The sequence below is a fragment of the Lissotriton vulgaris genome, chromosome 4_1 (assembly GCF_964263255.1).
Source record: "Lissotriton vulgaris chromosome 4_1, aLisVul1.2, whole genome shotgun sequence".
In the NCBI taxonomy this organism is placed as follows: Eukaryota; Metazoa; Chordata; class Amphibia; order Caudata; family Salamandridae; genus Lissotriton; species Lissotriton vulgaris.
In genome coordinates this window covers 1,398,990,967-1,400,144,399 of record NC_141691.1, presented here as the reverse complement: position 1 = coordinate 1,400,144,399, position 1,153,433 = coordinate 1,398,990,967, and the positions used below count along the sequence as shown (strand labels likewise).

General features: G+C 46.9%; 3 protein-coding genes, 1 non-coding gene and 1 pseudogene across 4 annotated transcripts in view; 1 reads left to right on the top strand and 4 right to left on the bottom strand.

Annotated features, from left to right (window-relative positions):
- OSBPL1A (oxysterol binding protein like 1A) overlaps positions 1–173,577 on the top strand; it is a 2,145,795-nt gene extending 1,972,218 nt beyond the window's left edge. Inside the window, exons 27-29 of the mRNA XM_086965647.1 lie at positions 48,965–49,055; positions 93,379–93,402; positions 172,265–173,577. Coding sequence (XP_086821773.1) covers positions 48,965–49,055; positions 93,379–93,402; positions 172,265–172,367 — 218 coding nt within the window. The 3' untranslated portion in view covers positions 172,368–173,577. The remainder of the gene's footprint in view (positions 1–48,964; positions 49,056–93,378; positions 93,403–172,264) is intronic.
- Positions 173,578–174,164: 587 nt separating this feature from the next.
- On the bottom strand, positions 174,165–472,321 carry CABYR (calcium binding tyrosine phosphorylation regulated). Its single transcript, XM_086965648.1, has 5 exons — positions 472,174–472,321; positions 452,073–452,126; positions 377,982–379,520; positions 268,935–269,582; positions 174,165–174,272 (listed from the first exon to the last, which is right to left on the bottom strand). Exons 1-5 carry the CDS (start codon positions 472,319–472,321, stop codon positions 174,259–174,261), a joined length of 2,403 nt encoding a protein of 800 aa, XP_086821774.1. The 3' UTR covers positions 174,165–174,258.
- A 56,260-nt stretch (positions 472,322–528,581) lies between these two features.
- LOC147724046 (18S ribosomal RNA) lies at positions 528,582–530,461 on the bottom strand (annotated as a pseudogene).
- Positions 530,462–608,298: 77,837 nt separating this feature from the next.
- On the bottom strand, positions 608,299–1,120,743 carry TTC39C (tetratricopeptide repeat domain 39C). Its single transcript, XM_086965646.1, has 14 exons — positions 1,120,495–1,120,743; positions 984,956–985,004; positions 936,486–936,614; positions 888,935–889,049; positions 885,153–885,531; positions 800,094–800,262; positions 779,101–779,194; positions 775,800–775,907; positions 759,775–759,884; positions 705,286–705,409; positions 689,934–690,031; positions 645,805–645,909; positions 615,006–615,044; positions 608,299–611,170 (listed from the first exon to the last, which is right to left on the bottom strand). The coding sequence occupies exons 1-14, from the start codon at positions 1,120,647–1,120,649 to the stop codon at positions 611,081–611,083; spliced, it is 1,764 nt and encodes a 587-aa protein (XP_086821772.1). The 5' UTR covers positions 1,120,650–1,120,743; the 3' UTR covers positions 608,299–611,080.
- LOC147724045 (U6 spliceosomal RNA) lies at positions 915,882–915,988 on the bottom strand. The gene has a single exon (XR_015295422.1). It is a non-coding gene; the product is annotated as a U6 spliceosomal RNA (small nuclear RNA).
- Positions 1,120,744–1,153,433: the final 32,690 nt, after the last annotated feature.

Genomic DNA, 1,153,433 nt, shown 5'->3' with positions numbered 1-1,153,433 from the left:
CCCAGTTACTGGCCATTACCCTTGCGGCTTTTGCCTAGTGTGCAAATTAACAGCAACTAAATCCCTACAACTTACAGATTCACTGCTCTGGTCTCAAAGATAACACACTAATTGTAACTCTACTCATGTAATTTACATGATTCTATGCCCCTGCAAAAAGAAATATATTGGCATGACTTGCAGAAAAGTAAAGACAAGAATCGGGGAGCACAAAAGTAATATCAAGACAAAAAAGATCACAAAGCAGAAGAACTCAGGTGGACTGTGATTGAAATGCTACATGACAAAACTACCAATGCTGAGAGAACATTGTTCGAAAAAGAGCAAAGATGGGTAGATTGATTGAAAACTAATCTTGAAGGACTCCATGCTAATATACCGTGGCATCAATTTGCGTAATATAGATCTTAAATCTGAGTACATTAAGATTACAACTACATTTCCGCCCAGCCATGAGGTGAAAATTAGATCTGAAATCTGATCACTTTTACATTCACCGCCCAGCCCTAAAATAAGAACAGTGTTTTAAACATCATAAGCTCATTTTCCAAGTTCTATCTAGCATTGAGATGTGTATGAATACCCAGCAGTTTTTCGTTTATGTCTATGACCCTTAGGATGATGAAAAGTGTCCAGAGGAATGATTAAACCTCTACAATAAGAACTGCTTTTACATCTAGTTTAAGGACAGGGAGTAATGTATTACAATCTCACCCTTCAAATTTCATATAAAACTTCCATAAAATTGAGTAGTATGCGAACACCTAGTTGTCCGTTTTTCATGTCTATGAGATATGGCAATAGGAGACATGTCCATAATGCGTGTCTAAAGTACCAAAAACTACACCCTTTAAATATAGGAAGCTCTAGGGATACCCACTGTACTAGCCTGACGATTTTAAGCATTTTAAGTAAAAAAGTTTGAACACATAATATCGTGGTACAAAATCTAGATGACTATTGTATATATAGATTATATATGCTAAACACGTCTAGAGGCTTTATGTAATATCCTAAGACAGTTTCAGCTAACAAATACAAAAAATGATGAGAAGACGCGATTCCTTCTTTTATTATGATGCCTCGGGGGACACACAGTAAAGGAAGGCTCCGATCGAGAATTCCGCGTCCAGGGGCAGAGCCAGCACAAGACGCGGAGGAACCTCCATTAGCGGGTGAGAATTAGAGCCGGTCCTGAGAGGGAGAACACCGCGGGGTAAGATTAACTCTCAATACAAACCCCCTTATGCTTTCCTTACAGCCTGGGACCATTGTGTCCACTTTCACCTGAAGACACGTGGCGAAAATATTACAGAGGTAATGTTTGTTTTAACCCTGTTAAATGGGAGTGCCTAAGAGAGTGTGCTTAGTCATATCGGAGAACTTGAATATCGACCCTTAAGAGAGATTGACATTTCTCCACATAAGTAAGAACTTAACATTACCTTCCAAAAATGACATTTCTACACATAATTAAGAACCTAATATTAACCTCCAAGTATACAGAACAAGACACCATCCTCCACATAAACTTGAACACGATGGTCTCCATGTAGGACTATTCCTGTGAATTTAACCAGCATAATTATGCATTCGTCTCAAGTCGAGAATTTAATTATTATGTGCTGTATATACACCCCCCCCCTTTTTTTGTATGTTTCTCTTACTACAGGTACACAATACCTCCTTAGAAACTAAAGTGGTAACACAAAATCCACTGTGACTACTACACAAATCGTGTGAGTATAGTTCCATTTTGAGTTTGTTTGTCCTGACAAATGCCCCCTAGAACCGGCTGGGCGAGGTGGGGCAGAAACATGTTGACGATTTTTTTGAACTTTTAAGCGGTATAATCAGACCAAGTAACACGATCTGTGTGTATACCCAACTTTTTTAACAACAAACCTAATCTTTCGGCGAATAAAAAACTTTCTATGATGTAGGTTTGTTTTTAGATCGTTTCTGTGGGCCTATATATATATATCTCTGAACACTACTGCGCTACACCAGAGGTTGCCTCAGGCTTGAGGCGGGCATACAGCACAAATTTAGTTAACCCGATGATAATGCCATAACGCATATGTGGGGCGGAGAAACGATATAAACCGCAACCAAGATCAACATAGCTTTTATGTGGGTTGTCTAAGAGAACGACTGCAACGCAGTTACAAGTGTCAATTCTCTTATTGATTATTTGAATTATCTTAGGGGAACAGAATGGACAGCTATTCCTCCTCCCTCCTTGGTGATCAATAATGATAACCCTTATACTGCTGGTTGGACACTTTCTAGGGACTACAGTCTTACCCCCTTAGTGGGCTCTGCAATTAAGATATTACCCTTGGGCTATTTTAATAGGCGGTTCAACAGTAGGGACAGGACAGCAGTTGGCATGGGGGAAACCATTAGTCGGGGTGGCCAATTAAGGCCATATCCCAGCCATCACTCTATTCCCCCGGTTCAACCGCTGTTAACTGTGGATAGGCCGTTTGGTACTGACCGTAGATTGGCGTTAAACAACAGATTTCACACCCTGACTGGTATGGAAGAATGTGATTGACTGGGGGGACGCTAGGTGGCGCACTTGCAAATGGCTGCCACTGTGTGAGGCTCTCACCGCCAGGCGGCTTTTATCCTGGATTTATCCTAAAATTTGGCACCCGCCTGCTCCGCTTGATTGCCGTGCCCCTCCGGTACCTGCATGCCTAATTTCGGCCCGAGTGCCTGACAATTGCGCATGTGGACCGCCTGTAAACATTCGGTGGGAGACGTATGTGGAGCTGACCCTGCACGGACGCCGGCTGTACGATCTACACGGGCCCGCGGCTGTGCACGAGGATACGGGCAGCAGGGGGAGAGTGACTCTGCGCCCGGAGCTGCCGCCGCGACCTGGCCTGCACGCTCCCTACCAGTGGACACCAGCGGAGGCCCCCCCCCACCTGGCTTGAGGTGCAGAAGATCAGTGGCGTGCCCTGGGGGGCGGTGGTAAGCGAGGGGAGGGCTCAACTGTCCCGAGTGTCTCCCGGGCCGGAGCGTGGCACAAATAACTTTGATAGGCCCTGAGCCCTTGAATGACTGTCTCTCCCCACGCCCCCATCTCTCCTCTTTTAGGAGGATTTCGATGCCCCAATGCGTCCTGGGAGGCGAGTGGTGGCGTGAAGGACTGTTTCACCCGGGTGGCTGTTGCAGGCCACAGTCAACAGCACGGGCGGTCAGCCGCCTTCACAAGCAACTCACAGGCTAACTTATTTATGCCTGCCTGATTGCCCTGCCGGCTACATAGCAAGGCATCTCTCTGCGGGGGGCTCAGCTGCTGTTTTGGATCGGGAGGGGCGTCTACGAGTGAGTACAGTGCTATTTTTCATGGCTTGGGCCTCGACGCGCCGCCCTCGGTCCTGAGGCTTGCGGGGGCCTTTTGTGCTGAAGAGCCGCAGTGCGATTGGTGACTACTGTATATGCAGCCGCAATAAGGCACCACCATAGGCCCGAAATCGCATCATCCTGGAGACACACCATAGTGGCGGAAAGACGCAGATTCACCAGGTGTTTAGCAATAGACTGTCCTCTTCCCATATCACAGGCGCAACCGTCCTCCCACAACAGCGGTCATTAAGCGGACCTCTGTAGACAGCTAACGAAGTAGGTTGCGACTGCACCGGCTGGCCCGAAGCCACCATGGGCAAGACCGATGCGCGACAACCAAAACTCACCTTTGACGCTGCCAAAAAAAATACACGTGCGGGGCAAGAACCACAAGACCAAGCGGGCGGCAATGGGCCACTTGGTGCCCCATCCGAACAACCTACGGAGGTACAAGATATTCTAAGGGAGGTCCGCCAGGGATTTGCCATGATAGCGGACAAGGTGGATAGGATGTCGTCGCAAATGGATGCCATAGTTCATAAAATGGACGTGCACGAAGAGAGGATTAAAGAAACAGAACGGCGCATATCGGACTTGGAAGATGCGACTGCCAGACATACCTCACAGCTTTCTTGAATGGATAACCTGCTGAGAATCATTGCCACCAAGAACAAGGATTTGGAAGCGAGAAGTAGGCGTAACAACGTACGCATTTTGGGTATTCCGGAGTCGACCAATACTGGCCGCATGGAGGAGTATGTTGAAAAAATGCTGCTGGCGGCGATTGGGTCGGAGGCCTTCTCAAACCAATTTATTGTCGAACAGGCGCATAGATCGCTGGGCCCTAGACCCAAACCCGGGGACACTCCGAGACCCATAATTGCTAGACTCCTGAACTACAGGGATCGTGATGTAGCACTGAGGGCAGCACGCAGCAAGCAATCACTGTCCTATGATGGCAATTCCTTTACTGTATATCCTGACTTCACACCTATGGTTCAAGAGGAACGACGGAAGTTTCTTGATGTCAAAGCGAAGTTACGCAAAGCACAAATTGACTGCGCCCTCCTGTATCCGGCGCGGCAGCGGGTCACTCATCAAGGAAAGCAACGATTCTTCACAAACCCACAGCAGGTGGAGGACTTCCTTAAGCACCTCAAACACTCGGCCAAACCTGGCGATGAAGATGAAGAGACTCGGCGGTCGCCGTTGGCAGAAGCGGATGGAGAAGATCAGTAAATATGCCTTTGACTGTTGTAGACCTTGAAACAAACTTCTGTAACCGTGAGTAGTATTATACATGCTGGGAACAATGCCAGAAAAGTATATGTAACTATTGACAGGTGTACCGCGGGATGCTAAAGGCTAGCTCGCCAGGCCCCCTTTATGCTTGTCAGGGCTGCAGCATCTGCTGCATATGTTCTGGGGGCAAGGGGTTGTTGTGTTGCTACCTAGATAGAACCCCCACAGGGAATTACCCTCTGGCTACCTTGCCAGGTACTTATGGTAGGGGCTGTTATTTGTTCTTGGTTGGGTGGACAGTCAGGGAGGGTGGGGAGGGTGTCTTATTCTGGCATGTTGGGGTTGCTTCAGTGGGAGGGTAGGAGGGTTGGAGGGACGAATGTATGTTGGAAGTTTTGAGTATCGCAGGAATACGCAGCTTACTGATCAGAGATTGTACGTCGCATTTGAAGATTATTGGAGCACAGACCACATCGCCATTGGTATTGAATTATGCGTGGTATGGGATGCTACGGCACTGCAACACATGACTAGAATTTTTCTTATCACTTATACATGGCTAATGTCCTGGGAACGCAATTGAATATTATCATGTGGAACGTCAGGGGGCTGGGAGACCCTAGGAAGAAGCGACAGGTATTAGCATATCTAGACAGGCATCACACACATATAGCAATGTTGCAAGAGACGCAGTTTTCACCTCAAAAAGTTAACACATTTGCGTCTAGATGGGTCAACGCATAGCGTCTTCTCCTCATACTCCAGATATGCTAGTGGCACAGCCATATTGATCAAGAAACAAGTGCCCTTCCAACCGGTGGGGTCGTCCAGTGATGATCAGGGACGGTATTGCATGGTTTGGGGACGCCTGGGTCTGGAATCTGTCACGTTAGTGTGTTGTTATGGACCAAATGTAGACGCCCCAGATTTCTTTTTCTTCTTATGGGAGGCGGTGAGGAACATTGGGTCAAATCATATTATATGGGGAGGAGATTTTAATGTTACGTATGCTCAGGCCCTGGATAGGTCACATCCCGCCTGCCCCATCGTACTAAGGCAGGCACCTTGCTCAAAGATATCATTGCGGATAATCACCTGTTGGATGCGTGAACACATATTCATCCCCAGAACCGGGAAAGGACGCACTTTACGGCACATGCTGCTACTTGGGCACGGCTAGACTATTGGGTTATATCACGGAGGCTTGGCCCTGCAATCTGTGCGGTACAACATTTAGCTAGGACGTACTCTGATCACGCACCTGTCAGGCTTGCACTCTCCTCCGCAGACTTCAGTCCACCGAGCAGCACTTGGCGACTTAACACACGCATGCTCTTAGACACATAGTCTTCCACGAAGAACTATGTTGCGAGATACAAGATTTTTTCACACGCAACAAAGGTTCGGTGCAAAGAGTGGAGACCGTTTGGGAAGCATTCAAGGTTACAATTAGAGGGTTTTGCATATCTAAGGGGTCGGGCGTACTCGGGGACATTACCAATACGCTTTCTAGGTTAGAGCGCTAACTGCAGATGCTAGAGGCGGCACTGACTTATACACCGGAAGGTGATACGCAGGAGAAATTCAGGACTAAGCTTAATGAGTACATGGAGGAGGCGCAGAGAGAAACACACTTTAAGGGTAAGCATTGGCAGGCTCGCCGCTATGGGGAGGGTGAACGCCCTGGCAAAACGTTAGCGGACATAATCCGGAAACCGCGTTACTCTAACTACGTGGTGGAGATGGAAAGGCCACATGGAACGCGCCGCTGTGATACCGCAAGTATACTTGAGGGCTTCACTAGCCATTACGAAACCCTGTACACTACCTCGGGCCCCCGTGACTTGGACTTAGATGCCTACCTGGGGTAGGTTAAGGATCATACATTACAAGTATTTACACAGACTGTACCACACTCCGGCCAGTACGCATAGACTCAACCTTCGCGATACCGATAGGTGTGATAGGTGCCACGCGCCACAAGCTGATTTCTTACACTTGTCCTGGAACTGCCCAGCAATACACGAATATTGGGGAAACGTCTTCACAGCACTCAACCAGATGACCAATACACATATAGAATCCACACCACTGCTTGCTCTGTTGAGCTATGTCAAATATGTTCCATTGGTGTACCGCCGCTACACAGCCCTAGCATTACTGATGGCTAAAAGAAGAGTAGCTTGTAGATGGAGCAGGGGAAGGGTGCCCAAATTTAAGGATTGGCTTAATGATATGGTTTATTGCCAAGAACAATCTGCCCTTTATGCTGAGCTTTTGCCTAGTGCATCTAGACCCAGAGACGTATGGTCGCCACTAACATCCTATTTGTTGTCGAGGCCCACGGAGAAGGACCATTAGCGAGTCTATATGTAGAATGTTCTGTATTGCTATTATTCATGGGTACCCACAAAATGCCAGACTTTAGAGACGCTGATTGGATGACACTGTCATCAGAGAATGTGAACATGTTGGTGGGGTAGCGGGTCCTGAAGATACTCCTCGATGTTCCTTTCTTTCTCCTTTTTTTTTCCAGGCTAAATTGTGTTTATACGTGCCACGTTGCGCTGTTTAGTGTGGGGTGCAGTGCTGAATGCTGGGCGATACCTACGTGCTCCCAGTTTGCCTTACCACGAACTTTATTGCTTTTTATTGTTTCTGTGTCCTGCCACCAATATGGATAATTGTCACACTGATGTGCATTGAAACGCGGCCGGCCCGAAGTGGTTGTAGCTGTGTTAAATAGTACTGATTATATGGTTTATTGCTCAATTGCCGAAATCCATCCTGAGACGCTGCCGGCCATGAAATGGTTGTAGGCACCGAGCTGTGTTCACACTCTCAACTACTAATAAAGGTTTTTTGAAACTTAAAAAAAAACACACAAAAAAGGTTTCGATTGACTGTGGGGTCCCGAGTTAGCAGTGTCCCAGGATCTCAGGGATGCAGTAGAAGGTCTTCAAGGCTGTTCCTAATAACTTTTTATCCTGGAATATAGCTGGGTTGGCAGCAAAGCTACAGGATCCTAGCTGGGTAGTTTATGTTAAACAATTTCTGGTAATAAGCCTACAGGAAACGTGGTCGATAGATTGCAACCTTTTTCTGGAAGGCTATAAGGCTTTCTTTGTCCCTGCTTGACCATCTCTGAGTGGGAGACCCAAGGGTGGTTTAGTTCCGTACATTTCTGTGGCTATTAACTACGAACTGCAGGTAATGCCCATTATACACCCGGGTATCCTGGCGATAACGGCCCGTAAGGGGGGCACGAGCTGGGGAATTGTTAATTTCTATAATTCATTTTTGTACCCGTCAAGAGTCCAGTACTTTAATTTCCCTGGGAGATGCCATAAAACAATCTCTGAGTCAAAGCTTACATAGTCTCCTGGAAGCCGGTGATTTTAATATACACCCTTGTGGTGAGCCACTTGAGCCTGTATGTCTGAATTAGGCTGCCCTCGTTTGTATGGTTTCCAATTCAAACATTCTGTTCAAGGAGAGCTGTTAAACACTATGACTAATGAATTAGATCTGGTGGCTACGATGTCTTTAACCGACCCGCGCACCAACTTTCCAGTGCCCACATTTAAGGGACACGGTAAGTGGTCTTTTATCGATTTTATTTTCATTTCGTCCTCTTTACAGTCTTTTGTGAACAACTTCAAAATTGTATAGAGTGAATTTAGTGACCATTATCCCCTGACTCTCTATGTCCGGTCTACTGGCAGAAAAGGGTGGGGATGCACCAAATCAGGGCCTATTGCAGCCAACTGACGGTAGGCGTAGATTAAAAGGGTCACAAGTAACTCCAGAAATATTTTACGACCAGGTTAAAACGACAAGTGTCGATGAACTGTCTCTGTCTAGAGGAGTGGTCCTCGCCTACAGAGATCTTAGATGCTTATAAGTCTATTTCACACAAGGTGTCTGCGCTTTTATCTGCCCCAGCAAGAGGACATGCTATATCTAGTCCCAGATGGTTCGATTCCCACTGCTCTAAAGCTGCAAAGAGGTTGAGGGAAGTTTTGACAATTAAACCCAGAATCAAATCAGACGTTATAAATAGTTGCAGGGATTATAAAGCAGCCCTTGCTATTCGAAAGGGAGCACTAAAGGATGAAGCGTGAAGGGAGCTGTTAGAATCCAGCACCCTCAGAAAGATCTCAAAGTTCTGGAGCATTGTGAATAGACCCCTGTTTACTCAGGAGGGGGTGGGGGCCTTGAATACCACATAACTGAGGAGGAGTGGGTATTACACTTTGAAACCATGTTTGATTGTTTGCCTGGGCATAGTGACAGGAAGCCTTATGACACTCTTGAGGTAGTAATAAAATTTGAGAGGGGGGAAATCCTGGAAGGTATAATGGGTTTAACTGCTGGAAAAGCGCCCGGACGGGATCCCTCCAGATCTTTTTAAGTCTGATTCCTTCTTTTGGGCGCCAATACTGGAGTCCGTATTTAATGCAGCAGCACAGTATGGTTGTCCTCAGTTGTGGGCAACATCTACTATAGTTCCTGTTTTTAAAAAAGACGACAGAAATAGCACTCCGTGTTATAGACCCATATCATTAATAGACTCAGTGGTAAAGGTGGTAGGTAGGGTCCTTCTTCAGAGATTATCATCCTGGGCAGAGGACAACATGATTTTGTCTGAAGTTCAGTATGGCTTTCGACGGGGACGGTCTACTCAATATCTTAATCTTTTTCTGATTTTGAGCAAGTATACTGTGTCACGATCTGGGACCATTTACCTTGCCTTCATGGATCTGTCATCCGCATTTGATTGTGTCAACAGGAACAAGCTCTGGCAGTCCATGAGGGCAATGGGAGCGGAGAAAAGTATCATTAATTTTCTGGAGGACATGCACAGGTCCACTAAAGCCAATGTTAGATTCTGACAGGATCTGCGTGTTACGAGGGATTTTAATATTAAATAAGGAGTCCGGCAAGGCTGCATATTGGCCCCTTTCTTATTTAATTTTTACATTAATGAACTGTATAACGCACTAAGGGCAACAGGTGTTGATTACCCCAGTGTAGGACGGCGTGGGATTCCCGTCCTGCTATATGCGGACGATGCCGTTCTCATATCTAGGACTGAAAAAGGGCTAAAAACACTTTTATCTGCTTTCTCGAACTTTATGTCCGACAGGGATCTGCAATTAACAATTCCAAATTGTATGTCAGGCAAGTGGGGCGTTCGGGTAAGAAGAACTTCCTATTTAGAGTGGGAGATTCTAAGATTCCCCGTTCTAATGTGTTTTCCTACCTAGGGATCCTTTTTGATGATAAGCTTAATTGGGGCCCTTTACCACACAAAACAAAAGGGGACCTGGTTAGGGCGAATTCAGCTATCTTCAATTTTGCATCCAAATTATGGAAGAAGCCTACAGGAGCTATGCTACAAGTGTATCAGGCAAAAAGCCTGGCCATAGCTTCGTATGGCAGCAAAATATGGGGAAACAATGCAGGTCATACCCTCCAAGTATCGGAAAACGACTTTTTGAAACGGTTAATATGTGTTCCACGGGGTACATCCAATTTAGACATCCATGAGGAATTGGGGGTCCCTTATGTAAATGACGTACTCTCTTTGCGACCCCTGACCTGTTGGTTAAAAAGTTGGTTGAACATAGATCTCCCTCTCGCCCACCTGATTATAAGAGACTGCATGGCCCTTGATAACTCCACTCGAATCCTGTGGCTGAGTTATGTGAAGAAAAGTTTTGAAAGGCTAGGTCGGGGGGACCTATTTACCAATCCCGAATGCATTGTGAAAAGGGATGTGGAAGTAATTAAGGTACACTTTTTGTCAGTAAGGAACACGGAAAGGGAAGCCAATGAGGTACAAAACTCTAGTGTGCGGACGTATATCATGCTCAAAACAACCCCTAGGGTAGAGCCATACCTTATGGGGTCTCTGTCCACACATGAAAATTTTTTATTAACTTGGTTTCGGCTGAACCTTTTCCACCTTCTGCTTGCCAGACCCAAATGTTTTACTAGAGGAAAGGTGGCAACTCCCTGCGGCTGCGACGAGCAGTCTCTGCAGGATATGCTGCATTTTATGTTCATATGTAAATTTTATGATTTCCCTCGTAAACGCTATATGGTTCCTATTTTAAAAAGAATTAATTTTAGACAGGCTCGTCCTGCATTGGTGTGTCTGCAATTATTGAATGAGGACTGTTTATTTTTTATAGTGGTTTTTAGGTCTCGCTTCTCAATGCGCAAGCGCAAGCGCATTGAGCAGAGCGAGACTATAGCTTCTTAAACAGACTTTACCTAACTTGGCTATTTGGTGCTGTGCCCGTGGCTTTTAGGTCAATGCGCTTGCGCATTGACCTAAAATGCGCATGCACATCATCAAATCGCCATCTGTTCCCTCAGCCGCACTCCTCCCACACCTTTGAAGTGAATCTTAGCTTCACTTCAAAGGCCCCTGCTGCTTCACACCCTCATCGCCGCTCTCCCCGCTCCACCGCCTTCCCTGCCCGCCGTGTCGCATTTCTCCTCCCCCCTCCCCACAGCAATGCCCTCCGTCTTGTTTTATTTATTTATTGTTTGCCATCCTTACATTTTTCCTTCTTCAGTTGCTTCATGCCTTTGCTTGTTTATTTTTGGGCCCTCCTTTCACCCCCTCCCCCATCTATTATTTTTAAAACCCACCGGCTTGCTCTTCTTTTAAAACCGACTGCCCCCTCCTCCTGCTTTTCTCTGTTTCTAAAACAGATCGGCTCCCCCCCTCACACCCCCCCACCAAAATCCGCTTTCCTGTTGAAGAAATGCCATAGCTGCTTGAAGCTTTTTCTATATCTGGTGCTGTCAGAGTGTACTTTACGTACTTATTATTCTAGCAGAGAGAAGTACACCGAAGGGCACATGTACGTTTCACAGAATTCATAAGTGTATACTCCTGTCAAATGTCAATACTGTGGTCTTGCGTGCAGCTGCATTAAATCGATTTGCATATTCTGCGGCCAGCACGCCTGTGTTCATTCACCTTTGTTTTAGGATTCAAGTTATACGCGCCTTCAGTGAAATTTTGACCATTAGCTGCTTCCAGATGAATCTTGTAGAAAGGGAAGCCAATATAAATCACTTTGAACAAATAACCAAGCAGATCTTCCAGGCATGAGTTCTGCTCTCTTAGCTTTGTGTTTCGCTATTAACTTTTCTGTCCCGCAACAAGCCTGACTGCTTTGTGGTGTTTCGGTAGTTGCGCGAAGTGCAACAGACCCTTTCTAATTTAATGTAATTGTTGATTTTGCTGCCTGTTCCATAGTGGGGGTGCCTTTCTTTCTATTATGAAGTTTCTAGTAGTGTTTTTGTGGCAATGTGATGTACTGCAGGCTTCCTGTCACTGTAGTCCCCAGCAGTTCTCGCTGCTGTGCAGCCTGTGCTTTAAATGGGCTGGTGCTTACCGGTACGGACTACCGGCACTTCAGTGTTCTCCCATTGAGTACCAGAACTTCTGCAAGGAGAGTGCTGGTATTCCGAGTGGAAACTGGGCTCAGAGGTATGGATACTGTAGTAGAGGTTCGTGCAGCACAAGTGCAGCTGAAAATGAGGCTTAAGGAGTGAAGAGATTCTATGAGCCTGTCAATAGTCAGTGAATTTGGGTACGGGGTTGCTGGAGCATACCTAATCAGCTTCAAACATTCACAATTATTACTAATGCCGACCAAAAGCACCCCATCACCTCATCCTTCCTCCTGCACAGGATTGTCCTGGTAACTAGAAGTCGCCGCCAAGAGCACTGCAGAAACACTGCACCTGCGACAGTGCTCACTCCTGTTCTGTAGTGTTTCTTAGGATTTTATTTTTATGCAGCAATAATCATGAGTGATCATGCCTTTTCACACAAAAACCCAAATGTATATGTTGAGTTAAGATGATTTTCAGTTAAAATAGGTTTATCATGGTGTATGGAAATATGCATACTAATGTATTTTAGTTAGGTCACATTTTAGTGAAAACACCATCTTCTACAAGAGGGATGCTGTTTCTGTCGCTCGATATTGTTCCACTCGACCCACATAAATCCTATACCCCACAAGATCTGCAGATTGAAGTCGAGCTGATGTAATGGTTTATTAGGTCTTGTGACCTATCAATGCGCATGCGCATTGAGCGGAGCGAGACTATAGGGCTTTAAACAGACTTTAACTAACTCTCCTTTTCCCTCTCTCCCTTTCCCTCACTTCCCTCTCTCTCTCCGTCTCTCTCTCCTCTCTCCCCCTCTCTCTCTCCCCCCTCTCTCTCTCCCCCCTCTCTCCTCTCTCCCTCTCTTTACCCTCTCCCTCTCCCTGCTCTCTCCCTCTCCCTGCTCTCCTTTTTCTCCCTCTCCCCATCTCTCCCTCTGCCTGCTCTCCTCTCTCTCTCCCCCTCGCCTCTCTCTCCCCTCCGTCCTTCGCTCTCGTCCTCCCCCTCTCTTCTTCCCCACCCTCTCTCCCTCTACCCTCTCTCCTTTTCCCTCTCTCCCTTTCCCTCACTTCCCTCTCACTCTCTCCCTTTCCCTCTCTTCTCTCCCCGTCTCCGTCTCTCTCCACCTCTCTCTCTCTCTACCTCTCTCTCTCTCTCTCCTCTTTCCCCCTCTCTCTCCTCTCTCCATCTCTTTACCCTCTCCCTGCTCTCCTTTTTGTCCCTCTCCCCATCTCCCCCTCTGCCTGCTCTCCTCTCTCTCTCCCTCTCTCTCTCCCCTCCGTCCTTTGCTCTCTTCCTCCTCCTCTCTTCTTCTCCTCCCTCTCTCTCTCTACCCTCTCCTTTTCCCTCTCTCCCTTTCCCTCACTTCCCTCTCTCCCTTTCCCTCTCTTCCCTCTCCTCTCTCCCCGTCTCCGTCTCTCTCTCCCCCTCTCTCTCGCTCCTCTCGCCCCCTCTCTCTCTCCTCCTCTCTCTCCTCTCTCCATCTCTCCTCTCTCCATCTCTTTACCCTCTCCCCATCTCTTTACCCTCTCCCTCTCCCTGCTCTCCTTTTTTTCCCTCTCCCCATCTCCCACTCAGCACCACCACAGCAGCACCACAGCAGCACCACCACAGCACCACTCAGCACCACCACAGCACCACTCAGCACCACCACAGCACCACCACAGCACCACTCAGCAGCACCACTCTGCACCACCACAGCACCACTCTGCACCACCACAGCACCACTCTGCACCACCACAGCACCACTCTGCACCACCACAGCACCACTCTGCACCACCACAGCACCACTCTGCACCACCACAGCACCACTCTGCACCACCACTCTGCACCACCACAGCACCACTCTGCAGCATCACTCAGCGCAACCCCAGCATCACTCAGCGCAACCACAGCATCACTCAGCGCAACCACAGCATCACTCAGCGCAACCACAGCATCACTCAGCACAACCACAGCATCACTCAGCGCAACCACAGCATCACTCAGCGCAACCACAGCATCACTCAGCGCAACCACAGCATCACTCAGCGCAACCACAGCATCACTCAGCGCAACCACAGCATCACTCAGCATCACCACAGCATCACTGGTTCAAATATGTTCTCTCAATGTTTCAAGCTTTATTACAAATGTCAAAAAAGATGTTAATACTTCACTTCTGTTCTTGGATTTTCGTCACAATAAAATACACTGAACATAATCTTCAATAAAGTCATTTACAAAAGTTTAAGCTATTGCCATTATAAATTACAATCACTTTTATGTAAGTAATAATTATTTTGAAAAGTTAAAAGCCATTGTTATTTGTAATATCAATACATCTAAGTCACGTAAATGTAAACTTTCCTAATGCGAGACCTATTGAATTTCCAATGCTTGTTTTTAAAGGTACTATTAATTCTAGGAATTATATGGATCAGTAATGAGCGTTTTCCTCAGGTTTTTAATTATTTATACATTTTCTGCTGTTTTGGATGTCATCATAACACAAGTACTGTCACTTAAACTGTTTTTATGATGTGTAACTTTTATGGTTTGAACAACAAACCAAATAAACTTTTTCTTGACTTGACTTGAGACCAAGAGTCGCGGTGGGTCCCAGATATCATACTGGAAGATGAGAGAAGGGTGACGGACCCCCAGGAGGTGAACGATACGTTCGCAAACCATCTGGAAGACATAATCACCTCCAAAACCTCACACTCTTTTGATGAATCTCGCCAGCTTTTAGAAGAAATGGTTCTGCCACAACTATCAGATGAGACAAGGATGCCTTAGACGCTGACATTACGGCGAACAAGATTTGCTAGTCTATCTTTGCTATAAATTCGAGGAAAGCGATGGGACCCAATGAAATCCCCATTGAATTCCTCAAGGGAATGGAGAAGTGTGGCTCAATGGTTAGAGGAGGCATACCCGGAAGCTGAGGTCAGACCCGGGACCAGCGTTCAATTCCCGACGCGGCAGGGTATGAGCCCAAGTGTCCACGGACTCGATAATTCTCACTTCGGTGCCTACTCGAATCACGGGTTCACACTCTGCAACTCTGGGCATTAGCTTGCTTAATCTCCACTACGGCCCCCCGCGGCGGGATGCCTGGCTTTCACCTTGGGGATGCCCAGTACGGGTTATCTCACAGGGAAAAGCCAGGACGGGTTCCCAATGCAAGCGCCGGGACACCCCGTTGGGGTAGCCGTGCGCTATATAAGATACACTAAAAAAAATTTTAAAAAATTGCTTTTAAGCTGGCTCCACATCTCAAAAACATTTATGAATCGGGGGCGTGGCTACGGTGGCTGTCATGGCAGACGCAGCTTTGTAGAGCTCCATCCCGCCGTTTCATTTTCTTGTAATTTATCCTGCCTTCCCCCATGCCTGTGCCCATCCCGCAGCATTGAAGGGCGGCGGAAGGTGTCCGGCAGGTGTGGGGTGATTCCTGGCCGCGCCGGAGGTGCGGATCGGGCGCGGCGGGCCCCGGGGGCGGAGCGGCCTGTGCCAGCGGCTGTAGCCGCGTCCTAAATTTTGGCGACGCCCGAGGAGTGGGCGAGCGGACAGCTGACGACGAGGGGCGGCGGCGCTGCGGCCCGGCCCCACTTGGGACACTGACACTGCCGAGGGGCCGCCGGCGGAGTTCCATATCGGACCTAGCGTTGCCCCTGGGGGACCGAAGGGCAGCCGAGAGGCTGCGGCCGATGCGGAGCTGATCGCCTGACTGCTGGTGGCAGCGGAGGCCCCGAGTGAGGCCTGGACCCAGAGACGCGACCCCGGTGGTGAGTGTACACTGGGGGCGCGTGGCGGCGAGTGTGCAGAGCGGAGGAGGGACCGTGGTGCTTCCGGCGGTCGGGTCGGATCGCAGCTGACCTGGTCCCTGAGGCGTGTGTACGCCATCCTTAAACAGAGGTGCTTGGTGGGTGCCTGATCTGCTGACATAGAGGCCCACGACTCGGCGGCTGAGTCGAGCCGCGGCGTGCCCCCCCCCTTGGGAGCCCCCTTCCCGCGGAGCAGCGACTCGGGCTTTGGATACGCGGTGCGGTACGCCACCCGCGATACTGGCCTTCCTGACCACGCGGTGATACCCGGGGCGGCGCGGGGCCTGGTGATTGCGCTGCCGCGTCCCGATCACGGGCTTGTGGAGCTGTGTGGAGGCTCGGGCGAGCCGTGGAGACATTTGGCGACTTGCACAACGCGGTGAAGGAGGGCTGCCTGACCAGGCTGGCTGGACTGTGGATTTCCTGAAAGCTTGTGCCCGGAACCTCACGGGGGGACTGACAGGTGGGCCTGCCGGCGGGCGGTCCCCCCGGGCCGCGACGGTAAAACCTAGTGGATTGAGAGGGGCATTTTCCTACCGAGCAGACCCCACCGGCTGTGGACCATGACCAGAGGGGGAGGAGGCAGCGGATCCTCGAAACAAGGCACCCTCGACAAATTTACGGGTGCGGGTGGAGCAGCTGGGGCCTCCGGGGGCCCTCCGCCCAAGGGGCCGGACAATGCTGCGATATTAGTGGCAATCACTCAGTCTAGAGATGCCCTGGACGCCAAGATAGGGGCAGTCGGAGCTGATTTCACGCTGCTGCGCCAGGACCTACGAAACGCAGTGGCGCGTATCACCCAGGCCGAAACAAGGATCACCGGGGTGGAGGACGACGTGGCCATATTGAAGAAGAAAGTCGCCGCCATGGAAGGGATCCAGAAAGGCCTGGCGCTTCGGGCGGAGGATGCCGAAGGACGGGCCCGGCGCAACAACCTACGGTTCGTCGGTTTTCCGGAGGATTGTGAAAAAGGAAACATGGAGGCTTTTTTCACACAATGGCTGGAGGGATGGTTGCCGCCGGAGTCCCTTTCTCGCTGCTTTGTCATTGAGCGGGCGCACAGGGCGCTTGCTCCGAAGCCGCCGGTTGGAGAGCGCCCACGACCGGTCATAGCCAAACTGCTTAACTATCACGATAGGGACACTATCCTAAAGCAAGCTTGGCTGAAGGAACCTCATGTGCGACAATCATCGGATTATGATATTCTCGGACTACACTAAGCTGGTACAGCGTCAACGGCAATCCTTCACAGAGAGAAAGTGGGAGTTGCACTGCCTGGTTGTATGAAGTTCTTGTAGTTTTTTAAAGGATGGGTGCACTCACAAGTGGCGTTTCCGTCAAACGCCTATGAAAATGTGAAGCAAGTTGTGTACGCATGGACATGCGTGTACATCCCTGAATGAGGCACTCCGGGGTGGATCAAAAAAACTTGATTCCAATGTTCTTAGAAGGATACTTTTATTATTGGATGATTATCATGAAAAGTTTCTTGGTGATATTAACATCATATCAACAATGTCAGGTGACACAGGCTCGTCTCTTCTTTTCAGCTCTCCTTGACAAAGGGCTTCCCGGCCGAAATGCATTGGAGTTCTCATTTAACCATCATTGTGTTGATCCATCCACGAACTTTGTTGATATGATGTTAATATCACCAAGAAACATTTCATGATAATCATCCAAGAATAAAAGTATCCTTCTAAGAACATTGGAATCAAGTTTTTTTGATCCACTCCGGAGTGCCTCATTCAGGGATGTACACGCATGTCCATGCGTACACAACTTGCTTCACAATCCTTCACCGAGGCCAAGGCTCGCTTGAGGGGTCTCAAAATCCAGTATGCCCTCCTCTACCCAGCCCGCCTGCGAGTGATTTATCAATCTCGGACCATGTTCTTCAATTCTCCAGAAGAGGTGTTTACATGAACTGACGAGACGGTTCGGGTTCGACCGCACACTCCACCGGCCCGGGACTCTGCTTCATCCTCCTCGACAGAGCTGCGGCAGACCCACCGACGCTCACGTAGTAGGAGCAACTATCGGTCCCGCTCCACTAAGGGGTCCCCGGTTAAGAAGAGCGCAGCGGAGGAGATTGCTCCTCCGAACTCCCAGGAGACAGCTTCTTGAAAGGAGAAGAGTCATGTGGTACTTATTTGTGTTGGGTTGCGGAATGGACTCCGCAGGCGACTGAGAGTGGCCCAGCCTGAGATGTTGGACGATGGGCGAAGCACTGCTAACCTGAGTTACGGACTTGACAAACAGTTATGAGATGCGGGTTGGGGGGGGGGGGGAATGGGGAGGCGGACTACTGCCCCAGGGTAGCGGCAGTCCAGTCGCCCGCAGACGTTCCTTGCCCCCTAGTGGGGCTAGTTGGGGGTTGAGGGAGTGGTTAATGGGGATCCATTGGAGTGGGTGGCCGCTGACCGCCCGTTGGGGGTTAGGGCACTCCTTCACCGCAACAGATACTTCAATGTTGTTGAGGTATAGGGGAGGGGGAGGCCAGTTTTCCGGGGGTTGGGTTGGGGCAGGGTCCGGAGGTGGAGGGTGGGGGTATGCGTAATGTTTGGGTCCACAGGGGTAACTTGTTCACACATGATGGTCTACCGGGTTCGGTACATGTTCTATGGCTCATTGCACTCACCTACACCCAGGCGATTGCTGCTCTATCTAGTTGATGGCGGCTAGAGGTTCTGCTTCGGAGCTCCCCAGAGCTGCGCTGCGAATTGTGAGTTGGAACGTGAGGGGCATGCTAGATAAAATTAAAAGAGGCGCTGTGCTGCGACAGGGGAAAAAGGAGAAGGCTGATGTCCTACTGTTGCAGGAGACTCATCTCCTAGGTACCAAGACTCTTAGTTTGCAGCGCTATGGGTATCATCAGGTGTTCCACGCTGGTTTTGTCCGGGGATCCCGGGGTGTGGCCGTCTTGGTTCACCACAGGGTGTCGTATGTTAATTCTACACATTGGATAGATGCCCAGGGCAGATATGTTTTTATCAAAGGAATGATTGATGGGGAACAGGTGGTCTTTGGTAGTGTGTATGCCCCCCCCCCTTACAATGGTCTCTGGTGGAGAAGCTGTTCACTGTTTGGGCTGAGATTCCAGACGCGCTGGCGGTGATAGGAGGTGATTGGAATGACGTTATGGATGGAACCGTGGATCGCTACAGGCCGGACGGCGGACAGCTGGCGGCTGCCCCTACGAAACTGAATGATTTGGCGAGAGGCATGGGATGGATGGATGCCTGGCGCTATCAACATACACACAGTCGGGAATATACCTATGTTTCGGCGGTCCATTGGTCCTTCTCACGGTTAGATTACTTATTCGTCCCATGTGCTACGATGGGAAGGGTGACATCGACGGCCATACTGCCGCGTGGGCTCTGACCACTCCCCCGTTGCGATCGATATCCTCCTTGACAGGAGGCGGCAGCCATTTCGATGGCGCCTCTCTACTTGGCACCTGCAGCAAGACGACTACCAGTCCCATATGCGGGAGGCCATCGCTCACTACTGGGGTGACAACGAAAGGTCGGATTCGGACGTGGTGACCCTCTGGGAGGCCATGAAGCCTACCCTTAGGGGAGTGGACATAGCCTGGTGTGCGAGGGCCCGTAGGGTGCGAGGGGAGGACCTGGAGAGGGCGGCGGATCGCGTCCGCACTTTAGAGGCGCGGTCCACGGAGACCGGGGCGGAGGAGGACATACCACGGCTACTGCAGGCGCAGAGCGATGCTGCTTTCCTACATCTTGAGGAGTCACGCCATATATGGCTTGCAACGCAGAGTAGAATATACCAATGAGGGGACAAATCCAGCTCAATGTTGTATAGGCTGTGCCAGAGCGCGTTCCAGGCTCAGACGCTGCCGGCGCTGAGAGATGAGGCCGGGAATTCTATAACTGATCCAGGGGTCATTGCATACAGTTTTGAGCGCTATTATGAAGCACAGTACGCGCCCAGAGACTCTCTCCCAGCGGAGGCTGTGGACAAATTTCTGGCGGACCTCCCGCCACGGGCGATCTCCGATGAGGAGCGTGATAGTCTCTAGCTTCCTTTGTCCACGGAGGAATTGGGCGAGGCACTCGGTGAGTTGAACGCCGGGAAGGCCCCAGGGCCGAACGGTTTCCCGTGCGAGTTTTTTCGGAAATACCATCTTCAGTTAGGGCCCCGTTTCAAGAAAGCATTGGATGCGGCTAGAGAGTTGGGTCAGCTGCCGCCGGATTGGAGGCACGCCGAGATCGTGGTGTTCTGCAAACCGGGAAGACCGCCGGATCGCCATGAATCGTACCGCCCTATCTCACTTCTGTATATCGAGGCGAAGATACTGGCGAAAGCGCTCGCCAACCGCCTCCTCCCATGGATTACCGCCCTGGTCCACCCGGACCAGGCTAGCTTTATGCCACACAGGGCCACTAGACACAACATTAGGCGGGCCCAGGTGGCCTTGGAAATGATGCGGGCCACAGGTTCCCAGGCGGCGCTTCTATTGGCGGATATCGATAGAGCCTTCAAATCACTGAGCTGGCCCTATTTGCAGGCACTCCTTTCTCTCGTATATTCGGCTGCTATATACCAATTTGACTGCGTCTGTGCGGGTGGCCGGTGCGATTTCAGACGTCTTCCCCATCGGGCGGGGCACCCGACAGGGATGCCCGCTCTCACCGTACTAATTCGCGCTCGCAATGGAACCTCTTGTGGCATGAGTGCGAATAGACGCGCAGATGAAGGGATTCGAATGGGAGGCTGGGCCGTCAGACCGAATCGCGCTTTACGCGGACGACGTGCTGTTCTTTCTTACGGATCTCAATAGGTCAGGCCCAAGAGTTCTTGCCATCATGAAGGTGTTTGGCGAGGTTTCAGGGCTTAATCTCAACGTAAAGAAGTCAGTCTTGTGGACCCTAGGCAGCGGTGAGGCTCTGGGTACTTGGGCATCCGCCTTACAGAGGGCGACAGGTTTTAAATATCTTGGGGTATTCATGACAGATATCCCTGGAGTCTCGTGGGAGCGCAATATTGTTCCGATCTGGGACAGGATCCGGTCGGATATGAAAACATGGTCCCGTATGCCCTTGAACTTGTATGGCCGGTCGGCCATCTTTAAGATGGTTGCTCTCCCTCGTCTGCTATATCAACTACAGAACCATCCCTATCCTATCTCGCCACAATGGTTTCGCCAAGTTAACTCGGCGCTGGGCCGCTTTCTCTGGGCTGGGGGTGCTCTTCGTGTGGCCCTCCGCACCTGTTTCCTATCTACGTACTGCGGTGGCCTGGCGTCTTCAGACATCCTCTCCTACTATCAAGCGTCCCATCTATTGGTACTCAACGAATGGTGGTATGAGGATCGGGGTGATCCGGCGTATGCCCTGGAGAGGTATCTAATGGAACCAGATACTTTGCACACATTGCTGTACTCGGCGGGGAAGAGGAAGAGGCTCCCAGTGGTCACGCAGGTTGTCTTCCAGGTTTGGCGTCAAGCACTTGGTCGTATGGGATGGTGGAATAGGCTGACTAGGGAGACCCCGCTGTGGCAGAACGGCCGCCTGCCGGCCTTGTCGAATTTGCAGGGTTTTCGCGACTGGGACTCGATAGGGGTCTCGGCGCTGGGGCATGTCATGAGGGGCACAACCCTTAAATCCTTTCAGGAGCTGAGGGACGAATATGATATGCCACGTACCCAGTTCTTTAAATACCTGCAGTTCCGCCACGCTATCTCCCCCGCCTTGGAGGGGTTAGACTCCCTGCCGGAACTTTGTCCGCTTGAAGCTAAATTGTTTATGGGAGAATTGACAGAAAAGAAAATATCCTGTATCTACCAATCACTTGTTACCCATTGTTCGTCCTCCCTAGATGGCCTGCGGTCCAAGTGGGAGAGGGATGTCGGAGAAATTGACGAGGAGGGGTGGAGGGAGGCCCTTGCGGCTCTGAGGGAGGCGGCGGTAGCCGTACGGCTGCGCTTTATCCAATTTAAATACCTGCATAGGGCTTACTACACGAGAGAGTGGCTGTGGCGAGCCGGATTGATTGCCTCCCCTGATTGTCTGAGATGTGGCAGAGAGGTGGGCACGTTCCTTCATACAGTGTGGACCTGCGGGGCACTGGAGAGATTTTGGAGGCGTATATGGGACTGTTTGGATGAGGCTCTGGGTTGGCAACTCCCACGTACATCACAGCTGGGCCTCCTGCATGTCTGGGAGCAGGTGGGTGGCAACATATATAAAAGGCACTTGTTACTCCTGGGCCTTACATTGGACAAGAGGGATGTGGCCCGCGCCTGGAAAGACCCTAGGGCTCCCCCGATTGAGGTATGGAAATGGGGCATGGATTATTGTATGGGACTGGAACCCCCAGTGTTTGAGGCCCGTGGTTGCCCCAGAAAGCACTATAAAATTTGGAAGGGATGGGCGGATTACAGGGGGTTGTGGCTGGAGCCGCCGCCGGGGCAGGATGAAACTGAAGACCAATTGTCCTGCGAACCGGGGTGAGGGTGTGAGTGTATTACCATTATTGTATAGACTGATTTGCTAAGATCCAGATGATCATCGTGAACAGGGCTAGGGGGGGACCCGGGAGGGGGTGGTTTTATGGGGTTGGGGGGGTTCGGGTAGTTCGATGTTAATGTCTTATCCTGCTTACAGTACAGATTGCTTTGCTGTGCCTCTTGATTATATGCTCACAGCCCCTCCGGTGCTCGGAGTGCTGTGGATGTCTTGCAATCATATCTGAAATGTCAATAAAATCTAGTTCTGAAAAAAAAACATCAAGTAGAGAGACGGATCCTTCCCTGTGTGGAGTGGTGTGGCTCACTGGTTAGAGGCGGCAGACCCGAGAGCAGAGGACGTCCCGGGACCAGGGTTCAATTCCCGACACGGCAGGGTCGTGGACCTGGGTCAGCGGACTCGATAATTCTCACCTCGGTGCCTACTCTAACCAGGGATCACACTTGGCAACTCTGGGCATTAGCTTGCCTCATCTCCACAACGACCCCCACATACGCCGGGGATGCCTGGTTTCCCCTTGGAGATACCCAGTAGGGACCATCTCACAGGGAAAGCCAGGACCGGTTCCCCAGCGGTCTACTGCGCAGAGATACTCTTTCGGGAGTCGATTCTAGCGCATTACCAACCCACAATTAATTAATTAGACCAAAGATTAGCTAACATAGTGGTCATCCGCAAACCAGGAAAGCCGGCAACAACCTGTGGTTCGTATAGGCCTATTTCATTAATCAGTTCTGAAGCCAAAGTTCTGGCCAAACTTCTAGCATCTCGACTACTGGCTGTGCTCCCCTCCCTGGTCCATGAAGACCAATCGGGCTTCATACCAGGTCGAAACACCGCCCTCGATATTCGACGCGTCCACAATGTCCTGGGTAGGCAAACCTACCTGCGTGAAGATGCAGTCATACTGTCACTAGACGCCTCCATGGCTTTTGATTCAATAGAATGGCCTTATGTATTTGAGGTAATAGTCCGGTTGGGTTTTGGCCCCAACTTTAGACGATGGGTGGTGCTACTATACAAAGACCTATTGGGACAGGTTAGAGTAAATAATAATACCTCCCGCACATTTGCCTTGCACAGAGGTACTAGAGAAGGCAGTCCTCTATTCCCCTTGTTGTTTGTTCTTACCCTGGAACTACTAGCCTACTGGATAAGACGGGATGTTCCAATACAGGGACTAAAATGGAGTGAGGATATAGAAGACAAAATATCACTATATGCAGATGACATCCTTATATATCTTTGAACTTGAGGAGTGGTGAGATGCACACCGTATCAACCCATCTTGTCCATGTATTTAACAATTCAAACTTTTTAGGCGTGCATTCTTGTTCGCGCTTCGCCTCATTGCGCAGCCATTTCACAAAACCCAAGGAGAGCCAACACTGGTTCCTCCAAGTTGCACAGCCACAAAGATTATGAATCCAATGAATTAAATCCATTTGTTTCAACTTCACTTTTATCTGTGTTTTTCCTTTTCTTCTTTTCTCAATTATTTTCAAATAATCCTTCAATTCGTTTTATTCATATCTGCAGCTTAGCGTCGCTGTTCACAACAATTCAGAAGCACAGGTTGGTTCCACATGCCATGCTTTATTAAAACAACCCAATGCATTTCGGGAAGACATTCCCTTCGTCAGGGGTATCTAAAAAAATAATAAACACATTTTTTTAATCCATCTCCTATCAGCATTATACTGCATGTCGCATAAAAAATTGCGTTTCAGCTAATTTAAAAGAGCCAAATTAATCTAATCAGCATAAAACTAGTATTCATCATAAATAATGAATTCAATCACTGCAGTTTTGATCTAGCCACTACTCAAAGTGTGATCACTAATCAACTCATAAATTCATACACGTCCCTGTTATAGCATCCATACTGTTCTTAACCATCAAATAAAACTAGTTTCCTCTTAATAAATACCATCACTATTACGAGTGAAGGGGGCGTGGCTTGGAGGCCGATGGAGCCGGCTGTGTGAGCGCCGAGCTCCGTGTGAGCCCCCCGCAGAATCCTGGTATAAAGAAGCCCTAGCTTCCCGCCTGCGGCACCAGGACTCGTTGTATGGGGAGTTCCTAGCCCGGGGAGCTGCCGGTGGTCCGGAGGGCGTGCTTTGGAGGCTCCTGGGCTCCCGAGCGACCCGAATTGGTGACCGAGGAGGCGGCACAAAATGGCAGCGAACTAAGGAGGAGCGCCTGAGCCCCCGGAGATCTCGTTGTGCTGCTGCTGCCCGCCCGGCACCGCGGCTGCTGGAGCTGCGGAGGGCCGGCGCCCGGGTCTCGGGACAGCAGAAGAGAGTGGCGGTGCCCGCCTAGAGCGCGCTCAGGGTGCACCGTTTGCCATGATGGATTTGAGGTGAGCGGCTCGGCGGCCGCAGGGGCCAGCGGTCTACAGGCGGGGGCCCGGAGGCGCCCCGGAGGCCTTGATTAGGACCCCCCCCGCAGATAGATATGTCATCTGCAGCCAGTCCTACGAGCGGGGGGCCCCCTGCCTACCTGCAAGCCCTGGTGACGAGAGAGCGGCCTTTCTGGCGGCCGTCTGCTGAAGGGGTCATGGTGAGCGGGGTCCACAGTGGATGAGGTAGCGGGCCCAGACTGGAGATCGACTATCTCTGGGCTGGTGAAGGAGGGATTCCAGATACCACACGGGCACCAGTGGGAAGAGGGGCCCTGGTGAGCCAGGAAACGCAGGACGACGGAAAACGGCATCATAGTGGGGAGCCGGCGCTACTGTCCTGTGCAGAGGATCGAGCACATGCAGCTGCTGTGCTGGAGGGGAGAGGGTACCCTAGCCTGCGCTTATTGGAAGAAGATACATAGACTGCGGTCAGTAGATTACGTCAGTAATCGGGAGAAGTGTATGTGCTGCGTGGAGCTGCCAATTGCACGGCAAGGCAGCCCGGAGTCCCAGAGAGAGCAGAGCCATGGCTGTACCGCCCTGTGGCTGCAGTTGCCGGAAGAAGGGGCTTGCAGTCCTGGATTGTGGAGGTGGGGGCCTGGATGTGCGAATACTTGAATGCCCCAAGAAGTGGATAGGAGTGGGTGATCTTCACGTTGCACCGCTGGAAGACTGGGAGAGGCCCTTTTTGGCTGGTAATGCACCTGGGCTCTAGTGGAGCCACTGAAGGAGGCGGTGCGAAACTGGGAGCCTGAGCGACAGAAGCAAACGTAATCCCAATCCGCGAATGCCTCACGCCACGGACCATGGGGAAGCCAAGAGGTTAGCAGGGTGGCGCAACCCAACAGCCAGAGGGAGAGCAGCAGGCACAGGGTGACTTGGAGGGAGCAGAGGAGGCCCAGGAACCGCAATTGCAATTTGATCATATCCTAACGGCGATAGCGGAATCCCGAACAGCCCTGCAACAGGACTATTGAGGGCGGACCATTCCAAGCTGGTGGACAGGCTGAAGCAAACGGAAGTGACATTGCAGGAGGTAGCGCCAGCCCGAAAGGTACTGGAGAGCAAGATGATGGATGCACTGGACCGAATTCAAGCGCTGGAGAAGCGGGCAAAGGACACGGCAATAGACGAAACAACTTTCGCGTGGTGGGGCTGCCGGAGAAAGTGGAGGGGTCTGATATGGTGCAGTACTTGGAACAGTGGTTGCGGACAGTGGTGGCAACTGAGGGCTTGTCTTCCTTTTTCAAGCTGGAACGAGCACATAGAGTGCCTGCAAAGCCCCCGAAGCCGGGACTCTTACATTACAAGAAGAGGGACTTGCTGCTTCAGAGGGCGCGGACTGACGGACCGTATGATGTTGAAAATAGTAGAGTAACTATATTCCCGGATTATATTCTGGAGATCCAACGCCGCCGTACTTCATTCCTGTCAGTGAAATGGGAGCTGAGGTCGGAAGGCATTCAGTACTCACTATTGTTTCCCGCGAAAATGAAAATCATGCTTGATGGTAGCACTCATTTTCATGACACACCAGAGGACGCATGGGCGTGGCTGGAAGCCTACAGAGCAGGTGCGGATCGAACGGAGCGACTCTTGCAGGAACTCCCGGAAGGGCTTACCCAGAGTAAATCACAGTGCCTTCGCCGTAGACGACAGCAGGTACAGAAACCGTCTCAAGCTCAAACTGACCTAGGGAAGCAGGATGCACTGGAGGCAGTGTCGGCGTTATCTAACAGTCAGGCAATGCAGTCACCGGAGGGCACGGACACAGAGGAAGAGAATCTACGGTCGGACACAGAGACGTCGGAGGCTGGAAGTGTTCCGATGCCACAGGTCACCCCGGCAACAGCGGATGGACTCATGGATGAGTCATTGTTCATATTTATGGGTGCTGGGGCTAGGGAGTCGCAGAGGGGGTTGCAAACGGTCCTGGTATGAGGCTGTGATAGTGCGTTGGCGCTAAATAGGGAACAGGGAGGGAATGCTGGTTGGCGGCCCTGAGGCAGGGGAAAGTCTTCATATTGTGGTTTGTTAACTAAGTGTGTTGATCAGAGCTCGGCTGTTTTTATACAGGCAATAGACTGAGACATCTTGAATATCTCTGTTAAGAGACTTTCTGGTGTAATTGATATGTTACCAGTGATGTCTGCAGATCAGTAAATGAGAACTGCCTTGAAAACTAGGACATTTGTTGCTTGATGGTTTGTTAATTGAGGACTGGGGCGCAGGTGGGGTGGCAGGCGGAGATTTATGAGGGGGTCTTGACGGAGGTAATATGTGCGAGAGAGCGGTCGCCCGTCGGCACCAGACCCCCTCCCCCCTGCAGCCCTTACGGCGTGCCTGCGGTGGCTACAGGGGTGTGGGTACGGTTTGGATGGGGACCAACAGTTTTGTTTTAGGACCTGTTCTTGGTAGGGTGGGGGGATGGGGGAGTTGGGGACTGGATTGGATTCTGGGGGTCACCGGTGTAATCGACAATGTGGATGGAAGGAGGGAGAAATTGCAATGTGATAATGGGGGCACTACCTGATTTAAAATGTATTACTTGGAATGTGCAGGGACTACACACGATGACACAGTGACACAAGGTTGATGCATATTTGGTCAGGAGGGGGGTGCACATAGCGCTGATCCAAGAAACACACCTCACGAAGGCAGAGGGCTTGGCGCTGCAGCGTAGATGGAGGGGCCAGGTTTTTAATACGACTTATTCGGCGTTTGCGAGGGGGGTGCTGATTTGGATCAGGGCGGGGGTTCCCTTCCAGGTGCTTAGACATACGATAGATGGAGAGGGCAGGTTTGTTGCGGTCGAGGGGCGCCTATATGGCAGAGAGGTGACCTTATGTAGTATCTATGCTCCTAATGTGGACCAGGCGCGATTTCTGGACCGGATGTCAGGCACCCTTGCGCAGTTCCTGGCGGGCCCAATGATAATGGGGGGAGATTTCAACTCGATTGTAGATACACTCATGGATAGGTCTCATCCCCCCTGACAGACTCCCCAGTTCATAGTCTATCCAAATATAGGGTTGATTGGCAGGCCCAGTGGCAGTTGTTAGATGTATGGAGGTTGCACCATCCGCAGGAGAGGGATTATTCCTATTTCTCAGAGTTACATGAACTTCATGTTCGGCTGGATGAGATTCTGTGCTCCCCATCGGTGGTGTCTTTGGTGACCCAATCTGAATACCTCACAAGGACTCTGTCTGATCATAACCCGTTGTTGGTTAAGTTACACTGGACGAGGGACAAAGCTGCAATGCCCACATGGTGGCTGTGCCCTGAGACGATGGATGATCCATTGTTTCGTAGTGAGGTGGAAGTAAGGATAACACACTACTTCTCCGAGAATGCAGGAACTGCTACTACTAGGGCGGTGGAGTGGGATGCCTTTAATGTAGAAGTGCGGGGGTTGTGCATAAGTAAATAAGCTGGAGTGCGGAAAACCCTGCTACAGGATGTGGAAACAGCAGATGGACGGTTGAGATCAGAACGGGCGAGGCCAGAGCATCCGGATCTCCAGATCGAAGTCACAGAGGCCTAGGAGAAACTGGCCCATGAGGTAGAAAGGCTCCGCTGCTTCGATTATAGGAAGTATGTGGAGAAGGCTCATGCAGAACGCGATAAGGCGGGGAAGCTGCTGGCCTGGTTGGCAAACCCTATACCAAGGGGCTCCCCGATTTTAGCCTTGGGAACAGGAGAGGGCTCTATGGTCTATAGCCAAAGGGAGATTATGCTGGAGTTCCGGAAGTATTATGAGCGGTTGTACGAGAGTACCGTAACGGCTGATAAAACTGAACGTGACTCTTTCTTGGGAGAAGTGGCACTTACTCAAATAGATGAGGACCAGGCGAAACATTTGGGTCGGGATATTACTCTTGAGGAGATAAGAACTGCCATCAAGCAGATGGCACGGAATAAGACCCCGGGGGTGGATGGGCTACCAGTTGAATTCTATTTGCAATTTATAGATGTACTGGCACCAAGACTCTTAGAGGTCTATAGGGAGGAGTGGGAAATAGGACAGCTACCGGAGACGATGCGGGAGGCCATTATTGTCCCATTATTGAAGCCAGGGAGGGATTGCACAGACACAGCAGCGTATCGCCCTCTATCTATGATGTCCACTGACTATAAGATACTTAGTAAGATCCTGGCGTCGCGCCTGATGCAACATATGACGAGTCTGGTGCATGAGGACCAGGCTGGGTTCATCCCTACCAGGAATACTGCCACTATTGTGCAACCACTGCTGAGGGTCTTGGGGGAGGCTGGTGAGGGCTCGCCCGGGGCTGCAATCCTTTCTGTAGACATAGAGAAGGCCTTTGATAGCCTTGAATGGCCGTATTTTTATAAAACGTTGTGCTGCTTTGGGCTGGGTGAGGCATTTGTGAAGTGGATGGCAGTGTTCTATTCCACAGCAGTGGCACCTGTTAAGGTAGGGCAAATGATTTCCCGCAGATACGCAGTAGCTTGCGGTACACGGCAGGGTTGTCCACTTTCTCCTTTACTGTTTGCTTTGGCGATAGAGCCGCTGGCGGCGCGGTTGGGATGGTGGTATGAGGGCCTAACCTTTAGAGGGGACCAGCAACACATCTCCCTTTACACAGATGATTTGTTATTGTTTTTGGCGAACACGAACGGGGCACTGGCGGGAGCAGCGCAACTGTTATCTGACTTTGGGGCGGTTTCAGAATTGAAAGTTAGCTGGACAAACACATGCCTATTCCCAGTGCAGCCGGAAAGGGGAATTCCCGAGATGTTGCAAGCTGTGCGATGGGAACCATCTTGTTTAGCGGACCTTGGAGTCCATATTTATCATGGCGCTAGTGATCTACTGGAGGGGAATGTAGGGAGATGCATACGGGCCCTAAAGGGGAGTATGGTGTTTTCGGGTGCCTTCCGCTCTTGTGATGGGGAGGATAGCGTTGCTGAAGATGGTCGCTCTCCCCCGGCTGTTATACTTTTTTATAACACTGCCTATATGGGTTCCGTGTTCGGTGTTTGCCAACTTGAGGTCCATGATGTTGGGGTTCATTTGGGGGTCAGGGAGACGTAAGGTGGCCCTCAAAACATTGATGAGGCCCAAAGCGGAAGGTGGCCTAGCAGTGCCTGATTTCGAATTGTATTATATAGCAGTACAGCTGCAGGTCTTTACACAGGCGGTGGCCTTCGAGTTCAGGGGCCCTGGCTCTGCCAGAGGAGGAGGAATTCCGAGACATGTCCTGTCTTTTATAGCACTGCAGCAGAGGTTGGACCTCAGAGACCTTACATTGGAAGAAGAAAACATTGAGGTTGTGCTGGAACAGATACCAGAGGAGGGCCAGAGTACAGCACCCCTACGCGCCAGAGATGCCTTTGGGGATGTTGACGGCATTGCCACAAGGAGGGGAGTGGTCCTCATTGAGGGACTGGGAGCAGGCAGGGGGATGCGGAATTATACGAAGACTGGGGTCTGTTGTCGTACCAGGTACTGCAGGAGAGGTTTGGTCTCCCTGGGGGAGATTTCTTGATACATGCGGTCCTAACGCATGCGATACAGAAACATTGGAAAGAGGGGTTGTCCGAACCTAAAACTACGATGGCATGTCAGTACGCGATGATGGCGGCAGGCACTTTCAAAGCAATTACATGTTCGTATTCAAGGATGCTGAATGAGGGTCTGGTCCCATTGGACGGGCTGCACTTAAAATGGGAAGGGGATTTCGGAAAACCCATACCAGAGGCCACAAGGGGGCACATACAGCGTAGGGCTTGGAAGGGAACTAGGAACGCCCAATTCCAGCTGGTGCATTTCTTTATTCTACATAGTGCCTATTTGACACCGGGTAAGATTATGGAATATTATAATGCTAGTAATGTGGTGTGTCCTCGGTGCGACGCAGTGGGCGCCGACTTGGAGCACATGGTGTGGAGTTGCCCGGCCTTGGGGGCCTATTGGACTGAAGTGGGTGGTCTCCTAAACCTAATTACAGAACGCCAGCTAGTTTATGATATGGCTACTTGCATACTACATTGGTTTCCTCATACCCCCAAGACGAAGGTGACTAGTAAGTTTGTAGATATGGGCCTAGTATTAGCAAAAAGGGAAATCACGATGTGCTGGAAATCAAGAGGGTCCCAGTGGTAGGCGATATGAAGGGGAGCTGCTTATGTGGGCTAGTAGTGAGGGAGCGGTTCGTTACCAGATGGCGATTCAACAGAAAAATGACAAGGCAATAGAAGTGGCGAGAGCTTGGGAAGAGCTGGTTCAATCGCTGATTACCCTAACAACTAAGCAGGAGATGGAAAAGGGGGCAGGGGGAGAGCAGGGGTAGCTGTAGTCTCAAGATGGAATATCCTGACTCACTGTTATCAAAGACCTCATGTCTAGCTTGGTATTGATTAAATGGCACACCAGTGACGGGGAGGGGAGAGTAGGGAAGGGGGGGGGGTTAATTTGCTTAGTTGTTAATACAGAATGTGAACAGATATGGTCCCTCACCACCCCTTGTTGTAAATATTTTTGTCCACCCTAAGCGTGGAAGGGTATTCTCAGATGTGAGACCCTTGCTCATTGCACCATCAGGATTCAAGCAAACCGGGCCGAAGACGGCTGTAATGCCAGAAACCGGTCCCCGGGAGCTTGTTTCCTTCCCAGTGTAAGAATTGGCTTTTGTAGTTTGGTTTGCCCTGTTCCCATCATGCACTGGGACAGGAACAGACTAATTTGCATACAGCCAGGTTCTGAAACTGGGATGGTGCAGTGAGCTAAAAAACGGTGTTGGATCTAGCCCTGATCTCTTGACTGGGTGAGAGCTTTCTGCTTAATTCAGAGACTCTGTCCCTCACCACCCCTTGTTGTAAACAGATATGGTTGAGGCATTGGTACTGGGCGGGTTGGTTATGCACAGATGTCTATTATTGCAATCCTAGGGGAAGCTGATTTGGAATCGTCGGTTACGGAGCTGTATTGGTGTATAGGGCCTGCTTGTTATGAGTGGGGAGGGAAGGGATATGCATCTTTATGTACCTATGGTCTTTTGATTGCTGATCTAAAACTCAATAAAAATTTGTTCACAAAAAAAATGATTACTAGTGAATTATTATCACCAAATCTCAAACGTGAAAACTGCTCTGAACATCTTTACGCTTACCATGGCATCTGATTTCTTTTCAGATTTTCTCTCTTCTTTAAAACAACATTATTATTATTCCCGTGTCTTAGTCCTGTTACCTAGCGTGTCGAGGCACGCATATCTTGTTTGAATGCAAGCGGGTTTTGTCGACAGAAATGCCTATTATATATTCACCCGTCCTTCGTAACTACCCACAGGTGAATAACTACCAGTGTCTATGTCCAGGTTCTTAGTGAAGCTAAATAATGGACTGTTTGAATTACGCATTCATTCCTAATCCGTATTCTTGTAAAGCAACAACTACACATCCCAGAATGCAATGGGCTTCGTCCCTCACAGCATGGTGTATTTCATCAAACCAAAACTTCTCTTTACCTGTATTAAAACAGGGCTAGTATTGCTAGAACTCCATGTCACCTAATCACGTTTACAGTGGCCTCGTAGTACATTTACAACTGTCCATCTCAGTAACAATCATAATTATATTTTGTCCTTTCTTTCAACTGTTTGTAAATTGCATATGTCCATGCTAATTATTATGACAGGAAACCCAACTTCTGTGCCGATCATCGTTGATTGCAAGCATTTTTCTAGTTATTTCTCCCTGGTGTATTGTCCGCTTTTCTCAGTTTTTCCCAGTTTTCTTAATACCTTTTTGTCAAGGGTGCAACCTCAACAAATTGAGACGAAAATGTCATGAATGAACTTGAGGAGTGGTGAGATGCACACCGTATCAACCCATCTTGTCCATGTATTTAACAATCCAAACTTTTTCGGAGTGCATACTTTTTCGCACTTCGCCTCATTTCACAAAACGCAAGGGGAGCCAACACTGGTTCCACCAAGTTGCACAGCCACAAAGACTATGAATCCAATGAATTAATTCCATTTGTTTAAACTTCACTTTTATCCGTGTTTTTCCTTTTATGTGACATGCAGAATAATGCTGATGGTAGATGGATTAAAAAAGTATGTGTTTATTATTTTTTTACATACCCCTGACGAAGGGAATGTCTTCCCGAAATGCATTGGGTTGTTTTAATAAAGCATGGCATGTGGAACCTACCTGTGCTTCTGAATTGTTGTGAATAGCGATGCTAAGCTGCAGATATGAATAAAACGAATTGAAGGATTATTTGAAAAAAAGTTGAGCAAAGAAGAAAAGGAAAAACACGGATAAAAGTGAAGTTGGAACAAATGGATTTAATTCATTGGATTCATAGTCTTTGAGGCTGTGCAACTTGGTGCAGCCAGTGTTGGCTCCCCTAGTATCCTTATATATCTGGCATCCCCCGAACTTCCCTTAACAGTTTATTCAGTATTATAACAAGCTTTGGAAAATACGCAGGCTACTCTATCAACTGGTCAAAATCAGTGTTATTTGTGCTCCATGGCCCTCCACCTCGTTTACCTTGTGGCTATTCAATCCAGTGTGCATCAGCAGGTTTTAAATACCTAGGCATCTTCATAACGTCTGACCTCAAATGGTTCTATGAACACAAACTCCTAGGCCACTTAAAACGGCTTTAAGAGGACGTGCGACACTGGCGTTCGCTGCCTCTGTCCCTCCTTGGCAGGCCGGCTCTTTTTAAAATGCTCGCCCATCTCCGATTATTATATGTCCTTCAGAACTGCCCTTCCCCATAGAAAATAATTATTTCGCCACCATAGAAGGAGAGCGCCGTACCTTAATATGGGACGGAAAAGCCCCCACGGATCGCTCTTCAGAAACTCACCAAAAGGTGGTATGACAGAGGAATAGTCCTTATGAATCTCCACCTTTACTACTGGGCAGCGCAACTAGTGCCCATTAACCAATGGATCCGCGACAAAACTCAGCTTTTCATCTAGAGAAATACCAGACAGGTCGAGAAGGATATATGGGGGCTCTCTATAGCAAAGTTCGCAATAGTCGATACTTAGGACCCATATCACACACAGTGGCGGTTTGGCACAAGGCCAACAAACACCTGGGGTGGGCAGACAAATTCACTAGAGCTACACCGCTGTGGTCCTCGCATCGTTTGGGATCACTCTGCTTCCATGAAGGATTTGCTATAAATGGGGGGGTTATACCCAGACAAAGTTACGGGGACCTGGGTTATCAAATGAAGTATGGGAAGGGGTCCCAGTAAGCATGAAATAATAACAAAGAATGTATAGAGAATCAAAAAGACAAATCATGAAGGCACATTGTTTTATTCACAATGTGCTAGTATTTCGTATATACTTCACTGTTAAGCATTCATTGGTCAATGACAGTTTTACAGTGCCCCAAAAGTTGGGAAAAAGGGAAGGGGATGTGATATGTGCGGGTAATAGGTGAAGGAAAAGGGTTTGCAGTGACAGTAAAATCAGCGAATAGGACAAGTTCAATAAAGTTACATATTCATGTACTCCAAATGCACAACAAATGAGAACAATGCGGTGTGGAGTTGACAGGAAAGAGCAATGTGTTGTCGACGTTTCGACCCTCGTTTGCAGATATGCGTATTGATCTTGCCGTGGGGTCTTCCTCAGGACTAGGGAGTTGGGGACACGTGACCACTAACGTGGTGTGCACCGGACCCGTTTGGTGGAAGGTAGATATCTAGAATAGATCGAGGTATTACTCGGAAGCGCCGTGTAGATTAATGGTGTGGGGTCCGAAGGGGCATCAATAGGGCAATAGCTCCGGCAGCCGTTTTGCGTCAACATGCGGCGTGGGGTAACGAGCACTCGCGCTGAGGCATCGAGTTGGTTGCAGGACGGTGTATGGAGTGAATCCAGGATTCACTCCATACACCGTCCTGCAACCAACTCGATGCCTCAGCGCGAGTGCTCGTTACCCCACGCCGCATGTTGACGCAAAACGGCTGCCGGAGCTATTGCCCTATTGATGCCCCTTCGGACACCGCATTGTTCTCATTTGTTGTGCATTTGGAGTATGATTTTTGTAAAATATTTTGCATGAACCTATTGGTCTGGTTCTGGGTACATGAATATGTAACTTTATTGAACTTGTCCTATTCGCTGATTTTACTGTCACTGCAAACCCTTTTCCTTCACCTATTACCCGCACATATCACATCCCCTTCCCTTTTTCCCAACTTTTGGGGCACTGTAAAACTGTCATTGACCAATGAATGCTTAACAGTGAAGTATATACGAAATACTAGCACATTGTGAATAAAACAATGTGCCTTCATGATTTGTCTTTTTGATTCTCTATACATTCTTTGTTATTATTTCATGCTTACTGGGACCCCTTCCCATATTCCATGAAGGATTTGACAGATGGGATACTATCGGTATTACCAACGTAGGGGACCTAGTTGCCAAAGGGAAAATCCTCACATTTAAAGAACTGCAAACCAAATACGCACTTGCACAAGGAGAGTTCTTCCGATACTTACAATTCCGACACGCCCTTCTTGCCAATATTCCTGATCTCTCTCCCCTACCAAACGCATCCCCTCTGGAGGACCGATTTCTGGCAGGCTGACTTAGGTGAGTTGGACGAGGAGGACTGGCAGACCGCCTTAATGTCCCCCAGAGAAACAGCCGTGAACCACCGCTTCCGACTCATACAACTAAAAATACTCCATAGAACATACCTCTCTGGCGTCGTCCTGGCGAAAATTGGTAACTGAAGTGACTTGAAGTTGACTATGCTTGAGGGGATGCGGACAGGACGGCTCCTTTTATCATATCCTTTGGGACTGTCCTCATATACGCCAGCTTTGGGTTAGAACCACCACAAAGATGAAAGATACACTAGGTAAACACATTCAACTGTTGCCAAAATTGGGGATCCTAAATATATGGGAGCCTACCGACCTAACGGAAATTGAACAGCAATGGGTGGCGTTGGCACACCACCGTCTACGATATTTTGGGTAGCAGAAATAGACAAATGGAAGATTGCAGAGAAAGAGATTTACAAAAGAAGGGGCTGCCCCAAGAAATGGGATAAAAAATGGGGAGGCTGGAACACCTGTAGGGGGGGAAATACGTACTTCTCCCACAGAAGAAATGACAATGCGGTGGACTAGTATTGAGAACCCATAATGCCTTGATTTGTTATATGTTTGACGTCAACTTACTGTGCTGCTTCAGTAATGTACCCTACAAATTCTTCTTTGTAATGATGATATTGTGCTTTAACTTTAATAACATTTTTTCAATTTTTTTTTTAAAAAGAATGCGTAGTGTCAGCAGTTTTGCATGCTGGAGTTTCCAAGGTGGCTCTCGCTTGGGACACTTTTTGTCTGTAGTGGACCTCCAGCCTTTTGTACAGCCTTCTGCCAATACCACTCCTGCCCATTGTGCGCAAGAAGATCAGGAAAGACCAGGCACAAGTCATTCTTGTGGCTCCATATTAGGTGCGGAGAGTCTGGTGTCCCAAGCTGCTGAGCATGACCATCGGTCTTCCGAGCAGGCTACCTCTTTGGGAGGATCTCCTGACGCAGCAGCAGGGGAGGGTCCTCCACCGGAACCTTTCAACTCAATGCCTTCTTGCGTGGAGATTGAGCGGCAGCAGTTGATAGCTTTCGACCTTTCTCAGGAAGCTTGTGATGTTATTCTGGCAACTAGGCGCCTCTCCGCTAAGACGGTATTCGCCTGCTAGTGGAAGAAATTTGTAGTATATTTTACAGAGAAGTCTATTGACCCTCTTTCTGCTTCCCTTTCCAATGTTTTACTGTTTATTTTGACCCTTGCCCAGCAGGGCTCTGCTCTGGTCACCCTTAAAGGGTATTTGTCTGCTTTCCAGAGACTGCCAGACCAAACCTCTTTATTTAGGTCAACCATTGTACATATGTTTCCACCTTCCCCCTTCATTGTACTTCAGTGGTACCTTAATTGGATTCTCACCTTCCTCACCGCATAATTGCCCCTTCTGGCTGCTCACAATACAAACAGCCTTTTTAGTGGCAATTACATCTTCCAGGAGGGTGAGCAAGCTGCAGACTCTATCGTCCAAGCCTCCCTTTTTGAAGATATTTCCTGACAGGTTGGTGCTTCACACTAGAGCCTCTTTCCTACCGAAAGTGGTAACACCTTTCCAAGTGGGACAATCTGTCACCTTGCCCACTTTCTACGCTCTTCCACATCCCTCTGACGAAGAGGAGCGACTCCACCATCTGGACCCAAAAGAGCATTGTTGTTCTACCTTGACTGCACAAAAGAGTTCTGGGTGGATGACCACTCTTTGTGGGATATGTTGTTGTGAAGAAAGGTCAGCCGGTGCAGAAAAGGACCATCTCACGATGCAGCATTCTCTGCATCAAGATCTGCTACACTTTGGCAAAGAAGCAGCCTCCTGAAGGGATAAGTGCTCATTCCACCAGAGCAACAGCTGCTACCACTGTGTAAGCATGTGGAGTCCGAGTCCTGGAAATCTGTCAGGCAGCAACGGGCATCCCGGCACACGTTTACCATGCTATACTGCCTGGTCATTCAGGTCTTCAGAGATGGCCGTTTTGATTGTTCGGTCCTGCAGGACAGGTCTGCAGTCCCTTCTCCAGGGATGGTATTGCTTGGTTATCTATTCAAAGGTAAGGAATCTGCGGATAGTTGTCTCTATCAGATGTACAAGTTACTGCCTTATCTTGTAGAGACAGTATCTACCTGCATATTCCTTACCAACCCACCCATCCTCAAATTTCTATGGTCAAGGTTGTTCCCTTTCAGGGCACTAGTTTTTAAACACACCAAGGTCAACACTTTTCATGGCCCCTCCTTTCTGGCAAGTTGTGAAAAGTAACTGACGTCAGCATGCCACGGTGGCACCTATATAGGTGATGGGGATGTCACTTCCGGCGCAGACGACAACGTCACACGGAGCTGACCAATGCCACCTACCGGCGTTCAAGGGTATTGCTGGAAAAAAAATCTTCTGCATCCAGTCTGACACCTGGGAAATTCAAAGGTAAGGAATCTCCAGCTAGATACTTTCTCTGCCAAATAAGGCATTACCAAGGGTAAGTAACTGCTTGAATATCTTACGGATCTGGTCTGATACCTGCGGATATTCAAAGGTGAGAATCTGTGGCTAGCTAGTCTCTACCAGATAAGGCATTACCAAAGGAAAGTAATTTGCTCTCCACCACCCCTTCCCCATTTAGGTCTTGCCTGCAGACTGCATTAGCCGCATTTTCGTGACCTAATCCACTTAATAGATACTTAAATATGGGTTTGGGTCTGGTCCTTACTCATGACTAGATGAGTTTAAGTTTCCGTCTCCTGATTGAATGGCTTTCCTCTCAGCTCTTGTGTTGATTCCGCCAAAGAGCATTTCATTCTCTTTTTTTTAAGAATTTTCTTTTTTTTTTTCATTAAGAAGCATTTTAAGATGAAACAATAAAATAACAAATTTATACAGAGATACAGTTTTTGCTAAATCAGAGGAATTCCGTCAATTATACATTTATATTAAACTTTATAAAGTAAATACATTTGCAGCCTTCCCAGTCATTAAGCCTTAACATTCATTAAATACAGAGTGGATGCTAGAATATCGTTATAAAACGGTTCCCCATATTTTATCCACTTTCATCATAGATCGCACTCCCCTTATTTTAGCTAATGCTAACTCCATGGTGTGAATTTCATTAACCAAAGTCCACCATTCCATAATGTGTGGTGGTTTTAAAGAAATCCAAGCCCTAGAGCTTTGAAAACAGGAGGTGGTATTGCTATTATCTTTAAAAAACATCTGAAATGTAGTTTTGATCCTGCAAACATCCCTGATTGTGAAGCAGCTACTTTCAAATTAACACTGACTCCTAATTTCACCTTATCTGGCATGTTGATTTATCGGCCTCCAGGAAACTCTACTCAGTGGGCTAATACCTTAGTTAACTACATTACCCCACTCCACCTGGGCTCCAAAAATTTCTCTTATAGGGGATTTTAATCTTCATTTAGAAGACCTTTCAAACACTATGTGTACCAACCTGATAGATGACCTAGCAGCCCTGAATATTAAGCTATTTAATTCTGGCCCCACTCTAGTCTATCAGAACTGGTATGTCATTCTGCAATCCCCATATGCTGGTCTGATAATTTTCTAGCTAAATTTACTCTCGAACTACCAGGCCCATTAGCTACTCATCTCTTTTCACAGATTACATCGAGGAAAAACTCCCCTCCCCCTTCCCTAATGGCCTTAATATGGAAAGTGCAGCCAAGGCCACTGAAACCTGGCTCTCTGAAGCAGTCTATTCATGCCTGTCCACACCACACATACAATTCGATAACCATCGTCCCCCAGCCCCCTGGTATAAGGATTCATTAACCCCTTCCATGCTAATGACATGGTCAACTCGTCATGGGTTTTACCTGCCCTGTGCTTATGACGAGTTGACCTTGTCATGATATATGGACTTAACGATTCTTCAGCACCGGAGGGGAAAACCCCCTAACATCCAAGGTGTTAAAAGCTGAAAAAACCAAGTGCAAAGCACTGGAGAGATAATGGCGTAAAAACTACTTACCGGAGAAGAAGGCTATATATACTAAAGCAAGAAATAACTATCACACTTCTTGTATAAAAACAAAAGCCTTATATGTTTCCAAAACCTTCACGGAAGCTACCAACCAATCAAAAACCTTGTTCAATATGGTCAAGGAATTAGCAGGCTCCCAAACTGTTGCAACTCCTCGACCTCTTAATGAGCTACAGTGCGACAATCTCGCCCAATTTTTCATAGGGAAAATTGACAACTTAATTTTGGAAATGAATAGCTCAAATCCTGACATCATTAGCCAAGAAGCAACAGAAACCGTCCCTGCCCCTACCGGCACCTTAGATTGTTGGTCTCCCATTAAAATGGATGACTTTAAGACCATTCTAAATAGTATTAAATCAGGATCCCCCATGGATCCAATTCCCATTAATATCCTAAAGCAACTGGAATCTTCCCATCTGGAGGTAATTCTTGATACCCTCAATACTTCTTTCCTACAATCTACTGTACCTACCCTTTGGAAGCATGCAATGGTGAACCCCTTATTAAAAAAAACAATGGCTGACCCCGAAGTACTGTCCAACTACAGACCCATCTCTCTCTTACCAGTGTTTTCGAAAATTTTAGAAAGACATGTCCACTCTCTTCTAACACATTTTACAGAAAATAACATTTGTCTCCATTCTTCCCAATCTGGCTTTCGAGCCGGCTACTCCACTGAAACAGCACTTTTAGGAGTCACCGAAAAGATCCGTAAGCTCCTAGATGACGGCCAAACAGTTGCCCACATTTTATTAGACCTTAGTGCGGCATTTGATACCATCTCGCACAAAAGGCTTATAAATACTCTGAAAAACACTTGTGCATGTGGTGCAGCACTTGAATGGATTTGTTCTTTTCTGGAAAATCGCACATTTCAAATGATGTCAGCCTCAGCTTGCTCAAAAAGTTTTACTTCACCGCATGGAGAACCCCAGGGCTCAATTTTTAGCCCTCTGCTTTTTAACATGTATGTTAAACCTTTAGCAGATATAGCAGACAAAGTGGGTCTAACCCTCATGAGCTACGCAGATGATTCTCAAATCATCTACTCCCTTTCGGATTCTAGTCCATTGGCTCCCTCCAATCTTAAACAGGGTCTTACTGATATTTTTGACTGGATGACCATAAACCAGTTAAAACTTAACAGAGATAAGACAGAGTTTCCTATCTTAGGACAACATAAAGACTTTTGGAAATCCTCCCAATGGCCTACTCAAATGGGAAATCTCCCTGTTCCGACTAGCTATGTTCGTAACCTTGGTGTTATTGTGGACAGTACTTTATCTATGAACCAACAAACTGGTAAAGTAGCGGCCCTATGTTTCACCATTTTAAAATGGCAAAAGAAAATTCTTTGGATGCTACCTGTTTCCACCCAAAAGACTGTAGTCAATGCTCTTATAACATCACAACTGGACTACAGTAACCTCCTTTATCTTGGGTCAAATAAGGCTGTGGTACGTAGATTGCAGCTAATTCAAAACTCTGCTGCCAGGCTGCTCTGTAAGGTTCCAAAAACATCTAGCATTACTGGCCACCTACGTGACCTACACTGGCTCAGGGTGGAGATTCGCATTAAATTCAAAGCCCTGAGCTATATGTTTAAGATAAAAGCTGGTACCGCTCTCAAATATCTTCAAGCGCTAGTGCATCCTTATGTACCCGCTCGTCATCTACGATCTCAAGCCGCGGCTAACTTCTGTGTGTCGAGGTTTAAACTTTCTAGAGTGGGTGGGAGATCATTCTCCTATCTAGGTCCATCTATCTGGAATACACTTCCCACCTTCATACGAAAAGAAGTCAACTATTCGCGTTTCCGAAAAAATGTCAAGACCTGGCTGTTTGATCAGTAACATCTACGGAAGGTTTCTGCTCTGCTGTTTCCTCCGTCTTGGCGCCGGGAAACCGTTTTTGGGTAGCTGTGCGCCTTATAAGCTTAACAAATAAATAAATAAAATAAATAGCAATAGTCAGCCTAGCACACGAAAATAGAATAGTGATTAGATCTTTATGTTGACAATTTAGTGATTGTATATCTAGTAAAACCGTGTTCACTGACAATGGAGAGAGAATAATCTGTTTCTGGTTAAGAATGTTTTCGAAGCCAGACCAGAACTCAGACAATGCCGGGCATAAAATAACCATATGTTCCAAGTCCGCCGCCATTAGGTCGCATTTGGGACATTTAGAGCGATCATTCGATGGGTTATTTTGAGACCATTTTGATATTCTTTGCGGGGTATAGTATAAGAGACATATAGTTTTATATAGCTGGAGCCTTAGACTAGACGACTGAACCACGCCATTAATACTGCTAAATGAGGCTGAGATCTGACTAGAAGTTATATTAGTACCTAGTCTTACAGTCCATTTTGTAGCAAGTTTTATACAGTCATCCATCTTGTAATGGTCAAGACATTCATAGGCCTCACTAATTAGTGATTTTATTTTTCCAGAGTACAAACAGGTCCAAATATCCGAATCTAAGACTTCATTCAGCTTCATCTTACGGATGAAAAAATCTTGAATTTGCATATACTTAAACTGCATAGAGTTAGTCAAATTGTAAAGAAGTTTAAGTGTTGCAAAGTCTAAGAATCACCCTGAGCCATAAAAATCCCCTAAGGTAGTAATAAGGAAAATAGCCCAAATAGTCCCTGCACCTTCGATAAAGATTCCGGGAAGCCCCGGATTGCCCCACAGCGGTAATTTAGAATGATAAAAGAAGTCTTACAGAAAGTCAAAATCAAATTCCATATTTTAACTGTCTCCCTAGAAGTCTTGAATTTAACCCTTTTAAAGTAATTAAGGTCATTTACTCTTGCTAAAAACTGGTTAGAATCTGTGCCCAACATAAATTGCAGAAAGAAAAATTGGTTATTAGAGCTAAGCAGGCTACGAAGGCAACAAGAAAAAGTTGCGAAAAAGTATAATCTAAAATCGGGGAAGTTCAACCCTCCTTTGATAGTTGGAAGCTTAAGCCGAGAGATCGATCTACGAGCTTTTTTGTAACCCCAAATAAAGCTGCTACAGACCCCGTCTAATTTTTTTGAGAAAAGATTATTAACACGTAAAGGAATTGATCTGAATAAATAAAGGAATTTTGGCAGAACCTTCATTTTTATTAAAATTAATCCGACCGACAAGACTAAGTGGGATCTTATGCCATTTTTTTAATAGAACTGAGATTTCTTTTAGCAAAGAGTTGTAGTTGAGTGTAATTATTTCTTTTACTTTAGATGAAATTTTAATCCCCAGGTATATTGCGGTCCTACATATCCCTTGAACAGGAGTCTGAGGTTTGTGATTCATAATAACCTGTGTTTTATTTATATTTAATTTATATCCAGAGATTGCCCAAAGCTGTTAGCCTCCTCTGTTATCCCTGATAAAGCTTTTACCACATCAGTTGAGTATATGGCGATGATATCCGCGTAGGCCATTATTTTAAGAAAATTTGGGCCATATTCAAACGGAATAATATTAGTTTGGGCCTGCAATGTATTAACAAATGGTTCGATAGAAAGTGCGAACAGCTAGGGTGACAGCGGACACCCTTGTCGGGTGCCCCTTGCTATTATAAAGTTTGAGGAAGTCATGCCAGTATAGCTGATTTTTTCTGTGGGATGATGATAAAGTGCCTGCATCCATCTTAGATATTGACCCTTAAAACCGTATGCCATCATTACAGCCCCGAGATAGTCCCACCCCACTCGGTCGAAAGCTTTCTCCGTTACCAGCAATATCATACCGAGTGGGGTGGAGCTAATCGCCGCTACATCGAAAGCTGTTATCACCATATTTACATGAGCTGTGGTATCCCTACCAGTAATAAATCCATGTTGTTGTGGATTAACTAGTTTTGGCATTAGAGGGGCAAGTCGCATGGCTAAAATTTTCGCGAATGCTTTTGCATCCGCGTTAATGAGTGATATTGGTCTGTACACTCATTAGCAGGTTTGTTCTTTTTCAGAAAGAACACTATTTTAGTTGTGTTCCACGAATTAGGAGTTTTTCCAGTTTCGCCAATCCAGTTGATAACTAAACTGAAAAGAGGGAGTAATTCATTGATACATATTTTGTAAAGTTCTATTGGTAGCATATCCTCCCCCGCAGCCTTGCCTGAGGGAAGAGAGGCAATTGCTAACCTTATCTCTGTATTAGTGATGTTTTCAACCAATTGCCCCATTCCTTCTACTTCTCTATCATTCATCAAATTATTATTAATGTAAGTTTGTATACTGTTCATAATGGGATAGTTTTCAAGGGTATACAGATTGCTATATTAATTGACAAATTGTTCCATTATCTGTGATGGTTGGTTGTAGATAGTATTATTGGGTCCCTTAATAGATTTAATTAAAGTATTAGCCTTCTCATCAGCTAATTTATAAGCCAAGATTTTCCCAATTTTGTCGCCACTCTCATATTGAGACAGGTGATATTTATGAAGTTTAATACTACTTTTCTCTCTAAATATACTTTTCATAGCAGACTGGAGACTCACTATTTTAAGTCTTAATTCGACAATATTTTGCGATCCTTGACGCAGGGCATCCGCTAAATGATTTTCTAATGACAAAATGATAGATGTCATGATTTTAATCTCATTTCTGCGCTCTGAGTTTTTTTTTCAAAATAAACTGTTGGGCTAAGCCCCTTATACTGGCCTTACAGGCATCCCAAACAAAGATAGGTGAGGTAAAATTCAAATTAATTTTAATAAATTCTATAATATGTTCCTTAAGTTGTGAGATGAATACTGATTCTAGTTATAAATATCTTAGGCATGTAAATAGCCTTGGGCCCTGTTTCTTTGATACAATGTTAAAGACGAGAAGGAGAGGGTTATGGTCTGAAGTGTCCCTTGGACATATCTCTATAGTAATGGATTCTAGAATCTTATCCGAGACCCAGGCCATGTCTTTGCGTGAGCATAGTTTATGGGGCGCAGAGTAGTAAGTATACCCTCCCAAATTAGGGTATATAGTCCGCCAGGCGTCCTCTATATCATGTAGTCGACTTAGGGCCATATGCATCAACACATTTTCCCATAGACACAGAATGGGCAAAACCCTTTGATGCATCTGGCCCATAGTTCTAATATAGCAGCTCGTGACTTGCGCATCCGTTGGAAGGCGCCCCGCCTGGTGGTATCTAACTCATAGTTCATTACACAATTAAAATCCCCCATAATTACAAGTTCACCTTCCCAGTCCAACAACTCAACATTCAGACAGTCCCACATAGATGGATCATCTATATTAGGTCCATATACAACACAAAAACATATTTACAATTTTCCAAGTCCATTTGAACTGCTCCCCATCTACCCCCTTTATCAACAGCAGTTTTAATAATTACTAATCTTAATTGTTTTTGTTTCAGGATGGCAACCCTTCTAATAGAGGCACATAATGTAGAACAAACTATTACCTCATAGCCTAGTTGCCCTAATAATTTCCGATCTTTATAACAAATATGAGTTTCTGATAATAAGGCTAGATGGGGGTTATACATTTTAAGCTCTTCTTGGACTAAACACCTCTTATTCTTGCTGTTAAGTACTGCAACATTCCATGCTAAACATCTAAACTGATACATTTCCTAAACAGACTGCCTCCTTCTCTCTGTACAAAAATATAAATGTATAAATACAAATGTTTCACCATAATCTTCTTCCATAATTCTAATTCTCGTGTTATTTTCACCCCCCATAGATTCCATCCCCCCCTACTCCTAACCAAACTACCCCCCACCCATTTGTCCTGTAGGGGAAAACACCCCCCATATCCTACTGCCGCTGGTAGGGCAGCCTTGCGAAGAGGCAACATCAGAGTACTCCCTACTAGCCCCTGTTCAGAAAAAAATAAACTAATGGTTTTCTTTAGCAATTTCAATCAATTATAATTTATTCTGATCCGAGAACTTATCAAAGAAGTATCAACCGCAGAAAAAAGTGAAAAAGCGAAGAAATAGTTAATAAAAGAATATAAATATGAATAGAGAGACAAGCAGACAGAGAAACAAGCAAGGTCCTAGAATCCCCAGGAAGAGAAAAGAAAGAAGAAACACATAAGAAAACCAGGTTGCCGATATGACAATATGCCAGTATGCCAAATCATATCAAATTCCGAGTTATCACTATGGTTTAATACACAGTTAACAATCTTTTCCCCCTTAATTTTCTTTAACCAAATTTGGAAAGTGCTAACTCAGCTTCTCTATCATCAGTAAAAGAATATGTGTGGCCACCCTTAAGCACTTTAAGGAGAACTGGCTCCTGGAGAAAAGCCTGTCCCCCCAGTGATTTAAAAGGATCAATAAGCTGATGTAATTTCCACCTTTTTTTCCATTGTGGCCTTACTCAAATCAGATCTAACAAAAAAAGTAATATTTTCTATTGTAACAGTAGTATTAGGCCTAGCTTTAAGCGCTACCGCTTGTCGAAGTAAAAAATTACCAAAATAGATCAAAAAAGGACGGGGAAATTTGCTCTCTCGGTTTCTTTGGATTATTGGAAGTCTGTGTACTCTTTGAAGTTGTGAGTCCCAGTCCCAATCTGCCAAATCTGGAAAGGCCTCCTGAAACTATTTAACAATATAAGCTCGTGGATCTGCCCCTTCTGATCCCTCAGGTATGCCAAAAAGTCTAAGATTTTGTCTCCTTTGGCAATTCTCCATGTCTTCTATTTTACTCTGTAAGTTCACAATCTGCGTATCATGTTGAAGAGTCAATGCCTCTGTGCGAGCAGATAGTTCTTCAACACCCACCACCCTTTGTTGAAGGTCTTCTATTTCTTGTGTGATCCCACCAAGCTTGCTGGTCACTTCTAATAAGGAATTTTGCATCTTACTATTGTCTTCTCTCAGCTGTAGGAAGTGCTGTTGTGCTTCCTGTTGGTGTTCCATTAGAGTTTTCTATATCCTATCGAAGTGGGAGAAGTTAGCATCTGGATTCTCTGTATCTACTGAAGCCGACCGACTAGTGTTGTTGGTGGTACTATCATTATCGCATTTATCTGTTGTAGTTATGAGTAGGATGGCAGGATCTGCCTCATTTGCTTCCATTGTGGCATCTGCTTGTAATGTTGTAATAGTTGTAGCATCGCCATGTTCTGACATAACTTCAGTCTCATTTAAAAGAATTGATACAGAACTTGCCATTGTTAGTGAAGCTGTCGGTAATGCGGGAGAAATGGAAGAAAGAGGATTTAAATCATCACTTGTAGCACTGGCAGCACTATCTTTCGGGTGTTCACCCTCCGTGTGGCTGTTACCAGATAAACGTAGCACCATACTCTTAACCCATCCTTTTGCCTGAATTCATTTGCGAAAAGGGCTCTCCTCGCTAATAGGTTAACCTCGTATATTCGCGGAGGAACTTGTAGCGGAAGGAATAGAAGCACTAGAATTCTTCCCTTTCTTTGATTTAGTTTTCGCTTTAGACCTCCCCCTTTTATGCCCTGATTGTTTTGCCACAGTTGCAGGGGAGCTGGTTAGATCATCTTCCTCTAACATCTCTTCATAATCGTCATTTGAACACTCGTCAGCCCCATTAAGATTAACAGCAGCGCTATTCATTGTACAATCCGGTGTTCCTTTTACGACAGAGCCCCCTGTTTCATGAGTCTCGAATTCAGTCAAAGAGATCAGTTTGGAAGCTTCTAGGCTTAGATTGGGGTCTGCAGATATCACTACTTGATCATCTCTTTGTGGAAGTACATTCACGGGTTTAGCACACTCTGCAGGTCTCACTGCATTTTTACCGATATAAGTCTTCTATAGTTGCTCCACTAGCAACCATTAAATCTTTCTTTCTTCACTGCTGCTGGGCGGCCCCTTATTTGTTACCTCCAAGGTTAGTGCAACATCATTACTGAGAGAAGCAACAGTGTTTCCAACAGACATGTTGCTCCTTGCATCGCCCTTAACATTCAATGATTTATGTGCTACCATAAACAATGGAGCACAAATTAACTGCTTACCTAGCTGCTGGTCCGGCTTTTCAGGAATTGCCAGGGGAGTGGACGCAAGCGTATCCCCCACCGCCACCATCTGCAGTGATTTTCCAGCTACGATATCTCCCCCTTCTGTGGCGGTTGAAACCTCCACTGCAGCGCCCTTCCCCGCCCGAGTCGATCTCTGTGCGTTTTTAGGTGCCATATTCCTCGTTACTGAGAGAGTCTGCGTCTCACTGTTCGTTGGTGTGCTCCCAGCACACAGAGTAGCTAACAGAGTAAATTATGGCAGAAGACCCGAGCAACCGAGCCACGATCCAGCAGACTGGGATGCCCTTGGAAGTCTGGCGACTAGCAGCCTCCAACAGTGTCGACCCTGGAAGAACAGCAGCATTCAGAGGTCTACCAGGAAAAGCGTTCATGCTAAGTTACTCGTAACTCGTATCACATTTTAAATTCTTCACGCAATTCTTCTGAAGTTTCTCCTTCGTAGTTGATAGGGGAGCAGGCAGCCTCCGACTGTGTTACTGCTCCGTGGCGTCTTCAACCCGCCATCATGGATTCCCAAGAGCATTTCATTCTCACTGTTTTGTTTGCTTAAGTTGTATTCTACCCTGTTCGTGTCAATTTTCTTTCCCGCAAGACATATTGGCTTGTTAAATATTGTGTTGTGGAATGGTGAATGTCAGTTTGAAAGGTCAGTGTCTTATTCCAGGGAGCAATTTTTTTATTCTAATCAGGTGTGTGTAAGAGGGTCTTCCTGCTGCCAAGAAACTACATTTCAGTAGAAAGATGTATAAATAATGTAACCTGCACTGTCTCGTTATGCTCAGTTATGGAAAGGAGGGTACATTATTGTACTTCCAAATGGAATGAATGCACACCGTTTTATTCAGCATTGGAAAGGAATGTATACTGTTTTAGCCCTGCCATCAAGGAATATGTACTGAGCGAGAAAACTGCATCTGGGGTTTCCTCTCTCTGTTTTATCAAGAATTGACAAAGCCAATTGGTTTGACACTTCCACTCAAGCACTTACAAAAGCAATTGAAAAATATCTGCTGCAGTACAAAAAAATGAAAAATAGTAATGCTTTGTGTATACAGTGCATATATGGGATTGGAATGGGGATAGGAGGGTGCATCAAAACAGCCAATTAATAAAAGGATGTGATTGTCAGTCTCAATCCAATGGATCAAGGCTGCTGAGCCAAAGAAGCAATTGGCTAAAGGAGGCTAAAACAACCCCTCACCGACCTTTATAGAATGCAAAAATTCCACTAATAGTGAATGCCATAAGCCCAACTACACGTCACACCTAAAAAGGGGCTATATTCCTTCAATCATTAGAAAGAAATCTGCAAACAAGACCTTTTTCTGAAGTTTGGCCTCTAAACAATTCTTTGATACTTTTTTTATTATCCGATCACTCCCCCTTCAAAAGTCATGAGTTTAGGTTAATAATATGAGGTACAGAGTATTCTGGATTAACTACACGTTCGGAGAATGCTTTACAGTGGCAGAGTAGCAGAACATGTCTTGTGTGCACCACTCTCAGACAGAACTGTAATCTGAACTGGGCATTAACAAAGAGCCTTAGGAAGGTCTTTAAATGTGCAAGGATATAACATACATATCTGTTTTTTTTAAGATTTAGCTAGCGAGGAAAAGAAAAGGCTAGAGGAAAAGCAAAGAGCAGCTCGCAAACATCGCTCCAAAGCAGATGATGACTGGAAAACCAGGTCAGTGTATTGTATCTGCTCATCTTTTTAATTTTCTGATTTTGATGAATGACTAATTTGAGTCTCTTGTGATGTTCAGATAGGTTTCCTTCCACATTTACTTTTGTGGCAGTTTCTTTAGACTTTTCAAAAATAGTTTTCTGTAACATTGCATGTTTGAAGAGTGCTTTTTTATTGATACTGAGTTTACAGTTTTACTTAATGCCTCACGTGCATCACTTAGAAAAATTGTGATTTCAATATTGTCGGATAAGTTATTTCCACTACTTGATAGACCCCCTAGCTAAAAGAATGAGTGGAGCAATTGTAGATAAATCTGAATTCCATGCTATGTTTCTTTATTATGGTGGTTCCCAGTACAGTGCAGTATTATTAACAGTTACTTACTTTGCTGGAGCAGTTCTAGGTCAAACCTTATAAGTTCAAAAAACAGAATGATACATAAAGGTCTTAATACGACTAGAGCCTTCAATAATGTTCTGCCATGAAGTAAAGCATATGACTCTCTTCTGTGATATTCCCTTTTTCCCCGTTTAAAAAAAAATCTGATGGTACTGAATTGAAGTAATCTCGTTTTCGCTGGTTAAGTTAGAATCCTCATGGTAGTTCACTCAACCTCGGTCATCTCCAGAATGTAGTATCATAGTTGTTTGCATATGTGTGGCGCAAGGTGATTTCTTTTTCTAACACACTTCAACAATTGTCTTGTGTTCAGTTATAGAAGTCTGGTTAGCTGTCTAAATATTTTATAGGATACTCATGCCAGAGTATGCTGAGTGGGTTGATAGTATTTTATAAACACAGACATTCATTTTTTCCAGTCCAGCTCAGCTTCCAAAATATCTGTGGCCTTCTTTGTGTGTTGTGTTTGAGTTGTATCTTAGCATGGGTCTATTATTGACTGGTTATTTTATGCAGTAACTACTGCTGGAGAGCCAACATTAAAATTATGGATTCTGGTGGCGACGTCGAACTGCAGATATCCTACTTTTCGAATATCCCCAGGAACCAGACTATATCCTTAGGATTTTGTCGCAGCACTAGCAGGTGGCGTCATGCGGCTACGCAGTGACTCCATACTGCCATGAAAGTGATGGAGAGGAACTGCATACAAGGCCACCACAGCATGTTGATATCAGTTCCTTTCTTTCAGCACCCTTCTACAAGTATCCTGAGCTTCACATTGAACTTGATCGGTCTCCCAATGACTATCAAAATTCCTTCAAGACATTCTGCTACGGAAGATGTCTTGATCCTAGACGATAGTATTCAGATCATTCAAAGACTGCAAGAAGCAGATGTCGGTCACAGACCCACAGAAGGATGTATGTGGTCCTTGGCCTACAACTGTGACTCCAAGACATGTGACAAGTGTACTCTGATGCACCCAAAGGCTATCCAGGAGCGGAAGGCAAAGCTCTACACCGCTGAACACAGTGGAAGTACAGATTTTGCTCAAAGTAGTAATCACGATCACAAGCTTGCTCCCATGAAATGTCTGCTTCTTAGTGGAAGTCTTCCTGGAAATGGAAGAGGCAAGAAGGCCAAGTGGCACTTCATCCAACCCCGTCACTGAAAGTCTAGAGTGAAGGTGCGAGGGGATCAAGATAAAGATCGCACTCCTCGGGTGATGGCCCTGTCTGACCCACTTTCACAATTGGTCTAGGCATGAATGACCCAATTCCTCAGAGCCACTGACCCAATTTCACAATTGGTCTAGGCACGCCCCAATTTCTCTGAGCCACTGTTTTTATCTCTGCAGCAAATAGCAACCTTCAAAGAAGGGATACTGCAGATCTTTAGCAGATCCTGGCTTCCATGGTGTTCCTTTAGGCCCCATGGAGCCACAAGGGTCTCCAATTACACTTCTACTGACAGGTCCACCCCCTAGTGACATCTGCCCCCTCGGGACCTACTACCGGGCTCACACTGACTCCAGTCCGGACTTGTACACTGGCCATGCTAGTTCGTTCTGTACCGGAGCGGACACCAAACCAGGAGCACAAGCCCAAGTTACGTTCCTGACAATTATTTGTGACTGAGTCACTGTCAGCCTGTATCAGACTTATATTGCGCTACAAAAGCACAAGCATGCAACTGGTAGTTCTGCAATCAGACTCTAATCTAAGACCTCTGCCGCAACACCAGTCCTTTCTGATGCTTGAGGCTGTCTTTGGATCAGACACTGATCCAGTGCAGGAGGCACAATATGTCACTCAGGACACTGATGATGATCTTTAAGGCAAAAAAGTACTCCCTCCCCCATTATACTGATGATGCATTGTATTTGGATCTACAAAATACTAGTGGGCTAGACACAACTACTGAAACAGAGCTAGACTTGCCACATGGGCCTCTTTTGCAGTAGTGTTCCAAAGGGCAGCTGAAGCGCTAAATATGCATTTGCCCACTTTGGGGACAAAGACCAATGTATTGATTGAGATTGTCCAATCAGTGCCAGCTTCATTTGAACTAATATTGCTGTTTAATAGCGCCTTGACTGATGCCCTTATTGGTACATAGTCTAAGCCATGCTCATGCTCTTCAATCAGCTAACCTGTAGTTAGGCAAGATAGACTGGCTCGGGTGACCTGGACTTTTTAACCAAACATCCTTTAATGGAAGGCCTGATAGTTCAAGACCGAACTGGGAACCAAAACCGGCCCTGGCAAAGTGCTCGGCCGGCCCCCCTCCCATGGGGGCGGGGGGGGGGAGGGGGGTTGTCGGTGCCCCCGAGCTCTTTGCCAGGGCCGGGTTTCGGACGATTTTGTTACAGGGCTAATTTCGCAGCTATGCTGTGCCTCTTTAGCCCAAACGATACCTGATGGCCAGAAATTATTTTAGTATGTGCATCGAGCTGGCTGAACACTACTGATTGCATAGGCAGAGCTATTGACAGTGTTGTACTGGGATTATATAAGGACAATCAATCCACAACTTGGACCTTGGGTTACTATGGCCATCTAAGTAGTTTCAAACAATACAGGAGGTTCAAAGATTATTTCAGAGTGCAATTAACACCAACCCTCCTAGCCTGTACTACACCAACTGACCCATCCCTTTTGTGGCTAAAATTGTGGCAACAACTAAACATGTGCACCCCAACCAGAGCACCAATGCTCCATTTCTTCTTTTGCTGCTGCAGCGCAGCTAAGATGCTTTCATTTGCTCATACAGACCTATTCCTGGCTGGTAGTAGGCAAAATACTGTATTTTCTCTCCAATTGAAGATCCGTCATCTCAGACAGGTGGATCTTACAAATTGGTGAAAAGGGTAACGTCATGCATTTCATTGCTTTTCCACCTCGCCTTCCTCTTATACTAGAGTCGATTGTAAGAGTAGCACGCCACAATCCAAATGCAGAAAGTCCATCTCCTGCTGTGCAGAGGTGCCATTGAGTGGGTCTTGGTCTGGGAGATGGGAGAAGAGTGCTACTTGTTTTGCTTACTCATTCGCAAAAAAAGATGGATGCATCAGACCTATCTTGGCCCTCTTCCCACTGAATACCTTTTTAAGGAAGGACAAGTTCAAAATGTTCACTCTAGCTCAGATCCTGTCAGCCCTGTACAAGGGAGACTGGATGGTGTCCCTGGACTTGTCAGATGCTTATTGTCATATAATCATTCTGCAGTCCCACAGGCATTATCTGCGGTTTAAAGTGGACCAGGAACATTTACAGTTTACAATGTTCTAATGCTTCACCATTGCCTCAGCCCTTTGGGTGTTAACGGACTTGACTGCAGTAGTTGCTGCCCATGTTGAGATGTCAGATATGTGTGTTTTCCCATACCTCTCGACTGGCTGCTAAAGGTGGGCTCCCCGCTGTAAGAGGTGGACCTCCTTCAGACGATGGTCAAACTCTTGACATCATTTATCTTATTTTATTTTGAACGTTTTCTATAGCGCGAACATGACCACCGAGGGTATCGGAGCGCTTTACAGTTTATACATCAAGAGGGATGCAAACAATCAAAAACAGAACCAACAAAGCAAAAAATGCATAATCATGTAAAGCCAAAGTATTTTTGTGACCCTGGCATCTGGGCCACAGATCTGCGACTGTGACCACAATATCCAATGGAATAGCCAGTCAGAGGCAGACATGTCTTCATCAAGAGCACTTTGACTTCTTTTTTGAAGAGGACAATTGAAGGATTCACCCTGATTTCTGGGGGGAAGGACTTCCAAATCCTCGGTACCATACCTGAGAAGGCTCGATTGTATTTTTTTTTTCCTTGAATTTTTGTAGTTTGAGCAATAAAGTGCAATAAAGTGCCAGCGCATCTGGAGGCTCTCGAACCATATGAAAGCTCCAGTTTCTGAGTGAGGTACAGTGGGGTATTGAAGTGAATTGCTTTGTGTACCATGCATGCAATTTGTAACTGTATCCGAGCTTCATATGGAAGCCAGTTCAGGGACAACAGGTCCGCAGTGACATGGTTGTATTTTTTGGCGCCTGGCAGCAGAGTTAGTTCTAAGAGGAGCAGTCTCCACTTCAGGAAGGCCGCAAAGGGTTGCGCTACCATAGTCCAGCTTTAAGATCACTAAGGCTTGCACTGCCACCTTTAGGTCATGAGCCGGGAGATTAGGTTTGAGTTTCCTTAGAATACTGAGTTGGAAGTTTGCTCCTTTGGTGAGGGAGCTTCTGCATGTTCAGACTTTTGTCGAGAATAATTCCCAGAGAGGTTGCAGAATCAACAAGGTGCGGCCTACAGTTAAAGAGCAGTGAGATGAATCAACCATTGTTCGATAACCAGAGATTGCTTGTGTGGTGCAATTTGGAGGAATTCCATTTTGAGAAAATTTAACTTCAGGTGGTTGTGTGTCAGCCAGCTTTGAGTTTTCAGTAGGACAGAGTTGAGAGACCAGATGTCCTCAAGGGAGGCGACCTTCAGGTATAGTTGGGTATCATCCACTACATGTGATAGTGAATGCTGGATGAGTTCAGAATTTCGTCAAAGGCTCCATGAACAGATTGAAGAGTGTGGGTGAGAGCGCTGAACCCTGTGGGACCCCTAGCGTGACCGTTGAAGGACGAGACAGGGACTGGTTCACCTTGAAACTTTGGGATCTGTTATGAAGGAATGAGGAGAACCAGTTTAGTACAGGCCCAGACAACCCCATCCTGTGATCCAGGAGGTCAATTAGGTTATCTTGTTTTACGGTATCAAATGCTGACGAAAGGTCGAGAAGGATCAGTAGGGAAGATTCATTTTGATCCAACATTCTTAGCGCATCATCGACAATGTCAGTTAACGCATATTCTGTACTATGGCCCAGGCGAAAGCCAGATTGACATTGGTCCAGGAGTTGGAAGTGATCGATGTGGTTACAGAGTTGGACGAGGACACGTTTCTTCAAAAGCTTTGCCAATGTGGGGATGTTAGAGATTGGGCGAAAGTTATGAAGGTCCGTGGGATCTGCAGATGGTTTCTTTAGAATTGGGGTAACTTGACCTGATTTTAGGCAATCCCGAATAGCACCCTGCTGAAGTGATGTTTTGACGATCTTAGTCCTAAGTGGGAGTAAGGAGGTTCTAACTTAGGAGAAGAGGTTCGATGGCAGGGGGTCATTGTAGTTATTAGAAGGTTTCAGAGTACCCACTGTTTTGCGTATAGTGCTTTCATCCAAGGTTTGGAAAGGGCTCCAGGATGCGTTGTTTTGGGGAGGTAAGGCTGTGCAGGGGCAGTGGCATCCAACCCTGTGGGCAGGAGGGCATTCAGCGTACTGATCAACAGTTGTTCAAGGGAAGAGCTTAGATCAGCTCCGATCTTAGTGGTCTTATCTGTGAAAAAGGCCGCAAATTCATTGCAATTTGGCAGTGACCCTCGACCCAGTACCAATAGATTAGGATGACTGTTAGCTTGGGACTTGATGGGTTCAAACAGTTTTTCAGAACATTCTTTGGCTTGCTCTAGTGGATTTCGGAAGAAGGTGGCCTTTGAGCATCTGATGCGTTTGTTGTATATGCTTCTTAGGGATCTCAGATGGTAGAAATATTCAAGGGAGGGATAGGATCGCCACAATCTTTTCGCAAGTCTTAAATTCCTTCTTTCTGAATTAAGACTATCATTGAACGAAGGTTTGGAGGACAGTCTTTTAAGCTGTATTGGCACAACCGAGTCTAAAACATTGGCCATTGAGCGGTTATAATGGGCCGTGAGGACATGGACATGCGACATGTTCATACAAGGGGGCAGGATGTTATCGCAGAGCGCATTCAGATTGTGCAAGTTGATGTTCCATAGACCTCTCTTCAGTTGTTTAGGGTTCTTTGGCTGGACTCTACTAGCTCTTATCGACTCCCGGATGAGGAACTTGATGCAGTAGTGGTCTGTCCAATCACATGGGAGGATCGAATCCAGAAGGATGGAATTGGGCTTACCAATGACAAGATCTAAGGTAGCTCCTTTAATATGAGCAGGGCTGTCACAGATGTAGATTAGGTTGAAGTCCAGTTGGAAGGATTTAAGGCTATTGACCACCACATCATTCACATCGTTCCAATGAAGCTTGAAATCTCCTGGGAAGATCTGAGTGCCATGGAAATCTGTGTTCGCCGAGATAATGTCCATGATCTGTTCTGTGAAGGGAAGGTTGTCGCGAGGCGGGTGGTAGACCGGTGCAGTTTGCATGGGTGATAGTTTGCTTTCACTATCATTAAGCAAGTAGCACTTGAGTTCCGCGCACATATTTTCCCTCATTTGGACAGTTATGGACATGGTGTTCTTCCAGGTCTTTCTACTGCCTACAGCAAGTCTAGGATATTAAGGTCAGATCTTTGGGCCAGATGTAGGTCGCCAAATACCAGTCGGTAACGGCCGATTTCAGCTGTTACCTTCCGGTATTTGGGATTTGACATGTAGGGGGCCTCATATTTACAGAATCGGTATATTTACCGATTCAGTAAATTTACAGAATCGGTAAAATACTGAATCGGTAAATATACCGATTCTGTAAATCCACATGTAGGTGGCACTGTAATCAGTGCCACAGGCCCTTACCGAATCGTTATTTACCATGGAATACTATTCCATGGTAAATAACGAATTCCAGTGTACATGCACATCTGTGCATGTACACCTGTGCCATGTGGCACACAGACATGCCCTAAGGGCATGTATGTGTGTCACATGGCACACAAGCCTGAAACAGGGGTGAAACAGGGTGTCAAAGTGACACCCTGTCCCCCTTGTAAAATCGGTAAATTTACCGATTCGGTAATTACCGGATCAGTATTTGCTATGGAATCCTATGGGATTCAAGGCCCATAGGAATCAATGGCAAATACAGATTCGGTAATTACCGAATCGTTAATTACCAAATCTTACCGATTCGGTATTTTTACCGAATATTTTACCTACATAGCAATTACTGAATAGTAAATACCAAATCGGTAAAATTCGGTATTTACCATTCGGTAATTTGCTATTACCTACATCTGGACCCTAATGTTTAGGGATCATTCTTGGGTCTGGATGAGGAAGCCTTTGACTGTCATTGGTCTCCTGGTTTTGTGAAAACTACTTATTTCGTACGCAAGTTGGCATATGCAGCTTCCTCTGGAAACTCTGATCCCAGTAGTCCCTGCTTCTCCGGCTCACTTCAGATCTTGAAGGAGACGGTTCAGGATCTACAATGGTGGCTAATGAGCACCAAAGCTTCGTTTTTTTTCTTTGCATTCTTCGACATGTAGTTAATGTAGGAGAGTAGGGTCTGCAATCCTATGGTCACCCCCGATTTTTGCTTTTTGCTTCACTGGTTTACGACTTTCCCTGGCTGTGGGCCTACTAATCAGACCCACAGCCTAGCTGTTCTCTCTCTAAATTGACAAGCATGTACCTTAGGTGCATTTACCAATTGGTACTGGGCCACCTTATCAGTCCCTGTATAGCATACCTTAGGTATCCAGGGCATAGGTGTACCCAGGGCCTACCAGGGGCTGCAGCATGTATTATGCCACTCCTGGCTGGCCATCCAAATCTGACACAACCTGCTGCACGACAGCTGGGGCAAGGTGGTGTAATCACCCTTTGCTTTAGATATAGTATCTCTATATCTAACCCTAAAAATGGACACATATATTCCTATCAGTCACTCCTATGGCAGGCCTTAACAATCCTGACGGCAGAGTGCTTGGAATTATGTGAGATGGTGCTCTGGCATGAGCTGAGCCCGTTTGCAGCTTGCGGAACCAAGTCCTAATAGCTGGTTCATGATAACGCGTACCATATACTCTTAAGTGCATTATAATCCTCGCGGTTATTTGCTAACTTTGGTATTGCATTATCAAAACATGTCGAGTAAGGTGTCATACAAATTGGAATACTAACCCCTCGCCAATTCTGGCGACGGGGTTAGCATTCCACCCTTCTAGAGGGACACGACATGGATGTAACTGTGAACCCCGGTTAAAGTTAACTCGAGCATCAGCATCACAAAATGGATGCTGCCACCACAGACACAAGTCTGACCTCCTGCTGCTGGGAGTCCTTCCAGCGAGGGAGGCTTGGACAAAGGGTTTCCTGCCTTGGGAGGTGCTAGCACCACCCCAGACAGGATTTTGTGTATTAGGTAGGACAGGGCTGAAAGGAATGAGACATGCCTGGGGCACACAAGGTGTCCCTGTGCATATGCCGGTCCAAAACAGTTCCTGGGGCACTCCAGTCCCAGAGCTGGCGCAGGACCGGACAAAGGAAAGGTGGTGTAACCACCCCCCTTCCTGGTCCCACCCAGAGGAGGGACCTAGTCGTAGTGCAGCCCCCTTTAGCTGAATAAAGGTAGGAGCTGGTCCCATTCCAAATTAGATTATCCTGATCAACTTCACAAGAAGAAACTCTGGACCTCGACGTTCTGCTCCACTGAAGACAGAAGGAATCTCCCTTGTGGGCAAGGAGTGTCCACCCTGCATCTGCAGGCACCATCAGCGTACCGCGACTTCCCTTCGTCGTCTTCCTGCAAAGGATCCAGACTTCAGAGCCCGACGAGACCCGGATTACCAGACCTCTCCGACCTTAACCCACATCTACAGCCGAGCTGAGACCCGTGGATGCGACGAGACACGTGGGACCGGCCATCTTGAAAGAAGCAGCACTTCGCTCCAGCACGACTTCCGAGGCCTCCTCGTCCAAGTGCTTTGGGGACTGAGAAGCCCCGACCCCGGGCAGCTCCTGCATCCAAGATCAGCCCTCCAGCATCCACAAGATCTGCGTGGGGCCCTTCTGCCTGTTTGCTGCTCGACGTGTCGTCTGGTCACTTGCCGGCTGGCGAGTGACCTCCTAGACGACTAACACCGACAACTTTGCTGCTGGTCTGGTTGCTCCAGACTGGCCCTTGCTCCCTTCCAAAAGAGGAGCACCCCGGACCCTCCTGGTCCACTCCAGACGCCGTTTCCACTCACCGCGTGGGTTGCCTTTGCCACGGCCTGTTGAACCCGAATCCGGAGACGACACCGCCGACAGCGAGAGCCTGCGTGGGACAGCTCGTGCCTCCATCCTGGTCGTCGAAGACACCACCTGGCCCACGTGGCTGCAGAGACAAGCGTCCACCTTCACCTGATCGCGACGACGACATCTGGTTCCACTCCAGGTTCCACTCCAGTCACTGGCTAGTGACTTTGAACATTGTCCCCTCTGCTTTCAGGTTCCTCTCTTCACCAATCCACCCTTGGATTGCACCGGACATCTTCCTCCTGGTCGCCTGCAACATCTTTCTTCAAGGCTCCATAGACTTCGACGCGGAAACCCGACACAACTTCGCACCTATGCACCCGCAGCCTGTGGGTGAGGTAACACGAGCATTTTGGTGCTCAAGGGTAGCTTGACTATCCTAGTGTCCAGTTCCATTGTCGTTTCAGTCCTATCTAGTCAGGAACGTCCGTACTCACCTTTTCTTTAAACTGTACTGTCCATAGACGTTTGTACGCATCTCGCGTGTGAGTTCACACTCTGCACACGCGCTCCGTGGGCCTCCTATTACTTACCTCAAGTTAGTATAGCGTGGTCCCAGCGATCTTACAACATCTGGACAGCTCCATTCCTTTAATTGACTTTCGCATTCCATTTATTTAGTATATGGTTTGTCGTGCCCCTAGGGCACCATTGTAAATCGTGCAACTTAAACGTATTTTTCCTAAGAGTTTGTCATATGCTTAGCCCTCTGACCTCATAAAGAGTTCAGAGGTGTATGTTAGTTAATAAATAACTGTTTATTTTCATAACTACCTGTGTGGTGTCCTTTTCATTTGGTATTCAAAGGTTATCTGTGGTAAAACAGCTGGCTTCACATGCCATAAAGAGTTTAGCCTAAAGACTGCTTTTGTCCACGCTACTAGGATAGCTGGTCTATAAGGTTGACTTACAACCAATCACCATAAGGGTTGTTTGGACTGATATATGATGTTCACTAGTTCTAGTGATCACCTTGTATCAGGCCAACTTCTCACATTGGTGTGCAGCGGTTGGGATTTGAGTTTGCTGTTGTTTTTACCAAATATAATCTGAGATATCATTTGAAAAATCACATAAGGTACCCTAGGTACATATAACAAGCTTAGAAATACTCTGAGTTCTACTGAACCAGCTGTTGTAGTAGAAAGGGAGTAGCACACCCTGACTACAACTCTTAGCAAGGGATCAGTAGGTAAACCCATAGTGTAGGTAAGTGCACCACTTACACCTCACTAGAAGCATGTCTACCCATGGAGAGTCTTCTGAGACTCCCCTTGTGGTTGTTGACCCTCCACAGGTCACTTCCAGATATGCAGCCCTTAGCTTCCAGGAGATGAGACAATTGTGTACCTCCAGGAAACTAAAACAGGGTTCTAGCCCTACCACTCCTTTTCTGATAGGTCTCTTAGAGACATATGATGCCAGAAGGGCTTCTAACCCAGGCCCCTCTAATCCAGATGGGAGCTTGCCCCCCTAGAGGGAACCCTTGGTGACCCTGACCTTAACCTCCATGGAGCAGAAAGTGAAGAGGAGGAAGGGGATCAGGAGTTGTCAGGGGATGAGGCAGACAAAGGTCCAGTAGTAGTCAGTAGGCTCACCAGGACCAACTTAAGCATCCATGAGAATGGAAATGGGGGACCCCCAGGACCACTCTCAGGCAGGCTTAACATTGGGAATAGACGATTTAGGTCTGACTCCAGAGGCTCTAACATATCTATTCATACCCATGTTTCTCAGGCATCTTCTCAGAGAGGGATGACATCCCCTCAAAGAAGAGAGCATGAAGCTAAGATGAGGGAAGTCAATCTGAGGATTGAGAGGGAAGAACTTGCCCTTGCCAAGGAAAGACTTGCCTTTGCCAGAGAGCAGAAATTGAGTGGGACAGACCCCACTGGTGGCAGCATTATCCCTAGAGATAAAGACAGGAGTGTTGATACTAGACACCTGAGTAAAATAGTGCCCCTCTTTAAACAAGGGGATGACATCCACAAATGGGTGACTGCTTTGGAGAGGGCCTGCACTGTCCAGTGCATCCCCCAGAGTCAGTGGGCAGCTATACTGTGGCTCTCCTTTGAAGGTAAAGGTAGAGATAAGCTCCTCACTACTAGAGCTGAGGATGCTAACAATTACCAAGTCCTGAAGAATACACTGATTGATGGGTTTGGCTTAACAACTGAGCAGTACAGGTTGCTGTTCAGAGACACCCAGAAAATTCAGTCTCAGGATTGGGCTGACTTTGTTGATTGTGCCACTAAGGCTTTTGAAGGCTGGTTACTGGGAAGTAAAGTTACTGATTACACAGGATTATATAATCTAATTATGAGAGAACAAATCTTAAGTAATTGTCAAAATAAGTTGATGCATCAGCACCTTATTGACTCAGATCTGACCTCTCCCCAAGAATTGGGAAAGAAGGAAGACAGATGGGTCAGGACAAGGGTCAAGCAGCAGAACCAGGGTGGTGGCCAGAAGAAAGCAGACCAGAAGGGTAATGAGAATAAGCAAAATGACCAGAAGTCTTCAACAGGGCCCCAACAATCTAAGGAGGGTGGGTCCCAGAATTCCCAAAAGAAGAAGAATAATGGTCAGAAGAAACCATGGTGCCAATACTGTAAAAGTAATACTCACTGGTTTAGTGAGTGCACCAAGAAAGGCCCAGCTCCTACCACTACTGCCCCTAAGGCACCTGCAACCCCTAGTTCAGTTAGTAGTGGTAGTGTTCCCCCTAAGGCTATAGTGGGGTTGACATTGGTATCTGAGGCAGGCTCTGACCTAGTCAGAGTACCTACCCAGGCTGTTCTTGTTTGTTCTGAGGACATGGATTTGACCCCTACAATAAGTCCCAGTACTCTGGGCAAGTACAGGCAGACGCCTTTAATCAATGGAAAATTGGCTCAGGCCTACAGGGACACTTGTGTCAGTGTCACTATGGTGACACCCAACTTTGTGGACCCTGATCAGGTAATACTAGGTTCAGACTACCTAGTGACCAACGCTAGCAATGTCACTACCACCCATAGTATGGCACTTGTTAATTTCTCCTGGGGAGGGGTAAATGGCCTCATAAGGGTTGTTGTTAGTTCAGACCTCCCAGTGGACTGTCTTTTGGGCAATGATTTGGAATCCTCCCTATGGTCAGATGTGGAGTGTAGGACTCATGTGGAAATGTTAGGTTTGTCAGCACATGTCCTTGCTGTGACTAGGTCACAGGCCAAAAAATGCCCAGCTGAACTAGTGCTGGATCCTGGAACAATGGACCCGACACTAACCAAGAGTAAGAACAGTAGGGTTAAGGCAGTGCCTTCCCCCTTGCCTCAAGATGAGGATCAGCTCTCACAGGAGACTGACCCAAAGACCCCAGAAGGAACTGTCCTAGAAGAACTTGAGCCTGAACAGGTTGAGTTTCTTGGGACAGGGGGACCTTCCAGGGCAGACGTGAGACAAGCACAATTAGACTGTTCATCTCTTGAACCCCTCAGACAGCAGGCTGCTGCTGAGGCTGCAGGGAATGCCACAGGTGCCCATAAAGTGTATTGGGATGATGGACTCCTTTACTCTGAGGCAAGAGACCCCAAGCCTGGAGCTACCAGGAGGTTGGTCATCCCCTTGTCTCGGAGAGGTTTCCTTCTCACCTTGGCCCATGAAATTCCCCTTGCAGGTCACTTAGGCCAGAACAAGACTTGGGACAGGCTTGCCCCACACTTTCACTGGCCTCATATGTCTGAAGACACTAAAGAGTTATGTCGCTCATGTGTCACCTGTCAAGCCAGTGGCAAATCAGGTGGCACAACAAAGGCCCCCCTTACACCACTACCTGTGGTGGGGGTACCCTTTGAAAGAGTGGGGATTGACATTGTTGGACCAATGGACCCCCCAACAGCATCTAGGCACAGATTTATACTGGTGGTAGTGGATCATGCCACCAGGTATCCAGAAGCTATTCCCCTTAGGGCCACTACAGCTCCTGTTGTGGCCAAGGCCCTACTCTCAGTTTTTACTAAAGTGGGGTTTCCTAAGGAGGTTGTCTCTGACAGAGGTGCAAACTTCATGTCAGGATACTTGACTGCTATGTGGAAGGAGTGTGGTGTCAACTACAAGTTCACCACCCCCTATCATCCACAATGCAATGGGCTTGTTGAAAGGTTCAACAAGACCCTCAAAGGGATGATAAAAGGGTTACCTGAAAAGCTTAGGCGAAGATGGGACATCCTTTTACCCTGCCTTTTGTTTGCTTACAGAGAGGTCCCACAGAAGGGGGTTGGCTACAGCCCTTTTGAACTTCTGTTTGGGCATTCTGTAAGAGGACCCCTGTGTCTCGTGAAGGAAGGATGGGAGAGACCTCTCAAAAAGCCTAAGCAAGACATAGTGGACTATGTACTTGGTCTCCGCTCCAGGATGGCAGAGTACATGGAAAAGGCATCTAAAAACCTTGAGGCCAGCCAAGAACTCCAAAAAGCTTGGCATGACCAAAAGGCTGTCCTGACTGTGTATCACCCAGGACAGAATGTGTGGGTGTTGGAGCCAGTGGCCCCAGCAGCTCTCCAAGACAAATGGTCTGGACCCCATACCATCATTTATTTATTTATTGGTTTATATAGCGCTGGAATCAACTCTCAGTGGAGTATCTCTGCGCTTTGACACCTGTAGAACACCAAGAAATAAATGTGGGTGGAAGCTAAATTTCATTTTTAAACAATATTGTTTTCAATTGTTTCCGGAATTTTAAATGATCTGTGCATTGTTTGAGTGATAGAGGGAGTTTATTCCAGAGAGTAGGTCCTGCTATGGAAAGTGCCTTACTCCCGTGTCTGGCTTTCTTAGCCCGTGGTACCTGCAACAGAAAATCGTTGCTGGACCTAAGAGATCGAATGGGGGTGTAAGGGACAAATTTATTTTCCAAATAGGCAGGTCCTTGGCCATTTAGGCACTTGTGAATCAGACAACATGTTTTAAATTTCGTTCTCTGCCGGACAGAAAGCCAGTGTAATTGGTCAAGAAGGGGTTTGGAGGCAGTTCTAGGAGGGGCATTAAGAACCAGGCGGGCCGCCGTATTCTGGATGACTTGTAGTCTATCCAATACCCCTTCATTGGCAGCAAGCAGTAGACCATTACAATAGACAATCCTGCTTAGAACAAGTGCCTGGACTAAAGTTCTCCTCACCGAATCAGGCAGAAGGGGAAAAACCTTGCGCAGTAGGCTGATGGTATGAAAGCATATACCTGAGATATAATTAACATGTTGCTTGAGTGTCAGATCTTGATCCAGACGGACCCCTAAGTTCTTTACCATCGATTTCGGTTCGGGAACAACACCCAAGTCGTTGGGCCACCAGTCCGGAGACCAAAGCAGTTTAGCTTCCCCAAACAACATAACCTCAGTTTTACTGACGTTGCACTGAAGGCAGTTGGCCGACATCCATTGTGCCACTGCCTTCATACCAGCTGAAAAGGAGCTCTTCACTTCAGCGGAGATAGTTTTGAACGGGAAGAGGAGCTGCGTGTCATCAGCATAAGACACGGGGATGAAACCGTACTTACGCATCACTCTTGCCAGGGGTGCCACATAGATGTTAAAAAGAGTAGGGCTCAGACAAGAGCCCTGTGGCACCCCTTTGGAGATCTCTACCTCCGCTGACCGATATGCACCCATGGTGACACTCTGGGTGCGATCCGATAGGAAGCTCTTTAGCCAAGCAAGGGCTTTGTTTTTGATCCCGGCGTTCGACAACCGTTCTGTCAAGATGGAATGTGACACGGTGTCGAACGCCGCTGATAGATCTAACAAAACCAGGATCACTGAAAAGCCCCTGTCTTGGTACATGTGCAAGTCGTCAGTCACGGATACCAAGGTGGATTCCGTACTATGCCTTGGCCTAAACCCAGACTGGGAATAGTCAAGAACGTCTGCCAGTTCGATGTATCTGGATAGATGGAAATTAACATGTTTTTCAGATATTTTTCCAAGAAAAGGTAGTAGTGAGATTGGCCTTAGATTGGTCAATTCCGTCCAAGGAATGGCAGTGTTCTTCCTAATGGATCTGATAAGGGCTCGTTTCCAATCTTTAGGGACATAGCCGGAAGTGAGAGAAAGATTCACAAGTTGCTCAAAAGCAGGGCAAAGCTGCCCTGCTAGAGCAGGTATAATCCTGGCTGGAATAATGTCCTCCGGGCTCCCACTTTTTATACTGGTCATCAATGTCAAAATTTCCTCCCCAGAAATGGGGGGGAAAGATTCCAGAGAATGTATATCCTGTTTCCACTCTGTATCAGCCTGAGAGAGTGCTGTTATTGAGGAAACCTTATCATTACCAGCATTAATTATTTTTTCATAGATCTCCAATTTCTTTACCACAAAAATTAAGATCTCATCACACAACTGCTGGGATGCTATTTCTACAGATTCGCAAGCTGTGGGTTTAACAAAAGATTGCAGAATCTGGTAGAGAACTCTGGGGGAGTTTCCAGCCTCGGCAATTTGCGCTGTTATGTGTGATTTTCGAGCTGTCAGAATTGCCTTATGGTAGATAGAAAGTGAATCCCAATATCTTTTTTTATCTTCTACCAGATGGGTGGTTCTCCATCTCTTCTCTAACTTCCTCGCAGAAAGTTTCAAGGTCCTTAAGTGATCAGAAAACCACACTTCCTGTTTAGCAGCTGGTCGGGGTTTAAAATGTCTCAAAGGGGCTATTTTATCAATGGCTATTTTAGTCGCCTTGCTGAATTTAATTAATGCCATGTCAATATTATCACTGGGAGGGATAATGGGCATAATAAACTTCTCTTCAAAGGAGCTCTCTGTGACTTTATGCCATTGTCTACGGATAGGAGGTAGTGAAATCTGCTGCGACCTGACAGGCCCAGGAAATGGAGTGTAAAATTCCAGGACAAGATGGTCGGTCCAATTGACCTGCTCCGCCGGCAGACAGGAGACCAATGAAGAATTAGATAAAATCAGATCTAGCGTGCGGCCAGCTATGTGGGTGGGTCCGAAGTTTCGTTTACTTAGACCCAATAGTGACAGATCTGTCAACAAGGCTTGCGCTTCGCTGCAGTCGGACTTCTCACTGTGAACATTAAAGTCCCCTATTAATACAAAGTTACTATCACTGTTGACATAAGGAGCTAGCAACTCGATCAGAAGATTAGAAAAGCCTGTACAGGAGCCAGGAGGGCGATAAACTAAGGCCCCTGTCTGACAGTCTCTAGACGAGTATGTAATTTTAAAGACTAGCAGTTCGATTTCAGTGGTCGTCAATTCCTCTAAGATTTTAACTAAAATGTCTTGTTTATATATAATGGCGATTCCTCCGCCCATTTTAATTGGACGGTCTAGCCTAGTCATTTTATAATTATTATTGAACAGAAGGGAGAGGTCACCTATCTGGTAGACCTTGGAACTCCCAGGAGCCCTCACAGAGTACTTCATGTGAACAGGCTCAAGGCATTTGTCAACAGGGAAGACATGGGCTTGCTCATGGCTACAGATGAGGGACAGGAGGAAGAGAGTGACCCTCTCCCAGACCTGCTCACTCAGAACCCTGATGATGGGTCAGTAGATGGTGTAGTCTTTTCTGACAGCCTCTCTGAGCATCAACAAGAGGATTGTAAACAGATTCTTCAATCCTTTAGACAAATGTTCTCTGACATTCTGAGTAAAATCTACAGGCAACCTGACCACGTCAGGGACTGTATCAAACAAGAAGTACAGAAAATGTTGGAATTGGGAGTCATTGAACCCTCAGAGAGCCCCTGGGCTAGTCCTGTAGTTCTAGTGCCTAAACCTCACACCCAAGATGGTAAGAGAGAGATGAGGTTTTGTGTAGACTACAGGGGTCTCAATGCTGTCACTAAGACAGATGCCCATCCAATACCAGTCCTGTAGTTCTAGTGCCTAAACCTCACACCCAAGATGGTAAGAGAGAGATGAGGTTTTGTGTAGACTACAGGGGTCTCAATGCTGTCACTAAGACAGATGCCCATCCAATACCAAGAGCAGATGAACTCATAGATAAATTGGCTTCTGCCAAATTCTTGAGTACATTTGACCTGACAGCTGGTTATTGGCAAATCAGGTTAGCTGAGGATGCCAAGGCCAAGACAGCATTTTCTACCCCAGAAGGTCATTACTAGTTTGTGGTGATGCCCTTTGGTTTGAAGAATGCACCTGCCACTTTTCAAAGGTTGGTGAACCAAGTTCTCTCTGGGCTGGATGACTTCTGTGCAGCATATCTAGATGATATTGCTGTCTTTAGCTCCACCTGGGAGGATCACCTGATCCACCTCAGGAAAGTTTTGGAGGCCCTGCAAAAGGCAGGCCTCACTATCAAGGCTACCAAGTTCCAGATAGGGCAGAGTCAAGTTGTATACTTGGGCCACCTTCTAGGTGGAGGCCAAGTTCAACCTTTGGAGAGCAAGATACAGGCCATAAAGGACTGGGCTCCTCCAACCACCCAGACACAGGTCAGAGCTTTCTTGGGCCTGTCTGGTTACTATAGGAAATTTGTCAGAAATTATGGAACCATTGTGACTCCACTTAATGACCTGACAAGTAAGAAAATGCCAAAGAAAGTTCAGTGGACAGTTAGCTGTCAGAAGGCATTTGATGACCTAAAGCAGGCCATGTGCACTGCACCTATTCTCAAGAGTCCAGACTACTCCAAGCCATTCATTGTCCAAACAGATGCTTCTGAGTTGGGTGTGGGAGCTGTTCTATCTCAACTGAATATTGATGGTCATGACCAGCCATTGCTTTTATAAGTAGAAGGCTGACCCCTAGAGAGAAACGTTGGTCAGCTATTGAGAGGGAGACCTTTGCTGTGGTTTGGGCCCTGAAGAAGCTGAGGCCATACTTGTTTGGCACTCACTTCAAGATTCAGACCGACCATAAGCCCCTCTTATGGCTAAATCAAATGAAGGGTGAAAACCCCAAACTTCTTAGGTGGTCCATTTCCCTACAGGGGATGGACTTTACAGTGGAGCACCGCCCAGGGACTGACCATGGTAATGCAGATGGTCTCTCCAGGTACTTCCACTTAGAACAAGAAGACTCACCTGGTCAAGGTTAGTTTAATGTCCCTAAGTTTGGGGGGGGTTATGTAGGAGAGTGGGGTCTGCAATCCTATGGTCACCCCCGATTTTTGCTTTTTGCTTCACTGGTTTACGACTTTCTCTGGCTGTGGGCCTGCTAATCAGACCCACAACCTAGCTGTTCTCTCTCTAAATTGACAAGCATGTACCTTAGGTGCATTTACCAATTGGTACTGGGCCACCTTATCAATCCCTGTATAGCATACCTTAGGTATCCAGGGCATAGGTGTACCCAGGGCCTACCAGGGGCTGCAGCATGTATTATGCCACCCCTGGCTGGCCATCCAAATCTGACACAACTGTCTGCACGACAGCTGGGGCAAGGTGGTGTAATCACCTTTTGCTTTAGATATAGTATCTCTATATCTAACCCTAAAAATGGACACATATATTCCTATCAGTCACTCCTATGGCAGGCCTTAACAATCCTGAAGGCAGAGTGCTTGGAATTATGTGAGATGGTGCTCTGGCATGAGCTGAGCCCGTTTGCAGCTTGCGGAACCAAGTCCTAATAGCTGTTCCATGTTAACGCATACCATATACTCTTAAGTGCATTATAATCCTCGCGGTTATTTGCTAACTTTGGTATCGCATTATCAAAACATGTCGAGTAAGGTGTCATGCAAATTGGAATACTAACCCCTCGCCAATTCTGGCGACGGGGTTAGCATTCCACCCTTCTAGAGGGACACGACATGGATGTAACTGTGAACCCCGGTTAAAGTTAACTCGAGCCTCCGCATCACAAAATGGATGCTGGCACCACAGACACAAGTCTGACCTCCTGCTGCTGGGAGTCCTTCCAGCGAGGGAGGCTTGGACAAAGGGTTTCCTGCCTTGGGAGGTGCTAGCACCACCCCAGACAGGATTTTGTGTATTAGGTAGGACAGGGCTGAAAGGAATGAGACATGCCTGGGGCACACAAGGTGTCCCTGTGCATATGCCGGTCCAAACCAGTTCCTGGGGCACTCCAGCCCCAGAGCTGGCGCAGGACCGGACAAAGGAAAGGGGGTGTAACCACCCCCCTTCCTGGTCCCACCCAGAGGATGGACCTAGTAGTAGTGCAGCCCCCTTTAGCTGAATAAAGGTAGGAGCTGGTCCCATTCCAAATTAGATTATCCTGATCAACTTCACAAGAAGAAACTCTGGACCTCGACGTTCTGCCCCACTGAAGACAGAAGGAATCTCCCTTGTGGGCAAGGAGTGTCCACCCTGCATCTGCAGGCACTATCAGCGTACCGCGACTTCCCTTTGTCGTCGTTCTGCAAAGGATCCAGACTTCAGAGCCCGACGAGACCGGGATTCCCAGACCTCTCCGACCTCAACCCACATCTACAGCCGAGCTGAGACCCGTGGGTGCGGCGAGACACGTGGGACTGGCCATCTTGAAAGAAGCAGCACTTCGCTCCAGCATGACTTCCAAGGCCTCCTCGTCCAAGTGATTTGTGGACTGAGAAGCCCCGACCCCGGGCAGCTCCTGCATCGAAGATCAGCCCTCCAGCATCCACGAGATCTGCGTGGGGCCCTTCTGCCTGTTTGCTGCTCGACGCGTTGTCTGGTCACTTGCCGGCTGGCTAGTGACCTCCTAGACGACGAACACCGACAACTTTGCTGATGGTCTGGTTGCTCCAGACTGGCCCTTGCTCCCTTCCAAAAGAGGAGCACCCCGGACCCTCCTAGTCCACTCCAGTCGCCGTTTTCCAGACTCACCGCGTGGGTTGCCTTTGCCAAGGCCTGTTGAACCCGAATCCGGAGACGACACCGCCGACAGCGAGAGCCTGCGTGGGACAGCTCGTGCCTCCATCCTGGTCGTCGAAGACACCACCTGGTCCACGTGGCTGCAGAGACAAGCGTCCACCTTCACCTGATCGCGACAACGACATCTGGTTCCACTCCTGGTTCCACTCCAGTCACTGGCTAGTGACTTTGAACATTGTCCCCTCTGCTTTCAGGTTCCTCTCTTCACCAACCCACCCTTGGATTGCACCGGACATCTTCCTCCTGGTCGCCTGCAGCATCTTTCTTCAAGGCTCCATAGACTTCGACGCGGAAACCCGACAGGACTTCGCACCTATGCACCCCCGCAGCCTGTGGATGAGGTAACACGAGCATTTCGGGGCTCAAGAGTAGCTTGACTATCCTAGTGTCCAGTTCCATTGTCGTTTCAGTCCTTTCTAGTCAGGAACGTCCGTACTTACCTTTTCTTTAAACTGTACTGTCCATAGACGTTTGTATGCATCTCGCGTGTGAGTTCACACTCTGCACACGCGCTCCGTTGGCCTCCTATTACTTACCTCAAGTTAGTATAGCGTGGTCCCAGCGATCCTACAACATCTGGACAGCTCCATTCCTTTAATTGACTTTCGCATTCTATTTATTTAGTATATGGTTTGTCGTGCCCCTAGGGCACCATTGTAAATCGTGCAACTTAAACGTATTTTTCCTAAGAGTTTGTCTTTTGCTTAGCCCTCTGACCTCATAAAGAGTTCAGAGGTGTATGTTAGTTAATAAATAACTGTTTATTTTCATAACTACCTGTGTGGTGTCCTTTTCATTTGGTATTCAAAGGTTATATGTGGTAAAAACAGCTGGCTTCACATGCCATAAAGAGTTTAGCCTAAAGACTGCTTTTGTCCATGCTACTAGGATAGCTGGTCTATAAGGTTGACTTACAACCAATTACCATAAGGGTTGTTTGGACTGATACAAGGTGATCACTAGAACTAGTGAACATCATATATCAGGCCAACTTCTCACAGTTAATTTTTTTTATAGTGGTCATGTAGTTCATTTTTTTGTAAGCTGCGAGTTCAGTAGATGCTGAAGTATAAACATACGTACCGTATTAAGAATGTATTTAAGTCTGAGGATAGTTCATATCTAGTTTTGTAGTTGGTTTGGTACAGTTCCTTACATTCTTTGAGGCCCAGCTTAAAGAGTTTTCAGTGATCAATCCAACAACTTTCTCTCATAAGAAGTTTTCTATGTAGATCACCTTTATTTGGGTTTAGAACTATGTACTCAAAAGTTTGCTATTTGATGTCTTGAGCATTGTGATTGGCATCAGAGAAGTGATCCACAAGTGGTGCATGCATGGCCTTGCATTGTATTCTGCTCTTATGTTACAGGATTCTAGTTTTGAATTCCTGCATTGTATGTCCGATGTAGGGGCACAAAATGATATGACATTTATAGAATTACAGTTAATATGAGCTCTCAATGTTACACTGATGTCCTTATGCTGGATTAAGCCAATTTGGTGGTGTTCCAACAAAAGAAGTGTGTAATGATATGCGTGGTGCCTATATATGCACCACCATGGCGTGCTGACATAAATTCCTTTCTTTACACGCCAGCAGTATGGATTCAGAGAGCTAACTCCTTCCCTTTTTACCATCTTTTCTTTGACTTTTTGTGGACTTCTTTTGAGCACTAGTCTCCCAGATTGCTAGGGACATTTCCTTTTACAAACCTACAGGTTTTAAACCTAGTAGGGAATGTGTCAGACAGATGTATGTGTCTGATCCTCATTTGGCCTGTCTCTTGTGCATGGGGTCGGGCCATACCACCAAGGCCTGTGCCGAGTGCAAGTAGATGCCCCCCTAAGGCAACATGTGAGCAGGTTGCTGAAGCTCCTGGTTGCGTGGCAGAAGGGCGCTCCATGTTGTTCCTGAGGGAGAGGTCAAGACGCTTGGGAAATCATTCCCACAGACAGTCATTATCCCACTCAAAAAAGTCCTCCTTGAAGTCAGTGAAGTCAAAGAAAAAGAAGTTGAAGTGTTCTTTGACTTCTCCATCCAAATGATGTACATTGAGTCACTGCTCCCGCATTCCACCTACGGAGCTGGCAGCGGGTCCCGCTCTGCACCTCTTGTGTTCTCTGAAGCAACCCCACCCAAGTAAAAACAATTGCATACCATCTTTTGGCCTTTGGCTCCCTCTGGCACACCTTTGGGCCCCATGGAGCCTAGAGGTGCCTTTGCTGGGTTACCTCTGGCAGTTTCATCCCAGACGCGAGCTGGGCCCTCTAGATCCTGCCCCAGATCTGGTCCAACACCAACCCAGGCGCATCCCTCCACCCAACCCTCCCAGTGCTGCCTGACAAGCCTGTCGCTATTTCGGACTTCGAGGGGGTGCTATCCGGACGCCACTCAACATCAACTCTGGCATCGTCCAGACCTTATCAACCTCTGGACTTGCCCTCTTAAAAACTGAAGTGGGGTAGGGCCCCAACCAAGCAGCCAACTGGCATTAGGAGCTGGGAGATCCTCTGGTCTGTATACCTACCCTGACTGGCATGCTTTCCCCTCCGGGCCCTGTTACGGAGGAAGACATATTTTTTACAACTGTGATGTGTAGAGCAGCGGATGTCATTGACCTGCAACTGCCAGCAGCCAAAGTCAAGACCAATGTCTTTACGGAGGTGCTCACCTGGGGCAGAGCTCTGCAGAGGAATTGCTCCCCCTTAATGAGGCCCTCACAGACGTTCTTCTGGGCCTGGGCATCGCATGATTGCCTATCGCCTAAACCCCTTACCAGGAGCAGGGGCGGCTCTAGGCTCATGGTGGCCCTGGGCAGGGAGCGTAGGTAGGGGGCCCAGGAAGAGGGAGTTCAGGCGGGCAGAGTGCGGAGGCCAGTGAAGAGGGTGGGGGGGGTCAGGGTGTTTGGAAGTGGAACAGAGCCGGAGGCCGCCAAATCCCTGCCAGGGGCCGCCATGCAAATATGTATCCATCCTCAGAGGATTATTATATTAAGGATTTATATTGGCGTGGTGGCCCCTGGGGTTTGGTGGCCCTGTGCAGGTGCACAGCTTGCACATGCCTAAGGCCGCCCCTGCCAGGAGACACAGCCTTCCTCTCCCAGCATCCCTCCCCAAAGAGTCTGGATGTGCAGGACTTAACAGCCAATGTCAACCCAAATGCATACCCTTCCGCTTCACCGGATAAGGAGTCCACACTTTTTGGAAGACAATCTTCTCCACCTGCTTGGCCGTGCGGTCAGTGAACACTGCATGCCTCTTGGGCCGACATTCCCATGCTATATGGGACTTTGTTGCACAACTGCTGCCTATGCTCCCTCAGGAGGGCTGAGCCATCCTGATCCTAATACTGGTGGACAGTCGAGACGCAGCTAAATTCGCATCATGGAGTGGACTGGATACCAGCAACTCACTAAGTAGGGCCATGGTTGTATATTGACACATCGCCACTAATTCAGGTTCGAGTCCACTGGGTTTTGGGGGGATGTCCAAGCATCCTTGACCGACATGCCCTACTATGGCTCCTGCTTATTTGGTGACAGAGCTGGCACAACGCTTGTGCTCTTTCCTTAAAGCTGGGTCACAGCGACATCCCTGGGCCTCTCTCTTCCAGACCACAGCAACAATAGATCTGAAAGAACCAGGTTAGTGTTACCTTCCTTACCTTGGAATATCCCCAGGCGTCAGACTGGATCCGGAAAGTTTTGCGTAGCAGTACCCTTGCATGTCGGTAGGCGTCGTCTGCGGCTCAGCGTCCGTCGTCGGCATCGTGATTGCCGGGATGACGTCGTCAGAGTACTTAGAATCTGCCCATGCGCGCTGACGTCAGTTCTTCTTTTTTCCACGCCAGCAATCGCAGATCAGGGAAGAGCAGAACTCTGGTCACTCTTTGAACAACTTTTTGATCATCTTTTCGAGTCATTGACTCCTGGTGCCGATAGGGATGCCTGGCTTCAAGCCTTGTGAGGCCTGTCACCACATGATTTCGGTGACCGACCCCCACCGTTGGTGCCTTTATTGTCTCGGGGGTGACCATGACGACCAGTCGTGCCCCGACTGCCGGGCCTTTACCCCGAAGGCTAGGCGGGAGTGGTCCCGCAAGCTGCTCGAGCTCTGGCAGTCGGCGCCGCGCCGCTCGAGGTCCCGGTCGAGGAGGAAGTAGAGGGACCATTCGCGGAGCTGCAGTCGTCGCTCATAGTCATCACCCTCACTCGTCGGGCTCCAAGTCCTCCGGTAAGTCGAGGCACTCTAAGAAAAAGTCCAAGAGACGTCATCGCTCTTTGGACGCCGTTCGCATGATGCGGCTGAGGGCTCGGGCAACACCGCCTGAGCGGCTCCACCGGAGCCGCAGGCGCCGCCTCCGGTCCCATACCCTCCGGTCCCTGGCCTGCGAGCGATGCTGGAGGAGATTCGTGATTTCCTCATTGCCATGAGGACTCACTTCCCTCCGTCGAGGATTACCGGAACACCTTCGCGCCCTGCAATCCCGACTGGGGGCCCTAGCGGGCCGGAAGTCTCAGGCGCCATCGGGTGCTTCGGCCCCGGCGTCGTCGTCAACTTCGGTCCAGATGCCGCAAGGCCCCACAGTATCCAGGCCTGGATCCGGGCCATCACCACTCGACCTCAAGACTCCTCCGTTGGTGCTGACCCCCATGGTGTCGCTTCCGGCGCCGTCTTCGGACGACGCCGGCTTTGGGTTCAGCCCCATTCATGGTCCGATGCCGTTGCAGCGCCGCACGGCGCCGTCTCCGACGTCGATGGGTGAGCAATTCATCTATGACACAGCTCCGTCATTTATGCCTGATTTTCAGGACACGGATGAAGGGAAGTACTGGGAGGGGTCTGAGGACCCTCTGGCACAGCAGTGCCAGTTGAGCCAGGACTGGGCAGATGAGCTGAGGGATGCCAGTGGTCTAGACACTTCGCCTGACACTGGATTCATCTCTCCTCCTTCCGTGGCTTCAGAGGAGGGTGCTGCTTACAACTTGGCGTTGACCAGTGCAGCGAAGGCCTTGGCTCTTGAGCTCCCTGTCGCGGTCGTGAGGACTAATCTCCTCACTGAGGTGCTCAAACCACAGGCAAGCTCCTGGGAGCCTCTACTGCCTTTTAACGAGGCCCTTACTGACGTTCTGTTGGGCACTTGGTCCAAGCCTTCAACAGGCCTCCCTGTGGATCGGAACGTGGCCAGACTCCACTGCCTGGTTCCGGGCGACCCCCGCTTTCTGTCCACCCACTCGACCCCTGAGAGTCTGGTAATCCAGGCCTCTAAATCCCAGACTGCATTCCCGACCGCACCTCCGGATCGGGAATCCAAAAGGTACGATCAGTTCGGGAATAAACTGTTCTCCTCACTGAGTTTGGGGCTGCGGTCTGTCAACACCGCCTGCCTTTTGGACCGTTACGCCACTCTGTGGGATACGGTTGCGGATGTGCTGCTGCAGTGCCCGTCGGAGGTCCAGGCAAAGCTTGCCCTAGCAGAAGGGCGGGATGCAGCATGCTACTCCATACGATGTGGACTTGATACCACGGACTCGCTGGGTAGGGCGATTGCAACGACGGTGGCGGTTCGCCGCCACGCCTGGCTGAGGTCTGCCAACTTTTCGGGGGATGTCCAGTCCACGCTCATGAACATGCCCTTTGATGGCCGTCGCCTTTTCGGCGACAAAGCAGATAGTGCGCTAGAGCGTTTTAAGGACTCCAGGGCTATGGCCAAGTGCTTGGGCCTGTTCGGCCAGCGTCAGCAAACTTCTGCTTTTCGCCCCTTTCGTGGCCACGGGATGGGTGCCCCCACATGTCCAGCCAGCCACAGGACGCAGAACCCACCTCAATGCGTTCGCGGACTTGGTAACCGCCGTTGCGGTGCCGGGGTCAACGGCCAGGTCAGTCCACACCCGCAGCATCTGCCTCAAAGCCTTCCCAGGCCCATACGACGCCAGTGGGGGCAGGGTCCGCCATCACCTCCTCCACTGGCGTACCATCACGTCGGACAGGTGGGTGCTGCAAATCGTCCAAAGGGGCTACTCCCTCCCCTTCGAGGCAACCCCTCCAGCCATGCCACCGCATGTCGGGGGATCACTTGCAACTTCTGCAGGAGGAAGTTATGGCCCTCTTGGCCAAGGGGGCCATCGAGCGTGTTCCTGGGCCAGAGGTAGGACGTGGTTGCTACTCCCACTACTTTCTGGTACCCAAGAAGGGCAAAGAAGGCAAAGCTCTATCTTTCACCTCCGGAGTGTCAACGGCTTCCTCCGGAAGAAGTTCAAGATACTGACTTTAGCTCGGGTCTTAGCTGCCCTAGACCCTGGAGACTGGATGGTAGCGTTGGACTTGCAGGACGCATATTTCCATAACCCCGTCCTGCCGGCCCACCGGCGTTACTTGCGGTTCACGGTAGGCCACAAGCACTTTCACTCAGTTTACCGTGCTCCCCTTTGGCCTTACCTGCACCCCTCTGGTGTTAACGAAAGAGATGGCGGTGGTCGCCGTTCATCTGCGCAGATCAGGGGTTTCAGTCTTCCCCTATCTCGATGACTAGTTGTTGAAGGCGGGCTCACCCCAAACAGTCGTCAGCCACCTCCAGACTAAGGCCGACCTCCTGCACCTTCTGGGGTTCTCCATAAATGTGCTGAAGTCACACCTGTGTCCCTCTGAGAAGCTCCTCTTCATCGGAGCGGTTCTGTATTCGGCGCAGTTTCGGGTTTATCCTCCCAAACAGCGGGTTCGGGATATTCAGGCTCTGATTCCGATCTTCCAGCCTTTATCCCGAGTCTCGTCAGGTTGACGCTGCAGCTTCTGGGGCTGATGGCCTCCTGCATCCTTCTGGAGCATCACGCCAGGTAGCGGATGCGGTCTCTGCAGTGGGACCTGAAGTTTCAGTGGGTCCATTATCAGGGCAACCTGTCGGACCACGTTCGGATTTCGGAGGGCACTGCAAGACAGTTGCAGTGGTGGCTCACGGACCGCGATTGGGTCAGCGGCAGATCCCTCCCCCTACCCCAACCGGAGCACGTTGTTGTGACAGATGCGTCCCTTCTGGGATGGGGGGACACATGGGAGAGGCAGAGATCAGAGGCCTCTGGTCTCCGGCGGAGTCCCGGCTCCATATCAACCTTCTGGAGCTGCGGGCAATCCGTCTTGCACTGAAAGCATTCCTTCCCTCTGTCTGGGGAAGTGTAGTGCAGGTGTTCACGGACAACATCACCGCTATGTGGTACTGCAACAAAAAGGGCGGGGTGGGGTCGTGGACCCTTTGTCAGGAGGCTCTGCGCCTCTGGCAATGGCTGGAACACCAGGGCGTCACCCTGGTAGTTCAACACTTGGCAGGTTCCCTGAACGCCAGGGCGGACAAACTCAGCCGCCGGTGCATAATGGATCACGAATGGCATCTGAACTCTGACGTGGCGCAAGGCCTCTTTAAGCAGTGGGGAGAGCCTTGGTTAGATCTATTCGCCACAGAAGAGAACGTGCAATGTCATCAGTTCTGCACGTTGGAATTTCCAAGGCGGCACTCGCTCAGAGACGCTTTTCGTCGTGAGTGGAGCTGCGGTCTGTGGTACGCCTTTCCGCCTACACCACTTCTGCCCAGAGTGCTGAAGAAGATCATGCGTGACCGGGCCCAAGTCATCCTTGAGGCTCCGGACTGGGCACGAAGATACTGGTATCCCGAGCTACTCAGCATGTCAGTGGATCCCCCAATTAGTCTGCCTCTTCTGGAAGACCTTCTGTCGCAGCAGCAGGGGACAGTCCTCCACCCGAACCTGTCCAGTCTCCACCTCCATGCGTGAAGATTGAGCGGCAGCAGTTGAGGCCATTTAACTTGCCTCCTGAATTCTGTGATGTGATTCTGGAGCCAGGTGTCCCTCCACAAAATCGGTATACGCCTGCAGGTGGAACAAATTTGTGGCGTGGTGCACAGCAAAGGCTGTGGATCCACTCTCTGCCCCCCTTTCAGAGGTTCTCCTCTTTCTTCTTTCTCTTGCCTAGCAGGGCTCTGCTCTGGGCACTGTCAAAGGCTTCCTCTCTGCCATTTCAGCCTTCTTGAGACTTCCTGATCAGCCTTCTCTATTCAAGTCCCCTGTTGTATATAGATTTCTTAAAGGCATCACACACGTGTCCTCCTGTTCCTTTTGTGATGCCTCATTGGGACTTGAACCTTGTTCTAACCTATTTGATGTGCGCTCCTTTCGAGCCACTTCACAATTGCCCTCTTCGTCTTCTGACTCTTAAGAGTGCATTCCTGGTTGCCATAACCTCTCCCAGGAGAGTGAGTGAGCTCCAGGATCTATCTTTAAGCCTCCTTTCCTCTCTGTCCATCCGGACAAAGTTGTCTTGAGAACTCGTCCTTTTTTCCTGCCTAAGGTTACAGCCTTTCATATCGGGCAGTCCATCACCTTGCCCACCTTATATGCGCCTCTGCATCCCTCGAAAGAGGAAGAGAGGCTCCACCGTCTGGACCCAAAACGTGCGCTCTCGTTTTATCTAGACAGCACACACCAGTTCCGGGTGGACGACCAGCTCTTTGTTGGCTACGTGGGCGCTAAGAAGGGATGGGCGGTGCACAAGCGGACCATCTCTCTGTGGGTCGTGTTGTGCATCAAGGTCTGTTACTCGGCGAAAAAGGAGCCTCCTGTTGGGCTGAGGGCCCATTCCACTCGGACCACGGCGGCTACTACTGCCCTGGGTCAGGGAGCCCCCTTGCAGGACATCTGTCAGGCAGCTACGTTGGCCTCGCTGCACATGTTTGCTAGACACTACTACCTGGACAGCCAAGTCCGGAGAAACGGCTTCTTTGGCCGTTCTGTTCTCCAGGACTTTCTGGTGTTATCTTGGTTCGCAGGCTCACCACCGGGGTTGGTATTGTTGGGGTATCTATTCTAAAGTAAGGAATCTAACATTAACCTGTTTCTTTCAGATGCACAAGTGACTTACCTTCGGTAACGATATATCTGTAAGAAACAGTAGTTAGTGTTAGATTCCGTACCGCCCCACCTGTAGGAGAGTAGGGTCTGCAATCCTATGATCACCCCGATTTTTTGCTTTTTGTTTCACTGGTTTACGACTTTCTCTGGCTGTGGGCCTGCCAATCAGACCCACAGCCTAGCGGTTCTCTCACTAAATTGACATGTGTACCTTAGGTGCATTCTCCAATTGGTACTGGGCCACCTTATCAGACCCTGTAACTCGGGGCATAGGTGTACCCAGGGCCTACCAGGGGCTGAAGCATGTATTATGCCACCCCTGGATGGCCATCTAACTCTGACACAACTGGCTGCACGACAGCTGGGGCAAGGTGGTGTAATCACCCTTTGCTTTAGATATAGTATACCTATATCTAACCCTAAAAAATGGACACACAGATTCCTATCAGTCACTCCTATGGCAGGCCTTAACAATCCTGAAGGCAGAGTGCTTGGAATCGTGTGAGAAGGTGATCTGGCATGAGCTGAGCCCGTTTGCAGCTTGCGGAACCAAGTCCTAATAGCTGTTCCATGATAACGCATACCATATACTCTTAGGTGCATTATAATCCTCGCGGTTAAATGCTATCTCTGGTATCGCTTTATCAAAACATGTCGAGTAAGGTGTCATACGAATTGGAATACTAACCCCTCGCCAATTCTGGCGACGGGATTAGCATTCCACCCTTCTAGAGGGACACGACATGTATGTAACTGCGAACCCCGGTTAAAGTTAACTGAAGCCTCAGCTCCACAAAATGGATGCTGCCACCACAGACACGAGTCTAACCTCCTGCTGCTGGGAGTCCTTCCAGCGAGGAGAGCTTGGACAAAGGGTTTCCTGTCAGGGGCGGTGCTAGCACCATCCCAGACAGGGTTTTATGTATCCTGGGTAGGCAGGGCTTTACAGGAAGGTGACTGCAAGTGGCAAGGTGCTCACTACGTATCTGCCGGCTAGAACCAGTTCCAGGGGCACACCAGCCCCTGGCCTGGGGAAAGTCCGGCATGGGAGAGGGGTGTAACCACCCCCCTTCCTGGTCCCACCCCTAGGGCAGGACCTAGTCGCGTACCCGCCCCTTTCTTTAGGATAAAGGCAGGAGCGGGGACCCTTCTAAATTAGATCATCTTTGAATCAAGAAACTACTTTCTACGAAAGGAACTCTCGACTTCTTCTCAAGATTTCTCCCTTGTGGCTAAGGAGTAGTCACCCTGCATCCGCAGGCACCATCTAAGAACTCTGCGGTTTGCTGCACGTCCTTCCTCAGGAATCCGACAGACCAGCACGACGAGACCCGGCTTCCCAGGCACCTCTGACCTCTACCTACCTCTACAGCTAAGCTGAGAACCGTAGGTGCGACGAGACCTCGAGGGACCGGCCATCATCAGAACTGCACGACTTCTATCCAGCACGACCGCCGAGGGATCCTCTGGTGAGTGCTTTGGGGTCAGAGAAGCCCCGACCCTGAGCAGCTCCAGCACCGAAGTCCAGCCTCCCAGCATCTCCACGATCTGCGTGGGGCCCTTCGGCTTTTTGCTGCTCACCGCGTTGTTTGGCTACTAGCCCGCTGGCTTGTGGCCTTCTTAACGACGCCCGACGACATCACCGCTGCTGGTCTGGTTGCTCCAGACTGGCCCTTGCTCCCTTCCAAAAGAGGAGCCCCCCGGACCCTCCTGGTCCACACCAGACGCCATTTTAGGTCCACCGCGTGGGCTTGAATTTGCCAAGACTTGTTGCCCCAATCCTGGGTCCAGCGACGTCGACAGCATCATCCATCGTGGGACAGCTCGCACCTCCATCCTGGTCGCCGACAACGCCTCCTGGTCCGTGAGACTGCAGAGCCCAGCGTCGCCCACTCACCTAGTCGAGGTGACTACCATCCGGTGCTCTCCTGGTGCCACCTGACTACTGGCTAGTAGTCACGAACGTGGTCCCCTCTGCTTTCAGGTGTCATCCATCTTCGATCCAGGCTTGGATCACTCGAACAATCTTCACTGGTCGCCTGCCAGCAACTCCTTTCTTCAGGCTCCTGGTTCGTCTGCGAGGATTCCCGACGTCTTTTGAGACCTATGCAGCTGCAGCCCCTGGGCTAGGTAACTTCGGCATTTCGGTGCCCCAGCATAGCCTCACTATCCAAGGGTCAGGATCCACTGTCGTTTTCGATCTACCTTATCGGGTTCGCCCGAGAACACTAACTTTGTCTTTACTAGCTCCCATAGACTTTGTCCCGCATCCCGCGTGAGAGTGCACACTCTGCACCCGAGTCCCCTAGGCCTCCTACTAGTAATCTGAAGGTTCAGTAACGTAGTCCTAGCGATTCCAAAGCCTATTAGTACAGTACTTACCTGCTAGTAATTTCGCATTCCACTTTCATAGTATATGGTTTTTCGTGCCCCTCGGGCATTTGTGTAAATTGTGCAACTTAAAGTATTTTCGTAAGAGTTTTGTTGTGTGCTTAGTACCCTGTCCTCATAAAGAGTACAGGGCTGTTGTGATCTAAATAAATACACTGTTTATTTTCATAACACTTGTGTGGTGTCCTTTCACTTGGTGTTCAAGGGGTATATGTGATGGTATAACAGCTGGCTTAACAAGCCCTCTAGAGTTTAGCCCGAAGACTGCTCGTATCCACGCTACTAGGATAGCTGGTCTATAAGGTTGACTTACAACCAATCACCATAAGGGTTGTTTGGACTGATACAAAGTGCTCACTAGAATAGTGAACATTATATATCAGGCCAACTTCTCACATTGGTGAGCAGCGGTTGGGATTTGAGCTTGCTGTTGTTTTACCACACGTATCCTAAGAATATCTTGTGAAAGATCACATAAGTACTTCAGGTACATATAACTTAGCTTAGAATACTCTGAGTTCTACTGAACCAGCTGTTGTAGCTCCTCAAGGCTTAGCACACGTTGGCTACAACTCTTAGCAAGGGATCAGTAGGCAAACAAATAGTGTAGGTAGGTGCATCGATTACACCACACTAGAATCAGCATGTCAGACAAAGGAGGAAACTCTGAGTCTCCCCTTGTGTCAGTGGACCCTCCACAGGTCACTTCCAGATATGCTGCTCTTAGCTTCCAGGAGATGAGACAAGTGTGTACCTCCAGGAAACTAAAACAGGGGTCTAACCCCACAATCCCATTCCTGATTGGTCTCTTAGAGACTTATGATGCCAGGAGGGCTGGTAACCCAGACCCCTCTAATCCAGATGGGAACATGCCCCCCCCTAGAGGGAACCACAAGTGACCCTGACCTTATCCATCTCTCTGCAGAAGGTGAAGAGGAGGATGAGGATCTAGAGCCATCTGAGGACGAGGCAGACAAAGGTCCAGAAGTAGTTAGCCAGCTAACTAGGGACAACTTAAGCAGGCATGAGAATGGTACTAGGAGACCCCTGGGGCCCCTCTCAGGCCAGCTTAACATTGGGAATGGACGAGTTAGGTCTCTATCCAGAGGCTCTAACAGATCCATTCGTACCAATGGCTCTCAGGGCTCTTCTCAAAGAGGGATGACATCCCCTCAGAGGAGAGTGTATGAAGCCAAAGTGAGGGAAGTCAATCTGAGGATTGAAAGGGAAGAACTTGTCCTGGCCAAAGAGAGACTTGCCTTTGCCAGAGAGCAAAAGTTAAGTGGACAAGATTCCACTGGTGACAGCATTCCCCCAAGGGAAAACAGGAGTTTAGACACTAGACACCTGAGTAAGATAGTGCCCCCCTTTAAGCAAGGGGATGATATCCACAAATGGATAACTGCTTTGGAGAGGGCTTGCACTGTACAGTGTGTCCCCCAGAGTCAGTGGGCAGCTATCTTGTGGCTCTCCTTTTGAGGTAAAGGTAGAGACAAGCTCCTCACTACTAGAGCTTAGGATGCTAATAATTACCAAGTCCTGAAAAATACACTGATAGATGGGTTTGGCCTAACCACTGAGCAGTACAGGTTGCTGTTCAGGGATACCCAGAAAACTCAATCTCAGGATTGGTCTGACTTTGTAGATTGTGCCACTAAGGCTTTGGAGGGCTGGTTGCTGGGCAGTAAGGTTACTGATTACACAGGATTGTATCATCTGATCATGAGGGAACAGATTTTAAACAATTGTCAGAACCAGTTGTTGCATCAGCATCTTGTTGACTCAGATCTGACCTCTCCCCAAGAATTGGGAAAGAAGGCAGACAGATGGGTCAGAACAAGAGTTAAGCAGAACCAGGGCCAGAACCAGGGTGGTCAGAAGAAAGCAGACCAGAAGGGTAAAGATACTAAAGGTGAACAAAATGACCAGAAGTCTTCAACAGGTCCCCAACAATCCAAAGAGGGTGGGGGTCAGGCTTCCCAGAAGAAGAAGACTCAAGAAGGCCAGTCTAAAAGGTGGTGCCAGTACTGTAAAAGTAAAACTCACTGGTTTAGTGAGTGCACCAAGAAAGGAGGGCAGACTCCTACTACTGCAGCCCCTAAGGCACCTGTGCCCCCTAGTACAGCCAGCAGTAGTAGTGCACCTCCCAAGGGACTAGTTGGGTTAACCTTGGGTTCTGAGGGGTATGACAACTTAGTTGGCACACTCACTCAGGCTGTCCTTGTCTGTACAGGGGATGTGGATATATCCCCTGATGTCAGTCCCAATACTTTGAGCAAATACAGACAGACACCTTTTATCAATGGCAAAATGGCTCAGGCCTATAGGGACACTTGTGCCAGTATCACAATGGTGACACCTAACTTTGTGGACCCTGGACAGATCTTGCCAGGTACAGATTTCCTGGTGACCAATGCAAGCAATGTCACTACCAGTCACAGTATGGCAATTGTAGCTTTCTCCTGGGGAGGGGTAATTGGCCAAAAGAAGGTTGTAGTTAGTTCAGACCTCCCAGTGGATTGTTTGTTGGGCAATGATTTGGAGTCATCACAATGGTCAGAAGTGGAGCATAGGACTCACATGGAGATGTTAGGCTTGCCAGCACATGTGCTTGCTGTGACTAGGTCACAGGCCAGAAGATGCCCCACTGAACAGGTGCTGGATCCTGGAACAATGGACCAGACACCTTCCAAGAAGAAGAGCAGTAGGGTTAAGGCATTGCCTTCCCCCTTGCCCCAGGTTGAGGATCAAGTCTCGGAGGAGGCTGACCTACAGGAATTGAGGGAAACTGAGCCTAAAGAATTTGAACTTGATCAAGTTGAATTTCTGGGCTCAGGGGGACCCTCAAGAGAAGACCTGGGGAAGGACCAATTAGACTGCCCTTCCCTTGAACCCCTCAGACAGCAGGCTGCTGCTGAGGCTGCTGGGAACGCCACAGGTACCCACAAGGTATACTGGGATGATGGACTCCTGTACACTGAGGCAAGAGACCCCAAGCCTGGCATGGCCAGGAGGCTGGTTATCCCCTTGTCTCAGAGAGGTTTCCTTCTTATCTTGGCCCATGAGATTCCCTTAGCAGGACACTTAGGCCAGACAAAGACTTGGGACAGGCTTGTCTCACACTTTCACTGGCCTCACATGAATGAGGATACCAAGGAGTTTTGTCGCTCCTGTGTCACTTGCCAAGCCAGTGGTAAGTCAGGTGGCACAACAAAGGCCCCCCTTATACCAATGCCTGTGGTGGGGGTGCCCTTTGAAAGAGTGGGGATTGACATTGTTGGTCCAATGGAACCCCAGACAGCATCAGGGCACAAGTTTATACTGGTGGTAGTGGATCATGCCACCAGGTATCCTGAAGCTATTCCCCTTAGGACCACTACAGCACCTGTTGTGGCAAGATCCCTAGTTGGAGTGTTCTCCAGAGTGGGCTTCCCTAAGGAGGTTGTCTCTGACAGAGGGGCAAACTTCATGTCAAGCTACTTAACTGCTATGTGGAAGGAATGTGGTGTCAACTACAAGTTTGCTACACCCAATCATCCACAATGCAATGGGCTTGTTGAAAGGTTCAACAGGACCCTAAAAGGGATGATTCATGGACTACCTGAAAAGCTCAGGCGTAGATGGGATGTCCTAATTCCCTGCCTTTTGTTTGCTTACAGAGAGGTCCCACAGAAGGGGGTTGGCTTCAGCCCTTTTGAACTTCTGTATGGGCATCCTGTGAGAGGACCCCTGTGTTTGGTTAAGGAAGGATGGGAGAGACCTCTCAAAAAGCCTGCAACCAGCATAGTGGACTATGTACTTGGTCTCCGCTCCAGGATGGCTGAGTATATGGAAAAGGCATCTGAAAACCTTAAGGCCAGTCAAGAACTTCAAAAAGCTTGGCATGACCAAAAGGCTGTCCTGACTGTTTATCAGCCTGGACAGAAGGTGTGGGTGTTGGAGCCAGTGGCCCCAGCAGCACTCAAAGACAAATGGTCTGGGCCCCACACAATTCTTGAGCAAAAGGGAGAGGTCACCTACCTGGTGGACCTTGGAACTCCCAGGAGCCCCCACAGGGTGCTCCATGTCAACAGGCTCAAAGCATATGTCGACAGGAAGGACATGAGCTTGCTCATGGCCATGGATGAGGGACAGGAGGAAGAGAGTGACCCTCTCCCAGACCTGCTCACTCAGAATCCTGATGATGGGTCAGTAGATGGTGTATTCTTTTGTGGCAGCCTCTCTGAACATCAACAGAAGGATTGCAAACAAGTTCTTCAATCCTTCAGGCATATGTTCTCTCTAACACCCAGTCAGACCAATTGGTGTACCCATGAGGTTGACACTGGTGACAGCTTGCCAGTCAAGAGTAAAATCTACAGGCAGCCTGATCATGTTAGAGACTGCATCAAAACAGAAGTGCAGAAAATGTTGGAGTTGGGAGTCATTGAACCCTCAGATAGCCCTTGGGCTAGTCCAGTAGTTCTAGTGCCAAAGCCTCACACCCAGGGTGGTAAGAAAGAGATGAGGTTTTGCGTAGACTACAGAGGTCTCAATGCAGTCACTAAGACTGATGCCCACCCAATACCAAGGGCAGATGAGCTTATAGATAGATTGGCTTCTGCCAACTACTTAAGTACATTTGACCTGTCAGCTGGGTATTGGCAAATCAGGTTAGCTGAGGATGCCAAGCCCAAGACAGCATTTTCTACCCCTGGTGGGCATTATCAATTTGTGGTAATTCCCTTTGGTTTGAAAAATGCACCTGCCACCTTCCAAAGGCTGGTGAATCATGTTCTCACTGGGCTGGATGACTTCTGTGCAGCATATCTTGATGATATTGCTGTATTTAGCTCCACCTGGCAGGATCACCTGGTCCACCTGAGGAAAGTGTTGGAGGCACTGCAAGCAGCAGGTCTCACTATCAAGGCCACCAAGTGCCAGATAGGGCAGACACAGGTTGTATACTTGGGCCACCTTGTAGGTGGAGGCCAAGTTCAGCCACTGGAGAGCAAAATACAGTCAATCAGGGACTGGGCTCCTCCAACCACCCAGACTCAGGTTCGAGCTTTCTTGGGCCTGACTGGTTACTACAGAAAGTTTGTCAGAAATTATGGATCAATTGTGACTCCACTTAATGAACTGACAAGTAAGAAAATGCCAAAAAAGGTTCAGTGGATAGCAGGCTGTCAAAAAGCATTCGATGACCTAAAGCAGGCCATGTGCACAGCACCTATCCTCAAGAGTCCAGACTACTCCAAGCCATTCATTGTCCAAACAGATGCTTCTGAGTTGGGTGTGGGAGCTGTTCTATCTCAACTGAATTTTGATGGTCAAGACCAGCCCATTGCTTTTATAAGCAGAAGGCTGACCCCCAGAGAGAAAAATTGGTCAGCTATTGAGAGGGAGGCCTTTGCTGTGGTTTGGGCCCTGAAGAAACTGAGGCCATACTTGTTTGGCACTCATTTCAAGATTCAGACCGACCATAAGCTCCTCTTGTGGCTAAATCAGATGAAGGGTGAAAACCCCAAACTGCTTAGGTGGTCCATTTCCCTACAGGGGATGGATTTTACAGTGGAGCATAGACCTGGCACTGATCATGGCAATGCAGATGGGCTCTCCAGGTATTTCCACTTAGAGCAAGAAGACTCACCTGGTCAAGGTTAGTTTATTGTCCCAAAGTTTGGGGGGGGGGGGTGTCATGTAGGAGAGTAGGGTCTGCAATCCTATGATCACCCAGATTTTTTGCTTTTGTTTCACTGGTTTACGACTTTCTCTGGCTGTGGGCCTGCCAATCAGACCCACAGCCTAGCGGTTCTCTCACTAAATTGACATGTGTACCTTAGGTGCATTCTCCAATTGGTACTGGGCCACCTTATCAGACCCTGTAACTCAGGGCATAGGTGTACCCAGGGCCTACCAGGGGCTGAAGCATGTATTATGCCACCCCTGGATGGCCATCTAAATCTGACACAACTGGCTGCACGACAGCTGGGGCAAGGTGGTGTAATCACCCTTTGCTTTAGATATAGTATACCTATATCTAACCCTAAAAAATGGACACACAGATTCCTATCAGTCACTCCTATGGCAGGCCTTAACAATCCTGAAGGCAGAGTGCTTGGAATCGTGTGAAATGGTGCTCTGGCATGAGCTGAGCCCGTTTGCAGCTTGCGGAACCAAGTCCTAATAGCTGTTCCATGATAACACATACCATATACTCTTAAGTGCATTATAATCCTCGCGGTTAAATGCTATCTCTGGTATCACTTTATCAAAACATGTCGAGTAAGGTGTCATACGAATTGGAATACTAACCCCTCGCCAATTCTGGCGACGGGGTTAGCATTCCACCCTTCTAGAGGGACACGACATGTATGTAACTGCGAACCCCGGTTAAAGTTAACTGAAGCCTCAGCTCCACAAAATGGATGCTGCCACCACAGACATGAGTCTGACCTCCTGCTGCTGGGAGTCCTTCCAGCGAGGAGAGCTTGGACAAAGGGTTTCCTGTCAGGGGCGGTGCTAGCACCATCCCAGACAGGGTTTTATGTACCCTGGGTAGGCAGGGCTTTACAGGAAGGTGACTGCAAGTGGCACCCCGGTGCTCACTACGCATCTGCCGGCTAGAACCAGTTGGTCCCCTCTGCTTTCAGGTGTCATCCATCTTCGATCCAGGCTTGGATCACTCGAACAATCTTCACTGGTCGCCTGCCAGCAACTCCTTTCTTCAGGCTCCTGGTTCGTTTACGAGGATTCCCGACGTCTTTTGAGACCTATGCAGCTGCAGCCCCTGGGCTAGGTAACTTCGGCATTTCGGTGCCCCAGCATAGCCTCACTATCCAAGGGTCAGGATCCACTGTCGTTTTCGATCTACCTTATCGGGTTCGCCCGAGAACACTAACTTTGTCTTTACTAGCTCCTATAGACTTTGTCCCGCATCCCGCGTGAGAGTGCACACTCTGCACCAGAGTCCCCTAGGCCTCCTACTAGTAATCTGAAGGTTCAGTAACGTAGTCCTAGCGATTCCAAAGCCTATTAGTACAGTACTTACCTGCTAGTAATTTCGCATTCCACTTTCATAGTATATGGTTTTTCGTGCCCCTCGGGCATTTGTGTAAATTGTGCAACTTAAAGTATTTTCGTAAGAGTTTTGTTGTGTGCTTAGTACCCTGTCCTCATAAAGAGTTCAGGGCTGTTGTGATCTAAATAAATACACTGTTTATTTTCATAACACTTGTGTGGTGTCCTTTCACTTGGTGTTCAAGGGGTATATGTGATGGTATAACAGCTGGCTTAACACGCCCTCTAGAGTTTAGCCCGAAGACTGCTCGTATCCACGCTACTAGGATAGCTTGTCTATAAGGTTGACTTACAACCAATCACCATAAGGGTTGTTTGGACTGATACAAAGTGCTCACTAGAATAGTGAACATTATATATCAGGCCAACTTCTCACACCACCCACCCTCCCCGTTCTGCGAACCGATATCTAGGGTTAAGGTATTTCCTTTTGAGGGCCCTAGTTTCATGGCACCAGTGTCAGTCTCTAGCATGGCTCTGCGTTCCTGGCACGGAAGGTTATGTACAAGAAGTGACGTCAGCGCGCGAGGGCGGCGTCTAAGTACTCCGATGCCATCCTGGCGATCACGACGCCGACGACTGATGCGGAGCCGCAGACGACTCCTACCGACGCGCAAGGGTACTGCTACGCAAAACTTTCCGGATCCAGTCTGACGCCTGGGGATATTCTAAGGTAAGGAATCTAACACTAACTACTGTTTCTTACAGATATAGCGTTACCGAAGGTAAGTAACTTGTGCTTTTGTCTCTTCCGTGGTTGCTGTCGGCGCACCCTCTATCGACGTCCAAATTACCAGCCTTTCTTGCCTGCCCAGCAGGCTTCCCAGTCCTTTCATGGTTGGGATCACGGATCCTACAGCGGGTGCAGGAGCCAGTACCCAGCCTACTGTCCAGCCCCCACCCCTCCGGCTGTCACAGCCTTCAAGCTGCTTTAGTGAGCCTCCACCCCGTCTGTGCATCACATTGGCAGCAGAATCTGGGACCACTGCCCAAATGAACCAAAATCACTTTGAACAGGCGGGTGCTACAAATTGTGCAGCGGGGTTATGCCCTTCCCTGTGTGGTAACACCTCTGCCTTTACCAACAACCCTAGCATGCTGATGGAGTTCAGATTTTGTTGGCCAAAGGAGCTATTGAGAGGGTACCAGCACCAGAACTAGGATGTGGTTGCTATTGCAGCTACTTTCTGATGCCGTAAAAGTATAGAGGCCTCCGCTTCATACTAGAGCTATACACCTGATTACTTCTGAGATGCTATCTTTCATCAGAGCTAATCTGGAAACAGTGCAGTTCCACACGTACCCTCCAGATTGGAGAGTCCAGGGCATTTGGGCTATGATCCTTCAGTTTCAACTTCTGTCCTGGATTTCGGTGAGACTGAGTCTGAGACTGCCTGGTCTGATGGCCTGCTGGTGAAGCAGTGGTTAACGTCGCATGCTGGCTCTGCAGTGGGACATGAATTCCCAGTGGGTGCAACATCAGGAGAATCTCTCCAACATGGTCTAGATTCAAATGGAGACAGTAAAAGAATGAACCACGATTGAATCTGCAGCAGACCCATTTCCCTACCCCCACCCGAATTGACAGTGGTGACGATGCATCGCTTCTGGGTTGGTGCGGACACTTGGGAGACGTGGCGATCAGAGGACTCTGGTCTTCAGCAGAGTCCCAGCTCCAAATCATTCTTCTGGAGCAGAGGGTGGTCTGCTTGCCTTTAAAAGCCCCTCCTATCCATCAAAAGAAGGCTGGTTAGGTGTTCACAGACAACACTACCACCATATGGTGCTGTAACAAACGTGGCCCTGCGCCTCTTGACCTGGTTGGAGAGACAGGACATCTTCCTGGTTGTACAGCACCTGGCAGGATCTCAGAACACCATGACTTATGAACTCAGCTGTCAATGCCTTGTGGATCGTGAATGGTGTTCTGCATCCAGAGGTGGCGCAAGGTGCCTTCCGAGAATGGGGAGAATCGAGGCCTGTTTATTCGAACACGTAATGTCAGCCCTTTTGTGAGTTGGAGATTGCTATTCAGCTCTTGCTTAAAGACTCATTTCATTCAAATTGGAACCTGGTACTCCTCTACATCTTTTCACTTATACCGCTCATGCCCCGAGTTCTCAAGAATGCCATGACCGATTGTGCCAAGTCATCCTAGTGCCTCTGAACTGGGCAAGGAGACTTTAGTATCTCGAACTTCTGAGCATAAGCATCTTTCCTCAGTTTAAGCTGTCTCATCGGTAGGACCCCACCCAAATCTGTGCTCACTCCATCTTCATGCATGGAGATTGAGCAGTGACAGCTGAATGCCTTTGATTTGCTTCTTGAGATTTGTGATGTCATCTTTGCAACCAGGTTTCACGAAACAAAGACAGTATACGCCTGCTGATGTGACAAATTTGTGGCTTGGTGTCCTCCTGTCATGTTGACCTACTTTTGTCCCCTTGTGCAGTCTTTAGCCCGGCAAGGCCTTGTCTTCAGCACCATAAGGGTTACGTTTTGGCCACATTGGATTGTTTGTGGTGGTCCGATCACCCGTCGCTGTGTACCTGTTCTGACATTTTTTCTTAAGGGCGTGCAACATTTGTTCCATCCTACCACTTTCAAGACTACCTTATTGGTGGCCTTCACATCGGCTAGTGGGGTCAGAAAGCTTCAGGTTCTTTCAGGTAACTCCCTATACACCAGATTTTACCCAGACAAGCTGGTTCTTGGGAGATGTGCCTTTGTTCTGTCGAAGGTGGTCACTCCGATTCATGTCGGCCAGAACATCACGCTGCAAGCATTTCTCACTCACAATCAATTCAAGGATGAGAAGAGAGACCACTGTCTGCACCTAAAGAGTGCTTTCTCTTTCTACATCGACTAGACCAAAGAGCATTGGGGGGAAGGGAGGGGGAGGGACGATAAACTTTATTGGGTTCACTGAAGCGATAAAGCTTAAGGCGGTGCAGAAACGGACCATCTCTCAGTGGATAGTGATCTCCATCAAGATCTGCTAGGCATAAGCTAAAAAGCAGCCTCCTGAGCGCTTGCACTCGACTAGGGTTAAGGCCACTACTACTGTGTTAGTACGTGGGGTACCTGCCTTGCACATCTGCAAAGATGCTACATGGGCGTCCCTCCACATGTTCACAAAGCACTACTGCTTGGGCACTTAAGTGCATCTGGACGGCATTTTGCCTGTTCAGTCTGTCAGTACTTCTTGTTTTCAGCTATTCGTAGACCCACCTCTTGGAAAGTATTGCTTGAGTATCTATTCTAAAGTAAGGGATCTGCGATTGGAAGACTATCAGAAGAACAAGTTACTTCCCTTTGTTAACACTTTTTCTGGTAGAGATTGTAACCACAGACTCCTCAGCGACCCGCTGATCCTCCCTGTTCTGCAAAAGGGGCTCCCGACCCTAATATCCTGTTAGATTCTGCATAATGGTCAAACACCCAACGTGGCTCAGAGTTTTGGTCATGGAAATAGTCAAGAAAGAAACTGATGTCAGCGTGCCGGGGTGGTACTTGTATGGGCTTGGACCACGCATGTCACCTTTACAGTGACTGATGTAAAGCCAAACGACACATCCTACTGGGATGCTTATGTACTGCTTAAGAATTTCCGAATCCAGTCTGGCACCTGGGGAATATTCCAAGGAGAATAATTTGTGGTTAGTTAGTCTCTACCAGAAAAAGCGTTACCAACGGTAAGTCACTTGTTCTGTTGGCCTACCCATGGTTTGTGGAGTTACAAATATTTCCTATGTCTGTGTGCTCATTGCAGGTTTCTCTGAGTACTGACTGGTGCTGATAAAATGTTTGTGTTTTGTATGCAAGTAAATACCATGTTAAGATTTTACTCTTGACTGCTCTAAAAATGTTGCACCAGAAATGTGTGTGAATTCTGTATGGAGGTGCATACCTTACTTCGCTCTTTCTAACAAACACACTGAAATTATGTTATGGTAGCTTGTGAGCATTTTGTAGGCATGTGCATGCCTTGCTTCGCTTTCCTTGCAAGTGGCGCAACTTATAATGCAAATGGGTACCAAAGGCCTAATTTTTACGTGAAAACCCAAAAGGCATTGAACTTGGAGAAGTTTGCGTATTTATCATAGTTTTTGATAGAAATATGTAAAGATCAAGAGAAAAAAACAAGGCAACTTAAAACAACCCTATTATATAAGAAAGTACTGCACACCATTTGCTTGAGTATTGACTGCACTATAAAAGGCATGAAAAAGAAGGAAGAACCATAAATAATATCACATGGAATTTAGCATATGTACAGAAGCAACCCCTTTCCCTTTCTTTGATTATGAATCTCGTCAGTAAACAATAACCCTGCCCTCAACACCTGACGCAAACAGGGCCCAGTCCAGCAGCCAGGCCAGAAGCATGCAATAAAATAAGCAGCTGCTGAATTGCTGCACAATGCTGACCTTAGTTTATATCCGAATCACCACAGTAATCTTACTAGAAAGCTATCCCAAAAGAGGAAAAGGGTTCCACCCTCTTAATTTATCTGCCATTTCATCCTCTTTGTCATGTTATAGTAATTTATAAAGCACATAGCTGCCCCACAGAGCCTTTCTGGCGCTGGCCTACACCAACAGAGATAACTCCTGACAGAGCAGAGTCAAAGTCCTATGGTGCAAACAGCCAGGCCTTCCGCTGTTTACTAAAGCAGAAGTGATTAAGAGTATTCGTTAGATGTAAAAGCAAATTTAAATATCACTTTCTTCCTCATATGAGATTACATGAGTGTGTTAGTGTGGCATATACAGTTTCACGTTATGCTTTCTAAACTAGTATATTGAAGCCACTATTCCTGGACTTGATAGTCCTGGTACTGTGAGGTAGGGCAGCGTGGCATCAGGCCTGAATTTATTTTAGTTCACTTGTCATTTAGCCTTTAAGTTATCATTATCTCTGTGGTAGTGACATAGCAATGCAAGTGCAGAATTGCAAATCTGTGCACCGCACTTACGAGTGCAAGATCAAGCTATGAGTATTACACCTGCATCTCTATACTTACACAAGATATTGATCCATTATGTATTCAGTAGAGAGACACTGCCGTTTGCTTGCAATACTTGTCATTCAAAGTCCAACAAACTAGATTCTATAAACCGCACTAAATAAGCTACTTTAACGTGTATTGCGAGTATGGTATTTTTCTGTTTGTGATTGTAGTGGCCCTTACCTTATAGAAGTTCTGCATATCTTTCCAGATCATATTAGTAGCTAGTTTAGCTCACAATGTTCTCTATAATTATGTGTCTTGGCATCATCTTACTTCTTCCCTGTCTATTAAAGTGTCCAACTACTGAATGATGTCTCAGGAGGTTTCACATCCCAACCAGAGATCATCAAACAAAGGTTATTTTGTTAGTGATTTGGATTAGAGGACACGATTTTCACTGGATGGCCCTTGAAAGAAAGTTCTGAGAAGTGGTTTTTGCATATTCCTTTGCCAACATGATAATTCAGAACTATCTTATACTAAATTGATGGCCTTAGTGGGTGGGACGGGCGTGTGGTTCGTAGCTATTTCCAGGTTTTAGCCCAGATGGGGCTACTACTAAAGCAAACTGTGCTGTATAATATGTCAAATATGTAACAACAGTTGTAATTCAAATTCTGTTCTCTCCATTACTGTAACCCGAAGAAATCCAGTGGCATTGGGACCCAGGTTGGAAATTGTTTGCAGTTGCTACTCTGACTGCTTTGTGTTGACTTGTCTGTTTCATGATTTTTTGAGTGGTAGACTTTCCAGCACGAACGGTGAAGGCAATGTGGGTCTTTCACTTAGTTTTTTTTAAATGCATGTGTTGAAGTGTTTTTAAATGTTTACATGCAAATCTTAGTCGTTGTGATAATAGCTCCACGTTGCTAAAAATTAAACCATTATCTCTTGATGTGACACAGTGAAGGTAATCTTCAGTGAAGCATGTTTTTGTATTACCAGTATGTAAGAGTTTTCATTAGACAAGCATGCCATTTAGGCAACACAGAAGACGTGAAATAAGTTCAGGTGTATGAGTACCAACCCATTTACCTAAATTGGAGAGTAAGTAATAATCTTTTATGTTACTAGTACTTGAATATAGATAATTAGGATTTGACTGAGACATCTAGCCGCAGATTTCTTAACTTAGAATATCCCCTGGCGAGAGTCTGGATCCGAAAATGTTTTGCAGCAGCACCTCTGCACGCCGGGGGACGGCGCCACACGACCCTGCCCTGACGTCATCCAAGTACGTGGCGTCAGCAAGGTCCTATAAGTCCCTCTCAGCGCGCTGACGTCAGTTTCCTTCTTTTCCGCGTGCAACGCGGATCTGGAGGGAGCGGTCCCTCCTGGCCTGTTTTTAGGCCCCCTTTTTGAAGCTTTGCGTCGGGAACAGTGTGCGATGCCTTCGGGCTTTAAATCTTCTAATTCCTGTTCGCAGCAGATGTCCGTGACGGACCTGCATCTTATTTCTATGTTGTGTCTGGGCGAGCACTATGACTCCAGGGACTGTAAAGCCTGCCAACCTCTGAAACTGAAGTCTCGGCGGGAGCGCCGTATGAAGCTTCTCTCGGGACGGCTGTCCCGGTCAGAGTCGTCTCGCCCCCCCCCCGGCCTCTTCGTCGATAGCAGGTCCCTCTACTGTTCGGTTCCACCGTTGATCGCCCTCTGGGGTCCGGGGCGGTCGTTCTCCACTTGGTAATTCGAGGCGCTTGCCGCCTAGGTCTTCGACCTCATCTTCTTCTGTTGTCAAGGGCACTGGTTCTCGGAACTTTCTAGACGTGCGCTCTCGATGGTCGTTCCGCCCTTTCTAGGTGTGGGGGCGACTCTGGCCCAAATGGAGGCCTATGCTACGGCTTTCCAGGCCTCCCTTGGGTTCTCTCCCATTTCTGGGGCATCCCTGGGACCTCTGCTTCTTGTGGGGGTCTCCGACTGACTCGCCGGCAGGTTCGTCCCCGGCGCCAGTTGTGCCTTTGCCTCCCAGGAATGTTGGAGATGTGGTGGTAGGGCGCGGCCTGGTTGAGTCCCCCTCTACGGTCCACATGGAGTGATTAGGGCGCGGTCCAGCTGGATCCGCCTCAACGACCCACGGCGCCTCTGCCGCGCCGCAAAGCCCTGCGGGGCTCCCTGTGGCGCCACAAGTGGTTGCCGGTGCTCATGGCCCTGACTGGAGCACACCTCAGCCTTCCAGGCAGGCGGCCGCCTGTCCGTAGCCGGGTCGTCCCCGTTCCGGTGCTGGAGGCTTGCCTCCTCGACTCCGCCTCCGCTCCTTTCTGCGGACTCAGAGCATGTTTTGGATGAGGCTCTGCCGGAGCGGCACCGGAAGCTTGCCTCGCCGGCTCCGGCACACTCTCCTTCTTCAGAGGGAGAGCTTGTCATAGTTTCGTTTTGGCATTGTGTCAATGCCGAGTTCTGGACTCTTCTATAGAGGCTTCTGGAGAGAGTTTGGCGCTGCCCGGCGTCACCTGAGCTTGTGTTGCCAGTGCCCCCCTTGGAATTTGTGGAGCCTCCCCAGGAGCTCCCAGATCCGGCAGGAGCCCCGTCAGGATCCTCATTCTTCCATGGGTCTTGGGAGTTTCATCTTACATCCCGCCCCTACTGATGAGATGCTGTCCCCTCCGCAGAGGGCTACAGAGGCTGGTGCGGCTTTTTTGAGAGTGGTCTCATTGGCTACCCGCATTTTAAATATGTAACCCCTCTCTGCCCCTTTGTCTGTGGTTCCCTTTGCTTGAGGTCCTTCACCGTGGGTCCGGAAATGTGGAGCCGCTTTTGCCTTTTGAGGCTTCCCTTTATGATGCCCTTTTTTTTGGGTACCTGGGTCCGGCCTGCTTCAGGTGACCCGGTGGCTCGTTCACTTTTGCACCGCCACCGTCCAGCTCCACATGATCCGGTTTATCTTTTTGTGCACCCTGATGCACAGGGGTTTGTGTTGCAGACTGCTTTTCCTTCTCTGCCCCCTCTAAAGCTTCCTCCCTCTCGGGAGTCCAGATGGCTTGAATCATGGGGTAGGAACATCTTTGCATCCACTAGTGCAGCTCTATGGTCCTTAAATACAGTGTATGTTTTGGCTCAGGCTACCCCAGCCCTGTGGGACTCTGAAGAGTCTATGCTTCCTGCCACCTCTGAAGGTGCTCGCGTTGATCTCCTTCACCTCCTCAGGAATGGATGCGACCATGCCGAATTCACAATCCGTTCAGCCTTAGATAATGCGGATTCTTTGGGCCGAGTCATGGGGGGTTCTGTTGCCTTAAGGCGTGTCCCGCCTGGTTGGGGGATAACGTTTTCCCTGAAAATATCCGGGAGTGACTGGTCGACTTACCCTTTGATGGGGGGGTTGCTGTTTGATGCTCACGCCGAATCGGCGGTTCACCGGCTTCTGGCGGGCTTTTCTCCTCGCACTTAAGTCCTTTTAGGCCTGTCTTCTGTGGTACTTTTTCATTTTGCATCCTTTAGATGCGCTCTGTATTTAACATAGGCAGTGAGCCTCACGTCTTCTTTTTTCTGTGGTCAAGGGTACTTACCCTTTTATTGGCATCCCTTGGATGCGTTTTGCTTTCAGTTGCCTGTTGGCCTTCTGTGGCCGTGTTCCACAGGTTGCTGTGTCCTCTGACTGTGGTATTCAGCCGGTGGCTCAGCTTGGTAATGTCAATACGGCTCAGAACTCAGTTCACAGTGCTCGGTCCGTTAATGCGTTCTTTTGGCCTGGCTTATTGCCCTAAGAGGTGTTCTCCATTGTTTGGGGTATGCATACTCCATGTGGGGTACTTGTATGCTATTATATAGCCTTGCTTACCTCACCTGGGCCTGGAGATCCTGTGGGCTCCATAGGTCGCTTGGTGGTCCGCTGTACGGGGTTCTATGTTGTCACTGGTTCTATTTGCCTACGCCATGGTCATCCGCCTCTTTGGGAGGTTTCATGGTCTCTTCTTCAAAAACGGCTACTACCTGACCTTACTGTGCTAGGTATGATCCGGTATGGACATATCTGAAAGAGACACGTTAGTGATAGATTCCTTACCTTAGCATATCCCCAGGCGTCAGACTGGATCCGGACATTTTTGCGTAGCAGTACCCTTGCACGTCGGTAGACGTCGTCTGCGGCTCCGCGTCAGTCGTCGGCGTCGTGGGCGCCGTGATGACGTCGTCAGAGTACTTAGACGCCGCCTCCGCGTGCTGACGTCAGTTCTTCTTTTTTCCGCGCCAGCAGTGCAGATCCGGAAAAAGTGGTACCTTAGTCTCTTTTTGACTAAATCTTTTTTGATCTTTTGATCATCCTTTTTCGAGTCTTCGACTCCGATCGGTGCCGATAGGGATGCCTGGTTTCAAACCCTGTGAAGATTGCGACCGGCTGATGTTGGTCACGGATCCTCACCGTCGGTGTCTCCACTGTCTCGGCGTCGACCACGACGACAAGACCTGCCTCGACTGCCGGGCCCTTACTTCGAAAGCTAGACGGGAGCGGTCCCGTAAGCGGCTCGAACTCCGACAGTCGGCCCCGCGCCGAGAGAGGTCCCGGTCCGGACGGAGGTCGAGGGACCGGTTGCGGGAGCGGAGCCGTCATAGCTCCGGGAGTCGACATCACTCCTCTGGGTCGAAGTCGTCAGGTAAGCACAAGAAGTCAAAGAGACTTCATCGCTCTTCCGACTCCCCCGACACTCGCGCGGCGCGGCCGGGGATTCAGGAGGCACCGCCCACGCGGCTCCGTCGGAGTCGCAGGCGTCTCGTCCGGCTTCATACCCTCCGGTCCCTGGGCGTAAGGCGACGCCGAGGGAGATCGCGTGGTTCCTCATGGCCATGAGGTCCCTCTCTTCCCCGATGGGTTCTGCGGCGCCTTCAGGCCCAGCGGTCCCGTCTGGGGGTCGTAGCAGGTCGGGGGCTTCGGCCCGACGTCGTCGGGTGCTTCGGCTCCGACGGCGCCTTCGGCCCGGCGCCACTGGGCCCTGCTGGATCCGGATCCGATCCGAGCCGTCACCGGTGGACTCAACGACCTCCCCGGCGCCGACCCCACAGGTGCCACCCGGCCCCGTCCTCGGGCGGCGCCGTCCCCGACGCCTCCCTCAACCCGGTTTCGGCGCTGGAACGGCGCCGCTCGGCGCCGATATAGACGCCGTTTGGTGAGTTCACTTTCCATGAACCGGCCCCATCCTTTACTGACCCTGAGTACCAGGTGATGGGTGATGAGGAGGATTGGGAGGGGTCTGAGGACCCTCTGACACGTGAGTGCCAGTCTTATGAGGACCTTAAGCCGCAGTCATGCTCAGCCGAGCCTCTGCTGCCGTTTAACGAGGCCTTAACTGACGTTCTTTTGGGCACTTGGTCCAAGCCCGCTACGGGTTCGCCCGTAGATAGGAACGTGGCCAGATGCCACCGCCCGGCCCCGGGTGACCCATGTTTCCTGTCCACCCACCCCACCCCTGAGAGCCTGGTCATCCAGGCCTCTAATTCCCAGACCGCATTCCCGTCGGCTCCGCCGGACAGGGAATCCAAGAGGTATGAGCAGTATGGCAAACAGATCTTCTCCCTTAGTCTGGGACTGCAGTCTTCCAACACCTCATGCCTCTTGGGCCGCTACACCCACTCTCTGTGGGATACGATCGCGGAAGTGCTGCCAGAGTGTCCGTTGGAGGTACGGGCCAAACTCGGCCAAGCCCTTGTGGAAGGTCGGGATGCAGCCAGATATTCTATCCGGTGTGGACTGGATACCACCGACTCACTGGGTAGAGCAATGGCAACGACGGTGGCAGTCAGACGTCACGCCTGGTTGAGGTCAGCCAATTTCTCGGCCGATGTCCAGAACACACTGATGGACATGCTGTTCGATGGCCGTCGCCTTTTTGGCGACAAGGCAGACCATGTGCTTGAGCGTTTTAAGGACTCCAGGGCTACGACCAAGTCCATGGGCCTCTCGGGCTCACGCCAGCAATCGGCTGCCTTTCACTCCTTTCGTATCCGCGGAAGATGTGTACCCACACGTGCTGCCTGCCACGCTCCGCGGGGTAATACCCAACGTGGTGGCGGCCGTGGAAACTGCTGTGGCGGCGGTAGGGGACAACGGCGTGGTCAGTCCACACCTTCCCCCGCAGCATCCGCCTCAAAACCCTCCTAGTCCGTGCTTTCAGGCCCATGTGATGCCAGTGGGTGACAGGGTTCGCCATCACCTCCTCCACTGGCGCACTGTTACTTCGGACAGGTGGGTGCTGCAGCTCGTCCGAAGGGGCTACTCCCTCCCCTTCGAGGCGACTCCTCCAGCCATGCCACCGCAGAACCACCGTGTATCGGGGATCATTTGCAACTTCTGCAGGAGGAAGTTACGGCCCTCTTGGCCAAGGGGGCCATCGAGCGCGTTCCTGGGCCAGAAAGTAGGACGTGGTTGCTACTCCCACTACTTTCTGGTACCCAAGAAGGGCAAAAGGGGCTTACGCCCTATCTTGGACCTACGGAACGTCAACGGCTTCCTCCGGAAGGAGAAGTTCAAGATGCTGACACTGGCTCAGGTCTTAGCTGCCCTGGACCCAGGAGACTGGATGGTAGCGTTGGACTTGCAGGACGCTTATTTCCACATCCCCGTCCTGCCGGCCCACCGGTGCTACCTGCGGTTCACGGTTGGCCATGAGCACTTTCAGTACACCGTGCTCCCCTTCGGCATTACCAGCGCCCCACGGGTGTTCACAAAGGTGATGGCGGTGGTCGCAGCTCATCTGCGTAGGTTAGGGGTTTCAGTCTTCCCCTACCTCGACGACTGGTTGTTGAAGGCGGGCTCGCCCCAGACAGTCGCCAACCACCTCCAGACAACTGCAGACCTCCTGCACCAGCTGGGGTTCTCCATCAATGTGCAAAAGTCACACCTGTGCCCCTCTCAGAAGCTCCTCTTCATCGGAGCGGTTCTAGACTCAGCGCGGTTTCGGGTTTATCCGCCCGAACAGCGGGTCCGGGATATTCAGGCTCTGATTCCCATCTTTCAGCAGTTATCCCGGATCTCGGTCAGGTTGACGCTGCGGCTTCTGGGGCTGATGGCCTCCTGCATCCTACTGGTGCATCACGCCAGGTGGCGGATGCGGGCTCTGCAGTGGGAACTGAAGTTTCAGTTGGCCCAGCATCAGGGCAACCTGTCCGAACACGTCCTGATCTCGGAGGGCACTGCGAGACAGCTACAGTGGTGGCTCACGGACCGCGATTGGGTCAGCGGCAGATCCCTCTCCCTTCCCCAACCGGAGCATGTGGTTGTGACGGACGTCCCTCCAGGGCTGGGGAGGCCACATGGGAGAGGCGGAGATCAGAGGCCTCTGGTCTCCGGCGGACTCCTGGCTCCATATAAACCTTTTGGAGCTGCGGGCGATTCGTCTAGCACTGAAGGCATTCCTCCCCTCTGTACGAGGGAGTGTAGTGCAGGTGTTCACGGACAACACCACCGCCATGTGGTACTGCAACAAACCGGGCGGGGTGGGGTCGTGGACCCTCTGCCAGGAGGCTCTGCGCCTCTGGCAATGGCTGGAACATCAGGGCGTGACCCTGGTGGTTCAACACCTGGCAGGTTCTCTGAACGCCAGGGCGGACGAACTCAGCCGCCGGTGCATGATGGATCACGAATGGCGTCTGAACTCTGACGTGGCGCAAGGTCTCTTTCTGCAGTGGGGAGAGCCTTGGTTAGATCTATTCGCCACCGAAGAGAACGTGCAATGTCATCAGTTCTGCGCGTTGGAATTTCCAAGGCGTCACTCGCTCGGAGACGCTTTTCGTCGCGAGTGGAGTTGCGGTCTGTTGTTCGCCTTTCCGCCTATACCAATTCTGCCCAGAGTGCTGAAGAAGATCAAGAGCGACCGGGCCCAAGTCATCCTTGTGGCTCCGGACTGGGCACGAAGGTACTGGTATCCCGAGCTACTCAGTATGTCAGTCGATCCCCCGGTTCGTCTGCCTCTTCAGGAGGACCTTCTGTCGCAGCAGCAGGTGACGGTCCTCCACCCGAACCTGTCCAGTCTCCACCTCCATGCTTGGAGATTGAGCGGCGACAGTTGAGGCCATTTGACTTGCCTCCTGTTGTCTGTAACATCATTCTGGCAGCCAGGCGTCCCTCCACAAAGTCGGTATACGCCAGCAGGTGGAACAGATTTGTGGCATGGTGCACAGCAAAGGCTGTGGATCCTCTCTCTGCCCCTCTTTCTGAGGTTCTTCTCTTCTTTCTTTCTCTTGCCCAGCAGGGCTCTGCTCTGGGCACTATCAAGGGCTATCTTTCTGCCTTCCTAAGGCTGCCTGATCAACCAAGTTTGTTCAAGTCCCCTATTGTAAATCGATTCCTAAAATGCATCACACACACATTTCCACCTGTTCCGTTTGTGATGCCTCAGTGGGACTTGAACCTTGTACTTACATTTCTGATGTGCGCTCCCTTTGAGCCACTTCACAACTGTCCTCTCCGCCTTCTTACACTGAAGACTGCTTTCCTGGTTGCCATCACCTCTGCCAGGAGAGTGAGTGAGCTCCAGGCCCTCTCTTGTATTCCTCCTTTCCTTTCTGTCCATCCGGACAAGGTTGTGTTGCGTACTAAGCCATCTTTCCTGCCGAAGGTTGGCACAGCCTTCCACATCAGGCAGTCCATCACTTTGCCAACCTTCTTTCCGCCACTACACCCCTCTAAAGAGGAAGAACGGCTCCACCGTCTGGATCCAAAACGTGCGCTCTCATTCTACTTGGATCGCACACGCCAGTTCCGGGTGGATGACCAACTCTTTGTTGGCTACGTGGGCGCTAGGAAGGGGAAGGCGGTACATAAGAGGACCATCTCCCGATGGATCATCTTTTGTATTCAGGCATGCTTCTCCTTGGCTAGAAAGGAGCCCCCTGTTGGATTGCGGGCTCACTCCACCAGAGCCACGGCTACAACTGCCCTGGGGTTGGGAGTGCCCTTGCAGGACATTTGCCAGGCAGCTACGTGGGCCTCGCTGCACACGTTTGCAAGACACTATTGCCTAGACAGTCAAGTCCGGAGGGATGGCTCCTTTGGCCGTTCCGTCCTCCAGGACTTTCTGGTGTGATTATTGGTTTGCAGACCCACCACCGGGGTTGGTATTGCTGGGGTATGTATTCTAAGGTAAGGAATCTATCACTAACGTGTCTCTTTCAGATGCACAAGTTACTACTTGTGTAACGATATATCTGTAAGAGACATTAGTTAGTGATAGATTCCTTACCGACTCACCCATCCTCCCCGTTCTGCAAACCGATATCTAGGGTTTAGGTCATCCCCTTTCAGGGCCCTAGTTTCAATGGCACCAGTGTTGGTTTTTAACATGGCTCAGCGCTTCTGGCGCGGAAAAGCTGTGTCTAAGAACTGCCGTCGATTGATCTAAGAGGGGGGTTCAACCCGGGGAATCCACATGGGACCTGGGTACTATACGGTGTAGGAAAGAAGGGTCCCAGTAGAGCTGTTAAACATTTCGCTTGCATTTATTATAGAAAATTCAAAAGGAATGACATACAATGTCAGTTAATCACAATGCATGATCCATATCATTTGGTCAAATAAAAGTGCACTTTTATTTGACCAAATGATATGGATCATGCATTGTGATTAACTGACATTGTATGTCATTCCTTTTGAATTTTCTATAATAAATGCAAGCGAAATGTTTAACAGCTCTACTGGGACCCTTCTTAAGAACTGCCGTCAGCACGGGGAGGCGGCGACTAAGTACTCCGACGTCATCACGGCGCCGACGACGGACGCGGAGCCGCAGACGACGCCTACCGATGCGCAAGGGTACTGCTACGCAAAAATTTCCGGATCCAGTCTGACGCCTGGAGATATTCTAAGGTAAGGAATCTATCACTAACTAATGTCTCTTACAGATATATCGTTACACAAGTAGTAACTTGTGCGTCTATGCTCCTGGCTAGTTCTGTTTCTACATAATTCTATGTTTCAACATTTATGTATACATGCAGGTCTTCCTATGTCGCCACCTTTTGTTGAGGCTGCAAGGTCTGGACCAATATCTCAATGTGTGGGGGAGCTTTTCGGAGTTGCTGCAAGTTGCCATAAGGACATCCTTGCTTCTGTTCACTGGAGTGATTTCCCAAATTGCTATATGCTCCCTTTTTGGTGTTCGACACTGTAGGTGTCTTTTCTGGAATGTTGGTCTCTGATTCTGAGACTCTTGCTACCATTTGTTAACTTGGTGTTTTTGGCACCTCCCTTTGGATATATGCTCTTTTTCCAAATTATCATCTACTCTTGTTAGGATGCTACGAATGCGGGACAGTTTTTCTCATGGCAGTGGTCATTGACTACTGCCTGCAAGCCTACATTGTGGGTTATTTCTTGCTTTGGCTTCATGCTGCACTGTCAGGCACTCTAATACTTCCTGTGTAAGTCACTTTAAGGTCTCTATGGCCGTTTTCCTGCTGCATAATCTACCTGCTTCAGCGGGTTGGGGAGTGATGCTAATTGCCCCTCATTACCCTTTTTGGGGTTAGGTGTGCACTTGGCATGCTTCTTGTCCCGCTGGCTATTCCTAACTTATTGCTCAGGTTCTAGCTCTTGCCTTTGGGCTCGACACCGGCTCCTTCGGCTTCCTTCTATTGGCTAGCCTGTTAGGCGCTGGTTGCATCTCAAGTTAATTTCGAGCTTGGGTCAGTGCACTCATCGTGTGCCTTTAAGCTGACTGTGGTCCTTCTTCCTCTCTCTTTCTTGCTCTGGTATAGGGCTCATGGCGTTCTACCTGTCATTTTTTTACGGGTATGGTGTGCGGCCATTCTGGCATGTTTTTAGGATTTCTTCTTTCCTGTTATCTCTGCTCTTCGAGCTGCTTGGGTTGCTGTCTGGTTGTTCTGCTACAGCTTTCCACCTTTTATCCGTCACTCTGTTGCTGGATCAGATGCTTGGCCCTTTCTGTTGTTCTGTCGCAGACCCGCCTCCCTTTTGGGGTATGGCTGTGGTATCTATTCTAAATTAAGGAATCTGCGGATAGATGTCTCTATCAGATGTTCAAGTTCTCTTCCAGGAGATCCTCATCAATAGTCATAAGCATTAGAATATTCCCGCCCATGCACGGGACCCCGGAAACACTATATTATATGTGCCCCACATATATATATATATATATATATATATATATATTACCTACTGGCGGTCGCCAGTAGGTATATATAGTTAGGATTTTTTCTCTATGGGATTTTTGAAAATTCTATGTCTAATAACTTTGGCGTTTGTGGACAGAATTGGCTGAAATTTTCAGGAAAATGGAACATTCTTTTTCTGAGCAGCCCCTGACAATTTGGGCGGGTTTCATCAAGGGGGGGCCGAGAAAAAAGGGGGGTCCCAAAACGTGTTTTTCCCATGTTAATTTCCATAGGGCGGTTGGCCTCACTTTTAGCTCGAACGGCTGAATGGATTTGCACGAAACTTGGCAAAATTGTAGGGACTGTTAACCCGATGTGCCTTTGCTAGGTCTCAATATATGTGCTCCAGTGGATTTTGAGTAATTTAGGTTCAAAAAAAGATATATATCTGGGCGGAGCCTAACCACACATCTGATCTGATTGGCTGTCAGCACTTCATCCAAGAAGTGTTGGCAGCCATCTTGGGACCAATATACATGATAGCACCTCATTAAAAAGCATTGTAGTTAATAGAGGGTTTTAGGACTTTAGTTACATTATAAATCATTTGTTGATGGTACCATACTCGTTTTAGGAATTGTGGTGGGTTCTAAGGTGATTTTACCATGTGAAAAAACCTTCTGCTGTGATATCATGAATATTGTTTGAAAGAAAACTAATATCTCATGATTTTCCCACAGTGGTTTGGAAGGGGATCTATAAGCTAAACTGAAAGCATATTTTCTGTAAATTCACATTATCTTTCTCAGTCATGTGAAAATGAAGTCTGACATTCTCAGTAAAACATGTACATCCAACAAGGACAGAGACTGTCAGTTGATTCCTTTGTGTTCTACTGCAGCCTCCTAGAGTGTTCTAAAGAACAACTAGAGCGCTAACAGTCCTACTTATTACAAAGGTATGGCACACCTGAAGCCATCTTGATTGGAATAAAGTGGTAACTCTTAAAACATTTAATTTAAAAAGAAACAACATGAGGGGGTATATTTTGCCATAGAAAGTATGATTAGTGCTGCAGAATGAAAAATTAGGGCACATTTTGAGTGACTTCTCAAATCCTTTTCTATTTCATTAAAACATTCTGACATGCAGTCTCCCAAAATGGCCACCAGAGACAAAAGAGCCCAAATGTAGCCCAAATATCACCCAGATGTAGCCCAAGTATAGCCCAATGACAGAATGTCCCAGAGTGTTCTAAAGAACAACTAGAGCGCTAACAGTCCTACTTATTACAAAGGTATGGCACACCTGAAGCCATCTTGATTGGAATAAAGTGGTAACTCTTAAAACATTTAATTTAAAAAGAAACCACATGAGGGGGTATATTTTGCCATAGAAAGTATGATTAGTGCTGCAGAATGAAAAATTAGGGCACATTTTGAGTGACTTCTCAAATCCTTTTCTATTTCATTAAAACATTCTGACATGCAGTCTCGCAAAATGGCCACCAGAGACAAAAGAGCCCAAATGTAGCCCAAATATCACCCAGATGTAGCCCAAGTATAGCCCAATGACAGAATGTCCCAGAGTGTTCTAAAGAACAACTAGAGCGCTAACAGTCCTACTTATTACAAAGGTATAGCACACCTGGAGCCATCGTGATGGGAATAAAGTGGTAACTCTTAAAACATTTAATTTAAAAAGGAACAAAATGAGGGGGTATATTATGCAATAGAAGGTATTATTAGTGCTGCAGAAAGAAAAATTAGGGCACATTTTGAGTGACTTTTCAAATCCTCTTCTATTTCATTAAAAAATTCTGACATGCAGTCTCCCAAAATGGCCACCAGAGACAAAAGAGCCCAAATGTAGCCCAAATATCACCCAGATGTAGCCCAAGTATAGCCCAATGACAGAATGTCCCAGAGTGTTCTAAAGAACAACTAGAGCGCTAACAGTCCTACTTATTACAAAGGTATGGCACACCTGAAGCCATCTTGATTGGAATAAAGTGGTAACTCTTAAAACATTTAATTTAAAAAGGGACAAAATGAGGGGGTATATTTTGCCATATGAATTATGATTAGTGCTGCAGAAAGAAAAATTAGGGCACATTTTGAGTGACTTCTCAAACCCTCTTCAATTTCATTAAAAAATTCTGACATACAGTCTCCCAAGATGGCCACCAGAGACAAAAGAGCCTAAATGTAGCCCAAATATCACCCAGATGTACCCCAAGTATAGCCCAATGACAGAATGTCCCAGAGTGTTCTAAAGAACAACTAGAGCGCTAACAGTCTTACTTATGACAAAAGTATGGCACACCAGAAGCCATCTTGATTGGAATGAAGTGGTAAGTCTGAAAACACTCAATTTAAAAAGGAACAACATGAGGGGGTTAATTTTGCCATAGAAAGTATGATTAGTGCTTCAGAAAGAAAAATTAGGGATCATTTTGAGTGACTTCTCAAATCCTCTTCTATTTCATTAAAAAAATTCTGACATGCAGACTGAAACATGCACTTTGAATACCAGCAGCAGACGTCCCTGGTGAGCAGTAGCTTTACTACAGTGATCTAATGTGCAACTAGAGTGCTAACATTCAGAATTTATGGCAAATGTGTGACACATCTGAATGCCTTCTTGATGGACCCAAAGTAAACAAGCATTGAAAATGCAATAGATCTCGCCCTCGTTTAAGTTAAAGCCATTCTGTTTGTAATGAGGTGGCTTTTTAGCTTTGCTTTTATTAGTGTTTTTTCAACTTTCATGTAAATAACATGCATCTGTATGCATATAAGTATATGTATGCATGCATTTATGTTTGTATTTATATAGATATACAGATGATATATGTTTATATATGTATGTATATATATATATTCACTGAAAAAAACATAGGTTATAGACCATATATAGTTAGGAATTAGCATTTACAAAACCTTGAAAATTCACTGAAAAAACCATAGGTTATAGACCATATATAGTTAAAAATTAGCATTTACAAAACCTTGAAAATTCACTGAAAAAACCATAGGTTATAGACCATATATAGTTAGGAATTCGCATTTACAAAACCTTATTTTACTCACACAAAACCATTGAAATTCCATATATAGTTAGTTGCACTAACTATATATCGCGCACCCGCAATCCACTGCTGATGATGTCACATATTACATCATTCATGACATGGTCAGTGACATCACTGATGACATCACTGATGACATCTCAAATGACATCACTGATGACATCACTGATGACAACATCCAGTGACTGTATGTTTCTGTGAAGTTAAAATATGTCTTACATATTGAAGAATGAGTGGATGTATAAGTGTCTGGATGAAGGATTAAGTAGGTGCATGACTGACTGTATGAGTGAGTGATTAAATGTGTCTCACTGAGTGCATGGGTTAGTGACTAAACTGTCTTAATTTGTGCATCGTTATGTCTGTTGTTCTGTAAACTGTTGCATGTGTTGATAAGTAGCTATATGAGTAACTATGTGGGTTATTGATTGGTTGCCCAAGTATTTGTATGGGAGACTGAGTGTGTGTGGGGGGGGCTGGGAGGTGTATGACTCTGTGCATAGATGTGTGAGCAGTTGATTCACTAGATGTATGGTTTCAAAAGTGCATGTGGAAACAGCTGTATGGGCGGTTGACTGTGTGCATGAGTGTATTGGTGAGTGAATGGATATCTCAGTGCTACATGTCAAAGTAAGTACATATGTAAAACACAGTACATGTGAGAGTTGACATATATAAATAACTGTGCATAAGAGCCAGTGAATGTGTGAGTGGCGGTATGGATCATTGTGAACTTGTATCAGGGATTGTATAAGAGAGTAAATATGTGTTAGTATATGTTTGAATAAGTAAAGTTTGTATAACTGTATAGTTGAGGAAATGGAGGTGTGATTGATTCTTTGCATGACTGACTAGGTGTGTGAGTAACTCCATGGATGAGTGACAGTCTGTGAGTGTCTGTTTACACTGATTGTATCTAAGGTTATATTAGAGTCTGAAGAGGTTCATCGTATTATCACATGAATGATATCATCAGTGATGTGATCAGTAATGTCAAATGAGATGTCATCAGTGATGTCATCAGTGATGTCATTTGAGTTGTCATCAGTGATGTCATTTGAGATGTCATCAGTGATGTCATCAGTGATGTCACTGACCATGTCATGAATGATGTAATATGTGACATCATCAGCAGTGGATTGCGGGTGCGCGATATATAGTTAGTGCAACTAACTATATATGGAATTTCAATGGTTTTGTGTGAGTAAAATAAGGTTTTGTAAATGCGAATTCCTAACTATATATGGTCTATAACCTATGGTTTTTTCAGTGAATTTTCAAGGTTTTGTAAATGCTAATTCCTAACTATATATGGTCTATAACCTATGGTTTTTTCAGTGAATTATATATATATATATAAATACATATATATATATATATATATAAAAACATGCAATAGCAGCCAAATCACATCAGAGCTGAAATATGCTGTGAAGAATTTCCACCAAACATGAATAATATGCATTAGAAACATGAGAAACAACACCAAAAATTGTTTAGAAACTGTTTTAATGCTTAGGCAGCAGTAGAAATTCTTATAACTCACTGGAAGCATAGAAAGCTCCCAGGCTGCATTGCTATCACACAGTCTAAAAAGACTGAAAAGCTAACCTGTATACAAAAAACAGACACCGTGCCTTTAAGGCACCCCATACCCCCTGTATCCCATCATGCCTCAGGGGTGACAGTTAGGTCAGTTGTTCTTTCCGGCTCCTTCAGGAAGGATCCTGGTTACACAGCTCCACTAATTTCTGTTTTCTGACAGAAAATTACTTCACTTTAAACAACTTTTTTACTTACTTTGACATTTTACAACTAGTCAAGTAAGGAACTGCCTTTTTAAGTCAGTTAATGAGCATTTTCAACTGAAAATGCATTCACTTTTTGATAAGTGTCCTTCTTGTGGCAACAAGAAAGCAAAATCAGACAACCACGACGTTTGTATCCTGTGTCTGCCTGAAGATCATGATCCAGGCACCTGTCCTCACTGCGAGCACCTGTCAGGAAGAACTCTCAAAGACAGGGAGAGAATTCGCATCTATGGCCTGGCTCATAGGTCATCCAGAGGAAGGTCTCCGGGGAAGAAGTGTTCCAAGAAGACTAAAACATCTTCAAAAGACAGGTCTTCCATCCCTTCAGGTTCCGCGTCAGGCTTGGCGCTGAGGAAAGAACCACCGGTGGATCGTTTGTCTTCAGAAATACCGTCAACGGCGGGCTCGCCGTCGCAAAGAAGAATAGGTGCGTCGACGACGTCGAAGGATCCAATTCCGTCGTCGAGATCCCCTCCGCCGTCGTCAACCGGGCGACGATCGGCGTCGAGAGATGTGACTCCGCCGCCGTCAACCGGGCGACGGTCGGCGTCGAGGGAGGTCACTCCTCCGCTGTCGTCATCCAGGCGACGACCGGCGTCGAGAAGTGTGACCCCTCCGCCATCGTCTAAGAAACGACGTTCGGCGTCGAGGACCAAGACCCCTCCGCCGTCGACAGAAACACGTCGATCGGCGTCGAGGACGCAGTCTCCGTCAGTGTCTCGGCGTCGAGGGTGTCCAATACCCCTCCGCCATTGTCGCACAGACACTCGACGTCGACGGCCGGTCATCGCCGTTCGACGTCGAGACAGAGAGCTCCGTCGACGGCCGGTCATCGCTGTTCGACGTCGAGACAGAGAGCTCCGTCAACGGCTGGACATCGCCGTTCGGCGTCGAGAGAGAGGGCTCCGTCGACGGCCAGTCATCGCCGTTCGACGTCGAGACAGAGGGCTCCGTCGACGGCTGGTCATCGCCGTTCGGCGTCGAGAGTGAAGACTCCGTCGACGGCTGGTCATCGCCGCTCGACGTCAAGAGACCATAGATCCTCGCATCGATCACCGTTGAGGCATTCGAAGTAGAGATTGTTGGACCCGCCGACTCCCCAAAGGCGTTCGGCAGCGAGAGAAGAACGCTCAACGTCGAGACATTCAGAAAGAGCTCGATCCTCGTCAAGAAACTCTGTGATCATGGTAACGGAGTCAGCTTCTCGTCATTCCACTTCACAGTCGTCTGGCTCCTCAACAACATCTTCAAGGTCTAGAAGTCCTGTGCGCAGATCTCCTGTGGGTCAGCCAGATCCTTCGGCTGCGCAAGTCAGGCTGTCACCTAGATGGTACAAGTCTTTGGACCATTGGCGAGATTTGGGGGCTGCCAAACGTATGCAAGAATATGTCAGCCCACAACACATGTCTCCTCTTCAAAGTCTGGTAGAGGAGATGGACAAGCGTAGTCCTCCCTGTGAGAAGTTGGCCCGATATGCAACGTTCGCTATTCTAGCGACCGCTATGTATCGTTCCAACGACCCTTATGGTGTTTGGTTGTAAGTCAACCTATAGACCAGCTATCCTAGTAGCGTGGATACGAGCAGTCTAAGGCTAAAGACTCGAGAGGGCGCGTTAAGCCAGCTGTTTACCACACATGTACCCCTTGAACACCCAGTGAAAGGACACCACACAAGTGTTATGAAAATAAACAGTATATTTATTAAGAATCACAACAGCCCTGTACTCTTTATGAGGACAGGGTACTAAGCACAAACCAAATCTCTTTAGCAAATACTTCAAGTGCACAATTAAAACAAGTGTCCGAGGACACGGAAAGATTAAGGTCTCGGGCGGACCCGATAAGGCAAGTCGGAAGCGAGGGACTCGGGACCCTAGAGTAAAGAGGCTATGCAGGCACCGAAATGCCGAGTTACCTAGCCACGAGGGCTGCGGCTGCACAAGTCTTACAGGCGTCAGGGTCTTCGCTGACGAGCCAGGAGCCGGAAGAAAAGGAGTTGCTGGCCGGCGACCAGTGATGAATAGTTCGTAGAGTTCCAAGCCTGGATCAGAGATTGATGATACCTGAAAGCAGAGGGGACCAAGTTCGTACTACTAGCCAGTAGTCAGAGGGTACCAGGAAGGCACCGGTTGGCCGTCACCTCGACCAGGTGAGTGGGCGACGCTAGGCTCTGCAGTCTCACGGACCAGGAGGCGTTGTCGGCGACCACGGTGGAGGTGCGAGCTGTCCCACGAAGGATGATGCTGTCGGCGTCGCTGGGCCCAGGATGGGACAACAAGCCTTGGCAGATCTCAGGGCCACGTGGTGGGCCTAAGATGGCGTCTTGAGTGGACCAGGAGGGTCCGGGGTGCTTCTCGAAAAGATGGAAGCAAGGGCCAGTCTGGAGCAACCAGACCGGCAGGGTTGATTTCCGGATGTCGTCACAGAAGGGCACAAGCCAGCGGCTAGTGACCAGACAACGTGCTGAGCAGCGAGCAGAAGGGCCCCACGCAGATCGTGGAGATGCTGGGAGACTGCACTTCGGTGCTGGAGCGGCTCAGGGTCGGGGCTTCTCGGACCCCAGAGCACTCACCAGGGAATTGCTTCGAAGGTCGTGCTGGTTAAGAGCGTGCAGGTTCTGATGATGGCCGGTCCCTCGAGGTCTCGTCGCACCCACAGATCACAGCTGAGCTGATGACGTGGGTAGAGGTCAGAGGTGCCAGGGAAGCCGGTTCTCGTCGAGCTGGGCCGTCGGATTCCTTGAGGAAGGACTTACAGCAAACCGCAGAGTTCTTAGGTGGTGCCCGCTGATGCAGGGTGACTACTCCTTAGTCACAAGGGAGAAATCTTGAGAAGAGTCTTGAATGTCCTTTCGTAGAAAGTAGTTCTTGAATCAAAGATGATCTAATTTGGAAGGGTCCCCGCTCCGGCCTTTATTCTAAAGAAAGGGGTGGGTACATGACTAGGTCCTGCCCTAAGGGTGGGACCAGGAAGGGGGGTAGCTACACCCCTCTCCCCTGCCGGACTTTCCCCAGGCCAGGGCTGTCGCCCCTGGAACTGGTTCTAACCGGCAGATGCGTAGTGAGCACCGGGGTGCCACTCCGCAGTCACCTTCTCGCAAAAGCCCTACCTACCCAGAATACACAAACCCTGTCTGGGATGGTGCGAACACCGCCCTCGACAGGAAACCCTTTGTCCAAGCTCTCCTCGCTGGAAGGACTCCCAGCAGCAGGAGGTCAGACTCGTGTCTGTGGTGGCAGCATCCATTTTGTGGAGCTGAGGCTTTAGTTAACTTTAACCGGGGTTCACAGTTACGTACATGTCGTGTCCCTCTAGAAGGGCGGAATGCTAACCTCGTCGCCAGAGTTGGTGAGAGGGCAGCACCCCGATTCGTATGACACCTTACTCGACATGTCTTGATAACGCGACACCGAAGTTACCGATATGGTACGCGTTATCATGGAACAGCCATTGGGTCTTGATTCCGCAAGCTGCAACCGGACTCGGCTCGGGCCAGAGCCTAGTTCACACGAGCCCATGCACTCTGCCTTCAGGATTGTCAAGGCCTGCCATAGGAGTGACTGATAGGAACTCGAGTGTCCATTGTATGGTTAGATATAGTGCTACTATATCTAAAGCAAAGTGTGTTTACACGACTTTGCCCCAGCTGTCACGCAGCCAGTTGTGTCAAATTTAGGAGGCCAGCCAGGGGTGGCATAATACATGCTGCAGCCCCTGGCGGCCCTGGGTACAAAGGTGAGGAAAGGAAGGGGGACACTCAGTGTTGTGTAAAATACCCCTCACACACCAACAGGCCCCTTGGTGTCATGCTTCATCATCGGGGTCTTCGCACCCCGCTAAGGGGATGCGGCACGCTACGACCTACGACTACGCGGGAGCGTTGACAATTCAGTCTATGTGTGGTGTGTGTTGAGTGCAAGTGAAAGGAATAGGATGTGAGTGGGAAGTGTAGTGAGAAAAAAAATTAAAAAGGACCTGGCCAGTGGGTAAAAGGAAAAACTTTATTCTGTACCTCTGGCTGGTACTATTAAAAAAGTGCTAGATGGCGAGGTTTTGTGTCTTAGTAAGGGACAGAACCTCTGGTGTGCGTCGACATGTTTCGGTACATACGTACCTTCTTCAGGACGGGGCACAACTCCCAACCCTACTCACGTTTCTCTACAGAACAAGATTATTGTTCTAACTTTCCTAAAAAAGTGATTACATTTACTGAAGACAAATACAATGTGCCTACAGCGGTTTTACTTGAACATGTAGTTACATGTCCTGAAAAAAGAAAAAAGAGCGTTAGGTTTGGTTACCATATAGGTTGGCTCATACAGGTGCAGTCACCTGGAGCCCCAAACGGTTGTTTTAACCTGTAATGGGAAAAAAAGACATACAGAACACATGACACACAAACTCACACACACTTATGACAGACTTAGGGTTCAGTGTTTTCAAACATACTTATTGTATAAGCTGATTAAAGCCTCATGAGCAATTTCAGAACATCAGGGTAGGTAGGTAGGTGGATCCACAATCTATAGGAATAGAAGGGTGGAATCAATGTTGTTATCTCTACTCACTTGTTGGACTCTGTAATGTGCCCACAGAGTTTAAACTCCGTTTCAGTGAATACTCACGAAATCCGCCTCAGTCGGCCTCTTTCCTCCACCCTGTGTTGCTCCGTCGTAAATGATGTACGGCTGAGCTTGGTGGTATTTAAAGGTGGATGAAGTGCGTTCTCATTGGTTAATTAGTGGAAAGGCTCATGACCATGCAAGGGTGATAACCCTGTTGACGCCCCTTCCATGCATGTGATTTGTCACATGTACCATGCATATCACTGTCATTCGTTAATTACCGGGTTTTAACCTGTCCAAATATGGACTTTCCGCTTGTTAGCCACTCACACTCTGTTATTTCTGCTCGCGTTGGGGGCCCGTGTGATGCAGCCGCCGTTCTATTCCTCGCGCATGCGTGCTGCCGGGTCTCGAAAGTACCATTGCGCATGCGCGCAGGCGAGACTTTGGCGTTCCAATGCGCATGCGCATTGGTCGAGTGTGGTTCGCGCATGCGCGCTTGCTATTTCGCCCGGTTGAGTCATTTTCATTATTTTTGGTAGTGCATTTTGGAAAAGCAACCAGGTGGAACACTGGGGTTTGTTGGATCATGTGGATCTGCTCTTATTGACATCACCACGGAGGTGGTACCATACAGTTTTTCGTGATAGTATGGTGTAGTTGACCATGCCTTCTCATGTCATTAATTCAGATGGTGGTACCCAATGTTGGTAATAGCGTCGCTATTTTGCCCGGTTATTCCTTCATTGCTATTCTCGATATTGCGTTGTGAGAGGGACCAAGTGGATCACTGGAGTTTTTGGTTCAGCTCCTTTTGACATAGCCACGGAGGTACCGTTTGTAGTGATATTATGGGATGATTCGATCATACAATCATAAGTCATTTATTCAAACGTTGGCACCAATTGTTGGGCTAGCTCCTATGCCAACCAATTGTTATCCCTTATTTATATCCGGGGGTCTTTTAGGAGACTTGGCTCCATGGTATGTCATCATTAAGTCCGGTGACATGGGTTGCCAGGCGGAACACCCAACGTTGTTCCTTTTGGAACAGACCTGTCTCGGAGGGTAGTCGTTCTATGACGGTCCAACGGAGGTCGTTGACGCAGTGCTGATGTGACAAAAAATGTGTTGCCATCTTAGTTGTTGTCTTCTTACAGCGTATATTACTTTTGTGTTCCCCTATCCTTATCTTGACGGGGCGGGTGGTCATGCCTACATATTCTAGTCCGCATGGGCAGGTGACTAGGTAAATCACATTCCTTGTGTTGCAGTTAGTAAAGTGGCGTTGCTCCCATGTTGTGCCATTTCTGAAGTTTAGGTATTTACTTTTTTGAGTTTGGTGGCAACAACTGCAATCCCCGCAGGGGAAGTGACCTTGTACAGCAGTTACATTGGGTCTTTCCATCTGGTTTGTCCGTGGTCTGGTATGGACCACAATGTCCTTTATGTTTCTGCCCCTTCGGTGCGCATGCATCGGTTTCTCAAATGATAAACCTCCACAGTTCAATATGCCCCAGTGTTTATCAATGACTTTTGACACCTGATTTGATATGGTGGAATAGGTTGTTACACAGATCGGCCTCTTGTTCGCTTCTTTTACATGAGGATTATCTTCTATGAGTGCCTCCCTATGATTGTTTTTAGCGCGCTTCATCGCTTTATCGATTGTTCTTGTGGGGTATTTCCTTTGTGCAAGTTTGGTTTTGAGATCTTTCGCTTGTCGGTTGAATTCACTCAACTCTGTACAATTTCTCCGGAGTCTCAGGAATTGCCCATAGGGTAGATTCTCCCTTAGGTGTCTTGGGTGGAAACTGTCGTAACGTAACAGACAGTTTCTGGAGGTCGGTTTGAAATGTGTGGTGCTTTTTAACCTTCCATCCTCACTGTAGATATTTAAGTCGAGAAAAACCATTGATGTATTTGAGAAGGTGCTTGTGAATTTTAGGTAATCATTCTGGGTATTCAACCAGGTTACAAAATTCACTGCGCTGATGACATCGCCGTTCCAGATGATGAAAATGTCATCGATGTATCGTTTCCAGGTGACAATCTGGGGGCGGTAGGGGTTACTTTCATGAAGGATCTTGTGTTCCTCTAGGTGGTAGACGTAAAGTCCGGCTAGGCTCGGAGCAAAAGTACTACCCATGCTCGTTCCGTGGGTTTGTAGGTAGAGTACCTCCTTGTACTGGAAAAAATTGTCTTTGAGGGCCATGGTAATGCACTCTAGGACCAGACTTCTCGGTGTTTGGTATTTCCAAGTGTTACTGAAGAGTACTTCTTCGATGATCTGTAATGTCTCTTCATGGGGCAGGCTTGTGTATAAGCTTTCCACGTCTAAGCTTATCATTAGTTGCGTGGTTGGATCAAAGGTGGTATTTTCCAGCAGTTGTAATACCGATTTGGTGTCCTTCAGGTACGTATCTGTAGCCTGTACCATCGGTCTTAAAAAGGCATCTGAGAATTTCGATAGGGGTTCCAGGATGGATCCAATGCCGGAAACTATTGGTCTTCCAGGTGGATTGTCAATGTTCTTGTGTATTTTGGGGATACAATAAAAAAAAAAAAAAAAAAAAAAATACGGTATCCTAGGGGTCGGTTGTTGCAGGAATTCAGCTTCCTTTTTGCTGATCCAGTCGTGGGCAAGTCCTTCCTCCACCATCCCCCCAATCCGTGTTCTTAGTCGTTCTGTTGGATCACTCTCCAATCTTTTATAGTTCCGTTCGTCGGACAATAGACGTTGGCATTCTCCATCATATTTCTCAAGGGATTGCAGTACTATTGCTCCCCCCTTGTCAGCTGGTTTGATGACTAACTCGCTGTTAGCCGTTAATTCCCGGAGTGCTTGTTGTTCTTCTCCACTGGTATTGTGGAAGACATTCCTCCCTAGTGAGTTCAGTTTGTTGACCTCCGTTATCACTGCCTTCTCAAAGGTTAGAATCTCCATGGGGATACCTGAGTCAGGAGGGGTGAAAGTTGACTTTAGTCTCAGACCTGTGTCCGTCTTGTCTTCGGGTGAAGGTTTATCCTTAAAGAAAGCCTGTAGTTTCAGTTTCCTGAAAAAGTCTTGCAATTCTACATTGAGCTTGAAAATGTCAGGTTTCTGAGTGGGTACATACCCCAATCCTTTGTTTAGGACATTTTTCTGCATCGTTGTCAGAACAATGGGTGCGAGGTTCACCACTAGGTCCCCCTCTTGCTGGTTGATGGTTGGTTGGGTAGTGATCCCGTCATGCTCCGGGTCGTTCGGGCGTTGGGTTGTTCTTGATCTTCCCACATCACATTGTTCCCTTTCCGGTTCTTCCCTCGTGCGTTCTGGCGGGCCCCTAAAAAAGGCTGCTGGTTTCCTCCATACGGTTGTTGTTGTCCGTAGTAACCGTCATTATATTCCTGGTTCCACATTGGACCATAATGGAAGGGATTGAATTGCGGTGGGCCCATGAATTGTTGAAAATGGTTCGGTGGTTGATATCCCCGCCATCCCCTTTGTCTGGGGAACTGTTGGCGTCTTTGTCGCCATCCTCCCCTTCTTTGTCTGTTCCCTTTGTTTCCACTGGAATTGGAACCTGATGAGCCAGTGTCAGAGGTTTCACTGTCCGTGTCGCTGTAGTTGTTCTTTGAAACATAGTCCACTTTTGTGTAGGGATACGCACTCTCCGGGGTGAATTTGGCCACATCTTTGGTTAGTTTGTTAGTCTTGCTTTGTTTTAGGTTGAATTCGAACTCGGTCATCTGTTGATTTAATTCATCTAGTCTTATTTTGAGGTCTTCGGGTGATATATATGTTTTCAGTTGTATTTCAATTTTATTTATTTCGATTTTTAGTTCCTGGGTGATCCTGGCTGCTGTCTTTATTATTAGGACTAACCAATCTCTTGAGCAGTGCCAGGAGATCAGTGACCACTCTTTTTTAAAAATCATGTCATGTTGGAAGATTAATGGTTCGTTTTTCACAATCAGGCCCGGGGGTGCCATTTTGTTACGCAAGTACTGGGTCATAAACAGGCCATGTAATGCTGCTTTTATTTGGTTACGCCTGAGATTTAGTAGTTCGTTCCAATCGTTAGTTTGTGGGCCTGTATCCTGGTTGCACAAGCCCTCAAAAAGGTTGCTGTCTGCTAGAATTTTATCGATCTCATCCTCTGCAAAAGTTAGGCCATGTTCGTCTTCCATTGTGGGTGTACCGCTGACTTCTTTTTTATACCTAAGTGTGTGTACTTCGATGTGTGTGTTACTGTTATGTCTGAGGGGACAAAAAACTCCCGCAGCTGCGCGCTGCTTATAGACTATATTTAACAAAGAGGGGAGGTAGAGTATCAAGTAGGATTCCTACTCCACGGGCACTGTTACATAAACAAGAAGAATCCTACCACTTATTGGGAAGAAAGGTGAGGAAAGGAAGGGGGACACTCAGTGTTGTGTAAAATACCCCTCACACACCAACAGGCCCCTTGGTGTCATGCTTCATCATCGGGGTCTTCGCACCCCGCTAAGGGGATGCGGCACGCTACGACCTACGACTACGCGGGAGCGTTGACAATTCAGTCTATGTGTGGTGTGTGTTGAGTGCAAGTGAAAGGAATAGGATGTGAGTGGGAAGTGTAGTGAGAAAAAAAATTAAAAAGGACCTGGCCAGTGGGTAAAAGGAAAAACTTTATTCTGTACCTCTGGCTGGTACTATTAAAAAAGTGTGCGTATCCCTACACAAAATTGGACTATGTTTCAAAGAACAACTACAGCGACACGGACAGTGAAACCTCTGACACTGGCTCATCAGGTTCCAATTCCAGTGGAAACAAAGGGAACAGACAAAGAAGGGGAGGATGGCGACAAAGACGCCAACAGTTCCCCAGACAAAGGGGATGGCGGGGATATCAACCACCGAACCATTTTCAACAATTCATGGGCCCACCGCAATTCAATCCCTTCCATTATGGTCCAATGTGGAACCAGGAATATAATGACGGTTACTACGGACAACAACAACCGTATGGAGGAAACCAGCAGCCTTTTTTAGGGGCCCGCCAGAACGCACGAGGGAAGAACCGGAAAGGGAACAATGTGATGTGGGAAGATCAAGAACAACCCAACGCCCGAACGACCCGGAGCATGACGGGATCACTACCCAACCAACCATCAACCAGCAAGAGGGGGACCTAGTGGTGAACCTCGCACCCATTGTTCTGACAACGATGCAGAAAAATGTCCTAAACAAAGGATTGGGGTATGTACCCACTCAGAAACCTGACATTTTCAAGCTCAATGTAGAATTGCAAGACTTTTTCAGGAAACTGAAACTACAGGCTTTCTTTAAGGATAAACCTTCACCCGAAGACAAGACGGACACAGGTCTGAGACTAAAGTCAACTTTCACCCCTCCTGACTCAGGTATCCCCATGGAGATTCTAACCTTTGAGAAGGCAGTGATAACGGAGGTCAACAAACTGAACTCACTAGGGAGGAATGTCTTCCACAATACCAGTGGAGAAGAACAACAAGCACTCCGGGAATTAACGGCTAACAGCGAGTTAGTCATCAAACCAGCTGACAAGGGGGGAGCAATAGTACTGCAATCCCTTGAGAAATATGATGGAGAATGCCAACGTCTATTGTCCGACGAACGGAACTATAAAAGATTGGAGAGTGATCCAACAGAACGACTAAGAACACGGATTGGGGGGATGGTGGAGGAAGGACTTGCCCACGACTGGATCAGCAAAAAGGAAGCTGAATTCCTGCAACAACCGACCCCTAGGATACCGTATTTTTATTGTATCCCCAAAATACACAAGAACATTGACAATCCACCTGGAAGACCAATAGTTTCCGGCATTGGATCCATCCTGGAACCCCTATCGAAATTCTCAGATGCCTTTTTAAGACCGATGGTACAGGCTACAGATACGTACCTGAAGGACACCAAATCGGTATTACAACTGCTGGAAAATACCACCTTTGATCCAACCACGCAACTAATGATAAGCTTAGACGTGGAAAGCTTATACACAAGCCTGCCCCATGAAGAGACATTACAGATCATCGAAGAAGTACTCTTCAGTAACACTTGGAAATACCAAACACCGAGAAGTCTGGTCCTAGAGTGCATTACCATGGCCCTCAAAGACAATTTTTTCCAGTACAAGGAGGTACTCTACCTACAAACCCACGGAACGAGCATGGGTAGTACTTTTGCTCCGAGCCTAGCCGGACTTTACGTCTACCACCTAGAGGAACACAAGATCCTTCATGAAAGTAACCCCTACCGCCCCCAGATTGTCACCTGGAAACGATACATCGATGACATTTTCATCATCTGGAACGGCGATGTCATCAGCGCAGTGAATTTTGTAACCTGGTTGAATACCCAGAATGATTACCTAAAATTCACAAGCACCTTCTCAAATACATCAATGGTTTTTCTCGACTTAAATATCTACAGTGAGGATGGAAGGTTAAAAAGCACCACACATTTCAAACCGACCTCCAGAAACTGTCTGTTACGTTACGACAGTTTCCACCCAAGACACCTAAGGGAGAATCTACCCTATGGGCAATTCCTGAGACTCCGGAGAAATTGTACAGAGTTGAGTGAATTCAACCGACAAGCGAAAGATCTCAAAACCAAACTTGCACAAAGGAAATACCCCACAAGAACAATCGATAAAGCGATGAAGCGCGCTAAAAACAATCATAGGGAGGCACTCATAGAAGATAATCCTCATGTAAAAGAAGCGAACAAGAGGCCGATCTGTGTAACAACCTATTCCACCATATCAAATCAGGTGTCAAAAGTCATTGATAAACACTGGGGCATATTGAACTGTGGAGGTTTATCATTTGAGAAACCGATGCATGCGCACCGAAGGGGCAGAAACATAAAGGACATTGTGGTCCATACCAGACCACGGACAAACCAGATGGAAAGACCCAATGTAACTGCTGTACAAGGTCACTTCCCCTGCGGGGATTGCAGTTGTTGCCACCAAACTCAAAAAAGTAAATACCTAAACTTCAGAAATGGCACAACATGGGAGCAACGCCACTTTACTAACTGCAACACAAGGAATGTGATTTACCTAGTCACCTGCCCATGCGGACTAGAATATGTAGGCATGACCACCCGCCCCGTCAAGATAAGGATAGGGGAACACAAAAGTAATATACGCTGTAAGAAGACAACAACTAAGATGGCAACACATTTTTTGTCACATCAGCACTGCGTCAACGACCTCCGTTGGACCGTCATAGAACGACTACCCTCCGAGACAGGTCTGTTCCAAAAGGAACAACGTTGGGTGTTCCGCCTGGCAACCCATGTCACCGGACTTAATGATGACATACCATGGAGCCAAGTCTCCTAAAAGACCCCCGGATATAAATAAGGGATAACAATTGGTTGGCATAGGAGCTAGCCCAACAATTGGTGCCAACGTTTGAATAAATGACTTATGATTGTATGATCGAATCATCCCATAATATCACTACAAACGGTACCTCCGTGGCTATGTCAAAAGGAGCTGAACCAAAAACTCCAGTGATCCACTTGGTCCCTCTCACAACGCAATATCGAGAATAGCAATGAAGGAATAACCGGGCAAAATAGCGACGCTATTACCAACATTGGGTACCACCATCTGAATTAATGACATGAGAAGGCATGGTCAACTACACCATACTATCACGAAAAACTGTATGGTACCACCTCCGTGGTGATGTCAATAAGAGCAGATCCACATGATCCAACAAACCCCAGTGTTCCACCTGGTTGCTTTTCCAAAATGCACTACCAAAAATAATGAAAATGACTCAACCGGGCGAAATAGCAAGCGCGCATGCGCGAACCACACTCGACCAATGCGCATGCGCATTGGAACGCCAAAGTCTCGCCTGCGCGCATGCGCAATGGTACTTTCGAGACCCGGCAGCACGCATGCGCGAGGAATAGAACGGCGGCTGCATCACACGGGCCCCCAACGCGAGCAGAAATAACAGAGTGTGAGTGGCTAACAAGCGGAAAGTCCATATTTGGACAGGTTAAAACCCGGTAATTAACGAATGACAGTGATATGCATGGTACATGTGACAAATCACATGCATGGAAGGGGCGTCAACAGGGTTATCACCCTTGCATGGTCATGAGCCTTTCCACTAATTAACCAATGAGAACGCACTTCATCCACCTTTAAATACCACCAAGCTCAGCCGTACATCATTTACGACGGAGCAACACAGGGTGGAGGAAAGAGGCCGACTGAGGCGGATTTCGTGAGTATTCACTGAAACGGAGTTTAAACTCTGTGGGCACATTACAGAGTCCAACAAGTGAGTAGAGATAACAACATTGATTCCACCCTTCTATTCCTATAGATTGTGGATCCACCTACCTACCTACCCTGATGTTCTGAAATTGCTCATGAGGCTTTAATCAGCTTATACAATAAGTATGTTTGAAAACACTGAACCCTAAGTCTGTCATAAGTGTGTGTGAGTTTGTGTGTCATGTGTTCTGTATGTCTTTTTTTCCCATTACAGGTTAAAACAACCGTTTGGGGCTCCAGGTGACTGCACCTGTATGAGCCAACCTATATGGTAACCAAACCTAACGCTCTTTTTTCTTTTTTCAGGACATGTAACTACATGTTCAAGTAAAACCGCTGTAGGCACATTGTATTTGTCTTCAGTAAATGTAATCACTTTTTTAGGAAAGTTAGAACAATAATCTTGTTCTGTAGAGAAACGTGAGTAGGGTTGGGAGTTGTGCCCCGTCCTGAAGAAGGTACGTATGTACCGAAACATGTCGACGCACACCAGAGGTTCTGTCCCTTACTAAGACACAAAACCTCGCCATCTAGCACTTTTTTAATAGTACCAGCCAGAGGTACAGAATAAAGTTTTTCCTTTTACCCACTGGCCAGGTCCTTTTTAATTTTTTTTCTCACTACACTTCCCACTCACATCCTATTCCTTTCACTTGCACTCAACACACACCACACATAGACTGAATTGTCAACGCTCCCGCGTAGTCGTAGGTCGTAGCGTGCCGCATCCCCTTAGCGGGGTGCGAAGACCCCGATGATGAAGCATGACACCAAGGGGCCTGTTGGTGTGTGAGGGGTATTTTACACAACACTGAGTGTCCCCCTTCCTTTCCTCACCTTTCTTCCCAATAAGTGGTAGGATTCTTCTTGTTTATGTAACAGTGCCCGTGGAGTAGGAATCCTACTTGATACTCTACCTCCCCTCTTTGTTAAATATGGCCCTGGGTACACCCATGCCCTGAGTTACAGGGTCTGATAAGGTGGCCCAGTACCAATTGGTAAATGCACCTAGGGTACATGTCGTAATTTAGAAAGAGAACAGCCAGGCTGTGGGTCTGATTAGCAGGCCCACAGCCAGAGAAAGTCGTAAACCAGTGAAACAAAAGCGAAAAATCTGGGTGATCATGGGATTGCAGACCCTACTCTCCTACATGACCCCCCCCCAAACGTCGGAACAATAAGCTAACCTTGACCAGGTGAGTCTTCTTGTTCTAAGTGGAAATATCTGGAGAGCCCATCGGCATTGCCATGATCAGTACCAGGTCTATGTTCCACTGTAAAGTCCATCCCCTGTAGGGAAATGGACCACCTAAGCAGTTTGGGGTTTTCACCCTTCATCTGATTTAGCCATAAGAGGGGCTTATGGTCGGTCTGAATCTTGAAGTGAGTGCCAAACAAGTATGGCCTCAGCTTCTTCAGGGCCCAAACCACAGCAAAGGCCTCCCTCTCAATAGCTGACCAATTCTTCTCTCTAGGGGTCAGCCTTCTGCTTATAAAAGCAATGGGCTGGTCTTGACCATCAAAATTCAGTTGAGAAAGAACAGCTCCCACACCCAACTCAGAAGCATCTGTTTGGACAATGAATGGTTTGGAGTAGTCCGGACTCTTGAGGATAGGCGCCGTGCACATGGCCTGCTTTAGGTCATCGAATGCTTTTTGACAGCTCGCTGTCCACTGAACCTTTTTTGGCATTTTCTTACTTGTCAGTTCATTCAATGGTGTCACAATTGAACCATAGTTCCTGACAAACTTCCTATAGTAACCAGTCAGGCCCAAGAAAGCTCGAACCTGAGTCTGGGTGGTTGGAGGAGCCCAGTCCCTGATTGACTGTATCTTGCTCTCCAGTGGCTGAACCTGGCCTCCACCTACAAGGTGGCCCAGGTATACAACCTGTGTCTGCCCTATCTGGCACTTGGTGGCCTTGATAGCGAGGCCTGCCGCTTGCAGAGCCTCTAACGCTTTCCGCAGGTGGACCAGGTGATCCTCCCAGATGGAGCTAAAGACAGCAATATCGTCAAGATACGCCGCACAGAAGTCATCCAGCCCGGTAAGGACTTGATTCACCAACCGTTGGAAGGTGGCAGGTGCATTTTTCAGACCAAAGGGCATCACCACGAACTGATAATGCCCACCAGGGGTTGAAAATGCGGTTTTAGGCTTGGCGTCCTCAGCTAACCTGATTTGCCAATACCCAGCTGTCAGGTCAAACGTGCTTAAGTAGTTGGCCGAAGCCAATCTATCGATAAGCTCGTCTGCCCTTGGTATTGGGTGGGCGTCAGTCTTAGTGACTGCATTGAGACCCCTGTAGTCTACGCAAAACCTCATCTCTCTCTTACCACCCTGGGTGTGAGGTTTCGGCACTAGAACTACGGGACTAGCCCATGGGCTATCCGAGGGTTCAATGACTCCCAGCTCCAACATTTTCTGCACTTCACTCTTGATGCAGTCTCTAACGTGATCAGGCTGCCGGTAGATTTTACTCTTAACGGGCAAGCTGTCACCAGTTTCAACCTCATGGGTGCACCAATCGGTCTGACTGGGTGTTAGAGAAAACATATGTCTGAACGACTGAAGAACCTGTTTACAGTCGTTCTGTTGATGTTCGGAGAGGCTGCCACAAAAGACAACACCATCTACCGATCCATCGTCAGGATTCTGAGTGAGCAGGTCGGGGAGAGGGTCACTCTCCTCTTCCTGTCCCTCATCTAGGGCCATGAGCAAACTCATGTCCTTCCTGTCGACATATGCTTTTAGCCTGTTGACATGAAGCACCCTGTGGGGGCTCCGGGGAGTTCCCAGGTCGACCAGGTAGGTGACCTCTCCCTTTTTGTCCAGGATGGTGTGGGGCCCGGACCATTTGTCCTTGAGTGCTGCTGGGGCCACTGGCTCCAACACCCACACCTTCTGTCCGGGCTGGTAAACAGTCAAGACAGCCTTTTGGTCATGCCAAGCTTTTTGGAGTTCTTGGCTGGCCTTAAGGTTTTCAGATGCCTTCTCCATGTATTCAGCCATCCGCGAGCGGAGGCCAAGCACATAGTCCACTATGTTGGCTGCAGGCTTTTTGAGAGGTCTCTCCCATCCTTCCTTCACCAAACACAGGGGTCCCCTTACAGGATGTCCGTACAAAAGTTCAAAAGGGCTGTAGCCAACCCCCTTCTGCGGGACTTCTCTGTAGGCGAACAAGAGGCAGGGGATCAGGACGTCCCATCTACGCCGAAGCTTTTCTGGTAGTCCATGAATCATCCCTTTTAGGGTCCTGTTGAATCTCTCAACAAGCCCATTGCATTGTGGGTGATAGGGTGTAGTGAACTTGTAGTTGACACCACATTCCTTCCACATAGCAGTTAAATAGCTCGACATAAAGTTTGCACCTCTGTCGGAGACGACCTCCTTAGGGAAGCCCACTCTGGAGAATACTCCAACTAGGGCTCTTGCCACAACAGGTGCTGTAGTGGTCCTAAGGGGAATAGCTTCAGGATACCTGGTGGCATGATCCACTACCACCAGTATAAACTTGTGCCCTGATGCTGTAGGTGGTTCCATGGGACCGACGATGTCGATCCCCACCCGTTCAAAGGGCACCCCCACCATAGGCATTGGTATAAGGGGGGCCTTTGTCGTGCCACCTGACTTACCACTGGCTTGGCAAGTGACACAGGAGCGGCAAAACTCCTTGTTATCTTCGTTCATGTGAGGCCAGTGAAAGTGTGAGACAAGCCTGTCCCACGTTTTCGTCTGGCCTAAGAGACCTGCTAAGGGAATCTCGTGGGCCAAGGTAAGTAGGAAACCACGCTGAGACAAGGGTACAACCAGCCTCCTGGTCATGCCAGGCTTGGGGTCTCTTGACTCAGTGTACAGGAGTCCATCTTCCCAGTATACCTTGTGGGTACCTGTGGCGTTCCCAGCAGCCTCAGCAGCAGCCTGCTGTCTGAGGGGTTCAAGAGAAGGGCAGTCTAACTGGTCCTTCCCCAGGTCTTCCCTTGAGGGTCCCCCTGAACCCAAGAATTCAACTTGATCAAGTTCGAACTCCCTAGGCTCAGTTTCCCTCAATTCCTGTAGGTCAGCCTCCTCTGAGACTTGATCCTCGACCTGGGGCAAGGGGGAAGGCGCAGCCTTAACCCTACTGCTCTTTTTCTTGGGAGGTGTCTGGTCCGTTGTTCCAGGATCCAGCACCTGTTCAGTGGGGCATTTCCTGACCTGTGACCTAGTCACAGCGAACACATGTGCTGGCAAACCTAACATTTCCATGTGAGTCCGGTGCTCCACTTCTGACCATTGTGATGACTCCAAATCATTGCCCAACAAACAATCCACTGGGAGGTCTGGACTAACTACAACCTTCTTTTGGCCAGTTACCCCTCCCCAGGAGAAAGCTACAATTGCCATACTGTGATTGGTAGTGACATTGCTTGCATTGGTCACCAGGAATTCTGTACCTGGCATGATCTGTCCAGGGTCCACAAAGTTAGGCGTCACCATGGTGACGCTGGCACAAGTGTCCCTATAGGCCTGAGCCATCTTTCCATTTATGAAAGGCGTCTGTCGGTATTTGCCCAAAGTATTGGGGCTTACGTCAGGGGACACGTCCACGTCCCCTGTACTGACAAGGACAGCCTGAGTGAGTGTGCCAACTAAGTTGTCACGCCCCTCAGAACCCAGGGTTAACCCTACTAAACCCTTGGGGGGCGCACTACCACTGCTGACTGTACTAGGGGGCACAGGTGCCTTAGGGGCTGCAGTGGCAGGAGTCTGCCCTCCTCCTTTCTTGGTGCACTCACTAAACCAGTGAGATTTACTTTTACAGTACTGGCACCATCTTTTGGATTGGCCTTCTTTCTTCTTTTGGGGAGCCTGACCCCCACCCTCTTTGGGTTGTTGGGGACCTGTCGAAGACTTCTGGTCATTTTGTTCCCCTTTAGAATCTTTACCCTTCTGGTCTGCTTTCTTCTGACCACCTTGATTCTGGCCCTGGTTCTGTTTAACTCTCGTACGAACCCATCTGTCTGCCTTCTTTCCCAATTCTTGGGGAGAGGTCAGATCCGAGTCGACAAGATGCTGATGCAACAACTGGTTCTGACAATTGTTTAAAATTTGTTCTCTCATCATCAAGTTATACAATCCTTTGTAATCAGTAACCTTACTGCCCAGCAACCAGCCCTCAAAAGCCTTAGTGGCACAATCGACAAAATCAGACCAATCTTGAGACTGCGTTTTCTGGGTATCCCTGAACAGCACCCTGTACTGCTCAGTGGTTAGGCCGAACCCTTCAACGAGTGTATTTTTCAAGACTTGGTAATCGTTAGCGTCCTCCACCCTTGTGGTGAGGAGCTTGTCTCTTCCTTTTCCTTCAAAGGAGAGCCACAAGATAGCTGCCCACTGACTCTGGGGAACACCCTGCACAGTGCAGGCCCTCTCCAAAGCAGTTATCCATTTGTGGATGTCGTCCCCTTGTTTAAAGGGGGGCACTATCTTACCAAGGTGTTTCGTATCGAAACTCTTTTCCCTATTGCTAGGTACATTGCTGCCACCAGTGGGGACTACCCCACTTAACTGTTGCTCTCTCGCAAAGGCAAGCCTCTCTTTGGCCAGGGCAAGTTCTTCCCTTTCGATCCTCAGATTAGCTGCCCTTTCCTTCGCTTCGTACACTCTCCGCTGAGGGGACGTCATCCCTCTTTGCGAAGAGTTGCGAGAGCCATTGGTTTGAAGGGATCTGCCAGAGTCTCTTGACAGAGATCGGGCTCGTCCATTCCCAATGTTAAGCGGACCTGACAGTAGCGCTGGGGGCGCCCCAGTACCACTATCATGTTTGCTTAAGTTGGACCTGCTTAGTCTAACGACTTCTACCTGTCCCTTATCTGCCTCATCCCCAGAGGGATCCTCATCCTCATCATCCTCCACATCTTCGTTCTCAGTTGCGAGGTGGATGAGGTCAGGATCGTCTCTGGTTCCCTCGAGGGGAGGCATGTCTCCTTCTGGATTAGAATGGCTAAGAAGCTTCTCAGCCTTTCTGGCATCATAAGTCTCTAGGAGACCAATCAGAAAGGAGGTGGTGGGGTTAGCCCCTTGCTTAATCTTCCTAGAGGTACATACTTGTCGTAACTCATGGAAGTTAAGCGCAGTATATCTTGAGGAGATGACCTGTGGAGGGTCGACTGACACAAGGGGAGACTCAGAGTTTCCTCCTTTGTCCGACATACTGCTTCTAGTGTGGTGTAAGTGATGCACCTACCTACACTACGTGTTTACCTACTGTTCCCTTGCTAAGAGTTGCAGCCAAGGTGTGCTAAGCCTTGAGGAGCTACAACAGCTGGTTCAGTAGAACTCAGAGTATTCTAAGCTTTAGTTATATGTACTAACAGTACTTGTGTGATCTTTCAACAAGATATTCTTAGGATACGTGTGGTAAAACAACAGCAAGCTCAAATCCCAACCGCTGCTCACCAATGTGAGAAGTTGGCCCGATATGCAACGTTCGCTATTCTAGCGACCGCTATGTATCGTTCCAACGACCCTTATGGTGTTTGGTTGTAAGTCAACCTATAGACCAGCTATCCTAGTAGCGTGGATACGAGCAGTCTAAGGCTAAAGACTCGAGAGGGTGCGTTAAGCCAGCTGTTTACCACACATGTACCCCTTGAACACCCAGTGAAAGGACACCACACAAGTGTTATGAAAATAAACAGTATATTTATTAAGAATCACAACAGCCCTGTACTCTTTATGAGGACAGGGTACTAAGCACAAACCAAATCTCTTTAGCAAATACTTCAAGTGCACAATTAAAACAAGTGTCCGAGGACACGGAAAGATTAAGGTCTCGGGCGGACCCGATAAGGCAAGTCGGAAGCGAGGGACTCGGGACCCTAGAGTAAAGAGGCTATGCAGGCACCGAAATGCCGAGTTACCTAGCCACGAGGGCTGCGGCTGCACAAGTCTTACAGGCGTCGGGGTCTTCGCTGACGAGCCAGGAGCCGGAAGAAAAGGAGTTGCTGGCCGGCGACCAGTGATGAATAGTTCGTAGAGTTCCAAGCCTGGATCAGAGATTGATGATACCTGAAAGCAGAGGGGACCAAGTTCGTACTACTAGCCAGTAGTCAGAGGGTACCAGGAAGGCACCGGTTGGCCGTCACCTCGACCAGGTGAGTGGGCGACGCTAGGCTCTGCAGTCTCACGGACCAGGAGGCGTTGTCGGCGACCACGGTGGAGGTGCGAGCTGTCCCACGAAGGATGATGCTGTCGGCGTCGCTGGGCCCAGGATGGGACAACAAGCCTTGGCAGATCTCAGGGCCACGTGGTGGGCCTAAGATGGCGTCTTGAGTGGACCAGGAGGGTCCGGGGTGCTTCTCGAAAAGATGGAAGCAAGGGCCAGTCTGGAGCAACCAGACCGGCAGGGTTGATTTCCGGATGTCGTCACAGAAGGGCACAAGCCAGCGGCTAGTGACCAGACAACGTGCTGAGCAGCGAGCAGAAGGGCCCCACGCAGATCGTGGAGATGCTGGGAGACTGCACTTCGGTGCTGGAGCGGCTCAGGGTCGGGGCTTCTCGGACCCCAGAGCACTCACCAGGGAATTGCTTCGAAGGTCGTGCTGGTTAAGAGCGTGCAGGTTCTGATGATGGCCGGTCCCTCGAGGTCTCGTCGCACCCACAGATCACAGCTGAGCTGATGACGTGGGTAGAGGTCAGAGGTGCCAGGGAAGCCGGTTCTCGTCGAGCTGGGCCGTCGGATTCCTTGAGGAAGGACTTACAGCAAACCGCAGAGTTCTTAGGTGGTGCCCGCTGATGCAGGGTGACTACTCCTTAGTCACAAGGGAGAAATCTTGAGAAGAGTCTTGAATGTCCTTTCGTAGAATGTAGTTCTTGAATCAAAGATGATCTAATTTGGAAGGGTCCCCGCTCCGGCCTTTATTCTAAAGAAAGGGGTGGGTACATGACTAGGTCCTGCCCTAAGGGTGGGACCAGGAAGGGGGGTAGCTACACCCCTCTCCCCTGCCGGACTTTCCCCAGGCCAGGGCTGTCGCCCCTGGAACTGGTTCTAACCGGCAGATGCGTAGTGAGCACCGGGGTGCCACTCCGCAGTCACCTTCTCGCAAAAGCCCTACCTACCCAGAATACACAAACCCTGTCTGGGATGGTGCGAACACCGCCCTCGACAGGAAACCCTTTGTCCAAGCTCTCCTCGCTGGAAGGACTCCCAGCAGCAGGAGGTCAGACTCGTGTCTGTGGTGGCAGCATCCATTTTGTGGAGCTGAGGCTTTAGTTAACTTTAACCGGGGTTCACAGTTACGTACATGTCGTGTCCCTCTAGAAGGGCGGAATGCTAACCTCGTCGCCAGAGTTGGTGAGAGGGCAGCACCCCGATTCGTATGACACCTTACTCGACATGTCTTGATAACGCGACACCGAAGTTACCGATATGGTACGCGTTATCATGGAACAGCCATTGGGTCTTGATTCCGCAAGCTGCAACCGGACTCGGCTCGGGCCAGAGCCTAGTTCACACGAGCCCATGCACTCTGCCTTCAGGATTGTCAAGGCCTGCCATAGGAGTGACTGATAGGAACTCGAGTGTCCATTGTATGGTTAGATATAGTGCTACTATATCTAAAGCAAAGTGTGTTTACACGACTTCGCCCCAGCTGTCACGCAGCCAGTTGTGTCAAATTTAGGAGGCCAGCCAGGGGTGGCATAATACATGCTGCAGCCCCTGGCGGCCCTGGGTACACCCATGCCCTGAGTTACAGGGTCTGATAAGGTGGCCCAGTACCAATTGGTAAATGCACCTAGGGTACATGTCGTAATTTAGAAAGAGAACAGCCAGGCTGTGGGTCTGATTAGCAGGCCCACAGCCAGAGAAAGTCGTAAACCAGTGAAACAAAAGCGAAAAATCTGGGTGATCATGGGATTGCAGACCCTACTCTCCTACACTCCCAGGCACAAATCACCTGTGAGAACACCAACCACATCTCCCAGAAGATCCCGATCTCCCAGAAGAGAAAATCCGGTCAGGCCTCATTCAGAAGATCGGGTCAGATCTCGCTCTCCTAGAAGGGATGAGCATTCAAAAAGATCGCGTGAGAGGAGGCACAGTACTCACCGTAGGCGTCGACTAACTCAGTCTACTTCATCTACCTCTTCTACCAGGTCTTCCAAGAGGGATTACTCCCCTATGTTGACGGACAGTCCTACGTCTAGATCCTCCCCAGTGGATGACATTGGCACTTATCTGGATGTCCTGCAAAGAGGAGCTCAGAAGCTGAGCATTGAAAAGTCTGTCCCTCAGATTACTACGACGGTAATTTTTGAGACTTTGCACAAAAAAGCTATCTCTCGTCCACTGCTGCCTTTAGTCCCGGGGATTATGGATCCTGTCAAAGAGGTTTTCCTAACTCCAGCGGCTATCAGAGCGGTGCCAGCCCGCATTCAGAAGAAATACAAACCGGCCTCTTCTGACCCGGTCTTTGTAAAATCTGACCCTCCAGCAGACTCTGTAATAGTGGCAGCGGCGAGGAAGACGCATGCAGTTGCCGGTTCCTCTTCAGTCCCACCAGACAAGGACAGCAAATCTCAGGACTCCTGGGGTCGCAAGGTTTGCAATTCAGCAGCCTCCACTCTGAAGGTTTCCAGTGCGGCTACACTTCTGGGTCGATACGACCGAGCCTTATGGGACTCCATGGAAAGGTTCAAATCCTTATGGGACTCCATGGAAAGGTTCAAATTCAAACTGCCAAAGGAAGACCAGAAGGATTTTGAAGAGACTGTGACAGAAGGATGTCTGGTGGCGAACCAGTTGATAAGCACAGCTGCGGATGGTGCAGTGCTTGCGGCGCATTCCTACTCACATGGGGTTTGTGTCAGGAGGTCGGCTTGGTTGCGCCTTACAGGTCTGAAGCCGGATGCTCAGCATCGCATCCTTAATCTTCCTTTTTCGGGTTCCTCTCTCTTCGGGGAACATGCTGACGAAGAGATGACCCGTATGAAGACGGAACTAGATACAGTGAAAGCGGTGGGTTTGGAAAAGAAAAAAGAATTCAAACGCCGCTTTAAGACCAACAGGGGGAGAGGGACTCAACAGAGGGTTCAAACCCCTCAGTGGTCCCAAAGTAAGAACCAGGGTAAATCCCAGTTTCGAGGCAAAGCCAACAGAGGTAGAGGAGGTCACCAATAGTCCTCTAACACCACAAGAGGAGGAAAGGCCTGAGCAGTGGCTTCCTCTGGCACCGTTGCCCACTCCAGTGGGAGGAAGTGCTTCACAACACCTGGCAAAGTGGGTCAGCATCACAAAGGATCAGTGGGTGCTGAATATACTGCGCAATGGATACAGGCTACGTTTCCGTGCGCTTCCGAAGAGCATTCCTCCAAAGAACTCTTGCCCTCACCAGCTAAGCTTGCTCCGAAGAGAGGTGAAAGTTCTACTTCAAAAAAGAGCTATAGAGGAAGTTCCTCCCTCTCAAAGAAGAAAGTGAGTCTACTCCAGATACTTTCTTGTCCTCAAAAAAGATCAGGAGGACAAGTTCAGACCAATACTCAATCTGCATCTATTGAACAAAGTCATCGTCAAAGAAAAGTTCCGCATGTTAGCGCTTCACCAAATATGCCCACATCTTCAAGCCGGAGATTGGATGTGTTCGGTGGATCTACAAGATGCGTACTTTCATATTCCAATTGCTCTACAACATCGCAAGTACTTGAGGTTTGTCGTAGGGAGCAAACACTACCAGTACAAGGTGCTACCCTTCGGTCTCAAGTCCGCACCACGAGTCTTCACCAAATGCATGGTAGTGGTGGCGGCTTTTCTTCACAAAAAGGGACTCTTCATCTACCCATACCTGGACGACTGGCTCCTAAAAGGCCCATCTCCGGTACAGGTAACGCACGATCTACAACTTTGCCTGCACCAGTTGCAGTGACTCGGCCTCCATGTGAACCTGGAGAAGTCAGTCTAGCGGCCTACACAGTCCATCCAATTCCTAGGCTCCGTTCTGGACACAAAATTGGGAAAAGCGTTTCCTTCGGAGGAGAGACTTTTTTCCATGAGTCAGAAATGTGGGATTCTGCTAGAGTCTCGGCTTCCAACAGCCCAACAAGTTAGCATCCCTGCTGGGTTCCATGGCGTCCTGCATTTTTCTCATCCCAAACGCTAGGCTGAGAATGCGTCCTCTGCAGCAGGCTCTAGAGGACCAGTGGGACCAAGCGACAGGGCGTTGGAAAGATCGTATCACTCTTTCCCAAGCGACGAAGGATGCCATCAAATGGTGGACTCGGAGGAGGAATGTGCTGGTGGGAGTACCGTTTCACCAACCTCTTCCATCCCAGTCTATAGTGACGGATGCCTTTCTGCAAGGCTGGGGAGCGCACATGGGTCCACTTCAAATTCAAGGCCAGTGGTCTGCGCAGGAGCAGACATACCACATCAACATGCTGGAACTCAGAGCTGTATTCCTGGCTCTCAAAGCTTTCTTTCCAGCGATCGAGTCCAACTCAGTCCTAGTTCAGACGGACAATACGACCACCATGTTCTATCTGAACAAACAAGGAGGCACACGATCTCGCCCACTCTCTCGAGAGGCTCAGACAATCTGGCATTGGCTTCTCTCTCGAGGCCTCACAGTAGTGGCGGTGCACCTTCCAGGCGAGTTGAACGTAAAAGCAGACGCACTCCGCAGACACTTCGAAGATCAGCCAGACTGGGTGCTAAACGACGAAGTGGTAGAAGAGCTTTTTCGTTGCTGGGGTCGTCCAACCATAGACTTGTTTGCAGATGACGAAAACGCCAAATGCCACGCCTTCGCGTCCAGGTTCCACCGGCCAGGAACGCAGGGTAATGCTCTCCTGATGGATTGGTCTGGAGCATTCGCTTACGCGTTTCCTCCCCTGGCTCTGATTCCGAAGGTAGTTTCCAAGCTCCTCAGGTCGAACATGGAAATGATCCTGATAGCTCCGGATTGGCCACGGCAGTGGTGGTACCCGGACCTTCTACATCTGTCTGTGTGTCCACACAGACGACTTCCTTGCAGGTCGGACCTGTTGAGCAAGATGAACGAGAGGATAATGCATCCCAACCTCCCATCACTGAACCTAACAGCATGGCTCCTGAGGTCCTGCAATATGGACATTTGAACTTGCCTCCCGAATGCATGAACATTTTAAAGGAGGCTAAGAGGCCTTCCACGAGAGCGTCCTATGCGTTCAAGTGGAAAAGGTTCTACATATGGTGTAGGGATCATCACTTAGATCCGACTAAAGGGCAGGAGGAGGTCATCTTGCCATACCTCCTTTCCCTGGCAACTTCTGGTTTGAAATATACTTCTATTAGGGTGCATTTGTCAGCCATAGTAGCATACAGAAAATCACCTGATCAGATTTCTTTCTTTCAGGTTCCAGTGGTTAAGGACTTCCTCCAGGAGTTGAAAAAAAGTGTATCACCCCTGTGCGAAATCCTTCTCCTCAATGGGAATTGAACCTGGTTCTATCCAGGTTAATGTCACCTCCTTTCGAGCCCATCCACAAGGCCTCCTTGCAACATCTCTCTTGGAAGGCGGCCTTTTTGGTGGCGTTTACCTCAGCGCGCAGAGTAAGCGAGTTACAAGCGCTCTGTGCGAAGGAACCATATACGGTTTTCCACCACAATAGAGTAGTCCTAAGGGCTCATCCATCTTTCTTGCCTAAAGTCATTTCTGATTTTCATATAAATCAGTCCATTTCCCTCCCTTCGTTTTTTCCAAATCATACGACCCCAGCCGAGCGGTCACTTCACTCCTTAGATCTTGAGAGAGTGCTCAAGTTGTATTTGGAAAGGACTAAAGGGATTAGGGAAACGAATCAGCTGTTTGTGAACTATGGTTCAATGAGGACAGGTTTTCCAGCGGCCAAGAGGTCCATCTCCAGATGGATGGTCTCTTGCATTAAATTGGTCTATCAGCTTGCAGGCAAGCCTTTGTTGGTGTCACCCAAAGCGCATTCCACTAGAGGGAAAGCCGCTACAGTAGCTTTCTTGCATGACATTCCAATGTCAGAAATATGCAAGGCTGCAACCTGGAAATCGGTTCATACCTTTACGAGGCATTACTGTCTCGAATCTGATTCCAGGGCCGGTACTCAAGTAGGGCAAGCCTCCTTGAGGAATCTGTTTGGGTAGCCTATAGCCTACTCAGACTTGTTGATGAGATTACTGTCTTATCATTCCTTTGCCCGCAGGGAAGAGGAGAGGCTCGCTATTCTATTCTAATGCTTATGACTATTGATGAGGATCCCCTGGAAGAGAAGAATTAGTTACTTACCTGTAATCCTAGTTCTCCTCCAGGGGTATCCTCATCAAAGTCATAGGCAACCCTCCTGCCTCCCCGGGCAAAGGATACTCTTTAATAAGGAGATATTGTTAACCTATTTTGTTACTGGGTTTGTTTTCAGTCTCCGAAAAGAACAACTGACCTAACTGTCACCCCTGAGGCATGATGGGATACAGGGGGTCAGGGGTGCCTTAAAGGCACGGTGTCAGTTTTTTGTATACAGCTACAGATTAGCCTTTCCGTCTTTGTAGAATGTGTGATTGCAATGCAGCCTGGGAGCTTTCTATGCTTTCAGTGAGTTATAAGCATTAAAACAGTTTCTAAACAATCTTTGGTGTTGTTTCTCATGTTTCTAATGCATATTATTCATGTATGGTGGAAATTCTTCACAGCATATTTCAGCTCTGATGTGATTTGGCTGCTATTGCATGTTTTTATATATATATGTATTTATATATATATATATATGTGGGGCACATATAATAGTGTTTCCGGGGTCCCGCGCATGGACGGGAATATTCTAATGCTTATGACTTTGATGAGGATACCCCTGGAAGAGAACTATGATTACAGGTAAGTAACTAATCCTTACTTACCTTCGGTAACGAAGTATCTGGTAGAGACGTTGTCTAGACGCAGATTTCTTAACATCCACCCAGCCTCTCCGTTATGCGAGGACCTTGTCTAGTGGGGTTCTCCGCTGGCCTCTTCAGTTGCCATTGGGTTATATCTCAAGGAGGTTCAGATTGTTGCACTCCCCTGGGTGCTATTATATACAGTTAACTTCTGCTGAGGGGCTTCTTTTATGTTATATGGTGCCTTTGATTCACGAGTAGATTCGTTTTCCTCTCCAGTTCCCTTCCCTTCTTTCTGTCTTCTGTTCTATCTCGGGGTCCTGGTCTCCTCGTGATCATCCTCTTTGAGGGTCGGTTGTGCTCTGTTTTTAGATGGGAAAGGCCAGTCTTTTCATTCTTTTGTACAGTGGACTGTTCTTTCTGTGTCTGTTCTTAGTGGACGGCACAGTTCCACATGGCACTATCAGTCTTTCTGTCTGTTGAGATGTTCTTCCTTGTTGCACTCTGGGAGGGTGCAGCGGAAAAGTATCTTGGAAGAAAACTGATGTCCGCGCGCCAGGAGGGACTTATATGACCTCGCTGATGTCACGTACGTGGACGACGTCAGGGTGGGGTCATGTGGCGCAATCCCCTGGCGTGCAGAGGTGCTGCTGCAAAAAAATCCGGATCCAGTCTCACGCCAGGGGATATTCTAAGTTAAGGAATCTGCGGCTTGACAACATCTCTAACACATACATTGTTACTGAAGGTAAGTAACTCGTACATTACAAAAATTGAAAATTGTTACTGATCGTAAAACAGAAATAACCCCAAGAAATTCAGTACTTAAACTGACCTCAATTATAAATGCTATACCTCAACCTTGTACTTGCGATGCGATTATTTGATGCATACTATGTGGCAACGTTCCTATATTACTAGAGCAAGCTGTAGTACGCCCAAGTGAGATTTCAGCTTCATTGAGAAGTGAATATATTGATCTGCCTACAGAATAAGACAGTTAAGGAGAGCAAGTAGGAAATGATGGCGGAGGGGCAAGACTTTATGCCTTCAGTGGGGTCTATCTCTGTGCTTTTTTATCTTTGGATAGATGCCGCTATGGAAAAAGAGTGTTCTGTGTAGAACTTAGGTCGTAGCCAAGCAGGCAAATGGAGCCAACAGTTAGCAGGATGTTTGTGTTTATATCGCCCTTAATATCCTGTTTAGTAGTGCAGCCTCACTCAGAGACCAAAGGCCATACACCAGCAGATTAAAGGTTGATATGCCATCAGTGTCTAGCTACAGTTCCCCAGACAATACACTTACAAGAATATAGCTGGTCCAGTATTGATAGTCTCTAGAGGTGGAGAGGTAGCAGAAATTATTGGAATCAACAGAAGTCACAACAATGCCAACTGACAATATAAATGACTTTAGATGTGGCTAAGCAATGTTATTTTCAAAGACTAACATCTGTACATGGGTACATCACTAATTCCCTGCCGGCCAAAGACTATGCACACATCGGTCTGTGGTGGGACTATGTCCTCTAGACCTCTCTACTGCAAGGTGTGACACATCGGAGGCAACGTGTTTGAAGAGCGCTTTCTGGTCCCACAGATCGGATGCTGACCAGCAGTTCCCTGCACATCAAGAAACTCTGCACATCTCTGGGGTGGGACTACGTCCCCCAGACCTCATTCTTGAAAGGCGGGGCAGAGGGGAGGTGAGACACTTGAAGAGCCCTTTCTGTTGCCGCAGCGCGGGACACGCCGATCCATGTCCCCGGGCCAAGATTGGGCCAGTCTACGCCCGGAGAAAGGCAGGGCTGGGCCACCTCTCTTGGCCTTTCTCATGAAATTCGCTCTTTTGCCTCGGTGAGTACCCCATCTATTTGTTATTTGGATCCAACATGCAGAGTCCAGTATAGGGAAACGTAAGTGTACAGGGGGCTCAAGCTACTCCACGCCCTCCCAAAGACACTTTGATTGAAAGGGCTATTGCCACCAAGATTGAACTGACTGAGAAGAGACTTTCATTGGAAGGTGGGGAACAGGTAGTGAATTCTGTCTCTATACTCCCAACCTCATCTGTGGATGTCGCTGAAGTTCCATCTCTAGTCCAGCCTGATGTTGACTTTAACCTGACGGATATATCCTCATCGTCTATATCCGTAGCTGGGCAATCCTGTAAGAGTACTCCAGATGAAGCGCAACAAGTAGCGTAAAAACCGAAGCAGTCTGTCAGATAAGGTCACCACCCATGATTGCCCCACTATGCCCTTGCTCGTTCCAATGGGATGCACTACCAAACCTACTAGTTGTTAGACCTGGCACCTTGGCGTGAGTCTCCCGTCCATTTTTTGCTGATGTGCCTCATATGTTTTACTGGTGTTAGCTGATCAGGGCACTGTGCCACTGCCAATAAGTGCCACAGTGCAAGTGCTCCCTATGAAAAGTGTATACATTGATTGGATTCCATGTTTGGCTTGTTTGGTTTACTGTCAGACCCTAGTAAAGTGTGCCAGGGCTTGTAAATACAAATGCTACTAGTGAGCTTGCAGCACTGGTTGTGCCACCCACAGGAGCAGCTCCTTAAAATATGTCTAAGGTCTGCCATTGCAGAACCTGCGTGCAGTCTGGTACTGTCATGCTGACTGCGCAAGTACACCTACTTTCCAGTCCCTAAACCTTCCTTTAACTGCATATTAGTCACCCCTATGGTAGGCCCAAGGGCAGGGTGCATTGTAAGCATAAGATAGGACAAGCCCTCATGTGTGTGGCATGTCCTAAAAGTGAATTACAGCCATTTTCGTTTTTCACTATTGTAAGGCTACCTGCTCTCCATAGGCCACAATGGGCTGCTGGAATTATTACACTCTATAATCCTAACAGACTCAGCGAGCATGGTAGAAAGTCAAGTTTAGTATGCCTGAACTCAGAATAATAAAATACTTCTTTCAGTAAAGGTTATTTTAATATCCTCTGTTTGCAAATACTACTTTTAGAAAGTCAGTATTTGCTTGCCTAGCCATTTCAGCCCGCCTCTGCTCTGATGTGTATCTGCTGTCTGGTTTCTGTGTGTGACAAGGCTGGGGAATTCCAGGAGACAGGCTGGGGCTGACAGGTGGTGAATAGAGAGATTACACCAGAATGGGTGGGGGGAGTGCCCCTTGACTCTGAATAGGGCTGTGTTCTGCCACCTCAATGCTGGCTCCGCCCTCTGGCGACCGGCTGATGACTCTGCCCTGCACCTTGAGAAGAGAGAGGGGAAGACTGTCAACAGAGTACTCCTGGACTATACTTGTCACCACCCTGCCCTGCTCACTGAAAGGAGAAGCCATAGTCTGCAAAACAAAGTGCTCAGGGCCTGGACTGGATTAGGCAAAGGCCCCCCTGGCCTGCCAGAACAAAGGATTTGGTGTATAAAAGTAGGAGCCCTGCTCCTAAGAAACCAGATCCTACTTTGAACCAAGAAGAACCCTCTGCCTGAGGAGAAGGAACCAGGAAAGCTGAAGGAGGAAGACTGTCCCTATCCTGGGGGACTGGCCTGCAGTGGTTGCCTTGCTGCCAAAGGAGAAGAAACCCCTTTTCAAAGACTTGCTGCTTTCTACAAAAGACTTGTGCTTCAAAGAAACGATCTCTAAGGGCTTGAAAGCGAGCTTGCCCCCTGAACTGAACCCCGGGACCATTGGGCTCATCCTGCCTTCGCTGTCTGCTGCTGGTCTGCTGTGTCTAACCCCCACCCCCTTGCTGGAGCCATGATTCCCGGTGTCCCCCGCCCCCTCCTTGGGCCGTGACGTTTTGTGCCTGGCCGCCCCTGCCTTGTGTGAGCCCCACTCGAGTTCGAGCCGCTCATCCTACGCCTTGCTGGGCCGCCTGAACTCTGTCACCTCGCCCGCTTTGGGAGCGCGCTGTGTGCACCTCATCCCTCCCGCCAGAATCAGATCTGAGTGCTGACAGAAGCCCCGGATGGCCCGTATGTTCGAGACGTACCCAGCCGCCTGCTCCGCACTCCTGCATCTTAAGGGCCACGCCGCACACTGAGAGCCTCCTGTACGGTCTGTACTGGAAGCCCCGTGCCGCGCCTGCCTGCCTTGGAACGCCGCACCCCCGCTGACCCGAAAGTACGACTCGACGCGTACTGAAGAAGTATGCCTCGTACGCCACAGACGGCTCGCCCTGCGAACGCTTGCAAGCCTCGGAGCGTCCGCACCTCTCCCCGCAGTCCCGCTCACACGCCACGCACCTGGAGGCCTCCTACGAGCCAGACTGCCAGTGGAAAGCCGCCGACCCCGTCCCGGGCACGCATTCGCCAGTGGCCGCACCTGAGCATGACTAACTTCATCCCTAAAGGTACTGTACGACTCAAACTGAGTCTGTGTGTGCCTCGGACCGCAGGGTCCGCAACATTTGGTTAAGCTCATTTTAAAGTACGAACTGCCACGAACAAGTCGCCCAGCCAGTGCCAAGCGCACGGGACCCAAAACTAAGCAAAACTAAAAAAAAAAGCGTAATTGTGGTCTTGTATTTAAATCTGCATAGAAATATATATTTACATAAAGCTTACATATTTGCATACAACATAGACTGGTGTCCATTTGTCGTGGGTCATTTCATAAATGCTTAACCTATAAACGCTTGTGGATTATCCTTGTCTGCTTGCGCCACACAACTTAAAGGGTGAGCAGGGGTTATTCACTAGAGTAAGTCCCTTGCCCTGATTAGAGGAGAGGGTCCCTGCTTGTCACAAGTGCATACCTGTGCCAACCAGAGACCCCCAAATCTAACACCAGTAATGCAGGGGTAGCTGATACATTAAAACTAAGCTGGATGGATGATTTCGTGGAAGCCCTGACAAAATAATTGAAAGGAATTTTACAAGCAGAAGTTTCCCCTATTTTGGCGGGATTAACCAAGATTGAAACATACATTAATATTGCCTCTAAACCTTGCCAACCTCAGGAGCAGCCCCAAGTAAGAGTTGAACCTGTCCACACAGAGATAAACTCGAACCGAAACTCTGGCTTGTTAAAAGCTACTAGCCCAACTGCTCCATGGAAAAATAACAATGACATGGCCTGATCCCAGGGATATGATATAGAAAAAGTTGCAGGATCAAGGTGTAACAACAAAAAGGGTGCCCATGATACCCAGGGACCCCTTTCTGGGAATAACGAGGCAGAACCTTTCTCCGAAGGAACTAGGAATCTTGCAGTAATTAGTCTGCCCCCAGGAGCCAGTCCTTATGTGGCTGTGTTGACTGGAGTTCCAGAGCGTACTGATTGAGAAATATTCTGGGAAAGAACAAGAACTTTTTGACATCTTTGGGCAATAATATTCTGTTTACATGCTGAGTGAGGTGGATTGAGGGGGTGGACATACCGACCAGGGGACCTTAACATCGTTAATTTCAGAGAGCCAACAGTAGTTCACAAATTGTTTTTTAGATGTAGGATTTCACCAAGCAAGGGTCTTGGAGTTGACTGTCCTCCCATTTAGGTATTTTTATCAACTTTTTCGGGTTTTGGTTTGGGGGATCATCAATCCTTGATACATAATTCGTACCCCAGACCACCTTGTATTGAGCAGCCCCAGATGAAGGATACGTTTAATATGCCAGTGTATAATAGGTTCAGGCCCATCGACCTTGTTGATTGAGTTAATGATCTGAATAGTCTCTTTCACTCTAGTAGGCCCACAGATGGATATAGTAGGAAGGATAAGCGAAAGAGGGTTCCTGAATTTCCTAATGTTTTACCTACTCATAATGTTAGTCTGAAGCATCATGATCTTGAAGGCAATTTAGTAGTTGACTTAATAGCGCCTCCTTTGTGTGCTGTACCCATTGACCATCAGGTTGCCTCCTTCTGTAAAGTAATTAAGAGGGAGGAGAGTACTGAAGCAATTAAGAGTGGTGCACCATTTTCATGTGATACTGATGGAATTTCTCATTCGCTTGATCTTACTATAGTAGCTACTGGACTAGATATAGGTAGTGAGGATCGTATGGAGCCACCTAATACAACGGAATCTTTAAGGGCTGTATCTGACTCTTTTCAGTTTGAGCTCCTTGATTCTACATGTCATACCCCACTGTTGAAAGAGGACAGAATTTGGCTTATCCCTAATATCACTATCTGCCCTATTAAGAGGTAGTCTGCATTGACTATTCAGTTAAATGCCTTATTAAATCATAGTATCCATGCTTGTAATGGGAGGGCCAAGTCGGATAGACCTGGGAAGCATTCTGTTAATAGGTCAAACAGCTGTAGCCTAATTGACTATATTTTAGTAGATGTTAGACTGTGGCCCTTCATTATGGACATGATTGTGAGTGACTGCTAGACATGAGTTACCATAACGCGCTAGAGCTGGTTTTGGACTTCCCTTTGGTTTCTAGTCCATTAGTACACTTTCAACCTTTGGACAATCTGTGCCAGTTAGCTCATAACAAGCGTAGGATTCACTGGTGTGCAGTGGCTCGTTCTGAGGAGTCAATGAGGCACATTTATATAAAAATGGAGCATAGTCTGAGGGTTTTTTGTGATTTTGATCGAGATTTGGCCAGGATTTTGTCTTACTGGAGATAGGGAAGTTCATCACTCCCTATTTGGGAGCCTAAACAGGAATCTATTAAAGATGTAAGGAACCAAGGAAGAGTGTAACATCCCGGTTCGATCGCCATTGTAAAATGGCTAAACATGCATTGATTAGTTCCATTAAGAACAATAAGATGGGTGAGATCCAAGTTAGAAGAGCTGCTTATAAATGTGCTGTCAATGAGGCTAAAATGGATTGGGGGCGTGGTCAAGATGGCGGCGCGGTAGGACGTGTGATTCCATCCCTCTGGCTCCACCGTATTTTTGCATTGTTATTGCCCCATCCCCTGGCCTCTTTTTAGCAGAGCACGAGCAGTAAACAGCTTGGGTACCCTCTGTTGCAGTCGAGGAGGGGTTGCTCAACCGCATTGGTGATCCGGACCGGAGATAGCTGAGGGTGAACCAGCGCGGAGGAGGGGACTCGGCAGACACTGCGGCGCTCCTAACGGGGCAAATACGAGTTTTGCGCCGGCACAGCGCCAGCACGCCGTGGGGCTACCTTCGGCCCTGAAACCAGCACAGAGACCTGACCACAGATCACAGGTGGCTCAGTGGCGGGCAAGCCGCACAGATGCAGTAGCGGCCCGGAGAGAGGTATGTGAAGTGCCCGCCATCTTGCTTGCCGGCCTGCCGCGAGGACGTCTCCTTCTCGCCGCCAGCTTCGATCAGTGCCTTTGTGCTACGACGATAAAAGCTTAGTGCACACGCGACTGATCCTCCTGCTTGGCCCGGAGTAAGGGCTCTACCACCCCACACGCCATGAGCTCTGCACCTCTCAAGGGCGGGCCTGCTGTGTGTCCGCCATTTTGCAAGTGGGCCTACAGTCTCTGGGGCACGCGCCCACTGACGCGGCTGCCTGCAGGCGGTAATAACCACAAGATAGCTGCCCGATAGGAGAGGCCGCTTTCAACTCTGGGAGACCCTGCCTGTTGGACGACGCGGCGGTGGCTCCCGGGACCGGACGTGCTGCTCTCTCCCTCCAGGCCTCTGCGTCCATCCTGGATAACTGGCAGTGGAGCGCCGCCTGCTCAAACCGCAGGACTGGCACCCCACTTCTCTTCCATACGGCGCTAGACGCTGTGGTTGGATTACTGTATAGCCCAACCGAGCGCCAGCAATTGTGACCAATGGAGTGGGGATCGCCTGGCGCATTCATAGCAACTTAGCAGCCGAGGGCCGCCCTCTGCAGGTACACGTCTGCTCCCAGGGGTCTTACAAGTGGACGTATAATCTTGCCTAGGAGAGACAGACCTCACAGACACCTGTGCTCACTCCTCCTGACGGGCTGAAGACTAGAACCGCCACAGGCCTCTTCAAGCACTGCTTCGCAAGCTGGGAGCGAAGACATCTTTGGCACAGAGGCTAGCCTGAACAATACTGAGAAGGGTTGAGACCGGAAGCTAGCCTGGTGATACTCCCCTGCACCTTCCAGTACGAGCAAGACAGAGCATCAGCCTCTCTGCATTGGTAGGGAACTTCTGCCTCGGAGCAGGGGTAGCACCAAACACACTACGCCTACGGAGCTTCGGAGCCTCGGACCCACAGTCCTCCCTGGCCTCCACCTCGGCTCCATTAAGAGGATATGGCGGCGGACCAAGCACAAAGGGAGAAGACCCTCAAAACCTTCTGCAGAAACAATCTGGCAGCTCCGAAACTGCTTAGACAAGCCCCCAAGCTCCAGGTCATTCTGAATCACTGGAGGGTGTGAACGAAACGGCCACGAAAGCCTTTATGATCGAGCTGTTCGCCGCCAATAAAGAGGACATTCTTGACTTTAAAGGTCAACTCACAGCAGATCTCAAAGAAGTCCGGCGGGATGTCAACGAGGTGGGTAAAAGGGTGGCGGTTCTGGAACAATATGAACTAACACGAGAGGCAGATCTTCATCAACTACAGCAGGAAGTGCTGTGGCTGCAGGACCAGGACCACTAGCCTCCCTCCTACGCAGGCAGACCAGCAATAAGACCCCATTAGGCTGGACGAAGTGATTTCCGCCATTTCTCGGTTGAAACCTGACAAATCGCCCAGTCCCAGTGGCTTTCCTGCCCTGTTTTATAAAACATTTTGTCAGGAAGTTGCTCCCCTCTTAACACGCCTTTACAATTCCTTCTTAGATTATGGGGCTGTGACGGATTCTATGTCTGAAGCAGCGATTTCCGTAATCCTCCAGCCCAATAAAGATCCTCAGCATTCTGCTGCTCAATATTTACGTGGAGCTCTTTACAGGGATTCTCGCAGCCCGTCTGAACCCCCTGATGGCGGGTTTGATAGACCCGGACCAGGTGGGTTTCATCTCCACACGCCAAGGCAGTGACAACATCAAACGCCTCCTCCACCTAACTGGTTGTGTCCACTGCTCCCAAAAGGCAGCAATACTCTTTGCGGTTGATGCCGAAAAGGTGTTCGACAGAGTATGCTGGACATATCTCTTAGACGTCCAGCATAGCTTCAGATTTGGCCCCCATTTTATCCAATGGGTACAGTGCATTTACTGTGCTCCTCGGGCTTTTGTCTGTGTCAACGGAATGTGCTCATCTTCTTTTGCGATAGCCTGAGGCACAAGGCAAGGGTGCCCACTCTCGCCTCTTATTTCCACTTTATATGAAACACCTCGCACAGAAAATTCGCTATCATCCTGACATCCATGGCATCAGATTTGGAGGTGATACACATACAATAACCCTTTACACAGACAATGTCATCCTCTCCCTTGCTCAGTCCCCCACCTCGCTTCCTGCACTAGTAGACAAACTCAAATAATTTGGGCAGATTTCGGGCTTTAAGGTTAATCTGACCATGTCCCAGGTCCTTAATCTATCTCTAACACAAGCTGATGCGGAAACCCTTAAACAGTCCCTCCCTTTACATTGGTCCAATGACCCTGTGCCTTATTTAGGCATCCTTCTGACCCCTCGATCCCATGCATATTCGATCTCAACTACACATACTTGTTGTCATAGACGAAGAAGGAACTGGATGGGTGGGCTAAGCATAATGTCCTGGTTTGGGCGGATAGCGGCGGTCTAAATGACAATCCTACCAAACATACGCTACCTCTTTCAGACCCTCCCGCTGACGCCGCCACCTAAATCCCTGCACAACATTCAGCTCTGTACCTTGGGACCATCCATGCCGCTATATTGACGCGAACGAGGACACTCTATTAGGTTCACTACTTCTGAACCAAAACATGACGGTGGGAGGAGGAAAGGATATGACTTCCTTCGCCGGGATACTTAATATCGGAGCGTGACGCGCCACAGGGGGAAAAAAGAGGATAAATTAGGGGAATTGACACAACTACATTGAGAGGTACCACTGTGGTCCACGAATAACATAAGGAGAAAACAAGTACTTATGGATAGCTGTACCCACTTGACAGGATAAGTAGGAACACAAGGAGGTAAGGAACTCGCTTCATGCCTCTCGAGGACTCGAGTACAGACTACCAGCCTAAGCACTCGCCCTGAAGAAACTCCTTAGTAGGAGTGAAACGCGTTGGCTGATTTTCTTGCAATTTGTACTATGAATGCTTTTATAAAGAATGAACAATACTAAATAAAGAAACTTTAAATATACTCAAAATCAACAGCTTTTCTTGGACTTCTTTCCTGTGCGCCCCCATGCAATCTTAACAAACAACATTCAGCTCGCTTTAAACAGATTCATCTGGGGTAATAAGAAGCCCCGTCTATTTATAGCACAATTATCCCAACCCAAAAATGATGGGGGGGTAAAGCTACCGATGGTCCCCAGATACCTCCAGGCTGCACATTTACACTATGACCTGGAATGGAATCGACCCCTTTCGGAGAAACACTGGACCTTCATGGACCAGGCCGTGGCTGGAGTGAACATCTGGCGTGAATTGTGACTCCCCCGCCTTGCCCGTTCCTGGTACCTTTACTCTTCCCCAGTCACGGCAGCAACAATGAAAGTTTGGGATGCGGTGGCACAGTCAAGGGGCCCGACAACCTTTCCCTCTCTCTTGACGCCGCTGGGGGACAACCCAGATTTCCCCCCGGGTTGTAAGAGTGCCATTGCTCAGCGCTGGAGGGAGGCTGGATGCAAGCTCCTAGGCCACCTAATTGATCTTGAGGGCATTATCCCACTTGACTGGGTTCGTCGGGACCTTTCCCTTCCCCAGACATATGAGTTCTTCCACCTCCAGCTCTGCCATTGGGCTACTTCCCCGGCCCTCCTTCCCCACCCCTCACGTAAACTCACCCCATTCAAGAAATGGATAGCACACAAGACCGATGACAAACACCTAATCTCAGAACTCTATACCTTTCTCACTCCACGCGCGACAGGGAGGCGCTCCCGCGGACAGGCTGGATGGGAAGCAGAATTAGGACGGGCCTTCACTGATAAGGAGTGGGACAACATTTACCATAGGGCTCACCACACAGCTTACAATACTGTGGAAACTGAATCTACATTCAGGGAACATCCTACTGGTACCTCACACCAGCTAGGATACACCAATGGGACAAGAACCACACTGGGGAATGTTGGCGGGGCTTTGGCCCGACAGGCTCCCTTTCACACCTTTTTATGGCACTGTCCTCGGTTGGAAAGGTATTGGGACCAAGTACTTAACGACATTAACGCTGCATTCGACACTGAGATCCCCTGCTTCCCGGCCTACACTTTGCTAGGATTGTACAATCCAGTCGCCTTCCTGCTACGATCACTTAGGGGCAGACAGATGGCACTGGCTTTGCTTGTGGCGCGCCAGGTGATCCTAATCCACTGGGGTACCGTTACGGTACCGCACCATTCGGCCGGGTTACATAGGCTCTGGATGATTTTGGCCATGGAATGGCTAACGTTGAGTCACGATCACAAATACCAGAAATATGTCGAACTTTGGGCCCCCTTTATAACAATGCTCACGAAAGACTTGCGCATGGTCACCTGCCCCAAACTCCTACAGGTGCTGTGACTCATTCCTCCTTCTCCAGATCTAGTGGGCCCTACATTAGTGTAGTAAGGCTTGGGTGGATAATGGCAGGACGGCACGCTATAGCCTATATTGTTCGATGTTCAGTTCTTCCTGCCTGATGTACTTCACCTTTAGAACCGCCTGCCTACCATTTGTTGGACTGCAAGCAGTACTGAGGTACATATCTATATGGCAGTGTTTCTTAGCCGCCAGCCCCTGTGGTTGTAGGCGAATGGCTGTGTTCAGGTGTAACAGCACCTTTCGATTAAATCAATAAAAAGATTTGTTCCATAAAAGGGATAGGGACAGCAAGAACTGGGAGCTTTTGCTAAAGGCTACTAGGGATAACAACCAAACCTCTCTTTTGGAATTTAATAGCAACAGGGAACACGGAGGGAGCTACTAAGATTGCTAATCATGTAGCAGCTGAGGCTTGGACATCACATATTTCCAATCTTTACTCACTATCGTCAGGAGAGGAAACGCCAACAGTAAGTCCTGAAACCCCATCTATGTTAAATTTGGATGGGATCACTAGATGTTTCCAGCCCATACCATGCACTGAGGTGGAACAGGCCAGATCTGGGGATTTATTTCTATCTGAAATCGATATCTTGAGTCCTTATCTTACCATGGTGTTTAATACCATTTTCAATGAGCCAAGTATTTCACCATCTTGGGCAGGGGTTGAAATGTTCCCACTACACAAGAAGGGTTGTCCTCTGGACCCTGCTAACTAGAGGCCCATCAGCCTGATTGATACAGCCCAAATGTTTTTTAAGTAAAGTCATTCCAACAGGGCACCAGCAATGACTAGATGGGTATGATGCACTCCGCCCTCTGCAAGCAGGCTTTCGTTCCAATACCTCCATGGTAGACCAGGTGTTTAGGCTTGATGATATATTGGAAAACTGTCATTATTGAAAAGGGAAGGCTATACGCCGTTTTTTGTAGACCTCAGAGCAGCTTTTGATCTATCCCAAGAACCTCACTGTTGCAGGTGCTTGTAGAGATAGGTTCCCCAGTATACCTTTGCAGGATCATAGAGAGACTACAGGAAAACAATTGTTCGCAAATCTGGTGTGGGAAGCTGGGAGAAGTGACAAAGTCCTTTCCTGTAAGAAAGGGTGTCAGAAAGGATGTGTGTTAGACCCACCCCTTTTAACTTTTTATTTAAATGATTTGGTTGCATACCTCAGTGGCTGTGGAGATGATGCCTCAAAGCACGCAAACGTGAGGGTCCGGCCCTCATGTTTGTGCCGATGATACTCTTCCTTTAGCAAAATTGCCTATCGTGATCCAGAACATATTGGACCGATTTATCAGGTTTTGTGTGCTTAGATGGTTAGAAATCAATATCAGTAGAACCAAGTATTTGGCTTTTAATCCATGTCATATAACGCGCCCAAATCCCACTTTGGATGATAATCCACTAGTTAAGGTTCACTTATTTGTTTAGTTGATGAGAAGCTGGACTGGGTCCCCCATATTGCAAAACAGAGACTTAAACTGGAGCTGCCTGTTTGGGGCCTCGGAAGTTACAGAAGGGGTCACTGTAAATTTGTGTCTCCGATCCTCCAACTATATTCTTTTCAGGCATTGGGGGCCAGCTGTATATTGTGCTGAGATTTGAGAGCACGAAATCCCAAAACCTTGGCATTGTTTGAGAATCGTTTTATGAGACCGCTATTGTAACTCTAGGTCAGCACTCCTTTTAGGTTGGACACAGGGATTAGACCAATCTCGAAAAAATCCACCTCTAATCTACTGGAGGAGACTGTGGGCCACAACTGAACTGTCACTTTATCACAGTGTCCTGGAGGAGATACTCGGACACCCTTGTACAGCTAACTTCCCTTGGATTACATTTATAAGACAATCAATAGTGTGGATTGGCTTAGTCAATCTGTGGTATGATCCTGGGGGGATCTAGACCAGGTGTAAGAGTGAAGGACCTAAAAAGTCAGTGTAAGTCCTATAAGCTAAATATTATTTTAACATATCCACAAGGTACCTTAACTTCTTTTATAATGGTCAAGGACATTTACCTTGTGGAATCCTCCTTAGGTGAAATTGTACCTAATCTGGCAAAGAAACTGTATGTACAGTTAGATATGGAATATTGCCACTTTATGCATTTACTTAAGGTTGGGCGGGATCTGCCAACCCTATTGAGTTGGGCTGTGCGTCATGTGGGCATGATAAGGGGACAGTAGTCCACATGTATTTTTTCCAGGCGTATAGAAGGGCAAGGTTAGAACGGTTGATTCCCATATGCAGGAATCCTGGTACCACTAAAAACGAGGTGGCCTAATAGGATTTTACAAACTGCCCCAAACCCCACCTCTGGTGTTTTGTGTTTCAAGATTTCTAATGAGTGCTTGGCTTATTAGGAAAAAAGCTGGAATCTGTCTCAACTGATAATAATAGACAAGGCATTTTTTTGGCATAAAATGTATAACTCTATAATCTGATAGAGACATCCAACTGCAGATTCCTTAATTTAGAATATCCCCCCAGGCGTCATACTGGATCCGGAAAATCTTTTTTCCCAGCAATACCTCTGCATGCCAGGAGGTGGCGTCCCCCGGCTCCGTTCTGACATCAACGGAAGTGACGTCAACAGAGCTATAGAAGCCCCTCCCGGCGTGCTGACGTCAGTTTTCTATTTTTCCGCGTCCGAACGTGGATCCGGGAAAGTAATACCTCGGGCCTGTTGTTGTTATTACAGGCCTTTTCAACGCTTTTTTGCGTCCAGGAGCAGTGTGTTTGAAGCACCTTGTGTGCTTCAAACAATGCCAGTCCTGCTAGCGACAGATGTCAGCAACGGGCCCTCACAAACTCTGTATATGGTGCTTGGGAGAGCACCATCACTCAGTGGAGTACGACGTTTTGTTGCATGAAGCTGATCCATCGCCGTCATTCGCCTACCTCAGGTAAGCATTTCCCCCTCCTTCCCTGGTGTGCCTCCAGGCCGCACAGGGAGGATAGGGACACCGCCGGTGGCTTTACCCTCGGCTCCAACCGAGTCCCCTGACTCGGACACTAGAGTCGCCGCAGGTAAGCATTTGCCCCCTCCATAGAGGGGGTTGGGACTCAGGTTGGGACATCGCCAGCGGGTTTACCCTCGGCTCCAATCGAGTGCCCTGACTCTGACCCAGAGTCACTGCAACATTGGGACACGGCACGGGGAGGCATCCCACGACGTTTAGCCCTTACATAGCGCTGTCGCACAGCCTTCCGAGGCTCCCTACGGCGCGGTGCATGACACCGATTCGGCGTACTCTCCCGCAGGTTTCCACCTCGGGGAATGTTGAGTTACGCGGGTCCGACTGAGCGATTAGAAGGTTGGGACCTTTTTGTAGGTCACCGGCTCGACTCAAGGAGTCGAGGCCTTCGAAGGTCGCCAGTTGGACTCAAGGGCTTTTCGGAGGTCGCTGACGCCGAGTCGAGGCCTTTACGGAGGTCGCCGACGCCGGCTCGACTCGAGGGGTTGAGAACTTTTCGGAGGTCGCCGGCTCGACTCTGGCCGCTCTGCCAGTCGGGGCCTTTTCAAAGGTCTCTGGCCTGGCTCGACGCAGGTACCGTCTCCAGCTGCTGAGCCTCTATTAAGTGGCCGGTTTAGCTTGCATCCATCACCTACTGATGGCTTGCTTTCAACCGCCTCGCGGGGCCAAGGAGGCTAGTGGACGTTCGTCAGGGCTGTTTGCAGGGTTTGAGACATTTTAAGGATGGAGCCGCCGTCAGTCTATAGTCCTTTGGAGCCTTGCTGGATATTCTCCACCATTGTTACCTTTTGCGGAGTCATTGTTTGACATCCTTCTCAGAACGTGGGCAAGGGCCTCTTCGGGGGACCCCGTGGATCGTGCTGTGGAACATCGGCCGGCTTCCACTGACCCCGCCTGTTTGATCCTTCATCCTAGAGCTCGAGGACTTGTGCTTCAGGCAGCTGTCACTCCTGTTCCGTTGCATCCTCCCACTTTTGAGTCTCATCGGTTGGAGTCATAAGGTCGCAATGTGTTTGTATCGCTAACTCGGGACTTCGGTCCCTCTACACGTTGTGTGTATTTGCTCTTGGGACTCTGTTGACCGGCTCCTGCTCCTCCTCCTCTTCCTCCTTGCCGGGGATCTCTCGTGCCAATCTGGCCTGCCTAATCGGTGATGGCCAGGATATGGTGCGCTTTTCAGTTCTGTCTGCCATAGACACCACAGACCCTGTGGGTCGTACTATGGCCAGGTCTTTTGTTATACGCGGCCACGCGTGGTTGCGTGATGGCGTTTTCCTAGAGCATGTTCAGAGCGGGTTAGGGATATACCATTTAATGAGGTCACTCTTTTTGAGGCCCATGCTGATTCGGCGGTCAGGCGCCTCCTGTATATGTATCTCTTTTCTGTTACCCGTTGTGGGCCACAGATATTCTGGGTTGTGTGGCTGCTCAGCTTTGTTGTTTACTTATTCTGGTACAGCTGGTTAAGCTGTGTTTACCTTTCTTTTGAGCCTTTGCCTACGAACTTGTCTCAAGAGGGACCGTTCTTTTGTAGGGTTGTACCTTACCCTATGTGGGGTATTTGTTGGCAATCATATTGCTACTTTTCTTCACCCAGGAACTTTTGGCACATGCTAGCTATTTCTACTGTTGTAGGATGTCTCCTCTGGTGAGATCCATAGGATTGGTTTCTCTACAAGGGTTACCATTGTTTGTCTATGGTTGGTCCATAATACATCCCTGCCCCCATAGGGGGTTTTGTCCCCCTGGCGTGTTCCTACAACCTCGCTGTGCACGTTTTGCCTATCTATCGGTGGACATGCACTCCTGGGACTTCCTCTCCTGTGCATATTCCTAGTTTTCAAGGAGTGGCTCTGGTCTAAGCCTTTCTGCCTCTGGATCTGTGCTCCACCCCTGATGTTTTACTGGGTGTGAGTTCGTACTCCCATTATGGCACAGGTGCCTCTTTAAGTAGCATTACTGTGTGTGTATTCTTATCGACGTTCTCCATTTTGGTGGACGTGTCGGTCTTTGGCGGTGTAGGCTTTTGGCGCCAAGCTTGTCTGTGCCTTCTTTCTATCTTTTATGGGCAGCCTTGTGGCCTATGTTTCCGCTGTCCCACTGGAGACAAGGATTCTTCCCTCCCGGGGACCGTTTTTTTTTTCCTGCATTCTTAACTTTTACGCAGCACACCGGTGTCAACATTCTTGTCTCTTGTGTGTATATCTTGGATTCTACACACCACTGGGGTGCTCGCATACCAAGTCTTTTTTGCCTTAGTGTCAGGCATTCTTGCTTACCCTTTTCCTCGGGATAGTGTCCTGTGTGTTGATAGCCTTGCAGGTTATCCACTCATGGTGGTGTCTTTTAACTCGTTGAGCTGCATGCCTACCTCCTAAGCTTTTGCTCGAATGGTGGCTCCTCTATCTCTGTTGGCACTCTGCTCTGGGCTCGGCCCTGCTACTGTTGTCACGTCTTAGGCAGTACACATTAAGGTGTTTTTTCTTCCACCCACGGGCCTCATGCTGCGGCTCCGGTTCTTGGGCGGACAGTCTTCCGACTGTCCCCAGTTTCTTGTGGCTTCCACTGTGGTGTGTGTTCAGGCGGTATGCTCTACCGTTGTCTTGTTGTTTTGACCCTTGGTACTTCATTTCTCTTGGGTTACAGAGACTGATGCCTGGATCCTTCTTTGAAGGTCTCGCTGCATTGTTTGTTACGTTGGTACAGAGCTTTCTAGTTCTGTTTTCATTTCGTCTATGTCTGGGCGAGAGAAGTCTCACACCATCCCTCGTCGGATTTGCTGTTCTTACCATTCCTTGTTCATGCTTCTTAAGGTGGTTCACGGGTCTGATGCCTGTTGTATCAACACAAAAAGGATATGGGGTGTGTCTCAGTTCCTTGAGGGTTTGAGAGGTATTCTCAACCGGAGTATATCCTCCCTAGGTAGAATTATAATCACAAAAAGAATACTCCAATTGACCAACTCGTGGTCAGTAGTGCTTGTAAACTCACTATGCTAGAGAAAAAGAGAGGGGAGTGGCACCTCTCTAGTGAAAGGTTGTACCTAACTTAACCATGAATGTTGGGGAAAAAAACTGTTTTTGTTTAATTACCCTCACACACCCTAGTGGTGTCATGCTTCATCATCGGGTCACCCCGACTCCTATCGGTCGGAGTGGGCTCGACCACAGTGTTGGGAGCTCTTTAGATAAATGAAGACCAGGGGGTTAAAGATTAAAATACCCCCGGCAGACCCCCAGTTTCCCTTTACTCTTGGGTCTGTCTGGGTCATTAAAAATACTTTTAAAAAACGGGTCTAGTTGGAGTGTTATGGTCCTAAGACCCTAGTGCCAACATGTTTCAGTCCATGGCGGCCATAAAGGTCCTGGACTTTCTTCAGGGCAAATGGCATTACCCCCTCTGTGGGGAAACAGTTGAAAGGAAGCCCCTATCCTGACTGTGATATGAGGGCAGAGTAGCTGCTCCTCGTGGTATGTGATGTAGGTGTATATGTTATCTGTGAACCTCTATCTTTGAATGGAAAAAAGGGGGGGCAGACAACATATAACAATAATAGCGTACATGTAGAATTTCTGTTGTGCTTGGCACCCTTTTGGTGCATCGTGGATTCCAGACAAAATCACATGCCATCTTATATTAGTGCGATTGTGTCGAAGTACTCCTTCCCTCTTGTGCCACTCATCTATAATGCTGTAACATACTATTTCCATGTGACAGATATGTGTGCAGTGGCGGTTTTAATCGCATACTACCACTATCATGCGTGTTAGTTTTTCCATTCAACAGGGTGCATACACCGAGTCAAAAGTCTCAAATTGCAGTTTTAAAAGCGTATCAACTCTCATCACTGTGCTCTAAAAAGAGAAGAAGGCATGCTCGTATATCTCACACATGCAAACATTATATGCATCCAGCAGCAATCATTTTATATCTTGCCCTATTCGGGGAGATGGAACATATCACACAGGACCGGTTGGATGCTGGGGTGGTCCTGATGTGTCGCCGAAGACAGGTAAGGTAGGAAAAGGGAGAAAAATGTGTCTGCGCGCTCTGTTATACACTTCCAATTCAAGATGTCACCCTGATCCTCAAACCTGTTGTGATTCCGGTCCTCGGCTTGTGCAATTTGGAGTTGAGGACCGGAGATTATATATCCAAAATTAGCGCGGAAAACCGGAGAGCAGGAATGCCGTCCCGAAGACCAGATGTAACGTCACCACGGGATTGCGTGGGTATCACGTTAGGGAGAAAAAGTGGGGATTGTAGTTTTTAGGTGTTTAATCTGTAGTCAAGGCTCCCTGAGACATTAAAACCAGGCCGTGGACATTGAATAATAATGTCCTATGTCATGCGTGAAGAGTGCACGTAAAAGTGTGTAAATGCGATTGAGCTGCCAGAATGAAAATGTATTAAATCAATTACCGTTCAAAAAGCCACGGTAACACTGTTTTTGCAGGGGATAACTTTAAGGTATATAGGCTTTGGACAACATTGCTTCTATAGGGAGTCCAAGTAAGGGGATTCTATCTCCGTGTTGATACAAGTGAAATGAGTGTTCAGGTGGAAAAAACACTCACAGGTTGCCTATAGTTATTTCAGGGTAGGTTATGAAAGGTGGTAACCAATACTATATTTATCAATTATGAGGGCAAAAACGGAGGACAATTGATAAAAAAGAAAAACGTCTTCCATGGGGGTTTTGACGTACCTATGTTATCTAGAGCACAATCACTATCTGGATTTGTAGAGGACCAGACCGTAGGAAGTTTGGATCTATTCTGTTTACAGTGTAGGAATCAACTTGTGCTTATTTGTTCAGTTGACTCCACGGGATATAGTCATTTAGCCCATTCTCATGGGCTTTTAAGCGATACACCCAGCGTTGCTCCCTGTCAAAGAGTCTTTTCTGCTGGTTGCCTGTGCCCATGACTTTCTCAATTACTGACCATCTTAGGTCTGTGTCTTTTTGCTGCTTCTCAACGTAGTGTGCCGTTAGTTTGGTGGCTGCGATGGCACGTCTGATGGTGCTCCTACGTTCGCTGATACGAATTTTCACCTTGCAGCTCGTCATGCCCACATAGGACAAGTCGCACGGGCATTTGATTAGATTAAGCACTGAATCCAAATTACAGTTTGTGTGGGACCTTTGTTACCACGGAGTGCGTAAACCTAAATCAAGGCTTTTGGTGTGTTCAGTGAAATGGCACACTACATATGATCCACACGGAAAATGGCCTGTGACTGGTGGATTGTCGCCTTGAGGTTTGTATATGTCAGTGTGGATCAGGGTGTCTTTAAGGCTTCTATTCCTCTTGAATGAGAACATTGGTTTCTCATATGTGAGTTTGTTCGATGTGAGTATAGTCCATTTTTTGTTAATTATCTTCTTCACATCATTGGAGGATGAGTTAAATGTGGTGATGCAGACGAACATTAGTTACTTACCTGTAAACGGTGGTTCTCCAGTATTGGTGTCTTTCATAGATTCACATGCTTGAATAATTCCCCGTCGTCGAAGTGGGAGTCCCACGGTACATAAAGTAGTAGTAATATAAATATATATAAAACGTCATAAATATACATATACATATAAATATCATATATATATAGACATAAATAAGAAATTTAAAAGTACCATAGAACAACATAGGCCCATAGAGGCCTAAAGGGAGAATTCACTTTAGCTCACATATCCATGTCATTATAATGGTCCACATTCCAGCCAATCGGGCTGCAGCACCCTCTAGAACCTTCTCCTCAGAAGCTCAAGCCCTCAGATTTTCGTAGCACCAAAGTGACCCAGAGTGCATGAGGAGAAGAGAGCCTCTGAGGGGAGGAAGGGTGGGTCGCATGTGAATCTATGAAAGACACCAATACTGGAGAACCACAGTTTACAGGTAAGTAACTAATGTTCTTCTCCAGTATTAGGGGTGTCTTTCATAGATTCACATTCTTGAATAAGAATAGAAAGCAGTAAACCAATTACATGAGTCATAAAAGGCAGTGTAAAACCAAAGTAAGTAAAGTCAGTGCACATATGAACATAGCATACATTTAGACATATGGCAAAACCTTTTATGACCGGAGGCGGGAAGCAACAGAGGCTCACCTTAGTTGAAAAGATTTCGTAGCACTACTTGGCCCACAGCAGCGCCTGCGGCGTCCGCTGACTCCAAACAGTAGTACCTCGTAAACGTGTGTCTACTGGACCAAGTTGCAGCCCTGCAGGTCTGGCGCAGAGGCACTCCAGCAAAGAGGGCGGTAGATGATGCCACTGCCCTTGTCGAGTGTGCTCGCACCGGAGCAGAAAGAGGCTTTCCTGCCCGTTGATGGCAGAATGAGATGGTAGAAGAAATCCATCTAGTAATGGATTGTTTAGTGACTGGCTGTCCTTTGCGCATTCGGCCATAGGCCACAAAGAGCTGGTCTGATTTTCGAAAAGGAGCGGTGCGCTGAATGTAGAATTTCAGGCAACGGTTTAAATCCAAGGAATGTAGAGAACGCTCAGCAGGAGACTGAGGATTTGGGAAGAAAGTCCTGAGAATGACAGGCTCATTAGGATGGAAATCCGTAGGAACCTTGGGGATGCTGGAGGATGTAAGCGCAAGTAGGAGAGCCACCTTCCACGTGAGGAACTTTAAGTCCGCTGAATGGATGGGCTCGAAAGGAGGTAGGAGGAGCTGAGATAAAACCAGATTCAGGCGCCAAGCAGGCGACGGGCGACGTATGGGCGGATACATTCGAAAGAGGCCCCTGAAGAACTGCCGGATGATCCTAGAGGAATACAGTGATGTGGAACCATAATGACGAAAGCGAGAATTCGCTGCCAGAAAGACTTTAAGAGTGGAATGAGAAAGCCCTGACTTCGCTAGAGTTAGGAAAAAAGGCAGGAGTTGCTCTTGCTTGGCGTGCACCGGATCAAGAGCTTCCTTGTGACACCGGACACAAAAACGCTTCAATTTTAGTTGGTAGGTCTTAATGGTGGAAGGAGCACGTGCATGAGCCAGCACTTCCATGCACTCCAGAGCAATATTCAAACGTGCGAACTCATTGTGCTCAGGTTCCAGGCATGCAGCTGGAGATATGCCGGATCCGGATGGCAAATCCGTCCCTGGTTCATGGTGAGCAGGTGAGGCAGAGGGCGAAGAAGAATCGTATCGCACTGGGAAAATAGGAGAAGATCTGTGAACCATGGGCGACGTGGCCACCTGGGCGCAATCAGTATGACGTGACAGGGCTGAAGCCTCATCCTGTGCAACAGGCGCGGAACGAGAGGGAGCGGAGAAAAAGCGTATACAAATTCGTTCAGCCAATTGATTGAAAACGCATTCCCGGTCGTCTCTCTGTGGGGATGCCGACTTGCAAAGCGTAGGCATTTGCAGTTGGTCGGAGTCGCAAACAGATCCAACTGTGGTTGGCCCCACTGACGAAAGATGTACTCCAGAGTTGGTTGGTGGAGTTCCCACTCGTGATTGTCTGCCAGTGATCTGCTGAGAGTCGGCAAGAGCGTTGGAGACACCCGGCACGTGAACTGCGGTCAGGTGGACCTGATGGTGAATCGCCCATTCCTAGATTTCTTGTGCCTGCTTGGAAAGCAGAAGAGACCTCGTACCTCCCTGTTTGTTGAGGTAGTGCATGCTGGTTGTGTTGTCTGACCGCACCAGCAGCGATTGGCCTTGTATCAGCATCCGGAAAGATTTTAGGGCGAGGAAGATGGCCAAGAGTTCTAGGCGATTTATATGCCATGTGTGTTGAACTGCAGTCCATTTGCCCTTGACCGACATCCCGTCGAGGTGTGCTCCCCAACCCTCCAAGGAAGCGTCCGTTGTGAGGGTAAGCGTAGGAGCTGTATCCTGGAAGGGCCGCCCGGCGGCTATGTTTGGAAGGTGAGCCCACCATTCCAATGCTGTTTGAATGCGGGGGTCAGGTGTTTGTCCTACTCCTCTTGTATGATTCTCATATGAAGTCTGCAGTGCCGAATCAGATGTATGCAAGAGGAGGCCATGCCCAGAAAGGATTTCAACATCCGGACAGAAACTGACCTTTTTGATCTTAGAAAAGCGACCATCTTAGGTATGCGAACTTGTCACTCCTGTGAGACAAACACCTGTGCCAGACGAGAATCGATTAAGGCTCCTAGAAAGATTCTCTGTTGTGATGGGCAAAGATGAGACTTTTCCTGATTGACGGAAAGGCCCAAGTAGCGGAAAAGTTACAGGCCAGTCTGAGTATGTTGTTTTGCTACTTGACGAGTCTGAGTCTTTATCAGACAATCCTCTAAATAAGGGTAAAATTGAATGCCCTGCAGGCAAAGGAAAGCTGCGCCCGGAGCCATGATCTTTGTAAAAAGTCTCGGTGCTGAACAAAGGCCGAATGGCAACACCTTGCACTGGAAGTGCTTCGATCCAACAGTTAAGCGAAGATATTTTCTGTGTTTGTGATGTATTGGCACATGAAAATATGCATCTTTGATGTCGATAGTGGAGAGGAACTCCCCGGGATTGAGGTACTGTAAAATTTCCAGTAATGTTAACATCCGAAATGTTTATGATTTGATGAACTTGTTGAGGGCTCGTAAGTCCAGAATGGGGCGCCACTCTCCGGACTTTTTCTTGATTAGAAAGAAGCGGGAATAAAAGCCCTTGCCCTGTTGTACTCGAGGAACCACTTCGACAGCCCCTTTTTGTATCATGATCTTGACCTGAGCCAACAGTTCTTTCAGATGAGCTGGGGGCAGGCCAGAGGGTTGGCGGGTGGGTGGAAATTTAGTACATTCGAGAACGTGTCCCTTTGAGATGACATCTAGGACCCAACGATCCGAAGTGATATCCAACCAATTGTAGAAGTTTTGGGAGATTCAACCTCCAATTTTCAGAGTCGGAGAACACTTTATCCTGGGAAGTCACTGCTTTTTAGAGGTGGTACCACCTCTGTAGTAATTTTTTCTCCGATAAGGTCTTGAATCGGATTGGCGATTTTGAGAATGGTAATTGTATCTCTGCTTGTTGTCGCCATAAGGTCTGGAGGAGAAGGTAGCGGAGTGGCAGGATTACGCAACCGCTTCTGGGCCGCCTGCGTGATGACTGAGTCCGCCTTAGGATGGGAAACAAGGCATGCTGGTGAGTCTGCAGGCGCCTTGTATTTTTTGTCAAGACGTGGTAGTGCAGCTGGGATGGAATTTGGGCCAAATAAAATCAATAATTGAGATGGTATGGGCCTGCTTTAGAGGCTGGTCCTTGAAATCATAGAGGAAGCAATCTTTTGCTGCACTTCCAGGGTTAAATGGAAACGCTTGGCAGCACGTACCATTAGATTGTGGAAACTTCCGATGTCCACTGGCGGGGAAGCCAAGGGCGATGTCGGTGGTGTAGACAGCGTTTGGGCCCTATAGTTATCCCAGTTCGTGAGGACGTCATCATCCTGATCTGTGTCCTGGTGCACATCCTCATCATTATCTGTATCCCGTTGTGGACTAAGCGATGGCCTCCGGGTTGCAACAGAAACTGGCGCTGGCGCCGAAGGTTGAGGAGCAGGTGAATTGGGGGCAGATGGAGGGAATCTGCGATTCTAATCGTCCAGCATATGTTGCATGTTGGACACCAAAGATAACGGTATTTGAGTCATTGGTTCCTTATGAGGTGCATCAAACTGATCGTCATGAACTGGAAAGAGAGCACTTCCGTCCTCCTCCTCATCATATTCTTGGCACTTTATATTGAGTTCAGAAGGACTGGACGCAGGACGAAAAACGTCATCCACATAAGAACCATCATTGGAATTCTCTTCTGCGGACTCAAATAACTGTGCTGGAAGACTAGCACCACTAGTAATAGGACTCAAGGCTAGTGGAACCGGGCGTTTGACCACTGAAGCTGTTACCACTGTGAAAGTAGTTGCAGTAGCAGTGAATGGTGTGTCGTCGACGAGCCAGTCGACGAGGTGGCAGTGGAAACAATTGTAGATGGTATTATCAAAGCGGGGCCCACTGACGAAGGTTTTGGAGCCGTCGACGGTCCCTTAGCTTTCGTTGACGTAGATTTTCGTGCCGTCGACGGCGAAGAGGATGCCGTCGTCATTGGTTTCGCCATCGACGAGGCAGTCGTCGACGAAGGTGGTATCGTCGGCGTAGACTGCACCGTCGACGAGGATGTTGCTGTCGACGGACTGTTCACAGTCGGCGAGGATGTTGTCGTCGACGAAGATGGGACTGTCATCGAGGATGGACGCGTCAACGAGGAACGCGTCGGCGAAGGCTTAGTCGACAAATGCTTTAACCAGAGCCATCGACGAGGCTGGTTTGATGGCCGTCGATGAGATTTTAACAATGGATGAGATTGGTCTCACCTCTTGAAGCGTCGTCGACTAGGTAGACGTTGTCGTCGTCTTCGTTGACATTGAACATGTCGTCGTCATGGTTGGCACAGCGTCGACGGATCTCGTAGTCGTCGACGGACGCGTTGACGAGCCCGTCGACAAGCCGGCCCGTCTTTGATGAAAAGGGCACAGATTGGGACTGCAACGCCAGAGACCAAGGTCCCGTAGGCGTAGAGGCTGGCAGATCCCGTGGGGAGACAGTTTTAGAGGCGTCGACGAGCTTCTTCCTCTTCAGGAAAGGAGAAGGCATCTCTGTCTCTGACCCACACTTAAGAGAGGCCTTAGAATGGAAAGAAGACACGCTCTCTATATCCGAAGCTGAATTGTCTGAAGTCTTCAACTTCTGTAGCCACAGAAGGAGACGGGCCTGTCTATCTTTAAAAGTCTTCGAAGAGAAAGTCCTGCAAAACTTGCAGTTCCTTACCTCATGATCCGGGTAAAATCAGTAAATGCACTTACTGTGAGGATCTTCATGAAAAAGGCGAAGCTTTCCACAAGAAGAACCTGGCCTGAATAAAGATTTTTTAGTTGAAGACATCTTAAGAGTTGAAGAAGCAATAGAAGTAGAAAAACTGAGCAGAGCTCAAGGAGACTCCCTTCACACGACTTGCAGTAGAAAATCTGAGGGCTTGAGCTTCTGAGGAGAAGGTTCTAGAGGGTGCTGCAGCCTGATTGGCTGGAATGTGGACCAATATAATGACCTGGATATGTTACTAAAGTGAATTCTCCCTTTAGGCCTCTATGGGCCTATGTTGTTCTATGGTACTTTTAAATTTCTTATTTGTCTATCTATTTATATATATTATATGTATATTTATGTTGTTTTATATATATTTATATATGTATATTACTACTATTTTATGTACCGTGGGACTCCCACTTCGACGACGGGGAATTATTCAAGCATGTGAATCTTTGAAAGACACCCCTAATACTGGAGAACATTTGATCTGTTTGTGTCCTCTCATGTGTCTCGAGGAGGGCCTCTCTGGGTGTATTACGTGCTCTCTTTTTGGCCTTTTCGATGATCTTCACGGGATAGTCTTTTTGTTTTCGTTTCTCTTTAGTAATCCTGGATTTCTGAACAATTTCTCCGGATACGTAAGAATTGTGCCACTGGAAGGTTCTCTGAGGGCCCGTGGGTGTGTGCTGTCGAATCTCAACAGACTGTTCCTATCAGTGGGTTTGGTATACAGAGAACTGTTCAATGTGCCGTCTCTGGTGGCTACATTGATATCTAAGAAGGAGATGTGTGGGTTTAACCCATTGATCCAATTTGTGAACTGTTTCAAACTTTGATCATCGCCCTTCCAGATTAACAGGATGTCGTCGCTGTATCGGTACCATTTACAGTTGTTGCTGGTGTATGGATTTGGTGCCCATATAGATCGGTCTTCAAAATGGCTCATGTACAAACATGCGATGCTAGGAGCAAATGTGCTTCCCATTCAAGTACCATGGACTTGTAGGTACAGTTCACATTGAGCTTCGACTTGAGCTATCTATGACCGGCGCACGTTCCATGCCAATCCTTGCCACTTCAATGGCGGCATAGATGCCAGACAATATTGTTCCCATAGTTCTATCTGACACTGGTTACAAATCTGTCTCTACCTTTGCTGAAGCCGTGCTCAAGCTCAGCCCTTTTGCCACCTGCCCCATACAGATACCCCAATAAAACAGTTGCTTTCCTCTGAGCCATCCCTCCCTTCTTCACTACTTATTTTAATCAGACCGAAAGCCATATACTGGCAGAAGGCATGGTGCCCACAGGGCCGTTAAGTGCAGGGCCTTGCCATAGGCCAGTCCTTGTGTCAAACACCACACTGCCACGGCGATGCATATGTTACATTAAAGTTAAAAAAGCATTGAAATTCACAGAAAAAACACAAAGGTTAAAATGACGTTCTAGTATGGTAATAATATCTTACTTTGTATTAAAAAAAACCTTAGAAATTCACTGAAATGGTTAATGGGATGTAATAGTTTGGTCAAAATGTTACTTAAATAGTTTTGAATTAACAAAACTACTGAAACTCACCAGATATAGTTATCTCACGTAACTATAACTCACACTCCGCCATGTACTGCTAATTGCTTTCCTTATTACATCACTTGTGACAAGTTCGATGACATCATTGATATCACTGTAGCATATGAAATGAGATCATTGATGACAACACTGCATGGGGGCCGAGTTATAGTTACTTTGGTATCTTTTAACTGACATTTTCTCCTAACTATAGCACCCCTTTAACCTCCTGCGTTGAGATGTCCTACAACCTTTGTTCCACAACCAAAATATGTTGCAAATCACCTGTGATTGCCATACGCACAGATACAGTGAAAACTGGAGGCCGAGGCCCAGCCTAGCACAGATCGAGAAGAATGATAAGTTCTCCCAGAAGAACAGACCTAGAATTTAAGTCAGACTGGAGAATGTTCCAGGCCAGTAAGTAACATTTATAATGTTATGTGCCTAAAAATCAATAATGACAAAAGAAATAGGCGGCAGCTTGCCCCGTGACCCTTCAGAAAATGCAATTCAGGAGCTGACCCCCAAGAGAAAAGGACTAATGGAGAGTTAGACATAAGCAGCAGAACTCACTAGTGTCTGAATGCAAAGTTAATCTTCCTGTTGACAAGATAAAGAGGTGAGAATGTCGGTCCTCTCCTCCCTGCCTGAAGAAAGTTCATTATTTTCTGTTAAGTGAGCTACCAACGTGACCCCTATGTTTCAGCCCACATCATGGAGGTTAGTCAGCCACAGCGATATCAGTCTTAAATATCCTATAAGAAGGCACTTGGAGGGTCCAGTTGACAGGCAGGTGCCATTTGAGTCAGGAGTGGAGGGGCCAAGAGACCTTCCAACAACAGAGGAAAGAAAGCCACCAGCAAAGAGGAGACGAAAACCCTAGGTAATATCCCATAAATCGAGCACTGGAAGTGCTAATTTAAAACCTGTTATTGCGCAGTTTTTAGCACACTTGTATCTAAAATAGTTAAGGAGCTACAGCAACAGTATTTCATGACATTTTACAGTAGCATGTGGTTTCTTTCCATGGTATATTGAATTTTAGTGGAGCAGGGTCAAGACCGATTTGTATGTGGCTGGGTCCATAGTGAGGTCATATATAGTCGGAAATAATGATGTACTGGGATGCAGCCCGAGTAAATACCAGTGGCCTAGAGTAATTCAAGCATTCCACCCATCACATTTTTGTATATTTGTGACACAGCCCCCTAAAAAGTGGGGCAGGTATATCCAGATGTGGGTCCCGTGCACAGTGTGTCACAAAACCAAGCTACACCTGACTTATGAGCACCAGTCTTGGGTTACTTGTGTTCTGGTTTGGGGAGGACCTGGCCTAACCGTTCGGGCTGGAATGTTCCTATTGAAGCCCGGGTCAAGACTGATTTGCTTATAGCTGGGTCCAAATTGAGGTGGTATTGTGTGCAAAATAATGATTGACTGGGTTTCAGTAGCTGGGATTAATTTAAGCATTTCATCAATCACTTTTTTTTTAGGTATATTTCAATGGCAAATGTAAAGTCACGCCTCAGTTGGCTAGAAATGTAGCAGCATGTGTTGACCTCTACAAACTCAACAACAGACCATGGCAACATAAAAATACAAAGCAAGTATGCCCACACGGTAACTTCTCAAATTTAAATGTTATCCGTAACAAGGCCCTGAGAGATTCTGAATTCTGTTCAAGAGAACCAAGGCTTGGCATTTGGTGCATGCAAGCCACTCATCTCACCATTCCTAGCCTCTCCTCTCCGAGTACACTCTCCAGTCCTAGAATAAATTCTATAAACCACCTACTTTGGCCTACAAAGACTGATGAAAAGCGAAACAGTGTATAACTCAATTCAAATTCATGATATCTTTTGCTGGCAGGAGACATTGTGTTTAACTCCACAACTCATCCATGATTTCGAAGTGATCCATACTCCAGGTCAGAAACAAGTAAAAGCAGCCTTCCCAGTGAGTGGGATAGCGACCTACATAACTACCGCTCTCGACATCACCGTCTCTGTAATTGCAAGAAACCAGCCTTCTAGTCAGGCAACGCTCATTAAGAGCAGAAATGCATCCCTTGTTTTTATTTATTTTTTATTTATTTGACTGATTTGTAGAGCGCATGGCTGCCCGTGAGCGTCCCAGCGCTAAGTGACAAGAACCTTCTGCGGTAGGGTATCACGGGAATAGCCATGTTTTGAGTGCTCTACGGAATGAGAGCAGGTTGGGTTGGGCTCTGATGTCTGGGGGTAGGGTGTTCCAGAGTTTGGATGAATTGTATGAGAACAATCGACCGCCCGAGCGAGCTTTCTTAATTCTAGGTATGGAGGCTAGGTTGCAGTTGGAGGAGCGAAGCGTTCTTGTGGTGGTATGGGGTTTTGTAGTATTGGGGGGGCCTTACCGTGCAGAATTTTGTAGGTGGTGCAAAGAGCCTTGAACTTTATTCTTTCCTGGACGGGGAGCCAGTGTAAAGCAATTAGGGCTGGTTTGGCTGAGTAGCAGCGGTTGGTTCCTGTGAGAATGCGGGCTGCGGCGTTTTGTACTGTCTGAAGTTTGGACAGTACTTTTTTGGGGGCCCCCAGGTACAGGGCATTACCGTAGTCCAGGCGGGACAGCACAAGGCCATGAACTAGGAGTTTGCGGGAATGTGCAGGGAGTAGGGGTAAGATTTTTCTTGCTGACCGTAGGAGGCCGTGGCATGTTCCCGCCGTTTTCCTTGCTTGGGCCGAGAAATTAAGGCCTTCGTCTAGCCATATGCCCAGGCTCTTAATTCGGGGCGGGGGGGGGGGGGGCCATGGTGGGTGGCCATAAGGAAGTGGGGTTGTAGAGAGATTTATTGCCTAGAATCATTATCTCTGTTTTGTCGTTGTTCAATTTGAGGTGGGAAAGATTCATCCACTTAGTTATTTCGGTAAGACAGGTTTGTAGGTTGGGAAGGGAGTGATCTTGCTGGCTTAGGGATACCACAAGTTGAGTGTCGTCGGCGTAGGTTAGAAGCTTGATCCCAAATGGGGCGACGACTTTCTCAAGGGGGGACATGTAGACATTAAAAAGGGTCGGGCTCAGGGAGGAGCCCTGAGGGACCCCACAGCTGATGGCCGTAGGCTTGGACGTGAAGTTGCCATCTGCCACCTGGAAAGATCTATTCTCTAGGAAGGATTTGAGCCAGGTCAGAGCCGTTCCTGCAATACCAAGGTCCCTGAGCCTGTGGACCAGTGTAGAGTGGTTGACGGTGTCGAAGGCAGCGCTTAGGTCCAGGAGGATCACTGCCACTGATCCTCCTGTGTCCATGATTTTCCTTGCCTCCTCGACCACCGCCAAAATTGCAGTTTCTGTGCTCTGGCCTGGCCTAAATCCTGTTTGGGAAGGTTCCAGCAGACCTTTGGTTTCAAGGTGGTAGGATAGGCTGTGGTTGACGTACTTCTCCGCTATTTTGCTAATGCCTGGGAGCAGGGAAATCGGCCTGTAGTTGCCCAGTTCTAGTGGGTCCAGATGCGGTTTTTTAATCAGTGCCTTCACCATTGCTGTTTTCCAGCTCGGGGGGATGATGCCGCAGGCGAGTGAGCTGTTAATTAGTTTGATCAAATGGGGAAGAATGGTGGGTGCGACTAATTTTAGGATGTTGAGTGGTGCCGGGTCAGTGGGGCAACCACTCTTGATAGAGTTCAGTATCGGAAGGATGGTGTCTGTTGTCAGGGGAGTGAAATCTGACAGCTGGTCAGCTGTTGCTGCACGTGGGTGGGTGGATCGGCAGCGGGGGAGGTGAGGTATGTGTCCGGAGTAGGCGGAGGAAGGGAGTTGATGATGTTGATTTTTTGATTAAAAAATTCTGCAAGTTCATTGCAGCGAGTAGCTGAGGGTTCGATCAATCAGGGGGCGGGGGCTCCGGCACTTTAAGAAGTTTCTTGGCTATTTGAAATGTCTCCCGCGATGAGTTGGTAGAAGATCTTATTTTCTCCTCAAAGTAGTTAATTTGAGCAGTTTTAAGTGCTTTTTTATATTTGAGGAGGGTTTTTTTATATTCACTTTTTTTTGCGTCATCGAAGTTTTTCCTCCAGTCTCTTTCTGATCTCTTACATGCTTTTTTTAGAAGCCGCATTTCACTAGTGAACCAGGGGGAGGAGGCTTTACCCCGTGGGTTGCTGGAGATTTTTTTGGGAAGTGTTTTGTCCAGAGTGTCTCTTATCCATGTAGAAAATTCTGCGTCAGCGGGAATGGGGTTGGTATCGAGTTCAGGAGGGGAACATTCTAGCTGATGTTTCCAATTATCTACATCTAGTTTGGACCAAATCAACACATACACATACACATACATCAACCCAACAGTAAAAATCACAAAACCGTCCTCAACAACCATTGTAGAAGTACCTAGCAAGCTTTTAGTTTGAAGAGTTCAATCAGGCAAATCTGTGAAACTTCACCAGAGTCACCAACAGAAGTGCTAGCATATTAGATTACAGCTTAACAGGTAACCCCCTATTCAGATGCGTCTAAGATATAGATCTCTAGAATCCCAAGAAGGCGATAAATTCAGTTAGGTGTCCAGATCATACAGGAATCAGTACAAGAAACATCTGAGAAGAGAAGTGCTCACAAAGAGTTAAAGATTAGTTGGCTTTACATGACATATTTAAAAGAAATGATTCCCGGAATTTCTGAGTGTTGGACTTGGCCCTCTTGGCACGGTCATCCCTGAACTTTTTGCTTTCCCCCAATATTCTCTCTGACCTGTTTTTGTTGGTTTAATGACTCTGGGCACTTTACCACTGCTAAAATGCATATGCTCTCCCTGTATAAAATTGCTATGTAATTGATTTCCATGATTGGTTTATTTGGTTTACTGTCAGACCCCAGTAAGGTGCACCAGGAGTGCCAGGGCTTGTAAATACAAATGCTGCTGGTGGGCTTGCAGCACTGGTTGTGCCACCCAAAGAAGCAGCCTAGTAAAATATTTCTAGGGTCTGCCATTGCAGAACCTGCGTGCAGTCTGGTACTGTCATGCTAGCTGCGCAAGTACACCTACTTGACAGTCCCTAAACCTTCCCTTAACTTCATATTAGTCACCCCTATGGTAGGCCAAAGGGCAGGGTGCATTGTAAGCATAAGGTAGGACAAGCCCTGATGTGTGTGGCATGTCCTAATAGTGAATTACAGCCTTTTTTCACTATTGTAAGGCTACCTACTCTCGAACAAAGTTAACTCAAGCAGGTAAAAAGACACTGCGCCTTGAACCCTCAAGGCCCTTCTCACCCTCCAAACTTGTGATTTTAGACATGATCCAAGATTGAAAATATAGCGTTGCTTAATAAAAAAAAATCTTACACTTGCTTGGCTAGGTGAGATGAACAGTAAATGCCTATAGAACACAATTTTCGTTCTAGCTTGTTGCTTTTGGCACAGTTAATCCTAGTCCTACATGTGGTAAAACAAAAAACTGGCAAAATTCATGCTCATCCTTGGATCATCATGTAGAACACAGGGAAAACCATGATTTGTTCTTTACCATAATAACAAGACTTGCACTTTTCCTCCCAACGCGCCAGGACACTCCAGAGTATTAGTGCGCGCTATAAATCATCTATAACATAACATTTCAGCAAATTGTATCTGAGAATCTACCTACCATATTATGGTAGATCCTCAATATCTGTGAAATGCGAAAAGAAAGTCAGACATCATAGGGTGTCCACTTTACACTCAAGTTAGCGTTCAGAATATTCAGACCGAACGCGGTCCAGAAAGTATCCACTCATTGAGCTGAAACCTACTAGAATATACATTTGGTTCTATTTTATGCACTTTTATACAGCCTTGGCAGCCCCAATAAGAGGCAGAGCACTTTATACAGAATCAAGTTATCAGTTTCAAGTAACGAGCAAGATCTGTACGTGTAATATGCGAGCGCATACTATAGTAGCTTGACAGATAATCATAAAATATACCCATTCCGGGGGAGAGAGGGTACCAATACACAAACCATATATGATGACAAAATTAAACCCCCCAGAGAAGTAAGTACATAGGCTTACATAAACCGCAATTCAGAAGTCGTAGCAACTGCACGAGGGAGCTCTCTAGAATGGTTGGTTCATCATGAACCCTGACCCTTAGAAAAAGGAAAGGTTGCTGTAACAACAGGAACTCTAAACTCTCTTCAGAAGGCATTGCGGTAAGGGGCTGTCCTGATGGATGAAGGTTTGAGGCCCTAGACTGTTAATGTTCACTCGAACCGCAAGAGTGGTCAGGCACATTGCCCAGTTCATGTGTACTAGTCTCTGAGCTTGTCCAGGCATGCAAACAAGTACATGTAGTATCTGTGGCAGTCATCACCCACGTCTAGACCTCTTTGAAGATCTTGCATTCATTAGGGTTCAGTATCAGTATGCGAAAGTCACACCTGAATCTGTCCCAGATGCTCCTTTTCATTGGAGCTCCATGCCTTCCATCTGGAGCAGAGAGTCCAGGACATTCGGGCTATGGTCCCTATGTTTCAACCTCTGTCCTTGATTTTGGTGAGACTGTCTCCAAGGCTGCTGGGCCTGATGGCCTCCTCCAGCCTGCTGGTGAAGCACACCCTATGGCACATGCAGGCTCTGCAGTGGGAACTCAAGACCCATTGGGTGCAGCATCAGGGGAATCTCTCGGACCTGGTCCAGAGATCTACTGAGACTGCAAAAGATTTGCAGTGGTTGCTCACAGGCCCTGATTGGCCAAGCGCAAGGCCCCTCTCCCTTCCCCACCCGGAACTGACAGTGATGACTGATGCATCACTTCTGGGTTGGAGCTGCGCCTAGGATAGGTGGAGGCCAGAGGACTCTGGTCTCGGGCAGAGTGCCAACTCCACATCAATCTTCTGGAGTGGAGTGCAATTCACTTAGCACTGAAAGCCTTCCTCCCAAACATCAAAGAAAGGTTGGTTCCAATTGTTCACAGACAACACCACCACCACCATGTAGTATTTCAACAAACAGGGAGGGGTGGGGTCGTGGACCCTGTGGCAGGAGCTATTGGCCTCTAGATGTACATAGATGGTTATGCAGCTCCTGGCAGGGTCTCTTAATGCCACGGCAGATGAGCTCATGCCTTGCTGATCACGAATGGCATCTACATCTGGAGGTGGCACACGGTTTCTTCCAAGAATGGAGTGAATCTTGGCTTTATCTATTCACAAGAACACTCAATTTCAGCACTTCTTCACTTTGGAGTTTCCACAGCAGTTCTTGCTCGGAGACACGTTCTGTTTAGGCTGGAACTTGGGATTCCTGTATGCCTTTCCGCCAATACCACTCCTGCACTGAGTTTTCAAGAAGATCAGGACCGACCGGGCCCAAGCCATCCTAGTGGCTCCCAACTTGGTAAGGGGAATCTGGTATCCCGAACTCCTAAGCATGAGCATCTGTCCTCCAATCAGTCTGCCTCTCCAGGGGAACATTCTTTTGCAGCTGCCTGGCCGGGTCCTACACGGCAACCTACGCAAACTCCACCTTCATGTGTGGTAAATGAGCAGCAGCTGTTAAAGTTCTTCGAACTAGCTTCTTAGATCTGGGACGTCGTATTGGCTGCCAGGTGTACCTCGACAAGGATTGTATGCACCTGTTTGGACAGATTTGTGGCTTGGTGCTCTTCTCTCCAGGTTGACCGGGTTTCTGCCCCCTTTGTCGATGCTTTTAATGTTTGTGTTGTCTTTAGCCAGGCAGGGCCGTGCCCTGGACTACGTTAAAGGTTACCCATTTGGCCATATCTGTTTTTTTTTTTGCAGTGGCCTGATCAGCCTTTACTACTTAGATCATCTGTTATGATTCGTTTTCTGAAAGACTTGCAGCACTTTTTCCCACCTACCCCTTTCATCATGCCCCCCTGAGACTTGAATGTGGTCCGTACATTCCTCATGGGCTCACAATTCGAGCCCCTGCATAGTTGCCCACTCAGACTTCTCACTTTCAAGACTGCCTTTTGGGTGGCCATTAGATCAGTCTTTGGACACGTGCCTCTTTTCTGCCAAAGGTGGTCACTAACTTTCATAGAATATCACACTGACAACATTTTACTCCACCTCGCCCTTCTAAGGAGGAGGAGAAACTCCATCACTTAGGCCCAAAGGGAGCTCTCTTTCTATATCGTTCGCACCAAAGATCATCGGGTGGACAATAAGCTCTTCATTGGGTTCACTGGACCAATAAAAAGGACATAGCGGTGCAAAAACAGACATCTCTTGATGGCTTGTACTCTACATCACAATTTGTTAATGTTAATGTAAAGCAGCCTCTTGAAGGCTTGAGGCCACATTCTACCAGGGCTAAGGCCACTCCTACTGAGTTAGGATGTATGGTACCTGTCTTGGACATCTGCCAAGCAGCCATGTGGACATCCCTCCATATGTTCACAAGGCACTTATGCTTGGTTAGTCAGGTCTGTCGAGAAGAACATTTCACCAGGACTAGTTTCAGAACCACATCAGGGGAGGAATTGCTTAGATATCTATTCTAAGGGAGTAATCTGTGTTTGGAAGTCTCTATCAGAAGAACAAGTTACCTAACTTTCCGGTAGAGACTTTATCTAAACTGAAGATTCCTCACCGACTCTCCCCTCCTCCCATTTCTGCGTAATCTTTACTCTAAAGATTCCATTAGACACTGCACACTGGACAAACATTGATGATTTTTATGTGGCTTTGCGTTTTTGAAGTGGAAAGTCATGAAGAGACTGATGTCGCACGCTGGGGTGACTCTTATATGGGCACCACAACGTAACTTCCAACATGGGTGATGCCAATGCAGTTTAGTACTATGTAGCCATGTGATACAGGAATGTCGGCAATACAGTTGAATTTCTGGGACTGACTGCGACTAGTGGGACTGCTTGGTTCTTGCCTGTTTAGTCCTTATATATCCTGAACAGAGCTGTTATCGCTGTTGCTGCATGGACTCTGGATTCTTTTATTTATGCACTGTAGGAGATAAATGTATTGATGTACTTGGTCACCGTGTTGTTTGTTTGTGGTGGAAAACTAATAAACATATTTTTAAAAAAATGGGTGATGCCAATGCAGAGCTGATCTACACCACCTACTGGTGCGCAGGGGTACTATTCAAGATTTTCTGGATCCAGTCTCTGGCACTTGGGGAATATTCTAAAGTGAGGAATCTGCGGTTAGATGGAGTCTCTACCAGAAAAAGCATTACAGAAGGTCAGTAACTTGTTAAAGTGGTGCATGCTAGAAGGAAAAATAAAAAAAACCTACACAAATCTACAAGGGTTACCGAGTCATTGATACTGTTCATTCTACCCTGGAAGAAAGGCACATCAAAGCGAATGTGGCAAACCAATGGAAGTGCTGACCTATTTTAAGACGGCTTATCATTTTTAGTAAAAGTAACGTAGGAAAACCTAGTATATCCTGCAGGCACCAATCGCTTCATAACCAGTATCCTGGTTTTTATTCAGCTTGTTTATAAATGCACAGAGGGCTCGACAGCCTTAGGAGAATACATTACTGTCCTAGTTCAGGCACTGGAAGCTGGATGGAGGCTTTATCCATTGACAAGCATTTGTGACGCTGCCAGGTGCTCCAAAATATGCCTTGTGCTCTCTGGTAAACAGCTGTTCTCAAGTTGATTTGTTTTGTAGTGTGCATGACTGTTGGTTTTGCAATTTTGCTTATGTTTAGTTTTTAATAGTGGTCTGTTTTTTGTATTTAAACTCCCTTGTGAAGTAAACTATAAAATAACTTCTGTAAATAATTACCTTTCAAATGATGTGGCATATATCTACTACGTAAAAGGACAAATCAGCCCCGCCTGGATGCCTTGATATTTTCCTACATTCTCTAGGTTGTTTCCCACTAGAAATATGTATTTGAGGTAGCTGCAAATGTCAATCAGTATTAATATCTACTGTGTTTTTTGATAGGTGGTTCCGACAAGGGCCCAATCCGTACAATGGTGCACAAGACTGGCTTTTCTCAGGCAACTACTGGGACCGAAACTACTGCAACTTACCTGATATCTACTAACAAGCAGCCAGCACTCCTGCCCACCATGGATGGGACTAAACAACAATTAGTAACACAAATATATTTGTGTTTCTGTCATCTGTATTTGAACAAACTTTACAACTATGTAACGTGCATGCTAGCTTTACTTTACCATACCAACCTGAGCCAATGGCGAGAATGGAGTGGAAGGCACTTGAAGGACCAAAGAGTAAAGCACAAACAGCACAGCAGCAATATTTATTCACATTACTGTGTTTGGTGGGAGAGCAATTGACCAAGGACTACTTGATAAGGCTAACATTGCTTGATTTTGTACAAACACCTACAATTCATGGAGCACAAGGCAAAGTTCAAGTTAAAATGTTAATAATTCATCCTTTTTTAAATCATAACGGGGACTGGTTTTGTTTTTACTAGGTAACATGTCTTCGACGGTTTCCTTTTCTGGGTCCTTTAAATAATAGCAAACACATTGTGCTGCGCAATAACGGGTGAGCCCAGGAAAAGATCTGTCACTATGGAAATGTCTGCCTCCGTGATGTGAAAGGCCCCATGTTTTTCATCCTGCCCCCATGGTCAATCATCTCTTGAACCTTTTACTGAAGACGCGCTAACCGTAAAATTACATTATTCGCATACTGAGCCTAATCTATTACATGTTTTTTTTTTTCATTTTTGTGCTGTGATTTGATGTGAATTTGATGTTTCCTGGGAGTTTGTTTTACAGACATATTGTGATATAGGATAAAGAAACTTCTGGGTAGTAATAATTATATATATATATATATATATATATATATATATATATATATATATATATATATATATATATGTAAGAAAACGAATATTTACTTGTAACGTGCAATGTAAACATATAACCGCCCAAAAAATGGCAGACGTTTTCCTAAGAATTAACAAAAGGTATCCAATGCTGTGAAAAGCCATGTTCAAAGGAAGCACTCATATTATGTACGCACCTTGAATATTTTACAATGTTGCGGGAGCACAAACGGTGTTGGGTGGAGGCTTCTTGCACAAATCATAACGTTCCGCCCATTTATACCGGTCTGCATTCGCTATTCTAAATGTTTGTGTTTATATGATAAAATGGCACAAAGGTCCAAAGCACTAGAAGCTTTTTTGCACAATGTTTTAGTTGTCTAGAAATTAATTGAATAATGTTACAATAAAAATTTAAACTGATACGAAATAAAGGCTTTAAAATGTGGTGAAGGCTGGATTTTTTGTTTTTGAAGCAATGATGTGTGCTTTGTTCCAGGTAGCACACTTCTGTCATGAGTAGGAAGCCAGTGATACAGTAGCTGTTCGCCATGGACCTGAGAAGCGAGTACATTATTTTCCACCGAGGGAGGTGCTCATGTGCAGTACGTAGGAAGACCACGTGGGGACCTCCTGCATTTCACAAAAATGATGCCTCATGCAACACGCTGTTAATTCCTCCTGTTAGCTTGGCCTTTCTAGCCTCTCGTTGAGTCATTGTGTAAATATTCAACTCGGATGCCTCTGCGGCATGTTGGTGTCTTAATACATTTGGAGACCAGTGGGTGCTGTAGGTTGGAGCCACCATTACCCTGAGGTGATGTGGGGCAAGCCTGTGAATATCCCCTGTGTACTCATGTCCTCCTCGATGGAGGTGTCCAAGAGGATCCACCCACAGCCTTCATGAAAGTACTGTGCGTAGGTAGCCCTTCCACTCCAAGATATTTACTGTTTACCTTCCATCCCCAAACCAGACCTGGAAACGTGGGTTTGGATAACGGAATGCACATTTATTACACTCAAAATGACAGAACGCTAACACAGTACATTATTGAGCTGTAGTACGAAGAATTCAGCGGTAGGACAAGGGTCGCCGTGGAACTGACAGGAGAACAGAGCTGAGGTTGCTTCACTGGGGAGGACCTAGTAGAAAAACACAGACATTCCGTTATGGACAGTCCAAAGGTTAAAAAGCAATTTAAGTTTATGCAACACCGTCTGACGTTCACAATGCTAACATTGACACAAACAGTTGAAAAAATGCACTAATATTTATCAGAGTATGTACAACAGTCAAGTGAATGGCTTGAGCTAGCAGCTTTTCTGTTCACACTGCAGTCACATTTCTAAGCTGGTTAAAAACTCGTGATGCTTCATGAACTTGTCATTTTTCTAAGTTACATAAAACTTTGTAGATGTTTTTGTTTGAATTTGTACATTTATTATTGTTTTAGGATTTGTTAGCCAGAGCACTGTAAGCAGGGTACACTTTTGACCATCAATATAGGTTTAAAATGCTTGTAACTCTATTCTGTTACAGAATGCTGCGTGAATATCAAAGATTATGATCCTCCTAAAGGAACAGAACATACACGGCTGTGCAGCAAAATATTTATGGCCCAATTCCCTCAGGTTGTTGCACTCAGGTGAAAGCAGATCTAATGCTGGACATTTGCATTAATTCAATTTCTCCAATCGAGATAGGCAACGGGAGTTTCAGAAGACATGGGGAATTTAAAAAATGAACACAACTAAATTCTGTAACACTGATTTCCTACCTTTCCCCAAGAGAGAGAGGCTCATTCCAACTCCTGCTGAAGTGATCAAGAGCCTGTTGTATCAAAGGGGTTTTCCCATTCTTTCTAGAGAAAAATGTGTCCGTACATATAGGCCTTAGTTTTCTTAAACGCCTTCTGTTATTATAATTATTATAACGCTATGCCAGTATCACTAAACCTAGTCAGACGGGCTGCAAAAAACACGGGGACAACGTGACCATCCGTATGAATAGGGATTTTACAAGCTTTATTTCAGGACAATCAGAGATGCTATTGAAGAAAATGATACGAGAATTGTATGCAGAATGCTTTATTATTAGCTTTCCCAGCAGAGATTAAGCAATAAATAACTGTACATACAAAGCCACCTCTTTGTCATGATTTAAAACAATTTGTTGCATGAGGCATAATGGCTGACCAGGACTTATCCGCGAACATACAAAAGGGCAGATTTGTGTTTTTTTACTGTGCACTGTTATGGGTGTCCCTCCAAAACGAGGGCACTGTTTTGAATGTAGGCTTTAAAAACCAATACAACAGTTGAACGTCGCTGGATGGGGGGAGGGTGGGGGGGGTTTGCTTTCCAAAGGTTTTATTAAGCAATTTGCTTGCAGTATAGCAAGAAGCAGCTGTATATACTGTATCTAAAAGAAACAGGTTAGTGTTAGATTCCTTACCTTAGAATATCCCCAGGCGTCAGACTGGATCCGGAAAGTTTTGCGTACCAGTACCCCTGCGCATCGGTAGGCGTCTGCAGCTCCACGTCCGTTGTCTGCATCGTTGGTGTCGGGATGACATCGTCGGAGTACTTAGACGCCGCCCTCGCGCGCTGACGTCAGTTCTTTTTTCCACGCCAGCAAGCGCAGATCTGGAAAAAGCTGTACTCCTTAGTCACTTTTTGACTAACTTTTTCGATCTTTTTGATCCTGTTTCGAGTAGTAAGACTATTGGTGCCGGTAGGGATGTCAGGGTTCAAGCCCTGTGCCGATTGCAACCGACTGACGTCGGTTACCGACCCCCATCGCCGGTGCCTATTGCCTTGGGGCCACCATGATGACAAGTCGTTCCCCGACTGCCTGGCCTTGACATCGAAGGCTAGGCGGGAGCGGTCCCGTAAGCGCCTCGAGCTCCGGCAGTCGGCCCAGCGCCGCTCACGGTCCAGGTCGAGGAGGAGGTCGAAGGACCGGTCGCGGGGCCACAGTCATCGCAGCTCGGCGAGTCAATACCATTCGTCGGGCTCCAAGTCCTCAGGTAAGAGGCACAAGAAGTCGAAGAGACGACATAGCTCTTCTGACTCCCCCCGACGCTCGCGCGATGCGGCCGGGGGTTCGGGCAAATCTGCCCACGCGGAGCCACACGCGCTGCTGGCAACTCCATACCGCCTGTCCCTGGGCTGAACGCGACGCTGGAGGAGATCGATGCCTTCCTCATCGCCAGGAGGTCGCTCTCTCCTCCGTCTGGTCCCGCTGTTGTGCCTTCGGGCCCCGCGGCCCCGACTGGGAGCCCAAGCGGGCCGGGTGCTTCGGCCCCGGTGCCGTCTGGTGCTTCGGCCCCGGCCCCGCAGACGACTTCGGTCCCGACGCCGCAGGGCCCCACCGGATCTGGATCCGGGTCGCCGCTGGTCGACCTTACGACCCCTCCGCCGATGCCGACCCCCAGGGTGTCGCTCCCGACGCTGTCCCCGGACGAAGTCATCCCCCGGTCCCTCCCTCGGTCTGGATCCGGCGTCGCACGATGCCGCGAGAAGAGCAATTCTTCTATGATCCGGCCCCATCCTTTGAACCTGACTATCAGGAGATGGGAGGCGAGGGGGATTGGGAGGGGTCTGAGGAGCCTCTGGCACAGGAGTGCCAGTCGTATCAGGGCTGGGTAGTGGATCTAGGGGAGGCCAGTGGTTTGGACACTTCGCCCGACACTGGCTTTGTCTCCCCTCCTAGAAGGAGGGGGCTGCTTACAGCGTGGTGCTGACGAGGGCGGCCTAGGCCTTGGCTCTTGAATTACCCGTCGCAGCCGTGAGGACTAACCTCCTCACCGAAGTCCTTAAACCGCAGGCAAGCTCTTCGGAGCCTCTACTGCCGTTTAAAGAGGCCCTTACTGACGTTCTGTTGGGCACTTGGTTCAGGCCCACTACAGGTCCCTATGTAGATCGGAACGTGGCCAGGCGCCACCGCCCGGCCCCAGGCGACCCTAGCTTCGTGTCCACCCACCCCAACCCGAGAGTCTCATTATCCAGGCCTCTAACTCCCAGACCACATTCCCGACTGTTCCACTTGATCGGGAATCCAAAAGGTATGAGCAGTTCGGTAAGAAGCTGTTCTCCTCACTCAGTTTGGGGTTGCGGTCGGTCAACACCGCTTGCCTTTTGGGCCCTTTTACCCACTCTCTGGGGGACATGGTCGCGGACGTGCTGCCTGGTTGCCGGGAGGAGGCCCGGGTCAAACTCGCTCAAGCCCTTACGGAAGGGCGAGGTGCAGCACAGTACTCTATTCGATGTGGGCTGGATACCACAGACTTGCTGGGCAGGGCGATTTCCACAATGGTGGTGGTTCGCCGCCACGCCTAGCTGAGGTCCGCCAACTTTTCAGCTGATGTCCAGAATTCCCTCATGGACATGCCGTTTGATGGCTGTTGCCTCTTTGGCGACAAGGCAGACTGTGCGCTTGAACGTTTCAAGGACTACAGGGCTACGGCTAAGTTCTTGGGCCTGTCGGGCCAGCACCAGCAAACTTCTGCCTTTCACTCCTTTCGTGGCCAAGGAAGGGGCGCCCCCTCACGTCCTGCCAGCCACGGGCCGCAGACTAACATCCAGCGCGGCGGTGGACGTGGTAACCGGCGTGGCGGTGCCAGGGGACAGCGGCAAGGCCAGTCCACATCCACTCCCGCAGCATCCGCCACAAAGCCCTCCCATTATGAGCCTTTCATGCCCATTTAACGCCAGTTGGGGGCCGGGTTCGCCATCCCCTCCTCCACTGGCGCACCATCACATTGGACAGGTGGGTGCTGCAAATCGTCCGAAGGGGCTACTTCCTCCCCTTCGAGGCGACCCATCCAGCCATGTAACCGCATGTCGGGGGATCACTTGCAACTTCTGCAAGAGGAAGTTACTGCCCTCTTGGCCAAGGGAGCCATCAAGCTCGTTCCTGGGCCAGAAGTAGGGTGTGGTTGTTACTCCTACTACTTTCTGGTTCCCAAGAAGGACAAAGGGGGCCTACGTCCTATCTTGCACCTGCGGAACGTCAACGGCTTCCTCCGGAAGGAGAAGTTGAAGATGCTGACTTTGGCTCATGTCTTAGCTGCCCTAGACCCTGGAGACTGGATGATGGCGTTGGACTTGCAGGACGCTTATTTTCACATCCCCGTCCTGCCGGCCTACCGGCGCTACCTGCGGTACACGGTAGGCCACGAGCACTTTCAGTTTACTGTGCTCCCCTTCGGCCTTACCAGCGCCCCTCGGGTGTTCACGAAAGTGATGGCGGTGGTCGCAGCTCATCTGCGCAGATTAGGGGTGCCAGTCTTCCCCTATCCCGACGACTGGTTGTTGAAGGCGGGCTCACCCCAGACAGTCGTCCGCCACCTCCAGACTACGGCCAACCTCCTGCACCTGCTGGGGTTCTCCATCAACGTGCCAAAGTCACACCTGTGCCCCTCTCAGAAGCTCCTCTTCATCGGAGCGGTTCTGGACTCGGCGCGGTTCCGGGTTTATCCTCCCGAGCAGCGGGTTCGGGATATTCAGGCTCTGATTCCGATCTTTCAACCTTTATCCCGAGGCTCGGTCAGGTTGACGCTGCGGCTTCTGGGGCTGATGGCCTCCTGCATCCTTCTGGTGCATCACGCCTGTTGGCGAATGAGGGCTCTGCAGTGGGACCTAAAGTTGCAGTCGGCCAAGCATCAGAGCAACCTGTCCGACCACGTCCTCATCTCGGAGGGCACAGCGAGACTGTTGCAGTGGTGGCTCACGGACCGCGATTGGGTCAGCGGCAGATCCCTCACCCTACCCCAACCGGAGCACGTAGTCATGACTGATGCGTCCCTCCTGGGCTGGGGGGGGCCACATGAGAGAGGCAGAGATCAGAGGCCTCTGGTCTCCGGCAGAGTCTCGGCTCCACATCAACCTTCTGGTCTCCGGCAGAGTCTCGGCTCCACATCAACCTTCTGTAGCTGCGGGCGATCCGACTTGCACTGAAAGCATTCCTCTCCTCTGTCCATGGGAGTGTAGTGCAGGTGTTCACGGACCACACCACCGCCATGTGGTACTCCAACAAACAGGGCGGGGTGGGGTCGTGGACCCTGTCATTCAACACAAGTAAGGGGAGAGGGTCAACCGTACCTACAACTCTACCACCTGAACCCCCTGAACCACAATCATACACACATAGAGTGGTGGAGAGACTCAAAAACCACACAACACCACAAAACAGAACAAATGTAACTGTTTTGAAAATCCTGCCCGCACTCACACACCGAAGTGTGTGACATGCTTCAAGATCTCTTGGCCAAGGCTAGATCTTGGGATACTCTCCTATCTATTAAAATTATTCCCTCATCGATTAGTGCATGGGTACGGGTGATGAAATCATCCAGGGTCCCAGTGAGTTTTTTTGCTCCAGCTGCAGCCATGCTTCTGGTTTCCCGACAGTTCATAGCAAGCCTATGTTAAGTACAGGTAATGTAGGAGCTTTAACTGTGGGGTATGTCACGTATAGTTAGTGCTTAGCAATGAAAAGCATCTATTAACCATGTGTAAAATAATAGAGCATTTACACGACTTACAGTTCCAGAGTTAATGATGACAGGAGCTAGTGGTGTTCAACCAGGGTTTGTGGCCCAGGCCAGGCTCCTCAGGCCTCTGAGGGCCACAGAGGGCCCGCCCTTTGCCCGGGCTTAGCCCCGGGCGTCCCGCTCGCGTCCCGCGGAGCTGAGGGCTTGTTCAATTTATCGCCCCTCCTGGCACCTTGATCGCGCGTCAGGGAACGCGCCGCCGCCGCTAAGGCTGCCGGGATTTGGAGTCCCGGAGCGGCGGTGGCGTGCCTGGTGATGGCGGTCTCTGGAAGTGTTGGGTCCGCTGAACTCCTCCTGTGGCTCGGTACTGCTCCTGAGTTCTCCCTGGCAGGTACTGAATTGCTTCTACTCCCCCCGCTCCACCGAGGGCTTGTTCAATTTATCGCCCCTCCTGGCGCCTTGATCGCGCGTCGGGGAACGCGCCGCCTCTGCTAAGGCTGCCGGGATTTGGAGTCCCGGAGCGGCGGTGGCGTGCCTGGTGATGGCGGTCTCTGGAAGTGTTGGGTCCGCTGAACTCCTCCTGTGGCTCGGTACTGCTCCTGAGTTCTCCCTGGCAGGTACTGAATTGCTTCTACTCCCCCCCGCTCCACAGAGGGCTTGTTCAATTTATCGCCCCTCCTGGCGCCTTGATCGCGCGTCAGGGAACGCGCCGCCGCAGCTAAGGCTGCCGGGATTTGGAGTCCCGGAGCGGCGGTGGCGTGCCTGGTGATGGCGGTCTCTGGAAGTGTTGGGTCCGCTGAACACCTCCTGTGGCTCGGTACTGCTCCTGAGTTCTCCCTGGCAGGTACTGAATTGCTTCTACTCCCAAGTCATCCTTGTGTCGCCGGACTGGGCACGAAGATCCTGGAAGCTACTCAGCATGTCAGTCAATCACCCGATTCATCTGCCTCTTCGGGAGGACATTCTTTCGCAGCAGCAGGGGACGGTCCTCCACCTGAACCTGTCCAGTCTCCACCGCCATGCGTGAAGATTGAGTGGCAGCAGTTGAGGCCATTTAACTTGCCTCCTGAAGTCTGTGATGTGATTCTGGCAGCCAGGCGTCCCTCCACAAAATCGGTATACGCCTGCAGGTGGAACAAATTTGTGGCGTGGTGCCCAGCAAAGGCTGTGGATCCACTCTCTGCCCCCCTTTCAGAGGTTCTCCTCTTTCTTCTTTCTCTTGCCCAGCAGGGCTCTGCTCTGGGCACTGTCAAAGGCTACCTCTCTGTCATTTCAGCCTTCTTGCGGCTTCCTGATCAGCCTTCTCTTTTCAAGTCCCCTGTTGTATATAGATTTCTTAAAGGCATCACACACATGTTTCATCCTGTTCCTTTCGTGATGCCTCAGTGGGACTTGAACCTTGCTCTAACCTATTTGATGAGCGCTCCTTTCGAGCCACTTCACAATTGCCCTCTTCGTCTTCTCACACTTAAGACGGCCTTCCTGGCTGCCTTCACCTCTTCCAGGAGAGTGAGTGAGCTCCAGGCCCTTTCTTCCACACCTCCTTTCCTTTCTGTCCATCCGCACAAAATTATCTTGAAGACGCGTCTCTCTTTCCTGCCCAAGGTAGTCACAGCCTTCCACATCGGGCAGTCGATCACCTTGCCCACCTTCTTTCTGCCTCCGCATCCCTCGAAAGAGGAAGAGAGGCTCCACCGTCTGTACCCAAAACGTGCGCTCTCATTCTATCTGGTTCAGAAAAGGGGGTGGTGATGGACAGAGTATCTGAATGAAACAGAACACTCGTACCCAGTCAACAGATCAGGGCTTGATCCATCACCGTTTTTTAGCTCACTGCACCATCCCAGCTCAGAACCTGGCTACATGCAAATTAGTCTGTCCCTGGCCCAGTGCATCATGGGAACAGGGCAGACCAAACTACCAAGCCAATTCTTATACTGGAAAGGAAACAAGCTTCCGGGGACCGGTTTCTGGCATTACAGCCGTCTTCGGCCCGGCTTGCTTGAATCCTGATGGTGCAGTGAGCAAGGGACTCACATCTGAGTATACCCTTCCACGCTTATGGTGGACAAAACGATTCAGAAAAGGGGGTGGTGATGGACAGAGTATCTGAATTAAACAGAACACTCGTACCCAGTCAACAGATCAGGGCTTGATCCATCACCCTTTTTTAGCTCACTGCACCATCCCAGCTGAGAACCTGGCTACATGCAAATTAGTCTGTCCCTGGCCCAGTGCATCATGGGAACAGGGCAGACCAAACTACCAAGCCAATTCTTATACCGGAAAGGAAACAAGCTTCCGGGGACCGGTTTCTGGCATTACAGCCGTCTTCGGCCCGGCTTGCTTGAATCCTGATGGTGCAGCGAGCAAGGGACTATCTGGATCGCACCCGCCAGTTCCGGGTGTATGACTAGCTCTTTGTTGGTTACGTGGGCGCTAAGAAGGGACGGGCGGTGCACAAACGGACAATCTCTCGGTGGGTCGTGTTGTGCATCAAGGTATGCTACTCTTTGGCTAAAAAGGAGCCTCCTGTTGGGCTGAGGGCCCATTCCACTCGGGCCACGGCGGCTACTAGTGCCCTGGGTCGGCGAGTCCCCTTGCAGGACATCTGTCAGGCAGCTACGTGGGCCTCGCTGCACACGCTTGCTAGACACTACTGCCTGGACAGTCAAGTCCGGAGAGAGGGCTTTTTCGGCCGTTCTGTTCTCCATGACTTTCTGGTGTGATCATTGGTTCGCAGACCCACCACCGGGGTTGGTATTGCTGGGGTATCTATTCTAAGGTAAGGAATCTAACACTAACCTGTTTCTTTCAGATGCACAAGTTACTTACCTTTGGTAACGATATATCTGTAAGAAACAGTAGTTAGTGTTAGATTCCTTACCACCCCACCCATCCTCCCCGTTCTGCGAACCGATATCTAGGGTTAAGGTTCTTCCCTTTGAGGGCCCTAGTTTCATGGCACCAGTGTCGGTTTTTATCATGGTTCTGCGTTCCTGGCGAGGAAAAGCTGTGTATAAGAACTGACGTCAGCGCGCGAGGGCGGCGTCTAAGTACTCTGACGTCATCCCGGCGCCAACGACGGACGCGGAGCCGCAGATGACGCCTACCGACGCGCACCGACGCGCAGGGGTACTGCTACGCAAAACTTTCCGAATCCAGTCTGACGCCTGGGGATATTCTAAGGTAAGGAATCTAACACTAACTACTGTTTCTTACAGATATATCGTAACCGAAGGTAAGTAACTTGTGCTTTACAGAGGTAAATGAATGTGTACTGCAGATATTGATAAGCAGAGCAACCCATCTACTCTCTAAGTTTGCTGCAGCATTATCCTGTTTAGGGGCTTGTTTCCTGCCATAATTTCTGCCCCACCATAAAGAAATGGGATAGTAACCCTCTGGCACAGTATTGTGTGCTCCTGCATGAGAGGCGGTTTAAAAAAATATCCAGGAATACATACGTGTAAGTCTGACGTCGAACTCCACATATAAGATTTCCTTTTCTTTTCCACATGCCATCAGTTCTAGTGTGTGAGATATATATACTGAAGGTTAAACGGCTTTCTGTAAACATGTATTGTGGGTGTAGGAAGGAAAACTGAAGGAACGCAAAATAATGTCCCCCCCCCCCCCCCCCCCCCCCCCCATAAAATAGTTTTGGGGCGGAGGGGGGGGTCCCCTACACAACTATAAGGGACAATGTCACAACCCCTAGAGATAAACGTTGCCAGATTAATTATTGTATTAATTATTTGAAATCCTGTTTTGTGTGTGTGGTTTATTCATGTAGAATTAACTATGCCAGCAGTGCTATCATCACTCAAGAAAAAAAAGAAATTGATACGAGGAACACATTTTCTGCCTTTTATCTTAATGCACAAGGATAACAAAAGGGTACTGAATTCAAGCTAGTTGGTATTGATAGAGCCGCCCTACACCCAAGAGGTAATCAAAGAACAAAATGTCTATAGATTTGAATACTGATGGTTCGTGACCTTCCAGTGTATTTGAAGACTGGATCTGGGCAAGAGCACATGCCTTCTTTTTTTGACAATATATTGTTCGCCAATAACTGTCTTACACGATAAGCCAATAGATCGGGCATTAGCAGCCAGCTTTTTGGCTTTGTCAATGCTTGTTTTGTCATGCTTTTTACAAAACATTGTTGGTGAAATATTTTCCTGATGTCAAGAACATTTTGCCATAGAATGCTAGGGTACATAAGGGAACTAATAAACACTTTGCCCCAAGTTAACTAGGGAACGTAAGGGGGGAAAAAAACGTTGCCACAGTAAACTAGAGTATGAAAGGGGACTGACTACTTTGTGTGTGGATATGATTCTTTTGAAAGGGCATAATGCCATCACAGTGAACCTAGCCAATGGCTGAAGTGGGATGACCCACAGCCCCATGCTGCAAGCTTCAATGGGCGGGGAGAAGATCAGTGGATGAAGGGGGCTGGCAGAAAGGCCCTATAAATAAGTGTTTGTCATTTTATTGAAATCAAAAGGTCTTGGCTAACACCAGACCTAAGAACGTACACAAGCGCCTCTTCAGAGTTGACACACAAAACACTTTCCTGTATGACTATAAGCCAGAACAACAGCTGTTGACCTCATTCGTGATGTATGATAATATTGCTAGATAACCTTCAATTTGAAAGGACCCCTTCTCAGTTGGTGAGTGTAGGAAAGTAGGATTTGCTTTCATGGTCTTCCCCACTTTTTGCTGGTGTCGTCATGCTTTTCTGACCAGTTTGACTGCGATCCTGCGAATCAGGACCCCAGTCTCTGTACTTCTTTTCTAAATTGGACATGTTGAGTACCTAGGTGCTCCCCAGATTCGCTACTCGTGTACCCTAGTATATGGTACTGAGGTACCCAGGGCATAGGTACACCAGGGGTCCCCAGTGGGTGGAAGCATGTATTATGCCACCCATGGGAAACCACTCAAATTGTTACTACAGGCCTGCCATTGCAGCCTGTGTAAGCTGGTGCTAGCACCACTTACAACAGATATAAGTTTCCTTATATCTGAGGTCACTGCACTTAAAACCTATAAGTCACCCCTAAGGCAGGTCTTTAAATCCTAAAGGCAAGGTGCTTGATTATAAGTGTGAGGGTGCCCCTGCATAAGCAGGACACCCTACAGTCCAAGGAGTCCATTCTCTCAGGTTGTAAGTGCATCAGCCGTCAAGATAAATAGAGAGGCCATGCGTCGTTACGCAATGGCTAACTCTAAACTGGCTGTAACTAACCCTGCCGTGTTTGGTATCAAACATGATGGAATCATACCCTAACACCGTAAACGGTATTAGAGTATGATTCCATGCACTGTAAAGCTCCTTTGGGAGGCCCTCGGTGCTCCTGGTACCAATCTTCTAGACCCAGACAGCAAACTGTGGCTGCTGCCGACCAGAGAAAGGATTCTGCCCTTGAGAAGGACAATAGGTTTCCTGTCACAATGTGGTGTGACCACCTCCCAGACAGGACTTATTGCATTGGGACAGAGTGGGGGCGCTTGCCAGCACCACTAGAATGCTTTGAAGGGCACATTTGGGGCCCTCCTTACATACTTCAGTTGGAACCAGTTGAGGTAGCAGTTGCCTCCCACTCCGACCAAAACTGGACAAAGGACATGGTAGTTATCCTCCCCACTGTCCAGCCCCTCCTGTGGGAGGGGCCCCTGAATCGTTCAAACCCTTTCCTTAGGGTACCTAAGGGCATACCTGTGGGTGGTTCCTTAGATTCTTTGTGGGACAAGATTCAAATACCAAACTACTTCATCTTCAACCGTCTGGGCACTTTGGACTTTGCTTTGGGAACCAAGACTGCAACTGTGAAGACTCCTGCTGCTCCTGGTCTCGTTATCCTGACACTCTTCTGGGTGGTCTGTGCCTGTGCTCCATACAGGGACTTCTACAGGCCTGTGGACATCCAAGACACCGAAAGAATCTCCCTTGAAGTGAAGGAGTCACTTCCCTGCATCTGCAGGCACCACAACGAAGCTGACTAGCAACACAGGTGGTGGTTTTGCAAATCCCTTGAGGCCTTCACTGTCTTCACAGCAAGTTTTAAGCCAGTATCCCTCGTCTGAACCGCTGGAGCAGTACCCCTGTGCACCGAGTCAACTTGCCAAGGCTTGTTGACTCTCTTTGTGAGAAGGTGGCCTGATATGCAGTGGTCACTATTCTAGTGAACACTATGTATCAGTCCAGCAACCCTTATTGATGATTGGTTGTAAGTCAACCTTATAGACCAGCTATCCTAGTAGCGTGGATACGAGCAGTCTAAGGCTAAAGACTCGAGAGGGCGTGTTAAGCCAGCTGTTTACCACACATATACCCCTTGAATACCCAGTGAAAGGACACCACACAAGTGTTATGAAAATAAACAGTTATTTATTAAGAATCACAACAGCCCTGTACTCTTTATGAGGACAGGGTACTAAGCACAAACCAAAACTCTTACAAAAATACTTAAGTTAGCACAGTATATACAAATGCCCGAGGGGCACGGAAAACCATATACTCAGAAAGTGGAATGCGAAATTACTAGCAGGTAAGTACAGTACTAATAGCCTTTGGAATCGCTAGGACTTGACTATAGAATCGTTAGATTACTTCTAGGAGACCCAGGGGACTCGGGTGCAGTGTGTGCACTCTCACGCGAGATGCGGGACAAAGTCTATGGTAGCTAGAAATTGCAAAGTTAGTGTTCTCGGGCGAACCCGACCTGGTAGGAGGAAAACGAAAGTGGATTCTGACCCTTGGATAGTGAGGCTATGCGGGGGCACCGAAATGCCGAAGTTACCTAGCCCAGGGGCTGCAGCTGCATAGGACTCAAAAGACGTCGGGAATCCTCGTAGACGGACCAGGAGCCTGGAAGAAAGAAGTTGCTGGCAGGCGACCAGTGAAGAAAGTTTGGTGGATCCAAGCCTGGATCGATGGAAGATGACACCTGAAAGCAGAGGGGACCAAGTTCGAGACTACTAGCCAGTAGTCAGTGGGCACCAGGAGGGCACCGGATGGTAGCCACCGCGACAAGGTGAGTGGGTGACGCTGTGCTCGGAGATCTCACGGACCAGGAGGCGTTGTCGGCGACCAGGATGGAGGAGCGAGCTGTCCCACGAAGATAGAAGCTGTCAGCGTCGCTGGACCCAGGATTGGGCAACAAAGCCTTGGCAAATTCAAGCCCACGCGGTGGACCTAAAATGGCGTCTGGAGTGGACCAGGAGGGTCCGGGGTGCCTCTCTTGAAGAAGGAAGCAAGGGCCAGTCTGGAGCAACCAGACCAGCAGCAGTGATGTCGTCGGGCGTCGTGAAGAAGGCCACAAGCCAGCCGGCTAGTAGCCACACAGCGCGGTGAGCACGCAAAAGCAGAAGGGCCCCACGCAGATCGTGGAGATGCTGGAGGGCTGATCTTCGGTGCTGGAGCTGCTCAGGGTTGGGGCTTCTCGGACCCCAAAGCACTCACCAGTGGAAGACTCGGTGGGCTTGTTGCAAAGAAGTCGTGCAGTCTTGGCGATCGTCGGTCCCTCGAGGTCTCGTCGCACTCACAGTTCTCAGCTTTGCTGTAGAGGTGAGTAGAGTTCAGAGGTGCCAGGGAAGTCGGGTCTCGTCGAGCTGGGTCGTCGGATTCGTGAAGAAGGACTTGCAGCAGACCGCAGTGTTCTTAGGATGGTGCCTGCGGATGCAGGGTGACTACTCCTTAGCCACAAGGGAGAATCTTGAAGAAGAAATATTGATGTCCTTTCGTAGAAAGTCGTGTCTTGATTCCAAAGATGATCTAATTTGAACAGGGGGCCCGCTCCCATCTTTATACTAAAAAAGGGGGCTGACCCGGTGACTAGGTCCTGCCTATGGGTGGGACTAGGAGGGGGGTGGTTACACCCCTCTGCCATGCCGGACTTCCCCAGGCCAGGGGCTGGTGTGCCCCTGGAACTGGTTCAGACCGGCCTATGCGTAGTGAGCACCGGGGTGCCACTCAGCAGTCACCTTCCTGCAAAGCCCTGCCTACCCAGGATACACAAAACCATGTCTGGGACGGTGCTAGCACCGCCCCTGACAGGAAACCCTTTGTCCAGGCTCCCCTCGCTGGAAGGACTCCCAGCTACAGGGGGTCAGACTCGTGTCTGTGGTGGCAGCATCCATTTTGTGGAGCTGAGGCTTTAGTTAACTTTAACCGGGGTTCACAGTTACATACATGTCGTGTCCCTCTAGAAGGGTGGAATGCTAACCCCGTCGCCAGAATTGGCGAGGGGTTAGTATTCCAATTCGTATGACACCTTACTCGACATGTTTTGATAAAGCAATACCAAAGTTAGCATTTAACCGCGAGGATTATAATGCACTTAAGAGTATATGGTATGCGATATCATGGAACAGCTATTAGGACTTGATTCCGCAAGCTGCAGACAGGCTCAGCTCATGCCAGAGCACCATCTCACACGATTCCAAGCACTCTGCCTTCAGGATTGTCAAGGCCTGCCATAGGAGTGACTGATAGGAATCTGTGTGTCCATTTTAGGGTTAGGTATAGGTATACTACACCTACAGCAAAGGGTGATTACACGACTTTGCCCCAGCTGTCATGCAGCCAGTTGTGTCGAATTTAGGAGGCCAGCCAGGGGTGGCATAATACATGCTGCAGCCCTTGGCAGCCCTGGGTACACCTATGCCCTGAGTTACAGGGTCTGATAAGGTGGCCCAGTACCAATTGGTAAATGCACCTAGGGTACATGTTGTAATTTAGAAAGAGAAAAGCCAGGCTGTGGGTCTGATTGGCAGGCCCACAGCCAGAGAAAGTCGTAAACCAGTGAAACAAAAGCAAAAAATCTGGGTGATCATAGGATTGCAGACCCTACTCTCCTACATGACCCCCCCCCCCCCCAAACTTTGGGACAATAAGCTAACCTTGACCAGGTGAGTCTTCTTGTTCTAAGTGGAAATATCTGGAGAGCCCATCGGCATTGCCATGATCAGTACCAGGTCTATATTCCACTGTAAAGTCCATCCCCTGTAGGGAAATGGACCACCTAAGCAGTTTGGGGTTTTCACCCTTCATCTGATTTAGCCACAAGAGGGGCTTATGGTCGGTCTGAATCTTGAAGTGAGTGCCAAACAAGTATGGCCTCAGCTTCTTCAGGGCCCAAACCACAGCAAAGGCCTCCCTCTCAATAGCTGACCAATTCTTCTCTCTGGGGGTCAGCCTTCTGCTTATAAAAGCAATGGGCTGGTCTTGACCATCAAAATTCAGCTGAGATAGAACAGCTCCCACACCCAACTCAGAAGCATCTGTTTGGACAATGAATGGTTTGGAGTAGTCTGGACTCTTAAGGATAGGTGCTGTGCACATGGCCTGCTTTAGGTCATCGAATGCTTTTTGACAGCCTGCTGTCCACTGAACTTTTTTTGGCATTTTCTTACTTGTCAGTTCATTTAATGGTGTCACAATGGAACCATAGTTCCTGACAAATTTTCTGTAGTAACCAGTCAGGCCCAAGAAAGCTCGAACCTGAGTCTGGGTGGTTGGAGGAGCCCAGTCCCTGATTGACTGTATTTTGCTCTCCAGTGGCTGAACCTGGCCTCCACCTACAAGGTGGCCCAGGTATACAACCTGTGTCTGCCCTATCTGGCACTTGGTGGCCTTGATAGTGAGGCCTGCTGCTTGCAGAGCCTCTAACACTTTCCTCAGGTGGACCAGGTGATCCTCCCAGGTGGAGCTAAAGACAGCAATATCATCTAGATATGCTGCACAGAAGTCATCCAGCCCAGTAAGGACTTGATTCACCAACCTTTGGAAGGTGGCAGGTGCATTTTTCAGACCAAAGGGCATTACCACAAATTGATAATGCCCACCAGGGGTTGAAAATGCTGTCTTGGGCTTGGCATCCTCAGCTAACCTGATTTGCCAATACCCAGCTGTTAAGTCAAATGTACTTAAGTAGTTGGCAGAAGCCAATCTATCTAGAAGTTCATCTGCCCTTGGTATTGGGTGGGCATCAGTCTTAGTGACTGCATTGAGACCTCTGTAGTCTACGCAAAACCTCATCTCTCTCTTACCATCCTGGGTGTGAGGCTTTGGCACTAGAACTACTGGACTAGCCCAAGGGCTATCTGAGGGTTCAATGACTCCCAACTCCAACATTTTCTGCACTTCAGTTTTTATGCAGTCTCTAACATGATCGGGCTGCCTGTAGATTTTACTCTTAACTGGCAGACTGTCACCAGTGTCAACCTCATGGGTGCACCAATTGGTCTGACTGGGTGTCAGAGAGAACATATGTCTGAAAGACTGAAGAACCTGTTTACAGTCTTTCTGTTGATGCTCAGTGAGGCTGCCACAAAAGACAACACCATCTACTGACCCATCATCAGGATTCTGAGTGAGCAGGTCTGGGAGAGGGTCACTCTCTTCCTCCTGTCCATCTATGGCCATGAGCAAGCTCATGTCCTTCCTGTCGACATATGCTTTGAGCCTGTTGACATGGAGCACCCTGTGGGGGCTCTTGGGAGTTCCAAGGTCCACCAGGTAGGTGACCTCTCCCTTTTGCTCAAGAATTGTGTGGGGCCCAGACCATTTGTCTTTGAGTGCTGCTGGGGCCACTGGCTCCAACACCCACACCTTCTGTCCAGGCTGATAAACAGTCAGGACAGCCTCTTGGTCATGCCAAGCTTTTTGAAGTTCTTGACTGGCCTTAAGGTTTTCTGATGCCTTCTCCATATACTCAGCCATCCTGGAGCGGAGACCAAGTACATAGTCCACTATGTTGGTTGCAGGCTTTCTGAGAGGTCTCTCCCATCCTTCCTTCACCAAACACAGGGGGCCTCTCACAGGATGCCCATACAAAAGTTCAAAAGGGCTGTAGCCAACCCCCTTTTGTGGGACCTCTCTGTAAGCAAACAGAAGGCAGGGAATCAGGACATCCCATCTACGCCTGAGCTTTTCAGGTAGTCCATGAATCATCCCTTTTAGGGTCCTGTTGAACCTTTCAACAAGCCCATTGCACTGTGGATGATAGGGTGTAGTGAATTTGTAATTGACACCACATTCCTTCCACATAGCAGTTAAGTAGCTTGACATGAAGTTTGCACCTCTGTCAGAGACAACCTCCTTAGGGAAGCCCACTCTGGAGAACACTCCAACTAGGGCCCTTGCCACTACAGGTGCTGTAGTGGTCCTAAGTGGAATAGAGGATACCTGGTGGCATGATCCACTACCACCAGTATAAACTTGTGCCCTGATGCTGTCTGGGGTTCCATTGGACCAACAATGTCAATCCCCACTCTTTCAAAGGGCACCCCCACCACAGGCATTGGTATAAGAGGGGCCTTTGTTGTGCCACCTGACTTACCACTGGCTTGGCAAGTGACACAGGAGCGACAAAACTCCTTGGTATCCTCATTCATGTGAGGCCAGTGAAAGTGTGAGACAAGCCTGTCCCAAGTCTTTGTCTGGCCTAAGTGACCTGCTAAGGGAATCTCATGGGCCAAGGTAAGTAGGAAACCTCTCTGAGACAAGGGTACAACCAGCCTCCTGGTCATGCCAGGCTTGGGGTCTCTTGACTCAGTGTACAGGAGTCCATCTTCCCAGTATACCTTGTGGGTACCTGTGGCGTTCCCAGCAGCCTCAGCAGCAGCCTGCTGTCTGAGGGGTTCAAGAGAAGGGCAGTCTAAGTGGTCCTTCCCCAGGTCTTCCCTTGAGGGTCCCCCTGAACCCAAGAATTCAACTTGATCAAGTTCAAACCCTCTGGGCTCAGTTTCCCTCAATTCCTGTAGGTCAGCCTCCTCTGAGACTTGATCCTCAACCTGGGGCAAGGGGGAAGGCACAGCCTTAACCCTACTGCTCTTCTTCTTGGGAGGTGTCTGGGCCATGGTTCCAGGATCCAGCACCTGTTCAGTGGGGCATTTCCTGACCTGTGACCTGGTCACAGCAAACACATCTGCTGGCAAGCCTAACATTTCCATGTGAGTCCTCTGCTCCACTTCTGACCATTGTGATGACTCCAAATCATTGCCCAACAAACAATCCACTGGGAGGTCTGAACTAACTACAACCTTCTTTTGGCCAGTTACCCCTCCCCAGGAGAAAGCTAAAATTGCCATACTGTGATTGGTAGTGACATTGCTTGCATTGGTCACCAGGAATTCTGTACCTGGCATGATCTGTCCAGGGTCCACAAAGTTAGGTGTCACCATTGTGACACTGGCACAAGTGTCCCTATAGGCCTGAGCCATTTTTCCATTAATGAAAGGTGTCTGTCTGTATTTGCCCTAAGTATTGGGACTTATGTCAGGGGACATATCCACATCCCCTGTACAAACAAGGACAGCCTGAGTGAGTGTACCAACTAAGTTGTCACACCCCTCAGAACCCAGGGTTAACCCTACTAAACCCTTGGGAGGTGCACTGCCACTGCTGACTGTACTAGGGGGCACAGGTGCCTTAGGGGCTGCAGTGGCAGGAGTCTGCCCTCCTCCTTTCTTGGTGCACTCACTAAACCAGTGAGTTTTACTTTTGCAGTATTGGCACCACCTTTTAGATTGGCCTTCTTGGTTTTTCTTCTTCTGGGGAGCCTGACCCCCACCCTCTTTGGGTTGTTGGGGACCTGTCGAAGACTTCTGGTCATTTTGTTCCCCCTTAGAATCTTTACCCTTCTGGTCTGCTTTCTTCTGACCACCTTGATTCTGGCCCTGGTTCTGTTTAACTCTTGTTCTAACCCATCTGTCTGCCTTCTTTCCCAATTCTTGGGGAGAGGTCAGATCTGAGTCAACAAGATGCTGATGCAACAACTGGTTCTGACAATTGTTTAAAATTTGTTCTCTCATCATCAAATTGTACAATCCTTTATAATCAGTAACCTTACTGCCCAGCAACCAGCCCTCAAAAGCCTTAGTGGCACAATCTACAAAGTCAGACCAATCTTGAGACTGAGTTTTCTGGGTATCCCTGAACAGCACCCTGTACTGCTCAGTGGTTAGGCCAAACCCTTCAACCAGTGCATTTTTCAAGACTTGGTAATCATTAGCATCCTCCACTCTTGTAGTGAGGAGCTTGTCTCTACCTTTACCTTCAAAGGAGAGCCACAAGATAGCTGCCCACTGACTCTGGGGAACACCTTGCACAGTGCAGGCCCTCTCCAAAGCAGTAATCCATTTGTGGATGTCATCCCCTTGTTTAAAGGGGGGCACTATCTTACCTAGGTGTTTTGTATCAAAACTCCTTTCCCTATTGCTAGGTACATTGCTGCCACCAGTGGGGACTACCCCACTTAACTGTTGCTCTCTAGCAAAGGCAAGCCTTTCTTTGGCCAGGGCAAGTTCTTCCCTTTCAATCCTCAGATTGGCTGCCCTTTCTTTAGCTTCATACACTCTCCTCTGAGGGGAAGTCATGCCTCTTTGAGAAGAGTTGTGAGAGCCATTGGTTTGAAGGGATCTGCCAGAGCCTCTTGATAGAGATCTGGCTCGTCCATTCCCAATGTTAAGCTGACCTGATAGTGGCCCCAGGGGTCCCCCAGTACCACTGTCATGCTTGCTTAAGTTGGACCTGGTTAGTCTACCGACTTCTACCTGTCCCTTGTCTGCCTCATCCCCAGAGGGATCCTCATCCTCATCCTCCTCCCCATCTTCATTCTCAGTGGAGAGGTGGATTAGGTCAGGGTCTCCTCTGGTTCCCTCAAGGGGAGGCATGCCTCCTTCTGGATTAGAAGGGCTAAGAAGTCTCTCAGCCTTTCTGGCATCATAAGTCTCTAGGAGACCAATCAGAAAGGAGGTGGTGGGGTTAGCCCCTTGCTTAATCTTCCTAGAGGTACACACTTGTCGTAACTCATGGAAGCTAAGCACAGTATATCTGGAAGGAATGACCTGTGGAGGGTCAACTGACACAAGGGGAGACTCAGAGTTTCCTCCTTTGTCTGACATACTGTTTCTAGTGTGGTGTAAGTGATGCACCTACCTACACTATGTGTTTACCTACTGATCCCTTGCTAGGAGTTGCAGCCAAGGTGTGCTAAGCCTTGAGGAGCTGCAACAGCTGGTTCAGTAGAACTCAGAGTATTCTAAGCTTAGTTATATGTACTAACAGTACTTATGTGATCTTTCAACAAGATATTCTTAGGATACGTGTGGTAAAACAACAGCAAGCTCAAATCCCAACCGCTGCTCACCAATGTGAGAAGGTGGCCTGATATGCAGTGGTCACTATTCTAGTGAACACTATGTATCAGTCCAGCAACCCTTATTGATGATTGGTTGTAAGTCAACCTTATAGACCAGCTATCCTAGTAGCGTGGATACGAGCAGTCTAAGGCTAAAGACTCGAGAGGGCGTGTTAAGCCAGCTGTTTACCACACATATACCCCTTGAATACCCAGTGAAAGGACACCACACAAGTGTTATGAAAATAAACAGTTATTTATTAAGAATCACAACAGCCCTGTACTCTTTATGAGGACAGGGTACTAAGCACAAACCAAAACTCTTACAAAAATACTTAAGTTAGCACAGTATATACAAATGCCCGAGGGGCACGGAAAACCATATACTCAGAAAGTGGAATGCGAAATTACTAGCAGGTAAGTACAGTACTAATAGCCTTTGGAATCGCTAGGACTTGACTATAGAATCGTTAGATTACTTCTAGGAGACCCAGGGGACTCGGGTGCAGTGTGTGCACTCTCACGCGAGATGCGGGACAAAGTCTATGGTAGCTAGAAATTGCAAAGTTAGTGTTCCCGGGCGAACCCGACCTGGTAGGAGGAAAACGAAAGTGGATTCTGACCCTTGGATAGTGAGGCTATGCTGGGGCACCGAAATGCCGAAGTTACCTAGCCCAGGGGCTGCAGCTGCATAGGACTCAAAAGACGTCGGGAATCCTCGTAGACGGACCAGGAGCCTGGAAGAAAGAAGTTGCTGGCAGGCGACCAGTGAAGAAAGTTCGGTGGATCCAAGCCTGGATCGATGGAAGATGACACCTGAAAGCAGAGGGGACCAAGTTCGAGACTACTAGCCAGTAGTCAGTGGGCACCAGGAGGGCACCGGATGGTAGCCACCTCGACAAGGTGAGTGGGTGACGCTGTGCTCGGAGATCTCACGGACCAGGAGGCGTTGTCGGCGACCAGGATGGAGGAGCGAGCTGTCCCACGAAGATAGAAGCTGTCGGCGTCGCTGGACCCAGGATTGGGCAACAAAGCCTTGGCAAATTCAAGCCCACGCGGTGGACCTAAAATGGCGTCTGGAGTGGACCAGGAGGGTCCGGGGTGCCTCTCTTGAAGAAGGAAGCAAGGGCCAGTCTGGAGCAACCAGACCAGCAGCAGTGATGTCGTCGGGCGTCGTGAAGAAGGCCACAAGCCAGCCGGCTAGTAGCCACACAGCGCGGTGAGCACGCAAAAGCAGAAGGGCCCCACGCAGATCGTGGAGATGCTGGAGGGCTGATCTTCGGTGCTGGAGCTGCTCAGGGTTGGGGCTTCTCGGACCCCAAAGCACTCACCAGTGGAAGACTCGGTGGGCTTGTTGCAAAGAAGTCGTGCAGTCTTGGCGATCGTCGGTCCCTCGAGGTCTCGTCGCACTCACAGTTCTCAGCTTTGCTGTAGAGGTGAGTAGAGGTCAGAGGTGCCAGGGAAGTCGGGTCTCGTCGAGCTGGGTCGTCGGATTCGTGAAGAAGGACTTGCAGCAGACCGCAGTGTTCTTAGGATGGTGCCTGCGGATGCAGGGTGACTACTCCTTAGCCACAAGGGAGAATCTTGAAGAAGAAATCTTGATGTCCTTTCGTAGAAAGTCGTGTCTTGATTCCAAAGATGATCTAATTTGAACAGGGGGCCCGCTCCCATCTTTATACTAAAAAAGGGGGCTGACCCGGTGACTAGGTCCTGCCTATGGGTGGGACTAGGAGGGGGGTGGTTACACCCCTCTGCCATGCCGGACTTCCCCAGGCCAGGGGCTGGTGTGCCCCTGGAACTGGTTCAGACCGGCCTATGCGTAGTGAGCACCGGGGTGCCACTCAGCAGTCACCTTCCTGCAAAGCCCTGCCTACCCAGGATACACAAAACCATGTCTGGGACGGTGCTAGCACCGCCCCTGACAGGAAACCCTTTGTCCAGGCTCCCCTCGCTGGAAGGACTCCCAGCTACAGGGGGTCAGACTCGTGTCTGTGGTGGCAGCATCCATTTTGTGGAGCTGAGGCTTTAGTTAACTTTAACCGGGGTTCACAGTTACATACATGTCGTGTCCCTCTAGAAGGGTGGAATGCTAACCCCGTCGCCAGAATTGGCGAGGGGTTAGTATTCCAATTCGTATGACACCTTACTCGACATGTTTTGATAAAGCAATACCAAAGTTAGCATTTAACCGCGAGGATTATAATGCACTTAAGAGTATATGATATGCGATATCATGGAACAGCTATTAGGACTTGATTCCGCAAGCTGCAGACAGGCTCAGCTCATGCCAGAGCACCATCTCACACGATTCCAAGCACTCTGCCTTCAGGATTGTCAAGGCCTGCCATAGGAGTGACTGATAGGAATCTGTGTGTCCATTTTAGGGTTAGGTATAGGTATACTACACCTACAGCAAAGGGTGATTACACGACTTTGCCCCAGCTGTCATGCAGCCAGTTGTGTCGAATTTAGGAGGCCAGCCAGGGGTGGCATAATACATGCTGCAGCCCCTGGCAGCCCTGGGTACACCTATGCCCTGAGTTACAGGGTCTGATAAGGTGGCCCAGTACCAATTGGTAAATGCACCTAGGGTACATGTTGTAATTTAGAAAGAGAACAGCCAGGCTGTTGGTCTGATTGGCAGGCCCACAGCCAGAGAAAGTCGTAAACCAGTGAAACAAAAGCAAAAAATCTGGGTGATCATAGGATTGCAGACCCTACTCTCCTACACTCTTCACCAGAGATCTTTGGGCTCCAAGAAGGTCCACCCTCAAGCATCTCTTGCTACCAAGATCTTCGTCCTCACCGCTTCCTCTGCATTGCGGGCCTTCATCATTGGTGAGCTGCACAAGGTCCTCTTGAGGGTTTTCTTTGACTCCAGTGGGCTCCTCTGCTTGCTCGGGCCTGCTCGTGGTGAGTCACTTGGACCTTGCTGGTCCCGACAATGTACCTTTTTTGTCTACTAAGTTTGTTGCTGTTGCCAAGGCTTGTTGGTGCTCCTGCCGATATCCGTGGGCATTCGTCCCCCGTGCCACTCCTGAGTGGCATAGACTCTGTCCCCTCTGCTTGCAGGTACCTCTAATCTTGTAAATTGAAATGTAAATTGATACTTGTATAGCGCACTGCTCACCCGCAAGTGTCTCAAGGCGCTTGTACGAATACCGCTGTGGAACCCATCCTGGCTTTCCCTGTGAGGGGTCCACTCCTGGGCACCCCCAAGGTGGAGGCCAGGCATCCTTAGCGTTGTGGGGGCTGTTGTGGAGATTAAGCCAGCTATTGCCCAGAGTTGCATTGTGGGACTCAATGATTTATCAGGTGAGAATTATCAGGTCCGTGGAATTTTGAGCCCAAGACCCGCCGAGGCGGGGAATTGAACCCTGGTCCCGGGCTAGATCTCTGCATCAGGGTCTGCCGCTCTAACCACTGAGCCACACTTCTCCACAATCTTGAATCTAACCACTGAGCCACACTTCTCCACAATCTTAAATCCACCTTTGGGTTACCCCGGACTCTTTCACCTTCTTCGCCAGCGGCATCTTCACTGAAGTCCTCCATTGTGGTCTACAGCGGTTTCTGACGTAATTTCGTACCTATGCACTAGGCTTCCCTAGTCTAGGTATCATGGTTCCCGGGGTATCTGTAGGTGAGGTGACTCGCCAACCTTACATCTCCCACGGGGTTTCTCCAGGGTCCTCTGGGAAAGGTCCTCATTCTTAAAAACTGCGACTTACCCATTGACTTGTATTGAGCACGAGGTTGTGTTCCCACTCTGCACCTGGCCTCCCTGGGGTTCCTGGGTACTTAGCTTGGGTGGTTCCTTGGGTCCCCGGCTCTTCTATGTCTCTTGGTCCAGTCTCAACTTTGGTTGTGGTTCGCATTCCACTTTCTTAGTATATGGTTTGGTCTCCACCGGAGACCACAGTATATTTGTGCTACTTACGTGTTCTGTTACTAAAGTAATGTGTGTACTGTGGTTATATCTCCAGGTAGGAGATATTGCAATGTGTTAGTGAGTGTTCATAATGAATACATACTTTTATAACTACACTGTGTGGTTCTATTTCACTTAATCTACACTATATGATTAGTACTGGTAAAACAAGCTGATTTACACTCCTTCTGGGCTAAACCTGAAGGCTGCTCTTGAAAGCTATATGCACACTGTAGAAGCTACCCCAAAGATGTAGTCACTTATGTGACATAACCGTATCCCTACCAGCACTATATAGATGGAGTGCTGGGCATATCAAAAAATGTGAAGGACTGTCCTCACACACCACCAGGTGCCCTGCTTCATCATAGGAAGCCCTCGCTCTCGAAAAACCCAGTTTGATGGAGAGCGGCCCACACCTGAAGACATGGGGGCACTTATCATTTAAGTGAGGGCCCGTGCAACAAGTGATTAAAACCACAATGTATTACCCCAAATCATATTTAATCATAGGGTATTACTTGGTATTAAAAGCTGGAATGTGAGGATTAGGGGAACTATTACCCCATCACCACGATTGTCAATCTATTTCTGCCATTGGCGCTAATGAGTCCCCGGCATTCCTCAGGACGCGAATCGGGCTCCTGTGTTGCCAATATGACTTTAGATATTGCCACTATGTTAGGGCAACCTATGTAAACCTCTAATTTAATGCTAGTGTTCGCAAATACCCAGACGTAGGGTCCTTAATGCTCCATGGGAGGAGGGTTCAGGGACCCCTGTAGTCACACTTGAAGGTACGTCCCTCATCGTACTCCTATGAACGTCCTCCCCTTCTTCCCGAAGGTGTAATATAGGGACCAGTTCTCAAAGCTGATAAAGAAGATCATCTTTTAGCAGATGATAGTAAAAGTCTTGCAACAGATAACAGCAACACTGAAAAAATGAGCATCAAAAGCTAGGGGCTTAAGTTCAAGGAATTCTGAAAGTCTGAATTCGCATATTGTTGGTTTCCATCTCCAATTTGTGTATATTTCCAGCTTTTAAGGAATTCACAAAATTCCCTGGAGAAATCAAAGCAATGTAAACAAAGTCTAGATTTCCATGCATGCACCTGGTGCCCTACAGTAACTTCTGAAGATTGTTCTTGGTCAGATAATCTGTGGCAGAAATGTACATAGAGTCATTTCTTTAATTCCCATTGTTCATTTCCACATGGAAAAATCACACCCACATAAAATAGTTTTTTTTGTTAGGAAACCTTGAGAGTACCCATAAAGTTAGACTTCGCTGTTGGTCAGTATCTTTCTAATGGTCACCTCATACCCCTGTCATGATGCAACTCATCTTTACATTTCTAATCCTAAACAATCTACGTTTGCATCTCCATGTGCATCTAGAAGTCGCACGTTTTGCAAGTCCAAATTTACTTAGGTGTGCAAGGAGTTTTGTTAATTGGGCATCAGGAAGCTTTAAGCCGATACACCCATAGGCTTTTGAATTTAAGCAACTTTTGATCTACCGATTTGAGAAAATAAGACTCAATTATGAATTTACTGGTTCATTTATCGCATGCTCTTGTTAACCCCTTGCATGCTGGTGACGGCTCCCGTCCGTCATGGCACACAGTGCTCGTGTGCTGATGACGGCAGTCACGACCACGCCAGCGATCGGAATGTGCCGCACAGGAGCGGAATTCCGACCGCAGGCAAGGGGTTAACATATGGACCTTGACATTGTGTTTGTATTACTAGGAAAAGTAAAAAGTGATGAGTGAATGCTTAAATTAATCTCAGCGGCTGGTAATTACTCAGGCCGCATTTCAGTCCATTGTTTCTTTGTCCACTGTACCACTCAGACAGAGACCAGCCATTAGCAAATGAGACTCAGTCCTGCTCCAGTAGTACCAGTCCAGCCCAATTTGCCAGGCCAAGTTCCCTCTTGATGAGAACTCAAGTAACCCCAGACCGGTTTCAGCCTTGTTGGGCCTCCTTGCTGAAATGCAGCTTGAATCCTATGGCAGAGTGAGCAAGGGGCCCTTGTCCGGCCATTCCCATTGCAATTAAGGCGTCTCACTTGGAACAACAAACAAGCATTTACAATGCAATGGTCTCGGCAATATTATAGGTAGAGCTATTGGCATTGCTTTTTTTTTTTTTATCCCTAAGTAAATGTTATTGTCATTTCTATTGTCAATAGCTTAAGTGTTTGCATATGTGTTACATATTGCATTAGCAGAGAGAGAGTGAGGTAGCGAGATAGAGAGGTATTGCGCCGAAACCACGTGGGCTTGTCTATGATTGAAACGGCTGCCCTAGATGCCACTACCACTAGCCAGAAATGGCTGGTCCAAATGTCCCGAGGCCCTCGCCGTGCGTTCCCGACAAACATTTCATGAAATGTGACAACCACACATTGGCCAATAGAATCCGCTCCTACAAAGCCTTGGCTAGTAGTTAGAGTATGCAGGAAGAGCAACACTAGTGTAAATACTACAACCGGTAGGGTCTGCTACCCTCCCCCCTCGCCGACGGCCCGCCGTGCCAAGGCCACCATTGCCAGCTAATGTTAGTCCGAGGGGGCCAACAGAACGGGGGGAGAGCCTTCAGTCGATAGGCAAGGACAAGGGTTCCAAAGAGTAGGAAGAAACGGCAGAAAACAAAATAGTGCCTTTTAAAAGTTAGCAGTGGAAGAATACATGAAGAATTTCGCAAACAGAGGAGGAGGAAGGCTTTTGGTTTTAGGTTCACATACAAAATTAGTGTTGCACGTCACTTTACATCAAGTCCGATAATCCTAAGTAAAATGCTGGCGACGAAAAGCAAAGCAGGCATGGGAAATATACCAGCAGTGCCTATGTTGCCACAAGTCACATGCTTCCAGCCAATAATAAATACAATAATATGCAGTCCACGGATACACCTAGTATGCATCACTCGAAATCTGTTGCAGAGCATAGGTGCTGTTCAGTAAACACCGCAACCTCACTTTTGTCCCTCATCTTTTATAGCGGCCTAGTAAGAGAGACCGTCAAAGCAGTCAAAACACTTCAATTGCCAGAACAGGCCCGCTTCATCACAATTGCAGTAATTTGCATCTGTTACAAACCCCGGAAGTAGACAAGATTAGCTACTAACAGCACAGCAGCACCATGAGCCCACCAGCTCTCTAAAATACGTCCTTGTGTGGAAATTGTCTGGATGTTATATTCTCAAATGTATAATTGCCCTTTATTTCCTTGAAGTAGAGGTTTACTCCGATAAAATGAACCATGTTCATACAAATGCGAGTCCCGCTGCGAGCGGGATTTGAACCTGCGTGATTTGAACCTGCCCGTTGGATTTTGCCTCCAACTCCTTAACCACTCGGCCATCACAGCGCCTTGGGAACAACGACACTGTAGTTAAATACGTACTGGAAGACACAGTGAGATCCTGTATTGCTGCATATGTTCATTGCTTGAATTCATCCTGCTGGCTTGTAGACTAGAAATTCGATTTTGTGCATTGTTTGTGTACCCTACCTGTTTGCATTGCACCTGTACATAGTAAATTGGTATGAAAAGACTGCCGATTAAGTATTGACTGGTTTGCACCAAGGTGATTTAGACTGATTAGAAATAAACCCTTCGAAAACTAAATTTATGATCCTCAATCCCAGACCCAAAAGCTGCCCTAATCCCTAGAAAGAGTACACGAAATAGAATATCTCGGTATAACTCTTAACTGCAACCTGACTTGGCTGCCACACAAAATAAAAGCAACCACAAAACTTGCCCAGAGGGCAGGTGCCATCACAAGAATTGCCAAAAAATCACCACTTCGTCCATTGGCACCGGCCATTCACATCTACAAAGCCCAAGCCCGGGGGGGTATCATGTATGGAGGCGAGCTATGGGGACATATACCATTGCACACCATACAGGTTGCAGAAAATAATTTTATAAGACAATTGGCTGCACTTCCCCCGAGTACTCCATTGCTTCCCCTAAGAATGGATCTGGCATTGCGTCCAATCACGGAGGAATTGGGTCTTAAACCACTGACCTACTGGAGGCGCCTGTGGAGTAGTCAAGAACTTGTACACTACAGAAATGAACTCCAGGAATTATTGAGAACAACCTTTGCTACTAAAATCCCGTGGTTAAAGTACATTAAGGACATGTGTATGCTTCTCGGAGTCCCAGAGTTATGGTCCAACCCGGAAGCAGAGGCTGTAAGGCTTTCCAGAAAGGATCTCTCAAACCTGTTTTATAGCGACATGCTCCAGAAAACCATGAACTCCATACGGGACGGATCCCTAACGGACAATTTTATTAAAACAAAAGACTCCTACAGTCCCGAATATGTACTAGACACTATGATGCCTGTGTCTGTTCGGAAGATTTTCATGCAATGGAGATACGGCTCCCTTCCATTGAGGTCTATTACAAAATCCTGGGCTGGCAACTTGGAAACAGGAGAGTGTCCAGCATGCAAGTACAAACTCGAAAGCGATCTCCATGTGGTCCTGTTCTGCAGAGCTTATAGCAGAATCAGAAAATACTGGCTGGTCCCTTACTTGAGGAACTTGGGTTTCCGTACCTATGCCCCGGCTTATAGAGTCCTAAAGACAGACTTATCGCCACCAACTGTGTTCGCAATGGCGAAATTCTTGACGGCAATGTGGTGCTTACGTGCAATAATTCTTAGGAACTCTAAAGCCCCATGAATTCTTTCCTCTTTTCTAAATTACAATGCTCTTCCAGATAACCTGATTCTAAGCATGAGTTGGGGGTATTACTCTTAATATATTTTTATCTAATGTTTTTTATTGATGTAATTCGTTTTTATCTCTTTTATGATCTTGCACGATCGAAATAAAGATTGTTTGAATTGAATTGAATTGATTTAGACTGATAAAAGAATTCGTTTGTAACATACTGTGAGCGGATCGGAAAGTATTTTTTATTTTTATTTATTTAGTTACATCAATGAAGCTGGTTAGTTCACTTAGTGCCATGAGAGTGAATCAGGACTGCAGCTGACAGAACGCCTGGCTGTTGATCTGAAATCCCCGCAGAGAAACTAGAAGCCCCGCGGGCACAGAGACGCCGAGTAATACCCGATTGTGGGGGCACATGATGTGGACACGCTGCTCTGGTGGGCGAGAATGAAGTACAAACGTCGTGCTGCTCGGCAGTTTCTTGGCGCTATACACAACTTACAGAAAGAGCGGCGACTTAGCTGATGTCTTCTGAAGTGCGCCCCACCCACTCAAACCCCCACAATTCACATGCTCGCAGACAGCATTGACTTTGACCACCGGCGGCCTATGAATCAGAGTGTGTGACAAGCTCTCTGCCCTCGGGCCAAGTTTGTGAGCTGTCCGGTCCCACCTTCTTCTTCCCGTTTTTCCCTAAGCCCAATCAGACTGCGAAAAAAGATACTCTTCCACAGAAATTACACTGCCGATTAGTAATCTTCAATGAACTGTGCCTAATTTAGTAGTTGCATACACACTTTCAGTATGGTTAAGGCAGGTACGTTAAACGCTGTTACTATGGTGGACGGTGTAATCGTGGGCAGCGCGGCAGTTCACATATACACCTGTGCGTGCTCGTGTCTGCCCGACCAGAGCCATGTTAGGAGTTAATTCTAGTATAGGCATGAAAAAGGGGGGGAGGCAGGACTCATCTGGTCCTGTGGTTAGAGTACACTGAATAAAGCCGCTTCTCAGTAGGCCAAATGTGTGCGGATCTGGCGGCAATCTCGTACTTCTACACCTCACTGCTAATTGCTGTAATTGGACCCAGACCGGCGGTGGCTCCACAATAGTAAGACCTACGACCCCCCACCGGAGGCTTGGCCGCAGCACGCCAGCTGTTGCAGAACACACATCCCCGACACTGCCTCGTCGGCACCCGTCCCACGCAGTCATCGAGAAAGGGGGTGCGTGGGGTACGGCGCTCAATCCCCGGGCTGTGGCCTGTGGATGAACGATATGCTTAATTTCCTATCCCGGTCCCTGCGGCTGGCCCACGCACGCCCAACACTGCATGTCGTAGCCCACCATCTCGCCCGCGCTGCCCACCCGATGCCCCCCGATGGGGGAAACGGGAGGTGGCAGCCACATGCTGCAGGCTTTTCCAGACCGGGAATTCCGCTGTGGTGTGCGGCCGGGAGAATAACCACCCTCGCCATCCCAGATGCCAAAACATAGGCCCCCAACTGGCCACGGACATGGTGTGCCCCTGGGGCGGGGACCCACACTGCGCAACCCGCATGGAGAGACCCCTAGGGGGGGATTGGCGAATAGGTGATGGGCATAGGTTCTCACCTCCACACGCGGTGCGGGCGAGCAGGTAGGCCGAGGGTAGATCGCCAGTAAGCGGGTCTCTACCAATTCCCAAATTCTCAATGGGAGCTCAGAGGGAAAAAGGAAAGGGTCGCCCTCCACTCAAACTTAGTCCTACAACAAAAGACCCAGTCCACAGGCGTCAAAGCATATCAGTGACTAAATCAAGAACAGTCAATGTGTACTGATACCTATTACTGTCCTCTACAATTTATGAGGGGACACTGCACTGTACTCCGCCCAAATTAAAAAAGGAAAGCCTATTCTCCTTGACAGTGACACACAACAACAAGTACTATGACCTATCTAGGTCAATGTCAGTGATCCACACCACCAGTGTTGGACTGAATTCTGCTTAGAAAAAATGTGTGATAAACAAATGACACCTCACGGAAACACCACCAACGGGGTAACTGGTATGTAATTTTCCTCATGAAGCAAGGCCAAGTGGTCCTCCGTGAGCCAGTCGTAAGTATGGAGGGAGGGGTAGTATCAAAATGTAGGAAGTAGCCCTTACAGCCTATCTGAAGTACCCACTTGTCCGATGGGAGGGGTTTCCAGCTGTGGGGGTGATGACTGATCTTGCCACCAACCAGCCGCCAATGATCCTGAAGGGCTGGACTAGGAAGGTTTAGAGGCTGCAAGGGGGCAGTGGACTGATTGGATCCCTGGCTACCTGATCCACAGGGTCAAAAGGAGCCGTGCCCACGGCCTCGCAGAGGTTGCTTAACTTGCATTGTCTTGTGGCTGGTATATGGCTGACACGGCTGAAAGTCTCTTTCATGGCCACTAAAGAGATGAAAAGCAGGGGGGCGTGGCTAGCAGCCAACGATGGCGGCCGCAGCTTAGGGAGGCTCCAGGGTAAAGGCGGCTTTCCGCAGCAATCCGTACAATAATCCTGATCTACTCCGGCTACAAAGGGTGGACCGGACCCGGAGTCCGTGCAGCGAGCGACTCCAGAACTTTTTGGGTCGGCAATAGACCGCATAAGCACATTCCAGCTGGCCGGAGACGGAGGAGGAGCCGGGCCTGCACTCGACCGTGAAGCCGCGGAGCCGCAGTTTGGTCGGACCCGACCGGAAGCGACCTGGGGCCGGGGGACAGGAAGTGTCGGCTCTCCAACTGCATCACTCCAAAGGCCCGCGAACGTCCCCCACACCGACCCAAGCTCAAGAACACGCTTTGCAGTCTCCTATTAACCCTCTCCGGGCGTGCAAAATTCTACCGAAGGCGCGGAGGACGTCGCGCACGTTGGGCACATCGCCGCCATTACCCGGCGGAGACGAACGGGAAGGCCACTGAGCCGCCTCAACAGCAACTGCGATATGTCGCACAGGGGCCCCAAGAACACAACAACCCAGGCCAAGTTGGATAAATTCGCGTATGAGAGACGCTCACCCCCCCAGGACCAGCGAAAAACCGGTGGAAAAATGGCGGAAGCCGAGGTGGCGAGGAAGGCCACGCTGGACGATGTCCTGGCGGCGCTGGCGCAAGTACAAGAGACAGTGGGGGCCACGGCGACTGAAGTCACCTTAATCAGGGCGGATCTTCAAAAAATGAACGAACGGGTCAAACAGGTTGAAGTGGTCACCAAATCGCTGATCGAAGATGTGTCCGAACTGCAGATAGCTATGGAACGCCTACAAACTGACAATAAACTACTCAGGGACAAGCTAGACGACCAGGAAGGTCGCTCACGACGCAATAATGTCCGCATTCTCGGGGTACCGGAATCGGAAGACACTGGGGCCCTGGATTTATATGTGGAAGAATTGATAAAAACTCGACTCCAGCCAAAAGGCCTGTCCAATTTTTTCTCGGTCGAAAGGGCCCACCGTGTCCCGGGGGGGAAACTCAGGACGGGAGGCGCGCCACGACCAATACTGGCAAGATTGTTCAATTTCCGTGATCGGGACGCCATTTTGCAGGCCGCGAGAGTGGCGCCGGCCATCCAGATTCAGAACTCAAAAATTGCCTTCTTCCCGGACTATACAGCGGAGGTTTCTAGGAAGAGGCGAACGTTCCTGGAAGTGAAGAAAACCTTGAGAGAGAAAGAACTACCATACTCAATGGTATTCCCGGCCAAACTACGAGTGGTGGCGGACAAGAAAGTGTGGTTTTTCGACTCTCCTGACGCGGCCCGAGACTGGCTGGAGGGCTGGCACACAGTTGGACGACAACGCAGGACGAATAGACCGGATCAAGATCACAGAGGGGACAGCAGAAATGGCTCGCTGGCGTCTGGTCGTGTGGAGGGTGCAGAATGTTCGCCTTCCCATGGATTTGAAGGGGGAGGCGGAGATGAATGACTCCGGCTACGGACTCTGAACTGACCGAGATCGCCGATCATCAACCTAACTTGGTGCTCCATAGCTGCACGTTGACTCTGGCATGGCAACCCCGAGAGCCTACAGGGGAGCCGCCAACCCGGGGAGACGCTCTCCCCCCTACACGCAAGTACTCTGGTTTTGGGATGGGTAAAGCACTCTGCTCAGTTGGGGTGGCGGGCAGTTGGAGGTCCGTTAAGCAGGGGGGCAGGGAGGGGGGTTTGTTTTGAACTGTTTATGTTAGGAATGTGCACAAAGGGTCGAGGACAATGTTTCTGTACTTATGGGAATCAGGACACATTGCTGGGAACGGACAGTGACACTATGCCCCCATGATGCTTCTGTACGCCTTGCTGCGAGACGACGCAGCCGATAGCCCGGTTACATCTAATACCCCCCGATGGCTAACAATTCCGTACCGACAGGGGGGGTGAATCCCTCTGACACACAATGCCCACCTATGACCTTGATGTCCTGGAATGTGAGAGGCTTGGGGGACAAGGTTAAGCGGTGATTGGTATTGACTGCTATTAAGCGTCTACGGCCTACTGTGGCCCTGTTGCAAGAGACACACCTAGTGGGGGGGCTACGAAGGCCTTGGATAGGCGAGGTTACAAAATGTGGGCCCACTCTGCTTTCACGTCCGGCTCCAGGGGGTCCGGCGTTCTAGTACAGAAGAACTCACGTTTCCTGCCCATATCAATTAAGACTGACGACCAGGGCTGCTTCGCGGCCGTGCAGGGACAATGGGAGGGAAAACTCTTCAACTTGGTATCAGTGTATATTCCACCAGCATTGCATTCGGTCCACCTCCCGAGACTAGGGGACTTCCTTTTAACTCTCCCCGAGGGTGAGACCATTCTAGGGGGGGACTTCAACGCGGTCATGGACCCACAACTAGATAAACACCCCTCCCCCAACCAGACAGGGGGGGAAACGTATTTTCGACGATTTACCACGGCCATGGGCCTGATAGACATCTGGAGGCACTTACACCCAGGCATGCAACAATACACATTCCATTCCACGGTACATGGCAGCCTGTCTCGCATCGATTATTTCCTGTCACTGGGGGAAGCCCTTTGCCATGTAGATACCCTAGTGATACAGCCTCGAGGTATTTCAGACCACTCACCGCTCACACTGACACTTTCCCTACAGACGAGACCACGTAAGCGCATTTACCCCATGCACGCATCGTATTTTAAAGTTCCACAGGTTCGTAAAGCACTCAAACACGCCACGAAACAATACTTTCTTGAAAATACACATTCAGTGCGTTCCCCGATAACGCTTTGGGAGGCCTATAAAACGGTTCTGCGGGGCCAAGCCATTAACACTATAACCGGACATAAAAGACAACAGTCACAGGAACTAGCCGACCTAGAGGTTACTTTGAGGGAACGGACCGCGGCACATGAGTCTCACCCTTCTCCCTCTGCCCTGCACGCACTCACTCTCCAACAACAGTTGTACAATGATCACCTACGCTTGGTAGTCAAGGGTCTCATAACCGACACTCAGAACATGATTTATGAAGTGGGGGACAAAGCAGGGAAAATGCTGGCGTGGCTCGATAAGCGTGAGGGCAGCTCCAGGGGAGTCCAGCGTCTAAAAGATGAACAGGGAGTGACACACACCGATCCGAGGCATATAACTGAACTGCTTGCGACCCATTTTGAACAAGTGTACACCCCGGCTCGTAAGATTACACCTGAGAGAGCCAGGGCGCTCTTGGCACCGATTGAAGTTCAGACCCTCTCGCCGGAGGCGTCGAACGAGCTGGAGGCGGACATTACGGCCGATGAAATTCAGCTGGCCATTAAGGCTCTCAACCCGGGCAAGGCATTGGGACCGAATGGGATACCCATAGAATGGTATCAAATGATGCCGGACACCCTCAGCACGCATTTGTTGGGGATGTTCAAGGACAGTTTGGAGAGGGGTTCCCTTCCACCAGACCAGCGTGTGGCTACTATCGTAACAATCCCCAAGCCGGGCAAACCACCAGAAGACTGTTCCTCCTATCGACCCATTTCCTTATTGAACACGGAAGTGAAAATCTTGGCCAAGCTTCTGGCACAAAGGATCCTGCCCCATCTGTCCTCGATTATACACCCGGATCAGTCCGGATTTATGCCGCATAGGAACACAGCGCTGAATTTGCGGCGACTGCATGGTATCTTGGCCAGGGCGGACACCATCAACACGCCGGCAGTAATCCTAGCACTTGATGCCAAAATGGCATTTGACCTGGTGGAGTGGGAGTACCTTTTCGAAAAGCTGACGCGTATGGGGTTCGGGCCTCGCTTTCTAGCATGGGTCAAACTGCTGTACACAGCCCCAGTGGCTCACGTAGTAGCAAACGGCCACATTTCCCGCACTTTCCCGCTGGGACGGGGCACGCGACAGGGATGCCCTCTGTCACCTCTGTTGTTCGCCATCTCACTGGAGCCCCTTGCGACTCTCATACGAGCCTCTCCCCTCCTCAAGGGTATACCAGGGGCCGGGGGTTGGGAAGACCATCTGTCCCTATACGCAGACGACATGCTGCTGTATTTAACAGACCCCGAGGAGGGTGTACCGGCCTTATTGCGCATTTGCGACACGTACGGCAGGATCTCCGGCTACACGCTAAACTGGTCCAAGTCAGAGATATATGTCTTACGAGGTCCGGCCCCAGATCTCGGCAATGATTGCCCGCTACGACTGGCGGGATCTTCTTTTAAATATCTAGGCATACACGTCACTAGGGACCCGACTGAATTCATGGATAAGAATCTGAAGCCGCCCTTGGACAGACTCAAGCGGGATGTGGAGTTCTGGTCCGGCCTACCACTAACACTCCTCGGTAGGGCGGCACTTTACAAGATGATGGCGGTACCGCGCTTCTTGTACGTCCTTGATAATTCGCCCTACCCTGTGCCGCCCAAGTTTTTCCAGAAAGTGGCGGCTCTGGTCTCCAACTTATTGTGGGGCAACCTCCCGGCGAGAGTGGCACAATCCAAGTTACACAGAGACTGGTATAGCGGGGGCATTGCACTACCGAATTTAAAACTGTACTATTGGGCTGCACACCTAAAACCCATTAATCAATGGATCCACACACCGCATACAGAGCCAGCATTTCACTCAGACAGGGTGCAGTTGGGCGCTGATAGTCTATTGGGTCCACTGTATGATCACCGCAAGTTGCGAACTCTTGTCGGCCCCACCAAGTTAACCGTGCAGATATGGCACGCAGCTACGGCAGCTCTGGGCTGGAAAGGGAGAATCACTAGGATGACTCCGCTGTGGGACTCTCGCACACTGGGCAACCTGAGGAACACCAAGGGGTTCGCACAATGGGACACAATAGGCATCTCCGTGGTGGGTGACCTATGGGAGAGGAATGAGGTTATCCCATTTGCCCGACTGAAAGAACTCTATGAGCTCAACGACAGGGAACTCTACAGGTACATTCAGGTCCGTCACGCACTATTGGCAGCCATCCCAGCAGACACGCCACTGCCAGAATCCTCGCCTTTGGAGGATCGACTTCTCACTGATTACATGTTAGAACGGGCGACATCCCTCACTTATCGCAAGTTACTCAATAACTCCCCTGAGCCCACATCACACCTGAAAGAGAAATGGGAAGGAGAGATTAACGACATGGATGAGCATGAGTGGAACGAGGCACTCGGGTCCCCTAAAGAAGTAGGCATCTCGGCACGCATGCGGCTGGTGCAATTTAAGATCTTACACAGGGTCTATTACACAAGGACAATGCTACATCACATACACAGGGTGCCCCATCCTTACTGTCTGCGTGGGTGCGGGGAGGAAGGCACGTTCTTCCATACCATTTGGGACTGCCCCAAGATCCAGGAATATTGGAAACAGGTGCTCCGCACACTCTCACAAGCATTAGATCACTCCATATTGCCTGACCCGAGAAGGTGCTTGCTTAATATATGGGGGCCTACCGACTTGACCCGATACGAGCAACTTTGGGTCACGGCGGGCCTAATGGTAGCGAAACGGGACATAGCACAGCGCTGGGGGGCAGCAGAACTGCCAACCAAGTCCCAATGGTGCTTGAACATGGATCGAGTGATGTTAACCGAACGAGCAGTGTACACGAAACCGAGCCTGCCCCGGGAAATGGAATAAGATATGGCTGAAATGGAATGAGTACAGGGGGGACATCTGCGAACCACTACAAGAGGATGAACAGGATGAATCTGATGATGAGGGAGAGGAGGGCTTAACCTAGAAGGGATGTAGGAACGGGGAGGAGGCCTGGGCTGCTGTAGGAGGCTTCTTCTTAGAGCTTACCCTGATGAGTCAAGGGGGTGGGGGCGTGTGTAGTAAGTGGAGGCATGCGAACACTGTGTAGGGGTGACGGATTTCCGCACTCCCAAGAGACACTGGAGACTTGAGATGCACTGATTCATGTCAGACCATAATGTCATTCCTAACTGTTGTTGCTATGAGTTTGTTATTTTTCAAAAAACGAGAAAACTCCATCAAAACCTCATTTCCTGCATCAAATAATTGCTCGACTGGCACTTTTGTTTGTTTCAGTACGCTCCATCACGCATTTATAATAACTGTGGCTTCGTTATCCTTTGTGCTGAACGTCATTGTATACAACGCTCCTCTGATAGCGGCCGGCCCACAGGGTTGTAGGCATTCCGCTGTGTACTATGCAAAGTGCAATAAAGGTTTTGGAAAAAGAAAAAAAAAAAAAAAAAGAGATGAAAAGCAGATGGGGGGACGAGTTGTCACCGAGAGGCCAAAGGATTTGACCGTAGCCCATGAGTCCTTAAAGCGTTCCAGGGCCATGTCAGCCTGGCCTCTGACGAGATGAGTGTTATTAGAGGGCATGTCCATAAACGACACCAGGGCATCCCCAGAAAAGCCAGAAGTCCTCAACCAGGCGTTGTGTTGAGTAGCCACTGTTAACCTAATTTCTCTGCTTTGGGAGTCAGTGGTGTCAAGCCCACAACCAATGGTGAACTTGGCCGCATCTCGCCTGTACGATACCGCTTGTGAGAGAGAGGCCCAGGTCTCCTCCGAATCTGTGGCAGCACCTGCGCAACCGTTTTCCACAAAGAGTGGGCATAGCAGCCCAATAGGCATGCAGTGTTAACTGACTGCAATGCAAGGCTGGTGGAAGCAAAAATATTCTTACCACAACTATCCAGCTTCTTAGATTCCCTTTCCGGGGCTGCAGATGGGAATGTGCCTTGTGAGGTAGAGGCTTGGTGAGGAATTTTGGGTTGCCCGGTGCAGGGCGATGGTGGTGGGCGATGATCCTATTCACAGCAGTGCCAGTGCTAGGCTTGGACGAGGTGCCCAAAAGGACATCAGTTAAGGCCTCTACAAAAAGCAGGAAGGGTTTTGAGGAAGAGGCACCCAGCTGCAGAATCTCCGTCAAAATGTTTGTCTTGACATCCACCGAAGGAAGCTAAAGGTCCAGCACCTCGCCTGCACTTTTTACCACCATAGCTTATGAAGCTCCCTCCTCTGTAGCCAAGGTAGGGAGAGAAAGCAGGCCAGAATCTGGGAAGATATTGAGTTCACTGGCCGCACCAAGTTCTTCATACCCGTCCATTTCATGCTCAGGCTGGTCTTGTAAAGGGTGCAGCGGCCAGTATAAGTCCTCCTCTATTCCTAGTTCCTCAAAATAAGGCAGAGGAACTGACCCAGGACCCAAGGGTGCCATCGGTGCCGTAATCTGCTTCAAAATGCGCCAATCTGGCTCATCATCGGTAGTCACTTGATTCTCAAAGAAAGTAGAAAGAAAGACAGGAAGTGGAGGAGATAAAGCGTCTACACGGCGGTAGCACGAAAGCTTAATGTTAAGTGAAGGCGAGAACTCACATTTGGAGTACCCATGCATCCTTCTCAACCCGGGCGGCTGGTATGAACAACTAGGCTGACTCTGGTTTACACAGAACGAGTGTCCAAAAGTGGAGTGGCGGCATATAAGTGCAGCCCTGATGAAACTGCTTAACTTGATATGGCAGTGAAACATGTCGGCACTGACAATAGGTAATGGTATGCATGAATAGCTACGAGCCTTTTTAGTATTGCAGCATATAATCACTTCCCTCTATGCTGTGTTTTATACACTTGTTTATGTTATATGTTTGTCACTAGCAGATGCCTCTGCTTTCCACTGTTTGTCACATATTTTTGGTTGTTTGTTTTGGACACTTCCATTCTTTCTTTCTACTTTCTTTGAGAATCAAGTGACTACCGATGATGAGACAGGGGCTTGTCTGGAAATTACATACCAGTTACCCCATTGGTGGTGTTTCCGTGAGGTGTCATTTATTTCTCACACATTTTTTCTAAGCAGAATTCAGTCCAACACTGGTGGTGTGGACCACTGACATTGACCTAGATAGGTCATAGTACTTGTTGTTCTGTGTCACTGTCAAGAAGAATAGGCTTTCCTTTTTTAATTTGGGCGGAGTACAGTGCAGTGTCCCCTCATAAATTGTAGAGGACAATAATAGGTATCAGTACACATTGACTGTTCTTGATTTAGTCACTGATATGCTTTGACGCCCGTGGACTGGGTCTTTTGTTGTAGGATCTACCAATTCCCCCCAAGGTGCAAAGTAGATGCGTAGAGGGAGCACCAGTTATCGACGATTCCTAATGCAGCTAACCCCGGGCAGGACCACCCCAAAGACTGCGAAGCCCGAACCGCCCACAGCACAGACACGAACAGCGGGAGGGGGCGGGAACAGCGGGAGGGAGGACAGCGGGAGCCACGAACAGCGGGAGGGGGGACAGCGGGAGCCACAAACAGTGGGAGGGGGAGGGAGCCACGAACAGCGAGACTATCCTCATGGGAAGACAAAACAAATAATGGCGGACACAACGTTCAAGATTTTTCGGATTGGGGGCGTGTTCGGTGTTCTCAGAATGGGCGTGGCCTAAAAGTGGAAAGAAGAACACCGAACACACCTCCAAATCCGAAAAGGACGGAGCCTATTCAGAGGGACAGCTCTCTCTTCCAATGGCTGGCCTCCGTTTAGGAAGCCAGCCAATGGGAGAGAGGCAAAAACAGAGGCGGGACAAATAGTCCATACTAAGAATCATTAAATCTCGATACTTCCGGTTCTGCCTTCGGCAGACCGGATATTACCTCTGTAGGAGAGTAGGGTCTGCAATCCTATGATCACCCAGATTTTTTGCTTTTGTTTCACTGGTTTACGACTTTCTCTGGCTGTGGGCCTGCTAATCAGACCCACAGCCTGGCTGTTCTCTTTCTAAATTACGATATGTACCCTAGGTGCATTTACCAATTGGTACTGGGCCACCTTATCAGACGACTATGTCACTCCAGGAAGATTCAGCAGGGGTCTAACCCCACAACGTCCTTTCTGATTGGTCTCTTGGAGACTTATGATGCCAGAAGAGCTGAGAAACTTCGTAGCTCTTCTAATCCAGAAGGAGACATGCCTCCCCTCGAGGGAACCCGAGACGATCCTGACCTCATCCACCTCGCAACTGAGAACGAAGATGTGGAGGAGGATGAGGATGAGGATCTCTCTGGGGATGAGGCAGATAAGGGACAGGTAGAAGTCGTCAGACTAAGCAGGTCCAACTTAAGCAAACATGATAGCGGTACTGGGGGACCCCTGGGGCCACTATCAGGTCAGCTTAACATTGGGAATGGACGAGCCCGATCTCTGTCAAGAGGCTCTGGCAGATCCCTTCAAACCAATGGCTCTCACAACTCTTCTCAGAGAGGGATGACGTCCCCTCAGAGGAGAGTGTACGAAGCTAAGGAAAGGGCAGCCAATCTAAGGATTGAAAGGGAAGAACTTGCCCTGGCCAAAGAAAGGCTTGCCTTTGCTAGAGAGCAACAGTTAAGTGGGGCAGTCCCCACTGGTGGCAGCAATGTACCTAGTAATAGGGAAAAGAGTTTCGATACGAAACACCTTGGTAAGATAGTGCCCCCCTTTAAACAAGGGGACGACATCCACAAATGGATTACTGCTTTGGAGAGGGCCTGCACTGTGCAGGGTGTTCCCCAGAGTCAGTGGGCAGCTATCTTGTGGCTCTCCTTTGAAGGAAAAGGAAGAGACAAGCTCCTCACCACAAGGGTGGAGGATGCTAACAATTACCAAATCTTGAAAAATACACTCGTTGAAGGGTTCGGCCTAACCACTGAGCAGTACAGGGTGCTGTTCAGGGATACCCAGAAAACGCAGTCTCAAGATTGGTCTGATTTTGTCGATTGTGCCACTAAGGCTTTTGAGGGCTGGTTGCTGGGCAGTAAGGTTACTGATTATCAAGGATTGTATAATTTGATGATGAGAGAACAAATTTTAAACAATTGTCAGAACCAGTTGTTGCATCAGCATCTTGTCGACTCGGATCTGACCTCTCCCCAAGAATTGGGAAAGAAGGCAGACAGATGGGTTCGTACAAGAGTTAAACAGAACCAGGGCCAGAATCAAGGTGGTCAGAAGAAAGCAGACCAGAAGGGTAAAGATTCTAAAGGGGAACAAAATGACCAGAAGTCTTCGACAGGTCCCCAACAACCCAAAGAGGGTGGGGGTCAGGCTCCCCAAAAGAAGAAAGAAGGCCAATCCAAAAGATGGTGCCAGTACTGTAAAAGTAAATCTCACTGGTTTAGTGAGTGCACCAAGAAAGGAGGAGGGCAGACTCCTGCCACTGCAGCCCCTAAGGCACCTGTGCCCCCTAGTACAGTCAGCAGTGGTAGTGCGCCTCCCAAGGGTTTAGTAGGGTTAACCCTGGGTTCTGAGGGGCGTGACAACTTAGTTGGCACACTCACTCAGGCTGTCCTTGTCAGTACAGGGGACGCGGACGGATCCCCTGACGTAAGCCCCAATACTTTGGGCAAATACCGACAGACGCCTTTCATAAATGGAAAGATGGCTCAGGCCTATAGGGACACTTGTGCCAGCGTCACCATGGTGACGCCTAACTTTGTGGACCCTGGACAGATCATGCCAGGTACAGAATTCCTGGTGACCAATGCAAGCAATGTCACTACCAATCACAGTATGGCAATTGTAGCTTTCTCCTGGGGAGGGGTAACTGGCCAAAAGAAGGTTGTAGTTAGTTCAGACCTCCCAGTGGATTGTTTGTTGGGCAATGATTTGGAGTCATCACAATGGTCAGAAGTGGAGCAGAGGACTCACATGGAAATGTTAGGCTTGCCAGCACATGTGTTTGCTGTGACCAGGTCACAGGTCAGGAAATGCCCCACTGAACAGGTGCTGGATCCTGGAACAACGGACCAGACACCTCCCAAGAAAAAGAGCAGTAGGGTTAAGGCTGCGCCTTCCCCCTTGCCCCAGGTCGAGGATCAAGTCTCAGAGGAGGCTGACCTACAGGAATTGAGGGAAACTGAGCCTAGGGAATTCGAACTTGATCAAGTTGAATTCTTGGGTTCAGGGGGACCCTCAAGGGAAGACCTGGGGAAGGACCAGTTAGACTGCCCTTCTCTTGAACCCCTCAGACAGCAGGCTGCTGCTGAGGCTGCTGGGAACGCCACAGGTACCCACAAGGTATACTGGGAAGATGGACTCCTGTACACTGAGTCAAGAGACCCCAAGCCTGGCATGACCAGGAGGCTGGTTGTACCCTTGTCTCAGCGTGGTTTCCTACTTACCTTGGCCCACGAGATTCCCTTAGCAGGTCACTTAGGCCAGACGAAAACGTGGGACAGGCTTGTCTCACACTTTCACTGGCCTCACATGAACGAAGATACCAAGGAGTTTTGCCGCTCCTGGGTCACTTGCCAAGCCAGTGGTAAGTCAGGTGGCACGACAAAGGCCCCCCTTATACCAATGCCTGTGGTGGGGGTGCCCTTTGAACGGGTGGGGATCGACATCGTCGGTCCCATGGAACCACCTACAGCATCAGGGCACAAGTTTATACTGGTGGTAGTGGATCATGCCACCAGGTATCCTGAAGCTATTCCCCTTAGGACCACTACAGCACCTGTTGTGGCAAGAGCCCTAGTTGGAGTGTTCTCCAGAGTGGGCTTCCCTAAGGAGGTCGTCTCCGACAGAGGTGCAAACTTTATGTCGAGCTACTTAACTGCTATGTGGAAGGAATGTGGTGTTAACTACAAGTTCACTACACCCTATCATCCACAATGCAATGGGCTTGTTGAGAGATTCAACAGGACCCTAAAAGGGATGATTCATGGACTACCGGAAAAGCTTCGGCGTAGATGGGACGTCCTGATCCCCTGCCTCTTGTTCGCCTACAGAGAAGTCCCGCAGAAGGGGGTTGGCTACAGCCCTTTTGAACTTTTGTACGGGCATCCTGTAAGGGGACCCCTGTGTTTGGTGAAGGAAGGATGGGAGAGACCTCTCAAAAAGCCTGCAGCCAACATAGTGGACTATGTGCTTGGCCTCCGCTCGCGGATGGCTGAATACATGGAAAAGGCATCTGAAAACCTTAAGGCCAGCCAAGAACTCCAAAAAGCTTGGCATGACCAAAAGGCTGTCTTGACTGTTTACCAGCCCGGACAGAAGGTGTGGGTGTTGGAGCCAGTGGCCCCAGCAGCACTCAAGGACAAATGGTCCGGGCCCTACACCATCCTGGAGAAAAAGGGAGAGGTCACCTACCTGGTCGACCTGGGAACTCCCCGGAGCCCCCACAGGGTGCTTCATGTCAACAGGCTAAAAGCATATGTCGACAGGAAGGACATGAGTTTGCTCATGGCCCTAGATGAGGGACAGGAAGAGGAGAGTGACCCTCTCCCCGACCTGCTCACTCAGAATCCTGACGATGGCTCGGTAGATGGTGTTGTCTTTTGTGGCAGCCTCTCCGAACATCAACAGAGCGACTGTAAACAGGTTCTTCAGTCGTTCAGACATATGTTTTCTCTAACACCCAGTCAGACCGATTGGTGCACCCATGAGGTTGACACTGGTGACAGCTTGCCCGTCAAGAGTAAAATCTACAGGCAGCCTGATCACGTTAGAGACTGCATCAAGAGTGAAGTGCAGAAAATGTTGGAGCTGGGAGTCATTGAACCCTCGGATAGCCCTTGGGCTAGTCCCGTAGTTCTAGTGCCGAAACCTCACACCCAGGGTGGTAAGAGAGAGATGAGGTTTTGCGTAGACTACAGGGGTCTCAATGCAGTCACTAAGACTGACGCCCACCCAATACCAAGGGCAGACGAGCTTATCGATAGATTGGCTTCGGCCAACTACTTAAGTACGTTTGACCTGACAGCTGGGTATTGGCAAATCAGGTTAGCTGAGGACGCCAAGCCTAAAACCGCATTTTCAACCCCTGGTGGGCATTATCAGTTCGTGGTAATGCCCTTTGGTCTGAAAAATGCACCTGCCACCTTCCAACGGTTGGTGAATCAAGTCCTTACTGGGCTGGATGACTTCTGTGCAGCGTATCTTGACGATATCGCTGTCTTTAGCTCCACCTGGGAGGATCACCTGGTCCACCTGCGGAAGACGTTAGAGGCACTGCAAGCAGCAGGTCTCACTATCAAGGCCACCAAGTGCCAGATAGGGCAGACACAGGTTGTATACCTGGGCCACCTTGTAGGTGGAGGTCAGGTTCAGCCACTGGAGAGCAAGATACAGTCAATCAGGGACTGGGCTCCTCCAACCACCCAGACTCAGGTTCGAGCTTTCTTGGGCCTGACTGGTTACTATAGGAAGTTTGTCAGGAACTATGGTTCCATTGTGACACCATTAAACGAACTGACAAGTAAGAAAATGCCAAAAAAGGTTCAGTGGACAGCGAGCTGTCAAAAAGCATTCGATGACCTAAAGCAGGCCATGTGCACGGCGCCTATCCTCAAGAGTCCGGACTACTCCAAACCATTCATTGTCCAAACAGATGCTTCTGAGTTGGGTGTGGGAGCTGTTCTTTCTCAACTGAATTTTGATGGTCAAGACCAGCCCATTGCTTTTATAAGCAGAAGGCTGACCCCTAGAGAGAAGAATTGGTCAGCTATTGAGAGGGAGGCCTTTGCTGTGGTTTGGGCCCTGAAGAAGCTGAGGCCATACTTGTTTGGCACTCACTTCAAGATTCAGACCGACCATAAGCCCCTCTTGTGGCTAAATCAGATGAAGGGTGAAAACCCCAAACTGCTTAGGTGGTCCATTTCCCTACAGGGGATGGACTTTACAGTGGAACATAGACCTGGTACTGATCATGGCAATGCCGATGGGCTCTCCAGATATTTCCACTTAGAACAAGAAGACTCACCTGGTCAAGGTTAGCTTATTGTTCCGACGTTTGGGGGGGGGGTCATGTAGGAGAGTAGGGTCTGCAATCCTATGATCACCCAGATTTTTTGCTTTTGTTTCACTGGTTTACGACTTTCTCTGGCTGTGGGCCTGCTAATCAGACCCACAGCCTGGCTGTTCTCTTTCTAAATTACGATATGTACCCTAGGTGCATTTACCAATTGGTACTGGGCCACCTTATCAGACCCCGTAACGCAGGGCACAGGTACCCAGGGCCGCCAGGGGCTGAAGCATGTATTATGCCACCCCTGGCTGGCCTCCTAAATTTGACACAACTGGCTGCACGACAGCTGGGGCGAAGACGTGTAACCACCCTTCGCTTTAGGTATAGTAGCTCTATATCTAACCATACAATGGACACCCGAGTTCCTATCAGTCACTCCTATGGCAGGCCTTAACGATCCTGAAGGCAGAGTGCGTGGGCTCGTGTGAGCTAGGCTCAGGCCCGAGCCGAGCCCGGTTGCAGCTTGCGGAATCAAGACCCAATAGCTGTTCCATGATAACGCGTACCATATCGGTAACTCCGGTGTCGCGTTATCAAGGCATGTCGAGTAAGGTGTCATACGAATCGGGGTGCTGCCCTCTCACCAATTCTGGCGATGAGGTTAGCATCCCACCCTTCTAGAGGGACACGACATGTACGTAACTGTGAACCCCGGTTAAAGTTAACTGAAGCCTCAGCTCCACAAAATGGATGCTGCCACCACAGACACGAGTCTGACCTCCTGCTGCTGGGAGTCCTTCCAGCGAGGAGCACTTGGACAAAGGGTTTCCTGTCGAGGGCGGTGTTCGCACCGTCCCAGACAGGGTTTGTGTATTCTGGGTAGGTAGGGCTTTGGCAAGAAGGTGACGGCGGAGTGGCACCCCGGTGCTCACTACGCATCTGCCGGTTAGAACCAGTTCCAGGGGCGACAGCCCTGGCCTGGGGAAAGTCCGGCAGGGGAGAGGGGTGTAACTACCCCCCTTCCTGGTCCCACCCTTAGGGCAGGACCTAGTCATGTACCCACCCCTTTCTTTAGAATAAAGACCGGAGCGGGGACCCTTCCAAATTAGATAATCTTTGATTCAAGAACTACTTTCTACGAAAGGACATTCAAGACTCTTCTCAAGATTTCTCCCTTGTGACTAAGGAGTAGTCACCCTGCATCAGCAGGCACCAACTAAGAACTCTGCGGTTTGCTGTAAGTCCTTCCTCAAGGAATCCGACGGCCCAGCTCGACGAGAACCGGCTTCCCTGGCACCTCTGACCTCTACCCACGTCATCAGCTCAGCTGTGATCTGTGGGTGCGACGAGACCTCGAGGGACCGGCCATCATCAGAACCTGCACGCTCTTAAAACCAGCACGACCATCGAGGTAACTCTCTGGTGAGTGCTCTGGGGTCCGAGAAGCCCCGACCCTGAGCCGCTCCAGCACCGAAGTGCAGTCTCCCAGCATCTCCACGATCTGCGTGGGGCCCTTCTGCTCGCTGCTCAGCACGTTGTCTGGTCACTAGCCGCTGGCTTGTGCCCTTCTGTGACGACATCCGAGAATCATCACTGCTGGTCTGGTTGCTCCAGACTGGCCCTTGCTTCCATCTTTGCGAGAAGCACCCCGGACCCTCCTGGTCCACTCAAGACGCCATCTTAGGCCCACCACGTGGCCCTGAGATCTGCCAAGGCTTGTTGCCCCATCCTGGGCCCAGCGACGCCGACAGCATCATCCTTCGTGGGACAGCTCGCACCTCCCCCGTGGTCGCCGACAACGCCTCCTGGTCCGTGAGACTGCAGAGCCTAGCGTCGCCCACTCACCTGGTCGAGGTGACGGCCAACCGGTGCCTTCCTGGTACCCTCTGACTACTGGCTAGTAGTACGAACTTGGTCCCCTCTGCTTTCAGGTTTCATCAATCTCCGATCCAGGCTTGGATCTCTACGAACTATTCAGCACTGGTCGCCGGCCAGCAACTCCTTTTCTTCCGGCTCCTGGCTCGTCAGCGAAGACCCCGACGCCTGTAAGACTTGTGCAGCCGCAGCCCTCGTGGCTAGGTAACTCGGCATTTCGGTGCCTGCATAGCCTCCTTACTCTAGGGTCCTGAGTCCCTCGCTTCCGACTTGCCTTATCGGGTCCGCCCGAGACCTTAATCTTTCCGTGTCCTCGGACACTTGTTTTAATTGTGCACTTGAAGTATTCGCTAAAGAGATTTGGTTTGTGCTTAGTACCCTGTCCTCATAAAGAGTACAGGGCTGTTGTGATTCTTAATAAATATACTGTTTATTTTCATAACACTTGTGTGGTGTCCTTTCACTGGGTGTTCAAGGGGTACATGTGTGGTAAACAGCTGGCTTAACGCGCCCTCTCGAGTCTTTAGCCTTAGACTGCTCGTATCCACGCTACTAGGATAGCTGGTCTATAGGTTGACTTACAACCAAACACCATAAGGGTCGTTGGAACGATACATAGCGGTCGCTAGAATAGCGAACGTTGCATATCGGGCCAACTTCTCACAACCTCGACCTAAAAAGTGATGGGTGGAATGCTTGGCAACTCAACCACTTATTAATTACTTAGATTGCAATCCAGTCCATCTCTTTTTTTGCCCACTGTGCCACTCTAGATAAAGACCAGCCATATGCAAGCCAGATTAGTTCCTGTTCCAATAAGACGCAATCCAGTCTGAAATTCCAGGCCAGGTCCCCTCTAGATGGGATACCAAGCAACCCCTCAGACCGGTTTTGGCCTTTTTGGGCCTCCTCAGTGAAGTGCAGCTTGACTCCTATGGCACAGTGAGAACAGGACTCTCGTTTGGACACACACATCTGATAGCGACATCTAGCCACAGATTTCCTACCTTAGAATATCCCAGGCGTCATGCTGGACCCGGAAACTTTTGTTTGAGCAATACCCTTCTTGCCGGTATGTAGCGTCGGTCTGCTCTGCATGATGTCAGTGTCATCCGCTTAGGAAGGGACGTCCGCGTCACCTATATATTCTTGCCACAAAGGCACACTGACGTCAGTTCTTTCGTTTCCACGCCAGTTAGTACAGATCCATGAAGGAAGCTACCCTCTGTTACTTCGACAGTTTTTTTTAACGTTTTGTCGGTGATTTTTAGTTTTTACTTGTCGAAGATTTCTGGATTCAAACTGAGTGGCACCTGCCACTGTGCCATGTTGGTGGCAGATCCACACTTAATTTGTTTGTAGTGCCTGGAGCACGACTATGACTCAACATCCTACTCCAACTGCCGGGCCATGGCTCTGAAGTGTTTGAGGGAGCAGGTCCCTAAAGCTATTTGTGGCCTGTCATTCGACTCCACATCGCTCACTCCGGAGATCTTGTTTCAGGTTGAGAGGAAGGTAAGGTGCTGCTCTGGGAGTCCTAAGGCCTCGTCCACCCGCTCAAAATCGTTGAGTTGGTCAGGTAAGAAGCATAAGGAACACAAGATGCTTGCTTCCTCTTCTCCCCATCGTCAGCTGACGTGATGGAAGAGCCACAACGCGCTAGGCTTCGTTCTGCGGAACCTGCTCCTGGGTCGGCACCGCGCTTCTCTGCATTTCCAGGAGCTGGCGCGACACTCATCCAACTTAAAGATTCCTATGACGTCATTTGCCTCATATTTGAACGACCTGACTCTCCCCGTTCGCCTTTGGGCCCAGAGGCTCATGAGGGTCTCTTTTGGGTTCCACGCTGGCGGCTCTAGCCAGTCATACCGCCGGCGTGTAACCCAAAGGAACTCCGCCGGACATACCCCTGCAACCTTCCCGGGTCTCTCATTGAGACTCATGCCGCCAGTCCCATTCTTGCACCAATGACCCGGAGCCAGATTGGCGCATTTTGAAGCAGATTACGGCACCGATGGCACCCTTGGGTCCTGGGTCAGTTCCTCTGCCTTATTTTGAGGAACTAGGAATAGAGGAGGACTTATACTGGCCGCTGCACCCTTTACAAGACCAGCCTGAGCATGAAATGGACGGGTATGAAGAACTGGGTGCGGCCAGTGAACTCAATATCTTCCCGGATTCTGGCCTGCTTTCTCTCCCTACCTTGGCTACAGAGGAGGGAGCTTCATAAGCTATGGTGGTAAGAAGTGCAGCCGAGGTGCTGGGCCTTTAGCTTCCTTCAGTGGATGTCAAGACAAACATTTTGACGGAGATTCTGCAGCTGGGTGCCTCTTCCTCAAAACCCTTCCTGCTTTTTATAGAGGCCTTAACTGATGTCCTTTTGGGCACCTGGTCCAAGCCTAGCACTGGCACTGCTGTGAATAGGATCATCGCCCACCACCATCGCCCTGCACTGGGCAACCCAAAATTCCTCACCAAGCCTCTACCTCACAAGGCACATTCCCATCTGCAGCCCCGGAAATGGAATCTAAGAAGCTGGATAGTTGTGGTAAGAATATTTTTGCTTCCACCAGCCTTGCATTGCAGTCAGTTAACACTGCATGCCTATTGGGCTGCTATGCCCACTCTTTGTGGGAAACGGTTGCGCAGGTGCTGCCACAGATTCGGAGGAGAACTGGGCCTCTCTCTCACAAGCGGTATCGTACAGGCGAGATGCGGCCAAGTTCACCATTGGTTGTGGGCTTGACACCACTGACTCCCAAAGCAGAGAGGCTGACATGGCCCTGGAACGCTTTAAGGACTCATGGGCTACGGTCAAATCCTTTGGCCTCTCGGTGACAACTCGTCCCCCCATCTGCTTTTCATCTCATTAGTGGCCATGAAAGAGACTTTCAGCTGGGCGCCAGCCATATACCAGCCACAAGACAATGCAAGTTAAGCAACCTCTGCGAGGCCGTGGGCACGGCTCCTTTTGACCCTGTGGATCAGGTGGCCAGGGATCCAATCAGGCCACTGCCCCCTTGCAGCCTCTAAACCTTCCTAGTTCAGCCCTTCAGGATCATTGGCGGCTGGTTGGTGGCAAGATCAGTCATCACCCCCACAGCTGGAAACCCCTCCCATCGGACAAGTGGGTACTTCAGATAGGCTGTAAGGGCTACTCCCTACATTTTGATACTACCCCTCCCTCCATACTTACGACTGGCTGACGGAGGACCACTTGGCCTTGCTTCATGAGGAAGTCAAGGTTCTCTTGGCCAAGGGAGTCAAAGAGGGTTTTCAGGCGCCATAAGTAGGCTATGACTGCTATTCCCACTGGTTCCTGGTCCCGAAAAAGGACAAGGGCCTTTGCCCTATCCTAGATCTATGAGCCCTCAACTACTTCCTCAAAAAGGAAAAATTCAAGATGCTCACTCTGGCTCAGGTCTTGTCTGCCCTAGACCCTGGAGACTGGATCGTAGCATTAAACTTGCAGGACGCCTACTTTTATATTCCTATCCTGCCTGCTCATCGATGTTGCCTGCGGTTCATGGTAGGCCACGGGCACTTTCAGTACAAGGTGGTCCCTTTTGGCCTTAGCAGCACCCCTCGGGGTTCACCAAGGTGATGGTGGTGGTCGTGGCTCATCTGCGCAGATAAGGGGTGCCAGTCTTCCCCTATCTCGACGACTGGCTGTTGAAGGTGAGCTCGCCCCGAGCTGTCGTTTTCCACCTCCAGACTACGGAGAACCTCCTGCTTTCACTGGGGTTCACTATCAATGTGCCGAAGTCGCACCTGACTCCCTCTTAGACGCTCAGTTTAATAGGAGCTATTCTGGACACTGAGCAGTTTCGTCTCTAACCAGACTGACTCTGAGGCTCCTGGGCCTCTTGGCATCCTGCTAGTGACAGATGCCAGAGGTGGCATATGCATGCTCTACAGTGGGACCTGAAGTTCCAGTGGGCACAGCATCATGGAATCTCTCCAACATGGTCCAGATCAACTGCACAGGACCTGCAGTGGTGGCTGTCCAACCGTAATTGGGTCATAGGCAGACCCCTCTCCTTTCCCCAACCAGATCACACAATACGGAAATATGTGTCACTCCTGTGATCGGGTGGCCATCTGGGAGAGGTGTAGATCAGAGGTATCTGGTGGAAAGACTTCACATCAACTTGCTGGAGCTCCGAGCGATTCTCCTGGCATTGAAATCCTTCATTCTTTCCAATAAGGGAAAGCTGGTTCAGGTGGTCACACAAAACACCACTGCTATGTGGTACTGAAACAAAAAGGGTGTGGTGGGGTTGTGGACTCTTTGTCAGGAGGTTTTGCATCTCTGTACATGGCTGGAACAGCATATCCCTGGTGGTTTAACTTCTGGCAGGTTCTCTCAACACAAGGGCGGACAAACTCAGCCATCGATGCCTAGCGGATCAAGAATGGAGTCTCCATCTGGAGGTGGCGCAATCTCTTTTTCAGAAGTGGGGAGTGCCTTGGTAAGATATCTTTGCAGAGAATGTGCAATATTAGCAGTTTTGCACGCTGGGGTTTTTCCAAGGCAGCACTTTCTCTGCGACGCTTTTAGTCTCAAGTGGAGCTCGGGCCTCCTGTATGCCTTTCGGCCAATACCACTCCTGTCCAGAGTGCTCAAGAAGATCAGGAGCAACTGGGCCCAAGTCATTCATGGAGCTCCAGGCTGGGCACTTAGAGTCTGGTATCCTGAGCTTCTCCAACTGAGCATTGATCCTCTGATCAGGCTGCCCCTACGGGAAGATCTTCTGTCGCAGCACCAGAGGAGGGTCCTCAACCCAAACCTGTCCACTCTACGCCTTCTTGCATAGAGATTGAGCAGTGGCCATTGACAGCATTCGACCCTCCTCCAGAAGTTTGTGATGTGATTTTGGCAGGCAAGCGTTTCTCTAATAAGACAGTGTACACCTGCTGGTGGCAAAAATTTGTATATTATTGTACAGAAAGGTCTATTGACCCTCTTTCTACTTTCCTCTCTCAAATCTTTCTCTTTATTTTGATGCTTGCTCAGCAGGGCTCTGCACACTCTTAAAGAGTACCTTTCGGCCTTTTCTGCCTTCTTGAGGCTGCCTGACCAACCCTCCCTATTTAAATCCCCTATTGTAAATAGATTTCTTAAGGGGCTTGTACATATGTTCCCATCCTGCCCCATTCATCATGCATCAGTGGGACCTTAATTTGGTTCTCACCTTGCTAATGTGCGCTCCGTTCGAACCTCTGCACAACTGCCTCCACCGGGTGTGTACCATCAAAGCAGTCTCTTTTTAGTGGCAAGGATGGTGAGCGAATTGCAGGCTTTGTCCTCTTACGTGACCATCTTCCCTGATACGTTGGTGCTTCACAATAGGGCCTTTCTTACCAAAAGTGCTAACACCATTCCACGTGGGGCAATCGGTCACCTTGACCGCTTTCCCTGCTCCACTCTAAAGAAAAGAATCGACTCGACCGTGTGGACCTAAAAAGAGTGTTTTTGTTCTATCTTGATCGCACTACAGAGTTCTGGGTGGATGACCAACTCTTCGTGAGGTACGTTTGCTCAAAGAAAGGTTGTGCAGTACACAAGAGGACTATCATGCAATGGGTGGCCCACTGCATCAAAACGTTCTGCGCTCTGGCCAATAAACAACCCCCTGAACGCTTAAGAGATCATTCCTCCAGAGCTAAGGCTGTGACCACAGTGTTGCAAGTGGTGTTCCATGTTTTTGACATTTGTCAGGCAGCAACTTGGGCATCACTGCACATGTTCACTAAGCACTACTGCCTGGACAATCAAGTCCACAGGGATGGCGTTTTTGGCTGCTTTCCTGCAGGACTTCCTGTTCAAAACTTGTATGCAGTCTCTCCTTCAGGGATGGGATTGCTGGGGTATCTAGTCTAAGGTAAGGAATCTGTGTCTAGATGTCTCTATCAGATGGACAAGTTACTTACTTCAGTAACGCCTTTTCTGGTAGAGACAGTCTATCCACAGATTCCTTACAGACTGCAGCTGGAGTCTTATGGCACAGTGAGTGCAGGACCTGAATCCTGACGTACATATTGCTCTTAAGGGTATCTCACAAAGAAAAAACAAAGTAATGGGTTGTTTCTCATCTGGAGTGACACAAGAGAAATAGAGCTGCATGGCAGACAGCAAACATAACTCCCTTTTAAAGCATCCTGTGACAGATTTATGCAACATAGTGCAGAGGCAGGCCACCCCTAAAGGCAACAACTACAAAACATCTGTCAGTTGAATTGTCTTACGGAAGGTCTCAGTAATTCTGAGAGGGTATAAATCGGGGATACTTTTTTTTTTTTAAACAGATTTCATTGAAAGGTTGCACACATTCCGTAGAGCTCTGCACACCAGAGACGTCTGCAGGACAAAATATCACATCAATCGAGATGCAAGCAGCTTTACTTTTCTGTGATGAACAAACATAAACAAAGCAAGCCTAGATCCCCCTCCTACCCCCCACCTCAAACCCCCCCTCCCGGATCCCACCCAACCAGGTCGCATTTGGTCCGTCACGTGTCTCCTACCCAGTATATATCTAAATGACTACACCCATGTACACTCAAACGAGGCCCATTCATATCCCCTCCGGTAGATCTTCCCGGTCCACCGGGGGCTCAAACCATAGGCCCCTAAAGTCAGCCCAGCGCTTCCAAATTTTAAAGTGCTTTCGTGGGCATCCTCGGGCTACAAAAATCGGCTGTTCCATTCCCATGCAGAAGTCCAACCCTCTCGTCCATACCACCACAGAAGGGGCTCGCGGGTCTTTCCACGTCCTAGCCACATCTCTTTTGGCCAATGTGAGACCCAGCAGCAATAAATGCCTCTTATAAACATTACCACCCACCCCATCCGTCACATTCAGCAAACCGAGTCGCTGCGTACGGGGAAGCTCCCACCCCAGAACCTCAGGCATGCAATCCAGCACTCCCTTCCAGAACCGATCCAGAGAGCCACAACTCCACACCGTATGTATGAATGTCCCCACTTCCTGGCCGCATCTGAGACAGGCTGGAGATGCAATCAGCCCGCCATAACCGCTCCCTAGTGAAATAAACTCTATGTAGATACTTAAATTGAATGAGCTGTAGGCCCATCGCTATGGCCGCTTCCCTAGGGGCTGCCAATGCCTCCATCCAATCCTCCTCCTCCAATTCCCCCACATCCTCTTCCCAAGTCTCCCAGAGCTACTGCAATGTGGGGGAGGACTGTGTGACAAGTGACTGGTATATGCATGATATCTTCTTCGTCTCTAGGTCTCCCATAAACCCCTTTGCTTCCAGAGGGCTGAATTCGGGGAGGGACTTTAGGCCCCCTAGGCTCGGGGCAAGGGCTGGGCGGAACTGAAGATACTTAAAAAACTGAGAGCGAGGCATACTAAACTCCCTACAAAGATCCTGAAAGGACTTAAGTGTTGTGCCGACCAGCACATCTCCCAGCGTCAAAATTCCAATGTTGTCCCACCTACTGAAGCCCTGCAATGTCGCCAGCCCAGGTAGCCACCCATGGTGCCACAGGGGGGGTTTCACCTGTCAGGGTGTTCCACCATCCCATGCGACGCAGAGCCTGTCTCCATACCTGAAACACCACCTATGTGACCGGTGGTAGCGTCTTCCACAATTGCCCCGTATACAGAAACGATCCAGAGAGCCACAACTCCACACCGTATGTATGAATGTCCCCACTTCCTGGCCGCATCTGTGACAGGCTGGAGATGCAATCAGCCCCGCCCGCCATAACCGCTCCCTAGTGAAATAAACTCTATGCAGATACTTAAATTGAATGAGCTGTAGGCGCATCGCTATGGCCGCTTCCCTAGGGGCTGCCAATGCCTCCATCCAATCCTCCTCCAATTCCCCCACATCTTCTTCCCAAGTCTCCCAGAGCTATTGCAGTGTGGGGGAGGAGTGTGTGACAAGTGACTGGTATATGCATGATATCTTCTTCGTCTCTAGATCTCCCATAAACCCCTTTGCTTCCAGAGGGCTGAATTCGGGGAGGGACTTTAGGCCCCCTAGGCTCGGGGCAAGGGCTGGGCGGAACTGACAATACTTAAAAAACTGAGAGCGAGGCATACTAAACTCCCTAAACTCGTTGTGCCGGCCAGCACATCTCCCAGCGTCAAAATTCCAATGTTGTCCCACCTACTGAAGCCCTGCAATGTTGCCAGCCCAGGTAGCCACCCATGGTGCCACAGGGGGGTTTCACCTGTCAGGGTGTTCCACCATCCCATGCGACGCAGAGCCTGTCTCCATATCTGAAACACCACCTGTGTGACCGGTGGTAGCGTCTTCCGCAATTGCCCCGTATACAGAATCGTGTGTAGCGTATAAGGTCCCATAAGGCAGCGCTCCAGGGCATAAGCCGGGTCTCCCCTGTCACCATACCACCACTCGTTTAGAACTAGGAGGTGCGAGGCCTGATCATAAGACAGGATATCGGACGTCGCCAAGCCACAAGCAGGTGCGCAGCGCTACCCGTACTGTGCCCCCCGCCCAGAGGAACTGCCCTAGTGTGGAGTTTACCTGTCTGAACCATTGAGGCGAAATGGGGAAGGGGTGGTTCTGCAACTTGTATATCAGCCTGGGAAGGGCTACCATTTTAAAAATGGCCGACCTCCTATATAGTGGCATGCGGGACCATATTTTGATATCCGCTCGGACCCGTTCCCACACCGGCGCTACATTCCGCTCCCAGGAGACTGGGGACCTCAGATATAAAGACCCCCAGGTACTTAATGCCACCCACCACTATCTGGAGTGTAGAAGCCCAATCCCCCAACTCTGCGCACCTCCCCAACTCCCATAGGGTGGACTTGTGAGGGTTCAAATACAGCCCTGATGTTTCCCCAAAGATTTGCATAATTTCCAGTATTCGCGGCCCTGACCTATTTAGGTCTGTAAGGAAAAACAGGGCATCGTCCGCATACAGCGCAATCCTATCAGACAGTCCCGGCGCCCCCTCAAACCCTCGCAGCCGCGCATCAATGCGCACCCATGCCGCCAGCGGCTCCATAGCTATGGCAAATAGGTACGGTGAAAGGGGGCAACCCTGCCGGGTGCCCCACCCGATGGGGAACCTGGTGGATATGGCCCCGCTACTCGAACCGAGGCTGTCAAATCCGTGTATAGAAGTTGCAGATACGAGAGGAAGCGGGGCCCTAGATTAAGCCGAAGCAGGAGCGCAAACATGTAGACCCAACTCAGCGAATCAAATGCCCTGACTATGTCTGCTAGTAACAGTGCCGCCTGCTCCCCTGTATTCCGAACCGCTGCCACCGCTTCATGCGCTCGCCTAATGTTATGTCTGGTTGCTCTCCGAGGCATGAAACCGGCCTGGTCCGGGTGGACCAGCGCTGCGATATGAGGCAAAAGCCGATTAGCTAATGTTTGGCCAAAATTTGGGCCTCCACATTTAGCAAAGAAATGGGTCGATAGGATGCTTGATGCTCCGGGGGCCGACCCGGCTTATGGAACACCACCACTTCAGCGTGTCTCCAATCTGGAGGGAGGCTACCCCTCTCCCAGGCCTCCTCCAAGGCCACCCTATAGTGTTTACCCAGTTGTAGGTGATATTTCTTGAAAAATTCACTAGGGAACCCGTTGGGTCCAGGAGCTTTCCCTGTGTTAAGTTCGGCCAAGGCCATGCCCAGCTCCTCCTCCGTCAGGGGAAGCTCAAGGCGCTCTCGCAAATCATCCAATACCGCACGAGGTGGCAAGTCAGCAATAAACTTATCTACCATGTTAGACCTGGCACCTTGGCGTGAGTTTCCCTTCCACTTTTTGCTGGTGTGCCTCCGATGTTTTGCTGGTTTTCCGCTACTCAGGGCACTGCGCCAGGGCCAACCCGTGCCGCAGTGCCAGTGCTCCCTACTGTAAATTGTACGTGTGATTGATGTCCATGATTGGATTTACTGTTAGTCCCTAGTAAAGTGCACTAGGAGTGCCAGGGCTTGTGAATGCCAATACTGCTAGTGGGCCTGCAGCGCTGGTTGCGCCACCCACAGAAGCAGCCGTAAGATGTGTCTAGGATCTGCCATTGCAGAACCTGAGTGCAGTCTCGTACTGTCATGCTGGCTGGGCAAGTGCACCCACTTGCCAGCCCCGGAACCTTCCCTTAACTTCATATTAGTCACCCCTATGGTAGGCCTGAGGGCAGGGTGCCTTGTAAGTGTAAGGTAGGACAAGCCCTGATGTGTGTGGCATGTCCTAGTAGTGAATTACAACCCAATTCGTATTTCACTATTGTAAGGCTACCTGCTTCCTTTAGGCCAGAACGGGCTGCTGGAATTATTACACTCTCTACCATGCTCCCTGAGCCTGCTGGGATTATAGAGTCATGTTTAGTATGCCTGAACTCAGGATGATAAAATACTTCTTTTAGTAAAGTGTATTTTAATATCCTGTGTTTGCAAATGCTACTTTTAGAAAGTTAGCATTTGCTTGCCTAACCATTTCAGCCCGCCTCTGCTGGTATGTGTGTCTGACTGTCTGGGATGTGTGAGTGACAGGGCTGGGGGATGACAGGTGGTGAATGCGCAGATTACACCTTAGTGGGAGGTAGGAGTGGCTCTTGACTCTGAATCTAGCTGCGCTCTGCCACCACAATGCTGGCTCCACCCTCCTGGGGAGCGACTGATGACTCAGCCGGCACCTGGCCCAGGAAGGGCGAAGCCCCATCAACAAGGTACTTCTGGCCCCCCCTGTCCACACAATGCTGGCTCCACCTCCTGTGGAGCGTCTGATGAGCCTGCCCCTCACACTGAAAGCAGAAGCCGGATTGCACCCAACAACGTACTCAAGGACTGAAAGTGGCTATGCAAAGGCCCCCCTGGCCTGTAAGAACAAAAGAAATGCAGTATAAAAGAAGGAGCCTTGCTCCTTGTAAATCAGATCCTGTTTGTGCTACAGAAGGAGCTCTGCCCGATGAGAAGGACCTGGAAGGACAAGGAGGAGTGCTGTCTCTTGCCTGTGTCTGGTGCCTTGCTGCAGAAGGAGAGGAAAAGAAAAGACTACAAGAGGACTTTTGCTTTGTAAGACTTTGTGCCAAACTCTGCTGAGAGATCTCCAAAGGCTTGCTTGTGAACTTGCCCCCTGACCAGCGCCCCAGGACCAGTGGGCGCTACCCCCTGACAGAGGAATCACTGCGAGACGCTGTCTCCCCTCTGCAAGCCTCTCCAGGAAAAGCGGAGCGCGCTGTGACCATCGCGCTCTTCAGCAACGCTCTGGGAGCTGCCCTCCCTCTAAACAAAGTGACCGCCACCTGCTTGGCCCAGAAGCATCGTAAAGATCAGCCCAGCTGATCCGAGCACAGTGACTGACCCGAGCTGCAGCTAGCAACGTGAAGAGAGGTGGCGCCCGGTGCCTGCTGGTCCTCCTTCGTGTCGTGTACCCCTGAACGCGCCGCCGCTGTCCGAGAAACAGCTGTTGCGTGGGGTGCCTGAACGTCGCCTGGATTGATAGAGGCCTGCGCCGAGGAGCGCTGTCCCCAAAGTGCGCTCTCCTGATCAGGACACCCGGAGGCGCCGGCCCCGTGCAACCCGGCCCGCAAAGCAACGTCGACCCACGAGCCAGAGCCGAGCTGCTGCTCGCTCCAAGCACCGGACGGAAGACAACGCGACGCGGACTGCCGCATTGAACTGCGCCCCACCAACTCTCCCGCAAGGTACTGTTTCCTTCCCGCTGCCTCGCCCAGCCTCGGAGCTGCGTGCGGAGCACTCCCAGGGCCCCCGCTCTCTCTCCCTCATCAACCGCGCCCCGCGGCGCAGAGAGACCCGCGGACCGCTGGAGGGATCCTGGTGGACCGCCAGGACCGAGAAACGTACCCTAAGGAGCCCAGAATCCCCATGCGGGGGATTCACGCTGAACAAGAACTGTTCTGAATCACGAACTGATTATTGCTAAAGATAAGAACTGTGGCAACCTAATTGAAAGTACACTGGAACCGTTTTCGCATTGAATCAAGACTGTATTTACAAGCCTGCTTGAAATTTATATAAAGATATATATTTTTACAAATACAGTTTGGTGTCCTTGTGTGGTGGGTTGGTTGTGATGGTGTAATATTGCAAGTGTTTAACCCTATGTGCCCCAAAGATTAGCCTAAGACTGCTTAAGCCACACTACCTAGAGGGTAAGCAGAGGTTGTCTGGAAGGTAACCCTCAGCCCTGACGAGGAAGAGAGAGTCCCTGCTTGTCGCTAGTGCTACACTGCGCCAACTAGAGACTCCCCCTTCCTACATTGGACGCAGCGGTGAGGATTTTCGAATTTACATTTGCAGTGTTTATACCTGAGCTTCTGATCATTGCACAGTGATTACGGTACAGTAACTTGGCCACAGGCTTGTTTTTAATTTTGCCAAGAAAAGATCCCTGGTGTAGAAACCATGCCGGGCACGAAGAGCCTGGATGGAGCGGAGTCCACGACCTCTGAGATGTTGGAGGTAGAATGGGATGCAGCGAAGCTGGACAACTACACAAAGAATGAGCTGAAGTTTTTTTGCAAGAAACTCAAGGTTCCACACGCCGGGTGCAAGAACAAACCAGAACTCTACAAGGCCCTGAAAGCCTGGATAGAGTCCAGAAAGACCCCTGAGGATCAAGATGCAACTGAGGAGCAGAATGCACCTGTGGATCTGGTGGATCTCGAAAAACCAGACAGCATGCATAGCTTTGGTAGAGGCCTGTCGCCAGAGGAGCTGGCAGACAGGAAAGAAACCAGGAATCACGAAAGAAAGCTGGCAGAATTAAAAATCCAATTGGAACTGGAGACCAAAAGAATGGCTCTGGAAGAGCGAAAGCACCAAATGGATTATGAATTGAAAATGAGGGAGATAAGTCTAAAAGAAAGAAGCTTGGATAATCCTCCCTCTGGTGGCAGCACAACGCCGGTGCAGGTAGAGTCAAGAGTCCACATCCCCAAAGATGTAGTTAAAGAGTTCTTTAAGGGGGATGACATAGGACAGTGGTTTAGGGCATACGAGGTAGCCATGTCCTCCCACCGGGTCCCTGACAAGGATTGGGGAGCGGGGTTGTGGGGAAGGTTCCTTAGCGAAGGGTGGGACACCCTGCTAGATTTGCCCATTGAAAACCAAAGATCCTATTCCCACATGAAAGAAGCTTTAATGAACAGGTACGGGCTTACCCCTGAAATGTATAGACAGAAGTTTAGGGGGTGTACTAAGCGGCCTGGAAATACGTATGTGGAGTATGTGACTTATTTTTGCAGAGCACTGGATGGTTGGGTGAAGGGTAGCAAAGTGAATGATTTTCAAGGTCTCTTTGATTTAATTGCATGGGAGCACTTGTCTGATCACTGTTTTCCTGAGCTACGCCAGCACCTGATAGATAGCAAGCTGTCCAACCTGAGGAAGCTTGCTGAGGAGGCGGACCACTGGCTCAGCACCAGGGTCCACAAGGGTCCAGTGGGAGACTCCGCCAAAGGTGGGCAGGGTCCCCAGCAGAAGAGCGGGGGGGACAAGGGAAAACAAAAAGGGTTCCAAAAAGGCCCCCAAAGTAATCCCCAAGGGGACCAGCAGAAAGGTTCTCAGCCTCCCCCACCCCCAAAGCAGAATGGGGCCCCGACAGGTAGACCTGTTCCAAAGGGGCCCTTCAATTGTTTCAAATGTGGTGAGCCGGGGCACATATCCAGTGACCCCAAGTGTCGCCTGTTTGGAAAACCAGCACCCACTGGTGCTCCGCCCCGTCAAGTGACTAGTGTTCACTTAGGAGAAGAAGTGATGGTCCCGGGGGGTGGAGATCCCGTTCAGATGACCCTAGTCTCACTAGGAGACAGTGAGATGGTCCCGACAAACTACCTGCCCTCAAACACTAAGAAATATGGGCAGGTGGTGATCATCAATGGTAGGGAAGCTGAGGCTCTTAGAGATACAGGAGCCAGTGTGACTGCAGTGAGGCAGCACCTGGTGTCTCAAGAGCAGGTTGTACCCCATGCCTACTGTAGGGTTATCAATGCTGATAACTCAGAGAGTCAGTGTCCGATGGCTCAAGTTCCCTTCGAGTGGGGGGGGGGTCTCTGGTACTCTGCAGGTCTGTGTGAGGAAAACCATGTCTGTTGACTGTTTGCTAGGGAATGACTTGGAGCACTCCCCTTGGGAAAAGGTGGAGAAGACGACTCACCTGAGGATGGTGGGTCTACCTGACTGGGCGTGCGTGACCACCCGGTCGATGGCAGCCAGTAGGGGTGATCAAGAGGTCCTGGGGCCTGAAGGAGAGGCCCAGGAACCGGCCTTAGGGAGAAGGCGCAGGGGGCGCGGGAAACCGGCTCCTGACGTTCCCACGGTCCAGAAGGAAGCAGACCTTGAGGGGGATGCCCTGGAGCCTACAGGGGAACAGATTGCTGAACTGGGGGACCTGCCTGAGCTGACCCATTGGCAGCAAGAAGGAGGACCCTCCAGGGAGGAATTCTGCAGGGAGCAGAAAGAATGCCCTTCTCTCGTGGGTATGCGGCAGCAGGCTGCAGACCAGGCCAATGGTGTTCAGGCCAAAACACATTATGTGTACTGGGAGAACGACCTCCTGTATTCAGAGCCTAAGGCTGCTGAACCTGGGTCAGCCCGTGTGCTGGTGGTACCCCAGAAGTTCAGAGCCTTCCTACTGGGGCTGGCTACGATGTGCCTTTAGCAGGACATTTGGGGATGGACAAGACCTATGACAGGCTTGTCACCCACTTTTACTGGCCCCAAATGCACAAGAGCTCAGATGCTTATTGTAGAACCTGTCCGACTTGCCAGGCAAGTGGGAAGAGCGGAGGGAAGAACAAGGCTCCCCTCCAACCCTTCCCTGTGGTCGGTACGCCATTCCAACGAGTGGGTATTGACATTGTTGGGCCTCTGGACCCCAAGACAGCCATGGGCAACAGGTTCATCCTGGTCTTGGTGGACCATGCCACCCGGTACCCTGAAGCCGTCCCTCTGAGGACAGTGACGGCCCCCGTGGTGGGACGTGCGCTGATGGGAATTTTCTCACGAGTAGGATTCCCTCTAGAGGTGGTGAGCGACAGGGGGACCAACTTCATATCCAAGTATATGAAGTCCCTTTGGCAAGAGTGTGGTGTAACCTACAAGTTCACCACGCCTTACCATCCCCAAGGAAACGGGTTGGTTGAAAGATTCAACCGAACCCTGAAAGGCATGATCATGGGCCTGGAAGGTCCAATGAGGCGTAAGTGGGACGTCCTCTTACCATGCCTGCTCTTTGCATATTGCGAGGTACCACAGAAGTCCCTAGGGTTCAGCCCCTTTGAACTGCTGTACGGTCACCCTGTGAGAGGACCACTGAGTTTGGTAAAGGAAGGCTGGGAGCAATCTCCCAGGAAACCTCCCCAGAATGTATATAGCTACATGCTGGCCTTCAGAAACCAAACCAGGCGCTTCAGACAACTTGCCGAGGCAAATCTGGAAGCCAGCCAGGAGGAGATGAAGCGGTGGTACGACCAGAATGCCACTCTGGTCGAGCTTCAGCCTGGACAAGGTGTATGTCCTGGCCCCAGTGGACCCTGTGCCCTTCAGGATAAGTGGACAGGTCCATTTGAGGTTGTGGAGCGCAAGAGCCCAGTGACATACTTGGTGGACATGAAAACGCCCAGGAACCCTTTGAGGGTCCTACATGTCAATCGCCTCAAGCCCCACTTAAGAAGGTCCGAAGTGGGCATGTTGTTGGCAACTGATGATGGAATGGAGGAGGAGTCTGAGCCTCTTCCTGACCTCTTAGTGGCCTGTGAGAAAGACGGGTCAGTGGATGGAGTTAACCTCTCACCCACCCTGACCCCCGAACAACAGGAAGACTGCCGCCAGTTGCTGGGGCAGTTTCCAGATCTGTTCTCCCTGGTTCCTAGTGTCACAGATTGGTGCGTCCATGATGTGGACACAGGAGACAGCTTACCTGTGAAGCATAAGGCTTACAGAGTGACTGACAGGGTAAGGGCCTGCATCAAGGAGGAGGTCTCCAAGATGCTTGCCCTTGGGGTGGTTGAGTCTTCCAGCAGTCCTTGGTCCAGCCCCGTGGTCTTGGTCCCGAAGGCTGCTGCGCCGGGAGCCACACCTGAACTCCGGTTCTGTGTGGACTACAGAGGACTCAATTCAGTCACCAAGACTGACGCGCACCCCATCCCCCGAACTGATGGGCTCATTGATCGGCTAGGGGCTGCCAAGTTCCTCAGCACGTTTGATTTAACGTCTGGGTACTGGCAGATCGCCTTGACCGATGGGGCAAAGGAGAGGTCAGCATTCTCTACACCAGATGGGCAGTTCCGGGTTATGCCATTTGGAATGAAGAATGCCCCTGCCACCTTTCAGAGATTGGTCAACCAGGTGTTGGCTGGGCTGGATGAGTTCAGTGCCGCCTACCTGGATGACATCGCGGTGTTCAGTGGCACCTGGCCAGAACACCTGCGACACCTCTGGGAAGTGTTGATGGCCCTACGCAGAGCAGGCCTCACAATCAAGGCAAGCAAGTGCCAGATTGGGCAGGGTTCAGTGGTGTACTTGGGACACCAGGTGGGGAGTGGCAAGGTGGCACCCTTGCAACCCAAAATTGAGACCATCCTGGCTTGGGAACCCCCCAAGACCCAGACTGCAGTGAGAGCCTTCCTGGGGCTCACTGGGTATTACAGGAGGTTTGTCAAGGGCTATGGCACGATTGTGACCCCCTTGACAGAGCTGACTTCGAAGAAGCAGCCCAGGAATGTGATTTGGACTGACACCTGTCAGAAGGCTTTTGACACCCTGAAGACTGCCATGTGCACAGCGCCCGTGCTCCTGGCTCCTGATTTCTCCAAGGAATTCATAGTGCAAACAGACGCTTCAGAGCATGGTGTAGGGGCTGTTCTCTCACAGATGACTGAGGAGGGCTTTGACCAACCCGTAGCTTTCATCAGTAGGAGGTTACTTCCACGGGAAAGTAGGTGGAGTGCAATAGAGCGAGAAGCATTTAATGTGGTCTGGGCGCTGAAGAAGCTAAGACCCTACTTGTTTGGGTCTCACTTCCGAGTTCAGACGGACCACAGTCCCCTCAGATGGTTGATGCAAATGAGGGGTGAGAACCCGAAACTGTTGAGGGGGTCCATTTCTCTACAGAGTATGGACTTTACGGTGGAACACCGCCCTGGCACAGATCACGCCAACGCTGATGGTCTGTCCAGATTTTTCCGCCTTAGTGATGTGGAACTCCCTGGGGAAGGGTAGTTCCCCCCACATTTCAGCTGGAGGGGACACGTGTTAGACCTGGCACCTTGGCGTGAGTTTCCCTTCCACTTTTTGCTGGTGTGCCTCCGATGTTTTGCTGGTTTTCCGCTACTCAGGGCACTGCGCCACGGCCAACCCGTGCCGCAGTGCCAGTGCTCCCTACTGTAAATTGTACATGTGATTGATGTCCATGATTGGTTCATTGGATTTACTGTTAGTCCCTAGTAAAGTGCACTAGGAGTGCCAGGGCTTGTGAATGCCAATACTGCTAGTGGGCCTGCAGCGCTGGTTGCGCCACCCACAGAAGCAGCCGTAAGATGTGTCTAGGATCTGCCATTGCAGAACCTGCGTGCAGTCTCGTACTGTCATGCTGGCTGGGCAAGTGCACCCACTTGCCAGCCCCGGAACCTTCCCTTAACTTCATATTAGTCACCCCTATGGTAGGCCTGAGGGCAGGGTGCCTTGTAAGTGTAAGGTAGGACAAGCCCTGATGTGTGTGGCATGTCCTAGTAGTGAATTACAACCCAATTCGTATTTCACTATTGTAAGGCTACCTGCTTCCTTTAGGCCAGAACGGGCTGCTGGAATTATTACACTCTATAATCCCAGCAGGCTCAGGGAGCATGGTAGAGAGTCATGTTTAGTATGCCTGAACTCAGGATGATAAAATACTTCTTTTAGTAAAGTGTATTTTAATATCCTGTGTTTGCAAATGCTACTTTTAGAAAGTTAGCATTTGCTTGCCTAACCATTTCAGCCCGCCTCTGCTGGTATGTGTATCTGACTGTCTGGGAAGTGTGAGTGACAGGGCTGGGGGATGACAGGTGGTGAATGCGCAGATTACACCTTAGTGGGAGGTAAGAGTGGCTCTTGACTCTGAATCTAGCTGCGCTCTGCCACCACAATGCTGGCTCCACCCTCCTGGGGAGCGACTGATGACTCAGCCGGCACCTGGCCCAGGAAGGGCGAAGCCCCATCAACAAGGTACTTCTGGCTGCCCCTGTCCACACAATGCTGGCTCCACCTCCTGTGGAGCGTCTGATGTGCCTGCCCCTCACACTGAAAGCAGAAGCCGGATTGCACCCAACAACGTACTCAAGGACTGAAAGTGGCTATGCAAAGGCCCCCCTGGCCTGTAAGAACAAAAGAAATGCAGTATAAAAGAAGGATCCTTGCTCCTTGTAAATCAGATCCTGTTTGTGCTACAGAAGGAACTCTGCCCGACGAGAAGGACCTGGAAGGACAAGGAGGAGTGCGGTCTCTTGCCTGTCTCTGGTGCCTTGCTGCAGAAGGAGAGGAAAAGAAAAGACTACAAGAGGACTTTTGCTTTGTAAGACTTTGTGCCAAACTCTGCTGAGAGATCTCCAAGGGCTTGCTTGTGAACTTGCCCCCTGACCAGCGCCCCAGGACCAGTGGGCGCTACCCCCTGACAGAGGAACCACTGCGAGACGCTGTCTCCCCTCTGCAAGCCTCTCCAGGAAAAGCGGAGCGCGCTGTGACCATCGCGCTCTTCAGCAACGCTCTGGGAGCTGCCCTCCCTCTAAACAAAGTGACCGCCGCCTGCTTGGCCCAGAAGCATCGTAAAGATCAGCCCAGCTGATCCGAGCACAGTGACTGACCCGAGCTGCAGCTAGCAACGTGAAGAGAGGTGGCGCCCGGTGCCTGCTGGTCCCCCTTCGTGTCGTGTACCCCTGAACGCGCCGCCGCTGTCCGAGAAACAGCTGTTGCGTGGGGTGCCTGAACGTCGCCTGGATTGATAGAGGCCTGCGCCGAGGAGCGCTGTCCCCAAAGTGCGCTCTCCTGATCAGGACACCCGGAGGCGCCGGCCCCGTGCAACCCGGCCCGCAAAGCAACGTCGACCCACGAGCCAGAGCCGAGCTGCTGCTCGCTCCAAGCACCGGACGGAAGACAACGCGACGCGGACTGCCGCATTGACCTGCGCCCCACCAACTCTCCCGCAAGGTACTGTTTCCTTCCCGCTGCCTCGCCCAGCCTCGGAGCTGCGTGCGGAGCACTCCCAGGGCCCCCGCTCTCTCTCCCTCATCAACCGCGCCCCGCGGCGCAGAGAGACCCGCGGACCGCTGGAGGGATCCTGGTGGACCGCCAGGACCGAGAAACGTACCCTAAGGAGCCCAGAATCCCCATGCGGGGGATTCACGCTGAACAAGAACTGTTCTGAATCACGAACTGATTATTGCTAAAGATAAGAACTGTGGCAACCTAATTGAAAGTACACTGGAACCGTTTTCGCATTGAATCAAGACTGTATTTACAAGCCTGCTTGAAATTTATATAAAGATATATATTTTTACAAATACAGTTTGGTGTCCTTGTGTGGTGGGTTGGTTGTGATGGTGTAATATTGCAAGTGTTTAACCCTATGTGCCCCAAAGATTAGCCTAAGACTGCTTAAGCCACACTACCTAGAGGGTAAGCAGAGGTTGTCTGGAAGGTAACCCTCAGCCCTGACGAGGAAGAGAGAGTCCCTGCTTGTCGCTAGTGCTACACTGCGCCAACTAGAGACTCCCCCTTCCTACATACCACATCTTCACTAAGGCAGTCGTTCGGGGCATACATGCTGCATAATATGCAGCGAAGCCTTTTACTAACTCTTTTGGATCTGTAATCAAGGCACCCGCTCCGTCCACTATCCCTGGCAGGTCCTGCGCCTGAAAGGTGCCCTGACACAGCCGGTGCAACATCGTTCCCGACTTGTCCCCCCCACTGGTATATCCTACTGCGTGTTGCGAGCCGTATCTGCCATGCCTCATCTAGTAACATAGAGGCATAAGAATGTTGCGCTAGAAGTAATTGCCCCACCACAAGACCCTTGCCCTCTGCACTGCCCCGACGCTCCAGCACCTCGATCTCGGCCTCGGCCTGTACCAATTCCACCCTGCGCCTCTTCCGGGCAGCTGCACATCAAGCTATGTCCACTCCCCGTATTGTGGGTTTCAGAGTCTCCCTCACTGTCCCGGTACTGGCGACAGACCCTACGTTCTCGACTAGGTAATCTGCTATGGCCTCACGCACATGTTTCTGATAGTCGGCATGCTGCAGATGCCACACGGATAAGCGCCACCTAAATGGTTGTCTGTCTAAACAAATTTCAATTGTAATGGGGGAATGGTCCGAGAGTCCACGGGGTAGTATGTCCGCAGATTCTACCCTACCAACCACTGCTCTGGGGCCAAAAATGTTATCTAGTCTGGAAAAGGACTTCTGAACAGCTGAAAGATATGTGTACTCCCGCCTAGTACCATGCAGGTGCCGCCATGTGTCTACCCAATCCAAGCCCCCTACCATGTCTCTCAATTTGGTGAATTGGCCCCCTATCTGTCCCCCCCCCCGGGCTTATACCTATCTCGGTGTCCATCCAGAATGTCGTTACAATCCCCTCCTACTACAGATAGCGCATCAGGAATGTCGTCCCTCACCGCTAACAACTTCTCTACCATCGACCATTGCAGAGGGGGCGGGGTATACACGTATCCCAACACCAGAGGCTCCTCCCCTATCATTCCCTTAATAAACAAGTATCGTCCCTGTGTATCAACCCATTGAGCAGAGTGAACATATGGAATCCTGCGATGTGTTAAAATGGCCACCCCCTAGATCCTCTAGATAAACCTGTTGGTAGCCTTACAGCTGAAGGCACAAGGTCTTAATAACTAACAGGTGAGTTTCCTGCAGCATCAACACATCGGATCCAGCCCTCTTTGCCTGCAAATCGGGGATACTTTGACTGGGTATCGCATGTTTCTTAAATGAGGATGGTAACAAACACTACACAGAGTCTATGATAACACCACCCTCTACCGCAGCAATTCCTAGCCCTAAATCATTTAGCCATGTATTACATACACTGCCATTGTGTTGGCATAGCTTTAAGAGATGGTGCTGCAAAGGGGCAGGTTCTGGTTTGATATGAAGAGGAATCTGAAATGAAACTCTCCAGGAGAGAACATTTTACACTACTGATCATAGTTTCGGCCAGCCCATGGAAACTTAGAGTCTGGCAGACACATGAACAGTTCTGGAAATGTTTCAGCAAGAAACATTGATAAGTCTTGGGTGGGGGGGGGGGTATGTAGAATGTTTTATTCGTAATAGACCCTCACACCCATTTCGGTCGCATGATCCCAAAAACAAACAGAAAGATCTGAAGAGACTGACATACTGTCCATGGCTGGCACTCGCTTATGGAATAACCTCTCCCCCTTCAAATACACAGGCCCCCAACCTCCTTGCCTTCAGCAAAAGGCTGAAAACCCACCTATTGTAAGTTTCAACTACACTTGGTTCCTCTAACACTATTACCTTAAATGCGCTATAAATAAATGCATAACTTTGATAACAAAACGTGGCTCCAGGGATTCGGGAAGTGAAGGGATTTGTTTTATACTTGTATGTGATGGTACAAGTGGTTATTGATGTCTTTATAAGTTTGTGTGTGAATGTACGTACCATTCCTATATTCCTATAGCACGAACCTCGTCAAAAGATAGCAGAGCACAGTACAGAATTAAAGGTAAGTTCCAAGTGCTAGGAGTGGTAGTTGGGTTTTCTGAGCCGGTGTCCTGTTTTTGCACTGTGATGTAGTGTTCTTTACAGAGGTGAATGTTCCTTTGTCAATTTGGTTTTGCATTAATTCTCAAGATCACAGAACCAACCGGATCAAATAATGTGTTCCATATGGTTACTGCTCTTAAGACCACTGATTTGGGAAGAATGTTTGCTGAAGTAACCTGTTAAGTTACATTTTCCCTCTCACGCTAGTCCCTGTGTCTCTTCACAGTGCAAAGAATCTCATTCTGATGACATTTGGCGGTGAACATGTAATCTTTACCTTTTTAATGTATTCTCGGCGTTAATATTGCTTTACAGTTTTGCAGATCTTGATTCTATTCAGAATCAAATACTATTCGATTTATTGAAAACTATACACTTGTATCAGATTACAACAATCATCACACCCTTAGGCACAAATGAAAAATAAACATTTTGCCAATTGCCAGGACTAAAACTGAATAAGCAGAATTTATAAAACCATTAATCAAACACCAAAGACCTAATAAAGCACTTCATGTTGCCAACTGTTTACAAGCATAGCTATCAATGGCCGCAGTAGTAGAAAATGCACAAGGACTACATAAGAAAACTTTAGTTCTACCAAGACCACATTTCAGCTTTCAGCAAACCGTATGCCGCTGTAACTGATTAACTATTTTCTTTTTAATTAATCGCTGTAACTGCTCAACTGTTTTCTTTTTAATTTAGCTTTAAACCACAGAGCAAATATGTAGACTCTAAAAATAGATTTATGTAACAAACCAGCACACAATACAAATATCCAAAAAGAGCTACTCATTTAAGCAACGTTGTTTCTTCCTCTGAAAGCACAAAGTTAAAACTAACTTGAAGTGAACTGTTTTCATGAGTGAACATAAGACACAAGTGATACAAGTTCCTTGTATGAGTGATTTTATGCATGAAGAAATTGATTTTAAAACACCCCTGACTATAGAATATCAAGAGTGCGTTCAGCTCAAAGAGTTCTGGTGACAGTCGTTCGAGTAATCAGTTTAATCAGAGGCGGGGTGAAAGAGTCTTGGTTAATGGTGGCCGGCGAACCTTCAAACTACGTTGGCAGAAAGACATGTCGGTATGCAGCCAGAAATCACCAGTCAGCAAAGGATGCATGGAAGGACCTCTCCCTCATTATTGTGTTTGAGCCACAGTAACCAGAGAAAGTGCCCTGGGGGCGCAACGGGCATGTGGGCCTGCTTTGTGCTCCCTTGGGCAATCTGAAATTACAGAAAGGGCCACAGACGCTTGTGCGGCCCCTTCTGTAATCCTGATAGCAGTGGCACATATGTAGCACCAGTTCTATCTCAAGAGAGTAGTCCCTTATTTGCATGCCCCATGCAAAGGAGGGAATCACTTTGCCCCTGTGCCGTATTATGGATTTGTACAAAAAAAATAATTAATGGACAGAATGATGGACCATTCAAACATTCACCCACAAGGATCTGGGTTAAATCCATTGTTCTTTTGCTCACCACACCACCCCAGTTTGGACCCAGCCATATGCAAATCAGTCTTGACCCCCCTGTTCCTTGTGGGAACAGTCCAGCCCGAACTGCCAAGACAGGTCCTCCCTGGACTGGAAACAAGCATCCTGGGTCTGGTTCCAGGGCATCCCCCATCATCAGCCAGGCTAGCTTGAATCCAGTGTTGTAGCTGGGACCCACTGCTGGGCACACCCTTCTCATTTAGGGTGACATATGCAAAAGAAACAATTGATGGACGGAATGCTGGACAAGGCAAACACTATCCCCAGTCACAAAGATCTGGGTTAAATCCATCATTCTTTTGCTCAACACACCACACAGTTTGGACCCAGACATATGCAAACCAGTCTTGACACTGATCCTTGTGGGAACAGTCCTGCCCGAACTGCCAAGCCAGGTCCTTCCTGGACCGAAAACAAGCATCCTGGGACCGGTTTCAGGGCATAAACTGGGGTGGCATGGTGAGCAAAAGAATGATGGATTTAACCCAGATCTCTTGACTGGGGGTGAATGTTTTGATTTGGTCTGCATTCCGTCCATCAATTGTGTCTTTTGCTTTCTTTCCCTAAGTGCGCCAGGTTTGCCCAGACGTGGGTTCGGGCTCATTGTGCCACTGGAATCCAGCTATCCTGGCTGATGAGGAGTGAAACCCCAAAACCGGTCTTGGGATGCTTGTTTCCGGTCCAGGGAGGACCTGGCTTGGCAGTTCGGGCTGGACTTGTCCCATGAGGCTCAGGGCAAGACTGATTTGCATATGGCCAGGTCTAAACTGGGCTGGCATGGTGAGCGAAAGAATGAGGATTTAACCCATATCTCTTGACTGGGGGTGAATGTTTTGATTTGTTCTGCATTCCGCCAATCAATTGTGTGTCTTTTACTTTCTTGCCCTAAGTGCGCCAGGTATGCCCAGACGTGGGTTCGGGGTCATTGTGCCACTGGAATACAGCTATCCTGGCTGATGAGGGGTGAAACCCCCAAACCAGTCTTGGGATGCTTGTTTCTGGTCCAGGGAGTACCTGGCTTGGCAATTCGGGCTGGACTGTTCCCATGACGCACAGGGCAAGACTGATTTGAATATGGCCAGGTCTAAACTGGAGTGGTATGATGAGCAAATGAATGATGGGTTTAACCCAGGTCTCTTGACTGGGGGGTGAATGTTTTGATTTGTTCTGAATTCTGTCCATCAATTATGTGTCTTTTGCTTTCTTTCCCTAAGTGCGCTGGGAATGCCCAGACGTGGGTCCGGGCTCATTGTGCCACTGATATCAAGCTATCCTGGCTGATGAGGGGTGAAACCCAGAAACTGGTCGTAGGATGCTTGTTTCGGGTCCAGGGAGGACCTGGCTTGGCAGTTCGGGCTGGACTGTTCCCATGAGGCACAGGGTCAAGACTGATTTGCATATGCCCAGGTCAAAATTGGGATGGTACGGTGAGCAAAAGAATGATGGATTTAACCCAGATCTCTTGACTGTAGGTGAATGTTTTGATTTGTTCTGCATTCCGTCCATCAATTGTGTGTCTTTTCCTTTCTTGTATTATGGATGTGGGCACAGAAACAAACATACCTTTAGGAGGTGCACTGAATGTATGTTACAGAAAACTGGCACACTGTCAGTGCACATCTTGAAGGCAGCCCTCTGGAGGGGAGAAAGGGGGTTCCATGGACCCCCCCGACATCCACTTGCAGGCAGGTACAGTCACTTACTTCAACTTCTGCAAGGAGATCTCTCTCTTCTTGGAAACGCAGACAGGTTGCTGCCTGCACAGTGAAACACAGAGCAGCTTTAAAACAGCTGCTCTGTATTTCACTTGAACGTGCCCCCCCCCCGTGCAGCTTTAATTTGCAGCTGCTCGGGGTGGCAGCACATTCTTTTTAATACAGCGCACTGTCCCCGTTTGCGCCCGGCACACCTATTGAAAGGTGCAGCATGGTGCAAACAGGGAAAGTTGGACATTTTAATAATACAGTCCCAGGAGAGGGGCTTTGGTTCCACCCCCATGTGGAGAGTCAGGAAGCCATGTTTCGATTGGGCAGAAGTTGTGTGCTTCCACAAAAAAGTGGTTGCTCGCCAGAGCTGTGATCATTTTATGTATCTGGCTGTCTGAGTTTGAACTTTCAGGGGCACACACATGACGTTGCATTGCTATTACATTTTGTTTGGTAAGTAGGCAATTTATGGTGCTTTTCTCTGGCACAGATGGAGGGAGGGCAGTCATTAACCTACAGGGGTTTTTAGTTCAGGCTGGACAGGACAACTGTCACCTGTCCAGTTCTTTGCATACACAAAAATACATATCCATTCCCATATCTACTTGTAATGCTTCACATTATCGTGCATTATTAGTTTAGAGCTAGACCTATTGGCATTGCAGTGCTTGTTAATTATGTTCTCCGTCTACTATATTGATTTTAATTGGGTACTGTAAGCACAAGTTCTCAAAATAAAGCTTTTATTTTGGATCACTCATCTCATACAAATTTATAGTTGTAAGGACAATGACACAGTAGCTGTCCCAAAGCAGAAAGCAGTATTTTTTACAGTGGAATCCACGCAAGGTATTTATCTACATAGTCGGTATGCAGAGTGGCTGATCAAACTGCGTGGTAGTCCTTAGCCCTTTTTAAATAATTGGGTTTATTTATTACCATTACATACCTTTAGTTTTGACCATACTATATCAGGTGATGTTTTTAGAAAATTTCCTAAAGTATGCAAGGCAACCAACAAGAGCGAGAGAGAAAATAAAATATACAGTCGATATTCTTGCCAGCTATGGGCGAAGGAGAAGTTGTTCTGCGTATCATCACTCGTCAAGAATTTCTGGCTGCACTAGAACCCTAAAATCTATTGCATTACCCTCATAGGAAACATAACGTTATGTTGTCACTGTTCACCACTAACTTCCTTTTAGAGTAAGCAGTTCCAGAATACTGGGGTGGCAGCTCAATGTACAGACACGTCGAGTTGAACATAAATGCAAAAACTGACGATATAAAGACATTGTCCAGGTGAAGGTCTGCAACATTATTTAAGACTGACACACCGGCCCTCTAAGAGAACGCAACCCGTGCTAGCTCGAAAAAGAATTCACATTCGTCTTTGAGATTCACTGACAATTACAAGCTAATCTATGTGAAAGAAAAATATGTATTTGTGCGTCAACAAGTTTTCTGTAATGGCACGGCTTTATAAAACATACTGCTGGAAACTATTACCTGGCTCTGTTGTTTGCATGTTCATAGAATTTCACAAATTAACAAATTCATAAGTGCAGAAACCTACAACTTAATCACACAAGCAGTATAAAAAGCCTCCCATCCCTACCTACATTTCATTTTAATAAAAGGCAAAAGCAAGTACAAGGACTTGGAAGTAATATAATAATTTCCTCATAACCATTTTCCTATTAAATATGCTTTGTTACCATCTACACTGGTTCCCTTCTTGGTTCATTAGCCATGTGTGGGGCCGCTGTGATAAACTGATTCCGGTTATATCGTCTGAGACTGTTCCTCAAAGGGTTAAAAATCCAGAGAGCCTAAGTGCAGGTTGAGACCACAGTTCAGCACCCTCAAAGAAGCTGTCAGGTAGGAGACCTGCTGCAAAATGAACAGTGAAGTAGGACTTTGAAGGCTTCCACAAAAGGCCGGGATCAGCAAGTCACACATCTGCTGTGCAGTTAAATGTGTGTTTAGTATGCAGGTCAATTGTAAAATGAACTGGCCTACATGGAGACATAGAAAAAGGGTGAGCAAAGTCTCCTGACTCAGGAGTCTGCTCCCCATACGCTGCTGGGACCACCCATAGCAAGTAAATCATTAGATTCTCTCTGAATTGATCTGAGCAGCTCTTCACCTGCTGCATTTGGTTCGTCGGAAGATGAACAGTCGGGAGGTAGTATAAAGCTAATCTGATCTGTGGATGTTACAAAGAAGCTACACTGATTAACAAAAAGTCTTACTTAAGCAGGATTTAAAGAAACAATGAACATCCAGAGAGTGGAGGGATTGTTCTTCAGTTGTGAAGACTTGACAGAAAAAAAATGCTGTAAGCTTATAATGATGAAAGCTGGTAGGTACCTTGTATGTGATTGTGTTTGGTTCTGAACACCACTCTGTCATTGTAGAATGTGAAGAAAGGAATACATTTCTACAACTTATCTGAAAGGTGTAAAATCAAGGAAAGAAACTTAATCTCGACTAATTGGATCACCACAGAGGATCTACTTGCTTTGAGAAATTGGTGCTGGATTCCTCAAGAACCTATGGATCCCAAGCAGGAGAAACATCCAGAAAAAGTCCTTTCACTAATTACTTAAGAATATATAAAGAGTGACTGAACATTTTAGGTTCATTTAAACCTTGATATGGGGAGTGACAACATGAACAGCTGATGTGGTTGCAAGGATAATGGATATAAACCTTGACAACTGCGCAAGAGGCTAAACTTATTTTTTGGTAGTACATATAGGTCTGGTGCCCGCTTGAATATTCCTGCATATAGATGGAGTTTCTTAGTGTCAGCACTCGACGGTATGGAGATAGTCAAATTCAGGGGGCGTGGCTTGAGCGCCGAGGGAAATGGCGGCGTGAGCCCGGAGCTCCGCGCCTCTTCCCCACAGGAATCCTGATAAAGGGGCCGTGGAGCCCGTGTGTGCCCCGGCGCCGATTGATAGCCCGGCGGTGACTGCTCGGGTGAGATCTGGGCAGCCGGCGACGTCGCAGACCCAAGAACGACCGCCGATCGCGGCGGCCTCTGGAGCGGTGGGGAGAATGGCGCCGAGCAAGATGGCGGCCACGGCGGAGCCTTAAGAGGCGGCGGACTACCAGAGGAACGCACTGCCGGCGTGCAAGGTGGAGGCGCGATCGCCGGCAGCGACGGACCCCACACGGCGAAGATTGCTCCTTAGCGACCGGCTGCGGTGTGCGGCGCCATCGGAAGTGGGCGGTGCGGACGCGGCCTCCTGGCGGCCCCTTGCCGTGCAGACGAGAATCGGAGCCCCGACCCGGCCCCAGGCACCGGCCGACCCAGCAGGTGAGCGGGGGCCGCCCAGAGAGGGGATCCGTGGGAGACGGTGCGCGTGGCAGCGCATCCTGGGCCCCCCTCGCCCCCGCAGCAGTGGCACACACAACCTATGGGGACATAAGGAAGGATCCCAAGAGGCAGAGAAGGGCCTTTGGCGTCCGGCCCACCAAGCCGCCTCAGGGGGGGAGTGAACGATACCCCACAGTACCCAGGGGCCGGACAACGCGACGGACGCTCACACTGGGGCGCAGTGGACGAACAGCGAGGCCCCGAAGCGCACAGGGGTGGTCCACGTGGCCGAGACCCGGGGTCAGCAAGCAGACGAGGAGAGCGAGAGCGGCGGGCCGGCCACGATGGGGAAGCCGAGGACCAAGGCGGAGGAGGCGGCAACATCGAACGCAGTGGAGGGGGGCCCTGCGGAGCAGACAGACCTGCAGCGATTGCAGGACCGAATACTGGACGCCATAACGGCCACCAGGGATGCGCTCCACAACGACATAGCGCAGGTGGCGTCGGGGCTGGGCCTACTCCGGGCGGACCACGACAAACTGAAAGACAGGGTTAAGGAGGCTGAGGTGGTGATCGGGGTCATGGCGCCGGCTCACAAGGCGATGGAGAGTAAGCTGACGGAGGCCTTGGACCGCATAAGCACCCTAGAGAGGCGGGCGGAGGACACGGAAAATAGAAACCGACGCAGCAACGTACGGATCGTAGGTGTGCCGGAGACGGAGGGGACGGGTGACATGATTGCCTACGTGGAGGAATGGCTGAAGACGGTGGTGGCGCCGGTAGGACTTTCGCCATTCTTCACTCTGGAGCGGGCCCACAGGGTCCCCTCAGGACCACCCAAGCCCGGGCTCCCACCCAGACTGATCATAGCCAAGTTGCTACACCACAAGGACAGAGATCTGCTCCTGCGGAGGGCTCGTGAGGATGGCCCCTTCCAGATTGCGAACAGTAGAGTTACACTCTTTCCGGACTTCACCTTCGAAACGCAGAAACAACGAGCCTCCTTCCTCACGATCAAAAGGGAATTGCGGACTGAAGGGATTCCCTACTCCTTGCTTTTCCCAACCAGGCTACGAGTGGTAGTGGACGACAAGGCGATCTTCTTCGCGACTTCAGCGGAAGCTTGGGACTGGTGGGAGACGTACAAGGCCGGGACTGACGGAGCCAGGGTGAGAGAAGAGCGAGAGAAAGAGCGGGAACGCTCGCCCAAGCGGCTGCGGAAATCGAAGAGACTCTGGAAACGGGGACGGGGGCAGCTGGGCCCATCGGCCTCTCAAACTGAGGCGGAACGACAGGCGGCGCTGCTGGAGGTGGGGAAGCTCGGCCGAGCAGAAGGTCCCGGATCTAGAGGGGCCACAGACTCGGACACTCATGTATCGGCCTCTGGATCGGAGTCGGACTTGTCGGGGATACACCGCACGGAGGGGCCGCTGGTGACACCGCAGACGGCGGACGAGATCCTCAACATATGAACTACTGTCGATGCAGAATGGGTAATGTTTGGGGAACCGGGAGGGGGGATCGCTGCCTCCGCACATAGTAGGGGCCGGGGCACATGGCGGGGCTCAGGGCAGAAGGACCATGAGGAACTGGGGAGGGAGTGTGGAGATGGGCGGCGCAGCCTCCCTCTGGACAAGGCCGTGCTCCGTAGGCCCTTAAGGCACCCACAGCTACGGCTGTGTAGTTGAGACCTGGGTCATCAGGTACGGGAGTTTGGATGGGGACTGGTATTTCGATATTGGGGCCTGTTCTGGGGGAGGGGGGGGGGTTCCACAGTTGGGGATTGTTTGCTTTTTTCGATATTGTTGACCCTGGGTATACCATGGGCAGGGCTGTTGGGGAGTTTTGTTTCTTACAGAGGGGGCACCATCACCGCCAACGGGCTGGACCTGGGGGGAGGGTTTCGACCAGATCACTGGGATAATGGCTAATGTAAATGGTTTGACTTGTATTACCTGGAATGTCCGGGGCCTACACACTATGCAACGCAGACACAAAGTGCATGCCTATTTAGTAAGGAGGGGAGTACACATCGCGCTGCTGCAGGAGACGCATCTCACAAAGCAGGAGGGGGAGGCCCTACAAAGGAGATGGCGGGGACAGGTTTATCACACCAACTATTCGGCCTATGCGCGAGGGGTGCTCATATGGATTAGGGCAGGCACGCCTTTCCAACTCATACGTCAATGGGTTGACCAGGAAGGGAGATATGTGGTGGTGGAGGGGAAGCTTGAAGGTAGAGATGTAGTATTGGCTAGCATCTATGCCCCAAACACGGACCAATTAGCATTCCTAGCTACACTGTCAGGGACGCTGGCCCACTCCCTTGCGGGCCCGGTCCTGCTGGGGGGTGACTTTAACTCCATTGCCGACCCCTTGCTGGACAGGTCTCACCCCCCCTTCGTGACTCCCCGGTTCACAGGCTCTCTAGGGGTAGGAGGGATTGGCAGGAGAGCTGGGGACTCTTAGATGTTTGGAGAGGGCAACACCCGACTGATCGGGATTACTCATTTTTCTCAGGGCTCCATGACTTGCATGTCCGTTTGGACACCATACTTTGCTCCCGGGAGGTGCTACCATGCGTCACTGGCTCAGAGTACCTATCGAGAACAATCTCAGACCACAACCCGCTCCTGATCCGGCTGGCGTGGGTGGCGGAGAAGCCCAGGGTTCCGCTCTGGAAACTGCGGCCTGAGACACTGGAGGACCCCCTCTTCGGGGAGGCCCTAGCGGAAGGCGTGACCTCGTATTTCGCGGAGAATGTAGGGACAGCAACATCAAGGGCGACGGAGTGGGATGCCTTCAAGGTAGTGGTGAGGGGTATCTGTATTAGAGATTATGTAGGCGTGCGGAAGGTACTGCTGGGCGATTTGGCGAAGGCGGATGCTGGACTGAGGGAGGCGGAGAGGAGGCGGCCTGGACGGCCGGAACTTCAGGAATCTCTCTGTTTGGCCAGGGAGGCGGTAGCCGTCGAGGTGGAGAGGCTTCGAGCCTTTGACTACAAGCGCTATGTGGTACGCTCCCATGTTGATGGCGATAAGGTGGGCACCCTCCTAGCGTGGCTCTCGAACCCCTCCAGGCGATGCGCTCCCATACTCCAGCTGCGGGATATGATGGGCGTGGTACAACAAACTCAACTAGGCATAGTCAACGTTTTCCAGAAATATTACGAGGGCCTGTACAAGAGTGCCCCGGGAGACAGGGCGGGACTGGTGGCTCCCTTCCTGGCTGATCTGCCCCTACGCCGGATAGAGGCTGAGCAGGCGAAGGACTTGGGGTCGGACATTGACGTGGGTGAGATACGATCAGCGGTGAGGCGCATGGCGAGGAACAAATCGCCGGGGATAGACGGACTCCCCATAGAGTTCTATAACAGATATCTAGACATACTGGCACCGCGACTCCTGACTGTTTATAAGGAGGCCAAGGCGTCGGGTCGGCTACCGCAGTCGATGAGGGAGGCATTAGTGGTCCCACTGCTGAAGCCCGGCAGGGAGAGTGATGACCCTGCGTCCTATAGACCGCTCTCTATGCTCACCGCAGACTATAAAATCCTGAGCTCCATTCTAGCGGCGAGACTCCTGCCTCACATGGCGGGGCTTGTACATGACGACCAAAACGGTTTTATACCGAAACGCAACACCACGGCTAATATCAGACGGCTCCTCCGTATCATGGACGGGCTGACCGAGGGGACAGGGACGGAGCTGGTCCTATCGGTTGATATTGAAAAGGCCTTCGACAGCCTCGAGTGGGACTACCTCTGTGCTGTCATGGAGCGTTTCGGTCTGGGAGCTGGCTATATCCACTGGACTAAGGTCCTTTACGCGGAAGCGATTGCGAGAGTAAGGGTAGGGCCGGCGGTGTCCCTCCGATACCCGGTGGAGCGGGGCACTCGACAGGGCTGCTCCCTATCACCGCTCCTTTTTGCACTGGCTATTGAGCCGCTAGCGGCTGCGGCCCGAACGGGGCGGCACACCCGCGGAGTACGGACCCGTGACGGACATCATTTCATCTCGCTGTATGCCGATGACTTATTACTATTCCTCTGCGACGGTGGTGAGGACCTACGGAGGGCGGAAGCTCTACTTGAGAGCTTCGGAGAGATATCAGGCCTGCGGGTCAACTGGCCCAAGACAAGCTTGTTCCCGCTGCTGGAGGGCACTGCCCAGCCGCAACACCAGTCGGAGGCGACCTGGAACCCTACCTGCATGAAATACCTGGGGGTCCACATCTACCATAAGCCGGAAGACTTACTTGAGGGCAACCTGGGACAATGTGTGCGTGGACTGAAGGGCTGTATGTCCTTCTGGTCCACATTACCACTATCAGTAGCGGGCCGGATTTCCCTACTAAAGATGGTAGCCCTACCGAGATTACTGTACTATTTCCGGACGCTCCCAATCTGGATACCTGGCTCCTTCTTTAAGCTCCTTAAATCTCAAATCACATCGTTCATTTGGGGAGCGGGACGGTGCAGAGTAGCGCTGGCCACGCTCTCTCGCCCGAACGATGAGGGGGGTTTGGCGGTGCCAGACTTTGAGCTCTATTACCTAGCGGCCCAATTACAGGTCTTCACGCAGGAGGTAGCGAGGGTATTTCGGGGCCCAGAGGACGAAAGTTCGCGGGGAACGCCCAGGCACGTCCTGGCGTACATAACCCTCCAGCAGCGGCTGGACAGTCGGGATTTGTCGCTGGAACAGCGCACGTACCGTCAATGCTGGAACCGGACCCAGAAGAGAGCGGGTACCCAGCGCCCTTACGCGCCTGAGATACCACTGGCCATGCTGACGGCACTACCACATGGCGGCGACTGGTCGAGCCTGCAGGAATGGGAGGAAGCGGGAATACAGGTAGTTGGGGACCTCTTTGAAAGTGGAGCACTGCTCCCGTTCCAGGAGTTAATAGAACGCTTCGGTATCCCGAGGGGGATTTCTGCTGCACGCAGCGGTAACCAGGGCGATGCACGCCCACTGGGGCACGAGGCTTGGGGAACCCGAGACGGCAGCGGCGTGCCAGTACACCATGATGGCGGCGGGCACGATTAAGGCGGTTACATGCCTGTATAATCGAATGGTTAGGGAGAATATCCCTCCTCTCACATCCCTAAAAACCAAATGGGAGGCGGATCTGAATAGGGACATACCGGACACGACCTGGACACAACTTGTCCGTAGGGCTCGCAACAGCACAAGGAACGCCAGGTTCCAGCTGATCCACTACTATGTATTGCATAGGGCGTACATGACCCCAGGTAGAATCAGGCGGTATTTTGGCGATGACACAGCAGCCTGCCCCCGGTGCCCGGAGGAGGGGGCTGAGTTGGTACACATGCTATGGGCGTGCCCGGCCCTACGGGACTTTTGGCAGGAAGTAGGGGAGGTACTGAATGAGGTGACTGAACGATCGATAGAGTACGGACCGGCCGAATGTCTTTTGCACTGGTTTCCCCATACCCCCAAAAATAAGCTCACGAGTAAGTTCATCGACATGGGACTGATGGTAGCTAAGAGAGAGATCACCAAGAACTGGAAGGCGAGGCTGGGGCCTACTCCACGGAGGTGGCGGCAGGAGTTTCTGAAATGGGCCACGGCTGACAGCACACATAGATACCAACTTGCGCGCAGGACCCCTAACCAGACAGCGGCTGACACTGCGACCGCATGGGAAGTAATGGTGCAGGCACTCAGGGATAGCGAAGCTGACGCAGAGGAGGAGACTCCCGGGGTGGAGGGCACGGAGGAGACGAGTTGAGGCCCCAGGAACAGCAGGAATATGGGGAGCATGAAGCTAGCAACCCAGGGATGGTAATAGCGTGGCCTTAGGCGGGTGATGGTGTGCGGGATGGGTTGGGGGGGGGGAGTTTATGGGTTAGCGCAGGGAAGGGGAGTTGGGGACTAGCGCGTAGTTTAGTAGGACTATAAAAGTAGACATACACTTAATCCGGACACTAACCACTCCTCTGTATGGAACGTCAGGCATGGATGTGCAGAGGCTTCAACGCCGCCCAACCCCCGGGTTGTGGGCCGGACGGCTGTGTACTGATTGAAGAAATGTATTATATATCTGCTGACACTTATGATGCTACTGCTATGCGTGTATTGGCCTGTACAGGTATGTCTACAATAAAAATTATTTAAAAAAATTAAAAAAAAAACAAAAAAAATGGAGATAGTCAAATTCAGAAACAAGTGATGTTAAGGCAACACATGATCTCTTGCATTGGTAAGAAAAAACGAATGGTCCAATAGCAGGACTTGGATAGCTGCTACACAGAAAGAATGCCAGTCACACCATAACAAATCTGAAGCAATCACATGGTTCTTTCTTCATTTTGCCAAGCACAATGGGGATCGGCAGACACAGAAGAGAAGCAAACATCTAAAATCAGCTCATCAAAATTACCTGCTGGCATGCTTTCGTTTTCTCTGGTTGAAGGGGGGTACCCCAGAGGTTTTCATTGTTACCAAGTTCAGGTGGCTGGAGAAGTTTTCGGTTCAGGGAACTGAGTTCAACCATGTGCTCTATTTCCCCAGCAGGAAGCAACTTTGATGTCATTTGCCCATTGCTGGAGTTGCGCTTTATGCTATATACACAAGGGGATTTGGGTGTCCCCTTGCTTCCCTATTTAATAGTTTCAGCTTTCACCAGAATTGAAGCTCCTTTGATGGAAGGTGATAAGGCCTGCAGTTCAAGGCAGATAGCTAACTGCTCCAGGATACCGATATGCAACGGCTTGTCTTTCAAGGACCAGAGCTCTTGGTCCTTGAAAGCCATGGAACTAAGGTTGGGCTCTTTGAACGACAGACCCAACAGTAACATCCACCTATTACACTACCAGAACAGTGCTTCCTTCAGTGTTGATTTGGTTATGACTTTATAAAAGCCTTGAACTGAAGACCGTCCAACTTACCACTTTCTCTGTTCAGAGACAGGCCCAATACCTAACTGCTGAATTGTAGCTGCTGTTGTGAACTTTGGTTTCTTCACAAAGCCTAAACAACAGTTAGCTTTCCAGGTGAGGAAAGACATGTTGATTCTGGTTTCAGAATAACACATTTTATATAAACATCTTTAGCTCTGAGTCAGTTGACGGGTGTTGAGAATTGTTAGAGAGTAAGCATCTTGGCTTCCTCAAATGAGGTGCAGTAGAAATCTTAACTATGGTGACTTCCAGTGGGAGTGGAAGTCCGAGCTCAGTAACCTCACTGTTTGGAGTTTAGGCATTTTGGAATGAGGTGAATGTGCTGATGAACCAACACTAATGTAGTACCGTTAGTATTACTGTGACAGCTAATGCCAGAATGCTTTAGCCAACACCATTTTGTTTGCCCCTATTAACCTTAAATGTGTAGGCCGCTTAGCCCCAGACATATTAAGTATCACCCTCAAGCCTAGCTACTCTAAGCCAGGATTTTTTTAAAAGGCTAGCTCAGCATCTGTGGATTAGTTTTTATGCATGTTTTGTCAAGGTCTTTTACAACAATATCAGAGGTTCAGTCTTTGCTGTATGCTCAGTTTGATATGCATGTGAAAGTCTATGAAAAGTCCTGGTACCGTTTGCGTTCTGCCAGGTGATGAACAGACAGGGTCCTCGTCTGACTGTTACCTGGGATCATTTGAGACAAAAAGTTTGGGATATAGAGGAATTCCCATGGTGAGACACACCCCATCTTCCAGTTCTGTTGATGATGCATTCCTAGATGTTCATTTGTTGAGAGAATACCCGTAAGGGGGTTACTGTCCATGTCCTTTGGTGCACAGCAGATTTAGTTGATATCAAGAAACCATTCCACAATATTCCTGAACATCCCTTAACGTTCTGTGTACATCTACAGTTGAGGTTAGTGGTACTAAGTGAAGTTAAAGACTGATGAATGAAATGAGTAATTGGCCGCTTCATGCCTCTGCTGATAAGCCCACTTTGGCTGCAGCTAAGGATGGGTTGTTTAGTGCAGTAATAGAAGTGTCCAGACAAGATAGAATGGGAAACATTTCCAAGGAGAATTTATTTAAGGGTTTTATATAGCGCTAGCCAGACCCAAGGGTATTGGAGCGCTTTACAGCGTTATCAATCATAGGATACATTAATATAGTAATATGCACAATGAGTCCTTACGCATCATGTAGTATCTTTGCTACAAGCACAATCACTTGTGAGATATGTTAACACCGTTGTATGTGTAATGCCTCAAGACGTTTCACGTGGTGTCATCGTAGAAGGCACCATGACTCTTGACAGAATTTGGTCATGGACATGGGGTATGAATCCTTGTGAGCACTGAATCGCTTGTAAGAGATGTTAACACAGTTTTGTGTTCAGTGTCTCAGGTCGCTCCGAATGATCACCTTGTAGATAGCACCCTGTTTCCTGATGGGGTTTGATCTTAGATGTGGGGGGTCGTTGATGTAGTCTTTGGGGGGGTCTGAGGTAGAGGTCTAATGTCATAGTGACAGTGTGCTGATGTACAAAAATCTAAAGAGGGGGGGAGAATGGACCACTTGTCCTGTATAACAAGGGTCTTTGTTTGTGTGAGAACAGTCTTAAAAAACCTTCACATACGTACACAGGCAAAACGGCGGTATATCTTGGTTCTCCGCCTCGGTGTACCATAACAGCATGATCATAGGGTCTTTTCTATGTCAATATGCTGACCCCCGCATGGAGGAAGACTAACTGGTTTGTCAGTAGTGGCCAGGAATGAAAAGAGGGTGTGCTCGTGCTCTGATTAAGTGAAGTAAAATTCCCTACATCACTTCTCACAAGTGTTTTATTGAAAAAGTTGTGATGTGGGAAATTAAAATGCAGTTGTGTGTGTATAGACCCAGTTACTGGTCTATCGCACTAATGTTGGTCAACATATTTCAGCCTCATGGATCCTCTAGAGGCTTTTGTCAGGACCCGGGTTTATTAAAGAGTGCTTTTTGACTCTTAGCTCATTTCAAACTATTGATTATGTACTAATCCCAAATACCAATAACATAAAATAAAAATATTGTAGGAAGATGAGTTCTGAAGACCCTCAAGTGCCAATGCTATAGCACCTCATCTATCCTGCAGTGTACCACGTGCCAACTTTGGTCTGTCCAAGGCTTGATATTCTAGAATTACATAATCCACTATTTTGGTACAGTCTGCTTAGCGTCCAAAGAGAGCACTAGCTCGGGGACATCTTAGGAGGTATTCATCAAGACTTTATCAACTGATGTCTCCACCTATTTGAAAGGGATACGTGGGCTCAGGCTATTATTGTCTCTTTGTAAATAGCTGAGAATTTGGAAGAGGTTTTTTTTTTTAATAGACTTTCGAACATAAACACAAAATGGAAAATGATACATGACCTATACTTGTTTTAAAGTATTTTCTGTGCTCTAAGACCGCATTTATATAAAATTTGCTCTATTGAAAAACTACATTAACTCACTTCTGTGACAGAACAATTAGTTTTACAGAAATCTTACTCTGTTGCACAGACTGTTAATTATTCATACCTGAAATGTGAACCCTCGTTAGAGGAGGGACAAGAAACACTGCAGTGTGGCTATCCTACACATCAGAGGCTATGGATATGGAGGAACAGGAAGAGTGAATGTCGTTTCAGAAAGAGATGTAAAAAAACTGAAGTGTAGCCCTGCTGCATGCCACTGCCTTTCATTTTGAAGACCAGAATCACCACGTACAAGCCCCAGGACCCTAAATGGTGGTGAACTCACTTTTGTATTGGATGTGACATGACAACATCTTGAAATGATGTGGTTAAGAGCTTGTACTAGGCTTAATTCATTTGGAATACAGTCTTGACATTTTGTAATGCTCTTTTTAGGCTAATATATCCCCTGAAAGTAAAGTTAAATATTGGTCTATCTCTCTTCTTTGAGAGAGCGGTTATAAATAGAGTTGTGACTATGCTCTGAAAGAGTGGTTAAATACTGTAGATGTGACTCTTCTGGCTGAGAGACCCTACACACCCAACAAAAAGCTACATTTTTCAAATAGCCATTGATTGATGACTGGCCGCAGAGGTTTGGATCTGTATTCCTACCAGAAATCTACTCCCAACCTGCAAACAACCAAATATTTGCAAGGGCAGCCTGAGGTTGTTCACCTAGATTTACATCTCAATATCAACTTGGGTCTCTGCCCTTCCTCAATCTCTTTGGAGGAACAGGAAGAGAAAAGGGGAACCGAGGATACAAATGAAGGCTCAATTGGAGGGGTTGAAGATTTTGAGGTCTCTAATTTACAGTACTGGAGATCACAGTTGATAATGAAGAGGCAGTTAATTAGTATTCAATTGACTGAACAACACTGCATGTAGAGGAAAAAGGAACTATACAGGAACTATACTGATGAAGGTGCCATCATATGCAGAACCATTACTCTATCTAATCCCCCCTCCATTTCTAATGTCATATTCATAGTTTAAAAAGAGTCACCATCTTCTGTATGCTTTTTTAATTTTCTCAGAGAAGAGGTAGGGAGCTTTTTGAAGGTATTTGGCTAAGTCCTAATCTCAATAAAAAACAACTGGAACTGAAATTGGTGGTATGTGATCCTTATTTTTTATTTATTTATTGCGATGTTATATAGCGCAAACTTAACCCGAAGGTTTCAGAGCGCTTTACATAAGAACCAGTTGCAAAACATAAGGACTAAGGATTACATGTGTTACATAAAAGATACAAACAGAAAAAATTGTAAATGTACAAGATGTAAAGTCACACAAAGAAGAGATATAAACAGAAAGAAAAATTGCAAATGTACAAATAGTAAAGTCACTCAAGGAAGAGATACGAATAGATATACTCTAAGAGTCACATAGGAATGGTAGAGAGTACAAAGGTCTACTGCATATACTGTTGATTAGAGTTATCTCTATATACATAGGGAAGGGATACAAATGGATATACTCTAAGAGTCACATAAGAATGGTGGAGAGTACAAAGGTCTACTGCATATGCTAGTGATTAGAGTTATCCCTATATACATAGGGAAGGGATACGAATGGATATACTCTAAGAGTCACATAGGAATGGTAGAGAGTACAAAGGTCTACTGGATATACTAGTGATTAGAGTTATCTCTATATACAGAAAAGCAGTTCCATTAAGTGGGGTCGGAGGGTGGGAGTGATACCGGGGTATGGAAAAAAGGCAAATCAGAAACATTTGAGGATCGTCAAGGGGGAAACGAGGGAGAAGGGTAAAGGCAGAGGGAACGGACAAGATGGTGGGCCAGGATCAGGAGAAAGAAGCGGCTGAGAGCAGCAGCAAAATGGTGGCCATAAAGAAGCAGAGCAGAGGGGGGCAGCCACAGGAGCAGGGAGGGAAAGGGATTGGGGGATCACCGAAGCCAAAACGAGTCAATTAGAAGGGCAAACACTCAGGGGCCACTGGGCAGCAGAGTCGCCGAGGATGTTCAAAGACGCAGTCTCTGGGTCGCAAGGGCAGCTGTGCCCCTCAGGCTGTACGCAGCACGCCAAATGTCTGTGGAAGTCCGCGAGGGTGCCAGAGACGCAGTCCAGGAAGGCGTGCACCCTCAGGTTAAGACAGCAAAGAAAAGCCCGAGGGCGTCACACTGTAGTGTCGAGATTCTCCCCGAAACTGCACCCCTGTACCTGGCAATACGAAAAGGCAACAGCAGTGGAGTGGCTGTAAGATTAAGCGTCCTCATATCGCCTCTTGGTTATTTGGCATCCCTATGCTGAGGGCAAGACGGCTGGAAGTGAAAGTAGTAGAAGGGAGAACGCTGCAATGCAGGGCCCACCAGTTGATGCAAAGGTTCAGCAGTGCGCATATCGATCTGGCAGAGACAGTGGTACCGATGGTCTGTAGTCGCAGCCATCTTGGAACCAGGCAGGCCACGAGTTAGCGCCATATAGTGAGTTCCGCAGAGGAGTACAGGGGTACGCGTTGTTACTCCTGCTGGTGCCCCCGGATCCAACCATACAACGCCAGATTCCAGAAGTTCGCCAGACGAACAGCGGGAGTCAGCGGCCTAATGTCGCAAGGACGCCACCATCTTTGGGTCAGGCGACGGACCGCATGGTGTCCCTCCCAGGTAAGCCTCTCGCCGAAGAGCAGGGAGCTCTTCTCTACACCCGTGCTGGAAACCGGCTCACCTTGGGGGCGAGAGTCGGCGAGAAGAAACACAGGTCCCGGGAGCGCCGTCCTCACCAGATCCAATGCTCGGGGACGATCGGCAGCCGCCATTTTAGCCCGCGGCCCGAGAGCCTCACGGGAGTGTAGATTAGGTAGGCTGATCTTTCTTTAATTATTATTATTTTCAACACTTCAGGGCCCGCGGACAGCCTCGTGAGCTGGCAGGCCGATGCTGTACAATATTTGGTATTCCATGGGATTTCTGTTTTATTTTCTGGCTCTTGGCGTCGGCCACCTCCGGGACCCCTCATTCTTCTTGCGTGTGAGACTGGGACACCCTAGTCCGGGATCCTCCTGATCGGCGCAGCCGCGGGCGCTCCACGGACCCGGCGATGTGTTGGCACAGGTAGTGGGGCGCTTCACCTCGGGTCTGCCGCTGCTGAGGGCGGGCGGCCGGGGCTTCCTCACATGCCGTGCCAGGCGGGCAGTCTCTGCCAGGCTCCCCTTGCAAACTGTCTGCTGAGCCGGACCAGCACCTCTTTAATCTGCGAGGTTGCGTGGTGCTGCGGGTGTCCGTGGAGTTGCTGAAGGTGGTCCCCGGGCTGATAGCAGCCGTTTGCATGGCTCGTAATCTGAAATGTTGGTCACCCAAGGACGTTGATCACAGCTTGATTTACTAATGTATATTCTATTGTATAGAATTGGATCTGATTCAGACAAGTCCAAAGCAGTTGTAGTATGGGTCCCCTTCTGATACTTAAGAGATTATGTATTGAAATTGTGAGGTCAGTGAACTACTGGTCCCATCCTTGTATGCACACTATAATTCCTCTAATAGAACAGAGGATTCATACTTCTTTTACGATGATTTGATACTTTTTTATTCATCAAAATGGTTCATAAATTAATTCCATATCATATATGTGATATTCCTTTTTTTGGTTCTTTTTCAACATATAACACAGTCCTTTGTATACATCCAATGCATTTCGGGGTTATAGTTTACCCCTTCATCAGGGAAAAGACACTATGATCAAAAAACAAAATAAACAGCCTGTCAGATAGGTGATGTTTATGGTGGGGTTTGTACAGTGAATTTAGAAAAAAGAGGGAGGGGGGGTTTAAATGATGGGGCTGGGTGCTGATTTGTGTGATCACCTTAAAAAACCCGTAAACCCGTGGGAAGCCAAAGATTATCAACCATTTCTTACGTGCTGTAGTTTTCCGGTTTATGTGGCTCTGTGGGTAAAAGGGTAAAGTAAAAGTGTTACCGTGCTGCAGCGTATAGGACGGGAGCTTAACTCGAGAAGTTAATACCCTAATGGTAAGGTAGCCGGTGAACTAACCTGGATAGTAGTGGTGGGGTTCGTTCGTGTTCTGTTCGTAAACGCCGGTCAGGACGGTAGCGTCAATGGCCGCGTTTAATCAAGTTCAAAAAGTTGCGATCACGTGGTCTATAGACAGTGAGGATAGGCTCGCGTAGTAGTTCGCGGAGGTGTGGGGCGAGGTATTAGAAAATCTTCTTTGGGAGATGAAAGAATGTATATGTAATTTATTCCTATTGAAGTAAAACAGGAGAAAAATATCGTAAAGGGTATCCGGGGTAATGGAAGTAGGATAAAGTGTATGTGTGATATAAATTTTAACACTGCTAATCTAAACAAAAGATAGTATGTGTAATATCCGGTAGGAACCAATGGTGGGTGTTGATATATCCTATAAACACAAATAATGTATCCAATAAACACAAATAATATGTCACAGTGAATTCACACAGGAATTACTAGGTTGATCCAAGAACAACCTTACAGGTAACAAGAGAGTTCAATTCTATCATTTAAGCCGAATGGCTTCTGTGTAGAAAGTCTTTGAATCCAGGTATTTTCTCGTTGAAGTAGAAATTTGGTATTGTCTCTACCTTCAATTTTCGGAATCATTTCCAATATAATGAACTTTATTTGGGAAATGTTAAGTTTTTCTTCCTGAGAATGTGCGGCTATTGAAGATTTGGTATTTTTAACCCCTTCCAGGCTGATGACGAGCTGGGCTCGTCATGGCGTAGCCTCCTCGCACGCTGATGACGAGCCCAGCTCGTCACGTAAAGTGCGATTTAAAAAATCTCAGCGTGCGAGCGGAATTCCGCTAGCGCGCATAGCGCGCATAGCGCGCATGAGGTTAAGACGGATGTTAGATTTATGTTCAGTGAGTCTTATCTTGATTTTGCGTTCTGTCTTGCCAATGTACAGTTTGCCGCATGGGCATTTTAAGGCGTAGATCACGTTGCTGGAGTCGCATGTGGCATTGACCTTCAGTTTTATCTTATGACCTTTCATGGGATGATTAATTATGTTTCCTCTGATGATGTTATTGCAGTTTCCACAGTTCAAACATGGTTTGGTGCCGGTGTATTTGATGGTAGTTGTGGGTTTGTGTTGAACCAGTTCTCCTAGGTTATGTGCTCTGGTGAAAGCGAATAGTGGAGGTTCCATGAATATCTGGTTAAAGTCAGGTTCCAAGTTCAATAGTGACCAATGTTGGTATATGATCCGTTTAAATTTTGTACTTGCTGTAGAGTATTTCGAAACTACCACTATGCGTGTCTGTTGTTTTTTTATACAGGGTTGTAGCAGTTTCTGTCTATCTGTGTTCGAAATCTTATATTTGGATTCTTCAATGATATCGTCTGGGTATCCTCTGTTACGAAATTTGGTGGCAACTTCCTCAATGCGTTGTTTGGATTTAACAGAGTCTGATGTGATTCTTTTGACCCGTGCCATTTGGGAAAATGGGAGGTATTTTGTCAGATTGGGTTCATGGAAACTCGTATAGTGGAGCATGTTGTTTCTATCTGTTGGCTTTGTGAATAAATCAGTTTCAAATCCCTGTTGGTTAGTAGAAACTTTTACATCAAGGAAGTTCACACATTTTTCCGATATTTCCCAAGTTAATTGAATACGTTCATCAATTTGGTTAAATTCCACAAGAAGTGTTTGTAGTTTTTCCTTGGTGTCTTTCCAGACGATAAAAATATCGTCGATATAGCGTGTTAGGAGTAACAGATTATCTGTCCATTCCTTTTTGGTGAAAATGTGAGTCTCCTCATATTGTTACATAAAGATGTTGGCGTATACAGGCGCCGCCGAATTGCCCATGGCCATTCCCACAAGTTGTTGGTACCATGTATCTTGGTATTTGAAATAACTCTGATATAGTGTAAAGAGCATGAGCTCCATCAAGAACCTTTGAAATGGTGCATCCAGGTCAGAATTAAGTAAGGCTTGTTCAATTGCTTCTATACCTAAGGAGTGAAGAATAGAGGTGTAGAGTGAGCATACGCCCGCGGTACATAAAATCATTTTGTCTTCTGCATCAATCTTTAGATTATCTAATTTAGAAATGAAATGAGTGGTATCTTTCGTGTATGTTCTCATGGATTGCACTGATGGCTGGAGGTATTTGTCCAGGAGTTGGCCAATCGGTTCATGAAGACTCCCACATGTAGAGATACCACTCATTTCATTTCTAAATTAGATAATCTAAATCTAAATCTAGCCGCACATTTTCAGGAAGAAAAACATAACATTTCCGAAATAAAGTTCATTATATTGGAAATGATTCCGAAAATTGAAGGTAGAGACAATACCAAATTTCTACTTCAACGAGAAAATACCTGGATTCAAAGACTTTCTACACAGAAGCCATTCGGCTTAAATGATAGAATTGAACTCTCTTGTTACCTGTAAGGTTGTTCTTGGATCAACCTAGTAATTCCTGTGTGAATTCACTGTGACATATTATTTGTGTTTATTGGATACATTATTTGTGTTTATTGGATATATCAACACCCACCATTGGTTCCTACCGGATATTACACATACTATCTTTTGTTTAGATTAGCAGTGTTAAAATTCATATCACACATACACTTTATCCTACTTCCATTACCCCGGATACCCTTTACGATATTTTTCTCCTGTTTTACTTCAATAGGAATAAATTACATATACATTCTTTCACCTCCCAAAGAAGATTTTCTAATACCTCGCCCCACACCTCCGCGAACTACTATGCGAGTCTATCCTCACTGTCTATAGACCACGTGATCGCAACTTTTTGAACTTGATTAAACGCGGCCATTGACGCTACTGTCCTGACCGGCGTTTACGAACAGAACACGAACGAACCCCACCACTACTATCCAGGTTAGCTCACCGGCTACCTTACCATTAGGGTATTAACTTCTCGAGTTAAGCTCCCGTCCTATACCCTGCAGCACGGTAATACTTTTCCTTTACCCTTTTACCCACAGAGCCACATAAACCGGAAAACTACAGCACGTACGAAATGGGTGATAATCTTTGGCTTCCCACGGGTTTACAGGTTTTTTAAGGTGATCACACAAATCAGCACCCAGCCCCATCATTTAAACCCCCCTCCCCCTTTTTTCTAAATTCACTGTACAAACCCCACCATAAACGTCACCTATCTGACAGGCTGTTTATTTTGTTTTTTGATCATAGTGTCCTTTCCCTGATGAAGAGGTAAACTATAACCCCGAAATGCATTGGATGTATACAAAGGACTGTGTTATATGTTGAAAAAGAACCAAAAAAAGGAATATCACATATATGATATGGAATTAATTTATGAACCATTTTGATAAATAAAAAAGTATCAAATCATCTTAAAAGAAGTATGAATCCTCTGTTCTATTAGAGGAATTATAGTGTGCATACAAGTATGGGACCAGTGGTTCACTGACCTCACAATTTCAATACATAGTAATGAACGTCGTGGGACACTTGACGTTACTTGTGTAGCACCTGAAATTGACAAAACTTCTTCAAACCAGCTGTGCATCTGCCCTACCAAAATCACTTAACAGATTATATCAGGGGTGAGCAACTTGCCCAGTTCTACATTTCCAAAGGAATTATTTCTCCCAATTAAAAACTAGTCTTGGCACATGGGCTGCTGAAACTGGCCCCCTGGATGGCCTGGAAAATGCTCTGCCATTAGTCATGTTGCCTTGCACCTGGCTGAAAATGCTTTTGCTCAGCATGAAAAGCGAAGATGCCCACAGAGCCTCCTCTAAAGAAGGTGTGGACGAAGGTCATATTTAGAAACAGGCCACAGATGTGCATGGCTGGAAACCGAACTGCAGTACCACTACAGAGTGTTGTGCTGATGTTGAACAACGCCACAGTTCTCTCCCAAAATGGGCTGAACCACTAGGTTATAGATCAAGAAAAAGAGTGCAGTAGCCGTGAAGTACTTTCATATCACATGAATCTTTTGAAAATAAAGAAGCAAAGGGGAGGTGCAGATGGAAGGAAGGAAAGGGTGCAGCCAGATGCAGAGAAAGCCATATCATCATCATCATCATCTTCATTTGTATTTGTATTTCTACGATAGATTCTGAAGTAATCATCCATACCAAAAGGTGATGGCATTTCTCAAATTTTTTAATGCAGCAAAGTTAGGCATACTATTATGATTAGTTCATCGCCCATGGAAGACAGAATCCAGTCTTGAAAGTGTGTGAAAACAACACCTGAGGGCATACATTGGATGTTGCTCCTCTTTTGTTCGGGCTTCTCCTCAGCACCAACTGAAACAAATATGGTGTCATGATTTAGAAGATGTGTCTCGTGGATACATTGAGGCCCTTGTTTATGAGGGCTTGCGCTGCTGTTGCATCCCTTGTGACGCTGCAGCGGCATAAACAATGTGCCACACTGGGCCCTATTTACAAAGTGACGCATCTAGGCAGATGCGTCACATTGTAAAGCCCTGTGGTGCATTATACCTGCATCAGGTATAATGTAGACATGGTGGGCATTCCCACATAAAAAAGCCTCCTAGAAGTGGTGCAGAGAATTCTATGAGATTTCACTGTGGCATTCCTACAACTTGACTCCATCACAATCCTTATGCCTGCTTCAAGCAGGCGTAAGGAGTGACGCAGGGCCTTTTACATGGGACTCACCCATATGATATGATACATTGCCGGAGTTACGTCAGTTTTCCGACCCACTCCAGCAATGCTTCATTACTGCTCCACCAGATTAGTCAGGTTTCCTGACATATCTGTTCAATCTAGCGACATGGAGCGCTGTAGTATATGTACGGCGCATCTATGGTGTCAAAAGGATGTCATAATGAAAAGTGTTGCATTGCTGTTTTTCTCCAGAGATGCAACACTTTTCATAAATGAGGCCCTGAGTTTCTGCCTCACTCTTGGCCTACTCCATTCTTGAAATGCTGTAGTCTGAAGGAGCTCAGGTAGTGCAAGAAATCCACACTTTCCATCTCATTCTGAGTGTTGCGGTATATCGGGGGCAAAAATTACAGGTGGAAATACTGTTACCACATAGTTGCAGTATTGCTATAGGCAGGTTTTGCACGTATTTCCAGCGTACTATCGCAATATAGCGAGCACGGACCTGGACCCGTCTTATCCTCTGTGTTAGTAAACAGTGTTCCACTGTTCCCCTTAACACCGTGTTAAGCTGTGTAAACTCCTACAGGTAAATAACTGGAGGAATAGGTGCGAGTAAAACCCTGGCTTAAAGTGCAACAGGTGCGAAACTCTTACTGTTGAAATTTGGAGCAAACTATTTTATAAGCCACTTCAAAATAACCACAGCACTTAGGACCTGGTTCGCAAAACACATTTAAATCTAAAAGTGCAAATTTAAATCTGTGTCATCTTATGTTCAATATTTTTCCAAGCTTACATGTTTCTAGTGGCGAATTAGTCCTTGGCTGTAGGGGCTAGCAGAACAGCTCATTTGCCCTGCATTCTTTTAATTTTCATCCGCAAAGAAACAATTTCTATAGTGGATAAAACTTTCCCTGCAGTCATATCGAATTTAGGTAATCCCTTCCATGCTTCCACCCTCAAAACACGCATACACACTCCAAACAGTATAGATTCACGACTGTCTTCAGGGTAAGAAATTTACTAAGATTTTGTACGGTGTTTGAGTCAAAAAATTGGCGCAAATCGGCTCAAAATCTTTCTTTCCCCTATTTACTTTCCAGCACTAAACTTGTTTAGGGCTGGAAATCACAGAAAAGTAATGCGAAGGGCGTTGCCATGCAACCACCCGGGGTTTTTCACGCTAAACTCAATTTACTAAATTAAGTAGATTGTGTTTAGAGTGAGAAAATTGCGCCCTTTTCAATCATGCTTTCATTTCTTTTTCCTTTTCCAACGTTGCATTCGTGCTGCACTGTGCAGCATGCATACAAAGTGGGAAAAACTTTGCATCGTGTCTGGGAATCGTATTTTGTACAGGAAGGGTACCCTTCCTGTACAAAACCTATGCTAGACTAATGCACAAACCCTAGAGCTATGGCGCTAAGGTGTGTGCATGGCGCATGGCAGCTGAAATCAGCGCAGGTGCAAGGAAAAGGGGAGGACAGAGTGATATCTCTGAAGGTATGGTGCTCTCCTGCGCATTCTCTGTCGCGCAACGCAGCGTAGCCTCTCTGGGGCTGCGCTGCGTGACGTTTTTGGAAATCTCCCCCTATGATTTTGCATGGCCGTACTCTTTTCCTCCCTTATCTTGCACCTTACTCAGAAGGAAAGCAAGCAGATACTTCCACATTGGCATGTACAGCCATGCTCGGATATCCATTTTATTAGAGGAAGTCCACTTTCTTACACCTGTAACCTAAACTTATAGGTGCACAGTAGTGCATGTATCCGGTATCTACAGTAAAGTAATGTGTATGATTTTGCTTTAATTTAACCCGCATTGAAAACAGCCTCAAAGTCACAGCAACTAGGGTGACTGCCAATACGGAGTTAAATACAAACCATTGCATGATGGTCATTATGGCTCAACATAATCACATCTGACTGAATATTATTCTGCTTTTCTCCAGAGGCATTTTAATTCTACAGCTCTACAGCATATGCAGAAAACAGCAATAGGCATTTGAAATCCTTCGTTGTTCACAAATATCAACAAGTGATGTTTGCCTTGATGCAGCCGTCGCAACTGCAATCAGAAACTGAGATTGAATAAACATACCTTGGCGTGCAGTTCGCGGATCGCACACTGCAGAAGCCGATGGTCGCCTAGATGCTGCAGATGCTACGCCCAAAGTAGGAGTGTTAGGATATGAAGCCATAGGTGGTCTCTGCTCTTGGCCAACATGAGCGTAGGACTGAGCGGCAGCCATTCTTTGACTTTCATCCATCGGGACTGCAACAGAGTAATACATTGGATTTCCTTGAGCATTCATTTCATGAGCTGGACTTGGGTTGGGAGAGACCATTCGTTGATTGCAGCCGTCTGGAGTCATGGCAACTGGCACAGGTATGGCAGCATACCTTCTCTGTGGGTTAAGGTCGTTTTTCGAAAGAACAGCATGTCCAGGGATCGCTTTCCAATCATGTGCTTCTTGCACGTTAGAACCAACCAGGATGTAAGGTGGAGCCGCCATTCTTCTCTTCTGATCTTCTGAAATCATGTATGCTGGAGAGTTCACCATGCGCGAGTTCTGCTGGCAGTGCTGGTCCATGTAGTGGGGTCTCTGCATTTGTTGCATTGGTTGCATCGGTTGCATCATTGGCTGCATTCTCTGGTCCCAAGAACCTCCTCCTTTCTGTTCATTCAAATCAGTGAGGCGATATAGAGTCCAAAGATTTGCTGGATCGTCACTTTTAGGCATCATTCCTGAGAGAAGAGAGAAAAAAATGTTTTACACACCGTACAAGAGCTGCATTTTTTTATACATGTGTGAAGAACTTCTATTTACGCATACAAAGACAATTTTGCCATAACATCCAGGGAGTCAGTTGGGAAAAGCTGATTCCTGTGAGGCACTCCTCCCACTTACAATGCATTACCCTGTTGCCCAGTTCAGTGCTGCACGTGGTTCTATGAACAAATAATAAGATCATTAACTGGACTGTTGAGAGTGGGACATACAATGGGGTCGCTTTGAAGCAAGACCCAAGTACCAGCAGGGGATTCAGCAACAGCTCGTTCTTATCAACTAATAACTTCTTGGAGAGACAAGAAGGGATAGATGGACATATTATCAAGGGGGTTTATCTCCGCTTTTTTGGCTTTAAAAGCCAAGAAAGCGGAGATAAAATTATCTCCCTATTACCTAGCCGTCGCTAACACCAGTTAGCGACAGCTAGTAGGAGATAGCGACCATCTTGGGCCCCGCTTTGCATGTCAGTGAAATTTATCACTAATGACATGCAAAGTGGGCGTGCCAAGATGTTAGCGACTGGAAACAGTCGCTAACATCGCTATCTCCTATTAGCAACTTTTGGAGATATTCGCACTAAGCGCGAATATCTCCAAAAGCTAACACCTACCCCCGAGCAGTTCTTAGCCATGTTATCCAATGGTAGGTGGATAACATGGCTAAGAGCATTAGCTCGGTAATGCATGAATATCGCTGACTATTCAGCGATATTCATGCATTTCGGACGATTTTTATCGCTTAGGAGATAAACCTTGCTAATAGCAAGGTTCCTAAGCGATAAAAATCGCCGCAGCTCAGCGATAAAAATATTGCCGCAAAGCCAACATAGCGATAATTATCGCTAGTTGTTGGTAATATGCCCCAGAGTGTCAGTGCTAATAGATCCATGCACTAACAGCATTATTGGCTCGGAACAAGTTAATAATGGTCAGTGTTGCCCTTTACCTTGCTCGTGCTTTGTTGTGTCCTAACTACACTGGTGAAGGCAGGTACTTTGCGTTATTGACTTTCTGCTGGCAGTCATGCTACTTAAGGAGACTGTAAACAGAGTTCACTTGAACAAAGTATCACGCATATTTGGAAAACGCCCAAGATGCTGTGTGTCAACTCTAAACTGTGCTGTACGCTTGCATACATTTGATTCTTCGGTGTTCTGATCAAGATGGTGAAATTAACACTGAACCTGAAAACCCAGTGACAGAAGTTACTTCTTCATTTTCGAAAATCTCTGACAGTCTCTCACCATGTTCAGTAACAAGATCAGGTCGGATAATTAAAGCGCCAAGGAATTTGATTTAACAAAACTGATTGTGTGTGTGTGTGTATGTATGTGTATATATATATTCACTGAAAAAACCATAGGTTTCACACCAGTTATAGTTAGCTGGAAATTTTACTGATATAAAACCATTGAAATTCCCACGTTATAGTTAGATGGACTCACTATAACTTGCGCGTGCAATGCACTGCTGATGACATCACATATTACATCACTCATGACATGGTCAGTGACATCACTCATGACATCACTGATGACACCATCCAGTGAATGTGTGTCTTTCTGAAAAATAAATATATTTTATATATGTATATGTTAAAGTTGATGGAAGAATAAATGTTTAAATAAGTGTCTAAATGGATGGTTTTTAAAAATTGATTGGTTAACTGGCTTAATAAGACATCATCAGCAGTGCATTGCACGCGCAAGTTATAGTGAGTCCATCTAACTATAACGTGGGAATTTCAATGGTTTTATATCAGTAAAATTTCCAGCTAACTATAACTGGTGTGAAACCTATGGTTTTTTCAGTGAATTTAATAGGTTTTTTAAATGCTAATTCCTAACTATAACTGGTGTGAAACCTATGGTTTTTTCAGTGAATTTCATAGGTTTTTTAAATGCTAATTCCTTTGTATATCGAGTTTCTAACGTTTTTTTTTTTTTACAATTTGCTGTTTTTTTTAAAGTATTCATTTTTTTTATATAATTTTTTTCTTTTGCGCTCTGGGTGCGCGCTCCGGGAAGCTTTCAGCTAAGCTCTCCTGTAAGCTTTTCCGTGAGCTCATCTGAAAGCGCACCCAGAGCGCAACTGTCGTTCGTGAAAAAAAATATGAATTAAAAGTTAATAATAATGCAAAACATTTCGTACCATACAAATAAAATTAGTTTTTTTTAATAAGGAAAATGATTATGCATTTCTGTAAAAGTTTGATGACGTCACTTCGGCGCGCAACGTAAGTGCCCTCGGAAGCGCCTACGTTCGCGGCGCGTAAACGCACGCAAAAGCGCCTACGATCGCGCCACGTTTGCGCCCCGGAAGCGCCTACGATCGCGCTGCGTAAACGCACCGGAAGTGCTCCGGAGCGCGCAGCGTAAACGCGTCGGGTCATGTGACTCTAAAATAACACTTTTCATTGGTTGCTAACAGTTTTTTTTTTACAATGAATGAAATCCCCACCCATTTCCTTCACTTCTTCTTTCACTTTTGGGACTGAAAGACCTGCCTTTTTTGCTGTTGCATATTTCTTGATTAATCATGGCTGCCAGACCATCCAGCAGTGAAGATGACTCCAATGATTTCATTGATGAAGAGCCTCCTCAGCCGAAGGTCAAAGAACATTTCATCTGGAAATTTTTTAAGTTTCCAGCAGACCAGAAAAAGGTGAATGCACCAAAAGTAGAGTGCAGGATCTGCAAACAGGTCCTGTCACGGGGTAACCCCCAAAAAAAGTATTCTTTTGGCAACTTCACCATGATTCGCCATGTGGAGAGGAGGCACCCCCAGAATTTTGCCCGGGAAAGTGTCAGGGCTCTGGCACAAGAAGTTCCCAGAGATGGGGCCTCTACATCAACAGGAGGAGCAACTTCTTCTGGGAGAGAGCAATCGCAGGAGCAGGTGGCAAACATACAACCTGCATTTAACCATGGGGTCGTCAAATGCAGATACTGCAATCAACTCCTCACCTATGGGGAGCAAAGTGTCCTGCTCATGGTTCGAGCATTGGAGAAACATCGCTGCCCTTCCCACCCCTAATTTTTTTCTTTTCTTTTTGCTCCTGTTGAGCAGTTTCCATTCCCTGTTTTTGTTCCTGTTCAGTTAAAAGAAGAAAACCAAAAGTTATTTTCAGAACTACCTCCAATTCTCATCAAAGAGCTATATTCTTAAAAAAATGAAGAGTAAGTGAAATATAGTGCATTGATAATTGAAAGGAGAATGAGTAAGAAAGAACAGAAAGGTATGAGAGGTGAAAGGAAGTGAAGTAGGAGGAATGAAAGAAGGTGAGTGTTAGAAAAGAAAGTTATGACACAGTGAATAAACTGGAGGCCTCATTTCTGAAAAGTGACGCATCGCTACGTGAAAACAGCGATGCGTCACTTTTCTGGACGCACTCCTTATGACATTCCAGATATGTCATATTTAATATATGACTAATCAATTCGCAAGGAGTTACAGATATGTCAGTATTTCTGACGTATCTGTAAACACAAAAGTAACGCATTGCTGGAGTGCGTCACAAAAGTGACGCAACTCCAGTAATGTGTCCTTTCACATGGAAAAAGCACCATGTGAAAGGTTTGCTGTGAAGCAGGCGCAAGATTTTGGCGCAACAGCATCCTAAAAGTGACGCACTGCGTCATTATTACCAAGCTTTTTGCAGGGGAACACCCCCTCTGCATGCATTATACCTGACACTATTTTTAAAAAGTGACGCATCTAGGTACATGGGTCACTTTTTAAAACTCTGCGCCACATTATATCTGCATCAGGTATAATGTATGCAGAGGGGGCAATCCCTCGCAAAAAGCTTGGTAATAACGACGTACTGAAATCTATGAGATTTCTCTGCGTCACTTTTAGGATGCTGTTGCGTCAAAATCTTGCGCCTGCCTCGCGTCACTTTCATGTTTACAGATATGTGAGAAATACTGACGTATCTGTAACTCCTTGCAACATGATTCGTCATACATTAAATATGACACATCTGGAATGTCATAAGGAGTGCGCACAGAAAAGTGACGCATCACACCAGCAGTATAATAAAATGTGCCTCGTTGCACTATATTTAAAGGATGCAACAGCATCCTAAAAGTGACGCAGTGAAATCTCAAACATTTCACTGCGTCGCTATTACAAAGCTTTTTGCGGGGGAACACCCCCTCTGCATGCATTATACCTCACGCAGATATAATGTGGCGCTTGATTTTAAAAAGTGACCCATCTACCTAGATGCGTCACTTTTTAAATATAGCGCAACGAGGCGCATTTTTTTACACCACTGGTGCGATGCGTCACTTTTATGTGTGCACTCCTTATGACATTCCAAGTAACGCATTGCTGGAGTGCGTCACAAAAGTGACACAACTCCAGTAATGTGTCCTTTCACATGGAAAAAGCACCATGTGAAAGGGCTTGCGTCAGTCTAACACCTGCTGTAAAGCAGGCACAAGATTTTGACGCAACAGCATCCTAAAAGTGACGCAGTGAAATCTCAAAGATTTCACTGCGTCGCTATTACAAAGCTTTTTGCGGGAGAACACCCCCTCTGCATGCATTATACCTGACGCTATTTTTAAAAAGTGACGCATCTAGGTACATGGGTCACTTTTTAAAACTCTGCGCCACATTATATCTGCGTCAGGTATAATGTATGCAAAGGGGGCATTCCCCCGCAAAAAGCTTGGTAATAACGACGTACTGAAATCTATAAGATTTCTCTGCGTCACTTTTAGGATGCTGTTGCGTCAAAATCTTGCACCTGCCTCGCATCACTTTTATGTTTACAGATATGTCAGAAATACTGATGTATCTGTAACTCCTTGCAACATGATTCGTCATACATTAAATATGACACATCTGGAATGTCATAAGGAGTGCGCACAGAAAAGTGACGCATCACAACAGCAGTGTAAAAAAATGTGCCTCATTGCACTATATTTAAAAAGTGACGCATCTAGATAGATGCGTCACTTTTTAAATATTGCATAACAATGCGCATTTTTTTACACCGCTGGTGCGTCACAAAAATTGACGCACAGGAGGCGCAAAACTAGCAGCGCAAGGCCTTCATAAATGGTCCTGGATTTTCCCCGTGCTTCGCCGGTGCGCGTACCATGCGCTTCCCCCGCGCAAAACGAAAAAATAAAATAAAAAATGTAATGCCCTGCAGGACCCTATTTTAGCCCCTACATCAAACCTAGGGGGTCAGAGGGGGTCTACTCTTCCCCCTTATGGTCATTTGCCCCTTTTTTTTTCAAACCCCTTGTGTCTCGATTTTACCGAGACACAAGATGGCGGCCGCTCCAGACTGTTTAGAATGTTTACAGACACCCAAGAGCCAATCAGCTTTCTGCGCGCAAGTCGCGTGTCGCGCCTGGAGCGCACTCCGGTGCGCGCACCGGAGAGCGCATATAGATATATATATTTTTTTGAACCTAAATTACTCAAAATCCACTGCAGCACATATCTTGAGACATAGCAAAGGCACATCGGGCTACCAGTCCCTTCAATTTTGCCAAGTTTGCTGGAAATCCATTCAGCCGTTCGGGCTAAAAGTGAAATCGACGCCCTATGGAAATTTACATGGGGAAAACGCGTTTTGGGACCCACCTTTTATCTCGGCCCCCGCTTGACGTATCCCCCCCAAACTTTCAAGGAAGGACCCGAGCTCGACGAGGCCATTTTCAGGAAATTTTCAGGCAGATTCGTCAACCGGTGCCAAAGTTATTCCAAATAGAATTTTGAGATTTAACATTGAAAAAAATCCTAACTATAACTACCTACTGGCGACCGCCAGTAGGTTATATATATATATATATATATATATATATATATATATATATATATATATATATATATATTTCCAAAGTTGCCCCGTTCTTTGAGGATGCACACCACAGCAGGTAAGTTTCACAACCATTTATTTACAGGAAGGCAGCATTTTCAACACGATTTCTTTACTCCTTTGCCTAACGCGTTTCAAAGCTTCTTGCAAAGGCAGAGTGAGAAATCCTCAGAATGTTTGCTCAACCAAAGTCCTCTGCGCATTTATTAATTGATTGGCCTCCGGTGTGCCCTCTCAGTAGATTACAGGCACGCTGGGACTTGTGGTTCTAATTCTGCATAATTTACCCCTCCAGTGGGTTTGGGTATTCACGCCATTTTCAGGTCCTGTGGTGTGCATCCTCAAAGAATGGGGCAACTTTGGAAATATGTAATCACGGCAGTTCCGGCCGTGGAATGATTGCACTGCCCAGGAAATGAAAATGGGACCGCAGAGAAGGAACAATTCCTAATCATGTGCAGGCACATCAGTGAACATTAAGGGAAGTGAATTTTTCATTACGAGGCACACTAGAGAGCTATTTAAAGTGTCCTGAATAGGCTTGGCAGCGACCAAGATGGCTGCATAATTTCGCAGGCGCTCCTGAGGCCCGACTGAAGACCCCTAAAATCCAGCATTTATCCTGCTACTACACTGCATTGGACGTCAGTACCTGCGGGCCGAAGTGCTTCGGTGCAGAACGGTGTGTTTCCTGCCCCGATCCGATATCGGGAAGTCGAGTACCGGGGATCAGTGTATTAGGGCCTAGTGAGGCCTGGCGTCTGGAGGTCGTCAGTGAAGCACCGACCTCGAGTTGCAAGCAGGCCGGCGGAGGAGCACCTTAGGGCGGCTGAGAAGAGCGCTGGGCAGCGGTGAGACCCGATAGTGCGGCTGAGGATCCTGGCACTGGGCGGAGTGGTAGTTTCTCTGCTTCCCCCCCCCCCCCCCCCCTCGGTCCCTCCCGTCCCCCGAGCGACCACCAGCGAGGAGCACCGGTCTGCCTTGTGTGGCGGGACGCAGGCCGGACCCCCCAGAGTGCACGTGGCGTGGGCTGATCGGAGCTGCGGCGCCATCGCCGCACTGTACTTTAAAGTGGCAAGGAACCCAATCCCTGGATAGACGGCCACAATAGAGACTGAGAGCAGGTACGAAGCCCTGGTCAGCGAAGAGGGGTGCATGATACTTGGAAGGCAGCCCAGAAACCGAGCAGAAGGCTAACACGCGTGGTGACTTGCTGGTCTGGTAAGGGCAGTCACAAGACTTTCCCGAACGGAGTGGGACACGGACAGTGTGCTGTCAACCCAGTGACCAGCGACCTGTAACAAGCGCCGCCATGAGGAATAAGAAGTCTGCGGTGACGCCGTCTAACACTATGGACAACTACACGGCGAAGCAGGGGGGGAGCCGTGACCTACCCTGGGAACCCGGAGCCCAACGAGCCTTCTCTGTCTTCCATAATGCAGGCCATACAATCTCTGGGCACTACACTGGAATCCAAAATAGATAAAATGTCTATTGAACGGACGCTCCATCAGGCGGACCTAAACAAAACTTCGGAGAAGGCCACGCAAAACGCCGCGGCCATTGCGGAGATCAACGGTGCTACTAAAAAGTTGCAGCAACAGGTTCAGCAGCTCACGCATCAACAGAGGCAGATGGTGGCCCGGCTGGAGGACCAGGAAGGGAGGGCCCGAAGGAATAACCTACGTGGGGTGGGAGTACCGGAGAAAATGGAGGGGGCCAGTGTGGACCTCTTCTTGGAAGACATCATCCTAAACCGCCTACAACCCATGAGACTGTCCAAATTCTTCGTTATTGAACAAGCGCACGGCGCCAATCCCACCGCTGCATCCCAGGGCCCCACCACGCACAATTATCGTGCAGATTCTAAATTATAGAGACAGGGACGCCATTTTGCAAGCTGCCCGCCAACTTGGAGACCTACGCATCGACAACGCCACGATTAGGTTCTTCCCCGACTTCACGCTCAAAGTCCAGCAGGAGCGCCGTTCGTTCAATGGCGTCAAGAAGGTGCTCCGAGAGCGTGGAGTCAAATACATGATGTTTTTCCCGGCGCCGCTCAAGATCTTGGCAGGTGGGAAATCCTTCTTCTGCACATACCCGGAGGAGGTGCATGCTTGGCTGGAGGAGCACGGGCAATCGAGGGAGGGCCCGGAACGAGGGGGCAGCTGGAGGAGTGTGGTGCCCCAGTCTCCGGCCTCGTCAGCGGGATCCGACGACAGGATAGCCCACACTCGGCGGGCAGGAACAGAACCCGTAGCCTTTCGGCATAGATGGACATGGGGTGAAAGGACAGAGACTGTCATGCTGAACTGATCGCCATCTGTGGACACGTAAAGTACACTGGTGCTTTTGTGTCTGGTCGCATTGAAACATTGCCGGGAGGGAGGCCACCAGTTTGATGGGTGGTTCCCGGGAAGGAGATATGGTGACACTGGAAATATCTGATCGTAATCCTCAGATAAGCTGGCGGGGGGTTCTGTTTGAGTTTCATTGATGTACTTTCTATCTTTGGGACACTGCCCCAGGCCACGATGAATGGTGGAGGAGCTAATGATTTGCAATTGGGGTTCAGGTAAGGACGTCGGATGTAACACTCACCCCCTGAGTTTTTTGTTACTAGGGCTACAGGCACTCTGCTTGTTGGGGATGTCTGGCTCTGTTCAATCAATCAATCAATCAGTGACACTTATAAAGCGCGCTACATACCCGTGGGGTCTCAAGGCGCTGGGGGGGGGGGAGCCGCTACTGCTCGAACAGCCAGGTCTTCAGCTTCTTCCTGAAGGAGAGGTGGTCTTGGGTCAGGCGCAGGTCGGTCGGGAGGGAGTTCCAGGTCTTGGCGGCCAGGTGGGAGAAGGACCTTCCTCCTGTAGTCGCTCTTCGGATGCGGGGGACGGCGGCGAGGGCGTGGTTGGCTGATCGGAGGTGGCGTTTGGGAGCGTAGAAGTTGACTCGGCTGTTGAGGTAGCTCGGGCCTTGGTCGTGTAGGGCTTTGTGTGCGTGGGTGAGGAGGCGGAAGGTGATTCTTTTGTTGACGGGGAGCCAGTGAAGGTCTCGCAGATGTCCGGAGATGTGGCTGGTTCGTGGGATGTCGAGGATGAGTCTGGCTGAGGCGTTCTGGATCCGCTGGAGTCTCTTCTGGAGCTTGGCGGTGGTCCCGGCGTAGAGGGCGTTGCCGTAGTCCAGTCGGCTGGTGACGAGGGCCTGGGTGACGGTCTTCCTGGTCTCGGTGGGGATCCACCAGAAGATCTTCCGTAGCATGCGTAGGATGTTGAAGCATGCCGAGGAGACGTTGTTGACTTGCCTGGTCATGGAGAGGGAGGAGTCCAGGATGAAGCCCAGGTTGCGTGCATGGTCTGTCGGTTTGGGTGCGGTGCCCAGGGCGGGAGGCCACCAGGAGTCGTCCCAGGCGGAGGGAGAGGAGCCCAGGATGAGGACCTCCGTCTTGTCCGAGTTCAGTTTCAGGCGGCTGGTCGTCATCCACTCGGCTACCTCTTTCATCCCTTCGTGCAGGTTGGCTCTGGCGGCGGCGGGGTCGTTGGTCAGGGAGAGGATCAGCTGGGTGTCGTCGGCGTAGGAGATTATGCTGAGGTTGTGTTTGCGTACGATGGCCGCGAGGGGGCTCATGTAGACGTTGAAGAGGGTGGGGCTCAGAGATGATCCTTGGGGGACGCCGCAGATGACTTCGGTGGCCTCTGACTTGTACGGTGGTAGGCGGACTCTCTGTGTTCTCCCGTCGAGGAAGGAGGTGATCCACTCCAGCGCCTTGTCCTGGATTCCGACGTTGCTGAGGCGCCGTACTAGGGTGCGGTGGCAGACCGTGTCGAATGCCGCGGAGAGGTCTAGGAGGATGAGGGCCGCTGTTTCTCCATTGTCCATCAGGGCTCGGATGTCGTCGGTGGCGGCGATGAGGGCGGTCTCGGTGCTGTGGTTGGCTCGGAAGCCGGACTGTGAGGGGTCGAGGGATCCGTTCGTCTCGAGGAAAGCGGCCATCTGCTTGTTGACGGTCTTCTCGATGACTTTGGCTGGAAACGGGAGGAGCGAGATGGGGCGGTAATTCTTGAGGTCGGTGGGGTCCGCTGTTGGTTTCTTGAGTAGGGCGCTGAGTTCGGCGTGTTTCCAGCTCTCGGGGAAGATGGTGGTGTCGAGGGATGTGTTGATGATGTCTCGCAGGTGGGGTGCGATGACAGCGTCGGCTTTGTTGAAGACGTGGTGAGGGCAGGGGTCGGTCGGTGATCCGGAGTGGATGGAGTTCATCGTGCGGATGGTGTCTTCGGTGCTGATCGGGGTCCAGGCGCGGAGGGTGGTGGTGGGGGGTGGTTGTTCGGTCATGGTGTGCGTTGGTTGGTTGTTGAAGCTGTTGTGTATGTCCGCGATCTTGTTGTGGAAGTATGAAGCCAGGGAGTTGCAGAGGTCTTGCGATGGGGTGATGTCGTTGTTTCCTGCGCTGGGGTTGGAAAGCTCTTTGACGATGTTGAAGAGTTCCTTGCAGTTGTGTGCGTTGTTGTCCAACCGGTCCTTGAATGCTGTTTTCTTGGCGGCGCGGATCAGCTGGTGGTGTTTCCGGGTGGCAAGTTTGAAGGAGGTCCTGTTGTCCGGTGTCGGTTCCCTTCTCCAGACTTTCTCGAGGGCTCGGCAGTTCTTCTTGGAGCTCTTGAGTTCGTCGGTGAACCATGGGGCTTTCTTGCTGCCGGGTCTGCTGGGCGGGGTCCTCAGTGGGGCGAGTTCGTCCGCGCAGTTGCTGATCCACTTCGTGAGGTTGTCGGCGGCCTGGCTGGGGTTCGCTGAGCTGGCAGGAGGGTGCTGGCTCAGGGAGGTGGCGAGCTGGTCTGCTGTGATCTTGTTCCAGCTTCTGCGGGCGGTCTGTTGCTGGTGGTGGTGGGTCGTTGTTTTCTTGAAGGTGAAGTGGACGCAGCTGTGGTCCGTCCATTGAAGCTCTGTGGTGTGGCTGAAGTTGATGTCCTTGCTGGATGAGAAGACAGCGTCGAGTGTGTGTCCGGCGAGGTGGGTGGGGGTGGACACCAGTTGCTTGAGTCCCAGGTTGGTGAGGTTGTCGAGCAGGGTGCTGGTGTTGCGGTCGTTGTTGTTCTCCAGATGGAAGTTGAGGTCTCCCAGGAGGATGTAGTCAGCGGAGGGGAGGGCATGTGGGCTGACGAAGTCGGCGATGTCCTCGCTGAATTGTGTGCGTGGTCCAGGGGGTCGGTAGATCAGGGTGCCTCTGAGGGTGGTGTTCGGGTTGGTGTGGATCTGGAAATGCAGGTGTTCGGCGGTGGTCAGGGAGTTGTCGGTGCTGGTCGTGAGACGGATGGTGCTCCTGTGGATGATGGCGATGCCTCCTCCCATCTGGTTGGCGTTTCGGTCCCTCCGGACGATCTTGTAGCCCTCTGGGATGGCGATGGCGATGTCGGGAGCTGAAGAGGCGTTCATCCAGGTCTCCGTGAGGAAGGCAACGTCTGGAGCTGTGGTGTCGAGGAGGTTCCAGAGTTCGATGGCATGTCTGTGGATGGAGCGGGTGTTGAGCAGGATGCACTTGAGGTGGGTACTGCTGGTGTTCGGCTTGGTGGGTGCTGGTGCGAGGCAGGTCCGGATGCAGGTGAACTTGCAGGCGTGGCAGCTGAAGGGTCCGTGGGTACGTCGTGGAGAGGCTTGATGGCATTCTGGGAGTCGGCCGGTGTTGAGAGCGGTGAGGGTGGCGGCGGAGTACGTCAGGCGGGTCGGTCGGGGTCTTCGTGGGCCAGGGGTCCTGGCGCTGGTCGCGATCCGGTCGCGGACGGGCGTAGACGGGCTTACCTTTGGCGCGCCTTCGGCGCACAATCGGCGCGCCCGCTGCGCGTGACCGCTGCGCGTCCGCACGGTCGCCATTTAAGGCGAAGTGCGCGGGTGGGCGGAGCAGCTGGGAGGCGGGAGCGGGGAGGGAACAGAAGAGAAAAAGGGGCGGGGCCAATGTCGGTGGCGGGAAGCGAGAGCGGAGGGCGGCGAGGTAGGCGGCCAATCAGGAAGGAAACTGGACACGGCACAGGGGATACAAAGAAATTAACAGGCACAAATTTAGGGCAAAACAAATAAAAACGGCAAAATACGCGAGCAGACGGCAGAAACAGACAAGCACAAATTACGGGCAAAACGAGGAAAAACAGCAAAATACGCGAGCAGACGGCAGAAACAGACAAGCACAAATTTAGGGCAAAACAAGGAAAAACGGCAAAATACGCGAGCAGACGGCAGAAACAGACAAGCACAAATTACGGGCAAAACAACTGGGAAACCAGAGGGGAGCGACCACGGCGTCAGCGAGGCAGAAGGCAGGCAGAGGGGAACACACGCAGCAGCTGGTGGCCGTGCGGCGCGGGGGTGTCCCACAAGTGGCCTACGTAGCAGGGTAGCAGGGAGGGGGGATGGTGAGGGGGTGGTGGTAGACGGGGAGGGCTTCTGTCTAAGCTTTAAATCTTGGGTTTTTTATTGTGTACATGTTCTGACTCCATTGGCACTATCAGTTAGGGTGGGAGAAGGGAGACAGGGAGGTTTGGCGGCCCACCCTCACACTTGGCGGATTAGATGGCTGGAATGAGAATACCACCGGCACAACACATTAATGTAGTATCCTGGAATGTTAACGGCCTGCAGCATAAGATCAAACGCACTGTGGTGCTCCAATACCTTCGCAGGCACGCCCCTGACGTTGTCCTCCTACGGAGACACATTTGTTGGGGAACCATTGTAAGGCTCTTGACAGATTTGGTTACACTCTACGTGCACATGCTGGTTTTACCACGGGCTCCAGGGGGGCGGGGATTCTTATCAAGAACTCCCTTCCGTTGGTCCTGGGGCAGCGATGGTTAGATCCCTTGGGGCGATATGTGGCGCTGTCAGTGCAATGGGAGGGTCGAACATTGAACCTGTGCTCGCTCTATATCCCTCCGAAACTACACAACACCACTCTCCCAGACATTGGTAAATTGCTTTTAGAGTTGCCTACAGGGACGCTGGTCCTTGGGGGGGACATGAATGATGTCATGGCGAAGGACCTTGACAGGTCGCAGATTCCACTGGCCAGAGGGGGGGCGAGCCACCTCAGGGACTTTGTACAGGTGATGGCTTGGTGGATATATGGAGAGTGCATAACCCACAGCTTAGGCAATACACGCATGTCTCTGCGGCCCATGGTTCGTGATCCCGGATCGACTATTTATTTACCCAGACGGGCTGCATGGGCCTTTTCCGGGATTGACACCACAGAGCAAGGGGAATATCTGATCATTCACCAGTGGGAGTGCAGTTGACAGGCCCTAGGCGAGATTGGAGTGTCCCCTCACGGCTTGACACCTTTTTATTTAAAGATCAGGGGTTCCAGGAGAAGTTCAGAGAAAGGGTGGACCAGTATTTTGCCAAAACATAGGCTCAGTGGGTTCCCCTGGAATAGTTTGGGAGGCATATAAGACCGTGGCTAGGGATTTTGTACAGGCGGAGGTCTAACAAAGGCGCAAAGAAAAGTATGCCCAAATTGATAAATTAGAGCTGGAGCTTCATGCTCTGGAGGAAGAGAGGGGACATACCCAGGAGCAGGAACAAGACAGACAACACAGGGCACGCCTCTTGGGTGAGGGATGTGCTTACGGAACAGGCACGTTCACGATCACTTGCCAACCAGCGATGAGTGTACGACCTGGGGGATAAGGCCAACAAAATGATAGCATGGCTGGACAGGGAAAGAAACTGGGTGCCGGGGATAGAGCGGTCAGATGGGACGGTGAGCGACACTAGCGCGGCGATAGCGGAGGAATTTGCGCTTTATTATGAGACGTCTACCGGTCTCAGACGACTCGGGAGGAGCGGGAGTGTCGTGACTTCCTGGCCCCCAAATAGCAGCCCATACTAGACCCAGCTGACAGAGACATTCTGGACTCTGATATCATGGTTAAGGAAGTGGAGGAGGCCATGGGAGACTTACAAACCGGAAAAGCCCCGGGACCTAATGGTTTCCCAGCGGAGGCGTTTGGGTGTGTGGCAAGAAGGATGGCTCTGCACATGCGCAACATGTTCCTTGAGGCGAGGGAGGTTGGGGAATTTCAAAGAGATCTACGACTGGCGACGATCGTAGTGATCCATAAGGCGGGTAAACCGCAGGGGGAGTGCAGCTCTTACAGACCTATATCCCTCCTTAACTACGAGACGAAGGTCCTTGGAAAGATCCTGGCCACGCGCCTGGGAGTGGTTGTACAATCGCTGATCCACCCGGATCAATCGGGCTTCATGCCCCACAGAAGCACGCGGCTCAATCTGCGGCGCTTGTTCGGAGTCCTGCAGGCAGTGTCTGCGCGCCCAGAGATACCGGCGGCATTATTATCCCTCGATGCCCATATGGCTTTCGATAGCATGGAGTGGCAGTACATCTACGCGGTATTGGAAAAATTAGGGTTTGGAGAAAATTTTTGCTCCTGGTTGAAATTGCTGTATAAGGAGCCGCTTGCGCGGGTCCGAGTTAACGGCGCTATGTCGCGGGAGTTCCGACTGTGAAGCGGTACGAGACAGGGGTGTCCTAGCGCTGGAGCCGTTGGCCCATTGGATTAGGGTGGACCCTGAGGTGCGGGGTATAGATCTAGGAAGAGGATGGGAGGAATGCATATCCTTGTATGCTGATGACATCTTGTTGTATGTCCGGCTGCGTCCATTCAAAGGCTGATGATAATTTTGCACACATTTGGGGAGTACTAAGGCTACCGTATCTACTGGGGCAAATCCCTGGACTATGTCTTGACGGGGCCTCATCCGCAAGTGATGGACGACTGGCGGGATGTGTTCCGCTATCTGGGAATATGGGTCACACCTTCCGACACCGAATTTCTTCGCTTAAATGTGCAGGCACAACTAGAGAGGCTCCACCGTGACGTAGCACATTGGAGAACTCTCCTGCTCTCCCTTATGGGACGCGCTGTCTTATTCACAATGATAGCTCTTCCACGTTTGATCTACATCCTGCAGAGTTCACCCTTTCTGATCCCGGAGCACATTTTTAAAATGGTGGAATTGGAGCAACGCTCCTTACTGTGGAGTGGAGGATGCCCGAGAATAGCTCTTAAAAAATTACAGCGAGGGCCATATGAGGGAGGATTGGCTGTTCCAGACATCCGTCTGTACTACTGGCGACGCAGCTGATTAATGTTAATGGCTGGGTGTTTGCCCCACAGGAGGAACCTGCCTATAGGGTGGACCATATGGCCCTGAAGGGGGAGTCATACCTAGCTGCTCTCTACACCAAGGGTAGATACAACCGGACCTTGCCGCCCCAGACGGCAGCGGTGGTGGGGGTGTGGAGACGGGCAACGAAACTGTTGGGTTGGGAGGCGAAGCTCACAGAACACACACCCTTGTGGGCTGGCAATTTCCTACGGGAAGTTGTGAAATTGCAGGAATTACGCCAATGGTGTGTGATTGGTATTGATGTGCTGGGGGATGTGTGGAAGAGGGGGACAATGGTGGACTTTGCGACCTTACAGACTGAGTTTCACATGGGCAATGGAGAGTTCCTGCACTATCAACAGCTCAAACACGCCCTACATGCACACGTAAACCAGGGGGATCAGCTGCCCGAATATGCCCCACTCGAGGATAGGCTACTGTTAAACCCCTTGATTGATAAGGCTATCTCCCTTACCTATAAAAAGCTTGTTAATAATCTCCCGGACCCGCTAGGAACCCTGAGAGAAAAATGGGAGTCGGATCTAGGGCTGCTAGAAGATGATGATTGGAATGAGGCACTGCAGTGTCCCAGAGAGGTGGCGATTCATGCTAGATTCAGACGGATCCAGCTGCGCATCCTTCATAGGTCCTACACCCCTAGTTCGGTGCAGTATAGGATGGGATATGCGACCATATTTTATGGGAATGTGCCAAAATTCGAACATACTGGATCAGTCTGGTAGGTATCATGGAAGAGGTAATAGGGGCAGAGGTACCGCTGGAGGCCCGGTGGCACATCCTAGGGGTGATGAGTGATATTGCCTGGCCGAAATGGGATAAGACATGGTTGGCCCTAGCGAGTATGGTGGCCAAAAGAAATATAGCTAGACTGTGGGGGAGTGACGTTTTACCGACGGTGGAGGAATGGGAGAGGGACTTGGATTGGTGCCAGAGGGAGGAGAAGGTTATTTACAGCAGCAGAGGTTGCCCCAAGAAGTGGGAGAGAATATGGCAGGCATGGAGGCGATATAGAGGGGCATGGATGGACACCCAATCTGGCTCTGCCCTGCGGTGATGAGGTGTGCACACCCACATTTTTTCCCCTCTTGTCTGACTGGTTTGCGCTAAGAAATGTGGTTTGTTCTGTTACCTTAGGGCTCAACCAACTGTAACCTGAGGTGAAGATGGATATATTGATGAGAGGAGGGCGGGGGGCTGGAAGGGGTTGACTGTGTCAGGGGGGACTTTGTGCGGGGAAATGAAGGTGCCTATGTACCGCATAACAGTTCCCATAGGGGTTTGATCTAGAAGTGTAGGCCGATGTGGGTCATGTGGAGGTTTTTTTTTACTTGATTACACTGCTATATTCGCCAATGAACTTCCGATGCTGATTGATGTGCACTGTAATGGAGCTGTTTTGTTATAATAAAAAGATTTTTTTAAAGTGTCCTGAAAATGGCGTGAACACCCAAACCCACTGGAGGGGTAAATTATACAGAATTTGAACCACAAGTCCCTGCGTGCTTTGTGACTGTAATCTACTGAGAGGGCACACCGGAGGCCAATCAATTAATAAATGCGCAGAGGACTTTGGTTGAGCAAACATTCTGGGGATTTCTCGCGCTGCCTTTGATAAAGAAGCAAGAAGCTTTGAAACGCGTTAGGCACAGGAGTAAAGAAATCGTGTTGAAAATGCTGCCTTCCTGTAAATAAATGGTTGTGAAACTTACCTGCGGTGGTGTGCATCCTCAAAGAATGGGGCAACTTTGAATATATATATATATATATATATATATATATATATATATATATATATATGTATATATGCGCAAACTCCCAAAAACGCCGCTTCAGGTCCTAGTGCAATTCAGAACCCACGAGGCAAATAAGAGACGGACCGCATTCAGGATTCACAGGTGTTTAATGCAAAGGTTGAAAATTGCGAGGGCAAGACGCGTTTCGGGCTTACAAAGCCATTGTTCACATGCATCGATTCAATTCATTTTTTGGGGGTTTTATAATGCAGAGCAAGCCCGCCTCCCCGCCACTTTACATTCAGGTCACGCCCCCCCTTTGCACTAATTCTTGAGCCTCTGGCAGCCTGCGTCCGGGGAGAACTGCTGATTCGGGGACTGCATTGGACTGAGGACTGGGAGGACAATATTTTCTGTTACAACACCACATTCCTCCATCAACAGAATATTGAATATATCCACTCATTTTGGCAAGTACTCGGCTACACAATTTACTGGTCCAAATCCATGGTATACATTCTGCACCACCCTACACTTACCCTGCCACCAGTGTGTGCAGCAGTAAAGAAAGGCTTTTGATATCACGGGATGTATGTTACCACGAACCCAGATCTCTTCCACACCCACAAACTCCAGGCCCCACTGACACGACTGCAGAGAGATGTTCTCCTTGCTCAGACGGGTGGTCTTCAAAATGATGGCGCTTCCGCGGTTTCTTTATGCTCTACAAAATACAGCGTTCCCGGTCTCGGGGTCTGACTTTACGGCCATAGGAGGCAAGGTTACAGCCCTACTGTCGGATGGGAAGCCTCAACGAATATCCACATTGAAACTGATGCGGCGGGTGGTATGATGTGGGATAGCATTACCTGAGATCCGGAAATATTATTGGGCCGCACAACTGGCAGTTGTCAATCAGTGGGTGTAGCGGCAGCAAGAAAAAGCCAGCTTATCTAATGGGCATATATGTTCTACACCCGGGAGGGTATATGTGTGCACTGTATACCAACCCCAAGCACCTCTACCTTACGGGACTCATGGAACACAAGGTTCAAATCTGGTGTTTGGTACATAGAATTCTGGGTTGGCATGACAAAGTGACTCAAGCCACACCACTGTGGGACACAGAGAGTCTGGGTACACTGAGAAGATTCCCAGGCTGTGATAGATGGGATCTTATAGGAATCTCTAGTGTGGGAGACCTGTGATTTAATAGGGAGGTGGTCAAATTTGCCAACCTACAGTATGACCTGGCAACAGCAAAGACTTTCCAATGCCTGCAGATAAGACATGCTCTTTTGGCGATAATCCCACAGAAAGGTGATCTGCCAGAACCATCCTCATTAGAGGACAGGCTTTTAACGTAACATATGGGCTGCAGGGCAATCTCCCTAAGTTACCAAAAATAAATCAATAACTTCCCTGACCCACTCCTATGTCTCAGAGAACAATGGAACACAGATTTGGGGGAAAATGGTGGACGAGGATTGGCCATAGGCCCTAGCCTCTCTTATCTCCATGTAGTCTAGGTTTAGGTTAATTCAGCTCAGGATACTCCATGGATCCTACTTCTCCTGCAGTACCCTAGTCAAGATGGGCAGGGGGCTTGGATTCCAAATGTCGTAGGATGTGAGAGGAAAGGTACTTTTTATCATATACTATGGGATTGCTTAGCACTGAACATTTTCTGGGAGGCGATAATACAGTCAATGCAAGAGGTGTGTCGGGTGGACTTGTTACCCTCGCCCCAATGGTGTCTCCTAAACATATGGGAAGCTACTGACCTAAGCCGCAAAGAACAAACCTGGGTAACCTTGGGGATGACTATAACCAAACGTAATATTGCCTGCTTGTGGGGAGCGCCATCTGCACCAACTCTCAGAGATTGGGAAAAAGAGATGGACTGATTCATGGTGGCTTTGAAAGTTGTCTACGATAGCAGGGGATGCCCTAGGAAGTAGGGACATGTCTGGGGTAAATGGAATATCTATAGGGGAAGCCTGTGCATGGCACCCTCGGCACTGCCAAGTGGGGCCATGAGCTTGAAAATTGATGTCCTTGATTAATGCAACAATGGAACCGGACGGGGACTGTGGCCTAACTGGGAAACTTATAAACCTGTAGTCTGTAGAACCTGTTGGGGCCTACGGCTGTTCTGGTATATGTGCTGCCATGTACTTTGTTGTATTAGCAATAAAAACATGTTTTTCAAATGCCATGAAAGCTCAGAACTCTTCAGAACGAGACATGGGCAAGAACTCTTCTCGACAGCACAACAAAGGTCACAATAGTTCACCAGACTCTTCAAGAGTTTCTGTTTGTAAGACCAACTGATGAATATGTGCAGGTCAAAACTCTAGATCAGCAGCTGAGCCTTCCACATAGAATTTATGATTTGGACATTCAAATTGAGGGTGACAGACCGCATATTATTAAAGTAATATTCTGGCAAAATGTACCCGCTGAATACAACATTCTCTTAGTTGAGACTGATTGGCCACTGGAGTTTGTTAGAAATGTTTTACAAGGGGAGGATGTAATTATACCTTCCTTTTCTGTTCTTGTTCCCGAGGTAAAAGCAGCATATGCTGCAGAATGGTCTCTTGCGCAAGTCCCAGCTTTATATGGCAATCAAGCGGGTTGGGATAAACTTCACCTTATCATGTTATACCGGTGAGGTCCATTTTGCAGATTCAGGCACAATATCCTATCAAACATGAAGCTAAATGTGCAGTTAGGGACATTCTATCAAAATTAGAATATCAAGGTGTGATTGAGTTCTGTGTCTCCGCAATTAATAATCCATTGTTTCCTTAATTAAACCACATCATATAGCCTTAGGGTCTGATTTAGATCTTGGTAGGCTGATTACTCTGACACAACCATGAATGGATAGCCCGTCCACCAAAATATAAATGCCATAGGATATAATGGGATTTATAATTTGACGCATGGGTTATCTGTCACCGTTGTGATGGAATAACCTGTCCGCCAAAATCTAAATCAGGCCCTTCGACTTTTGACATTTGAAAAGTTACACACAGACTTTTTTTATACAAAATTCACACAGCACAGGCTTAAAAAATAATATAGTTCGTAAAAAATAAACTACATTGGACATTTACAATTTTTTCCTGCCAAAATATAGCCCCTGAAAACCAAGTTGACCACGTTATTAACACTAGGAGCCCAGTGACGATTTTGTAGCCACATGGATATAAGAACAGTTCTGAGCTGGCTGCAGCCTAAGGGATGTAAATATTAAAAGAAATTGATGCAGAAGCATAATGTTATGTTGATGACATTTACATCACAGATGATGATTTAAATGCACATCTGGCCAGAGTGGATCATATAATGCAGGAATTCACATGGCTATATACATTTAAAAAAAAATATATGTAACATGCCTTTATCAGGGTCTTAAATTTAGGATATGAATAATTAAATGAAGGCAAACATTTGCCACCACATTTCTTAGCGAAAAGTGTTCTATTACAACCACCAAATAGCTTAAAATAGCTACAATTGCCTTTAGGATTTTAAAATTTTAGTATGTTCTACTAACATTTTAAAATCCTAAAAGCGATTATGCACAATGAGTTAGACTGTTGTACGATTTAATTTGTCCAGATTTTTCTAATAAACATTGGAGTTCTGAACATACTAACATTATTCAGAATTTGCAGGCGACCGTGTTATTGTGGGTTATAGTTGTTACACGTTTGTTTTATTTAATGATGGAGAAATACTGCTGATTGCTTATAAATTGCATTTATATTCCAATACAGAAATATGTTTTGCATCCACTGAAAATGATTTGATTGAAGTTTAAACAGCTGTATTGAAGGAACGTCCATTGGCACAGGGAGACATAAGATTGTAGTGTCTCCTGTTCTGGTCTTAAAGGCCCTCACCAAGGCCAGTGTCCCAATAGCGAAAGCCTTGCATCCTAGATGGAGCCAGTGAGCAACTTTCTTGACAGCTATTGATGTAGATACATTTTTTCACTAATTTGAGAACACAGGAATATCTCCAGTATGAACAAAAATACCCATTTCTAGTGAAATATTGCTTCTAGAACAATATGCTTTCATAATTTATACTGATGGCTAAGCCCAGCGTGCTGTTGGTACAAATTACAAGTACTCCGCTGCATGTGCTACAGTTAAGGGTGTCATGAAATATGGAGGTTTTCAGGCACCAAAAATATATACAGAAACTTTAGGTGAGTGTACCGCTCAGCTGGCTGAATAAAAAGCTTTAGTTTTGACTTTGAAAAGCACAGATTCAGAATTCCGCACACTTATAGTGCAATTCCTATTACTGTGTCCAGGACTTTCACGATAATTTACCTGAAAGGATTCAAAGATTCTTAATAAAATTCTCTAAAGCATACGTTTCTTGGGGAAAAAGTGACAGAACTAAAAGATGCTTTGCATCGGGCTCAAGTGATTCATACACTCAGCCATCAACGTGTTAGTATACACGTTGCACGGAATTCAAAGCCAGGTGAAGCTGCCAAGGCAGCTGTTCAGACTGTATATTTGGCTGCAATTACTCATTCACATACCAGGATAGATGATGACATAATGGCTGCAGTCGCTACTTCGGCTAGTGTTGAGCCCTTACCTAAAGGCTACTCAGCAAAGAACTCATGTCTATTGTGTCCTCAAAATGTTCCCTTTGCCCACATTCCTGGGATGGGTGACCAAGTGATACCCAACCGGGACTGCAGGTTAAAGTTAATAATGGCAGCTCATGAGGTATTGACATTTGCCCATGCAGGTGTGGCAGCTACAGTTTATTACAGAAACACTACTGCTGGAAAGGTCTTTACCTGAACATTTGTACTTGTTGTGACATTTAATACCAAACTTTTAGTTTCAAATAGCTATTACAATGTGTTTATTTAGATCATTGCGGACCACTCCATACAGATGGTGTCTTTAAATACATCTTAGTGGCTGTTGATTCTTGTTCTTGATTTCAATGGGTCTGGCCACAGCGAGCCGTTAATGCTTAAAGATTTGCAAGTCTCTGTCGGTACATATGCAGTAAACACAACAGGAGAGATGAGGGTCCTAGGGGATGTTTAACGACCAAACATTGCTACCGCCCCTAACATAACAGTTACACCAACGAAAAGTAGCAGTGAGTCAATAAAAAGGAAACAACAAACTAAGTATCTGTATAGGAGAAGATGGAGTAATCTCAACTAATCAAATGACCCAGTGAAATCACGCCTAGGGTATTCCTTCTTTGTGAAAAAATTCCCATCAGTCATCAAATGAGTTATGCCACTGAGTAATCTTTATGTATAACAATGTTACACTACATACGATCGGCATGTGGTGCATATACGGGCCCAACAACGAAGGGGACTACATTACCCACAAGACCTTCTACGGCGCAGGCCAGTGCTGCGTCATACGCGACCTGGACTTGACGTCCATGTATGAAATGAGTTTAAAATGCCTGACAGTTCACCGTGTCGGTACCTCCCTAAAGACAGCCCAGAAGAACGTCTGGAGTACCGACGGGAAGGTGAGTACGGGCGAGAGCATAGTTTAGCCTTGTGTACACTTTTGAATACCGTTTGCATGCGTGTTGAGTAAATTTGATCAAGCAGAGCTGCGCTACTATTTGGCTGAGCCTGCGCCAGCAGAATAGCTGTAATGTGCCTTAATGATGATATGCTCGCAGGAATGCTGTTATACCCCTAGAGAACGGGCAGCGAGTATGTGCCAGAAGCACTTGTGTCAGAACGGGCAGCAAGTATTTTCCAGAAACACTTGAGCCTAAGAATTTGATACACTGTCGAAACCTCTGTCAGTGTGCTGGGGTCTCCGGCGAAAAATGTGCACATGAATGCGGGGTGGGGTTTGGTTGCTTGATGGCGATATCGGCACCCATGGAAATAGAATCACCCACATGTGTACCTACAGAGGCACACTCAGCGTGTTGTTTGTAATCTAGTGAATGGGCAAGAAGCATATATATGGATCACGTGATTAAAAGCGTACTGAATGAAAACGAGCACATGAGGGAATTGGTAACCAGTATGCTGGCACTGATCAAGACTACCCTCTGACCGTCTAGGGTCAGGAGGATTTATAAATATGAGTACTGATGAAAAACTGTTAACAACAATAAGATTTATTGAGACTAGTTCACCGCACTACTTGTTGACATGGGCGGTTGTGTGAAATTGACAATCTTTACGTCCCATATTAAAACCCCTTCTTTTCTACATTTTTCAATCAGAGCGGTGCTCCCATTACCTGCGCTGTGGCCAGGTGAGGTGGAGCTGTTCTCTCCTGCCACATAGGTGAGTGAGACTGTACACTCAGTGTATATGTTTGAGTGTATGTGTGTCTATCGATTGAAGGTATACATATAACCTGTTCTAAATAGGAGCATTGATCCTAAAGGGCTTGGATGCAGCAATCAAACCATGACTAATTGTTGTCTGTTTTCTTTCTATGTATGTGTTTGTGTGTTCCCTGGGCAATTTGGCGCACTTTGTGGACCATGAAGTCAGGAGAAGGATGATCAAAATCACATTCAGGTGATAAAAAACCTTTTTACACTTATTATATAGCAGTAGCGCTAATGGTCCTGATGAAGCAGCAGGATACCTCTTGGCTCCGTTTAGTCTGCAGAAACATGTTGACCTAACACACTCACTAGTAGTCATTTGTTTATACTACTATTTTCGCACTCTTTTAATGATTTGGGAGTGAAGAGGTGCACATTAAAGTTCCTTACCCCTTCACTATCCAATTATACCTGCTGATACACATTTTCTCACTTATTGATTTCTCTACGTTCTTTGCACTGCTATTCAGTTGTCACCTGACACCCTCATATACCATATAGGTCACTGGGACTCACAGGGTAGATTAGGCTTATACATCTGCCAATCTGCTGTGGGTATACAATCTTACCTTCACGGCGTGAAGGATCCCAGATGATGAAGGGCGTTCTCGGTCGATGACTGATGGGAATTTTTTCACAAAGAAGGAATACCCTAGGCGTGATTTCACTGGTTCATTTGATTAGTTGAGATTACTCCATCTTCTCCTATACTGATACTTAGTTTGTTGTTTCCTTTTTATTGGTACATATGCAGTGCCAGCATTCCACTCGGAACAGGGCCTAACTTTCACCTCTAAGGCATACTAGGACATTATAGGTACCCTTGCTGTGCATTAATCCACCCCCTATTATCCTGATAGATCTTCGATAACACAACAGAAGAACAGTGACTTAAAGTACTCTTTAACAGCTAGAATATTAAGTTCAGATCAACGTCCGAGATGAACACTCAAATTTAAGTTCTAGGCAATCTGCCACTGACAAAGTGACGGTGCAACCAGTGGTATCTGGCTGGATTCCAAAAGTTGGGATCTAGTTCAATAAAAGATTGTAGATAATAAAGAGTTAGGCCTGTCATATTGTGCACCCGTGCCTGTCCATTCTGTCCAAGGTATTAGAACTCTGGTTTTGTCGGTTGTAAACAAAAGTAACACAATCAATTGATTTAATCAAGCTACGCTATGTGGCCAGTCCCCCACAGTAGGCCACAAGGGTTTCTGGGTAGTTCCTTGTCACCTCTCCCTACCCTGAAAGAGATCCCTCTCAAATAAATAAATATTCCTAATTTTGCTACTCCCCTGCTGGGGTCTTTAGATGCTGAACTTTCGATTCTTTCCACTGATAATGAAAAAACACAGTGTCTTCTGATGTGAGTTTGCCGTTCTTAATGCTACTCCTTGCAATGATGTTGTGCATTATCAACCGCCTTTGGAGGTGTATGCCGAATCCACTTCACATGCTGAGGTCCCTGTTTTTTCTCAGACTGCCTGTTTGGTCAACATTCTTCAGCCTCCCCACATACCTCCTTGTGTAGTGTGGATAGACTACTACTTGGTCTTATTGTTGGGTTTCTCTTCCCCTGTTTTTTCACCTCCTCTGAATTGTATTTAAAATGGTTTTCTTTGTACTACGGATTGGATACTATCTCAGAACTCGTAGCTGAGGTACTTACTTCCCATTCTTCATCACTTAAGTTCCAATGAGACTTGTTCCTTGTGAACATTACTGTATTCCCTGTTCATGATGAAAATGTTTGGGATACACAGAGACATTGCAAATTTCTTATGTATTTAAAGTTGCTATGGATTACATTATTACCCCAGATTCAATTTCTGATAAATGTGATGTGATGACTATTACTAATATGCTATCTGAATTAGAATGATACTCTGTATTTGAAATTGAGGATTTTTATTTGAATTCTACAAGTTAAAGTAAAATGTTTTATTACTATGACCATCATTAATCAGACAGAGCTAGTACTCCACATGCTGTTTTCAATTAAACACAGTGTGAACACTGTTTAACACCACCTGTAGGGTAATTTAAATGCATCTTTTACTTCTCTGGTTATAATTGTGAAACCAAATAAAGTTTCATGATGATGACTTGCACCATATCTAATGGTTGCACCCATGTCTAGCTCTGTAAAGGCAAACAGTTACTTCACAGCTTGCGGAACTGACTGAAATAACTATCCTTCACAGCTGGGAGGTCTGTGTCCTGAGCACCTTTGCACACACCACAGAAAATAAAACTATCGCACGGTTTCCGTTCGGCCTACCAATCTCTGTATGGACCTGGACCAGGTCGCTTCAAGGACAAGTTCACATGGAATATCCCAGAGAGGACTCTCTGTTCAGGCTCTGCCAAGAACCTGACTATCTTCTTTTTTAAGAAGACCACCTGGGATGGACAGAGCTTTTTTAGGGCCACCGCGGGTCTCGGGGGCAGTCTACCAATGACAATGAAAACTGCCTCTTCCTTACTCATCTTTAGAAAATCTTTGAAGACCTGGCTTTTCTCACAAAACTAAGAGGCAGTCGATGTCCTGTTCTGTAAGAGCCTTTTCTTTCTCACAATTCTGCACCTACACCCTCATTCGATAGTGCCAAGACGTCCTTGGGCATGAGTTTCGCGTTTTATAAGTTGCATTCAAATTCAAATTTCGAGATCTGGCTCTGCTTTAGGCCAAGCGCAGTCAAGCACCAATGGAAGGCTTCCCTGCTGTATCGCCATGGCGGGGCTTCCTTCTGGTTTGGGCTCAGGTAAAAAGTACTGAGAATGGAAGAGGCCAGAGACTTTCAGAAATATCTCATCTCCATGTAATGGGATGCTCTAATCCCCAGCTTCCAGGCGATGACCAAAGATGATTCTCTTCAAAATGCATGCCCCCTCTTCTACGATCTGGGTGCAATAGTCCTTGTATGCCTGCATGTCTTGAACAGCCATCCCTGTGTGTGCTTCCCACCCTTGTCAACACTCCATTGCCGTTGCGCCTTAGTTTATGTAGACTGTTGCATGCAGCCTGAGGGCTTCACCTCCTGCAGATACTACGGGCGACACCTTAGTGTACACATGGATTAATAGTTGCCCATAGATTGTGACCGTGAGAGTACGCAGTAAAAATATATGGATGGACTTAAATGTCCAATGAGCTATGTATTTTGCTCTGGGAATACTAATTTGATTATTGTAGATCGCATATCATTTACTAACAACTTATGCTGTGATTCTTTCTGGGTTTGCTAGTTTTTCTTGTGGGAACAAATAAAAATAAAACGTCTTCGGACAGATTCTATAACCACCACATTTTTGTTAAAGCTGAATTCTTTAACTTAGGTGCTGTATTTTGGGTTGCTACTGCTGTGGTGGTCTATTTTGCCAGCACCTTCAGCAAAAATACATGCTGGTCTGGTCTGGTCACAAGCTGGTCACCATGTTGTGTTTTTTTTGTTTTTTAAAACCCCTCTTGAAATAGGATTATGTTTCCGAAATACACAATTAATATCTTTAACGCAAAGAAAGTTTTTTCCCAGTGCATCTGGGACACAGTTTTTATTTACCTGCCTGGTTCAGCCTTGAATATCAGACCCAGTCACAAAAACAATGTACGTCACATGACGGGTCATAAATAGGGTGGGTCTTCTGGTGTAAAGAAATAGATGACCCTGCAGTAGATTGACTACTGGTGAAAGCTTTCCAACACTGGAGCCCGCTGAGCCTCCACCATCAGAAACCTGGTGGAACCCCCACTTCTGAAGGAAGCAGGGAAAACTGGTTTGGCGGGCCAGAGACCCACCGATTTACGCAGTTCTTCTGCTCCACCAAACCCTAAATGATCTCATTTGCATGGTGTTTGATCATATTTATTAAGTTGTACCATGACGGCCATGAATATTCGATAATAGTAAATAGATCAACAAGTTCTAGTTTTCCTTTATTGTAACACCTCCAATTATATCCATTAGTTGGCTTTAGGCTTTGTTGATATTAAAAACCAAACTGTTTACATCATAGTATTTTGACAACTGAATCATGTTGCACTGCATGACAGCTAAAGTGTGTGGTCTCATCATTCCGAAATGGTTGGAGAAGAGGGTAGTACTTTAGCCAATACTAAGTGGCACAGTTATCCCACACAAAGGATTACCTGGTGTTGGAAACCCGGCCTGGTTTTACCATGTCAAGTAAAAGTGCTCCTGAATGCGGATGGGGCTGAGGCAGTGAGCATTGTACAGCCCAACCCCTATCCAATGCCTGTCACTTGACGAAGGCAACATCAAATATTCCCCCCTGCCTGAGTCTCCCACCGTTCCCACCCTCTGCCCTGTAGCCTACGGTCTTAAAACAGGTGGCAAATAAAAAACGAAAAGAGCAATTGTTCAGCCTGGAATAGAGACTCAGTATGCATTTTTTGGTTACCGGGCGCAAGCATCAATTTCAGCACAAGACCGGAAGCTATCATTATGCATATACTTTTATTGCTGACCCACTATGCAGCCCTTTAAAGAGGATAAAAAAATCAAAAACATTCCACCATTCTGGAATTTTCAAGGAACACCTACCACACAACCACTTTCCTCTTTTATTGGTTGCCCCTAACAGGCGAGTACATCCCTTTATTATTCCTTGAATTATTATTTTTAAAGTGCCTTTCTTTAGTATATCCACTAGACTCTCTCCAATTTTGGACTAGTCTTTCTTTCTTCCTTTCTTTTCTTTGTGTAGAATGCTTTTCTTACCTTGTTTGTTTGATATGTTTTTAACTATTTTTTGTTTCTTGAGCCCCTCTGGTCGGCCATTTTTACTTTTTAAGACATGCATTAGTTGTTCCTTTTTTTAAAACAAGAGGGTTGCTTTCATTTTTACAGTGGTTTGCAAAACGGTCTGCATGGTTCACATGGATTAATAGTTGCCCATAGCATTCACAACTACCGTGCAGCTGAAGGGGAGTAAAGACGCGCGCCGGATCCCGGGTAGATTTATGTAATTCATTCTTGAGGCCCAGCCTCTTAGGCCATGGCGGCTAAAAAGGGATTGATGGTTGGTCTAGGGGTGCCATTGTTAGTTGGGAACCTTTGTTTTTCCCTAACATGCTATCGCGTCCTTTACTCAACTTGTGCTGTCCTTCTTTGTTTTGCGGAGAAGTTCATTTCCTTTAATACAAAGTAACAATTTGGCTACATATAAAACAAGCATTTGCAATGCAATAGGTCTCGCATTAGGAAAGTTTGAGCTATTGGTCTTGTAAATGACATTTTTTATTTATGTGTTGGTTTTGAAAATAGCGAAATTAATAGCTTTGTCATTTACAATGCCAATACTTTTAACTTTTGCAAATGTGACACCTATAGCATTTTTTATGCAACATGTTTTGTATTTACGTGACTTAGATGTATTGGCTTTTAATTGTTTTAAATAATTAATACTTAAATAACTGTTATTGTAATTTATAATGGCAATAGCTTAAAATTTTGTAAATAACATGCCTTGGGAGGAATGCAACAAATGAGCTGCAGCAATGCAAGCACCATCCTATGGTTGTGCATGGCTGCAGTGGCAGCCTCTATTGCGGTCTCTCTTCTGCTGGTTGGGTTTTGAACTGCGGTCTCTTTTCTTCTCTGGGGACTATCAGCACAATTTGTCAAGGGTACCTTGGAGGTTTTTATAGGGTAAAGCTAGATGAAACATTACATTACTGAAATAATTGTAAAATTATAGCAAGCTGAATCAATGTCAGACGCCTTTTAATTGCTCATATCAGGGACAACTCTCAAGAAACACATTTTATGTCCGCTTTATATTCTGCTGCACCTACACATTTTAGATTGCCCTCTGTGACTTGCAGGGGAGGACCTTCGTCTTTTTCAAAATAAAGCACATTTGGTAACTAAGCAACGAATAACCGCTTTGAGCTTAAAAGCAGAAGAAATTATTTTTTTCACACTTGTGGATGTTTTAACTTACCTGCCCATAGCCAGTTCCATTTTTTACTCCAGTGGTAAATAAGTGTGATGTGTTATTGAAGACATTTCATGTTCCCTGAAAAAGTCTCTCTGTTCTTAAATCTCCCTGTATTTAGACACAGAGTTAAGAAGGTTCGACTTTGTTTGAGCAAAGAAGGAAGTAGGCTTTCCATTGTTCATTGATTGACAGACACCACCTTTAAATGCGTTAATAAGCGTGCAGTCTGCACTTCAAAGACTGCTGTTATTCTTATACATACCACCCAGACATTTCTACACATTTGTAACCTCAGTCTTTTTGCTCATCTTAAGAGCCCTTTAGGCAACATTTTGTTAAAGTGAGAGGCTTTGAATATTTTAATTTCCGATCCTAATTATTTAAAAGCGTCAGAGACCGTTACCATAATCTCAGTATTCCCCTTGTACCTTCTTAGTATAGTAAATATAGTTGTGACGAAAAGAAAGACATCTGGCTTTTAAAAGAACTTTCTAGTGGGTTGAAAGGACTCTTCGGACATTCAAAGCCCGGTCATGCACAGGTAAGTATTACAATTCCGGATCCGTCATTAGATCCAGTTAGTTTTTTTTAACCAAATATTCTTGTGGTTTAAATTTGAATTCTGATCTGTGTTTACTAGCTTTTCAGTAAACACATTTGGTCTGTGATTCCAACCGCTGCCCTGAACTATCTCCAGATCTCACCTGGAAAGCCGCGGAATTGTTTTAAACAGACTGTAAGCTGTAGTGACCCATTTTTAAAGTTATTAACTTTGCTTTGTTACTACTTGGATGTTATGATCAGTATTTGAATATTAGTTCCATTGCTAGCATCATTAAAGGCCTGCCATCCTCGATGAATTTAATTTGTAATGGCGCGGACCTCGCTTTTAATTCATGGAGCAGCAGTCCTAAAAAACAGACATTCAAGTGCTGCGAAGGGGTAGAGATGCTGAACAGCAACCATGCCACGGGGGTTATGACCTTACACTGTATCTGACTCAGTTCCGCCTATCAGTCAGCAGAATGTGGCCCACTCGTCTAGGCTGCTCCACGCGGGGCTGAGCCTGGTAAATTTAGAGCACAGCCTGCCCACACTTAAAATACTTACTGTGCGTCATGAAGTCTGTTTCTTACCCCCGCCCAAATAAAAACGGCGGATTGAGAGTAAAGGAGTGGGTGGCTGGAAAACAAAAGGATCGAGTGATCCCTTGAGGTTCATTGGAAAATAAGTATAAAACCTTTTTCACAGTGAGTCGAGATTTAGTTGATGCTAGGAGAAACATCCCCCCTGACCCCCCCCCCTCCCTTATAAAACTGCCTAAGATCAAATGTGTGTTCAGGAATTGAACGCGCAACTCGCCTATTTGAACAGCTCAGTCTATTGATTTTGCAGCACAAACCCCATGAATTCTGGGCGTGCGTGTAAACCAATGTACAGCCTTTTTATGTGGCAGAGAGCGAGCGGGCGCCGTGGGGGATACCATTCTGTATGATTTTTTAGGTATTTGATTTTGTAGTTTCAGCGTGTCCTGGAGAAATGTTCGCGCCTTCCTCTCTCTGCATGTTCAGAAAGATGCGTTATGGCCGCTTCCGTATTTCTGTAAACACTGCACAAACTACTGTATTCGGGTTTCTGTGCACCGTGTCTATCAAGTGCACTACTGCCTTGCATGCCATTTTAAAGTTGTTTCTTACACTGCGGTAAAAGTTGCGGTCACTCATGAAACAAGACATGCTTTGAGGCAACATTTCTCAGACAACCCTGCATCCAGTACGGTAAATAAATACCGCAAGTCACCGCCTTCCGTCACTCTGCCGGCCTGCGACCAGGAAGTCAGGCAGGCCGGCGCGACAACAGGAAACAGGAAGTAGGAGGGCGGGAGCCTACCCCGCCTCCCACGGAAGAGCCGCGATTGGACGGAGCCGCCGTGTTTGGAGCACCGGAGCAGGCAGGAGCCTACCCTGCGCCCCGGTGCCGAAGGAGGGAAGAAGAGTCCTGCTGCCGGGCCCTGCAGCTGAGGAGAGCCGCCGCACGAAGGAAGCCGGTGAGTGGGTTGCTGAGCGGGGGAGGGGGGAGGCGGGGGAAAGCATGTGCGCGCGCGAGTGCGGGCTTTGTGTGCGAGGCGGGGGAAAGCATGTGCGCGCGCGAGTGCGGGCTTTGTGTGCGTGCGTGTGACTGTGGGGGAGGGGGGTGTGTGTATGTGTGTGTGAGCGAGTGTCTGTGTGCCTGCGTGTGTATGCGCTCGCCTGTGTGTGCATGCATGCAGAGGGGTGGGGGCTGCCTGCCTGCGTGCAAGGGCGGAGGGGGGAGGCGGGGGAAAGCATGTGCGCGCGCGAGTGCGGGCGGGCGGGCTTTGTGTGCGTGCGTGTGACTGTGGGGGAGGGGGGTGTGTGTATGTGTGTGTGAGCGAGTGTCTGTGTGCCTGCGTGTGTATGCGCTCGCCTGTGTGTGCATGCATGCAGAGGGGTGGGGGCTGCCTGCCTGCGTGCAAGGGCTGTGAGTTACTCTGCGCATGCGCGGGGACTCAGCGCATGCGCGGATCTGACGCGCGCTCCCGCGGTGAAAACTGCGAGCTCGTAACAGATTGGTGTACCCTTTTTCAGCATTCTCACTAACGGGCCACAATAGGTCTGAAGCAGACACCTCAATGCTCACGCATTGAGGGTTAGGTCTGCTCGACCTAAAAAGGGGAATGATAGATGGAACAGAAGCCCAGGGTCTGCCTCTTGTTGAGTTTAATGAAGAATCATTTAGGAGATATTCATAACAGGAGTTAGGATCTGGATGGTGGCATACGGAGCACATTGCGAAATACATCAAATTTTAGTTGAGTAAACACTTGGATAAGGAGACTCACCAATCCCTCTCCCAAATTTATGCCACATCAGCCACTCCCCTGGATACTGTCTCTCTATCTAATAGCGCTGAACCTCTGACCTTTTCATTATTGGAGGTCGAGGATGCTATTATTGATAGCGCTAGCAATAAAGCCCCCGGCCCGGACGGCCTTTCAATTGACCAGATTAATTCAGAAATACATTTTTGGGCCCCTCTATTATGCAACTTATTTAACAACCTGAATGATAGCTCAATTCCCGAATCCTGGTCGAACAGTGTCATCGTACCAATATTTAAAAAAGGTGACAGGTCGGACCCCGCCTGTTACCGCCCGATCTCACTGATCGATAATACGTTAAAAGTCCTTGGAAGGGTAATTTTTGAATGGATAAGGAATTGGGCTGAGGACAACAATGTTCTTCATTGTAGTCAACTGGGCTTCAGAAGCCAGGTAGGCACTATTGAACAATGTTTAAATTTAAATTTGATCATGGCCAAATATATCATTGTTAAAAAATCTCCTCTTTATTTAGGTTTCATGGATTTGAGTTCTGCGTTTGATTTTGTTAAATCGTTCTAGGTTGTGGTCACTTTTGCTTGATTATGGTTTGGATGACTCACTGGTGTATTTTCTTTCTTATTTACATAGGGACTTAAAAGCGAGAGTACGAATTAATAATGATGGTGATTTATCCAATGACGTCCCTATTAGCAGAGGAGTCAGACAGGGTTGCGTACTCGCCCCACTGCTTTTTATTTTAAATATTAATGGGTTGAGTAGCACTTTGAGTAAGATCACTAAGGACGTTCCAATTATAAATGGTTCCCCCATTACTACCCTACTTTATGCGGATGACGCAGTATTAATGGGGCGTACACCGAATGCTTTACGCATTTTAATCTCTGGGTTTGTTGCTTTTATGTCCGATCTTGGTCTAAATACCAATTTTAAAAAATCTTTTATCATGAATTGCGGACCAAAAAAGTATAATATTACATCAATTAAATCTGGTAACAACAGCTTAAAATGCACCAGCACTTTCCCCTACCTAGGTTTGTTATTCTCTAACTCAGGCTCATGGCAGCCACACGCTGCCCATGCGAGAAATAAAATTGGCAAGTCAATTAACTCAATTTTATCTCTTCGTCAACCAAAACTGGCTGATGTTGTTACCCCCCTCCTCAACATCTATCGCACCCAATGCCAGCCAACTGGGACATACGGAGCTGAAGTGTGGGGTTATTGCAATAGCATGGCCCTCCAGTTGGAGGAAAATAGATTCTGCAGGAGGGTGCTGGGGGGAGTTCTTTGTGCCCCTACATTTATTTGTCACAATGAACTAAGGCTGCCATATATTGTCGATTTTATTAAGTCAAGGCCTGCGCTTTTCTGGATTAAAATATGGTTAAATCCAGCAGCATCCTTAACGCGCAGTATAATATCTGACTGTTAAGTGATAGATCCCATCACATACCCTGGTTAAATGCAGTCAAAAACAGTCTGCAGAGCGTGGGTCAAGGATCTTTATTTAGCTCCCCTAATTCTATTGTACCCGCTCATAAGAATAGTATTAAACGGGCATTGCTGGACTTATATAATGAGGATCGGATGAGATCAGAATCCATTAAACCAGTTGTTACTAAATATTTGCGCATTATTGACCCAGGTATTGATAATTTGAACAATCCTTTAAGATATTTGTCAATCTCTATAGGAAGATGGAATCGGAGCCTTTTATTCAGGTTTCGGGATGGAAGTATAGTTAATTTGCTCAGCTTCCCCCTCGGCTATAACAAAAAACTAGAAGAGCTGGACTGTCCTTGTTTTCAAGGCGGAAAACAAAGTTTACTGCACTATCTCTTCTTCTGTGGCCACTACAAATTGTACACCTGTCAATATTTAAGGCCGATTCTTCGTAAATATAATCTTCGAGATTCCATTCATGCATTAAAATTTCTGCAAATGTTGCACATAGATGAAGTTATATATACTGTAAGCTGCTTCATTAAAGTTTGGCTGAAGATCGAGGGCAAGTATGGAAAATGGCTAATGGATGATAGTACTATGCCATCTTATGTATTTTGTGTACTTTATCATTCCACTATAAACTGATTACAGATTTAATTGTATATGTGCTTTGATTTAAATAATCCCTGCGGGAGAATATAAATTGAATTCTGTGATTAAGTACACTAATAGATTAATGCTTCTTCCTTTACTATGTATTTTGCACTTTATATTATGAACATCGCATTTTAAGTTATATATGCTGCTTAAACCCAACTTGATAATCTGTTTTTAACTTTTTATACATGTTTTTAATCTGTTTTTAAATGTATTTTCCCTCTGTATGTACTTTTATGGATGTACTAAAATCCGAATAAAGATCATTTGAATTGAATTGAATTGAGACTCACCAATCATGAGGGCTGAATGTTCTACACCGTTTATAGAAAACAACCTCTGCAGTGCTCTTAATTCGGATCCAAAGTTAATAACGCTCCTTTTTAAAATAGGAAAGGATCCAAGGAAAAACACTGAACAGTGCTTAAAGCAATGTCAAGAAACATTACATGATATCCTGGGTCCCTTGGCCCATATTTTAGACATGGCCAAAGAGGCTAATTTAAAGGATATTTTTGTTGACATGGGCATGTTAAGGAGCTGAAGTCAACATTCTATCTGTAAGCTTGGCCATGCAAATGGATAATGGAGAGAAGAAAGGCGGTCCTTTTGAGGGTGAACCTCACTTTGGCAGATTTAGGCAATAGGGAGGCTTTTGGCAAAGTTTTAGTTAAATTCTCGGGCAAGTAAATTTCCACTTTGACTGCACTTAGCAAGGCCCAGATGAATATCAAACATGTTTTCGGCAAAAAATAGTTTTTGGGAAGGGCCGACAGGAAGGGGCTTGCTGTCAGCCGTGGAATTTAAGGGTCCAAATTCTATTTCTAAAACTTTAGAGTATACAGCAGTAGTTTTCATCCTAACATGGGTTGAACATCTGCCCGATCCTGAGGAAATAGATGTAGATCTTAAAGTTGAGGAAGTGAAGATGAGTTTAACCCATTTAGTTGTCTCTTTTCAAACAAAGGTAGGTAGAAGACTACGTTTTTCGTTCCAAATTGTTAAAAAGTTCCAAAAGCACAATGGGTTTGGAAATGGTAACAGGTTTGAGGATACATTGAAACATCCCGACCCAGGGAGTTCGTTTTGGACAAATAAAAAATGGTCTTGGTAGGTTTAGAACTTTCCCAAATATTAGGCAAAGGAGCAATTTCCAGAGTTCTGAAGATGGGTTTGTGAGCATGTTTTATAATGAAGAAAAAAGACAAAGGGTGGTCCCGGTAATACATTTGAAGTATTTAAACAAGTATCTGGTCTACAGGCATTTCAAGATGGAAGGCATCTATCTTTTGTGGGATAACTTATAGGAAAAGGATTGGCTAGGAAAATTAGATATAAAAGAAGCTTACTTCAGGATTCCAATGGATGTTGATTCTCAAAAGTATCTGATCTTCAGTTGGAGAAGTATTTTATACCAGATTATTTATCCTCCTTTTGGGCTATCTTCAGCAAGGTGTTGCATTCAGTAGTACTTTCTTAAGAGAAAGGGGTGTTTGTCTGATCATTTATTTAGACAACCTATTATTGATGTCTCAGGAAAAGAAATAGCTATTGAATAATTTGGAGTGGAAAAGGAACCTTTTGGAGAATTTAGGTTTTATCATAAATGTAAAGAAGTCAATTACAATTCCAGCACAGAGCTTAGAGTTTCAAAGTTTTCATACAGACACTTTATTGACTTAACTGCTTCTTCCACACAAGAAGATAAGGAAGGAGGCAAGAAAGAGGGAGTAACTGAAGGATAAGAAAACAAGTTACTTACCTGTAACTATAGTTATCCAGTATTGGTATCTTTTATAGATTCACATGCCTGAATCATTCCCCGTCGCCGAGGCGGGAGTCCCACGGTAAAATACAAAAGCAGTGCCCTAAGTAAATAACAGTAGTAGGCTAAAAGAAAGCCCAAGGGCCTAAATCTTAGTAGCCTATCTACATCATTATATGAAAAGAACCAAAAATGAGTTCCAACTAATCAGCTACCAGCACCCTCTAGAACCTTCCCAGCAGAGGCAGTTCTCCTTGAAGTATTAATCCCAAATCATAAAGAACTGTCTCGCCGGGGAGGAGGGTGGGAGCATGTGAATCTATGAAAGATACCAATACTGGATAACTGTAGTTACAGGTAAGTAACTTGTTTTCTTATCCAGTATTGGGGTATCTTTCATAGATTCACATGCCTAAATCTGAATAGCAAGCAGTAAGCTAAAAAACAGTGTTGTTTGCGGATGGTGGGAGACAAGGTTCATAAACTCCCAAAACTTATCCATAAAGGCTGGAACATCATTAACCTAAATAAGCCTTTAAGAAATATAATGCATATCACGTAACATTACCTAAGTAAAGCAAGATTATTAACACATGGAAATATGCATATATTTAGCTGAAAAAACATATAAAATATGTCACATGAAACATTGTAGCATATAAGAGGAAAAATATCTGAATCTGACCTTAATGAAAAAGATGCCGAAGAACCGTTTGTCCTACAGCTGCATCATCCTGTTGTGCGGATTGCAGACAGAAGTGCTTCGTGAACGTGTGGACATTTTTCCATGTCGCAGCACAAAAGATATTCTTCAAAGTCACTCCAGCAAGCAATGCTGTAGACGCAGCTACAGTCCTGGTAGAATGAGCTTTGACCTTTCTCTGCAAAGGTTTGTTGGCCTTGTCATGGCAGAAATACATTTTAGAAGCTAGCCATATGGCTATTGTTACCTTTGTTACTGCAGTCCCAAGTGTGGCTTGACCATAGGCCACGAACAATTGGTTGGATCGCCTGATGTCCTTAGTCTTCTGTAAGTAGAATTTTAAACAACGCTTAACGTCAAGAGAGTGTAATGCTCTCTCAGCTGGCATGGATGGATCCGGTAAGTAAACCTTTAACATTACCGGTTCATTCAAGTGAAATTGAGATGGTACTTTAGGGATGAATATTGGATTTGTTCGGAGAGTTACGTAATCCTTAGTGAAATGTAAAAAGGGTTCTGTGATAGTGAAAGCTTGGATTTCACTAACCCTTCGTGCAGAAGTAAGGGCCAGCAGAATGGCAACCTTCCATGTGAGAAACTGGAGATCAGCTTTGTGGATAGGTTCAAATGGTTGTCTCATTAAATGCGCCAACACAGTATTTAGTTCCCACTCTGGAGGAGGTGCGCTTACTGGAGGGAAAGCTGGGAAAAGCCCTTTCATGAATTGCTTGACAAGCGAAGATGAACAGAGATAAGGTAGTTTGGAACTTTTCCTGAATCTGGAGAGAGCAGCCAGATGAACCTTAATCGATGAAAAGGCAAGCCCAGATTTGGCCAGGGACAATAAGTAAGGAAGAATTTGTTCCGCAGGAGCATGAACAGGGTGGATGTTATTCACCTCGCACCAATAACAGAATCTCTTCCACTTTAAACAATAAGTCTTGACTGTACTCTGAGCACGAGACTTAGCCAAAATCTCACAACAGTCCTGAGAGATGTTAAGATCTTTGAATTCTAAGAAATCAGGAGCCGTGCATGCAAGCACAGCGACTGTTGATCCGGATGAAGTACTTGACCCCTCTCACTTGACAACATTGTGAGTGTTGGAATTAGGCGGATAGATGTGTCCTGAGATAGTAGAAGCAGATCCTGGAACCAATATTGCCTTGGCCAATGGGGTGCAATCAGAATGAGACAGCAGCCCTCTATCTTCATTTTGCGGAGCACTTTTGGATACAAAGGTATTGGGGGAAAAGTGTATGCACAAATCCCTGACAATCGCATGCACAGGGCATTCCCGCTTGATCCCTGTTGAGGGAACCTGCTGGAATAATATTGGCATTTCCTGTTTTCCCTCATCGCAAATAAATCCAGTGCAGATTGGCCCCAAATTTGGAAGATTCTGTTCACCTGCTCTGCTCCAGTTCGCATTGTGACAGCCCGATAGAGACCTGCTCAGAGTGCCGGCCAGGGTATTGTGGAGCCCCTTGACGTCAATAATAAGCAAAGGTTTTCAGATATCAGGATTTCTGTAAAAACAGTGGGGTCATTGAAACATCGATGCGTAGATCGTTCAATAATGGTTGACTGCACACAATTAAGCTACATTTGACGTGTTCTGCCCTCAAGGTTATCCTGTGGAATGTGACCCACTCCCACAATTCCTTAGCCTCCTGCGAAAGAGACGGCGATTTTGTTCCTCCTTGTTTGTTGATGTAATACATGCTGGTCGTATTGTAGTAGGTACGGACAGTACTGAGGAGCCCGCAATCCTTGGGAGAAATGCCTGCAGAGAAAGACAGATGCGTGATGCTCCAATCTGTTGATATGCTGTTGATGGTACTCTTGGGACTATTTTCCATGAATCTGTAAATCTTGCAGATGTCTTCCCCATCCCTCCATGGAAGCGTTGGTTGTTAAAACGAATTCTGGAGTAGTTGGTAGGAAAGTGAGGCGTGGAGAAAAGTTCGCTGTCTGAGACCACCAATGCAGAGAATCTATCATGCGCGACCTGGCCCTGATGGTGTTGTCGAACAATCCTAAGGCTTGCTGCCATTGAAGGTGCAATTCCTCTTGTAGAGGTCTAATTCTGAGTCGTGCAAAGGTTATGAGGTGTATTGCAGATGAACACATCCCCAGAAGAGAAGCGAACATCCATACAGAAACTGACTTTTTTAAGATTGAAATTGCCAATTTTTGAAGACGTATCTGGCGGTCCTTTGACAAGAATGCTTTGCACTGTATCGTGTCCAACATTGTCCTCAGAAAAGGAATCCCTTGGAGAGGACACAGCTGTGACTCGTTGTGAGTGAGGCTCAGAGTCGAAAAGAGATGTAGACATTTTGTGATAGCATCTTCGGCTGCCTGCTCTGAACGACCTTTGAGTAACCAATCATCAAGATAAGGGAACACCTGTATTCCTTGAGATCTCAATGTCACCGCCACAGGTGCCAGACATTTCGTCATGATTCTTGGTGCCGATTTCAACCCGAATGGGAGCACCTTGAACTGATAGTGACGCCAGCCACTGGGATGTATAGGGATGTGAAAGTACGCATCTTCCAGATCCAGAGAAGCCATAAAATCTCCTTAGTTTAGACAGCTTAAAACTTCGGAAAGTGTGACCATCTGGAAACTTTGCTTTTTGAGGAATTTGTTCAGCCTGCAGAGATCCAGGATCGGGCGCCACTCCCCTGACTTCTTCTAGCTGAGGAAGAAATTAGAGTAGAACCCGGTTCCTCTTTGAGACGATGGAACCATTTCTATTGCATTCTTGTGGAGCATTTTTAAGGCTTCTTTGAACAGGAAGACAAGGGGAGGGGGACCCCTGGGCCCGGTAATATGTGGCTGTTTGATGAATTCCAGGGTGTGACCGTTGTTTACTAGGTCAAGAACCCATCGGTCCGAAGTAATCTGTTGCCACTTGTGAGCAAAAGCTGAAATGTTTTCGCCAACGGGGAGAGAGGGATCGATGACTGACGTCCTGCGTAAATCATTGCTTCCTGTTGGTATCGCGACCTTGATGGTTCGATCGCCTTCGACCATCCTGACAGAAGAAACTAGCCAAAGAGGATTGGTGGTAAGATGATAGGCTGTAAGCCGTCTATACTGTGTCTGATACTGCCTATTTTGTTGATTTTGATATCTTCCTCTTGAAGCAAAACCACGTTCTCTTGCACCTCTGAATGATCCGCGCCTGTATTGTGGAGTGCCCAGCGATTTAGCACTATCAGTATCCGTTTTTTATAGCAAGGAGGGCCGCATCAAGGTGCTTTCTGAATAAGGATTCTCCATCACATGCCATGTCTAAGATCTTTGTCTGTACTTCTGGTCTAAAAGATGTGGCTTTAAGCCATCCCTGCGTCTTAAGTACTGCAGCACCAGCAAGTTGACGAAAGTTGATGTTTGCAATGTCCAGAGTACAATCTATGATCTCAGATGCGGCTCATTCTCCCTCCAAAAGCATCTTTCTTGCGTCCTGTTTACGGTCCTCAGGGATGAGGTCAATAAATTCTGTCAAATCTGACCACATCTGGCGGTCATAACGGCCGAGTATTGCAAGAGAATTTGCGGCTTTAATAGAGGATGCTGCCATAGTGGAAATTGTTATACCTATAAGGATCTAGCCTCCGTCCTTCCTTATAAGGTCGTGTTGTTATGTGCATAGCCGGATTTTGGGATCTTAGTTGTGCGGCTTGTGAAATCACTGAATCTGGCTGGGGGATGGCCAATCCAGCAAGATGGGAGTATCAGGAGGAGCATGGTACTTTTTCTCAATGCGAGGAAGTACAGCTGGAATGGAAGCAGGTGTTTTCATATTTTTTTTTTTTTAATTTCTTTTTATTTTCAAGTATAAAACAGAATAAAACAAAAACGTATCTGGGACATCACTTTCAGTTACAATAATAAGCAAAGGTTTTCAGATATCAGGATTTCTGTAAAAAACAGTGGGGTCATTGAAACATCGATGCGTAGATCGTTCAATAATGGTTGACTGCACACAATTAAGCTACATTTGATGCGCTACAGTACTCAGTCCCCACCACCCAACAGAACAGGATAAAGAAAAGCATAGCGCCCCCAGATACGAAAAAAAAAAAAGAACTCAGGATAAATGACAAAAATATTCGGGCCACAGCCTAAACTAACTACACTAACACCCATCCCTCCACCCTGCACCCCTGCATATGGCTTTCGCCGAACCTCAACTAGCAGTGTGCCTGTCGCCCCATCTAACTAAATACTAAAAATAGAAAATGGAGGAGGGCACCTTCGTACGTGCCCCCGGTCCCCCCTCCCTCCCACCAGAACCAAGAATCCCCCAGAGTAAATCCACAAATCTATTAAGAAGCTAAAGCAGTACGCAACAGGGGAAACTGTAAACACCGCCCAACCTCCCGCAAGCATCGTGGTAGCAAATCCCATATCCATCAAGACAACAATGTCAAACCCAGTCAATCAGTCTCATCCTTAACCCTTCCGATCAGACGTGCGAACCTCTTCCGGACGAACTGCCGCCTCCACAGGATAGTCAAAATACGAGAAAAGTGCAGCAAAGTTCAAACTGAGATCAAGCAAAGATGTTATGTCACTGAGAACTCCATCAGGTCCAAAGACTCTCCTCACCGTCATGAGCTCCCATCTTTGTTTCCTCCGCCATCGTATTGGAACTGGCGGATAGGGGAGAGACGCGGTTTCAATCCCAAAACAGTTCTCGTCAAAAGTCTCCAGAAAAGGAGCACCGATTAGTCCTTCCACAGTCAGCGTTGATAGTAGGCTTGAAGACCCATTCGAAGCACCGATCTCGCTCCTATCGGCCAGCACAGCGGCCGGAGGCTCCGACACCTCTCGTTGCACGGGGCCCACTTCCTCTATCAAAATGGCCACTGTGGGTATCTCGAGCTGCTTCATTCCTTGTAGTGGAGCAGGGTCCGGTCCAATCCGCCCAATTTCAAATGAACGCACTATCATTTTATGAATAAGGGCTTCCACGTTAGTATGAAGAGCTCCAATGGCCGCCAGCACAGTTCGCAACGACGGTTCATTCTCAGTCCGCTCCACTGCTCCTCGTTCGATATCAACCATTTTCACGTCCCCCATAGAGCACGGTCTCCCCGGGGGAACAGTCAAAAGTGGAACGGACAACAGCAGAGGGGGACTCAATGTTAACAGCAGCATTGATCTGCGCTTCGCCACTACTGGTCAAGGATTTGGCTTCCTGCAGGTCGCGCTGCGGCCGCGCTGCATTTTTAATTACCTGTTTTTCATTTTATTTGTCATCATTTGAATTATCCCCTGCTTTTAGGCGTTTGCATCTGGGAATAGCCCCTCGCCCTCTTACCTGCATATAAAAGGTTAAAGCACCGCCGTTTGGCGGGTCCGGGTCCCGGGGTTGGATCGGTGGGCGCCATCTTGCCTTGGGCTGGGTAGCTTGTTACACGGGCGCCATTTTGGAGCGTCTCTTCGCTCGTAGTGCCATTCGACGCGCCTATTTAAGGCGGACTTTGACTTTTCCATTTGGTCAAGGATTTGGCTTCCTGCAGGTCGCGCTGCGGCCGCGCTGCATTTTTAATTACCTGTTTTTCATTTTATTTGTCATCATTTGAATTATCCCCTGCTTTTAGGCGTTTGCATCTGGGTATAGCCCCTCGCCCTCTTACCTGCATATAAAAGGTTAAAGCACCGCCGTTTGGCGGGTCCGGGTCCTGGGGTTGGATCGGTAGGCGCCATCTTGCCTTGGGCTGGGTAGCTTGTTACACGGGCGCCATTTTGGAGCGTCTCTTCGCTCGTGGTGCCATTCGACGCGCCTATTTAAGGCGGACTTTGACTTTTCCATTTGGTCAAGGATTTGGCTTCCTGCAGGTCGCGCTGCGGCCGCGCTGCATTTTTAATTACCTGTTTTTCATTTTATTTGTCATCATTTGAATTATCCCCTGCTTTTAGGCGTTTGCATCTGGGTATAGCCCCTCGCCCTCTTACCTGCATATAAAAGGTTAAAGCACCGCCGTTTGGCGGGTCCGGGTCCCGGGGTTGGATCGGTGGCGCCATCTTGCCTTGGGCTGGGTAGCTTGTTACACGGGCGCCATTTTGGAGCGTCTCTTTGCTCGTGGTGCCATTCGACGCGCCTATTTAAGGCGGACTTTGACTTTTCCATTTGGTCAAGGATTTGGCTTCCTGCAGGTCGCGCTGCATTTTTAATTACCTGTTTTTCATTTTATTTGTCATCATTTGAATTATATCCTGCTTTTAGGCGTTTGCATCTGGGTATAGCCCCTCGCCCTCTTACCTGCATATAAAAGGTTAAAGCACCGCCGTTTGGCGGGTCCGGGTCCCGGGGTTGGATCGGTGGGCGCCATCTTGCCTTGGGCTGGGTAGCTTGCTACACGGGCACCATTTTGGAGCGTCTCTTCGCTCGTGGTGCCATTCGACGCGCCTATTTAAAGTCGTCCTTTCCCGCGCAGCGGGAACGCGCAGTGGGACGCCGTCGCTTAGCCGGAGTCGGGCCTGAGTCCAGCCCGTCTGCGCCCGTCCGCGCCGAGGACGCGCCGGGCGCGCAGGGCTCAGTGGGCACCCGTTGTTCTTCTGTGGTGGTCGCAGCTCTCCCTGCCATGTTTGTGTACACTAGCGAAACTCTGCGGGACATTGGACGCTCGACTGTAAGTTGCAGCCTTCCTCCTATACACCCTTTGGTCGGCCCGTATCATTGTGAGTGCGGCAGGTGGACTCTTGATCCTCCAACCTCGATCGTACAGGAAAATTCAATGGCTGCACTTTGCTGCAATCGCCCTGAGCATGCCCTTCGCATCTTCAGTCTTAATGCCCGGTCTCTGGTGCAGCATTATCAGGATGTGTTCGACCTGATACAGCAGGAGGCCCCGGACATCGTGGCCATCACAGAGACGTGGCTGAAGGACGACGATGCGGCTATCATCAATATGGCCTTTCCCTCTGACTTTTCTGTCTTTACCCTGAATCGATCTACCAGGGGAGGGGGCTTCGCTCTTGCCATGCGTTCCAGCTCCACTTGTAACTGGTCGGAGCTGACTATTGCGGGATGTGAAAGTGCGGTGTTCAAAATTCTGGTCACCCCACATTTTTCACTCTCGGGGATGGTGGTCTATCGCCCCCCTGGTAGCGATGGGGCATTTAGAGCTGCCTTCCCCGACGTGGTCAGCTCTCTCGCGGTAGGCTGCCCCAACTTTTCCATCTTGGGAGACCTCAACTTACACTTGGATAATCTCAACATCTCGACGGTTAGCGGTCTTCTTGCTGACTTGGAGGCCCTTCAGCTTGTGCAATTGGTTCGGCAGCCTACTCATACAGGCGGCCATACTTTAGACCCGTTTTTTACAAACTTGGCAGACGCTTCTGTCACGGCCGTTACACCCCTTGGCTGGTCGGATCACTCTTTGGTTGCCATCTGTACCCCCTTGCCGGGAATGATTACTACTCCCCCTGCTAAGTTGGTCGCGAGACGGCATTGGAGTAAATTACGGCTAGAGGACTTACATCGTGTCCTCGCCGCGGAGCCTTTAGAACCTTTGGTAGCTGTTGACTCAGGCTACGATAGGTTCTGCTCCTGGATCTCCAAGGCGCTTGACTCCCTTATTCCTATCACCGCTCGTAAGATCAGCTCCAGGGACTCAAGTCCGTGGTACGATGGCGCCTTACGTACACTCAAGGGTAGTTGTCGGCGAGCGGAGAGGGCTTGGCGGAAGGCGTACGATAACGGGAAAAAAGCTATTTATCTTGCCTCCGTCAAAACTTACCATCGGGCTGTTTGCCGAGCGCGGGCAGCCTACTACGCTGCTGAATTCGGCAACAGCTCTAACCCCTCCAAAACCATCTTTAAAGTGATGAAAGATCTTTTAGCAAAGCGAGCCTGTGCCCCGACGACTGGTTCGACCACTCACTGTGAGGCTCTTGCTTTGTTTTTTCTGGAGAAGGTCCAAAACATCTATAAGACGTTCCCTCACACAGGGCCTCCAGTTGAGTCTCCGATTAACATCTATGGAGGTACCTCTTTGCACGTGCTGCCCCATTGACATGTGAGGGGTTTGACCTCCTGGCTCAGCAGGTCAAATCAGGGTCCCCCGCTGATCCGCTCAGACCGACTCTTTTCAGAGATCAGGCGTTCCTGGGCCGGGCCGTGGTACACTCCTTGATTAATATCTCGTTGGAGTCAGGCACGGTACCCGCTAGCTGGAAGCGGGCGGTGGTTTCTCCCATCTTAAAGAAACCCTCCCTGGATCCAGATAAACCTGAAAATTTTCGGCCTAACTCTTTGCTCCCGTGGCCGACCAAAGTGTTGGAGGCCCATGTCAACAAGGTTCTTTCGGCCCACCTCATCCATGCTAACATCTTGGATCCCACCCAGAACGGGTTCCGTGCTGGGCACAGCACGGAGACCGCCCTTCTCTCCATGGCTGAACATCTTCGCATGGTGATGGATGCGGGGCAGACAGCGGCGCTTGTTTTATTAGATCTGAGCGCCGCGTTTGATACTGTCTCGCATCCCATCCTATTGCATCGCCTGGAGGAGATTGGCCTGAGTGGTCTGGCCGTCCAGTGGTTCCGGTCCTACCTAGACGATCGTTTCTTTAGCGTTGCCATCCCACCGTTCCAGTCCCAATTCCATCCTTTGAAACAGGGGGTGCCGCAAGGCTACTCGCTCAGTCCCACGTTGTTTAATCTCTACGTGAGACCGCTGGCTGAGGTCGTCAAGCAATGGGGCATGACCATGGTCTCATATGCCGACGACACTCAGCTAGCGGTTACGATCAGCGGGGATGCGGACCGGGATGCCCCCAAGTTTCAGAGCGGACTCAGGGCGGTGGCGAGCTGGATGAAGAACAACTGTCTCCAGCTCAACGCAAAGAAAACGGAGATCATGATCGTCGGTAGGAGGTCGGAACTCTGGGGGGACAGATGGTGGCCTGCGGAGCTGGGGCCGGCCCCCATTCCGGTCACAGAATTAAAGAACCTTGGAGTATGGATGGATCCCTCCCTCAGTTTTGTGGGCCATACGAAGAGAACCGCGGCCTGTTGCTTTGGCATACTACGGTTGCTGCGCCCCGTCTTGAAGTTCTTTGACCATCACACCAGGCAGCTGATAGTCCAGGCTACAGTGCTATCTCGCCTGGACTATGCCAGCTCGCTCCTGGTAGGGGCTAATGTGGCGGAGGTAACTCGCCTCCAACGCGTTCAGAATGCCGCGGCGAGAGCCATTGTTGGCTTACCTCGAACCTGTTCCGTCTCCGGCACATTGAGATCACTGCACTGGTTGCCCATCAGGGCAAGAATCCAGTTTAAAGTGCTGTGTCTGGCGTTCAAGATTCTGAGGGGTGGGAGTCCTCAAATTCTTGCGAACCTTTTGGCTTGGTATGTGCCTACCCGGTCCCTGAGATCTTTGGGTCAAGCTCTTACGGTGATTCCCCGATACAGGCTGTGTCGGGTCGGCGGCCGCTCTTTCCGGGTCAGAGCGGCCGAGCTTTGGAATTCTCTTCCTGTTGAGATGCGGTTGCTCGCTGATCTTTTAGCTTTCCGTAAAGCTTTAAAAACTTTTCTGTTTGAATAAATTGCCTTTGTTTCCTTTTCTGTTATGTTCCCTGTAGGTGTTGCTTTCTACTTGCCATGCGCCAGGACGCCCCTTAGCTGGGGCAGCTGTGCGCAATACAAAAGTTCGTAACATAACATAACATAACAAGTGAAGATCCCAACCCAGAGAACGCCGGTGGGCGGCTAACCGGGCCACCGGGTCAGGGACCTCCGCCCACAGCCTCAGTCGTGCATCGTCACCCCTCCTACGATGTTTACCAACTCAGGAGATCGTGTTTTCATAATCTTAATTCCTTCATTCCAGATATAATCATTGATAGGAACCGCTTGTGTGATTTTTCTATACTCTTCTTTGAAATCATGTAAAAAACAATCCATGTGCTCTACTGTAACCGGCAATTGAAATCTAGATGCCACTAGTTGCATCAAGTTATGAAACCCCCCGATGTCCTCAGGGGGAGAATCCGAAGGCTGAGGAATGGGTGGAGTAGGCATTGGTATGACATAATCGTACCAAGGATCCATAATAGTAGCCTTGTCAGGTAACTCACCCTCTTCAACCTCTTTCTCTGAGGAGATAATGTCATGGTGCACTTGTTCAGATGGACCAGAAGGGTGAGGCGGCGAAGCAGGAGCCTCGTACTGAGGTAACGATTCAGGCACCTCCACTGGCAGAGGTGGATTTTCTTGGGTCAGCCTTTTGTGGGGGAAACCTTTGACGGTAATCCGCCAGCATGGCTTGGAGATTCTGAATGAGCTTAGGAGGAAGATGGCTCATCTCTCTGTGACACGACTCCCTTCTGGGAAGTCTATGATATGGGGTAGTAACATCTTCTTGATAATAGTGTTCCTGGTATTCTTCATCATCTTCTTCTTGGCACTTGATGGTTAGCTCAGAGGGGTGGTGAGCTATGCTAAATGGTCCCTCGTCATCTTCGTCGTCATAATCCTCTTCGACATAAGTTTCCAAGATGAGATGGCAAGAAAGGAGATATTTTATTGCAATCCTGCCTCTGGTAAGTTTTCAACTGAAAATGAGTATATGATATGGGCGTTGAGTGTGATGGTTGAGAGACTGGTAAAATCGTCGTCGCCGACTTCTTCGTAAATTGGCTCTTCGTTGTCGACAGAATTATCGGCGACAGACTCCTTGTCGACGGGCTTCTCTTCGTCGGAATCATCGTTGATTGGCTCATCGTCGACTGGCTCTTCGCCAACAGGACTGTCGTAAACGGGCTCTTCGTCGATGGGACTGTCATCGACAGGACTGTGATCGAGGGGCTCTTTGTCGACGGACTCGTTGTCAAAGGGGACATCACTGAAGTAGTCGTCGACGGGACAGTTGTCGAAGACATCCTCGACGCAGTAGACGTCGATGAGATAGACTTTAAAGATCAAAGTACCTTCGTCGTCGATGAGCTGGACGTCCTCACGGTCGTCGACTGTGTTGCAGACGATGAACTCTTCATCGACGAGTCTTTAAGAACAGAATTCTTAGACGTGACAGAGATCTTAGTAGATGCAATAGGTGAAGAAATGGCCATTGTTGAGACAGTAGCCGTCGACAAGGGGGCAGCAGAAGTCACGGAAACCGTTGATGAGAGAGTTTGTGTGTTTGTGTGAGAGTTTTAACCTGAAGTTTACTCACAGTTTTAGAAGTTGAAGGTCCCTTGGATTCCTCAGAGGGCGAAGACAGCGTTGGCCCAGAGGAAAGGTTAGGAGACCTCTGTGAATGGTCAGAAACATCATGAGAAGCTTTATGATGTTTTCTTCCCTCACTGGAAGAGCTGTCATGGGATCTAGCCCTTTTACTGGAAGTTGAGGCTTTATCCTCCTCCTCAGCCGAGGAAGATTTGAGCCATAAGATTAGTCTTGCCTCCCTATCCCTCAGAGTTTTAGTAGCGAAAGTACAGCAAATTCTATAATCCTTAGCAACATGCTTTAGATGAAGGCAGTAAATTCAGTCCTTGGGCTGGTCATCCGCATGGACCGTCTTCTTCTGACAAGTCCTGCAGGGTCTAAAAATGGCCTTTCTATCAGACATCCTGAAGAAATGAAGTGAAGAACTGAGTAGGCACTCAGGGAGACTCCCTTCCACACAACGTGCGGTGAAAATCTGTGGAGAACTGCCTCTGCTGGGAAGGTTCTAGAGGGTGCTGGTAGCTGATTGGTTGGAACTCATTTTTGGTTCTTTTCATATAATGAAGTAGCTAGGCTACTAAGATTTAGGCCCTTGGGCTTTCTTTTAGCCTACTATTGTTATTTACGTAGGGCACTGCTTTTGTATTTTACCGTGGGACTCCCGCCTCGGCAACGGGGAATCATTCAGGCATGTGAATCTAATACAGATACCCCAATACTGGATAATTGGTATTTTATCCTCCTCCATTCAAGCCATTTATCCAAGTCCTCTTCATTACACAGCCCTCTAGAGACGGAGGACCTCGGGTCTAAGGAAACGTTTGTGGAATATGGATTTGTTATCCCTATCCTTAGAAGCACAGCAATACTTAGATTGGTGGTTGGACAATCTGGAGATTTTGAATGGCAAAGCCATTTCGGAAATGTGCCTGAGTTTTCCTTAGAGATGGATACCAGCAGTTCATGTTGAGGAACGCACTGGAACAACCTGGAGACAGGGAATTGTGGTCTGGAGAAACAATGCTTGCACATGTTAAGAACTGCTAGCTGGATTAAATACTTTGATGAGTTTTAGGAATGTTCTATCGAACAGTGTGGTATTGATTCATATGGACAATGTTTCAGTAGTGTCATATATAAACCGCATAGGTGGTTAGCGATCAAAGCAACTGACTGATTTAACCAAATAAATTGGGTATTTTTGCTGGGGACATAAAATTCTCTTGAGAGCAGAATATATTCCAGATTTGCAGAATCAGAGAGCAGATTGGAACTCAAGGGATCTCAGGCACCTCCGCAATTGGAATTTGATTGGGTGACCCACTTTTAAACATTATACAGTTCCTTCTGCTTACACCCCATCCTGAGACCTCTGACAACCAAGGCCCCATATTGACCAGTACACATTGCTTAACCACCTTTAATTCTGATTCCTCCAGAACAAGATTTATTCACTCTGGCGTAAAATTTTAGCGCCATTAAATCCCAGAGTCTGGGAAAGTCCACAAGCTTGATCGAATTCCACTGCACCTGTTAATTTCTGAACCCATTATTTGAGCAACTTACCGGCATCTCTAATGCCATTATCACAGACGCAGATATTCCAAAATCCTGGAATGGTGTGGAAATCATACCTATTCATAAGAAAGGTTTCAAGTCAGATCTGGCGAACTACCGGACAATTAGCCTCATTGACTCCAGTCAAAAAAGTTTTTGTAAACTAATACTAGATTGGTTGCTAGTCTGGATTGATAAAAACAAGATACTGACTTCATTTCAAGCTGGAATTCATACTAAAACTAGTAGGGTCAACCAGATCTTTAGGTTCCAAATAATAAGGTGGAAGAAAATTGATATAAATGGGGGCACCCTCTATGTCGACCTCAAGGCCGGATTTGATATAGTGCCCAGAGACAAACTATGGTGTGTTCTCAGAGATCTAGAACTTCCTAGCCCCTGCTTAATATCGTCATTCGGCTCCACTGTGCACAAATTAGTTGAGGAACCAATGGTGAAACAACTGATCCTTTTGGGATTGATACGGGGGTAAGGCAAGATTGAGCACTTGCCCACACGCTGTTTCTGTTGTTTATTAACAGTTGTATAGACTATGGGGCGTAGCCAGCTGCCTAAGATGGCGGACGCGTGAGCTCTATATCGGCCCAGCTATTATCCTGAACAAACGGGGGAAACAGCCTGGCCTGATTCGCCGGACGGAGTAGCCCCAACGCCGAAGACTAAGGTGAAGCACCTGATTCTAAAACAGGCACCCTGACAGCACCACTGGTGTGAGGTAGAGGGGTGCGGTGGTGTGGCCGGGAGCCCCGACCTCGAGTGGTACAACGGGAGCTGCGAGCCTGCAGAGCTCAGGCTGGGAGTGCCGGGCCCGCAGTGAGGAAGAGCGCCTGGGCCTTGCCTTGAGGCGACTAAAGATCGGCACGCTCGGATCGAAGGCCGGGCCAACGGAGTGGAGCGGATGCACCTGGAGCGCTGGCTGTTGGCCCTGAGGACTACGGTGCAGTGGAGCCTACTAGGGCTGCCTGGTGGAGGTTGTGAGGCAGCAGCTGTTGTTCGCGTCTACTGTGAGGCAGCGATAGCAAAGAATCCATGCCGTTTTGTTTGCTAACACCAAGTTTGCATTTATTGATCTGGTAACGTTGCCATTGATGTTGTGAATGGGGAAAGTCTATTTTCATTAATCTGGACGGGCTCTCTAAGATAGAGGGAGTTTCCTGTACTCTTCAGTTTCCTGTAACGAATACTAGTGGATTCCCAGCGTGTGGGAGAGATCATGTCTATTACCTGATCCTTCTATTAATGTATGTAACCCTGTCCTGAAGAGGCCAAAGAAGATAAGGATGAAACGTGGTCGCGTCGACACTCATGTGGAGGAATCTTAAAAATAATTAATGTTTCGAATTGTTGTGTGCTATATTAGAGCGAGGCCTATCTATTAAACAGCCATATAGTGTTGCACAGGTTAGATTTCCTCAGAGTGGTTCTCTTAGAAATTATGGGGGGACACTTGTATGTTTAATTTGTGTAGGTTTATTGTTATGTGTGTTATTGTGTATCAGCTTTCTGTAATGTACAAATTACTGTATTTTGTGTTTTCTATTCCACTGCTGACAGGCGCTAGTGCCTTTTGTGTATGTAAGATTGTGATATATTCATGATGAACAATGGTCATTACTGAGAGAGTAATTAAATGTACTCGACTCATTTAAAGTATCCTGTATCGTTTCCTTTGATACCAATTTTGTTTGTATAACTGTACATTCCTTACCCAGGTGTTAGAGGGTCATTTGGGTATATCCCTGTTGTTTATGCATGGTGGAGGTTGTGAGGCGGGCGGTCGTGCCACTGGTGAACGGGGGCTGGGGCGCTGCTACAAGGAAGCCCCCCGAAGATAAGGTCAAGGAGAATGCTGACTGGCACTGGTGAGATGGCGGCGCTGCAGCCTCTCCTGGGGTAGTGACGCAGCAACGCGTCAGAGAGAGCCGACGCGGCTCCTAAGTTGCGGCAGTCTGGGGGGCTTGGAGACAGCACCTGAAGGTCAGCATTGACTGTGGCTCCCACCTCAGGGGTTGAATAGGGACTAGGGTACTGTCTGGGTGCTGCAGTGGCCTGTTGGCCTGGACTGAGGCGTCTCTCAGAGCGGAGCAAGGTGAGCGATACTTGTGGGAGGGCCTGCACACCGGGGGGTTAATCGCAGAGCCGCAGCATGGGCTGTTGGCCACACTGAAGAGCATTGAGGAGAGACTGAGCCTTACTGAGGTGCGGCCGGATGGTGTGACCTACCTGCAATGGCTTGGCTGAAGGTTGTCAGTGCCCTGCTACAGTAGGGCTGTGAGGCCTAAGGGCTGGAGAGGGACCCAGGAGAGGCGCATGCTCTGAAGAGCGGAGTGACCTTTGCGGGATGGTAGGTTCCCTGTTAGACAATGCAGTTAGCGGTCAACACGACCGATCATGCTCGGGCAGCCCTGAGCCTCAGACGAGGCCAGATCCCATTCAACTGCAGCTCTCCCAGATACTGGCAGCCATTTCAGACACAAAAAACACTCTCCACCAAGACATAAACACGGTGTCGGTGGCTCTTGTCCTCTTTCGAGCTGAACACCAGAAGCTCAATGAGAGGGTGAAAGCGGTGGAATCGGGTTATGAGGAGATAGCACCTGGCCACAAAGCCCTCTCTCAACAGGTGGCAGAATTGACGGACAGGGTCTGGATTCTGTAGCGAAGAGCAGAAGATGTGGAGGGTCGTAACCGCTGCAACAACCTGCGTATTCTTGGCCTACCGGAAGGGAACGAAAAGGAAGACATGGTGGCGATCCCGGAGCCGTGTCTTCTAGAGGTGGTAGCCCTGGGAGGGCTGACACAATTCTTCACGCTTTGAAAGAGCGCACCGTGTGCCTGCCCGTCCGGTGGCACCTGGCCACCCCCGAGACCAGTGGTAGCCAGGCTGCTGCATTACAGGGACAAGAACAACATCCGACAACGAGCCCATACGAGCAGCCCCTTCATGGTCAATAACACCAAGGTCTCATACTATGAGGTCAAAAAGGCACTTTGTGAAGAAGGGATCCAATACGCGCTTATGTTTCCGGCCAAACTCCGCATTGTGGTGGACTGCAAGAGCCACTTCTGTGACATCCCCCAGATGGCCTGGGACTGGCTAGAAGTTTATCGCACTGGGCGGCCAGGCCCAGCGCCGAAATAACAACGGACAACGAGGGACAGCAGAACAGAGAAAATATCCCAGAGGCAGTCAGAACGTTTCGGGGCGAAGAAGCCCACTTCCTTGCAGACGGAGCTGGAACGAGCAGCAGAATGTGGAGGAGATAGCCTGTAAAGGGGACTCCCCGTCGGACCAAGGTTCAAGATCTACAAAGGGAATGGGGGGCTTCGAGTTGGATTCTTCGGGTAAAGATAGCCCGGGGCTCCCTTTGGTCACCACCATCATCTAGCACGGGAGGCCAGACTGAGTGGCTTTGAGACTGGGCCGGTGCGGGGGGACTTGCACCACTGTTCATGGCATATTGTTTGCTGCAGTTTGCGATGGACTTGACAAGGCAGCGAAGCCACGACCCCCCTTGAGGTCTTCACCATGTTTGGTTTGGACCTTTATTTCTTTATTTTCGTACAGGTGGAGTTTGGGCAGATGGCCCTTGCCAGAATGCCCTCTGGCCGGGGAGCTGTTCTATGTTTGGGGTTGTTATAGTCCAGCAGTCATGTCTCTCATGCGGGTGGGGGTGCAGTGGTCCTGTTGCTTTGGGGTAGGCCTGCGGGGGGATGTCGGAACACACTGAACAGTAATGGCGCACAGTGAGGTGAAGAAACTTACTTGGAAAATTAGAGGTATGTGTTCCATGGCTAAGCGTTACAAAATGTATAATTACTTAAAGCTCCGGGGAGTGCAGATTGCCCTGCTGCAGGAAACCCATTTGACGCAAGAAGAGGTGGGCCAGTTGAGGAGACGATGGAGGGGGCAGGTTTATGCTACTGGATACTCTACATTTGCCTGGGGGGTGTTGGTGTGGGTACGCCCGGGGGTTCCCTTTGAAATGATCCCGTACTTTGAAGGATGCCTAAGGAAAGTATGTGCTAGTGGCGGGACGACTATTGTGTCAAGAAATGACCATATGTTGCTGCTATGCCCCCAACCAAGATCAAGTGGCTTACCTGACATCTCTCTTAGCACACATAGCGGATATAGTGGTGGAACAGATTGTGGTGGGAGGTGATTTTAACTGTGTAGTGGATGTATATTTGGACTGCCCCCCTCCCCTCACCCCTCACCCCCCCCCGGCGGGAACGCAGGCGCACAGGACTGCAGTGGGGTTGCTGGAGTAGATGACAGACTGAAACTTGCACGATATATGGCGCTTACAGCACGGGGGGACAGAGAGTATTCTTACTATTCGCACTTACACCACCTCCATACTCGGATTGACGCATTTTGGTGCTCACAAACAAATGACGCCCTCACTCACTCCACCGAATACTTGGGCCGCACATACTCAGATCACAGCCCTTTGCTGTTGACTCTACGCCCCCAACGGCGCAGGCCCCCAATACATGCGTGGCGACTTAGCCCTGTGGCCCTGGACAATGTGCCGTTTGCAGAATCACTGCGTGGGAAAATAGACACATACTTTACCGAGAATGCAGATAAGGCATCTATGGCCCTGGTAGAATGGGAAGCTTTTAAAGTGGTGGTGCGGGATCACTGTATGGAGCAGACCGTTGGGATACAAAGGGAACTCCATAAAGAGCCTAAGGAGATTGAGGGGGACTTGCGTACCTCCGACAACATGATCCCAGGTAGCGCGAGCAATTGCTGGCCAAGCGCAAGCAGCATGATGAGGCTCTGGGCAGGCTCCGAACACACGATTATAGAGCATATATCGACACGGTGCAGAGCAAGGAGCGGAAAGCGGACGGCTACTGGCGTGGCTTATTAGACCCGAGTCATGGGGATCCCCTATTACCCGGATCAACATGGCAGAGGATAGGACTGAGTATGACCAGGACAAGATTAACGTTGCCTTTCAGGTGTATTATGAGACACTGTACCTGGCGCCGCCGGGCCCATCGCGAGAAGAGATTGCCACCTTCCTGGCCCCTTTGGCCCTGACGGAGGTTGAAGGTGACGCTGAGGATGAACTGGGGTCCCGATCATCCTTCAGGAGATCAGGGGAGACATGGACCTGTTGACAGGAGGTAAAACACCTGTCTCAGATGGCCTGCCTACTGAGTTTTATACAAAGTACGGTACTGAGCTAGTCCCTCATCTGGTAATCATGTATAACAAAGCCCTTCAGTTGGGCTGTTTGCCGCCATCAACGCGCTCCGCTAGTGTGACACCACTACCGAAGACAGAACGTTTGGAGGCCGGAGTGCGGGACTTTAGACCATTATCCACGCTTAACACAGACTTTAAGCTGCTCAGTAAAGTACTGGCACTCAGACTGCTTCCTCATATGACCCATTTGATCCACCTGGATCACAACTGGTTTGCCCCCTCCTGCAATACGTCATTTAATTTGCAACCGCTGTACTTGGTCTTGTACCATGTTGAGGCGAAAGACCTGCCTCAAGCTGCGCTTCTCTCAGTAGACCTGGAGAAAGCGTTTGATACAGTCAACTGGGATTTTCTTTTGGAGTTAATGCGGAAGAAGGGGCTAGGAATGGGCTGGCTGAAGTGCGTTCAGCTGTTGTACACGTCCCCAATGGCGTGGGTCAAGACGGGTGGCACCATCTCCAAAGAATACGCAATAACCTGCGAACTCGTCAGGGTTGCCCCTTGTACCAGCTGCTGTTCGCGCAGGCAGTGGAACTACGAGCTGCTCTTTTTCGTGTAGGAGGTGAGGGACTGGGGATATTATTGAACAGGAGAATATACACAATTTCCCTGTATGCCGATGATTTACTGATTTACCTTAATGACGCTGCCAGAGGGGTGGACTCTGCTTTTGCGTTGCTGGAGGTTTGGAAACCTGTCCGGCTTACGGGTGAATTATCGCAAGACGCATCTATTCCCGGTGGCCAGTGCCTCCCCTAGACCTGAGGATCTCTCGACAAGCACAACTGGACATCGGCTTCCTTTCGGTATCTGGGTATCCAGGTCTTCCACTCCCTGGAGGATATGAGGGAGGGTAACTTAGGGAAGGCACTGCGCTCCAGTGTGGCCTTTGGGAGCTCGCTGCGGTTACCCTTGATGGTCAGGATCTCCCTGACAAAAATGGTCATGCTGCCCCACTTATTGTATTTCTTTGCCAATCTACCAGTCATGATGACTGCGGGCTGTTTTAAGCCATTGGACGCGCTAGTGCGTGACCTTATCTGGGCAGATGCAAGACGCAGAGTCGCACTGCGGACGCCGCAGTGCCCTATGGGGGAGGGAGGACTGGGGGGTGCCGGATTTTGAACTATACCAACTGGATGCATAATTTCAGTGGCTGGGGCAGTGGCTAGAAGGGGTAAACCAGGAGGGCACATACCTAGCAGAACCAGGGCAGTACCCTTGTTTATTATTGGCCAAATTATTAAACCCAGCCACAAAGGTGACCTATACATCGACTACAAACCACTGCTTTACGGTGCTGGAGGAGGTGCATGGTCCGACTTCCAACAGGTCCGAGATACAGGCCAGTGTTGTCATTGATTGGGCTCCCTCATGGAGACCCGCAGGTGATCTTTGGGGCAGAGCAACTGTCAGCTTGGACTGAGGCAGGGATAGACACAACCGGGGATTGTTTTCAGGATGGATGTTTGTTCCCTTTGGCGGAGCTGGTGGAAGTCTATGGATTGCCTCCCATACAGTTTCTCTTGTACGAGATGCTGGTGAGGACATTTGAACAATTGTGGGGCGAAGGAGCCGGCAACGCATTGGGTTCTTCTTTCAGTGGTCAAACTGGGCACAGCCAGGCACCAAATTAAGTGGTTTTATGCATCACTGTTGGAGGCATCCCTGTCCCTGCTGTTAGATTTTTATTTATTTTTTATGAATTTATTTATACATTTTCAAAAAGAATTACAGAGTAAGTAGGTATGAGTACAGATAGTGCGTCATTACAAATGTACAGATGGAATAAGTATAATAATTGGCGAGGCAGATCTGAAGACCCACAATACACTATGGGCAAGTAAGCCATGCACGTACACATTAGAGGCAGTATAGTAGTGGACACCATATGATACTCATAAAAGCCGCACTCAGGTGTGAGGCGAGTTCAAAAGGGGGAGGGGGGGATTGGATCTTATAACGGTGTAGCACGGGCATGGGGGTCTTAAGTGGGTGGTGCTTTAGCAGTTTGCGTGTTATCGGGATTGTCGATAGGGTGTGTGAGCCGATATGTTTTGAGGGGGCCCCAATTGTCTCGTGGACGGGAAGCTAGTCGGAGCAGCTCAGCAAAGGCATGCATCTGGTCCTGACAGAACACTGTGTCCCGGATCCACTCCTTAAATTTAGGTGCACGACCCCGACCCCGACCCCATCTGCATGCCACGCAGCGTTTGGCGAGAAGGAGACTGAACAAAATGAATTTCCTGTGTGACACTTTTATAGTTTCGGTGTAACCTAGGAGGGCAAAGAGGAACGTTTGTGGGAGGCGTAGCAATGTCATCTGTTCCAGCACTTCAAGTACTAGGAGCCGTATTCCTGCACCACAGCGCAGCCCCAAGCCAAGTGTAGGAAATCAGCCCCCGTAGCCTTGCATCGGCCACATCTATCATATCCCGGAGCCCAAAACGATGGAGTTTCGCTGGTGTGTAGTATGCACGGTGTAAGTACTTGTAATGGATAATCCTGAGGCGGCTGCTAGATGTACTTTGCTCCGTTTGCCTGCAACAAAAGGTCCACTGCTCCTCTGTAATAGCTAGCTCCAAATCCGCAGACCACCTGTCCCTAGAAGTGTTCTGTAAGGGGCACTGAGTAGCATACAGCAAATAGTAAAGGGAAGAAACTAAGTGGGGTTCTGCGTCTTTGGCCAATATTAGGCGAAGTGCAGCAACCTCCGGAGGTTCTCGAGGGGAGGATGGGGTGTGCTACTTGAGTCCCTGACGCAACTGGATGTATAAAAAAATATCCATAGAGGACGGAGGCTGTGTGGAGAAGAGTTGCTGTGAGGTACGGAATTCCCCTCGGAGGTAAAGGTCTCCCTAAGTTTTAATTCCATATTTGGCAAGTGTTTTTTGAAAAATTCCCTCCTGAAGGACTGGCATGTTTGGGTGGTATGTCAGTGGGAGCAGAGGGGAGTACAACATGGAAGCCTGGGTTTTCACAGCAATGTAGTGTCAGGCTCTAACTGTACTGGTGATCGGGGTGGAGTATCCGCACGTGCAGTAATGGCAGTGAATATAGCTCCGCCTAGAGGTATGGGGTCCGATAGCCACTGATCGGCACCCACCTGAGGCATATATCGGGGGGGGGGGAGTGGGGGGAGGCTGAAACCATAAGTGTGCATAATAAGCCTGCCCGCAAGTGTAATAAAGTTCTAAATTCGGTATGTCGAGTCCTCCTTGTGAGTAGGGACGGGTGAGTACACCACGCTGTATCCTGGGCTGCCTGCCACTCCAAGTAAGCCGGATGAGTTCTGTCCGGAGCATCGCGAAAAAAGTCCTGCCTGGATTATGGGGTATATTTATGAATAAATAAAGAAGTTTAGTCAGGATAACCATTTTGATTAAGGATATGCGACCTGCAATGGTTAGTAGAGGGCGATTAAGCGTGTGATGTTGTCTCTTATCCCATCTAGGGCACGCCCATAATTAAGTCGCATCAGTTCGTCGGGGTTCGCGGAGATCCAAATGCCAAGGTATTTAACCTTGTCAGGACACCACTCAATTGGGAAGTCTGGAGTGAATACAGTGACTGAGGAGGTGAGGGGGAAGAGTTGAGATTTGGACCAGTTTATATGGACCCCGGATAGCCCCCCGAATCTCACAAATTCTTGAAGCAGCAGATTAAGGTTTGTTTGGGGCTCTCTGACATATAACGTGATGTCTGCATACAGAGAAATCAAAATATGCCGGAGAGGGCAGTGGAGCGCCTTATCTTTGTGATACTGTCTAACCTTGGCAGCAAGGGGTTCAACCGCGAGAGCGAATAGCAGCAGCGACAGCGGACACCCCGGCGGGGTCCCCGGGATATTGGGATGGGGGTGAGGAGTGACCATTAATAAGGACTTTGGCTACAGGGTTAGTGTAAAGTAGGCGGACCCAAGATATAAATCCTTGCGGAAAGCCCATGTTTTGCAGGATGACAAAAAGGTAGTCCCATTCCACCGAATCGAACGCTTTAGTAGCGTCGAAGAAAACAGCGGCTAGGGCTATCTTTGGGTCTATCGTGTGGAGAGTGGAAAAGAGCGTGCAGAGATTGTGTGTGGTCACCTGACCTGGGATGAATCCCGCATCGGTCGGGGAGCACCAACTTGTCCTTGAGGAGACTGAGGATATTCACTAGTATTTTCACAAGGATTTTAGTATTGGTATTAATTAAGGATAGGGGTCTGTAGGAGTCGCAGAGATTCGGTGCCTTACCAGGTTTAAGAAGGGACGATATTAATGCCAGTCTCATAGAGGGGGGCAGATGGCCGAGCTCCTGTGCTTCATTAAAGACTAGTTCAAGGACGGGGAGCAGCTGGACAATATATACTTTATAAAAATCCACAGGAAGGCCGTCTGAGCCCGGGGCTTTGCCGGGCTGCATTTGCATTATCGCGTCGTGTATTTCGTCATTCTCAAAAGGGGCCGCTAGGAACGCCCGCTGTGTGTCACACAGCCAGCCAAGGGTGATGTCCAGCAAGAAGGGGGAAAAGTCAGGGGATTCATCTCTGCAGGTGCCGTATAGGGCAGTATAAATTTTCCGTAAAGATATGTAGAATGTCTCAGCTATCTCTATGTCTTACTCCGTCCGAGTCAGTAACCTCCAGGACATAATTGCTGAATCTTGGGCGCCGTATTGATTGCGCTAGTTGCCTTCCTGGGAGCTCGCCTTCGCCGTACTTACTCGCAACATAATATCTTCTGCGAAAGCGTGCTTCGGAGTCGGCTGTTTCTTTATATTTCGTGAGCTTATCACGGAAGATGGAAAGGGTTTGGCCAGAGTTCGTACCCTATTGATCGGCCTCCAGCTGTTTGAGTTCATTCTCTAGTTTATGAAGGGTACGGCGCAGGTCTCGCAGAACTGCAAAGCTTTTGGCCATGCAAACCTCACGTATCGTGACCTTGAAGGCCTCCCATTCTACTCCCACCGAAGAGACCGAGTCCATGTTGGTCTGGAAAAAGTTGGTAATTTCTTCCCTGATTTCAGCTCTGAACACTGTATCAAGAAGGACCTCTAGAGCAAGCCTCCATAGGTGGGGGTGGAGCGTTGATCGGGAGGAGCAATTGTTATGAGCACAGGCGAGTGATCGGAGTAGGTCTTGGCGAGATGAGAGGCCTGCTTGACCCAGGAAACAGCGCCCCGGGAGACCACCCAGTAATCTAGCCTGGCCCATGAGGCATGTAGAGCAGTGTAGTGGGTGCCCTCTTTGTCGCCGGGATGTACATGGCGCCAGACATCGGTAAGCTCATGGGTTTTGAGTATGCCCTGTATGGCCGCTTGCGTCCTGGTGCCCTGTTGTTAGATCTACAGGGGAAATCGGAGAGATGTCTTAACAGAACACTCACTCACACAGAGTGGGGGCGTGTTTTAAGATCTCCCAAGAAGGTCTCCTCTAATTCACGCCTCAAATATTTACAGTTTAACTATCTCCATATGACATATATGACCCCACATTGTATACAGACTGCATTTGAGGATACAGTGATTGTCCAGGACGCTAGGCTGACTGGCAGGCAGTTTGGAGTTGATATCAAGACGGATACTCCAGCCCAGGCCACGTACAGAGTGAATAACGAAGGACCATTAAAATTATTTCAAAACTACATTCAGCAACAGCAGCACAGAGGTGATAACGACCAGAGTGCACCTGGGAGAGCACAACTAGCGATACGCTACTCCAACAGGTCTATCCTGATACCAGCATATTACTGACAGCTGGATCGCAAGGGCCACACCTGAGATAGGGAATATTCGAGTGAAGGTCTTTATGAAAATTTAAAGGAGAATCTTCGTTCATGCAAATCAACCCAATTTCTTTTTCCTCAAGGGCAACCAATAAGTAGAGGAAGGAGCAGTTTGAGGAAGTTCTGAGAGACAGCTATGTACCAGTTATTGTCTTGAAAAAGGCGGTATTAATTTAGGAGAATCCGCCGAAACGCGTCGACGCACAAGGAGCGCAATTGACTAAAAACCAGAAGGAGGGTGCAAAATTTAAGTTAATAGATTGACCTCTGTTGGTTTACTATCAATGTGCAAATAGATCAGACAAGGTTTATGTCGTGTTGAACTTATGTTGTCTCATTGTCCTTGGTTATGCAGGTCATAATCAATGTATGTGAAATAGGTCTCTTTTTTATGCAGGTTTAACAAACCTTTTTTATAAAAAAAACTTTTTTACTGTTTATTTAGTGTGATTACAAATGTATTGGATGTATTGACTCAACAGTTTTTTGTTTTTTGTATATTATTTCTGGTGCATACAAAGTTAAAACAACTCCTTTTTTTAATGATTTTAGCCAATTTGGCAATAAAATTAACTATATATGCAATTTCTCATGTCAGTGTTATTTAGCTTCAAAAACGTTTTGAAAAAAATGTAACATGTGTTTCTTATGTGTTTCTATTGTACTTTGAACATATTGAAGTGTGTTTCAAAAACTTGTAACCTACATAGACATATCTAAATCAAGGGAATGATCTCTTTGTGTTTTGCATTTGAGGGTGAGCCCAGGGAGTGTCCACGATGTCGACAAATGGGTTCGAAATGCATTGGGTTTTGAACAAGCGTTTGCTATGAAATGTGGATTACTGCACGTGCCAATGTAAAAGCCTGGATTGGCGACAAAAGGCACTTGAAAATGCGAAAATTAAATATTTTGATCCTAATTGACGTCTCCGGAGTGATTTAATAAATAAATGAAGAATACGAGTAAAAGTGTCATTAACAAATTGGAGCATTTCAGATAACCTGGTTAACTTTGGATAACTTGATCTATAATGGAACAATTCCTATTCGTAGCAGTGCAACAGCAGGGAACGCAAACCGCAGTACCATTTTGAGCATCTTATGATAGCTGTGTGTGGACGACACAGCGCTGTTCTGCACGCATTCTTTTGGCAAGTTCAGAAATAAGTTTAATAAGAGAAGGGAAGGTGTGCATCCGCTATACTCTCTTTTGTTCAGCAAATTATCGTCCCCCAGCGAGATTGCACCCCATATGATTAGTGAAGACTGACCACATGAACATTTAAAATTATCACTTTGGAGACGTCCTACCATCATACCGTTTCTAGCGGATTCTTTTGATGACATCAGAAACTAGCAGCTCCAAGGGAACTGAAAACTCGAGTGACTGTTTAAACATTCTGTGAACTCTAATTTTGATCATTAGCGTTTGCTTTGATATTATAATATTTTATTGCTTTCCGACAGTTTGATCACGCATATTTTGGTCTGTCAATTATTTCAGGAACACTTTTCAGTTTACATTCTGTTTTCGGGTAGATGCACTCGGGTTGGGTGACACTGCAAGGGAAGTGCATTGTGGGATTTTGAGGAGCTAGAATGCTCGAAGGGGTTGGGCTTTATTTCTTATCACGTCACTTTATTGAGAACACGTGCGAGTGAACATTTAAGCACGGCTTGTGCAGGAGATCAAATGGTGAAGACTTTCTAACATTTGTTTGAGGCATTAAGAGGTTTATAATGCCGGTTACAGCTTGCACAAGGTAAATGGGCAGAACCAGATTCTGTAAAAATGAAAGGGGAGGTTTTATGTCTCAATCTTTACTGTTTAGCAGAAGCTATGTTAAAAATGGGTGTGGTATTATTTTTAAGAGTTATTATTTTTAAGAGTTCTATTTCTCGAGTGGCTGGCTAAAGCCTTTGTTTTTTAATCTTTCGCAGTGACCCCTGACGAAGAACCCACGGGTTCGAAATGCATTGGGTTTTGAACAAGCGTTTGCTATGTAATGTGGATTACTGTACGTGCCAATGTAAAAGCCTGGATTGGCGACAAAAGGCACTTGAAAATGCGAAAATTAAATATTTTGATCCTAACTGACGTCTCCGGAGTGATTTAATAAATAAATGAAGAATTCGAGTAAAAGTGTCATTAACAAATTGGAGCATTTCAGATAACCTGGTTAACTTTGGATAACTTGATCTATAATGGAACAATTCCTATTCGTAGCAGTGCAACAGCAGGGAACGCAAACCGCGGTACCATTTTGAGCGACAAATGGATGCAGACTTTCTCAGCATGATGTGGAGCTGCACGATTATACAACAGTTTTGGGAAGCAGTGGTGATTAAACTTACAGACACAATGGACCATGCGTTGACTCAAACGATTGCCTCCTGGGGCTATATCCCAGACTGCCTAAGCGTAAGGTGGGAAGTCGATTTATCGACCTGACCCTGGCTAAGAGGCAAATCACGATCTCCTGAAAATCAGGGTTGGACCGAAGCTTGGGACCTAGAACTCGGAGGTCCTGTACTGGGCGGCAGCAGCAGATGAGAGCAGGGCATTGCACAGGGAAGAACAGAAGGGCTTGCATAGGTGCCCTATCGCTGAAGCTTGGAGGGAAGTACTATTCAACTGGGAACATCCAAGCTGCCCCAATAGCGAGGAGAAGGCGAGCGGAACAACCCCAACACAGAGGACCGAGTTGTGAGAATGTATAGAGGGGAGGCAGGAGACCGCTGGAGAAGTGATGCCATGAATCCTGACTTAGACCTGTATTGACCCCAGCCATTCGTTTTGCTCGGGTAGAGTTCATCTCTTGTGGAAGCTCTCCCTGGACGTCTCCCCCCATCCCCCCACCCACTGTGGTTGTAGTTGGTTGATACTATTCGAGAATGGGCCTGACCCAGACGACAAATGAGCGACTCCACTTGGCTGGACCGGTGGTGGTGAGGGACCCCCCCCTGCATGCAGAGTAGTAGTACAAGTGACAGTGTATAGGAGGACTGTTTTTTTTTTAGTTCTAGTTCAATGGTTTCCCTCTGTAATGGCATACAAATTTGGTTTTCATCGGGACAGATCACAGGTAGCCTAACTCTTGTTGACAAATATTGGGCCCCAGGGACAGCAGATAGGAGTGCCCTGGGAACAACCAAAATACAGGATTGGGTGAGTTTGCTATGTGCACACCACGCGATTCATGTATTCAGCAACATCTGTACCAATCGATTACATTGATTGCTTCGATGCTTACCTTTGTACTGTATGGAATATATTCAACTTAAGGCCAAATCCCCGAACAGATAGACATTATATATGGTGTGCTTGTTAGATATTACATCTTGCAATTCGTCATGTGAGTGTTTCCTATATGATTATAAATGCCAATTAAAATCTTTTCAACAATTAACAGTTGTATAGACTACTTATTGACCTGCAACAATGTTTCCCCAGTACTTGTAGAAATCAAAATGCCAGCTCTGTTGTTTGCAGACAATATGTTGTTAGTATCCAAGATTCCTAAAGGCCTTCAAAAAGATCAACTCATTCCTTTTGGGCCATGGCCTAATAATCTATGAAAGTAAAACCAAGTTTCCGGCCATTCACCCCCATTGAGTGTTTAGAGGAATTATATCCCTAGAAGGAGTGGAGCCAGAGAGAGTGATAGACTATCTTGGCATACGCTCATCTAGCACCAACACCTGGGTCACTCAGGTTGCCAAAAGTACTCTTATTTTGAAACAAAGGGAAGTCACTAACAATTGCAAGTAAAACTACCCTGCACCCAGTTTCCCTCCTTCTTGAAGTCAGGAGGGCTCAGGCTGTAGCTGATGCTACATATGGAGCAGAAGTCTGAGGGCATGGTAATTTAAATGACCTGGAAATTGCTGAGAATAAATTCCTGAGAGCAGCTCTCTAACTTCCCCAAAGCTCTCCAAGACTTAGAATTTCGCTCAAACAAAACTTAGGAATTCTGCCTATAGTTTTTTTTAGTTCTCCTGGAACCAATTTTATATTGGTGTGGAGTCTGTTCTACCCCTGAATTAGTACATTACAGGGAGGGTCTAAGAGATGTTTTGGACAGATCCCAGAGTGTGGTGAAAATCTTGTGTCTGGACTATGTAAAACATTTCCTCTGCTCTAGGTGTTTGCAAGAGTACTGGTTAGATCGAACACTATTACCCTTTCCATTATAAAAAAAAGTTTAAGCTTGCCTACTGGGAGCTCGAGGAGGCAAAACTGTGTAGCCAGGTAGGCCTGGGGTATCTGACGGTAAGTTTCCTTGAGTTTAAGCCACTTCCCTTGTTTGAGAACTATAAGGACAAGACAGACTCCCCATTCACAAAAGCACTTTATCTAAGGTTCAGGTTAGGGTCACATCCTCTTTCTACATTCACAGCCAAATGGAAAAGTGGTCAAGGAGGCAGCAAACTGTGCTCTGCATGTGGTTGGGGAGATGAAACGGTTGATCATCTATTGTTCTTCTGCCACAACTACTGCAAACACAGGAGTGCTGGATAGCTCCCCTATGTCGCTATTTAGGCGTCCACCAGTGGAGGGAAGCTTCGAGGCTATGCAGAGTAGATACATCCCCTGTTATAGTCATCTCTGTAGCTAAGTATCTTGAGTGGGTCTGGCCCATTAGGCGTTAAATTCTCTCTGTTTCAGCTCCGAATACCTTTGCTGATCTCCAGTTAGGTAGCGCTTTGGTCCCTGCTAATATAGATACTAATACATAATATTGTAATGTGTGATTTTTTTTTATCAATTCAGTGTCATTTTTGAGTATGTAATTGTATTTTTTTAATGAACTGTTTTTATTAAAGTTAAGATATTACGTTTTTTAGCATTATACTGTAGATCTGCTACTTTTATGGTCTCTGACCCAAATAATGAACAAATGAAATCTTTCTAGATGGAAGTTTAATCTGAATTTTTTCAGAAAGATTTAGAAGTATGGGGGAAATAAAAGCTGACCTATTTGCAAGCAAGTTAATCTCTCAGGTACACAAATATTTTATTTGGAGACCAGACACTGGGGTGGCATTTGTAGATTTTTTTCTTCAGGACTGGCAGGTAGATAGGAGATAGACCTTCTGTCCATTTGTAATGATTTTGGGAGTCCTATAGTAGTTTTGGAGAGGGAGGAGCAGGATTATTCTTGTGATTCCCTTCTGGACTTCTCAAATATGGTTTCCAGGAGTGATCAAACTAGTTTGATTCCAGTTTCAATAGATTTACTGATAGGGTCAGGAGGATTGGAACATCCCCTGATAGTTGAAGGAAAAATCCCTTGATAGTAGAAGGTAAATTGAACCTTCTTGCTTGGAGTATTCCAGGAGTTCATTTAGACACACATGTCTTTCAGGAAAAGCTAAGGTTTATTGGACAAATCCTGGGCACCTGGTACCAGAAAAATATGCTGGGGAGTTTGGAAGAAATTATGTAGTTTGTACACAGAAAGGGATTTGAATTCTGTGGAAGCTCCTGTAATGGAGGTAGCAAATGTTTTGGCTGAGCTGTTCAATTCAAGTCTTTCTTATAGAACTAATAATTTTTACAGATCAGGGGAGTCGCAGGGATGCATTAGTAAATAACTTTGCTATAAGTAGTGACGCTTTGGTCTCTAGATTCATGCAAGGAATTAGGCTTAGGAGACCTACTAGAGTTAGTTATGGTTTTCCTTTTGTGTTGTGAGTTTAGTTTTCAATCTACTCCAAACATTGCCAAGTAATGTGTATTTTTCATTAAGACATATCTCAGATTTGATTTGCTTGAGCTCATTTAGAAGAGTGTCAGACGTCAAGGATTTGGAGATGTGTAATAGGTCTTATTCACCCGATGGCGGCCATTTTGACGCTTGGGGAAGTTCACTTGTTGTATTCCTATATGAAACCTTATGAAGCAGAATCAACTGCTACAATATAAAAGTGGGTGAAATCAAATATGTGAGGCTGGAGTAGATTTATTGAAGTTTGGTGTACATTCATTTAGAGGTGCAATGGCTAGTAAGGTTTTCTGGGCAGAAGGAACCCTTGCAGAGATTTTGAAAGTAGCAGACTGGTAAAATGAAAACACTTTTGCAAAATTCTATCTGAAACCAATGCAGCATGGGGGCAGTCTGCCAATCAAAAGCTTTAAACATCTAGAACTTTAAGACACCTAGGGTCTTGAAATGAAATGCAGAATCTTGATTTAATTAAAAGACACGGAGGCTAGTATTATCCCACCTGCCTCTCTCAATGGGGTAGTTTTAAAAGATTTAGAATTTGATTTGGACAGAGAAAATTAAATGTGTTTTTATACTGCAAATTTTCTATACAAGTGTTAACTTTTGCTTGCTCTGTAATCACTTGTGCAACATTAGTGGTGAAGTTATTGATCTCAGTTTTTTCTTTACAATGTGCATGAGAAGATTGGTTGATTTAATTGAGAAAATTAATTCACAGTTTTATATTGTTTTGTTTCAGCCCCAAAAGGACTGTGGTTATGTGGCAGGGGTTTATATAATCTGATTGAAAATTACAGAATGGAACTTAATGTTTATGATGGTTTATGTTCTTTAAAGAGCTGCATGTTGGGACAGCAATGAAAGGTAAATGCATAACGCTAGCCTCTGTGTCTTAATGAGATCAAGATTCTATGTCAGGGCAGGGAGCTACGGATTATGCTATCCTTTCTTTGCTTTTATTTTAACAGCAGCCATTTTAGAACTTCAACAACAGACCACATTTCCCAAACACCCTCGGGAACATGATGGTCAAAAAAGAAAACAAACAAGGGTCAATACATTCTCAAGTCGATGAACCAATCACGGCATTGTGAGCCCGATAGAGTCTCTCCTCTAGTCACTGCCCATCCTTTTTCTTTCCTGCACGCAGCCCTCAGATGAGTGTTGTTTTACTTACTCATATTAGAACTGTTTGTATTGTGCGATTGTAAAGCAATCGTGGGCCGATTTTAAGCGCCAGCTATTGCGTTTTTATAATTGCCTGTTATGGCATTGTTTTTACTACAGCCTTTATTGTGTGCAGTTATTTTCTTGTGTGCCTCGTTGTTCCGGCACGTACAGGACCGCGCATCTTTGTTACCTGAGGGACCGTGATTGCTTCGTTGGTCTTCCCTCATGATGCTGCTCTTCATTTCGGTGTGCTTGGGGGGATACTAGGGGGTTTGTCGTGTCTGCCAGCCTCCCAGCATCGGCTTGAGTGTTGGAGCCTACGCGACGCTGTGTTTTGTTGTCAGCCTCCGGCCGCCAGAGGGCGCTGCAGGACGCGTTCCTCTAGCGCTATGTTTGGTAGCGGGCACGAAATTCAGCAGTTGGAGGTTTTCCTCTCATCATGCCCGTTGCCTGAGCCCCGCTGCCCTGGAGAGTTATGCCCTGCCTGGGTCTGTAACAGTTTACGCTAGCTTATTGACGCTCAGGCTACGTCCTAAGTAGGAGTGCGTGGGCTTGCTTTCATTGAAGCCCTTTGGGTGTATATTTCCTTGCCAGCAGCAGGTTAAAGAAAGACCTGCAGGGACAAGCTCCCAGGGTTGTTTGGTCTATGATCTCAACTCATCTAGCAGGTGGTGTCCTGGAAGGGTTTTGCCCTCTATATTTGTTAAATTTGGTCTCCGCCCTGTCTATCTGGCTGTGGAAGCATTACTGGCGCTAAGACTTAGTTAAGGCCAAGTCACATCTCTTTAGAGTGTCAGCATGTCTAACCAGGCCGACATGCAGTGGGAGGAGGATTCCCTGTCCCAACTGCCCTGTGATGATGAGTTCTATGATGCAGTAGATGCGTCCATCTACTGGGCAGTGGAGGAAGTAATGGCTCCTATGGAGGAGTGCTTGTCCCAAAAACTTGAGCAGTTATGTGCCCGGTGGGCCTCGGTAGCGCTCAGTATTCCGTCTGCACCTCACGGTGCAATACCCTTACTACTCCCCAGAGTGTGCAAGGTGCTGATCCTGTCCCAGCTAAATGTCCCTGGGTGGACGGAGTGGACCAAGATGCTTTCGAGCGTTTGCGTGATTCTTTTTTGGCTCGCAGCCTGCCTGTGGTCACTCCGGTTAATGCTACCCTTTTCCCGACCGACACTAAGCCTGTTAGACCGCCCAAGAGGATGACACCAGGCAGACACAGATGAGGAACCTGAAACCTCTAGACCATGGCTTTCAAGATCAGGTGTAGGGCCCACGGATCCTCAGGGAGCAGGGTGTTCCTCTGCGTGTTAGAGCCAGAACTCATCATGCATCCCAGGTCCTCGGAAAGGACCCCCTCCGCAAAGGTGGCCAGCTATGTGTTAGGCAGGATCCGAACTCCTATGGCAAAGGACGCCCGTGGCAGGCTAGCAAAGTTGCACAGACCCCTGAGTTAGACCCTAGGATGGCAACTTTTTGGGCAAAATGTATTAAAGATTCAAAGAAAGGGATAGATAGATCTTGGAGGGTGTGCCAAGACAAACTGATGGACGCCTTAGGGCCCCTGTTAGACTTGGCCCCTTTGCAGGGTCATCCCTGAACTTTTTGCCATCCTCCTGTATTTTGTCTGACCTGTTTCTCTGACTCTGGGTACTTTACCACTGCTGATCAGTGCTAAAGTGCATATGCTCTCCCTATTGTAAATAAATGTATGTATTAATTGGTGATTCCATGATTGACTATTTGGTTCACTTGTCAGACCCTAGTACAGTGCACCAGGAGTGCCCAGGGGTTGTAAATCCAAATGCTGCTAGTGGGCTTGCAGCACTGGTTGTGCCACCCACAGAAGCAGCCTTGTAAAGTGTGTCTGAGGCCTGCCATTGCAGAGCCTGCGTGCAGTCTGGTACTGTCATGCTGACTGGGCAAGTGCACCCACTTGACAGTCCCTAAACCTTCATTTTCTTCATATCAGACACCCCTATGGTAGGCTCACGGGCAGGGTGCATTGTAAGTATAAGGTAGGACAAGCCCTGATGTGTGTGGCATATCGTAATAGTGAATTGCAGCCATTTTCATTTTTTCACTATTGCAAGGCTACCTGTTCTCGATAGGCCAGAATGGGCTGTTAGAATTATTACATTTTATAATCCTAACTGACTCAGAGAACATGGTAGAAATTCGAGTTTAGTGTGCCTGGACTCAGAATGATAAAATACATCTTTTAGTGAAGTTGGTTTTAACATTCTGTGTTTGCAAATACCCCTTTTAGAAAGTAGGTATTTGCTTGCCTAACCTTTCAAGCCCGCCTCTGCTAGGTTGTGTATTCCTTGTCTGGAGTTTGTGAGTGACAGGGCTGGGGGATTCCAAGAGACAGGATTAGTCAGCCCAGTGGTGAATAGAGAGATCTGCATCTAGATAGGTGGGAGGAGTTGCACCTGGGACCTGAATAGGGCTGGGCCTGCCTTCCACAATGCTGGCTCCACCTCCTGTGGTACGGCTGATGTCTCCACCCTGCACACTGAAAGAAGAGAAGGAATCCTGTCAACAAAGTGCTCCAGGGCTGTACTTGCCTTCCACAATGCTGGCGCCACCTCTTGTGGGGCGTCTGATGTTTCTGCTCAGCACTGTGAAAGGAAAGGAGAAGTCTAGTAAACAGAGTGCTTCAGAACTAGTTTGGACTGGGCACAGCCCCCTCTCCCCTCAGAGAACAAAGGATTTTGGGGTATAAATATTGGAACCCTGATTCCAAGAAATGAGATCACTTTTGGACTACAAGGAGAAACCTTTGCTGAGGAGAGGAACCTGAAGAAACCGAGGAGAGACTATTCCCAAGCTGAAGTGCTGCTTGGGGGATTGGCCTGCAGTGGTTGCCTGACTGCCAAAGGAAGGAGAAAGAACTTTGTGTACTTTACTTTCAACTTGTGAAGGATCTCCAAGGGCTTGGAAGAGAGCTTGCCTCCTGACCGAAGACTCAGGACCAGTAGACTTCACCAGGCTGCGTGGATTGCTGCTGGAAACGCTGTTTCAGTGGCTACAGAGGCAGGGAGCTGTGACCGACTCTCACGATTGGCCCGGTGTCCTGTAGGCACCGCATCGAACAACGGCTGCCTCGAACAATGAATGCTCTGAGCTCACCAACTCTGTCCTGACGCTGTCACCAAGCCGTTGCCTGCAGCGCGACTGGTGGACACCGCAACGTGCAACGCCTCGCTACACCGACTCGTACTGGTCTGACCGACGCGGTCACTGCTGCTGACTTCGAGTCCTGTGAACGCACTGGTTGGGCACCGCCTCGCACGCTTCAAGACGCACCGCCCGACTCACACTGCTGTCCGGACTGATAAAAGCCAGCTGCCAAACTCCGGCTCTGTCGCCGCACCGCAAGCTACTAGCACTGCAGCAAACAACGTCTAACCTGCAACGCACGCCTCGGACCCACCGACTCAGTCAATGGGCCGTTGCCTACACCGCATCGAGGAACAACACGACATGCAACACTTCCTTTCTGCACCGCGACGAACACCGGAACCGGCTCCGCATCAAGTAAAAGGTACTGTGACTGAGTCTGTCGACATTTGAGTGGGCCCGGACCGAAGCGGTCATTTGAATTTGTTAGACTCTGTGTTATTTCAGCAACGCAGTAGCCGGGCAGGGCTACCGACTCGCACAGAACTTTGATTTAAGCCTTTTAACCAGAACTCTTGAATTCTAATAGTATTGTGGATTATTTTTGTCATTTATGGTCTTGTGGTAACTCTATATAATAGAATAGTTATTTTTGATATAAAACCTTGTGTGGTGTCCATTTGTAGTGTTGTCACTGGATTACTGTATGTGTTCACAAATGCTTTAAACACTGCCTCTGAGATAAGCCTGTCTGCTCGTGCCAAGCTACCAAGGGGGTGAGCAGGGGTTATGTTAGGAGTGTACCCCCTTACCCTGAATAGAGGAGAGGGTCTCTACTTGTCACAAGTACCTACCTGTGCCAATTAGAGACCCCCAATTCTAACATTGGTGGTCAATGGTGAGGATTCTGGACTTGCATTTGTGACTCATGTACAGTGATTGGTGAACACTACTTAGTGAGTGCAGACCATAACGCAACCACGTACTTCTGATACTTGTTTTTGCAAGGGATCTCCACATTTGCAAAGTAATGCCTGGTTCAATCAGAATGGAAAAGGCAGCATCCATTGCATCTATTGACTGTGATTGAGAGGAAGAAAAACTAGAATGCTACACCAACAACCAGCTCAGGAGCTTCTGCAAAAAGTTAAAGATTTCTGTGACCGGACTCTCCAGAAGGGAGCAGTTCCAAAAGGCGCTGAGCACCTGGGTCGAGGCAAGGAATGCCCCTGAAAATGAGAATGAGGATGAGGATGCAGAGCAGCAGCTTGAAGGACCACTGGGTCCAGATAGGAGGGGTGCAACCTCCCCGGTGGGTAGCAGTATTTCTGCCAGAGGACTGTCTCCAGAGGAGTTGGCAGACAGGAGAGAAAACAGGATGCATGAAATGGAGATGGCCAAGCTCCAGTTGAGTGTAAAACTGGAGTTAGAGAAAAGGAAATTGGCTCTAGAGGAAAAGAGAATGCAAATAGAGCATGATTTGATAATGAGGAAGCTTGATTTAGATCTCGAGGGGCTTGAGGCCATGAGTGTCTCAGAACAGCAACAAGAAATGTGTGTAGCTTAGAGATTGAGGTTTGCTGAGTTGGAGGTGGAGTCCAGCTCAGATGGTGGCAGCAAAATGGAATTTTCTAGTGCTGAGGGAGTAGTACACACACCCAGAGATGAGGCACCTGACTTGGAGGGGGTTAATATACACCAGGAGGTTCAAGGACATGAGGTAGCTTCAGTAGTGCGCAGTGTCCCTGAGGGGAATAGGGTAACCGGCGCAGGGGTTCATGGTCCTAGTGGTGGGAGGGACACTCTACTGACTCTAGATGAGAGGTGCAGGGAGAGGGGTTCCCCCAAAGTTGAAGTCCTGGTATGGGAGTGTGAAGACCACCCAGAAGAGTGTGGGTTGTGTGACAGAGACAGCCAGATACTGTCTTGCCAATCTCAGGAGTGTGGTGTGGAGTACATGTGCGAGGCACTGGATGGTGAGGTGAAGGATAGTTTGGTTAACCTCTGTAGTCCCTGTTTTCAAGAGCTATGCCAACACCTGTTGGAGAGTGAGTTCTCTGACCCCAGGGTGCTCACATTGGAGGTAGACCTTTTGGTGGATTCCAGAGGGTCTGAAGAGGCATTGGGGAGTGATTCCAACAATAGTGGCTTAGGTATCTTCCAGTCCTGTGTGATGGAAGAGGTTCAGTGTAGCCCAGCTAGGTCCCAGTGAAGTGAGAGGGGTGTAGGGGCTCACATCCTGTCTCAGAGGAGTGGGAGTGAGTGTGGGTTCTGTCGCAAGGTACCCAAAACCCAGTCTCAGGTCCTGGATGGTTTCTTAAGGGAACATCAGGTCGGAGGCCTAGGCTATACTTGTAGGCCATTTGAGGGGTATCTCCAAGCGTCTAGAGAACGTGGAGCCTTTGTAAGCAGAGCTCCAGTAGTTCTGGTGTCCGGCAGTGCCGCTCCAGTTGGGAGGGTTCAGAAGTCCAGATGGAGGGGCAAGAGGGGGAAAGAGTCCCCAGTGGAAGAACCAGTGGGTCAGGGGCCAGCCAGAAGGGCTGCGTCACCAGTGAATGACCATGGTGACACCACTTCTGTCCTGGGGGATCTTTGCGCCCTGTCAGATCGACAGGGGATGAGAGATCTGCGCCAGGCAGACTATCACACAACACAGGAGTTATGTGTTACCCTCAGTGGGGGCATGCGTGCTCCCAAGGAAGTCCTGGTGCACCAGGCAAGTGTTCAACTGCAGGGTTTGGTCCCTGAGTTGGGAAGCCAGGTACAGGGGTTACCTGATCTGGAGGTAGGGACATCTGTAATCAGTGTCCCTACCCCTCTGTCTTCTTAGTGTACCACTCCAGGTGGGAGGGTACAGCCATCTGGAAGGGGGTGCAGAGGGAGGGAGTCCTTGCCTCTGACCCCGGTGCAGCCTGAGGGTTTAGACCCTAGGTTGGAGAGCCAGGTTCAGGTGTTGTCTGGCCTGGAGGGAGGGACAACTGTAAACAGTGTCCTGACCGGTTGTTCTTATAGGTGTATCACTTCAGTTGGGAGGGTTCCGTGCTCTGGAAGGGGGTGCAGAGGGAGGGAGTCCTCGCCTCTGACCCCGGTGCAGCCCGAGGGTCTAGACCCTGTGTTGGAGGGCAAGGTTCAGGGTGTCCCCCCTGAACTGGAAGCCCAGTTGCAGGATCGAACCCCTGAACTGGTGGGTGAATTGTGCAGGACACCTGCTACAGGCACCCTAACAATTCTATAAGGGGGTACCGCTCCCGGTGGGAGGGTACGGAGCCCCAAGGAGGAGGACCGGGTGTGGGAGAGGCCACCCCAGTCTCTGGTCCAGCTGCCGGGTACAGGCCTAAGGCTGGTGGGTCAGTGCCAGGATGTCATACATGACCTGACAGGAGGGAGAGTGGACAAAGGGTGCCAAGCACCTGGGGTTACTGCCCCCTGCTCTCTGACGCCACAGAGGTTTGAGAGCCCTGAGAGGCATAAGGCCTGGGTCTCATCCCTGACTACTGTCAGTGGCCACAGTGACTTGCTGTCTGTCTGTTGGGACACACATGTGAGCAAGTTAATGTTAGATGCTGCACAGGTGGTGTCGACAGGTGAAGAGAAGGGTTCCCCATGGATTAGCTTGGTGGACCCTGAGAGTATGGACAGAGGATTTGAAATGGGTTCAGATTGGCGTAGAACTGGAATATGCCCCTGCTGTTGCGAGCCAGGTCCAGGTTCTATTGCCCAAAGCAGGGAAGCCCATCAAGGTAGTGATTGGTCTACCCTGCGTTTTGGCTGGAAGGGAGTTGTGTTGGACTTGTCCCTTTTTGCAGGGTCATCCCTGAACTTTTTGCCACCCTCCTGTATTTTGTCTTACCTGATTTTGTTGGTTTTATGACTCTGGGCACTTTACTACTGCTGATCGGTGCTAAAGTGCATATGCTCTCCCTACTGTAAATAATTGTATGTATTAATTGATGATTCCATGATTGACTATTTGGTTTACTTGTCAGACCCTAGTACAGTGCACCAGGAGTGCCCAGGGAGTGTAAATACAAATGCTGCTAGTGGGCTTGCAGCACTGGTTGTGCCACCCACAGAAGCAGCCTTGTAAAGTGTGTCTGAGGCCTGCCATTGCAGAGCCTGCGTGCAGTCTGGTACTGTCATGCTGACTGGGCAAGTGCACCCACTTGACAGTCCCTAAACCTTCATTTTCTTCATATCAGACACCCCTATGGTAGGCACAAGGGCAGGGTGCATTTTAAGTATAAGGTAGGACAAGGCCTAATGTGTGTGGCATGTCCTAAAAGTGAATTGCAGCCATTTTCGTTTTTCACTATTGCAAGGCTACCTGTTCCCCATAGGCCGGAATGGGCTGTTAGAATTATTACATTTTATAATCCTAACTGACTCAGAGAACATGGTAGAAATTCGAGTTTAGTATGCCTGGACTCAGAATGATAAAAAAACATTTTAGTGAAGTTGGTTTTAACATTCTGTGTTTACAAATACCACTTTTAGAAAGTAGGTATTTGCTTGCCTAACCTTTCAAGCCCGCCTCTGCTAGGTTGTGTATTCCTTGTCTGGAGTTTGTGAGTGACAGGGCTGGGGGATTCCAAGTAACAGGATGAGTCAGCCCAGTGGTGAATAGAGAGATCTGCATCTAGATAGGTGGGAGGAGTTGCACCTGGGACCTGAATAGGGCTGGGCCTGCCTTCCACAATGCTGGCTCCACCTCCTGTGGTGCGGCTGATGTCTCTGCCCTGCACACTGAAAGAAGAGAAGGAATCCTGTCAACAAAGTGCTCCAGGGCTGTACTTGCCTTCCACAATGCTGGCTCCACCTCCTGTGGGGTGTCTGATGTTTCTGCTCTGCACTGTGAAAGGAAAGAAGTCTGGTAAACAGAGTGCTTCAGAACTGGTTTAGACTGGGCACAGGCCCCTCTCCCCTCAGAGATCAAAGGATTTTGGGGTATATTGGAAACCTGATCCCAAGAAATTAGATCACTTTTGGACCGGCCCGTTGTCCTGTAGGCACCGCATCGAACAATGTCTGCCTCGAACAACGCAAGCTCTGAGCTCACCGACTCCGTCCTGACGCCATCACAGAATCGTTGCCTGCACCGCGACTGGTGGACACCGTGACGTGCAACGCCTCACTACACCGACTCGTACTGGTCTGACCAACGCAGTCACTACTGCTGTCTTCGAGTCCTGTGAATGCACCGGAGTTGGGCACTGACTCGAGCGCTTCAGGTCGCACCGCCCGACTCGCACCGCTGTCCGGACTGATCTACGCCAGCTCCCGAACTCAACGGGCCGTTGCATACACCGCATCTAGGGAAAACGCGACCTGCATCGCTTCCTTTCTGCACTGCGACGAACACCGGAATCGGCTTGCAAGTCCATGCTGGCCGCATCAAGTAAAAGGTACTGTGACTGAGTCTGTCGACATTTGAGTGTGCCCGGACCACCGCGGTCAGCTGGATTTGTTAGACTCTGTGTTATTTCAGCAACGCTGTAGCCGGACAGGGCTACCGACTCGCACAGAACTTTGATTTAAGCCTTTTAACCAGAACTCTTGAATTCTAATAGTATTGTGGATTATCTTTGTCGTTTATGGTCTTGTGGTAACTCTATATAAAAGAATAATTATTTTTTATATAAAACCTTGTGTGGTGTCCATTTGTAGTGTTGTCACTGGATTACTGTATGTGTTCACAAATGCTTTACACACTGCCTCTGAGATAAACCTGTCTGCTTGTGCCAAGCAACCAAGGGGGTGAAGCAGGGGTTATGTTAGGAGTGTACCCCCTTACCCTGACTAGAGAAGAGGCTCCCTGCTTGTCCCAAGTACCTACCTGTGCCAATTAGAGACCCCCAATTCTAACAACCCCTAACCATGATCTTGGATATGGCAGAAGATGCAAGTCATCGGGCGCCCTCATCTAACCGGAAGCCCTCTCGGATGGGCTCAATGGGCCATAGTTTTTCTCAGCAACACAAATTGTGCGCTCTCAACAGAGTGGCGGAGGTCCTTCCTAATAAAGGTTGATCCAAAGCTTGGAGATTTAGCTGATTCCGAAGCAGGGGTAGTGGCCCAAACGGGGTCTGTTCGGGGAGCCCTTTACCAAAGAGTTAGGCAAATTTGTGAACACGTTCAAGTCGCCCGACAAAGCCCAACCTTCTATAAGGAAGGTGTTTTCCTCCCGGGTTTTCCGTGAGGCCGGTCGAGGCAGGGGCCGTTCGACCGTCCAGGCCCCCCAGAACTCAAGGGGGCAAGGGCAGCGAACCTTCCCGCGGACGCCGCTCCAGAGGTCGTGGTTTCAGAGGAGGTAACAACTCCTCTATCACCGGGAGTGTTTCGCCAGAGTCTCTGGTACATGTGGGCGGCCGGTTTGCCGGTTTTGTGAGACAATGGGAGAAAATCACCTCAGATGCTTGGGTGTTACAAACAGTCCAGGGGTTTCAGTTAGAGTTTTGCGACGTCCCTAGACAACTGGTTCCACCCCATCCTATCCTCTACTCCTGCCAAGAGGCGGCCTTGATAGACGCAGAAGTGTCCGCGCTGTTAGACAAAGGGGCCATTTATCACACCGTTTAGCATCCGCAAGGCTTCAAAGGCAATGTTTTTGGTAGACACGCCAGATGGTGGCCAGAGTCCAGTTTTGAACATCCGAGAGTTCAGCGAGTGGCTCGTCTACCGCCACTTCAAAATGGAGGGCATTCATCTCTTCAGAGATGTGCTGCGGCCAGCGGACTGGATGGTCCGGCTCGATTTAAAAGATGCCTATTTGGCCATCCCTATTTTTCCGCCGCACAGAAAGTTACTTTAGTTTCGCTGGCGAAAGCAGGTGTACCAGTTTACGTCTCTTCCTTTCGGGCTCTCCTCCACTACGTGGTGCTTCACGAAGGTCCTCCGGCCGGTCGTGGAATACCTTTGAGCAAGAGGAACCTGTCTTATTGTGTACCTGGATGACATTCTGTTGTTGGCTCAGGACAGTCGGCTGCTTTGGGATCAGTTGCAGCGAGCAGTCACTCTCTAGGAAGACCTTGGGATTGTGATAAACACCATGAAGTCTTTGTTGGTTCCCTCTCAAAAGGTCACGTTTTTAGGGTTTGTGATAAGCTGAATCGATGCAACCCTCAGCCTTCCGGCTCGGAAGTTACCCAAGATTCGTCACAAACTGAAGCGTACTCTAACCAAGCAGAGGGTTCCCCTACGACAGATTGCCCAGAGAGTGGGGCTTCTATCTGCCTCCATACAAGCGATTTTCCAAGGCCTGCTCCACTACAGGGCTTTGCAGCACCTCAAGACGCAGCATCTGTGGAGAGGGCGCCCCTACTCCCATCCAGTCTCCCTGATCGAAGAGGCACAAGAAGAGATTCTTTTGGTGGCTCTCCCACATGGAAGCCTGGAATGGGAGGGCGATTTTGGGCTCAGCACCAGACCTGGTTATTGAGTCAGACACCAGCAGGTCCGGTTGAGGCGCCAGATGTGGAAATGTCTCCACAAGGGTGTCTTGGTCTCCACAGGAGCAAGCATTACACATCAACTGTCTGGAGCTCCTGGTGGGCTCCTTCATGGTAAAGTGCTGGACCGAGGATTGGGTCTAGTTGTGTGTCCTGTTGAAGATGGACAATATATCGGCGGTACGGTATATCAATCATTTAGGAGGTACCTGCTGGAAGGTGCTGTCGGATCTGACGACGACCCTTTGGCATTTTTGCCTGGACCATCACATTTCATTACAGGCAGAGTACCTACCGGGTCGGGAGAATCAGGTGGCGGACTGGCAATCGCGCCACTTCACAGATTCCAGTCTCTGGAAATTACATCCGGACATTTTTTCTCTGTTCAGGAACGCTGGGTTTCCTTTATCAGTGGATCTTTTTGCCTCGAGGCTGGACCACCAGGTTCCCCAGTTTTTCAGTTGGTGGCCAGATCCGTTGGCAGTAGCTACGGGTGCGTTCCTTCAGGACTGGACGCAGGAACAGGCCTATGCCTTTCCCCCGTTCGCAATGATCATTCGAGTATCAGCCCAGATCAGGAGACAAAAAGCGAACGTGGTTCTCATCACTACAATTTGGAGGTCGCAAGTAAGGTTTCCAGTTATTCTGGAACTTTCTTGGGATTTTCCAATCTGACTCCCCCATTTTCCAGAGCTCCTTCTCAGTCCGGATCGGATCCTGCATCAGATGGTGCTCAGCGGTGCCCTACGGCTCATGGCATGGAGGATTACTGGGGTAGATGGTCTCTCCCTGGTCTTTCGGGCTTCGCTGAGGGCCTCTTGTCCAAGGCCTGGGCGGATAGCACTATCAAGCGCTATTGATCAGCCTGGTGATGATGGTGTTGGTGTGTGCGACAGGGTTGTGATCCTGTGGGCCCGGATATAGTTCATGTTTCGAACTTTCTAGCGGACTTGGTGCAAAACGGTTTCGCTTATCGTTCGGTGAATACTTTTCGATACGCTATTTTGGCAGGGCATATGCTGAAACAGAGCACTCCGGTGGGGGAAGAAATGCGTTACTTACCTGTAACTGCAGTTATCCAGTATTGGTATCTTTCATAGATTCACATACCTGAATCATTCCCCGTCGTCGGGATGGGAGTCCCCGGTTTATAAAAAGAGTATGTCATAAAGACATATACATAGCAATAGGCCAGAGGCCTCTCATTAGTAACATATCCATGTCCTTTTGTAAAAAGGACCAAACTTTGGCCAAGAGCCAATCAGATATCACCACCCTCTAGAACCTTCCTGGAAGGAGCCCTAGTCCCTCAGATTTTCGTAAGCACAGTGCTAAGTAGAACCTACTAAGAGAGCCAAGGTAAGCCCTACCAGGGGAGGTGGGTGGGTTGCATGTGAATCTATGAAAGATACCAATACTGGATAAGAACAATAGTTACTTACCTGTAATCTGTGGTTCTCCAGTATTGGTGTCTTTCATAGATTCACATGCCTGAATCATTCCCCGTCGTCGGAGTGGGAGCCCACGGTACATAAAAAAGTAGTGAAATATACCCTTAGTACATAAGAGATAACAATATACCCAACCAGGAAGTAAAGTAGCCCTAGCTACAGTAAAAGAAACTTCCACATTAGAACCTGTCCATGTCATTATGTATGGACCAAACTGCAGCCAATCAGGCCACAGCTCCCACCAGCAAGCTCTCCCCAGAGACCCAGGCTCTCAGATTTTTGTAGCACCGGAGTGTACCGGAATAAGTATAGAAGAAAAAAGCCAAGTGAGCCTCTGAGGGGAGGTGGGTGGGTGCATGTGAATCTATGAAAGACACCAATACTGGAGAACCACAGATTACAGGTAAGTAACTATTGTTCTTCTCCAGTATTAGGGGTGTCTTTCATAGATTCACATGCCTGAATCAGAGTAGTGAGCAGTAATAGTCATAGCATTATATACAGCTCTTGGACGCCAAGGCACATAGCAGTAATGCAGAAACCACAAAGGAATAATAAAATAGGCGTAAAAGAGCAAGAGGAGGTGGGAGAGAAATAGCAGAGGCTCACCTTATTGGAAAAGATTACGCAGGACTGCTCTCCCCACCGAGGCATCGGTGTCGCTCGAAGCTTCCAGACAGTAATGCCTCGTGAATGTGTGCCTGCTGGACCAGGTAGCAGCTCTGCAGATATGCAGGAGAGGCACACCAGCAAACAAAGCAGTTGAGGAAGCAACTGCTCTCGTAGAATGTGCTCTGGGCAAGGTTGGCAAGGGTTTACCCGCCTGTAGATGGCAGAGTCCAATCGCTGAAGAGACCCATCTAGCGATAGTTTGTTTAGTGACTGCACTGCCTTGACGTGGTTTGCCATGCGCAACAAATAACTGATCAGTTTTCCTGATGGCAGCTGTCCTGGAGAGATAGAACTTGAGACACCGCTTGATGTCCAGCGTGTGTAGAGTTCGTTCCGCTGGAGATTGCGGACTTGGAAAAAACGTTTTAAGGATGACTGGCTCATTCAGGTGGAAATCCGATGGCACCTTGGGTATGTACCTCGGGTTGGTGCGCAGTATCACTGAATCATTTGTGAATTGCAAGAAAGGTGGTTTAGAGGAAAATGCCTGTATGTCACTGACCCTTCTGGCAGATGTCAAGGCCAGTAGCAAAGCCACCTTCCAGGTGACGAATTTTAGATCAGCTTTATGAATTGGCTCAAAAGGATGGCGCATGAGTTGAGCTAATACAATATTCAAGTGCCAGGATGGAGGCGGTCTACGGACTGGTGGAAACATGCGGAATAAACCCTTAAAGAATTGCTGGACAATCCTTGCAGAGTACAGCGAAGTTTGACCGTCCTGTCGGTATCTCGATATTGCCGCTAAGAACACCTTGAGTGTAGAGTGTGCCAAGCCCGATTTAGCAAGATGTAAAAAGAAGGGCAAAATCTTGTCTGGTTCAGCATGGATAGGATGTAAACCCACAGTCCTGCACCAAGCACAAAACCGCTTCCACTTGAGCCTGTAAGTTTTATTCGTGGAAGGCGCCCTAGCATTGTCCAGGACCTCCTGACAGTCTTGAGGAATGTTCAAATGCGCGAACTCATGGTGTTGAGGAGCCAAGCTGACAATTTTAGAGAATGAGGGTCTGGATGATATATTTTTCCGCCTTGTAGAGTCAGAAGATCCGGAATTTGAGGCAGCTGAACTGGATCGCACTCTGAGAGGAGAAGAAGCTGCGTGAACCAGTATTGTCTGGGCCACCGTGGGGCAATTAGAATCAGACGACACGGTTGTCTCCTCATTTTGTTGATGACCTTGGGGATCAGAGGGATCGGAGGGAAGGCGTAGGCAAAGATTTGTTTCCAGTTCAGAGAGAGAGCGTCCCCACACGACTCCTTGTGAGGAGTCCAGCTCGCGAAATGGGTGCATTTCTTGTTGTGGTAGGTCGCGAATAGGTCTATCTCGGGGCGACCCCATCTCAGGAAAATGTGGTCCAGAGCTGGCTGATGCAGTTCCCACTCGTGAGTGCTGCTTTTGGATCTGCTTAGGGAGTCTGCCAGGACATTGGCTACTCCCGGGACATGAACTGCCGTCAGGTTGATATTGTGTTCCAGGGCCCAATTCCAGATTTCCTGAGCTTGCTGAGACAAACGGGCCGATCTTGTGCCCCCCTGCTTGTTCAGGTAGTGCATGCTCGTCGTGTTGTCTGTTCGGATCAACACGGACGAGTTTGACAGAGTCACTTGAAATGATTTCAGGGCGAGGAAAATGGCCCTCAACTCCAACAAATTGATGTGCCATGTCCTTTGTTGTGCGTTCCATTTGCCACTGATTGTCATCCCTTGAAGGTGAGCGCCCCAACCTTCCAGCGAGGCATCCGTGGTGACGACGAAACTGGGGACTTCTTCTAGAAAGGCGCGGCCGACTTGCAGGTTGCGTGCCAGAGCCCACCACCGAATTGCGTGTTTCATTCGAGGTGTTAAGACGATGACATCTTCGAAGGAACCGGATACTTGCACCCACTGGTGGCCGAGTTCCTCTTGCAGTGGTCTCATTCTCAGACGACAGTTCGGAGACAGGAGAATGCATGATGACAACATCCCCAGGAAAGATTTTAATCGTCGAACTGAAACGCACTCTCTTCTGAGGAGTGCTCTCGCCAGGTCCTGGATCTTGGCTTGCCTTTCGTTTGAAATGAAAACCTGAGCTTTCCTGGAATCCAGAGTCGCTCCCAGGAAAGACGTCTTCTGAGACGGTGTCAGGTATGATTTCTCGAAATTTATTGAAAAACCCAAGTCTTGAAATAGAGACAGGCATGTTTGGACGTGACTGCTTGCGGTGGCATAGGAATTGGCCTTGATAAGGCAGTCGTCCAAATAAGGATAAATCTGGATACCTTGCAACCGTAAGTGGGCCGCCACCGGTGCCAACATCTTGGTGAATACTCTCGGGGCTGAACGTAGCCCGAAGGGAAGGACCTTGAACTGAAAGTCCCTGCCGGCCACTCTGAATCTTAGGAACTTCCTGTGCCTGGGGAAGATGGGTACGTGGAAGTAAGCATCCTGTAGGTCCAGGGTTGCCATATGTTCGCCTTCCGTCAGAAACTGGAGGATCTCCTGCAGTGACAACATTCTGAATGTCAATTGCTTGATAAATTTGTTGAGGGCACGCAAGTCGAGGATGGGGCGCCACTCCCCCGACTTTTTGCGTATCAAGAAGAAACGAGAGTAAAACCCTTGACCCCTCTGATGTTGAGGTACCTTCTCGATTGCCCCTTTCCGAATCATTGCATTGATTTGGAGGAACAGCTCCTTGAGATGTGCTGGGGGTGGTCCTTTTGGGGGCGAATTTGGAGGGGCTTTTACAAATTCCAATACGTGACCCTTTGAGATTACATCCAAGACCCATCTGTCTGTTGTAATTTTGGACCATTGAGAGTAATGCAGGGATATTCTTCCTCCAATTCGTGGCTGGCATAGGCAGAGTGGCGGCAGGATGTTTTCCTCACTTTTTGTTGGCGTTGTCTCTACCTCGATAAGTGGATTTTCCTCTGGATTGTGTAAAGGTGCTCCGCCTTTGGCCATAAGGCTGTTGTTTGTAAGGTTGGTACCTTTGGTTGTTTTGATTGGTCTGATATGGGCGTTGCTGGTAATAGCCCCCTCTGTTGGAGAAGTTACCCCTTCCTTTTGCCCCACGAAAGGAAGACTTACGGTACTGCAGAGTACCCAACGAACGTGCCGTTTCTGTATCCTTCTTAATGGACTGTAAGGCTTCGTCCACATGCGAGCCAAACAGGAATTCGCCGTCATAAGCCATATTTAAAACTTTGGCCTGTACCTCCTGGCGAAAAGACGTAGATTTTAACCATCCTTCTCGTCTGAGCACTGCAGCTCCTGCCAACTGTCTAAAACCTGTGGCCGCTACGTCCACTGCAGCGTCGATAATTTCCGACGACGCACATTCGCCGTCTTGTAGGATTTTGATGGCCTCAGAGCGGTCTGGCTCAGGTAATTTTTGGATGTATGGGGATATGTCAGACCACATTTGTCTGTCATACCTACCAAGAATTGCTAAAGAATTAGCAGCTCTAACCGTGGTGGCCGCGATAGTGGAGACCTTTTTACCAATGGAATCGAGGCGTCTGCCATCTCTGTCCGTTGGAATGGAGACCTGAGTTGAGGGGTTCCTAGCTCTTTTTTGCGCTGCCTGCGCAATGACTGAGTCCGTTTTAGCTTGGCCGATGAGACAGGCAGGTGAAGAGGCTGGCGCCCTATATTTTTTGTCGACTCTCGGCAATACTGCGGGAGCAGAATTTGGCGTGGCCATTATCTTAAGCCCTTCCTTCCAGATAAAGTCTATAATGGGAATAGACCAACTCTGCTTCTGAGACAAAGACTTGAAATCATAAAGAAAGCAGTCATCTTGTTTCGCTTCCATGGAAACCAGAAATCTTTTAGTGGCTTTGTCCATAAGTCTATGGAAGTTCGCTATATCCACCGGCGGTGAGTCAGCCTTCGGTTGTTCCTCTGGGGATGGCGATTCAGCCTGGTAGTCCTCATACTCCGACGAGTCCGATCTAATCAACTCCCCCTCCTCATGGGTGTCCTCATCAGAATCGCCAACCTCCTGTTGATGGGGAGATACTGGCGTGGCAGGTCGGGTAGCCTGTGCCTCTTCCGGCCTATTAGGCCTTGGACCTCTACTCACGCGAGGCTGAGGGGAGGTAATATGCGAATCGCCCGATTCCGAAGGCGGGAATCGGCGATAATAATCGCTCAGCATATACTGCAGATTCTCGTAAAGTTCCATCGGCATCTGCATTCCTGTCGCAGAAGTGGGTACCGATGTAGGTACCTGGATTTGCTGTTCGTCTTCCTCCTGATCCTTTACATGTATTAATAAGTCAGAGGGACTTTCCGCCGCTTGAAACAGTTCATCTCCAGATTCTACTTCAGAATCTAACAGCCTATCTGGCATCTGGAGCGGCGATAATGGCGTTGTTTGAGAGGACCTCTTTTGCAGCAAAGCCGTAGTAGTGGCTGGAGAAGGAAGAGGTATGGCAGTGGTCTTTGCCGACCATACCTGTAGGTCAGTACAATACGACAATTTTGGCGTAGATGGATTGCCTGGCAAAATCAAGCTCTGTGTCGTCGCTTTTGATGAAGAAGCTGATGGTTCTCTCGTTGTTAGAGATGGCGTCACCTTCGTCGACGTGTTGGATTTCGTCGTCGACGAGGGAACCGTCGACGGAGCAGTCTTCATCGTCGACGAGGTCGTCGACGGGGCCGTCGACGGGACAATCCTCACCTTCGTCGACGACGTCTTCGTCGACGTGTCCGTCGACGGGGTCTTCTTCGTCGCCGATGGGTCCGTCGACGACATCTTCATCGACGATGGTGTCGACGACAGTGAGGTCTTCTTTGTCGACGGAGCAATCGTCGACGACGACGAGGATTTCTTCGTCGACTGCTTCAGTGCCGTCGATGTCTGATCGTCGACGAGAGGTGTGAAAACCTTCGTCGACGAGATGGGTCGAACCTGCACATGAACAAAAGTTGGAGAGGAAGCTGAGGACATCACCATGGTCGATTTAGGTGAGGAGAAAGTCAATGTAGAAGTCATGGCAGAGGCAGCCTGACTGGAATTTGGCAACGTTGTTGGTGCCTTAGTCATAGGTCTCACGGGGGACACCAAAGACTCCGTTCTTTTAGAGCTCGGGACCTTCACAGATTTCTCAGAGGATTTCTGTGCCTTTGAAGTAGAAGGCTCCTGTGAGGCGAGCTGGTGTTTAGACACCTTAGCTTTCGGAGTAGGCACAGTACTCTCAGCTCTCCGTTTTTTCGACCCCTTGGTAGATTCTGAGGCAAAACTTCCTACCTCAGAAAGTGGCTCATCTTTATTTTTCATTTTCTGCAGCCACAGCAACAGGCGACCCTCTCTGTCCCTGAGGGTTTTAGGAGAGAATTTTCGACAGATGCTGCAGTCCTTAACCTGATGGTCAGGGTATAAACAGTAGATGCAGCGAGTGTGTGGATCTTCCTTAAACAGTCTCGCCTTTCCACACGAGTCGCAGGCCCTAAAAAGGGATTTTGAAGAAGACATTTCCTTGAAGAAGAAACTTTATCCAAGAGAAGAATTGAGCAGAGCTCAGAAGGACTCCCTATCACACGACGTGCGGTAAAAAATCTGAGAGCCTGGGTCTCTGGGGAGAGCTTGCTGGTGGGAGCTGTGGCCTGATTGGCTGCAGTTTGGTCCATACATAATGACATGGACAGGTTCTAATGTGGAAGTTTCTTTTACTGTAGCTAGGGCTACTTTACTTCCTGGTTGGGTATATTGTTATCTCTTATGTACTAAGGGTATATTTCACTACTTTTTTATGTACCGTGGGCTCCCACTCCGACGACGGGGAATGATTCAGGCATGTGAATCTATGAAAGACACCCCTAATACTGGAGAACTGCAGTTACAGGTAAGTAACGCATTTCTTATCCAGTATTATGGGTATCTTTCATAGATTCACATGCCTGAATCAGAGTAGCAAGCAATAACCAGCACATTTCGTATGGTACAACATGTAAAATCACACGATATAAGAATACCATTTGTGAAATAAAACAAGTATCAAAAACAATATAATTGAGAAATGTGCAAGCAGGCAGTAGGAAGGTGGAATGAAGAAAGAAGGCTCACCTCTAGTGAAATAGATGACTGAGAACAGCTTGACCCACTGCTGCATCTTTCATAAGTTCAGAATCCAAGCAGTAGTGCCTGGTGAACGTATGTGGTGTCTTCCACGTCGCCGCTCTGCATATGTCGTTAATGGGCACTCCTGCAAAGAGCGCCATTGAAGTGGAGACAGCTCTGGTTGAATGAGCTCGAACTTTAGAATGCAGAGGATGACCTGCCTGTTGATGGCAGAAAGTAATGGCTGCAGAGATCCAATGAGAAATGCTCTGCTTAGTTAAAGGAAGACCCTTTCTGGGCCGGCTGAAGGCAACAAAAAGTTGGTTGGATTTCCGAAACTGTTCTGTTCGGTGAATGTAGAACTTCAGACAACGCTTGAGGTCTAAAGAGTGGAGAGACCTCTCTGCTGCGGAAAGTGGATTTGGGAAGAAAGTCCGCAAGACATTCAAGTGAAAATTAGATGGAACCTTTGGGATGAATTTAGGGTTGGTCCGTAGGATAACTCTGTCCTGTTTGAATTGCAAGAAAAGATCCTGAATAGAGAAGGCTTGCAGCTCACTTACACGCCTTGCTGATGTGAGCCCTAGCAAGAGAGCGGTTTTCCAAGGCAGGTATTAGATGTCGGCTCTGTGTATTGGCTCAAAGGGATGCTTCATCAGTTGAGCAAGTACAATGTTTACTTGCCAGGTGGGTGGTAAAGCTCGCACCGGAGGGAATGTCCTGAATAGGCCTTTTAAAAATTGCTTAACCAGTCTGTCGGACCAGAGGGAAGTACCAGATGCCGAACGCCTGAAGCGAGATATTGCCGCCAGGTGGACCTTAATAGAAGCATGGGCCAATCCTGAGTGCGCCAAATGGAGCAGGTAAGGTAGAATTTGTGCAGGTGTTGATGAAAAGGGGTGTATCTTATTTGCTTTACACCATACACAGAACCTTTTCCACTTTAGAGAGTACAACTTGTTGGTACTGTCCGCCCAAGCCCGGGCTAAGACTGCCCTGCATTCTTGAGGAATGTCTAGGTTTTGAAACTCTCTGAACTCAGGAGCCAAGCCGACAATCTGAGAGATGCTGGATCCGGATGCTGGACTTGCCCTTGGTTCATTGTAAGGAGAGTCGGACAAGGCTTGAATAGAATTGGCGGTTCCAGCGACAGGAGATGAAGCTCTGTAAACCAGTGTTGGCGCGGCCACGCTGGTGCTATTAAGATCAGGGTGCAATGCTCTGCCTTCAGTTTCCGGAGGACCCTGGGAATCAGGGGAAATGGAGGAAATGCGTACGCAAAGATGTTGCATCATCCGATCGAAAATGCATTCCCCAGTGATCCCTTCTGGGGATGCCAGCTTGCGTAATGTTGGCATTTTGCGTTGTGCTGTATCACAAACAGATCCAGATGAGGCCTGCCCCATCGGGTGAATACAGAGCTGAGAAGTTGATGATCCAGCTCCCACTTGTGGCACACGGAACGTTGCCTGCTCAGAGAGTCCGCCAGGACTTTGTCCGTCCCTGGGACGTACTCCGCCCGAAGGGAAATGTTGTGCTGCAGAAGCCATTTCCAAATTTTTTGAGATTCTTGAGACAACGACAGAGAGCGTGTTCCCCCTTGTTTGTTCAGATAGTGCATTGTGGTGGTGTTGTCTGTTCTCACAAGCACTGGGGAATCTCTGATCCTGGGCAGGAAGTCTTTTAATGCCAGGTAAACTGCCCTTAACTCGAAGAGGTTTATGTGCAGTTGCTTCTCTGCAGGGACCACTGCCCGTTGATTTGAAGGTCCTGAAGGAACGCCACCCAATCTTCCAAACACGCATCTGTAGTTATCACATGTGGCGAGATTGGAAGTTTGAACAAAAGACCCCGCCGTAGATTTTGTGGATGAAGCCACCAGTTCAGAGCCTGGACCATGGTAGGAGTTATCCGAATGACGTCGTCGAAGGATCCCCTGCATTGAATCCACTGAGCTGATAGCGCCTCCTCAAGTGGACGCATACAAAGGCGGCAGTGTGGGACCAACAGGATGTTCGAGGACATCATCCCTAACAAGTAATTGTACAGGCGCACGGTGATGGACTTTTTTGGATTGAATCCGGGCGGCCAAGGTCCTTAGTTTCACTTGACGTTCCTGTGAAGGGAAAGCCTTTCTCTGAGCAGTATCTAGGACAGCTCAGAGGAAAGTGAGACACTGGGACGGCTGAAGGATGAATTTTTCCTCGTTGAGAGTAAGGCCCAGACCATTGAGGAGCTGAAGACAAGCGTTGGAGGACTTGGTCACGCCTACGAAAGTAGGTGCCTTGACGAGCCAGTCGTCTAAGTACAGGAAGACCTGGTGATGTTGTTGGCGGAGGTATGCTGCTACTGGAGATAGACATTTGGTAAAAATGCGTGGAGCCAACTTTAGGCCGAAAGGCAATACTCGAAACTGGTAGTGCTTGCCCGCCACCACGAACCTGAGAAATTGTTTGTGGTTCCTGTGGATTGGTATATGAAAATATGCGTCTTGAAGGTCTAAAGACACCATAAAGTCGTTCGCATTGAGGAGTTGCAGCACCTCCTGGATGAACACCATACGGAATGACTGTTTTTTGAGGTATTGGTTGAGGTTTCTCAAGTCCAATATACGTCTCCATTTTTTCTCCTTCTTTCGAATTAGGAAGAATCGGGAGTAGAATCCCTTGCCTTTCTGATTCCGGGGGACTCTTTCTATAGCTCCTTTTTTGAGCATGAGGGAGAGTTCCAATTGCAACAGTTGCAGATTTTTGTGCCGCATTGGGATTGGCGGTTTTTGAGGAGGAGTTTCCACAAACTCTAGAGAGTGTCCCAATTGAACAAGTTGGAGGACCCACCGATCCGTTGTATTATGTCGCCAATTGTGAAGGAAGGATGAAATTCTCCCGCCAACTTTGCAAGGTGGAGAGAAACTGGAGACCTGTGGCAGAGAGAAGTCATTGCCTTCTGCCTGCGTCCTTCTTTCCCCCTCGTCCGCGAAAGGAAGACTTGTTGTAGGACGACTGGTTTTGCTGCTGCCTTTGCTGGTACTGGGGTTTGTATTGTTGGCTTGAGCCGTATGTGGATTTGTACCCCTGATAGGTGCCTCTAGAGGACTGCCCTCTTCCTCTGGAGCCCCAAAAGGAAGGATTCTTGTATTGGAGAGTACCTAGAGCTCTTGCGGTATCAGTATCTTTCTTGATACCCTGTAGCATCTCGTCGATGTGTTGTCCAAAAAGAAGCTGTCCGTCATACGGCATGTCCAATACCTTGGTCTGAAGTGCAGGCCGGAAAGATGTTGCCTTAAGCCAACCTTGGCGCCACAGGACCGCAGCTCCTGCCAGCTGCCGGAACCCCGTGGATGCGATATCCATCGCCACATCAATCATCTCCGAAGCGGAACGTTCGCCTTCAAGGAGAATCTTCTTCGCCTCTTCTTTCTGCTCCTCTTGAAGCAAATCCAAGTATGGAGCGATATCTGCCCACATTTGACGGTTGTAACGTCCCAACAGTGCTAAAGAGTTTGCTGCACGCACCATTAAAGCTGACATGGACGAAAACCTCTTCCCTCTGTTGTCTAGCTTTCGACCCTCCTTATCTGGCGGCGCAGCCAATGCAGCCAAAGGATTTTTTGACCTGCGTTGCGCTGCCTGGGTGATCAAGAGTCCGGCTTTGGATGGCCAATAAGGCAAGCTGCGGCTGTGTCAGGAGCTATATATTTTTTTTCTAGTCTGGGCAGCACTGGAGCCAGAGATGAAGGGTTTTGCATTATTTTCTCCCCTTGTTCCCAGATGTAATCAATGATGGGAATGGACTGTACCGCCTTTTGGAATGGCTCTTTAAAATCATAAAGGAAGCAATCCTGTGGTGTTGCCGTTACTTTGAATTTGAAGCGCAACGCCGCTCTCTCTAGGATGTTGTGGAATCCCCCAATGTCTTCAGGGGGTGAATCCGCTTGTGTCTGTACAGGGGATGCTGGACCTGGAATCACATACTCATCCCATTCGTCTTGTGTGTCCTGGAGCTCCCCTTCCTCACGTTGTTGCTCCTCTTCTTCGTCTTCCTCATCAGAGGATGGCAGAGAACGCGAGGGAGCCGGATCTGGTCAAAGGACTAAAGGAGTAGGCGGAGGCCTAGGTGGCGGTGTCAAAACTGGCGGTGTCACAACTGGCGGTGTCACCACTGGCGGAGGCGGAGCAGTGGACGGGAACCTCTGTTTGTAGTCCGCAATGAGAAACTGCAGGTCTGTCACTATAGAAGCTGGGAGACACACCATAGGCTGTTGAGGAGGCGGCGGAGGTTGGAATTCCTCCTGGTACTCCAAATCATCCTGTCCTTGTTCCTCATAATCTGAGCTTTCGTGAAGTTTTACGCGTAGTTCAGATGGGCTTGTCGCTTGTTGGAACATAGAGCCCTCATCCGAGTCCTCATTATCCAGAAGATGAACAGGGGGGAATGGTTCGACCCTGCTTGGAGAGGTCAACTACGGCGTAAGAGTACGCGTATAGGTGCACTTCAATGGAGGCGATCCTACCGTCGTCGAACCAGTCAATGGAGCGGTCGTCGACGGGGGAACGTTGACAGTCAACTCAGACTCCGTCGTCGACGTTGTCTTCTTCGATGACGACGTCGACAGCAGCGTCGTCGACGATGGTTGCTTCGTGGACGGCTTCGTCGACGCTGGTGTCGTCGTCGACGGCTTCGTCGACGCTGGTGTCGTCGTTGACGGCTTCGTCCACGCTGGGGTCGCCGTCGACGGGCCCGTCGACGGTCTCGTCGACGATCAACTTGTCGTCGACGATGGGGCCTTCATCGCTGATGACGATTTCGTCGACGATGAGGCTTTTGTCGACGTCGATGATTTAACCAACGCCGACGGTTCAGACTTCGTCGACGATGAGGCACTCGTCCACGGTGGCGCCGTCAACGACTTTTTAATAATAATCAGAGATGGAACAGACCTACCCGTCGACGACGAGAATGTAGTAGTCGTCGACGTTGATGTTAAAGATGACGCCACCAATGTGGAGATAGTGGCTGTCGACATTGTCACAGGCAGAGCTGAAGATGTCACCAAAGGTTTCTTGAAGGCAGGATCTTGTGGAGAAACCTTCACAGCAATAGCCTTAGAACGAACCTCTGAAGACTTGGGCGTCTTCTTCTGAGGTGGCTGTACAGATGGTCCTGGGGATGGCGTTGTAGGCCTTTTGGGAGAAGAGTGTATACTCCTAATGGAAACTCACTCTCACCTCAAGAGACTGGTTGATCCTTGTCCTTGAGTCTCTGAAGCCATATCAGCAGTCGGCCCTCTCTATCCTTGAGAGTTTTGGCTGAAAAAGTACGGCAGACTTTACAATCCTTTGCTGAATGGTCAGGGTATAGACAATAAAGGCAGTCCTCATGCCTGTCGTCCTCATGAAGCCTCTTTTTGCCATAAGAGGCACATGGTCTGAAAAGTCCCCTTTTTGGAGCATCAGCCATGGCTAAACGGAAGATCCCTCACAGAATGATAATTCTGAGACAAATATGTGGAAATAAATCCAGAAATACAAAGATACTGAGCAGAGCTCAGAGGAGACTCCCTTAGCACGACGTGCGGTAGAAAATCTGAGGGACTAGGGCTCCTTCCAGGAAGGTTCTAGAGGATGGTGATATCTGATTGGCTAGTGGCCAAAGTTTGGTCCTTTTTACAAAAGGACATGGATATGTTACTAATGAGAGGCCTCTGGCCTATTGCTATGTATATGTCTTTATGACATTACTCTTTTTATATACCGGGGACTCCCACGCCGACGATGGGGAATGATTCAGGCATGTGAATCTATGAAAGATACCCATAATACTGTATAACACCCTTTTGTGTGTTGTCTCTTGCGCTCCGCTTGTCCCTCTACCCGGAGTCTCGTTATTCTGAGTTATGGAATAAGAACAGGGTGCTCAATTTGTTTTTGTCAAGGCAACACAACGCATATTTGTCAAGGAAAGAGTTGACGGCGAAGTTGGCGATACTCCTCTGTTTAATCTCCTGCAGGAGAGTTTTAGATTTACGAGCCCTGGATATCACGGGCAGGGTTTTTTCCCCCTCGGGAGTGTCTTTTACGATCAGTCGCAGAATTAAGTGCCATACTACAGTAATTGAATACAGTGCTTTCCCCAACTTGCCTAAACTGTGTGTGGTGCGCTGCTTAAAGGCCTGTGAGGCAATGTCTGTGGAGCTGAGGCCTCAGGGAGAACGGCAATTATTGATTGGTCTGAGGAAAACCCACAAAGCGGTTTCCGCTCCCACGATTGCAAGTTGGGTGCGATGACATGCAAGAGGCGGGCATCAGCCTGCGGTAATTTGGAGCCCATTCAGCTACGGGAGCAATGGCCTCTAAAGCTTTTACGCTGGGATCCAGGTTAGAGGATATCATGAATGCAGCAGATTGGTCCTCAAATTCTACCTTCAAAAGGTTTTCTTTCAAACCTATTATTGACGTGGCGCATTTGATGGTAAATTGGCTTTAAACTAGCATAATCTGAAGCCTCCGGTCCTGACATCAAATGAAAAATTTCCTAGCTATCATAACGGAAAGTTTCAATTCTATTAAGGACTCGGAGGCGAGGATTATCCCACATGCGGACGCTGTCTGCTGCGCCCGCCCGTTAAGGAGTAACTGGCACATGCATCAATATTGCATTTTGCGATTCCTTAATTGCGAAAAATAAGGAATCGCAATTAAGGAATTGCAAAATGCAATGCATCAAAAAATCGCTAAAAAATAGCGATTCCCTAAAATTCCTTAATTGCGATTCTCTAATTGAGAGTCGCAATTAAGGAATACCAACCCATTCATTCCTATGGGCCTAGAGGCCCATAGGAATGAATGGGAATGACATTCTTAATTTGCGATTCACCATTAGAAATTCGCAAATTAAGAATGCAATTTCAAGGGTGCAGGGGTGTCCAAAGGACACCCTGCTGCACCCCTGAACTCAGCTCAGAAGTACATTTTGCACACGCACATGCCCCAAGGGCATGTGTGTGTGTAAAATTGAACTTTGAAAAATGCACTTTTGTGCATTTTTAAAAGTTTTCGCAAATTACCATGAAGGACAACTTCATGGTAATTTGCACCTCTTATTTGCGAATTCGCAAATTTTAAAAGTTTGATGCATTGCATTTAAGGAATCTCAATTTGAGATTCCTTAAATACAATCGCAATTTAAGAAATCGCAATTTTGCGATTTCTTAAATTGCGAGAACAAAATGCATAATGCATCCCAGAAATGGAAATTGCATTCGCAAACGGACGATTTTTGAAATTCGCACCGTTTGCGAATGCAACTTCCTTTGATGCATGTGGGCCTTAGTACAATTCTATATTGTACAATTCTATACTCTATGTTGTCTTGATGCACCACAGTGTTAATGGTTTAAGTTTATGTTGTTTATGATCCATTGGTTCTTGCGTATATCAGATGACTCATGTCTTAAAATGCTTAGGTTCTTCAGTTACATTTGAGTTCTTTGGCTATGAGCATTGAGCTGTGATACCTGTTGGTCTCCTGGCCCTGACATTGTCCTTTTTATTCCAGGAGGTGATTCTGGGAAACAGGAAGGTTGACTTTCAGAAGAAGAAGGGCATGACACACGCATCGAAAGAGGATGGGCCGTGACTAGAGGAGAGACTATATCGGGCTCACGACGCCATGATTGGCTCATGGACTTGGGGATGTGTTGTCCCTTGTTTGTTACTTTTTTACCCATCATGTTCCAGAGGGTGTTTGGGAAATGTGGTCTGTTGTTGAAGTTCTAAAATGGCTGCTGTTAAAAGCAAAGAAAGGATCGCATAATCCTTGCCACCAAATCCTTCATAGAACTGAAACTTTCCGTTACAATAGCTAGGAAACTTTTCATTCTCTCTGCATGTCAATTGGAGAAACTCCAATCTAGTCTTTGATGTGTCCTTCACTCAAAATCTGCCTGACTTTGATTAAGGCCCAAAAATGTCACCATAGTCTAGTTCTGGTATAGGGTACCATCCTACACTCAAAGAGTGGTTACCTAAGGATCTTATCATGGACCCATATCAGATATAGAAAAATATGACAAAGCAACCGGGCAAATATGCACCATTGCTTCACCCCACAACAAAATCTTTTTTTATGCTATTAGCACTATTAACAAGCTAGAATTGCAACCCATATATTGGAGAAAAGCAACTGAAGGTTTTTCAGTAACGGATTTGGAACCTTTGATTGTATCAGCTTTGACAACAAAAATCCCCTTACCAATTGCATCAAAGCCTGTTTTAAAATCAACAAAAGTACTATACATGGTAGCACGTTTTTAGACAAAGCAGTTACACTGTGTTAAACCTGAGGATACTGCCTAATAGAAAAATCCAGGACTTCTTAACTTGCGAGAGCCTACCTCGCCAACGCTGCTCCCTACGGACCCTTGACCCTGCTGCCTGCTGGTCTCTGTCCCCCTCCGGCCGCCGCAACCGTCATCCAGAACGCGGCCGCCGAGAGGAGGGGGGCACAGGACTACGTTTCCCGCCTTGCTTTGCGGCGGGACACGGCGCTGACATCGCGCCAGGCGTCGCATAAAGAGCGCGTCACCCCCATGGAGCGGGTGACGCTGTGTTAAACCTGAGGATACTGCCTAATAGAAAAATCCAGGACTTCTTAACTTGCGAGAGCCTACCTCGCCAACGCTGCTCCCTGCCGACCCTTGACCCTGGTACCTGCTGGTCTCTGTCCCCCTCCCGCGGCCGCAACCGTCATCCAGAACGCGGCCGCCGAGTGGAGGGGGGCACAGGACTACGTTTCCCGCCTTGCTTTGCGGCGGGACACGGCGCTGACATCGCGCCAGGCGGCGCATAAAGAGCGCGTCACCCCGGTGGAGCGGGTGACGCTGTGTTAAACCTGAGGATACTGCCTAATAGAAAAATCCAGGACTTCTTAACTTGCGAGAGCCTACCTCGCCAACGCTGCTCCCTGCGGACTCTTGACCCTGGTGCCTGCTGGTCTCTGTCCCCCTCCCGCCCCTGCAACCGTCATCCAGAACGCGGCCGCCGAGCGGAGGTGGGCACAGGACTACGTTTCCCGCCTTGCTTTGCGGCGGGACACGGCGCTGACATTGCGCCAGGCGGCGCATAAAGAGCGCATCACCCCGGTGGAGCGGGTGACGCTGTGTTAAACCTGAGGATACTGCCTAATAGAAAAATCCAGGACTTCTTAACTTGCGAGAGCCTACCTCGCCAACGCTGCTCCCTGCGGACCCTTGACCCTGGTGCCTGCTGGTCTCTGTCCCCCTACCGCCGCCGCAACCGTCATCCAGAACGCGGCCGCCGAGCGGAGGGGGGCACAGGACTACGTTTCCCGCCTTGCTTTGCGGCGGGACACGGCGCTGACATCGCGCCAGGTGGCGCATAAAGAGCGCGTCACCCCCGTGTCGCGGGAGCGCGCGGGAGCGCCCGGGGCTAAGCCCGGGCAAAGGGCGGGCCCTCTGTGGCCCTCAGGGGCCTGAAGTGGCCGGGACGGGCCACCCCCCTAATACCTTCAGTGAGAACACCCTCCTATAAGGTAATCCACATAAACAACACTTCGTGCTTGGATATATAATCACTGTCTGAGGATGACCAAAGCACAGAAAACCCCAAAGGCAACAAGATCAACAACAAGACTAAAAACTGTGAGTATACCACTACCCACTATAACCGCCATTGATATGTTACAAAAAACGATTAGTGTAGTGGCGGATGCCATCCAGGACACAGAGAGGCGACTCTCTCTGACACCAGATATGTGCTTTCCAAACCTGTCCATGCACACTACTAACACCACACATATCATGGACGATACCTCTAACTCTCAGGAATCCTTACTAATGCAATCATTCACAGATCTGCCAAGGTCGCATATCAAGGATAATACATCAAAATCCCTGCTTACGCATCCTTCGGTGCATACAACGGAGAATAGCCCTTTGGCTCTGACTAACTGTGGTAACATTATAAACTGCTTGCATACATCGTGTCCAGACTCTGAGGTTCAATTAATTGAGACCCATATATCTGCCACTCAATTGGCATCGACATTAACCCCTGAACAAACAAGCAACTCCAAGCGCATCAAGAAAAAAAGATAGACAAAACACCTCTTGAAAAAAAACCATTGTCTATTAGGCAAACCGAAACGATCAATTAAAGATATGTGGCAGAAACTCATACAGGGGAAACCCGCCGAAACCACTATAACAGGGCCACTATTGATTCCCTCTCAAGACCTGGTCACATCCCGAAACAATAAGATCAATGTGGAGAGTACCCAGGTCAAAGAGCAGACAGGGCTCACAGACCAGATATCTACAACGAAAATACCATCCTTGAGCGAAATTGAAATTATGGTTGAATCTCTCTTACAACCCATCAGTAAACGGATTGTTAATATTGAGAAGGCTTTAGGAAAATTTGAGAGAGCACAAAATGAAGTATCCTCTAGCATTCTCAAATCGTTAAAAATGCCTAATTCAACTTCTACCTTTGTCCCAGCGAGCACAACCCTCAAAGTAAACAACTCAAAAACAGTGAAAAACATCAGTGACCCGGCAAACAGTACCGTTAAACAGAAATCGACACAGCAACAGGGACTTCCTGTTATAATCGACCCACTAACAACCTCACAAGTAGCATCCACCTCAGCGAAACTAGTAGCTACACCCATAAATAATACACAAATTATACAAACACGTGAGGAAGCCGATGACAGTGAATGGGCCGCGGAGGGCCACCCCTCAGATGCAGCCATAACTAATGCCGATACATCGAGGCACCCCACCTTACCAACCACGAATATTCCCATTAAGTCAGCAGGGGCATATCAGCTTAGACCTTCGACGGTAAGAACACCTAACCACATAAATCTCCCACCTGAGTCTAACGCTTATACAATAGTTATGATTGGGGTGCCTAAACTGACTGACAATAGGGGGAAACCTATGTGGAATTAAAGAATAAGGTCATTCAATGGCTAACCACTCACAGGCCACTTCCCTCCCACATAATAGGGACCATTTCTCACGTGAAGAAAGTAGATTGGGTGGGCTCAAGATTTAAATCAACAGTGGGAGACTGCATTGTAGTTAGCTTTAAAGACAGAGGCGCTGCGAAATTCATCGCAAATTGGAGGAGTTCTACGACAAATAGTCTGATCCGCACAATGGGTTTAAGTTATTTTTATCCACATAACCCAGACGGTCAAAGGAAAAATCCTAAACGCCATTATGGCCAAGAGGGGTCTCTGGTGCCGCAATCTCATTTTCATCCATGGGCTCCCCCTTCTGCTCCTAATCAGGGGATGTTTTTGGACCTAGAATCGCAAAGATATGTCCACTCTTGGGAAGGTAGAGGATATAATCATCCACCTCAAGCAATATATGAGAGACTAGAACCTGTCCAACACCCACACAAACGAGATCATATACACCCCTATCTGTTTCAAAATCATTATGCGATTCCAACATCAAACAGATATGACGCCCTGTACACTTACGATTATTTGGACGAGGTAGATTGACTGCCATCTGTTCTGCCTCCTAGTATTTCATTTGATCGGTTAAACTCCCAAGAACATCTCAATTTAATAAGTACTGATAAATTTGCAAGTACCCTTGATCTCCCAAATACGATACCAGACACTATTAAAACAGAGCTGATAACATCTTGTCCTGAAAAACTCTCCTTACAACGTGCATTTATCCCCTCCATTCCTGATGTAGGCAGTCCTTCCAATACTACAGTCTTTAATCTACCACTAAGTAATAGAAATTATCCGACAGATATATCAAGTCATTCTAACTTAAACCTGCACCCACCACCTAACACGACCCCAGAGTTACCGAAAGATCATAACGATCATAACTCCATAAAATCCTGTCGTAGAACATTGCAGGACTGGCCGCAAAAGTAAATGATCAGTTGTGGGTAGCCTTTGTCAGAAGTTACTCCATACTGTGCTTCCAGGAAACATGGCTCACAGACAACAACGTTTTCATCGAGGGGTTCCAAAGTTTCTTTGTCCCAGCATCTCCATCGCCCAGCGGAAGGTCAAAGGGTGGCCTGGCAACATTCATTAGCCTCTCTCTCATCTCCCAGATAAAAAACAAACAGTTGGACAACAGGAACATCCAGATTCTGGAGTTTAGGAAGGGTAAAAAAGCACTAACCCTGGTTAACTTCTACAACTCTGTAACACCATCTGGCGAATGCAATATCATCAAACTCCATAACCACCTATGCGATAATCTGGCAAAACTACCACGAAACAAAATAATTGTTGGTGACTTTAATGCACATATCTGTGGAAACCCGACTATGTCAACCTTGGGTTCTCTGGGTTGTGGAAACAGGTCAGGTCTCCATTTTGCGCATTGCCCGCGAGGGACAAACATGAACAACTTAATAGATGGCCTGAATTTGAGTATCGCACTGTCTCTGAAAGATGATTCCTTTATTCTCGAAACACCAACCTATAAAGGCTCAGAGCAAGGATCCTTCATAGACCATATACTTCTTTCTGTTGACCTAGCAAATTCAGCTCTAAATTTTCATATACATGAAAGCATCTATAGTGACCACAATCCAATCTCAGTGGAACTAGAAGATGGTCCTTTCGATTTACGGAAAAATCACAAGGATCCGGGTGTCCTAAAATTGATCAGCAGAAACCGCCGTCTAAAATGGACCACGATAAACAGTGATACCCTGCACGAGTCTGTTAAAATGAGCTGTGAACAGGAACTCAACCTTTGTTCCTCCAACATTACACCTCCTGAATCTATCTTATCTGCCTTTGCTGTGCTAACTCAAAGAATTGATCAGTTGCTCTCTGTACCATCAAAAGGCCCAACTGACCAACAGCCAAGATGGTTTGACCACGCCTGCTCAGCAGCCAGTCGAAACCTGAAAACGGCTCTTAAGAACAATCCAAGGGACCTTGCACTTGTCAAAATCCTGCGCTCTGAATATAAATCTGCCTTGGCATCCCGCAAAAAGAACATAAAGGCGAACATCTGGGAATCTTTGCTTGACCCATCAACTCTGGGAAATAGCTCCAAGTTTTGGAGCATAATCAACAAACCGATGTTTGATGATCCCAACGCTGCCAGCCTTGGAACAGTCATACCCGAAAATGAATGGATTTCCCATTTCAGCTTAATCTTCAAGAGTGATGACCATCAGTTGATACAAGCAACCAAACTCCCTGTAGTAGCACCCTTGCTTTTCACTGTCAAAGAAGTAGAAAAGGGGATCCGTTGTCTATCCAGTAACAAGGCCCCGGGTCCAGATGGCCTTCCCCCAGACCTATTCAAATCAAACCTCCCCTTCTTGGGCCCCAATCCGCACGGCGGTCGTCAATGCTGGTGCTGCAATTGGGGCTCCAAAGTCTTGGGGGGCCTCAACTATTGTACCCGTTTATAAGAAGGGTGACAGAAGCAATGCAGCGTGTTATAGACCAATTTCTTTGATAAATTCAGTTGCCAAAGTTGTGGGAGGGATTATTTTAAACAGGTTGACCACATGGGCCAAAAACAACAATGTAATGTCACCTGTCCAATACGGCTTCAGACCAGGGCATTCAACTATAACTCAATGCCTGAATCTATATCTAATCAGTGGCAAGTACACTCTGGCTAGAAACGGAACCCTAAATATGGCCTTTATGGACCTTTCATCGGCCTTTGATAGAAGCAAACTCTGGGATGTCCTGTCAAAAATGGGGGTCGAAAAAAACTGATTAATTTCCTGGCCGACCTCCACAGTGATACAAGAGCAAACGTTCGCTACACCAAAGAACTGAAAGTAACCAGAGACTTCAAAATAAATCGGGGGGTCAGGCAGGGCTGTATTTTAGCGCCATTTCTTTTTAACTTATATATAAACGGTCTTGAGGAGCATCTTTTAAAAACAAATACGGATTACCCATATATAGGGAGAAAGGGCGTTCCTGTGCTGCTCTACGCAGACGATGCCGTCCTTATTTCCAGAACTGCACTTGGCCTCCAGATACTACTTGACTCTTTTCTCCAATTTATGAACTCACGGGGCCTGTGTATCAACAACACCAAGTCATTTGTTATGAAGGTAAGATCCGGCTCAAAAAAATCCTACCCCTTCTCTGTTAATGGGGAAAAAATACCAACAACAAAAACTTTTTCATACCTTGGTGTATTGTTTGACCATAAACTAACATGGGGTCCCGCACTAAGAAAAAAGAAAGGAGAAATAACGAGGACCAACGCCGCAATAATTGACTTTGTGCGCAAAATGGGTAACACACCAGTGGCTGCTCTGATGAAATTATATCAAGCCAAAAGCACCGCTGTCGCCTGTTATGGGAGTGTTCTTTGGGGCTTTGTCCCTGCGGGCGACCTTGTAACCACTGAAAACAACTTTTTAAAACAAGTTTTGTGTCTACCAAAGAGCACAGCTAAATTTTCCACTTATGAGGAACAGGGCATGCCACACCTAGGGGACAAGATCGCCGTAAACCCCCTGTTATGCTGGCTAAACTGCTGGCTAAACGATGAAATGCCATTTACCCAAAACATCCTCCTCGAAGCACTCAACTGGTAAGGGAAACTCAAGATACCCTGGTTAAAATACATCAGAAACTGTCTTCAAAACCTGGGTAGGCTGGATCTTTTTCTGACACCACAGCAAGTATCCAAGCATGATGTAACATTTGTAAAAGACACCTTTCTGTTGACCCGACAGCTTGCTAGGGAAGAGACTGAACTGAAGAAGGGTAGTGTGATGAGACATGTTTTAACCAAATCATGTATACAAATTGAACCATACCTATCCTGGCCTATCTCCAGATATGAGCGCTTCCTGCTGACTAGATTTCGTTTTGACCTATTTCATCAGATGCTAGCCGTGCCCAGTGGAGCCCATAGGGGACAAGTGTTGCCAACTTGCGGCTGCGACAATAAGTCTCCGCAAGATTTGGCACACTTTTTATTATACGATACCACGGAAAATGTTTTTAAAACCTCTTTTTTAAAAACTGAACTTTGTGCAAATAAGGCCAGCACTACTTTATCTCCAAATGCTGCACTGTGAAAGCACTTTGTTTATATGTAATTTTTTTAAAACAGCCCTGAAATTTAGAAAAATTATGGAAGGCTAATCCCCATCTGAACTACGATACCCCTGTAAATATGTCTCTGATATTTAGTATACTTATATTTGCTCGAGAAATTACATGTTATCTTGTGACCCCTTGTTACTGACGACTTGTCTTTTTAATATATGATTTGTATATATATGTATTTTACTGCACTTTTATGACTGTATTGCACACAGTCGAATAAAGAAATTTTGAATTGAATTGAATTGACATAGCAGTTCAGGCCTAAATAGTAGGTGTTCAGCAATTATATAGGGAATAATGTTCAGCCTCGAAAAAAGTCAGAGTACAAAAAAGATTACATTGTCTAAGCCAGAACCTGGCCCTCAGGGCTCAGCATAGGATAGAATCTAAGTTATTAGGATCAATCAGGTGTATTTGCCGTTGGTGTTGTTCTTGCCTTCATGTGCTTCTCCCTCCCATGTTGTTTTCACTTTCATGTGCTTCTCACTCTTTCCCCCCCAGCCCGCTGGGCTTCATGTACTTCAATACCCCGCCCCAGTACTCTATATTCTTTCCATGTGTGCTTCTACCGCCCCCACCCTGTGTTGCTCTCACCACAATGCAATGTTTTTCCCCTTCTCAACCTACACACTTTCCCCATTTGCTCCTGTTACCAACCTCTGTATGTTTTCGTTTTTAAATTTGCATTGATTTACAAAGGTAAACTTACACTTTTGTGTAAGTTTACGACTGTGTGCTATTCATAAATATATGTTACTAGTAGTATCTTTACAAAAGCGGAGTGTCCGCACACAAAAAGAGGAGTGTCCTATATGTTTATGTGCGGAGACTCCGCAGTCATAAATATATTACTTATAAAATATCTTTGTGAATAGTACACAATCATAAACTTACACAAATGTGTATGTTTACCTTTGTGAATCAGGAACTTTGTTTTTGTATTTACTGATCACAGTGGTACCGAAGCGAATGTCCTCATTTTGTACACAAAAAAAGCATTTAACTCAAATACAAGTTTATGCAAAATATACACACATAATAAATGCAAATTTGTAGTGGGTAGCCATACTTATAGTCATTGTACACACATAAGTAAAATAATGTTTTGATTTCAATTAGCCTAACTATTGCTGCCATATTGACAACAATTTATATGCTAACATTACAAGGCCTGTTTTACCACGTTGAACTGATGTTTTGCACAAGAAGATTTTCTATCCCACTGCAGATGCTATACGTTTCCAGAAGTAATCTGTTAGTTAGTGAACAGACATTTGTTATGTATTAGACACCTGGTAGAGATTCTCATCTGGAGGAGAGGAGATGACAGCAAGTTTGATTCATGGGATGAACTGTCTTTAGTGCTAGATGAGGACGAAGTATCTTTTCAAGTACTTATTTCTAGGGTTCACTGTGAAAACGCTAGAAATTAACCCCTTCGAAGCTAATGACGAGCTGGGCTCGTCATGGCGCTTACCTGCCGTGCGCGGATGACAAGGCCAGCTCGTCATGATTTATGGTGTTTTACTTTTTTCAGCGCAGGACGGGAAAACGCCTAGCAGCCATGTGGTTAAGGAGTATGAGGGCTCCCAGGATTTTTTGAAATCCTATTGGACATCGAAAATGAGGATCTAACAGATGTTTCAATGTGCGTTTTTTAAAATGTATATTAGCGTGTGTTCCTAGAGTAGGTTGACGCTTTCTGAAGATCCTTTCCGGGTTTTTTTTAGACCACATATTTCTTCATGAGGGATTCTCCTTTGAGCCATAGTCCTTTGTAAAAGATGTCTGCTGATGTATAGCTAAGAATACTTTCCAGTTTAATAATTTATTGTTTGAAGTGTTGTGGCTTTATTGGGTTTCTGAACTGACACCAGACTCCATTCTTATTTTAACTTAGATTAGAGAAATTCCTTTATGGAACAGACTTGTTACATTATCTGTATTTTGACTATAATATGTATTAATAGTGCATTTTGCTTGATTTTGAAATATCGACTAAGGGATTATTTGAACTTGTACTAATGATGGCTAAAGACTGACATTTACAAGGTACAATAATTATAATCATTAGAATTGTTAATAAAATGCTTTAACTCACAACAATTCTCTTATTTGATTATTGTGGAGCCGCAAATGGACTTCACTGTACATGGTGTTTGATGTTTAAGATTGCTTCTTTTTTTTTCTCCTTGTTGACGAACAAAGGTCCATACGAACAGTGGCAGGGGGTTAAATAATGATTACACCCAAAGACTGAGATACAAAAATCCTTGCGCCATCAAAATATTAAAGCAAATGGCGCCCACATCATTTCCTGGCATGCATACATGAATACGCATGCATGCACCAGTGATATTACACCACCAACAGAAACTGTTGTTTTCACACGTTTATATATATATCTTACAATGCTTGACAGCCTCAGAAAAGAGCTCAAAACGAAAGTATCACCAACGCCTTGACAAAGAGTACAGATCCCATAGGCGCGAGCTATTGGCTTTGCTAATGCTTGTAACTCTCACTAAACCACTCACTTTATTTAAGTTTGTGGCCCTTTTAAGGCTTGGTATGATGGCTTGTCCTATAACGGGACACAGAGTGAGGGTGATGCATAGTTAAGTAGTTTGTTTGGCGTTTAGAGTATTGTTAAGCCTACCATCAAAATATGGACCATGCCCAAAACTGCTACTGTGAAGAAAAAAGCAAAGGTGAGTTGCATCATACTCTCTCGCCAAGGAGCCCAGTCTAAAGTTTATAGTTCGTGGTACACAGGCTGCCAACATCCATTATGAACACGTACTCAAGGGGCAGGGAAGGGAAAAAAATGACAAAGCGCATTCGCTTGCTCCTGTTGAATCTAGCGTGTGGTGCAGTTTGCTTCGTCCCTCCAGAATCTCGGTTCCAGCTCGCCCTTCCCTACCCTACCCTATACTCATCTTTGGTAGCAGCATGCAGGACAGCTTTTCTGCCCATCCTCGCAAACTTGTGTATTCATGGCTGCTCTGGTCAGCTCTATCACATGGCTGATGCAGGAGGAGCATTCTAGTGTGGTTTCCAAGTGAGGTGACGCTTTTTGCTGTTCATACCTGACCTTAGCATTGAAATGTTAAGTCTGCAAACCAACATTTTGCCCCGAAACATGTAATATACTTGCCAATACGCTTTGCACACAAATGTTAAAACTGTTATTGAACTTCCATTGTGTGTAATCCTGTTACCAATTGTGCTCAAATTAGCAAATGCTGTAAAATCTTGCCTATCTAGCTTGACTGCACTGCAGAGTTACGGATGATAAGTATGGTCCTGTGAGATGAAAGTGCCCTTTAGTATCTGAAGAATTCGGACTGGGATGTGCAACTAACCACTCAGAACCTGCGTCATCCCAAATCAGGGCTAACTAAACACAGTTAAGTTAGTGCTCAATTGTTCTTGAGAAGACCCAAAGGTGAAAAGAGTGGCAATTGAGAGGCTAGAACACAAATGGGATAAACAGGCGTGCATTCTCCTCCACTCCCATCTACAGAACAGGTTAAAATGGCAACAGGTCAAACATTGTTGCAGGTGCTGCACCCTTGAACAGTACACTAGTCCAGAACGTATGTGGCCTAACGGCTAGAGCGGTTGCCCTCGAAGCTGGCTAAACGGGTTCGAGTCTCAGCAGGGACACTCAACATCCCGAGATTGTGGGCAAATCCCTTAATCTCCCCATGCCCAACAAAAATGAATGTGTCCGTCTGTAACACAACTGGTACTCATGTAAACAAGGTAACAAGGTTACGTAGGTAAGGGTCCCTGAACACAGGCTGCAAAGCTATGGATGCCTCTACAAGCAAATGTGACATATTTTTGCCTCACATGTTGAGAGGGCTTCAAATCCAAACCTAAATTAGCACAAGTATTGAAGAACACACGCTTGCTCGGAGTTTGGATATGTGTAAAGATGTGCAAGTGAATACAGCATCTGAATCCCACTTAACAGATTCCAACGCGGAAGTCACAAAAAGCCTGAATAAGTGGACACTACTGTTTCTTTAATAAACCAGGAAACATTCCAAAATTCAATAACAGAAATGCCAATGGGGCTGACATCAGACACAAGGCATTACATAATCAGCAATGTTCCCGTGGATTCATGGCAAGTTCTGCAGAATGAGGTGATGGACTTGATGAGAAGTAAGGGCGCCATGGGCCTATTTTGGGGAAGAGACTTCAAAATGGTAAAAATAATTCACTTCCAAGGGTGTTTTTTCAGAACTCCAGCATACAGGATCAATAAGCAATATATGGAGCTTGGTGCCATTTTAATGAAATAGTCTGCCAATAAAACGACTTCCTAGTATGGCCCAATTTCCATCCGGTTTACACATGCCTATTACAATTGTTTTGCTATGTACGGTTATGTCATGTTTGCAGCCTGTGCCTTAATCTTCATGTTGTGTAAAACAGTTGTTAATTCTAAATGATCTCCTGGACATGCAGTCATTCCCTTCACAAGACTTAATTCCCCTTTATAAAAATATTATCAGCCACGTAACGTGTTACATAGGAAATCTTTGTTCCCACACGGAGAGTAGGAGGTAACACCTCAAGTATTTCACCTAATATAAAAATCGTTAATACAAAACTTCTTGAGGTTATTTTAGTGCCCATGTTGCCCATTAGTAATTTGGACTTCTTTTGGAGAGGGTCATCAAAAGATTTCTAAGAGGTTGTCTCATCCTTAACTTATCAAGCCATGCTTCATCATTTGACTACCCTTCACACTGGAGTAGGAACAGTGCCACCTCAGTGGACTCAACTATTCATAATCCCGGGAGTTTTTAGAAATCTGTTGCCAGGACAAAATCTAAGAACCTGTTGATTTGGTAGGAATGAAGTTGTTAAAAATACCTTGAGGTAAACCCAAAACCTGCTCTAATAAAGAGTACCTCTGGAATGGTTAAAAATCGAACATTGAGTTATAGCGTGAAAACCAATGAATCACTTAATCCCGGATTAATTATTTTGTTACCAGCATGTTTCGACCCCTATGCTAGCCTAAAAGGTCTCGGGTCTTCTTCAGGGTAAAAATAATTATAGTTAGTGATGTAGACACACTGTGCATGCACGGAAAATACTCAACCCCTACCAGTTCCCTCGTGCTATTTGCACCCGCTGAGTAAATATACAAATTAAAAGGAAAAAGGAATGTTAAACAATGATCCAGTCCTTCACATTCTCAACCAACAATGAACAAAATGTATTTCAAATTTTTTAATATTTTAGTTTCACTCATGAAGATTCACTCTACGCAAGATCTAGCACATTTAGAACAAGGACAAAATGGGTTTTGGCTTGGCTGCCAGTGTGAGAGGACTCACCCCAAACTTATTGATTTTTACAGGAATTCTATGGCCCGTTTTGTCAGCATCCTACTTTCCAAACTAATGACCTTCCACCCTATTGAGCTTATTAAAGCCAGAAGCAACTATTCAAAGAAAAAGCGCCAAATGCTGATGAACCAGGCTGATAGAAGAGAAAGACATGGTAACATTTGATTTTGAAACCTCCATACAATCCATGACCTTTCCCTCCACTCACATATCACCATATCGCTTCCTGTCGCACCCCAAATTCACAGATGTTGCCCTAATTCTTCTTCCTTTGTGTTGCACCCCAAGTTCACAAGTATTTTGCTTTAACATTTCTTTCCTGTCACAATACAAATTCACAAATATTTTGCCCTCACTCTTCTCCCTTCCTGTCACACCCCAAATTAATTTAGCACGTTTTTCAGCAGCCTTGAAGAAGCCTTTTTAAACAAAGGCATCTACTCTTGTGACCAGAGGCCAAGAACATGAACACTTAATACCGAAGGGGAACTGAGAGAGCATCAGGCCAACAATGGTCCGTCCATTGTCTGTTACAAATGGCCACATTTATTGGTTTCTAAATGTATTGAACTGCCATCTCATTAGGTACGAAATAGCAGAACCCTGCATAAAGCTTACTCTGGTTCTGTTCAACTCTGTGGACAGTTTTCCTTAAATTAGGGCTGTCTAGCAAATATTTCTCCACTCCTAACTGAGGGAAAGCTATGCTTCTTGAAAGTTCGCATGATCTGTGAAAAGATAGCATAACAGCAAAAACCACTGTTCACTATATATGGTACAGCATTTAAAAACAAGACAGGTGTATTCTGGACAGCCTTTCTCCAGCGTAAAGGTCAAATCTTTTCTCATCTCCAGATTATATGCATCACTGAAAGAGGACGGACATATTGACATGGCCTATGTTCGCAAAAGCGAACCACTAACTGATGGCGAGCGGAAACATGATTGTGCCCAAGTGAAAGACACCACCAGTAATGCGCATTGTAAGCTCACACAGTTCTATTATCTACACCATGCTTATTTCACGCTGCAGCGTTTGCATAGCATATTTTCTGACTGCGAAGACGGATGTGCCAGATGAGGTACGACCAAAGCTATATTTCTCTACGTAACGTGGGAATGCCACAAACTTGAGGTCTACTGGGCTGGGGTGGTGTGGAATCCCTGGAGGGTCACTGGAGTCAAGCTAGAGAGAATGGCTTGCAAGTGTCTCCTTAGCCTTCTGATAATCCCAAAAATGGGAAGATGAGTCATAGACTTGCTTTACTGGGGATGGTGCTAGATGATTCCCTGGATTAGCCCGGAACCTCTCCCCCCCCCAATTGCAGAGGTGGCTGACTGACCTACAGGAATGGACTGTAGCAGAGGAGTGTAGGCTGAAAAGAGTGAAGACTAAAGAGAAGGCAAAGTGAGACTCAGAGATATCGGAGGTGATGTTGGAGAATTTGGTGACAGCGGAGGAGGAGGAGGAGGAAGGAGACCCCTGAAGGTGCCCCCTGCTTTGGATACAGGGTCCCCATAGGAGGATGTGCACAGTTGGTAGTGGTGAGAAGTAGGCTAAGGGAGGTGCATGTCCCACCTCTCCCTCCCAGAGTAGAATTTGGAACAAAATATGTCTGCTAGATGGGGGATCTGGTCTGTGCTAATGAAAGATGTAATAGATGGGAAAAGACCCAGGTGTATGACACCTCTCAGTGATGCCCAGTCTGAGCTTCTCATGGCCTGTACATCGCATATGTGTATTGGGGATCATGCTGCACTGTTGAACTGTTGAAGTGGTTTCTTCTTTTTGTATTTTCATGTAAAATAACAATAAAGACAATAAACAAAAAAAACATTGTGAGCAAATCTTTATAATGGCAAATGTTCTTACCTTGGTTTGGCATGAGTCCTTGCTGAGGCATATCCGAAATACATGCTTGCTGCATAGCACCAGACTGGATACTCTGGTAAGGATATGTACTTCCATAACCTTGTGGCGAACGATCTTGCGGCCTAGAACCACCTTGGCTTGGGATTAGAATTTCCTGAGGAATTTGCTCAATATACATTGGACCTCCCTGGTCCATCATATAATTACCAGGAGGTTGGTAAGGAGGTGTTGTACAGGTGGCTTGACCTATTTCAGGGACACGTTGAACCAGCTTGGGTTCCACATTAGCATATGTTTCTGAAGTGGCCCTAACAATTCGGGCCATGGTGTTATCTTGTGCAGGCACGTATGCAGTAGTTGGTTCACAAGGAGGTTCGTAGTAAGTAGGCGTTGGCAAGATCTCTCTGGCTTTAGGCGAAGGCTGCCGTCGCGGGGTTGTTGGCACAGAACATACCTCTGGAGCTGCAGTTGGAGTTGCAGTTGGAGTAGGAGTAGGAGAAAGAGTAGGAGTAGGAGTAGGTGTAGCAGGTTGAATAGGACTTGGAGGTTGAGTTGAAGCTGGTGGTGTAATTGACCTAGTTCCGGGAACAGGCGGGGTTAGAACAACACAGCCATCAATGTCTGAGCTTTTGGGGCGTGTAACTTCAGGAGTCTTACTCACATCAGATGGTGTAGGGGGACGGGAAGGTGGTTGGGAAGGAGGAACGGAAGCAGGGCGGGAAGCGGGTCGTGAAGCGGGCCGGGATGCAGGCGGAGACGTTGGTTTTGAAATGCATACATCTGGTGTGATAGGGCGAGGTGGTACTTCTGCGGGTGGAGAGACTGGTGGTGTCTGTGGCCTAGAAACTGGTTTATCTTCTACAGGACAGGCATCAACAAGTTCTTTTTTAATGTCTTCCGATTTTATTATTGGCTCTTGTTTTAGTATTGGCTCTTGTTTTATTATTGGCTCTGGCACTACAGGACAAGAATCAGGTGTCTCTAGTTTTATCTCTACATGTTTCTCCGCTGATGCTGGTCGAGAAGGTGGACGAGAAGTTGGCTGGGAGGGTGGACGGGATGATGGACAGGAGGGTGGACGGGATGGTGGATTGGAGGGTGGACTGGAGGCTGGACGGGAGGGTGGACGGGAAGGTGTACGGGAGGGTGGACTGGAGGGTGGACGGGAGGGTGGACGGGAAGATGGACGAGATGCTGGAGGTGGTTGCTGAGCTGGTAGATCCTCATCACATTTCCAAGGATCATCAGGTGCAGGTACTATTGGGCCAGTTGTACACTTGACCTCCTCTTTTACTTCACAAACATCTGCTTTTTCTGCAGACATCTTACGTTGTATGGGTACTTCGGGTACACACACACCAATGTTCGAAATCTCACGGTTAACAAATGGCTTTTGATCCGTAGCACAGACGTCATCAGGAGGCTTTCCCTCTAGTAATGGAGCACACACTTCTGCAGCTTGTACCACCGTCTCTGTAACAAGCGTGGAACTCCTCTTCGTATCGCATATGTCTTGGTTTTCTTCGGGCCATGTTTCAACTATGATGAAAGATCAATATGTTACACAGAAATACATTTTTCACTTCCTTAAAAGCTCTTTTAAATTATATGTATTTGCTAAATCCTTATAAAACTATTTCAAAGATTACCGTTCTGCATTTTGCTAAACATTCCCAGCCAGAGAAAAAATGTAAACTTTTTTGCATAAATGTTCATTCTCTTACGATAAATTCTCAGCGAATTACAACTACCACCACCTGGTGAAGAGACCATAAAATACTGATCAAAAGGGCTGCTTTTGAAGGCTTGCAAATAGTAGTGTGCTTATATGTCCCAGTCCTCCACCACGCCCCTCCTTTCCCTTCGCATGCCAATCAAACACCTCAGGTCTGTCAATGACTGGCTGGTTTATACTGAGACCCGCTTTGGCGTCTCATACTGATGTTTGGCCGTAATTTGTCTTGTAAGCCTTTCCTTTTAGAGTAGGTTACTTAAAAAAGAGACTCCAGAACTTCTTTTCTCCATACTGCTGCACAAAAATCCCGTCTGGTCTGTTTCACGGCTAGATTCGAAATGCATTTCCTAGTGGAACTGTCTTTAACAGCTGAGAGATAAAGGCAAAGGAATATTTATAATATACCAAGAAACTCTTGCACCAGCGCTGCTGACTACTGAATGGTGAGCAGAAAGTGAGAATTCTGTAAGGCAAAATGGCACAGTCTGTGTGACAGGCTGTTTTTCCACCATTCATTGAGGGGTTAATACCGGCAATTCTACAAGGGTGGTAGTGGTACATCAGAGGGCAAAATGATTTAGTTACCAGGTAGTAAATCCTTCACTGTTGTATGATTTGTCCACTGCATGTCGAGAAGGACCAACGTTGCCTAAAAAAATCTCTCTGCAACTAGATGTCACGTACAATGCTCCCTGAAGGTTCATAACAAGCCAGTGTTTCACAAACTATGGATCACAAACAGATTTTTGGCGTGTCACGAAAGTCTAAGCAATAGGTATTTTTACCGATTCGGTAAAATACCGATTCAGTAAAATTACCGAATCTGTATCTTGACATGTAGGTAGCACTGTAATCAGTGCTACAGGGGTTTAAGAATTCGTTATTTACCACCAACTAGAAGTTGGTGGTAAATAATGAAAACCCTTTAAAAAGCATTTTTTTTGCTTTTAAAACAGTGCCATGTTGCAGACATACATGCCCTAAGGGCATGTATGTCTGCAACATGTGCACCCATGCACAATTGAGGGGTGCAACAGGGTGTCAAAGTGACACCCTGCCACCTTTCTATGGGCCCGATGTAGGTAGCCCTTTACCGATCCCAATCGCCCGAAAATACCGATTTTCGGCCGTTTCCGATCGGTAAAGGGCTACCGAGATGTAGGGGCACATTTTCGGTCATTTTACCGAATCGGTATCATTACCGAATCGGTATATTTACCGATTCGGTAATATGTACCGAATCTGTAAAATAATTACCGATTCGGTAATATTTACCGATTCGTTAAAATTACCGAAAAAGCAATGTAGGTAGAAAATTTACCTTTGGCACATGGGTTACAGAATCGGTATTTTACCATGGAATACAAATCCATGGTAAAATACTGATTCCTGTGTACATGCACATCTGTGCATGTACACATGTGCCATGTGACAGACAGACGTGCCCTTAGGGCATGTCTGTGTGCCACATTGCACAAATGCCCGTTTTGGGGGTGCTAGAGGGTGTCAAAGTGACACCCCCTGCACCCTTGTGAATTCTTTAATTACCGATTCGGTAAATACCGAATCGGTAATGCCTAATCATTCCTATGGGCTTCAAAGCCCATTGGAATGAATGGGCATTACCGATTCGGTATTTACCGAATCGGTAATTAAAGAATTGTTAAGGATTCGGTAACGAATCCAGATGTTGGGACCTACATCCCATTTACCGATTTTGAAATACCGAATCGGTGAGATTCGGTATTTCTAAATCGGTAAATGGGATTTACCTACATCGGGCCCCAAGTTTCCCCCAATTACCGAATCGGTATTTACCGATTCGGTAATTGCCATTCATTCCTATGGGCCTGGAGGCCCATAGGAATGAATGCAATTACCGAATCGGTAACTACCGATTCGGTAATTACCGAATCATACCGATTGGGTATTTAAATCGGTAAAATTACCTACATCCCGATTGCCAGTTCTTAAATACCGAATCGGTATGATTCGGTATTTAAGAATTGGTAATCAGGGATTACCTACATTGGGCCCTAAGTGGGCCCGATGTAGGTAAATCTTTTTTACCACTTCATAAATACCGATTCATACCGAATCGGTATTTAAGAAGTGGTAAAAAAGAGAAGGGCAGATGTAGGTAATTTTATTTTAAAAATTACCGAATCGGAAGTAATCGATATTTACCGATTCGGTAAATACCGAATCGGTAATGCCCATTGATTCCTATGGGCATTGAAGCCCATAGGAATCAATGGGCATAACCGAATCGGTATTTACCAATTCGGTAATTACCGATTTCTGCAAGGGTGCAGGGGGTGTCACTTTGACACCCTCTAGCACCCCCAATACTGGCTTGTGTGCCATGTGGCACACAGACATGCCCTAAGGGCATGTCTGTCTGTCAAATGGCATAGGTGTGCATGCACACATGTGCATGCACACCTGGATTCGGTATTTTAACACCCAATTGGATTGGGTGTTAAAATACCGAATCTGAAAGGCCTGTGGGACTCAGAAGAGTCCCACCTACATCTGGAAGATACCGAATCGGTAAAAATACCGATTCGGTATTTTACAGATTCTGTAAATTTACCGATTCGGTAAATATACCGAATAGGTAAATACTGGCCCCCTACATCTCAAAGTGCCAAATACCGGTCGGAAACGGCCGATTTTGGCCGTTTCTGACCGGTATTTGCCACCTACATCGGGCCCCAATTCAGTAAAATTACTGAATCTGTATCTTGACATGCCCCTACATCCCAAACTCCAAATACCGGTCGGTAACGACCAAAATCAGCCGTTACCGACCGGTATTTGCTTTCCTACATCTGGCCCTTAATGAGGAGGGCAGTTACATTTTGAATTTATCTTTGTCACATTTGCTGCGCTTCTAAGGCAGGGGTTTTGTCAGGATATATTTGACCCACTGTTGCTTATCATTTTAACCTGGGGATTGGCGTTTACAAACTCCTCTCACTTTGCAGTCACAGAAAGAAGAGTAAAGTGGACTGTGAAAGGAAAGGCAGTAGCATGTCATTTTTTGTAACACAAATAAATGTAACCTGTAAATGAGCTGTACACATCAGCAGTTAAGAACGCTAAAATGCAGGAAATTAATATGTAATTATGAAATGTGATGGAAACAAAGATTTTAATAGGATCAAAACAAATCAAGACACTTTGGGGCATATTTACAAGCCCCCTAACTCTACCGCAGTGTCACTTTTTTTGACGCTCGGTGGCATAGCAGCATTTCCCATATTTATAAGTTGGTGCTAAGCGACTTCACGTGGTTTAACACCACCTTCTGAATATTTCCATTCCACTACAGTCTGCTGTGCCAAAGGGGCAGGCAATCTGTGTTACAGTGGGCGTTCCACCGCAACACCCATTGCTTTATGATGCTGCACCAGATATTAAAGGCTGGAGCAGCGCCAAAAACTAAGGCCAGGTAATATGTGGTCTTAAGAGGGCGATACAAGAAATTATTAATTTCTCCTAATTTATTGCTCTTTCTATTTGTGATACATTCTGCAGTACACACAGAAAAATACATCGCCATTATTGTTTGTTTATGTGCAGGAAGGCACCTCTGCAGCGCAAGTACCCTAGCAATATGGTGCAAGGGTGCCTGCGCTGGCGCTAAGCAGCTTTTTCAGGGCCAGCGGAAACACAGGTGCGCAGTATTTCTGTAAATACAGGGCATCCCTGCATTTTGAAAATGTCGGAGCGGGTGTTGTCAAATTTATCATAACACCATAACACCGTGATCCGACGTTTTCTTGTAAATATCCCCCTTTATTTGGTGATGCACACTTGATAAAGATTCACTGAAACCCAATTTCCACACAATACCATTTGTGTGCAATGTAGTTTTGTCGGTAAAACTATTTGTGCGAATTCAGAGCAATATCTATTATTTCATGTAACGCAGCAAGACACCTTACTGCGATGCATGAGAGAGGGCAGGAATGCACCATATCTATCAAAAGATGGCGCATTCCTGCTCCATGGCTGCGATGGCACACAAAGTGCTACCTAGTGCCAATGCAGGCACCCTTGAACCATGGTACAAGGGGGCCTGTGTTGCAGAAAATCCCCTGAGGCTTTTTCCTTTTTCCTCGTGAGAGGGGGGAATAATGTAGTGCACTTCTAAGTGCGCATGTCGATTTGGCCGGTTGTCCTAGGGTGGCCAAGCAGACATGCGCACTTAGGTTTCTCTAACCCGGCAGAATTCTACAGTAGGGTTAGAGAAAGGTACAGACTTCCTTGTGCCTTGAGCGGAGTGTAAAACAAGCCCGCTCTGGTCAATCCCCACGCTGCTCTCATAGTATGAGAGCAGCGTCTGCATTGGATGGGGAGTCTGTTGCCCCAGGAACTGTCGGCGGCAGCAGAACGGGGCAAAGAAGCGTGAGGCAGCTGCAGCAACATGCATGTAAAAAAAAATATTCAGCCCCCCACCACCCTCGCCCCCCTTTAGATGCTCCTGCTGCCATGCCGCCCCCACCACTCCACCCAGATATATACTGCACATTCCTGCCTTTTTCTTATGCCGTAGGGCAGAGCAGCGGGAAGGCCTGCGGCTCTGCCCCACACCAAAAACTCATAAATGAGGCATTCTAGGCTTTGTGTCACCCTTGCACCGTCTTGCGTGGCGCAAAGGCGACACAAATCTTTGATAAATATTACCCTTATAATCCATTTCAGTGGGAAATGTGCTGCCTGTAAATAAAAGTGTGCTACCACAGACAATTTGGATACATAAAAAAATTGCCCGTCTCATTTCCATTAAAGGTAGGTGGGTCGCACAAATTTGGGAATCACTGCATTAAATAGTAAAGTCCAAACACACTGGATTTATCCCAGCATAGAGATACATTCTAAGAGCACCCAGCATTGATCATATTCTGAGGTACATTCTTCAGGTTGATCTAATCTAGGCCACAGCCGATTACTTAGGTGGATCAGGCTGCCTAGAAATTCTTTGGGATTGGGAGAATAAAATATATTCATCCAGGACCATTTCCATGACCTATTGCAGAAAAGAAGTCAGTACTGGTGGTTGCTGAGGTTTACTAATTTTTGAATAATCCATTAAAAGGGGCAGCGGTATTTCAGTTCCCCCCAACTCAGCTGTAAACAAGCATTTACAATGCAATGGTCTCTGCATTGTTAAAGTTAGAGCTAATGGCATTGCTCATGACATTATTTTTTATTTATGTTTTTGTTTTTAAAACATATAAATAAATGGAAATGTCATTTACAATGCCAATAGCTTAATCTCTCACAAATGCGAGACCTATTGCATTTACACCCACAGTGCCACACACACAAAGCCACCCACACACACATACAGAGCCACCCACACAGAGCCACCCACACAGAGCCATTCACGTAGAGCCACCCACACACACACAGAGCAACCCACACAGAACCACCTACATGCACACAGAGCCACCCTCACACAGACCCACCTACACACACATAGAGCCACCCTCACACAGACCCACCTACAAAAAAAGCTTTCCACACAGAGCCACACAGAACCCAACATACACACAGAGCCCAACACACACAAACACACAGACAGAGCCACACACACACACAGAGACAGAGCCACACACCACACACACAGACAGAGCTACACACACACACACACAGAGACAGAGCCACACGCACACACAGACAGAGCCACACACACACATGTATTCCATGGTTACGCGCTGCACCAAAATAGAGAACATTTCAATTAGGATCCTGGGAACAACATTCTGTGAGGTCACAAAATGAACCAACACATCATCAGCATAGAGGGACACGTTAGGTTCAAGGTGGGCCAGCCATTAGCCACAATGATCCATGTTCCTGCACAATAACCTTGCCAACGGCGCAACCACCACAGCAAATAGAAATGGTGAAAGGGGGCAGTTCTGGTTTGTGCCTGTACTCTCCATTCCCCTGCCACAATGCTCCCTGTTCTTTTTCTCAGTGCCGTCACGATAATCAATCAATTATCAGGGAATTTTAAAGCTCCCTACTCACCCGTGAGGGTCTGAAGGCGCATGGGGGGGGGGGGGGGGGGGGGAGTGCAACTCCGCTTTAGGCGAAGAGCCAGGTCTTTAGGCTTTTCCTGAAGGTGTGCAAGGTAGGGCGGGGCTCTCGCAGTCAGTGCTATGTTTTTCTTTACACTTATGTTTTAACTTTCAGGCATGCTGCACAGCAGCAGCGCTATGTTACAACATGGCAAAAAGAAATTGACAAAGCCAATATCTCTCCCATTGGCAAGAATTATTGGCTTTGCCAGTGTTTGTTGTGTCCTCGAGTTGCACCGATTACCTCAGGTAGTGTTGATCTACAGACTTTTAAAAGTTGATGCACGCCCTATGCATTTGATTCTGTTGTCCTAGGGGAGTCCACGGGACCCTTGAACGAGGAGGGGTTCGTGAAAGACTTGAACTGAGGGACCAGGGAAGAAGAAGTGCGTCAAAAGGATGTCAGGTGTACAAAACAACCCCAATGTTGTCACAACAAATGCAGGGTTGAAACGCAGACCCCATGCAGCCTCTGATGTTTTGGGAGGACCCCCAACCTTTCTGGGGGCCCCCTCCAGCACACGGTCAATGTTTTGTCAGTAGACTCAGGGCCGCTTCATCAATTCTGTAGAGGAGGGCGCCATATTGAGTGAAGCCACTGTATATCCGGCACCATACTACACCGCACCCGTAACCAAGAGGCTAAGGGTACACACCACATGGGAAGCAGGGGTCGGCAAAAGGTGGGGGACTGGTTACAAAAGTAGCAGAAAAGAACGTACCACAAATTCTACTGCTGTTTGGGGGGAAGAAGCAAGAATATTTTCTAGCGAGTCTTTTTCGTCCGCTTTCTGTTCATAATGTCTTCATTGCGTGCTCGTTTTCACTGCTACTTCCCTGCTTGCCTCTGCTACTCGCCCTTTCTGCACCCACTTTTTCTTATCCCTTCTTTTCTTTTCCGTTATCTTTCCACTTCTTTGCTTCTTTTCCCATTGTTTCACTTTCTTATTGTTGTAAATGCCCCAATGTTTTCTGTTTTCTCTGTCTTTTTTTTTTAGTTCTTCTCCTTTCTTACTTCCTTTAGGCATTATGTCTCTCCCCACCTATCCGTTACCTTTGCTTCTCCCTACAGCACCTCAGTCTGCTCTGCTCCCTTCTCTCTCCCCTGTGTCTGGCTGCAGGCGCTCTCCCCACCCGTTGGCCCTCTGAGCTGGATCCTCTGAGGCGAATATCAAGCAGCTCCCTCCTGTCCTTCCTTCACCCCTCACTTATCTCACTGTGCTACATCTCACCTCCCCCTGTCCCTCTTCTTTCCGCACTGCCTTTTTGTTCTCCCTCTCCCTTCCATTTGCTCTGCCCCCTCCTTCCCTCTTCTCTGCCCCCCCCCTCCTTGGTTTCTTCTATCCTTCCTCGCCAAGAGCTCGCGGAGCTGACAGGCGACTTTTCGTAGCAGAGGTCACGCGAACATGAGCTGCAGTCCCAATCATCTGCCGGTGCAGTGGGGGTGTTTCTTCTCCGCGCCTCTAGGCGGGAGTGGGGACGCCTTGTCCCTCGGCAGACACAAGATCTCTTCTCCGTACCCTGGGGGGTGGAGTGACCGGATCTGGCAAGGACCCTCTGAAATAGACTTGTGAAAGCACGTGCCCTCCTATCCTACACATTTTAATAACAGTACAAGTCCTACAATACACCCCAGAGACAACACGCGCATACTCGGCGTCCAACCTCCCATTTCAATAAGTTGTCACTTCGACTTCCTGAATCTACCTGCATTTTGTTTGGTGTGTTTGTGCCAGTGCTAATGTGTGCATAAGGCACAATATATACATTTACGCATATAAAGCTATTTCTGAGTATGCATATAATCCGTTATGTCTGTGCATATAGGTTCGAATATCTGTGCCTATGTGCGGAATTTAGAATGACCACCTCTCTTCCGATGCACTTGACTCTCCAGTCTTTGGAACCTTTGTTAATTAAATGTTTCCTGCAATCTGAGAACAAATGAAGTGTAGCGCTGACAACTCCCAGTGCTGCAACATTAACCGTTTTAAAAAGCTAATTAATCATTTTACAAAGTGCTGTTTTAATGTTTGGTTTTAAGACTGGTGTTTGATCTATTGCGGTTTTATGATTTATTGTCTGCAATTGTATCAATTCTAATTAATTGACACAAACGAACGCATGACTGTCTATGTATGCTACTTTACTTCTGTTTTCTTGTTATATTTCTGTGACTGTATGTTGTGCCGGTGGAGCCCTCTGTGTGTGAGTATACCACTGTAACAGTACATCTGCTCATCAATAAGAGTGTAGTCTTGCTTCAGTGTTATTGCAGAATATTCCTATACGGACATATGCAAGGATAGTCTATTTTGATTTGCAAAATGTTTGGAAATGTTATTGCCACAGAATATGAACGTATCAATAGATATATTCTTTAGGGTGATTTTGCATAAGTGAGAGAAAGTTACTTGCCTGTGACAATCACCTTCACAGCTCACAGGTACTTTTTAGATGCACTCTCTCCAATAATTGTACAGTTCTCTGTGGGGCACATGTCCCAAAAAGCAGTAGAACACCTTTTGGCGTCATGGACTCTTTAGAGCTTAGAAGACCTCTATGCCTTAGGACGGAGGAGGGCTGCGGGCAGAGGGAAGGGGGGAGGCAAGAGCGGGACGGAGGAGGGCTGTGGGCAGGGGGAAGGGGGAGGCGAAAGCGGGACGGAGGAGGGCTTCGGGCAGAGGGAAGGAGGGGAGGCGAGAGCGGGACGGAGGAGGGCTGCAGGCAGAGGGAAGGGGGAGCGGGACGGAGGAGGGCTGCGGGCAGAGGGAAGGGGGAGGCGAGAGCGGGATGGAGGGCTGCGGGCAGAGGGAAGGGGGAGGCGGGACGGAGGCGGGCTGCAGGCAGAGGGAAGGGGGGAGGCAAGAGCGGGACGGAGGAGGGCTGCGGGCAAAGGAAAGGGGGGAGACGAGCGGAGCCAAGCAGCTCCAGAAAGAGCCGAAGTACGGCGGGGGAAGACTGGGGGCAACCAGGCCCCGTCCTCCGATCACTCACCCGCTCCCACGCAATGAACATGGAAACACCACCATGTTTCTCCGAGGTCATGCAGAAATGCCTCGGAGAAACGCACGTCATTTTCAGGATTGAGGGGCATGTTTTTCGTTCTCTCCTCTTCCCATTGGCTGGAATGTAAATGGGAAGAGAAAGAACCTAAAAAATACGTCTCTCATTCCCAAAAATACGGGGCTTAAATGGACAGAAGCCACTCTCCTCCAATGGCTGGCCTCCGTTTAGGAAGCCAGCCAATGGAGAAGAGGGGCGGGTTCAAGCCCCACACTGAAAAACATAAGATCTCGCCAGCGAGACTGCGCAAGCGCAGCCTACGTAGGCTGAGACCTAAAAAACGAATCACAGGAAGTTAAATTGAAGTGTTTTTAGGTCTCGCCTGTGCAGCGCACACGCACTGCTTAGGAAAAAGACCTTTAGAAATCCATTCGGTTTTGCAGTCAAAAACGCACACGCATTGCATTGCTTTGAATGGCAACGCGTGCAGATTTGGCGATTCCCTTGCGGGACTAAGCTTTCAAACCATCTGTTTGTAATTAACAGATGGTTCCTGCTCGCTCCCGCAAGGGAAACAGGCGCAGGCCCCCTCCTCTCTCCCCTCCCCCTGCTGCCTCACATCAAACTTGTGTGCGTGCCGTGAAGCAGTCCTGCTGACTTCCGCCTACACTCAAACCCCCTTGGCTGCGTTTGCATTTCTACATTTCTTTGTGTTATCATTTACAGCATTCACACTTATTCTATGACCCTCTCCCGAAGCCCTTACCATCTCCCACACCCATCTGTCCTCTTGCCCACGCGACCACACCAGCTCCTTCTAGGACGACAATTACAGGATCCCCACAGCAGGCAAGTCGGGCGGCCAAAGTTGCTGACAGGCTTCAGGTCCATGTATGTGAAATTCCTATAGCCCGACGCCCTGGACATATTGTTTGGGGTCAAGGGCAACACGTTTTCATGTGTATTTTGTCCTTGGGACAAGTAGGCCCAACCCCCAGCAGCACAAACCCTTTGGCTTCCCGTTTGCAGTACCACATTATGGATCAGGGAAGGGCACTGTCTGCAGTTAAGGTAATATTTTTGTCCATATATTATTGCTGTTCATACTTGTATTCATGGTTCAATATTTTATTAGGGTGAGCGCTCCAAGTAAATGTAAGCTCTGACTGCATTACTGACACTGGTTCCAGTATAAAAATGTGTACAAACGTTTTCAAAGTTTAGCAGTACAAAGCTATGTATAATGCTCCAAAAATGCTCTCTAATTTGATGCAAATATTTGCAGAAGCTTGAAAGAAAGCAAAATTGATGATTATTTTCTTTACAAATAACTCTGTTCATTAAAAAAATGAAAGCAGGAAAAAAACTTTTCGCTAAACTACTATAAACTTTCAGGTGCCATTTCTTTTCAGCATCATTTAGTAACATGTGTAGATGCATGCTAGAATTTCCTAAAAATCAGAGTAACCAGTTCCAAAAAGATTATGGGAAACAAAAATAAACAAGCAAACAAATAAACAAGCATTGTCAAAGCCAGGTTGTCTGAAATTGGTGGTCAGCTTTTTAATTTTGTCAATGTGTGGCTTGTTTTTGCATGGTTTTTGTAAAACCTTATTGGTGTGGGAGCTGCCGGGCCCTCACCATTATAACAAACATTGGCAAAAGCAAAAAAGAATTTGGTCTCAAAAAGCATACCCATACCACTTACTATAGGTCTTTATTGACCCTACTAGCTCTGATGATAGCTCTTTGTGACCCAGGTTGTCCTAATTCACATACATTCTTCAATTTCCTCCCAACCTGAGGCTCATGTTTATAAAAATGGTGATTAGTGCTAGACAGATATGGGCACTTTCAGAAGAGACCCATTTGCCAGAATGCTGCCGGGTAGTTAATCGAGGTGCATTTATTTACTTGGAAATCATGGTAGCGGTCAACATTTCAGTGTTGAATTTTATGAATATCCCCAAAACAGATGTGTATAGCTTTGTACTGGTAATGATAGTATTGGAATATATTGAACTATTTTTAAACATAGAATTTTTTAGTTCTTAAAACCGAACTTTTCACTTTTTTGTGCCTAGTTCTGCTCATAATTATGTTTCTGGTACCAAAATGGGCCTGCAACAAGGGATTTATTTGTCAATTACTTTAACATATCCCAAATATTAAAATTTTCAGTTGAAATGTAATTAAGTGTTTCAGTGGATTCCTAGTTCTGTTTCCCCAGGAGCTCATCTGAAGTTAACAAACCAGAGATGTTGGTGCCCTGATGTGGGAAGATACCTCGGAGGTGACGCTGCAGTCCCACTTCAACCATGCGCCCTGTGATGGTAGTCTTTAATATTCGCTCATCTTTAAAGCAATGTTTTGGCAAGTTCCATGTAGTATTTAAAACTTAAGCATGATATGACGACCTGGATTATTAAAATATATCTTCTTTGTTATGTATACATATTTTTGAATTATGTATCAGAAAAGCATGCACATCAGTAGCACTGGTTTACTATAACTGTCTTACTTTTATTGTTTTTCCTTTGATTGAAGAGTGCCCTGCCGAAGCCATTTGAGGCACTTCACCATCTCCATCTTTTATGTCACGGCTCCGGCGCCTAAAACACAATTTTGTGATTTGGGCCTCTTTGCGCTATGAGCTTACGCTATTGGCTCCACTTGTGGGTTATATTTTTGTTTCTTTAACTGTCTCATAAAGCTCTTGATGGTCATTGTGAGAAGTTGCCCATTTTAGCCTTCCTCATAACAAGAACAATAATGTAGACATATATGTACCAGTTATTATTCAAATTGCGTTGCATAGAACATTCAAAATTGTTGCTCCGTTCATGGAGGACTGAAAGGTGACCAACTGTGTCATTCACTGTAGCCTCAAAAGGTTGACCTAACCAGTTAGAGCATACTCACCTGTATTGCCTTGGAAAATGCAGTCAAATTTAGTTTTATCATCATGCATATTTTGGTGGGTAATCCACTTCCCCGGGGATCACAGCTTACTGGACTTTGGACGCAGCTATTACTCGTCTACCGGTTTGTGCCCCCGCCACCCTACCCCTCTTCGTTCGTGCTGTGTCTCTCACCCTCCCCCTCCTCTTTCCCTCCTTTCATTCGCTATCTACTTTCCCTGCTCCTACCCCCCCTCCAATGAATCTCTCCCCTTGCCTGCTTTTTCCCTTACGCATATTGTCCTAATTGCTTGTCTCAACCTAATTTGTAACAATGTAGCTATGATCTAATAACTGTGAAACCTTTGTAATGATGTAACCTGTAACTATGGTCTGATACTCATGGAAAGCGCTCTGATACCTCCGGGTCTAGCCAGCGCTATATAAAACCTTTCAAATAAATACATAAAATAAGTAGTTCTTGGCACTGAACAAAACTACTCTGCGTGCCAATATGCTCCTTGTGAAAGAGCAGAATGCTATCACTCACACTGAAGCAAGCCGATACAGAGAGAGAGAGAGAGAGACAGAATTCTAATCAACACAAAAGGTCATGGTCAACCCCAGACCAAATTAGGGGTCCCAATTATTAAAGAAAGTCTAAAAAGTGCACCCATGGTATATGTCTTTGCATTAAGTGCAGCTATACGGGTTTTCGTTAATTCCCAATAATTTACAGAAGTAGGACAAGAAATAATGCTCCTCCAAAATATGTGAACTGCATTTTAGCATGAGCAAATATGCATGTGTAGATTTGCTCATGCGAAAATCTGATTATTTGCAAGTTCACTTTCCCTCCAGCCACTTTTTCCCCAACTCTGGAAGAAGGTTTACGTCTGCCATTGTCAGGAGTAAATTTCCAACATTTCTTAATATGGGAAAAGATTAGAGAAGAGTTGTTGAAAACCCTTAAACCATGCAAGTTAGTAAGTTTGCACAGACTCAAAAGGGCATTCAAGCCCTGGAAATATTGCTTACTACTACCTTCAGCCCCAGTAAGTAGATCTGCCAAAACGTGGCAACATAAGGGGACCGCAAGTATTCAAACACTACTATGGTATGAGCCCTGGCATATTCAGAGAGGCTATATCAGAGCTCTTATATAATGAGATTGTTACTGCACTACATGGCACTGTTACTGCACTACATGGCACCAAAGGGACAAGTGGATTTTGTTACAGGACAAGTAGATTTATGAAGCAACCTGCCCCATGGACAAGTAGATATTATATAAAATTCCACACAGGGCCCTGAGGTCCTCCCATGGAAGCCCCCAGGAGGTAAGCTCAGATCAGTCGGGGGCAGCGCTCACGCTTCGGCCACTCTCCCCAGGGCTCCTGGCACCTCTCACACTGTTTTTTCCCCCCAGTGGCCCGTCGAACGACTCCCTCTCACCTCAGGCTGCAGCAAATTCCCAGGCCAGGTCCCGCGACACACGGGCAGGCGAAAATAGCCGCCGACCTGGGGGAGCTGCTGGTGCCCTACATGCCCACCATCGAGTGCCCAAGACCGAAGAACGCGTCTACCACTCCGAGTGCGCTTACTCACGCTGTGGGGGGGGTCCTTGGCCATACAGTGCGCACCGCGGACTTCCCCCTCAGGACAGTCCTCTGTGCTCACCACACACTGCATACTTTCGGACAGCTTACCTTCCGTTGATACACATTTTAAATCAAATGTGTGAACAGTTCTACAGTAGAACAGCTAGCACATGTCTTTTGCCCATTCATAAATCATTGAACTACGATATATGCATGTGTCTGCATTTAACTCTGTGAACAGCGTATACCATTTTATCTCACCAAGCCCAACAGTCTTTGAAGCCTCGTTCACACTGATTTACAGCGTTTCTGGGTTTGTCAGATATTTAGGTGAGTATTAACGAACTCACAGAATCCGTGCCGCTCGCTGTTGTTGTCAATGCGTGCTGCAAATCCCTTTTCCACACATGGCCCGGGTTTAACACGTTGCGTCACTCCCAGGTTTTTCAGGAAATGACTTTGCTGACCCTTGCTGACATTTCCGTCGTCCCCTTCCCTCGCTCTCTTGTGCGATCTTTCACACTCGCACTAGATTTGATGCTCTCTCTCTTCCCCCACACACGCACACAAAACACCCCTCTCTTTCTTTCCCAGTCTTTTTACTCTGTTAATTAGCACCTGCAATTCTGTACTAATTAATGGGGTTACAAGGGCAGGCGGCGCCATTCCATGTTGATAGTCTTAATGAGCAGGCCAGTATAATCTCTGTTTAATTATGTATTCAATCAACAAAGCTTTATTTCGATATAAAATATCATAAAAGCATTTTTACAATTTAAAACACATTTCACAATAAATACGTTAAAGGAAAAGTTTCATCTTAAAATCATTTTTACAATAATATGTTAAAAGATGTATTAAACTATAACAGCTTTGATGAGATTTAAAATAGTTAATTATACAAATTCATCATATAGCCTTCAGTCTTATCAGCCAAGCCCAGCTTAGAAATGTTGCCACCCCGCAGGCTAAGGTTGTGCTGGCGTCAGCTTGGAGTATTCTAAGAGCAACAGAATTGTTCCTAGTCTCAAGCTGTAGGCATACAGCTTTAAGCCACTTCAGTCTAGGTTTGGTGTAAGCTGGGCATACAAAAAAAGGTGAGGAATATTTTCAATAACACCTACACAAGTTGGGCAATCCGAGGGCGTTTGGTGCGGGGCTTCCATTTACTTGTACGATCACGAAGAGGATATAGAGAGCCCTGTCTCTCGGCTTCTGGATGAAATCTAGATAAGGCTCTAGACGAGGCACTTGCTTGTGCTGACGAAATGCGTCAGTCAGCCTGCCCAGATTAGGGTCCCTGTGCTCTTGGTTTCTGCCTTAGTCGGCGCAACCCCAGACTCCCATGCAGTTTTAAGGCCAGTAACCAGAAGGAGCTTTTTTATATTTACTAGCCAGCCAATCTTGTGGGATCCTTGAAGGTTCATTACCTCACTTAGGCCATCGGCCTACCTAGCTAACTCTGGGGTGCGCCATAGCTGAGCCCAGTATAAAAGAGGTCGCAACATAATTAAGTCCTTGATTGAACGACGACCCAAATCACTCAAAAGTGGCTTAGTTGGGGTGCCCCTAGGCAGCGAAACAAGCTCCCTAAAGAACTTATTTTCTGCAGTGACTGACACGTCTACACAACAAAAGCCCCAAAGTTCGGCTCCATATAAGGCACAGCCTACAGCCTTAGCCGCATAAATTTCCAAGGCAGGGGCAATGGGCCTAGAGGTTGAGGCGAGTTGTTCCCTCCCTAACACCCCCACTACCCGCTTGTGACTTAAAGCCATTTTTTCAATGTGTGGCTGCCATTTGAACTTATCGGAGATTCTAATCCCCAAGTAGTCAAACTCTTTGACACGCTCTAGGGGCACCCCATCAAGAAGCAACGTTTAATTATGTGTGATATGGGTGCGTGACGCGTAATTCCACTGGCACCAGGTGTGGTTAAGCAGACTGCTAGTGCAGAACAGACGTTGGGGCATTGTGAGTCCCGGGTTAGGAGAGCAGAGTACTTACCTTCTCATTCAATCCGTGGTGCTGGTGTCTGTCATTCTTTTAAGGTCTGTGCTGTCATTGCTTGCTGTGTTGCCGGGTTGATATGAAGAGGTTGTCTCTCATTCTAATCCTTAACGGTACCACACACTCTCACCCCACGGCTTCCATTCTCCAATCCTATCCTCCTTTTGGTGTTTGACTGCACAACCTGTAGTTTATGTTTTTTATTTTACAGTTCTAGATGTTTTATTTGTGCCTTCCCTTGTTTGGCTGCTGTAATGCGAGCGGAGGCGCTGGTGGTTTCCTTTGCCCCCAAATATAGAAAGCTGTGGTCTTGGAATACTTCTGCCCTGTTGTTCCAGCGTCGCTGAGCCAGGAAGGCTGTGTCACACACTGCCCTATCGACAGCCTGCAGAACCTGACTACAGATAAGACTCAGTCCTCTCAGGGTACCTCACACACACTGAAGTCTCTCCTCCACCCCGGGTCATCCCTGGCTCTCTGGCTCCTCTTCAGATTCCTCATTTTTTCACCTTACAGCTTCGGTAAACTCCAGCTTCCAGGATTTTCTGCAAGTTGGGGGCAGCATGGTGAAGTAAGGGGTTCTCTGTGCACCTCTGCAGGGTATCAGTTGGGCGCCGCATGGTGAGGTAAGGGGCTCTCTGTGCACCTACTGCAGGGTCTCAGTTGAGGGCAGCATGCTGAGGTAAGGGCCTCTCTGCTCACCTCATGATCCAGAACTTACATGATGCATGTTTCTATAATTGGTAGTTATCGTGAAAATGGGCACGGATCCTGACCGAAGTTGTGTTTGCAAAGTGCTGTGCACCAGGACTAGTAGGCCCATCTTTATTGCTGGTGGCGCCCGGAGGTACAATCTTTTTGCTGTCCCATCCACCCCCCATGACCTCCTTCTCAACTCATTCCCTCACTACCACCCTCGAACAGTGCCCCTCATCTCTTCCTAGCCCCTCTCTACCATTCATGTATTTTTTAGCACTACTCATAATAGTATTGGGTGTCAGAGCACATTAAATCACACACACCTTATATAGAGACAATGAATCATACTTGTCTAAATCAGTCTATGGAAAATGTTACAAAAAGCAATTTATTACCTTCTACACGAATTTACAAAAGAACTAGAAGACATTTGTTCTGTTCATTCTTTTTTTAATAGGGTCGTTCAATTCTACGTAATATCTTCTTGGTATTATGTAAAAAAAAAAATACACTGCTTTTTTATTATAACTTTACAACATGCTGCGCAGTGACACACTGCTCTACACCATATCTTAAAAACATTGGCAAAGCCAATAGCTGTGTCTGAACACTTATAAGGTCCCAAAAGCGAGACCTATTGGCTATGCCAATGCTTGTTAGAATTGGTAATGGCTTTGCAGTGACCACTTGGAGGCATCTAGGCTCTCATCGGACACGTAGAGTGCATACGTTTCCACATATCTGAGGAGACTAACTCTGAGCCCACCCGAACCCCCATATACTCTAAAGTCAGATCTGATTAGTAGTCGCTCCAAGTGTCACTTTGTGCAGCTTAGTTGTGAATACTTAACAGATTGCTTCAAATGGATTCTCAGGCCAGAGAGTGCACCAATTTCTTGAAACAGGTTATGGGTGACCAGGAACACTTATATTTGGTTCTTCATATTAATAAGTACATTGTCAGAATATTGTGAAATTACCGGTGGTACGCCATATTTGGTACTATAGAGGTGTAATCCACTCCTGGTCAACCAAGCCAGAGGCTCAGCAACCAGGGAATGTATTAAAGGGGACAGAGGGTAGCCCTAGCAGGTACCTAGGGAAATCTGAATGAGAGTGGTGATCATTTTGGTGATTCTAACATGGGCCATTGGAGATGGACACAAAACCTTCAAACAAGTGAGGAATGTCTCTTCAGTTCATACACTTCTTATGGTGGCCAGACTGACATTGACAAACTGAGGTGAGGGCCCTCATTTCTGTAGGCAATCAACATATTAAATATTCTCCTAAGGCTGGGCTTGGTACTCTGAGCAGGTATCAAACTCAATTGAATAAGGTGTATCAGGACGGTCATCAGGCAGCCAAAGTGGTTGCAAGCACACTGACTATGACAACATTAACAGGTAAAATGTCTGTACAAATTTTCAAGATCCTTGTTCAGCTTGGACGACCATAATATCAGTGCCTCACACACAAAGAGAATTGGACCTCTCCTTGAAAATACTGATTCAAAAACCAACAGAAACCTAGGGGGTCAGCAATTCAATGTTGTCTACATTAAGGTCTACTGGTCAGCCATCCATACCATGAGTCTTTCCCGCCTGATTAAATTGCTCTTTCTACTTCTGAATGAGTCAAAGAAGATTTTGGTCCCTCCTGGTCCACACATGACAAGATCCTTATGTCAGCCTCCTACAGTAAGATATAGATCTGTTCACTATCTAGCCCATCCCACTGGTCATAGACTGACCAAAAATGCTCATGACAGTTATCACTTATACTTTCCAGATAGGACAACATTGACTCAATTAAGCACAAATGGCCATATCACACGGGGACCTTTACCCTAATCACCCACCAAAATAGCAATTTGTCTGCATTATCACCCTGCACATGGAAAAGCAGGTCATGATATGATCATAATCTAATTTACCCAACTTTTTCACTTATGAGAATGATGGGCAATAATGTGGGTTATTTCTCCATCCAGGAGTGGATCCTCAATAGGACCATATCTGTCACATGCTCTTTGCTTTAAACTGCCTCCCACACCGAGGTGTTCCTAATGCTTTTCGTGGGCAGATAAAAAAAACGAGTTACTATGAATGCGTATTATTGTACACTCCTGTTCAAAGCAGAATTAGTATTCTCTGCAAAGTACTATATCAGTGACCTCCGAAATAACATCACTTCGTTCAGCAATGTGAACCTAAATCTCCCTGTAGGGACAAGGGCCCGATGAGCACTGATCACCATGTGCATAGCTAGCAGGGTATGGTGTGAAACCGATCAGTCGAGAAATTGACCATGTACCAAGGGAGTCTCTCTGAGCCAAGCAAACCAAATAGGGAATACCTGCCCATATATTGGAGCCAATCATCCACCTCCCCACTAAAACCTAGATTCAAGTCAAGATCGGCACCGGATTCAGAAATATTTCGACTTCAAGGAGAGTGAAACAGGGATGTGTGCTAGCCCCCCTGCTTAATCTTTTTTTAGCCGATCTTTCAGTAGAGTTGGACACAACAGTCACCCCCCCAGGATCGGATTAGTAACCTTTTATATGCTGATGACCTTGTCCTCTTAAGCCGTACAAGAGGAGGACTGCAACAGCTGTTCAACACTGTACACAGTTGCCACCATGAATAAATTGGGAGGTAAACCTAAAGAAAACCCAACTGGTTATATTTACGAAGGAGGCGGCTTGTGGTACAATAAGCCCTAAATCCAGCTGGCAAAACCACCAGGTACCTGGGAATCCATATTGACTCAAGGGACACTCTAAATAAACATTGAAATGAAACTGTCATAAAAGCCATGGCTCTTCAAGTTAGCCTCTCCAAACTTTCCAAAAACCTGCCTGGCCCCAGTTTAGCTTCAATGCTGGAAGTGGTGCAAGCCAAGATAGGTCAAATGTTGTCGTACAGGTTTGAGATCTCTCTTGGCAAGCTCAGTATCGCTCTTAACCAACTTGTGATCAAAATCTATAAAAAGGTACTCTGGTTGCTAAATGCCTCATCTGACTAGAGCTAGGCCTTGCAAAGTACGCCTTGCAAAGTACGGGGACCTTTCTCAACCTGTGCCACAAGCTGAGAAAGGCCAGATTGGATCGTTTGAGTCCCTGTTACGGACTGACATCAGTACCAACCTTGGTGGGTCACACAGTCAGTACTTCAACAAATGCATGTTACAACTATCAGCAAGAGACCTGTGGTCTCTCAATCGTGGCAAAAAAAGCACTCAAATTAAGCTTTAAGACGCAAATTGAACTGTGTCCGGATGTTAGACTCTTTCCAATTGTAAGCATGCATGGGCAGTAATTAAGTCTTCCCAATTGGCCCCTCCCCTGCCACAAATGAATGCTCCTAAAAGTAGTAGCTGCGGCTGTCAGTTTAATACTCGAACTGGAGGCCTGGCTATTCTTACTTCGTCATCACTTCAGAGCTATCCTGACCGCCTTGATTAAACTGCTGTAATATTTTATTAAACATTTTAGCTTTCAATAGGAGGCAAGTGGAAACAGAAGAAACTAGTTACTTACCTGTACACTATAGTATCACATGCTTGTATCTTCCCCGTCGTCACGGTGGGAGTCTCACGGTAACAGAATGATCAAAGCAGTATCATAGAGATGAAAGAACTGCATAGAAAACCCCATAGAGAATGAAATATTTGGTAACCAGACTTCCTTATTGTTTGGTCCAAAACTCAGCCAATCAGTAGCGAGCCCTGACATCACACTCCCCAGCAGAACTCTTCTACAACAGATTTCCGACCCCAAGTGAGAGTCATGGATATACTCAGAGGTAAAAGGTTCTACCTGAGAAACGGGGAGGTGGGCGGGCGCATGTGAATCTATGAAAGATAATACTGGAGAACTATAGTGTACAGGTAAGTAACTAGTTTCTTCTCCAGTATTGAATCTTTCATAGATTCACATGCTTGTATCAGATTAGCAAGTAGTACCCAAAAATCATAGCATTTCCAGGATAGAACCTTAGTATTCTGGTTCTGCTCCTAAGCATTGTGATATCATAACCATTTGACACCATCCACCAGTACTGGATAATGACATACAACAGCACTTTAAGTTAGAGTATAAAACAAACTTTGTTCATCAGTCTGTTTATTCTTGAAATCTTTTCCTTTAGACATACAAATATATACACATTTGTATACTCAGAAAATAACTGAATATAAAAAGGGCACCTTATTGGAATAGACGCCGTAGAACAGCTTGCCCCCCTGTCGTATCCTCCTTCTACGCAGTATCTAGACAGTAATGTGTAGTAAAAGATTGTACACTCTTCCAGGTGGCTGCTCTGCAGATGTCTGGCAGCGACACTCCTGCAAATAAGGCTGTTGAAGTTGCCATTTTTCAAGTAGAATGCGCTTGTACCTTGGAGCGCAGTTGATTCCCAGCTTTTTCATGACATTTGACAATAGCCGATTGAATCCATCTTGAAATACTTGATCTTGATAAAGGCAGTCCTTTTGTCTGTCCCTCAAAATTTACAAACAGTTGTTTAGACTTCCTGAAAGGTCTTGTCCTGTTGATATAAAATTTTAAACATATTTTAATGTCTAGTGAGTGTAGGGCCCTCTCTGCATCTGTTGAAGGATTTCCAAAGAAAGTAGGTAATATTACGGGTTCATTGAGATGAAATATTGTGGGGACTTTAGGAATGAATTTAGGGTTTGTCCTTAATATCACTTTGTCCTGACGAAACTGAAGAAAGGGTTCTGCTATTGAGAAGGCCTGTATTTCGCTTACCCTCCTTGCAGATATGAGGGCCAAGAGCAATGCTGTCTTCCAAGATATGAACTGCAAGTCTGCCTTATGTATTGGCTCGAAAGGAGGCTTCATAAGTTGCGATAGTACTGTATTAAGGTGCCAGGGGATCAGAGGGCGTTGGATCGGAGGGAACGCCCTGAAGAGACCTTTGATGAATTCCTTGATTACTCTATGCGACCAGAGAGAAGGTTGATTTGGTACTCTCCTATATCTCGAAATTGCCGCTAAGTTCACCTTCAATGACGCATGTGAAAGACCGGCTTTCAACAAGTAAAGAAGACATGGCAAGATTTGCTCTTGAGATGCGCACCATTGACAGAACCTTTTCCATTTTGCCACATATGTCTTATTTGTAGAGACTGCTCTAGATTGAGACAAAATGTTCCTACAATCCTGAGGAACTCATACTCGTGAGGTTCCATGCTGATAAGTGCAGCAATATCAAATTTGCTTGGAGAATTTGTCCTTTGTTTATGGAGATCAGGTCCTGAGTTATCGGAAACTGTATTCTGTTGCACACAGAAAGTTGGAGAAGCTCTGAAAACATTATGCTTGCCTCGGCCAAGCTGGAGCTATTAAAATCACATGGCATGGCTCCAACCCCTTTTTGCGAAGCACTCTCGCAATCAGGGGAAATGGAGGAAACGCGTAGGCGAACATTCCCGTCCATTTCAGATGCAGCGCATTTCCCAAGGATCCCATCTGTGGATATCTGCTGGCAAACTGGTCGCACTTTGAGTTGTCCTGGGTTGCGAACAAATCTAATGTTGGCGTGCCCCACCGCTGAAAGACTCTTTGTAGTTGTGCATGATCTATTTTCCACTCGTGGGACACACCGGCTGTTCTGCTCAGAACATCTGCCTTTGTGTTGTGTATTCCCTGAATGTGTTGCACCTGAATTGATATGTTGTGACATATGAGCCATCTCCAGATCTTTTGAGCTTGGGAAGAGAGCCTTTTTGATCTTGTCCCTCCTTGTTTTAGAAGGTAGAACATTGTCGTTGTACTGTCGGTTTTTATGAGTACCGTAGAACCGCATATCCTGGGAAGGAAAGTCTTTAGGCCCAGTAACACCGCTTTCAGTTCCAGCATGTTGATGTGTAAACATGCCTCCTGCTTGGACCAGTGATCTTGAAGATGCGCCCCCCTCAACCATGCAGCAAAGCATCTGACGTCATTACATAACAGTGACGTTGGGGTTCGAAAGTTAAGCCTTGTACTAGGTTCTCTCGTAGCTTCCACCATGACAGAGCTTTCATCATTGGTGGATAAATGGTGATCCGATCCTCGAATGACCCTTGAGACTGAATCCACTGATCGTCTAGTAGCTCCTGTAAAGGCCCCATCTGTAGACGGCAGTTTGGAACCAGTAGGATACAGAAAGACATCATTCCCAACAAGGATTTGTATATTCTTACTAAAGTGTACTTTATTGACTGCAGGGTTGAGGCCAGATTTAATATTTTCCGAATCCGCTCCTCCGACGGATATGCTTTCGCTTCCTTTGTGCAAATTAAAGCCCCATGAAATTGGAGCGATTGAGAGGGCACTATTGAAGATTTCTCAGGGTTGATCCTCAGACCCAGGCATTGAAAGAGATCCATGCAGCTGTTTAATGAGATCTGAGTTTTCCTGTAAGATGGACCCTTTACAAGCCAGTCGTCCAGGTAGGGGAAAATGTGATGCCCCTGCAATCGTAGATGAGCTGCGACTGGGCCATGCATTTTGTAAAGACCGGTGGTGCCGTTTTTAGGCCGAAGGGCACCACCTTGAACTGAAAGTGGTGCCCCTCCACAACAAAACACAGATACTTTTTGTGTTTCCGATGAATTGGAACATGGAAATATGCATCCATAGGATCCAGAGATGCCATGTAATCTTTTTGTCATATGAGCAAGAGCATCTCCTGCAGTGAAAGCATACGGAAGGGAATGTACTGATTCAAATCCCTTAGGTCCAATACCTGTCTCCATTTTGAAGTCTGTTTATTCTTTATCAGAAAAAAGTGCGAATAAAATCCTTTTCCTCTCTGTTGAAAAGGGACTTCCTCTATAGCTCCCTTCTGAATAAGCGATAGAACGTCCACTCTTAGAGCTGAGAGGTGTTGTTGATGGCTGAACACTGAGGGGTAATGAGGTGGAATTTGAACAAACTCTAGGGTATGTCCCTTGTGTATTACATCCAATACCCATTTGTCTGATGTTATTGACATCCAATGCTTCGAGAAGAGAGACAGATAATGGTCGTTGTCAGGTATAAACCAGTTGGTGGGCGCCTTGGGTAAGTCATTGACGTCTATTAGATTGCTGTCCTTTGCCTCGAGCCGTGGTTTTACCTCTAGACTGTTGTTGAAAAGAGGAATTTGAGGAGCGATGTTGCTAGTTAGACTGATATTGTCGGTAATTTTGCTGGTTGTAAGGCTGGTATCTGTTCGACTGATACGATGACCTTTGACCAAATTGACCTCTAGCTCCTCTTCTCCGAAAGGATTGAAATCTTCCCTGCTGAAGGGACCCCTGCGCCCGCGCCGTGTCCGTGTCTGCCTTAATGCCTTGGAGTGCTTCGTGTATGTGTTTCCCGAAAAAAGTTTTCCCCATCAAAGGGCATGTCGACTATTTTGGCCTGAACCTAAGGCCGAAAAGAGGTAGCTTTCAGCCAACCTTGCCGTCTAAGCGACACTGCTCCCACCATCTGGCGAAAAGCCATCGAAGATATATCCATGGCGTTGTCAATGGATTTCGAGGTCGCTCTTCATCCATCCTGAAGAATAGCCGCTGCTTCTTCTTTTTTATCATCTGGTAGATGAGCCAATAGCGGCGCTACATCGGACCACATCCGCCTGTTGTAACGGCTAAGGAGAGCCATAGCGTTTGCCGCCTTGATGGTAGAGGCTGCCATTACTGCAAACCTTTTTCCCGCTCCATCCATTCTTCTTCTTTCCTTATCCGGCAGAGCCATAGATGTGGATACCGGATTTTTAGAGTTTATATGCACGGCCTGCATTACTACCGATTCCAGCCGTGGATGTCCTATCAAACACGCTGACGAAGTTTCTGACGCTCTGTATTTCTTCTCAATCCTTGGAACCGACGCTGTCACTGAAGCTGGGGTCTTCAAAATTTGAGACCCTTATCCCATACATGCTGTATGATTGGGATCGATCTGATTGACCTTCTTGAGTCCTCTTTAAAATCATATAAGAAACATTCTGTTTCTTGAACCGGCATTTGAAGTTCAATTCTTTGAGCAGCCTTTTCGATTATATCGCGAAACCCTCCAATGTCTTGAGGAGGCGAGTTCGCTGGTGAAGGAGATGGAGAAGGGGTTGTTGGTGAAATGTACTCATCCCATTCTACTCCAGCAGGAGCGTCCTGAATAAGCTCACCCTCTTCTGGTTGATCATCTTCATCACTGTCGGCCAAGTCATCTCTTATTGTGACTATCGGCGGAGAACACACTCTTTGCGCTGCAGGTAAAGACTGTTTTACTGGTGCTTGAGGCTGAACTACTGGAGCCGGCAGATTAGGGGTATTAACCTCAGGGAAGCGACGGTAGTAATCATTAATCATAGGACGTAAGTCCATCCCTAGCGATGCAGGCATTGATATAGATTCTTCCCTTCTTTCAGGTTGCTGTTCTTCCTCTTCCTCCTTGTAGTCACAAGGTTCCTGAAAGGATTCATATCTTGTGGACTTAGTCTGAGTAGCATCTTTAAAGGAGTAAACTTCCTCCTCATCGTGTCCTGACTCTTGATTTGTAGTTGGGAGGGACTATACGCCACTCCTGAAGATTCCTCATCGTCCGATTCCTGCATTTCCAGTAAGTTTGATGGAGGAAGTAGTGATCTCTTCGTCATGATGTAAACTCTGAAGATTTCCTTATCGTCGACGGGCCCGTCGATGAGTGAAAAGATCTGATAGAGATCATGGTCCTTGACTTCGGCAATTTAAAAGCCTTCGTCAACGGAGCTTCCGTCGACGAGGCTCTCGTCGACGAGCTCGTCGACGGAATTTGAATAATCGTCGACGATGTCGTCGACGGGATGGCCGACGACATTACCGTCGACGGTGTAGTCGTCGAGGTCGAAGTCGTTGCTCGTCTCATCGACAGAAATGTGGCTTTTCCTGTTGACGGAGTCGTCGTCGTCGACGCAACAGACTTGGTACCTGTCGACGCTGCCGTCGTTGTGGATGTTGTCGTTGACGGTGTCGTCGACGTTTTGACAGGAAAAACAGACTGGGGCACCACAGCACTGGATGAGGTGGCAGAGGACACCGCCCTATGACCAGAGGACTTTTTCAGAGGAGTTTGAGGGAGAGAAGAAGCCTCTTTTCCCTTGGTTTTTAGCTTTTTAGGATCCACAGAATCTTCTGAAGTGGAAGATTTCCTCTTCTTGGAAGCCAGGCTAGTGGATTCCTCCTCTGATTCAGAATCTGAGGTGGCCTTCTTCTTCTGAAGCCACAACAGAAGACGTGCCTCACGATCCCTTAATGTCTTAGCAGTAAGGTTCTGCAGTGCTTGCAGTCTTTTGCTATATGTTTGGGGTGAAGGCAGTATAAGCAGTCCTTGTGAGGATCTTCTGAAAAGAGCCTGGCTTTCCCACAGGATCTGCAAGGCCTGAAAAGCCTCTTCTTAGAGCTTTCAGCCATTATAAGGTATAATATGGAGCACAATAACTTAGTCCAGAAGAAATTCAGCAGTTGAAAAGGTCAAAAGTTCACACAGGAACAAACTGAGCAGAGCTCAGGGAAACTCCTTTCTCACACGAAGGCGGTCGGAAATCAGGTGTAGGAGAGTTCTGCTGGGGAGTGTGATGTCAGGGCTGGCTACTGATTGGCTGAGTTTTGGACCAAACAATAAGGAGGTCTGGTTACCAAATATTTCATTCTCTGTGAAGTTTTCTATGCAGTTCTTTCATCTCTATGATACTGCTTTGGTCATTCTGTTGCCGTGAGACTCCCACAATGACGACGGGGAAGATACAAGCATGTGAATCTATGAAAGATTGAATACTGGAGAATTACTGTTACTTCTCATATATAGATTCTCCTGAAGATGAAATTCAGCCATTAAATCAAGCAGGTCTTCAAAGCTAAACCTAGTGTCAAGCAAACTGTTGAGAATGCATTTAAAGTCCCTCATCCAGATAGGTAGCAACATCTCATGATTGCCAGTGACAGCCACAGTTTTCTTAATTAATATTGAGGTACAGGTACACAGGAAGGTAAGTTACCCGATTAAAGTCACCTTTAGGATACTGGGTTATTATTTGGGGTGGACAACTGTCCACCTAAAAAGATAAGCACACCCCCTGCTAAATGTCATACAAATTAACTGAAATACACCTGTGCTCAATCCTTGGCAATTTGACACAAAGCAGTAATGCTTAAATCATGGGCAATGTGTAAAGAATTTAACCAGTACACAGTAGAAAAAGTCACACAAAGCACATTAAAATTCTACATCACTTGCAACATAACGAGAAACATTTTATGAGTAAAATAAGACCCGAATGACAAAAATGTAATAAAGGGAACCAGAGATATGGATGTTAACAGATTTAAGTGAAATAGCTCCAAAATGCACAAAATGCCAATGATAGTCCATGGAAGCGGTAGGCGGGGTCTGGGTTCTACTTCGAGGCCAAGTGAATTGGTGCCAAGGTCAGATACACCAAGTGGATTGGTCCAGCGGAAACTCTAGATTTCAACAAGCTTGTCACTTTTTGAGTAGAAAATTCCTTTGTGACCAAACCGCCTCTGGGATTGTAGCCGGCGCTGTGGAACAAGATCCTTGAAGCAGGTTTGCCAAGCTGGAGCTCTGGAGGCTTGGAGATTTTGTGCTGAACATTGCCTAAGCCCCAACTCAAAATGGGAATTAGTACTTTTTTCTAGAGGAAGCTGAAATTCAATCCAACATCAGGAAACTGCCAGTTGGATAATTTTTCCCTGCAGGTCTCCCTGAAGCTCCTGAGAAACATGATTTTAAAGTTTCCACACTTTTTTTCTGTCTAGTGCCCAAATAACCACATGAGGACACTTCTAAGGCTCTTAGGGATTTGCAAGGTGACAGGCAGAAGCCAACAAAAAATTCCAGTCCAGGTCCAGTTGCCACTGGTCAGCTGGCTACTTTTCGAAAAAGGCCTCTTTGAGCTTATTGTGTCCTTGTAGCCACACATGTATTCTGCGAAGTGACCCCTGGAGTCCACATCTTTCTCCTGGGTACAAAAGGGATCAGGTCCAGCCCTTCAGGGCTACCCTAAGGTCAAGAAAGAAGGTCCAATTCTGTTCTGTTCTCACACATGTCCAGAAAGTGACATGAAGGGTTCCTGGAGATGCCACATTTATGCCTGTAACCAGCTAGAGGGTGGGGGTGACTCCTGTGTACTCCCTAATCAACAGGGTAAAAGTTACCTGAGCCAGCCCTACCCACTTTTTCAGTTTTTCCTGTTTACCTCACTGAGAACAGTCGCAAAATGCCTTGCACCAGGGCAGTTTTAAAATGGCAAGGGCCTTTTGCCACAGTAAACCTGGGCTCTGAGCGTTGTGGGAGAGTAGGTGAGTACACTATGGTAATCACTAGTGTCCACTCACATCAAATAGTAAAATCCATTTTTAAGCAGGCTCTGTAGTCAGGACAACCAGGAGACAGAATTCTGGTAGGAAAAAAGAAGTGTCCTGCTGCACCCAAACAGGGGACACACAATAGTTGTCCCTACCATCCTGTTTACTCCCTTTCAAGCATTGCAATGTGTTACCAGTGGCTCAGAGAGATGTGACAGCAGGATTAGACACCACTGTGCCAACAGGATGGCAGCCCCCACCACTTTGCTGAGCACAGATGGACCATATCTGCCCTTTCAGGTCAACGTGTCAATCACAGTGCCCTATTATTATGCAGATTACATTTAGTCTCTATTTTAGTTTTTCGTTTTAATTTAGCATCATTTTCTAGTGGTGTTTGCACATGTTTTCTTATTGCGAGAATGGTCCATGCCTGCATTTATTTCAATCTGCACATTTAGTTCCAGGGTCACACAATTGATAACAAGATGTCTCGTTTTAATATTTTGTTGGTTGAAGACAACTATTTATTACAAGACAAAGTAAGATGCTACTCTGCACCCTTGACACAGTGTGACAAGCTTGCTTTTTTATTATTTAAATAGTGTCCATGCTAAAGTCTGTGAGAGGTTCACCTCCTGCTGGAGTCATCATGGAACGCTGCTGTGAGCTATAACTGAGATGCTGTCCAGCTGTCCCTGACCTTCATCCTAAGAAGGAAGATCACCATGCAATAAAAGTGTGCAGGTCTATACACTCAAACAGCATTTGTTGATGCACAGAAGTCGCTTCCTGACAAACAGTACTAAAGTATGGGGTTAGGTAATTCCAATAGGCCTGGCAGATGGGTACTCCCAAAATGCTCTCTTTAGCATAGCCAAATTAGTGATAGATAGGAGTAACTTTGTAGCATTATGAACAATTATTATGGTTGAATTGTTTGCATTTTTCACCATTCTAATAATGCTTATAACAATGTGTCTCATCTTTCTGACAATCGCAGTTCAGGTTTTATTTAAAAAGATTTGAGCTTTTCAATAAACTTTTGAAAATGTATCATATCTTTTCTTTGTGACACCATGGGCATGCAAAAGTAACAAACTAAAAGTTAAGATCTGTTTCCATGATTTCCTTGGGAATCTAAATATGAGTCATATTCTAGGTTACTGACAACATATATAACTGAGTAGGTTTAGGAGTTTGGATGCGGTACTGTGCGCCAGAAAAACAGAGCAATAATTACTGATTATATAAGAAGACTCAGGGCCTGATTTAGATCTTGGCAGGAATCCTTCCGCGATGGAGTATACAAGTACTCTGCCAAGCTGACAGTAACCTGTCCACCGTATTTAGATGTGGGCTTGCCATAGGTTTCAACAGACTGCTTCCCATCGCGTTAGTGGTACACCTTCAGCAACACGGCGGACTCCTCTGCTGGCTAACAGTACCCCGTCACCATCAGGTTTGTGCCGAGTCTAGTTCGATTACCCCATTTTCCTGGAGTTGTTGTAGCAGCGGTTTGCTGATGGAGTGAGTCCCTGGTGCAGTGAAGACTGGCAAGTACTACTTATTAATATGTAAATACACATATGTTGTGTTTGCTTCAAAATTATATGTAGTTAATGTGTCATGCCCCTTTTTAGGTCGAACATTCGATATCTCTTGTATATACTTTAGTATATACTTATATGTGTATGTACTTTGCTCTGAAGATCAGCCCTAGGACATGTCTGCTTCCGCTTAGGGACTTTTTCTGTTAAACTGCCTCTATTTAACTGTCTTGATAGAAAACGACTAGTAGAGGTCAGTAAAATACCAGAATTGCTTTCTGCTGAAGTACTTTCTTTTGTTTATTTTTCTGGCAACTGCCTCTATTTAACTTTCTTGACAGAATACGATCAGCAGAGCTCAGTAAAATCCCAGAATCACTTAAGCATTCTCTAGATTCCAGTCCATACAAATTGTCTTCCACGAGCACCCGTAGACAATAATATTTTTTTCAAATCTTGTATTTTCAGTGATATGACCACCGAAGGCCCTGATTTTATATTAAAAACAGAGCTTTGGTTTATACCATTTCTATCTGAAAGACAATATTTCTCTCCATGGGCCCGATGTAGGTCACCAAATACCGGTCGGTAACGGTCGAATTCGGCCGTTTCCGACCGGTATTTGGTGATTGAGATGTAGGGGCCATTATTTTACATAATCAGTAAATTTACGGAATCGGTAAATTTACCGATTCTGTAAAATACCGAATCGGTAAATACCGAATCTTACAGATTCGGTAATTCTAAAATAAGAATTACCTACATCTGCCCCCTTCCTATTTACCTACTCTCAAATACCGAATCGGTATGATTCGGTATTTAAGAGTAGGTAAATAGGAATTACCTACATCGGGCCCTAAATGTTTCCATACCTGGTGTGTCACGCAGTTTGGTGCTTGCTTTCCCACCATGGTAAAGAATAGTAGATGTTTCAGCACCCAGGCTAATGTGCTGCATAGCTAAATACATATAAGGTCCCAAAGGTGAGACCGATTGCATTGCAAATGCTTGTAACATATATTGCATAGAACACAAACAACATGCACACACTGTTGAATGCACAACCATAGGCACCACAACAAAAAACTTTGGTTTACATGTCAATACAGGTGTATTAATTTCCCTTGATAAGTTGTAAAAAAAAACACTAATCAATTACATATAAGAAAAAAATTGCATGTCTAAAGCAATTGTCACTCATGGATTCATAGTAAGACAAATGTAAAACAAGCTTACCTTAGATCCCGGAGACAACGGAGTTGATTACCGTCGTGATCAAGATGGAAACAGAAGTGGAAAACAGAAAAATAGGTAAGTTGCTACCTCATTTCTTTTTATTTCGCCAACTCATGGTAGGAGGTATCCCCACCACAGTTTCCTCAACCGAAAAGGCACATCGTGATTGGCCCAGCAGTATTCGTGGCTGGACTCTCTCCAACAGCCGCTTTTGCCTATGACGCCTATGACGCAGGAAAAATATTCTGGCAGAGATGGTGGCACTCAAACTGTCTTTTGTCTATAGACCCACTAAAACCTCAATAGAGCAGGCAGACTGCCAAGTAGACAGGCCCAGACCTGCTAAGATCTAGATCAGGCCTTCAGTCTTGTATTATGAAGTATTGTTGTTCTCTATACACAGTCCTACTAGATTTGTAGGAACCGTATAACACTATTGTGTGGCCCTTGGACAGAATTTCACACCTCCTTAAGGGCTGTGGTCAGGCTGGGAGATGGCAGAGGCTAATGCTAATTAGCTTTCTGAAAGATCAGGTAGGAAAAGTAACTTCTTAAAAGTTACCTTTCTAATATAATTAATAAAAAATACCACTTTACCATTATATTGGAATTTTATTAAACATAAAAATAAGTCTTTAAATGCCGTCCGCATTCTTAGTTCAGTGGTACAGTTCAAAAGTTATAGATTAAACTATATATACTAGATATACTTTCCCTACGTAGCATTCAAAGGCGGCCAGTGACAATGTCATATTGGGGCCAAGTCACTGAAGCAACACACCATGTTAATGTCTTACATGTTCTACTCTTAAACATTAATATTGGACTTGACCCTCTCTACAGGGTCATTCCCAAACGTTTTGCCTTCACCCTCCTACTTTCTGAATCCATTTGTGTTGGCTTTTAGGAGTCTGTGCACTTTACCACTGCTAACCAGGGCTGAAGTGCTTGTGCTTTTACGAAAACCAAATACAATTTGTTGTGACAAAATAAAGTGCTTGTTCTCTCTCCTTTAAACAAGGTAAAATTGGCGTACACCTGATTGGCATATTTAATTAACTTATAAGCCCCTAGTAAAGTGGCATACCGTATTCTAAGGACCTACAAATTATATAATGATATGCTACTAGTGAGCCTGCAGCACTCCCTGTGCCACTCACTCAATTAGCCATTTACAACATTTCTGAGGCATGCCATTGCAGCCTGTCAGCAGCTCTAAACTGCAAATTCAACTTGGCATTATAACCCCTTGCAAAGTCTAAAACTCACTTTTTTATTACATTTAAGTCACCCCTAAGGTAGGCCCGTAAATAGCCCATAGGATAGGGTGCATTTCAATTAAAATGTTGGACATGTACTTTTAAGTTTTACATGCCCCTCCCTTTCACTACTCTCAGGACTACCTCTACTATAGGATAACATTGGGTTACCTTACTACCACATTATATTTAATAAGTGCTACACTTTGATTGGGAGCAGATAGGAAATCCAAGTTTGGTGTCTGAGGAATTGTAATTTAAAATACTCTTAAATGTATTGGGTTTTAAGGCACAATTTTAAAAAGCCACTTTTAGAAAGATGGTATTTTTGTGCCTTAACAATCTGGTTTCTGCAGCCTGTTCCTGGGTCACATGACTAGGTTGTAGTTCGAAACTGGCCTTTGTGCATTCCTCCCAGACAGCATCACAATAGGTCTGGGTAATGACAGGAACGCCCATCTCTGACTTCGTAAGAGGGCAGGGCTGTCACCTTCCATACCTGCACTTCAAATGCACTAGCTCAGCTCCCACCCAAACATTTTCACACTAGCCTATTGTGTGCCTAAAAGGACTGGGACCAGGTCAGGCAGGCAGGAAACTCCAGACACCTCTGTAAGGGGAAACATTAGAAGCTTCTCCAACTTTAAAGTGGGCACAGGTATAAATATTGTATCCTCAGATCCACTGTTCAAATCACATCTGAACCTGTGGAAGGCTAAGAAGGATGGATTGCTCTGCTCCTACCCTGCAAGGACTGCTCTACTGCCATGCTGCCCGAGTAAGAAGGACTGGACCTGCACCTTGAACCAAGCACCACCAGAGTGACTCCAAAGGCTAGTAGGCTGTACTTCTGAACAGATCATCAGGGACAGAAAATGCTCCAATCGCCATGAACCCTGTACCTGGAGTCTGCCTGCTGTCAGTCTTAACCCCCAAGTAGCAGTTCTCCGGTCCCGGACCCTTGGAAATGGGGAAAGGTGATCTGCCAGTCCAGCTGTGGTTCCCATCAGAACTGACTCGGGGCACAGCTCATCAGAACTGACGCAATGAAACTCACATCACAGCCCTGGTAGCTCTGTATTGGAATTGTGCAGTGCAACGCAACTCGACAAGGACCTCACATGGCAGCCTTCACAGCTCCTTATCGGAACCGACGCAAAGCGTTGCAACTCAATGCAGGACCCTCATTGCTTCTAGGAACTGCGTCTTGGGTTACGCAATGATTAATTGACTAACTTTAGTGGTTTACCCTGATGAGGACTGAGGCTGTTCCCTGACAGCGGCCTACACTCTCTTCACTCACCAACCTAATTTATCACAATTATGCACCCTATCTAGTGGGCAGCATGGTCCGCTTAGTGGTGACCTTATTAATATTTAAAATAAGGATAACATAAAAGTCAAAGGGTGATTTTGAAGAGGTTGTTCGATGACACCGGTTTACTTCTGCCCCAAATACTATGGCCTTATGAGAAAGTTTAATGTAGCCCTCAGGTTTAACCCCTTCGATGCTCATGACGGAACGGTTCCGTCATTAGCATCGTTTGAGCTGTGCTCATGACGGAACCGTTCCGTCATGAGCCCGTTGGCTCATTAGAACCTTCAGCACAGCGCGAGAATTCGCGCCGCGCTGAAGGTGTTAAGACAATTTAAACATGTTTTAAGGGTGCATACAGTAGGCACAAGATAGCAGGACCCAGTATTAGAGTGTAAGATTATCACAGGTAAGTCCTTAAAAGACATGAAAAACTGAAGATAACCGCTCAAAGAGGGGCCACTTTGCAACACCAACCAATATTCCACATGCCATGATGAGTCGACACTCAAAGACTCTTGGAGCATAAACATTGCCCTATCTCTGAACCCACCTCTGGAAAGAAGGTAAATGAGGAGTGACAAATCTGACTTTGCTGTTCTTGTGTGTCTCCTGTTGCATGGCACAGTCACAGACGTATGAGTTGATAGGATCTAATCTGTTATGTTTCACTCTGCCATTAGTTGCTTTACCATTACAGCTTACCAAGAGCAAAAGGGTAGATGCCAAATATAATCATCTGGCGCGGTGATCTCCAACCTTTTCTGTATTTGAAGTTACTTTTGTTCAATAAAAATCTTCCAGAGTAACAAGCACAATTAGCAGTGTTGCAATTGTGGTCACTTCAGACACAATTCTATTAGTGATCATTGCTTGTTGGATTACTAGCAGTGACCACCCAGTGGCGGCTGCTCCGCTGAGGCGAAGGAACGTCACCCCACTACTTAGCAGCAGTGAAAGGAAAGAAAAATAAAATGAGATTAACTTGAAGTTATTATCAGTTTATTTATTCCTGCCACATGTTCTTGACTAGGCGGCGGGACAGGGGAGGAGTGGTGATCACACTCCCAAGTGCGCATGATGCTTTGGCCAGTCATCTGGGCTGGCCAAAGCATCATGCGCACTTAACATATTCTCCACAAAGGCTGCATTGCAGCCTAGAAGGAGAACATGCCCAGGCCCCCATTCCCTGGCTGAGCGTCGAACCACGGCACGCATACCAATCACAAAGCTGCATTGCAACCTTGTGATTGATTCAAGGGAGCCTGGGTGTTTTCTGCTTCCTGTACGTCCCGGACGCGGAGGAGAGACGATGTGGAAGAAAAAGGGTGAGATAAGCTAAGTTGATTTTCTCCTTTCTTTTTTTCTTTTCTTACACCACCCTTCCCCTGTCCCGCTACTCTCGATCTGTGCTGGACACCACTGTGACCACCTCAACACAAGGTGAGGTCGCCAGCAAAAACTTAGAAAAAGGCGTTATGGATTCAAATTTTGAAAAAGTTTACATGTCATCGCAGTGATTTATGCAACACTCCCTGGCAGCTAAGAAAGAACATCAGCAACAAGACTCCCCAAGGCAGCATTATTTATCACTTAAATATCAGACAAATACATTTTCTCTTCCAAACATCATCTACATAATTTTACTTTTAAATACTGTGAGAAGTTGGCCTGGTATATGATGCTCACTAGTTCTAGTGATCACCTTGTACCATGCCAAGCAACCCTTATGATGATTGGTTGTAAGTCAACCTTATAGACCAGCTATCCTAGTAGCGTGGACAAAGCAGTCTTAGGCTAAACTCTGTATAGGCATGTGAAGCAAGCTGTTTTACCATACACAATACCCTTGAATACCAAATAAAAGGACACCACACAGATATATATTGAATATATATATATATTTATTTACTACAAATATCCCCTACACTCTTTATGAGCACAGAGGCAAATGCGTTAAAACAAAACACAGTTTAAATATACAAAAGTTGCACAATATGGATGAGCCCTAGGGGCCACCTAAACCATATACTAAAATAGTGGTATAAGTACCACTAATCGAAAAGGAAGTAGGCCTAGGGCCTGGGGAATCGCTGGAGCTGTTCGGGACTAACAGTGAAGAAGTCGAGAAAGGCCCGCGGGACTCGGGTGCAGCGCTTAAAGCACACGCATGCACCAATGCAAAGTCAATGGTGCGTAAAAGTTACAAAGTTACTGAAAAGGGAACCTTCCGGATGACCTAGAACCTAGCAACTTGGAACATAGACACTAGAGGTGTATTGCTACACAGGAGCACCGGAGTGCCAGGTTTACCTCACCCACAGGAAGCGGGTGCATATGTCTCAAAGTGTGTCGGGTTTCGTCGCGCTGGTCTATGGAGCCTGTAGATGAAGATGCTGCAGGTGGGTCGTCGAGGAGAGTTCCGGTGGATCCAAGGGTGGATCTGAAGAGGTGAAGACCTGAAAGCAGAGGGGACAATGTTCAAAGTCACTAGCCAGTGACTACCATGGAACCAGGCGAAGTCGGGTGCAAACAGGCGAAGATGTGAAGATTGTCTCTGCAGCCACGTGGACACGAAGAGGTCGAGGACGTCCAGGCGTCAATCACGAGCTGTCCCACGAAGGCTCTAGCTGATGGCGGTGTCGGCTTCTTGATCGGAGCAAACAGGCCTTGGCTAATGCAAACCACGCAGGAAACGATGCAAGCTTCTCACTCGGACCAGCAAGGTCAGAGGGGGTGCTCCTTTGTACAGGAGCGAGGGCCAGTCTGGAGCAACCAGACCAGCGGTGTTGATTTCGGATTTCGTCGCCAAGATGGCCACTAGCCAGCGGGCCAGTAACCGGGATGGCGCGTCGAGTGGCAAAATGCAAAAGGGCCCCACGCAGATCGTGGAGATGCTGGGGGGCTGATCTTCGGTGCAGATGCTGCTCGGTGGTGGGGCTTCTCAAACCCCAAAGCACAGCGTTGAGGGTGCCTCGGGTGCTGCGCAGTCAGCTTCTCGTGAGTCTTTCAAGATGGCCAGTCCCACGTCTCTCGGTGCCTCCACGGGTCTCTTCTTTTCAGGGACTGTGGATCGGGCTCTGAGATGTCTGAGAGTCTGGGTCTTGTCGGGCTCTGGGCTCCGGCGGGAGGCGGCGGCAAAGCAGACGTCGAGTTGCTGGATGGTGCCTGTATTCAGAGGCTGGTCACTCCTTGGCCACAAGGGAGATGCTCTTCAGTCTTCTGTGCAGCAGAATGTCGAAGTCCAGTTTTCTTCTTAGTTTCATGTCGAGTTCAGGATGATCTGAAGTCTTGGGACACAGCTCCTACTCTTATTCCAAATCTGGGGGCCGGATCACCTACTAGGTCCCTCCTCTGGGTGGGACCAGGAAGGGGGGCGGTTACACCCCCTTTCCTTTGTCCAGCTCTGCGCCTGGACTGGGGCTGGAGAGCCCCAGCACTGGTTTGGACTGGCTTATGCACGGGGACACCTTGTGTGCCCCAGGCATGTCTCATTCTATTCAGCCCTGTCCTACCCAATACACAAAATCCTGTCTGGGGTGGTGGTCGCACCTCCCAAGGCAGGAAACCCTTTGTCCAAGCCTCCCTCGCTGGAAGGACTCCCAGCAGCAGGAAGTCAGACTTGTGTCTGTGGTGGCAGCATCCATTTTGTGATGCTGAGGCTCGAGTTAACTTTAACCGGGGTTCAGGTTATGTACATGTTGTGTCCCTCTAGAAGGGTGGAATGCTACCCCCGTCGCCAGAATTGGCGAGGGGGTAGTATCCCAATTCGTATGAAACCTTACTCGACATGTTTTGATAAAGCCAAACCAAAGTTAGCAAGTAACCGCGAGGATTATAATGCACTTCAGAGTATATGGAATGGCAATATCCAGGAACAGCTAAGGGAGTTGTTCCCGACAGCTGCAGACAGGCTCAGCTTGTGCCAGAGCCCCATCTCACATGAAACCAAGCACTCTGCCTCCAGGATTGTCGAGGCCTTCCATAGGAGTGGCCTATAGGTTAACATGTGTCCAGATATGTTAGATATAGATATACTATACCTAAGTAAGAGGTGATTACACCAACTTACCCCAGCTGATTAATCAGCCAGTTGTGTCAAATATGGAGGCCAGGCCAGGGGTGGCAGAATACATGCTGCAGCCCCTGGTAGGCCTTGGTTACACCTATGCCCTGGGTCCCTGGGGTACACTGTTACAGGGGCCTATAAGGTGAACCAGTTCCAATTGTTTATGTACCTAAGGTACATGGAGTCCATTTTAAGGAGAGAGCAATTAGCCTGGGGCCCTGAATAGCAGGATCTCAGGCCAACTAAGTCAGAAACCAGCTAAACACTAGACAAAATGTTTGGGGGTAACCATAGTCAGATATCCACCTTCCTACAAATACAACCCATTTTAGCTTTACAAAAAATACCTAATCGAAATAAACAAAATCTCTTCATTCACTAGTTTGAGCTTCTCACAGGAAAGCTACTCACATGAAGCTACTAGCAGCTTCCAAGCTACTTGTTGGAGAACCCTATGGTGACTTCGGCCCCTCTCCCCAACTGATCCACCAAAACCAAAATGGCATGCTTCAGTTACTCACTTCTCCAGAGTAATCGGTTTAACAGTGAAACATAATAGCAATTATTGGCACCCAGTCTTACAGGCCTTCAGACCCTAGCAGTGCATGCTCAGCTACGGATTTACCAAATCAACACACTGGAATATTTACAAGCCCTTAGCTCCACTGCGGCATCACTCTTTTTCACGCTCTGGTGGAGCTGTATGAAAGCCCATATTTGCAAGGCCGCCCTAAGCCATTTTGCGTGGCTTAACATGGCCTTGCAAATATGGCCTTCTGCAGCGCAGTTTTCTATGGCAAAAGTGTGTGCATTGGGCATTGCTGTGGGCATTCCATGCAGCATCCATGGCTTTTTGACACTGCTCCAGATTTACAAGGATCTGTAAATCTGAGATAGTGTCAAAAACTACCGCCTTTCAAAAGGAAGTGTTAATGTGGCTCAACGAGAAGAAATACTTTTATTTCACCAGCAAAATGCCATTAATTATAGTTTTTCTGCTGGAAGGTGTCCCTTCATGAATAAACACAATTATCCCTTCAAAGCAGGCTCCCTTGCACCATGGGGCAAGGGTGCCTGTGTTGGCGCAAGACAGCTTTTTTAGCGTCGGTGCAGGGGGGAGCACAGGGATGCGCTGTATTCTTGTTAATACTGCGCATCCCTGCTTTTTCAAAATCACGCAGCTCACCACAGAAAAATTGCATGTGGTACTGTGTTGCGCCATTTTCATGTAAATATGCCCCTCTGTATCAAACTTTCAAGGAGCCCTCACAATTCCAAAAGTACTTCATACTATGTGAAAGAGGAGTCATGCTAAGCATGCTCTTATGACAAAGAGTATTAGTATAACAAGCAACCCATTCAAGTCATCTAGGGCAACACCTTTGTAATATACAATCGAGGCTAGAAAAGAGTAGTTGAAACATCTAATATACTATCACATCAATCACGTACAAGGAGTCCTCGATTAAAGCACCACAAACAGCAAATCTCCATACTTCCATGATTATTTTAATCACTGGGGCCCAGATGCACAAAACATTCTAGTGCAGCCTCCTCATGCTAAGACAGCTGCAAAAATTATCTCAACTAGGCATATAAGGCATATACCTCTACCACTAAAAGGTACTATTTTCATGGAGAAAGTATTTTGATATTTTGACCTTTCGTCATAATTGAGTTTCATTAATCTGGTGACAAAATTCTTGTCCTGCACACTCTGCTCCACACACTGGACAGGCATTGCCATCAGCATGACTTTTTCAGCAATTTTACCGCTGTCAAAGTGGAGAATATTTAATATTATTATCCACCATTGACTTAGGAGGCTGTGAAGAAGGCCTCCTGAGTCAATGGTCTGTGAGCCTGTAACATGTCCAGTGTCCTTTGATGGGGCTGACGAGTAGGTATTTGGGTTGGGCAGCTGCACAGGAGGCGTCTCGGCTGTAGCTTGCAAGTGTTGACTTTTGCCTGGAACGAACCCCTGTCCCTCACCATGATGATTCCAGCAACTTGCACATGCAGTGGGTTCTGGAGAATCCGCTTCTTAGCGAACATTACAGTCCCAGTAACAGCCGCTCCATATCAGAGAGCAGAGGGGAAGAAATGCGTTACTTACCTGTAACTGCAGTTATCCAGTATTGGTATCTTTCATAGATTCACATGCCTGAATCATTCCCAGTCGTCGGGGTGAGAGTCCCCGGTACATAACAAGAGTAATGCCATATAGACATATACAAAGTAATAGGCCAGAAGCCTCTCATTAGTAACATATCTATGTCCTTTTGTAAAAAAGGACCAAACTTTGGCCAAGAGCCAATCAGCTATCACCACCCTCTAGAACCTTCCTGGAAGGAGCCCTAGTCCCTCAGATTTTCGTTAGCACAGTGCTAAATAGTACCTACTGAGAGAATCAAGGTGAGCCCTTCCAGGGGAGGTGGGTGGGTTGCATGTGAACCTATGAAAGATACCAATACTGGATAACTGCAGTTACAGGTAAGTAACGCATTTCTTATCCAGTATTAGGGGTATCTTTCATAGATTCACATGCCTGAATCAGAGAAGCAAGCAATCATCAGCACATTTCGAATGGTACAACATGTAAAATCACTCAATAATAACAAGTACCAAAATACCATATAAAAGAGAAATGTGCAAGTAGACAGTAGGAAGGTGGGATGAAAGAGAGAAGGCTCACCTCTAGTGAAATAGATGACGGAGCACAGCTTGACCCACTGCTGCATCTTTCATAAGTTTAGTATCCAAGCAGTAGTGCCTGGTGAATGTATGCAGCATCTTCCATGTCGCCACTATGCATACGTCAACGATGGGTACTATTGCAAAGAGCGCCATTGAGGTTGAGACCGCTCTAGTGGAATGAGCCCGAACTTTGGAATGCAGAGGATGTCCTGCTTGTTGATGGCAGAAAGCAATGGCTGCAGAGATCCAACATGAAATGCTCTGCTTAATCAATGGAAGATCTTTTCTGGGTCTGCTAAAGGCAACAAATAGTTGGTTGTATTTCCGATATCGTTCTGTTCTGTGGATGTAGAACTTCAGACAACTTTTGAGGTCTAGAGAGTGGAGAGACCTCTCTGCTGCGGAAAGTGGATTTGGGAAGAAAGTCTGCAAGACTATAGGTTCATTAAGGTGGAAGTTAGATGGATCCATAGGAATGAATTTACGGTTGGTCCTTAGAATCACTCTGTCCTGTTTGAACTGCAGGAAATGGTCTTGAATGGAGAAGGCTTGAAGTTCCCTTACTCGCCTTGCCGACGTAAGCGCTAGTAAGAGAGCGGTTTTCCAGGAAAGGTATTTGATGTCGGCTCTGTGTATTGGCTCAAAGGGATGTTTCATCAATTGAGCAAGCACAATGTTTAGCTTCCAGGTAGGTGGTAAAGCTCTCACCGGAGGGAACGTCCTGAACAGGCCTTTTAGAAATTGTTTAACAAGTCTATTGGACCAGAGGGAAGCACCAGATGAAGAACGCCTGAAACGAGATATGGCCGCCAGGTGAACTTTTATTGAAGCATGGGCCAATCCTGAGTTTGCCAAATGGAGAAGGTAAGGCAGAATTTGTGCAGGTGATGACGAAAAAGGGTGTATGTTGTTTGCTTGACATCATATACAGAACCTTTTCCATTTCAGGGAATACGTTTTGTTGGTACTGTCGGCCCGAGCCCGGGCTAAGACCACCCTGCATTTCTGAGGAATGTCTAAGTTCTGTAATTCTCTGAACTCAGGAGCCAAGCTGATAATTTGAGAGATACTGGACTTGCCCGTGGTTCATCGTGAGGAGAGTTGGGCATGGTTTGAATGTGATCGGCAGTTCCAGTGATAGGAGATGAAGCTCCGTAAACCTGTGTTGGCGCGGCCACGCTGGGGCTATCAAGATCAGGGTGCAATGCTCTACCTTCAGTTTCTGGAGGACCCTGGGAATTAGGGGAAATGGAGGAAATGCGTATGCAAAGATGTTGCACCATGCAATCGAAAATGCATTCCCTAGAGATCCCTTCTGGGGATGCCAGCTTGCGTAATTTTGGCATTTTGCGTTGTGTTTGGTTGCAAACAGATCCAGGAGAGGCCTGCCCCATTGGGAGAATATGGAGTTGAGAAGTTGTTGATCCAGCTCCACTCGTGGCATACAGAGCGTTGTCTGCTCAGAGAGTCCGCCAGGACACTGTCCGTCCCTGGGACGTACTGTGCCCGAAGGGAAATGTTGTTTCTAAGTAGCCATTTCCAAATCTGTTGAGATTCTTGAGACAACGTCAGAGAGCGAGTTCCCCCCTGTTTGTTTAGATAGTGCATTGTGGTGGTGTTGTCTGTTCTCACAAGCACTGGGGAATCCTTGATCCTGGGCAAGAACGCTCTGAGCGCAAGGTAGACTGCTCCTAACTCGAGAAATGTTGATGTGCAGATGCTTCTCTGCAGGGACCACTGCCCGTTGATCTGGAGTTCCTGAAGGAACGCACCCCATCCTTCTAAGGACGCATCTGTGGTTATCACATGTGGCGAAACTGGAAGTAGGAACGAAAGACCCTGCATAAGATTCTGTGGGTGAAGCCACCAGTGTAGAGCTTGAACAATGGAAGGAGTTTTCCGGATTACATCGTCAAAAGATCCTGTACATTGTATCCACTGAGTGGAAAGCGCCTCCTGAAGTGGACGCATACAAAGGAGGCAGTATGGGCCTAACAGGATGTTCGAGGACATCATCCCTAACAAGGATTTGTACAGGCGCACCACTGTGTTGGTCTTTTTGGCCTGAATCCGGGCGGCCAAGGACATCAGCTTGAATTGACGTTCCTGTGAAAGGAAAGCCTTTTTCTAAGCTGTATCTAGGACAGCGCCAAGGTAAGTGAGACGCTGGGAAGGCTGAAGGACGGATTTCTCTTGGTTGAGAGTAAGTCCCAGGTCATTGAAGAGTTGAAGACAGGCGTTGGAAGACTTGGTCACACCTACGAAAGTAGGTGCCTTGACGAGCCAGTCGTCTAAGTATGGGAAGACCTGGTGATGTTGGCGGAGGTACGCCGCTACCGGAGACAGGCATTTTGTAAAACTGCGTGGTGCCGACTTCAGGCCGAAGGGCAATACCCGAAACTGGTAGTGTTAGCCAGCCACAGCGAACCTGAGGAATTGATTGTGGTTTCTGTGGATCGGTATATGAAAGTAAGCGTCTTGAAAGTCTAAAGACACCATGAAGTCGTTCGCATTGAGGAGTTGCAGAAAGTCCTGGATGAACACCATATGGAATGACTGTTTCTTGAGGTATTTGTTGAGATCCCTCAAGTCCAATATAGGTCTCCATTTTTTCTCCTTTTTTCGAATTAAGAAGAATCGGGAGTAGAATCCCTTGCCCTTCAGAACTCGAGGGACTCTTTCTATCGCTCCTTTCTGGAGCATTAGTGAGAGTTCCAATTGCAGCAGATGTCGATTCTTGTGCAGCATTGGGCGTGGAGGATTTTGAGGAGGAGTTTCCATGAACTCCAGAGAGTGTCCGACGCACCTACTGTCCCCTCCTTAAAGCAAACTATTGCCTGGTACTCAATGAATATAAAAGGGACATATTAAAAGCAAAAACTGAGTATTTCTCTGGTAGAATTCTGGCAGCGGAAAATCAATCCAAGGAAATATTCGCCACTGTACACGAGCTCGCTGCCTCCGACAGGGTGATTTCTAAAATCCCCCCGTCTCAATCACTCTGTAACTCCCTTAACTCCTTCTTTATTGAGAAGGTAGCTCTCATTAAGGCCAACATCCCTCCCGCACTCCCGACATCGATCACTGTTCACCCGCTCCCCGCTGCTCCTCTCCTCACTCAGCTTCCCCCTTTGACACGAGAAACCCTCCTCCCCTTACTGGCCCGGGTAAAATCGGGTTCACCCCAGGACATCGGACCGGCATTTGCCCTGAAAGAGATCTTTTCCAGCTGTTACTCCCCTCCACTCACATTAATCAATCACTCCCTTAAAACTGGCATCGTCCCAAATGCCTACAAATCAGCAGTCATTATTCTGATCCTAAAAAAGGCAGGTGCCGATCCAACTCTGCCGGCTAACTACCGTCCCATTTCCCTTCTCCCTTACCTGGCGAAGGTCTCAGAGGCTCATGTTACCGGGACTCTCAGCTCCTTTGTGGAGTCCACTGGCCGCCTTTCCTCTTGTCAGGCAGGTTTTCGCCCGCTGAACTCAACCGAGAAGGTGGTAGTTTCAGTGATGGACAAACTGAGGGAGGGCATTGACATCTGCCTCCCCCAGGCCCTGGTCCTCTTAGACCTGTCCGCCGCGTTCGACACGGTGGATCATGACATTCTATTGACCCGTGTCGAGGCGGCGGGCATTGGGGGCACGGCCCGTGCCTGGCTCCGGTCCTTTTTAACTGACAGGGAGCAGGCCGTCCATCTGGCAGACTTTGCTGCCCCTCCTCGCAGAGTGACTTGCGGCGTTCCCCAGGGCTCCTCCTTGTCTCCCCTGTTATTTAATTTATACATCTCACCCCTCATTTTTTCTTTACAGCAGATGGAGGTCTCGGTGTTCAATTACGCCGACGACCTCCAACTCATTTTTAACCTCTCCCACTCCCCCACCTCTGCCCAGAACTTCCAGAGGGTGATGCTCTTCATCCAAGATTGGATGAACTGCAACCACCTCAAACTGAATCCCGACAAAACCGAACTGGTTTTGACTAGGAGTGGTTGCAGTCCTTGGTCCCCTTCCTTCTGGCCCCACTCACTTGGTCCCCCTCCCCTCCCGGTTCCTAAGGTCAAAACCCTAGGCATCTTTATCAATTCCCAGCTCTCTCTTTACACGCAGGTTCACTCAGTGGTGTCTTCCTGTTTCTTTTCCCTTCGCACCATTCGTAAGGTTTCCCGTTTTTTTTCTGCTCCCCCTTAAGCTCATTCTCATGGCCATGGTGCTATCGCGCCTTGACTATGGGAATGTGGTCTATAATGGCGCCCCAGACTACCTAATCCGCCGGCTTCAACGAATACAAAATCAGGCCGCCCGCCTGATTTACGGTCTCCCTAAATTTCACCATGCCACCCCTCTGTTGCAATCTCTGCACTGGTTACCGGTGAAGGAGAGGGCTCTTTTCAGGTTGGGCTGCATTACTTATCAGGCTAGGTCAGGGACTGCCCCCGCTTTCCTTTGTGAAGCTATATCTTCCTACCTTCCGGCCAGAGAGCTCCGCTCCTCTCACCAGGCCCTCTTGTCAGTTCCCCGCTTCAGGAAGCAGAAGTCCGGGGGGACGAGATTTGCGGTTCAAGTCCCATCTTTTTGGAACTCGCTCCCTTTTGCCCTCAGAGCTTCCTATCCGGAATTCCGTAAACATCTCAAGACCTTCCTGTTTTCCAGATCCCTAGCAGTCTAGCCTTCCTCTCTGCCTCCACTGGTTCACCGCCGCCTAGCGCCATGAAACCGTCCCGGTATAAGCGCGCTTAATAAATATGTTAAAATTCAAATTCAAATTCAAAATTGAACAAGTTGGAGGACCCACGGATCCGTTGTAATTTGTTGCCAATTGTGTAGAAAGGATGAAATTCTTCCTCCAACTTTGCAAGGTGGAGAAGACCTGTGGCATAGAGAGTCATTGCTCCATACGGCCCCCGTCTCTCCATAGTTTTCTGAGTGCAGCAGGTATATTGCATCTGGCTCACCCCTGGGATACTGCTGATGACATCACATTTTACATCACTCATGACATTGTCAGTGACATCACTCATGACATCACTGATGACACCATCCAGTGAATGTGTGTCTTTCTGAAAAATAAATAAGTTTTATATATGTAAATGTAAAGGTCGATGGAAGAATAAATGGTTAAATAAGTGTCTTAATGGATGTTTTTTTTAAAAAAAATGATTGGTTAACTGGCTTATTAAGTGTATCATAGTGAATACATATATTAGCGAGTATTGTTTCAATATTTAAATGTTTGTATCAGTGTTTCACTTTGTATATAAGTGGGTGCATGGGTTGGTGAGTAGCTACATGTGTGTTTCTATGGCTTATTAGAGGTTTTTTTAGTATCAGTATAAATGTCTGTATGATTTGGTGGGGGTGTTACTTAGCACACAGATGCATCAATGACTGACTCACTGTTTGTATGTGTTTTGAAGACAGCATATGTGCCGGACTGTATGGGTGAGTGAGTGTGTATATGTATGTGTTAGTAAGTGAATGACTGTCTCACTACTATCTTTATCAGTAACTACATATGTTTTAATCTAGTATATATGAGTATTGGTGTATATAAGTGAGTATATGTGAGAGTGAGAGATTGAAAGAGTTCTTGTTTTAATAAGTATGTGTTTCTATAAGTGATTGTTTAAGAGAGTAAGTATGTGTAAGTTTCTTTAGAAGTAAGGTGGTAATGTATGTATAGCTGTATATGCAAATAAATGGATGTTCAATAGTTTATTTGCATGTGTGAGTATGTGTGTGAGCAACTTTTGGAAGACTGTCGGTGTGTTAACGGATGTATAGGTGTCTCACTACATACGATGAGTGAGTATATGTATGAATGACTATATAGAAGTGTTGGTGAATGAGTGGATGTGTATATAAATGGTGGAATTACTGAATTGGTTGTTGTAACTGGTATAGGTATGTCCACTTTTTTTAAAATGTTAGTTTTTATTTTTCAATATGTGTTTCAAGGGTTACTTTACAGTGAAAGGAGGTCAGTCTCTGTCACAAGGATGGTGTCATCAGTGATGTCATGAGTGATGTCACTGACCATGTCATGAGTGATGTAATATGTGATGTCATCAGCAGTGCATTACACGCGCAAGTTATAGTGAGTCCAACTAACTATAACGTGGGAATTTCAATGGTTTTATGTCAGTAAAATTTCCAGGTAACTATAACTGGTGTGAAACCTATGGTTTTTTCAGTGAATTTGATAGGTTTTTTAAATGCTAATTCCTAACTACAACTGGTGTGAAACCTATGTTTTTTTCAGTGAATTTCATAGGTTTTTTAACTGCTAATTCCTAACTATAACTGGTGTGAAACCTTTGGTTTTTTCTTTGAATTTCATAGGTTTTTTAACTGCTAATTCTTAACTTTTTATAGGGCTTCATACCTATGTACTTTTTAGTGAATTTCTAAGGTTATTTTTTGGCAAATGTCAATAGCTGAGAAAGGTATGTTTTTCTAAAAATGAACCCTATATTGTATATTAATATAATATATATTTTTTTAAAGTATATTGATTTTTTTTTAAAATTTCACTTTGGAGCGCTCCCGGTGCGCGTACCGGTGAGCGCCCCGGTGCGCGTACCGGGGCGCGTTCCGTCAGCGCACTTAAAAAAAATAATTTAAAAAAAAATAATGAAGGAGTGAGCATGAGGAATGGGGACAAAGAGAGTGGTGTAAAGAGAAAGAGAGCTAGAGGGAGAAACACAGAGGGACTGTGTAAGAGATAGTAAAACAGAGAAAATGTGTAAGAGGAAGTAACTGAGAAAAGGAAAATGAATAAGGGAGCAAAAGAAGAGAAGAAAGAAGAAGAAAACTAAAGCAGAGGTTTTGGGAGAATGTGAATGGGTGATGAAAGTAAAAGGAAGGAGAGTTAAGTATGGGGAATGACAGGTAGTGACGGAACCAGAGAAAAGAAACAGTAGTGACGGAGGGAAAGAAAATAGCAGTGAGTGTAAGTAAAGAGGAGTGAAAGAGAGTGGATATAAGTGAATAAGGGTAAGACATGGGGAGTGACAGAGAGAAAGAAGAGAGAGAGTAAAGGAAGGAGTGTCAGAAAGGGACTAAGTGAACTAGTAAAAAAGGTAAGTGAAGGAGTGTGGATGAGCAGGGGCGCTGAAAGAAGTTGAATGTGGTAGGAAAGTAAGGAAAAGAGAAGTAAACATGGAGGATAGGAATAAGTGAGGGAAGCAGAGTAAGGAAACAGGGGTGAGGTAGGGTGAGAGAAAAGTAGTGAGGTTAAAGCAAAGGGTGATGACAAACTACATTTTGTAGACACACTTACCATATAATTAATGAAAACTTACTTGTATCTGTGAAAGACAAAAGAAAAAACAAGTTATAATTAGTAAAATATATATATAAAAATAGAAGAAACAGTTCAAGAGGTAAAAAATCTAAAAACAAGTTTACTTACAAATAAAGCAATACTGAAGGATACAAAAACAGAAATAAAGTAATGTAGAAAGAGAAAAAAGAGGGGAAAAGAAATAGAAAGAGAACAAATTACTGAAGGTAAGTAAGATACTAAAAGAATGTGAGATACCAAAACGAAATCAGGAAAGATAAGAAAGTAAAAGGAAAATGAGTGAAAAGGAGAGGAGTCTAAATGAGGAACTATTAATAAGAAAGAGGAATAGAAGATGACTGAGAGTGAGTGAAGGGGAGTCACAGAGTGAAGGGATGAAGGGAATGAGGTTAATATAGAACGATGGATGAAAAAGGAGTGAGAGTAAGTACACAGAAAAACAAAGGGAAGGACTGAGTGAACTGCAGTACAATGAGTGCGAAAGGAAAAAGAGTAAAGGAGAAAAAGAAAGAAAGAGAGGGGAAGAAAACTAAAGCAGTGGTACTGAGAGAATGTGAGAAAGATAAAAAGTGGTGGAAGGGAGAGAGGAAATGCAGACAGTTCAAATTGGATTGAGGAGTTGTGAATGAAGTGGAGTAAAGGAACAGTGATGAAACAAAGTTAAAAAAAGGCAGTGTAAATGAGTAAAGAGAGCTAAATAAGGATGAAAAAGGAAAATGAGTGTGAGGCAATGTGAATACAATATAAATTACACAATGCAAACTATAGAATAACTTCTACAATATGTTACATTGTTTATTTTTGCTGTTCTCAGAATATATTGAATTTCACTTAAATTAGTGAGTTCAAACTCTTCATCATATAACAGCGGGAAGAAAAAAAACACAATCTAAAAGATTGTGTTTAAAAAAAACCATACAAACTTACAACTCATATATGTACACTAATATTTGATTCACTTACTTTTCCGTGAGGCCAAATAGAAGATAGTGAAGGTCCTTTTGGTGGAAAAAAAGTCTACTGTGCTCTATAACTTCCATTTCATCGACTTCCTATGAAAAAAGATCTAAGAACATCATACCTTACACTTTCCTTACGGCCAAATTGTGTCAGATATATGAGTATTTTTCACTATGAGATCCACTTACAGTACCTATATGAGATAAATAATTTTAAACATTAGATTAACTAACTAACTAACTTTTATTAACTATTCTCATCTTCAAAGGCCAATTCCCTTTACTAAAACTTTGGTTTTAAAAACACTAGGTAAGGATTTTTAAAGTCATAAGGCAAACGTTGTTTATAAGTCAAATGAGAATCATTGCAGTAAGTCCATCCTTTTTTACATTTTAAGTAGCATGTATAATGTCCTGATGTTGTCGAAGGACCGTCATGATAAATAATAGCTTCAGTTGTAAAGGTTCTTCCTGAAATTGATAACTGAGAAGCCACAACATTTTTGATACAAGTTGTCAATTTAGTTCCATCAGGTCTACATCAATGGAAAACTAAAATGATATACTGACCATAACTTTGTATAAATAATGTGGATAGCATTGGACATTTACATTGGGTACACACCATATTATGATCTGCTGCTTTAACTAGATTTTTAAATGACACTGATTTACAGTCTGGTAAAGTCAAATATATAAATCTTTCAGTGTCTATTCTAGTATTACTTAATGAACTACAATTGTGGCAGTCATACTGCCATTGATAAGAAAGGCTGAAAAGATTATCTACATCTACACCTTCATCTTCCAAAACACCAAACATATACATAAAAAATTCCTGACAATCCTGCTGAATGTTCTGTGAAAATTTATCTTGACCAGAACACATATATAAAATATTTCGAATTTCTGTTACACTTTCTATTTTTGCTCTATCACTGCTACATTTCTCAAACACAGAATTCAATAAACCACACAATCTTTGATCTTTGATCCCGATTTTCAACAATCTGTTCTTGTAAAGTTTGAAGAAAAAAAACAACATTAACCACTACATTAGCATAGCAGTTGACACCAGAACTATTTTCAAACTGAAATCCAACAACATTTTCATCACAATCCTTTTTCTTTCTGTTTTGAATTACAGTTTCATCTACTTTTTGTCTTTTGGCTACTACCTCACTGCAATTATCCTCATTTCTTCTTTTTCGGCCTACCACACGTTTTTCAAACAGAGGATATTGTGGCAAATGTGGAGCATACTCTCTTCTTAACCTATTGTATTCTTTAACACAATTTAGATCTGCACAAATCTTTGTCTCATCACACTCAATCAAGTACAATCCTGATAAAGTTCTGACTCGGGATAATGCCACATATGCCATACCCTCTTTAAACACAGATCTTCCAATGTTCACCAAAGCACTATCTACACTTAAACCTTGAGATTTATGAATTGTTACTGCATATGCCAAACACAGGAAACTGTTTTTGGCGAACATATAAGTCTTTTACAAGTAAAAATCTAGCAGAACAACGACTGATTTGTTGTACTTGCTCAATACCATCAAATTTTATTTTTAAAAATTCAATTCCATCTCTATTTCTATAATTCACAAAATCAACAACATAACCCATTGCTCCATTTACCAGACCTCTTTCAACATTTAAATTCCTTCTCAAAATGATACGACAATTTAAACACACATTCAGAGTCTTTTCAAAACCAGCTGTTTTAGAAATACTTTTCTCTAATGAATCCAATCTTGTTTTCAAATTTTCTGACAAAACAATTGTTGCACCCATATGCTCTATTTTATCTATTGTTTCCAGTTTCACAATCTCTTCATTTTCTAACTTTAACATTTTGTTGTTGAAGATGGAACATTCTTGCAGAGTTGGCATCAAACATATCCCAGATTTCTTCTCAGTCATTTTTTAAAAAAATATTCTCTGGCAGAATGTTTTCATTTGGATACAAATTTGAAATTAATCGAGCATGTAAAGCTTCTTTCCCAAGCTCACTTACTTTTCCAATTCTTACATCTTGTAGAATATTTTTATAATCTTCATCCTTTGCCTGTCGCATATTTTGAAGCAGTTTAGCATATTTAAAATGTAACCATATATTAACATTTCCAATGCTTCCAAGGGACTTCCTGGTATCTTCATGCGTGAGCATTTTAAACACTGGTTGTCCTTTTACTGGAGTCAACTGCAATACATCTCCAAAAACAATAATGTGTTTTCCTCCAAATAACACATCATACTCTATTCTAAGAATTTCTTGCATTCTTAAATGAACAAAAGCAAGCATTAGATTTGAGACCATGCTTACTTCATCAATGATAAGAAGTTTCATTTTCTTAAAGACTCTTGAAACTTCAGAACACGCATCTTCAGATAACTTGTTGTAATGCAATTTATTATCATGCTCAACTGGCAGCATCAGTAAACGATGTAGAGTAAACCCTTTAATGTTATGTGCTGCCAGACCAGTTGGAGCAGTTACAACACAAGACAGCGGTGAATCAGTCCTTTTCTGCAGATAAGTTGAAATGGCTTTAATCAGAAAACTTTTTCCTGTTCCCGCTTCTCCACTTACGTACAGTCGGACAGGCTCAAATGATGTACATGAGCACTCTTTTTTCTCATGTCTGAATCCATGTTCAATCTGTTCTGTGACTTCGCCATATATCTTTTTCTGCTCAACGTTTAGTTGCTTTATCAAATCTTCTAAGTTAACTCCATGTTCTTGAGCTTGTTCCATAACTCTTTCCACCTCATCCATGGCGGTTGCAGCTTCATTTTGGATAATTGGTCCTCCTAGTGGATCCTGGCTCAATGAAGTAGAACTCTGACTGTCTTGAGAACTGTCTCTAGCAATCTCTTCAGCTCTATTTCTTCGTTCAACATTTGCAGATAATTTGGAAAAACAGGACATTCTATGGTATCCTTAGTTGCATTAAAAGAGTCTTCATACAACTGAAAATCTCCAAGTAGTTCCTCTTCTGTACGCCATGGCTTAAAGAGTTGCAAAAGAGCTAAATAGTAAAATTCTCTTTTGTCTGGAGCTTCGCAACTCAATTTTCGATGCTTAATCAAATGGCCTTTTCTCTGCTTCACTAGACATCCTTCATACCCAATGACAGCATATTTTCCATTATTGATATCTTCTGTGATGTACCTCTTATAACTGGAGTTTTGCAGAACTTCATACAAACAAGTGTTCTCAAGGTGAGTACTTCTATTTGGATAGTATGTATCCAACATATTTGTCTTCAAAATATCTGTACTATTTGGTTCTTTCTCGCCAAATATTCAATTTCTTGTACAGATTTCAAAACTCGGTTTCGTGTTGCAGCAAGACCTAGACTCACCCAAATGATTGTTCTTGATTTGGCATAGAGACTTGCTGATGATAACCGATCAGAACATTCATATGCTCCAATTTCTCGATGCGACAACATCTTCAGACTGAAACTGTATAATTTCTTGCTTAGACTCTTTTCATGTGAAATGTCCTCCCACATTTCCTTCAGTTCTGTCTTTTCTTTTTTTGTGATGTAAGATGTCACATATCGAGCCACAGCAATAGAGTTGTCAGCAACGAACTGAATATCCACGTTAGCATTCCACATGAACAAAATCACTGGGTTGTAGTCGTTGATGTACTTGGACTCTTCGTTTCTTTTTAAATTATATGTATTTTTGGGAGATTTCCTCGTCACAGTATGTCGTAGAGATGACATCAAATTATTTACTCTTCCCTTAGAAATCACTGGTCGTGGAAACGCAAAACATTTCATGTAGTACTTTTCCTTGTTATTAAATTTTCGACAACAGTACTTTCCACAACGATGAGATTGAAAACGTAAAACTTGTTGCCTTAAACTGTTTTCTTCAGTAGTTTTTGGAACAGCACATGTTGCATACTGTTCAATGAAACTCATCACTGTTTCATCCGAATCTAATCTAAATTTGGGTGCATCTTTAATCCATAACAGCATATGTATATGAGGAGCACCTCTCGCTTGATATTCCTTCCTCCAAAAGAAATCCAAAACCTCTCCAAGGGGAGGATTTTTTTTGTTGGTAATAAAAGACATCATAGCTTCAAATCTATGATTAAAATATCTGCAAACATTCACTGGATCCAAAGAACACAGTTCTCCAGGTGTTTTCAATTCTATATTTTGTATGTTTCCATTTGCCTCTCGTAGAAATTGAAGTAAGTCGTCCCATGAATACTCAGCACAACTAAGAGTGAGGAACCATGTAGGAGTTCCTAAGTTTCTTAGCATACATTTCAATTCCCCATGACGATGGAACCAATACTCATTTGTTCCACGCTGACATGCCATGAGATGGATTAGCTGAGATTCCAAAATACTGTCTTGCAGATTGACTTTCTCCATAAAGTCCCTTGCTGAAACATTTTGCAGATGAGCTCCACTTTTCAATATATGATTAACTGCATAAGAAAGCCCAGACAAATCACTTTCATACAGTAGATGAAACAAATACGGAATGCATTGCCGAAACATTGGATCTTCAGCATATAATCTTAAAGTCCCTTATTCAGCTGTAGGAATTTGAACTGGTCGATCGTCATATCGTCCACCACGACCTGTTGGAAATAACTGTGGAAAACAACAAGCTTCCAAACTTTCTTCCCATACACTAATGGGACTTCCTTTTGCTGCTTTCATTTGAAACAAGTCAATTGCATTCCCCATTACTTCTTTGGAATGCAAAGGATGAACAGTATAATGTTCATATATTTCTTCACTTCTAGACACATCAACTTTTTCAATTTGGCCAACTGAACAATCACTGTCTTCTTCTGTAGCTGTTTCCTCTGCTCCAACACTTACATCTTTATAGTACGCATTGTTTTTGACCAAATACAACGTTGCCTTTTTGACTTTCCTAACATCCACTAAATCTTGCCAGATTTTCTTACTCTTTGTCGGAACCCCATTAACTAGAATAACCAGAGGATCCTCTTCTACTCTTTCTACACCAATTGTATCAATATTTGTCTTGATATCTAGAGGCAATTAAACAACTCTTCCCTTTAATCCTCTTTGTAAATCTGTAGGAGGTAATTTCCCTATCTTAGGCTCCATGCGAACAATAGCTTGAAAAGGATGGACACATTGAATCAAAATTGATTCATAAGTATTTAAATCCATCAATTCAGAAGGAATATCTATCCACTGAAGATTATTATGAGCAGCTCTAGCAGGCATTCTATTTTCATTTAATTTTTTTCAAACAATAATTACAAATACACTGATCAAAACTCAAATCAAAAGAATTCTCCACCAACAAATAACTTACAAAATCCTGCCATTCACTATTATTTTCCAATTCACATTTTGCATATAAATCAACTAACCTAGTCTGAATCTTATAATGAGTCCATCGACAACACACACAAGTTAAATTAGGCCTTTCACTTGATTTCACCTTAAACTTGGTAATTTCCTCGTCAAACCTTTCTGTACTTGAAATCTGTACATTGTCTTCCCCATTACCATCCATTACTATATCCATTTCTACACTGTCCTCTTTGTTCCCAAAATAACAAAACTCAATTTCTTCACAAATAGTATTCACATCCACTTCAGATCCATGCAAAAGAGCACTGTTTAACTGTTTAAGCTTAAGTGCTGGACTTTTTGCATAATACAACCTTCTCACTAATTTCCTCACCTTATTATGATGCACTGCTAACATCCTAAAATGATGAAAAACACTCTGACATACTTTTCTAGAAAGACAAGCCAGTGAATGCCCATGCAAACCTGTGCTTTCTCTCACTCTGCAAGGATCTAACTCTTGCAAGATCTTCATTTTTTGTTTTAGACTTTTCTTACTATACGTACGTAAGAAATTTCGAAGCAAATCGATTGAATCCTGTCGCACACTACAAATACTACTGCACTTCCATGTGTACACTGGACCCTTAGTACATCTCCCTAAAACGTCATCACTTAACACCTCTTCTGCAACTCTAGACACAAGTTTCTCTTTTTCCATCACACAACCATCTTTCACCTCATATGCTCGACCACTGGTGTCAACTGCATGCACCAAATCATTTTCCTGAAAGTAACTCTGCTCATTTAAAAATGGCTCAGAACTTGAACTATGCATCCATTCTCCAGAAAATACTTCACAAAAATTAGTCTGATTAATAATTCTTTTCCATCTACTGTTCGATTTGAAAACATCAATTGCCTTATTAAGTATTCTAATTCTATTGATTACTAAAATAAATGATTTTTTCTTAACTTCAAAAGCCTGATCAACAATCTTCTCTACACTTTTCTTTTTCTTGTAAAAAGCAGCTCTCTGTTTACCTTTCTTTTCATTTTTTAGCAAATTTAAAACTACCCTATAGCTAAACATTCGTCTACGAATGTCCCTAAATTGATTTAACCTTCTATTGCTATCCATAGTCTTATCTACTGCTCCAATAGAGAAATTTTTTGAGGGCCTCTCCTTCCTTTTTAAATTTGTTCTCTGCTTCTGGATCTTCTAATTACCATTAACATTACTTTGTGATCTACATAAATTGTGAAGAAAAGACTTAATTGTCTTACCAGGAGCTTTTCTGGTGTTTTTTGAAGTACTTGTTGTAGAGGATTCTTTTATTTCCTTTGATGATTTTGTTTTTTTACGTATGGTATTTTTTCTATTCCTTTGCCTTGATGGCATTTTTGCTTGCTTTTAAAATGTTGATTTCAATCTGTGGTTCTGAAAAAAATAACACATTAAAGACCACTATTAGCAAACAACAAAGTAATGACAAAAAGAAAACAATATAAACACTAATTTGCAACATATTAAAGTTTATACCACAGCAACTCAGGGCCTTATTTATGAAGGCCTTGCGCCACAAGTACGTCCCATGTTAAAAGAGACGCACCGGTGCCACAAGGCAGTCATAAATAAGAACCAAATGTAAATACCATTGATTTTCCCCCAAAATCGTTTTTTGAATAACATTTAAGAAACACTGCGCAGAACCTATGTACAACCACTCAATATCACTTTTGAAACCTCACTATTTCCCAAAATACAAATCCTCTATCTTGCAACTGTTGATAGCAAATATTATCCCCTTAAGTGCTGCCTCGGTGCATTGGCCGACGGCAGCACTACCTCCCCAGTGCTGCGCACGACCATTGGACGTCCATTCAGCACGAGTTCCAATGGACAGCGCAGCACTGGGGAGAGATGTTTAATAGCATCTATGAGGTTAACAAAAAGCAAAAACAAACCAACAGCAAACAAACTCAGGGCCTTATTTATGAAGGCCTTGCGCCACAAGAGCGTCACTTATTTCCCATGTTTAAAGTGATGCACCAGCTGCACAAGGAAATCATAAATAAGGGCCAAATGAAAATACCATTGATTTGCACCCAAAATCGTTTTTTGAATAACATTTTAGAAACACAGCAAAGATCCTATGTACAAGCACTCAATTTCACTACTGAACCCTCACTATTTCACAAAATACAAATCCTCTATCTTGCAAATGTTGATATCAAGCATTATCAAAAAGCAAGACACAAACCAACAACAAAAAAACTCAGGACCTTATTTGTGAAGGCCTTGCGCCACGAGTGTGTCCAATGTTAAAAGTGACGCACTGGTGCCACAAGGCAATCATAAATATGGGCTAAATGTAAATACCATTGATTTTCCCCCAAAATCGTTTTTTGAATAACATTTAAGAAACACTGCGCAGAACCTATGTACAACCACTCAATATCACTTTTGAAACCTCACTGTTTCCCAAAATACAAATCCTCTATTTTGCAAATGTTCATAGCAAGTATTATCAAAAAAGCAAAAAACAAACCAACAACAAAGAAACTCAGGGCCTTATTTATGAAGGCCTTGCGCCACAAGAGCGTCACTTATTTCCCATGTTTAAAGTGATGCACCGGCTGCACAAGGCAATCATAAATAAGGGCCAAATGAAAATACCATTGATTTGCACCCAAAATCGTTTTTGGATAACATTTTAGAAACACAGCAAAGATCCTATGTACAAGCACTCAATTTCACTACTGAATCCTCACTATTTCACAAAATACAAATCCTCTATCTTGCAAATGTTGATATCAAGCATTATCAAAAAGCTAGACACAAACCAATAACAAAAAAAATCAGGACCTTATTTATGAAGGCCTTGCGCCACGAGTGCGTCCAATGTTAAAAGAGACGCACTGGTGCCACAAGGCAATCATAAATATGGGCTAAATGTAAATACCATTGATTTTCCCCCAACATCGTTTTTTGAATAACATTTAAGAAACACTGCGCAGAACCTATGTACAACCATTCAATATCACTTTTGAAACCTCACTGTTTCCCAAAATACAAATCCTCTATCTTGCAAATGTTCATAATAAGTATTATCAAAAAGCAAAAAACAAATCAACAGCCAACAAACTCAGGGCCTTATTTATGACGGCCTTGTGCCACCAGAGAATCACTTTTTTCCCATGTTTAAAGTGATGTACCAGCTGCACAAGGCAATCATAAATAAGGGCCAAATGAAAATACCATTGATTTGCACCCAAAATCGTTTTTTGAATAACATTTTAGAAACACTGCGCAGAACCTATGTACAACCACTCAATATCAATTTTGAAACCTCACTGTTTCCCAAAATACAAATCCTCTATCTTGCAAATGTTCATAATAAGTATTATCAAAAGGCAAGACACAAACCAACAACAAAATCAGGGCCTTATTTATGAAGGCCTTGCGCCACAAGAGCGTCACTTATTTCCCATGTTTAAAGTGATGCACAGGCTGCACAAGGCAAACATAAATAAGGGTCAAATGAAAATACCATTTATTTGCACCCAAAATCTTTTTTTGAATAACATTTTAGAAACACTGCGCAGAACCGATGTCCAACCACTCAATATCACTTTTGAAACCTCACTGTTTCCCAAAATACAAATCCTCTATCTTGCAAATGTTCATAATAAGTATTATCAAAAAGCAAAAAACTAATCAACAGCCAACAAATTCAGGGCCTTATTTATGAAGGCCTTGCGCCACAAGAGCGTCACTTATTCCCATATTTAAAGTGATGCACCGGCTGCACAAGGCAATCATAAATAAAGGCCAAATGAAAATACTATTGATTTGCACCCAAAATCGTTTTTGGAATAACATTTTAGAAACACAGCAAAGATCCTATGTACAAGCACTCAATTTCACTACTGAACCCTCACTATTTCACAAAATACAAATCCTCTATCTTGCAAATTTTGATATCAAGCATTATCAAAAAGCAAGACACAAACCAACAACAAAAAAACTCAGGACCTTATTTATGAAGGCCTTGCGCCACGAGTGTGTCAAATGTTAAAAGAGACGCACTGGTGCCACAAGGCAATCATAAATATGGGCTAAATATAAATACCATTGATTTTCCCCCAAAATCGTTTTTTGAATAACATTTAAGAAACACTGCGCAGAACCTATGTACAACCACTCAATATCACTTTTGAAACCTCGCTGTTTCCCAAAATACAAATCCTCTATTTTGCAAATGTTCATAGCAAGTATTATCAAAAAGCAAGACACAAACCAACAACAAAAAAAATCAGGGCCTTATTTATGAAGGCCTTGCGCCACAAGAGCGTCACTTATTTCCCATGTTTAAAGTGATGCACCGGCTGCACAAGGCAATCATAAATAAGGGCCAAATGAAAATACCATTGATTTGCACCCAAAATCGTTTTTTGATTCATATTTTAGAAACAATGCGCAGAACCTATGTACAACCACTCAAAATCACTTTTGAAACATCACTGTTTCCCAAAATACAAATCCTCTATCTTGCAAATTTTTATATCAAGCATTATCAAAAAGCAAAAAACAAACCAACAGCAAACAAACTCAGGGCCTTATTTATGAAGGCCTTGCGCCACAAGAGCGTCACTTATTTCCCATGTTTAAAGTGATGCACCGGCTGCACAAGGCAATCATAAATAAGGGCCAAATGAAAATACCATTGATTTGCACCCAAAATCGTTTTTTGAATAACATTTTAGAAACACTGCGCAGAACCTATGTACAACCACTCAATATCACTTTTGAAACGTCACTGTTTCCCAAAATACAAATCCTCTATCTTGCAAATGTTGATATCAAGCATTATCAAAAAGCAAAAAACAAATCAACAGCAAACAAACTCAGGGCCTTATTTATGAAGGCCTTGCACCACAAGAGCGTCACTTATTTCCCATGTTTAAAGTGATGCACCGGCTGCACAAGGCAATCATAAATAAGGGCCAAATGAAAATACCATTGAATTGCACCCAAAATCGTTTTTTGAATAACATTTAAGAAACACTGCGCAGAACCTATGTACAACCACTCAATATCACTTTTGAAACCTCACTGTTTCCCAAAATACAAATCCACTATCTTGCAAATTTTCATAATAAGTATTATCAAAAAGCAAAAAACAAATCAACAGCCAACAAACTCAGGGCCTTATTTATGAAGGCCTTGCGCCACAAGAGCGTCACTTATTTCCCATGTTTAAAGTGATGCACCGGCTGCACAAGGCAATCATAAATAAGGGCCAAATTAAAATACCATTCATTTGCACCCAAAATCGTTTTTTGAATAACATTTTAGAAACACTGCGCAGAACCTATGTACAACCACTCAATATCACTTTTGAAACCTCACTGTTTCCCAAAATACAAATCCTCTATTTTGCAAATGTTCATAGCAAGTATTATCAAAAAGCAAGACACGAACCAACAACAAAAAAATCAGGGCCTTATTTATGAAGGCCTTGCGCCACAAGAGCGTCACTTATTTCCCATGTTTAAAGTGATGCACCGGCTGCACAAGGCAATCATAAATAAGGGCCAAATGAAAATACCATTGATTTGCACCCAAAATCGTTTTTTGAATAACATTTTAGAAACACTGCGCAGAACCTATGTACAACCACTCAATATCACTTTTGAAACCTCACTGTTTCCCAAAATACAAATCCTCTATCTTGCAAATGTTGATATCAAGCATTATCAAAAAGCAAAAAACAAACCAACAGCAAACAAACTCAGGGCCTTATTTATGAAGGTCTTGCGCCACAAGAGCGTCACTTATTTCCCATGTTTAAAGTGATGCACCGGCTGCACAAGGCAATCATAAATAAGGGCCAAATGAAAATACCATTGATTTGCACCCAAAATCGTTTTTTGAATAACATTTAAGAAACACTGCGCAGAACCTATGTACAACCACTCAATATCACTTTTGAAACCTCACTGTTTCCCAAAATACAAATCCACTATCTTGCAAATGTTCATAATAAGTATTATCAAAAAGCAAAAAACAAATCAACAGCCAACAAACTCAGGGCCTTATTTATGAAGGCCTTGCGCCACAAGAGCGTCACTTATTTCCCATGTTTAAAGTGATGCACCGGCTGCACAAGGCAATCATAAATAAGGGCCAAATGAAAATACCATTCATTTGCACACAAAATCGTTTTTTGAATAACATTTTAGAAACACAACACAGGACCTATGTACAAGCATTCAATTTCACTACTGAAACTTAACTATCTGCTTCCAAATATTCTCCATAGAGCAAACAAGTCTCTATCTAAATTAAATAAATCATTACTTACCTTTACAAATGCTTTGGGAGATTATAAACAGTGTCAGACACACACACCAATTTTTCTTTAGCAGAGCAAAAGGTGTGCACTCAATACACTGAAACCAAGACTGGCATAGAAAATCTCTAACTTTACACACATATGCCTTATTTCAACCAATCAAAAGTCTTCCCTCACTATTTTCAAACCAACACCCTTCCCCCTCTCAGACCTTTTTATCTGTTACCATAGCAACTCCCTCCTAACTGAACTCTCAGGTTCAAAGTTTATTCTACAATGTTGCAAATGAAGTCAGCAAGGATGTTTGAACTCTCAATACACCAGCTTATCCAGGGCATTATTGCTTTTAGTGACTTTTTCTTAACCATTCAAATTGCTTCTTACACACAACACAACCATGCACCCTAACTTTCTGTTTTCAACTAACTGAATCCACCAATCATTGCTTGTGATACAACAGCAGGGAAACTCCACAATTATTTTTTTGTAAACTCCTACTGTTCCAACTGCCATTTCATTCCCACACTTCATCTGACTGCACCAGAACCTTCTCACATCATGTATTCTGTATGGATTATTGGACATAGCTACATCCACTGGGCTCAAAGGTATGCTGCAAGCAGAAATTATCACAACCTTGATTTATCAAATGTGGAAATCAAGTGGATTGGCCAGAGAGGATTGAGATGTCATCAATTGATACCATTGGTGAAAACCTTTTTTCATCTGCCAAACCCTGACCTCTTAATAGTGCACTGTGGTGGAAATGATTTGGGCACTATGACTGGGGTTGGTCTGGAAATGCTTTTAAAGGACACCTTTGATCAATTGATGACACTTTTTCCACAAACTGCCTTGGTATATTCCAATATATGCCAAAGACAGAAATGGAACTGGTCCAACCAATTTTGTCCACAATTTGAGAAAGCACGGAAACATGTGAATAAATCTGTTTCTGCTTACATGAGAGACTATGGAATGGGTTCAATATACAATAATAACTTGTGTTACAACATGCAAGACATCTACAGAGGAGATGGTGTGCACTTCTCAGATGAGGGGAATAGAATTTTCCTCCTGAATTTAAGACTGTGCATTGAAACCTACTTGTAGGTACCTAAATCAGCCACAGAACCCAAAAGCTCTTTTCAGAGCTACCCTACCTCTGATCATTCAAAACGTTTATCTTTTTCTAACTTTTTTCACCAAAGTACGCTCCCGGGTACGCTCCTTTTTAGCCTTTATGAGCCTCCTAAGCCCCCCTCAGAAAACATAGGGGGTCAGGGGCTGTCTACCGTGCCCCCTTCTGCCCATTCTCAACGTTGTTTGTCCTCCATCTTGTGTCTCGATTGTACCGAAACACAAAATGGAGGACTCCCGTAACGCTGCCAGTGCGCGTACCGGGGCGCGCACCGGTAAGCGCTCCCTCAAAAAAGGTGGGAAAGTAATTAACAGAAAAACCACTGGAGACACTTACACCAAATATAGAATAGGCCCTACTACATAGCAGTCCCTACCATTTACCCAAATTTGATGGAATTCCATTGAGACAATTATGCTGTAGGCCTGACTAAATATCCTGAGGTAAATTACATGACAAAAACACATATGAAGTGTTAGAATTGACAACCAATTAAAATGTTACTTTCATTATCTACTATTATTTCATGACATTTGATTGGTTATGTACCTGAATATATATAAAGAAAGAGAGAGAAACACAGCCATTTTGACTACTACTTCCTGAAGTACATTTCAAGAGCATTTTCACTGACAACTTAAACTTCTTTTTGAAAGGTAAGATGTTATTTTAAAAACTGAAGTATGTTGTGCACTTTAAATTAATTTGGAAAACATTTTCTGATAGTTGTATACTATCCCTCTGTAATAGTTATAGAATAAGATAGACTTCTCTGTTATAGTTATGGATGGAGTTAGGCTTGTCTTGTATAATTATGAATTTACTTAAGCTTTATCACATACACTTTTTTATATTTCTACTTCCAGTCTGATACCATACACTGCCCAAAGATAAAATCACTATTAAGAAAACCAAAGTACCTGTCTGAACATAAACCCAACAGTGCCCTATCTCTACTGATATATTTTTTTAAATGCAAATTACAGCACAAAAATGGAAGGAGAGCAAATAAATTCCAACGAAATTGTTCTGGAGAGCAACAATGATAAAGTTATTGAACCCAATGACTCAGAATTCATGGATGAATCACGGGACTATGAACTACTTCAATGTGTACAATCAGTAGATTTCCTGATTCAAAATGAGGACATTTCTGACAATCAAATATTAGAAGTTCTGTTAAATTTGGAAAAGGAATCTGAAAAATAAATTTATATTTAATAATTCAAAAATTGTTTGAGACATTATTCATTTTTATATGTATTTCTTAAACTAGTACCAAATTGATTATAATGAAAGTCAGACTTAAAATATGCTGTGCAACTTTTTTGTGTTACATAATAAGTTTGCTCATAGTTACTTCCTTTCTCCCACTATATTATCTCCAATGTGTATTTAACATCTCTTTATCATCTCTTGCCTCCATATTGTTTCTGCTTTCCTGACAGACTACGCTATGAATTCCATATACCACAATAACTTCTGTAACAACATGCAAGATATCTACAAAGAAGACGGTGTATATAAATTATAGACTCTGCATTGGTACCTACATGTTGGTACTTAAATATTTGTTTTTTTTTAAAACAACAAAAAGAACAATTAATAAACATACAATATTTGAAAAAAAAAATTGCCCCGCGGGGCCCTTTTAAAGCCCCCACATCAAACCTAGGGGGTCAGGGAGGGTCTACTCTGCCCCCTTATGATAATTTCCCCCTTTGTTTTGGCCACCTCTCATGTCTCGATCCTACCGAGACACAAGATGGCGGCCGCTCCGGACTCTTTAGAATGTTTACAGACACCCGAGAGCCAATCAGCTTTCCGTGCGCAAGTCGCGTGGCGCGCCCGGTGCCCTCCCCGGTGCGCGTACCGGGGCGCGCCTATATATATTTTTTTTTTAACCTAAATTACTCAAAATCCACTGGAGCACATATCTTGAGACATAGCAAAGGCACATCGGGCTACCAGTCCCTACAATTTTGCCAAGTTTGGTGTAAATCCATTCAGCCTTTCGGGCTAAAAGTGAGGTTGACCGCCCTATGGAAATTAACATGGGGAAAACGAGTTTTGGGACCCCTTTTATCTCAGCCCCCGCTTGACGAATCCCCCCCAAACTTTCAGGGAAGGACCGGAGCTCAAAGAGGCCATTTTGAGGAAATTTTCAGGCAGATTCGTCAACCGGCGCCAAAGTTATTCCAAATAGAATTTTGAGATTTAACATTGAAAAAAATCCTAACTATAACTACCTACTGGCGATACATTGTGTGTGTGCACATTTTTTTTAAAGAAGTTTATTTGTTGTATTTGTTAAAATTAAAGTTAGCATTTAATTTATGTTTTTTTAAATATTTTAAAATACATATTTTAAATTTGATATTTAATACAATTATACTATTGTAAACTATATATTTTTCTCAATGTTTTTGTACTTACCTTTTTAAGTATAGGGAGTCGATATTTTTACCTCAATATTTTTTACATCTATATTGTTGTGGTCGATATTCTGTCAGTGAACAATCTGGGACAGATAAGAGGGGGTGGAATTGGCCCCACTGAAGATATTGATCAAGCCTCCCAGGGTAGGATGGCAGATGTGACTAAATTTAGAGGGGGACTGTACATTTCAAAGAAGGACTTTTGAAATGATCTCATCGTCAAAGGCCATTGTGAGTATAACTACTGGGACTCTGTCCTCAGAAGTTTAGAGACACTTTTGGGATTGGAACCATACTACTCTAGTTCGGCGCTGGGACATTGACAAGAGGAACCATTGGGGCAGGAGAGACTGCAACTGGATTATCCATAGACTTGTGGTAGCCTGGGGCTTGTTGTTCTCCAGTAAGGGGACCATCACTTGATGAGTTTTGCCTGGATGTTGCTGGCCTGCAGCAAATTGGTAATTGTTGTGGCCCAGGTCCCCTAAGCACTCTCCAAGGGCTTGTTGGCTGGAGTCCTGTCCGTGAGATCCCAGGGACAGAAGAAATCTCCCTGTTTTTACAAGATAATAAAGACCGCACAGAACGCAGTAGAAATAGGTGGAAGTTATTGTCGATTGGGACAAGGACCATCCTGATGTATGCAGTAATCACACAGTGCAGAGGAGTGTGCTCAAAGATCAGCGGCCCACCTGGGGTGCTGAAATGTGAGGAGTTCAATGAGTGCTGGGAAGTTTGCCAAGTCCAAGGGACCCAAGCATGCACCCGGAAACCTGTGCTAGCTCACACTTCGTAGCATGTGGTGTCTGAGGGTTGTTGGGGGATGTTTGCCTAGTCCGCGGGACCCGAGAAGTTAGCCTGGACTGTCTCTGACCTCCAAATTGGGAAGACGGCAGTGCCAGATATCTCAGCCTCAGTTTGAGGTTGCCTCCTCCCTCCCCATGACCCATGCCACAAGGTACTCTATTGTTGATAACATTGTGACTGGACCAGAGGGGTCTCGTTGTGATATGTGTGCACCCACAGCTGGCTGCCTGGAGCAACTCCGGCTCGCATCTCTGCCTAGAGGAAACATTTATCCAAATTGGAAGCGCACCAGCTTCTGGTGTAGGTCTTTTGTCTACGGGGGATAGTAATCCCGCACTTGTGTTGGTGCCGCTGGGTGCCTTGATGGCCTAATCCGGAAGGACAAAACCAAGTAACTGTTTCCTTCAGCTTTAGGTGGTCCCAACAATTTAATCAAAGTGTCACCAGCAGGTGCAACGTGTAGCGTTTACTGGGGTAGTTTGAGTGGCTAAGGGGCTGGGTCATGAGGTGTAGTCAAAACCTGTGATTTCTTTACCATTACAACTTTTGCGATATTTGGGAATATTGTGGTTTATACTAATGTGATAGCGGGAAAATGGAATACCTCTGAACAGCCTGCATATATGTTTCTGTTTTTGATGTGGAGGGATCACTTGGCTCATGAATACCTGGGGAAAGGATACTCATGGGTTTTTGTTGCTTTCAAGACTGAGGGTATAATGGAGCAAGTGAATTCCTATGAAGGGTAAGGGTACATATATGTCCATGCCGTTCTGCTGCTAATGATAGAGTTGATAGTTTGACATTGCATATAAAACTGTAAACATATAGCCAATGTGTATGTCATTTTGATTTCAATGTGTGAATAATACAAAGACCAGTGCTTTTTACATAGAGTGTGGAGACTTTGTAGTGTACTCAGTGTGTTTCGAGGGTGGTGCTGTGCCATTACTTTACATTTTTTTTTTAAACATTTTTTATTGAAGATTATACACAATATGCAGGCCTCTGTACCCCAGAGGTGGCTGTGGGACATTAGAGCTGCATAAAATAGAGCACAATCCAATTTTCTGATGAGAGAATCATTCAACAATTACAAAATACAAGGATAACCATTGCCTCCCCCAACCCTCCCACAACCCAAACTCCACCCTCCCCCAGCCCCTTCCCCCCCACCCCCCGTCGCACAGTCATCATTCTAGTCTCCGGCTCTGTACATAATCTCTGAACCCAATGTATGCACCCCTCTTTCACATCTCATCCCACATCTACCAGAGGGTCTTGGTCCACCGGAGGCTCAAGCCAAAGGCCCACCTTTTCCAAATTTTGTAGTGTTTCCGTGGGCAGCCTCTGGCAACAAAAATCGGCTCCTCTAGCCTCATGCAGAAATCGAGCTCCCTCTTCCATGCAACAACCGTAGGAGCACGCCTGTCTTTCCAAGCTCTAGCCACATCCCTATTGGCCAGAGTAAGGCCCAACATAAGCAAATGCCTCTTACAGACATTCCCTCCCACCCTTCTAATACATGCAGGAGCCCTAACTGTGGTGTACGGGGGAGTTCCCAGCCCGTTACTTCAGACAAGCAGTCCCACACCCCTTTCTAAAATCTAGCCAGTGCCGGACAGCTCCAAACTGTATGCAGGGACGTCCCCACCTCCTGCCCACATCGTAAACAGTCCGGGGACGCTATTAGGCCCGCCCTCCATAAAAGATGCCTGGTGAAGTACACCCTATGGAGGTACTTGAATTGTATAAGCCGAAGGCGTATCGAGATGGCGGCTCCCCGAGGCCGGGCTAGTGCCTCCCTCCAATCCTCCTCATCCAGGGCCCCGGCCCTCACATCCGACTCCCAGGACTCCCGCAGTTTCTGTAATGATGTGGAACAATGCGTGACTAAGGTTTGATAAATACTGGATATCTTTTTGGGACCCAGCTCTCCCATAAACACCTTGGCCTCTAGGCGGCTAAACTCAGGGAGTGATTCTAATCCCTCGAAGCACAGAGAGGGCGTGGCGAAATTGAAGGTATTGAAAGAACTGCGTGCGGGGCAGACCAAACTCCTGGCTTAGCTCTTGAAAGGACTTAAGGGTCACCCCTGACAAGACATTCCCCAATGTGGAGATTCCAATGTTGTCCCACCCCCCAAAACCTTGTAACGCGGCCAGACCAGGGAATCTACCATTGCGCCAGAGGGGGGTTTCGCCCGTCAATGTGTTCTACCAACCCATACGCCGCAGGGCTTGCCTCCAAATCTGAAAAACTGTGTGCCGGGCGGCAGCGTCTTTCGTATCTGTGCCGCATAGAGTATGGTGTGAAGTGAGTGGGTTCCCATTAGATGGCGCTCTAAAGCGTATGTTGGGTCTCCCCTATCTCCATACCACCAATCATTTAGAACGAGTAGGTGGGATGCTTGATAATAGGATAGGATATCGGACGTCGCCAATCCGCCGTAGGAGGAGAGGAAGCACGTGCGAACTACGACCCGTACTGCACCCCCGGTCCAGAGGAGCTGTCCCAGCACCGCGTTGACCTGCCGGAACCATGGGGAGGGAATCGGATAGGGATGGTTTTGCAGTAGGTACAACAACCTGGGGAGGGCCACCATTTTGAAGATCGCCGACCTGCCGTAAATGGTCAACGGCATGTGGGACCTGATTTTGATGTCTGCTTTGACCCGCTCCCACACCGGCACTACATTCCGCTCCCAGGATATCGCTGGGACCTCGGATATGAAGACGCCCAGGTATTTTATGCCTCCCGTCGCCACTTGTAACGCCGATGCCCACGCTCCTGCCCGGGTACGCCCCCTCAGCGCCCATAATGTGGATTTGCGATGGTTCATGTACAGTCCCGACGTCTCGCCAAAAATCTGCATGATTTCCATGATGCGTGGCCCTGACCTGTCAACGTCCGTTAGAAAAAATAAGACATCGTCCGCATATAGCGCGATTCTATCGGACAGGCCTCGCTCCCACTCAAAGCCATGTAGTTGCGGGTCCATGCGCACCCACATGGCCAGCGGCTCCATGGCCAGAGCAAATAAATAGGGCGAGAGGGGGCAACCCTGTCGGGTGCCCCCTTCGAATGCTAAAGCTGGAGGAGGTAGCGCCTGCCACCCTGACAGAGGCCGTCAGGTCAGTATACAGAAGCTGGATATACGACAGGAAGCGAGGACCGAGATTCTGCCTCGATAGGAGGGCGAATAGGTAGACCCAACTCAGGGAATCGAACGCCCTGTCCATATCGGCCAGGAGGAGCGCCGCAGGCACCCTGGTGTTTCGGACTGCTGCCACAGCCACATACGCTCTTCGAATGTTATGTCTGGTCGCCCTCTGGGGCATAAAGCCGGCCTGATCTGGGTGGACAAGATCGGTCACGTATGGCAGGAGTCGATTGGCCATTGCTTTAGCTAGAATTTTTGCTTCAATGTTTAATAAGGAGATCGGGCGGTACGATGCATGCTGCTCGGGGGGACGGCCAGGTTTGTGGAAGACAAACACTTCTGCGTGTCTCCAGTCGGGTGGAAGGCTGCTCCGCTCCCTAGCCTCCTCAACAGCCACTCTATAATGTGCCCCCAACTGTAGGTGATGATATTTCTTGTAGAATTCGCTGGGGAATCCGTTAGGCCTGGGCACCTTGCCTGTATTAAGTTCACCCAGCGCTGTGACCAGCTCCTCTTCTGTTAAGGGGAGCTCTAGGCAGTCCTGATTGGCTTCATTGACTCCCACACTGTGCTCACCTCTGCTACCGACCCTATATTGTCTGTCAGAAAGTTGGCGATGGCCTCGCCCATATGCCTCTGATAATCCGGTTGCTGCAGATGCCACGCGGAGAGGCCCCACTGGAATGGCCGCCGATCCCTATCTAAACCAATGTCCACTGTGGTGGGAGAGTGGTCCGAGAGTCCGCGTGACAGGATATCCGCTGCCTCTACTTTATGTTGCACAGCACCTGGGACAAAGAGGTAATCCAGTCTGGAGAAGGATTTATGAACCGCGGATATGTAGGTGTAACTCCTCGTATTTCCATGTAGGAGCCGCCAGGTGTCTACCCAGTTAAGACCTCGCACTATGTCATGTGGTTTAGTGGTGGGACCAACCACCCCACCGCCCCCGGGGTGGTACCTATCCTTGTGACTATCCATGACATTATTCTAATCCCCTCCTACAACTTGTAGGGCATCTGGTACGTCAGCCCATACACCAAACAGATTTTCCACCAGGGACCACTGCGGGGGCGGGGCATAGACACTCCCTAACACCAGCGGTTCCTCACCTATGGTACCCTTGATGATAAAATAACGACCCTGCACATCGACCCACTGAGTTGAGTGGACATAGGGGATCCTGCGATGTATGAGGATAGCCACCCCACTAGAGCCTCTCGTAAAGCCAGCATGAAACACTTGGTGATAGCCATATCACTGTAAGCAAGGTGTTTTTGTACCCAGAAGGTGGGTTTCTTGGAGTAGAAGCACATCTGCACCTGCACCTGCACCTGCCCTCTTCGCCTGCTGTAGTACAGCCCCCCTCTTGATCTTATGCAGAATTCCGCGTACGTTCCAACTGAGGACTCTAAGGGAATCCCCGGACCCACCCGTTCTATGCTCAGAACCTGCCATTAAGGGACATCAAAAGTGAACGCCCAGCCATTGGGCCCATCCTGTGCATACAATTCAACAGTCCAGACTCCCATGAGACCATGCGACCCCTCCCCCCCGAAACAATCCCCGACCACGAACTCTAACAGTCTATGTAGCGCTGCTCTTGCCAATGTCCCGTACGTGCAACCAGCTACTGTCTGGGCAGCACCTGCACCGCGGTGTGATGCTCCCCGATCACCTCTGTTAGGTCCTCGGCCCGGGGGCTGCAATAACGACCCTAGGGCAAGTGTCCCGCTCTACTCGTCTCCCCGCCGCGGCACGATCAGACCGCCGAAGGGGATATGAATGTCCTTGCGTCCCCCAGCTCGCCGAATGTGGCCCAATGCACTACCCACAGGGGCTGTGGTGGGGCTCTCGATGTTGCTTCCTGAGCGGTGCACTGCCTGGGGCCACGTGAACAATACTTGCACCTTCACGGCAAGCAGTCGCCAGTTGAGGAGGTCTATAGACTAATAGCGTTGTCTATCTTCCAGCCCCACCCTGGCCGTGGGCTGCTAATTACAATGTGTACCCCGATGAGGCTCAGGTGCGACCCCCACTACTGGTGCGGCCCGGTCCAATTGCCGCCGAAGCTGCTGCCAGCCCCCTCAGGTGCACGATAAGATCTGGCCCCCCAGCACGCCTCTCATTCAGCACCTCCTCCACCTCCTTACTGTAGATGTCGCTGATGTCTGTTGCGGCACGGGGGGCCGCACCTCAGGCCAACTTCTAGATCGGTCTCTGGGGGTACTCCAAAATGTAGGCCCCGGCGTCACCGGCCACACCAGGCCTCAACGCACCACCTCTGCGCATAAAAGCCACGTCTGCTGTGGTCCCAGGGGGTTTCTCCACCGTCGCTGGAGATCGCAGGGGACCGAGCTGTGCCGCCGGGTGTCCGCGCCTGTCTCACCAGCCTGGGGACCAGCGCCTGCACTGCCCGCCCGACCCCCTCCTTCACCACCAGGATCCACGAAACTCAAGGTCCCGGCTTCACCGTTCAGTGGAGGCCTCACAGCGAGGGGTCTCGATCTGCCGCCCCCGGTGCACTTATGTGGCCCAAATTGCGCTCGGGTCCCGGTGCCAGTGTCCGATGCCAAATTCCCCCCGCTGGGGCACGCAGGAGCGAGGGGAAGTGGGATATTTTGGAGGATTAGTGGATAGCGGGACGGAGCTTCTTTAGGCTGTGTCGCCATGATGGCTCGCTAAGCCACGCCCACATTACTTTACACTTTGACCCTGAGGATAAGCCTGACTGCTCAGTGCCAAACTACCAGCAGGTTATCTGATGAGTGTATCGTACTCATGCCATCTAGGATGGTGGATTCTGTCTGGTTTTGGTGCGTCCCAGCTAGGCAGAAACCGCTCGGTCTAACAATTACCTTAGTAGGAAGCCTCACCCGAAGGAATGTACATTGAATGGCAATAAAATGTGTTATTCTTGGACCCCATGGACCACCAAGCATGGATATTATACCTAAACATGTCCCCACCACAGTCCACCTCACTAGAGTCAAGTATATGGAGGTAGACAGGTTCAGCGCTCCTTACAATTCACCACATGAATAAGGAACAACATACTTCAACCTCTCAGTAACAATTGGTCATGTAATGTCTCCCAAGATTTACTGCATCCAGAGAAAATACAAAAGCCATTGTTCAAAGTTGCCCAATAATGCACTTCAATAGGCATAACAAATCATGTACAAATTGCATACTGACTCATTGCCCTGTCCCTGCACAAATTCCACCAGGTAATACAGTGCAAAACATATTAGTAGGAAAACTGCAAGCTTCCAAGATATACAGCTTTGAATGGAAGAAAATGAGCCGTACTACCATGTTAGTAATGATTCTAACTTGCAGAGTGTGTATTAACAGTATAAGTATTTCCCGGGTGGTAATACTGCACTCAAATACCACCCAACTTGGAATGAGAGCCCAACAATTTGGATCTGGGTTTGGCATGCACCAGGAGTCTCCGGCATGTGCCTTGCATAATAACATCATCACTCCAAGATTCCCCAACTTCTAAGAACGTATAGCCTTTGACTAATTAAACTATTGGCCCTGGGAAAAGCCAGAATCCTGCATCATAACTTGGAAAACCTTTTGATGTTTTGATGTGTTATTTGCATATTTATAAAACTGTTCGGTATCCAAGCATTGGGATACTCAGGGACGACGGTAAACACAATGAATTTCTTCACAAAGCAGATCTGGATTTTCTCCGAACATTATCAGGCAATTTATTCCATATATTAGACTTTTAAGCAAGAACAGCATTCCACCCTTTGATGTTCTTTTTTCTTGAGAGTTGGTATGATGTTGGAGTCTGATCAGAGATTATGGTAGGGTGCATGTGCTATTTCAAAGTGTCTGGTTTTGTTGATCTTTTTCTTGATTACCAAGAGTATTGATGGCTACTCAATCAATTGCCTATAATGGGCCTGGTTCACAAAGGTACAGTTTTGTGCAAGTTTACAATTGTTTGCTAGACACAAAGTATTTTACTGGTAGTATCTTTACAACTGTGGTGTCTCCGCTCATAAAAAGATAGGAAACTCCTATTACAAGTAAAATACCTTTGTGAATAGCAATTCAAAAGTGTAAGTTTAACTTTGTGAATCAGGCCCAGCATGTTTTTGAAGCTAGATGTAAATGTCTTGACTAGGCATAGACTGAGCCAGTTCTAAAAGTCTAATCTAGAGCCTATTGTTGATTACTCAATGAATTGTCATCGGAGCTGGCTAGATTGCACTGTCTATTTCGACATGGTAATGTCTCAATTCTTGTAACAGTCATAGTCAAGACACAGGTAGAGAGGTGAGGGAAAAGGACACAGATGAAGGATGAAGTATGTGAGAGAAGAAGCAGGAGAAGGCCAATGGCAGGCCACAGACAATTGCATGAGGATGAAGAGGAAATGAGAGTGCATGGGCCGGGAGGGGACCAGCATCAAAAATGGAAGCAAAATTAAGCTGCACACAAGGGTTCAAAGAGGTCACAACAAGCATAAGGAAATAGAAAAGGAAATTGGGAGGGGGTCATGGGATATTTCATGCGGCAAAGTAGTAAACACTGTGGTGGAATCACATGCTTCTGAAAATGTCAGTTGTGGGGTAGGAGGTAATGGTCAGCTGGATTGCAAAAATAACTCTGGGAAATTCAGATGCCTGTGCTTCCATCGCCAAAATGTGAAAATATTCCGAATGCTTTCACCTGTTCTGGAATGGTACGTAGGAGCTTGAGAAGCTGTGCAATGAAGGTGGTTCGGCCATTGTTATTTTTTGTATCAAGAAGTATTAATCCAGCTTTCTGCTGTTCAAATGTGGAGATTCTTTGTACATATAGTGTTCTCACTACCCATGTGGAAATTTCAGTAGACCACGTACTATTTTTCACTGAATAAATATGCCGTATGTGGGTTTTCAGTCATTCCCAAGTCAGTAAACCGAAGAAAACATTAACTGAAATAAAATATAATTCCCATCATGGTTTTCAGACAAACCAGTATAATTATGAACATAGAAAAACAAATATATGAATAGCGATGGTCATGATTTGCATTTACCTTTTTTATGCTGAAAGTCTTTAACGAGATCCTTTATGTCAAGAGACGGGTGGCCTGAAATTCAACATAAACATGTTTAATACCGTACAATAGCTGATGCGTTGATGCTCAACGGACAAACAATTTCTTTAAAAATCTATTATATAATGGGAAAGACACTGATGTTGCCTAATGAAAAGATGGATTGCTACATGGGGTCCAGGAGAAACTACTTAAACAGTATATCTGCATATGTTATATGTTGCACGAAGGGCTAACTCAAAATTCAATTACAATTACATACAATCACATTCATTGATAGTGAAAAACTTCCTACGAACCTAAAGAAACAATTACAATGTGATGCAATACTGCTTGAGTTGCACTTAATCGAGAAATAATTAAAAACTATTGATCTATGACACAATGACTGAATAGGCCTAAAATAAGTTCCTAGTGAAGGGAACAAAACGCTTTGCTGGGTGTTAGGAAAAAAGAAGTGAAAAAATAAAATGCAACTTTTTTCAAAAGATTCCATAATTGAAGTACTTTGTTGATAATGAAAAGATTTTAGAAAATACATGAACTATTGAACTGCTGATTAATACAACCTCAATATAAAGGTCAATGTATGCTATTAGTGACTAATAAAAACACTAATCGTTTGTGCCCTTGACTAACTGCATTTAGTTACCATAGGTGGTTTCTTAGATTCCATTGGGTCGCTGAGGGAGTAGGGGTTATGTGCCAAAGCCTTCCCAATCCTGGAAGACTTCAATTTTTACCTTGAGGACTCCACTGACCTATATACCAAAAGACTGACGCAAATTATGATTGGAAGGGACCTCGTGCAGCAGGTAGAAGGCCCGACTCATGTGGCCGGGCATACCAGGGGCGGAATCTTTAGAAATTGCACCCCAAATCTCCCCAGTAATGTAGAGGAGGCCACGGCGGCCTACGTGAACTGGATTAATGCTCCTGTAACAAATTGGCCCCAGTCAAATGGTGTACCTCCAGACGAGGCCTTCCCTCAGCCCCCTGGTTTACTCATAACCTACAGGAGCACAAAAACAGACTTTAAGAGGCTGGAGAGGGTCTGGAGGAAAGGGTCCAGCTTGGCCAACAAGGACGTATACAAAACAAGCCTCACAATCTACAAAAAATCACTTCAGGAAGCAAAAAAGGCCGATTTTTCCGAACAGATCACTGTAGCTAAATCCTCTGCGAAGGAGCTCGTCAGAACTGTGGCCAATCTTACAAGTCCCCCAAACCGATTACTCACAGCAGTCCAGCTTTCTGTGACGCGTTAGCCTCTTTTTTCTGAATAAAGTAGAGGTTATCTTCTCCTCATTTTTTTTTTTTTAATAGGGACTTATAAAGCGCAACTTAACCCGTAGGCATCAAGGCGCTGGAGGATGGTAAAAAAAAAGCTCAAGAACTCAAGAGTCACCAAGGGAAAAATTACAGATATGCTTTTTGAAATAACCAGGTCTTAAGAGCTTTGCGGAACAGGGTAGGGGAAGAGATCCCCTTAAGCTCACTGGGGAGCGTATTCCATAGTCTGGGTGCAAGGAAACGAAACGCCCTTCCCCCCATCTAGCTTTAGATATTCGGGGAACAGACAGCAGATTTTTACTGGAAAAGCGAAGTGCTCCACCGGGGGTGTAATAGGCCACAAGAGCACATATGGCTTCAGGCCCAGACTCATTAAGGGCACGATGTGTAAGGCAAAGAGCCTTAAAATCAATCCTCGCCTGCATGGGAAGCGAGTGCAGGTTCATTCTAATAGCCGTGCCAGAGGAGCGTTTAGGAGCCCCCACAATAAACCGAGCAGCCGCATTCTGTACAGTCTGAAGGCGCTGGACCAGACCATTGCTAATGCCCAAGTACAGCGCATTGCAATAGTCTAGCCTGGATGCAATAAGCGCAACTACAACCTGTTTGCGTGCATCAGTGGAGAGGTAATGAATAATTTTCCTGAGAATCCTCAGAGCATTGCAACAGGTGGACACAGTCCTGCTGACCTGCTTGTCAAGCGAGAGAGTGGAGTGCAGGATGACCCCAAGATTGCGGGCAAAGAGGGACGGCAGGGGGCAGGTACAAAGAACAGAAGGCCACCAGTCCATTGACCAAATCTCACTCTTGCCCGAAAAATGAGGAACTCCGTCTTCTCCCCATTCAGCTTAAGGAAGTTCTTGACCATCCAACCGGCGACCGCCTCCATACAGTTTTTAAAGTTATGGGCAGTTATGGTCACAGATTGAGAGATAGAGACCATTATCTGCGTGTCGTCGGCGTAGGAAAGGGCTTCCAACCCAAAAGATCTTATGAGCCTGGCGAGTGGGGCAACATAGACGTTTAAAAGCGTCGGGCTCGGGGGCGTGGCCAAGATGGCGACCTGAACGGACGCGGGTCTCTATGGCTCCCTGCCCTGATCCCCACCAGTGACCTTAAAAATAGCGACATCCCCTCCAGACCTGTGGCGGACGGCTGCCGGGGGGTCCCCGAAGTGGTCGGCGCTGCGGCCGGACCGGCGCAGCCTCCAGTGGGCCCCGGAGAGCGAGAGACAGACAGCCGCGGCCTAGGCGCGGGCACCCCCCCGGAGCAAAGGACAGCGCCGCGCCGGGTGGAGGCAGAAGACAGAGGACCGCAGGGGTCAGCCCGGAACCCTGGGAGCCGACAAATCCGTCATTAGGGGGCAGGCAATCTCCACCATCACCCGACATAAGCGGGAAAAAAAACAAGTCATGGACTCATTAGAGGTGGCAGCGCTGCAAGCGGAGAGGGAGCATGCGCTAGCACCTACTGCCACCACGGCGCACACATTAACACTGGCGGGGCAGGAATTTCGGACTCACACCGAGACCGAGGCCAAAGCGAGACACATGAGCACGATGCACAGGATTTACGATCTGGGGGACAAAGCGGGGAAAATGTTGACCTGGCTGGAAAAGAAATAAAGAGCGAGCAGGTGGATAGCGCAACTGACACGAAGTGATGGTACACAGACTGCCGACCCACGGCTCATTGTCGAGGAGCTGGCAACACACTACGAAGGGGTTTACACTCCGCAGACACAGGCAACAGAGGCGGAGTGTGAGGCTTTCCTGGCGGATATACCACTGCCGGGGTTGATGGAGGAGGAGGTGACTGCGTTGGAAGCCGATCTCTCGGTGGAAGAAGTAGGGAAAGCACTGGGGGCACTACACACGGGTAAGGTAATGGGTCCCAATGGGCTGCCGGTAGAACTATACAAAAAGGCGGCAAGCAGGGTCACTCCCCATTTGGTACAGATGTATAATGACGGCCAAAATGAAGTGAACTCTACCCCGAGATCAAAGACTGGCGACAATAGTAACAATTCATAAACCAGGAAAGCCCCCGGAACAGCCATTGTCCTATCGGCCGATTTTCCTGATTAATGTGAAGGTGAAACTACTGGCCAAAACGCTGGCGATGCACTTACAGCCCTATCTAACAACGCTGGTTCACCCAGACCAATCCGACTTTATGCCCAATCGCAACACCTCCCTTAATCTACGACGCCTTCATGGCGTGCTGGCCCGGACCCACCTCCTTAGCCAGGACACGGCCATCCTGTCCCTGGATGCGACGATGGCTTTTGACCAGGTGGAGTGGCCATTTATGTTTGCTGTTTTACGACGAATGGGTTTCGGCCCCAATTTCTGTGGTTGGATTAGACTCCTCTACACAGCGCCTCTGGCGCAGGTGATCGCCAGCGGTCACATTTCGAGAGAGATCACACTGGGCAGGGGGACACACCAGGGGTGCCCACTTTCATCGCTCCTCTTCGCCCTAATATTGGAACCACTGGCTACCTTGACACGCACAGCGCCACTATACCAAGGAGTGTTAATGTTAATGTTAATGTTATTAATGGTTTTATATAGCGCTCGGCTACTCCGAGGAGTGTCCCGGCGCTTTTAACAAACCAGATGTGACAGTTGGGAGCGGAGGAGGGACAGGAAACTATTGAACAAAGAGCCAGGACTTTGACTCTTTCCTAAAAGTCAACAAATTAGGGACTTTCCTCAAGTAAGCTGGCAAGGAGTTCCATAGCTTGGGTGCCAGAAAAGGGAAGGAACGACCCCCGATCCGAGCCCGACGTATGGATGGAACAGATGCCAAGGCCAGAGAGGCTGACCTCAGCAATCTGGCCGGCATGTAGAAAGACAATCGCTTTCTAATATATTTTGCTCCCGAAACGTGCAGTGCCTTGAAGGCGAGTGTAAGTGCCTTGAAAGCCACCCGTTTCTTAATAGGGAGCCAATGCAGTTTTTCCAATAACTCCTTTGCACTGGTTCTACGATGGAGGCCATAGATGGCTCTAGCAGCCGAATTCTGCACTACCTGTATGCACGATAACAGGTAATCAAGCATGCCCAGGTAGAGGATGTTGGAATAATCCAGGCAGGAGCCTATCAAGGCCTGTACAGTGACATTTCGATGCGCCAGAGAAAGCATAGGAAGAAATTTCCTAAGCATTGTCAAAATGCCAAAGCACTTTCCAACAAGACCTAGAATCTGAGGTTTCAGAGTAAGACCCACATCGATCTGCACTCCCAGATTCTTAGAAAGGTGGTGGAAACAGCCGATGGAGGGAACATGGCCGAGGGCCACCAAGACTGCCATCTGGAATCGGCGGGACCGCCAAAAAACAGCAACTCCGATTTATCGGAGTTGCATTTGAGGCTATGATGTTCAAACCACTCGAACACTGCCCCCAGGCAGCCTCTGATCTGCATGCTGTCAAAATCCGATCCCTTATTGCAGGTGAAGAGAAGCTGGGTGTCATCAGCATAAGAAACGATCTGGGCACCAAAGGACTCCGCCAAGGCCGCCAAAGGTGCCAGATAGATGTTAAAGAGGGTGGGGCTCAGGACAGAGCCCTGAGGCACCCCGACCTCCAATGGCGACATTTCAGTGGAGAAAGGGGGGACCCAGACCGTTTGGCGGAAGTTAGGGGGGACCCAGCTAGGAAGGACTTAAACCAATTGAACACCACTCCACGTAGCCCGATCTCCCAGAGTCTTAAAAGAAGACCGCTATGGGGAACGGGTCAAAGGCCGCCGACAAGTCCAACATCACCAGCATGGCCTTTCCACCTTCATCTAACACCTCACGAATGGCATCAGTGACTTCAAGGAGGGCGGTCTCCGTACTGATGTTGGCACGGAAACCCGACTGAGTGTCATGAAGGATGTTATTACATTCCAAGAAGTTGGAGAGAGAGGTGTGAACATGCTTCTCGACCACTTTTGCCAGTGACGGGAGGAGGGAGATAGGCCTATAATTGGCATAGGCCAAAGGATCCAGATTAGGCTTTTTTAACAGCGGCAGAATCAGGGCGTGCTTTCAGGCATGAGGGACCTCTCCCGTGCTCAAGGAAAGATTGAGCACCGGATTGATCAAGGGATTGATCACTGAGGCCAGTTTCCCAAGATATTTTGCCGGGCAAGCGTCATAAGGTGATCCAGATTTGAGTTTAAAAAGAAGCTCCAAAGAGGAAGAAAGAGATAGCGAAGGAAATTCCGATAGAGAGGCACCATCACCGGAAAGTTGTGAGCAGAAGAAAATTAGTGTCCGGGGGAGGGAGCGGGTTAGTGGAGGGAAAAGAGTCTTGAATAGTTTTAATTTTGGTGATCAAGAAATTAGCGAAATGCGACACCCACGGTTCAGAGTGAGAGTGTGTGGGCAGAGCAGAGCTCGGTGAAATGAACTCCTTTACTATAAGAACAATTTCTTTACTAGTATCTGCAGCGGCCTCGATTCTTCTGGCATAATAGGCTTTTTTCTCTAGCATGATGTTACTATGGTAGAGTTTGATGGCTTCCCTGTATGCGGTTTTAACCGCTACCTCATAATGCCTGCGCCAGGTATGTTCCGCTTTCTTGCACCTACGCCGCTGATCGAGGAGCGAGGCCGTGAACCACGGGGCAGATGCCCGACTATTTGCTTTGCGAGAACTAGTCTCAGGTGCTAACTCGTCAAATCTATCCTCAAGCCATCTGTGCAGAAGGTCGAGATCAACCTCAAGACTACCTGACAGCTGGCAGGGATGAATGGAAAGAGCATGCGACAGCATGTCAGGGGATACACGATGGAAGGCTCTCGCCGTTTGCCCCGGGCGTTCTGAAGGCCTGAATGAAAATGTATCTGTCACTGGAATCTGAAAGTTGACTAGATGGTGATCCGACCATAGCACCGGTTCGGGAGGGAAAACAACAAGTGGAGAGGTGGAAAACACTTGGTCGAGAGTATGGCCTTTCTCATGCGTAGGGCCGGTGATAAAAGGGGACAAACCAAGTGGAGCAGTATCATCCAGGAGCTTTATGGCATTAGTGTCGGTTTTAGAATCCAAATGAATGTTAAAGTCTCCCAACAATAGGCAGTGGGTCGATCTCATGCATAAGGCCGAAACGACCGCGTAAAGGTCGTCAAAAAAAGAACCCAAGGGACCAGGAGGTCTATATATAAGAAGCCCTGCATACACTTGATGAGGTGACAGAGATAGGGAGAACCCAAAGGATTCGCAGCCCCAGATGTCATCAGTGGGAGTAATGGTGCACGAAAAACGTTTATCAACGATCAGAGCAATGCCACCGCCCCTGCCCAAAGTCCTATCCTTCCTAATAATGACATAATTGGGAGGAATAGCAGTTGCTAGGTCCGGGCCAGCAGCTTCACCCAACCAGGTCTCAGTTAGAAAAAGACATATAGGGTTTGCCTCGGACAAGAGGTTGTAGATGTCAAGGGAGTGCCTGGTGAGGGATCTAGTGTTGAGAAGTAGGCAAGGGAAAAGTTTGGGGGGATCAAGGGGAGGTGGAGCAGGCACACAAATCAGTCGCCAGCCACAATTGGGACATTTCTTTTTCAAGGCATGCCTCCCAGGGAAGATTTTACTACACATGCCTGTATCGCCCCTCAGGGAGAGAAGTTCCAGCAGGGTGTAGGTGTGCATGCTTAATGAGGGCAAATAGATGGCCGTTTCAGAGAAGGCAGCCTACAGTTCCCGAGATACCCTGCGGCACCTCGACAGCCGTGTAGGTGCAAAGAAAGTGAAAGAGGATCCCCCGCGATGCCGATTGCCACCCAGCAAAGCGGAGGGATCGAGCGTCAGAAAGAGAAGAAGATAGTGAGAGTACAACCGGCTTTCCGCCTCAGGTGTGGAAAAAAGAGGAGAAGAAAAGGAATGCCCAGTAAGGTAGAATTTACACAGCCACGTAAAATGCACAAAATGTTTGGGAGCGCACGCACTCAGCGCGGGAGTCAATAAAGGCAGCTCCGACTACGAAAATATAGCAGTGCTAGAAATCAGAGCAGGAGCTAGAGAGATACCACACCAGTAGGGAGATGTCGGTAGGTGCTAGTGAGCAGCAGTAAGACGCTGGCCCACAGCGCTAAAACAGAAACAAAATGCAGCAGCAAAGAAAGAAGTTAAAAACGCTATTAATCAGCGCAGGATACAATACGTTTTTAAAATAAGTTAAGAGCAGTCCACAATTGCCACCGCACATCTGCACCCAACCTCTGCCTCAAATCAAATGCGGGAGGGTTCCAATCAGTCAGGGGCAGACATAAGCTCAATTTTATACCTGAGCAGGCAAAGTAAGGCAGCCCGCCCCCCCTGGTCCGCCGACCAGCGTGCCAGACTCCTCCAAGGATGGCCGTTTCAGAGCAGGCAGCCTACAGTACCCGAGATACCCTGCGGCACCTCGACAGCCGTGTAGGTGCAGAGAAAGTGAAAGAGGATCCCCGCGATGCCGATTGCCACCCAGCAAAGCGGAGGGATCGAGCGTCAGGAAGAGAAGAAGATAGTGGGAGTACACCCGGCTTTCCGCCTCAGGTGTGGAAAAAAGAGGAGAAGAGAAGGAATGCCCAGTAAGGTAGAATTTACACAGCCACGTAAAATGCACAAAATTGTTTGGGAGTGCACACACTCAGCGCGGGAGTCAATAAAGGCAGCTCCGACTACGAAAATATAGCAGTGCTAGAAATCAGCGCAGGAGCTAGAGAGATACCGCACCAGTAGGGAGATGTCGGTAGGCGCTAGTGAACAGCAGTAAGACGCTGGCCCACGGCGCTAAAACAAAATGCAGCAGCAAAGAAAGAAGTTAAAAACGCTATTAATCAGCGCAGGATACAATATGTTTTTAAAATAAGTTAAGAGCAGTTCACAATTGCCACCGCACATCCGCACCCAGCCTCTGCCTCTACCTCACCTGGGAGGCGGGCTGGGAGGACCGTATCTCCCTGTATGCCGATGACGTTTTGCTATACATGACATCCCCGACAGCATCCCTACAGACCATCCTGGATATATTAACCGGCTTTGGGGAAATATCCGGCTACATGATCAACTGGTCCAAATCATTGCTTTATATGTTGCGCGGCCAGGCCCCAGCCCTACCCCCAGACTTCCCAGTACAAATAGCGACCAGGGGATTTAAGAATCTGGGAATCTACATTACACCTCAGGCCACTATATTCATGGCGGAGAATCTTTTGAAGCCACTCCATAGTCTAAAATCAGATGTAGCCCACTGGCGTTCTCTCCCGCTCAGCCTGTTAGGTAGAGCAGCTCTCTTTAAAATGTTAGCGCTCCCCAGGTTTCTCTATGCACTACAGAACACTCCTTTCCCGGTCCCGCTCTCATATTTCCAATGTATCAATGCAGAAGTGTCGACTTTACTATGGGATGGGCATCAGCATAGCGCAACCCAAATTGACTCGGAGTTAGTACGATGGGGGTATAGCACTACCAAGTGTAAAATTGTATTACTGGGCGGCTCAACTAGTGGTAATTAATCAGTGGCTGCATGCACCCCACGGCGACCCAGCTTACAGACTGGATAGGGAGGTACTACTGGCTGACCGCCTGATGAGGGCCTTGTACACTACTAAGAGACGCATGACACTGACAGGCCCCACGGCACACACGATTCGGGTATGGCACATGGTTCAGAAGGCGCTGGGATGGAAGGGAGTCCTCACGCTGGCTACTCCACTCTGGGAAACACGAAGCCTAGGAACATTAGCAAACACCAAAGGGTTTAGACACTGGGACCTCATAGGCATTACAAACATTGGAGACTTATGGGTCCGGGGGGAAATCCTCTCTTTCGCTGCACTCAAAGAAAAATACGGCATGGCAGACACGGAGTTGTATCGCTACTCTCAAATCAAGCACGCACTGCAGTGTGCCATTGCCCCTGACACCACCTTGGTGGACGCTTCCCCGCTGGAGGATAGGCCCCTCACAGATCATTTAGATAAAAAAGCCATCTCACTAACATACCAGAAACTAACTAACAACCTGCCGGACCCCACAGTGGTACTGCGAAGCAAGTGGGAGATTGAACTGGGGGACATAGACGATTCAGACTGGATGGAAGCACTGGCATCAGCGAGAGAGACCGCAATCCCATCCCGTTTGAAACTGATACAGCTTAAAATCCTACACCGTGTCTATTACTCCCACACAATGCTACACAAAATAGGGCGGGGGTCTGATCCGTTAAGCCTCAGGGGTTGTGGTCAAGCAGGTACCTACTACCACACGTTATGGGCTTGCCCCAACATACAATCATACTGGGAGGGCGTCCTGGAGCAACTTTCGGAAGTGAGCAGAATGGAGGTGTTGGCGGATCCCCGCTGTTGTATCTTGAACATATGGCAACCAACAGACCTTAATGTGGCACAGAAAACATGGGCGATGTTGGGTATGGCCCTGGCAAAAAGAAACATAGCACAGAACTGGGGCTCTGGAGTGACATCAGCACAATCACAGTGGGAAGAAGACATGGACATCGCCATGATAGCCGAGAAGGTGGTTTACACGAACAGGGGCTGCCCAAAAAAGTGGACACGAGTGTGGGGTAAATGGAATGAAGCTAGGCGGAACATATGTGAGCAGCCACGCACAGAACTCACGCCGGAGAGCAGCCCATGAAAAACTAATTCTGCAGATGCTGATAGCATGCCTAGGTTAACGGGACGGAGGGGCGGCGGGTGGTATGCGGGGTGGAAGGGTTTGAGGGGATTGAACTGTAGTAGTGAGGTTCTAATAATCACATAATGTTATAGTAACGACGTTGATTAGCCTGATTGCTGGAACGGGAGACAACTGTACTTGTTGGATTTGTTCTCAATGATTGATAACTTGCAAATAAAAACTGTTTTTAAAAAATATATATATTTAAAACGGGGTTTTAGGGGGGCATGGCTAGCAGCCAACGAGTATGGCCGCAGCCTAACTGAGCTGCTACTTTCCCGGAGTTGATCTTGTCCCATCCTGAGCCATCCAAATAGAAAAATGGTACAGCTGTAAAAATATCGCATTCCTGCCCCCCTCCCCCTTACCCGGGGGTAACTAGACCAGCTGGTGGAGTTATAGAGGTTCTGGGTTGCTCATTCCACAGACTGGCTTTGCTGTCAATGGCAGCACCCTGGAAGAGAGCCACGTGAGCAGAGGACCCTCGACGTTACGGGGACCATGGCTGGAGGGCTCTGAGGCTGGCGGCAAAGTGTCCCTGTTGAAGTGGAGTGGCGGAGGTGAGCCTGAGGCTGCAAATCGGTGGGGGTCCGCCCGCCGAGGTGTGAGGCAAAAGAACGCTCCAGAGGGAGGCGGGGCTACTAAAGGCCCCAGGTTCGGGGTCTAGTTGCTAGGACGCGATGTTGCGGACCCCGGAATCGGGGGATAGCAGCGCGGAGGCCCCATAACTTAGCACTGGATCAGAGTCGGGTCGGAAGTAGGGCCTAAATCAGTGGCGGCCCCCCCTTCCGCTGCGGGCAGCTGGCTCTAGAGGATCGAGGAGAGAGTCGCCTGGAGAGCCCTACTGGACGCAACCTGGCCGCTGAGTGAACATTGAATCCCCGGTTTGCGGCCAGACCACGAGCGGGAAAAGTGCAGCATGTTGAGCCGTGGGCACTGGATGCAGCGACCTGCAGGCAGCAAAGTGCGAAGTGGTGCCCGGAGCCCCCCCAATGGACTGACAAGGCCCAAAGGTGTGGTAAGGGCTGAAATCTTTCGGGACCGTGCCGGTTGGCAGGCCAGCTGCACCTAAGGCCTTGTGGGCAAGGAGGAGTGAAGCAAGGTAGCAGTGTAGCAGAGGCTGGAGTGAGTTGCGAGGAGACTGTGGCGGTGACTGGTGGGGCCTCTTAACACTGCAGACACGCGCGGGGATCCGGCCCCAGAGACTCTGTGGGAGACCGGGCTGGCATCATTTAATTTTAATGGCGCTAGGGTCCGCATCAGTTCTATATACCTCTGAGGTGGCGACAACTGAGGGCTGTGTGAGCAGTCTTGTAAAGGTGAAGGGTGGCCCTGGTGGTTCTGTGTCCCTTGCAGGTGCTGGTGCAAGGGACTACGACTGGTTTCACTGGTGGCAAGGAAGTGGCAAAGTGTGTATCGATGGTCTGGTCTGCAGGGGTAGTGCTGTGACTTCTTGCCCACCTGCATGAATTGTGGCTGGATTAGTGCTGCTGTAGCTGCCTGCCCCACTGGTGCTGCTGTAGCTGTGCCCCCCGCAAGGGACTGGTGTATTCAAACGGCCTGAATTGCAGGTGGTGAAGCCTCATAAAGGGAGGTGGGGCATAGAATTACGCCAGATTGATGAGCATTGCGGCAAGTGGAGGTCTCCGGCCTGTGTAGCCAGCCCTGGGGGCTGAGGTACAAAAGTGACGTTGGGGTGAAGAGCGCGAACTGGGTCATTTTTGCGGACGCTCAGCGGCTATCAGTGCGGAGCTGTCCTAAGCTCTCACATAGTAACCGTTGGCTGTAGCGGTGACATGGCAACGGTAGGAAGGGGTCCTAAGGCCAACACTCAAAAGCAGCTCGCTAAATTTGCATGGTCCAAGACAGGAGATAGAGGGGACTCGCCCCAATCGGAAAAGGGCAGTGGGGCGGCCGACACAAAACAAGGCCTGGAGCATACTCTACATGATGTTATGGCGGCCATCAATGGGGTGCGAGCCTTGGTGGACTCAGTCACTGTTGAGGTCTCACTAATTAGAGCGGATTTTCGGAAGATGGACGAAAAGGTCAAAGAGCTCAAGATAGTTACCAGCGCCCTGCAAACGGATACTTCAGAGCTTCAGACGCAGATGCTTGAAATGCAGAGGAAGCAGAAGAGGATGTCGCAACAACTCAATGAGTGCCAAAGTCGAGTCCGCTGGAATAACATCCAGCAGCGCACCTCTATGTGGAAGGTCTTATTACGAAGCACCTAAAGCCTAAGACTCTGTCCAGCTATTTTTCTATCGAGAGAGCCCATAGGGTACCAGGGGGTAGACTAAAACCAGGAGCACCACCGAGGCCCCTTATTGCTAGGGTGTTCAATTACCGAGACAGGGATGCTATCCCGCAGACAGCACGCTCCAATCCCCCCCTCAAGATAGATAACTATGAAGTGGCTTTCTTCCCAGATTTCACGGCCAAGGTTCAGGCCCAACGTTGCAGCTTTCAGGCAGTGAAGAGGGTACTTCATGATTGGGAAGTTAAGTACGCAATGCTCTTTCCGGCGAGGCTGAGAGTGGAGTCGGACGGCAAGTCATGGTTCTTTGACTCTTCAGAGGCAGTGTGGGAATGGATGGAAGGATGGAGCATGGTGGGGAGCCAGAGACGAGACAGAGTGGATAGAACTGGTCAACTCGGAGGGCCCTGGAAGGAGACGGTGCACAGTGGACCGACGGAGAGAGATGGCCAGCTTAGTCGGCTAGAGTGGCAGGACTGATGGCCCTGGTGGTGGAACTGATGCGCCTGGAACTGCAGAATACGCAAGTAGAGGGGCACGAGCGGGGGGGGGTGGAAAGACTCATTGATAAAAGACTGTTTCTATACTTGGTAATCTATGACATGGTACTATTTGATGGGTATATTGATGTGATATGACATTACTTTGTTGCGGTTACTAGAGGATGGCTATGAAACACAATAACTGATCTGTTTTTGGGGGAGGGGCGGTCGGTTCCCTCTGCGTTTTCAGCATTTCAAGGGGGGTGAGAGGCACTCTGCCATGTTTGGGGGTGGGTAGTTCTAAATCCACAGGCAGGCATGGGGTGGAATTAAGGGTCAGGGGTATAGGGGGGTGTTTTGCAGTTTTTTCTGCTTTCAAAGTTGTGGTGAACTCTTATGCTACGGATTGGATAGACTATTGAATATGTGTTTTGGAGACAAGTTCCAAAATGACTGTATTGCGTTGCTTTGTTCTGTTTTCTTTGTTCTCGCTCAATGTGACAGACTCAGATGTGATGGTGCTGCTTTTATTTGCGAGTTGCGTAAAGTAAGTGATTGCTGTATTATTGACCTATTGGGCTATCAGTATCATCGTTCGAGGAATGGGGAATGAACGGGACTCAGTGTTCTCTGTCCTCCCATGGAACGTTAATGGCTTAGGTGATAAAATAAAGAGAGGTATCGTCCAGCAGTACCTGAAGAGACAACCCCCAGATCTTGTCCTATTGCAAGAAACCCACTTGATTGGCAATAAAAGTAAGGCCCTTAGTAGGTGGGGGTACCGGCTTCTAGTGCATGCTGATTATACAACTGGATCTAGATGCACGTGTATCCTGGTTAGAAAAAACACACCATTGATCTGCACAACACATGGACGGATCCGGGGGGCGGTTTGCGGTAGCTGAGGCCCAGTGGGAGGGGAGGGCCCTGAATGTAGTTTCTGTTTACCTGCCACTAGCGCTGGGTAGAGATGCCTTAATGGAACTGGGCCGGGCATTGACTAAAATTCCTGACGGTACTTTGCTGCTGGGCGGGGACTTTAACATGACAATGGACAATACGATTGATAGATACCCGCAGAGGCAAGACCAAATGAGCTCATGGCGGAATTTACCGCGGCACTGGGCCTTTCGGATGTGGGACGGGAGCTCCAGACAGCAGATGCCAACTTTACATATTTTTCAAGTGTGCATGGTAGTCTCTCCCCAATAGACTACTTTCTAACATACACAGCTACAGTGGGTAATTTCAGGCATCCCCGGACGTATCCCAGGGGTATTTCAGATCACTCCCCAGTGGGAGTGGAGTTCACTCATGGGGAAAGGGAGCAGCGCTGTACCATTGTCATCAACCCATGGCTGTTAAAAATTCCGGATATCAAGGAGGAGCTCGGGGTGCAAACTGGTGATTTCCTGACAGAAAATCTAGGGTCAGTGGAATCGGTGCAAACGCTATAGGAGGCATATAAAGTGGTTCTGAAGGGATACGCCCTGTAGTTGAAAGTGAAATATATTGCTATAAGGTGTGAGATCTTGGTACAGCTGGAGGAAGCCCTCCGGGAGCTTGAAGCGGCTCACGTCTTAAATCCTTTGGATGAAGCTCTGCACTGTTTGAAATTAAAGCAGGAGGAATACAAGCTCAAAGCACGTGAACACATGTTGGCCAAACAGGCAGCTACCCAACATAGGCTATATGAGCTTGGAGACAGGGCAGGAAAGACACTGCCGTGGCTGGAGAGGAAGGAACAGGGTGCACGGTGGGTGATTGGCATTGCCCAGCGGTGAGGTCCTGCACCGCCCTGGCGGTATAGCGGAGGCGTTTGCAGATCATTTTGAGAAGGTGCATTCTCCCTCTACAACTTATACAGCGGAAGACTCATGCCAACTGCTGGCGGACAGTGACGTGCCGACTCTTTCGGAGAAGGACAGGGATATGTTAGATGCAGATCTTTCGAATGAGGAAATCCAAAAAGCTATTGGCCAAATCAAGTCTGGGAAGGCGATGGGGCCAAATGGTACCCCGGTGGAGTTCCTTAAGGCTGTGGCCTCTCAGGTGGTCCCGCACCTGCGGGCGATGTATCAGGAAAGCTGGGAGACGGGAGTTCTGCCGTCTGCCCAGCGTCTAGCCAGTATAGTTGTTATCCATAAGGCTGGAAAGCCGGTGGACGACTGTTGCTCATACAGACCGATTTCACTGATTAACGTTGAGGCGAAGGTTTTGGCTAAAGTCCTCACCCCGAGGCTGAGAACGGTGATCTCCTCTTTGGTGCACCCGGACCAGTCTGGCTTCTTCACTGGGAGAAACAACGCCCTCAACATCCGCCGGCTCCACAATGTGATGGCGCGTCGGGAGTATCTGAAGGAGGATGCAGTTATAATGTCACTTGATGCATCCATGGCATTTGATTCTATCGAACGGCCGTATCTTTTTGAGGTTCTGTTGAGAGCTGGGTTGGGCCCTAAATTTATACAATGGGTGAGGCTGCTGTATACTGACATTCAGGAGCGGGTTAGAGTCAACAACTAAACGTCTCGAAAGTTCACTCTAAGGAGAGGTACCAGGCAGGGGTGCCCGCTGTCCCCATTGCTGTTTTCCCTCATGCTGGAGCCCTTGGCAGCCTGGATTCGTCGTCACGTGATGGTACGGGGTTTTAGGTGGTCGCCAGAGTGTGAAGATAGAATATCTCTCTATGCCGACAACATATTGCTGTATCTTGCCTCCCCATACAAATCAATCCATACTGTTCTTAACATCTTCACAAACTTCGGGAAGTATTCGGGGTATGCAATTAATTGGAGTAAGTCCGTGCTGTATGTGCTACATTGACGGACCCCCCGTCTCCCTAAAAACTGTGCGCTGGTGGTCTCAGTGGACGGATTTAAGTACCTCGGAGTCTTTATAACACCAGATCCAGCACTCTTTTACAGCCTCAATTTGGCACCCCGTTGGCCAGGATGCGCACAGATGTCAAGCATTAGAGGTCGCTGCCTCTGTCTCTGGTGGGCCGCGCTGCTTTTTTTAAAATGTTGGCTCTCCCGCGATTTTTGTATATTCTCCAGAACTTCCCACACAGGATTCCAGATACATATTTCGTAGCGGTGGAAGGGGAGATACGCACATTGCTATCGGATGGTAGGGCCCCGAGGATTGCACTTCAGAAACTGATGAAAGGATGGTATGATGGGGGCATTGCGCTGCCAGACGTTAGGTTGTATTATTGGGCATCTCAATTGGTGGCTGTGAACAGATGGACATATGCCCCGCCGGATGACCCGGCATGTGCCCTGGAAAGGTATCCGGTGGATTGTTCGGGTTATCTAGGGGCTCTGTATTCCCGCACTAAGAAGCAAAGGTATATCACCCCACTCTGCATACGGTACAGATCTGGCGGTTAGCTAACTCACGTCTGGGCTGGGCAGGGGTGCTCACCAAGGCAACGCCGCTGTGGTATTCACAGAAACTCGGCATGCTTTGCTGTCACCCGGGGTTTGATAGGTGGGATGTCATTGGTATCTCGACAGTCAAATACCTGGTAAAAGACGAGCGATTCTCAGATTTGAGGAGTTGCAAAAGGCCCCTACCAATTGGCCCCAGGAGAGGTTTTTGGGTATCTGCAAATCAGGCATGCTTTGCAGGCGGCCTTCCCTAGCTGCGAGGACATACTGGATTCGTCACCCCTTGAGGATCGCTTGTTAGATGGGCTGTTGCAATCCAAATCTATCTCCCTGACCTATAAAAAACTTAGTAATAATTTGCCTGATTCCTTTGGAAAGCTTAAGGAGAAATGGGAGGGAGACCTTGGGCCGATTGATGAGGAGGACTGGCGACAGGCGCTTATGTCGCCCAAAGAGGGTGCTATCACGCTCCGATTTAGATTAATCCAGCTTCGTATCCTACAACCCTCCTATTTGACGGGAATAACGCTAGCAAAAATTGGGTCTCGAGAAGATGACCTGTGTTTTAAGGGCTGCCGGCAGCCAGCTACCTTCTATCATATGGTATGGGAATGCCTGTTCGTAAAGATACTATGGACAGGGCCACAGCTCATGTGCAATCTGCTTTGGGAAAGGCGCTAAGCCTGATGCCCTGCTTGGGCCTGCTTAATGTATGGGAAGATACAGACCTCTCTGAGACGGAGCAGCAATTGGCTACACTAGGCTTCACACTAATCAAGAAGGAGATAGCGAGAGGGCGGGCGGAGTGGCGCCACCAGCATTGGCAGTATGGCTGAAAGAATTTGATTGATGTATGGTAGCTGAGAAGGAAGTCTTTATAGCTAGGCGGTGCCCGAAGAAGTGGGATAGGAAATGGTCGAAGTGGAATGCCTAAAGGGGAAGATATGTGTATCACCTGTGGTGGAATTGGAAATGCGGAGAAGAAGAGACAGAGAAGCAACTGTTTAATATATATGCTTTTCCGACCTTTGTCCCAGGTGCGGTGTTCAATGTAACTTGCAAGTACTATATGTAAGTACTGTCTATCTATCTGTCACACACTTTATTAATAAAATTAATTTATAAAAATAAAATGGGTTTTAGGCCTGTCACATGGGGTTATTTTCAAGGGTCAAACTGGTAATTAAATCAGCACAGCCATGCACACTACTGGAGGAAGGCCTGTAGTCATGTTTGCATTGTCACTGCAGTGGGTGGCACAATGAGTGCGGTAGCCCATTGGTGACATTTAACTTGTAAGTTAGTCAAGTACAGTAAGTGAAAACTACAATGCACTTTTCTTCCAGGCTGACTTAAGAAGAATTTTACCTCCCCATAATTCTTGCTTAATTTTTAGGTACCTGCATAGAAGTCACTTAGCCCTGGTGACTATTGTCATACATGTATGACAACACCATGTTCAGACTCTGACAGGTTCACTTCTGCCTACTACAATGACCAAATTACAGTGTACCAATCCAAATTATGGTAAAGCTTAATTCAATAACAACATTTCCATGCATGACAACTATGGATCCCAATGTATGTACACCAGTACACTAGCACAGCCCCCCCCCCCCCACTTTATCTGGAGAACTCTTATTGTCTGACCACCAGTGTGCCATGTCCCACCTTTTTGACATGTTTTCTGCCACCATTGAAAGCCTAATGTATATAGTCTTCAGGAACTTTGACATGATGACCAAATAACAGATTGTGTTTAATTCTTTTTTTTTGCTGTTTGAAATATTACTGACTGTTAAAACGAATTCATATAATGAAACTATGGAATCCATTTTTGTTCTATCCCTTCTCAATCACTCTCACGCATGTCATTATTTTGCTTTCATATGGGATTAAATTGTGGTACTGTGGAATCTATACACAGTCTTGAAATAAGCCCAGGCCTGATCATTGTTATCATATCTTTGTATAGAGTCAACATTGATTAAAGAGTAAGAAGCACAAAAAGACTAATAAAACACCTGTTTTTAATGTGACAACCAATGGAAGCGTTTACTCTCAATATACTAGTTTGAAAATTGGATCCACTTACTATATATGACTAACCTATACCCTTGGTCACTGCTCTGTATTAGGTTGTGGATTTTAAGGGGTATAACCCACCTATAGGTTAGCCTTGAAAATCCAATTTCAGGTCCCCTTTACTGGAATCATTTAACTGAGAGGCCCGGGGTAACATATGGGTACCATATACTAGGGACGTATAGGTATGTTAATTATGCCAGTCAGTGGTATGCCAATTTCATCATGTTGGAAGGAGGAGCAAAAGCATGTTAGCAAGAGTTAGCAGGGGTAAAATGTACAAAGTCCAACAGCAAGCAAATACAGGGTTCAGCAAAAAAAACTAAAAAATTGGGGTGCGCCTGTAAGAAAGGCACATTTGCAATAATGATCTTTTATCTGTTATGTTTGTGACCTTGGGATGGGAGCACATAGTAATGATGTAACAAATTATACACAGGGTAAAATCACTCTGTGGTAATTTCATGTTCTATACAAATCATATTTTATATCTGGCGTTATGTCGCTTTTTGGATTTCTAAACACACTTAATTATTCATAAGCATTCGGGCCATTCAGTTACATTACTAGTTCATGTCTATGGCTACTGCGTTAATCTTTTTATTGTTTCCTTTTTTTTAGACTGTACTCGCTTCGGAGAATCCCCTGACCTAGCTTAGAACTTTCTGTGTGGAAAAACTGGCAGTCCAGAACAGAAGATAATAACAAGCATTGGCAAAACCAGTAGGTCTCAGGGTTGGGACCTATTGACTTTGACATTGGGTTTTAGCCATGCTGCAAAGCATCACTGATGCTGTGCAGCATGGCTTAAGAATACATAAAAATATGCTTTTCGCACGGATAGCTGTGTCACTGTGTAGGCGTGTGTCTACAAAATGACACAGGTGTTTTTGTTTATTTTTAGCTACCGACTAAAACGGATCAGAAGGTAGCTTTGGTAAAACCTACAAAAGACCCCCATAAACTGGGAGCTAATGTCATTAGTTTAACCAAAATCCAGTTTAAAGACTTTGTTTCTGTAAAATAAAGTTTGCTGAGAGGCCACATGAAACACCGAAGCTGCTTAACTTTCATTACCTTCAGAGGAGCCACTGTAGCGGTAGAGTGGAAGGACATCATTGCTCTGGGGTGACAAGAATAACAGCTATGTCTGGCCACAGTTGAAAAACTCGGCTGGTCCACTTTTTATTCAGAAGTCATTATATTGAGTACCAGTCAGTTGGGTAACAATAAATCAGTCACGACTGGCATCTATGGGGAGTGGGCAAATGGGTGGTGGTAAAAAATAAAAACACTTACCTTAAGCACGGCCTCCTCCTCGTTGCACGTCCTCTTCCTGCTGCATGCCAACATAGGCCCCAGCCAACTGCCTTAACCAATCCTGGCACTGTTCTCACCAGCATGAGAGAGATTGGAGGGAGCAGCCTTTCTCGGCGATACCGAGGACACTGGAGCCCGGCACTTGCTCTAACCCAGCTGTCTTAAGACAACTGGGTTAGAAATTTCATAGTGCGCTTGGATTGCTGGCCGTCTCAAGATGGCTGGCCAAAGGGACATGCACACTTTAAAAAATGCCCAGGCAACCCACCCTCCTCCCTGATGCCGGCACTCTGCAAGCCCCGCCCAATCCTGTCCCTCAGTTCGGGACATAAAAAATAAAATGGTCATAAATTAACTTTATTGCCAAAGTATTTTTTCAGCTCTAGGGCTTTTGGGGGCTATTTGGGTGGCGGGGCATCACTCCTCCGCCCTTACGCAGAAGTTGCACCTGCAACAAACACCTATTAGTCAGAACCACGATGCCCCAAGGCGTGAACTTTTGCTTTACAAATACACATGCTATGTTATGTACAGGCTGAATTTTGAACATAAACTTTAAACCTACACTCTCTGTATTGAAGTAACTCTGTAAAATATGTAGATGCAAACTGGGCGATGCTATTTGGCTGTATTCTCAGGACGGCTCGACTGAGCCCCTCCAATAGAGTCTTCAGTCCATAAGGAACAACGAGTCTTGGTTTTGTGCTCATCATTTTGGCAGCCTAGAAAATACAAATTGTAGTCATTAGTACTAATGGTGAGACTCTCTCAACTTTAAAATTGTGTTTTAACACCAATTCTTCCAAAATGTTGCAGATTCTTTACCTCAGAGCCTACCAACTAATAATGGAATGTTCCGACTGTTAAATGTTTTAATTAGCCTTAAATCAAGCCCCCCCCCCCACACCCCCACCCCCCGGCTCCTTCACGCTCCTCTTGCACTCCCAGACCAATTATTTGTGCAGTCAGCTTGCATCTCACCTGTACCAGGATTACCATACAACTTCAGGTCACAAGGACATTTTCAAGGCATTGTCTTTAAGAGTGTGAGTTCAACTGGTTTTACCAATGGTTGCTTACTTTGCGGTTAAAGACATTTGCTTCTGAATATTTGAGTTTTGGCGAGATGGAACACATTACATCACTAAGCCCTCACAGTGCTTGCACTTAGGATACAACCCCACATTCCCTTCTATACTTCAAGTTGTACCATTCACCAAACCCTGCAAAATATTAAATTTTTTAAAGTGACACATTCTGAAACCACAATATCTGGTTACCACCATTTGATTTTCCATTTCTGAAACTGGTGAATTAGTGTAACTCAGTCAGAGGGAACTACAACACTCTATTTCCCAAGAGCGTGGCATCTTTTGTCCCTTTTAGGGTCTGCAACCTTTAAGGTCAAATGTTGCCAAAATCCCCATTCCATACGTAGTTTGGTCTTTGCTAAGAAAAGTTTGGAAAACCTTTGACATAAAAGGGGAGCTGCTGAATAGGTGGATGAAAACACGTACCTAGACTTCCCATTCAGTGGAAAGTAACCCAGTGTTCTTGTTTGCATTTCAGTAAAGTCAATAGGTCTTGCCTGTGATATCGGGCCAAAGGCCCTTTGTCAGTGCAGTTTTTTTTTCAAGATGGATGTCATTTGAGTGCATGCATGGTGTGGGTGCCTGGTGGCCATAATGGGAGGATTCTTTTAATGTTTTTTGAAAAAACATTCCGACATAGCCAATTTGCAAGAGTGGTTATCTTGGAATAGATTTTCATAAAGCTTATGAAAAAGCATTCCAAGATGGTGGACATACAAGGCCACATGAGCATGCATCTGCACACAGGAAAGGCATCTTGGAATGGTTTAAGTGGCCGGTGACAGACAGAAAATGTTAGGGGCAAGCAGATGTTAGGGCAGCTATTTTTAAATAGAGAGCCAGGCAGAAAAAGGAAAGAGTAAAAGTAGGGAGAACAAAGACAGAGAAGGGAGGTAAAGAAAATAATATTTCATGCATTGCAACACAAGGTCATGACATTAGCAGTGGAAGGATACAATTAATCCAATCAAAATCAAAATGACTGAAATACTCCTTTATCAGGACTAATACAATAGGATGAAAAGACATTAGAACAGAAGTAGGGAACTAAGATAGACAGGAAATCCACTGAATCAACAGTAACGAGTAGACCCATAGCCCACTCCAAGTCTATATTTGACAGAATAGGTCAATTGGCAATAGATAGCTAAAGCGGTCTGTAGGAGATAACCCCCGCACTGTGCCCTACTCCAGGGCATATGCATCCAATTCTTGGTGATATTCAGAATGAACAAGCCAACAACCGTTTGGTTTCTTAGTGGTCAGTGTTGGCCGCAGTTTTTAATAATGATACATGCATATACTTTCTGTCATTACTCATATGCAATTGCCATACAATACTATTAGCGAACTGTCATGCATGGGTCATAAATCATCAGTCCATGTTTGCTGATCATCTTCCATTGTCCATTCGCAATTGGACTGGCAGTTCGTTCGTTATTTCTTTCTGTAGGCTTCTCTAGTTTTTTGCCCCATCTGGGCCATTCCTTGGTTTGTTGTCTTTGCGCTTACTTTGCGCGGGGGTGCTTCCTTCCCAGAGACCATGCCTGCTACCTTGTTAGGCTCTGTTGTGCCCCATCCGGCGGGGGCTGGGCAGCGAGTGCCGTCTCTGTTTGCTGCCCCCCTTTTTTTTGTTTGGCCACTCACCCTGCCGTCCGGCATCCCAGTGTGAGGGGGCCAATTCTTACATAACGCCCATCGGTGTATCTCCGTAGCGACCATTGTATCCTTAGTTTTTGCCCATTCCCTGCCCGATTTACAGCACTGCGACATTGCTGCTTCTTTGGTGTGGGTGGGTGGGTCAAGATTCCTCTGATGCGCCCTGCTGCAGCCCCCTGGTCCACGATGCCATCTGGTCCAGGGAGCTTATCTGCCCCCCTTTTGCATACCTGGTTAGCTGGACGCCTTTTCATCATTGGGGGTTTGTACCCCTTGACGGTCCCCATTGGATGGGGGGTAGGCGTCCCCTTGGCGCTGCCAGCGGGGGGGGCATGGCATTTTCCCGCTTCTGTGGCACTCCCGGGCGCCCAGAACTGGTTCTCTTCCAGGGGGCTCAGCGCTGGTTATGGCGCCGGCCCTTGAAGCCCCCTGCGGGGATGGTCTCTGCAAAATTTAAAAAAGACAGCAGTGGAAAACAAAAAAAGGGGTTTACTGCACACGTCATCTATAAGAAAAAGAATGTACCAATTCAATGTACTTTTGGGATGTAGAACAGTCCCTCATGCTTTGCAATGCTTGCACTCCATAGAAGGTGGAATGTGCTGATAAGCGTGACATGAGAGAAATACTCTGGGAGAAAACGAAGCCTTAAGTATATTTTATAGAGTTCATAACAATACATGAGGCAGACAGCTGCACTGTCAAGCCAATACTAACTAGGCTTACTGATATTCAAGGGACAGCAAGGAACAAAATAAGCTAGAAGAATTTGCTCAAAACTCCCAAGTATGAAAACCAAATTATCTTATTTGTCGACAAGGGCAAACAACTGACCATGCCTTAGTGCAGTCAAAGGACAGTACAGCACAAAATACCCTGGCAAGTCTAGTGCAGAACCACTCACACTCATTACAGCTAAAAGGAATGCCTAAAAAGTGAAAGGTGTGGGTTGGGATAGAGATGCCATAATAAGGACATTCAAGTTAAAGCAGGAATTTGCTAATTTATGCCTGCTTAAATTATGATTGATTGTGCTGTGGGATCTGCCGGGATTGTGGCTAAAATCATGGCATCAATACAGGCGATATTTCTGGAGACCCTAGATTATCAGTTCCTGCAGAGAAAGAAAATACTCCTTGAACAGGAGAGGCCAAGGTGCTATAACACTGGTGACTCAGTCACCTGGAGTGCTAGAACGAACGAGCCATGATATGGTGATAAATTTGGACTCTAGCCATTTGGGCTGTGGAGCAGAATGTGGGGACGAGTTAACAGGAGTTCAGTGGTCCGATCATGAAATGACACCACGCATAAAATACCTAGATCCACTAACAGATTGTTCTGCGATAAGGACCATCACCAAACACAAGGACCAAAGTTGCATCCTTCTAAGGAAGGACGTTTCAGCGGTGTGCTATCTCAATCATCTAGGAGGTATAAGGATGAAGATACTGGCAGGTTTGGCAAAGGAGTTCGAACATGTTTGCCTAGGTCACAGATTTCAGTAGGGGTGGAGAACCTTCTGAGTAGGTACAATGAAATGGCAGACCACTGGATGGATTTAAGCGATTGGAAGCTGAAACTGTCAATAGCTTGGTGGCTGTAAGAGTGATGGAGTTTACAACAGCTGAACTTCTTTCCTTCCAGAATTAACTTCCAACTGGGAGGCATTTCAGTTGGAGGGCTAAATCTCGGGCTCTGGCAACAGGGGCTTTTCTGTAAACCTGGCAACTACTGGTGAATTATGCATTTCTGCTGTTCAGTATGAATGAGACGACCTGCATCGCTCATAATGGAGTTTTGGGCCCTAGGCACACACAAATGCTATAAGACTGCGTCTTATAAGACTGCGTGGAGTAGGTGGTCAATCTGTTTGGAACGGGACTTCCATCCCGCTTCTGCAGATGTAGTGCATGTTTTACATTTTCTCTTGGACCTAAAGAGACAAGGTGAGGGATACAGGAACATATCAGCGATTTCAGCGAGTCATAAATATGTAGATTGAAACTCTGTGGAGAAAAACCATTTGGTGTGCAGACTGTTGAAAGAGGTAAAAATGCAGAATCAATCTCAGCCCTGGTATGATACATTGTAGGATGCGAACGATGTACTACAGATGTTTGCAAGTTGGCCGGACAATGAAGAATTGTTTAAGGAGTTATCTGGTATGCTGATGATGTTACCCTGCATGAAGAATCGGATGTATTAGGCGTGTCAGGTTGTTCATTTTCCACAGATGAGATTACCTTTTTGATAGATTTAAGAATGAAGATTACTAACAGAGCATTGTCGTATCCAGCTTTTACAGATCAGCCCAAGATTTTTTAATTCTAGCTTCGGTTGATCTGGAAAATCCAATGTGCCGGATTAGTACCACAAGTTATGGCACATTTTGGAGCTTGAGAAAATCTGTCATGATGTCAGGGCCAATAACTGAAATTCATAGAGTCGTTGTCCCCCTCTTGAACTCCATCGGATATACACTGGTCCTATCACATACCCATGGGCCATTAAGGGCTCTTAAAATGACGTCACTGGACGACAGCTTGTGGGCCACCACGAACGGGGGTGGGTGGGGTACAGCACTGAAACCTCGCTAATTTGGGGTAGCAGCACTCTTGGGAAAGGGTCGTGTATGGTGTTATAGGGAGGTTCAAAGCGTCACATTGAATTATATATAAAAGACAGTCGATGAACCTTACTGGCAGAATCCCCCACCTCCCGCCTCTCCCCCTCCCCCCTCCATTATCTTCCATTCGATGGCTCTCTTCGCCACTTTCTACTTGTTATTTGTAGAAATTAGAGAAACGGAAATAATGTTTGGGGGAAGCGTCCGTCTGTAGGCGCAGCAGTGTATAGAGTACGCTGGCGTCCCTCTGCCCTACCTGTTGTTGCGGTCACTAGCATGCCGTAGTTGTTGTCTGCTGCCTCCACCTGCCCCTCGCCCCTCCTCCTTGTCTGGCCACCGCCGTGCCTACTGCTGCAGCTTGTTGTCTTCCGTCCCTCTAGGCCTCCGGGCTCAGAGAGCCTTTTATCCGGCCTCCTACGCGACAGCTCCATTGTTGCGCGGGAGGCGCGTAGCCGAGACCGCCCCCTGCAGGGGTAGGCAAGAGGAGGGCGATTACGCACCGCCACTTTGTCAAAGGGAAGCGGATGTTGGACTTAGTGGCCGACGTGGGGAAGTGGCGCACCGACAACTCGAACGAGCTTCCTTGACTGACGGTTCTGAGTCAGCTTCCCGCCTTCCCCACTATGCCGTGGGAGACGTCCCCAGAGCCACTGATTTATCTGGAAAATTCTAGACTCCTGTCGCCCTCTTTCTTAAAATAACAATACCAAGTTTCTGCCGTGGCACTATAATGCGAAGTGTTCATCTATTCGCATAATCTCAACAATAAACAGTGTAAGGTGAATAAGCAGAATGTCACGACCAGGGAGCCCCACAAAGTAGCACTTCACGAATACGATATCTTTTATTAAACATAGCTCTTATAGAAGTACAACACCCCTGTGTTTGACAATATGTTAAAGTCGATACGCATTTAAGTATGGCTTAATTTTACCCTGTTATAAAGCCAACAGTTATATATTTTGTTCCCAGTGTGTGACACAGTGGATATAGAAGGTTTGTTCTGTGAGAATCCTTGTTAGACCGTTTTAGGAGAAAGAGTACTTTGTTTAGCCAACCCTAATTTTTTTACACCTTTCTAATGCTGTGACTGTGTGTCTGATGGTTGCATTGTGGAAAAACTTTACACTCAAAACTGTAAGTATAACGTTATGTTTAATAAACAGAATACATTAAAAAAAACTGTAGGTATAAATTGGCAGTGGCGACAAGCTACATGCCTGATTGGCGGACTGGAGAAGTTATCTCCGATGCCATCTGTCTAGTCTGCTTATGAAACATTATGACAAAGGCAGTTGGTGTAGTGTCATCCTTTTGATAAGCCTACAAAGCCAGGAAGCCTTTAAAAGTTGTTTTTTTCTAACCTCTTTTGATTTGTGTACATTTTATACCTTAGTATGTATGCATTGCATCACGTCATATTTTCCTGCAGGTAGTCAGTGTACAAATGATATACGTGAGCAAGATCCTTTTAATAAGTGTCACTAGGTCAAGCATCAACTGTCTCATTTTTAGGGGTGTTGCACCATGAGGTTCCAGCATTTTCATACCGGACAAATTCAGAATGTCTGATCTCAGGAGGGTCTCCTGATCACAGCCGTCCTGCTGAGACAGAACATGCCAATCTCCTGAGCACTCTGCTACTCTTGTCAAAACCTTAGTCTGTGTCTCAGGAGTATGATATTTTGAAAAGCTTTGTGCTACCTCCTTCTACATATCCGAAAGAGGGCACCTATGCATCCCGCTGGCCTCCTCATGCAATATTGCTTATTCCTCTGCCCTGGTTTCACCTTCACTGCCACCTCTCATAATTAGGACCTGTTCTTGCCTTCCAGGTCCTGGCTATCAGTTTCCTGGCCACTGCCCGAGTAAGATATATCAGTTTATTACGCGCCTTGTTAGGTTTTGGTTTACAATCAGTAGAAAGGCATTTGGATCATTGTAATCTCATAGACTACCATAGCAGGCAAGGGTTCTGCTTGCTATGTTTTGAGCATTCTAGTAGGTGGGCGTGGGCGGAGTCATGGGGTGGAGGAAGACGAGGGGCACGAGCAGGAAAGGGGCAGTTAGAGTAGGGACAGGGACAAAGCAGGAGTGTAAGAATAAAGCTCCTTTAATATCAAGTAAGTGTCTGTCATCTTTATGTCCACGACACTACAGCTGGCGACGAGGGTGGAATGCAGTGATCCACTATCCCCACGTGAACAAGAAAAGCGTCCTGTCCCTGGGCAGCACGAAACCGTGGTCGCCGTCGCGACACGTGTGCCCCGAAGAGATCGCCGCCTGAGGACCCAGGCCAGCGACAATAGAGCCAACTCCGCGATTCGCTGATCGAGCGCTGGAAAAGAATTGCCCTGAGCGCTGGAAAAGAATTGCCCTGAGCGCTGCTTCGCGTCAAATCTGGGAACACTACCCTGATGCGTGCAAGTCGGAACGGTGGTGGAGGTGACCTGTGAGTGAAGAGGCCGAGTCTGGGAGCCCACCCCGACCCGCTCTGGAGGGTCCAGCAAGGAGGGTGTGAGGAGAGCCGTCATCGTGGTACCGCCTGCAAAACCGGCCATCCGGTGAGTCCTAGTGATTGCACCGGTGTGAGAGGAATGAATGAAGCTGAAATCTCTCGGGAGCCGAGATTTCCCTAGCGGCGGCCATCTTTGAACCAGGCACCTAGCAAGACAAACCCCTCTGCAGTGTGGAAGCGGCCATTTTGAAGTCCGGCAGCACAAGGCCTAAGCAGAACAAACACTGGCAAATGCAAAACAAGCATTGGTAAATGCAGAAACCAAACATTGGCAAATGCAAAACAAGCATTGGTAAATGCAAAAACAAGCACTGGCAAATGCAAAACAAGAATTGGTAAATAGAAACAAGCATTGGTAAATTAAAAAAACAAGCACTGGCAAATGCAAAACAAGCATTGGTAAATATCAAACGAGTATTGATAAACGCAACCAACACCAGTAAAAAGAAAGGTGATGCTGACAATCACTTGCAGAGATGTCAAATCCACCACAGCAGAATGGTGGCGATGCTACTGTGGCGACCCCAGCTGAGCCTCGAATATCGCACCTGCGTCCCCCTGAACCACTAATGCTGGTGACTGGTGGAAGCAGGGGCCCCCGATGGCAGGAGTGGCTAGAAGATTTTGAGGACTATCTTGAAGGGTCAAAGGTCCCCGTAGATAGAGAAAAACTCATTGCATTGCGTAATTTGGTTGGCAAGGAAGTCAGCAAAGTGATTAAAGAGCTGCCGGAAGACGACAAAGGAACATATGACAAAGTGAAAGAGGCACTGAATAAGAAATTCATACACAAAAGGAATGTGGACTATGAGAGATATGTATTTCATCAAGCTGGCCAAGACAAGGAAGAAAGGATGAGCACATTCATCTCCAGGCTACGTCGACTATCTCAGTATTGCAACTTTGATGTGTTCTCAACGGAAGACGCTATCCGACTACGAGTGATCGAGGGTTGTCACTCTGAGACACTGCAGAGGAGATTGCTGAGAAAAAGCCATAATCTGGACGAGATAGAAGAAATGACAAGGGTACATGATCAAGCGGAGGAGCACGCTAAATGCATGGAGACAGGAAGAAGTGAGAGAAAAGAACAAGCATTCTGGGCGCAAAACACCAGCACTCGCAGGAGATCAGGTGGACAACAGAGAAGGTCCAGACCGGCCTCTCGTCATCAACACAAACGACGTCGACGCTACGAGTCGAGCCAGAGAGACAAGAAGGCCGAACATGCAAGAAAGTCAGAACGGTCGAGAAAATGCTATCGATGTGGGTACGATTATCCGCATGCAGATGTGTGTCCCGCGATGGGTCAACAGTGCCACAAGTGTGGGCGAAAGAACCACTTTGAAGTGATGTGTGGTGTATACAACAAAGAAAGAAGAGGTGACACAAACAAGCCGCGGTCTGATCCTAGAAGACATCACGCCAAAGCAGTGCAAGACAGGGCAATGTCATCCTCTGGATCGTCCCGCTCCAGCCAAGATTCTAATGGATCCCAGTGGACCAGGAGGTCACCGAAACGATCACCGTCGAGAGACTCAAGATCGACGTCCGCAGAGTCTGATTACACCGATGAATATGTTTGCATGGTATCAGACCCAGATCAACTAAAAAGGTATCCCCCACTGGACATAAGAGTGGGGACCCACGAGACACAATTCATGCTCGACAGTGGGGCATCCCTAAATTACATGCCCGTGACAGAATATAACAAAATGAAATCACCACCCCAACTGAGTCCAGCACACGTAAGAGTATTCACCTGGATGGCGAAGAAACCACTTCCATGTTTGGGTAAATTTGAAACAACTCTCACCCATGAAGAAAAGTCTGTGACAGCATACATTCATGTCATTGAAGGCCCTGAGGCTGAGTGCCTCCTCAGCTTGCCGACTGCAGAACGTCTCACCCTCGTGGAGATCCTCTATAGAGTCAGCGATGATCCAGACATAATCCGTAAGTTCCCTAAGCTATTCACTGGGCTCGGAAAGATGAGTAAATGTCAGATCCGTCTGCACATCAACGATCAAGTGCGCCCTGAAGTTCAACAACCCCGACAAGTGCCTTTTCATCTTCAGCAAGCGGTGGAAGATGAGATTCAGGAGTTGCTACAAACTGGCATTATTGAAAAAACAGATGGTCCCACACCATGGGTGTCACCAGTTGTCATCGTCCCAAAGAAAGGCACTCCGGACAAGGTGCGTTTGTGTGTGGACATGAGACTTCCCAACACTGCCATAGAGAGGGAGCGTCACCCAGGACCCCACTTGAGTGACATGATATCCGCCCTGAATGGAGCCAGAGTATTCTCTAAGCTTGACTTGAATAAAGGCTATCACCAGCTGGAACTCCATGAAAAGTCAAGATATATAACCACGTTCGCTACCCACCTAGGTCTTTTTAGATACAAGAGACTGAGCTTTGGCATTTCATCAGCAGCTGAAATATTTCAGGAAATGATTCGTCAGACCATCAGACACATACCCAACTCGCTGAACTACAGTGATGACATTTTGGTATATGAGTCGAACACACAGGAGCATGACAAGGCGCTAGATCGAGCATGCCACGCCCTTCTAGAGGCCAATCTGACCTTAAATAAGGACAAGTGTGAGTTCCACCAATCCACTCTCAAGTTCTTTGGCCATGTGTTCTCGGGAGCGGGCATGAGTCCTGACCCCGAAAAAGTGACTGCCCTCAATGCGACCAAGAGTCCTCAAGATGTTAGTGACATTCGTTCATTTCTGGGCATGGCGAGCTATTGTGCCAGATATATAAAAGACTACGCCACCATCAGTCATCCATTGAGAACACTCACCAAGCAAGGACAACCGTTTGTGTGGAGAACCCAATGTGAGAGGGCCTTTCAGGAAATCAAACAGGCCGTTGAGGCTGCGGACAACCTAGCATACTTTAGCCCCAAGAGGAAGACTGAAATAACGGTGGATGCCAGTCCAGTGGGTCTGGGTGCCATCTTAGCCCAGTACAACAAAGATACTGATCAACGGCACATCGTGGCCTATGCCAGTCGCAGCCTATCTGAAACTGAAAGGGCCTATTCTCTGCCAGAAAAGGAGAGCCTCGCAGTCGTTTGGGCTTGTGAGCACTTTCATGTCTTCATATATGGTAAACATTTCACCATGATAACGGACCACCAGGCGTTGGTCACCATATTTGGCAACCTCAAGGCCAAGATGCCACCTAGAATCGAACAATGGGGCCTGCGCCTACAGGAGTACACATACACAATCATACATAAACCGGGGAAAGGGGAGAACCCTGCGGACTATATGTCCCGACACCCTCAGGCATACCAGGTTTTGCCTCCGTCAATAGCTGAGGAATACATACACTTTGTAGTAGGATCAGCTGGACCTCCAGCCATTCCATTAGAGGCAATCCAGGAAGCTACTGCCCAAGATACCATTCTTCAGAAAGTGATGCGCCGACTGCGCTCTCATAGATGGAGGCATGACAGTGAGGAAGAGAATACCGATCCTCAGGTCCGCCAACAAATGCAAGCGTTCAGGCACATCAGTGATGAGCTATCTGCCACCTCGGGGGGGCTCCTCCTGAGAGACCATCGGATTGTCATCCCGAGGCAGCTACGACAAGGAGTCATTAACCTGGCTCATGAGGGCCACAGGGGAGTGGTTGCAACCAAAAGAAATCTCCGTGAGCGAGTCTGGTTCCCGCTGCTTGATTCCATGGTGAAGTCCACCCTCAAGGATTGCCCCCAGTGTCAACTAGTTAGCCATGGAACTCCCCCAGCTCCGCTTCAAATGACTAAGTTACCCAGTCGGATAAAGCAAGGACTAGCCATGGACTTCTACGGACCCCTCCAATCTGGCAAACATGTGGTGGCTATCATGGATGAGTACTTGAGGTTTCCGATAGCCCAATTTGTGCCATCCACTAATGCTTCTTGCACAATTGCGGTGCTTCATGAGGTGTTTGCCGCATGGGGTGTCCCAAAGGAACTCAAAACAGACAATGGTCCTCCTTTCAATGGCCAGGAGTTTAGCGAGGTCGCAAGGCACCTTGATTTTAGACATCAAAAGGTCACGCTTCTGTGCCCACAGGCCAATGGCACCATTGAGCGGTTTATGGCGACTCTGAAGAAAACGTTCAAACAGGCCACGCCCGAGAAGAAAGACTTGCAAGTTGCTCTCAACGAAGTCCTGCGAGCATACAGAACTACACCACATGCCACCACAGGAAAATGCCCGGCCACTCTTATGCTGGGGCGACCCATCAGAACAAGGATTCCGACGTGGGAAGGTGCTCTGCGACCAGTGTCTCCGACACATGTCCATCAAGAAGTGGCCCTAGCTGATCAAACCAGTAAGGTAAAAATTAAATTGTATGCGGACACTCGAAGGAGAGCCAAGTCTTCTTCCCTACAGACAGGGGACTGTGTGGTGGTCAAACAAGAACAATCCCGAAAAACAGATTGCACGTTCAAAGACGAACCCTTGGTTGTCACCCAACAAAAGGGCACCATGGTCACGGCGGCGTCCGAAAATAGAAGGATCACCAGGAATGTGTCTCATTTTCAAAAGTACACGCCTGGCATGAAAGAGGCGCTTGAACAGGATGGAAATCCACCGGAAACGCAAGGACCCCACCAACCGGGCCCAGCCCAGAGACCTAATCAGAGGACTGAAGCTGAATTGGATGATGGTGGCATGAATCTGCGACCCAGAAGGAACATTCACAGGCCTCAGAGACTGATTGAAGAACTCTAATAAAGTCAGTTCATTCTTTTGTTAACAAAGGGGGAGATGTTATGTTTTGAGCATTCTAGTAGTTGGGCGTGGGCGGAGTCATGGGGTGGAGGAAGAGGAGGGGCACGAGCAGGAAAAGGGCAGTTAGAGTAGGGACAGGGATGAAGCAGGAGTGTAAGAATAAAGCTTGTTTAATATAAAGTAAGTGTCTGTCATCTTTATGCCCACGACACTACACTGCTGTTGGTCACCCACACTGACAAATCCCAGGATTAGAATTTCACTTTGAGGATTCTTGTTAAACCTCACTGAAGGGGGCTGTATATTGCTTTTCCAATGGTAAATGTGTACATATTTGTGATTTTATTACCTCATACCTGATTATCGCCTTGTGGGATGGCTTCTAATCCAACACACTAGGTCTGAGTTGGATATTGTGGCAGGCCAATGGTAAAGGTTATAGACCTGATTGTTTATAATGAAAAGTTAGGATAGAGGCATTAGTCATGAGTCATTGCTTTTTAAAAGCTTATGTTAAAATCAACAGGCATTTAAAGGTTGATTGTTATTTCTCAGCATTAAAGCGTACAGATAGGAATTTTGTTTCATGAAATATGACAGATAACCTATGTAGGGAATGTTTTTGGTGTTGGCTACTGCCTCAGACGAACCCTAAGGGGAGAATACTTGCACTGTAAATACTATTGCTAGACTCTCTTCTTAGCTGTCTGCTAGGATCTAGTTATAAAAATTCATTAAATAATAAGTACACCCACATATATTAATATATATTCATTCAGACCCTTGTATGGATTTTGGATCAGCTCTTCTCTGCCATTCGCCTGTCTGAGTGTCATTTGCACTCTATGTCCATCCATGACAGCGAACTGCATCGGGTAATGGTGCAGCGCATCATTCATGGCTCTCTTGCCCTGTGAACGACTGCTGTTTCTGATTACGTGCACATCCATCTGAAAATGAGTGTGCATCAATATCAGAGCTGGTTGGTCGGTCCTTTAATTTTGAATTTTCTTCTTTTATAGATGCCCAATCATTCCTTTGCTTCTCTTTTTATGTTAATGTGTCCTAAGAGGATACTACAGCTGTCCAGGCCATGTTAACTGGTCCCATGCGAGCCAATTATTTCATCTTCAGTGCGTTGCATCCCATGTAACCACTTCCTCTAAACCAGGCGATCATTAAGAAATGCTGTTGCCCATAGTGTATCACTGTTTTACCATTACAAGATGGCCAATACGTTGGTTCCAAATGTATCTGCAATGCTTGGACTTTAAAACGAGGATAGACTCTTTATAATAGCTTTGCAAGACTGACCCGACTGCTATGTTTAGTTTTGTTATTGCAAGCATATGCCCATCATGTTTAGATGGCAGCATGTTTTCTTTTTTATGCTTGTATTCTTTTCACTTATCTTGCATATGTTGTTGAGTGAGTGTGCATTTTAGTATGGTTGTTTTAAAAGTTGAATGCAAGAATGAGTCAGTGGATGGATGAGTGCATAGCTGAGTGACAGAGCATGATGATATAGTCCCCGATTACGAGTCTGGCGGTCCACGGAACACCAGACTTGCGGGGGTGCTTGAACGGCTTATTACGAAATGGGTGGTGGGACCACCACAGCCCGCAGCAGCCGCCAGGGACCTGCTGTTCCTTGGCATTGTTACAGTGATCAGGAGGCAGAGTACATCACATGCTTCTCGCTTCAGAATATCAAACTCAAAGCAAGAATAAATAAAGCATTCCAAACACATGCCCAATCTTGTGAACTGTCAACAAAAGGCTTGTGCAATTTGTGTTAAGTTGCTTCTTGAAATGCAGGGGGCGCTAGAGGGCGCATACGCAGTATGGCCGCACGTAAGTGAGGCTCCTGCCACCTGGACCATTAATCCTTTAATTATCCTTCACAACTGGTGTGCCAGGAGTCTGAAACACCGCTAAGTTGCAGAATGAGGTATGATGCACACTCAGTGCAACTTTCAGACTGAACGGAAGAGGTGTGTGCAATCGCCGACCGGATCAAGTTCAGCCCGGTGACTGCCCCGCTGCGTGGTGGAGGCGGAGTGCGGGGAAGTGTTCCAGGCAAGGCCGGGGATCGAGCTACGGAGGAAAGGCCGCTGGATACAGCACGCGAGAAGGGGCGGCTGCGGCGGCTCGGTCCACGGAAGCCACTAAAGCGGGTGAAACAGTGTCCAGCGTCCCTAAAGGGGACAGGTTGCACCGTAAAGGCAGGGAGTGGGGGCGGCAGTATGAACAGGAGCCCCATCACGTGAGAAGTGTGGCGGAGTGTGTCAGCGATCAGCAGCGGAGGAACGTGAAGGCAGCGCTGATATCCAGGAGTGTATCGGAGGGGCAGAGGACAAATAGCGGGACATTGTGGAGAAGAATGCTGCGCAACACGAAAGCTGGGGCATAATAACGTGCGGTGAGCCGGGGGCCCAACTAAGGCGGCGGGAGGCGGTGGCCTTAGTTCGTCACATTGGTGGCTACGGGGACAGTGGCACCATAAAGAAAAGGCGGACTCCGCTGGCCCAGCTGGTGGTGGGAGACCCTGCTCCCCACCCCCACCCTCCTCACCTGCCCAGAGAGATGGTCTGCAGCAGAGCTATATGATAGTGGGGGTGCACAACGAGGGTGATAACAGAAGCGCGCTGAGTAGGCCGCAAACTGGAGATTCAGCCCATAGACTGTAGGAACCTGGGATGTGAGTTGTGGGCCTTGCTTCGGGGGCAAAAAGACACGTACAGCTTCCCCGAGTCAGAGGGCGCATGTGATATAGAAACAAGTGGCAAAGGAGATGGTAGCAGACCTGATTTAGAGACAGGGGAGAAGTGAAGGCCCCCCACAGACGAGAGGTTTGCTTGCCCACTCGTAGACAATAGTGATACATGACCGGTGGTGTCCATTATAGCGGAAACCAGAATAGTAGGGACCATACGGCAGGGTGCAGAACACAAGAAGACGTGGGCCGCTTGCACTACAAAAATTGCAACGTAACGTGAATGGCCGGCGAAGTATTGATGACATGGTGGAGGATGACCTTGGTGACAGCGCTTGAAGTCGGCCTCCACAACGTTTAGGTGACAGGCAGAGTCAGAGTCAGACTCAGGATATACGCAGTAGTACCGAACCAGGCTTAAGACTACCCTGCAGCACCCTGCGGTGTGGGACTGGTGACAGAGTCAGACTTCGCTGAGCGGGGCTACGTCGGACCGTTGTACACCCCTGCGAGGCTAGGCAGTGTGCGACTACGAAGGAGTGACCACGTTGTACCCCATAGTAGCAGGAAACCTGGTGGCAGAATGGAGAAACCTGATACTCGGCAGCCAAAGCTCAACTTTGAGTCAGCCAAGAACGTAAACAAGCACAAGCAAAGTGAACAAGAGCTTGAGGGGGAAGATCGTGGCAATGGCGGCAACACATCACAAAACGTGGACATGCTTAATATATTGCAAGAAATGAGGCAGAGCTTTGCGACTGTGGTGGACAAAGTTGATCGCATGTCCTCCAGAATGGACGCCATAGCACACAAACTGGATGCGCATGAGGAGCGTATAGCAGAGACGGAAAGGCGAATATACGACAATGATGACACCACGGCTGGCCACATGGCACAACTTGCGCGAATGGATAAAATTCTGAGGACAATAGCAGCTAAGAATGAGGATTTGGAAGCCCGCAGCCACCGGAACAACATACGTGTTGTAGGAATTCCGGAGACAACCAACACTGGTAAAATGGAGGAATACGTGGAGAAACTGTTGATAGCTACTGTAGGGGCAGAGGCGTTTTCATCACAATTTATTGTTGAACGGGCCCACAGATCACTTGGACCAAGACCAGCACCTGGAGCTCCGCCTATGCCCATAATTGCGAGATTATTGAACTATCGGGATAGAGATGTGGCACTACTGGCAGCTAGGACCCAGCAGTCCATGAACTTTGTAGGTAATACCTTTTCCATTTATCCGGACTTTACGGCCATAGTGCAGGAGGAACGTAGGAAATGTACCAAAGTAAAGAAAAAGCTGCGCGTGGTGCAAATAGACTACGTCCTACTATACCCGGCGAAATTAAGGGTCACGCACCAAGGTAAACAAAGATTTTTCACTAACCCACACCAAGTGGAGGAATTTCTTTGCACTGTGAAAAGAATGCAACGAGGAGGAGAAGGTCGCAGGAATTCTCAACGATCCTCCTGTAGGAGAGTAGGGTCTGCTTTCCTATGGTCACCTCACTTTTTGCTTTTTGCTTCACTGGTTTTCGACTGAATGTGGTTGTGGGCCTGCTAATCAGACCCACAGCCCAGCTGCTCTCTCTCTAAATTCACTACAATGTACTTTAGGTACATTACCAATTGGATAGTGGGTCACCTTATGAGCCCCTGTAGAGTGTACCATAGGTACCCAGGGCATAGGTGCATTAAAGGCCTACCAGGGGCTGCAGCATATCTTTTGCCACCTCTGGCTGGCCATTCAAATCGACAAAACTGGCTGATCACTCAGCTGGGGCAAGGTGGTGTAATCACCCCTTGCTTAGATATAGTATACCTATATCTAACCTTATGTCTGGACACATATACACCTAAGTCACTCCTATGGCAGGCCTTAACAATCCTGGAGGCAGAGTGCTTGGTTTTATGTGAGATGGTGCTCTAGCATGAGCTGAGCCTGTCTGCAGCTTTTGGAACCATGTCCTTTAGCTGTTCTAGGATATTGCCATACCATATACTCACTTTTCACTTTCACTTTTGGAAGCTTATTCGATTTTGTTTTTTAAAATCATAAAAGCATACAAGCATACAAGCATACAAAAAAATGACAGTCATTAAAAATAGATATATACATCCCACAATAACATGACTTCTCGTTCAAAAAAGACATAACCCCAACCTCAGAGTTCAATGGTGAATCATGTTATTCAAGGGGTTTATCCCTACCTGGAGTAAAGATACACTGGTTTGTCCTTTAGGGTGAGTAGACTCAAAAGATACGACAGTTATACAATGGGTCAAATCTGTTGGAAACAGAGAAACTAATACCACTGGGTACCTGGACTTCCCCACCCAGCGGGTGGTGGTAGGCTATTGTTGTTCCTAACCGGGGGATATTTGGCATACAGGGATAAAAATCAAGTAGATCCCAAATCTGTATTGGGCCATCCCCTTCTTGGGGTGGACAAGATCTTAAATATGGTACGATGTTCCGGTTCCTGAATCTAACCAGTACCAAGTCCCCTGAAATGTTTTTGGGTAGTGGGCCCAACCAGCCCACCCTTCTCACACTCAGGATTCCGCCATCTTTGTCCGGTGGTAGGGGTCTATTTCTTCCCATCCAGAATATAACTTTGTTCATTAGGTCCTGCTGTCTTTCAGCTTTTCCCAACGCAAGTGGTGGTACTCCTGAGATGACGGACACATATGGCGCGGCTTCTGGCGGGAGGTGTATATATGGTGCTTTGCGTACTGTCTTGACCTCTGAGGGCCTTGTTATAACAGGTTTGGAAGGAGCTTTGGAAGTAGATGAAGCTAGAATTGTGGGGGATTGTGGGGTGACTTGCTTGCTTTTGAGGATGGCAGTTAGCTTAGCTGTTGGGAAAGTGGTAGTTGGCTGGGGTCGGTCTGATGTAACAGGGTTATCGATGGGTTTCAAGATAGCCGTGATTTTGTTCTCGAGACCCAAGAGCCTTTCCCCTATAGCGTTGATTTTTTCTGTTAGTGGGGAAATGATAGTTTTAACAAGTTGTTCAATCTGACTCAGAAGAGAGATCTGGGAATAAGATATTGATTCATCCAGTTTGACATCAGTCTCCATGGTGGTAGGGAGATTATGAACAGACAAAGCGGGGCTTACAGTTGGTTTATGGGATTTGGATGGAGTAATTTCGGCATTATCCTCATCATGCTTTCTGTTGACGGGTAATAACCATGGAAGTACAGAGGCTTGTGTGTTGACTTTGTTCAATAAAAAGGGGGTTTCCTGTATATTGCCTTTAGTATTTGTAGTGCGGGTGCCTTTGGCGAAAGAGGGTGCGTCCACACTGACATACTTTGTTTTGCATAGACTGTTTAGTTCGTCCCACAGGGAGAGGTTATGCATTCTTGGGGAGTTTAGCGGAGGAGATAGCGTACTGGATGGGGAGTAACAAGGACAGATTATGTCTGTCACATGCACAGTGGGCCGGGAGCTTGTGGTAAGCGTTTGGTGCATTTGCGCCACATGTCACCCCTGCGCAGCTGAGCTTGTTCCCCCCTTACAGGGCATGATCACAGTGGAAATAGTGGTGTTGCAGACAAAAGTTAAAATGAAGTATGTACACTATACCTCCTTTTGCAGAAGTTACAAGGGGGGGTGGCCCGTTCCGTCCTTATCGGTCCACTGAGGGCCACAGAGGGCCCGCCCTTTGCCCGGGCTTCGCCTGGCGTCCCGCGGAGCGGGGCGGAGCTCTCCCTTAAGGCGCCTCCTGGCGCTTCTATGTTGCGTGTGTAGCAGCGCCGGCGCTAGGGCCGCCGGGATATGTAGTCCCGGAGCGGCGGCGCTGTATGCTGGTCAAATGGACTCCTGGCGGTGGCGGCAAGAGTGAGGGCTTGCTCTCCTCCCCCCTCCTCGGTGCCGGTAAGTTTTCTGTGCCCCCGCGCTCCGCCGAGCGCAGCTCTCCCTTAAGGTGCCTCCTGGCGCTTCTATGTTGCGTGTGTAGCAGCGCCGCCGCTAGGGCCGCCGGGATATGTAGTCCCGGAGCGGCGGCGCTGTATGCTGGTCAAATGGACTCCTGGCGGAGGCGGCAAGAGTGAGGGCTTGCTCTCCTCCCCCCTCCTCGGTGCGGTAAGTTTTCTGTGCCCCCCCGCTCCGCCGAGCGCAGCTCTCCCTTAAGGCGCCTCCTGGCGCTTCTATGTTGCGTGTGTAGCAGCGCCGCCGCTAGGGCCGCCGGGATATGTAGTCCCGGAGCGGCGGCGCTGTATGCTGGTCAAATGGACTCCTGGCGGTGGCGGCAAGAGTGAGGGCTTGCTCTCCTCCCCCCTCCTCGGTGCCGGTAAGTTTTCTGTGCCCCCGCGCTCCGCCGAGCGCAACTCTCCCTTAAGGCGCCTCCTGGCGCTTCTATGTTGCGTGTGTAGCCATATACTCTTAAGTGCATTATAATCCTCGCAGTTAGATGCTAACTATGGTTTGGCTTTATCAAAACATGTTGAGTAAGGTGTCATACGATTTGGAATACTACCCCCTCGACAGTCCTGGTGACGGGGGTAGCATTCCACCCTTCTAGAGGGAGAAATCATGCTGTTCCTACTATTCCCGGTTAAAGTTAACCAGAGCCTCAGCATCACAAAATGGATGCTGCTGCCACAGACACAAGTCTGACCTCCTGCTGCTGGGAGTCCTTCTAGCGAGGAAGGCTGGACAATAGGTTTCCTGCCTTGGGAGGTGCTAGCACCACCCCAGACAGGACTTTGTGTATTGGGATAGGGAGGGCTGAAAGGATTGAGACACTGCCTGGGGCACACAAGGTGTCCCATGCATAGTCCAGTTCAAACCTGTGCTGGGGCCCCCTTCCCTGGTCCCACCCATAGGAGGGACCTAGCAGGTAATCCAGCCCCTAAGATTCATATATAGGTAGGAGCTGAGTCTAGAGACTTTAGATTATCCTGACTGAAACACTGAAACGAAACTCTGGACCTTCATCACTCTACTTTGGAAGAAGACGACTGAAGAATCTCCCTTGTGGTCAAGGAGTGACCACCCTGCACAAGCAGGCACCATCCAGCGATCGACGACTTGCTTTGCCGCCGCCTCCCGCCGGAGCCTGAGCCCAAGGCCTGACAAGAACCAGATTCCCAGACATCCAACAGCCCGATCCACAGTCCCTGCAAAGCTGAGACCCGTGGAGGCGACGAGAGACGTGGGACAGGCCATCTTGAAAAGTCTGCAACCTGCTAACTGTGCAGCCCCCGAGGCCTCCTCGAAGCTGTGCATTAAGGATTGAGAAGCCCCAACCCCGAGCAGCATCTGCACCAAAGATCAGCCCTGCACACTCCACAAGTTCTGCGTGGGGCCCTTTTGCATTTTCCTGCTAGAAGCGTCTGCCCGGTTACTTGCCCGTTGGCTAGTGGCCATCTTGGCGATGAATCCGAGATACAACACTGCTGGTCAGGTTGCTCCAGACTGGCCCTTGCTTCCCTCAAAAGAAGCAGCCCCTCAGACCTTGCTGGTCTGAGTAAGAAGCCTACATTGATTCCTGCGTGGGTTGCCTTTTCAAAGGCTTGTTGCCTCCAATCTTAAAGCCGACACCGCCGACAGCGAGAGCCTTTGTGGGACAGCTCGTACCTCCATCCTGGTTGTCGTCGATGCCTCCTGGTCCACGTGGCTGCAGAGACAAGCTTTCCATCAGTACCAGATTGCAACGCGACATCACCTGGTTCCATCCTGGTTCCATCCTGGTCACTGGCTAGTGACCCAGACTCTGTCCCCTCTGCTTTCAGGTCCTCTACATCTTCGATCCACCCTTGGATCCACCCGGACTCTTCTCTTTTGGCCGCCTGCAGCATCTTTACTCCAAGGCTCCTTAGATCTCCACGACGAAACCCGACACACTTTGGGACCTATGCACCCGCTTCCTGTGGGTTAGGTAACGTGAGTACTACGGTGCTCCTGTAGAGGTTTACATCCCTAGTGTCCTAGTTTCAAGTGGTTAAGTTCTATTCCAGTCGGAAGACTGCTAAGTCTTTAACTTTATAACTTTTAAGCACCCATTGACGTCTATGTGTGAACTCGTGTGCTTTTAGACACTGCACACGCATCCCGTGGGCCTCCTGCTCCCTAACCATTGTTAGTCCAGTGTAGCCCCAGTGATTCCCAAGGCCCTAGGCCTTACCATTGTTCGTGTTGTGGTACTTATGCCACTTTTTTGATATATGGTTTGACCGTCCACCCCGCCCTATCCATAATTTTGCAACTTTTGTCTATTCTATTAAGTTACTTGTTTTGCGCTTGTGCTTCTGTGCTCATAAAGAGTTCAGGGGTTTGTTTAGAAATAAATACATATATATTTTGCATATATATCCTGTGTCGTGTCCTTTCATTTGGTATTAAAGGGATTTCATATGGTAAAACAGCTGGCTTCACATGCCCTCTTGAGTTTAGCCTAAGACTGCTTTGTCCATGCTACCCCTAGGATAGCTGGTCTATAAGGTTGACTTTACAATCATCACCATAAAGGTTGTTTGGACTGGTGCAAGGTGCTCACTAGAATAGTGAACATCATAAACCAGGCCAACTTCTCACACCTCCCCTGCACGAGATGAGGAAAATCCACAGTAACGGCGACGTGGGCAAGGAACAGATGCTGCTTTGGACATGGCGATTACATATGAGTATTGTAGAGATGCGTAGGTGAGACTCTATAAGATACACCAGTTGTTTAAAGTAGTTGAGATCCAGCCCCGTCTCCCCCTGAAACGAGGTCCTGACGAGTTACATCAAGGAGGGCCTAATAGGGGAGGCGTGTATGTGTAAGTCTTCTAGAGAGGCCCCCCAGAGGGTGTACCCCTAAACTGGAGCGCAGCACACTAGATGCTGTGAATCTAGAGACATTTTTAGGTCTCGTGACCTATCAATGCGCATGTGCATTGATAGAGAAGCGAGACTATAGGGCTTTAAACAAACTTTAACTAACTGGCGATTTGGTGCTGTGCCCGTGGCTTTTAGGTCAATGCGCAAGCGCATTGACCTAAAATGCGCGTGCACATCACCAAATCACCGTCTGTTCCCTCAGCCGCACTCCTCCCACACCTTTGAAGTGAAGCTTAGCTTCACTTCAAAGGCCCCTGCTTCTTTCACACCCTCTCCGCGCTCCGCCCCCTCCCCTGCCCGCCGTGTCGCATTTCTCCTCCCCCCTCCCCACAGCAATGCCCTCAAGTGTCCGGGAGCCCCGCGTCTGTATTATATCTAACTCTATTTTCCCAAAATACACCCGTGGAATGCAAGTGAGAGAACCGTGGAACACATCATTTTAAGCTTGACACGTCTGTCTCATACAAATTTCCTTTTGTGCAACAGTCTGCAATAACTCTACAGTTAAGTACAAACATTGATTAATTAATCACTCGCACACATCACGTTTTACTCCTTTGCTAGTGTTCTCGTTGTTTACATCTGAAAGAAACAGACCTTAAAACGATTGAATAATTGGCAGAATCCTCAAATATTGTAAATTCCATTGACGTCTAGTGAAAACGCTGCTCGAAGAGGAGATATGTTGCTAAAATTACCGTAACAAAATCCATCCACTCACTGTAATATTCTTAATGTAATTGTATGTGCTAGCACCAGAAGGTATGGAGTGAAATTACTTAACTTGTGAGTAAACATATTTAAGTATTGGATTTCCTTACCAGACGTTCAAGTTAGGAAGTTACAGGGCTTGATTACAAATATTGTGGGCTCCACTAATAGCAGCAGATACTAAGGGATTCCCTGAACCTGTTCCAAATGCACGGGAAAACGGATAGACACGCACCAGGACACACCACACAGACGCAGTACAAGCATTGATTAATTAATCACTCGCACACATCACGTTTTACTCCTTTGCTAGTGTTCTCGTTGTTTACATCTGAAAGAAACAGACCTTAAAACGATTGAATAATTGACAGAATCCTCAAATATTGTTAATTCCATTGAAGTCTAGTGAAAACGCTGCTCGAAGATGAGATATGTTGCTAAAATTACCGTAACAAAATCAATCCACTCACTGTAATATTCTTAATGTAATTGTATGTGCTAGCACCAGAAGGTATGGAGTGAAATTACTTAACTTGTGAGAAAACATATTTAAGTATTGGATTTCCTTACCAGATGTTCAAGTTAGGAAGTTACAGGGCTGGATTACAAATATTGTGGGCTCCACTAATAGCAGCAGATACTAAGGGATTCCCTGAACCTGTTCCAAATGCACGGGAAAACGGACAGACACGCACCAGGACACACCACACAGACGCACACTGTAGGGGTGTAACAATGTCCTACCACTCACGCCTCCAGGGTCACCAGGTCACGTGCATGTTACTCACCTGTGTGCCACTGCTGTTATGTCAATAATGCCCAGCTCTGCTGATACAAGGCTTCTAGACAATATACATAACCACCCCATCCACCACCGCATCCACCATCACCACATCCACCACCACCACCACCACATCCACCATCACCACCACATCCACCATCACATCCACCACCACCACCACCACATCCACCATCACCTCCACATCCACCATGACATCCACCACCACCACCACCACCACACCCACCACCACCACACCCACCACCACCACACCCACCACCACTACATCCACCACCACATCCACTACCACCACCACCACCACCCCATCCACAACTACCACCACCCCATCCACCACTACAACCACCACCGCATCCACCACATCCACCGCATCCACCACCACATCCACCGCATACACCACCACATCCACCATCACCACCACATCCACCATCACATCCACCACCACCACCACATCCACCACCACATCCACCATCACCTCCACATCCACCATGACATCCACCACCATGACATCCACCACCATCACATCCACCACCGCCACATCCACCACCACATCATCCACCACCACCGCATCCACCACCACCACATCCACCACCATCACATCCACTACATCCACCACAACCACCGCATCCACCATCACCACATCCATCGCATCCACCACCACCGCATCCACCACCACATCCACCATCACCACCACCACCACACCCACCACCACTACATCCACCACCACATCCACCACAACCACCACCCCATCCACCACCGCATCCACCACCACTACATCCACCATCACCTCCACCACCACCACCACATCCACCATCACCTCCACATCCACCATGACATCCACCACCACCACATCCACCACCACCGCATCCACCACCACCGCATCCACCACCACCACCACCACCACTACATCCACCACCACATCCAATACAGCCACCACCCCATCCACCACTACCACCACTACCGCATCCACCACCACCTCCGCATCCACCACATCCATCGCATCCACCACCACATCCACCACCACATCCACCATCACCACCACGTCCACCATCACATCCACCATCACATCCACCACCACCACCACATCCACCATCACCTCCACATCCACCATGACATCCACCACCACATCCACCACCACCACATCCACCACCATCACATCCACCACCACCACATCCACCACCGCCACATCCACCACCGCCACATCCACCACCACCACCACCACATCCACCACCACCACCACCACATCCACCACCACTGCATCCACCACCACCACATCCACCACCACTTCCACCACCATTGCATCCACCACCACCACATCCACCACATCCACCGCATCCACCACCACATCCACCACCGCATCCACATCCACCACTTCCACCGCATCCACCACTTCCACCGTATCCACCACCACCACTTCCACCACTTCCACCACCACATCCACCACCTCATCCACCACCGCATCCACCACCACCACATCCACCATACCCACCACCATCACTTCCACCACCACATCCGCCACCACTTTCACCACATCCACCACCACTTTCACCACATCCACAACCACCACCACATCACCACATCCACCACCACATCCACCCCCACATCCACCATCACCACCACCACCACATCCACCACCACAATATCCCCCAGATCCACCACCACCACATCTATATGTGTGTGGCTCTGTGTGTGTTTAGGTGCAAATGCAATGTTCTTGGATTTTCGTCACAATAAAATACACTGAACATAATCTTCACAAAAGTTATTTACAAACGTTTAAGCTATTGCCATTATAAATTACAATAACTTTTATTTAAGTATTAATGATTTACAAATTAAAAGCCATTGTTATTTGTAATATCAATACATCTAAGTCACGTAAATACAACACACATTGCATTACAAATGCTATAGGTTCACAATTGCGAAAGTTAAAACTATTGACATTGTAACTGACAAAGCTATTAATTTTGCTACTTTCAAAACCAACACATAAATAAAAAAAGTGTCATTTACAATACCAATAGCTCAAACTTTCCTAATGCGAGACATATTGCATTTCCAATGCTTGTTGGACAGGTTGTTAGGGTGGTTCGATGGATACTGGCAAGATTGGGTTGCTTCAGTGGGAGGTGGGAGTGGGAGGGGTAAGGGGGTGTTGTTTGGTTGAGATGTGTTGAGTTCATTGTACACATTAGTAATGATGATGGGGTTCGGAAAAGACAATATGTACAGCCTATACATTGCATTGCAGCTCAGAAAGGTAAACACACAATAGGGAAGGGATATCATCCCAAGATGCTACTCCTTACAAGGCATACAATTGGAAAATATGGCTGAAACAGCGGTGCATACGCTTAACATCCTTACATGGAATGTGCGGGGACTGGGGGATCCCAGAAAGAGGAGGCAGTTCTTGTCTTATTTAGATAGGCATAATGTGCACATTGCTATGCTACAGGAGACACACAGTCCACAAAATGCGCCAATAACCTTTGCTAGTAAATGGGCAGAGACTAGAATCTTCTCTTCCTATTCTACATATGCTAGAGGCGCTGCGATACTTGTTAAGAAACAGGCCTACTTTCAGATGGCAGGAGCTTCATGGGACTCAGAAGGCAGGTATTGTATAGCGTGGGGGCGGTTGGGCTCCCAATCAGTCAAATTGGCCTGTTGTTATGGGCCAAACCTAGACGATCCAGGGTTTTTTTATGTACTTTGGGCTAAGATTTTCGAGACAGAATCTACACATGTCATTTGGGGAGGAGATTTCAATGTCACATATAGTCCTAGTACGGATAGATCCCATTCAGCACTGCACCACTACACTAAGGCACAGGCAGTGGTGAAGGAAATTAAGACGACCTATCAGTTGATAGATGCATGGAGACATGTACATCCACAATAACGAGAGGGTACACACTTCACTGCACATGCACAAACCTGGGTTAGGCTGGACTATTTCTTGGTGACTAGGGGACTTGACCCTGCAATAGCTGACACACGGCACCTAGCTAGAACATATTCAGATCATGCGCCAGTGCTACTGGCGCTCTTCTCGGCGGATTTTAATATACCGCGTAGCCCCTGGAGGCTATATGCTCCTATCCTACTTGACACAGTCTTCCAGGAGGAATTAAGAGAGGAGATAAGCGATTTTTTTAGGCGCAATAAGGACGTAGTTGCCAGTGTGGAAGTAGTTTGGGAGACATTTAAGGTGACGATGCGAGGGTACTGTATAGCGAAAGGGTCAGGAGTTCTTAAGGATATACAGACCACATTACGTGCGTTAGATGGGGATCTGAAACAGCTGGAAGCTGAACTCGCAGTGACACCAAGCAGAGTGGCACAGGCGGCCTTCTGAGAAAAACTTTCTCTGTACATGAAGGAAGCGCAGAGGGAAGTGAGATTTAAAATTAAATTCTGGGTGGCCAGGAATTTTGGGGAGGGAGATAGGCCTGGCTGGATGCTAGCACAAAAGGTGCGGCAACCACGCTACACCACGTACATAACAGAAGTGAGAAACTCGTGTGGGGAGGTCTGCCGTGATACGCACACTATACTAAATGCATTACTGGAGCATTACAGCACACTATATACCACAACAGGGCAAGATAATATGGAGTTGGATGACTTTCTTGGAGATGCGGCCCTGGGGTGGCTTAGTGATGAGCAGAGGGCTTTTTTATGTGCGCCATTCGAACTGGATGAGGTGCGAGAGGCAATCATGAGTATGCAGTCAGGAAAGGCTACGGGTACGGATGGGATACCAGTTACATTTTATAAGACCTACATTGACATCATGGCACCAGTTCTTAGGGAAGTATATGAAGATGCGCTGGAAGTGGGACATCTACCCCCTACTATGAGAGAGGCCCTCATACTATCGCTGTTGAAACCGGCTAAGGCGCAAGAACTCTGCGATTCTTATAGGCCGCTATCGCTTCTTAATTGCAATGCTAAAATATTGGCCAAACTCATCGCAACGAGACTGAGCTTCCTCATGGAAAACCTGGTCTTACCAGACCAATCAGGCTTTGTCCCTGGAAGAGCCACCTCTCACAATCTGAGAACGCTCTTTGCTAGCTTAAATATGGTGTCCCCGGACCTCCCTATTTTCTTAGACGCCACCAAGGCGTTCGACTCCGTGGAATGGAGTTATATCTTTGGAGTAATGAAGAGAATGGGGTTCCCGCCTTTGTTTTTATCATGGATCAGATTGCTTTATACTGAACTGGTAGCAAAAATCCTTATTAATGGACACACGTCACAAACATTCGATATAACGAGAGGCACTATACAGGGGTGTCCATTGTCACCTTTATTATTTGCACTGGCTGTGGAACCGCTTGCGGCGAAACTGTGGCAATGCCACAATGATAAGGCACTGCAGTGTTATCAGCGCCAAATCCTCTTATCCCTATATGCGGATGACATCACTTTGTATGTTCGAGACCCACAACAGAACCTGAACCCAATATTGAGGGAATTCATAGTCTTTGGGAGACTCTCTGGGGTACAGATTAACTGGGGGAAGTCTAGCCTCTTCCCACTCACGGACGCCACACAGCGCTTAGTGATGGATTACCCATTGGAATGGTGTGTAGACGACTTAAAATACTTAGGGATCAGGATCAGAAATGATAGAGGTGAACTTCTAAGATTGAATTATGGCACGACCATGTCTAAACTGACGGAGAAAGTGACGAAGTGGGTGGCTTTACCTTTATCCATGGCTGGACGTGCGTCTCTAATATAAATGGTGATTCTGCCACAGCTTTTATATCTGTTTCTGAATATCCCATACTACCCAGGACCGCATTTATTTTTAAACACTTAAGTCAGAGACGATAAGACTCGTATGGGGTGGCAATCAGCCCAGAATGCAATGGGAGGTAATGACGAGACCTTACTCACAGGGTGGGTTCGGAATCCCAGATTTTGAACTCTACTTTAATGCAGCGCAAGCCCACTTTGTATGGTATTGGTTTAGGAAACCACGCTATATGCCGCAAGTGGCAGCAGAAAATTGGTTGGCATACCCTATACCTATAAATGGAGCACTATACATGCAGGTGGGGACACGGGAGAGACACCCTAATGCACTTGGCAGCACGATCAAAGCCTGGCAGAGTATTACACACATGCTGGAGGTGCCATTGCTGTATTCACCGCTACTGCCATTAACATATCACCCTGACATCCCACTGCTGCAGAAAGAGATATTTCATAATTTTAAACGGAAGGCTAAAATAGCCACTTCGGGAGACCTGTATTATGAGAACAAATTTCGAGCCATTGACCATATGTTACCGTCAGCACAGAGGAATCCGCTGGATGTCTTTCTGTACATTAGACTAAGACAAAGTATAAGATCACTAATTCCAGGGTTCCCGCAGGAACCTCAGGTACTGTCTGCTTTACACCTTATATTGGAAAAGGCCAAACCCATGAGGCTAGTCTTCCCGATATACAAAATAGTGCACCCACAGAGAGAGGTGCCCGGTGCACGGGCACGTGTGAAATGGGGGGAGGAACTAGGGACTGCCCTGACCGATGATCAATGGGAGACATGCTGCTTACAGACAGAGAGAGGGTGTCAGCGAGTAGCAGACTCCGAATTATACACTATACGTTTTTGCACAGGATATGCTACACACCAGCTAAGATGTATAGATACAAGCTTAGGACGGAGGATAGATGTGATAGATGTAAAGCTGAGGGAGCTGATTTTCTGCACTTAGCGTGGGATTGCCCGAGTGTTAAGGAATACTGGACTCAAGTGTTCAATGCATTGCAGAAAATGATAGATGCCCCTTTGGAACCTGACCCTCTGCTGGCGTTACTAGGATATGTTAAACCAATAAGAGCTGAACATCGTAGATTCCTGGCTATGGCGCTTTTAATCGCCAAAAGGAGGGTGGCCTGCAAGTGGGGTAGAGGAAGGGCGCCCAAATTCAAGACGTGGCTGGACGACCTAATAATGTGTCAGGAGAGGCTGGCTGTATATGCTGAACTACTGCCAGTATCTTCTAGACCTAATGATATATGGGCACCACTGACGTGCTATCTGATTAACAACCCTAGAGATAAGGCTTAAAATGGAGAAGCTGACCACGAACTGGGTGACAATGAGAGAGATCACAGGAACGCAGAAGAGTACAATGTAATGTTGGGCACGCGTTGGAGTATAGCTTTATAATGGGAGAGCATGATTGATGTTTGTCGACTGTATACAAGCGCAAATTGTTTGAGGGATCGCTTGTTAATGACCTCACGACAGAGGATGTGTTAGGCAAGCTATGTATAGTGATTGCGGATATGCAACTTTAAGGCCGATGCAGAGAAGTGTTACCAAATGTACTACTGTAGGCTGTATGACATACATTGCGAAATGCTGTAATGTTGAATATTGTGTAGATGAACCCGAACATACTGGTGTTATGATGAAAGTTGGAAATGCAATTGTGTGCAACCTGGAAAAAAAATAAACAATGTTAAAAAAAAAAGTTGCTTCTTGAAATGCTCCAGAATTACAATGTTTCTAGTATATGTGGCCTGAAACCCCATATTCTACTTTACTTGTCCTAGTTCTGTGCTGTGAGGAAGCTCCATAGACATTGAGTTGCACCTATTCTTAGGTCTCACATACAGACAGCTTTTACCTGTCTGTAGTGGAACATCTATTGTGGACAATATCAATACTTACAGTGGGGTTTGGTTCAGCCCATTGCTTCCCATTGGTTAGCTTTCAAGTTTGTCTCTTTTTCTTGATTCTTATTTAATGGATTTAATCCCTCTCTTTTGGGTGTGTCCCTCCCGTTGAGTACATCTTTTTTACCATGCTATTGTGTGGAATTGTATCTGTCTCAGCTCCACATCAGCCAACTACATTTTTCCGTCTATTGTTTTTTTGCCCATATTTGCTGCTTCCTGACTGAAATTCCTGCCCCCAGCACTCTTGGTGTTTACTCCCCCCTCCCCCCAAGCTTGTCTGTTGCTTTCCCCAACGGTCTACTTCCCTCTATAGTAAAAAAATGATTTATTTCCAGTGATATCTTGATAAATGTCTTGGTAATGAAAAACTAGGTCGTTTTTACTCCATCTGATTGTAATCGATATCTTGTCATTCTTCTTAGCGATGTAATTATACTGAGGAATTCAAAATCTTTGAAAGCCTGTGTGATGATATCCTATTGACGAGGGAAATGTCCAGTTAAGGACAAACTATAGAGGAGTACTTTCATATCCTCTTTTCTTTTTGAGTTACAGGATTATGCTAAAGAGTAAGAAATCACTGATGTCCTATGTAATGCTATTTTTAAGAGGGAAGATACTCTTTTGGTTTGAAGGGATTGATGATATATGGAATGTTGTAACAATTGCTCTCCTGTTTTGAAATACCCCTCACTGCGGTTTACTGTATATATGCTCTCTGATGTAGCTTCCAAGACTTTTTCTTAATTACAGTTCATGGTATGATATGATTGATATAACCTGGCACTAAGGTACACTGGGAAGATAGAATTGTTAATTTTTATAAATCTTTTATTAGTTTGAAAGGTACAAAACCAAGTACACAGTACAGCTGAATAGCAATCTGCTGATTACTTAAAGTCAAGACAACCCCCACCCTCAATCTGAGCCCCCATGTATCTAAGCTATTCATTTTAGATAGATAATTGAGTTCCTCCCCTCCCTGTCTCCTTCTGGGGATGGGTCTGTGGCCTCAATCAAGTGATCCTTCACTTCCTGCCTCCCACTTCAGTGCATCAACTCCATGATAATTCTCCATTTCCCCCACACCTAGTAAAACTTCTTGGGGTACCCCCTGCTTCACCACCCATTCCACTTCCATACACATGTTCATTACGTCTCTCCACCATGTTAAGATATGTGTTTGTGTTTGTCCCCATATGCTAGCCACATCTCGCTGGGCCACCATAAACCCCAGCATGCAAAATCCTAGAGGGCAGTGCCGAATGTCCACATTATTTGGAATCCCCAATAGTATTAATTGAGGCGACCCTAGTATCTGCAAGCCTATAACAGTTTCCAACTCTTCTATCACTGCCTTGCAGTATACTTCAATTTTTGGGCATTCCCATATAAAAGAAAGTTCTCTCAGTGAAAACACATCGTCAGGCATCCTGGATCAGACGCCTGGCCCATTATAAAGAGTTTACTGCAGTTGTAATAAATTCAGTGTAGAATTTTCAACTGTACTAATCTTAATCTGGATTCAATACCTACCTCCCTTGTGTGCATAAGGGCCGCCTCTGATTCTATGTCATCAATTTTTCCTATATCTGCCTCCCACCTGGCCCGTAGGTCTTCCGTGAAGTGATTCATCAAGGTGTGGTACAGTTGTTATTACGGTTATTTACCCCTGCAGCTCCCAATTTTCCAGTTGAGAATGCTCCGGGATATCTCTCCAGGCCACTTGCTCTTTTTTGAGTGTGTGCGCTAGTTGTAAACGTTTATATCTTTGGCTGGGAGCTAACTGATAATCTTGTTGTAAAATTTCAGAGGATATTACTTCCCCCTTGTGAAGGATATTGCTCAGGACTTAAATACCCACCAACTCCAACTTCTGAAATCCTTCCAATTTACTGACCTTTTTCAGGTTAGTTCCCTTCCTTAACGGGGTGGCCCTCGTGATCTTTCCCTGCCAGTGGCTCTGTGTGCCTCATCCCACACTTTCAGGGCCTACTTCATCAGTATGGGCAGATGCTTTCTCTCCTTTTTTCCATAAATATAATGAACAAACATGGCAGGCGACATGCCTGTCCTTTTGAATCGCGTTGCTGGTGCATCGGGGGAAGCAAACCCCCATTTATTGATAATGTAGTTGTGTGACCCTTTGTAGGCCCAGAGATCCACCAAAGTGATCGACCCCATTGTAACAGGACCTATATAAGGTCTGTAAAGCTATCTGCGGGCACCGATATTCCATAGGAATCACCTCAGTATGGTGTCTAGTTTAGTTAAATTTGCTTCCGGTATGTCAAATGGGGTATTTAGCAACACATCTAATCATTTTTGCAGGGTAATCATCTTATACACAAATGTTCGTCCCATAATCATTAACAGCAGTGTACGCCGAATGTCTGACAGAATATCGATGGACAGAAAATCGACCTACAGAAATATCGACGCAATTATATCAAAGTCAAGATTTCGACATCCTATCTACATTATGGTAAGTACAGAAATATCGAAAAAATAATATCAATGTCAAAAACATCGTTAAAAATATCTTTTTTTATATAAAAAAATAATGTAAAATAAAGAAAATAATACATATAATTAAAAAAACGTATTTAAAAATGTTTTAAAATGTTTAAAAATTATAAGTTATATATATACAATGTAAAAATAAATTAAACATATACTAAATAATATATACTTACTCATAATTTTTAATAATTACTTTAATAACTTATAAATATTTTTAAATATATAAATTATAAATACATCTATACACATACAACAATAATATAAAAACAAATTAATAAATTATAACATTTTTAAAAATTACAGGGAGGAGCTTAGCGCGCATCCAAGATGGTCGCGTGAGCTCCCGAGACCCTCGCTGCCTCCACCGACTATCCTGGCACTAATCCTGGTTTAGACGACGGGTTCTTCTTGCCGCGACTCTCCTGATCTGGAAGACCCTTTTCAGAATTTGATTTGGACGCCGGATGCCCGACTTGCTCCTTCTGGAACCCAGAGGCCTACATCGTGGCTTATCCCGGACCTTGGGCATGGGAGCACCCCGAAAATAGTTGAACAACAACGGCCTGCGGCGAGAGACGGATGCCCGGGACCTACTTTCGGTTTTGTTCCTCCGTGGTCGCGAGGATTGGATATCGTTGGTCTCGAGCCTGCTGGCTTCCACAGCTCCCGGACTAATCCCCACTGTGCCCTGTGTTTCAACACCTTGTGGAGTTTGCCCTCGAGGGAGCCATTTATACCAGGTCTCGGAAGCCCCGGCGGGGCAGATTATCCACCATGGCGGCTAGGTCTGAAGGCGACAAGCGGCCGGTCAAGACTACAACTCGTGGTGGCGGGACCCAGGCTTCCATTATGGACAGATTTGCTCGGAACAAGGGTTCGCCGAGTGGGACTGGGAAAACCTCGGAGGGCATGAGTAATGGCGCCCAGGAATCGGAAGAACCGACTCTACGAGATATTATGGGAGCCATCGCCAGCATACAGTCGTCGATGGGCCAACAATATGAGACCTTGGCGGCCAAGATCGACACAGTGGCAGTGGACGTGGGCCTGATCAGGGCAGATCTGGGGAAAACCAACGAGAGGGTGAAGTCGTTGGACATTAAGACTGCCAGTCTCACTTCGGATGACTCCGAGCTCCAGACCGAGGTCCGCACCCTTCGATCCTCCAGCGAACGGTTTGCCAGCCGCCTCGAGGATTTTGAAGGTCGTGCTAGGCAAAATAACATTCGCATTATAGGAGTTCCGGAGACATCGACAGATCAATCGACGGACCTTCTTGTGGAAGACTTGATTGTTAATGATCTAGCCCCTAAAGGCCTGAGCAAGCTTTTTGCTGTGGAGCTGTGGAGCGCTTGTGAAAGACTTGATTGTTAATCATCTAGCCCCTAAAGGCCTGAGCAAGCTTTTTGCTGTGGAGCGCCCCCATAGGATTCGGGCGGCAGACGAACACAGGGGACGGCCCCGCGGCCCATCATTGCGCGGCTCTTCAATTATAGAGACAGAGACGCCATTTTGCAGGCATCGAGGACCAATGGCCCCACCAGGTTTGAGAATACCTCTGTTAACTTTTACCCTGACTTCACTCCCCTGGTGCAGAAGCAGAGACTGGCGTTCTCCGGGGTGAAAGGTAGACTCCAGGATTTGGGCATGAAGTATGGCATGCTTTTCTCTGCTCGTCTGCGCATTGAACACAATGAGCGGGTGCTCTTCTTCGATATGCCTGAGGTGGCTGGTGACTGGTTAGATACTTCATCCACGCCTAGAGACAATGATGACAACACTGGTGGGGCTGTGGGAGGCCAACGGGACCAGGAGGAGTAGAGGCACCGGCATATGTTCCATTGTACTGTGTTACGATATTTTGTTCTTTTCTTTTTTGGGTCGATGACTTTTAAAATTGGGACCCTGGGGCGGCGGGGGGGGGGGGCCGGGACTTCTCCTCCGGGGGTGTTTTTCCTTTCATCTGTAGTGCTAGTTCTTGGGGTAGGGCGATAGGCACACTGCTGAATGGGGTGGTTTTTTGGTTCCTCGCAGGGGTGCAGGGTGGGGGGTTGTTGTTCTGGGGTTTGGGGGAAGGGGGGTTGGGATTTTTCTATTTTGTTTATACTGCATTTGAGGCTACGTATTGTTGCTATTTCTGTGTTTCCTTCGTGGGGTTGGGTGGACCTGATTTCTTACTTCCAGGATGGGGGGTAGGGGGCTGCGGATTTTGAGCTGGAATGTCAATGACTTGGGGACAAGATAAAGCGGGGAATTGTACTTCAATATGTGAAACGTCACTCTCCCGACATCATACTCCAACACTTGGTTGGGAATACGTTTCATGCAATGAATCGGAGGGGCTACAAGCTGGTGGCGCACTCTGGGTGTACTTTGGGCTCCAGAGGTGCTGGTATTATGCTTCGTAATTCCCTTCCCATTGAGGTAGATGAAACGATTGTGGATGACAGGGGTCGATATGCTGCAATTGTTGGGAGGTGGGAGGGAAGAACTGTTATTGTCCTTTCGGTCTATGTTCCCCCTGGCCTGCAGACTACTACCTTTGTTGACTTGGGTAAATTGTTGCTTGGGCTCCCCGAAGGGCTTTTGGTGATGGGAGGTGATTTTAACTCTGTCATAGACGGTTCACTGGATCGACACCCTCCCAGGACGCTCACACCATCCCAATCTGGTCTTAGTGGGTTGCTAGACACATTTGGTATGGTAGACTGTTGGCGGATGCTGCACCCGGGTCAGGCCCACTATACCTTTCACTCTGGGGCGCATGGGAGTCTGGCTAGGCTTGATTATCTTCTTGTGCCCGCTGCCCAGGCCGCGACGGTGCGAGAGGCCCGACATTTGCCCAGAGGCATTTCGGACCACTCCCCGCTGTGGGTTCATATTGATCTCCATCTGAACGCTGGGGGCCGGATCGCCCCAATCAATCACTGGCATCTCCGGACTCCAGAGACTAGAGCGGGGTTAGTTAAAGCTATAGACCTTTATTTTGCAGAGAATGTGGGTTCTGTTTCGTCCTCAGTGTCCCTCTGGGAGGCTTTTAAACCTGTGGTGCGGGGCCAGGCGCTCTCGCTTATCGCTGGCGCGAAGAAGCGGCACAATGAGGAGGTTGAACGGCTGGAGGCTGAGGTGGACACTCTAGAGAGAGAACTTGATACTGGAGTCACGCAGGAGAAGTTGCATATCCTGCAATTAAAACAGTCTGACTATAAGGCCTTGATCACGAATGCCGCGAAAGCCATGAGTCGGGAGCAAATGGGCCGTCTGTATGATGTGGGTGATAAAGCTGGGAAGTTGATAGCGTGGTTGGACAAACAGGACGGATTGAGTCGTGTGGTGCCTGTGATCGAGCGTGAGGATGGAGTATGTGTGACGGACCCGCTGGAGATAGTAGAAGAGTTTGCCTCGCACTTTCGCAAGGTGTATGCTCCAGTCTCGGATCGGCCTGAGGAAGATTCCCGTCTTTTGCTTCGAGATATCGCCCTGCCTTGCCTGTCCGAATCCGATAGGGAGCGAATGGAGGCGGCCTTTTCCACGGATGAGGTAGCGCTTGCTATTCGCTCCATTCGCTCTGGTAAAGCCACGGGACCGAACGGCCTGCCCATCGAGCTGCACAAGTTGTGCCCAGACAAAATGGCGTTATATCTTCGTGCGATGTTCTTGGAGTCGAGAGAGAGAGGCCGACTTCCCCGAGATCAACGACTTGGCTCCATTGTGGTGCTTCCCAAAGAGGGCAAACCACATGAGTTTTGCTCCTCGTACAGGCCTATTTCTCTCCTAAACGTCCAACCCAAGGTTTTGGCGAAGGTGTTGGCCAACCGACTGATAACCGTTATAAGTGATCTGGTGCATCCGGACCAATCCGGTTTTATTCCTACCCGTAACACTGCGCTCAATCTACGTCACCTTCATGGCGTGCTGGCGAGAGCAGATACTCTGCGTGAGCCGGCCATTTTGGTCTTGTTGGATGCCACTATGGCGTTTGACACTGTGGAATGGCCGTACTTATGGGCGGCTTTGGCTAAGTTCGGCTTTGGGCCGGTGTTCATTGGTTGGGTCTGTTTGCTGTATGAGGAACCCCTGGCCCAGATAGTCGTTAACAGAAGAGTGTCGGCTCCCTTCGCTTTGGGTCGAGGTACACGGCAGGGATGTCCCCTTTCCCCGTTGCTTTTTGCTTTGGCGCTGGAGCCTTTGGCTGCCTGGTTGAGATGGGAGCCTTCTCTCAAAAGCATCAGGTGGGCCCCCGGTTTTGAGGATCGCAACTCGCTTTATGCGGATGATATTCTTCTTTACCTAACTTCCCCGCGGAAATCCTTGGGAGTGCTATTTGATGTCCTTAGCTCCTTTGGCAGGAACTCGGGATTAGTCATTAATTGGTCGAAGTCCTGTGTATACTCGCTTACGGAGGATGTCCCACTAATACCGCGTACTTGTCCGATACAGATCTCGGCCACCGGATTTAAGTATTTAGGCATTCACATCTCACGTGACCCGACGACAAGATACCGACTCAATCTGCTCCCCCCCGCGCGCTCGGCTGCGAGCAGATGTGAAGGCATGGAATAGGCTGCCTCTGTCCCTAGTGGGTAGGGCAGCCTTATTCAAAATGATGTCCCTTCCCAGGTTTCTGTATGCTCTCCAGAACACGTTAGACCTAGTGCCCTCCAGCTACTTCCGTGAGGTAGAAAGCTTACAAAGGAAATTGATCTGGGCTGGCCGTCCCCGGATTGCCTTGGCTAAGCTTACGCTTCCATGGTATGATGGCGGAATTGCGCTGCCGGATATCCGCCGGTATTACTGGGCCTCACAATTGAGCCCGGTTAATCATGCTATGTATGGCCCGGCATCTAATCCGGCCTTTGCCATGGATAAATGGTTGCTTCCTGGCGGGGACTACAATAGGGCGCTCTACTCGAAACGGTCTGCTGTGGCCCTTACTGGGCCTACAAAAGTCGCGGTGAAGGTTTGGCACAACGCCACCGCTGCCACGGGTTGGTCGGACACCCTCACTCGGGCTACTCCACTTTATGCGTCGGAAAAGTTGGGTAAATTATGGACGACTAAGGGGTTCGATAAGTGGGACCTTATTGGAATTAGTGTGGTTGGTGATTTATTGCGGAAGGACGAGATCAAATCTTTTGAGGAGCTGCGACGGGAGTTTCAACTCGGCCCTCGCGAACATTTTCATTACCTGCAGGTTCGGCACGCCCTTTCTTCTGTGATGTTGCCTGGGACGTCTGTCCCGGACTCCTCGCCCCGTGAGGATAGAGTGCTGGACGGGCATATCCCGGACAGTACGATTTCGTTAATATATAAGAAGCTAATAAACCATCGGGTGGACCTTCTTGTGCAGCTCCGCATGTCTTGGACCGGCGATGGAGTGGAGCTTGACGATGAGGACTGGCAGGCGGCGATATCCTCTCCAAAGGAGGTGGCTATCCCGGCTCGTCTGAGACTGGTACAATTAAAAATTCTACACCAAGTGTATGTGACGGGTCCTCGATTGTTGCGGATGGGGTTTGTTTAGGATGCTTTGTGTAAGTGTGGCTGTGGTATGGTGGGTACATTCCTCCATATCATATGGGAATGTCCTGCGGTTGCCTCATTCTGGACCCGTGTGCATGGTGTTATGTCTGAGGTGACGGGTGTTTCGCTTCTGCCTGAGGCTCGGAGATGTCTGCTTAATGTATGGGAGCCCAACGACTATAATGTTGCCCAAACGCAGTGGGCCACGTTGGGCAACATGATTGCGAAACGTGACATTGCGCAATTGTGGGGGTCGGCGCAGCCTCCGAGTCTGTCTGCTTGGTCTAGGAACATGGATTGGTGCATGTTCCATGAAAAAACAGTTTATGTTGCCAGGGGCAGGCCTAAGAAGTGGGGTAGAATATGGGGTCAGTGGAATCAATACCGTGGTGAGATCTGCACCCCTCCCTTTGAGCCGCCACCGGAACGTCTCCAGTCCCCTTAGCATGACATTCCCTCCTCTCCAGGTTCCATTTGTGTATTGTTGCATACTACCTGCTCCCTCTTCTATTCCATTCCGGACATCCAGTTTGTTGACAATGCACCAGTGCAGACGTGGTGCCCCTCTCCAGAAGGATTCACCAAGTTCGTTTTCTTTTTATATTGAGCCCTAGCAGTATTTTTCTTTTGTTTGTTGGTTGGGGGGGTTGTTTTCCAAAAAAGATAAAATCAAAACCTTCCCTTCTCCTTTAAATGTACATGTGGCTAGACATGGGTTTCTACTTGCCGCCGGGCCCTACGGGTTGTCGGCTGAAGGGCTGTGTACCTTTTATCCAGTACTGTATTGTGACAGATGCCAGCCGACTCACGGTTGCCGTATACTTGCTCCTGTATTTTCATGTCTTTTTCAATAAAGGTTTAAAAAAAAAAAAACTATTTTTTTAAACTCTTTTTAATATTAATTATATACTACATTAACTAAAGTAATACAAAAAAGAATACATAGCAGAGTTAATAAAATTACTATGAACTCCAAACAGTGCACAGTATGGAAAATGTTGGATAGCTTAGGGATAAAAATTACTATTCCCACTCCAGTGAATGCAACAGTAGGGAAAGTGTTGGATAGCGTAGGGGTTAAAATTACTATTCCCACTCCTGGAAGTGCAACAGTAGGGAAAGTGTTGGATAGCATAGGGGTAAAAATGACTATTTCCACTCCAGTGAATGCAACAGTAGGAAAAGTGTTGGATAGCGTAGGGTTTAAATTAACATACTTATTAATGAAATAATTTTTGAAAAATAAATAATATATAAATATTCTGGTCATCGATATCCTTGACATCGATATTCTGTCCCTACAATATAAAAAACTCGATATTACTGTAAGTCGATATAAAAAAATCGATATTTTGACTGCTCACTGTGTACGCCACCTATTTGCATTCACTTTGAAGTCTTCTATGACTCTTCCCAAGTTCCCCTCCAGGAATCTGTCCCTATCAGTGGTAATATCAATGCCTATGTACTTGAAAACCCCCCTCACCTCCTGGAGATCAAGAGTCTCCCTATCGCAGCCAGCCAACTCCCCAGCTGATAATGAGTCGACTTTTCCCAGTTGATGCGATACCCAGAATATCCCTCAAAGTTGCGAAATATCGAGAGGATCGCTGGGATCGCCATCTCAGGATCAGTAAGGTAAAGTAGTTGGCATATAGTGAGATTTTCTCGGGTTCCCCTGTAACCTCTTGGAACCCAGTTGCATCAGCACTATAGAGCACCCAGTCTGTCAATGGCTCCAACAGAGGGCAAACAACAGAAGGATGAGCGAGCACCCTGTCTCGAGCCTCTTTCTAATGTATATACTTCAGACATCATCCCATTAATCTTCTCGGCTGCTGTAGGGGTCTAATAGAGCAGGCCAACCCATTCACAAAACTTTGGCCCATATATAAATCGGCACAATGGCGCATGAAGATAAATCCAATCTATAGAGTTGACAGCCTTTTCAGCATCTGGGAGAGAATGGCTCTGGGTTCTCGATTTCCTTTCATTACGTCTAGCCACACATGAAGCTGCCTGAGATTGAGACGGTTGGTCTGGTCTTCATGTACTAGTTTAGTGATTACTCCGGCTACCTTGGTGGCCAGCATCTTGGCCAACATTCTACTCTCTGTGTTTATGAGAGAGATTAGACTGTTTGAGGCACATTAGTCTCTGGGTTTGTGCCGCTTCGGGATCACCACTTTAATTGCGTGGTTCAAGTCAGGTGAGAGCTGACCTTCCCTCCTGGCTGCCTGATACATGTGCAGAAGGTGTGTTTTGAGGAGAGGGGCTAGACGGTAAAATAGTGCCAACGGGAGACCATTGGCACCCGGTACCTTCCCAGAAGTCATTGCCCCTAGAGCATCCCTTATTTCCTCAACCAAGAGGTCATCTTCCAATGCCTCCCAATCTTCAGCTACTAATACTGGCAGTGGTACTTCCCCCACAAATGAGTTGCTTCTGCTACATTTTGCTGCATATAATTTTATAATATTGAGCGTATGTCTACTATATAGCTTTGTCAGTATGGACCAGCTGTCCTGTTTCAGTCCATACCTCTACAGCCCATCTCGCATCCCCTGCTCTCCTGCCCAACTATGCCAGGAGATGACTTGGGTTAGCTTCTGTGTCATATAATTCCAGCTGTGTCGCAAGATAGTGATTACGGGCTGCACTGTGTGTGAGATTGCCCTACTTTTCCCTTGTCACACCTAGTTGTACTTATATCTTAGGATCTCCTCCAATTCCTGCACTTGCCATTCCCTCTATTTCTTCTTGAGGGCTACCATAGTTTGGGCTTTGTCACGGATCACAATTTTATACGCTTTCCAGAGCCTAACTAGGGAGCTAACTGTTCCTTCTTTTTCTTCAAAGTAAATTTGTCCCACCTCACATCGCTCTGACCATCTCTGTATCCTTCAGGGCCCATGCGTCTATTCTCCACTCCCTGGACCATGTCTGTTTTTTCTCCTGTTGGCTTTGTCCTCTGGGCGGCCTGATAGTGCCCGGTCTCCAGTCCAGTGACCCCCCAGAGGCAGCTTCCCAGCCACTCCCCAAAAGGATTCCTCCTGCGTCACTGCCGGTACACTGGGGCTCGGTCCTCTATTGCCTCAAGATCACTGCCCAACTTCCGAGCGAGTAGGTCCCAGGGTCCTCCTTCAGTAAGGATTGTCTCCTCTCTCCAAGGAGCCCACCCTGAGGTGGCTACTAACTCCAAGAAGGAAGGCTCATGTCCGCAGCGCACACCTCCTGGAAATCAGGCCTCTTGGTCGGTCTCTCCCTGGCCCCGGCTCCAGCTCCTCTCCTCTGCTCTGAGCGGGACCTCAGTCCCTTCAATGCTCTCCTTTTCTTTACAGGTCACACAGGTCTTAGCAAGCAAGCAGGTGCTAGTGCTCCAGGGCAGGTAAAATGAAATGAAATGCAAAGGAAATAGTATTTGTAAAGGGTGGCTACTACCCACAGATGTCTAGGCGCTGACTACTGAAGTGTCAATGGAAGATTAACGACCCTAAACAATAACTGGTTGAACATATAGGTTTTTGGACTTTTTCTGAATTTCCTCAAGGTCCAGTTATTTTTAACCATAGGTGGTAGGGAGTTTCACAACCTGGAAATCCTAGAGATGAAACTCTTCTCACCCCATCTGACAGTTTTTACCTTGGGGGTGACAAGATTACCCCTCGATGAAGATCTAGATGGGACATAGGGTAGAAAAGATTAAGTGAGTTGGGCTGGGCCTAGGCTGTGTAGACATTTGAGGACAACACACAAGGCTTTGAATTTACTGTGTTTTTCGACTGGCAATAAGTGTAACTGAACTACAGCCTGAGCCGCAGACTTGTGTCTTGGAATACCTAGGAGAGGACAGGCAGCTGCATTCAAAAAAGAACCTCCTGCTTCCTTAAACCTCTTTGGTAGATACTAGTAAAAAGGGTATTGCAGTAATCGAGTCTTGATGATATGAGTCCTGTAACTACGGTTTTCTCCAAAGCCAATGGTATATATGTAAGAATCTTCCTGAGAACTTTTAAGATAAAAAACGGGGAGGTGGTATGATTATCAGTCCGTCAAAAGAAAGTTTTGAGTCAAAGATTACACCCAGGTTTTTAGCTTTGACAGTGGGGGGCCATGAAAGGTCCAATTTCAGAAGGCACCACTTAGAGGCCCAAAGAGATGGATTACTACCAAACAGTACGATTTCCGTCTTTGATTAATTTAACTTTAGACAGTTGTCTCACATTCATGACCCTATTTGTAACATACAGTTTTGGAACTGAGTTACTGTGACATCTAGGTTCCCTGTTACTGACACAATTATTTGGTGGTTTTGGATTGCCTAGGTGGTTTGCCCTCACCTAGCAGGGAGACTAGCTGGCCTTTACCTCCAGTCCTGGTAAGAGGCAGAAATCCTGCTGGGCTTTCCGTCCTCACGCAACCCATCTGGCTGCTTGGCAGATGCCAATTTTTGGGGTCTCAATCTTCCCTTCCTATGGTCCATTTCCAGTCTCCAAATGTGATTTAGAGTCTGAGGGCCTATTATGAGATTGGCGCCCCGCTCCAAGACAGCCAAACCCATAATAAGACTGCCTGCCGGATGCCAACTGTAATCAAGGTCAGGCGGACCTTCAGAGGCTGGCCCACAGCCCATGAGCATTCGCAAGACGCTGCAATGGGAATGACACTCCACATTCCAGCAGGGCAGGAACTGGGGGTGCATGTATACAGGGGGGCACACCATGCGCTCCGCCTGCATGCATCCCCAGGCACAGAGGCAAGAGGGGGCCCTGGTCGTGTTTCAGACCGCCCTGATCGTAATGGGGCAATTTGATGGCCTCCACTGCCGTGCCCCCGCGAGTCTAGCGGTTCGTGGACTGGCAGACTTGTAATAAAGCCCTCAATTACGAACCACAACTTTCACTCATTGTCGAGTCATTTGGACTCCCTGGGGACATTGAACTCATCCTCAAAGTATACTTGCCCTAGAAAAACAAAACGGCCTGGTATGAGCTGTGTTGACTGAAAAAAGTGAAACAATTCCACTAAAAAGAAAATTCAAAGCTGTCACTCAAGCCTTTGTGCTCTTGCACCTAAATGGTGGCAGTACCCCACTACAACCCTGTCCAGACTGCACACTGGCTGCCCTTAAGGACATTCAACATGTCATTGCATGTCTCATGGGTTTCTAGAAATATGATCACATCACCATACCCTCAGGGAACTCCACTGGCTCCTCTTGCCAGCTCACACATCTTCAAACTCAGCGGCATAATCTTCAAAGCAATCATGACTGTCATCTCGCTTCCCTGGCTTACAAGCTCATCCTCTCCCATCACAGCTGGTTTTCAGCACACTTACAGCACGGGATGTGGAACCCCCTTTGGATTCACGAGCATTTTTGAAATTGTTTCATTCAAAGTAATTAATGAGTAAAATGAATCGATTATACAAGAGATAAAATGAATTTAAACAGTTGAAACTATGTTGAAAAAGTAAGAGAAAAGCTGAGAAAATATTGATTCACTTGATTCAATTAAGAAAGTGGCTGTGCAACCTGATGGAATCAGACAGAGCGATTCCTTCCTTGTGAAAGACATTTTGAAATAGCGCACCGAGACGAAGCGCATAGCAGGTCTATGCACGCTGAAGAAAGCTAACAGACAAACGAATAAGATGAAATACAGGTGACCAGGTGTGCATCTCTTTCCCCAAACTGATTAATACAATTCTCGTTCATCTCAAATTGAGATTGCAACCAAAATGACAAGTGAGAACACAACATATGAGAAAATTGATCTGAAAGAAAAAATAATTGAAGGAACATCATAAAGAACGACGTGCACGGGACCGGGGCTCCCCCCCATGCTGATACATAGATCTAAACAAAGTGCTTTTATTGTTGTAAGCCGTCTTTGGGACACAGACTGTTATCCGGGCAATGCAACATATACTAAACTTTCCCAAAAGAAATTGTAAATAGAGTAACGTGTATAAAACATAACATTACGATTTTTGGTATTCTGGGAAATCTAGTGGCTTAATGCTACAATGAACGATCGTTTAATTAGTCCGTTGTTAATGTTTACACAGAAACTCGGGAGGTACACACATGTAAGAAATGTATAATCTGTTAACGCTGAGTATGGGCGGGACAACTTTACGTAAGGAGCTTTGAAGTCAGGAAATGCCCGGTTACTCACCGGTAATAACCATTACTCCGAGTCCTGGTCTCCCCGTCCCATTCCTGATACGTGAGCAGCTAGTCTGCTCTACAGAACCCCTACCTAGCTGAGCTGTTGGCACTTCCCCCTAGGACGACGTCACCATCACGTGACTACAAAAGGGGGAAGTGCCGGAAGAATCATCCTGAAAATACCAAAGACAACAGAACGAAACACATACAATCACCCACAGAAAACAAAAACCAGGGAGGGAGGGAAGGGCTCAGGAATGGGACGGGGAGAGCAGGACTCGGAGTAATGGTTATTACCGGTGATTAACGGGCATTACCTCCTCGTCCTGGTCTCCCCGTCCCATTCCTGATACGTGAGCCCATACCCAAGCACACAGTGATTGTAAAAAAAAACAGACCAGAAAATTTGCAGTAAACAGGTCCATTTAATCCACAAAAGAAAGTACAAATCATAAATCATGTACAGCAGACAGGACCGAAGCCCCAAAAGCAGAGGAGGCCGCCATCCCCAACTCCAGACGATAATGGGCAACAAAAGTGTGGGGAGAAGCCCACGTAGCAGCATTGCAAATGTCACGCAAAGAGGCACCCCTGAACATGGCCCAGGAGGACGAAACGCTCCGAGTCGACCGACCCTGAACAGAAGAAGGCAGGGGACATTGGACCGAAACATAAGTGGAAACCACTGCGCCCTTGACCCAACGAGACAAGGTTGACAAAGAAGGGCGAAGCCCCAGACCCGACAGGCCGTAGGTGACGAACAGGGAATCAACCTTACGGAAACCAGCCGTACGCTCCAAGTAGATGTGGAGAGCCCTCAACACATCCAAAGAATGGAGTAGCTCCTCCTCAGGAGAGGCAGGAGCCGGAAAAAACACAGGGAGAACAATATCCTCCTGACAGTGAAAAGTTGAAATCACCTTAGGGAGAAAAAACTGACTCGGACGGAGAACGACCTTGTCAGCGCAGAAGCGCAAGAAGGGGGGGGAAGCCATCAGCGCACCAATCTCACCAACCCTACGCCCAGAGGTAATGGCCACCAGGAAGATAACTTTGGCAGAAAGGAATTTCAGGGCCACGGAGTCCAAAGGCTCAAACGGGGGACCCGTCAAAGCCCGTAGAACCAAGGGCAGATCCCATGGAGGCACAGGGGAACAGGAGACAGGACGTTGAAGCAAGAAACTCCTCAGAAGGCGAGCCACCAACGGGGAGACAGATGAAACAGAGGAACCCCGAAAGGCAAGAACGGCAGCCCACTGCGCCCGCAGGGAAGAAACCGCCAGTCCCAAAACAAAACCATCCCGTAAGAAGTCCAACACCCGCACGGCCTCACAGGAGGCAGGAGAGAGATCCCTCCCAAGACACCAGGTGGAAAAATTCTTCCAGTGACGGGCATAAGACTTCAAGGTGGAAGGACGCCGGGAAAGCAGAAGACACTGGGCAACCTCTAACGAGCAACCCAGACCCAGCAAACTCAACCTCTCAAGTGCCAAACCCCCAGCCGGAGGCGACGCAGGGAGGCAAGACTGAGAAGAGGAGCCCGCAGGGGGGATGGAGACAGGGGAAACCTCCAATGAGGGCAAACGGCAAAAGTCAGCAGAAGGGGAAACTAAGACTGCCGAGACCACTCTGGAACCACCAGGAGAACCTTCGCCCGATCCAAACGAATCTTCCAGAGGACCCTCGGAATTAATGCAAATGGAGGGAAGGCAAACAGCAGACCCCCCGACCAAGGAATCGAGAAAGCATCGGTCACCCAAGCCAATGGAGACGGAATGATGCTGCAAAACAGAGGAAGAAGGGCGGAATCCTCAGAGGCAAAAAGATCCAGCCAAGGAAGGCGGAATCGGAGGACAATCTGTCCGAACAGATCCGGGGACAGACAGAGGGACACCGAGGAGGGGAAAACCCTGCTCAAAGTATCCGCAGGCCCATTCTCCTTCCCCGAAAGATAGACCGCCGTCAGAGACAACAGATTCGACTCGGCCCAAAGGCCGATCTCCCGGGACAGGAGAAATAGAGAATGACACATGCCCCCCAGGTGATTCACATAGGAGCGAACCACCTGATTGTCGGTCTGCACAGAGACCGCCCGACCCCGAAGGAGAGGAGCGAACCAAAGGAGAGCCAGCCAGACCGCCCTCAACTCCTTCCAGTTCGAGGACTGGAGGGACTCGAATCGGGACCACCGACCCTGACCCTTGGAAGAACTCAGAACAGCCCCCCATCCCAATGCACTCGCATCCGTGGACAACACGACCACAGACTGAGGGGGAAGGAGATCGAACCCCCCGGAAAGGGAGAGAAGAGACAACCACCACTGGAGATCCGCCCGAATCCCCGGAGTGACAGGGATCAGAGTCTCGCAGTCCAAGGAGGCGGGATCCCAGTGAGAAAGGACATGATGCAACAGGGGGTACAGATGCAGCCTGGCCCAAGGAAGGAGATGCAGAGTGGACGCCATCTCCCCCTGACTCCGTAACCAGAGACGGGCAGACACCTGCGACTGGGAAAGAAGCCATGAAAGGTGGCGAAATAAAGTCAACTGGCGCTCCTGGGAGAGGAACACCATGCCCAGGTCCATCCGGAAGAAAGCTCCAAGGAACTTCAGGGACTGAGAGGGTACCAGGGAGGACTTTCGGTGGTTGATAAGGAACCCAAAGGAACCCAGCAGATGACACACCTGGGCCACATCCGACAGAGCCTGCGAAAAAGAGGGAGAGACAATCAACCAGTCATCCAGACATGGAAACACCAGCAGCCCCCTGGAATGAAGAATACCCACCAGAGGGGCCAGGAGCTTGGTGAACACCATGGGCGCAGAGGACAGGCCGAAAGGCAGCACCCGGAACTGGTAGTAATGGGTCCCCACAGCAAAGCGCAGAAACTGCTGGTCGGCAGGATGGACAGGAACATGAAGGTACGCATCCAACAAATCCAGCGACGCCAGGAAGCCACCCGGAAGGACCAGAGGCAGGATGGACTGGAGGGTCACCATCTTGAAAGGGCGATGGACGACGAAACGGTTGACACGCTTCAGATCCAGAACAGTACGAAGATCCGAAGTGTCCTTCTTGGAAACCAGAAAGAGGATCGAGTAGCAACCCTCGCCCCTTTCCAGCGGTGGAACCTCCACAATAGCCCTTTTCTCCAACAAGAGTCGAACACCTGCCAACAAAGACACTCTTCGCAAAGGAAGACGGGGCAGGGGAGTCTGAACAAAACCCGGAGGAGGAGGAGAGGAAAACTCTATCCGGCACCCCTCCGAAACAGTCCGAACCGCCCAGGCACCCGGAACCGACAACCACTGGGCGCGGAAGCACTGGAGTCGACCACCCACGGTCAAAGGCAGACAGTCATTGCGAAGAGGAGGAAGCGGGGGTGGTAACACCAGCAGTGGCCCGGGGCTTGGCACTTCCAGGGGCCCCCCGGCCACGACCCCTGCCTCGAAAGGGCTGAGAAGCGCCACGAGCAGGAGGCCCAAAAGCGCGACGATAACCAAATCCACGCCCCCGAGCAGGAGGACGGACCGGAGCCACCAGCTTGCAGTTCTCCGCGGACTGCTTGACCATGCCCTCCAGCTGAGGACCGAACACCTTAGAACCTTCAAAAGGCAACTTAAGGAGGACCGACTTCTGCGAAGAGTCCGCATCCAAATATGATGCCGGGCAGCAATGGATGCACCAGAAGCGGCGGCCGCCGCCCCCAAATTGTCGAAGGAAATGTCCGACAGGTAACGCACCTGCATCTCCATCAAAGACAGAAGAGGAGTGGCATCTTCGCCGTCGTTCAGCAGAACAGACAGAGACTGGAAGTCTTTAAGGAGCGACTGAACCATATAGTTGGAATATGCAGTCGCCTGGACAGAGAAATTAGAAGCAGCATAGAAACACTTCAACGCCCCTTCAACACGCTTACCCACAGCGTCCGCAGAAAGGGCGTCCTCAGAAACAACCAAACCCTGAGAGGAAAGGCCAGCCATTAAATTGTCCACTTTCACAGCCTGAGGGAACTCATCTGCAAAGCCCTCAAGAGGGTAACGTCTGGACAGGAAACGAGGGAAAGAAGACTTGTCCACCTCCTTCCATTCGTGAGACAGCACATTACGCACAGCACCATGCAAAGGCAAAGAATCCGGAGCAGGCTGGACATACTGCGTAAAAAAGTCATCCTCAACAACAGCATCCGCCGGAGGAGAAAAACCCAAGTTGGACCTCACATGGGCAAACAGGTCAGAGAGCTCAGCACCCTGAACAAAACGACCACGGACACCCTCATCCTCCTCAGGACCAAAGTCTTCCACAGGATCAACCTGTGCATCCAAATAAACACAAGGCACCTTGGGAGGAGGCCCAGCCACGTCCCTAGCCAGGAAAGCAGCAGCCACAGCCTCATTAATAATGAGGCGCAGGGCATCCAGACGGGCCGCAGAAGAAGAAGCTTTTGAATCCATTGCAGAAGCACAAGTCCAAACAATACACCCAACAGGCAAAAACAAGGACAAAAAAATCCCAAAAAGGACCCCATATATAGGCGAGGACCCGAACACCAGTGGGAGGGGAAAAAAACTGGGCCAGTATAAGAAGCCCAGCCAGCCGCCAAAATCGCCCCCTTAAATGATGCAAGACACCAAACTCCATGAAAAAGCCCCTGCCCGCTAAAGCAGGGCGAAAAACGGACCGGAGAATGCCCAGGAACGGCCGCTGGAGCAGGCCAACCCAAGCCAGGTGAGCACCACGAAGCACAGAGCACAGAAAGGCTGCTAACGCGAGCCACGTGCAATAAAGTGCCCCCACAACAAAGCCGGCCGCTAACGCGAGCCGTGAGTAACAAGAAATGCCCCCATGAGGTTTAATCAATGTAAACATAAAGGAAGCCAAATGTAGCTCGGGGGAAGCGGCAGAGAAAACAAACCAGAGGCGGCCGCTAGAGCAGGCCGCCGCATTTAAATAAATAAACAGCAGGGAGACTTACCCGAGAAAAAGGAAGCCTCCAGGAAACAGCTCAGCCAGGAACGCGGTCGTAGACTGCAGAAAAAAGAAAACAGGATGATTCTTCCGGCACTTCCCCCTTTTGTAGTCACGTGATGGTGACGTCGTCCTAGGGGAAGTGCCAACAGCTCAGCTAGGTAGGGGTTCTGTAGAGCAGACTAGCTGCTCACGTATCAGGAATGGGACGGGGAGACCAGGACGAGGAGGTAATGTATTAGCAGCAGAAGCGTTTGTTCACGCTGTGAAAATGTGAAGCAGTGCGTGATTTTAAGTACCTTGGGGATCCATTCATCATGGTAAGCGTAAAGCAGTATAAAAAGAAGTGTAGCACATAGCGGGGTAAAATTACAGGGCCAATAAGCGCTGAATACTAGAGAGGAAAGTAAAGAGGGAAGGTTTTTAAACACGGGAGTAATAAGTGTTGAAATAGTTCGGTATTTAGTACATGGTTATAAAATGAATGATGTTTTTGAGAAAGCACGATATAGAATTGGTCAGCTAAAATTTGGTTTTTACTTGTAGATGCCCCTGAAGAAGGAATGTACTTTCCGAAATGCATTGGGCCATTTTAATCAACAGCACGGGATGTGGAACCCCCTTTGGATTCACGAGCATTTTTGAAATCGCTTCGTTCAAAGTAATTATTAAGTAAAATGAATCGATTATACAAGATATAAAATGAATTTAAACAGTTGAAACTACGTTGAAAAAGTAAGAGAAAAACGGAGAAAATATTGATTCACTTGATTCAATTAAGAAAGTGGCTGTGCAACCTGATGGAATCAGACAGAGAGATTCCTTCCTTTTGAAAGACACTTTGAAACAGCGCACCGAGGCGAAGCGCATAGCAGGTGTATGCACGCTGAAGAAAGCTAACAGACAAACGAATAAGATGAAATCAGATGGCCAGGTGTGCATCTCTTTCCCCAAACTGATTAATCACTGGTTGACCATATCTTTGCCTGTAATCCTGTACGGTGCTCTGCTGAATTCTGGCTAGTTTGGCACTATAGAACAAAAGTATATAGAGCAACTGACAGTTTTAACAGCATTGGGTAAAAGAGAATTGTTGATATCCTTAACCACAGTGACCTCCACAGCAGTCAGTCTTCTTAATTGAGTAAAAAGTCCATTACCAGTGCTAGGACCACCTCCTTCCTCAACCCCAAGTTGCCCCAGGTTCTGCAAATCGCATCTTGTCCAGCAAGCCACTGTTGAAGTTAAGGGTTTGAGGTTCCCCACATTTTTTCCCTTTGAAAGTAAAGGACTAAGATTAAGGGGAATACCTCAGACAGCCTAATAACTGTTGCTTCCTCTGTATCTTGTTCTGCTCTTTTATCGGTTATACAGTGGTCTTTTTGATCCTTTACCTAAGCTTAGCTTCAGAGAATCGAGGTGCAGAAGATCTAGAGGCAGCCTCCAGATAGAGGCGCTGTGATCAGGGAAATCAGTGTGGTAGAACTCGAATCTGCATGCATTTCTAGCCCTTCATATTTTTCGAAGGATACCCACCTGTTAGACTTTAAATACTCATGCTTGGTAGCAAGCGTCTGCCATCCATGTGGTGTAACTTGAGGACACCCATCTAGCATTGCAGATTGCCGAAGCAGCTAGTCCAATCCAAAAGAGTTAAATGCTGAGCGAAGATAGAATGCCGAGTGCTGAGCTTTACAGTGTTGATTGGGACAGAAACATCAAAGCCAGAAGAGCAGTGTCTAGTCAGCTGTGGGTTAAAGCACCATACAATTGACACTTTCTGCAATGGCACTGGCTATCCCTGAACCAAGCCCACTAGAACTCAGTGCTCCACCGCTTACGGGTACCAGACACCCCTGAGGGTATCTAATAATGCCATCAAAGCAGACAAAATGTACATGGCTAGAGCAGCACCCTGCAAGCTAATTACAGCCGATGGTAGGATCTCAGATACTGCATCTGAGCGTTTGCCTGGAAGAGAAGAAAACACATCAGACGTTATAGTTTGTATGTTTATGGTGACAGCAGAGAGGAAAGTAAAAAACATGCTGCAACAGAATGTAATTCTGGGTGGTGGTGCCTACTCACAATCAAGGATTAGGACAAGGAAGAGAGGTAAGGAGGTAATTCTTCTTTAATCCCGACTTTCTCCCTAAAATTTGTAAAAAACTGCGAACTGCACTTGATAACTAAAAGAGCTGTCGGACAGAGGCTTAAAAGGTCTTGATCTGCCCTAATCCGGGTCTTTAGTACTGGATGCGGTATCGAGCTGCCTGTTATCTCCTCTGTCGGGTTTTGTACCTGAAACCACAGGATTTAACCTTCACAGAAGTCCTCATCCCTGAGTAAAGTCGTTGCACCCCAAAATTGGCCAAGCACTGCAGACAAAGACAGCTATGGCAAATAGGGTGGAGGGGAAAAAACCTTTAAAACGATACAATGGGTATTCCAATTTATCATCTCCTTCCACCCCTAGGAACGTTGTGTGCTTTGCAAGGCGGCATACAACCATGCGATGCCCATATTTAGCCTAGCAATGGTTGTCTTGGTCATACCTATAACTTTTTTTTCCGGTTTCAGCCTCCACCTTGGAGGTGACACCTGTTGCCCCCAGTTTCCCCCTTCACCCCAATTGCGCCTTTCTAAAATCTAGCACCAATGCTTCAAGAAAAAATACCCCCAGAATCTTTCCAAATACGCAATGAAAAACCTGAAACCTAGGTTCTTGAGGGACGTCCCAGAAACCCTCTTGCCAGACCAATACTTTTGCCAACACAAAGGCACAGTCAAAACCAACCTCCTCCTCTTCACACTCAACAGTGACCTATGGATCGGGTCATTTCGCAACTTTCCCCAATCCTGATCTTTTTAAAACCCAAATGCTTTTCCACCGTTGGCCTCTTGAGCAGCCTATCTATCTCCATCTACAACAACGGGAAAATCATGTTCCAAGCCAACTATACAATTCTGGCCATGATCGACTTTATTTTGTCACCCTCAGGCCTTCTGACGAAATTACACACAGCCCTTTTCTGATCATCCCTAACACCCCTCACCCATTCTCCTCCCTTTATGGTCCACCAGATGTCATATCAGCCACAAACTTACTTTGATCCTATATAGTTTGCGTGTTGCGGGACAGCAGGAACTGATTCTTCCTCACACCCATGCCATCACCACCGGAAGATCAACTTGGTGAAAGCAGAGTAAGCACAAGGGGAAGGGGTCTGGAACACACAATGAAGTAAAATAATAAATCGAAATAATGAACCAAAATAATTAACTAAAATAACAATGTCTTGCGGAGTGGTAGTTGCCCAACCATACGATCCTCACGGGTTGCTGCCCCTCGACACCAAGAGCGAGCGGATAGCCCTTACCTCATGGGCTGTGGAATAGGGCAGGCCCAAACTCTGCCTACTCACAGTAGTTCACTTACAAAGAAAAGTTTAGTGTCTGCTGGCCCGAGCTCCGGCTATAATCTCTGTGGGAAGCGCACAATGTAACAATACACACACAACAATAAGTCTTTCCTCTCTTTGAGCAAGGGGCGGAAAGTCCTTCAGCCAAATGAAAGCCCTAGGCCAGGATGGGTCTTGGGCACAGTCACCTTGTGGAGCGTGTATTATGTCATACACGTGAAATGAAGTGTGGGAGTAAACAAGCAGTCTTTAAAGGTCAAGGCGTTAGCCAGGCCTAAGAACCAAGGGCCTCATTTATGAAGGCCTTGCGCCACTGGTGTGTCACTTTTTCCCATTTTAAAAGTGACGCACCGGCGGCGCAAGACCTTCATAAATAAGTCCCCAAGATCCTAAATAGAAGGGGGACCCCCGGCTAATTGTAGGCAGGTAGGCGGGGAAAATGCAAAGAACAGAGTAAAGAGAATATACCTGCCAATCAGATTCAATTATTGGCCTAACAAAGCGGTCCTTTGGTAAATTTAGATCACCCCGAACCTAAACAAATCATAAGAACCAAGATCCTCCAGCTATTCACCCAGGACCATGTCCAGTAACGAAGTGTGAGGTTTAGGTGTCGGCGAAAGGCTGCTAGCACTGATAACAATCAGAAGCCTAACACTCAATAGTCACAATATCCAAAAGGTACTGTACCACAAATTTTCAGCGCTGCCTAGAATTATTCCGACCTCCCCATGTACTTTTTGGAATTCCAGGAGGCTGCTGCAGGTGAAATTCTATTACAGGACCGGAGGCTTCGTACTTTGCTTTCTCTCTCATTTATTGCCGCTCACAGCAGCCAATGAAAACTTTGCAATATGTAAACAAACTACATTTCCCATGATGCACATGTAACACATCACATCCTGTTACACCCCATAAGAGCCACCATCACCGGAAATCATCCTCTTTCTTTGCTGCTCACATAGGCAGTTAAGTGTATTCTGTCTTTTGGCACTTTTGATTAGGATATGCTGATAGTAATTCAATTAGGCACGCTCCACTATACCATTGATCGAGCACGATTATCGTGCGTTCTGTTTACTATGCTTTGCCTAATTTGTTTCTGTCATTTGATTTATTCATTGTTGAGTCAACGTGAGCTTCGTGCTCCCGGCTTCATGCCGGTGTATTCTCGGCTGGGAAAGCAACTTTGAATTTCCTGCCAAAGCGAGACAACAATTATCGCTTACGGCCGCTCTCATGGCCCTCTTCCTTCTCCTGCTCTGGAGTGCCTGGTACCGCGCCGCCTACGGCGGTGATTTCTGTGTTATTTATAACGCGCAAAGGCTCCCCTTATTAGCCAAACGCGCGAGGAGCCTTCCACTTTTGTTTAGGTTTCGACGTGCATAGCCCAATTGGGCTATTTTCTAGTAGTATTTGGGCTGTGTACAACGCTACTGCCCATTTTTCATCATAAATTGCTAACTTCTCCCTTGATCCCCACTGAGCAACACCTCTTATGTCTGGTCTGGCCGAAAGAACGTTCTGGGCCTGGAGGGTGCACACCTCCTGTATAGAATTTGCTCTTTGGCTCCACTTATGCCCTGGGGGCTCCAAGAACTGTGCTACAGCTTATGCTGAGGAGGTAGGTACCTTTTTATGATTGTTTGTACTGTGGGTTTGCTCCCCCTTACTCCTCTCAATACCTCACCTCATGAGCAAGTATATATACACATTTTGTCTCACAATGGAAGATTGGGTCAATTATGAAGAGGATGATACCTTATATGAAGAGGAAGTGGCAAACCCTTCAATATAGGACAACATTGTTGAGGCCCTGGACGCCTCCGTCCAGGAGTCGGTCAACAAGGCCCTTGAGAAAGCAGTTCCGGGGACTGTTTAGCAAGCGCTTGCTACTGCGTTAAAACCTTTAACTAAACAATTAGAGAAATTTGCTAAACGTCATGGTTTCACTGCTTTTGCAGAAACTCACAAAGACGCCTCTGCTTCAGAGCCCCAGTCTAATTCCTGGCCTCATTCTTCTGCTCTGTCCTCATTGCCTGCCCCTGGCACTGGCAGATCCAAGGCCCCAGACACTGATACAGATACGGACACTACGTCTACTGACACTCCAGACGAGTTTCCTCCTAAGAAGAGGGCCAAGAAGTCAAAAAATGCGGAGACTCCAAAAACTATCTCCACCCCCTTCAATTTTAACCCAGCTGACATAGTTCATCCCAGGTCGTCTGACTGGTTACCGGCCCGAGGTCGCGGCATATCTGCACGACAACCTTCGCAGAAGCTTTGACAAGGAGGTGAGGAACAGACTCCACTCGGAGTGTCCCAGACCGGATATTTCTGATAAAGTGGCAGAAACTCCAGATATAGACTCCAACCTTTTAACCTTCTTAAAAAAGTTTGCTAAAGACCCAAAGAAGGGTATTGATCGCGCCTGGCGAGGCTGTCAGTACAAGCTCCTAGATGTAGTGGGCCCCTTAGCGAAGATCTTAGTAATGGCTTTGGAGGCACAGGAATCTGGTACTGCGGTGGATCCCCATGTCCTGGCGGGATGGACACAGAGGGCCATTTGCTCTTGAGAAACGCCAACTGCACCATCTCCAAGAAGAGGCGTAAATCACTCCTTATGCGCATGGACTCCAATCTCACAGAGTTGGTAGCAGCGGAGCCAGGACCGTTGGCGGACGGTAACCTGTTTGGGGAATGTTTCGTCAAAGACATGGCCAAGTATGTGTGTCCCTTCACGATTCTTGACAAAGCACAATCGGGTATCAAGAGAGTCTTTCAGGCTGGTGTTTTCAACAGGGACGGACGAGGCAGAGGACGCTCATTTGGCCATCAATTCTCTCAAGGTCCTCAGAGAGGAGACTTCGGTCGTGGCAGGGGCGAATGGGACTCCACCCATGGGGGAACATTCTACCCCACCAGACAGCGCTTCAACTAGAGGCATTTCAACAGAGGAGCATATCACGGAGGCTTTCAAGCCCCAGAATCTTCAGGTAAGAGCTCCAGACACATTCCTACTACCCTTGGGGGGGGTCGTACTCAGTTTTTCTATCACAATTGGTTTCAACTATCGCAGGATGCTTGGATATTGCAGACAATTCAGGGTTTTCATCTAGACTTCTTCCAGATCCCTTATCAAGACAAACAGCCAGACAGCTTTCTTTTTCCCAAATAGAGTACGCTTTTATAGATTTCGAACTTGAAGAATTGCTGCAGAAACACGTGACAGCGTATTGCGATGTGGCCCTCGCGGTTTCTGCAGCAATATTTTTCTGGTGCAAAAGAAAGGAGGAGGTTACAGGTTGGTACTGAATTTAAAAGATTTCAATCACTACATGACTTACAATCATTTCAAAATGGAGGGCATCCATCTGTTGTCGGATCTCCTGAAACAAGGAGACTGGATGGTCCATCTGGACCTGAGGAGGCCCATCTATCCATCCCTATCTTTCCTCCCCATCGCCAGTTCCTGCAATTTTTATGGTGGACATGGTGGTTCAAATACTTGGTCCTTCCTTTTGGACTCTCCTCAGCACCATGGTGTTTCACCAAGGTGCTGAAGCCAGTGATAGCATATCTCAGGGAAAAGGGGGTTCGCATGATAGTATACTTGGACGACATACTTATCATGGCGCTGTCTCCAACCTTGGCAGTTCAGCATTTACGCATAACCATTGCTATGTTACAAAACCTGGGGTTCGTGATCAACGAATCCAAGTCGGTTCTGTGCCCTTCCCAGACAATAGACTTTCTAGGTTTCGTCATAAATTCTCAAACAGCTTAGTTGAGCCTTCCCCGCTCCAAACTTTGGGATATCAAAAAGGAACTACGCTCCCTGTTGTCCAAACAGATGGTCTCATTCAGAGTGTTTGCCAGAATAGTGGGCCTGTTGACATCCTCCATACAAGCGATATTTCCAGGGCCTCTCCACTATCGAGCCCTTCAAAGGTTCACCTACGGAAACCTTGATACAACTTTTACTTCCTCTAGATAGTCAAATTTGATCTTCTTTTCGGCGCTTCGCCAGGGCCGTTGCCGACCCCGTGGGGCCAATCCGAGGACCTCACTAAACCATCCAATCGGTAGTAGCGATGGGCAGTGTGTACAAAGGGCAGGGGCTTAATCAACGCGAGCTTATGACCCGCACTTACTGGGAATTCCTCGTTCATGGGAAATAATTGCAATCCCTATCACGAACGGGGTTCAGCGGGTTACCCGCACCTGTCGGCAAAGCGTAGAAACGCGCTGATCTGTTCAGTGTAGCATGCGTTCAGCCCCAGACATCTAAGTTGCATCACAGACCTGTTATTGCTCGATCTCGTGTGGCTGAATGCCACTTGTCCCTCTAAGAAGTTGGACGCCGACCGCTGGGGGTCGCGTAACTAGTTAGCATAGAGGAGTCTTGTTAGTTATCGGAATTAACCAGACAAATTGCTCCACCAACTAAGTCGCGTAACTAGTTAGCATGGAGGAGTCTTGTTAGTTATCGGAATTAACCAGACAAATTGCTCCACCAACTAAGAACGGCCATGCACCACCACCCACAGAATCGAGAAAGAGCTATCAATCTGTCAATCCTTTCCGTGTCCGGGCCTGGTGAGGTTTCCCGTGTTGAGTCAAATTGGGCCGCAGGCTCCACCCCTGGTGATGCCCTTCCGTCAATTCCTTTAAGTTTCATCTTTGCAACCATACTCCCCCCGGAACCCAAAGACTTTGGTTTCCCAGAAGCTGCTCGGTGCGTCATGGGAATGACGCTGCCGGATCACTAGTCGGCATTCTTTATGGTCGGAACTAGGACGGTATCTGATAGTCTTCGAACCTCCGACTTTCGTTCTTGATTAATGAAAAAATTCTTGGCAAATGCTTCCGCTTTGGTTCGTCTTGTGCATCCAAGAAGTTCACCTCTAGCGGCACAATACGAATGCCCCTGGCCATACCTCTGAATCATGGCCCCAGTTCCGAAAACCAACAAAATAGAACTGGAGTCCTATTCCATTATTCCTAGCTGAAGCATTCAGCGGGCCGGCTTTGAACACTCTAATTCTTTCAAAGTAAACGCTTCGGACCCCTAGGACACTCAGTCAAGAGCATCAAGGGGGCAACGAGGGGCAGGGGCTGGAACAGGTGGTAGCTCACCTCGCTGCAGACCGCCAGGTCGATCCCAAGATCCACCTATGAGCTTTTTAACTGCAGAAACTTTATTATACGCTATTGGAACTGGAATTAACGTGGCTGCTGGAACCAGACTTGCCCGCCAATGGATTCTCGTTAAAGGATTTAAGGTGTACTCATTCCAATTACAGGGCCTCGAAAGAGTCCTGTATTGTTATTTTTCGTCACTACCTCCCCGAGACGGGAGTGGGTAATTTGCGCGCCTGCTGCCTTCCTTGGATGTGGTAGCCGTTTCTCAGGCTCCCGCTCCGAAATCGAACCCTGATTCCCCGCTTCCCGTAGTCACCATGGTAGGCACAGAAAGTACCATCGAAAGTTGATAGGGCAGACATCCTAATGTATCGTCGCCGTCACGGGGACGTGCGATCGGCCAGAGGTTATCTAGAGTCACCAAAGCGACCCAGCGAGCCTGAATTGGTGGTGGTCTGATAAATGCGCGCATCCTGGGAGGTCAGGGGTCATCGGCATGTATTAGCTCTAGAATTACCACAGTTATCAAAGTAACATATGGAGCGATCAAAGGAATCATAACTGATTTAATGAGCCATTCGCAGTTTCACTGTACCGGCCGTGTGTACTTGCACATGCATGGCTTAATCTTTGAGACAAGCATATGCTACTGGCAGGATCAATCAGGTAGCTGCACCTGCTGATGGGGTGGGGGCCGCGTGCCCATCTCCCCGACCGGCAACCTTCATACCCCCTCTATCTCTCGGAAGACTGCCAGGTGAAGGAGTCCACCCGCCTGGGCAGGAGGGCTCGCTGGAGGGGTGTGGAGAGGTGCGGTCGCATGGGCACCGGCAGGCCCAGCCGTCTTCCCCAGGAGGGAGAGGCGGGCCGAGGCACAGCCTGAGCGAGACACAGGAGTGCCGGAGCCTGGCGGCGGCGGCACCCCTCGGAAAGGTCCGAGCTGCTGTGGAAATGTGCTGGGCAGAGAGAGGTGACGGTGTGGCATGCAGGGCCTACAGACCTGCTGGGCAGCATCCAAGGGCCTGGCGCCACCTGACCCCTTCAGCTCGGGTCAGACCACTGGGATCACGAGCTGCGGGGGCCACTCGGCCTTCGCTCTGCTGAGTAAAGGGGTTCCCGCCAGGCGGCAGGCCCTCGAGTCAGATGGTCCATGCAGGGTGGAAGCTCTTTGTACGAAACAAAATCCGAGGCTGGCCAAGCAGTCCATCCCTAAACGGACCGAGAGTGCCCCATCGATCAGACTACAGCTGGGGCATCCCCTGGCAGGCCACCCTGCACAGAGGAAATGCTGGCTTAGCATCCCCTGCCTGCCTGCTCCCATGGCAAGCAGTCTGGGAGAAAAAGGACCATCGGGAAGGGGCTGAGAGACAGGTGCATATCCGGGCCCCTGGCCCGCCGGGCACCTGGGGGCCCCGGCGGGCGGGCCCAGGTGCTGTCTTTCTCAGTCTCAGCATCGCGTCGGACCTTACGGATATCTGCCTGAGAAAACTCGGAGAAAAGAAGCATCGGGAAGGGGTCAAAAAGCAGGTTTGTACCCGGGCCCCTGGGTTCCCCAGCGGGAGGGCCTGGGTGCTGCCTTCTCCCGTCTCAGCATCGCCGGACCTCACGGAGGTCTGCCTAAGCAAACTCAGAGAAAAAGGACCATCGGCAAGGGGCTGAGAGGCAGGTGTGTATCTGAGCTCCTGGGGGCCCCAGCGGGCGTGCCTGGGTGCTGCCTTCTCCCGTCTCAGCATCGCCAGACCTCACAGAGGTCTGCCTGAGCAAACTCAGAGAAAAAGGACCATCGGCAAGGAGCTGAGAGGCAGGTGCGTACGTGGTCCCCTAGGGGCCCCGGTGGGCGGGCCCGGGTTCTGGCTTCCCCTGTTTCAGAATTGCCGGACCTCACGGAGGTCTGACTGACCCTTTTCCTAGTAATCCGGAGGAAAATTACCCCCCTTTCTTGTAATCCGTAAACACGAGGTGACAGAGGGGACCCAAGGCGTAAAAGTACCCGACCTCCTGGAGCCCTTGCTGCGATCGGGGAAGCGAACCGGCTGAGAGGCAGGTGCGCACCCAGGCCCCTGGGGGCCCCGGCCGGCGGGCTAGGGTGCTGCCTTCCTCTGTCTCAGCATTGCAGGACCTCACAGAGGTCTGCCTGAGCAAACTCAGAGAAAAAGGACCATCGGCAAGGGGCTGACAGGCAGGTATGTACCTGGGCCCCTGGGGGCCCCGGTGGGCGGGCCCGGGTTCTGCCTTCCCCTGTTTCAGAATTGCCGGACCTCACAGAGGTCTGACTGACCCTCTCCCCCTAGTAATCCGGTGGAAAATGACCCCCCTTTCTTGTAATCCGTGCACACGAGGTGACAGAGGGGACCCAAGGCGCGAAAGTACCGGACCTCCTGGAGCCCTTGCTGCGATCAGGGAGGCGAATGGCCCCTCATCGGGACTTCCAGGGAAGCTCAGCCATCTGGTCACCTCATAGGAAAGCATTGGGTGCGACCAGATAGCGGAGGGGATTGGTGCGACCAGATGGCAGAGGGGATCGGTGCTAACACATGGCCAAGGGGAAAGGTGCGACCAGATGGCCGGGCATGAAAGGGAAGCCATTTGGTCACTCTGTGCCCTAACGAAAGAGTGAGCAGGCGTCGGGCATGGGGGACCAGAGGCCCAGGGCCCCAGCTTGGCCCAGCCATGGAGGCTGTGAGGGGGGACACGACGGAACCTCCAACCTGGGGCCCGCAGACACCTTGACAAGCAGGGAAGCCCTGCATGGGACTGACGGAACCTGTCCTGGGCCCTTGGTGGAGCAGCAGGTTGGGGGATGGGGCCGGAGCATGCTGACCCGGGGCCCGACGGGGCCCCTGGACCCAGCTGTGTGTCCCAAGCCCGGAGACGCAGGGGACGTCGTCCTCCGGACTCCGTCCCGGGCACACTGCCACGCGACAGGAACGAGGAGCACACTGCCACACGGCAGCACCGAGGAGGGAGCCCAGGGTGGGAAAGCCACCCTCCCCGGGGCCCCTAGGGGCCCCGGCAGGAGCTCCTGAACCCAGCAAGCAAGGGGAGGTTCCCCGGGCACAACAGAACCCCGTCGTGGGCCTTTGGCAGTGTGGCAGGCTGGGGGATGTGGCCCAGGGCCGGAACACCCATCCCGGGGCCCGAGAGCTGCTGGGGGCAGCTGGGGCTCCCAGGCCCAGAGGCGCAGGGGAAGCCTCCCCGGGCCTGCCGGACACCATCCCGGGCACCGAGTCACGTGGCAGGACCAAGGACAGAACACGAGGTGTGGAGGTCACCCTCCCCCGGGCCCTCAGGGGCCCCGGATGGAGCTCCTGAACCCAGCCAAGCAGGGCACAACGCAACCCCGTGGCAGTGCGGAAGGCTGTGGGACGGGGCCCAGGGGCAGAGCACCCTACCCGGGGCCCAGCGGGACCCCTGGACCCACCCAGGGCTCCTGGGCCCAAAGGCGCAGGGGAAACCTCCCCGGGCCCACGGGACCTTGTTCGTGGCACCCTGCCACACAGCAGGACCGAGGACAGAGCCTGGTGTGGGGAGGGCGCCCTCCCCGTGGCCCCTGGACCCACCACAGCAGGGGGAGGCTCCCCAGGCCCGCTGGACCCCATCCAGGGCAGCCTGCCACACAGCAGGCCCTGGGAGGGGTCCAGGGCTGGGGCGGCATCCTGGCCCGTCCAGCTGCCGGCTGAGAACCGCTAGGCCGAGAGGAGTCCCAGTGTACCTTGTCCCTAGTAATTCAGAGGAAGGCTACCCCCCCTTTCTGGTAACCTGTGCGCATTGCAAGATGGAGGGGACCCCAGGCACGGACGCGCCCGACCTCCTGGAGCCCTGGCTGGGATCCGGGAGGCAAATGGCCCCTCATCTGGACTTCCAGGGAAGCCCGGCCATCTGGTCACCCATTGGAAAGCATTGCGTGCGACCAGATGGCCAAGGGGAAAGGTGCAACAAGATAGCCGGGACCGAAAGCACTCCCAGCTGCCCACCTAGAGCCTTCGCGGTAGGGCTCCCACCTGCCCACGCAGGGCAGGGCTCAGGGGCTCCACTTCCCGGGGTCTCAGGGACCCCAGCTGGGCCTCCGGCATGGGGAGGACCACCGGAGCTCTCGGGTCCGGACGCCCAGGAGATGTTTGCCTGGGACCCATGGAGCCCATCTCGGGCACTTTGCCGTGCCGTGGGGCGGAGCCCCCAGACCAAGAGATGTTGTCCGAGCACAGCCCATCTGGTCGCCGGCAGAGAACCGCCAGTCCGGGAGGGGTGTCCCGGCATACCCTGCCCCTAGTAATCTGGAGGAAGGCTACCCATCTTTCTGGGAACTTGTGCGCACCGCAAGGCTCAGGGGACCCTAGGCATGAACGTGCACAACCTCCTGGAGCTCTGGCTCGGATCCGAGAGGCAAATGGCCCCTCATCGGGACATCCAGGGAAGCTCAGCCATCTGGTCACCCCATTGGAAAGCACTGCGTGCGACCAGATGGCAGAGGTGAAAGGTGCGACCAGATGGCCGGGACTGAAAGGACTCCAAGCTGCCCGCCCGAGCCCGAGCCCCCGGGAAGCGGAACCCAGAGCCCACGTAGGGCTCCGGGCTCCGCTTGCCGGGGGCTTGAGGATCCCGGCTGGGCCTCAGGCATGGTAATGGAGCCCAGCCGCCCGGGGGAGGACTGCCCGGGACCCATGGAGCTTTGCAGGTCTCCGGGGCTCTGCACCAAGGAACCTTGTCTCAGGAAGATGGACTCTTGGCAGGCCGCACGACGGGGGCTCCCAAACCCCAGGCCCTGACCGAAACCCAAGCCCGGGGCCGGTCTCTGCTTTCCAACCCAGCCAGGCCGGGGAGATCGGGGAGCCTGCCCAGGCACGAGGGACCCCTGTCCCGGGCACACGGACCCTCAAGATGTGCCCTCCTTTTCCACACATTTTTTCCAAAATTCTGTTTAGTGTGCATAGTGGTGCTACGCAAACTACGCCCAGCCCTAACTACAGGCCTGTTATTGCAGCCTGTGTAAGTTGGTGCTTGCACCACTTACTTAAGATATGTTGGTTTTTTTTAACGGAGTTTTATATAGCGCAAACTTGACCCGGTATCAGGCATCCTCGCACTTTACATAACACCAGTTGTGCTACATGAGGACACATTCATTTTTGTTAGGCACAGGGAGATTAAGTGATTTGCCCAGAATCACAGAATGTTCAGCGTCATTGCAGACACTCAAACCCGGTTCCCCAGATTCCCCAGATTCGAGGTCGACCGCCCTAGCCGTTAGGCCAACTCCTCTCCCCAATTTCTTTCTTTACTAAAAGTTTACTACATCTTGGGTCAATGTACTTAAAACCTATGTCACCCCTATAGCAGGCCTTTGCAATCCAGAAGGCAGGGTGCTCGGTCCTAAGTAAGAGAGTAAGCGGGACACCCCTGCAGCCTACCGAGTCCATTCTGCCGGGTTGTCAGTAAAGCAGACATATACTATATAGAGGGGCATCACGTAATTACGCGATGACCATCTCGAAAACGGCTGCAACAAATTGTATCATGTTTGGTATCAAACATGTTGGAATCACACACCCACACTGTAAACGGTATGGGAGGCATGGTTCCAAGCAATGGAAGAGCCCTCCGTTAGGCTCTCAGTGTTCCCGGTGCTAACCGTCTAGCGGACAGCACAAAATGGTTGCTGCCGACCAGAGACACATTTCTGCCCTCCTGCTGCTGAGTCAAGCTTGAGCAGAGGAAGGTGGAACAATAGGCATCCAGTCACAGGGAGGTGTGACCACCTCCCAGACAGGATTTAGTGTATTGGGGCTTGGTGGGTGCGCTTGCCAGCGCCAGAAAGTCTGCATGAGGGGCCCATTTGGTGTCCCTGTGCATGGTCCAGTTCAAACCAGTCCTCGGAGCAGTCTGCTCCTGCTGTACTGTATAACTGGAAAAGGACATGGGAGTAACCTCCCCCCTGTCCAGACCCTTCCCCGGGAAGGTCCCCTGAATCTTCCCAACCCTTTCCCTAGGGTACTTAAGAGCTTACCTGGGTGTAGGTCCCTAGATTCGCCGTGGGACAAGATTCAATTCCAATACCACTTCAACTTCGCCCATCTGGACATGCTGGACTTCGTAAGGGCCCGACTTCATCTCCCTGCTTATCTGCTGCATCGTCTGTGTCCGTGCTTTGTACAGAAACCCTCCAAGGCCTGTGGAGCATCAAAGACACTTGAAGGAATCTCCCTTGAAGTGAAGGAGTCACTTCCTTGCATTCGCAGGCACCTCAACACTGCTGACCGGTCTGTGGATCTTGAGCTACTGTGGACTCCGAAGGGTTTAACAACACAGGTGGTAATTTTCTATGTCCCTCGGGGCCTGAGCTGTCCTCTCACAGAGTTTAAGGCCAGTATCCCTCGTGAGGCTGGAATAACCAAACCCCTGTGCACCATGTTCTTTTGCAAAGTGAAAAGGCTTTTTGGCAATTTTGCAACAAGTGCATTGTTCACCAAGTAGCACCAACCTACAGCAACTCCTTCCACCAAGATCTTCAGCCACACCGCCTCGTGAGCACCGTGGCCTGCTTCTTTGATGAGCCGCTCGAGGTACACTTGTGACTACAGTGCCTCAGGCCCGTGGGTCCATTTGAGGGTCACCTTTGTTTCCTTTCGGTTCCCCTGATGGCTTGGGGCCTGCCCCGACTCCCTTGCTTGTGGTGAGTTCCTGGACCTTGCTGGTCCCAACTTTGCACCTTCTTGACTTCCTGCATTTGCCAAGGCTTGTTGGTGCTCCCGCCGGACATTGACCCCTCAGCACTCGACATCCTTTGTGGCACAGCTTGTATCTGGGTCTTGGTCTTCATCAGTGTCGGCTGGTCCTCACAGCTGCAGAGTCAAGGTCATAGTCATCTTCCCTGAAGCACCCAACATCAGAGGGCATTCGTCTTCCAAGTCTCCTGGTCACTCCAGAGTGACATAGACTCTGTCCCCTTTGCTTTCAGGTACTCTTCTTCAAGAATCTACGTTTGGATTCCCATGGACACTTTCTCCTCTTCCTGCAGCGGCACTTTCCTGAAGTTCTCCATTGGGTTCGACTGTGGTTTCCAACACCAGTTTCCCCCCTTGTCCCTGGTGTAGGTAATGTGGGTACTAGGGTATCCACGGGTGGGGTGGCGCTCCAACCTTCTGTCTTCCAAGGGGTTTCTTCAGGGTCCACTGGGAAGGGTCCTTAATCTTCAAAAATCTAACCGCGACTTGCACATAGACTTGTACGGAGCACACAGTCGTGTTCCCACCCTGCACAAGCTCTCCATGGGGTCCTTATCTACTTACCTCGGGTGGTTCTGTGGGTCCCCAGCAATTCTACATTTTCTCAACTCTGTCTTGATCCGAGTCATGGTTCTTATACCACTTTCCTAATATATGGTTTGGCCCCCCCTGGGGTCAATGGTGTATATTGTGCTATTTACTGTGGTTTTAACTGAAATATTGTGTGCATTGTGTTTATCACCGTCTTGGAGATATTTGAACATACTAGAGAGTATTCTATAATAAATACATATTGTTATAAATACTTGGTGTGGTTCTTTTCACTTAATCTATACTATAAGATTGCCTTCTGGTAAGACAAGCTGCTTTAAACTCCTTCCGGACTAAGCCTGAAGGTTGCTCTTCACAGCTACCACTTAGAGAGCTTTCTAAGGTTGCTTAAGACCTTTTAAATCAACATAAGGGTTGTCTGGACTGGTGCAGGTGTCCAACTTACATAAGGATACATCATATACCAGGTCAACCTCTCACACACCCACTCCAACTTTTACACTACCATGCTCGAAACCCTTGACACACTCATACCAGTATTTAAATACCCACTCACTGATTCATAGGTCTACAAACACACACACTCACCCATACAGCCAATAATACAGCAACTCACTCACAAATACAGCCACTGATATATTCACTCATACAGCCATACAGCTATTCACACACTGTCAGTCACTCATAGAGTAACTCAAATGCCTACTCTCACCTATAGTCAATCACACAGCCGTTTACTCACCCTTGCAGTTATACACAAACCCATTCACTTATTCATACAGATACTAACATATACTTACTCACCAATACAGCACTTAGCACCTGCACTCACTAACCCATATAGCCCCTATCACCAGTGGCGGCTGGTGACATTTTAGTGGTGAGGGCGTAAAATTATTGGCGTACTGCACTGCGGCGAGCGAGCGAGCCTGAACAATCTACAGGGGGTCCGGAGGTTCTCCCCTCGAGAACATTATGAAAAAGAGTGGTTAAATAGTGCATTTTCATGCAAATTTGAGGAAGCAAGAAGGTTAATAAAGCAATACGATTTAATTATTCATCATTTAAGAAATTGCCAATTTTTATGAGCTATAGAGGACAATCTTTGCCTATGCTAATGTTATCATTTGCCCATATTAACTTTTGAACACACTGATACACTTGGCTGCACACTGCAACACTGCAACTCAATTCAAATTACACACTAGACAAGAGCAATACGCTGTCTAAAAAAAAGTAGCAACATCCTGGAAAAAGCAAGCACTCATAGCAATGCAACATTAAGTAAATCATATGTAAGCAGAAATAACATGCTTAACTGAACAAATTTACACTCACTATTCAGAAATCAGCGAGTGTCCTCTTCTGACCACTCAGGCTTGCTTTATTTAGTTGTTTTTTATTTAAATATTTGGAACCATTTATTCCCAAGGCTACACTAAGTTGTCAGAAACCAACAACATTTCCAGCAAAGTTGTTTGTCTTTTTGGATACATTTCACTGGTGAACAAATAAACGAAAAGAGGAAAGAGAGGGTGAGATCCAACTGCTTCGAAGTCACAGTTTTCTGTAAGTGAGGAGGAGCGGACAGAAAGAGGGAATTTATTGAGGAAGAAGAGAGGGGTTCCAGCTGCTAGTGGCAGAGCAGAAGAATTGGTTACTGTCCTTGTCTTCTCTGGACAGAGTATTTTTCCTTCTCTCTGGCATCCATGTGACAAGGTTGGGCAAGGCCCTAAAAGAAGCATAATACCTTCTTCCTCCCTGCCATGTCTGTATTTCCTTTCAATATCTAACCTGTAATATTAACCACTGGGCTCTGTTCTTCTTTTTCTTATGAACTGCTTCTTTGCTATCGGTCATCTAGAGTCATTCCTTATATTCAGTACTTTCTGTTCAGCCAGTGGTTCACAAGATGCCACTCTCTACCCTTTCTCTTTTTGAGTTTCCTTCCCCATCTAATTTGCTTTCCTCACAACCCTTTTCCTCCTCTCCCTTTCTCCCCCCCTTCACCACCAAGCCACATTTCTCCTTCCTTCACTTCTTCTGTCACATCACCGCTCCCCCAACTTCACCCTCTCTTGCTCCTTCCATCCCCATAAATTAAGAAAATGGCCACCGCCGCGCCTATAAGGCATTGTAAGCCTTAGCATTAGGGAAATGCAAGTGGCTTGACAGTACAGAAACCCCCCTAATCCCTTCCTTTCAGCTAGAGGCCTCCAAGGTCATCATTAAATTATACTTTGGATATTACCATTTTTAAATAATGACCCGCATACCTACAGCATGTTTAGTCAAAGACTGGGACTTCATAGCACCATATATATGCCTGTCACTATTTATTCCTATTCTGGGCAACACAGGATTCCATTCTGAAACTATCTGATTATTCAGTCCTGTGCACTGGTCACATTACCTGATTAAGCAGCAATTCCAGATTTTATTTCTTTAAATTGCATGTACTTTTTATTTTAGGTATTTGTTTTAAATGTTTTACCTAGAAGTGAAAGGGTAACGAAATAGCTGTAGAATATTGTGTTGTGTCCTTTTCCGCCTGGATGCTGATGCTGACTTTGCACTGAAAATGTGTTCACTTAACAGGTGCTGAGTTTTGAGTCAGATAATGTTTATGAAGCGCTAACTTGACCTAAAGGAATTGGAGTGCCACCAGTTACATTGCACAAGGCCACACAAATGTTTGTTTTTTTGGCCTGGGGAAATTAACTAATTTGCCTGGAATCACAGGATGTTGATGGGGCGCTAAGATTCAAATCTGATTTCCTGCTTCAAAGAATGCAGCTCTGACTGTTACACCACACAACCTCTCTCATTCCTGCTGTAGAACGCTGGTTGTTTGCTTCTAGTGAGGCTCCTCGTCCTTGGAGGGAATATCCTATTTTCAAAGTGGAATCTCTGCAATTTAGAGAGCCTGTTCTGCTTTGCCTCCAGTCGATCGCTTGCTAAAGTGTCTCTGCCTACCGCCTCTACATAGGCCGCCTCCATGCATTCACTGTAATCCCACCCTTTTGCAATTCGTCACAGGGTGGGGTCAGTGATGTTTGCTTATAACACCTGACCCCACCCACCCAGTGATTACTTAGGAAAGGGTGGGAGACTGCAATGATTGACAAGCAGCCAGAGGCGTTTCGGGCTGCTGTTGAAAACGCTCGGGCTGCCTTAAAAAGTATTGCTTATGTGCGTCATATGGAGGTGGACCCCGAAGACCCCTGATCGTGGAAATCCAGGGCTGGTGTGAGGTAAGCCGTCGGTCTCTGCGATGGTTAGAACATGCACCCTAGCGCACATCTGTGTAAAGTGTCACGTTACTGCCTGACCCTCATAAAGTAATGATCGGAGAATGACAGCAAGGCACAGAAAAAACTGTTAACTTTGTCACATGATGTCTACTGCAATTTAATAATATCACAAATGTGGAACCGGATGGTACATAAGTACATAAAGGCTTTATGTGCCATCCAAATTGACATTTGGCATAATAAATAAGGCAGGAAACTTGAAAGGGCGCAGCCCACTACGCCCAAAGGAGTAGCCGCCCCTGACTATCACAACCCCTCACTCATACATAGTCACTTATATACTCCAACGCTCAGCTATACTGCCTTTCACATATCCAGATACTCCCCCATATATGACTGATGCATCATTCACTCAATGACAAAGCCATACACACACTCAGTAACTTATACAGCCCTTCACTTACACACTCACTAAAACATACAGACACTGACTCATCCATTCATCCATCCATATAAGCAGTCACACACTCCCTAACCCACCCACACAGACACTCATACACCATACAGGTAATCAGACAACTAATCAATCACACATACAGCCAAGTACGTGCCCACTCACCAACCCATTCAGTCACTTAGACACCAACTGACAGACTGATACAGACATTCACACAATCTAGTCTCTCACCCATAAATTCACTGAGATTTATACAGTCGGTCACATACCATGTGAATCATCCATACAGGTACTCATACACCCACTGATTCATCAATACACCTACATATATATAGCCACTTGCTTGGAACGCACTCAATGACAAGTCGGGCTCCTTTTGGTTCTGAAAAAGAGTCCTTTATTGCAGCAGGTCAGCATTCCTCAATATCTATGAAAAATGCCCGACGCGTTTCGAAGCTAACTTGCTTCTTGTTCACAGGCTGGTGTGCAACATGGATTGATTGCTTATTTTTTCTAGATTAAACAATGATAAGAATTGATGTTTTAAACATTTGATACTGTATTAATCCGGTTGGTTTACAGGAATTTCTTTTCGGTAAAACATTCAGACACGTAATCCAGGTATAAAGCATTTGCAAATTATTGAAGTATCATAAAACATGAATGCAGTGTAAAATGTACTTTAACTTTGCCTTAGTACTGTTAATATCACCTACATGATGTAAAAATTATGGTAATTACTGTCAAATGATGCGATACGATGTTGTTCTATCTTTATGTAAAGTTTACTCCTATTCCCTATGATCACAATGTCTTTCTTCTCTTTCTTCTTTTTAAATCGAAAATGAAACGATAAAATAGATTCCATGCATGCCAAGTGAATGGCCTGCAAATTGCTACTATCTTGTAAATATTTTAATAATATGGCAACAGAGAACTAAGCGACCATAAGAATCAGCCGCATCACCTGTAAATGTTAAAATAAATCCGAACAAACATTATGACCGTTCAAATATGGCGTCGGCCCTCAAAGAGGTAACTTAGTCCGCCTTTCCTTTTCATGCCCAAGTCGTCACTAGTTAAATAACCTAGTCTATCTTCCTTTACCATTCCTGATTCGTCACATGACCGGGAGTTTTCTAACTTTTCGGTTCCCGCGCTCGAGATCCAGAGACGGCGTTTTGGACAACCTGAAGTTGCCATAATTGAGAGGAAATGGAGTAAATTTGTCACAACTTCACCATCATACTAACTCCTAGTTTGTAATAGAAGAGTTAATTAATACGAAGATTTATATTTACCCGATTTTCAGAGTTCACGGCCTCTGACAGTGGTACTCTGAGATATCGCCCACCACGGAAACGGCTGTTTAATTCGGGTAAGCAAAATCACACATAATGTTTAGAATTATTCTCAATTTTGACCCGGTATTCAAGGAGAGAGCCATTTCTATACTCTGTGAATTTTTAAAAAATGTAATTACGATCTGCAGCTACAATAAGAGACCAACGCACTATAAACTAGACCATTCACGAGCGCGCATAGTAAATATGCGATGCTAGTATAAATAATGAGAATGCAACATTTAAATACCTTTCACTGTGAAAGTCAGCATCTATTTCTGAACATCCTCAATGTGTGACGCTTTTCTAAACCATGATAACTATCGTTTGCGCTCTATCTTATTTGGAATGCGTGATGCGGTCTTGAAAATATAACTACTCTCTAGAAGATAAAGCGATTATGAATGTTCCTATAAATACAATTGGAGAGGTTTTTGGTGTCAATAAAAAGGTGCACAAAACGTTTCAGAACAGCTAAATATATAGCCGTTAATCAATCACAAATAGAAAATCATAAGAGCAGTGCCGACTTTGTTTTTGCTACTGACTATAATATTGATAAATACACATTATGTGGTAAATAACTTTACTGAGCGTATGAATAAAAACAACAGTAAATAACTTTATTCAACAGACAATGGACAATAAGATCTTAAATGGGCTCGCCTTTTCCTTTAATTAAAAGCTCCATCATTCATTCCATACCTGTCCAAACGAAAAGACAGAGACACCTCTCTTTTGTAAGTGTTTTCACCTTATTATTTCAGCAACAAAAAAAATAGTTTCGTTCAGCAACATTACAAAATTTTACATTTTATTCTGCAGTAAATTCTAATTCAGGATTGATACATCTTTCTTAAAGTCACAGGTCACAATTCAATAAGAACCTGTTGTAAGTAATTATAAATTAATAATCTCCTCCAAACTCTTCAGGAGACATCTACTTGGGGTGAGGGTTTCATTCACAGTATCACTCAATTCTTTCTTCTTCACACAGGTGCATTTTTCTTAAAATATTGTGATTATACAATGCTATAACAACACTGTATACATTGTATTGTACAGGGAGTTTCATTCAACTGCTTGTCCTGAAGATGGTCTGACGGTTTTACATCCTTGACAGACCGAAAAGTCGACTTTATCATCTTTCTCTTCAGAACATTGATTGTTTTTAATTTCATCGAGAAGATGTTAACATAGTTTTTTGTACAGGTTAACTGAAGTCACCTTGCAAAATATGTGTTGTTGCTATTACTTTTGTTACCATCCCTGATAAAACTTTTTATGATACAGATATTCAATATATGAATACATATTTTTCTAAAAAATTTTGTTTGCCCCGTGTATGATTTATTATATGTTTGTCTCAATCAACATCTGTGACCAAATGAAATATCTATTGTTTTGATCAATTCTGTTGTCCATTACTGTTAAGAGTGTGACTTAAAATAATTTGACTGGTCAAAGAACCATAAATAATTATAGATAAACAAAATCCCTTGTAGGCCATTGTTCTTTTTGTTTTATAAACTTCATTGCCCAAGCCTGCAAGGGTATATTGGGTTCCCACTCTTTTTTGAAAAATGGTGTGCAAATGAGGCGGTGATTACGTGCAGGAGCAGTCAGTCATTATTATTGCTTTTTCCAGCTAACTATAACTCGCGCGTCCGCAATGCACTGCTGATGACGTCACATATTACATCACTCATGACATGGTCAGTGACATCACTGATGACATCACTGATGACATCATCCAGTGAATGTGTGTTTTTCTGAAAAATAAATATGTTTTATACATGTATATCTAAAGGTCGATCGAAGAATAAATGTGTAAATAAGTGTCTAAATGGATCTTTTTAAAAAAAATGATTGCATAACGGACTAAGTGTATCTTAGTGAATACATGTATTAGCGAGTAATGTTTAAATATGTAAATATCTGTATCAGTGTCTCCCTTTGTGTATAAGTGGCTGCATGGGTTGGTGAGTAGCTACATGAGTGCCTATATGGGTTATTAGTTGTTTTTTGAGTATCAGTATGAGTGTCTGTATGGTTTGGTGGGGGGTATTACTTAGCGCACAGATGCATGAACAATTGACTCACTGTTTGTATGTGTTTTGAAGACAGGATGTGTGCAGGACTGTATGGGTGGATGAGTGTGTGTATGGGTGTGTTAGTGAGTGAACAACTGTCTCAATACTATCTTTATAAGTAAATACATATGTTTTAAACTAGTATATGTGAGTATTGATGTATATAAGTGAGTATGTGTGAGAGTGTGAGATTGGAAGAGTTCCTATATAAATAAGTATGTGTTTCTATAAGTGATTGTTTAAGAGAATAAGTATGTGTATGTTTCTGTAGAAGTAAGTGTAGTGGTGTGTGTATAGCTATATATGCAAGTAAATGGATGTTTGATAGTTTATTTGCATGTGTGAGTATGTGTGTGAGTAACTCTATGAATGAGTATCGTTGTATAGGTGTATGAGTACATATGATGAGTGAGTACATGTATGTGTGACTATATAGAACTGTTGGTGAATGAGTGGATGTGTATGCAGATGTTGGAATTACTGAACAGGTTGTTGTAACTGGTATTGGTATCTCCATTGTTTTTAAATTTTTATTTTTTATTTTTCAATGTGTGTATCAAAGGTTATATTACGCTAAGAGGAGGTCTGCCACTCTTTCACAAGGATAATGACATCAGTGATGTCATTTGAGATGTCATCAGTGATGTCATGAGTGATGTCACTGACCATGTCATGGGTGATGTAATATGTGAGGTCATCAGCAGTGCATTGCAGGCGCGTGAGTTATAGTTAGCTGAACTAACTATAACGGTGGAATTTCAATGGTTTTGTATGAGAGAAATGTCCAGCTAACTATAACATGGGTGAAACCAATGGTTTTTTTCAGTGAATTTCTAAGGTTTTTTAAATGCTAATTCCTAACTATAACCATACTGAATGTATGTTTTTTTCAGTGAATTTCAAAGGTTTTATAAATGATCATTTTAAAATGTGTTAATTATTATATTTCTTTCTTTTTATAGTAATTGCCTACATTTTCATTATAAATAATTATATTTATTTTATTTTTAAAGTTACATTTCATATTTTTAATGTAAAATAATGACAAAAGTAAATTAAAAAATAATGCACTGCTACTGAAACTGCCTGGGTAAATTTGTAAGTGTTTGTTAGGGGCAGATTTACAACACTCTTGTGCGTCTTTTACACCGCCGTTGCATGAACACCTCCTAAAAGTGGCTGACTGAAATCTACAGGATTTCACTTTGTCACTTTTGGGCTCATGCTGTGTTAAAACACTGCACTAACTTGAAGCAGGTATAAGGATTGACACAGCATTCTCAGCATAGTGCCCCCAGAGCATTGCTGAAGATGCGTTCCACTGGCAACATAACTCAAACAATGCACCACCTTTACAGCACAGATACATCACATATATGTGCCATGTTTGTCCCATGGTACACCGCATTGTAAATACGGCACATCCATGTTGGTGGTATCATGGAGCACAATAACTAACATATTCCTGGGGATATGCCAGTTATTATATATGTGCTCATTAGTGTTTTATTGTAGTGAATGCATTACTACATACCGATAAATGACTCACTACAAAACTAAAACAACAGTGACAGAGTGTTTGGAGAAAGTCTAAGGATACAGACTGGGAAATTGAAAGCATAAAACACACGTTTGCAGGTGCTTACAAGTCTGCATGTATACTCCATACGAATTTTAAGCAATCCATACCCTTGGACCCACTTTGCATATTTTACATCAATACAAACATTTAAAGAATATATAACTAAATCTATAACTGCTTCACTTTTAGTACAATAAATACATTAGTAGATAGTGCTCAAACCTTTAATATTTTTAAACAATAAATTTATTTTTGTAACATCTCATAATTGAACAGACATTCCAACACAAGTTCATCAGATATGTCATTCAGATCAATTGCCTCGTTAGCAGTTTCTGAATTAATTTGTTCTAAAATTTCAACATAATTTAATACTTCCAGAAAATCTCCATCAAAGCTGTCATCTTCGAAATCACACTTCATTTCTCCAGCACTAATTTCGCCTTCTTCACTCTCATTGCCTGTGACAGATACAATTAATTCTTCAATTATACTCAAGATAATATCCAAAATCTCCTCAGTATGAGCCTCTTCTCTTTCCATAATTTTTCCTTTATGTTCTTGCTCCTTCTATAAAAATATAAACAGTTAATTTTATCACTTTTCATAAAATATAATACAAAACTACTGTTTTCACCTATTTTGGCCTTCAAAAAATACTATATAAATACTATTATCTAATAACATTCCATTACTAGAGTTTTACTCCTTTGCAATTACTTATAAGAATATCCTGTACTTAGCTTTTCTTAAATTTCGAAACCAGTCACTCCTTATGACTATAGGAAAAGACTCAGGCTATTATACTAAAATGCACTACTAAAAAATTTAGTAAATATCAATTCACCTTACCCATTCCAAAATAATAAATGTGTTCTAGTAAAATGCAAAAGATACTATTCATTGTCCAGAATAACACTGTGTATCTGTGTATATTTAGACATCATTATCACACTACTTTTTCAATACTTCATGTCTTTACTCTATCTATATTCCTCATCTATAACTTAGTCTAACCCTACTAATTACCTACCTCTTCAACTTTTGAACTAGCCTCTCCTCTAGTATTTATCTGCAACCTTGAAGCTTGCGGTTCTTTATTTTTCTCACTGCTTATAACCTATAATTACGTAACATTCATTAACCTAGGCCTCTCAGTTTATTATCTAATTTGTATAATATTATTTCCTTGTGTTCTTCTACTAACCTTTCTTTATGCTGTTGCTTGTTATCTATTCTGTCAATCCCTGAATATCTTGTGTTTTTCACTAACATTCCTTCTAAATTCAACAGTGTTTCTAGTATTCCTTACTCAATGTGTTCTTTTACCTTAAGACCTAGCTTATCACGAATTTTCTCGTTTCTCGTTTTACGTTACAGAAAATACATCGAGTGAATATATTCAATATTCTCTAGAATATCAGGTAAGTTTACTCACTCAGTAACTTGTCATACAATTATTTTCCAAGAATATACCTTTGTCAACTATAAGGTATCACTTAGGTTTCTTGTATGGTTTCTTATTCTCTCTATGCTCTTCAGATGCTGAACACGACTGAGTCCGTCTGCTCTGAAGGAGCCACGAAAATCAACCGCTGTGTAATGTGTGTGCTTCTGCCAATTCTGAAGCTGAATTCTAGTTGCGGGCACAATAACTAAGGTAAGTTTAACCGGGAACCTTCTTTAACTCTCTCAGAAATATTTGTGCTTTCTCTTCAGGAATATCTATTGAGCAATTGAACTCAGGAACGTCGTAGGTGAAGTGCGCACTCGTTAGGGAGCACGCGCCTCACCAAGGATTCCACACAGGTGTGTGCTAAATGACTAGACCACCACCGTGTCTTTCCTCGAGGCGGCCATCTTAGAATTCCTCTGTTCCACTAAAGCACTCCAAGTATGTTTCTTTGCGTATTCTTCATCTCTCCTGCAGCAGCTAGGGTTTAGATTAGTCATTATCATATCCACTGATTGATGACGGGTTCTGACAGGTACATCCACTATATCATTTTTTGAAATATCCTTAAAAGATACACACCATCTTTACACACTTACCTTCTCGTCCATGTTTTGTAACTTGAGCTCGTTTGAAGCACATTCCATCGACCATTTTTAGCAGTTATTAATACTTACCTTAAGCATATTAAATAATAAAAAAAAGATATATTATAAAATTACCATCTGTAGAAGACACAAAAAATACAGTTACAATATATCTTTTACAACACAAAAGAATTTGTAAAGTATTACATTTGCCTTTTTTGCTGTTCTCAGAAAATATTGAATTTCACTAGAAACAGTGAGTTCAATAGTACTCATCATATAACAGCGGGCAAAAAAAAGACAATCAATAAGATTATCTTTAAAAAAACATTCAACATTCTCAAAAACAATCTAAAAAAAGAGAAATAAAACATATCTTAAATTTTTTTCTCTAAGAGCAATTTCTTACGTAAATATGACACATCTCAAACAATCATAACATAACAAAACATTATGATTAATTTTCATACACTGTAAAAAATGTTACTCACAAATATATGCTGACAAAATATATAAAAACAAGTCCTATGTGGTTTCACATACTATTCCAACCGGCCAAATTGTATGCGTCAAATTCTTAGTTTGCTAATTGTTTAATAGTAATCCTGAGCATTTGCCTCCCAGCCTTCTGATCCAAAACCACAGACACCATTTGCTCCGTCTCCCAGTGCTCCTCCCTCAGCCCGACGCTATTCAACATCTACATGGCCACCCTCACACAAGTGACCCGCCATCACAACCTCAACATCATCTCCTACATTGACGACACCAAACTGATCCTCTTCTTCACAAAGAATCCACATATCACCAAAAGCAACCTCCACGACACAATGAAGGACATCACCAACTACATAAAGAGCAGCTCTCTAAACATGAAAACGCACAAAACGAAAGTACTCATCCTCAGAACCATTCCCTCAGCCTTGGAAGACTGCTGCTAGCTCACTACACTGTGGACACTACCAACACCTACCAACCATATCCACAACTGAGGATTCATCCTAAACTCCTCCCTCTCCATGTATAGGCAAGTCTACACCATCTCCTCCTACTGCCATAACACCCTCCCAATCCTCCGCAACATTTACAAGTGGATCCTTACCAAAAGAAGAAGAACAGTAACACAGTCCCTCATCAGCAGCAGCCTACACTGTGGCAAAACACTCTACACATGAATTCCAGCCAAACACCTACAACAAATCCAAAGTACCACCACCTGACTGATTATCAATGTTCCCTGCTGCAGCCATATCAGTCACCACCTAAAACACGTACACTGCCTCAATATCAACAAGAGGGTCACCTTCAACCTCCTCACCCTCACTTACAAAATACTCTACAACACCAGACTAATGTACCTTAACAGCAGTAATCCTAAAAAGGCCAAATTTTTAACTTAAAATTTTGGCTTTAAAAATATTAGGTAAGAATCTGGTAACTCTTTAGGCAAACGTTGCTTAAAAACTAATTGACTATCATTACAATGTATCCAACCTTTCAGACATTTTAAATAAACAGTGTAATGTCCAGGTGTTGTAGAAGGTCCATCATGAAAAATAATTGCAACAGCTACAAAAGTTCTTCCTGATATTGAAACTTGCCCAGCTACAACATTTTTAATTAAAGTTTCCAATTTTCTTCCATCAGCTCTACAACGTTGCAGCATTAAAATTACATACTGTCCATATCTTTGTACAAACAATGTTGATGACATTTCTGATTTACATTGGCTACACTCCATGTTTTGAGTTGCTCCTCTAATTAGATTGTTAAAAGACACTGATTCACAGTCAGGTAAAGTCAAATATATGAATCTTTCAGTGTCTATGTTAGTGCTACATGTAAACAAACAATGTTGACAATCATGTTGCCATTTATAAGAAAGGCCAAAAAGGTTTTCAATATCTATACCTTTATCTTCCAATACACCAAGCATAAACATTAAAAATTCCTGACAATCTTGCTGAATGTTCTGCGTAAATTGACTAGAACCAGAACATATGTCCAAAACATTTCAATTATCAGAAACACTTTGTATTTTACTTTTATCACTACTACATTTCTCATAAACAGAATACAACAATGAACAGAATCTTTTGTCCCAATTTTCAACAATTTGCTGTTGCAAACTTTCAAGAACAAAAACAACATTAACAACTACATTAGAATAGCAGTTGACACCAGAACTATTTTCAAACCAATAACCAACATTCTCTTCAACACTGTCCTTTTTCTTTTTGCTTGCAGGCGCAACTTCATCTTGTTTTTTTTCTTTCTCTACAGTTTCACTACAGATATTCTCAATTCTCCTTTTTCTACCTACCACACGCTTTTTAAATATTGGATATTGACCTACATTGGGTGCATATTCTCTTCTTAACCTATTATACTCTTTCACACAATTTGCATCTGCACTAACCTTTGTCTCATCAAAATCAATCAAGTACAATCCAGATAAAGTTCTGACTCGAGACAAAGCAACATATGCCATCCCCTCTTTAAGCACAGTACTTCCAATATTCACTAAAGCACTATCTACACTTAAACCTTGACATTTATGAATGGTCACCACATATGCTAAACAAACAGGAAACTGTTTTCTGCGTACATACAAATCTTTTACAAGCAAAAACCGAGAAAAACAACAACTAAATTGTTGTATTTCAGCAAATTTGATTTTCAAAAATTCAATCCCATCTCTATTTACATAATTAACAAAATCAACATTTTTACCCATTGCTCCATTTACTAAACCTTTTTCCACATTCAAATTACGTCGTAAAATTACCCTACAGTTTACACATGCATACAAATTCTTTTCTAAACCTGCAGTTTTACTTATTGATTTCTCTAAAGAATCTAATTTCCTCTTCAACTTTTCATTCAAAATAGTAGTGATTCCCTCATGTTCTATTTTATCAATAGCTTCCAATTCTCTAATTTCTTCATTTTCCAACTTTAACATTTCTTCATTGAATATGGAACATTCACGTAGTGTTGGCATTAAGTAGATTACAGATTGCTTGTCTGCAATTCTCATGTATATTTTCTCTGGGACAATATTTTCATTTGGAAACAAATTCGAAAGTAATCGTCTCTGAAAAGCTTGTTTGCCATGTTCAGTCATTTTTCCAATTCTTATATCTTTAAGAATAGTTCCATAATCAGCATCATTTGCCTGTCGCATATTTGTAATAAGTTCCTAATACTCAAAATATGACCAAAAGTTTACATTTCCAATGCTCCCCAAAGACTTTCTGGTATCTTCATGCGACAGTGTTTTAAACACTGGCTGTCCTTTTACAGGAGTAAGTTGTAGTAGATCTTCAAAAATTATGACGTGTTTTCCTCCAAATAATATGTCATACTCTGTTTTAAGAATTTGCTGCATTCTTAAATGCACAAAAGCAAGCATTAAGTTTGATACCATGCTTACCTCATCAATAATGAGAAGTTTCATTTTCCTCAAGACTCTAGAAACTTTATAAGAAGCTTCTTCAGATAGGTACTCTAATTTATTATCATGCTCTACTGGTAGCATTAATAAACGATGTAAAGTAATTCCTTTAATATTGTGGGCTGCTAATCTAGTTGGAGCAGTGACAACACAAGACAAATGTGACTCAGTTGTTTTCTGTAGAAAAGTTGTGATTACTTTAATTAAAAAACTTTTGCCTGTTCCAGCTTGTCCACTCACGTACATTCGGATAGGTTCAAATGATGATCAAGAGCACTCTTTCTTCACATGAAGTAATCCATGGTTAATCTGTTCTCTCACTTGCTCATATATTTCTTTCTGCTCCAGATTTAGTTGTTCTTCCAAGTTTCCTAAGTTTGTTACATCTTCTTGACCTTGATACATTGCTGTTTCCACCTCTTCCATAGCAGTTGCTGCTTCATTTTGAACAATTAGTTCTCCTAGTGGGTCCTGACTCAACGGAGCAGAAGTTTGACTGTCTTGAGAACTATCTCTAGCAATCTCAGCTGCAATTGTAGCTTCTTGCTCAATTTCGTCGTTCAATATTTTCACATAATTAGCAAAAACAGGACATTCTATAGTATCTTTAGTTGCATTGAAGGAATCTTCATAGCTCTCAAAATCAAATCTCCAAGTACTTCCAATTCTGAACGTCATTGTTTTAAAAAGTTGCAAAAGAGCTACATAGTAGAATTCCCTTTGGTCAGGTGTTTCGCCAATCAGTTTACGGTGATTAATCAAATGTCTTTTTCTTTCATTCACCGGACAACCTTCAGAACCAATCACGGCATATATACCAATATTGATGTTTTCTGTAATATTCCGTTTAAGGATATAGTTGTGCAGCACTTCATAGAGACAATTATTCTCAAGATGATGACTTCTGTTTGGATAATATGCATCCAACATATTTGTTTTCACAATATCTGTGCTTTCTGGCTCTTTTTCAGCTAAATATTCAATTTCTTGTACAGATTTAAGAACTCGGTTTCGTGTTGCAGCAAGACCTAGACTCACCCAAATGATTCTTCTAGATTTGGAATAAAGACTTGCAGATGATAACCGATCCGAGCATTCATACGCTCCAATTTCTCGATGAGATAACATCTTCAAACTGTAAGTATATAACTTCTTACTTAGACACTTCTCGTAGGAAGAGAACCCACATTTCCTTCAATTCCGTCTTTTCTGATTTTGTTATGTAGGATGTTACATATCGAGCAACAGCAATGGAATTATCTGCAACATATTGAATATCCATATTAGCGTTCCACATGGACAAAATGACTGGGTTATAGTCATTTATATATTTTTACTCTTCATTACTTCTTAAGTTGTAGGTATTTTTTGGAGACTTTCTTGTAATAGTATGTCGCAAACATGACATAAAACTGTTCACTCGTCCTTTTGATATTACAGGTCGTGGAAAGGCAAAACGGCATTTGGTGTAGAATTTGTCCTTAGATTTGTACTTTCGACGACAGTATTTCCCACAACGATGGCTTTGGAATCGTAAGACTTGTTGACTTAGGTCCTTATCTTGTGTACTTTTGGGTATATCACATGTAGCATATTCTTCAATAAAAGACAACACAGTATCATCTGAGTCTGTTCCAAATTTGGGAGCATCTTTGATCCATATTAGCATGTGTATGTGAGGAGCACCTCTTGCTTGATACTCCTTTCTCCAAAAGAAGTCCAGAACCTCTCCAAGAGGAGGATTTTTTTTTATTGGTGATAAAAGACATCATAGCTTCAAATCTATGATTGAAATACATGCATACATTAACTGGATCCAAAGAGCACAATTCTCCAGGTGTCTTGTATTCAATATTTAGTATATTTGGTTTTGCCTCTCGAAGAAATTCAAGTAAATCATCCCAAGCATATTCAGCACAGCTTAGAGTAAGGAACCATGTAGGAGTTCCTAAGTTCCTTAGCATACATTTCAGTTCTCCATGACGACGGTACCAGTACTCATTAGTACCACGCTGAAATGCCATGAGATTAATTAGCTGAGATTCCAAAACATTATCTTTCTGCAGTACTTTATCAATAAATTCCTTTGACGAAACATTTTGCAGATGTACACCTGTTTTCAATATATGGTTTACTGCATAAGAAAGTCCAGACAAATCATTCTCAAACAAAAGATGAAACAAATACGGAATACAATGTCGAAATCTTGGATCTTCTGCATATAATCTTGATGTCCGGTATTCAGATGCAGGAATCTGCACAGGTCAGTCATCACATCATCCTCCTTTTCCTGTGGGAAACAATTGAGGGAAACAACGAGCTTCCAAGCTTTTTCCCATACACTAATGGGATTTCCTTTTGCTTCTTTAATTTGGAATAACTCTATAGTATTACCCATCACTTCTTTAGAATGCAGTGGATGATCACTGTAATGTTCGTAGATTTCTTCAGTTCTGGACACATCCACTTTTTCAATTTGTCCACATGGCAAGTCACTATCTTCTTCTACAGTTATTTCTTCTTCTCTCACATACACATTTCTGTAATATTGATTATTTTTTACCAGATACAACGTTGCCTTTTTCACTTTCCTAACATCCACTAATTCTTGCCAGATTTTCTTACTCTTAGTAGGAAGGCCATTAACAAGAATAACTAAAAGTTCATCCTCTACATTTTCTACACCAATAGTTTCAATACGTTTCTTTAAATCTAGAGGCAAATATACAACTCTTCCCTTTAATCCTCTCTGTAAATCTGAAGGAGACAATTTTCCTGTCTTAGGCTCCATACGTACAATAGCCTGAAATGGATGCACACATTGAATAAGAATAGACTCATAGGTATTTAAATCCATCAGTTCAGAAGGAATATTTACCAACTCAAGATTATTAGCACAGCTCTAGCAGGCATTTTGTACTTGTCTAATTTTTTATAACAATATTTACAAATACGCTGATCAGAACCCAAATCAAAACAATTCTCAACCTACAAATAAGTTGCAAAATCCTTCCATTCATTATTATTTGCCTTTTCACTTTTTCAATACAAATCAACACTCCTGGTCTGATTTTTATAATGAGTGCAAATTTATTTATTTATTTATTTATTTATCGCAATTTTTAGAGCGCATCAATTACCCATACGGGTGTCTCGGCGCTAATGTTACAGATCTTCACTTCAGTAGGGGAAGAATTTAGGAGGTAAACAGCCAGGTTTTGAGACTTTTTCTAAATTTTAGCAGTGTGGGGGCAGTTTTAATGTGGAGTGGCAGAGTGTTCCATAGTCTGGCAGTTGCGATGGTGAAGCATCTGTCTCCCCAGTTGTTTTTTTTTGTCCGTGGGACTTTTAACAGGTGGGCTGATGCCGACCGTAATGTTCTCTGATGTTCCACTGGGCAGAGGGCTTTTTTTAGGAACAATGGTCCGGGATTGTTCAAGGTTTTATAGGCTATGCAGAGTGCCTTAAACTTTATTCGGCTCCTGATGGGGAGCCAGTGTAATTTTTTGATGTAAGGGGAGGTAGGGGTGAATTTGGGAATGGATAGGAGAATTCTGGCCGCGGCATTCTGTACCGTCTGGAGCTTATTAAGTACCTTTTCCTGAGCATTCAGCAATAGGGAGTTGCAATAATCGGTTCTGGAGAACACTAGGGTACTGATCAATGTTTTACCGGCGGATTGTGGCAGGTAGGGGAGGAGTTTCTTTATTCTTTTTAGGATGAAGAAAGCAGAGGATACCACAGAATTGGCGTGGTGGAGGAACGTCAATTTGTTATCAAAAGTGACTCCCAAATTTCGTACCTTGACTACTGGCTGGGGGGGCGTGCCCATCTGTGATGGCCACCACTGGGGGGACCAGGCCGGCTGCAAGCTCCCGAATGTCATCACCTCCGTTTTGTTGGAGTTCAGCTTGAGGCAATTAGATGACATCCAGGAGCCTATCGCCTTCATCCCTTCTTGAAAATTTGCTGCGACAAATGTTCCGTCATTGTGCACTGATAGCACTAATTGGGTGTCGTCAGCATACGTTGTGAGGGCAATTCCATGGGATTTTATTACTCTCGCCAAGTCCGACACATAGATATTAAAAAGTGTTGGACTTAGCGAGGAACCCTGTGGAACTCCGCAGGGGAGGGAAAAGGTCTGGGAGGTGAAGTTACCCATCTTGACTGTTTGTGGGCGGTTGGCTAAAAATGAGGCGATAAGGTCTTTGGCCTTGTCTCTTATGCCTAAAGCTGAGACACGGTCGATCAGAGTGACATGATCGACCGTGTCAAATGCAGCGGAAAGGTCCAGTAGTATTAGGACCGCCGCGCCTCCTTTGTCCATAGTTGTTCTGATCTCATCTGCTGCCTTGAGCAAATAACTCTAAAAAGTCATAAGTGGTTTAAAAAGGGGCCAATGCTACTCACTGCAAGAGTTTATTCCTGAGTGTTGGACCCCCATAAAAGAATGTGACACCTATGCCTAATTAGAAAGACTTTGGTGTCTGAAGACGTGTAGTGTTTTAAAAATAGTGAAGTGTGCTATGTGATTTTCTTTTTAAAGAATTAGGTCTACATGTTTCAACCTTCATATGATTGTGGGTTTTCGTCAGGACCAGAAAGGGTGACCTGGGTGGTACGTACACGCTAAGATACGGCCTACCCTCGGTCACGTGAAAAAAGAGTCCACAAAATTATGGACCTTTGCAAAATATCGATGGTCTTCTCCCCAGTCTGGAAGAAAAACTTTGAGAGCGGTATAAGGTCCCTCGGGACTTCCACGGGGCGTACCGAACAGGAACCAAGTAGGCTTTCGGTCCGATGAGCAGAAGCCACAAGTGAAGTGAGCAGGGCTCTTGGAACCCATACGCCCATGTAGCGGCTTATACCGCTCTCAAAGTTTTTCTTCCACACTGCAAATAGTACTACAATTCCAAGTGTACACTGGAGCTTTAGGACATCTCCCTAAAACTTCACCATCTAACACCTCTTCTGCATTCTAGGAACAATCTTCTCTTTCTCAATTGGACAACCATTTCTAACCTCATAAGCACAACCACTAGTGTCAACTGCATGCAACAAATCATTACTCTGAAGATAACTTTCTTCATTAAAAAAAGGCTCAGAACTTGAACTATGTTTCCATTCACCCAAAAAAAACTCACAAAAATTACTTCTGTTAATTAATCTTCTCCACTTACTTTTGGCCTTCATTAAATGGATTGGCTTATCTAGTGATCTAACTCTATTGATTACTAAAATAAACAATTTTCTTTTCAATTCCAAAGCTTTCTCAACTTAATTTTCTATAGCTTTCCTCTTCTTATAAAATACAGTTTTTTTCTTACATACCTTGATTTCTTTAACTAAATTTGCCACAAATCTATTATAAAACATTTGTTTCCTAATTTCCATAAATTGATTTTTCCTCGTATTACTATACACAGTTTTCTCTGCACTTGATTTTCCATGATTATTCTCTTTATTTTTATTTTTCGTTGCAAATGCACTAATAACATTTTTCTGTTTCTGCACACTACTCTTAGTCTTTAATATTTTCCTCAAAAAAATGTTCCTTGTCTTACCAGCACTTGTTTTTTCTTTGTTAACACATTCTTCTTCATGTAAATCTTGTTGATGTCTTCTCTTCAAATAAACACCTTTCTTTCGTTGTTTCTGCTTAGAAGGCATCATACAGTTTTTTCAGTATCAATAAACAGAAATCTATTATAAAAAATATATATATAACATTACAAAAATAAATATATCAAATATTCTATTATATTACGTACAAGAACAGAGGGAGGATTATGAGGACAAACGTGGCACTATAAAAATAAAAGCACTTAAAATAAAAGAGGAAGGAGTATGAAACAAGGGAAAATATAACCAAAAAGGGGAGTATAAACAGACACTTCAATATAACGAAATAAAGGAAGCATGAATAAACTAGAAAGTATGAATAGGTAAGGTACAGTATGAAGAGAAAAATGGAACTATGAGGAGAAGAAAGAGTATAACAAGAAAAAAAAAGAGTAAGAAGTCAGAGGGGGCACTATAAGAAGAGAGAGAAAGACTCTAAAGAAAAAAAGAAGGAATATTTGAAAAGATACGCAACTATAAGAACAAAAAAGGAATACTAGCAAAGGGCAGTATGTATAAGCACAGAGAGAACAGTACCAGAAGTAAGCACGAAGAATATGAGGAAAAGTAGAGCAAAAGGAAAAAAAATGATAAACAAGAACATAGGATACAGTCTGAGGTGAAAAGAAGAAGTAGAAACAGATGGAGGATTATAAAGAGTGAAAAGTGTATGACGAAAGAGGCAGAAGTATGACAAGACAAATAAATATAAAGAAAGAGGTCAGTATGAAAGGACAGAGAATATGAGGAAAGTGCTGCAGAGTGTATACATTGAATTAAGGAGCAGTAACAGATGTGAGCAAACAATATGAACAGATTTAAGATGTATAAACAGAGAGGACAGAAAATTAAAATAGAAAAGAAATATGAAGAAACAGTGGAAAATATAAACACAAAAAGAAGGCATATAGGACAAAAGGCAATATAAGAAAAACTCAGTAGTAAGAGGACAGATTGAGAAGTAAGAGAAGAGAGAGGAGAATATGAAAACAGGGGGCAGTATAACAAAAGGGGGGAAAATGAGGAGAGGAATGTCACAATAAGAAAACACAACAATATTAGTAGAGAGTGCAAAGTATAGGAAAAGACAGAAGAAATGTGAGAACAGACACAAGAGTATTAGAAGAAAAAGAAAAGTATGAGAAAACAATAGGGAGTACCTGCAAAGAACAGCAAGAATAAGAAGAAACATAGAATATAACAACAGAAGAGTATATATGAAGAAAGGCGAAGAAATGTAAAAAGACACAGAAACAAAAATATGGAGAAAAGACAAATATAAAGGAAGACTGACCGTATAAGCCCAGAGGGAGTACTACGAGAAGACAGTAACAACTATGACGACAGTATTGAATTTAAAGACAAGAGACTATATAAACAGTAGCACAAATATGCAAAAATAGGACCAAGTATAAAAAAAAGGATAAAAAGAGAGCAGAATATAAGAAAAAGAAGATAGAATAATGAGAGAGAAATGACTAAGACAAGAAAGAAGGAAGTATGACAAGACAGTGTAGAAAATATGCAAAAAGGGGCGAACATAGGGGCATATTATCAAGCCTGGGTGATACAATTATCGCAACTTTATCGTCAGGAAACTGTCACTAAAGTGGCGATAATGGGCTTGATAATATGCTCTATGAAATTCCAATCGGAGCTCATGTTGAATGTGAAGAACATCTAACATCAGCTTCGATTAGAACTCCATAGAGCATATTATAAAGCCCATTATCGCAACTTCATCGGCAGTTTCCTGTCGATAAACTGGCGATAATTTTAACGCCCAGCCTAGATGATATGCCCCATAGGGGCATATTATCAAGGACCGGTGTTAAAATTATCGCCGTTTATCGGCAAGAAACTGCAGATAAAGCGGCGATAATGGCCTTGATAATACGCACTGGTTAATTCACATAGAAGCCCAAGTTCTGGTTTTAACATGGACTTCTATGGAAATAAACAAGGGCGTATAATCAAACTCATTGCCGCTGCTTTATCAGCCGTTTCCTGCCGATAAAACGCCAATAATTTTAACACCTGTCCTTGATAATATGCTCCATAAATCCTTAATTCACACACATGCACAGTGTGATATTACACAAAAAAATGAGACCATGTATTTTACCATTTACTACTGAAAAACGTTTAACTGACTATACATATTCCATGTGTATGATTACTACATATCAATGAACAACACTGACTCATTTTTAAATACATATGCATTTTACCACATTATTTCTGCCACCATTACATCAAAAAAACTAACACAATAAAAGAACAAAGAAGCACAAGGGGCTTGTAAATATGCCCAGACTATATACAGAGGGAGGGAAATAAGACAGAACAGGCAGTTTTAACGAAAAAAAGGAAATAAGAAGAGAGAGAGAAGAAAATTAACAGACAGAAGGAATAAGAGGAGAGACAAGAAAATATAAATACAAAGAACGACAATATGAGCACAGAGGACAATAAAACGGCAATAATGAATCAGCCGCGGCCCGTGGAGGGAGTTGCGTTGGGACAGGCAGGCGGGGCGGGGGAGGGGCAGGTTGGGGGGTGATAAACAACGGAATCTGGATGATTGCAGGTAAATAAAGAATTAAACTAATAAAACAAATTTCGTAACGCGCCCTGCATCGCAAAATGCGATGCAGGGCACGGAATGAAATTCGTTTCTATTAATTTAATTCTTTACTTACCTGCAATCATTCAGATTCCGTTGTTTATCACCCCCCCACCCAGCCCCTCCCCGCCCCACCTGTCCCACTGCAACTCCCTCCACGGACCGCATCTAGACTTGATAATACGCCCTTGTTAATTCCCATAGAAGCCCATGTTAACCCCAGAAGATGGGATTCTATTGGAATTAACAAGGGCGTATTATCAAGCCCATTATCGCCGTTTTATCGGCAGTTTTCTACCAATAAAACTGAGATAATTTTAACACCGGTCCTTGATAATATGCCTGTCAGTGCCATATTATCAGTAAAGGGCGATATATTATCGCCACTTTTATCGGAAGGAAACTGCCGCTAAAGCGGCAATAATGGTCTTGATAATATATCCTTGTGAATTCCCATAGAAGCCTAGATTAAGACCATAACTAGGGCTTCTATGGAAATTCACAAGGACATATTATCAAGCCCATTATCACCGCTTTACCGGCAGTTTCCTGCCGATAAAAGCGCCGATAATGTATCGCCCTTTATTGAAAATATGGCCCATAATCCCTTAATGTACACAGACGCACAAACTGAAATCAAACAAAAAAACATAACAGCATGAATTATAGAAAAACACATTTACTACTATAAAAAGTTTAACAACGGACAAATATAGGGGCATATTATCAAGACAGGCGATAATATTATCGCCACTTTATCGGCAGTTTTCTGCCGATAAAGCGGTGATAATTTTATCTCCAGTCTTGATGTACCCCATAATTCCTTAATGTACAAAGATGCACCGCACACATTCCCATACAATTTATCAACTCACGTTTCAAATTGAATTGTAGATTAGGAAGAATACCACTCACACAGTGGATATTCTTATACAGAATCTCTCTAGTTCAGTCTTTCCAGCAGAACCGTGAAATGGAACATTTTACCTCTTATTTTACACATACATACATATAAATAACCAATTAAAATCCTTTACACATTAATTCAAAACGAAACACACATTTCTATTGGCTTAACATTCCAAACCTTTCCAACTGACATAACTTTCCACCCTACCCCCAACAAATCATGCAAAAGTCAACTGTCAGCAGAGTTCAAAAGTTCAGCACTGTATAAAACACTGCTCCTCAACAAATTTACACTATGCATAAGCACTTATAAGTACCAATAAAGCGAAAAGCTCTCATTACAACTAACCAAGATATAAACACATATACTTGATAGATATCTGTAAAATATTTATTTTTAATTGATTTTTCTTGCTCATGTACGCTTATGGAACAACTTTCAGAATTCCCACTGTACGCGCACACTAATTTTCTATAATTCCAGAGGACCCCATCCCACGGGGCTCAAATCTAACGTTGCGGACCATGGGAATAGCCCCAAGGCCTCCACGATCTCAGCCGGCTCCCCACTTCCTGCGGTAGCCGGCATTGCTATTCCTCACAGAGAGCATCTTACATGCTTCCATTCTAATTTCAAACATGATTTCAACAGTTTGTTATACATTTTATAAAATAATATACTACTGCACGCTAAAGCAGAAAAGTCAGCACAATTAGGATAGAATAGAAAATAGAAAAATATATATATACTTCTACACTCAACAAACTCGTAAGCAGAGTACACAGTTTAATTTAAAAGCACCCTACCACAACTAGTTTTTGAAATGCATTGTACAATAAAAAGCGTCACAAAATAGGCTACATACATGGTGACTCTATAACGTCACATAGAAAAAAGAAGGCTACTTTTACGCTACCAGGAAAACACAACAAAAGTACAAGGCCCAAACCTCCATTGTAGTCATTTGTTAGTTGCAGGTCTAGTTGTCAGATCGACACACACAGTCCCTCATGGCTGGTATACACCCACACAACACCCATTCAGCGCATCCGTCACTTCATACGTGACCCTATCTATAAAAAAGACGGAGCGCACGTGTTGTACGCCATTTTAGAGTTGTTCCCAAACCACCGAACAAGAGGCCCACTACTACATGCATGGCCTCTTTGGTCACTGAGTTAGTAGTGCCCGAAGCACTGAGCGGGTCAAGAACCTGCGATGATGATGGGAGCACGAGTATGTCGTTAGCCATAGAGATATCAAGAGTCGGCACCATATACAAGACGTCTTTCTTGGAGATCGGGACTACATCATGAAGAAACTGTTGTTTCCCCAAAAGGTGAGCAGTGACACTTGAGTATGCATCAGAAGGAGTCAAAGGGTTGTAGCTGACTACATACAAAAATGTGACTTAATATTTTAGACAAACTCACTCCTATATAAAGTATTAATTTACATGCATAATTTTTTTTCGCAATAGCACTAACGTTTTTATAATCGCTGAAATGTCCAGAATATATTCACAATACAAACGGACATATTATCAAGAACCGGTGTTAAAATTATCACAGTTTTATCGGCAGGAAACTGCTGACAAAACGGCGATAATCAGCTTGATAATTCGCCCTTGTTAATTCCCATAGAAGCCCATGTTAACACCGGAACATGAGCTTCTATGGGAATTAACGAGGGCGAATTATCAAGCCCATTATCGCCGTTTTATCAGCAGTTTCCTGCCGATAAAACAGAGATAATTTTCTCACTTGTTCTTGATAATATGCACCCTGGTACGTACAAATATGACAATGAATGTCTATAAAACTGCGATATTACCTAACTCCAAATTAATATAGCAACAATTATCAATCATAACATCTTTCTTTTAATTCCTTTTAGATGTACAACTTCACGATGGATCATGTAACAATGATGACAGCAATAGCACAAGGTGAGCAAAGAAGCTTGTTTCTGAAACAACAACTTATCTGGTAAAAGGAGATAATCTATAGTATGCAGCAGGCGCGCAAAACACACATTGGGCTAACGAGGCTTCAGCTAGGATGATATACCTTCCTGCGCCAAGACACAGTCGCACCCGAGTACGTCACAGGTCTTTTAAAGACATTTTGCTTGTTAATGAGGCTTTGATGATCCCCCCGCTTACTGCCCCTGCAGCTCCACTCTTCTTTTTGTTTGAACTTGAGCCCCCCCCCTGAAAATTTTGACTGTGGTTGCGCCTCTGGCTTCATGTACACCCCCCCCGTCGTGTGTGTGTGTCTCCCACATTTTAAAGTCCTTTTTTCAATTTCTCTTTCTTACTCTCTCATATTGTTTCTCTTCCTTTTTTAAAGTTTTCGACGATACTATCTCCACTCTGCTGTATACAACCCTATCTGAATTCATGTAGTTAACGATCTTGATTATAGTGAATACTTCTTCCACACGTACTGCACCATCTTTCCATCACCCCGATGGCACTAGGTGACAAAGAATTGAGGGCCATATTATCAAGCAATGGTGATACATTATCGCTGTTTTTATCGTCAGGAAACTGCCGATAAAGCGGCGATAATGGTCTTGATATTATGCCCTTGTGAATTCCCATAGCAGCCCAGGTTCTTGTGTTAACTTGGGCTTCTATGGGAATTCACAAGGGCATTACCGCCGCTTTATCGACAGTTTCCTCCCGATAAAAGAGGCGATAATGTATCGCCTTTGCTTGATAATATGGCCTTTCTTTCGGAAACAACAACAAATTATTTGTGAAAGGAAAGACTTGGTAGTCTGCAGCAGCTTCACAGTATAGAAATGTATAATTACCTCTGACAAGTGACAACAGGTAGGTTACAACAGTCTGACAAACAGATCTAGAAGCTTATTAAGCCACTTTTAACATGGGGAAAGTGACGCAAGGAGCTTGTAAATCTGCATCTCACTTTTCAAGAAAAACTCTCAACTCCAAACTCTGCGACTCAATGGGCTGCAACAGTCTAAGTACGGAATATTAAGAACCCACATTAAAATTCACTCTTGAAAGTAGTTTCGCAACTCAGTTTTTTTTTGTTTTTTTTTGTGTAAGACCTTTATTTACACAATGCATTTTACACCGCATGAGCCTACAACCCTGGGGCCAGCTCGCAACGATATACTGGTCATCTAAAGTAGTAAAAAGTCAGACATGAAGGAATCGTGTATAAACTTTAGCCAGAACCGCCCCTTGCTCCCTTCGTAGGTCTCTTAGCCAGCATTTTAACATGAGTCTTACATTTTGTCATTTTATAGATAAGAACAGAAACATAACTCAACTTAAGACCTTACATTGACATCACACATATCTGACTCAGTGAGTATATCAGTAACTCTGGTTCTCTCCTACGGCCCGGCCGCCACTCTTATCGCGGCTCGTACACCATATATACTCGCTTTTTGATTTTAATAAAATGTGATCTAATCTTCCATGTCGTCCTGCAATGAGTCAGTATAGTCTGTCAAGAAGCACCAGAAGTCCTTTGGCCTGGATTTCGCCGGTAGGTTCTCCTCGTATGTTTGCAGCTTGTCTCTACATATGGACATGTCATGAAGCCACGTTGATTTTTTCGGTACCTTGCGGCTATGCCAGCACTGTGCCACTTGTCTTTTCGCTAATAATAAAGCAACAGCACAGAATTTACGCTTTAACGCACGAAACTGTGGTACAATACCTAGGAGACAGATCTTTATCGTACATTGCACCTCTTCCTCCAGCATGACAGTGAGTGTGGATGCAACCTCTACCCAGTACTCCGCTATCTTGGTACAAGACCAAGCTAGATGTGTGAAGTTAGCACCTTCCTTATTGCATCTCTTGCACCTGTCTTCCTCTTGCAAACCAAATTTAAGAGGTTTTGTTGGGGTATAGTACGCCTGGTGAATAAATTTGTAGTGTATAATTCTCAAATTGCCGTTGGGCGTGAGAATTTGTGTTAGGGCGCATGTACTCTGCCATTCATCATCTGTTAACGGAGTCTCCAATACCTCATCCCACCTCTTCTTAGCCCTACTTGTGGGCCGTGGCATCTCCGATTGTGCCGCTGCATACAGTCTGGATACCAGGTGTGATAAGTCCTGTGTGGTTATCAATAGCTGGAGTGGCGCTAAGCCTTCTGGTTCTGCAGGGAATGTTGGGTAGTGTTCCCTCAAAGCTCTAGTTAGTCTATAGTACGTGAAGCGAAACATGGGTGTTTTGTTTTGTATATATGTTAATTGATCAATACCTAAGTACGTGCCTCCTCTGAACACATCACCCATCTTATCAATTCCAGCTCTACCCAGCAATGACATCCCTACCTGTTCACTGGTGACTGATAGTGCCTGATGATGTTGTAATGGCATTGCTGGAGCGTATAACGGGGTTTTATGGGCTAGCTGTCCAAGTTTACGCCAGGCTCTGATCGTGGTATCTATAGTGTTGATGTCTTTTGCATGCAGTGGCGGTCTGGTATGTGTGATTATTGCTGACAGGGGCACAGGGTTTGCATCTCCCTCCTCTATGGCTGTGTGGGTGAGGTACGGGATCTCATGATACCAATATGCTGCATATTGTGCCTGGGCACACAGATAATAGAGGAGAAAATCAGGTACTCCAAAACCGCCCTGTGCATATGGGAGTGTTAATGTCTGAAGGTCTATGCGGGCTTGCTTGCCTGCCCATATCAGGGTTAGTACTAAGGATTTAATGCGGCGAAAAACCTCACCTGAAGGTGTGATGGGAATGTTATTAAAAAGATATAGTAATTTAGGTAAAACGTTGATTTTGACTATCGCGATTCTATCAGCCAGAGATAGAGGCAAGTGGACCCAGGGTCGGACTTTATCCTCAAGTTTGGATATCACTACCCCATAGTTGGCGCGCATGACTTCCTCCTGGTCCCTATGAAACATGACCCCCAGATAACGAATCGGATCCTGCTGCCACTCCAGCGGGTAGTCGATGTCAAAGGGAGTGGTAGTGTCCGTTAGGGGTATTATGGAGGATTTTGACCAATTAATCGTCAGCCCCGAATGCCCCCCGAATCTAATGTATTCTCTAAGCAGAGGATTGAGGTGGGTGTCGGGGTCGCGTACATACAGCAGCATATCGTCTGCGTATAGGGATATGTGGAGCGGTCTGGCAACGAATTGCAATGCTGAAGATTTGTAATTTTGTCTCACTATGCAAGCGAGGGGTTCTAACGCCAACGCGAATAGAAGGGGCGAGAGGGGGCAGCCCTGTCTCGTTCCACGCTCAATGGTAAAAGGGGCAGAGATATAGCCATTAATTCGGACTCTAGCGCACGGTTGGGTATATAGTAAAGAGATCCATTGAACAAACCGCTTAGGAAAACCCATCCTGTGTAATATGGCTATCATATAACTCCATTCAATGGAGTCGAACGCCTTAGCGGCGTCTAGCATGACTGCCACAGCTTTAACTGAGGGCTTGAGATAGTGAGAAAGCGCAAACAGGGATCTGGTGTTATGGGAGGTGGATCTCATGGGGATAAATCCCGACTGATCTGGTAGGACCAGACGAGTCATCAGCGGGGATAAACATACCGCCAGTAGTTTTGCGAGAATTTTCGAGTCTACGTTAATGAGGGACAAAGGCCTGTAGGAGTCGCATTCCTCTGGATCCTTGGAAGGCTTTAGGAGGGCAATGACTAGTGCTTCTCTTAGGGTAGGGGGAAGTAATGATTTCTCAAAGGAAGTGCCAAACATGTCCACCAAATAGGGTGCAAGAATGTCCGCGAAATGTTTGTAAAACTCGTTAGTGTACCCGTCGGGGCCCGGCGCTTTACCATTAGGTAGCGACTTAATTACCGCAGTTACTTCTTCCACTGTTATGGGCATAGCTAAGTGTTCCCTTTGTGCATCTGATAGCCAACCAATCGCCACATCCGGCAAATAATCATAAATCTCTTCTGCTGTCGCTGAGGGCTGCGATCTATATAGGGAGCTAAAGGACTCTGCAAAGTTTTTCAGTATATCCGTTGATTGTGTCTGTAGTAGACCCTCCTTTGATTTGACTCTAGGTATGGCCGATTGTCCTCTACCTTCACATATCTTCCTCGCTAGAGTTCCCCCTGGCCTGCCTCCCTCGCCAAAGGTTCTGGCTATGTGTTTGCGATCTAAGTATTTAATTTCGGCTGCCTCAAATTCCGCATGTTCAGTGTGCAATGCGCGCAACTCAGACAACAGCGAAATATCTTGCGTTGTCTCAAACGTCAGTTCAATATCCCTTATACGCGCCTCACAACCTGCCGCCTTATGTCTTTCAGGACCCCTGCAGTGGTGCTGATGCAGACGCCTCTTATTGTGGCCTTGAAGGCCTCCCATAACATACCCGGGTCTTCCACTGTCTGCAAATTTATTTCGAAATATTCCTTAATTGCCTTTGTTAAGGTGTCGGTATAAACAGAATCGGAGAGAGCCTGGGAATTGAACCGCCACTGGAACGGAGGGGGCGTATATTGTGGTATGTTGATCTGTAGCATGACGGGGTTGTGGTCTGACAATGTGCGTGGTAATACTTGTATCCCCCTAACCCATAGTGCTATGTCATTCGTGCCTAGCCAATAATCTAGCCTGGACCAGCTATTTTGAGACGCTGTGATGTGGGTGGCCCCTGGTGCGTCAGCATGCCGTAGCCTCCAAAGATCCGATAGTGTCAGATCCTTCATCATGTGTCCCATCATTAATCTTGACTGCTTATGTTGTTCTAACGAATTAGATGAGCGATCTAGCCCATCCTGTAACGTTACGTTCCAGTCCCCTCCACAAATCATGTGCGTGTTGGTATGTTTTTGTAAATGGCCCCAGAGTTCTCGAAAGAATTCTGGAGCATCAGTGTTGGGACCATAAACGTTAAGGAGTGTCACGTGTTGGCCTCTCAATGTGCCTGTTACCAACACGTATCTACCATTTGGGGCATGTTTGACTTGCTGTGTCTTAAAATTTACCGCTTTCCTAATCAAAATAATCACTCCCCGAGAATAAGATGAATAGGAAGCCCTGTATGTCGACTCTGCCCATCTAGCACCCAGACGTGTGTGCGTGTTGGGAGCCAGGTGAGATTCCTGCAAAAATGCAATATCTATTTCCCATCTGGTGAGGCTCGCAAAAACCTGCCTTATTTTCTGCGGCCGGGAGAAACCTCTTATGTTCCAAGTGAGGACGTTTAAGTGCAGTCTGCCCGCGTGCCTAGAACCTGGTGTCATCTGTTAATGTGTAGTGTCCCATCCCCACACCAACTACATCCACAGGAGGTGTCTTTCTATTTGCATTAGGAGTAACATATTTAGCAATGGCAGCCGTCCGCCAGGGAGAACTTAGTGAATTTTCCAATTTCAATGTCTCTGGTCTTTTTAAACATTCAGAACTTTCCAATCCCCCCATCCCACCCACTCCAGCAACCCCAACCTGCCGAAGCCTTGGCCCTTTTAAAAACAAACCCCACAAATTTGTAACAATCAACTCAATACCCATTCTGAGGAACTTGTGTTGGGTATTACCCTTGTGGAGGACCGCAGGGAGCACAACTCTACACCCGATGGCTCGGGTATAGGCGATACTATATAAGCTTAAATATACACAATGTATGTGACTATGTACCCGCTTTCCCCCCACTCTTCAATAGTCTCTTTAGCATTACCTATAGGATAGTGCATGAACAGTTTGTATTTTAGCTGAAGCCAGTCATTATTGTTCGTGTGATAAAGCAATAAGTTCCGTAGTATGCAGTATACGATCTCCTCCCACACAATGAGTTCGGTGTCCCTCGTGCTTACTGTAATGTGGTTTCGCAGGGGGGCGTGTGCGTTGACAAAGTCTGTGCCCTGTTGCAGTGCGATATTGGATTGCTGTGCAGGGTCGCACCCACACTGTTCCTCGACCCCCTGGAGGTCGCCTTCAATGTACGACTGTGAGTGAGGCGACGGAGAGTCACCCAGATCACCGTGACGTCGCCTCGCACAGCAAGGAAACCAACAATGTTAACCACAACAGGGTGTGCGCGGTAGATAGGGATCAGCTTTAGGCAGTGATGTATGTCACAGTCTGGAGTACGCCTCCGACCGTCTGGCCTTCACATGCGCCAGCTCCACAGTTGTAAGGGAAGTCAAGTAAGACTGTCTCAGCCGATCCCAGTATGCAGTACCCCTCCGGGTATTCCCAGTCCACACATTCGCATCGGCAAGGAAAGTCAATGGGACCTGTCCTGGTCTGTTCTTTGTGTGTCTCATACCTGGCTGTGTTTTATAGTCAGTTCCCTCTCAGCTACACCACCACTACAGGTTACTGCTAGATGTGGGCAACAGAAGTGTGCAGTTATGGCCCATAAACCAAGGGAGACTTACCGCCAAGTGTTGTTGGGGCTCACCTGCGATGTCAGTCCGAGTCTCGTTGCTGTTCTTCCTGAACATTCGACCTGTTTTCCCTTTGCACCTTTTTGACGAAATCTTGGGCTGCTTTTGGGGTACGGAGCACCAACGCTTTTTCCTTCCATGTTACCCGGAGTCTGGCAGGATAGAGCATAGAATAGCTAATGTTCAGATCCCTTAATTTCGCCTTGACAGTGGTGTACTCTTTTCTCGCCTGTTGAACCGCAATCGTGTGTTCCGGATAAAACTCCAGGGAGTTGCCTTGGTGAGTGATTTTTCCTTTCTCCCTCGCCAATCTGAGGATGGTGTCTCGGTCTCGATAATTGAGTATCCTTGCCACTATTTGTCTCGGCGAAGCTCCAGGCGGTGGTCGAGGCGCCAGTGACATGTGGGCCCGCTCTACAATGAATACCGGCGACAACGCCTCCGCACCGAAGAGATCTTTGCATAAGTTTTCGACGTACAGTTCCATGCGTCCTGTGTTTGTCGTCTCCGGTAAACCTGTAATGCGCACGTTATTGCGCTTCGAGCGCGCTTCCAAATCCTCTTCCTTCGCTTTAATCACCTCCAGGATGCGTTCCATTCCTGTGCATTTATTGGTGGAGGTTCGCGCTTCATCCTCAACAGCTGAAATGCGTGTTTCGGCTTCATCCAGACGCTCGCCGTGTTTCTCCTGTCTTGCCGCCATGCCATCCATTCTGCATGTCAGATTATCTAGTTTGCCGTTAATGTCTTGTAAGTTTGATTGGATGGCTAATAAGATTTTCTCCATGTTACTATTTGGCTCAGCTGCGCCGCCGCCGTTGTCCGCAGCGTCCTCTGCAATTTTGCTGGACTTTCTGTTGTCGAAAGATAGCTTCGGCTGTTGCTTATCTGGCTTCCCCATCTCCCCAGCCTGATGTATAGATGTTTTGGACGCAGGGCCTGTCGCCCTCGTGACTCTTGTCGCAGTCGCCGTGGTGTTCTTAGGGGGACGTTGTCTGTGCACACGCGTGGGCTGTGGAACAGTTGGTCCTCCAGTTAGGGCTTGGCTGACGTCACTGTGGCACCCTGTGTCCTCCTGGGGGTCTGGAATACTCTCCCGCGCTCCACCAGCAGGCTGGAGACAGGCTCGAGACAGATTGTGTGGTCAGTGAGGCAGCCGGTGTTGAGAGGGGGTGCCTGTAGCAGATGGACAGGTCTGCTCACTATGTTCAGGTTTGCATGTTTGGTACCCCACGAAGAAGGGCCGACCTAGATCCGTGCGTTATGGCCGATTCCTGGCGCTCTGTAAGGCAGCCTGTGTGTTAGCGCAGCGTAGAGCAGGGTCACTCGGCGGCGGTCTGCCGTGCGTTCATCTTCCGTGGTTCGGCGTCTCTGAGCGCGACACGCTGGGCTGGCAGGACGCCTCGGGCAGTCTGGGTCTGCGCTCGGGAGCGCCAGGGCTTGGACGCCTACGCTGGTTACCTGGGCGCCGCCATTTTGACAGGCGTGTGGTCTGGGGCAGTGTCCGTGGCGGACGGCGGGGTCTGTTTTGCAGCGTGCTCAAGTGTGGCAATGAGGTCCAGAGGGACCCTCCTTACCCGCAATTAGGTTGCCCAGCCGCTGTATGCCTCAATCCGATCCGGCACTCGCTGTGTCTTCTGGCCTGTTGGCGAGTCGGCAGTCCGCCATTTTGTCCGGCGAGCCGCATCCCTCTGTAGTCGCCGCTGATTATCTGCACCGTCACGAAGAGATCGGAGCCAGCATTATAACGGCGAGTGCAGCGTTCCTTCCCACGCTTGTGGGGTCGATCTGTGGGCGAGTTGGTGAGGTTTATGGCAGTGACAGATCACATCGTTTGTGATCGCCCGGCGGAGCTGTGCTTCACACAGCCATTCCGCTGTGCGCCCCCTAGCGCCTCCCAGTTTCGCAACTCAGTTTACGATGATTAATCAAAATATCCTTTTGTTTCCTTCACCAAACATCCTTCAGAAGCAATAACGGCCTATCGAGCAGCAGCAATGGAATTCTCTGCAACGTATTGAATATACTTTGACGTATAGAAGAAGAGTTCAAGTCAAGTTGTGAAGTCCGATGGCCGCACTGTTTATACAAGGTAAGCACAGCAGCCTACATATACAATGCCTTCATAGCAATGCATTAGAAATAAGTCGCAATATTTACAATCCCGTTGTGCCACTTTGCGTCAGTAAAGCAGTAGGCACTTCCATATAGACACCATTCGAACGCGGCTCTATAATAACTGAAATGTACCAGGCACACTGCACTCGTAAAACCGTAGTGTTACCTTTATTTGTGAAAGGAGAGAATGCGTAGTGTGCAGCAGCTTCTCTCTGTAAAACCTATAATTACCTCCGAGCAGTGACAACAGATAGGTTACAACAGTCTGACAAACAGATCTACAAGCTTATTACGCCACTTTTGAGTCACTTTTAACATGGGTAAAGTGACGCAAGTAGCTTCTAAATCTACCTCTCACTTTTCAAGAATAAATCTCAACTCCAGACTCTGCGAAACAGTTATATTGTTCTTTTCTCTCTTTTTCTCTCTCTCACTCTCTGTGACATAATTTCTCTTTCTCTCTTAAACTTATAGACACTGCTGTCTACTTGCACATGTAGAAGAACAGCCCAACTCAAGTTGTGAATTCAACTGGCCGAAGCGTTTGGCCGCAGTGTTTATTCAACGGTAAGCACAGAGGCCTAGATCTACAAAGCCTTCTTTGCAAACCATTAGAAATAAGTCCGCATCTTTACAATCCTGTTGTGCCACTTTTTCATCAGTAACGCAGTTGGCACTTCCATATAGACACCACTTGAACACGCCACTATAACAAGTGACATTTACCAGGCACACTGCACATGTAAAACCGTAGTGTTACCTTTATTTCTGAAAGCAGAGAATGCGTAGTGTGCAGCAGCTTTGTCTAAAATGAATAATTTCCTCTGAGCAGTGACAACAGATAGGTTACAACAGTCTGACAAACAGATCTACAAACTTATTACGCCACTTTTCTGTCACTTTTAACATGGAGAAAGTGACGCAAGGAGCTTGTAAATCTACATCTGACTTTTCAAGAAAAAATGTCAACTCCAGACTCTGCGAGAGTTTTAATGTTGTTTTCTCTCTCTCACTCTCTGTGACATCATTTCTCTTTCTCTCTAAAACTTATAGACACTGCTGTCTGCTTGGACGTGTAGAAGAATCGTTCAAAAGAAGTTGGGAATTCAACTGGCCGAAGTGTTTGGCCGCAGTATTTATACAACGGTAAGCACAGAGGCCTAGATCTACAAAGCCTTCATTGCAATGCATTAGAAATAAGTCTGCATCTTTACATTCTCGTTGTGCCACTTTTCTGTCAGTAACGCAGTAGGCACTTCCATATAGACACCACTTAAAGGCGGCATTATAACAGAATTGTACCAGGCACACTCACACGTAAAACCGTAGAGGTACCTTGACTTGTAATGCTTCAGCTCATTTACTCACAACTACATAATTCTAAAATCTAATTTTGTTTTGCAGATTACCAATCGGACATCTTTTGGAGTCCATTTCACAATTTTTTTATAATATTGTTCTTTTTTTAAAGTTATTTTTCTAGTTGCCTCTAATATAGTTATAATTAAGTTTCGGTTAGAATTATTGTTTTAATAAAAGTTAATACAAAAAACTACATATTTCTTTTATTTTGTGGGTGGGGGGCGGTATGACGGTCCACAATAAAAATAACATTAAAATACTATAGTAAGATGTTCAAGACTAGGATTGAAAACTACGGTGTAATATTTCTTCTGGATAGACTACAATTTACAAAAGAAATCAAAATAATACGAAACAATGTGTACCACATTTACAAACCTCATGCCACATTTTCCCATGCAAAACTTACCCCACTACAAAATTAAATGTGTGGACCTCAATCACGCCTCTCAATCCACAGAAACAATCACCCCACAAAGATTTCTATATTGTATGAGGAGCTGCGTGGCCCTTCGTCTACTGCCCTGGAGTCCACAAAGCCCAGACCCGGTTTCTGCAGTGTCCTGGGGGAAACAGCCATTACAATGCGGTCATAATCACGCGTGATCGTCACCACGAAGCCATTAGCAGGCACATAGCTTTACCACAACAGCAGTGTCCCGGGAGTACGCACCCCGACACACTGCAAGAGCCGGCCCTGAGAAATGGTGCTCCCCAGGACCATCAATGGTTCCACTAAGTGGGCCCCGCGACGCCCTCCCAACATTAATAAAAAACGCCAGACAGTGCAGGTACCCGGAGCTGGAAGGTCATTTTACATATTACTGCCCCAGAAAGGTGGTGTTCCCCGCCACGTGTACGGGGAGAGAGGGAGGGAGAGCTAAACATGTTTTTTTTAAAAAGCCCGAGGGGTGCCGCTCCCCGAGACTCCCCGTAATTTGCACCCCCCCGGGACCTAATGAATAAAACGGACTTCCATTTTTTTTTCACCCTTTCCCCCGCGTACGAGTACTGCACGAGTACCCCGCGATTTTTTATTTAAATAAAAAAAGAAAATTGAGCCTAATGATCTATGTACCACCTCCTGAGCAAGCCTATAGGGTCAGAATGTTTCTACCCTGCCCCCTTTCCTAATTTCTCAACTTTGTTTTACTGTTTTCTTGTGACTCGGTTCTCGTGACAAACAAGATGGCTGTCAACACTTCCTGGTTAGGAGTGTTGACAGCCAATCAGCATGCAGCTCGTGCTCGTAATTGTTTGGATTTCCGTACGCGTACGCCACGATTTTTCTTTTTAAAAAAATAAATAAAAATAGAGCCTACACATTCATGTACGACCCCCTGAGCAACCCTAGAGGGTCAGAATGTTTCTAGCCTGCCGGGATTTGTGTATAGGAGCTCTACCATTTGCAGGAACCCTTCAGCCAGGTCGTATCGCGAGAGCACAGCGGCTAAGTACCCCCACTCTAGGCAATCAAGGGCCTTTTCCAGGTCTATAGTCAGGCATCCTGCCCTAGGCCACTCCGCTGCGGCTCCAGCCGCCACCCTGAAGAACCTCCTAAGGTTCAAAGACGTGGATCGTGCTGGCACAAACCCATTCTGATCAGGGTGTACTAGGGGGGGAACCACCGCCGCAAGACGCTCCACAAGGATTTTCGCAAAGATTTTATAGTCCGTGTTGAGCATTGCTAGTGGCCTGTATGAGCCTAGTGCCGTAGGGTCTCTGCCTGGTATGGGGAGGGAGACCAGGAATGCCTCCCCGTAAGGATGGGGGGAACGAGCTGTCATCGATGGCGGCGTTCTACAGCTGAAGGCGAAAGGGCGCCAGTATGTGTCGGTGTGCCTCGGCGGGCAGGCCTTCCGGCCCAGGTGTCTTCCCAGCCGCCATGTCCCTGATTGCACCCCCCACCTCTTCTATCGAGAGCGGGGCGTTCAATGCACCTCCATGCTCCTCAGAAACCGCAAGCAGGGTAACTGTATCTAGGAATGCATCCAGTGCTTGCCGTGTGCCTGTGCCGCGAGATCTGTAGAGTTGTCTGTAATGGTCAGTTAGAGCGCAATGAATTTTACGTTGCATGTATACCATGACCCCTCCCGTTGTCTGTAGCACTCCTATGGGGGTTCCGCACCCTTCCCTTTTTAACAGCCAGGCGAGCAGCCGGCCCGCTCTATCCGCTCGAGCATGCTTTCTGGCCACATGTGCTGCGTAGTTGTGGCATCGCAATTGTTCCATGAGTGTAGCATGTTTATCTCATAAGGCATTTAGGACCCGATGTAGGTAAATCCCATTTACTGATTTTGAAATACCGAATCCTACCGATTCGGTATTTCAAAATCGGTAAATGGTATGTAGGTCCCAACATCTGGATTCGATACCGAATCCTTAGCAATTCTTTAATTACCGATTCGGTAAATACCAAATCGGTAATGCCCATGCATTCCTATGGGCTGTGAAGCCCATAGGAATGATTAGGCATTACCGATTCGGTATTTACCGAATCGGTAATTAAAGAATTCACAAGGGTGCAGGGGGTGTCACTTTGACACCCTCTGGCACCCCCAAAACAGGCACAGGTGCAATGTGGCAGGCATACCTGCCCTAAGGGCAGGTCTGCCTGTCACATGACATAGGTGTGCATGCACACATGTGCATGCACACCGGAATCGGTATTTTACCATGGATTTGTATTCCATGGTAAAATACCGATTCTGTAAGTGTGCAGAAGGTACATTGCCTACCTACATTGCATTTTCGGTAATTTTACTGAATCGGTAAATATTACCGAATCGATAATTATTTTACCGATTCGGTACATATTACCGATTCGGTAAATATACCGATTCGGTAATGATACCGATTCGGTAAAATTACCGAAAATGTGCCCCTACATCTCGGTAGCCCTTTACCGATCGGAAACGGCCGAAAATCGGATTTTTCGGCCGATTCGGATCGGTAAAGGGCTACCTACATCGGTCCCAAAGTGTGTTAGCGTGCTTCCCCATCCCCTCTCCCTCCCGTTCATAACGGAGAAGTTCTAATTCTAGCCCTGTCAGGGAAGCCTCCAAAGTTTTGCATATGCTCCACGTGGCCCCCATGCAGTATCCCCATATGGCTGCCTTGTGTGCCTCCCACTCCACTAGTGTGTTGCTTGCCAGTCCTGCATTTGCCTCGAAGTAGGCTAGGATGGCTGTGCCCAGCGAGGACCTAAATTCGGCATCCTCGAGTGCAGCAGGCTGCAGCCTCCACGTATGTACATGCGGCCTGTCTGCCTCCCAACTGATCTCGAGCCTCAGGGGATTGTGATCAGAATGTGTCCGCCCAAGGTAGTCCGACTGCGCCATGAGTGGGAGCAACGACTGGGTGCCTATTATACGATCTAAGCGGACATACAAATCGTGAACTGGGGAATAGTAGGAATAGATTCTGTCAGCTGGATGTTGCACTTGCCACAGGTCACACACCCCCCAGTGCGTGAGCCCATCTCTGAACGCATGCGCCGTGGACGCTAATGTTGTGGCTCTAAGTGGGGGGAAAGACCGGTTCAGGTGGGGGTCTAGCACCATGTTGAAATCCCAACCAACTAGCCAGGAGAGCCCAGCGTATGGGTGTAGTATGTGATTTAGGCTCTCTAAGTAAGCAGGCGGGTCTGTATTTGGTGCATAGAGGGAGCCCAGCAAGAGTTCCTGCCCATTCAACCGCCCCCGTGCCAGAGTATACCTGTCTGCAGGGTCTACCAACGTTTCCGTACATTAGAAAGGGACACCCGCCCTTACCCAAATTAGTGTACCACGCGCGTGGGCAGAGACGGTGGTCCCGTATAACTGTCCCCTCCAGCGCCTGAGCAGTTTGTCCAGTTCGACCAAGGTCATGTGCGTCTCCTGGAGTAGGGCAATGCCTACCCCATGCCGTTGGAGGTAGGAGAACACTGCGTAACGGCGAGACGGGGTGCGCATGCCTCTGATATTCCATGTCACTATATTAGTGTGCGTCATGATTCTGGCGTGTTCGCGCGCTGGGGCAGGGGAGCGCCGCAAGAGGGGCCTCTCGGGTGCAAGCGAGATGGGGGAGGTCAGTGTGCCGCATTGAAAACCTGTGAACTAACACAAACAATGGAACATTAAGGGCGCGTCCCAACTGGGGCATGCGTCCAAACTGTAACTAGATCCACCTCGCAAGTGTTAGCTTAACTCAGCATGGTCTCTGTCTGGGTGTGTGTGTTGCCGAGTAGTCATTGATCGGCCCCCTTAGCATGATGGGCCTAACTGCGCGGTAGGTGATGCCAGTGGCTAGAGCCCACTGCCGCGTGGGCCGGTGCGAGACGCCTACAGGGAGCCTGCCAGGGAGGAAGTCACATAGCGCCTACCAGGCGCGGTCTGTAAGTTGTACCGCCATCAGGTAGCCCCCAGCGCCACGCAGACTGGACAGTGTGCGTGTAATAAATGCTACCTATCTCAGCACCCTATGCAGTAGTGAAATGGTCAGTGTCATCCTGTCTGGCGCTATCCCCCAGGCGTATTCCCTAGTGTGTTTGCTGCAACGTACATTACATAAGAAAATCAGCAGTTTGTGGAGTTACTACAGGCATAATCACATTGTCAGAATTCACAGTTAGTGGGGATGACGGGTTGCTTGTGTCAGGTTCGCTGCGTGTCTGTGAGGGCGGCCGGCCCACCCCCTGCGGTGTTCACAAGTTGACAACAGCTTCGAGTGCTTGTCTCTCACGCTGCATGGTCCCCGGGATGGGTGCCGCTGGGCCAGTGCTCGGGCCGCGCTTGGCTCCCCTCCTCCTGCAATTCCTCAACCTTTGCATGTGCCATTCACCCCCTCCCTCCGCAGCGTCGGGTCGGGTACCCTTCCACTGCCCCGTGTCCTCCAACCAGTCCCATACATCTGATGCTGCGTCAAAGAAGCGAGCCCCGTCCTTTGTGATCACTCGGAGTCGGGACGGGCACAGCAAGGATTACGGCAGGCCCAACTCCCGTAGCTGTTTCTTAACCTCTAGATACGTGCTCTTCCATCGCTGCACCGTTGCCGTGTAATCAGGGAAAAACATCACCCGGCTGTTCCCCACCGTCCGGTTGTCCAATTTCCTGGTTTCCCGCAACACCACTTCCCTGTCTCGATAGTTGAGCCATTTGAAGAGGAACGGGTGAGGTCGGGCTCCTGGTCGAGGTTCTGCCCTGGTACCCTGTGGGCCCGTTCCACGACGAAATGGGAGGACAACAGCTCTGGAGGCAGGAGAGTTCTCAGCCAGGATTCCGTGTAGTGCTCCGGGTCTTTCCCCTCTTCCCCTTCCGGCAGTCCAACCACGCGGACGTTGTTGCGCCGAGAGCGCCCTTCCGCATCCTCCACGCGGTCCTCCAGCACCTGGACCCTGTCAAGAACATCTTGGAGTACCGCAGTGTGTTGCTGCACCACCGGCTGCAGCTCCTGGAACGACTGGCACTGCTCAACGACCGACTCCGCCAACTTGCGATGATCAGCGTGGAGCAGTGTGAAGTCAGACGTCACCTTGTCTATGCGGGCCTCGACGGAGGTCTTCGTCTGCTCCAGCGTGTTACCTATGCGCTCCACCGCCGCCAGCACTGAGTCCATCTTGGCCTCCAGGGCCGTCGCCAGCCCCTGTCCTCCGCCATGAGATCCATGTGGCGAGCCCAGGCCCGCTGCGACCTGCTGCCGCTGCTGGGACCTATCTCGTAGTTTGCCCATCGCAAGCTGTTGCGCGGAAGGCATTCACTCCAGCCCACGGCCTTCCGTCACCGGGCGCTCTGCCCCCACAAGAACCTCCGTGGGATGTGCGCCTCACCGGTTCCTCGCTACTCGCCCCCGCTAAGGGATCCTCTGGTTCGAGCGGAGTGGCAGCACAGGGCGGGTTCAGCGCATAACAGTCCGCACACACCGCTCAGATGCCCGCAGCACCAGGTCAGTCGGCGCGCTGCAGTTCAGTGGGGGGCACCCGCCCGGCCCTCCAGCGGCCAAGCTCCCTCCTCCGGGTTCCTACAGTGGTCAAAGTCCCCCTGTCGATATGACCCCCGTGGGTATTCACCGCCGATGTTCCCTGTCGCTTCTCACACCAGCGAGCACCAGCACGGGGGCAACACTGTTCGTCTGGCCGCCACCCCAGGTCTCAGCACACTGTCTTCAGGGGTTGGCGGCGGGCCCCCTCCCGTGCCAACCACAATGGCTACCACAGCCCTGGCTTGCCTATGCCTGCCGCCTGCTGCCCCAGCCGGGCTCTCCTGGCTCACCTCCGGCAGCCCCGTCCTCAGGCGCTGTCCTTAGGCGCGCCGTCTAGCGTGCATCCGTCAATGGCTGCCTCGGTATCGGCGGTTGCAGGAATGGCGCCAACGTCCTCTCCAAAATGGCACCCGGGGCCCACCGCGCCGGTTGTCAGGCACGCAGTCCGGCCCAGTTTCGTGCACAGCACCAGCTAGCTCAGTGCTCCCAGGCACCTCAGGGCCCGCTCGTCAGTCCTCTCCTCCACCTCTCCCAGAGTCTGTCGCCGCCTGTGTCGGGCTGGACCCCAAGGGCCGGTCTACCCTGCTCCGTCAGCCCAGAAACAGCGCAGCACTTCGGGCCCCTGGGGCCGCCTCCTCTGCTCGTTCCATGCTCGGTGAAGGTCCCGCAGGGGGCCTGTAGGCAGCAGAGTTCTTGTAGGGCGCCGTTTGGTCCCCCTGATCAGGGCTTCTCTTAGGGTTCCTCTCAGTCCCCGGTACTCGCTCCTTACCGGGTAATATTCAGGGTCGGCACTCCCGCAGTGGATTTGCGCTGTGAAGGCCCGCCCACCTCCAGGCAGCAAATGGCAGCGCCAGCTCCGTCTCGCTGCAGCCACAAGCTCCACCGCGGCCGCCCAGAGCACCTCGCCGGCCGTCGCAGGCTCCCACTCCGTCTTTCTCCGTGGCCGCAGTGCTGATGCCTCCTCGCCTCGCCTGATCAGCTTAGGCGCCAGCACCGCGTCCAGCCTCTTGCGGCCACCGCACACCAGTCGCCGGCGCCCCGTGCGCCACTCCGCCACTGGCCCCGTCACCATCGGCCACCGGCCGCCTACTGTCTTGCGGTCCCGGCTCCGAGTCCGCTGGGCTCCCGAGGCTCCTCACCACTTCCCCGCACTGGTCCCCAACAGCACGGGCCCGGGGAACACCTCCGGCAGGTAGATTTGCAGGATAATCGGGGGCCGTAGTGTGGAGCTCTACACAAGCGCGTCCGCCATGATGGCTGGCTAGCCACGCCCCCCTAAATCGAATTGTCTCCATTATCACAACTTATGAAGTCAATAACTAAAGTCTACACATGGGCTGCCTCAGCGCCTTTAAAAAGTCAAGTTTCATTTGTAGCCACAAAGAAACATAAGAAAACAGTTGTACAAGCGCCCATTTGTGTACATCAAGGAAAGGCTTCAAGTGCCTGTTTGCTCAGTTTCAACACTACTGCTAATATGGGACTGATATCAGTCAGGCCTCGAAAAATCATAACAATTTTACTAGACCTGCAGGTCTAGTAACTTGAATAATCTACTTGACCTAATTGTAAATGCTCTTGACCCATAAACTGGTTATAAATTATGTGATCGTGGGCAAACATTTTAAATAATTGAGCCACCATTTTCTTTATTGTCACATATGAGAGCACCTTCAAATATGCGAGTTCAGCATGTCTGCTGTTCAAAAACCTCCTGTTTGATTTAATAGACTAAACATTTGTACCATATGTAATACAAATCTAGCCACCTATAGGATACACACGACCCCGGACTTGCCTCTTTCATTAATAGCATTTCATCAGGGTGGGGGCAGGAATGTTTCTCAAACCATATTTAAAAACTATCACTTTTAATAAATACATCACTCAAGCATGAAGTGGTAGCACACTGTCATTTGCAATTAGTAGATTTTACATTTAAATGACCAAACATTTCCAACTGACATGCGGTTTTACTGATAAAACTATGTAGAGTACAAACAATAATGTTTGGTAATAGAGTTTCTGCAAATATGTGTCATTTGCACATCACCAAGTAAAGTGTTCTGATTTCTTCTGCTTCCATTTAACTCTTTGTTTGCACCACACTTATAATAAAAAAGTGTTTTCGTAATTCCTGATATATTTTGAAATATTTGTAATATTCATTTACAGGCTATGTATTTACATGTTATGTGTTTGAGAAAAAAACCTGACATCTTCAGACAGCTCACATGACAAAAACCTTTCACTGTAGTAAGAGAAAGAAAAAAATAAACTCAATTTCCCAAGCAGCAATTTGTAATAGGAAAAACTGACATTTGACCTCTTTCCTTGAACAGACAGCAAATGTGTCAAGATAAAAACAAGATTTAATTGCATCGTTATTGCGCATTCACTTTCTGAATGAACAGAACACCTGTTCCTTTCCAGCTTAAGTTCACTCACCAGATAAGACTAGTAGGGGCTAAAAATACCTTGATCTGTCAATATCCTTCATTACTTCATGGGTTAGGAAAACTCAAAACAATGAAAGTAAAGTTGCATATAAAAGTGGATGTTCATCTTGTTGTTCAAAAACATAGACAAATTGCATTTCACTTGTAAGAAGCTGTTGAAAAGGAACTTAATTTGTTGCTTAAACACCACATCATTGAACGCTCCACTGGTCCAACTTCATGGGTTTCTCTCCTTGTAGTAGTGCCTATAAGAGACAGTGAAGAAGCTCTATGTATATGTGCTGACAAGAGTCAGGCTAACAAGGTGATTGAGCGAGAGAGACATCCAGGTCCGAACATTGCTGGTAAGATACCGAAAATTGAATGGTGGGAAGTTCTTCTCTCCAACTCAACTTGAATAAAGGATATTACCAATTGCAACTTGAAGAAACCCTTTTCTACTTATATTGGTCTGTTTCGCTTTAAGCAATTGAGTTTTGGTGTATCGTCTGCTGCAGAAGTTTTCCAAGACGTCATTCGACGTATCATACAGCCTGTATTAAATGCATGTAACTATAGTGATGACATAGTGGTTTTCGGAGCCAATCAGAAAGATCATGACAAATCTCTCATGCAAGTATGTTGTTTGCTAAATGAGGCAGGCTTAACTCTGACTCTTAACAAATATAAATTTCGCAAGAAAAGTTTGAAATTCTTTGGCCATGTCTTTTCTGATGGGGTTATGAAACTACATTCAGCTAAAGTGCAAATCCCCCACAGGACATTTCTATGTTACGATCATTCTTTGGAATGGCCAGTTACTGTTCAAGATATATACAAGACTTTGCTAAGGTCAGTGCACAATGAGAACTGTTGAAAAAGAATGTTATTTCATTGTTCGCATGAATGTGAGAAAAGGTTAATCAAAAAAACCAGCAAGTCATCGAGAATGCCACTGAAATGGACTACTTTGATCCCAAACTTATTACAGAGATTGTAATTGATGCTCGCCCTGTTGGGTTTGGCGCCATCCTAGCACAGCACAATGGACAGCCAAATGCCCAGAGAAGTATAATGGCATACACCAGTAAATGCCTTTCACAAATTGAACGTGCTTACTCGCAACCTGAGAAAGAACGTTTGGCAGTTGTCTAGGCTTGTGAATAATTCTGAAGTGTTCTTATATGGAAAGCCTTCAACTGTAGTGACTGATCATCAAGCACTGTTGACGATATTTGGTAATCTCAAAGTCAAAATGGCTCCTTGAATTGAACGTTTGGGTTTGAAGTTACAAGACTGCAAATATACAATTCTTTATCATCCAGGTAAAGATGAGAACCCTGCTGATTATATTTCAAGAGTGCCATTGTAGTGGCCTGGTACCTCATCTAAGAAAGCGGAGGGCCACATCAATTTTATTATAAAATAGACCACACCAGCTGTCATGTATTCAGAACAAGTTGTCACTGCCACAAGCCAAAATAGTGACACGTCGAAGTTAAAAGCCATTATTGCTCACCAATCATGGTACCAGCACTCTAGACCAATCACTAATGACAGTGAGTATTTAAAGTTAAAAAATGTAAGTGATGAACTATCAGTGACCCAAGTGATGAACTATCAGTGACCCAAGAAGGCCTCATCCTGTGAGATACACAAATTGTTATTCCAGAAAGTACGAAAAGAAGTGATCAACATCGCCCATGAGAGACATCGAGGAATATTTGCGACAAAGAGAGCTGTATGCGACCAAGTCTGATTTCTTTATCTTGACCAACTAATCGAAAAATAGTTAAAGCCCTGTCTTGTATGCAACTGTCTTTTGACCCAAGTTATTCAGCACCATGAACATGTCAGAATTGCCACATCATGCTTGGGAGAGAATTGAAGTTGATTTCTTTGGTCCTCTTTAGAATGGACACGATCCTTTAGTCATTGTTTATGTATATTCCCGTTTTCCATTGGTAGAAGACTTTCATCCACTACATATGAAAAAAGTATTCAAAGATTATATGGCATCTTTGCAACATGGGATATACCAGTAATCTTAAAATCTGACGAAAGCCTCCCCTTTAATAGTCGAGAATTTAAAAACTTTCTAAATCACCTGAATATAAAGCATTAAAAAAGCACTCCTCTTTGGCCACAGACCAATGGCCTGGTAGAACAGTTCATGAGTACTCTAAAGAAAGCTGCTCAGCATGCTGTAGTGGAGAAGCTCATCCTTAAAGTGTTTTGAACACTACTCTTCGAGTTTGCCATTCGACCCCTCACTCAACGACAGGGGAAAGCCCTGCAACTCTAATGTTTGGAAGAGCCATGATGACCAAGCTGTCCCAGTGGACCAACCTGAGATCCAAGACTGAGGAAGACAGTCATACTAAAGACTTTGGTCACAAACGAAAGATGAAAATATATGCTGACAAAAGACGCCATGTAAAAGATGCCACCTTTACAAGAGGAGATCGAGTGCTTGTCAGACAACCCAGAAAAAGAAAATCTGATGCTCCTTTTGAGCTGAACCATTTACTATCACTAACACCAAACATCATATGATGACTGCCCAGTGTCCTGGAAAGTCCCTTACAAGAGATTCCTCTCACTTTCAACATGTGGCTCATCAAACATCAATGTGAATGTAGAGACTGGGTCCAGACAAACTGTTGATAACTCTGTGTCTGCTGAGGATTCCACCTTACCTGTGAAGATCACTGATACTTCAGTTGCTAGCGCCTGGTTTCCAATAACACAATCAGGACGTGTGATTCATTTTTCACAATTATGGAAGAATTATAAATGCATATATATGTATATATTTGTATATGTATATATATATATATATATATATATATATATATATATATATATATATATATATATATATATATATATATATATAATTTGTGTGTTTATTTGTGTATTTAATATTTTATCTATTTAGAGAAGTTGCAACATTTTATTTAACAAAGCAACAGATGTAGTGTAAAAAAAGAAGGCGGAAACTCTTTTGGTTCACACTGAACACCGTGGGCCTGTGGTTGACCGGGTAGCTTGAAGAGTAGCGTTCAAAACAACTTGTCAAGCTTCTCAACTGCAGCAGGCTGAACAGCTTTCTTTAGAGTAGTCATGAACCGTCTACAATGCCAATAGACTGAGCCAAAGAGAAGTGCTTTTTTGATGCTTTATATAGAGGTGATTTAGAAAGTCTTTGAATTTTCAACTATTAAAGGGTGGGCCTTTATCAGATTTTAAGACTGCAGGTACATCTCTTGTTGCAAAGATGTCATCTACTCTTTGAATAACCTTTTCATGTGTGGTGGACAAAAGGTCTTCTACCAATGGAAGACAGGAGTATTCATCAGCAATGACTAGAAGATTGTCAAAATTGCGCTGCAACCAATACGGACTTGCAAAAAAAGCGACCGCTTTTCCAAAATTGCTAAATTGTGAGTTGCAAATTGCAACATGCAAAATTGCATGTACGGAGCAGTCGCAAATTGCGACTAAGTGAAAAAAGGCACATTTGTGCATGCAATTTACCACCAACCAGAACCAGGTAGTAATCTGGCCCAACCTGTAAAAACAGACCCGGAATGCATCACAAACCTTTCCACAATGGCTGCCCTGTACGTGTTAGCGAGAAGGAGGTGGATAATGGCGGCACTGCAGAGGGGCGGAGACAGGAGAGGATATTCAGAGTCAGGATTGGTAGATAAGACAAAGGAGAAGATTTATGAGCAGTAAAGGCTAAGTAGCAGTGTCATACTAGACCTCATAGACACCTTGAAACCACAACTTGAGAGCAGAACCTTGCGCAGCAATGCAATTCCCACACATGTGCAGGTCTTGTGCTCCCTCTACCTCTTGGCCAGTGGTAGTTACCAGGATGTAATTGCAGTGGCTGGTGGTGTGTCTCAGAGTGAGCTTTCACGTTTTTTTCCATATTTTCCTAGAAAGCATGCTATACCACATCCATCAAAACATATACATGCCCAGAGATGATGAGGAAGTAGACCAAACAAAACTCGAATTTTACAGAATAGCAAGGTTCCCACAGGTCATAGGGTGCATAGATGGGACCCATGTGCTCATATGTCCATCATCCCGCATTGAATACATCTTTAGTAACAGGAAAAGCACACATTCCCTCAATATCCAAGTAGTGTGTGCTGCTAAAAACATCATCACAGACATTGTAGCCAAATTCCCTGGAAGCACTCATGATGCATACATTTTCAGACACAGTGGTCTATACCAAAGGTTAGAAAGAGGTGACTTTGATGATGGATACCTCCTAGCTAATGTTATTACCAATCTCCAGATAAATGTTTATACACTTGTATGTCTGTAAGCATTTAAACTCAACATCACATATCGCACAATAGGTGACAGTGTTATGCCGTGTGTCCGTGGATCCTCACACCGTATCTGTCTCCCAACAATATACTTGAAAGGCGGTACAACACTGCACAAGGACAGGGATTGAGCGTACTTTTGGAATCATGAAATCGTGCTTCAGATGCCTACACAAGAGTGGTGGAGCTCTGCAGTATGCACCAAAGACAGTCTGTAAAATCATGCCAACATGTGCCATGCTGCACAACTTGGCCTGCAGGGGGGGAATGCCCATGGATGTGTCTGACACAGATTCGGAGGATGAGGACCTGGGACCACCTGCCCCACATCAAAGGGATGGTAGCGCTGCAGCAGAGAGGAGAAGGTGCAGGGACCATATTGCCAACAACTATTTTTGAAAGGTCGTACACATCAGTTAGACACTCACCTGTACATAGGACAGAACAATTTGTGACTATAAATGGGTGCTTTATTGTGCAAGCATCCATTACCAAACTTAGGACAACATGCCCATCTGTAAATGTTGGCATAAACTACAACAAAAAATAAGTTGGGGTTCGTCACCACAAATTATGTATATTAAGGCATATTAACATTGTGTTGGGAGACAACACTGTTCATTTCCTGCCCCTTCGAGCAGCCTGGCCAGAGCTGCCACTGCCCAAACCAAGGTACCGGCTGCTGCTACGGCGCATCACAGGTGTCTCCGTAGCTGAAATGCTGCTACGGCTTGACACCTCGCTATCAGTGCCACCCATGTCACCTTCACCAACGATCATATTGGTCTGCAGTGTTTCCACTGCTGCAGTCATCTTCTCTAGACCACGAGCAACATCCCCACTGTAGTGGCCCATCTCCACCTGCAGCCCAAGAGTGCGCTGGCTGTGCTTCTTGGTAGCATGCGCAAGCCTATTAATGGCCCTGCTCAGTGTGTCTAGTGTTTGCCCCCGCTGCGCTCAATGTGCCTAAGATTTGCCCTTTCCACAGCCCACTCTTTGGCCAGGTCTGCCACTGTGTTGTTGAGGGCATCCAGTTTTGCCTCAATCCGGGCCCGATTCTCAGCAAGTTTGTCCGTAATCATGCAGAAGCTGTGTGTCACCCTGACATTTCTTTGTCTTTGTGTCTTGTGTTGCAGGCGCTGGATTTGCAACATCTCACAATCTAGTGCTGCAGACATGTCCTGACTGGCTGATCCAGGGGAGGACAAAGTTTTCTTTCGACTCAGGGACTGCTGTGTTGGCTGTGAGAGCAGCACCCTGGTGGCCGGAGATCCTTGTGATGTTATGTTCTGCTGTGCAGCTGAAGTGACAATGGGTGAGGCCTGTGAAGTGGTTGCTGCCTCAGCTGCTGGGACTTCAGATGATCTGTGCCCACTTGTTTCCCCCACATCCTGCCCTTCCTCCATCTGCTCAGGCTCCTGGCTACCCGCTGTCATCAGCAGTGTTCTCGCCTTCAAATGCTGTGTTTGTGTGACAAAAGATGATAGAAAAAAATAATATTTGTGAGTCACTGTTTCAGTGGTGTTGCAATGTTTATCAGCTCAAGTCATTGCCTCACTACACTGAATTTGTCACAGACTACATCCCCTATGAAGCAACACTAGTGTTGTTCGTTTGTTGTACATGGTGTGTGTTTGTGGTTGATTAGTATGCATGCACAGTACAGGCAGTGGGTATTCACACATCACATTCACATTTCTCACTTACAAGGATTTATTGCTGCCTGGGATGTGTCAAGGCTCCCAAAGCCACTACAGCTGCCCTCTCCAGGGTAGCTTCCACCATTGTTTCAGCTGCTGATGGCTCAGCTGAAGTGGATGGTCCCCCTCGGTACATTTTGCCTCTTCCAGCCATGCTGCAACCCTCTCCTTTGGCCTGGAGCGAAGATCATACTAGCGATTTTTGATGTCGTCAATTGAGCGGTGTGCAACTCCAAGCGCATTAATGCGCTGCTGCATACGGCACCAGATCTTGCTCTTCTCAGACTCTGGCAGACTGTGTGAGGCACTACCGAATAGCTCCTCGTGGTTGTTGCAACATTCCTCCGTTATTATGTCCAACTCCGTGTCAGAAAACGTAGCTTCCTCCACCTCTCCTTGCTACCCTTCTTACTGGTCTTGCTGCTCATGTTGTCTGTAATGCTCGATCAGTAGTGTGAAACAGTGCTGCTGCACCTGAAAATGTGCTTGGCTTTTGATCAGGAGTATCCTTGGACACCACATCCTGTTTTGGGGTCCTTCTGCTCAACCAGGAAGTGTTTCCCTTTTTAAAAAAAAAAAAAGCTGTTTGCGAGTGCTATATTAGGCTGTTTCAAGCACACTCGCAAATTGCGGATGCAAAATGTGCCTGTTTATCGGGACTCGTCATTTGCGTTACTTTAGCGACTCGCAAATAGCGAGCTGGCGAAATAGCGTTGTGAGTCAATACTGACTCACAATCATTTTATCTATTGGGATTGTAGGTACCATATAGTGACTCACTATTTGCGACTCGTAATTTGTCGCAAATAGTGAGTCGCTATTTTCATAGGCCGTACATATGGCCCTTAGTGTATTGGGCTGGGCTAGTGCGCCTTCCAGGGCTTCTAGACTGCTCAATTGTCTTGTTGGCCTGCCACATGTCAAAGCATGTGCGTACAGCTACTTCACTGTCTCTGTCTTTTAGGCACTACTACAATGGGAGAAACCCATGGTGTTGGACCAGTGGAGAGTTTAATGATGACGTGTTTAAGCAACTAAGGCCAGATGTACGACGAGAATTAGCATGCACAAACAGGTTTGCGACCCGTTTGCGCATGCTAATTCAGATAGGGCAATGAACAAACACCATTTTATGGCTCGCATATAATTTGCGACTCGCAAAATAGTGTTTTGCGACTCGCTATTAGGAAGGGCCGTTCCCTTCCTAACAGCGAGTCACAAGCCATGTACCAATGTTTTGCGAACGCAATTGCGGTCGCAAAACACTTGCAAATTACCACTCTCTTCAAGAGGGTGGTAATGCAGTGGCAAATGGGAAGGGGTCCCCAGAGGACCCCTTCCCCTTTGTGACTGGCTCTGAAATATTCTAAAAGGGCATGCAGTTGTCCAAGGGACCACTACCTGCCCTTAACAAATGAAATTAAAACGTTTCATTTTTTTTTTTAATGCATCCCGTTTTCATATAAGGAAAAAGGGCTGCATTTGAAAAAAACAAACATACCAAAACAAATGGGAGAGGTGTGGCCAACCAACATGGCCGTGAGGATGTAACTGAACTCGGCCCCCGCACCGGAGTCCGGCTTACTTGATTCTACCAGCGTCAAGGCTTGCGCAGATGGCAGGAGGGGGAGAGTCTGGATGGCCAACGACCAGTGACCACTTTGGGGCTCGCTGAGAGTGGGGACGCACACAGCAATTAGAAGCCTGATTGAACGTGGAACGCGGCCACTCAGCCATCATGGTGGCTGGGCTCTGATACGGGTAGCTCTGCTCCACCATGGTCAGCGGTACCCTGTTGGCGGGAGCGGCGCGGTCAAGGCGACCTCTCCCCTGACAACGGACAACCCCCGGCAAACAGGGGCACAGGAAAGTGGCAACGAGGCAGCCTGAAGATAGCCGCGGCAGCAACACGACAAGTGCAAAATGGCAGACACCCCCAGGGGCGTGGCTCTGGCGCGGAGTGGCCCACAGGAGGCGCGGCAGGAGCCTGCTGCACACGGATGACTGCAGGGGAGGTCTCTGAGCCCCGACAGCCTCAATCACGGCGGGGATGACCAGTTAGGATTACGAACCACTTTCAGGCCGGTGAGAGCGTTAGTCCCCTCCCCCGGGGCACGAAAGTTCCCTGATGCACTTTCTTGGAGGCCTTCACTTCCCCGGCGGGAGCGCTAATTGTGAGCAGCCTGGGAGCCAGTGGATGGACTCCGGGGGGCACCGGGCAAGCTGGAGGCTGCAGAGGGGGCTGCCTGACCCCCATGCCTGACCTTAAGATGAATTCGTGGGGCCTGACTTCCACTACATTTTAAGAGAGGTTTCCCTTGGGGTGCCACAGCGAGTTGAGGACTCTACTACTACGTATTTGGATGTGTCAGGGGACACGCTTCGGAGGCCGAGAGGGGCTTGTGCCCGGGGGTCCACTCGGCTGGCCGCCAGATGACGGGGATTAGCTGTTCCTGCGCGTGGGACCGGGGCGTCGTTTCGGTCCTGGAACTGCCCTTATACCTCCTAAAAAAGCACAACCCAACAAAGTCTCAAGCTACTTAGGGTCCTCCAGTGCGGGGGATGGATCAGAGCCAGAGCGCATCCAGGTGGTGGGAGGGATGGCGTTCACTCCTGAAGACCTTCTGGCGACGCTCAGAGACTTCATGAAAGAACTCCGCGACGACATCAAAGCAGATATAAACGCCTCTTTTGATGCCTTTAAATCTAAGCTGGACTCCAAGATTTGCGAACTGGGGGCAGATGTGGATTGCGTGGGGACCCGCACCCTCGATCTTGAGGCGAAATGTTAGACCCTTGAAACCCGACTCCAACCGCTTGAAGAAGGATCGGAGGACCTTGCGTCACAGCTGAACTCCGCGCTTCTCAAGTGGGAAGATCTAGAAAACCGCTCCCGGCGAGAGAACATTAGGGTTAGCGGCCTGGAGGGGGGACGTGAAGGAGTTGATCTGGAGTAGGACATGGTGGGCCATTCTTCTGGAATGGGTACATAGCGTGGAGCCAGCCCAGCAAGGAAAGAATCAACACCCAAGGGACATCTTCGCCAAGTTCCCCTCCTTCAAAATCAAGGAACTGGTACTCCGCAAAGCCTGAGGGCGCGACACAATAGACTATCTGGGGGGTCCTGTGCGCTCTTTCAGGACGTTGCCCAGGCTACACTGATGTGGCGCCAACAGTTCCGCCTCATTACTGCCGCACTGCGAGAGAGACAAATTAAATATAGAGAAAATACCCCTTTGGACTTGCATTCTCGCTCAACAACAAACAGTGCCACTTTTCTGGAGTTGAGGGGGCGACGGCCTTGCTGGGGCTGAGTCAAGCGTTGCCGCTGTGAAGCCCTGCATCTCAGGAGGGGGCCGGGGGGAACCGGATGGGCCGAGGAACCCCTGGAGCCTGGCAGAAAGCCACTGGGTCTAACAAGAAGTCGCCCTGAATGGATTGTGCTTTGTTCTCCTATGTCTGACTGACTGACTTGAAGGGCTGTTCCACCCACGTTGAGAGAGCTTTCATCTAACCGGGGACTGTTCGGAGGGCCCGGAGATCCACGAATGGAGGATTGCTGTGCTGGGGGTGGGGCACTATGTGGCCCTAGGGTTCTTCTGCGAAGCGCTCACCTGGCCGCACGGTTGAGCAAGGGTGACCCTACTGATTTGATTTAACTCAAGAACTTCCAGGGTAACTGTCATTTTGGATTTGCTTGCGGGACTCTGGGTGCGGGAATTGTCCAGCCCCAACAACCACCCGAGGATGCAGTCCCTAGGGATTGCGCTGATCTTCGTGCAATTTTTGTCTTTTATTTTTCATAATTCGTTCAGGTTTGTTTTACCCAGGGGTGGCAGAACAGAGGAAATGGGTGGGTGGGTGATGTGGGGGCCTACTTTTGCTTGGCTGGCTGCGGGAGGTGGGATGGGGATTAAACTTTTCTCATGGAATGTCAGTGGTTTTAACTCCCCTAACAAATGCCAGAGTTTCTGGAAATATCTAGGAGACCAGGGTCCGCAGGTGGTAGCGGTTCAGGAGTCCCATCTTACAAAGTGTGAAGAACACAGGCTAAAGAATAGACATTTCCCCCTGATTTTCTAGGCCAAAATGCAAAGCGTGTCGCCTTTCTGTTTCACACCACCGCACATTTCATTCATGAGGCCACGCAGAAAGATAAAGAGGGCAGATTCATCATGGTCAAGGGGTTACTTATAGGCAGGGCCTGTACCATAGCCTCTGTATATGCCCCCAATGCAGGGCAGGCAGACTTAATTTCCTCCTTTCTAGATTTATTGGCGGGTTTTTTGGCTGGGGACCTGATTGTCATGGGGATTTCAATCTCGTATGGGAGTCACATGCGGATACGACACATTCCCACAGTGCTGGGGGGGGGGGGGTGTTCCCCACGCCACTTAAAAAGTCAATACAACAATTTGGCCTAATTGATGTTTGGAGGTACCTCAACTCTACTATGAAGGACTTTTCCTTTTTCTCTCATGCACACAGATCTTATTCACAAATAGACCACATTTTCCTCAGCCAGTCGCTTTTGCACTCAGCTACAACCTCCCTTTTTCTTCCTATGGCTAGTTTGTACCATGCCCCCCTGACCTGCCTCCTTGATTGGCCGGCCCCAAGATACAAACTGTCCAGATGGTACTTCAAAGCAATTAGGGATTTCTTCCTTCTAAATGACCCAGCGGACACATCCCTGACGAATAATTGGCATGCATTCAAATCACATATGAGAGGTTACTGCATTTCCCTAGTCACCTCCCTCAGAAGGCTCCAGACTAAGGAGTGGTTAGATTTGGGGCAGGAGCTTTTAGAGGCGGAAAAAAACCCACAAGACCACCCCTTCAGCCCCTTCTCTCAGAAAGGTCTCTGCCCTAAGGGGGAAACTCAATGCTATATTTACCAACAGGGCCAAGAAGACGATCCTGAGTCACCAGGCCCGGTGGTATGAGGGGAAGGACAAGGTGGGCACACTCCTGACAAAACAGTTACGGGCCAAACAGGAGAAGGAATTTGTAAACGCAAATTACGGATGAGCATATCACAACACAAGTTAGCGAAGAGGGGAAAGCACGGGCATTTCACGACTTTTAACGCACACTATATCAGGCTGATACCCTCAGGGAAACTGATCAAGCATGATATTTAGACACTGTAGATCTCCCCCAAGTACCTGCTTCCGCCAATGATAATCTGGGTGGTGCGATCACTGCAGAGGAAGTACAAGCTGCTATTGACTCCCTTAAACGACAAAGCACTAGGCCCAATGGGTTTACGGCACAATTTTACCGCACTTTCTCAGCTGACCTGACCCCTCACCTCACTGTGTTGTTTAACACTATCATGACTCACCAAGCGGTATTGTCAACTATGGTTGAAGCCCTGATCACCATCATCCCGAAGCCGGGAAAAGACCCGCAAAAATGCTAATCTTACCGTCCCATCGCCCTCCTAAATTTGGACGCACAACTATACTCCAAAATACTGGCCACTAGGCTCGAGAAATTCCTCCCTGACCTCATACAACCTGACCAGTCGGGTTTATTAAAGGGCGTCAGACACATGACAACCTCCGATGAATCATCTTATAGATAAGGCCCACAAGAAACGACTCCCGGCCGCTTTGCTATCAATCGACACAGAGAAAGCCTTTGGCCAGGTTGACTGGACTTTTCTGAAGCTCTCTCTGCGTCGCTTCGGGTTCTGTGAGGCCTTTATCGGGATGGTCCAAGCTAATTTTCATGCCCCTCGATCTAGGGTTCTGGTCAATGGGGTGGCCTCAGATTTTTTTATTTAGCCAGAGGGACTAGACAGGGCTGTCCTCGATCTCCGATGCTCTTTGCCCTAAGCATCGAGCCCTTTCCGGCGCGGGTCCGGGCAAACCCGAAGATTAGCGGGGTTAGATTTGGGACTGATGACCACAAAATAGCCCTGCTTGTGGATGACATCCTTCTGTCGCTTACTAACCCAGTCACTTCCCTCTCTGAAATCAGTCAGGAATTAGAACAATTCGAAATTATGTCTGGCTTCAAAGTCAATCCCTCTAAATCCTTCATCTTAAATCTTACCCTAACCTCAGAAACCCAGAAACTATTAGAAGGCACATCTCCTTTCCAGTGGGCCCGCAAAGCCATCACATATCTAGGGGTCCAAATAACCCCCAAATTTAGTGACTTACAGAGGGCCAACTTTCCACCACTACTCAGACAACTCGGCAATGATTAAAAAAAATGGGGTGCAGCTTATATCTCTTGGATTGGTAGGATAAACACGACCAAAATGAACATACTACCCCGTTTTCTCTACCTTTTCCAGGGGCTTCCCATTCTGCCTGACAAGAGTCTCTTTCACAAATTGAAAACCATGCTTCTTAAGTTCATCTGGCAAGGTCAGTGAGCTCGGCTCTCATATCACCTATTGACTAGGTCATGCACTAAGGGGGGCCTGGCCCTTCCAGATTTTTTAACTTACTACAGGGCTGCCCAATTAAGAGTACTGAGTGAATGGTCGCTTAGAGAATCAGACAAGTTATGGCTTCACATTGACCAACGTTTACCTGAGTGTCCCTACCTCCACCACCCTCCAAGTATTGGATACGGTGACCAGGACACTACCCCTGACCACGTTCCCGTCCCCTTACACCCCCATTCACTTTAGCAAGGCCTTCCCTCCGGCTAGCCACGACGGGCCCTTTGATCTCTGGAGAGAGGGTGGATACATTATGATATTGGATCTTTTCCAAGGGAATAAATTGTGCTCCTTGGCCAACTGCAAGTCCCGCTTCCACTTACCGCAAACCGAGCTCTACCAATACACGCAATTGGTGCACTGGGTTCAGCAACCACAAATTCGCCAAGCGGCAACAAGGGAACTACTTCCACTAGAAAAATGTGTGTGTTCCGGCACCACGGGGAGGTTGTCTATTTCTTTTCTGTCTCCACATCGCACACGTTATAGAACTTTTAGGGGGGACATGCTCCACTCACCGCCATCGGAGAAACAATGGGAAGCCCTATATAAAGATATAGTGAAGTTTAATCGGTCCATGTATTTGAGAAAAGCCCACTATAAAACACTATATGATTGGTATCTACACCCACACAAATTGCACTCCATCTTCCCTAGGCGTAGGTGTGGCCTATTGGGAGATTTCAAGCACATTTGGTGGGACTGCCCTGTCATACAGACTTACTGGAAAGAGATCCTCTCCCACATCAAGCTCATATTGGGGTACCCCATTGGGGATTCTATGGAACACGTTCTGCTGGGCATCTGCGATCCACTGCTCAAATACCAGAAGCATGGGGACAGATCCATCATGTGGTTGTGCTTGGGTGCAGTGAAGATGGCTTTAGCCGCAGCCTGGAAGAAGCCTAAGGCCCCTTTGCTCACCCAATGGCATGCTCGCCTGTGGCGCGCGCTGGCACCCCTATCAGACATAGCTGAAGATTCCCATAAGGGCTTCGATTACATTTGGAGTCCCCTGGTCAGCTACCTATCGGAGGAACTCACCCTGTTCGCTTGCAGTCCGAGATTAAGGGCCTTACATCTCTTCATGATTTAGCCGAGCTCCACTTCCTCTAGAGGTTGGGCCCATGACTAGGATGCCCTGATTACATCTACCCCTGTGCAGGTCGCGGGGGCCCCCGCTCATGTCCGGCTCCCTTCCCCTCCTCTCTAGCTCACTATCTTGACTCATGAACCTCTCTGGATACTTTTGTTGTTAGGTTTTACATTTGTTTTGGATTCTATTTCCTTTCTTTTCTTCGTTGCCGAATTTAGGCAACCTTCTTTATTCACTTTGGTCTTCGTTGTTCTCCTAATGCAAGCGTTCGCCTCCCCAGAAGATGGATAGGGGGTCTGCACTGGTACGATACAGGAGCTATTAGGATTCCTCATCGAATAGTGCAAAAACTCCTCTATGCCGTACGATACAGGAGCTGTTAACCAATGTAATATGAGACTGTGTGATTATTTTAGCTATATAAGGACTGGTACGTGCACCTGTTGAGAAAGCCTGAATGCCCTATGGTTCTTGAGTTTGTTTATACAATGTTTGTAATCTGTGAAATAACATTCAATAGACAGATTTTGACACAAAAAAACTGATTTATTGAAAAGTAGTCCCAGACATGGAAGTCTGCGGAGCCCAGCAGGCCACCATCCCTGGGAGGTTATTTATTTATTTACTTATTTACCTCTACCCACTACAATGGGGCTTGAGGTTCTTTTACATTAGATGGTAGCTCCAGGGGTGACCCAGTTTATGTAATATTATATTGGGGAACTGTTGCGTGTTAAAACCACAATAGAACTAGTCTAAGATGGCGCCCACGTAGAAAGCATATAAATAGCAATTTAAAGATGGCGCCTATGTGGAACGCCGGAGACGTTAGCGGGACACTGCTACGGAGCTGAGGTGAGTTCTAAGCACGGGGGTACCGGTATGGGGGCTTTGGTACTTTTTGAGTCCTCATACGTATGGTTTAATGATTTCAGAACACGTACTCGTGAAGTTGCAGGATGATTATTGAGTGCTGAACGACATGATGGGAACTTGAAGCATTAGCATAGCTGAGATTTTTGGAGGAGAGTGTGATGTTGATACAGAGGGGAGTATGGATTCTAATAATGTTACAACAGGAGTGACAATGCTACATTATTTTTGTGATATTTCAGGTGACTTATTGCCATCTTTTGCTGGGGATTACAGAGAAATTGCAAAGACTATTGGAATTTTGCCGACTATTGATATTTAGGTGAGCAATTATCGTGCATGGTTGAAGTATCACTTTACTTATTTCTTGATTCTGCCTCATGGTTGGTTGGTGGTTCTGTGCGGTTAGCGGTGCCTGATTTCTTGTACTTAGTTACTGCTTATTGCATATCTTTATTACGGTGTAACGTGACTTTAAGACTATGGTGGCCTTGTTTACAGCAGGTGCATAACCAATTAATAGATTAGTAATTACTGTTCGTCTTACAGAGTTTTTAGTATTTTAACAGACTTGTTGATAACAAGATGATAAGTACCTTCACTTATGTTTTCGCAGTGACCATTGTTTTGATTTGAGGAAAACTGTTATCGTTATGATTTGAACTGAATTACCAATCTTACATTGTATTACCAAGATTTAAACAAGGTTGGTAGTGGGCTCTGGAATTAGAGATGTAGGACGCACTTTATGATACACTATTTAGGTGATATCTTGTTGGGAAACTTGGCTCTATCCCTCTATTCTGACTACACTGGTTGGCTTGTGGGTGTATACTTACTTTTGATCTTTATTTATGATGTTGTGTAAACAGTGCTAAACGTTGCTATTTAGAGGCTATTTATGCTGTTATTTGGGTTGCAGCCCTGAAGAAGTCAATTGCTATATACTGGCAAGACGAAACATGTGTTGGCTGTGCTTATTTCTTTTTGGAACTGGCTGCGCTTATTTCTTTTGAATTGGAACTGAGTTCTTTGGATCTGAAATTTTTGGAAATAATAAATCCAATCTGGAATGTGTGCTGACTGAACCTACGATAGAATAAATACTTTTTTCATTGATAATGTATTACTGACTGTGGAGTGCTCGGAGGAACTTTTCTGTTTTGATTGCTAGGGAGTTGTTCTGAGCCTCTAAGCGACAGCTTTGGTGGGAGGGCCGCTTTGTTTTGGGCCAGCTCCAATTGCACAATACCGGGACCCTCCTTCTGGGGCCACTTCATGGCACGTAGTTTCGAGTAACTACAACTACCTAGTGGCGAGTGTCAGATATAAAAAAGGGGTATCATGTACCTGATATATACCTACATTTTCATTGAAAAGGTATGCGTGCTTAAGGCATATGCATGGTAATGGCAATGTGTGGCAAAGGCATTGCGTAGTAAAGGCATGGTGGCAATAGCATGCGTGGTTCCGTCATACATCCGGACTGTAGTGGCCTGGTGCGCCGTGAGAAACCTGGAGCTGGATCTCTTTCTCCAAGGTCAAGTAGACGCAGAGCTAGCCACCAATACAGTCTGAAATTTGACACAACAATGGACTGTGTACAAGACAGAGAAGAGCCTACAACCTGGCCTGAGGACAGGGGAAGTGAACAAACATCAGCTCTGGAGGTTGTGGTGGGGCCGCTGGTGGTGGGTTCAGAAAACCAGGACTGCCCGGATATCCCTTTTGTGACTCGCACTCAGCCAGGGAATGGCAGCCTGTGCATGTTCTCTATCCTGGCTGTAATGCAGCCTGGGTGGAGAACATGCAAAGTGCGTATGACTGTTTGGATGTTCCAAGAGAGCCGGCTAAACAGTTATTAGGCACTTAAAGAGGGCCCACCAATCCTCCCCATTGCTCTGAGAAAAGAGCAGCCCCACCCCTCAAAGGCGCAGCAGCAGGAACAAATAAAATGATAATAAAACGTTATTATCATTTTATTTTTTCTTTATTTACACTGCTGAAAGCAGTGAGGCGAGGCTCTCCGCCTAAGCGGAGCAGCTGCTACTGTGGGACAGCCAGTTCACTGATCAAAAGACTTAATTGAGTATTATTTTCAGAGGAATACAGGAAAAGTATGCTCTTAGACAACACTTTGTAAAACTATGAAAATGGTGATGAGGTGAAGTAATATACCAAAAATCTAGGGAAAAGAGAGAAAATAAAGAGGCAGACCAGCTGGCGGTTTCTATAGATGAGCTGGAGAGGGTATGTGAGGGATAGACAGATGGTGATACACAGAGAAGTCTGGAGATTGTCCACCTAATGCAACAACAGAAACTGCTGGATTTAGCTGCACTGGCGCATATGGCCTTGCATTATAAATTGAATGAACTTGGGGACAAGGTGGGCAAGCTCCATTAGTGTTTGGCCAACAGAGATCTAGTTACGGCTAGTGGACACAATACATACCTCAGACGAGAGGGCGATCATTGGCCTGGACCAAATTGTCAAGGATATTGCTTCCTGTTATGAGTCCCTCTACACTGCGGCCACACCCTTTATGGCAGATGTGGCCCATTCCATTGTTGAGGATCTACCTCTCCATAGACTGTTCGAGTTCGACCACAGAATGCTGGAGGCAACGCTGACTCAGAAGAAAGAGTTGATGGCAATCACTGGCCTGCCCTTAGGAAAGGACCTTTACTCCTGAATTTTTCAAGTGGTTTGCCACTCTTCCTGTACCACACCTGCTGACCACGTATGAGAAATCTGTTAGGGTGGGGAGGTTGTCACCTGACCTCAAGGGTGCCTCAATCTAAATAATATTAAAGCAGGGTAAGCCACTCACAGATTGCACTTCATATCACCCCGTATATTTAATACATTTATAAAATAAGATACTGGGTAAAGTACAGGTAAGATGGTTGGCTAACATAATTTGCACCTTGATCCATTATGATCAGAATGGCTGCAGGCCAGTGCGTGTACGTGTCGTTGTTTGCGGCGATTGAATATAGCCTTAGTCTGATCCAGTGATGTCATACATAGACAGATTGGCCCTTCATGTCCTTTGCCTTCAAGAAGGTTTTTGACTCCTCCCTTTGGGCCTATATGTTCTGATTGTGGGAGTGCATTCATTTTGGCCACTATATTGCTGCTATATGCTATTCTTAGATGCGGACCCCTGGCCGAAGATTAGACTGAATGGGTCTCTGTTCTCTGCATTCACTATACACAGGGGGGACAACACAGGGCTATCACCTCTCTGATGTGCCCTGACAATCAAGCTGTTGCCGGAGTGGGTCTGTAGAGACACCCAGCTGAGCTGGCTTAGGTGGGGAGCTTTCAAAGAACATTGTATCTCGTTATATGCAACAATATCCTTCGTATGCTCAAGATCATGTGACATCAGTACCGCGCCTTATACAGATGTTATAAATTAAGGGGAGGCATCTGGACTCTGTTAAATGGAGTAAATCATTGTTTTTACATGTGGTGGGGGACTATAGGCATGTGGCTGTATCTGCTGATCGATGCAAATCTCACAGACTGACCACCGGGCCTGGAAAGTAACAGCTCCACCTAACTGTGCCAGTGTCCATGCTCCCTGATCTCGCTACTGCCGTGAGTTTGAGGCCCTCGTCCACCCACAGGCTCCCGCCTGTGCCTAATCCCTGGTGGCCCAGCGGTGAGCCGTAAGTATCTGTCTGCTCTCTCTGTTCCTTTTCTGCCTGTTTTTACTTGTCTGCTGTTTTATTCTATTTTTTTGTATTCTGCTCTTTTCTGCCCATTTTTCACTCTGTAGCCCTTCTAGCGTTCCAGCCCCTGAGGCCCCGCCCCCTCGCTCCCCCATCCGTTCCCACCTCCCAGCTGCTCCTCCCTACCACCTCCCCTTCTTGTGGCGGCTGCTGCGCGTTGAAGAGAGCGACTCGTGACCCTGCCCCAGGCAGGTCGCTCCTCACGCCGCACAGCTCTTACTAACTGTGCCTGTGTCCCTGCTCCCTGATCTGGCTGCTTCCAAGAGTTCGAGGACCTCCTCCATCCGCAGGCTCCCGCTGCGTCCCCACCCCCCTCGCTCGCCCATCTGTTCCCGCCTTCCAGCTGCTCCTCACTCCCACCTCCCCTTCTTATGACGCCCGCTGCGCGGTGAAGAGAGCGACCATTGACCCTGCTCCAGGCACAGCTCCACCTAACTGTGCCCATGTCCCTGATCTCGCTGCTGCCAAGAGTTTGAGGCCCTCCCCTGTCCGCAGGCTCCCGCCTGCGCCTCATCCCTGGTGCCCAGAGGTGAGCCGTAAGTATCTGTCTGCTCTCTCTGTTCCTTTTCTGCCTGTCCAGCCTGACTCCAGTCAGAACTGGTCGCTCCTCTCGCAGCTCGCCCCAGCCATTTGTGCCAGCGACCTGCATCCTGCCCTGCCATCTGTGCCAGCGACCCACATTGTACCCTGCCATAGTGCCTGGTATCGTTGCCTGCATTGACATCTATTGTGCCAGCTGATTGTGCCTGCGACCACATTTTATTTTGTGCCAGCTAATTTTGCCTGCGACCGCATTCTGTGCCCTTGACTGTGCCAGCGATTGTTTGTCTTGTGCCCACGACCTCCCATCATTGTTGTTGTGCCTTTAGCCCGTCCACGCCGCCGCTGCTCCCCCGCGGCACCACCCCCGCTCCCTCCAGCTCCTACTGACCATCCTACCCCGCCCCCGACTCCCAGCTGCCCCTCCCTCACTCCGCCCCCCCTCCACTATCCATTTATGACAGATGGACCTTCGCGCAGCGTCCACGCGCAGCGGCTGCGCCCCATGTGCGCCGAAGGTGCGCCAAAGGTAAGCCCGTCAACGCCCTCCCACAACCAATTCCCCGCAGAAACTGGAACAAAATTACAACCGACCAACTCTTCACATCACTGCACCAAAACCCCCTGCAAAATCTTTGGACCCAAACCTTGCAGCCAACAACCTCACACAATGGATCACCCACAGCGCTGACGAATTAGCACCCTTGAAAAAACGTCAAATCAAACAAGATAACAAAAAAGCCCCCTGGTTCAATGAGGACCTCAAGAAATCCAAGAAGATCTGTCACACTCTCGAGAAAGCCTGGCGAAAAAACCGAACCGCTGACAACCTGGCCACCTTTAAGAACGCCATTCGCAAACACCACCAACTGATTCGATCCACCAGGAAATCAGCATTCAAGGATCGACTCGACAACAACGCCCACAACAGCAAGGAACTATTCAACATTGTCAAAGAATTCACCAACCCCACCGCTGGCACGAACTACATCACTCCCTCCCAAGACCTTTGCGACTCCCTAGCCTCATTCTTCCACAACAAAATCGTAGACATACATAACAGCTTCGTAAACCATGCCGGAGTCCAGTCCACCCCACCAACCTCCGAACCAAAACAGCCCTCTAACAACCTTTGCGCCTGGAACCCAATCTCCACTGAAGAGACCATCCGCCTGATGAACTCCATCCACTCAGGATCACCTACCGATCCATGCCCTCACCACATTTTCAACAAAGCAGACTCCATTATCGCACCCCATCTCCGAGATGTCATCAACTGCTCCCTCAACTCCGCTACCTTCCCGGAAAGCTGGAAACATGCCGAACTCAGCGCCCTCCTGAAGAAACCCACAGCAGACCCCACAGAACTTAAGAACTACCGCCCCATCTCGCTCCTCCCATTCCCGGCCAAAGTCATTGATAAAGCCGTCAACAGTCAACTCGCTGCCTTCCTCGAATCCAACAAATCCCTCGACCCTTCACAGTCCGGCTTCCGAGCCAAACACAGCACTGAGACCGCCCTCATCGCAGCAACAGACTACATTCGAGCGCTACTGGACAACGGAGAAATTGTCGCCCTCATCCTACTTGACCTCTCCGCAGCCTTCGACACAGTCTGTCACAGCACCCTTATACAACGCCTAAGCAACATCGGAATACAAGGAAAAGCATTAGAATGGATCATCTTGTTCTTCTCCGGAAGAACCCTGAGAGTCCGCCTCCCCCTTTTAGATCAGAGGCCTCCGAAGTCATCTGCGGCGTACCACAAGGATCCTCGCTCAGTCCCACCCTCTTCAACGTATACATGAGTCCCCTCGCATCCATCGCGCTCCAACACAACCTCAACATCATCTCCTATGCAGACGACACACAGCTGATCCTCTCCCTCACCAAAGACCCAAACACTGCCAAAACCAACCTACACGAGGGGATGAAAGAAGTAGCCGAATGGATGAAGAACAGCCGTCTAAAACTGAACTCGGACAAAATGGAAGTCCTCATCTTAGGCTCATCCCCCTCCGCCTGGGACGACTCATGGTGGCCACCGGCCCTGGGAAGCGCACCCATACCTACGGACCACGCACGTAACCTGGGCTTCATTCTCGACTCCTCCCTCTCGATGACCAGACAAGTCAACGCCGTCTCATCATCATGCTTCAACATCCTACGCATGCTCAAAAAAATCTTCCGTTGGATCCCCACCGAAACAAGAAAGACGGTCACCCACGCATTGGTCACAAGCCGACTGGACTACGGAAATACACTCTAGGCCGGAACCACAGCCAAACTACAGAAAAAACTCCAACGAATCCAAAACGCCTCAGTCAGACTCATACTAGACATCCCCCGTCAAGCGCACATCTCCGGTCACCTGAGAGACCTCCACTGGCTCCCCGTCAACAAGAGAATAACATTCCGTCTCCCGCACATAAAGCCCTCTACGACCTAGGACCCGAATGCCTCAACCCGCGCCTGTCCTTTTACACCCCCACCGCCAACTGCGTTCATCCACTCAAGCCCTAGCCGCAATTCCACGCATCCACAAATCCACCATGGGGGGAAGATCCTTCTCCTACTTAGCGGCCATAACCTGGAATTCTCTCCCCACCCACCTCCGCCTTACACAGAACCACCCCTCCTTCAGAAAACAACTGAAAACTTGGATATTCGATAAGTAAAGTACCCCCCTCCCTCAAGCGCCTTGAGACCCTCTGGGTATATTAGGCGCTATACAAATGTTAAAACTTAAACTTAAACTTGTTTTTAATTGTCTGCTGTTTTATTTTATTTTCTTGTATTCTGTTCTTTTCTGCCTGTTTTTCTCTGTGTAGCCCTTCCAGCGTTCCAACCTTTGCTTTCCCCTTCCCGCCGCTGCGTCCCCTGAGGCCCCGCCCCACTCACTTGCCCATCCGTTCATGCCTCCCAGCTGCTCCTCCCTCCCACCTCCCCTACTTATGGTGGCTGCTGTGCGGCCATACTGCTGGCACGCCGAAGGTGCTCCCGTCTGTGCCCGTCCGCGCCTGGACCGCATCCAACACCAGACCCCTTGGCCCCCGCGACCACCATGACGCCCAACACCGCTACGACGCCAACAACCTCCACAAACTCAACGGCGGCCATTCATCCACCTGCTTTCTGGCCACCCCGAAGCGCACCCACGGACCCTTCTCCTACCGGAGCTGCAGCTTCACCAGCCTCCAAGCAAACCTCCCCGCCCACCAGGGTAGGACACAACCACCTCAGATGCCTACTACTCAACACCCGCTCTGCCCACAAGCACTCCATCGAACTCTGGGACCTACTCGACTCATCCTCCCCGGACGTTGCATTCCTGACGGCGACCTGGATGAACCCCTCCTTGGTGCCCGACATCACCTTAGCCATCCCGAACGGCTACAAGATCACCCGCAGGGACTGCACCAACGGAGCAGGAGGAGGAATTGCCATTGTCCACAGGAATACCCTCAGAATCTCGACCCGCACCGAAGACATCCTCAGCGCCGCCAAACACCTGCACTTCCAGATCCACATCGATCCCAACACCACCCTCAGGGGAACCCTCATTTACAGAGCCACGGACCCCGGCCAAAGTTCAGTGACTCCATCGCCAACTTCGTCAGCACGCACGCCCTTGCATCCACGGACTACATCGTCCTTGGAGACCTGAACTTCCACCTTGAGAACTCCAACGACAGCAACTCCTCCACCCTGCTTGACAAGCTCGGACTCAAACAGCTCGTCAAGACTCCCACCCACTCCGCCAAACACAAGCTCGACCCCATCTTTTCCGCCAGCAACCACGTCACCTTCAGCCACACCATCGAACTCCACTGGACCGACCACCGCTGCATCCACTTCACCTTCGAGAATTCCACCACGCACCACCACCCACAAAGGACCCCCGCCGTAGCTGGAACAAAGTCACCGAAGACCAGCTACTCACCAACCTCGCCCAAAACCCACCAACAGACACCGCCGACACCAACACTGCCGCCCGCAACCTCAGGCAATGGATCGACGACTGTGCCAACACTCTCGCCCTGATCAAGAAAACCTCAAACAGACGCACCAACAGAAAATCCATCTGGTTCACCGCCGACCTCCAGGGTTCCAGGCAGACCGGCCAAAGACTCGATAAGAAGTGGCACAAGGAACAGACACCGGACAACAACGCAGCCCACAAGTACGTCCGCAGGCACCTCCGACTCATCCGAACCGCCAAAAGGACCTCCTTCAAGGAACGCATCGACAACAATGCACACAACAGCATAGAGCTCTTCAACATCGTGAAGGAACTCTCCAACGACATCCTGCCGTCACAAGACCTCTGCTACTCCCTAGCCATCTTCTTACACCGCAAGATCGCAAACATCCACTACAGCTTCAACAACCAGGCCCCCGACAACCGCCGACACCTCAAACCCACCGACCCCAGCCACACCGACCTCCTGCGCTCAATGACGGCGACACCATCAAAATCATGAACACCATCCACTCCGGCTCACCATCCGACCCCGGCCTGCACCACATCTTCAACAAAGCAAGCTCCATCATCGCACCCCATCTCCGGAAGATCGTCAACAACTTCATCGAGACCGCCACCTTCTCGGAGAGTTGGAAGCACGCGGAGATCAACGCCTTACTCAAGTAACCCAAAACGGACCCTAAGGACCGCAAGAACTTCCGGCCCATCTCCCTGCTCCGTTCCCAGTGAAAGTCATCGAGAAGATTGTCAACAGGCAGCTAACCCGCTTCCTCAAGGAGAACAATGCTCTGGACCTGTCCCAATCTGGAATCCGCAGCAACCACAGCACCGAAACTGCCCTCATCGCCGCCACCGATGACATCAGGACCCTGCTGGACAACAGCTAAACCGCAGTCCCCATCCTCCTGGACCTTTCTGCCTCCTTCGGCACCGTCTGCCACCACACCCAACGCACACGCCTCCACAACGCAGGGATCCGCGACAAAGCCCTGGACTGGACCATCTCCTTTCTCACCAGCAGAACCCAGAGGGTCCGCCTTTTTCCATTCTGATCTAAAGCCACCAAGATCATCTGCGGCGTACCGCAAGGATCATCTCTCAGCCCGATCCTTTTCAATGTCTACATTGCACCGCTCGCCAACATCATCTGATCGCACAACCTCAACATCATCTCATACACCGATGACACCCAGTTGATCCTCTCCCTCACCAAGGCTCCCACCACCGCCAAAAACAACCTCCACGAAGGAATGAAGGCCGTCGCCGAATGGATGAAGAACAGCCGGCTGAAGCTGAACTCATACAAGACGGAGGTCCTCATCCTCGGCTCCATCCACTCCGCCTGGGATGACTACTGGTGGCTGGCTACACTGGGAGCTGCACCAACACCCACCGACCACGCACGCAACCTGGGGTTTATCTTAGACTCATCGCCATCAATGATCCAGCAAGTCAAAGCTGTCTCCTCCTCCTGCTTCAACACCCTCTGCATGCTTCGCAAGATCTACAGCAGCAGACTGGACTACGGCAACGCCTTCTATGCGGGAACTACGGCCAAACTCCAGAAACTACTACAACGCATACAGAACGCCTCTGCACGCCTCATCTTCAACATCCCCGCCACAGCCACATCACAGCCCACCTGAAAGTCCTGAACAGGCTCCCAGTTAACAAGAGGACCACCTTCAAGCTCCTCACCCACGCTCACAAGGCACTTCACAACACGGGACCAGCATACCTCAACAAACGACTCACCTTCTACACCCCGAACCGCCAGCTTCGCTCCGCAGACCTCGCTCTCGCCATCATTCCACGCATCCACAGAACAACCAGCGGCGGCAGATCATTCTCCCAACTCACTGCCATGACATGGAACACCATCCCGTGCACCTGAGGCAGACCCAGGACCTGCTGACCTTCAGGAGACATCTCAAGACCTGGCAAATCGAGCAGCAGCAGCACCCCCCCCGCCCGAGCGCCTTGAGACCCTCACGGGTGAGTAGTGCACTTTACAAGTGTTGATTGAACATAATGACATTGTCAAGAGGGAGATGAAGGCATGGGGTCATTGCGGGTAGAGGGGCATTGCTTAAAGTGATATCCGTGCCATGTTTATTGTATGTGCTGGAGACATATCCTTACGTTTTCCTGGATGACTCAGAGCTGTCTCTTTAGTCTGGGATCTCAATGTTTCTCTGGGCTGGGAAGCAATCCAGGATGGATGGCCTTGGGTTCTGTTATGTGAGGCTATACTACTGGACCTCTCAGGTGCTGCTCATTAATGTTTGGCTGTAAACTGATCGGGATGATCCTTGTTGTGGGTCGGAGTTAGAATAGACCCATTATATGGGCCAACCAAAGGGAGGAATCTTCCCTCAGTTACTGTGACGGTGTTGAGGTGCTGGCGGGCTGCCCTTCTGAGGATTGGATGGAAGAGGTTGCTGAAGGTGGAGACCTCATTATGTTATGGGTCCTGGCCTGAACACACGGTACAATTGACTGGTATCTGGATATGGGACCTGATTGGTATCTCATGCCTTGGTAACATTTGGGACAAGGATCACATACGCTTATGCAAGTATTTCAGGTAGACCTGGAGAAGATACAATTTTACTGATATTTACAGTTGCAAACACGCTCTATAGGTCCACACTGGGGAACTCGCTGCCTTACTCAGTCATAACTCAATAGTCCATGGTCACACTCGAGCACTTGCTTGATAAATGCATATCTAGATATACATCTCATTAGTGAAAAAGATTTGGTACCCCAATTTACGAATACAGGAAAGATGGGCACAAGTTGAGGGTGAGCTGGATGATACATACTGGATGGGGGCCAAGATGGTTAAGGATACTGGCAGTGTCAACGCCCAAGCAGCTTATTCAACTAAAGTATTTCCACTGAGTTTACTACCGTCAAATGAAATCTGGAATGGACCGGAGCTGTTTAAGGTGCTGTTCAGCCATGGGCACATTTCATCATACAGTATGGGAATGTTTTGTCGACAGGGGTATTGGCCACGAATCCATAGTACCCTTTCTCAGATAGTGGGTAGGCAGGTTGATTTGGATCCCAAGAGAACATTATTGGGGTTGATGGATGAGTGGGGAGGGCCTAGGACCACCAGGTTATTTGCTGCCTTGGGTTTTCTGGTGGCTACGAGGGATACCGTCGGGTTTTAATGCTCGAAGCGCCTCCCCCAAAATACTGGTTTCAGGGGCTGGATTACTAAGTCAAGGCAGAGGAATATGTGTATAGATCACAGGGCTGTATGAATGAATACTGTATGATATGAGATATGTGGTGGAACGACCAACAGGAACATGCAGGAGGTGTTCTTATTGTCTTACTGCTAATGTTGAATAAAATTGGGTTTGGGAAGTGTGCGGTATGCTACCTTGAATTGCTTTTAAAACTTAATACATATGAATCTAGCCAAAAGCAGCAGAGCGTTGTATGATGTCAGAGGCAAAGACACCGTCTTTAAGAGATTGCAGAGGTAGCTGGTTTCTGTGAGCAGAAGTAGACTATTACTGCACTATAATTTAGCGTTCTTTCACGAAGTGTGCCTTCAGCTTTTTCTAAAATTGAAGCGCGGTTGACGTGGTCTTGATGGCTACAGGGATGTTGTTTCAGATCCTGAGTGCATGGATGAATAAGGCCTGATGCCTCGTAGTGCCAGATCCTGGATGCATGGATTGAGAAGGCATGATGCCTTGCAGTGAAACCTGCAAGATTTCTGAAGTGCGATGGTTAAAGGAAGGAGTCTGCTACAGCGTATATGCTACTCAACTTAGTTCAGCAGAGTTAAGAATAAGTGCAACTCCTCCTACACTCTCCATAGCAATCCATGTGTATTAGCGTGTGCCATATGTTGCACCATGTTTGAACCTCAGGCACCTCAAACAACATCTCCCACATAATACTACGTCAAACCACACACTCCGAAAGTGTCTAGGAGCCGTTGGAAATTGTAGTATTTGGCATCTTCATCAGGGGTATGAAGCACTATTCAAATCCTCTTTACAAAGCAATGTAATACAATCTCAGTTCTTTGCCATCTGATGTCCCATTTACCGCTGCAATACCATGGCAGATAATAACCTTATCTTTTCAAAATTATGGAAAGCTAGTATGTTGTAAAAAATGTACACTAACGCTGAACCTATAAACTTTAAACATGTATTAACTAACTCACGCAATCCTGTCCATTTTATTCTTTCAATAGCGCCATTTTTAAGATTGATTGTACTTCTGCTCATGCCAACATCCCCTTGGTTTCTGACAACTGCCTCATCTTTAAAGGTACAAAAATAATTGGGCATATGGTTTTATGAAGGAGAATCTAGAGGTTGAATAGGGCAGCATGTAGCATCTTATATACTGCGTGTTGTTCTGCTTCCACCAACACTGTACTATTTAGAAATGCTTTATCAGCATGCACAAGAGGTTGTTTGAAGATTGCTCTGGTTATGTGGGTAGCATTATGGAGAAGGATGGTTATATTATATTGAAAGATCAATCACACCACCTGAGTTGAGTGTTTCCGGATCCCGCTTGTTTTTATTTTAAAACACTAGGCTAGGCAACAATTTCAAAGATTTTCATCTGAATCTATTTGGGATATCTTCATAAAACATTTATACTCTCTAAAAAAAGCCAACAGCTTAAAATAGCGGGTAATAAATGGCACTTAAAGGTTATTCTTTTTGGTATTATTTATGTCCTGCCCAAAAAGTCAGATTAAAACAAGAGAATGCTTATCTTCTATACCAGTTGTAATGGATGCACTGCACAGGCATTAACAAGGCAAGTTGAGAGCAAATAAAACCAGTCTTAGTTTCCTTTTATTTTTCAGCAGAAATATAAAAGTGCAAGTTGTTTTTGACAAGTACTATACATCACAATAAATATTTAAAATTGAGCCTTTTTGGGCAACATCTAGAAATTCTACCTCTAAAATAATTTTACAATAAAACTTTGTCATAATTAACCAAAAATAAAATATACTTGACCCAGTAAAAAGAAAAGTCATTTTACGTAGTATGCTGCACTGTATTATTGCTACTAAACCACGCCTCCGAGTACGTTTGTTTTTTGTCAGATAACTTTACAAACTGCTGTTAAATTTTGTTCCCGTCACCGGCATGGTCTAATGTAAAACCACCCTCACCGACACAACCAACCAGAGTTGCCTCATTTGGACATCTAATCTCATTGTTGCATACAACAGAAAACTTCCAATCTAAACCTGCTTTGAGAGTATGATGTTTGGTATAGGCACCCTCCCCTCAAGAACAACCATAATGAAAAGATGCAGACGGAATTAGGATACATGAAGAAGGTCACATGAGACCTGGCTGTTTGTAACATATGGAAGAGCTAACTCAAATGCAGTCTGCTGTTCAGAGGAAGGTAGGATGTGATGGTTTTCAGATTGTTTGTTCCTCTGCTTTTTAATAGGATAGTGAAACATGTATCAGCCTAAAAAAATAGTTTTGGTCAGAGCTCATCAATCAATGGAAGTTCAAAGCCGGTGATGTGGACTGTAAAAGGCAAAAGGGGAAATGGCAAATGTTATATTAAAAACAACTATACCATCTAAGGCCTATCTCTACATTAATCACAAACAACCACCAATATGTCTAACAACAATAGGCCCAAATTGATCATTAATAGATCCAATCTGACTGGAATGAATTAATGTAATGAACAAACAATCAAATTGGTTGTCTGAATGTAACTGATTTCTATCTAGGTTTGTTCTCAGCAAGATGATCACATTGGTATATAATGTGCCTTCAGTATGGGATAAGAAATGCTTCATACATGCCAGTATACACTTTTTAAAATCATTAGGAAGACACGCACCCAACAAAGATTGAATCTAAAACCAGACAGGTGGGAAAAATATGCATTGTGATGTCAAATGTTTGAATATTATTGTTTTTTATCAAAAACAAAAGTTTAGCCAATGGAACCATTTCTGCTGCCTTGTCAACAATGTATTTCTTATGCAGTTTAGCAAATTACTGTGAGTAACAGGTGTGAATAATCTTTTTGCTTATTTTTTGTTCCATATTGTTCTCACTGCCTTTCCAATGTAAGGATAGTAAAGGTCCAAAAATGACCATGAATGTTTTTGTTTAAAGCTCGAAAATTCTAAAATTGCTGATGATAAAAAAAAGTGACTGTATACCATATGGACAGTGGGGGAGGCCTCTATGATCAAAATTCAGGTCTTCCATGCACAACTATAAAGAGAGACAGCCAGATCAAACTACTCACTATCTCAGAAGCTTTACCAAAGCAGATCAGCTCAATCAATCAATAGCAAGCAAGATGGAATAAGATTGCTGGGTTAGGATATTGGGAGCAAATTTGCTTTGTGCTTTCAAACAAATGAACAACCTTACTGGATTTGCTCCGATCTGGCCTAAACATCAGGTCAGTGTAATTAGAAGTCTATACTTAACACAATACTCTGAAACCAACGAATCAATGCATGTGAAGAGAAATACAGCTATTACCACTGATTAATGGCACATTAATCAATCAAAAATTTGGTTAGACTTTTTTTTTTTTTTAGAGTCTTACAGTCCTAACCAAAGTCTCATTTGAAGTGAGGTATTAGAATGTTTCAGGAAAACACAAGTTTAAATTATGCATGTTTTTGTGGGATAGTGTTATACAACTTCTTAAATGAGTGGTTTTAAAAATAAGCATTTTAAGTTTTGGTGCCTTTTCTCACAAGATTAATAACCTGAGTGGAAATAAGTTGTGAAACACCCCTGCTCTGAGCAGGAACTCTGCCACTTTCTAACACTGAAAGCAAAAACAAACACCATACTCTCATAAAAAAGTAACAAATACCCTATACGATGCAAAAATAAATATAGTCCTGCCACATGTAAACTATAAATAATTGGGACCCGATCTGATAGTCTCCACACAATATTATGTATAGGAAAAATCCCTGAATCTAACTATATAAACGACTTTCCTTTTAGGTAATCCAATGGGTCTGAACGCATCATTTAGTATTACAACTACATTTCTACTACCTGCAGCAAACTATTAATGAAGTTGGTCATTTTATTGTGTACCTCATTGTAGAATAGCATTCTGCTAATAAATAAAAACTATTACACCTTGAAGGACAACTCTCATATTGCCACACTCCTTTCCAATGTAGAGGAACACCACCACTGGCATACATTTTGAATGATGTAAACATATATCTAGATGCGTGCTTATTGTTGGCTAAAATTCTCAACTGCCCAGACAGCAAATTTTCGGCTTGGCCTTAAAAAAATAAATTCAACTTAAGTTAATACACAAGGTCACTTAAACCCTACTTTTTACTTGCGTACTGGTATTACAATTGTTGTTTTGTTTCAGTTTTCAAAACTAAAAATGTGGAGCAAGAGTACTTCTGTCCTGTTCCGAAAGTTTTGAATGTGTCTCTGGCACATATTGTTACAATAAGAGTTGAGTCTTTGTCCCACGCCACGATTCAAACACTCTTCTTTTGTTGATGTTTGTTCTCCATTCATTGTAAAGTGCAGAAGCATTTGTGGGAGGCCAATGTCTAGTCTTCTTGTTTGTCACTGAGGGACTACTTCCATCAGGGAGGCTAAAGCTGCATGGATGCGGACATGTAACCGGTTCTCAAAGTCATAGCCACTAAATTCTTCCTGAATTTTGTAACGAAAAAAAGAAAAGAAATTAAATGAATCCGCTGTAGTCACATTCATATGGCATAATACATTCAACTCGACCGATTTTAAGGGTGAAAATGGATGTCTAATTTTGGCATATCAATCTTTTCTACCAATTAAATTATATCTGAAGGGCACTGCAGTTTCATTTTGCACCCAAAACAGAAGGGCAATTGGTGTTACCCTGTTTCAATGAACAGAAGGAATTAAACATGCATCAACCATTATCAATCTTCATTATCCAGTCATTATCATGATTACAAACATCTTCATTGTGGTTGTAAAACTATCTTTAGGATGGGCAATATGTGCGCATCCTAACATACTAATAAATGTACAAAAAGTGCTTGTTTAATCCCAATTTATCTTGATCATCTGATTCCACGGGGTAAAGCTTGTTAAGTGTCTAGCAGTGCAACATAACCTTATTACTCATGACGAGGTTAGATGGATGGACATGTTAGGGGCAATGCATTAGATTAGTAAAAAATAACTTGCGCCAAGTTAATGCTTCCTCCATTATCTTCATTGCTTATCCATTAACATAATAGTTGTTTTTGAATGTACAAATATTTTAAGAAGATTACAAATTCTTCCAAAAAAGCTGTAAGTAAAAGCTAAAAGACCAATTAATGCAGTAAGAATAATATACTTCAGATCAGATAGAAAATAACTGCATGAAAGATGTGAGGAACAAACTTTCTTTTTTCAGAAGTCTTCATATCCAATTGGTTAGAAAAGTGGCTCAAAGGAAGGTATTACAATTAAGGAAAGTGGATATCTAAACAGAAAGCAGGGATAATGATAAAGCTCACTTGATAGCAACATTCTAGTTCAAATCTCTTTCTTACAATTGGCTATGAATGATAATGAAGTTCACAGTAGTTTACTTCAAATCCGGCAAGATGAAGGAACTTTCTGTTTATCTCTGTAGTTACTTTCATTTTCTGACCATCAAAGAAAGCACCTGAGGCCATAAATCTGTAACTTCCCTACTTTCAACCAGTAAGAAGAGGGAGCAGAGCAACAGTTGGAATTGGTTTCAAATTAGCTTTTCCCTCGTAGTGACAACTGGGCATGTGGTTCTGACCCACACAGTCTGTATGTCAATGAGGACACACATGCCTAAAATAGCTTTACGGTCAGCAGCTCATAAGTTGCAACATGACTGGACAAAATCAGGATGAAAATAAAAATCAGTAAAAGGAGGGTGCTTACTTGGAGTGGCATGACAGTACTGAATGCTACTGAGCTGCAGTTTAGCTATGGGGCAAGGAACTGGGGGATACAACATTCTGATCACTCGAACAAGATAGATATGTTTGAAGTAAAGGCACTTTTTGAAAACTTCCTTAGTTTGACCAGCATGCTAGAACAATCACCTACTGGCACAGTCAGTGAAAACTATACCAAAGAGCATCCCTGACACACTTTTAATGACTTGTCGTAAGAACAAAACATGTTTTCCACCATGCAATAACAATTTCAAATAGCTTCTTGCATGACATGTTCCTCAACACAATCAACGGATCAACATAATCAAGATTAATTACTAAGTCTAATGCTGCAAAACATTACCTTAACTTTGAACATCAACAAGTGGCTGAAAACAAAAATTAGCTTTTAGGGACATTTCCTGGATAGGAAAACATTCTCGAGAAGATTTAGTGTGGAACACTTTTTCCAGATTCTGCATAGCTCTTTCTTTGTAGACCAGGAGCTTGTCAACCATTTTGCTTTCTTACTAGAGTTGTTTTGTTCTGAGCACTTTACAGGAAATCGTTCCTAATAAAATCTGTTCAACTTTGCCTCTAACTTTTAGGAGGTTCTGTATATATTTTGAGTGAGAAAGTGCATCGTGTTCCACTTTCAAGCAGACTATTTGTTGTTCCAAGTCAGTTTTTTGTTTTTGTTTAATTTCTCTTAAAGAAATAAGTGGTGTGTAGGATCAATCCTCCTGTAATACTGCCTTTGGAGTGTCCCTTCTTATTGACAGTAAAGTTGTCTGCTCATCATTTTCCTTTAGATAGTATTTTAAAGCTTCATGTATTTCATTCTTCAGTATCGGGTCCTTATCGTTCATTCTCCATTTCCTGTGATTGAAGGATTTTTAAAGTCAAATCTTATGAGATCATTACTTGTAAAGATCTGATAATATCTGTGTCCCAATAGAACAAGATGGTATTAAATAAGGCCTTTGTGTAAGGATAAATCAATTTTGAGGATAATCTGTGAACATCGGAATAAAAAGTCTAATCTCTTTTGTCATGATGCTGAGGTTTCCAGACATCCGTTAGGTCTAAAACTTGGATACTGTGTACTAGTGAAGAGGGAGGAGGTAGTATTTTATCCGTAGGCCTGAGCGGTCCTGAGCCGAGCCGTGTTTATGACAAACATTAAAATCATCTTTCATTATTAACAGACATTTTATGTTGTTAGCCAAAATAAGGAAGATATTTTCAAAAAAGATCTTTGTTTTTATTTGGGTTATAAATACAAGCTAGTGTAATGGGGCCCTGCACTTAATTCGCCCTCAAGTATTAGGATTCTCCCCTCCTTATTTCAGCATACAGATGCAGTTTGGATTTTCAGAAGTTTTCTAATCAAAATAGAAATTCTAAGTTTTCTGACTTCTGAGGGTATGCTGAGGGTATGCAAGTGAGTGTAGTTTGGACTTATCATTTTTACGAGACTGTGCAAAAGACTGCTTTGTGACAATATTTATTTATGAGAACATACTTAGATCACTGTCCCAGTAAAGCCAAAGTATCTTTTTTTAAAGCTGTGATGGACACAAGGTTACTGAAGAAGATTAGGTGGACAGGGTGGTTGGCAGCAGAGTGAAACATGCAGTGGGACGTCAGTTGTGTGACCCTTCAATCTGACATGAGAACACGCCTGTTTATTCACTTTATTTTGCTGTGCCAGGGTATTCTCAGCAAAGGCCTTTGGGAAAGGGATATAAGACTTAAGGCATCAAGGTTTGAAGATGAATTGGACAACTGTAAGAAGCAACTAAAATGTGTAAAGAGTACATTTGTTTCAAGATGTCTTTTCTGCCCATGTATAGAAGATGAATAGGATTAAGGGTTCTGATCTTGGGGGAGGGGGGTCGGAGGCAGAGGAGAGGTTAAGGTGAGGAGTAAACAGAGAAAAAGGAGGTCAAACGTGGGCACAGGAGTTGTGGGTGAAGAGGACCTCTAAAGTGAAGGAAGAAAACTACCTTGACTGCTGTCTTGAAGTTGAATGGGTGACTGACAACAGAAAGAGGTTCTAGAGGGGACCCAACCATGGCAAATCAGGCTGTGAAGGCTGGTGAAGTGAGAAAGGCAAGGAGTAATGGTTGTTGCTGGGATGGCTCACTCGTGATTAGTAGTGGGCAGGGTGGTACCTACAGTACTGAAAAGAGTTACCCAGAGAAGGCAGTAGTAGTTCATTAATTTGGCTTGACTCTTAGGCTGTAGGATAAAGAATATACACTCAATGAAATTTACTAATTTGTTCAAGCTTATTATTTATGTAAGAATGCTGCTATTGATATACATTGTCCTAGCTTTTGAAGCAGTATCAACTGAATTGTGATGTATAAATAGCAGAACACAGTAAACAGTTGCTCTTGCACTTCTCCTTTCTGAATTTAATATGATGATTTGCTAAAGGCTTCTAAAGTCATGATGTACGGAAAGTGAAGTTTGGAAAATAAATATTCAATTTTGAATGAGGAAACCGACTCGTGGTGACTTAACCACTAGCAAAAATAACAGCTCGGCCATGTTTTAATCTGTTAAAAAGAGAGCATTCAAAACCTCACCTTTGCCTGGAAAAGCAAAATCTTTCCTCTCCCGACAGTCTGGGGGGAAAAAAGTAAAGGAGCGGATTAATTTTTAAAGCATCATGCTTACCAATTAACAATTACAATTAACATGGTGGCAAGTACAAGCATGCCTGCAACTCTTTGGATAGACCACATGAAAACACGCATGGTTAAAAAGTTAACAAACATTAGGTCTGCGGAGAACACATGAGCCTTTTTGTGTATGCAGGATCTTGTTGTGTGTAAGCAGGTTATTCCTATTTGAAACTCCCTCTATGAAAGTAAATGCTAGTGTATTTCCATATATTAATTGAAGCCACTAACTAGCAAGTGGTGACTGGAAAGTACAACAAGAAAAAGGAGGTCAAGGCACTAAAGACCTGCACCAGTCAGTCTAGTATGTAGAAGTTATAATTGGAATATGGTGCTAAGAGCCAGGAACGTGACCTTCCTACATCCACTCTAATTGGAAAGCCAAAAACACATTAAGTAAACTCGCTCAGCATTCATCTATTGTCATACACAGTTTCTAAGGTTGACAGTGACACATAGAGATCAAATAGTTGAGCATTAACACAGCGTCTTCCAAAAGAATCAAATAGATTATATTCTTCCTTTATTCCTTTATTCTTTTGTTCATGATTCTCTTTGTTAAAAACACAACACACAAATCATAGCTGACTCGCCACGTTCTGTCCCAACGGGACTTCTTCAAGACTGTTGTGTATTTAGATAGTCCACAAGAGTGTTGTGCGGCAGTTTTAAAAATGTGTTTTTTCAAGATGAATCTGCATACAAGAAAAACATGACTTCTGTATGTTGTGAATATTGAAGTATATTTAGGTATTGAGGATGAGTAAAGTATCACTAAGTGGCGCTAACTGAAGTCTGGTATCAGCAAATAGGTCAGAGACCTATTTTCTGATACCAGACTTCAGTTCGCGCTCATCCTCAATACCTAGATATACTTCAATATTCACGACTTACAGCAGTCGTGTTTTTCTTGTATGCAGACTGTGTATGACAATAGATGAGTGCTGAGCCAGTTTGCTCCAGGTGACTGGAAAGTAACGTTCTGACCAGTGTTCTTCATAGTTAATAATTCGAAATCCACACCTAAATTCCCAAGGGCCAACCAGTGACCTTTCCAATAGTACCAAGAACATGTTCTTCAGTGCTAAGGTAGTCTAATAATTTGCTGCAAAGTTCGTATTATTTGTAAGCTATTCTTTCCATTTAACGTATGGTTTACAGGGGCTTTTGCTTTATGTCTCCCCTGCTATGGTCCAGGTCCCTGCAAGTTGAAGTAATATCAGCTAAGACAAAGCCAGCTAACCAAGTGACCAGTGCAATAAAAGGAAATAGGATTCATGATGTACACATTGTGAAGGTTTAGTAACTCCACTTCCTAAAGAAAAATACACTAGACCCTGATGACTTCACCAATTACCTACCCATCACTCACTTCTTTGGCAAGATCATAGAAAAAGCAGTTAATGCTTAACTCAAAAATCATGTTTATGTTAACCATTTCCTGAACAACTACCAATCTGGCTTCAGATCCTGCACCGCCCAGAACTGGAACCTTACACAACGCAGATGAAGCCTTCCTGACCACAGATAAATATGATCCCTGCCTCCTGATATTGTGGTACCTCTCAGCTGCCATTGCCACAGGTGCCATCCCACCCTCATCCACATCCTAGAGTCTCAAATGGGATTCACTGGCAATGTCTTCCACTCGTTCTCTTCCTATCTTTCCAACCAACATCAGTTTGGCCATATGGGCACCTCCAGGTCCCAAAAGATCCCAAACACCTCCTGAGCCCCCCTGCTTCCATCCTGTGTCCTACATCTTCAACCCCTAGATGGAGCCCATGGGGCTCTACTCACAGATAAGAGCAGCAAGGTTCACCAAGATGCTGACAATACACAGCTCTACTTTAAAGTCTCCTCCGCCCCAGACATTGATACGCCTCAAATGCTGCCTGCACCTCATCTGACCCGGATGCCCAGCAACTACCTGAAGCTCAATCCATCCAATACAGAATTCTTGCTAATAGTTCAAATCTGCCTCAGTGACGTGAACCTCCAGAAACACATTACCAAAAAGACAAGATAGGCTTGGAACCAGCTCTCTCTTCTTAAAAAAAGTGAACCGTTTGTTCCAGAAAACAACCTAAGAACTACTGCTCAATCCTTCGTACTCAGATCTGGGTGGTGGTAACTCCTAGCTACATGGACTCCCAGACTTCACACTGGCCCATGAAGGGCTTCCTATATGCTACAGCATGTCTTATCAGTATTCACTAAATAGAAAGTTAGCTCTTGGTTAACACACACAACGTTTGGTCTTCAATCGAATCCAATCTAATAATTAATACCACAAAGAGAAAAAATGCACCGTAAACCAAGTTTCTCGGTGGATGTTAAGGGCAAATATTAGTTTTTTGGAAAAGGCACTGATCACAACATTAAATAATCTGTACATTTTAAACCTTTTAATAAACAATAGGACAAGATCCAGGCGTTCATTTCAAAGTTAATTAAAATTGGAATCAAGCTAAACATTACGGACTCAAAGATCGCTGCACTATACTGTGTCTCTTGAGGCCGGAAGGCTCTATCCGACTGAATCCTTGGGCATGCAGCATGCTGTCCTGGCGCAGGCCACTGCCTCTGGCAATTGGAGAGCAGAGAAGTTATAAACCTATTTGCAGCCACCAATGTGAATATGTAAAATTCCATGTCCCAATATTCACAGTGTTCAATTTTGAGTAAATTGAGCGGATTTTGTTAAGATGGCGTATTGAACTGTAATGGCCGAGTTTGTGAAAAATCAATGATGAATCTCCGTAAAGAGTTCAAGTACAATCAATATTGCTGGTTTCCTTACAGGGTCAGGGCTGCCTAGTCTGTGAAAAGGAAACCACAGTCTCACAGGCTAGGAGCTTCACAAAGAGCTTATAAGCCATTGTCAAGTACAGGTAAAGGAACAAGTGAACAATACTATGAACCTATGGTTATACCTGTGACCCAGCACTCCACCATCCACAGCTGCAGCAGTAGCTTCGGTACCCAAGGACTGATTTTTGCACCGAAATCTTTATGACATTGGTCACAAGAAATATTCATGCTCTTCCGTGGTTTCCTCAATTGGAGGAGGAGGAACAGGACATTTGACCTCTTCTGTGTTGGCAGGACAACAGGCTTTTGCACTAAGCATTCTTCCAGAGAGCAGTAGAACCACTTCTGATGAACCCAAGTGCTGCTATCTACATCCCTTTCAAAGAAGCCTCTGTCTTTAGTATATTACCTCCTCTCAAGGAGGCAGAAACACATTTGCCGCACTAATCCCAGTGTCTTTTGCCGAGAAGGTTCCTCCAAGGACAGGACTGCCCAGAATTAATCATTCTAGAGCATTGGATCTTTCATATATTCACCTGCTTTACTCATTCGCCGTTGTCAGGCTGGAAATCCCTAATAATTGTAAACAGCAGTAAACAATGACAGTGTTTTTTTAGTAGAACATCCACCTCATTTGAAGCAACCCCAACTTCAGCCAATGAGGTGAAAATGCTAGTTCTCCAACTTCCCCTACAGGCCACCACAAATTATATTTCTACTGCACGTTGCATGTAAGGGAGTCTCTGTAAAGAGCTCTGCTCTAATCTTTCCTTGATCTTACCCTGATATTTACTGGTCACCCTGGAGCTTCGCCGGACTATCTTCAACTTTCTGGGAACTGTGAGTTGTGTTTTCTGGCTAAATTCCTAGGACTTTTCCATTTTTCTATACCAGGGAGACCTATGCTTTTCACCAACTGTCATCATGACTGACAGAGAGAAAATATCTCTAGTCAAATCTTGCCCTATCTGTGGTCAGGAGAAAATCAACATTGATGACCCACATACCAATGCATTTACCGCCTTTATCCAGCGCACAAGCATTCATGTTATGATATGTGCAGTACCTTACCTTCAAATACTCTGAAGGATAGAGGGAGGAGGTTGGCATTATATGTCCTGGAAAAGAAAAAAATAGCCTTCCCCTAAGGGGGATGCCTTCCCATCTGGGGATGATTTTGTAAAAAGTGCTCCATCAGGCACTACCAAGATGATGGCACGAAAATGGAAACATATAGATTTCCCAGAGCTGGACGTAGATCCTAAAGGGCCTTCAGCTATCGTCTCACAGAAAAAGACTGAAGATTCTTCAGAAAAATACCCCGGGTAAGATGAACACCAGCTTGCGCGAGAAGTGTCAAGAAAATCTAGCAGAATCAATGTCCTCAATGAGCTCCAGCCTCTGCTAGTGATATCCTAGTCATCGTCATAAATTTGTTTTAAAAATCAACATGGTTGAGTTTGTTGACGAACGCCAACATCACAGTTGACGACAATACCTTTGAGACATTGAAACCATCATTGATGATGACACAGAGGATGTAATTACTCCAGACGTTGATGATGACCCAATCAACGACAACTTAATCAATCTTAACAACAGCGTTGAAAACTGTATTTTCCATGCCAATTTCTTTTTTGCTAATTCAAATGACAGCAAGCCTTTCCAACCAGATTCTGATTTAGAAGGTGATCTCAGCAACCAGGACCCTCTGAGACAGCTCATAGCCCTAAGCAGTTGGATGCCTGTCACTCCCCCAAGTTTGAAAGAGATGCCTTAGAAGATGATGAGACTTATCATGAGTATTACTACTAGCCACACTTTCATAGCTGATGGCCCTCAGCCCTATGCACCTTGTCATGGCTATACTGATCCTGAGGATTTGAAGGTACCTGTTGCATTTTTGACAATTTGCAACAGGACATCGAAAACTTTTAAAGACTGATTCTACCACAGCTGCCTGGACCAGCTATGTCCACCTACCTCCACTACCAGCAACTCCTAAACCATCTTCACCCCCTTGTGCTACGATGGATCAAGGTACAAGACTAATCACACCGTAACTAGTCCGCCCACTCCTACAAGTTCGGAAGACAAAGATCCTTCAGATTCTATCTTTTCTGAATTGAAGGAAATGGGTGAACTGCCAGATGAAGGGAGAAATAAAGAGAAGGATGATTATATCATACCAAAGGACGGTGACAAATCACCCGTCCAGCCAGATTCAACCCCTGATGACATAACCCGTTTCCACGAGCAGCTTAACAATTTAATCTCCTGATGACCTCAGTAGAACACAATGCTTCTTATACAAAATACATAAGGCGGTAGTGATGGCTAGAACAGTCGCACATCAGATTCTCTCAATAACCCAACATTGTTCAGTATATTGAATGTAGAGAAATTATGGTGCCATTCAAGGTAACATGGGCATTCCACTACCAAGGATGTCTGATCCACAGGTATAAAATACCTGTAGTTAAATGTCTTAAAAATTAGTTGTACCTCGGCACTCTAGTATGTAGACTTAAGCAATTTGCAATTTTGGTTATTGAATATCAAAATAAATGGCCGGTATTCAGAGTCCTACAAAAACATTTACCTCATAAGTAAAGGAACATTATAGTTGTATCCGACAAGAAGAGAACATCAAAGAGATCCTGTGTTCAACATATTTCATGTAATGTATACTCAAAAAAGTTTAAAGATCAAGTAGAATTGAAGATCAAGTGGCAGTATAAGTGGTATTCACACTAGGTACATAGTTCGTTATTACATTGAGCACTACAAACTAGATAAAGAGTAGCGGGCAAGTAGGGGGTCCTAGTCCTAGGGTCTTCCCAGTCTTGATGGTTGGAAAACAGCCTATGACAGCCGTCACGTGTTTTGTTACATATGTGTAACTTTCTCAAGGCTTTACTCTGTGTGTTAAAACAAGTAGTCCTGAAAAGCACTGTTTGCGTTTTTCTTGGCTTTAATACTTGATGAATAGGATGAGTTCTGGAATTCATAAGTCATATGACTCCTTTTTGTTTGAAGTAGGGAGTATCATAAAATGTAGAAAGTGACTAAACAAGACCCGTCATATTGAAGCCTGGTTCGTGAATTAGTAGCACATCGCCCCGTTATGATTCCCAACTGGTAAGTGGGAATATTTTAAAGATACGCCATATGTCCTCATTTAGTAAGGCATCCGTAAGTGTGCGTGAAAAATGTGTTTGGTGTAGCAAACAAGGGCTTAAGTGCCTCCTTGTTGAGAAAAGATTCAGTGTGGTCCGACGTTCGGGGCGATCCTACGCGGTATGTGGAGACAATGCTTCTTATATGATTCCAAGAAACAACCCCAGAAAACTATTTGGTCATTAGCTATGCTGGATTTTGCCTGGTCAATAGGCCTAAATTTGATGAATACATCAGCTAAAATGCCAGTTGTGAAACCTTGTGCAGAGAAAAAATACAGGGCACTAGACACAGCCCTGAACTACTTTACCAAAGGAAAACAAAGAAAGGCTTGGGTCCTGTCACTGTCCGGCCTGGACCACTACTGTGAGATAAACAAAAACAGTGACCAGGCAGATTGAGTTATTAAAACAATGCACTACCTAGTGAAATCAATTGCTAGGTTGGACAACCATTTGTATTGAGTTAATTCTTATTTTATAGAGTTTTTTGAAAAAGTTTTTTGGCATCAAAATACAACACGATATTTACACAGATACATAAAAACATTCAATCCACTGAAAAAACATATCAAACAGAGTAATTCAACAAAAAAGTTATCACAAAAGTGTTCACATGGACAACTGTGCTATGCCTCAAATAGATCGATTGTTGAGGCACCAGTCCTGAATGAAAATGAACAAGTGGACTAGTGAATTGTTACATTGGCCTACTTGTTAACACCAACACAAGATACACAATGAAGTTCATCACAGAGTGCTATGACTAGGAATAACACAAACAGCTGGGTGATTTACAAGTGTATTAATTAATTCCTATCATGCCCCATCTATTTTGTATCTTGGAGGTAAGAACGTCGACGCGTTTCGAACCCAATATGATTCTGCGGGTTCTCCTCAGGACACGGACTGGGGGGTCTCTGTCACTTATTGATGAGGGGTTCAGGTCGCTCCCTCGTTAGTGCGCATACAATGCAGAAGGCGGGTGCCAGTACACGTAAGTTTATCAATGTTCAGATCTTTGTGGCTTCGTGTTTAGGCAAGGTTCGTTCTGACTGCACGCGTGTGGAAGCGGCGGCCGCCGCACGGGCTTGTCGGTTCTCAGCGGAGTTGTGAACGCTTCGGTCCGGCACCCATCTACTTCTGAAAGACAGACACGTTCAAGACTGCCCATATTACCGTCCATAGTAAGGAGATGACCAGGTTTATATACCCAGTAGTAATCACAGACCAAGGTGTAGCTGATCTTCTCAAAGACAAAAGGACCTCCTCACAAACATACTCCAAAGACAACCAGAAACTAGCTTGACATTTCGAAGCTGCCCCCCTAATATCTTCATGTCGAGGATAAGGTAGATAATTTCCCTGTTTGCCTCCCGCAAGAGAGTCCATAACTTTGAGCATTTGGGTGCAACAGATTGTACACTTAACTCATACCTTGGAGTTCCTACAGAAACCACCAGACTGCATGCCCAGAAAAGCACATCACTTTCATTTGAGGGAACTGCAACAGGAAATTCTCCATCTCCTTCTCAAAGGAGCGATAAAGAAGTACTCAAAAGCACAGAGAGAGCTGGGTTTTATTCCAGATTCTTTCTGATCAGGAAGAAGATAGGCCAATATAAACCGATCATGGACCACAGGGGTCTGAACAAGTTCTTGAAGAAGCAAAACTTTTGCATGAAGTCCTCCTGATGATCCAGGAAAATGATTATCTGATATTCCACATGCCAGTACACCGGATTCACAGAACATACCTCTGCTTTGCAGTGGCAGGGTAGCACAACCAATTCAAGGCACCACCATTCAGCCTTAAAGATCCACCTCAGATTTTTACTAAGTGCCTAGCGCCAGATGCTGCCTTCCTCAGGCGACAGGGGCACCAAGTGTACCCGTACTTAGACTACTGTTTAGTCAAGGCTCCTTCAAGGGACGAGGCATAGGTTTCTATGACACTAGGACTAACATTAAATACCAACAAGTCTTCCACAAAATCTGGAACAAAGCTTACGTTCTTTGGAGCAATACTGAATACACATCTGGGAAAACCTTTCTCTTCGCCAGAAAGACTAATAAAGCTTTGGTTCATGGCTAGGATTTTCACCACCGAACAGTTGACAGTACAAACCTCTGCTGGGCTTGATGTCATCATGCTTTGGTCTTATACCCTAATGGATGGTCCAGGTGAGACCCATTCAGCAAGAACTTGACAACCAATGGAATCAAGTTCACAGTACGTGGACGATAAGACAAGACACCTGAAACAAGCACTAGTACGGTGAGAGTTCTCCACAAATCTCAGTGCAGGGCATCCTTTCCACCTTTCATTTCACAGATTGGTGCTCACATCAGATGCCTTCAAAGGGGGCTTTGGGGCTCACATTCTAGAATGAGCCATCTGAAGCCTATAGTAAGATGCAGATTAGCAGGTTCATGTCAATGTCCAGGAGCTCGGCCTATAAGACTTGATCTGCATCAATCACTCACCGGACTTGGTTCCTGTCAGCTCCTGCCGTGAGGGAAACGGCTGCGGGGCTCTTTTGCGCTACAACAAACGCCGTGGCGGCAACGGCTGCGGACTCCATCCCCCAGGTGCCCCTTGGTCCACCGGCGCATCGCTGACTTGCCTGGCTGCGCCTGGAGGCGCTACAAAGCGGAGGAGCGCCGAGCGCTCAACGGGGCTCATAATCACTCACCGGACTTGGTTCCTCTCAGCTCCTGCCGTGAGGGAAACCGCTGCGGGGCTCCTTTGCGCTACTACAAACGCTGTGATGGCAACGACTGGGGACTCCTTCCCCTAGGTGCCCCTGGGTCCACCTGTGCACCACTGACGTGCCTGGCTGCGCCTGGAGGCGCTACAAAGCGGAGGAGGGCTAAGCGCTCAATGGGGCTCATAATCACTCACCGGACTTGGTTCCTGTCAGCTCCTGCCGTGAGGGAAACGGCTGTGGGGGTCTTTTGCGCTACTACAAACGCCGTGAGGGCAACGGCTGCGGACTCCATCCCCCAGGTGCCCCTGGGTCCACCGGCGCACCGCTGACGTGCCTGGCTGCGCCTGGAGGTGCTACAAAGCGGAGGAGGGCCAAGTGCTCAATGGGGCTCATAATCACTCACCGGACTTGGTTCCTGTCAGCTCCTGCCGTGAGGGAAACGGCTGTGGGGCTCTTTTGCGCCACTACAAACGCCGTGAGGGCAACAGCTGGGGACTCCATCCCCCAGGTGCCCCTGGGTCCACAGGCGCACCGCTGACGTGTCTGGCTGCGCCTGGAGACACTACAAAGCGGAGGAGCGCTCAACGGGGCTCATAATCACTCACCGGACTTGGTTCCTGTCAGCTCCTGCCGTGAGGGAAACGGCTGCGGGGCTCTTTTGCGCTACTACAAACGCCGTGAGGGCAACGGCTGGGGACTCCATCCCCCAGGTGCCCTTGGGTCCACCGGCGCACCGCTGACGTGCCTGGCTGCGCCTGGAGGCGCTACAAAGCGGAGGAACACCTCCAGCCCCGTGGGACACGCGCGGGCGGAGCCGGGCTAAGCCCGGGCAAAGGGCGGGCCCTCAGTGGCCGTCATAGGCCGAAGGAGGCTGGGCCGGGCCCCACCCGTGGTTCTGACAACTGACATCGGAGTAAGGGGACTATCGTGATCAAGAAGGAACAAAATCTGAGGAGAGGCAAACTGTATTGTGGCATCAGACCCAACAAAATGCAAGTCATTTGAGAGGGATTGGTTGGGGGTTGGAGGGTGTGTCTTATTTTGCTCTTTTCCAAGCTGAGTTGTATCCCGCTAGGGGGGAGGAAACTCAATCTCAGTGGGTACAAGACTTTGTAAAATTAAGCACACCTCATGGGTATTCTGCTTGGTTTTTTCCACTATGGCCAGTAAAGTGAAAACCCGTTCCACCAAGGCGAAGGTGAACCCCCCTTCCACCCCCAGGCGGTCTCACACCACGAAAGTATTCCCCCCTTTTCTCCACACAGCCCACCACAATTGATCGTATGTTGAGGAAAGCTATTGTGGTAGTATCAAGTGAAATAGAGCGCACGGAAAGACGCTTGTCACTTACCCCAATACTTGATCCTCCCACTAGACACCATGAATTAGGGGATGAGGTTATAGCTATCTCCCTATTCACTATCGCAGTCATCTGATCTGGACATTACTTGTGCGCAGAGGGGTATTGGTGAAGATAGGGTGGACCCTACGCCCGAAAAAAAGCAGCAACTAGTAGGAAAAGAAAAACTTGCCCAAAGAAAGTTAGAATTAAGAAAACCAAAAGTAACCCTTTCCCATTTGCACCAGGAAATTAGGGATGAGCAGGTGCCCCAGTCGATAGTTCCCCCGAGCTGGTTCGGCCCAAATGGTCTCAGACTTGCAAACCCATCTAGAAACATGTATTGTCAGTCAGATAAAGCCATTAGCTAGCAGACTGGACAAAATTCTAAATGAACTAAAGAATAGGGGCAGGGAATACCCACGGATAATGGCATCACGAATAACCCAATCACTATTGACACTCGTCAAGACCAACAGACGGTCATGCAACCCAGCAGGATCTCGAATCTGCCACCCACGGTCAAACTGCCCCCTAGTCTACTAGGCATTTCCCTGCAATCAGACAGGGGCACGGGTCCTGGAGAGGGGGCGCCACGAGCAGGGGTGGGACCTCCAGGGTCATTAATCGAACTGCCAAGCAACCACCCATCCAAATCTGAAGTAGTAGGGGCAAATCAGACTGGGCGGGTGGCCAATACTCCAACTGGTGAAACACTACTAACCATAAATTTACCACCTGAAGCGTGCCCCTATGTAGCAGTACTGGTGGGGGTACCAGACCTGAAGAAAGAGCAGAGTGAGTCATACACCGAACTGAAAAACAAGACCTTATACTGGCTGAGCCAGAACAGGCCCCTTCTTGGTAGTAAAAATGGGGAAATTCTTCTCTTCATGTCAGAAGGGTGGGCTGGATTGACACCAGGAGTACAGACATAGTGGGGAATTGCATCATAGTGAACTTCAGGGATGCAAGTGTAGTGCAGCACATTTTAACTTGTGGGATGGCGAACCAGGCAAGCAGTATAAGATCCCTGCCATTAGGTTATTTTTATCCAAGACAAAATGCCCCCTATGACCTCGCCCACGGTTTTGGGAAATCTAGGGAAGTTCCAAACATACACAAGGCCCGATATCACACCTCGTGTGGCCCTGTGGTAAGAGACCGGGAACTACTCAAATGGTCCAATAGATTTAGCCCATTGATGTCCCTAGATGAAAATGACTGACTGTTAAGGATCCCCTCCAAAATGGAAAAGGCAGTAACAAGAGGAGCTGGGAATATGAACCTGCAGGGATCGCGAGGCGTGGGGTGGAGAGCGTCGCATAAGGTTGTACTCACAAACTTTTTCCCTATAGAAGAGGCCCATATGACAAGACGTGGTTGTGGTGAGAAACCCGCGAGTACGTTGGAATACAAGATCGGGCCTGTAGCTGGAGCCACCAGCTGTGAGGGGGAGTCAAGGGACGATTCGTCTCCGCTCGCACTACAGTGCCGAGGGGCTCAAGCAATGACTGGAAGGGTAAACGAGGGGTGGGATATTGGAAACGTAAGTGTCCAGGGGTTAGTTTGCGACCAACCATCAGAAAGTGGGCTAAAAATAATTTCCTGGAACGTTGCCGGCCTAGCAAGTAAATTTGACAACATTGAATGGCGGCAATATATAAATAAGTACCAAATAATTAGTTTACAAGAGACCTGGGTGGTGGATAACAGCCCTTTTCACATGACTGGGTATAAATGCTTCTTTGTGCCCGCCCAGAGATCGAGACCAGGAAGAGCAATGGGAGGACTGTCCGTATATGTGGATTTAAATCTGCAAGGAATATGGACTAGCCCATACTGGATCTCAAATATTCTCCAGGCACTGGGGTTCATGGGCAGTGGGATAAGTTTGATCCTGTTTAACGTATATAATGAAGGATCCCTTGGAGCCAATAATCCCACACCCCAAGAATTAGATCATAGATTTACCCAGGAACTAGCCAAAAGGAAAGGGGCTTCGGAACCCACTATTCTTGTTATGGGTGATTTTAATTGTCATCTATGCCCAATGTTATTCCCCCTGAATGTAGATTGGTCCCGTTGTTCAGTCGAGAAAGGCCCCCACTTTGAACATAAAGCAGAGGGAATGGTCCTTAGTAGATTACTTAAAACACATGTCCTGGAACACACTATTGACATGATTAGTCTGGAGAAGGAGGGAACCCTGGCACCAACCTTCAAAGGGAGAGGGTGCTCGTCTCACATCGACTATATATTAGTATCCAGGTTATCTAAAAACTGGATCAGATCGGTGGGGATTGAGTGGAGCCCATTTAGTGACCATAATCCTCTGGTTTTAGAGTTTATGTACTTGGGTCGACCAAAGATAGGACTAACGGTAGGGACCTCTGTCGGAGTAACGGACCAGGGAAGACGGCTGAGGTGGTCAAAAATTGATGGCGAGGCCTTTTATAAGTCACTAATGGCCAGCGGGAAAGTACCTATTGGTGAGTGCTTAGACCCTGTGGCCGAGGGCCCACAGGTAATTAAGGCATTTGGGCTAATAACCAGTCTGATTGAGGGGCTTTTGAAGACAAGGCCCTCGTCACCAGCCGACTGGACTACGGCAACGCCCTCTACGCCGGCACCACCGCCAAGCTCCAGAAGAGACTCCAGCGGATCCAAAACGCCTCAGCCAGACTCATCCTCGACATCCCACGAACCAGCCACATCTCCGGACATCTGAGAGACCTCCACTGGCTCCCCGTCAGCAAGAGAGTCACCTTCCGCCTCCTCACCCACGCACACAAAGCCCTACACGGCCAAGGCCCGAGCTACCTCAACAGCCGAGTCAACTTCTACGCTCCCAAACGCCACCTCCGATCAGCCAACCACGCCCTCGCCGCCGTCCCCCGCATCCGAAGAGCGACTACAGGAGGAAGGTCCTTCTCCTACCTGGCCGCCAAGACCTGGAACTCCCTCCCGACCGACCTGCGCCTGACCCAAGACCACCTCTCCTTCAGGAAGAAGCTGAAGACCTGGCTGTTCGAGCAGTAGCGGCACCCCCCCCCCCCCCAGCGCCTTGAGACCCTACGGGTATGTAGCGCGCTCTATAAATGTCACTGATTGATTGATTGATTGAAGTTCCCCTAGGAATAATAGTACCCACCCAAGATGGTTTGACAGGGAATGCTCGCACGCCCTGAGGGAGTTAAAAACTACCTTATAAAATAACCCCAGGGATAAACAAAGAGTAGTGCTGTGCAGACAGGCATATAAGAGTGCAGTGGAGAAGAGGAAACTATCACTCCAAGCAGATGCCTGGGCAGATTTAAGGGAGGCCGCAGATAGGAGGGACATGGCAGAATTCTGGAAAATTATTAATAAACCATGTTTGCAGGACACCAATGCCCCTGAGATCACTGCAAACATCCTCCCAGAACAATGGATCACACACTTCAAGGGCCTGTATAATCACAGCCAGGAAATTGCCCTGGAGGGGGGATGGGCAGGCCAACAGGGCCAAGTAGTAGAATTCTCGTTAGAAGAAATTACTGTAGGAATTGAGGGTTTGACAAGAAATAAAGCCCCAGGCCCTGACGGCACTCCCCAGACCTGTAACTGAGTAATATAGATCTATGGGTCCCCATTCTTACCAGAGCCATAAATGCGGCTATTAGGTGGGGTTTACCGCGCTCTTGGTCCACGGCAATAATGCACAAGTTACTACTTGTGTAACGATATATCTGTAAGAGACATTAGTTAGTGATAGATTCCTTACCTTAGAATATCCCCAGGCGTCAGACTGGATCCGGAAAGTTTTGCGTAGCAGTACCCTTGCGCGTTGGTAGGCGTCGTCTGCGGCTCCGCGTCCGTCGTCGGCGCCGTGATGACGTCGTCGGAGTACTTAGACACCGCCTCCGCGTGCTGACGTCAGTTCTTAGCCACAGCTTTTCCGCGCCAGAAGCGCAGAGCCATGACAAAAACCGACACTGGTGCCAAGAAACTAGGGCCCTGAAAGGGGAAGACCTTAACCCTAGATATCGGTTCGCAGAACGGGGAGGATGGGTGGGTCGGTAAGGAATCTATCACTAACTAATGTCTCTTACAGATATATCGTTACACAAGTAGTAACTTGTGCATCTGAAAGAGACACGTTAGTGATAGATTCCTTACCTTAGAATAGATACCCCAGCAATACCATCCCCGTGGTGGTGGGTCTGCGAACCAATATTCACACCAGAAAGTCCTGGAGAACGGAACGGCCGAAGTAGCCATCCCTCCGGACTTGAATGTCCAGGCAGTAGTGCCTCGCAAACGTGTGCAACGAGGCCCACGTAGCTGCCTGGCAAATGTCCTGCAAGGGCACACCTCGGCCCAAGGCAGTTGTAGTGGCCGTGGCTCGAGTGGAATGAGCCCGCAGCCCAACAGGTGGTTCCTTCTTAGCCAAGGAGTAACACGCCTGGATGCACATGATAATCCATCGAGAAATGGTCCTCTTGTGCACCGCTTTCCCTTTCTTAGCGCCCGCGTACCCAACAAAGAGTTGATCATCCACCCGGAACTGGCGTGTGCGATCCAGATAGAACGAGAGCGCACGTTTTGGGTCCTGACGGTGGAGCCTCTCCTCCTCTCTCTCGAGGGGTGCGGAGGCAGAAAGAAGGTGGGCAATGTGATGGACTGCCCCATGTGGAAGGCCGTGACCACCTTAGGCAAGAAGGAGGGCCTAGTCTTCAAAACAACCTTGTCCGGATGGACTGAAAGGAAAGGAGGCTTACAAGAGAGAGCCTGGAGCTCACTCACTCTCCTGGCAGAGGTGATGGCTACCAGGAAGGCAGTCTTTAAAGAAAGAAGTGAAGGTGAAGTGGACAGTTGTGAAGAGGCTCAAAGGGAGCGCACATCAGAAATGTCAGAACCAGGTTCAAGTCCCACTGAGGCATCACGAAGGGAACAGGAGGAAAAGTATGAGTGATGCCCTTCAGGAATCGATTTACGATAGGGGACTTGAACAAAGAGGGTTGGTCAGGCAGCCTCAGAAAGGCTGAAAGAGCCGAAAGATAGCCCTTGATAGTGCCCAGAGCAGAGCCCTGCTGGGCAAGAGAAAGAAGGAAGAGAAGAATCTCAGAGAGAGGGGCATTGAGAGGATCCACAGCCTTTGCTGTGCACCATGCCACAAATCTGTTCCACCTGCAGGCGTATACCGTCTTTGTGGAGGAACGCCTGGCTGCCAGAATGATGTTGCAAACTTCAGGAGGCAAGTCAAATGGCCTCAACTGTCGCCGCTCAATCTCCATGCATGGAGGTGGAGACTGGACAGGTTCGGGTGGAGGACCGTCCCCTGCTGCTGCGAAAGAAGGTCCTCCTGAAGAGGCAGACGAACCGGGGGATCGACTGACATACTGAGTAGCTCGGGATACCAGTACCTTCGTGCCCAGTCCGGAGCCACACGGATGACTTGTGCCCGGTCGCGCTTGATCTTCTTCAGCACTCTGGGCAGAAGAGGTATAGGCGGAAAGGCGTACAACAGACCGCAGCTCCACTCGCGACGAAAAGCGTCTCCGAGCGAGTGCCGCCTTGGAAATTCCAACGCGCAGAACCGATGACATTGCGCGTTCTCTTCGGTGGCGAATAGATCTAACCAAGGCTCTCCCCAACGCAGAAAGAGGCCTTGCGCCACGTCCGAGTTCAGACGCCATTCGTGATCCATCGAGCACCGACGGCTGAGTTCGTCCGCCCTGGCGTTCAGAGAACCTGCCAGGTGTTGAACCACCAGAGTCACGCCCTGATGTTCCAGCCATTGCCAGAGGCGCAGAGCCTCCTGGCATAGTGTCCACGACCCCACACCGCCCTGTTTGTTGCAGTACCACATGGCGGTGATGTTGTCCGTGAACACCTGCACTGCACTCCCTCGGACAGACGGGAGGAATGCTTTCAGTGCCAGACGAATCGCCCGCAGCTCCAACTGATTGATATGGAGCCGGGACTCCGCCGGAGACCAGAGTCCTCTGATCTCCGCCTCTCCCAAGTGGCCACCCCAGCCCTGGAGGGACGCGTCCGTCACAACTACGTGCTCCGGTTGGGGAAGGGAGAGGGATCTGCCGTTGACCCAATCGTGGTCCGTGAGCCACCACTGCAGCTGTCTCGCAGTGCCCTCCGAGATCAGGACATGGTCGGAAAGGTTGCCCCCGGTGCTGGGCCCACTGAAACTTCAGGTCCCACTGCAGAGCCCGCATCCGCCACCGTGCGTGATGCACCAGAAGGATGCAGGAGGCCATCAGCCCCAGAAGCCGCAGCGTCAACCTGACCGAAACCCGGGATAACGGCCTGAAGATCGGAATCAGGGCCTGTATATCCCGGACTCGCTGTTCGGGCGGGTAAACCCGAAACTGCGCCGAGTCGAGAACCGCTCCGATGAAAAGGAGCTTCTGAGAGGGGCACAGGTGTGACTTCGGCACATTGATGGAAAATCCCAGCCTGTGCAGGAGATCCGCCGTAGTCTGGAGGTGGTTGACGACTGCCTGGGGCGAGCCCGCCTTCAACAACCAGTCGTCTAGGTAGGGGAAGACTGAAACCTCTAACCTGCGCAGGTGAGCTGCGACCACCGCCATCACCTTCGTGAACACCCGTGGGGCGCTGGTAAGGCCGAAGGGGAGCACGGTAAACTGAAAGTGCTCGAGGCCTACCGTGAACCGCAGGTAACGCCGGTGGGCCGGCAGGACGGGGATGTGGAAATACGCATCCTGCAAGTCCAACGCTACCATCCAGTCTCCTGGGTCTAGGGCAGTCAAGACCTGAGCCAGTGTCAGCATTTTGAACTTCTCCTTCCGGAGGAAGCCGTTGACGTTCCTCAGGTCCAAGATAGGGCGTAGGCCCCATTTGCCCTTCTTGGGTACCAGAAAGTAGTGGGAGTAGCAACCACGTCCTACTTCTGGCCCAGGAACGCGCTCGATGGCCCCCTTGGCCAAGAGGGCCGAAACTTCCTCCTGCAGGAGCCGCAAGTGATCCCCCGATACGCGGTGGTGTTGCGGTGGCATGGCTTGAGGGGTCGTCTCGAAGGGGAGGGAGTAGCCCCGTCGGACGATCTGCAGCACCCACCTGTCCGAAGTGACTGCGCGCCAGTGAGAGTGGTGATGGCGAACCCTGCCTCCCACTGGCGTCACATGGGCCGAAAAGCACGGACTAGGAGGGTTTAGAGGCGGATGCTGCGGGAGCAGGTGTGGACTGGGTCCGCCTGTTTCCCCGGCCGCCTCCACGGCGGTTTCCACGGCCGCCGCCGCGCTGGATGACAGTTTGCGGCGATTGGCTGGCGGCACGTGTGGGGGCGCCCCTTCCTTGGCCACGAAAGGGACGAAAGGCACTCATTTGCTGGCGCGGGCCGATAGGCCCAAGGACTTGGCCGTAGCCCTGGAGTCCTTAAAGCGCTCAAGCGCGTGATCTGCCTTGTCGCCAAAGAGGCGACGGCCATCGAACGGCATGTCCATGAGTGTATTCTGGACGTCTGCCGAGAAGTTGGCGGATCTCAGCCAGGCGTGGCGTCGTATCGCCACCGTCGTAGCCATCGCTCTGCCTAGCGAGTCAGTAGTATCCAATCCGCACCTGATGTTATACTTCGCTGCGTCCCGGCCCTCCAGTAGGGCTTGGCCGAGTTTGGCCCGTACCTCCAACGGACACTCTGGCAGCACTTCCGCCACCGTTTCCCACAGGGAGTGGGTGTAACGGCCCAAGAGGCATGCGGTGTTGGAAGACCGCAGTCCCAAGCTAAGGGACGAGAACACCTTTTTGCCATAGGCCTCGTACCTCTTGGATTCCCGATCGGGAGGAGCCGTCGGGAAGGCGGTCTGGGAGTTAGAGGCCTGGATAACCAGACTCTCGGGGGTGGGGTGGGTGGACAGGAAACATGGGTCGCCCGGGGCCGGGCGGTGGCGTCTGGCCACGTTCCTATCTACAGGCGAACCTGTAGCGGGCCTGGACCAAGTGCCCATAAGAATGTCTGTCAAGGCCTCATTAAACGGCAGCAGAGGCTCCACGGAGCATGACTGCGGCTTAAGGACCTCAGTGAGGAGGTTAGTCTTCACGGCCGCGACGGGGAGCTCAAGGCCCAGGGCCTTAGCAGCCCTAATCAGCACCACACTATAAGTAGCGCCCTCCTCCGAAGCCACGGTAGGAGGAGAGACGAATCCAGTGTCTGGAGTGGTGTCCAGGCCACTGGCCTCCCCAAGGTCTCCTGTCCAGTCCATGGAAGACTGACATTCCCTTGTCAGAGGGTCCTCAGACCCCTCCCAATCCTCCTCTTTCCCCATTTCCTGGGATTCAGGGTCATAAGCAAATGAGGTGGGTTCATAGAATTGAAATTCTCCGCACGGCGTCGAGAGCGGCGTCGGTAGACGTCGTCCCGACGTCGGAACCCAGTGAGAGGAGGCATCGGGACCGGCGCCGCCCGAGGACGACGCCAGAGGGGACACCATACGGACCGACCCCGGGGGGGTCGTAAGGTCCACCGTGGACGGTCCATCGCCCGACGAGGGTCCAGCGGCACACTGCGGCGCCGGGCCCGAAGGCACCGACGACGCCGGGGCCGCTGCATCCTGCGGCGCCGTGCCCGAGGGCACCGGCGGCGTCGGGATCGTGGGGCCCTGCGGCGCCGGGCCCAAAGGCGCCGGCGGCGTCGAGGCCGAAGCACCAGACGGCGTCGAGGTCGTAGCCCTCGACCCACTAGGGCCCCCAGACGGGTTCACTGGGCCCGAAGGCGCCGTGGAACCCGTCGGAGAAGAAAGGGACCTCATGGCCATGAGGAAACGCTCGATCTCCTCCGGCGTCGCGTTCAGCCCAGGGACCGGGGGGTATGGGGCCGGACGCGGCGCCCGCGACTCCCGAGGAGCCGCGTGGGCGGTGTCACCCGAACCCCCGGCTGCATCGCGCGAGCGTCGGGGGGAGTCGGAAGAGCGATGATGTCTCTTCGACTTCTTATGCTTCTTACCTGATGACTTGGACCCGGAGGAGTGGCGCCGACTCCCGGAGCTGTGACGGCTCCGTCCCCGCGACCTGTCCCTCGACCTCCCGTGGGACCGGGACCGGACCTCACACGGCGCAGGGCCGACTGGCGGATTTCGAGTCGCCTGCGGGACCGCTCCCGCCTGGCCTTCCTCGAAAGGGCCCGACAGTCGGGGCAGGCCTCGTCGTCATGGTCGACGCCCAAACATATCAAGCACTGGCGGTGGGGATCCGTAACCGACATGGTACGGTCGCACTCCTCGCAATTCTTGAATCCGGGCATCCCTAACGGCACCGTCGGAGTCGTAAGGACTTCGAAAAGGATCAAAAAGATCTCAAAAAACTTAGTCAAAAATTGACTAGAGTACTGCTCTTTCCAGATCTGCGCTGGCTGGCGCGGAAAAAAGAAGAACTGACGTCAGCACGCGGAGGCGGCGTCTAAGTACTCCGACGACGTCATCACGGCGCCCACGAAAGTTCTGGGTAGGGTTATTCTCAGTCGCCTTATAGAGTGGACCGAAGAACATGGAATCATCTCGGACTCCCAGTATGGTTTTAGGACAGGGAGGTCCACAAGTGATCAGTGCCTGAACCTTTACCTGTTGGTGGCAAAATACACGAAAACCAGCAATGAAGCGATTTACCTGGGGTTTATGGACTTGGCAGCTGCTTTATACCACGTCAATAGGAAAAAACTTTGGGCCTTAATGGGTAATTTGGGAATTGACCCGGGCCTAATTAATATTCTTAGAGAACTTCATCGGGACACCACATCCAAGGTCCGTTATAACACGAAGGGGGAGAACACAGAACCCTTCCCATGCTCCAGTGGGGTGAGGCAGGGCTGCATTCTTGCCCCCTTTTTGTTCTCACTCTATATTAACAACTTAGAGCAGACTGCCCGAGAGTAGGAACACGTCATATACCGGTGCTTTTGTACACGGATGTTCTTCTGGCCCGTACCCCGAAGAGCCTACAGACCCTAATTGACGGATTCGCTAAATTCATGGAAACATTAGATCTTTCAGTGAATTTAAGCAAGTCCTATGTAATGCTGGCTGGCACAAAACCATGTAAAAAGTTCTCTTATAGAATAGGGAACCACACACTAGAAAAGGTACAGTCTTTTTCCTACCTCGCCCGTTATTTGACGGGTCACTTAAATTTGATTCCCTGGTGGAAGATCGATGTAGTAGACTGATATCCTCAAATGGGGCCATCGCAGGTTACGGGCGTAGGTTGGGTCGTTGGTCCCCTGAACAAATCATGAATTTGTATAGTGCAATAAGCTGCTCCAAAGCCACAAATGGCTCCGAAGTCTGGGGTGTTGTTAATGTTGACTAACTGCAGCGGGAGGAAAACAAATATCTGCGATTGATCCTGAAAATACCCAGGAGCACTCCTGCGGTAATCGCCCACAGGGAACTAGGGAGGCCATAAATTGAGGACCTGGTTAAGCTCAGACCAGTTTTGGCATGGATAAAAATCTGGGTAAACCCTGAGGCTGCGCTGAGTAGACAAATCTTAAGAGACTGCCTTAATAGGGACAAAGGTCTGGAAATAGCATGGCTGAAATATGTGAAGAGCACCTTGGTAGATCTAGACCAGAAGGACCTTTTTATAAACCCCACAGCTATTTTACCTCGAGACAAATCCAAAATCAAGAGAGCATTTCTGGATTGGAGAGCTACCCGGAGAGCAGCAGCTGAAGGGACCATACGCTCAGTAATTGCATATGACCTTGTGAAGTCCACGGAGGGTATGGAACCGTACCTCTATGTTATGTATAATGTTCAGGAGAGATTTTTAATGTCTCGCTTCAGGCTTAATCTTTTACCTAACTTATTAGCTGTCCCACCAGGTTTTACTTTATCAGTTGAGCAGAAGGGTGCTTGCGGCTGCGACAATAGGTCTCGGCAGGACACCCTTCACTTTGTACTTCTGTGTCCCTTTTATGCTGCACCTAGATGCAGCTTTCTGGTGGGTATTTTAAAACAAGCCAAGTTGAGACATGCTAAAACGGCGCTGCTCTTTTTGCAAAGAGCAAATGAACTCTGTACATTATTCAGTGTAATGAATTTTTTTAAGGTCTCATTAAGATGAATGAAAACAAGAGGGTTGGCCTGATAATGTACCATGTAAAACATTTTAACAAGTTTGTATAATCATGAGTCGGGATCTATATAATATGTAATTAGGTTTTAAATTGTGTATATATATGTGCTTTTATGGTGTTTTTTAATCGCCGAATAAAGACTCTTGACTTGACTTGATCTGCAGCCTCTCCTTTCACAGTTGCAGACCAAGCAGTCCTCATCAGAACAGACAACACTTTATCAATGTTTTACAATGCAAAACGGAGGAAACGAAGTCACAGCCTCTGTGATAAGAGGTGCAGGCATTAAGGGACAGGGTCATTTACCACTACATTAACATCACTTTGGAGTGCCTGCCTGGATATCAAAATGGTCAGGTGAATGCACACAGTACAGAACTATCAGATTGTTACAAATTGGAGTTCCACCAGGATCAAGTGTGCTTTCTCTTCCACAAATAGTGTTGACCCCACACTGGACTTGTTTGCCTCCCAGAGCAACAAAACATATCAAGTGTTAGCCAGCAGTGTTTCCCAACTAGGGTCCTGGGGCAATGGCTTTTTGATCAAATGGCCTAACGTCTTTGCGTACAATTTTCCACTGTTTCCCCATATCCCCCGAGTCCTAAAGGAAGCAAAGGTAGAACATTGTACCCAGACTTTCAAAGCCCCAGCATGGCCGCGCCAGTACTGGTTCACAGAGCTCCTGAATCTATCAATACGTTTGTCAATACCATTAAAGATGTACCCTGGGGGCATGGCCAAGGCAGCCAACATGGCGGATGTGGCTTAAGTGAGCTCCGTCCCTACGTCTCGAAATCCGACAAATTCTCCTGCTCCTCCCCTACCCTGACCCGTCCGGACGGAGTGCCCTGCGGCCCCGGTCAGTCGGCGACCCTCGTGGAAAGTTTTGAGGCGTTTGGAGCACCGGATGAGGCAGAACGGAGCCTGGACTGGCGTGGCCTAGCCCGCCTCAGAAAGCCGGGACCTCAGGTGCTGGACGACTGGGCGGCGGAGTGACGCGGCTGCGCGGTCCTCCGACACAGCCGCTGAGATCCGGACCGCCGCTGCTGTGAAGCGGCCACTGGGACTACAGCTGAGCAGCGCTGGATGCAGGGAGGCGGTGCGGCCTGGAGGACGGGACGCTGCTGAGGCCTAGAGTGGGCGGCTGGAGCGCCTTTCATCCGGTGCGGCCCGGGCCATCTGGATTCCCCCGCGAGGTGAGCGAGAGACCCTGTGAGGTGGCAGCCTGAGCGGGGGAGGCACCAGCTTATCGGCGGTGGCATCGGACCGCGCTGGTGCTGTGGGGCGAGCGTCCCGCTCTTGCTCTGTTCCCCCCTCCCCCCGTGTAAGGCTGGGTGCCCGAACGGCCCCCCCTCGTGGCCTCACAAGCAACACAGTGGCCTGAGGGGGGTCGTCGAGCTGGGGCGCCCTGAGAGCCCTATACCCGGGGGTTGGGCTGAACCGGGGAGTGGGCCCGGGCGACCTTCCACTTGGCGAGCCTGCCTGGACCGTGGACTCCAGACGTGGGGGTTCAACAGTGGCAGCCATTGCACAACCTACCAGCCTTGTACATAAGGGACTATAAGCTCCTCACCTGACACCAGTGGAGACGGGCCTTGCTGCCGCTGGATCATTGGGTCATGTTATTTTGTGACTCCGACGCCATTTTGTGACTGCTGAGGGGACACTGTGTGGCACTGAAGGTGTGGCTGGCTGGCATTAACAAGGGACTTTAGAGGCAGTGAGCCTTGGGTGCGATTTGGATGGCGGACTGCGGCTGCCCTTGGAGCCCACGAGCAGTGTGATCATCCTGGGACGTGACCCCCCTCAAACGACACAGTTGAGGCCGAGTGACACGCCTGGGGGGGGACGAGACCAGCCATGACCAGAGGAGGAAATAGCGGCGGGGCTTCGAAACAGGGGCCCATGGACAAATTTGCGGGCCCGAGCGGGGGATCAGGAGCCTCCGGAGGCCCCCAGACATCGGGGCCAGACAATGCGGCCCTTATGGCAGCAATCACACAATCCAGAGATATGCTGGACGCAAAGATCGGGCGGTGGGGGCTGACGTTACCCTCTTGCGCCAAGATCTACGGACTGCTGTGACCCGCATTACTGAAGCCAAATCCAGGCTTTCGGAGGTGGAGCATGGCATGGCGACCTTAAAGAAAAAAGCGGCCAATATGGAGGGAATTCAAAAGGGCCTAGTGCTCCGAGACGAAGATGCAGAAGGGCGGGCTCGGCGCAACAACTTGCGATTTGTTGGATTTCTGAAGGCTGCGAGAAGGACAACATGGAGGCCTTCCTGACCCAGTGGTTAGATGGGTGGATGCCGACAGACTCCCTCTCCCGCTGCTTCATAGTCGAGCGGGCACATAGAGCGCTCCTCAAGAAGCCACCGGTTGGCGCACGCCCAAGACCTGTGATAGCTCGGCTACTCAACTACCATGACCGGGACACTATTCTGCGGCAAGCACGAGCGAAAGAACCCCTCACGTATGACAATCAGAAGATCCTAATATTCCCGGACTATACTAAACAAGTACAACAGCAGCGGCAATCCTTTACGGCGGCCAAGGCGCGGCTGCGAGACCTGAAGATTCAATACACCTTGCTCTTCCCGGCCCGCTTACGGGTAGTGTATCGGTGAGAGGGATGGGCTGGATGGATGCATGGCGCTATCAACATACACATAGCCGGGAATACACGTATGTTTCTGCGGTACATAAATCCTTCTCAAGATTAGGCTACCTGTTTGTCCCCTGCGCTCGGATTGGGAGGGTGGACTCGACGGCTATACTGCCACGCAGTCTCTCTGACCACTCCCCTATTGCTATTAACCTCCTTCTGGACAGGAGGCGGCAGCCGTTCCGATGGCGCCTCTCCACTTGGCACCTACAACAAGACGACTACCAGTCTCACATGAGGGAGGCCATAGCCCACTATTGGGAGGATAACAATGGGTCAGAGATAAAATGTGACCCTCTGGGAGGCTCTGAAGCCCACACTCCGAGGAGTGGATATAGTTTGGTTTGCGGCGCACCGTAGGACGCGTAGGGAGGGCCTAGAGAAGGCGGCAGATCAGGTCCGCGACTTAGAAGAGCGGTGTACAGTGACCAGGGATGACGAAGATGTGCGACGGCTGCTGCAGGCGCAGCAGGATTCTGCATCTCTACACCTCGAGGAGTCACGCCATGTGTGGCTTGCTACGCAGAGCAGAATCTACCAATGGGGGATAAGTCCAGCACAATGCTGTATAGGCTCTGCCAGGGTACTTTCCAGGCACAGACACTGCCGGCTCTTCGTAACGAGGCCGGAGATCCTTAGTTAGCCCCCGAGGTGATTGCAGACAGCTTTGCGCGCTACCATGCGGCACAGTATGCCCCTAGGGAATCCCTCCCAGTAGACGCTATCGATAAATTTCTCGCAGACCTTCCGCCACGGGCGATATCGGTGGAGGAGCGAGATCGTCTCGAACTTCCGTTGTCAGCAGAAGAACTGGGAATGGCCCTAGGGGAATTGAATGCAGGGAAGGCCCCAGGACCCAACGGGTTCCCATGCAAGTTCTTTCGGAAATACCACCTCCAGCTGGGGGCGCATTATAAGAGAGCGCTGGATGCAGCCAGGGAGTGTGGCCGCCTACCGGCAGATAGGAGACATGCCGAAATAGTGGTCTTTTGTAAACCAGGGAGGCCCCCCGAACGTCACGAATCGTATAGACCCATTTCGCTTTTAAATGTTGGGGCGAAGATATTGGCTAAGGCCCTAGCCAATCGCCTCCTTCCGTATATCACTAACTTGGTCCATGCGGACCAAGCAGGATTTATGCCGCATAGAGCGACGAGACATAACATTAGGCGTGCTCAGGTGGCGATAGAGATGATGCGGGCCACAGGAACCCAGGCGGCACTCCTACTGGCTGACATAGATAGAGCCTTTGACTCATTGAGTTGGGTTTACTTACATGCACTCCTGCCTCGCCTGAATCTTGGACCCCAGTTTTTATCGTACTTAAAGCTGCTGTATACCGACTTGACGGCTTCGGTGAGAGTGGCTGGGGCTGTATCCGGCACCTTTCCTATCGGACGGGGCACCCGACAGGGGTGTCCCCTCTCACTGTACCTGTTCGCCCTTGCCATGGAACCCTTGGAGGCGTGGGTACGCATAGACGCGCAGATGAGGGGCTTCGAATGGGAGGCCCGGCCATCGGACAGGATCGCACTCTACGCTGATGACGTGCTTTTCTTCCTCACGGACCTCAATAGGTCAGTACCGAGGGTTCTGGAAATTATGCGGGTGTTTGGAGAGGTATTGGGGCTCAATCTAAATGTGAGAAAGTCCACATTGTGGACACTGGGGGACTGTGCCGAGCTGGGTGCCTAGGCATCGGCTTTGCAGGGGGCGACTGGGGGCCTTAAATATCTTGGGGTGTTCCTGACAGGCATACCTGGAGTCTCGTGGGAGCGCAATGTCGTTCCTGTCTGAGACCGGGTCCGGTCGGAAATGAAAACATGGTCCTGTATGCCCCCGAATCTATATGGCCGCTCGGCCATTTTCAAGATGGTGGCCCTCCCACGCTTACTCTATCAACTTCAGAACCACCCCTTTCCTATATCGCCGCAGTGGTTTCGCCAGGTCAATTCGGCGCTGGGCCAGTTCCTCTGGGACGGGGGTGCGGTGAGAGTGCCGTACCTGTTTCCTCTCCACATATTGCGGCGGATTGGCATCTTCGGATGTCTTGTCCTATTATCAGGCGTCCCACCTGTTGGTATTGAATGAGTGGCGGTATGGGGATCGGGGAGATCCAGCGTACGCCCTGGAAAGGTATCTGATGGAGCCGGACACCCTACATACAATATTGTACTCGGTTGGAAAGAGGAGGAAGCTCCCGGTGGTCACACAGGTGGTCTTCCAGATCTGGCGACGGGCGCTTCACCGCATGGGATGGTAGAACAGGCTGACCAGGGAGACTCCATAGTGGCAGACCGGTCGTTTACCGGCTCTGGCGTCCTTATAGGGGTTCCGCAGCTGGGACGCGATAGGAATCTTGGCGTTGGGCCATGTAATGAAAGGCACAACACTAAAATCATTCCAAGAGTTGAGAGATGAATATAGTATGCCCCAAACCCAGTTCTTTAAATACTTGCAGTTCCGACATGCCATCTCCCCTGCCCTGGAGGGACTAGACTCCTTACCTGAATTCAGCCCTCTGGAAGCGAAGGTATTCATGGGTGAATTGGAGGATAAGAAAATATCCCGCATCTACCAATCATTGGTTACACATTGTTCCTCCTCCCTTGATAAACTACGGACCACATGGGAGGGTGATGTGGGAGAGCTAGAAGAAGAGGATTGGAGGGAGGCCCTTGCTGCCCCTAGAGGTGCGGCTGTTGCCGTACGATTACGATTCATCCAATTTAAATATCTCCATAGAGCTTACTATACTAGAGAGAGGCTGTGGCGAGCGGGTTTGATTGCGTCCCCTGAATGTCTAAGATGTGGTCGGGAGGTGGGGCACTGGAGAGATTCTGGGCAGGTGTTTGGGACTGTTTGTCTGAGGTGTTGGGTTGGGAGCTTCCCCGTACGCCGCAGCTGGGACTTCTCCATGTACTGGAACAAGTGGGTGGCAACATTTATAAACAACACTTACTGATCCTTGGCCTTACTGTGGCCAAGAGGGATGTGGCTCGCGCCTGGAAGGACCCTAGGGCCCCCCCAGTAGGAGTGTGGAAAAAGGGATTAGATTACTGCATGGGACTGGAGCGTCCAGTGTTTGAGGCCCGAGGCTGCCCCAGGAAGCACTACAAAATATGGAAGAGATGGGCGGAGTACAGGGGATTATGGCTGGAGCCGCCAGCACAGCGGGATGTGGATGCAGAACAGATACATTTAGAACCTGGGTGAGGGAGAGTATGCATTATCTGTTTCATAATTACTTTCTCTCTTTGACCTGTGAGGACATCGTGCGAGGGGTTAGGGTGGGATCCGGGAGGGGGTAGTTAATACGGGGCAGGGGGTGGGAGAGTTGTAGTAATTATGCTTCTTTGAACTACTGTATTGATTGCTATTCTGTGCTTTTTGATTATATGCTCACAGCCCCTCCGGTGTTCGGAGTACTGTGATTGACTTGCAATCTCTCTAAAAAAAACAATAACATTTTGTTCTGAAAAATAAAAAGATGTACCCTAATCTCCTTTCCAAACACAGCAGAGAATGTCTGCACCATGGCCTCCAGTCATTTGGCCTGACAGCATGGCACCTGTTGACCTAGAGTTTGGTTATCTAAATGTCACACTACAATGTAGAAACATTCTGACGCAAGCGGAGCACCAGCTATCAGAAAAACATATATCGACAAATGGAAGCATATCTAAGTCTGGTGCAGAAACAAAGAATTCCACACAGTGACAATAACAGCTCACCAAATGCTTCCATATCTGCTGAGCTTAGCCAAGAGTGGAATTAAATGCTCATCAGTACAAGACCATCTGGCATCATTCTCACAATTGTAAATAATGTAGCCTAATTCAACCACTTTTTTCTCACAGAGAATAATAAAGCAATTAATGAAGAGACGTTTCAGAACATGTTTCCCTGTATGACACCCTCCAGTACCCAGGGAGCTTAATACTGTCCTGAGCCAGCTCATGCTGCCACCATGCGAGATTATCTGCAGACCGCATTTAAAGTTAATTTGAGGGTAGACAGTATTTCTCTTGGCGCTTACATCTGCACATATAATAGAGGAAAAGCATGCATTTACAGAGAAAGAACATTTTCTCTGCTTTGCTAAGGATAAAGTCATCTTGAACCAATCCAAATCCAAGTTTATACATAAGGTCCCTACTGATTGTTACCTGAATGAGCCTATCATTCTGTGGTCATTTCCCCAAATACCACAACATCAGTAGAAAAGTTGATGTGCACTCCTCAAGATATACGTCGACACGACAAAATACATTTGATCTTCTGTGAAATTGTTTCTATCCTTTGGCCACCCAAGAGTATGCCAACCTCTTTCTATACAGGAAAGAGCACATTGGCTATCAGTCTACATCACCTCCTGCTACAACAAGGCGATGTGTCTACTCTAGGGAAGAGGGAGGGTTGTCCTAATAGGAGCATGGCTAATACTGCAGCACTCTGTGATGATGTGCCTTTGCAAGATATTCACCATGCAGCTATCTGGAGGAGCAGGCCCTCGTTCGCAAAGCACTACTACCCTGATTTATTCAGAAGCTGATTCGGCAGTGGGACAGGCAGTTCTTGTTAACCTGTTCAGTGAAGAAGAGCCTGCTTCCTTCTTATATTTATTATGATTGTTATGTGCTGCTTACTATTCTGATTCAAGCATGTGAATATATGAAAAGATCCACTGCTGTAGAAGAAATGAGTCACTTATCTGTAACTCCAGTTACCAAACCTTGGTATCTTTCATACATTCACGTGAACACTCCCTGATCAGCGGATCATTTATTAATATTTTCCTCTAACACTTTGTGTTATGAAATCTGAGCTATGGTGGCCTGTATTTGGAATAAGAGATATAGCTCTTTCGCCTCATTGGCTGATGTTCATATTGTTTCTAATGAGATAGATATGCGACTAAACAAACTGTTGTAGAGGCTTTTGGCTCTGTTGACTGCGATTTTTAAAAGATTCATAAATTTAAATATATAAAAGATGCCCACACTAGAGCACAGGGAATACATATGTCCAGAGGAGTCAAATGGTGTCAACACACATTATGCAGCCCTCCCGCCAGGGAGCTAAGCCAAGCAGGCTTCTATTGTTAATCTAATACGACATCTAACTGGTTTCCCATAGTGTCCAATTTCTTCATGGGGGAAACAGGGTAATGCTGGTAGAGAACAGAACACAAACAGACTCGCACACATAATACTACACACTCACACAAGCACACAAAAAAAAACACTCCGCACACTCTACTGTAGACCATGTCATATAAAAAACAAAATTACAAAGGAACCAAGTCAGGGCTTCAAGGTTCCAATGTTCTTACTAGCATTGCTTATCAAAAGGTGACTGTGAAGGCCATCTTGTGAAGCTTATGATGTGTGAGCAAGTTTCTGTCTCATTGGTATATAGAAACATGCAGTCTTGATATCTGGAGACTGGCTAGAGGGGGTCCAAGTTATGTTTTTTTGCCACAACTTATCTGCCAGGGCGAATAAGTCCCTAAGCTTCCACTTCCGGTTTTGATTAGGCAAGAGTGGACAGCTATGCTAGAGAAGCTTGGCCCACTGAGTGATAACGGTGCTAGTAGTATATCAATACAACTAAACTGAAAAATGAAAACATTTTACAATGCACATACAGGACAGCTCATACATGTAAACTGGCTACCGCACTCCACAAATAATCTGAAGCTATTGATATAATAGTTAACTTATACTGTGATCAAATTTGAAGTGGTACCCACCTACACACCCACACATTTTTCAGGATAGGATCACATATATATGTGGTATTTGTATAGCTGAGCACTGTATAGGGTCAAAGGCAAGCATGCAGCCAGTGAGTGATATGAGAGGTAGCTCGGTCCAAGGAGAGGAAGGGTTAATGTGCCCTGTAGTAGGGGTTTTTAAGGAGGTTCATCTTCAACTCTTTCCTAAACTGGAACAGCATTGGGGCACCTCCTCGAGGCTAAAGAGGTGTTGTTACAGATCTTGGGTGCACAGATGGGACAGGCCTGCAGCCTTATGTTTCCTTTTTAGTCTCCCATCTGAAGGTGTCCTCGCTTCAGGTGTGCAGAGAGCGACTGGAGATGGTGAGCTTGTCTACAAATTAAGTGGGGTTCTGGTAGTGATACATTTGTAAATGATGCAGCTGGTTTTGAAGATCGTGCAGGCAGCAAGGTGAGCTAATAGATTTTTATCAGGATGGAGGTGATCATATTTCTTCAGGCCCTGAATCATGGATTCTGGACCAAAAGTGGTTTCTATAAATTACTAATTTGTAAACCCATTAAAAAAGTTCCGCTGTAGTCAAGTCTACAAAGCACGATTACACTGATCAAGGGCTGCCTTGCACTGATCAAGGCCTTACGTGGTAGGAATGGTAGATGGCATACCACACACTTGGCTGGAACGTGTTAATGCCTGCCTCTGCCTCAACCTGCCGGCAAGTTCTTTACAGTTACAACAGATTTGGAGCATTGAAGAGCATTTGAAGCCATGAAATGGAAGACACACAAGAGCACCGATATCGGAGGAAAAAACCCTTATTCCTTCATTTAACACCAGTGTACTTTTTTTTTACCCAATCTTGAATTCGCCATAAAGAGGGAGAATTGAAAACAAAGTTCCCAGCCAGTCTTTCAACACTCAGATAATTCATCTTCTCGATGGCGTTCATTGATCAAGCTAGGTCTCATTTAAGAGAAAATAGAAATGTACATTTCAAAGTGGTCTTTGATTTAAGGAGTCAAATAAAGTAAAGCAGCTTACATTTTGTCACAATAATGAACTAGTTTAGGCACTTGTACGCACATAATCCACATAATCACATGGTTTAACCAAGGTCTCCATTAGCACAGAGATGCAAAGCGCATGTGAGCTCTTACCTCTGGCTTTTTTAGTAGAAGGCAACCAAGTTCGTAACATGCGTACGGCTGAACGTACAGGTTTTTCTGACGGTCCAGCTCATCTTTCACAGCAAGCTGAAAGAACTGTAAGGCAAAGTAAATCTTTGTTTAATAATCTGGATATTGTACAGAGAATGATTCTTTACTATTCTGAGACATTGCTGGCATTTTTTGTACTCAACTGTACTGAGAGCTGTAGAATAAGTGCAGAGTCTATTCTTCAAGACTCATGGGATGCCCAAGACTGGTAGACGAGAAGTATGAAGATTATGTTTTCTCAACAGATATAGGATGCACCACAATCACAGACATCTTTCATAGCCACAGAATCTGAACTCAGTCTAGAGAAGTTACTTGGACCTTCACACAAAAGGGACGGGGATAGGTACCTAGGTAACTTTCTGAAGCACATGCTAGAGACTACTTACCCAACAGTCACCACAGTCCAGTCTCCCTTCCTCCACACGTATGAGAATACTGTAAAGCATTTCAGGAGACTGACAAGTGAAAAGGCACAGCATTCAAGACCAGAAGAAACTGTGGCCTTTGGAAGTTGAGAACGGGAATAAAACCTTTTTGAAAAAGAATCCAAAGCATGAGACAGAAAGTCTTGGAACATAGTCAAGGACAGCAACTGTCTGCCTTTGCAATTAATCTCTTGCCTTCAGTTTACAATATCAGACAGAAAATGTTGCATCTGAGTAAGGGGATGCCTGCAGCAGAGGTATCTTGTATAGCATTTCCAGGAAATAATCCAGTTTACCGTTTGTTGGAAGAAGCAGGCAAACAAGCTTCTTGCAACAGTGCAACGACCAAAAGCTTGTCTTATCAGTACTTCTGCCCTCACAAGCATTTGTAATGCAATAGGTCTCAAATTTACGCAAGTTTAAGCTATTGGCATTGTAAATGACAATGCCTTTTATTTATGTTTTAAAAACCAAATCATAAATAAAAGGCACTGTCAGTTCCAATGTCAATAGCTCAAACTTGCCAAAATGCGGCCCTACTGCATAACAAATGCTTGTTTCGAGTTGGGTGAGCCGCACGTCTCGTTGCGCGTGGCCACCAGTATTTAGCATGTACATAAAAAAGTTGAGTAGGGCGAGCTGCATACGGCGAGACACGTGGCAGCCATTATTTAGCATGTCAATAAAAATATATTAGAAAACGAGTTGGGTGAGCCGCCGCAACGAGACGCACGGCTACCCTTATTTAGCATGTAAATAAAAAAAAAGCCTTGGTATAGCCAATAGGTGGGCACCACGGACAACCGGAGAGAGTGCGGGGGTAACGTAGGCACCATTGACAACGGGAGGGAGGGAGGCGGAGGTTAAGAAGGTATGGACAACGGAGGGACAGCGGGGTTAAAGAAGGCATGGACAACGAGAGGGAGGTTGGGGGGTAAAGAAGGCACAGACAATGGAATGGAGGGCGGGGTTGTACAGAAGGCACCATGGACTGAATGTAAGCAAAGCACGTTGTGCCTGCAGTAAGAGAAACTCGATAAAGAAAATAGTGCTTGTAGACTAAATAATAGGTACCGTGTAACAACCAAAGTAAAAGGGCCAGTCGCCATGGGATGTTACAAACTAAGACAAGGCAGTACTAAGGAGGGACTAACAAACCTATTTACAAATCAGAAGCCAGTATTTAGGAAGGACAATGACACAAGCCAATGGCATATATAGGCGGAGAGAGTGGGCAGGGCTTCTATTCCCTACTCCACTACAACAAGTCTCGCCGGACAGCGCATACGTGCTAACTCTAGGCTCGACCTGAAAAGTACCATGCCATCAAAAGGGAATAAGGGAGATCCATGATTGCATTCAAGGATGGACAACAAAAGGCTTTCGAGCCCACCCAGGCACACATACCTGCAATCACATTCAATGCAATGTCCTTAGCCTCTTGGTTATGTGGCCCAAGTGGACCCAAGCTGAAAGAGGCCAATGACAGCAGAATAATGCACCTCATCAGAAAAGAGCATAAGAAGGGAAGCAGAGATTATAATCCATCGGACTGCTCACAAGAGCAGAGGAGAGTTAATCCAAATTCATGGACTATGTTCATCACATTAGTTAATAGTCTTATACCTGGAAAGCCTCTAGGAACCACCTGAACATATGTCAGGATCCTGGAAAGGGCTTCTTGGGGAGACAAGTAGGAGAGTATAACCTTATTTATAATAGTGGGAAGATGTAAATATCACTAATGTGCATACTCCTTAGAATTTTCGACCAGTGGGTCTGTTGATTGAATATTTGGACCTTTTTACCTTCAGTAGAGTTTCTTTCCAAAATAAATGTATTATGTCACAAGGCCAGGCATTATGTACCTGTGTTGCTCACCGATCACAACTCTTCCACTAAATTGAGGTTCCCACCCACATTTTCATTACGTTTAAGTATCAACAAAAACAACGTTTCTGATCATTCTTTACATTAACAACAAATGGGTGACTTTACTATCCCTCTTAAGTAACTGTGTTCAGACGTTTCTGTGACGTCCCGATCAAGCTTAGTAGCTCAACTCTGCGTTAAGTTGGGATAGTTCAAGAAGCAATAAAGGGTCTTATAGCATGGAAACACATTTTTACAAGGTGCATGTTGAAAAACCGATTTCATATCAGTGAATTATTGAGCCACGTTAGCCCTCATTTGTTTTTAAGAAACCCATTGTCTCAGCTGTACATATTGATACCTTTCCTCTTCATGCAAGCTAAACTTCTGTTTGCATGATATTAAAGCGAACTGCCTTTCTATAGCCATCTTGTCAAACATGCAGCTATGAAGCACTGAAGTGAAATCAGAATTAACCGTATCCCAGATTGTATGGATGTATCGGCTCAAGAGGCATGCTGTTTTCACGGACCGCGATGCCAAGCTGGAGAAAGAGAACATGCGCTTCTCAAGAGGATCCAGCTTCATGAATTCCCGGTCTGGGAGAGCAGAAGGGAATGTGCCCTTAGAGGAAGAGGCTTGGACTACAAAGCTCTCTGGGGAAGGTTGTTGGGTGAGGAAAACTGGGTCACCAGGAGCCAGGCGGTGGCGGCGGGCAATCGTCCATTGCCCTGTGCTGGGCTTGGGCCAGGTGCTCAGAAGAACATTGATGAGGGCTTCGTTGAACGGCAAAAGGGGTTCAGACGACGTTGCTACCAGTTGAAGCACCTCCGTCAGGAGATTAGTCCTGACTGCCACTGAAGGGAGCTCCAGGCCCGGGGCCTCGGCTGCCATTCTCACCAACGCAGCATAAGACGCTCTCACCTCTGTAGCCACGGAAGTAAGCATGGCAAGGTCTGGGGAAGTGTCCAGACTACTGGCGTCATCCAGGGCATCTCTCCAGTCCAGTTCTTCAAGCTGGTCTGATAAAGGGTCAGGTGACCCTCCTAATCATCATCACCACCTTCTGGATGACAGGGAACACCAGGGATGAAAAGGGGGACAAAAGTACCCTCTGGCGTCGGATTTGACGTCGGCCGAAGTCGATCTGGCTCCGGTTCCATCACAGGGGTGAGGTTGGGGTTTGCATCGGTCGGGGCACGACCAACGCTGGGGGCGTCGTTGCTGGGATAGTTGCTGGGGAAGGTCGAGTTAGGTCGACGGGCGTCGATCCAGATCCAGATCTGGATCCTCGGATTTCCGCTGGCACTGGTGCCGGGGCCGGCGGCATTGAAGGCTCAGGACCCCGAAGGCGCGCTGATGGAGTTGGACTGCCCAAAGATGGAGTGGAGGGCTTCGTAAAATGCACAAAGCTGGGCAGGAGACTCTACGACTACCGGAAACGGAGGGAGGCAAGGAGTTGTCTCAGAAGAAGGTACCGAAGACGCGGCCTTTGAGCGGCGACGCTCTGGGTCCCACGTCATGTAAGCCAATCAACGGGGATAAGGCAAAAAAATGACTAAATGGTTGCTCTCTCCGGATCTGCGCTAGACTGGCGCGGAAAAAGAACTGACATCAGCACGCAGCAACAGCGTCCTAATAGACACTGCAACTTTATCCCGATGAATAGAACGTCCGACAGCGACTGCAGAGTCGACCAATGCCACCTACCGACGCGCAAGGGTACTGATAAGAAAAAATTCTCCAGATCCAGTCTGACGCCTGGGGGTAGTTCTAAGGTTAGGAATCTATAACCAACAGTCTCTTTTAGATACATCAGGCAGAAGGCAAAGTATTTCATTTTTTTATTGTCCTGGCTGGAGTCATACTTTTTTTCCGAGCAGCTCAGCCTCCTCCTTAGGTTCTGTGATGTTCCTGGTTCTGGATTTCTGATAACTGGCTTTAAAACCTGCAAGTCTGCAAAACCTTCAATTATCTTTTACTAGTAAACAAGGTAGTGAATGTTAGGATTCGATAAGTAGATAAAGGACAGTGTCAGGCAACAGGACATCCTTGTAGTAACTCTCAACTATTCTTTTACTTAATGTTGACACTCTGGCTAATTCTACACACTAATGGGTCCATTGACAAAGTCAAAGAGAGTGATGGGCTATTGTGTTTGGAAACCTATGATAATATAATGGTCTTGGCCAGCTCCGAAAATCATCCTGGATGTGGACATGTCAAGTGTTACTTATGGAAAGCAAAGTGAGTGGGATATACAGTGTATATTGCAAAGCCCCCAAAAATAGGAGTTTCTGGTATTCTAGTCCAGATGTTGGCGGGAGGAGGCAAAACCAGAAGTCCAACAATCAATCTGCATATGGTAAGGATATGCCCAGAACTCCCGTCTCTCTGAGGTTCAGTAAAATCAGAGAGAAGATTAATAGTCACACACATCAAATTGTAATTCTGATTATTTTGTGAATGTATATAGCTCAAAATACATTTAGAAGCTTATTGTGAACGTATGGTATTGCATGGCTTTATATGTAAAACCTAAGAGGAGTAGACTAGTGATGCTACAAGACAGTTTATCAATAATCCTTTTAGAATACAAGCAATGATATCAACATGCATGAAGTAATTTTTCCTTTAATTATTGTTCGGTCATTTCCAAAGTCTGGTAGTTTTCTACCAAATTTGGAATTTAGGATAATGGTCTTATAACCCATGACCCAGTTTTGTGTATTAAAAAGGGCCTTATGGTCTCTTCAAATATCTGACCGGCCAAAAGCAGGTATATATAACTTGAAATCATGAGCTAACTACACCAAAAGCACGTACCTCTTTGGCTGTCTCTCCAACCCCCTCACCTCAATACCTAACACTACGGTTTTCCTACTATTCCCAAAAGGGGGGAATCAAGCCAAGCTTACACAAACCCTGCTGACTTCAACTCTAGAAGATGTTTTTTTAGCATGGTTACAAATTATGTTATAGAGGGTATAGACCAGACGTCCAGAGCAAGTGCATTCCAGCAATGAGGGCCAAGCCGATGGAACAAGCAGAAACAATATTCGGAACAAACAGGTTGAGGTACTTTAAGGGAGTAGTACCATAGACATATTCTTGCCCTGCCAAAAAACATTCTCCTCTCAATCTTTGTGCCTATCCTGGTAAGGAACATCATCAATACCTCCCTAATTAACTGCATATTTTCCAGAGCCCACAAGAATCTACATCAAACCAATAAAAAAAGCAAGGAATCAACTTGGCAGATCTAGCTACCACACTAAAACGTAAGGACTTTACTTTGGTAATTCAAAATTGAGACTACACCCAGATCACTGCATCTGACAGCCAAATAGAACACAATCTGGCAGAGACGGGACAGCTTGATAACCATCTGGAATGATTTCAAATAGTCTACTAATACAAATTCTCTTCTGTCTCAAACATGCTGCTTCACCATATATTACTACAAAGACTTCATGACATTGAAGTTTAAAGTACAGTCCTGAACTGGATCTCTTCCTAACTCAAAGGCTGATTTCACCTTATCTCCCTTTCATTCTTTTCCTTCTACACCTGTCACTAATGCCACCAATACTCCATAAGGATCTGTCATCAATTCCCCCTTTTTAATGCCCATCTCGGCCCTGTTTCGGATCTCCTCAATTCATTCAACATTATGTGCTGCAATTACAGTGACACACACACAAAGCTAAAAGCTCGAAATTCCAACATATCTGGACTTCTTTTCCCTTGGCCAGTGCCTCCAAGCAGTCAACTTTTGAATGCTTTACAACAATATCAAGCTCAAATCATTTAAGATTGAGATTCTAATGCATCAAAGTAACATTTCATCACACATGAACATATTTATTTATTTATTTGGAATTCAAACTGTGGCCAATGGCTCTAGTCCAGTCAAAGCTAGTTTATTCCAATGGTCTTATCATTGGTGCATCACCTTGTTTACTACACAGGTGACAGCCAATCCTGAATAGAACTGCCAAACAACGTTTATGCCTAAGTATGCATGACCACTTCACTCTTGCCCCCTACTGGCTGCTCTAAACCTATGTCTTTCAAGGCTCTACTCATCGCAAATTCGGCCATCCATTGCACTAGATAGTTTCTCAGCATTTTTAAACTTCCTGCCAAAGAAAGTTTCTTAGATCGAGGGAAGTCCCACTCCTGAACATCCTCTGTACTGATCACTAAATTCTGAAACTCTTTCTCAGCAAATAGAAGAACGTGGACCGATCTGCTCTAAATCCAGACAACAGTAAATATTTGGCTGTTCCCAAGCACGTGACCCTTCCCGATCATTGCTCTTCCAACAAGGAGATGCTGTGTATGTGCAACACACCATTCTGCATCACTCTCATACTTAAGTGCTGCGACAAGTTTGCCACAATAAGACAAAAGCTCAGCTGCTAGACTATCAGTAATACAAGGATGTAGACTGACAGGATAGGAGAGGAGAGAAAATGATGCAAGCGACAAAGCCGATTCCTTTGCATAGATAGGAAAGCATGCTTTGGACAAAATATTAGTAGGATGTTGCATTAGACCATCTGCTCACGACTAAAGACTAAATGAAGGACTTACCAGAATTAAACGGAAGGTCTAGAAGCATCCTTCTGAGGTTTTATTGGTGATAACTGGCTAGCATAGCCTTGCTGGCAATAAATTAATCTAGTCATATTTGGATGCAAATAAAATACTGAAGTATCTGGCAGTTGAGGAGTGGAAAAAGTATTCAAGGAGAAGAAGATGAGCAAAGTTGGAGAAACAGTTACAAACTAAAGTGACAAGAAATAAAAGCATCCAATGAGAAGGTGAAAAGCATAAATACCAGTGGACCTACCGTCTCATGAAAGACAACCTCCTCAGGGTGCACAAAAAATGTAAATGAACTTTCTTCACATAGCAGTTGAGGTCCACCACATCTAGAATCTAGACTACACACCAGGAAAAAGAACAGTAAGGGCCTTTTCAGAAAAATAACCACAGGCTTATTGGGACTCTTAAATTCATAACTAAACTTCTCACCTGACCTCTAAAATCTAAGAATGACACACTCCTCTACATCTTCATACAATGCTTGACATCTGTGTTGAAGGACTCACCCCTCGGTGCCTGTGTACATGACATGATAATTGACAGCAGATGTCCGACCTATGACATTGTAGGTCTCATTCCTCTGTATCTACATACCACACACACAATTTTGACAAACGGTCCACTCCACTACACCAGTGTGCACTACAGGGCAATTGTTTGGCAGTGACCGGACCTTTGAATTCAAACCCATCGCTTTTCTAAGAGTCTCCACCCGATAGTCTGACCTTCAGGTTTCTATGATTAAAGTGCTACGTCCTTCCAAATCAAGATTCCTACCCTAAAACTGCATAGATGACACACACTGATCACCTCTCTCTTGAAACACTGTTCCAAATCTGAAGTCGACATTTTCAAGATCACCTATCCTCTGAAAGTATTTGTTGAAAACTTTTAATGCAAAATCTTGACAGAATTCACAGAAACTCTATTCGCCGACCGCCACCATTGCACTTGGAAGAGGACTTGGAACTTGTAACCTAATCTCCTCCTCTTCACAAACAACAAAAGAGCCTAACATCTCCTCTTTGATAAACATTTCCTTCGGACGTAAACTTAATGTGCACCCTCATCCACTTCAACAGTAACATTTCAATCTCCATCTTTTGTAATGGCAACATCATGTTCCAAGCCAATGACCCTGGCATAAGTCGTTTTCCTACTGTGAGCCCTTTCTCCTCAGACTCACAACTCTCCCCCACTGGACATCACCCCCTAACTCTGTTCACACCTCAATTGACCTAACACTAATGATCCCTACCACAAAAACTTGACAACTATGCCTGCTCTTTGCTACACAGCTTATCTCTTAGGTTCCCCTCCCCTCACCAATCTTACAGTGCATGCTCCACCTACTGGGATCTCCTAATCCTCCTGTCCTGGCAACATCTCACCAAATCTCTATCTCCCTGTTCCCACCCTATGGTTCATCTATTCTTCTCTATCCCTCCTCATTTCGCCATTAGTCCCCAAATAGTCTGCATCAGTTAGCTAGCCTCCCTGTCCTAGCACTTCCTCAACCCCTCCTACTCCCCTTACTGTCATCCACCTACTTACCATCCACTTTCAAATGCCCATGAGTAACACCTTTCCTTCCCAATGCTTCTCCATTAGGTCAGACTCTTCCCTTTCCTTTCCTCCTTTCCTCCTTTCCCAAACACTGAACTGAATTGCTAGCATGAAACGGATCAGAATTGCTTTTGGACAGAGGAACTGAATGTTAGCAGCTCCCTCTGTCCAAAAGCAATTCCAGGAGGGTGTGGCCAAGATAGCGACGAGGTAGGACGCTTTCCTTTGCCTCTCCTGCCTGCAGCAGTCCCGTAACAGCATATCAGACTCAGCTGGCAATAAAAAAATCCTGTAATTCGGCTAGGTGAAACCTGTGAACACACAAAGCCAGCAAAAGACCCAAAAGCGGGGCTCCTGCAGTCCCGATGGGGGAGCACCTTACAGCTGCGCAGTGAGCCTCCGGGGCGAGTCGGAGGAGAGCCCAGCCCTTGAGGCGCTCTAGCGGAGGTCACCCGCCCCCCACAGCCCAGAACAAAGCCCAGTGAGAGTCGCCGCAGGGTCCAGGTCCTTGGAACCTGGTGGTAGCATTGAAAAGGCGCACAAAGGCCCACAAAGAGAAAAGAGCACAAAGCATGGCGGGCCTGCGCGCTGCAGCCGGCGAGGCTCCCCGGCGGCCCAGCGGATGGAGCCCACTGGGCAGGTCGCGCAGCCCCTTGGAAGCAGTGGGAGGAAACAGTGCCTTGAACTGGGTCAGGGAGCGCTTTCCAGACCATCTGAGACAAGTACAACGTCTGGGAAGTGAGGAGTGGGAGCTGGGTCCCAGGTCAGAGTCCCAACTGAGAAGGGATGAAGAGGCCTCTGGGCTGGGGTCCTGAGGCACGAACGCTGCAAATAGACTGGTCCCTCGTTAGAGGGAGCGACAACTGGCTTGGGGGAGTTTAAGAGGGAGTTGGACCTAGGTTGGTGACCTACCCCGCCCCGGTGGCTGCAGTAAAAGAGGGGCCCAACAGTGGTGCGCTGGAGAGGTTCCTGGCTGAGTTTACAAACATGACACCAACATAGAGGAGAGGTGCGTAGCCACCGTGATAGCTGCTGCACGTATAAGGGGCCATACTTGAAATGCCTGGGCACCCTACTGGGCATAACTAACACGCACAGTTCCCTGCAATCTATAACGGTCTACTGCCCCTCCTGTTTGGCTGAGACTTCGACCGTAGAGTCTGAAGAAGGGGGCCGCGTGTGGAGATATGGCTGGGTGTAGGAGATCTCAGGTCCCAGAGGCGACAGCAAAGAGAACATTGGGGAGCGGCATAGTTAAAATGACCACAAACTGCTCCCTCAAGGACATGCTCACCAATGTTCCCAGAAAACCACAGGGTGCAGAGATCAAGAGTGACAGAGCGCACCCAATCACCTTCAGGGATCAAACACCAATGCTTTACCAGGACCTGTCCACCCAAACTTTACAGAAGAGGAGGGAATTCCACCCTGTCACTACACAAATGCGTCATCTGGACATTGCCTACTCTTGGGGCCATCCCTTTCAACTTATATTCCGCTGGGGAGGCAGGCTCTACAAACTAAAATCGCTCAAGCAGGCCTGCCAGTTGCTCGGTCTGAACTTGCCCAAAGGGAGCAGAGGCCTTGGGCCCTCGTCTCCATGTCCAGGAGAGTGGCAACCAAGATGGTGGAGGCAGAGGCAGCGACGCAGTTCGAGAAGACTGGACCAGGTGGAGCAAGCGAAGGGCCAGCAGGCGGCACTGGAGTCGATTCCAGCAATGCTGGAAAAAAAGATATGATCATTAGCACACAGGGTAGCTTGCAGCTTTCTGCAGCGTCTTCGGGTGGGGGGCGGTTAGGGATGGGGTGACTCGCCACACTATGGTCCCCAAGTACTTAACCTGGCGTTCCTGTTGGACTGTAGGACTAACATTAGATGTTTTCTTAATTTTTCCTGGTTAATTCTTTCTTAGAGTTTGTAGGGGTTTTTTGTTGGGGACTCCACTCACTTCTATGTTGCACAAAACAACACGCTCACGGACTAGATAGAAAACGCTCTGCAATGGAGAGAGGGCTTGCTGGGCCTTTGGAACTGGGGGTATTCACAGAACCTTTACCTTTTCCCAACACAAATCTAGTCATGCCCACTTAAAAGCCTCGCCCTCAACATGAGGGGGCCTAACAATCCAGTGAAGCACAGGGCAGTACTTTCGTATCTGGAAAACTCGAGTGCAGACATTTGCCTTTTATAAGAGACACACTTGTTAGCCATATATTGCCATCGCCTCAGGTCACATGCCTTCCTACATCAATTTTTTTCTCCTCGAGCCCTACAAAGACGGCAGGTGTGGCCTTACTAGAGTCTTGAGCCTTCACAGGCAAGGTAGTCTATAATTAGGCTGAAATCAAAGGCAGGCTCCTCACCTTCCGCTTTTCACAAGGGGGCCAGGTAATAGAGGTGGGCTCCGTTTACGCCCCAAATGAGGGGCATGAGGAATTTCTGCGTACAGCGTTGTCAGAGGTCATGTCCACCGACAAACGCAGAGTGTTACTTGGGGGGACCTGAACCTGGCGTTCAATAACTCGTTAGATAGATCAGCACAGCGGCATGGGCAAGCGGGTTCACTGTCTGGGAAGGCCACACATGTTTGAGGGAGTTGGGACTAATAGATCTCTGGAGGGTCTCTCATCCTCAGAACAATGAAATCTCCTTTTTCTCGAACGCACACAAAACATATTCTAGATTGGATATCTCCTAGGCACAAAGGACATACACGCACTCATGAGTGAGTCGGAGATCCTCACAGCGTCACTCTCAGATCACATGGCGGTATCAAACTCACTGTCTCTGCCACCGTTGGAGCGTCCCCCCCACCCATGGCATTTAAAAGACACGCTATTACAGCGCCTTGAGGTAGTTGCACAGATCACGCAATCCATCGAGGACTATCTATCACAAAATGATATCCTCGAAGTGTGCATATTGGTACTATAGGAGGCGCTCAAAACAGTAATATGGGGCGAAGTCATTGCTAGCTCCACAGCAGATAACAAAGTAAGGAGGGAGAAAAGGGAAGGCCTCTCTCAGCAAATCAAGGAACTAGAGTGTATCTACCAGTGCACAGGGGTCCGAAGAATATGGTGGTAGTTATCCATGCTGCGCTAGCAGCTGGTAGCAATAGACACACACCGGATGGAATACGCAGCCCTCCTGCTGCGCCATTTCTTCTATGTGGGAGAGGATACGTGCGGACAGCTCTTAGCTTATAAATTACGAGTCCACCGGCAGAAACAAGGGAGGCAATCGATATACACACGGGGACCTGGCGACAGACGATAAGGACATAGCCAATGCTTTCAAAGACTTTTACTCAAACCTATACTCAAGCCAATCCGTGATTAGCACTGACAGCAGTCAATACCTGCAAGGGGCGCAGACGTCCTCTCTATCCCCAGAGCAAGCCAAACAGTTGGATGGTGCGATCCAAATCGAGGAAGTCATCTCGGCAATCTCCAGGCTGGAACAGGCGAAGCCCCCAGGTCCTGACAGTTTCACATCGGCCTTCTACAAGACCTTCTGCCCTGTGGCAGCGCCCCTCCTTGCTGCTCTTTAACGCTTTCACGGAGCCAGAGGCTATGCTAAAAAATTGTAATCCCGAAGCCAGGTAAAGACAAAGCACAGTGTAGCTCATACCGACCAATAGGATCAAAGGGTACACTTCTGCCTCCTTTCCCATAAGTAGGGGTACAAGACAGGGGTGCCCCTTGTCGCCCCGGTTGTTTGCCCTCTACATGGGGCTGCTGGCTCAGAGGGTTCGGGACCACCCTGACATCACCGGAGTGCCTTTTGGGAGCGACCAAAACAGCATAAGCCTTTATGCGGATGACTTCCTAGTGACCCATAACAAACCAGACACGGCCCTGGCAGACTTCCTAGGGGAACTAGAGGTTTTTGGCAGGGCTTCTGGATTTAAGGTCAATGTTGAGAAATCACTGGCACTTAGCCTCTCTTCTTCCTTCTATGATGGTGGAACAACTGAGGAGGCAACACCCCGTCCAGTGGTCGACCAGTAACATCCCATACCTGGGAATCAATTTAGCATCCACCACGCAGACAACAGTTGCCATTAATTATCGTAAGCTGCTTAGGCAATTCGGCAATGACTTACAACAGTGGAAACACCATCAGATTTCATGGCTAGGCAGAGTAGCAGCTATCCTCCCTAAGATTCTATATCTTTTCCAGACCCTCCCCTTGCTGCTGCCAGCAGGTATGATTCCTAAGCTACAGGCAGAACTATTGCACTTCATAAGCCATTAGCTTTCTTCCCCCTAGCAAAGGTTCTCTTGGGATCCTCGAACTTAAATTATAATACCGGGCAGCGCAACTGGGCTACTTAGTGGAATGGAACCGTGCCGAATCGGAGAAACGCTGGTTATTCCAGGACAGAGCAGTGGCTGGTACATCCCTTTCAAAGATCCCCTTCCCGAAGAGACAGCACAGACTGCAGAACCTTTACCTATCTCCTATTACACTGGCAAGAACGGTGGTATGGGACCAGACTTGTACCCGGTATGGCCTGACCCCATTCCCCTCACCATGACTCCTCGCTCAGTGGGCCATTTATTCAATGAAGAGGGGATCCTCTTGTTCCAGCAAATCTGCATAGACAATGGCATCCCCAAGTCGGAGCGCCTTTAATATCTGCAGCTCCGACACTGGACACTACATCCACAAAATAAGCCCAACGCGCAGCGACACCTCACCCAGTATGAAAAATAGTTTCTCACTAAAACCTCAGATAAGAAACTGATTTTAGAAATATATGCTCTCCTGAACACACAGAACACTACAAAATGCAGGCCTGAACAGGTGGGAGAAAGATCTAGTTAGGCGGCTGGGTAGCAAAGAGCGGGAGGGAATATATCACAGAGCCAGGCCCATTGACAGTAACGTAGCACTTACTGAAATACTCACAAAAATTCCCACATACTGGTATTATACCCCAGAGCGAAAATACAAGGCTTTCTCAACACAGAGCGCAGACTGCTGGTGGGGTTGTGGATCACTGGGAACATTAGTACATATTTCATGGGACTGTCTGCGGCTACAGCAATAATGGTCGCAAGTGCTTGATGAAACTGACACCCACCTAGACACCAAGCTGCCTCGATTCCCTGCATACTTAATCTTTGGTCTTCCAAGTCCGCTAACATACTCCTTGAAATCTAGAAGAGGACGACAAATTGGGTTAGGACTAGGAGCTGCCATGCAGAATATTCTTTTGCATTGGGGCTCACCACAGACGCCGTCCCATACCGGCTTACTCCATCAGCTATGGCACATATTAGGCATGGAAAAGATAACGCTCTCACTGGCGGGTTAGGGGTCTGCATTCAGAGACTTATGGCTTCTTTTTTTGTACCTACTCTCACAAGATTTCTGTGAACTCAATTGCCCAAGAATAAGAAGTGCAAGCGCACCAATGAAAGACTGAAGTGGAAAAGTCGTCGCAGGCCACAGCCTAAAAGCAACTCAGTGCAAGGAGTAAGCCACTCGGTGCACTGCTCCCGCTAAGGAAGAAAAGACAACCAGTAGACAAGACAGGTGCTAAGGGGTGAGAGCCAACGCCCTATGATGGTTGTATTTGGAGATGGTACAAGGCCAATTCACAACCATTACATTTCAGAGGCACACAACCGAAGTCCCTATAAGGGATACTAAGTACAAGAACAAATCTCAAAAAGGCCTACAAGGCATAGAGAAGATGGTAATCTACAATTAGAAGTACAGAGTTCACCAGCTGTTCCGCGCCCTGACCAGGCGCTGTACGTGTGGGTAGGTGCTGACAGGTGATGTTCCCACGCCGCTCAGGTACCATATCCATATGCGTGTCGAACCCACGGGAACAGTCTGCGGGGCCCTAGTAGGTTTCACTTAGGGTCAAATCCCACAGAGTAGGACCAAAGGCCTGCCCGTTTACCGACCTACCAAGGTTGTATACTGTCTATGTTTTTAATATTTTCACTTGTGTGCACTGTGTAGTACGCTACCAATAGGTCCTGAAGAATTGCCCTAGTGGCATGAAACATGTCGGCCAATAAAGAGGGTAGAGTTAGTCACCTGGACTAACTAGGCAGGTTTCAACTCCCCCTTCTCACCCTTTTACTAAGGGAGCCAGCCACGCCATTAAACTTCCCCTGTGGACTGACTCACCTTTTTTAAATACCCTTCACCACTTTTTCACAACTACACCACACGAGAACACTCACACATTCGCTCATTTTTTGGCCGGGACAAAAGATCTCCACCAAAAGTAGTACCCTCGGGTACTCCGTCAGTCATTGCAGCGCCGGTCTGACGTAGGAGCAAAGGGCCGGTGATGAAGCACGACACCTAGCCGCTGAGTGATGAAGTATGTCACTTAGCCTGCTGGATGTGTGAGGTTCTTTAGTCCCACCAAGGGAACCCCTTAGTTCCCTGCTGGTTCACTTTCCTCTTGGTCACACACTATCACAACAATCTCTGGGGAACTCTGTACTTCTAATTGTAGATTACTGTCGGGACATGTACAGTGGACCCCATTAAATATCGTCCTATCAAAGTTCCCCCTTTTGTATTGATAGAGAAGATGGTCCCGGCAAAACAGGGAGCAAGGGCACAGTGCATCCGCACAATGTAAGCAAAATACTCACTAGAGAACAAGATCTGGGGTAGAAGACTAGTCTGCAGAAAGAAGCCTGTAAGAACAGGCATGCATAAGTCCAGAAACCAATATATGTCCCAGATTGTGGGATCCATATCCTGTCATTGACAGTGTAATAAAATGAGAAGTACTTGCAGCGGGCTGGAACTCCCCACTAGGTGGGACCCGTCAATTTAAAGGGGACTTGACAAGAAAGCCAATGGGCACCCGCCCTGGAATGGCACAGATGTAATGAAAAAATGGGACAGCTCCCTGCACAACCCTAGTTTGTAGACCATAAAAACAAGCATTTGCAATGCAATGGTCTCGGCATCATTAAAGGTAGAGCTTTTGGCATTGCTCATGACATTTTTTTTCTTTAAATCAAAAATAAATGGGCATTGTCATTAACATTGCCAATACACAGCACTCTGCACTCAACAGCACACAATGCTCTGCACTCACTGCTCTGCACACTCACTACTCTGCACACTCACTACTCTGCACACTCACTACACTGCACACTCACTACACTGCACACTCACTACTCTGCACACTCACCACTCTGCACACTCACCATTCTGCACACTCACCATTCTGCACACTCACCACTCTGCACACTCACCACTCTGCACACTCACCACTCTGCACACTCACCACTCTGCACACTCACCACTCTGCACACTCACCACTCTGCACACTCACCACTCTGCACACTCACCACTCTGCACACTCACCACTCTGCACTCACCACTCTGCACACTCACCACTCTGCGCACCCACCACTCTGCACTCACCACTCTGCACCACTCACCACTCTGCACCACTCACCACTCTGCACCACTCACCACTCTGCACCACTCTGCACCACTCACCACTCTGCACTCACCACTCTGCACTCACCACCACTCTGCACTCACCACTCTGCACTCACCACTCTGCACTCACCACTCTGCACTCACCACTCTGCACTCACCACCACTCTGCACTCACCACCACTCTGCACTCACCACTCTGCACTCACCACCACTCTGCACTCACCACTCTGCACTCACCACCACTCTGCACTCACCACCACTCTGCACTCACCACTCTGCACTCACCACTCTGCACCACTCACCACTCTGCACTCACCACTCTGCACTCACCACTCTGCACTCACCACTCTGCACCACTCACCACTCTGCACTCACCACTCTGCACTCACCACTCTGCACTCACCACCACTCTGCACTCACCACTCTGCACTCACCACTCTGCACCACTCACCACTCTGCACTCACCACTCTGCCCTCACCTCTCTGCCCTCACCACTCTGCCCTCACCACTCTGCCCTCACCACTCTGCACTCACCACTCTGCACTCACCACTCTGCACTCACCACTCTGCACTCACCACTCACCACTCTGCCCTCACCACTCTGCCCTCACCACTCTGCACTCACCACTCTGCCCTCACCACTCTGCCCTCACCACTCTGCCCTCACCACTCTGCCCTCACCACTCTGCACTCACCACTCTGCACTCACCACTCTGCACTCACCACTCTGCACTCACCACTCTGCACTCACCACTCTGCACCACTCACCACTCTGCACCACTCACCACTCTGCACCACTCACCACTCTGCACCACTCACCACTCTGCCCTCACCACTCTGCCCTCACCACTCTGCCCTCACCACTCTGCCCTCTGCACTCACCACTCTGCACTCACCACTCTGCACTCACCACTCTGCACTCACCACTCTGCACTCACCACTCTGCACTCACCACTCTGCACTCACCACTCTGCACTCACCACTCTGCACTCACCACTCTGCACCACTCACCACTCTGCACTCACCACTCTGCACTCACCACTCTGCACTCACCACTCTGCACCACTCACCACTCTGCACCACTCTGCACCACTCTGCACCACTCACCACTCTGCACTCACCACTCTGCACCACTCACCACTCTGCACCACTCACCACTCTGCACCACTCACCACTCTGCACCACTCACCACTCTGCACCACTCACCACTCTGCACTCACCACTCTGCACTCACCACTCTGCCCTCACCACTCTGCACTCACGACTCTGCACTCTGCACTCACCACTCTGCACTCACCACTCTGCACTCACCACTCTGCACTCACCACTCTGCACTCACTACTCTGCACTCACCACTCTGCACTCACTACTCTGCACCACTCACCACTCTGCACTCACCACTCTGCACTCACCACTCTGCACTCACCACTCTGCACTCACCACTCTGCACCACTCACCACTCTGCACCACTCACCACTCACCACTCTGCACCACTCACCACTCTGCACCACTCACCACTCTGCACCACTCACCACTCTGCACCACTCACCACTCTGCACCACTCACCACTCTGCATCACTCTGCACTCACCACTCTGCACTCACCACTCTGCACTCACCACTCTGCACTCACCACTCTGCACTCACCACTCTGCACTCACCACTCTGCACTCACCACTCACCACTCTGCACTCACCACTCTGCACTCACCACTCTGCACTCACCACTCTGCACTCACCACTCTGCACTCACCACTCTGCACTCACCACTCTGCACTCACCACTCACCACCAGGTAGAGATAATACTAGCACCCTAGCCCGCTCACTGCCTTTTGTATCTGAAACCTGCAGGGACTTTTGTACAGGCTGCATGCAAAGCTTGACATACATACATCTTGGAGCACCTTGGAAGTGTTGCAGCAGAAAGAGCAGTCGTTTTAATTTAAGTAGACTTAGGTCATTTAATATTTTGAAAATGGTTGTACGTCCTGAAGTAGAAGCAAAGATGCTTTTCATTTGCATCAGTTAATGTAGTAGATTCTGCCTGTGCAATGTACCAGCGTGTTTGTGATTGGGTTATTTGCTGTTGTGGGTCTCCAATCACGCTCCTACATAGTTTCTGAAAAAGCTTTCTTAGTATCGCGGCCGCCCCGGAAGTCAGGCACGGTCGCCTGTGACGGGGGCGGGGCCACGTTCACACCGGAAGAGGAGGCAGGCGGAGTCGTAGCGTCTCGCGGCCCGGGGCTCCTGTGAGCGGTGTAGAGCCCCGGGGCCGCGCCAGCAGGAGGTTGGGCGCCGCGTGCTGAGGTAAGGTAAGTTCCAAAAGGCTGGAGCGCGATTGGTGCACTTGTGTGTGTGTATGCTCGTGTGTGTGTGTGTGTGTGTGTGTGTATGTATGTGTGCGACGGTGACGGCGGGGGAGGGGGGGCCTCGGTGCACTTGTGTGTGTGCGCGCGTGTGTGTATGAGTCAGGGGTGGTGTCTCTGTATGTATGTATGTGCGTGCGTGCATGGGCGCTTGTGTGTGTGTGTATGCGCATGCGTGTGTGGTGCTTGCGCTTCCCAGGAGACAGCGCCTGGCCACAGCGCGCGTTCCAGTTATAAATCGCCTGGAAGGATGCGCGTGGCCGGGACTGTCTCCTGGGAAGCATAGTCCCTGACAAAAGATCTCCGGCGGAGACGCGCTTCGGCGCGTTGACGCCGAGACCTAACAAAAAGTAGAGTAAAGATTCCGCTCAACCATGAATAACTCAATGTTGTCGCAAAGTAGAGTCAGCCTGGGCGCCAAAAAGACAGGCGCCATCAATTGGCATATCAATCAAAGTGGCTTGAATAGCCTCTGAAAAACCAGAGACACGGGGCCAGGGATGGTGACGTAACACCACAGAGGAGGCCATGGCTCAACCCACTGAATCAGCGGTATCCATAACACAACAAATAAGACATTGAGCTGTTTGTTGCCTATCTCGAATGAACTGGACAAGGTTGTCCTGGATGTCATCGGAAACGAAGGTAGCAGAGGTGCTAAGGAGTCCCACAATGCATGGGTAAAGTGTCTGAGAACGCAAGATGTATTGACAGAACGCAGGGCAGAACTGGTGGAGGAAACAATATGTCTGCCACAAGTCTCCAGTCTCCTGGAATCTCTGTTCCGAGGGACATGTGAAAGAGATTCGGGATCTTGGAAGGCTGAAATAGCCTATACCATGCAATTGAGAGGATTGGGGTGCCGGAGGAGACAATCCGGATCACCAGGGGCAGGACGGTATATATGCAGAATAGACCGATCCACAGGGGCCTCTGTATCAGGTTTAACCCAAGCCCCCAACAAGATATCATATAGAGCATCACTATAAGGGAGCACCTGCTCCGCCCTGTTTGACCCAGATGGAGGACCACCATGAGGGGATCAGTAGCCAACTCCACAGAAACACACTTAGGAGCTGGCCTGCATGGCAAGGCCGGGGTGGGGGGGGATGCACAAGGCCTAGGAAGGCTCTAGGCAACTGGCTTAACCCAACCCCGATAGCCAGTTGTCTCGCAGGAGAGACTGCATAGTGTCAGCCATGGGGTGCGGGAACCACAACTGTGTGCCACCATCTCCCATACCACTTTCCTCCAAAGAAAAAACCAGAGGAGGCACGGCAGAGAGAGGAGGTGTGGTGTCAAAGTTAGATGGCATTAGTGATGCTGTGTCCCACTCCAAGCGGCGCCGAAGCAGCGTTGGGAGAAGACAGTGGTGTGGCATCGATCAGTGCCACCGATGTTGGCTGATCGGGCACAGGTGCGGAAGGTGTGAACACTGAAGGACTGTGTACCGACGCTGGAACGGATTCGATAATCAAATCAGAGGGTCTAACTGAAGCCAAGGGTGAACCCGCCAGCGTGGATACAGTCAAGGCGCTCCTCACCTCCTTGGGGGCCCATAGGCTCTCCAGGGGAAAGGGAAGACCAGAAGACTGAAGTGCAGAGGTACTGCTGTGTTCCAGATCCAGTCTGGCGCCTGGAGAGAATTCTAAGGTAAGTAATCTGTAGCTAGATGTCTCAATCAGATCTTAGTTTTAGAATGGCTAATCACCAGCCCTCAACTGGTGCAAGTACCCACAAGCCTATCCACTAGATGTTGCAGGCCAGTAGGGGTCTTTGACATCAGTCAAGTGTCATCTGCAAAAAGTAAGAGGGGGATATTGCGGCCAACCAATATGGGGGCATCATTACAACCCTCCTCCGGATAGGAAACAACATTATTTAACTAGAATAGGGTTAATGCGAGTAGGCAGCCCTGTTAAACCACTTTTTTGGCACCTATCCTATCTTTCAATTCCCTTCCCACACCCTAAAAGATTTGGGCAATGTACTCTGGTGCAGACGCACCAGGATATCCAGAAGGACAGCAGGATTCTATTTTCCTTGAGGACCTTCCACAGCTTGGCATGGTGAGCTAGGTTGATAGTGGACTTTAAGTCCACAATGACAAGGTACAAGTGTCCCTTCTGGAGGACTACTGTGTTCCAGTAGATCAGGGGTCTTCAAACTGTGGGGCGCGACCCCCAGGGGGGCTGTGGAGCGATGCAAAGGGGGTCGCGCCTTCACAGTGTCACTTCTGCCCTGGCCTCCAGGGCTTCAGCCCCCCTCCTCCCCCATCCTGTGTCTCAGCCTGGGCTGCTGCAATGCAGCTCACGCTCCTGGGGCCTCGGCTGGACAGTGTCTGGAGTATTATCTCCGGCCCGAGTTTTTCACAGGTCTTTAAAGACCATTAGCATATTTACATGCCTTTGGTAACGGATTACCAAAGCTTCGTTTTTTTATGGTTCCAGTACCCCCTGCGCCCCCACTCTGCCTATTCCTTACATTTGTATTTTTACACTTACTGCTGTAGTGTGAGAATGCATTTAATGAAAAGAAATATAAAGTTGGGTTGCCGAAAGAAACATGCCTGCTGTGTGTTGTTTAAAGATCCTGCAGAGACCTGCTCTTGACACTAAATTGAGTTATAAATAAAAAAGTATGTATTAATTAGTTATGTGACTTTTCTGACGTTATTCTCTTTAATTATTAGTCATGGATCATTGAGGCATCCCTAGAACACAATTACAAGTGCTTTCTATTTACATTTGCTGTTCTAAGTATTCACAGATAAGTGCAAAAAATACAGCTGTAGGTGACTGCTTATTTCTGGGCCATCAAAATAATGAGCTGGTAACCCTAATCATTAGACTGGAAGTTTGTTGCAGGATCAGCACATTATTTATTTCCTCCACCCTCGAACCCTGATTAATGCCATTATAGCAATAGTTTAACTTATATCTGAAACCCTGCGCTTCAAGTTTGTGGGAATGCACCCTGCTTTCAGACTATTCACTTCTCATTCTCGCCTCCACTTTCACGTTCACCCTGCACTCCCAGCGATCACAATGCACTCACACTGATCACAATGCACTCACACTGATCACCATGCACTCACACCATTCACCTGCTCACCCTGCACTCACAGTGATCATAATGTACTCACAGTGATCACCATGCACTCACACTGATCACCATGCACTCACAACATTTACCCGCTCACCCTGCTGTCACAGTGATCACTCTGCACTAAAAATTCGCTTGCATTGTTCACTCTGTACCTCACCCTGCAGTCACACGAGCACACTTCTCACCCTGCACTCATGTGACACTTCACTCACCTGTCCCCCCCTTACTGCTCAATCTGTAGCTCACTCAAACAAGGCCATCACTAACCATGCACTAATTCGTCCCACTCTGCACTTACAGCCGAACCCAAATTCATATGGTCACCTCACTCACCCTGCAGTCACTCCTCTTACCCTACTTTTGCACTGTTGCATTGCTCCCCGTGCAGTCACATGGGCACTCTTGTCACCCACACAGTGCAGAAGGTTAAAGTGCCTGGTACAAAGAAGATGTACCATGCACATCACAGAACTGAGTGTGAGTAAACTATGAGTAGCGCTATAAAAAAAATGACATGTTTGTCAGACAGGTGCTATAGAGAGATGAGGTGTATTGTTGGTGAGTGGTAGTGAGGGTATTCATGGAGAAGGTGGAAAGACTGTTGCACTGTGTGCGACCAGTGCTTGGACAAGCCCTGGCTGGGAGTGTAAACCCCTCCCCCCCCCCCCCCCCCCCCCCCCCCCTCGAAGTTCGGGTCTAGTGGATCCCCTGCTTCTGCCTATTATTTACATTTGTAGTGAGCCACTGTTACCAAAAGGTGTCCTGGGGCTAATAACCATCTGAGTGCAATGTGAGAGAGGGATCCGGGGTTGGGAGAGGAGAGAAGAGAGGGATGGAAGGAAGGGGGTGAGAGGAAAGGGGCATGGGTAAACTGCTTAACTCTGCACAAGACCGCCACAGTTTGAATGCACCCTTGCTGCTCCCGGCCATGGCCTGTGAGCTTCTAATGTGGCAGCGCGTATTCCTGTGGATTGGGAGACCCTTCACAGAGGTTGACTAGACATCTTTCTGATGTTAATTGCTGTATTTTGGTTATAAACTGGTACTGATGGGGTGAAATCTTCCCTCAGTATTACTGTGTTTAAAAAAATTCTAAATAATAAAGCAATGCTTCCCCAAAATACGCAGCATCACAGAACATTATTTACATTTTCTACTCACACAGTTTAGTCAAGCCTGTCGCATAATTTGGTCCTCACCTTCCTCATAACCTAGAGATTTAGAAATTTTTGTCAGGAGGGGGTCCTTACGTTTGAAAATGTTGACAAGGGGGTCTCAGCATCCAAAAGTTTGAAGACCTCTGCAGTAGATGGATAGGAACATACAGTTAAATTGTATTTATTCTTCGAACACCCGCTGGCAAGTAAGAGAGGGAGAGAGATGGTCCTTAATCCAAGAATCCAATTTCCCTAGAAATTGCCTAGCAAAAAACGTTTGGGCTACATCAATAAGGCTTATCGGCTTGTAATTTAAAGGGGAGTCCAGTGGGCCCTTTTTATAGATAGGGACCATTTCAGTTGCCTTCTAACTGCAAGGAATACTCTCACCCCTACCCCGAAAAAAAGTAGTTTGACAATTTATTAAAATACAAAGCCCAGCCCTCAATATAAGCTAAAGAAAAACAAAAGGTCACCCAGTACAGTGGCCTCATCTGCTGCTATGGCTTTTATGGCACTCACAGTTTCACTCATCTCAATCTTGAGTGGCCCAGAACGGAAAAGATTCGGTATCACTCCCTGAGCCTCCACATTGACCGATTGCACCAACAGCTGTTCCTAAAGGCCCGAGAAATGGGAGTGCCATACCACTGGGAGTAATGGAGTCCGCAAGGAGCGGCCCTCCATTAGTCACTAGCCTCCAGAATTTCCTGGTGTCTTTCTAAGTGGTTGCCTCTAAGATGTTTTCCCAGACTTTCGTGCCCCCCTTCTGTGTATTAGGTTATGCCCATGTATACTCTTTCCTTCTTGCTTATAGAAGGAAGGCATGCTCACTAACAAGAGCTTGGTAAAGCTTGTTCTTCATGTCGCTACAGATCTTATTGAACCAAGTGCCGCCAGGTCTCACATGCGCCCGGGTGGACTTATGGCGCCGCATCAGACATTCCCTAAGAGTTTTAAACAGGTTTTCAATAGTCCAAGCAATCATGGCATTCCGTGCCTGGTCTCAATCCTTGGAAACCATACAACTATCCAACCCAGTTAAAGCCTCCCTGAAGGCCCGATTCATAGTGGCTCTAATAGGCAAGTTCGATGCTACACTCCACAACTTGACCGTACATCTATCCTTCATGGTGATCAAACTAGTACTTAGTGATACAGTGAAATTGGCCAAGTAGTTGAAAAGGTCTTTTACAGAGCAACGAACAGCGTTGTGATCACTGTCTACCCAATAAGTACCTTCATATCAGCTAAATTACACCAAAGGCATAGAGAGACAATAATACATTTAGCTTATGAGTCCAGGTCAGTTAAAAGTGTGAGCGGCGTGTGGGTCCCATATTAAGCGGCTGTTGCATGCTTATCAGCTCCTGTCCCTTACATTATACAGCAGTGTAAGGGACAGGAGCTGATAAGCATCACCTGCCCAACATTTCACCAGGGAAGTATTCAGTGTAGGTACACCTCATTTTCCACCTTCCTCGTCAACAGGGGCGGTACTATCAGTATCAAATGGCTCATATGTGGTGTTAAAGTCACCAGCAACAATGACAAAATCGTGGGAGCCATATAGGTCCCTGTGTGAAATAAAATCGCACAGAACCTAAGTCTCTCCCCTCCCTCTGTCCACCCGGTACAAATAGTGAACCTGTGAGTCTTCCTTAGAAATGGCTAAGCCTAAAATGTAATGAGAGATGAAGGGCAGGAAGGTGTATTTTTACATTGAGGGACACTTTAATCCAAATGAGGAGGCCAACCTGAGGGTGGACCCTTCCAGCTTGACGGCCGGCAACTTACAAGAGACATTGCATGATCTGTGCACCGGGTCAAGACAAGTTTCCTGAAGGAGACATAAATAAAATTGATCAATGAAAGTCCTGCAGCCGGTTCACCAAGCTTGGACTTCACCCCCACAGTGTTCTATGACAAAAAGTTAACAAAAGTACAGGATGCAGGGTGAACATCATCCATTGTGGCCTACTGCAGATGGTCAGTATTTGGGTAAGGCGGCTCGCAATCAGGTCGAGAGGCCCTCTCGTCGCTACTAAATGAGGGGACTGAATCACCCAGTCAATCTATCAGAGATGTACCCAAAGCCTTAGACTGATCAGGTATCTTTTTCTGATAACCCTGTGAGATACCTGTAGAGGGAGGGCTAAGTTCGAACTTAATCAATGTATGGGGCTGAGATTCCCGATCCAACTCAATGCCTATCAGGCACTCCACCTAGGGTTGGGACTTCAGGACTAGCCTGATGAAATCAGGAGGGGGGCCTTGAGGAGTCATAGGGGTCATGGAGACATTTAGCATGTAAAACGTCAGAATGAACGCCAGAATAGCAATTGCGGACCGTCTGTATATGGAATATGCATATGTTTATAAAAGTTTCCTTATCTTCAAAAGCTTTCTTGGACAACTTAGGGACCTTTAACATAAATAAATGACATTAGTGTCTCTTTGGTGCCATGTCCCCCAAGTTAGGCATGCCCCCATCAAACCCAGCTTTTGGAACAGAAACATTAGTAGGTAAAGCACCTATAGGGATGAACGAGGGGGCTGCCAGTCAAAGCGTGCTAGATGAGGGGATCGGTTGCATGGGTCTAGTAATAGGAGGGTCAAGGAAGGGACGAGAAGTGAAACCAGAGACAGGATGTTGGATTGACTCTGGTTTTTGAAGCTATTTTTGCTGTTGATTAACAACTGATATGTAGGGCGCAGCAATACAGAGTGGGGGGTCTGTGATTTGGCAACTTGACAAGGGACCTAAGTTCACCAATTTCAGTAGTTAGCGTGGCTAATTTAGATCTCAGATCAAGTACCTCAATCTGGAAAGAATGGACCTGCTGAACGACACTGGTGGTACTCTACACCACAGCCAGGTTAGTAGCAATGGTAGCTGATATCTTGGCTAACAGGGGCCATAACCTCATTGACCTTCGGAGAGCCCTTCTTTCTGCTCAAATTAGATATAGGGGAGGCAAGGTGGGAGTATCTGTTCACTTAAGTTCTCAAAGGGGACAGTGGGACAAATTTGTGGGCATCATTAACAGTATAACAGCATTAACCCCCTCAGATCACCCATAATCAGGTTAATATCAATATTGGGCTGGGATTTTGAGGGTGACAATGACTTGGTCTCCCGGCTCTTTTGATAAAATAGAAGTTACTATTTCAAAGCTGTAATTGGTTGCGTGCTGCTGGTGTTGCCACCTCCCAGGACGGTTTCCACTTCCTCTATTAGTGAGTCTAGGCCCTTGATGGTTGGATTCACTTGTGATTCATCAAGAGGATGGCACAAGGTGGACTTGGGATTCTTTTTTTTTAAAACATATTTTATTGTTGAAACACACATAATATGCAAAGCTCCGTCACCCAGAGGCTACTGCCATCATCAATTAATCTGCATAGTCTTCCACAATTTGTATTAGGAGGATTAAAAACCCCCCTTCCCCCCAACAACCCCCCCTTTTGCGTAGCTGCTCGCTCCCCTAACCATAATACAGTACTAGATCGCTCGCTATGTGTAACATACACCAACAGTGTCTTTTCACAGTCCAACATATCAGAGGGTTGAGAGGGTGGCCTCCTCATGTGGCGGGTCCAGGTCCAGCCCCCGGTAGTCTGCCCACCTCTTCCAAATTTTGAAGTGCTTTCTAGGGCTCCCCCTGGCCACAAATACAGGCTGCGCCAGCCCCATGCAATAGTCCATACCATTTCTCCAGGCGGCAAGTGACGGGGCCCGAGGCGCCTTCCACTCCCTAGCAATATCGTGCTTCGCCAGCGTGAGGCCCAGTAACAATAGGTGACGCTTGTAGCGGTTCCCCCCCCCCACCCCTGCCATGACATGCAGTATTGCTAGCTTAGGGTCCCTCTGCACCTCCCAGGCCAGAACCTCCGCCAGGCAACGATGCACCCCATCCCAGAACCTTCGCAGTGCTGTGCATTCCCAGACCGTGTGTAGTAGGGTGCCCACCTCCACCCCACAGCGGAGACATTCAGGAGACGCTATCATGCCCGCCCTCCACAAGCGCTGCCTGGTATAGTATGTGCGATGTATGTAGCGGAACTGAATCAGGCGCAGGCACGTGGATATGGCTGCTCCCCTGGGACTTTCCAGGACCTCCACCCAGTCCTTCTCATCCAGCTCTCCAACATCCCGTTCCCATGCAGTCCTAAGGCCAAGTAGATCCGACGAGCAGTGGCGCACCAGCGTTTGGTATATGCGCGACAATTTCTTGTCTGGCAATTCTCCCATAAAAATCTTGGCTTCCAGAGGGCTAAACTCGGGCAGCCGCTCCAAGCCTACTAGATGGGACGCCAAAGCGTGACGAAACTGGATAGCAGGAGAACTGGGTGCGGGGCATCCCAAATTCCTCCTGCAGGTTAGTAAATGATTTAAGGGCGCACCCTGACATAACATCTCCAAGGTTAGAGATACCTATGGCGTCCCATCCCCGAAAGCCCCTCAACGCATTCAACTGGGGTAGCCTGCCATTCCGCCAGAGAGGGGTTTCCTGGGTGAGGACGTTCCACCACCCCATCCTACGCAGAGCCTGCCTCCACATGTGGAAAATCACTTGCGTGGCTGCGGGAAGGGATGTCCGGAGCGGTGCCGAGTACAGCAGTGCATGTACAGATGAAGATCCCATCAGCGTCCTCTCCACCGCGTATGCCGGGTCACCCCTGTCCCCATACCACCAGTCGTTCAACACCAGAAGATGAGCCGCCTGGTAGTATGAGAGTACATCCGATGTGGCCAATCCCCCAGTGTATGTGGACAGGAAGCACGTCCTCAGGGATACGCGCACCACTACCCCCACCCACAGAAACCCACTCAGCGCTGAATTCAACTGTCGGAACCAGCGGGCCGGGATCACGTGCGGGTGGTTTTGCAGTTGGTATACCAGGCGTGGCAGGGCCACCATCTTAAAGATGGCAGACCTGCCCAGTATAGACAATGGCATCTTAGTCCATACCTTCAAGTCCTCGTGTGTGCGCTCCCAAACTGGGGTAAGGTTGCGATCGCGGGATGCCGCCGCATCCTCAGTTAGATATACTCCCAGATACTTCACCCCATCCGTCGCCAGCTGGAGACCTGACGCTCAGTCGCCCATCACTCGCTCACCCCCCAAAGTCCAGAGTGTGGACTTGCTCGGATTCATGTAAAGGCCAGAGGTTTCGCCGAAGATTTGAAGTATACGCATAAGTCGCGGGCCAGAACGGTCCAAGTCAGTAAGAAAGAACAACACATCATCTGCGTATAGCGCAATTCTATCAGTATGGTCTGACGACCACCGGAAACCTTCAAGTTGGGCGTCGATGCGCACCCTCGCCGCGAGAGGCTCCATTGCGAGCGCAAATAGATATGGGGAAAGGGGACAGCCCTGCCGCGTCCCCCGCTGAAATGGAAACGATCTGGAGACCGCCCCTCCAAGGCGCACCGACGCTGTAAGGCCGGTGTAAAGTAGTTGAACATACTTCAAGAATCTCGGACCAAGATTGAGGCGCCTCAGCAGTGCAAACAAATATGTCCAGCTCAGGGAGTCAAATGCCCTGTCCATGTCCGCTAGGAACAGTGCCGCCGGCTCACCGAGGTGCCTCCAGGCAGATATCGCGATCTGGGCCCTCCTAATGTTGTGTCGAGTGGCCCTCCACGGCATGAATCCCGCCTGATCCGGATGGACCAGGTCCATAATATAGGGTTTGAGCCTAGTGGCCAAGGCCTTCGCAAGGATCTTCGCCTCCGTGTTCAGCAGGGAGATGGGGCGATAGGACGCATGGTTTTCCAGGGGTCGCCCGGGCTTCAAGAAGACCACAACTTCAGCATGTCGCCAGTCCGGTGGGAGCGCCCCACTCTCGCACGCCTCCTCCAGTACCGGACGAAAATGCGGGCCTAGCTGGACCAAAAATCGGCGGGAAAATTCGCTCGGGAATCCGTTAGGACCTGGCGCCTTACCCGGATTCAATTCGCCCAAGGCCTCACCCAGCTCCTCATCCGTCAGGGGCCGATCCAGGAGTTCCCGTACCTCATCTGTGACGGCTCTCGGGGGAAGATCATCTATGAAGCGCTGGACCGTTTCGGCCTCCAGACACTCCGTAGGCATGTACAACCCCTCGTAATACCCGGCAAAGCTCTCCGCTATCGCCGCGGGTTCAAGTATGGGTTCCCCCTCCGGGGTCTCAATCCGGGGCAGCGGCTGAGCATGCATGATGCCCTGACATAGGCGGTGCAACATCTTGCATGATTTGTCACCCCGTTCATAGATCTGACTGCGGGTGGCCAGCCAGGCTTGCCTCGCCTCGTCCATCAGGACCATGGCATAATGCTGTTGCGCCAGTGCCAGTTGCCGTCTGGCGGGCCCGCCGTCCTCCTCCCGACCCCTGCGTTCCAACGCCTCCAGCTCTGCCTCGCGCCGCACTAAATTCTGACGCTTCTCTCTCCAGGCCGCAGCGCACCAGGATATGTCCACGCCACGCATCGTCGGCTTCATGGCCTCCCAGAGAACAGTCGGGGAGTCCACCGAGCCCAAGTTTATACCCAGGTACCGGTCTATCTCGACCGTCATGTGCGCCCTATAGTCGTCTTTCGTCAAGTGCCAGGCCGACATTCGCCACCGAAACGGCTGCCTGGCCGGACCCACACTAAGTGTGATGGCCACCGGTGAATGATCTGAAAGCGCCTGCGGCAGAATCTCCGCCGACAGCACCTTAGGGGCCAACGCCCTGGGGAGAAAAATATAGTCCAATCTGGAGAAGGAATCGCGTGCCGCAGAGAAGTACGTGTAGTCCCTGCACGCCCCATGTTTATACCTCCATGTATCTATCCAGTCAAGACCTAATGTCAATGCATGCAGCCTAGTAGTGGGCCCTTCCCCCTTCTGCGCCGCAGCCGCCGCCCCACTCCGCCATCTATCGCAGCTCCTATCTAGGACGTCGTTCCAATCTCCCCCTACAATGGACAGGGCCTCCGGCATGGTACCCCAAAGGGACAAGAGCCGCTCCACCAAGGACCACTGTAGTGGCGGTGGAGCGTACAGTAGTGGCGGCGGAGCGTACACGCTACCAAAGATCACACTATCCCCTCCAATTTCGCCCTGTAGAAAAAGGTACCTGCCCTGCGCATCCGACCATAGGCGTTTGTGTATGTACGGCACTCTCTGATGAATAAGGACTGCCACTCCCCTAGAGCCCCTCGAGAAGCCCGCTTGGTATGGCTGTGTGAACCCTGCGCGCTGGAGACATAGGGCCCTCGTGCCCAGCAGATGGGTCTCCTGCAAGAACAGTATGTCCACCCCCATTCTCTTGACGCACTGAAAGATTGCCCCTGCTTAATTGTGTCCAGCATTCCCCGCACATTCCAACTCAAGAGCCAGGGCCTACCTGCCCTCCCCCCCAACAGCAGACATTTGAGCAGTACATCCCATGTGGGACGTGTCCCCAAGGCACATCCGGTGCAGCACATGGCAAAGAACGAGCAGCAAAGCATATGCAAACACCCCCCCACCAACCCCCGGCCCCAAACTCTCAACCCCCCCGTCCTCCCCCTCCCTGTACCTCCCAAACATGGAAGCACCTGTCGCGGTCGGATCGCGGCCTGGTCCCCAACGGGAGACCCAGCCCCACGTCCTCCAATGGATCCCCTTGCGGCAGTCAATAGGAACTAGGCTGTCACTTCCTCCCACCCATTCAGACCGGGCAGGGCTCCCAGCCCAAAGCAACAGTGCACCTGAGCATCCACACCTATCATAAGCATTGAGTCATATTCACGGCCCCGGATCATCCAGTTCCATCAGTTTGTTGTTCCTGTGAGGGACTGTATTTGCAGGCGACGAGCCCAATCGCGAGCCCCTATTCGACCGCGGCCTTCCACGGCGCCGACTCTGGCTTCTGAGGCCCTCCCGGGCAGTTCCACTGGAGGAGGAGTCCGACTCCCCAACTCTAGCCGTGTTGACCATAACTTTCACAGTTTCATTTGTCCAGTGGAAAACCTCCTCCGGAGTGTCAAAGAATAATATTCGGGACTTGTAAATCACCTGCAGCCGCGCCGGGTAAAGCAACGCATACTGGAGTTTAAGGCCAGGAAGGCGGGCCTTGGCCGCAAGAAACGACTGACGCTGCTGCGGTACCATTCTCGTATAGTCCAGAAAAATGAGAATATTCGCGTTGTCGTGCAGTAGTTCGCCCTTGAGTCTTAGTTTGCCGCAGAATGGTATCTCTATCCGAGTAGTTCAGAAACTTGGCTATGATCGGCCGTGGGCGCGCTCCCACAGGGGGTTTCTTCACGAGCGCCCGATGGGCCCTTTCCACCACGAAGCAGTGGGATAGTGTGTCTGCCGGGATCCAGCCTCCAACCATTGCGCGAAGAAATCTTCGACCTGGTCTCCCTCACAGCCCTCCGGAAAACCAACGAAGCGGAGGTTATTCCGCCGAGCGCGCCCTTCGGCATCTTCGACCCTAATGGCCAGGCCCTTCTGCAACTTTTCCATGGACGCGACCTTCTTCTTTAGGATGGAGACATCATCTTCAACCTCAGTGATACGGGTCTCAGCACTAGTGATTCGCTCTACCGCATTCCGTAGGTCCGGGCGGAGAAGGGTGACATCGGCACCGACCGCACCAATTTTGGCATCCAGCATGTCCCTCGAATGTGTGATGGCCGCCAGCAGCGCCGCATTGTCAGGCGCCGGCGCCTGGGATCCCCCAGATCCCGCAGCCCCAGTGAATTTGTCCATCGGCCCCTGCTTGCCCTGGCCACCTCCGGCCTCTCCCCGCGTCTTCTCTCCGCGCCCACAGCAGTGGCAGCTCCTTGTGCAGGTATGTTCACAGTCCTGGGAAAGCCGTGTAGGCCAGATGCAGGCAGGCCTCCATCCAACGCTGGGTGGAGGCTCAGGGGTGGCCCCCAACACCACTAAGTCTCTCCTTAGTCCCACAGGGCCAACGTGCCACAGGGCCACAGGCGCCGTCCGATATCCCCACCGGGGCCCGACCTGACCCCCGAGACAATTCCCAACTCACCGCTACTCCTTGGTGTTCGTCGGACCGCACTGCTCCTTCCAGTCAGCCAGGCCCGGCAGCACCGCCTCGGGGTTCACCACCAGTCAGGACACGCCTGGCAGCGTCCACACCGCTCCAGGGGACCCACCGTCAAAGCGTCGGGCCCCAACTTCCCACGCGGCCTCCTAGATTTCCCCAGCAGTAGCAGTGATCTTTTCCCGGGTATCACCCGTCCTCCCTACCGGGGCCCGATATAGCCCCCGAGCACACTCCCCACACCACAGCTGCACCGGTGGCCCACCTCTCGGTCCTCCGGGGCCCGCCCGCTCCACAGGGGGGGTCCCCCTGCACGCTCAGGGCAGATCCACCTATCTCTGATGTCCACTGCGGCCTAGTGTCCTTTGCCTTCCGCAGCTGCCGACCGGCCCAGTCTCCACATCCACTTCCACTTGGGTGGCGCCCCCCTCTCGCCACGGCCACTCCTGGCACCCCCTCAGAGTGCCCTCAGCAACGCGCCGTTGCAGCAGCCAAGGACAATGGATCAATGCGGTGCAAGGGGGTCGACGGTCACCCGGGCCCCCCAGAGACAGCCGGCGACTTGGCCCTCCACATCAGGGTCGGCAAACTCGCTCCACCCGGGCAGCTCCAAAATCGAGGTCCCGGTGGTGCAGGCCTCGCCGGTCCCCACCGCATCAGTTGCGCCGCTCAGGCAGGAAGCCTGCACCAAGGCCCCTCCACGATCCCTTCCGCAAGAGATCTCCACTCATGCACCGGATCGGGCGCCGCACTCCACTCGTCTCCGGCGCACCGCCGGGATGTCCGGATCTGGCGGCCCCAAAATCGAGGCCCCGGCTGATTAGGCCTCGCCGGATCTACTCGGGACCCGTCTTGTCGCGGGCCGCAACGCTGTCACCCAGGCCCCCACAGGGTGGAAACTGCTACTGAGTGTAGCCTTGCGTGTCTGCAATCAGCCGCTATTGCAGGGACCCACTTCAGATGCCCAGGGCAGGATATATGTGCAAGGATTCTTCTAGACTGGCCGGAGCTGAAGCTCTACACGGCCGCCATGCTCGCTGGCTTAGCCATGCCCCAGACTTGGGATTCTTTATCAGGAGACTGTCAGTGGCTTTGCGATTCCCCATCATGCACAACAGCCAATGACGTAGCTAGGCACTGAAGTTTCACAGCAAGGCAGGAAGAGGATTCACAGTAATCAGTGAGCTTCAGAAGGCTTTCGAAAGCTCTGCAGATGGGATTTGAGGGCATAAGATGGAGATGAGAGGGCATGCTCTCGGGGTACGAAAACTCACATACCAGTCACCAATCACTCCACGAAAAAAAGTCCCAGGATGGCCAGTCTGCAAACAGCGCACACAGAACAGTTGGGAATACAAGTGATAGGGTCAGAGGATATTATCCGAGTAGGCAGGATTACCATGATAAGGAGCCAAGGGGGGTGGCCCTGCCTTGCCTCTGCCTGTCGCTGACAGGATCAAGATGGGCCTGCTCGTGGCCTGGGTGTGGCCCGAGCATGTCCCACACCGCGGGACACTTATGAAGTGCTTGGCAGGCCAGAAACAGGTGGGGCTCATTGCAGGGCTCCTCCTCCGCCCTGAAAAATACTGGGACAGTTTAACACGGCTCCTGCACCGCAGGACTCACTGTGTTCTTATTAAGCGCTTGGAGGCCAGAAGCAGGTGGGGCTTGGTGCAGGGCTCCTCCTCTGCTCTGGAGGACGCTAGGACAGGTAGTCCCCTTAGGTGCAGTTGAACGTGGCTCCCCTTGCATCATGCATTAAACCCTAAATGCCTCTAATCCCATCTTCATGACTGGAAAGTTGAAAACTTCAGGCCCACAATGGGTCGGGAAAAGCAGAATCCCTGTTCCTGGAGACTACCAGGTTGAAGTAAGAATATTACATGGGTAAATCATTCTCTGAAAAAACAACACTAATCTGGAACTCCCTTCCTCCAAACCTCCATTTAACCTCCTAGCCACCTTTAAAACACATCTATGGTTCTTCATCTCAAAAGAAAATTTGGGTGGAGACCTGGAGGCCGATATGGACTGGTGTATGGCTAGAGAAAAAAGGGTATACATTGCACGGGGGTGCCCCAAAAATGGTCTGCTACATGGAATAACTGGAATGTCTATCGTGGCCACCATCTAATGTCGATGTGTCGAAACTCTCTATGTCTATATATTGGAATTTGCAATTATCCCTTCTATCTGTGTTTAATAACTGTTGACTCGCTTTTGTTCAATAAAAAGAATTAATAAAAATAAATAATAATTATTTTAAAAAAAGACACTTTAGGTAAGTCAGTGCTCTTCCTCACATTCTTGAAAAATGCTTGGGGATGGGCATGTATGTTTTTATCTTTTTCTTGATTTTATTTAAAACGTAATAGATCTCAGTGATTGTTTGGACTAGTAGTATTGTAAAGTGCTCAGTTGTCTTCAGGCCAGGTTTATACTATAAAAAAAAACATATAAATATAATGAACGGTATGGGCAGCCAAATGTAGGAAGTGAGTCAGCATCAAAGAGCAAGTTACTTACTTTCGGTAATGCATTATCTGGTAGAGACATTATCTAGCTGCAGTTTCCTTACCTTGGAATTTCCTAGGCGTCAGACTGGATCCGAAAACATTTGCATGAGCAGTGACCCTGTGTGCAGTCGGGTGGCTCGGTCCGGCTCCATGAGAAGTTGTTGGCATCGATTGTGACATCGCTGTCACCAATAAAGGCACCACCCAGGCGCGCGGCGTTGGTTCCTTTTCACTTTTTCCATGCCAGAAGCACTGAGTCGTGATGTGAACTGACTTTTGTCCAAACTAGGGCCCTCGAAAAGGGAACAACCCTAGCCCTATAAATGAGTCCGCAGATGCGTTATCGAAGATAAGTAACTTGTTCATCTGACTTCTAGCTGCCGCTTTCTTACCTTTGAATAAATGCCCATGCCATACCTTCTGGCGGTGAGCTGCAGACAGATTTACTAGACTAAAAAGTCCTGCAGTACTGAACAGGCGAAATGCCTGTCCCTACCGACCTGACTGTCCAGGCAGTGGTGTTCCGCAAACGTGTGCAGTGAAGCCCATGTTACAGCCTAGCAGCTATCCAGGACTGGCACTCCACGAGCAAACCCTGTGGTCGCAACCTGTCCCCTGGAGGAATGGGCTCGTAAACCCTCAGGAGTCTGTTTCTTAGCCAGGACATAGCAGATTTTAATGCAGATAACGTCCCAGAGTGAAATGGTTTGTTTCTGCACTGTCTAACCATTTTTTAGCTTCCACATAACCCACAAAGAGTTGGTCGTCCACCTGGAACTCGTTTGAGCGGTCAAGGTAGAACAACAGCACTTTTTATAGGTCCAGACGGTGGAGATGCTTAGAGGGATGTGGGTAGAGTGAAAGATTGACTCAGATGGAATGTGGTCAACACTTTAGGTAGGAATCGGGCACGGGTAAGGAGCACCACCTTATCCAGGAACGCATAAAGTAGGGAGGCTCGAATGACAAAGCCTGCAGATCGTTCACTCTCTGGGCAGATGTTATTGCCACTAGAAAGGCTGTCTTGATGGTAAGCAGCCAGAGGTGACAATTGTGTAATGGCTCAAAGGGAGCACACATAAGATATGTGAAAACCAGATTGAGATCCCACTGCTGCAGGATAAAGGGAGTAGGGGTAAGCTGTTTCAAGAACCTATTTACATTAGGGGACCTGAATAAAGAGGGTTAGTCCCTTGGGCAGATCCGAAAAATAACCATTAAGAGAACCCCAAGCAGAGCCCTGCTGGGCAAGGGTCGGAATAAAAAGAGGAATAATAGATAGAGAAGCAAAAATAGGGTCAATAGACATTTCTGTACAATATTGCACACTTTTTTGGCAACAGCAGGCGTCTACCATCTTAGTGAGGGGCTGCCTGGCTGCCAAGTTAATATTACATACTTCAGGAGGAAGGTTGAAAGATGTCATCTGTTGCCGCTCAATCTCCACGCACGGAGACAGGGAGTTGACAGGTTCAGGTGGAAGATCCTCCCCCACTGCTGAGACAGAAGATCCTCCTGAAGGTGTAGCCTAATTGGAGGATCGCTCATTCGAAGAAGCTCTGGATACCAGACTCTCCTTGCCCCGTCCAGAGCCACAAGGGTGACTTTGGCCCGGTCGTGCTTTACATTTTTGAGAACTCTGAGCAGAAGTAGTATGGGTGGAAAGGAGTACAGGAACCCAGAGCTCCACTCGTGACTAAAAGCGTTGCAGAGCGATAGCCGCCTTGAAAACTCTAACGCACAATACTGCTGACATGGCGAGTTCTCTTCGGAGGCGAACAGATCTAACCAAGGCTCTCCCCACTGTTGAAAGAGACCTTGCGCCACTTCCAACTGGAGACACCATTCATGATCCGCTAGGCATCGAGGGAAGAGTTTGTCGGCTCTGTTGTTCAAAGAACTTGCCAGGTGCTGAACCACCAGGGTCATTCCCTGCTGTTCCAGCCATGTTCAGAGATGAAGTGCCTCTTGACCAAGGGGCCATGACCCAACTGATGATGACTGGATCAGGGAACAAGTCTGTTATGAACGTATAATACTATGGGAGACTAGAAGTGAATTTGGAGTGGTTAAATACAAGTGTCTACAGTAACTGGGCCCAGTATATAGACAAGTGTATATAACCACTCCAAATTCACTTCTAGTCTCCTCATAGTATTATACGTTCATTACAGGATTGTTCCCTGATGAAGGTTTAATACCTGAAATGCATTGGATGCATACAATGATCCAGTCATCATAATACAAGTTCTGCAATTACATTGAGAATGTGAAGAATAAAGAAGAGTTACAAGCACTTTAATTCAAGCAAGCGTTTAACTTTTTTTCATCATTGAATTTTCTTTCATCATTGAATTTTGATCATCTATAACCTGAGGAGACTGTTACCAGGACACAAGTAGTGCCCAGCGGGACACATCTCTAGACTAGATGTGCAGACACCAGAGCCTATAGATCTAGCCAAGGCAACCTCTATTGGTTGAAGATGCCTCTTCCCACCTTGGGGTGTTGAAGCCACTCAACATTTGCCCAGCTTGGCTGCTCGGACATTCATATGGCAGGCTATCAGAAGGTTGTTCTGCAGCCCAGCCACCTTCATAGGTGTAGAGCCTCCTGAAACTAGATCCAGGGTCACGTTCCACTCTGTTTGGTGCAGTACCTCATGTAGTTATGTTGTTTGTTAGGATCTGTAGCAGCCTTTTCTTGTTGGTTAGTAGGATGGTTTTCAGGTCAAGGTGGAACACCTAAAACTCCAAATGGTTGATGTGGAGCTGGCGCTCCCCCGGGGACCAGAGGTCTCTGATCTCTATCTCTTTTGGGTGCCCTCCTCCACCCCATCTGTGATGTGTCTGTCACAAGTTCACCATGAAGTCTGGGTAGGGAAGGGAGAGTGGACTGACACAGGCCAGTTTAACCACTACAACAGCTCTTGAGCCGTCTACTCAGCGCTCTGGATGGAGCCAGGGAAGCAGTGCTGATCCTGTACCCACTGAAACCTGAGGTTCTACTGCAGGCCCACATTTTTCCTCTGGCATTTGGGACAAGGAGGATCACAAGGCAAGGAGTACAAGAAGCCTCAGAGCTGTCTTTTCCAAGACCTGAACTTGACCCCAAAACCTCAAGATCATATCCTGAATGTCCCAGTCTCGCTGCACTGAAGGTCAGGCCTTGAACTCCATTTGTGTCCAGGACTGCCCCAATGAAGTGAATTCTCTGCATGGAGTACAGGAGAGACTTCAGCTTGTTGATGGAATACCCTAAAGATATCAGACTTAATAAGAGTAGCATCCTCCTCCCTACTCCAAATGTTGCACCCTTTCCATGGCACTCTAGGTTAACTACCTGCATCATAATTGCAAAGTACTGTTCCCAATGTCACTCCAGTGAGGGTGGAAGATGATGATGGGAGGAAATGAAAGGCAGGGCATAGTCTCTCTGAGCAATTTGTAAGCCCCACCAGCCCAATGTGATGGATCCCCAGCCAGGGAGGAAATGCCATATTCTGCCTCCTACCATCCAGGTATGAGCCTTATAGGGCCAACTAAAGCTGCTTGGCACCGGCTGCAGTTGGGGAGGAAGAATTGGAAGATTGCTGTCCCTGCTGGACTGAACACTGTTTACCAGTGCCACATCTGCAGCCTCAAAAGGACTTGTTTGGTTTTTGTGGTACTGGTAGGGAGGTTTGAAAGTTTCTGTAAACCAGCCCCTTGAACAGCTTTTGAAATTCACAGCTCTGAAATTCCTGTACTGATGGGAAAATTGCTTAGCCATCATCACTAGCCTCAAGTTGCTACAGCTCTTAAACAGCCTTTTCTCCAAAAACCTGGAGCCATCAAAGGGCATGTCCATTTAGAATGCTTGCTCATCCCCAGAAAACCCAATTTACTGGATCCAGGTGTGCGTCCTTAGCACAACACTGGTACTAATAGCTCTGCTAAAGCAGTCTGTTGTGTCCTTTATTTGCTAAGGCTTGAACAATAGGCTCTTTGGTGTTGGGATTTTAGAAAGTGCTAGATCTCTCATCCTTAGGGTGGTCTTTCCCCAACGTTTGCCTGCTTATCTCCACCTTTTGCTGTATCTTTTTCTTGGCCGTAGGACTCTGAGAACTTTACCACTGCTGACCAGTGCTAAAGTGCCTGTGCTTCTCCCCTAAAACATGACAACATTGGTATATACCTGCTTGGCATATTTAGTTCACCTGAAAATCCCTTGTAAAGTGGTATACCATGTACCCATGGCCTGTAATCTAAATGCTACTAGTGGGCCTTCAGCACTAATTGTGCCACCCCCACAAGTAGCTTTCAAACCTGTCTCAGGGCTGCCACTGCAAGGCCTGTGTGTGCAGTTTACTGCCACTTAGACTTGGCATATAAAATCACTTACCAAGCCTTAAACTCCCCTTTCATTGCACATAGGTCACCCTTAAGGTAGGTCCTAGGTAGACCTATGGACAGGGTGCTGTGTAACTAAAAGGCAGGACAAGTCCTGGAGGTGACAAACAGCTCACTGTTGTGAGGCCTACTCCTCTCATATGCTAGCATTGGGGATTTCTCAAAACACTTTTTAAGCTATAATTCCTGAACTGAAAGGAGTAATTAGATCATGTTTAAAATCTTTGGAATGGTGGTGATAAATCATCTTTAGTAGTGGGATAACTGGATTTGATATCATCCTTTTTTAAATGCCACTTTTAGAAAGTGGACATTTCTCTGCTCTTAACTTTGCTCTGTGTGCCTGCATCCGGGCTATAATACACATCTGGGCTGGGTGACAGCTACACTTTGTGCATTCCCTCTTGACAGCCACAAACACAGGAAGGGCTGGGTGTGACAGAGGACTCATCTGCATTCATCTGCAGTCTGACAGCCTTCGGGCAGGAAGGAGGAGAGGTGGGTCACATCTACATCTGAATAGGCTGTGACCTAAACTCACACAAAGAACTGATTACTGCCCACAGGTAGCCTGGCAGGCAGGACTGGATTGAAAGGGATCCTTGTGCACTTCAGAGAGTTACTTTGAAGTCACCCCTACAGCAAAGGCACTTTTGGGTATAAGTGCTAGGGCTCTGACTCTACCAAATGAGTACAGTACTTGCCTGGGAAAAATCTGCTAGAGTAAGGACTGTGGTGCTATAAGGATTGCCACTTTGATGTGACTGACTGTTCTGAGGAATTGGTTCTCTGCTTTGCTGAGGTGGCTTGTTTCCTGCTGATCTCTGCCCTGCGGAGGACAAGGGCTGGACCCATCTCACTTGAATCTAGAGTGACTCCAAGGGATTGCTGGCTTGCCTTCTGTTTTCTGAAGTCTCAGGTACACAAAAGACTTCCTAAAATCCTGCTGGACTCTGCAATCTGTGAGTCCTACCCTTGCCTGAGGTGACCCCTCTACTTGTGGGCCTCAGAAGTGGGTTCTGCAGCTGATTTCTTAAAAAACCAATGCAATGCCTAGATTGCTTATGAATTTCCGCCGCATCTCCCTTCAACGTCGACCCAGAGGCTGCTTGATGCTGACGGATCCAAAGCCTGTGCGGCTCGATGGTGACACAGTAGGCTCTCGAGTCTGATATCAACAAAAGCTCCATTCAAGGTATTTCTTCAGTGGACCTGTCTGGATCCTGTAGCCGGCCTGCCCTCCATCGGAGTTGGCCTGAACTTTTAATTTGCACAAGTCTCTGGCGACCTCAAGTAACCTTTTGACCGCTGGTGACTTCTAAGAACTGTTTTCACATTTGGGGGCCATATGTATCAAACTCTGATTTTGAAATTCTCAAATTGCGATTTGTTTTCGAATTGCTATTTGAGAATCGCAAAACGCTATGTATGTAGGATTTGCAAATAATTTTGCGAATCCTACATTTTCCTCAATTGCAAATTGCAATTAGAGAATACCTCCCTATTCATTCCTAGGGCCCTAGAGGTCCATGGGAATGAATGGGAAGACATTCTCAATTTGCGATTCTCAATTAGAGAATAGCAAATTGAGAATGCAATTTCAAGGGTTCCAGGGTGTCAAAAGGACACCCTGTTGCACCCCTGAAATGTGTGTGTGTGCACATCTGGCACACATACACGCCCTAAGGGCATGTATGTGCGCCACATGGCACTTTGAAAAATGCAAAAAAGTGCACTTTTCAGAGAAATTGCAAATTACCACAAAACCCAAACGTAAAAGTGAATGTGAAAAGAAAAAAGGGTGAACACTGGTGCTAGGATGTTGAATAAAATTAAAACCGGGCTAGATCACACTGGCTATTGGACCTTTATTCAGTGCTGTGTGTCTGCCCATTTAAAAGCCGACATGTTTCATTGCCCAAGGAAAGACTCACAGCAATTTATTCAGGGCGTGGGTTCTGGTGGTTGCTGATGATGAGAACCTGAGGTAGCAGGCGAGTACCTTCCTGCTTACCCCCATGGTGTTACTCCCGTGAGGCACCACCAGCCCCCTCAAACATTTTTCTTCCTTCTTTTTTTATCTCCTTTTCACTCACTGGAAGTATTCTCTTCATATGAGGAGAGGGAGAGTGTGGAGGTGACATCAGTGGGAATCAACGCAACAGTTCGAATTTTAGATTTTGCTTTAAAGTGGTGGCCCAGACCCATAAAGTACAGATGATAAAGCCCTAACCACTACCCCTACAAATACCATAGTATATATGTGGGGGTCTGAGGGGGAGATTCACCGTGTGAACAGGTCCGATGTTGTGTATGATATTATGAGTGGGGGATGACCTGTTCTCTACCCCTATAGCTCCTTTGTGTATAAAGGCATGACCATGTAGCCAGAAGGGCACCAGTAAGGGCATCACTAAAAACAATAACAACTCAGATGAAGCTGGTCTGGCTGGAGAATTTCAGTTGATATATTTATTTTTATCTCTGTATTGAACAACTGCAAATCTCGTGCTTCAGCTGTCCTCCAAACCACCACAGCAAATGGGGCACTTTCTTCCATTGGTGGCCACTTGCCGCACAACCTGATGTAGCAATCCGAGCCTATGCACCACAGACATACTTCATGAGGGTCAATGAGCGACATCTGATTGGAGCAGTTTCAGCACAGCTTGAATCTTGTAGTTTCAGCTGGGACATTGTATTCTGGCACATTATGTAAAGTTTTAGGAGGCTTTGGAAGATCAAAGTTAGAAAAGGAGCAATGGATCCTCTTCAAAGGGCACAGAAAAGAAAAGAACTCACTTCAGCGTTTACTCGCAATGCTTATGTGAGGCTTTCCCTGTCGTGTCAGGGGTAGTATGGAGAAACTATGGAACCACATGGCACCACTTGCTGAAGAATTCTTGCGATCCAGTCTGGCGCAAATATATAAAGTGAGAATACAAAATATTTTGATATTCGATCACCTCTTGAGAAACATGTTGGAGACAACAAAACACAACTGCAATATTACCATATTAATACTTGGAATGTGTCATATGAGTTATTGATATCATTTGCAACATATGAAAACATTGAATTCATTACTACTGGTGGGCTGACAAAATGTGTGACCTTTTGTTGGACTTGGCTTTTTTGCAGGGTCATCTCCATACATTTTGCCTTCATCCCTCTTGTTTTCTGAAAGTCGTTTTTGCTGGCATTAGGAGTCTGTGCATATTACCTCGGCTAACCAGTGCTAAAGTACTTGTGTACTCTCCCTACATTGGCCGATACTTGATTGGCACATTTATAAGTCCCTAGTATATGGTTTTATGTACCTAGGGCCTATAAATTATAATTCTACAAGTGGCCTGCAGCACTAATTGTGCCACCAATTGAAGTAGCCCATTAAAATATGTCTCAGGACTGCAATTGCAGCCTGTAGTGCAGTTTTAAACTGCCATTTCGACCTGGCAAATAAACTTTTTGACAGACCTAATTCTTCTGTTTTAATACATACAAGCCACCCTTAAGGTAGGCTATTGACTGCCCACAGGACAGGGTGCATTGTACTTTTAAAAGTAGGACATGATTTTAAAATGTACATGTCTAGGAAGTGAAAAACACCTACATTTGTTTTTTTACTACATTTAGACCTATCACTCTCATTGGAAAACATTGGGTTTGCTTCCTACATTTATTAAGTGATACTTTTGATTGGGAGCAGATATAAATATCATATTTGGACTCAGATACATTTTAATTTAAAATCTTCTTTAATGGTAAAGTCTGATTTTAGATTTATATTCTGAAAATACTTCTTTTAGACAGTTGGCATTTTATTGCCCAAAAGCCTTTAAGGCCTTCTAGGAGTCCCCAGCTGCCTGGGCCTGTTAATGGCTTCCCTATTAAGAATAAGTAATGGGCACAGATGATGAACAATAGGGTACTAGGTTTGTGAGCAGGGTGGGCCATCTTGTGGGATGGCTGGGGGTGGACCTGTTCCCTGCCCCACTTATATTTCAAACAGCTTGCCTGCAGAACCCACAAAAACCCTTAATATTAGTCTTTTGTGACCCTAGACTTCTTTGAGGCTTGGCAGGGGAAGGGTATAACTTTCTAGAACCAGATGTGGAGTAGCATAGATAGTTCACCCACTTCAAAGCATGGCAACAGCTATAAATATAGGACTTCATGAGGCTCTCTTCAATACACTCCTGGACCTGTGGACATTACAGAGCACGTACTGCCATGTTCTTCAGAGGACTGCCCTGCTGCTTGAGGCTTGCCTTGTTATCCTGAGAGCTGCCTTGCTGCTTGAGGATTGCCTTGCTACCCAGACAACCCTGCTGCTTGAGGCCTGTCTTGTTATTGAGAGGACTGCTTTGCTGCTTGAGGCTTGCATTGTTCCCCAGAGGACTGCCCTGCTGCTTGATGCCTGCCCTGCTCTCTGCGAAAGAAGACTGGACCTGCTGTCTTCATCCTGGGGCACTGGAGTGGCTCCACGGATCCAATGCTGACCCCTCCTGTTCAGAGCTACAGGGACACAATAAGCTCCAGAGGTCTCTCTGCAACTATCCATCTGATCTGCTGCACCTTGATCTGCTTTGACCTACCGGAGCGCTGCTGGCCTCTGGTAGAGTACCCAAGAGGTGCCCTCCAGGTCCTGGACCCTTGACTGGCAACAGAGTGCACAACCCTACAAGTAAAGAAATTCTGACGTTCTGGACTCTACGAGCCAGACTTTGATAAGGTACGTTTTTCAGCAGGACCAACCGAGTCAGTGTATCCAGCCCACACTCCATTGCAGTTGTCTAGAACTTTTGACTTTTCCCTGGTCCAGCACGACCATATGACTGCGAGTGGAGCTTTGTGCTTTTAGGCGCTATACCTATCTAAAACTGTAAAATTGCAAATCTTCAAACCTACACATTGAATTTTTGTTGTTTTGGTCTCATTTTATTTATTAACATGTGCTCTATTTTTTTAATTGGTTTGGGATTTTTCTTGTGTTAAGTTTTCACTTTATTACTTGTTATCTGCTGCATAAATACTTAACCCAATTCCTTTAAGTTAAGCCTGACTGCTTTTGTGCCAAGCTACTAGAGGGTTAAGCATAGGTTCATTTAGTGACTTGTGTGGTTCATCCTGAAAAGGATTGTGGTTGTTGCTTGAGTAGGGTTACACCCCCTTCAACCAATAACACATTTTCTTAATCCTTTGCTGCTTCTTAGGTGCTTTTCAGCAAGATGTCACATTTTTCTACTTCTACTTAAATTTACTTACTGATAAATACATAAAAAAAAGATTACCTGGATGATGTCACTTGATTTTAGTGGGTTACCTAGAATAACAAGAATACTGATTTGACATGTTTGGGTGCAGGATTTCTAACCTTTCATTGTTGGAATATTTGTGGGATAAGTGTAACCAGCTTAACAAATAGAATAAAGTAAATTGGAAGGTGTTCAATTTATGATGGTAGACCGTGTGTTCTAGTATTCTTTGTCCCTCATTAAATCATTTGGCATGACATACATTCAACAATAACATAATATGTTTGCAGTAAATGGGATTGAACATTCAACAATTTACCTGTATGGCATCTTCTGAGTTTCCTAAGCACTTGTGTATGGAACCAAGAAGCAGGTTTTTCAAACCCAAAACTGATGGGTCAGTCACTTCCTGGCAAGCTTAACAAAACCAAACAAACCAGAAATAAATATCCTGCTGTATTATTATCTTAGTATAAATTACATTTTCTTTTGCATTCTTTACACTGACAGCAATAAGAAGTGTTCAGTCCTAAGCATTAACAAACTAGCGTTAGCAAACGAATAGTTAACAGACAATAACAGGGCAAGGCACCTAAAAATGTTATAGTACAAGTTTTGGAATTTTGCAATTTAGAAACTTGTTCCATACAAATCTAGAGATTAGGAGGCAATCCTCTGCTGTTCTGATGGAATACAGCATTTTAACAGTCCACCCTTTCCTTCTAAAGAAAACACTGTGATTGCTAAATCCATTAATAATGATTTGAAGGAGGAGCTACGCGGGCATCCAAGATGGTCGCGTGAGCAGAGAGCTCCTGAGACCCGCGCCGCCCTTCTTGATTTATCCTGCAGTTATCCTGGTCACTTCGACGGGCTTTTGAAGTGCTACTCTCACTGATACCGTTGATCCTTTTCTGGCCGAGATCGGACCTCTGGGACCATTTTTACATCGTCTTCAACTTTCTGGCCTAACCCCCGACGTGACCGGGGTCTCTGCTGCCTAGTGTGGCCGAGCTGTAATGCAACAACAACGGCTGCCTGGCATCTGCTCCACCGGTGGTGTGCCACTTTCACTTTCGGTTTCCAGCCCTCTCGTCTCGAACTCCTTGGGACCTGCTACTTCATCCTGGTCTGCTGCTCTCACTGAGAATGCTTTCTCTCTCGGTGCCGGCTAAGTGGCCCGTGACTTTTTCTTGCGAATCTAGACTTTTGGGGTTCAAGACTCGTCACCATTCGGCGGCACCCGGGTGTCCCCAGTCGGTGCTGAATACATCATGGCGACAAAACCCGATGCGGAGAAGCGCAGGAAGACCAATACTCGCGGGGGGTCGATCCAGTCCAACTTGATCGAGCGCTATACCCAACCGAGGGGTTCCCCCGGCGCCGCCAGTCGTGGCTTGGAGGACCCGAGGACAGACATGTCGTCTTCATCAGAAGTATCCCTCCAGGACCTGTTTGCCGCCATTGCAGGCCTCAAGGCCGATATGAGTCAACAATACGAGGCCATCGTGTCCAAGATAGACACGGTGGCGGTGGATGTTACTCTTATTCGTGCCGATTTGGCCAAGACGAACGAGAGGGTCAGGGCATTGGACTTAAAGGCATCGAGTTTGGTGACGGATATGGCGGAGGCACAGTCTGAGATTGGGAATTTGCGTGCCTCGCACGACCTTTTGCTCAAACGCATGGAGGACTACGATAATAGGGCCCGGCGGAACAACATACGCTTGGTCGGAGTGCCGGAAGACAATAGTGCTGCCTCGATCGATCTACTGGTCGAGGAACTCATTGTCGCTAAACTCGCTCCCGCAGGTCTCAACAAGTTTTTCGCGGTCGAGCGTGCCTATCGCTTCCCAGCTGGTCAGGTGAAGCCGGGGGGCCCCCCGAGGCCTATCATTGCCAGACTGTTTCACTTTTGGGACAGAGACGCCATCCTTCAGGCCGCTCGTAAACACGGCCCATTGAAGTACGATAATAACTCTGTCTCGATCTATCCTTATTTCACTCCCCAAGTGCAACGGCAACGTTCTGGTTTTCTTGGAGTGAAGCGTCGCCTGAGGGATTTGGGACTGAAATACGCAATGCTGTTTCCTGCTCGCCTGCGGATTGAATACAGAGAACGTGCCTATTTTTTCGATCAGCTTGATCGTGCTAGTGACTGGTTGGACTCTTTGCCAAAAGATGACACCGAGAGCGGAGGCCCCGGCGGCGCTGAAGGTGGTGCGACGGCCCAGGTTTAACTTGGGGCCCCAGAGGTCCGGCTTGAGACTGTGAACTTTGTAGAGTAACTTATATTGTATGCTTTATGATTGTGCCCGTGGTGGTGCGGGTACGGGTGGTTTCTCCCTTCCTCCTCAGGGGTTCTTTGTGTAGATCAGATGGGGCGACAGGCACACTGCAGTTTGGGGTGGCTTTTTAGTCAGCAGGGGTGCAGGGTGGGGGGCGTTGTAACGGGTTCTTGGTTGGGGGGCGGTTGGTGGGGACACGGTTTTGTTGTGTGTTTCTTGTTGTTCCTTCCTTTTCATGGTATATTACTGATTGCAAGCATTCTGGATCTATGGTTACGGGAGGGGGTTGTGTTGGGTCGTTCTTCCTGGGATGGGGGGGGGGGGGGGGGGGTGAGATGAAGGTTCTTTCTTGGAACGTCAATGGTTTGGGTGACAGGATTAAACGTGGCATTGTGTTACAATTTATAAGGCGTCAAGCCCCTGATGTTGTGTTCCTTCAAGAAACCCACTTGATTGGTAATGCCTGTAAAGCTCTTGACCGTCGGGGCTACCGATTGGCCGCCCACGCTGGTTTCACCTCCGGCTCCCGGGGAGTGGGTATAATGGTTAAATCCTCCCTGGCCCTTGAGATTGATGATGTTGTCTTAGATGATCGGGGACGATATGCTGCTGTCTCGGGGAGATGGGAAGGGAAGCCAATTGTGTTAATGGTTGTTTATATCCCCCCGGGGTTGCAGGCAACCACATATGCCGATCTTGGCAAGACTCTTCTTGGTCTCCCCGATGGTTTGCTGATCGTGGGTGGGGATTTTAACTCTGTGATGTCTGGCGAATGTGATCGGCTGCCCCCTAGAGTTCTGCCGCAGTCCCAGATGTGGCTCCATGATATGGCTGAAACTTTTGGTCTGGTGGATGTTTGACGTTCGCTGCACCCCTCCCAGACGCAGTATACTTTCCACTCTGGGTGCACATGGCAGCCTCTCTCGGATTGACTACTTTTTATGCTGGCCTCTACCCTATCCTTAGTACGGGAAGTTTGTCATCTCCCCCGGGGTATCTCGGACCATTCCCCCTTGCTGATTAAGGTCTCTGTGGGCGGTCTTTTTGGTAACAGAATTCCCCCTGTTCCCCCCTGGCACTTTCGGAACCCCCGGCTCCGCTCAGATTTGGTGAAGGCTATTGATTGTTATTTCGATGAAAATGTGGGTTCGGTGACCTCCCCTACGGTTCTCTGGGAGGCCTTTAAAACGGTCATTCGGGGATCCGCGCTATCTCTTATTGCTGCTGAACGGAGAGCTAAGAGGGAGGCCGTGCTGGCCCTTGAGACTGAAATTACAGCACTTGAAAGTGAGCTGGGTGGAGATGACACGCCTGCGCTTTTACACACTCTAGAGTTGAAACAGGCGGATTACAAGGCTTGTGTGACTGATGCAGCTAAGTTGATGCGTGTGTATCAGTTGGGCCGACTGTATGATGCGGGTGACAAGGCCAGCAAACTCCTTGCGTGGCTGGATAAGGCTGAAAGAGCGAATCGTGTTGTACCCGTCATTGTTCGGGAGTCTGGTGAATGTATGTCTGACCCCGGTGAGATTGTTGACTGTTTTGTTGATCATTTCCGGAAGGTTTATGCCCCGGTGAGTGACCGTGATGAGGCTGATTCCTGTCTACTGTTGCGTGATATAGCTCTCCCTTGTGTCTCAGAGGAGGAGGGTCTGGCTCTGGAAGCTCCCTTTACGGTGGATGAGATTGCTCTCGCTGTCAGATCCTTGCGCTCGGGTAAGGCGATGGGGCCCAATGGTTTACCTATCGAGCTTTACAAACTTCGACCAGACAAGATGGCTGCCCATTTGCGGACCATGTTTCTAGACGCGTTCGAGACCGGAGTCCTCCCGCTTGAACAGCGCCTAGCCACTATAGTGGTCATTTATAAGGATGGCAAACCTCGTGATCGCTGTACCTCCTACCGCCCCATTTCCCTGCTAAACGCGGAACCTAAAATTCCTTGCCAAGGTTCTGGCTAATCGGTTGTTGACGGTGATCTGTGACCTGATTCATCCGGATCAATCCGGCTTCATACCACATAGGAACACGGCCCTTAACCTGCGTAGGCTTCATGGTGTTCTCACGAGAGCTGCAACTCTCACAGAGCCTGCTGTGGTGGCCTCCCTAGACGCCACGATGGCTTTCGACACCATTGAATGGCCTTATCTTTGGGCGGCCCTCTCCAAGTTTGGCTTTGGCCCTAACTTTATTGCGTGGGTGAGGCTTCTTTATGAACAACCGCTGGCCCAGGTCGTGGTGAATGGCAGAAGCTCTGACCCCCTTCCCGTTGGGACGCGGCACCCGTCAGGGATGTCCGCTTTCCCCGCTTCTGTTTGCGCTGGTGTTTGAACCTCTCGCGGCGTGGCTCCGGTGGGAACCCTCGATTAAAGGGATCCGGTGGGCGCCAGATCTGGAAGATCGCGTCTCATTGTATGCCGATGACATCCTCCTGTATTTTACTTCCCCTCAAAAGTCCTTGAACGTGCTCTTTGACGTTCTTACATCCTTTGGCAAGAACTCCGGATTGGTTATCAATTGGACCAAATCCTGTGTTTATGTCATAGCCGGGGTTCTGCCGCCGCTGCCCCGTAGGTTTCCAATTCTGGTGGCGGATGACGGTTTTAAGTATTTGGGGATCTATGTCTCCACGGTTTCTGCGGTGCGTTATGAAAGGAATCTTTATGCTCCGCTCCGCCGTCTTAAACAGGATGTCAGGCGATGGCGTGAATTGCCCTTGTCTCCGTTGGGCCGAGCGGCGCTCTTCAAGATGATGTCGCTTCCTCGATTTCTCTATGCATTGCAGAATTTCTTCGACCCGGTCCCTGCTCGCTATTTCCGCGAGATCGAAAGTCTACAGCGGCAATTGATCTGGGACGGACGTGCCCGTATCGCACTGTCTAAGCTCACCCTTCCCTGGTACGACGGCGGTATTGCTTTGCTAGATATCAAACGATACTACTGGGCCTCGCACCTGAGCTCCATTAACCACGTAACGTATTCATCGGAACCCGCTCCTGCCTTTGCCCTGGACAAATTTTTACTGCCCGGTGGCAATTTCAATAGGGCTTTGTACTCGAAGTCACCAATCCGTCTCCTTACGGGTCCTACGAAGTGTGCGGTGCGGGCCTGGAGGGATGCAACTGTGGCTACGGGCTGGAGTGGCAAGCTGACGCGTATGACTCCACTGTACGACTCTGATCGATTGGGCAACCTTTGGCAGACGAAAGGGTTTGACAGGTGGGACATGATTGGGATTAGTAAGGTGGAGGATCTTTGGGCCAGGGGCACTGTGAAGTCCTTTGAAGCCCTAAAACTGGAATATCAGCTTGATGATAGGGAGTATTTTCGGTATATGCAGGTTCGGCATGCCTTGTCCTCAGCCTTTCCCCCCGGGACTGATATTCCACAATCCTCCCCTCTGGAGGATCGTATCCTAGACGGCCACGTCCCCGATAGTACGATTTCCTTAATATATAAAAAGCTTATTAACAACAGGGCTGATCAGCTGGGGAAACTTCGTGCTTCCTGGACGGTGGACGGGCTTGAATTAGACGATGAGGATTGGCAGTCGGCTGTTTCTTCCCCTAAGGAAGTGGCTATTTCGGCCCGACTTCGTTTTGTTCAATTAAAGATCCTCCACCGTGTGTATGTAACGGTATGCGCCTGGTGCGAATGGGGCTTGCGACGGATGGACGGTGTAGGCGTGGGTGTGGTATGGATGGTACTTTTCTTCATGTCCTGTGGGAATGCCCGGTTGTCTCGTCCTTCTGGTCCAGAGTGCATGATGTAATGGGACGTGTCACTGGAGTCCCCCTCCTTCCTGAGGCACGGCGCTGCTTGCTCAATGTTTGGGAGCCTACGGACTGTACTGCGGCACAGACGTTCTGGGTCACTCTGGGCAACATGGTTGCCAAGAGGGACATTGCTCAGCTCTGGGGCTCCGCCAGGCCACCAAGGCTCAGTGCCTGGAAAGACAACATGGACTGGTGCATGTTTCGAGAAAAGACGGTGTACGAGGCACGGGGTCGCCCCAGAAAATGGTCCAGGGTTTGGGCACAGTGGAATTCGTACCGTGGTGATATTTGTTCCCCTCCGCTCGATTATGACGTTCCTATCCCCTCCTCCCCGTGATTGGCGTTCCGTTTTTGTTCCCTATATTACCTGTATCCTCCTTCCTCCATGGACACCCCCCCATGTCAGATTTGTTCCTTCATATTTGCACTCCTTCCCCTTTCCCTCCCCTCTTATGACCCTTGCCAGTATAATGCCATGTGTTTGTGTTTGTTGTTTTCTTTCGACAAAATCACAAAATTAAACCTTTGATATCCTTTAAGTACTGTTTTATGCTCCACACTATAATGTGTACTTAATGATCGTCTCCAAAGTGTACTGTCTTGCTTTAATTTTTTCAATATGTGTCATAGCGGCCGGCCCCGCGAGGTTGTAGGCAGACGCTGTGTAACGTGCATTCCATAAATAAAGGTTTAAAAAAAAAAAAAAAAAAATAATGATTTGAAAACCATAACATCAAAAATAGGTTTGTGCCATAAAACTGGAAAAAGCTTAGATATTCGTGAATCTTAGGTTAGCCTCTAAAAATTACACACATATAGAAATGTGACTATTGCAAGCAAAAGAGTGTTGAATGGATAAAAAATGGCTGGGCAATGCCAACATATCTGCCCCAACATTTCTCTTAGCTTTGCAAATGCTTGTATTTTTTCCTCACATGGTCACTGAGCAACAATATGCTGCAGCCATCTGCAAAGGATTTTTGTTTTGTTTTAAGAAAAATGATCCAAAGATGGTGGTTGGCTATGTGGCCGTAGGTTGGTAAACTTGAAATGGATTTTTCCTTTTTTTAAGCAAAATAATTCAAAGACGACGTTTATGCGGGTACGTCAGCAGCCACCTTTGCATGCATTTTTTCCAAACTAAAGTAATGCATATATATTGGCCATCTTATAATACTTATCCTTTGTTTAAGAAAACACATTCAAAGAAGGACACTGCAAATATGTGCATAAGCACAGCCCCCAACATTGAATTTGTCTTAAAATAAAAAATCCATGGTGGGGGGAAGTGGAACCTAGATTTCACCGTGGCAAAATGTCACAGTTGTAGGATTGGAGAGTTGGGGCACACGCCTGGATGCCCGAGCAGAACTGTACGAGTGTTGAATGGTCCACAGAATACAGTTTCATGTATAACAAGCCAATGACTTCTTTATAGTACTCCACCAACTGCACTGTTGTATTGGTTTGTATTTTTGTTAAGAATCTGAAAATAAAGGTTTTTTTAAAAAAGGGATCCAAGATGGGCACTGTGCAAGGGCACACCAGGGTGCCCATCTTGGAATGGTTCAAAATATATTCAAGTATGACTATTCACTGGTACACTGACAGACAGAGGTGAGAGTATGAGGGGTTGTAAAGGAAGCAGACTCTAGGGTATATACTAATCAGAAAGAGAAGGGCCCAAAAGAAGGGGGGGCAGGTAGATTCACACAGTGGAAGAGAAAAAAGTCTCTTTGGAAAGTATCTTATTCGCTGCAATGCAAGGTTATAACTCAGCAATAGAAGGTTACAATTTAAGCACTCAAACTACTGTGAAACTTGGTCAGGGCAAAGACTAGAATAGAGAGGGAAGCCATTGAAACAGGAGCGGGAAACTCATATAGACAAGAAAGCCCCTGAATCAAGAGCTGACACAAAGCCTACTCCAAACCTGTATGTCTATATTGGATAGAATTGAATTCCTTGCCAGCAGACAGCTGAACTTGTCTGTAAGTGAGATCTAACATTTGCCGAGATAAAGCTGAAGCCATCTTTAGGCAAGACTTCTGTGCAAGGCCATGGTGCCAGGAGTTTGCATTTCTTGTACAAATCAGTTTTACAATGCTCACAGTGAGACTTAGCAGGGACAATAAAGTTTTCTGTTGACAAATCACTCAAAATCGGCTGTTCCATAATCCATTTCATTAAGTTAACTTCTTTCACCAGATACTTTGAGGTTTTTTTCACAAAGTCATTGGTTCTGAGCACAAATGGCTGATATGAGAGTGCAAGGTGTTCACTAAAGGATACCTTGGACTTGCAAATACTGTTAGTATTATGAAAAATCACCCCATATTTGTGTAATATTGTGCAGAAGCAAATTCCACGCATGAAGAAAGGAGGGGATGTTATAAAGTGTAGTATGCCTTCAATTCATAGTGTACTCCCACAAGATTATCAGTTTTAGCCATTCACAAATTTCCCTTTGACTAGATCACACCCTTGAAATGGTCGGAGGTCTGATCCTGCCAAGGGCTGAAATAAATCCCTTTCGAGAGTGGGAGGTTCATGAAGGCTTAAAGGAAACAGTTTCTCCATTGCAATAACTATTAGTCACTGGAGAAAATAAAATGCGCTATTGCACAGATATGGCACCGAACGAACAAGTTACGTACTTTCCGTAATGCATTATCTGGTAGAGACAGGATCTAGCCGTAGATTCCTTACTTTAGAATCCTCCCCCAAGGCACGAGACTGGATCCGGAAGATTTTTCACAGCATGTCCGCGCGTCGGAAGAGGGCGTTGCGAGGCTCCATATCAAAGTCATCACACAATGTGATGTCGATGGAGTCGCTGTAACCCCTTTGCCGAAGCGCTGACGTCATTTTCTTCCGTGCCTATTTTCCACACTCAAAATGTCGAACCATGTATAGAAACTGCCTACTGGAACAGTGTGCTACAATAAAAAAACACGTTAGTTTCAAAGGATTACTGAAATAATAATTCAGTATGTGAATTGCAACAACAAAATCATTGAACCCAAAATGGAATTAGCCTAAAAAAATGACTGAGTGCTCAATTCCATATATGAAGGCTTATAACAAAATCATTGAGACCAAAGAGGACCCCGTTCACAGAGTGGGGAGGAAGGGAAGGTTGAAAGGAATCTGCGGCTAGTTCCTGTATCTACCAGATAATGTGTTACCAAAGGTAAGTAACTTGTTCATCTGATAGAGACATCTAGCCACAGATTCCTTACTTTATAATCAATTACCAAAGCATACTCTCCCCGGAGGAGTGTCTGCGAACTGAGACAACTAAAAAGCTTTGAATGAGAACGAAACTGGTCTAGAACCAGAGAAAAAGACCAGACCTTCATAATAATGAAGTGGAGCAATAATAAGTTTCTGTAAGTAAGAAAAACACCTGTGGAGAGAAGCACGGATAAGTAAAGTCAGAAGATATTAAAAAGAATGGAAATAAAATTATCCATGTTAGCATGACAACTGTGGTGGAAGTCAACTTACAAGAGAACAGAAAAGTAGTCAAATCTTAAAGGGGATCTGAACCCATGCATGCTCATCGCATAAGCACCGGGAAAGAACCGCAGTAAGAAAGGTCATAAAGACTTAGAAAGCATGGAAAGAATTGTTACCCATGTAAAAGTTGAGTGAAGGGTGGTGCAACAGTAAGGCAGGGTCGCCTGGAGCAGGATGATGGCGCCTGGCAATTTGTAGGTTGGCGGAGGACCAGAGTAGGGTTTGGCCCAGACCCCTAGTAAAGTGTCCGTTAGTGCCCCATTAAATGGGAGAAGAGGCTCAATATACGTCTGTCCTATTTGAAGGACCGAGGGTAAGAAAATTGTTTTCTACCTCCATGCTGGGGAGCTGGAGATCGAAAACCTTGGCTGACCCACGCATAACCATTACATCGGAAGCAGATTCCTCTGTAACAAGTATGGTAGGAGAAAAGAAGAGCAGTCTGAGGAGAGGGATTGAGGCCATTAGCCTCCGGCAAGTCTTTGTTTCAATTGTCATAATTTTAGGACTCTGCAAACAGATCACCATGGTCTAGACGTCAGAATCAGTACCAAAGGGGGAACGCAAAGTGGACTGCCTCCACTGAGGGGTTGGTATATCCAAAGGAGGAAGAGGCCCCTCAGGTGGATTGAGGAGGGAGTTTGGGGTTGATGGACTTGGTATACCCATCGAGGAACCCAGGGGCCGGCACAGGTCTTTGGATCAGAAACAGGGTTGACAGTGGAGCTAGAGACAAAATGGGCACAGGGGGTTAAACTGGAGCTGAGGGCGAACATGCCTGTGGTACTCCAGATGGAGGCCTGTGGTTCTTTGGTGGCGGAGCCGCACAAAGAGAGTTGGTAGGGGTCCGAAAAGCCAGAGCACAGCTGCGCTGAACTCTTCGATCTGAAGCAGGGTGGGACTCCGCTTTGACTTCTTGAGTTTCTTTTTAGACTTACCTGAACGCTTGGAGTGCAGTGAAGTCTGGGCTATTGAAAGGTTCCCATGAATCTGGAAATGGAAACAAGGCTGGGAACGAACTTTGGACGCAGACCGGGTCATGGAGCGTCCTCGACACGTAGTCCACTTATTCTTGGCAACATAGAACAACTCCTCGTATTCCCCAATTGCCTTCAGGTTCATCAATGCACAAACAGTGCGGGCCTTAGAGTTGTGGCTCAAACCCAGGGGAAAAAGAATACCTGGTGGGGATCTGTCATAGACATTTGTGTGCCACAGTCTATACAGGGCTTGAAACTTGTAGTTTTTGGGAGTGGCATTCCTTGCACACTGGAGAAATTTGAGGTCTAATGTCTCAGAGAGACACAAAGGGAGTTTCGGATCCACACCCGGTGGTGTGGAAAGAAAGGAACTGTTGTCAGCTTGTTGGGTGTGGCACCTATTTAGGCCATACAAGTCATTTCCAGAATGAAACAATGTCAGTGCATAGCCACAAGGCATCTACTTCTGGCAAACAGTGGCACGGCTGAAAAGTTTCCAGATCCAGTCTGATGCCTGGGAAATATTCAAAAAGGTAGGAATCTGTGTCTCGAATTTTCCATCGAAAAGTGTTGCTCACTGCGAAGGTGTACATTTTTGGTCTTAACTCCTCAGGCCTTGTAGGAACAATGCAGCAGCAACATATATTAAATACATTTATTTTTAGTCCTTTGTTACCCGGGTTTTGAATGTCAGGCATGATTTTGTTGACTCTCTCTCCTTAACCTTGTCTGTTCCCCTGCTCATTAAGTGGGCAGTATGGGGACTATCTTGGGCCCTTGCTGAAGCTCTTAGCATAGACATGGTAGGCCTCCCGGAGCGCAATGGTGAGACTTTTCCTCAGAGACGAGTGCTCGGTTCGGCTACATGGACCCATACGTTTTTTGAAGGGTGGGCGATAGGCACTCTGCTAGTTTGGGGGGGGCAGGAGGTTTTGTTACCGCCGAGCAGGTAGGCAGGGTGGGGGGATTGGGAAGATGCAAGGTGGGGTAGTAGGGCGGGTGGGAGGGATCGGAGTTGGGGGTTGATTTTTGTGTTACTTTTGTTTTGGCATGTCACTTTCGATAGGTCAAGGGAGCAGGACTCGGCTGCCGAGGCGCTTGTGGTGTTCTCATTGGCAACAGTATTCAAGATTGCAAGGACATCCTTCCCTTTCTTCCCCTTGCTGGGGTCCTCAGCGGGGTGGGTGTCTGGTATCTACGACATTGGGTGATGGGTACCATGAATAGACAGAAACTCAACCTGTTATCCTGGAATGTGAATGGGCTGGGTGACAATATCAAAAGAGGGGTGGTTCTCCAGTTCTTGAAGCGGCACTCACCGGATGTCATTCTTTTGCAGGAGACCCATCTGTTGGGTAATGGTTGTAAGGCCCTATCTCGGTGGAGATTCCAGATGGCTGCTCATTCTGCCTTTGGTTCTGGTTCCCGGGGGGTGGGCATTTTAGTTTGCAAGTCCTTCCCCCTGACTGTTAATAAGGTCCAAATGGACCCCCTGGGCAGGTTTGTGGCAGTGTCTGGGGTGTGGGAGGGGGCTGCCTTTAATCTGGTATTGGTGTATGTTCCGCCAGGCTTACACACACAGGTATTTATAGATCTTGGGGCTCTCCTCCTGAATCTACCGGATGGGAGACTGTTGGTTGGGGGTCATGGGCCTGGTGGATGTTTGGAGGTATTTACATCCCAGCGAGCTCCAGAACATGCATCTCTCGGGCCCCATCGTAGCATGTCACAAATCAACTATGCACTCACAATTGCGAACCAGATCCATAATGTCAAAGAGATTCAGCATTTGGCTAGGGGAATTTCGGATCATTCACCCGTGCTGTGCAGGATGGAAGTGGGGGAACCCACAGTTGGCCACGTGGCACCGCTTAACCCCTGCTATTTCACTATTCCCTCAGTTAGGGATAAAGCTTTGGGTGAAACCGACCTCTGTTATCAGATGAATCAGGATTCTGTTAGCTCGTCCATTTCCCGCTGGGAGTGTTATTTGGGGGGTAGTGTTGGGACAGATTGCTGAGCAACGCAAGGAAAGATCCTCGGACATTGTGCGCCTAGAGGGGGAGGTCCTGGTCTTGGAACGCGCAGTTCAAACGCAAGACTCTGAAGAATCGCATCACAGGCTCCGAACTAAGATGAATTAATTTTCTGAACTGGCCACTGACGCGGCTAGGGCACAATACAGGGCGACTCTCAGCAGGATTTATGATGTAGGCGATAAGGCAGGCAAACTGCTGGCATGGTTGGATCCTAGAGAGGGGGCGAGGCGAGTGGTGGTGGAAATTGGAACCGCCCAGCATTCTCGAGTTACCGCAAGACATTGCGGATGCATTTGGGCAACACTACCGTTCCCTATACACTTCCAGCACAACCTATTTGGAAGAGGATGCTCTATCTCTACTCCGCGATATAGACATGCCAACCCTTACTGCGGAGGACAGCTCCGATTTGGAGCAAGACTTAACTGTGACCGAAGTGGAGAAAGCCATCCATAACTTGTGGGGAGGGAAAGGATCGGATCCCAAAAGGATCCCCATAGAATTATTTAAGCTGACGGCGAATACCAATGCCACTTATCTTATCTTACTGATATGTACCAGGAGAGTAAAGAGATTGGAATCCTTCCTGAAGACCACAAATTGGCAACCGTCATCGTCAGCCACAAGCCGGGCAAACCTGCAGATCAGTGTTCTTCGTATAGGCATATCTCGTTGCTAAACTGCGAAGCAAAAATCCTTGCGAAAGTCCTCGCCAATCGTCTGTTGCAGGTTCTTCCCACCCTGATCCACCTGGATCAGTCCGGGTTTATGTCGGCAAGAAACACATCTCTTAATCTCCGCCGATTACATGGAGTTCCTTGCAGGGCTGATACCATAAGAGAGGATGCCGTGGTGGTATCCTTGATGCTGCATCGGCCTTCAACACCATATAATGGCCCTATATGTTCGCGGTGCTCCGCAAATTAGGCTTTGGCTTGGAATTCATTAATTGGGTGCGCCTTTTGTATTGCCAACCATTGCCAACCATTGGTGCAGATGGTTGTTAATAATCGCAAGTCCCCTGTTTTTCCCTTGGGAAGGGGCACCAGGCAGGGTTGTCCCCTATCACCTCACCTCTTCGCCTTGGCCTTGGAGCCCCTGGCGGTGTGGATCCGGTGGGACCCAGCTATCAGGGGCCTGAGATGGACTCATGGCTGGGAGGACCGCACATCTTTGTACGCGGATGACATCCTGCTTTATCTTGCCTCCCCGGCGAAATCGCTTGCCGTGGTGATGGACATATTTCACATCTTTGGCAGATTTGCAGGTTACAGGATCAACTGGTCCAAATCTGTGCTCTACGTCCTCCATGGCCAGAAGCCCCGACTTACCCGGGATTGTCAATTGATGGAGGTCGTGGCAGGGTTCAAATATCTGGGTATCCAAAGACTTGTCTAGCTTTTGTGACACCAACCTCCGGCCTCTGCTAACGAGCCTTAAATCAGATGTCCAGCTTTGGAAGCCGCTTCCCCAAACTCTTCTGGGGCGTCCAGCGCTATTTGAAATGATGTCCCTTCCCCGAATTTTATATGGCTACAGTATACACCAATTCAGATAGCAGCGTCGTATTTCAAGGTAATAGAGTCTTTGGTGCGGGAATTGATTTGGGAGGGTAAGCCCCCTGCATTGCCACGCAAAAGCTTACGCTGGGTGGGTGCGACGGTAGAAATGGGCTTCCTGATATGAAATGGTACTACTGGGCTTCACAGCTCGTTGCCGTCAACCAATGCCGGTATAGGCGACACGATGACCCGGCCTTCCGGATAGACCGTTGGCTCCTCCTAGGTGGCGGCTTTGAAGGGGCGGTGTATAGCTAATCTCCGTTATCCGTCCTGTCCGGTCCAACTAAACATGCTGTGCTCGTGTGGAAAGACGCTACCAGGAGTCTGAGTTGGGAGGGTAAACTCACCACGGCCACACTGCCTTGGCACTGTGACCAATTGGGTCGATTGTCGCAGTCCCAGGGATTCGAAAAATGGGAAACCATTGGTATCTCCAGAATTTGGGACCTTTGGAAATCGGGCAAGGTCCTCCCATTCTCCCAATTGCAGCAAGAATATGAAATGGCCAATTCCGAACAGTTTTGGTATCTCCAAATCAGACACGCTTTGCGCGCAGTTCTCCCAAAAGAGACTGACCTCCCTGAGTACTCTCTGCTGAAGGACAGGATTTTGGATGGCGACTTGCCAGAGAAGGCTATATCCCTTATATACAGAAAACTCATTAACAACATGCTGGATCTGTTCATCCGCCTCAGATGTAAATGGGATCACGATGTGGCTGGGCTGGATGACGAGGAGTGGCGGGCTGTAGTGGCGTCTCCGCAGGAGGTCGCCATTTCTTCTAGGTTCCGACTGGTCCAGCTCAAAATCCTTCACAGAACATATTTGTCTGGACCCTCTCTGGTCCATATGGGCTACGCCCCAGATGTTAATTGTGTACGGCACTCTGGGCAAGAGGGCACCTTTATTCACACACTGTGAGAATGTGCTACAATACAGAAATATTGGGGGAGGGTGTTACATATGATGTAGGAGGCGTTGGAACAGCAAATACCATGTAATATCAAATTGATTTTGTTGAACATCTGGGACCCACAGACCTCAGTGCTAAGGAGAGAATTTGGGTAGCGCTGGGCTTCATGGTAGCCAAGCGTAATATTGCACGTCTATGTAGGGCCCCGAACCCACCCAATATTGCAGAGTGGACCAGGGACATTGACTGGTGTATGGTGACGGAGGTGCCTATATATGTCTCTAGAAGATGTCCGACGAAATGGTCACAAATATGGGGGCCATGGAACACTTTTCGTGGGGATATATGTGAACCACCTGAGAGCGGGGAGGAGGGTGCTGCTGTAATGGTATGACATATGATTTTTGACGACATTTGTAATGTACTGTGCCATGAGTGATTGCTGCTGTGTTAATGTGCTTCACAGACCCTTTGAACATTGTGGTGCTTTGATTGTTTACATGCCTTTTTTTAAAAAAAGAGTTATAAAAAAAATATATATATATTTATTTTTAAACAAGAAATAAATAAAGTTATTGAATAATGTGGTACCTTGACTCATACGCTGAAGGTTCGAAAGGGAACAATTTGGAAGAGCTTTCCACAAATAGAGCACCTCAATGGCTGCCAGCACACACAATTCTTGATTTGGAATTTGCTTTCTGAATTTATCAGCCTGCAAACATTATAAAAAAATAATTACCATATGAATATAAATAAGCATCCATCAATCTAACATAGTACAGTAACAAGGAAAAATACCTGCCATCAGTAGAAGTTTTTTCTGAGGTCACAAATACCTTGGTTGAATTACAGTAATGAAAAGGCTTTAGTCCTACAGGGAAACGTTTTAAAACTAGACAAATGGTTATCTGGCATTTTCTTTTTTTTAAAATATATGTTTATTATTTTTGTTGATACAGGTATAAAAACAGCACTAAACAGAATAATTGGGTTGTCACCCAACGTACTGACAGGAAAACGTATAAACAGTAAACAGTCTGGAATTAAAACCACGTCCCTTCCTTTACCCCTCCTCCTACCAACCAGACATTGACCAGTCTGCCCCCACATGTAGCAACAAAGAAGCATAAGAAGAATAGAGTCCATGCTTGCATCATATACCATCATAAATCAATGATATGGATGATGTGGATTTGGCTTTCTGGCAGCCAAAATGTGGAATTCTCTTCTTCTCGTCTTGCTTAATCAGGAAAAAGCAGAGCCAGCTTTCCGAAAGAATCTTAATACCTTGCTTTTTAGATCCGTATAGTACCTTGCTATTCATCTGAGCTGATTCATCTGATCTGGTTTTTGGGAGTGAAATTGTAGCTCTGGACACTTCAGTCGAAGTAACTGCACGCTTTATAAGTAACTTTATTATTATTATTATTATTATAGTCATCACAGCGCTGCCTGGTGTTGGCTCCGCACTGCATTCAGCATGTCCAGGGAGTAGTATTGTATTCATCTGCCCACACTCATCTCCATTTCTGGGGGCACCCCCTATTGGCATACATTACTTTTTCTGCTACCATGTACATATCCATGGCAGTTTTCCATTCTTGAATAGTTGGCAATCACAACCCCCCCCACCCACCCTCTCCCCCACATCCCACCATCCAGTGCCTGGCTAGACCTTTCTTTGCCACAACCAGTCCCAGACTGAAGAACATCTTAGCCTTTGGCATATCAACATCATTAGGGATTCCCAAGAGAATACATTTAGGGTCTAGTGGAATCGGGTCCATAGAACTCTGTTAAGTTCCTTGGCAATCGTCCCAGAGTAAGCCTGGATCAATGGGCAGCTCCAAATGGTGTGAAGAAGGAACCTGCACGCCCATACATTTCAAATAACATGGATATTTTGCTCTCCCCATTGCATGGGGCTGCGGCCTATCATAGTACACACTATGAAGAATGTTGAACTGTGTCAGATGAAGTATCGATTTTATTGCTACTTCTCTCGGGTGCATCAACACCGCCTCCCAATCGATATCTTCCAAGGCCCCCACATCCTCCTCCAATTTCGTCTGTAGTTGGAGTAACGTATTGGGCATAGTATTATTGGGAGTTTTGTAGATTAGTGAAATCGCACCCTCGGCCAATTCATCCATGATCGCCCTTCCAGTGGGGCAAATTCTGGTATTCCCTCTCCAGGTAGCTGCTTTTATTCCCAATGCATGTCTTATCTGTGCGTATCTCAAGGATTGATTCGAATTTATTCGATATTAGGGCTGTAATTAGGAGAATGGCATCAAGTCTCCCTCTTCTAACAGTCTTGCAGAGAACCAGGAGACTCCAGGCCTCGAAACCCCGTATTTTTCTCTAGAGTTCCCTGGCATTGTTTATCATAACCATGCAATACCTAAACTCTCAAGAAGATTTTTTGTCAGTTGGTTCAGCTTGTCATTACCTATGGGAACACAAAACAACTTCCGTTTGGCTTCATTTCGCGATATGATAAAACTTGACACATGTGCTCTATCAAATTTCTCTCAAACATTGTATAACTCTTTAGACCAGTGCTTCCCAAACTATTTAGAACATGATCCAGAACAACAAACCTTTGTGACCACCTATCTTTAACGTACATGAAGCAGGACAAAAAATACTTTTAAGGAGAACGGACCAGTAGCACTTTGCTGCCTCCTCCTGCTCCTCAAAAATAATAAATGTATAATTATAATTAAAAAATAAACTAAACAAAGATCATGGAAGGGGCAGAAACGGGGAACAGGAGGGTACAGCAATGGGGTGTGGAAGTTTGAGAGAAAAACTAGAACTCGAGGGAGAAGCAACCACGAAGAAAGCAAACAAGGGGAGAAGCACTTGAGGACGAGTGTAACACAAGGGAGGCGGTGGAGAAGCACATGAGGAAGAGAAGTACACAAGGGAGACAGCTGGAAAACACATGCACTCCCATGGAAAGCTTCATCAAAAAGAAAAATGTGGTTCCCGAAAAAGTAAGCAGTGGAAGGGTTCAAGTATAGAGGCCATGCTTTGGAGAGGGGGGGCGGCGGCTCATTGGACCACACACAGAAGAGGAAGGCAAGCCCACACAAGACAACAAATAAAAAGCAGGCTAAGAAGAGTGCCAACAATGTCAACCAATGGTAAGCAAAGGAGGATTCGAAGCCCTCTGTAAGTTCACAGTAGGTTTTTCGCAACCAGGCTGTCTGGTAGGCTTGACCTAAAAAGCTAAGTAAAACAAAAAACAGTGCAGGATGGGCTACTCATGCCTTTCATCAGATAATGTGTAAGATTTGCAGTGATACTGAAGCAATGCACTTCAAGGTCCCTTTTCTTATGGTACATTTTAATCTACTTAGGCAGGAGTTACATTCAATTTTATACGCTACAATTTCACTTCAAAGATCAGTGATCAATCACACCTTTCAAGAATTGTTAGAGTTTTCTACATATTACTCATCATCAATAGCTCTTTGTTACCCTATGGAACAGTAACAATAGCTGGTAAGATAAGCGGTACACGACTTCACGCAGGAGCGTGCAACGATACAAACCCTAATTTTCAAAGGGGGACCTGAACCAGTACATTCGGTCCAAAGGGATACAGGATACCAATAATCATCCCTTGTTGTAGAGCAGAGATACGCGTTTGGCCATTTTCAGAAACAGCGACTGGGCCAGTAACCTTGTACGCCATAGGTGTGTTATGTTATGTTATGTTAGGGGGGTATTTCTAGAGCGCACTGACACCGTGAGTTTCCTGGCGCTGATTGGGAGATCAGTGAGATAGCAGATAGAAATTAGCCGGATTGGGGGAAAAGCCAAGTTTTAAGAGATTTACGAACGAGAATGTGTGATAGAGTGACTCCCTCACAAGAATCAGCTTGAACCAGAGGAGTCTACATTCACCTTCCGTCACCAGGTTTAAGATTATACAATATCAGCTCTGATTTTAATCGTCCAGTAGGATCTTTTTAGACTCCGTTAATCATGTTGCGGTTATTTGTATAATTACTTAGAGGTTTTTAACTGATTACATGTGTATCATTTTCATATATATTGTGTTGAGAGTCCACAAAAGTCTCTGTCTTGAAAAAGATGGCGATATGAGATTCCATTGAAACGCGTCGGCGCTCCATTGAAAAGTACACAATCTGTCAAGTGGCTAGACAAATGAGTATTTTATGAATTGGATAATACCTGGCACTAGCGGGAAAGTTTTTCCCCACGGATGTGTAGGCTACTTATGACATAGGGTTGTATGTCGTGTGATATGTACTCTCAGTTTTATTTTTATTTTTCCATATTGGTTATAAACAAAAAGTCCTATTAGGATGGTCTTTATGTGTTGTCAGAATTGTTTGTTGGACAATATTCCTATCATGTATTATTGTCTTTAGGATTATTTGCGTATTTTAACTGTTTTTTATTCAATACATTGATTTTGTATTTTATTGCATCTGATTTTGTCAGGATTATCTATTGGGAATATATGGTCTCACTTCCAATGAATGCAGGCGGTATGAGTGATTAAGAATGAGTGGAACAGATTGATTTAAGTGGTGATTTTTTCTCCAAAGGATAAAACTTCTGTAATACTACAGTAACAATAGGTACAACATAATTTATGGTGCAAGCCAATCTAACCACGGTGGGGCGCTCCAAAGATTGGAGGAGACAACTGCCTCATTTTGATTGCACAATTAAGATTTTGTTTTTGGCTATCATACTACAATACCAGCCGTGTCAGTAACTTCTTAACTTCTCGAACTCAGAGGAAGATACATGTTTTCTCTGCAGGGCTTTTGATGAAGTCTGTAGCCTTTCCTCCTTACCTTAGGATGTGACAGATGGTGTCTGACTGAGCACCAGTTACCCTGGGTTCTCTGACTCCCAATACAACACACCTTGGCATATGGACCTCGTCTTCCTCCCTTGTGCTGTGTGGAGCTAGGCAAGTAGCACACAGGTTGTCTTTAGAGAAAGGAGAATCTTCATGTTAGTCCACTTACAAGCATCCTGGTGCATAGGTTCTCTATAGGGGCAGATCGTTGCTTTTATCGCATTCACTTTTGTGTTGGTACCATCATCTCCGGAAACAAGATGGAAGAGGACCTTTATTATCAGCTTAGCTATACATCCTGAAGTATTTACCTTCTAATGCTGCCAGAGGCACTTTCTGAAATCAAGTGGCCATGAACTCCAACAAATGAGTTAAAGTTAGATTTTTGAGGGGGAAGCATTCCTGGTTCTTAACACTTTCATGGACGCTATCAGATAAGATAATCTCTCCTCTGGTGGAAGGAATTCCCAAAAAGGTATCAAGAGATGAACTTTTGAAAAAGAGCCTCCAAAGAGGGTTCGACAAGGGTTATGGTCCTAGTTCAGACAGATAACCAAGAAGTGAACAAGGTGCAGGGTGATTTGAAGCTATCAGTAGACCTCTCTTCTGAAGTGAGATTGTATGAGTTTGTCATCATTCTCCATTACCAGACTTCGAGTTGAGCAGTCATAGTCATAAACTTTATTCGATCAAATGCAAATTGATCATAAAAGTACAAGATACAATTTCCAGCATAAAATACAAGTAAAAAATGAAAAAAAAACATGTATATATTAAAATAAACCTATTTACAATATTCACTTTCTTTATGACGCCTAACATAGTTCATTTCATCTGATCTATTTTATCATTTTCAGACCCCAAAATGCTATTCAAAATTTTCAAAATACAGGGCCATTTACTATTAACATCGTCCTCATATTTCTTTTTTTTAACACTGGCCCACAGAAACAAAGCTAGTGAAAAACATGTCAATGGATCTGATAGACTTTAAAAAAAATGTAATGACACCCGGCATTGGTTAAAATTCATTTTCTTTAGCAACGGCTTTAAATACATATCCCTTTCCTTCTTATAGAGGTTACAGAACAAAATTAAGTGCAAATCCATTTGTCTGGACAGTTTGTCACATGGGCACTGGATTAAGTCTGCATGCTTATAGCTTTTATTAGGATAGCCTAGCATGAATGGAATCATATTTAGTCGAAACCGTAGCAGTATAAATCTATGCTGTGGATTTGGGACATCTGCCAAATAAAAAAGCCTCTCTCAGATATCAAGGGGTTTAACCCGTATATTACAACTGCCTGCTTCTTTCTATGTTGCTCCATTCTCTCATTCTCCACCATTTCCTGAAACAAGGCTTTAATCTTTTGTTTGGAGACTTTATTGCATGTAGATGGGTCATTGAAAAGTTGCGGAAGACCAATTTTATTCAAGAGTGTTTCAACAGAGCCCAACCATCTCGACATCCTCGGGTTGTCCATGTTTAAACAGCTCTTTATTATAATTTGAGTCAGTGGCTCTGTGTCTCTCCTCCATATTTAGTGCCACAAAAAGATAGGGGCCAACTGTAGTGTATCTGATTTAAAAAAAAATGTTTTTATTGCAGATTCACAAACAAAGCATCGAAGTAGGTCAACCTTCTCACTCTTGACATCTCAAAGCACATTCTTGTCATGAAATTGCACACAGCCATTCAGCCCACATCCCGGAGGCTGGGGCGGCGTACCTGAACGTTCCATTAAAGATATCATGGTGGCCACCTCATAGAGATGTCCGGTCAACAACACAATTTAGTACCTGCATTTTATACCACCCAAACTCCCCCCTCGAATTTACCGCCGAATATAGCCAACCAACCATGGTGAGTGATGCCAGTATTATCAGAGCCCGCAATTTCCAGCCATACTCCAGAACCTTCCCGTGGTGGTTCTCTCCGGGGTCTATCGTGAGCCAATCTATGTGTGTACAAAGTATCATGTTCCGAATGTTCCTTCCTTCATCTGTAACCACGAGTCCCCTCTGCGGGCATCCCTCCTATTGCTATATTGGGTCCCTAATTATCCCCCCCGCCCCACCCTCCCCCCAGCTGCTGCTGATGTGGGCTGCAATTGTAGGTTCTGACTCAAGAGTTCGTCACCTGAGGATTCTATGCATTCGCTCTTACATGCCCCATGAAACCCCCTTCTCCGGATACCCTCTACTCCTCATCCTCTGTCAGGTAGTCCTTCAAGGCCTGTACTATCGTCTCCCAAGCCCTCGCCATCTCCAAGCCCTTAACGTTTGCAGTCCTAGCAGCCTGCCACAACCTAACCACACCCTCACATCTGGACCATTTCAGCAGCTCATTCATCCATCTCCTAACTGATGGGCCCTCCTTGGACTTCCAGTGCCAGGTGATCTCTCTCTGGGCTAATATGAGTCCTAGGTCAATGAATTTACTTGTGATTTTCGTCCTGGCCGTGTGAGGGAACCAAAGCAGTAGACAAGTCGCTATGTCAAACTCCACTTCGCGATCAGTGACTGCGTACAGAAGTTCCCCAACCTCTGGCCAATACGTCCCCAGCTTCGGGCAATTCCATAACAAATGGTTAAGCTCCACCTCAGGCGCTAAGCATCTCGGGCACGCTGCATCTTGTACCCGGAAGCACCTTCTGATCTTCCCCGGGGTCAGATAAGCCCTATGTAGTACAGAAAAATGCACTTGCTGGAAGCGGGCATTTCTGCATCCCTTCCACGTCCTCTTCAGAATATGTCCCCAGACCGTGTCTGGTATGGGTTTGCCTATGCTCTCCTCCCATTTCTCTTTCAGTGCTGTAATCTAGAGTGAAGGCAGGTAACCGCTTTGATCGTTCCCGCAGCCATCACTACATATTGACAGGCCATGGTCGTGTCGGGTTCCGCCAGCCCCCCTTTCCAGTGTTTCTGCATCGCCGCGACCACCGCCGCATGCAAGAGGTAGCTCCCATCCGGGAGACCAAACTGGTCCTGTAGTACCCTGAAGGGGACCAGCATCCCATCAACATACAAGTCTCCCACCATCTGTAGGCCCATAACTTCCCATTCCAATAGAGGAGACCAATCACCGCCATGCGGCAGCGCCGTCAGCATCCCCAGAGGAATCTCCGGCGCGTATGGTCGTGCCGCCTTCGCTCTTTTCAAGCTCCTATGCCAGCACAACCGCAGGGTTTTCTCTTCCATGGTCAGGCCTCTCAACTCTAGTTTCTGTTGCATGATTCTATACGATAGGATGTGTCTCTGGATACCTGTCCCCCGTTCCTGGTCCGGGCCCCTAAATTCTTTAGCAATGCTTTGGGTTAATATCTGCAATTGTGCCGCTAGGTAATACAATTCAAAATCGGGAACCGCCATCCCTCCTTCGAGTTTGGGTCTCATCAGTGTATTCAGTGCTACCCTGCGTCTCCATGCCCCCAAAGAAAGTCAATAACCATCGTTCTCAATTCTTTGAAGATCCACGGAGGAACCCACACCGGCAAGGTGCGGAAGTAATAGAGCAACCTGAGCAAAGCCACCATCTTCAGTAGTGCCACCCGGCCCTGCACCGATAAGGGCAGGGAGGCCCAAAAGGTCATGCATCCCCTCAGAGCCCTTATACAGCGCCCTATGTTCCCTTCCAGCAGATTCATAGCATTGTGGTATATGCGGACCCCTAAATAGGTACAGCAAGTTCCCTCCCAGACCACATCTACTGTAAGAGGGGGATAAGGCGTATCCGCCCGCAATGGAAAAACACATGTTTTATTCCAGTTTACCTTGAGGCCCGACAGCCTTCCGAAACTTGACAGCATCTCTACTGCCCCCTCTAGTGCCCTTTCTGTGTCTTCGAGGTACAGCAACAAATCATCTGCGTACAGCGATATGTGATGAAACTCCCCACCATTCCCAATCCAATTATACAACGCCCCTGTCCGTGCCTGTGCTGCCAGTGGCTCCATCGCTAATGCAAATAACAGGGGGAGACAATGAGCATCCCTGCCTCGTAGCCCTACACACCGGGTAGTCGGAGGATATAACAGACCCCAGTCGCACCCTAGCTGCCGCAGAAGAGTAGAGAACTCTTGTCCAGCGCCCAAATACACCCCCTAGGCCGAACCTCTCTAGTACTTTATCAAGGTATCCCCATTCTAGGCTATCAAACGCTTTTTCGATATCCACCGACATTACTGCTGGTTTTTGATCCGCCTCCAAGGTACTGTCCAGTAGACGGATTAAACGGCGGATGTTTATTGAGGTGTTCCTAGTAGGAATAAACCCAGCTTGGTCCTTGTGGATTAGCATGGTCATATGTGGCAGCAATCTAGTGGCCAAAATGCGACTCAGAATCTTGTAATCCACAGTCAGCATGGACAGGGGCCTATACGATGTAACGTCGGTGGCCTCCCTACCAGGTTTCAGCAGCGGGACCACCAGTGCTTCCCTCATCGATTGGGGTAGATGCCCCAGATCCATGGCCTCAGAGTACACAGCTAGCAGCTTGGGCGCCAAAACATCAATATATTTCACATAAAATTCAATCGGTAGGCCATCCACCCCTGGTGCCTTGTTCCTAGCCATCTGTTTGATGGCCACTCTAATCTCCGACACCGTTATGGGACCGCCCAAGACCTTCGCAGTAGCTTTGTCCAGCACCGGGAGTTGAACATTCTCTAGGTAGCTTTCAATGTCAGGAGGGCCGACCTCCAGCCGACTTTCATACAAAGTCGTATAATACGTCAGAAAGCGTGCCAAAACTGTAGCTTGCGAGTAGACTACCTCTCCCGTCTCCGTCTTTATGCTCATGATCGGACAACCTCTAGGTTCTGGATTAGCAAGTTTAGCCAGTAAAGTACCCACCTTATCTCTTTCTGCATGCACCTTGGTGATATACAGCTTATAGTCATAACACCGCAGTCGCTCCGTTTCCATCGCAACCAGTTCCTTTGCTTCCTGCAGCCGGTCCTGTAATTCTGGTCGCTCAGGCCTACTCTGCTCTAGATCTCTCAGCACACATTCCGCTTTCCCCAAATCAGCCAAAACCGTTGTTCTCTCATTCGAAAACCTGCCCATGCAAATGCCCCTCACTACCACCTTCATAGCATCCCATTCTACCAACCTAGTGGCAGCTGAGCCCTCATTCTCGTCAAAATAGTGCTCAATACCCTGGTGGACCGTATCACTGAACACCAGGTCCTCCAAAGTATCAGGCCACAACATCCATGTGGGAACTGCCAACCTCGTTCGCTGCCACTGAACCGTTATCAGTAAGGGATTATGGTCTGAAATGGTTCTAGCCAGGTATTCTGTGTGTGTCATCATGGCAGCCAGGGGGCCACTACACAAGATGGAATCTATCCTAACATGTAAAGCATGCAGTGCCGAGAAGAAGGAGTAGTCCCTAAAAGCAGGATGTTGCTCCCTCCATACATCAATAAGGCCCCATCTCTCTTGCCAATCCTTCCTGTGTGTAGCTAGCCTGCGTACTGGGGAGTCGGCCAGTGGCGGGTGTGATCTATCCAGCAATACATCGGTGATGGAATTGAAGTTGCCTCCCAATATTATGGGACCCGCTAAAAAGTGTGCCAGCGAACCTGTTAATTTATCAAAAAAACGGGCCTGGTCTGTATTGGGGGCGTATACAGTGCATAGAACCACGTCACGGCCATACAACCTACCCTCTACTGCTACAAATCGACCTTCAGGGTCCACCAGATGGTTGTGGCCTGAAAAGGGACCCCCGCTCTTACCCATATCAACATTCCCCTGGCAAACGCCGAGTAAGACGTGCCAAACACCTGGCCATGCCAAATGGGCCTTGTATCGCCTTGACATAGTTCGAAGTCCGCGGACATTCCATGTAAGACATTTCAAGTTAGGTAACGTCCCTATTGCAGCCGACCCCCAACCACCTCAACAGTATCAATCGACTACCCACATCATTGCAGCAAAACCCCCCGCTCAAAACACCCCTGAAAACTCCCACAACCCCTCTCTCCAGAACAGGACCTAATAACACAACATCAGCCCCCATCCAAACCAGTAACACAACACACATTCTACTACTCTGTAGTAGTCACTACAGAAGGCCTTAAGGGCAACAGGAGGGTGATTCAGAGCCAACCGGGGGCAGGCAGGGCCCTCACCCCGAGCCCAAGATCCCATGTGGTGCTCCGACACAGTACCTGCTACTCTGCAGATCACCAGGTTAATCAGTGCCAGCAGAACTAGTGATCATGGTCCTTGCTGGAATTGTCACTCATTAAAGATCCCATCCGCCGTCTGAGGGGTGACCGACGGCCCCCCAGAGCTGTCAACGTCCGAGATGTCTCCTCCAGATTTTCCCCCTTCCTCTTCAGATTCCGAACCCACCGATTGTCCCTCCTGTTGTGAGCCCGTTATGACTGCCGTTGCCGACAAAGCTCCTTTTTTGTCCGCTGCCATTTGGTCATCCCGCATCGCTCTCTTGAGTTTGTTTCGCTTGCGGATGCGTTGTGACTTTCGCACCTGGACAGGTTTTTGTCTCTCTTTTTCTCCTCTACCCCTTCGGTCCGTTCCAGCCCGATACAACTCGAGCCATGACCACACTTCGTCAGGGTTCAGAAAGACATGGGTTGATCCGTCCAGGATCACTCGCAACTTGGCAGGGAAAACCAGGGAATACTGTATGCCCTCGTCTCTCAGTTCTTTTTTCACTGCCAGATAAGAGGCCCTACGTTTTCGGACCTCCTGCGTGTAGTCGGGAATGATCGTGACCGAGCTGTTGTCCACCTGGAAAGGACCCCTCGAGCGCGCCCTCTGTATCAGCAAATCTCTGTCTCTGAAATGCAGTACCTTGACCACCACTGGTGGGAGTGGACGGCCCGGCAAGGGCGGGCGGGCAGGGAACCTGTGCGCTCGTTCCAGGGAAAAGAAGGGGGAGAGTCCCTCCGGGGCCACAACCGTTTTAAACCAGTTCTCCATGTAAGTCACTGCATCATCCCCCTCCACTTTTTCCGGCAGGCCCACCACCCTCACGTTGTTCCTCCTATTGCGACTTTCGGAGTCCTCCGCCCTCTTCTCCAGCGTCGCCAAGCGATCAAGGATATCCGTCACTTTGTGCTCCACGGTCACCACCGCCGGTTTAAGCTCCTGAAGCAGTAGCTCATTTTCTTTTACTCAGTCAGCTAGTTTGGCATGATCCGCCCTCAGGAGACCCAGTCCCGTGGCGACCTGCGCTATGTCTTGATGCAGGGACTCCTTGGTCGCAGCTATTGCGTCCAGTATCCCATCCAGTCTTTTGTTCAGTCTTTCCTCCTGCGCTGAACCTTCCGAATCGGTGTGGGACCTGCCATCCATCTCCGGTCCTTCCGCCTGGTCCTGCCCCTGTTTCACTTTCAGTTCGCGACCACTGGCGGCCATCTTGATCACCGAAATCACCGTTTCGGTTCCACTTCCAAGGGATTTCTCGGTCCCTATGTCAGTTCGCCGAGTAATAGTGGTCCCTCGATCTTTTCTCCCCGCACCTTAATCTTAGTTGTTTCCCGATTTGCGGCTGCCACTACCAGGGGTTAAGTCGTCTTCAGTCAGTCTGAGGGCCTTACATCTGTGTCCAAAATGGCCGTTCACCATCCGTTGCGTCTCCCTCCGGTGGGGCAACGATCACCCCCAGACAGCACTCCCACAGGGACTTAGTGGCCCAAGAGCCTCTCTTTGTCCAGTTTAATGTCGCCCTCTCTGTGGGCTCACTGTGCCCTCTTAATACAAGAGTCGAGGAAGTCCCAATACAATAGCCTCCTGGCTGCTATGTAAATGTGGAAAAGCCAGTTGCGTGCTCCAGGTCTAGTCAGTAAATGCCGTTTTAATCTGGAGTGTTGCTCCGCGTGGTATATTACACCGTATGGTCCCGGTGTGCAACCCTCTGCACCAACCGATCTCTTCACAACCGCTTTCTGTACGGCCGTGCCGTGCAAAAGTGCCGCTTCGGATCTCTGATCTCGTCACCAGTCGTCGGCCCGTAACAACGATCGCTCCTCACTCAGCTCAGCGGTCGCTCTCATGATCTGTCGCTCTGCTCAGGGAGTGAGGCCTCATCGGGGCTCCAGCCTGGTTCTATCGACCAACCACGGGTTCGGATTGGGGTTCAAGTCGTTCTCACTTCCCCGTCTTCCCTCGTGCTGTGCACCTCTTCACAACTCCCCTGCATCCATCCATTGTCGGGTGCTCCGCGGCAGCAATCGTCTCGGGCCACGTTCAGGGAACGAGGTCTTCCTCATGCGGTCGCCATCTTAGGTTGCGGATGTCGTCGCATCGATCGTAATTCTCTGAGGTGGCGGGGAGTTCACTTTATTGCAGCCACATCGGTTGACCTGTTCATGGTGTGAAACCCGCTCCGCCCGCTCCGTCAGACACTTTCCTCCGCTATTCTCCAGCCGCAGTCCTTCGCATCTCGTCTTTCACTCTCTTCGGCTCGGGGCTGCCGCCATCTTGTAGTCAGAGCGCAACACCTCCAGCTCCGAAATCGGCTCTCCTTACACTATTCGGCCTCCTGTTTCTCCGAAAGTATGCTCCTCCGCTACCCTCGGTGTTCCCAGCAGAGAGCCTGCGCTGCAATCGGCGCTTAGGCGAGGTTTATCAGGAGAAATTGCGGGATCGGGCACGGAGCTACAGGCTCACGCCGCCATCCCTATCGGCGTCCAAGCCACGCCCCCCCCCCTTCAGTGTATCTGATATATAAGAGGGACCCAGTTCTATGTGTAAAAGGTCATTATAGGCTGAGGCTGGGAGGCCAAATAAGGGAAGGAGTCAGCCACCTCTATTCTCTCCTTCTCCACGTGTAAATAGAGAGTTCTATCTCTTTTTCTCGCTCCCACTATTACCGCAAAGGTCTTAGTATGGTTTACTCTTAGTTCTATTGAATCCATAAAGGCTACATATGAAGTTATCAAATGTTGTAGTTGAGCAGTCATGTTCTAAAATGCACTTTACATTTCAAGCTGTACATAAGCAAGTGTGAATTATCTCAAACTGTTTATGGGAGGTTGCCAACAAAAAGCACATCATAAAGCAGATGCTAAAGGAAACAGACAGGCTCCATCTATCGAGCTCGAAACCTATGGGACGCATTGATGATCACTTCAACCTCTGAGAACTCGATGGAGTACTTTGGGTCCAATATACATTACATATTACGTTTTTTGGAATCAGGAAGTACTGACAAAATTGCTACATCCAAGCCCTTCCACTTAGCGCTTTGAGCTTGTTAGATGTTTCACAGCTTTTAAAAGAAAAATACAACTATTCTCCTACACAAAATGTAATTGTATTTTGTGTAAATGGTTCACTTCGGTACTTCTACTTTCCTGCTTTTTACAAACACATCAGCATTAACTACACTAAAGACAAGAACATCAAAAAGGCATCCTAAGCTCCTTTGATATCATGTTGCTCTGGATTGGCTTTAATGTGTGCTTTTATTTTTCTTACCGTATATTAATATAAAGGAATTAACATTTAAACGCATTGCACACATTTTTAGCAAGGAAGGAATAAAATATCAAGCTACTGATTACGTTTTGTTATAGTCAAACACTTCATTTTTAGGTCAGGTGAAACCAACCTCTTCTGTACATTTCAGAGAGAATGGGCTTTGGGTTAGCCTTTGCTCTGAGACTGTGACAATCATAATGGATTTTAGTCTCACCGTCAGACTATGAAGTGCGCTAGTCTGGTTCCTAGGGAGCGATTGCACTGCAATTGATGGGGAGCACTGCTTTAAGCATGTGGCAGAAACGACTTGGTAAATGCAGAAGCCATCTTGAAAAATATGGCTTTTTCCACATAAAGTAACAAGTGCCAAATTAGATTCAACTGCTTACTTGACATATAAAAATACAGGAGTGTAAATGTTCTATGATAATAACTTGTCTGTGTTATCTTTAAAGAATTTTTGCTTGTGTGCAAAAAGTTCCAAAAAGATTAAAAGAATACAATTCCTCAAACTTACCACCTGACAAATATTATACAGCAGTTGCATACTTTTCATATTTCAAGTAAGGCTTTTGTTTCTTATTTTAGTTATGATTTTAGATTGCCTGAATCTTTTGCACGAACCTAGAAGATACAACACTTATTGCCTGAGGGCAATGATCACATTTCAAGGCCTTTCTTTGTATACGTTGATCACAGCTGCCCACTCTCCAGTTTTTGTTGGTGACTGTCCCGGCAAATTGGAGACTGTCCTGGGTAATTTACTAATCCGGGACAGTCCCGGCATGCCTTCCTTGGCGCATAATTGATGAATCCCTTAACTTTCACGATGTGCAGGCTGCTCGCTTTAATACGTTCAAATAAAACGTGATATCTGTCCTGTGTGTGTAAAACCTCTGGTGGAGTATTTTCGTCAGGAATCCAGCAGATGGCACTCCCTTTTTTATTTTGAAATGTTATCAACATCTTGCTGTACTTTTCTTAATCCTGTTATTTATTACAAGAGGCAAAAGTGAACCTTAAATGATGCTGATTATGTGGGTTGGAAGGAGTGGGCAGAGCTGTGGGACAGTGGGTGTGGTAAATTTTCAAGTAGGTAATTGATAGCAGTGCTGCAAAGTGTCCCTGGAATATTTTTCAAATGTTGGTAATTAAAACTAGCATTTCACATAGAGACAAGGACTTCAAAAGTGTAAGAACTATAGGCCGCCGACAACCTCACGAAGTGGATCACCATCTGCGCGGACGAGCTCGCCCCGCTGAGGACCCCGCCCAGCAGACCCGGCAGCAAGAAAGCCCCTTGGTTCACCGACGAACTCAAGAGCTCCAAGAAGAACTGCCGAGCCCTCGAGAAAGTCTGGAGAAGGGAACCTACACCGGACAACAGGACCTCCTTCAAGCTTGCCACCCGGAAGCACCACCAGCTGATCCGCGCCGCCAAGAAAACAGCATTCAAGGAACGGTTGGACAACGCACACAACTGCAAGGAACTCTTCAACATCGTGAAACAGCTCTCCAACCCCAGCGCAGGAAACAACGACATCACCCCATCGCAAGACCTCTGCAACTCCCTCGCTTCATACTTCCACAACAAGATCACGGACATACACAACAGCTTCAACAACCATCCAACGCACACCATGACCGAACAATCACCCCCCACCACCACCCTCCACGCCTGGACCCCGATCAGCACCGAAGACACCATCCGCACGATGAACTCCATCCACTCCGGATCACCGACCGACCCCTGCCCTCACCACGTCTTCAACAAGGCCGACACTGTCATCGCACCCCACCTGCGAGACATCATCAATACATCCTTCGACACCGCCACCTTCCCTGAGAGCTGGAAACACGCCGAACTCAGCGCTCTACTCAAGAAACCAACAGCGGACCCCACCGAACTCAAGAACTACCGCCCCATCTCGCTCCTCCCGTTTCCAGCCGAAGTCATCGAGAAGACCGTCAACAAGCAGATGGCCGCCTTCCTCGAGACGAACGGATCCCTCGACCCCTCACAGTCCGGCTTCCGAGCCAATCACAGCACCGAGACCGCCCTCATCGCCGCCACCGATGACATCCGAGCCCTGATGGACAATGGAGAAACAGCAGCCCTCATCCTCCTAGACCTCTCCGCGGCCTTCGACACGGTCTGCCACCGCACCCTAGTACAGCGCCTCAGCAACAGCGGAATCCAGGACAAGGCACTGGAATGGATCATCTCCTTCCTCGACGGAAGAACACAGAGAGTCCGCCTACCACCGTACAAGTCAGAGGCCTCCGAAGTCATCTGCGGCATCCCTCGAGGATCATCTCTGAGCCCCACCCTCTTCAACGTCTACATGAGCCCCCTCGCGGCCATCGTACGCAAACACAACCTCAGCATAATCTCCTACGCCGACGACACCCAGCTGATCCTCTCCCTGACCAACGACCCCGCCTCCGCCAGAGCCAACCTGCACGAGGGGATGAGAGAGGTAGCCGAGTGGATGACGACCAGCCGCCTGAAGCTGAACTCGGACAAGACGGAGGTCCTCATCCTGGGCTCTTCCCCCTCCGCCTGGGACGACTCCTGGTGGCCTCCCGCCCTGGGCACCGCACCCAAACCGACAGACCATGCACGCAACCTGGGCTTCATCCTGGACTCCTCCCTCTCCATGACCAGACAAGTCAACAACGTCTCCTCGGCGTGCTTCAACATCCTACGCATGCTACGGAAGATTTTCCGATGGATCCCCACCGAGACCAGGAAGACCGTCACCCAGGCCCTCGTCACCAGCCGACTGGACTACGGCAACGCCCTCTACGCCGGTACCACCGCCAAGCTCCAGAAGAGACTCCAGCGGATCCAGAACGCCTCAGCCAGACTCATCCTCGACATCCCACGAACCAGCCACATCACCGGACATCTGAGAGACCTTCACTGGCTCCCCGTCAACAAGAGAATCACCTTCCGCCTCCTCACCCACGCACACAAAGCCCTACACGACCAGGGCCCGAGCTACCTCAACAGCCGGACCAACTTCTACGCACCCAAACGCCACCTCCGATAAGCCAAGCACGCCCTCGCCGCCTACCCCGCATCCGAAGAGCGACTACGGGAGGAAGGTCCTTCTCCTACCTGGCCGCCAAGACCTGGAACTCCCTCCCGACCGACCTGCGCCTGACCCAAGACCACCTCTCCTTCAGGAAGAAGCTGAAGACCTGGCTGTTCGAGCAGTAGCGGCACCCCCCCCCCCCCCAGCGCCTTGAGACCCTACGGGTATGTAGCGCGCTCTACAAGTGTCACTGATTGATTGATTGATTGATATGTTTACATACACCCCACAGAGGCAGAAGCAATGCTTTGAAGCGGAGACAAAAGTTTGTGGGACAGTGCACTGAAAAATTCCTTCAAGATAGAAGGGGAGTAGTGTCCCCATATGCGACTATCTTGGCCGTTGTGTACAGCAGGTCAGGGTGAGATTCCAGTGCTTGGAATTGGAGTGTGTGGCCCACCACATTGACGGTCGCAGAACACTCGCAGTTTACCACCCTCTTCAAGAGGGTGGTAAACCATTCGCAAACGGGAAGGAGTCCCCAGGGGACCTGTTCCTCTTTGTGAATGGGTGCGCACATTTTTTTTAAGGGCACTACAATAAGCCGAAACATCCAGGCGGCATTTGCATCTGCATCAGCATGCGACTACCCAAGAAGGCTATCGGAGGACAGTAGTAGATCACTCTGACCATCGATGACTGGATCTCAGACCTCAATGGCTCAAAGTGGTTCTGCAAACTAGACCTCAATTCAGGCTACCAGCAGCTTGAATTCAAGGAACACTGCTGATATATAACCGCCTTTTTGACTCATGTTGGCCTTCGCCACTACTGGCGACTCAATTTTGGATTATCGTCGGCCTGGAAGGTGTTGCAAAAACCTTACGGGAGGTCCTTTCTGGGTTGGATGGAGTTATTAATGTCAGCGACAACATCCTCATACATGTCCCCACCATGGAAGGCCAACAGTGTCGACCAGAGGCTGCCCTAAGGCAGATCAGTGATGTAGGGCTGATGCTCAACAAACAGAAGTGCCATTTCCAGCTACAGGAGATAGCATTTTTACAGGTCTATCCTCACAGGCAAGAGAATCTAAATTGACCCGGATAATGGGGAGATATAAAACAAGAAACAACCCCAACGTTTCCCTCGGAAATATGCAGTTTCTCCCGATTAGCGACCTACTGCAGGTGGTTCACCCCAAACCTGGCGACCCTGGCAGGCCCCTTGAGACACTTAATGAAATAAGAGCAAGCATTTCAAGCAATTAAGGGGGCGCTTCTACAAAACACCATAGTGGCATACTTTGACCCGGCTAAGGAATCTGAGCTTGTCGTGGATGCAAGCCTGATTGGACTGGGTGCAGTGCTCCTGCAGAAAACCACTAACGGTACAAGATCCCACAGCTGGGGCAGATGACTACATCCACTGAGTGGCAGACAATGGATGCCCTTGCAAGATGGAGCTGACCAACATCCCTAAAGCAATGAAGTCTGGTCAGTGCCTCATGAAAACAATACAGGCGACTCTGTCAAATAAGTGTAAGGAATTGCTCAGAAATGTTAATGAACACGACTACCAGCGCACCCTAACTGTGTTTGGAATGTGAGGAACGAACTCCATGTCAGCAACCAAGTGATTCTCCTGAGAGGCCATCAAATCGTAGCCCCACAACAGAAGAAACACCGGACACTAAATATTGCAAATAATGCACATCAAAGGGCGATGAAGAACAAGGCGCGGCTTAGCCAGAAGGTCTGGTTCCCAGCAATGGGCATGAACCTGGCCATGAACTCATGACCAAGTACCACTGGTGCCAAATCAGCAGGGATCCAGACAGGCCAGCTCCGATTATCCCAGAGAGTCCCACTGACGACCCCTGTATCGACATCAGTGTGGCTTTGTGGTCGCCTGCAGATGGGTGCCACATGTCAGACATGTCAGACTCCTACTCCAAGTTCGCTGCAGTGAAGGTGCCAATAAGTAGGAATTTTGATCACACCAGATGCACACTGAACAAAACATTTGCAGTTGTTGGAATCCCCTCGAATTTAAAAAGTAACAACTGTCCTCCCTTTGAAGGCCAGGAGTTTAAAGAAAACATGAATGTGCTGGCCATCAAGCACGGAAAGGTGATGCCTCACTGGCCACAGGCCGACTGAGAGGTAGAGAGGCTGATGAGAAGATTTAATAAGACCCTACAGATTGAGGTGGAACACCAAGACAACAAGGAAGATATTCTCCACCAGACTCTGGGAGCGTATTGACGCAACCCACACAACACAACTCACAGAGGACCCATGTCCTGTTTGGGAGAGCCATCAAGGACATAATTTCTCATGCCAGCTCATGGTCCCAAGAGCCTCGTCTAGATGAATGGGCCAACTAGAGTTGCAGAGATTAAACCAATGCCAAGACCAGTAAGACATGAAGAGCCAAGGACTCAGGACTCCAAGTGGGCGACTGGGTGCTTATACGCATCTGGCAAACTGAGGAGAAACATTGCATCCCTTTTTGTTTTTTGTCAATGCATCCCTTTTTTAAGCCACCCTTTTGGGAACTCAGAAGAAGGGTACGATGATCACAACTACGAGAGGACACAATGGAATCACGAGGAATGTATTTGCTTTCACTAAATGGTACACAAATCAGCCTGATACAGGGGATGAGCAACACTCGTGCCAACTGGATAGTGACCCATGGAGTGAATCTGACCCCTTGGAGATCTCAAAAGCCCACACTGGCTCTCGCAAAGAAATTACATCTATCAACCTCAGGAAAGATCATCAGAGTAAGTCCGAATAATGGCACCCGATTAGCCTAAGAGAAGATGTTCTCATATCACCTGAGACCACAGTTTCGCAGGCCCAGAGGCGATAGTGAAGACTAGACAAAGTGTCAGCCACTTCTGTGGCAGAGACTGTAAAGACAAACTGAGGAGCATTTTGATTGTTTTTATTGTTCAATATTTTCGAAAGTTTGGGAGGAATGCGGCTGACCACGGTCCCCGCAGGGGGCCACCCTAAAAGGCCGGCCCTTTAGTGCCAGTTGGGTACTTCCCCACCCCTTTCCTAATGTCGGGACTCAGGGAAGAGTCCCCCTACCTGGGCGCACTAAGTGCGTCACTTTCGGAGCACCGTGGAGGTGAGAAGGGTATTTAGGCCTCCCCCCTCCATTTTGGGTCCTCTTTGGTGCCTGACACGCCGTCACCCACACCTACCACTTACCTGGCGTGGAGCTTGCAGGCGAAGTACAGAGGACGCTGTAATGTTTTCTTTGTTGTTGCAGGCTGTAAGCATATGGGTACAGAAGGGTACCTCGGCAAGAGCACAATATGGGTGCCAGAGCCAAATCTCAGGAGCCTCTTGGGAGGTTCCTGGAACAATACGTCGGCGCCCCGTTAGTCCTTCGGGCGGTTGTGGGCCTGAACAACCGAGGGCTTGCCTTGCTACGCTCCGCCCTAAAAGGGGCATGAGTAATATTGGACCAATGTGTCATGTGATCCAGTAAGGAGATCACCCCCATAAGAGTAGCGCTGATTGGGTTCTCCACAGTGCTTGGCTCATCAGGCGGGCAGGGCAGCATAGGTTGGTTACAGCTGCCTGTCCTTGGATCGCCCATAAGATAACCCACGATATTGCATACTTTTGTATGGATTAAACCTGCAGCAATACTTTTCTCAAACAAAAGTTGTGTTGTGTATTTATTTATGCATGCATACTGTGTTGTGGTGTGGGTGGGGAGTGTTGCCAATAATGGGATTATGTAATATGCCACAGGGCACGCCTGTGGTGTCACATGCACAGATGCATCCGGGACAGGCACCCTCTGCATATCGCGGAGGGGCACCATTAGTTGCTCCACGGGCAGGAGCCATGGTACGGAGTCCCTTGTCTGTGTCTCCACAAAGCAAAGGGGGGCTGTGACATCATCGGGACGTGCCCGGAACCGGTGCATTTAAGGCATCGCAAGGCGGGGGAGTGGCCTCTTTTTCTCTCCACCACTATCCAGCTCTCAGCATACCAGATCTCACAGGTCCCGGAGTTATGCATGCTTCACGGGACATTTATAAAGGTGAGTTCAGTAGATAGAGGAGAATGGCGGGGGGAATACCATAGTGTAGCCACGGATGTGAGTGATGCTGCAATGCAGTTATGGTTTCTTTGACTGGCAAAATATAGAGAAATTTTGCAGCTCTCTTATTTTACACTTAATAGTTGAATTAAATGCACATTTTTTTTCAATTTGACTTTAAAATGAAATGAGGTACAAAAGCAAAATGTCGTGACTCCGTTGGCACATATGGTGCAGAATAAGAAATGAAGTATGCATACTTAATGGTTGCATTTAATTTGTTCACAGATTAGATACTCTTATTAGTGTATGCTCTGTAATTCCTTTGCCATTGGGGGGCGCTTTAAACAGAGGGGACGGCATAACGGTCAGAGACAGGTTCGCCTTTCGGCATCGTTGCAACATACTCTGATAGGAAGGAGGTGAGCTGTTATTCTGGGAATATCTCTACATCTCCCTGTGCAAATGGCGCCCCTCCACGATGTGCAGGGGACAGCTGGCCAGGACTGGCCCTCCAGAATTCTCGCTGTCTGCCCGGACACTGTGCAGATGAATTTCGTTGCCTCCATTCTATATGGGTCTGAGAGATCTTTACGTATATATAAAAAAGAAATCCTCTTGCTTTCAAACAGTTCAACAAATCACAGGGAAGAGTCACGCAAGTTATCTGTAAACAGCTTCCTGTTTGAAACATCTGCCTGTCTTCAAAGAAAATAATTGAGAGAGAAGTGTGAGAAAGCTTAGGAGGCTTATGATGTAACTTTCTTACCTAACTAGTTCAGGGGATATTCTTACCCGCAAGATTAAGGGTTAGAGGCATGGAGTCGCAATAATCATATGCATATTCAAAATTCTGGGCAGCTACTAAAAGAGTAACTGTGGGGGAGATGCACTTTTAAACCGGTTCCAACAGTGTTCAAATCCTGCATTGGGAGTCCACTCATCCATAAGTAAGTAAATCTTTATTTGCATGATTACATAAAACCATTGCACAGTAAAATAGCTGTGTTAAAATCTCTCCAAATTCATAAAACCATACTTTAACTCTAAATGAGGCCATGATATATAAAAATAGCAATATATAGATTGTCCATATGAAAACCTTTAGTCATGTGCCAGAGATTGCAGTTTGCTGTATACTTTATGTGAACCAGCAGTATCCAAATTCATATTGAAACTTTTAGTTGTAAGCCAGCAGTTGTAATTCATTTGGACAGGAGCAGAGACCAGGGCTTTATGTCCAATAAGTGGTATTTGGTTTTATTTCTACTGCCCCCATGAAGCGAGTCAAAGAAACCGCCGTATTGCATTCTCAATAAGTTCATACAACCATAATTTAACTCTGAATGTGGCTATTAAATGTAAAAACAGCAGTGTGCAAATTATTTATATTAAAAGATTTAGGGCCAGATGTAGGTAATTCCTATTTACCGACTCTTAAATACCGAATTTTACCGATTCGGTATTTAAGAGTCGGTAAATAGGAAGGAGGGAGATGTAGGTAATTCTAATTTCAGAATTACCGAATCGGTAGGATTCGGTATTTACCGATTCGGTAAATACCGAATAGGTATTGACCATTGATTCCTATGGGCCATGAAGCCCATAGGAATCAATGGGCAATACCGATTCGATATTTACCGAATCGGTAAATACCGAATCCTGCAAGGGTGCAGGGGGTGTCACTTTGACACCCTCTTGCACCCCAAGTACGGGCTTGTGTGCCATGTGGCACACATACATGCCCTAAGGGCATGTCTGTGTGTCACATTGCACAGGTGTGCATGCACAGTTGTGCATGCACACCTGAATTCGGTATTTTATCACCCAATAGGATTGGGTGGTAAAATACCGACTCTTAAGGGCCTGTAGCACTCTTAGGAGTGCCACCTACATATGGATTTACCGATTCTGTAAATTTACCGATTCGGTAAATTTATAGAATCGGTAAAATATAGGCCCCCTACATATGGAAACCCTAATACCGGTCGGTAACGGCCGAATTCGGCCGTTACCGACCGGTATTCGGGCTCCTACATCTGGCCCTTAATCATGTGCCAGAGATTGGGGTTCGCTGTATACTTTGGTAATGTAACCAGACCATGTTAAGACCTTGAGTCATTGCCAGGGCTTGTAGTTCATTTTAATGAGAGCAGAGACCCAGGATTTGTGTCCGATGAGTCAGCTAAGTGCTGGTGTTTAGCTTTATTCCTGCTTCGGCCATAAATCGAACCAGGCGACAAGCTAGCTGGATATCCCCTCCTTCGAAGCATGCTTTCACTGCTTGTCTGCATGTTCTTATCTGTTTTCCATTCAGGGCCGGTTTTCATATAATTCTTTGTTCCTTATCTAATCTCTTACAGATGCACAATAAGTGTAGCATGTCTTCTTTTGCCTCACCGCATACTCTGCACAGTGTTGTTGACTGTGTCCGCTTCCATGGTGGCAAATGCAGAATTGATAGCAAAATGCCAAGCCTCAGTTGCAGGTATTTTTCTTTCTTTGCTCTAGTAACTTCACTGGTTGTCCATACGTCAACGAGTGAAGTTTAAGACCTGCTGTATTATACATAAAGGTCTACATGATCTAGGACCGGACTATCTGGCAAGAAAATTTGTACCATATGTCCCTACTCGCACCCTTAGGTCTAGCGAACAGCTGCTACTGACCGTACCCAAGATCAGTAGAACCAGACTAGGTGGTAAGGCCTTGTCTGTGGTGGATCCTAACTTGTGGAATGCACTTCCACTCTTACTGAGACAATGTCCTAACCATCTCTTTTTCAGGAAACAATTGAAAACTTTCTTGTTTAGTCAATACTAGCTAAAATAAATCTTTATTCTGGAACTAGGTAACTGCTTTAGCGAGCTTAATCATTTCAATGCTACTACCTCAAGACTTTCACGCCGGCTGTCTTAAGCGCGGAGATACTCCTTCGGGAGTCTATTCCTAGCGCTATACAAACCTGCAAATAAATAAATAAATAAATAAATAAATAAATAAATAGTAAAGCCTGCACCTAGATATGGTTGGGGCAACGTCTGGAATGGCTCTGTGTAACAAACCAGCCGTGTGCCCTCTCGTTTAATGCAGCTTTGTCCTCCACAAGGGACATCCTTTTGACCATTTTATTTACCAGCTCTTGCACGTCGCGGTGGCCTTCCAGTCGTGGTGCAGGCTACGGCTCGGTGACAGCATCAGGACGGAGTCAGTGAGTCCAGAGCTTGCGTTGTTCGAGGCAGACGTTGCTTGATGTGGTGCCTACAGGACACCGGGCCGGTCGTGAGAGTCGGTCACATCTCCCTGCCTCTGTAGCCACTTGTTTCTAGCAGAAATTCACAAAGGCTGGTGAAGTCCACTGGTCCAGGGACTTCGGTCAGGGGGCAAGCTCCCTTCTAAGCCCTTGGAGATTTTTGCAAAAGTTGAAAGTAAAATCCACAAAGTCCTTTCTCCTCTCTTTGCCAGTAAGTCAACCACTGCAGGCCAATCCCCCAAGCAGCACTTCAGCTTGGGGATAGTCTCTCCTCAGTTTCTTCAGGTTTCTCTCCTTAGCAGAGGTTTCGTCTTTTAAGTCCAGAAGTGATCTAATTTCATGGGATCAGCGTCCCAATACTTATACCCCAAACTCCTTTGTTCTCTGAGGGGAGAGGGGCCTGCGTCCAGTTCAAGCCAGCTCTGAAGCACTCTGTTTACCAGACTTCTCCTTTCCTTTCACAGCGCAGGGCAGGCACATCAGACGCCCCACAGGAGGTGGAGCCAGCATTGTGGAAGGCAAGTACAGTCCTGGAGCACTTTGTTGACAGTCTTCCTTCTCTTCTTTCAGTGTGCAGGGCAGAGACATCAGACGCACCACAGGGGGTGGGGCCCGCACTGTGGGGGGCGGGCACAGTCCTATTCAGGTCCCAGGTGCAACTCCTCCCTCCCATCTAGATGCAGATCTCTCTATTCACCACCGGGCTGCCCCAGCCTGTCTCTTGGAATCCCCCAGCCCTGTCACTCACAAACCCAGACAAAGGAATACACAACCTCGTAGAGGCAGGCTCAAATGGTTAGGCAAGCAAATACCTACTGTCTAAAAGTGGTATTTGCAAACACAGAATATTAAAATAAACTTCACTAAAAGATGTATTTTATTATTCAGGCATACTAAACTCGAATTTCTACCATGTTTTCTGAGCCCGTTAGGATTATAAAGTGTAACAATTCTAACTGCCCATTCTGGCCTATGGAGAACAGGTAGCCTTGCAATAGCGAAAAACGAAAATGGTTGTAATTCACTATTAGGACATGCCACACACATCAGGGTTTGTCCTACTTTATACTTACAATGCACCCTGCCCTTGGGCCTACCATAGGGGTGACTAATATGGAGTCTTGGGAAGGTTTAGGGACTGGCAAGTGGGTGCACTTGCCCAGTCAGCATGACCGTACCAGACTGCACGCATGCTCTGCAATGGCAGGCCTTAGACACATTTTACAAGGCCGCTTCTGTGGGTGGCACAACCAGTGCTGCAAGCCCACCAGCAGCATTTGTGTTTACATGCCCTGGGCACACTCAGTGCACTGTACTAGGGTCTGACAACTACACCAAATAGTTGATCATGGAATCACCAATTAATACATTAATTTACAATAGGGAGAGCATATGCACTTTAGCTCTATTAAGCTGTGGTAAAGGGCCAAGAGTCATAAAATAGCCAACAACAGGTCAGAAAAAATATAGGAGGAAGGCAAAAAGTTCAGGGATGACCCTGCAAAAAGGGCCAAGTCCAACAATAACATATCCATTCCCCATTCAATTTTTATAAATGTTATCAATACAGCTCTATGATTCCAATGCCAAACCTTATTTTATAACTTTAATTAACACTCAAACCCCTTTACACTCTAAACTCCCCACCTCCACCCTCTCATATCCGATTCTCATCCTTCTGGTATCTCAACTTGTCTATCCAGTGACTATATCTATTGTATCTTCCTACTGCCTAGTTTTTTTCTTTTTGGATGTGTGGTGGTATTAACGGGGAGCATTTGTGTTAGGTGTTGTCATCTGATCTTGTATATCCTTAATGTCTGTCAACATAGTCACCTATGCCTGCAAATCATCCTCTAATTTTTCGTCATGTCTGACCTGTTTCATACGCATTGTTTCTGCGATCGCCCATTTGCCTATACTATACACAACTTTATCTGTGGCACATTGGGGCTCATCCAAAATATGGCAATACGCCTTTTGGCCAACTATAACCCCAGCATTATAAATTTCCTACTTCTAGTATCTCTTTGGGTGCGACCCTTCCTGTGGCTTCCTTCAGTTTATCTAAGATTTCAGTCCAAAAGGGAGTTATGTCAGCACAAAACCATATCTTGTGTAGAAAGTCCGCTGCTGTAGCTCTGCACGGGGACATCTATCGGAGCGGTTGGGAATATCCTACTTAGCGTTTTAGGGGAGAGGTATGTTTGGTGTATACATTATATTGGATTGATTAGAAACGCACATTTGAAATTAATACTTTAACCCCCTAATGGACTCTGATCCATTCCCTTTCTCTCAGGGACTCCCCCATAGCTTCTTCCCACCGGTCTTGGACTGGTGGCGGCAAAACTATTCAGTTTTCACGATGCGCTCTATATAAGTGTGAGATGAAGCGCCCTCCTGTAGCACAAGTTACTACTTGTGTAACGATATATCTGTAAGAGACATTAGTTAGTGATAGATTCCTTACCGTAGAATATCCCCAGGCGTCAGACTGGATCCGGAAACTTTTGCGTAGCAGTACCCTTGCGCGTCGGTAGGCGTCGTCTGCGGCTCCGCGTCCGTTGTCGGCGTCGTGGGCGCCGTGATGACGTTGTCGGAGTACTTAGACGCCGCCTCCGCGTGCTGACGTCAGTTCTTAGCCACAGCTTTTCCGCACCAGAAGCGCAGAGCCATGACAAAAACCAACTGTGTTGCCATGAAACTAGGGCCCTGAAAGGGGATGACCTTAACCTTAGATATCGGTTTGCAGAACGGGGAGGATGGGTGGGTCGGTAAGGAATCTATCACTAACTAATGTCTCTTACAGATATATCGTTACACAAGTAGTAACTTGTGCATCTGAAAGAGACACGTTAGTGATAGATTCCTTACCTTAGAATAGATACCCCAGCAATACCAATCCCGTGGTGGTGGGTCTGCGAACCAATAATCACACCAGAAAGTCCTGGAGGACGGAACGGCCAAAGTAGCCATCCCTCCGGACTTGACTGTCCAGGCAATAGTGTCTTGCAAACGTGTGCAGCGAGGCCCACGTAGCCGCCTGGCAAATGTCCTGCAAGGGCACACCTCGGCCGAAGGCAGTTGTAGTGGCCGTGGCTCGAGTGGAATGAGCCCTAAGGCCAACAGGTGGTTCCTTCTTAGCCAAGGAGTAACACGCCTGGATGCACAAGATAATCCACCGGGAGATGGTCCGCTTGTGCACCGCTTTCCCTTTCTTAGCGCCCACGTATCCAACAAAGAGTTGATCATCCACCCGGAACTGTCGTGTGCGATTCAGATAAAATGAGAGCGCACATTTTGGGTCCAGACGGTGGAGCCTCTCCTCCTCTCTCGAGGGGTGCGGAGGCAGAAAGAAGGTGGGCAATGTGATGGATTGCCCAATGTGGAAGGCCGTGACTACCTTGGGTAAGAAGGAGGGCCTTGTCCGTAACACAAACTTATCCGGATGGACTGAAAGGAAAGGAGGCTTACAAGATAGAGCCTGGAGCTCACTCACTCTCCTGGCAGAGGTGATGGCTACCAGGAAGGCAGTCTTTAAAGCAAGAAGGCGAAGAGGACAGTTGTGAAGCGGCTCAAAGGGAGAGCACATCAGAAACGTAAGAACCAGGTTCAAGTCCCACTGAGGCATCACGAAGGGAACAGGAGGAAACGTATAAGTGATGCCCTTCAGGAATCGATTAACGATAGGGGACTTGGACAAAGAAGGTTTGTCAGGCAGCCTCAGAAAGGCTGAAAGAGCCGAAAGATAGCCCTTGACCGTGCCCAGAGCAGAGCCCTGCTGGGCAAGAGAGAGAAAAAATAGGAGAACCTCAGAAAGAGGGGCATTGAGGGGATCCACAGCCTTTGCTGTGCACCATGCCAAAAATCTGTTCCACCTGCAGGTGTATACCGACTTTGTGGAGGGACGCCTGGCTGCCAGAATGATGTTACAGACTTCAGGAGGCAAGTCAAATGGCCTCAACTGTCGCCGCTCAATCTCCAAGCATGGAGGTGGAGACTGGACAGGTTCGGGTAGAGGACCGTCCCCTGCTGCTGCGACAGAAGGTCCTCCTGAAGAGGCAGACGAACCGGGGGATCGACTGACATACTGAGTAGCTCGGGATACCAGTACCTTCGTGCCCAGTCCGGAGCCACAAGGATGACTTGTGCCCGGTCGCTCTTGATCTTCAGCACTCTGGGCAGAAGTGGTATAGGCGGAAAGGCGTACAACAGACCGCAGCTCCACTTGCGACGAAAAGCGTCTCCGAGCGAGTGCCGCCTTGGAAATTCCAAGGCGCAGAACTGATGACATTGCGCGTTCTCTTCGGTGGCGAATAGATCTAACCAAGGCTCTCCCCACTGCTGAAAGAGGCCTTGCGCCACGTCCGAGTTCAGACGCCATTCGTGATCCATCGAGCACCGTCGGCTGAGTTTGTCCGCCCTGGCGTTCAGAGAACCTGCCAGGTGTTGAACCATCAGAGTCACGCCCTGATGTTCCAGCCATTGCCAGAGACGCAGATCCTCCTGGCAAAGGGTTCACGACCCCACCCCGCCCTGTTTGTTGCAGTACCACATGGCGGTGGTGTTGTCCGTGAACACTTGCACTACACTCCCTCGGACAGACGGGAGGAATGCCTTCAGTGCCAGACGAATCTCCCGCAGCTCCAATAGGTTGATATGGAGCCGGGACTCCGCCGGAGACCAGAGGCCTCTGATCTCCACCTCTCCCAAGTGGCCTCCCCAGCCCTGGAGGGACGCGTCCGTCACAACTACGTGCTCCGGTTGGGGAAGGGAGAGGGATCTGCCGTTGACCCAATCGTGGTCCGTGAGCCACCACTGTAGCTGTCTTGCAGTGCCCTCCGAGATCAGGACATGGTCGGACAGGTTGCCCTGATGCTGGGCCCACTGAAACTTCAGGTCCCACTGCGGAGCCCGCATCGGCCACCGTGCGTGATGCACCAGAAGGATGCAGGAGGCCATCAGCCCCAGAAGCCGCAGCGTCAACCTGACCGAAACTCGGGATAAAGGCCTGAAGATCGGAATCAGAGCCTGTATATCCCGAACCCGCTGTTCGGGCGGGTAAACCCGAAACTGCGCCGAGTCGAGAACCGCTCCGATGAAAAGGAGCTTCTGAGAGAGGCACAGGTGTGACTTCGGCACATTGATGGAAATCCCAGCTGGTGCAGGAGATCCGCCGTAGTCTGGAGGTGGCTGACGACAGTCTGGGGCGAGCCCGCCTTCAACAACCAGTCGTCTAGGTAGGGGAAGACTGACACCCCCAACCTGCGCAGATGAGCTGCGACCACCGCCATCACCTTCGTGAACACCCGTGGGGCGCTGGTAAGGCCGAAGGGGAGCACGGTAAACTGAAAGTGCTCGTGGCCTACCGTGAACCGCAGGTAACGCCGGTGGGCCGGCAGGACGGGGATGTGGAAATACGCATCCTGCAAGTCCAACGCTACCATCCAGTCTCCTGGGTCTAGTGCAGCTAAGACCTGAGCCAGTGTCAGCATTTTGAACTTCTCCTTCCGGAGGAAGCCGTTGACGTTCCTCAGATCCAAGATAGGGCGTAGGCCCCCTTTGCCCTTCTTGGGTACCAGAAAGTAGTGTGAGTAGCAACCACGTCCTACTTCTGGCCCAGGAACGCGCTCGATGGCCCCCTTGGCCAAGAGGGCCGAAACTTCCTCCTGCAGGAGCCGCAAGTGATCCCCCGATACGCGGTGGTGTTGCGGTGGCATGGCTTGAGGAGTCGTCTCGAAGGGGAGGGAGTAGCCCCTTCAGACGACCTGCAGCACCCACCTGTCCGAAGTGACAGTGCGCCAGTGAGAGTGGTGATGGCGAACCCTGCCTCCCACTGGCGTCACATGGGCCGAAAAGCACGGACTAGGAGGGTTTAGAGGTGGATGCTGCGGGGGCAGGTTTGGACTGACTCCGCCTGGTTCCCTGACCGCCTCCGCGGCGGTTTCCACATCCGCCGCCGCGCTGGACGACAGTCTGCGGCGAGTGGCTGGCGGCACGTGTGGGGGCGCCCCTTCCCTGGCCACGAAAGGAGCGAAAGGCCCCCGTTTGCTGGCGCGGGGCAGAGAGGCCCAAGGACTTGGCCGTAGCCCTGGAGTCCTTAAAGCGCTCAAGCGCGTCGTCTGCCTTGTCGCCGAAGAGGCGACGGCCATCGAACAGCATGTCCATAAGAGTGTTTTGGACGTCTGCCGAAAAATTGGCGGATCTCAGCCAGGCGTGGCGTCTCACCGCCACCGTCATAGCCATCGCTCTGCCCAGCGAGTCGGTAGTATCCAGCCCACACCTGATGGAATACTTTGCTGCGTCCCGGCCCTCCACAAGGGCTTGGCCGAGTTTGGCCCGTACCTCCAACGGGCACTCTGGCAGCACTTCCGCCACCGTCTCCCACAGAGAGTGGGTGTAGCAGCCCAAGAGGCATGCGGTGTTGGAAGACCGCAGTCCCAAACTAAGGGACGAGAAGATCTTCTGCCATAGTTCTCGTACCTCTTGGATTCCCTGTCCGGCGGGGCCGTCGGGAATGCGGTCTGGGATTTAGAGGCCTGGATGACCAGACTCTCGGGGGTGGGGTGGGAGGACAGGAAACATGGGTCGCCCGGAGCCGGGCGGTGGTGTCTGGCCACGTTCCTATCTACGGGCGAACCCGTAGCGGGCCTGGACCAAGTGCCCAAAAGAACGTCCGTCAAGGCCTCATTAAACGGCAGCAGAGGCTCCATGGAGCATGACTGCGGCTTAAGGACCTCTGTGAGGAGGTTAGTCCTCACTGCCGCGACGGGGAGCGCAAGGCCCAAGGCCTTGGCAGCCCTCGTCAACACCACACCATAGGTAGCTCCCTCCTCCGAAGCCACGGTAGGAGGAGAGACAAATCCAGTGTCTGGAGAGGTGTCCAGGCCACTGGCCTCCCCAAGGTCTCCTGCCAGTCCATATTAGACTGACACTCCTTGGTCAGAGGGTCCTCAGACCCCTCCCAATCCTCCACATCCCTCATCTCCTGAGATTCAGGGTCGTAATTGTATGAGGTCGGCTCGTAGAAGTAAAAATCTCCGAACGGCCGAATGCAAGGAGGCATCGGGGACGGCGCCGCCCTAGGACGGCGCCGGAGGTGACACCACACGGACCGACGCCGGGGGGGTCGTAAGGTCCACCGGTGACGATCCAGAGCCCGAGGAAGGTCCAGCAGCGCCGGGCCCGAAGCCACCGGCGGTGTCGGGGCCGAAGCACCCAACGGCGTCGGGGTCGAAGCCCCCGACCCACTAGGGCCCCCAGACGGGTCCGCTTGGCCCGAAGGCGCCGCGGAGCCCGTCGGAGGAGAAAGGGACCTCATGGCCATGAGGAAACGCTTAATCTCCTCCGGCGTCGCGTTCAGCCCAGGGACTGGAGGGTATGGGGCTGGATGCAGCGCCCGCGACTCCCGAGGAGCCGCGTGGGCGGTGTCACCCGAACCCCCGGCCGCATCGCGCGAGCGTCGGGGGGAGTCAGAAGAGCGATGATGTCTCTTCGACTTCTTATGCTTCTTACCTGACGACTTGGACCCGGAGGAGTGGCGCCGACTCCCGGAGCTGTGATGGCTCCGACCCCGCGACCTGTCCCTCGACCTCCCGTGGGACCGGGACCTCACACGGCGCGGTGCCGACTGCCGGAGTTCGAGCCGCCTGCGGGACCGCTCCCGCCTGGCTTTCCTCGAAAGGGCCCGACACTCGGGGCAGGCCTCGTCGTCATGGTCGACGCCCAAACACGTCAGGCACAGGGGGTGGGGATCCGTGACCGACATGGTACGGTCGCACTCGTCGCAATGCTTGAAGCCGGGCATCCCTACGGCACCGTCTGAGTCGTACAGACTTCGAAATGGATCAAAAAGATCACCAAAAACTTAGTCAAAAATTGACTAGGGTAGCTGCTATTTCCAGATCTGCGCTGGCTGGCGCGGAAAAAAGAAGAACTGACGTCAGCACGCGGAGGCGGCATCTAAGTACTCCGACGACGTCATCACGGCGCCCACGACGCCGAAGACGGACGCGGAGCCGCAGACGACGCCTACCGACGCGCAAGGGTACTGCTACGCAAAAGTTTCCGGATCCAGTCTGACGCCTGGGGATATTCTAAGGTAAGGAATCTATCACTAACGTGTCTCTTTCAGATGCATAACTTGGAGTACATTTGTTACAGTCGGCTCTTCTGGTACAGACGCCCATAGCTCTCTGGTCACCTGGTAGATCTTTCTATACTGTAGAAACTGCCCATTTCCCAATTCCAACATGAACTCCGCATTTTCTCTAGTGATAAAATGTTGGTTGTTCAAAAGGTCCCCCATAGACAAACAAACGCCCTCCTTCCATTTACTGACGGACATAGAGTCCGCTATTTTAGCAAAGGGTTGTACCACCCATAATGGCTTATATGGGCCGTGACCTACCACCTTTTGTACTCCGCGTTCGCATATTTGTGCCACATGTTTGATTGTGTAGGGGCAAGCGTGAGGGACACCTGCACCCATCATCAACAGTCTGTAACGAGTCTTACTCATAAGTTCCCACGAGCAGCCTTTTCTCCCAGTTATCATTTTCATCTAACCAGTGAATTGCGCTGTTGGAGTTGGAAAGCCATGTAATACATTTCCAGATGAGGAACCTCTAACCCCCCTCTCTGCCATGTTCTCTGTAGTGTCGCTAGGCTCATCCTTTTACGGTTAGATCCCCACAGTAATTCTATTATTAGTTTATTCAGTGTTTTAAAGAAGTGAGTAGGGATTTCATATATCCATTGTTGTAACGCAGTCTAAATTTATACTTATTCCATTCTTGGCAGAGAAGTTGCTTGTGGTATTTATCAAATGGTGCAGACTAATCTGGTATTGCTGATTAGTAGGAGGTCGTCAACATGAAGAAAATTCGAGAGGGTTATATCTCCCAGATTTGGAACGTGATGGTTGCAATTATCTAGTTCTGGCGAGAGATCTGACATGAATAGATTAAACAGGGTCTGCGCCAAGACACAGCCCTGTTTCAGCCCCTTGGTTATTGGTATTCTCCAGGATAAACAATCACCGGCGGCCAACTTTTTTGTAACCATGTGTCAGTATGGAGCAAAATCAAAAGAGACAAGAGACGTGGCGAGGTTTTCATTTTAGAGAGCTTTGCCCAAAGTTTCTTCCTGTTGATATTATCAAAGAAAGATGTATAATCTATAAAGCAAACAAAAATCGGTTTATTGATGTTTTTGACGGCATCGATTACAAGCGATAAGGCAAGTATATAAGTCGATGTCCGCATACATTTTTGGAATCCCGTATTATTGATCTTAATTGATGCCGTTTCGAATGCCCAGTGTATGAGTTCTTCCAGTAGGAAGCCCGCAAAATATTTGGCATCATTATCTATTAAAGCAACAAGCCTGTAATTTTTCGCTAAATTTTTACTGCCTTTCTTATAAATGGAGGAAATGATCGAACCCTTCCAGGAATCTGGTATTCTTTCTACTTCGAAAATATGTGTGAAAAGTGGCAGTAGTGCTGCCGCACAGTAAACCAGGTCTTGCTTATATAGAATTGGTGGGATACCATTGGGGCCCAGTACACCCTCTGCTCTGCTTTCGCAATTGTGTTCACAATTTGTTTAGTCGAGAAAGAATAGTTCATCTCCCCAGCTTACTTTTCTTGATCCAATCAGTATATTCTTCTCCCCTGAGCCTCATGTACATTATCGTTTTGTTTGCTGTTAAAATTATGCGAGAGATAGTTTGCCCAGGCTTCCTCAGTCAGATGAGAGTTGATGCTAGTGGCCCTTGGGTTCTGTGAGCTGTTCACTGTGTGCCAGACCCTGGCGCTATTATTGGCCTTCGCATCATATAGCAGTTTGGCCCATGCCTTACCTGCATTTATAGTGTTAAAGCACTCAGCTCATGCTCGGTGGCAAGGCTTGTGCCTCTGGTGGAACAGGCTGCCCCAGTACAGGGTTTTGACTCTAGCCAATGATGTTGAAGAATCGTATCAGCCTTTCAGAAAAGAGAAAAGGCACACCTTTGAACAATCACTTCACTGTCTACGATGTGCTAGAGCTATAGGCGGCATTGTCTTATGCATTTAGGGAGTCGAATGCCCGCTTTGAAGGTCCATAAAACATTTATTTTGTTTTTCTCTTTATGTTTCTATGTCTGCCAAGTTGGGGAGGGGAGGCAAGCCCCGCTACAACAGCGGCAATATAGTCACAGGAAGATGAACCCGCATATTCGGAGTGGAGATCTCACGGAAGGTTTCCTAGGTTGGTATGTGAAGTGCAAATTGGCTTTCATTACAGGATAGGTGCAGTCGACTTAAAGACATGATGAGCTACGGCTAAGTCGACTCTCCCTTTTTATCTTTGATAGGGAGTAAGCGGGACGATGATTGGAGGGGGGGGGGGGGGTCGCATGCAGTGTAACAGTTGAGGTCTTAGCAACTCTTCTGAGCATTAACCCCACCATGCTCAAAGTTCTGAAAATGTATGAATGCGTGGATCTTTATCAGACATATGGTTCCTAATATCATGTTGGAAAAGACAAGAGAGTAAGTCATGTATCAAACCAATCCACATAGATATGCTGATTGAAATGCCTCTTCAGGGCTTGAGTCAGTCTACATGCCTTGTCAGGGCTTGAGTCAGTCTACGTTTGAAAAGACTTATCAAACAACGCGTGCCAATGCACAGTTTGAGGAATAGCTTGCACGATATACCATCCGTGTGTTGTGGCCAGAGGTTGTAAAATAACGATGCAAAATGGTTGGTCCCAAATGGGAGGGTAAATATTCAATCACAAGTATCAGTACATACACAGGGGTTTAGTTATTTAGGTTGGTGCAAAGTATGACGTTAATCTATAACACAATTACAGAAGTCCAAAAAGTAGCGCAAAATGCCCAGCGCCTCACGAACATTCGGCCAGTGCAATACTTGGTAAATGTAGCTGAGTATTAACATTGCTGGGTTCAAGAGCAAACTCTTGTCTTGAACACTGTGCATTTGTTGTCTTTCCAGTACCTAGACATTCAAGATCAGGGCACACCAACCGCCCGCAGAGCTTTATGCTGCATGGAACATTCATGGGAAAAAATGTGACAGATGTTGGTTCCTCACAATGTGAGCCCCCTCCCCGCACCCTGCCCGTTTTCGGCCTTCGCAAAAAGTTGTTCGCAGGAAACATCCTCAACAATCTCCTAGCAGGAGGGCATGCATGTTGCTTACAATGTATCATAGAAACTGCCTGTGTCAGTTAGTGGGGTACTAGCGTTGGTTAGTATTGCAGCACGTCTCTGGTGCCAACCAACCTGATGTCAACGTTACTTCTTATTATTATCTGGTCTATATATGTTCGGTAGTCACAGGGGTAAATAAGTGCACTCCGTGACATCTTATTTAGGCGTTTCGAATGTATGGGACGATTGCATGTGCTCTGCACGGGATGTACTTTGAGGCAAATTAGTTGGCAGTTTGCCGTTCCATAGGAAGCTGCGTTTCCTTCCGTGATTACTGCAATTCTATGTCAGGAGCGGAGGCTTCTGATTAGGCTGTAACTTTCTCGTTTATTCTACTCCAGCAGCCATTAAAAGATATCAACATTAGTAACAAAACCACATTTCACATGAGCATCAGGGAAAATTGGAAACATAAAATGTCCCGCTCACTGACCAATCCCAGGTCAGGGTTCCTCATAACCTCCCCTCCTGGCGCTTTATCTTCCTCTTTCTTCGCTGCTCCAGCAGCAGACAGATGAGTGTTTTTTGTTTTCTTGTATTTCTTTATCTTATGACTGAATTGCAATGCTAGGCTTTTATGCTTAGGTGACGCAGTCTGCCGCGTCTTAGCATTTGTGTGAGGCGACTGCGTGTGTGTGCCGCGGGGGCGATCTCAACTCCTTACGCGGTGGTGTTTTCTTTCGGCTCTGTGCGTGGGCGGCCTCCGGCCGCAAGGGGACCGCGCGCCTGTGCTGCCGCTCTGAGGAGCTTAACTCCCCGCGAAGCGCGAGTCATCGAGTAAGCTTCGTGCCTTACGTCAGCGAAGCAGCTTAACGGTCTCGCGCGCCGCGGGGGAAGATCGGCGGGTTGTATTTAAGTGCAGCACTAAGGCCTCAATTGTTAAACAGAGCCCCTTCCTGGAGCCAGAACACCCGCGTTGCGGGTAAGGTGTTTGCGAGATTTGGGGACCGGCCCAGGCAGGTTTTCGTGCCTCATAACGGAGGCTGGTTGGTCCCGATACAGGGGGTGGTGGGAGGACCTCTCTATTCGGGCTTTGTCCCATCAGTAACCCCTAACAAGCTCGGAGCCTTGCTGTTGCGCAGGCAATGGAGTATACTGAATATTATGCAGAGGAGGAGGAAGAGCAACAGGTCATCTATTTACCGGTGGACGACCACTTCTGTCAGGTCATGGATTCCTCCTTCTGGAAAGCTGTGACGCGGGTAGTGGAGCCCCTAGAGAAGAAAATCGACCAGCTTCAGGCACAGTGCCAGCCCCTCGGACACGGGGCAGACCCCTTGGGGCGAAAGGACCCCGCGCCTCCGAGCCAGGTTTCGCCAAATGTTTCAGAGCCCAAAAGAAAGCGCTCTACTGACGCGGTGGTGACTTCTGACGCATTTTCGCGCCTCAATAAGGCTTTTCTGGAAGCTAAGACCTCTGACGCCCCTTCAATCTCTAAGGAGGTTCCGCCTATAGATATGGGGGAAGGTCAAGGCGATGCGGATACAGTGGATCCGGACGAGTCTCCCCAAACCTCGGACGGAGATGGGGAACCGGACAATTCGTGGGCCTCTGCACATCCCACCCAATCATCCAGCTCGGATCCCAGTTCAGACATGCTCAACCCGGACGAGCTTCTCCATCCGCGCACTTCTCACTGGCTTCCCGCGCCCAAAGTGGCCGCCTACATGAAGGCCAGACTGTGTAACCCCTGGATCAGGAGGTACGTAGTTGTCTTCGGGCCGAATGTCTGCGCCCCTCTTTGGAGGGCAAGGTTACGGTTACCCCGGAAATTGACCCCAAAATGTCTACCTTCCTCACTAAATTCGTAAAGGACCCCAAAAAGGGCATCGATCGATCTTGGAGGTCCTGCCAAGATAAACTCTTGGACGCGGCGGGACCGCTGGCAAAAATCCTTGACATGGCTGAGGACGCCAAGGCCTCGGGATCCCTGATGTCTCCAGAGACCCTTTCCGGTTGGGCGCAAAGGGCAATTATTTTCCTGGGGAATACGAATGTGGCCATCTCCACAGAAAGGAGACGATCTATCCTTATTAAAATAGACCCGAAACTGGGGGAACAGGCTACATCTGAGGCAGGTCCGATGGCGGAGGGGAACCTTTTCGGAGACCCGTTCGTCAAGGAATTGGGGATATTCGTCAATACGTTTAACTCCCTCGACAAGGCACAGTCATTGGTAAAACGGATCTTCACCCCTCGTGTTTTTGGGGCAGCCAGCCGAGGAAGGGGCCGCTCGTCTGGCAGACCCTATACCAGAGGCTGCTTCAAGCAGGGTGATTCCCATAGGGGTCAATACCAAGATCCCGACAAGTTCGGCAACTTCTACCAGACAAGAGGTTACCCCCGCTGCCGTGGTGGAAGAGGAAGAGGTGACGGCGGCTACAGTCGTGCCAGAGGTGAGACTTCAGAATGTGACGGGTCTGAGAGTGGGGGGCAGACTAAAAATTTTTCTTCAGGCATGGTCTTCAATTACCTCAGACGCTTGGGTCTTACAGACCGTCGGAGGGTTTCACATATATACTCGGGGCTCCCCAGGCAGCCCGTCCTTCCCAAACCCATCAGCTTTACGCCAGACCAAGTTTCCCTCATAGACAAGGAGGTAGCGGACCTTCTTCAGAAAGGGGCTGTTGTACAGACACAATGGCATCCGGGGGGTTTCATCAGCAACCTTTTCCTTGTAGAGAAACAGGACGGCGGCTATCGGCCAGTGATAAATCTCAAGGAGTTCAATGGCTGGCTCGTCTACCGCCATTTCAAGATGGAGGGTATCCATCTTCTGAGAGACTTTCTTCAGGAGGGGGACTGGATGGTCAGGTTGGACCTGAAAGATGCCTACCTCACGATTCCCATCTTTGCCCCCCACAGGCGCTTTCTGCAGTTTCAGTGGGGTCACTGGGTTTACGAGTTTGTCTCCCTTCCTTTCGGACTATCGTCCACTCCGTGGTGCTTCACCAAGGTGCTGAAGCCGGTGGTGGAACGCTTACGCATGGAGGGCATCCGTCTCATACTATATCTGGACGATATGCTCCTCCTGAATCAATGTCCCCGAACGCTGCTGTCTCACCTTCAGAGAGCGGTAACTCTTTTGGAGTCCTTGGGGTTCATTATCAACCAGGTCAAATCAGACCTTACCCCGGCACGACGTATGCAGTTTCTGGGTTTTATGATAGACTCAGTGGAGGCCACCTTGTCCCTTCCTTCTCGGAAATTATCCAAGATCAGACACGAGCTGAGACGTACTCTGGCCCGTCCGACGATCCAGTTACGACATCTGGCCAGGGTGGTCGGCCTTCTATCGTCGTCCATTCAGGCGATTTTTCCGGGGCCCCTTCATTATCGGGCCCTTCAACGCCTCAAGGCCCTGCACCTTCGCAAGGGTCTGACCTATTCTCAGGTCGTTCCCCTCACGGAGGAGGCGAGAACGGAGCTTCGCTGGTGGATCGAACACATGGACACCTGGAACGGGCGGGCCATTTTCGGTTCAAAACCGGATTTGGTAATAGAATCCGATGCCAGCGGCCTGGGATGGGGAGCACGCTGCGGCGCTGTTTCTACAGGCGGTGCATGGTCATCCGCAGAAAAAGATCTTCACATCAACTGTCTGGAGTTGATGGCAGGTTCTTTTGCAGTGAGGTGCTGGACGAAAGACAGACTTCAGTGTTGTGTCCTATTGAAGATGGACAACGTGGCGGCAGTGCGCTACATCAATCACCTAGGGGGAACCAAGTCCAGGGCTTAGTCCGATCTGGCCCGTTCTCTATGGGAGTACTGCCTGTCCAACGAGATATCCTTGTCGGCGGAACACCTCCCAGGCTCCGCCAATCAAGTGGCGGATTGGTGGTCTCGTCACTGGAGGGACACCAGCCTTTGGCGACTTCACCCAGACGTGTTCGAGGCGATCAAGGACAGGTGGGGTCTGTTCTCAGTGGACCTTTTTGCTTCGCGGCTGGACGCTCAACTGAGCCGCTACTTCAGTTGGCGCCCGGAAGCGGCAGCGACCGATGCGTTCTTGCAGGATTGGAGCAAGGAGAGGGATTATGCGTTTCCCCCCTTTGCGATGATCATGAGACTGTCCACCCAGTTGAGGAGACAGCAGGCGGATCTGGTGGTGATCACCCCGATCTGGAGATCGCAAGCTTGGTTTCCAGCTCTGATGGAACTTTCTTGGGATTCTCCAATCCCTCTACCCCGCGTTCCAGATCTCCTCAAGAATCCTCAGGGGGATCCTCACCACCTCCTGTCCACAGGCAGCTTGTGCCTGATGGCCTGGCGGGTTACAGGAGACGCTGGCAAGTCCCGGGACTTTCGGAAGAAGCTGCTGCATTGTTGGCCAAATCCTGGGCAGATAGTACCAACAAGAGATACCGGTCAGCGTGGAGTAGTTGGTGTCTGCGATTACAGATTGATCCAGTGGGGGCAGACAATGTCCATGTCCTTAACTTCTTAGCTTCCCTAGCGAAGGAGGGCCTGGCATACAGGTCAATCAATACCTTCCGATCGGCCATCTCGGCGGGTCACGTCCCGCTGGAAACCACCCAATAGGAGAACATCCCCTGGTCTGCAAACTGCTGCGAGGGATAAGTGTGAAGAAGTACATCTCAGATACAAGATGGATAAAATGTTTCTTTATTCATTTCAAAGAATGAAAGGATCTCATCCACAGAAGGCACAGGCAGGCAGCAGCAACTGACAGAGTCCTGGCCACCTTAGAATCATTACAAGACTACATCATGACATTCTACAAATAACATTCTATAATCAGAAAGAGCCACACCTACATAGCACATAGAAGGATACCACACACCTTCCCCTGAAACACAAAAAAAACTATTTCAAAATATAATCTTTGAGAATTGCAGGAGCACGGGTCAAACGTGTGCTTCTCCTGACAGGAACATCAGACTTGACATGAACCTCCTGGTTAACCAGACTGCTGTTTGGTAAAGTCTTTCCAGCAGAACCTGAAAATGAAGCAATTCGATTCAAATTCCAAATCCTTCCATCATTTAGTTTAACAGCATTATGGAAGAGTTTTGTGACATAAAAGGGGGAAGAAAATTTTGGCCCAGAAGATCTAAGTGGAAGACGAACTCTTACCCGATCCCCAACACACACTTTGGTATGAGCAGCTGCATGTCTTCTATCAAAGTTTTCTTTCCTCATATCAGACTTCATCTCCTGCTTCAATGAACTTAAATCCTTGCTATGATTCCCTGTTTTCACCCCTAAATTTCTCATCCAACTTTGAAATATAGAAGTGTTTGGGATGCGACCTCGGAAAAGCACAAAAGGAATATCACCTGTGGTGGAATGTGGTGTAACTCTATAAATCATTACCCTGTCCATCAGGTTATTTTTCCAATCCGAGCCCTGGTCTTTAGAGATCTGAATAGACTCCGTAAGTACACGATTGAACCTCTCTACCATCCCGTTACATTCCGGATGGTAAAGTGAACGCTTGTGTTTAATACCTTTGCTTGCCAGGAAATCCTCCATTTCTTTTGATACCAGCTGCACACCATTATCTGTAAGGATAGTTTCGGGGAAACCTTCCCTACCAAGAACATCTCGTAAAAATTTGACTACATCTTTTTTTTTTTTTTTTTTTTTTTAGACCTTTATTTTGATTGTCCATGGTACACAGATTCCAGCCTACAACCCCTCGGGCTGGCCACGCAGTACGTAACACGTGCATTGCTTCAGATATTACACAGCCCAAAGCCGTCATCCCGGGGGCACGGCGGCGTGGTAAAGTGCAGGTGTCACACTGTTCAGAGAAGGATAGTGTAGGTCTGATTTTCCATTTTTTATAGCCATAAACATGAGCGTACGTTTCAAGAATATCGTAAAATGAACCCCAACAATCGAACAAACCCCCCACCCCTCCACACGGTCATCTCGTCGAGCACGGTAAGTTCACCTCTGCACAGGCGATGCAATTGTACTTCCCAGCTCTAAGCACCTGAAACCACAAGGTCGTTAGGATTCTTACAGATCTTCTGCGCGCGCCTGCGTGGTAGACGGAGGCTCGCAGATACCCCCCCTGTAATCGTTCCAGTTGGACCATACTTCCACCCATTTTCGGGGACACCCCCTCGCCACATACACAGTCTTTTCCTGTAGCATACACCAGTCCATATCGCTATGCCAATCTGTTAGTTTAGGTGGATCCGGACTGCCCCAGAGTCTGGCAATGTTCCTTTTTGCTACCATTGACTACATCTTTGGTCTCAATATTTTGGGTTCTTTTTATCTCTGGCCATCGTGAGAACATATCCATCATGACTAACACATACCTCTGACCGTTGCCAGAGGAAATGGGACCTAGAATGTCCAAGGCTACATCCTGCCAACAACGTACCGGTATTTCTCTAATAACCATCGGTTGTGTCCTTGTTTTACACACCTTGTCAGAAGAGTTACATTCAATGCAATCACGGATCATTCGTTCAACCAGAAGATCGATACCTGGCCACCAGAAATGTAACCGTATCCTCTCCTTAGTCTTGGATATGCCTTGGTGTCCTTGGTGAGCTAAGAGAAGAATTTTTCCCCTAATCAGAGAAGGTAGGATAAGTCTAGTGCCTCTCAACAACAAACCATCCTTTAAGGATAACTCATTCTTGACATTCCAGTACCTCTTAGCAGTAACACTCAAATTCTTACGACATGGCCAACCTTTATTTACCAAATCACAAACTTCTTGCAACTCAGAGTCTGTACACATAGCATCTCTCCAATCACTTTCTTGAACAACTCCTTCAACCACCTCGCAGACCTTGAACTCATCTACTTCCCAAGAATCTTCGGATGGTAAAAAATTCTGGTCAGTTTGTTCCACAACTAATCTAGAGAGACAATCCGCAACTTTATTATTTACCCCAGGTAAATATCTCACATCAAATTCAAACTCTTGGAGAGCAATGACCCATTTGCAAATACGTGAAGAAATGGCATCCAAACCCTTTTTATAAAATACCTCCTTCAATGGTTTATGATCAGTGTGAACCACAAACGAATTACCCCACAGAAATGTTTTAAATTTCCTAATCGCCCAATAAATACAAAGGGCCTCCTTTTCAATCACAGAATATGACAACTCTGGGCCAACTAAAGACCTAGACAGAAACAAAATGGTATCCCATCTCTCATTTGTTTGAGCACAGCCCCTAAACCTCGAGAACTAGCATCTGTGACCAAAATCGAATCATTATTCACGTCAAAACTCTGTAAAGAAGGAGCTAAACTTAAATCATGTTTCACTAGCTCATACTCCTTTTGACACACCTGAGACCAAGAAAACTTAATTCCTTTTTTTAACAAAGCTCTCATGTTAGAAGTTTTATTGGCAAAATGAGGCACAAATTTGTTATAATATTCTGCCATACCTAAAAAGGTAACCAACTCTTCTCTAGATTTTGGCGTAGGCAAGTTTTGTATGGTCTTCACCAGTTTATCCTTTGGTTTTACACCATCAGGGGTCAAGCAATGACCTAAGTAGTCAATCTCTGACAAATTAAATCTGCATTTATTTTCTCTCAAAGTCAGTCCTCGGTCCTCGAAACGCTCCAGAACAGATCTAACTCTAAGATCATGTTCAACTTGTGAAGAACCAAAAACAAGTACGTCATCGTGGTAAATTTTAACGCCATTAATACCTTTCAATACATCCTCCATTACGCTCTGAAAAACAGAGGCTGCAGAGACTAAACCAAAAGGTAAGCGAGTAAACTTATATGTGCCAAAGGGTGTGACGAAGGTTGTGAAACCCATGGATGTCTCATCAATTCTCACTTGGTGGTATGCAGCCCTCAAGTCCAGAGTGGAGAACATGCAAGCGTCCCCAAGTTGAGTTAGCATAGTATTAATATTGGGAAGAGGGTATCTATCAGCTACAACCTCTCTATTAAGACCCCTAAGGTCAACACAAAAACGAATCTCGCCTGAGGGTTTACGTGCTAAAACCACAGGCGAAACCCATTCACATGCTTCAGATTTCACAATGATTCCATCACTCATGAGTTTCTCTAATTCCAACCACATAGGTTCCTGCATAGCTAAAGGAACGCTACGCACTTTACATGCCACAGGAACAGCATCTGTCTTCAGGATAATATTGTGAACATAACCAGAAAGATAACCTAGTTTATCACTAAAGACCTTTTCAAACAGTCCTCGCCAATCAGGATAAGACACCTCATTTTTACTCAGATTAGAGACTTCTTGTACAGCTACTACATTACAGCCAGATGTGCATGGAGACACATCATTTGAGACAAGATCATTTTTTCCAGAGTGAGATCCTATGTCTCTAAGAACTATGCAGGGATTCTCACCAGGAAGTAAGGCAAGATGTAAGTCTGCCTGATGAAACCAACTTATGATGCTATCTCCCCTGCAAGAGATGTACATCTTTCCTGCAGTGAGTCGTCCCTTGTAATCAATTTGACCATTGAAGTAACCTACTAGTTTAATAGGTTTTCTTCCATAGGCCAAAGGTCTTATATCAGGTTTGAAAACTTTTACTTTTCCAAAAAGTTTCTCATTAAAGAAAATTTCAGGTATTAAAGTAATTTTTGCCCCAGAGTCAAATAGCATTTTGACCTCACAATTATCAATGCGCACAACATCAACAGCACCTTTACATTTTTTCCCATCAGATAAGGAAATTTCACCACAATGTAATTCATCAGAATCAGAACTAACGGTTTCATCAAATAAGGAAATCTCACCACAATGTAAATCATCTGAATCAGAATCAGAGTCTTCATCAATCATCACTTCTTTCACTTGTTTTTTTTTTTTATTAGTTTGGGACCTTTATGCCTTCGAGTAATGTCCTACCTTACCGCAGTTGTTACACTTAGAAGATAAAGCAGGACATGACCTATCATTAGCTAGATGATCAGAGGCATTACAACGAAAACCTTTTAGTTTTGAATTAGAGGAGGTTCTGGAATAATTATAAGAAGAAGCAGAGTTAGATGTCTTCTTAGCAGTTTTAGATGTAGCTCTCAGATCATTTTTTCCCAAGGACTTCTTATTAACCACTAAGACCTTTTCTTCAGATGCCTCTTTTTCTTTTTTGAAAAACTTTACACATGCATCAGAATGTTCTAATCTTTTGGCTATAGTGATAACCTCATCTAAATTAGGATCATCTTTTTGCCACAGTTCATTTTTAACTTTTTCTAGACAACATCCTAACATGAATTGATCACGTATTCTTTCTTCTAACGTAGCTTCAAATTTACAAGTGGCAGCCAATTTACGTAAAGCTGTGATGTAGGTTTCTATAGACTCCACATCTTTCTGCATGCGCCTGCCAAAATGGTACCTTTCTAAAATGGTACTCACTTTTGGCAGGTAATGTTTATCCAGTTTTTTAATGTTGACCTCAAATTCATTTAAGTTGTTCGCCTCTTCAGTAGACAATTCAGGTAAATGCTCAAAAACTTCTTGCCCCTCAGAGCCTAAGCAGTGCATTAAAAGTGCAGACTTCCTTTCTGCAGAAAGAGAAGTACCACACACCCTTGCATAATTTAGGAACACCTTTTTCCATTTGGACCAGCGAATGGGTGGATTGCCTGGTTTGGAAAGGAAACAGGGAGCAGCTGTAACGTTCTGCATTAGTGAATAGTACAACAAGCACAAAAGGTGAAAATACAACAAGCACAAAAGATAAAATAGTATGTGAATGAACCTGTAGGGAAGTAAAATTAAGTTAAAATGCACAAGATTATCAACAAAACCTGAAAAGAAGAATAAATTAATTAAAGAAAGTGTAGTAAGAGTATAATAAATATACTCTAACAAGGCTGAGTGTGTCAGCGCAGATAAGGTATACACACTGCTGAAGCTGAGTGTGTCAGCGTAGAGACAAAATAAATTTACCCACGAAGTTAAGTTCAGGTGTCAACGCAGATAAGGTATTTAAAAGTATACACACTACTGAAGCTGAGTGTGTCAGCGTAGAGACAAAGGAAACTTTCCCACGAAGCTCAATATTCAAAAGTAAATGTTGTTATCACAGAAAAATGATAAATTCCATGAAAAAGAATTAATACCAATTAAGAAGATGCAGTATTTAAGTCTTCTGCCGAGAGAGAATGAAGTATTCAAGTATTCAAGTTTTCTGCCGGTCTGACTCGAAGTTCCGGTGCAATTTAAAAAAAAAAAAATTGTTCTTCCTCTTCCAAAAAAAATATTTAAAGTTGAAATGAAGTCTTCATCCCGTCCTCGTCGCCAATGTGAAGAAGTACATCTCAGATACAGGATGGATAAAAGGTTTCTTTATTCATTTCAAAGAAGGAAAGGATCTCATCCACAGGAGGCACAGGCAGGCAGCAGCAACTGACAGAGTCCTGGCCACCTTAGAATCATTACAAGACTACATCATGACATTCTACAAATAACATTCTATAATCAGAAAGAGCCACACCTACATAGCACATAGAAGGATACCACAATAAGGTTATCAGTTCCTCCGCAACCTCGCTACTCAGTTTTGTGGGATGTCAATAAAGTTCTTAACTTATTTCGAGGTTGGCCGTCTAATAAGTACTTGTCCAGGAAACATATTTCAGCGAAATTAGCAATGTTGCTTTGTCTGATTTCGTGCCGCAGGGTCTCGGATGTGAGAGCCTTGGGTCTTACAGGTCGCATTTTGTCCCCGGACGGGTGACCTTCCACCTTTCTAGGCGTACTAAGTGCGATTCTCGATCTATCTCGTATCCTGCATTCCCAGATGTCCCAAAATTATGTGTGGTTAAAACATTAAAGGCCTACGCAGTGGCTACTGTTGATATACGCCCACAGGGTGTCAGACAACTGTTCATTGCTCTTACTAAACCACACGGGGCAGTTTCATCCCCTACTATTGCGCGTTGGTTATGCAGGAAGCTGGTATAGATACTTCCCAGTTTGTAGCCCATTCGGTTTCCCTGGGGGCTCGTCTGGAAGACATTCTGAAAGCAGCAGACTGGTCTTCCGACTCCACTTTCAAAAGATGTTACTTTAAGCCAGTCCCTTCTCTGGCTTCCCTGGTGGTTGACAAGCTTTGAACTAGCCTAATCAGAAGCCTCCGCTCCTGACATAGAATGAAAAATATCCTGGCTAACGTACAGGAAAGTTTCAATTCTATTAAGGAGGCGGAGGCGAGGATTAGCCCACCCTATCTTCTTCGAACCCTCCCAGAAGTTCTACGTTGAGTCGGTAGGTAAAATCTTTCTGGTGCAGCTTAGCATACCCATTGTGTTTGCATGGTCGTTCTTATGTCAAATTGACTTATTAGTTGTTGTTACGAATTCTTATGTTGATTGATGTTCACTATGATATTGTCCATGTGGTGCCTGGTTCAATTCCTGGTACCGTACGTAGTCTACTTGTACCGTAGGTGCAGAAGCGGGCAAGCAGGAATAACGGATGAACTCTTGTGGCAGTGTCGCAGGAAGAAAGAGGAAGATAGGTGCCAGGAGGGGAAGTTATGAGGAACCCTGACCTGGGATTGGTCAGCGAGCGGGACATTTTCTGTTTCCAATTTTCCCTGATGCTCATGGGAAATGTGGTTTTGTTACTAATGTTGATATCTTTTAATGGCTGCTGGAGTAGAATAAACGAGAAAGTTACAGCCTAATCCTCGCCTCCGCCTCCTTAATAGAATTGAAACTTTCCTGTACGTTAGCTAGGAAATTTTTCATTCACAAGCCTAACCATTTTCTTCAAACCCTAGTGCTCTGGTTGGGAATTTCAAACATTTCTTCATCTGTATGACCCTGTGTAGGTGGGAAGGCCATGATTATATAAGGTCGGTGATCTGAAGCAGAGTTCACTTGTTTAACAAGTAGTTACATTTAAGACGTGTGTGGAAGTTGTTGCTAAGAATGGTCCAGTGGATGCACGGAGTAATGCTTGGGTCAATAAAGGTGTAATTTATCTGGTTCGATTCCAGCTTCTTCCACTGTATCCACATGGGTGGACAAACACACTAATTCACATTTTATCCAAGGCCTACACCTGGCACTCTTAATATATTCTTCATTGTGTACAAGTTCTGCACTTCTGAAGAAAGAATGTACTCTGGCGTTCAAATGGATAATACATAACAGCCATACCTCTAATGTGCCTGGGCTTAATGTAAAGTTTTTGGTTACGTGTTTCTTTAATGCCACATTATTTCAACACTCTGATTCCAGCACTAATATTTTAGGGAATTTCAACCAATTGTATCCAACATCAACTTCTGCCTTCTGAAAAACATACACTTGTGTCCCAGGCACATATTTTTCAATGTTGGGATACATATATAAACCCAGACAAGCAGGGCACTCGCGGCAGCTTATGGCTGTCGATTTATATAGGACATTGGATTTGGTGGTACCCCTCTGGGATGGAGGGGATGTGGAGAAGTTGTTATAATGTGTGCCAATGTGGTCCTCTTGTGTCCCTTCCATTGCGCTGGGTGCAGAATTGGATTCTGGGACTTGATGGACCCCCGGGCAAGGTGTTCTGCAATTTGGGCAACGGGCCAGTGGGAGGGGGGCTGACCCCCTGGTGGCCGTAGAACTCTCCGGTCTTACCCTACAATGCCTGGTTTTTGGAACTTTGGGAAAGAGCCTGCGTGCATGTACCCAGGCTGGGCCGGTGCGCTATGCACTGTCCTGGATTTGAGTCGGAGACTGGACTGGCCACTAGGCGGGTGTTATCCGTGTAGGCAACGGACTGGCAGGAGGGGGAACTGATCTCCTGGTGGACCTGAAACTCTCCTGCCCTACCCCGCGATGCCGGTTTGGAACTTTAGGGCTGTGCCTGTGTTCAAGTACCCCAGCAGGGTTGGTGCGTTATGAGGTATCCTGGATTTGAGTGTTGGTGGTACCCCTCTGGAATGGGGGGATGTGGGAAAGTTGGTACCAATGTGTCCTGTATTTGTCCCGTTATGCCCTGGGTGGAATCCGGGGGGTTTGCAAATCAGGCAGTCTGGCACAATGTGCATAGCAGATCTTGCAACAAGAGTTCTCGACGTTCCTTGAAATGTGAGGTAGGTCATTTGGCGAGTGAATCATTCTTCCTCCTTTGCAGGGTTGTACTGGCTAAATGAATGTCTGTTAAAAGAATACCTGTCTTTTTGACAGAGTATAGGGGCAGGCCACTCAGTTAGATAATGGGTCCAGTTAAAATAGTTCTTCGCAACTCTTTAGGAAGCCACCATACTCCTCTTTCATGCATTACATCCACCTAAGGCAGCTACAGTAATATTAAGCCTGAGCCGAGTTCACCTAAAAATGATGAGGCAGAGGCTTCATCGCCCTTTAAAGTATACTAGCCCACAATTGTCTCTAGGAGGAAGTGGGCCTAGCTAAGGGGAAGAAAGCAAGTATGCAGCAATAACTTGAAAGTAGAAAATGCCCAACGGAGTGTCTCTGGGATAATGGTAGTATCAAGTTTCCCTTATAGGGTCAGTGGCTTGGTTTAGGCGTACAAATGGGCAACAGAGTGTGCCTAGGAGGAATCAGTAAGGATCCTCGTGTATAGAGAGCATGGGAGGTACCAAACTTTCAGTCTATTTATCTAGAACTTGGAGCGCCCGGTGTAGTCCTGGACTCCATTAGTAGAAGAGGTGCAAAAAGTTATGGCCGTCAGCTTACTTAAAGGGGGTGGCCAGGGACTTAATGAGGCACTACAAGTAGGTGGCGAGCCAACCCTTCGGGATGAAAACTCAGATAGGTTGGAGATCATACTGAGTTCAGTTTGGCCAAATGGTTAATTTCTCAAGGGCGGTATGAATTTTGCAATGCATAGCCCAGCTGTTTTTTTTACCATCAGGCAAAGGATGGCGTCTGGGTCCAAGAAGGCAGAGCAATTTGCCAGTGTTAAGGTATGTCCATTGGAGAGGGATTCCAAGGTAGGTGATGCAGATGCCAAAAGGGCACAGAAGAGAACATCCATCTATGGACGAAGGTGGTTAAGCGAGGGCACGTTAGCCTTGTAGTGGGAGGAAAAGATCAGATTTGGTGGACTACTGGCAGGGCCAGATTGAATCAATCCATGCATCCAGGGCAGTACATATTAAGGTTCTGGTATGGGCAACAGTTTTTACGGTGCTGGTGTAGTCAGCCAGCAGGCACGTACCCAGTGGGGATAGGCTTGGCAGATAAATACTTTGAAGCACCCAAGGAGTGTGGTTTTGGGGGATAGAGGGATGTTCCTTGGTGTTGGTGTGCATTCGTCATATGGGGGCACAAGCTCTCCATTCGGTAGTCGTACTAACTTAGGGTCCGTTACCGGAACCCTCCTGTGGTGGTACCTGCAGTGGGGTGCGGGTGAGTTCACCAGTATAACACACGAAAGATACCAAGGGTCTTTTCTAATTTTATCAGTGGTCGGTACCTTGTCGCTGCAGCTGTGCGGACCAGGCAATGCTGAGGAAGACCAGGAGCCGTGAACCAGCTGCACACGTTAGATGACGGTGTCTAGGTGGTTGATGTCCAGAGGGAACACCAGCAAGCCTTGCTAGCCGCAACTGGTGTGGGAAGAGAAAAGATGCTGACGTTGGGACCAGCAAAGTCCAATGAAATCACAAATTGCAAGAGTCAGATCAGGCCCTGAGCAAGCAGGGGAGCCCACTGAAGCAAAGGACGACACTCAAGAGGACCCACAGGCCGAAGGCACAGAAGTCGCAAGAGGACCTCAAGCAGCTCACCATACATGGAGGCCCATAGTGAAGAGGATGCAGTGAGGACGCTGATCTTCGAGGGATGAAGTGCTGGAGACTGGAGCTTCTTGTAGCCTGAAGATCTCTGGAGTGCACAGCCAACAAGCTTTGTGAACCGCAGGTCGACACGGTGCACAGGGGTTTGGGCCCAGCAGCGTGTGGAGGGATACTGTCCTCAAAATTGCTGAGAAGACAGGTCAGGCCTCTAGGGAACTGCAGAACCACTGCCTGTGTTGCTGGGCCTCGCGAAGTCCATAGGATGACAGGAGCAGCAGACGGGTCTGCTTTGTTGCGGCCTGCAAATGTAGGGGAGTGACTCCTTCACTCCAAGGGAGATTACTTCAGATGTCCTTGATGCCCACAGGTCTTCTGGAGAACCTGGATGAACCACAGATGACACAGAAGACTTGAACAACGAGACTAAGAGCAGCAAGAATCTTCCCTAATGCAGTCTCGGTTCCAGTTGAAGCCAATGAAGTCTAAGTTTCCATACGGTCGAGAGTGTCTTGGTTTCAGAGGGGAGTCTTGTTCAATGACAAATATAAGGACCCACCCTGAGGGAAGCCCTTGGGTACCCTAGGGAAAGGGTTGGAACGACTCTGGGTCCATCCCAGAGGAGGGGCTGGACAGAGGGGAGGATACTCCTCTGGCCTTTGTCCAGTTACGCACCAGAGTAGGAACCAAGGGTTCCTGAACTGGCTCAAACCGGAGTATGCAAGAAGGGCACTAAATGTGCCTGTCAAAGCAGTCTGGTGGCGCTGCAAAGTGCCCCCAATCCAGTCCAATACACTATGTCCAGTCTGGGAGGTGGTTACACCTCCATGAGACAGGAAACCGTTTGTTCTACTTTCCACTGCTCGAGCTCAGTTCAGCAGCAGGAGGGCAGAATCGTATCTGTGGTCAGCAGCAGCACTAGCTAAATGGCAGACCCTGAAAGGCTGTTACCGGGAGTACAAGGGGGTCCCCTGAGGAGCCACCCAGTACATGGGATCATACTTCCAACAACGGAATCGGTGTTGGGCTATGATTCCAACATGTTTGATACCAAATATGACCAGGCTTGTTGCAGCCATTCTAAAGTTAGACATTGTGTAATGACTGATGCCCACTATGTACCTTAAAATGGCTAACCACACATACAAAGCTTGGAGAATCGACTCTGGGGATTGTAAGGGGTGTCCTGCTCATGCATGGGGTACCCTCACACTTGTAACCAAGCACCCTTCCCTCAGGACTGAAGAACCTGCCATAGGGGTGACTTATAGGTTTGAAGTGTAGTAACCTCAGATATAAGGAAACTTATATCTGTCGTTCGAGGTGCAAGCACCATTTCACACAGGCTGCAATAGTATGACTGAAATCACACTTTAAGTGGACTCCGATGAGTGGCACAATACATGCTTCACCCCATGGGAGACCCCTGGGGTGCATATGCCTTCGGTACCTCAGTACCATATACTAGGAACTTATAAGGGTACACCAGTAGCCAATTGTAGAGGTACCAACGTACTTACCAGAACCAATTTAGGGGAGAAAGCACAGGTGCTAGGGTCCTGATAGGCAGGATCTTAGAAAATTAAGTCAAAAAAACACTGACACCAGGCAAAAAGTGGGGGTAGCCATGCTAGAAGGATCTTACCTTCCTACAGTCTCCTTGTGGTGGGTGGAATTTCCAGTCAATGGTTTCAGACAATAAACCGAGGTAAGGCGCATACTTCGAAAATGCTGAATTTCTCCAACCTCTAAATGGTGCATAGGAACCGCATGCTTGGTGGGCAAGGCATCCTTGGTTTATTGATGGGTGCCCCGCATCCAACAAACTCTAAATAAGGCCAAAGATCCAAAGCTGACCTTTGCCTGTCAAGTATCACGCTTCACGTGTGACACTAACGCATTTCAGTGTGGTGTTCCGCATCACCGCACTGAAATACGTTGTCACGCATTTAAATGCCACTGTGTCACTTTGCTGTACCAGTGCTGAAACTGGTTACCAGGCTGCTAGCACACGCACAGGCTCTGCTACTGAGCTCCCTATAGGGACTTGCCAGCAGGCTCAGTAAACAGTTAATAATTTTGAACAGTGTGCTGCTTGCTACAATGTTACTTTTTGCCCTGCTGCCTCTGGCCTTAGAAATTCCCGCCCGCGCAGCGCCTGTTCGGAAGTGAGGTCAGATTCAGGAAGCGGCAGCCGGGGGGGGGCTCGACTCGAGTTGGGTGGTGTGCTGACTGCTGTCCCAGTGACATGGCATAAAAAATGGCTGCTGCCTGCGCATATTTATTCCCGGGGCTTTGGACCGGACAGGACGGCAGTTTCAACACCCACATCATCATGGCAGTGCAGGGGTCGAGGCCTCGGGCGTTGCGGGAAGCTGCAGTCAGTGCTGTGCTCACCGCCGCCACTGCACCGAACTTGACACTCAGAGTAGACAGAGTGACATAGGACTCTGTGGGCTGCAACATTGCGACTCCCAGCCTGACAGTCAGACTACAGAACAGAGTAGTAAGTACTTTGGACAGGCAGCTGCTTTAACCTGAACATAATGCCAACTAAGAGGGTTATGTATTAATCTAAGGTACCCGCAATATAGAAAACGATTATTCATCATGGATTTATAAAATGTAAATTATGATCGAATCCCTTCTTGAGTATCCATAGAGCATTGTGTATTTACCTGTGTTACAGTGCTGTTTATTTAAAACCTTTTTATGTCTCAATTTTCATCGCAATTTGATGCCTCCTTTGCTTTTGTGCCCACGCTGAAAATCTATGCCCTGGACACCATACAAGTTTGGATGCCACATAATGGAGATTTGGTCTGTAGCCACCTTCTTTGCATAAATGAATTTACCTAGAGTTAATTTCAGTTCCACCTTATCCTTTACCCCTAAATGTTGCGATCTGGTTAGTGATTTTACTCACTGCAAGAGCTCAGCTTGCTACTTGCCTGTGGACGTTGCTACCTTTGTTTCATCTAGAAAAGTGCACCAAGGCACGTGGCATGATGTACAAACGTCCTCAATGTTCTGATATTGGTTGTGCGATGTATGCTCATCATCTTTATGTTACAGATTTGCATCAGTGACACACTTTTTGAGGGTTGACTATGAGTCTGGCTTGTATGTCCCGTGCTGCTTGATGTTTTTTAAAATATCTATTTTTTTCATTTTCCATTAACATGTGATAGGAACGATTTATACAAAAAATGTTTAAAAAAAACAGGATAGTTACCGAAAGCCACAGTGACTCCATCCTTGTGCTTCATAAACATAAAGTCTCAGAGGTACCTGTGCTGTACCAGGCAACTGCAGCCGATGCCTGTAGGTGTTAGTACTCTAAGGTGACACTGCAGGATGTTTTTAATATCAAATATCTAGATGGCCTTGGCCCCCAGTTACTAATTCCATATTTCTGCTGGAGTTCTTAGAGCACCAAGCAGAATGCTTGGCCCACTGCAAATCACTTCAGTTTCATCCTAGACTATTGCTGGATGGATGAACTACCTATGACAACACTTCAGCTGTTGTCAGGGGGGGGGGTGTGCTACAAATATCGTTTCTAGACTGGATTACCTACAAATGAGTCATTCTGTCTGTATATTGTGTGTGTGATGTAAAGAGCTCTGACACCCTGCACTGGCATGAGCAGCACTATAAAACACATGAACGGTTTGTGAGAAAAGGATTGAAAGATGTTAGAGTGCTTTACAAATTAAATAGATGATATAAGGCATATAAATAATACTACAAATGGTTTTGGGCCATTTACTATAGACTAAGAGCATTAAAGTAGAAATTACAGCAGTCACAAATATTGAGTAACAACAAAGACATAGGTCAATCGCAGCAGTTTTAATATCTTCTTAAAGTTTTTCATTGCTCAAGTGGGTGCGATTTCTGATATTTATATGCTTTTCTCATCTTTATTGCTTGATTTTGCTCGCGAGAAAGTGTCACTCATAGTGATTGAAATGTCACTCATAATTTCACTGAAATTATGAACATGTCACACGTAAGCAATCTGAAACCTTGGCAGCTATGCTGACCCAAAAAAGCAATTGACTAAATAGGTGACCAAAAACCTACTTTCTGTGTATTGAGAGCAATAGGTATTGCAGACATCTGTGCTTCCAAAGCAGACCCAATAACCAATATTGTGATTTAAAAAAGAGGATTAAAAATACTTCAGAAGAGGTTATTAAAAAAACAAGCATAAAAACGTTTTTTAATGAATACATTTTTGACAAGAACAAACATCTGCTCAAAAATATTCTATTTTGGATAGTGAGAGAAGGAACTGATGTTACGTGGCAGCTGACTTGTGCTATCACCTAGTTAACACATTCCAGAAGAGTTTTCCCCACCTCCTCGACAGCGGGCAAAAATAAGTTTGTGACATTTTATATACAAAATACAGATACCGAGATAACATGCATTGAAAGCAAAAACAATACAAACCTTTTTCACTGAGAACTGCTCTATCTGGTTGTTTTTCCTTTTAAATAGCGTGTGGACTTCCTTAAACACAAGCTGCGCCTCACTGACGTCACCAGTAGCTCCTCGGCACACTGTAAAATAAGGATAAGATGAAACTCGTGATCCATTTGTAATAGCTATGTGTTTCAAGAGATGCAAATTCATAATCTAGGTATGTTATCACCAACGCCTTTCTATGACCCACATGCAAGGTTACTCGCTGCTGACGTCACGTGAACGGGAAAATCGGCCTTTAGATGTGGTCAAATGATGCATGTCCACTCTAATGCTGTTTACAGAAACGTGCTTTCTATGTTTGGATATATACATACTTTTGGAACTAATGTTATTCTGGATTTAAAGGTTATGATCGGCCTTACAGGGAGATACTGCAGCTATAAACCTTGACATGTCGATGGTAAACTTAAAAGAGGTATCTGCAAAAACTCTCAGAAAACAAGCTGTGACGGAGAACCACCGGTAGGAGTCGCTACAGATAGCTTTAGATATCCAAAATGCCCTGTAGTCTCAATTCTGTTAAAACATTTATAAGCAATAGTACTGAGAAACATCGATTCTTGGCCTGCCCTCTTTCAGCCATTATCTTTATGTATTTTTTATGCTTTTCATTGCTAGGTTATCCACTAAATGCAATGCACCATGTTTTGAGGATGTTACAATTGTGTTACCATTCAGATTTGTGATGGGGAATCAAGTAGTCCTTTTTTTTACGGACTTTTATATAGAGCGCACTTGACCCGAAAGTATCGAGTATCAGAGCGCTTTACTCAAGCACCAGTTGTGTTACCTGAAGGAGGACACATTCCTTGTTTGATGTATTTACTTTTAAGAGATATAAGTTACGATTTAAGGCTGCTTTGTTTACTAAGTGCATGTGGCTTGGATGTCACATTAAAGTTGAAATAATAACGTGAAAAACATGCCATTGTTCACCTCTATGAGCCAGGCCCACCCAGCTGAAATCACGCCATTGATTCACTTACGGTAGATTCGCGCCGCGGAGGATTATCTAGTTAAGAACGGCCGCGCCGCGGAGGATTATCTAGTTAAGAACGGCCGAAACTAAAGCCAGCATGGAGAAGTGTGGCTCAATGATTAGAGCGGCAGACCCTGATGCAGAGGTCTAGCCCGGGACCAGCGTTCAATTCCCCGCTTCGGCGGGTCTTGGGCTAAAAAATTCCACGGACCTGATAATTCTCGCCTCGGTGCCTATTCCAATCATGGAGTTCCACTCTGCAACTCAGGGCAATAGCTTCCTTAATCTCCACAACGCTAAGGATTCCTGGACTCCAACTTGGGGGTGCCCAGGAGTGGACGCCTCACAGGGAAAGCCAGGATGGGTTCCACAGCGGTATTCGTACAAGCGCCTTGAGGAGTAGTGCGCTATACAATTATCAATGGCAAGCAGCTCCCTCCGCTACAGCTCCACAGCGAGTCTAAGTTAGTCGGTCACTGTGCTGATGGGGGTCGGGTGAGCCTGAGAGGGCCCGGCTCGCCCGTGGGATCCATACCGCCCACGTATTGTAAGCTCAGCCTGGTGACGTCAGGCCTGGGCTTCTGAGCCACGGGCCGGAATTTCAATGGAGCAGCCGAAGATTAGATACAGGTATGTGTGCACATGATTAACATTTACTAACTGAGCCTGCCTTTGCTGGTTGCAGCGCCCGTGCTGGGAAGTTTGCTGGGAGCAGTAGTGCCGGCGCAGGTTACAGTCGCGAATGCTAGTAACCTGGCATGGCCAATACTAAAGCCCTGGTACAGCCGAGAGATAGCAGTAAAATGCGTGACAATGCATTTCAGTGCGGTGATGCGTGTAAAGGGCTGTGGTGGGCCCTAGGCCCTCAAGCTGGCAAGCACTCATGCACCCTACGCAGGACACACTGGAGGTATGGTGCAACTGGCCCAGAGCACGTGCGCTCGGCCTCTTTTATTGATGCTGTGTCACATGACCAGTGACATCAGTGGTGGGTGGGTGGTCAGTGTGAATACAGGCTTCAGCACTAGACTGCTGACTTGTGCTGGGCATTACAATGCAGATCACCACACCGAAAAGCGGGAAAGTCAGATGCGTGATACTTGGCAGACCTGCAACTCGACCATAAAGAAACGGTGCTAGTCACTATTCATAATAGCAAGTTTATTTATTTTATTGTGATGTCACGATAACGTTCGGTTGAAGGCTTTTTTGGAATTTAAAGCCATTTGTGCACATATGCTTTTTTTAATGATACAACGAAAATACTACACCTTTATCAAAAGTATTCACTATGCAATATTTTTCTGTGCATATAGCTGACTGTAGATTATGCAATTCTTCTAGTCCCCCAGGCAACAAACTGGATCCGAATCTTTTCCTAGCAATTGCTTCTGCACACCAGCAGGTGTCACCACTGAATGCTGCAACGACCTCCCACTGCATCGGGGAGTGTTGGTGGGAGCCATACTTAAAGCCCCCTCGTCACAATGAAATCAGTTTTGTTTTCCTAACCTCGTCTGCTCTCCGCTGCTGGACGAAAGTGACTGATTTACAAAAAAATGACAGTGTGCAAAAAGCTAGCTTAGGACCGTTTTCAAAGTCTATAACCTACTCAGAGAATGGGAAGAAGGTAGTACAGAACAGAGATGCAGGGAAACAGTGAAGAATCTACGGTTTGATAGTGTAGCTACCAGAAAGAGAGTTAACGGTAAGTAACTTATGCCTTGGTGGATACTTCTGACCTTACTTTGTGAACCATTTCCAAAGCAATGTCCCCTCCAAGGAGATGGAAGTCTAGAAGATATTGGGCCTAGGTTTAGATTCTAAATAAGCAGGTTCTCAGAGGTGTAACTTTGATGACTAAAAATTGATGTCTTTTGTTTGTCTCTCCCCCAATGTGATTTCTTACTCTGTCTATAATCTAATGTAATCTAGTGTAAAAAGTTTACCATTGTTTTTTTAATTTCTTTTTATTGTATTAAATTGTGTCAATGAATTGTTTTTAAACTGTACTGTAACCATGTTATCTATGTGAATGTGCCCTGTGACCATGATTTACTAGCTTCATATGTTTTAATCAAATGTGTATCTTTGCATCAACACTTGCTCCCCTTTTTTTAAAAAAAATAAAAAAAAATGTAATTTTTCAAGAGAAGTGTGGATAGTTTTGGAACCCATACAGTTCACTGTTTATATAAGAACGTATATGTAGGTGTATGAGAATATTATTGCGCTAGCCAAGGGATAATCTTTGTTATACTGTTTAAAGTACTCCAATCCCCTGGTTCATAAGGGGTCTCTCTCAAAATCTTTAACAAAGATTGAATTTGCCTTGCAGTGCCAGCAGGATGGTAGCATGGAATTGGAAGTCTCCAGTCAGGGAAGATCAAAAACAAAGGTAAAAATGAGGAAGCAATTTCTTCACTTAACGGCTACTGTACCTGGTGTGGAAAGAATGAAGCAGGACTGAGGCAAGAATGTTCTCTACACTACAAAGGGACCCTGTAAAGGGGTCTTATGTAAGGTATGATGGCCTGTACTGTCAACAGAGGGGTGTACTCTTCTGTTCTGGCAGAGTACAGCATTCCATTTCTAGATATCTTTGCAGGGAAGGCGGGAGTCTCTTTGCCTTCAGAAGTGGATGTGGGGTTTATTAATCTTATTTCCTGATTGGGATGCCTTGGGATGCCAGGCTTTCTTTGGTGGTCCCAAACAGGACAAAATTATGCCTGAACATCCGCCTTCAAAAGGGCTGTCGGTCAAAGGTTTCTGCCAGCAGAGCCTGCATAGGCTCATGCCATCGGAACATGGTGGTTCCCTTACACTAAATAGAGTAGGGGAAATGTACGTTTTGTAGACAGAGCACTATACCATGTTTTTTGAGGAGTACCTGACTGCTAAACTGTAAGTGCGCTTTGTCTCTTATGGCTGTGGTTCCCAAACTGTGCGCCGCGGCGCCCCGGTGCGCCGTAATGAGGTGCCAGGGGCGCCGCGCACACTAGGGTGACTGTAATTTGGCCATCACAGGGAGCAGCGCTGCTCCCCTGTGAGAGGCCTCACCCCTGCTGCTGGATGCGCCTCGTACTCCTCCAGGAGCACGAGAGCAGCCCCTCCCGCCCATTGTCATTCAGTATGCTGCTGATTGCCACTTACTGAATGACAATGGGGCAGTCTGGGGGTGTGACACCATGTGGCGGTCTCCTCCTGCCTCAGTGTACAGAAGGGCATTCTGTACGATAAAAAGTAAAACGCCCACGCTGCAACGTTAGAAAACACTTCATTCAAAGAAGCCATAAGTTTAAAAGAACAGGTTATCATTCTCTCACTGTCCTGTCATTTTAGAACTGAAGTATTTTCAATATTGTATTCAACAAAGCCATGGTTGCTCCTTTTTTTCTTTAAGGAACTAGCAACCATTGACAAAGCCAATAATCCTGGCTTGTTGAAGTGTAATGATACTTGCTGTATTATATATCTGGATGCAATAACAGAGAAACATAATACCAATGAGGCGGAACACTATTCTAAGTGCAGATTTTTAGCCTAGGTGTTTTAAGCTGCGCTCTTAATGACATCAAACACCCCCTTTGAAGAGACCCCCCCCCAGTTTTTTTACACCGCTTAAAGCCCTGGAAACAACACCATGTTACAGTAACCTCACATCCTGGCACTGTGCATCATGCATGACTTCTACGTTTTCAGTCTGCCTATGTGCAGGGCATAGGGAACTCTCCACCAGCCCACCCCTTGCTGTAGTTCATTCTTGATGTTACTCTTCTGCCTGCAACTCTGCAAGCAAAGGCTTCGCTCATAATGTGAAAAGGTTGGTGAGTAAATAAGTGAAGGAATGTCTGAATGGCTGGATGGATTACTGAAAGGATGAATGCATGAACGAAAGGGGGAATGGTTAGATAATGAAAGAAAGGATGGATGGATGAGTGAATGAATGGAAGTATGGATGAGAGAAAAGGTAAATAGATGGATGTATGGGTGGAAGGGTAGCTGGATGGGTAAAAGTGTGGATGGGTGTGAAAGGATGGATGAGTGAAAGGGCAGCTGATGGGCGAGTGAGTTGGTGGATGGGTGTGTGAAAGGATGGATGGGTGGATGAATGAAAGGGTAGATGATGGGCAATTGAATGGATGGACGGATGAATTGATAAGTGAAATGGTGAATGGATGGACGAGTGAAAGGGTGGATGTAAGGATTGATGAGTTAGTGAAAGGGGGTAGATGGACAAAAGGATGGATAGATGAGTGAAGTGAAAGGGTGGATGGATGAGAGAACAGATGGCTGGATGAGTGAACGGATGGTTGGATGAGTGAAAGAATGGATGAGTAATAGGATCAATGGATGGATTCATGAATGGATGTGTAAATGGGTGGGTAGATGGATGGATGGATAAGTAAGAGGGGGATGGAGAGAGAAAGGGAGGATGAATGACTGAAAGGGTGAATGGGTGGATGGGTGGAAGGATAAATGACTGGGTGAATGGATGAGTAAGTGAATGGGTGGATGGATGAGTAAGTGAATGAATGGCTGGGTGGAAGAGTGGATGCATAGATGATTGTACAGATGGATGGGGTGAAAGGGTGGGTAGATGAATAATGGATGTATGAGTGAAAGGGTGGATGGAAATTTTTCAGGCAATGAAATTTGCTTTCATTGCCTGAAAGCGCCGTGACTCGCTCCTCGCTTCCGAGCAGAGTGGTCGCTCCCCTGCTGCTGCGTCCTCGCTGCAGAAGGCATACCACAAGACTTACAGTACTTTTTGGCATTTATATTCTGCTTTAACTTCTGATTGCCGCTGCGCGCTGCTTGTGGCGATTTGGCCCATTTGCATAGTTGATTAGCTGTCTGCTACTATTGTTGCATTGCCGGCGTGACTCCAGCTGCAGATTTAATCCCTGATTGGTTGCGTGTGCTCAGAATCGCCGCTTTACCTATTGTCTTTGTCTATTGACAGCATTTGTCTGCATTTGTGTTTTTTCACCCCAAGCGCTCTCTCCGTCCTGACCCCTCCGCCTCCATTTTGTGTTTGTTGACCTCCTCCTCAGCCCGACCCGCCTCCCAGCTGAACCGCCCTCCCACAGTAAACAAACAGCGCTCCATTGCCTGAAAGCGCCGTGACTCGCTCCTCGCTTCCGAGCAGAGTGGTCGCTCCCCTGCTGCTGCGTCCTCGCTGCAGAAGGCATACCACAAGACTTACAGTACTTTTTGGCATTTATATTCTGCTTTAACTTCTGATTGCCGCTGCGCGCTGCTTGTGGCGATTTGGCCCATTTGCATAGTTGATTAGCTGTCTGCTACTATTGTTGCATTGCCGGCGTGACTCCAGCTGCAGATTTAATCCCTGATTGGTTGCGTGTGCTCAGAATCGCCGCTTTACCTATTGTCTTTGTCTATTGACAGCATTTGTCTGCATTTGTGTTTTTTCACCCCAAGCGCTCTCTCCGTCCTGACCCCTCCGCCTCCATTTTGTGTTTGTTGACCTCCTCCTCAGCCCGACCCGCCTCCCAGCTGAACCGCCCTCGCCCCTCCCCCTCCTCTGTCCATTAATGTCAGATGGTCCCACGCGCAGCGTCCACGCGCTTCGGACACGCCGAAGGTGCGCCAAAGGTAAGCCCGTCTACGCCCGTCCGCGCCTGGACCGCGCCCAGCGCCAGATCCCCTGCCCCTCGCGCTGCCCAGCCCTCCCGCATTACCTACGATGCCACCACCCTCCTAGCCCTCAACCCCGGTCGCGCCCCCAAATGCGTCCAAGCCGCCCCTGGACACACCCATGGACCTTTCTCTTGCTACTCCTGCAAATTCAGCGGCACCGACAACATCTCTGCTACGACCACACCACAGATTCCCGACCCCAACCACCTACAATGCATCCTTCTCAACACCAGATCGATCCACAGGCACGCCATTGACCTATGGAATCTACTAGACACCATCTCTCCAGACATCGCCTTCCTTACGGAAACATGGATGAATGCTTCCTCCGCACCAGACATCACAATTGCCATTCCTGAAGACTATAAGATCACCCACAAAGACCGTACCAGCCACACAGGAGGAGGAATCGCTATCGTGCACAAGAAATCTATCCGCATCTCAACCAGCTCCGACGTCAATCTCGCAAACTCCGAACACCTTCACTTCCAGATCCACATCGATCCCAAAACAACACTCAGAGGCACGCTCCTCTACAGACCACCAGGACCCCGCGCAAAATTCAGTGAAGACATCACGGACTTCATCACCCCACACGCACTCCCCTCCAAAGATTACATCCTTCTGGGAGACCTCAACTTTCACCTTGAAAAGACCAACGACCGCAACACCACCACCCTCTTGGACAACCTCGCCAACCTCGGACTTAAACAACTAGTCACTTCCCCCACCCACATCGCAGGTCACACACTCGACCCCATCTTCACATCCAGCAACCATGTCTCCTTCAGCCACACTACGGATCTCCTCTGGACCGACCACAGCTGCGTCCACTTCATCTACAACAAGCCGAAACCCATCAACCCCTCCCAACCTACCCTGCAAAGAAACTGGAACAAAATCACCACGGACCAAATCTCCGCATCGCTCCTTCGAAACTCCCCAGCCCTCTCTTCCAACGCCAACGATGCCGCCTCCAACCTCACTCTATGGTTATCCAACACCGCCGACACCTTAGCTCCACTGAAAAAACGTCAAAGCAAACCTGGCAGCAAGAAAGCCTCATGGTTCAACGATGATCTCAAGAAGTCCAAGAAACTCTGCCGCTCCCTTGAAAAGGCCTGGAAAAAAGACCCAACCACCAGCACCAAGGACGCCTTCAAAAGCGCCACCCGCTCTCACCACCAACTGATCCGAAAAGCCAAGAAAACAGCATTCAAGGATCGACTTGACAACAACGCCCACAACAGCAAGGAACTTTTCAACATCGTCAAGGAATTTACCAATCCCTCGGCCAACTCCAACGACATCACACCCTCTCAAACCCTCTGCGACTCCCTAGCCTCTTTTTTCCACAACAAGATTGCAGACATCCACAACAGCTTTGACAACCAACCCGGAAACCAACCCACCCTACCATCTGCTGACCATCTTCCCCCCGTGAACACCCTTAACGCTTGGAACCCAATCTCCACCGAGGACACCATCCGCCTGATGAATTCCATCCACTCAGGATCCCCCACAGACCCATGCCCTCACCACATCTTCAACAAAGCAGACTCCGTCATCGCACCGCACCTCCGAGACGTCATCAACTGCTCCTTCAACTCCGCCACCTTCCCAGAAGACTGGAAACACGCTGAACTCACCGCCCTTCTGAAAAAACCAACAGCGGACCCCACCGAACTCAAAAATTACCGCCCTATCTCGCTTCTTCCATTCCCGGCCAAAGTCATCGAGAAAGCCGTCAACAACCAACTCGCCGCTTTCCTCGAAGCCAACAAATCCCTCGACCCCTCACAATCTGGCTTCCGAGCAAAACATAGCACTGAGACCGCCCTCATCGCAGCAACAGACGACATTCGAACTCTACTGGACAACGGAGACACAGTCGCCCTCATCCTCCTCGACCTCTCTGCAGCATTCGATACAGTCTGCCACAGCACCCTCCTACAACGCCTCAATAACATCGGAATCCAAGGAAAAGCACTTGAATGGATCACCTCGTTCCTCACCGGAAGAACCCAGAGAGTCCGCCTTCCTCCATTCAAGTCCGAGGCCTCTGAAGTCATCTGCGGCGTACCTCAAGGATCCTCACTCAGTCCCACCCTCTTCAACGTATACATGAGCCCCCTCGCGGCCATCGCACGCCAACACAACCTCAACATCATCTCCTACGCGGACGACACTCAACTAATCCTCTCTCTCACCAATGACCCCAGCACCGCCAAAACTAACCTACACGAAGGAATGAAAGAAGTTGCCGAATGGATGAAACAAAGCCGTCTGAAACTGAACTCAGACAAAACAGAAGTCCTCATCTTAGGTACTTCCCCCTCTTCATGGGACGACTCCTGGTGGCCGGAAGCCCTTGGAAAAGCACCCATCCCGACAGACCACGCACGGAACCTGGGCGTCATCCTGGATTCCTCACTTTCGATGAACAGACAAGTCAACGCCGTATCCTCTTCATGCTTCAACATTCTTCGCATGCTCAGAAAAACATTTCGCTGGATCCCCTCCGAAACAAGGAAAACAGTCACCCACGCTCTGGTCACGAGCCGACTGGACTACGGAAACACCCTCTACGCAGGTACTACCGCAAAACTCCAGAAAAAACTCCAACGAATCCAAAACGCATCAGCCAGGCTCATATTAGACATCCCACGCAACGAACACATCTCTGATCACCTTAAAGACCTCCACTGGCTACCCGTCAATAAGAGGATCACTTTCCGACTGCTTACCCACGCACACAAATCACTCTACGACATCGGACCAGATTGCCTCAACTCTCGACTGTCCTTCTACACCCCCCCCCCCCGCCATCTACGGTCTTCCAGCCAAGCCCTCGCCACTGTACCTCGCATCAACAAGACCACCATGGGAGGTAGATCCTTCTCATACCTGGCTGCTAAAACATGGAACTCACTTCCCGCTTACCTGCGCCTCACCCAAAACCACCTAGCGTTCAGAAAACAGCTTAAAACGTGGATATTTGACAAATAATCCTCCTCCCCTCCCTAAGCGCCTTGAAACCCTCTGGGTATATAGTGCGCTATACAAATTTTATGACTTGACTTGACTTGACTAGGGATGGATGAGTGAAATGAGGGACAGAAGGATATATGGTGGATAGGTGTGCAAATGGTTGAATATGTTTGGATATAGATGGGCACACAGATGGGAGGACAGACCTTTTTAGTGTAAAAATAAGGCTGGGGATACTGATTACGACAGACCAAACTCAATGTTCCATTTTCTCAGAGCGGGTCTCCGTACCAAAAGGTACTGAAAGCAGCAGCTGGCATAAATAAGGGGTTTGGGACCAGGCACTCTGTTGGGGAAAAAACGATTGATTGGGATGCAGCCAAAGTGATTGCCAGTGGATGAGATTAATAATTAAAGCATTCCAACCCATATAATACGTTCATTGCGTCCCAAATACTTTAAGGAAGATAACAGGAGGTACACAACACCCACCCACCCACCGGTAAAAAAATGGCGGGGAGCCACAGCCAACTGCCGATTAGGTCAGGGGAGCCACAGGTCAAAAAAGTTTGGGAACCACTGTCTTATGGTCTATTACAAAGGACTTCAGAAGTATTGGGTAGAATTGTTCTCCGGCGCTCTCTCCAACCTCCTTACTTCAACCTTAGGTTCCACTTCAGTACAAGAAATCAAACTTTATGCACAGCCTACTACACATACACACACTTACACATCATCCATGCTACGCAAGGACAAAGTGAAGGACCCGCTTGCAAAGGTCTGGCAGACAAATTTAAAAACACAGAAAAGGTCAGAAGACAACTCAAACTTGCAGGTGACAGGTAAAAAGGCATGTCCTGACACTGTAATCTCTTCCTGCCAGCACTAGCAATCCTCTACAGCCACTGAGGTAGCAGAAGTCAAGCTCAGTTAAGGAAGGCGGACATGGTTACTTTCTACAGGCCGCAAAGCTCTGTTCTGGGCCATATTCTGTGTCACAGAAAACTCTCAGCACATAGGCTTGATTGTTGTGTGTATGTACGTGAAAAATCAATGAAACTATTAAACTTGATATGCGGCGCTTGAGGCAAGGGCCATGGTCCCCAGTGCCAAGCAGGGGGCATTTGGTGTCCCAACAGTAAATTTCTCAGGTGTAACACTACTCCATTTGTGTTCATGTAACCGATTCAACCATGCCACAATATTTATATTAAGCCACGTTTTTTAAAGTGTCATTCTTAGTTCATTGTGTGTTACATTAGGATGAAAGGACAACAATATTGAGCTAAATACATGAAGATGCGATGACTACAGCTATATTGCAAGAGCATTATTGATAATTAGATCACATGACAACTGTACTAGATGATTGCATGGTCCCAGAGGTGACTTCAAGTGCTACCTCACTATTGGTTTGCTGTACCAGGGGCAACTGTCTACAACAATTGGTACCAAGAACAACCTAAATGTGAAGCAATCACTGCAAGTTAGGACACGGCTCTTCAAAGCTTCAATAGCTTTGTTTTCCTTCGCAAGCACAAGTCCTCAAGATCCTCTCTGAGCCTCTTCACTTCTAGAACCGGGATCAATTTGTTGAAAGCACATTAAGCCTCAATCATATGGGTACTCCGATGTTAATTATAAGCTAAAATGGCACGAACTGCAGTAAGAGTGTTTCACCGAAGTGTCCCGGAGAAAAACACAACAAAACCATCATACCAGCACTATGGGCCACCATGGTTCCCATCTTTCAATGGATGATGGAAACAGGCCCAACAGCATCAGTCAGTCTCACTGTACAGAGCAATCAACATTAACATGATTTTGAAACTTTTAATTCTCTGGACAGGAACGTGCTGCAGATCTTTCAGATGTGTATGCAGGAAAGGAACATTGAAAAAAGGAGGTATATCGCTTACAGCCAAGAAACTGCATGAGAAGTCATGTCATAGCTTCAAAATACAGAAGAAACTCAGCACAGTTAAAACAAGAATCACATTAGTAAATAAGAGGATAAAGTTAATGCCAAATTTCCAACAAGAGCCGTACCACCATGAACACCAAATTCAATATTGAACAAAAGGTACCTTCAAGTAGACTTCTTTGGGTGGCAATGAAGAATCTGAGATTTAGCAGTACTCTGAGATAGAAGTTAGCAGTAAAGAAGTAGTGTGAAAAGGTTTTAAAAACAAATTATCCTAGAGCTAAAGTTGTTAAGAATCAGAATTAAACCAGGCTCTTGAAGTATTACGCAGTAGCCACCTTTTCCCCAGTTAGGTGGCATTGAAGGTGAATCAGTATTTTTTCAGGAGATCTATTCTTTGATGGAAGATTGTTCGGATTAGCTGGTGAGTTTTCACAAAGAGATTATAGTAGATTGCATGTCATTTTGGAAGGACGCTGACAGAGCAACGTGGAGTCAGGAGCAACTGAAGGGAAAATATTGGTGATCGAGGTACTAGGTGTACCTCAGGGTCACATGAACAAGGCCTATCTCTGGGTGGATGGCAAATATATAGTGATCAAGTGGCTGAGTTATTGACTCCACTTTTAAGTTATTCAATGAGATTTAGAACGACTCAGCAAGGGTGCGGGTTCTTCTTCTTTGAAACAAAGAAGAAGTTTTTCGAGAATCAAATTGATTCCTCTAAAAACTCCAGCAAACAGCTATTTGAAGTAGTGAAGCAACTAGCTGGGAAGCTTACAGATACAGCCCCTTTTCCTTCACAGGCCCTTTGTGATTCCGTGACCAACTTCTTTTTCACCAAAGTTAACGACATCTATTCTGAGTTCTCAATTAAAGACACTCATGTTCCCCCAGCTACTCAAATTAACCCTCCCACTTGCTTACTGACCCAATTTGAAGGATTGGAGGAGGATCAAATTAGGGACATTATGATGTCCATAAAACAGGTTTGGCTCTAGACCCATGTCCTCCTAAAGTCTACCTACCTGTGATTGACGTTATCAGCACCACCATCACACAAGTTTGTAATATGATCCTCAGGTCAGGGATATACCCGAACATGCTAAAGAATACTCTGCTAAAACCGCTCCTAAAAAAACCATCTTTAGATAAGGAGCTGTTGAAAAACTATAGACCTATCGCCAGCCTCCCATTTCTTGCCAAAGTGCTTGAAAAGGTAATGAACACTCAGCTGGATGATTATCTCGAGCAAAACAAACTGCTGGATGATACGCAGTTCGGATTTCGAAAGCTCCATGGCACTGAGACGGCTCTCATTAAAGCCGCAGACGACATTAGAACAATCAGAGATCATGGAGGGACAGCAGTGCTTATTATGTTGGATTATCGGCCGCCTTCGACACGGTCAATCACTCCATCTTGATTGACCGTGTCGGAAATTTGGGCATCCGATCCAGCGCTAAAGAACTACTCACCTCGTTTCTTTCCAGCAGAACTCAAGCAGTCACGCTGGGTCCTTTCAAATCACCAGAGCTTGCCTTACCTTTTGGAGTTCCTCAGGGCTCATCGCTAAGTCCAACACTGTTTAATATCTATGTGTTGGACTTGGCGAGAGTGATTAAAACCTACCATATGAGCCTTACCTCCTATGCTGATGATACCCAGCTGGTGCTCGCTATCAAGAATGACGGGGAGCAGGTAGCGGCACTGTTTCAAGAGGGTATGCTGGCTACTAAAGATTGGATTCAGGCCAACTGCTTAAGGTTGAACTCCGAAAAGACGGAGGTAGTTATCTTTGGTAAGATCGTCCCTCAATGGTCTCCTGAGTGGTGGCCTCCGTCTCTGGGAACTCTACCAACACCGTCAGTTATGGTCAGAAACTTGGGTATAGTTTTTGATGAGAAACTTAATTTTGCAGCACACGCCAACCAGACAGTAGCAAATGCTCATCACAAACTTAAATTGATATGGAAAATTCTCCCATTTCTCTCTGACAGCGCGGGTAAAACAGTGGTGAGCACACTTGTGCTCTCCTCCTTGGACTACTGTAATGGCTTATTTGCCAATGCACAATCCCGGGTAATCTCCAAACTTCAAATGATCCAAAATGCGGCAGCCAGATTATTATCCAGAACTCCAAAATTCAAATCAGTCAGTCACATAATTAAGAGTTACCACTGGCTAACAATTAAAAACCGCATTAAATTCAAATCACTGTGTCTAACTTTCAAAGGTACTCACAACCAAGGCCCAAGGTTTCTGCAAGAGCAGCTTTCCATCTACTGGCCATCAAGACAACTGAGATCGATGCAGTTACATCAGTTAGCAGTACCCCGTACCAGAACGGTTACTTGGGGAGACAGGCGCTTCACAGTGTCTGCAGCCAGACTCTGGAATTCGCTTCCGCTGACTATCAGATCGGCACAGTCTCTCCTCCAGTTTAGGAAGCTGGTGAAGACTTGGTTATTCAACCAGTAATGAATCTTCCGCCTAAACGCTGCCATTACTCAGAGATCCTTTTAGTAATCTTAGCGCCAAGACGCCCAAGGGCAAACGTATGTGCTCTACAAATCGTATAAATAAATAAATAAAAATTCTGCTGGACTGGAGTGCTTAAGTGTTTTCTGAATGGATGTTGAACACTGAATTAATTATTCCTTTTGGAGAATAAAAGCTTGGACAGCAACCGGATCTATTTTATGAGAAGTTCATCTTTATTCCTTTACCTCCCCCACAACATTATTTCTCTCGTGCCTGTCATGACCAAACCCTTCTCCACTGCCCTCAACCCAGAACACCAATTTGCTCCCCGAAAACATGTATCTATATATCTGTCACCGAGTTATGTACATCTAAATGCATGTATACATTGTGAAACAAAGGGCATTTGTATTCCGTGATATGCTGCGCTGCCTTATGAGGTCAGCCCGATGATTTATTTATAACCACAAATAAATAATAAACATGATCAAACCCCTCTGACTCAATCTTTGAAGCACTGCAGCAGGAAATGACTTTTCTCGCAGCATTTATACTAAAATGAAAAGAGTCCCTTTTAATGTAATAATGGTTCATTCAATCAAATGCTTTGGTCTTTCTATAAATAAGGAAATAAATATCCCAATTAGAAATGGATGTCTTTGGTTTATGTGTATTATTGTAGTCGGTAACCCGCTAGCAAATGTGGAGTTCAAGTGCAGGCTAACTCAGAAGGGACTTAATTCAAGTGAGGTAGGTCAGCTCATATAACGTTATGCATTGCTGTGGTAAACTTTCGTGAGAACGCGTGCCACCATAATAAATTAGCATGTGACAATGTCAAAAATATAACTTCAAATAATGTACACTCAAGTGCAAAAAGGTAAATAAGCCTTAGTTATATGTAAAGTGATTTGCATATGGGTTGGTAGGGAGTCCGAGTGCACGTTTCTTCCCTTTATGTACAGATATTCTTGAAAGAGCTTGCCACCTACACATTGCTAATTTCCCAAAACCCAAAACACAAACACTGGTTTGAGTATTACACAAGATTAATTAAACATTAAAACCTAGCTTAGCCATTAATGGGCACATTTTCTTAAGTGTCTTAATGTTGGGAAAAGATTCCAGCCCCAGTCGTGTCCTTTTGCACAAAATAACATTAGCAGAGGAACCACCACGGAAAATGTTGTCCACCACATGATACACAGGGAGGCTGCCCTAACCAATTCTAAAAAAAAAAAATAACTAAGAGTTCTTTATCCAACAAGACAGAAATAAGGGAAGATGACTTTTGAATGCAGTACACACCCTGAGCCGCACAGTACAAGCTCGAACACGGATGGTAAATAAATGTAAGCCTTTTGAGAGAGAGACAGCGCGAAGTTAGCCTTTCAGGACAACACAAGGGCACTATACAGAAACTGCCTGACTTACAGCTCTGTGATAATTAAAAATCCTCCAATTTGTGGAGAAAATTCGGAATAATTAGTAGAACTTACCAGATGAATTTTCCACATCGTCGAAATAGTGTTGAGAAAAAAATGTATGTGGTGGATTGAACTATATACATACCATTTCTTCTAAAAAAAAAAAAAATCGAATATTTTCAGTTACCACCAAATTCTAAATCAGTCCCTAAATCTTAAGCAATAAAAAATGGATAAAGTAATGCAACAAAATATCTTCTACTTCATACGTTCTTTTATAATGTGACCTAAACCGTATGCATAGCACTTTACAGGTTTTATTTTTAAATATTTTACTAATCAGGGGTATAGCAGCTGCATGATTCACGTGTGGTTGCTGCTTCACTTCCGAAATACGTACACACAAAGTATATACACCAGTTATCACACTAATTCACAATCAGGTTATAAAAACATAGTAATGCAAAGGTGCAGTTTATTCACTCATATAATTAAGCTGCGACAGCAAAGGTGTACCGACCTGCTGTAAGATAGGCATAATAGCACTGGGACCATCGCGACTCATTTTTTAGCCTCTCAAAAGATGTGAATGCCTCCTTAAAATTCAGCTCGATCATACTACACCAGCCTAAAAATGAAATAAAAACAAGATTGCTATTTTGTAGATTAGTTTGAAACAGAATGAATACCTAAGACTTTGGGTTGATAACAGTAATTTACATGGTTTTTCCAACGAATAAAAATCTTGTTATAAGATTAATACCCCACTTCTAGATGGAGCACAGAGTTCATAACATCATCTTTAGCTGACTCTAGGATCAATAATATATAACCAATATTTTTTAAAGCTAAAGGGCTTCATTTTATAAAATGTACCACCCTCTGAGGTAGATGATAAGAAATAAATTACTTACCTATATCAATAGTTCTCCAGCGTTGGCGTCTTTCTTAGATTCCCATGTTTGAATCATACCCCATTAACAGGTTGCTTGATTATACGTTAGTAATAAATTAACATTTCCATCGCAGTAGTTGGAACACAGTTGCGCTTTAGGAGTCCAAATACCGAATTTCAAAAACCCGAAGTCCATCCAGTTCGGTGAAAGTGCACTACAGTCCACTCTCCCTATGGACCGCCATAACTTAGATTTTCTAGGGTACAATGGTGGAAGAAGAAAACCTGAGACATTTGACAGAGTGGCGTAGCTAGACCATTTGTGGCACTGCGGCGGCTGCATGTAAAAGCGGTTGCTGGCGGTTCCAGTGTTTGCCGCCCCGCAACAGCCACAGGTAAGAACGGACACCCCTCCCTACACTGATCTGACAGGAGAGCAGGGACTGTTGCATGTGAATCTATGAAACATGCCAATACTGGAGAACTGACGTTCAGGTAAGTAAAAATGTTCTTCTACAACATTGAACTTTTTGCAAGACAGCATAACTCAATTCCAGCTACGCACATTAATATCAAGCAAAACTGTGAAAAACTGCAATTGTAGCAAAGAAAAGCTCCACCCAATCCCCTCTTGAACTGTAATGTCTCGAGTTCTGAATGGGATAATCACTTCAGAGCTATATACCAGGTGGAGAAAGAGTGCTTGGGGGACTTGTTAGGGATCAAATTATCTCACTCTAACTTTGTAGGTTACTCTCCAGGAAGTTACCCAGGCTATCTGGCAAAGCCGAAGTAGAAAAGCACCAGGATCAGATGGCGTCCCAATGGACATCATCAAATGTAATACCGATGTAGGGGAGCCCATGTTAACAAATGTTGTCAACAACTCATTATCTAGTAGGATCCCAAGATCCTGGGCTTTTTCCATTATAGTCTCTATCTTTAAGAAAGGGGATCGCCTGACGACTTAATGTTATCACCTCATTTCGCATTCAGCATGCCGCAAACTGCAGGTTCTAATCTGCCTTTTCGGAACATTTATAACCCTCAATGCATTTCGGCAGCCCTTTATGGAGCTGGGGTCTCGGGACATAACGCTGAGTCTCTTCAGACCGAGGAAAACTGTATCTGTAGGCGCTTCATGCATCTGCTGCCCACCAGTTCTCATTTTGTTATCCATTCAGAACTCAAGCTCCAGTATATAACGGATAAGGCGAAGTTGGTCCTTCTTTTATTCTGGGTCAGCGTTTAGGCTAACATTGAGGCGAGTGTAAACAGACATTTCAGATTGCCTCAAATTGGCTAAAGAATCCTCAATCTCTTGGTTAGCCAATGTCCCAAAACATTTGATAGCATTGAGCATGCCAAGCCTCTTTAGTTCACCTTGCACTTTAAAAAAAATCTGATAAACTGCTTGTGAAGCGTCACTTAGAGCTTTTTCATTTGCCAAGATTGCAGTCTGAATATGTTAAAAAAATCTGTTCCAGATTATCTTGCATTCTTTGTACCTGTGGGGCTCACATTGTATTTCAATACTGGGTTTTCACGTTGGGAGAGAATCACACATTTTTTGTTTCAACTTTCAGGGTAGATGCTGTATGGCATTTAGTGTGCTTTTCCAAGATGGGAGGTCTTTGGGGGTCTCCAATTCGGTTTTTCCTTGTGACAGTCTGTCAGAGTAGACACCGATTCACTTTTTTTTGTGAAAATTTTATAAACCCTTTTAACCATTATTTAGTAAGCCAATTTAAAAATTCTTGAGATTCAGGAAATGCAGGAATGCTTTGTTTTAACTTCAGTTTTTAAACAGTTATGATGTTTTTTATAGTGTACATTCCCTTCGGAAAGCTGCAGTGAGATTCAGGAAATCAATGCAGGGTTAGTGCAATATCTATTTTTAGCGTTAGGAAGGGTCCCACTCAGTCGAGCCACTGTCACCGATAGAAGCAGTGATCTGAGAAGATGCAGTGCCAGTGGAAACGTATCGGTCACTCTGGAGTGTTTAGCTTAACTGCTCTTAGACTGCTGCATCACCCATTAAGGGTGACTGTTTTCCAGATGATATTTCACTGAATTGTAACACTGATGGATACATGAGATTGAATTATATTTTATGTATGTCTTATTTATGTAAGTTTTATGGATACTCGTCTGCCGAATAAAGTGATTTGAACTTGATAAAACTACTCTGTTATAGCAACAACAACAAAAAAAAGAAAAAACAGTGTAGGTTGTCTGGGATTACAGTAGTATATTTACCGATTTACCTTGTTGAGCTCAACTTTTAGTGACACCACTGCTTGGTAACGACATGAATATCCAAACTTTTCAAAACAAAAATGAAAAAGGAGTGCTAAAAAATAAAATTATTTTGTATGTATCATAGTTATGAAAATTCAAAATGAAGTCTTTTCTTCCAAAAAGTCTAAAATATCAATCATACGATCAGATTCAGTCCATCATTAAGTGAGTAGTCATTTATCAGTTCCAAATCAATTTTTTAAAATTCATTTATCAAATGTAATTCCGCCCAGCTAACGTGTTTCGTCCATGAGGACTTCATCAGGCTTGGTATCTGTGTGTGCCTAGTGTCACTGTATGATGTACAGTTCCTCTTATGGCCAGATATGTAGGGAAAATATCAAGATTCCCAGTAGTTTTATTCTCCCTGAATGGGATCTTGAGGTGGACAACTCACCAAATGTGGGAAATCTTCCATCAATGTTACAGTCTGCTATAGTCCCCATTCAATCTATAAACATATTAAATGCTTAAGGCCCATTGAACAGATAAGTAACATTTTCAAATAAAATCTAAATTATTGACAGACCACTAAATCCTGAATATTAACAGTCAATTGGTTAATCGACAGCATTTTAAAACACAATATACACTGTTTGAAAGTGTGAGTGCTTTTCTTGCTTACCAATTTCATACAGACACACATGTTGGATCTCTCTTTGATCTGTTGCTAGTTCCAAAGCAGTATTGAAAGAAGTCAAGGCACTGTTGATTTGACACTAGAATAGACAAAAGGCATGAGCACACATTAGAAATAGGGCAATTCAAGCTGATAAAGCTACTCCTGATAACAAATGCATTCGGCACAGAGGAATGTCATGGTTGGCTTGTTTGAACTTTAGGCAGCACATGTTACTTTTAAGTAATTCTGTGGGTCCTGATACAATGGAAAGATAATATATAAGTATAAAGGCTTATTCATGCTAGAATTCCATCACCACTCGCGGACTACACTTCTCCGCTTTTTAATTGTCACCTCAGGTTATGAACCTTTTACACAGAAACTGACAGACGTTTGTGGGTGCAAAGCATAGCATTATGCTATATACAGACTGGAAAAAGGTTCATATAAAGCTCACGCTCTGAATCATTCATTGGTTGCCTGTGGATGATTTTACACACTACGTGACCAAAAGACTTCAAACACCCAAGTAGCTTGATGACAAATTAGCAATTTACATTTCAAACAAGAGTCTGTAAAAGCAGCTTTTTTTAACTGATGAGCTTCTAAAACTCAAGAAGAGGGGCAGGATTTCGATTTCTGGTCATTGTGTATGTTCATTGTATCTGTAGAACACCATTGTCAATTGGTTCTAGGCGGCACTCTGCCGCATGAGGTACAATCAATGGATCTTTACAAACAGTCTGTCAAAAATCCTAAAATCAATGTACAAAAAAACAGAAAATATTAGAACCAGTTTAAAACAACATCTAAAACATCATTCATAAATATTAACATATAAAAGACAGAATACAAACTAACATTAAAAGGCACGTTTTAGGCATTTTCTCCAAAGATGTATGTAAGGCTCAGAATTCTAAGCAAGCCACAGTAGTAGTAATCAGAACGAACCTCATTGCTACACTTCCTTCTGAAGACTGTCAAAAGTGGCAACAACTAAGAGGTAATGGGCCTTTTCCTTTTTTACTTTCACTAGGAAAACAGCTTTTCATGTTGTGACTAGCTTTACAATGCACCCTTTGAATATATGAGGTGTCTGGGACACTTTAATCCCCAATCTGAACACATATTCTAGCATTGTTTACTTCAAAAGTTAGGCTAGCAAACTGCATGAATGTTTGTAAAAATGTACAAAGTTCACAACCACAAGTTGTGCATTTTTTGTGAATACCTATGTACCAACCCTAAACATAAAATGCACCATAGTGGTGGGTTTCTGTATGTGCAAGTAAGGTTAGCAGAAGAAAGTCTTCAAATCCTAATTCTGTAAATCAAGAATCGGGAATTGCAACCCGGCCAGATTATTAATAGATCGACTAAATACACCTCTTCTCAATGGTCGTATAAAGTTTATTTGGGAAATCCAAGAGTTAGGAAGTCTTTTAATTAATGCTGAGGGAAAAGAAAGAGACAGAGGTGTGTTGGAAAGAGGGAGAGAGAGAGAGTGCGAGATATGGTGCCATAGAGCCGACAACTTCTCCGTTTGTTTAGAATTGTAGGAGAATATGCAAACATGGCAAGTCAAAAGAACAAATGATGGACAGAATGTCGAACAAATCAAACATTCACCCCCAGTCGCAGATCTGGGTCTACTCCATTGTTTTTTTGCTCACAACGCCACCCCCATTCGGATCCAGACATATGTAAATCAGTCTTGACACTGCTCACTATGGGAACAGTCCAGCCCGAACAACCAAGTCAGGTCCTCCCTGGGCTATAAGCAAGCATTCTAGGACCAGTTTCGGGGTATCACTTCTCATCACCCAGACTAGTTTGAATCGAGTGGCACAGTGGCACAGGATCCACATCTGGGCATACCCTTCCCACATAGGGCGACATAAGCAAAAAGAACAAATGATGGACAGAATGCTGAACATATCAAACATTCACCCAGACACAGATCTGGGTTAAATCTGTCGTTTTTTTATCACAACGCCAGCCCAGTTTGGACCCAGCCATATGCCAATCAGTGTGACCCTGCTCCCCATGTGAACAGTCTAGGACATAGGAAGCCATTCATCTAGAATTATAAAACTTGGTTTACAAGAAAAAAACTGTAGGTTGGATATCAGAAAAACGCGATGTGAATTAGTAACAACCTGCTTAGATGTAAAGTAGTTGTTTAAAAATGTTTATTACTTGTCATAAACTGTTACCATCCCAAACAACCTGTCTTGAACTTTTTTAAAATTGTTAATGACTTAACCAATTCACAAGGATTGCACTTCAAAAATACCTTGAATATAATACATAAACTAGAAAGTAGGCTTACGTATCTTGTGTGATATTTGACACTTATCAATATTCAGTGTGATTTGAAGGGAAGACTGTTGTAATCTTCCTACTCTTTTCCTTGGTACACCACCCCCCCCTCCTTCCACTTTGGTTGAAAGTTTTTGCCAGAAGACCGATATTGAAAGTTTTATTTTATGATGCATTACCATAAGTCAAATAATGCTCTCAATAATGAGGGTGAGAAACAACATAAATGTATGACATCTGGCTATAGTGGACGGGAGATCGATAATATAGAAATGCCTATTTTCAGCTAACAAAAATGATTTTACTATGGTTCTGACATCCGAGAGGGAGTGATATATTGCTCTTGCAATGACATCACAACCAGCGGCGGCTCCTTTGCTATGGCGGAGGAGTGTCGTCGCCCCTGCCAGGAGCAGCAGCAGCTGCAAGACATGAATATAGGTATATATCTGTGTTTTCTATTCTTTTCTTCTAAATTTTCGTTCAGGCCACAAGCGTTATTTTGACTGATCACATAAATTTATGATTTGAGGCGGTTATGCTGTTATTTCTCCGATTTATAATCGTGTTACTATTTTTCTTTGTTGAATGAGTGCTTTTTCAATACAATGGTAACTTTATCTCGATGTTTGCATTTACAGCTCCCCTGAAGAAGGGTTAATAACCCGAAATGCATCGTGATTTGTCCAGAAGCTTTGCTTTCATCTAAAGTAGAACGATGGTTGCATACACAATGTGATGTAACATTGATAACTGAATATGTACATTACTCCCAAGATAAGTGAAGATCTGCAAATACTTAGAACCAGTCATCTATTAAATGTAAAGACATGTATTCAAGTTGTTGTCAAATTGTTTTGAATTTCTAAACATTTCTGTGTCATTTAGGAACCCATTGGGTCCAATAGTAGTGTGCACCGTGATGAGTACACCGAGTGGTGTACTCTTAAAGAACTTTACTTATGGTTCTGACATCAGAGAGGGAGTGATGTGCCACTGTTGCAATGAAATCAAAACCAGCTGCGGCTCCTTCCCTATGGCATCGCATGAAAAATAAAATGATAATAAACCATATTTATTATCGTTTTATCTTGATCTTACCGTAGAGTCTTGGGGGAGGGGACAGGGTGATGACAGGCTGGAGGGGGAGTGTTGGACACTGCTATTCAGGCCGCATGACGGTCTGGCCGGCCGTCTCTCAGGCTGGCCAAACCGACCTGGGCACTAAAGATCTCTCCAACCCCAGCTGTGTTGTCGGTTGGAAATAGCAGCCACAGGCTCCCAGACTAACTAGGAGCACAAATCCTCAGCGCTCGGGCCAAACTTGACGCGGCTTTCAGCAGCATGAAAGCAGCTTCAGGCCTCAAGGGGCTCCGGGGACCCCATCCCCTGGGGCCTTTTATGGGAGGAGGGCATGCAGGCTCCCTTCCCTGGCAATAGTGGCAACAGGGAACCCATAGCACATTATGCTGGGGGCCGTTTAGAGAGTCCCAGGGCCCCCAGATGTTTTTGCTTGTTCCCGCCAGGTGGGAGTTATTGGAGTGTCCCTGCCCGAAAGAGCGCAGGCAGTGAAACCAAAGCCTGCTCCCACACAACAGGAGCATTTTCAAAGCTCACACCAGGTGGGACTAGACAAGACTCCCTGCCCGCACTCTTGCGGATGGCAAACTGTTGGGTCTTCTCCTTCCTGCCCTAGCATTCTACACTGAATGTTCCCTGCGTGAAACACTTCCAGGATTCTTGTCTCGGCATATCTGTTCCCATCGATAACTATAGGTTGGGAATAGAGAGGGGCCTGTCCTAGCTCAATTGCGAGTGAGCAGCCAGCACTGCAGATCGCGGGAAGTCCCTTCTGAAATCTGAAGAGAATCTGTCAGATTTCTATGGTGCTGCGCACCTTAGGATCGAAAATTCCATTGCTAAGCAGCTGTGTGCCCCATGGCATGGTTGACCAGGAAAACGCAGGAGGCTGAGATGCCAGAAGCCTCAGAAATTCTCTCACTGAGATCTAGGACCTATACTGAAACATCAGGAATACAGCCTGAATATCCTGGTCGGGGTGCAACAGGGCCTTGAATAGACCTGTGTTCAGAATAGCCCCCAATAAATATCAACGTCTGCGAATCAGTCAGGTGTGACTTTGATTTGTTGACGGTGAACCACAATGATGTCAAGAGGCTCACCGTCGTCTAAAGGTGATCTACGACTAAGGAATTCTCAGCCAGTCATCGAGGTTGGGGAAGATTGGTATCGTCACCCTCCGAAGGTGTGCTATCACCACCGTCTTCACTTCTGTCAACACTCGAGAAGCACTTGTGATGCCAAACGGGAGGAAAATAGGAATCTTGTTGACAACAAGATGGGTGTGTGCTTCTAAAGGCCATCTACAGCAGCTTAGAGGTAGCATTCACAGTTGAGGAGGGCAGGGCGGACTGGTGCCCTTGTTGGCCTGCATGATGCCTACCAGACCCCCATCCCAGGCCTCAAAAGGACTTTGACAACTGCTGTAGTGGTTTGGGGAACTGAAGCTGTCTATATACAAATACCAGAAGTAGCCTATAAATTGCCCTGAGCGATAAGATCCTGGACTCCTGTGGCACGGGGATCGACCCTCCCGTGCTGTTTACCCTGTATGTTGCAATCCCATGCTGTGCATAGCGGATACCCCCGGGCTCCTTATTGACTGCTTGCTGCCTAACATTCCCTGCCAGCGGCCGTGGTCAGTGTGACGACTCGTGCCCCACGAATGTGTGCTGTGCCGGCTCCTGTATGCTGATTCCTCCAGGGGTTCTTGGTTGGGAGACACAGTGTCAACTTCCGACGTTGTCTTGCGGGGCGTCTCTTGGTGGGGGCATTTGCTCGGACCGGCGTCGCAAGATGGAACCTTCACTTCGACAAGTCCTGAATGCTTTGGACTCTCTCCGTGTCGCCTGGGTGAGGATAGCCGAAGACCTTGGCAAACGGCTGGACGCCATAATAGTTTCGCCGTTGGAAGGTAGCCCCGAGGATCGGGAGGAGAGTGGGGTCACGGACGGCGCTGCGCAAGAGGAGGGTGCACCGACTATGACTTCGAGTTTGACCCAGTGGGAGACCCGGACCAGTGATGATGGCGGCTTTGGGCAACCTGACTGTGTGAGTGTGGCCTTGGGACTTGCAGCTGCGCCGCAGTTGGATCTCGTTCACGACCCTGTTTCTGGGACCACCAACTTCGATTTGCCCTTATCGTGTTGTGTTTTGGCAAGATGGCCTGGTGCTTTGCTGCGATCCCTGCATCTCTGGATCGATCGTTTTCTTGGCCTCTGGGTGGCGAGATTGCTCGTGCGGTTGGTCCTGCCTTGCTTGCCCGATCACCCTGATCTTCTAATGTACTGCACTGCTACCTTTCAGCTGAAGCGCCTCGATGGCAGGGACAGAACGGGCCAGGGGTGACCCCTCCATCGGTGTAACCAGGACTGCTCTCCGGATGACTAGTGTGAAGACCCTGACTATTGTTTTGTGTGGTGACGTCGCTGCTTTCTGTTCAAGAGCTGGCTTATTTAAGATCGACGCTGAGCCAGTTAGTGCGGGCGGGGGGGGGGGGGGGGGTTTACTTGTTGTGTTTCTCCCCCTCCGTTTTCTTTCCCTTTCTTTGGGACCATCTGGGGTGACGGGTGCGCTAGTCGAGGGTGGGCCATAGCCTCGTTAGACGCGCAGGGTGGGGGGTTTAGGACCCGTGGGTTAGTTCTTCTTATGTTCTATGGCCCGTTTCTTGGCTAAGCCTTTCTTCTGTATTCCCTCTTGTGGGTTTCTGGGGTACCAAGCATGCCTATGGGGGGGGTGGGCCGTGGCCTTCCGCTGCATGCAGGGTGGGGGGTTGGGGTATAACGTGTTTTTTGTGCTTCTTTGTCTCTATGGCCCTACGTTTCTTCTTTCTAGTCTTTTTCTTCTCTGTCTTCTTCTCCAATGGGACTGGGTTTCGCGTAATCTGGGAGGGTGTCCACCGTGAGTCATTGCGGACTGGTGTGTATGATGCCACTTGTAGGTAGACCATTGTGTTTTAGAGTATTATTTGTGGTTCACTTGGCTTCCTGATTTGTGCCCTTCCCAGGACGATTCCTAACTGTGGTGGGTAGTGGTTCCGGCGACATACTGCATTGCATACTGTTTAATCCTGTTTACACGTAAACGGACCGATGGTTTGTTCTTGATATCCTGATACCATTTTCCTTCAGACTTTAAATTTGAAAATTAGACCTCAATGATCCTGTAATAGATCCTGACGAATCTGCCTTGTTGACCTGTATTGTAATTCAATGCCCTCGGGCTGTGCTCCGGGATGTATGTGTAACCCTTTCTTCTTTGTCAATAAAGGTCTTCCAAAAAAAAAAAAAAAAAAAAAGAATGTTTTGCGAGCGAAATGCGGTTGCAAAACGTTCATATTTTACCATCTACTTCAAGTAGTTACGCCCTACCTAATTAATATTCATGCGGTAGGTCGATCTCTGAACCACTAGGAATCGGTAAATAAATCTCATGGAGTTTCATACATAAGGAATAGAAATTACCAAATTGCAATTCACAGACACTCGTAATGAGGTAATAACCATTTCCAATATTGATACACGTTGCCCTTGGTGAGAAAATCAGTCGCCACATTGAGGCCTGTGACGCCTAGACACCTGCCTATTCACTGGCAAGCAGACGCATGATTTGGACAAAGTGCCCATCAAAGTATCCAAGAGGGCCTTTTTGAAGAAAACCAAGGATTACGATGTGCCAGGCCTTGGGTGTAAAATGCCTGTGAGAATATTAGTCTTGGTTTGTACAGAGAGCAGAAAAGTACCAAAGCACACAGAGAAGTCCTATAGTCATGAAGTAAAGCCAGTAAAGAAATACTGCAAGGTCAAAGTTGTGTTTGCCGTGATTTAATATTTCCACAGTTATTCACATTTCTTGCATCAGAGACGTAATATTAAATACAGACAGGATGCCGACACGTGTTTCGTCACCGAGAATTTTTGAAGGCTGCAACAGGATATATATATACCATCTTACACAATTGTTACGATGACATAGGGATAAGAAATGCAACCGTCAGATCACCATTACCAGGTGTAACAAAAAAAAACACCATTATAGTCTGAAAGGATACCCAGGCAAGAGCCATGTGCATAAAGTGAGATCTTAAAAAAGGGACTGTACATTATTGAATGCCTATGCTAAGAATGTGCAGAGTGCTATAAAGTAATAAAAAGTATATCGATTTGATCAATCAAGTTGATAAGGGAACATGCCATGGACTGTAGTAGTTAACATCGCAAAGAAAAAGGGGGCGGGGTAAAGTTGCGATCGAAACAAGACCCCTTACCGTGAGAGGCTAACAAGACTTAGCCAGAGATAAAGGAATTCTCATAAAGTGTTAACGCACGGTTCAGGAAACTGTACCTGAAGCATTACAAACATTGCCAGTATTCTGTGTGCAAACGCAACAAAGTAATGCCTCACTGAAATGTAAAAATATATATATTTTATCAAAATGTAAGGTTGTGCACCAGGTATCATCAAACGTAAAAAAGGCTAAACAAAGTAGCATTACAAGTTAAGGGGCAAGGAGGTAAGAAATAACCTTACCGTCGCAAATGAAGTATAGTACGGTTGAGGTAAAAAAGTGAAGAACAGCACAATGTGTAGACAATGAATAGCAGAAGTAGTAATTGGCTACATAAAGCAGCGCTTTACAGTAAGGGGCAAGTGAAAAAGAGGCATCTTCCCAGCCTTGCAGGAGTTTGGTGTGGGTGTGGAGAACGAGAAAAGGCTATACAAAATATAGAAATTGAATGATATTGGTTCTCATCCATCTAGCGTCCTTCGCTAACAAAAAGTTTCCTAAGGGGTGCTGACAATGAATGTACCCGTCTGCCCAAGGGGAACGTATCTATAAACAAGCATTTGCAATGCAATAGGTCTCGCATTAGGAAAGTTTGAGCTATTTGGTATTGTAAATGACAAATATTTTATTTATGTTTTGGTTTTGAAAGTAGCTAAATTAATAGCTTTGTCATTTACAATGCCAATAGTTTTAACTTTCGCAAATGTGACACCTATAGCATTTGTAATGCAATATGCGTTGTATTTACGTGACTTAGATGTATTGATATTACAAATAACAATGGCTTTTAATTTTTAAAAATAATTAATACTTAAATAAAAGTGATAGTAATTTATAATGGCAATAGCTTAAACTTTTGTAAATAACGTTTGTGAAGATTATGTTCAGCCTATTTTATTGTGACGAAAATCCAAGAACAGAAGTGAAATATTAACATCTTTTTGTGACATTTGTAATAAAGTTTGAAACATTTAGAGAACATATTTGAACCAGTGATGCTGTTGTGGTGCTGAGTGATGCTGTGGTTGCGCTGAGTGATGCTGTGGTTGGGCTGACTGATGCTGTGGTTCCGCTGAGTGATGCTGTGGTTGCGCTGAGTGATGCTGTGGTTACGCTGAGTGATGCTGTGGTTGCGCTTATTGATGCTCTGGTTGCGCTTATTGATGCTGTGGTTGCGCTGAGTGATGCTGTGGTTGCGCTGAGTGGTGATGTGGTTGCACTGAGTGGTGCTGTGGTGGTGCTGAGTGGTGCTGTGGTGGTGCTGGGGTGGAGCAGGAGTACACGTACAGGCTGGGGTGTAGCTGGAGTTCCCCGGACAGCACGCGGACAGGCTGGATTAGAAGCAAGGGCAAATGGACAGGCTGGTTGAGAAGGTGGTCACACGGGCAAGTTGGATGAGGATGTGGTACACGCGGACATGCTGTGTGAGACAGTGAGGCACACAGACAGGCTTGGTGAGGAGTGACACGTGTACATTTAAATGTGAGTCACACGGACAGGCTTGGCTTAGCTAACATCATAGCTAAGACGTCAGGAAAAAGAAAGGGCACTGAGGTTGGATGAGGAGCTATAGCACACAGACAGTCTGGATGTGGAGCTGGAGTAGACAGACAGGCTGAGGTGGAGCAGGAGTATACGGACAGGCTGGGGTGGAGCTGGAGTACACGGACAGGCTGTGGTGGAGCTGGAGTACACGAACAGGCTGAGGTGGAGCTGGAGTAGACGGACAGGCTGAGGTGGAGCAGGAGTACACGGACAGATTAAGGTGGAGCTGGAGTACACGGACAGTCTGAGAGCTGGAGTAGACGGACAGGCTGAGGTGGAGCAGGAGTACACTGACAGGCTGGGGTGGAGCTGGAGTACACGGACAGGCAGGGGTGGTGCTGGAGTACACGGACAGGCTGGGGTGGTGCTGGAGTACACGGACAGGCTGGGGTGTAGCTGGAGTACACGGACAGGCTGTGGTGGAGCTGGAGTACACGGACAGGCTAAGGTGGAGCTGGAGTACACGGACAGGCTGAGGTGGAGCTGGAGTAGACGGACAGGCTGAAGTGGAGCAGGAGTACACGGACAGGCTAAGGTGGACCTGGAGTACACGGACAGGCTGAGGTGGAGCTGGAGTAGACGGACAGGCTGAGGTGGAGTAGGAGTACACGGACAGGCTGGGGTGGAGCTGGAGTACACGGACAGGCTGGAGTGGTGCTGGAGTACACGGACAGGCTGGGGTGGAGCTGGAGTACACAGACAGGCTGAGTTGGAGCTGGAGTAGATGGACAGGCTGAGGTGGAGCAGGAGTACACGGACAGGCTAAGGTGGAGCTGGAGTACACGGACAGGCTGAGGTGGAGCTGGAGTACATGGACAGGCTGGGGTGGAGCTGGAGTACACGGACAGGCTGGGGTGGAGCTGGAGTACACGGACAGGCTGGGGTGGTGCTGGAGTACACGGACCGGCTAAGGTGTAGCTGGAATACACGGACAGGCTGTGGTGGAGCTGGAGTACACGTACAGGCTAAGGTGGAGCTGGAGTACAAGGACAGGCTGAGGTGGAGCTGGAGTACATGGACAGGCTAAGGTGGAGCTGGAGTACACGGACAGGCTGAGGTGGAGCAAGAGTAGACGGACAGGCTGGGGTGGAGCTGGAGTACACGGACAGCCTGAGGTGGAGCTGGAGTACACGGACAGGCTGGGGTGGTGCTGGAGTACACGGACAGGCTAAGGTGGAGCTGGAGTACACGGACAGGCTAAGGTGGAGGAGCTGGAGTAGACGGACAGGCTGAGGTGGATCAGGAGTACGCGGAAGGCTGGGGTGGAGCTGGAGTACACGGACAGGCTGGGGTGGTGCTGGAGTACACGGACAGGCTAAGGTGGAGCTGGGAAACATGGACAGGCTGAGGTGGAGCTGGAGTAGACGAACAGGCTGAGGTGTAGCAGGAGTATACGGACAGGCTGGGGTTGAGCTGGAGTACACGGAGAGGCTAGGGTGGAGCTGGAGTACACTGACAGGCTAAGGTGGAGCTGGAGTACACGGACAGGCTGAGGTGGAGCAAGAGTAGACGGACAGGCTGGGGTGGAGCAAGAGTAGACGGACAGGCTGGGGTGGAGCTGGAGTACACGGACAGCCTGAGGTGGAACTGGCACTGAGGTTCAATGAGGAGCTATAGCACACAGACAGGCTGTATTTGAAGTGAGGGCAAATGGACAGGCTGGTTGAGAAGGTGGACACACGGGCAAGCTGGGTGAGGAGGTGGGACACAAGGAAATGCTGGATGAGAAAGGCTTGGTGAGGAGTGACACGTGGACATTTAAATGTGGGGCACACGGACAGGCTTGCCTTAGCTAAAGTCTTATGTAAGACGTCAAGGAAACGAAGGGGCACTGAGGTTGGATGAGGAGCTATAGCACACGGACAAGCTGGGTTAGAAGTGAGGGCAAATGGACAGGCTGTTTGAGGAGGTGGGCACACGGGCAAGCTTGGTGAGGAGGAGGGACACACGGACATGCTGGGTGAGAAAGTGGGGCACACGGACAACTTGTATTATATTAAAATAATAGCACGCAAGTAATGGCAGCCTGGTTGGGGAGTGCAGGCAGGGGGCGGGGAGGGAAGCCTGTGGGAGGCTGATGCCTTTGATGTGTGCCTTTAAGGCAGGAGGTGTCTACATGGGCTGGAGGGAGTAGAAATGCGAGTCACGGCCTGCGGCCGTGAAAAGTGAAGTGAATAATTCCGGGAGGAGAACTGGCAGAGGCCGGCCGAGCGCACGCTGGGGAAGCCTGTAGGAGGGAGGCTAATGCCTTTCACACGGGCAAGCTTGGTGAGGAGGTGGGACACACGGACATGCTGGGTGAGAAAGTGGGGCACACGGACAACTTGTATTATATTAAAATAATAGCACGCAAGTAATGGCAGCCTGGTTGGGGAGTGCAGGCGGGGGGCGGGGAGGGAAGGCTGTGGGAGGGAAGCCTGTGGGAGGCACACAGACAACTTGTATTATATTAAAATAATAGCACACAAGTAATGGCAGCCTGGTTGGGGAGTGTAGGCGGGGGGTGGGGAGGGGAACCTGTGGGAGGGAAGCCTGAAAAAAATGACAAATGGTAGGATTCCATTGTTCGATACAGTTTCGATGCACAGTACCAGAACAAGCAGCAATATCGAGAGGTGGTGGTTGCAGGGTGAAGGGTTAAGGGGTGGGGAGAGACGGCACAGGCTGGGCAGGCTGCGATGGGCTGGTGGGAGGAGAAATGCGAGTGAGTCACGGCCTGGCGGCCGTGAAAAGTGAAGTGAATAATTAGGTGAGGAGAAATGCCAGAGGCCGGCCCAGCGCACGCTGGGGGAGCCTTTGAAGTCATGCGAGGCTTAGACAACAAGGCAGGAGGCAGGCAGAAGGCTTGGGGATTTGCTCGTGCATGAGCAATACAAAATAGTAATACACCAAACAGTAGCTGAACAAAACAAAATGCCCATGAGAGAACACACAATGAGTACACTAACAACATAAAACATAACAATGGAGTGGAGTGAGATCTCTGCGTGGAATTCGGGGAAGCCCCCACTTGTGATTGTAACACAGCCCTGTGCGGTTTCCATGTTTGCAGTACATTTCCAGCAATGAAGGACTCTGTATAAACGCTGCGTGTTTGGCTGCTGCCCTTTAGCCACGCCTATGTCCCGCCAGCCTCTAAGGTGCCAACAGGGAGAGGATATGGCGCACGGGCCTGAGCTTCCGGCTTTGGAATTGGGAAGCTGCGTTTGGAAACTCCATTGAATGTCCTGTGATTCTGCGCAAGTCACTTGCTCTCCCCCTGCCTACAAAAATGAACGTGTCCTTGTGTGATGAAGCATGTGGGAGGGAGGCTGATGCCTTTCATGTGGGGAAATGCGCGTGCTTGTGGTCACGTGATTTACGTGAACTGTTGGAAATCCGCTTTTGGGGAGCCTTGGGTTTAAGTCTTGGTTTGACGGCATTAGACTTGCATATTCATTCCTGCGGAATGGAATAGGCGAGACCTAAAAAGGAGGTGGGTGGTATATGAAAATTAACAAATTAATGCTCCAAAACTAAACAAGTTGAATGTGGCTGGAGATCAGCCATATGTACGACTAATTTTAAACCCAAAATAGGGTCATGTGTAAACATACCAATTAAGGAAGTGGCATGTACGGAGGTATGCAGCGCGGTAGTAAAACAAGAAGCGCCCTGTATCCTTGAAAGTGGCAATCTGAAAACAATTACAGCTGCCATTAGACAAAAAACGAACCCCAACCGCTGCACCAATGCAGTATATAATCACATCAGGTCTCGAGTATGGGCAGCATCAGTTGGACAAAGTGAAACATGTATTGGTAAGTATCAGCGTGACACACCCCATGTTCAGGTCTGTGATGCCTGGACACCTGCCTATCCATTGGCAGCCAGGTGCATGGTTTGGACCAAGTGCCCATCAAAGTATCCAATAGGGACTTGTTGAAGAAAAGAAAAGATTCGGATGTGGCAAGCCTTGGTGTAAAATGTCTGTGAGAACATTAGTCTTGTTTTGTACAGAAGGCAATTGTATATCCAGGACATCAGCTTCCCTTTGAACCACAACCAGAAACGACAAACGCTCTTCAGTAGATGGTCCAAGTGGCGAGTCCAACCCCGTTGCAGGGGAGGTATTAAGCCCACTGGCATCCTGCAAGTCTGTATAGAAATTGTCATTGTTTTAGTGAGGGAAACGGTCACCATCCTCAGCCCTACCTTCATTATTTCCCTCTGGTAGTGTACCTTGTTCAGAATCATAATCAAAAAGGTAATGAAGCATTTGGTGATGCAGCCGCACTGGGAGAGGCGTTGGTGCAGAATCAGGCTTGATGACTACCAACTGTGCTTTAGTAACTTTGTAGCGCAACACTGGTTGAGATCAGGCTGAAGTCGGTTCAGGGTCGGACATCAGGACCAGAATCGACTCTTCCTCTGGCATCGACAACATCGGCATGGATGTCGAGGAGTGGCAGTCCAGCACAGTTGGAGACATCTGTGCTGGAGTCAGTACTCGACCTGGAAAGGGGTCCACAGGATCACTTAGAGCCAGGGAAGGCAACAGCACCCAACAGTAACCATACTGGATGACCGTGCAGATCTTCGGGTCCCAAAGGCACATCAGAGTGAACTGGAAAAGTGTTGAAAATGTGCATCATGGCCCCTTCGAATGTTTCAATTTGCTGCAGGGTGGCCAATGGCCCGTGAAACTCTGGGTGCATCAAGATCAGCTGAGGAATCTGATTCATACTTAGGGACCCTTGGGGAGACCGATTAGCACTGTATGCCCTTGCACCTTCTTTTTCAACAAGGAGTAGCAGGACAGGGATATGTCTTACTTTGCTTTTTGCCCTAGTTACTGGAGGACTTTGACTGTGAGGAGGACCTCTCATGAGAAAGGCTTCCAGAGTCTGATGGGCCTCACCTGTGACCTGTAGCAGGACCTATGTGAAGCTCAACTTCTGCTTCTATGAGACATACAGCTTTGCCTCCTGGTCCTGAATCACCTTAGGGAGCATAAGAGCGATCTAGTCTCATCAAATCAAGTCATGCCCATACACCAGAGACAAGCCTCATGCAGGTACGTGACCGCTACCTGTTTTCTGCAATCACTGTATAGGTTGAAGCCAGTCGTTTTGGAGGGAACACAGTTCCCTGGTACAATTGCTGTTTTTTAAATTGTAGGAGGGAACAATAACGTAGAGTGGACAAGTGTACCTAAATGCAGCTCAGCTCCATCATTTCCAGAGTGATATGGAGCCAGTGCAGAGCCACACGGCACACCTAAAGAAGTGCAGGAGCATTGCTGAAAAGCTTCAGAATCTATTCTGAGACCTAAGGAATATTCTAAAGCTGAAAAATATGCAGTTAGAAATATCCATCAGAAAAATCTTTTCTTAGGGTTAGCCATCAGTATTCCCAAAAAATACTTTCTGTAAAAGAATGGTGCTGCAAAATGAAGGATGGTAGCTGACCACAGAGGACAATACATCCAACTTCAATCCATCCAACTTCTTTCTTTGCTGTTGCTTAACAGCCTCTCTGGAGCAATACAAATTGCCTCCTGCCAGACCCGCCCACTGGAAGTAATACTTGCGCCTCTAAACAGAGGCAGATAACCCTGAATCATTTGGACTTGTGTCTGCGTGGATCCTGTAGCTGATGCTGGTGATTTGCTGCCCACTTTTTTTTGGCCAGGAAGAAGACTAAGGGCCCTACAAAGGCTGACTGGTCAGCCTTCCCAGCGGCTGCTCTTTTCTTTGATTTTATGACGTCAATTTCCGAGTCTTAGGCATACAACACAAGAATTATAAGAACCAAAAGAACACAGCATTACAGTGCAGAAGGACCACTGCTTAGTAGTACATTTGTGGTTATTATAAATACCCATTAACATATTAACTATTGTTATCTGATAAATAGCTCCACAAATTTCCCCACGCTTTGCTACGCTTTTCTGGACAACCCCTGGATTTGTACACACATTCTTTTCTTTTATATATACCTTTTTATTAATATAAAAGAAATACAATAATGGCGTATCAGGTGTAATACATTCAGTTACAAACGTGGATTCAAACTATTGAGAGAACAGGATACTTGCGGAACAATAAGAAGGACCCTGAGACCCCAACGCCCAAATTCTGTCGACATTGCAAAACAAATAGAGTTCACCGTACACACTAATTGTGCAGCTCTCTGGTCCAGCCAACCACAAAATCAGGATATTAAAGCATGTATTGCCCCTCGATACTAAAACCACAAACAGGATAGATTCCGGACATCTACATACAAAAGAAACAGATCAGGATAATAAAGCTCATAATGCCCCCAATACTGGAACAAAATCAGGATGATTCACAAACATTATGTTATAAAGAAACTAAAAGAAGGAAAAGAAAAGAAAAATAAACAGCGCAACGCACACAACTCCCCACCCTGCACCCCTGCATGTAGCTTACGCTCGACCCCAACTAGCAGTGTGCTGTCGCCCCATCTAATCTACAATAACTAATAAAATTAGTAAATGGAGGAGGGCTTTCGTTCAGGCTCCCGGCCTCTCCCTTCCGCTAGATCTGAGCCTCCCCTTTGTTTACGAAGTTATAAACAAGCTGTTAATCGGTCTAAATTCAGGGGATTCGTTATTCGCCTATAGCGCCTCCCATTACCATCATTATAAATTGTGTCCCGCACAGCCACCAAGCAAACAAATGTCTTCAAACGATAAACCATCCTCAGCCTTGGCCCGCTCGATCAGGCATACGAACGCTTTCCAGCCTAACAGCCGCCATTTTAAAAGAATCAAAATGACCAGAAGTGTTTGTTTAGCTGCACACAGAAGCAAACCGGAAACAACTGAACATATTCAAATCCATTGTCACTGAGTTCCATCCGCGTCGATAAGAACTCTAGGCGTAACTTCCAGTCCAGTTGCACAGAATCGGGGAGGGAGAAAGGGTCGCATTGTCAAACCACATTTGAGTCATTGCATGAGTCGTCAGGAGCATAACATGGCGCAGTTTTTCCACCGTCAGTGCTGATATTGAACATACTGACTCGTCCGGGAATCCCAGTACTCGGACTTCGGCTATTTTATAGTCCGGAACCTCCAGTATCTCTTGTTTCTGGGGGTCAACGTCATTGCTTTGTTTAGATGTTGTGGGTGTCATGACTCTGATTGCATCATTCAAGTGAACGAAAACTGTTCTCATTTGCCTCAGTTCAAACGTAGCAGTGACCAGTTTATTCACCAGGGCTTGGGCTCTCATATCCAGGGAAGAATGTAGGCCACCGATAGCCGCCATGAGTTCTCTGATCGTTGGATCAACCCTGGCCAGTGCCAATTCTTCTACCTCTATAACAACAGTATTTCCCACTTTCAAAGACCCCTTAGACAGGATATTTCGTCCCGAGTTTTCCGTTCGGTCTTTTTCCGTCACTTCAGAAGAGTGGGACCGAATCATATGCAGGTCGATACTGGGCGCCATGTCGTTCATCTCGTTCATGAACTACCCCTCGAGTTTGTAGAGGTAGACCTAGTAGAATCGTGAAATTTCTACCTTCATGTTAACCCATCGGTGTATGAGGATATTTCTGAGTAGCCTTCCAGGAATCTGGCTGCGTTTCAGACAATGTCCGAGCCGTTCACACTCGGGCCTTCGACAATTAGACACATGACTCGGATCTGTTGCGTTGTTAACACGCTCCACTTACGCCGCTAATCAGTGCAGATGTTCACCGCAGGGATCGGGCAAAATTTTATTTCCGTACCGGGTGACTGGCTCCTCCCGGACTCAAATGGCCGATGTTGTTCAACTAGTAGCCGGCTGCTCTCCTACTCGGGGCCCCGGCCCCAAAGCCGACACAGGCAGCAAACTTAAAGACGATGTTTCTCCGGTCTCGTAGCTGGTGGATTGCTCGGGATCACACGATCAGACATTGTTTCAGCTCATCTATGCGGGAGCGTTGCATAGGCACAGGATAAATAGCAGGATCTTGTAGCAGGATGAGGAGGTCTACGGGGCCGGGAGCCTAAGCGGCCATCTTGGTCCCCAGCTTGGCTCCTCCTCCTGTACACACATTCTTGTGCCTTGGATCAGCAGTCCTTTCCATGACTCCATACTGCTAATGAGAGAACCAGTTCTGTCTGACCTCCAGTTCTGACCACCAGTGATGTGAGATGTTTTGCTTTAGATTGAGCAGGTCCATTGTGACCAGTAGCCTAGTGGTCAGATTAACCCCCCAGAAGTTCATCAAGCTCAATAGTTTCATTTTGGACTTTGGGATAATCCACCTTTATTAGACAAATGCATATTTTCCCAAAATAAAGTGGTTTACCTTGGCCACAACATCAGCCAAGAAGGCATAAAACCTAAGCAAGGATTAGTTGATGCCATCCTTAAGGCTCCCTTACCCTGCAACAAACATGACGTAAGGGCTTTTCTAGGGTTACCCGATTACTATGCGAAGTTCATTCGAAACTTTATTGTTAAAAAACTTACAACTTAAGACAATTACTCAAAAATAAAGTCAAATTTGAGTGGTCCCAGGAATGCCAGAATGCTTTTGACATCATCAAAAAGGAAATAGGCAATGCACCTTTTCTTAAGGGTTTTGACCCCAAAGCCCAAATCTACATTAACACTGACACCAGCAACAAAGGGCTTGGTGCTGTGCTAGCACAGAAAGACTCTGACAACACTGAATGGGTTGTAGCTTTTGCGTCGAGATCACTCACCTCGGCTGAGGAAAGGTACTCAGTGATGGAACGCAAGATGCTCGCCTGTTCATGGGCCCTTAACTACTTCAGAGCGTATGTCTGGGGATACAACATACATTTGTGCACAGACCACAAACCACTGATTAAGAGCCTCTCAGCATCCGGCCTGCAGAATGCTTTCCCTAGGCTCAGCAAGATGTCTGTCAAATTGCTGGACTACAATTACACAGTTGAATATTGACCGTGAGTCAGGAACAAAGTAGCAGATTTCTTAAGCAGACAACCCCATCCCCATGAGGAGGTCATAAACTACCAGGAAGAAGCAGAGAAAGTGGTTTTACTGTTCAACAGATCTGAATGGGATCACAGCGGATGAGTGGAAAGAACACATGTCGAAAGATCCCACCCTACTTGCGGTATACAAATACATCAACAGCTCCTGGCCTGAGAAAAAGCGTCTTGATGATAAAGTCAAAGTTTTCTGGGAAATAAGAAATTAACTGAGTTTGAAAAATGGGGTACTGTACAGAATTGGTAAGTCAATTTCCCCCATCACACTCCGAGGTAAAATCCTCAGTCTTTGCCACTTAGGTCACCTAGGCATTTCTAAAACCAAGCAAAGAGTCAGAAATAGTTATTGGTGGCCTGGTATCTACAAGCAGGTTGAAGTCATGATTAGAGACTGCATGAGTTGTAATGACTCAAACAAGAGCATAAAAACCTCCAGAGTTCCTCTTTCTCCCCTCAATCCTCCTGGAATGCTGTGGGAGAGGATAGGTTTGGACATAACTGGACCCATTGAAGGCCACGATGGTGTAATCAAGTACATTCTGGTGGTCATGGATCACTTCTCCAAACGGCCTGTGAGACAAATTGTTCCCAGTGCTGACAGTTCTTCTGTCATTTCATTTTTAGACAAACTATTCTTGAGTGATTGGTTACCCAAATACTTACTTACTGATAACGGTCCCCAATTCGTGTCAGATGCATTCAAGTCACTTTTGGAAAGAAACTGTATCATCCACCACACCACCTCACTCTACCATCCTGAAGGTAATGACCTCGTCGAGCGTTTCAATCGAATCATATAAAGGGAACATACAATTGTCCAGGAATGCCAACCTCAACTGAGAAGAGAAAATATTCAAACCCATTGGGCATTTAGGATCAGCACCAACAAATCGCCTTTTGTCCTCATGAGGAGCAGACAACCCCTGAGCAGCGACTTAAGTTGGATGCCTGCATCCAAACAGATTGAGTGGTCACCAGAAACCATCAGAAACAACATTGAGAAGGCACAAAAGTGCTATAAAGATTGGTACGACACCAGACATGGTGTCAAAGAACATTCATTCAGGATTGGTGATCTGGTCAAAGTTTGCCTTGAAAGAAAGTCAGGAAGGGAGAAAGCAGATTCACTGCTCCCCTTCGCATCAACAAACTTTACAACAATGTAGCCAGACTCAGTGATGGCAAAGTCTGGCATATGAACAGGTTGGCCAAATGTCTTTCAGAGAGAAAAGAGACGAGCCAATGTCAGCCCAATAGTGCTAATAAAGATTAGTCAAGTCAACGCCAGCCCAATAGTACTAATAAAGATGTGTGGGTTGATTACGATGAACCTGAAAGGGGATACAGTTCCATGCCTTTTAATAATAGAATGTGTTCTAGAAATTAGGATGTTCATGATAGTAGTCCTCCACCCACCGCTGAGTCCACTGATTGTCACACACCGGACCAGTATGATGAAGTCAGTCCCCACACTCCCATGCTCTATCAGAGCGATGATGGAGACTCACATTCTGATACTGAAGTCAGGTTTGACAATCACGGTCTCAGAGTAAGGTTTGGTAGAACCATAAGCGATCCTCATTCCGATACTGAGTTTGTGTCAGACAATCATAGTATCAGAGGAAGGTTTGGTAGAGCCATCAACAAACCCAGACGTTTTGATGATTTTGTTTGTGAGTAACTGTACTGTTGTTAAACATGCAAGAGAGGAAGATGTGTTGTATTCACTGTCAATGTCACACGCTAACCTTAGCGCGTGCCAGCCTCTGTCCACTGACTCTCCGGCGTGAGAGCATCCATTGTCATTACCCCCTTCCTATTGTTTCCCCAACATTCCACAGTCTAACCGTACATCGTCCCCTGTTGTCAACCGTCCCAACATCATTCTAATCCTTACCTGTGAACCTCACACTGGTGTGGGGCTGTTTTGGAATAAACTTATGAACCTACATATCCGCATCTGCTTCGTTTCTACACCCATCACCTGAGTTAGAATGTTACACATACAAATTCAATATTGTTGAATAGTGAGACACTCCGAAACTGTATGATAAAAAGTACCCATCTCAAGACCATGTTTAATTTTACATAGTCTCATGGGACTATGGTACACCCTGTGTACATATATAAGTTGAATGAGCCACAATCTCATTGAGTCTCTCAGGACCTTGGGGGCCATCTTTCCTGCTACCTAGTCCTCTTCCTCCAGAAGGCCCACATCCTTTTCCCATCTTTCCCGAAGGGCTTGCATGGGGTCTGGAATATCATTAACACATGTACAGTACATCTGCGAGATCCCTTATCCACCAAGCTATTTCATAGGGATCTCTGCCTCAAGGGAGCTACACCTGGGGATGACCTGTAAGTCTTCCCAATGTGACAACCAGAAATACCTAAATTATTTCCTGCCTACACATGAAGTTACCAACCATTCCAAAGAAATCATAGAATTCAGTGTATACCCAAAACCTAAATGAAGAGTCCCAGCCTACTTTTTATGTACTACAGCTATATCTTGCAAAGCACTTGCTTGCTTTGTACCTAGGTTTGCGCTACATAAATCTTAGATATACACACATACATATATACATACATGCGAGTAATTGGTTATTTCGGTCCTTCATATGACACAGCGGCTTGTTAACTGACATTTAACGAGCACATGGGAAAATACAAAAAATGAAAGTCATTGTTAACAATTCTTAAGTGGTGAATTTGGTAAAAGACAGCTAATGCTGTGAACAAATAATGGGACTAAAGGATACAGCACAATACCTCTAATCTCTGTATTCTTCCCTTGAAGAACATAAATAGAGACGAATTTGGGTATGAATCTCCTTTCTTCTGAAGAATATCTTTTGCTGCCAACAGGGTTGTACCACTGTCATTTCCATCCAAAGCAAAAAATGGGCGTACCACAGTGTAGTACCACAACAAAGCTAACCTAGGAGTGCAGAAGGAAAATACAGATTAAGTGCCATCAGCAAACAATATATGACTTTCAACAAATGAATGCACATTTGATAAACCAAAGTAAGTCTAACATTATTAACTGTTACTGGTAATACTTAACAACAGCAATAGGTTGTCAGGCCTTGCATGTGACCCATATAAAATACATGATTGCCCTTGTATTAAAAATGATATACAAGAAAATCTACCCAGATACACTCCACAGGTTTTATGGTATATGTTCTATATCCTAGCATGCACTCCTGTTCAGGCACGAATATAATATAAAATCAATATGAGGAATATAAACATGAGATGAGTAAGGAGCTGTGATATGGAAGTAGTTTGAAGTACCAACCTAAGTACAGAATTTACTCTGGCATTTAGCTTATCTTGCTCTTAAAAATAGGTCTATTCTTTTACACTTTAGAGATTTCAAAGCATAAAAATTAGAATTGCAATTATTAAGGTCTTGCAAGTTTCAGCTAAAGATGAGCTTTGGCATGGTTGATTTAAAATTAAATGTAACCTTGGCTGCGAGCTGAGGTCCAACTCGGTGCTTACAGTGTGTGAAGCATCACTTCCAGGCCCCTTTGGGGATCACTTCAATAGTAATATATTTTTGCAGGGATATTGAGGCTGTCTTGGTCTTAACAGTACAAAAATGCAAACCTTCTGGGGCAAAAGCCACCGGAGAAACAATATTCTCTAAAAGACACTACACAACCAATAATGAAATAATGCAATCATAGAAGAAAATCAATCAATGCTAAGGGCCCGATTCAGATCTTGATGGATGGATACTCCACCACAAACATGACGGAATATCCTGTCCATCGTATTACAAGCTCCATAGGATATAATGGAATTGTAATTTGGCGAACGAGATATTCGTCACGTTTATGACGGAATAACCATATCCGTTAAAATCGTAATCCGGCCCAAAGTGCGGACTGTACACCTGCATTCTGGAAACACTTTAAAGTCTTAAAATGATGGCATTCTTTATGCATTAGAGGAAAGATTAGTGAAAAAGAAATGGAGGAAACTTTCCTAATTCAAATGAATTTCCAATATAAAATGAAATTAGTACAAAAGATCACTGTCTTAATAAAATACAGTTTACATCTTCTGAGCATAAAGAACCTAAAAATCAGTGACAAGTGATGTCACCCTAACCAAAAATACAGTCCTACAAATCACTAGTTTACCATCATGAAATGCAGTTTGTAATGGGCATGTCAGTAATAACTCATACACCAACGTTTATGAAAAGCACTGGATCTCGAAGCCGGAAGATAACTGTGGTGGGGTTCATTAAAACATATTCAAGCCTAATTATGTATGGCGAAAAAAAAACAATACAATTTAAATAGTGTCAATGATGCCTGCATGAGAAGTGAACTACAGGCAATCGGGAAAGGAGGTCACTCTTCTGATGCCAGCAGTGACTGAGCTCTCACCTGCCCAAAGAGAAAAACCCACTCTGTTAAAAAACTAAATTTAATTAACAGGAATTGTTAAAACATATTCAAACTTATCCACAAGCTTTAATCTGCTGTTTAAAAGGAGATAATCTACGGTTGATGGAGGTTTATTAAGTAAATGGAGCACGTTGAAAAACATCTATTTGATACACACTGTGATTAACTGTATATGTTTTTGTAATCCTCTGGGTCAATGTAGTACCCGACCGAGGAGCTCATAACTGTAAATAAGGTCTACGCTCATTACGTTATTGGATCATGTTGAGGATTTCTATCTGACGCACACAGTGATTTACTCTGTTTTACCTCTGATCCTACAGGTGTAGTGTTAAACAGGATTGTAGATCTCCATGTGAAATGGATTTTATATTTGGGAATGTTCATAGACTGTTTTAACTGACTGCACATTTATTGCTTTTTTTGGGGTGTAATGGTTTTAATTAATTAAACAATACAGTGTTCACTCATTCATTCATTCATCAGTAATAGTTGCTCTGCTTTGAAAGCTCAGGCTGAGCAGCAAGGGCAGCTCTCATACAAAATGCATGAGTTTTCATGTGAGAAACCAACCAAAGAACGGTTAAGAAACAGAGTACGAATGTCCACACCAAAATCAGCAAAATGTAAGAATAGAAATAAAACACAAATACAGCAAAATGCTCAAGAGGTTGAAACTTTATTAAACAAGCATTTGCAATGCAATAGGTCTCGCATTTACGTAAGTTTAAGCTATTGGCATTGTAAGTGACCATGCCTTTTATTTAGGTTTTAAAAACCAAAGCATTATTAAAAGGCATTGCCATTTACATTGCCAATAGCTCAAACTCATGTGAATGCAAGACCTATTGCATTGCAAATGCTTGTTAAATAATGCAGCTGGATCAAAATCTAATGTGGTCAACAAAATTGTTGCAATCGTAATCTCTGATACGGTGATACCTACATGTGGTCAGATATTCTGTATAACAAACGTTAGTGCATAATCTCTCTTACCGTGACAAAAATGGACAACACCACAGAAAACCTTTACCCAATCAAACTTTCTGATAAAAGTTGGGCCACAATTTGGAAAGCAACAGGTATAAGTACGCTAGGATTGCAGGAATACAATTTATTAAACGAGTTGAGTTATGATAATGTTAATTTGAGAGTTCAAATTGACATAAATGTCAAACAGGGTATTTGTGGCTCATTGTAGTTGGCAGCCTTGACATTGACAAAGACGAGCGATGCATAGTTTGTCTCCTGTGCAGATGGTTCCTGCTCCTGCGAATATATGAGTCAAACTGAAATTGAATCCATTGAAGCATTTTAGAATGCTAGGTTAGGCGCTGCTTTGTGTGTACTAATGCAAATATGTATGTAACGATTTTGAAAGTGTGAACCTGGCTACGAGACATCCGAAGTCGGTGGACATAGAGGAGTACAATATAGGTATTTCAGGAGAGGTTGCAAGGGTAGGGTGAGCCTTAGCGGCAAGGAGGGGGTCAGGTAGCGGTACAAAAGGGGGTGGTAATGGACGGAGCATCTGAACCAATCAAACACTCACACCCAGTCAAAAGATCTGGGTTTAATCCATCACCGTTCTTTAGCCCACTCTGCCACCCCAGTTCAGATATGGCTATATGCAAATCAGTCTGACCCTGTGCCTCATGGGAACAGTCCAGCCCGAACTGCCAAGCCATGCCTTCCCTGGACCGGAAACAAGCTTCCGAGGACCGGTTTCTGGCATTCCAGCCATCTTCAGCCCGGCTTGCTTGAACCCAGTGGCAAAGTGAGCAAGGGACTCACGTCTGAGCATACCCTGCCAGACTTATGGCGGCCAAAAGCGGTACAAAAGGGGGTGGCAATGGACGGAGCATCTGAACCAATCAAACACTCACACCCAGTCAAAAGATCTGGGTTTAATCCATCACCGTTCTTTAGCCCACTCTGCCACCCCAGTTCAGATATGGCTATATGCAAATCAGTCTGACCCTGTGCCTCATGGGAACAGTCCAGCCCGAACTGCCAAGCCATGCCTTCCCTGGACCGGAAACAAGCTTCCGAGGACCGGTTTCTGGCATTCCAGCCATCTTCAGCCCGGCTTGCTTGAACCCAGTGGCAAAGTGAGCAAGGGACTCACGTCTGAGCATACCCTGCCAGACTTATGGCGGCCAAAAGCGGTACAAAAGGGGGTGGTAATGGACGGAGCATCTGAACCAATCAAACCCTCACACCCAGTCAAAAGATCTGGGTTTAATCCATCACCGTTCTTTAGCCCACTCTGCCACCCCAGTTCAGACATGGTTATATGCAAATCAGTCTGACCCTGTGCCTCATGGGAACAGTCCAACCCGAACTGCCAAGCCATGCCTTCCCTGGACCGGAAACAAGCTTCCGAGGACCTGTTTCTGGGTCAGGGAGTGACAGGATTTGCATATGAGTGGCCCCATTCTTTGAGAAAATAACCCATACAATGTAATTTTACCCACATGAATTTGCAGTGCTCAATATTTATTCAAGCATTTCTACAAATCCATTTCTTCACTGCATTAAACATACAATAATGACTCTGGGTTATCCACATGTCAATGGTTTGGTGCACATGATTAAAAAAAGTTGATGAAGGAACCACCCATGTTGTCTCCACCTGTTATCTGTCTCAAGTCTGCGCAGGGGTCTTTCCAGACCCCTGGCTTCCAGTCTCCCCGACAGGACACTCACATGGTGCTCTACAGCATGCCTGGCTCTTCACAGGGAAATAGCAGAGAAGCGGAAAAGCATGGGACAAACCGGGTAGTCTGTGGAAAAACAGATACCGGCCACGCAAGGACACTGCTGGGAAAAGTATAATAAATAAACAGAGCGCGTTGTCCCTGAAGTGGGCACTGCACTCCACATAAAACTTTTAAAAATACAATTTAAACTGAGCAGTGTCCCGAAAGTGGGCGCTGCGCTCAGAATGCAAATCCAACAAAAAAATAAAACAGCAGCCATTGTTCTTATTAGTACCAATAAACAAAATAGTGCTCACCCTGTAGATAAAGCACGCCATGTAAAGAGCCAAGTGAAAGATCCAGTACTCATGGGGGGTAACAAATGCCGACAAGGCGGGACTAACAAGCCTCATAATGAATCGGGGGACACAGCAGAGATGCCTCTGTCCCCCTAATCTTTGATTGATTCATGGAGGCCTTAGTAGCACAAATTTAGAGCAACACTGTGAATTATGGTAAGCTGATAGAAGGCAGGGAGCACAAATTAGCTCTCTTCGCAGACGGTATACTGTGCTTCATCACAGATCCCGGCTCAACCATTCCCTCACTGATGAGGGAACTAGGACTACTGTGCAGGCATCCAGAGTCAAAATTAACTTTTTCCAAATCTTGAGTTATGGGGGTAGCGGACGCACTGGAGCCTATCCAGAGGAAGGGTTTTCAATGGGCAACTCAGCGTTCATGTATCATGAGGTCCAGCTCCCACCACACATAAAAGCCTTGTACGACAGCAATATTTCTCTTTTGATCACCGCTCTCTTCATGGACCTCTACAGGTGGGGCATTGCCTCAAAATGAATTTTATGCAGCAACATGCTACATGTCCTCCAGACCCTCTCCTAACTATCCCTAAACTGACGCAAACACAGATACGAAACACAATGCTTAGTTTTGTCTGGCGAGACAAGTCACCATGGGTGGCAAGGTCGACTCTTTTCCATCCCACAGCAGAAGGAGGGCAGGGATTCCTGGATGTTGCTACTTACATCCTGGCTGCCCAGCTCGTACTTCCCTAGATTGGAACTATGATCCCGATAGTAAAGGGTGAACAGGCCTTTTCCTTGGCCCCCCTGGATGGTCTCTTGTGGCTTCCTATGTCAGCTTGGGCTCAAGACCCTCGACGTCTACCATTGACATCCACACTACTCACTTACTGGCGAGTAGTTTGCAGGAGGCGTACATTTCCAGCTTATCCTTTCTCTCTTATCCCTTTAGCTCATAATAGAGATTTTCCCCAGGCACGGTCCGTCCCGATTCCTTTTTCTGGGACCTCAGACGATTTCCCCAGCTGAGATATTTCTACTCAGAAGGGGAGTTGAGAACCAACAAGGGTCTAGTTGCAAAATACACCTTCTCTAAGCGGGATGCTTATCAGATTGGGTAAGAACTACACTGTGCTGGACGACCCCCTGCCCACTTAGCCGTGCTAAGGGAAGAGACAACCATTGAATCCTTGCACCTCACAAATGTTCAGCGTAAAGGCTATTGTGGCTATATCACTACATATTTAACCTCACTTCATCAAAGAAGCAAGCCTACATGAAGAAATAGGAAAGGGATTTCACCACAGATGTAACTTGGGGGTGATATGGCAGAGAGCTTCTAAGTCCTTCATTTGTCTCCGCTACAAAGAGAACTCTTACAAAATCCTCACTCGTTGGTATTTGACTCCAGGGCGCTTGCATAAATTGTTTGGGCACTCAGAGCTCTGTTCGAAGCGATGCGGGAGTGCAACACCTTCATATACATATGGTGGACATGGCAGAGTGTGCAAACATTTTGGGATGAGGTCCTACTCTAAGTACACTCCATTACTAGCATTTCACTGCCCTGTGACCCAAGTTGGTTCTCCTGGTGATGCAGGAGCAGATAGGCTCTTACCCACGTCAACTCCGGAAGGGTGGCTTTTTCTCACAAACTCCTAGCAGCATGGCAGATGTGGAAGCAACTTCAGGCACCTTTGCTAAATATGTGGTGAGGAAAGGTATGGAATCTCTATGCCATGGAAAAGCTTACAGCCATTGTCAGGGACAAGGAGGCCAAATTTGATTCAACCTGGTGTCCATTTATCACTTTCATATAACGTCAACATAGAATGGGAGGAATAACACCTAATTATGTCCAAAACATTAAGGGCTTCAGATTTAAGAGTGATGTCCCCCCTCCGACACAGAGGGTGACGCCCCCCTGACTCTCCCGATTGCCAAGCCTATCACCAACAAGACACATTTCCGCTTCTTTGGTGTTTTCCTTTATTGTACATTTTTGCATGATATGTAATGTTTAAATGTGGATGGGTGAGAGACATAGCAACTATCATGAGTTGAGGAATAATGTTGGTCTTTACTGATATATACGATAACTCTGCAATGTGTAAAAAGAACAATTGATGGACAGAATGCTGAACAATGTCATACATTCACCCCAGTACAACGATTTGGGCCTAAAACCATTGTTTGTTTTCTCCCTATTCCATTACAGTTTAGACCAAGCCATATGCAAATCAGTCATGACCCTGTTCCTCAAGGGAAGAGTCCAGCCCGAACTGCCAGACCAGGTCCTCTAGTGGCACTGGATTCAAGCTAGCCTGGCAGATGAGGAGAAATGCCCCAAAACCGGTCCCAGGATGCTTGTTTCTGGTCCAGGGAGAACCTAACTTGGCAGTTCGGGATGAGGCACAGGGTCAATACTGATTTGCAAATGGCTGGGTCTAAATTGGGGTGGCATGGTGAGTAAAAGAACAATGGATTTCAAAACCCAGATCTCTTGACTGGGGGTGAATGTTTGATTTGGTCTGCATTCCATCTGTCATCTTTGTGTCTTTTGCTTTTTCTGCAATGTGTGTCATGTTTCTTTAAACCGAAATGCTAAATTAAGTTGTCTCATGGAAATAAGATATAAAAGCTAAAGCATTAAAAAAAACATGAATGAATGAATAAATGATTACGCATTTATATAGCGCATGGCTACCCTTAGGCATCCCAGCGCATTAAGTACCCAGTCATTCCTCCAGCTCAAGGAAACAGAAAAGTTTTAAGCAGTTTCCTGAATGTAAGGTGATTTGGTTCCAGTCGGATAGCATCGGGGAGCTGGTTCCAAAATTTAGCAGCGTGAAGAGAGAAGCGACGGCCACCCATCCGCATCCTTTTAAACCTGGGGATTGTCAGAAGCTTCTTGTGGTTTGATCTGAGGGTTGTGGGATATGACGGCGCTGAAACATAGGTTGGAGCAAGGCAGGTCCAGAGTCAGATATGGACTTATGGACAATGCACATAGCCTTAAACAAATCCTTTGCTGCACTGGGAGCCAGTGTAACTGATGTAATGCAGATTTGGCCGAACTACGTTTAGGCACATCCATAAGCAAGCGAGCAGCACAATTTTGTACTGTTTGCAGGACTTTAATAGTTCCCTGAGGAGCACCCAGATATACTGCATTCGCGTAGTCAAGACGTAACAAAATAAGTGACTGGACCAACAGACGCCTAGCTACAGAAGGGAGGAGATTTAAGATCTTTCTTAGGAGTCTAATAAGACCATAGCAGGTTGCCGCAACCATGCGCGCATATACCAAGAAATTAAGGTTGGGATCTAACCAGACACCCAGACTCTTAATTTGATTCTTGGGGGAGGGGGGCAGCCCAAGGCAACTAGGCCACCAAGGATCTAAATCGTTGGGGGCCATATGCCCCAGCATTATTATTTCGGTCTTTGAGCCATTAAGTTTCAAAAACGATGTATCCATCCATTCCAGGACTTTACTAAGGCATGCGGAAAGATTAATGCCAGAGGTGTCATGTCTAGAGAGGGAGACTACCAACTGGGTATCGTCTGCGTAGGTGACCAGCTGAACCCCCCAGGGAAGAACCATCTGAGCCAATGGCCTCATGTAGATGTTGAACATGGTAGGGCTTAATGAGGATCCCTGGGGGACGCCGTACTGCAAGGGAATCTGCTTCGAAATTGCCTCATCCTCAAAGACTCGATACCCCCACCTCAGTCAACCTCTGCAACATTATCGAGTGATTGACCATGTCGAATGCCGCGCTAAGGTCTAATAAAATAATAGCAGCGCAGCTTCCAGAATCCACAATTTTCCTTGCTTCTTAGACTATAGCAATAAGGGCCGTCTCCATTCCTTGCTTGCATCTAAAACCCATCTGGGTGGGATGTAAGACATTCTTATTTTCCAGAAAGGTGGATAATAGGGAGTTGACATGCTTTTCGGCCAATTTACCTATGCCAGGTAACAAAGAGATGGGACGATAGTTTGCCCAGTCTTCCGGATCTAGATTGGGTTTCTTTAGGAGTACCTTCACTCTTGTCTGTTTCCAGGGTGAAGGTACCAGCCCAGCTACAAGGGAGCAGTTAATTAAGTCTCGTAAAACTGGGGAAACAGTTTCCGAGACTTTCTTAAGAATGTTGGGGGGTGCGGCATCGGCCGGTGATCCGGACTTAAGGTTCCCCAATAGTCGCTGGAGAGTGTGTAGGTCAAGGGGGACTAATTCCTCCAATCTCACCAATCCATCTGGAGGGGCGAAGGGTACTGGAGGTTCCACCTGATGAAACCGCGAGTAAATGTTGGAAACTTTAGCAGCAAAAAAGTTTGCTAACTCATCACAGCGCTTCTGTGCATTTGATGGTTCTATAAGAGGACCTGCAGGAGAAACCAGTGATTTAAAAATGTTTTAAATTTCCCTAGGGGATTTAGAGGCAGAGGTAATCTTGTCTAAGTAGTAACTAGATTGTGTCGCTTTTATTTTATTTTTATAGGTCCGAAGGGCTGATCTATAATTGCTTTTGCAGACTTCTGAGAAGTCTTTCCTCCACTTCCTTTCTAACTGTTTGCAGGATTGCTTGAGAGTTTTTAGTTCAGGAGTGTACCAAGCTTTTTTATTGGCACCAATGCGGTGACAAAGTTCTGATTTCGGTAGAGTAAGGTCCAAAGAGGATTCCAGCAAATTATCAAAGGATGCGTTTGCCATTATAGAGTTTGCGCTAAAAGCTGGAACGGACCGACTAAGATTCGTAACCCATTCCTCTAATGGCAACTTAGACCAGACGTGACTCACTTTGTTTCTTCTTATAGCCGGAGGTACCAGCTCTGGAGGGGACCAAGAAAAGGACAGGAGAGTATAATCTGACCAAGGAACCACAGTAGACTCCCTCAGGCTGATGTTATCAAGGTTAGTGAAAAAATGGTCTAGCAGGTGACCTGCTCTGTTGATAGGTCCAGTGACGATTTGTTTCAGTTGAAGCACGTCTAAACCCGCCATGAGATTTTGAGAGGCAGGAGCGTCGGGTTCATCAAGATGGATGTTAAAATCGCCCAAAACAGAGAAATTGGGGGTAATGGTTGCGTGGTTTATAGCAATATTAGGGAGATCACTACAAAAGTTAGCGTGTGCTCCTGGGGGGCGATATAAAAGAATCCCTGATAAGGTACATGTGAAAGAAAAGTTGATAGAAAGCATGATGCTCTCACAATCAGAGATAGTGCAGCAGGTTGATCTACAACAGTAGGTATTTTTATAAATAATTGCAATTCCCCCGCCCTGACCCTTAACTCGGTCTTGTCTCATGATGGCATAATTTGGGGGTAAAGCCCTGACAACATCGGGATCCGAGGAGGCGTTTTTCCAGGTTTCCGTTAAGAAAAGAACATCGGGGCATCTTTCTTCAAGTAACATGCATAGTTCCGTTGCATGTTTGGGGAGGGAGCGGCAATTAAGTAATGCTAAGGAATATGCCATAATAGTACCAATAGATGACATGAGGGGTTCAAAGGAAGAAAGGTCATAATTGCAATGGGAACAAGAACTTTGTCCCTTATCGAGTAATATGGTATTCGCACATATGGCGTTTCCCTTTCCCCTGAGAGCCAAAAGCTGCTCCTTGTTGTACCTCCATATCCCTGTAGGGGATTGTGCATGGGTGCTGTCCCCTGGGCCCGTCCTGGCAAATAGTGTTAAAAGTGTCCTTCAGTGGAATGCTCGGACCCCAGTTCCTTCAGTGGAAGGATCGGACCCAAGAACCCAAGTGGCTGACCTTGTTTGCAGGCTGTCAGACTGTAGCAAGTGATTGGGGCAGATCACTGTTTCTACAGTTGCAAAAGCAGGAACAAGAAAATATCAAGTTGGAAAGTGGGGGAGGCTGTTTTCAAGCACTGCTGGAGGTAGGAATAGAAATATAGGAGCCCCATGTGAATGTCCGGCCTCTGGCTGTAAAAACTACAGTGAAACAAGATCATGTGAGACCTGCTGTGAGTCACTAGCAGCTATATGTGATGATGCAATTGGACCTGGAGAAGTTTTCCATACTCAATCAAGTAAACTTTTAATGAGCTGAATACACTCCAGCTGGAAGATGAAAGGTGTATTTGGCCAGCTTTCAGCGAGGCCAGGTAGGGTTTGATCAAGACCTCCGTGAACAACTTTTGCATTCGCAGCTGCTACCTAGAAGCAGCAGTGGGGCGGGTGTGGGCGAAGCTTGGCAGAAATCGGGTAAAAGAAAAATAAATAATACCTCCGTACATCCTGGCCAGCCGGCTGGCCGGCCGCTGCCGCCTCTCCTGTGTCCCGTCCTCTTCCTGGCTTCTTGTGGGGAAGCAGAAAGCAATAGGGCACCCACGCTCCCTGCAGCCAATCACAAAGCTGCAATGCATCGTTGTGATTGGTCTGAGCCCCGAGACACAGTGCTCAGCCCGGAGCTGGAGGCGTAGGCATGTTCTACATGCAGGCTGTAATGCAGCCTGCATGGCGAGCAGGGAAAGTGCGCATGACTATTTTGAGCAGCCAGAGAGAGCCGACCAAACCGTCACTGCACACTGGAGTGTTCTACCACTCCTCCCCTGCTCTGCAGCCCTGCCCCACCGAGCCCCGCCCACTCACACATGCTGCCGCAGCAGAAGGACAAAATAAAATGATAATAACATTACGTTATTGTCATTTTATTTTTCCTTTCTTTTGCTGCTTCATGGCAGGGGTGACGCGCCTCCGCCTTAGTTTCGCGCCTATGTGGTCACAGGGATCCGTGGCGCTTCTTCAGGACCAAATGAATAGTGTATAGTGTGTTGTGCACATGGGTAAGTGATGTAAGGGTAAAGACTCTTTAACACGATCAGGGCAGGCTAAAAACTGTGATCACTGTAATTTCCATATCGGGCAGGCGTGAGGACGGGTTAGGTGCTAATGAGCCGGCACCAGAGTAAAATTCCCGGTAAGGTGCGGGCACCTTGCGCCTTTAGCCCTAGGAACACTTCTCCCCCCCCATAATAGGTCACGATCAGGAGTGGTTTCAACTAAATAGTTGTAGCCTAAACTACAGGGTTCGCAGTTTTTGTCCTGCCCTGATCGTTTCAAAGGGTCTCTACCCTTACATCAATTACCCACATGCACAACACATTATACACTATACCTTTGGTCCTGAAGAAGCGTCACGGATCCCTGTGACCACTTAGGTGCGAAACATGTCGACCTCACCTTCTAGTTATCTAGGCACATTGTGCCCTGAGAGGTAACACCTGAACCTACAGGTTCTTTTATTCTGACAAAGGTACCATCACATTAAAGTACATTTCCTCTGGTTACCTTTAGTCAGTTTTATTCTTTGCATGCACTTTTCTACCTTCCACATAGGAACTCACCCCACACACCCTCATGCACCAGATGGCAGTACTCAAAAGATCTCCGACAAAGTGACCCTTCGGGGACCCGTAAGGAATAGCAGCGCTGGCCCGACGAGGAGCAACTGCCCAATGATGAAGCAAGATATCCTTCGGGGTGTGTGAGGGCTACAAGAGAAAGGATCTGTTCTTCCCTCTGAGCAGTGGGTTCTAGAACTAAGATCACTGTCCTCCTTCTATTGCTTCCCTCTCTGTCCTCAATGAGTGAGTGACATTCTACACATTCTGTACATAGTTGCCCATATTGGCTAATGAGAAGATGTACTAGCGTGATGCACACATTCACTGTAAAGCTATGTGCAGCTTAGATATTGCAATATAATTGACCCCAATCCAAAAACTGTGGCAGAGGAAAAATGGAGAAAAAATTCTCTGAGGATCCTAGAAACTCATGCGATTTTCTCATATTCACATAAGACAAATAGGACATTCAGCTGTATGTGTTGTCTAGCACTGGAAGCATAAACTAAAAATAAATCTTGCTGACCTCAAAAATATACATATGACCAAGACAAATAGCATGCTGCTGATCCTCATCACCCCGTGGGACCCAGTTTATCTAAGGACTGGTGCAAGTGGGGCTTTGAACTTTCAATCTAACTTCTGACAGTGCTTAATTTGATCTGATAGCTGCAGGGGGCACCCACCGGAAATTATTTGTGGGTACTGGCACGTATTTTTCCTCAACAGACTTGGAAAGAGAGCAAGAAAGAGAAAGTCACAGAGGGAGGAAAGGAGCAAATACATAAATAAATTAAGACCGAAAAACTCTGACAAAGGGAGAAAGAAGGGATGAAAAAGATTGTGCAAGAGTGAAATAAAGGGGCAATGAGCGTAAGGTGGTGGAAGAAAGAACAGGTGGAATCCAGATTACTCAACCCTGGTATTCGGTAATCCCGCCATTCGTAAATGCCGGTTGCAGCATCTCAGAAAATCTTTGAGCATCGAGTACAGAACAAATTAGACATACATTTGTTAAAACTGCATCCGGAGGTTAGAAATAAAATAAACAAGCATTTGCAATGCAATAGGTCTCGCATTAGGAAAGTTTGAGCTATTGGTCTTGTAAATGACACTTGGAGGGTGGAGTTGGGGTTGGAGGGTGGAGTTGGAGAGTGGAGCTGGAGCTGGAGGGTGGAGTTGCTGGGTGGAGTTGGAGGGTGGAGTTGGAGGGTGGAGTTGGAGTTGGAGGGTGGAGTTGGAGTTGGAGGGTGGAGTTGGAGGGTGGAGTTTTAGGGTGGAGTTGAAGTTGGAGGGTGGAGTTGGAGGGTGGAGGGTGGAGTTGGAGGGTGGAGTTGGAGGGTGGAGTTGGAGGGTGGAGTTGGAGGGTGGAGTTGGAGGGTGGAGTTGGAGGGTGGAGTTGGAGGGTGGAGTTGGAGGGTGGGTTGGAGGGTGGAGTTGGAGGGTGGAGTTGGAGGGTGGAGTTGGAGGGTGGAGTTGGAGGGTGGAGGGTGGAGTTGGAGGGTGGAGTTGGAGTTGGAGGTTGGAGTTGGAGGGTGGAGTTGGAGGGTGGAGTTGGAGGGTGGAGTTGGAGTTGGAGGGTGGAGCTGATAGTTCTGAAAAGCAGCTGAAATCTCTGCGTGAAACTACAGGGGGGATTCGGAATTGCCAATTCCCATGGTAACTTTATTATTTTAGTGCAAGATCAGGTGTTAACCTGTGACCCCATTAACTCTGTGACAGTAATCCTATTTATTATCTGCACTTCACGACACTTGGGGAGGGGGTGAACAGAATTAGCAGGAGGATTACCAGGGCACTGAATGAAACTTGGCTCTATACATGTGGTATCTGTATAGCGCAAACCCGATGAAGGCTTCGGGGCGCTGTACAGAGGCACCAGGTAAACACACTGTTAGTGACTGGAGGGACAGCAGTGTTTTGAGAGTGGAAGTGGAGTGCTACTGTGCCATGATAAGAGTGTTTGACCGCGCTGTGAAATAGTGTTCTTTAAAAGGGTTCTAAGAGGTATGCATCCTGTTTTACAGGTTTAAAAAGGACGGTCTCCATGATGAAAAACAGAGTGACTGTGTGTGAAAGTAGCAGTAGCCCTTTAATAGACTAACCACAGAAAGATGAAAAGACGGCCCACTTCCTGTCACTGCCCTCGCTTTAGATAGAGTCCGTAAGCTGCTAACCCAGGCAGTGATGATCTCCCCTTCCCTCACACCTGTCAATTCCTGCTTTTGCCGCTGATTCTGCGAGATTCCAAACTTTACATTCACAGATGCAGATTGCTTGACGTATGTTTGCAGATGGGGACAGTGACCAACCTAAGCACATGGCCCTTCTCCTGAAAGCGTCTCACACTGCAAGATGGTCGGGCAATGGTTTCCATCTCACGTACTTACAGGAGTGATGTGCTCAAAACCGGATCACTGCACAAGTTTGCATCAATGTGCACTACAACATGGTGCACAATATTATGGTGATAAAAAAAATAAACATGAAAGCGGGTGCCGGCGTACTATAACATGAAGCATGACGTCCGTGTATAAAAAAAGTTATGCGCGCACACATTAGTAGGCAATAAAACAAGCAACGTTTTAGAACATGAAAATGGGATTAAAAAAAAAACGGGAAATGTATTTTCTCCGTTGATTTATGTAAAAGCGCAGGCAATTTTGGACTGGGGACAGCTGAAATAAAGCAGTTTGGGCTTGAAAAATCGTCAGCCACACTATCAAGAAACCTAAATAACAAGTGATTACAGTATAAGCAGGAGAAGGGCAGGGGATTTAAACTGCAATTGCAGTGTCACACATGCGGTAAAAAACAAGCAGCACAGGGAAATCTGGTGGCGACGGCCCCAATGTAAGAGAAGGAGGGGGAAGCCTGCTGCCGATGGCTGCTTTACCTGAAGGTGGGAAGTGCAGGGCTGGTCGAGGTCGCACAATCATGGGAGGCCCCTGGGTGACCAGTGATGAAAGAGAGGGGGGAGGAGAAATCTGAGTAAGGCTGTGTTGCGGGAGGTGCTGGAGCTAGGGAACAGATGGCCATGAAGCAGGAGGCGGGGCAGCGGAACCCTTTGATGTGGCCTGGCGGCCGTGAAAGGAGAAATGCTGCTGCCAGGGGGAAGGCTCGTGCATGAGAGCAGGTCACGTGATTGTGATTCACGTGAACTGTCCAAAATCCTCTGGAGGAGAGCCCTTGACCTGAAGAAGTGGTTTAGCTGCATTAGGGCTCTTTTTCCTATTCCAGCGGAATAGGAAAGGGGCGAGCCCTAAAAAGGAGGAGCCTGAGAAAAATATGATATGAAACTCTTAACATTTATTTTTCATTATTCAATAGTCACAGCGATGTGCCCAGACCATATTTCTTAGGGCAGTGGTCTGCTCCCAGGCGGACCAAAAACGATGTGTTAGATATTTCCCCTAGAACTAAAACACATATTTGGAACAGCGGCGTAATCTTGGACAAGCTGTTCCTTTTTTGACAGATATTCAATAATTGGTAAGCGGAGGCTAACACTGTGTACCCTCTCTCCGCTGAGCGCCATTCACAACCCCATTAGTCACAGTCCCAGAGGAATGACGCAGACGGCCTGAAGAGGTTACTCATGTAGCTAGACCTGCAACTCACGAAACTAGGCTTACGTCGGCACGCTGTGAATCACACCATATAATCATCATTATCCAATTACAGGGCTCTCTTTCTCCCCATGTCGTTACAGCGTTTTTTTTAATGATCTTCACATTTTGTATAAACCCTTGCATGAAAGAGGAACCCAGGACATCAACAGAAGTGCACACCATAATCCTCCATTGGGCTGTACAGGCTTATGAAATACTAAATAAACCGAAATAATAAAACCAAATAAGTAATTAAAATGTAATTATTCTGAGTTTAATAAAGACAATGTTCCAGTATATTGCACTATCAGGCTATAAGTATTTTTAGCAATAAAGGGGAAAATGTACACGAGCTGGTGCCATTTCCCCGAGAAAATAACAGCGCATTCCACTTCCACAAGGATTTGCAATGCAATCGGTCTTGCCTTTGGGACCTTATATGTATTTAGCTATGTAGCACATTAGCCTGGGTGCTGAAACATCTACTGTTCTTTAACATGGAGGGAAAGTAAGCACCAAACTGCGTGACACACCAGGTATGGGAACACATGGAGAGAAATATTGCCTTTCAGCGGGAAATGTTATAGTCCAAAGCTCTGTTTTTAATATAAAATCAGGGCCTTCGGCGGTCATATCACTGAATATACAAGATTTGAAAAAAATATTATTGTCTGCGGGGGCTCGTGGAAGACAAGTGATTTTGGTATTTTACTGACTTCTGCTGGTCGTTTTCTATCACGATAGTTAAATAAAGGCAGTTGAGCAGAAAAAAAGTCCCTAGGCGGAAGCAGACAAGTCCTAGGGCTGATCTCCAGAGCCCACAAAGTACATACACATTTAAGTATATAATAAGTATATACTAAAGTATATACAAGAGTACTCGAATGCTCGACCTAAAAAATTCATTTTGCAGCGAGAGTGTGCCCGCACAAACACATATGTGTGGACAATGGTGGGATAAATTCGATATATCTAATATAGAACACAAATGGTTGCACGTGATGGCAAAACTGAGAAATGCTTTCCTTTGAGATGATTTGTATATGTGGCTTTGTGTATTTTTTGTTCTTCTAAAATCAATAAAATATGCTTTATAAAAAAGTAATAAAAAGTAATCCTGCAGAGGCCGACCAAAGGGCACATGGGCTTAGAGAGACAGTCATTCAGATGTGAGGCACTAGCCTATTGTGAAACCAGCCGATTTCCCCATAGGCAAGACCAACTCTGTAATCCTATGTGCACAATCAAAAAGTATTTATATATAAAAGTATCTAATGCAACCTCTCATAGTTTCTGAATCTCACAAGTGGCCAATTGTACAAAATACCAAAGAAACATAAATAAAAAAAATATTACAACCAAAAAGAAAAGGAAGGACGTTTATGTCATTAAAAAAGTTGAGATTATTTTTCCACCTTGGCTGCTTTCAACTGAATACTGAGACAAAGAAAAACAAGCATTTGCAATGCAATAGGTCTTGCATTTGGAAGAGTTGGAGCTCTTTGCGCATTTTACCTATTACCTATGAGTTTTGGTTCGGAGTGTCGTGGGTGTTTGTGGTGTGGAGGGGAATTATGTGGGCTGTATTGGAATTGTGTAGAGTGGAATCGTGTGGTGTGGAGTGGAATTGTGTTGTGGAATTATGTGGCATGGCGAATAGATAGGTGAGAGCTGCAAAGAATGATAGAAAGGAGGAGACAGGGATAGGTAGTTTGTGCTGTAAGTGGTGGAAGAACTCCAGATAGAAGAGCAGAAAGTGTGTGAGAAAGAGAGAAAGACGGGAGAGCAGGCGACAGACGCAAAAAGAGGCAGGACCTGTGTATGCAGAAGATACCCCAAGAAGAGGAGGAGAGAGAAACTTCTAAAAGGCACAGAAAAGAAACTGCGCTCAGTATGTGTGAGCAGGCAGTATAGAGCGGAGTTAGCAATCGTGAGGGATGACAGGGGCAGTGAAATTGAGAGATGAGAGGGGATGAGGCAGTACGCAGTTTTGATTTCAAATGTATCTGTTTAAGTTAGCATCCCTGACTGTACAAAACTTTCATTTTTAACAAGTGGACTGACAAAGAAGGTTGGAAAGCCTTTCAAATTTTGCCAGGTTATGGGTCAATAGGACACACTGATGGAGGTTGAAAAGGGAGACTGTTTTTATAGGAAGGTTTGAGAGGCAAGGAGAAAAATACCACCTGGTAATAAATACGTGTGACCCATAGAGAATATATTTGTTAAAAATTACGATGAGGGGCGTGGGTAGCGACCAACGAAAATGGCCGCAGCCTGAGAGAGCTCCGATACCCGTTTCACCCTTCCCCAAGAATCCTGCTATAAATCCGGCTACCCTGAAAGACCTACCCATCAGCGGCGACTCCGGTATGCCCATGAAATAGCTCACGGCAACTCTGAGCTCCGTAAGTGCAACCGGCGCCAAGGAACACTGAGGGGCGGACTACAGGCCTATGGGCTGCGGAAGAGCCAGGACCTCACGTGAGCTGAGGACACGAGCGAGACTGGGGCGACGGCAGCCTCCTCCGAGGCAATCTCAGTTAGAACGAGGAGACGAACACCGAGCAACGCGGAAGGCGGTGTGAGGCGCCGCAAAGAGAACTTTGCCGCTGGAGGCACGACTAGTCTAGAGCGTGAATAAGTGGGCCCAGAAGGTATGGTGAACGGCTGAAAGCACCTGACTAGAGCGAGGCTGAGGACACAGACAGTTACTTGCAGCCTACGCTAGCGACGGCTCCCTGATCGCTAGAAATTCCGGCAAGCCATTATTAACATGGACACCCACTGCACTGGATAGAAGCGTCCCCCCCACCGCGCGGACTCATAAAAGGACACGCTGCGGCTGGCTTCAAACCCCCACTTTAATACTTCTCTGCGGGGGCAATATAGAACAGGCGGGAGTTGATGGGCTCGGGCTAACTACCGCTATTTAATAGTAGCATCAAAGATTGAGTGCTATAAATATACTGCACAAAGTCAACGCAACGCTCCGCCTATATTGGACACCAAAGAAGATCCCAGAACACCCACGTGGAGGCCCCTGATCTGATAGAGAAAGGGGATAATTGCAAACGCTACACAGAACGGGCCCCTGGGCAAGAATCCTCCTCTGATGCGGACTCATTGTAGGGGGCAACTGGGGGGCAGGAAAACCGACAGGCCGCAAGGGAGGGTACAACTCCATTGGCAGGCAGCGGCGACGACTGTCTCCCCAGCGCCCAGACGCCTTACTTGCTCCAGCTACCATGGGTGGCAGAGGACAGCGCGGCGTACAAAGCAACAAATTGGACAAATACACCTTCCGTTGGGAACCAGTCGATGGTAGCGATCCGAAGACAACCAAGACACAAGAAATAACCCTACAAGATGTGATGACTGCCCTGCAACAGATGCAAACTTCTATTGGTTCAATTTCACCCGACATATCGCTGCTGCGGGCTGATGTCTCCAACATGAAAACTAGACTGAAAGAAGTGGAAACTACTACGGCGACACTCTCGACAGACACAGCGACCCTGAAACGGCAGGTCTGCCAACTATAGCAGGCGGCCATGCAAATGGCTGAAAAACTCGATGATCAGAAAATCCGCTCGGAACACAATAACATTCGCCTGATAGGTGTTCCGGAAAGCATCATGGGTCCTGCCCTGGATCTCTTTGTGGAGGACCTGGTCCAGACTCAGCTGCAGCTGCATGGACTGTCCCTTTTTTTTCCAGTGGAGAGAGCGCACAGAGTGCTGGGGGGCAGACCCAGACCAGGAGCCCCCTCCCCCTACCTATCCTGGCGAGAATATTCAACATCCGGGACCGTGACAGGATTCTCCAGGCAGCCCGTATCACCACCCCACTTAAGGTTGAGAACTGCAACGTGACCCTCTACCCGGACTACACAGGTGCAGTATCGAAGAAACACGCAATTTTCTTGATGTGCAAAAAGAACTGCGTAGCAGAGAAGTTAAGTATGCAATGCTCTTTCCAGCAAAATTACGGGTAGAGGCAGAGGGGAAGAGCTGGTTCTTCAATACACTGGAGGAGGCTCACGACTGGCTGGAGGGATGGCGACCAGCGGCTAGACCCGGCAGACAAGGACCAAAACGGCAGCACCAACTCACCAAACCGGCCATGGCAGAACTGATTGAAGCAGGAGCATCAACGGGCATTCAACAAAACGCCAACGACAACTTGGATTGACATTGTGCCCAGCAAGATCCTCGTCAACTGTACTGTAACACTTGAAAACAGCGCTATACGACAATAAAGGAATGACAACCTAGTGGAGATAACTGCAAAACATTCACACGTCATATGAATGACCTAGTAGAGTCGTACTTTCTGATCCGACAAACTCCCAGGACTGGTTACACGTGATGCCCCCGATGGCGCTCAGAGACTGAGCCAAGCAACAGAGAGACACAGATGGGTAACCATGGACTACGAATAAGCAAGTGGAACAGACAAGAAACACAGAGTAACTCTTTCCACCTTTACGCAAGTACACAGTTATGAGGATAGAAGCGCTCTGCAGAGTTTGGGGGGCGGGCAGTTTTAAGTCTGCGATGCAGGGAGGCAGGGCGGGCGGTGGGAAGGGCACGATTAAAGGGGAAAGTTAATTGTTTAGTTTTAGAGTTACAATTGACGCAGGATACACGAGTGCGAGGCATACACGACAAACATATCTTGGGCTATATACGGACGACTCAGCGCTCAATTTCAATAAATGACAGATGCAACACATTTTAACAGAGTGGATGATAATCTAGGACCCCAGCCGAGAGCCACCAGTCCTGCACACCTTCCATTCAAGATAATATCATGGAATGTAAATGGCCTGAGTGACAAAATAAAAAGGTTTGGTTTTGCAATATTTAAGACGTAAGGGGCCTGCTGTTACACTTCTCCAGGAATCACATTTGACGGGAACTGCCTGTAAAGCCCTGGACAGGTGGTGATTTAAAATGGTGGCGCACTCTGATTTTACCACTGGCTCGCGGGGAGTGGGTATCTTTTTTTTTTTATAATTCTTTTTATTGAAGAAGGCATCAACAAAAGACACAATTTGGAAAAATCACATTACATACAGCATTACATTTACAGATAGGAAGGGGGGGCGGGGGGGGGGGGGGGGTGAGAGACAAAAGTACATAATTGCCAAGAAGCTTTACGGGGATGAGGGACAATCAATGACACAATCTCTAGGTGGTACACAAATCCCCCTCTGTACTCGTTCCATTGACCCCAGATTAATGTCCATTTTCGGGGACGCCCCCTCGCCACATACACTGTTTTTTCACGAAACATACTCCAATCCATCTCTGTTTTCCATTACCCAAGGGTGGGTGGAGAGACCGAGTCCCACTTCTGTGCAATATTTCTTTTAGCCACCATACATCCCAATGTGACCCATCGTATTTGCGCAGTAGTAAGATCAGTGGGTTCCCATATATTAAGGAGACATCTACGCGCTTCCGGCAGCAAGGCTACACCTGTAACTTCATGAATAATATTGTGAATTCCCCCCCAATACTGGGCTATTTCTCGACACTCCCAAATAATATGAGAGAATGTACCCGTGAGACCGCACTTGCGTCTACACAGTCCTTCATCCGACAACCCCATCTGAACCAATCGGGGGCCGGTGACATACACCCTGTGTAAAATTTTCAATTGTACGAGCCGTAACCTTACAGGGATAGCCACAACCTTCGGGGAAGAGATGGCCAATTGCCAGTCTTCATCGTCTAATTCTATTCCATCTCCTATCCACTTATCCCTCAGATCCCTAAGTTAATCAGCTCTGCTATTAAATAATTTTTTATAAATCAGTGAAATCGTACTGTCCGGGAGATGGCTATCTAGGATTCTATCTTCGAGGGGTGACGCCTCCGGCAACTCCACCACTATAGTCAGGGCCTTTAGCAATGAGTGTCGAACTTGTGCATAGCGGAAATATTCTAAGCAAGATAATTCAAATTCATCCTGCATTTCCGCGAATGTTTTAATCCATCCCCTGTTCCACACATCCTTAATAGTCAAAATACCTATCAGTTCCCACTTGCCGAAGCCCTTTGTGTTCCACAATTTGGGAGGACCAATAGTACCGCTTGACATCTGGGTGGGAAATATCTCCATCATACCATGGGAGGGTTAACTTAGCCAAAGCAATACGGGGCCTTCCCTCCCATAACAGGCTACGTTGTAATGTCTCAATCTTGCGGAAGTAACTGGCAGGCACTGCATCCATAGCATTCTAAAGGACATACAGAAAGCGGGGTAGGACCATCATCTTAAAGAGGGCTGCGCGGCCCAAAAGAGAGATCGGAAGTCCCCGCCAGTGAGCGGAATCGCTTCTGAGCCTCTGCAAAGGGGGGAGGGGGGGGGGGGGGGGAGCGGGGATTTTCATTATATCTAGTGACATAAAATGCCCAAATATCTAAATCAGGTCGCATTGATCTGAATAGGGCAGTTATTGGGGGGAACTGGCGTTTTCCCTCTAAGGACATATATCAAAGATTTCCCACAGTTTATGGAGAGGCTGGAGTTTTTCCCAAAGGAGGCCAGGCCATCGCACACCACCATGAGAGATTTTCGCGGAGAGGTCAGGAAGAGCAGGATGTCATCTGCATACAAGGAAATCCTATCTTCCCACTAAGGGGACCACCGTATTCCCCGGATCGATGGTTCCCAGCGAATCCAAGCCGCCAGGGGTTCCAACGCAAGTGAGAATAGAAGGGGGGAAAGGGGACAGCCCTGCCGAGTGCCCCGACTCAAACAAAATGGCGCAGAGTCCCGACCATTAACCACTACTTGAGCGAGTGGTTCAGCGTGCACGCTCAACTGTGAACAAGTTACTACGGCCTTTTGGCTGGAGATGGTTCAGGACCAGAGTGTCAATGAACAGATCCGGTGCATGGCCCTCTGTTTTCTCTGGTACTCCAAGAATGCGAATATTCTTCCGTCGAACTCTCCCTTCATACTCGTCCAGCTTGCGGTCCGTGAGAGCTTGTGAGGCCCTGCGGTCCTGCACCTCTTGCTGCAACTGACCTCCATCATCTATTAAACTTTTGGAATGAAGTTCAAGTGATTTCACCTTCTCGTTCGTTTTTGCTAGATATGCTCGGAGTAACCCCATCTCAACTGTGACTGTATCTAATTTAGTGTCCAGGGCTTCCATTTTCTGACCCAGCGTCGTCTGTATCCCATTGATAGCCGCCATAAGATCTTTTAGAGTGCGTTCTGAAGGGGCAGATTCCAATTCTTCACCGACTGTCGGTGTTTTCTTAGATTCTCCCGGGGACCCCTTAGGTAAGGTATATCTATCCAGTTTATTTGACTGAATGGGTTTAGGGCCCCTAGAAGACCGCAGCAGGGATCTATCCGATTCCGGTCTCGCCGCCATTGTATCGCTGGCTCGATGATGGAGCCACTGATATCTCCGTTTTCACAGACAGTTCTCGGCGGGTAACACACTTCACAGCCCCCTCTGGCGCAATGCAGTCTAGATCCGCTCACCCAGTCCCGTATCCTCAAGACCCTTCAGGTGGAAATACAGACACCGAGGGTGTCGTTCAATTTTGCATTGGTCAGGTCACCTCCGATGCGAAATTCCTTTACAGCACCTCGTTCTGCCGGATAATGCGACTCAAGTTTAGGCGGCAGATTGGCGAGTCTGAGTTAGAAATGCAGTAGGCCATCTCGGGTTTAATCACCGGCAATGTAGAGTGCGCAAAGAGGCTCCTTTCATTCAGTCCAAGGGGTGGGGGGGATGATTTTCAGACCTGCGACACAATCCACAGCTCTCTTTGGCCCCCTCACGAGTGTTACCTCACCGGGTCACCATCTTCATGAAGATCCTCTAGGCGACGCGGGCCACTTGATAACGTAAATATGCCCCGATGTCACAGCAACAATCAGGGCAGAGTCTGTGAAGATCCGGGAGCCAAATATAGCGTGCTCCGAACTGACTCAGTGAGCTGGGGGCTCCGACCGCCGCATCTTCCATATAACATAGTGACGGTATACATTCCACCGACATTGCACCAAGCAACTTTCCCAGCGCTGGTGAAATTTTAATTAGCCCTCCCACACGGGGAGCTTATACTAGGGGGTGATTTTAATACTACAATGGATGCAACTATAGACAGACTCCCCCCCCAAAACCCTAGTGGCACAAACACCAAACTAGCAGAGTTCACGGATGCTCTGGGCTTAATAGACATATGGAGAAATAGATTCCCAACTGAGAAGCAATATACATTCCATTCAGGAGTACATAACAGCCTTTCCAGATTGGGCTACATTTTTACATTAGCAACTGGGCTACTGGGGATAACTCAAGCCACACACCTCCCCAGGGGTACCTCGGGTCACTCCCCGGTACTTATCACATATACCCCCTCCACCGGCGCAGGTTGTTTCCGATCCACCCTTGTTTTCTTAAAAACCATAAGATCAGCAAGGGCCTCCTCAAAATAACACTGAACTACTTTGAGGAAAACCAGCACTCGGTCCAGTCCCACACAACATTATGGGAGGCTTATAAAACAGTGATTAGGGGGCAAGCTATCTCACTGATATTGGGCCATAGGCAGACTCAACAGCAACACATTGTAGGTTTAGAACAAGACGTGTCCCGGGCAGAAGCGGCCCATACTATAGATCCGGATGAGGATACAACATACAGGTTACACTTAGCACAACAAGAGTACAGGGCCTACACATGGGAGGAGGCAAAAACCAAACACACTAAGACTCAACACACTGTCTACGAACTAGGGGATATGGCGGGTAAACTCCTAGCATGGCTGGATAAAAAAGAGCAAGCCGGTAAATGGGTGGCACAGATCCGGCTTGAGGACGGCGACTTAACGACGGAGCCCCACCGCATAATCGAAGTGTTAGCGATGCACTACAGAAAAGTTTACACCCCGACAGTCACCAATATGGTGGAGGAAAATTTAGAATTCCTCAAATATACCTGACTACGGAAGACCTAAAGCTGGCCATAGGCCCATTGCACATAGGAAAAGCGTTAGGACCTTATGGAATTCCAGTGGAATTCTACAAGAAAGCGGCGCCACATATCATACAACATTTACTTAATATGTATATAGACAGTATGAAACAAGGAATCCTACCCAGGTACCAACGCCTGGCCACCATAGTGGCAATACACAAACCAGGTAAGCCACTTCAGAAATGTATGTCCTATAGACGAATTTCCTAGATTAATGCAGAGGCGAAAATATTGGCAGAGGCACTGGCCATGAGGCTGCAGCCACACCTCGCCACTGTGACCCATCCGGATCAATCCGGGTTTATACCGAACCGAAACACGGCACTTAATCTCGGACGCTTGCAAGGGGTCATGGCCTGTAAATATACTATAGAAGAGGATGCAGTTATTTTTATCGCTGGACGCACGGATGGCATTCAACTTGGTCGAATGGCCCTTTTTGTTTTTCCTTAGACACCTAGGATTCGGCCCAAAATTATGCAGCTGGATCCAGCTACTATATATGCAGCCGCTTGCACAGGTGGTAGTGAACAGACATATATCAACAGACTTCCCGTTACGCAGAGGGACGAGGCAGGGCTGCCCCCTGTCGCCACTGCTCTTTGCATTGGTTCCGGAGCCGCTGGGGGCCTGGGTACGTCAGGACCCGGTCATACGCGGTTTGAAATGGACGATGGGATGGGAAGACCGCATTTCACTTTTTTTTTTCCTTCAACGAACTTTATTGTCACCAACTCAATGCAACACAGCTTCAGGCCTACAACCCGGGGGTCGGCCGCATCAGTACTCAGGAGCAAAAATTAGACGTCATGTAAATGTAACACAGCCATAAAACCGACAACCCGGGGTTCCGGTGGCGTTTCAGCATGCACATATGAACTGATTCTCGACAGATCTGACAAGCCTGTGACAGTTCCTATTTATGCAAAGAAGAGGACTCCCATACCCGCAATCTCGCCCGTCATGATTGCTTGCAATAGTGAAGGAGAGTAGCGCTCTAAAAGAGGAAACGCCAACTCTGATTCAGGGACAATAAACAAAAAGAAAACTACCCACCTCCCCCCACCCCACCCCCCGCCATACTTGCCCTGACCCATCCTGTAAGTCTTGTAGCCTTCACCTGCCCCGGCGGGCTCTGCCTTCGCAGTCACAATCTATACCGCCCATGTATGTCAATCAACACTAAGCGAATCCCCAGAAAATAGATTAGAGCAACCCGTCCGCACCAGGCTCCCTCGACGCGTTCTCAGTCTCAGAAAAAGTACCTAGTTCTCTCCCTGTTGTGCTGAAGGCTCAGAATAAGCTGGTATACCATCTCCCATCTCACCCAGCTGTCCCGCGACACTTCTCGTGTTCAGGTGTGTTCTATATAGCCCCCAGAAATTCTTAGGCCTAGAAGTCGGAGGGAGCAGCTCGCTATAGTATTCCGTTTGTGTGCAGCAGTAAATCATATTGTGTGCCCATCTCTTAGCAGTGGGGGGGGGGGGGGGGGGACCCTCTGACCGCATTTCACTTTATGCGGACGATATACTCTTATATTTGACATCTCTGGTGCGCTCAATTAACTTCCTGTTGGATGTCTGTGCGTCATACGGACGGGTATCAGGATACACCATTAATTGGGCAAAGTCGCTTCTTTACATACTGCATGGCTCCAAGCCGCGCCTCCCACGGGGATGTGACATTCCAATAGCTGATGAGGGATTTAAATATCTAGGGATATATGTAACACACAACGCAACACAATTCATTGCAGAAAACCTCACAAAGCCCATGATAAGATTCTGCTGTGATGTTAAACACCGGCGCTCACTCCCATTAACGCTACTGGGGAGAGCTGCCCTCTTCAAAATGATGGCGCTCCCCAGATTCCTTTACGCATTACAGAATACACCATTCCCATTGCTCCAAAATAGAGATTAACGCAGAAGTAACTAATTTATTGTGGGACGGCAGGACGCCACGCATGGCCCGCAATAAACTTACGAGAAGCTGGCATGACGGTAGCATTGCCCTCCAAGGTATCAAGTTATACTATTGGGCCTCACAGCTCTTTGTTATAAATCAATGGCTTCACATCTCCCAAGACGATCCGGCATATCACATAGATAGACAACTCCTGGGGGCGGCAGGGATTATGGGGGCGCTCTACAACAAGGTCAGGACACACACCCTTACTGGTCCGACGGTATACAACCTTTAGCATGCATCTTTTTGCACGCACTACCATTACCACACATCTGTTACAACGCATACCATTACAACGCATAGCGCTTTGAGGCGATCTGACTTAGGGAATGGCTAGTGAATAGGTTAATTTACTATCCAATAACCTTCCCTAGTGTCCACGGGGACTGGTGTTGGAATAGTAAATTAAACTATTCACTATCCAGCACCCAAAGCACTATACGTTGTAAAGGTATCGCGTTGTAAAAAATGCGTGGTAGTGGTATGCGTGGTAAAAGTGTGCGTGCTAACATCATACATCCTGGTCCGACAGTGCATACTATCAAAATATGGTTTGAGGCGCAACGGGATGTGACGGAGTCACGACAAAGGCCACGCCACTATGGGACACAAAGAAACTAGGCACACTTCGTAACATAAAAGGATTTAGACAGTGGGACCTGATTGGAATCTCAAAGGTCGGTGATCTGTGGAAAAAAGGGGAGGTGGTCTCATTAGCTCAATTACAGACCACATATACACTGGCAAACACGGAATTATTCCGTTACACACAGATCAGGCACGCGCTAATGACACTAATCCCACAAGGTACGCAGCTTGAAGAATCTTCACTGCTGGAAGATCGACTCCTGACAGACCCCCTCACCAAAAAGGCCATCTCACAAACTTAACGCAAACTTATAAATAACCATCCAGATCCCACAGCGGCACTCAAAGCCAAATGGGAACAGGAGGTAGGTGAATTGAATGACGCAGATTGGCAGGACGCACTTGCGTCTCCGAAGGAGGTTGCAATATCGTCCAAACTAAAGTAGGTACAATTGAAAATCCTACACCGCACCTATTATACTAGGACACCCCTATATAAAATTAACCGGACAGATACACCACTATGCCTCTGACAATGCAGTGCACCAGGTACATTTTTCCATACCCTCTGGCTGTGCCAGGAAGTTGCCGGCTACTGGACCGCAGTAATGCGCACACTATCGCAAGTCACGAAGGTCACAATTCTCCTAGAACCGAAAAGATGTCTCCTTAATGTGTGGGAACCTACGGATTTTAACCACACAACACAAGACTGGGTGACAGTTGACATTAGCAAAACGTAATATTGCACAGTACTGGGGATCCCATCAAACCCCTACCCTGCGCCAGTGGTGCAAAGACATGGACAGTGCCATGATAATGGAGAAGTCAGTTTATGTGTATAGGTTGTCCCAAAAAATGGTCACAGGTATGGGGAAGTTGGAATACCTACCGTGAAAACATATGTGAACCCCCAGAAATGAGTGACGATTAGATTCTAGATTCAATATATGCCACTGGCCCACAAACTAAAATCGACTAGAACCCCACCTGTTCTATTGTATCCACTGCTGAGCCTATGTGTGTCATACTGTGTCTAAGTGTACGACCCATTGAAAAGTGCTGAAAAGTATGTAATTGTTTACTGCCTCAAAATACTAATAACAATTGTTTAAAAAAAATTCGATGCTATGAGCTGATTTTCTGAAAGTACTGAAAGGTTCTTTTCTATTTATATAATGGTGTCCTACAACTTAGCTTGGCAAATTACCAGTTTTCTTAGAATTCTGAATATCATGCAAAATTATGCACAACAGTCAAAATGTGTGCCGAATTCTTTTGATGAAATGAAAAGCAAATGCTCATATGTCTTTACAATAAGTCAACGACTCCGCATATTTTTAATAAAATCTACTTTTAAGAAGTACATATTCTGGGTTTGGCACATGGAAAAAATTATTCTGCTAACATTTTTCTTTTTCACTACTGTACGCATGCCAATAGTTTATGGAATTAACGCTGTTTAGCCAGATTTATTTATGCAGCTACGCACAGATACCGATCTTCACGCGTGCTGTTTCCAAGCGCGAAAACTAGAGAATATTTTGACAGTAACTATTCATCTGAACACACGCTCACTGTGACCACTTACTTGATATGGCAGTAGTAACATGTATGCTGAGATGTGTGCCCCACTAGTAGTGCAGGAGTTAAGAAACAAGTGAAAAAGTGTCCCCCCTGCCTGCAACGCATGCTGGGAGTTGAAGTTATGCAATGATGCTGGCTAATAATTATACATTAGCAGGCATATGTTAACTCTATTTATATAACTTGCCACAAAGAGGGTCGGCAGTAGAAGTTCTGATCTGTTTTCTAATACTGCAGTGCTGATGCAGTACCTAACACTACTGCAGCTCTTGATATTCCGCAAACAAATGTGAATCATGTGTCCTTATAAAAATCAAACAAGGCAAAGCAAGGCTGCAGGTGCAGCAGCAGATTGAAGGGTTGAGTAGCATCACTAGCAAACTAATGTAGCTCTGAAAAATACCTCTTTCCGGAATGAACTGAGAAGCCATCTTGGTGAGGTCCCTTCCCCATGGAGCATGCCCAGTGGCACAAAGAACTAACCATGACAGCTATGTTGATAGTGCCTCTCCTGTATACCTATGCAGACCTTGTTCAGGAGTGTGCCTGCACTTCCATAATATCAGACCTTCCAAACTCAACAACAAGTTTAACTTACGGCTGACTGAAAAAGTGCCAACCGATTCATGTGAGGGCTGCCTAGTGCAGACAAAGCTCCCGTCTGGATCAGGTAGTCAATAGGCATTGCATGGTTCCTGAGAGCATGTGAGGACAGGCAGTGATCTTAGTGTTAAACAAATGTAATAAAAAAAACAACAACAGCACTTGTCCGCGCTGCTCCTCCCGGCCTCCTGGCTCAATATAACAGACGATGAGAAAAGTACCTCCTTGTCACATACACTACGGGGCCGATCAGGATAGCGGTTTTTCCGCATCCTCGGGGCCGGCGGAAGCCACCGCCGGCCCCGAGGATGCGGAAAAACCGCAGCGGACTGACCAAGGACCCACCGCCACATTAGGATGGCTGGTGGGTCCTGGTTTCCGTCCGCAGCTTTTCCGCCGCGGTTGGCTTACAACCGCGGCGGAAAAGCTCTAATATGGTGACGGTGTCTCTCAGACACCGTCCACCATATTAGGATGGGCAGTGAATTATGCTTTTCCGCGGCGCGTTTCCCGCCGTGGAAAAGCATACGGAACTTCACTGCGGGGGCCCGTTGCGGGCCCCCTAGGTGAAGGGGGGGTGGGGGGTGCACATGGGGGGTACCTATGGTACCCCCCTGCATTTGCATGCAGAAAGCGGCAGGCACCGCACGGTGCCTGCCTCTTTCTGCATGCAAAAGCAATGCGTGCATTTTTAACATTGCTGCGGGTGCAGCTTGAAGCTGCACCCGCCGCAATGTTAAAAATAGAGGATGTGACCGCCAGGGTGGCGGTCACATCCTAATTGCACAGGAGGGAACTCCGCATGCCATGCGGAGGTTCCCTCCTGCTCTGGGGTCGCGGACGGACGCAAGTCCGTCCGCGATCCTGATCGGCCCCTACATGAGGTTTTGCGCTTGAGAAAAGCAGCGAAGCATACACCTCCATCAATGATTACAGCTAACTTTTCACTGTAGAAATGCGGGAAAAACACACTTGCTTAGCCTTGACCTCGCGCACGACGTTAGGTTTATTAATACTTTACAGAAATTTTGCGCGTGAGAAAAGCAGGGGTGCATACACCTCCATCAAGGATTACAGCTAACTTTTCACAGCCAAACGTCCAGAAGAAAACACCTACGTCGCGTTATGTGTAGTAACATCACGACTGGGATTCACACTTGCACAGTGAATCAGCGTAAAGCCCTGCCCACTGGAAATCATGCTTGCTGAGAGTAGCTAAAGCAAGTTAAAAAAATAAATAAATAAATAAATAAAAAAATCGAGGTGACAAATGAAGTGGGCGCTATGGTAAAAAAAAAAACATAAAAGCAGGCGCAGTAAATGTAAAATACATCAAGCGGGCGCTGTGCTGAAACAAAGTGCGGCACCCGTATACATAAAATGTATGTGTGTGGTGGCCCATGAAGTAGGCACCATGGTAATATAAAAAATATAAAGCAGGTGCCATGCTAAATATAAAGCGCGGTGCCCGTGTACCTTTGATGCAGTGCAAAGAAACATGAGGGCAAGAGCCGTGCTAAATCATGAAGAACAGCACCCGTGTACTTAAAAGTCATACGCACTCACACTAGCACGAAATAAAACAAGTTGTCTCCAAAGGAACACATAAACAACTACAGAGTAAGGAAACTGTAGTTGGGCAGTGCTCCTGAACTAAAAACTGAAGTGCTCCATCGGGAGCACGACCAATAAGGAGCCCGGATATACAAGGCAAGCAAGAGTGAACCAATTGAAGCAGAAGGCGGGATTACACTCCGTATATGGATTACAGCAGGTGTCTTGCAGACACTGTATGTGCCCTGCCTACGCTCGACCTAAAAATGTACCAAAGCTGATCCAAGTTCTACAATGTAATGGTTCTTCAACCCTCATAATTTCATTTTATTTGCGGAAAAATGCCAAATCCATTTTTTCTGATTTTACAATTAGTGAGAGGGAAGAAAGAGTAACTGAATAAAGACAGCACAAAAGTGAATGCCAAGTACATAAGTGGATTTTGGGGTTTGACTGTAAATACTAGGAGCTAGAGTGGACAATGGGCTGTGAAGAGCAGGTAAGGACTGAGAGTAAGGATTTGGTGAACAACGACACAAGGTACAACAGTGGCTTTGGTAAGAAAATAAATCTGTGGTAAGAGTGACTCTGGGATAAAAAAGTGGATAATTATGAGAGTGAGGATAGGAGGAGAGTGATTGGCTTGCAGTGGGATATGTGATTAAGAGGTAAGAGGATGACTGTGTGCCAACTGGGTTGAGTGAGTTTGAATGCGAAGAGTGTAAAATAGAAATCAGTGAGAGGACTGGGTGAGAGGAAGTGTGAGAAAGAGGACTGCTATTTGAGGCTGTTATCTCATTGGAGGAAAGAGTGGGGGTGTGAAAGGAGTCACTGAGAGAGAAAGAGTTGGTTAGTTGGTTAGGGATAATCCTCTAAAGTCAACTGAGTACAAGATGAATGAAACAAAAATGAGTGTTCCTTTTAAATTGGTTTTTGGTATAATTGAATGGGGCCATCCCTGGCAAGCCTCCATGTCCCACCTCCCACTAGCCTCCTTTTTTAGGTCTTGGCTAGATAGCACATGCGCTGTCTCAAAGAGACAGGTTGTATATACTTTGTGGGCTCCAGCCTGCCCACAGGCTTCCCATTTGCTGGCTCCATCGTCGCTCTACTATTCTTTCTCCCCATTTGTCAATGGCATGCATGCGTCACGCCTTTTTCTGTGTTTAGTCCTTCCCGCGAGCATTGACCAATTACTACTTCCCATCCACAGCTCCCATTTTAGCAAACTGTTTTAGTAACTACTTTTTTATTTGATTTTTAACACCTTACACAAGCACTTGTGCTTTCACTCGCTCCGAGCGCTGTTTCTGTAACAGTCCTGTATCTGGTCCTTATCTTGTCCCATTTGCTGAGCATTCAAAGACCGAGATCATATACCATACACTGTTTTCCAAGGGTGCCTTTTCCATCCCCAACCCCCTCCCGCATCGCAGTTTGACCCATCCCCCACCCCGTCCCTCTTCGCTGCTTGACCCCTCCTTGCTTGACCCCCCTCTGTTCATCATTGCATGTTATTGTTGTTGGCTACTCTTTCTGTCTCCTCTCCTCTGAGTCCTGTGTTTGTCCTTTTCTTCTTCACCTCTCTGACTCTGTCCTCTTTCTCTTTGCATGACCGGGCAGTACGAAACAGCCATTGCATGTAAGTGAGTCTATGTTTCTTGGTTGACTCCTTATGTCTTTCTTTGTGTTTTATATTGTCCTCGCTCCTTTTTTTTTGCCTGTGTGACCTGTTTTTCCTGCAATTATACTTTTCTATGTCCTTGAACATTGGTTGAATTCTTTATGTGCATGTTTTAGATATGTGCATGTTTTAGATATGTGCATGCTCTTTCTATCAGGGGTTGATTTCCTCGTTGTCAGATACATATTATCATACAGTAAAGCCACACAGATATCCACGTTTAAAAAATTGGTATTTATTTTTACGTGCCCAAAAAACAGTGGAGATAATAATTACTCTTTAACGTCTATAAAATTACAAATTCTTACACTCACAATTACACATGGATAGACATGCATCTAACTGTACTTCAAAAATAACTTATTTCACGGGTGACTGTTGTTCACGTCCTCCGACAGGGAGAAAAATATCTCTGTTATTGTTGGCAGTGCTTTGCCAAACACCCTGAGTCAGATGCATGAATGGACCGGTTAGGCTGGACGCTGTGGCTTGTACTATGCCCTCAAGTACTAACAGGTCACTGAGCAAAAAGTCAATTAAAAGGGATTTGGAAATATCCTGCTCCATTATTATTCACGAGGCATGATTTCCAGGGTGTATCATTGCGAATGGCTGCAAATGCAGAGATGGAGGACTGCAATGGACAGCGCACCCATGCCTCCATTTACATTTGCAAATTGCCATCCTTGCACTGACAAAAAGATTTGGCACATTACAACATGAATATTGGTGTATAATCTGCTCCATAAAGTCCCCCCCGGGTATCATTTGCACAATGGAAGCAGTCCCTTATGTACACTTCCATTTCAAAAGTTGGTAACAAGTACTCAATGCCAATCATTTGTGACCGCAGAAGTAGTGGAACAGTTGTTACAGTTCCATGTAAGCTGGGGATGGATTTGGTGTGCAGAAGGGGCTGGGCTGGCTACTGCTCACTTTTCCCTGTGATTCACAATCAATTGCAATTTGAATCACAAAGGCAGTGTGACTTGCTATGCCACTTTAGTGCCTCATGATATGGGCTTTTACATTCACCCAGTTTACTATTTTGTGCCAGTTTTGGATTGCAAAAACTCTTCAAACATCTTGCCCCGTACCTCCTGTAACTTCAATAAAAATTCAGAATTGTACTTTTGTATCAATAATGCCTCAGCATAGTTTAATAGACTTTGATTAAAATACCCACACTTTTAAACATAGTACAGGTACAATATTTTGAGATCTAGCTATCTGGATTATTTTCATTGCATTGTATACTCTGTTATCCTATTCGTTTTTTTATTTTGAATTGAGATTCTAGTTTAGATTATTTTTTAAACAACCTTAAGTTTGAAGGAAATTCATATTGTTTTTACATTTATATTGTTTTTACATTTAAATTACAGTAACACAAGCCCATTTATTATACTACGACTACTATAATACTATTTATGGTTCATCCTTTTAAAATGTGTTTCCTTAAATATTGCAGATTACAGAATTCAGTGAAAATACATCTTCTGGATAGCTGATGCAATTTACTTCAGTAATATCACAGTCGTGCTGCTACTCAGCAAGGCTGAAAGACATTGACAACTCTAATAGCTTGCGGATTGCCGAGACCTATTGGCTTTCCCTATGTTTGTTAAAGTTCCCTACACAGTTCACCTGACTTCTAGATTTGTTGTATACTATCCACCCCGTCTTCTAAACAAATGAGTTCCATTCATACAGAAGCAATATTTGTAGATCTTGTGTTACTTTCAGAAAGCTGAGTTAGCTTCTTTGGGAGTTTGCAAGAGAAGTCCTTGAATCTAGTGAAGTGTGAGAATATGAAAATTCGGTAAACAATCTCCATGAAAAAACTTTAGATGGTAGGTACTGGAAGGTGTTTTCTTTCTTACATACCAAAAGGTGTGTGCATTACCGGGGCGACCAATGGAGGATTCTACTATTTGGAATTTTCTAATTAATTGCCATTGATGGTTAAGTACTCTAAGTACGTTTCTGTATACATAATATAACGGACACACTGGGAGGGAACAACAGATGCAAGTGCTATAAATTAAATGCTTAAAAAACCTGCAAAAGAAAAAATAGTCCCTTGATGGAAGCAGTGGAATGATAAAACTCACTCAATAAAAATACAGTAAGAACAAAATACTCCTCAAAGTGAGAACAACACAAGAATAGGGAGGAAAGCCATTGAAACGGGAGCAGGAAGCTAAAACAGAGAAGCAAACCATCCAGTCATGAACAATGGCCAACTCCTAAGCCCACCGTAAGAAAATATTAAGGTTTGTTGACAATGAGGTCTACAACAGACAGCTATAGCCTTAGCGAATCTGAAAAAACTAACTGTGTCAATTAGAGTTTGCCAGGCGGTCTCCCAGGTCACTGGTGCAACTAGATTAGAGCTCCCCATTCATACTGGGTTTTATTTAGAAAGCACTTGAACCAATAAAATAGGAGAACTTTCACACAAAAAATGAAATGCCACTGTCTGCTATTTCAGGTAATTTTTTTGTATTTCAGAAACAAATATAAAAAAAAATCAAGCTGATGCTCAAGGAGTTTTATCCTACTCATGGGACCTACTCTGATCTGAAGAAGGGATGTATGATTGCGCACAAGCTGCGTTGGGTAATTTGTAATCTGTTGTGTGCCACAGATGTATCACCTTGTCGACCTTAAGGTGTTAAATCAATTGGCAAATAAAGACGTCCTCTAAACTTAGAGTACGACCCTCTGGGCACTGCTGTAATGAATCGCCACTGCGATTAAATATGTAGTCTCAATAAATGCAAACAAAGTTGAATAAAAAATGGTTGAAAACGATGAGCATTTGTTTTCATAAATGGTAGTGGATTTATTCCTATATATTCATATTCTTCAGTAAATGTTGTCAATCACATAAACAGTTTTTCTCTCAGTTCATTGAGGTTGCAAAAAGTTATTGCATAATAGTCCCAATGCATTTCGTGCCCATTGGGCACTTCATCAGGAGAATCTAATGATGAAAAATAATGTGCGTATGAGGACCCAGATCATAAAGGATACATATACACAAAGTCATAGTGTGTACACTCACTTAATTGGTGAAGGAGAAGAAAAGAAAAGTTAGCCCGTGAAACTGGTTGCATATCGCAAGGATACCGCTTGATAAAGTAAACCGCCAAAGGTAGAAGTGCTCCAAACAACGGGTGCAAAATAAAGTTCCAAACTATAAGTGAAAGAACACTCAAAGGTATTTGCACGGTGCTGATGAAGAAAATAAAATAAAACTGGTCGCGTGTGAGTATCGGGTGCGGGTACTAACGTGAATGAAGGTACATGCTGCGTTACTACAGTGCTCGGTAATTGGAAAATAGCGTGGTGGTGAGCAGTTACCAAATTCGTAAGTCAGCTAATATTGCAAAAATGCCGCTCGCATTTGAAGAATCCTACCGAGTATATCAGATTCCACAACTCCGACGGAAAGCTTCAGCAAGTTTTTCGTGAATGGCGCCATTGCTACATTGGCGTCTATAAGTAGTTGAAATCAAAGACGGCTAGGAATGTTAGTAGTGTGTTAGTAGTGTGCTAAAACGGTCGATTTGCAGGAAACTGCATGTAAAAAATACGTGATGTAGTGGTGAAAGAAAAGGTGATGGAAAAAGTAAAAAGTGCTGCAAAGGGGTATAAAGGCTGAAGGGATGGGAAAAAAATCACGATATCAAGAATCAAAAGTGATAATGTATAGCGTAGCATGGAGCAGCGCAATTGCCCATAGATGTCCCTGTGAGCTGTAGGTAATGTTCATCCTTCCACTTGAAGGAGCTTTGGTATAGTGTGAAAGTTAAAAGTTCCATGAGGAAAATCTTAAAATGTTGCTCAAGTTGTGATTATAATAATGCTGCTTCAACGGCTTCTATGCCCAAGTTGTGTGGAATCGAAGTATATAACGATTTGACATCGATGGTACATAGCCATACTTCTTGGTCTTCTGGTAATGTGATTTGTGCAATTTTTGTCAAGAAATCAGTGGTGTCTTTTACATAAGTTTGAGTTTCAATCACAAAATCTTTTAGATGTACATCTAAGAATTGTCCAATTGGTTCCCGGATGCTCCCTCCTACGATGGGGCGAAAAGGTGGTTGTTTGGGATCCTTGTGAATTTTAGGAAGCATATAAATGGTGGGAGTTCTTGGATATTGCTTGGTGAGGAACTTTTTGTTTTATCTGATATTATTCCTTCTTCGTGTGCTTTAGTCAAAATCTGAATGAGTTGTTCTTGAAATTTTTGTGTAGGATAGTATCCTAGTGGGATATATATTTCTAAAAAAATTTAAAAAAAGAATGTGCTCTAAAGAACTGACAGAACACCTACTTGTTGAAATGTAAATGGGACAGTAAGCAGGAAGGGTATGCTCCAAAAGATCAACAGACTACCTTACTTTTGAACTCTAAACGCAACACACTACAAAGATGGTAACAACATTGTACATAATGGTGACGCTAAGAAAAATTGTCTCAGAGCTACCCCAAAGAAATTAAATAAATCCAGTCAAAGATAATTCAGGTGGAAGAGGGGATGAGGAGAGCCAGCAAACTAGACATACAACAACACAGACTGGAGAATGAAGATAATGGAAATCTTCAGAGTTCCAGAAAAATAAGGATGCTAGACGTCCCCAAAAAAAGAAGAAGGGGGTGACCAAATAGGTTTCCTGCCAATCTGTATCTTGAGACACGGGGGAGACGGCTGTCAGAGAACAAAATTAAGGCATAGGGTGTTTCAAGCTGAGGACACCAAGGCTGTTCGCCTTGATAGGTGACACTGGCTGGATTAGCTGACCCTGAAGACAGAAGACAAACAGGATGTGATATTAGAACAAACCTGATGAACGAATAAAATGAGACTACCCATGAGTCAAATATGCTGCTCTCTCTTTTCCTGATACCTCCTGAGTCATAGAAAAAAGTTGGAAGTAACCGAAACACAGCGTAGACAATCTTTGGAGAAAGAGGCACTAACAAGGTTTATTTTTCCTAAAAAACTGTGCATAGAGACTGGGGTAAGGAGATATATATATTTCGGAATCAAGAAGATTCTTCAATAAAAAAAGAAAACACTTCTATCATCTGTTAAAAAACACCTTCCCCAACTGAAACCTGCTTGAAGAGACTGCGGACTTATAGGGTGTCTAGAACCTTATCTAAATGGGTCTGCTGTAGAGGTGCTTTGAAACATACACTAGAGAGCTCTTTGTCTCATTGGAACTGGAGGCACCTGGAATTTTCCCTTGAAACTAAACCAGAGCTGCCTGGACGCAGGTGATGTTCCACCTACAGACTCGCTGCTACTACAATTGTGGCGGAAACTATGTAAAATAACACTCCCCTGTCCTGACCCACCCTCTTTAGTTTCCCTTACTGTCCAACATTCGATGTAGTATTCCAACCCTCCTTTTTTAGTGTAATCTCCTACAAATGTTGGTTGACAGAAATGCCTCCTGTTTAACAGGAAAATGGTGATGGGCCCAAGAGATTAGAAATAAGCAAAATGGCTTACAAAAGTGACAATAGGCGAGAGTGGGAATTCTATCAATGAAAGGTTAACTAATGATTTTCATATTGTTGGTTATGTGGCATTGTGAAAAGAAATACAGTTACTGCAAAGAAAATTACGTGCATTTCATGATAATACAAAAGAATGTAAAATATGCTATCATTGGCAGCACAAACATTTTTGGGGCAGGCTTTTGATAATATGAAGCGTATTGTTGTTGGGAAAATGTTCTAGATTGAAATACTACTGTTATAAACCAACCTTGTTTGCTTGAATGTTATGAAAACTTTACTGTGGCAAGGCAACTGGGCCTACATTCCTGCATCTTGGAATTACCACGGGCATCTGTAATTCAAGGATGGCGAATTTCTCTGGATTACAAAATAATGGGGTATAACATGCCGAACTCAGTGTTTCAACATTGATTCCCTCGTGTTCTTTGGTTACTTCTATGCAGATTCTCACCCAGGCATTTTCCCTGCTTTGAATAGGCAAAGTGTTGTGGAGAATAATCCTGAAAGCAGGATTCCCATGATTTTTGTAATTCCGGAGGGGCAGATACTTTTGTTGAAGGCTCCCTCAGGATTAAAAAGCCACTCAGAATGAAGTCTCAATGTACTATCTTTTTTTGTTACTCCAAAATATTTGGATAGTGAAGCAAAAAGAGACAAGCTCCATATTGAACAGGTTTGGTGGCCACTGCAGTGGCTTTTGAAAAGCCAACTGGTTTGGAAATGAGGATCTAGCTTTGATCAAATGTGGATTTAAGGGCCAGATGTACGACCAATAAGTTTAGAAAGTTGCAAATTGGGCAAAATTGCCACTCGCAATTGGCAATTCGCTAAACTTAATGTACAACTGTGTATCACACACTGTTTGCGATTCCTAATGGGGTCACAAATTGCATGCCTCATGAATATTAATGAAGATGTCGCAATTTGCGACCCCATTGGGAATGGCTAGCACTCCCAGGGAGCAGACCACCATGTCTGTGACTGCTTTTTTAATAAAGCAGTTTTTTGTTAAATGAAAACTGGATGTATTTAAAAAATAAAAATGAAACTTTTCAGTTTCATTTTTTAAGGGCAGGCAGTGGTTCTTGGGACCCCTGACTGCTCTTAAAAATATTTGCACATCCATTCACAAAGGGAAAGGGGTCCCCTGGGGCCCCCTTCCCATTTGCGAGTGCCTTACCACATTTTGTAAAGGCAGGTAGACTGCGGGTGGTTTGCGACTGCAAATGCGGTTGCAAAACAATCATACATAGGTTTGGGACTCGCTATTAGGAAGGGATGCCTTTGGCACCCCCTTCCTAACAGCGAGCCGCTAACCATATTTTGCGAGTCAGTAATAGGTTAGTGACTTGTAAAATAGGGTTAGTACATTGGGAAGATGTTTTTTGCGGTCGCAATGAGGCCAAATTCCCCTTTGCAACCGCAAAAAAAGGTTGTACATCTGGCCCTAAGACCAGTGCATGTCTAAATACAGTAAGATGAAAAATTAAACAAATGTATGGGGCACTTGTACACAAAAAAAAGGATGTTATCGGAGAGGTAGTGTACCCGATATTAGCATGTAACTTACTTCAGAGGCGATAGTACATATTTGCCATCTTCTGCTTGCATGATATTTTTAGCTAGCTAATAATAATATTCATGGGTGGGCGCGGCTTGGAGTGCAAGGAAGATGGCCGTGTTAGCCTGCAGCTCCGTCTCGAAGTGATGCTTCAATCATCTTATCACTGTCTACTTAGCTAAATATCCCGTCTATAGACGAATAAAGTCATGAGGGAGGTAGCAATCGGGATGAGCGCAGAAAAGACCTTCAAAAAAGCGCCCTGATACCAATAACGGGCAGCAGTCAATTGGTATCGAGCCGCGTTGTCAGGCCGTCGCAAATACGCCAGTCAGGCAACCGAAGCAGAAAAAAACTAGCTTCATATGGCAGCTAGAAGTTCGTAACCGCACCCGATGGAGACAACACACCACTATAGATTAAAGTAAGCTACTCACCACCTTCTTTCTCTCTGTGTGACTGAGGACAGCTTTTGAGGCTAATCCCATGTGGGGTGCCTGACTCTAACATGGCTGCCTAACCCTAAATTATTACATGCTCTCATGCTCTCAAGACTATAGCAATTTATGTCTGCAAGCGCTGAGGCTGATTTGCATTGATACATAGGCCTGATACATGGAACTGTTTACAATCTGTTATTGGGGCATTAGTATCTGACCAAGGACCGGGATACACGCAAACAGGCTACTGAGACAACACGTCTGCCCGACTTAATGATGGTGGCTTAATTTCACACAGAAGTGGCATTAATTGAATAACAGGACCTAAAAAACCCACCTTTAAAGGCAAGTATAAGTATCAATAGCCCTGCAGTGCACCCCAATCTTATCAAGGACTTAATTGAACAACAACCCTGTTTCAGGATAGTATAGAAACAGAGTACACCCTACACCAATCGGTTCTGCCAACGACTTAAACCAAACAAGTGTTATCTCATCTCATTTGATAATCTACACCAAGCGGATCAGAAATAAGTGTTACATCCGAACCTAACTACAATTCATTTGATAACCTACACCCTGCAACAATCGGATCAGAGATAAGTGATACACTTGAACCGAAAAACAAATTCAGAGAATCACAGCCATTTTGGGCTACTCTGAAAGCAATACCCTAGTATATGCAAAACTGCTGGACGGGAAAAAACAATCATACAACGATGGCTCAGAAAGAAACTAAATACAGAGAGTTAAAGCTGACCCACGGAATCCAGATTGACCAGTCAAAAGTAAGCAGGATACCAACTCTAAGATGGAGACAATTTAGAAGAAGCTAGCAAATGTTCATGACCTGGCAAAATCGACCAAGGAAAACACTGATACCATGCAAGCTGAGATTTCAGCAATACGTAAAGCTATCAGGGAGACCAATAGTAAGATTGAGGAGGCAGAAAACAGAATAAGTCAACTAGAATATGGGGTGTCTAAATCAAGGAACACAGTAGCAAAACTCAAAACTAACTTGTACGCCCTCTCCAAACAATTATCTGAACTGGAGGATAGAAACAGAAGAGGGACTCTATGCATGTTTGGATTGCCGGAGGGTATTGAAGATGAGGCGGGGTCATGCATTACCTTTCTCGAGAAATGGTTACCACAACTAACCAAGCTGAACGTCGAGACACCACTGGAATTCGACAGAGCCCAAGGGTTCCAGGCAGGAGGATGGCAAATCCTGTGCTCCCTAGACCCATTGTATGCAAACCGCTAAGATATCAGCAAAACGAGCCTATCCTGTCCTTCATGAGGAAACACATTCATATTCTTTGGGGGCAATTACAAAATCTTTATTGCACAATACTACTGAAAGGCTACTGGGGATACAAAGAAAGGCTTTCCTGCACTTCTCCCCAGGCTGAAGTCATTGGGATCACAAGGAGATGTTGGACAGAGCGCTGAAACTTTTCCGACACTCACCCCCAATCACAGATCTGGGATGAATCCATTGTCGTTCTTTAGCTCACTTTGCCACTCCAGTTCAGACCCAGCCATATGCAAATCAGACTTGACCCTGTTCCTTGTGGGAACAGTCCGGCCCGAACTGCCAAGCCAGGTCTTCCCTGGACCCGAAACAAGCATCCTGGGACCAGCCAGACTAGCTTGAACCCAGTGGCAAAGTGAGCAAGGGACCCAGGTCTGGGCATACCCTGCCAACTTAGGGCAAACAAAGCGAACACAAAGATAATGGATGGGCGCTGAAACTTTTCAGGCACTTACCACAGTCACAGATCATTGGGATACCAATTCTTCTTTGCGGGTCGAGTGGTTATCCAAGGCACTCCTCATCTCTTCTCAAATGGTGTAGCATCAATTCTTAGATGATGCAGAAGATCTTAAAATGGATACCTGCTGTGAAGCCCAAACGTTGACCGTCAGAAAATTTGACTATGGACAGACGTCCTCTAGTCTTTACATTAACGTCTAACTTCGAATAGTAAGAGTTGTCTCTCATAGTGATGCTGTCCGCATGTGGAGCTGAAATATTTCGAACAATTCGCTAATAACTGGATATAGTTGGTTATGACAAAGAGAGGGGTTAACGTCCCCTAATCAGTGACGGAAGTATCCTACAGTGTCCTCTAACGTCTATTAGAGACTATGTCAATGAAAGCATTGAATACTAGGATATTAAAAACCAATCTTTAGTTTAAGCATAATAAGGAATGTTTTAAAAACTTCATTCCAGAGGTAGCAACTCCCATACTCCAGAATTGTTTTGAACAGCAAATTATTACATTCCCCTCTTAGGATTTCCAGTTATACATGTCCCAAATATGGGTATAAATTAGCCGTTTTAGTATTGTTTAAATACCACAGGATAGAAGTGAATGGTAGGCCTAGCTTGTGTTCTTATATTACTCTTGTTCTTATATGTCTCGCATGTTGATTAAGAACTATAGACACACATCTGTGATCGGATGGATTTCTATACAGTTTTACTTATAGTTTAGCCCAGAAACAATGCTAGCCCGTTCAACTTATAACAGCGTCCCTGAGAGGAACGCGTCTTCCTGCTATCACTGTGCCTACGGTTCTCATGGGGGGAGGGAGGATGGTATATTTTCTTTTCAATCAATGGAGCTCAATTGCTCAGTATCCAATCACGTACGAGTCACAATATGGGGACTCTCTCTTATCAGTATACTTATGCATACAAATCCCGCATGCGACACTCAATATCTATAGATACGAGTGTGTCAGTTGTCTATATCCCATACCGGAGGGTACACCAACTGCACACTAACTATTTTGAACAGTTGAGAATGATGGTCACTGATTTTGTTCAACAACAAGAATGATACCTCAATCCCAGCAAAATATTAAAATAGTATCACTGAATGTTAAGGGCCTTACGCACCTGGTTAAAAAGAAAATTTTACATACACAAACAAAAGGCAGAAATCACTCTCTTGCAGGAAACAAAATTAGACCCCAACCTAGCTAACACTTTCAAAGGTCACCAATTCACGGATGTAACCTGCTCGGCAGCTGTAGGCAAGAAAAATGGTGTGCAGACAATGATTACAAGGAAAGCTAGGATAGAATTAATCTCTTACTCTGCTGACAAGCAAGGTAGATGGGTCATATCAAAAGTAGCAAAACTAAACTCTGTCTTCTATGTGACATCATCTACGCACCTATGAATGATGATCCTGAATTTTGGGACGATCTGGCAGCACAAATCAAGTCAATTCCAGATACTGCCACATTCATACTTGCTGGTGACTTTAATCTCCCCTTGGACCCCAACCTGACAGGAACTTTTTTTAAAAATATTTCTTTAATAAAATTTTCTAAACAAGGTACACATGTAGGTCATCGCACATTCATATCACAGTACATGCTTATCAGTAAGTCGGATATAGCAACCGGAAGCAATAGTCGAAGCAGACTGGAGCATCTAAACATTGCAATTTCTAGGTTTCACATAAGAGGACATATCACATACAGGAATATTCCATCACAAGTACATAAGAAAGAAGCAGTGGGCAGGCATTATTTCTCCTCTAAGCACATGCAACAATTGTTAACAGTTGTTTACAGGCCACTCTGTAGATATATCCCATCTATATTCAGCCACGTCTTGACCAGTCTCTCGAGTCCCTGGCATTACTCTGATAGGATAGCACATAGGCTCTGCTGTCACAGCATTAACTCCACCCAAAGGCTAAGCACAGCCATACAGTACATTGTAAAGTACATAAGGAAACATATGAAACAGGGAAAACATATTGTGTTCGCTACTAATTATTCTTGAGGGTGTGCCAATAAGTAACACATCAGTGGTGCCCAAATATCCCGGGGTCTGGAGGCCACTGGTAGCAACTCTGCGTATATCACCAGCTGTTCCTGACAGTGTATAAGGTCACTGATCCATTCTTTGAATTTGGGTGCCCTTCCCCTGCCCCAGCGACACACCAGTCTTCTTTTGGCCATCAATAATGCTAGGGCCACAAATTTAAGGTGTAAGGCCTGTATCGCCTTAACGTAACCTAATAGGGCCATCTGTGGAGTGGGTTCAACCTGCGTATTTATCATTAAGGACAGGGTTTCAAAGATTAACATCCAATACTCATTTACTGCTGGGCAATCCCATGCTAGATGCAGAAAGTCAGCCCTGGGGGCTTGACACCTGTCACATCTGTCATCCTCCCTTAATTTGTACCTACGCATTCGGGCCGGGGTGTAATACAGCCTATGGAGAAATTTATAATGGATTATATGTAAGCGACTACTAGCTGATACCTGTTCAGTTTGCGAGGAGCAGTATTCCCACTGTTCATCCGTCATCACTGTGCCAAATTCCGTATTCCAGCGTGTTCTGGCCAGTGCAGACGTCTCCACCCTCTGCATGTGTACTGTGTGATATATTGTGGAGGCTAATCTCTTAGCTGTAACCCCCTGGAGAATCTGTTGTAACGGTGCCAGGATCGGGGGCTCCTTTGGGAATTCCGGTGTAATGGATCGGAACCCCTGACGAAGACGGATATACAGAAAGGTGTCAAGTGGAGTCTGCTGTATCCCCTGAAAAACGTGTTCAATTGTCCTAAAAGTACCTTCATGAAACATATCACCCCATGTTGCAATGTGTGTGTGCTCTTTGAACCGATGAAAAACCGCTTCCTGAAGAAGAGGCATAGCAGGATGGTACATCAGCGGCAGCAGAGGAGAATAAAGCATGGGGGCATCCAACAGTTTGCTGATAGTGGCCCATGCCGACGTTGTGCAAGTAACCGTGTTCAGAGTTCTGTCCCTGACCGTGAGTGGAACATGCAGCGCTCTTTCAATGGGAACCGGGAGCACAAGCCAGTGCTCTGCTGCCACCTGAGGCATATATCGTGGTTGATGTATCCAATAATATGCATAATGTGCCTGTGCACTAACATAATATAACTCAAAGTTGGGTACCCCAAACTCCCCTTGTGAGTAGGGCCTGGTGAGACCACTCCAGTGTAACCCTGATTGCTTTGCCCCCTATATTAATCGCGTCATTTCCGATTTAAGCTTCTGGAAGAAATAAGCCCCTGGATGAAACGGTATGTTCATAAACAGATACAACAACTGGGGGAGCACCACCATCTTAATCAGAGACACAAGCCCCGCCAAAGAGAGTGGGAGTGTAAGCCCGCGAGATACATTGTCCGCTATACATGTCCTGGTTGTGCCGTAATTAATGCGCATCAACTCGTCTTTGTCTCTCGTTATGTTGATACCTAGGTATCTCAAGTCATCTTCACACCATTCCAGTGGGTAGTCCAGCGGGAACCGAACAGTCGCGGCTGTAAGAGGAAAAATACTTGCCCCAATTTATCTGGACCTCGGAAAGTCTACCAAACACTATACATTCTCTAAGAATAGAATTCAAATTGTGCTGTGGGTCCCGGATATACAGCGTGATATGGTCCGCATATAATGAGATCAAAATCTGCCTCATATTGCATCTAAATGCCTTGTCTTGGTGATGCTGCCTTAATTTAGCAGCCAGACCCATGCCTACAAGGATTCCTACTGATTTCATTATGGATCTGTTACGAATTGCTCTTCAGAACAATTACTTTCTATACTGAGACACCTTTTACTTACAGGTTAAAGGAGTCTCCATGGGCGCTTGATTCGCCCCAAATTTTGTGATTCTTTTGGTACATCACATGGAGAAAACCCACATTTTACATACCAACAACCCCTTCTTGAATAACATCATCTATGGCGTAGCTATATAGATGATATCCTTGTTCTTCGGAACGGAACAAGAGAGACTTTGATTACCTTCGTTGATTGGCTTAACAATTCACAACATCTTCACTTCACCTGTGACTGCAGAAACAATGATTTACCGCTCCTAGACGTTACCATACACGCAGAAGAAGGTGAACTGGGTACTAGCCTCTTCTGCAAGCCTACTGAGAGGAACACGCTCTTGCAATACTCGAGCTACCATCCACATGGATTAAGAGACGGACTCCCCTATAGCCAATTTCTCCGGATCAGGAGAAATTGCAAGTGGCGGTAGGACTATTTCCGTGAGTCAGATATCCTGGCCAAAAAAATTGACTACGAGAGTATATCCCAAACGTCTCGTATCAAGAGCACGCAAAAGAGCATGGTATTGTCACAGAGAATACCTCCTTACTACCCAACCCAAGAAACCCATGAAAATAATTCCTTTTGTATCCAGATTCAGCCCAAGCAGCAACCAAGTGGCTAAAATCATAAGGATGAATTGGTCAATACTACCCCCCTTTGAACCATTGAAAGAGGAACCACTTTTTTCCTATCAGAGAGGGGATAACCTAGCATCGCACCTCGTACACGCCATCACATGGCCTGAGAAAACTACGGACAAACATACCATCACTGCTGCATGGGAGCTCCCACCAGTTATTGGATATTTTAAATGCCAGAATTGTTTCCGTATGTGATCTAACAACAAACACCAAATATTTTCCTCTACAAAAACAGAACACACAAACTGAAACACCTCACGAACTGCAGATCTCAAAATGTGGTGTAAGCTATCCAATGCCCCTGCGATCTCCTCTACGTTGGGCAGACTACCCAGACAATAAAAAACAGAATCATTCAACACAAGAGTCGTATCAACTGCAAAGTTATCACTACACATCTGGTCTCCCACTACTTGGAGAAGAAACATCAAGACAATGACATCACTTGGCAGGTGATAGAACAGGTCACGCTGCCCCCCAGAGGCGGAGATATCAAAATCCTCCTTAACAGATGTGAGTGCAAATGGATGACACTATGTGATTCTGTCAACAATGGACTGAATACTATAGATGAGTGGAATAGTACTATCGCCATCTGATCTCAGCCCCGTCTTTTTCCACTCCTCTTGACATGATTTCTCTTCCTAACCCCCTTACTGTACTATACACACTGTCCTCTCCTCTTGCACTACTATAAAGGTCCGAATGCATACTGGCCTTTTGTACATGCTAATCCACTTTGTAATTAATGTTATTATGATGGTAATTACACGCTTCATTTTTTCCTTGATTTATTGCTTTATTCTATCATTATGACTCTCTACCGCTAACTGATCATGTACAATGATGTTCCCACCAACTTCGAACTACCTAAATCGACTTGTGTACCATCGCATATCGTTGTTCCCTCTTTGTCAATATGATAGTTATTGCACGCTGTATTCCACCTTGATTATATGTATTTTACTAATTGTGTCACATTACTTTCTATAGATCGTGTCCTTACCCACGATAATAATGTCTCTATTTACAAGATCGTGGTAACACTAATTGCAACCTCTGCCACATACATGCCCCACATGTAGGCCCCGGAATGTTCGTAGAAATGTAATTGTACTGTTTTACAATTGATCGCCTCTCCTTTTCCCCCTTGTATTCACCCGCTAACACGCATCAACCCAGAGGCAACGCTATTCCCAGTGAGCCTCCCACCTGACTACGTGGTCTTTCACGTCATTTTACGCAGCCCCTTTTACACATTGCTACTCCTCCTTCTCCTAACACGTGACCCAGCCACTCCCCTCCGACCCCGCCTTAGACTTCCGGAGTCGCAGGCATCTCCTTGGCAACCTGGATTAAGTCGGATACAGACACGCCAGCCCCACCGAGAGAGGTACGTGCTTCGCAGCCCCCATTCCACCACAAACCTCCACAGACTTTTACCTATCCCACGAGCCTTCGCTAATGGTTTCTGCATTCCTTATAGACTGATTCTCCCGCCACTGATCACGCTTGGATCGGAACCCTGATCCCGCCCGTCGGGACTTCCATTACTCACTCTGATTCACGCTTGGATCGAAACCCTGATCCCACACTACGGGACTTGCATTATTTACCCTGATTCACCCAGCCGTCAGGTGAGCTTCTATTCTATCCATGCCGCGCCCTTGCCCCCTCCAGACGCTTCACTTATGTTTTCTCCTTTACCTTCCCAGGCTTGCCGCATTGACACGGATCAATCAGATTCCTTGAACGAACACCGCCAGATGTGTCTACCAGGTACTGCCCTAGGACCCTATTGCTACCCCGCGGGCCTTACACTTCGCGGCCCAGCATCAACAGACCGTCCATAGACTTTCCTGTGTCTCACATGGCACGGTTGGATTATCAGTCCAATTATTAATTAATTAACTAATGGGATCCCTAGTACCTCTCAGGTATCATTGTACCTCTACCCCTCCGTCATTCACCTTAATCGGTTCCATGAGCTTGGCATGCTCCTAGCACTGGGCTCCCTCTACCTTCCCCCCTTGATCCGCCAGCACTGGTCCACCTTCATTCTGATATTCGATAGCCCCTCGCAATCAGTTAAGCGTTGACATTATTGTCACCGCTAGGGCCCGCCGCACCCACGCCCGCCTCAATTCGCAAACCTTCTTTCCACCACTTTAGCCCTTTTATTATCACCATTACCTGCGCCCGCCTCACTCGCGCCTACCATTTCCTGTACACTACCCTCTAAACTCCTCCCCCCTCCCCTTTTCTCTACCCCGTGTACAGCACTGTTGACCACTCAAGCCAGTCCTGATGAAAATCCCAACTTATGAGGATCAAAACGCCATCGACCACTCAGCGCAATCCTAGGCGCAACATACAATGTGGTTCATCTAAACTACAGCCAGCCCAAAGTAGAACTAAACACCACAATTCAGCTGGAACCATATTGTTTATCTGACTCACTGTATATATTCATGCACCAGTCACCTTGCGCCGTTTATGCAGATCACATTGTCACTTGCGTCGCCACCGTGTATATCACTTGCACTGTTTGAGCACCAAGTACAATAAGGGTTGTATTATTTGTTTGATTACAGTGCTGATACAACTGTAACTTGTCCATTTCTTGTTTTGGATAAATATGACGCCTTGAGCACATTTATAACTATGAAAGAGTCTCCTTATTTCCTTTCTGATAATGTTTATAACATATCCTTTGTAACTGTCTTAAAATAATACCAGTTGGGATACCATATGTTATATTAATTTAGCCGCCAGCGGCTCAACCGCTATCGCAAAAAGCAGGGGCGATAAGGGGCAGCCCTGCCTGGTACCTCTCGTGATTGAGAGCGCTTTGGAGACCTTACCATTGATAAGCACCTTTGCGACCAGTAGACAGTACAGTAGCTGTATCCAGGAAAGGAAAAGGGGGGGGAGGGGGGTACCCCATCCGAGACATCACTCCGAATATATAATCCCACTCTATTGAATCAAAGGCCTTCGTGGCATCTAAAAAAACAGCCGCTAAGGGCAGTTCCAAAGAGACGTTATTCAAAATCGTAAATAATGTTCTTAGGTTATGGGATGTCGCTCTTCCAGGGACAAAACCTGACTGATCAGTTAATATCAAGTTTCCCATGAGCAGGCTGAGTCGTGTGGCGGTCAGTTTAGCCAATATTTTAGCGTCACAATTAAGAAGAGACAGCGGCCTGTAAGATTCACATTGCTTGGGTGGCTTCCCTGGTTTTAAAAGCGAGGTAAAGAGAGCTTCCCTCATGGAGGGGGGGAGATGCCCCGTATCCAGTGCATCTTCATAAACCTCGAGTAGTATAGGGGCCATTAAATCTATATAAATTTTATAGAACTCAATGGGAATGCCATCTGTCCCAGAGGCTTTCCCAGATTGCATATGCATTATCGCCTCTCTCACTTCATCAAGTTCGAACAGAGCACACAGAATTTTCCGCTGTACGTCGCTCAGCCATCCTAGCGTCACATCACCCAGATAGTTATCCAGGTTCAATATGTCTGCTCGCTGTGAGGTGTATAATTTAGTATAGTGCTCGGTAAAGGCATTTAGGATATTCGCAGTGTCTCTGTACACCACCCCATCTAGGCCTTCTAGTTCCAGTACATAGTTGGAATACCTAGGCTTCCTGATCACTTCAGCCAGCGCTCTACCTGGTCGCTGGCCCTCTCCATAACGACGAGCCTCCAAGTATTTCCCTCTAAAGCGCGTCTCCCTGTGTGCCGCATCCATATATTCTGTGAGTTTCTCCCAGAACGTCGCCTGAGCGGCCCCATCTGCCTTCCTGGTCAGTGTGTCTTCCAATGTTGTGAATTCTATCTCTAAAGTATGTAGCGTACGGACTATGTCCTTAAGTACCCCGGCCCCCTTCGCTATGCAGTATCCCCTTAAAGTTACTTTAAACGCTTCCCAAATGGTTTCAACGCTGTCAACTGTGTCCCTATTGCGCACAAAAAAATCCTGCACTAACTCCTGTAGCTCCTCCTGAAACACCGAGTTCAGTAAAGTGGTGTCCTGCAGCCTCCAACTGCCACGCGGCGGTCCGTAGTCCACCGAGGACAGAGTAAGCTTAACACGTGCGTGATCAGAATATGTGCGGGCCAAATGTTTTGCCTGTAGAACAGCCGGAAACGAGCCCCGCGGAAAGGAACATAGTCCAGCTGCGCCCAGGATGCTGCATGCGCCGTAAAGTGGGTACCTTCCCTACCATCAGAATGCACATGCCTCCAAGCGTCGATCAAGCGGTATCCGCAAGAGTGCTATTGAGAAGTGTCCGCGCTTTGGTGTAATGATGAGGGGCAGGGTGAGATCTATCAGCCACTGGGTTACAGGCTACGTTAAAGTCGCCTCCCCATATAATGTTGCTGGACCCAATATTAAAAATCCTGGCCCACAATGTAGCATAAAAGTGTGGGTTGTCTATATTCGGACCATAGCAGCAGGCCAAAGTTACTGAGTCGGACCCCAATCTGCCCCACACCAGACAATACCGGCCGTGAGCGTCCCAGGCGGTCCCGGCCACCGTGAATGGTGTGCGTTTTTTTATAAGTATTGCCGTGCCTCTCGCATAAGAGGAATATGAAGAGAAAATACTATGTTCTGCCCATTTACTGGCGAAGGTGTTAGTGTGTTACGGGTTAAAATGTGTCTCTTGTAACATAGCTATATGTATTTGATGTCTATCCAGGTAGGCAAGTATGTGTCTCTTTTTACGCGGATCCCCTAGCCCCCGTACATTCCATGTAAGTATATTCAATTGGTCAGCGGTGGCAGTCATGGCAGTTCCACAAGAAAGCAACCCATATGAAACCCAGTCCAGATGCACAACCTAGAAGAATGGGCCCTTCAGTGCCCCGCCCCCAACCCGGCTGCGCCTGACCTGCAAGCACTACACAAAGCATTTTAGCAAAATAACAATCAAGAAAGTCATGTATGGCGACGACCATGTGCAATCCCCAACTTACCCCCCATATACCCCCCCCCCCCCCCCACTGAAGCAACCACAACTTGCCAGAATAAGATGCCCGCCCCTCCCTCCCCTGCAATACTAACAACAAATAGAGAACTATTAACCATGTTTTCAAGTAACCATTAGCAATAGTGGGGGAACACCCTATGGGGGCTAACATCTAGGTGGCGACACAATTACCTCTTACCTCTCGAGTCCAACCGGGTTGATCAAGGACTTCAAGGGGTCGAGGGTGCCTGGTTACAAATAGAACATACCTCCATTTAACAGCTGGGTCGAACATGCATATAATGAACAATACTTGATTGCCCCTCGCCCAGTACATCGTATCACCAAACCGATTTGTATTCGTCCCAGGATAAACTGTCAATCCTCTACTCCTTCCGATGTGGAGCGCTGAGACGCTGGTTGATTCCCGCCTCCGAGTTGCGCCCGCTTGACATGCTTCAGGAATTCTTCCACCTGTTGTGGTTTGGTGAAGAAGTGTTGCTTCCCCTGATGTGTGACCCTGAGACGCGCGGGGTATAGGAGGGCGTAGTCGATCTGAGCCGCTCTTAGCTTATTCTTCACCTCCGTAAACTTTCGCCGCTCCTCTTGGACAATAGGTGTAAAATCCAGATATATAGAAAACGTATTTCCCTCAATTGTGAGCTGTTGTTTGCTCCGCGTTACTTGCGAAACCACATCAAGAGCCCTGTAATTCAAGAGCAGCGCTATTATAGGTCATGGCGTGGAACCTGGGGGAGGTTTCATTGCCAGGGAGCGATGAGCCCTTTCCACAATGAAATTTTTGGACAGCGCTTCTTCTCCAATAGAGGATAGTAGTAGGCGTTCAACATATTCCTCCATTCTACCTGTATTTGTAGATTCTGGAATGCCAATTATGCGTATATTATTGCGCCTACTGCGCGCTTCAAAGTCCTCATTCTTGGCGGCAACCAGTTTAAGGAGTCTGTCCAAATACGCGAGTTGCGCCGTGGCCCTGTTCGTCGTGTCTTCAGTATCCGAGATGCGCCTCTCAGCTTCCTTCAGACGGTCGTCATGTCCCTCTAATTTGTGTGCTAAGGCATCCACTCGCGTCGACATCTTGTCGACCTTGTCTACAATAGTGGCAAAGCCGTGGCGCACTTCTTGCAGTATACTCTGCACCTCGGATGATGGCTCCGCCCCACCTTGTCGCGCCTCATCACCGCCACTCTACTCGCGTTCTCCTTGCAACCCACGTGTACCACGTTTTGCAGCTTCGTAAGTCCGTTTTGGCTGTCTAGTATCTTTGCTTACCCATGATTAAAGGCGTCTTCCCACAGTACTGTAGATACTGCACAATTGTTCGAGCACCTGGGTAGAAAGTCACTTATTCTACAGTCAATAACTTCCCCAAAATGAGCAGGCAACCCAAAGTGGTGCACCCAGGCAGGTAACGGAGAGTGAGAATTGCACCCCACAGCCAATGAAGGGTCAAGGCGGTAGGACAGCGGCCTCCAACTCTGTCCCAGATATGCACTCACCAAGGGCCTCCGCCTGTAGCACTATAAGACAATGGCAGCGCCCTTTCCCTTGCCTCTACGTGGCGTGCACGTCTGCTGTGTGGCCCCTCAGACTTCCAAGCGTAAATCAATGCCACCCTTCCGTAGGAGTGGATTGCCCTTCTCACGCTGCTCTCATCTCCCCAAGTGCTGCACAGCTTCGCCAATAATCATTCCCATGGGGGCAGCCTTGAGCGGTGTCTGCGCGGTCCAGCGTCCACAGGCGTCGTCGGGCCAGGAAGCCCCAGCACACTGGTCTGAGTGGCAAGAGGGAAGCACCACACCGTCAGCCTCGCCGCCACCGACCCCCCGTTGCGCCAACACAGCCGGACCGCACCTAGGTGGACCTCTGCGGCTCTGTGCCTCAACGCGATGCAGCAAGGGAGATAGGGGGGTGGGGGGTCCCCGGGCTCGATGTGGTGCCTCAAATGACGGATCGCCTTATGCATCGGCCGCTGTGAGGGGGGTGCCACCCCGAAGGGCAGCCAAAGAGTCAGTGCGGCAGCCGCCCGGGAAGCAGCTTGCTCCAACCGTCCCAGACTCCACACAAAAAAAAAGAAAAACTGCAGCGATATGGCCAATAGCTCTTAGGCTGTTGCCGGTCCGGAGAGTAAGCCGCCCTCACCTCCGTCCACTGAGCCGCCGCCCAGTTTACCTTCACCGCAGCCTCTCAAACGGTCGCGCACCAAGGCCTGGACCCCTCATGGTCTGCCGTAGCCACCGTAGCCGCCTCCTCACTGCTCGGGAGTTCCACTCCTCCTTCTGCAGAATCTTTGGCAAAGCGCGACGGGCGCTGCAAAGGCTCTCCGCGGCTCAAATTAACACCGGAGCAGGATACAGACGTCTGCTTCAACGGGGCATTAATAAATCACCTCAGCTCAAAGGTATGAAGGATAAATAGCGGATCAGTGATCCAGGCTGCAGGAGCTTCACGTGAGTGCGGCCATATTGTCTGTGCGCCACCTAGCGCCCCCCCTTGACAGGAACTCTACATGTCAATTCAGACCGAATAAAGCACAATAAGCCCTTAAGAACCTCTGCAGTAAATATAATATGATTGACACATGGATAATGCAGAACCTGACAGTAAGAGACTACACATTTTACTCTTTTCCACATAACTCATATTCTTGTAACAACTATATTTTGTTTTCGGGTAACTCGACTAGCAGGATAGACCGAACAACGATGGAGCCTAAGGTGGTCTCTGACCATTCCTGCATCACTCTAACTATCACAGATTTAACCCCAGCTAAAAGAGCCCCTATGGAGATTTAACAGTGATGTCCTCTCTGCACCTCAGAATAAAAACCTAATTGAAGACGCAATAAAAAATTACCAGCTTGAAAATAAAGAAAATGAGACCTCACACCTCACTAGATGGGAAGCATTGAAATCCACAATTAGGGGAGAAGAAATAAAAATAAAATCAAATATGAATAAAGACGCAAATGGGAAAATACTGACCTTAGAGAAGGATAGCTCAGAGCTAGAGAAGTTGCATGTACTAAAAAATGACCCCCAGGATATTAAAACAAGCATTTACAATGCAATGGTTTTGCCTTTGTTAAAGTTTGAGCTATTGGCATTGCTCTTGACATTATTTTTATTTATGTTTTTTTTTAACATAAATAAATGGCATTGTCATTTACATGCCACTAGCTTTATCTCTCGCGAATGACACACAAACACCCACAGAGAGCCCCCCCACACACACACCCACACCGAGCCCCCCACACACACACCCACACCGAGCCCCCCACACACAGCCACACAAAGCACCCCCACACAGAGCCCCCTACACACACTGCGAGCCCCCCACACACTGCGAGCCCCCCCCACACACTGCGAGCCCTCCCCCCACACACTGCGAGCCCCCCCCACACACATTGCGAGCCCCCCCACACACGCTGCGAGCCCCCCCCACACACTGCGAGCCACCCCCCCCAAACACACTGCGAGCCCCAGACACTGCGGCAGGCGAAACCTAAAAAGAAGTGCCAGGGCTCCTGCAACATGACATCCAACCATGCATATATCTACCTATTTCAGGTTTCCATTGGACACGCCCTCTGCTGGCATCATCGCCTTTGACCTCACTGACACATTCAAAAGTCTGCCTAGGATGACCGGATGACTCCATGTCACGAGGACATAGCTTGCCTGATAACAATATGTACAGACAAGTACCTCAGTGACTGCTCTGATGCCTCCCTGAAGCCCCCCTCCCCGCTCTTCCAACCTTGCTCCCTCTGCCAGTCTGATCACACAACTAGATTCTGTTATGCCAAGAAGAAGCTTATGCCGAGAGCCCTGGCGTGTCTCAGATCCAAGTGTGAGGATCTCGCCTGTCTGAATTCTGCACTTTTGTGATGCATTTAGGGGCTTGTAGAAATTAAGGCCACAGCGTCGCTGTCCACCTCGATCAGCTCCTGCGGCACAGGGGAGGAAAAGAAAACAAAAAGAAACTTTAAAAGTTGTGGGGCGAGGGCCTGCCTCTCCCCTGTCCCTCGCAGCACAGTGACGCTACTGGCCCCCTGCGCGCCCTGCCCCCTCCCTGAGGGGTTCTCGTTACCTCACCCCAGATGGAATGCACACCTCACGCTCTCAGCAGAGGGAGACGTGACTGCCCCTGTCATGTTGAACCTGTCTCGGAGGCCCCCGCCCCAGGCCCCCAGCGGTGGCCGTGATGCCGCACTACAGGGGCGTTGTGCAAGTTTTAACACTAGTAAAATAAAGTTGTTTCACTGCCACAGTGCAACACATAATTCTGAATGTTGTAGGACGAGATACCTTGTATTTGTACTACTGTAGTACAGTCATGGCCACTGCATTTAAGCGGCAATAGGGGACAAAATGATGCGGCTGTGTTCACTAAATTGCGTGGCTAAACCAAATTATGTGGCTCATTCTCTGGAAATATTTCACTATTTGGTCATTTTGCACCACAACAATACTGTCTCGGAAAATGTAAAATAAAAGGTGACCAGCCAACCTTAGCATAACGCGCAGGCTCGTGTTTTTAGTAACTTTTGAGCTGGTTAACCTAGAAATAATTATTGTTGTTGAAACTGTCAAGTGTGGTAAATACATCATATGGGTAAAATGCCAGAGGCGCAGAATTGGACAAGTTGAGAAGGCGTCAGTAAAGGGCAGTACATAAACTGTGAGGCCCAGTTAAGTGTCTTTACACCGCCTACGCTGCACATTTCCTTAGGGAATTGCATAAACTGTGAGGTCCAGTTAAATGTCTTGACTCCATAGTTAAGCATTACTTTAAACCGCCTGCGCGCCGCAGTTCCTTTTTTGGCATATGCGAGGTGTTCTTTTCTTTAAAAAGGGCAGAATTCTTTCTTGCATTAACACGACACAATCTTTTTACTTCAGACTAGAATTATACAGAATTGGCGACAACATAACTGCTCTTGAAAATATCCAGAAATACAATGCAGTTCGTGCAGAAGTGTTAATGACAATTCACACCTGCCTGGCAACAAACGAACTGCACTGTGATGAACAATACCCACACAGAGCTCTGAGGAGTGTGAGCACAGAGCGATGCTGCAGATTAAGGTAACTAGCATCAAAGGCAGCATTGCCAGCCGACGGCTTGTGGCGACTGGAAACGGGGAAGAAAAAACACGTTTTCCCTAATCTGTGCGCAAAATAAACCCCAGTAACCAAGGCGCCTCCCCCCCTCCCTGCGTCTCCCCGATTTAAGAACACATATTGAATGAAATGTGTAAGTGCCCAGGTGCATGCTGAGTATCTTGAGGGCAATCGGGGGGTGGGGAGGGGGGGGGGGGGGGGGAGCGGGAACAGACACACGGACAGGCACGGAGCGCGGGAGGGGGGCGGGAAGACATAAGGCAAGGAAGGAGCTTTTGAGAGCAAACACCAACACTGACTCATGGAACGGACACATGGAGAGGGGGCGGGGGGGTGCGGGGCGGGAACGGACACACGGGTAGCGGGAGGGAGCCTCCCCTAGCCCCAGCAAACAAAGCACTCACCTGGACTTCGTTCCGGGGCCGAGGCGGGACTTGCTCTTTCCCCGGGGCTCCTCCTTCGCTCGGGAGCCTCGGGACAGACGACGCAGGCTGCTTCCTGCTCTCCACTCCTCCTCCTCCCGATGACACGGCGGAGGCTCGGCCGGCTGGGCCAATCCCAGCGCGGCCCTGGCTGTAGACGGACGGCTGCTTCCTTCGGCAGGAAGGCGGGTGTCGGCTCAATGCAGACCCAGATTCGGGGGCGTTCCCGAGAACAGGCTTTCGGCTGACGTAGCCAAAAGCCAAAAATTCTCGGGAACGCCCCCGAATCTGGTCCGGCATTGACGGACAGGCCCGTCTTCCAATGGCTAGCCTCCATTTATGGAGCTAGCCAATGAAAGACGGGGGCGTTCCTGTCTCCCGTACTATTCTCATCAGGTTTTCGCCTGCGCGAAAAAGATGCGCAGAGCGCATCTTTTCGCCAGGCAAAACCTAAAAAATGTCAAAAAAAAAATATGAATATAACAAAATAATCAGTACTAGGGCAGAGATTTGGATAAACAAACAGAAAAGTCTACACATATGTGAAGCCAACAATGAGGGGAAGTCACTAGCCTCCTTCCTAAAATTCTAAAATCAAAAGTACACTATTAATGCCATCAAGGATGATGCTGGTAGCGTTCACACTAACCCACACAAGATTGCCAAAGCATTCAAAGAGTTTTATCAAAAACTTTATGAAGCTAACCCCAATTTGAAACATCTGAACGATGGAAAGTATCTAGCCAGTATATCACTCAACACTTTATCTGATCAAGAAATTACCTCCATTAACAGTCCTATCACTATGCAAGAATTAGAGGTAGCTATTAAGAAACTTAGAGTTGGCAAGGCCCCTGGCCCCAATGGTTATAATGCCACCCTTTTTAAAACATTAGCTGCCTAACTAGGACAACCACTTCTAAATCTCTACAGGCATTTTGCATCCACTGGACAAATCTCAGGTATGTCTGTAGAAGCCATCATAACAGTCATACCTAAAGAAGGTAAGGACCCTCTACTCACAAAAAATTACAGACCGATCTCCCTAATAAACCTAGATTGTAAATTATACGCCATGATCTTTGCTAATCTGGTACAGAATCATATTGCTAAACCTATTCACCCATCCCAAGTAGGCTTCCTTAAGCACAGACTCTCTAGTGACAATACTTGGATTTTCTGTCATGCAATCAAAAAAGCAAAACTAACAAACTCGGACGGTCGCTATCACCTTCGACGCAGAAAAAGCGTTTGATAAGGTAGATTGGGTATACATACGAATGACACTTGTAAAGTTTAATTTTGGAGACACATTAATACAAATGATCATGGCACTATACCATGAACCTAAAGCTAAAGTCTGCGCCTTGAGGGGCTATTTCCTCTTCTATCCTGTTAAAACAAGGGACCAGACAAGGATGTCCCCTATCCCCGTAACTTTTCTTATTAGCTATAGAACCGTTTCTCCAACTTTTGAGAGAAAATCAGGACATAATAGGTATAGATTTTGGTAGTGCAATCTTCAAAGTGGCCGCCTATGCAGATAACCCTTGACCCTTGTTACCAGGTAGGTCGCGCCCCTAGCCACCGCGTGGTCCTCCCCGTGCTGTGAGCTGCCGCTACGCTCTAACTGCTGTTTCTTCGTTGTCCTTGATTTATTTCTCCGTGGTAACCTTGTGCCGATTTGTCTTTTTTCCCCTTAGGCCCCCTTTGCCTTCTGTTTACTGTGTTTTGTTTCCCCCAGTTTTGCCTTCTGTATCCTAAATTGGGTTTGGTTTTCCCTTCGCCCTCTGTATACTGTGTCTTGTTTCCCCCCTTTTTGCCTTCTGTATCCTAAATTGTGACCCCCTCGCTCCCCCTTTTGCCGCTGTGCCCCCGCGTCCCGCCTCGCCCTCTGATTCCCGCCGCTGCTCCCTGCGGCCCCGCCCTCCGCCGCTCCCATTCGCCACACCGCTCCCGCCTCCCAGCTGCTCCCACCTCCCAGCTGCTCCTCCCTCCCAGCTGCTCCTCCCTCCCTGAGACCCTCATATGGAGGCCACCCGGCGAACGCGCAGCGAGCGCGCCGAATGTGCGCCGAAGGTGCGCCAAAGGCAAGCTTGTCTACGCCCGTCCGCGCCTGGACCGTGCCCAGGGCCAGAACCCCTGGCTCCCGCCGAGGCCAACCCACCCGACGAACCTACGACTCCGCCACCCTCAACGCACTCAATGCCGGCCGGAACCCCGCCTGCTACCGAGTAAGCATGGGAGGAAAATCCGTTCCGCTCGGGGATTTTGCGGATTTTCTGTAAATTCGCAATCCGCGAACTCTCGCGAATTTACCGAAAATCCGCAAATTCGCACGCAACTGATTTTTTTTCTTGGTGATACAATATTGCGGCGTTCACTTACCGTCATTCAGCATTTGCCGAGTTGTTTTTCTCGATATTTTCCGAGTGCTGCGCCATTTTGGATCTTGCTGCCGGATCCCGTGGGAGTTTGGCGACGCATCGCGAGAGTTCGCAATTGCGAACATGTAGGTGCGGCGGGCAGCAACAATCTCGCACTCGCAAAATTACAACATTTGCAATTCTGCACAAGAAATCCACTAGCAAGCAGCATAGACCTTCTGAAAATGATGATTTCTATCAGAATAACTCCTCAGGTTGACATTTGCCTGCACTTTTTTGGATTTGAGGCCTTTTGACTTTCTTTGGATCACTTTTGGATTAGAAATCAACTTTCACAAGTAAGTTTGTTTGGATCATTACACTTGCTGTTCTGCAGAAAAACAAGTTTTGCAAAACTGAAAGCACTCAGGAGGTGCAAAAGTTCACTCATCATTAGTAACCATTCCCTGTAGTACTTCCTGAGGGGCCCCTCCAGAGTTCAGTTGCCTATGTTTGTTTGGGGCATTACAGTTGCTGTTCTGCAGAAAAACGAGTTTTGCAAAACTGAAAGCACTCAGCAGGTGCAAAAGTTCAAACTCATCATTAGTAACAGTAACCATTCCCTGTAGTGCTTCCTGACTGGGGCCCCTCCAGAGTTCAGTTGCTAGTTGCAACAATTCTATGACCCTGCTCTGACCCTCACAGCAGGCTCATAGAATAGCTGCAAGTAGGCCACAAAGGTCCTGGAAAAAAAAAATTTACACTGCAACAGAAAGCAAATTACAGATAAGGAAGCAGGTGCCAGACTGGAATTTTAAAACAGTGACACATTAATAAATCAACCCCAAATTAATTCATGTCAGTTGAAGCAGGGCAGGTGTGCTTGCTTTCCCCCCCATAATCTACGGTGATGATGAACCAGAGGGTGGCATTGATGTACCAGAGGGTGGCAGTGGTGAAACAGAGGGTGCACCCTCATCTACAGACCCCCGGGACCACGCACACAAATCAGCGAAGACATCGCAGACTTCATCAGCCCGCATGCCCTCCCCTCCGCTGACTACATCCTCCATGGGGACCTCAACTTCCACCTGGAGAACAACAAGGACAGCAACACCACCACCCCGCTGGACAACCTCGCCAACCTCGGACTCAAGCAACTGGTGAACACCCCCACCCACTACGCCGGCCACACGCTTGACCCAATCTTCTCCTCCAGCAAATACATCTCCTTCAGCCACTCCACCGGACTTCACTGGACTGACTACAGCTGTGACCTCTTCAGCTTCAGAAGAACCACGATCCACCACCACCCGCAACAGGTTCCTCACAGGAGTTGGAGCAAGATCACCGCCGACCAGCTCACCACCTTCCTCAGCCAGAACCCTCCCGCCAGCTCACCGGACCCCAACGAAGCAGCCAGCAACCTCACACAGTGGATCACCATCTGCGCAGACGACCTCCCACCACTGAAGACCCCTCCAAGCAAACCCTGCAGCAAGAAAGCCTCCTGGTTCACCGACAAACTTAAGAACTCCAAGAAGAACTGCCGCACCCTCGAGAAAGCCTGGCGCAATGACCAGTCCACAGACAACATGACTGCCCTCAAGCACGCCACCCGCAAACACCACCAGCTGATCCGCACCACCAAGAAGACGGCATTCAAAGAACGACTGGACAACAAAGCCCACAACAGCAAGGAACTCTTCAGCATCGTCAAAGAGCTCTCCAACCCCAGCGCCGGAAACAACGACATCACTCCCTCGCAAGACCTCTGCAACTCACACACCTCGTTCTTTCACAGCAAGATCGCCGACATACACAACAGCTTTGGCGCACAGACCACGCACCCAACCTCCAAACCAACGCCCCCCACCACCACCCTCCGCGCCTGGACCCCGGTCAACACCGAAGACACCACCCGCACGATGAACAGCATCCACTCCGGATCACCAACCGACCCCTGCCCCCACCACGTCTTCAACAAGGCCGACTCCATCATCGCACCCCAACTCCGGGACATCATCAACACCTCCTTCAACACCGCCACCTTCCCGAAGAGCTGGAAGCACGCCGAGCTCAGCGCCCTCCTGAAGAAACCAACAGCGGACCCCACCAACCTCAAGAACTACCGCCCCATGTCGCTCCTCCCTTTCCCTGCCAACGTCATTGAGAAGACCGTCAACAGACAGCTTGCCGCCTTCCTCGAGACAAACGGATCCCTCGACCACTCGCAGTCTGGTTTCCGGGCCAACCACAGCACCGAGACCACCCTCATCGCAGCCACTGATGACATCAGATCCCTGCTCGACAACGGGGAAACAGCGGCCCTCATCCTCCTGGACCTCTCCGCAGCGTTCGACACGGTCTGCCACCGCACCCTAGTGCAGCGCCTCAGCAACATCGGAATCCAAGAGAAGGCACTGGAGTGGATCATCTCGTTCCTCGCCGGAAGAACCCAGAGAGTTCGCCTCCCCCCGTTCAGATCCGAGGCCACCGAAGTCATCTGCTGCATACCACAAGGATCTTCACTCAGCCCCACCCTCTTCAACGTCTACATGAGCCCCCTCGCAGCCATCGCACGCCAACATAACCTCAACATCATCTCCTACGCCGACGATACCCAGCTGATCCTCTCCCTCACCAATGACCCCGCCACCGCCAGAACCAGCCTACACGAAGGGATGAAATACGTCGCCAAGTGGATGAAGAACAGGCGCCTGAAACTGAACTCAGACAAGACGGAAGTCCTCATCCTGGGATCATTGCCCTCCGCCTGGGACGACTCCTGGTGGCCCCCTGCCCTGGGCACCACTCCCAAACCAACGGACCACGCACGTAACCTGGGCTTCATCCTGGACTCCTCCCTCTCGATGACCAGACAAGTCAACGCCGTCTCATCATCGTGCTTCAACACCCTGCGCATGATCCGAAAGATCTTCCGGTGGATGCCCACCGAAACCAGGAAGACGGTCACCCAGGCACTCGTCACTAGCCGACTGGACTACAGAAATACCCTCTACGCCGGAACCACAGCCAAACTTCAGAAAAGACTCCAACGCATCCAGAACGCCTCCGCACGACTCATCCTGGACATCCCCCGACACAGCCACATCTCCGGACACCTGAGAGACCTACACTGGCTCCCCGTCAGCAAGAGGATCACGTTCAGACTCCTCACCCACGCACACAAGGCTCTTCACGACCTGGGCCCCAGGTACCTCAACAACCGCCTGACCTTCTACTCTCCCACCCGCCAGCTACGATCGACCAGCCTCGCCCTCGCTGCCGTTCCACACACCCGCAGAGCCACACCGGAGGAAGATCCTTCTCCTACCTGGCGGCCAAGACATGGAACTCCCTTCCCCATCCACCTCCGTCTAACTCAGGACCATCTCTCCTTTAGGAAGCAACTCAAGACCTGGCTTTTCGAGCAGTAGCGGACCCCTCTCCCCCAGCGCCTTAAGAGCCTCCGGGTGAGTAGCGCGCTATACAAATGTTGATTGATTGATTGATTGATTGATTGACGTCTTGATCGTATCAAAGGATGCTGAAGCAGCTATCCCTGCTCTTATAAAATCAATACAAGAATTTGCTGAAGTCTCTGGCTATACACTTAATAAAGACAAGACAGAAGTTAAGCTACTTAATAAGTTGGTTGGAAAGGAAATAAGAGGGAACACAGGACTGGCTTGGCAATCAAGAACTATTAAATACCTGGGCCTGGAATCCACTAATGGCCTTATTACTACCCTAGAACAGAATGAAAATATCATATACAAAACAAATCGTTGAGCTCCTGAATGGTTGGTGAACAAAACTTTTAATGTGGAGGGGTAGAGTAGAAACAATTAAAATGATGATTATGCTGCTAATCAACTACCTTAATAGTATTCTACCTATGATACTGTCAGAGGACTTCCTGAGGATAATTGAGAAGGCTCTCAACAATTTTTTATGGCAATGGAGGAAACCGAGAATCTCACAAGTGAAACTCAAACTGGCCAAAGCCAGAGGAGGAGTAGGCCTACCGAACTTTAGGAACTACCAAACACCCTGTCTATGTAAGCAAGGTGCAGCTTGGTTTGTCGAAAACCCAGACTATCGACCTCCGTGGCTGGTCGGAAAAAAAAATATTTAAAGATATTACCCTCCCTGCCATTATGACAATGCACACCTTGATTCTTCCCCACTCTAAATAGATTATTCAGAAAACAAAACAAGCACTATCCCACCTAGAAATATCTCTAATATTAAGTTAGGCAACTCTAACATGGCGGCGATCTGTACAACCCCAAAATAAAATTGATGGCCAACTAACATTCTGGCAGGACAGGTCCCAAAGAGGCATTATCAAAGATTTGTATGATGACCCCTCCCCTAAGACCTTCTCCAATCTACAAATAGAGAGGAAGCTGGCTGAAATAGACTTGTATAAATTCTTAAAGCTTAAAGTTCAGATTCCTAAACTGCCCATAAAGCCGATCTGCCCTTCACTACCCCTTAAGCTATCCTTTCTCTCTCAAGTTGGCCATATGGTTTCAAGAATATAAGCTACTCCTTTCTGATCCACGTAAGAGCCACAGGTAAATAAGAGGAAATGGGAAGCAGAACCCAATTCTAAAGGAATCGTTTTTGACTGGAAACACATACACATGATGCCCTTCAGGAATAAAATCTCTCCTGCACTCTCCCAAATGAAATAGATGATTATAAACAGGGCCTGTTGGACGCCAGCCAGACTACATAAAATTAACCTTTTTCAATCACCTCATTGTTGGAACTGTAATTCACATGTGGGTGACTTAGCACACATGCTATTTCAATGCCCCATTCTACAATTCTTCTGGGATAGGGTCTTTGAGTTTATCAGACACACCCTATATATCAACCCGACCAGAGAATTCTCGTATCTTGTACTCAGTTACCTAGATCCACAAATACAAAATGATAATGATCGAGACCTGTGTGTAACTGGAAGAATTTCAAAATAATATCATTCAAAATTCGGTAAGAATGGCTAACTTTTGGGGGGGCGGAGCTAGCCAGCGTTGATGGCGGACGCGTGAGCCTTCGGCTCCTCGCCTTAGCCCCGGAAAAATCCTGCTAATTTATCCTTCGAAGTGTCCAACCTTCCACATTCGGCTCTTCAACACCCACTGAGACCCCAAGGCATCAGTGAGAGGCTTTCTGACTCTGGCGGGCGAGTTCCCCTGAGTGGATTGCAGCGGGGATCTTTGGGGGCCCGGCGGCTGCGGACTGGGCCTGACGCCTCGGGCTATCCTGGAGGGCGGGCCGAGCGACGTCACCCGACGTGCGGCCATGGAGCCCGGTAAAGACGGAGTGGTGATCAGACGGGCCGAGTCTAGACATTTTCCTGACCGGCGCGCGGGTGCGCCCTCCCCTCCTTGGCTGCCACCTCCCTTCTTGAACATTTGCCCTCCAACGAAGTGGGTCCTTGGCGGCGCAGAAGCTGTGTTTTTGAGCAACGTGGTGGTGACCCCGGGGCAGCGGAGTGGCCGCAGGCGCACATCAGACCCGGTGTGTGCCGGTGTATCTACGGCCCTCCCCGATCCTGAGTTGTGGGTCTGGTGCTTAGACTTTTGTACTGATTTCGTCCAGGGCCGAGTGCAGACTTTGCTAGAGTGGTGATCGGCGGAGGGTCCCTCCTTACGGGCGCCATCTTGGGTATTTGGTGCTACCAACTCCGGCCTAGAAGCCTCGGCGACCGCTGGCCCCGGACCGCCGCCAGGAGAGACTCAAACGCTATCCCAGACGACTTGAGGGAGTGAGGAGTACAACATTCACGCGTCCGCCCACTGCCTGAGACGGCCATGGGGAAGAAGGACGCCACGCAGGCAAAACTCTCCTTCGATCGGCGTCGGCCGAAAGGATCGGATGCATCGGCCTCGGGAGCATCCCCGAAGGGGGCCACGGCGACTGGCCCGGCGACCACTGAGCTGAGGGACATGCTAGCTGCCATGGAAAAGGGCATACAGGACAGTATTGCGTCTGTGGGCTCTAAAACAGACGCGCTGTCGTACCGTATGGACCGCATGGCGGAACGGGTCGACAAGCACGCAGAGCGCCTGGACATGGCGGAACGGCGTCTCACGGAGGCGGAGGAGGCGCAAACCAAGTGTGACAAGGATAGGAAACAATTCGGCAGACTCCTCCAGGTAATTCGAGATAAGACAGAGGATTTGGAGACGCGTTCGCGCAGATCTAATATCCGCATCACGGGAGTGGCGGAAACCACCCAGACCGGCAAAATAGAACTCTATGTGGAGAAACTGTTGAAGATTTTGCTCGGGGAGGAGGCCTTTTCTCCCATGTTTATCGTGGAACGGGCGCACCGCACGTTGGGCCCACAACCACAGCCGGGTGCGCCCCCTCGCCCCATCATCGCGAAGCTTCTCAACTACCGTGATAGGGACACTGCCTTGCGCCTGGCGAGAGACAAAGGCAAGCTTCAACATGAGGGAATGGAAATCTCCCTTTACCCGGACTTCACGGCTAAAGTCCAGGAGGAACGGAGACAATTTGCGCCTTACAAAAAACAACTGCGTATGCTGGGCCTGGACTACGCGATGCTGTACCCCGCCAAACTCCGCATCAACAAAGGGGGGCATTCCCACTTTTTCACAGATCCAAGAGACCTTCAGAAGTCCCTGAAGGAATGGACCCGGGAGCGCAAGGAGGCACAGAAGAACCATGAGGACGACACTGGCTCAGCTTCGCACATGGATGAGCAGTACTAGACGGATACAAGTGGAGCATGTGGCTCCCCTCATCGCGGAGAGGACACTATTCCTCAAATGGAGGAGCTGGACCACCCCCCTTGGGGGGCGGTAAGTCTGGGTTGAACTATGACTGTCAGTCCTGTTGGGTGGTGCAGCGTACGCAACGAGTGGGCCCTCGCCTAGGGCAGGCAGTTGGTCTGGACTTATTCTATGGCGATTATCGAAGCGGGGGGGGGGGACATCGCTGCGTGGGGGTCCGCACGGGCCAGCGTTCAATGTTTGGGGGGTTGGTGGGAATGGGGAGCACTTTGGTGTAAATTACTATGGGCACTGGAATAACAGTGGGGGCAGGCCGGAGAGTCGAACTAGATATATACGGTAGAACAGTAGGAGGTGCTGTTCCTTACAGGCGTGCTCTGCCCCGGTGCCTTTGGCTGTGTGACTCCCTGGGGGGTCGACTTTCAAAACGTACTAAACTTTGCTATTTTTGGGTTGATGGGGGTTGACTTTGGGGCCTGTCTGACCTGGTTGGGGGTGGTCGGCTGTGGGTGGGTGGGGGAGCGGGTGGCTGGGTTGGGGGGTGCATCTGACGGGGGTTCTTGTTTCAATGGTTTTGGGGAGTTCGAAATTGCTTTGAGTGGAATGCTATGTGGAAATGTACCCGAACTGAAGTGCCAACTGGCTGAAGCGGTGAAATGTGTACTGCTGCGTTTTGTTCGTTATCCAGTGCTGCTAGTGGTTGCTCTCGACCTAGGGAGCGGCTCTATCGCCATCCCTGATGATACGATGGCTCAAATGTCCTTGTTATGTCGAATGCTGCTCTGAATGATCCCACACATACCCCACTCACTCTGAAAATGATGACCTGGAACGTGCGGGGCCTGCATGATTACCGCAAGTTTGATCAAGGTCCTTAGTTACCTACACCGACATCATGTTGATCTGGCCCTCTTGCAAGAAACCCATTTGCCCATCAACAGTAGGATGTTGCAGTCTCGTGGGTTGGCGGGACATACTGTGGCGGCTGGCTTCACAACACATTCCCGGGGGGTACTAACCTGGGTCAGCCCTTCCTCACAACTGAAATTGATCCCGGTAGTGGTGGATACGGAGGGTCGATATGTCCTAGCTAGATGTGTGGGTAAGGGACTTGACCTGTTGACCGTCAATGTTTACGGCCCCAATTATGATAACCCTGACTTCTATGCTGCCCTGTCCACACACTGTAGGTCTCACGCACAACCTGGGATGTTATGGGGAGGTGATTTTAATTTTGTCTTTGACCCTGAGAAGGACCGCTCCTCTGGTTCTGCTCGTCGACCGGTGGCCTCCGCCGCCTACATGAAAGCTGAACTGATCAAACTAGATCTGGTTGATGTCTGGAGGAGTAAACACCCCTCGAAAGGTGGCTTCACACACTATTCGGCATACCATAACATCCACACCAGAATAGATTATTGGTTGGCGACTCCTCCTGTCCTGAACAGTATTGGCACTTGTGAGGTTCTCCCGCGCACCCTCTCGGACCACTCCCCATTCTGCTACATCTTTCTACTGCTAGGAAGGGTATCCCGGCCTTTACCTGGAGGTTCCCCCCCTTCGCCCTGCTGGATGACGTCTTTCGGGGCGAACTGGCGGAAAACATTGATGAGTTTTTTGCTACAAATTTGGGCTCTGTTGATAACTTCTTCACGGTCTGGGAGACATTCAAGGTTTTTATTAGAGGCATGGCTATGTCAAAACATTCCAGTATGTTACGCACCATTAGACGGGAGTTGACAGCGTTAGAAGCTAAGCTGGCGGATCTGGAGAGCCGACAACTTCAGGACCCTGACCCTGACATTAGCTCGGTGCTCACCCCTTTACTGTCGGAGTATCAGTCACTGGCAGACAGGGAGATTCTCTACATGGGGAAATACGCTACAGCCCGGGTCTACGGGGAGGGGGATAGGCCGGGCGCCCTTCTAGCTCGTATGGTTAGGGGCTCTCGGAGATCTCTAGTGATAGACGAATTGAGCTCCCCAGAGGGTGACGTGGTCACTGAGGAGGAGCAAATTCTTGTGACCTTCAGACGCTATTACGCCGAACTCTACCAGTCCAAAACACAGGGTGCCGAGGATGAAATGGACGATTATCTGGGCCATATCGCCATGCCTTTCCTGCGGAATTCAGACAGGGAGTTTTTGATGGCCCCCTTTCGGGAAGACGAAATTCTGGAGGCCCTCGCCGGCATGAGAGCGGGTAGTGCACCGGGTTCCCGACGGGCTCACGGTGGGCTTCTATAAGGCCTACAAAGACATCCTGCTCCCACACCTGATCACCCTCTTCAACGCGATTTGTGAGGATGGTGAGATGCCCCTTACTATGCGCGAAGCGCTGCTGGTCACCATTTTGAAGCCGGGGAAACCTCCGGACCTATGCAGTTCATATTGGCCTCTCAGTTTGCTAAACGTGGACGCCAAGATATATGCCAAGGTACTGGCCAATCGGCTGGCTCTCTTGGTCCCAGAGCTGGTAGCGCCCGAACAGTCTGGATTTGTTCCATGCAGAAATTTAACATACAACATACGCACGGTGCTGGGAACGATGCAACATGTCCGACAGGAGAACACGGCATTAGCGATATTCCTGGACATGGAGAAGGCATTAGATTCTGTATGATTAGAGTGCTTCGGAAGCTGGGCCTGGGCAAACCGTTTCTGCAGAGGATTGGTGCACTATACCATCGCCCGTCAGCCAGACTGAAATTGGGAGACAGGGTGTCGGAACCGATACATATCGGCTGGGGAACTAGGCAGGGCTGCCCCCTCTCGCCTCTACTTTATGCGCTGGTGGCGGAACCCCTAGCGTGCGCCATAAGGGAGTATCACAGTCTGGAGGGGATAAGCTTTCCCACCTACAAAATAGGGATATCGACGTACGCTGATGACACCTTGCTATAAGTTCGAAACCCGGAGTCGAACTTGTCCGCGGTTCTCCGGGAGGAGGTCCGCTTCGGCTCACTCTCAGGTTTAAGGGTGAATTGGGATAAATCTATCGCTTTCCCTCTCACCCCAGTGACACATCCCTTCGACATGGAGTACCCCCTGAAGTGGTCCACAGACTCGGTCAGGTACTTGGGTATTCAACTGTATTGTATTGTATTGTATTGTATTGTATATTGGATTTATATAGCGCTTATCACCCAGGGGTCTCTAAGCGCTTGCCTTGGGAACCCGTCCTGGCTTTTCCCTGTGAGATAACCCCTACAGGGCATCCCCAAGGTGAAAGCCAGGCATCCCGCCCCGAGGGGCCGTTGTGGAGATTAAGCAAGCTTAATGGCCAGAGTTGCAGAGTGTGAACCCATGATTAGGTCAGGCACCGAAGCGAGAATTATCGAGTCCGTGGACATTTGAGCTCAAGACCCTGCCGCGTCGGGAATTGAACCCTGGTCCCGGGTCTGACCTCTGCTTCAGGATCTGCCTGCTCTAACCAGTGAGCCACACTTCTCCACTTCTGCACACTGACCCGGAGGTCCTAGTCTGGGATAACTACGGCGTGGCCTTCAATAAATTGGCCGATGATGTAGACACTTGGTGTAAACTCCCGCTATCACTCCTAGGTAGGATCGCCATCATGAAAATGATCGTGCTGCCCCGGTTTCTGTTTCTTTTCACAAATATCCCGGTGGTGCTCTCGAAGGCCTTTTTTAGACAGCTCACACAAGTCTTAATCCGACTGGCCTGGGGCGGCAAGCAACCCAGGATACAGTGGGCGACAATAATTCTTCCCTGCGAGATGGGGGGACTGGGTGCCCCGGACTTGGAACCCTACTACTGAGTAGCGCAAGCTGCTCATCTGCACTCATGGGTCCACGGCGACGCACGCACGCCGCATTTGATTCTAGAAAAACTGTTTGCAGACCCGCTCCCCTTGCCTGTCACGATCTGCCTCCCGGTAGATCGCTCTGTCGGACGAATGGATTCCCTTAAGGCGACTAACCACGCATGGCATGCCCTGGCGCGTGCCCGCGACTGTACTATGTTGTATTCCCCACTGATGCCGATAGAATGGGCGCTCTGGCTGGACCCCTTAGGAGAGAAAGGCATCATTGAGGCCCTTCGCTCTCTCGGAATCGCGAAGATGGAGGATCTCTTTACCGAGGGAACTTTAAAAACATGGGATCAGCTCACCTCCACGACATCGGGCCCCACATTACTCCAGAAATTCCAGTTTCACAGGCTACGCTCGGCGTTCCGAGAGGCACTGGGCTCGGCTATGGAGGAGCCGGAGGAGCTCCCTGAACTGACCTATATCATTAAAACTAAAACACCTGCTAAATTAATCTCGCATGTCAACAGGTTGGGAGTGGCGCATCAGCGCCTGCTACACTCTAAAGCTAGAACAGCATGGCAGGAAGATTTGCAGTCGCCCATCGACGACAACATGTGGCGATACTGCTGTTCCAGAACGCGGAAAATCTCCCTCAATGGCAGGCATAGGTTGGTGCATTTCAAGTTCCTTCAGCGGGTGTATTACACCCCCGAACGGTTACATCGATATGGCCTCCGGCCCTCGGCGGAGTGTGAGCGTTGCCGAACGCCGGTTGCCGACTTTTTCCACATGGCATGGCTCTGCCCTGGGGTACAAGCTTTTTGGGGGGAGGTATTCACTGAGCTCGATCGGATATTGGGAGAGACACTGCCTCGCGCTCCAGAACTGGCACTACTAGGGTACTCTAAGCCTCTTCCCCCATCTTTACGGCGGCTGGCCGATATGGCGCTGCTGATAGCCAGGAGAGTGGTGGCGGCTTGTTGGATGCGAGGGCCCCTTCCCACCAAGAACAGGTGGGCAAAGGATCTACAGTACTGCTGTACTCAAACCGAGCTGTACAGTGAATTGCTCCCGTCTAGGAGCAGACCGAAATTTTTTTGGGACCTCTACAAGGAATATTTACAGAAGGGTGCGGAAGGCGGTTCAGAAACTTCAGAGATGGTGGACCTTCAGGACCTAGTATCGGAGTAGGGGGTTGGGCAGCCACGGGTATCTTCCTTCGGGGTGAGGAGAGGTGGGGGCGGTGGGGTGAGATGGGGTTGACTTGCAGTTCAGGGTATCATAGGGGGCGTGATGGGATGGCTCTTAGAGGGGACTGACATACTGATGTTGAGGCTAGGATAGGACACACAACAGACACACCAAGCGTTATCCACAATTCGGAGCATGTAGTAATTCCACAGGCACACTCACGGGAGGGAGGGGGGAGTTGGGATGGGAGTTTGGGTAGTTTTCTTTGACCTTTTCCTCCACATAGGACCTTGCTAACAAGTTTTCGTCAGTGGATGGCCGGCTGTCGTACTGCACTCCACACTATCCCCAAGGGGGTATCACTATTGGTCATACTGGACTAGTGCCACTTCATCTCGCCGCCGGGCCCCCGGGATGCCGGCTACTATGGCTGTGTACATTATTTGGCTACAATGTTATTGTGATGTGTAGTTACCATGCAATTTAAGTTTGTAAGTGCTTCAGTAACGACAATGGCTTTGCTGTTAATAAAGGTCTTTAAATAAAAAAAAAAAGAATGGCTAACTTTTCTGAGAGGTGCAGATAACATAACTTTACGACTCTCTCCATGGCGTTTACCCCATAAAAAGTTGTGGGATTTTATAAATTCCTCCTCTTTTGTCTTAAAAACCACCTTGAATGTCTAAAAATACAGTTCTTGTAAAGTGTTCCACACATACTCAGATTTGGACAAATACTTGGGCGAACCATGTTATTCACTATGAAGCGCATCACAGATTCCCCCTAAGTGTTTCTTCTGGTCGTCAATATGAGTCATTGTTTTTTCCTTTTTCTTTTCCTGTTTTTATTGTAGATTTTTGTTGTTTTATGCTGTTTATGTCATGTAAATACTGTACCATATAAGATGTATTAACCCTTTATTTGCTGCCGACGGCCAACGGTCGTCACAAGCGCTACCTCCCCAGTGCTGCGCACGACCGTTGGCCGTCGGCTCAGCATTCGTTCTCCAAACGTTCAGCACTGGGCGCTGAACGTTCGACGCTGGGAACGGGTTAATCTAAGACCACTGCTAAACTATGATCTTTGTTAAAGTGTCCATCATCTGATGAGCATAAGTACACACTCTTTGACATTCACGGTCAACGTTTTCATTATCAATGTCAATTCTTATATGGCATGCTTTCTCTGGCAACATATCTATTTACTGATGGATGTGCTAATCTATGCCTTGTCATTTTAGTCTGTGCACTCCTTCCTTTTTTGTTATGTCTTTTCTAAAACTCAATAAAAACAATTTTAAAAAACCAATAATAATCGTGATGATGATGATGATAATATTATTCGTATTATCATTATGTATTACTTGTAACGAGCAGACATTCACTCCAGGGAGCATCTGGCCACCTAAGGCCCTTCTACTAAAACTCCCACAGACTGGAAGCAAACAAATTAGAAACATTAACAGAGTTATGTTAAAGAGCAAACATATTACTAAATAATTGCAAAGCAGCCACATGGAAATTAATCTTCACATTCACTACACATTATTGTTTGGAAAAAATACTAGGACTGACACTATAGTAGGAAAAGCAGTAATATGTTAAATACCTAGACTTTTATGGGTCTACTAAAATGTAATGTACTTTTATGAATGTATGTACCTTTAATCTCTCACTAAAGAATTACGACAAAAAAATAAAAGACTATTTTCTCGACTATGAATCTTTGTTCAATAAAGATGTCTTAGTTAGAACTGTTTGACATTACTGACATTCACTTTCAGGGATAAACCTGCTAATCTATTCTACGATAATGACCATCAGTGAGTATCATATGATGCAGAAGAAAACATTTCTTTCTATTATCCTGGTTATGCATCACAGGAACCTTAATGAAGTCACAAACAACTCCACCCCCCATCTAAATGTCAGTAATGGCCTCAATTAAATATCTACTTTCTACTTAATACTACCCCTTTCAAAAGAACTGAGAGTGTGAGGCAATCTGTTAGTACAATGCATGCTGGGAGCTGAAAGCTGCTGACCTCTTAAAGGGGCAGTATGCCCTTTTCACCTAATACACGCTTAACTTGGCAGGCGGCTTTTACTTTCATTTTTTTTCTACTGCAACAGGGAAGTTTAAGGCTTAAGATAAGTTTTAGGGACTATACTTTTTAATTAGATGCTAGAATAAATAGATTCTTTAAAAGAGTAATCCCAGAGAAAGAAAACAATCAGTGAATGCTGCCTGCAATTTTATATGGAGGTGACATGGTTATTGGTCCTTTTTTGGATGGGTCTACCCCTATTGAAATATATATATCTACGGAGTGATATGGTAGAAGTGTTCTGCTGTGCCCGCACACTGGTGGGAATTATTCTACATTTAGAACTTCAATGAAGATTTCTACGAAGTAAAGTACTGACAAAGTTCAATGGATATCTTTCTTTGTCGTAAGAGGAACTATTTAAGCAACACAAATCACAATTGTGTAATTACATTATGTTATTAACTATGGTGTCTAGCTGAACAGACTCAGAAAACCTCTGACAACAGCTGAAAAATATTTTACGTGACACCCCTCTAATTTGGCAAACATAAGAGAGACCACTAACTGCGCTCTAAGCAACTTTATTAATAATCTAATTGTCGGACCATCTCATTATAGTAGAATAACTGAGGGAAAGGAAGAAATGAACCCTAGCTCATCATCTTGTCACGTTTCAGAGTTGCTTCTCAACCCACTATTTCACATTGTTCTGCGTCACTCGGAATAGCAATTGCATGACCATTTACCTCTGTCCCTTTTGGTGACTCTTGTGTGGAGACAAACCTGTGGGTAGTGAGAGCTGATTGTGTGGAGTTTTGTTGAGCACGTGCCCACCTCTTGCTGTGCACGTCTACAGCCAGGTGAAGTGAGGGGAGACTGCCCACTGAAGGCTGGGTGCTGGGGAGTTAGCCACCTCAGACAGGGTAAGCCCATTCACAGCTGGGTTTAGTCACCTGAGACAGGCTAAGCTCATTCACAGCTGGGTTTAGTCACCTGAGACAGGCTAAGCCCATTCGCAGCTGGGGTTAGCCACCTGAGACAGGCTAAGCCTATTCGCAGCTGGGGTTAGCCACCTGACACAGGCTAAGGCCATTCACAGCTGGGGTTAGCCACTTGAGACAGGCTAAGCCCATTCGCAGCTGGGGTTAGCCACCCGAGACAGGCTAAGCCCATTCGCAGCTGAGTTTAGTCACCTGAGACAGGCTAAGCTCATTCACAGCTGGGTTTAGTCACCTGAGACAGGCTAAGCACATTCGCAGCTGGGGTTAGCCACCTGAGACAGGCTAAGCCCATTCGCAGCTGGGGTTAGCCACCTGAGACAGGCTAAGCACATTCACAGCTGGGTTTAGTCACCTGAGAAAGGCTAAGGCCATTCACAGCTGGGGTTAGCCACCTGAGACAGGCCAAGCCCATTCCCAGCTGGGGTTAGCCACTTGAGAGAGACTAAGCCCATTCGCAGTTGGGGTTAGCCACCTGAGACAGGCTAAGCCCATTCCCAGCTGGGGTTAGCCACCTGAGACAGGCTGAACAGGCCATGATCAGCAGATGATGGTCACTTGTGGCAGGTTGGGTGCAAGGCCTAGCAGAATGCCATGTCCTGCACCTAACACCGAGGTGCACACATTAATGGATAGTTGGCCATGGCACATGGAGTACAGGGTGAAAACAAATCCTGCAATCTTCAGCAGTGCAGTGGTTTACAATGAGAGAAATGCATTAACTACTAAAAACCATGAACAGACATGGTAAAAAAACATATTAAATATCATTTTGTAGTCTTCATGCTGGGTAACTAACCCACGTATAGGCAGACATTGGCCACTAGGTAATTAACTCTTGCAGGTTTTGTTTTCAGGTCATGACCAGTGAAACTCAAAACCACAGTTAACATTTTCGTAAAGACATGCTTTACTCCTAATACAAATTTGTTGATTATAGTGTACATTGAGGGACAATATAATTTTTGTTTGCAAGTTTGCATCCGAAGTCTCTCTACTCAAGCAACAGCCACAATCTTTTTCAAGATAAAGCACAAAAAGTTACTAATTAGCCGTGCTTAACCCTCTAGTAACTTGGCACAACATAATTCAGGCTTGACTTAGAGGCAATGTGTGAACTATTTATGCAGCTCACGAACAGTAATAAAGTGAAAGCACAACAGGAGAAAAGTCCACACCAATTTAGAAAAATAGAGTAAAACATACATAATTACTTGACACCAAAACAACAAAGTTCCAATTATTAGAACCTGAGATACACAATTTTAAAGGTTAAAGTAAAAATAGTGCTTAAAAGCACAAAGTATTTATCAGGTTGCACCGGACCAGGACAAAGATACAAGTTCAGGCCGACAGCAATGAAGAGTGGGCTGGATACAGGAACTAGGTTAGCACAGCTGAAAAGTGTACCTTATGTCTTTGATGTGGAGCAGAACACGGCTCAGTGCCGGTTCCGAGGAGCGATGCAGAGTCCTGTGTCAAGATACCTAGTGCTTTTTTTTTTTGATCAGACTACATAAAAAACACGTCAGAACTGAGTTACATGGACATTTTCTCCTGAAGCATCTAAAGGGAGGCACTATCCCTTGGGGTCTTCAGGTGAAGAATGTTCCTGTGATTTTCACTGAAGATAGTGACTACAGAAAAGGCTTTAGTTATATCAACACCAAATGCAGTTGTGACCTTATGGTCAATATGATTGAAACTGCTCAAAGACTGTGTCGGAAAGAAGAAGAAGAGATAGTAGAACTCACACAAGCTATACAGAATAGCCAGGTGGTCACTGACGCCAAGTCGCTCCTTGAGAAGATTGAAAAAGACATTCAGGTCTTCAGAGACAACACAATCAACGATAAGAGTGCAAAATACGAAAAAGACATCAAAGCTTTTAAAACTGAACAGGTCTACCCGTTCTTGAAAGACGATTACTATACTCAGCCTGATTCATGCAGGGCACTCACGAATTACCAAGGCCGGTCTAGAAATAGATTTACAACCTTCTCTGATATGCCCTCATCAGATTCATCTGGATCGGACAACAGAAATAATAAAAAGAAAGGGGTTACTTTTTTAGACCAAGGCCAACAACCCAAGCCGCGGTACAAGGCACCATGGGAAATGAGGACGAGGAACCGGTTCTACAAATCATAGGTGGTCCGAGTACTGTTGTTAATCTGTCAACAAGAGTTATATCTGCCGAAGAAGAGTCAGATTTGAATCTGGGTCTTAAATTTGTGCCCAGTAAAAAAAAGGTTTTCGCAAAGCTTAAACTCGAAGCTACCAAATTCTGTAGAAAAGTGAGATTGAAAGCATTTTTTGCTAATGTACCAGCAATTGAGAACACAGAAACAACAGGCCTCAGAAATAAATCTACCTTTGTTCCCTTCAACAATATTCCCAAACAAGTATTGGCTTTCGAGCAGGTATTGTTATCATCCATCAACAAACTAGAGAGAGGCAAAAGTTACACCCATCAGAATATGAGTCAAAAACAACAGGCTTGTATAAAATCTTTGAAAGAGGATCCATTGATTGTCATAAAGCAGGCAGACAAGGGCGGGCCGTAGTCATCTGGCCTCGTGAGATGTATCTTTCAGAAGGTTTAAAACAAGTGTCTATTACGACTTGGTACCGCAAACTATCTGAAGATCCGGTTAAACAAATTCAAGGACAGATTGTCCAAATATTAGAACTTGGCAAAGAGAAAAGCTTTTTGGGAAACAAGGAATATGATTTCCTTGTTAAAACATTCCCTAGGACTCCAGTCCTATATCTTCTGCCGAAGATACATAAAAATCTTAAGTTTCGGGATGTGACTCTTGTCTTGAACCTATTGCGAAATACGTTGACTTTTTCCTAAAACCATTTCTTAGTGAGGTAAAATCATACCTTAGAGACACTACCGACTTCCTGTTGAAAGTGGAAGGTACCCACTTTGACCGTGAGCTACAGATTATGGCAACGATGGACGTCACATCCCTCTATACGCAATCCCGCAGGAAGAAGCGTTGGAGGAGATGGAACTCTATTTGGACAAAAGAGAAAGACCCCATAGGTTGCCCACTTCTTTTATTTTGAAGCTTGCTGAAATCGCACTGAGAAAGAATTATTTCACCTTCAATGGTGAGTTTTTCATGCAAGTGAAGGGGACTGCCATGGGTTGTCCTTATGCCTCTGAGATGGCAGTCCTCTTCATGGCACAGTATGAAGACAAATTTGTAGAAACTAACAATCCGTACAAACAAAACATCACACAGTTGTACCGCTATATTGATGATATCTGGCTCCTGTGGCAGGGGAGCCAGGCAGATCTATTGGCATTCCATGAGTGGCTAAATGCTCGCCACAGAGACATACAATTTTCCATAGATTTCAGGACCACTAAAATGACATTTCTGGATGTGGAACTGACATGCTTCCAGGGACAATTACAGACATCTCTATACAAAAAGCCAACAGATATGAACACCATCTTGCACCACAGACGTGCACACCCTAGAAATCTTAAGGCAAACTTGCCTTATGGCCAACTGTTGCGAATAAGGAGGAATTGCTCTGATTTATGCCAGTATGATACCCATGCCCAAAATTTTTGTATGGACATGAAACAGCGCGGTTACCCAAAAAAAATTCGGAAACATTCTTTTAAAAGAGCACGCTTCACGCCCCGCGAATGCCTCCTACAAGTAAAAAAGCGAGCAGCACTTGACAAATTAGTGTGTGTAACAACTTTTTGTCCAGATACACATAAAATGAGATAGGCTGTATAGAAGAATTGGCACTTGTTGGAAGGTCTAGATTGTCCCTTTCCCAAACCAATATTTGCTTACAAGAAAAACCAGAGCATAGGGCAACAACTAATTAGGGCTGATATTACAATGCCAAAACCCAAAAATGACGTGCTAACTCAGTGGAACATGAAACCTATCGAGGGCCACCATAAATGTGGGAATTGTGTGGCATGTCCCAATATCATCGAAGGGAAAGAATTTTGCCATTCAGGAATAAAATGGAAAAAACAGGATTTCTCAAATTGCAGAACTAAGCATGTTATCTATGTGATACAGTGTCCGTGCATGTTGATTTACATTGGCAAAACAAGCCAACAGGTAAATATGCGAATCAGCCAACATCCCTCACGCATCAAGAAGAAAGTTATGACCGCACCCATGGTTGAGCACTTTGTCGAGAAAGGCCACAATGAACATGACTTCAAATGGTCTATCCTGTTAACGGCCAAGCAAACCAATCGCTGTCTTGATGTGGAAAGAGTCCTTTTACAAAAGGAAGCTTACCTCATTCAAAAATTCAATAGCACTCAGACAGGGTTGAATAACCTATCTGGAGTTGCAAGACTATGAAATTTCGTCTTCACTGGGACCGAATTGGCAGTTAGTGACCACTGACCCTCATCTCATTTTAATCTTTGGGTTTGAGCCCTCTTCCTTAATGAAAAACGGTGACCTTGGGGCTGCGCGGATTAAGGCACTAGCCACTACGCACAGGAAGCCCTTCAATTCACATACTGCGTTTTAGTGGTAGGCCCACACGGTAGGCGCAAACACTACATGTCCTTGGGCATAATGATTAACTACATGACTAGCTTGCGACATTTCTCTAGCCACACATACCTTTAATCCATATCCCACACTGCAAATGGGGATTTTAATTGAAAAGATAGATTTTACTACAGGTACCACATTACTCGGGTCTGAGCATGACATAAAGCACGCCCACAAAACGAGCGGCCATCTTTGTTGAGATCGACGGGGACGTGTGTTACATCCAGAGTGACTCGAGAAATAGGTAAGCTCTTTGCCAGATTTGTGGTAAAACCAGCTTGACTAAGCGCGCTATCCAAAGGGGTTACAATATTCCCCTTTTGTCTTTCACAGTACTCGAACGTGTGTGGCAGAAAACCGCTGTTTAAATCACTTTAGATGATCAGGTAAGGGCCTCATTGCTCCAATGGAGCCCCCCCAATAAGCTAGAATTGTTTGAAAGGCAGGACAGCAGCATTGAAACGTTTTTAAATGTTTTGCAGCTCTGTATTTTCACGACATGGAGTGTTTGAAAGTGTACATGTGTTGAGTAAACTCCACATACAACCTGAAGAATCAGAAAGGAATCTGCCAACAACGGATACAAAGGTAGGCCACATAATGGCTTCCAGACTAGGCTAGAGAGACTCTAGGTTTGATTAATTTACACTTCGCATTTTCTTAACAACCCTCTGCACCTTTCACTGCCAAAACGTTGGGGAATTAAAGAAAGAAAAATTTCCGAGCATAACAAGAGAGTCTTCCATAGTCCACCTCCTAAATCTGGTATGAAGTCTTAAGTCAGAGACATTGCATTGGTCATTTGTGCAACTTTAATGGAGATAAACAATGAGATTTTTAAACATAAAACTTTATTGTTTGTTCTTCACATCATACAGACAAAAGAAAAAAGGCCCTGATGAGATTCCAGGAACTGGTTTCCTGTAATCGAAACGTGTCGGCATACTTGGAGGCACAGGCACACTTGGAGTCACATTTGAAGGAATAATTTACTCACAAGAACTATTTGCTAGCTTTAACACCATGAAAGAGTATCATTAATTTGACTCTATTCCTTACACTCTCCTTCCTTCCTGCCTTTCTTTTCCTCCTTTTGATTTTGTCTCTCATTTATTGAGATTAAGTACACATTAATTTAATGTGTTTTTTGTTGTGATGATGTTTTTTTGAGTTTGTGTAGATACATTGTGACATGTTTTGTTCATAAATTGGTTTGTATAGTATTGTAAATATATGTACAGTTTGTCCTATCTTTGCTAATGAATATATATGTAAAAAAACTTTGAAAGTAAAAAAAGAAGTCAAAGGTATAAAATTTAAGTACATGGTCAGAATTCAATAAAGAGTATTCTTGACCTTCATTAATTGTTCTTGTTTTTTAAAAAAAAAGAGTGATCTAGGTATTTGTGTGTTTTTGCAAGATACCTAGTGCAGCATCATTTCCAAAAGTAGCAATGTGGGGTACTGCGTCGAGTCACGTTACACTATGTCGGTTCCGGCCGGGAGCTGCGAGAGCTGCAATGAGAGGTCCACATCGAGTTGCATTGTGCTGCGTCGGTTCCGAGAGGAGCTGTGAGGGCTGCGTCGTGAGGTTTGCATTAAGTTGCGTCATGCCTGTTCCGATGAGGAGCTGCGAGGGCTGCGTCAGTTTGTGTCAGGCTGCGTCAGTTCTGATGGGGACCACAGCTGGGCTGGCAGAGCACATTTGGTCCCACTTCCAAGGGTGCAAGACTTGGGAAGCGCAACTTGAAGTTCCTTGAGGCTCAGGACTCACAGCAGGCAGAGCCCAAGTGCAGGGTTCAAGATTAATGGCACATTTTCTGTACCTGAGGCTCTGCTCAGGGAGCCATTGAACTAGCCCCTGGAGACACTCTGCTGGTCCTGAGTTCAATATGTAGGGCCAGTCCTTTTTGCTCAGGCAGCAGGGCAACATAGCTGTCCTTCTTGCAGCAGAGCAGTTCTCCATCTGAGTATTTGACAGGTCCAGAAGGGATCTGAGGAGCAGGTCTTGGGGTCCCCTTTTTTATACCAGATGAGTCTGGAATTTTCTGCCTCCATGCCCCGATCCCAGTCTGTCTGGGTGCACAATATACCAGTATGAAGTCCTTTGTACCTGAGCTGGACCAGTGCCTTTGAAGTGTAAGTGTGTAGTTGACAGCTCTGCTCGCCCCATTAAAACAGGATGGCTCATCCTTCCAACACCCAGACCCTCCATTGTGAAGCTGACTGGGAGGAATGTGCAAAGGTCAACTCCCAACTACTCCTAATCACAAGTGACTGAGGAACAGGCTACAGGCCCCAAATTGTTAGGACAAGAAAATGTCAACTTTCTACAAGTGCAAACAACCATTATAACAGTGGTTGGTTTTGATTCAAAGCATTTTACTAAAGGAACAGTTAATTAATAAACTGGACCTGTGCTTTCATATCACAATACATTAAATGTGATTAATTCATTTTAAACAAGTCATAAAAGAAAAAAAAGCTCTTAACACAAAACCGATCAATGAACTAGCCCGATGACAGTGAAATCATAAACAAATTAGTAATAGTGGTTTAACTTACTACTGTGAACATGAATAACGAAAATGACAAGCATTCAGTACATGTAGGCACAAATCAATTATTCGAACCAGTCCAATGTTTTTTTTTACCGAAGGGTTATATCAGGGAGTCTCAAAAGTAGCCGGACCCTATCGGAACTGCCAAACGGGTTCCAAAACATCTAATATGGATGGGTTAATGGGTGTGCAGCTTGGTTCCACTATCCATATAGATGCAATGTACATGGAATTCCCGATGGTTGTGGCCAACGCGTTTCGAACCCCTAGTCTCTATTGGTCCTCTTCAGGACTTTGGGCTGTTGTATCTTCAATGAAAGGCTGATCCCAACTTAAATGCTGCTACGCGCAAGGATAATGACTGGTTTCTTTTTTTTTTAAATATCCAAATTTTTTGCAGTATAGTTTACTGCAAGACATTGTGCTTCCATCTTCTTCTTTAAAGAAAGAAATCAGTGTCATGAGCCAGGCCCCAATCCATCCAGGTTTGTCTGAGGTATCTCAGAGTGGAGGGCAACAGCCCTGGATGTTAGGCACCCTATGTGCACTCTCCTTCCCACCAGTCGTGGAGCGGTAGCTATAAACTGGTTCTCCAGCCCAGGGTCTGTACTCTGGGGCTGAACGGGGTCAAGGATGAACCTTTACTCCCCCTCCCTCTGGGACTCTTCACCCTCCGTTCGACAGCAAGCTTCAGGGCACCCTGGGCAACAACTCCCCCCTCCCAGTTCTTCTAACACTGGTAGCAACTAATTTCCTAAAATGCAGTCAATAGGAATCTGGGGACTAGCTATGACCCTCCTCTGGGCCATCTCCCCACCCACTCCAGAAAACGCCCTGCCCCTTGGCCTGAGCTACCCTACATACCTGTCCATTATCATTGTCTGACTGGCCCTGGTGTCCCTCAGAGCAGTGACAGGTATCTCATTCACTCTGACCTGGTGAAAGTGACTATTCCGAACCTCATCTCAAGTCTACCCTCCGAGTCTATCTCCAAACTTAGGGAGACCAGGGCATTTTCTACACATGTCCCTTCGGACTAGTTCCCCTAAGGCCTCATTGGCCACTCCTGTAGAATTTCCACTGCTGTGCGGTTTCTTAGGACAGACAGAGTCCTCTTGCTTGTGTCCTAACTGGGAACATTCAAAGCAGACAGGTTGGAAATGGAGTTCCCTGGGCCCCTGCCCACTAGAACCTCCTTCCTGTTTCCCGGAAGGGGCATGGAAACCCTTTTCCCCTAACCTACTCTGGAACCTGTCTGTGTTTCCTTGGACCTCCCCCTCACTTAGCTCGGGGAACATGACCCACCCTTCTTGGGGTCACTGTCAGGTACTTTCTTGTGGACCCTGGTGCTGAGCCAGCGGTGCGCCTCCTTAGCAAGGTTCCTAGGGCCAATGAGCTTAAAATACACTACGTGTTGGCGCAGCTCTGTAAAACAATTGCAGAACAAGTGCTCCCTGGCAAATAAATTGTACAACCCTTGATATTCCTTCCCGCCACTACCCCTCACCCAACCACCCAGTGCCTTGCAAAAGTTCTCTCCACAATCCCCCCAGGACTGTTGGGGCAACTTCTGACTGTCCCTAACAGCTACCTATACTTATCTGGGTTAGGCCCATGCTTTCTGATAAGTGTGTTCTTCATGGGGGGGTACCTCATCCTTTCCACTTTTCCTAGGGCCAGCAGGGGCCCTCCCATCACTAGGTATGCATCTACAAAGACTGGCTCTCCAATCCTCTTCAGGGACCCTGTGCATCTCCAGGGCAACCTCATGTACTTCAAACCACTTATCAATGTCATTCCCCACAACCAAGTCAGGCAACAGATCCTTGGGGATGTGGATCCTCTTATCTGCAGTGGACACTGTCGGTACACTACCACCATTGCTGCTGGACTTTGCTGGTCGGGCAATGAGGTCCAGCTCTTTCATGCTCACTTCATGAGCCAAGAAGATCTTTTTTCTGACAAGGCTAAATGCCTCAGCTTGAATTCTTTGTCAGCCTTTCTGTCCTCTAGCTCCTCTAGGGACAGGCCATTGGAAGACACAATACCCCCTGTCCTGGCAGGGAGCTCCATTCCCGGGGTTGTGTTGTCCTCCTCCTCTGACTGTTGCAGCTCAGGACACAAATCATGGTATGCGAGCTGCACAAACACAAGTACTGGATCCCACCACTGAGCACCAATGTGAGAAATTGGGTTGTTGGTTGAGGGATGAAACCTTATTCAAGCAACAGCCACAATTCTTGTCAGGGTGAACCGGTAAAAGTCACTAAATTAACCTGTACTTAACTCTCTGGTAGTGTGGCAGAAAAGCAGTCAGGTTTAACTTAGAACTAATGCGTAAAGTATTTAAGCAGCACACAAACAGTAATAAAGTGAAAACACTACACAATAAAAATACCACGCCAATTTAGAAAAAACGGAGTAAAATGTAATAAATTATTTGATACCAAAACAACAAAAATCCAATTAATAGACTGGAGAGAAGAAATTTTAAAGGTTTGGTAAAAATAGTGCATTCCTCCTCCAAAAGCTTTTTATAAATTTATAAACAAGACTGCCCTTTTTTATTATTTATGACGAGGCAGCTAAAACCGAATTGGCACTAGATGGTGCCAGATGTTGCATAAAAGAAACTATAAATACCTGTTCTCTTTCACTGGAGGACATTATTTCATATTTTGAACCAGGATTTATTGGCACCTGGCATCAACAAAAGTAGGGCCCTGCACATTTATTTTTAACACAAGGCCCTAAAACGTCTGATAAGCAATATTGTTGGCTTATGCAATTAAGTTGCTCATGAAATCAGACCCTAGCAAATTTCTTAACACAAAAATATCTATGGTTAATCTTAGCTTCAAGGTGCACTTAAACTCCAGCAGTAGGGGTGGCACTGAGAACCTTTTTGGGGTCATGTACAGTCTTTAACGGACACAGTGGATCAAAGACCCTATTAATGAATAAAGTCATTGGCACTCATACCATATAGGGAAGAACTACTAGCCAAACTCTTAGTTCCCATAGGAGCTAATATTAAATACAATCCAGAATTTTTTTTGATGGAATATAACAGTAATGTACATAACATGTTAGGTTTTTTGTTTTGTTAGCCATATTGATTGGACAACTACATATTGATAAGTAGCATTCAGACAGATATCTCTATGTGGACTCAGGAGGTTCTCGAAATTTTTAATTTTAAAAAGCAACTAAACGCCAGAACACCTACCAAAAGATTTAATCATGTATGTGCTAATCCCAATCAAATAAAAAATAAGAGGTTGGGTCAAAATTAACCAGATAAAGGGCAGTGGATGGCACACTTTTTCAAGCGGGTATGTGATCAGGGAGCTACTATTTTCTAGTGTTTCTATCATTTATATCACATCACAGTGGGGCAAAGGACTCTACAAGACTATCGCCCGCAAGACAGAAAACCTTTCCTGACTTCTTCACTTTATAAATTAAGCATGGACCTGACAAAAACAGGTCGAATTCTGTTCATTATCATAACAGTTCTATCAATTGTCAAGAGTAAAAACCAACAGAACACAATGCATGTAATCCCACCATAAGACATCAAGCACCAACTGGATGTTTCACCTCTCATTACTTGTACAATATGTGTCAAAAGGGAACAGTTTGGTTTCAACACGCAAGTTTAATCACTTTCAAAATCTATATTATCTACCAAGGCATTGCAATATAGCTACTCACGTAGCCAAAGGGGCCTTCATGTCCTTACTTTCACTTGCATACATCAGTGAAGCGAGCCCCTGCAGGCGGTCTCCAGGAAAACCCAGAAGGTTGATGATTTTGAGCAGGTTTGGGGGCACCATGGATATGCAAAGGTGAAATAGTCCATATCCAAAGCTCACAGCACCTTTCAACCTGTTTAGCGTGTCCTCCGTCACACCTTCTGATGAACCAGCAGTTGCAGCTGGAGCAATAACATGATTGTCATTTGCAGCATCGGATGTCACAGAATCCTGAGAAGGTGTTTTCTGACACATTTCTTGCAGTGTGTTAATGTCCACATAGCATTTATTGTAAATTTTCCATGCTTTGCGTAGGATCCAACCCCCTTTTATGTAAGCTAGGAAGATAGAAAAGAAGACATAGTTTACCTCACAGTTGTTTTTATTGGAGTTTATATCATAGAATCATACCAAATAAACAAAATCAACAAACTCATCTTTTGTATATTCAAAGACAAATCTCCAAATCTCTTCCTCCTCAACTTTATTTCCTCTCCAGAGATAACCATGGTATTCAGGCCAGACTGAATTCCAATTGCAGTACAAAAGGACCCCCGCCGCCAGAAGGCACTATAGTAACATGACCCAAAGAATGTAGGGGATGGTAAAGTCTTTCCTGAGATAATTGAGAACCGGGCCCACATTTTACCAAATTACATCAAATCCATCATTAAGCCATAAGGCATTGTTTCCTAACCCAATTCCAGAATTTGTGGTAGCTGGAATATGCCTCAGCAGCCTAGAATCATGTGTTTTGCTGGTAAAAGGAATTGAGCAATTGTTTTCTTCTTGTCTAGTGGCAGAGCCTACGTGTCAAGGCGTGTGAACCCTATAACATACACCAGAATTTTTCTTGTACCCCACTCAATTTGCTTAATGTATTTTAGTACTACCTCTTCACAGAACCTTGTGGACATTGCTTAAGTATGAGAGACTTTGTACACTCCTCATCACACTCCCTCTAGTAGAGGTTTAATCTGTGTTTTTTCCTGGTATGAGTTAGGCCAGGGAAAGTTGCCTACAATAATGAATTTGATGAACTGCCTCCATACTTTCCATTTTTAGCATAACTTGTATTCTGTCTGAGCAAGTCTGAACATTGGTCCCCTTCAAAGGTGAGTCTCCGTTCCATCTCCCAAGCAGTTTTAAAGCTCCAGTTGGATCTCATGTGTGCCTCTATCAAAATATTATATGTTAAAAGGCTGAGTTTTCAGAGTCACACTTCTCTTGGTTAAGATTTTCAAACAAATTTAGGGAACTCGTGAGTTCTCATTTTCTTTGTGGGGGCTGCATAACTCAGTGTGTGACTTGAACACATATAAACCTTTCAACTTCAGTAATGCCATAATCAACCTTCATTTGTTCATGGGATGTGATTAGACCTCCACAGAAGAGTTAACCTCTCTTCATATAACTTCCATTATTCTTATCCATTTTGTCCAAAAATTGACGAAGGGGAAGGATACTGTGGGGCCAATTCACAGAACTAACTTACGAAAAAATCCTAAACTTACTACTTTTGGTATTCATAGAATGCATTTAGTAGTCTTAAGTTAGGATTTTGTCTTAAAGTTAGGATATTGTCTTAAATTAAAAACTTACGGTAAGTTTAATTTAAGACAAAATCCTAATTTAGGAGAAAATCTAACTTACTGGTTTGTAGTGGGTCGCAATTTGACCAACCTTATGAATATTAATGATATAGATCCAAAATGTCGACCCACTAAAAATCACAGCCATCAAGGATGATGGCCTGCTGTGGTCAACAGACCACTGTGTTTGTGATTGGTTTTGAATGAAACATTTCCTTTTCTTTAAAAGTTATTTGGTTTTCTTTAAGGGAAATAGGGTGCATTTAAACGAAAAATATGAAAAGTGATGATATTTATACAGAGGAAAAAAGAAATAAAATATGAATATTTTTCTATAATGTTTTGACTCAGACCTTGGTTGTTCTGTTTCTGGTTCCAGTGAGCTAATTTCTGCTAATAGTAAATATAGGACTCAATTTGGGCCTCAATATAAATTTGAAGGGGCAGACTTTGTTGTTCTTGGAATTAGCTGTTGTTTCCCCTGCCTGTCTGCCCTTCATCCGTGTCCTGGGGGGGCCGCTTTTCTTCCTATTGGTTATGCCTCCAACCAGGGCCATACTGGCTACTGGGCGTTTTTGTGTGCTGCAAAGCTGGGGGCTAATTTCTCTGCTGTGGGGGCTGATTTTGTTGATGGGGACCTGCGTGCCCTTTGAAATAAAAAAAGCAAAACGAATTTTGTTCAGCACACGCAGGTCCCCATCAACGAAATTAGCCCCCCAGCTCGGCAGCACACCAAAATGCCCGGTAGCCAGTCCGGCCCTGCCTCCAACCTCTGAAATTAGCGGGTGGAGCCCTCCTACAACCGAATTTACAAGTGTGAATTTATTACTAGTAACTTTCATATGTTGAGGAGATCTCTGCCACCGGCGTAGAGATCTCCCCATCACTACGAATAAGTACATGTAATAACATGTATCACTTAAAACATATATATATTAATTTTTTTAAAACATTTTTGGGTTTCCTCAGAAAACGCCCCGTGTTATCGTCGATTGGGGCGTTTTCACAGGGAACCCCAAAAATCTAAGCGGCTGCTGCTGCTGCTGCCTGGCACCGACGCCGAAGGCAGGGAACCGCGGAATGCAGCGTCAGGTGGAACATATATATATATATATATACACACACAATATATACACTTTAAAATATTTATTACTAACCTGGAAATAATTAAATAAAATTTTACAGCACATTAACAATTTTAATTTTATCTTATATTCAGTAAACTTGTTTAAAAGGTATATATTTAAGTATTGTCAAAACTTTTTACTTTTTTTTCAAAAAGGTTTAAGTTTAATGTATTATTGAACATTAAGTTTATTAGATTTAGAAAAATAATGACATATAATATTTTACCACAGGTGCTCACACAGACACATAAAAATATAAATGTCGAAATTGTTAAATTAATTAAACATTAGTCCCTATCATGTGTTATTTCAATTCCCTGCTTGCATTCTTTTCTATGGGAGTGGGTTGCAATACTAGTGATTGGCCACGTGTGGTGCTTGACTTACACCAAATCTGGGCTGCAGTAATTTTATCCTGTTTTGACAGGGCAGTAGTAATAAGAGAAGTCTGTTTTATGAATTGCAAGTGCCTTACTCATTTGTGGGTATGTGTTTTGTATTAGCATATCCCTCCAACCCACCGCCTTAAAATTCTCTAAACCTCTATGGTTTAGAAGTAATTATTTCCCTATTATCCATGATTCCTATGGTCCCTACCACTGTTACCACCATATCGTATACCTTTGTGCGTGGGCATCCCCACACAGACAAGACAGGAGAGGCAGAGGACTTCGGACATATGTTTGTGAATTGCGTTTTGTAGCACGAGTAGTACTACTTTACGTACTACAAAATGCAGTTCATGAATCAGGCCCTAGATATGTGCATAGGTCCTTATTAGATGGTAAATTATAAGTCACTATCTCTTTATGTTTGATAGCATAGAGCTAATGAAAATTAGAGCTTCTTCTTTTAGTATTTTCTCTGGCAGCAAGATATTCCTTCTATGAATTGGCAAAGATGTGAAATAGTACTCTTTCCCTGATGTAAAATCATTGTCCACAAGAACATTTAATTAATGTAAGTGTAACTTGCACTACAAAAGATAATATCTGAATGTAAATATTAAAATGGCAACATACATGATAACTCCTGCTTTACGAAGGAAAGCACGGCCAGGTAAACTTGGCAATCTGCTACTATGATTTGTCTCTGAAGCCGATCAACCATGGACTGTGAAGACTTTCGAATATCAACCTGTTGGAGAAATAAACACAGATTTTATATGATTTTGCCCCTCGAACTGCAATGACAGCACAAATATGGTAAAATGTTCAACTTAAGTTTTTGCACAGTTTACAATCTGCAACCATTGCGCATACCCCATGGCATGCCTCACAATACTCTATGGAGGTTACGGTACACAACTACTGGGTCCAGCTCCAACCCAAACATTTTACCCTCAAAGTTAGTTTAACAAATTATCTATGAAGCCCTTCCTCTAACACACATTAAAGGACAGTGGTATCAGCAAATATGCCAAAAATATATAAAAATGTCGGAGCTGAGGTAAAAGCTCCCACGTACACCGCAGCTGGCCTTGCTTCATGTTATGGAGGGCATAGGAGGCAATATTTATAAGCGGCACCTCATGCAACTGGGTTTCACCCTGGCGAAAAGGGATATTGCCAAGGCATGGAAGGCGCCAAGAGCCCCATCGGTTGCCGCATGGACAAAATGGGCTAAATTTCTCTATGTGGCTGGAACAACCCATCTTTGTCGCAAGGGGGTTCCCACACAAACACTACAAGATTTGGAAACAGTGGGTGGATTATCGGGGACTGTTGTTGGACCGGCCATCAGCAACAGAGGTTCACCCTTTGGGATAACTCATATGTACATCTTTGGGCTGTGGGGGTTCGGTGCGGGGGGCGGTGGGGTTCACCCCTTTTGCTACAATTATATGTTGCGGTTAGGGCTATGCGGAACTTGTGTGATCAGGGGGGAGGGGTGGGCGTGGGAGGGAGTTGGGGTATTCGTCTTATTATTATTTATATATGTTTGGATTTGTTATGGAAAAGTCAAAGTCAACATATCGGTACGGTTTGATTGTGCAGTTTTCTCTGGGATGCAGAGCCCTGCTATACATGTGCAACTTGACAAATAAAATTTGTTGAAAAAAAAAAAAATATATATATATATATATATATATATATATATATATATATATATATATATATATTTTTTTTATTTTTTTTCTTTTCAAAATACCACTAGCTCCTGCTGACTGGATAATGTTGATTTTTAGTATAGCGAATTGCACATCTCCCACTGGTGGAAAATGTATCCAGCTACAACATCTGCTCTGATAAGGATTAAGTCTGCCTGTGTAGTAGCAGATCAACTGTCCCATCTAGAGTGACTAATACACCACAATGTCAGGAAGACTTCCCTCCGAGTCAGAATGGCATGCAAGATTGGCAGATTTCTATTTTAGGTAAGTATAGCATTCTCAACATGCTGTCAAAAAAATCTGGTACCAGAGATGGTCACTGGTGGAATTTCAACCTGAGATTTACATTCCAATGGGTTCCACCCAAAAGGATCGAGCAACCTAAGTGGATTGGTGGAGAATCCTAGATTTGGCAGATTTCCTTCTGTCTCCTTGGTGGATGAGGTAAATCTGCCACAATTGATGGAAACGAAGCAAGTCAAATTCCAAATCAGCCCTACAGTATTTAATCACTAACTTTTTTGCCACCAGAAGCTGCCATAATTTCGGCTCCCATCCACAACTGACCCCCTTACTGTCACATCTTTAAAGATTCACATTCTCACTGCACCCAGTGTCTTTTTAAATTGATGTATAGCTCTGTTATGAGTTCCTCCCCACCTGTATGAGCTAGAAGCTTGTGATGTTCCCCGGATGCTACATAATAGCATGCTATTTTAATATGCCAACTTCCTGTGCTGCACAAAATCATGAAACAGACAACTGAGGATATCAATCTTATTATTATAAGGAGCGCAATCAATTCATAAGGGTAAGGAGGAATTCCCCACACAGGCATTATTCCAGAATGAACATAGTTTGTTGAGTGCAAGTTGCCAAGTAGGGTTAGACTCAGTGAAATAAAAAAAAATGTCTCTTGGGCCACAGTCTGGTGAAACTGAACAAAGAATTGGATCATACAGAAGAATTCTGAGGACATTTGATTAGCATATTTTAGGGAAGGTCAGGGCATTATAATGTGCCTCTGCCTGCCCATGGTACCATTATTCTGAGAGTGGCCACATAGAAAGGAAAGAGCTGATGAGGAAAATGGGTAGTATATTGCCAAACATTTAGATTTATCAGATGAATTATGCATATAGGATTTATTAAAGGCTTGCTTTAGGAGGTTATTCATTGCAACAAATGTTAAAAGAACAATGGAATTTAAGCAGCAGACCTACACAGTGGAAACAAGATTCTTGAATTAGGTAGGTCTTTGTTGTCCGGTGAAGCAGCTGGCTCATTTTTTGACACATTCAAGTGTATATGGTAAACTGCAGAGCTGAGGAAAGCATATCAATCAATATTCATAAAAAATATTCTAATTTGGAGATAAAACGGGTTGCCAATTGGTTAACACAAGCAACTCAGGACTGGTTGCGCCCTAGTTAGGGATCATCAGTAAGACATAGCTTGGTTCCAGTGGCACAGTGTGCATGGGAGCCACATCTGGCCTGCAAGTCTTAATTGTGTTCCAATTACATACACTGGTGTGTCATCCTAAGTGGGAAGGTTATGCCCAGACGTGGGTCTCGTTCCGACTGTGTCACTGGAATCAAGCTAAACACTTGGCTGATGAGCCCTAAATAGTGCGAAACCAGTCCTGGGTTGCTTGAGTTTCGTTTCAGGGAGGATCTGACCTGGCAGTTCGGGCTGGACTATTCCCATTGGGGCAGGGTCAAGACTGATTTGCATAGCCAGGCTCCAAACTGAGGTGGCATGGTATGCAAAATAATGATGGACTGGGCCCGAGTGATTACCAGTGGCTGGGACTGATTCAATCCTAGAGTGATTACCAGTGGCTGAGATTGATTCAAACATTCCATCCTTTATTTTTTGTATACTTTGGTGTGTCACCCCACTAGGAGGTGGCCATCTTTGGAACAGGGAGTAGCCAATTTTGGGGGCAGCTAAGTGAGGATGATGAGACAGGCATAGAGCTAAAAACAATTCTGTTTCTTGTGACTCTCTTGGGAAATAGAAACAAAAAGGGGAATCTACTCACACGCTCACCAAGTCTAAAATAAGGCAGACCACCTATGGAAATCACCCCTTCGGCTCTGATCAGCATGGGAAGAGAAAAAGGACTTCAACAAATGGAATTTAAAACAAATAAAGAACTACATCTATAGAGTTATGGAGCAATAACCAAATGAATGAATGAACTGAGGAACTCATTCATTCTAAGCAAATAACATCCTGGGTTCACTGTGTAGATGCATATCCAGATGCAAGACCAGCACACTTGATAGAGGGACCTCTAAGTGGACAAAATTAACAAACATGAAACTGGCTAGAAAATATGGTATATTGTGGGAGACAACTCATAACATATGTTCTCTAACTCACAGGCTATAGGGCAGATCAGACTGTGTTCCACATGCAACCCACACCACAACCATGGCAGGGCAGGACAATTCTACTATCGAAAAAAAGGTTACCTAAACCTGGATCAAAATCTTTAAAAATGATTTACCCACCTCCAATAACTCAGCAAATAATGTCAAGCACTGGCTCCTAAAAGACATCACTGAAAGACTCATCTTGGACATCTACTTCTGTATGAAAAAAGGAGCCCTGAAATCTGACCTCATCTATCCATGCAACACACAGCCCATTGGAGAGAATCGATAAACACACTCTGTGATGTCATCATCTCTACTAAACTGCATCATGGCATTAAACTATCCATCTCGCAATCATCTATCTTTAATGCTGAGATAGTAATATCAATCTAAAGGAACAGTAACATTCTTATGCAAGCATTGGACCTGGAAACTTTGATTGTTATTTCCACAGGTTAAAACACCTAATGAGTACCAGAACATGAGCACTGTGACACATGAGCCCCTTCACCTCCAATGGAATCTAGACACTTAGCAGTCCTCCCAATCAAATCACACACAACCTCCCATCACGCAACCAAACCCAAGTTCACCAATTAACAATATCACTTCCCAGGAGATTTCAACCTGCAATGGCATAAGGAGGAAGTGGCCACCCTAAAAGGCATTCTTTCTGATCAAAAGCTTGAGCAAACCTGTACAGGCCCAATGCACATCAAAAGGGCAGAGCTTAATTGCATTATACCCAAAAAAGGAGCTCTGAGCATCGGCTCCATCAATCCTACCAACTGATCAGACCGCCATCCAGTCATATTCCATCTCACAGCATGCGGCAGAAGGCCAATGGATCAAATGCAAATACTGGATAAGAGATACTAGAAACCTAACCACGAACAATGATCAGAAACATCTCCAAGGAGAACTGGGAAGCTTTTTTAGACTTTTATGCTGAGAAAATAAGGAAAATGTAAATCTTGACCATGAGTGACAGGGAGTCTATGTATGCTAGGCGGAAAGACATACATACCTCCCAATCACTGCAAAGACACTAACTCCCAACCATCCCACTTAGAACAAAAGCAATGCAACATGGAGTGAATTCAAATCCTTAAGGAAAATGAGGTCCAAATGTTTATAGCTGCAATGAAACTAACCTTGCATTTACAACAATCCAATCCCTTCAGCAGTCACAAAGGCGCTCAGTCACATTTTCTCCTAAAGTTGTACGAAGATCCTAATCTCATCACTGACCCAAGGATCAATCCAAGACCGTATGAAGACACCTCTCCAGAAAAAAACAGGTTTTGACGCTACTAATTCAAAAAGCTTTTGCCCCATGTCTAAAGTCCCCTTCCTCGAGAAAATATAGCAAAACGTATGTACAACCAACTCTGACAGCACATTAAACAGTTCAACTTGCTTGATGATTTCCAAACAGGTTTAAGACCAGCACACAGCACAGAAACCGCCATACGATACATCATAGACAATGCACGCAAAATCCTGGACTTGAACAACGCCTGCTTACTAATTCTCCTTGACCTGTCCTCAGAGTTTGACATGGTCAACCATAACAATCTTGAAGATGCTAGTATTCAGAATAGGGCTGTTAGGAAACATACTTAAATGGTTCACCTCCTATCTACAGAATTACTCACAACTAATCTAATTGGGTGGCTTACTGCCAGGCTCCTCCTCAGTCAGACTTGGAGTCCCTGAAGACTCCCAGAGTCTTCAACCTGTATATGGAACTGTGGCCGGAGATGCTCAAGCAAGCAAACATTGCGTAATAGATGTACGTGGATGACATTCTGCTAAAAGTAATGATCTCTTAACCCAAGAATATTATCTGGCTCAACAATACTTGAACATAAAAAAAACTTGGCTGAGAAGAAACCACCTCAAACTGAATTCTCTAAACATTGAATTCCTACTCATCCCACTTTTAACGACCATCCATCCCCCCCCCCACCCCACACACAGTTCTCCCCCCTTACAAGAATGGCTCAGCCACAGAAACGTTCAAAATATAGATTTTTACTATTGTGTTCTAGTATGCAGTATGCATGCCACAACAAGTAAGAAGAGGCCTAACAAAAATACAGATAGCATAGCAAGTAATCCATAAACCATAAAAGGAGCTGTTGTGGAATTAGACAGGGTAAACTAACCCCCCCGCTTTCCCTTCTACAGAAGCAAAGGGATTATAAATATACATATATCTCAAAAGATCTCTGGGATTTTGCAGTGGACCCTGTACCTTAGTATACACAGATGAAACTTCTACATCTCAGGTATAGCAGAGATCTCCTCTCTGAAAAATCTCTCCCCAAGTGGCTGTATTGGCATGTCTGTGCATACTTATATGACAAAGAGTACGTTTTCCCAAACAGCTGCATTTGTGTGTTTTGTCTAGTTGCGAGCCTGACCAGAACAGAATAACAAGGGGCATTGTTATTTGACCTTTTCTACGGTGTTCAATCAATCAGTCAATCAATCAAGAAATTTGTAAAGCGCGCTACTCACCCGGAGGGTCTCAAGGTGCTTGGGGGAGAGGGGTCCGCTACTGCTCGAACAGCCAGGTCTTGAGTTGCTTCTTGAAGGAGAGGTGGTCTTGGGTATGACGGAGGTGGATGGGGAGGGAGTTCCAAGTCTTGGCTGCCAGGTAGGAGAAGGATCTTCCTTCCATGGTGGTTCTTCGAATGCGTGGAACGGTGGCGAGGGCGTGGCTGGTTGATCGTAGCTGGCGGGTGGGAGTGTAGAAGGTCAGGCGGTTGTTGAGGTACCTGGGGCTCAGGTCGTGGAGGGCCTTGTGTGCGTGGGTGAGGAGTCGAAACGTGATTCTCTTGCTGACGGGGAGCCAGTGCAGGTCTCTCAGGTGTCCGGCGATGTGGCTGTGTCGAGGGATGTCCAGGATGAGTCGTGCGGAGGCATTCTGGATGCGTTGGAGTCTTTTCTGTAGTTTGACTGTGGTTCCGGTTTAGAGGGTGTTCCCGTAGTCCAGTCGGCTGGTGACGAGTGCCTGGGTGACCGTCTTCCAGGTTTCGGTGGGGATCCAACGGAAGATCTTTCGGAGCATGCGTAGGATGTTGAAATATGATGATGAGACGGCGTTGACTTGTCTGGTCATCGAGAGGTAGGAGTCCAGGATGAAGCCCAGGTTGCGTGCGTGGTCTGTTGGTTTGGGTGCGCTGCCCAGGGCAGGGGGCCACCAGGAGTCGTCCCAGGCAGAGGGTGATGATCCAAGGATGAGGACTTCCATCTTGTCTGAGTTCAGTTTCAGGCGGCTGTTCATCATCCACTCGGCTACGTCTTTCATCCCTTCATGTAGGTTGGTTCTGGCGGTGGCTGGGTGGTTGGTGAGGGAGAGGATCAGCTGGGTGTCGTCGGCGTAGGAGATGATGTTGAGGTTGTGTTGGCGTGCGATGGCTGCGAGGGGGCTCATGTAGACGTTGAAGAGGGTGGGGCTGAGTGATGATCCTTGTGGAACGCCGCAGATGACTTTGGTGGCCTCGGATCTGAACGGGGGGAGGCGGACTCTCTAGGTTCTTCCGGCGAGGAACGAGATGACCCACTCTAGTGCCTTCTCTTGGAATCCGATGTTGCTGAGGCGTCGTATTAGGGTGCGGTGACAGACAGTGTCGAACGCTGCGGAGAGATCCAGGAGGATGAGGGCCGCTGTTTCCCCGTTGTCGAGCAGGGCTCGGATGTCGTCAGTGGCTGCGATGAGGACGGTCTCGGTGCTGTGGTTGGCTCGGAAGCCGGACTGCGAGTGGTCGAGGGATCCGTTCGTCTCGAGGAAGGCGGCAAGCTGTCTGTTGACGGTTTTCTCGATGACTTTGGCAGGAAACGGGAGGAGCGAGATGGGGCGGTAGTTCTTGAGGTCGGTGGGGTCTGCTGATGGTTTCTTCAGGAGGGCGCCGAGTTCGGCAGGCTTCCAGCTCTCCGGGAAGGTGGGGGTGTTGAAGGAGCAGTTGATGATGTCTCGGAGTTGGGGTGCAATGACGGAGTCGGCCTTGTTGAAGACGTGGTGGGGGCATGGGTCGGATGGAGATCCGGAGTGGATGGTGTTCATCGTGTGGATGGTGTCTTCGGTGCTGACCGGGGTCCAGGCGCGGAGGGTATTGGTGGGGGGGCGTTGGTTCTGTGGTTGGGTGCGTGGTCTGTGCGCCAAAGCAGTTGTGTATGTCTGCGATCTTGCTGTGGAAGAACGAGGCGAGTGAGTTGCAGAGGTCTTGTGAGGGAGTGATGTCGTTGTTTCCGGCGCTGGGGTTGGAGAGCTCTTTGACGATGCTGAAGAGTTCCTTGCTGTTGTGAGCGTTGTTGTCTAGTCGTTTCTTGAATGCTGTCTTCTTGGTGGTGTGGATCAGCTGGTGGTGTTTGCGGGTGGCGTGCTTGAGGGCGGTCATGTTGTCTGTAGTAGGGTTTTTCGCCAGGCTTTCTCGATGGTACGGCAGTTCTTCTTGGAGTTCTTGAGGTCGTCGTTGAACCAGGAGGCTTTCTTGCTTCCGGGCCTGCTGGGATGGTTTTTCAGGGGTGCGAGGTCGTCAGCGCAGTTGGTGATCCACTGTGTGAAGTTGTTGGCTGCTTGGTTGGGGTCCGTTGATCTGGCAGGGGGGTTCTGGTTCAGTGATGTGGTGAGCTGGTCGGTGGTGATCTTGTTCCAGCTCCTGCGGGGAACCTGTTGCGGGTGGTGGTGAGTCGTAGTCCTTCTGAAGCTGAAGTGGACGCAGCTGTGGTCTGTCCAGTGGAGTCCGGTGGAGTGGCTGAAGGAGATGTGCTTGCTGGAGGAGAAGACTGGGTCAAGCGTGTGTCCGGCGTAGTGGGTGGGGGTGTTCACCAGTTGCTTGAGTCCAAGGTTGGCGAGGTTGTCCAGCAGGGTGGTGGTGTTGTTGTCGTTGTTGTTCTCCAGGTGGAAGTTGAGGTCCCCTTGGAGGATGTAGTCAGCGGAGGGGAGGGCGTGTGGGCTGATGATGTCTGCGATGTCTTCGCTGAATTGTGTGCGAGGTCCTGGGGGTCTGTAGATGAGGGTGCCTTTGAGTGTGGTCTTGGGGTCGGTGTGTATATGGAAGTGAAGATGTTCGGCGGCTGTGAGGGTGTCGTCGGAGTTGGTCGTGATGCGGAGGGTGTTCTTGTGGACGATGGCGATGCCTCCTCCTGTATGGATGACGTGGTCCCTCCGGGTGATCTTGTATCCGTCTGGGATGGCGATGGCGATGGCGATGTCGGGCGCTGAGGAGGCGTTCATCCAAGTTTCCGTGAGGAAGGCGACTTCTGGAGATGTGGTGTCGAGCAGGTTCCATAGTTCCACAGCGTGTCTGTGGACGGAGCGGGTGTTGAGCAGGATGCACTTCAGGTGGTTGCTGCTGGTGCTCGGCTTGGCGGGTGCGGTGCAGGTCCGGATACAGGAGAACTTGCAGGATTGGCAGGTGAAGGGTCCGTGGGTGCGTCCTGGGGTGGCTCGGTGGCAGCCAGGGATCCGGCCGGTGTTGAGTGCGTTGAGGGTGGCGGAGTCGTACATCCGGCGGGTGGGATAGCCTCTGCGGGGGCCAGAGGGCCTGGCGATGGGCGCGGTCCAGGCGCGGACGGGCGTAGACGGGCTTGTCTTTGGCGCGACTTCGGCGCACCATTGGCGCACCCGCTGCGCGTGAACGCTGCACGTATGTGCGGACTCTGCTATAAATGGAGAGTGGGGGGGCGGAGCGAGGGAGGAGCAGCTGGGAGGCGGAAGCGGGGTGGCGAGTGGGGAGGGGAGCGATGCGGTGAGGCTGAAGGAAACGGGGGTGGGGCCGCGGGGGAGCAGCGGCAGGGAGCGGGGAGCGGGGTGGAGCAGCGGGAGAACGGCGATAGAGCAGAAAATACAATCAGGGGCACAACAGTGACAATCAGGGGCACAACAGCGGGAGAAAAACGGCGATAGAGCAGACAAAACAATCAGGGGCACAACAGTGACAATCAGGGGCACAACAGCGGAGAAAAGACAGATTACTGGCACAACGCACAATACAAATACAGGCAGAAACAATTACTGGCAGTGGCGGCCGCAAACGGGGACTGGGCACACGCAGGATGGGCCACGCGGCGGGTGGAGCGACCGGCACTCACCAGGTCACAGCTCCCCGCCTCGCGGACACCACCTTAAGTATCCAGTGGGAGGGAGGAGCAGCTGGGAGGCGGGAGCGGGTTGGCGAGTAGGGAGGGGAGCGATGCAATGCGATGAGGCTGAAGGAAACGGGGTTGGGGCTGCGGGGGAGCAGCGGCAGGGAGCGGGGAGTGGGGTGGAGCAGCGGGAGAATGGCGATAGAGCAGAAAATACAATCAGGGGCACAACAGTGACAATCAGGGGCACAACAGCGGGAGAAAAACGACGATAGAGCAGACAAAACAATCAGGGGCACAACAGTGACAATCAGGGGCACAACAGCGGAGAAAAGACAGATTACTGGCACAACGCACAATACAAATACAGGCAGAAACAATTACTGGCAGTGGCGGCGGCAAACGGGGACTGGGCACACGCAGGATGGGCCACGCGGCGGGTGGAGCGACCGGCAATGACCAGGTCAGATCAGGTCACAGTTCCGCGCCTCGCGGACACCACCTTAAGTATCCAGTGGGAGGGAAGAGCAGCTGGGAGGCGGGAGCGGGTTGGCGAGTGGGGAGGGGAGCGATGCGATGCGATGCGGTGAGGCTGAAGGAAACGGGGGTGGGGCGCGGGGGAGCAACGGCAGGGAGCGGGGAGCGAGGTGGAGCTGCGGGGGAACGGCGATAGAGCAGAAAATACAATCAGGGGCACAACAGTGACAATCAGGGGCACAACAGCGGGAGAAAAACGGCGATAGAGCAGACAAAACAATCAGGGGCACAACAGTGACAATCAGGGGAACAACAGCGGGAGAAAATACAGATTACTGGCACAACGCACAATACAAATACAGGCAGAAACAATTACTGGCTGTGGCGGCGGCAAACGGGGACTGGGCACACGCAGGATGGGCCACGCGGCGAGTGGAGCGACCGGCACTGACCAGGTCAGTGCCGGTTTTCAGACTAAATCCAAGGAAAGAACAGAATGCAAAAACAACAGCAGGTTTTGTGTGAAAGTACACCGTGGCACAAAGCAGATTGCAGCCTACAACGTGTGCAAACCAGAGTGCAGCCCACAACATGTGCAAACCAGAGTGCAGCCTACAACGGGCTCAGGCTAACACAGGGAAAACGACCATGACATTGTCTCTACCGAGCCTAAATGTAATCGCATAACACTAGGTCATTTTAATTCCTTATTTGGCATAGGCTGTGCCTGTATTTGAAAGCCTGGCAAAATAATTTGGCTGGCAATCTTCCTTCCATTTGTATATTGACAAAACCAAGATTCTCTTTGTAGGTGGAGTGCAATTTTCTGACCCACGTATTATCAAGCATGCAAAGTATCATGGGATGGCTCCAACCCGCTGTCTCACAAGAGTCTTTAAAGTTAACTACAATTATAAAAACGGGCAAAATGCATCACAAGGCTTAAAAAACACCTGCCCATCATTCCAGATCGACGGCTTATATAGGCAAAATGCCAACAGTGCCTATAATTGTATACTTATTTCTGGCACGGTCCTTCTTTCTCCGACCCTCTTTTTTTAAGCATCTCAACAATAACCAGCTTTGAGTGGCCCTTAAGAAACCATGGCAGGCCTATTGTTATTTACAGTCACTTTTACTTCGAGGGGCAGGAGTTCTTCCAAACTTTACAGTATACAACTGAGCATCAATAGGAAAGTGGTTGATGCTGTAAAATTATGACACGCTTCAGAGACTCCTAGTTTGGCATATTTTATTTTTACCAATGAGATATCTGAAGGAAATTTAGTGAGGTCAGATTCCTCAAAGAGATGCGCTTCAAGATTCAATTCTTCTTCTTTCAGATGCAGTTATGAGGTTCTGCTGTTGCACCGGTTATTAAAAATCTGGATCATCCCCTACTCCAAGCCCTATTCCATGATGAGAATTGTCAGTCAAAGAAGATATCTACCTTGATCTATATCAACCAAATTGTTAATGCTACTAAATTTAAAATGCTTGAACAGTAATCATCAGAGTTTAGTATCTCCGGTAGGAGAGTTATTTAAGTAGGTCAAGTTGCCCATCATCTTGTATCAGTATATACTCCCGAAGTCATCTGGTTACATTTTGGTTCTAACATAACCTTAAGCTTCAAGTTTTATTCTTTATTTTTGGAAGTAGTATGGCATCAGCATATCCACAGACAATAAATAATAAATAATACATTTAAAAATCATAATTTGATCTAGTCTTGATTTAGATAGGGTCCTCTTGATTTCAATATGTAACTTTGGCACTACAAGACTATCTTACATTTTTATCAAAACCCAGATGCCTTTCACAAAACGCCAACATACTTTAAAGCATGCTGCAGAACTGGGTTGCAAGGAGAGTTTTTCATTTCCCAAGGTACACCTCAGGGATGAGTCAAAAGCTCTGCCCAGTGGAAGAAAGCTTCAGCCATGTTGGATTTTGAGAGAACAGTGAGTGCATTGAGAGATTGTTTAGGGCCAGCCCCCTAAGAAGTGATGTCAAAGTGGGTAGGGTTGCCCCTGAGAACTTTTTCCCAAGGAATCTTCCCCACCCACAAGCTAGTGCCAGGCATAAATGTGGGAACCTGGATACATTCTACAGAACACACCTGGACCTGTGAAAGAAAGAAGGAGGAATGCTGTTAAACCTGTGGAAAGAACCCCCAAAGTTTAGACCTACTCCCACTTGTACCAGTACAAAGATGTTTATTCCATGGGTAATATGGATGACCTCCTGTTAAGCTACAGGGCTACCAAAGTTGAAAGAAGTGTACTTTCCAACAGCCCAGCTGAACAGTTCCAATTACATTAGCCCTGGACCCGAATGGTGGCTTCTGGGAGAGAGAGTCCTAACCCCCAAGTGGCGCCCACAAGGGCCTGGACCCTAGGATGGTGTTAGAGTGTACTCCTCTGGCCCTAAAAGGGCCTTCAGAATGTTTTCTCCAGAGAAGCAGCCGAGGCTGGGGGTGATGCCGAAGCTGCAGCCACCGAATCACCAGTCAGATTCACATTGCCGGTTTCCTCCGCTAAAAAGATTTCAACTTCCAGAAAAGTTTCAAAGCCCAAACAGAGCAGGACTTCACCCAGGTCAAAGCCTAACAGTAAGTGGCCGTTGATGGGACTTTCCTGGGTATTGATTTTGGCTGCTCAGAGCTTTCCTGCCATCAAGAACGACCTCCCCAAGTTTCCCACCAGAGCTGAGGCTCCCACCAAAGAGCCATGCTTCACCAGTCTGCCGCCATCAGCCATACTTTGGAGCCAGCCTGCAGCCTGACCAGCCAACAACTTGTCGATGAGGGCTTTTCTCCAGAAAATCTTCAAAGCCAGAAGGTAAACCTTCCACCGGGACAAACCTGGTCCCTGTAACAGATCAGCTGTAGCTTGCAGTCAGCCTTAACTTTTGACTTGGACCCGGTCAGCACAGCCAGATAACTGTGATTAGTGTTTTGCGCTCTTAGGCACTAATATTTCTAATGTTTTGGTGTCTATTTGTTGAATACATTTTGCTCTATTTTTATAAATTGGAGTGGGATTTTGTGTGTTGAGTTTTCTGCTTTTTAACTGTCTTGGTACAGATCATTAATCTACACATTTCTCCTGAGTTCAGACTGTCTGCTCTGTGCTACAGCTACCATGGGTTAAGCTCAGGTTTAAATTATTGAGACCTAACTGGTCCTGGTACAGTATTGTGACATTATTACTTGATGAGGACACACATGCCCTCCAACAAATAAGTCACACTCTAACTATATGTGTGTGTGTGTAAGTGCGTGTGCGCACGCACACCCTTTTTTTCTTGACTATTAGCAGAAGATCTTCACTTGCTTAAGACACTGTAGTAAAATACTTTATTTGATTTGTTAAAATCATAAAAGGGTGGGACTTACCACCATATAATACATTAACATCTTTGAATCAGAATAAAACAACGTAAAATAGCATCTTTAAATCAGCATAGAACAACATAAAACAACACTAGCCCCCATGTCCTGAGCAATTTTGCACAAATATGCATACAAGTAAAAACGGGGAGAGAGTTTTTAAATGTTCAAAAGTAAAAAGAAACAAGGGTAGGACTTTTGTAAGGCAGTCACCCTCTCGTTGAGGCACATACTCAGCTAGACACTGGGTCCCAGGTGCGATCTATTATTTTTGACCTATTTCACATATTTAGTGTGATTGAGTCATAATAACTCAAAATCACCTATGTAGATTTTATTGCCTCTTTGAACCAGGAAAGAATAAAGAATTGTATCTGGAACATAGAGACTTTTTAACACACCTCACCCTTCACGAGCACCATTTCTGGAGTCCCTCTCTGGTGAAGACTATTTTGTACCATCAATTTGGGGTATTCAATATTAGACGCCCTACCCAAGGAGAAATTTTTTTTTTTTGCCTTTTGTAAAAATAAAAACTCATTAGGCATATATGCAAATTAAAATTGCGACAATCATGCGAGGGGAAACCTTTGCTGATACTGTACATTATACATTTAGACGCTGAATATCCCCTCAAAGAATAAAGAGGAAGGATCGCTGTGTGACCCTAAGAGGAGTTTAATGAGGAAAATCTCCCGGGCAAGCAGAATACGGAATGAATAGAACCTAAAAGTCTGTTGAAACATAGTGCTCGCAACGGAGCGTGGCGTCCCCGGGCAATTAATGAGTAAGTGCACATTGGGGTTAATGTCTCTATACATTAGACATTAAAACTTAGTATTTGAATGTAAAATCTAAAATACATGTTGCCTTATATATAGATCCTCTGATGACACACAGAGCGGGAGTGGAGGTTCAACATTTACTGTAACCGCCGGGATACATCTGGTACCCGAAAGACAAATTGAATATTGACTTAAGACCTGTTTATGACCATTCACCTAAGTAGCTCGCTAGAGAAAATAAGTTTTCCCATATAACACAACTTCATTAATTGTATGCATTTAATTCTAGGAAGAAGATTTGGTGTTTTTAAACCAGTCCTGAGGAAGGTGTTCTATAAAAACGAAGCACCGAAACGCGTCGACACATGGATTATTTATTTGTATAATGATGGTTTTATAAAATGATGTATTGTGAAATATATATTGATTTATTGTGAAATTCAAGAAATCTGTATAGAATGTTGTTTTAAAAAATTGTAAGAATATTTTGTATGAATTGTTTATGCACTTACTACAAAAAAAAATTTTAATACTAAATATTCAGATACATACAATTTTATGTTGTGATTAAAATTAACTGCTTGTGGGTTACAAAAGGAGGATGAAATTGGTCTAAACAAAAGTAGGTTTTGAAAAATATTGAAATACACAGAAAGGAATTTTTTTGTTTGGATGTGTAGTTAACCCCAAATGGCACAGTAAGGGGTAGTGAGGATGTCCCTTCCTTAAATGACTGATAATCTGTGATCCAGGACTGTCAAATTTAGGAACATATCCTCAGATAATCCAGTGAAGGGTCAAAATACTACAGAGTTTGGGCCAATGTCAACACGTCATAGACATTATCCCATTGTACTAAGACAGTCCACCACATGTAGTTCTTTACTTTTGGATCATCTCTCCTTTCTTTCACTTTTTTTCTATTTTGCTTTTTCAAGTGTACTGTGTCTGTGGAGCTCTTTCAAGTGTGATTATGGTTACTTGCCGCCCGTCATAATTTGTATTGAAATGTATTATGAAAACCAAGTGCTATTTCTGTACCTAAATACAAAAAATGGTGATGATCACTAGGGTGAAGTTTGATATTCCGTGATCATAATTCATAAGAGAATAACTGTGGAAAGATCGTCCTTAATGTTTTTTGCATTATGGATGCTCTTTGTTAACTAGTCTATTACTCTGCTCATTTACAAGTGCCCAGAAGCAAATCATGACGAATTGGCTATAATTGCCCCCCTACTTCGGGGTGGACAAGGGTAACAATCAAAACTACAATCTGAAAGTAAGAAGAAGCTAAAGAGAACCTACATTTTTAGTTTCCATTAGCACTTAACCCTTCTTTTCTTACGAGCTGGTTGTCAGAACTCAATGGGTTAGGAACGAAGCAGCTCACAAGCACTAATCAGTTGCGCACCGTACAACACGGTTGTAGGGTCATCACAAACGATGGCTGTATGAGCCGAGAGTTAGGCATTTGTGAAGTACCAGGAAGTGACGGCCGCATATTCTATAGCATGAGGAGAACTTTGTAATGTACGACTTATATACTGTTTCTAGTGTGTGGAGTCAACTTCCAGTGCAAAGCAAACGGGAAGAAAAGAACAGCTCATGCTTAGAACCATGTTTGGCAGCATCGCAAATGTGGTTTGACTGTTTTACCTTTTACCAGGTTTCACTGTTCTTTACTCCCTATTTTGTATTGTATTGTATATAGCATTTATAAAGTGCAACAAACACCCCACGGATACCGTGGCGCAAAAGAACATACGTGAAATAGCGACCAGCAGGAGCAAGAAAGATAACTAAAGATGGGATGCAGCCTAAAATGAACATTGCTAAAGCCCAACAGAGTTATTTGCTGGGGAACTTGTTATTTTGGTTCTCTTGTTGGGGTTCGGTACTTTACTAATTTTGTTGGGATGCTTCTTGTGTTTTTCTGTTACTGCAGAAGCATCTTGTGGTGTCCCGTTTACTTAGGCTGCATGTTCGGTGTCCTGACTTTACTCAAATTCAGGAGAGCCTGTAAAGGAAGCAAACCAGACCCTGCAGTGAGAAACTGTGTGGGATCTAGAATGTATACTGGGGTTTACTAAGTGCTGGCCTATTGAAAAGATCCTCTGTCTTTCACTTCTTTCGCTTCGCCTTCCCTTTTTTCCACTCATTCCAGACAGCAGCAAGGGGTCCATCGATCAACCAGACACCTGTAGAAAATGCCAAGGCTTGTTTCTGAAGGTTGACAAGGGGCAGGGGCATTATTGGTACCCATCCAATGTTCCAAGAAGGGAGGATATTACAGATTCGTTTGAATTAAATTCTGCTAAAGTATTATGATCATTTTATTCTATCCGACATGGATACTCTGCAAAAGGGCAAGTATATTGTGTTGGGTACCTTGGAGTGTCTACCCCTGGTTAATACACAAGGATAAAGAAAAACACGCTGTCCTGCTTTTTTTCAAAAAGTTTTTTTTTTATTATAAAGAATTCCAATACATATATGATAAACAGACATCCTCAGTTTAGTGCATCAGTGAAAGGGCAAGCTCAGTCTAAACAGAAGTCTAGTGTGGGCACCAAAGGGTTCTGTCACTTTATGTGCAGAGGCTATGCGGCTATGCTCTGAAACAATACTAAGCTACATGATGTGATGACCATTTCACTGTTGTATAGTAATGTGTTGGGATTGACCTTCCTAGTCGCACACACAGCCTACGCAGTGCATTTGGAAGTACAAAGGCAGTCAAGAGACATGGCCAGAAACCAAACCGAATGGATACAAAGAAAAGACTATCATAAAGAGACGAGAGACCCTTTGTGATGACAGCCGATGTGAAAGTATCGTACGCAGAGTCAGCGGGAAGATCAGAAAGAGAAGAATAATGAGCCAGAAACAGCAGTGTGCGATGCCTGCGGGCACCTCTATGGCGAAATCCCATTTCTAGCATTATGTCCGGTTCTTAACAAGAAACTGTAAAGAAATACACGACAGGGGCTGCTGAGATGATTCTTCGACACGTTTTCAGAACTAGATGCTGATCAGAAGGTAGAAAAGAGGTTTCATGAAAAGGGTATCATTGGGGGCAGCAGGAGATGGAAGAAAGCATCTGCTAGTTATCGGATCTGTCAGTGCCGGGAAGTCCGTTTTTGGGTATCTGTTGCGCCGTATAAAAGCTCTATACATAAATAAATAATGCAAGGAAGAGCTTCTTAACAGATAAATCGTTGGCTGTAGAACCTAAGCAGGACAAACCTATTAGGAAACGTAGAGATATGCGCGAAATGATGCTGCCATGGATCTCATGGGAAGTCCCATAAACCCAATAAATAGACTTTGTGGTATCACAGCACAAATAACAACAATTGCATGTTTTCATACCGTCCTCACTAGCACATTATTAGAGTTTTATAGCACTATGGATTACCAATGTAAAGCTTACCCAATCCAAAAGCACTTATTTTTTAAACTTGAATTCCAACCTGTGGCGTACAGATGCCCGTTACACGTGTACAACTCCTGAGCTATTATATTGGTGTAATGCGACAGAACATCTCACATACATCAACACAGCGGATTGACGCCACAGAACCAACACCATCAGGGCTAGACTATTTGTAACAGCTGGGCAAAGGACGCGATACGAACAAACCCAAGAGATGAGCCATTGCTAACAGTCCTCTGGAAAACCTTTCCAACACCAAACTACAAACATATAGAACTCAATGAACACGAGTCTTCACTCAACCAGGCACTGACTAGACCACAGTATCCAGAACACATCACCACAGGACAACTCAGACTACGGCTACCCTGGCTCACGTGCTGAGCACCCCAAGACAACTCCCAGCACCAAGAAGTCACACTAAAAGCAAACTCAAACTAACATATCAAATGAGGCAATTTGTGGGCCTTGTAGTGACTGCCGGCGATCAATTTCTATATCTTCATGTAATTTGCAGAACAATCTCCGGCAAATCTATACGGTTTCAGAGTTGGAAGCTTGAAGCCCATGTTTCAAGATGTCTGACCTGCGCAGGTAATGACAGTGGCTGCTGCCTACAGGCTTTTAGTGCTCGGGGCCTACGCCCACAGCTTTCTTGGAAAGAAGCTTTTAACTGCTTACCGTTTGACGCCTTTGGGAGTTTTTTCTTAAAATGGTACTTTACCAGAACTACTTCCTTTTGCAATGTAATTTTTTTTTTAGCCTTTAGAAACCCACGAAGCAATGAAGACGCAGATCTCAAATGTCTATTCAGTGCTAAAGGCACTCTGCTTTGTTGTCATAAAACGCCCTTGTACCTCCTCCGGCCTTCTATCCCGAGCTCGCAGACACGACGCTGGCTTTGACTGCTCATGCACCGCCCTATGTAATCGGGTTTGATGTGTCAGCACGCTTCAAGGCGTTCATTATGCTTTATTTAAATAGCTTGTTCGGGACTGCCTTCCAAGGCTGCTGAACTACCCTTCGGCAGCTGCTGGGCTGCCCTATTAAAAGGCAGAATCTGGGAGAGGAGCCAAGCTGTCTTTGGAGAGGCAGGCAGATGTTCCCCTGCAGCACGGCTGATCTTTGCATAGCCAAACAAGAGCTGCACCCTCACAGATATTACACAAAGAAATGCGTGGCCACTGGGAACGGTTCATTACGTTTCAATATCTTTGAAATCCTCTCAATTCCTTGATTCGACAGGCCCGCCGCGTTGAAAAGCTAAAACCAAGTGCTCCCGCCTAAAAGTTACTAAATAAACATTCCCGTTAATTGCTCTCAATTTTACATGAACGCCGACAAGGGGAGTGTCTGCGTTTTGAAAATGCCCAGACAGCATGGCTGTCAGGCGTAATATCTTTCAGCAGACAAACAGCGAGCATCGCACACGTGCACGCGCTTTTCTTGGTTTCGACTGACGAAAATACGTTGGGGAGTTCGGAATGAAATATTTATTGAAAAAAGCAAACCTAGCGAGAGAGATTTTAGTGGCATAGGCAGTAATGCATACTTTGCTCTGTTGTAAAATCCATTACTATAGCCAGTTCTTCTTAATTTTTTAATATGGTGTGTGTCTGGATGTGTGTGGGTGTATATTGCAGAGGGACGGTCGTCACGCAAATCGAGTTTCCAAAGGAACAGCGTTTTTGTTTGGCTATTAACTTTGACACCCTCTGATGAATCTTCATAAAACTTTCCCCCAAAAAGTGTTCATCTACCTCAGCTGCTTCCAGGAAAGTTTTGAGGCGATAACTCAAGAAGTAGAGACAAAACGGCAGCACTCAGGGTTGGATTCGGATAAAAAAAAGTGGCACACTTTTGCATATTGCCTTTCCGCAAAACACTGCTTTGGCGAAGTTTTAGAAAATGAAGGGGGGCGTGGGGGTCTCGGACAAAGGCATTTTTTCTTAACTTTAATTAGATAAAAAACAATGCAGGGATTAGTTTACACTGGTGAAACAAGGCTAAAAGCAAGTCAGGTCACTTCTGCTCAGTCCCCCTGTCCCTGCTCAATCGACATATATTAACCCCTTGCATGCTGATGACGGCCCCCATCCGTCATGCACTACGGCGCTCGTGTGCTGATGACGGCTGGGGGCCGTCATAAACCCGCTCACTCGCGATTTTGCCGCACAGGCGCGGAATCGCGGCAGCATGCAAGGGGTTAATGGCCGGCCGAGCGAGAGAACCGGAGTGACACCTCTGCCTGTTGATAAAAGGGATGGAATAGAGGCTCCCCTGCCTCCAGAAAGGCCACTCAGACCGCTGGCGGCTTCCAAACAACATAGACACCGCCAGGGCTCGAGTCGGGGTACCACGCGGGTGGACAGAAACCCCCCCACTTATTTTATCGGGTGGACGCCGTCCCCCCTGCCAAACAACTGGACTTCACTCTTTGGCCTCTCTGGGACGAGGAGCTCGGCGCTCACAGCACGCTGCTCATGCGCTGCCTTCCTAGATGCAATCGCATCTAAGGGGTGAGCGGGGGGTGGCAATGAGCCCAATGGTGCAAGCCACCTTTCGTGACGTCACGTCCTGTTGTGACGTCACTTCCGGGGATGGCGTCCCCCCACTTCTTTTTTAGGACTAGTGCACTGGACACTGCCCAAATTGTCCCCCTCCAGCTGCCCAAAACGCAACCCACAGCTGGAAGTCGAATACCGGCCCCTCGGCCATTGACGTTCGTCCGCCTTACCAATCTGACCCTGGGAGCACTCCACTCCCACTGGAGCCAATCTGACTAGCAAGACAAAAAGGGAGGCAGGCCTAGCTGTGAGCTACAATAGCCAGTGATAGGGTTATTACTGTTTGAGTACTGCAGAAATACTTTACACATTTTCTCTTAGTTAAGTCGGATTGCTTTCTGCCAAGCTAACAGAGGGTTAAGCATAGGTTTATTTATAGACTTTTGTGGTTCACCAAAAACAAGGACTGTGGTTATTATATGAGATAGGTTCTCACCCCCTCGAAGTAATACTCCAATTTATTACATCACCACACGTAATGAGCAACTATGGTTGCAGAATAAAACCAGAAACGCCATGAAATTTCCCAGTTATGGTTAGGCCTAAAACCACAACTCTCAAAAAATACCACGCAAAATATAATTCACACACCAGATGCAACGCTTATGACCTCACCCTTGATGAACAGATGACTTCATAGATTACATAAATGCTCTAACTACTGATGTGACAAATTGCCTTACCTGTAACATTATGAGTGACAGAACTATAGGTAGAGTATGATCTCTTTGTATATGTGCTGTAATTTAAAGATGAGGTGTGAAGTCTTCTTATTTATTGTTATAAATATTGTGAGGTCATGTGCACTGTATTTAGTGGGCGAGTTACGGTTCGCATGGCAGCATTGCAAGCTACTATTTTCTAACCTAACCATAGCTGGGGAATTCCAGTTTTGTTTTTTATTCTTTAACCTTACTGAACTTGAACTGTGTTTAAGTGAATGTCCTAGGTTTTTTTAAAACAATTATTAAGGTATTATGCCCAAAGCTAACCACAGTTTACCTTTACCAGCATTTTATCAATGAATTGAAATGTTTTGTTGATCTACTTTATGCGGCTTCTATGAAAGCAAATGCCTCCACAGGCAGGTAACCCCGCTGCACATGGCCTTCCAGTGCAGTAGGCGTTGGTCTTTAGCTGTGGGCATCAACGGAATGTTGTAGCCAAACAACTGCCTGCTTAGCCAAACCACAGTAGAAGCACATGCAGCTTGCAAATGAAACTCAATTCTGGTAAAAGCCTTTTGTGGGAACTAACCCATAAGCAGGAAAGCACTTGCAGGCCTAATAGATATGGTGTGCCACTGGTGGTACAGATTCCATTCTGTTCTATGGTTTTTGTATGGCGCCTGTCTAGCCAGAGCCCCACAGCGCTGCAGACACCCTAGATACAAACAGACGGATACTTCAGGTGGGAGAGAATGGGGCTGATCTACTCATCTGATCTGCCACTGGGGTGTCTAGTGGGGCTTGAAACACAGAAACACACAGCAGCATTAAAAACATGAACAAGAACAGATGTGGACACTGTGGGAGACTTGTACGAAGCAGGGAAACTTACTATATATGACTAGTTGCAGAAGACATAGGGCATCCCTTCTTGACAATTTATAACTTGCAGACACAAACTCACATAGTCAACTATGGAGGTGCGACGGTGATGATCCTACAACAAAATCCAGTGCTGCATTTTATTTTAACATGAGGAATGGGAGATAAGGCAATTCCTTAAACATGCATGCAATGTTCCATTTCAACGTTCCTGTGCTCCATACAGTTGGAAATAGCTGGGAATCTGCCAATGGCAGTGCTATCACAGATGTTGACAGTGATAGGATAATGGTAGTCTCCACATAGGCTTCCAGGAAAGCAGCTTTTAATTACAATCAATTTAATTAATAAAGCCAGACATAACTAACACCTGAACAACTTCGTAGAATATTCTCTTCAATTTCTGACATATGCCCTACACGTGTTAATTGGGACAATTCATTTTACCATATGGTATGTGATTGTCCACACAATACAGAATACTGGAGGAAAGTCACAGCAGTGTTATCTGACCTGACTAGTAAGCATTACATATAGGACTCGAAGGGTTACCTATTAAGAATTATGATCAGATTAAAAAAAAAAAAACAAGATAACTGGAATTTTCTGGTTTAGTGGTATTGGTAGCCAAATGAGAGATTGCAACAAATTAACAAGCTGGGAAGTGGAAATGCAAAAAAGGGATGAAACATAAATAAGAGACATTAGAAGACAAAATGGGATAGAAGGAATAATTGCAAAGCCATGAGATTGGACATCCTTTACTACAGTTTCAAGATAATGGGCACTCCCAACTCACAGGCTTCTCTCTCCCCTCTCCTGGTAAAGGTGGAACAGCAAAGCTGCACATTGCACCAGTTAGGTATGGGGACTGTTTTATGATGATAATACTGGAGTATATTAATTTTGATCAGATTTGGGTAGCAAGAGACACATTTAATCAGTTGGAAATTGGATTAAGTAGTTTGAGGAGATCATTTAGGCTGATGCTCACAGCAACTGAGCATATCCACCTGACTACAGCAGTACACATATAGGAAATGTACACATCTAGGTTGTCATAAGTACAGGGTAAGAGTAATAAATATTTGCAGGCCGACATAAATTTGTAAGTACATATGTAAGAGAAAGTGGAGCGATGGCAATAATTAATATGTTAGGAATCACTCATCCTTTTTACCAATATATTTTCTTTTGTTGAATATATATGCTTGTGTAAAGAATACGTTTTTCCTAATTTTAAGTGGATAAGAACAACTCTGCAACCTTTCAGATAATACGCAACATACTGCAATATTTGGGAAAATGCCAATTCAGGTATCTCAACTGTCGTGCAAATCTGTCAAATGGTTATAAAATGTATGAGCAGATCATAGCTTTTTTAACACCCCTTCTTCAACTTTAAACTCTCCTTGCCAAATCTGCATTAAACATGGGATTCCTGCACTGGGCGTAACCCACAGAAAACTATACATGCATATTTAGATATATCGTTAGTTGAGTGGCAAGAGAATGGTTAGAGCTCGCCTTCAAAATCTATCGTTATTAATAATTGTTACAAAATTTGTTACAAGCACTTGGTGCATGGCAAACAGGGGGTGGTCTGCTGCTACTATACCTTCCAATGCTGGGAGCTAACCCAGACTCATCTGTAACTTAGAGACTTTCCACACTCTTTATGACACAAATCAGCTGTGTATATTCCAAACCACATTTTTTATTGAATCATAGTATCAAGTATCAAGACAAACGAACTCATGCAGTCATCACGTTGTTTCGTTTGACTGAGATAAGCAGTCAGGCTTATCTCAGAGACTATGTGTAATTCATTTGTACCCATACACACAGTAACACAGTGAAAACATTGCAAAAGGAGCCCACGACAGTTTTTAAAAATAGCCAATATTTATCTGAATAAAACAAGACCAAAATGACAAAATTCAACTTACAAAAGTCGAAATATTTCTGTTAAAAGATTAAGCAAGTTTGGTCCATAGAAATCAATGGATGCATTCACCTAAGCACAAAGGACCTTAGATGCATCAAAAATCAAAGACGGTGCAAGGCGCAGGGGAGCTGAAGTGCCGGAAAAGCAAAGTGATGCATTGATTTCTTACTTCACAGCAGAGGTGATGTGTCGATTTTTTACTGCTGGGCGGGGGAGGTGATGCGTCGGTTCCTTACTGGCAGGAGAGGTGATGCCCCGGTTACTTACCGGTAATCTTCATTACTCCGAGTATAGTCTTCCTCGCCACATGACTTACATAGTGAGCTTCAGCTCCACACTAGAACCCTCCAAAGCAAAAAGTTAGCCTCCCATGCCTCCCATCCCTTCCCAAGGTGGCCGACCCATTACCACCTGACCTCCATAAGAGGCGGGCCGGTCCAACCCATCAGCCTGAAACCACCAAGCACAAACATGAAGCCGATAGCCAGACAGGGAGGGAGGGATGGGAACTCGTGTGGCGAGGAAGACTATACTCGGAGTAATGAAGATTACCGGTAAGTAACCGGGGCATTACCTCCTCGTTAGTCTTCCTCGCCACATGACTTACATAGTGAGCACATACCAAAGCCAAGCGGCTTCATGGAAACTCACAAGAAACCAACAGACCAGAAGGGGATGCCTATGAAAGAGGCCAAACCCAACAGACCAGCACGAGCGGAAGGACCACCCCGGAGAGAGGCAACCACGAGCAGGAGAACCAACCCGGAACCGAAGACAGCGGGAAGGCCGAAAAACAAAACCGGACCCGAGAGACACCAAGAGTCGCCAGGAAAACTGCCCCAACCGAAGGAAGGCAGAGAAAGGCACGGGACCGGACCGCACGGAGCCAAAAAAGGCAACAGCAACCAGGGCCAGAACAGAATGAGCAGACCCGAACAACACACCCGGGCCGCCCAACAGGCAGCATAAAGTGAGAGGGGAGCAAAAGTCCTAGAGAGGAACCGAACAAACAGAGGACATCCCCACCACAGCGACCAAACAACAAAAAAAGACACCAGTGGAAAGAGACAACCAGGCCGCCCAACACAGCAACACCGCAAGGGAGACCACCACCCGCGAGGGAGCCGAATCAGGAAAACTGGGAAGCAGCACCAGCGCCATCCAACAGACAGGCAAGAGCCGGAAGAATGGAAAAGGGAGCCGAAAAGAGATAGAAGGGGGACAAACCCCCGTCAACAAAGGACCCCCGGAAGGGACCGAGACGCCAAGGAGAGAACCCAGGCAGGCACCCAGGAAAGGAGCCGGAAACTATACAGAGGGGACCCGGAGGAGAACCAACCAGGGAGAGGTGAAAAAACCAAAAACCCACAGGCCCGCCCACGGCCAGAAGGGAGAAGAAGAGGCAGAAAGAAGCCTATCGGCCAGGCACGGGAACACCCCGCACAGGGAACAAGCAACCGGCCCAGGAAGAAACACAAGAAGGGAGCGAGCCGCCGAAGAGAGCACCCAGGCGGGCAAACAGACAGCCAGCCCACAACCAGACCCAGCCCAGCGAGACAAAGAAGAACCGACAGGCACAGGAGCCTGGCAGCAACACACCAAAGGCGAGAAGGACAGAAGGGCAGGGCGAAGACGAGCCCGAGCCACGATAAAAGACCCAGGAAGCCACCAGAGCCAACAGGACCCGGGACCCCAAAACCAGGGCTAAGAAACGAGGACACACCCACACCGGAAGCGCAGGGCCCCGCCAGGGAATCCCACAGCACCGCTGGAAACAAAAACAGCCAGCAAGCAAAGGGACCCCAGGAAACGCAAAGCCGGGAGCCCAAACGAGAAGGCCGGAGATCCAAAGGAAGCAGACAGGGCCAGACGGACCCAGGAGACTCCCGAACCAGGCACAAAGAGAGGCCCGACCCACAAACCACCGGAGGAGAGGCGACGAGAACACGAGCACCCAGGGCCAGAAAAGCCGCAGCCAAAAATGACCCAGGCAAGGACAGGACCAATGTGCCAAAGAAACAAAAAAGGGGTGAACCCCGCACACACCCCAGAGCACGAGGCAGGGGACAAACCCACCACAGGGACCAACAAGCTCCAGCAAGGCAGGGGAAAACCCCAGAGAAGCCAAGGAACGGCAAAACAGAAGCCAGGCGGGAAAAACAACCACAGGGAAACCACCGACCCAGCACAGACCGGGAACCCAAGCACGGCCAGAGGAAGGCACCACCAACACACGGGCAGGAGGAACCCAGCATACCCAGGAGACAGAGCGGGAAGAGTTGGGGGAAAAAGAACCAAGGAAAAGGCCAGAGGCACCGAGACCAACAGGAAGGGGAGGATCTTCGCAAGGACAGGCAGGGGCGAGAAAACACCGCCAGACCACAAGACCCAAACCACGACCAGAGGAAGGCCCCACCAAGGCAGACAACCCCAACCGGAAAACCCACGAACAGGACCCGGAGAGAAAGCACCAGCGAAACCGCCAAAGCGACCCTGCAACAAAGAGGCAGGCGCCAAAACCCCGGAACGATCAGGCAGGCACCACACAAAGGAAGCAGAGCCACCAAAGGACCAAAGCACCAAGGGCACCGAAAGTCCGGAAGAGAAGGATCGCAACACCCGACCCCCAGGGGGCAAGGAGAAGCACGGAGACAGCAGGAAGCCGACAGGAAAAAGGGCGCAAGAGCCGCCCGCCGAGACAGGGGGGAGCGGCAAAGCAGCGGACCCCGATAAGACAAGGAGAGCCCGCCAGGAGCAGAAACAGTCAGCAAGAAAACACTGACGCAGCCCAGAGACTGACGGACAGACCCCAACAGCAGGAAGCCCATAACAGACAAGCCGCAGCCCACAGCCCCCGGAAAACCCCGGAGGACGGACAACAAAGAACCAACCGGGACCGACCCCACACAAAAACAGCGGGGACAGGAGACCACAGGACAAAAGGACCACAGGCCCAAAGCCCGGAAGGCAACACAGCAAAGCATGAAGCAGAGGCCCCACAACCTAACGCCACAGGCGCCGAATAACAATCAATCCATAAATGCACCACACAAGGACACACTCAGAACAACGGTAGGGACCGGACCCCGGCCTTAGAACGGCGGGTACCACACAAGGCACAAGACACACCACCGAGCCAAAGCACCAAGGACCCAAGCCAAACCAAGGAACCCTGCGAAAAAGGCAGAGAGAGCAACCCAATGGGAGACGCCAAACATGGAACGCCACACGAAAAAGCGTGTCAACCCAGCGCAGGGACCATGCAAAACCTCACGGCATAGATCCAAGACCAGGGAATGTGCCGCTGAAGCGAGCACTGAGGAAACATGGAACGCACAAAGAACATGCGCGCCAACCACTGGCAAACTGGCAACCCCAGAGCCCCCAGGAGGCAGCCGAAGCGAACACGCCACAAGAGCACCCGCCGAGTATGCGAACCACATACGAGGAAAAGGGCGTAAGGGGAGCCAGGCAAAGGAGCAGGTGAAAACACCGTCCGAAAATCAAATGCCAGGGGACAAGGGCACAGCACAAGCGGAACCTGAACCCAGGCCAGTGCAACAGCAAAGAGCAGAAAAAACAGACGAACAGAGCAACCAAATCCAAAGGGACACCCAACAGCGACCCCAGAAGGAAGAAAGGCAGAGAGAACCCGCCAGGAGCAGAGCCCGTGACCACGAGGCCGAATACAGGCCCCTACAGAGGAAGCAGTAGACCACCGAGCCACCAGCACACAGCCCCAACAGCATGCGAGAAGCACCACAAAGGAGCCCACGCAGGCAGAAAAGGAAGAGCGAACAAACACCCGCAGAAGAGGGGCCGGCAACAGGAGACAGCCCCAAGGAAAAAACCAAAAAACAGACCCCACTGAGACAACCCACGACACCGGGAAGGCAAACAGTGGGGGCGAGCACGCAGACCCAGCCCCCGCACAGAGACCAGGAGCCCAAGGACCGAAAGGCAAAAATAACAAGCCAGAACAAAAAGCAACCCTGCAACGGCCAGATCAGCATGCCGACATAAGAACACCATGCCACAGATCCGAAGACGGCAATATACGCCCCCCTAAAACATAGAAGTCACACAGAACACGCAGCACCCCTCCGGACCGCAGGAGCGAGAGGGAGACAGACGTCCACAGCACCAGTGCCGGGAATAACGTCAGACAAACGATAAAGGGGGCAGGCAAGCAAGGCAAAGCTCCCCTGACTAGCCCAAACTCCGAGCAACAGCAGGAATAAGCAAAGCACAACAAAGACTGAGGAAAGAAAACGCCCATGAAAGCGCACCCACCTACAAACACCCGGTAGTAACGCCAGAAAAAGGAGAAGAGGCGCCCCCAGAGCACACAACAGCACCCGTCCACAGCCAGCAACAACAGCACGCCAAAGAACACAGCGCCCATGTACTCCATGAAGAACTTGCGACACATGAAAACTCACGCCGTGCAATTCTAAAACAGCTGAACACGGAAAGGAAAACAAGGGAGACCGGACCGCAGTTGGAGAGCAAGGAGGAGCGCATGCGCGTGCGCAAGACACTCCCAAACACAACACGGGGCCGAAAGAAGCCAATGCAACCGTCCACAAAAACGGAGCCGGGAAAAAACACGAAGCCCCCCCCAGGAGTGGAAAGAACAAGCCTGCGACTGGGACTGCCCCTGCCCTGGACGACAAGCCGGTAAGCCCAGCAGCGCCGAAGAGCACGCTCCGACATAAAAACGGAAGCGGAGCCCAGCCTCAACCCGCGCCGAGAGTCAGCCCCATGTGCACTACACTGCACGGGACCCGAGGGAAACGCAAAAGACCCCACGGGGACCGCGGGCGTGAACCAAAGAACGGCCCACGGGGACCCCCCAAGCAGACAGCAGGAGAGGGAAACCCGAAAAAAGGCCCAGCAACTGGCAACGCACCGCGGCCGCACAAGGCAGCGATAGGGGGCGGGTTGGAACAGCCGAAGCCACCACGCCCCGTTCACCCAGCCCGAGACCGGGAGCGGGGAAACCAGGGAAAAACGAAATCCCAGGCCAAAAGAGCAAACGCTCATAACGCCCACACAGCCGGGAGGACAGAAGGGGCCGCAAAGCAGAGCCCCAGACCACCCCGGCCCTCCCCCCTGCAAAACCTTGGCACGCTAGGGCATAGCCTACCCGGTCCCCACAGGAACCCGGGGGAAGGGGGGAGGGGTCCAAGAGCCCAGAGTCCGCTAGAGCAGGACCACCAACCAAGGACCCAAGTACCTACTACAGCAGGCACCACTTACCTGAAAGCTCTGGAGAATCTGCAGCGCAGAACTAAAAAAAACAGGCTGATGGGTTGGGCCGGCCCGCCTCTTATGGAGGTCAGGTGGTAATGGGTCGGCCATCTTGGGAAGGGATGGGAGGCATGGGAGGCTAACTTTTTGCTTTGGAGGGTTCTGGTGTGGAGCTGAATCTCACTATGTAAGTCATGTGGAGAGGAAGACTAACGAGGAGGTAATGAGTCGGTTCCTTACTGGTGGGGGAGGTAATCCGTTGGTTTCCGGACAAACAGCCTAGAGTCCTTACTGTGGTGCGTGTTGATGAAGAGTCAGCGTCGAGGGACGAAGCATGAAAAATCCAGACCCAGTGTGTCAATGCAGGGGCTTCATTGATTTCATCACTGCAAGGCAGGCACTACATCGATTATTTTTATTATTATTATTATTATTATTATTATTTATTTTTGTAGAGCGCGTAGTCACCCAGAGGTATCCCAGCGCTAAAAGATCCTATCTCCTAAGTTCAGTGGGACAAGGGAAGAGAAGAGGGAAGGGGAGGGGGCACAGAAGATCAGGGTTACGGACGAGCATAGTTCATTGCGGAAAAAGGTGAGTTTTGAGCCACTTCCTGAAGCGAAGGTATTGTGGTTCGAGTCGCAGGTCGCGGGGGAGTGAGTTCCAGAGACGTGCAGTATGGACTGAGAAACGTCTTCCTCCTGAGCGGGCTTTCTTGAATCTGGGGATAGCAATGAAGTTTTCCGTGTCCGAGCGGAGGGGTCTTGAGGATTTGTAGGATGTGATGAGTTTCCTAAGAACAGGGGGGCCTTGATTTTGTAGTAGTTTGTGAGCTAGACACAGGGCCTTGAATTTGACCCGCTCCCTTATAGGAAGCCAGTGGAGGAGTTTTAAGGCAGGTTTGGCCGAAGCTCTGGTAGGGTCTTTGTGAGAATCCGGGCCTCAATGTTCTGAATTCTCTGAAGCTTATTCAGCGTCGCTTCGGGGGCGCCCAGGTAGATCACATTGCTATAATCAAGCCTCGAAAGTATTAGGCCTTGAATTAGCAGCTTTTGGAAGTTGGAGGGCAAAAGGGGCAGGACTTTCCTTAACGATTTCAGGAGCCCGAAGCATGTCCCGGCTACTTTCTTTGCCTGCGCGATAAATGACAGATTCGTCAGCCATGAGCTGGTGTGTGTCAGAGTCGGAGAGGGTGCCACAGACGTCGGTGACATGGTGCTTGGGACTCATGCTGCAAAAAATTTTCGGAATGCTCCAATGGCGCGCTGGGGCCTGCGATGAAAGCTGTGGTCGATGTTTCCAGCGGGAACTACGCTTCGGTGCAAGCAGCGGCGATGCGTTGAGCGTTTGCAGCGAATTGTCGAGAAAACAGGCGACAGGAGTTGATGCCTGGATTTTCAGATGGCATCTGCTCTTCCATTTATAAAGCGCATGGTTACATCTAACGGTGTGTCCCCGCTCTATAGAGCGAATCTCACAGCAATAGGGAGAAAGAAAGGGGGTTTGGTTTCCATAGCAGACATAGAAGAGACCAGGGCGGAGCAGACCTTACACATTTTAATGCTGGAGACCTGAACAGCCAGGTTTTTTTTTTTTTTTTTTTGGAAAACCTTTATTTGTAGAAAAAGTACACTGCTATTCAGCCATACATCCCGGAGGCCAGGCAGCATCATGGTAGCAAGTAAAATCGTGTACAATACTGTTCGCAGAAGCAATCAGGTTTCATTTTCAGTAGCATTGAACTTAATATTAAATAAACCAAGAATAAGAAAGCCTCAAAAAAGGCTAGGAGAAAGAGGTGTGCACTAGGCACGAAAGAGAGTCAAAGAGGAGAAATGAAGGCTGAGGACGGTACAGAAGCAGTGGACTTGTGTAGCGGGAGGGGGTCGAGGGCCGTACACCCAAGACAGCACACAATAACAGTGACAACAGTGAGGCACGTGGGGGGTAGCACACCAGGATAACCTATCTGGAACTGCGGGTAAGGGGTCCTATGGGGAAAGCTGGACATCAGGGTCAATCTCTACTGGGGGGTCGCAAATATCACCTCTATAGGAGTTCCAGGCTCCCCACACAGACCTCCACATTTTAGGCTTGCCCCTGGCCACATACACCGTCTTCTCACGCAGCATGCACCAGTCCATATTAGTTTCCCATAAACTGAGCGAGGGGGGAGCAGGCGCACCCCATTTCTGGGCGATGTCCCTCTTGGCCACCATGTTGCCCAGGGTGACCCAACGGGTCTGGGCTACACTGTAGTCATTCGGACACCAAACATTGAGAAGGCATCGCCGGGCCTCAGCCGGTAGGGCCACCCCAGTCACTTCTTCCATCACCTCGTGCACTCGCGTCCAATACCGGGCAACTCCAGGACATTCCCATATGATGTGCAGGAAGGTAGCAAGCATACCACAACCCCTCCGACACAGGCCATCTGTTGAAAGTCCCATATGTAGGAGTCTGGGGCCGGTTACATACACCCTGTGTAGTATCTTCAACTGAACAAGGCGGAGTCGCGCTGATATGGCCACCTCCCTGGGGGAGGAGACCGCTGATTGCCACTCCTCGTCGTCCATCTCAATACCATCATTCACCCAGTGCAGTCTCAATCGCTCAAGCAAATCCACTCTCACATTAATAAGCTTTTTGTACGTCAAGGAGATAGCGCTGTCCGGCATGTGACCGTCCAGCACCCGATCCTCCAGGGGTGATGACTCAGGGATCGCATCCTCTCCCGATATGTGAGGGGAGAGGGCATGGCTAAGCTGGGCGAGTCGGAAATATTCCGTCGCCGCCAGCTGGAACTCAGACTGTAGCACTTCAAACGACTTGATCCTCCCCCTTACCATCATGTCCCCAACCTTAGAAATTCCAATGGTGTCCCATCTGTCGAAGCCCTTGGTATTCCACAGCTTTCCCAGTATGTCTGAGTCATACAAAGGGGTGGCCATGGTAACCCTATCTTTCCAGCCCAGAGTGTCAGTGACCGAGCGCCATATATGCACCATCGTTTTGGTGGGGCCCGTCAGTTTCCGGTCCAAGGACCTGGAGTATAATGCTCTATAGTAGTTACCGTCTTGCACGAGCCACCGATCCATGGCGTAGCCCGGACTGGCCGTCGGGCCGTAGAGGCCGTGATTGATGGCCGCGAGCTGGGACGCCCAGTAGTAGCGTCGCATATCCGGCAGGGCGATACCCCCATCGTAGCACGGTATGGTCAACTTGAGCAACGAGATTCGTGGTCTTCCATCCCACAACAGCGCTCGCTGCAAGGATTCGATCTCTCCAAAGTATTTGGCCGGGACCGGATCCTGGGTGTTTTGCAAAGCGTAGAGGAAGCGAGGCAGAGCCATCATTTTGAACAACGCAGCTCTGCCCATTAGGGAGATCGGTAGCTTCTTCCATCCCTCGACGACCCTGCGTAACCGCGCCAGTGGTGGTAGTAGGTTGTGTGAGTAACGGGCTCGGGGATCTCGCGACACGTAAATGCCCAGGTACCGAAAGCCCTGCTGGGCTATCTGTATTGAGCACCCTCGGCGGAGGCGCGGAGTGTCTCCACACAACGTGTACAAAGAGGATTTTGACCAGTTGATCACCAAGCCAGAATGGGCCCCGAAGGTCCCCAGCAGGTCAAAAACCACAATGAGCGAGTGGCAGGGAGAGGTGAGATACAAGAGGATGTCGTCCGCGTAAAGCGACACTCGGTCCTCAAATCCAGGGGACCACGTTATCCCGGAGACGTCTGGGTGTGTCCTGATCCAAGCCGCCAGGGGTTCCAGTGCCAGGGCGAACAGGAGCGGCGAGAGCGGACAACCTTGCCTGGTGCCCCTGTGCAGCGCAAAGGAGGCCGACAGCCGACCATTGACGGCCACATTAGCCAGCGGTGCGGAATACAGCAGCCGGACCCAACCGATGTAAGCGGGCCCAAACCCCACTTTGGCTAGGACTGCCCACAAGTAGTTCCACTCCAGCGAGTCGAAAGCCATAGTGGCGTCAAGAGAGGCGAGAACTGCGGGCTCACGAAGCAAGTGAGCACGTGCCATGACCGCGTGAAGCCGCCTCAAGTTGAGTGCCGTGTTCCGGTGCGGTATGAAGCCGGATTGGTCCGGGTGAACCAGGTCCGAGATCACTCCCACTAGCCGGTTGGCCAACAGTTTGGCCAGGATCTTAGGTTCGGCATTCAGGAGTGAGATGGGTCTATAGGACCGGCACAAGTCACGCGGTTTTCCCTCCTTGTGGATCACCACAATGGTGGCGAGTCGTTGGTCGAGGGGGAGTTCTCCCGTTTCGCGGGCTTCAAGGAACATATTTAACAATGGTGCAGCAAGCGCGTCGGCCTTGAGTTTATAAAGCTCGACCGGGATACCGTTGGGTCCCGGTGCTTTGCCAGAGCGCAGCGAACGGATCGCCAAGGCTACCTCATCCACAGACAGGTCCCGGTCCATGTCGTCTCGTTCGAGATCCGAGAGGCAGGGAAGGTCGACGTCCTCCAGAAAGGAGGCCGAAGCAGACTCTGGGAGAGGATTCGCGGAGGTATAGACCCCTTCGAAGTATTCAGCGAAGGACCCAACTATAGCCGCCGGGTCCGTCAGGGACAAGCCATCCTCACCCACCAGTTCTGGGACCACCCGGGACGCCAGCTCCCGTCTATCCAGCCACGCCAAGAGTTTGCCCGCCTTGTCACCCGAGTCATATATTCTGCCCTGCTGTTCCCTGCTCAAGGCTTTCGCCGCGTCAGTGGCGGTCGCCCGCAGTTCGGACTGTTTGAGGGAGAGAGCGTGAAGTAGGTCGGGAGACGGGCCCAGCTCCAGTTGGGAACTCAGGTCAGCGAGATCAGACTCCAGCCGCACCACTTCCTCATCCCGGCGACGGCGGGCTTCCGCAATCAGGGAGAAGGCCTCACCACGGAGCACAGTTTTAAAGGCCTCCCAAAGGGAGACGGCGGAGTCAACGGAGCCAGTATTCTCGGCGAAGTACCGGTCCATAGCATTAGTCAGGAGTGCCCTGGTCTTCGGATCGCGGAAGTACCACGGGTTGATGGGAGCCACTCGCGAAGACACGGGAATCTGGAAGTCAAAAGAGACCCAAACCGGGGAATGATCCGAAATGCCCCTATCTAAGAGACGCGCGGTGGACACAGACTGTGCCTGGGCCGCCGGGGTGAGGACATAATCTATTCTAGAAAGGCTACCGTGGGCACCCGAGAGGAAAGTGTACTGCCGCTGGGTGGGGTGTAACAATCGCCAGCAATCAATCATCCCCATGGAACTCAGAAAATCAGGCAGCCAGGACTGGGAAGGGCGGAGATCCCTGGATGGAAAACGATCCAAGTCCCCCGAGACTACAGAGTTGAAATCGCCTCCCACCAGCAATAATCCCTCGGGGAGACCTAAAATGGCGCCACTCAGGTCCCTGTAAGTAGTCTCCTGCAGCCCCGGGGGAACATAAACCGAAACCAAAACTAGCGTGCGGCCCTCCCATTTGCCCACCACAGCCACGTATCTGCCTCTTTCATCAGCTAGTACAGACTCCACCTCCAACGGGAGGGACGTGCGCACCATGATGCCCACCCCTCTGGAACCCGAGGAGAACCCCGAATGTGCCACCATTTTGTATCCATGTCTATTCAATGCTTTACAGGCATGACCCACCAAGTGGGTCTCTTGTAGAAAAACCACATCAGGCGAGCAGCGCTTGAGCATTTGCAACACGACACCCCTCTTAATACGGTCCCCCAACCCGTTCACATTCCAGCTCAACAAATTAAGAGATTTACCCCCCATCATCAAGGACATTCCGCGCCCCCACCCCCACCCACAATAGCGCCCACAGCGTTAACATATCAGTCCAGTGGTTCCTCAGCCAGAACAAAGAGTAAAACAAGGAAAGAAGTTGAAAAAACACACCCCAACTACCCACCACCCTGCACCCCTGCATTAGACTATAATCCACCCCAACTAGCAGTGTGCCTGTCGCCCCTTAACTAATCTAGAAGAAGCCTACAGAGGAGAAAGGAGGCATCCCATCCCCCCCGTCATCCCCCATATTAAGTACAAAACGAGTCAAACCTACAGCAGCAATGTCAATAGCTGAAGCCCCTTACGGCGGCCCAGCTCTCGGAAAGTCAAGTCACCAAACACTTATTCCTGTGCTTCCGCGCCCTCGGTGGTCTCCTCCGTCTGGTCGGCCGGTTCACGACGATCCTGGGGCAGGGTATCAAGCCAGTGCCCCACCTCATCTGGGAAGTCAAAGAAGAAGGTCCGGTGGTCACGCTCGATGCGGAGCTTGGCAGGATAAAGCATGGAGTAACGCAGGCCCATTTCCCTCAGTCTCCGTTTCACCCCCGTAAAGCTCTGGCGCTTTTTCTGGACAGCCTGGGTGAAATCCGGGAAGAAGTTCACATCAGAGTTCTGGAAGCGGAGAGGGCCCGCGGTCCTCGATGCCTGCAGGATAGCGTCTCTGTCCCTGTAGTTGAACAGCCTCGCGATGATGGGGCGAGGGGAGGCGCCCGATTTCGGCGGCCCACCCGGGATCCTGTGGGCCCTTTCCACCGAAAAGAACTTACTCAGGCCCCCCGGTGCCAAGTTCTTAACCACCAGTTCTTCCACAAAGAGCTCAGTCGAGTCCTCCTCGGCCTTTTCCGGTACTCCGGTGATGCGTACGTTTTGGCGCCGCGCGCGACCCTCGAACTCGTCCAGTCGACGCGCTAGCAATCCATTAGCCATTTTCAGGTCGCGCACCTCCATCTGTACATCGGACACATCAGTGACCAGGCTGGAAGTCTTGAGATCCAGCGATTTCACCCGGTCATTAGTTTTCCCGAGGTCGGTCCTGATGAGGTTTAACTCAATCTTCAGGGAGTCAACCTTGCTGGACAGTTCCTCGCGGAGAGTGTGCATCTCCGTCTTCACCCCCGTTATCGCTCCCATGACGTCTCGAAGTGTTATCTCGGAGTCGTCCGGTGATTCCTCCCTTCTCGAGTCTTTAGTACGACCCGCCAGTACCGGTGATCCCTTAGACTAGGAGAATCGCTCCGGAATGGTGGACTGGGACTGGGATGGTTTCCTGCTGATCCGCTGGGACTTGCCTATGTCCGGACCACCCTTGCCCGCCATGTTGGCACTCTCGGGACGGGGGGACTCCAGGGGTGAAAAAGTCTAGTATAGTATGCACAATGCACACGACGGTATCTCCAAAGTCCTGTGTTGAGACCGCACAGCAAGGCGCTCAAGGATCAGAAGCACCCATCGGGAAGACGAAGCGTAGGCAGGGAGGTACCATGTGGAGACACCGCTGTACCCTTCTACGGTCGCCAGTGACGCGGGCGGAGCCTCCGGGGTCCGTCGAGCTAACTAAGTCCAGGAATGTCAGATTTCCATTCCGAAAGCGGGTGCCGCATCAGGACCGGCTTAGCAATCGATTCCCACAATCGTGGGACAGGATGGGTCGCAGGATTATTGCGGAGGATCGGGAGGTCTTCGGAGCTCCGAGCTCACGCGGCCATCTTGGTCGCCGGCGAAGCTCCTCCAACAGCCAGGTTTTAAGTCATTTACGAAAGGTCCTTTCCAATGGTTCTGATCTCAAGGTCGACAGTAAAGAGTTCTATATCTTGCCTGCCAGATAACCGAAGGATCGAGCCCCCAGCCTGGACTTCTGCACTTGAGGCACCTTTAGAAGGTTCGCACCAGTGGATCTTAAGTTCCGTGAGGTAGTATAGGGGATTAAAATAGAGCACATGTATCTTATGCCTTTTCCTGTCAGAATTTTGTGACAATGGCACATCGCTTTTTACTTAATTATTTTCTCAACTACAAGTCAGTGTAGAGTCGTCAAGGCATTTGAGATGGATGTCCTTCTTGGATGATTAAAACCAAGCGGGCTGCCGCATTTTGAATCCATTGTCAAATTTATACTCCCATCAGCTTGGTCCCGATCTATATTAGTTCCAGTGCTTAAGAAGGCTTGTAGAGATGATCATTCCTGCTATTTCCCTGGTCGATACAGAAGTGAAAATCCTGGGCCTGGTGATTGTAAACCGATTAAGGGACTGGTCTGCCTCCCAGTAAATAATATCTAATAGGCAATATCGCTTTAGGTCAGGGATGGGGTGAGCACTCACTTGACCTGTGCTTGATCGTTTAAAAATGCACCAAGGAAAGAAGTGGGCGGTGCATTTAGCCTTCATGGATCCCAACTCTAACAGAGTGAAGTGGGATAAGCTCTGGGCAGTGCTAGGTTCCTTGGCGGTTGAGGAGGGCATTGTTTGTCTCCTGAGACATCTGCACCGCAACCTCTCAGCACCAGTCAGGTACGGGGTAGGTGGGGAGCGCACCAAGCGATTTAGTCTTAAGAAGGGAGCCTGCTGGCGGTGTATTCTGGTCCACTTTTTATTTATTCTAAATATAAATTATTTAAAGTAATTCTTAGTTAAAAGTGGTCAGGATTTTCCCCTAGAAGGCAGGAGGCCCCCGACACCGTTCTAATCTCGAGAACGGCGGTCGGGCTGCAGAAATTGTAGGATGCTTTTTCAGCTTTCATGGAGGGGTTGGGCCTGAGCAAGAACGTGCAAAATTCACAGATCTTGGTGGTGGGCCCCAAGTCCACCAGAATAAGAAAATGTTGTATAAACTGTTAGGAACTCAGAAAGGTAAAATCTTTCACATACTTAAGTTTATTATTTGATGCTGCTTCTTTATGGTCGCTTTTGGAACAACCACCCACTATGTTTTTGATTTTGCCAGGGGGTAGAACACCAGTCCATTGAGGCAATGATTCAAATCTACAAAGCAAAGTGCCCCCCTGTGGTTACTTATAGGGGTGGGATCTGGGGTTTCATCCAGGCCTATCAAATTCAAGAAGAAGAAAATAAATTCTTTAGGCAGCTCTTGTCTCTCCCTTACTCAGCCCCCACCTTTACCATCAATGAAGAGTTTAGCCTTGGGTACGTCTCTGGCATTCTCCAGTTGCACCCTTTGCTGTTGTGGGTAGCTGTGTGGTGCAAATATGAATCGTGCAATATTGGTAAAAGGTCTATCTTTAGTTGATGCCCTAGACATACCAATGGACGTAACACATTAAAGACAGCTCCAGGCCCCGGGGAAGGCCACAGCTGTTTGTACAATCATGATAGCTGATCATCACGTTTGGACAATAATGCTTTCTTTATCTGCAATATATGGAGCGGGAGGGGCATGCTTTGCTTAAACCTGCGGTGAGACAATATATTCTAGTCACAACGACGATTTCAATAGAGCCATATTTGCACTATGATATACCCACTTATCACCGATACTTACTGAACTGCTTCAGAATTAATATGGGGCATCATTTAGTAGGCGCCCCCAGGGATTGGCTAAAGGATTCCGATAGGCCCCTTGTACCTCTGATAATAAATCCGTTCCAGACACTTTTCACTTTATGATGGTGTGCGTTCAATGTAGCTATTTTTGTGCCACAAGTACATCTGCCCTTTGTTGAAAGATCTGCATTTTAACCAGATTCGACCTGCCCTTTTATATCTGCAATTACTCCCTTCAGTTCAGGTATGTTACCACATGGCTTGGGTTATGTCATGAATTAGGTTTTTAGAACTTGGGTTGTTTAATTGTTGCTTGCCTTATATGTTATATTGCATAGTATTTTAAGGCAGTGTGGCCTGGTTGTTGATTTCGTTTGTGAATGTTGTTTTAGCTTATTTGCACGACCATTACTGAACTGTATATAGTTTATGGTCATCAATTTTGCACAACACACCTTATCCCTGTTCATGATCTTGGATTATGCTGAATGAACGGACTATGAGTTGCTAACTGAGTTTTTTATACTAAGAAATTTCGTCTGTACTTCGGTCTTTAACTGAATCGGAGTTGATGCAAGTTATTTTATCATGCTATATGGTTTTTATATGTTTTTATGATGCACGCTTCTATGGTTATCTATCACCAAAATAAAGTATATTGATTGATTGACACTAATATTGCTATTGTCCATACTTGTGTAGAGAAGGGGATATATGTTTGCCACTAACATTACACTCACTCCAGTAGAGGGTCTCGCGCGTCTTCCTAAATCACTACTATAGATTGATCACCTACTTCTAGCTCATTGTGACACTCTTTCCAGTCCTGGATTTTATGACAGAGTTTATGCATTCCAAGCCTCATTTTGCTTCCATTATAATAATTAGACTAACACACTCTGGTATTAATGATGTGACTGTGAACAGTTAAGAAATTGAGACAGTGGCTGTGATGACCTGAAGTCAGATGGTCAATTGACACTATTTTCTTGTCATGATGGTCAATATGAAATACTTTTTCAGTACCAAAGGATGTATTCAACATGTTTACTCTAAAGTGCTAGACATCTAGCTGACAAGTGAAACAAGCATAACAAACCTAGTAGGACTGGCCTTGGCAAAATGGTGTGACACTTCATTATGTTTTATTGGAGGGCTATGCAACAGAAATAAAAAGAAGAAAATAAACTAGGTGTGCCTAAATGTGGCAACCATATGCTTAAAAGAAACATTTGAAATTGAAAACATAAATGATCACACTAAATTTAAATATAACAGCACAAGAGTGTCTTAGCAGGCAGGTGTACTTGGAACAAGTGTAGAAACACTGAACAGTTTAAAAACACATCAGATTAAAATATGACACTTATAAGTGAAAAGAAAGGTTGCCACTGGCTTTAAATTCCTGCATCAAAACCAAATTGATTACGTTTAAGTGGAGGGCGCCCCATTCTCTTTTGATTTCCCTTTAACTCCTCTCTTTTTTGTAGATTTCAATTACTGTAACCTGACGACATAGCTCACTCAATGAAAAAACACATTGGCAAAGTAGAGCATGGGCCCACAGGGCTGGGATGGAAATACTCTTCTTTTTAGGCTGATCTACACATGTAATTAGGTCATATTGAGGTTCACAGGGCAAGACAGCCAATAGCGGAACCACTGCACAATGCTGTGTGATGTGGGGTGCAGCGCAACAGATGAATGACAGTTGAAGGGTCCAATAGATGAACACGGTTGATCTAAAGCCTCCCTACATATGTATGTATTTTTGATTTCAGAATTATTTTGATTGCAAGAGGCTGGAAAGATAACCTTTGCTATAGGCAAGATCTAAAAAAAAAAAGGAGTTCAGAAAATATCTAAGCAATTCCCTCTATTTCAAAGGGGGATGTTCCTTTTCTACATAAAAATAGTGAATCAGACTCTCCATGCATTTGAGAGGGATGCGTTGTTAATAACACTCCAATGGGACAGTCCTGTCTACTTCCGGAAGAGATAAATAGAGAACTGTAAAAAACTGACTACAAGGAACTCTGTGTCAGAAAGAAACAATCAATCATATCTATTGCACTCTGGGAAGCAATTTCACATTTACTGGGCTCGCATTGCATTGCTTAAGTAAGCAACTAAGGAAAACCAAAATCTTGCTGGGTTACGTGAAGCACTTAACCTCTAACCAGAAGTAAGGAAAATCCAGGAAACCAATGTGACCAACGGCCATTCACCCCATTTTATTCCAGAGGGACTTGTCATAAACTGGGATACCCACTAAACTAAGCATCATGCATGATCACTCAGCAGTAATTGATTGTTCATCCAAAAGGACCTTTATTAATTTTAAATTCCATTAAGATTCCTTTGTAGTGGCCAAAAGTGAAGGAGTAGAGCTTTCCCATTTAGGGAATTCATCCCTAGCACTGGGATAACAATACTTGAACAGCCAAATCTGAGGTGCAAGTTGGTAGGTCAGTTATAATAAAATAAGAGGACTTGTCTTTAATAGAGGCAGCGCATTATGACATGTTTCTAATGATAATCAAAAGTACTAGTGGTCATAAATAACTGTCACAAAAAAGCAGCAGAAAGATATCGAGACATGGCATAATGTGCATTCGTAAAGTGCACATGCATTCTCTGGGGCATCTCGGCACTGAATAAAAGATTTTTTCTGCCACGCAGCTCAATGGTTCTCTTTTTATTAACCCTCAAAGAGTGAGGGCAGGATTCCAACTTGTGACCATGAGGTCTAACACAGATACGTGGAGTGAAAGCATTAATCCACAGAGCTACCAGAACTGCCTGAATTGTATCCAAGTGGAAACAACAGGGATGACACTAAAGTCAGAAAGGAGACAACATTACTCTGCAACTAGTGCAGTACAACAAGAAAAGATATAGTATTCTAAATTTGAAAAAGCCTGGTCTATCTGGCTAGAATCCCACGTTACACATTGAAGCGGGATGCAGATAAAACCTTTCTAGACTGTTTTATGAAGCTAGGCGCTCTTTACAGAAGAACACATTGAAAGGAGAGGATTACAAATATTGGCTTCAAATGCCTATGAAATATTCCTGCTTTCAAGATGCAAGCATAGATACTGCTCAAGTAAACACCTGGCAGCGGAAGTGGTTGTACAACTGAGTTAGCTTTCCAAGCCCTACTGTTACATAACTATAGGGCAGATACTAATGCATAGTTGAATCTGGAATACTCTTAAATACGTAACAGTTGCCAAGAACAATGTTAGTCATACATTTGCTTGTTACAACATTCTTCTGAGATCATCTAGTTGTTAAGGAGTCTTCTGTGAATATGCCTTACCATGACACAATGGCCTTTCTTGAGATGTGTTCCCATGACCTGGGCCCATATTCTTATAAAAGTCCATACGACTTCGTGATACAATAGTATCCTATGGCTTTGTAGGTCCTTACATTTGCAAGTTCCTTTCCATGTGGGGCCTTCTTAGTCCTTGGACTACGTGGCCTTCCTGAGATGTATTTCATTCAAGGTATGTGGTCATCTGATTTTCTGGTCTCCTTCTGCATTCTCTGTCGGCTCAATCCTATGGAGGAGCAGGTCATTGAAGGCCTGGTCATCTGGAGGTACCATACTTGGCTACATGTCCCTCTGACAGCCTGGTCATCTGGTAGGGATGTCTTCTTGCAGTGCAGTAGTCTGGGTCGTGGCTTTTTGGTGGTGCCTCCCTTACGAGGCATAGCTCTCTGATGTACTGTTCTTGGACAGTATGGCTGTCTGATTCAAACAGCCTTAGAAGGCACTGCCAAGTGAAACAGTAGTCAGTAGGTGTAATGACTCTATGGCAACAGCAACCTATTGTATCATAGCCCGATGACAGCATTGGCATTATACTGCTTCGCCGCATTATGGAATGCCATTTTGGATATCTGCTTCGCTTGGCCTCAGTGGCCTTAAGTAGTGTCAGCATTCATTATCGACGGGATGAAAAATGTCCATTGCACTTTAAGGTCTACTGTTGTGCATCAACAATAAGTTCCCACTTTTGTTCGGTTGGTGAAAACCATAGTTCATGCAATTCCAGTGATTACCTCTCGACATAGGAACCCAGCGGTTATTAATGTCACTTTTGTTAGTTTGGCCAAAAGCCATAGTTTTACACCTCCTGTAATAACTACTCGACACAAGATTCTAGTTGCTACTGATTCCCCCAGGGTTTTCACTTGTTTGTTGGGTAAGGTCCACACTTCAGTTTGTGTCCTAAATAATCTTAACACAATTTTATGGCAGTACATATATAAGAACTGTTCTAAGATAGAGAATAGGCTAATGTAACAAACATCTGACCATTCACTAAAGTAAATGTTAACCAAGTGGCAATTTACAGGAACGGGTGTACAGACTACTGACATCTGAGTGAGCATACGAGGAGCAATTTCAGTACAACCATTAATACACACCTGTAAAGATCGGAAAGCAAAAATCTACCTTAGTTAAGGGGAAATGGACATGGAAAAGCAAGGGAGAACTTAAAATAACCCCTTAAAGAGAAATGACCTCACTGGCAAGGGAATACAAGCCAAACACTGATGATTTGCAGGTCATAATGCAATGGAGATACGCTCATATTATTAGCATGTCCGACTTCTTCCACTGTGATGTGTTATTAATCGAAAGAGTGGGTAAGTCATCACAACCATGGGGTTATATTCATAGCAGCTCTAGCTTTTGTACTGATTACAGAAAAAAAATGTTTTATGTGATGAAATTGTGGTGATTGTTATATGGATAATCTGTATAAGAATGCGCCTTTTAATAACAAGCCAGCTTGAGGTGATGCATTAGTTATGTAAGTGGTGTTTATTGAGAGCAATACATTGCCACTAGTAAATACACAAACAATAAATATTTGGGCTCACTGAGATTATCGTTGGTAAACCAAAGAGTTGTAACATAGCGTACATGTTTATTGCAATATCATGTCATTATTTGTGCTAATGTCCTGTTCCATTTCACAGTTCACTATACACAGTCCCCTGATGAAGTGTATTCCCCGACAGGCACTGGGGCAGCACTGCAATGTATGTTTAGCAAGGCTAAGGCTCTTAAAGAGCTATATGAAAATAATACATCAACAAGCATTGGCAAAGTGAATGGGTCTTGCTTATGTGAGCTTTATTGACTTTTCAATTTTTTTTTAGCTATTTTGCAAATGGCGGAAAGTAACGTAAAAAACTTTATGAAACATCCAGCGATATTTGTGTTAAAACACTTTGTTCTTTTCTTCAGTTATGCTGCACCGAAGCAAGCGCTGTTGTATAATATGCCTAAAAAAACATTCACAAACACAGTAGAGCTTGCGTAGGCAAGACCGATTGGCTTTGCCAAAACTTGGCATGGAATGCCACACTGTAAGTTATAAGCATTTATATAGTGTTTCAATAACTGATGTGGATATAGTATAGAATGGAGAATGCCCTTGCTAAGGTGTTAGTGTGTCCAGATTCAGAAGCATTTTAGGACCTTACAAAAACTGTGAAAACGTGCCATATAAATGTGCTGAATGTAACATAAGTTGTAGGTAGACAGAAGAGTCCAATAGGTTCCAGCTTTTATTACAGTGATAGATAAGCTATGTGTTACTTTCGGTGCAATGGTTACACCGTTGCTTGTTTCGTAGTAAAATATAGCAATAATCGGTGTTCAGTGGGTTTCCTACAGCTTTTGGCCCCTGTGCCACTGCGCATGCTGCACCATTCAAATCATGGCCATAGTGCCTACAAGGTAATTGCACTTCTGACTGCTTGTTTAGTAATAACTTATAGCAATAATCAGTGTTCAGTGGGTTTCCTAGAGCTTTTGGCCCCTGTGCCACTGTACATGCTGCACCATTCAAATCATGACCACAGTGCCTGCAAAGTAATTGAACTTGTGCCTGTTTATATAGTAGTAAAACCTCGCAATCATCAGTGCACAGTGGGTTTCCTAAAACTTTTGGCTCCTATGCCACCAGCTGAACCAATGAAATTTTGATCCTAGTGCCTGCAAGGACAAATGAGTAAATCGTTTATATCCAGTAATATATATGTTCCAAAAAAGGCACGGCTACCTATAGAATACATAAGTATACACAGAATACATAATTATTGTGTAGATAAAAATAAACACAAAGGCTTTCATAAAAAGTGCCTTTAAACGTATCCAACTCTCCAAAACAAGTTGCCATACATGTCATAAATAAAGCATATGTCTTACACATCAACGTGAAAACCAAGCATCGTAAAATTGTGTTACAATGTGGCTGTCTCTTTCCTGTGAAAAGATGATATCCTGTGCTTGACAGTGAATGGGCCATAAGCAGTGTAAATTGCCCACGATCACCAAATGTAAGGCTTATCCGGAGACTGAAATGAGGTTTTGTACATTGTTCCTAAAACAGCAGTTTCACAAATTGAATGGACTCACCAAAGAAGAGGAATTTTGCAAAAAGCGTGCAAACGTTTTGTGCAGCTGAAGAAAGAGATCTCTTTTGTGATGACTCTGTGTAAAATATATATATATTTTAAAACACAATCAGGGTCAATGGAGAAAGTATACCGCGTCCCTCTTTACTGTAAAAACACTCTCGCTTTGAAGTCAGATGAAAAGAAAAGAAACACGAGGCTCCCACTACACAGCTTGACAATTGACCTTGGTCTTTAAATGCCTGGCAAATGTGAGGAGATAAGATTTAAATGCCTATTTATTACAGAAAACGAGTTTGTGGAAGAATACTGTAAACTCAGCTTTAGCATGGGGAGCAGTAGCATAACGAAACGTGAGGGCCCCCTCCTGCAAAGAACATGGCGGGGCCATCTCTCTGGTGTCAGTCCGGAACTCTCAGGCCAGGATACAGTGCTGAGGAGGCCCCCAGAGCTCGGGCCACTCGCCCACATAGCGGGAGCTACGGGACCTATGTTACGCCACTGATGGGGAGGTTCAAACAAGCTGCACAGCCTAACGCAAATAAAGCCAGCAAATGAAAAGGCAGAAAACATGAGTAACAAACCACAAAGCTAAATAGCAAGCAAGGCGCGGAATGCTTCCAGAGGTCAACGTTCCGAAAGTCCCCAAGATATCTTTCGTATAGCCAGATAGCTCTGCTATCTAGTAGGTGGTGACCTAACTATGAGTACTAAAGAATATTTATTTGGGTTAAGTATGTTTTCCATATGAAAATATTTTGATGGACTAAGTGAACCCATAAGGACTGAAAGCTGTGTGGGGTGGAGTACTAAACAATACTGTGTTTAGTTCAGTGATAATGTCCCTTTTTGCCGCAAAATGAGTAATGAACAATGTCCCCATGTCAGAACAGCCTAAGTGCTCAGGGAATGCATATCACTCTTGCTGAGCATGCATGTTACGCCTTATCTCACTTGTTTTCCAGATCCCAGAGTTTGTATTATATACCCAGCAGTACAATGAAACATTATTTTGAGGTTGTTAAAGCCTGTCAAAGTAGGAAGGACATTTCAAGACCTTCCAACAAAACAATTGATGTGCTGGCTTCCTAGGTGTGAGGATTACTGTACTCTCTCATGCAAGTTTGGGAAAACTGTAGACAGGAGAGAGAGTCACATTCTGTCCGCTGACCTTCAAGGGGGTTCCCACGCTAAGGCAGGCACTCAGCCATTTCACAAAGGACAAAGACATTTGTTATTCCAACTGCACACAGCACATGGTCTGGGGACTGCCCAGATGACAGGACTGCTTTGATTTTAGTCTAAGGAGGACGTTAGGGCACAATCGAAAAAATGGTAAACCTAAATCCAGATTACATGATCACTCACCATGCAATCCACAGAGTCCTCCCTCTAAAACATGCCACGGAATCCTTCTGAGATCCCCTTCCTTCCAACTACAACATCAGGTTTAGCTGGATGATGCTCCCAAAGGTTATCGTGCTGTTGCATAGAGAACAGCATCAGCGAAATATTGTCAAGCAGTTGAACGTGCACGAAAAACATGGAAAATCCTAGTGTGAGACAGCTTTCATATATAGCTACAGCGTTTCCTCCCTACAGGGTTACTTGTTCCTGCTCCCTCAATGAGCTGGGTGTTAGCATGGGGCTATCAACTTGTTGAGTTAAAATAGTTGTTTTTATAGGTTTTTAAACTGTTGAGGGATGCTGCATTTTTATGAGAAGCCTGCCAGTGCACCCCAGTGGCGTAACAAACCTTGCGGGGGGGCCCCTGCAAAGTGCATGAAGAGGCCCCCTCCGATCACACTCAGGAGTTCTCAGGTCGGGGTAATGCGCTGAGGGGGCCCCCTGGAGATCGGGCCCCCGAACCATGGGGGCTGCGTGGACCTTTGTTACGTCACTGGTGCATCCTCAATAAATCTCTTGCCTCTTACACACATACAGGTTTGTCTTGTTCACTTCTACTCCTAAGGAATGTTGGAGTAGCCATTTTACAGTTACTTACTAGGAATTTAAATCTTGGTATCGGTATCCGCGAACAGTTCCTACTTTGAGGTTTTGCCTTTGCTTGCGTACCTGAAGTGGCATTCCTGACTTGATCTACTAGCACACTATAAGTCAAGCTTGTGGAGCCTCCGGTTAATAGTTCAAAATCCTTGTGCAAGAGACTAGGACTCCATCAAGCTACTCACGTCTCACTAGGGGTTAGGATTCATGATCCACATAGTTCAGTGAATCCAGAGTGATCCCTACAGGAAGAGAGGGTCCACATGTGACTACATCGCCATATCTGCTGCCTTAAGGGCTTAGTTGAAGACGTTTGCCAATCAGCACCTCTTAAGAACCAACTCTATGATCTGCACTCTGTTGGATTTGCCTTCGGACACTGGGGCATTTGATCACAGTGGAAAGAGAGGTGAGACATACAGGAAAGGTAAGAACAAACGCAGAAAGCCAAGATGCTTTCACCATGAGGTGCTGGGTTGCCGAGAGTTAGAGTTAAAAAAGAAAGATTAACAAATGGGTTGTCTCGTTTTTCATAGACGGTAGGTTGGAATATGTGCCTGGTATCAGCCAGAGATTCAAATATTTTCCAGTATTTCCATACGATGTTTAAACGGTGGTACTAATACTCTAGTTTCTAACATTAGCCTACTAATACAATGGTAATAAGTGTGTACGTCTGCAAACCTTATTCATAGAGGTAGCTCTTAAATATGAGTTTTGAGCCTTTTGCAAGCAACACAAATCCGGGGCATTGGTGAAAAAGATAATGCCCACTGGACAGGATTAACCCTGTTATGATGCAAACTTACATTCTTCTTCATCTTATTCTTAATGGTTTCAATCACCCCAGCCTCTTCACTATCACAGAGTCTCTCTGTGGCTTTCAGGTCCTCACATGCCAACTGCATCTTCTCTTCTTCAAAAGTCATCATGGCATTCTAAACGGGGAAAGGTAAAATTAATGAAATTGAAAAGCGAGATGCCTTTTTCGATATTACGAAACACTCTTACTGACACTCTTACTGAAAAGCAAATAATTTTACACGGCCTAAGAATAAAATGTGTCACCTCACCAAGGACAATGAACATAAAAAAATCCACTGGTGCAGTGGTGACTATTTCATCTCCTGAAAAAGTTGACATATTTACCATTCTGAACTGACACAAGAGGGATTATGCTTTAACCAGATATATGTTGATGTGGCAAGAATGTTATGCACTTGGAAGGCATTTCAGCATAGGCAACGTGATTTTGTGACGTCTCCAGTGATGCCGACAGCTGAAGTTTGGACTTTTCGGAGATAGTTCTGCTGTTCTGGGGTGAGGGTAGTGCAAAGGGTATTAGTTTGGAGAGTGTACAAAATAGAGTAAGTCTCTTACTTGCCAGGTTTTCCGGAAAATCACCACTGAAGATGCAAATGATCGCCATGTAAATTAGTTGTTCGTTTATCTCATGTGGTATCTGGCTCTAAGATGAACTAATGATGGCTACCCCTGGCTTAAAGAAACAAGTCACAATACTACAGTGGCATGGAGATAAGAAGAGCTGTAGGAGTGCTCTTTGAGGGATGTCTGAGAAGCAAAGTGTTGTTCATAAAAGCAGGGATTTGAAAAAATCATTCCTTGGTTGTTATCAATAAAGAAACCAGAGCGGCTTCGCAGTATGGTTAAGTGATTTTGGTTGGTCGACTACCTCTGTGGCAGTTGACCACACAACCCAAGGCTGGTATGGTCTGTTACAGAACCGTGGGTTCTGGGTCTCCTCCACCCCACACCACCCTGTGTTCTGGCACCTTGAAGGAGAAGTAGAGCATTTCCCCAGAATTCCCGGTTCGGCCTTTAGGCAAGATTTCTCTTTGCATAGCATCCCATAGCAAATTGAGCATTTAGCTACAGTGTTACAGCCAAGAAATATAATTGGCAGAAGGCATGATTGTCAAGGCTTGATTACAGTAATTATCTTTGATGTACATCGTGAGATAAGCATTCTCTTCGAGCTTGTAAACCTTTCGCTTCAGGATGCTGGCTGTCAAACTCCCAGCGTGGAGCAAGGCATTTGCTTCAAAAGGATTAAACACAACCTCAGATTATTGTTACAGATCACACAACAGAGCAGGAGCGCAAACAATCACATGTTCTATAGAAAGACCCAACATTAAACAAGAAGCAGGGTTTGAGATGAAAGAGCTTCAACAGTGCAAAAGAAGTCCTAAGTATAAGAGAGTGATGGGAGGGTTACTACCATTCTGGTTTTCCAGTTCATGTCAGTAGTCTGTGTAGTTAGCAAGGACATACCAGAGTTAAGCCTGCATTGTGAGGCATCCATGGGATTGAAGGATAATACCTCTCTGAGGGCTTGATGTACCCATCCGTTTTACAGTAGCAGAGGCCAAATTTGCGTCTTTGGGTACGCAAAACGGCGTTTTTAGAATACACACAGAATTGGTATTTGGCAGGGACTTGAAAAGGGTGTCCCTTCCAAATACCGATTCTTTAGCTTATATATTAATAGTTTGCGACCGAAAAGTGGTCGTAAACATTTGCAAACCCCCTTCCCCTTTGTGAAACTCAAAAAAACATGTTTTTGTCCGAGACTACTGACTGCTCCTAAAATGTTTTTATAAAACTATTCCTTATTTTTTAACTCATCCCATTTTCCTGTATTGAAAGAAAAAATAAATATATTTAGTATTTACTTATTTAAAGCAATCACAGACCTGGTAGTCTGTTGACCCCAGCAGGCCACCATGTCTTTGACTTTAACCAATTGTAATGAGTCACAATTTGTGAACTACCTTGTGCATATTAATGAGGTAGGTTAAATTGCAACCCACTACGAATAAGTAATTCGTGAACCAACCTATTAATACATAGGTTGTCCCGAAAATACCAATGCATTTGGTAGAAGTCGATGTGCAAATTGCACCCACTTCTGCCGAATCTATTGTAGTAGATTTATAGTTGTTTTAAAAAAGAAGCAAATCGTTATTTGATGCAATTTAAGATTGATTAATAGGAATCTTAGTACACCGAGCCCTTCTCTGTTCATTGGCATAGGTCACAATCAGGTGACAGGCATGAAGGGTGATGTCATCCAAGTACAAATTAGTCTCAACCACAGCCCTCCCATCTTCTGCATTAATGCGTGTGCTATCTCTGTTGTCAGACGTTTGGATTATTTGATGCCCATAATGTTTAGTGTAGCAATTGAATTATTCAGCATTTCAATGATGACACACACTGCATCTAGTGTCACATGCAGTGGCTTTCAATCAGGGTTATGTTTTTACTCATAGAAACAGGTTGAAGATTCCCAGATGCTGCCAGAGACGTTTTATGTCATGGGCAAAGTGGTCTGAGCCCCAGGGCCCCCACCTTTCTAAGGGCCCCCATCATAAAGCTTTCAGAACAGTCCCAGACAGTGGCTTGGCGCAAAAATGAGGGGTGCCCTTCACAATATGAAAAGGGGCTCCCTGGTCTCCAATATATAATAATGTAAATATTCAAAGACTTTACGCTGAACGAGGCACCCCTGAAGGACTTGGGTCCCCCTAAATGTTTGGAGGTCAACAAAGAGGATTGTCAATGATCAGACCATAGTTGCTTAGGGCTTGAATTAGCTGAAAATGGAAAATAAATTCCAAGTTGGTCCAAGCTGGGGGCCCCAAAATATGTTTGGCCCGGTGCCACCAAAAATCCTTAATATATCCTCGGATGGTGGATAGAGGATGAGGGCAAGATAATGGCAACAGCAGATCTTGAGGAAACATATCACACAAATTGCACATTTTGTAAGTATTTTAGCTGCTGCTGGGAATGTAGTAGTTATTAACCCATTAAGCGCTGCCGTCGGCCAACGGCCGACGGCAACGCTACCTCCCCAGTGCTGCGAACGACCGTTGGCCGACGGGCCAGCGCTCGCTATTCGAACGTTCAGCACTGGGTGCTGAACGTTCGACGCAGCAAAGGAGTTAATATGTGTTGATGGAGCTACCGATAAAAATCCAAAACAGTAAAGGTTTATTCTTCAAAAAGTGGAAACCATTAGGCCTGGGGCAGTACATCAGAAACAAATGTTGCTTTGTCTTTAGTCACATTGCAGCAACAAAAATCCTTGCTTTAGAAAGTGTACCTCAATGGGCCCATACTCTGAAAGGGATAAGGGGAATGTGCCTATTATATTTATTGACATTGCTGCCCCACGTCCAGATATAGAAGGTGGGATGGTCAATGGACTGAAAAACGGGGAGTGGCGGAAGACCTGCCCCACCTCCTTCATCCTAATCATTAATAGGCTGATGGCAACCTTATCGACATAGCTCAACAGGCAAGGTAGGAGGCTGGATCGAAGGGTATAATGGTACTGCCTTAACTATGATGGAGTACCTGCTCATCTCAATCCCCTAAGTCCAATGACAATATCTTCACGCTTATCTATCCATTCCCTCATGCACTTGTACAGTAATCACACTCATCCATTTACTACTGACAAACACAGACCCCTATCCAACGACCTATTCACCAATACCCACCACAGCCATTTACTTTGTTTCCAGATGTATGTAGTGCATGGTCACCCAAGAAATTGACGAGCCATGCATTCATTTATCCAAATAGCCACAAACATTTATTAGTCCATCCACAATCATGCATTTATCCATTTAACTACGCATGTACACCCATTTATCATAAGTGTACACACGCATCTACCCTCCCACATTCATGCACACACCTACCCACCTACTTGAACATGCATGTATGCTTTCATGCATGCTGTGAATATGTTTGTGTGTGTGTGTGTAGATGAATCTCTGGGTGCCCATTATGGTGTACAAGATTATACACCTGCGTTTGGGTGTCCCTTTGGGTGTTGTCTGTGTGATCAATTAACTCCAAGGGGTGGGGCGTCATCTAGCCCCAAACCAATAGCACTGCTATATAGCCTTAGCCGCAAATTAACTCCAATTTTGCCAATGTAATCCTAGTAATCCTTTTAATTTTCCTCGGTTATAGTGTTTCTCCTCTAGCTTGCTGGTCCACAAGTGGAATTATGTGCCATTTCCTAAATTTCTACTGTTTCAAATGTGTCCATCCGGACTTCTTTAGGAAACACGACTGACGCACAATTCATTACAGGCAGTGTTTATTCAAAAAATCCAATGCATTTCGGGCATTACAGATGCCCTTCGTCAGGGATCACTATAAATACCAAATAAAATTCAAATCAATTATATATTCATATCCAGTTTTCACAACTACAATCATTAAATCTCACTACCGTATGATTTACAACCCAGTCATCGACTCCCACGATAGACCCATACATCAGCTATACAAGTAGTCTCCTGCTTTTTCTATTGAAAAAAACAAATCTTTTTAAATAACATTCTTGCCTTTCATTTATATAAAATCACTGTGCTTAACAAAACCAGCTATTTATATCTGTTGTTTTTGCTTTCCATTTCCATTCCTTCAACTCGCATTATTATCTTGCTTTGGGAGTGATTTCAATAGAAAAGGCAGGAGACTACTTGTATAGCTGATGTATGGGTCTAGCGTGGGAGTCGATGACTGGGTTGTAAACCATACGGTAGTGAGATTTAATGATTGTAGTTGTGAAAACTGCATATGTATATATAATTGATTTGAATTTCATTTGTTATTTATAGTGATCCCTGACGAAGGGCATCTGTAATGCCCGAAATGCATTGGATTTTTTGAATAAACACTGCCTGTGATGAATCGTGTGTCAGTCGTGTTTCCTAAAGAGGTCCGGATGGACACATTTGAAACAGTAGAAATTTAGAAAATGGCACATAATTCCACGTGTGGACCAGCAAGCAAGAGAAACACTATAACTGAGGAGAATTAAAAGGATTACTAGGATTACATTGGCAAAATTGGAGTTAATTTGCGGCTAAGGCTATATAGCAGTGCTATTGGTTTGGGGCGAGATGACGCCCCACCCCTTGGAGTTGTTAACTAATTGGTGTCATGGGCATGGCGCCAAACCAACGTGCACGCAATCATTGTATAACATGGACGAACGTAATATACTTGAATAATGGTGTGCATCCCACCCCCTACTTGTTGTGTGTGCAATTACGCATGTAGATTACTTGCCATTTGTGTACATCGATGTCTTTGTGGGATGTGAATCAGTGTGTGTGCGTGAGTGTGTGTGTGTGTGTGTGTGCACCATACATACGTCATATATTTGCTTGTTTTGCACTATTTCCTTTATCCAATAAATCGGTCTCAGAAAGAATTGTTTACTGGTAGAAAATGTGTGATTTTCTTCAACCATACCTGGCAACCGTGCACTTACTGACCATTTCTTGGCTTTGGCAAAGGGGGTTACATTTTCATTTTTAAGATCGTTAAATTGCCAGCAATCAAATGTATCATAAAGAGTATGAATTCAAGAGAACAGGCACACTAAGGAATCATGCTGGGTATGGCTGCATGCTGTAAATGTGTCTTGGAACAGAACCCAAAAGAAAGTGGATACCTGAACTACCACGATAACAGATTCAATATATTTGGTTACCTTTAAAAGTTGCTGATTTGTGCCAACTTAAACTCAGGAGGTCATTTAGAGATGGTGGATGTCCCTATCTAGATCTTTATACTATATACACTAGTATGCACGCTAAAAGTGTGGACGGTCTGATCTATTTAGCGTGTGTGCACAAGTGTATACTTGTACACTCCAAAGCGGGCAGGTAGGATATCCATCAATGCTTGGTAGCTTGTTCTCCTCCACAAACCTCTACATAACCTTCCCAAGTCTACAGTCTTCTGAAGACCCTGGACCTTCATGTTCATCCTAGAAAAGGCCATTCATACAGAATGTTCAGAAGTGCCAATAGAGTGATAATGTGCTGGTCCTGCAACTGCTTGTGAAGTGCAACATGGTAGAAATGTCATTATTGTACATGGAGGTCTCCTACCCACTGGCTCCCGGTCAACAAGAGGATCACTTCCAAGCTCCTCACCCACACTCACAAAGTGATCCACAACACCGGACCAGCATACCTCAACGAATGACTGTCCTTCTACACCCTGAACCGCCAGCTCCGTTTTGCCGACCTTTCACTCGTCACCGTCCCACGCATCTGAAGAGCGACCACCGGCGGAAGATCATTCTCCCACCTCGCTGCCAAAACATGGAACACCCTCCCCATCCACCTGTGTCCGACCCAGGACTTGCTGACCTTCAGCAGACGTCTCAAGACCTGGCTGTTCGACCTGTAGCTGCTCCCCCCCTCCCTCCGCGCCTTGAGACCCTCACGGGTGAGTAGCACGCTCTACAAATGTCTGATTGATTGATTGATTGATTGACCTTAGTGCTGAAGGTGGCTAACTATTGGAGTCTACAATGTAAGATATACGATATTCATGAAAATGTTCATTATAAACCACTCAATTGCTTCTGGCAATATCTTCTTGATGCTGGCTGGACCAGCAGCGGACAACAATGAGCAATAAAAAATGAAGAGTGCAAGTGGGCTCAATGAGTGCATATGAGCAAGGTTTTGAGGGCCCTTTCAGGAGAGAATTTGTCAAGTGTAGGTAGCTCATGACCTGGAACTTCAATGTTGAAGTGATCACATACGAAGCTTTAGGCATCGATGTTCTCCACAGCAAATGGAAGCAGGTTGCCTGCCATTGGGCTCATGTAGGTACCACAGTAGTTCAAAACTAGCTCAGAGGTGAAGGCTCTTTTGCTAGGTAGAACGGTGAGACTTGCGTTTTTTTCTCTCTCCAAGAAGGAAGCCCAAAGCTCTCAGGGAAACTCGTTCTTTAACGCACATCACCTAAAATAATCAAAACCCTCAATTACATAATATCTAAAAGACAAACCACATAAGTTGAGTGCTTATATGTTTAAGACTGTTTACGACTATGGGATGCACACTTTTTCAAAAGGGCTTGCAAAGTGGTAAAAACAAACAAGGACATACATACACTCCTTGATAACAATAAGAGAACAATTATTCCTACAGAGGCAACAAAGAATGAAGCATGCAGGCACACCTAGAAGACTATGGACACACAAGGCTATTTCCAGCTCTTGTTGGCCCTATTCATGATAAGAATTGTTTTCATTTCCATCAACGCCAACATTGGTTGAACCAGCGGCACTTTCTAGTAACATAGTCGGAGGCCATTCCCGACCACCTTGTGAGGGCTTGGGACACGTGAAGCTGGCACTCCTGGTCAGCTCTGCCCACCTGTAGCCTGCTAGCTCGCACCCCCTTCCTTCCCATCATTGGTGCCGTCCTTCCTGCGCTGCTGCTTGATCTATTTGCCATGGCACACACACCTCCGTTGCTTGTTTTAAATGTGAGTAAGAACCCCACATTCTTTTTTTTCAATTTTTGGTTACTGATCTAACTTGGATCGGGGGAATCAGCCCCCACTCGGACTATTATTAAACAGATCGAGGAGGGCTCTTACGCAGCAGTCACAGCTATCTCAACCAGGAAATAGCGCACAAAGATACCAAATAAGAGCCTTGAGTTGCAAAGTGTGCAGTGCAGGATCCTCATGTAACGAGGCCGTTTTCGTGTCAGAAAGTCATTCTAGGTGTAGGCATGTGTCTGTGTGTTTCTGAAGAGGTCCAATTTTCAGCAGAGCGTAATAAGCTGAAAGATTACCACTTTGCCAAGGGTCACATAGTTTGTTCAACGGGTGCTGCAGGAATTCTTAACAAAGGTGTGTCATACTTCCACACTCAGAAATCTGTGTGCGCTCCAAGCAGCCTGGGACTGTTTTCCATACATAGGCACCCAGTGCTGATATAGCGCCACAGTGGGTGCCTTGTCTCAAACCATGTAGTCTACACTCACGTCAGCCCTCTCAAACCCAAGCAACCTGGATCTTCAGGGAGAGGCATTGCATGCGGCTCCATCATTTCCACCCGGATCGTGCAGACGACGTGGCGCTGTAATGTGTGATCCTCTGCATTGTGAACACATGGACAGCCGACCTCTGCGGACAGACTGAGGGTGCGCACACTGCTCGGGACGGGAGTGTTTGAGAGGGTCCCCCACAGGAGGCACAAAGAACTAACGAGAGTTGTTACTTGTTCCAAGAGAGGTGGGTGAAGTAGGTGGTGTGAGATATGCGACAGCGTGCCCGAATTCAAGTATTTGGAACAAGCTTTTACTATTTCCAAGACAGCATGCATGTCCACAGTGCTGTAAATGACTGCAACTCAATGATACCCTCTTTGCTGACCCCTGCAGCATGAAGGGCGGCATCGGTCCGGCCCGCATCTCAGTTGTGAATTCAACAGCGCATGCTTAACTCCTGGAGTCACAGGCAAAGCTGTTCAGCCGAATGATACACAGATATTATTATTGGGGCCTACAAGTATTCAATTTGTCCAAGAACAGTCATGTTTGCCGTCCTTCCTGCGCCGCTGCTTGTTTTCGTTGCCTCTTTTGCTTGTTGCCTCTTTTGCTTGTTTTAAATGCGATTAACAACCTCACATTCATTTTTTTCAATTTTTGGTTACTGAAAAAATAAAAGCGCTCACGTCATTTTGTATTTGAAACATGCTTTCTGTTGGAATCTTTTCTCATCCCTTTCCGTAAATTGAAAACATCAGACCTGCACGGCATTTCCAATATCATGAGAATGGCCGCCGTCGAGGCCTCACTTAGAAGGCCAACAAAGTAAGTCTCTCTTCATTTTTAATGCCTCGTGCGTGGCTTCAAATTAAGCAATACATGGCGCCTGTAACCCGTTTCCTTTCACCGGGACGCGGTGCACATCGTCCTGCATAGCAGGTACGTGTATTTCCCATGGCCGATTACAACCGGATTTGCGTTTTGGTTGCAATTTTCTCACTGACATAGCAATGCATTATAATAACTTTAACGCACTCGTTTGTTATCACACTTGTACCATAGAAGCGCTATTTATTTAACAGAAAGGTCTCGTACTTTCTCTTCCATTCTAACATCTTGGGTGATATTTAATGAACACGCCCCATATTTTTTTTTTCGCAGGTTCATTTACTATTTAGCTGCATTTTCATAACAGTATGGGTGAATATATACGTGACGTGTCCCCTCGGCGCTAGGACGGTTTTTACCTGCATTTTCTATACATTATGAGAGAATACATTTTTAGAAGTCGAGTCGTGTATATTAGCTTTGCGTTGCCGATCCTAATTGGTTAACACGTTAGAGCGGCCTTTATTATCAGGCAATTAATACATAAATCTGGCTAAACTTAGGACTTTAAGATAAACTAATTGTAATGGCTTATTCTTCAACTATGTCTATCACCCGTCTTCACACTGCAATATACTCTACGCAACTTTACACCACAGCGCTCTACATCACATAATTACTGTACACATACCACATATTTACACTACACAAATCTTCTTCACACCACACAATTCAATGCCACATAATTACACAACTAACAATTCCAATCCAACACACATAATTCCACTAAAACCACATATATCCAGTCCATAACACAAGGGTAAAAGACATTAACATTTCCAACGCCAATAGCTCCAACAAAAAAAAAACGTGAGATCTATTGTATTTCAAGTGCTTGTTTTAATGTAGAGTATAGAGTACAGGCTACAGGCCTAGACAGGCATACAGTGAAATCTTGAACTTTCACAAAAGGCTGGTGCTATTGAAAGGTAGGTCGGGATGGGCGGAGACATTCATATGCCCTATGATTCTGGGCGGCATGCCAATGCCACTTGCTCAACCCCAGCCTTCTCTGGCACTTAGTCTGTGTTGGACTTGGCCCTTTTTGGCAAGTTCACTCCTAAACTTTTTGCCTTTTGTTGTGACATGGTGTTGGTGGTTTTAGACCTCTTGGCACTTTAGCACTAAGGTCCAGTGTAAAGTGCATGAGCTCTCTTGTGTTACATTGGTGGGATTGGCCTGCCTTCCCATTGGATGGCATTGGGGATTCCCTGATCAGTGTGTGTCAGTGGTAATTCATGGTATGGGAGGAACAGAGGGGTCGAGTTTGGTATGTATGAAATTGTGATAATAAATGCTGCGCAATGGTGTGCTCAGATTTATTATGCCTATTTGAGAAATGCCACTTTTAGAAGTTCAAAAACAACAGTTGATGGACAGAATGCGGAACAATGTCATACATTCACCCCAGTACAGAAATCTGGGCCTAAATCTATTGTTGTTTTGCACTCCACACCGCCCCAGTTCAGACATGGCCATATGCAAATCAGCTTTGACAATGTGCCTCATGGGAACAGTCCAGCCCGAACTGCCATGCCATGTCTTCCCTGGACCAGAATCAAGCATCCTAGGACCGGTTTCTGGCTATCAGCTATCAGTCGTCTTCAGCCAGGATAGCTTGGCTCCAGTGGCGTGGAGAGCACAGGACTCACGTCTGAGCATACCCGTCCCACTCGGGGTGACAAATGCAAAAACAACAGTTGATGGACAGAATGCAGAACAATGTCATACATTCACCCCAGTACAGAGATCTGGGCCTAAATCCATCGTTTTTTTGCACTCCACACCACCCCAGTTCAGACATGGCCATATGCTAATCAGCCTTGACCCTGTGCCTCATGGGAACAGTCCAGCCCGAACTGCCAAGCCATGTCTTTCCTGGACCGGAATCAAGCATCCTAGGACCCGTTTCTGGCGATCAGCCGTCTTCAGCCAGGATAGCTTGACTCCAGTGGCGTGGAGAGCACGTGACTCACTGCTGAGCATACCCGTCCCACTCGGGGTGACTAATGCAAAAACAACAGTTGATGAACAGAATGTAGAACAATGTCATTCATTCACCCCAGTACAGAGATCTGGGCCTAAATCCGTCGTTTTTTTGCACTTCACACCACCCCAGTTCAGACATGGCCATATGCAAATCAGCCTTGATCCTGTGCCTCATGGGAACAGTCCAACCCGAACTGCCAAGCCATGTCTTCCCTGGACCGGAATAAAGCATCCTAGGACCGGTTTCTGGCTATCAGATGTGGTGGTGCTGACTGATGCTGTCGTAGCGCATTGTGATGCTGTGGTGTTCCTGAGTGATGCTGTGGTAGTGCTGAGTGATGAGGTGGTGCTCCTGAGTGATGCTGTGGTGGTGCTGAGTGATGCTGTGGTGAAGGTGAGTGATCCTGTGGTGGCCCAGAGTGATGCTGTGGTGGTGCAGAGTGATGATGTGGTGGTGCAGACTGATGATGTGGTGGTCCTGAGTGATGCTGTGGTGGTGTTGAGTAGCACTGTGGTGGTGCTGAGTGACGCTGTAGTGGTACGGACTGATGCTGTGGTGGTCACTTTATTTGAAGCCTTCTAATCAAACCGTATTGAGTGTCAGGAGTATTAGTGGTGGTGAGGTAAGAGAGTGCTCTAGAAGGCTCCTTGTTTTTGCATTAATTCAAATATTGGTGGATAATTTGAATTTGTTCCCTATGGGAATGGATCACAGTGCGCTAACATCTGTCAGTTGTGGAGTTACTGAATCTTCTCAAATCAACTGCTCAATTCACAAAAATTGATTTTTGTTGTTGCGTACTTTAAAAAAATTTATGATTCATAGAGATTTCCATCCTGGTATTTCGATGAAGCGGAAGTACAACACTTCTAGTAATACAACATGAAAAAAACATTAACTGCTCTACAAGGATATTGCTAGTACAACTTGCACATGAATGCGCAATTGCTTCATTTTCTTGAGGTGGTCAATGGGGTTTCTTACAGTGCAAGGAGAAGGAACTTGATACGAGATTAATCAGGTGAAGCATAGCCAGAGGGACACAATTTAATTGGTGGTTAAATTATGAGAATTCTAATGAATTGTTGAATATTTAAATATTTACAGAACTCGAGAAGTCGGCATTCTAAAAGGAGTGCCGTACATTCGTAATGGTGCATTCTGACAAAGATTAATTGGTATTTTGGGGTTTTTCTGAAGTTTTCTTGCCCCACGCACGATTTTCTTACCAATGAAAACAAGTTTCAACAGTATAATGTGTGTGCCATGAAGAGGGAAAGTTTGCTCTGCAGCATAGGCTTCAGAAGCAGGCACTCTTTAAAGATGGAGGACAGCTTTCATGATGGGATGAAGTGGTGGATTGTTTTTCATATTAGATCAACTGCGCATGCATAAGTGGGACAGTCTTTAGTGAGCTGACTACATTTTTCACAGTGTTGTAGCTCAGGAGGAAACATTTGGGATTATTCCATTGCCCCTGTTTAGAGGAACAAAAATAGGTATAGGCAAGAGATAGGTAATCGCTGCACCCTGCAGTATTGGTATTTACCATGTGTGGTATTACCTCACATAACACACAGTCCTAAAAGGAGGCAGGTGGGGCTTTCCTTGCAGCAGTATTTTTCAGTCTGTTTCTGTGAGTCTACATCGCAGAAGGTATCTTCTGTCTGAGTTGCAACTTCAGTTTCTCTTCTCTGACAATCCATTTGCCTGACGTGGTAGCCATCAGCATCAGAGTCAAGGGTTTGCCTCAGCAGCCTGACGCCAGTGCCTGATGAAGGATAGCTTGGGTCAGGAGCTCTGTGCCGACAAGCGTGTCTCACGCAGCGATATGGACCTCGTTCTGCTGTGTCTCTTGTTTTTCCTGCTGTGTTTATCTGACGAGATATTAACACTCAATATTTTATTGGAAAGGCAAAGCTAATCTGTGGGAGGTAGGGACTGCAGGGACTGCAGCCTTGCAGAACAAGATAAAGCTGGCAGAGAAAGCCACGCTAGCGAAAATGCGAAGGCGCGTACAGAAAATCGTAAACAAGACGCGCGGCCCGAGACGTGCTCTGTGGTGTGGGGAGGAGGGTTGAAGCGCGAGCAAGCAAGACGGAGAGAGGCGCAAGCGCTTGTGCGCGTAACCGCACGCTCTATGCCTCACAAAAACCTGAGGTCGGCTTTTTGAAGGCCACTAACTAAAAGTCTTGCCAGAATAGCGCATGCGCTAGCTCAGGTGAGACCTAAAAACTACTATGACAACCGAACATACACTCTTTTCAACTGAGCAGCAGACAGCCCTGTGGCAGAAACTCTTTCCTTCGACTACATTGCAAGACATTAAAAAAACTAAATATACATACTGTGCTAACTCTCTCTGCTAGTACACAACTGAGAGCACAGTGGCAGTGTGTCTGTGTCTACTATGGGTCCTCCAGCCAAGGAAGAGGTAGTACAGATGTCCGAAAAGGGGCAGTGTAGAGAAACGTAGAAGGAGGGCAGTAGGGTGGCTTAAGAAAGGGGAGAAAAATGTGTGGACATGAATAAGTAAGAGGGTAAATCTGTGGTGTAGCGAAGATGGAATTTAAGGGGGGTGGGTGATTAGGAGGACCAAAGATGTGAATCCCGCTTTGAGAAAGTGGGACAACAAGAAAATGGCATGCTTACACCCTGAGGTGAGGGTAGAAGGCTGGGAAGGTATGTTACAAGGAGAACTGTTGTATTAAAAAGGTTTTGTGCAATACACAGAGAGGGATCTACAGTGGAGGTTCTGCAGTTCATGAGCAAAAGACAGACTGAAAGGTAGGTCAGGGATCTCCCCATAAAAATGTAAACCGAAAAAAATACTTGTTTAAAACCAACCTGTCTTTTTGCACTTGTAAATAAAAAAATGAGCCAATTTGAATCAATTAAATTGCATACCACCCTTCGGCCTACATATATTTCCCTCAAGAAACAATTAACTACTGGTCTAATATCTGGTGACCCGCTCACAATCTCAGCTAACATTGATTGAAATAAAGAAGTTGGATCTCTTTACCCGACCCAGGAAGTAAGTTAATTTGAAAGTGAATGTGTTACTTCGAACTTCCAGAAATTCTGCCTGGCTGAAATGTCTCAGTCTTTCAGGGAACTGGTTCTGATCTTTTTTGTATGCTTGTTTTTCATGTTTTGAGAAATAACTTAAATTACTACACTAATTATGAATAGAAATGCAACGCTCAAAAATATTTATGTACAACTGCACTAACCCTTACATTTACGTAGGCTCGCTGCTGTCAATGATACTTAAGAGCACTGTGTTTTCATGGAGGTTTCCCATCTCTTTGCTGCAATGGGAGGTACCCAGAGTGCATGACCAAAAGTACGTAATGCTAGGCAACTTGCATACAGATCTTCAAAGATTTTCTTTAGATGAGTTGGATGACTGTGTGGTCAATGGCATGTTTTGTAGTAATTTTATTCGATCAAATGAAAAATTGATCATTTACATGAATAAAAGCCATCACAATGCAATATTTGTATTTGTATTTATTTATACTTATATATACAATATCAGATAACCGTTGAATAAAATTAGATAAAACATCATGTACCAAATAGGAACAATTACAATTAAGAAGTAATAACAGTTCATTTCAATAAATACTGTTTTACATATACTAAAATTAATTTGATAAAAACTTCAAACGTTTCCGCCACGCATACAGAAGATACCTAGTTAGTGCAAATGTAAGCCACCTGGTATTATCAGATGTAAATATCCTAATGGCATCAAAGGGGCGAGTACAAGATAAAATACGACAAACAGGGATGATCCATTTTACCCGATAATCATTATATGCAGTACAGAAAAAGAGAAAATTTTCTATGGTTTGTGCAAACACAGAGGGCATGTAGATGAAACAAGTGCATTAGCCCAATTACGTCTTCTATTGTCAAATGGTAAAATCCCATATCTGAACTGCAAATATATAGCTCTAGCCAGAAGGGGCTCAATATCATCTAAAAAATAGTTCAAAGGTAAGTTCGCATTTGAAATTAAGAAAATGTATTGTGAGCGAACCATTAGTACTAATTAACAAGAATTCATTGTCCATAAAAACCCAGAACCTTTTTTTAAAAAAACGGAATAGTCACCTTCTGGATACACCCTAGATCATCCCATAGATAGCTCATACTGAGCTTGGTGAACCAATCCCTCAATTGTTTAAGCCATTTGATGCACCCGTTTTTTTTATTGTAAATCAAGCAGTTCGCCCATAGCACATCTTAATGGTACCTTTGTTCTACTCACCCAAATTCTTATATGTTTTGTAATTATCTTTTTATTGACATGCATAATAATACCTAGTTAGATGTATCATTTGGTGTACTCTAAAGTAGCAGTAAAAAATGCATGTACATACTTTCGCCATTAACAACAGTTGCAAAGTACCACATGATCAGTTTCTTTTCACACACTTTCCACGCCAGGAGCGCAGAGCCACAAAGAACACTGACCACTGATGTGGAAAACTAGAGCCCTGAAACCCAAGCAACCCCTCCCTGGAGATGGGTCTGCGAAACATTTTAACATCATAAAGTTCAAAAGGACCAAACGGGCAAAGTGACCGTACCGACGGACCTAACTAACCAGGCAGTAGTGTTTTGTGAACGTTTGCAGAGAGGTCCATGTTGCTGCCTGGCAGATGTCCAGGATCCGGGCTCTGCATGATTTCTCAGTGGTCGCAGCCTTGGCTCTGGTGAAATGAGTATGCAGGCCCTCAGAGGGTTGCTTCTTGGCCAATGTTTAGCAGATTTTCATGCAGAGCACGATCTATCGCGAGATGGTCCGTTCCTGCACAGCCTTTCCCTCTTTCGCTCTGACACACCCTTCGAAGAGTTGGCCATCCACCCAGAACTCTTTCATGCGGTCAAAGTAGAACAACAACAATCTCTTTTGTTCCAGTCGGTGGAGTCACTCCTCCTCCTTAGAGGAATGTGGCAGAGCATAAAAAGTAGGCAGGGTGATGGACTGGCCTACATAAAAGGTAATGACAACTTTGATCAGGAAAGAGGCGCTTGTGCCAAGAACCAGCTTGTCTGTGAAGATGTTCAAATACGGAGGCTTAAATGACAAAGCCTGAAGCTCACTGAACCTCCTGGTGTTCGGAGAGCCTGCCAAGTGTTGAACAACGAGGGGTATGCCCTGCTGCTCCAGCCATGTTCAGAGCCTCTTGACAAAGGGTCCACTACTCCACCCGCCCTGTTTGTTGCAGTACCACATGGCGGTAGTGTTGTCCGTGAACCTCTGCACTAGCCTTCCATTGATAAAAGGTTGAAAGGCTTTCAATGCCAGCCAGAGTGCCCAGACTTCCAGTAGATTTGTGTGTGAGTCCCAATTACGCCGTAGAGGCCTCTGATCTCCTCCTCTCCCAGATGGCCGCAACACCATCCCAGGAGTGACGGATCTGTCACTACTGTCAAAACTGGTTGGGGAAGAGCGAGGGTGTCTGCCCCTGACCCAACTGCAGTTCATTAGGATCTTTTGCAGTTCCTGCCTAGATCTGGACCATGTTGGAGAGATTTTCCTGATGCTGCGCCCACTGGCACTTCAGGTCCTACTGCAAAGCCCACATATGCCAGTGGGCATGAGTCACAAGCAGGATGCAGGAAGCCATGAGGCCCAGCAGCTTCAGAGTCAGTCTCAATGAAACCCAGGATAGAGGCAGAAACATCAGTATCATAGCCTGTATATCCTGGACTCACCGTTCGGGAGGATAAACCTGAATCTGCACAGTGCCCAGAATGGTTTGGATGAAAGGGAGCACCTGGGAGGGAGTCAGGTGTTTTGCACGTTAATAATGAACCCCATTGAGTGCAGGAGTCCGCCATAGACTAGAGGTGCGAAACGATTGCCTGGGACAAGTCCGCCCCACTCGTCAAGATAGGGGAAGACTGACACCCCTGATCTCCAATGATGAGCTGCGAACGCCTGAGGGGAGCTAGTAAGGTCAAAAGGGAGGACGGCATACTGAAAGCGCTTGTGGTCTACCTAGAATCAAAGGTAACGTCTGGGGGCAGGTAGGACGAGGGTGTGAAATTATGCTTCCTGTAAGTCCAACGCTACCATTTAGTTCCTCAGGTCCAGGGCAGGCAGGACTTGAGCAAGCGTGAGCATTTTGAATTTCTCCTGTTTGAGGACAAAAATGAGAGGGCTCAAGATTAGGATAGGACGAAGGCCTCCATCCTTTTTTGTATCTAACTAAACAAATGTCAATACTGTTACTTTGTTTATATTCTCATTTGTGCTGACATATTGAAAAGTGAAACAACATGTGCCATGGACTTTTAATTTTGTCTTGAATAAATCTTTTCCTTTTTATTATTTTCCATATCAAAATTTCCAAATTTTTACTTTTTTTTTTACAACACCACTGAAAACAATGATCACATATAAAATGTTTACATGTTCATATTCCTAGTTCTCCTATTCCATCACTCACTCAATATTTTCAAACGCTCTAACATTCATTCACCACATTCACAGCCATAACCTTCTATTTACAATTTCATTTTGTTTGTTCCTTAATTCAAAAAGAAGCCATAGTAAATAGTATCATCACATTGTATTTTTTCTATAAATCCAAATCCAAATCCAAATCCAGACCGGCTCTAAAATGCAATTATGGATTTGGTTGTAACAACTGGGTTGTGTTCGCTTTGTTTTTGATACCGTTTCCAACGTCGGATTGTGTAATTTGAACAGCTTGATTAAGAGAAGGTAAGAGTCAGCTAAGAGGCTAAAAGTGACGAGCATTTAGATTTCAAGAGTGAGTGTAAGAAGAATTTTTGTTTGTTTTGCAGCTATTTGGTCCTTAGGAGAACTCTCTATTCATCAAGAGTTCGAAACGCGTAGACCAGTTACTATTTAGCCATAAGAATTTACAACAAAGTGTGGATTTTTTATAGAAACATTACAATGTGATGATACTATTTACTATGGCTTCTTTTTGAATTAAGGAACAAACAAAATAAAATTGTAAATAGGTTATGGCTGTGAATGTGATGTGGTGAATGAATGTTAGAGCATTTGATAAGATTGAGTGAGTGATGGAATGGGAGAACTAGGAATCTGAACATGTAACAATTTTATATGTGATAATTGTTTTCAGTGGTGTTGTAAAAAAAAACAAATGTAAAAATGTGGAAATTTTGATATGGAAAATAAGAAAAAGGAAAAGATTTATTCAAGACAAAATTAAAAGTCCATGGCACATGTTGTTTCACTTTTCAATATGTCAGCACAAATGAGAATATAAACAAAGTAACAGTATTGGCATTTGTTTAGTTAGATACAGGTCAGTGGTTTGGCCTTACTGTTGGGAGCCCAAACCTAGTGGTGGTATTAGTTTCCATCCTTTTTTGGACTACAGGAAGTAGCAGGAATAACAGCCACAACCTACATCTGGTGTCTGCACCCTCTCTATGGCTCCCATGGCCAAGAGAGCCCCCAATTTGTGGTGTAGTAAGGGTATATGGTCCTACATCAGCCTGTCACAAGTGGGTGGCATTGGTGAAAGGACAGTCATGAAGGGGGGGAGGGAGTAGCCCCTTTGGACAATCTGGAGAACCCAGCGGTCTTAAGTTATCGACTTCCAGTGGCGCAGGTGATGGCGTTTCCTGCTTCCCACTGGTTGCCTATTGTGAGAAGTTGGCCTGATATGTGATGTCCACTATTCTAGTGGGCATCCTGAATCAGTCCAAACAACCCTTATCGTGATGGTTGTAAAGTCAACCTTATAGACCAGCTATCCTAGTGGTAGCATGGACAAAGCAGTCTTAGACTAAACTCTAGAGGGCATGTGAAGCCAGCTGTTTTACCATATGTAACCCCTTTAATACCAAATGTAAGGACACCACAAAGGTTATATATAAAATATATATGTATTTATTACTAACACAACCCCTCTGAACTCCTTATGAGGTCAAAGGCACAAGCACATAACAAGACACTTAATTATCATACAATAAGTTGCACAATATACAGTACAGCCCTAGGGGCACGTAAAACCATATACTAAAATAGTGGTATAAGAACCACATCACGAACAAGGAATAGGCCTAGGGCCTAGGGAATCGCTGGGGCTACGCTGTACTACCAAAGGTTAGGAAGCAGGAGACCCACTGGAAGCTTATGCAGTGTCTTAACACACATGCGAGTTACCATAGGGATACAATGGGAACGAAAGAATTGGAAACTAGTTCTTTTAGGACACTTCCGGATGGACTAGGAGAAAGCCACTGAAAACTAGGACACTAGGATAGTCAATACCCACAGGAGCACCGGAGTACTCACGTTACCTCGGCCTCAGGAGCCGGGTGCATAGGTGTCAAAGTGTGTCGGGGTTCGGTGCTGAATCCTGTGGAGACCTGTGAAAAGATGCTGCAGGCGACCAGGAGAGAAGTGTCCGGTTGGATCCAAGGGCAGATCGAGGATGAAGAGTACCTGAAAGCAGAGGGGACAGAGTCTGGGTCACTAGCCAGTGACCAGGAAGGAACCAAGAAGGAACCAGGCGATGTTATGAAGCAATCAGGTGATGTCGTGAAGCTTGTCTCTGCAGCCACGTGGACCAGGAGGTGTCGACGACGACCAGGAGCTGTGCACGGACTGTCCCACGAAGGATCTCGCTATCGGTGGTGTCGGCTTCCGGATTGGAGTCAACAAGCCTTGGCAAAGGCAACCCACGCAGGAATCGAAGATGGCTTCTGTTGCAGACCAGCAAGGTCTGGGGGGCTTCTCCTTTTCAGAAAAGCAAGGGCCAGCCTGGAGCAACCAGGCCAGCGGTGTAGATTCAAAGGTTCGTCGTCACAGAGGCCACTAGCCAACAGGCAAGTGACCGGACAGACGAGTTGAGCACAAAAACACTAGCAGGCCCCACGCGGCACTCGTGGAGTGTGGAGGGCTGTGCGTCGGTGTAGAAGGTGCTTGGGGCTGGGGCTTCACAATCCCCAATGCACAACTTCGAGGGTGCCTCGGAAGCTGCACAAGTAGCAAAGTGCAGGTTTTTCAAGATGGCCGGTCCCACGTCTCTCGTCGCCTCCACGGGTCTCAGCTTTGCTGTGGCTGTGGATCGGGCTCAAAGAAGTCTGGAAGTCTGGCTCTTGTCGGACTCTGTGCTCGGGCTCCGGCGGGAGCGTCGACAAAGTAAACCGCAGATCATTGGATGGTGCCTGTTTGCACAGGGTGGTCACTCCTTGACCACAAGGGAGATTCTTCAGTCTTCTAGTTGCAGCAGAATGTCGAAGGTCCAGAGTTTCGTTTCAAGTTTCAGTTCAGGATCAATCTAAAATCTCTTGACTCCGCTCCTACCAATATAGTATTCTGAGGGGCTGGATTACCTGCTAGGTCCCTCCTATGGGTGGGACCAGGGAAGGGGGTGGTTACACCCCTTTCCCTTTGTCTAGTTTCGTGCCAGAGCTGGGGTTGGAGTGCCCCAGCAACTGGTTTCAACCGGACTATGCATGGAGCACCTTGTGTGCCCCAGGCAGTGTCTCATTTCTTTCAGCCCTCCCTGCCCCAATACACTATGGCCTGTCTGGGGTGGTGCTAGCACCTCCCAAGACAGGAAACCTATTGTCCAAGCCTCCCTCGCTAGAAGGACTCCCATCAGCAGGAGGTCAGACTTGTGTCTGTGGCAGCAGCATCCATTTTGTGATGCTGAGGCTCTGGTTAACTTTAACCGGGATTAGTAGGAACAACATGGCTTCTCCCTCTAGAAGGGTGGAATGCTACCCCCGTCGCCAGAACTGGCAAGGGGGTAGTATTCCAAAGCGCGTGACACCTTACACAACATGTTTTGATAAAGCCAAACCAAAGTTAGCATTCAATCGCGAGGATGATAATGCATTTAAGAGTATATGGTATGGCTATATCATAGAACAGCTATAAGGACATGGTTCCGAAAGCTGCAGACAGGCTCAGCTCATGCTAGAGCACCAGCTCACATAAAACCAAGCACTCTGCCTCCAGGATTGTTAAGGCCTGCCATAGGAGTGACTTATATGTGTTTATGTGTCAATATATAATGTTAGATATAGGAATCCTATATCTAAGCAAGGGGTGATTACACAACCTTGCCCCAGCTGAGTGATCAGCCAGTTGTGTCAATGTGGATGGCCAGCCAGGGGTGGCATAATACATGCTGCAGCCCCTGGTAGGCCTTGGATGCACCTATGCCCTGGCTACCTATGGTACACTATACAGGGGCTCATAAGGTGACCCAATGTTCAATTGGAGATGTACCTAAAGTACATGGAGTACATTTTACAGTGAGAGCAGATAGCCTGGGGCCCTAGTTAGCAGGATCCCAGGCCAACTAAGTCGAAAACCAGCTAAACACTAGGCAAAAGTTGGGGTAACTATAGTCATGTATCAACCTTCCTACACCTATGATGTGGTTGGAGGGCAAACTAAAGAGGTTTGGAGGCTGCGGCTGCCAGGGGGTGGTGGACTGGCTCTACCTCTGACTGCCAGACACACAGGGTCTGGGGAAAGCTTGCATGCTGTGGTGGCTAGGTGAGAAAGGACGAGTCTGGAAGTCCCTTTTCGTGGCCACGTAATGAACGAAAGGTGGACTGGGGTCAGCGGAGGACCATGGAAAGGCCCAAGGACCTGGCCGTAGTTCTTCTATCCTTTAAGCGATTCTGTCTCTGAAGAGACAGGAGTCATGTCCATAAACTAAGCTTGGACATCCCCTGACAAGTCAGTTGTTCTCAGCCAGGCGTGGCGTCGTAAGGCCAACCGACAAATAAACCACTCTGCCTAGCCAGTAGGTTGTATCCAGACCACATCGGATTGAGAACTTGGTTACATCTCTCCTGTCTGCCATACCTAGGGAGAGTATGGCCTGGGCCTCCTCCGGGAGCATGGGCATAACCTGTGCAACCAAATTCCACAGTGCATGGGAGTAACTGCCCAAAAGGCACACAGTGTTCACAGACCACAGTGCCAGGCTGGTGGAAGAAAACATTTTCTTGCCAAAGGTGTACAATCTCTTAAATTCCCTATCTGGTGGGGTGGTAGGGATTGCGCCAGGGTTACGCTGGAAGTGGAAGCTTGCACCACCAAATTTGGGAAATTGGGGTCCTCTGGCACAGGGTGATGATAAGAGGGCAGTTGTCCTGTTCACATGAGCTCCTGTGCTGGGCTTGAACCAGGTCCCAACAAGGACATCTGTAAAAGGGAGAAGCAGTTCCAGGGGGGGGGGTCACTCCTGACTGAAGCACCTCTGTTAAGAAGTTAGTCTTGACTGTGGCAGTCGACGCAGGTTTTCTCATTGTGGTTGTGCTCAAGGCAGCAAAGGCAAACAAGATGTGGGTCTGTCACAGACCAGCTTTCCTGGTGGACATCCCTACCATACCAGGAGAAAGAGCTAAACAACTTTGAAAAAAGAAAGTTAGTCAAAAGTGACTAGGGGTAGGTCTCTCAAGATCTGCACTGACTGGCGCAGAAAGAAGAGAACTGACATCAGTGCTCTGGGGTGGTGCCTATATAGGCACCGCACATGTCACTTTCAGCTCGGACAATGCCACGCAGAACTGAGCAACAACACCTACTGGTGCGCAGGGGTACTGCTCACGAAAAAGTTCTGGATCTAGTCTGACGCCAGGTGATAATTCTAAGGTAAGGAATCTGCGGCTAGATGACTCTGTCAGATTTTGTAAACAGTCATGCAACACCGCTGTTCATTAACCCATATGTCTGAACAGATGAGGTGCCGGTATTATACAAATAACATGTGTAAACAAACAAAACCAGTAAGTAAAACCAGTAACCTGTTCCCCAAGAGCTCCTAAAAAAGAAAGAGGGTGGAGAGTGTTTAGTGTGGCTCACTGTGTGAATTGGAAATGTGCCCAAAGACCCCAATATTCCTCATCATTTTATGCATTATATAAAGAAAACAGATGTGTGGTTATGATACAAAAGGGGAACAGTTATCAAAAATCTACAAGAGGTAGGATGGTGCGAAAGGAGGGGAGGGGCGAATAAACTGGAAGTATGTTGCTGTGAATGCGAATCTAAAAATGTGAATGTGGACGTACAGGTCTAATATTCATAGGGGTTTGGGTCTGGTATCACCTTCCCAAATCTCAGACAGGGCTATGCCCAACTCGTTACATTCCCTGGTTATAGGGTATTTCTATAGACCTCTAGCCTCTTCATTATGAAGTCCAGTGCTTTCACTAGATATGAATGGTTTAATGGCTGCAACCCGCTGTCTGATGTATGGGCCTGAGGCAGATTTCCAAAGCATGGTGATGGTTCTTTGTGCTGATATCATCAATGGGTGGTAACTGAAATATTAATTAAAGTCAAGAATGTGTTCTTTGAGAAGTGGGTAGAATTTGGCCATTTTAGAGTGGAACTGAACATGTCTGTCAAAAGAGTGAACACTATCAAATAATGCAGTGAGGGCTTCATGTGTTAAGGGTTTTGATTGTCGCGGTGTTGAGGCTAATAGTATTTAAGTGATAGCTTTTAGGGAGTTTTTAACACTAGCTTTACAATGGAGCTTTAAACTTGTTATTGATGAAGGGAGAAACAGGGCTGAGAAATATGCAGCTGTCAATAAGCGTTTGTAATGTCAATGTTCTTCCTAAATGTAATGATGTTTGTGATGACGTATTCATTTATGTCTGTGCATTTGTATTCCTAAAGTGGTTAGTGTTTTCACCAGTGCCTTACTTTCATAATTGCCCCCTACAGTGGTCTTTCAATAGTAATCAGCGTTGCAAAATTGTATTCTGTATGTTGCCTGCTGCTTTTTGAGTTGTGAGGTTAAGTGGTGTTCTGAATTTGCGCCAGATAGCACATTCCAATGTGAGGCGTTTTCACCTGTGTTAGAAGGCACTCAGCTGCAAGAAGGTGTGGGAAGGCTCTTACCTATTCAGTCTATTAACTGAGCTGGAACACATGGCGCTTGAGTATTTGGCAACTAGGCTACAAGGCAAACCTCTGTCAATCACGTAATTTTGATTGGGCATGACAGCGGAAAAGGCACTCTGAAAATGTGTCTTTACCACAGAAGTAAGGCTAACGAGTGTCCATGAATCATCAGTTTCACTTCACTGGCATGCACAGGCTACAATCTCAATGTATTGGGAAAGATTTGCACCGGGCAAAGTGCTAGCTATTTGGTTGTACAGCAGTCATATCAATGATATGTGAACAAATACCAACTTCATTTTTATACAAAAATATATCCTTTTTATATCATTTTTTTACTCATTTTTGTTTCTGATGATTGATATCAAATATTGTCAAGAAACATATACATATATGATTCACAAACTCATGTTTTTATATTTAAAAAGACATTACATATCCGATCTTTTTCTATACAATCGTAGCCACAAGGACAAAGGCAAATGAAGACCAATTAACCTCAAAACAAAAGTGATTCGAGCTGATTTCCCTATTTCATTTGTCATATATTAATGTATACATGTACAATTTGGTGATTGACAAGTCTCACATTTGTAGGCTAAACACATATTGTGGAAACAAAACACTGGTTACTGAACGTTATTATCACCAACGCGTTTCGGGTTTAAGCCTTCCTCGAGGTGTTTTGACCAGTGGTATACTAAGAAATCTCAGTTATGTCTGGTTGCGGTATCTTTATCCTTGAAATTCTAAATAACCTCTATCATCCCTGAATACTGCAGGTGAAGAGATTTACATCGAAGCCAATGCAGATTCACATAATGTTTAAACACATGGGACGTGAGGGTTCATTCTGTTAAGGATCTTGATTTTTCAGAAAATTAAAAAGTTTATGGGATGGCGATCTCACATCCAATGGCTCAATGCTTTATCACCAAACTCTCTCATATGTTGTGGTTGAATTCAAAACTTTCATATAGCAAGAGGCCAAATAGTGATGGTGGTTGGTGTAACCGGATACCGGACAAAGTATGATGATACCTGTCTGTCACCCAACAACATGCCGCCAATAACGCTGCCTCTGAACTGGGCTGATGAAAAAAACACAATCTCATTGCAGCACAACTATTCTACTTCTCTGAAAGGGTTCTTCTTGCATAGTAAGGTGAAAAGGTAAGGCATCCTCGGTGAATCAAAATAAAGACACCTGAAGTCTTATTAAGCAAGTCCTGTTTCTTAGACTTCATCCAGCTGTAGTTTCACAGGAGTTGATTTTCACATCACAAATGACCCACATCCCATTTGTGGGCAGTCGATGCTGGACAGATAACGAGTGCTTGGCACAATGACTCAACAAATATTGAAGAATGTTTGCAATAAATTGCCAGGCAGATTAGTTATGTCTCTCCAAGAAAAAAAAATATTTCAGTTTCCAGAAGGTACTTTTTCAGGCATTCATCTGATGTCTCCTAACGTCTTTTTCGTTTGTTGCTCACAAAATACAATGAAGCTTTCAGTAAATCTTTCAATGATTCGCAATCATGCCTGCAGACACTAACAGCCTGATTCATGAAGCTAAATTGCGCTCGCAATCGCTGCGAAAATGCTATTGCGGGCGCAATTTCCCTAATCGGTATTCACCACGAAAATAGCAAATTCGCTAACACAGAATTGCGAAATCGCTAAAAGATTCGCAGAATCCCGGCAGTAGACCATTAGCGAATCGGAAAGAGCGAGAAATCACGGATTCTGCGAAAAAAATAGCGAAATCGCATTTTCCTCGCAATCGGGATTCATGAAAAATCGCAATTAGCGAAAAAACCCAAAATCGCAGTTTGCGAGGCGCAATTTAAGGACAACCCAAAGCAGGTGGTAACCATCAAACCCATAGTAAAAAAAAATTGAAAACCCGTTGGCCAATCAGCAACTGGTGCTGGCCTGACCAAACACACTTAAGGAGAAGCAGCATCAGCATAAGGAGTGTCACAATGCCAGGAATGTACATGGTGGTCAGGCGGCGAAGGCTACAGCGAGCAGCACGGAGGAGACGCAGAATCCAGGCCAGGATATTCCGCCAGCGGGTCACCCTGCTGGGCCAAACCAAAGAGCAAATATACGCAAAGTACCGCCTGAATGGGGCAATGATCATCAAGCTAATTCAGGACCTTGACCCCCTGATGCAGCACCCAACAAGGCGGACTAATGCCGTGCCAACACATGTCCAGGTATTGTGTAGCCTGCACCTCCTGGCCTCCGGGAGCTTCCAGGGGATAGTTGCGGCTGCTGGGGGGATATCCCAGCCCACCATGTCCCGCTGCCTAGGGAGTTTCCTTGACGCAATGCTGACCCAGCTACACCACCACATCAAATTTCCAACATGCCAACAGGATTTGGATGAGACCAAGCTGCAATTCTACAATGTCGCCCATTTCCCACACGTGATAGGATGCATTGACTGTACCCACGTCCACATCTGCCCACCAGCTGCAACGGAGTACATGTACCGCAATCGCAAGTCCTACCACTCCCTCAACATCCAGATGGTCTGCAATGCTAAGATATACATCAAAGACATAGTGGCACAGTACCCGGGGAGTACACATGACTCATTCATATCCCGGTTCAGCGGCCTCCACACACGACTGGCCAGGGGAGACTTCGGGGAAGGACACCTACTTGGTAAGCACACTTTGCCCACAATGTCACACTGCGATGAAGTAGCTGCGCTGCACAGGCACTCACCCTCTGCTCCTCTCATTCAGGTGACAGTGGCTACGCCCTGCGTGAATACCTCCTCACCAAATACCTCAACCCTGCTACACCACAGCAACGGCGTTACAACGTATCACACATACGCACAAGGAATTGCATTGAGAGGACTTTTGGGCTACTGAAGAGCAGATTCCGCATACTTCACAAGACAGGTGGGGCCATGTACTACAGTCCTGATGTGTGCTGCCGCATTGTGGATGTGTGTGCAATACTACACAACATTGCTACCAAGCGCCGGATACCTGTAGACATCTCTGGCAGTGAGTCGGAAGGGGACGACAGGCCACCTCACATGTGCGCCATGCACGCGGGGAGAACCCAGCTGAAGGCCACAGACGCCGCAACCACATCACAATGAACAGTTTCAAGTGCACCCTCTCCCCTCACCCAACAAATCACAATTGCATGCAAATTGAAATAATGACAGAACGCCAATGTGTGATGCTATAGTAAATATTATTGTTTGATTCACAATAATAGTGCAAGTTGCCATCCTTCCTATGCAATCAGTATTGCCCCATACTGCTGCGTCCAAAACACAGGGCAGGCTTATAGTGTCAGCCTGTGCCTGTAAAAGTACATGTTAGTCAGGTGCGCCTCCGGCACGAAGCACCCAAGCGCCTCTCCGGCTCCTCCTCTGCCACCGCACGTGACCCTGCAGTGGGCCTGGTGCTACGTCGTAACACCGCTACCTGTGAGGCAGACTGGCTGCTCACACTTGAGGTGCCCTCGCTGGCATAGTCGCCCCCAACATTGCCAGGTACAGCGGGATGGAGTGCCATAACGGCAGTGGTGAGGTGCTCTAATACTCTGGCCACATCCTCCCAGCATTGGATTAGCTGCTGCTGCTGCGCCAGGGACCGTCGCGATAGCTGGGATGTCGCATTGTCGATCACGTAGTTTGACCTGGTGTATGCCGACAGCCGCGTCAGTAGATGCCGGTGGCGGCGGCGGGCGGTGTTGCGCTGTGATATTAGCGCAGCAGTGTTGGCCTCCATGGCTGCCGTCATGCGGTCCATCCTCTCCCCCACACCTGCCACATTGCGGCCAATATTATACAGCTGCATCTGTATGGCCCCTTGCCGGCGTGCCTGCAGCTGGTGAATGCGTAGCATTCTACGCTCTATGCTCATGCTCGGCAATCGCACTTCCATCCCCCTCCTGCCGCTGCGTGCATTGTTCTGCAGGCGAGCCCTGCCATGCCTGCTCTGCTGGCTGCCCACAGTGGGTGGGCGCTGTGTCACCGCTGCCGCTGGAGCAGATGTGGAGGCTCCAGCTGCTGTTGGCCTGGCTGCAGGGGTTGGTGGTGCGCCTGATGGTGCTGGCGCTGATGCTGTGGGCCTGGCTGTAGGGGTAGGTGCAGCGCCTGTTGGTGCTGGCGCTGATGCTGTGTGCCTGGCTGCAGGGGTTGGTGGTGCGCCTGTTGGTGCTGGCGCTGATGCTGTGGGCCTGGCTGCAGGGGTAGGTGCAGCGCCTGTTGGTGCTGGTGCTGGCGCTGATGCTGTGGGCCTGGCTGCAGGGGTAGGTGCAGCGCCTGTTGGTGCTGGATGTGTTTGTGACGGCACCTCCTCCGCATCCTGTGGTTGCTCATCGATGAGCAGCCTGTCACTGTCGCTGCTGTCTGCGCCACCTGTGAGGGGAAGTGGACGTCCATTAGTTGCATGTATCTGTCACACGTGCAGTTGCTACATGCATGCTGGATCACATTCCCTGACTGGCTGTGGCATTGCGTACTTTGGAACCTGTCTGGCTGCATTGGGGTACTTGTACATTGTGGCCACACCACATGTCCCACAATGCTTTAGGGCATTACCTAATGTGCACCGATGGCATGACTTTGGAACATTATGGGAGGCTATAGGGTCATGGCCATTCATAGGGGACAGGGTCGCAGTCGCATGCCACTTACCATGGCTCTCTTGGGTGGGGCGGGATGAGTCCAATCTGGTGACCCCAATGCACGCCTCGGGCTCCAACGTGTCCTCGACGCGGTCCTCCATGGGGGTGTTTGGAGGGACTGTAGGTCCTCCCCCTCCAGTGGACAGGGACTCTCCCAGCCTCTCGGCAACCTTCTCCTTGGCACGATCTCGGAGGTCGTACCACCTCTTCTTTAGTTCTTCAAGTGACCTGTCTGCCACGCCCACGGAGTTCACTGTGGCCGCTATCCCGACCCAGATTCTCCGCTTCTCCTGCTCAGGCACCCTCCTTGACTCTCTCCCAAACAGTTTAGAGTGGTTCTCTACCACCCCTTCGATGAGGTGCTCCAACTCCTGTTCGGAGAACTTCAGTTTTCTCTTGCGCCCGGTGTTGCTGGGCCCTGGGACAGCCTCCTCTGCCATTGCTGCAGTGAGATTGGGTGTGGTATTCCAATTTTGCAGGTGTCCTTGCAGGAGCTGACTTAGTTGCTGCCTCGAGGTCTGCCTCACTGTGGTGAATGGGGGTGGGAACTGGCTGCTTCCTGGTTGTGATTTCATCACTGTGCTCGAAATGCGACTTCCCGTTTTCCCGATCTCGCGATCTCGCATTTTGCGATCTCGCAATTAGCGATATCGCTATTTGGGATATCGCAAATCCTACACGGATGTTGCCGAAAATAGCGATTATTCTGCGATTTTCAAAAATCGCAAACGCTTTTTGCGGCCGCGTGCGAATCGCATTTTTTTCTCGCAAAAATTCATGAATACCGATCTGCGATTTCTAAATTGCGATTCGCAGTTAATCGCAATTAGAAAATCGCAGATTCCGGTTTTCATGAATCAGGCTGTATGTGACCAATATGACTTTGAGATTCTTGCATTAACTTTATCAGGACAAGTCGAACTGCTATTATATCAGACCTTGATAAAGATTAACAGCCAATATGCCAGATCGAAACATGTGTCGGTAATCATAACACATGTGATCATCAACGAGGATATCAACAGCATCCGCAGGTTCATCGGCTGGATTGCCCGCTTAAGGCTAAAGTGCACTGTTCATTTAAAGATGTATGATGTAAAAAAAAAAAAAGGCAATAAAGCTTATTAATGAATAAATAACACATGTGATTATCTTGTTGTCTGAATAAGTAAAGAACCGTGCATAATTGAAAAAAATACTTCATATGAATGATTCTACAGCTTTGGAAGAATAAGTATTTAGGGATTTCCGAAGCTTTATTATGGTGCTAGAGGGTATGTCTGATTCTGAGGCTATCATGCATCCTTTATTCTCAGAATTGATTCATGGAACAAAGCTTATGTGTTGACCCACTTCAGGAAATCATTTGATGAGGAGGTTTGTAACCATCTGCGGGCAAAATGAACCAACTCACAAATCTGACCCTCAGATGTCACATTTGTTAGGATAGTTGTCCTGTGATTCTAAGGAAGATGCCAACAGGCCATGCTGGGGCTGTCATGATAAAGTTTTGGATCTGAGAGGTCCAATTATAGCAAATATTTTGCCCATCAAGGTTAAAGGAGATATGTACATTCTCAATCCTAACATCTTAAGTGGAAGGGCGCTGAGAGTCTTGGTAACATGCCTCTAGGTAACATGAACTATGCCACCTTCATGGAGCGGTACAGAGGTACAGATCCCTCCTGCTCAGAGTGGACCCGAAGGCTAGTCCAATTGAGGATGGTTTCCTTTTTGGAAGTACCATTCCTCAAAGAACTGGGCATATTTTGAACACTTCAAGGCCCTGGATAAGACAATAATGTTGCAAAAAAGGTCTTTTACCAGAAACTTCTTGGCGGGCAGGCCATGGTAAGGGTGGCATCACAGGTCAATTCTTACATCAAGGGCCACTGAAACACCAGGACTCCCACAAGAAAAGAGTTTGAGCAGATCAAAAACACTTTTTTGCACACTCCTTCCACGACTCTCCGGTTGGAGACTGGACCCGGAGGGATTGGAGCATGTTCCAGAAGTAAGCTTTATCCCGGTTTACAGTGATACCTAAGCTGACAACACATCTTGGTGACTTCTCTCTGGAGATCTCAAGTTCATTTTCTAGTCCTAAAGAAACTTTTGAGAGATTCTTAAGCCTGTCTTCCTCAAATACCGATAGTTGTGATAAAACTACTGGGACATCAGCATCCTCTAGTCATGGCAGGCAGCTTACCTTGAATAGTTAGGAACATTTTGGGATTGATCGCATGTGCTAGATCTTTTGAAAGCGGTTACCTTCTTTATCTAACAGGCTTGGTCTTAGGACACCAACAAAAGCTATTCTTCGACATGGAGATATAGGGCTTCTTAGTGTATTGATATAATATCTAGAATTTTTTTCCCAGTTAGCGGAGATCCTACAGATCTGCAATTTCAAGAGGGCATCTACAAATATAAAATTCACCGATTGGAAAACAGCCTTCAGTATGCAACCTTATGTTATGTTAATGTTATGTTATGTTAATAGGGGTCTAATAAGCGCACAGCTACTCAAAAGAGTATCCCCGCGCTAGACATGGCAGTGAGGGCAAAAGTAATAACAAAACATAGGGCTACTGTAAAAAAGAAAGGTTTTGACCATTTTCCTGTACCATCCTTCATCCTCTATAAGCCTGAGCTTTAAAGGAAGATTGTTCAAGCCCTCTGGCGCCAACAGCAAGAAAGATTGCCTGCAGGCTTTAACAAGGCGGACTCATGGAATCATGGCCCGTGGTTATGTGAAGATTGTAGCTTTCTCCCAGGGCTGTAGTAGGAAATTCTTGAGGACAGATAGTCGGGCCCAGCGTGATGTAGCACTCTCTGCACAAGAAAAGAAGTCTTAAATAAAATCCACTTGTACACAGGAAGACACTGCAAATTATGCAAAAATCGAGATATATGCTCTCTTCTACATAGACTGAGAGCGAGTCAGTCGGCCGCATTCTGTACTGATTAAAGTTTCCTAACAAGATATTGTGGCAGACCTGCGTATAAGGCATTGGCATAGTCCAACCTGGACATAACAAATGCCAAAACCACTGCAATCCTTATTGAGACTGACAGGAAGTGCAGGAATTTCTTGCTGATGCGCAAAAGGCTGAAGCACTTGCCTACTACTGAGTTAATTTTATTATGATTTTTTTTATCACGCCCACATCATTTACAGTTTCTACTTGACTGCTGGGTGGAGATGCTCCATCTGGCCGGTGTACTTCCAGCATGAAGTCAAAGTTGTATCCCACACTGAGCACCTCTGTCTTCTCTGTATTACACTTCAGTTAGAAGTACTCAGCAGAGAGAAGACAGCCGAGAGGCATGGTAATAGCCTCTTGTACAATAGGCACTCCCTTGCCAAAGGAGAAAACAATTTGAGTGTCATCTGCATTGGAAATTATTTTTTGCCCAAAGACTCAACTAGCACAGCAGAGGGAATCAAGCAAATATTAAATATTATGGGGCTAAGGCCGACCCCTGAGGGACCCCGACAGAGACATTTTGGCTGCCAGAAAGACTTATGAGAGACATCGGTTTTTCAATATCTCCGGATCCTAGATACTCCAAACTATGGGATGTAATGAGGTTCACAAATACTTTAAGAACTGGTGCGCATATCATGAGCTCTACAGGAAACACTTCTCTGCTAAGGTATTCTGCTATGTCTTATTTCCAGCAGGACAGTCTGTGATATTAGAGTTTTGGATCCCAGGGAGGTCATGCTTGTGTATGGTTAGCTACATGAGGGAGAATGAAGACAAAATGAGTGAGTTTAAAATGCAGAACAGTTGTCAACTAAACTCCTGCAGGAAGATTTTGCTCTTTTGCCTTATCCCAGATTAGCCCACTGAGATAGAAGAATTATGGCTGAAACAGTGGCAGATACCAATAGTTTTGATGCACAATGACGAAGACACTGTTAAGGTAGTTGGCTGTTCCTATGAGTCTACTTTAGAAGAGTTGTAAATAACACCGACTTTGGATGAGGTGATGGCAGTTGTAGCTAAATATTAAACAAGCATAATCATGTCTTCCAGTCATGAAATAGGATGGCATATTAACTAGCTTTCACAACCAAAAGTCTAGATTCCATTAAGGACACTTAGACAAGGATTTTATCGCCATGATTAAACGTGTTACTACTGAAATGATGAAATTTGTGTTACTACTGATTAATATGCATGCATGTTTATAAACCTGCTGTTATTTTACTGGAATATTGGACCGTATGTTTATACTTCCCTTCTTTTTCTTCATTTAACCCCTTCGCTGCTGGCCCGTTTCTGCCGCTGTGCGGTAAACAAACGAACAGGGCGGGGCCGTGACGAACCCCAGCCGTCATCAGCACACGAGCACCGCGGAGCGTGACGGCTGGGGTTCGTCACCAGCATACAAGGGGTTAAGACAGATTATTGATGGTGATTATATCTGTTGTGCGTCTCTTTTGATAAAGGTTATTTAACATTTGTTCATTTTTAAGTTTATTTTGTTTCAGGGACTCAGCAGTAACAGGAGTAACAATGTGAAGAGGTTTGACACTACTTTCTGACGGATACTTTGGCAAGAATGAAGAGAAAGGCTGACGAACAAAGGTCTTGTGACTTATGTCATGCTGATTGGTCATTGTTTTCTATATGACTTTTAGACAATACTGTAAGTTCAATGTGTATTGCAGCTTATTTTGGTACACCCTGAAGACTTCTGGGTTTCAGAAAAGGAAGTTGATCGGCTCAAGAGTTTGGTCACAAAAGCTTGGAGGTTTAGCATTTTCTGACTCCCTTACCAGATATTGAAAGCTGCAATAAACGCGCATCACCTCATGTTTATTTATTGTGATGTGCATTTTCTTCTTAGTTTGCAAGCGAGGACAACTGTCCACAAGACAGATCATTCTCCTTCTAGTGCCATCTACGAAGTAGGAGTAGCAAGGAAGTCATTTATGGGTCACAGTTCGAAAGCCTATGGTCAGCTTCAGTAATTATTAGGTTTTGTAGTAGCCAGGGTAACGGAGACACTTGTGTTTTTGTAAATCCCCACACTGCCGTAGGACAAAGCAGTGATCTGATGTTAGGTATGTTTTGGGATGGCAGTTGCATAAAAGCCCCGAGTTCCAAATGTAATGAACCAACATTTTCCATGGTTGGACTTCTGGTTACTAATCATCTTATCATCTACTTCTTCAGTAGTACAAGACTGTGCAAACGAGTATGTAGGTAGAAAAGTTTTTGAAAGGTTGTGCGTTTTTCAAATCAAGGTATTCAGTTTTAGTCTATAGCCCGAAGAGAGCAAGATTTCATCTATATGGAAATAAACAAGTGTGTGTGTGTGTGTGTGTGTGTGTGTGTGTGTGCGTGTGTGTGTAAGTGTAAGTGTATAAAAGGCATTCCACACCCGGCCCATTTTGTCTTGTGTTGTGGAAAGAGGCGTAGGAACAATGGAGTGGGTCTCTACATTCTTACACGGATTGATACAGCAGATGACTATTCATAACCAGTGTGTGGTCTGCTTTGCCAATCACTTGTAGTGTTTGTGAATCCTCATTTTTTAAATTGATTTTACCTCTACCGTTCTTTTTAAAGATGCTTAAAGATAAAGTCTATGAGAATGGATTGTGTTTACACTATTTAGTACAAATCCACAAAGGTTTGCTATTTTACAGTATTTTGGGCTAATTAAGGAAGTGAGTAGACTAGACGTGCCTGGCTTAACTACTGTATGAAATTCTATATTTCAGACGTTAATCAATGTTACGAATAGACTAGACAGCAAAACGAGCACTGAGTTAGTGAAGGCACGTCTACCTACCTAAAACCAATCTACCAGGATTACATAGCTTCTGGTTACCAAAGTCTGTACTTTGAATTTGTTCTTCACTAAGTCATCGGTTTGGAGGTTGTAGCGATGGAGCTGAAGTATTTGCTATTTGTTACTAACCAGCGAGTGTCATTTGCTTATGTCTGCATGACTTCTATACCTATTTATTCCTGACTTGTCTCTCTCTACGCGGACTATGGCAACACTGGAAGGATGTAGATCCTCCCATTTATGCAGAAGAGAATATTGATCTTTTCTGGCACATAATTAGTGAGGTTGTACCTAATATCTCTGGTACAGAAAACTGCAATAGAGACTAGAAAGATTATGTGTTTGTGATACAAATCATGGCACTGAAAAGTCTCAAACAATGATATTTGGAAGACTAACTTAGTATACAGGTTACTGAATAGTACTACTAAACATTTACTTGAAGCGTCCACTTCAATTTGCTAAAGTGATGTCACTCACTATTGTGTAAGACTGCCATAAAATGTCTTCCCCAACATCTTGGAGAAGCAACAAACAGCTCAGTCAATTCAGATAGCAGAGTCATGCTGAGATGGAAATTATATGCCTCTTGATCAAATGCCTTAATGCCCTGCACGCATTTTATCATGGAAATATGACAACAGTCACATGAAGGAAGCTATTATGATTCTGACTCCAGCACCAACACCAAGGGTGATGTAAAGTAGAAGAGTGCACTGATGGTGAATAGCGACCATATGTTGCTGTTCCCATTCAGGTGGAGGGAGCAAGTAAGGTAATGATGGTCTATGTCTTGCTTTCATTGAAAGTATGACAAATGTACACACTCAGTCTTTGATAAAAAAAGTGTTAGCCTTCCTGTAGGGGTGACAAATATTACAATGAGGCCACAGACTTTTGAATTACTAGTCAACCATGAATGGTTCACGAGAAGTAGCACTAAGGATTGCCAGGTGCATAATTAAAATGCGAATGCACAATTTTGTAGGGGTATAGCTTCTATGCAGTTGCAATGTTGTGGGAAATTTCTTGTCCAGATAACTGGGTGAGAAAGAGAGAGATGAACTGTGGGACTATGAGAAGTGCAATATACTTGTATATAACACTGAGAGAATGTGGCATATCACAAAAAAGTGGGATGAAGCGTGGCGTTAGATGAAGTGTTTCGTAAAATGAAGAGAGTTATTAAGTAACATAAAAAAGTGTATTTTGCAAGTACAGACGAAAGGCTAGAAGGGTAGGCAGATGTACAGCTATGTCACAGAAGTATAACCTAAAATGGTAATTTGATCAGCAGCCATACTAAAAGTAGGATTAGGAGAGATTATTGGTGGCTGCAAACGGAGAAGACAGTTGAGGGTGTTGTTGTCTATTACTCAACATTTTGTATTAGTGCCATTGGTCACGGTAGCCAGGAAACTCCATGGAAGGGCCTCATGGTGTGCTGCTGGCTTTCGCCATTGATATCAGGGATCCCAAGAAGGTTTAGGAAATGACTACAGGCGCATCAGTTGTTTGTTGGTTATTCCAGTAAATATCGACTAAATGGTGGCAAAAGTAGCCATGACTGTAGTAATAAAGCTTCTTAGAAACCTTTTTTTTAAGGGAAGACGCTAATAGAGCTTCCCTAGAGCTCATAATAGAGTTAATTTTTGACTTATTATGAGAAGAGGAGGATGCAGCAGCTCAGTGACGGTCGCCAACACAAGGCACTGGGTAATCCTAGTGCCATGTCCCTCCTAGAGCAAGATAACCTAAAGAACGGTAGTAACATAAATCAAAGAGTCTTTCGGGGTGGAACCTTCAACATCAATCAGCAGAGAACAAAATATGAAAGATAGCTTGGCTAATTCTGTGTGAAGTGCATCTGTGCTAACAAACTGGAGTTTACATATGGAATGCAGGTGGGCTCTATGAGTTCCAGCAGTAAGAACAGCTTGCCACCACCACTAAGCCTCTGAAGGCTGTTTCCCACACACTATAAGCTCTTTTCAGTGGGACAAAGAACTTTATAGGTCAGACCACTAAATCAGACGCATGGGAAAAGAAAGTTAGCAAGGTCCAATTTGATGACAGGAGGGTGACAAAAAAGTACAGAACAAAGTTCCGTTATATCCCATACAAAAAGGAAAATATGGTGGAGAGCTGTGAGAAGTCGAGGCATACATGCACCACTTATGGTGCATTTTACAGGTGCGACATTCCAAAGCCCTGAAAATATGAAGGGACAGACAGTTCAATGGCATCGTGCCATCTTCCTTAACTGAATTAGATAGTAACTGACATGCAGGAGTTATGGGGGTGGGGGATTCTTTAATAAACCCATCACTTCGACTTATCTGAAAGGTTTCATAAACACCGTTAATTTTACCACAGCTCGTGCTTTCATCCTTGCCAGACATATTCAGCAACCTCTGATACCTGCGCTCCCAAGTGATTTTTAAAAATAATTTACTACCTCTGTTTACTATTCCTGACTTGATCTCTAACATTATTGGTCTAGTTTGCAGTGTGTAATTTAAAAGTGCTATATCTTTTGTTTATAGTTTGTCTAATGCAAAACTCTTTACAGATATGTATTTAAATAATAATAAAATTCTAGTAACCAACAGTGTGAACATTACCAGAGGTCACAGCTTGATAGCACCAATCTGGTGCAACGTACATCAACAATGGAATGCTGCCTCCCTCCATATGATGGGCCCTTCATTGGTGCACGGATTGACACTGTTGTAGTTGATATGGCACCGCCTATTTCAAAATCTTGCAAAAGAAACCTCAAGATAAAAAGCTTAATTTATGCTGTAATCTCCACGGTGGCATTTTAAGGCACTTCGTGGACAAATTTCATATGTTCTTCTTGAAGATAACAAATGAGAACCCATCCAACGTTTGACTGAAAAACATTGTTTATAACCGCCCCATATCCCACAAAATGAGGCACCATAGTGAGGAAGCATGACCCCCTACTACAGGGAGGCTGGGGAGGGAGATGTAGGAGGTTCCCAAGAAAACTTTGCAAAACTGAGGCTAAACAAAGTATTTCACAGGCCATTTGTTCACTTTGGTTAAAAATGGATAGATTTTACATACAGTTCTGGAGAGAGACTAATGTAATGCATCTAGCATTTCATAATCGGCCACAGTACCGAGTAGGGCTATTCTTCTAATGCAGTAAATCACGTACCTCTATGAGCAAACTGTCCTCCCAATATAAAACACAGAGGGGCTGATTCACAAAGGGCTTCCGCACTCGTGGCGGAGAGTGCGGAGGCCCTGCACTCGTGGCGTGACTTCCTCCATGGATAACTACAGTATGGAGGTTCGGCCATGACTGTGGGGCCTCTGCCACAAGTGCAGGCTTCTGCCAGGAGTGCTAGGCTTCTGCCAGGAGTGATAGGCTTTAGGGCCGGACTGGGAACCGAAACCGGCCCTGGCAAACTGCTCAGCCGGACACCCCCTGGGGTGAGGGTGGGTGCAGCTGAGCAGTTTGCAAGGGCCGGTTTCAGCTAATTTTGTTGCAGGGGCCGAAATTGCCGATCTCTGGTAACAAAACCGGCCCCAAGGGGCCCAAATCCGGCCCCCACCCTAGTGGCCCACTAGTCCGGCCCTGATAGGCTTCCGCCATGATTGCTGGGCCTCCGCCATGGATAACTGCAGTACGGAGGTCCCGCCATGACTGCAGAGTCTGCGCCATGAGTGCAGAGGCCCTTTGTGAATCAGGCCATGTTTTATCTGTCCCACATCAGAGGCAGTGCCGACAATGTCAATCAAACTTCCCATATACACAGAAAAACACAGTGTTGCTCAGTGCTTTGGTTATATAAGCCGGTAGGGTGCTTAGACAGATCCATCTTACTTATTACCACTGAATAACTAAATCTACACCACAATACCCCGGTATGTAATTTTTCCATGGTACCTTCTGCATGGACCCTCAATCTATGTCACTTTACTGTTAACTGTCACAGGAGTATACGCTTTGTATACTGGTGAGGTAGAAATGGTGATGGCACGAATATGTACTTCATATAAATGGCACAAGGTAAGCTGTTATGTGCTGCCGGGCACATAATACACACATTCATTTCATGCTGGTTTCCTCTTGCCGTGTGTCTAGGAACACATTTCCTAGCGTGGTGCTAAATTGCCCAGTAGCCAGCAGACCACACTACCCAGGCCCCAAATTCTCTATATCCGATACAGCAACGATGCAAGAGGGCTCTAGGTTCTCAGTTCTATGACCTAGCTTAGGAGCCAGCCTGGATCTGGAAAGAGCAGAGCAGGTGAATATCTCCCTGATGCTTTCTTGTTGAATGTCCAATATCACAAAAGCCCAAATCTGAACATGGGGAGGCGGTACTATTAACTACTAAATCTGCAGTGGCTCTGTACACGCAGCACAAATGCTCCATTTAATGAGCATTGGCAAAGCCAAGAATTTGCGTTGAAGCCCTGGCCTTCATATGCATTTACCCTGAAAAAACTCCAAACAGAACTTTAGAGATGGTGGCTCTAGTCTCTTCATTACTTGTGACTTGTGGTCTCTTAAAGCATGCCACACTACCTAAAGCTGTTAATTGAGGTCCTTTGTAGGTCCTCTGAATCAGACAAAAATCCTTGCTGCGGCAGGCTGCAGTGCCGTAGTAGGTTTACCAGATGTCCCTTACAGCACTCTGCACTAGGTTAAGCCATTACTATGGGTCCCAGATGCTTTCACAATCCGTATCAGGATACAAGAAAAATATGAGCGCATTAGATGCCCCTGTTTGCCTTCTTCTGTTGGAAGTAGAAAGGAACAAGGCAAACAACTAGACTGTGCTTTCGTTTGGGTTGGTCTAATTTGAGGTGGTATGGCGGGCAAAAAAAAAAACCTATGGACTGGGATGCATCCCCATATCGTTACCAGTGGTGAGATGAATTCAAACATTTCATCCATCACTTTTTTGTGTTCTTGATTGTGGCATCTTAATTTCAGAGGGTACGTGCATACCTGGATCCTGTGCTCATTAGGCCACTAAACCAAGCTGCACCAACTGAAGAGGCCCAAATAGGCAGAAACGTGTCTTGGGTTGCTTGTCTTCCATTTCAGAGAGGACCTTGGTTGGCGGTACAGGCTGGGCTGTTCCTAGAGGAGCAGGACCAAGGCTGATTTCCAAATGGGTGGGTATAATCGGAGGTGGCATACTGGCCAAAAAAAGAATTACCATTGCTGAGATTCATTCGAGCATTCCATCCATCATGTTTTTGTATTCTTCATTTGCAGCAAGGCAGACCACAGAGAGGGCATAGCTTCAACGTAGACATGTGCATACTCCCTTTCACCAGCCTAATGATGTTTGCTTATTTTCTATGACCTACATAAATATCCTAATGGTAGATTATGATGGTCATTCTTGAGGCTCTAAGGGCAAATCCTCTTTGTTTTGGAAGAAGGCACCCTCCTATTGATAGGTAGTGTCAGTCACTTCTATGTACAAATTATACGACTGCTAAGCAAGAAATGGCTCTTTAGCTGTTATTTACAATGAGAAAGGGAGTAGCCAACTGAAGAGAGGTTTTAAAGATCAGACAGGGCCAAGACAGGAGAGAGGTTTTAAAGATCAGACAGGGTCAAGACACGCATGGCAGCCAAGGACAACGGAATGATGGATGAGCGTGCAGAGGAAAGAGAAGGGGAATGTCGCTGTGATGAGGAAAAGAAGGAGGAGCTCAGGCAGACACAAACATCAGGACTATGCTTTTATTTTCTGTGAGCAAATCCCAAAAAGTGCACTGGTTTCAATAACAGCTTTTTTAACTGGCTAATGGAAGGGGCAAGGCTGCCTCAGACAGCACAATGGTGAAAACTCTGGTCGTTACCATCACTCTTCATGCAAATCAAAGGACTGAGGCTGACAATCAGCCTGGGATAAACAGAGTGCTGTGTGGTCCTGGAGGGAAGAGACAGACATGCAGCTGGAGTGAAGGGAGAGAGAAACACTGAAAGGGACATCTCACACTTTGTGTCTGAGGCAGGGTTGGGAGAGGAACACTAAGTAGCAGAACTGTTAGGTCCAATGCCAGCATAGGTGGGGAGGTGGGAGTAATACAGAGGTAGTGTGGCGGTGAAGGTAGAGATATAGAGGATGACTTGGGATGGCGGAGGGAAATACGGGTATAGAGAGAGAGAGAGAGAGAGAGAACAAAACAGAAAGCGACACACAAAGATAAAAAGGAAAAAGCAGGACATGAATACCCCCATCAAGTTCTAAAATTCGAATGGCACAGAAACATACAAAAAAGAAAAATAGTCCATTGATGCCACCAGTGGACGACTGCACTCATCCAATCAAATATGTTCCAGGGTTAGGATAAGCAATAGGAAGGATTGTATCGCATCAGAAGCAGGAATTTGAAACAGGTATGAAAACAAACAATCCAATCAAGAGCATGAAATCCAAGGCATACTCGAAGTATATCTTAAAGTAAAGGTTACCATGATATCTGGGACAGATAGATGAAACTCAAGTACATAGCCAGGCTCTCGCAACTACATTCATGTATGTTCCAACAAGGTACAATGACCAAAGTCTAAAGGAAGCGCAGAAGCAGGTTCTTTGATGTAAGTCCTCTTGTCACAGCAAGATGTTTATTTTCTCCAGACTTGAAATAATACAAACGCCGACACGTGTTTCGTCGTGTGCGGTTGAGTCACACGACTCATCAGGGCTGGTAATACAAAATAATGTATGCAATTGTTAACTAAACATGTTCTACTGTATACTGCATATGGTGACATTTGTGCACCCGACATGCAGTTTGTGGTGTTGAAATGTGGTAAGGAAAACTTGCATGGTGGAGCAAGTGATTGGACTATGGTGCTAATGTGCACGTAGCGAGTGAAATGAAGTTAAAAGACCCAAGTGTGGTCATGTGTCACTCGTACACAGTGGTCCTATAATTAAGAGGGTGTTCATAGTGATGGTGAGTGCAACGTGAAATGTCCGAAACATTTAATTTTTTTAAGAAAATATATATATTATACGTGAGGAGGTATGTGTCCGACAAGGCCTATATGTGCAGAAGATCCAGAAAGCACAAAACATGCAAATCCTATTATTCAAAGGATAATAAATATTACCTTTCACTCCGATACCAATATGTGGATGGAGTAAGTCTGGACCTCTGAAAGCTCTGTATCGAGCTGAAATGCAGTGAAGGAAAAAATGCGGAAGAAAGAAAAAGGGGACTCATAAGGAGGCTTGCAACGAAGGAAATGTTTACAGAACTGTTTTGAGTTTGGGCAATAAAGGAAAAAAGCCAAAAAATCTCTTACCAATGGGTTCACTAGGAGATTATACAACAGTAGATGCTGTGTGGCATAATGTTCGGTTGCAGTATAAGGATAATAGTTGTCTTATCCCACTGTTAATTTTCTATGTAGAAATAGCACTATGTCTACAACCAAAGGGGGATGAGTGAAATTGTGAGTCTACATTACATAGTGCCAATAAAAAGCTGGAGCAAGTTAGCTAGGTCATAGGGATAAAAAAACAGCGCGTTTACCCAAACGTTTGTTCTATAATAAATGTAGTTAGCAGAAATGTGAAAAATTACCTGCTATTTGTTTTGTAGTAAAACGGAAAGCCGGGAGGGGATTCTTTATGGCGCCAAAAAAGGAAGGAAACGGGTACGTGTCCTCCGCAGTGGTTTGCTATAAGTAAACACAGAATATCCAATGAGAAAGCGTCTCTAGAGACGAGCGTGTAGAGCATTGCATGCCCGACGCTTGGGTTACAAGACGCGGGTATGCGGAGAGTTAGAACAGCGGTGGGGAGACATGAAACTTACCCACTGCAGGCAATCCCTCCTCTGTAGTTTCCCGGCGGTCGTCTCTCGTGTACGGACACGTGACCCCGGGAGAGGAGGGATTAAGTAGAGAAAAAGTAAAGATAGAAGAAGTACTGTCGCAAAAGAGATAATATGGGCGCCATTGTTAAATGGGGAAACTTGTGGCGAAAAGAGGACGTTTTAGTCTAATCTCTATTAAAAATCCATCCTTATTTATATTTGGTCGCCACATTTACAAATGACGGGAAAGGAGTGAAAGTAAACTACTACCTGATGTGAAAAATAAAGGGGAAGCGAAACCTATTCGCTATTTACAGTACCTCAATGGTTATTACTATTATATGGGGAAAGAGTTGCAGCGCTGTTGGGCATCAGAGAGATCAAAAACCCTCTGTCCATCGAGGCGAAAAGTTCAAATTAATGGGTGAGGTAAAAATAAGCTGAGCAGGGCCTGGGTGTGGCCAGATTTTTCTGGATGTATAGTACAAAAGGGTGAAACATGCAGAAATTAAAAGTGAAACAAAGGTGAACGAAAAATAGTGAGGGACCTCATGTCCATATACATTTGGAGTAATTAAAATCTTTCAATGCAAAATTGCGAAACCAAAACTTAGGATATGTGTATAGACAGTAAGGATTACGAATTGGCAAGCAATGTTTGTATTGTCACTCTTAATAATCAAAAAGCATGAACAATCATCTAAAAACATGAAACCATGTTGAATGGGTCTATATACAAGGTTTATATTACAAACACATACATGGAAGCAGAATACATTTTTTCCTAAAAAGAGGCAATCTAACGTATTGTTATTTGTTTTCCTCATTTTAGGGCTCCTAGTGTTTGCGCAGTTAGTTAATCTGTGTGCACTAAGGATCCCCCCAGTACATTATTAGTTTCCAAGAAAATATTGGAGCTCAGAATCATAGTTAAGCCCGTGTTCTACGCTACGTAAGCGCATGATCCACGTGGCCTCCCTACGTCTGAGCATCAGTTCGCGATTGCCCCCCCTGATGTTGAGGGGAATTTGATCGATCCCAAAAACACGTACTTTGATGTCATCCTCATTAGGTTGACATTCTGCTACATGAAGTGCTACTGGGTATCTGGGGTCCCTCTTTTGTATAGCTCTCATATGTTCAGCTACCCTCTCTTTAAGAGCTCTAATGGTGCTCCCCACATATTTTTTGCCGCAATGGCATTCGATGATGTACACCACAAACTTGCTCAGGCAAGTGATGTTATGTTTAATATGATATACCATACCATCATATCCTGCAAAGTTTTTTGTACCGTGTTTCCCCCACATGCACATAGAACAGAATCCGCATCTGTAGAAACCAATTCCACGTGTTGAAAGCCAGTTCTGAGCTGTGGTATTGGTGGGGACGGTAGGACTTAGTTTATTTCTCAAGGTAAAACCTTTTTTGTAGGTGATGGACGGTCTCTCTGGAATAAATTCTTTCAGTATGGGGTCCTCTAGTAAGAGTTTCCAATGTTTATTCAGACTCTTTCTAGTGAGCTGATTTAGGGCATTAAATTCTGCAATGAACCTGACGTGTTTATCAGTGGTTTTCATCTCAGTACGTGTTTTTAGACAATCAGGTCTAGTGATGGCTCTCGTTCTGGACTCTGCTTTTTTGAGGGAGGTTCTAGTATAACCCCTATTCTGAAATCTTCTCTTCATGGTTGTAATGCAGTTGTCAAGTTCACAGGCTTCACTACAGTTACGCTTAGCTCTAAGAAATTCGCCATAGGGAATTGATCGTATCTGATGTTCAGGATGAAAACTTGAAGCATGCAAAATGGAATTGCATGCGGTGGGTTTTCTGTAAAGTCTCGAATGTAACTGCTCGTTTCTTACATAGAATTCCAGGTCTAAAAATTCAATGTGAGTCTGACTGTGTTGCATAGTGAAACTGATTTCCCAAATGTTGGTGTTGAGGTATTCGAAAAAGGAGTTTAGGTGTTCTTCAGTACCGGACCAAAGGAGAAAACAGTCATCTATGTATCGACCCCAAAACACTATGGAGTCAGTGTATTGTGTACCTTTATTGCACCATTTCACCATTTCACCATGAGATCCCGGTCGAGATCATCATAGGTGGGGAAGATGTACCAGCATTAACCTAGACCTAGGGATTGAAGCCATCACTAAGGTTCTCTCTAACAGACCGGCTTCACTATGGGCACACACAAACATGTTAATTCAAATGATGAAGATCATCTTGGAAAATAACTTCTTCATGTTTGATCGTAAATGGTACAGACAGAAGAAAGGAGTAGCGATGGGCTCCAAGTTTTCACCCTCCTTTGCAAATCTCTTTATGGGAGCATTGGAGGCTGATCTCATCTGGGGCAATAAAGGTACACAATACACTGACTCCATAGTGTTTTGGGGTCGATACATAGATGACTGTTTTCTCCTTTGGTCCGGTACTGAAGAACACCTAAACTCCTTTTTCGAATACCTCAACACCAACATTTGGGAAATCAGTTTCACTATGCAACACAGTCAGACTCACATTGAATTTTTAGACCTGGAATTCTATGTAAGAAACGAGCAGTTACATTCGAGACTTTACAGAAAACCCACCGCATGCAATTCCATTTTGCATGCTTCAAGTTTTCATCCTGAACATCAGATACGATCAATTCCCTATGGCGAATTTCTTAGAGCTAAGCGTAACTGTAGTGAAGCCTGTGAACTTGACAACTGCATTACAACCATGAAGAGAAGATTTCAGAATAGGGGTTATACTAGAACCTCCCTCAAAAAAGCAGAGTCCAGAACGAGAGCCATCACTAGACCTGATTGTCTAAAAACACGTACTGAGATGAAAACCACTGATAAACACGTCAGGTTCATTGCAGAATTTAATGCCCTAAATCAGCTCACTAGAAAGAGTCTGAATAAACATTGGAAACTCTTACTAGAGGACCCCATACTGAAAGAATTTATTCCAGAGAGACCGTCCATCACCTACAAAAAAGGTTTTACCTTGAGAAATAAACTAAGTCCTACCGTCCCCACCAATACCACAGCTCAGAACTGGCTTTCAACACGTGGAATTGGTTTCTACAGATGCGGATTCTGTTCTATGTGCATGTGGGGGAAACACGGTACAAAAAACTTTGCAGGATATGATGGTATGGTATATCATATTAAACATAACATCACTTGCCTGAGCAAGTTTGTGGTGTACATCATCGAATGCCATTGCGGCAAAAAATATGTGGGGAGCACCATTAGAGCTCTTAAAGAGAGGGTAGCTGAACATATGAGAGCTATACAAAAGAGGGACCCCAGATACCCAGTAGCACTTCATGTAGCAGAATGTCAACCTAATGAGGATGACATCAAAGTACGTGTTTTTGGGATCGATCAAATTCCCCTCAACATCAGGGGGGGCAATCGCGAACTGATGCTCAGACGTAGGGAGGCCACGTGGATCATGCGCTTACGTAGCGTAGAACACGGGCTTAACTATGATTCTGAGCTCCAATATTTTCTTGGAAACTAATAATGTACTGGGGGGATCCTTAGTGCACACAGATTAACTAACTGCGCAAACACTAGGAGCCCTAAAATGAGGAAAACAAATAACAATACGTTAGATTGCCTCTTTTTAGGAAAAAATGTATTCTGCTTCCATGTATGTGTTTGTAATATAAACCTTGTATATAGACCCATTCAACATGGTTTCATGTTTTTAGATGATTGTTCATGCTTTTTGATTATTAAGAGTGACAATACAAACATTGCTTGCCAATTCGTAATCCTTACTGTCTATACACATATCCTAAGTTTTGGTTTCGCAATTTTGCATTGAAAGATTTTAATTACTCCAAATGTATATGGACATGAGGTCCCTCACTATTTTTCGTTCACCTTTGTTTCACTTTTAATTTCTGCATGTTTCACCCTTTTGTACTATACATCCAGAAAAATCTGGCCACACCCAGGCCCTGCTCAGCTTATTTTTACCTCACCCATTAATTTGAACTTTTCGCCTCGATGGACAGAGGGTTTTTGATCTCTCTGATGCCCAACAGCGCTGCAACTCTTTCCCCATATAATAGTAATAACCATTGAGGTACTGTAAATAGCGAATAGGTTTCGCTTCCCCTTTATTTTTCACATCAGGTAGTAGTTTACTTTCACTCCTTTCCCGTCATTTGTAAATGTGGCGACCAAATATAAATAAGGATGGATTTTTAATAGAGATTAGACTAAAACGTCCTCTTTTCGCCACAAGTTTCCCCATTTAACAATGGCGCCCATATTATCTCTTTTGCGACAGTACTTCTTCTATCTTTACTTTTTCTCTACTTAATCCCTCCTCTCCCGGGGTCACGTGTCCGTACACGAGAGACGACCGCCGGGAAACTACAGAGGAGGGATTGCCTGCAGTGGGTAAGTTTCATGTCTCCCCACCGCTGTTCTAACTCTCCGCATACCCGCGTCTTGTAACCCAAGCGTCGGGCATGCAATGCTCTACACGCTCGTCTCTAGAGACGCTTTCTCATTGGATATTCTGTGTTTACTTATAGCAAACCACTGCGGAGGACACGTACCCGTTTCCTTCCTTTTTTGGCGCCATAAAGAATCCCCTCCCGGCTTTCCGTTTTACTACAAAACAAATAGCAGGTAATTTTTCACATTTCTGCTAACTACATTTATTATAGAACAAACGTTTGGGTAAACGCGCTGTTTTTTTATCCCTATGACCTAGCTAACTTGCTCCAGCTTTTTATTGGCACTATGTAATGTAGACTCACAATTTCACTCATCCCCCTTTTGTTGTAGACATAGTGCTATTTCTACATAGAAAATTAACAGTGGGAGAAGACAACTATTATCCTTATACTGCAACCGAACATTATGCCACACAGCATCTACTGTTGTATAATCTCCTAGTGAACCCATTGGTAAGAGATTTTTTGGCTTTTTTCCTTTATTGCCCAAACTCAAAACAGTTCTGTAAACATTTCCTTCGTTGCAAGCCTCCTTATGAGTCCCCTTTTTCTTTCTTCCGCATTTTTTCCTTCACTGCATTTCAGCTCGATACAGAGCTTTCAGAGGTCCAGACTTACTCCATCCACATATTGGTATCGGAGTGAAAGGTAATATTTATTATCCTTTGAATAATAGGATTTGCATGTTTTGTGCTTTCTGGATCTTCTGCACATATAGGCCTTGTCGGACACATACCTCCTCACGTATAATATATATATTTTCTTAAAAAAATTAAATGTTTCGGACATTTCACGTTGCACTCACCATCACTATGAACACCCTCTTAATTATAGGACCACTGTGTACGAGTGACACATGACCACACTTGGGTCTTTTAACTTCATTTCACTCGCTACGTGCACATTAGCACCATAGTCCAATCACTTGCTCCACCATGCAAGTTTTCCTTACCACATTTCAACACCACAAACTGCATGTCGGGTGCACAAATGTCACCATATGCAGTATACAGTAGAACATGTTTAGTTAACAATTGCATACATTATTTTGTATTACCAGCCCTGATGAGTCGTGTGACTCAACCGCACACGACGAAACACGTGTCGGCGTTTGTATTATTTCAAGTCTGGAGAAAATAAACATCTTGCTGTGACAAGAGGACTTACATCAAAGAACCTGCTTCTGCGCTTCCTTTAGACTTTGGTCATTGTACCTTGTTGGAACATACATGAATGTAGTTGCGAGAGCCTGGCTATGTACTTATGTTTTGTCTTTTGACTTGTTTGGACGGTTAAGGGTGTTTGCCGTCTGCTCTTTACGCACTACATGAACTACTGTTTTGCTTCTTACACACTTTGTAACGTATTAACCCAGGCAGCGCGCCCTTTAGTCCTATCTTCAAAAAACCCCGTGTCACTGGAATTCTGAGATAGATGAAACTCAACTGCGTGTAGCAAGACTGCAAAAACGATTACAGAAGCAGGTAGTCTGATAACATCAGAGGAATGTGAGGTGGCAGTGGCTAATGAGAGTTGAGAAGACATCGACTTTAAAACGTATAGCCCCTCCCCCAAGTCAGTGCATGGTTCCACGATCCAGCCTTCCTACAGTCAATATTACTTTACAAGAATAGCAGATTTAAAATGGCTGGAGTCCAGATCACATTTGCATCCTGTAGCACGATGAGAAGCAACCAACAGGGCATCTACCTTGAGTAAAAGTGCATCCCTCGTTTGGGCTAAAATCATATTCTTACAAACGGCAGATAAGATGTTACAGCCAGTCTGATGGATGGTACAGGTTTTTATTTGCACATGCTACTTACCAGAAAACTGACAAAACTTGCTCCAAAACTCATCAGTGGACTTTGATTTCTGTTGAGAAAAACACATTTGCAGATTTAATTTAAATAAAAAAGGACAACTGATCGAGTCATAGAAAACAGGCTATTGTATTTTAATTGGACAATAATATTACTGTCCCAAATTATCCTTTAAATACATTGATGAGTCATAATTCTATAACAACATAAGTGCAAACAGCTTTAGCATATAAAACATGCCTTACCATCAAAGGCGTATGTCCACAATCCAGTGTCGTATTTTTGAGGTGGGGTAATCATGGTTTGTTTTTTGAAGTCATTGCAAGTAGGTCTTACGTACGGCTACTTTTCCCCCAAAGCATAATAAATTAAAGCTATGCCTGGGGTGGCGATGTCCGAGGGCAAAGGTCTACATACTTATAAAGAAATACATTGGGCTGCCTATTGAAATAGAAAGACCTCTTGCCGCACACTTTTGAGTGTTGTAGAAATGGTAAAAATAAGCCATAACCAGATTACTGATGGCAGCTACTTCCCCACTGATTTTGAGTAATGAGGTAACACTGCATCTCATCAAACAACAATGAACCAGCACAAGTTTGGGTTAACCAAGTGTACACTACCGAGGCAAATTGTGCGATACAGCTAGTGTAATATCAAAATATTGGCGATGCACATTTGACTATGCTTTTTGACAAATAGCATAGCACGACTAGTTAATATAGAAGAATTTCTAACATAGCAGAATTACTTGCACACTTAGGGTCTGATTACAATGTCAGACACCGTTGCAGGGAAGGAACCGCCTGACCATAGGTCGGCGGTGCAGAAATCACAATTTGGATGTGACCGCACATAGTGAGGTCAGAAACAACCATTTTCCAATTGGAGCTTGTGCGGTGGGCTGATAATGCCCTGAAGTACAAGCTCCCATTGAAAAATGTATGTTTTCAAACATCCTGGACTGTGTGGTAAGCACCTCACGGTGCCCCCCAGGCCATGATGCAGAGGACCAGGGGGGATGGAGGCCCAGCTGGGGCCCCCAATGTCGCATTCAAACAGCCTTTCCATGCTGGAAAAGCTGATATGGAATGGCTGTTGGATACAGACATCATAATCCCAACAGCGGAGCCGACATCATGAAAGGATTATAAGCAGTTTCCGACGCACCGACGGGCTCAAGCGTCGGTCGGTCCCTCCAACTGCTGCCTCTGACTGGACGCATTGTAATGAGTCAGACGGACAGCAGCAGTATATGGTGGTTGGACCGCAGCCAACGAACCGTCGGTTGTGGTCAGACAGCCATCGTAATTAAGCCTTAGAGTTACCCCAGGATTTAGCATCTACAGTGATAAAAAAAAGACCTCAGCAAGATGCAACACTATCAACCTGAATTCTCCAGACCAAACTAGCAAAGTTTCTGATTTTGTATGCAGGTGGTAGCTCTTCCAGATTATCAAGTAATAATGTGCAATTGTTTAGCAACATCTGACATGATTTACGTTCTTAAATGATATTGTTGGGGTAACGCAGCACTTTTTCATAAAGGGCTACTGGAGGTTACCTTATACTTTGTTTTATAAAAGATGACAATGTGAAATCTGTGCATGTTACCTGTCACGTGGTTAGATTGATCTTTGACTGGGTGAGGCAAGACCAGACAAAAGGTGAAACATATTAATCTGTAAATCCGCAGAATCTTAAGAATGTGCACTTGCATTTTGTTACTGCTGTATCCACTGGACCTGTATTTCTTCTCCTATGCCTACCAAGTGCTAAAAGGATCTGTTCCCTAAATGAGATTGTGCTACATATACAATATTTTTTTTAATACAAAACCAGATGTATTCTATTTTTCAAAGTATCTCATATTTGTTCATCTCAAACAACATATATCTTTACAAAGTCTTTAGAGTTTACATGTACATTGTAACTATTCTTTTCATATACTGTGACATAGGACGCAGTTTTGAGCAAATCTTTACCTAAGCAGTAGCAAAGTGATGCTTAACCAACTAGATAAGTCTCAGATGGGTTGCCGTTATTAAGTAGCAGAGTGTTTGGAAATATCAATTGTCCCCATATTAACAACCTTTGAAGCTATTACATTGTTGTGTGGTCCTGAAGAAGGTGGCTGATCAAATGTCATGCCCACACCGAAACAAGCGTTGACCATTTATGGAACAATGATACCAGACCACAACACCTCAACGGACAAAAAATTAAATCCGTTTTTCCGTTGTTGCTTGTCTAATGTATGTTTAGTATGCTGGGATGTGGTAGGAATATTGAGTATGGTAGTGTTTGTTTCCGGATTTTTTGTGAGAATGATTTGACTAGGTATGTGGGGGATTTCACTGCTTTGCGGCATTTTTGTTTTTATAGCAATGACTAAAATATATCAGTATTTGTGAATCAATGACTATGTCAGAGTTCATGTAAAGAATTGTAAAAATTTACATGTATACTCTTTAAAGACTTTGTAAAGATATATATTGTTTGAGATTAACAAATATAGATACTTTGAAAAATAGACTAAATCTGGTTTTGTATTAAAAAAAATATGTATAAGTAGCACAATCTTATTTGGGGAACAGAACCTTTTAGCACTTGCTAGGCATATAAGAAGAAATACAGGACTAGTGGGTGTCTTTTCCTTTAAAAAACGTTCAAGGCAACCGTGTTTTCTAAATTAAGCCAATCACAGCAGGCAATGCTTTAGGCTTCACTTTTATACAAAGTTTAAAGGCTAAAAATGATGGATAAAAAACTGGATAAAAGTCTGCGTTCCCTGAAAGTAAGCTTCAGGCAGCATTCTCACCGGGACATAGTTTCAGGTAAAAAGACCTGCATATCAACAGTGATGGAGTTTTGTTTATTTAATAAACCAAAAAAAGGGAGGCTGAAGGCCTTTCATCCATGATGTGGTAATAAATATTACTTAAGATGGTATCTATTCATTAGAAATAAAAGGAAAAAATTATGCAGCTCATAAATTTGCACATGCTCATAAAGCTGTAGGAAAACTAAGCACGGAGTTGGATTCCCTTCCATAAAGGACAACAGAGAAAGAGAGTAGATCAAGAATACGTGAACTTGGGTTCAAAACTATAATTTGAAATCAAGAAATTCTAGATTGAATCAAATTTAGTGTAATGAAAGTCAAATAACTTTTGATACATTGCAACGTAATTTTTACATTTCTAACCCACACAGCTCATAATACCAAAACCTTTTGTGTTGGATGCAGAGGCATAATAGTGTGATGCAGACTCAAAAATAACATTGATGTTTGTTAGAAACAGGATCTTGGTGTAGTTACTTCTATAAACCAGAAACCCGTAAAAAAAAATACTCGCCTTCAGTAACAATATAGCTGGTGGAAATACATGCTTCCCACAGATTCTGCAACTTATAAATACTCTCTCGGGGCTTCACAATGGACTGGAAAAGGTATTCCCCAGGACCAGCACCACCGGGTGCTGCCATGTGCCTCCGGTCAAGATTACACAGGAGTATATTAGGTACCAAACCCACCTCAGCAAGGTGTGCGGAGAGGAACAGAAAGAGCAATGTTTGCCACAAATACAGGATATAACATGTCTGCATACCTTGGAATCATTTTAGTCACTGCACTAACTCCCCATGGGAGGAGGGCAGCAGTGAGGAATCTACAGGAAGATTATTAATCCACCAGAAATATGTATCTATTTTCCTGCAGGTTCCACACATTATGAATGAGTCCCAAGGCAATACCTACCTGGAAGTTGACATGAAGTAGTGGTGGATTACTCAACAAAGTCACGCAACACAACTCAGGCAAAGTCCCCGTCACTGCGTCCATGAGACATGGGGCAGTAGTGCTTACTGAAAGTTCTCAAAGAAGACCATGCACCCATCCAGTAGATGTCAGTAACCGGGAAGCCTTTGTGGATCTAATAGAGCCATGGATCTAGTAGAGTTGTCATAAACGCCCTCCTGGGGCTCTTTCTCGGCCAAGTCATTACAGATCATGATAAAGAGATTCCAGAGTGAAACGGGGCATTTGGTCTCTGCCTTGCCTTCTAGTTTGGATGTGGAGTAAGGACATCTAGAAGAGATGCAGAAACTACCTAGAAGAAAGATGGGAATTTGGCGAAGCACCAACTGCTTCTTTTACATAAAGAAGCTGAGAAAAATATGTACTTGGATTCTGCAAAATTACATAAAGTTAGAAGTGCAGGGAATTGTGTTGGGTAGAATAGCCTACTCTGGGCTTTCAAATAACTCATCTATAAACTGCAACTGATACAGAATTTAGTGGCACATGTAATATTTGGGCGGCCTAGATGCCGTCATATTTCAAAAGATCTGACAAAATTACACTGGCTAACAATGTAAAAGAGAATTTTTTTTTAAAGCCTCTTTCTTACAAATTGGCAATATATCGGGGCAGATCACACAAATTTCAGGAAATGTTTCATCGACCAGGACCCTGCTTTCAGCAGGGGGGATAAATCGAACGATTCCCCGATGAAGGAAGGAAAGTTAGGTGGTCTGCTGTTTTTAGTACAGCTCACCATGAGACGGAACGCACTGTCAGCCACACACACACACACACTGCACACACATTAACCTTTTGGAAAGATTGCAAGACTTCTTTTTACAACTAAATAAGAAGGTCAATACATGATCTAAACTCTGTTTATAGTTATCCGTTTGTGCTCGGGCACATTGTGGGTAGCAGATGCGCTTTTTACATAAACTACCAAAAACATAACATTTTGAAAAAGCTCTACTAATAGCAAACTACACAAGGAAGGTTGGTCAGGAAGACCCATGGAGGCATGAAGGGCAGTCATAAAGCCCCTAATTGTAACAACTGCCAATCTCTGCTACATAAGGGACAGTAGATATCAGAACGGTGGCCAGACAAGACTTCAAGGGAGTCTAAGCCTTCCATACCACTGACCATACTTGTTCCAGCTACCCAAGGAGATGGATTTTTATGCCTTTCCTGACTGCCAAAATGAGGTTGGCAAATTCAGGAGGAAAGCAAAAGGATTCTTGTTGGGACCACTTAAGCACCAAGCATGCTGCTGCAGAGTTTGGGGTGGAAGATCTGACCATCGTGCTGTGAGAGCAAGTTCAGCCTGTGCAGGAAAAGAAGATGTGGCTGAATGCGGAGTAGCAATAGATTGGCATATAATATACTTATTGCCCAATTAGGGTATATCAGGATCATCTGCGCTCATTCCACCTGCACCTTTCGCAGGACTTCCCACTGATTAAGTTTCTGTTGTAACACGTACAGCAGGCCACAAGACCAGATCAGCCTGAAGGTATTATGCAGTGATTCATTCTGGGGGAAGTGTACAGCACAAAACCGTGTGGTGGCAAAGTGACCCAGAAATAGATTACCAATAGAGAGAAGATCACCTCTGCCACATCAGGGGGTAGTTCCCAATTATGGTCCTTCAGAGCGATACAACTGAGAACATTCACACTCACCCTGAGAGCCTGTGAGGAGAGCTGTACTACCAAGAAGTTCCCCATTGCTTCACCCACTTGCCACCGGTAAGCTGCCTCCCGACATATGGTTCATGAACCCCACACCTCCTAAACTGTTGATCTAATGGATGGTAGTCTGACAGAAAATGAAAGTTGCACCCAGAGATGGAAGGGAGGAATGCCTTCACTGCAGGTCAAACTACCCACTGATCAAGTACATTTATGTGCAGGTGCTGCTTCAATATGGACGTCATGTCACCCAAATGCGCACCAAAGTCCAGTAAGGCGGTCTCTGTGGCCATGGCAGTCATACCCTGCAGAGGGCTGAAGGGACGACCAGCCAAAAACGTAGGGGGTCCATTACCAGTCCTGATCTGGATGTATGGAAGGGAAGATCTGTGCCTGATCTGTCGGCTCTACTAATGCTGAAGCCACTGAGACCTCAGACACTACACCACTATGGGCCCACCTCCACCATCTGGTATTCGGGACTATCAGAATGCAAAAGGCTATGAGGCCAAGCAGACACAAGCCTGCAGAACAAAGACCCAAGCAATAGTCAGAAATGTTGGAATCATCTCTCAAATATCTGCAATTTTGTGAGAAGGAAAATCCTTTGTTCTATGAGGGTTAGCTTTAGCATGGGGAGGTACTTTGGGTGTTGATGGTCAAGATGAAATCATGGAGGAGATTCATCATCCACTGAAGGTGATCTCTGACTAGCACAGGGGGCTTTATTTTCACCAGTCAGTTGTTCTAGTAAGGAAATACATGGACTCCTGACACAACTGTCACAATGCAGCGACCATGTCTGCCAGCAATTTCACAAAGACATGTGAGGTGGTTGTCAGCCGCCACCACAGAACAATGAATGATAGGGCTGGGATTCCACCATATTTGGGGAGGGAAGAATCGGAAGATGTTAATAGGCATTCTGAAGACCCAGGAACGCAAATCATTCTCCTACATTCAGAGCCAGACATATGTGGCTAGAGATAGCATATTTAGCTGCTGAATAAACATGTTCAGAAAGAATAGTTCCAGACTGGGTCTCAGAACTTCTCTATGTCTCCTTTGCTCAACAGGCCAAGGCCATCCACCTCCAAAATGGAGGCATGCAATAGGGGAAATGTTCTGTTGGAAGGAGGGTGGTCCAGAAGAAGAGACAAGAAGGGAAGGATGTACCCTTGCCGATTAGCTGGATGACCTAGAAATCCATTATGATCGCCACCCAATCGATGGAGAAATTGCAGACCACACCCCCTGCTGCGGTTAGTTTTGTTCCCTAGATCCATGCATGCTGAAAAAGCAGTGGTATAGTAGCTGGGGGTGGGAGGAGGCGTTGTGCACGGAATTAATCTAATTTACACAACATTCATGCAGATGTGATCCTCCCCTGCTCACAGCTGCAAATACAAAGTTGCTTTTTTACTTTTCACTGGCTCACTGATATTTGCAAACTGCCCCAGGTCTTTATTTCATTCTTATTTATTTAAGGGTAAATCTTATGTGCACTATTGGCAATAGGTAGCATGGTGCCTTTAGGCAAAGGTCAGGCAGAAAAAAACGCAAGCAAGCCAGTGGCCGAGCTAGACTGACCTAGATTCAACATGCTAACATCAATTGTTTTCAAGCCTTACTGAAAACCAAGAAAGTCAGATATACTTCTTAAATTTACTTTTAGAGCATTCCATTGTTCAGCAGCAGTTACGGAGAACAACCTACTTCTGATGGGTGTACAAGGATGGAATTATGGCCTGAAAAATGCGCTGGGACTGTATTAGCTGTCTAGGCTGATATAACTGAAATTTCTTGGTCAAAACAGAAATCCAAACTCCACAGGGCTTCGTGTACAAGGCAGCTGCTTTACATGAAGCTAGTGAAGACTGGCAAACGAGAAAGATTCAGGTGCCGCGAGCGTGAGGGGTAGGTGTCCCGCCATGCCAGCGCCTGCACTGAGGTTTACCCACTAGACAGTGCTGGCCTCACGGGAGCATGCTGCGAGGCCCGTGTTACTTTCCCTTAGGGTCGCCTAATTAGAGCAGGACCCTGTGGCCCTCTTTGCACCCAACCCTGAGAGGTTGTATTTGCTTTTTACTTCGTGCATGAGCACTTAATTGTTTCTTTTTGTTGTGTAGTACCTTGCTTTAGGTCCTGACGAATCGCCGGTTGGCGAGAAACATGTTGACCACACCAGGGGGTTGAGTTAAATGTCTGTACACCCCCACAGCCTCTAACTACCCTCCCACCCCTTTTAATTAGGGATTCAGCCACGTCAATAACATTTATTGTGGACTGACTACCCTTTTTAACATTCACTCACTTTGCACTGACTACACTCTATTCCATCCTCACTCACACTCACCATCGGCAAGGAACAAAAGAACCCTGCCAAAAGAGTGCCCTTGGGTACTTCGTCGGACATTGCAGCGCCGGTCTGACGAGGGGCAGTGAGCCGATGATGATACTGGACATCCTTCAGTCAGGGTGTGTTTCACACCTAACGCTCTGGGTGTGTGAGGCTCTCTAGTTCCGACAAGGGAACCTTCCTAGTTCCTTGACTCTTCGCATTTACTCTCTTCTCCACACTGTATCACGATCCCTGGGGAACATTGTACTCCTCTGTGTGCTCTAGATTAGGACATGTACACTGGACCCCATTAAATATCGTCCTCTCTTTGTTCCCCTCGTTGTTAAAAAAAAAAACTAAAAAAAACCACAAAAAAAAATGGAGCTATATATATACCTCATCAGGGGCTGCTTTCAAACACACTCGTTGGGGCATCACGTGTTTTATGACGTTCAGACAAACCTCCTGGTAGGCGTGTGTTGAGTACACCGTCATACCTTGATTTATGGGATTTGAAGTCCTGGTGATGCACACAATGTAAACTTTTCAGTAAAGTCGAGTGTTCTGAATCATTGATGCGTGATATTTTTACCTTTAGTAGGCTGTATTCACGGTTCAGCGCGCCGTGTTAAGACACAGCGTCCTGCGCTCATGGTCCCTCCAACCAGTTCAGAGGTCCGAGCCTCATCCTGCCGGCCAGTCACTTCCCAGCCAACAAGCGGTGGTGCTCTCTCCACGGCACGGCCACCGTGCGATAAATTATTCACCAAATGCCAAAGGCTTTGAGAGGCACACTGCAGGACTCTTCCCCCCTGATGAGGGGGGGAGGCCCCCTGAAACGCGTCGGGCACCTGACAAAATGGAAAGCGGAGAAGCGTGCTGACACTAATAGCCCGGAGGGAAGAGTCCCGCAGTGTGCCTCTCAAAGCCTTTGGCATTTGGTGAATAATTTATCGCACGCTGGCCGTGCCGTGGAGAGAGCACCACCGCTTGTTGGCTGGGAAGTGACTGGCCGGCAGGATGAGGCTCGGACCTCTGAACTGGTTGGAGGGACCATGAGCGCAGGACTCTGTGTCTAAACACGGCGCGCTGAACCGTGAATACAGCCTACTAAAGGTCAAAATATCACGCATCAATGATTCAGAACACTCGACTTTACTGAAAAGTTTACATCGTGTGCATCACCAGGACTTCAAATCCCATAAATCAAGGTATGACGGTGTACTCAACACACGCCTACCAGGAGGTTTGTCTGAACGTCATAAAACACGTGATGCCCCAACGAGTGTGTTTGAAGGCAGCCCCTGATGAGGGGGGGAGGCCCCCTGAAACGCGTCGGGCACCTGACAAAATGGAAAGCGGAGAAGCGTGCTGACACTAATAGCCCGGAGGGAAGAGTCCCGCAGTGTGCCTCTCAAAGCCTTCGGCAGTCCAAGCGATTTGATGCGGCTTACTGAGACATTTGCCTCTGCCGGGCGGGTTACATTGCTCTCCCGCCCTTGCAACTTTGCTACTTGGACTCCCGGTTTGTGAGGTGGGGACGCGAGGCAGCACCTTCTACTTCTTTTGCGTGTCAAGTCTTGCTTTGACCCCAACCCTGGCTATTCTCTGCATTGTCATCTACTTCCCTCAGCCACACTTACCTGGGAGCAACCAGTGCATCCTGGGTCACGAAGTCCGCTGACTTTCTCGGACCGGCTGAATTCTTCACCTGTGAGGGGCGGAGCCAACAATTTGCACCTATCTGAGTGCGGTTGGGTGTATTTCCTCTGCAGGACTTTTGGGACTTCCTACACACTCACTGCAGGCGCTGACGAAGGCCAACTTGGCCGAAATGCATTCGCCATCATTCCAGTATAAAGGGTGTTGTCTTGCAAATCCCCTTCGAGGCTCCTGCTTCTTTTCTTCGAGAGGAGGCGTTTTCTTAATTCATTCCACGCGTGTGCCAGAAGCGCGTTCAGGAGCTCACTCACTACCTGTGGCTTGGAGAATCTGGACCCAGCCTCGGCTTTTCCTGTTTCTTCATGTTAGTGAAAATCTCCAAGCTCGCCGGCAGTCCAAGCGATTTGATGCGGCTTACTGAGACATTTGCCTCTGCCGGGCGGGTTACATTGCTCTCCCGCACTTGCAACTTTGCTACTTGGACTCCCGGTTTGTGAGGTGGGGACGCGAGGCAGCACCTTCTACTTCTTTTGCGTGTCAAGTCTTGCTTTGACCCCAACCCTGGCTATTCTCTGCATTATCATCCACGTCCCTCAGCCACACTTACCTGGGAGCAACCAGTGCATCCTGGGTCACGAAGTCCGCTGACTTTCTCGGACCGGCTGAATTCTTCACCTGTGAGGGGCGGAGCCAACAATTTGCACCTATCAGAGTGCGGTTGGGTGTATTTCCTCTGCAGGACTTTTGGGACTTCCTACACACTGCAGGCGCTGACGAAGGCCAACTTGGCCGAAATGCATTCGCCATCATTCCAATATAAAGGGTGTTGTCTTGCAAATCCCCTTCGAGGCTCCTGCTTCTTTTCTTCGAGAGGAGGCGTTTTCTTATATATATATATATATATATATATATATATATATATATATATATATATATATATATATATATATATATATATATATATATATATATATATATATATATATATATATATACTTTAAGCAGGTGATAACTCATCCAGACATTCACTTGCTGCAGGCAAGTGAACCAAGAATCAGCACAGACATTAATATCTCCTATGAGCTTAACCCCTTCGAATCTCATGACGAGCTCAGCTCGTCATGAGCCACGGTGCTCGTGTGCTCATGACAAGCTGAGCTCGTCATGACCTTTAGAACGCTCGCACGCTGGACTAATTCCCCTGCTGTGAAAACGTTCTAAAAAAACGGGTGTGGTCATGACGAGCTCAGCTCGTCATGAGCACACGACCACCGTGGCTCATGACGAGCTGAATTCGTCATGAGCACAGGGGCGCTGTGCGCGCCCCCCAGCACAGCATGGGAATTTGCCCAGCTGCGAAGGGGTTAAACAAGATTTCAATGTCATCTGTGTAAATAAAAAAAGATAAAGCGAAAAGATTGGATGAGAAACACAAGGGTGCAGGGTCTTGGGCAAAAATGATTAAAATTGCATACATATCAAGAAGTTAGTTCCCTATTCAGCAGAGATCTGCTTGGCAAATATTATTACACGCTGAGAGCACCTATGCGTTCTAAAGTGTAACATGATACATCACAAAGACAAAGAAGGTGGTTAAAAGAAAAATCAGTCTGTCGGTTCCCTTACTCCAAACATCTTATTTACCATAATTTATCTTTTCGGACAATCTGAAGCTTAAAAAAAAATAATGGAAAATGATTTGGTACTTGGACATGTCACTTCCTGTAACCCATTTCTCTTTGTCCTACTGCAAGTGCATGGCCAAGTGCAAAACTTGGACGGCAACAGTTGCAATCATAATATCAAACGTCATCGGGGCTATAAAGATTTTATTAGCCCACTGCGCCATGCGTAGACTTTACTTATTTTGCTATAAAAGCGAGACGTTTGAGTAAAAGCTGCACAGTTAGTGGTGCTGTGGTAGCTGAACTTGGTCAAAGTGAACAGCTCAATCAGAAAAAGCTAAATTTGCACACACAAAAAAATGTTGCAAGAAGAATTAAAGATATATCAGACAGAAATGCATCAAAAATACAGTTAAAATGGCGCCCCACTTGATGTGAAATTAACCACAGAATTCTAGGGACAGTGCTTCTTACCACCTGATTAAAGGAGGGCAGATATATGCCGCCTCTTTAATTCTCATTCCCACGCCTCAGAGCCTTCTAAGTATCAATTGGGTCCTCAATGACCAGCAAAGGTGACGTTTGTTAATGTACCATTGCCTGCAAACTAATAAATAATGAGGTTCCTAATATTCACTCATCTAAATCTGTTTGGAAGTCATGCATTAATCATGACAACGCTAAATATGGAATATGCATCCTTTCCAAGTCCTAGCTCCTGATGCCAGGACTAACCTTTCAGAGTGTTTTATGCTGTTCACATTAAGCGTGTGGCTTCAGAGAGTTACCGCAAGGGACTGGAGTCCGTTCCAATAATCTTCTGATGCACTTCTGCAGTCCTAACGTGCCGATAGTGGGTGATGATCACAGAGGACGCGGTGTACTGCCAGACCAAACAAATGTTTCCAAGACACAAGCTAAAGAAAGAATAAAACCACACACGTCTGATGCAGGGACTAGATCTACAAGCCGCTCGTATAACATATTGTGTGGTAAAAAATTATAAATGGAAAATACTTCAGCAACAGGTACGCTGTATAAAACTGGTACGGACATTAGCTTGGTCCCACAGATACTTCCTCACACGTGTACTTTGATCTTTACATTGTGCACCCCGAAACTGGGTAAGAGTAGCACGGAAATGGTAACCCAACAGAGTTGAGGTGAGGGTGAAGAAAAGGTTATGAGGAAGTAATGGTGAATGGAGGAGGAAGTAATGGGTGTCACATTAGTGCCTGCCAATGTATAGGTAAAGGGAATAATATAATTTTAGGGCAGAGGCGTACGGCAGAGGCGATGATCCCAGTTAAAGCCAAAAGAAGGATGACAGGGATGTTCACTGCATGTTGATGCTTCTTTAAGCCTGGTTACTTGCCCTCAGATGATGTTCAATCGTAGTGCTTTTGTAGGTGAACAATACAGATGAAAATTGTTAACCAGATCGATTAATTAAATGGGTTCAGTCTCTCTGAAGCATATTCTCAACAAGTACAACAGCATCTTTGAGCCCTAGTGTAGTGTAGTTCTTATATTCCCAATAGACTCTGCGCATTGGAATAATATATCCTATAGGTGTGACGTAGGACGTATGTCTACTAGGTCTCTATCTAATATATTAGACTTAATTGTGAGGGCCAGCTAGCTCAGAGGTCACTAGAAACTTTCTCGAGTTCACAAGAAGGGATTTAGTTTCTGACAACCGCATAAACATGACAACTTTGTTTCCCCAAGATAAAACGTATCTTCAGAGTTGTGGAAACAATAGATAGATATTTTTCTCAGTCTTTCATACATGCTTCGTTTCACCAGAGTTTGCAGAGAAATGGATAGACGGGCGTTTTCAATAAAAATATTTATTGAACAGTCTTCTTTCTCAAGGAAAAGAAATTAACTGCTACAATCGTAATACTGGTTGCAAAATATAATGCATACAGTGAGAAGAGTAGAATAAAATAATACTGTAAGAGCATTGTATGGTTCCTAGACCACAGATAAATACATACATAAATTACAAAGGCTAAAAGTACTCAACTGGTGCTTCTAAAATACGCCTACCCCGATGTACCTAACCTAGATTGAGTACGAGGGAAGAAGTGAGGTGTAGCATAAATTTAGTATTCTTTGCCAAGAATCTATCCAAGATTTCTCTAAGGGTCTAATCAGCTCCGTACCTTGGTTTAGAATGAAGAAGGTCAGGCACAGGACTCTATTTCCCAACAACCCGCAAGGGTAGCTTGGAAACACTGGAGCTGGATTTCTCGGCAAGAGAAAAGACAGCGTCTCTCTCAGTGCGTCTGCTGGAGGTCGGCTTCCTTAGGCACTTGCTGTAGCAGGATGAGTCGGGCAAGTAGATAGTCGAACTGCTCCAAACCACCGTGTGTTTGCTATGGAGAGTGTGGGCATATTTATACCTTGAAGGTGCCGAGTTTGATGTAAAGTTGGACATATAACGTCATCAAAGAGTCTCAGTTCTTTGAAAACTCCATGAGTTCTTGGACAAGTCAGTATTCGAGCAAGGGGAAGTCCCTAGATGCTGAAGCCGAGTTTTCCAAGAAATCGTTGGGGATTTTCGGAACTAGTGGAAGTAGCCATGCCGTATTTGGGCTGCATCAGCTATGTCTAAATAAGGTTACGATTTCTGTGCCTATATAAGGATATGGTGATATATACCTATATAAGGGCATGAATCGGGAAATTTACACTAGGGTCCGAAAATGCTATGCAACACTAGGATGGCAAAATAAAGAGTAAGACTTATTTCCTGTTTCTCAACAGTTCTGTTAGTCAAAAACTGAAGTGCCCATATAGGAACTACTATTCTACTTGTAAGTCCCTTGGAGGATTGTTTAGGAAGAATGCAAGACTATATAATAATTCACATAGGAATTGATAAGGAGACCTACAGCTGATCGTTCCAAGAACAGCTTTGAACATCCCCGCACAGCAGAGAACCTTTCCACATGTGCATATAGATCAGATCTGCTAGAAGTATAGCCCTACTAAGAGTAAGTCGACCTAATCTTTACATGCTCGAACAATATTGTATTTTGAAATTAGAGGGTCTAAGCATCGTGGGTCTGAAAAGATGTGATTCACAGGAAGAGTAAGACCGTGAGAGTACAAATTGTAGACTGCTCTGAGCCAGAAATCACTTCTGCAGGTCTCTGGGGGGTGGATTCCTAAAAGGCTAATACGGGACTAGCTTTTGCGAGTTACAGGCAAGTTGAGGCTCTCAAACGATTATGCGCACCTGTGGAAAAGGCAGACATGAAGCGACAGCTGTAGGCAGAACACATTTTCTGTAGCTCCATGAAGGGTCTCAGCGGCAGATGGGACAGTGCCCAGTCCATGATCTGCAACAATCTGTCTTCCGGAAGCAGATTTCCCCAACCCCAAGTTTTCAATTAATGTAAAGTGGTAGACTGTTCCCACTTGACGAGGTCCTAGAAATGATGTTCACTGCACTTTAGGGTTCGGAATCTCAAGTAAGGGCACGCAGTGAGTAGGGGGGGGGGGGGGGGGGTACGGGATCTCAGGCTTAGCCATACCAGCATTAACTAGGAGAAGAGTAGTTTGATGATAGAAAAATTTCTTTTTTGTTATTTAAAAGGATTACTGTGTGATACTCCCAGTTGCTTGTTTCAATGCTTTTACAACACAAAAAAAATCAAAAACATGAATGAAGTTTTTCAGCTTCAGTTTTTAAACAACCACCCCCAATATAAAGAGGCATTAAGAACAGCCAAGTTTATCTGATAGCATAACTTTCAATTGATACAGCTTCAACCCTACACACGGGCACTCAACTGTAGCTTGTCCAAAATCACTTTAAGTACCATCTCTTAGATATCAATTATCAGCACCCCCAATTCGCCTGAACAGGCCACACTACTAAGTCATACATGCACGTTTTGGTCTGTAGCCCACAAGTACAAACAATTATCTTTTGTGTGTTTTAGATCACTTGCCATGATCAGAAGGACAGACATAAGTGGTACTTACTATGTTAGATTAATAATATTGCAGTTTAAGAATATAGGGCCCAATTAGGATGTCAAGTGGACCGCCACTGACAGGCTGTTGGTGGCAGTCCGCCCATCAGACAGGATAGTGGTCCGACCGTCACATTATGATGCGGTCGGTCAGAGCACAACAGTCAGAGGGATCGACCGATGCCTCTAACAGGCTCATGGAGCCCGTCGGGGCATCAGTCAAACCGTTATCCCTACAATTGGGGCGGTGCTGTAGAGGCAACATCATATGAATTACGATATCCCTTTTCCTCCACCTTTATATGGCGTTATGACCGATATGTAAAGGCAGAGGGAAAGGGACTCTGGGGGCCCCTAGCAGGACCCCTGTATCCTGCTGACTTCTGCTATCGGGCCAGGGGCACATGTGGTGCCCCCTCAAACATCCATGAACCCTATGCCAGGCACCATGTGGTGCTTGGCATACCGAGCATGGATGTTTTATAAAATGCCTTTTTCTATTGTGGCTTGTGCTGCTGTCCTTTTCAGGGCCGCAGCACGAGCCGCAATGGAAAAAGGCCTGTGAGGATGTGAAGATGGTGGTCGGACGTTTGTCCGATTGCCATCGTAATGAGGCCCATAGATGTTATTACAGCATGATTATGATTATGCATTGATTTGTGCCAGCTCTAAGCCGTGCAAAGTGCTGAACATCATGCAGAGATTATCAAGTGCTTTAGTTTAGGTAGTAAACATTTACCCATTATGAGCAAGGAAGATAATACTTGGCCAGCTTATACGCTATTGGAGACACAGAAGGAGCTTAAACGGTCTACACTCTGTTACCAAAGGCTAAGTGAGAGGATCTCTTGTTCAAGCCATAAATGAGGATTATGTAGCTTTTGATGTGATCCATGTGCAGAATCTGGTCCAATGTGCAGGTAATCACAGTAGAATTAGAAACCACTGCTTGATAGACATGGTGTCAAGAGTGAGCAACATAGAAAAAAAAGGGTTCATTTATATGCATGGTTTTAAGGGATCTGTTATAACACAACAAACGCATTGAAACCTTCACATATTCTGTACTCTGCAAGCCACTGGAGGATGCCATGACAGAACTAAGAAACGTTCACATGCAAAAAATTACATTTGAGCCCATAGTAGTGTTATAAAAAGGACACACTTTACAATATTTACACTTCACCCAGAGTGACATGTTGAATAGAAAACTGTCTCCAACTATTCAATCTAAGTAAATGTTCCAAGTCCTCCTGTAATCCATCCCAACAAATAACCAACATCTCCCAATTTAAGTCCACGAAAGCTGGAGATATGTTGAAGCTACCTAGTAATATCAAAGCATCGAATCTGCCTAGAAAGTCCTGCTCGGGTTTGTATGTCAAAGGGCTTCTCTTATTAGTAGCCTCAGAAATCAGATACATCTTTAACCTGGATGTATTATTATGAAATATCTTTAAAGCAACCCTTGACTAAACTTGAGATTCTTGGTCATTACAAACCAATTTCGAACCTCTACTCCCAAAGTAAAAACATGGAGGGGAGGTCTGAAGACATCTTAACAGTTTATATAACAACACAACTTACTCCAAATCAGTCAGTTTTTAGTCCTGAAGAAACAAAAGCTCAATACCAAATGCATACAAGGACCTCCTAATTGGCACGTAAGAAGGGCAACATGCACCCTGAGTCTATCTGACTTTTTCTCAGCTCATAGTAATGTAAATCATGTAGTATAGCAGTATGTATCGTGGAATGTAATATTCACTGTGATAATTTGGTGGTTCGGTATTAGGGCTCAGAAACGTAATACTTTAAGAGTCAAAAGGCTATAGATGGCCCTCGGGTTTGCATGGGGATTAGCAATGAATGGTAATAAGAGTTTTCCTTTGCAGTTAATATCCGTGACAGGGGCTAAGACATGCACCATGATGAAATACATTGTTTAGGAACAAGAGATGAACTATAATGGTGCATGTGGAGGTAGCGCGTGGAATCAGAGTGTGTTTTGGATCATTTGAAGCTAAGAGGGCATTCTATAGCAGGGAATTGACCAATCTCTAATTTAGGGGCCTCTAAATGGAGAAATCCTCTAGGTCGGCTGACTTTATATCTTGTAAACCGTTAATGGCATCTTACACCCCTTAAGGCAACACTTTTATTTTTTTCTATATTTGTAGAACATTAGTTTGCCTAAGAAAGAGTTTGTGGTCAAAGAGCATGAACATTTACATTTAAAACTCTGCACATCCACACGAAGGCCAGTATAATAATAACAAGTACTCACAGTGCTCACAACAAACCACTGGGACAAGGTGACACTACACCTAGCAATGGAATGCCTGAATGAATGGATTGGGATTTAGGCCTAGATGCCACAAGAACTTGCAGAAGGGAGGCAACAAGTGCAAACTAGGCAGCCAGCAACAGGCATTAGAAAAATGCAACGTCTGGCATGTATTCCTAATGAATTCCAGTAATAAGCACATTGTGCCATTAAGCTATGTATCTTAAACAATAGGCAATATTTTAAATCACAACAAAGATATAATGTGAATTCAATAGCACAGTATCTAAACGTCAAACCATCCGCAATGTGCCAGTGGATGATCAGTGACAGTAGTTTTCGGCCGGGGACACGTAAAGCGGTCTGTAGCCACACGCTAAAAAACACGACCACTTCAACGCAACATTAACATTACTTCATTTGATAAATCTTGTTAAAAGCCAGGATTGAATTCATAGTCTGCTACATCATGTATAAGGTGTTATTGAACAAGATACTTAAACAGGGTCACCTGCACATGTTCGTTCTTGATGAGGCTTCTGCCAGGGTTCTGCTTAACATCCATCAAAAGAAATGCAATACAAAAGTACATAGGCGTAGATCTCTCAGACAACAGGACGCTATGCTCTTGTTTGGGCGCAGTGTCTTTCAGAACAGCCAAGTCGCATTTTCAGAAAGTTGTCCAAGAGTTATCTTTTGGGAGAAACTTTGACAGAACTGGCAGCTTAGAGCAAACAGTTGGTACTCCCCACTGATAACTATTTCCTCACATCTCCTCGTAATTAATGTACCCCTCTCCAAGAGGAGAAATAGAAGTTCTAAATGTCATGTATGCCATGCCTACCAATATCCATCTAGTCGCGCTGTACCTCACCCATAACTTCTTACAAACGGACTGACAATACATTCTATAAAAGCACTGTGGGCAGGAAGCAAGCGCCAGAAATAAATTACTTATTTGAAGCATTCGGTGTGGGCTGCCATGCTGACAAGTACTTCTAATCAAATTCTATGTCAGGACCGGAGGCTTCAGATTATGCTTTTCTCTCTTCGCTATTTATTAACAAAAAACACATAGCAGCCAGAAAAGCAAAACTTGTAAAGGATACGATATACCACCCAACACTGGGATAAACATATCACAAAAACATCAAACACATGGGATAAACTACAACTCCCATCAGTCCATAATCATAGTCCTTCCATAGTGTCCACTGCGCTAAGGTAGGGCGTCCTTCCTGTGATCCCTTCCTCTTTCTTCGCTGCTTCGCAGCCAGTTAAGTGCCTTTCCTGTTCTCTCCCTCGTTTTTGGGGTGGTGAGAGCGTTTGGGATTTTGGGTACTGTGTGTATTAATCGATTGTGTGGGCTCTTGTTGTGGGGTTTGAAAAACGTTGTTTTCCCTTACAGAGCCCGTATTTTCTTGTTTGTCGCGGGGACGTTTCGCCCCTGACGCGACTGTCCCCGGAATTGCGGCTCGCTTCGATTGCCGCTAGAGGGCGCTGCCGCGTCTCGTTCTCCTCAGCGCGTCTTTCCCTTCATCGGGAGCCGCGCTGAGGAGAGCGATCGCGCCAGAGCCTTCGACTGCTGCCCCACCGTGACGCCCGGCCAGGGTTGTATTGCCCCAGTATCTTGACGCCCGTTTGTGGGTCTGTACTTGCGGATTTACCGCGCTGACGCCTGCGGGCGGTATTCTTTCAGCACTTGCCGATCTTGCTCGGCGTATTTTACATTTTATTCTGTGAGCGCGCTGGGGGGCGGCTTGAGACCCGGTCTTGCCTAAGAGGGTCAGCGCGTTACGAGGAGTGCTGCCTCTTGCTGTCTGTGTGCCAGATTTTTTTAAAAGCCTTGCTAATCTTTGGTTAGCCCACATTGCTGGTGCCTGGGCCAGTCTAACCCTCCTTTTCCCTGCCCTAAAGGACTTGGTCATGGCAGAGGGATATTATGTGGAGGAGGAGACCCACCAATACTTGGGGGATGATGAGTTTTATGAAGCTGTAGATCAGTCCATCTATAGGTGTGTGCAGGAGATCGTGGGGCCTATGGAGGATAGACTCTCGGCCCGCATTGTGGAGGAGTGCACTAAATTGGCCTCTACGGCTCTGGGTGCCCAGGGTTCTGTCCCTGCCTCTTCTGTGATTAACCCCCCTGCCCCAAGAAGGTCTGCAGGGATAGTGGCTCCGGAGGGTCGCAAGGGGTGGATAAGGATGCCTTTGAACGCCTCCGGGATGCGTTCCTGGCTAAGGCGACAGAGCCTGACACCCCTGCGTCGCTCCCAGTCCCAGGCCCTTCGGGGTCGACCGCGACAGCCCCTTCCTCCCATGGAGGGCTCTCCCCGGCGGACACGGATGACGACGAGGATTCAGTGCGCTCGTGGCGCCCGTCCGGATCAGCGGCGGAGTTGCCTCATGATGCCTCAGGTATGCTTGACCCGGACGATATTATCCATCCGAGGTCGGCAGCCTGGGCACCGGGCGACAAAGTCGCGAAGTTTGTGGCGGGACGTCTACGCAGGCCACTGGAGAAGGAGGCACGTAGTTGCCTCAGGGGAGAGTGTCCGCGGCCTACACTGGAGGGAAAAGTGGCCCTGACCCCTGAGTTGGACGGGAAAATGGCTACTTTTATGGCGAAGTTTGTTAAGGACCCGCGAAAAGGCATTGACCGTTCCTGGCGGTCATGCCAAGACAAGCTTTTAGACACCATAGGGCCCTTAACAAAGATCCTAGACATGGCGGAGGAGGCCAAAGTTTCTGGTTCCGCCATTTCACCAGAAGTTCTCTCTAATTGGGCTCAGAGGGCAGTGATCTTTTTGGGCAACGCTAATTGCGCCCTCTCAACAGAGCGTAGACGCTCGCTGCTCATTAAGTTAGACCCTAAACTGGGGGACCTGGCCTCGTCAGAGGCGGGAGCAGTAGCGCAGGGCGGCCTATTTGGAGATCCGTTCATTAAAGAATTGGGGAAATTTGTCTCCACCTTTTCATCCTTAGACAAAGCACAGTCCACAATAAAAAGGGTGTTTAACCAACGTTTTTCCCGGGGGGCCGGTCGTGGAAGGGGCCTCACGTCCGGCCGTGGTGGACAGAACCAACCAAATAAGGGTCGAGGCTCCGGCAGAGGGCAGTACAACTCCTCAGCCAACTACACGAACTTTTACCCCTCCAGGGGTCAACGCTTCAGAGGAGGCCGCGGCGGCTTCAGGAATGACGCAATCAGCAACAACTCTCACGGTGAGTGTAATCCCGGCGGACAAGGTCCAGATTGGGGGGAGGCTAGCCTGCTTCCGGGAAGCCTGGTCGGCACTTACGAAGGACGCGTGGGTTCTTCAGACAGTGCGTGGTTTTCACATAGACTTTTACGATCAGCCGATTCAATTAAGGGATCCACGGCCCATTCTTTTTTCCCAGGAGGATGCCCGGTTGATCGACGAGGAGGTCTTGGCGCTGTGCCAGAAAGGCGCCATCTGTCGTTCAACACGGCATCCTTCGGGTTTCCGCAGCAACATCTTCCTGGTGGGGAAGCCGGATGGTGGCAAGAGACCGGTGATAAATCTCCGAGAGTTCAACGGTTGGTTGGTTTACAACCATTTCAAGATGGAGGGGATCCATCTTCTCAGGGACGTCCTACGGGTGAACGACTGGATGGTCCGCTTGGACCTGAAGGACGCTTACTTGGTAGTGCCCATCTACCCGCCTCACCGTCGGTTCCTGCAGTTCCTCTGGCGGGACCAGATTTACGAGTTCACAGCCCTTCCTTTCGGACTCTCCTCGGCCCCGTGGTGTTTCACCAAATTGTTGCATCCAGCAGTGGAGGTCCTCCGGAGTCAGGGCATCCGGATGATAGTCTATTTAGACGACATCCTTTTGATGGCGCAATGTCCCAACAAGCTGTTTTTTCAGCTCAACCAAACGGTAACGTTGTTACAGGGTCTGGGCTTCATCATCAACAGGGACAAGTCTGTCTTGACACCTTCCCAGAGGATGGAGTTCCTGGGGTTCCTAGTGGACTCAGTGCAGGCCTCGCTCAGTCTGCCATCGCGGAAGATGGCCAAGATCAGGCACGAACTCCGGCAGACGATCGCCAGGGAGCGCACATCCCTACGTCAGATCGCCAGGGTGGTGGGACTCCTCTCGTCCTCCATCCAGGCGATCTTTCCGGGTCCGCTTCATTATCGGGCCCTTCAGCGCCTCAAGGCGTACCACCTTCGGAAGGGTCTCTCTTACGAACAGTTGGTCCCATTGTCCGACGAGGTAAAGGAGGAGATGTCCTGGTGGCTCTCCCACATGGAGGCCTGGAACGGCCGGGCGATTTTCGGATCGGTTCCGGATCTAGTGATAGAGTCCGACGCCAGCAGATCTGGTTGGGGCGCCCGTTGCGGCGATTTCTCCACAGGCGGAGGCTGGTCGTCAGAGGAGCAGCAACTCCATATCAATTGTCTGGAGCTCCTCGCAGGTTCTTTCGCGGTCCGTTGCTGGACCAAGGATTCAGCGTCCTCATGCGTCCTTCTCCGGATGGACAACATCTCAGCGGTGCGCTATGTCAATCACCTGGGCGGCCCTCGGTCCAAAGCCTTGGCGAACCTGGCAAAGGATTTTTGGGACTACTGCCTAGCCCACCAGGTCTCGGTGACAGCGGAGTACCTTCCGGGTCGAGCCAACCAGGTGGCGGATTGGCACTCGAGGTACCTGCGGGACTCGAGTCTCTGGAAGTTGGACGCGCAGGTGTTCCATTGGCTGCAGACCATTTGGGGCCCGTTCTCGGTGGACCTGTTTGCGTCACGTCTCGACTTCCAGTTACCGAGGTTTTTCAGCTGGAGGCCGGATCCTCTGGCGGAGGCCACGGATGCGTTCCTACAAGACTGGAGTCAGGAGCGCCCGTACGCTTTCCCTCCTTTTTCAATGTTACTGAGATCGGCGGCCCATCTTCACCGCCAGCAGGCGGAGGTGGTGATGGTGACGCCGTGGTGGAGGTCGCAAGTTTGGTTTCCGGTTCTTCTGGAACTTTCTTGGGATTTTCCAATCCTACTCCCCCTGCTCCCTCATCTTCTCCTCAATCCAGACGGGGACCCGCATCCCCTGATAATGCAGGGTTCTCTCCGCCTCATGGTATGGAGGCTTTCCGGAGACGCTGGTCGCTCCCTGGCCTTTCGGGAGCAGCTGACTCCTTTTTGTCTAAAGCATGGGCCAGCAGTACCACGAAGAGATATAGATCAGCGTGGTCCAGGTGGGTGCGTTGGTGTCTTCGACGGGATCTGGATCCCCTGGTCGCAGGAATCGTTCACGTCCTAAATTTCCTGGCGGAGTTAGCGACTAGTGGTCTGGCCTATCGAACAATTAATGCCGTTCGCTCGGCGATTTCGGCGGCACACGACCAGATAGACGGTGCCCCGGTTGGGGAACATCCCCTGGTGTGCAGGCTCCTTCGGGGGGTACGTCTGGATTTGCCCCCGGAGCCAAGGTATTCTGTCCTTTGGGACGTTAATTTGGTCTTGAACCTTTTCCTTTCCTGGCAACAGAATAGGTATCTTTCTCTGAAAGAACTATCGGCAAAATTGGCCATGCTATTGTGCCTGGTGTCGTGTCGAAGGGTATCTGATGTGCGTGCTTTGGATATCTCAGCGAGAGTGTTCTCTCCGGATGGAGTTACCTTCACGGTGGGTCGTCGAACGAAGTCCGCAACGAGATCGATATCTTATCCGGCCTTCGTGGACGTTCCCAAACTATGTGTGGTCCAATGCCTGAAAGCATATGAAGATATGACTTTAGAACTTCGTCCTCCGGGCGAACAGCAGCTCCTGATCGCACTGCGAAAACCGCATAAGGCGGTATCCTCTCCCACCATAGCGCGTTGGGTACGTTGGATATTGCAAGAGGCTGGCATTGATACCAAGCAGTTTGGAGCTCATTCGGCCAGAGGTGCTATGGCCTCAAAAGCTTTCTCCTTGGGAGCGCGTTTGGAGGACTTAATGCGTGCTGCAGATTGGTCCTCGGATTCCACTTTCAAACGGTTCTATTTCAAGCCAGTGGTGGATATTGCGAGTTTGGTGGTCGGTCAGCTTTAAACAAGCATAATCTGAAGCCTCCGGTCCTGACATAGAATCGAAATTTGCCTAGCATAGTAACGGTAAGTTTCAATTCTATTAAGGACACGGAGGCGAGGATTATCCCACCCACTCTCCGGCGGAGATCCCTCCCCGTATTGGTGTAAGTAAAATCTCTTGAAGGTTCTTGCTTTAATGTATTGGTGTGGTTAATAACACTTGAAAGTGCTTGCTTCTGACGTTCGGCATTGTTTTGTTTTTTGCCTTGTTCAAATTACATATGAACGTTTGCGGCGCTGACGCAGTTGTTGTTTTTCCTTCCAGGTAGCGAATCTAAACAGGATCGTGGTTGATTTGGCGTGACTCGCGCGAAGAAAGAGGAAGGGATCACAGGAAGGACGCCCTACCTTAGCGCAGTGGACACTATGGAAGGACTATGATTATGGACTGATGGGAGTTGTAGTTTATCCCATGTGTTTGATGTTTTTGTGATATGTTTATCCCAGTGTTGGGTGGTATATCGTATCCTTTACAAGTTTTGCTTTTCTGGCTGCTATGTGTTTTTTGTTAATAAATAGCGAAGAGAGAAAAGCATAATCCTCGCCTCCGTGTCCTTAATAGAATTGAAACTTACCGTTACTATGCTAGGCAAATTTCGATTCTCCAGTTCAGTAGGAATGGTAAATTTAAAATGTTAATCGGCAAACTACTGTCTTGTCCAGTTCATCGGGAGTTCTCCGCACAGAAAGAACAAACTGTCTCATCATTAATTTCTTTAGTCAATGCGGCGTCAGTTGGCCTGTGGCAGAGCAAATGCGCGCACTTCGGCTGAACAGTTTGTGCCAGAGGTTAAGGTCAAGGACAGCTGCAGGTATGCAGGGGAGACTGCATCTTTTTTGCAGCTTGCAATCTTCGCTCCGCAGACGCGGGTTCTCAGGTAGACCTTCAGATCAGGCTGGAGCGGTTCCATCAGTGTAACGGGCCACCACAAGGGGTGCCACTTGCAGGGTCACACACGGCTTTACATATGCGGTGGAAAACAGCTATTCACAACTGTGATGTGTCACCTTACAGGGGCCCTCTAGCAGGGGAAAACAACAGTTTCATGCCTGATAGGTGTTGGGCGGGTGACAGTGATAAACCACCTCACTAGATTCCTTTCACCAGGTCACATGTTGGCCTAAAGATGGCCAGTGCAGCCGCTCACAGTGGTGACAGGCCACGTCAAAGGGTTCCTCTCAAATGTTCACAATGAGGATAGTGCTTTGGGTGGCCCTACCGGTTCAACAAATCGTAATCTGTGAGACAGACCTATGCCATGGCGCACACACATGATCCGTGTTTGCCTATGACAACAAAAATCAGCATTAGGGATCCAGATATGAGTACAGTTGGGAACTCAAGGAAGGGGTGCATGTCTATTACCATGCAGATGACTTTTCCGTTTTAAGAATGCCCCTTCTGGGGGGGCGTGGCCAGCAGCATGGCTTGATAAGACGTGACTCTCCGGAGCTCCCGGCGAGCTGCACCCGAATCCACCTTTCTAAGTAACCCGGAGCCACCAAAGTTGCGAGAGGGTCGGCTCGAAGCAGTCTGACCCCCCACAGATCACCTACGTTGCTCTTGCAGGACTGTGGCCGGCTAATTACTGAATTGATTGCTCCGACTCGGGAGGCCCGACGGCGGCAAGATGGCGGCCGCCAAAGAAGAACCCTGAAAACGGCGCTGTCGCCTGGTTTCTGGGCCCTGAGGCGGACCGCAGCGAAGAGAGTCCTGGCGAGGGTGCCCCGGGTGTGTGCGGGGCGGTCTCTGGGGGCCCCGGTGGGGCTTTGGCGTGCTCCGGTGGGACCGGCATACTACACCAACATGGCGCCCGAAATGGTGAAGAGGCGGTAGGACCGATGCGGAGGCTGTCCTGCACACGGAAGGCTGGCCGAGAGGTGAGAGCGCGAGGCGCGACGGACGAGATCAGTGGTCTGGAGAGCGGACGGAGGCGGGCCCCGGGAGACCGCCTGGACTATCCCGACGGGACGGCTACTTTACCAAGATGGCGGCCGCCATTGAGAAATAGAGCTGGAATGTGCTCCTGCCATAACGCTGGTCCCCACTACTGTGCATAGGCCCTGCAGCACCACGACTCCTTCAAAACTCAGACTGAGGCGATAACTGTACCCACTGACCCGGCCCTCCGCCTACACAAGAGGAAATCGCCCCCGTGGGGCCCCCACGAACACCTATCTTACCAGGGAGCCCTTCCCCCCTTGGGAGAATCCTCTAGCACTGTCGGGGCCAGGGACGCAGTGGGGGAGCACCCCAGACACTAGCGGGAAGGCGGACACGGACACTGGGAGTGACGGCTAACACGCCCTGTAGCCCTAAATAGTGGCGGAAAAGGAAGCGCGACCGGGGCCCTACACTCGGCAGGCCATTCGACCCGGGGCCCTCGAGGAGCGGGGAAAACAACGAAAGGACACACGACGTCTGCACCGTGAGGAAGCGGGACTGCCACACGTTGCACCGGACCGCGGAAGACACTGGCATCTGACTCTGGCCGGATAGCAGGAGGCTGAGGTGAACACAAGTTACCCGCGGGCTTAACGTTGAGACATTGTAAAGCATGGGGAAGAAGGACACCCTCCCCAAGCCTGCTAAGCAAGGGTCAATGGACAATTTTGCCGCCCCAAAACAATCAACGGACACCCTCCACGCTACCTCTGGAGCGAGATCGGACACCGATCTCCTGATGGGAGCCATTCAGGCGTCACAAGCCGGCATCCAGGAATCCCGGGCGGCTCTAGAAGTTAAGATCGGCGAGGTGGGCTCCGAAGTAACACTGCTGAGGCAAGACTTCCGGAACTTATCGGACAAGGTGACCACAGCGGAGACACGCTTAGGAGAGGCCGAAGATTCGATCACAACCCTGAGTAAAGACATGGCAAAACTCAAAGCATCCCTTCGCCAACTGATGTGGAAGGTGGACGATGCCAAAAACAGGGCGAGACGCAATAACCTGCGCTTCGTAGGATTTAGAGAGGGAATTGAAGGAACAAATATGGCAGCATTCCTCCACGCCTGGCTAACCAAAACCTTCCCGACGGTGCGGTTCTCATCCTGCTTCATCATCGAAAGGGCGCACAGGGCCCTCCTGGTAAGGACACCGGAGGGGGCGAGGCCCAGACCGGTAATCGCAAGGTTCCTTAACTTTGCAGATCGGGACCTGATCCTGCGAGAAGCTAAAAAAATGGGGGAGATCCGACTGGAAAATACGACCATTATGATTTTCCCATACTATAGCCAAGAGGTCCAGAAGCAGCGTCGCTCCTTTGACGCAGTGAAGGCGAAATTGCGGGAACTTCATATCTCTTACATGCTCCTATTCCCAGCGAAGTTAAAGGTCATCTACAAAGAGAAGTCACTTATCTTCACCCACCCGGAGGACGCCTGGCAATGGTTGGAGGAACGCCCTATACTCCACCAGAGAGAACCTACTGGCCGCGAGAGGACGACAAGTCGCCGCCGCACAGACCTCAATGGTAAGTGCCGAAAGCACAGAGATTGAAGTCCCGGCGGGCGAGGAGACAAACCCCGGCTACACCCTACCAGGGACATGGTTCTGGAGGCGCACGCCATGGGCGATCGGCATCACCGAGGGGAAACGCCCTGGTGGGATCCAGATACGACTGTTTGCGGAGAAAAGCTCGATCGGAGGGAGATGATGAGGACGAAACTGGGAGTCGGACATCTGGTGGGGAAGAAGAAGAAGGGGGGTCGCGCTCGATTCACCCGTTGGTAGAGGCGATCCGAGACATGGAACAAGATGATTCAGGGCGAAGCAGTGTCCCTGAACCAGACACTCAAGACTCTCGCTCGTAAACAATGGTGGAACTGGTTCTGTTATCTGCAGCTCGTTGCCGGGGAGCACGCACGTTGACACGCCCCTTTATATTTCCACTTTTTGTCCGTCCTGGTTCTGTACTTAGACACTTCACGAGACTTTACAGGTTGTTGATAACTGTGTTTGCTTAGGGAAAAGTGTTGCAACTCTAAGGGAGAATTGGTTAGAACAGAATATAGGGGGGGGGGACAACGGGAGGGCGACAGGCCTTCTCCTTTTACCGGTTCTACCTTGTGAGGGGATGGGACTGGAAGGGGTGGGAGGTGGGGTGGGGGAGGGGTTTAACAGAAGTTGGGGATTGTTGTCCGGTTGGGGGTTGTACATGGGTGAGGGAGGGGGGAAGTTCCGTTTGAACGAGGGAAACAGTCATGGGACTAGCAATACACACGGTGAGACTCCACAAGCTGCCTCCTACCGGGAGACTGACTACTTGAACACACAAGGCCCACATTATGATAGGTGACCACGAGACGCATGGGGAGGGCAGAGGAGGGCTTAGCCTCTTGTCCTGGAATGTCAATGGCCTGGGTAACAGGATCAAGAGGGGGCTGGTCAATTCCTATCTTAAACGCTTAGGCCCAGACATCACATTGTTGCAGGAAACTCACCTCAAAGGCACCAACTGCGCTTCCCTAGCCAGGGGTCGCTTTAAGCTCCTAGGGCATGCGGGATACACAACAGATTCTAGAGGGGTGGCTATCATTCTAAAAAAGACCACTCCATTCTCTATAACCCAGATGTGGACGGACCCCCAGGGAACATAAGTGGGTATCAAGGGCAGGTGGAACAGGCGCATGTACACCATAATCTCGGTCTATGCTCCCCCGAAACTCCAAGCGCCCACACTGAAAAAGGTAGCAGATATAATACTAGAAACGGCTGACACTATACAGATTGTCGGGGGGGACTTCAATGACGTTTTGAATGTTACACAGGACAGAACAGGTACGTCACAGAGAAGGGACCCAGACTCCCCTGTCCCAATGGTCGGTAAACCTGGGTCTTACCGACGCCTGGAGGTGGCTACATCCAGAACGGGAGGCCTATTCATACTTCTCGGGCACCCATAAGGTATTCTCGAGGCTGGATTATATCTTTATGTCTAGACAACACCTGACGGTGCAAGATTTAGCGGAATATAAAGCAAGAGGCGTGTCGGATCACTCTCCATTGCTGGTCAGAGTGGGCGTGAGACGTCAAGGCGAAACACGACTGTTGCGCCTGACGGCTTGGGGCCTGCAGAATCCGAACGTCCTGAGGGGACTGAGAACTGACGTAAAAGTCTATATCGCCGAAAACGAGGGCACAGTCGCCTCGAAAGTGATATTTTGGGAAGCACTTAAGGCGGTTATGAGAGACAGGGCTAAAAGCAGACTGGCGGAGGAACGGAGAAAGCTCCACTCTGACGCTGAACTGATAGAACAGAACATACTAGCCTTGGAAAGGGGGTACCAGACCTCGAGGGAACCAGTGGCCCTTAGGAGACTGACGGATAGGCAGACGCAGTATCGGGAGCTAGTGACTGAGGAGGCGAAAACCCAAGCCTTAGCCACCCTACATCGCCTATATGACGTAGGAGACAAATCAGGTAAACTATTGGCATGGCTCAGTAAAAAGGAGCGCTCAGAGAGATGGGTGGAGCAGATCAGGGACCCCCAGGGAGTGCTTCTCAGATCGGATGCACGCATCGCAGAAACGTTCGCGGACCACTATGAAAGCTTTTATGGAGCTAGGGACTTAGGGACCTGTGACGAGGCCATACATTATATGGACCAAACCGAACTGCTGACCCTGTCCGCAGATGACATTAAAGACCTGGACTCTGATATTACCCTAGATGACATCTCCGAGGCCCTGGCCAGATTGCGACCGTGGAAAACGCCGGGACCCAACGGCTTCCCGGCGGAAGTTTTTAAACGTACCGCGGACCTCTTAGCGAGACACCTGAAGGGACTATATGAGGGGGCCCTGCAGGAGGGGAGGCTTCCCCCAGACCTGGTCATGGCGACCATAATCCCAATCTGTAAGGAGGGTAAACCGCAGGAGGACTGCGCATCCTACCGCCCCATCTCGTTACTAAACACGGAAACAAAACTCTTGGCAACTATCCTGGCGTTGCGGCTCCGCTCGGTGATATCGCATCTGAACCATTTGGACCAGACGGGATTCATTCCGGACAGGGCAACCAGAATGAACCTCCGGCGCACCCACAACTGGCTACAGGAGGTCCGGGACAGAGAGGACCCACACTGGTTCCTGTCCCTCGACGCAGAAAAAACCATTGATGCAGTTCATTGGCCGTTCCTGGAAGGGGTGTTACAGAAATTCGGTTTTGGGCCAAAGTTCCGGCAATGGGTTCGGCTGTTGTACACCGAGCCGAGCGCCAGAGTACGGGTGAATGGTGTCTTGTCGCGTGAATTCCGGGTGCAAAAAGGGACAAGACAAGGTTGCCCGCTGTCCCCACTTTTATTTGCCCTACCTATCGAGATCTTGGCGACTAGGATTCGCCAAAACACAGGCATTAGGGATTTAGAATGAGTGAGGGAGACATGACCGAAGAAAAAATTTTGCTATACGCGGACAACGTTTTTCTGTATGTCACTTCGCCGGAGACGTCGATCCCGGAGTTGTTCCTTGAACTGGAGCAGTACGGTAGTTATGCTGGCTACCAAATAAATTGGCACCAATCAGTTCTGTACGACCCCAAGGGGCGGGACGCCTGGCCGGAACTCCCAAGAAGGTTATTGACGACAACAGAGGGCTTTCAATACCTCGGGGTGTATCTCACCCTCGACAGACACATAGCGTATCAACTAAATATAGAACGCATCATGGTGAACTCCATAGTAGATATGGATCACTGGAGGCTGCTGCCGCTCACTCTTTTGGGCCGCGCGGCTATGTACAAGATGATCATCCTCCCCAAGTACTTGTACGCCTTACAAAATGAGTACTATCCGCTGCCCCCAAAAGTTTTTGCCAGAATACACGCGGATCTACGGGCATTCATCTGGTTGGGCAAACAACCTAGAGTTGCGTTGACCACGCTGCAAAGGCATCAATATAGCGGGGGGATCTCACTCCCGAATCTGGAGGCTTATTATTGGGCGGAACACCTGGCCCCGATCAATGACTGGTTGCATGCGCCAGCCGACCATCCCTCTTACGCGTTAGAGCGCCACAGGTTAGCACCCCGACACATACTATCTTATCTATATGGGGGGACCGGCCGGAGACGACTACTACCGGCAACAGAAATCACTCCACAAGTATGGAATACTGCATTGAAATGCACGGGTTGGGATAGGAAACCCACGAGACAGACGCCAATCTGGCATTGCACGTGGCTGGTGGAACTGCACAAGCTAAAGGGATACCAACGGTGGGATGACATAGGAATTTCTAACCTAGGGGATATTGTGGCCAAGGGGGAACTGAAATCGTTTGCGGCACTGACCTCAGAGTTCGGACTACATCCAACACAGCGCTACAAGTACACAAGACTCAGACACGCCTGGGGGGGCCAAAATATCAGAACTGCAGAACTGGTGGAATTCGCCCCACTCGAAGGCAGACTCCTACAGGAACACATTCAGCAAAAGCGGTCTCCCTAACGTATAAAACTCTCACAAATAACATGTTAGGCGATCTGGCCAAGTTTAGACAGCAGTGGGAGACGGACGTGGGTGGCATGGAGGACATTGACTGGGAATTGGTGTTAACACATCCTAGAGAGGTGGCCGTTAAATCCCGATTTCGCCTAATCCAATTCAATATTTTGCACAGAACTTACTTTGATAGGGTGCGGCTTCAGAGGATGGGGAAGGTGGACGATGCAAGGTGCTTAAGATGCCAGGACCCTGGGGAGGACTTTTTCCAGGTCTTGTGGACATGCAGTAAAATACAGGGATACTGGGCAGACATTTTTACGGAACTAACTGCAGTTTTGGAGAGCCAAATTCAAATAGACCCTAAGCTGGCCCTCTTGGGCATGACGAATGATGTAGATCTGGCACGTCCTCTATTGACCTTTCTGGTGCTGGCTCTGGTGGTGGCCAAAAGGGACATAGCAAAACATTGGGGTGCACCGGAGATACCGACCTTAGAAGAGTGGAGAAGAGGATTGGACTTATATATGGCGGCGGAGAGGGTCACATATAAAGCAAGGGGATGCCCTAGGAAGTTTCGCAAGGTGTGGGGGAAATGGCGACAATACCACGGCCTGGATGTGGGGTTGTAATGGGGCAAGGGCAGGAGACACATAGTGGGTTACAGAGGGACTGCAGGAGAAATAGAATGCCGACGACACGGGGGAAGTGTTGGTCTTGAGGTCCTTTTAATCTGGAAGCTATCTGAGTCAAACTGGGCAGTGAAACGGGGGGAGGCGGGGGAGGGGTGTAAAAAAGTGTGCTATGCTAGTGACATGATTGTATTGTTCAGCTATAACAAAATGCAAATAAAAATGGTTTAAAAAAAAAAAAGAATGCCCCTTCTGAGAGACAAAAGCAAATCACTCCCTTGTCTGAAGAGCCATCTTCCTCTTGAATCTAATAACCACAGCACAGCAAAAGATGAAACTCGTATAACCCTCTGTAGAGAAAATGGTTTGTGTGTGTTTATACATGCATGCGGGCACACGTGTACAGTATACATGCATATTACAGAAACAGAACTACTAGTTAATATCCGCTCCTGGGTTGAATTAACATACAACCTATAAGGGTTAACCTGAACAACAACATTTGAACCAGATGTCTACTTTGCTGTCAAGGTCAGGCATGCTCAATACCATCATGAACCAGTATTGGCTCACATATGACCGAGCAGGCATATAAAAGGGTGGTGTCCAGCCTAAGAAATGTGTTGCTCAAAATGAATAGACTGCAATTATAATTTACTGCATTGCAAATTACACTGGACCTCTGATTAGCAAGGTGACAAAAATGGCCCCAACTAATTTTTATTCATAGATCATAATATCCAGATGAGAGGACAAAGGCTTGATGCCACTGAAAAACACTAGTTGCCAAATATGTTAAAAGAACACTATATCGCCACGCAATATCCATACACATCCCTGCTACCTCTCCTATCGCGTGTTGACTATATGCTTTTCTCTGATCCTGTACAGTGTGCATAAGTTCACACTATCGCAATGCCATAAACACATACAAACCTGTCTAATGCCTAAAAATTTTAACATCTGGATCATTTTTAGGTCTGGCCTAAACTCAGGATTAGCTTTCTTGCCAGCTCATGCCTTTCAAAATATATCATAATAAAAATACATACATATACAGGACCTCTCAAGCAACACTTTTGTGCCGCTGATCTGTTTAAATGTCACTCAAATTATGCTCGACCCCACCACAGCACAAAATATAGTTCAATAGACCAGCCCACATCACCCATTGGGTACTTTCCCTTTGAGCAATAGCATTTTTCCCCTTGCATATACATAGCTACACTTAAAAATATTTCCCCAAGAATAAGATTTTTAAGACACTTGTATTCCCAGTGACTGCTAATCTCTATCTATAGTAGGGAGTCATCAATGATTTCCACAATAATCAAGGCATTTATTGAAAGTTACAATGTTGACTCTTCACTTGAAAGCAAGTTTTGGTATATTTATTTATCCTTATGTTCTATGAGCACACGTCATTTGAGTAGCAAGAGTGCAATGCAAATTCCTAGGTTGAAATCATGCCCTCTCTTCTTTACGCTTGACATTTCAAGCACTTGCTGCTGACTCAAGAGGGACCTCTAGTAACAATGTGTGGAAATGCGGCTTTGTGAAAGAATTTTGAGGATTCTATGTCAGGACAAGAGGTGAGGATAATGTTTTACTTTCTTCACTTTATTATTATGTTTATATTTGGGGGATTTATAGAGCACAACAGCTACTTAAAGAGTGTCCTGGGGCTTTAGTATATTGTATAGTCACAATGGGGTAAGTAACCCTGTGTCCCTCAGAACCTGGGCATACTTACAGAAAGCTACAGTGGTTCTGTCGGGAGGATAATTACTTCACATCGGAAGAATAAATCAGAAATTGGATGATTCATACAATTTATACAAAAATCAAAAATTGATATCAACTTGTTTTGGAGGTGAGTTTTCAAGTTCAATATGGTTGGAACACAAAATCAACAACACTTGACTAGTAGGTGTTTGTGAAATTGTTATTTTATGAGATTTGATGCTTTCAAAAGTATTTACAAAAATTGAAATTTACAAAAGCTGAAAAGTCTGTCAAAGTGAGCAATATTTACAAGTGACATGTAATATTGTGACATTTGGTGCTCGGTGAAGCTGGTGCTGCAGTGCGTATCATAAGTACAAGGTGAGGTTATATACAATTTAACAGGGGAAAATTAAAGATGGTCAAGTAAAAGGACAATGTCTCTTGCGATATCCGGATACTTGTACGCCGCGCCAGGATTGTTAACTGGCATATCCTTGGGATTGGATTTTTAGCTCCCTCTTTGGCCGACTGCTCCCACAACGGCCTGATTTCGACTAATGCTTCGATCCTCCCAGTTTACATGTCACACGGCACTATGTTGTCAGATTTTTTTCATGAGACCTGCTGGCTGTCATCCACCACTCATGTCCTGAAGAAGACCCGCTATGACATTTAAATAGTGCTTTGTCAGGGTCGAAACGTCAATGAAAAACATATGGTTCAGCTATTACAAGTATCTTGGCTCGAATTAACAAGCATAAGTACTGTTCGCAAGAGACATTGTCCTTTTACTTGACCATCTTTCATTTTCCCCGGTTAAATTGTATATAACCTCACCTTGTACATATGATACGAATTGCACCAGCGTCACCGAGCTCCAAATGTCACCATATTATATGTCACTAAATTTCAATTTTTGTAAATACTTTTGAAAAAATGAAATCTCATAAAATAGCAATTTCACAAACACCTATAAGTCAAGCGTTGTTGATTTTGTGTTCCAACCATATTGCACTTGAATGCTCATCTCCAAACCAAGTTGATATAAATTTTTGATTTTGTATAAATTGTATGAATCATCCAATCTCTGATTTATTCTTCCTATGTAAAGTAATTATCCTCCCCGACAAAACCACTGGCGCTATAGTAGGCACAAATCCTTGTTGTCTAGTAGTTAAAATGTAGAACTAAAAAGTCAAATCTTCAGCAATTGTTTGAAGACAGAAATGTCTCTCACAGCCCACTAATGCTGTGGGAGAGCATTAGAGTCTTTGTCACCAAGGTGAGAGTAAGAACTACCACCCCACCGTTTCTTTTTGAACTTGGAAATCACCACTTGAAGAGAGTTAGAAAATCAAAGGGATCTGGTAGGAAGATAGAGAGTGGTCTTCTTAGCTCGGGATTGGGGGCCAGAGAGAGATAACAGTCTCTAAGAATAATGGTAAGTCCTTTGAACCTCAATGGTTCTTCAATAGAGATCCAATGCAGTTCAGGTGCGGAAGGATGTGCGTCCTTCTGGGCAGCTTTAAAAAAAGACACACCGCTCCATTCTGCACCAACTGCAATCTTCTCAAGATTGAGCCGGTGGTTTCCAGTGCTTTATTGTCAACACTGGCTCTTACGTCAACCTGCCAAATAAAGATACTGTTTTTCTAATTTTGCAAGAAGCACAGCAACAGTTGTTTAATAATTAAATATACATTATAATCACTAATACCTGCCAACCAAAGCTACAAGAATGGGTGGCATGTATTTGTCATTTTTTGTACATACTTACTGGCTAAATTATCACACTTGTATGAGTGTGATAGTTTGATGTGATGGTACTGTCAGTGGCAGTGCTAGTGGGAGGCAATGGGTGGTGCAAGCTGCAGAGGCCTCCAACATGGGCAGCAGCACTTATTGTTTTACAAATGAAGCACAGATTTGCTGTACATGAGTCAACGGTGTACGATTTTGCAGCGTGAGATTAAGATGATGCAATGGCAGAGACAATGGATGGATATCCAATCCCTATGCAAAAGCATCCAACACACGGAATTCCGATATGTTCATCATATTATGTCAGATAACACCCAAACATGGTAACGGTGATCTATCCCCTCACTTTTGGACAGTGTTGAAAAGGGTGTGGCCAGGAGGGAGACATGATACATATGTGCTGGTCTGCAGATCTTTTGGAAATAAATTCTTAGCCACCTAAAGGGAGTGGCTGAGATACCTGCTTTGCCAGACCTAGCCACAATCCAACTCCATCTGCGGACTCCAGCCTCTAAATGCCCCACAAATTCTGACTGGAGAATTGCCACTCACATGATCCTAGCAGTGAAACAACCAAGAGCTCATAAATAGAAACAGAAGGTAGCATTGATGTAGCACAAATGGACGGGGAGGCTGTGGTCTCTCTCGATAATGTAGAAACTAATCTTGTGAACTTAATGACATGAGTGACAAATACGAGCAGACCAAAAGACAGTTGGGGGACTATTTATCAGATCAGACGTTGGCCCTGGACTACCCGAAATGTCTGAGAGCTATATGACTGGAAGCCCAACCAGCAGATGAGGAGCTGTCCCTTTCTAGCTACTTAGATGGTATCTACAGTTGTGTTGCTCTTATAGAGGTTACTGTCATCCACTTGCAGGTGAAGGAGGATAGTTGGGAAGGGGACAAAGTGGGAGAGGTTTTTTCCACTATCTGTTTAAGCAGTTTTTCTTCATGCAAAAATACGGGCTCATTACTCCCAACATGTATGGGAAATTATAATAAAATGCCTTTGAAAGTGAAAACACTAATTCTGTGGGAACGTTAATTTCATGCCTGACATCATTTCCAACCACTCTTCCTTAAGCATCAAAGTCAAATGCATACTGGCAGAGGACAAAGTATTTTTAAAGATTCACGTACCTATGTGGCTGTTTGCTGTTTTAACCCCCTCTCCTCCATGCAGTAAAGCCAAAAGCAAACTTACAAATAACAAAATAATCTCTAAAGAGTCAAATCCCCAGGTGGCTGTCCCTAACCCACTCTTCCTTATGCAGCAAGGCCAAAGCACACTGAACAACACAATAATCTCCAAAATTCATGTCCCTGGGTGTCTGTTTCCAAACACCTCTTCCTTATGCAGCTAGGTCATAAGAAAACCTGCAAACAACAACATCCCCATGTCAAAATATTCTGTAATTATGAATACATCTTTATTCGATTATAAAGCATAATCTGTAAACTGTTTAAAAATGTATGATTTTGTTCCACTGTAAGGCACCTTTCATAAAAGAAGAAACAGCCCACATCACAGTATGATCTGATAACAGCTGTTATGGTAAAAAAACCCGGTCGAAACTGGTGAAAGCCCCATGACTTTAAAAGCGGTGATAGACACCTTTGATATAAAACCCCATAATGACTACAGAATAATACCAGGGGCTCCAAAGTTTGAGGGAGCAGCCATCACAAGGGCATACCAGATTCGATTTGGGGTCGAAATGCCTGCGAGGAAAGCAAATAAATGAACGTACCCAGCCCACGCGAAATGTGGTTAAAAGTCATCTTTCCCAGGGGAGTCTAACAACAGAAAGGTAGGGTTCAGGGCCTAAACGGATTTCAGAAGCAGGAGAGATCTGGTGGTGGATTTATCGAGTGTTTTGGATTCTCTATTTTCCTTTAGGTGTTTTAAAAACAGTTCCATGACTAATCTGTCCTCCTTTCTAAGGAGGTGAGGTCTATTAAACAATTCAGAGCGGCCTAAGGATTGGGCAACAGACTTGATGTAGTTTAATCATGATATCTTATGGCCATGCACACACCCAAGGTAATCTTCAATCACATCCCTGTAAAAACCACACTGAATTTCACAATAACAATTGGGCCAGTTTCACACAGTCCTCCGCATAACTGATACCCAACTCTGTCAACAAATAGCAATGACTGTTTAGACCCAAACCCAGGAATTTCATGCAAAAAAGTTTTTCTTCTTCCTAGATTGCCTTATAGTTGCGGTGCCCCCAAATAACAGCACCATACAGCAGGACAGAAAGACATTTTATCTTTACTACTATAATAAAGGAAGAACTTTCAGCCTTTGAGGCGGGTAAACTCGGGAACCACAGCGCCAATCCACACACCCTATACACCGTTAGAATCGTCAGGGTGTGTAGATGGTTATAGGCTATATAAATTTGTAAAAAAAAAACGTTATTTAAAAAAAAAATAGTGCCTCCGAAGTATCGCCGGCCGCGACGTGCGTGCTCACGTCAGGAGAGCGAGAGGAGCGGCGTTCAGAAGCGCGATGAGCGGTGGACATGGCGCAGGGGAGGAGCGGTGACGTGAGGAGCAGGGGCCAGGCCAGCGGCGGTGCGAGCAGCGGACAGGCTGGAGGAGCGGCGGCTGAGGTAAGGAAGCGGCGGACATGGCGCTGGGGAGGAGCGGTGACGTGAGGAGCAGCGGACAGGCCAGCGGTGGTGCGAGCAGCGGACAGGCGGGAGGAGCGGCGGCTGAGGTAAGGGGTACCATGTCGGGGCAGGCGGGGGACGGGCTGGGCGGGGTCCCGGGCTGCAGGAGAAAAGAGAATGATCCTGTGTTTTTATGGTGAAACAGCAATCATTAACACACCTCTAGGCCAAAAAGATTAGCTATGATGTAAGCTTTCCCAGCCAATGTACACTCTGTAGAACGGATTGGTCAGCTGTACACGTCTGCAAACAAGAACAGACATATTTAAAGCAGTATATCAGCTGCGGACAGGCGGGAGGAGCGGCGGCTGAGGTAAGGGGACCCATGTCGGGCCAGGCGGGGGTCTGGGCAGGTGGGGGTCGGGGCAGGCGGGGGACGGGTTCGGGCGGGGGCCCGGGCTGCTGGACAATGTCGGGGCGGGGTCGGGGAAGCCTCTTGCTCCCGGACAAGGTCGGGACGGGCTGCTTGTTTTGTATATTTGCAGTAAGGGCAAAATAGGTTAGTTCCCTATCGAGGTTGAGAACATTAACAGATCACTACAAGCTTGGCTAAAGCATGTGATACGGTTAGAAAGGCAAGTAAGCCAGTTGTTCTGCTGGTCAAATTTAACCCCAGGTAAAGAAATGCAGGCACCCTAGAACCCATCCTCCAATAATAGCGATCGGTCGAGTTTTTGAGATTTACTCCAACAGAACACAAAAGGTGTTTTAGTAATGTTGGTATCCAGCTCCAGCTCATCCATCAAGCTAAAAAACAAGGTCAACAAGCACTTTAAGGCCATAGGCCGTTCGGGACAGTGGTACTGCATCGTCAGCATAGAGTAAGGAGGGCAGAAATAAAGACTTTACCTTGGGCAGATATTTCCCGTTGCCGTCCAACTAGGTGTTAAGACCATTAATAAACAACAACAAAAAGGATGGGGGCCAACAAACAGCCTTGTCTGACCCCACCGGGAAGCTAAAACATTTTGTACATTCCCCACCCACGCCATATCTGACACAATCATTCACGTCCATGTGCAAAGCTCCTAAAAAGTTGACTAGTGGAAGAGGTAGCCCTAGTACCAGCAGATTGTTCCATAACTTTGACCTGTTAACCCGGTCAAAGGCGCTACTCGGGTCCATGAATGCCAGGTGAATGGACCCTTGTTTTGCAATCACATATTTTCCAATCAGTAGGTTTAGTTTCAAACATAGTGCTTTGCCTTCCCTAAAACTATACTGTACTGGACAGAGTATATTATTTGATTGGGCCCAATCTTCATGCGATATACAATAATGTGCCCCACCACCTTCATAACTGAATCTTAGAGGGGAGATAGATCTGTAACAGGTAGGATCTTGTCTATTCCCTTTTTTAAAGACAGGTGCTATGATTACAGATTTCCATGAGGAGGAGGCTAACGTGCACAGCTGCATTTAGTAACTTTGTTACGATTGGAGCCCAAAAAGAGACCTCTGCCTAATAAAGGTCTACGGGTATCGCGTTGTTTGTTGGAAGGACTAGCCAAGATTGCCACACATACCTCAAGGTCAAATCTGATCTCCAATGAGAACACATAGTTCTTCTCATCCTTGGCTAGGGGCACATTCTTATCAAGTGCATAAACCCTTTGAAAATGGGACACCCAAGGAGCAGGGGTAATAGAGCAGCCTAAGTCATTGGGTGCAGCCACAGAAAGTTGCATCTTGTTGACAATAGCCCAAAAGCCCCTGGAGTCCCCAGTATCACAGGTGGACACCATACGCTCTCAGTCTCAGGAAGCCTCTTTGAGAGCTGCTTTACGCTCCTGGGTAGCTTGTTTATATGCCATTCTAGCCATCTTGATATTAAGGGCCTCACATAACAGTTTGTTGGCCACCCCACAAGCTTTATTAAACTGGCCAGATTGAACAACTGTACGGTGCCCTGATTTCTCCCTCATATTAGCATTGATTGGATTGTTTAGTCAGGAAAAGGCATCCAGGATCAAGGCAGAAGGTGACTCAAGAGATAGTAGAGGCTCCATAATAAGATCTAAGTTGGTCCTGACTAAGGAACTAAGAGGGAATTGGGAGACTACGCAATTTTACCCTAAGTCCCTTATCCTCAGAGGACAGGCCAATTATAGTAATTATGGGTTGTAGGTTGAATCTCCAGCCAGGATTCTCGGACAAGATTTTGCTGAAAAGTATTATGCACTACATGAACACTAGTAAAAACAGGAGACCTTTCTTGTATAGGCACCAAAACCTTCAGAGTTGCCAAAATGTAGCTTACACATGCAAAGTCAAAAGGACCTTTTTGATACCCTGGAGTTCACCAAGCCTCGAAATTGAGTCTAGGATTAGATCAAGGAACAATAAGATATAGGGTCCCTTGAAAAGCAGCAGCGTTCAAAATATAGGCCCTAGAATTGATATGTACTAGAGCAACAGTAAAGTCCTTCCTCTTCTCAGCCATTCTGTTGAATTTTTTGCCCATTCCAGGCAATTTAAAGGCGCTCTTCACTAAAAGACCCTGGGATCGAATGTCAAGTCACACAGTCTTGGTAATTAGCAAGTCCACTGGGTCCTGCAGTGTGAAGTCCACTGGGTCCTGCAGAGTCTCTTGAAGACAGAACATTGGTTGGCCGAGAATTTAGATATATGCACTCTTCCTGCAGTGTGAAGTCCACTGGGCCCTGCAGAGTCTCTTGAAGACCCAACATATATATGCACTCTAACTGCTGGAATTCTTCAAATATTGACTGTGAGTACTGATACGAGACCCTTTGCTTGTGAGGATTCCATGGTGCCCCTTCTGCATTTATCACCGTTACCCACTCCTTGGAGCCTCATGCCAAGGCACTCAATTCTCCAATCCATCCATGGATTTTGCCTGTAAAATGTGCTATCGCATGGCAAAAAGCTGAAACAGGATTTTCAATCCAGGTACATAGTTATCTTGGTCCTCCTCTGAAATCGACGAGTTAATCTCAAGCAACCTAATCGTCGGTGGTGCATACTTACAGCGATTTGCCGCGTGCTATGTATTATAATAGTTTCAAACAATTCCCCCAAAGTTTAAGGAACGCTACAGCTCTCCGGTGCAAATAAAAGGTGTTTATTCCACTCTCTTTCATAGAAGCATGAGCGCCAACGCATTTCAGTGCACGCACACACCTTGGTCACGATGCTGACCATGTATCATTTCATACCTTTTAACTTAACATCAGTAAACATAGTTTGAAGGAAAAAATAAAGTTTAACATAGTTCAATACTGCGAATTGGTCGCCATTTTGGAGTAGCCTTAAGTGCATGGAGGTCTATGGCTTGCGAGCATTCGTTCGAAAGTGTGAATGTAACAAATAGCATTTCATTGTTAATGGACCAAAGGACAATCCCATGGAAAAAGACCCAAAACAGAAGATGCAGGGACAAGGTATCAACACAATGCCACAGGCATTATGTGGAAAGTCACATATATGTACTGCTACAAAGAGCGACACTTCAAACTGAAAAATTCCAAAATGTTGAGATGGATGAAAAAAGCAGAGAGAGACACTGTTTCCTTAATTTAGAAGTGTGGTAAAACAGCGGAGATGTATTGGTGTACAACCTTAACACTTTGATTATAGTTGTGAAATTTCTACAGTGATGCCATGGTGACAGATGAGGAGTTGGAAATATTAGCAGTCAGAAAAGATTTGTAGAGCCTTCTACGAAGCTCTCCTGTACAGAAATGAAAATCTCCACAATGGTGAATTGTACACATACAATAATTTAAATGGCTTAAAAGAAGTGATAAAAACAAAATAACCCAAAATCCATTATAAGAAAAAGAAAAATTTTAAAGACTGCGATTTAATAACAAAAAAATATAATCTAAAGAGAAGTACTCAGGAGAAATTACTTCATAAAATGACTCCACAGAAATGTCCACATATACATACTTCTCCAGGATGATGGAAAAATCCACTCAAGTAATTAAAAGAAAGAGCACCATGAGGAAAAAAGGCAAAACCTTCTTCCGGTCAGATGAACTCGAGTGAGGATTCGATCAGTAGTTGGTTCTAAATGTGAGAAAGCTTATCAAATGGTGAAAAACAAATTCAGTGACAAAAGTAAACCAATGAGCAGGATCAAGTCCCGGTATCGGTATGTACAAAAAAAGAACAAGCATCATGAGTAAAAGCCTACTATTAAGAGTATATCTCATACAAATATAATAACTATACATCATCCCAGTAACATGTCTGCTTTGGTTTCAAATTTCCTGCCACACAGGACTCTATTCTAACGGTTGCTCCCCTTTTGCACACTGTCCACCTCTAGATACATCAAATGTGCTCTAAACATTACTGGGCCACATACATACCACCTCCACGCGGAATTTGTGACACTGGTACTTTCGTGTATGTCTTTTGTTTTAGGACAAATACTTTCTTATTAGCTTCTTTGGTTAGGGAAATATTTGCTCTGCTATTATTAGCTGCGACTGGCACAAAAACACCCACAATTAAAAAGGTATTAACTGACTTCAACGACACGCTTTGGTCTGTGCTTCAAAGCTTTGAAAAGAATACTTCAAGACCCTTAATTCATTTTTTTTCAGAACATTAATTTTACCTTACAGTGTCAAAATACATGTTATTTATCTATCTAGCATGGTATGAAAGTAGTTAAAAGATGAGCGCTGCTGCAAGGTCACATCAGTGCATACCCAAATTCAGTATCGACTAACAACATAAAAAACAGTCTCAAAAAGGTGGTAGCTGTGGTAACAAAAATGTGCACTTCTTATATGCCAAAGTAAACGTAAAATGTGCACTTCTTATATGCCAAAGAAAAGGTAAGTTCAATAAACTCTCCACAGTAGTACAAACTCAAAATAAATTTAAAATATTGCTGGATGGTCCAAACAGTGCCCATACACCTTGTTACCTTAAGGTGTCCAATTGATTGTGAAAAACAATCGCCAATACTAAAATACTAATAACAAACCGGAGCACACCAAGACTTTGTGTTCTTAATGTAGAAAAATATAGTCCATACGTTTTATGCTTCCTTTATTTTTACCACTTCGGGTATTGTGGAAAATCTTGATTGGACAATGTACTTCACAACAGCAAATCCAACAGCATACAGCCGACAAGTGTTTCGTCTCATAAGAAACTTTTTCAGGACTTCAGATGTTGGTGTTAGAGTATCAGCCGGTAGCATATTTAGAAATATAAGCCATTTGCATCCTTGTCCAACGTTGCAGCAAAATAGGAAAGTCAAACCATCGAATTTGTTCTCCCCATCGAGCCAGATATAGGCAATACTTGCCTCTGAACACTGACCCTCACCAATGCTGTGGCCTCAAAGTATGTATTACTGGCAGAAGCATGCAAGCCCTTAGGCTTACTGGGCGCCACTGGTATAGGACAATAAATACAGGATATTAACTCGTAGGATTAACCCTTCCAACCAATGAAATGTGTTAAAAATCATCTAACCCAATTTCCACAAGTGTTTGCCAAAGTGAACGGCCTTGGTAACAACCAGAGCAGCACATGGGATCTGTAAGCCGAGTGTTAGGTATGTGAAACCCATAACAGAGGAGGAAACCACAAGAACTCGGGTAAAGACCAGAGAAGGGAACAAGAGGCAAATAGGGCTCTAGAAGTGGGTCAACCTCCAGTTTAATCATGTATCACACAAATAGACCACTTCTAGAACAAGCATTGGAAATGCACTAGGTCTCGCATTAGAAAAGTTGGAGCTATTGGTCTTGTAAATGACAAATATTTTATTTATTTCTTGGTTTTTAAAATTGCTAAATTGATAGCTTTGTCATTTACAATGCCAATAGTTATAACTTTCGCGAATGTGACACCTATAGCATTTGGAATGCAACATGTTTTGTATTTACGTGACTTAGATGGCAGCTCTGGTCGTTAGGCCACATCTCTAGAGAGCAGGGTTGGATTTTTTAAAAAGTGTCCATTTGCTGCAAACAGTGGCGATGAAGTGATACCTTTGCTCGGAGTGTGCACCCCCTTTCAGCAGGTGTTGGCAGATGCAACTTCAGCAAGGACAAGTTTTAAAGAGCAAAGGAGCCTGGCCATGCAGGTCTGCAGAGTGAGACGTGACGTCACAGGGGGCGGTGCAAACATGTGTGTGAGGGAGAGAGTCAGATGGGGAAAACCTGAGAGGTGCTGCATGGCATGCACAGATGACGACAGTCAAAGTCTGCACCAACCGGGATATATGCTGCCACACAGGAGGAGCTCAACTACATTACTATCGTGTAATCCAAAGTTCTTCACATAAAACATATTTATTCAACATTTCTCTTATTCAGTGGAGAGCCCTGAACAATGTACCAACATTGGAAAGATGAATGTTTAGGACGACATGCTAGGATTCTGCCTAGATCCCGGCAGGTCATACACAGATGAAACTGAGCGCTTGTTTATCTCTTGAAATGGTGAAGCTGAAAGACGTCACTCTGCGCACAGAGATAAAACAAATAATTATCCCCACTCTTTTCTGCACGAGCATGTTTCAAAAGAAGCTGAACAGTTTCATCTGCAGGTTTATTGTGCTAATGAGCCAAGCTGCAATCTGAGAGCTTCTTTTGAAACCTGCTCATGGAATTTGGAGCTGCACCTCATTTACTTCCTCTGGTGTGATTAAATCTTGTGTCGAACTGCAGATAGTGCCAGTAAGTAGCCCCATGTGATATGTTTCACATATCATGCACAATACTTTTATGAGAGGGCAGGCTGTGTTCGAATACATCCACACACTAAACTACTCCTTGTTGAAAACTGATTGAGGTGGGCGGCCAGGGCGACTAGCAGATGCGTTCTGACTTTTTAGCGATCTTAAAACTCAACGCTGCGGCGCTGGGCTTTGTGCACCTTTGTTAACACGATGAAGGTCGGACGCACGGGGCGAGACGGGATTTGTCTCTAAACCAGGAAGGTGGTCGTTTCGCACCAGGCTGTTAACAGAGGTCAAGTGACAGGGGTGCGCGGGTGGGGAGTTTATCAGACGACCTCCGAGCAGAGGCTAAGAGAGGAGAGGAGCTCGTGACCGGGCTCGTGTTATAAGGTCCCGACACCGAGGCTGTGGTAGCGGCTACATGCGAGCCTCAGCTGGTGAAACTCTGCTTCTGTGCCACCACTGACCTCTGCCCCGTCCGAAACCCTCCGAGGACATAAATGGATTCATTAGCAGGGTAACAGAGTAGGGAAACTCTCCAAGCATGTACCCTTTCTCTGTTCTGGGCCCTCACACGCACGCACGTAGAGTAATGCAGGATTTGACAAACAGGCTTTGCGCACCATCCTTCCCATTACAAATAAGGCGGTGTAAAATGAAATCATCAATAGGTCTTGAAAGTCCGCAAGTCTAAAAAGCAGCACAAAAGAATAAACACACAGCCCGAAAGAATGACATCCATACTCTGGTCGAAGTTTGTCTGGCGGGGTCATTACTTGTTCTGTTTGCAAAATCCCAAACAACTCTGAACTGGTTGGTGCATGTGTTTTCGAAAGTGCACTAGGTTGTCCTTCAGTAGCGCGATGCTGCACCAGTAACAGATTTACGTGAAATCTATAGTTTACCCATTAGGATTTTTTTAAAACACAGTGATCACCCGGCAGGATAGCCACAGCACTGAGGTAGCACAGCAGAGACTTGGCGCCCGGCTATTTTATATAAAACCAGGCCCTGCTTCTAGTTAATACATTGAAGTAAAAATAAACTATTGCAACACGCTAATATATATTTTTTTAAACTGCACACTTTTTCTCTCAAATAACTCTTCTTTTGTGGTAGATGACACTGATATTGTCTACATAGGCATGAAAATGCATATTCTAAATTGTTTTCAATTACAATGTCACCTCACATGTCAATGAATGTTTGTGTAAACTGCGTTTGTGCTCGGAGGGTGGGAGGAGGGCTCCTATCGCAAGGAGGGAGGGAGAAAGCCAGAAATATAGAGGCAGCGATGGAAAGGAAAGATAAGGCGGCCGTAATATAAATGCCGTCCAAAACATGAAGTAAGGCGTCCGCTTCACAGACGCCGTGCTATTAGTCAAGCAAAGGGAAAGCAACAAAAATAATAAATAAATGGACATTGAGAAAAGGCACGCTGAAGGGCGAGGGAGGGAGGAGAAATGCGAGAAACGTGTGAAGCCTTTGAAGCTTCACTTCAAAGGCTTGTTGGCACAGCGCACGCTGGGGGATGACTGTGGGAGGGAGGTTGGTGTCTGTGCACGCGCTTTTTATGGCAATGCACATGTGCATTGAGCGAGCTTTCACAGGCACTTCATGGAATCGCCCGATCTAGGTAAGCTCTGTTTAAGCCACTTTATATCGAGCTCCCGCTCTCAATGCCCATGGGCATTGAGATAGGTCGCTCGACCTAACAAGCATTGGAAATGCAATAGGTCTCGCAGCATTAGAGTTAGTGCTTTTAGAATTGTTTATGGGTTTTTTTTGTAAATCTTTAGCATTTTTGTTTCCTGTAGCCAATGCTAAAGAATTACAAATAAAAAAAGCCATAAACAATTCTAAAAGCTCGAACTCAAATGCTCCGAGACCTATTGCACTGTGTGAGGGTGAGGGGTTGAGGGTGAGTGAGGCTGAGGGAGGGTGAGTGAGGGTGAGTGAGGGTGAGTGAGGGGTTGAGGGTGAGTGAGAGTGAGGGTGAGTGAGGGTGAGTGAGGGTGAGGGTGAGTGAGGGTGAGTGTGAGTTAGGGTGAGGGGTTGAGGGTGGGTGAGGGTGAGGGGTTGAGGGTGAGTGAGGATGAGTGAGGGTGAGTGAGGGGTTGAGGGTGAGTGAGGGTGAGTGAGGGTGAGTGAGGGTGAGTGAGGGTGAGGGGGTGAGGGTGAGGGGTTGAGGGTGAGTGAGGGTGAGTGAGGGTGAGGGGTTGAGGGTGAGTGAGAGTGAGGGTGAGTGAGGGTGAGGGTGAGTGAGGGTGAGTGAGGGTAAGGGTTTGAGGTTGAGGGTGAGGTGTTGAGGGTGAGTGAGGGTGAGGGCGAGTGAGGTGTTGAGGGTGAGTTAGGGTGAGGGGTTGAGGGTGAGTGAGGGTGAGGGGGAGTAGTTGAGGCTGAGTGAGGGAGAGTGAGGGTGAGTGAGGGGATGAGGGTGAAGGTTTGAGGGTGAGGGTGAGGGGTTGAGGGTGAGTGAGGGTGAGGGGTTGAGGGTGAGTGAGGGTGAGTGAGGGTGAGGATGAGGGTGAATGAGGGTGAGTGAGGGTGAGGAGTTGAGGGTGAGTGAGGGTGAGGTGTTGAGGGTGAGTGAGGGTGAGGGTGAGTGAGGGTGAGGTGTTGAGGGTGAGTGAGGGTGAGGGTGCGTGAGGGTGAGGTGTTGAGGGTGAGGGCAATAGATGGATAGATAGAGTGAGGGCGATAGATAAAGATTGTGGGTGATAGATAGAGTGTGGGCGATAGATAGAGTGTGGACGATAGATAGAGTGACATATATATGAAATGTAAATAAAACTAAACAGTACGCTATAAAGAAAAGTAGCCGTATTACAACAGCATACTGTTAAAATACGGTCAAATTTCTTATCTGCTTGTTACTGAAGCGCACATGGCGCTAGTGACATAGCCACCGATTCTATTATTAACAGTTCTTGTACTACAAAGCATAAGGCTTAAATGTTTAACAACAAACACGAAGCTCATAAACGTAGCGCCAGGCGCCATTTAGAAACATGCACATATCCCCCATGGAGGTCAACTAACAACTCACAGCAGATTCTAAAAAGCAATATATAACTTGCTTTTTAGCACCTAATCCGGCGTAATTAAACTAACCACGTGCCAGGCGCCAGCTGTACACGTAGAGATTCTTCCATGGAGATAAAGTAACCCTTCACAGTAGATGCTAAAAAGCAGAAAAATAACAGGCTTTTACCAGGTAATTAAATACAACTACGCAAATAGTAGGCAACATTTTGCTGGTTTGTTTTTGCCTAAAATAAAAGTGGTTTATAGCATTACTCTTAGATGTGGGGTTTTGCTAAAAGGTTAAAAGTATGCTTCACTTGTAAAGTGTAACTACGGCCTCCATACACCACAATGGCTGCGAACTCTGTGCAGGATGCTGGCTGAGCACGTAATATAAAAGTGAGCGGTGCGCACTCTGCACAGACTTAACATGTAACAATTTGCACAAAAGTGCTCACTGAGCCCTCCCTTAAAAGTGCTAAATGTGTTGTTTATGCAATGTGTAAGCCCTTTGTGTAAAAAAAATACATGTGGTTGTGCTATTTTTGTGGAACATGTTGCAGGCAGCTTTTGTGCTGTGTGCTAATTGAGCACTTTTGTTTGCAGTTTGAGGCTCAGTGTTCCTGCCTTTAGCTTTTTATTTGACTGTGGTAAAAAAGATCAGAAGCAGTAAGCTCTACAAACAGAAGATTGAGGTGGTTTGTAGGCATTGGTTATTAGCAGGTAAACTATTAATGACATTAAAAATATGCCGCTTTTGAAGCACGTGCAACAACCATTAACGTGGCATTGCTCTGCGGACGCCTCTCACAGATCCTGCATGACTGAACAACGGGGTTTAGGTGCAGTTGGGCGATGGAGGGGTAGTGTTACCTGAGAGTGCCTAGTACCAATATTCCGCCACAGTTTGCCCGAGGCATCGGCAGACGCTGTAGGTAATAATAATAAAATAGCCTGCTTTCGGGTGTTCAGAAAGGGGGGGGGGGATTTTGCAATCGGGTATAGCAAAGAGATGGCGGGGATGTAAAGGGCTTTACTGCAACTATGCCAATAGTATGCTACACGTTAAACGCGCTGCTGTCAGACGCTGAAGGTAACGAAAATAGGGTGCATTCAGGTGTTTAGGGGGGTTGTGTAAATAGAGCATAGCAAAGCGGTGGCAGAGAAGGAAAAGATGGATATGTAGAAGAATCCTAGGACTACTGCAAGACAATCACTGGCAAAGCTAAACCGTCTCGGCTGCCAAATGCTCGAGTACAACTCGGAAATCAGTTTTTTTTTTTAAACACATGCAGTGCCTGAGCGTTACAATCACTGGCAAAGCTAAACCGTCTCGGCTGCCAAATGCTCGAGTACAACTCGGAAATCATTTTTTTTTTTTTAAACACATGCAGTGCCTGAGCGTGTCACCACTGAGGGTGCATGGGGAGGGGGGAGGAGGGAGGAGAAATGCGTCTCGGCCGGAGCAGGGGGCGTAGCAGGGAGAGCGGGCTGTGAAATGCACTTCACACGGCCGGCCGGTCGTGAAACTGAAAGCATGGCCGGCCGGCCGTGAAAGCCTTTGATGCCGCAGGGGGTGGATCGGCACCAGCTGGGAGAGTAGGCAAGGCAGGCGGCTTGAAACTTATCTTGGGCATGAGTAAGGTTCTGTGTACTTTTTTTTCCATTTCTTTGGTAAAGCAGAAGATAAAATCAGTCCCTCTTTAACACATCCTATTGAACACATATATTATTTTGTGCGTACAGGTATCTGATTGGGTTTGTCCGTTTTATATGGTGCCCCCTGGCGGTGAAGCAGGATTGTTACTTCCACCTCTAATGGTATATTCATCGGCATAAGTTTATCTAGTTATTTATATATTTAGACGAGTTTCTGTAGCGCTGAGCATGCCTTCATCACGTTGGAGCGCTATACACTAAAGAATTACAAAGTTGAAATAAGTCCTTGCTGTAAACCATACAAGTGCATCGTAGTGGAATTCAATTTAAAAAGAGGTATGCTACACATAAAAGTGCCAAGTAGTAGCATTTGTTTTAAAAACATTTTGCATTTAAATGTTGAAACGAAACATGCATCAGATGCTAATCAGTAGTAAGTCCAAACAGTGGTGGCAGCTCTAGAGCCGTTGTGGTGAGACGGGGAAAGAATGGCTAAAAACAAAAAAGACTAAATCCATTACCTGTCAGCCGGTGTAAGTGGTACCAAAATACGAAACGATTGCATGCGACATGGCGGGGAGGGGGCGGAGCGGGGGAGAGGGTGTTAAGCAGCAGGGCTGCCTGATAGAGTGGAGAGCGGGCGGGCAGAGAGAGTGAGGGGGCGGAGCGGGGGTGTGGGAGGAGTGCGGGAACAGACGGGAGGGGAGGAGAGTAGGAGGAGGAGTAGGGGAGGCACGGCCTAGCGGCCGTGCAATCAAGAAGTGAGGGGGCGGGAGAGTAGGCAAGGCAGGCGGCTGGGGCTTGTGCACGCGCTTTTAAGCTCAATGCGCATGCGCATTGAGCTTAAAAGTCACGGGCACTGCAAGGAATCGCCACGATTCCTTGCAAGTTGGATAAAGAGTCGATGAGCCCCCATAGTCTCGCTTGCTCGATGCGCATGCGCATCGACAGGCGAGACCTAAAAAGGACCAAGTGAATGTGGATAGCCAAGCAGTACTAGGGCATCTCACAAAAAGTGATGGACTGGCATCACACACCGCCAGGTGTCATGCTTCATCATCTGCCAGTCCTCGCCCTCCAGAAACCCCGTTTGGTGGAGGACGGGCATACACCTGACGACAGGGATGCACTTATCTAAAGTGAGTGGGGGCCCTAAGGGAATAGTGAGTTAAAAAGCCTTCTAGAATTCCCCCATGAAACTTTATTTAGTAGGGGAACCATGTGGGATTTAAAAGAAGGAAGTGCGGTGAATACGAAACCAATCATTCAATCACCGCCATGTGAGTTTTCAAACAAAAGGTCAACATGTTTCAGCCATAGTGTCCCAAAGGTACATGGCTTTCGTCAGGACCAATTTAGGGGGCTCCAATCTTACCCTACTGTATAGGTAGTGCCACTCTGTGGATATGACCTATAGTCCTTGTCCACTCTAGAGGTCCAGTGACCCATTAGGTGGGAGCAATTAGCCCCATGGGAGGCGAGGGTTCTGGGGGTACCCCGTGGTCACATCCGTGTGTGTGGAGCCATTCCCCGTCGGATCACCTACGTAGTACCGCTCTCAGTTCCTCCCCGGCGACATGGCGGTGATTGAATGATGGTGTGAAACCCATAACAGATCCATTATTTAAGAAAGAGAAAATTATGGACTCTATTAAACCTTTAAAAAAAATAGAAATCTCCCCAAAATATAACTTTGGGGAAAGGGCTCAATAGCTGAAAAATTCCAAATGTGATAATCTTCCATTCATAAAATGTATTAACTGAGGTAAAGAAGACAACTGCACCACATAATGCAGACTGAAAACTCTAATAATCAAAGGCCACTGACTTAAAGATGCCAAATGATAGTCATTTCCAGATGAATACGAGAACACACGTTTAAAATAAAAAATGCATGTAGGAAAAAAGTCTTTTTTTTTTTACCCTCAACTAAAAGAATGGTCATTATCGGAGGCTTCTTTAGTTAAAAATAAGCACAGGCGAAATTTCAGTAACTCTTGCCTAATGTGTAATTGCAGTAATTTCGTGTTGAAATTCCTGAAATTACCCTATTATGCTACATTGCGTTATAACGCGGTGTGCGTGTCAAAACATCTAGCACACGGAAACTTGTATTTTTACACGTTTTAGCGTCAAATGCAGCCTTGCATCCAAAATGGACACGAGTACATGTTTTGTATTAAAAGATAGTACTAAATTAAAGTTTTGCAATTTGCATAATTTTTTGCAATTTCATGTCATTACGCAAAAGCAAACTACACACATTTTGCATAAACCTAGTTCAAACATTAAACAGGACGAAATATCAGATTTAATCTTTTGCTGCTTGAAAAGCATTTATGCCATGCATATGTTCCCTCAACATGATCTGCATGGATATAGTAATGCAGCACACAGTATTGCACTCTAATTCTCATCTCGCCCACAGCTCCTGAAAACAAAAGTGATCTCTATCCTCTAGTTAGAATGCCAGCCACTTAGGTACACGTTGTCTGGGCAATAGGTTGTTTTCCTTTCATAGTATTTTCTGTCACAGATAATTGCCAGGTCTGGCAGTCCAATTAGTTCAATAGAAACCGCCAAACACAAAACCTCTATTAAGGCCTGAAGTTGTCAAATGAAAGCCTGTGTCTGGTAAGGGGTGCCGTGACAACATGGAGTGAGGTGTTATCAACATTTCCTGTGCATACAAAATGAAAAGAAAAGGCTGTGTGGACATGGCGCAGAGTGTCAAAATGCGAAGACTAAGGCATGCTGCATAACCCAATAACAACTCTCACTGTTATCTTTGTATGCTTTATCGTCACCGAGCAGCAGAAACAGTAACTATAAACATGACCTGTCTGTGGTATCCTTACTGTGATGTCATGTTTTCCCATATTCTGTATCCTACACTGAATGTTCTTTCTTTGACATGTTAACCATCTTCCAAGCGTGTTCCCAAGTTATATGTTCCTGCCTTGGAGGATGGTTGTCCGATAGGCAGTTATACTGGAATAGCAGAACTGGGCGCCCCCTGGTTTATAGGCTCCCTATGTTGGATACTTTATTCTTAATAAATGGATTGTTACTATTAACCATTGGTGAGTTTATTGGATGGGGGACCCACCTCAACATTTTGCGATGACTGGGAAAGCTGAAGCATTCATTTGAAGAATGGGCACATTTTGGAAGTTCATTGGGAAACCAACGTGACGTTACTTACTTTAGACTTTAGAGGCACTGCAATTGGCTAAGCGTTCCGCTACGCTCATGAGCGCACATTTGTCACACGTGTGTTGCTTAGCAACCAGCCAGCATCCATGAGGCATGCGCACAGCTTGACGTCTCCGATGCTGTGCGAATCCTGCCTTGTGTGTGCAACCTAGTCTGTACAGTTTCCAGGCAACCACTTTGTTGCAGCGTGCAGTTTGGAGACGACGTGTATGCACGGCTCAACAATACCTTTTCTGGGCAACTTGGTGATTCGAGCATGTGCAGTGAATCCAGCGCTTCTCCATGCTCATCACAGAGGCTACAGGAATGCCTCGCAGCCTGAGTATCTGTAGTTCAGGGGCTGCATTGTGTTTGGCACTACTCTCAACTGGGATTTTGGAAGGCCAACAGTTCAAATGTGGTAGCATTTAGAATTTTATTTATAATTCTTCTGATTATGGCATTTATTGAAGCTTACGAGTAGCATTATGTCTGGAAGTGGGAATGTGCAACAGCCTCCTCACTATTTTGCCGAACCAGGAAAGCCTAAATTGTAGAGGAAACACTGGGTGCGTGTTTTTAGAAACGATGTGGTCTCTAATGATGGGAATAATTACAGTGCTGCCAGGAAGGCTGCTATGCTTTATAATAGTCTTGGAACTGAAGGACAGAAAATATTTGATAATCGGCCTGAAATTCTATCACCCAAAGAGGAATCAGGAGATGCTGCTGTTTGGAATGTTAAGATTGAGGCTGAAAGAAGATTGGCTCTAAATTTTCTGACAAACCTAGCATTGTTTGGAGAGATTTAATTTTTACTCGCGTAAACAAGTAGCTGTGGAAAGGATGGGTCAGTATGTGGCTGCTCTTCGGATTTTGGCTAGCAGCTGTAAATTTGAGAATGCTAAATATCAATATCTTAGAGAAGAAATTGTGCTGAACTGTTATTCTAAGAAGGTTCTGGAACACCTTTTGTGTGCTGTTAATCCTACACTTGATAAACTCTTAAGAATGGTAAGCGCACACAGATATCTTTGGAATCTGTAAAAGTGTTGTCAGGGGCTTCAGGGGATCTGAAAGTATGGGTATACATGCAGGTAAAAAGTTACAAGATTGTCACAAACCCAAACTTTTAAAACTAGAAGAGGGTTATAGATGTGGTTCTCTTAGTATTTTGGCAAATACTCCTAGTTACCCATCTCACGGGAAAAGGTGTAGAAAATGTAGAAAGTCAGTCTTTTCACAACCGTTTGCAAAAATAGTGCAACTGTTAAAGTAAGTTGTTTACCAGATGTAGAAAAACAGTATACCCAAGTCGAAGAAGAGATGAACACTATGACGATTTTAACTGTAGGTACTGATCGACTGCACACTGATGCTGAAATGGTATTCCGTGAGAATTACGGTAGGGCTATAGATAGGTTGGAAGATAACGTAGAAAAATGGATCGGGTTACCTCTTTCCCTCCTAGGAAGGATCTCGATAATGAAAATGATCATATTGCCCAGGTTACTGTTTTTGTTCACTGATATCCTGATGGTGCTCCTTAGGTGGTTTTTTCGTGGCTTACGTCACTGATGATTAAACTGGCATAGGCCGGTAAACCGGCAAGAGTTCAGTGGAAGGTACTTGTTCTACCGTACAAGTTAGACGGCCTGGGCACCTCCCGATTTAGAATTATACTACCGTGTCGCGCAGGGGGCACAACTGCATCAGTGGGTACACGATAGGGAGAAAGCACCATATATTAAGCTGGCAAGAATCTTTGCCGCCCCATTACCACTGCCGGCGGCTGCCTTTGACACAGTGGACAGACATGAAATAATCAATTATGGGAATGGACACTGGTATCTACAATAACCATTGGTTATTCTTTGACAACCCTCATAGACGCTGATTGATTTGGATGTAAACTGTGCGGTATATCTTTTCGCCGCCCCTTGTCAAGCGTCAGGGCATAGTCATTGGGTTGTCAAAACGTCGTGCTATATGCCTGCCTCACCCGAGGCAACCTCAAGATAGTGTAGAAGTGTCCAGAGATAGGGGACAGATCTCAGGAGGTAGTGGGTAGAAAAAAGGGGGTTTAAAAGACGGTGACTCCCCAAAACGAGGTTTATTAAAGCAAAAAAGGTGAGTACCGTTGGTTAAAAAGTGTTGGTTATATTGAGTAATTGAGTTACCGGATTACCATATAACTCTTAAAGACAAGTCGACATGTTTCAGCTCACCTCCTAGGGCCAGAAGGTCTACGGAGCTTTCGTCAGGACAAAAACAAAAGACAGCACACAGAAATTGGTTTGGAAAGTACTTACACAACTTGTGTAGTTTTCATGGATTTGTACGAAGATCTCATATTGAGATTCCTGTAATATGGGAACAAAAGATAATACAGATGTACGTTTACAAAGAATAAAGGCATATGACACGCTTGCGCAGCTAGGGGCTTCAAGCTGGGAAAGAAGAGCATTAGTTCTTCAGATAAAATGCACCTAATTGCGGGCACTGGAGGGGGACGTGGGTCTAGAAGAGTAGAACAGAAGGAGGTTCAGTTCACTGGAGTTAAGGACATATTTTAAAAGGAGGTAATGCGCAGCAACAGGTTATAAGGAAGGTCACAGGACTCATCATGTCTAGAGTAGCGTGCTACGGGGAAGGTAGTGCTTGAGTAGCAATATCTCACATACCTTCGTAAAGAGTTAAGTTTTCCACATCAGGTTGCAATAGAGTCGCAAAATAACGGGGTCTTTGCTACAAAGGTGAAACAAAAGGTATAATCAAGGTTTGGGCCTCATAGATGTCGATTAGTACCAGAGGTCTAGAGATGTTTGTAAAAGTAGCTGGCCGCCATTCTTACCCGCGTGTAGGAGAGCATTAGCTCCTAGTGCTGACTCTGCCCCTGGAAAGTGAGGAGGATCAACCCAGGTCACTATTTATAGCGGAAAAATAGAAAAGGGGTTACCAAGTAGGGACGACCTACTTCAAGATGGTGGGTTTGCGGAGGTTGGTAGTGCACTCATTTATGTGCGATTGAATGTAAACATGTATGAAACCTGTGATTTAAGAGAACAGATACTACTGGAGAGATTCGTATTGGTCGGTGTAATATACGGACTCTCTACGATCAAGATTTACATGGGCTGCTCATTTCAGTGATCAAAAGAAGTTCGAAAGGAACAGATTTAGGAGAATTGGTGCCAAGGGATATTGTCGTTCAACCCCGATATATGGGTTTTGAGGCGATTGACCCATCGCTGTTCCTTTTCGAAAAGGATCTGTTCAGCACTTTGGTTTTTGTCATGGAGCATCTCAAGGATTGTCCAACTTAAGTCATCGCATGTGTGTCCAACTTCCACAAAATGTGTGCAGAGTTTTGTGGTGTTTTTCTTCAGTCTCACATTACTTCTGTGCTCACCTATGCGTATTTTAACTTTTCTGCATGTCATGCCCACGTATTTCAGTTGGCAGGGGCATGTAACCAGGTACACCACGTGTGTAGAATTGCAGTTCGTGTGTGATCTTTGGGTCCAAGTTAGGTCATCGGTCAGCTGTAATGTCTTAGTGGTCTTGGTAAGTTTGCACACACCGCAGGTGCCACAGGGAAAATGCCCCGTTACTGGGGCCATGTTGACATTTCTGATGGTCGACACGGTTGGATTTTTCTTCTTTGGCCGATGCACACTCGGCCAAAGAAGAAAAATCCAACCGTGTCGACCATCAGAAATGTCAACATGGCCCCAGTAACGGGGCATTTTTCCTGTGGCACCTGCGGTGTGTGCAAACTACGTGGGCATGACATGCAGAAAAGTTAAAATACGCATAGGTGAGCACAGAAGTAATGTGAGACTGAAGAAAAACACCACAAAACTCTGTACACATTTTGTGGAAGTTGGACACACATGCGATGACTTAAGTTGGACAATCCTTGAGATGCTCCATGACAAAAACCAAAATGCTGAACAGATCCTTTTCGAAAAAGGAACAGCGATGGGTCAATCGCCTCAAAACCCATATATCGGGGTTGAACGACAATATCCCTTGGCACCAATTCTCCTAAATCTGTTCCTTTCGAACTTCTTTTGATCACTGAAATGAGCAGCCCATGTAAATCTTGATCGTAGAGAGTCCGTATATTACACCGACCAATACGAATCTCTCCAGTAGTATCTGTTCTCTTAAATCACAGGTTTCATACATGATTACATTCAATCGCACATAAATGAGTGCACTACCAACCTCCGCAAACCCACCATCTTGAAGTAGGTCATCCCTACTTGGTAACCCCTTTTCTATTTTTCCGCTATAAATAGTGACCTGAGTTGATCCTCCTCACTTTCCAGGGGCAGAGTCAGCACTAGGAGCTAATGCTCTCCTACACGCGGGTAAGAATGGCGGCCAGCTACTTTTACAAACATCTCTAGACCTCTGGCACTAATCGACATCTATGAGGCCCAAACCTTGATTATACCTTTTGTTTCACCTTTGTAGCAAAGACCCCGTTATTTTGCGACTCTATTGCAACCTGATGTGGAGAACTTAACTCTTTACGAAGGTATGTGAGATATTGCTACTCAAGCACTACCTTCCCCGTAGCACGCTACTCTAGACATGATGAGTCCTGTGACCTTCCTTATAACCTGTTGCTGCGCATTACCTCCTTTTAAAATATGTCCTTAACTCCAGTGAACTGAACCTCCTTCTGTTCTACTCTTCTAGACCCACGTCCCCCTCCAGTGCCCGCAATTAGGTGCATTTTATCTGAAGAACTAATGCTCTTCTTTCCCAGCTTGAAGTCACTAGCTGCGCAAGCTTGTCATATGCCTTTATTCTTTGTAAACGTACATCTGTATTATCTTTTGTTCCCATATTACAGGAATCTCAATATGAGATCTTCGTACAAATCCATGAAAACTACACAAGTTGTGTAAGTACTTTCCAAACCAATTTCTGTGTCCTGTCTTTTGTTTTTGTCCTGACGAAAGCTCCGTAGACCTTCTGGCCCTAGGTGAGCTGAAACATGTCGACTTGTCTTTAAGAGTTATATGGTAATCCGGTAACTCAATTACTCAATATAACCAACACTTTTTAACCAACGGTACTCACCTTTTTTGCTTTAATAAACCTTGTTTTGGGGAGTCACCGTCTTTTAAACCCCCTTTTTTCTACCCACTACCTCCTGAGATCTGTCCCCTATCTCTGGACACTTCTACACTAGCTTGAGGTTGCCTCGGGTGAGGCAGGCATATAGCACGACGTTTTGACAACCCAATGACTATGCCCTGACGTTTGACAAGGGGCGGACGAAAAGATATACCGCACAGTTTACATCCAAATCATTCAGCGTCTATGAGGGTTGTCAAAGAATAACCAATGGTTATTGTAGATACCAGTGTCCATTCCCATAATTGATTATTTCATGATCTACCCAGGGGAACTGAATGGACCTCAATTCCTCTTCCCTCCCTTTTGATGAAAACAGTGGACAGACAAACAGGTTTGCAAGAAACACCTAAATTCACCCAGACATGCCTGGCATGCAATTTTGCAGTACCATGCGGGGGTGCTTTTGTATAACCGCTGATGCCTATCGAATGGATGGTATGGCTGACCCCGTGCAGAGACAAAGGCGTTTTAGCAGCCATGAAGGCCCTTGGTATATGTACAGCTGGAGATATGTTCATTGGCGGGACCCTAAAAACAATGAGTGATGTTGATGCACAGGAGTTACGACCTACTGTGCTGCAATGCTTCCAATTCCATAGAATCAGAGCGGCGTGGCGAGAACAGCTTGGGGATGAACTGCAGGAACCCCCAGAACTGTTAGAACTCACTTAAGTCATCAAAATTGAAGAGCCGGAAAAAATTGTATCCACTCTCTATAAGATAAATATGTCGGAACGGGCAGCTGGATATAACAAAGCGCGACTATATTGGCAACAAGACTTGGATACACAATTATCTGATGCAACATTGCATTACTGCTGCTCCAACACGAGGTCCATCTCCCTGAACGGCAGACATAGACTTGTGCATTTCAAGTTCATAAACAGAGTTTACCACACAACGGAAAGGCTGCACAGGTTTGGGCTTCGTGACACTGCGACTTGTGATAGATGCAAGGCACCAGACGCTGGGTTTATGAAACTTGCCTGGGAATGCCCGGGGGTACAGCTCTATTGGGAAACGGTGTTTCAGGAGTTGAGCAATGTCATACAGGGTGAGATAGCCCCATCCCCGCTTCTCGCACTGCTAGGCTATTCCAGGCCGTTACCTAAGGCGCAGCGCAGGATTGTAGACCTGGGGTTACTCTTAGCGATGAGGCGGGTAGCGATGTGTTAGATGAGGGGCCCTATCCCTAAGACTGAGCAGTGGATTAGTGATTTAACACACTGTTGCACACAATCAGAAAACTACAGTGAACTCCTACCCCCCAGAAGCAGGCCCAAGAACTTCTGGGGATTATACTTTGACTACAGACGTAGGCAAGAAACGGAGACCACAAGGGGAGCAGAAGAGAATTCCACGAGGGAGGAGGAGGAGGACACGGTGAGGGGCTGAGAAGGTTTCCCACCATAGACAATGAACGCTTTCATGCGACACCACTCACAGTATTGGGCTCACTCTAGCTGGCGGGGTATTAGTATTATATATGGAAGGTCTTGTAGTACAGGGACACAAAGTTGCAGCAGCAGGAAGGCACCTCTGGTCTGTTGAAGTTCTTTTCGTAAAAAGTGGTGTTTTTATACTTGTTTGTGTATGATGCACACTTATTCTCTAATTGTATGTTGAATTACCTCATCTGTATGCCGCCCGACCTTCGGGTTGTGGGCCGAACGGCTGTGTATGGTATTCAGTTACAGGCTCACTACTTTTGATGATGCTTGCATGTATACTGATACATTTGAAAGTATATTTGTATTCACCGCAATAAAAAAATTAAAAAACAAAACTGTAGGGACTGATCAGCAAGAAGGGAACGAACCGTTAACCAATGATCTATCTTGTATTGAAGAGGTTGCTTTAATGGACAGGAAGAACGCGCCATACTGTAATGTTAAAATAGGTAATGTCGATATTAGAGTCATGGTGGAATCCGGTTCACCTCTCACTATATTATCAGAATATTCTTTCAAGCTACATTGGTACAATACCTTGCCTTAAAAATCTGACATAAGAGCCATTGCTTATGGGGAGTGCATGATAGAGACACTATGTTTTTTAAAGATATCTTGCATTTCTCAGGCTGGGAAATATTTACTAAAATTTACAGGGCTGTAAATGGAAGGGACATTATGGGCTGGATTCATCAAGGGAGGCTGGGTATTGGTTTGACGCTGGGCACAAACGTTAGTCATGCCACTTGAATCCAATGATGATAATATTGAGCAAAGTATTTCTAAATATCCTACTGTTTGACGGATGACATAGGGACTGTTCAAGGGTTTGAGCATGAAATCATTTTGAAAGCTGATGCAGTACCTGTGAAGCACAAGGTGAGGGATGTTCGCTTATCCGTTAGGGAGGATTTAAGTAAACATATTGATCAGTTGTGCAAGGAGAACGATCTTTGAACTGGTAAATGCTTCTGAGTGGATCAGTGTTCTAAAAGAATGACCAGGTACGGTTGTGTGCTGATACATGTTCTCTAAATAAGAATATCATGGGGGATTGCTACACTTTACCAAAACTAATGAACTACTATCTACTTTAGAGGAGGCTAAAGTTTTCAGTAACATCGATCTTAAGGCAGCCTACCACCAGGCACCACTTAAAGCAGGGTCGCAAGCCTATACTTCATTTATAACACTGTTCGGGGGCCTACAAATACTGGTTTGCCATTTGGCTTAGCTAGCGTGGCAAGTCTGTTCCAAAAACTTATGTTTACTCTCTTCTAGGACGTACCTAGTGTGCTAGCCTTCCAAGACGATAGTCTTCTCTTTGCCAAAACCGTCTTTGAACATAATTGTACTTTAAACAAAGTACTTCAAATATGTGCAAACATAGTATGACTGTGTCTGAGGACAATAGCAAATTTGTCACCAACAGCTTAGAGTACATAGGACACTGCATAACTACTGAAGGTGTTAAACCCAAGGAAGACCTGGTTAAAGCGTTAAGGGACATATCTCCTGCTAGTAGTAAAGAGGAGCTAAAATCTTTTTTCAGGATTAAGGGGCCGATTATGATGGCGGACGGACCCGAGTCCGTCCGCCACCCCGGAGTAGGAGGGACCGTCCGCAGGGGCAGCGGCGGAACCTCCGTGCAAATTAGGATGTGACCGCCACCCTGGTGGTCACATCCTGTATTTTTAACATTGCGGCGGGTGCTGCTTGAAGCAGCACCCGCCGCAATGTTAAAAATGTAAGCTGTGCATTTGCATGCACAAAGCGGCAGGCCCCGCGCGGTGCCTGACGCTTTGTGCACGCAAATGCAGGGGGGTACCATAGGTACCACCCATGTGCACCCCCCACTCCCCCTTCACCCCTGGGGGTCCGCAACAGGCCCCCAAACACAAATCCGTATGCCTTTGCACAGCGGAAATGCCGCAGTGTAAAGGCATAGTACTCCAGACATCCTAATATGGCTGGCGGTGTCAGATAGACACCGCCAGCCATGTCAGTGCTTTTCCGCCTTCCGACCGCGGCGGAAAAGCTGCGAACGGAATGCCTGACCCACCAGCCATCCTAATATGGCGGTGGGTCTTTCGAGGCTCCGATGCGGTTTTCCCGCATCCACCGAGCCGGCGGTGGCTTCCGCCGGCCCGGAGGATGCGGAACAACCGCAATCATATTAGCCCCCTAAGTGATTATTATTTTTAGGTTTGTCTGTGGTTATGCCACCATATGGAACTGCTTAAAACGATGCTCAGGAAAAAAGAAAGGTTTGTGTGGGGATCTGATGAACAGAAGGTATTTGTAGAGATCAAGGAAATAGTAACTAAGGTTTCATCATTAAAATCTTCCATCAGTGGTCAGCAATGCATAATAACATTGGATGCAAGTGCGGTGGGCCTTAGCGTTATTTTATGCCAACGTTTTGACAGTATGGAGGCCGCCATTGCTTTTCCCTCTAGGGTTTTGTCTGATGTGGAGAGATGGTATAGTACCATTGAATGGGAGGCACTTGCATGAGCGATTGAGAAATTTAGAACTTATGTGTGGGGTAAACAATTGGTACTATGCAGAGATTACAGACCTCTAATTTATCTGTTAGGAAATAAAGGCACATCCTCAGCATTGTCACAACATTTAGAATATTGCCCAACTTACAGGAGTATAATTTGCTTGTTAGATATATTCCTGGTAGCACCAAATCTAGAGCAGATTGTTTATCTCGTTTTCATATTCAGGAGAAGAGCCAATATCTTGGCGAAGAGTTGCTAGGGAATGAATGCTTAGTGGCTAGCCTTTATGTGGTAGATAGCTGTCAGGGTGTTGTTTCAGAGCAAGAATGGAATAAGGCATGTCAGGAAGATGAGATATTAAATAAAGTCAAGCAATTTGTGCAAGAAGGATGGCCACGTGTTAAGCATTTAAGGGGAGACTTTTACTGTTTTAGTTATCTCTCTGATCAGCTTATAGTGGAGACAGGTATATTGCTACATGCTGGGAAATTCGTGGCACCTATAAGACTGAGAGCAAAAAGTTTTGGATCTAGTGCATAAAGGGGCATTTAAGGTCCACAGCTACGAAGAAGACCCTGCGGTCTTGTTTTTAATAGCCATGCATGGACTAAGATGTGGACAAATTTGTGGATGCTTGTCAAGAGTGTATCATGTCCAACAAGCATTGGATACCCCGCTCATTCCCACTCCTTTGCCTCAAGCCCCATGGTCTAATCAGCACTGGATTTTGCTGGACCCATGTCTGTTTTGCCAATTGGGTCTAAGTACTTAATAGTGCTCATAGACTACTTTTCCAAGTGGATTTATTATGATTTTGTGGCTGAAACCACCACTCATGTTGTTATTCGATTCTTAGAAAAGATCTTTAGCCTAGAAGGTTATCTTGAGGAACTGGTTAGTGATAAATGGGTCCAACTGATTTCACAAAGCAGGCCTTAAAAAATCTTCTCATCCACTGGCAATTGCAAGTAAAATGTAATCAGTTTTTTGCACCTACTAGTCCCATCTGGCATGTAAACTTAGGCTAAAAAGGAACAGATGTTCTGTTCATTCAGAAAGTGATTGGCTATAAAGATGCCATTAAATCTTGTTTTTATCTAGACACATTTGCTGTCTGTTCAAGAAAAGAGGTCAAATGTCAGTTTGTCTTTTAACTAATTGCTGCAACGAAAATAAGGTTTATTTGTCTCTCTCTTACTAGAGTTAGAGGTTTTTGTCAAGTGAGCTGTCTGACGATATCAGTTATTTTTCTCTAGCACATAACATTTATACAAATAGCCTGTGAATTATTATTACAAATATTTCGAAATATATCAGGAATTACAAAAGCACTTTTTTTCGTAATAAAGAAGTGTGAAGGGGGGGCGTGGCTAAGCACGCAACGTGAATGGCCGCCTTGGGGTAGAGCTCCGCTCCGAGCTCCCCTTCCCGGTGTAATTATCCGGTAAGCACGAACTTTGGCCAGCCGAAAACCGACGGCGCGGCAGTGGGGCATCATCCTCCGGCACCCTGCCGACTTTGGTGGCGATCGGTGCATCTGCGCCGCACCGAGCACTCAGCGACGGCAGGGCCGCCCACGTCGCATCCAGCATCGGCGAGAGCTCAGGACAGGCCGGGGCTCCACCAGACACGCCAGGCCCGGATAAGCGGCCCACTCGCAGAGCCTGCGCACAAAGGAGGTAAACGGCGCCCGGGGCCCGACCCGATCTAGCTGGGAATCCCACCCGCAACACGCCGCCTGCCGAGACACAAGGCCCCCGGGCGACGGAACGCAGCGGACCGGCGCCAACCGGGGGAGCACGGACCAGAGGCGGAGGGATCCGGGACTGATCCGCCATTCGCGGTAAATCGCCGCTGCCTGCCCAGTGAGCCTGCACACTCGCCCCAGCCCCGGATGGTCGGCCATGTAGGCGCTGCACGCCGCAAGAGGTGAACAGGACAGAATTGAGAAGCAGACCCGGCCGACCCTGAGGGCGCCATAATCGGGCGGGCCCGGAAGCCTACGCCAGGAGCCAGAGCACCCATTTCCCGGCGGAGAGCGGTAGGGGCGCGCAAACAACTGCATCCCGGGACACATAGTAATCTAGTACCCCAGAGCGCCACGCAGGCGGCGTGGAGACCCGCACGACCCACAACCACACCAGCAACACTCCTGGAGGCCGCACACCGGCCAACAACCGCAAGCCCCCAAAGACCCGGCAGCCCAGCTGACACGAGGCGACGCTGAACGCCGTCCAGCCGGCCCGGCAGCGACCTCCTGCCAACTCACGAACCACAGTGACCGCGTGCCTGCCACACACGCCAAACTGTCCTCCTGGCACGGACCGCACGGAAGCGAAGCACAGCGACAAATGTCTACCGGGCCCAGAACCCGAACCGGGACCGGCGGCTCCAACACGAAGGGCAAGATGGATAAGTCCGGGAAAGGCTCCGACCCAGACCAGACCGCGACAAAACTGGACACCATGCTGGCAGCCATGCAGAGGTTGGAGGAATCCATACAATTGACCCGCACATCCCTGGCCACGAAAATTGATAGTGTGGTCATAGACCTGACGCACCGGAGGGCGGACCATAAAAAATTATCGGAGCGCACCACGACTCTGGAAAGTGATGTACAGGTACTTAAACCAGAAGCCGACCAGACACACAAGCAGATCCAGGACTTACTAAACAGGGTGGAATTCCTTGAAGACAGGGCCGAAGATGCGGAAGGTAGGGCACGCAGAAACAACGTGCGACTAGTCGGGGTCCCGGAAAAATGGGAAGGGAGGACCCCAGAGGAACATATGGAGCGGTGGCTGAAAGACATACTACCAGAGGGCTCACTCTCCCCTCACTTTGTGATAGAACGAGCTCATAGAGTTCCCACCAAGCCCCTGGCGACGGGCTCCAATCCAAGACCCATGCTGCTCCGCATACTGAACTATCGTGACAGGGACTCCATCCTACGGGAAACGCGCAAGCTCCACGAAATCCGGATTGAGAACGTGACTGTGATGTTCTTCCCGGATTACACGGTACAAGTACAGCGGCAATGGCACTCCTTCTTAGAGGTGAAGAAACGCCTGAGACAACTAGGCCTACAATACTCCCTGCTGTTCCCTGCGAAGTTGAGAGTAATAGCGGGGGAGCGCACTCACTTCTTCACAGAACCAACGGACGTGGAGGCCTGGCTGGACAGCGGGGTGGACACGGACCCCAGAACATCCACGGGTCCTGCGCCCCGGAGGCAGCTCGGAGGCAATAAAAGGAAACGCAGACCCCGCCAACGGACGCGGTCCGACGCACGTGGTGCGGCGACAACTCCCCCCCCGCCCCCCCCCCCCCCCCCCCCGGCGGATGCCGCGAGGCAGGAGAAACAGGACGCCCTTCGCCTGGTCAAGGAGCTCAGCAGATCCCCCACACAGAGCGAAGCGGCGAGTAGCAGCATGCAGGAACTCCCCAGCGACGACGAAGCAATTTATGGTCTGCCAGACTCACAGGCGTCGGGGACCCGACCGGACGTCACTCCACAAACGGCGGACTATATAGGCGGACTACGCCGGGACACCAGCAGTCCTCAGAGTCGTTACCAAGGAAGGCCACGGCGGACCGGGCCTGATGACGTGCACAGGTGGGAACGCAGCGTTGCGGCAACGGAACGTGCACGAAACAACAACCAACATCCTGGCACCTCACAGTTGGAAGAGTAGCCAATTCACACTGAACACCCCCCCTGGCGAACAAAAGGCCGGAAGAGGCACCGGACATTCACACCCAGCTGCTGCACAGATCCAGAGACACTTCGCCTGGCTCCAGATGGCTCGAGACATGTAAAGTATGGTGTTTCCTACTTGTACTACTGGGGTCCCCTGCTCGCATGGGCGGCATAGACTGGCACGCCACCCCCGGGATAGAGGCAAGCTTTCACACGACAATTCTATTGACTTGCAACTACTGACACTGTGCACATAGCACATCCACCCCCTTAAACTTAGACTTTGCTGCTCTCTTAGAGAGTATGGACGGGAGCACGTTTCGCATCCGACCTTTTGGTATTTCTACTGTTCACACTGTTCAATGGCTTCATGTTCCGTTAGCCATGTCCCTCCCCCCTCCCGCGTTCTTCCTGAAGTGGTGTGCACTCATGTGTATCTGCATGATTGTAGATGGAGCCTGCCCGATAGCAAACATGGGGTGTCCGGGGAGGAGAAGAGGGATCCGGGTGGTGGGAATCGTTACAGCCAGTAATGTCTACTGTTAAACTGTGTACGTGGAATGTGAGAGGCATACACACACCGACACACCGATATCAGATATACTCATACCTCAAACGCCACCACATTCAAATCGCCCTTCTCCAAGAGACACACCTCAACACTACGGAATTACCCACACTGAGACGCAGGTGGCGCGGGCAGTTGTACGCCACAGGATTCTCATCCTATGCTAAAGGCACATTGGTATGGGTCAGGCCGGGCGTTCCCTGGACGACGATAGACACACACATAGATCCCGAGGGGAGATACACCGCGGTCCACGGCAAACTTGACGGTAACCCGCTGGTGCTGGTCTCAGTGTACGCACCCAACACTGGGTTAGCGGACCTCCTCACACAGTTGTCGAACACACTGGCCCCCTGGCACGGAATCCCCTGGGTACTCGGCGGTGACTACAACAGCACGCTGAACCTCGCCCTGGACCGCTCACACCCTCCACCACCCAACTCACAGGCACAGAGCACTGCTAATGCGCTTCAGGCATGGTCCACACAGTGGGATTTACACGACGCATGGAGTAGCCACAATCCACACACTAGACACTACTCATATTAATCAGGTGCTCACGCCCAACATGTACGCCTCGATAGGTACATGGTGTCCAGCGAGATCCTGCCACACATCACCGACACTTGTTGCATGGGCCGCACACACTCCGATCACAACCCGCATATACTAGACCTGACATGGGAGCAACCGCGACCCCCGATACCCACATGGAGGCTATAGCCTGATCTACTGCTGGATGGCCCGTTCCGAAGCTCCATAAACACACAGACAGCGCAATATTTCGAGGACAACGCAGGCACGGCATCGACACCACAAATAGAATGGGACGCGTTCAAAGTGGTCCTCAGGGGCACTGTCTAGGCACCCAGGCCCACTCCCGGCGCCAGTTGGAAACAGATCTCCGATGCCTGGAGTCGACTTTACTACAGGCGGAGCAGGCAGCGGCCACTGACGACAACACTAACTTGCTGGACGCACGGGCGGAACACGACAGACTGATCGATCGGTTGAAGCACATCAACTACACAGCCCACTCAGCCCGCACACATCACACTGGGGATAAACCTGGAAAACTGTTGGTCTGGCTGATACAACATGAAGAGCGCATGTCGCCCGTGACAGCGATCCGCCCGGCCGACGGCCCAGTTGCATACTCCCAGACGAAAATAGACGAGGCCTTTGTAGCACACTACAGTGCGCTGTATGAGTCCCGGCTGTGGACCTCACGATCATCCATCATGACATACCTGGACGAAATCACGCTACCTGTCCTAACAGACGACCAGCGTGATGACCTGGGGGCCCCGCTAGTGGCAGATGAGCTGCGAGAGGCCATCTTTGCTCTCTCAAACGGTAAAGCCCCGGGCCCTGATGGGTTACCGGCGGAGTATTACAAAGCCTGCTCCGATGTCCTGATCCCGGAGCTACTCAGGGTGTATTCGGCGGCGCTGGAAGACGCAACCCTGCCCAAGTCAATGAATGAGGCGACGCTGGTGTCCCTCCTCAAACCAGGCCGAGATTGCATGCTTCTTGGATCATATCGGCCATTAGCAATGCTAAACACGGACTATAAGATCTTGGCGTCGACACTAGCCAGACCCCTGGCGGCCCTAGTGCCTGCCTTGGTGCACGCTGACCAGAACGGCTTTGTGCCCACTAGGTGTACCTCCCACAATATACGGAGGCTGTTCCGCGTGCAGACCTACGCAGTGCAGGAGTGGCCGCGTTCGGGTTGCCTGGTTCTAGACCTTGAAAAGGCCTTCGATTCGGTCGAATGGCCCTACCTGCTATCAGTGTTGCGCAAATTCGAATTAGGAGACGACTATATTGAACTGGTCGGACTGCTCTACGACCACCCAGAGGTGCGAGTCCACACCGGCAAATTGATGTCTGACTCCATCAGAGTCCGACGCGGCACCAGACAGGGCTGCCCACTATCCCCACTACTATTCTCACTGGCAATAGAGCCCCTTGCCGAGGTATTGCGCACCAGAGGCACGCACTGGGGCATCCCAATGGCAAACGGCGTGCACACAGTGTCGCTATATGCGGACGATCTACTCTTGTATGTCAAAGACCTCACCCTCATACCGCCGAAACTGTCAGAAATCTTCCGAACCTTCGAGTCCATGTCAGGCCTTAAGGTCAACTGGGCCAAATCGGGGCATATGCATTCGCTCCGGACACTCCTGACCCGGAGATCATGATCCACGGTGAGCGGCTACCATGGCACCACACCACGTTCAAGTATCGAGGCATATACATATACAGAACACCCCCGGACATCCTAGATGGCAACCTGACACGCACCATAACGTCCATAAGATCCCAGATCTCCTTTTGGAAGACGCTCCCACTCAATGTGCCGAGTAAAACTGACTAAACACATTAAACCATACGCCCCCGCGTTACCTCTCCTGGGCACCCCCAAAGCCTCATCTATCGTCACGGAAGCAGCGCTAGCACACTGGACACGCACGGGAGTGGACACCATGGCCGACCTATATGCCGATGGTGCCCTGATACCTTTCGGGACACTGGCCGACGACACTGGTCTTCCGGCGGGGCAGTTCTTACAGCATGCCTCCATAGTCATGGCATACACGCAACGATGGGGGAGCATCGCGGAGGAACCACCCACACATCAGCTGATACAGCACCTACACGTCATGGGGAACGGTACACATGTGGTGCACTGGCTGACCCAAGCACTGCTGACACACACGCAACATACCCTGCAGCCACTGCGAGACAAATGGGCGGATGACAGGGGGAGGGACTGGACAGATAGAGAGTGGGCGATGATATTATCGGGCCCCAGGAACATCCCACGGAATGCGCGCTTTAAGCTAATCCAGTTCTACATATTACACCGTGCGTATCTCTCGGCAGACAAAATTAACCGGTACTTCCCGGACGCCACAGCTGGCTGCCCGAGATGTACGCTGGAGGGCGCAGACCTGCTGCATATGCTATGGCGATGCCCACAACTTCAGACATATTGGCAGACAGTGCTGCCGGCACTGGAGCGCTGCACCGCCATGCAGGTACCACACACTTGGGAAACATGCATACTGGGCATATACAAGCGGACCAATCATAATAAAGTCCCCTCTCGTTTCTGGGACCTAGGCCTCCTCACGGCCAAACGGCTGATCACGAAACACTGGAAACGGCCCTCCCCACCCCTAGCAGAACACTGGCGCACTTCCCTGGACAATTGGGCGAAGGCAGAAAGCATCACCCTACACAATGAGGAAACCGCGGGTTTGCGGAAGTTCCTGATTGCAACATTGTGGGACGAGATGCTGGGCTCCTTACGCCATCCACAGGACGCCACTGATGCACCTGCCGACGATGCCCCACCGTGCCCGCCACGGTGATGCCACACTTAACTCCCCAAGCACACAATACACCTCCTGCCTCCGACCCTCGGCCCTTCCCGACACCCGGGATAACCCGCAATCACCACCAAAAGGCAACCATGGACCCGCAATGCACTGGCAGATCCTTGATCTGGACCACACACCACACCCTCACATTAGATAACCACACCCCCCCCTACGCCTCCTATAGGTTTGTTTCTACCCCTTGTTGTTCACTTTTTGATGTCATTTTTTTGATTACTGCACTGACATGGCTGGAACATTTGTATTGCATCATTGTTACGCTGTATGCAGCGCTGTACTACTGCAAATTGTGATGCGTCCCGCCACTACGACAGACGTCCTTGAGATGTAGACGAATGCAAGATGTAACAATACAGTTGTCTTTTATCCTGTGAAATCAATAAAAGATATATTTTAAAAAAAAAGAAGTGTGAAGCAAACAAAGAGTTAAACAGACAGATAGCCTTTCCATAGTGAAAAACGAAATGCACTGTAATTCACTACCAATTCATGCCACACACACCAGTACATGTCCTGCCTTTAATATACACAGCACCCTACCCACAAGGGTACCTTGGGCCTACCTCAGGGGTGACTTTTGTGTAAGAAAAGGGACATCAGGGCCTGGCAAGTGGGTGCACCTGTCAGGTCGAAATCACAGTGAAATGAAATGAAATGAAATGAAATTATATTTATAAAGCGCATGGCTGCCCGAAAGTTACAAACTGCGCGCAGACTCTGCAGTGGGAGGTCTGAGTTACATTTACTGGGCTACTTCTGTGGGTACACAATCAGTGCTGCAGGCCCACGAGCTGCATTCGATTTACAAGCCCTGGCACTCTCAGTGAACTGTACTAGGGACTTACCAGGAAATCAAATATGCCAATCATGGAAACACCAATAAATAACACGATTTACAACAGTAGCACTTGCACTTTAACACTGAACAGCAGTGAGAAAGTGAGTAAAGACACTAAACCAGCAAAAACAGAGTCATAACCGGGAGGTCAGAAAGCAACAATACAGGGGAAACACGTCAAAAGATGCCAGGTCTAACACCAAGAAATGTCAATACAATACCACAGGGCTACAATAATATCAAGCTCGACCGTTCTCACAAATGGGCATAGGAGTTGCTATCATCTTTGTCATAAATACCAATGAGGTACAACATTCTTCTGTTTAGTATGTCTTTGTACTCGTCGCCCCTCCTGGGCAGAGCTTTGATCTACACACACCCTGGATCTAAAAAAAAGACTTTAGGTTCATCCTAGCAGATGCAGTGCACTCCTATACGTTCAAGTATGACAATGTCTTTGTCCTAGCAGCCTTTGACTTCCATTATGAAGACACTGAGGATATTACACCATTACTCTTAGGGATGCCCTTGAGTTTTTAAGCCTGTTAAAAAAATATCGGTCCCCACTCATTCTGCAGGACATACCAATGAGTGGAGTTTTCCAGTTCTAATACTGTCACAGTAGAAGTACCCCTAGCACTTAACTGGTCAAACGACTACCTTCTTTTTTTTAATTTTTTTTTTTAAAACCTTTATTATATCGTTCGACACTAGATACAAGAGTAGCCCTGCAACAGCAGGGGCCGGTACCACAGGTATGCAACACAGGATCAATAATGCAAAGAACACAGCTATTCAGCCGACAACCCGTGGGTCCGGCAGCGGTAAAGGATAGATGGTGTATCGGAAACAGTTCGAATCAAGGATATGAATAAGGTTTCATTTTATATTTAACCCCCCCCCCCACCCCAAGAATGAGATAAAGAAGGAAATACAGGATATCCGGAGCTACACACTCGAAGGTACAAAAATGCGGGTAGGTGTTAAAAGTAGTCGTGAATCAAAATAGATCAACAATATAAATGCACGCGACAGTTAGTTCACTAAGAGTAAAGGACATAACTACCTATCTATCATCGCAGCCACCCACCCCAGACCCCGCCCACTCATCTACTTCAGGATGAAACCGAAAGTTATCGCTACCGGACCCTGTAAGAAAGAAAAAGAAAACGGGCCATAGAACACAACAAAGGCAAAATAACAAACCCCCCTCACACCCCCCACCCTGCTGCCCCGCAATGGCTACGGCCTACCCCACTAGCAGCGGGCCTGTCGCCTAGAGGAAAACCCGAAAGAAAGAAGAGAGAGAAGAAAAAGGGGCCATAGAACAAAACAAAGGCAAAATAACAAACCCCCACCACCCTGCACCCCTGCAATGGCTACGGCCTAACCCACTAGCAGCGTGCCTGTCGCCCCAAAGTATCCCTAAAAGAAGGGAGTAGCGGAGGAGGAGAGACAGAAATACACACTCCCAGACTCCCCTACCCCCCACCAGATGCGACCCCCCGGAAACAAGTCCAAAATAAATGCAGCGAAATACAATATCAATCCGGGGAAGCACCAAACATACCACCTGACTCCCGCAGTTAACAGGTCAGAATCCCAACAGCAGAGTAATTTGTTGTCCCGTATCCTGAAAAGCCCCACAAGTTAACCCTGGCCAGTACGAATGTTCACTGGAGCACTTATAAACCAGGCCACAGCAACAGTGAGAGCGATAATGCTTGCATGAAAATTCAAGTCAGTACGAACAAGCCAAGTAAAGGATAGGAGTTCACGATCCACAAAAAAGAAAGCGAGAAAAAGCGTGGCAGAATGATGAAACTCTCCAATAGTCACAGGTGATCTTGTGAAGGCAGTCAAGGTTGTCCATAGTGAAATTCGGCAAGATAGGGTTCAAGCAGGGAACGCAGACAATGTTCATGGGTGCGCAATCCGTAGTATAGGAATCCGCAGCGCCAAAGGGATCCGGCGTCTGCACGGGGACCTCGAAATCGGATAGACAATGTTCCGTTGGCGCCAACGCTGGCTGCAATGATGGCAAAAAACCGCTGTCTGATCTCCGGCAAAGATCGTCCAATGTTACCGACAGTGCCTGGTAGTTGACGGTGATCTGTGAGTGGAGCGCTCTGACGGCCGCCATTACGGCGTGCAGCAGTGGCGAGTCTTATGTCTCCTCCATCTCCCCTCGCAAGCCACAGATCAGGATGCAAACCCCGGAGGCCGGCTTCTCCGGGGTAGCAAGCAAATCTGGAGCGGACACCAGCAACGGGCGCTCTCACCTCACGACGTTACTCCTCTGCCGCTGATCAGGGCTCCCGTCCTCACTCCCACAACAAGCTTACTATGTCTTCGAACGTAGGATACGGGGCCGCAGCAAACGATGTTGCACGCCGTAGCGTGTGTGTTGCAGGCAGGATATGAAATCGCTGTCAAACACAGGAAGATTATATCTCTGCTCGGGAGACCGGACAAAGCCCAGGGTTCACAGCCGATGTTGTTCAACTCCAGCCCGGATGGGTTGGAAATCGAGGCCCCCGCTTCCGCTCCGGGGTAGGCCGAGAAATAAAACAAGGCGTATCTCGGGCACCCGGTATGATAGAAAGTTTGGGATTGCGCCTTCAGAGTCAGTTACTCCTCATACATACGGGAGTTGGGTGTGAAGTCAGGATATTTTGCAGGATATACGAGCTGCTGGCGGAGGTCGATGGAGCCGGGAGTTTATGCGGCCATCTTAGTTGCTAGCGTAGCTCCTCCCCCAACGACTACCATCTTAACTTCTCAATTGCTCCGAGTCACGGATGCCTTAAAGCTCCTCCTAAAACCGCGAGTACTTGATCCAGTCCCATAGTTTGTAGATTGCATGGCTACACTAACAGGGTTTCCCAGCGTTATAAATAAGGAAGTGACAATAAAAATCAAAAAAAGGTGGATTTCCAACAGTCTACAAAACTCCACAACAGAAGTCCAAGATGGGATTTCTAGGGGGGGGTGAGGGGGGGGGGGAGGGGGAATTTCATAGCGTAGGATCAAGAACAGCAAACGATCTGACTCTCTGCCTTGCAAGTTTATAACAAAGAATGGTAGCTAGAAGCGGATTCCCAGAGAGACGATTTCACTTGGGGGAATAAAAGTGCACCAGTGCCCTGAGGTGGGTGGGGGTGGAGAGGACCGCCATAAAGGGCTCATGCATAAAACACATTGTTTTAAAATGTATGCGCTATACCTTCAGATCCGACACTGGGCAGTACATCCACAAGTCAAATCACAGGCACAGCGCCTACTGACCCCCTACGAGAAATAGTTAGTGACATGCACCTCACATAAAAATATAATTTCTGATCTCTATAGAATGCTTTTAGCCAACACCACTCACACATACAATGTGGGTTGGGCCCGCTGGGAAAGAGATTTGAGCAGAACACTGAGCCACAGGAAATGGGGAAATATATACCACAGGGCAAGACACTCCGCCTACCACATGGGACTCACAAAAACCTTAACCAAGATTGTCACCTATTGGTATTACACACCAGAACGCTTACATCACTTTGACACCCGGCGGAGTGACCTATGTTGGATGGGGTGTGGGGAGGGGGGTACATTGGAACACGTGTTATGGAGCTGCACTTGCATACAATCATACTGGACCCAAGTGATTGATGAAATTGATTTACACTAATGTTCCCCTCCTATATTCTCTTAGGTTTCCCTAACCCATTGACATACCAGCTCAAATCCAGGAGGGGTCGACAGATCGAGATTGGTCTGGGATCGGCAGTACAGAATATCCTAGTACACTGGCGCTCCACCCAACTCCCCAAGGAGAATCTGGCTGGTGCTGGGCATGGAGAAACTCACGCTTACATTGGCCGGTAAGGGGTCAGAGTTTCCTGAGCAATGGCGGCCCTTCCAGACGCTGCTGGTGTCTGAATTCAGGGAGTTAACACGTCCTCGTTACTTGCGCCTGCTTCGCCTCCCTGACACAAAAATACCGAGCAGCACCCCCAAGACATCTCGCAAGAGAGGCGTTGAATATCAGACTGCTTTCTTTTTTCGCACTCCTTTTCTTTCTTCCCTCCCTTCCTGTTTTTTTTAGTTTAAGGTGGACGAGGGGTGGGTGGGGGTAGGGTTTTGGGGTGGGTTACAAGGGGGGAAGGGGTTTTCGCTTTCCGTTTGATCCCGTCCCTGTTTGTTCAGAGGACCCGCTCCATGCTTATTACCTATGGTAATGACGCAACGCGGCACTGTTGTCTCTTTACATATCATTGAGGGGCTGAGGGGCTCGGTTTCTTATTTGTGCAGAAACTAATAAAAAGATTTAAACCATAAAATTTAAGCGCTTCTCTACAGGCAGCCAATGGAGAGCACGAAGGTGAACAGCAACAGAAGAAGGCCTAGGAACATGGCAAACAAGGCGTGCTGTCACATTTTGTACAATCTGAAGTCTTTTCAGTATTTTTAGGTGCGCTTAAATAGAGTACATTCCCTTAATCTAGCCTGGAGACAATTAAGGCTTAAACAATGGTGTTTGTGCCGAGATAGAAAAAAGCGAGAGAATTTTCTTTAAACATCTGAGCAGAAAGAAACAATAGGCCACGATCTTTGAAATTTGGAGGTCCATAGAGAGCTTTGAGTACAACCAAATACCCAAGTTATTAACCACAACCACCTTGCAATATTAGTGGGCCAACACTGAGGGCCCCAAAGCTGTGCACCTCAACATCGTCTCATACACTGACTACACCCAGCTGATCCTCTCCCTCACCAAGGCCCCCACTACCGCCAAATCCAACCTCCACGAAGGAATGAAGGCCATCGCCGAATGGATGATGATCAGCTGCCTAAAACTGAACTCGTTATTATATACGGGGTAACCCAAAGAAAGTCCTAGGACCTGGGTATTGAGCGTTACAGATATGGTGGTCCTAGACGTTAACTCCACACACAATTCTTGATATTATTTCAAAAGAACTTTGTTCAACTCTTATTCCACATGCGAAATTAATCCTGCAATGAAGAATTTGGAAACATAGAAGAAGAAACACAATAGCCCAAAACAAACAAATGTCCAAATCACACAAAAAAGGGGTTTTTCAATCGTTTTAAAAGTAGAGGAGAGAAGACTCTACTGTTTATTCTCAATAAAATTCCTCCTCATGGTACAATACACAAATATGCAATTTTTAGGAAAACAGGGGGTTACCAAAGGGTAAAGTGCATAGAGTGAGAAATGAGTGCTCGTGTAAGATAGAAAAGGACCAAGATGGTCAGGGGACGGTGAATTTCAAATGTTTTTGAGTCCAAGGTTAAATAATCCTTGGCAAGATTCAAGAGGAGCCTGCCCTCAATGGTTATTACGCAAAAAATGTCAATTTTTCTTGCTGTCTTACGGCGATCAGTTTATCCGTTGCTTCGTATTTTCAGAGGGGTGAGTGGGCAGGGGTACAAAAGATGCAGGCTCCATGGAGAGGGGGAGATTGTCGACGTTTCGACCCAAGGATACGAAGGGCAATTGATATCCTCATGAACGGGTCTTCATCAGGACGGGAAAGTGAAGAGAGGGAGCTAAGTTACATTACATTCATGTAACCCCAGCGGTGTGGGCGGACACCCTTTAATGGTGTGCCATATGCGAAAAATCAATTGGGTTTTTTGGAAAGCCGTCCAAACGTGCTCTCGAGTACCTCGCTGTCAAAGGCGATGGATGGGTATTGATTGGTTTGTCGAACAGTATACACGCTGTGTCTGCGCGGCCTATCAGTCGCAGTCGCCAGCAGACAGAGCCCCACTGATAGGCCGCGCAGTCCAACAAGGAGACACAGCGTGTATACTGTTCGACAAACCAATCAATACCCATCCATCGCCTTTGACAGCGAGGTACTCGAGAGCACGTTTGGACGGCTTTCCAAAAAACCCAATTGATTTTTCGCATAGGGCACACCATTAAAGGGTGTCCGCCCACACCGCTGGGGTTACATGAATGTAATGTAACTTAGCTCCCTCTCTTCACTTTCCCGTCCTGATGAAGACCCGTTCATGAGGATATATCAATTGCCCTTCGTATCCTTGGGTCGAAACGTCGACAATCTCCCCCTCTCCCTGGAGCCTGCATCTTTTGTACCCCTGCCCACTCACCCCTCTGAAAATACGAAGCAACGGATAAACTGATCGCCGTAAGACAGCAAGAAAGATTTACATTTTTTGCGTAATAACCATTGAGGGCAGGCTCCTCTTGAATCTTGCCAAGGATTATTTAACCTTGGACTCAAAAACATTTGAAATTCACCGTCCTCTGACCATCTTGGTCCTTTTCTATCTTACACGAGCACTCATTTCTCACTCTATGCACTTTACCCTTTGGTAACCCCCTGTTTTCCTAAAAATTGCATATTTGTGTATTGTACCATGAGGAGGAATTTTATTGAGAATAAACAGTAGAGTCTTCTCTCCTCTACTTTTAAAATGATTGAAAAACCCCTTTTTGTGTGATTTGGACATTTGTTTGTTTTGGGCTATTGTGTTTCTTCTTCTATGTTTCCAAATTCTTCATTGCAGGATTAATTTCGCATGTGGAATAAGAATTGAACAAAGTTCTTTTGAAATAATATCAAGAATTGTGTGTGGAGTTAACGTCTAGGACCACCATATCTAAAACTGAACTCGGACAAGATGGAGGTCCTCATCATCGGATCCACCCCCTCCACCTGGGATGGCTCATGGTGGCCAACCGCGCTGGGAGCTGCACTGACGCCCACTAACCACGCACGCAACCTAGGAGTCATCCTGGACTCCGCATTGACCATGATCCAGCAAGTGAACGCCGTCTCCACCTCCTGCTTCAACACCCTCCGCATGCTGTGCAAGATCTACAGATGGATCCCCACCGGTACCAGAAGGACAGTCACCCAGGCCCTCGTCACCAGTAGACTTGACTAAGGCAACGCTCTCTACGCAGGAACATCAGCCAAACTCCACAAACGACTACAACGCATACAGAACTCCTCATCCTCGACATCCCCCGCCACAGCACAGCCCACCTGAATGACCTACACTGGCTCCCCGTCAACAACAGGTTCACCTTCAAGCTCCTCACTCACGCTCACAAAGCTCTCCACAACACCGGACCAGTGTACCTCTACGAATGACTCACCTTCTACACCCCGAACCGCCAGCTTCGCTCCGCTGTCCTCGCCGCCGTCCTCACCCTCGCCACCGTCAACTGCATCCGTCAAGCGACTGCCGCCGGCAGATCGTGCTCCCAATTTGCCGCAAAACCCAGGAAACACCCTCCCCATCCGCCTACGACAGACCCAGGACCTGCTGGTCTTAAGGAGACTCCCCAAGACCTGGCTGTTCGAGCAGCAGCAGCACCCCCCTGGCGCCTTGAGACCCTCATGGGTGGGTTGTGCGCTCTACAAATATATGGATTGATTGATTGATTAACAACCGCCATAACCTCGGTTTTGTCGCCATTCATTTAAGATGAAGTCTCATCCATCCTGCTACTCCTATGAGGAAGATGCGAACGTTAGATGCGCCTTCCCCAACCTCAGCACTGAGCGATACAATGATCTGGATGTCAGAGACAAGCCATAGCCCTCAACGCGGTAGGCCTAAGGCCAAACATAGATGTTAAAGAGTGCAGGGCTCAGGTAAGAACCCTGAGGCACACCGCATGACAGATTACATTTTGAAGACTGGTAGGGCTTAGAAAATACCTGGAAAGTGCGCTCCTGGAGGAATTAAGAAAACTAGGAGAGGCCAGACTCCTGAATACCAATATCTGCCAGTCTCTGACATAGAACAGGATGGGATACAGTGTCAAATGTTGCACTCAGATCTTGAAAGATAAAAGCAGCAGTACTCCCATTGTCCAATTGTATCCTATGTTGCTCTAGTGCTCCAAGAAGAGCAGTCTTCATACTAAATCCGGAGCGAAAACCAGACTGAGGTGGATGCAGCAGGCCATGGTTCTCCAAATAAAGTTAAAGCTGACAGTTGACATGCTTTGCTACAATCTCACAAATATTACTAATTTGACTAAAGTTTTCCACCTACCACTATGTGGACTACAGATAATATCAACATGGAAGCCGCTTAATTTAATGTTGCTATTATTGAGGCCTTAGAAAACTATTGCACCCAACGATTGTAAATCAAGCAGGAGACCTACCACTGCTAAATGGTATATCCCAGAATTAAGTGAAACAAAAGACTTGCACACCTGGAGTTGCTCCAAGTTTGAGTCTGACAAAACAGCTTATAGAATAGCCTTTTGTGCCTTTCACCAAAAAAACTGTATGTCACATCGGAGTTATCTTATGGCTTGCATTGAGCAAAACAAACATTACTCGAGTGAAATTTTTTAAATAGTAAAATAATTTACCATCCCACAAAAATCGGAAACATCTACACTGATTTCGCTACCCAACCCACTCTTAATTCTCTCGCACACCTCGATAGGTCTCACAACCTCAATACAACTTGATCCCTAGCAAGGTTTCAACAGCTAAGTGTGCCAGAGGTGGAAACTGCGATACAATGAATAAGCTTAGGGTCCATCAATGACCCCTGTTCCCAATCATATAATTACTAGTATGTTCAGAGCCACTCTGATGAATCTTTTAAAAATGTCCCTTTCGGATGCAGACACCTCGCTAGCTTAGAAATCTGCCACAGTTCTCCCCATGGCTGAAAAAGCCTTTCATTCTTTCTAACTACTGCCTCATATTACTCCTTCCCTACTAGGTTAAAGTGCTGGAAAAAGTTATTAACATCCAGCACCAAAACTGCATTGCTGGCAGCTACTTATTTTATGAGGCACAGCTTGTTGAGGGCAGTTAAGCAGCCTGTAAATTCTATAAATCAGGGAGGCTCTCAAATGTCCTTCCTTATCTTGACCATTGTGCTGCTTTTGAAATCGTATGTCAGCTTATTATCTCCATCTCGGAGAATGTAGAAGAGATGAAACATAGGTTTCTGAACAGCATGTGGAAGATTGTTATTTGGATGAAGGACAACTATTTAAAGCTTAAGGAAGATTCTTTTTGGTAAGGCAAACACTATTTGGGCCCTGGATTGGAGTTCTAGCAAGCTCGGCTCATCTCCTTCACCCACTAAAATGGCTAGGAATCTGGGGATTCTCATTGACAATTTCTCATCCACGAAAGAGAACGTTACCATAGTCTGTGATAAATGCCATGGGATCCTGCGAATGTTCCACAAAATCTTTCAATGCCTTTCTTTGGACTGTGGCAAAACTGTCATCCAAGCACAAATAAACGGTCATGTCAAATTATGGGAATGCTCTCTACTTGGACACTGCCCAATCCATGTAGTCAAGAATTCAAATCATTCACAACCATCTGGTGCGTAATTGAGCGTGCAGATTCCCTCAGCCTCAATCCTCAGAAATCTACACTGATTACTGGTTACCCATGCGTGAGCAATCCATATTTAAACTCAGATATCACTTGCACAGAGCAATCCATGCTACAGGTCATTATTACCTACGTAACAGAACATCTCTTTGTAGACTAGACCTCCGATCATCTGCTTCAGCTCTGGCTCACCCTCCAAACTCCCCCCCCCACCCCACTCCCACCTGACTGACTTTAGAAGTCAGATGGCCATTATTATTCATATCTTTCGACCCACCACTGGACCACCCTTCCTTCAGCTAAATGACTAACTGGTCAAAACTTGAATTTTTGATCTTTTCCCTTTCCTTTCTGTTCCAGGCTTAGGACTTTCTGTGTTTGCTTCTCTATTTTAAGAGCTCTTAGAATCTAGATACTCCATCTGAGATGAGTTTGGCGCTATATACACCCTCCTAATGGATAGCATAACCGTCTATGTGTACCAGCCCCTGCTGGACTACAACTGCCATTATGTTCGCATTGGCCCAGGTTGAGGGTCACAACTGCCTGATGGTAGAGCCTGCATTAGCCCAGAAGTGAGCTATGACCGCAGTGAGTGTTGCACAACAGCACCTGGCACGCTGAGTGGTATCAGACAATACAGGGCAGCTCTGTTCGGAGAAGAAGTGAGCCAATGGTGGAGAAGTGGAGAAGTGTGGCTCAATGGTTAGAGCGGCAGACCCTGATGAAGATGTCTAGCCCGGGACCAGGGTTCAATTCCCCGCCTCTGCGGGTCTTGGGCTAAAAATTCCACGGACCTGATCATTCTCGCCTAGGTGCCTATTCCAATCATGGAGTCCCACTCTGCAACTCTGGGCAATAGCTTGCTTAATCTCCACAACGGCCCCTACAACACTAAGGATGCCTGGCCTCCACCTTGGGGGTGCCAAGGAGTGGACGCCTCACAGGGAAAGCCAGGATGGGTTCCACAGCAGTATTCGTACAAGCGCCTTGAGACCCTTGCGGGTGAATAGTGCGCTGTACAAGTATCAATTTACATTTTTACACGTCTGACCTCCTTGACAGCCGCAGTTGAAACGGCATGCAATGGCCAAGCACCTCCCTCTGAGCTAGAATTGAGCCTCTGAGTATGCACTGATGGGAGTGCAAGCACCAAAGACTGATTTCCAACCCACAACACCACCAGGAGTAAAACCAGTGGAAACAATGAATTGTTTGAACATTTGACTTGTGGGGAAATGCAATATGCACCACAGCGTTATTCATGCTTTTTCCAAAGTTTGCTGGATGGAGAGATCTAACTATGGTCACCCGGGTGGGTGAGAGCACAAAGAGGAGAAACGGTGTGCAGCGCCCACATGAGTCTTAATCAGGGTCATCCCTTTGTGGACAGAATTGAATTATGTAGTACTGAGCACTGCGGTGTAAATAAATAATTTCTCTATCCAAAAGACAAGCATTGGAACACCTCTAAATGCTACATATACAATTACCTTCTCAAGGGGTACCCCGTGTTGACTCCATACACACAACCTTGACTAATATAGCCTATCCTACATGTATACATATCTAAATCACTATTATGTACTACTATCCCCATTGTCCTGCTTTAGTTCTATAATTTTATTGTGTAAATACCAGATTAGCAATAGGCGCATCTTAACCCAGCCAAAATCAACAAATACTTTAACCGCACAGACACCACCTGTCCGCGCTGCCGCCTTATGGACTCGGACTTGCTACACATGTTGTGGAGCTGCCTACACCTTCAGGGGTATTGGAGGCAGTGACAGACAAACTGACTTGTTGTATGGAGCGTACAGTGCCCCTAGTGTGGGAGACATGCATTCTGCACCTTTAACGCCGGAGCAAAAGCCAGAAGGTGACCTCTTGCTTCATCGAACTGGGAATGGCAGTAGCAAAACGGCTGATCACTAAAAGATGGAAATCGACCGAACCCTGTCAGGATCTGGCCTGGAAGTGCGCCCTGCAGATATGGGCTACAGCTGAAAGTGTTGGGCTGCACCGGGAAGAGGCACTAGGCTTCCGCAAGATCCCAATCACGACAAACAAACTGGGATACGATCACGCGTGACCTATAGAATGAACATAACAATGCTATAGACACACTAATCCCCAACACCACCACACAGAGTGAACCAGAGGAGACATGCCAGCTCTGAAGCAGGCATGATAGAGGGACTACCAACAGCGAACATGACCATGCATCACTCACCCCAGTCTTAGCAATACACACTCACAGATCAAGGTAACAAAAAACACGGACAGTTAGAAGTACTACCACCTGTTTATTTTTCTTTGCCCCATTCATTATCACACGCTTCCCATACTAACAGACTAATTCACAACTAACACACTGCAGTCGTCCAGATGAACCCCACAGCAATTAGGGGTAGAGGCCTAAACAGAATGTGAGCAGAACCCTAATATGTATATGTACCTGCAATGCCTAAAGATATTGTTGTGCTCAACCCCACTCTATGCCAATGTAAGTTATGTAATGTATAAACAGTCGAAGCTACCGGAAAACTGTGACTTAAGAATGTGAATGTCTGCTTTGTAAATGGAATAATCCAATAAAATAGATTTTGACAAAAAATACCAGATTAGCAATTTCTATCTTTTTTTTAACACTCACATGTGCAGGGATTGTCCAGTTCATCATGCATGGGTCAATATCTTACCCCTATATTCAATACATTTACTCATGAATAACTATGAGCAGGATCTGTTTGATTTTATTGGTAGACTCAATATAAATCAATAACCAACATGTTCATGCTATTGGGGGTCACATTGTCCGAAGTACACAACCTTTTACTCACAAAAGGGCTATTGCGATGTGGTATGTCTTTTTGACTTTGTTTACATTTATGAAGACAAATACATTATTTTGAACAAATAAACAAACTGGCGCTGCTCTCTCTTAGAAAGTCGGTAAACACTGAATGTGCAACATAGGCGTCCATCGAAGCTTGGAGGTTGGTAGAGGTGGCATAGCGCGGGGAGACTAAACAGCTCAATGGGGATAAAACAGAGGCACTACTCCTGCTCCAGTTTAAACTTTGCATATTGAGGACAGTGAAAAACTGATGAGTAAGGAGGGAAAATCACAGTTTGTGAATCAGACCTGGTAGGGCATATGTAAAAACCCAAACGATGAAGCGATGTATACTTGCAATAAGTCTAACCATTGGCAATCTCTGGGAGTAGTATTCCAACATTCTTTTGCCCACTATCCCACCTCGGTTTGGACCCAGCTATATGCAAATCAACTTGACCCTACTCCGATTAAATCACACCAGCCCGAACTGCCACGCCAGGTCCTCCCTTACCTGATACAAAGCAGCTCAAGATCCACTTCAGACTGATTAGCCTTTTCAGTCAGGTGCAGCTTGGTTCCAGATACAGAGTGAGCAAAAGACCCACTTTGCCCATATGCTTGGCCACTTGGGGCATTAAATAAACCACATATAAGATGATGGGAGAATACTTGTAATAAGTCTAATCACTGGCATTCCAATCTATTATTCGTTTTCTAACTATGCTACCTCAGTTTGAACCCAGACAGATGTAAATCAGTCTTCAACTGCTCAAATAGGAACAGTCCAGCCAGAACTGCCAGGCCAGGTCCCCCCAGACTGAAGCAGCTCAAGACCAGTTTTGTCCAGATTAAGCCTCTTCTGTGGAGCGCAACTGGGTTCTGGTAGCATAGTGAGGAAGGGACCTGTGGCTGGGCATACCCTTGACCACTTAGGACGTTACATAAAAACACACAAAAGGTGATGGGAAGAATACTTGCAATACGTCTAACCACTATCAATCGCTTGGTGTAGCATTCCAACCTACAGTTCTTTTGCCTACTATACGCCTTAGTTTGGACACATCCATAAGCAAATCATAACAACAGAGCCCCTCATAAAAACCTGATAGAGTTCATATGAATATTAAAACAATTGTTTTTGCAAACCAAATATAATAGAACACACTTGAAAGACGGCAATATGGATTGTGTTGAACATCAAGTAGGGATTTCTTTTAGCAAGAAGAGGCGGGGGGCAAGAGGGCGCTATAGAGGCGGCTAGAGTGTGGGAACACTTGGTGAGATTATTGAGGGACCCGGAAGCTATGAGCGATGACTAAGCAGAATTGGAAGCCCCGACTACGGAATAGACCCCTTACAGCGCGCAGATGCTCTTGCCCGACCATATTCCATTAGTAGAGGTTAAGTGAGATCGGAGTGGTGCCCTGCACACACTTGAATTGTTTACGACTTGGTATCCACTGACGGCACATTTTCCATGGGGCTTGATAGTTCCAGAGACGCACTGGATGTGACATGACTGGAGGGAGGAGGGGGGGGGGGGTGTTAGATCAGTTCAAGATTTGTTGGGACTATTGATGTGGCATATTATGGGATGTGTGAATATTAGACAATGCACCCCTGGTCCCACGATTATGACCTTTCGAGACCAGGATAGAGGGGAGCGTGGAAGTGTACAAATTATCCATAAGCAATTGACCCAGAAGAATATTGGTGGGAGGGTGGTAGCAACCAAGATGTATGTTGTATTACTGATTGGAATTATAAACCTAATAAACTTTGTTTAAAAAAAAATCTAATATTGATTTCTGGATGGAACACATCGCTCTGGAAATAAATCAGAACTTTACGCGTGGATTATGGGAAATTACAAAAGACAATGCCAGGATAAAAGTAAATAGGATGAGTCCTTAAACATCCAAAGTAGGACAGATTATCACCACTTCTATTTGAGATTACTTTAGAGCCGCAAACAGTAGGCATAATGGGGAAGTCAAAGGAAAAACATTAGATCAAGATGCATACAAACTTTCCTTGTGTGCCTATTATGTGTTGAACTCTAGATCACACCCTCATACCGGTTACCCTCTATTTATTGTTGAATCCGTGCAATATTGAGTATTTTGTGGTTTAAAATTCATATTCAGAAGCCCAAAGTTTCTGAACTTGCTAGCTCCTTCAAACGGGTAGAAAGACATGTAAATGCTGTTTCCGCTTAGATGGACAACCAAGTCCATTATGTATCAGGAATTCTAAATCACCTCATATATGCAGAAGATATTAACGATAAACTATGTTAGACTGGTTAAAGATTCACCATTAGAGATACCGGTGCAGTAAGAGAGAAGATCCGTCCAAAAAGAGACCTCACAAGTTGCCCCAAAAGGGTCCAATCCTCACTTCACTTAATATCTTAGTAAAGGCATTCTTCCAGTGGACAGAGAAAGGCTGAACAAAAATTGGTGATATGCAAAAATACTGACTTAAGTCCTCTGATGTGTTGAAAGCTGATTTTAAACTTACAGAAATTGAAAGGGTTTGATACAACTAAAATGGGTATCCCAGCCAGCAATCACAAAAGGTTCAAGTATACGATTAATGAGCTCTGAAAAATGGATTCAAAGGAAAGATAATAATGTACAACTGATATCTGATCTCTAAAGGTTGCTGTTCCACAGTATAGGTGGCCAATTTGCAGTGGGAGTTGGGCAAGTTTTCAACTAACAAGAATGGGAAGATTTTAGGCTGCACACCCAAACGACCATGAGTGCGACAGGGAGGGAAGCTAGTTGCAAAATGTTATTTACACAATTCTTATGCCCCCCCCCCAAGAATTCAAAGCATGACTTTGGAAAGATTGGTTTAGCAGGGTTTGAGCGAGTCAAGGGGCGGGGTGAGAGGGGTAAACTGGTGCATATTTTTGAAAGTTCCTTAAACTAGAGAAGTACTGGTACTACAAAGTGATGAAATTTGATAAACTGTATGGCACTGCCTTAACAAGAAGGCCAGAAGTGGTTGTGCTAAGAAGCCATGTTCTCTCACAACTGCAGATAGCCTCTAATAAAGGTAAAAAGGTAAACAGATGGTTCAAGTACTCCAGCAAACCAGGTCTTTTATTGTGGAAAAGTGTCTATACATCCACAAATTATGTCTCTATGAGTAATGGAATGGAAAAGTTAGCTATGTCCATTGAGAATTTGAGTAGTGACTTTGAAGCCAGCTACAACTGGTGCTGGATTTCCTGACAATGGAATTTATGAAACTCCCTATTTTGTTACTTGAGGGTCTTGTAAATCATCCTAAAATAACAGAGCCCGCTACATCCACATCCCCCTGGCACAAAGCAGTATCATCAACAGTAAATAACACATGCCTCAGTAATTCAAAAGAGTCACACAGAGCACAAGTGATCATTGGTCAGAGCAATGTTAGACGTTGAAAAGAGTAAGGGTGAAAAAATGTAGATTGATGGAGGTGGTTTAAGTTCTTTATTTTGCACATTAGGGAACATAGTTTTGTTATGTTATGTTATGATTATTTATATAACGCATGGCTACCCCAGCAACAGGGCGTCCCAGCGCTTACGGACATGCTTAATTATAGTACGGCCAGAATGCTGTGTGGAAAATGAAAACGAAAACCAATAACTATATGTAGTATGTAAAATGCAAAATGACTACACTGATCACTGCACTATCATGAATTGTCCCCCTCCAGACAATATTGCAGAACTTCCGTCATTAGACCCTGCTATCATTCTAAATGTCTAGTTCCCCATCTCCTATAATCTGCTCAGTGACTATGAGTTGTGCTTTAGTAGTGTCAGTTACTTCTGTTTTCTGCTTTATCTTTGGATGTACGTTTAATGAAGGGTTAGCTGGATATTCCTTTTTAAAGAATATTAGGGCGTCTTGTACCGAACAATTCGGTCCCTTAGATTCTTTTTATTCTTAGAAAGGCAATACTGTCTGTCTGATGCTTGTAGACGTCCCATACTGTGATTCTGGAGCTGACAGGCATATTGTTTATCTTAAAGTGCTCAATCAACTTTAAATCAATACACCAAACCACTTCTGGCTCCTTCTAATTCCATGTATTGTGAGCGGAGTATTGCAGCCCGTCAACCATTTGTAAAGCAGAATTGTATCTCCTATTGCCTCAAGCAGATGATGTTGTACAATGTGTATACACCCTTTGCCTACCCTCACACTGGTACTGTGTGATCACAAATATTTCACAATGCCACCATACCTGCATAATACATGTTCCACCAATTTTCCCACCAATTCTATCATGCTTCATGTTGTCTCCTTTCCTTCTTATTAAGAGCTTACCATTGACAAGCAACACACGCCCTACATCTTCTAGGATCTAATCATCAGACCTTCCGCTCCAACACCACCTTCAACAATCTTTTGCCTCTGTTCTAGAGCCTCTTCTGTTCACCTCTATTTCAATTTTGCATGTATTTCTCTTCACCACTATTGACAGTCTAACATGTTTGTGCCAAATTATTCTGCTACTGTGCTCATTTCCTTACTTTGCTTTCACCTTTTTAAGTCCATGTTATAGATTTGCTTTTCTGTCCAGAGAAATGCCTCTCTGTAGAAGTTGAAGACGAATGCTCAACTTTGATGTTGAATCTTCAACGTGGTAGGAAATATCAAAATGTATATGAGTTACACATCTCCCCACTTCCTTTTCATCCTCCTCAACTGACAGTCAAGCTTTCTGCATAGCAACATATAACACAAGAGCATCACAAATGCTGAACTGCAAATGTCATATCTACTTTGTTTCTTGTAACACAACATCTGTTGCAGTAGTGTAAGATGTGGATCACTATTTATATTAGAGAGAGAAGAACGCATGGGAGATTCTTTATTAGTGTTCTGTATGCTCGCCCTCTAATGAGGCAGTTAGATAGTATACTACAAACCCAAGTACGAAATTACTGCCCCAGTCTCTTTTCTGGGTCCTATCCCTCCTCTTCTCCCACAACCCCCAAAATACAAGTTATTTCTTGCAACCTCCTCTCTGTGTCTTCAACTCAGCTATTAAGAATGCTTGTTCTCTGATGTTGGTTGTTATTTGTGCCTTCACTATCACCAATCAAATTCTGCTAAACAGGTATCTTCTCAGCCTCTGTCACCCTTGCAGAAATGTTATTCATGCCATGTATTTCCAGTGTGACTTCATTTTTTTCTTTATTAAACTTATTTTGAATTTTTACAGCAATAGGTATACCATATCAACCGGGTTAGAGTACTGCAGAGGCTGGTGGCCAAAATAAAACACGTTACATTTTACCAAAAGTCATGCCTACCTTAGGGAGGCAGTGCCACTTCCTTCAAGTTGAAAGCCACTCAATCTGTTAATGGCCTTTGCAAGTCACCCTCCTCATCTTTCTTCACTTTTAGTGTCTCTTTCAATATTGTGCCTGTTGACCAGGCCACTTCCTTTTTTCTGCCAATTGCTTCATGTTTTTGCTCAGGCAGCAGGGTCCACAAACGAGTCCACACACTGACTTTTCTGCTGATCTCTTAGGGGGACTTTCTTAGCATATGCCTACATTTGCTTTACCTCATCCAGCGGTTAATAATAGCCATGGAGTTGCCTAAAGTCTGTGGTGTCTGCCAGATTTTACTGCCCGACATATAGCCTACGTATGTGTTTATGTGCGGCACTCTTTCTGTCCACCTGTTCTTCCAGAGGTCCATTCACTGTTTTGAGGGGATGGGACATGTCTCTCTGTCTACAATTTTTGTTTGCTACCACAAAGATTCTAAAACCACTCCTGATTGCGATAGTGGTTCTCCTGCACGTTTGTGTCCTTTTCAGACAGTCTACTATGGATTTGTACCCTGATTCCTGTGATATTAACTGAATACACATGCTGCTTAAGCATACATTTTAAACCTGGTGGCCACGCCACAAAGTTTGGCATGCTGTTTGGTCCATTTGAAGCAAATGTTTTGTTCTGCCATTTTGCCACTTCAGAGAAGATTCATTCTGCAAGCTTCTTGCATAGGCAATCCAGCAAGAAAAACTACATAATGTAGATCTTTCTTTAAAAATTGTAGGATCACCACTACCCTTCTAAGAATTATAAAGACGGATCGCTGCTAAAATCCAACCATAAAATGTACAAGAAAGACTTGGCCACCAGCTGGTATCAATCTTTATATATGTATAAGATGTCGCTTTTAGGTATGCTGCTCCAGAGGATTTAAATATTGTGCAACTCTTCCTTAATATTCCCATGTTTATTAAAAACCTTATTTTGTTTTTTTGCAATACAAATAACATCAAGCAAGCAGATAATCACATATGGCATATCGATATTAGTATCTCCTCACTAGTGCTTATTGTTTTGACATTATTAGTCTCCACCATTATAAGTAATCAGTGTTTTGCCATAGCTGTGGCCTTCTGTGTAGCAGGTTGTTGATAGCCATGTCTGCACCCACCTGCAATGTCGAGAATTGGAACACCAGTCATTGTCCCTATGATCTTTTTTCATCGCCTGTGGTTCTTTACATATCTATCTAATATCTCATTCAGGTAATGGAGTCCCGCTAACTAGTTCAGCTCGTCCGTGCCACTCCACTCCACTATCTTCTGGCTTTGACAGGTGTTCTCCGCACCTCAGCCCTAACTGGTTAATCATCACTGCCCGTACTGCTACAACCTCCTTCACCCCAGTTATCTGTTCATACTGGTCTCGTCCACCACGGCTCACTCCAGCATATCTTTTTCCAGGCCTCCTTAGTGAGGACACGGGGAACCCTCAGTGTAATATTCCCTGTGTCCGCATGCAATTCGGCCCCCTGTATGGGCATACAACAAAAGGCTTTTTGTTGCTGGGAACAAAGTGACAAGTAAGATAGGGACCTTGGACAGCCTCAGCTATCACTGACTCACTCCTCTTTCTGGAGCCACCTGGTCCATTAGCAGCCATACTGCTGTGTCACTGTTCTTTAAAGCAGACAGCAGGTAGACTTACGATCCAACATTTAAAAATGTGATAATTTCATATAATCTTGTTTTACCTCTTACCATAACCAGATCATAATCCATATCATGACCATTAATTAACATTCCTTGTAATGTGTAACAAATATCTTTGCTTTATAACACTTTAAATCAAACCATCATTCATTCCATTTATGGATAGAACATTTTTATCCTCAGACAGACATGTCTTTTTCAGTAGATCAGAAAGCATGATCAAATAACATACCATTACCACTCCATTTTCCAGTTATCTTTTGAAATCACCTAGGATATTGATATTGAGCCTTCAATTGATCTTCTTGGATCAGTAAAGAAGAAAAATAGGTACACAAATAAACATCTTCAAAATGTTAGGCTGAAACGTCAAAAATGAAAAATGTGTAAGTCCTATTAGTTGGTGGAGTCCCAGGGCCACAAAATATCAATCTGCCAAGTACCTTTATTAGCCAAAAAATGTACTGAAAATTGATAAAAAGACCATCATTTCTATTTGGTATGCGTCCTGTCCACTGATGAGATTGGGTCCCATTTCTGCAATAATTTCTCAGGATTTTAACATCCAGCTAGCTCACAACAACCAGAGCCACATGCTCACCTCACCTTCATGCGTGTTCTGCCAATCCTAATAGGACTTTTAGGTAACTACGTGGAAGGACTTCAAGTCTATGGTGTTAAACCTCTAGGTGGATCGCTCAGGAGATATTCAGGTTCAGATTTTATCATGTCAGATACACACCAATTATATATTCAGATTTAGGGCGCAATTGCTTAGATTCAAATACCTAGGACTCTGCACTCACCGTTCCAATTCATTTTATTAGCACTGATTAAGTATTAGACAAAATAATTCCACTTCTTAAGGCCAAAGCACCATCTCCTGTATACAAACAATAAAGGCCTGGTTCATTGAATGCATACAATCCTAGCTGCCTAGAACACACACTATCCAGCCGCTTTCTAGTAGCTAGTGTTAAATTTACATTCCTATTAATGAACATGTAGAATCCTACATTACAGACACTTTCAGTAAGCGCTCTAGTTACTTCCACATATGAAACAAAAACCAATACTGAATTTAAAGACTCATCTCCAGAGAAACATGCTTATTTTTATTTGCTGTCTGAGCACGAGATTGATATCGAAGACCGCACCAAGTAAGCTTTGCACCCCACTTTACCTTGAAAATGCTAATCTCCTCGTCTATTAAGTTACCAGCGATTGAGTATAAAATGGCCCTTGAAAAGAGAGAGGATAAAGACTCATTTTTAATAGCTTCTTCCAGTTTACAAAAGTGAAATACACCTATTCAAATGCTGTGAATACAGCGCCTTTCTGGCTCCTGTTTGGCCTGGCCTACGCATATCAGACCCACTCTATTGTTTAAGAACAACATTTAAGTTTTTAAGAGAAATAGTAAGAAACTAATTGAGGACGAATTTTTGTGTTTAAATGGCATTTACAAATAAGGGGACAAAGAGTGTTTGTTCATTCAAATCAAAGCTGGCGCTTTAAAACAACACATTTATTTTCCGAAAAAAATAAGGAACTTATTTTCGAGAAATAAATGGAAGCTTTTCCAAACTATTTCCACCTGATATTCACGTGATGTGACTGATGCTAGATTTGAGTACACTTATTGCAAATATTGTGGCCTAATTTCCAGAGAGATGGAGGTCATTTCCTCTCTGTTCTGTTGGCTATTTCATGACTCACGAAGAGGCTCTTAGTCACCAACGTTAGCTTCTTATGTTTTTAATCTCACTGTAACTGTGCTGTCGAATACATACGCTTATACAATTAAATCGATCTACTTACTGTCTGGTCTCTAAAGATCTCTCTAACATGAGAGGCAGCGCTTTTGTCTGACCATGTACGCGCTTTGTATCTTGAGTGGCAGCTCCGCTGCCTAAAGGCTGGGAGATCTGTGTAACTTCACATTAGAACTGCCTGTGATCTGTACACAATTTTATTAAACTTCTGCTGTCAGATGCAGACTTTGTTAATAGTCTCTCAAGAGAATGTTTTCCATCGTATGTTGCGACAGATAGCAAGGATTATGCTTTCACTCCACGTTAAGCCACTCAAGTACATTTCCCAAGCGTTATAAAGTCAGAACAGAAAGTCAGAACACAATAACATGTGACCAACCATCATAATCAATCACAGTCTAAATCACATCACAAATCCAGAAACCTCCACATGACCTCCACTTTCCTCTGCAGCTGAGATAAGCACCTTTTTTTCTGGTATTCGAATCAGCACAGACTAATCATGCTCATGTTGTTCACAGCTGAACTACATGAATACCGTGTTAAGGGTGCATTATACATGATAACGTTCCATGTGTGGGTAGTAGGTGGAAGTGGGAACGCAGCAAATTGCCTCCTCTTCACAGTGCTTGCAGCACCACTTTTTCCTTACAAGAGTGTGTGGGGGCAGGAGGTAAGAGTACCTCAGAAGGAAGGGGCACGTGGCAAGACCAAGATTAACTGCCACTTGGGGAGTCCGAGGGGCAGTGTAGGCAATCCGCCAGTGCAGCCCTGCTGCAGTCACTTGCATCGTGGAATAACTAGCATTCGATATAGAGCGAGTCCACACTACCATAGGCTTCAGACATTTGGCTATGGTTCACCCTATAGGTACGGCCTCAAACATTAACACCTATCTCCTGCAAAGAAACTGCAGAAACCTGTGATGTGGGGCAGAAACAGGAACGAGCAGATAAGCATCCTTGAAGTCCAGCTGAACAATCTAGTTGCTGTCACAAGGAACTTCTTTCAGAAGAAGAATACCCTCCATATTATATTTTTTATAGCTCAACCATGAATTGGCGTGCTTCAGGTTGTTAAATGCTTGATAGTGGTCCCTGTCCTTCGCAGCCAATAATACGTTCGCAGAGGATACCCCTGGGTACAAATGTGTCCTCTAATCCCTTTTGTCTCTAACTCTACTATGAGGGCCTGTTCCTCACCAGAAAAATGTAATTAAGGGTCGTGGCCATTATCCCAGCTTTGGGATCCCATATAACTCTATGTGGAATCCCATCACAGTATGCAGCACCAACGTGTCCCCCATAAGACGTTATTGATAAACTGGGCCGACTTGTTTCTAAACTCACATGGAGAAAAAGGGATAATCTTCACCCATGAGTCCTTTAGAGGTCTGGTTTGAAAAGCCTCTTTATCTGCCTTTGGCACCTGGTGTGCAGACTTCTCTACGTCTGGTCAAGAAGATTCCCTCAATGCGACATTGGTCCTCCCACCAAGTTGCATTATTGAATCCTTGGTTGAGGAAGCAGTTGGACAAGCATTTCTTGCCTTGACCGGCCAATCCAAAAACCTTGGTGTTAAAGACTTCCTAAATAGAGATAGGAGCCAGCCTCGTCCAAGGTAGTGAATGTATTCACAATCTTATTTTGTTTTTTTTTAAATAAACAGTTCACCAAAGAAGGCTTTCTGAACTGAATCGCCCATCTTGGATAATACCAGTTTGGGATCCACATTAGTTAAGAGAGTGGTGTTTTTCATTTGCCACCGGTTCCAGTCCCTGTACTACCTTATTCCCCAAAGACAGGCACATGGGTATTCAGACCCCCAACTGTAGGGGATTTCTCTATCTAGTAGAACACACAGCCAAGTGCATACTGTATCAGCTTATCAGCTGATGCTTACTGTGAAGAACAAGGGTGATACACATCACCAGGATTAGACATTCCTTTCTCATCTTCACTCTTTACCTCATCCTGAACCCGTGGGTAATCTGTTTCCTGGGTATAGTGTTTACTGTGGTTTAGGCAAGACTGCACGTTTGATCCTTTCTTGGTTCTCCCAGCAGAATCGCCTAAGGGCTTCCTCTCATCCATCTTTAAGAGTTCTTCATAGTGTCAACAGTGTTGCTATGGGCACCGCATAACAAAGCTTCCAGGTCAGAGTGTGAGGTGCACAAAGTGCATGTTTTTAAGGAAAAAAAGCATCCTGGCACTTTTAAAGGCATTGAAAAGCACAGGAGGATCCTTTTCCTCTTGGCCTTGCGTCTCTGCACTTCTGGCTGTCTGAAACAGAAGGTACATTTTTTGTGTGACCCTAGATTTGATCATAGAATTAAACACCTGCTGATTAGGTACAGGAGCCAACAATCGCCTACAATCTGCTACCTTTGCTGATTTGGGACGGGTCTTGCTCGATCTTCCAGAGGGGTCTCTGATACTGGGCGGGGATTTCAACGCTGTGGTTTCCGGTTTGTTTGATAGACACCCCCCTAGGGATCAAAAGGGGGCGCTTGGATGGTTACCTGATTTCATGGACACTCTGGGCCTAGTGGACTGCTGGAGATTGCTTCACTCTGATCAGCGGCAGTATACGTTTCATTCGGGGGCCCATGGTAGCCTCTCTAGGACTGATTATGTGTTGGTGCCGGCAGCACAGGCGTTTTGTATTAAAGAGATCAGGCATATGGCCCGGGGTATTTCCGATCACTCCCCGCTGTGGCTTCGGCTGGAATTAACACCGGGTGCCGAGGGAAGGGTAGCCCCGATTAACCCTTGGTATCTTCGCAGTCCCAAGACCCGCAGTGAACTTGTAAAGGCTTTGGAACACTATTTCCGGGAGAATGAAGGTTCGGTTTCCTCCGCGGTCTCCTTATGGGAAGCGTTTAAGGCCGTTATTAGGGGTCAAGCTCAATCATTGATTGCTGGAGTCAAGAAGCAGAAAGAGGAAGAAGTGGTAAAGATAGTGTCAGGATTGCGGTGACACACACCAGCAAGAAATGCGCCGAGAACATCCCAAGGGTTCAAGTGCATTGTCCGGAGCGAGAGGCAATGCAATATCGCAGCCAAAGCCAAGTCTGCCGTAGTACCTGTCTGCTTCGGCCAGCGGAGTATTGCCGGAAGACGCGTCACATGAACCAATGGACTACGAGCACCATCAGGCTCTGCGCGGACATGCGCAGACACAGACAGATTAAACGGATGCCGGGAACCAGAAACGGCGTCAGATATTACCGTACCCTAGCAGTGTTAGACGGGATTCGAGGAGCACGCGGCTGGCGTATTGTCGCTCTGTGAATTACCTTGTGACTAACGAGCCGTGCAGCATCAGGAGAAGCGAGCCTGTCCTCTTTTGTGATTCGACTCCGGGAACCGGCTCATCGTAGGGGGAGTTTTGAACTTTGACTTGCAAGGCAATTCCCCAAGACAACGGAGCTGCGTCAGTAACTCTTGTGCCGAAGTCGTCCCGTAGCTCGCCCTGCCTCAGCAAAACGGAACTCGAGCGGCATTGTCGGCCGCTGTTTAGCACGGTGCCCTCCGTTGGCGGGTCACCAGGATGGTGGTTCTTGCGGAGGACGGTTGGTCCCTTGGTTCGCTCGGCATTGTCGGCCGAGGGGGTTCCGTGATGAATTGCTGGAAGGTAAGGGTATCGTTGACATTTTCATTATTTTATATCTTGTATGATTTTTATGTGCACTAGTGACGTAATAAACTAGCACAGCTAATTTCATCATAACGTGTATGTTGTTCTTCCTGAAGGAATAGACTTGCTATTATTACAGGTACACGGTGGGCAACCCGACCCCGAGGTCACAAAGCATAACAGATAGAGACCGAGATTGCGGACTTGGAACTAGCGCTAGAACGGGAGGTGACCCGTTCTAGATTGCATGTTCTGCAATTGAAGCAGCTGGAATGTGAGATGTTGGTGACGGAAGCCGCGATAGCTCTTATTCGGGAACAACAGGGGCGTCTTTATGATGTTAGTGACAAAGCAGGCAAATTGATAGCCTGGTTGGATAGAAAGGATAGAGCGAGTCGTGTGGTACCGAAGATTGTGACAGTGAGTGGAGCTACTGTGACAGACCCACAAGAGATAGTGGCGTGTTTTGCGGATCATTTTCATACTGTGTACTCTTCCGTGTCTGATAGGCAGGAGGAGGGCTTGTGCTTATTATTACGAGATATTGCCCTTCCGTGTCTCTCTGTGGAGGACAGGGAACTTATGGATGGTACAATTACTGCTGATGAAGTGGCGTTAGGAGGTGTGGCTTGGATGCCAGAGGGACTGGCAGCCTGAGCCCAGAGCTCCGCCCCTGATCCCAGCTAAAATCCTGAAAATAAGAGCGGTATCCCGCGCGGATGGAGTCATCCACGCGGTGACATACATCGGAATGGTGGCGGCACCCCGGGAGCCATAGGAAACACTTCTTCGGCGGTGTACTGGCTCGAACAAGTGGACGACTGGACTTGAGGACGGAGCGGCCCAAAATGGCGGAGGAGACTGCGGCTGGAGATCGGAGATACTGACGATCAGCACTGCACGGCACAATCAAAAGAACATTGTCGGGGGATGATGCGGAGGCAATCACGGCAACCCTGGCTATGACAGTGACAACGGCCGGTGCTTGATACTCCGGTGGTGGGGGCCGCTTTAGCTACCGGCTGGCCGACACGGAGCTCCACAAAATGGCGGCCACTCTACGTACCGGCCACTGAGGAGGCTGCCGGAGGCCGAGGAAAGGGAGAGAGGCGGCGAGTCACTGTGACGACGGCTTGTCCTTACTGCCGCTAGGCCGCGGGTGGAGCGGCTCGTCTGCCCTGCACGTGTGCGCACCCTCGGGTTCGGGGGACGGAGCGTTATACAACTAAGAGCGGCCAGGAGAGGGAGCGGACTATCGGCGACAGCGGAGCGGAGAGCGCTGAATGACATCAGGTCCCGTGAGGGGCCAGCTGCACTGGAGGGGTATCCTGCACAGCAGAGCGGTACAGGCTGAGCCTTTTGCGGGGAGCGGTAACGGAGCCCATCGGCTGCTTTGCTGCGGTGAGTAAGGAGAGCGACGGCGCAGTGCCCTGAGACTGCAGAGGTGCGGGGACCGGGCTGGGCTGCAGAGGGCTCCCGGGACCCCGTGGACTTTGGAGACAAGTGGGCTGAACGGCCTGGAGGCGGAAAGAGCCCCGTAGCCGCGCATGGACCGTGACCGATCTGTGGCCCTCGCCCAGAGCTATGCTGCTGGTGCTCGATATATGCTAGGTGAGGCTGTGGTGCGGGACGCTCCCCGCGGGTGTTTGACACTGCGCGAGCTGCGCTGACAGGATCATCGCTCTGGACACGCCCCGGAGTGATGAGTAAAGCACCACGGCGGCCTGGTATTGATTGGCATTGGGGGTCTGTAGGAGATATCGGCGGCGCGTCCTGGTGAGCTTGGGCCCTGTGACCGGCGGCACAACGATTATGGGGACACGCCCCTGGCCTGAGGAAGCGAACGAGGGGAGCAGAGGCGAGGAGTGAAAGGAACTGGGGGATCCACCGTGCCCTTACACGGCTGCTGCCTGATTGGTGTCTGAGATGCTGGATGACGAACCAGGGCTGGCCATGTCCCTTTGTGGAGCGCCACGCAACTCTTGCCCTTGAGTGCTGTGAGGTCTAATAGCTGGGGACGGAGGCGATTGTGCGCCGGGAGGCTACTAAGGTGTCTATACTGACTAGACTCTACGCGCTGGTCTATTGGGAGCGCCGTAACTGCCCTGGAGCTCAGGCTTGAGAAGACATCGGTCATGGGGGAGCCCCTGTTGTGCACTCCCCCTCTGTGTAGGGCTGCGGGTACCCCCCTGGAGCTGCAGTGTGATACGACCGGCTGGCGCAGTGGAATGATGGGGAAACCCAAGGGGAAGCTGGAGGGAGCTGCCAGCTCCAAAACACCGGAGGGCACTGCGCCGGGACCTGCAGATTTGCAGCAACTCCAAGATCGCATTCTGGAGGCCATTGTAGCAACGAAAGAAGCATTGCAGCAAGATATTGCTCAGGTGGCAACAGGGTTGGGGCTCCTGCGCGCGGACCACGCCAAACTTAAAGACAGAGTCAAAGGAACGGAGGATGCCCTGCAGCAGCTGGCCCCGGCTCATAAGTCGATGGAGACGAAGTTGGCGGACGCACTTGACCGGATTCAGGCGCTGGAACGACGGGCAGAGGACGCCGAAAATCGCAGCAGACGCAACAACGTCCGTTTAGTGGGTCTGCAGGAGAAAAAGGAAGGTGGGGACATGGTTGGATACTTGGATAATTGGTTTCGATCGGAAGTGGCGCCGGAGGGTCTCCTCCCTTTCTTCACACTTGAGCGGGCGCACCGAGTCCCGGCTAGGCCTCCCAAACCGGGCCAGCCGCCCCGACCAGAAGTAATTAAGTTGTTGCACTATAAGGACAGAGACTTGCTGCTTCAGAGGGCCAGGGACGCGGGTCCATTTCAAGTGGACAATAGCAAAATGACGCTGTTCCATGACTATACTTTTGAAACCCAGAGACTGCGTGCTTCCTTCTTATCCATTAAACGAGAACTGAGAGCCGAAGGCATACAATACTCTCTACTCTTCCCGGCCAAGCTCAGAGTAGTAGTAGATGGCAAGACGCTCTTTTTCCCCACATCAGCGGATGCCTGGGCATGGTGGGAAACTTAGAAGGCAGGAACGGATGGAGCGAAATTCAGGGAGGAAGAGGAGCGACGCCGGCTACCGGTCAAGTCAAGTCAAGTCAGAGGATTTATATAGCGCACTACATACCCAGAGGGTCTCAAGGCGCTTACGGAGGGTGGGGAATTACTTGTCAAATATCCACGTTTTAAGTTGCTTTCTGAATGCTAGGTGGTTCTGGGTAAGGCGAAGGTAAGTGGGAAGTGAGTTCCAGGTTTTAGCTGCCAGGTAGGAGAAGGATCTACCTCCCATGGTGGTCTTGTTGATGCGAGGTACCGTGGCGAGGGCTTGGTTGGAAGATCGAAGCTGGCGGGAGGGGGTGTAGAAGGACAGTCTTGTGTTGAGGCATTCTGGTCCAATTTCGTAAAGTGCTTTGTGTGCGTGGGTTAGGAGCCGGAAAGTGATCCTCTTATTGACGGGAAGCCAGTGGAGGTTTTTCAGGTGACCAGAGATATGTTCTTTACGTGGGATGTCTAATATGAGCCTGGCTGAGGCGTTTTGGATTCGTTGGAGTTTTTTCTGGAGTTTAGCGGTAGTCCCGGCGTAGAGGGTGTTTCCATAGTCCAGTCGGCTCGTGACCAGAGCGTGGGTGACCGTTTTCCTAGTTTCGGTGGGGATCCAACGAAATGTTTTTTTGAGCATGCGAAGAATGTTGAAGCAGGATGAGGAGACGGCGTTGACTTGTCTGTTCATTGAAAGTGAGGAATCCAGGATGACGCCCAGGTTCCGTGCGTGGTCTGTCGGGATGGGTGCTTTTCCAAGGGCTTCTGGCCACCAAGAGTCGTACCATGCGGAGGGGGAGGTACCTAAGATGAGGACTTCTGTTTTATCTGAGTTCAGTTTCAGACGGCTGTGTTTCATCCATTCGGCTACTTCTTTCATTCCTTCGTGTAGGTTAGTTTTGGCGGTGCTAGGGTCATTGGTGAGAGATAGGATCAGTTGAGTGTCATCCGCGTAGGAGATGATGTTGAGGTTGTGTTGGCGGGCGATGGCCGCGAGGGGGCTCATGTATACGTTGAAAAGAGTGGGGCTGAGTGAAGATCCTTGTGGTACGCCGCAGATGACTTCAGTGGCCTCTGACTTGAATGGTGGGAGGCGAACTTTCTGAGTTTTTCCGGTGAGGAACGAGGTGATCCATTCCAGTGCTTTTCCTTGGATTCCGATGTTTCTGAGGCGCTGTAGAAGGGTGCTATGGCAGACTGTGTCGAAGGCTGCGGAAAGGTCGAGGAGGATGAGGGCGACTGTGTCTCCATTGTCCAGTAGAGTTCGAATGTCGTCTGTTGCTGCGATGAGGGCGGTCTCCGTGCTATGTTTTGCTCGGAAGCCGAACTGTGAGGAGTCGAGGGATTTGTTGGCTTCGAGGAAGGCGGCGAGCTGGTTGTTGACAGCTTTCTTGATGACTTTGGCCGGGAATGGAAGGAGCGAGATGGGGCGGTAATTTTTGAGTTCGGTGGGGTCCGCTGTGGGTTTTTTCAGAAGGGCGCTGAGTTCGGCGTGTTTCCAGCTTTCCGGGAAGGTGGCGGATTTGAAGGAGCAGTTGATGACGTCTCGGAGGTGCGGTGCTATGATGGAGTCTGCTTTGTTGAAGATGTGGTGAGGGAATGGGTCTGTGGGGGATCCTGAGTGGATGGAGTTCATCAGGCGGATGGTGTCCTCAGTGGAGATTGTGTTCCAGTCATTAAGGATGTTTGAGGGGGGAGAAGGTCCAGCAGATGGTTGGGTGGGTTGATCTCCGGGTTGGTTGTCGAAGCTGTTGTGGATGTCTGCAATTTTGTTGTGGAAGAATGAGGCTAGGGAGTCGCAGAGGGCTTGAGAGGGGGTGATGTCGTTAGAGTTGGCCGAGGGATTGGTAAATTCCTTGACGATGTTGAAAAGTTCCTTGCTGTTGTGGGCGTTGTTATCTAGTCGTTCCTTGAAGGCGGTTTTCTTGGCCTTTCGGATCAGTTGGTGGTGTATGCGGGTGGCATTTTTGAAGGCGTCCTTGGTGCTGGTGGTTGGGTCTTTTTTCCAGGCCTTCTCAAGGGAGCGGCAGAGTTTCTTGGATTTCTTAAGATCATCGTTGAACCATGAGGCCTTCTTGCTGCCAAGTTTGCTTTGTCGTTTTTTCAGTGGTGCTAGGAAGTCGGCGCTGTTGGATAGCCATAGGGTGAGGTTGGTGGCGGCTTGGTCGGGGTTTGAGGAGTGGGCTGGGGGATTTAGAAGAAGCGATGAGGAGATCTGGTCGATGGTGATTTTGTTCCAGTTTGGAAGTCGCAGAGGCTCCGCAGGCGCCGACAAGGATCCAGAAAACCCAGGAGGTCACAGACAGATGAGGAGAGGAGGGCGGCGCTGCAGGCAGTGGTAGACCTGTCAGGGACTGTTGCAACCCAGTCACGCCAGGGTACTGACTCGGAAACCCACGCCACGGGCTCGGAAACGGACCAGTCAGAAATTATTGGCGCTAAGGGCCCGATAGTGACGCCGCAGATGTCGGAGGAAATCTTGGAAGCCTGACACAGAAGCTGACTGAGGTGGACACTTGTGGTAACTGGGGGGCCTATGCCTAAGGATACAGAAACATATAGCAAAACAGATTGGATTTGCGCATGTGTTTATGAGGGGATTGTGGGGCGGGGGGATGGGACTGTGATAGCCGCCTTCGGGGTCGAGTTACACCCTATCAGCCCATAAGGCTACTGCTGTGTCGACTGTGGAATAGGTGGGAAGTTGGGTTGTTTTTCTAAGTTTGGATGGGAGCTGATACTGCGCAATTGGGTCCTGTTCTGGGGGGGAGTGAGCTGAGGGTAGTTGGGGATGCTCTCCGATGGAGTTCATTTGATTTTGTTCAGGGCGGGAAGGCATGGAGGGGGGGAAAGTTAACCTGAAGTTCTGTTGGGAGGGTACCACTACTTACGCTGGGGCACGGAACTGTGCTACACTGTTTCAGATACTGGGAGACTATGGCTAATTCTGGTACATTCAGATGTATGACCTGGAATGTGAGGGGGCTGCATACTATGGCGAGAAGGCATAAGGTTCACGCTTACCTGGTTCGTAGGGGGGTCCATATTGCGTTGCTGCAGGAAACACATCTGACGAAACAGGAGGGTATTGCGCTGCAGCGCAGGTGGAGAGGGCAATTGTTTAACACCACGTACTCTGCATTCGCAACGGGTGCGTTGATCTGGATCAGGGCGGGCACTCCTTTCCAGGTGGTCAGGCACATAATAGACCCTGAGGGCAGATATGTGGCTATCGAGGGCAAACTTAAGGGCCGGGATATAGCTCTATGTAGAGTGTACACACCCAACATTGACCACTTATCTTACTTGACGAGACTTTCTGGAGCACTCACAAACTACTTAGTGGGCACTATCATGTTGGGAGGAGACTTTAACTCAGTGATGGATGTTACATTAGATAGATCCCACCCACCGCTAGGAGACTCCCCAATGCACCGACTTGCGAAGGGCAGGCTCGACTGGCAGGAGAGGTGGGGATTGGCGGACACTTGGCGCGCGCAACACCCGACTGCGAGAGACTACTCGTATTACTCTAGCTTGCACGACCTCCATGTCAGACCCGATGCGATATTGTGCTTCCCACTTGTGCTGTCTGCTGTGGCGCTCATTGAGTACCTCACCTGCACATTATATGACCATAACCCCATGCTGCTGACGTTGGACTGGATGACTGAGATCTCGCGGGTCCCCAAGTGGCAACTGCGACCTGACACATTAGACGACCCACTGTTTCGAGCGGCGCTTGAAGAGGGGATCACTCATTATTTTGCCGAAAATGATCGCACCACTGCATCCAGGGCGATGGAATGGAACGCCTTCAAGGTCGTTGTTCGGGGACAGTGTATAGGAAAATACGCAGGAGCGCAGAGGGTCCTATTAGAAGACCTAGATAAGGCGGAGAGGAAATTGCAAAACGCAGAGGTGGCACGCCAGGCCACCCTGAGCTCCAGGGTGTTGTTAGTGCGGCTAGGGAAGCAGTAGCGGGTTTTGTGGAGCGCCTCCGTAGCTTCGATCACAAAGCCTACCTGCTGAGAGCACACGCTGAGGGGGACAAAGCTGAGACACTGCTAGCATGGTTGGCTAATCCCGCCAAGCACAGCTCCCCGATCTTGGCCCTGGAAGGGGAGGGAGGAAGCACCCTCTGCACCCAGATGGAGATACTGAACAGCTTCCAAACATACTATGAGACCCTTTATAGGAGCGCATTAGAGGGACGGGAGTGCGATATTGACACCTTCCTTGAGGGGCTAAAATTGCCACAATTGGACCGAGAGCAGGCGGAAACCCTGGGCAGAGATATTGACTTGGGGGAGATCAGGAGTGCTGTGAAGCGGATGGCTTGCAACAAAACTCCAGGCTTAGATGGCTTGCCCATAGAATTTTACAGTAAATACGTGGAACTGCTCGCTTCGCGACTCCAAACGGTGTATAACGAGGCCAAGATCAATGGCCGATTGCCCCAGACGATGTGCTAAGCACTAGTGATTCCCTTGCTGAAACCAGGGAGGGAGAGCCACAGCCCAGCTTCCTATCGGCCACTATCTATGCTGACAACGGACTACAAAATCCTAAGTATCATACTGGCGGCCAGACTGTTGCAGCACATGCCTGGATTGGTCCACAAAGACCTGTCCGGATTTATCCACACGCGCAATACTACAATAAATATTCGGAGACTTATACACCTGCTGGACGACCCGCTGCCGGGAGCACGGACGCCCTTGGTGTTATCAATAGATATTGAGAAAGCGTTCGATAGTTTGGAGTGGGAGTACCTGTACAAGGTCATGCAACGCTTTGGCCTTGGCGACGGCTACATCCACTGGACGAGAGTGCTGTACACATCAGCGGTGGCGAGAGTAAGAGTGGGCTCCCTCATATCGCACCAATATCCGGTGGGTCGAGGTACTCAACAGGGTTGCTCCCTGTCCCCCCTGCTGTTCGCACTGGCAATAGAACCCTTTGCGGCTGAGACCAGGACGGGAAAACACTATAAGGGTATAGTCAGAAGAGGGGGCCCACAGTTTATCTCGCTGTACGCAGATGACCTCCTGCTATTCCTTGAGGATGCGGAGGAGGCACTGGAGGGCGCGGAGAGACTTCTCTCGCTTTTTGGCAAATCCCTCTGGTTTGAAGGTTAATTGGTCCAAGACCTGTCTATTCCCTCTCCGACAGCGAGAGTCACGACCCGCTAAACCGCCCACTACTCAATTGGGAGCCCACCTGCCTAAAATATATGGGGGTGTACGCGTACCACACGGCGGTGGATATGTTGGAGGGCAATGTGGGCCGATGCATGCGAGCGCTGAAGGGAAGTATGTCTTTTTGGGCCACCCTCCCGCTGTCGGTAACCGGCCGAATTTCTGTATTAAAAATGATTGCTTTGCCGCGCCTTCTCTACTACTACCGTACGCTGCCTGTGTGGATACCCGGACCCGTCTTCCGACAACTGAAGTCGCAACTGACATCGTTTCTATGGGGCACGGGCAGGCGTAGAATTGCATTAACTACACTGGCAGTCCCAGACTTTGAGCATTATTATCTAGCGGCACAGTTACAGATCTTCACGCAGGAGGTGGCGAGGGTGTTCCGAGGTCCAGAGCACGAGAGGGATGGAGGCACCCCGCGCCATGTCTTGGCTTATATCACCTTGCAGCAGAGGCTCGCCCTCAGAGATTTGTCTCTGGAGGAGCAGACGTTCAAGCTCTACTGGAACCGCTCGCAGCTTCGAGCGGGCGTGCGTCATCCGTATGCGCCTGAGATACCGCTGGGAATGGTGACGGCGCTCCCCCACGGGGCTGGGGGGAAGGGGGACTAGTCGCACTTACAGGTCTGGGAGGATGCAGGCTGCAAATGCTTGGCGACCTGTACAAAGATGGGCTGCTAATACCGTACCAAACTTTACAAGACCGTTTCGACCTGCCGAGGGGGGCCGCGCACTATAGAAGACCTATAATAACATAACATAACATAACATAACATAACATAACATAACCTGCTGCACGCAGCGGTGACCGGGGCCATGCAGGCGCACTGGAAGGAAGGGCTTCTGGAGCTCGCAACGTCCATGGCCTGCCAATATACCATGATGGCAGCCGGCACTTATAAGGCGGTGACATGCCTCTACTCTAGGATGCTGCGGGAGACTTTGCAGCCCTTGACGGTATTGAAAGCTAAATGGGAATTAGACCTAGATACAGAGATCCCCGACAAAACTTGGGCGCAGTTAGTGCGGCGAGCACGGAAGAGCACGAGAAACGCACGCTTCCAGTTAATACACTTTTATGTCCTCCATAGAGCCTACTTAACACCTGGTAAAATTGGGAAATATTTTGGAGTGGCTGATGCGGCGTGCCCCAGATGCACTGCGGGGGAAGCGGAACTGGGCCACATGCTGTGGGACTGCCCTCACCTGCGAGACTACTGGCAGAAGATTGGCGAGACGCTAAACGAAGTAACAGACAGAGGGTTACAATACAATAAGGCTGTTAGTATATTGCACTGGTTCCCTCACACGCCCAAAAATAAGATCACAAGCAAATTTATTGATATGGGCCTCCTCTTGGCCAAAAGGGAAATAACGAGGATTTGGAAATCAAGAACGGGCCCCACACATAGGCGGTGGGTCAATGAGTTCCTGAAATGGGCAGCTAGTGAAAGTACACTCCGATATCACCTGGCTCGCCGTAAATCAGACGACAAAGCACTGGATGCAGCAGCTGCGTGGGAAGCGCTAGTGCAGGCCTTGCGAGACAGCACGTCGCTAGAAGAGGAGGGTATTCCTAACTTAGACACTGATGATCCCAAAAACACACCGGGCACATCTCTTATCTAGATACTCATTCACTCCTGACTGTACTCACAGATACAGACTAACCGAGAGCTCAGGCGTAGGTGGTGGGACTTGTGGGGGGATGGGAGGGGAGCTGGGCCGTTACGAAGATGCGGGGGGGATTCAAGGGGGAGAAAAATAAAAGCGGACTAGTGAATTCTTTGCGAGACGGCTGCAACTGTTAATGTGTTAATGGGATTGATGTTTTATTGCTTAACGCCGCCCGACCTCCGGGTTGTGGGCCTAAAGGCCGTGTACGAAGGCAAACGAACGATAATGGGCGCTGACGTCAGGGAAGCAGTGCCTATATAAATGTACCCTGTATATCATAAGTCTGCAATAAAAAACTGTTAAAAAAAAAATGAGGTGGCGTTAGCTATGCGTTCCCTACGTTCCGGTAAAGCGAAGGGTCCCAATGGTCTGCCGATAGAATTGTACAAGCTCCGGCCTGACAAGATTGCTCCATATTTAAGGGACATGTTCCTAGAGTCCCGGGACCGTGGTTTTCTCCCCCGCGACCAGAGGTTAGCGACGATAGTGGTAATACACAAGGAAGGGAAACCGAGGAATAGGTGTGCCTCATACAGACCGATTTCTCTGTTAAATGCCGAACCTAAAATCCCGGGACCGTGGTTTTCTCCCCCGCGACCAGAGGTTAGCGACGATAGTGGTAATACACAAGGAAGGGAAACCGAAGAATAGGTGTGCCTCATACAGACCGATTTCTCTGTTAAATGCCGAACCTAAAATTCTTGCGAAACTACTGGCTAATAGATTGATCAAAACCATTAGTGCTCTAATCCATCCGGATCAGTCTGGTTTTATCCCGCATAGAAACACAGCGTTGAACCTTCGGCGTCTGCACGGAGTTCTCGCGAGGGCCGCGACGTTGCGTGAGCCGGCCATTTTGGCATCTTTGGACGCCACTATGGCGTTCGATACTGTGGAATGGCCGTATTTGAGGGCGGTGCTTGCTAAATTCGGTTTTGGATCAGATTTTATCGGTTGGGTTCGGCTTCTTTATGCTGACCCCTTCGCACAGATTGTGGTTAATGGGCGTGTTTCGGCTCGGTTTTGTCTCGGACGGGGTACCGGTCAGGGTTGCCCTCTCTCCCACCTTTTGTTCGCACTGGTTCTCGAGCCCCTCGCTGCGTGGATCCATTGGGAGCCCTCCATGAGGGGTATTTACTGGTCTCCGGAGTACGGAGATCGTATCTCCCTATATGCAGACGACATCCTGCTTTACTTGACTTCTCCTAGGAAGTCTCTGATAGTTTTGTGTGAGGTTTTGACTTCCTTCGGTAAAAACTCGGGCCTGATTATCAACTGAGCTAAATCCTATCTTTACGTCCTCTGTGGTGATACTCCTGTTTTGCAGCGTAACTGTCCCATTCAGATAGCGCAAGAGGGGTTTAAATATCTTGGTATTTATGTTTCGGTGGACCCCCGGGTTCGATATGAGCAAAACCTTCTCCCTCCCTTGAATCGGTTGAAGCGGGATGTTGCGAGCTAGCGGAAGCTTACGCTTTTGTTGCTTGGGCGAGCGGCCCTTTTTAAGATGATGTCTCTTCCTCATTTTTTGAATGCCCTTCAGAACACGCTTGACATAGTTCCTGCTAGTTACTTTCTGATAGTTGAGGGTTTACAGAGAAAACTGCTGTGGGATGGCAGGCCCCGTATCGCGATTGCCAAACTGACACTCCCGTGGTATGACGGGGGTATTGCCCTTCCCGACACCAAAAGGTACTATTGGGCATCGCAGTTAGGGGCCATTAACCATGGTACGTATGGCCCCAGTTAAACCCTGGTTTCGCCATGGATCGGTGGTTACTTCCCGGGGGCAACTATTATAGGGCGCTATATACTAAGTCGGTGGTGAGGTCTTTGTCGGGTCCGACGAGGGCAGCCGTACGTGTTTGGCCGAATGCCACTAGTGCGTTGGGCTGGAAAGATCGCTTGACCATGGCGACCCCGCTTTTCGGATCTGATAGGTTTGGTAAATTGTGGAACACTAAGGGGTTCGACAAGTGGGATCTAATTGGCATTAACAAGGTGGGAGACCTTTGGGCCAAGGGACAGGTAAAGTTGTTTGCAGCCCTGCAGGTTGAGTTTGAATTGGGTGGGTCTGAGTATTTCCGTTATGCTCAGGTTTGTCATGCATTGACTTTGGTCTTCCCGGTTGGGGGGGGGGGGGATACCGGAGTCTACCCCACTGGAGGACCGAGTGTTGGATGGTCATATACCGGACAGTACCATCTCCCTGGTGTATAAAAAATTGATCAACCATAGGGCAGACCTACTGTCGAAATTGCGAGATCAGTGGACCCGTGACGGCCTTGAGCTTGATGATGAGGACTGGCAGACGGCGATCTCCTCCCCCAAGATGGTCGCAATTCCAGCACGACTCAGATTAGTTCAACTCAAAATATTACACAGAGTTATATCACGGGTCCCCGTCTGGTGCGCATGGGCTTTTCTGAAGAGGGTCTGTGCCAACGGGGTTGCGGACAGCTGGGTACGTTTCTCCACATCATCTGGGAGTGTAGGGAAGTTGCTGTCTATTGGAGGAAGGTTCACGAGGTTATTCAGGAGGTCACAGGTGTGCCTCTCTTGCCAGAAGCCAGGCGCTGCTTGCTAAATGATTGGGAGCCCACCGACCATAACGTGGCTCAAACTCAATGGGTGACCCTAGGGGCTATGATCGCCAAACGTAATATTGCACAGTTATGGGGATCCCAGGGGCCCCCTACCCTTGAGGTGTGGATGGAAAACATGGATTGGTGCATGTTCAGGGAAAAAACTGTATACCTGGCTCGGGGTTGTCCCCGGAAGTGGCACAAAGTATGGGGTCCTTGGAATCGGTATAGAGGTGATATATGTGTACCACCAGTGACGCCTGTCCTTGAAGTCCCGCTTTCCCCCTGACCTCGCATTACTCCTTGACTGCTTTAAGGTTTTTGATGCTCCCTCCTCTCCTCCCTCCCTCCCCCCTCAATGTGCCGAATATTCCATTGTCGATATAATGATGTTCCGCCTTTGCGCAGTCTATGCACTTCATGTAATTAGTTGCTGCCTTGCTTGTTTTTTTCTAATAAAAAGAAATATTAAAAAAAAAGAAGAGTTAGCTAAGGGTTTTTATCGATACTGTCTAACAAGGAAATTTCTGTCAGATCATTGTACTTTTATGAAAAACTCGGAGTATCTTCAAGATTCCAGAGACTGATTCCAGATCATGTTGAGCAGATGGAACCTATTTGAAGTTGATCTATTTGCGTAATGGTTACAACTGCAGATTATGATATTTGTTGGAGAGCTGATCCAGGAACAGATACAGAAGCTGCTTTTCTGCAGAACTGAGAGGACAAGGAACAATTAATCTCTTCCTCCATTCATAAAAGCCAGAGTAACAGTGTAGGCCAAGAGACAGTGTGCTAACCAGATCCTTGTCATAAAGATTTGCAGGACTCAACTATGGCTCCCGGTTCTTCAGCAACTTTCTCTGCATTCTCCAACACTTTCACTACACTTTCCACTGCTTTTGAAGAATTCCCTAATGCATCCAAATCCCTTTGTGATGGATGGACCCCTTCCATCTATGGCGTGGAGGAATACCCACGACTTTCAGAATAGGCTTCCTGTCTCACTCACAAGGTTTGGGCTGAGGGGATTAATAAAAGCTACAGAACAGATGGTGTGCTACAAAGCGGCCTTGATCCTGTTGGATCAGACATGGATCACACCCTAACTTATTTGTCAAAGCTGTCCAAGTGAGGGCTAGCACATAGGACAATTGTTTCTTTAAATCTACTATTTTGATGGGCTATATCATGGTAAATGGAAACCTGGAGGGAAAGTACCCATAGGTATATAAGTGCAAATTGCTTAAAGGGGTGTGGTTCAAGAGACCTCTGGAATCTAGTTATACCGATTTATTGGACACCACAAAGGTGCTTTACTTCTTTTTGAAAATGTCTTTGAAAAGGACTGATGTAATGCATATTTGTTCATACATAAAAGTCCCCTTTTTATGTGTAAAACACAATGGAACATTTTCCAGTCTTTTGTGCTATTTTCTTTCTTTTAAATATCAAAATTTTGGATCAAAATAACTCATAACCGAGTATCCCAGAGATCAGTGGTACTGCACTGTGAGCTGAAGACTGACTCGTGCCTTGAATGTCAATCTTAAACAACAACAAAAAAACAACTGCATCAAGCAATCTGGTAGCAGAGAGGTAAAAAGGACTAAAAACATGCAGAATCCTGAGAAGTTAGCTGGTGAAAAGATTGTTGGCACTTAACCTGTAGTTATACACACTGCAATCAGGAAGTGTGTTCACTGCATAGTTCTTCCTCACTTGGTGGCCCACAGCTTGCCTTTCTGTTGCCACAGGTGAGGCGACTGCATAATAATACAAAACAAATACAAACACAATACAGCTATATATACATAGATATTACCTACTTGTGGTCGCCAGTAGGTATTTATAGTTAGGACCATGTTTCCATTTAAAAAAAGCATTTTTTGACTTGCCTATATCTATGGCAACATTTGACGGATCTTAATGAAGGTTTCCAAAACAAATGTTTTATTGAGTCTTGTTGTGCATGGAAAGTTTTGGGGTGATCAATCAAGCGGGCCCAGAAAAAAGGGTGTAAAAAAAGCAAATGTTCCCATGTTTATTCCCATAGGACCTTCTGACACACCTGCAGCCTAAACTGCTGGACGGAATTACACCACATTTAGAAGAAAGCTAGCTTTTGGTCCTCAGATTGTACTTTTTGTTATTTGGTGCAAATCTGTTAAGTAGTTTTTGAGAAATTTAAGAGAATCCAGTTAGTGATATCTGTGGCTCGTGCAGGGAAATACAGTGCTCCGATTGGCTGCCAAAACTTCAACCAGGAAGTGTTGGCGGCCATCTTGGGACACACTCACTGTGACGTGCGTTCGTGGCTATATGGGTGAATTGATGTGTTAGTGGCTTTATGGATCAGTGAGTAGGTGTGTCACTGTTTGTATGGGTCTGCAAATGGGACTGTCGGTTTTGTAGCAGTGGATGTATGAGATGTTGTATGGGGGTGTGACTAGGTGTGTGTCTAGTTCTGTGGATGAGGTAATCAGGGATGTCACTGAGATGTCATTTCAGGTGCCATCAGTGATGTCATGAGTGATTTCACTGACCATATCATAAGTTATACAATGTGTGAGGTCATAAACAGTAGTTCACTGCGGCGGCGTAAGTTATACTCTTAGCTCAGCTAACTAGACCTGCTGAATTTCTCTGGTTTTGTATGAGTGAAATGTTAGCCTAACTATGGCGTCCCTGTAACCCTTGATTTTTTCAGCGTGTATATATTACGGTTTTCCGCGTCCCAATGCCAGCCTCTCGCCTTCTTGCAGCGCTGCAAGGATACCTCGGACACAGACCAGTTCTGTGCAACTCATTTATTGAAACAGAGTATGCCGCATGACGTTTCGGCTCCTCGGAGCCTTGCTCACATGACAACGTCCCATATTCACGTGCTCATTTTTAAAGTGCCAGTGCTCCATTTCATCATCACCACGTGACTGATTCCAATAACAAACAGTGAAAAAAGATTTTTGTAGTTCGATGGGCTCACCAGTTACTCGACATTGTATTGAACTATATTATTAAATCACATAAATACATTTTGTCAATAAAAAGGGACTAAATCATGTAACTTGGCATGGTGATTCGGAATATATATATATATATATATTTTCTCCACAAGCGCCGGTAAACAGGTCAGGCTGTCAATGGGCGGTCCCACCAGGCCACCGGCAGGCACGTAAAATATATCCAAATTTTCTCCGTATTCAAGAAGAAATGCGGGACACCCAGAGCTTCTGTGATGGTATTTTTATTCAAGCAGACGAAAAGGTCTCACGACGCGTTTCACCACTTAAGGCTTGATCACGTTCGCCTCAAATGTGCTGCCAGCCATTTTTAAACCCACAACACCCACGTGCATAGAAATCAATGCGCAAAGTGGCGGACATTTTGTAATGTAACAAACATAATTGAAAGTTCACCAAACGTACTTATTTGCATGGTAACAAAGATATTAACATTGCATAAATATTATCATTGTGTTACTTTTGGCAAAAGACATTTTTGCGTGAATTCACAAAATAACGAAAATCATATGCAAATAATCCTGTTATATCACCAGATCTATGTTCGTTAAGGTAATATCAATATTTACGACTCAAGTCTAATATTTGACACAGAAAACACCACGTTATGATCGCTGTGGTGGTAGATGCAACCATGCTTGTGATTGGCCGCTTCTCCAAGAGCAGTGTTGTAATTGGCAGTGTTGTTGCTATGGAGAATATACACATGATACGTATTCTTAACCAAGCAGATTATCGTGTGTCAGGTCTAAACACAGCGTTTCTGTGTTGTAGTTCCTATACCGCCCAAGTGGGCTAAGGACATCATGATACAAGGTTTGTGTCATCAATCATTGCCATTATGTAGCCTACCCTGAAAATAGCAAAGACAGTTATAATAACATTGTGCATTGCATAATGCATTATCAAATAAGTATATTCTACTTTATTGACAAATAAAGCCCCAGTGGGCTAATCCAATTATGTGCTTCAAAGGGTGGCATCAAAGTCCCGCCCCAGTGGGCCAACATATCAAAACAAACGTCTATTGTAATATCGTAGAGTCCATTGAGTCGTCAATTCTTCCGCTATCGCGCATTAAATGAAATCTAGAATAATAGAAAAGTATAGCATTAAAAACTGTAGAGTTAAAGACCTTCGACAAAAACGTACAAGATAAAATTCTCATTCATGCAAGTGTATCGCTAGTTCTTCACTGTTATTCAATCCTTTGGGGATTGAGCAATCAAAGTCCACAATGTATTTTGACTCTAATTTCCTGAGGGACAATTCCCGGTTACCACCACGTACACCTAAATCCACTGTATCAATAACCACCATGCGAACTAGCTTCTCATTTTGCATATGTTTGTTACAAAAGTGTCTTGCTATGGGGTATTGTTTGTTGTTGTTGTGGATTGCTCGTAGGTGTTCCAGTACCTTTTTCTTGGCTTCATGCTTGGTACTGCCAACATACCATTTGTCACAAGGACAAATTAGAACATAGATGCTATAAGACGTGGTGCATGTAAGATGTTTTCGTATTATGAACTCTCTGTTGGTGTTAGGGACCGTGAGTGATGTGCAATCAACACTATGTTTGCATGCCTTGCATTTACTACAACACTTAAAGCCACCCTCTTTGTGAGTATTGTCATTATCTTTAGAGGTGACATAATTGTGACTTAACTCATCTCTTAGTGACCTCCCTTTCCGGAAAGTGATTTGAGGATTGTCACTGAGATATTTCTTAAGATGTGTGTCGGTTTGTAGGACATGCCAATGTTTTTTAAAAATGCCACAAACCTCATTAGCTTGGCCAGAAAATGTGGTAATGATACTGACTTTTTCCTCCTCCTGCTCTACTAGTCTGGGATTCAACAATTCCTCTCTGTTCTTCTCTTCAACACGTTCTCTAGCTCGGAGGATCATTTTTTTTAGTGTATCCTTGGCTTTGGAATCGTTCGCACATGATCTTTTCTTCTTCCTCATACGCTTCTTGGGTGCTACAGTTCCGTTTAGCACGGAGAAGTTCTCCATATGGAATACTGCACACCAGATTCCTTGGGTGACAGCTATTCGCATTAAGTATGCTGTTGCCCGCCGTTTGTTTACGGAATAGGCTGGTGTTAGGTTGACCATTGGAGACTTCTACTTTTATATCCAAGAATTCGATAGTCTCTTTACTGAAGTTATCAGTAAGGGTTAGATTTAGATTGTTGCAATTCAGTTTTCCAATAAATTCTGTCAGAGATATCTCATCTCCGCACCAAATGAAAAAAATATCATCTATGTATCTAAGCCACAGGGCAACGTTGTCAAATTCTTCCATCTCCCGGACGACCTGCTCCTCCCACCATCCCATGTAAAGATTAGCATAGGATAGACCCTGCCGTCCTACATCAAGGATACAACCCATTTCCTGACCACCATAAATGGTTTACATTGGGAGACTAATTACATCTTGGTCACATTAGATGTGAACAGTCTATACACCAGTATCCAACATCATTCTGGTTTAGAGGCTATCAAACACTTCTTGAAAACTCGATCAATATCTTATCTGAGACATTCTGAAATGCTTATCTCTATGATCGATTTTTGCCTCAACAACAATTTCTTTTTCTTTAACGACATCTTGTATCGACAGTCACAGGGCACGGCCATGGGGACCTGCTTTGCGCCATCCTATGCTAATCTTTACATGGGATGGTGGGAGGAGCAGGTCGTCCGGGAGATGGCAGAATTTGACAACGTTGCCCTGTGGCTTAGATACATAGATGATATTTTTTTCATTTGGTGCGGAGATGAGATATCTCCGACAGAATTTATTGGAAAACTGAATTGCAACAATCTAAATCTAACCCTTACTGATAACTTCAGTAAAGAGACTATCGAATTCTTGGATATAAAAGTAGAAGTCTCCAATGGTCAACTTAACACCAGACTATTCCGTAAACAAACGGCGGGCAACAGCATATTTAATGTGAATAGCTGTCACCCAAGGAATCTGGTGTGCAGTATTCCATATGGAGAACTTCTCCGTGCTAAACGGAACTGTAGCACCCAAGAAGCGTATGAGGAAGAAGAAAAGATCACGTGCGAACGATTCCAAAGCCGAGGATACACTAAAAAAATGATCCTCCGAGCTAGAGAACGTGTTGAAGAGAAGAACAGAGAGGAATTGTTGAATCCCAGACTAGTAGAGCAGGAGGAGGAAAAAGTCAGATTCATTACCACATTTTCTGGCCAAGCTAATGAGGTTCGTGGCATTTTTTAAAAACATTGGCATGTCCTACAAACCGACACACATCTTAAGAAATATCTCAGTGACAATCCTCAAATCACTTTCCGGAAAGGGAGGTCACTAAGAGATGAGTTAAGTCACAATTATGTCACCTCTAAAGATAATGACAATACTCACAAAGAGGGTGGCTTTAAGTGTTGTCGTAAATGCAAGGCATGCAAACATAGTGTTGATTGCTCATCACTCACGGTCCCTAACACCAACAGAGAGTTCATAATACGAAAACATCTTACATGCACCACGTCTTATAGCATCTATGTTCTAATTTGTCCTTGTGACAAATGGTATGTTGGCAGTACCAAGCATGAAGCCAAGAAAAGGGTACTGGAACACCTACGAGCAATCCACAACAACAACAAACAATACCCCATAGCAAGACACTTTTGTAATAAACATATGCAAAATGAGAAGCTAGTTCGCATGGTGGTTATTGATACAGTGGATTTAGGTGTACGTGGTGGTAACCGGGAATTGTCCCTCAGGAAATTAGAGTCAAAATACATTGTGAACTTTGATTGCTTAATCCCCAAAGGATTGAATAACAGTGAAGAACTAGCGATACACTTGCATGAATGAGAATTTTATCTTGTACGTTTTTGTCGAAGGTCTTCAACTCTACAGTTTTTAATGCTATACTTTTCTATTATTCTAGATTTCATTTAATGCGCGATAGCGGAAGAATTGACGACTCAATGGACTCTACGATATTACAATAGACGTTTGTTTTGATATGTTGGCCTACTGGGGCGGGACTTTGATGCCACCCTTTGAAGCACATAATTGGATTAGCCCACTGGGGCTTTATTTGTCAATCAAGTAGAATATACTTATTTGATAATGCATTATGCAATGCACAATGTTATTATAACTGTCTTTGCTATTTTCAGGGTAGGCTACATAATGGCAATGATTGATGACACAAACCTTGTATCATGATGTCCTTAGCCCACTTGGGCGGTATAGGAACTATAACACAGAAACGCCGTGTTTAGACCTGACACACGATAATCTGCTTGGTTAAGAATACGTATCATGTGTATATTCTCCATAGCAACAACACTGCCAATTACAACACTGCTCTTGGAGAAGCGGCCAATCACAAGCATGGATGCATCTACCACCACAGCGATCATAACGTGGTGTTTTCTGTGTCAAATATTAGACTTGAGTCGTAAATATTGATATTACCTTAACGAACATAGATCTGGTGATATAACAGGATTATTTGCATAGGATTTTCGTTATTTTGTGAATTCACGCAAAAATGTATTTTGCCAAAAGTAACACAATGATAATATTTATGCAATGTTAATATCTTTGTTACCATGCAAATAAGTACGTTTGGTGAACTTTCAATTATGTTCGTTACATTACAAAATGTCCGCCACTTTGCGCATTGATTTCTATGCACGTGTGTGTTGTGGGTTTAAAAATGTCTGGCAGCACATTTGAGGCGAGCGTGATCAAGCCTTAAGTGGTGAAACGCGTCGTGACACCTTTTCGTCTGCTTGAATAAAAATACCATCACAGAAGCTCTGGGTGTCCCGCATTTCTTCTTGAATACGGAGAAAATTTGGATATATATATATATATATATATATATATATATATATATATATATATATATATATATATATATATATATAACAAGAACAGTGATTTCAGGACCAAGAGCTACCCTTTTGCCAAATTTGGTGTAATTTTGTTCAGCAGTTCGGTCTTTAGCCGTGTCTAAAGTTTCCTATGGAAATTAACATGGGGAAAAAGCGCTTCGGGACCCACCCTATTTCTCAGACCTCCCTTGACGGATCACTCCGAAACTTTTAAGACAGCAGTTGAAGTGACTGTCCTGATAGTTTTGAAAATTTCGTGAGGATTCGTCAAACAATGCCAAAGGTATTATCAAATGAAGAAAACGCTTTTCCTATGGAAACTGCATCCTAACTATAACTACCTACTGGCGATTGCCAGTAGGTAATATAAGAATTTATGTATTTTCATATATTCTAGTATTGCCAATTGTCAGCCAAAAAATCCAGGGATATTTCAAAGAATGCTCAGAATACTTTAAGGCATTTTAAAATGGTCTTTCATTATTTAATCATTATTCCTTTACAATTCCACAATTTAGTGAGGATTATTTCATGATTTCTCACAAAAAAACGGAAAATGGTCTTTGAAACACTAGAATCCTGTGAAACTCTACTTGGGAAACATTGTCTTAAAGGATCTGAGCATATGACTAGAGAGGTGAGAGCTTAGGGGACTTGCTAGCGTTTGTTCAGGAAACACTTTACCACCAATCATGCCTCCTACTGTTACTTGATGGGTCGGAGGAGCTGAGCACAAGGCTGGTATCAATACTACAAGATTGGAAGCACACTCAGTCAGAGGGGTTGTGGCATATAAGGTTTCTAAATTGGAGGAAGTTTGGAGGACAGCATGTGCTGGGCATGTTGGTCAATAGAGTCTGCCTTTAAGAAATGTAGTTTGAAACCAGTAGTCAATTTAGTTACCTTGTTGAAGAATCAATTTGACAAATATAATCTTCCCTTCTGTCCTGACACAGAACAAAAATTTACGACATTAAGTAAAAATAAAGTGTGAGTTCTAGTAAGGAGACACAGAGGAGGATTAGCGTACAATTCAGGTTTTTAATCCAGTTTAAAAGCTAACCAACTGCCACTGCTACAAGCCAATCACCACTGTTTAAATGTTTTGAGCAAACTAGAGAAACCTCTAGTAACCAACCAAATCTTATTTTAAAATCTACTATGTGTACCTAAAATTGAGACAACCATTTTCAATACCAGGGGCCAAGTCATTTGAGAAAGCTAATTATAAAACATAAACCTCTGAGACTGATGGATTGAAGATAACAAAGCAAAGCTCCTCTCAAACAAATGAGACAATATTGATAATAAAATTAGACTACTCTGCCAGCTGTGCAAAAGATTAACATACATAATACATATACAAAAATATAAAATGAATTATCAATAAACACAAATGACAATATATATGCACACATAAACATACAGACGAATATTAAGAACTTACTTCTGACCTCACATTATGTGTTTGAAATAAGGAACTGTGACCCAATCATTTGTTTAACGATTAGAAATGAAAAGGAGTTATTAAACCTATAAGTTGCATGGTGTTTTAAATCTTCCGGATATTAATTTGTAGGTATGTATTATCATACATATCTATGGATAGTAATAAATTGGATATTTGTGTTATGTACGATAGTCTCATTTGAGCTGAGGGGAGTTTTGCTTTGCTGTCTTTAAGAAAGAACCCTTCCCCCATGGTTCTGAGGAGCACCTCACTATTTTGTTTACTGAGGGACTGAAGTACAGTCTTCAACACAGTAGACCATATTGTTTAGTGATGCAGTTAACGCATATATATGTTGACTTTTTAAAAAATCAATAATAAGAAATAAAATTTTAAAAAACACAGTAGGTCATAACAGTTTTCTTTGCTGTCTTGTCACCCACTCATCCATCTCTTGTGCGCTCCTGTTTTATACAATTCTAACTCTTTATACAATCTAACAAACTTCTTCTGTCCTAGCTGGCATATCCTTTGTCATGTGGAGTGACTTAAGATATGCAAATGTTGTCCGCTCTTCCTAGCATCTACACAAGACTGCCCGGAAATGTCACTGGCAACAACCCACATTATCAATCCGATGACCACACAGCTTTATTTCTATATAAGCAACAAACAGTAATAATACTATGCCTTGTAAAATACATGACCTATAATGAAGCATTGTATGCCAGAAGCTCTCTCAAACTCAATGGTTAAAAAACTGGACTACTTTTTGAATGGCAATGGCCACCTCCCCGCCCCACCACGCTTCTAGTTCAAACTACCACTTCTGGCATCACAAGTCCAGAAATCCTCTTCAATTCACCAAGTACACAAAACAATGAACAAGATCAGCTTGGTGGTTAGTGCTTCCCATCAATTATCCATCTGTACCAAAACCTATCCTCTTCATTCCAACAAACAACAGAACATTAGTAAATAGAACACCAGTAAAGATATAGTCAACAACACCATATCCTCCACTTTAGACAGATAAAAGGCAACTATTCAATTTCAACATAATTGAAAATTCTGCAGCTAGATTAGTAGTCTTGAAAAATGGCATAGACGTTGATCACGCCCAACCTCCAAGGCACTGCATTGTCTCACTGTAAATGTCCAAGTAACCTTCAAACATTATTTATTTCAGCCACAAAGCTTTATATTGACAAAACACTAAAAACAGTGCAACACAACAGATTGTATTTTGTCACTTGATGTTTACTTCGCTATACCAGCTAAACCACACGCAAGATCCCCAAAAATGTTCACAGCTCCATTAGAGCTGCATTCCAGACCTCAGGGACATTAAGTGTGGGTCAATCTCGCTGCTAACCTCAACACCAAGACGAACTTCACAGCATTCAAAACTAAACTGAAAACCCACCTATTCTAAAGAACCTAACTTCTTTCCTTCAGTCAAAAAGCGCCTTCTGGAGATAAAATGTACAGCGCTGCCTCAAAGGAAACATACTTATTGCTTTGCAAGCATTCTGGAAAGTATTAGTCATTTGTATACATTGATGCAATACAACCTTTGGCACCTTAATGGGAACAACTAATCTCCAAACCACAGAACTGACAAAGCATTTCCCTTAGCAACACATCTGGAAGAAAATTGTTTATTATTTGGGGTGGGTGACTGAAACTCAGGAAATAATCACAGCCCTTGACTGTGTGAACCCTAAAAGTCACTAAATTAACCTGAGATCAGCCACCTGGTAGGTATAGCACAGAGCAGACAGGCTTAATTTAGGGCAATGTGTAATTATATATGCAGTATGAGTAATAAAGTAAAAAAGAAAAAACAATAAAAATCCCAAACTCAAAAACAGAGTATGATATAATTAACAAATTTAGATCAAAATGACAATCTAATAAGGGGAACCAGATATATGAAGTGTTAAAGTTTTACATAGAAACAGCACCAAAAAGCACAAAGGGCCAATGATAGCCAATTGTCGTAGACGGGACATAAGGGAAATTTGATACCGACCACAATGGACCACAGATTGTATACTCTGACCATCGCCGTCCTGGTCAAACATTTTTTCCTTCTGACTTAGGGCTTTATTTTGACATTGGTAGATGGGTTACTCTATCACAAATGTGATGTGTATCCTATCCGCTATATTACAAGTGCAGTATATCCAATGGCACTTTTATTGCAGTGGACAGGATATCCGTCACATCTTTGATGGAGTAACCAGTTTGCCAAACTTTAAATCAGGCCTGAGTCTGTAAAGTGCCAATCCACTACAGAAGTATACTTCTAAAGCCCCCAGGGCCTCGGGGAAGGCACTTAGAGACTCAAAGGGTGTCAGGCAGAGGCCGACAGCAGGATCCAGTCCCGGTCCGGTTGACACTTGGTCAAATGAGTACTTCAAGGAAAGGTCTATTGCAGTTTGTTGTACTACCTGCTAACTAGTGGGTGGAGGAGACTCCGGTCCCTCCCCAAACAATGGGGTAGAAGGAAATCTTTAAGTCACCGATTACGGGAGCCTCGCGTTTTCACTCGGTGCATTGACTGCCCAGCGATTAAACTTTCATGCTGGCCCTTCCTGGTTTGGTTTTACGCGTTATAGATATCTGCCCCCCAGTGGCGGTCCTTAATGGAGACGCTTGCTTCTGTTGGCGTTTTTCTCTGTGATTACCAAGGATTAGGATACTGAGCTTTACGGCATGATAACAGAATTAATAGATACTGACCCCAAGCATAGAGACTAGCTGATGCTGACGTTTCTGTGACTTAAAGATTTCCTTTTTCCGTGTTCTAACTAGCACATCACACGGATAGCAACGGGAGGACACGGTCTACTTTGGATAATTACGACACAAATAAACCCCCTCCCTAATCACAAGGAGGTCTGTCCACTTCCAACCCCCACACCTTTTTGTCCTGACGAAGACCCGCAACGTAAGGTAAACTACCCCTACAAGAACCAGGGTCGAAACGTAGACTGGCTACACCTTAGACAGCAGCTTCTACCGCTAGCAGGTTTTGTACGGCTGTATTTGGAAGCCTGTTTTTTTTTAAAAAAAATGTGTGTTGACCTTTGCAGCCTAATGTGGCCCCAAATTAGGGGACTAGCATAAAAAATTGTATAAACAAAGACATTTGGATTTATCTGTCACCAAAAATCTTTATTTATATTTTTTTACTTTCCTCACAAAACCTGGTCACAACACTTCCCTTCCCCTCTTCCCCCCTTATATCTGTGGGCACATTTATTCTTAAATTTAAGATGTATAAAGTATAACCACTAATAAGGTTTGTAGTACCGTGTGAATAAAAACATCGTACTTTAGATTTGTTTCTGGTCTTTTATCTTGTTTCTACCTTCTCTAATTATTTTTCCTTCCTAGTCTGGGACCCCTCTATTTACAACAATCATCCACCCAGGTCCCAGTGACTATATTTGGGTTAACCCTGTTCTATATAACGGTCAGGCATTGCAGCACTAGTTCGATTAGGAGCACGCCCAAAGATGACGCATGACACCTCTCAGGCATGTGAGGGCACTTCCTCCATTTGGAGGTACTCTCAGAGACCTGGGCACCACGAATACCCTTAGGAACAGCATACTCACGTATCTGAACTATTACAAGAGGAGTATGTGTGCTGGACCTGGCAAAAATACTCCTGGTTCCTCTGTTTCTAGTACCATTAGCTTCTTCCCATCAAACCTCCCCTTCTTCTTCTCAGAAGTGATAGGGGAATCCCTACCCTTAAAATCCTTCATGAATAAACTATAAGCCTATATTGTCATTTGACTTACTGCCTTTCACCCAACCTTCCTGTGCCTTACTAGATAAGTCTGCAAAATCCACCTAAGACTGGTGTGACTTTTTCTGGCTATCCCTGAACTGCAGGAACCACTTCACTGGGTTAAACCAAATTTGCAATGGAGGGCCTCCTCCATGAAGTCATACTTAACTTGTTCAGCTGCAGCTTGAGGAGCCAATAGTGCATTCCTGAACAATGGGCATGTGCTTCCACAGACTATTCCTCAGTCCTCCTGTGGGACTCTATGCATACACAGGGCCACCTCAAAAGCTGCAAACCTTGTACCTATATTATCCCCAATCACATAATTAGGCACAATATATTTTGGGATGTGGACTCTTTGTTTGCCTCTCCTGTGAACTTCTGTATCACTGCCACCATCATCAATGGTCTCTAACCCCCCTTCTGGTCGCCAAGTCCATTCTGTGCTGGAGATGCTGCTCTTGGGGACAACTCTTCCCTGACACTGGGACTTCCTCAATGCCCTCCTCCTTTCCCTCTTCAAACTCATCCTCATTCTCCTCTGAGGTACATTGTAACGTATGGACTTCCTGCCAGGTTCTAAGAGTGATGTGATAATCCTCCTTCTTGGACAGCTTGTTTAGCTTCAGTCTCCTTTGCTTACAAATGCTCTTCAGCTATGCCATGCTAAGGCTCTCCATGTTACCCAGATCCACATCCCTGTTCCCAGAAACTTAAGGTGAAATTTTTTTTAAACCCTCTGTCACTAAATTAGCGGGACATCAACTCCTGCGTAGCTGTGCACAGAGCAGACAAGCTTAACTTAGGTAAACTTGTACCACTGTACCAAAACAGTAATAAAGTCAAAATGCAAAACTTTTTTTTTAAACCCCAAACTCATTTAGAAAAAAATAGAATTAACATTTCAAACAAGCATTTGCAATGCTATTGGCATTAATAAATAATGCAACACCAATAGCTCAAACTTTAATAATGCAAGACCTATTGCATAGCAAATGCTTGTTGGTTGAAGTCGTAGACTCAGATGCACAATTTGAGCAATCAACATTTCCTGCCAGAGTGAGCCTGGGCTCTATCTTGTATCCATTGCAAAAATCATAGAGATCACTCAAGCTTAGTATGTCTGAGACAAGCACTATCCTCATACGGGAGTCTGCCGTCAGGGCTAAAATCGCGGTAGAACGCTCAAGATGCTGAAGCGGATTTTCTGTGCTTGTGGCTGATGAGGAGCAGTTTCTGACCTTTTCTCTTCTCTGGGCGGAGGTGGTATGTGAGGAGGAGGCGCGGGCTCGCTTGGTTTTGTGCTGAATTGCCCAGGCTGGAGAGAAGAATACGGCATCCAGAAGGAGAGAGAGGTGAGGAGAGGCGAGGACATTGGGAGACCAGGAGCTCAGGTGGTGGTTGTGAAAAATAAATACAGAGATTGAGCAGTGGCCACAGTACATTTTAGGGAAGGAAGAAGCCCTGATTAAAGCAGACTCATTGCATTTATTGTTGGCACCCCTCTGAAAGACTTTAATATGGGGAGACATAATAAACAAAATAATCTGAAATCTAGAGTCGAATCAGCAACTGGCCTTAAGGCGAAGATGCACCTGGCACAGGTACAGGCACAGGTCAAAGTATCGTTCGTGGGGAGGAAGAGCGGGACTTTAAGGAAACCTCCCTGAACATAATTCCAGCTTTGAGAGCTGGGATGAAAAACCTGCGGCAGAGCCTTCCAGGACATTTCAGGGAGTCAGAACCTCCCCAACATTCCTTTAATGGGGACCGGTGAGGCTGACAACTTAAAAATGGATAAGGCAGGAACATCTGAAAGTAGTAAAGAGGAGGGAAAGAGTATTAAGGAGTTTCTTCTCTTTATGAAACAAGCATTGGAAATGCAATAGGTCTCACATTAGTAAAGTTTGAGCTATTGGTATTGTAAATGACACTTTTTTTATTTATGTGTTGGTTTTGAAAGTAGCAAAATTAATAGCTTTGTCAGTTACAATGTCAATAGTTTTAACTTTTGCAAATGTGACACCTATAGCATTTGTAATGCAATGTGTGTTGTATTTACCCCCCACGCACCCAACAAAAAATATTAATAATCCGCCCCTTACTGACCCCCACCAGAGAAAAACAGACGTAAGTCACTCCCCGTCGTAAAGGCGCCAATAGTCACGGTGCATCAGCAAGGCGCAGGGGTAGGTGAGGAGACAGGAAACGGCGGGCGGAGGGTATGAGGGGAGGACGAGGTGCCCAATGAAGGGCGAGGGTGAAGTGGAATGATCTGTGGAGGAAGGGGGTGGCAGGAAATATTCACAGATTTTAGTCAATCTTTATGGGTCTTGTTTTACACAAATCTTACTATCGACATGAATGGCAGATCACAATATTACAACTGTTTTGTAACATCTTGCGTTGCATACATAGACTGTTAATTGGATCATCATATCTCGTATATTCTTGTGTGGCATTCAGTTGTTATTCATTCAGTTATTATATTCTAAGTTATTCCAAAATAATTTTTTATTATTTTCTTTGTTATTTCTTGTTGTGACTTAATAAATAATCATCAACTCTGCTTTCGACTACACATCTTTCTCAGGAATGGCACAAGTAACACCCCACAAAACGTCCAGATACCTGAAAGAATAAATACAGGGTCCCACTGAACCGCAAAGGAATAATATATACATTTAATTACTTATGCACAGTACAAAGGCCAAGATCAGCCTCAGAGTTTCCTCTACCAAAATAAAAGTTTCAGATTAAAAGATCTTGGTCATGATGACCATATACATCCAATACTATGTGGAGAGCGAAAAATAAACTGACACTAGAATAAGTGCTTAAAAGACAAAAAATGGGACTTGAGTGCCAATTTATGTGAGGATCCCACATACCAAGTGTTGGTAGCCGGTGTTAAGTAATACATACTAATGGGGAATAAAATCCAACCCGCTAATCTGTTGCTGAAAGTGCCCAAAATTTGTAACCAGAATAATTCCCCAAAATTCTGACTTAATGGTTTAGTGGACTTAGATCACTAGAATAAGCGAGTAGCGTTTAGTGGTGAGCACAAGAAGGAAATCTAATTATAAGACGTAGAAAAAATCCATGGACGCTACCTGAATTGCTAATGCCACGCTTAGCACTCATAATTTTCTAAACTCAAAAGCAGAAGGGACGAGTTTTAGATGGATGAACTCCTCCATATAGGTATCTCCAAACAATCTAGTAAAAACATATACACATCACAGAGCTATGGCAGTCCTAGAAAGTCCTAAGCCGGCGGTGGACATGGGGTAAGTATTTAGTGCGGCCAAGATATGGGGAGCCTCCAAGTATCCTGCCCCTTGCGCTGGAATCCTAATGCTGTGCAGTAATAATTAAACTACAGGGGCAGGTCCAAAAACTCGCTAACCAACTCTGTAATGGCCAACACAAAGTGAGGAACAAAAAATCATAACTTGAAACTTATCCACGCTGCAATTGCAATCTGCCAATGTTCACTGATATATGCCTATGTATACTTACTCTAACTAAGTGTCTATAATAAATGTGTACAGGGCCAAGCAGCGCACAACCTTTTCTTCCACTCGTATCGAGTGGGTCAATTACCGATATCCAAAAAAAATGAATGGCAAGGAATACACATGTCTAAATCCATTACTACTAAGGGCAGACAGTCATCTTAAGACTTGCTTAGCCAAAGAGGCTGCACCTACAACACTTCACCTCGTGGAAACGCTCCTTACCTCGTGTGCAAGCTGTATACAGGGCCCCCGAGATCAGCTTTGTCAGACATGGCTCCATGGGCCAGCCCACTGAAATACCCGATACAATGAGCCAATAAGCTCCATAGATGTACAAGTGCCGCTTAGCTGTACTCCTAAAGATATTATCATCATGGTGGCCATCTTTGAAAAGGTGAAAACCGAGACAAACTCCAGCACTGTCTTCAAAAGCGGGAGAAAGCGTAAATAATAATAAACCGGGAGATCTGCAGCCTCCTAGCCTGGAGAACGGGAAGACGGAGGGCATTTCTGTGGGGAGGGGGGAGGAGAAATGCGACACGGCGGGCAGGGGAGGGGGCGGAGCGGGGAGAGGGAACAGACGGAGGGAAGGCAGATAAGGGGAGGGGGGAGGAGAAATGCGACACGGCGGGCAGGGGAGGGGGCGGAGCGGGGGCCTGGAGTGCGAGGGGTTTGAACATATGGCGTTGCAAAGACCGTAACACGGCGGGCAGGGGAGGGGGCGGAGCGGGGAGAGGGGAGAGGTACGACACGGCAGGCAGGCAGGGGAGGAGAGTAGGAGGAGGAGGGGGGAGGAGAGTAGGGGAGGCACGGCCTAGCGGCCGTGCAATCAAGAAGTGAGGGGGCGGAGCTGGGGGAGGCTGTGAGAGAGAGAGTAGGCAAGGCAGGCGGCTGGGGGCATGTGCACGCGCATTTAAGCTCAATGCGCATGCGCATTGAGCTTAAATTTCTCGTGCACTGCAAGGAATCGTCACGATTCCTTGCAAGTTGGATAAAGAGTGGATAAGCCCCCATAGACTCGCAAGCTCGATGCGCATGCGCATCGACAGGCGAGACCTAAAAAACAGTACAGCCTATCCCTTCTCAGTCTAACTTATCTCAGATTATGGTTGTTGATCTTGCCTCCCCCTGCCAGCATCCACTAGACCGTAGTTCATCATCCTCGGCTGCTACCTCCTCTGCTTCTTCTGTGTCCTTATACGCCCAAAACTCTCCAGCCTCAACCTTCCTGCCACAAGAATTGAATGGCAATTCTCTGAATTCCGTCCTTCTGCCTCCTGCAGATTCTGTACTGCAGCCATCTATCCAGCCGATTCAGAACCAGACTGAGTGGTAGCAACCCAGCACTTTCTCCAGGGCCACAGGAACAGCAAGAAAAGCAAAAGGTTCCAACTCGGAAGTCAAAGAGCTCAAAAACGCTACAATTGACTCATTGCCAGCATCAGAAGGTCTCTGATACTTCACAATTGCCAGCCTCAGATTCAGTCACTGATTCCTTAGAAAGCTCTAATAGATGATGCAGCAGCTACAACTTCCACCACACAGCTGGATATCAAAACACTGCTCAGACATGAAGAAGTCACAGGAGAATGAAATTGCTCAGATTCAGTCACAGATTCCTTAGAACGCTCTAATAGATGTTGCAGTAGCTACAACTTCCACCACACAGCTGGATATCAAAACGCTGCTCAGACATAAAGAAGTCACAGGAGAATGAAATTGTTTCTCTTCATTCCCGTTTAGGAAAAATTGAAGACGCAGTGGCGTGTCTTCCATTTAAAATACAGGAAGCTGAGACCAGGATCTCTCAGTTGGAGGACCAGATGGCCGGATTGCTTACTAAAGTATACAAAGTAACTAAGGATAGGGATTCGCCTGAAAACAAACTCGAGGAGTTGGAAAACCACTCACGCCGTTCCAACTTGCGTATAGTGGGAGTTCCCGAGAGGAAGGAGGGTGCTCAGACACCTCAATGGGTGGAATCTTCATCAAGGAAAACGTCCTTCCCGAGTTCAGCGGAGATCTGACAATTACCAGGGCCAATAGAGTCCCTTCCCATCCTCTGCCAAGCACGAGTAGTTAATTTCTCAGACTATTGTATAAAGGAGAAGATCTTGCCAAAGCCATACAACAAAGGCAATTCCCAGTGAATGAAACTTCCAACTGTAAAATTTTCCCTGATATGTCTGCAGCTGCGGCCCGGAGACGCAAGGAGTTTCTCAAGCTGCTCTTTTTGTTTAAAGCACAAGGCGCGCAGGCGTCAATTGCCCAACCGTCAAAACTGTGTGTGCTTGTTAAGGGGAAATTTCATATTTTTGCCAACATAGAGGATACGCAGGATCTTCTCAAGGAAATTTCGGGGCCTCAATGAGTCAATGGACTTATGATTGCTTATTCTTTTGATTAATGTTTTGAAAGTTTCTCTCTTTTTTGCTCCTCTGATTTTTTAGAATTTAGATCAGGCATAGGAATCTTCTCTAGGGAAAAAGGAAAGTTTGGGCTTGCAATAAATTAATGAACGTATTACTGTTTATCTGACTTTTTAGCCAGGTCGTCTATAACATACATGTGCCACTGGACGGGGGTGGTGGGGGCACCCTGGGTGCAGATCCATGGCACTCTTCAAAGTAGTTGGGGGGAGCGAGAGGTGGTTTGCGAGGAGAGCGTCTTGGTACACCTCTTCTGGGGGAGTGGGTCGAGAGGGTGGGGGAGGTCTAGGGGGAGTAAAAGAGATAGCAGTAAAAAGAGCAGAAGCAGGGGCATTGGAGCAAAAGCTTTTAAGAAAATGGGAATGGCTAAGTGTTTCAATAGCGGTAGATTTTTCTTGATGTACATGTATTTGAAACCAGGACAACATGATTAATATGTGTTGCACTATTTCTATTAATGTTAATGGGATATTAAACAAATCCAAATATGGAGCTTTAATAAGGTGGCTAGTATCTTGTTCACCAAAGGTACTATTTTTTCAGGAAACCCATTTGAAAACTAATTTTCCTAAATTATATCTTCCTAGGTTTTTCTCGCATGTGTTTTTTGCCTCTGCTGAGCTGGCCAAAAGAGGGATAGCTATGTATTTTTGCCGTAGTCTTCCTTGGGAATTTGGACAAATCGGGAGAGATCCCCTTGGGCGATGGCTCTGAGTTGAGGCCAAACTATATGGGATGATCTTAAATTTTATAAACTATTAAGGCCCGATAGTTGATGATATCACACCCCTACTTAAGATCACAGAGTTACTTAGATGGGCGCCGGGAAAAATGATTTTGGGTGGGGATTTTAATTGTATTCAAGATTTAAAAAAAGACACCTCAAATAAAAATAAAACAGAACTGAAACCCCAAACAAAGAAAGTCTTGGAAGCCCTAAAACAGGAACATATACTGGTGGATCAATGGCGTAAATGTAACCCGACCATTACAAAATTTACCTGTTACTCTAATCAATTCAACACGGCCTCGCGGATTTAATTATTTCTTATTTCACAATCTCTTAAGGGTTTAGACACCACTATAGGGGCCAGCCCTTTCTCAGATCATTCTCTGTTTATAGTAGAGTGTGAGATAGAAGGGGGAGTTAAGACTCAATCCAGGTGCCAGATGGATCGTCTACTCCTCCAAGATCTCAACTGGGTAGTTGAAACTAAAGAATGGATATTACAGTTTTTTTAATTTAAATGAAGATACAGCAGAATTTTTTTCGGTTTGGGGCAGGTTTAAAGCAGCCATGAGAGGTCAGATGATTGCGCGTTCAGCCACACAGACAAGAGAAAGGCGTGACAAGATTAACCAACTTCAACAGGCTGTAACCAATGTTATAAACTTGAGAGATAATATACCTCAGGGGAGGGGAGATGCGGTTTTGCAGCTAGAAAGGGCAAAGGAAGCCTTGAAAGAATTTTTTGTAATTGAAGAAATCAATAGCTCCAAAACGTATTAACAAAAAGTATATGAGAGTCAAATGGTGGGCAAAATGCTAGCAGGGCAAACGAAAACTAAACAGGAAAAAGCCTTAATAACAGAGATTATTGATCATAAGATACAAAATATCAAAAATGAAGATAATATAGCTCAAGTATTTATGGACCACTACTCTCAGCTATATTCTACAAAATACGAGGTTGGGGTAGACCTTATTCATAAATATTTTGATGAAGTTAATCTTTCTGTCTTACCCGGCCCATTAGCGGATCAACTGGAGAGCGAAATTTTGGCTAAAGACATTTTAGACACAGAGAAAATAAAGCAGGGGCAAAAGCGTGTGGAGCAGATGGGCTCCCAATTGAATTTTATAAAAAAAATTCTAAAGAATTGACTCCCTTTTTAGTTAAATTATTTAATGCGGTTAGATTGGGAGGCTTTGTTCCTTCGAGTTTCAAGGAGTCTATTATTGTTAGCTTTGTTAAAAAAGGGAAAAACCAGAAGGACATTAACTCATCAAGGCCGATCAGCCTCCTTAACGCTGATTTCGAGATTTTAATGAAAATATGGGCCCAACGCTTTAACCCAACTGCCCAGGCCTTAATTCACCCTGACCAGTCGGGTTTTGTAGCAGGGAGGTCTATGTCGTCAAACACCAGGTTTTTAATTCAGGCTTTTGATTTTGCTACTAATAATAAAATTCCCAACTCTAATTTCAATGGTCAATGCTGAAAAAGCTTTCGACCCGGTAAAGTGGTATGCACTATTCATCGGTATGCAAAAAATGTCCGCCCCATATAATTAATATGTTGAATAACATTTATCAGGGTGTTCAAGCAAGAGTGGTAGTTTATGCCAATTCGATAGGGGCAATTAATATTAAACGAGGTACCAGACAAGGGTGCCCGATATCCTCCATCCTGTTTACCTTTTTCATTGAGCCGCTAGCAATAAGAATTCGTGGAAATCCTGAAATTAAACCACCTATAGAAGGAATGGCAAAAATAAAATTATTCGCCTATGATATAATTTTATATTTGTGACCCGATAAATTAAATCTTGACCAAGTTTTATATGAATTTAGTCAATTCGAACTGATTGGTGGATATAAAATTAATCACAATAAAACTGAGATATTGGTATTGAATTCTGATTGTAATTTTCTACCTTCAAATTTTAAATCGTAAGCTCAAAAAATAGAACCGATTAGATACTTGGGTATTTATGTCTCCAATCAGTTTGAACAAGTATTTAGCTTAAATTATTTAACAATGCGAAATAACATTCAAAATTTTGCTGGATAGATGGACTGTTTCACCATTAACTCGGATTGGCCGCGTTGCACTTATTAAAATGTCAATACTCCCCCTACTGGTTTTTATTTTTATAAATGTACTGCTAAAGATTAATTCCCATTACTTTAGAGAGATTGAGTCAATGATCAGGGATTTTGTTTGGAATAAGAAAGTTTTGATGGTTAAATTGACTATATCACAGTTGGAAACCACTCAAGGGGGCTTAGCTCTACCGAATATTCGTACTTATTATATGGAAGCTATCATGGATCTCTCAGCACGTTTATTGGATCCCAATGGGCTGCTTGATATGTTCTTCTATGATAAAATGATACAAGACGCGGGTGCGCAAGTTCTGATTTTCTTAAAAACAGCCAAATTACCGAAAAAGGCCAGGTACAAAACTATCTGCGATTTCTCCTGTAGACTACAGTCCTTTTTAAACAGATAGGGTTTGGTGGGTTTTATTATTTTGAATTAGAGAAGTGTAAGGTCTTTGGGCTTCAAATCCATTCGAGTAAGCTCAAAAAGTGGAGAGATTCTGGTTTTGGCGATCTGGGTTCTTTTTTTACATCTCATACACTCATCACCAGGCAAGAGGTTCTAGCTAGATCTGATAATAAATTAAAAACAGGATTTTTGGAATTTCTGCAGATTATAAACTTTATAAATAAATATAATCTTTTGGCATGTGTAATATAAATGCCTTTGGCTTCTGCCCTTTATAAAGCGAAATTAAAAGGAGTGGGGAAGTGGTACACCTCACTGAGAAAGGGTGAAGAATCTCCTTTGGTCGATAAAATTCTGGCTAAAATATCTCTTGAAACCAGTTGCTCTTTTCCGAGGCAGGAATGGGAGCAGATCGCCCAGCTAGGAGTTAAGGCTCTTAGAGCGACCAATTTTAAAAAGATGTATTTTTTATCCTGTTGGCTGGCCTACTTTACTCCTAAAGCTCTAAATAAACGTTTCCCGGGAGCAGAAAACAAATGCTTTAAATGTCACCTTCAGGAGGGGGGCGACTGGCTTCATATTTTTTTATACATGCCGAAACTCGAAATATTTTGGCGTAAAATCTTCTCTTCAATAAGTCAGGCCATCAATAAGGTACCTGATCCCGAAGCCGAGGTCGCACTTTTTGGCATTTCTATAAAAAGAACTGATTTGTCTAATGCTGAAGAAACCTATATGGCGATCTGCACTTTAGTTGCCCGTTCCCTAATCCTTCAAAATTGGAAATCAGAGGAGAGACCATCTTACTTAAAATGGGTGAATAAAATGAGACGGACAAAAAAGTTTGAAGAGGCTTACGCCAAAAGAGTTGGGGCAATGAAAAAGTTCATCAAAAATTGGAAATTCTTTGATAGCAATCAATCACGACTGCCACTTAGCAGTTTAGCACTTGACACTTTATTAATATAAGAAGTGCAGGACAGGCACGCTAGCACTTCTCTGCGGCAGGTTCCTTGCCTAAGTAAAAGGTTTACAAATTAAGAAAATACATCTTTGCCATTTAGCATGTGACCCTTTCTTAATATGAGAAGTGTAGGACAGGCACGCTAGCACTTCTCTGGGGTAGGGTTGTTGCACAAGTAGAAGGTTTATACATTAAGAAAATACATCTTTGTCGGGTGGGCAAGGGTAAATGTTATGATTGCAACATAAGGGTGTCTGTTTTGGCCAGATTAAAGCACTATGCACTACCTGCACTTTATTGAAATTATGACTGTGAAATGATCGCACTCAGCACTTTCTTGTTATTTATTACCTGCTTTGTATCAAAACTTAGATTAATAATTATTGCTAAATGTTATGAATTATAGGATTTTACTAGATTTTGCTTGATGTTTTACAACTATTTCCTGATCATTGATCATTGTAAAAATGTTTTAATGCCATATGTTCTGCTCAATAGAAAAAAATTATTAAAAAAATACTCCAAAGTTTAAATTAATATATCAATACCAAAATGGAAAAGCATTTACTCAAGACAAAAATGTGTGTATTTTCAGAAATAATAAGCCGATGTCTGAAGGAAAACGGCTGAATTGCCAAAATATACGTTAAACATAAATTAGATGTCCCCTTGCTGCTCCAACCAAGACTCAGCGCTATGAAACATACTGTAGGAGGCTTTACTAATAGCCTATAGCAGTAACGAGGGCAAGCGCAGCTCAGATTATGGCTTATTCGAAATGGGTGATCGGAGTTAACCAACTGTTCGGGTTTTACATTGCCCAACAAAAAAACAAACCATAGCTTTTTAATATTCTTACACTTTAGTATATGCGCCTTTTGATAATCATTGTTTGCAATTTTGGAACAATCTTTTTCCTCCACCTTCCTAGATAAACCAGCCCAATACAGTTGTTTTAACAAACTTCAAAAGAGCAACATTACTTCAGTATTTGTTGAAATACTAATGTCCTCAAACAGCAAACAACCTCCATGTATCATTTATAAAATCTGTGCTAATTATGGAGGCATCTGAAAACAAACTGCGCATATAAAGGCCAGATGAATATTATTGCAAATTCAGATCAATTGGGCCACTTTCATTCCTCTCCATAATGTGAGCAGGAAGCATATTACTATGGCAATATCTAGGTGACTGGGAAGATGGATACCCATGGCCTAGCAGATGAAGCTCCTTTTATGTGTCACACTGGACGTGCAACACTTTACGTCAATAAGATTCATGCGTGCCATATCTGGACACTGATGACTAGATAAACTGAAAATAGTATGACAAGTCAGAACAATGCAGACGTCTAAATTACAGACTATTAGAGTGCACTAACATGGCAACAAACCTTTGTGCTGTGAGGTGACGATATTGTAAATGTAAATGTAAAGGTATTTATATAGCGCAAATCACCATTGGTTTCTAAGCGCTTGCTTAGGGAACCCGTCCTGGTATTCCCCTGTGAGATACCCCCGGCAGGGTATCCGCAAGGTGAAAGCCAGGCATCCCGCCGCGAGGGGCCGTTGTGGAGATTAAGCAAGCTATTGCCCAGAGTCGCAGAGTGTGAACCTGTGAGTCGAGTAGGCACCGGAGCGAGAATTGTCGAGTCCATGGACATTTTAGGACTCAAGACCCCGCCGAGCCGGGAATTGAACCCTGGTCCCGGGCTGACCTCTGCTTCCAGGTCTGCCTCCTCTAACCAGTGAGCCACACTTCTCTATGCTGTACAAAGCAGGACCTGACAAAAAGTGGCCAAACTTAGATGTCTAAAGAAGAGGTGCTGAGAATGCACAAGGCTGTAGTTGCAGAGCGTCTGTCCCCGTGGGCTTTCTGTGGGGGCCTGCGGCGTTCCTGCTGGGTTGTCTGTGGCCGTGCTTCCATCGTGCTGCCCGCTGTGGTCTGCTTCTGGGAGGGTGCCTGCAGCTGTCGACGGTTTTGCTGGCAGGAGAGGAGTGACGGCTCGGCGAGGCCGGCCCTGAGGTGATTGTGGGCTTTGCTCTGCTGCTGCGGCCCTTTGCTGGGGGAGAGAGACGCGCTGGCCCTGTGGGCAGTGGAGCTGCCAGCCTCTGTGCCGTCTGTGTGCAAGGTGGCGAGCGGGAGGTACATTCCCTGCCTGGGGCTGTTTGCCTGTTCCTTCCCGAAGAAAGGTTAGTGCTGCAGGCTACAGAGGCCACAGGTCCCAGTTGTGGGAGGTTGCTATCCCTGCCACGTTCTTGGCCGGGGTGCTTTTTGGCGTGCATCGGCTACGTCGAGATAGGAGAATCACAAGTGCCTCATACGCTGTCCCGTTTCTGTGATGGACACGTGGGGCCCCACTGCCTGCGTTTTTAGCCTCAGCGTGGCCGGTTGTGAGATAACTGAAAGGACTGAGAGGGTATAGCTGTGGTTGGGCTGGCTGTTTCCATTGCCACCGGAGGGTCAGTGGGCCACACCGCAATGGGAGGGGTGGCCTGCTGGCCACGAGCATTGTACGTCCGGCTGTGGAGGGAGGTATGTGCCGCCTGGTGTGCGTTAGGGAACCGTCACGCCCCCACCTCGGAAGTACTACCAGAGGAAAGGGACCCACGGACCGCTGGCAGTCGGAAGAAGAAGAAGGCTGTTGTTCCGGGAGAGGGACAGTGACATCCACGCCAGTGGGAGGGGTTATGCACAGCCCTGCCCAGGTCCGCCGCGCGATCAGAGAGCGCAACCATCACACGGAGGAAGGAGGGTACTTGGGCGACACTGCAGGCAGGGAGCGCGCAAAACACTGTGAGCTCAACGGGGGGAAAGCTCACCCCAAGCTGCATACAAAGTGGCGTGCGCGCGCCACAGCCACACACGTGGTTTCAAGTATCACGCCCATGTCTGGGCACGATAATTGAAACCACATGGCCTTTTGGTATGTATCACGTGCACCTAGCGCATAATAGACACCAATAGGCCATGGGCGGAGCAATGCGCCCGCCTTTGGCCTATTGCGTGCTGGCTTTCAAAAAACCACGCACGCAAAGGCCAATAACATGCCACAGAAGGAAAGGCACACGTTTGTGCATGTGCCATTCCAAGGGCAGCCTTACATCCCCGTTTTTCACCTTCTAAATGTCTTGCGCTGCACGAGCACTGCTGCGCAGTGCAACTGAGCAGTGCAACGCTAGGCACGAGACCTAAAAACGGCAACAAAATAGCAAAAACCCAATAAGGAGAACCAGAGATATGATTTTTTTAAAGTTGTCAATAGAAATAGCACAATATCAACAGACCTCTTCGACTTCTGTCAACAAGAATCCCAGAACAGTACAGACCTAGGTTTTAAAAGTGTTATGGGACCATATAAATGGTACAAACCTGTATGTACATAACCTAATACACAAAACAAGAACAAAATGAGAAATATAGTGTAGCAAAATGTATATGTTTAGTAAAATCTGAACTCTATTATTTACAAAAACATGCTAAGTGAAATACCTTTTTAAATCAACTACACGACAAGTGAAGCTGTCTGTTTATACTGGCAATGTATTGAAAGCTGTCACTGAACGAAACTACTGTGTCATCAGAGCTATCCGGGTGCAAGCGGATATCAGCCTACAAGGAAACAAAAACGCTTACCACATCAAATATATCGTACACTGTTTAGATGATGTACTCGTTCAGTAAAAAAAGCAATTTTGGCGAATTTATAAATCTTTTTCACACAAAGGAACGGATAATAATAAAGTTGTTTATAGAGCACCTGGTTACTTCAGCCAGTGTTCCTGTGCTAAAAACTTCATACTCACGCAACACCTATGAGGCAAGCTCCAATATAGTTTTAAGCCAATCCAAATAACCAGGTTTTAAGCCTCCTTTGAAAGATCAATTCAGAGCTTCCTTGCCCGAGTACCAGGGGCAAGGCATTCCACTGTTTGGAAGCCAGCCAGCTAAAGGAGCAGCTGTATAAATACGTATTTTAAGAGCCACAGCGTCATTTTCTGTTAAATATTTAATATGAGCAGAAGTACTGTAGTGTGCAGGCCACAAAGCGTTATTACGAGCATTTTCTAAGCATGTCACAATAGGGTCAAGCTTCTTAATTATGTTTGTGCAAATTTCAGCAATATTAGGTTTATTTCTAGTTAAAGGAAACTTGCTTCTTTGCATTTCTTTGGCCTATATACATAGCTATGACTGTCTATTACAGTTTGCACATTTCAAATGCGTGTCATTTCAGCTTTTAATTTCACATTAAACATTGCACATTTTAAACTGCGAATCTAAATAATTTGTATTTTAATTAGTGGACCTTACCACTATCTCAGAGACATTTGTCATCCTCAGAATGTTGAAAAACTAGATAAGCCCTGTTTAAATTCGAACGAGTTACTGTTACAGACGCAATAACCCATTAAGCTGCATTTTTACTGAATTGATATGGTATGGCATTTGTGTCACAAAAGCAAGTGCTTCGATGGTCAAAGTCTCTTCTGTGAAGGGCCAGAAGGAATGTATGTTTTAAGAGGAGAAGCTTGCAAGGTTTTCCTTTTCAGTGTAAGGCTAGCGTTTAAACGGTGTCTTTCATTCTAAACCTTAATGGGCTAAACATTTCTATATATCGTTACTGAAACCAAAGGGTTCAATACATTCTAGAGAGTTAAGTCGCTGGAGGCTCTGGGGAACAAAGCCAGCGAAAGAGCTGTCATGAGCAAGGTCCTTCAGCCAATATGTGGGTGAACTGGTAAGACACGGAAGACAATGACAATGCATAAGGGAATGACAGTGCAAAAGTACACCTCGCGTCGCTTTGGCTGCTAAGATACTCGGAGGTTGTGTGTTGTGTCACCCGTTCTCGCTTTAATGCACTCCACTGGAAGTGACAGCACAGGCAATCTGAAGGTCAGCTGGGAGTATTCGCTAAGTGAAGAGGACAACAGTCCAACAGATACGTCCAGGGTATGCAACTGTGGGGCCGACAGCTCTCATCTTAATAGGGGTCGGGGTGAACTTACGAGCCCGTTCGGTGGGCCATAGCAGCTGCCTGGTACCTCTCTCTTGGGATTTTACCACCGCCCCCTCATCCTTACCTGTATTTCTTGAACAGCTGGTCTGATTCCTTGAACCCATTGTTGAGTAGCAGGTTGATCCCAACGAGGGCCAATTCAGCGTCATCGGGAGACTGCAAGGGCTGCAGGGGGCATGGGGGCTCTACACCCGGTGGGGGCTGCTCGCAGCCGGCCATGGTGAGCGTGGGGGCACACAGCAGGTTGGCAGAGGCTGCCTGTGCGACTGAGTGTGCAGGCAGGATGGAAGGGGCGTGATCGAGTACAAGAGGAGGAGGAGCTTTGTGTCAAGAAAGGAGGGCGTGAATCAGGCCCTGGGAACTGGATGGAGGCCCATGACAGGAAGAGGGTGTGTTAGTGGTGATGGAAAGCTTGTATTCTCGTGCGAAGAAAAAATACAGTATGCTGAGGTTTCAGTCAGGTAGAGATGTCTACCTCTGTGTGGGGGAGGGAGGTACATTGTCATCAGTCAGTGAGGAGTTAATTTTAGTGTCACTTGTGCAGCAGCCACCAGGGAGAAGGGCGTGCTTTGTTTGATTTCAGGGAGAAACGTACACCTGCCAGGGAGGTAGGTAGGGCGGGCGTATAGTCTCTCAAACAGAGGGAGGGCTGTGTAGTTGGTGAAAAACTGAACTGCTGGAGGCGAAGGGCTGGCTTTATCTGCGAGGTTGTTGTATTTTTAGTATCTGGAATGGACGTTTTAATACAGGGAAGACGGTCTATTTGATAGCAAGGATGTTTGTTAATAGAAGTTTACGTCCTGCATTAGGTTTCGGTGACATAACGATCACAAGGGGCTGCGCAGAAAATGCGTATCAAGTTGGAAAAGGGGCATGGGTTAGATGGCCAGCGAAAGATAAACGAGGTGAGAGGATGTATATGCCAGGCTTAGGTTTGTGATATAACTACACTCGTCTTTAAAAGTGGGAAACGGTATGATGTTTGTTTGAAAAAAAAAACACTTACGCCGATGTTTCCCTTAGCCTTAAATTAAGTGAGATGTCCACAATTGCTCAGATGAACTGCGACCTACAAGGCGTCTTTTTTTGCCCCACTGCTGGTGGCTGGAGCGTTCAGCTCCAAGAAGGTGCCTGAGTCCTTCCCGACAAACCTTCAAAACCTGCCAGCTACCTGCTTTTCTTGTGCTCAGTCCCTTGCCCGGTAGATGGCGAACGCACCCCCTCCCTGCCAGTACCACCCTGCTGCCCAGCTAGTAACGCCCTCTCTCCACAGTCTCCACGACGCTGCACTTCACAGTGGCCCCTGCTTCCACATTCAGGCGACCAGCAAGTAACCCCACTTGTCATCGCCGAACAGCAGAATCACTACGAGAGGGGAAAGCAGCGCCGCCATTTTAGACGATGTTCATTTCACTTTCAACTACATACATTAGGTCCGGTGACGGTTCCATTCTGAGATTTTATCCAGAATCAAGTTGCTTTTTACCGGGTTTGAAAGCGTATCATGCGCTATTATTGAATGCAACGAAAGACTCGCTTCTTGTTTAAGTTTCTGCCTTACCATACATACTTGTATATTATGTTGGTTAAAATCTCACGAGTGTGCATTTTGGTGTAATTGATGACTTTGGTGCACTATTTTGCGATTTACCAACCGAAGGAAAAGAATGGGGGTTGAAAATAACCGCCAAACGAAAAAAACGCTTCTAGTTTTAATTGTAGTTTTCACATGTAGAAGTCGAAGAAGGACAACAGTAGCATGGCTTCTGGATTTGCTGGTATGTACAGCTTGTAGCATGTTAAGTTTTCTTAGCGTGACAAAACCTTTGTGTTCTCAGACTTATAGTGCTATGTAATGAGAAACACAAATAATTAGATCGGTAAAAAAAGAAAACTATGGCTAAATATTAAAAAAAAAAAATTAAACCAGGGCTGGGTTCACTACTCACTTTATTAGTTTTTTAGGTCATGCATGAGACAGCAGATCCGTATACTCTGATGAGTGCAAGACATTTTGCTAGCTGATAGAGGGCTTCAAGCACACCCATTGCCTGCCACTGCTTCACTTCATGGTCACTCATTTCCTGGCTTACCTTTGGTCAGCGCTTGCTGGCTTTACTTGCTCTTAGCGTGTTTGTCCTTCCTCTGGAGCTTAGCCCAAATACTGCTTCCATTTACAAAGTGTTTATTCTGCCACTGCTTACCAAGGTATTCCTTTTTTTTTTTAGGTGGGGGAGTAGAGGTTGCTCGCTCCATAGTGCCCATATGGGCCCGCACACCAGCCCCCCAGCAACATGCATATCCCATAAATAAACAGACCAGACAATATTTGATGGGAAAACGTCGCTGCAGGTTTCTTAGCATAAACAATGCCAACATGGTGGGTTATCTTACAGATGATCCAAAGGCAAGCCGTCCCTCGCAGCTTACCACCTGATGGGCCAAGTAGCATCGCGTCCTTGGCCAGATGGTGCTTAGCGGTTGTGGTGAGAGGGTAACCCCTCCCATATCCGGTGAACCATTGGTCCACCCTCTTGTTCAACCCCCCCCCCCCCCCACGAGGGGCGGAGCGTTCAAGCGAACTCCGGTTGTCCAGGTTTCCAACCGCCCGTAGGCTAACGGGGTGCCGTCGCACCCCAGGGTCCACCGCACAGATCTCCCGGGGATATTAGGCCTCAGCACCCTCTGTACTCCTGAGTCCCTTTACGCCTCTTGATCATCCTTTAACTCTGCCTGCAACAAAAATGACAGCTGTTAACACACAACCTCCCCCACCCCCGCCACCCTGAGATGTCGGGTAAGCAGTAGGGAGGGAAACATTGAGGCAGAAGCGGCCAAAGAGACCGCCAGTAGGGGAGGGGGAGCCTTAAATACTTCAGCCCCACCCCCCACACGGCCAGAAGTGATGCACTTTCGTGGAAGGGGCGACCCAGGACCCTGGGCTGCCTCGCGTGCCATCTTGTGGCACTAAGGGGGCCGCCCTCTTATGAGGGTCCCCTGCGGGGACAAGTCGGTCAGCCCGCATTGTTGCTTCCCTGCCATCCTCCTGGGATGTTGCCCTGTCCCCTCACACTCCTCCCATGTTCTGTTGCTTTCCTCATTCGCACCTCTTTCCTGCATTGTATTCCAGACCACAATCTCCTTGCTCCACAGATCGTCCCCACTTGGTCATTCATCTTGACCCTGCTCTCCCTCCTTTCCCTTTAGAACGCGGTGTCATCCCACTAAGTGTAAATGGAAAAATAAAATGATATGCAATGTTAATAACGTTACATTATTATCATTTATTGTTCTGTATGGAGCCGAGCCAGGTTGGGGGTGGGGCTGGGCTTGTCACAGGGAGTGGGACGAGGAGTGGCTGCTGCACCATAAGTGCGCATGACCGTTTGGCTGGCCGTCTTGGGCCAAACAAACCGTCATGCGTACTTAGCATGTTCTCCACCTGGCTGTATTGCAAGGCCGGGTGGAGAACATGCACGCACAGCTTTCTATTCCCTGTCTGAGTGCCGAACCAGGGTGCTCAGGCCACTCATGACGCTGCTTTCATGCTGGTGATCGCAGCATCATGATTGGCTAGGGGAGTCTGGGAGCATGTGTGCTTTCGTGCTACCAGGAAAAAAAGAGGACAGAGAGTTAGCGGCCCTTCAGGTAAGTGAACTTTTTTTTTTTAATGGAATCCTCCGCCCTACCACTAATTTTCTAAAGCAACCACCACTGCCTCTTAAGTCTGGCATTATTTGGTGAAGAAGAGACTTTCTACCCCCTCCTCCTGCTTGGGAGTTTCATTAAGAATTGTGAACTGCAGGTGGGGAGAAAACAAGCACTGGCAAAGCCAAAAGAGCGCTATGAGGCAATCAGCACTGGGCGAGACCTATTGGCTTTGCAAATGCTTGATTAGAAGTTTATTGTAGAACAGATTGTCAGTTATTGATCACTCGATGTTTCAGTCCTCTTGCTCCTGGCTTTTGTTACTCTAAGTACATTAATCGGAAATGAAATTTCATTTATATTGCGCGTACTACCCCTGATGAGGCGCTGAAGCACTTCACATTGAGTAGGAAGCTATTCAGGAGTCCCGGAGTTTGGGATCAATCCATTGGTTATTGTTGTTAGTCTTGCATGCTAAAGAAAACCATTCCATGTATTTACTCCAGATTCTTTGTGGTACTTTATTGACGGAAGTGTGACCTTTAGCAGGGGCTATGTGAGAAGCAAATGTTTGCTGGAATTAAAAGAAATTGTAAGGTTGCAGGGATATGGTTCAAAAAGGGATTAAGACACACAGACATGAGATTTAGAGTAGTCTCTTTACAGAAGAGGCATGCATATGGTGGGAGGGAAGGTGCATTCAAATTAAATAGGGAGTGAAAAGTATGTTTAATTCAAGGTCAATTTTTCATGGAAGATTTTTTTTTTATTTCCCAAAAAATGTATTAAAATATAGGTATGCATATCAGCAGATACAGACAGTACAGAGTATGCAAAAAAAAAAGACAAAGGAGGGAGGGTATGTACGGGACGGGCGGACTTGCCACCAGGTTATGTATCATATATTCCCTGGTTTAACATTCCTTTGTGCGCGGTGTCCCCCCGACCGAAAGGAGAGAGGTGGGGGGGTCAGGCTTGTCCGAGATATGCATCGAGGGCTTCCCACATGCCGTTTTTGGCGTTGTGTTCTTTCGAGTATTTGCCTGTCATGTTGTCCGCGCCTCTGAGGAAGGTGACCCAGTTTTTGAAGGTGGCTTTGGCAGTGTTTTTCCAGTTTGGTAATCTGATTTTAACTGCCGCTGTTAGTAGGATGTCAACTAGGTCTCTTTCCTCTTTGTTTTCCAGGCTGTGTGTCATGAACCCTGTGGCCAGATCAGCGAAGGTGATTGGTATGTCTATGCCTAACACGTCGTTGGTGAAGTTGTTTACCTTCTTCCAGAAGTTCCTGACTTTTTGGCATTCGAAGATGAGGTGTTCCAGGCTACTGTTCTCCTTTTCGCAGTTCCAGCATGTTCCTGTGTCTCTTATGCCTGTTTTGTGGAGCCTCGCAGGGGTCTAGTAGGCTCTGTGATGGAGCCAAAATTTCGTTTGCGCCAGTTGGGGTGTGACTTTGTTGGTGTTGGCTGATTTCCATAGTATGCTTTTTTCTTCATCATTCAGGTGTCTTTTCGCTAGATCCTCCCAGCAGGTGTTCATCACTTTTTTATTCAGTGTGGATTTTTGGGGGCTTAGTAGTTTGTATATTTTTGCTGTGTGGTGGCCTGTGGCATTGAGGTTGTCCATGTATTTGATTATCGTTGGTGGTGTTTTGCTTAGGTTCGTCCTTGTTATGGCCGCCTTTATTTTTAGGAATGTATACAGCTCTATATCTGGGAGGCTGTGGAGCTGTTGGAGTTTCTGAAAGGTGAGTGGGGCGTTCTTCGTTTCTAGCTGGTTTGGGGTTGTGATTCCACTCTTTATCCATAGTTCGTTGTCCAGGACTTTGGTTTGGTAGAGTATCTTCGAGTTGTGCCAGATTGACTCCCAGTTTGTTCCTCTGATGCGTTGACCCATACGTTTGTCTACTTTCACGAGGGCCTCTTTGGTGTGTCTGATGATAGGGTTTAGTCTGAGGGGGTGTTTGTTTGCAGTGAGTAGTGCTATCGGGTTTAGTCCTCCCAAGATGGTTCTCTCTACCTTCAGCCACTCTGGTTCGTAGTCTTGGGTGTTTGTGATCCAGAAGAGACCTTGTTTGGCCAGGCAGGCTGTTTGGAAGTGTTTTGAAGTTCATTAAGTTCAGTCCACCCAGGTTTTTTGTCAGTCTCAGTTTCTGTAGGCTTATTCTTGGTCTTTTGTCTCTCCATAGGAATTTGTTCAATAATTTGTCGAGCTTCTCGTGAAAGTTTTCCGTCATGGCTAGGGGGAGCATGCTGAGTGTATAGTTTACCACCGGTGTTACCATCATCTTAATTGTTTCCACCCTGCCCCACCAGCTGATGTATTTGGGCGACCAGAGGTCTAGTCTCTCTTTTATTTTCTTCAAGGTTGCTTCCTCGTTGTGCTCTATGGTGTCTTTTAGGTCCCTCCCAAACAGTAGCCCTAGGTATTTTAGTGGTTTTGTTTGCCATGCTAGGCCTGATTGCCCCAGTACAGTTCTTGTGGTGTGTACGTTCATTGGCTTGCACTCAGATTTGTCCTTGTTGAGCTTGTATCCTGAAGCGGCTGCATATTCTCCTATGGTGTCCATTAGGGCTGAGATTGATGTATTGGGTTTTGTGGTGGTGATGAGGATGTCGTCTGCGTATGCAGCCAGTTTCACCGTCTTGTCTTTGATTGTGACGCCAGATATGTTCTCGTTGTCCCTAATCATGGCTAGCAGTGGTTCGAGTGCTAGCAGGAAAAGTCCGGGTGATAGGGGGCAGCCTTGCCTCGTGCCTCTTTCTAGTGTCAAAGCTTCTGATGTGCCCCCATTCACCACGACTCTGGCTCTCGGTTTGTTATACAGGAACATGACCATTGTCCTGTACTTAGTACCCAGGCCAAATTTCTGCATGCATGCATCTAGGAAGGGCCAGGATACTCTGTCCAAGGCCTTCTCCGCGTCCAGTGCTATCATGACCGCCTGTTCTGTACTGTGTGTTGTTTGGTTGATGAGGTGGCTGAGCAGTCGTGTGTTGTCCTGTGAAAGTCTGTTTTTGATATACCCCACCTGTGCGTTGTGGATGAGTGTTGGTAACACCCTGTTTAGTCTATTTGCCAGTATTTTTGCATATATTTTGCAGTCTACGTTGATTAGTGATATAGGTCTGTAGCTTTGTGGAAATTGTGGGTCTTTGCCTTCCTTGGGGATTACAATGATATTGGCTTCTGCCATAGATTCCGTCATTCTGCCTCTCTGGATGCAGTGTGTGTACGTTCCTGCCATGGTCGGTCTCAGTTGGCAGAGGAATCTCTTGTAGAAGGCTGCGGTGTATCCATCTGGGCCTGGTGCTTTGTTTGGCTTCAGCTGATTGATTCCTGCATCGATCTCACCGTCTGTAATGGTCTCTTCGAGTGTCTCTCTTTGCTCATCTGAGAGTGTGGGCAGGTTGATTCTGCGGAGCAGGCTCCCCCCCCCCCCCACACATTGTCTTCTAGGCTCTTATCCGCACTGTATAGTTCTTGGTAGAACTGTCTGAAGACCTCTAGGATACCTTTGTTCGTTGTTTGTGATTTGTTGTTTTTGTCCGTTATGGCTGCGATTGCGTGTTGTCTCTGCTTTGCTTTCAGGTACGAGGCCAGTTGTTTCCCTGCTTTGTTGGCGGAGCATAGGTTTATGGCCTTGAATCTGTTTATCCAGGTGCCTGCTCTTTCGCTCAGTATTTTGTTCATCTCGTATTATTTCTTTGTTATGTCTGTTAAGGTGTTTTTGTCTAATAGGTTCGCGCAGTGACCTTCCTCTAGGCTTCCTATCTGATCTTCCAGTTCTTTTATTTTCTTGTTCCTGCCCCTGTTCATTCTGGACTTGATGTTAATGAGCTTCCCCCTGATGGTTGCCTTTAGTGCGTCCCAGATGGTGTCCTTTTCCACCTCGCCGTTGTCGTTGATGTCTAGGTATTCCTTTATGGCCTTCTCAATTTCTTTAATGTTGCTCGGGATTTGCAGGTTGTCGTCGTTTAGTCTCCATCTGCTGGCTGCATGTTCATTGTGTCTTCCGCTCATTGAGAGTGTGATGTGTGCATGGTCTGAGATGGTTATGGGTGCTATTTCGGTGTGATCGATCAGGTGGGAGTATATTTTGGACATTAGGATGTAGTCAATTCTGCTGTAGGAGTTGTGTGGGTGGGAGTAGAAGCTGTATTCACGTGCGTCAGGATGCTGCAGTCTCCACGGGTCCGTGAGGTGGAGCTTGGTGCATAAGTTCTTCAGTATGTTTGGATTGTGGGTGTCGTGGCTTATCCTGTGTGTGTGTCTGTCCGTTGCTTGGTCCATGACCTGGTTCATGTCTCCCGTCACGAGGAGAAGGTCGTCTTGTGGGATTTCCGATAGTCTAGTGGTGGTCTTCTCCCAGAATTCTTTGTCGTCCGAGTTTGGCCCGTATATGTTAGCTACGTGTAATGTCTCCTCTCCTCTTTCCAGACTTGTCACTAGTAGTCTGCCTTCCTCGTCTGCGTACGTGGCTTTCGCAATCATGTTGGCTTTCTTGCTTATTATTGTTATTACTCCCCGTTTCTTGAGTTTGCGGGAAAGCAGTGGACTTCCCCTATCCACCTCGCTTTCAGGTGTGAAGCCTCTTCCTGTGAAAGTCTAGTTTCTTGTAGTACGTAGATGTCTCCTTTCAGTTTTGCCAGGTAGTCAAGTGTTTTCCTGCGTTTTACTGGGTGATTAAGGCCTTTGACGTTTAGGGACACCACCTTCAGATTTGGTGTTTGCTTGGTTTGTGATGGTTGGGGTTGTGTCGGCGCTGTCATGGTGGTTTCTTTGTGTCGCTTCTCGTGTGTAGTTCGTCAGGTGGCATGCTTAAGCCTACTGTGGGTCTCGTCGAGCTGCTTCGTTCGTTGGGCAGACCCTCCCTTGTGCTATGGGTAGATGAGGTGGGTAGAGGTAGGAAAACAGAGATAGTAAAGACATATATAGAAAGTAAAACATGCTTCTGTACTGTAGTGATTGTTCGTGCTCTCCCATTCTCCCCTTCGCCCCCCCTCCTCCCTCCTCCCGTCCCACCCCCCTCCCCCCGCATTTAGAAATGTGAGCGTGTGACAGCAAGAGTCTCTTTTCTCTCCCTCCCCCCAAGTCTGTGTATTTACTGAGGAGGCGGTAGAGGCCCCTGTCACACTTGTCCTTGCATAGTGTTATTTAGTATTCCCCCTTCAAAAGGAAACGAAAAAGCCACTGCTATAAAGAATATGTGCTTGCTGCATTGTTCTGAGGTAGTTGGTCTCCGAATAGAAGGAAGCGCACAGACCAAGACCATGGAAGATTTTCTAATGTCATATAGCAGGTAGATTTTTTTTTGCAATATCATGCAATCTGCAGATGTAAACCGCTCTCTCTCTCTTTCTTTGAAGTTACATTTTCATTGCGTGAGCTAGTAACACTATTGCACAAATTCATACAAGTGCATTACATATAAATAATAAGATTGTGTTACAGGTGGCCTGGCCCTCAAATACAAAAAGTGAAAATCAAATTGATTACAGAACCAGCGTAGCAACTTATAAAAAAAACTCAGTCATCAATGAAATCTTAGTTGCAATTTAAAATTGTCGTCGCTTCATCAAAAATATTAAAGAACGCCAGACCCAGATAGCTAAAGAATCAGATTCTATCCAATAAAAACTGGATTGCTTCTTTACTTGACCTCTGTTTATTTTTCTTTAATACTGTTTTTTAGAAATTCCTTTTCAAGGAAGAATAAAATGGGGACGAGGTAGCAAAAGATGCAAAAGATTATTCAGGAAGGCGTCATACACAAGAAAAAAACAGCTTTGCCTTCCAACTTTCACACTGGCTCCATGTTGGTACGATATGTGCCCTGCCCTTATGAACAACAAGCATCTTAAGTCTTGGGGTGAGATATCAACCACACGGAAGCACCTAACCGCAATTTGTAATTATATAGATGCTCTAGTAAAGATTTTCCACAAGTGCAGTCTAAATTATTTCTGTATGAGTGTTGGCCTTAACCCTCTTTGCAGGCACTCCCCAAGCCTTTTCTACACCTCTCCAGTTTTCTAAACCCACTTTTGTTGACTTGCTAACCAGTGGTAAATTGCTTGTGCTCACTCCTTAAAACATAATAAAACTGACTTCCACCCAATTGGGCTATTTAATTTACTTATGAGTCCCTTGTAAAGCAGTGCTACATGTACTCTGGGCCTGTAAATGTAATGCTACTAGTGGGTTTGCAGCACTTTTTGTGCCACCCACTTAAATAGCTTTTTTTAAACATGTCTCAGGTTTGCCATTGCAGTGTGTGTGCAGTTTGAAACTCCAAGTTCTTCCTGGTAAAATAAACCTTTTGCAAGCCTAAACGTTCCTTTTTAATACATATGTCCCCCTAGGGTAGACCCTACACAGTCCATGGGGCATGGTAAATGTAAATTGATACTTGTATAGCGCACTACTCACCCGCAAGGGTCTCAAGGCGCTTGTACGAATACCGCTGTGGAACCCGTCCTGGGTTTCCCTGTGAGGCGTCCACTCCTGGGCACCCCCAGGGTGAAGACCAGGCATCCTTAGCGTTGTGGGGGCCGTTGTGGAGATTAAGCAAGCTATTGCCCAGAGTTGCAGAGTGGGACTCTATGATTAGAATAGGCACCGAGGCGAGAATTATCAGGTCCGTGGAATTTTGAGCCCAAGACCCGCCGAGGCGGGGAATTGAACCCTGGTCCCGGGCTAGACCTCTGCATCAGGGTCTGCCGCTCGAACCATTGAGCCACACTTCTCCACTTGAGCCACACTTCTCCATGGTGCATTGTATTTGAAAAGTAGGACATGTACTTTTAAGTTTTACATGTTCTGGTAGTGAAAAACTCGGAAATTTGTTTTTCACTACTGCAAAGCCTACGTCTCCGATAGAATGCCATGGAGTTACCTATTAACATTTAAGAAGTGATTACTTTTGTAATATAAACCCATTTAATGATAAAGTCGAATTTTAAGTCGCAATTCAGAAACTGAGACTTTTAGAAAGTTGGCCGTTTCTTGTCCTATTTTGTACTTGCAAGCTGTATCCTGGATCACATCACTAGGTGTAGTTGGCAGTTATCCTTTGTGTATTCCTCCCAGACAGTATCACAAAGGAGGACTTGGTGTTGGCAGGATGGGCCATCCTGAGTGGATGAAAGGGGCGGAGCGATCATCGTACCACACTTGCACTTCAAAGGAGCTGCCTCAGCATACTCACAAAGAACTTCACACTAGCCTTTTGTGACTCCAGACATCCTGGGTCCTGAAGAGGGGTGGAAATGAAATTCGAGAATCAGATTGGGGGGGGGGGGAGTCTAGAAGTTTCTCCCACTTTACGGCAGGCACCAGGTATACATTTTGGACCCTCAGAACAACTCTTCAGTACACTCTTGGACCTGTGGATACTACAGAAGAGGGACTGTCCTGCTGCCAGAAGACTGCCTTGCTGTCTGAGAAGGAAGACTGGACCTGCTCCTTTCATTTCAGGCTACTTGAAGTGACAAGAAGGGTAAGTTGACTGGCCTCCAATTCAGAGCTACATAGACATAACACGCTCCAGAGGCCTCCCTGTAACTGCTTGGTTGGCCTGCTGCTCCTGATCTGTCTGGACCTGCAACTAGTCCTGCTGGCCTCAAGAGGTGCCTCCCCAGATCCTGGGCCCTTTGTTGGCATCAAAGTGCACTCCTCTGAAGTTAAGGGAGAAATTGTGAAGCTTTTTGCTCTTCATGGCAGTAAACGGGCTCCTTCGCACCAAGACTGGGCAACCTCTAGAGTGAAGCTCCGATGAGCCCATTTCTTTGCACTACAGCGCCTGCCAGTGATGCCGGACAATGCAAGATCTACAATTTGCAATACATCACCGAAAGACTGCTGTGACCGCCAAAGCACTGCACCAGCAATGACAGTTTGTGATGCTCAACAGGATCTTCGTGCTATAGCAACATCCATTTGCAACGCCCTTGCCTGCTCTACACGATACTGCTACGTCCGTCCGCTATGCTCTTTCTGCGAAACGCGGGCTCCTCAACAGCAAACTGGACACTGCACTCCAGACTTTGAGAAGGTAACTTTTTCAGAGGGACCAACCTGGTCCCTGTATCCTGCTTGTGCTTCATGTGGTCAGCCTGAATTTGTGGCTTTTCTCCCAGTCTAGCATGACCAGATGACTGCAAGTGGCGCTCACTGTTTTTAGGTGCTCTACCTACCTCAAGTCATTAAAATTGCACATCTAATGATTGGATTTTTGTTGTTTTAGGGTCAAATACCTTATTACATTTGACTCTATTTTTCTTTATTAGTGTGGTCATTTTCTTGTGTTGGCTTCACTTGATTACTGTTTGAGTGCTGCATAACTACTTTACACATTGCCTTTAAGTTAAGCCAGACTGCTTTTGTGCCAAGCAACCAGAGGATTAAGCACAGGTAATTTAGTGACTTTTATGGTTTACCCCACCCCAATCAAAAAACTCAATTTCTAAAATTGGTGCTCAGTGGTGGCATCCGGTACTTGCGTTTGTGCAGTATCATACAGTGACTTGTGTACCACTACAACTCCCAAAAATAATTTGATGCCAGATCCAACCTCTTTTTAAATTCTTATTCGTTTTTGATTTGGCTATTTTTATTTTTTCCAAATTTAAGTTTACCTCACCTCCTTTTTACTGCAAGAGAGATGGAGCTGATCAAGGTGGATGACCTCAGCAAGGCTGAGGTGCAGAGTCTCTGCAAATAGAGGGGTCTGAATGTGGGAAGGAAGGCCAAAAAGGTGGAACACGAGGTAGCTCTCTGTGCCTATGAGGAGGAAAAAAGGATACAGTCCACCTCAGAGGAGCCAGCGGGTGACAACTTTGAGAAGCAAGGGGACTTATAGAAGGTGGGCCAAGCCACAAATCCTGAGCTACAGAAGCCTCAAGTAAGAGGAGGACAGCTTGGTTGAATAAATTGAGCTCCCTGCCAAGGCGCACAGCAATGTGTCCTCACAGCCTGTCCTCTGAGGAGTTGACTGACAGGAAGTCTGAGAGCGAGTTCAGGCTAAAGCTGGCCTGACTTAAAATGGAGGAGAAGCTGGCTCTGGAGGAAAAGAAGCTGGCTCAAGAGAGGAGTCTGAAGGACCAGGATCTGGAAGCCAGGCAAGCAACAGGATCCAGCAGCAATGGTGGCCGCAATCCAGTGTCCAATGGAGAGATTAGGGTCTGCATACCCCAAGACCTGGTGCCCAGCTTTGTGTTGGGGGTTGATTTATAGCTACATTGTTTTCTGCAGATGAAATAGCTCTGATGATGCAAAGGGTCACAGAGGAGAATTGGGGAGCCAGCCTGTGGAAATACATGCCCCCAATGCCCCCAGTGGGGAGGGATACCTTTTTTACATTAGAGGTGGGGGACCAGATGAGGTACGCTTCCAAGTAAGCCTTTCGTCTTACAAAGTTTGGGCATCTGAAGAGGGATGCCGAGTGTCCCAAGAGGGCTCAGCCCCCAACTGGTGGGCTCCCCTGGGTTGACCAGTGTAGCGCTTGGAATGGAAGATTCCCCATTAGTATGTGAGGTAGAACAGAGGTTATCCTAGTATCCCTGGGTGAGAAAGAGAGTGCCCAAAAACCACATGCCTCCCGATACTTCCAAGTACAGGCAGCGGGTCACCATCAATGGGCAGAGGGTGGAGGCTCTGAGGGATGCAGAAGCTAGTATGACTTCTGTAAGTTGTCATCTGGTGTCTTCAGTGCAGGTAATCCCCAATATATACCACCAGAATGTAGTAGCAGACAACCGTCAATCGCTACCCAGCGGCTCTGATTCCCTTTAATGGGGGGTGATGGTCCTCGGGTTTCCTAAAAGTAGCTGTGATCCTAGTCATGCCTGTGGATTGTCTATTATGCAATGATATGGAGCACACTATCTGGAAGTAGAGCTTCAATCTCACCTGGAGATGTTGGGGTTGCCTGAGGGTATGCCTGACCACGAGGTCCATTGCTGCCTGAGAGGGAAGTCAAGGAGGCCGGGAGCCTGGAAACATGTCCTTGGTAACTGCCAAAAAGAGAAAAGGCAGGGGGCATGGGAATCCCTGAACTGCAACTTCCACGGTCCAGGTTTATAGCTCACCTGAGGAGGACACCCTGGAGTCTACCAGAGGGGATGTTGCAGCCCTGTAAGCCCTGCCTTAGTTTGCTGGGTGGCAAGTTTTTTGAAACTTGTTTTTATTGCTTTTTTCAAAAAGTTGTACAAGAATTACACTGTACACTCAATGTGGATCCCATGAACTGATCATTGCCAAGTCGAAACAAAAAGAAGCCACATATATCCGCAGTAATTCCATTTCAATTAACTATAAAAGAACTATACTGGCTATTGTAACAAAAGTCAGTCTGATGATCCCGATTCCGGACCGGTTGGCTAATCCTTCAATTAAATCACTATTCAATACAATTGTATCAGTTCGTTCCGGCTGCAGCAGCAAATATAATCAAAGTGGTTGCCAAATGTTTTTTGGGCGTAAGGATAGTGGTAATAGGGATGCATAAACATCACTAGTCGTGTCGCAATACATTATATCTCAGAGCCAGGCCCCCACTAGAGGTGCCGAGGTCCCACCCCAGTTCAAGGAGACTTGCCTTTTAGCCAACAGCAATGCAATTGCAGTGACACGTCATATCCCCAGGCTTAATGGGTACACTAATAGGGCCAGCAAGGGTGCATGCAGGAGCTCAACCTCCACCATCTGCTCAAGATACCTAAACACCGCCTCCCAATATGACAGTACAGCAGGGCAATTCCATGTTAAATCTTTAAAGTCAGCTGATGCCCTTCCACATCTCTGACAGCAATCTGATTTCGTACTGTCCAGCCTTTTAAGCAGCACCAGGGTGACATAAATTCTATGTAGGTATTTGAAATGCAAGAGCTTATGCTTATAATTATTTGACACTAGCCGGGTCTCTCTTAGCAGTAGAACCACATCTTTCCATCATAGGTTGCGTTATGGCCCTCTCCCAAGCGGCGCGGGGTCCACCGCCCATAATTGGTCGGAGTGCCTGCCGATATAATTTGGACACCAAATGCGCTCAGTCTGGTGCAGTAATGACTGTGGTTAATGGGGGGAATTCTACAGGCTCTACTGTCTTTGGGCATAGTACAATGATCAATGCTACTCATGTTCTATGCATTAAAAAACGTTCTAGCATGTTTACGTCTCGATCCCCCATCAAATCAGCAACTGTACGTAACTGCCCATCCCTAAACATGTTTCCTATGGTGTGTATTTGACAGCGCCTGAGCTCCTGTTGCGTCAGCGTTTCTGTTGTAGGCGCTATCCAGGGGTTGACTACCACAGGCAAATGTGGAGTGTACAGGTGTTCGCCCCCTAGATACCTGCGCAGTCGCTCCCAAGCCCAGCCCGTAGTTTGCAGGGTGTGAATCTCAGCTGCTGTTCTCCTTAGCTAGCGAGGAAGGATGAGGGAGAGGGGGTATGGTCGGGCCTGCGTATGCTCAGGTTTAAGGAACGGCAGCCGCACATCTGGATGGTTCCAGAAGTATGCATAATGCGCCTGCGGCACTAGATAATACAAGTAGAAATCGGGCACTCCAAACCCTTCTCTTATGAAGGGTTCAATGAGTGTTTTCCAGCCCAACTGCGCCTGCCCTCCCGGCCAGATAAGCCATGTCAGTAATCCCCTGTGTGTTTTGAAGAAGGACACCGTGAGTGGGATGGGAATGTTTAAAACCAAATATAAAAATCTGGGCAATACGACCATCTTGATGATCGCAATGCCACTCGCTATAGATAGCAGCAATGCAATCCAATGTTCCATCTGCCCAGAGAGACGATCTATCGCTGGGCCATAGTTAAGCCTCACAACCTCCGAGGCTGTACGATGAATGGTTACCCAGAGGTATCGGGGCGGGTCATCGCACCAACGCAGCGGAATCTCCAATGTAAAGGGAGTGGTAGCGTCCGTTAATGGAAATATTTCTGATTTTTTGTAGTTGATGACCAATCCAGAGAAAACTCCAAATCGCACCACTTCTCTCATGATAGGTAGAAGATTTAGGGCCGGTTCCCGGATGAACAACAGAATGTCGTCCGCCTATAATGATGCGAGCAGAGGACCTTGGTGAAATCCTATTCCCCGTTGAAGGTGCCACTCCTGTAGATGCCGCACCAGTGGATCCTTTGCGATGATAAAAAGCAGGGGTGAAAGGGGGCGTCTCTGCTGAGTGCCTCATGACAACGCAAATTTTCTAGATCATACCCCATTTATGCGTAGCTGCGCAACTGGGTTGGCATATAGTAGGTGGACTAGGGACCGGAAATTTTGGGGGAAACAGAGTTTGCTTAATGCTGAATGTCAAAACTCCCACTCAAGTGAATCAAATGCTTTTTTCACATCTAATTATATAGCCTCAGCAGGGAGTGTGGGGTTAATCTGGTTAATGACTGCGAACAGTGTACGCAAATTTACCAAGGTCGACCTACTCCGCATGAATCCCGATTGGAGAGGAGATATGATTTGCCCAACTATGAGCGAGATACGCATGGCCAGTATCTTCGCCAGTATTTTGTAATCCTGATTCAAAAGGGACAATGGCCTGTAAGAAGCACAACTATCAGCTGGTTCCCCTGGCTTTAGGAGTAAGGTTACTATTGCCTCACGCATAGTGGGGGGTAGTTCGCCAGAGTCTAACGCCTCTGCATAAACTTCCGGTTGGTGCGGGACTAATTGAGTCGTGTATGCCTTATAAAATACGCCTGTGAGACCATCTGTGCCAGGGACCTGTGAACCATCTAACCCATCTATGGCCTCAGTAATCTCATCTGCGCCAATAGGCTAAGTGAGAAACTCCCGCTGCCCCGCCTCCACCCACACCATTGTATTTCATTCATTCATTTCATACAGGAAACCGAAGTGAAGATAGCTTTCATAACGGAATCCTGGACAGACGCTGCCTCAGGCCCAGATATTGTTAAAACCACCCCCCCTGATTACGAGTGCTATGTCCAAAACAGAGAAAAGAGGAGAGGCGGAGGGCTGGCCATAATCTATCATAAATCGGTTAGAGGGTCCTTTCAGCCCGGCACCACCGACCTATTTGAAGCGATTGATTTTAACTTCACTCTATCTAACCATCAAGCCCTCAAAGGCTGCCTCATGTACAGGCCCCCTGGACCCAAACCCCCTTTTCTCACAGGACTCACTAACCTGTTAGAGGAAGCGGTTTGTGCCAACACCTTCACTCTGCTAGGTGACTTTAATTTCCATCTGGAGAGCGACTCTGACCCAGATACTCTGGATCTCGTTGAATTGTTACATGGGCTAGAACTAAATCAATTGGTCAGCGGCTCGACCCATAGGGCAGGACATACCCTAGAGGGAATTTTCTCAAACCATCCCTACTTAGAGATGACTGGTGTTCGCCAGGGCTCCTGGTCGGACCATGCGGCTATCCACTTTGATATTAGCCTAGTCTCCCTCATCAGACCGAATAAGGTCAAAAATCCACCCAGAGTAATCAGGAAGTGGAAAAGCATAGAAGGGAGGACACTGGAGAATTAGTTGAGGACTGCTATGGTGCCTCCCCCAATTGTGGTGGAGGAAGCTGCCACCAATTATACAAATTGGCTGGAAGCAGCTTGCCTGCACTTAGCCCCCCCAAAAACATACCACTCTACACGCTCAAGTCCTACAGCCCCCTGGTTCTGTGAGCAAATTAGGGACCATAAAATACTCTGCAAAAAAACTTGAAAGATCTTGGCGGAAAAACTACAGAGAGGAGGACAGAAAACTACTTAAAGGTGAGCTGAGAGTGTACAAACACACGATCCAAAAGGCGAAATACGCCTATTTTTCCAAACGCATCAAGGAAGCAAGTAACTCCCCCAAGGAATTATTTCAGGCAGTATCATCCCTGGTGGCCCCTAAACCACCGGAGATTCCCCCAAGCCGCGAACTATGCGAAGACCTGGCCAAGTTCTTCCAGGAAAAGGTGGAAAAGATCTTCCTCCTGCTAGACAAGCAAGTTAAGATTGGAACCCTAGAAACCAACCTTGAAATAAACAGTAACAAAGTGACGCTTTGTAATTTCACCGCCATCAATGAGGAGGTGGTCCGGAATAGATTACGTAGGATAAAATCAGGCTCCTCGTCGGACCCATGCCCAGCCTCGGTGGCTAAATTAGCCCCCGTATCCATGGCCGCAGGTCTTAACCCACTGTTCAATGCCATGCTAGACAACGGGGAATTTCCCTTACGATGGAAACAAGCTTCCATACTACCATTACTCAAGAAACCTAACCTAGATATGACCGATCTGAATAACTTTCGGCCCATTGCCAGGTTACCCCTTCCAGCGAAAATCATGGAAGGTATTTTAAACACACAGCTGAGTGCCTTCCTGGGGACAGGTCAACATCTAGACCCGTCACAGCACGGATTCCGCGCAGGGCACAGCATCGAATCTGCACTGACTAAATCAGTAGAGAACATAAGAATGGTGATGGATGCAGGGGGCAGAGCCGCCCTGATCTTGCTGGACCTGTCCGCGGCCTTTGACACGGTCCACCACAAGTTATTGGTGGACCGGCTGAAGGCCTGTGGGATCCAAGGAAAGGCACTTAAAATCTTGCACGCCTTCCTCTCCGGCAGGACTCAGAAAGTTGCCTTAGGGACCTTTGAATCCAATCCTTTTGTGCTCCCTTGTGGAGTTCCTCAGGGGTCCTCCCGGAGTCCAACTCTTTTTAATGTGTATGTTTCTACCCTGGCGCCAGTCATTAGATCTTTTGGCTTCAACTTAACATCATACGCAGACGACCCACAGATAGTGGTGTCACTGCTACCGGGAGAAACTGACAGCACAGCAGATAGGGTCAGAGGCTGCATGCGGGAGGTTAGCAACTGGATGGCTGAAAACTGCCTTAAATTGAATTCAGCAAAAACCGAAGTTATGCTGTTCGGTTCCAAAGATAACTTCTGGTCCCCACGTTGGTGGCCAGAGGAAATGGGGACCCCCCCATCACCGGTCACGAAGGTAAAAAACCTGGGTGTACTGATGGACGACGCTATATCCTTCAGGCCTCAAATAAATGCCCTTTCTTCAACTACCCACTATGTGCTTAAAACCATCCGGAAAGTCTTTCCGGTTCTAGCTGATGAGCACAAGAAGACAGTGGTCACAGGTTTGGTGATGTCCCGGTTGGACTACTGCAACAGCCTTCTGCTGAATGCGCAAGAGGGAATTCTAAACAAACTCCAAATCCTGCAGAACGCAGCTGCCCGTCTGATTACCGGCACACCCAAACTCTCCTCGGCTGCACGAGACCTGGTGAAGCTACATTGGCTACCAGTTCGCAAAAGAATAATCTTTAAATCACTGTGTGTGGTCTACAAGGCACTCAATGGCCTTGGTCCCCACTGTATGACCTTGCTCTTCCACTGGTACAGACCGGTGAGATCCCTCAGATCAGCCGAGCAGGGGCTGGTGGCAGTCCCAAGAATCAGGAAAGCTCGGTGGGGGGGGTAGGAGTTTTTCCTTGGGCGCTGCGAAAGCATGGAACGCACTGCTGCTAAACCTCAGACAGATGCCTGACCTTCTATCATTCAGAAGAGCTTTAAAGACCTGGCACTTTACGCACTAATTTTTCAGCTCTCACGCACTTTGTCAGCCAGTCAGCGCCAGGACACCTCCGGGTAACAGTGTGCTCTAAAAATGTGAAAAACAAATAAATAGTTTGTCAATACTCGCCCGTCGGTGGTGAGCACGTTGTATAAAGATTAGTATGGTAGGACATGAAGCTCATTTGGATTGCGGCACAATCCCTGATGTGAGTGCCATCCTCGGCCTGAAACTGCGTAATATAGGTAGCTTGACTCCTGGGAGCAAGCAGACGTGCAAAAGTGCGTCCCGGTCTCTCTCCCTCCCCATATATACGAGCAAAAGTGTACTTCCCCAGGTACGCAGTTTCCCGCTGTGCCAGCTTCTGGAAGTCTTCCAGCAATTTAGCACTCCGATGCAGCACCTGTCTGCATCCGGACATCTAGATCACGTAATTCCCGCTCAGCAATATCAAGTACCCCAGCACCTGCCGTCCCTTACGTGGATGTGACAATCCCTTAACATTCCATGTTATACAGCCCAGTTCCAGTCCCCCAGGTCGCCTTCCCGCTTCCGCTACTGTGGGTGCGATTCTATGTAACTAGGTATGATGTGGTAGATAGGTTTGGTCAGCCAACCATCGTCATTTTCCAAGGCCTGCAAATTGAAAAACAAAACAAACCGTTTCATCCAGTGCTCCCACCTCTCCTAACCCCCCCACCCACATTCGATATCCACCCAACCTATATCCGGTGAATCCCAACACATTTTTAACTTGGTAAAGGAGAAAAAGAAAAAAGACAATTCCCAAATCCAACTAAAGTAAGAGAGAACTTCAAGGGAGGCTGCCAAGCCAAGAGCATACCGCAATTAAAGTAACAATATAACATCATTGGCATGGAGCTGCAATCACATAAGAGAAATGCTTTGAGCATGTCCCGATTATAACTAAGTGAAAAAAGGGATTGGGCCCAAGCATAAAACTATGTGACTGTTCCTGAGCTCACGTCAAGGTTAATGTTCATCCAAGGGCGCATTACCCACGATGCCCCCAAAACTGTGCTCTCTGCTTACCTAAGCCCTACTCTCTAGGGGACACCGCTCCTCCCGATTTGTGGAGCTTCCAATATTCATGTGCCTCCACGGGCATATCAAAATTCATAGATTTGCCGTTGAGCTGAACGCAGAGGTGCGCTGGGTACAGCATGGCATAGTGAATGTTCTCATTCCGTAAGGTCTTTTTATGTCGTGTAAGTTACGCCGGGCCTCCTGCACCATCGGCATAAAATCTGGGTATAGCAAGACAGTGATTCCCTGATACTGCAAATTTTCTGCCTCCCGAGCCTCGGGTCCAGAGAGGACCTGGCTTGGCAGTTTGGTCTGGATTGTTCCCATGAGGCACAGGGTCAAGACTGATTTGCATATGGCTGGGTCTAAACTGGGGTGTCGGTGAGCAAAAGAATGATGGATTTAAGCCAGATCTCTTGACTAGGGGTGAATGTATGATTCATTCAGCATTTTGTCCATAATTCCTTTTGCATAGCACTTTTCACCCTAAGTGGGATGGGTATGCCCAGACGTGGGTCCCTTGCTTACTGTGCCACTGGATTCAAGCTTGCCTGGCTGATGAAGGGTAATACCCAGAAACCGGTCCCAGGATGCTTGTTTCCGGTCCAGGGAGGACTTGGTTCTTTCTGGACTGTTCCCATGAGGCAGAGGGTCAAGACTGATTTGGATATGGCTGGGTACAAACTGGGGTTCAGCATTTGTTTGCGTAGCACGTATTAATGGATTTAGCGTGATCATAGATGACAGGGGTGACGATGGGCATCCCTGTCTGATTCCCCGCGACAATGGAAACAGCTGTGTGATTGTGCTATTTAGCCGGATGCGGGAAAAAATAACTCAAGAGGAGCCACATTTTGTGCAAAGTGGCATGTGAAAAAGACCACTCTTAACTAATCAAACGCCTTGTCGGCTTCTAAAAATGCCGCCACAGCTGGCACAGAGGGGTTTACTCTGTGCAGCACCGCAAAGCAGGAGTGTAGGTTTAGCGCCATAGATCTGTGTACGATGAATCCAGATTGAGCAGAGGATATAATGTATTCCATAAGAAGCGAGGGGCGTGCTGCCAGCATTTTCGCGAATATTTATTTGTTGAAATTTAGCAGTGAGAGCTGTCGATATGATCAACAGAGTGTCGAGTCCTTCCCTGGTTTAAGGAGTAAAATTATCACTGCTTCTCGGTGAGTGGGTGGGAGCTTGCTCCGTTTCAGTGCCTCCTTGTAGACTTCCAGAAGGTGAGGGGTTAGGATATGTTTGTATGTCTTGTAAAAGACACCAGTGTATCCATCCAAGCCAGGCGCCTTGGAGTCATCCTTGAAGTCTATGGCCTGATGGATCACCTCTACTTTAAAAGGCTCGGCAAGGATAGCGACAGCCTCGCTATTTCCTCTGAATATTGAGTCCTATGCTCTGCATCTGTTGGCACCCTGGAAGTGTAGAGCTCCTGTAATATGCAAGAACTTAGGGGCACATGCATCAAACTAATTTGCAATCGCAAATGTTGTAAATCGGTAAAAAAAGGCTGTTTGCGATTGCTAAATAGCTCACTCCAATGCATGAAGCCCATTCTCAGAGTATTACTGAAAATCGCGAAATATAGCGATTACCTAAATAGCGAATCAGTAATTGCGATTCAGTTTTATGTAATCACTAGTAAGAAATCGCAAACCCAATGCATTAAACATTCGCAAATACCGAATCTGTTAAAAATGGCTATTAGCAATTCTTGAATAAGAACAATCACATGGTAACCATTTCAAATGGAACAAATCAGTTGCAAACCATCAGTAAACTACTTAAACAGTCCCAGAAGGCATCAGAATGCTTCACAAAGGCAACACTCTACGTCATGGCGAGGAGGAGGAGGCTCAGAGCAGTAGCACCGAGAAGGAGGATACAGGAGCGCATTTTCAGCGTGCACGTTACTTTGCTAGGGCAGACAGAGGAAGAGATGAATGCAGACACCATATATGATCTCATAGCTGAATTTGACCTAATACTGTAGCGTCGGGCTCAGAGGACACATGCCACCCTGTAACGGGGGCGACGGGGAGAGGCAGGAGACGAGTTTTAGTCACAGTATTACGTGGTTTTATTTGGTGTAACAGGTGATCAGTACAAGTTTTTCTCTCTACAGGTTTCCGGGGGGAACGGCTTCTCTCCCTTCTGCTCTTTGATAGTACACCTTCCTCCCTTCTTTTCGTTAACGGCCTTCTCCGGTCTCCTCCTTCCACCTCCGTCGTGCCCTTGACTCAGCCGGTGGAGGGGAGAAACAATAGAGGTACGTTAGGCTCACGTCCGGCACAGGTAGTACCCAAACATACACGTGGGGGTGGGGAGTGAGGGACGCCCGGTGCTCGGAACCAACACACGCTAGGGACCTTGTGCGCTATCTACGTGAGGGGGTGGGGGTATTTATACTAAACTACTCAAAACCCAGTCTCAGGGGGACTTATTTGCGCCTCGCCTTTCTCGCCACCCAGCCCGCTATGCGGGAACGTACCTCCGTGAGCCACGCCCCTCCAGGGGAGTGGCTGGGCGGTGCGCGGTGTCGGTGGTCTCCCGGCTTTGGGGTCTCCTCGTCTCTCGATGCTCCTGCTTCCTCCGCTCTCTCTAGGGCTCCCTCCGCTCCGGATTCTCCTCCTTCGCAGTCCTCGAAGGTGACAACTTCCCGACCCGCCTCCGGATCTCGCCGCACTTCTCTGAATACCTCCGGCTCCGGGGACGCTCCTCGCAGACCTCGTTCTTCTCCGTGCGCCTCCTCCTGGCTCGAATCCTCCCGCTGGTTCCCGGGTTGAAGTCTCCACTCCAGCGACTCTTCTTCCCACCAATCGTCGCTCACGTCCTTGTTGCTCCATGCCTCTCCGCTCTTCCTGCTTACCGCTCCTCCGGTGTATAGACACACCTGGTCTGAAGCACCTTCCTTTTTTAAGGCGGAGTCGGGTTCCTCCTCCTCAAGCCCTTGGTACCATTTAAAGGGGCCACTGTCCAGGTCCTCGTCATCACAACTGTAGTGTTCTTCTACTCTGTTCCATGAGGATGTACACTGGGGCTGTGAAAAGAAGAGGGAGGGGTCACAAGTTACAGTTACGCCAGGGGGGGCCCGGGGCACCCCCTTACACACCCCCACTCACGTGCAGGTCCTCTGTTCACTGCACCTCCTAGCTTCAGGGAGCTTCCAGGGAGTAATTGCTTCAACTGGAGGTGTCTCTCAAAGTGCCCTATCGCAAATTTTTAATGCATTCCTTGATGCCATGTTGCAGAGGATACACCACTACATCAGGTTCCCCACAACACCACAGGAATTGCTGCAAACTAAATTAGATTTTTATCATGTTGCCCATTTCCCACATGTCATTGGTTGCATTGATCGGACGCATGTAGCCATTTGCCCACCCTCAGTGAATGAGCACATTTACTGCAACCGAAAATCTTACCATTCATTGAACATTCAAGTAATCCGCAATTCTAAAAACATTATCACAGACATAGTAGCTAGTTACCCTAGCAGTGCACATGACTCCTATATCTTCCGGCATAGTGGCATACACAGACGTCTACTTGTGGGGTAATTTGGAGAAGGATATTTGCTTGGTAAACCTATGTAATACTCTCTTGCCCACCTGTCTGCCATGGTGACCCATAGCAGTTACTAATGTATTTTCTTATTACATCCTGTAGGTGATAGCGCATACGCTGTGCGTTCTTTCATCATGACACCATATCTAAATACTACTACACAAAGTGAGCAGCGATATAATGAGGAACACATCTCCACGCGCAACGTGATTGAGAGTACATTTGGTTCACTAAAATCTAGGTTCTGCTGCCTCCCCAAAACTGGGGGTGCATTGCAGTATAGAGACTTGCTGCAAAATAGTGGCCACATGTCTCTTGTTGCACAACATAGCCACTAATAGGGGCATATCCCTGGAATACTCTGACACCTAGCCTGAGGTAGAAGACCAGCCAACACCACCACCACCACCTCAAGCGGCATGCAGTCCAAATGCAGCAGAGGGAAGAGAGGCAGAAATTATGCAACATTACTTTTAAGGTGGGTAATCACTAAACAACACAGTATGTGCTCAAAGGTTTAATGTGACAATTGTGTGGTTGTGTTAATGCACGCATACCAGGTGCAGACAAGTGCAGTCTGAGTACAGACAATTAAATGTCTTTGCCTTGGCATTTAAACTTCAGTGGGAACTATTTACATGCTTCTGGTTACCGCACCAGAATTATACCTGACCATATATTTACTTCTTCCGGCCACATACTCCCGTGGCCCTCTCAGTAGGCTCAGTCACATCCCTCTTGAGCCTTCTGTGCCAGTGTTGCTCCTGGTACTACGCCTCCTGTGATTTGTCACAGGTACCAGTAGGCTGCTGAGGCTCCTCCTCACTGTCCCGCCCCCTGCAAGCACATTGTTTCCACCAGCTGCAGCAATCTGCAGTTGTTACACTGCATTAGTGACCTGGATGAGGTCCCTTGCCACATTGCCGCAACAGTGGCTCATCTCCACTTTCATGCTGATGGCACGACGCGAAAGCTGAGCTATTGTCGTGCTCAGCCTATTGATGGCCCTGGTGTAACTGTCCAGGCGCCCCATCAAATTGCGATGCCTCCTACCATGGGAGGCATGGTTACCCTGGAGGACCCTGCACAAGCCCTGCATAGTTGTAGCTACGCTAGCAAAGTTTTTTGTGTTTGCTCTTTGTTTTTCCACAGCGGCAGTAGTCAGCTCTCAGGCAGTCACAGATGTCCCCCATGTGTGTTGCCGTTGACCCCAGTTGGTCCTGCATGATCCTCATGTTCCTGCCATGCAGGTGCTGGACCCTGAGCATCTTGCCCTCAAGCCTACTACAGGCAGAAGCCCCATTGTCTTCAGCAGCTGGCAGGGTTGACCTGGGCCTGCGACTGCAGAAAGGGACCGACCTGCGCTGCATTGGAACCTCTGGTGGCGGCGGTGTGTGGACAGCCTGCTGTGTGGGAGTTCTTGTTTGTCTCTCGTCATACTCTTTGATTCAGGCAGTGGTGCGACTGTTCACCTGCGTCGAGTGGGAGCAGGTATGGGTCAGGATGCTGAGAGTTCAGGTTCCTCGTCAGGCTGTTTATCTGCTTCCGGTGACTCATGGGCATCATCCATGTCACTCTCCTGTGCAGCTGCATCTGTGATTATAAACAGTGCAAGTTCAGTTATTTTTATTTTTTGCATGTTTGTGAGATTGCACATGTCAATGTCTAATAAATTGAGTTTTGTCATGGTCAAAGTCTACTTTAGTCACTTCCTTGCTTCACTCTGCTGCCCTAAAGCTGTTTTGGTCCCTCCTTGCCTTGCCCTTACATTTGTCTGTATACTAGTCCAAGAATGCATTTGGGTGTTGCAAGTAAAATGTGGACTGGACTCAGGTGTGCTACACTACGCAGGACCTGCAGTAGGGGCTATTCTGGGTACATTTAACATTGGGAGATATTTAGCAGTGGTCTTACCTTGTGAGAATCCTGCCTGTTCAGAGGTGTCAATCTGTGTTAGTCCGACAACTGCCTCAGACTGCAGTGTGTGGATTCCACCATGTCCTCCAGAGGTGTGTTTGCACGTCCTGCAGATGGTTACCCTTCAGTTTTCTTGGCATCTGCCAGCCTTTCTGCTACTCTCTCTTTGGCTTGGCTGTGCAGGTCCTACCAGCGCTTGCGCAGGTCTGCAATTGTGCGTTGGTGACCCCCACAGCATTTACCTTTGCCTGAATGGCCAGACAGATCTTCCTTTTCACAGACTCAGCAACCTGCAGGGACAGTTTCCCAAAGAGCTTATCATGGCTCAACACCACTTCCTTAATGAGGATTTCCAGCTCCTTCTTGCTGAATTTCAGCTTCCTTTTCCTCCCTTCACCTTTGTTGGCCCCTTTTTCTGTGGCCATGATGTTGTTTCAAAACAGATTCTGCAGCAAAAATAGCTTGTTCCTGCTGAGTTCCACAAGTCTGCCTCCTCCTCTGACTCTCTCTGAACAGGTGTGTACATTCCCTGATTCACTTCCTGGTTGTGATGTCATCCCAATGCAGCAATATGAGTTAATCGCCATCAGCGATTCTGTAATAGCGAATTCGCTATTACCGAATTTAAAATTGCGAGATTTACCAATTCACTAAAATACAGCGACTTTTTTAATGCATACAGTTTTGCGATTTCTTAATATTTGCTATTACGGAATCGCAAAAACCATTTTTGATGCATGTGCCCCTTAGTTCTTTATGCCGATGGTGTTGGGGATGAGCGTGCCGTTGGGGCGTTTTGAGAGGAGAGAATGTAAGATTGCCCGCGGGGGGAATATCAGTCTAGCCAGAGTGTGACTCGGCCTCTACTCCTCCCCATACCGCCCAGCTGTTGCATATTTTCCCAAATAGTGAGCCTCCCTCTTGGCGGCTTCCTTAAAGTCAGATAGCAGGGATGCGCACATCTGGATATAGTTCGGAGTCTGGCGCTGGAGCTGGTCACGGTCCAACACACTCCATTACATTGGTAACATTGGATGTTGAGAGTCTCTATACGAGCATCTCCCAGGACGATACCATCAGAGTCCTGGAAGAGTCACTTAACTCCATTGACTGGAATTACCAAACACCGAAATCATTTATAATCCAATGTGCCACTATAGCGCTTAAGGAAAATTATTTTTCCTTCAAGAATCAATTGCTCCTCCAATGCTCGGGTACATCTATGGGCAGTACATTTGCCCCAAGTGTAGCTGGACTCTATGTGGCAGACTTTGAGTCTAAACATATCTTACCTGCATCCATGGAATTCGCGGCTTCCATACTTTTATGGAAGCGCTACATTGATGATATTTTGCTATTGTGGACAGGCAATGATAGAGACCTTCAATCCTTCTTAGTATGGATCAATACTCTTGACCACAACCTCAGGTTCACACATACCACCAGCAAAACTGAAATCATCTTACTTGATGTAGTGATCTCTGTTTCCGGTACGAGTCTAATCACGAAAACCCATTGCAAACCCACAGCTAAAAACAATTTACTTGAGTTCACCAGTTTCCACCCCCGCCCTTTGAAGGAGAATCTTCCATACCGGCAATATCTAAGACTGAGAAGAAATTGTAGTACTCTAAAAGACTTCAAGGAGCAAGCCTCTGAGCTAACCGATAAACTGAAAGATAGAGGTTACCCAGCCTCAACTCTCAACAAGGGGTTCAAGGGAGCACGGAATCTGCCAAGATGTGCACTGTTGGAAGAAAAAACGAACACTCCAGATGTAATTCCACTCACATGTGTAACTACTTTCAATAGTCTGTCTAACGTCATGAAAAAGACAATAAACAAGTACTGGAACATCATTAAATCTACCAAAAAAGACTGGGTAAAGCCTCTTTTTTCGTTTAAGAAAGGACGGAGTCACAAGGACGCCCTGGTCCACACTCGCCCCAAAGAAAGGTTCCCCTCAAGGATCCCTTCAGTCACGGAGGCATGGGGTTTACCTCAAGTCACCGGACATTACCCCTGCACAGGTTGTAGTGTATGCCACTTGACGGAGGTTTCAAAAACACTCAACTTGGAGGAAGGGAAGATCTGGACTCAGATGTCACACACGAACTGCAACTCAACAAATGTTGTGTACCTGATCACCTGTCCTTGTGCCTTACGATATATAGGCATGACTACTCGCAAAATTAAACAGCGTATTTGTGAGCACAGGAGCAATATTAGATGCAAAAAAAACACGACGAAACTGAGCCGTCAATTCCTGTCAAACAATCACACGGCCAATGACATCAGATGGACCATCATAGAGGTAATCACTGGTACCACTCACATCACAAGCAGGTTGTTTGAGAAAGAACAACAGTGAATTTATCGCTTGGGAACTAATCTAGTGGGACTGAACGACGATATTCCATGGAATACAGTACTGAGATAATAAGTGGATTATACTATCCCTATAACTGAAACTGCAGAATCATTTCCAATCCCTGTTTTTTCTGACAAATTTAATAAAATTTAGCCCCCCTTTTTTCTTCTTTTTCATAGCTATGTTTTGTGAAATCAGGGTGTAACTGCGATGATTTGGATCAGTCTCCTTTTTATTGGTTTTATGAAAATGAGACCAAGCAACCACATTACAATCTACTCCCTTCTTCTTTTTTATCACTGTGTAGCACTTCCAAGCACTCGATCGTGGGGTCCTCAATCGAAGCGTTCAAATACAGCATTTGCTATTATGTCCGCAAAATGATCATACCGGTCACCATAGCAACATTTGTCATCTTGCTCTAATTGGCTTTGAAAACCAAGCCTCAATGTCAGTACGAGCTACGCCCACCGGCGTCATGAACATTGCGCTCCAAGCCTCGTTTCCGGCACTACCAAGCCTACACGGACGTGTACGGAACTACATGGAATCCCTTTTAAACACACCAACCGGCCCCGCTGCCCATCGTCGGGGTCCGGTTTAGAGGAGAAGCTAGGTGTCTAAGCGGGTGGCGAGCGTTGAGGGCGTGAGTCCTCCATTTGATTCCATACTACGCGACCTATACTATCAAGCTAAGTATACCGATCGCAATTGTATTCAAATCTTTACCTTTCCTCCCACAGGATGTACCAGGTACGCTCCTACCCCCCTCCCGAGACCCGTGGTGCAGCTAGCGCCATAATTTAAAGTGAGATAACGGTTTGAGATTACGGACTATGGGGGGGGGGGTCACTGACCCTTTGGTCCATTGATCCTTCCTATATTTTAATCACTCTTTTGACACTCCACTTCCCAGAGCTAGTGGTATCATCCTTACAGGGTTATATGGATGGTGTTAACCTTAGTGTTTATCTGCTGACACTAGTTTGCCACAGTTTGGAGCACTCTGGACAAACGATTGGACTTATACCTATCATTGATTACGTGTTTGTCTTTTATGTTTGTCTGTTTCTTTCCTCAACAGGTGCAGAAACACTCCTAAATCAGGAGTGGTGGGAATGGGCTATTAGCTCTTTACCCCTTTCTTCTTTTTGCACTTTTTCACTACTTTTTCACTTTCACGTCCCCAGGTTAGGGTGGACGATTAGAGAGTCCATACCGCCGGAGTTTACACTAGTCCTGACGAATGCCTAGGTAATTAAGACCACTTAAAAGGCTGAAACATGTTGACTTAAATTCTGAATTAAAACCAAACCATTACCTTTGGCTGTAAATTCAGACACAAATGACCATTTTAACCGTGTCGTAGGGATCTATTAATAAAAATAAAAAAATCGGATACCCTTTAGACATTTTTATAGTTAATCCTCACTGCACGTCCTATCACACAACCAGCTCCGCAGTCTTCTGGCATCGTAGCACACCAAAGAGGCCCTCGGCCTCTGAGGTGGGGCCCTATGATGAAGCATGACACTGACTAGGTCGGTGTGTGAGGGCTTTCCTATCCATCCAAATTGGGTGTGTAAACTTGTTCTGTACATGGCTCCATCTCTGTGGCTACTGAGACACATGTAACCTCTCTTCTTTTGTTTGTATCTAATAACCACGGTCCAACGCAGCCAGCTCATCCTCGAGCCATGCCAGGGTGTTACGGAGCTCTCATAGGATCTCTGCATGTTTGGAGATGCATACTCCCAGTGCGTACGCCTTAAAGGCTTCCTTTAGCGTAGCTCTGCCATAGTAGGCGCCGGAGTGGTACCTGAGGCTCTGGTTTTATCGAAGGTCAAGCGGGGGACCACACACCATCATCTGGACCCAGCGGGGGAGACAAAGGATCCGTGTAGCCCAGGGAGGCAGGATGGGTTCGCAGCCACAGCGTCCGCAGTAGATAGAGGTCCCCATGCACGTGCGCAGCTGGGCTATGACCAGACTGTGGGGCAGAGCTCCCTCCGTCGTTCCCCCCCCCCCCTAGAGTGTGTCCAACCAGATCCCAAGGAGTCCACCTCTCCCGCGGGCCCGCAGCCGAGGAAGTGTGTCGGATATCCTCTCTACAGCCCTGGGTCTCACCACTGGTACATGCAGTACCATGGATTTGGTATGGAGATCAGGCATGCAGGGGGCACCCCAGGACGAGCATCAATACCACAATCTGATTGATCCCGGGGAGGGTCCACCTCCCCCTGGCAGTTCAGGTGCAGTAATCCAGCGTATGCCACTAGTTCAGGTATGTTCTGTAGCCAGCCGATCCATCGGGGAGGCAAACACCACCAAGGCCACGTCCACCTGCAGCACAATAGGTCTGGTGAGGCCTCCAGGCAGCACAGCGGCCCCAACCCCAATCTGCGCACAAGGATCAGGGCAGGCAGATGGCTACAGAGTGCAGACCGCAATGAGGCAGCCGGCCCATCGCTGCCCGGTGGTCAGCTAACCCGCTGTCTCTCTTGCCACGGGGCCTCCAGAGAGATCACAGGCAGAACTCACCTCTGTGGTCTTCTGTAGGTGTGCTCCACCTCTGTAGCTCCTCCATGCCACCGGTGAGTCTCGCCCGACATCAGGCCCAACAAGGGCCCCGTCCTTGCATCCTCATTCCTCAGTCTGCTGCTGCCTCGTCACTCTGGCAGGTTTTAACATTTTTTCTGAAGTTAAGCAGAGAGGGGCTGGTTTTAATATGAAGAGGTAGAGAGTTCCACAGTTTAGCCGTTGCGACCAAAAATCTTCTGTCACCCCATGAAGCCTTGTTAGTACGGGGGACAGGCAAAAGAAAAGCTGAAGCAGAACGGAGGGATCGAGTAGGGTAATAGAAAGAGAAAGCTTTTTTTAGATATCCTGGTTCTAAATCTCGTGTAGCCTTAAAGGCAATGCATAGTGCCTTAAATTTGGTTCTTGATCTTATGGGCAACCAATGTAACTCAGTAACGACTTTTGTTACTGAACTGAATTTAGGTGTGCCTGATATAATTCTTGCGGCAGCATTCTGCACCAGTTGAAGCTTTCTTATTACTTTTTCCTGGGCGTTTAAGAGGAGGGCATTCCAATAATCCGTTTTTGACATTACTAATGTGCTATTAGTGTCTTTCTTGCATTGTCGGGGAACCACAGTATTATTTTAGTTATCATCTTTAAAGTGTGCAAAGATGATGAAGAAACAATAGAGTTAAAATGAGGGAGAAAAGAGAGTTTATCGTCAAAGATCACTCGTAAATTTCTAACCTAGGCGAATGGGCAGGGAGGAGATCCTAATTCCTCAGGCCACCAAATAGATGACCAAATAGGAGAGAGATTTCCAAAGGTCATGACTTCTGGTTTTCCTGAGTTTAGTCTTAGGCAGTTATGTGGCTAGCATTCCCTCTGGGAAGCTTGCTGCCACTACTCCGCTATTCCTATGCACTGACAGCACAAGTTGGGTGTCGTCGGCGTAGGAGGTTAACCCCATTCCGAATGCTCTGATAATCCGTGCTAGGTCCGATACGTATATATTAAATAGTGTCGGACTTAAGGATGAGCCTTGTGGGACCCCACAAGGGAGCATGAAGGCGGGGGAAGAGAAATCGCAGAGGGCAACTGATTGAGTTCGGTTAGTGAGAAATGAGGCTAGCAGAGTTTTTGTAGTGTTTTTAATGCCTAGGGACGAGACACGGTCGATCAAGGTGGTGTGATCGACCATGTCAAAAGCGGCAGAGAGGTCCAACAACACCAGGACTACTGCACCGCCTTGATCCAGAGTGATTCTGATCTCATCAGTTGTTTTTATGAGTGCGGTTTCAGTCCCATGACCCTTTCGAAATCCAAATTGTGATTCGTCTATAAGTTTGTTATCATCGATATATTGTGTCAATTGTACGTTAATACGTTTTTCTATTATTTTTGCTGGAAAAGGAAGGGCAGCTATGGGTCTATAGTTTTTCACCTCTGATAAGTCCAGGGTGTTTTTTTTGTTGTAATGGTTTGATCGTTACCTTTTTCCAGGCAGAAGGGTATATACCTGACTCGAACATAGTATTACAGATGTGTGTTAGTGTAGGGGCTATGCTGTCTGGAATGAGTTTGAGGACTGATGGAGGGCAGGGATCTTCAGGGGAGCCCGATTTGGTCGTGAGAATTAGTTTTGCAACTTGGTCTTGGGAGTCTTGGGCGAATTCAGACAAGGGTGGGTGGCCAATCATGTTGGCAGCAGTGATAACTGACGTACTGTGAAGGGAGGCAAAGTTGTGATATATCTGAGTTACTTTTTCCTCGAAGTGAATTGCTAATTGATTACAGAGGGTTTGGGAAGGAGGTATAATAGGTTTGATTGTTATTCCCGATAGGTTGGCTACTGTCTGGAAGAGTTGTTTTACAGAACTTTTGGCTGAGTTTATTTGGTTGCTAAAGTAGGTTTTCTTCAGCGCAAATGAGAAGTTTGTATTTAGCCAAGGCTTCTTTGTAACGTTCTTTGATGAGATTGTCATAATCTTGTCGCCAACGTCTTTCTAGGTTCCTACATTTCTGTTTTTCTATCCAAAGTGTTTCGGAAAACCAAGAGGCCGATGGAGTGGTCCTATTTTTGGATGCAGATTTTATAGGGACTAAAGTAGAGAACGTGTTAGTTAGCCAGTCATTATAGTTAATGGCTGCTTGTTCCGGATCTTGGACGGTAGGTGGTTGATTAATATGTAATTGTGTTCTGAGGTGATTGGTGTTAATGCTTTTCCACGCTTTAAAGGACTTGGGCAGTGACTCGGAAGGGTGTGGAGGGGCCGTGACGATCTGATTATTAAACATGATTAGACAGTGATCTGACCAAGTTAAGGG

Bases quoted from the DNA above. Each gene is read 5' to 3' on its own strand.
- CABYR (XM_086965648.1), bottom strand. From the start codon at position 472,321: ATGATGAGCACAAAACCAAGACTCGTTGTTCCTTATGGACTGAAGACT. The intron at 452,127-472,173 runs GTAGGTTTAAAG...GTTGAATTTCAG, and splicing joins GTTACTTCAATACAGAGAGT to GCCACCCGTCTCTTGACATA. The intron at 269,583-377,981 runs GTAAGAACATTT...CTCTTCTCTCAG, and splicing joins AGGACTCATGCCAAACCAAG to GAATGATGCCTAAAAGTGAC.
- TTC39C (XM_086965646.1), bottom strand. From the start codon at position 1,120,649: ATGGCCGGCTGCGAGCAGCCCCCACCGGGTGTAGAGCCCCCATGCCCC. The intron at 615,045-645,804 runs GTAAGAGCTCAC...TTTTCCCCCCAG, and splicing joins TTCTACTAAAAAAGCCAGAG to ACTGTCGGGAGAGGAAAGAT. The intron at 611,171-615,005 runs GTGAGGTTTTGA...TACAAAATTCAG, and splicing joins TTTTGCTTTTCCAGGCAAAG to GAAGAATTTAGTGGCTATGA.